A 1,057,370-nucleotide genomic window follows, 5' to 3' on the forward strand; every position below is an offset into this window, starting at 1 on the left:
AGTTGACACTTTGACCGACTCGGACGCCACCGTCACGCCACGACACACTAGTGAATTAGTCACTGGGCCCCTGATAACAATTTAATTGTACCTGTGGATTGACAGTCTGGGAGATCCGGTTGTTAATCAATTTTTCTCCAGATGGTTCATGAAACCATGCCTCGACAATGGAGGTCTTTCGCATGGTATTCCAGCGAAATATTTCGCCCTCAACTTGGAAAACTAAGTTGCCCTTGAAGACATCTTTTGACCAGACACAGTCAGATGCTCGGACGTCTGGCCCGATATATCGAAGGATGCAACCATAGCAAGATAACAGCCTTGGCAGACCTATTCTCACCATTCTCATTGGACTGCCTGATCAGGAATACCCCTGATTGAAACCCGAGCACGCTGTTCGACCCTGTCGCTCGTCGCGATTCGTCGTTGTTGACATGATAATGAGACAAGCGGACATGCATTGCCCAAGATATGTGCGCTGTCATTGCAGCTTTGTACCCTCCAGACCAATAGGAAGACCTCTTTCCCTTCCGGGACATTACAGTAAGACATGTGTTTCAATCCTTGGTCCTCTTTTATCCATGGTAGTGGACATAGTAGAGAAACGATCCCCTCCGTCTCAACTCTCAACCCATCAACGTCAACGAACTGAGGGAAAAACCCACCGTTGCCGCATACAATCAATAATGACTGGGTATCTACAGAGTAGAACCCCCAGCTAAAATAAAAATATTTCTCGTTCTTGGCGGACAAAGTTACACAACACGGATCGCCCGGAAGAGCCATTACCGAAGACTTAGCGATCACTCTTCCCATCAGAAAAGGGAATGGAGACGGAGTACAGCCAGCATGCTCACCTACCCATTTAGAACCCATTTAGTACCCTACCTTAGCTGAAAAAAAAGTATTTATAGTATCCGTATTGTCGTCCCGATCCAGTATTGAGCCGCGATTCAAAGCCTTATAAGTGGCTTGAGCTCATTGGGCACAAGGCGAAGCCCTAGTCCCAAATCGCAGACCAGAGTCGAGGAAATCACCGTTGGGCTCCACCGCACACTCCACTCTGTTCCATGGAACAATTTGTCGAAGGGTCTGTGGATGGGCTTTTTTTCACGCTGATTACAGAGTAAGCTTTACGAGACGGAATGGCCTTTGGGATTGGTTGATATCTGCCGAGCTCACCAGATTTGTTTTTCTGCTTGGTTTTGTTCTTGGCAACTCTGTTTCATGGGAGGGAGGGAGCATTCAGCTCGAAGCCACTGTCTGCTCCGGTAAGATACTGTTCACAAGTTTCGAGCAGTCGGATTGGTTGTCGCCTGGGGCTCTGCCTTGTGGCTTTTATGGTCCACGACTTTTTTTCAACTTTGTCGCTAGACCGATACACGGTTCGAGCCGCTTACTTCAACGCTACAGGTTCGCATGTAGTAAAAAAAGAAAGTAGAGGGGAAAAAAAAAGGAAGAAACGTGGGAATGGGAAAAGAGGGACCGAACGAGGCTGAAAACTCAAGAGATGAAAGGCTGTAGAGGCAAAAAGGACGTCCATGTAAATCTTATAGGGAGTAGAGCAGCTCCTAAGTTACCACTAAGATACAACAGCCATCATCACTTGGTGCTGAAATAATATTCCTCTTCTTCTATCTTGAATCCTTTTTTGCTACTCTGTACATCGACTTCCATCCTGATAACGGCTCTAAAGATCCAGTCCGCCGGAAAGACAAAGTCGTAACCTCTGGGAGGATCTGCATCATAATAGTAGGAGAGAGGATCGTGTAGGAGCAGAGCAGAACGACGAGATACTACTACTGCACTAATCCCATCACCATCTTAGCTCGTCATGATATTAATAGTCTATTGACAGCAATTTCGCTTGGTCAGTGTGCCAGTCTGTCGGTCTTGTCTTGTCTTGTCGGTCTTGTTTGAGTATTATTATTATTTCCCCATTGAAACCCCGATTATTTGTTTGATCTCTTTTCTTTTTTAGAAACTTGATCCTCCTCGTTTCCTCTCTTATTCCAAGCCTATCCCCAGCCCTCCTCAACACCCTTCTCCTCTCCTCGTCCGCATCCTCTTCCTGTCTCTCGTTGTCTGTCGTTTCTGTCGTTTCAGCTTCTTTTTTATTTGGGAGAGGAATACTCACTCGTTTCCCCTCCAGCCTTTCGTTTCGTCGGTTGTGCAATTTCCCTATATTTTCTCAACCCGCCGTTATCGCATTTGTCGATCGCTCGTTATCGGTATAAAACACGCAGCTCATCGAACATCTACGATTCGAAACGGAAAAAACAAACGAAGAGAAAATCGCAGAGGAAATTCGACATAATCAGGACTGAAAGTCGCTCAAGGGAAAAAAAAAGGCATATTACGCACATAACGATATTCATATTGTGATACCCCCTTCCTTCAGTGCATGGGTCGACTCCCACATATTCTTATCCACCGCATTGCTCAGAAGCAGCGAACAGAAATCCACTACCCACGATGAAGTGGGGATGGACCGGGGCGTTGCTGGCCTGGTTTGCGACAACCACATCATGCTGGCCGTATGACGAGAGCCTGGTCGGGTACAACCTCAACGAGAATAAAGAGGCCAAAAGCCCCGTGGAGTACTGGGGAGAATGGCCGGACCATAAGGGCAAATACTTTCCCTCCCCGGAAAACTGGCGGTTTCCATTTTACACCCTGTTTTTGGATCGATTCGTGAACGGTGACCCGGAGAATGATAATATCAACGGGACGCAGTTCGAGCATGATATCAGCTCCAACCAGATGCGTCACGGTGGTGATGTCGCCGGGTTGGTCGCTACTTTGGACTACTTACAGGGCATGGGGATCAAAGTAGGTTTTCCTGACCTGACTGATCTGTGGCCGCAATGAGATGCTGACTCCGACAGGGCATTTATCTGGCCGGAACGATCCTTATGAACCAGCCCTGGGGCGCAGACGGTTACTCGACATTGGATACAACGCTTTTGGATCAGCATTTTGGTAACATCGACACCTGGCGCAACGCGATCACGGAGATCCACAAGCGCGGGATGTATGTGATATTCGACAATACTATTGCCACGTAAGTCTCCCCAAACCCCATTCTCTGCGTGCGGACTGACGCAAATACAAGCATGGGTGATCTCATTGGCTTCGAAGGCTATCTCAACACCACCACCCCCTTCTCGGTCAAGGAGCACAAGGCCCTCTGGAAGACCGATCGTCGCTACGTGGATTTTGACATTGGCAACGACTATAACTCAACCTGCGATTACCCCCGTTTTTGGTATGAGGACGGTCTTCCGCTTCCCTCCGAGCAGGCCGATCAGCTGGTGGGCTGCTACAACAGCGATTTCGACCAGTACGGTGACATTGAAGCGTTCGGTGTGTTCCCCGATTGGCAGCGTCAGTTGGCCAAGTTCGCGTCCGTGCAGGATCGTCTGCGAGAATGGATCCCGAGCGTGCGAGAGCGACTGATCCGTCACTCTTGCATAATCATCGCCTCCCTGGATATTGATGGTTTCCGGTACGATAAAGCCACCCAGGCGACGGTTGATGCTCTCGGCGAAATGTCCATGGCATACCGGGAGTGTGCCCGTGCCGTGGGCAAGAACAACTTCTTCATCTCGGGAGAAATTACCGGTGGTGATTACTTCGGTTCCATCTACCTCGGACGGGGCAGACAGCAGAACCAGTGGCTTCCGGACCCTTCCCAGGGTCCCAAGATGACGAATGAGTCCAGCGCCCAGTATTTCCTGCGGGAGGCGGGCCATGAAGCCCTTGATAGTGCTGCGTTCCACTATTCCGTTTACCGCACCTTGACCCGTTTCCTGGGTATGGACGGCAATCTCGCCGCCGGTTACGATGTCCCTCTGGATTGGGTCGACATGTGGCGGCAAATGCTCCGGTCGAACGACCTCGTTAATGCGAACACAGGCAAGTTCGACCCCCGGCACATGTACGGTGCGACCAACCAGGATGTCTTCCGGTGGCCAACTGTGCAATGGGGCGTGGAACGGCAATTGTTGGGTAGTTATATCACAACACTGCTCCTTCCCGGCATCCCTCTTTTGCTCTGGGGTGAGGAGCAGGCCTTCTATGTGCTGGATGCCACTGCTACTAATTATATTTACGGTCGTCAGGCCATGTCGCCTGCAACTGCCTGGAGAGACCATGGCTGCTTCAGTCTGAACTCCTCGCAGTACTACAAATGGCCGATTCAAGCTGGCCGGGAAGGTTGCCACGATGATACAGTCGCCTATGATCATCGGGACCCTTCTCACCCAGTGCGCAACATCCTCAAGCACATGTATCAGTTGCGTGAGCAATTTCCCGTTCTTAATGACGGTTACACCCTCAACAACTTGTCCAAGTCGACCTTTCCCGTGCAGTACCCGGGTTCTAACGGAACCGAGACCGAGACCGGAATGTGGTCTGTCAGTCGCGAAGCCAACCTGGAAGTGCAGGATTTCGGATCCGATGACCTGAATTCGCCTGTTTGGATGGTCTACCAGAATGATAACCATACGGTGGATTACAAGTTCGATTGCAACAGCGAGACCGATGCTTTGATTGCTCCCTACCCTGCCGACACCGTCGTCAAGAACTTGTTTTACCCCTGGGATGAGTTCACCTTGACCGCCGGCCCAACCAAACGGACCTTTGGAAATGCGACATTGCCTGCTGGCTGCTATGGCAATCTGACCCTCAAAGCATTTGAGTTCCGGGCCTACGTGCCAAAGAAGTTACATCGGAAGCCTCGCCCGATGATCACCAAATTCAGCCCGGGCCACGACGTTCCCATTGCTTCCACGGTTGCGCCTGATGCTTCCGAGAATGTGCCCATTGAGCTGCATTTCTCCGAGGAGATGGATTGCGATGGGGTCACCAAGTCGATTTCCCTGACCTCCTCCACCGAGTCACTCAAAGTCCCATCCATCGACGCTGGCTCTGTACATTGCGAGCGTATTACCAACTTCAACACCTCGTGGACTGCTCAGATTCCTAGCATGTGGAAGTGGCAGGCTACTTTGACGAATGTCTACAACGGTATCCACCAGATCACTGTGAAGGAACCCAAGACTAGCAGTGGCAACGCCTCCACCAACTCCACCGATCACTTCCTTTTCCGCATTGGCCAGGTCGATAATCCGATGGTCTTCACCAGAGCCAACTACTCGACTAGTTTGCTCCATGAGTATGAGAACGGGACTCTGTTCATCCAGCACCACGCTGCAGGCGCGGATAAATACCGCTACTCGACCAACTGGGGAACCACCTGGTCGAGCTGGACCAAGTACCATGGCGGTAACGACACCATCGAAGAGCTGCCGTGGCAAGGCACCAAAGAACAGCGGTGGGAAGGCAAACACGTCCGCGTGGAATACTGGAGCGGCTTGACCGGTAGCAGCGACTACTACCAAGAAGGTGATGTGGGCTGGCCCCACCAAGTGCCCCGTCGATTCCCTCATATCCATTTCAACGGTCCTTTCAACCAGTTTGGCTACGATGGCGGTCTCCCCAACAAGCTCAAGCTGGACACCACCACTGGGCATTGGAAGTACCACTTCACCTACGAGTGGCCTGCACAAGCTCAGATCAACGTCTGGGGCATGAACCCCGATGGCAGGCCGGACCAGAGTTGGGTGCTGGGCGACATCGACGGTGACCACGTTTTGGACCGGATGCCCCCGTCGTCTCTGTCGGCGACCATGATCAATATCACGGACCTTCCGCCGTCACCTCACCTCGCGTGGATCATCTCGATCAACGACGGGACCATGCGGTATACGTTAGAACCCACCGGTGATCAAAGTACGCAGATGGCCATGTACATTCTCTTCTGGATTGTGCCCTTGCTCACAGGTGCGGTGTGCGTCTACGTGTTCATGAAATCCTTCTACCAGGTCAAGTTCAACCAGGTCGGTGTCAGCGAAAAGCGGACGCTCATTCCCCTGGCCCTTCGGCGGAAGCTGAAGCGTGCCCGTAATGGCGAGGGTGAGGCAATGAACCCCCTGATGCGCCTGGCCAACAAGTCCGGTTTCCTCCAGAGCGCGACGGATCTCACAGCCGCTTCGGGCGGTTCCAAACGCCGCATGGTCCTCATTGCCACGATGGAATACGATATCGAGGACTGGGCCATCAAGATCAAAATCGGTGGTCTCGGTGTCATGGCTCAACTGATGGGCAAGACCCTCGGCCACCAGGATCTCATTTGGGTCGTTCCCTGCGTCGGTGGAGTGGACTACCCTGTTGACCGGCCCGCGGAACCCATGATCGTCACCATTCTGGGCAAACCGTATGAGGTCCAGGTGCAGTACCACATCCTGCAGAATATCACCTACGTCCTGCTGGATGCGCCGGTTTTCCGTCAACAGTCCAAGTCAGAGCCCTACCCACCGCGTATGGATGACCTCGACAGTGCTATTTACTATTCGGCGTGGAATCAGTGCATTGCTCAGACTATCAAGCGGTTCCCCATTGACCTCTACCATATCAACGATTACCACGGATCCCTCGCACCCCTCTATCTCCTGCCGCAAACGATCCCCGCCTGTCTGTCTCTGCACAACGCCGAGTTCCAGGGTCTCTGGCCCATGCGGACAGAAAAGGAAAAGGAAGAGGTTTGCTCCGTCTTCAACCTGGATAAGGAAATCACCCGCCGCTACGTTCAGTTCGGTGAGGTTTTCAATCTGCTGCATGCCGGTGCCAGTTATTTGCGTGTCCACCAGCAAGGATTCGGTGCTGTCGGTGTGTCGAAGAAGTACGGTAAACGTTCGTATGCTCGGTATCCCATCTTCTGGGGCCTGAAGAAGGTCGGCAACCTGCCCAACCCTGATCCTTCCGACGTTGGCGAGTGGAACAAGGAAAAGGCCCTCGCCAAGAGTGAGGACCCACCTGTCGATCAGGAATTCGAAGCCGGTCGTGCTGAGCTCAAGCGCCAGGCTCAAGAATGGGCTGGCCTGGAGCAGAACCCGGACGCTGATCTCCTCGTGTTCGTTGGTCGGTGGTCCATGCAGAAGGGTGTAGATCTGATTGCGGATGTCATGCCTGCTGTTCTTGAGGCTCGTCCTAATGTTCAGCTGATCTGTGTCGGCCCTGTCATCGACCTGTACGGCAAGTTCGCTGCCCTGAAGCTGGACCGTATGATGAAGGTCTATCCCGGCCGTGTCTTCTCTCGTCCTCAGTTCACTGCTCTGCCCCCCTACATCTTCTCCGGTGCTGAATTCGCCCTCATTCCCTCCCGTGACGAACCGTTCGGTCTGGTCGCCGTCGAATTCGGCCGTAAGGGTGCTCTCGGTATCGGTGCTCGCGTCGGTGGTCTCGGTCAGATGCCTGGTTGGTGGTATAATGTCGAGTCAATGACCACCGCCCATCTGCTCCATCAGTTCAAGCTGGCGATTGAGGGTGCTTTGAACTCGAAGCCCGAGGTCCGTGCTAAGATGCGTGCTCGTTCGGCTAAGCAGCGGTTCCCGGTCGCCCAATGGATTGAGGATCTTGAGATCCTGCAATCTACATCCATCCGAATCCACAACAAGGAGGCCTCCAAGTCCAACAATCGTCCCGTGACTCCTACCGGCCCCATGACCCCTCGGGGACTGGGTACGATGAGCCCAACTTTCCCCGGTAGTGGAACCCAGACCCCGGTTGGCACGCACTCTCGCGAAGCTAGCTACGTGAACCTGAGGCAATTGTCAGAAATTGGGCCACAGCAGCGCGACACCATCATTTCCTACAGCAACAACAACGCTGGTCGGGAGATGACTGAGAAGCCTGCGCCGGGATTGAGCCGAAAACTGTCGCTTGGTGTCCGTTCCGGCCCTGGTCATATTAACCGTCCTGGTCGGCGTGGACAGGGACAGCAGGACCTCGCTCTGCCCGATCGCAGAGACGGCGGAGATGTTTCCGATATCGAGGAGGAGAGTGACGAGGACTTCATTGATCAGTACTATGGCGACGAGGAATATACCCTCACACCCGAGCAGGCTGAGGAAGGTCGACGACTCCAGAACAACCCCCAGTCCCAAAGTGGACGTGCCACCCCGAGAGAACTTACCCGCTCCTCCCAGTTCCCCTCAAGCCCGTCCGTTCATTCTGATATGGGTCTTGCTCCCCCCACCCGGCCATTCCTGGAACCTGGCAATCGTCTGAGCAGTGCCTCGGTGCTGTCCGTCGATTCCGTCGTTGGTGACAAGAAGGACTTCAAGCTGCAAAAGGTTGATCCTTTCTTTACCGACAGCCACGGTGAATACGCTCGCCTGTTCGAAAATAGTCTGGAGAACCTGAACGCGGCCAACTCCGAGACACAGCTCTGCATTGAAGAGTTCCTCGTCAAGAGTGAAAAAGAATGGTTCGACAAGTTCCGGGATGCCAAGCTGGGCCGTCTGAACTCGCCCGCTCCATCTGTCTTCCGTGGTAAGCGTGGTCCTTCGCCTGTGGATTCCTACTACGGGGATGACGCCTCGTCGCGTATGAGCCCGGATGATGAGCAGTCCCAGGAAGATGACGAATTTCTCCTAGGCAAGGACTATGTCCCTCCGACCGGTCTGCGCAAGTGGATGCAGCTGCGCATTGGAGATTGGCCCGTCTATTCCCTGTTGTTGGGCTTAGGCCAGATCATCGCCGCCAATTCGTACCAGATCACCTTGCTGACCGGCGAGGTTGGTCAAACTGCGGAGAAGCTGTATGGAATCGCCACCACATACCTGATTACCTCGATCCTGTGGTGGTTTGTCTTCCGTTACTTCAAGTCCATCGTCTGTCTCTCCGTCCCCTGGTTCTTCTACGGTCTGGCGTTCCTTCTCATTGGCCTCGCCCATTTCGACCACAATGAGTTCTCCCGGGGATGGATCCAGAACGTCGCCAGTGGCTTCTACGCGACCGCTTCCTCCAGCGGGTCGATTTTCTTCGCCCTCAACTTTGGTGATGAAAGCGGCGCGCCGGTCAAAGAATGGGTCTTCCGTGCTTGCGTTATCCAGGGCACGCAGCAGGCTTATGTCATTGCGCTGTGGTACTGGGGTTCGACGCTCACCAAGGCCTCGAGCCAGGGCCTCTTGACCGCCGAGACCAACATCGCCAACACCTGGAAGATGACCGCCATCTGTGTTCCGATTACCGTGTTCCTGTGGTGTGTCGGTCTGCTCATGTTCTTTGGCCTGCCCAACTACTACCGCCAGAGTCCTGGTAAGGTTCCGTCCTTCTATCGGTCGGTGTTCCGCCGCAAGATCGTCATCTGGAACTTTGCCGTCGTCATTATCCAAAACTTCTTCCTCAGTGCTCCTTACGGCCGCAACTGGAATTGTAAGTCACCTTCATCGGTCCACGTGAATGAAGATCCTAACCCCCTGTTACAGTCCTCTGGAGTTCGGCCCACGCAAAAACATGGCAGATCGTCATTCTCTGCATTGTCTTCTTCGGTTTCGTCTGGGCCGGCTTCCTCTTCGTCCTCAGCCACCTCTCCAAGAAACACAGCTGGATCTTGCCCGTGTTCGCCTGCGGTCTCGGTGCCCCCCGCTGGGCCCAGATCTGGTGGGGTGTCTCGGGCATCGGGTACTACATGCCCTGGGTCGCCGGCGGGCTCACGGGTGGCGCCCTGGCGTCTCGCAGCATCTGGCTGTGGCTGGGCGTTCTCGACGCAATCCAGGGCCTGGGTTTCGGTATGATCCTGCTGCAGACCCTGACCCGCATGCACATGTGCTTCACCCTCATTGTGTGCCAAGTGCTGGGATCCATCGCCACCATCTGCGCCCGAGCCTTTGCCCCCAACAACGTCGGCCCGGGCCCTATCTCCCCCGATCCCACCTATGGTGCGAGTGCCGTGGCGAACGCGTGGTTCTGGATCGCCTTGATCTTCCAGCTGCTCATCTGGTAAGTTTTTATTTTGCACCTCTATCTATCGATATTGAACATGGCTAATCCATTGCAGTGCTGGGTTCCTTCTCTTCTTCCGCAGGGAACAGCTCGCCAAGCCCTAAGGGCACAGGCACTACCTTCGCTCCTTCACGATCTGATTTCCTTGTTACTGGCATATTTTGCATATACATACTTCCTGAATAGATACGACATTTTGCATATATAGATGTGTCATGACTACCTCGCTGGGTCTTTCCGCTGTGGCTTGATGTCCGGAGTTCAACGAGGGAATGACCACTGACCATGTGTTTATAGAAAGTTACATAATACTTAATTGCTTTGTACCAGATGCAGTAGGACCTGTAGGCCCTCTGTTTTGCTTTGTCTCAGCCACGATACCTCGGTGCACTCTGTAGATGGCTCCCCATCATTGTCAATACCTTGTTGATTCTATTCTCCCCCAGTGGTTTCCATGTTTACCATCCCGGCGGACTGCGTGAGGCTTGGCAGGATCTCAATGCCTGGCCACGTCTCGGTTCCAACAACCACTAATCAACAGGCCGTACGCTCGATAAAGCAAGAAATCCTACTGCCTAGCACCCCAGCCCAGATCATTAGATGCTGTCCGTCTGTTTCTCAGTGGACCTGTCCAAAAGGAGGTAAAAATAGGAAGAACCCTGACGGGATGCCAAGAGATACTGAAAACTCGACTTGAGGATAGCTGGCGAGCTTATTTCGTAATGGCCAATCATTGCTTCCTAGTCAATACGACTAGGCCAATCTTGGCTGTTATTTTACCGTTTCTCGCATCTCTCGTATTTGCTGCTGGCCCAGCATCAATCCAGCGCCCATGGAGCGGAACCATCTGGATGGAAATGGATGAGACTGAATGCGAGTGCGAGTACGGGTGCTGAATCATTGAATTGAGGGCTTCAAGGCAGCAGCGTTTCCTATGGCGGTTGTTCAGGGAAAATGTGCCCGGGGTCGACTATATAGCTCCCTATCCAGTTGTCCATTTGCCCTTGACGGCCATCTTGGAGAAACATCAACACTCAGTGCAAGCTCCTACAAATCGTCAATATCCAGCTTTTTCTTGGGCCTCTCTTCTCAGTCATCGACTCAACACACCATGGCCTCAGACAACGATGACACCATCTACTTCTACAATCCCTCCCTCGGGGCCTCCATCCTCTTCACCATCCTCTACATCATCCCTCTCATCTACCAGTCCTACATGACCCTCGTATACCCCCGCAAAGCCCACACCCCTCGAGCCAACTACTTCATCCCGATGGTGATTGGCGCCGCCCTCGAAGTAGCAGGCTACGCAGTCCGCTGCGCCAGCGTCCGGAAACCAGCGGATATCGCCCTGTACGCCGTCTCCAGCACCATCATCGTCATCGCCCCGGTGTTCGTCTGCGCGAGTCTCTACATGCTTCTGGGGAAGTTGGAGACCAGCTCCGACTCGGGTGCAAAACAACCCCCCGCGGCGTTTCTGTGTGGGGGGTCGGGTAGACGGCTGCCGTGGATGTTCGTGACGTTGGATATCCTGGCGGTGCTGACGCAGGGGTCGGGGAGTGGGATTGCGTCGTCGGAGGACTGGGAGGGGTCGACCAAGGACGTGGGGATTGGAGTGTTGATTGGGGGGTTGGTTTTGCAGGTTGTGACGTTTGCGACGTACCTGGTGATTGTGGCTTGGTTTCAATGGAGGGTAATGGCCGAAGGTCACCAGTTGCCGCATGGGGTTCGGATGGTCCTGAAGGGGGTTTACCTTGCTGGGTTCTTTATAATGGTGAGTCTGGGGTTTGAAAACCTTTTTGGGGATGAAGGCAGCTGCTGACGGGATAGCTCCGCTCTATCTATCGGGTGTTTGAATTTGCGTTCGGCATTGACTCGTACACGTTTACACATGAATGGCCGTTGTATGTGCTGGAGGCGGTTCCCATGCTGGTTGCCCTGTTGGTGCTCGGTTGGTTTCATCCGGCGCGGTGGTTGGCGATGTCTGCGCCGGAGGGGGAGGAGCAGGTCTATTCTCTGCGCAAGTCGGCTGGACGAGGAAACACCGGGGAGCAATCGCTCGCTTGAAGAAGGGGACTGAACTCTGACCGGATAGGGAATTGCAGATGTCCTTGCTGGGGTTAAATGCAAGCTTTTAATGCAATGCTGTCTCTGAATGTCACTTGATTATTGTGCTATTGTCTTACAACGCTGTGACTAGATGACATGCATGTGTGCTCTTATACTATTGCCTTGCCAAATTCATTCTAATACTCCAACTCCTCCAGGCTTTGCGCACCCTAACCACGCTGCCGTCTCCATGTCAAAGAACTGAGCATGCAGATTGGGGAAGACACTGTCAGACCGCGTACCGCGAGTGCTTCTCGCAGTATTCTCGTCTGCAGCTATGATTTCCATCGGTAACTCCACCAACTCCCGTATCGACGATGGCAGCTCGCGGTAGATGGCATCCGCCCACTGACGTACGGTTAGATCTGTTGTTATCAATGTAGTGCCACTTAACTCGCGCAGCCTAATATAAACCGGCAGCATAACGAGCTCGATGACAAGGAAATACATGAACAACGCGCGCGAAACGTGGTTCGCAGGCGCGATGAACGTGAGAAACTCTCGATTGTCGGCTTTGTACCACACGGCATAGATCCGGGTGAGCCTGACAAACGCTGCCCGCTGGGAGATTGCGAGGCCGGCAAGTGTCTCCCGTAGCGCCCGGAAGAAGCGGTGATGTATGGCGCTTTGAAAAAGTGGTTGTAACCTGTCGATTGCCGCGAGAAGGCTGTCGACTAGGAGAGGACTGCTGACGGGTTCGTCGGCAAGTGACAAGGCCACCTCGGCCGCCTCCTCCTCTGTCTGCAAGTGGAATAGCTGGCTTGTTTGGTATTTGTCCACGATGCAGTTAGTGATGACTCCGCAGCCGCGGACCATGACTGCAAAGTCGACGAGGCCATCGTGCATGTGGTACGCCTGGAACACAAGCGCATAGCAGGTGGCTAGGATGACGTCCATGTCGGTTGTTGTGCATTCTGGGCCTTTTCCTATCGCCGCCGATAACTCTTTCAGTGCCTTGCCTCGGTGGACAAGCGCCGTGGAGGAGTATTCTGATCCATTAGGCGAGACGAGGGAGTAGTGCGTAGCTCCTAGCGCGAGGATCGCGTGCATCAGATGGGGATACTACGGGGGAAGCATCAGCTATAGCCCATGGGATATCGGAAAAGATAGATCACCTCATGTGCATATCTGGGAACCTCAGTCGCCCATGTCTCCTCACTTCCAAAAGGCAGATGCGGACGCGCAGCGATGAGAAAATGATGGAAGAATCGCAAATCATCGCGACTGAACGGACTGACAGCAAGTCCTTGTGACCGTGGGACCGGCTTGCCACTCGGCGATGATGCTACCAAAGCATCTCCTCGCGACGCCGTCTGCTTCCCTGCACCAACCCATTCCCGGACTTTGGATGGATAGACACATTCCAGGTCTCGGTACATGCAGTTCTCGCATGCCGGCTTGGTTTCTTGACACTGCAGTCGTCGTCGTCAACGTCGTTCCCGACACAGTGGATCAAACGCACCTTTACCCTCCGTGCTCGGCAGTTGTAGCAACCCCAGCGGGACTTGGTATGCGGCCGTTTCTGTCTCTGATTAGTCATGATCTTTGCTTGTTCCTCCGATTGGAACTTTTGCCGATGTTGCAGCTCGGTCGTATTTGAAGCCTTCAGGTCGGGAGACCAGGACAAACCCCCGGACCTCGCTGGCACGTGCATATCCATTGAGCGTATACTAGGATCAAAGCAAAGTCTTTTGCTCAGATTGCAGAAGATGATACCGATGGAATATTGATGAAAGTATTCCGATAAGCATAGTTGTTGAGAAGATCGTTGACGTAATCCAGGCAGCAACCGAATCGGGCGGATACGAGCTTCCTCAGCCACCAACGAATGAGCCACTTTGACTTCTTTTGACTCTTTGGGGCCGCCTTTTTGGCTCTTCCAATGCCACGGTAGAGACAGTCTTGCCCACTAGGTCCAGCTCTAGTCTAATTTTATCTGATACATCCATCAAATCTGTTGCCCCTGTTTGTGAAACAATTCGTTTGAGGTGACTCTCTTGCCGCTCCCACGACGATCATCAATGGTTCGTTATGTCCCAACAACGGGCTGTGAGGTCGTTTGCTTTCGTTGGACGCATCTCGGATGCGAGACCATAATAAAATGGGAGGATTCCTGTTGTATACTCGTGAGCTAAGATGTTGACGAGACCCACGGCAGGCAGGGTATCGACCGCGAGCCTGCCCTTGGTGCTATCTCAGTGCCTAGCTGGGGTCCGATACTGGCTCATGAATTCTCGGAGCTCAATGGAGGTACGAGATATGCATCTGTATTTATTCGCAACCATCATGGCGGTGATGCTATTCGGACTGTAGGCCTGAGGGACTAAAAGTGGGACAATCGACGGTCCATCTTGGCAATCCGCTATGTGCATCTTCAAGAGGCTCATCACCTTTACCATCTTACTCAACATACACATACAAGATATGGATCCATCTCAGAACTCCCAACCGAGATCATCATTCAGATCCTAAGTCATGATGTGATTTTACCAGCCTCGACGGTCCCCTGCAAATGTCCCCTGTGGTCAATGACGTGCTCTCATCTCCGGCCTCTGAGACGTATTCGCCTACAAAAGATCAGTCACGTGGACGTTCGTACTTGACAGGAGGCAAAGACGTTGGCGTTGTCTTTGGGGCAACGCGGTGACAGCCTCAATGAAGGGCACGGTTGGTTCCTTGACGGCGGGGGAACACAAGGCCTCTGCCACATGTCAACACTGGCCATTACAGGCTTCCTTCCAACACATTTGAACACGTTGCCGTGGTCACCAGGACGGTAACCGATAGGGTGTAGAGGATGCCTGCAAGCATGACCTGTCACTGTACTCATGTTCTGAACAGAGGCATTGCAGATTGTGGAAGTGGGGCTGTCATGTGAAATGCAAGGTGTTTCTTGATATATCAAGACTGGTCATAAAAAAAAAAAAGAATAAGCAATTCAAGATGTGTGGGGTGGGACATGAATTATGTATAAGAATAAGCGTGCAGGAGACCCTTTCAAGGCCGCCCAGCCATTGGCAGAGTCAACACTAGGATTATCGATCCTTTGATCTTTCGTATGTTGCACTGCCAGCTCACTGTATGCCATCCCCTACAGATGCCACGTCAACACACTGCCAGTACTAAACGTCGACATATCCCTCGGTCATAGCGGTCATACTATGAACCCCATAATCGTAATCCAGCCATGGAAGTCGACGCTGCAATCCTCTTCAACGAACTTGGAACGCGTTATGAAGACGCCTATGCAGATAGTCCCGGGCTGCTCGAAGTCACCGAATATGTGGTGGGCAAGCTTCCACGCAGCAGCCATGTGCTCGACGTGGGTTGCGGAACCGGCAAACCTGTCGCAGCAGCGCTCGCATCCGCCGGTCACACCGTCTACGGCATTGACGTGGCCGAGAATATGGTGAGCATTGCAGCCAGCCAGGTGAAAGGGACATTTTCGAGGGCGGATATGCGAACCTATACTCCTCCGGTCAAAATGGACGCGGTGTTTGCAATCTACTCGCTTTTTCAGATCCACCCAAGCGACACTCATAAAATGGTGTATCGGTTCGCCGAGTGGTTGAAGGCGGATGGGATCCTGGTACTTGGGGTGTCGCCCTCCTCGGGCCTTGTGGGAGGAACGGACGTACATGATCTCGTCTGGGACTGTATGAGGTGTAAGGCGACGTGGATGGAGAGGCCGGTGTCTGAGCTGTACTTCTCCCAGACGGCCTGGCTGAATCTACTGCGCGAAGCTGGTTTTGCCGTTGAGGTTGAGAATATGTTCGACTACGTATCGAAGGACCCCAAGCATACACGGACCGAGACTCATTATTTGATCGTCGGGCGGAAGCTGGAGCCACAGCCGTTGCTGGGACCGTATCCATGGCCTGAGGGCCTGCCCGGAAAGTCAATGCGCAACGAGCCAGCTTGGAGACGGCTGCAGGGCCACCTATTCTTGACAGATGACGAGAGGATGAAGCTGTCCTCTATGCTGGAGGGCCATCAAAGGATACTGGATATCGGGGGTGGATTGGAAGGTGAGCCACAAACGCATTCTGCCATGAATGCCACATGCTGACCCTCGCAGACTTCCTTGACAAGGCATCAACAGCAAACAAGTCGGTGGAGACTTTGGCTCCCCTGTGCAACAATCTCCCATACGCAGATGCCCAGTTTGATTGTGTCATTGCAGCCCTGGTTCTCGACTCTGTTGACGATCTCCGCGGCGTCTTGCTAGAAGTCGTCCGCGTGGTGGACAAGTCCTCCTCGAATGCACGGGTCATTCTGGTCCAAGGCGCACCATATAATGAAGTCCAGAAATTAGTGAACGCCGTCTGTACTCCATTGAGCAGCAAGAGCATCGGACCAGCCCATCAGGGCCTGCTGCTTCACTCTGCCATGAAGATATTGGCCGATATCGGATTCGGAATGACTTCCCTCCATCCTCTCAGTACTTCGTATTCCTTCGACGACAAGAGTTCATCCGACCGGAGCAACGACCTTGCCGAGATGCTGGGCAACGTTTGGTTTCCTGGCGAAGAAAAGCTTGCGCAGATGAAACAGCAGCTAATTTCCCCGATAGAGAATCTCCTGCATGACCATCCCGGCTTCCTCCAGAATGAACTAGTGATCCTGGAGGCCGTATTGCATGCTCATTAAGTCTATACGCCGTATCCCTACTATCGCCTTTCCGAGGTTACTTGTTTGTAATAATGAAACCCGTAAAGCCATGAAGATTGCAATTTGTCTGCAAAATTCTGTAAAATTGTGGGTATTGGTGTAAGCCATTTTCATAATCAAGACAACAGAATAATCTGACATAGGTCGGATTCAATCAGCTCTTGTAAGGGTATCACAACACAAATGAGCCATGTCTCAAGCAATCAAGCAAGCTCCAAAACCATGAAATCCGTCACAGAGGGCAACCGAGCCAGACATTCACAAAGATAACAGACAGAATCACGGGTATCGATTCGCCTTAAGAAGCAACAAGATATCTTCTCTCCAAATCCTCAAGCAAAAACCATACAGTAACTCCAAGGTTAACACATGTTAAAACTGGTCGGAACATTCCTCTAAACGACCACAGCAGCTCCTCATATTCTCTCATCACAGCATAGATCTCATCTTGGCCCAAGATCGCATGTTGACCAGATATCCACGAAGCGTGCTCGAGGGCACTGCTTCAGCTTTCGGACGGCTCGTCTCGGCGAAACACTCGAGAATCTCATCTTCCTCAAACAAGTAAGCAAAGAGGAACGGGGTATGTCCATGCGCATTCTCAGCGCGTGGGTGTGCTCCAGCCTGCACCAGCAGGCGAGCCAAAGCCACCGAGCGCAGCACGACAGCGAAATGTAGGGGGGTGAGTCCATCGTTGTCGTGGACGTTCACATCTGCACCCTTCTTGATGAGGAGGTGGGCCACCTCTTCCTGTCCTGCTTGCACCGCAACGTGGAGGGGCGCGCGTCCTTTTGCATCGACAGCGTTGATATCATTGCCTTGCTCGATGAATGTGAGAGCAAAGTTGGGATATCCGAACTCTGCTGCGTCGTGGAGAGCAGTTCGTTCCTGGCGAGTCTGCTTCTCGGGGTCCTCGGGCTTAGGGGATTCCTGAACGCTGGTGCTGCGCTCGAGCTTTCGCTTCATGAACGTCTCAAGCTCTTGTGGGTTGCCTTGGTAGGAGAGTCTTTCCTTGAATCTGGACTGCATGGTGATTGTGGGGGACGGTCTTTGCGATATAAGTTTCGTTGGGTTATCACCTGGCTGATTGGGCGTGCGATGGCGAACGAGCAGGTGAGAATATTGAGAAGAGAGAAGAGAACGAACGACAGGGGACATTCTCAGTCCTCTCTTCCTGGGATATGCGATTCAAAGTGACGTAGAATGGTGACATATTGATGACAGCGTCATGTGATATCATTCACCCTATATCAGAGTTCCAGCACAAGAGACTCGCGGCCTCAGGCAACTACGTGAGCGCTATTCCGTATAACCATAGATCGCGTGTAGTACTATGACTGACTCGGATGTGGCCTGGCTTACGAGGGTTCCGTGGAGAGGGCCGCAACCGTCGGCCTCCCTGATGTCGTAGGAGGGGCTTGTCAAGGAGAATATGCACTATCATTCCTGCTATGCTGGAATGGTCGCCAGGACTGTTTGTCCGAGGCACCTGATGGCTGAGAGGTTTGAACCACATTAATCTGTTATGCCCTAGCCAAGCATTCAGTATTGGGCGATCATCAACCTACTCAGCACGGAGTAGTGACTCTGCCATCTCTGGTTGGCAAAATATGTCTTGGTCTTGGGGCTATACAGGCTAGAAGTACCATGATTTATGAACTTTCTACAGGGGCATCAGAGAATATGAACGGCCGTAAGCTATATGGTCAGCGGCCGCTAGCATCTTTGCATGTCGGGCTGATCCTTGATGGTCAGGGGCTCTTGACGTACTGGAATCTTGCTACCCAACATGGTCAGCAGATTCAATGTCGCAAATAAAGCATGTCTGATACTCACAATGTCATAATAACGTTTCAGACAGGCATGACTATAATACATGCATTCAATATGAAGCTGTACAGCTCGACACGGTCACACAGTCTACTTGGCTAGCACGGGCCCGCCTTTCTTCAACGTGTCCATTTCGCGGATCCAGCTTACCAATACACGTGTAGGTCCTGTTTGGTAGGAATACGAGCGTTGAGACCTCTACGCATTTCTACATCTGGCAAATTGCATGACAAATCATGATTTTAGGTTGCACTGGAGATTCCATTGCTTTGTCATTCGGATGGATTGAGAACATTCGACCCGTATCGACGGCGGGGCTCTGATGATCCGTTTGCGGGGCAGTCGGAAGAAGTATAAATGAGCCGGAAGCCCAGCATCTCGATAGCGAAAGAAAGAACAACAGGAACAGAGATCACAGACTCAATTCTTACTTCTGAAGGTCTTCCACTCAAGACGCAGTCAAAATGACCTCCTCGATCTACACCTACACCGTCCCCACCTACCTCAAGGGCCTGGACACCCTGACTTTCATGCTCAAAAAGGCCGAAGAATACGCCAAAGAAAACAACATCCCCCTCTCCGAGTTCGCCGAGGCCCGTCTCTACCCAGACATGCTCCCGTTGAGCTTCCAGGTGCAATGCGTCAGCAACACATCCAAGAACTCCGTCGCCCGCCTCTCCGGCACCGACATCGTGCCGATGGAAGACAACGAGAAAACCTTTGAGGAGTTCTACGATCGCATCAACCGCACCATCGACGTGATCAAGGCCGTTGATCCGAAGCTCTTCGAGGGCCGCGAGCACACGGAGTTCTCAGTCAAGTTGGGCTCGTATGAGTCGACTTTTACCGGCGAGTCGTACGTCAATCGCTTTGGGCTGCCGAATTTTTTCTTTCATTTGAACATTGCGTATGCCATCTTGAGAAGTAAGGGGGTGCCTCTGGGGAAGTTTGATTATCTCAAGTATTTTAATTCTTGAATCTACCGGTGTTTTTGCAAGTGGGCAAGTGGAATAGGGCAGGACGAATCATGAGTCGTTATACATTATGCTACAAGAAATACAAATTATGAAACAAGTATGGTCGAGTACATTGCTTGGACAGAATGAGATGACCACGATCTCCTCCCATAGTAGATGACCAGGTTTAGTCAAACATGGCCTATCATCGTTAGCGGCAATTGACACGGATAACCGGTCAAGAGTCCAGACTTACGTCCGAGAGGCTTAGCTCTCTTGGAGATGGACTTGGCCTGATGCTGCTTATGCTTGGCCAGTCGCGCCCTATTACGCCAATCAGTGCTCTCGCGTTCGGATATACACAAGCCAAAAGCAGAGCTTACTCTTCCGCTGCCTCGTGCTCCAGTCGTTTCACATGGTCTCGGGCTTCGCGCACCGCCATCCGGGACTCCCTCAGAGCGTGATCGGCCGCTTTCTCTGCCGACTCGGCGCGGAAGACCTGCTCCTTGGCTGCTGCGATAGACGGGTCTTCATGGTGTCGGCCGAGCAAACTGCGACGTTGGGTGTGTCCGCTCGAGTAGCTACCCGAGGAACGGCGAGGGGAGCGGCTGGAATGGGAGTTACGACCACCGAATAGCCCGTGGCTGCGTTGGTTGGGCTCCTCGATGCTACGAGCCGAGGAGGAGCTGGATACTGAATTGCGGTGGAAGAGAGGCATATTGTTTTCTTACTAAAAGAGGTAGAGAGCTTGATTGGATATGCTTGTTTTCGTTGACTTGGTGATAGGCAAGAATGAGAACTTCATTATCGTGATTTGAACAGATTCTGCAATAGCTATATACACAATCTACATGGGATGTGACGTCAAATGATGATCGCATAACAGCCACCATCATCATCCAGGCTTGTATGGTGGTGTGCCGCCCTGGTCACTATGATCGCGACGGGATATATCTGCACTTCGTTGATTTGACGGCGAAGGCTTCCTCGTCCGTCCTTGCATCGCTCGATCGTGGTCTTGCGTTTCTACCCGACTTCATTCTTGATCATGTCCTCTTTCCAACAACGGCCAGGTTTTACACGCAATCAGTGCACACTTCGTGACACCACGTCAATGACGAATTCGACGCAAGGAGACGTAAGTGTTTGAGAGCTTGATAAAAGCAGCAGAGGCAGTTATCAGTCATTGTCGAGGATGATGGGAGCGGGGAGGTGGCGAGTGTCACGGTGATCGACAAAGATGCCGTCACTGACAACGCAGCGATCAAGTGATTGGATGCAGCAACGGACCACCTTGGCCTATCAGTATCAGTCAGTGGACTGGGTAGTGTGCCCCGTCTGCAGTTGAGGGAGGCTGAGAAAAGACGGAGAGCTAATTGGGGTTGGGACGCCAAAGATCGGTTGTAACAGGTGTGTCAGTTGAATTAGTCGAGTCAGTGATGAACGCCTTGCCAGGCTGTCACTTTTCAGCCGCTATCTGGACCCTCTATAGCCTCTAGCTTATCTGCGAGAGCCTCAGGAGCATACAACAAGACAGGCGGCCCTAAAAAGACCCAGAGTACCCCATGCACCAGGCTCCAGCCTCTATAAGGCCACTGAAATCTCTGTCCACAATGGTTTCTGCTCTATCATCATCTCCTCGCTCACCATCACAGCGTCCAACACTGCCCTCTCTCTGACAATTCAATCGCTGACCCTCAGCAAGACCTGCGAGTTGGAGAAACTGCCTCCACCGACACGCTTCTGCGAGTTCTATACACAAGGTTGATGGATATTTCGGGTGAACCTGATATCAAACTCACGGAGGACGTCCTAATGCGCTGGAAAAGCCGGAGGGCTATCCGCTCTCTGCATCTACCGGCATCTATAAAAGTGTAACTTCAGCATCAATATTAGACAACAGTGACGCCCATCGTTCACGCTATATACTTGCCCGACTCCAATGTGCTCCAGATGCCGTGCGCACACCCGCTACACCTTTCCCGCATCTCCCTCTGAATCTACCCCTGCTAAACTGTCCTCACTGTCTCCCTCTGTAGCCCCAGATAACTTCTGAGCCCTAAAATGTATTAGCACAATTACTCCTCATCCTAAGCCAACAGCAACTTACCTCTCCCTCTTCTCCAACCCAACCGTCACAAACGTCGCTAGGATAAGAATCCCAGACAAAACTGTCACCGTAACAAACCCCTTCCTGTACTCCGGTGCCTCAACCTGCCGCCAAACAATCTGCGGCAACCACGCCTGAAAGACATACGCCATTTCATTCATGCTACCCACCACCAATGCCCGTTCCTCGTTATCCTCGGCGCAGATCTCATGTGCCCATCTGTTGTCTTCAGTTTGCGATACGCCTACTGAGAAGGGGAATACATACGCCATTAGAAGCCCGCTTAGGCCGTACCCTGCTCCAGCAATGATGTAGCAGGTCCATTTCCACCCGGTGTTGATATCCCAGATAGCCAGGGAGGTGTAGGAGATAATGTTGATGATCTGAATCGTTAGACTGAGGGGAGTTGGAGTGGGTGAGCGGTGCTTACCGCGCCGAAGATGATGGGTGGCCAGCGTTTGCCGCCGAGAATGGAGTCCGATGTCCCTATCTTGTCAGTAGGGATCAAAAATGGAGAAGAAAATGCTTACAAGCATAGATCAGAGTGGTCACTACTTGAACTGCTCCAGTGGTAGTCGGGTAGGCGTTGATCTGGCCGACGGAGTACTTGGGGTTGGTTGAGTGTTTGAGGTATCTGTTTGGTCAGCATGTATACAATGAAGGGGGGGGGGATAACTGATATATTATAACACTCACTGTTGAAATATAGGCTGCGACCCTGCAGCACCATTGTTGAAACATCTGGGCATGTCAGCACCATTCGAACTCAGCGAATATAAACGTACATATACAACAGAGTCAGCAGATAGATATGCCACGACGAGAATATCCTCTTCAACTTCTTGCTCGTCAGCGGCTCTCTATTCTTCCGTCCTTCAAGCTGCATCCGTTTCTGCGACAAGGCGATATCCTGCACACATCAGCAAGGTTCAGCTCCTGCAACAGCAACTCAACCTACCTCCTTGGTCAGGTACCACGGGTTCGAAATCTCCGGCACATCAGGCAGAATGAAGAACCCGCTCAGCGCAACGGGAAGCGATATAACACCGTCGATGATAAACAACCTAAATCTTTAGCTTTGGCTCCGCAAGATCGGTTGCAATAGCAACCTACCACTGCCACCCCTTGAACCCACCCCTGCCTCCAAGATGATATACGCCCGCCATCAAGTACCCAGAAAACATACTGGCGATCCCACCACTCGTATGGAAAATGCATGACCGCTTCGCCAGCTCATCCTTGCGGTACCATGAGCCGATGATGTACTGCATGCCGGGGTAGAATGTGCTTTCGGCGAGGCCTGTGGCTGTTACTACCCTCCCCCTGCCAACCACGGGACATCACATACCGATGAAAAAGCGCAGCACATAGAATTGAGTCGGGGTATTGCAGCGCGCCATTGCGAACGTCAGAATTGTCCATAGCAGCTGCCACCGTTAGCATCTGGCATTCCAGGACTAGAAGAAATCTGCGGATACCTCCATCGCCGGAATCCAATACCGCGGCCGGATGCGCGTCAGGAGCAGGTTGCTTGGTATCTCGCCAATGACGTAGCCCACCGTCCAGCAGGTCTGCATGTAATTGAGCTGGTTGCCGTAGAGGCTGAGGTCCTCTTTCCTGTACCCTGTCAGTGGATCGATATCAATGTCGGCAAGGCAGACGTACATCCCGGAGACAAACGCATTATTAATGTTGACCTGATCGAGGTACTTGATGAAATACCCTTGCATCACTGTCAGCTTGGCTACAAGATTCACGGTTGATGTACTACCAAGGGAGGCAAAAGTTAATATTGCCGTGTCCAGCTTGAACAGCAGCTTGCGCTCTTCAGGGGATTTGTCCAGCGTATCCCAGATGTAACTAAGCCATTTCCTCTTGGAGAGTTTCTGTGGATTGTCGACGATGGCTCTCTCGTTGATAGCAACCGGCGGGGGGGCCATAATGTAGATGTTTGTAGAGCAATCTGTGCAACTCCTGCTAAGAGGAGATATGGTGCTTCTATGTGTTTGAGGAATCAGCGCATTTTAACGGGCACCATCACTAAACAGGCTCCGACTAAACACGCTCTTCTCGCTGAGGGCCAACGTTCCCTTATACCAAGGCGGCTGTCACTGAGCTTGTTCCTATCTTGATATTACTGGGTCGCGGGTGGGACGTTCTAGCTAGGGGGATTCCTCATTGCCGGTAAGGCTTGCGCCATTTGGGTTGCGATAAGGAGAGATGCGTCGAGAGTGGCCATGTCGACGAGAAGACCCCGCGGCGGCTGCTCGCTGACTGACTCGTGGTGATGGCGAGTAACCGGTTCAAAGCTCGCCATAGTATTGTTGGATGATGTGCCAACCACACCAATGCAAAGCGCGTGTGGAGTACAGGGAAAGGAGGCACAAAGTCGGAGTTTAGTCTATATCGCACTTGATGTATATGTCCTTTGCCAATAGATAGTTTACGGCAGACTCTGCAGAAAGCCCTCGGTCTCAGGGAAGCGGCCGGCGTCAATTGTCTAGATACTGTCTAAAATCATATCATCTCGCGATTCACCTACACGTCTCCAACACCGGAAACTCACCCACCCCACTATCTCTCCTCGTTCCGCCCCCCAAAAGCTCTTTCAGTCGCTCCCTCTGGGCTTCCTTCGCCTCCAACCAAGACTTAGTATGTCCTTCAACGGCGGCTAATCCGCGGGAAGCCCGAGCCTTATTCACCCACTCCAAGAGATCCGCTACGTAGTGCTCTTCCACATTCCTGAGTGAGTGGAATCCCCGTCCGCTCCCCTTCGCCTTGACTCGAGCAAGATATTTCGCCCTCATGTCTTCGGTGGGAGGCAGCTGGGCAACTCCAGAGAAGAAGGCTGCCACGGCGATGGCTTGAAACTCAAACAGCGTGAATGTTGCTGTGTAGTACGGCACGCCTACAAATACCAATGTCGGGTCGGGAATGTAGAAGATATCCTTGTGAAGGTTATGCACCTGCGTACCATCCGTCACAAGAACTGTTTCATTCGCATCCGCCGGGGAGGTCACGTCGTCGTGATAGTCTGGAAGAAAGGGTAGAGTAATGTGGTATCCCGTGCAGATAATGATGCCATCAATACCGCATAGCTTCTGACCCGACTTGAGGTGGACAATCAACGGCAAATGCGCATCTTCTGGTAAAGTTTTGTCGTTTTGTAACTCAAATCGGGCAATCTCGCTGATTCTTATTCCGTTTTCCGGAAGTACTGACTCACTCAGGTCAAATTCACCGTTGCGGGTGCTTTGGTATACGGTTTTGGCAATTGGGCCTATCTCGCGAGCAATGTCTGTCGAGGATACACCACCGCCGATAAGGAGGATGTTCTATAAAATCTTAGTATCTTGGGATTTCCATATAACCGCAACCCGACTGACTCACCTTGTTTTCAAATCCGTCGGGTCTTCTGTATCCCTTTGAGTGAAGGATCCGAGACGGCCATAGTGCCTTTGCTTCCGGTAAGCCAGGAATGTCAGGAATTCGTGGCGCGTGGTAGTGGCCAGAGGCGACGACGACTGCGTCAAATGTCTACAACAGTCAGTCAAGACGACAGTGCGGTCTGTAGCAGTAGCTCCTACTTCGCTGTGCTCCTCCTCTTGCACGACTCCACTTCCGTCATCTTCCCGAAGAGTGGACCAAGTAACCTTCCATCCGCCGTCCTGCTTGCACAGCTTCTTCACCCTCGCACCATAGATAGTAACACCGTCAACGCCGGCCTTCTTGGATGTATCTTGAATGTATTTCTTCATGACAACATGACTCACAAAGTCAGGTGTGCCACTTGGCCAGGCATTAAGTTTCGTGCGCATCAAGGGTGTAGGGACATTGTTCCTGAGCCCTTCGTAGCATGGACTACCCATGTTAACCAAGACTCTCTGATAATATGAGTTAAGCCTACCCAGGAGGCGCATGTTCCAGCACACGCGTATCCCTAACATCTAATGCATCCGCATGTTGCTCAGCGCGGGATGGTTGAACGGACGGATAGACGGGTTCAAGGGGCTTGCGCTCGTCGTACAACCTATAGTCTCCTATCAGAAAGGCAGGAACAGGACGTGTACAACAATGCGTACCAGACTCCCCCTGCGGCATGATTCCTCTCAAACACCGTAACCTCAATACCAGCAGCGAGCAGATGCCCGGCCGAGACAACACCGCTGATTCCTGCGCCAATCACGGCCACGTGATGGATTTGACGACGAGTCATTGTGTTGATCGTGCTTTGATATTGCTCCAACGGCCAGGCCTCGACAGGAATACCTTATGAGTGCCCTCTAAGCCATGGCAGGTTATTCTTCCCCGAATTGCACCATTGGGAATATGAATAACGATTATGCATAAGACGCCCCAGAAACGCACTATTCCTACTCTCGGATGCATATTTCCATGCAAGTCAAGCCTATTCGATCCATAGGTTGATAGTCGTGTTGCTTTGAAATCCACTCCTCTCAACGCAATTACATCCCGGAATGAGGATATTCGGATTTTGTCCGCATGACGGTTAAGACTCATGCAATCTGAGGGGCTCGGGAAAGATAAGGCAGGATGATAAGACAAGTGAGGGGAAGACAGGGCGAGGAGCGTGTCAAGTATCGCCGTTGACCCCATAAGATACATCTTACAGAAGACGTAATGGGTGATGGTGATGATGTGATCGCATACACAGAATTTCCCGAACATGTACTTGCTAATCGACTAAAGCGGGGATGATTCCATGCCGTATAATTAACCTGGAATCGGCCCTGTCTTGCACCCAACACTGTCCATTCGCAAGGTTGTTATGCTCATCAAAGACTAGCACCATGGCTCCTGCTGCAATTGATCCCCGCATTGTCGACGTCGCAGAGCCTAGAAAGGAGACCCTTCCTCTCCCTCCCAACGCTCGGGAAAGGCTCGAAAAGGCCGGCATCGATCTCTCAGCGGGGTATCCATACCGGCCTGCACGGCCACTCTACGTGGATGATGTCTACAACATCCGGAACTATGATCGCCCTCACATCGACCCGGGAACCCGCGCCGATCCTGAGAAGAAGGCTCTGCTGTCGGCAGCAAAGGAGGTCATACACCTCACCAAGCACATTGGAACCGAGATCGTGGGGCTGCAACTCAAGGACCTGAACGACAAACAAAAAGACGAGTTGGGCCTCCTGATTGCGGAACGGAGCGTTGTCTTCTTCCGAGACCAAGACATCTCCCCACAGCAGCAGAAGGAGCTGGGCGAATGGTTTGGTGAGGTCGAGGTCCATGTACGTCGTTGCATCATCTCTGCCAAATTGCTAGGACACTGGACTAATTCTTGTTCAGCCGCAAGTACCACAGGTGCCTGGAGTCCCCGGTGTAACTGTATTGTGGCCGGCACTGCAGGCAGCAGAAACCCCGGCTGCGTTCCGCCGGCCGGGAGGCGCTTCCCGCTGGCATACAGATCTTGTACATGAGCGACAGCCAGCGGGTGTCACCCATCTTCACAATGATACGGTGCCCAGCATTGGAGGGGACACATTATGGGCAAGCGGTTACGCTGCTTACGAGAAGTTATCACCATCGTTCCGTCAATTTATCGACGGCAAGACAGCCATTTATCGCTCGGCCCATCCTTATTTGGACCGCAAGCATCCGGAGAAGGGGCCCGTATATGTGGAGCGAGAGCACCCTCTTGTCAGAGTTCACCCGGCAACGGGGTGGAAGACTCTTTGGGTGAACCGAGCCATGACAGTTCGGATTGTAGGCCTGGACAAAGCAGAGAGTGATGTCATCCTTGGATATCTGTGCGATGTCTATGAGAAGAACATTGACATTCAAGTTCGCTTCAAGTGGACACCAAGGACAAGCGCTTTGTGGGATAACAGGTAAGTTACGAATATGCTTCCTGCCAGGTACTGTGTTCCTCAACTGATTGTACAAGGATCACCATCCACAACGTCAGCTGGGATTACGAGGGACTCGAGCCGCGGCATGGCACAAGGGTGACCGCACTGGCAGAGAAGCCTTTCTTTGATCCAAAGGCACCAACAAGACGAGAGAAGTTGGGTCTTCTAGGACCGGACGAGGTCGAAGAATTGGCAAACCAGCTGGCCAAACAGTAGCACAGCAAAACTTACTTCAATGCTTGCACGGAAATCTAACACCTTTTGCAGTTGCGACGCCTCGAAACTTTTGAAGCTGAACCCACTGTAGCTGATGTAAATCACATCGCGCATGAATTGATTGACTTCTACTGAGAATTTTGCATGTGTTGGTTCTGCGTAGCCGTAGCAAATGCTAGTTGCGTGTAATAGTTAGTCAGGACAGTCTGTCGTTGGACACAATCAGCACAGGCGGTTTCATGACTTATTTCGCCGGAGGACATATGCCCAATGAAAGACTTCAGGAGTGTGTGCAAAAGTGGACGTCTGGCCTTGTGGTGCTTTTAAAGAGGTGCGTGACACGACGGTCCAATACTTCCCAGCATATCCGAGGTTGTCAAAGCGAATGTTGGAATATGAGAGCACAACCCAAGTACTGCCCTTCTGGGTCAGTGGGACAAGGTGCAAAGCCAACAGCTCCACTGGGGACAGCGTGAGTTCCACATTCCCTTTCAAGATATCACTTATGATCGGGCAAATTGATGACGTATCGGATTCAGGTGTGAGGGTGACAGATGGCGACGTCGCAATGGCATCGCTCGTGCTTTTATCGACGACCACATCAAATGGCGCATAGTTTGTCAACTGGGCAACGTCGCTCCACGATCTCAAGTCAATTTGAAGCCAATGCATTGCGAGATCTGAGTCCTTGACGCTCTCGAGCTCCCGGCCGATGCGGACAGCTTCCGCTGAGAAATCCACATTCTAATCAGGAACGATGGAATATTAGAATAGGGTCCAAAAGTCTCCAAACAAGAGGACGCACCACAATGCAGCTTCCCGGCCAATTCCGCTGACGAAATGCCTCAGATAGTTTGACCCCCAGTTTGGAGATTCCTGGACCAAGGTGCAAAGCACGCGGGATGGCACTGGATTGAGGACGATGGTCCAATTCGGACAGGGTAGTCTCGATCAGGATTTCACCCGAATTCAGCCATTCCCCGACATCTTTTCCAGTCGCAAATTTGACGTCCCAGTATGTGGGATCGTCATAGTCGGGAGCGCCTTTAACTTTCGGGTGCTCTCTTCGTGTCGACGGCGCCGTCATTCTCTGACGTGAACAAGAAAACACAGTCGCGTGTGTTGGTGGAGAAGAGGTTGCCAAGAAGAAATAATCACGTGACTCTCGATATCCCCAGGTCTCAAAGCCAAAACCTTCCAATTCAAAATGCTTCTCCGGAAAAAGCCAATGACAAGGCACTTGGACCTATGTGGTCTCGTTTTCGTTCATATTTGATCGTTTTCAAACGCTTCATGTCTTTCTACATCTGAATTGAGATGACGTTGTAGGAATACTGAGCTTTCTCAGAGGGAGATATATTTCTGACTTCTGAGCACCAACAGATTCATGACTAGAGACCGTCCTATCCAATGTTGGCCAGGTCACTATGGACGATCAAACCAGGCTGGGTGAACTGTCTGATATCTACTGCTTCATCTAGCTGGTGACTTATTCAAAGCAACCTTGAACCTTTATGTTATGACTACCGATGGATCGCGCAGATCAAGGCCATGACTATATAACGAGCTAGAGCGCTTGTTCTCCATAGAGATGCACTCTCTGTTTGTGCGGCTACCTCGATAGATGTGTCTCCAAATTTTCTGACTTTGCTACTCTACACTCTATGGGCTTGGCAAGGTTGTCAAGGACAATTTTCTCAGAGACGGGCGACGCTACCGTTCCCGTTGCACCTCATGGTACGAGGGTGATCTATGAGTTTTCGATAGATTACCAGTCGGCAGGAAATTGATGGGGTGCTATTGAGGTATATCCATTCCATTGCCATGATATTACGGACATTACTATTGTACTAGGCCATGCAAGTGTGGGCTCACCCAAACGGTACGACCAATTAATGCCAATACCGTCCACGATTAACACAGCGGAAGGGCTGGTAGACTTTGAACTCTGCTTGGCTAGTCGATGACATCTTGACTGGAATGTACTTTCCTGCATTTCCGGCAATAGTGACATTCCACAAGAGTCCGTTTCGAGCCCGAGCGGCCATTTATGGGGAAAGAATGGTAGAGACGCTCTCAACCATCATGGTAGTTTTGTACAGATCTTCTGGGTCGAGCTGTCGCTGCATCTCGAAACATAGGTGAAACGCAGTCGTCGAGTCTGGTGCTCTTGCAAAATTCATTCCAAGGACACATGGCATACGCTCACTACTCCACTAACAAGACCTGCCGCTGCGTCCTAGATTTCGCATATTCTGGGACTGTAAATGTGCTCTTAGCCTCAGGTGACAGTGGTCATATAGCCACTCACTATCGACGGAAGAATGATTTATGCCTCTACGCTGCGGCTGTACACCTTCGCTAGTTTTGGCAAGAAGATAAACGAAGATAGGGCCGCTTCCATGTCCTGCGTTGAAGATCACCACTTGATGACTTGACCATAGCTCTTCTCAATACCAATGCTCACTCATACCATTGGGGGATTGGGGTCAGGGCAGCGCTTAATTGGTGGCAATAAGATATCCAGCCCTAGTCACCGTCATCCTATTGGCATGTTAGTGTCTCATACGTACATTAGGTTACGGAGGGGGCGTCTCTGCATCACACACCCTTCGACCTACCCCAGATTGCCACCAGCGATCAAGAACGGTGCCCAATCATTGCCAGTACAAGCGAGGCGTAAGTCGTGGTGAGAGGCTAGGGATACGCTGATAACCATGGTCAATGCCAACGAGTCTACGCCACCAGCCAGAATCGTCGACGATTCTTGTACTACCTGGAAGCCCCTGTCGTGTGACTACCCCGCCTCAGAACGGCGAGTAAAGAGTATATATAGGCTGGAGGGTGCTCATATTCCTTCTCAAGTACCAGGTATCCCGTGTTTGCTAGACTCGTGACATCCTTCTGCAATACACCAATACATACTTGCAAAAGTGATCCCATTCATCCCAACCTATCATTCCAAATGTCAGCTCCAATCATCCAGAACCTGTCCGCCCTGAGCTCCTCCGTCGCGAACTATTCCAGACAGCAACTTGGTACTCTACGAAACAGACTCTTCCAGAAAGGTATGGATTGACCTTTTCTCTTCAACCTGAGGTGAGAGCGAGGTCTTTGGGCAGACGACTAAAAGGTGAAACTTTCACAGAGAGATCCAAGACAACAGCAGGCCTTGCGCAGACCTCCTTTGCACTGCACAAGCCGGTCTGGGTAGCAGGCGGGGGCGCCATGTACACAACCATGGGCGCCGTCTACCTTACACTACGTTACATGAGCCGACTTAGATGATTGAGCGTTACTTCGTGATGATCCTCTCCTGGAGAGATGAATTTATTACATTCAACATTACCTATTACGACCTGCAGCTAGACAGTGTCTTGCTTCTACTTATGATCACTCTCTTATGTTTTGGGTAGCATGGTCTGGATGGCCTGATTTTTGCGCCACCAGTTGGCAGGGATGGAGTTTCATGTATGTGACTTGTCATCTTACACATTATTTACATAAGGAATATTATTCGCCCCATCATGAGGGGTTATAAGACCAGCTGTTGCCTTGGTTGGTCTGACATTGCAAGTTACACGGTCAACTGGTAAAAGTACAATGCCGTCAATGCGTCGTAGGATTCCTGAGGGAGGGTAAGAAAGGGGCAGAACTAGTAGTTTTGGGCAAGGAGGGTGCAACTTACAGCAAGCCACGTAATCATCACACCACACAACGGACCAGTACATACAAGGTACAAGCCAGAGTAGTTTGGTTGCCCTGCAATAATCGTAGAATAAAGCCTATCTGGAAGTATTCACTCGCTATCTACTAGTGAGCCCCTATCAGGTCTCAGTTTCTAGCGGTCGAGGCGGGCCACAACCCCAGATCCACCATAGCTTCTTACCGGACCTCCCGGACTTAGTGAGTGGTGACATGTACATCTTGAGTCCACTCGACTCCATGATGTGTTAAATCCCGTTCCTTAAATAACGGTGGACCATAGCTATTGGCCTGTTCGATGCAACCCCGCCCAACAGCCAGCCAATTATACACCTCTGTAGCATTCTCTCGATCCTTGGTCGACTAACCCCGCACTACGCTAGCCAGTCAGATCCACTCGCCCCCCACCATTCTGTTGATTTGAAACCTTGCAAGAAACCTTGGTGGCAGTGTCCTCCGCATTTGGTTTACGGCCAGTATTCTGTGCCTCTATGGTGGGCATTCGAGGATAAGAGGAAGCCATTCCAAGCCTGCTGGCTGCTGGTTGTCCGGTCCACTTTGCCATTGCTCCCCACACAGTACTAAAGTAGTCGCATTCTTTCTTTGACCCACCCAGTTCTGCTTGGACACTTCCATTGCTTTTTAACTGCCACTGAGAGACAGACCTACGACCCAACCGACGATGAGGGCTATGGGCGTGATTACGTGATCAACAACGCCTTGAGCAACGAGGGATGAACATTGAATATAGTTCCCTTTTGAAACCCCGATTCTGCAGTGGCAAGCGATAATGTTGCTCCTAATCGATATGACCAATGGAATGACCCCAATCCCAAGGGCTCGAATACACCGTGGTCGCAAATAAATGCCTCACCAAAGATATACTATCAATCGACTTGATTACCATTTGCTCATATCACTCATTTCCTTGACAGCTAATGATTGCAGTCATGTACACTGATCTATTAAGTCATTCACGAACAGCAGATCCATTAAAAACGTTCCCTCAACCGATAGGATTTGATCAGCCCATCCTCATGTCCAATGCCTGGCTGTGCGTACGCGAGGCAGCGTTCTGAATAACGCTTGGATGCCACATGGCCCACAACGCCATTGCCGTGATCATTGGCACCGAGTCGAATATGTACATGGTCCACTCATGACCAAGCAAATACCCGTCCTGACCTTCAGCGTACTCGATCACCCTAAACACCGACCGAATCAAGATCAAAGCACTGACAGCATCCAAAACATGCAGGTGAGTCTTCCACGGCACGTCGGCATCAAGGACATGGCCGCCCGGAGCTCGGTGCATTCGCCGCTCGAATTCGAACGACGTGACCATGAACAGCCCAAACATGAGTACTTGAAGCACAAGCCCCGCAATGACGATGTTGTTGCCCATGTCCGCTCTGGACCCATTCGCCATAAGGCCTGCTCCTGAGCCCTGGATGAGGAAAGAGAGGACGTCGCTGGCGACAAATATCTTTGTGAGCCAATTCACGCGGATAACCGAGTGCTTCTCTGCTTGAATGCTGCGGATCAGGCGTCCAAGCACCATGTATACGGAAGCGGCGAAGAGGACCGGCCCAAGCAGAATAAAGACGCTCTGAATGATATAGGGGCCAAGCTGTCCGGTCTTCCCGTGCGAGTCGATCCGACCTATATAGCCGATGATTTCGACTGAGGTCCGGAGGTTGTTAGAGTCAGTCTGCATACGCGCAGCAAAGCGATACACATCACTTACACAATCCTCCAATGGCAAAAGGGATGCAGAACCGCGCCCGCGTCTTCCATATCTTCCAGAAATGAAAGGCCGTCATGCATACGAACAGCAGGAGGAAGATGACAGCTGCTGGAATCGAAGGGACATATTTCCAAAGGTAGTAATCGCCTCTGTATGGCTCTAACTTTGCCATTGCCGGAATACTGTTTCAGCACAGCAGCTCGGTATGACGTGAGATGATGAATAGAAGGACATGGCAATGGCGGATATGAATCGTTTATAAATTGAACACAGTGGATACAATTGCCATCAAGTCAACTAGGCATGCTCCATTGCAAGAATAGGATAGAACCAACAATCTAACTCTACGATATACGTTCTGTTGCTGCATGATGCGAAGCTATACACGTATAGAACCGAAAGGTGGGTAAAAACTGCACATGGTCTGTGCATACGCGGATTTGCGTTCTTCCGATTCGTTGCGTGTGGCCCATTTCGAGGCAGTGTCCATCGGTTTCGTATCGGCGTATCCGCCGTTTGGCTTTTCGGGCCAGGGACAGCGCACTGTTTCTGCTGAACTGCAGCAGTACTGCGAAATGTGTCTTCCTGACCCCTGAATTGTCGCTTTTGGGTTTCCGCGTATTTGGAGAACTTTGTCCGCCTTCCTGCGAGCCAGATCTGAACCGAACACGACAGTCGTCCCTCGAATGAGATTTCGTCATCTTGTTGGGCCTCGATAATCTTGAAGCACAGCACTTGACTTGTCATTCGCGATGCCACGCAGAGCTCATAAGAAGTCCCGGAATGGTTGTCTGGAGTGCAAGCGCCGCCATATCAAAGTATCCCGTCCCGATTTCCCCATGTGTCCCAATCTGAGCATGACTAATCCTCCTTCAGTGCAATGAAAACCGTCCCATATGTTCCAATTGCACCGTCTCAGAGCGGGTGTGTGAATATGGGATCAATGTGTTCAAGGTCACACGGCCTGTAGACTGGTCATATCAATCTACGGCTTCTGCGTCTCTCTCACCAGCGACCAATCTCCCGTCGGGCCGTTCTAGTCTCAGCCCGAATCCGGGGGCTCCCCAAGATGCACCAGTGAACATGCTTCACATGGAGCTTTTCCACCATTTATATACAGAGACGTTTCCGGAGTTGGACCGCAGGAAATATGCCGACCATTTCCACAGTATTATGCCGCACCTCTTAAAAGCACCCTATGTGGTGAATGAGCTGCTCGCCTTCAGCGCCTTACACCTCAGCACTAAGCATCCGGAGCGACAGGGGTACTACCGGACCCATGCCGCCCAGCTTCAGACGCATGCTCTGGCAATCTTCAAGGAAACAACCTTGGAAGTGAATCAAGAAACATGTGTGCCATTGTTCTTCTTCTCGGCTATTCTTGGGCTTCACACGCTCTGCGATGTGCTCGTATACAGGGACAACGATTTTGACCAGTTTGTGGACAAGTTCGTGCACTGCTTTCGAATCCAAAGGGGTGTCAGAGCAATCTGTGGGAAAGCCTGGAGTTTGCTACACCAGTCAGTCGTGAAGCCGCTGCTAGCGGACGGACAGTCCCTTTATCATTTCGATGGTCGGCTGGGGGCGGGATGCGAGAAACTTCTTCGCCTTGTTCAAGCGGCAAATCTCGGAGCTACCTTGACAGACATCTACAAACAAGCCATAGAGCACCTGCAAACCTCGACGAATGCATTGATAGCTGCTGGAATTCTCGCCGGAAGTAATCATGGCAACACTGCGTGGCCTGTACTTGTTCCCCCGGAATACATTGACCTACTGTTGCAGCGACGGCCAGAGGCGCTTGTGATTCTGGCTCATTATGCTATTCTACTCCATTCGTGCCGGGACTCGTGGATGTTTGGCGATGGGGGCCGATTCCTTATCGAGTCTATTCGTGATTTCCTGGGTCCCGATTGGACTGAATGGTTGGAATGGCCGATCAAAGCTCTGGATAGTCCTATCGAGCCGTTGCTACAGGAATTCAGGTGACGGCAACGGCCTGACTGTGTATTGGAGCGGAACTATGCGTTCTCACATTCTTGCTCATGCTATCAAATTTATGGTACATCTAGAGATTACCATATCGTGAAATCAAGAGGGTCACGGAACCTCCGAATCCAGATGACCCTTCCACTTGTTGGATCCATGACCGCCGAGAAGTGCGTCATCTCGTTGGTTGTGGGATATGCCGCCGTCCACTGGATTATTTCTGGAGGTGTTGCAGCGACCTCAGGGTTCTCAGAAGTTTTCGCACTCTCTTTGCCCTCAGAGGCAGATGTCGAACCGGCTGGGGGATCTGCCATTCGACTTCTAGAGGAGCGTGTGCGACGCAAAGGATCATGACGTGGTTTCACATTGTGGGCCAACCTTCCAGCTTGCGCCACCTTTTTGTCCCAGTGTGCTTGCATACATGCTCTTCGCTCTTTACTATCTTGGATGAAGTCGGTCATCGAGATGGGCTCTCCACTGGTCAGCGCTGCGCCAAAAGATATATCGGTGTCCCTGTCTTTCGACGGAAGCTCTGCGCCGAGGAAATCGTTATTCGTAGCAACGATGAATGACGAACTGGACTCCATCCTTGCGGTCCGATGATCCTTTTCAACAACAGCGGCTTCAGCACCGTCACATAGAACCAGATACGCTGCTGTAGACGGCGTGCGCATGACTTTCTGACAGATACTGCGCAGCGTCGGTTTCTCAACCCTCCGACGTCTCCTGGCCAATACGCCCAGCAGGCGACCAAACCAGGGCCCCCGTGGGTCTTCTGCTACAATGATATACTGCCTCAGCATCGACGAGATTGATCTCCTCAAGCCCAGCATAACGAGAAGATGACTCCCATAGAATCGCAAATCCCCCAACCACCCACTGAAATCATGATTCGGTCGAAAATTCAACGACACGCTCAGCCCCTTCCGGACGCCGGTCAACACACCCACAAACCCAATGTAGGTGATATTCGTCGCCAGCACGGTCTCATAGTCGGGGCTGCGGACATACTCAAACCGCACAAGCACGCGCCGCAACGCATCCATCCCCCAATCCAGCGTCCGGAAATGGAGCATGCGAGGCGTCGTTTCTTGGTCCTGTGTCCGGGCCGCGCCGCTCGTGCAGCCCATCAGCGCATCGAGGAGCACATCCAGTGAGACGATCAGATACATCTCGATCCCCGTTGCCTGGCTGATGCCCCGAATCTCCTCCGTTTCCTCGTCGGAATATACCCGGCGTAAGAACAGGCGCGCGAGGCGTTTGACCCACAGCAGCGAGATATTGGGTGCGACGCTCTCAACCAGGCTGTCGAAGAGAGTGGTGAGAGATCTGAGCTCGTTGCGATACTTCTTGGCAACTTCAACGTATCGCTCTGCTGGGGGGCGGGAGAGGTCGATCCTATAGGTTGGGGGGACATCGCCCGGCTCATTGGTGGGCATAATGTCTGGTGGTTTTGCTGCAGTTACATGATATAGCTCTCGTATATTCTGGTACTTTTATATGCTTCCCAGCTAGAGTCGGTCAGACCGTTTGATTATTTCGAGGTCTGCGAGGGGTGTTGATGCCTGGGAGTGGCTGAGCACCCCCGCGAGGGTCACGTGCCAAGAGCCAATTCACTCCGTAGAATAACGCAGATCGCAACAAGTCGTCTCATATAATCTAATGGGTTTCTCATTCAGGGCACAGATAATAGAATACATAAGCCTAAGGTCTCGCAATCACGTGATCAACCGTGCTCATCAAGTCATCACCCAGAGCCACACTCAACCGACAGAAGCAAAATCCTCTACCGGAGACAGGATGTCATTTAACCTGGTCTGGAGTCTGGAGAGTTCAAGAATATGTCTAAGAATGAGCAGAAGGTGCAGAGCTGCTTGAGATTGGAAGAAATTGGAAGGAAGTGGCGACGACGATGGAGAGGTAGGGTCACGTCGCCCCTAAGGCTGTAATATATACTTGGGTGAGATACGACTGAAGGGATCATGGGGATGATGATGACTCCTTGCGACTTGCATCGATATCAAGAAGAGCCTGGAAAACTCCTCGGCTGAAAAGACTACAATCAGGTTCAGCACCCAAAGTACAGGGCAAGGTACGAACTCATCGGCAAATGACTCATGAAAGAAGACTAGCATGTGATTTTGGAATCTAATTTGTCGAACAATCATGCTCATGCCCGGGTGATCAGTCATCTATCGTGGCTATACTCGATCATCCACTGTCTGTTTGGGCCCTATACCCGGCCCAACCGCATCGCTTCCCCCGTCCGTGTGCACAATCACTTCTGTCGTGCGCAGTATTCTCGTGGATGACAGACGCTGAGCTTGCGGATGAGCTGCCAAGTGCTCCTCACTACCCCCCTCAGATGCTGACAAGGATATTCGAACACCATCGACATGCACATTGTACTTCTGAGCTTCATGCTCTAACCCGCTGCGTCTTATGGAGCCCAATGCATGGCTCGATGACTGTCCATAGTACGCGTTGTTCGTTCGCTTTCGTGAGCGGGAGTTGCTGGCATAACTCCAAGTGCTTCCGATGACAGACTTGACAAGGGGTTTGATCGTGGGGAAACAGGCGGCGACGATGCCAACGTTGAGCTCAACACTGTAGAACATGTCAATTCCGTGCTGGGTCTCGAAGAAGACGGGTCAACATACCAGTTCCATATGAAGAAGTCAGCGTCTCTGGGCCACAGAATCTGAGTTAACTCTCTCTGCAAGGGACTGAAATTGAACCGGATAGTGCACCTACCGCCATGCGTCTTGCTCCTCGAACACTCGGGCTTGGTACACTGTTTTGGCGATAGCCGCCGCACAAGCACTGGCGTTACATGAGTTTTCGACTCGCACTTCGGGACGAGAACAACTCACAAGTACCCAAGACTGAGAATGCCCATTAGGGACGCTCGAGTGCGCTTGTTGACCTGGATATTATGGAACATGAAAACCGGCAGAGTGGCGAAAACAAAGTCCGTGACAATATTGATGGCTGTTGGAGGCACTGTCAGTAAACCTCTTCTTTTGGAACAGAACGTGGGACTTGCCGCTGTTGAATTCGCCAATGGCTAGGTAGGTTTGGCTTGAATAACACGTTGCTGTAGCCTTTAGGGTATAATCCCACACCGCACTAACAGGTATGCATTGGAGTATCAGGGTTAGAATGCAGGCGATAGTGAACAGTATGAGAAAGACTTGGGAAAGTCAGCAGTCAATCAAGTATCTTCAGCATGCCATTCCGGACTGACCCAGCGCCCCGATGATAAACCTTTTGATACGCTTATTCTGTGACGCGAATCGCAGCAAAAAGAAAGCAAGCGACATCTTGACCGAACTTATCCCCAAGACAATGACAATAGCATGGAAAAATGTCCACTTGGACAGGGGTCCCAAGTCCTCCAAGCCAATATCGCGGCTGTAATGACCCAGTCCGCGGTGTGTTTCCCCAATGAAACATGCAAGGACACCAAAAGCGCATGCCTGCCAGCAGTGGGGGATACGATTAGTATTGCTCGTCACACACTGGCTGGAGACCACAACCTACTTGGGCTATCAGGATGATCCCATCCTCAATGTCATATCTTCGCAGAATGAATAATCGCGCGTAGTGGCGCAGCACAACTAACAAGGCCGATAAACCCGTCAAAAAGCCCACAATGGCGAGGATTCGAGGCGCATTGGTAGGGCCTCTTGTGTGGAGGGGAATTTCAAGTGCAGGCGTTGATTGCCGGGGAACCAAGGCCTCAAACGTCTGGTGAATTGGACTCGTCATCTCGAGTCCGTCCGAAAACGATCGCCCTCCTCTCAATTCTTGGGTCTTGTCGATCTGTATCGGAAGCCGTTCATGGCAACGGGGGACAAGATCCACCTTTATGCCACGTCGGGAAGGCAATCGAGTGAAGATCTGTCTGTGCAACCGTGCAAGACAATACGATGCGCCTCGCGCTTCAAGGGTCTGGGACACTTCTGCCCTCTTATGGGGAAAATAAAATTTTTGGTTGCTCGAGTCGACATGCAGGAACAATCGACAAATACATGGTTTGCCGCCGGCACAAAAGTCTCGGCTGCTGCACAGCGCACAAGAGGTATCAAAATTAAAGTTTTGCAGTTCTGTAAACTAACACAGCATCCCAGCCTTTGTAAACAAAAGGGGTACGGAGTACTCCGTCCTTCTGGCAGCTTTCTAGTGGAATACATATGCTGCCCCGTATTGACTCAGAGACATGGCATGGTCTCCAACAAGGGGGCAAGGATGCGCTTCACTAATGGATATTAAGAATAGTAGGCCTACTCTTTCGAGAATGCGGTGCTTCCGCTCTCGCTAAGTTAGCAGCGGAGTTCGGTCCTTCATCTTCCCTTTCCTTGGAAATTCTACTACGAAGTGCTGAGGACACAAGAAGAGCAGGGGTGGTCGAATTCCCACTGCGTCTCGGCAGGTTGGCACAATCAGACTAGTGCTAAGTCCAATCTATATAGTGGGTACGTGAGATGCACACTACTCTGTAGACAGGGGACCAAGTGCCAGCCGTGTTCGAGCTTCCCTCGACCAGACAGAAAAAAATCTGGCTCGTGGCTACTGGCCACTTCCAGAGGGAGGACAGCTGGACAGGAACCAAATGGCACCCCTTGGAGTGCGAAAGTATTCCCTGGATTTTGACACAACTCGTGCCACTGTATCGAGGAACGTCAATTGTCACCACAAGAGCGAACTGACAAATGGAAAGGCGCGTTTATCGCTTATATGACCGAGAAACGTCGCTTTTTCCTGTAGAGCCAAAGCACAGATTAGGTCGCACAGGACAAGATGATCGACTAATCTCCTCCGCTGTAACCCGTGGGCTCGAGCACACAGGAATATACAGTAAACCCCTGCTATAAGCAAACCTCATAAAAGGAAAACCTCGGATATAGCAAATCCTCATATTAATTTGCTGGATCCTTTAATATACAATTATTGCTTCTAAGAATCATTTCTCCTATATAAAATTCCTTACAATAGGATATTGTTCTGTGTGTATATCACTGCCTAGCTGTACTAGAATACCTTTAATAGTACCTATTGTTACAGGCTAATATAGCGGTAAATTATTGCCATCTCTACAGAGCACCTCTCCAAGGCTCGTATATACTCCGTTTTATATAGTGTCTTACACAGTATCAATGGGTAATTGTAGGGAGGAAACCCAAAGAAAACCATCTGAGTAGCTTCTAGTAGTGTTTAGGTAAAAGAATTACATATTCCTGTATTAATTTGCGAACGAATGCAGTAATAAGGGATTTTTAATATAAGGGAACAAAAAGTGGCTCTCTTATATCCGGGGTCTACTGGAATAATAACGGCATCGTGTCCGTACTCATTCGCCTCTAGCCGACTAGTTGCAGTAGCCCGGTTTGAGATAGAAGCATAGGCTGAATCCAATCAAACCCAGCCAGTTATGTTACACTGGATTCAAACTTTTGTCATGCCATCAAAGGTAATACCAACACTAAGCCGGGGACCCCGGAGCCCTCGCTTTTCCTACTCAACTAGAGTAGTCAACGGCGCTGTTGACCGGTTCGGGACAATGCCAAAGAATCTTTAAGAAGCGTCTCCATTCTTCAATACAGGATATATGGTGCCAAGATATCCCCACTTAGTGCCAATATAGCATTCTGTCAGTCAGGGTTCGTTGACCCATAGGCGAGGGCTAAATATGTCCTTGTCAAATGGGTATTATGGAAATGTGTCTGTCACGGAATGTCACTTCAGAAGTCGGACGCTAGTGTGCCGTCCCCCTCGCCTTCACTGGAAGAGTGAAAAGAATTCTCTGGTTTACCTGGTCTTCTCCCTTGTGCGGCGCAGGAGTTTAGCTCAACTTGTCCTTTTGCAGTAATGACTTGTCCTGTAGATATTGTGCCACTGTGAGATAGTGCCCTATCCTTGAGCGCTCTCTTCCCGTCATTGGCCAGGGACCCGGTCTAGGCTCGGTAACGTGTCAGTGCAATTGACACAGTTCGACTGTCCGAAATATTGTACGGAGTAGTGAAAGTCTGGAAGTGGAAGATGAACCCCTGTAAACTGTGGATTCCCTTGACTCAATCCAATCTGTTGCTGACAGTGGCAGGCTGGCCGTAACCCTAATGGAGCAGGGGTGTCCATTCTCTTCAACCTCAGGAGGCACGACTTATCTGCCTTGACTGCTGTCACTGAATATGATCATCCGGCATTGTATGGTCGGAAAATTGTCGGCTTTTAGACGAAATAATATACTAGCCAGGTAATAATCCTCAAGGGAGACTATTAAGCCTTCCATGCATATCTCGCTCCACAGGACATAGCAGTTCAGTCTCCCACGCTCACTGAAATACCATAAGCTAAACATGTGTGTTTGCCAATGGTTCAGGAGCTCTGTCTAGTCTTGGGCCCGGCAAGTCATATCATGCTAATTTTGCCCTTAGCCTGCATCTAGGCAGATAGTTTTGATATGCTTCGGTGCCGAATTATCCACGTTGTTGAGGCATTATTTACTCCCAGCGATATGTTTAAATAGCCTGAAATCAAGCGAAACTTTTCTTTCTTTTTTTTTTTTACTCTTTCCTGATCATCATCTTCTACTTTTTCAGATTGTCCCTGTCGATCAGAGGAGCTTTCGGTATGCGGTTTACAATCCTCTCCACAATTGCTGCTTTGGCTGCAGTTGCGCCCACTGCGGCTTTCAGCATTGACCAGTGGGATGTCCTTGCTGGGAAGGCTCTTGTCAATCAGGTTCTCTATCACTTCTCCAACCCGGATGCCAGCAAGTCATGCACCCCTCTTACCGCAACGGTCCGCCGAGAATGGTAAATCAGGCCCGTGTCGCAATAGCTAGAGAGGACCCACTAACGCTGGATGTGCAGGGGCTCTCTCTCGAAACGCGAACGCAAAGAGTACACCGACGCAGTGCTGTGTCTCGCTTCTAAGCCTTCGAAACTGGATCCGGCATTTGCTCCTGGCGCGCGCTCTCGCTACGATGACTTTGTTGCTGTCCATATCAACCAGACATGGGTTATCCACGGCACCGTATGTTTCCATTGACCAGAGAGAATGCTGTGTCTAATGTCGACGTCCAGGGCAACTTTCTGACATGGCACCGTTACTTCACCTGGGCCTATGAGCAAGCCCTCCGCAACGAATGCGGTTACACGGGCTACCAGCCATACTGGGCCTGGAACAAGTATGCCGATGACCCGCGCAACTCTCCCATATTTGATGGCTCGGATTACAGTATGTCCGGCGACGGATCATACATTCCGCACGACGGTTCCGAGGCTGCTCCCGGTATTGTCCTAACTCCTGGAAACGGAGGTGGCTGTGTCTTCTCCGGCCCGTTCAAAAAGTAAGTCAGTGCAGAAATCTATCAATGATTGACTAGCTGACGGACGTTGCAGCTTCACTGTCAACCTCGGCCCTGTCTTCCCCAGTCTCAAGGTCCCAGGAATCGTCGCTCAGAACGGCTCCGGACTGGACTACAACCCCCGCTGTCTCCGCCGTGATATCTCCGAGGACGCAGCGAGCTGGACAACAACCGAGCACGTACTTGACCTGATCGAGAAGCAGAACAACATCCTTGACTTCCAGAATAGGATGCAGGGTGACTTCCCTAATGGCTTCCTGGGCGTCCACAGCGGCGGCCACTATACCATTGGCGGTGATCCTGGCGGTGTACGTACTCATCTTTCTTTTGTTAAGACTCAACACAAGCTGATAGGCGTTTGCCATAGGATTTCTTCGTTTCCCCCGGTGACCCTGCTTTCTACCTCCACCACGCCGCCATCGACCGTGTCTTCTGGACGTGGCAGAATCAGGACCCCAAGTCGCGGACGTATGTCGTGGCAGGACAGACCATCCTTCCCAGTCTGGTGCCAGATGCGCCCAATGCTACTCTGGATGATATCGTCGATATGGGCAGTGCGCTGGCTCCGCCGCAGACTATCCGGCAGCTGTTGGATACGACGGGTGGGCCATTCTGTTATGTTTATCTGTGATTGACCTTGGGGTGAGAATTAGAGGTGAGGTTTCATTGTAGTAAGCGAGCTATGTACCGTTTAAGAAACATATCAAATACTGTAATGCAGAAAGATACGCATGTACTGGTGTTGCTGGTCATGGCGACCACTGGAAGGTCTTCCGATCATCCTGGAAGAAGAAGAATGAAACATAAATGTCCTGCAGAGTAGCAACTTTGGAAATCCGTTCACAGTATTAAGACTATTCTTCCAGACATGATTTAGTGGATGTATCTTCTTTGTGGGAGGGACTGACACAATGGTACTGTGATATATATATAGCGGTGAATAACGTGCCATAGAGTTGAGTACTAAATTGGCACCCTTTCAGATTGAGTAAAAACATTATTACGCGTCACATTCTATTGATAAAACCCCCAATAAAATATCTTCAAACTCTTTCAATGATCGATCCCCAGATTTTCAGGCCGATGACGTGTGGATGCCCCACCCTTCAGGCTCCGTTATGTGACCCGCGGTTGATCGCCCGTGTCAAGGCGCTCGTCCCAGATCTTATCTGAACGCGGACAGTTACACAGACATATCCCTGCTTCACACAACCACATCCCAGTATGTCCCCGATAGATGTTCCAGGCGAATTCAAAGATGAATTAAGAGACGAGGACAAGCATGACGATGTCCCACCTTCCAGTCCAGGACTAGCAGGTCCAGTCCTGAGGCGCGATGCTGGCAGAAATCGCACCAAACCAGCGCCTAAAGCTATCGCAGAAACTTTAACGCCAGGACTCTCAGATGAAGACCTGTGGATGCTCATCCGGCGGTTTAACAAAGTAAGTGATTCGTGACAGTCTGCTCGGTCGCGATGTGCTGACCCCGAAAGCAAATATACCATGTCAAGGCAGCAGCCAATACCGCCTCGGAGGATCTCGACCTGAACAGGGCGCAGGATGAACAGTTTCCCCCAGAGAAGCTTCGAATCACGATCGAGCGTTTCTATACGTCGGTGGTGGTTGAGTTGGTGGGCTTCTGCAGGCATATCGCCCGGCTACGGTCGTGGAAAGAGCCTCGGCGGACGGCGGTTTTCTGTGCAGTAAGCTATGATACAGAGTTCCTCATGAGCGAGTTGGATCTAATGCGTGCCGTGCAGGGTTACTTTATTGCCTGGCTGTTGGATGTGGTTATTTTTACACTGTCGGGCCTGTTGATTGCCTTGATCTTGTGTCCGCCCCTCCGTCGGGCGCTTTTCCCTGGCGCATCTCCAGCGTCTACTGACTTGGAGAATTCGACACCTGGAGATCCTCGGACGCAGGATAGCATTATTGGGACCTCGGAAAGGCACAAAGGAGAGGCTGCTGAGCGGGAGGCTCAAAACCTAGTCAACAATGTTGCGACCATTGCCATGAAGAGTGCTACTGGTAAATACGGACAGGCTGTGCCTGAAGATGCTGAAGAGGTCGCCGAGCCGGAGAGTCTGGCAGATGTTGTGGATGCGGCGGAAGGACTTGATGAAAGCGTTACAGCGGAGTCGCAGAAGCCGATGAAGAGAAAGGTAGCCAACGCTACCGACGAGATAATGCGGACGATGAATGATATTACGGACACTTATGAGAAGTTCTGCAAGTATGTTTCTCGATGAATAGTATAGAAGAGTACTAACAGAAGGGAGCAGTCTCCTCTCACCGACACCTCCATTTATAACATACGCCCCTCGTCTACGTCTCGCGGGAATCATGGCCACCGTATGCCTCCTATCGCTCGTTGTGTCGAGCAATTTCATCATCAAGGCTACTGCTTTTACACTTGGCCTGGGCTTCTTCGGGGGTCCAATCATCAATTACAGCATTGAATATCTTAATCGCAAGATTCCCAATTGGAGGGAACACCTCGACCTGCAACAGTATGTCCAATGTTCCAAGAGACGACCCCGTACTAACAAAGCATAGGACACTCCTCAAAGGCATCCCGACTAATGCACAATTGACACTGACTCTGCTACGCATTGGCGAGATCAACTCCTCTCCTCTTCCTCCCCCACCAGTTACCGACGACAAGGAATCCTCGTCGCTCATCCGCAGCAAAGCACGCGCCCTCATCGCTTCCAACACAACCCCAACTGCCCAAGAGAACAGCGGCTCGACAAACTCCTCCACCGACCACCAGACTGGCCCAGCGCCCAAACAGCGAAAGAAATGGTTTCTCAAAGTCCTCCGATTTGTCCGCCGGACAATCGCGACCGCAATCAAAAGCCACGGCGCATTCGACCGCGCCATGCGCATCGCCAACTCCGCACACACGCGAACCCTGCTAGAACTCCTAGCCAAGAAGGATTGGTTTGCGGCGTCTACGGGGCCCCTCAAATTTGAAGCCAAGTTCCAGCGGAAGCGTGGGACGGCCGTGATCGACTCTGCCCAGGAACCGCCGGTGATGTACTTTACGACTACGCAATCTGCATCGATTGATAATTTGAAACTGGAGAGCCAGAAGAAGGGATCAGTATTGTTCCAGATCCCTGTTAGTGATATTACGGAGCTCAAAAAGACGGAAGGGCTGGGGTGGAAGGGCAAGTTGATTGTCGAGTTGACCGCGGGGAGCAAAGAGGCTGCGGATGGACTGGTTATCTCCGCGAGCGAAAGCGAGCAGGCGTATCATTTGACTGGGATGAAAGCGCGAGATCAGTTGTTTAATCGGTTGATTGCTATTGATGCGCAGTTTTGGGAGAGTTGTTAGCCTGGACCTGAGGCGATTCCAATATAATGAATGGTGTTATCGCGAGTCAATGATGCGTGGTGAGATTAGGCACCCGCGCGCCACCACCCAGGCTGCCAGGCCATCCCCCACATAATACATTATCCTGAAGCTTAAAACCACCGTCTAAGCCTTGGATTTCTTGATTCTTGATCTTGATTCCTGATCTTGTCTCTTGATTTTGACATAGACGACCACCGTCAAAATGACAGCACCAGATATCCACCCTCCCAATTTCACTTCGTGCCTGGACCAAACCCAAAGCTCACTCTTCTCGATAATCCCACCAGAAATCCGCCGGGAAATCTTCGCCTATGCTCTGGCCGCATGTGAGGACACCAAGAATCCATACAGCCAAGACACATACTGGACACGACCGGGCTATGACGCCCCGCGCCGCACCTACACAGAGCTCCTCCGGAGCTGTAAACGCGTCTACCAGGAAGCCTGGTTTATGCCGTTCACATACGCCGAGCACGCCTTCTATCTAACATGGCGCGACCGAGCACCGAAGCAACTCTCGCCCATGGCATTCCAGCAATGCCTAGACCTGATCCACCAGATGCACGGCAAGGTTGAAGCCGGCAGGATCAGGATCTTCGCGCAGCTTTTCATGCTCGAAAAAGGACATGCAATGACGGCGCTGTTGGACATGACGCATTTCTATCCTCGCAGCATCACGCTGACGATCCGGTACACGGACTTCTGGCTGTGGGAGGAGAACCAGCCTCTCTATATTAGTGCGGAGTGGGTGAATAGGATCTGCTTCCCGGAAAGCGTGAGGCGGTTCAGTATAGATTTTGAGAGTATCGAGCGCCGCAAGGACGAGGTCGAGTACATTGCCAACGAGGCGGCTGAGAAGTGGTTTTTCCGGCGGAAGGACGGGAGGCTCCTGACGGCTGATAAGGCTGATATGTCGGTGTCGCAGTGGACGGGGAGTTCTATATTGAACGGCAAGAGATGGCTGAGGGATGAGGTTCGACCGGGCCAATTGGACTACTATGTTGTCACAGTCGTGTGGAAGGTATCCCCTGAATTAGCGGAGGCGCCGTTACCCACGCCGTGTCCGACGGTCGAGGTACCGCAAGATTTCCACCAGCCGGAGCCTCCCTTCCCGGCAGCAGCGTGTGTGTTTGTTACGGAATTGGAGGACGCGAATATCGCGCTGGATACACCGGCCGAGAAAACATGGTCTCTGCTGGAGGCGCATCGAAGAGCGATGGAGGAGACAGACGAAGCCGCCGAGCTCCAAGATGAAGGAATGTGGAGTGACTAAAGTGTATCATGCAAGGAGTTGTCAAGTGATCTATGAGTGGACAAGCTACGAATGCTGTGAATTATCCCTCGTTGCGCGTCATGAGGACGTTGGGGGACAATCACCGATTTACTGAAGGATTAGAGCAGACATCCCTGCCAGACGAGCGATGCGAGTCAACAAAAGGTGTTATGTCAGGAGTCAGGATCATAAAGCTCACCGTCGACATCCGTCCTCCACAGCCTGTCATGTGTCAGCCGAGTCCAAAGACATCAATCCAACAAGTAGTCTTTACTTCTTCCTTCTGTCTCGTCTAGGAGCGCCCCACAGCCAGCATGGGAAATGACTCTTCTTAGCTCAAGGAACACGTCCTAGTTTCTAGGGATACACATGAAAATGAAATAACTAGTCCTAGACTCCTAGCTACCAGCATTGTCTGGTCCTCATCCCTCGCATTGACTCCACAGTCAAATCAATTCCAGGAAAGAAACCCGGCTGCCAAGAGCAACAGACCCAACCTAATCTTGCATGGCCGAACCTACACCACAGCGATTCTCGTCTGGCCGGGAATGTTGTAGCCTATACTCCATAGTATATCGAGAATCTGCCTGTTGACTAGCGAACGCGTTATCCCCGTCGGATCCGACTCGGCCGAGCAGATCTCACGCATGGAAACTGATCGAACCATAACGATAGTGTCTTATGCCTGCTCTTCTGATGATTTGGGGTTAGGATCGATCGTCGCATCGGATTCCTTGCCTTTCATTACTAGAAGCTGTATCCGGCTTTGCAGCCTTGCAGCCATGATGGTGTTTTGTGGCTTGGGCAGTCAGCCACAATATGCTGCTCAGCCACACTCTTCGTGCAATTCCAAATATGCAAGGAGTGATCGACTGTCGGGCTGACTCTGTTATCTTGTTCCGACGTACTCCGTGCGTGCAATCTTGGCCGAAATGTGGCTGGTGGCACTAGATACTGGCTGGCAATAATCCTCGCCAGCGTCAACTGACCCCAAGGCTTACCTGTGCGAGGTGCAAATGATGAGGTGAGAAGGATGATGTTAGGTACCTGACACCCTGAACTTAAGGTATTGTTGGGCAGAAGGACACGGAATCGTAGGTGTTCGAAAGTTAGACAGGTAAAGCTTCGCAGCTAATTACTCCACAGGTTTGGCGCCAAAACAGCAAGGTAAAGAGGGATGCATGAGAAATGAATGTCTCACACGGCAGTACTCCGTAAGCTTCGGGTGGACTAGAATGTCTGATTTGGATGAATTGTCAAACACTAAGCAAATCGTTTGGCTAACCTGCTTCCCTACATGATATGGTGTTGCTCTTGATATCCAGCCAATGTGAGATAGGGTTGTGAACTTGGGAGCTACAGCCATTCAGAAAAGTATACTTAGTGTTAGTCTATGGTTCCATTGGTGGACAATCTGTCGATCTCCATCGATGGGCTTCCTGGAGGTCACCTCAGATTCTACGATCATGTATTGGTCCAGTGGCAGTCCGGGCTCTGTTGGATGTATCTCATCCTCCAGGTACGACTAACTACAATGCATTAGTCTCGCAATCCTTTCCTGAAATTGACAGCGCTGCAAAGACGACAGTAGCCAATTCTTCGAATGAATAACTGATTCCTGATTGGGGTAAAGGACGCGGTAACATCCAGAATCGTGGATAGGTATCCCGTCGATATCTCTGGTGACGAATAGTAGTGATTCCCTCAAGTCCACTAATGACAAGAATGCCAAACTGCAAGTCCATAAATCTGAACAACGACGACAACATACTACGCCATAATGGGGAAGAGGCGCATGAGGGAAACCCTGCGTGGACTTCAGAGATCGGGCTAGAACTGACAATTGTCAAGATCGACCAGCCCCCCCCCCCCAAACCCCCCCAGCCATAAGGCATTGTCTTCCTCAAATGGATCAGTCCAACACCTCGGCCGCTTAATGCCTCCGGAGACCCTGATGAGTCAAGCCGCATGACATAGCATTAGTCGACTTGGCTACCTGTTAAGATTGAGTATTGTTCTTTGTCCATTGCCCACCCTTGGCGGCATAGAAGTCGATATCGTTGCGCTGGTCGTACCACTGGGACAACTTGAGTTCCTTGCTGCTGTGCGGCTTAACTGACAGTCCCAAAGGAAATCTATGATCGAGTGGAGACGCAGTAAAGTGTCCTTCTCCAGGTTTGTCTGTAACATGGATTGCCAAATTGACAGGGTATAGACGTAGTGCTTATGTCTCATCAAAGACCCCGTATACATGGTTCATTGCTCAAGCGCAATTCTTGTAAACATATAGGCAATTACGACCCTGCAGGTGCCATTGGATAAAGCACCGGCACCTGTAGAAGGATTAACAAGATACCGTTTCCGGCTGCAATTGCACCGGGGTCCATGAGCCCTGTTTCAGTCGCCACCGTGCCGGTGTGACTGCCGCCAGGCCATTCTTGAGATAGGCTACCAGCACGCTTTAGAGGGTTTCGGGAATACCCCTCTATATTCCTGTAGTCTTGCCTTACGCACTGCAAAATATGTTAGCGTGATCGTGCATGCTCCAGATGCCGGGGTCGTAGCCGTTAGCCACTTCCTTCCGCCGATCGTTTTCGCTGACATGCAAAAGTAATAAGGGCGTCCCACTGACAGTTGTCCCCTCTGCTCTGATCCTTCTTAACCATAGGATTGTCCTCCTCCCTCGCAGGAAGGAGTTTCCGATCAATCAGAGTACGACCATGGAAATGACCCCGGCGATGCTCCTGCCGAGCTTACGGAAGTTCAAGTGTCCCTGGGCGCACTGTGAAAAGGTCAACATCACCCTCTCTTTGACGACACCTATCAAAACTCATAGAAGCCTCACAGTCCTTCAATCGCAAGTCCGACCTTTGCCGACATCACCGCATCCACACCAACGAACGACCATACCACTGCACCGTCAAAGGCTGCAACAAGAGCTTCGTCCAGCGCAGCGCACTAACCGTCCACTTCCGCACGCATACCGGCGAACGCCCACACGCCTGCAACTTTGCTGGCTGCGAGAAGGCCTTCTCTGACGTACGTCCTCTTCCACACATCACACACATGTACTGTAGCCTAAACCTTCGTAGTCCTCAAGCCTAGCCCGCCACCGGCGCACCCACACTGGCACAAAACTGTACAATTGCCCAGAGAGAACATGTCACAAGAGGTACGACTCGCCTCTCGTACAGCAGGGTGCAAGAACAGACGACTAAACGATCCCCACTGGGGTCTGCGTTTAGCTTCTCCCGCAGAGAAACGTTAGCCAACCATCTCCACCGCCATCATCCGGCCACCAGGACCCTGGCGCATCCGCAATCGCATCCGCATACGTATCCTAATGAAGATGCGGCTTTTATGGAATCGCCGTCTCTCTATCCGAGCATATTGCCTCTATCGACGATCGAGGCTTTTGGGCCGGCGTGCTACCTGCAGCATGACCTTCCCGTGAGCTACGCAACGACACAACCGGGTGTGCCGCTTTATTCAGCCTTCCCAGTGGCAATGCATGAGATGCAGTATTCCCTCTCCAGCGATTCTCTACAGCAGTTCCAGGACCTCGGGATTGAGGGGTTCACAGATCATCGCGTAGTAGATTCTCGACAGACGTTGAGCAATGGTTATGAGTTCATTGGGTGAAGAGAGGCCATATGATGGCACAATTTACTGGGATTGGGGAGTTATGGCGAGGATTCCGGTCTTTTGGTGAGTACGATGGCTTTACTTTGTACTGGGTGTCTAAGTAGATCATGCACAGTGGGCACATGAACGGTGGGGGAAAGTGGAATAAACTGGAACTGTTATCCAAGTTGAGTGGGAATTGTGGTGATTCGGTGCATGGAGATTGGAAACGCAGTTTCGATGTCATGGCCAGAACCAGGCAATATTCAGCCCTTTTGAACGGTGGCTGTAGACGAAATAGTAAAGCAGCTTAGTCGCTGTCATCGCCTTCGTTCTATCATGGTCTAGATAATCCATTGTGTCTGAAAATCTTGTAATTTTGTAACCCATCTAACTCCAATCCGGTTATATCGCTCTATATATCATCAAAACAATTACTCCATTTCAATGGTGGCAGGAGGCTTGCTGGAAATGTCGTAGAGGACACGGGAGACTACAGCGCGTCAGCACTCATTTAAAAATCAAATCAAGACTCGAACTTACCACCGTGGACCTCGTTGATGATGCGAGTAGCGCACTTGCTCAAGAACTCGTTGTCGAAGGGGAAGGCACGAGCGGTCATGACTGATATGATATATCTTAGTACAAAGTCTCCATCAATGCCCAATGTCAACTTACAGTCGGTGGTCTCAACCGCGCGCAGAATGATGATCTCAGCGTAGACGCGCTTGTCACCCTGCAAGATGAGTTAGATTGAAACCAATTCAAGGACGCAACCAAACGCACCATGACACCGACGGCCTTGCTGGGATCGAGGGCAGCGTAAGCCTGAGAAATCTTGTCATACAGACCGGCTTCCCGGATCATGGAGATGAAGATGTGATCCGCCTTCCGGGCGATGTCGACCCGCTCCGGGGTGACTTCACCAAGGACCCTGCCGTTGCATTAGTCCCGGAGAAACTTTTGTTGACTACGGAAACAACCGAGGAACCTACCGAATGGCAATACCAGGGCCGGGGAAAGGGTGCTTTGACATTACGTTAGCAACTCGAAGACCATACCCATGGTGGAAAACTCACTCTCATAACAAGCTCGTGGGCGATGCCCAGCTCTCTTCCAAGCTGGCGAACCTCGTCCTTGAAGAGCTCGCGGAGGGGCTCGATGAGCTTCATTCCTTGTCCCTCAATCATGCGCTCTGCAGCAGATTAGTAACTCATGTTGTAACAATTGCATTAGTAGTAGAACTTACTAGGCAGTGCACCGACATTGTGATGCGTCTAGAGAAATGTGTGAGTAACAGACTCCCCAAAACAGACGGGGGAGGCAAACCTTGATGGTGGCGGAAGGACCCTTGAATGAGATACTCTCGATCACATCGGGGTACAGAGTACCCTGGAGGAACCACTTGACCTTGGCACCGGAGTTCTCGGCCAAGGCCTCGATCTTCTCCGCCTCCTCCTCAAAGACGTCGATGAAGGTAGCACCGATGAACATGCGCTTCTTCTCGGGATCAGTGACACCCTTGAGGCCATCCAAAAAGCGCTTGCTGGCATCAACGACAGTGAGATTGATACCAAGGTGCTTGTTCAGGGTCTCAGCGACAGTCTCGCACTCGTTCAAACGCATGCATCCGTTGTTGACAAGAACGGCGTGGAAACGGTCACCGATAGCCTCCTTCATGAGCTTGGCGGCAACGGTGGAGTCGACACCACCACTAACGGCACCGAGAACATGATCGGTCTCACCCACCAGCTTCCGAATCCGAAGAATTTCCTGATCGACGAACTTCGACATGGTCCAATTGGGATTGGCACCACAAATGTCGACGGCGAAGTTGCGGAGGAGCTTGGCTCCATCGGGGGTGTGCTGCGCTTGGTTAGACCTTCATGCACTTTGCCGACTATTGAGCGAAAGGATCATACTGTAACTTCGGGGTGGAACTGAATGCCTGTGGCTGCGTCAGTAGATAGCTGAAGGGTTGCGCGGCGATCGGGGAATTACCATAAACAGGCTTGGTCTCGTGTGCGATACCAGCATACTCGGAGTTGGCGGTAGTAGCAATGGTATGGAAACCCTCGGGCAACTTGACAAGCTTGTCACCGTGACTCATCCATACCTTGACGTGCTCCTCCAGACCAGCGAACAGCTTGTCGACGTGTCCCTGGTTGTCAAGTCTCTGGGCGTTCAGGTCGGCATGGCCGTATTCACGAGCAGTACCGGCGACAACGTTATCCTTTCCAAGTCGGTAGGCAATTTCCTGAAGACCGTAGCAGATTCCGAGAACGGGAACACCGAGTTCGAAGACCGCAGGGTCAGCGTGGGGGGCACCTGATGGTCGTTAGGCTAAATTCGTCATGTAATTCGCATTGTGTCGCATACCGTCCTCGTATACACTGTAGGGGCCACCAGAAAGGATCTTGAAAAGCCTTTGTTAGTGATTGTCTTTCTCGCGCAGCAGACCAAAAGTATGACTCACAATTCCCTTGGGCTTGAATGGAAGGTCGGCCAGCTTCTGCGTGCATGGCAGCATCTCACTGTACACTCCGATCTCACGCAGTCTTCTGGTAATGAGATGGGTCTAATCCATCAGCACAAGCCTTCATGTATGCCGCAAGTTTGAACTTACATATTGCGATCCGAAATCCAGAGTAAGGATCGTGTCGAACGTAGCCGACGGATTCTGTTCTTCAGCCATTGTGACGGGGTTTGACGGAATGAGACTGTCAACAGTGAGCGATGATGGGATGTCAGATGCAAAGAAAAGTTGTAATGACTAGTCTCTCAGATCAATTGCCCGGAGCACAGCTGATGACTGCTGGTACCCAGCAGCGAGAAGGTTACAACGCGGTGACGAGGGGAAATTTTTCTCAATGCGGGGCGGTGAAACACGCGGGGTTGAGCAATGTTCGGCAGAAAAATTCTTCTATTTTGGGTTATCAGCAATGAACCAATCACCATCCTCAGATAAGACTATCACCCTAACCTGAAAAGGTATAGCGCAGGTGCTCATTTCCTTGTCATTTAGGGAGGATGGCGGCCAACGCTTTCTGAACCAGAGTTCCCATGATGACTTGTATGGGTCTTCTCATGATGACTTGTATGGTTCAACTAGTGGAACTGTGAGCTAAGAATATCTTCCATGCGGAGAACCTACATATCTAGACTGTCTGGACCAGGCGCATTCATCACCTTCAGAGGAGTGAGCGGCTCACATATGGTCAGTCGTCTGGGGAATCCAATTCGACTCCCAATGAATGTTTAGCCTGACAGCTTCGAGCCTATATTAACACCGAACTAAAGCCATATCAGCGTTCTTTCTGAGAAGGCTGACGTAACCATAACGTTCCCGCTAGTTAGAACCGCACCTTGTGAAGGTGGTTTCGCATGGTTTAAATATATATCTCTTTGAAAGACCTTCATCAGACAGGCAATCTAAAGAGTTAGAATTCAACCTCGCAGACCAACGTATTCGGATGTAACCCCGAATGAAATACTCTATCTAGTCTCTACGTTTCTTCTTTCTATTGCTAATCGGCAATGATGTTGGATTGACTGCCGACGCCGACCGGATAACCGGCATTGATGCATCGGACAACCCCCGCCAATAATCATTCGGGGAAAGTGTGCACAAGCTGGTAATGAAAGTATGCGCATTTTTATCCTAGGCAAGATTTGCCTTGGACCAATGGCTCTGTCTAGATGGGGTCCTAAGCCAAGTAGTGCCTCTGATCGAGATGAGCGTCGGTTGAGGCCGCACTGGGGAAAAGGCGGGGGGGGGATCGTCAACAATGGGGAAGATTCGCAGTCGTCATCGTGGGATAAATGAGATGGTTGAATTGACCCTTTTTTCGCTACAAGCTAAAGAACAAACCTGTATGACTACCAGTTCTCTTTATTGTGGACCTTTTGTGCTGTTTCCCGCAGATTGACGCCCCCTCATCTTGTCACTTATCCGAAAAGACCTCGGCTGTGTATACAAATAAATACAGTGCGCAAATCGCTGATGGACTGCAGAGCGTCACGATCAACAGGAGCTGCGGCAATGAGCTGCGAAAAGTCAATCTGTCCTCTGGACCTGGAAAAGAATCTGGTTGTGCAAGTCGAGAATCCAACATCAGGTTGCTTTGTAACAGACTATGTAACCTCGCATGTAGTCGATTGGGACGGGCCCGATGATTTTGCCAGGCCAGTCAACTGGCACAAGAAGCGGAAATGGCTCAATGTGACCAGCGTTGCATTCCTTACCTTCCTTACCCCGTTGGCTTCCTCAATGGTAGCACCCGCCGGGGGATTGGTAATCGAGACCTTCAACATCACCAGTGAGTCGCTGGCCAGTTTTGTTGTATCGATCTACCTCGTGGGGTTCGCTGTTGGGCCTCTGGTACTTGGACCCTTGTCCGAGATCTATGGTCGTCTTCGGATCTATCAAGCTTGTAATGCCGTCTTCATCGTTTGGAATGTAGCTTGTGCGGTTGCACCAAACGTTGGTTCCTTACTGGCCTTTCGTCTTTTCGCTGGAATAGCGGGAAGTTGTCCGCTGACACTGGGTGCTGGCTCAATTGCAGACCTATTTGTACCGGAAGAACGAGGTGCAGCCATGTCAATCTATTCAATGGGTCCGTTGATGGGGCCGGTGGTTGGTCCTATTGCTGGGGGATATCTGGCCGAAGCCGCCGGGTGGAGGTGGATTTTCTGGGTTATTTCCATGGCAGTCAGTATCCTTTCTGATATAGAAGAAACGGTCCCCTAACCTTGTCAAGGGCGGTGCGGTATTTGCATTCTCGCTCGTCTTTCAAACAGAAACCTACGAACCAGTCCTTCTACAGCGGCGCGTTGACCAGCTCCGAAAAGAGGCGGGCGACATGACCCTGCGTTCTAAACTCGCTCCGAACATTAGTGCCAGAGACAACTTCATCCGCTCAATTGTCCGACCAACAAAAATGCTTTTTCTCTCTCCCATTGTGGCGATCTTCTCTGTCTACCTCGGTATGTACACACATTCACTGCCAGGCTCGCTCACTGACCGAACGAGGAATTGTCTACGGCTATCTCTACCTCCTCTTCACGACAATCACCCCCGTCTACCAAACCACCTACCAATTTTCCCAGGGTGCAGCCGGCCTGACTTATCTCGGGATCGGCGTCGGCTCCCTCATCGGTCTCCTCATCTTCGGTACCATCTCCGACAAAATCCTCATCTACCTGACGAAGCAAAACGACGGCGTACGCGAGCCTGAATTTCGCATGCCCCCGCTTATCCCAGGAAGCCTTTTTGTCCCGATCGGACTGTTCTGGTACGGCTGGTCTGCCGAGAAACAACTGCACTGGATGATGCCTATCGTAGGGACCGGATTCGTGGGATTCGGCATGCTAGCATCCTTCCTGCCTATACAGACATACCTGGTCGATGCATTCAGTGAGCATGCTGCGTCTGTGACGGCTTCGATGACGGTGGTTCGATCGTTGATAGGGGCGTTTTTGCCGCTGGCAGGGCCCGCCATGTACGCGAGGCTCGGGCTGGGATGGGGGAATTCGATGCTAGGGTTCATTGCATTGACGATGCTGCCGCTCCCTGTGGTGTTTTACTACTATGGGAAGAAGATTCGGACGTATCCTGCATTCCAGGTGACTTTCTAGCTTCTATTCACAGACTGTGGGACTAGCATATTCAAGCAATTTACACTACAAGCGGGAGTCAATTGTCATACACAAATGTGTTTCATCCAGCGCAGTCTCTGTTTAAACCGCAACTGATCATAATAATCATGCCTGTAGCACTGGTGATTCCAAGTTCAGAGTAAATCTTCATGTCACATCAAAGCAGATCCAGTAAACCCCTCACTGAGAGTAGGCCTTGATAGCATCAGCAAACAATCCCTGAACCCACTTCTCTCCACCATCAATCTCCTCAGCATCCTTAGCATCCACGATCTTCTCAAGAGCATTAGGAAGCTCGGAAGAGAGAACACTCAGATTCTTGAGAATACGCAGCATATCGTCGCTCTTGCCAATATCGTTGACCTGAGGTTTCTACTCAAACATTAGTCTCTCCCGCTATGCATATTATCTAACGCAAAGAGGTGACTCACCTTGGCAACGATGTCAGCAAGCAGATTACCCATGAAAGTGGGGTAAGGCTTCGCAAGAGCCTGCATCACAAACTTGCTGTCTTCGACGGAAAGAGAAGCGGTGGCATGAGCGGCGTCGATGGCGCGATGAAGAGACACTTCAACGGTAGCCTCCCTCTCGGTGATGGTGGTGTACCCAGCAGGGTGTCCATCGAAGGCCTTGATTGCATTGTCCAGGTCGGTGTACTTGTTTGCGGTGTCGTCGAGACTATGCACAACGTCGTTGACAGTGTTGGGGACTGGAAGGGCACTGGTGCTGCTGATGAGGGCGGTGGCCACGAGGGCGCTGAAGAGACTCTTGATAGCAACCATCTTGGTTGTTGTTGTAGACCAGGTGTGTTGTTTGGGAAGCGAAGGATGCAATTGGCTTAAGAGCGTGGCAGTGAGGAGAATGCAAGTGGAGGATAAAGGGCGAGGACAGAGAGAGGTGAGGTGAAAAGGGAGTATTTATATCTTCTGGATGTGAGACAAATGAGGCTAAATGCTCGCTTAGAGAGAAAGGTGAATATGGGAGATCAAAGATGAAGTGATAATGTCAAGAGTGGATCCATGATAGTGGAATATTCCTGGATAGTGAACTAAGAAGATTCATGGCAGTTTTATGACCCTTGATATAACGACGAAAAGACAGTGAATTACTTATGATATTCATGCAATACTCCAGATTATAGTAACCGTCACTCCCTAGATGACAGCAGCGCCATGACCTTACAGTTAAGCAGGATCTAAATGTCAAGACTCCCTTCCATTCACACCCTCTACAAAGCGTGAATATGGACTCTTTGAATGGTCAAGCCCGTTATGAATATCCATGATCAGGCCACAATCAAAAATCCCTTCTTCCATTATCGTGCCTTCTCCTACAGGTGGCTTGGAACGCCAGATTGCTCGAGATGCGTGAGCTCCAACAGCGAGACCGGTTGGCCTTGCTGCTGGGATCCACATTCCTCCAAACTACTGCAGGCTGAGAGCGCTGCAACGAGGAGTGCTGCGCAAACACGGAGACGCATGGGCTATTGATATCCAGACATCTAGCGCCTTCCTCCCTCTAGCACGGCACGAGAGCTTGCTGATGTGAGCACACAATATAAACCTCAAGCACAAGGCCTTGGCGCTCACGTTCCAGGACATAACTGATATTGGTGATAAGAGAACATCTTCGGCCAGCGATATGACGAGCAAGACTTGACTCTGCCCAGTCTATATACTTTCAGTGCATCTATCTTTGAATCTAGAAAAACGTGAATTACGATTCCCCTGGCACGATGCACGATTGAGCTCTGGCAAGTTGGCAAATACCACTCTGCATCTTCTCAAGAGATTAATGTGCGATTGGATTGCGCATTTACCGATTAGAGGCATTGCCACTCTAGCCAACACTATACACAGGTGTTGGTTGGTTCAGCAGTATGTCGCAGCGGGGCATCAGCCTTGACCGAATGCAACTGAATCAGGCTTGGCATGTGCCTTGATGCATTAATCGATGCAGATGGGAAAGTCCCCTGTGCCAATTGCGACACCCTGGAACAAGGGCGGCCTTGTTCGGATCGAGCTATGCACCCCGAGAAATGTTTTCGCAGCGCAGTGAGAGTGAGGCAGGCACATCTTGTTGTGTATGATGCCCTCAAGGCCATCACGAACACGCAGTCCGGAAACTCCGCCCATGAATTACCCAACGATCGATGGACTGCGATCAAATAGCAGGGCAGGTCTGGTATGGACTATTGCGTGCAATCATCCACTTGAGCCTGACTGAGTCTAGATCTGTCGACGGCAATCTAAACTGTACTTAAATGTGTGGGGCACGGGAGTGAGACACTCTTCGTTGGCATGGACGGGAGGGGCCTGGGGACGGTTGGCGTCCCAGATCGCTCTTTAGGTGGGGAGCCCCAAATCGAAACATGAAAGAAAAGATAGGGTATGACAGCATCAATACCGGAGAAGAACACGAGGTAGATACGCGCCGCACTGTTCAGGGGTCGCAGTCCAAGCAACAGTGCGGTCGTGCCAGACGGCGTCGTGGGGCTTTAGGGTTTAGAACTTGCTCCCGTCAAACTAGGAGGCCTCGGTTCGAGGTGCCATTTGGCCCCTGGGCCCTACGCAACATCCTGGTCATCAACATGACACGGTACCATTCGCACCACTCATTTATGCTCATCAAGCAAGCAGCGTTATTCGTACTTAAGATGGCCAAATGAAGCATCACCTGGTCGTGGAGAAGAAAGAAACTGGTGGCATATGCAAAGTGTTCAACGCCTTGTACCAGATTCCTTCATTCATGGTTGGATCAGTAAGGAAGTCAAATAACATTATAAGGAGTACAACTGACACATCTTTGTATACCTCTCAGAGTACTGACAGGATCGTTTTAGACTTATGAGCGCGGTTCGGCTGGAGAAATGCGTGAAATTGTGTTCCGCAAGGATAGCGGATATCAACTGCTCCCAAACACAAGCTCGCGGCAAAGCCCAGTTGCTCGGTTCATTGACCACTGCACAAGGAGCGAGGCTCAACTAGGGGCGTTCCCTTAAGGCCAAGGCTTCCATCCCTACTCGTCCAATTGATGTTCAGCAACGCGAAGAAACTCGTTTGGTTAAGTGAAGAAGTTGCTCAGCACAAGGTCCGCGGTCGTCACCAGGCGTCCGACACAGAAGGCCAAAAAATCCAGAATACAAAGGCTCAAACCCCGCTGAGGACAAAGGCAACAGCGGTCAACATCGCACTAATAAACTTCCTGGGGTGTGTCACAGTGCTGATTGTCAGCCTGCCAACCGGGAGTGGCCTACATAACTCCTTACCTTTCAGAGACTCAGACTGGTGGTGTTGGCACTCTGGTAAGCTCCCTATTTCCTCCAGCCTACCACATGTTGATGTATGGGCTGCTGACCTACTTCAAGTAGAATCCCTACTTATTTACCCGGCTCCTTCGGGAGAAATACCTAGCAGCTGTGGACTCAAGACTATCAATTACATAGGCAACACCCAGGACCAACGCCAGGCACTGAAGAACCTATGGTGGCGTCAGTACTGGCCAGCATGATCACTGATTTTGGAGATATATATGGGAACAACATGAGCATTGCAAAGAAATTGAACGTCTCAGATTGTGAGCAAAATATACCAAATTGCAGACTCCAAGGTGGCGCGTGGAAATACGAGCATGTTAGCTTCGAACCGGCATAGGCCACTGAATGGCAAGGATTAGAGTGTGCTGTCGATATGTACAACATGGTTGGTAAAATGACTGACCCTATTGATTGGTTGTTTCGTATTTATTCACCATCGTTGTCCATCAAGCCCCTCGTCTGGATTTTCCCTCCAGTGTCTGGTCATCCCTGTAACACAGACAGACGATATTCTCAGCTCGGCGGATCAGACCAACGCCCACCAATCGGCCACTGACGGCGTACTCTATCGTGCGAGCGTCCAGTGGCGCAGTTAGTTCTTCATGGAGTTAAAGAAAGCTAAGCGACATTGATTCCATAGCTCATAACATGTTAGATATCGAAGCCAGATGTGACAAGTCAGGGAAAAGTCCAATCGATGGGAGATCGTGCCGGCGGCGCAATGTTACACAATGTGCTGTCTTCCGGGAATGCCCCTGTCATTGCAAGGCAGAACAATTTCCGATATGTCACATCTCTCATCTGACATATAAGATGAACGCATCGGCAGCATAGTTTGGCATTCGTTCCTACCTTCCCCGGAGAACCCAGCGACCATCTGCTCAATCAATCTCCAAAAGATGCACTCCGCTTTCATCGTCCTCGCGGCTCTGGCTGCAGCCGTTTTCGTGGAGGGAACCGATGTCCAAGTGTTCCAAGCAGGCCCCACGACCCTTCCTCTGCACGCCGTAAAGGCCAGCGTCGTTAATGCCAATGCTGTCGCAACCACTCTCGCCATCAAGTGCGAGGGAAACGTATGCACCCCCGGTGATCACTGCGGCCTCTGCAGCCCTTTCACCATCACCCAGGGCCCGTCCACCTACAGCGTCAGCGCAGTCTACTCAGCCTCTGTGGGTGGAGTCGAGGAAACGCACACTGTAGTACAAGACTGCGACATCACCTCATCCACCGAGTTGGCCACGTGCACACTGTCCGCCAAAGTGGAAGTCTCGGCACTTGGAAGAAAGACCGCCACCTCGTCCTCGGCGACGGTTACCTTCCACTCTGACGATATTTGGTATACACCTGTTTTGGTGACCGCTGGCGCGGAGAAGTTGACGGCTTCTCGAGCGACACAGTCAGTGTCAGAAACAACACAGACAGCGTCTACAGCAACGCAGACGGCTGGAAATAATGACGCTGTTGCTGTAAATGCTGCGCCGGGGAATATGGGGCTCGGTCAGGTTGCTGTTGTGGTTGTCGCTGCCGCTGCAATTGGGCTTTGGTAGCTGGTTGAAGGGGTCAAACTACATACAAAAGTCTGGAGTATAATTTGGTTGCTTCATCTTTGAACTTCCGCACGGCATGCACTGCCCGTGAGTCATTATGCTGATAGTGTCCGATCAAAGGCACTGAAGTTCTTAACGCCATCTTTATGTTGTCAACATCTTTCATCCTATTCTACTCCCGTCCTTTCTTATGTCGGGAAGCTTGGCAGCTGCAGTAGTAGTAGTATTCATGTATTCATACCCATACGGTGGCCTCTCGGGATCTGCTATGCCGAGAAGCCAGGAGCCTTGAGGTTAGACGAGATAAACTTAAGCAGACTGTCTGACAGAATAGTCAGCCCACATCCATAGCAGCGTTGCCAACGCGACAAAGAAGCAGCCAACGTTCCATGCTGTTGCCCAGTCTCCGAAAATGAGCTTGGCCACGAGGACCGGAACAAAATGCAAAGTCACAGCTAAAGGTAAGACGATGTGCTGTGAGCTAAATTCCCAGCCTTCTCGGATTCTCACGCCGTGGAACGGTAGCTCGCTTAGGTCAGGGCAGTGCCATACGTCAAATCTCTTCAGGATATCACTGCGTTTTCTATATCAGGCTTCTGGTCATTGTATAGTAAAGGTCAACACTCATAGGTGGCTATACACTAGCTCTTCTCTGTTAAGGAAACCGTTTAAAGCAGCAAGACGAGGGTCCGAAAAGAACATTGTCAATAGGGACCGTGTATCGAGACGCGAGCGTTGCCGTTGCGCGTCATGATACTCCTGCTCAGGGCATTCTGCGCCGCCGAAAAAGTGTGAGGCACAGTCCGGGAAACAATCTACTCTGCCTGTCGATAGATTGTATTGGCAAGGAAATTCCTGGGGTTGGTAATTTGTAATGATATCTTCCAATCGTCTTCTCTCGCCATCCAAATCCTCTATTTTATACATTCCCGTATAGATCGGCTTCATTTTGCCTCCTGACTTCAGCCCAGCGATCGAGATCTTGAAAAATCCGTCAGTACACTATCAGACAAACTGCACGCTGTATAGTGACATGACAAACCTTAACAATATCCACCTCTCTAACGCCAAAGAAAGGCAGATATCTTCTCCAGTGCCCTCTATAACAGTACCATGCCCAGTGGATTTCTTGCCAAACGGCCACCTCATCAGTTGGATTCTCAATATTCACTGGGAAAATGTGGCAATGGTGCTTTGCGCCCCAGCAGAGAAGGATTGTAGCACTTCTGTCGTCTCCAAGCATCGGCTCTAAGGCTTTTCCGAGGTCACTTTTGCGAGACTCGTGAGATCCTTTGGGGATGATGGATGGCTGAGAACCTGCACTCGTTTGCTTGACGCTTTCATGATGGATACGTCTCCTATTTCTGTTACCCGTTGATGCTGTTAATAGTTTGCGACCACTGGAATAGCTGCCCGCTCCTGATGGGGCCAGAGGATTTGGGTCAATCTCTGCAAATGAAAAACTTTGTATATAACTCTCATGGAAAACGGGTAATGAAGGTTCTGGCGCGAAGAAGACTGATAACAGTCTATTCATCCACAATCTATCAAAGTGATTATGTTGCCAACGTTCAACACGTGTATGTCCGTTGGAGAGATCTCTTGAAGTGTTTTGTTCATTCGCGTCAACATGCCTAGGCTTCAGCAAAGCCCGTGGTGGGGGATAGATACTGGTCATTTCGCTCGACTCCGAGAAGGACGTCTGGTATCTCACAGGAGGAAGGATTATATTTAGGGAACAGTGCCGATATATACGTCTGGCCAGGTGGGCCACGCCATCCCAAACTCAACCACACCTGTCTAGTTTATATTTGAGATGGAGGGTTACTTTCAAGGATTTTCGGAGCCTATCGCCCCTTTATTGGATGCCAATCAACAATTTATGCAACATGCCTCAAAAATATGTACCTCAGCCTTGCTAGACGTCGGTGTCGGCGGTTAATCATGCTTCATTATTGCAAGGCTGGAGACACTGGTATGCATTAGCGTGACCTTACTGAGGACATCCCAATCCAACGGCCTGCCAGCCTTGACATAGGACCTCCGTGGAGCTCCAACACAGACTGACCGATTTTGCCAATTGAAGAGTATGAGCCTTGCCCCCTTCCCATGAATGTTCACAGACGAACGAAACTGCTCTTCAGAAGGCATCTCACAGATCTACAAAGCTTCACTCTCTACCTGGAAGTTAGATATAGACGTATGAAATGGCTATGCTGATTGTAGTGAGTACATATAATATGGCAGAAATTCGAATACCGCGAAGTAGGGGAATTGGAATAATATAACCTTTTAGAATCTCAGCTGGTTGAACCCATTGATGTATAAGCAATCCGGAAGGACTGTGCTTAAATCTATAACATATAGACGATTATTCATTTCATTGCGGGCTACTGAGTTCTTCACCCCTAGAGAGCTTATGGCCAGGTCCTCAGCTATATGACTGACACCTGTGAGGCTTAAGTCTGGCTGAGCACAGAGGAGACCTGTCTACTATCCCTGTGGTACAAGATTAAGATTTTGTGTTTTATTATTCTGACTATAGGAATTTGAAATTCAACGGAAGATGTAGTACATGCGCTCAATAACATCGTGAATAATTCAAGTCTGTTTTGTAGGAATAGTCTGTCGTGTGAGACATCTAAGCACAGCCACCAAATTGTTAAGCATAGCCTCCCCTTTTCTAGAAGGTTAAGCATCTATATCAGAATTCTGTAATCTATAGGTTTTAGTAACATTCCTCGAAGCTCAATTACACAGCCTGCATCATTATCGTCATATGGGTCCATCTTGGAAGGAAATCAGCGCGTCCGAGAAGTTCACAAAAGGGTATGTTGCATAATAAAGATTATGATGCGAATAACTAGGCTAGATATGCTGTTTTCGAATAGCATGTGGGTGATAATCTATAGGTACAATCTCAAAGACTCGACTTTATACTCGGTGCTATTAATAGTAATAGATGCTCCAGATAGTAGTAATCAAGATCAGAGATTTCCAATCTCCCAAATCCCTTGATACGGATTTTCATGGTCCTGAAACTGGAAAAAAGGATCACGCGTAACGTCCATGAAGGAAACATCGCCTGGCAACCCCAAACCCGACCACGCCAATGCTTCCCGTGGAAATGGGCCTTGACATGGGCCATTGTCAGCTGCAATCGAGTTCGTACTGCTCCAAGGCTCGGACTGTTCGTTTTCAGAAGCCGCCCGATGGCCCACTGTACTCGAGCATGGAGGCAACGCTTGCCCCCCGTCGGAAGTATCTACCGTCCTGGCGGAATGATGGAAGATCTCGGTCTCAACCGTCGTTTGGTCCGGATGCTTCTGCTCGGAAGGCTGTAACAAGGACGCATCGAAGAGACCGCCACCGGGAGAGGCGAATGGAGTCTTGGGAGAATTATAGCAGAGGATGTCCCACATCAATGATGTATCTATTGATAGGGTCCTGCGTGGTTGATGATGATCATGCGAATGCGGACTGACGGCAAATGCCGACTGTATGAGGCACTGGATTTTTTGATACTACGTTTATGTTAGAACATCGGCCCAGGGGTGCGATGAGGACTCACAATTGCCTGGACTCGGGGCCATTTGGTGGCCAAGTCACTCAAGAATCTCGTGCACGTCTCCAGCTTCCGTTGAGCAGAGTCCCTCACGGTGGCATCCGCGGCACGACAGTAGTAAATAAGGATGGTGGCGGCGATCGCCACGACATGGCCAAGGAAAGGGTCAGACAGTTGGTATTCCTTCTCAGTGATCATGTCAATGAGGCGAGCCGTCCAGGTTGTGTGGATGAGTGCCAGCTCGGATGATGTCTTCCAGAAGGTATTTGGTACTGCAAGCTGAGCAGGCTGCTGAGGTCGCCACGAGTAGAGGAAAGGGTGGTTTAAGACGCTGTGCACTGCATGGTAGGTGAACTGGAGGTACAGCCAGGGACTCCAGTACTCACGGGCACGATTTAATTCCTCTGGCGAACGCTCCTGAAACCGTACAGAGTCGTATCGATGGGAGGTGGGAAACTTTGTTTCAATGTCCATCAGGTGAGCCCCGATAATACAATAACCAGAGTCCACAGACCAAGGTGGCATGGGGTCTCCACTGGCACAGTGCGAAACATAATGCTGCACTTCGCTCCAAAGACTGGATAACTGCACCATGTACACCCAGATTCCTCCTAAGGCATCGTTTTCCTCAGGATTCCGAGGTGGCTTCATCCCCATCTCCCGTGGAGAGTCGATGTTGACAGCCATGTATTTCGGATTGTGAATGTCCCGCAGCATATTCAGCTGCATGCTGTGGGGAGCGTATTGCTGATTAAGAAGATGGATGCTCCAGAACAACCTTCGCCGCTCCTCCAATGCAGGCGTGGATTCGCCTTCGTGCTGCTCGATGTCGAGACCTGCACATTTGGCAAGGTTTGTGGCAAGACCAATGTGTAGCCAAGCGAGATGGGTGTCATTAGCTAAGGGCACATTAATGACGGGTGACTTTGTCAGTCCAGGATTGATCTCACCAATGTATTCAGCTAGTGCAATCAAACAGAGACATTGTAGGGTTGAGAGGTCCACGGTCCCCTGGACTATTCGGAACATGACGTAGCTGCGAGCGGCCTCGGCATATTGCCGACACATCTGGTCTGTTCGTCCGTCCAGAAACGGATTGTTCGAGTAACGCAACGCGAGACTCAGTACACCAAATAACACCTCGCTGCGACATTGTTCTGGAATTGAAAGGCTATCTGGAAGGAAGAGCCATAGAGGTTGCTTGTGGCAGTATTTGAAATACAGATCAATACCCTCCGCAACGACCTCTTTTGGCGGCATCGCAAAGGGCAACGTATCTGCATTGTCAAGGCCTGTCTCATCGCCAGGGTTCCCTGGCGTCAGGGACAATTCCCTCGTCCTGCTTGATTCCGATGTATTCCCGCGACTACGGAGGCCGCGAGAATACGCCTTGGGGGTTTCGGCATGGCGATTCGGTCTGCATCGATCAGCACTCACTCTTTCACCGGGAGAAATGGCGGCTATCCGACATTGATCCTTCCAATATCGATTCCATCTTCTCTTCAAGCTGCTGCAGTCGGCTCTCCTGCATCGAATTAGTCTGCTCACTCTCCGCTCTGCAGGCCAGCCAGCCAGCCATACCAAGACCCGGTCGCTGCCCGGGGATCTCCGTGACGAGTCATGACTCTTGCTATACTGGCATGTTTGTTGAAGTCGCGTGCAGCTCGAACATTCCGGTCTCTCGCCGGGACATCTTGTCTTCTTCCGCCTACCGACAGTTGGCAATCAAAGCTCCTTACATATACCATTTGCATCTGACTCGTACTCACCTACAGTTCTCACAGGCTTGATGTGATCTCTTGCTAACACGATTATTCATCAGGAGCACTGCAGAAGGACAAAGAAACGGAGGATAGAGCACGCTGATAAAGTATGTTATGGCATAAATGTGCTTCAAAGCCGAGGGGGCGGGGTATTGGCTTCTGTATGATAACACGCGGAGACCAGCTGATCGCCATTTGGCACCGTTGTGACCCACCCAGGGAAAGGATATCCAGAAGTGGAATAAGGCAAACTCGCAGTATACCTTGGTGGTACTATAAAACCCGTGCATAAAATGACAGTGTGTTTAAGATCAGGATACCCTAGCGTACCTACTGCATAGTATAATACGGTGTGCTACAATGGCTAAGCCATAAAGTTGGCTCTGGATCAACTTATCTAGGTTAGAACCCGAATGACCTATTATCTAGCTTATTTGCTGCACCTGGGGCAACAGGGAGATGAATACAAGTAATAGCACGAAAGCCCTCACCAACTAGTGTGCACCTCTATCACTTCAAGAATATAATCTGACTGGACATGCCAGCATAAAGAGGTTGAGAGAACTGGAAATGCACCCCTTCTCTGGAGGTACGCCAAGGATGTAAATTTCTATTCTTATTTGTTTCTCTTAGATGAAAAACTAGATCACTTCGGCTTGGATCGTGTGGGGTTTGGCCATGGATGTTTTTTTCTGTCAAACACCCCAGGAGTCCAGGACTGGCCCATTATGGCTAGCAGCCCGTGGCATAAGGAAACATAATTTAATGTTCATGTAGGAACAGTGCCTTGTGAATCCTTGTCTCCACCCTATTGCATTTATCTATGTGAAGGAGCAGTTGAAGTCACCAGATATGGCTTGGCTGTCATTCTTGCTACCTCGTCCGTATCAGAGGTCGGATACTATAGCAATAGATTGAGGCCAGAATGCAGGAAATGGAGTATAAATGCTACCTGCCCCGATGTTTCATGCAAGATTAATCTGCAACTCGAGGGTCGCGTTCATCACAGCATTTCCATAGAAGAACTCCGTCCTAAGATCTGTCAGTGACTATAGCGACAACGAGGATAATCATAAATACCCAGCATTGCCGACATTGACATATGTCGACTCGGTAAACCTGCCCAGATCGGCCATGGCGAGCAGCCAGTTCTTCAGATCGCCAGAGAAAGAGCCTTCAAATTGCTTAGTAGGCATCAGGGTGCTGACTGTTATCCCCGTGTCGGTATTGATATCTTCGTACAGCGTCCACGAGGTCCCGAAGAGGTTGTCAATAGTGGCAGCTGGCCCATTGGTCCAGCCGATGGGCAGTTGGCCGCCTTCATACTGCAGCCACAGCATGAGCTCACGCGACGAAGATGAAGTCGAGTCACCTTTGACATCGTTGGTCATGAAGTCAAAGCAAATGTTTCCTACAGGTGATCAGCTGGAACACATTTACGCCGTAGTGTTGTTGTCGCACCCTTGAACTCAGTAATGTTGGTACGCGTCCAGTTGTAGACGGCGGGGATGGAGCTGATGGCGGACAGTTTCGTCTCAAGATTCTGGGTCAGACCGACGAAGGAGTACCCTTTGGGGACATTATTCCTATAACATGGCCTTGTTAATCGCTGGATCAATACGGAGTGCAAATCCTTACGTGCTCGCGACGTAGTCGATATCCGTCACGCTACTCCATAGAACCTCCTTGGTGCCGCTGTCGCTGGTAGTCATTCCATCGTAATTCGTACATTGCGTGCCAACCATCTGGGCGGCATTGTACAACATATTGTACACAATCCATGGTGAACTCTCGAGAATGATGTAATCATTGTCTCCGCAGAGATTGGTTGCGGACTGAGCCCGAGAGGATATATCGTTCAATGCCAATGCCGTATGAGCTAACGGCAGGGCCGCTATGGCAAGACACTGTCTGAAAGAAATCATGTTGAAGTTGTAATGTCTAAAAGCAGCAGAGTGAATTGTTTGCAAGGTGTCAAAATCATATAAACCATGCATTTTGCCCCTTATGGAGAGAGGGTTAATCTACTTCTCACATCCAAGTGGGCCTGGGATGGATCATTGTAGGGAAGACGCAATCTGAAACAGTGGTCTTTCTCTATGTGACTACATGTCCACTCTATGACTAAGACAGTATCTATAAAAGCAATCTAGGGAACAGGACACAACTGCCTACTATTATTCCACGAGTAAGGCACTGAATCTGTAACCCGAACCTCCCCATCCTCCATGCCAATAGCTGCCAGCGTAAAGAAGAATCCCCGTGATTTATATCACTGCTCAAGGCTATAGAGGTGGTTGTAGTTAGAACTATAGAACACCTACCGCAGGTTTAGCTTGAGTAAGTCTTCATTACCTATATAGGAGACTAACTCAGAGGTATTATCATGCAGGATTTTCATGCAGGATTTTCATCCAGATTATTGTAAGTAGAAGTTAGTGCTTCACTGTGGCCCGGCTGATAGTAGACATCTATTAGGTACTGATGATAAAATGTGCAAGGGCATTCCAGGTGGGAAGGACTCGGTGGACAGACATGTTAGTAGAAGGGGTAATAGCTTTGCTACTGCCAGTGATGTAAAAGCCATTGATGAAAAGGCCCTAGAAATGGTTAGAGGGTCACTAAGAATTGAAGAATAATACAGTGGGAGAGCTTGCATTTATAATAGTGTCCTTATAGATAAGGGAGGTCTTTCTATACAGACTATTATCGTAGAAGATGCTCTAGGGCATCAAGTAGGAGGCCATCCTCACTATGGCAAGTCGACAGTTCTAATATCCTAGGAGAAGGCAACTTACCAGATATCATGGCTGTATACTAGTCAGTTATAGTCCCTGGATGGAACATGGCAAGCTCATAAGTTGTTAGCATAAATACATTATAGAGTTTAAATAAGGCACTACATCCAATATATTAAACCATAGAGCTATTAGAGCCTTCATCTTATTAATAGTTACATTTAGGGTAATAGATACCTCCATGTGGAGATAGTACGTACTCCAGTTGGCCCCCAGTAAGTTTATTAGCACAGTGGGACCTGCCCCTACAATTATACGGTCGTCTTAATATATGCTGTTTCCTGTCATCTTTTTTTGTTGTCGCTTTGTAGATTAAAGTACTGTACAAGAAAGAAGAGGGTTATCCTGCAGAGCTGCACTACCCCAGATGAATACGGCATGCTTTTGAAAGATAGTCGGTCACCGTATAGTCGCTATATAGTCAGAAGGACATGTGGATATAGGACTTTACACCATTGGAAGTATCCCATCAAAGACAGGTTATCCTATACTATTGAATCAGACCACATTAGACAAATCGAAGCTACCATTCCAGATCAGCAGATCCTGCCGCCGAGCACGCTAACCCTAAGCAAAAAGCGACATCTTCTGCGGTCGCCTGGCCTGCTGAATGCTGCCGCGCGGGCCATATCTCCCTGTTTATCTTTCTCTCCTCGTCGCTGTGACTTTTGAGCAAGCTTCGGACAGTATTCTGGAAGAACAGTGGCGCACTCTCCAGGTCAGGATGGAGCTGACCATTCACAAACACACCAGCATTCAGGTTTTTCTGTGCAGCGTTACAAAGGTGTTTGTCCTCGTCCAGAACTCTCTTGAAGAAGGAATCAATATATTCAAAGTCCTCATCCGAAGCTTCTATGTGTCGGTAAACTTCGTACTCCATGGAGCAGGATGTTGCAGATGTCGGGACGCATCGCATCATGTAGAAGAAATGAGGCCTAGGGTGATTTGAAGTCAACAAATATGAGGTTGTTGAGAACCCAAAAGTGAAAGAAAGAAGCAACTCACGATACTGTCATGCAGGCATTGGGAAAGTAGTAGGTGCTGGCATTCTGTATATCCTCATCTACCTTATCCGGCTTTGGTCGGGAGAAATGCTGAATATGCCCCGGTGTGGAAACGGTATAGTAATATGAAAGATCGGCCAGCCTCGCCACGTCAGGATGCGCAATAGTGCAATGATAGCATTCATTATAATTATCCGCCAGTGTTTTCCAGTTATAGTCGCCGGTCATCTGCCATGTATGGTCAAACTTGTACTGGGTGAAGTCGAACCTCTGGAATCGTTCTTGCCGGTCAACCCCGTCGAAGTCTTCTTCCCAGGGAACTGGATTCGGTGAAGAGTCAAGATTGACCCAAATGAAGCCCAGTGCATCAGTATGGACATGCACGGGGAACAAACTCTGATTCTCTTTCTGGAACCCCGGGACGACTTCAAACTTGGGAGCTTTGGCTAACTTCCCATTGAGGCTGTACGACCACCCATGATATTTGCACGACAGGATCTTGACGTTGCCCTCGTCTTCCGAGACGAGGGGATATGCACGATGGCGGCAGATATTGTGAAAGCCGTTCAAGTTACCTTCTCGGTCAAGGCATAACACAAAGGAGAATCCAGCTTCCTCAAACCGAAGGAAGTCACCGGGTTTTGTGAAGCGCAGCTTGTGAGTAACCAAGATCCATCTCTTGGAAAAAATAGCTCTTCGCTCCAACTGATATATCTCTGGGGAGTAGTACCACGAAGCTGGAAGGGCTTTGGGTGGCTCATCTGGGAGCTCTTTGTCTCCTGCAAGGGAGGGAATGTACCCTAGCCAAGACGCAACTGTAGCAGCCATGGTGACAGCCTGACGTTTTGCAGGCAATTCAATGCTGAATGGTCTGTCATACTCAGTCATGACATACTATATATGTCCTCCACATGTGCCCTGGATCCAGTCAGGGTGTCCGGTCACGCGACCACATATTGGAAACAGAATCGCAGCTCTGACTCGGCACTGAGCCAACGGAAAGTGCGCCGTTTCGCAGATTCAGACTATCTGTCAACAGGACATTGCATTCGATGGGAGTACAGATTGATCGTAGTCATGATTTCAGCCGGCCCGTCGGCGTTGCCTCCGGTCACGGGATCGGAGCCTAGGGGTCAGGCTTCTCTGCATATCTTCTAAGAGAGAATGTTAAGAATTAGTGTGGATAAACGGTATGATGTAATGAAACCATCCTGCAGTACTCGTTGGCGCTCCCTGAGATAAGGGGGTCATCTTGGTTGCGTATGGGTTCCATTGCTGGAGTACACTTCTCTACAACAATACCCAATAGACTCCAGCCTGCTTTTGAGCTCTAATCGAGCTCTTTATTTCCCAAAAGGCCTGTGCGTGCTCGCCAGCTGCCGACCCTCCCCTTGGCTGGTGCAAAAGTCCAAGAACGTTTAGAGCTACGGGGTCGTGCAGCGCTGGATCTATGTACAGCTAGTGGACTCTGTTTGGACAGTAACCCTGCGGAGAGCTCCTCTCGGGGATTGCTACGGCTCAGGCCTTCAGCGATTGGGCTTGCTAATGACTGTATAATACGGAGCCCTCCGATCAGGTGTATCTAATAGGTAGTGTGTCACTTAAGCAGTTAAATTACTTGGAACCCACACGGCAGACCTTCCTCCAACAAAGGCCCTTACTATCGTGTCCTGTTTACAGCCCACCACACCATGAGATCCATCAACGCATCTGAGAATCGCTCAAAATTCATTATGACGGCAGAGGCTCTGAACAATGCACTGCCTGACTTTCACATGGCTACAAGAGCCATTCATGCCGATGATTTTGTCAGTCCCCACCGCGCCATTGCACCTGGCATTCATACCGCGGTGAACTTCCGCTATGCACGCGATCCAGATGAGCTAGTGCCCGAGGAGAATAAAGATGTAAGATCATTGTCTGGTTTCATCTCTTTTTCCGCCCTAACGAGGACGGCAGCCAAATGCGCCCTTTGATTCCCACATATATTCCCGCTACACAGCACCCAATGCCAATCGCTTGGAGGTCTTGTTGCGTAGCCTCATGGGCGGTGAAGTAATCACGTACTCGACGGGACTTTCAGCTTTTCATGCCATGCTCATCCTCCTCAACCCAAAGCGAATCTTCATTGGAGAGGGATACCATGGATGCCACAGTGTTGTGGACATTATCCACAGACTTACAGGCATCCAAAAACTGGATCTAACGCAGATCGATCAAGCCGGCCCAGGGGATATCATCCACGTCGAAACGCCACTCAACCCTACCGGCGAGGCGCGCAATCTCGCCTACTACCGTGCCAAAGCGAGCGAGAAGGGGGCCTACCTAACAGTGGACTCGACTTTTGCTCCGCCCCCGCTGCAGAACCCCCTGGAGTTCGGAGCCGACATTGTGATGCACAGTGGAACCAAGTACGTGGGCGGTCATTCCGATATGCTTTGCGGGATCTTGGTTATTCACCCCCGCCGAGTTAAGGAGGGATGGTTGAAAACGCTCCGTACGGATCGCCAATACATCGGTAGTGTCATGGGGAGCTTTGAGGGCTGGTTGGGGATCCGGTCTGCTCGCACCATGCAGCTCCGTGTGACTAGACAAGCTCAAACGGCAGAAAGACTGGCTAAGTGGTTACAGGACCAGCTGAAGGACGAAACGTCTCCTATTGCAAAGGTTCTGAGCCATATCCAGCACGCCTCGCTCCAGGAGGATGACTTGAAGAACGGCTGGCTGCAGAAGCAGATGCCGGGAGGCTTTGGGCCTGTTTTTGCTGTTTGGACGAAGAACCCCGAGCATGCGCGCCGGCTTCCCAGCAGGATGTTTATCTTCCAGCACGCAACTAGTCTTGGGGGGGTTGAGAGTCTGATGGAGTGGCGGGCCATGAGTGACGCACGTTGCGACCACAGATTGTTACGAATTAGCTGCGGGATCGAAGAGTTTGATGATATGAAGGCTGATATTCTGCAAGGACTGGAGTCGCTATTACGGGACTTTCCCTAAGATTGATTATCTCTATTCCTCTGAATCGATTGGTTGCTATTAGACGAACTATGTAGCTGGGAGACAAGCCAGACAAGGAGAGAGCCACTCGAATCACGAGATCTCCGGATTATTGACTTCAAACTTCCAAGGTTAAAGCGCGGTTAACTCAACACCATAGCCTTTTGCCTCACACTGGAGTCATTTTGATATCCGATCAAGTGATCGGGGAGAGTGTGGGGAGCGGAGAACTGCCCGATCACCTGATCGTATCTATGACAGTCAACGGAGTCAACGCCCACTGCAAGTAAGCCAAGGTTCGCGCTCAGTAACTTCCCGCTGTTCGTCTAGTTCCTTCATTATACATCTCTGTAGTAGTCGAGTCACGTGGACGGGCCGACATGCAGGAATCTGTCGTAGAGAGGGGATCATGTAGCCCATAAAGTCACGGCAAACCATATTCACAGGTGTCATTACTTACTTCGTAACAAAGACACTTAAAATGGACCATTTTGACGTCGCAGTTGTCGGACTCGGCGTCCTCGGGAGCGGAGCGGCGTACTATGCTGCCAAAAAGGGAGCCAAAGTGATTGCGTTCGAACAGTTCGAGCTGGGCCATGTGCGCGGGGCTTCCCATGATACTTCGCGGATTGTACGAACATCGAATTTTGCACCCGAATATGTGGCCCTGGCCAAATCAGCCTACAAGGACTGGGCCGAGCTTGAAAAGATTACCGGCTATCAGATGTTGACGACCACTGGCGGTGTGGTCTTCTTCGCTCCGGATTCACCAACATCAGCGAGCGACTTTACAAGAAGTCTGGATACTCACGACGTTCCGTATGAGCTGCTGGACGCCCAGGAGGTGAAGAGGCGATGGCCTCAGTTCAATATTCCCCAGAGCGTGTCTACAGTGTACACTGCTGACTCCGCTATCGTCCACGCTGCAAAGACCGTCAGCACCCTGCAGTCTCTAGCGCGTTCCCACGGCGCTATTTTAAAGGACAACACACCAGTGGAACGCCTTATTCCCCAGGCCTCCGGCGGTGTCATAATCGAGACCCCCAAGGGACAATTCCACGCAGGCAAGGTGATCCTTGCAACAGACGCATGGATCAATAAACTCCTCGCTCCGCTTTCCGTACACATCCCCGTCTCCGTGATGCAGGAGCAGGTAACCTACTTCAAGCCCACCGACGCAGGTACATTCGAGCCAGATCGATTCCCTGTCTGGATCTGGCACGGGGCCAACTGTTTCTACGGATTTCCGTGCTACGGCGAGCCGACGATGAAGGCTGGCCGGGATTATTCCAACAACCTCATGACGCCGGAGCAACGCACGTTCGTGCACTCGCCACAACTGCTTGAGCAGCTGACCTCCTTTATGAATGGCTTCATCCCCGACCAGGACCGCCAGCCGCTGCGCACGATTACATGTCAGTATACGATCACGCCTGATCGACGTTTCATCATCAGCCCGTTGAAAAATTACCCCGATATCATTGTTGGCTTGAGCGCTGCCCATGCATTCAAGTTCGCCCCGGCTTTTGGTCGTGTGCTAGCGGAGCTGGCAGTCGATGGCCGGACGGATGAGGATATTTCGCTGTGGGGGATTCCGAAAGGCGCTACTCGAAACGAAAAACTTTGAAGGAATACTTGAGTAATCACTGATTATCATGCTATCGCTTTGTTGAGAGTGAATCAGCTACGCTGGAGCACGATATTGCATTCCATTAGTTACTCCGTATATTGCTAAATCCGCCTGGCTTGTCAGCCCGGGCTGAAACTTCAGCTGCATGGTTCGCTCAGGAAAGAATTAGGCTTTTATAACTTATGGACCGATCATTTCTGGCACTTAGCCTCAGGAAACTTAGAGCTATTCAATATACATATCCTTTTGGCCGGAAATGAAAATTTGGGAACGAAGTTGAAGCTAGCATTCGCAATGTAGGTGATGCTGTTATCGATGTCAGCCCAGGAGGTTGACCGATCTAACCTGTCATACTTACGCATGAACTACTCTCAATTCCCTTTGGGTATAGCATCAATATCAAAGGCCAAGTGGACGGTGCAATGTGGAGAACTTACCTGGGGTCCTACTCTTTGATCCGCTAAGTCTCCTAGCAGGTAAATTAACTATAGCCAAGTATGTGACTGGTAAACTGGGCGCTTCAAGAGCCAGTGTCGTCACTAAGAAACAGACCGGACACTTTGGAAGACATGAATGACACGCGATAGAGCAATAAAGTTGACAGCATCATCCATAAAATATCCTCAAATCTCACCCTGCTATTTGATTAATTCCACTCCCCTTCTTTAAATACTTTGTGTATCTGGGGATATTGCGAACAGAAACAATCATATAAGGTCTCAATCCCTATCTCAATGGATATTGTCGAGGAGGTTGACATGTTAGAGAGTTCAGCAGGTTAAGAAAGGGTGTTCCATTAATTCACTAGCTGTTTGCCTGTCTTCTGGAAGCCAGGTAAGCATCTTTCTGATAAAGGACAAGAAGACTGGCCTCTCCTCTTCTTCTAGAAGTTGGATTGAATCCTCGAGTTTTCGGGCCGGTATTAGATCATCATAAAGAAACTCGCCTGCCAGAGCGAGTGAGTCAGCAAAGAATAATATTAACTATTAGGTCTTTCTGCACAACCCACCTCGTTCACTGAAAAAGGGTCCCTCGAAATACTCTCGCCCGTTTCTCGAGAGCTGCCCTCGCTCATTTCTGATGGAGTTGGGCCATTTGAAATCTGCCATGGCATCGGATTTTGCGAGTAACTCTTTTGGAGGTGGGCCAAGCAATGCGATCATTTCCGCTATGTGCGCTTTGGCATCATAATGCCCTTGAGCGTCATTCGTCTGACGAAACAGCTCCGTGCGCTCAATAACGTTCCAGGCCTGTTGCCGACAAGAGAGTCAGTTGCGACCCATGATATAACCTATATCCCCGTCTGCGAAGGACGGGGGGGGGGGGGGGGGGGGAGAAAGTATAACTTTGAAAGAGGCATTTCATACCAGAACCCCAAAATTCCATATGTCTGCGCTAAAGCTCCATCCGCAGCCAAGTATGACTTCCGGAGCACGATACTGGTCCGGTTGTATTGGATGGAGACCTAATTCACTCTTCCCTCCTTGTCCTTGACTGTCGCTCTTGAGTGAAGTCGCTAACCCAAAATCGACAATCTTAGGCACCATTTTTCTCAGTTCTCTCCAGTCCAGGGGCCCAAAATCATTGTGACAGCGATAGATTGTTCGCCTAGTCACTGACTCTGTTTTGTATTGCATAGGCATGCTATTGATTTGTACTTTGAGAAAGTTGGGAAGGACGTCTTCATTTTCAAAGGTCATCAAAATGTTATCAAGCTTTAGATCTAGCATGAACCAAAAAGATCAGCAACTTATTTCTCCAATAGAGTATTTTCATGTTCAATGCAGTAGATGAAATTGAAGTTACCTGCCGGTATGGACAACCCCGCATTCCGAATGGAGATAGTCAAGACCAGCAAGGAGAATAAGGAGATATGCCTTTGCAATGGGGAGAGGGAGTCTTTGATCAACAAAGCGTTTCTGAAGAATCCACAGAGGTTCCCGCATAGGCTCATATGCAAGGCATAGATGGCTTCCTTCGGAACTTGTCACCTCGAAGCTGTCAAGGTGGGTCCGAATGATCGCACGGCCGCGATGAGACGGATTTTGCCTTGAAATGTGCTCCTCAATGTCGCGTTCACGGTAAGCTTCGTCAAGGCTGCGGTTGTTTATTATTTTCAGGGTTACAAAACGTTCAGGCTGCCATCTGTATCTAAAGACAACTTCTTAGTACATTAGACTATTATTGCAGTAGGCATGACAGAAACAAAGTCGGGTGTATACCTTGTAATATCTTTTGCCAGCCACGTAGTCGAACGTGTGCCCCAACCAATCTTCACTAGTAACTGATAGTGATTGGCAAGTAACTCCCCTGGTTTAGCTGGATAGAAGTATTTGGGGTTGTACGCTGGGGAGGCTTCTTCATCAACAAGTTCGTGTTGAGGAATTGGAGGGGCACACTGAGCCGGAGGGAATTGGAGTGGTTTAGTGCGCAGGGAAAGCATGCGCTTCATCATACGGCTCATGGGCCGTACTACAGTCATAGAGCTGAGCAACGTGCGCGCTGTTGAAAACACGGTGTAGGGAAGTGGGCTATTTAACAGACCTGTTGCAAGGGATGGCTCGTTCTGATGAGTGATGGAATGGTCTGCTGCTCAGAGCGGAGGAAAAAAGTGTCGAGCTCAAAACAGTAAAACTATATAATAATTTGATGTTGAGCATTTCTAGCCTATGTCCATGGTAATTCTAACTTTGGAAGCCGGGTGGTGAGCGAAATGGAGCTTCCATGTCCGCAAAGCCGATGGTAGTTGGTGACAGGAGGCTAAGGAGGATGACTAAGACAACACGAAATTAGTCAACTAACCTAACCGGATAAGAACTAGACAGTATTTTTCAACTAGTTCCAACATACCTATGTACTCCGTAGAGCCTCACCTCTTGTCTATCATGGAATATTACCTTTCTTGTACATTGAAATCATGGTTGTCTTTATGTTTGATGAGCACCGGCTCAGAGTTGAATTTCTATAAAGACAAATTTATTCACGTGTCCACATCCACTCTCGTTCCTCGCTTGCGCGATTAAATGTGCTTATACTTGACAGATGGAGTCACTGTTGTTTATTTGGAAGCACTACCTTCTTTAGGGGCAGCAGGATCAACATCAACTTTGACTCGCCCGTACACTTCCTTGGAGAAAGTAACGCTTCCATCGGGATAAACGTGTGCAGATGTAACACGGTCCTTCCCCTGGACGTCGTTAATACCAAGGGTGATGGAAGCGTGATAAGGATTCCCAGTTTTATCTGTTGAGTGAGGATTTCCTCTGTTCCTGTCAGATGGGCTATGCATGCCCTGGCAAGAGTAGAATGCACACGTACTGTACGACCTCACTATCAACTTTATCGGCCAATCCAGGAGCCTTGTCTACTGCCTTTTCCGCAGTGCGCTGGGCCCAAGCAACGTCCACCGCTGTCCCGTTAAGCCTCCATTTGAGCTTCTTCAGCTGTTGGGCGGTGGTAGAAAATGCTCTTGACGTTATGAATGGCTAACAGATAATAAGAGAAAGAATTAGACAACGGAAGGGAAGATAATATGTTATCAAAGTCAGTCAGACACCCACGTTAGGATAGCCGTGACTTGTCGACTTCCATCTGTCTGCAGAGGATAGGGCTTCAGTCTTTATAGTCCATCCTGTTGACACAATCTCCCGCGGATATATTAAAAAAAAGGCAGTAGACTACAGATTAAGGGGACTGATCATGTCCCAAGAGGTTATGTCTCTTGGTCGTCGATAGGCCGTTGCTAGTCGGTGGAAGGCAAGCCACTAACTGCTTTTCATATGGGTCTGTATTGACCATGACTTCTGGGTAGGGCTAAACTAGAGAAAGGGCTTCAAGGCGATTCGCCCACGCTCCTCTCAGTCTCCGGGCCAATCTAAATCTGTAATTAGCCGCTGATATTAAATGAGGTTGTTCAAGTAGAACTACTGCACTTGGAGCAATCAGGCCAATACCCAGGCACAACCTATAATAAGCCATCTTGTGATTCTCATGCAACACTAGTGTTGTTCGGCGCGGCTAGAAGCAAGCGGAACTGAAAATAGATGTCGAAAGCTTTAAGCGCTTTAAGGATACGCGATTGTCCATTCGAGAAATGATATAATTGAATGATACTGAGCATTGGGACTATTCCAGTAATATCTGACAGTCCTGTGCGTTTGCATGACGCCTACAATCAGTTTGTTTGCATTAGTCAAATGGGCCAGGCATGGCGTTCTGCCATCCAGGGCCGCTTATCCAGTACTCCGTAAGCGAACCACATATTCGCCCCACTCCGTCCACCCAAATCCTCTATATCGCTTCTCCTCCACAGTAAGTAGTCTGGTGCTCTATCGGCTAGGCTTTCACTCTGGCATACAAAGGGATATGCTACGGGGCTTGTCAGCCTGGGCTAGAGGTCTCTGTTCGTTATGCACAACAAGCACGGACAGCCTAACCACCAATGACATACGGATGTTATGGTGGGGCCACCGCAATTAGCGCTTTAATCTGCTTTGACCATACTAGGAATACTAGTTCGAATATGGATATACGATCTGGCTTTCCAACGACCTGTTGTACGATCCAATGTAAAGGACTGGAAGGGTGTTGGTTCTTGCCCGCTCTTTGTTAGCATTGGTCTACTGTCTTAATGAATATAACAGCTGAGGCATGAGCTGACAGATTCTGGCCATGTGTTGAAGCAGATACTTGATAGGAACTAACTTACTAAGGCATTGCCCTAAAGAGGTTGCTGTACGATCCTATGCAAAGGACTAGATGGGAAATGGTGTTGGTTCTTGCTTACTCTCTGCTAGTATAGGCCTCCTGTCTTACAGCATCCCCGATATAAGTGAACTAACTAACCCGACTGCTGAATCGCGCCATGATTCAACACATTCCTCCTGCGGAATGCCCAGATGTTCATATACTTTGATTGTTGCGAAGTGGGTAGGCATATATGGATTAACCGCACAATACCCTAGCTCAAGGAATGCAGGACATCTTATAATGCGGAATAATACGCTAATCATGGAAATAGAGTGTGTTAGAATGAGCTCTTTTGGCAAAAGCGGCTTGAGAAGCTAAAAAACACACTATTAATCCATAGAAAAATACTGTTGTGATAATACCCAATTATATGGTTTTTCTATAAAATATCATTATGAGATAAGTAGTTCTGGGATTACTCAGTAATCCTTACAAGATTGATTATTACTCAATGAAGCTCCTAATTCTGCCTGTCATATCTGCCGTACACTAACACAGCTATATTAGTATTGTAACAACTAGCCAATCACGCAGCTTCGGCAGACCATAGGGGTTGACACTAGGCTGAATGTTTCCTGCAAACAGCATGGATAATCTAATATACTATAGGGTGGCAATGCATAAGAGGTTGCATGACGGGTCAGCTTAAAGGACCAGACCATTAATCAAATCTTAGTAAAGGGGAACCATATTTGGACATATCCTACATTATGACCCAGCCGGGAATTGCGACGTGGTAAGCATTAGCGTGAGATGGCCAGCCCTAGAACACCCAGTATAGAACAGTCTAGCTTCCTCTTAACATGAAATTTCTGGTCTGTCCAGTACTAATGATGCAATAATTCATCCTATTACTTCACTGTTTGAATTCCAGCTATGGGCTTTATCAATGCGCTGGTTGTATCTACATTGGTATTAATGGCTTGATGAAGCTTAGAAATAGATTTTGTTGACTTGTAAGTTAGGATAAGAAGGGTACCTATGCCAGTAACTATGCAGGGTCTGGTTATGATATGCTTATTTATATTATATATAGGACAGCAAACAACCTGGAACAACCAGCTGATAAAGTATTTGCTCCCATGGTTGAGTGACCAGAAGCCTTATATCAATAATTAAGGTTAACTTTATTTCACCACAGCACCTAGACAATGGTAATACTGACGTAGCCCGAGCCGTCTAGACTCCCAAGCCAGAAAGATCTGTCCATCTAAGTGCCCCTCCCTTGCAGTGTGTTCGTGATATTTAGAAGTTAACTGTTCAAGAAGAGCAGCAGTACTAGTAATATTCATTGACCTATACTAGCTTGCCTATCTAATAGCTGCTATGCAGGGTTGCCATCGCGTAATGAGGCTGGCTATAGGCAACCCTGGGCTAGTAGTGTGAACCTATATCAATGGCCAATGCTCTTGACTCACGCAACTATTAAAGTAATGTAATGTAAACTGCTTATTTATATCACATATGAGAGTGAGATGTCATTCATGCAATACTAGCTAGATGTAATGAAAAAAGGTTGATTCGGAATTGGACAGCATCGAAAGTGTAAACCAGTCGACTGGGACTCTCGAGTGGCCAACTGACTCGGAAAATTTGCGTTATCTACAACCTACGGAGTTACTCTGTAACTAAATAATAAGATTGTTCAGCTCCATAACCCCACATCGTTCCATCTCTATCAACCTTATCCGTTCTTGACCGTTTCCCCACTGTTTTCCACCAATTCTATGGGCCTGGAAGCTGGGAAGTTGGAACGTCCGGGCAAAGGATTGGGGCTTCCTGGGGGCGGCAGAACCTTGACTTTTCTACCAGGTTTGATGCGACCCATTAATGATTCCTCCAGTAGCATTTGAACCAATATTGATGGATAGCTTGAAATGTAATATGAATGAAAGTCATAATTGCCCTTATCGCAAAATGCATGACAAGGGCACCTGTGATCCTGGGCGCCTGAAACAAGATTATCAGCCTGATCTTCCTCAAGTATCGTTAAACGATCGGATTTCCAAGCCATGAACCAAATCTGATCAAGCCTCCGTGTCCCTCTACTGGGCCTACTGCGCCTTGGATCACGAAGTCATGATATGTGTTAGTCACGATATGTATTTTTGTTCCTTTGTCACATCTGCTTTGGAAAGTGCTTCTCGCACTCAAATAAGGAAAAGGAGAAATCGAAAAAAATAGAGGAGCAACAGGACTCAAGATCATTCTAACTCGGATGGGGATATGGAGGTGGTACGGAGAAGCAGTAAAAGAATTCAAAAAATGGACTCGCGGGGAATCGAACCCCGGACCACCCCCATGCTAAGGGGGTATTATACCACTAAACCACAAGCCCAATTGTTGAAGTATGAGCAGCAATTTTCTTTCTTATATAACCTTGCTACTTATATAAAACTCCTATTTGGTTAGTTCACCAGATGTTCGTCCATATAGGCTCTGTACAAAAAAGAAAGCAATAATAAGAAAAGCTTGCAACATATTTAAAAGGAGTTATCCTGCCAAAAGGTCATGTAAGAAATGTATCACCGGACCACGCGAAGCTGACAGTGCTCTGCCCACAAACACCCTTCAAGATTGCTTTGTCTATCCGAGTTTCAATAGTGCTAGAGGATCTCAGTGCTGTAGCACCATCAATCCTAGTAGCATCTGCACTATAACCAAGATCAATACAAGTCATAACCAACAATTCATCTCCAACTAATTGCGGATTTGGAACCACTAGGTGACTGGGTTCTTGAGGGCTTGGGTACCGCCCTGTGCTCTGTCCCAAGCAGTTGGCTTCACTTCGCTGATCGGCGCCAGCTCCAAGGGAATCATGGCCTTGGAGTAATCATCATTGATCTGCGCTATCTAGCGAGGTTGTGCCATCCCACCAGAAATTCATATTAGCACATTTCGCCAGCAACAAGCGAATTGGCTCGTCGTTGCCATGATGGGCAGCGACCCAGCGTGCGTGCCCGAGCCCCTGACGCTGTTCAGCATCCCTTAGCAGGAGCTTAATAACGTCTGGATAACCAGGACGCATCGCAGCAAGCAGAGCTAGGTCTATTCTAAGAGTTTCCAGGGCTCACCCCTCTCTTGGGCAGTCTTACTGTAACTGCAGTCAGGGGCTAGCAGATAGCGCGGCTATTACTGGTGATAAACAGTCTACATAAGGTTTGTGGCGCTATAGCATAGCCCTGTCAAGCCCCTTAGGATTAGAGACAACATGCTCATACAGCTACCTGCTGGCTTGCTGAGATGCACTTGATTGAGCAATCATCCACAACTATCCACACAGTCGCCCAGGGATAGGTTTGGCAAAAGCTAAGATTGGGTGTATTTCCGCACCCCTGTGGATTCCTACGCCAGCGCATAGATGGTGATTCTAATTATGCACAGATTATTCTCTCTAGCAAGATGATTAGCGTACAATATACTTTCAGGCGCTAGATTCGACTCTGTATTGATAGCTATACTTTTCGACAACCAATCCCATGCAGGTGGCCTAAAACCGATTCCTGGAAGTTATGATCGGACCTAACGAGACCAGACAGAAGCCAGTCAATTAGCGAATGGCGATTATTGCCAGTGCGGACTTACCATGGACGACCTCGCTGCAAGGCTAAATTTCCCGAGGCACATAGGTACGGCAGTGATAGAGAACATTGTCCATCCACAGGGCCATCCTGTCCGTTCTTATCTGGTCCTCAAGTTCAGGCGCCTATGTGTTGTACACAGTATACTACCCGAAAGACCCAGATTGGACCCACGTATGCACTGACCAAGTGTGGGTTATTTGCGTAGCCTAGCCGGAATGGAGATGGGCAAAATATATTCCACTCCCACCCAAGAGATTCTGTTTCTATTATGCATGACTGCATAACCACCTACCTTACCGCCAGTTTCATATTTTACGTCAAATTGTCAGTTCTGAAACCGTTGCTGCCTTTCACTGATTTCGTCCCCTCGTGTTTCTCTATATTTCCATCCTTGCAGATCAGAATGCAAGCTTAGTTATAGCGACTGACGCAGTAAGCAGATATTGATCAAGGCAGCAACGCCTGAATAATACTACAAATTTCTTATCTATGACACTCTGAGAACCCCACGGACTAGGGCCAGCCTGTACTGACTGAGGAGATAAACTTCGAAGGAAAGACCAGATAATGATAGAGAAAGCTTAGGGCTTCGGATCTCTATCGCAATGATCGACACTTTCCAGAGATTATAGGGAAGTGCTAATCTCTCCGGGAGGGTTGTACAAGTATGGCATGCAAAGACTTTATCGTAAGTTTTATATTATATAAAGACTAATTTCATATACCATGAGAGATGATTCCATCCATTTTGTACTAGCTCCATGATATGCCCGCTTATACGCAAATTAGGCCCCAAGATAGGCAGCAGTGGGACTCTGGTGACCGCAATTAGAACATGAACTACTCAGTCCTTCTTGACGCTGCATGTGGAGATCGCCGTCTTGTATGCATCATCTTCCCAGCTAGCTTATTATTCTCACTTTTAATTCCATGGTGTTGAAGTAACTGGATTCTAAAAGCAAATCCAGTTGTGTACCTGACATCGAGCGGCCACCAGAACGTGACTTGGGGCTGAATCGAATCATTATATTTCACACTGATGCCATTGAATCCAAGCACTGTCCATATATAACAAGATAGGTGTGTGCCAGGGCAGCTGGTTCTCATATTCTTATCTGATGCCTGTTGTTGCACAGTTGTGCGTGCTCATTGTCTTATTTTTGAAGTATAATAGCCTCCAGGCCTGGAAGGCTGTCCGCGCACTACCCAATCTTGTTGACCTGCCAACGTGTATTGTTAGTAAATTGGACCTTCACTGCTCATATCTTCTAGACAGAATACGGATGTGATGGTTTTGCCTCAAATTACGAGATTACTGTGTTTGGGACCCTTACAGAGAATTCTTAACTTATGGGGGATTGGGGTACAGCGCTTTATGTCAGTCTAGAGGAGAGCGCAACCCGCGCCGTTTGCATTGGGACGAGCACCGGGCCCTGAACGAACCACCCTGCCCGAAACCACAGCGCACACTACTGCCTATGGAGCCAAATTTGAATGAGTTTGAATATGTGTTCGGCTTCAGCCGCTATTTTTGGGATGTTCTTCCGGAGGTATCAATGCTGAATAAAGCCGATGAACTAGCGTTCTTGAGCAATCCTAGTGCCACAACACTCCAATAGCATAGTCTCATTACAGAGCCATACTGTCAAGAGGTAGACTGGACATCGGTACTCTCAGAGCGACCTCGCCTCGCAAACACCAGCTTCTATTTCTTTGAATGAACCCTCTTTCCCTCTTTCGCAACGCCAGCCTGAATTAAAGAATAGCAGGTCTATAACGTTTTCTATCCTCCGTCTATCGTAACCGAAGTTGTGTCTGGATTGGGACCGGACAATCAATTGACCATCTCCATGCTTCGTCACTGAGAAATCGTCCTCTGACTCATGCGGTTCAGCACTCGAATATGTTCCTCTTTCAGCGACTTGAACTCGGCATCTAATTGATTATGCCATGGGTAGAGAACGAAGACCTGGAACGCGAGCGCCGAGGAGGCCACTGCGAAGTTGACAAGGGGGATTCCGCGAGTGATGAACATGTTTTGCTAACTGATGATCAGAGTTGAGTCGAATAGATGGGAGGAAATCTGGATATGTAACATACTTACAGCAGGACGAGGTCACATCAACCGATAAGCTTCATAATGATAGGTATGGGTAGATGAGTAGGAAGAGGAAGGCAAGTGTCTTTATAATCCGGGTCAATGGGGACATCTGGGTCGCCCCTTTCACGTGTGGATTTTTGGGCCCCACTGTCTGTGGGTAAGCTCAGTGGCTTTGAGGAAGCCTGCCACAGCCCCACGGTGAGTACTTACCCGAGGCGAAGAAAAAACGCGCCGACTTTTTTCGCGGCTATACCTGCGAGTTACTATACTACGTGGTAAACAGGATGCTAACTATCTTGCCCTTCGGTTCTTACACTTGGTTTCAAGGAACGTAACGTCAACTGCGCTCCTCGCCTGGTTACGCGCTGTGAATTTGCGCATTATATTTATTATGCGGTCTGTTAGATCCAGAGTAGCTACCTGTCCTGTCATGGCTGGGGATGTTGCAGTCTTGCAGAAGCCTTTGATATAGTGGGGCCCCGGAGATGGTTCGTATCAGTCGGATCCGACGGCTGGAAGACGTCGACTTATGATAGGTCAGGCGGTATAGTCTTCAGGCGGTCCTCGGCATCAATGTCCAACGAAAATACCCTTAGTTTTGTTTGATTGGAAATGTTTAATTATTGGATGTTTCGTCCTGTAGGGAGATAGTCCTTATTTCAAGGCCTTGCTACCCATTAAAACGTGCGGTGTCTACGGAGTAGATTTAGGTAAGAATGCCATTCTATTGTGTTGTCCGCGCCCTAAAAGAATATTTTATAATATATCCCTGACAAAGCAGTAAGGAACCCCAAATCTCATTGACATATATTTCCGAAACTCCGAGTCCATGCAAGATTCCAACTTAGGTGTCCTCTTTACTTTGATATTATAAGAGCTAGGAGACCATTTGATTAGTTATGCCTATAAAAGTTGACGGAGCATTGACACTAGAAATTGGCGAAACCATTAATTGCTACAACAAGGCCCTTCGAGGGCAGCTAGCTTATCCATGAAGGCAACCATGGGGCACTAAGCGGTCATCTTTCGGATAAAACCTTCTCTAGAACACGTACGCTCATAATGTGGGAAATGAAGAGCAGCATAGATGAGGGCCGATTGAATTCCGACTTCCTAGATGACGCAATTCTGAAAACCTTCACTACATAAGGATTCGGAAAACCAAATACTCCGAACGATGTTCATTCATCGGCTTCGGGTTTCAGGCTCGAACTTACTTGCTTATCCTATGCGTCGCTGTGATAGATGGATTGCGCTAGAACGCACCTGATGAAAGCAAACCCCAGGTTCGATCCAAGCATCTGCAGCGACAATCATTTCTCTTCAGGCTGATAAGTTAGGACATTGTCAACATCTCAAATGCACCATAAACATATAGGTAAAATGCCACATTTGCCTTTCTGTTTGATTAGGAATGGGATACGCAAGACGTCAATGTCATCACATTGCTTCAGAATGTAACTCACATAAAGGGCCCAAGCATTCATTCATCTTTGCGCTAATGCATGGGAGGAGTATGCCGAGTGAACAACCACGATCATCCCTGCATGCCTCAATGAAGCATCCATGTAAATCAAGCCTGGATCAAATACTGGTTCTAAGGTCCCGGGCATGAGGTGGCGCAGCCTTACATCTACCAGCCGCTTTTAGAACTTGACCGCAAATATCGCCATTTTGTAGCACGAATTTGTCCGTAGTTTACAGCTAATAGTTAGTAAATGAGCTGTCTCTTGGGAGCAGCATGTGACCTCAAGAGAGACACACTTCGAATCACACACCTCTTGTACACCTGCATTGAAGCTGAGGTGAAAAGGCCGCATTGTGGGCTGAGTGGATAGAAATTGTCAGGTAGACTTTGATATTGGGACACCAGATTACCAACCTAGGTTATTCTACATGCAGCCAGCTCTCTGCAGGCGACTCGACGAATCAACAATCAGGAGACACATTCGTCTCGTCAGGAAATAATCAGTTGTCATTCGCTCATTGATACCATGATCTGGCCTCAGCGTCATCTATATGTAGACTGCTGAGGAACAGTCATGTGTCACATATGCAGGCAGCCAAATCCCATCGCGTGTGTGGTCGGTCTGTACAAACGCGGCCAGGAAATCTAGCCAAAGCTGATTGCAGAAATGTCGAGTATTCTACCATTCCGGACAACTTCCGAGCTATTTACTACTTATTTTGATAACTATCTGGAGACAATCAACCAACAGGCACCATTTGATATGGTGGCTGGCTATAGAATCAAAACTAGCAGCACAACCAAAATCTAGGGGTATTTCATCGCAATGGGGTAAGAGAAAGGAACGCAGGGGCAGGTTTTCTAGAATAATAGAAAATTATTGACAAGCAAGGGAGATTGGTTGGCTTGAAAGTCCGCTAAGAAATCGAGTATGACCTGTCAAGTTTAATTGTCCTTAGCACGTAAGCCGTAGCTTCTGACAGTTTTGCAAGAAAAGGACTTGCTTGGACAATCAGCTTTTGAGAACTGCGAGATTTGTCGATGAATTGAACAGACAAAGGAATTTCATGTAAGCTTAGCAAACATTGACTGAGCAATCTGGCATTGTATCCGGATAGATCAGTGGACGGCATAGGATGGGAACTATGATGTATCACATTCGACAAACGATTAATCCACCCACGGCATTTGAACCTTGCTTCAACCTTATCGGTGAAGGCTCAGGCCTCCTTGATTTGTTCAGACAAGGCTATGAGGTCCAGCAAGGGCAAGCTGGTAGAAAGAAGCATATCACCCAGATGACAGGGATTTCAATCCACCTACACCAGCACTTGCATCATTTAGTACCTGTCAATCATGACACGCATCGATAAAGAACCGCTACTATTTATGCTTTGCGCTCAGTCGTTCGATTCTCGTAGTGATCAGCATCAGATCATTCTCCCCAAGTTAATGCTAGAGTTTCTAATCCCTCCAGATTGCGAAAACGGCGCAATTATGGTGCCAGTTCGGCTACCCGCAAACCCGGCGAACAGGTCTATGGGATAAAGATGATGCTAGCGTGTCAATAATGTGACGTGTGAGCGACCGAATATTGAAACTTTCGGGCCCTGCAAAAGCTTGATAGAGAAAGAGGAAGAATGTGATCAATCTGGCAGCGATGACTGCCGAGTCTCTATCCGTCCAGGAAAACATTTAATATGCAGCACCGTTGCCATCGTCGAGACGGCTCTGGTGATTTCAAATAATTGCAGCCGCCTTGCTCGTTCTCCAACGGTTGATTCATTCTGACCTCGTTTCTTAACGTTTTTGCAGAACTTTCGGACAGACTGCCCGCCATGTCACTCGATCAGGTGTCCGGCAATGGCACTCCAGGCGACTTTCAACATCCAAACCAGAATCTGCGCCGGTCTATTATTATTGCGCTGTACTTTGCCTTCATCTTGTCCACAGCTGCTGTTGTCTTGCGCCTCGTGGCGAGAAAGATCAATGGGACGAGATTGTACCTCGATGATTATCTGATCCTCGTGGCCTTGGTATGATCTTTTATCCTTGAGATAGTCACCACATGCTGATTATCGCCAAGCTGTTCAAATATGGATGCTCAATAGGAGTGACCATTCGTGAGTCGTCCGCGCTCTTCTGCGAGCTCGACTACTGACAATTGCAGTCCTTTTTAATGGCTTGGGCTCACATATAGACATGATACCTGAGAAGAACCTGGAAGTTTACTATCAGGTGAGTACGCGATTCGAATTTTGATCAAAAACAAGTATTGAGATGATCTGGCAGATCGGATGGTCCAACTCCTTCGTGTACACCGGATGTATCCTCTTCGTCAAGCTCTCGATTCTCGCCTTATACAAACGGCTCTTTTCCGTTCCTCGCATGATAATCTTCGCCAACGCGATCGCGGCTTTTGTCATCCTCTGGGCTCTAGGTATATTTCTGGTCGGTGCCTTGATGTGCTTGCCGGTCGAGAAGTTCTGGAAGCCTTCGATCGAGGGATCGTGTATCGACGCGAACAGTTTCTATTACGGACAGCAGATTCCAAATATTTTGACGGACCTGATCATTCTCATTATGCCATTGAAGGTTGTTTGGGCTCTACCAATCTCCAAGACGCAGAGACTTTTGCTTTCGGGAGTCTTCATGGTTGGCGGACTGTAAGTGGTGCGTCCAGCCATTGTGTCGCGGTCACTAACCGCACATCAGAACATTGATTTTCGATATCGTACGATTGGTGGCTATGATTGAGTTCACGAAAGCTGGGCCCGATATCACCTGTGAGTAGTAATCTGCCCGCTGTCTTGCTTTTATATCTAACCAATCATTCCGCAGACAACCAAGTTCCTGTTGTTGTCTGGACGTGCATCGAAGCGGCGGTAGGCATCACAGCGGCGTGTCTTCCCAACCTGAAGCCTCTATTTAAGGTTGCCCACCGTCAATTCTGGTCTCGGATCGGATCACCGTCCAAGGAGGAGAGATCCAGAAGATCCCACGGGCTGTCCGATGCCACCACGCTTTACGCTTATGCCACGCAAACTCAGTACAGTCATCACACTGAATGCACTAAAGCGTAGTCTTAAGTACTCCTGCCTTTTGTCCTCTTCGTCTTCCATTACGGTTTATTTCGTTGTCGAGAAAAGCCATACTCGTCTTTCGTTCACTCCCCTTCTTTTCATTGATAAATACTTTCTCAACCATCCTGTACAAACTATACCAAGTGGCTGTTTAATAAAGCAGTTGAATTTCAAATATGATACATATAAAAAGACAAAGGGATGCTCATTAATTCGTGGGGTGGGAGACCCACGGCAGGATACCCGGCATGCCACTATCGACTCCAGGCAAGTACTGGAATAATACCTGAGAATCCTCCGCTCTACCTTTTGCTTGAATGAGTTGTGCTAATTAAACGCTATCACCTTCGTCATATTATGACCTACTCATGAAAACATGCATATCAGTCATATCCATTTTCCAAGGCCTACGTCATCCCGATGTCACCTCCCTACCTTCCCATATCTTCGTATATATGCCAGAGGTCAACAGCAATTTTGACCTCCCTCCATCTCTATCAATATTTGCAAGTAAATCAAATCCAAGATTGAACCAGCATGACCGGAAAAAAGATCCTCATCATCCTCACCGACGCCAAATCCTTCCCCTTGAAGAAAACCTCCGGCCCCGACGCCGGCAAAACAGTCGAACAGCCATCTGGCTTCTTCCTCATGGAGCTCGCCAAACCTCTCGAGAAAATCCTGGCTGCAGGCTATGAGGTAACCTTCGCCTCACCTAAGGGCCTCGAACCCACTCCGGACCCGCTCAGCGAATCCCTCGCCGCCTTCGCAGGCAACTTCTACGAACGCCGGCGTGAGAACGACCTTATCGACCGCATGAAGCGCGAGAACGGGTTTAGTCGCCCCAGACCGCTCGGCACCATTAGCGACGCGGAGCTGGATTCCTTCGCGGGGGTGTTCATCCCCGGAGGCCATGCGCCGTTGTCGGATCTAGGTAGCGATAAGGAGGTGGGTCGGGTGCTGCGGCATTTCCACGCGAAGAAAAAACCCACCGCCTCGATTTGTCATGGCCCGATTGCGTTTCTGAGTACGAAGCAGGCGGGGGATGGGTCATTTATTTACAAGGGGTATAAGATCACGTGCTGGAGTGATGCGGAGGAGAAGGTCATGGAGACTATGTTCGGTGGGGAGGTCAAGAAAGTGGAGTCATCCCTGCGCAATGAAGGCGCTGAGATGGTCGAAGGGCCTAGGGAGAAGGTTGGGAATATCACTGTTGACCGTGAGTTGGTGACAGGGGGCAATCCTCTGGCGGCGAATGCGTTAGGGGATCAATTTTTGAAGATGCTTAGTGTTCATTGAGTGTGCGCACGTGTACGTCTCAGTTGGGAGCTGAGTGTTCTAATTCAATGTCGAAACCGTGATAGCCCGTAGTTTCGAGTATCTTCAAATCTTGGAAGCAGAAATGCATCGGAACGTAACCCTCCCTGTTTTCCGTTTTGGTCACTCCTTATCTTATCCGCACGCTATCTTATCACCTGCTTTACGAAAAGCTGTTTTCAGACGCCCAAACATGTTTCCTCTTTTGGCGTTACAGTAGTGTCTTTGACACCATAGATCGTTGCTGCATGACCTAGACATCATATAATTGTTGATTTAGGTGCTATAGTTAGGTAAATAAATGACTTACAATTTGAAGGTCTGTTGACTCTGGTTTCAGTCATAAAAACTGTATATTTCTGTTCTAGGTTGACGGACGGGGATGAATGCGGAAGAATGCTGCTGTTAACTCCGCAGGTCATGCAGATATCGCAAGCAACTACTTCAATATCGAACTCTTAAAGTACACTTAAGCATAGATTTTCCTGTTGTTGCTAGAGGAGAAAAAACATGCAACGTGCTATTCAATTTCTTAAAGACGGAGTTTGGTACCGGAGGATGTCACAATGCATTTCTCGATAGGCAGCTTGTTTCTATACCTGATTGCCTCGGCATCATGCACAGCAGCGTCTCCTCAATATATTCAGCGTTCTCGAAGAACACCCTTCACCACAAGCACCTCGAAACCGTCAGCATTCACAAATCCATCTACCGACACGGCCACAACACCATATGTCCTTGAACTTACCAAGATCAACAACAAGGGCAACGCCCGCAGCGCAGTCGAACTCAACAGCCAAGTTAGAAGCGGGTCTGCAAATCTAGTCTCCTTCGCCGAAGGAGTCGGGTTCGCAACATCAATCAATATCGGAAACCAGACATTCGAGGTGGTTATTGACACAGGGTCCAGCGACTTATGGGTCGTGCGAGACGGGTTCATATGCATCGACCCTGTGAGTAGGAAGGAGGTCGCACAGTCAGAGTGCAGATTCGGGCCGGCATACGCACCTAACACTACATTCCACGAAGTCGTCGGCGAGTTCGTGGATATCAAGTACGCAGACGGGGAGATCCTCTCCGGCGTGATCGGTACTGAGAACGTAACATTAGCCGGCATCACGGTGAACCAGACGATCGGGGTAATGGATTACGCGGGTTGGTATGGCGACGGTGTCACGTCGGGCTTGATGGGTCTCGCGTATTCATCTCTGTGGGTTTTATCGGTCCCATTGTTATAATAGTCCACTGATGGTGTGTACAGCGCGAGCGCCTACACGACGAATAACAGGCAACCACGTCTCTACAACCCCATTTTCGCAACCATGTACGAGCAGGGCCTCATCGATCCCATCTTCAGTATGGTCATGAACCGCAATGCTTCCAATGGCACAGCAGCTGGGTACCTGACTCTGGGTGGATTGCCACCTGTCGACATCAACGGGAATTTCAGCACCACGCCTATCCTGATCACGAATATCAAGGGTTATCCAAAGGATTATGATTTTTACGCCGTCAATATCGATGGAGTGGCGCTAGGCAACAGGAGCTTGCCAGAGGCTGCCGGTGGCATTCAGTATATTGTAAGGATGTACCGGGGTAGTTTCTGGATTTGGGCCAGGCTAATAATCACAGATTGACTCGGGCACAACGCTCAACTACTATCCAACCCCCGTCGCGGACTCCGTCAACGCGGCTTTCATTCCTCCAGCGGTGTACAATGATTACGATGGGGCATATGTGGTGGATTGTAATGCGACAGCGTCAGTTCATGGTGTCATGATCGGGGGTTCGACATTCTACATCAATCCAACGGATATGATACTGCCAGGCGGAATGGATAATTCGGGAAACAAAACCTGTATTAGCGGAATCAATGCTGGCGGAGATGTCGGTCAGGGTATATTCGTCTTGGGAGGAACGTTTTTGAGAAATGTGGTGGCAGTGTTCGATGTTGGCGCTGCAGAAATGCGGTTTGCGGCGAGTGCATAATCTTGGAAGAATTGCAGATAGAATCATAGATATAGACTGTTTATAACCTGTTCTGTGTGGTATATTGTTCAACAACGCCTCATGTAATAACCTGATGAGGTTCCCCTTATACCTATCGCTTCAATCGGTCTGGCACGAACAGAGATATATAGACCTTATCCCACATGCTGCACCGTAGCTGAGCCAATCTTACCCTCCTCGCCCGTAGCCTGCCTCTGCTTGATCTGTCGCTGTAGCTCCTCATCCTCATGCTGGATATACTTCAATGGCCGACCTGTTGAGATCGCATCCGGGTCCCCCGTTACGATCAGTGGCGGGTTGGAACGGTAGTATGCGTCGAGGTCCTCCAGCGTTCGGTTTGCTAGCGATTGTCAGCTTCTTTCAAATAGGTAGCTTCGAACTCCACTCACCGGTCTCCGGGTACAGATAGTATATAATCGGAAGAGAAGCCGCGTTGGTGATTGTCCACACGATCCAGAATTTCCAACCAATGTTCTGTATCCCAATAGGTGTGATTTCGACAATGACAAAATTTGTGATCCTGTGCATCGTGAATATACAAACGCAATGACCAGAAAGAGGATAGTAACATACCAGTTCGTCGCAGACGAGACAGCCGCACCCTTCGTCCGCATAGGAAGAGAATTGATCTCCGTCGGATACAGCCAGGGAACACCCAGCATGCCGATTCCAAACGCAATGTAATACAGAAAGAAGAATGCCACTGAAGCGGTACCATACTTTGGGTCGTTCTCCGCAAATCGAAGGAGGATAGTGATGATCAGGAAACAAGCAAACTGGCCAAAGGTCGACATCAGCATTAGGCCTCTTCGACCGAACCGCTCCACCATGATGACTGCTACACAGGCAAACACAAAGTAGGATGTCGCGTTGCAGGCACTGAGGAGTCGTGACATGCTGTTTGACAGGCCGACAGAGTTGATCAGCACCAGAGGAAGGTAGTAGGACATGATATTGATTCCTGTGCACTGTTAGCCAGTGTCCGTCTAGCTGGAGGGAGACCTGCCTTGGAACTGCTGGAGGGCCTGCGTTCCCGCACCAAGAAGTATCCGCCGCAATGTCTTGGTGTCATTTGTCTTTTGACGACGTAGCAATAAATCTGTCCAGGAGACGGCATTTTCGCGCTCGTAGTTGATACTGTACTCGATTTCGTTGTACTGGGTGATGATGTACGGATCATCAACTGGCTTGGCCTCGATGCGGGAGATTACATCTAGAGCTTGCTCATTGTGACCGTGCGAGAGAAGCCATCTAAAATGCATTAGCTGTGGGCATGGGGTGCATCGGGAGCAGCCAACCTTGGGGACTCAGGAAGCCATGGTACAGTCGCATAAAGGATGAAGATGAAGAAAAATTGCAGTGCGATGGGGAGCCTCCATGCAAGCGCACCGCCTTTGAAAGAAAGCCCGTAGTTGATCCAATTGACCAGCGCAAAGCCAGAGACATTCAGTGCCATTTCCAGAATGACCAGCTTTCCTCGCCACTTGACGGTGGCAGTCTCAGTTTGCCAGACAGGAGCTGTGGATGTGTTGATTCCGTTGCCAATACTACACATGTCAGCGCCTGGCGATTATATGAAGGTCGAGAAAAATCTACCCACCCCAGAATAACCCGGCCGACAAACATCTGCGCCAAGCTGTAGGAACTGGCTTGAAGGATGGTCCCGACTGCCATGATGGTTGTTCCCAGGAGAATGGACTTCTTCCGACCGAGCCTTTCAGACACGATGAAAGCTAGAATCGAGCCGAGAAAGCAGCCGACGTCGTAGATGGCTGTGACAGTCGATAGCGCTTTCGTCTTGGTTGGCCCGACGAGGTCATGAACGACTAGGAAGTCCTCTGTGACGACAACCCCGCCTAAGAGACTTCTTAGTTCTTAATCCCAGCGGTAGTATGAACGGGGCCTGTGTACGTACTAAACACTCCCTGGTCATAGCCGAACAATGTCATGTCCGTAGCACAGGCAATCTGCTCTCGTCTTAGTATTGAATTGGTTTCGAATTCTCGATACTTACTGTGATCCAGAGGGTCAGCCATCCCCCAGTGAGCCCGAAGTAGGGCTTCTTGTCGTGCTTCTGAGTTAACATATTTTGCTGTGGTGAAGAGCGAGTACGCTTGATAACCTCGATGATCATGTCGGCTGATGGATATGACACTCTTATATACCACCACAGAAGGGACAAGGGCAAGGGACCTGCACGACTGAGACCCACAGTGTGGATATGGGGTAACATCCTGTGTCCGCATCTTACCCGAACATGGACATGGTAATGTCTCTCATTAAGATGACTGCTGTGAAACGATCTAACCTTTCACCAGACAACACTGCGGCACAATATACAGTCTACAGGGGACTATAAGTAGTCATAATGCGTACACCAATCTCGAGCCGTCCATAGTCAAAATCGCAATATACTGGCTTTAGAGCTTCTTGCCTCTACCGGATTGCGCAACAGGTTTTGTTATGACTTTCTGGGGTGACACCACCAGCGCTGATCAATCCATCGAAAGGAATTCAACCACCCTGAGGCCGCCACTAGCTATAACTCAAATACCGTGAGCTAACCCGAATAATTACTCGTAGAGAACATCTTCATTAAGGGACTATCCAGCTTCTGTTGTTCGGAACAAGCCCGACATGCGGGGAACTCCAGAATTCCTTTCTCCAGGGTCCCCGCCGGAGATCACCCTGGTGTTGCCGGATCCGGCAGGTGAGGTGACAGATCCTTATCACACTTCAGGCTAAATTCCATATCCAACGAAGTACGAATTACAATACTGTGTGGTAGTCGGAATAACTCCAGTGATTTGCTGAGAGCATGCGTCATTACAGTTGTGTGATTTACCGAGATCTCAGCTATTGTACGCAAGTAAATTGATAATGCTCCTTGGAGATTGCTTGGGTGATGAACATGTTGAAACTGGATGAACCACTAATATACAAGCATTGACACAGAGAATAGTCACTCCATAGTCCGATATATTACATACCAATCCCTTCACTAAAATCCCGACACCATCCCATCAAACCTTCCCAACTCCCACCCAAGCATCACAGCACCCACAAAATCCGTAACCCTCAGCGCCAGGAATTCCCAAAATCCTTCCTCACTCATGCGGCGCCCGCGCAAGAGGACATTCACACCTAAAGCAGTGGTGACAAACAGTCGAATCGGCACAGTGACGTGCAGCCACTGGTTTTTTTCAATGGGCATGTACGAGCTCAGGAAATACGGCAGCTGCAATGCACAAGCTACGACGCCGAGGAGGGCATTGGTGTCTGCAATTCGACTGGTAGAAGGGGCTGGCACGAGGACGTCGCGTCCAGTAAGGGGCTTTAAGGGCGAGGTGCGAAACAGGGAGATGTAGAGGCCCAGGCCTATGACAGTGGTGCTTGTAAGTAGCACATGGGGCGGGAGGTTGACTGGGCGGAAAGAGAACATTGAGATGATGGTTGTAAAAACAGCTTAACAGCTGCGATTACCAGGTTATCTGTGCAAGATGGTCAACGGAAGTGCTGAGCGAGTTTGTCGTCTATTTATACGCAGATTGTACTCGCTGAGTCAGATGAATACGAGGATCGGGATAAGTAGGTTGACCTTGGCATATGGTAGGACGCACGTCCGCAGCGTCCCGTATAGGCCACACTATACATCTCTGCACGATATGACCGACGTAACGCATCTTCCTGTTCAAAGCCGTACCATGAATCTCGATCACAATAGGGGACGAGGCCTAATCGGTAATATTGACGATTCAACACACGCTACACCAGGCGGAGGGGACTATGCTCTTGAGGAGAGACCGTCTTAGGCCGCTCTGAACCATGATTATAAAAACTTTTCTTCCTTCGCGGGTAACGGCCTTATACAGTTATCCGATCTTCACGGACGCAAGCTCTTCGCGCATACATGGGATGCAGCTCGGCGGGTGTAGAAAAAAGGTCCGTGGGTGTCAGTGATACCTCACTCCGACACCCGTTAACCTCAGCAAGTGCTGCAAAATGTCTGTACTATCTCGGCACTAGCCGAGCTTTTTCTGAAAGGTCGACCGGCCTGTACTCCGAGTAGTCACTTGTTTTGCATTTACATAAGGCGCCAGAAATGGGCACATCGCCAAGACCTTCCCGATTAGGAAGCCAGTCTCCTATTGGTTGGATTGCCAATTAAGGTCATGTCAATTCAACATGACAATTGACTCGGATTTAGATCAGAACTCCGCTCATAGCATCGTCGTTGAGTCCGTAAACCCCGATGGCATGAGTTTAGATAAGTCAGGAACAGAGCTATATAATGCAGCCGTTGCCTTCTGCAGATATGAGAGCGAACAACAACTTCATTTGCATACTGCCCATCATCGCTTATCAATACCAGACCTACATATCATGGCTTCTGCAGCTCAAACTCAATGCGGGAATCGCCCTCTTCTAGCTACCACCGAAATCTGCGCGGGTGGTACCTACATCGTGACTGGAGCCAACACGGGCCTAGGCTTCGAGGCAGCCAAGCACCTTGTCGGGCTCGAGGCTGCAAAGGTCATCGTCGCCGTACGTAACATCAGCGCAGGTGAAAAGGCTAAGAAGGATATCGAAGAGTCAACAGGAAGGATTGGTGTTGCTGAGGTCTGGCCGCTCGATCTGGCAAGCTATGACTCTGTCAAGACATTTGCACAGAAGGCGACTACAGAGCTCGATAGGATTGATGCTGTGATTGAAAATGCGGCTGTTGCAGTCTCAGAGCGCGTCTTCGCTGAGGGTCACAGCATGTCTGTCACTGTCAATGTGCTCAGCACGTTCCTTCTTGCGGTGCTTATCTTGCCCAAGATGAGGGAAACTGCGGAGCGATATGGAATTGTACCCCATCTTACGCTCGTGACCAGTCTGGTTGGATTCGATGCTAAGGATCTCTGGGATAAAATCAAGGATGATCCGGTGAACAAGGTGGATGGGGATGACATTCCACCAATGCGCACGTAAGTCTTCAGCAGACGCGTACAAACCTGTTTATCTGGTGCTGAAGTCACGGATGAGATATCCACTTTCCAAGGTCTTGACAACCATGGCACTACGTCATCTTGCACTCTGTTGCCGGTGGATCGCACCGGAGTTGTGTTGAATCTGGTCTGTCCGGGACTTTGCAAGACTGACCTGAGCCGCAACGCACCAGCACAATTTCGGGAGGGCCTCACCGAGCGTCTCGAAGAATATGGACGGACTGCTGAGGACGGCAGTCGTACGCTTCTTCATGGGGCTGTGGCAGGAAATGAGAGCCACGGGTGCTTGCTTCATTCCTGCGAAATTGGAGAGTAAGTCGAGTATTCCCCCATAACTTGGGATGGCTGGTGCTGATAAAGATCTGTGTTCAGGAATGCAGTGCCAAGTTGGGTGACAGATAACGAAGGAAAGAAATGGCAACAACATAGCTGGGAAACCATTGCCGGAGTGTTGGAATCCATTGAGCCTGGATGTGTAGGAAGGGCCTTAAATTGTCAATTCGCCTACAAGGTAGCCGTGCTTGAAATTGGAGTCAGTTTGTCGGTAAATTGTTTATGTGGCACTGATGCCAGAGGGCCTTCCCAGCATTATCGTGAACTGCGTTGACCCATGGGTATCTTGCAAGCATGCTCTGGACTTGTTTCCATGTCCTCAATGCCAGAGTATCGATAGTCTCCTTTAATTTCGAAATCCACATAGGATGATTCCCCAGCTGGGAGGATGACGCTGCTCCAATATAAAGCATCCAGAGTAGAATTTCTCGGACATCTAGTCCGCCATCTGCAAGATCTTGAGCGCCATTGAGCAGTAAGTTAGAGAGAAGAGCGTTATGAGCTATACGACGATCTAGTCCCGGCCAGAATGGAACCAGAAATGCAGTGAGACCTATATGGATTGCGTTCTCAATTGGACATTTCGGACGACCCACCAAGGGTGTACATATTCCCCAAGCGATAGCCAAGGACGAGCAGGTCGCTGTGGAAAACGCAGGACTTCAGCTTGGGACCCACTCCATTATTTGCGTCATTGAGCATTGAAGCAAGGGATGTCACTTCAAAGAAGACATCCTGAATATCGCGGCGCAGGCTTCCTAGCAAAGGAGACCGGTAGGGTTTGCTGTAACATGCATGATTCTGTCGCTTGTCCCCGTAGATTTCATGTATTATCCTATTTGTTTCGATGGCGTCCTCCAGGCTAAATAGCGTCGATGAACCCAGCTGCAGAGCATATTCGAGATCAACACTACAATAGTCAGCATGATCGGCAGATGTGCAGTGCCGCTGAAGGACCTACCGCAGCATTTTTTGAACAAGTATATGATTGCTCTTGGTGACCTGCAACAGCCCGCCTTGTAGCTGGACCATTCTTCTTAAAGCTTGAACATGTACAAATCCTCGTTGATATTCGTTCTGATGGCGCTCGTATTGAGCCATGCTGACTATAACTGCCATGGTCGTATCACTGATCGCTTCCTGGCCGGATAGTCGTTGATTAATCAAACGGAAGGTGTGGGATATGTGACTCATGGCTTGCAGGATACCCTCTTTCCTGGTGACGAGGTCGTTAAGACACAGTATGGAGGTTGCCACGGCGCAATGAAAGCCTGCCGAGGAGAAGTTAGCCTGAGTTCTTACCATATGGTGTCACTCGACCTTCTGAACTCACAAGCTTGATCAATAAAGATATACCGCACAAACATCGACGAGGCCTCACTTGGAGAGTCAATGGCCTTGCTCAGTTGAGGCACGTATCGTGCGGCGCTTAGGAATCCAACGACTACATGTAAGAAAACATGTCAGCAGCTGAGGCTATGACAACATTGAGTGAAGGAGATGACCATACCTCTTTTCACAAGCGCCTTCCATTCCCTAGACAGTGGCACTGGAAAGACCAGTCCATCGTTTATCGGCCGTTCAATCTGGGGAGTTTCTTGCACCGGACCAGGCCCCTTCCTTATTATGCCAGGGATGCCGAATGAAGATATAATCTTCGTTGACGCGTGTTTTCTCGATGATCGCACGATTTTTTTGCCTCTATTTTTTCCTGTGGCTGCATGGCGACGGATCTGCTTTCGAGCAGCTTGATCGATGCTGAGTTTGTTGTCAATGAACTGATATGACATTCGGATCGTCTGGGATACAATATAGCAATACAACGTACTTTGAGCAATGAAGAAGGAGTGGTAGGAAATCGAGAGATGATTTGGTGAATTTCTGTCCTGGGGAGATTGAGCTGTCGGAGTTAACGGAGCTAATCACCAGAGGCGTGTTCTTTAAACTTACGCATGGCTCCTGAAATTTCATTTATTTTATTGTCCAGAGAGAATAGGGATTGTCCTAAATTGACACTGCCTCCGAGGAAACCGGAGGGAGGGTGGCTATCTGGGTTTCGGAATACACCTCACGATCGATAGCTATGGCTTCCTTGCTGCGTCGAGCCACTCAAGCACTGAGAAGCCTCAGCTGGAGTGGTCATGGGTTGGGTTTGGGTCAACCCACACAGGTTCCAACCCAACCCGCATGGGTTTTGGGTCAACCCAAGGCATAGAAAACCCGCCCTAAAACCCATGCGGGTTGGGTCAGGGCCAATCCTAACCCACCCACATTGCGGGTTGGGTGGGTTGGGTTAGCCAGTCTAGCCTCAGCGACATGGCTACAACTAACCATCAACCAAGTCTCCAGTTGGCTTCTTCTCATGAGACTCATGAAGGATGGGTGTGTCCATGTCATGTTGATCGTACCACCAATAATAATGTCCGATCGTCAGATAGGATAATCGGTCCTCGTATAGCCTCAATCCGAACTTATGACTCATCGGAAGTACATACCTAAGCCATACACAACTCCTCCTCAGCAAATGACGCGAAAATCCTGCTATTTGGAGCCCACCGCAGCAATGAGTAACATCGTCCTTATTCCCCAGGAGTTTCCCACAGTAAAAGAAAGGGACAAAATCGTCGACCTGTACAAACATCTCCGCTTAGCAGGCCTCAAACAAGACCCAGAGGCCTTTTCAGCGACGTACGAGACAGAAGCAGAATTTCCTCACGAAAAGTGGCTGGCCCGGATCGAGAACCCGCAAGCACGAACCTTTATCGCCCTGGACGATGGTGAAACCGTCCCTTCAACGGGCAATGCGTTGACGGCCCTTTTGTCGAGCGAATGGCTGGGAACTGTGACTATCGTGGGACCGAGACTTGCGTTCAGCAGTGAGATTGATCTCAGCGCACCGTGGAGGGTATTTGAGGAGGGCGATCGGTATACGACACCACAAGCGGATGACAGAAACGTCGTCGCCGTGTACATGATTGCTGGCATGTTTGTGCTTCCAGCGTCAAGAGGAATGGGGAATGGTCGTCGACTTGTTGAAGAGGCGATTAGACATACCCGAGGCGCTTCTCCAGCTACAGAGCAAACTCTACTGGTCCTACTGGTCGAAGCAAACAACGAAGCTGCAAGGAAACTGTATGAAAGATGCGGATTTCAGGAGTCCAACACGGAAGTAGTGTTCGGTGGACAACAGACAGTTGGGATGGTCCTCAACAATGGAAAGTAATGCAATCGAGTGCGAATCAAGCTCCAAAGTCCAATACATGAGCCATACCTAGGCAAGTCCAAAATATTTCAACCGGTCGAAGGGCCGTATGTTTATTCCATCGGCCAACTTAGAACATGGGAGTGCAGGCTGAATGGCGCCCTGCAGAACGCAAAGCTTCATTATCTCAGGGTCACAATATGGACGGTACCCTTGAAAGCTAGCCAGCTATCGGCGCATGCGAATCTTGCAAGCTTCAATATTTCTATTCAATTTTCATTAGAACAATAACGACAATATTGACCAGCATTTCTGCCACAAAGGCGACCGGAAGATGCTTGTCTGTCAAAGCGACTGAGATGGCGCAGGCGGAGATTGGGAAGAAAGGGAGAGTGCATCAGATCGTTTTGTGAGACATGACGGTTCATTTATTCCAATACCTACATTAACTGGGGTCATCATTTGGTTCTGGTGTCTGACCCGAGTCGTCCCTTGTAAGCCCTAGTGGATTATTGTGGTTGCCTGTCCAGCGGCCCTCTTTCACTCTTCTCGTGTTTCTGTCGCTCTCATGACATGTGTTTCTTCTATCTTCCTGTACACTTCCTATACAACACTTACCCTAAACTCTATCAGCTGCCAGATGACTTTGGGTGGCTCAGAGACCCCTTTCTGGGGTCCAATTACTGCAAATTCCAAGTTAGCCTCAGCATCCTGTGCCAACAGCTTCCTTGCAGTTACTCTCAGCTAACTAATATCATACAGCTTTTGTGAAGAGGTAGCGATGGATCACAGCACTTATACTTCAAATTCCATCTCACAGCTGATTATGTTCTTGATGGCTTAGGACTACTTGGTTACCAGATACGCTGCCGAATTCATCAACACCTTGACTAACGTAGTGTACGGTAAGCGCTTTCTTCGGTGTTGGTAGACATGAGAATTCCACTGAAAAACATGTCCAGTAATCTATGCCATCTATGGACTCTACCACCTGTGGCAGAAACCAAATGTTGGTTTCCTTCGCACCGTACCCTACTTGGGTTTAATGGCAGTGGGACTCTGTTCCGCTCTGTTCCACATCAGTCTCAATTACCACACCCAGATGTGTATGTCTCCATTAACATCTCTCTTTTGCTACCTCTGAGAAATTCCCCTGGCTTACTCTATTCATCAGTGGACGACCTCTCCATGATGTTCACAACAACGCCTGTGCTGCACCGCGTCATGACCGCCAGTGCCAGCCCAGGGGTCACGCTTATCGTGGGCATTGTCCTAGGGTCAACCCTTCTCGCCCTAGTCATTTATCACCTAAAGACGGATGAACTGCTTCTGCACTCTTTGTTCTTCGTTGGCTCCGTGACCGTTATTGGAGTTTTTACCATGCGACTAATCAACGCTCGCACACGGGCGGGCTCGGAGGCTCGAAGGCAGATCTGGGGGATGGTACGGTTTGGAGCTGGTAATATACTCATCTCACGCCACGCCGATAGTGAAACTCCTGCTAAAATATTGCGAAGGTATATTCAATTTGGGATACTGGCTCTGGATGGTTGATGGGTGGATGTGCTCCTATTTGAAAAGCACCAGGCAGACGGTGGGTCTTCCCTGGGCTTTTTTGTTGGAGCTTCATGGGTGGTATGTACCAGTTCCCTAGCTATTTCAGTCCTCGTTTCTTCTCTTGAATAACAATAGTCACACCGAATCGGCAGGTGGCACATATGTACGGGAGGGAATTGGCGCCTATATCTTCATCGCGATAATTGATCATCTCGTATCAGGGGACAATCATAAAGATATTCCCAGATCCCTGGCCTGGCCGGCACCGTGGGCTGCTCAGTCGATCTTTGCAGGAAAAGGAAACAACAAGATATAAGCATGAGCATATGACTATAGTCCTGTAGCCGCGGGGAGCTTGGTGTATTTTCCTTGTCTTTTGTTTATTGCCTGGCTATTTAGATTTGCCATTGTTGGGACAGCTTAATGGTGTATCTGGAGACACACCAGGATAGACTCTAGGGACATATACCTCAAGAAGGAATGAACAAGTTGGCCAGCACTGAGACTGTACCTCCCGTTCGGCCCCCATCCCATGTTCATGATCTTCAGCTGTGTTCATTAATAAAGCACTCTCGTTTCCATCGCCAAGAGGTCTACAGGCAGGTGTACATGACATGAATATGGCTAACACAGCGACACAAAGAATGAATCCGTTGTCAGATCCTCTACAGCTATTAATATGTACCAAATGCTGCTCCTATCTGCTAGTCTTGTATCCCGCACTACCAATCGGATCGTATATCGCCGATATGATGGACAAGGGGGCGTAAGACGAATCATCGAAGAATAATGCCCTTTTCAAGTTCCCGAGAGTGCAGACCCAGCGCCTTGGCTGAGGCTGTGGCCGAGGTAACATCACAGGAACATTATTGACTAGACAGATCGGGCCTAGGCACTGGTAAACTTACAAAGTACCTGCCTAGTGGTGCCTTGTCCTATCCAGCCGTCGACTTGCAATTCTGAATAACGCAAACCCCATCCCCCAAGAGTACAGATACAATGATCTCCATCGGCACCCATCGCCTCTATCTCTCCATCAGCGGCCCACCCCGCCACAATCCCCCAGATCCTATCGTAGTGTTCATCGCCGGCGCAGGCGACGTCGCATCGTCTTACTGCGCCGTTCAGCGGCTTGTGGCGCCATTCTCCCCGCTTGTTCTTTACGACCGCTCTGGCCTCGGTCGCAGCGAAAGTAATCCCAACGCTCCCAGCCCAACTGCGATGTCCGCAGCTGCCGAGTTACACACCCTACTCAAAACTGCAAACATCCCTCCACCGCTTATCCTGGCAGCTCATTCCTATGGAGCCATCATTGCTAGGGAATACCTCCATTCCTACTCGAGCGATGTTGCGGGCATGGTCCTCATGGATGCCTCAACGGAACGAAACATCGAGTTATTTCAGAACCCGGATTTAGATCTTAGTGCTATGATTGGAAACCTGAAATTTTCTGAGGTCACAGGTCTGCGTGCTGCCGCTCAGCTCTCACGCGAAGAATGGCGGGTGAGAGCGATAGACACTGCGCGGGGAGTGGCTACTTCTCAGGCAGAAGCGATGGTGCGGGAGGAGGTTTGTCGTGCGCTTGCTGAAAAAGAGCAGTTCAAGAAGCAGGCGCTGGGGGATCGGCCTTTGAGCGTGATTCGGTGTAATGGGTTGATGGACTACCGGAGACTATACGAGAAGGCTGTCGAGGCTGGGAATGGGACGGACGCGCAGCGAGCGGCGTTCCATGAGCTGCTGGAAAAATGGGACGGGGTGGATCGTGAGATGCAGGAAGAGCAGTTGAGATTATCTAGCCGGAGTCGGATGGTTCATTTACCGGACTGTGGGCATAATGTACATATGATTCGACCAGAAGTTGTTGCGGACGAGGTTCGATGGGTACGAGAGCAGATTCTAGGTCAGAAGATAGAATCCGCTCTTTGATCTATGCATCACTGCTGGAAGGCACTAAAGCTTGCTTTTAAGTGACCTCTCTTTACATAGTTCAATCAAGAGCAGCAAAATCTTTGATCTCCTGAGTCTCCTCTACCTCGGAAGGATCCCGGTTTCTCATGTCGATTGCAACTTGACTGAGTGGTTTCGACTCAGCATGTGCCCAATCGCTGATTTACCAAGCTGGTAGAACACTCATGATCTGCTATACTGAGGACTGGTCTCTCTGGCTTTGTGGTATATAGAAAGGCCCACCGCAGGTTCTGGAACAAAAGGATGGGTCAATTCCCAAAGAGGTACAGCAAGAACAGTATAAAACTACGCGCGTCACCCTATGTCCGACTCCGTCGACTCACACAGCGCATGTATCTTTGCTTTTACGGAGGCCCCTCCAAGAATGATGAGAGTCGCGTGCTTCACCCTCATAATGGCAATGAGGGCCATGGATGGGAAACAGCTACTGTAGTTCGATGCGTGGTTGGCTATTTTCTTTGGATACTTACTTGGCGCCTTTTGCAGTGGAATACGATTGTTATCTCCCTGCATGATTTCCTGAGCCAAAGCAATCTCTGTTTCTTGGCTTATAACAAGAATACCATTGTCAATGCCTACCAAGCATTCCCAAGAATAATGAATGTTTGTGTCCCATGTCTTTGGTTGTACAGTAAAACCTCATTATAACAAGATATTCCAGACAGTCCAAATTTCTCGTTATAACAAGGTTCTTGTTATATCAAGGATATATATAATTTAGCCTATACAATAGCTTCGAATATCCTGCTGAGTCTGTAGGCTTAGCTTTTAACCTTAAAGGATATATTTATGCTTATCTAGCTTATATATAAGGCTAGGAATGCCCTCTGCCTGCTGCTCCTTATATAAATAAAGTATTCTTAGTATATCTAATGCCTAATTAAGTAATATTTATAGTAGAATTTTAAGCTCCTCCTCAGAATCATTATTAAGCTCTGGCCTATTGTCACATGCTCGGAACAACATAAGCCCAGCGAGCCGCCAGCGGCAAGCCCCCTCTCGCTCGGGTAATTATATACCCGATTCCGAACGCACTCAGTAGAAATAGGAGTTCTGAACAGCTTGGGGGAGACTAAGCGGTTCGTTCTGATCATTGACACACATACATTTTCACTAATACATCTATACGTCCCTGAAACCCAGTATTCCTACCCGTAGCCGCAGCCTAGTCGCCGTCGCATCGCTGGCTAGGACCCCCTAGGTCGATTACCTCCGATCGCCTTACACCTATACTAAGCTAGAATCTAGCTCTTAATATCTTTAGGAGTATCCTAGACAGCTTCCTCTGCAGGGTTTAGAAAGGTATTAATATCTATTAGATCCTAGATAGGCATAGAGAGCTTAAGAAGAGAGAAAGTATTCTATATATTATCTAGAACTACTAGATTAATAGGCTCTTAATATAATAGTTAAGAATCTAGAGCCTTTTAAAAGTAATTCTAAATTACCTATCTAGAAAGATTAGATTCCCAGCTCTGGATTCCCTATTAAACTACTTATAGAATATTTATTAATATAATTAGATTATGATTAAGCTTAAACTCTTAAAGGATAAAGTAAATCTAGTATTATTTCTAGTATGACTTCTAATAGTGGATAATCCCTTAATTAAGAGGCTAGTATTAGCTAGTAGAGTTTATAGGAAGCTATATAATAAGAGTATTCTATAGTAGATAACTACTAAATTAAATCTCTATTATAGCAGCTTAATAAGCAGAGAAGTTATCTATAAGAAGGATAATATTCTATCTACTTATCTACTTATTAAACTAATAAAGAAAGTCTGTAAATATTAATATTATAATCTAGGCTTTCTAGTTACTCTACTAGATAAGATTTAGATTCTATATATTAATATTAGCAGCTTAGAAAGCTTAGGGATTCTTTACTATACTAATAAACTATAGTAATAGCTTCTTAGAGCTATCTATATTGTAATAAAAGAGGGCTATTATTTATACTTTATCTTTCTTTTAACCTAGAAGTTAATATATTAAAAGACTCTGTGTAGAAGACTACTTCTAGAAGAGGCTAGTCTTATTATAGTTAAACTAGTCCTTAAGGCTATATATACTTAGACTTATTTAATCTTAAGTATCTCTTAATCTGCCTAAGCTAAAATACTTCTCTTCTCTTTATAATATTAATACTATCTTACTAATCTCCTTATCTAGAAGTTATAAAGCTATCTATTACTAAAAGTTAGCATCTCTTACCCTAGGTAGATCTTCTCCTAAAAAGACTAAGCCTTTTGTTGAATAATCTCTACAGAGATAGGTATTTATTCCTCTATATATATTATCTACTTAAATAAGGTATTCTCTAGCTCTGGCTAGTTCTTATAGTGTTAGCACTTTGTATTATAGGTAGGGAGGGAATTAGTATTAAGATAGTTATATTTACAGGATAAGATATCAGAGATGAGACTAGATAAAAGAATATAATTATAGGTCTCCTGAAACTATTTATGAAGGTCTTTCTGTGTTATATTTAGATAGAGATATTTTTAGGCTTATAAAGCAGCCTTCTAGGATATTAAGATAGGCTTCCTCTGAGGTATATTAGCTAATAAGAACCCCTTAATATAATAAGATTTTATATAGGAGATAAGGTAAAGTTAATAAGACTTGCTGTAGCAAGGGATCTTATTATTTATATAAAGAATTAATTAAAGCAAGGAAAAAATCTTATTATATTAAGGTTCTCGTTATAGCAAGGCTCGTTATAATGAGGTTTTACTGTACCCCGTTGGATCGCAGATCCCTAATTATTTGGCCAACTAAATGAAGCCACGATAATGCAGTGTTTAATATTGAAGCGCTTTCCGTGCAAACTTTGGTTTTAGATCTCCAGCAATGCACCGGTAAAGCTTGAGCTAGGAATATGGTTGGAGAAACCTCACTGACCCAAAGAAATTACTCATTTTATATTTCCAGTTTCGTCAGTGCATTGATAAAATCATGGCTCTCCACAGGTGAAAGAGCCCCATCTCCTAACCGCCAGGTTTCTGATCGTACCTACATCTAGCTCAAGCTCGTAGGCCTATTAAAGAGTAGGCTGCAAGAGTCCAGTCTCTCCACCGACCTTCGGTCCTCTATAAGTAAATAGACAACACAGTCTCTTAGTGTAAGTAAGCTATGACGAGAAATATAGAAGGGCAGGGACATAAACTGACCTTCTCGTTGGATTGTCGTTGATCCCTGCTGCTCTTTACCGGCACAACATTGCACTTCGCTCTAAGATATGTCCGCCCAATTTCTGCTGGGATTGTCGCACGAAAAGCAGATTTCCATGGTACTAGAGGGGTACCGGTTCCTTAATAAACATCGACCATTCTTACTCAAGCCTCCATCTTGAAGACACGGTACACCTCACCTCAGCTGACGATATTTGCATCGATCCCTTGTCCATCGCAGACCACCAATAGCAATGAATATGAGAAGGTCGGTCCCGGCACTACATAGTAACTTGCCCCTGGAAAGCACATTATCTCCTCGTATAAGCCCAATAATCCTCCAGGTAAAGGACTAGTGGTCGGTTTGTGGTGCTTAATAATTCCGTCGGCCTTCGGGTGTTGAAGGCAGCCAGTTGTTCCCGCTGAATAAGCGATGTCCTTCACGTGAAAGGGTCGTAAACCAGCCAATGGGTGACACGGGATAGCCCCAGTTGCACCTTTTATGAGATAAGCTTGCAGCCTTGAAGAATCAGCTAAGATCCTTGTTTGGTTTCTAAGCATTAATAATTAAACAACTAATGATAGAACGCTTGGCGAACACCCGTTGCGGTTACGCAGAACAAGATGAAGGTATTAATACAAGACCACCAACTAGAAATGGGCGAACCACCAAGAAGATCGAAGAGGAGACTCGACCACCATGACATCAACCAAAACGACTGTTGTGATAATTGGTGCTTCCTTTGCCGGGGCGCCAATTGCGCATTCTCTCCTCAAGGATGTCAAAACAGTCAGGGTTATTCTGATCAACCCCTCTCCGACATTTTACTTTTGCATTGCCGGCCCCCGAATTGTGGCCAAACCCACAGCCTTCCGACCAGAGCAATACTTGATCCCAATTGAGTCGGCATTTAAAAAGTATCCCTCGGGGTCTTTCGAGTTCATTCAGGGACGCGCAACGGCCATTAATCCGGAAGATAAATCCGTCATTGTTGACGGTCAAACGACCATCCAATTCGACTACTTGGTCATTGCTGCAGGGAGTACCACACCGTCAACGACCCGCAGCGACATCCCCATCCCCTTCAAGCAATCCAACGCCGATAATATGGAAACACTCATCAAGAACGCGCAACAGGCTATCTCAGCAGCCTCGCAGATTGTCATAGCTGGTGCAGGTCCTATCGGCGTCGAACTCGCCGGGGAAGTCGCCGAAGCCGCGCAAAAACAGGGGAAATCAGTCAAGATTACTCTCGTCTCTGCTTCGGATCGAGTATTACCGATGCTCAAAACGTCAGGCAGTAAAGCTGCGGAAACCCTACTTACCCAGAAAAATGTGACGATCATCTCGTCGTGCAAAGTCACAGATGCGGTTCTGTCCACTAATGGAACGTGGAACCTATCTCTCAGTAACGGAAAGCAGCTCAGCGCCGATTTGTACATCCCTACAACGGGTACCCTACCCAACAGCAGCTTTGTCCCTCAGCAATGGCTGGACACTCACGGCTGGGTGAAAGTGAACCAAGAGCTTCGTGTACAAGGCGGACAGAATGCGCCCTTACCTGTCTATGCGGCAGGCGATATAACCAACAATTCGATGCGCCTTTCATTCAAGGCTACTGAGCAGGCTGCGGTTGTTGCTGCAAACATAAAGAACGACATTCTTGGCTCAAAGTATAAGAGGCGGGTGTATGATGAAGGAGATAGCATCATGATGATGGTCCCCGTTGGGGCGTCAGGTGGAACGGGGCAGCTGTTCGGCATGACACCGTGGAGTTTCATGGTTAAGGCGATCAAGGGAAAGGACTTTTTTGTCTCCAAAGCGCCTTCCTTCATTGCGGCAAGTTAATGGCAGACTGGTTGAAGCTCTCTGTAGCCGACTCCGATGTCCCTTTAAAGAGCTGTTTGATTTGATATTCCCCTTGAAGCTTGATGACCCAGGATTCTATTGATCGATAGCTATGCGTTCGTTGCTTTGATATAGATTAATATATATTAGATGAAGAACTAGACACAGTATAGAAGAGCTAGAAGAACCATGCTGGAGACTGGGATTGTTATTATTGGTAATGATCTTTCCCATTTAACTTGAGCATGGCTCATTATGCTGATATGCAAAAAATACATACCACCAACTCCAATACAACTCAATCGCATCACATAATCTCACAGTGACAATGTTTGTATCTATGTATGTCAATATCTCTAACAATGCTTGGATACTGACAAGCGTAAGACTGCGTATCACTGCTGCCGTCCTTCATCCTGTTTCCGCGACTCAGTAGGTTGAAGACAGAACCACGAGACCACCCTTTGTTGGTGCCAGTGTGCTGTAAGATCCCTGGAGTGGACTTGAGGAGGTGGACCAAGTTCGGTAGCTACCTTGTCTTATCTAGATTCCTTGACTTGTACTAGGCACACTCATCATCATAGTGTTCAACTCAAACGAAAAGGTCTCAACCCAGACTTCAAGACTTCTACCAACAATGTTGTCAAACAAGGCCGCCTTAAGCAAAGTAACTCACATAAATCTGACGAACTGAAGTCAGACTCTTAGGTAAGTAGCAAGCCTTGCCAACGTGAGACTAAGGAATATTCCTAAAGAAGCTCTAGGAAGCTACAGTGTTCCAATGAAAGACAAGAGATATCGACAGAGAGGCGTCAGACACGCCAAGGGATCCAGCTCTGAGAACTCTAGTCGGTTGGACACGCTTGTCACTTCCATCCACACAGAATTGTATCACAGGCCAGAGTACGAGATGACAGTGAACGTCTGTTTCGCCCTCCCAATACAGGAGCTCATTTCTGTGGTGGATGCATCGTCGTTGACTGTGTGCATCATCGAACGTCTCAGATTACGCCTACCTGCAGCGACACCTCATACACCGCTATAACCAAGGGGGTTGTAAGGTCCAATTCGGAGAAACAAATTCGGCAATTCTGTAGGTAAGCCCAACTGCACGCAGTGATCAGAAAACTAGACGTTACCATTTTGGCAAACATCTAAGGCAATGAACATCTCCGCTAGCGAGCATTGGCGACATACAGCACTGGTCTATGCCGTCCGTGGCATCGCCCTGCCGCTTGGCCACAGTCGCCAGCAAGTCTATTCCTCTGCCGCTCTTGTCTCCCTTATACCAAACCCCGGAATTGACCTGAGAGGATGTGGCTAGCAGGCGCCTATGTTAAACGTTGCAAAATTTCGCTAAATCAAAATCTTACGCGATTGCCCGATGGGAGGGCCCGAAGACAACCACATGAGGAGAAGACCAGATACATACGGGAACCCCTTCCGTTTGTGAGGAAGGTGACAGCCCTTTGCTTGGGTTTCCAGACCTTGTTGTAGACTTGCATTCTTTCTAAGTTAATGTCGATGGAACGTGCTGGGTTGCTGAACGTTACATAGCAAGAAGAGACTTTGAGAAGATTACAGATGCACATACCTGTTGAACAGGGACCAACCGTAAATAGCCACTTTGTAAAGGAAGATGAGAAGCACAATCATTGGACATCCATATGATCAGAAGTCATGTGGGAACCATTTGTTACCCAAAACCATACAGTGGACAAAACCCCGAAAGATCAAAAACAACAAGTTCAAGGCGCATCAGAGATCTTTTCAATCTCCTTCTTGCCAAATAGTTCGGTATCATCATCCTCCTCAAATGGCTCAAAGTCCTCCAGAGGAAAGCCACTAGTGTTGCCTCCTGTCTTGCTAGCCATCCACTGCATGAAGAGAGTCGTCGAGGAGCTCAATGTCTCAGGCGTAGAGAAGTCGTACAGCCTTGACTTGCGAATCACCAGTTTGTCGCCATTAAAATACGCTTGTATGATCCTTGCTTTGGAGTCCGACATGACTGAGAACATGAGAACCCGACACCAAGAGCAATCATTCATCAGCGACTGACGCTCTCCAAACCGAATCACGCTGGATCAAATTGTACTTACCGGTATGACTACTTCATCCTGAAAACACTCGAGCTCAAAACGAGTAATCGTTGTGGCCAAAATGGTGAGGATTTCACCTCTGAAAACTTCATCACTACCTTTGGACCTGTGGTCAAGGATACACATAAGGTGTGGAAGAGAGGTGGTTTTTGCCGTCCACCAAGCTGCGGGCCTGTGAGAGGGCTGAAAGCAAACGCCAGGTTCGAAGTATTCCTGCATAAACTCAGAGTATGCGCTGCTAGAAATCGAATACGTTAGTGAAACACTCCAGATACTCTAGACGAAGAGAGGTACGTACTGTTTTCTCCACACTGTGATGTCGATCAACCGTCCTGGGCCATCAGGGATTCCGCTTCTGCGAAAGCACTCAAAATGCCAGATAAGACGGAAGTACGGTGCTCGCGACTCGAAGCCATTCTTCGTACGATCAAATATGTCTTCATGGGCCTCATAGTCCCTTTTGGTTTCCTCATCTGGCGTCACAATTCGATGCTCCATGAGGGTCTCGAGAGGAAAGGGGACAAAGAAGTTCGGAACGTCAATTCCGTTCTCGCACTCCCCGTCATCGCCAAGATCCAAAGTTTCACAGCGGATCTTCAACTTGTTGTAAGCGGTGGGATCAACCAACGGTTTGTCGAACTCATAGGCCTTCTCATAAAGGCTGTCAAGGTGTTCGATCAAGTCAGTACGGCGCTCCTTGAATTGCCACTCTTTCTGTAACACCTGCACATCTGCCCGCGGAGGCGGCGCCTGCAGGAAGGGAGGCAAAGGCCCCTCCAGAGCATCAATGGCCTCTTCATGGCGGTTACGTCTCAATCGGATTGGAATTCTGAACGATTTCTTCAACTTCGATAATGTTGAACGTTTATCAGACATCCTGATATTGAATCTGGCGATGGTTATCTTGAGTGTTTGAAGGACAGAGAATGTCAAAGTGATCGTTGGGAAAGGAGGAAAATGGAAGAATGGAAAATGGGTGACAAAATGAGTGCCTAAAGGAAGTTTGAGCGCATCCAGGGTTCGGTAAGTTTGCGACGAAGTTGGGTGGCAAATCAGCATCTCAAGAAAATAACCTTAAAAAACAACAAATAAACGTTCTATGACAGCGGATGACTAGACGGTATTAGGCACCGCTGCCTGGTTAACCTTCAACGGTGCGGTTTCCGTCGCCTACAGGTGCACACATCGCTCTTCCGCAAGGTAGACTCAAACAAACTATATGTACCTAGCCATGAACCTTAGAATTGAGTTCCCAGCGCTAGCTTCTGAATGGCGTGATATGAAATGGCCAGAGAGTCCTATGTTTGCGTGAATCTTTGTTTGTTTACTAGTAAAGATCTTAATCCAATGCTTATACCCGAGAGCCTGCAAGTATCCTAGGAAGTTTTGGTAGATGTGAACGCCACCACTTCGCAAATGGACAAACTAACATTCACTTTTGTGGAAGCTCTCCGCAGGGTATTCGCCCTCCTGAATGATTCTACTTTTGTTGGGGCGCTGAATAATCAATAGAGCTGCTGCTTTCTAGTACATTTGTGATTGTCTCAATAGTCTCAAGGCGATGTACAAGTTGGTAGTACTGATGAGTGTACAGGTAAACTAGGTCCGAGCACTACCAGTAGACCATAGGATAGTACGTTTGGAAGTGAATAGAAGAGATGCAATCAAGCGGTATTCACTTGCTCTAGGCTACATGAGGCCACTTTATCCTAACAGGAAAATAGGGGCATACTCGCTGTTGATGGTTTATATTTCGTTCCATAATGCTTTTCTAACTTCAACACTTCTATTTCTCGTGCTCTACTTTCTATGCTAGCTCAACACCCACTACTGCATCTTTTCCGTTCTTAGTTGATTCAAATCTTCTTTTCATTGGCTGTACGTGCTCGCAGCTCACCTTGAACAACAAATTCCACTGCCCTTCAGTTTTACTGTACGTCACTCAGAATGGCCGAATTGTAGAACAGCCCTGTCGAATTTGCGATTCCAGAAGATATCGAAAACTGGGTGAAACTTTGGGAGGGGCGTAAGCTGAAGGGAAAGACCTTAAGCAGTTTGGAGAATCTCTCCTCCGGATGAAAGATCAGTCCTGACCAATTTATCCTGTTTCGCGCACTCTGGCTAGACTTGAAAAAACCAGAACAGTTCAGGGCCGCGTCGGGGATTCAGCCAAAGCATTGGGTGGAAGCGGAGAACGTTCTGAATAGTTCTACGTCCCTTAAAATCTTTCTGCAATTGACCCAGGGCACCGTGAGTTTAGCCGATCTGAACGAATCAGACAGTGCATGGCCCGGGGCGTTTGCTTCTGTCAGGCGCCATCAAGAGGCGATTTGCCATGTTGACGCGGCTCTCAAGAAGAGGAGGGCCAGTGCAATTCAAGAGACAAGGATACCGAGGCCCAGGCTTGCAAAGACAAGTATTCCGGGGCGCTATAGCGAGACGGGTTTGGAGGCGACCGACCTATTTGGTCCCGGACCATCCGGCGGCATGCAGGCTCCGCGTCCTGCAACTAGCCTTGAGTTATACCCTCCTACCCTAGATGAGACGATCGTAAACATCCACTTGGTCTTGCTCCTTCAGGAGCTAACAAACCTGAGGAGGTCATCCGACATTGACTGCACCATCACCCGTGTTCGATTTAACCCCAAATTTGGGACCAACTCGTTCACAGCCGTTGTCGACGGGGTGGTGCAGTCAAAAAGAACAAAAAGGGGTTTTATCCATTTTGAAAGTGAAGCCAATGGTTCGCTACGCTAAACCGGCAGCTGTTCAAATGCAGGAAACTGCCGAGGCCATTGGATGGCTCAAGCAGCAGACCGGGGGTCTCCCGCAGCTCAAGGATGCGAGGTATTTATAAATTACTACAAGCGCGATTTCTTTGTCTCTATGGCTAACCGATCAGTCGGCTCATAATTTATCAAGGCCGCCACGAGGTATTCCTTACTCTCATGACACCAGGGACTCGTTACGTTGAGTACCTGGAGACCACCATCCCGACGACCCCAGAGCCGGAAACGTTCTTGAAGCTGAAGACTTTTGGGCCTCGGGACATCAACCAGCGGCCTGACCTCGAGGACCTATGCCCGACATTGATTTCCCTTCTGTTGGCAGCTGAGGAGGCGGCCCAGGCCTAATCTGGAGCTCCGAAAGAAAAGGTACATATACCTCACTCATAACGTGACTTTTATAGATACATAGCTAACAGATCAGCCGGCTCATAATATATGAGGGGTACAGAGAGGTGTATCTTACACTCATGTCTCCAGGTACTGGTTACGTTGAGTACCTGGAGAGGACAGAGCCGGCCACCACTGCCAACCCTGAGGAATTTGTGTACATGGACACGTTTGGACCCTGGCATATTGACAACCAAGTCCAGCTCCGCAGCCTATGCCTGGCACTGCTTGCATTTTTATCAGCCGCAGAGGAGGTGGCGAGCTAAACCATCTTCTCCCTCGGCCCTCTTCCACTTTCGACAGGTGCGGTTGCCGGCTGCGTTAGTATTGAGTTGGTGGGAGGATGCTTGGTCTCGGGGTTGGAGAGTTATTTTAATCATCGACGAGAGGACGGGGTTTATGTGGTGTATATTCTGTATTGTGGATTTTCGGCGTCTCGGAATTGTGTTGAAAATCTCCGTCTCCCCACTTGAGGCCGTCCCCACTTTGCGGAGATCCATCAATATCCGCCAGGTGGGCCAGACAGTCGGAGACTTTATTTCCACCACACTCATTCCATCCTTTTCGTTCAAGCATTCCACGTCCCTGCTCTATACGTAGTCTCGTATCTTGATTCAATTGATCAATTGATCACCCAAATCCAATCAGCATGGCTCTCCCACAACTCCTCTCCCCCAAACCCTTCCTCACAGAATGCGGCATGGAAACATCCCTCGTCTACAAAGACAAAGTCCACCTCCCATGCTTCTCCTCCCTGCCTCTAGTCGACTCCGACTCCAGCCGCAAACTCATCTCCCATTACTACGACTCATACATCTCCATCGCTGCCGCCAACGGCACTGGTATCGTCTTAGACACCCGCACCTGGCGCGGCGCTACACCCTGGGCGCAACCCATGGGTCTCTCCGCCGATAAGCTCCTCGAGCTTAATCGTGCTGCGGTACGACTAGCCAAGGAAGCCAGGAATAGAGCCGTGGGTGGGGAGAACAATATCCCCGTGGTGATTAGCGGGACGATGGGTCCTCTGCGGGACGCGTACGTGGATACGAGTGAGTTGATCACGCTGGAGGATGCGCGGGAGGGATACAGGGAGCAGGTGGAGGTGCTTGCGGATGCGGGGGTGGACATGTTGGCGATCATGACTGTGACGAATCTAAACGAGGCGATTGCGGTGGTGGAGTTGGCGAAAGAGGTGCGGTTGCCGGTTGTGGTGTCGTTTAGTATTGAGTCTGATGGGCGGTTGCTTGGTGGGAGGAGTTTGGGGAGTGCTATTCGGACGGTGGATGAGAAGACTGGGGGTTCTGTAGTGTACTATGGGGTTAACTGTGCGCATCCGGTGCGGATTTCTGCGGCGCTGCGCGATGTCCCGGAGGATGTGCGCGGGAGAATTGGGTTGATCAAGGGGAATGCGAGCCTGAAGAGCCATGATGAGCTGGATAATAGTGAGACTCTTGATCGGGGGGATATTTCTGTCTTTACGGATGGGTTTGAGGGCGTGTTGCCTTTGGTTCCTAATGTGAAGGTTATTGGGGGTTGTTGCGGTACCGATGAAGAGCATCTTGAGGCTGTCGCTAAACGGTGCATTAAATAGTTCTTGGGTTAGGATCGCACGGATTGCATATAGCTTACTCTACTTGAATGTGCATAGTTTGTCCAGATGAAGCATCCCAGTGGAAATCAAGAACTCCGACCCCACGTCAGCAGATCGGGATACCTATCTACTTCAAATAATCGCCATTCGTCTCCTGATGAATCACGTCGAACATAGGCTTCGCGCTGAACCACCCAGCCATCGGAGTCCCAACCGTCTTGTAAGTAAACGCAGCATCCGCATCATCAATCTTAATGGTTTGTCCGCCCCGTCCAGCAGCCGCAGCATCCGCTAAAAGCTGCGCATAGCAGCACTTTTCCAGCGAGACAAACCAAAAAACAGCTTCCTCAACCGTCCGACCAACAGTCAGAAGACCATGGTTCTGCAACAAAGCCGCTTTCTTATTCCCAAGCGCTTGGGCAATATTCTTGCCTTCCTCCTCGGCGAGAACAACGCCGTTGAATTGCTTGTAGACAATGTGGTCCTGGAGCCGTTAGCTTTTATACATAACCCTTGAAGACGAGCGTACATTGTAGAACGCGCACGAATCCTGAGTAATAATATCCAGCGGTCGTCCCAGCGTGCAGAAGGCTCGGCCGTGGAGGCTATGGCTGTGCGCCGCACACACGACGTCAGGCCTAGCAGCGTGGATCGCCGAATGAATCATGTACGCCGCGGCGTTGAGCAAGCGAACCTCGCCTCCGTCGATGACTTTTCCTTCGTGATTGACGCGAATCAAATCAGACGCCTTGATTTGCGAGAATGCCACGCCGAATGGATTGACCCAGAAAGTGTCCGGCTCGACGGGGTCGCGCAGCGTGATATGGCCGGCCACACCTATCGTTGTCAATAGCGGAGCAAAGTCCGGGCACCATGGTCATACCCTCGTCGTATCCATATTTGCCAAAAATGCGAAATGCGGCGGCTAGACGCCCCTTGAGGTACTCGCGCTCCTCCATTTTGTTCTCGAATACTGGTTGCTTGGGCATTGCCATCTTGACCTTGGCTTTTTCGGCACCGGCTGCCTGGGAAGACTCTCGAGATTGGATGGTGACATTGGAGGGGACGGTTTCTGTGGCGGTCGGAGGGGCCATTTCGACGGTGGTACTTTGTATATCAATTTAGCAATATAAGTCTCTTGGATCTGCGAGTGCCTGTCGGCCTTGTACTGTATTAAATATTGGCGAAAGGTGAGAATGGGTTCCACATAAGGTGGTGCCACCATGACATCGACCCCAGATTATGCGGAGTCATCGCTGCAAGCGGGGTAAGTTTGCAGGGTCTGAACTCCTGCGTTGCCGATCAGCATCCGAGGTCTAGTACCCATCAACCGAATCATCGGACCATGGTTATCGTTACGACGCTGTGATTTCTACTCGTGGCCATGATTTAGCTTTGATCCCAGGGGCGATAGTGTATTTTGTCATTCTTTTGCGGTTCTCAGGGCCCCAGGCACGGAAATGCAAGGTTGCAATATCTATCTCTCTCTATGTATATCTGTCGGTCAACAGGTCTACATGTTGATTTCAAAGATCACTCAGGAAATGACCGTCCACTAGCCCATAGATTTGTCCAGTCGCGTGATGCTCTCATCCTTCATCTGGTCAACCCACTTATCCTTGCGAACACACCAGATCTCCATCGCCAGCTCCCCACATTCATCCCGGTACGGATCATCTAGTGTCCCCGTTTTGATAATAATAACTTCATCCTGACCACTCGGCTCGGACGTGAAAGGCGTCCCGCAGTCCCCGCAGAACATCCGAGGAACACCAGTGCCGCGTTCGCTCTTGTCGACGTAAAGTTTCGGCTGGCCCTTGGTCCAGTGCAGGCTTGTCTTCGGTACGGCAATGTTGGCGGAGAAGCCAGAGCCAGTGTAGCGTTTGCAATTGATGCAATGGCAGAGAATAACCTATGAGCCGGGTTGGGAGTTAGTATATGATTGGTGAGAGCTTGGAGAATGCAAGGTGAATAAGGACCTTGGGAGTTGTGGAGTCGGGGAGATCGATCCGGTAGGTCACGGCATTGCAAAGGCAGGTGCCTGTATAAGACTTTTGGGACATGTTGACGAGATGTAGAATCCAATCGTTTCGGTTCCGTCCAATTTAATAGTTTTGGAGAGTATTCACCCAATGCGAAGGCTGAATAAATATTGAGTGTCTCAGGAACAAAGAGTTGCTCCAAAAGAGAAGAGGGGTAGAGTGTTATGTAAGCAGAAATGACAAAAGGGCGCAAAAGGTTCAAGTGAGCTACTCGGAAGTCGTGTGAGACCCATACCACTAACAATGCCTCTGGGCATATATTCTGTGTGGCCCCAGTCTTTTCCAGAGCTCACTAGTCACTACGAAGCTTACATGGCTTAAAATTAAGGCAGATATAATCAAGGCCCAACACCTACTCTGCAGAGTTGGATAACTGAACTGCTACAATCAAATCTGGCCCTCACTGAACATGAAGCAGTTCAGGTTAATGGTGGCAACCCCACAATATTCCTTGTGTGAGAGTATCTCCAAAACCAGAATCTTGTTATTTTCCCACAGTGGTAAATAGAGGTGGCGTGGTCGAACAATCCAGGTTAGTGTGGAGCAGATGAAGAGAGAATGGAGAGGATGGAGTGAAGAAACTCACAGGGGTAGATACCTAATAGTTGTTTTGAAAAGAAGCTTTGATTTACGCCAGCAAAGAATCAAGACACATTACAGATTTCTTAGAGTAAATACATGTCATTTGAAGTGATAGCAATTTTCAAAACAAGCATGGCTCTTGTGCTTCGCCAGCCCAGTCTCGGGACATCCCAAGCTCCTAGGACCCTCAGTGTCTCTCATAAGTGTTATGTTAGTTCTTGTTCCAAACCTAACTGGGGATCTAACCACTCCAAGAGGGTTTCCCTGGGGCGACACCAGAGCATGCAGGGGCGCCAATGTCTGGGTAAGAGTTACATTTCACATCTTCTTTGAATCTGTCGCAGCACTGCTCCATTTTTTTTACATCATCGACGGTGCTGTAGAAGCCTTGCGTCAAATCTGTGGAAGACAAGTATGAGGAGTGTAAAATACTTTGGTAGCATCTAAGATGATACATATGACGGGAACATGCAGTGCTTTTATAGGCTTCAAAGATAATCTTTTTCAGTGATTATTCAGAACAAAGGATCATCCTGAAGTCTTTCCAAACAAAACGAGTACTTCTTTCCCGTACTTGGCCTTGGATAAAGCCCTCCAAACTCAAAAGTTCAACCGAGCGACGTATCTCTGGAAAATGCCCTTGACAAAACCCCCAGCTGCAAATGGTTCATCTTCATATGGGAGGAGAACTGTAGCATATTGCGCCTCAAATACTCTGCATTTCTGGCTTGACAAAGTCAGCAAAAGAACTGGATAGGTGGGGACCGAACAAAGATAGATGGACATACGGATCACAACGCCTAAGTAAACCACTCAAGCCCTTCCCTCCTCGACAATTCCTCCGTCCATAGTGCCTATTGAAGGGTACATGCGCTCGCCCATCGCCCTCCGACGATTCATTTCTTCGACTAGTCTCAGCTGCATCTGCGTATCTTGCTGCTCGGCATTGCCTCTTGGAGCTGGAAAATGCTCTGGAAATTCCATCTCACAACGCTCATGGAGACACTGCACTTGAACAGTGTTCCAACCGTGCGAGTAGAAATAGCGTGAGAGGGCTTCTTTCATTGGCTTGATCTGAGTGATAAAACAAGAAAACTGTGTATCAGTCCATTCTTGGGAGCATAAGAAGTCATAAAGCCTCTTCTCATAGGTAGTCAGGCTCGACGGGTCGACGACATAAGGTTCATCTGGATTCGATATTGCGTTGAGAGCAATGGAGGGAATTTGGCTTGGGTTTGGGGGACTAGTACCAGCCAGAGGAGTCTCCTCATCTGCGTCAACTGACATAATTTTGGCCTCTTTGTAACTTGCAGAGACTGGACTGGATTAGGCTCAGGGTTGGATAGGCTGGCCAGATATTGAGGGGTAATCAAGTACCACACAAGGAACGATATAGTATGAATCTAAGAAAAAGGAGGTGGTGGCGTTGCTTTATTTATCTGCTAGATACCCTTGCACCAGCACAACGCTTACTGTAATTTACTGGTAGTATTTGTTCCATATGAAGTACGACTACTAAGCTTTTGCAAAGTTACACTTAGAGAGGTTCAAGCATCTCCAGGTCTCCAGGTTGCGTGGTGGCTTTTAATGGTATTCTATAGTATTTACTAGTAACGACTAATATTTGAATTGATGTAATATAGAATATCCATGTCCTTATCAAACCCCACAATAGATGACTATCCCGGCCCAGATCTAGGAACAAACAGTGATGCTAGTGAGGAGAGTAGTTGCAAGCATTATTCATATGTGTGCACTAAGGAGAGCAAGTCAATTTCCATCGAGGAATCACTGAAGAACAGTATACCTAATGGAATCCTTAGTATCTCTTCTGTAGTTCCAGGGCACATCACGTACGTAAAAGGTGGTCTGGCGAAGTATCCCTACGTAGCTGAAACGCCGAACTAAATTCTGAAAACAACCTACCAAGAGGAGAGTCAATAATAAACAATCTCAGAAAAAGTAATGTCTCTCCTGTGGACAAAGATGTTTAGGCGAACGGCAGCCTTCGGGTCAAACTGTTGGCTTGGGCAACCATGTTCATCAATGAGTCGTACATGGTTTTATCTGCAGCGTTCATTGCGTGAACGGAACCTGACTCTCCCAAGAGGGGCTTCAAGTCCGCTCCGCAGACCATTCCCGGATCAGGCAACACGCCGCTCTGGAAGTACGTGCGAATAGCTTTGCCAACGCACAGCGATGGTGCGGCTAAGGTTGTGTGCTACTGGATGTTAGACCCGGAACTTGCCTATATTCTTGCTGACAATGTAAGGGGATGGCATGGTAGGAAGATAATGCTTACCCCTTCTGAGTCTTGTTGGAGTACGACTGAACCAGGAAATTTTTCAGACATCCTCTTCGCACTGCAAATGATCGACACAGTCAGCATCGTGGTGGAATTGCTGAGGACACGTGATCGGATACCTGCCTTCTCAACGGAGTGACTGGATCCAGAGTATTGCTCACAAGAAGAATTGGATGAGATGTATTGCCTGTGTACGGGCCTATCGAGTTTTAGTGAGGACAGAGCGTATTGAAGGGATGGTTAGCATACCTGTCAACTGCCATTTTGGCCACGACTTGCGTCCAACGCACCCTAGTGCAGTGACAGCAGCCCAGTAATCCCCCAAGGTAAAACTCCGGGCTTTCAGAGACGCCCATGCTTCTTGGAAACGTGCTTGGTCCATGTCGCGTAGATATGGGGCATCAGAGCATAATATTGCCGACATAGCGTAGAGTTCACTCGAACCCTTCTCAAAACACTCGCCAGACCACGGCCCTGTTTGCAAGCATTGGTCAGAGGGACACGAAGGCGAGCGAGATCGTTGCTTGAAGTCGGCCATCGGAGACCCATCGCCCTCGGACAGTGACTTTGCGTAGTGTGCAAGCAGAGGAAAGACAAACAGAGGCTGGTACACCGAGTAGCGAAGAACGGTTTTAAGATCGGTCCATGTGATGACTTCGGGCCCCCGTGTGGCTGACGGTGCTGCTGGCACGGATGCGTTGTATAGGACCGCTTCTAGTTCCAGATATGCGGCTTTGATGGCTGCAGGGCCTCCGTGCCTATAAAAGGGGCATCCATCTAGTCCAGCTGCGTCGCAGTAGACTACAAAGCGGTCGAATATCGCGTCGGCATCAGCAATCACGTCAGGTCCTTTCCCAGTGTAGTACTTGTCGACATCAACAACGGCGTCCAATAAAACACGCTCGACCCGATCAGGAAACATCGTTGCAAAAGTGCTTCCGAGCACAGTTCCGTACGAACGGCCCCAGTACAGGAGCTTTTCATGCCCTCTCTTCCACTTGGTTCGTGCCACGATGCTCTGTTGCTGGTCATAGCCGTACATGCGATCGTACATCCTTTGTTCAGTCTGACCTTGCCTTTCGCGCCATTCACCGTGTCGCTCAATGATTTCGAGCATATCCCTTGCGACTGGCGGTGTATTGAGATGATCTCCAAGAGCTTCATCAGTTCCCTCCGGCGCGTACTGTAGTGCCTTGGAGCAAGCACCTCCAAGAGCAACGGCACGCTGCCAATTGCGCATGAGGGAATCGTCAGAGCTACCCAGCATGCCATCCGCCTCCACCTGGAGCTCCCAGTTCCTCTGCGAAAATGAATCTGGGAAACAGCTGAACCCGGGAGTTGTGTTGTTAACGCCACGTGGATCAAAGCCGATGATATCAAAGTATCGAGCTGACAAGTTCGCAGGACCCGTCGGCAATGCAGGATCAGTTTCCCCATCAATAATCGTCTGCATGTCCCGACCAAACAACAGAGCCTGTTCGACTCCGGAACCACCAGGGCCCCCTGCGTTCATCAGAGCCTGATATGAGAGGGAAAGGGAAGGTTGAGAATACCGGGATTGATTAAAACTGCACCACCATACCGGGAGTCCGTCACCGGGATCTTTGCTGGTAAGCGCACAATGGCAATAGCCATCTGGCGGCCCCGGCCGTTCTCCCGATGATAGTCCATGGGCACCTCAAGTCGGGCGCACTGGAAGCCATCGAAGCAGTCATGGTATTCCAGAGAGTTGGAAGGTGTAATCTGCGTACACTGTCAGATGGACGTCAATTGAGATAGATCTCATATCGTACTTGGTCCCAACTGAACGCCGGCGGTCGTGCGTTATTCTCTCCCTTTGCTGTTGACCGAGGAACTGCATCAGGCAGTATCAACCACAAAAATGCGGCCAATCCCATCAACGCCAGCGTAATGGGCCGTGCCTTGTTCTGCCGACCTACCGGGATAGGCGAAGACGGTCGGGAAGACCCATTCTGCTTTTTCAGAACCATGGGTCCGTTGGAATCGGTCTTGATGTTCTGAAGCGAGGATGACTCCATGGTCCCTAAAGATACATTTCGAGGAATTTGACCTGGAGGAAGGCCTACAATGTCCGAGCGACGGGAATGGCGCGCTTTGGGGCCTGAGGTGCAGCACCTAATCCCCCACTGATAATCATCGGCATAAACACCAAGCAACAGCGAATCAGAACACGGTGAATTCGGATAAGGAAGAGGTGGCAGTGAGCTACCAATCTGACTGGATCATCGAAATGCAAACCGGGCTAGAAACAATGCGGATTCGAGGAGGCCAATAATACTCAAGAGCGACACTGATCGACCTAAGTGGGGTTATTGTGTCTTCCTGTTGTCTTCCTAGGATCGAGTAACTGAAGGTATCGATCCCGGTCCCACTGTTATACCCAGTGTCTTTCTCAGAGGCCTTGGATTTTCATTGACTTCTTCCATGGCCTGGCCTGCTCTTGATGCGATCGACATGGCTCGTTATGAGGACACAGCTTTGACAGTGATAGCATTCATTAATGAAAACTGACAAAATCATCATTTTTGACACCTGTTATTGTGCGACGCGTACCGTGTCGGTCATGTGATTCCTCGATAGTCAAGTTTCGAGCTGACAATCAAAGTGGCCTGCGCAGAGCTGTGCCTCATTTCAAACCCATATGTACTTCCGATGCGTTGATGAGGAGATCCTGGCTCTCCGACCTCGAACGAGGCGTAGGACCTCATGAAGGGTTCTTGTCTCTTGTAGTGTACATGTTTGCAGCCATGAACAGTGGCAGAGATCCCAAGCAAGGAACTCTATGGTTTTTCCCTTAAAGAGGCGATGGGGGTCTGTGATCCGAATCAACTATTTGTCGATCAAGCTGCAATAGGGCAGTCACTGCTTTGCTTCTGTGGTACTATTTGACCTATCAATACTCCATGTTGATCCTCAGCGTCATTTGCTCTTTTCGGCATCCACGGCTTCTTCCTACCTGCAAGTCCTTCTGGAACGACGGGGCTGCGATCTTCCAGTAGGATGTCGGAGATTCCTTGCTTGAACATTCCATTTTTCTCTTCCCTCAAACCGATCATTATCAGTACTCTGATTGCATGTCGCCGCGGCGGTTGATTTACTCCCCGACCGCTGCCCCTGTACCCGCAACTCTTATTTGCACACGTTTGGCCTGGATTACCCTTTGACTTCATTTCTTGTCTTGTGATAGACCTCGTCGGTTTGAGGTTCTATGCTTTTGATACATCTGCATTTTAGCATCTTCTCTTTCAGGCTCTCTTATTATTGCCGGCAAACGGCTCTCTGCACATAAAGAAATAGTATGATCCTGACTCTACGGAGCAGATCCGGATATCCATGGGCCCCGATCCAAGTATTCGCAAGACCGGCCTGATCGAGGATCGTTTGTCGAGTCCGAAAGATGGACAAGACAAGTCTCATAACGAGGTTCGCGAGTTACACGATGAGTTAGCCTGCGTCACCAGGATCGAAGTCATTGGCTCGGTAATCAGTCCGAGGAGTAAATATATTCTGTACGCTGGGTATGCATATAAGCTCTCCTTAGATACGAAAGTCACTGATATAACCCAGGCTGGTAATGGTGATGATCGTCTTGTACATACTTTCTTTCACCTCAGAATCTGGCATGGGGTTAACCACATTGATGCAGCGAACTGGACAATTCGACGGTGAGCACCTACCGTAACTTTGCAGCGTCCGAGTTTGGCCAGCTTTCGATGTTGGCGACATTGAACACCGTCACCAGTGTCGTTGCCGCTGTCAGCAAACCGCCGATTTCCAAACTCTCAGACGTTCTAGGAAGAGCCGAAACGTACATCATCACGATTACCTGCTATGTACTCTCGTATGTGCTATGTGCTTCAGCTAGGTCCCTCGATACCTACGCCGGCGGGTGTGTCCTTTACGCCCTTGGCCAGTCTGGAACTTCGATACTAAACGCGATTGTCATCTCTGATATCTCTTCTATGCGGTGGAGAGGGTTTGTCTACAATATAATATACCTTCCATTCCTCGTCACCCCCTGGGTCTCAGCATTCATCGTTGAAAATGTCGTCAATGGCATTGGATGGCGCTGGGGAATCGGCATGTTTGCCATTTTGATGCCATCTTGCGCCAGTATCATAATCATCAGTTTGCTTGTCTTTCAACATCGTGCAAAGAAGACCAGTTCTGTTGTCTACCATCGTCCGAGCGTGCATGGTTTCTGCTCGGGAATCGACTTAGGAGGTATTGCGATCCTGACTTGCGGATTCTCCTCGCTGTTGATTCCTACAACCTTAGCGGCCACAACAACAAGTCGATGGAAGACGCCATGGATCGATGCCCTTATTGTCTTGGGTGCTGTCTTGCTAGCTTGCCTCTATCCTTACGAGAAATACATAGCTAGGAATCCGGTATTCCCGGTACGCTACTTCCACACGCTGTCTGTGCTCGTGCCAGTGGCACTTGCTTGCATTGACAATATAGGGTTCGGCACAACCCACACCTACCTTTATGCCTGGTCAATGGTCTCACATAACTTTTCCCCTCGAAATGCCCAGTTTCTATCCTGGACAAGTGGCGTCATACAGGCGCTCGCTGGGATGTGTATCGGTCTGCTTATGTACCGCCTGCGAAGGTACAAATGGATCGCTGTAGCCGGTGCTATCGTTCGGCTGATTGGTTATGGGCTGATGATTCGCCTTCGTACAAACACAAGCTCTTTGGCGGAACTCTTCATCACCCAACTGATACAGGGGCTAGGAAGCGGGGTCATCGAGACAGTAGCGATAGTTGCAGCCCAGGTCTCCGTACCGCATTCGGAGCTCGCTCAGGTGACGTCACTGGTTATGCTGGGCGCATTCGTGGGTAATGCGGTTGGATCTGCCATCGCTGGCGGGATCTATACTGGGAAACTCCGCGAGCGACTGCAGGTACGCTTAGGTAGTGCCATTGGCGAGGCCAGGCTGGATCAGTTGTATAATTCCATCACGGGAACTTTACCCATGTGGGGAACATGGCAGCGAGTGGCAGTAAATCAAGCAGTAAGTATCACACGTCTTTTGCTGCTTTATATCACCTGCTGATTTGTTTGTCTAGTACTCTGATGTCATGGGGTCTGTTGTCACTAATTCGACTTGGAATACAGCTAAGCTAAGATCTCAAGCAGTTACATTTGTTATGCAGCCCTGGCGGTCTCCGTTCCTGTTGTCCTTCTTACCTTGCTACTGCCTGACAGCCACTTGGGGTATGTGTGCGCCTGTATTTATTTAGGAATAGTGCTGATTGATATCTAGTGACGGACATAATCTCGTAGAGAAATCTCACCTGGCTGACATTCCGATGTCTGATGCAAACGGTGTGCGTGAATTATCCGGGCGAAGTCATTAACGTTCGGTCGGTGTTGTTTCGTCGTATTAGTTCTGCACAAGCAAATTGATATGGATATCGACTTTCCAACGCAGCGCTCTAACTGTCATGTTTTTATGTAATTGACATTCTTTGACGACTGCTGATAAAGAGGCAGCCACAGACTCAACTATATCAACCTCTTAGGAGTTCAGCGGGAAAGATCGAAAGACGCCTAGGGTACATACATCTGGGTGAAGCAAGCAAGCAGGCAGGCATTGATTCCACACGCCACTTTTTTCCCGCACAGCTGTTTGCCTCTACGTCTTCTGGTCATAGTATTCTTTTCTTTGGCGCCTGAAAGGGTTTGAGCCCTGGGTTTCCTTTAACTGAGCAGATGCTTCTGTTTATGACTCTATTTCGCTCTCCTCTGCCTCTCCATCAATGAGGCAGCAGAAACATAAATATCGCCGTCTTCCTTCCCTGTCCATCAGTTCCCCGCCTTTGTATACCTCCACTACACCTCTCTCTTATATGTCTCGTTAAGTCACTTACAGCAATGCCGTGCTGGAGTTCATTGGCGTTGGAGGTGCATATGACCTTCTATCACGGTGAGCTAAATCTCACCTACCAGCACCCAGGTATCCCAGAGACGATTATTGTCTGCTATATACAGTACGCTTTCTTCACCCAAGCTGTATATTTATAGATGGCCGGCTCATTGGGTTTACTCAAAGCTCTATATACAAGTATTATGACCTTCTCGACGATGGCTCTTGTACATATAAGACCGTAGTCATTCGTGAAGAACTTCTATCGCGACCAACACAATCTGTTGATCATGTTCCACGATTTGAGCCACTCGCCACATAGTTTCGCTCCGGAGACTGCCTCGTTTGCTCATCTTAGGGTGGTATGTCGCAGTTGTTTCACGAGCTCCCCACCTTCTTTACCCAAGTACGTATAGTGTCTGAACCCGTGCGGAATCCGAGCCTGAAGACGATGGTGTTCCGCGGCCTGATGGTCGTGCTTGGATGGAGACTTCAGCCCAGCGAAGTGAACCGAGGTCGATCAATACGGCTACAATATTTACGAATTACTCCCCAGATATCCTACCGAAATGATCTGTATGGCAACTGTATACCAACTCCAGCCATCCGGCAGAGTTCAGAATAGTATACATACGTGGTAGGCAGTTTGCTGAGTTCCTTAATGTTCCTTAATAGTTGTTCACTCATTTACCTTTGTAATCTCTACTTGCTTCCAAGGTACCATGAGGCTCAGGAAGAGGATTAGCCCTCAGTCCTACTTCCCAATGTGGAAGCAGTTACGGAAATCTATGCTCACGCTACACATGTACATGTATACAACAATAGGTTCATTACCTTATAAGCCTGCCCAAGTCTCTACCTCGCCGGATCCACGACCGGAGAAAATTCACGTTCAGTGGGGGAAGTTCAATGCCATCATCTCCGGCCTTGGAGTTCGGCGCCAGTTCCTTCGATCCCTTCCTTTTCTTGTACCACCACCTGGAAGCAATCACAAGAGCGTAAGAAGGAGGGTAAGGACAAACCATAGCCACCACGCCATGTGACAGTTATACGTGTACTACTCTCTGACGACGTGAATATACCAGCATCTAAAACAGCTTTCCCGGCTTCGTCAGCAAAGGCTCCCTAAGTCGTGACAGTTCCGCAGGGAGGGGAGAAACCGGATTGTCTGATACTCACTGCTGTAAATGTCTTGGGGAGAAACCATTGTTAGAGCAGTAATCGCATTCATCCTAGTACTATCCTGCTTCATACTAGTGGCAAGCAGTATATTACTGGCTGCGTCTTGCTGTGCCACAAGGATAGACACCACCCTTCGGGTGCTATCCTGGCGTGACTTGTCGCTCAGTAACCTGATGTTCTGTTTTTGCAAAGACTTAATAACATATCTAATTGTGTTAGTTGTTCTCTCATAAACGTGAGATGGGCCTGATATGGCTTCATGCAGGAGAGTATGGATAGTGCGAATGGTGGTTGCTGTTACAATGGAAACATCTGCATTACCAAGATGAGAAATCGCATCGTCTAATGTATATTGTAACTGTTTGATAAAGTCGCTCAGTTGGTGTCGGTCGCGTTTTTTTAGGTCTGAGAGGTAGTCCTCGATTTTTGGAACCCCCACTGTAGTTTGTAAGACCACAGCAACGTTGGTTAATATTCAATTCAAAGGGATGATGGAAGTAACCAGATGGTAGTGACTTAAGGTTGTTCTTCTCTTTCAGTGGGTAAAGAATGGACGATCGACCTAATGGAAAACACGGCCGGAGATATCGTACGAACTTATTCATTCCAAACAAACTACAGCCGAGGCTAGCTATATCCTAACACGAACTATTACACGATATATCTGAATCCCTTTTGCAGCCGACGTGCAGCCGCAAGGTCAATGCCCTCGATCTCCGCCGTGCGCTCCAGCCGCCGTATCTCCTTATCCGTGAGCGTCACCTCGGTATCATCCAGCCGCTCCAGGCGCTTGTTCAACGAGCGCAGATGGAAGTACATGATGATCGCCATGATACCGCCGAGGGTTTGCAGGCCGATGCAGACGCCCAGCGCAGGACGGTAGTGCGGGAAGTCCTGCTTGCGGTAGGTGTAGGGGGTCCAGATACTGGCGGAGTTACCGATGGAGTTGATGAAGGCGTAGGCGGCAGCGCGTTTAGCTGGAGGACGGGGGATGGCGTTTCCGATCCAGGCGTAGATGGTGCCGTTCTGGGCGAAGATGATGTTCATGAGGAAGAAGGAGAAGTACTTTGGTCCGAAACTGTCGGTTGTCATGAAGATGATGAAACCGATGATAGTGACGGGGATGGGGTAGAAGAAAAACCAGAAGCGGTTGCCGAAGCGATCGGAGAGGTGGGAGTGCGCCATGCTGTAGAAGACGACGAAGACGTAGGGGGGCGCGACGAGCAGGAGGGAGATAAAGTGGTCGTACTTGAGTGTTGAGGTGAGGGTGGGGAAGAAGTTCTGGAAGCCGCTGGCCCCGGTGATGGACATGTAGGCGATGGCGAGAACGTAGGTCTTGATGTCGCTGAAGGCGAGCTTGAGACCCTTGATCTGGCTCATCTTGCCGGCTTCGTCGACGTCGGCGTCGGCCGCTTCGATGGCCAGTCGGCGGTTCGCAACGTGGCGTTCCTCCTCGGAAAGGCGTTTCCAGGTGGAGGGGAAGTCGGGAAGGAATAGCATGACCGCGATGCCGACGGCTATGGTAATGGCACCCTCAATAATATACAGCCATTGCCAGGCTGCTAGGCCGTTCTTTCCATCGAGACCCTTCAGGATACCTGCCGCGATGAGACTTCCGAATGCTCCGCTGAGGAGTGAGCCTGCGTAGAAGATACTCATGCGCAGAGCTAGCTCCTTCTTGGTGTACCACTTGGAGAGGTAGAAGAGCACCCCAGCGAAGAATGGGGCCTCGACCAGACCCAGGATGAACCGACAAGCGACGATTCCGCCGAAGCTCTTGACTTGGCTCGTCAGCAGCGAGACCAGGCCCCATGCGGAGGTGAAGAATCCCAGATATAGCGACGGCCGACCCATATAGTTCAGGATCAGGTTGGACGGCACTTGCATGAGAATGTATCCGACGAATAGAATGGAAAGACCGGTTTGATAGTCGGCATCGCTGAGGTTAAGATCGCGTTCGAGACCTTGTAGCCGAGCAGCCGGGTAATTGTTCCTTTGCCAACGTCAGTTCTGGTCGCACAAGCACAACTGTGTCACAACGTAGAGAAAATATGCGCCCCGGTAACAGGCGGAGAGAGCAAGCAGCCAGCTTGACGCAATTCCAGGAAGGCATTCTTACCGATCAATATAGTTCATGAGATAGACGAGAATAACAAGCGGCATGATAGTACAGTCCAGGCGTCGCCGCAATTTTGTCTCGATCACTTTCTCTTCTTCGGTCAACTCGGCCAGCTGGGCGACCTCCTCGTGGCTCATCTCAGCCTTCTCCCCCAGAAGGTCTTTGTCGGTAATTTGCTCGCCCATGTTGATCGAGCCAGCCGATAACAAAAAGGGGTTTTTCTCAAAGAAAGAAGAAAGATGAGTTGGAAGCGACAGAGTCTGCGCTGTGGGACTTGCAGAAGGAGTATGGGATCGACCATCTCTTATATACTACACGCTCCAGCTTGCCGCGGTGCTGCACGATTACAACATGATGTCTGCAAGCTATGCAGTCCTACATCGATGTGGAACCCCACGGGGCCGGAGAGACTGCGAAAGCGCGGGATTGGGCAGCGGAGTGGGAGAGCTCTGTGGTAGATGGATCATACGAGAGAAATACACGGGGGCGATGGGATTCCACTGGGGCGTGGCTTGTCTGGGGAAACGCGGGGAGATAATTGATTGGCTGTTTTGGAGATAATGACCTATCAATAACCTGATAAATGCGGAGAAGAAACCCAGCAGACTCCCGTAGCCACTTGCCGTTGGCTGGCTTGCTCCATACTGCCACACATCCTCCCCCGCGACCCAGGTATTTTGGTGGGCTCCCCCACGTTTCAGGGTCTGTGCTGATTTTGCCGTTTGCTATGTGTCGTTGCAGTCGGAAGTTCTCCGATGGCGCACCAACAACAAACTTTATATTGTAGGATCTGGGTCCTGAAGCTCTTTCCGCTATCCAAATCTGTACAACCCGATGCTCCACAAAGTTGCGGTTAGCAGAGGAACTGGATAGCGTGTGCGGATCTCAAGCTGGCATGTTCCCAGCAAGACTATTGTCGCACACTGAGTATTCTCGAATATCAAGGTTGAATCTTTTGAAGCGTATCTTAGCTCCACATGGTAACTAGAGAGGTGAATTGCCATTTGCCAATAGCCCTTGGTCGAACAACTATATTCATGTGCTTCGTCTATTGCCAGCAGCAAATCTAGTACGCTCCTGGAAGCTCTGCCGCACCAAGACAAGGGGTGTTTAGCCTGTGACTCCCCTTGACTAGGTTTAAAGTTGGAGGTGGCTGGTCTCGCAGCATCTCCGATGTCTGCAAATAGCTTGGTCTCTTGGCTATGGCCTATGAATCAGTGGCTCGGACTTTTTGCGATCGTCGAAGATTTGTGCTGTTTAGTCGATTCAAGATTGTGACTGGCCAAGGTCGCGTCCATTCCAGCGTATTACGCATGAAGCCGTTCGAATATCCCTGAGCTAGCAGGTTTACCCTCGTCATTGACCTAATCGATATGCATTGCACTGATGAATCCTCCGCGGAGTGTAAGAGATACGGCGTTTTAATTCCTACTCTCTTCGGTGGCCAGAGAAGATGCAACAATGAGAGTAATTGGAAACAGCAACCTCTAGACAAATGCAGAAGCATCCTTCCTGCTCAGCTGATGATACCCATTCAAGGCGCTAGTAGGGTTAGAAGGCGCTTGCTACGTCGTATCGGACCTTCTTGGCAGAATATTCTACCATAGAAGCATGTCTTGTTTACTGGAGCTCCAGTCGGTCTCATTCGGCGGGAGAGTGTCCCTTGAGTCGGAGTGAGAGGCGCCGTGGCTTCCGCCCACAGGCTCGGCTCCTGGATGCAGGCGCCGGCCAAGGCCGCGGGAGCTGAGACAAAGATATCACAACATCTCGGCCGAGAACCCGCCAAATGACAGTTGATCTTCTCCCCAAGCCTCCACGTGCGAGTTGGCGGTGTGGTTATCGCTCAGTTCGTGATCACAACCCATCCTTTAGAACCATTTCGTCCATGACATGTCTCGGTGGAGATATGATTCCTTCTATACTAAGATTGCAAGCTCTGTAATTGAGTCGTCCCGTCACTGGAAGATTCTGCCTTATTTGACTTTCCCCGCTATAATTTAACATCAAACGGCCACAACTTGTCCGCTTTTGGTGATTTTAGAGCCTCGCCACGAGCCTATGATTCTCTGGTCGTGTTTATCCATTATCGTATGCCTTACGATGAGCATTTTTTTGCAGCATTCAAATTCTTATTTGGAACCCAGCCATCAGAGCTCGTGTTCAGAGAGTTTCTTGGCCATAGTTGAAGTCTTTCCAGCGAGCTGAAATCTCAATCGATTCTTGGCGGAGCGCCGTCGCACTATCTTTCCATGTCGTATGACAGTAGTGGAAGACTCGAAAAAAGGTCCGATCGAGTAACCTGGCGGGGCGTAGTTCAGGAGCAAGGCCCTCTTCATGTACAGATCGTAAGTCTGGTAATTGATGGACGCGTCTTTTGCATTCTCGTTCTCTTTGACCAGGTGTTTTGTGATCGTCTTAGTCCGTTCGCGGATGTTTCCCTCGGACTCCTCAGGTAGTACATCAAAATCAGGAGTCTCAATTGGCCTGAATGAATGCAGGCTCGATGCATGTTGATTGCCATCAATACGCCAAATAGCCATTGAATCCTCGGCTGAGACATAAATATTCCTTTCTGAAAATCAGAATGAAGCTGAGCTGAAGTAGCCTCATCCTGAGTGCGCTTATTTTTGATCAACTTCTGCATGACTTCTCTACTTTCTTTTAAGATCAATGTGATCTTGAATTGATTCTTGACAATCTACTGTCGCGATCTGACCTGTCTGGCAAAACAGAAATACTAGTCCAAGATCTCTAGTGTGATTCCTTGATAGTGACCTTAATGCCCAGTAGACTCCATCCCACTATAGTTTTCAATAACTGTTGAAGAAGAGTAAGGAATGAAACTCTCCTTGAGTATTGTATAGAGGAAGGTATCAGTACAGACTTTCTAACCTATATTGTCTTCCCAGAAGGCAGCATTGGTCAAGTTCTATGGCTAGGATACTTGTGCTTATAGAGAACATAGTTATAGTTGACACTATATTGGCCGTGAGTCGTATAGCAAATTAGTCTTGATGCTGTGGTGTATATATGCAGTTTAGGTATATGTATGAGACCCTGGTGGCTGGTTGCATCTATATATTTGCCACGGATGCTTTGGGATTTCGGGCATTTGTTGGGATATAGTTGGTAACACTCCCCCAGCATGTATATCTCTTCAATGGCTGATCTGCTTAGTGCTCCTATATAGCGAAGGAAAGAGCTGGCAGGACGTGTTCAATATTGAATACCCCATGTCAGGTTGAATAAGTAGGGCGGTGATAGAATTTGGCGAGTGGGAGACAAAGGACGGCCGTGAAGTCAGCAGCCAAGGAGATAGTCACAAGTGAGGGGAAGTATGACTGGCCATCTGAACCGAGTTCTCGTTTCTCAGTATGAGGTTGACGGTTTCCTTTGCATTTCTTTGCCAATCCGAAGAAGGAGATTGATATCTAGGGCTGTATGTTCCTGTCCTCCAAAAAAAACAGCGAGTCTGCCTCATGGGCCCTTTCAATCACGACAACTTTAGGACGCTCGCTGTTTTCTACCTGATTCATCAATGTGCTCTAACTAGGTCCATAATTTACTTTCATAGGGTAATCTTGCAGATACTGGTGGTTATCCCCGGCTATTCCCACATCTGGCGTGCAAGCAGCCAAGGAGTACCTAACAACTGGCCAGCCCGGGACCGTTGGAAATAGCAGCAAATTGCTATCCCGACCCGGCAAAGCCTCCAATGATCCGAATAGTGTTAGTCTCGGGCTCCTCTCCAGAGGTCCATGCCACATCGGTGAGCCCAGTATCACGCATGTTCGCGCCCATCATGAACACCCACCATCCCTCAAAAAGATAAACAGCGATATCTAGCCAGAACATATTGCGCGTGATCTCCACCAAGGCCATGACTCCATCGTTACGTAGCATTTTACGGATCTTTGATAGCGAATTCATTAGGTTCTGCGTTGCATGGATGCAATTTGTTGAGGTGATGACGTGGAACGAGGAGAGGTCTTTGGCCAGAAGTTCCCTCTCGATATCCAGAACGTAGTACTCTAACTCAGGGACATGCTTGAACATTCGTCTTGCGGCTATCAACAAACACGGGCTGATAGCCTTCTCCAATAGCCGTCTGGGCAGGAAGAGCACTTGGCGTTCGACCAGTCGCTATAGTCAAAGCCTTTGCAGAGTTTTTGATACCACCGTTAGCTCGTTTACATTTTTCAAAGACCGAGTAAGCAGGGACTCCCGTTTCAATCCGGTCGATACCAGTACACACCATGACTTCTTGGCTGGGTGCGTGACATGATTGACCAGCACGCCTGCATATTGCGTCAAAAGCATCTATCAACGAACCTTTCGTGCGGATGTAGTACAGGATTGACAATTGCGTTGACTATTCCTGCTCTCTGTCAAGCGAACAACCCAGGTCGTGTGCACGAAGCCTTCCCCGCTCTCCATCACAGGCTTTGACTTTGTCTGACTTCAAACTCTGAACTCCCAGTTGAATGGCGGACCTGGTACTGGTTGCAGGTGTAACACAATGTACTTGCCGGTATTGAGCGCTATTGCGGTCTTCATCTGCAGCTCCTCAGTCCGGCTCACATGCGTCCTATCAGCCATGAGGTCAAAATGTAGAATCGGAGCGGCGCGTGCGATCTATTCAATGTAAAGGGACACTGGTGCCAGAGCTTGACCCGATGTAATTTGACCATTAAGCAACATGCGATACCTCTCGTTTTCTGGGTCGACATGAACCCGAGCTAGGTCTGCTGTGCTGTCAGTTCCATAGCCGGCAAAATTAATGAACTCATGATCAGCTCTGCCCAATTCGGCTTCAGGCCTATTGGTTGGCGTTGCAGTACCGGTTGTCTTGACAAACGGTAGCCAGTGGTGATTCTTCTAATCAATAAGGAGGCAGCATCAATAAAATATAACCTTTCTGGGCACGTTGGAAGCCCCCAGAATGGAACTGGTAGTTGGAGTTGCAGAGATCAGCAGTTAGACCCGATAGCAGACACATTAGATTTGGCGTCGTCAGCTGTAATGAGACTATCTGCTGTTCAGCGGAGGTCCCGAGGAAGTCTCGCAGTATCTGGACAGCCGAGGAGCCATGGCCTGCCTCCAGCCAGGCGCATTCAGGAAGTCGCTCTGTGAGCCTTCCGACGGCTTGTTCAAAAACACCTGTTTTCGTGTACGTTCCGGTAGATATAGGGCCGTCGTATGATTGCGTCTCGATGCACGTTTTGAGATGGACCACAGGGTCGCACCAGTTCAGGCCCCTGGCCAGCTCTGCAAGATGTGAGAGGAGACGGTGAGTGTATTTGGAGTAAAACCCATGAGACACATTGACCTGCCTTAACGCGCACAGAACCCTGGAAATCTTGGTTGGTGGCAACGAGCTCCTCCAAGAAATGTATTGCGGCGGCAGACTCCACGAGAACGTACTTCCTGGGACCGTTGTAGCAAGCTACTTCAACGTAATCTTCATGTCTACGCGCGTTGACGGCGGCCACAAGTTGAGCCAGTTTCTTACAAGTGGCATTGACGGAGAGCATGAGCCCCCGTTCGTCACTCCCACTGACAGACCATGAGATCAGCTCTTCCAACGACAAGCTTGAGAGCATCTTAGAGAGGCAGGTAACCTGAAATACAGAGAGCAGTCAGCTGCTCAGCCTTGTGCCCTATGACGGCATCCACCTTTAGGCCGCAGTCCATCCAGCATTTGGCAGTGGTGTAATGCACCGCAAGGAAAACTGCATGTAATGTAGGCAGACTCTCAATGGGGGTGGCTTGGAAAAATCCAAGCACCTGAAACTTTTTGTCACAGGAATCGAGGTGATGCTGGAACAAAGCGATGTTTGCATAAAGGTCTTTTGACAAGCCATTTCACTGCCTTGGCCTCCGAAGACGGGAATAAGAGGCTTTGCCCTCTACTTGTTTCGGAATGATGACTGTTCATCTTGCGAGATCATCAAGGCTTGCAATGAAACTGGCTGAAAAAAATTGCTAAGTAGCTACAAAATTGGTTGACACCGTCACGCTCCGGTCAACAATGGCCATCTTGCTGCCATGTGGTGCCGCTGCTCTTGGATACTTAAACCTCATCCGTACGTGACTTTTGGCCACCTTGACAGGTTAAGAGGAATCAGGCCCAGGATGCGTTCAACCCTTGTTAGCATCTCAGGTCATGTTTATGTGCATGATAAAGTCATCAGAGCTCATCCGAGGAAGCCGGAACTGAATAACTACCTCGCACAGTAAGCTCGATTTATTCAGTCATCTTGCTAGCATCCCAACAATTCGGCTAATAGAGGCAACGACTGTCAGTCGTGGGGGTCGACCCCTTGTTTTGGAGACTGTTTTCAAGTCGATATTCGAACGTACCATGATTCTCAAAGGGGAATTTTCTGATACTTGTCAACTTCGAACACATGTGGATGCCAATGAAGATGAACTCACCATTGTTTGTGATTACTCCGAGCATGATTTGCTTTCCCTTGTGCAAAACAAATCGAATCTATCTCTAAGGCAAGAAAATGCATATTCCAACAGGTTGGACAGGCAGTGGACAGCTTTGATGCTAAAAAGTGGATACTCTCAGGTTGGTTGCAAGGAATCTATCACTCCACCACATCTCCACTAGCAAGGATCCTTTCTAGACATGAAGCCTGACAATGTCATGGTCGACTGTAGTAAAAGCATTGAAGGCCAGCTTGAAAACGGCGAGTGGTGCTATCCGATCTAGTTTGTGCTTTGGAACTGGCAGGAGAGAAGTTCCTCAATGCTAGAATAGAGAATGTTATTAGCGCAGTCCGGAGGGGCCGATAGGGAAGGGTATTCGTAATCCTTCCGATGTATTTTCGTATGGATTTCTTGTAAGTTGGACTATTGCTTGTTAAAATCATAGACGCTTACCATTATGCACGGTGCCTCAATGTCATAACGGGCATGGAAACCCTACATCCGGACTTCAACGAACTAAGGCAAGAATTGAACCTGAGCTGAAGATCTTAGGTCCATTGATAACATACCTCGGCTCTGTTCCTCCTGAACTGGTAGCACATGTTACTGACTAAAGGTGGGGAAAGATATTGAAAGATTATCTGACGCAGCGGTTAGTGATCCAGACATGCGAGTCAATAGGTGGAAGGAAGAGAATCCCCCTAAGTCTTGACGCTGAGACAAAGTCGATGACATCCAAGATGACAAAACTCAATCCCGTAGAAAGCCACTATGTCTGAAACTTCGAAGAATCCCTGTGGAGTCGCAAGGAAGATGCCGGATATCGGTAAGGGATGATCATTATTTGGCTGGGCTCTCAGCCACCGTCACAGGACTAGTAGGACCGATATTTTAAACAAGAACAAATGATTCTTATCGACTGACTGTGATAATTAATATTGTCTTTTAATGCTCCCACAAGGCTATATAGAGGATACTATACAACAGGAACGCTAATATGTTTATCTGCTATGCTACCGGCCTAGAAGCATTACAAGGCGTAGGAGTTGATTGATGCAGATGACAAGGGAGACAAAAATGTGGCAGATTATAAGGCGGGAATCTGAGGAGTGTTTGCATTCAAATATATATTTCGAGCACTCAACCAACCGGACGTGTAGAACCATCACCATAGCTAGGACGCGGTTGAATGATTGGGGAAAAGAAAGTCTCATGGGGCTGTACCAGGCGAGGCTACACAGAGCTGTCAGCAGCAAAAAGTCCTTCGAAGAAAATGAATGAGCATATTCGAGCACATTTGATTTATGATCAATATTACATTACTTCATATCCGAGAACTCTAAAATGACATTTAAAGTTGCTGCCTATTAAGAAGATCAGTGCCCGATCATGTCTCAGGCGCTTTACAGAGATATGGGCATAATGGCATCTTCATGCGACAGTGAACAGTTGGGTTGTTGACTAAGACCGCGTAAGCTTGGCTACGTGAAAAGACGACTCAATAGGCAGATGGAAGCTGACACATCTTGCATGGATTCCATGCACTATTATGCTGTGTTCGTATGAAGCGTCAACACAGGTCCGGGGTGTGACGTGTGAAGTCATCCAGGAGGCCATCGTCCTGATCGACCTCTGGCGTGGATCCTATAATAGTAGTAGAGATGACGTAGAACACTCTCTCATCACGGAAAGAAAGGATACACGTACACGGCGGAGAAAAGTTGCAAAGAAGAATCAAGACTCTCTAGCAGGGTGCCATGCGTACCCAGGTGCACAATTGTTGGTGATCAGGCACGGGGAGAACTGCCGAGATCTCCGCCCAAGGATTAAAAACTATAGGGACTCATCAGATTGGAACCGTCAATGATCTGGAATCAAGAACTTAATCTCGGCAGGATTAGACAATCCTCTGTCAGCATTGCACATGCACGATCAGCGTACTACGGAGTACGGTCTAGAACAAAGGAATCCTAGATAGAAACCATGAGTCAAGTGAAAGAAAGAAATCCATGGAGCGCAGACTGGTCCGCAGCCGCTGAATCAGCGGAAGGAAGAACAGCGCTCAGCGATTCCACCAAGCCCTTGGCGAGAATGCTAAACCAGCTGATTGGCTTCAAATGCCTGACTCAGCGGAAGTTTTAGAGTAAGCCGGGCGAAGGGGCGCGCCGACGCCGACCATGACCCACTCAAAGCCGCTCGGTGTTGTGGGAACAAATCAATCTGGTGCCCCGAGGCGACATCGACACCTTTGTCTTGCGTATGGTCCGGCCTCCATTTGCAAGATCGGTCGTTAACAAAAGGGCCGTCCTTAACGTTTCGTCCATGGAGGTTCAAGTCGGAGCTTCGGACCCGGCTTCGGCATTATGGCGGCTGGGTCACCCCTGGAGAGAAACCATCAATCAGTGGAGCAGGCCCCCCTCCGGCCTCCTTCTGCAGCGAGAAGATCACGATTGATTATTGATCACAATGGCATGCACCATCATGATTGGTGAGCACAGCCTTGGGACTTGTATTTCTATTGATGCTGTGAGAATCGGGGCCCTGGTCTGTTTAGACCGCTGACCCACTCGGCTGAATCATTTTGCAAAATGGCAAGCTAATATATACCTTTGATGGTTCCTGAGAAACCCCGGAACCTCTCTCCTTTCTCGAGTTGGAATATTCTCGTCCTTTTGGCCCTTGAGGTTGGTGTCTGCTGAGCCATGGAGGACCAAGGCCATCTACCGTCTGAGCCAAGAGCGCTCTTCGACAGGCGAGATGATACAGACAGCACCAACACTGCTCTCGATGAGACCGATCTGTCGCGTACTCCTCTTCAGGACACCTCCCACACCCCTCACGCCGAAGACTGGAGTTTGATGCCTGACCTCAAGAAACAGCATGACCGGAATGTAGCGTCGGGTTTTCGACGTCGCGAACTTGGCGTAACTTGGAAGAATCTGAGCGTGGACGTCGTCAGCGCAGATGCCGCCATCAACGAGAACGTTTTGTCTCAATTCAACATTCCTCAGCATATTCGAGAATCCCGTAACAAGGCTCCTTTGCGGACAATTCTTCACGAAAGCCATGGCTGCGTCAAACCGGGAGAGATGCTTCTTGTTCTTGGTCGTCCCGGCTCCGGCTGTACAACCCTGCTCAGGATGCTTTCTAACCATCGACTCGGCTACAAGGCAATTCGGGGAGACGTTCGTTTTGGATCGCTTACTCCCGAGGAAGCCTCCAAATACCGGGGCCAAATCGTTATGAACACCGAGGAGGAACTGTTCTTCCCAACTTTGACCGTTGCACAGACACTGGATTTTGCAACCCGACTTAAAGTTCCCTTTAACCTCCCCGATGGTGTTACTTCACCGGAAGCTTTTCGCCAGGAAACCCGCGAATTCTTGCTCAAGTCCATGGGCATCTCTCATACTTCGGATACGAAAGTCGGCAATGAGTACGTGAGAGGCGTCAGTGGTGGTGAGCGGAAACGTGTGTCCATCATCGAATGTCTTGCGACTCGTGGCTCCGTCTTCTGCTGGGATAACAGTACTCGAGGCCTGGACGCCAGTACTGCTCTTGAATGGGCGAAAGCTGTCCGTGCGATGACTGACGTTTTTGGATTGTCATCAATCGTGACCCTTTATCAAGCAGGAAACGGCATCTATGACCTTTTTGATAAAGTTCTGGTTCTGGATGAGGGCAAGCAAATTTACTATGGTCCAATGTCGCAGGCACGACCTTTCATGGAGGAGCAAGGCTTCGTTTGCCGTGAAGGATCGAACGTGGCAGACTTTTTGACTGGTGTTACTGTCCCAACTGAGCGTAAAATCCGACCAGGATACGAAAATCGCTTCCCGCGCAACGCGGATGAGCTTCTGGCCGCTTATGAGAAGTCGCCCATCCGAGCCCAGATGGCGATCGAATATGACTACCCTGATACTGAGTCGACTCGGGAGCGGACGGAGGAATTCAAACTTGGAGTTCTTGATGAGAAAGCTAAACGCTTGTCGAAGAACAGCCCATTTACCGTCGACTTTCTGCAACAGGTCAAAGCATGCATTATCCGTCAGTACCAGATTATCTGGACCGACAAGGCGACATTTGCTATCAAGCAAATCTCTACTGTGATTCAAGCACTCGTCGCTGGTTCCCTGTTCTATAATGCTCCAGACAACTCCGGTGGCTTATTCATCAAGTCTGGTGCCCTGTTCTTCTCGTTGTTATACAACAGCCTGCTCGCCATGTCAGAGGTTACGGATTCCTTCAGCGGTCGACCAGTCCTGATCAAGCACAAATATTTCGCTTTCTTCCATCCGGCTGCATTCTGCATTGCACAGATTGCTGCCGATATTCCGGTTCTTCTGTTCCAGATCAGCATGTTTGCGGTCGTTGTCTACTTCATGGTAGGCCTTACCACGTCAGCAGGGGCCTTTTTCTCTTACTGGATCATCATTTTTGTGGCTACTATGGTAAGTCTTGCTTGATTGCACTTGATCTAATATCAACTTCGTATGGAATATACCTTTTGCTGACAGATGCGCCATGTAGGTCATGACCGCATTGTTCCGTGCCATCGGAGCGCTTTTCTCTACCTTTGACGGAGCCTCCAAAGTTTCCGGCTTCTTGATCAGCGCGTTAATCATGTACTGCGGCTATCTGGAACCTTACCATGCGATGCACCCATGGTTCATCTGGATATATTGGATTAATCCCTTGGCATATGCCTTTGACGCGTTGCTCTCCATCGAGTTCCACAACAAGATCATTCCATGCGTTGGCAATAACCTGGTGCCTTTCGGACCTGGATATGACGATACTACGTTCCAGTCTTGCGCTGGTGTAGGTGGTGCGGTCCGTGGAATGACCTATGTGACTGGCGATCAATACTTGGCTTCCCTTACCTACTCTTACTCGCATGTCTGGAGGAACTTTGGTATTCTCTGGGCCTGGTGGGCGCTTTTCGTCGCGGTGACCATCATCGCTACGTCGCGTTGGAAGTCTGCCGCGGAAGCTGGCAACTCGCTACTGATCCCCCGTGAAACGGTGGCGAAACACCACGCTGTGGTCCGCAAGGACGAGGAAGCACAGCTTAATGAGAAGGCTGGCCACAAAGGCACCGGCACCGACTCTGAAGCCCAAAGCAATGTCGATCAGCATCTGGTTCGGAACACGTCGGTCTTTACATGGAAGAATCTTACGTATACTGTCAAGACTCCGTCAGGCGATCGTGTTCTGCTGGACAACGTTTACGGTTGGGTCAAGCCCGGCATGTTGGGCGCTCTGATGGGATCCTCCGGTGCCGGCAAAACCACCCTTTTGGATGTCTTGGCTCAGCGTAAAACCGACGGTACTATTCGAGGATCGATCATGGTTGACGGGCGCCCGTTGCCCGTTTCCTTCCAGAGATCCGCAGGTTACTGTGAGCAGCTCGACGTGCATGAACCTTTCGCTACTGTTCGGGAGGCCCTGGAGTTCTCGGCCTTGCTTCGTCAACCGCGCCATATCCCAAGAGAGGAGAAGTTGAAATACGTGGACGTCATCATCGATTTACTTGAGTTGCACGACCTTGAGCACACTCTTATTGGCCGAGTGGGTGCAGGATTAAGCGTCGAGCAGCGCAAGCGAGTCACCATTGGTGTGGAGCTCGTCTCAAAGCCGAGCATTCTAATTTTCCTGGATGAACCTACATCTGGCCTCGACGGTCAATCCGCCTTCAACACTGTCCGTTTCTTACGGAAGCTCGCCGATGTAGGCCAGGCGGTTCTTGTGACGATTCATCAGCCTTCTGCACAGTTGTTCGCTGAATTCGATACCCTGTTGCTGTTGGCCAAAGGCGGCAAGATGGTCTACTTTGGTGACATCGGCGACAATGCACAAACAGTGAAGGACTATTTCGCTCGATATGGCGCTCCATGCCCTGCCAACGTCAATCCTGCTGAGCATATGATTGACGTGGTCTCCGGTCATTTGTCTCAGGGACGTGATTGGAACCAGGTTTGGCTCGAGTCTCCGGAGCACAGCAGTGCCTCTCGCGAACTCGACAGCATTATCAGCGAAGCAGCCTCCAAGCCCCCTGGTACTGTCGACGACGGCTATGAATTTGCCATGCCGCTCTGGGAGCAAACAAAGATCGTCACACAGAGAATGTCAACTTCGCTGTACAGAAATTGTGACTACATCATGAATAAGATCGCGCTGCACATCGGATCGGCTCTATTCAACGGCTTCTCATTCTGGATGATTGGCGACAGCGTGGCTGACATGCAACTTAAACTCTTCACCATTTTCAACTTCATCTTCGTCGCCCCCGGTGTCATCAACCAGCTTCAGCCTCTATTCATCGAACGCCGCGACATCTACGACGCAAGAGAGAAGAAATCCAAGATGTACTCCTGGGTCGCTTTCGTCACCGCCCTGATCGTCTCCGAGTTCCCTTATCTCTGCGTCTGCGCCGTCCTATACTTCGTCTGCTGGTACTACACCGTCGGATTCCCCAGCGACTCCGACAAAGCCGGCGCAATATTCTTCATCATGCTCTGCTACGAGTTCCTCTACACGGTTTGTTTCCCCCCCTTCCATCTCCTTCCTCAATCCCATACCCAAATATCTAACATAACATGCCACAGGGAATCGGCCAATTCATCGCCGCCTACGCCCCAAACGCCACCTTTGCCGCCCTAACCAACCCCCTCATCCTCGGTACTCTGGTTTCCTTCTGCGGTGTTCTCGTTCCCTATGCCCAGATCCAGGCTTTCTGGCGGTACTGGATCTACTGGCTCAACCCCTTCAACTATCTCATGGGCAGCATGCTGGTCTTCTCCGTGTTCGACACAGATGTCAAATGCAAGGAGGGAGAGTTCGCGGTTTTCGATACGCCGAACGGCACGACTTGCGCCGATTACCTGTCGACGTATCTGCAGGGGGTCGGGTCCCGGGCGAATCTCGTCAATCCTGAGGCGACCTCTGGCTGCCGGGTTTGTCAGTATCGGTATGGAAGCGACTATCTGTATACTATCAACTTGAAGGATTATTACTATGGCTGGCGGGATACTGCTATTGTTTGCATTTTCGTCCTCAGTTCGTATGCTCTCGTGTACGCGCTGATGAAGCTGCGGACCAAGGCTTCTAAGAAGGCAGAGTGATATTCTCTGGGTTCCTCGCTATCGCTTTACTCGAAACGAACCAGGAATTCGGCCTTTGGTTTTGACGGTTTCGGGTCGTTAGACCGATGCCTGGTTCTCTTTTTTCTTTCTCCCCGTTTATCGTCTCTCGTGCTACGGTTACTGAGATACAATATTTTATATATCAACATTCCGCGATAATAGACTTGCTTAGATCTAGAATTATCGTTGCTTAGAGAAATCACCCACTTTCTCCTATTCTTCCACATGAACCACTCTAGACTTGGATGCAATCTTTCCCGCTAGATCCAATAACGTACTGCTCGCCAGAATATCCAAGATCGGCACTGTGCTCTCCATCGTCTTCGCGATCCAGTTCCTCAGCTCCACTGCCATGTGTGAGTCGATTCCGTACTCCGTAATGGGATGCGAGGCATCGATGCTCTCGATTGGAACAGACAGATGCGCCGCAATCTTCCCACTCAGAGCACTGTAGATGACCCCGGAGGCTTCTTCAAGGTTATTGACCGCCCGGAGGTTCTCGTGTAACTTGCCAATACACTCATCCGATTGGTCCTCTTCACTCTTCTGTTGAAACTGTCGCCGGAAATGTGCGAAGAGGGGAGCGTCAAAGTTGCCGAGCGACTGCCCCTCTCTCCACTCACCCAATCCAGTGATGATCTGGGAAGTGCCTCCCTCACCGAACGGCGCTCTAATTGAGGCAGCGATCAAAGACATCAGGGTCGCTGTGTCTGTGCTGTGGAAACCTTGATGGGCCATCTTGGCCTCTAGAGCGCGGTTTCCGGCCAGGTACCCTACGTCGGTTATCACACCTAGGTCTAGTGAGACGGCCGGGAGACTGAGGGAGTTACGATACATGGCGAATGTGTCGAGGAAGGTGGAACCGGCGGCGTACGCGGCCTGGGTGGCGTTTCCGATGATTCCGCTTATAGAAGAGAGCATGACGAAGAAGTCGAGGTCGGCTGGGAGATGGCGGTGCAGGTTCCAGGTTCCGAAGTATTTTGGCCGCAACACGGAGAGATAATCATCGATGGTCATTTTCTCGATATGGGTATCCTATCGACGCGTCAGCTTCCACAGGGGTACAGTCTTCGTCGATTGAACGAACGTACCCGGAGGACCATGGCAGCCTGAATAACCCCTCGAATTGGAGGGGCGTTCCGTTCAAGCTCGATCACCATCTTCTTGACTTTCTTGCTATCAGATATATCGCAAGCATGAATGATGACGCGAACTCCCTTTTGCTTCAAATCTCGTGCTGTTTCCTGGGCTGCCTGGCTCGACAGCCCACTTCTATTGACAAAGATCAAGGTTCGAGCCCCGTTATCAGCCATCCAGAGGGCTGTGGCTCGTCCAAGACCTCCTAGACCGCCAACAAGTATATAAGATGCATCTGCACGAAGTAGGGCAGCTTGTGGCTTCGGTGTCATGACCTATTGCTTTATTAGCGAGAATCCGGATATGGTCATCCCAGCTTACCTTCACCAGGTCCTCTGGTTTAGCTGCGAGCACTAAGGAATCCAGCTCGCCCAATTCCAATACGTTCAATGCGTCTCGCATATCTGATATACTATACGTTTCCAAGACATTGGAGCCACGGATATGTCCTGCTCGGTACATGCGCATTACATCGCCCCATATCTTATACAGCAACGTTGGCCTGGCTCTCAAAAGCTTCTGGATGTCCAGTGTTGCAAAGACGATGTCGTTCTCCAGCTTGGGGATTGCCAATGTACGCTGATTCCAGCGATTGTCGCGGTAAAGGTGTATGAACTTGCCACCTGTACCGACCAACCTGCACAGCATCTGCAGCGTCTCGTTGTCCCGACTTTCGAAATTGACCACCAAATCAAAAGGCTGATACTCCTTCCTCAGAAGCCTTCTAAGATGAGCTCCATTCTCGTTGACGATAATCCGGTCACCAGGCACAGCAATTGTACTGCAGAGAGAATGCTTATCTTTCTCAGCTCGGACGACAAATAATGCATAGGCATGAATATTGAGGCATAATTCTGCGAAAGCCTGCCCTACTGTTGCTGTGGCTCCGTACACTAGAACCCTGTTAGTGGAGACAACCCGCCCAATGTTCTGAAGAGCATATAGTGCTGTGCAATAAGCCGCGGGCAAGGCCGCTGCTGCTTCAAAAGATAGACCTTCGGGCAACCTTTGGAATGCCAAGGCCTGCTCTTGCTGGTAGTTGGCTACTGCTCCCTGCGCAAGGCATGCCACTCGGTCACCTGGGGCAAAGTCAAGAACAGCTCCTCCGACGCTATGAACAATTCCGCTAGCCCCAAAGCCCATTGCTAATTCTTGTGATGTATCCTGTTCTTCCAGAGCGTTTGCGGCCTGTTTATCTATGCATACGGCATAAATCTGAACACGGATATGGTCTTCAGGTATGTCATTTCCCTTGGAATGGTCCACAAACAGCACTTCACCTTCCTGGGAGGCATCGGAAATTGATGCCTTGAGAAATTTACCCTCCTGGTGGAACTTCTCGAGATTTGTTGTTTGTGTCTCCTGCGAGGCCGCAAGGCACCTGTTAAAGGCCTGGTTTTCGGCAACTCGAGGGATAAGGAGCACGCCGTTTCGCTCAGCATACTCTGTATCACTTTGACCGTTTCCGTCGGTCAGAATTCGCTCGCGCACCACTTTACAAATAATCTCAGCAGCGTGATGACTTGAAAGCGGCTTCCGTCCGTCCAGGTCCAATGTCACGATTCTTTCAATCCCGGATTCAGAGCGTGAAGTTCGTACAAACCCAGTCGCTAGTGCACCGTCCGGGGTCACCGGGGATATCGTCGCCCCTCGAGTTACCCACAGGACGCCAGATGCCTTCAAGAAGATTTGCTTCGATACTTCCAACTCATCTGGAGTAGGGTCTGCCATCAAGTGGCGACTAAGAGCGCTGAGAATGATGCAAACCCTTCCTTTTGGCTTGGCATGGGTGAAATCTGCAATTTCGATATCGGACGACATGGGGCTGAGAGAGTCTTGCAGAGCAGACAAGTCTATACCATTGTCATCATCTTCTGATATGATTAGAATACTTTGTTTCGGTATTGACTGCCCATGCAACGGACGAGTGATCATCATGAAGCGCCCTTCTCGAGGTATGCTTGCATCTTCCGCTTCGGAAAATCCAGCTGCTGAGAGCACGAGATTCCAGCCTTCGAGAGTATACCCAAATCGACCTTCGGGCCAGCATCCCAAAGAATTCGCAAAGATAACAGATTCGGTTAGATTGTCATGTCTAGCAATGGGATCCACGACAATCAAATGACCTTGTGGCTTCAGAAGGGCGTGAATATTCCTGAGAGCTTGCAACTTCGCTGGGACCGTACAAAGCCCCAAAGGCGCCAAAACGACGTCGTATTGATATTTGGAAAAGCCCTGTGCCTCTGGACTCTGATTGAGATTCAATTCCTTCACCTTTAGAAGTGGTTTCCATTTCGAAACCACTGGGGAAAAGTGTTCAGGGATCGATTGGCCTTCATGAGTGATTGTGTATTCCCTGCATAACGGACCATGTCCATTATTACCCAAGAGCCGTTCAAGGTGATCTTGTGAAGCTTGTCCAAATGTACCCTCCACCTCAAGTATCGAGATCATTGGATTCTTATGGCCTACTAGCTCCAGATAGCTAGCTAGTTTTTCGTACACCGGGCTTAGACGGATAGTGTCCCAGTATTGCTCCCAAATTGAAAGATCCATATCGATGTTCGAAAATTTCGAATCTTTCAAGATTGTACTGAGCTGTTCGCCGACTGCAGTGAGGAGTCTTCCTTCCGGTCCGGAAGCACTTAGTGCCTGGATATCAGCATTGTTTGTGACTGATGATGCCACCAAACGACTATTTTGCGTCCGATCGACGAAAAAGTCAAGTTGCTCTCTTCTGCGTGGATGCAATCCTTCCTTGTTCGCGGGTTCTAGATCTTGGATGGCTTTCCGAATGTAGGAGAACGCACAGCCTTCCAACAATTGTCTTTTGGCGGATTCTTGGGTGTGGTGATTGTCCTCAGTGAAAACAGTACTGAAATCTTGCTTTGAAAGTAGATCGGAATCTGCTTTCCACGTAAGCATGTACCCAAGGCGCTCGGTAGGGTTTACCATATCCTTCGGGTCGCTGTTCTTGAGGTGCTTGCATCGCAATCCTTTAATCGACATAGCGATAGTATCATTGCTGTTTATCACCGTTATTGAGGCAACAATACTCTTTCTCGTCCGCTTTTCAATATGTGTCTCAATATGCATTCTGGTACCCGGTGAATGCTCTGCACTCCGAGACACGGAAAGCTGATCTATATGAACAGGAATGGCAGGATCGTCTCCAACATTTGTTTGAACAAACACAGTATGAAATATGCTGTCTAGCGTGCAGGGGTGAATCAAGTGTGGATACTGGAAGTTCATTGGCATGACAGCTGCTGTGTCAGGGATAGTGACTTCAGCAAAGCACAGGTTGCCAGTCTGGTTAGCGTGCGTCAGGTTCGCAAAGCAAGGACCATATTCGAGGCCAATGCTAGCTAGCTTCTCGTAGAACGTCGAGGTGTCTATGACACTGAGGTCGGAGGCTTGTTTCGGCACCTGGGAACTGGTCTCGTACTCGGTGTCCAGGGACAAGTCAGAAGCGCCCACTAGGCCACGACAATGCTCCGTCCATCGATTCTCAGCGGTCACTGAATAGACATTGAATTCGTAGAGACGCTCGGAGGCTTTGGTGCTACCTTGCCATGCTCGTAGCGAGGTCATGACTTCAGCTGCAGAGTTCTCCTGGAGGACCAAGGCGGCTTTTATTTCAATATCACGGAGAATAAAGGCTGACATGTCCTTGTTGCCGTATTGATCCAGCAGGTGTTGAGATGCAGCTTCAATGGCCATTACAATGTACCCCGCTGCAGGATAAACTATGTTTGACTGTATTTTATGGTCCTTCAGCCATGGGATTTCCGATACACGCATAAAGTTTCTCCAGCGAGGCTCGAAAGGACATGACAGTCTGTCGAGAGCACCAAGAGGATCTATTCGCGGGTGCTTGCGCTTTCTGAATGTTGTGCTGATGCGTGACTCAGCCCAGTATGGTCTGCTGTGGTTCCATGCATAGGGAGGGAGATCAACTATAACTTGCGTATCTAGCGTCTCAACTAACGGGTCGTTGATTGCGGAAAAGTTGACCTGAGAACCCAGGCTGGCCAGGGTTCCAGCAATCTCTAATGCTGTGGTGACAGAATCGGCTTTACGAGTCAAAACACTCGCATACTGTAACCCGGCTGAATTCAGTTTGTTATCCTCTTTCAAAATTTGACGTATCGGGCCCGACAATGCTCCGTGAGGGCCAATCTCCAGCAAGATATCCACGTTGACCTTGCGTGCCCCGTTTGGCCGCCTGACCCGTCTGTTATTAAGGGCCGCAAACATCGATTTCTGAGTACCGGTTTCAAAACAAAGCGCCCTGACGGAGTCAACGAATCTGACTTGCCCGAGAAGATTCCTAGTCCAATATTGAGAGCCAAGATCGGAGGCTTCAACTCCAGCTCCTGTCACCGAAGAGAAAAAGGAGACAGGATGCTTTCCGGATTTGCTTCCCGTCTGTGGTCGGATGTTCGATATAAGGTCCAGATACTCTCCGCCAACTAGCTCCATATGGTGGGAATGATATGCGACATCCACTACCAGACGTCGGCAGAAGAATTCTTTCTCCTTTAAAACCTTCTCAAGCTCGTCAATAGCATCAACATTTCCCGAGACTGTAATGCTGGACGGGCTGTTAATGCATGCCACGACGGCTTTCCCAGATTTCAATGTGTCCAGAAACGGTGCTATCTGGGCGGGTGACACTCCTACAGCGAGCATTCCTCCTTTAACTTCATCGTTGTGCAAAAGTTTGCTTGCTGCAACACCCCTATAGTATGCAACGGATATAGCGTCCTCCATAGTTAACGCTCCGATCGTGTACGCTGCGGCTATTTCGCCACTGGAATGACCAGTAACGGAATCTGGCTCTATGCCCCAGGAGCTTAGAAGGTCGACAAGTGCTATCTGAAGCGCTGTGCAGATTGTTTGACTATGTAGTGGATGGTTGAGCCGTGATGCGTCTTGATTTTCAAGAATCTCACCTGTTGCACCATGATTAGCAGAGTTTCTTTATTAGTCAGGCCATGACCCTTGATTCAATGTCTCTGATTCGTCTCTCACCTAAGGCGGAAAATGGAGCCTGGAGTCGAATCAAGTGTGCATCAATTCGTTCCATTGACTGGCGAAAAACGGGATATGCTTTCACCAGCTCCCGTCCCATTCCGCACCATTGCGCTCCCTGGCCTGTGAAAACAAAGCCAACCACTGGCTTGCGTGTGGCCTTTCTGACCCTGATACTACCTCCTAAGGCCTTGATCACGCTTGAAGCTGAGCTGCCATTAACCGCTGTTCGACACATCAAGGTAGTACGCCGGTGATTCAGCGTGAACGCCAGATTGCTCATGAACTGATCGTCAGCTATCGATTCTCTTTCGCGGAGATATACTCTTATATTTTCTATCTGCTTTGCAAGGGAATGATCATCAAATCCGGAGAGCATAAAGAGACGCGTCCGTATGGGTGATTCATCATGGCGGCTGTGGGGCTTTTGCGATGGCTCAAGAGCCTCCTTCAGGAAAGGTGTACGAGGTTTGCCAACCGGTGCTTGTAGACCGTGTGATTGTAGGTATCCATAGGTGTCTTCGAGGATAACATGTGCGTTGCTTCCCCCGTATCCGAAGCTGTTTACCGACACGCGGTGAGGCGTTGAGCTTTCCCATGGTTCCGGATCAAGTTGAATCTGAAATCATTATCAATCAATTTACTCAGAAAGGGTAATATGGGATACATGCCTTAAGCTTCCATTCGTCCAGCAGGATGCGTGAGTTGAGGGAAGTGAAGTTGCGGTTGGGGAGGAAAATGCGGTTCTCAAGCATCAGCACTGCCTTGATCACGCCTGCGACTCCGCTTGTTCCCTCCAGATGCCCCACGTTTGTTTTGATGGACCCGATGCGCAGTGGTTTGTCTGAGTTTCTACCGACGCAAAACACTCTGGCGAGCGCTCCTGTCTCGATGGGATCTCCTGCTTGAGTTCCTGTGCCATGCGTTTCGACGAATTCTGTATCATGTGGATGAAGACCTGCCATGTTGTAAACATGGCGAATCAAGGCTTCTTGTGACGCTCCACTCGGGAGAGTGATGCCGGGAGTTCTGCCATCTTGATTTGACCCAGAACCCCTGATAACAGCTCGGATAGGGTCTTTATCTCTGATGGCGACTTTGAGTGGCTTCAGAATCAAACACCCAATCCCTTCGCCACGAGCATATCCATTGCTCTTCTCGTCGAATGTGTAGCAGCGTCCTTCCGGTGACAGAAACCTGGATAGTATTTAATGCAATGACAATCAAGTGTTGCATGAGAACCTACTTCATCATGGTCATGGTGGACATGAATTCGTGGCTAAGAATCACGTTTACTCCGGCCGCAATTGCCATCGCAGCATCCCCAGTGCGCAAAGATTGACACGCCAAATGCAGTGCGACTAAACTCCCCGAGCAAGCGGTATCGACTGTGACACTGGGGCCCTTAAGGTCGAAGAAGTATGACACTCGATTAGCCATCATGGCGCGCGACTGGCCAGCATTGGTGCATTGATACATGGGGATAGCATCGGGGTCGCGCAGAAGGAGATCCGTGTAATCCGCATTGAATGAACCTACGAAACAGGATGTTTGGCTTCCCATGATCTCGGGCAGAGGTATACCGGCTGACAGATGTGAGTCTTATCCAATGACCTCTATGTTGCAGGAAACAGACCGTTCTCCAATCCTTCATGGGTCACTTCGAGCAATAATCGCTGCTGGGGATCCATCGCCTGAGAAGTAATATGATGAGCTTGATAGGACTTAATTGTACAGATGCTCTGTGGAAAGGCTACAAACCGCTGCCTCGTCACTCGTCATGTTGAAAAATGGCGCATCGAAAAGGGATACATCTTCTGTCAGAAAGTGGCCGCCTTGGACATTGATCTGCAGATACTGTTATCCCATATCTCATTTGACCGTGACGTGACTTACAGTGCCGTGCCGCGCATGGTCTGGGTGGTAAAACGCGTCACTGTTCCATCTCGATTCGGGTATCTGGCTCCATGCTTCCCGGCCTTCAAGTATCATTTTCCACAGCTTTTCAACGTTACTGGCATCTCCGGGCCCTCGGAATCCCATGCCAATAATGGCAATAGACATTGACGCGTCGTCCAACGAGTTCGAGGCTCCATCCTCGATGTCAACATCAGGGGCAGAAGGGAGCTGGACCGGTTCCCCAGTCCCTTCGAAGGAGTTGATAGGCATGGTAGGAGATTAGAATGGCCCATCCATACAACAACTTTGACGTACTCTTATGGAACAGAGATCCGGCAAGGGTTGGAGACAATCATTAAATTACAGAACCACCAGGCAAATATACATGGCTTGATTATTATCCGATCTTCAAACCTGAAATTCGTAATCTAAGGACATCCAAGGAATGCTCCGTACCAGTACACTGAGAGAAATCGGCATTGAAACCAAGGAATGCAAGAGAGACATGCGGAATATTCTATTCTGTGCAAGGTAGGACAGAAAGAAAGGCTAGGGTACAGTCACCATATCGCCAGAGCTTCGATAGCTAACTTGCGGATCCCTGCAGCCATCAAAGCAACATTTTTTTTATCGTTAGGAATATCGTGGGCCTTGCTGTGTACTATCGACGTGGACCTTGATGGATCACACAGCCTGTACAATGCAAGCGAATACTCGAACAAGGGATCCTTCGCCCCAGCGATGCTTACAGTCGGTACCTTGATATAGCCGTCAAGGTCTGAGTCGATTACAATGTTCTCACCGGAGTCCATGCGGAACGGTGGTAGAGAATTGATGAATATGGCACATCGAAAGAGAGGTGGTTCATGCGGATATGTCTTCGCATAATGAATCAGAAAGCCCGAAGCCAGGGTTCCTCCGTGCGAGAAGCCGAGGATACCATCAAAGGGACCGTCCTCGTCGATGATATCATAGAGGAGATTGTATGCTTCAAGCAAGGATTCCTCCTCGCTGCCGTCAGGATCAGAAAGCGACCGGGGAAACTTGTAATAGCTGTAGTAGGGTCCGTCATAGAATCCTGCGATGCCAGGGCCCGGCACCGAGTCAATGTCGCCTTCGACAAAATGAAATGTTGCCGTGTTGTCTCGCCGAAGCTCGGTCATCAAGCCATCTGTCTCATAAGTATGTGGCAGCCGAGCTGAAAATTGTTCTACTTACTCAGCTGAGATTGCAAGATCTGTCGCAATGTCAGCGACCAGGCCGATAATGAAATGCTCGTGTCACATACCTTGGTGTTTGTGCCCCAACCATGCAGACAAAGCAATTTGAGTGGCATCGTGGCTGACTGTTAGCTGGGATGTTCTTCTATCTGGTGTTTTGACTGGATGAAATTCGCTGCCTATGCTCAAACACGACTTGGCTGGGTTTGATGGAGAGCATCGCGATGCTTTATATCGACTTCAGCCTCCTTCTACAAAATTCTGTTGGACATCGAAACCATCCCCTGAATCACTTCGGTTCATTCGTCCTCTGGATGTCAGGATACTATGGAGGTAGATGCAGCCGCCCTTTCAAAAATCACCGTCCCCAATCTCGTACGACTGATAGAACGTGTCCATATCTTGCCGAGTCTGTATTCCGTGCCATCTCTGACCATTCAGTCAACAAGCGAGCTTATTTGGCTCACTGTGATCTGACTTTTGTTGTTCTGCTTGTTTTGTTAAAAAAAGGTTGCCTAAAGGCGCTGACAACTTTCGCGAGGACGTCCCAGATACTCTGCTGGCTGTATTAATTTCTTTTATATTGAGATCGATGATTATTTTACATATACCATAAGCCATCCGCCACGCATCTCGATGGGTTTGCTTTTCGTACCTTCCAAGCAAGGTGGAGTTTGCGAACAATGACGTTATCGCAAATCGATCGATCAGATGATGGACTGAACGGAGTACATAAGTCCCCTACATTCTGGAACATAGACAACTTGTGAAATTGTCCGAAGAACAAGGATCAATACTTTACTTGAAAAGTACGTTTCAACCTCAAGCACGATGCCGTGGTCATTTACACTCCCTCAAGAGTTTTTCACCTCCCCAGTCCTGGCTGTGGCAACGCCTATTGGGGTGGGATCCCTGGTGGGATATCTGGTCAACAGTATGCTGCTCCTTTCGTCGATAGATAAGATATCACTAGTCTTTTTATGGCAGACCAACTGGCCCTTACTTACTCCATACGTACTTCTACAGGATTAGGCCACACAAAAGAACTCTACAGCCGTCTCCGCCAACCGCCCTTACGCCCTCCCGCTTGGGTCTTCGGGCCCGTGTGGACCGTCCTCTATGGAATGATGGGCTACGCGGCCCACCACGCAACAGCCTCCACGACCCTCCTCACGCCAGCGACTGCAGTAGCCTCTTTCCAAACATTGTACACGACGCAGCTGGTCCTCAACTACCTCTGGATGCCGTTATTCTTTGGTGCGCGGAAACCTGGGTGGGCCCTTGCGGATATTGTAGCTCTGGGTGGTACGGTCGGCAAACTGATGGCAATGTGGTGGGATTTCGATCGCACTGCGTTTTGGATGATGCTCCCGTATGCAGGTTGGCTCTGCTTTGCGGCATATCTGAATGTAAGCGTTGGGTGGTTGAACAACTGGGATTTTGACAGTCGTGATGGACGATAGTTGCGGAGTGCAGAATCCAGTTTTCCATGGCGATAATAGTTTGATAATAATGATCGTTCACATGCATTTGTGGTATTCCAGCAGTTGAGCTGCGTGCTGGACGAAAATAGAACAAATACGACGTATTGATGCGACTTTAATTCGTGTCGTTGGTCCCGCAAGATTGCACGGATCACGAGTCTGGACTGCGCTGTGGGCGAGATGATCTGTCTGAGGTGGGTAATTTGACGGCTAAATTGGCTAGACCTTTGACAGGGACAAGATCAACAGCCCATTAGAATGCTCCGATAGACCACACTGCTGGTTGAGTCCGCTGCAGCCACAGCGCAAGCCTAGAAGTCAGAGATTTTCTCTGTAGCTTCCACCGGAGCTTCGGTGATTCGTCGTGATTCTCTTCTCATCTTCGCCACTTCCGAGTCCCGACCCACAGTCAGGCATCTTATTCATCTTTATGTATCAGGATTGTGCCAATGCTTCTCCACCGGTTGCGTGGAATGCAGTGTCATTGAGTTTGGGTCTTTGAGCGTCAAGTCCTTTGACAATGATAAAACGCCGGATAGGCAGTAGACTGGTTGGGTTCTAGAAGAATAGATTGGAGACACCGCGTATCAACAATCATCAGTCATAAAATATAACGATAGCAATCTTGCGCTGCATGGAAACTGTTGTAGATCGTCGAGAATAGAGACCATAGTAAAGAGTGCTATTGATAAGGATCATCTGTCCAAGACCGTCCGAAACACTGACAGGTTCAATGAATCAATGCCCCTCCACCATGAGATCATCGTTTTTTTGTCCTCTCTTCAACCTCACAACAATGAACTCTGCGCCGAGAATTGACTTTGTTTCTTTAAAAAAGTCAATGGCTGCTTTTCAGCTCTTGCAAAACCTTCAACTCTTTGAGGCGAAAATCTGTTCTAGGCTCAACTTATTTTTGGTTCACCTCTCCCACGCCCTCCCACCCAGTCTCATCTCTGGTTCCTCTCCACACTCGTCCATCCTCTCTACTTCCTCGCTGCCTTTCCTTAACCCATTAATACACTGCATTCCTCAATTTGTCACATCATTGCGCCATAATTGTATGTATCTGTACGGTGCTCTTTCCTTTTAATCTCTGTCTGCTCCTCCACCGTTCATCCAGATATTCGTTCATCGTCTCCTGCCCCGCAACTCCCTTCCCAACACTCCCATCAACTTTGTTGCAACGGAAATCGACATTTGGAGTGCATTTGCCTCCCCATGTCGGAGACTCATCATGATAACGAAAGTTACGAGTTGCTCACCAATCCAGAGTCTTTAGAGCCAACCGCCATTGAAAACCGCAACAGACATGACCGCAGTCTCTCACAGCCGGCCAACGCCGAAGCGCGGGAGAGTCACCACCTCGGACTGCCCGGTGAACTCTCACGACCACATCGAGTGAGGTTTCGATCTATCAGCCAACATCGTGATGTCGACAATACAGACACTACTGAGAAAGTCTACTCGAATTCCTCCGACAGCTCCACCCGGACGCTGCTCAATTCTGCACCACGAGCCACAGACGTTACCGATATGCTAAAAGCAGAGCAATTCGATGATGAGACAGATATATCATCGAGATACGACGGGTCTGGTTACACCAGCGCGAATTATCCGCCTTCGACCCCCGAGCGCATCTCCGAAGACTCTACAACCAGGGAGCGGACGCCAAACCGATCGAAGTCTGTCAAACAAAGATGGAGGGAGGCAGGTCAGCTGATTAGGCAAAAGACAGTCCGTTTGGGAGAACGCCTTGGTAGACCTCTGGATGACGGCGAGGCGCTGGGAGCCTCCCTTTTGCCTGAGGACCTGGAAGGTGGGATGCCAATCCGCAGGGTCCATAGCCAGTACCGCATGCCTGCGGGCGATGATACGGACGATGAGGATCGACCCAACCCCAGCGCGGAGGCTCACCGTCTTGTTCGACGAATGACTCAACACACTAATTTGCGCCATCGCAAACCGAAACCTGCGTACCAACGTTCTGGCCAAAGCACTCCCGAGCGTCCCAGTTCGTGGTACGATTCTTACCGTCCTCTATCCTTCAGCGGAGGGGGCGGAATTTTGTCTCAGCTGCTGAAGCTGCAAGCTGCGCAGAATGAAAAGGATGGTTTGTCGGCCACGGATGATTCCGATAATGGCTCTCCCATGTCCTCGGGAGCTACAACGCCCAAGTCAGGATCGGCCACCCCCAAGTCTGGTGCAGCCACACCCAAGAAGGAGAAAGTCAAATGGTACAAGAAACCGCACCATCGATCGACTGCTTCCCTAGTGGAAGCATCGATGAACTTGAGTCGGGCCACCTTACCGTCATCCGCCGATGTTCTGTCAATGACACAGCAGAAGCGGGGGAAGAAGAAGGCTTATCGCAAGCATCGGTTGGAAGATGAAATCAAGGTGACCGTGCATATTGCAGAGATCCTGGCACGGCATCGGTATATCATGCAGTTGTGCCGTGCGCTGATGCGATATGGTGCGCCTACGCACCGATTGGAGGAATACATGACCATGACGGCGCGGGTCCTGGAGGTCGAGGGACAGTTTCTGTATCTTCCTGGTTGTATGATCATGTCCTTCGATGACCCTGTTACTCGGACGGCGGAAGTCAAGCTCGTTCGTTCGACGCAGGGGGTCGATCTGGGACGATTGGCGGAAACGCACAACGTTTACAAAAATGTCGTCCATGACCTGATCGGAGTCGAAGAAGCGATCCAGGAACTTGACGAAATCATGAAGCGCAAACCGCGTTTTAATAAATGGATCCTGGTTCCGGTGTACGGTCTGGCTGGCGCCGCGGTCGGCCCCTTTGCCTTCGACGCCCGGCCAATTGACATGCCTATCATCTTCATTCTTGGGTCGCTTGTCGGTCTGATGCAGCACGTCATATCTCCCCGATCCACCCTCTATTCTAATGTGTTCGAAGTGACAGCAGCAGTGCTGACCTCGTTCCTGGCACGCGCATTCGGCTCGATCCGTATAACTGTGGACGGTCAAAAACAGTTCCTCTTCTGCTTCTCCGCTCTGGCACAGTCCTCCATCGCCCTAATTTTACCGGGTTTCATGGTTCTGTGCAGCAGTCTCGAACTCCAATCCCACCAGATGATTGCAGGTTCTATCCGCATGGTCTTCGCTATAATCTATTCCCTCTTCCTTGGCTACGGCATCACGGTCGGCACCACCGTCTACGGCCTCATCGACGGCAACGCCACCTCCGAAACCACCTGCCGTGACCTCTCCATCTACGGCAGCAAGTACATACAACACTTCATCTTTGTCCCCATCTTCGTCATCTGCCTCGCCGTCATCAACCAAGCCAAATGGAAACAAGTTCCCGTCATGATCTTCATTGCCACCTGCGGCTACATTACCAACTACTTCAGCACAACCAAGCTCGGCTCCCGGTCCGAGGTCGCCAATACTGTCGGTGCATTCACGCTCGGTACCCTGGGTAATCTCTACAGCCGCTTATGGCACGGCCACGCGGCTACCGCCATTCTACCTGGTATTTTCGTCCTCGTGCCATCGGGGCTGGCCTCCTCGGGCTCCTTGATCGCCGGCATCAACTATGCGAATCAGGTCCGCGAGAATCTGCACAAGAGCGGCAATGGCACCGACACGAGCAGCCAGGATACGTCTATCGCTAGCTTAGGTTTCGGAATGATTCAGGTAGCGATCGGTATCACTGTGGGATTATTCATTGCGGCGCTGGTTGTATATCCGTTTGGGAAGCGCCGGAGTGGGCTTTTCAGTTTTTAATCGTTCTTTCGTACGTGACATAGCATGTATTTGAGCTCTTTTGGGATCATGTTACGGATTGCTGCATTCATGGTTTGAGATATCCCTCATTTGAGCGAGTACTTGGCGATACATCATATAGACATCATGATTGCTTTCTTCTGATGAATACAAAATCATGGGATTTATATTCCACTAGTTTCAGGATATGTTAGGCTTATGAAAGACTAGTAAACTTGTCATTCAAGTTGAAGGTCTGCTTTCAGAGACGTCCAAAGTGCCTGCTTTCAAGAGGTTATTAAGTAAGTATTATAACATGTCCCTGACGCTAGGGCTGCTCTAGAAATAGACCGTCCAGAATCTGCCCCTGCAAACGACTCAACTCCTCGTACGACAAAAAATTCTCCTCAACATCAAGTCATTTCTTCACGTTCCAAGGCCCATTCAAGCCGAGATCCAAACTCGGAAGACGCAGATGCAAATCGCAATGGCAACGAGGGCATGGCGGCACGGTAACTAGAGATCCTGCCAGTCGAGGCAGCTGCATGCCCAAGCATTCAGATCGACCACGAAGCCTACGGCTTTGTTGAACACAGTGAACTGCTTCTGCGAACTCGCCACTACTGTATAAGTCCGAGAGAGTTACTTTTGTCGCACGATCCATTCCTGGGCAAAGTCGGTCAAGGTGTTGGATCGCTTGAACTCAATTTCCCGGCAGTGAAGCATTCTGTCAGCAGCGTTGAGCCAGATTGAATATACTGCTCGTAGAACAGGCAGTTTGCGTGTGTTCAGCCATAAGAAGTGCAGAGATTTTCACAGCCGTCATGGACAACATTTCATACCTGACGATGTGGTTAGGACGGGTTCGATCTCGAGGAGAAGCTGAAGGTTGTAGCTTTTTGGGATCCAACCCTCTTTGAGGATATCTCGTCACCAATGCTGTGGGTGTTAGAGTTGGCATCCATACATTTGCTTTTTGTTTGGCCACTTCGAGGAAGGGGTTGAAGCAGGAGTCGCGGCAGCAGTGGAACGATTTCCGGTTGAAAGACTATTTGTTTGTCCACGAGGCGACCCGTACGGTGATGATTGTCCGGGTTCGGCGGACATCTTGATGATTACCAAAAAGGATAGTTGATAGTCGGGATGTCGAGGATTCTGTGGCATTTGTTTTGCTAGGTTGGAAATCTCGCCGATGATTGGCCAAATGACTTCCAGATTTGGCAATTCCACATGATCCAGGGGATACTGTCATAATCAAGACTGATTTGGACAAGAGACGAAGCCCTCATCGCGCCTGGCTGGAAAATATTATTCTTCCAGCTAATTACAAAGAAGTCTAGTATGGGTACTTGATTCCACCGCACTGTAGATTTTAGGACTTCTGAGCCTGTCGAGTTAACATGTCATGGCAGGCTCAAACAAGATATGTATTGTACTCCCACCAGTACAAGTGGCTATTGACACTACTCTTTGCTCATTAGGCTCCTGCACCTTTTTGGAGTACTCCTGTAAAATCTTACGGCTACTCTGGTGAAGTGTGAAAGCGTTCTCATTGCACATGAATGCTCTATTTCTCTATTGGAACCATACAAACGCTCAGTACTCCAGTGTCTGCTTGATAGCATCATAAATTCCTAATATACATTAGTGACTGATCCACTCTTATGAATAATAAGCAAAGGATGGAAGATTACTTACTCGCGACATCAGGTAAGATGAGTTTCTCAAATGTAAGGCCGGTGTGGGTGCTCCAGCCAGCCACTCGCTTCACTGGAGCCTCCAGGCGCAAGAAGGCGCCATCTTGGATGGTAGCAGCAACTTCAGCACCGACGCCGTAATTGATCATACTCTCGTGGACTACGATAGCACGTCCGGTCTTCTTGACGCTGTCTAGGACAGTTTGTCGGTCCCAAGGGTATATTGTTCGGAGATCAATGAGTTCAACGCTGGCGCCCATGTCCTTTTCAATAGCTCTGATGGCTTCTGAGCAGAGATACATTGGTTGACCGTACGAGACGACCGTCACGTCATTTCCTGGTTTGACCACTTCCGCTTTGTTAAGAGATAATGTGTAGAATTCATTTGGAACGTGCTCAACCGCTGCTCGGTACAGGATCTTGGGCTCCATGAAGATGACAGGGTTGTTGCTCTGGAAGATTGCGCTGAGGAGGAGGCCCTTTGCTTGTGACGGAGACCGAGGCATGACCACTTGGACACCGGGAACATGAGCGAAAAGCGCTTCGGGGGATTGTGTATGGTATCTGTACATGGGATCGATCAGCAATTGCTGGAGTGTGCCAACGCAATGGCCTTCAACTCACAGGGCGCCGTGTCCGACTGCACCACAGGGCATTCGGACCACCATTCCCCCCACATTTACGCCTGTACCTCCCTCTCGGTACCTGAACTTTGCAGCTTCGTTCACAATCTGGTCAAAAGCAGGAAAAACATAATCGGCGAATTGGATCTCGGCAACAGGCTTCATGCCTTGCGCGGCAGCTCCAATAGCGAACCCAACAATCCCTTGTTCCGTCAACGGGGTATTAAATACACGCTCCGATCCGAACTCCGTTTGCAAGTCCATCGAGCATCGAAACACTCCGCCGAATGCTACATCCTCGCCAAACAGCATCACCCTGTTATCCGTAGCAAGGGCGGTTCGCAACGCGGAGTTGATAGCTTGGTATAGATTTAGTGATTTGCTGGTGGTTGAGCCAGGTAGTTCTAGTGCGCTCGATAGTGAGGACGAGGTATGATGCAGAAGGGGTGTAGATTTGTAGTCGATGGGTAGATTGAGTCGTGATGAGGATGACGGAGCGCCCGAGTACAACCGGCAGGGCGGCTGTCGTAATAACCTTTTGACAGAGGGGCGGAGAGAAGCCATGGCTGGACGGATGGTAAGCGGGAAGGCAGGGGTGAGGGTGGAATACTGCAAAAAGTGATCACGAGAGGTCAAAATAGACGACTTCCCTGGAACATTCCCCTGGGCGATTTATACGTGAGCCTCTCAGCTGGGGACTTCCCATATCATCATGCGGGGAATCTGGAGAATCGCCGCGGGTAGCCGAGCATGGGTGCCTGGATGCCTGGCGCGTGTTTTAGCGCCGAGATTCCTCAGGAAGCTGCTCATTGGTCAATTCTGATAAACCGTGATATCAACAACTGTAGGATGGGAACCTTTTGCAGGAATCTGGATTTGCTGGAGAGAATCATTCTCATTCAAGTACAGCTGAGGAGGTGCAATTCATTCACTCATTGATACTCAACTCACTCAACTCGAGCTGTTCTGCATCTTCTTCAACATGATCCGCCTTGCCCTCTCTGCTTGGTCCTGGATATCGATATCCCAAAGCCACCGTAACCGCTCCTGAAAAGTTGTTCTCAATTTCTCCTCATCATGTTCTACTCCATGCAGGTGTAAACACAACAAGTATGCGTTCTCTTTGCTACTTGTTACCACCCTCTGACTCCGTGGCCGTCGTACTTCATCGTATGCCTGAAATGCTGCAAGGACGTCTCTTGCTTCAATTACCCTCCGATCCCCAAGAAGCTCTGCCAGTACGTGTGCATCCTCAATTGCTTGTCCTGCTCCTGCTCCTTGGTGTGGGGTGGAAGCATGAGCCGCATCCCCGAGAATCGCGATACGCGATCTCGCGAAGGTGGACAAATGTGGATGATCAAATATGGCCCACTGCGAGGGATCCGGCATATACTGTCATGGTCCACTATCAGCTGGAGGCGCTGTAAAATGCGATTCCTGTTTTCCGCATACCTCGACCAGCCGGTTGACATATTCCCCCATATGCTTCATGTCCCTTGCCATATTCTCCTTGCTAGCTTGACGAACCCACGCTGCGTCGTCCCACATATCGTGCAGGACATAGAGACCTACATTGACCTTCTTCGCGTGCATGATGGGATATGAAATCCCATATGCACCATCTCCGACATACATGGTCGCTACTCGAGCACGGTGGTCACCGACCGCTTCGACCATCGTCTCCATATCCAAGACTGCGCGATATCCGTACATTCCGCTGTACCGTGGCATGGTCTGCTCATACTCATCTGGTAGCATAAACTCCTTGACTTTTGAATGGATCCCATCACAACCGACCACTACATCTGCACTTGCAGAGGTGCCGTCTTCAAAGTACAGATGCACACCGGTCGGCGATTCGACTAGCCTGATCAGCCTTTTTCCGAAGTGCGCAATCTCAGGCGGAACCAGCCCAACCAAGGCGTCCAAGAAATCCGCTCTCCGTACGGTGGTTTGCCCTGACGGCAAGGCCTTCAAGTTCATGAGAACCTGTCCCGATTTTGGACCTGAGGCCCAGACAACTTCAAACCAAGTTTGCTTGAATCGCTCATACCCGGGACTGTCGGCATGGGTCGTGATGAGCGAATCATATACGTGGCGGATCTGAGGATCAATCAAGGGCATCGCACGGTGAGCTGCTGGCCCTATCGTCAAACCCAGCCCGATCTCTTTGAATTTGGGAGCAGCTTCATAGATTTGAACAGGCACATTGCGGCGCAAGAGTCCTGCAGCCAGCGCGAGGCCTCCGATTCCACCGCCTACTATTGCGACGGTAAATTGTTTTTCGGTTGAGGTCATGTTGCAAATGCGATGCTCTGCAGAGATTGTTTCTTGTATCGACCTGTTGCCCACAGCTGGCTAACGACGAGATACTCGGAGGAACATGGACAGTTGGACATGGCAACCTGCCGTCAGCAATCGCTTATGTGATCGGACGAAGCCAACATTCATTGGCTATTTCTTTTCCTATCAACCAAGATGATCATTATCGTCGTGAAAGTGACCGAGGGTCAATGCTAAGACGCATTCTTGCAGCATGTCAATCCCGCTAAATGCGGGGTTGCGGTTGGTCTAATGGTTAAGTTCGATGTTTTTTATGCTAATAACCAATATATCTGTGTTAACTGTCGAAACGCACTCGCCATTTGGTGTTATTGTCGTCCAATCGCATCAATTGCATTAAGTTGTTCCATACGGCTAAGCATGCCGATCAGGACAAAGGGGTTAGGGATGGATTTTTGCTATGATGATCCGCGGCCATCTCAAAGGGGCATCGAATAACAATATTTTTTGTCAGGGGCCCGAAGTTTAGAGTCCTCAGAAGACGAGCTTAACCTAGCCAAGCTTATCCCTCAGAAGCATCTGAATTCCGACAGCTTCCGCTTGTTTCTACTTGAAACCGATGGAGTCAAAGCCAAATGACTCGGTTTCAGAGTGATCAATTTGTCTCAGTGTCTCGCACTAAGTACAGAAGCACAATATACAATAGACATTTCCAGTGGAGCTTACGAATACGACGATTGATAACACAATGGCCGACTGGCTTCACTCAATATGAAGCTTAGTGCAGACTCTACTTCTGCGTGCTACGTCGAGGGTGATAGCTTATATACCAGCCGTCGCACTCCGATCATAACACTTGTAATCACAATCCCCGTAGATCTGGATATCTACATTCAACCTTCTTGACATTCCCGCAATAATATTCAGAATGCACTACGCATACATTTCCATTCCCTTAACCCTAGCCCTGGGGGTTACGGCCTCCATGCCCGCCGACTCCTGGGTCTTCGGCAACAGTCTCTTTTACCTTGGTCCTCCAACCGGCGCTTCTATCACAAAAGCGACCTACTCGCTCGTCCCACCGGATGTTCCGTCAGGTGTGAAGGTATCTTCACCCTCCGACCAGGTCTGGGTCTCCGTCTGGGTAGGAGCCTCTTCCACGAACGGCGACGCAAACGCGAATCTGTACCAGCCGCTTCTGAACTGGTCTCCAGATCAAGAGTCGCAGTATGCTTCAGACTTCTGACTCCCTACGCCGACCGGGAAGCTGATCGCAGAAATAGGGGCTGTTCAGCGAATAGCACCGAGTGGTGTGTGGCTGCTAGCACGTACACGCCTGGTAAGATTTTTTTCAACAGAACTACCTGGCTGGATGCTGAGTGTATGTAGACGGCCAGGTCGGTCAAACATACGTACCTGTGCCACCGCAGACCAACCTCGACTTCGAGAGTGAGTGCTTCACGCAGCTCAGCTCAGCTAGCTAGACGAATACTAACCGGCGCAGTTTCTGTCGAGAACAACAAGGTCTACCAGACGGTCACTGTGAACGGCGAGGTTGTTTCGCAGCAATCAGACGGTAAGCATCATCCACTGTCAAGTAGATCAGCACTGACAGTATCAGCGCTTGACAACGACCTTAAATATCTCTACTCCTCGAACGAGTGCTACACCGGCTCAGGCAACTGTGGCCTTTTGCAGGGTTACAGTATGTAGTTCCTGGTCAGTGCAGCTGTACGGATGAAGACTAATAGGGCAGAAATCACCAACGTAACGGTCACACTCAGCGCTGCGGATGAATCGTTCGGCAAGACCATGGCGCTATTCTCGTGTACTGACGCTGGGTTTGCGACGACCGATAACGGCAGGACTTGGTATACGGATTATATTGCCATCCAGGAGATTGCTTTTGATTCTTCGTCGGATGCCAGTGTCCAGGAATAACTTGAGGCTTGATAGTTCAGTACCCGGCGAACTGCTTTGGCAGCAACCCTATCTCGGGCTGGGCGAGTTATCTCGGATATGCACCTCGATATACCCATGTGTCTATAATACGTACAGAATAGAGCAAGAATAAGGATAACATGCGGTCGGTGATATCTACCTGAGAATCACCATGTAAACATATGGGGATGCTTGTGGTAAACCAAGTAGGGAATCCGTGTCTCAGACTGGATCGTTCTCACCGTTATCATTATCACCAAAAGCTACCAGCTGATACTCATTCGGACGACGACGGCATCGGGGAAGGATTTGACAGCAGCCGCAACATTGATACAACCCGAGTAACAGACCCCCAACACTAATAATAAAAGCAGCGGCCACGATCCAATTATGCAGGTCAAGAAGTTCATCCACATCGACACCCTGATCCTTCTGGAGGATTTCGGTGTACCCCAACGCATTACCCTCGGCATCCAAAGCCGCCAGGCGAAAAAGTGGACTGCCCAGCTCTTCAGGAATCTCAATCACCGTCTCGAATCCAGTCTTCGCGAACTGGGCGACCACGTCAAACGTGCTGCCCTCAACAGCGCGCGCGTCCCAGACTTCCAGCCGCCAGGCTACCACCTCCGTCGCGCCGTTCCAGCTCACATACACACGGTCGCCCATGACCGCCGCGTCGGGGATCGTCAGCGGTCTGCCCACCCACGTACTTTTGGATGCACGATAAGACACAACCCGACCGAACGAGAAGAATGCAGAAGCCGCGAAATGGACGTCGCAGAGCAAGTCCCCATCGGCAGTGTACTCCGTGAAAGCTGCGCTGTGGCCCCAGCCAACGAGGACCCGACCACTTTCATCGAGAATCTGGACATTGCCTTGGGAGACAGATCTCATCTGTTGAGGATGATAGTACGCGGCGAGCAGTTCGGCTGTGCGCTGGGAGAGATCGAGTTGGATGACCATGCCGCGGCTTTCGCTGTCGGGATCGCTGTTTGAATGTGCTGCATTGTCAAAGAGTGTTATGGTGTTGTTGGCGTGCCACCGGGCATCATGCTGCCAGGCAAAATTGGTCGCCTGTCCGTGAGACAGGTCCGTGAATTCGTTCAACTTCCCGCCGAGAGTCCATAGCACGTTTCCGGTGACGTGGTCGATGTAGCTAACGGCATGGAGATGTCTTGCAGAGACAATATAGTTACCCTGCTCATCCTTGTCGACGCTGTTTATGTGAAAGAAGTCGAACGCGTTATTGCGATCCTTCCCCGCACCGTCCAGTGCTTCGTAACTGCTGGTGACGGGGTAATGCTGTGACGCGCGCCATTCGAAAAGCAACTCGCCTGTTTCGATGTGGATGTCTTGGAAAACCCCATCAAGGATCCAGCCGAGTTCAGGTCCGCCGATTGAAGTCAAATCCGCCGGAATAGGGTCATAGACGGTGACAAGCGCTGTCCCCTGCTCTGTGATGTGGAACTCGTGCAGATCGCCGCCCCCGAAGTTGCCGATGGGGGATATCTGGTATTTCTGGGTGTAGGTCGAATCGAGCTATGAAGGATCTCTTAGTTTTGCTTCCCATTTTCATTATCTGGAACACTGGATGCAGGGCCAACCCACCATGTACCATGACCCGGAACCACGACTTTCCACTTCAGTCCCTTCCCAGTATGTCAAGTAATCTGCGCCATTGTATCGCTGTACTTTAAAATCCTGCGTTGTGTCCCAGTTATACTTCATCCACACCAATTCCCCATCAGCATCCAGAATGACGGGCCCAGGGTGAGCAACCGAGTCACCGCGCGGAGCAAGGAATGTGTATCGCGAGTCGCATCCCGACGCCCATTCTGTGATCTCTACTACGGGAGACTCGTACTCGAAAGATGCGTAGCTTCGGGAAGGACCTAAGCCGTAGAATCCCAGATCATATGGGCTTAGATCAAGTCGTAAACGGAATCGAAGCAGTTGCGGAACAACGAAAACATAGAACAGGTAGAGGAGACTGATGACGACACCAGCGACGGTGAAGATGAGGCCGGAGAACCGGCTCCGTGAGCTCGACAGGGGAGATGGACCAGGAAGTCTCGAGAACTGGCGACGGAAGCAGGCAGGAGTCCGAGTCCAAGAGGGCATTGGGACACGGCGGACCAACGTTGGAGTTGGAGTCTGGGAGAAGCTTGCGAGAGAAGAGAGGTTGGAATGGAGATTTACATGGTAACGTTGACTCTACGAGTTGAACCCGCGGGAAGGGGTCAAGAGCTGGAGTACTCGAGGACTTTTATCCCACTCGTACTCTGTACTCGGGCCCCTCATAATCAGGAGGAGTCTGTCAATCTTTTCCTCGGATGCAATGGTTCTGTATCCGCAATTCATCATTGCGGAGGCGCCCAGGCAATAAAGTATTGAATTCTGAACGAATCAGCCTTGAAAATGCGCGATACTCCACACTCGCCAAGACAGCCCTCTAAGCGGCTGATGACGCCGGCCACAAGAGGTCTCTAGGCCGTAATTCACCCACCGGCAAATTGGACGACTCCACTCGGGGGGAGGAGACCTTGGCTAATGGAGCCATCAGTTGTGGCGCGCCGGTTTGGTCGTCCATATCATTTAAGAGACTAGCAAAAAGAATTTGAGGTCGTCGACAGGCGTGGAGTAGCCCCTTTGGATGATGGTGATAACCACAAGAGGATCATCACGATAGAACGAGTTAGTCTTTCAGTACAGGACGAAGGGTGAGGCAAGTCAGTCCACGATGTGCCCCAAGACTGGGGCCAAGGGGTTTCGGCGAGCTGTCGTCGTCATCATCTCGGCAAACGTAAGCTCCACCACGTAACAACTTCGGGACAAGTGATTTGTAGTTGGCAACATGGCGCTAGTTGATAACTCGGTTAAGGTGCCAATTTCCATGATATCAACCTTATCATCGCCTGTTGCGATCGCGATTGATGAAGCCTGACCTATTAACCTCGAAAGTCGGTGATCATTCATAATTTGAGAGAGGGGATCCTGGAAGAATCACTGTGAATTATCTACCCGTTGTGAAGAAGGGGATCCATACATGGATTGATCGTGTAAAGGCATTTGTGTAGCTGCTTAAGCGTGATATCTACTGCTGCAGGTGGCTCTCAACGAAATATATGCCCCTTTGGGTTAAGCAAGCTAGGTTAGTTGTGGGCCTTGTGGCTATGCATCATACGTGAAGGCCGAGGAAGCAATCTGACTCGGTGAAACTGCCATAGCCTCTTTCAGGTATCAGATCGTTATCAAAGCTTAGGGTAATGCCTCGCCTTGATAGGAAACTTTGAGAAAAGTCGAGTCGAACTTGGGGAATACATGTCCCTGCCAATTGATGAAGGCCCCCTTTTGATTATTCATGGAATTGCTGGACTAGCTACCTTTTTCAAAGAGCTTCACCTCAGACGATACACACGTCACCATATCAAGCCAGTGGTTTATATGGAGTATACCTCGGTACTCCACAGAGGAATGAAGCTCGTCGGAGAGAGCGGCAGAACTTATATCCTCATCGCTCCTTTGGTGCAGCGTAGTATCCTAATGTGTGGAAGGCGTCTCAATGGAAGAACAAAAAGAATGAGTTTGTTATCAAACATCCGCAGTCTGATAACAGCCCTGAGAAAAGGTGGCCTGCTCTCTGAAAAGAGATGGAGAGGCAGAGACTCTTTCAGCCTACAAAATCTAGCCGCAAGATGGTCGATGTCATTTCCTCGCGTTCCGACATGGAACTAACAATGATGATGGCTTTGGAGCCGTTTGAAGGACACCGTGGTCTGGGCGGACACAAAGACCCTTTACAACCCGCGAAATCAAGCACCTCATGGAATTGGCACTTCTAGGTTTATGGAAGTCCATGGGAAGGGTCTTGTATACTGTGGTATGTTTACACTATGGATAGTGCAGAAACAAACTTAGATGAACCGACTGCAAGATGGAAAATGTTCGTCTAAATGGATTCGATGATACTGACCCAGCTAGCGATGATGAGCTATTCTTTGAGGATCAATGTGAAGTTGGCGGGTCTTGGTTCTGGTAAGAAATGACGAATCCAACACTTACAGCTAAAGAGCTCCTAAGAACGACAATTAGCACATCCATCAAGCCATGGCGCCCGACCGAGGCGAAGTGACTTCCATCACAGACAGGAGTCCGGAGGTCTGGGGAATTGCAATGAGAGGTCAACAGTCTTAATCATGATGGATGTGCGAAGAAATGGCCTGCAGTCATATCCTGTTGATTCGTCAAAAGAGGGAGTGGAAGCAACTTTCAAGGCGCAGAATGTGGAGGGAGGATGGGGAGAATGAAGAAGCTTAAACGCCTTGATTGTTTGCAACTTGGACGAAGAATGATCACCTCGGGAATCAGAGGGCTCAGCATCTGCCGGAGTGTCGTGTCTTGCACCACTAGGCACACTTGTAGCTGTTGCGAGCCCACAGGTGGCGTAGTCGATCTGAAATGAATCTGTGCCAACATGTCAGCGAACTTGCATTTCACTAATTTTTCGTTATGTCGCCGAGACAATGCTGGAGCCGGGATGGTAAGTAGAGAAAAACCCCGAAGTACCGGCTGCTTTTGGTTGGTGTAACAGCAGATCATCCTTGAAAACAAAAGCCACCGGCCAATTTTGTTGACAAGGATTGAAAAATTCTTCTGGAGACTGGTTGAATTCAGCTAGTGGACAAGAAAGGCAGCCTGCTTGTTATATGAGGGGTTCTAGTCTCCTCAACATGATTCGCATTATGATGGCGGAGACTGAGCCTGGAGGCGTGCGTAGGGTCACACGAGTCCTGGGGGTGAAAAGGAGGAGACACCTCCTCCTTTCGCCTAAGGAGATACGTTGCAATTCATTCTTCAATATATAGACAGAAAGGGAAGAGATATGCAAGGCTTGGAGGTGACTGCGTCACGATAGCTTCATGCATTAGCACCAGCTGGAAGAGATAGATCGGTAGCAATTCGAAAGTTAAGAGATTAAGTCGCCGCTAATCCTGCTAGCAGACTTAATGTCATCTACAAGAATTGGATCAACAGTGAACTCAACGGTAGACTTGGGTAGAAACGGAGAAATGGCTAAACTCAGAGTTGCTCAGTAGGAGCCCAAATATGGTGTTGTAGGATAGCATGTAGGAGATAAGGAAGAGACGACAGAGATCTGCGAGCCGTTGTTTCAAAAGATCCTCGTACTATACATGATATTTTCATTCTGCGGTACTTTGTGTTCTTGGACTAGTTCTACACGCGAATGTGGAAAAGGGCTATAGTAACGAGCGTTGCCACCTGTTGTCCTCTCTGGAGGAGAAACAGTGTATATTATTCTCCCACTACAGGTCATACACTAGCATCGACTTCATCCACAACCATTACCTTTATACTCCCATTGCGTGGATCTGCACACAAATGCAGAGCATCCTTTGCCCTCTCCAAGGGAAAGACATGCGTTACTAACTTCCTCAGGTCCAAAATCCCACCACTGAGGCATGCAATGGCCGAGGGCCAAGTGTCCCGATATCGATTGATGAACCGCAGATCAATCTAGCCATCGTTAGCACGGATTCGCCCAAGATTCAGAGTGAATCTCACCTCTGCAAGAGACATGTGCATAAAGGGCAGGTTATTCATAGTCGCCTTCCCAACACCAATCACAACCACCACACCACCCCGGCGCGCAGTATACGCCGCTGTACAAACACTACTTTCCACCCCCGTGCACTCAAGCACCGCCTCTGGCGCAACGTACTCGCTGTCTCCGAAGAGGGCCCTAATAGCGAGTGCGTTGTCCTGCGCATCCTTCGCGAGATCAACCTGGTATGTAATACAGCTCGGCACAATCTCTTTCGCAAACGCAAGCCGCCTCAGCTCAACGTCCGTTATGACAATCGGGTGGGCGCCTGATGCGCGCGCTGCAGCAAGAGCAATGAGACCGATGGGTCCGGCGCCGCACACTACGACTCCCCTGCCGAGATTTAGGCGGGCCACTTGGATGCCGCGCATGACAACGGAGAGAGGCTCGAGGAGGGCTCCTTCGGCGTAGGAAAAGCCGTCTGGAAGCCTGGAAGTACGTTCAGCTTAGCTTGCGCGAGACAAGGAGTGAGGTGATTTACTTGTGCAGCCACTTCGCAGGATGGACTTTGTATCGTTGCAAGGTCCCTGCGTACGGATAGACTCCGGCAAACTGTACGTCTTCGCAGAGGTTATACCGGCCATCATTACAGAGGAAGCATTGTTCACATGGAACGCCAGGTTCGACTGCGACCCTGTCGCCTTGGGAATTATCAGAGTGTAAGTCATATGTTGAGATGCTGTGCCTTACCTGGCTTGAATTTGGTGACGCCTTCACCGCATCTCAAGACTACGCCGGCCGCTTCATGGCCGATAATGCAATCCCCCTCGAACACTAGCTGGCCGATTCGACCTGATTTCCAGAAATGGATATCGGATCTAGAGCGCAAAGGGTCAGGACATGTATCGTCCGGGCTGATGGACCGTCTTACCCGCAAATTCCAGTAGCCTTGATTTGAAGAAGAACTTCCCCGCGTCGGGGAGCGTACACTGGCGCTTCGACAAACTTGAGTTGGTGGTCTGCTGTGACCTGCAACGATGGGTTACGAAGCGGGGTTTGGATGATCTGGGGGTCGTTAGACGGGGGTTTCATTGATGCGACTACATCGCCGTAATGCGATTCTGGGAGGAGGGACGGCGTCATCTTAACATTAAACGCATAAGCTACTGTTTTGAAAACGAAGGGAAATAGAACGGGTGGGACTTCCTAGAATGATTTATACACGCGCTGTGGACTCCAGGGAACCGACATGCGGGGTAACGATGGAGGGAAGCTATACGCCTCGAATCGATTCGACCGTCCATGATATTTATCCGTATTGTGAAATACAAAAATGTACAGGTCATTTGACAGTCCTTGGGCCTTGAGCCGATTGTGGTCTCTTTGACAAATAGCACGATTCCTCTTTTGGCAATGCGTGCCTCAGGGCCTATTTAGGTAATAATCCAATCAGGAGGCCGAGTGTATCTTTCAGGCTCGTAAAAGGGCCTCATGCGCACGGTTAGCTTTCTCATAAGAGCTCGTGCAGTTGGCACAGCTGCATAGCACATCTGACAATATTACAGGCCACTGACTCTCTAGTTTACAATACTGGGGCAAGGGTTGTACCTGGTTTACGCCCAACCTCGACAATGAACAAAGCAACGATCTGCCAGGTCTGACACCAATTCCTTGCTGTCTGAAACAAGCATAAGCGCCGATTGACTTGGCAGCAACTCAAGTTAGGCAGCACCATTCATTGGGTTTAAGATCCAACAGGGACCTCCTGCTTCGTAAACATTCTGGCATATACACCCGAAGTCGGTTGCCATGATGGGGAAACTTGAGCATCGACCAGATAATGCTTTTGCCAATGTTCGGAGTACTCTCATTGTCATCGCCATCGTCTCTTTTCCCTTCAACCTGACCGGCATCTTTATCGCAAATGGCCAGACTGCTTCGATCAACCAGCTAGTAGCTGTAAGTACAGCCATCCCTCTTCCCTCCCTTCATGACATGATTAACCATGGATACTTTCCCATTAGCTGAGCAGCTCTGGCCTATCATCTCTTATGTTGCTCTATTGGTACAGGCGATATCCAGCATGGCCAGTATCCACCGCTGGCGTGAAAGTTATCATCACCGATCTTTTCTTCGCAATATATCTCACAGTGATATACTTCACTATGCTCCTCGTTGACAGGTTCGTGAGCCAGCATGTGGTCTGTGTGTATGGCAATCTTGCATGCCTTGTCTCAGGGTAAGCTCCAATAGATACCTCTCCTATCTTTTTGTGGAAGCTAACGAAACTCTCCAGTCTTTTCCATACATACGCGGTCTTACGGGCTGCTATGGTCAGATACAAGGCTTATTTGGCCCGCGTGGGTCGGCCGAAGATTGTCGCCTTCTGTCCTGCCTGCTCCTGCTCGTCGAAGTATCAGATCACGGATGGAGATCAGGAGACGGGTGTGACTGTTCTCCCGATGTCGTCAGAACTCATCGATACCGAGAGTGATCCTCTCATGGGTGGTGATCGTGCTCCGTTCCGAGCTTCCGAGGATACTGCGGTCAGTCTTGGGAGTCGGTTTACTGTCAAGACATTTACTGGGTCTTTGGCAGAAGACCCGTCGAAGTGAACTGTTGTTATAAAATGCGTTTTGCTGGACTCCTATAGTCAGGCTCGTATGTATGTGGGATGTTGTCCCCTTCGTGAGAAAGGGAGAAAAAGGGAGGGCATATCTATTAACCATCAAACTACGAAGCTAAAAGGCGCCTAGTCTTCTAACTTTAGTATAGTAGAAATGATAATGCATATCTTGGGTAACAATATCACTTATCGACAGGACATTCTGGGACGGAACAGACAATTGTTGATTAGCATGGAAGTGAAAAGCTATACCAGCACTCAATCATCGCGGAATTCTATTGCCCATTTTAAGGCGCAACATAGTCCCTCGTCACATATAGCCGTTCAAGGGCCGACTTTGAAGCCTTGGAAAGCTTCGTTCAACCCTCTACCACCTTGGTCTTGGCGGTTTTGTCAAATGCCAAACCGGCCTGCTTGATCTGAACACCATGTAAGCCGGTTTCCTTACGCGCATTAATGACTACAGCATAGTTGCAGGTTCAGCATACCTCTTCAAGCTTGAACCGACTTGTCAACGTCCGTTGTAATCCAGGCCATCCGCCATTTCAGCCCTTGGATATCTACCCCCTCCTGTATACCCGCAGCACTGGATCCGTTTCAGGGGCGTCCGGGGAAGAGCATTCAAATGCCTTGAAAGACGCCGAAACCAATACTTTTAACCTACACATCTCCTACAAGGTCAGCCATGACTTGAAGAAACATACGGAGAATAAACTAATACTTACGATAGCGTCTCCGAACTGGATGCTTCCTGCCTAGAACTGACCCCAGAATGCATCAAACAAGCCCAAGACACAAAGACACCGGAGGATGTTAAGCAATTCTTCCGCGACTACGGTGAGATTTCAGATCATTTTCAACCGACGCCGATGAAGCATTCAGAAACCGTCTTCGCAGCAACCAGGGAACTGCGTAGCACCCGAAGTCTGACCACCACAGAGAAGCAGGATCTAATAGCCACAAGATATGAGGACAGCCGCGGGATTCAGCCTGACGAGCTCATACATTGCTGGAGGAGTCAGCTGTGGTTGGGCTGATTCAAGCAACACGAATACAGCGGAACGACAGCTGCAGCAGAGTCTGCGGCTTGCATGGCATGCACGAGGCTGGGACACCATTCTTTGAGTCTGTAGACTTTCCAGACTTATCGCTTAACGTTCTCTCTGACCGTGTCTTCCATAGTCCCCCGCAGCGGGCCGCCACCGTCCAGAACCACAATTACTGGTGCATCATTGATGTGAGTTCCTCGCCGTGCAAGTCACCTTTAGAGATCGAGCAGAATAGATCCTGGGTTGCTACAGCATGCCTCGTCAACATGCACAGGTTCATCGAAAACATCGATATCAGTGTAGCTGACCATCTAACATCGCCCGTTAGCAAACAGAATACGCGTTGTTCTCCGGCAAGATCTGCCGCGGGCGGCAATGATTCAATGGGACGGATAGGAAACAACGTCAGAGCTCGCTGGATGAGGATGAGGAAGACCAAGTGGAAAGCGAAGAAGAGTTGGAAGGAGCTGCCAATGGAAGAGAAGTGTAATGTTGGTTTCATTGAGTATCAATTGGGGATCATTTACGTCCATTGCTGTTTGGGTTGGAACTGGATGACTCTAGTCTTTCTCGAGAGCATGTATACGCGCACTCAGGAGCGGCCCCCCCTGCGACCAACTGCTCCCACTGGATCCATTCATTCGGGTCCATCTCGAAAGACAAAATGTCATCAAACTCGTAAGAGTCAAGAGTTCCGGAACCAGGAAGCCTTTCATGTCCATCGTATGGTACTTGGGCGCAGCCGAACGAAGGTTCAGCAACAGGATCACGGTCCGCAGCCCGCGGTTCGTTTCGAGATAGATCGCCTCTCGACCTGATCCACCGACGAATCTCATTGATATACTCAGGCGTCAATGGTTCTGGCAGCCCCTCAATCTTCGAAGTGGCAACATAGTGGTCCCAAACCTCCAGCGTCCACTTGCGAAGCACCGTGTCCACCTGGGGAGGGGTTCTGCCAAAGATCCGAGGGCAGGAAAACACGACTCCGATCAACTGCCACGACCGGTCCACCTCCGGCCCGGTTCCGCGATGTCGAATTTCGATCAGCATGTAAAGCATTGCGTTCCACAGTGCGCTTGTGCCGATCTGCCTTGTGTATTTCTCCAGACCGCAATGGCCGCCTTGCACCAAGGCGACATATTCCAATAGTTTTGTGGCGTTGGCGAATACGATATCGCGCTCCGCTTGAAGATCTTTCGGGGGACTGCAGGCGAATTGGCGTGGGTTATGAGCAACGAGCTTCATCTTGCATATGGAGAATCGGGTGATGATGGATACGAAAGTATGGAGTGGGTTTGCCGGGTCACAATACCGCAAGTACTTTTGTTCTAGATGATCCTCGATTTGGCTGATGATATGGTCCTTTTTGGCGGGAGGGACATTGGGCCCAAGTAATACTTCCCAGCGCATATCGGCAGGGGAAGATGTTGAGAAATCATGCAAAGAGACCATGATCTGGTATCTGATGAGGCAAAGGGAGATATTGGTGATGCCGTGGCGTTCAGGCGGCAGATCGGTCATGTCCGGATGCAGATCCGCGTCATGGACATTGAGGGGCGTTTTGGTGTCCGCGCAGGAGATATCCATTGACGGTCTGGTTCCCAGCACATCGGCGAGCAGAAAGTCCACATGGACCAAATGCCACCATAGTCGTCTTCGCATTTCTGCGTCAAACGGCGAGAGACCGAGAAGTGAACCATTGCGATGGAGTCCCATTTTGCGTGCCAGCCGGATGGAGACGCCGGACAGGACAAATAAAGTGTCGCATGGGTAACTCTTCCGGACACACATCTTCATCCGTTAGTCGCAGTGAACAGGGCTGGATAGCTATCCTTACCATAAACAATACATATGCCTGAAGAGTCAGTGGATTGGAAGTCGACAGGAATCCGGCATTGACCAAAGCTTGTCGGGTTGCGAGTCTATAGCGGGAATGTATGACCGCTTCTGAGACTCCAAATAGATCTTGGCACTCGTCTTCGTCGAGAGTACTAACAACCGCCAGGTAGAAAGCGAACATGATAGCCTCGAGGCTGTCGGATCGCCCCGACGGATGTCGCAGTCCGTTCTCCAACGTAGCCAAGAAGGTCGGAAGATGCAGGATTTTAACCAGAGGGTCAACCCGATCCGCGTATATATCCCTTAGCTTCGGCAGTATCTGCACAGGCGGGTGGAGGCTTGCGAGATCTTCGACTTTCTCATTCTGTCCGAAGAACAGCGCGTTTTGGTCGGAGAGCGGTTCATCCACAGGCCCACCGGCTTCTGGATGTTGAAACTAAACGACGTTAGACAAGACCGAGGTAGCCAGAAAGAACATGAGGACTGTGCCTACCTCGCCGCCTCCGAAAATAGACCAAGGTGCACTGCACGATATCAGACGCTGTGAGCTATGGTAGAAGAGATAGCGCAACTCACCTGTCAAAGTATCTAGATACGCCTTCTCGGATGATGAGTTTTGGTTTCGTCTCCTCGAGTGTGGACCGTGGGGTGTCCACGGTGTTGACATCCTCGTCCATGCACGCATCAGATTCGGAGCCAGAGTCATCCAAATCATCGGATGGCTCAGTCTTGATGCCATGCAAACTCAGTAGTTTCTCGTACCGTTCCAGTTTGGCATGCAGACCTTCTCGGGGAGGTTTCGTTCTTTTTCGTTTCCCGCGCGCCGGGGGAACGAAGGTGCATTGCTTGTCGGCCTTGATGCAGTTGCAGCACGGAGCACGCCGGTCGCATTTGACCTTTCGCTGCCGACAAGTCAAGCAAGAGTAGCCTTTGAATTTTTGGTCGTCTGTAGACGGGGTCATTGTTGCATATTCTGCATGGGATAAGGGATGAGTCCGGGGTAGTTGAGGGAAAAGAAGAAGAGAAACAGCGGTCGGCGTTCGGAGACCAAAAAAAGAGTTTTGAGCCCCGAGCAGCGAGAGGTCTCGCTGCCATATAAATACTGGCATCTTGTTTTCACGATTCATGGATTATTCTCGCATGATTCAAATTACCCTCAGCTTGAATGTACCTCATTGATCTCTCTTTCAATTGTTCGCCACGGCTTTTTACCAAGTACGACGATGTCTGAAGAGAAGCCCCTCAACGCGGCCAAAGACCAGGACAAGGATGACATTGTCTACCCAACCGGTCTCAAGCTCGCTCTGCTGATGACATCCATTTTCATTGGCATGTTTCTGGTTTCCCTCGTATGGTGAATCCCATTCCCTCATGGTCGACTCTGTGTACTGACCGCTGCAGGACCGACTCATCATCTCGCCCGCGATTCCCCAGATCACCGACGAGTTCCACTCAGCAGGAGATATTGGCTGGTATGGGACGGCGTACCTCCTGACCAACTGTGCTTTTCAGCTGCTGTTCGGTAAGGTATACACTGTATTCAGCATCAAGGCCACCTTCATGACGTCCATTGTCCTGTTCGAAGTCGGTTCGGCTCTCTGCGGCGCGGCTCCAAACTCGATCGGATTCATTCTCGGCAGAGCCATTGCTGGCCTGGGTTCTGGGGGGATTTTTGCGGGCGCCCTGACAGTTATTGTGTATGCGCTCCCACTGCACAAGCGGCCCAAGTATCAGGGGGCCTTTGGGGCTGTGTTTGGGGTCGCCTCGGTGGCTGGCCCACTGGTTGGCGGTGCCTTTACCACCAATGTCACCTGGAGATGGTGCTTTTATATCAATCTGCCCCTAGGAGCAGTAGTTATCGCGACCACCCTTCTTTTTTTCGAAATACCCGACCATCAGAACGCCCCGAAGCCGCTGAAGGGGAAGCTGCGTCAGCTGAACGGACTTGGAGTACTTACCATTATGCCTGGAGTCGTTTGTCTTTGCTTGGCTCTGCAGTGGGGTGGCTCCCAGTATGCAGTACGTTCTCATTCATCACTGGCTTTGTTCACCACTGGTATTGACTGCGTCTAGTGGGGAGAGGGCCGGATCGTCGCGCTGCTGGTGCTGACCTTCCTGTGTCTGATCGCGTTCGTCTTGATCCAGGTATGGAAGCCAGAGCAGGCAACGCTGCCACCACGAGTCTTCCTACAACGGAGCATCGCCTCCGGTTTCTGGGCGAGCTGCTGTTTCGGCGCACACATGATCGTGTTCGGTGAGTCGGCTGGATTTCAACCTCCACTGATGGGATCCGCCTGCTAATAGCCAACCGTGATTTATCTTCCCCTCTGGTTCCAGGTCATTGACGGCGTCTCGGCCGTCGACAGCGGCATCCGCCTCCTCCCGATGCTGCTGTCACTGGTGGTAGCGTCCATTCTCACTGGCGGGCTAGTCTCCCGCATCGGCTACTATACGCCCTTTCTGATGCTCGGCATCGTCCTCTCCTCCATCGGCGCCGGTCTGCTCACCACTCTCGGGGTCCATACGTCAAGCGCCAAATGGATTGGTTTTCAGGTGCTGTATGGTTTTGGCCTCGGCACCTGCAACCAGATACCAAACATGGCGGCGCAGACAGTGCTCCCCCGCGAGCAGGTGGCCATCGGCGCGTCGCTCATGTTCTTTGCGCAACAGCTGTTTGGCGCCGTCTTTACGTCGGTCGGCGAGAACGTGCTCAGCAACCAGCTGGCCAAGCGTCTGGCGATCAGTTCGCAAACGGTCCAGAATACCGGTGCCACCCAGCTTCTGGAGCACGTTCCTGTCGACGACCGTGTTGCATCGCTGGGGGCTTATAATGACTCGCTGCAGGTAGTTTTCCAGGTTGGTCTCATCATGGCTTGTCTTGCCATCCTGGGTGCCGTACCTATGGAATGGCGCACTGTCAAGAAGGAGCAGCTGTCTTCCACGTCTGACCGCAACGATGGACAGGCGGAGGAGGGCGCCCCGGGCAATGCCCAGTCAACGATGGACTACAAGCAGGGGACGGTGAATTGAATGTAACGGAATCTAGATGCATCATAATCGGTGCAGAACTGTACAATAGTGAATAGAGGCATATCAGCAAATGGAGAGATTGTGTCCAAGACTCCAAGTGCGGGAGACATCCGCAAATCAGCGCCACAAAGTGACAAGCCAATAGAATCTTCATTCCCCCAGCCACGCGCCGGTTATTCTCGTGAAGACAGGCTCTCGCACTCCCAGGCACTAGGGCTGCTGTGCCCAATAAGATGCAGTATCGCCCACATGTTGACGGGCGAGTGGATGCCGGATGATCAGATCAGGATCAGCAGCCAAGATCAACCCCACGTCCGGGAGGGAGGATGATCTTCGTGGATGACGGGCGAGTTATTCTCACGATTCTTATCAACATCCCCTGAAAGGGTTACAGAACCACTGTCAAAATGCAACCCAAAGCAGTTCAAGATGCACATGCCTCATTTCCGGCAGGGAAACATGCCGCGGACGAGACGGAGCATCTGCTGCCGCATGATCCCCCAGCGGAGATAAATATCTGGGGGTCGCGCAGACGACCCCGTTCCTGGTGGGCTCTCGTCGCCATCTCGCTGCTGCTGTTGACCATGACTGTCCTGTCGCTGGCTGTTTTCTTCACGCTGGGCTTTGGCGCAGGCGCGGCGCCTCATGTGCCCCACGGCAGACTGTCCAGTCCGATCAAGAATGTCGTGGTTCTGGTGCAGGAGAACCTGTCGTTCGACAACTATGCCGGCGGCCTCACATATAGCCCCAGTATTGACGGGCTTGTGAACCGCACGTACTGCAACCCGGCCAATATCTCCGATCCCCACTCGCCAATGGTGTGCGCACAGCCCACGGCGAAGAACATCGCCCCGGATGATCCGGACCACAGTATCACCGGCGGGAATCAGCAAGTGTACAGCACCTACCATCCAGACTCCGACTTCGACGCCCCCAACATGCAAGGCTTCGTCGCGGAGCAGATCGCCGCATACGGCATCGACGGCAACCTCTCGCGCGCCGGCGAGGTCATCAACTACTATACCCCCGAGCACATCCCCGTCTTCAACGCCATGGCCGAGAACTTTGTGCTCTTCGACCGCTGGTTCGCTGCTGTTCCCGGCCCAACCAACCCCAACCGCGCCTATCTGACGTCCGGCACTTCCCACGGCCACGGCACCAACGACCCGGACTTCGACAGGTCGGCGCTCCCCCAGCGTTCCATCTTCGAGCAGCTCTCCGAACACAACATCAGCTGGATCAACTACTCCAACACGACCGGCTTCCTCCCCGACGCGCTCTTCTACCGCTGGACCGCCGTGTCGGGTCTCGGCGAGACCAATGTCCGCCCCATCGACCAGTTCTACCGCGACGCCAAAGCAGGCACCCTGCCCCAGTTCACCTGGATCAACCCGGAATGCTGCTCGTACATGTCCTTCCACCCGCCGTCGCCCATCAATATGGGCGAGGGCTGGATCAAGAGCGTCTACGAGGCGCTCCGCTCGTCCCCGCAGTGGCACGAGACTCTCTTCATCCTGACCTTTGACGAGCACGGCGGGTTCGCGGACCACGTGCCGCCCCCGGAGAACGTCCCTGCGGGCGATGATCTAACCTACACCGAGACGGCGCGGGACGGAAAGCCCTCCACCTTTGCGTTTGACCGGTTGGGGATCCGGGTGCCGACGGTGCTGATGTCGCCGTGGGTGGGTAAGGGGGTGGTGCAGAACCGACCAGCAGATGGGAACGGCGAGTTCACGCATACGTCTATCCTGAAGTTTGTGGCTGATCTGTGGGGGTTGGAGTACCTGTCGCCGCGGGTGGCCTGGTCTGCGAGTTTTGCGCATTTGATTACGGATACGTTTCGGGAGGATACGCCGGCAACGTTACCTGAGCCAGCGGATTTCTAGATGTAGTCAGATCCTGATAGATGTTTTTGTCTTACAAGGTTTAGCATTACACGGAGAGCTGAATGAATACGTCTCGTACGGCTGCATTAAGTAGCGGAGCTATACAGGTCATATGCCTATCAAGTCTTGACTGCAGCTAGGAACTCGTGTGGCCATTTCGATCTCCTAGTGAACCTAATAAGGTAATAGACACATGGTAATAGCATACACCTGGCTGTACGGGGGGTGAGTTGAATAACAGCGGATGGAAGCCTCACGTTTTAACACATACACCGCAACATTGAGGCCTCTGGATATCAGACAAAAAGTGCTTCTCGGCGTTATTCGGGTGTTCGGACGAGGGCTTATAACCGGGTCGGAGTGGGCACAAGCATTCCAGACGCTCATCCCTCGCTCGCATGGAATGTCACCGACTGCATATGCGCGAAGAGCGGATACAACTGGTACGGTTGTACTTGCTTCGAAGATAGAAATAAGATCTGTGATATCTGTTTTGGCAATTGGAGGCCGTTTCTATTCACGGCTCAGGCTAGTAAACACGGTTTAGGATGATGCACTCTGACCCACACGATCTATGCATCAATCGAAGGCATGTCATTTGGAGCTACCTACGGGTAAAGAGCGCAGAGAAGGAAACCATTAGGATACCATTACCTAATGGTGATGAAGCAGCAAACGCCTTCTGTTCGCTGTCCAGTGCCCAACAGGCGATCCTTGACTCCTTGTTCGGGCAACAAGCAGGAGCGTTTCTGGTGCTCCACATATCTCAGAGCTTATACTGCTGAAGAATGCAGAGCTGGCAACTTCTCCGAGCGTCAAAGTTATTTTCAGAGCTCCAGGCTCCAGGCCTCCAAGCCTCTTGCGCGGAGTGGACGTTTTACCTGCAGGTTGGAGCCTGCTGGTCGGAGGTATGACGAAAGATCATTCCTTGGTCTTTGCAATTGCTTCTTGGTTTGAGGCAGAAAGACACATCTACTGCAGCTTATCATATTCACAGGCAAGTTTCATTGTGCGGCTGTTTCATATCAATTGATTTAACTGATGATTGAAGCGTGCATCAGGTTGTCTTGAGTTCTGGCCCTATAGACATGTTGATATACTAGAATCAGTTCCGGTAGGACGCAATATAAACCTCGAACGAGTACGGCGGCGTGACTAGCAGCTCGCGTACGTCGAGCTTCCACAAACCCATTAGGCAAATGTTCGCAGGCAAGCAAAATAGTCTGGCAGTGAGTTCCAACGCTAAGAACCCAGCTCAAGGACATGAAAGAAGAAACGGGAGCTCCGCAACGTCCCAAATGGGCTAGATATACATACCAATGGCACGGCGCTTGACCTGATCGACACGGATCTGTCCTTGTTCATTCTCTCGGGGACATCCTACATACCAGCAGTATGATAAACTTCTCCGCGAGTGACAACCCCAGAAGGGATAATACCAGGTTCTATTTTCTTCGTACCTATACTACTCACATTAACTCGCCCTGGCTTCCATGGTCATGGACCTGCCTCACCTGATGTTATACGGACCCTTGTGGATCCCATCGCAGAGTATTTCAATATCCTGCCTCTTCGTTTGAGACGAGCCGGTTTATTACTTCAGGATTGGGATTGCGTCCTTCTTGCTGGTTTCCATGCACTATGATGGCTACCAACGAGCTCGAATCGGTTCCCCCAGTACTGTTCAAAGAGACCTTCTCGCATATACCGACCTCGTCGGACGATCTCTCGGACGACATCGACGAGTTCGATGACTCCCGACTACCGCCAGTTGACGGAGGATACCAAGCATGGCTGTTTCTAGCGGCTTGTTTCATGGTAGAAGGTATAGTATGGGGTAAGTCGTTCAATCATGCATATCAGCAGATCAAGGAGCCAAATGTTGACGGATGAGAGGATTCGCACAATCGTTCGGGGTCTTTGAGAACTATTATCGAACTCATGAGCCATTTTCGGACTCGACTGAGATTGCGTCCATTGGGACCTGCGCAATGGTCAGATAGATATTCCTCCGTGTATGTAAGGCGAGACTGACAAGGCTCTCGTAGGGCCTGGCCTACCTGCCCACACCCATCGTCATCGCCATCATGTTTGCATTCCCCCGGGCCCGGCGCTGGTTCTCGACCGCGGGATTCGTCATCATGTGTCTGGCCCTGGGTCTGAGTTCGTTCTCGACAAGCGTCACCCACTTGATCATGTCGCAGGGAGTGGCATACGGCATTGGAGGATGCCTAGCCTACACGCCGTCCATCCTCTTCCTATCCGACTGGTTCGTGGAGAAGAAAGGCCTCGCCTTCGGCATCGTCTGGGTATGCTCCTCTCCGTCCAACTCCAACCAACCCCCCAAACTAATCTAGCACAGAGTGGCTCCGGCCTAACAGGCATCATCTTCCCGCTCATCCTCCAAACGCTCCTCAACCAGTACGGCTGGCAAACGACCCTCCGCGCCTGCTCCATCGCGCTCTTCCTCCTCGCCGCCCCCTTCATGACCTTCCACAAGCCGCGTGTCCCCATCCGCCACTCGCACCTCCGCCAGCTCAGCCTCCGCTTCCTCTGGGACAAAGTCTACCTGATCTACCAGCTCGGCAACACAATGCAAGCCATCGGCTTCTGGATCCCGTCCATCTTTCTGACCTCGTACGCCCGCACCCTCGGCGCAAGCGACTTCCTCGCCTCCCTCACCGTCACCCTCTTCAACCTCATGACCGTCTTCGGCTGCATCTTCACCGGCTACCTCGCTGACCGACACCACGTCACGAAGTGCATCTTGCTCTCGTCCGCCGGGGCCGTGGCGTCTGTTTTCCTGCTGTGGGGGTTGGCGAACCACATCGCGACGCTCTATGCCTTCTGCATTGTGTATGGATTCTTTGCCGGGGGGTACTCGTCCTCCTGGTCGGCGCTGTCCCACGAGGTGCAGAAGAGTGAGCGCTCGGCGCATGTGAGCATGGTGTTTGCGTTTCTGGAGACGGGGCGCGGAGTCGGGAATGTGATCAGTGGGCCGCTGAGCGAGGCGCTGCTGAAGGTTGGAGGGTGGAAGGCCGGGGCGTTTGGGGCGTATGGGTCCGAGTATGGGGTGTTGGTGGTGTTGACGGGGGTGACGGCGTTTCTGGGGGGGTTTGCGTCCATGGCGAGAATGTTTCGATGGATTTGATTTGATCTCGCAAAAATCTCGCACAAATGTATTGTACTATACCAAAAGATGCCTGCGTTTGTACGATTAGTGGGGATGGATAGATAGAAGCATATAGTACGAAGGATTTGGTGTCATTTCAATCTCTATCTATCGATCTATCTATGTCCATGTCTCGTGTCTATCTTGATATCTTGTACAGTGGCAATGCTAGCCAATAAACCGACCCTTGACCCTCTCAAACCACCCCTTGTTCGGAGCAGACGTCTCCCACGAGGTACTCTTCGTCTCGACGCGTGCGGAATCCAGATCCGCCTCGAGGGGATCCACAAACTTCGTCCGGAAGACAATCTTATGGCCCAGATACAGCACGGCAAACAGGATCGGACAGACATACGCGACGAAGAAATCCGAGACATCAAACGTGGGGATCCACGCCGTGAACCCCTGCGTGAAGATGATCAGGATATTAAAGAAAAGCCCGTAGTAGGCGAGCCACGGCTGCCAGATGGCCTTGTACGGCAGGGTATCGCGGGAGATATTGCGCGCGGCCAGCACGCGCATGAACGCAATGTGGCAGGCGTTGATGGACGCCCAGCAGATGAACCCCGCCACGCCGGAGATGTTGACCAGCCAGTTGAAGACCTTGCCGCCGGACTCGGAGAGGTTGAGGAAGCCGAGGAGCCCGAACGCGGCGGTGAAGGCCACGCTGATGTAGGGCACGCCGCGCTGCGTGACTTTGGCGAACCATTGCGGGGCGAAGCCCTCGCGCGCGAGACCGAGGAGCACACGGCTGCCGCTGTAGACGTTGGAGTTGGCGGCGGAGAGGACGACGGTGAGGAGCACGGCGTTGATCAGGCCGGGGAGGACCTGGACGCCGGCGAGGTTGGCGGCGATGACCATCGGGGACGCGGAGGCGTTGGAGGTGTCCGTGACCAGGTTGGGGTTGTCGTAGGGGACCAGCAGCCCGATGAAGAAGATGGTCAGGACGAAGAAGATGAGAATGCGGAAGAAGGTCTTGCGGATGGCGGAGGGGACCGTCTTCTCGGGGTTCTCGGTCTCTCCGGCGGCGACACCCACGAGCTCGGTGCCTTGGTAGGAGAAGCCGGCTTGGATCAGGACGGCCCAGAATCCTACGAATTTGGCGGTATTGACATTGGACTCGATGAGGTACGGTGCAAACGCGCCGGGGTCCTTCCACGTGTGGAATCCCAGGTAGCCCTGCTTACCGACGCCGGCATCGATGCAGATGGCGAAGATCATGAAACCAAGCACAGTAAGCACCTTGATGGCCGAGAACCAGAACTCGAGCTCTCCGTAGAAGCCGACGGGCAGGAAGTTGATCAGCGTGATGAACACCCAGAACACCCCGATGAAGATAGCAATCGACAAGTCCTCGTCCCAGTATTGGATGATCATCCCGGAGGCCGTCAATTCCACCGCGTATGTCGAAGCCCAGTTGAACCAGTAGATCCATCCCATGGCAAATCCCAGACTGGGATCGACCAGTCGTGTTGTATACGAGGTGAAGGCGCCCGCGGTGGGGATGTACGTCGCAACTTCTCCCAGCGAGGTCATCACCGAGTAGACGATCGTCCCGACAAAGATGTATGCGATCAGAGCCCCGACTGGACCAGCGTGCGCGATGGCCGTTCCACTGCTGATAAACAGACCGGTTCCAATTGTTCCTCCTGCAGGCTATTAGACTTTTTTTTCTTGTTGTTCCCCCTCCTCCGTAAAAGATCAGATACTGACCGATGGCAATCATCTGCAAGTGTCTATCCTTCAACTGCCGCTTCAGATCGGGCGTCTCCGACTCCTGTACCTCCTCATTGCTCTCCTCATCGCTGTGATGGTCGCCTCGCAGCGAGTTTACCTTGCTCGAGCGAAACCGAACCTTGTCTGCTAATCTCCGACGCTTTTCAGCGCTGGATACCTCCAGACCCTTGGCATCTGAGGTCAGATTGTCTTGAACAGCCATGATGCCAGTCCGGTATGTAGGTGCAGTTACAAGGCTGTCGAAGTCTCAGTGAGAAGATCAGCCCGGATGGCGAATGAAAATTTCTGTCCCTCAGTGGTGTCATTTTTTTCTGGACCGTGGCTAACCAGTGGAGATGCAACTGACAGAAACTGACGGGGCAGCCACCAGAAGAGGCAAACTATTATGTAAACCAGAGACAGCCGGTGCTAGAAAAGGGAAGACAACACGATGTGGTCGAAGACACAGTGGATCATTTCAATCGAACACTAGTGAACACGAGTGCTTGACTTCTCATAGCCCTATGGAAACATGGATGCATGAAATGTATACTGTGTACAGAGAAGTTCTTGGATAGAGATGGTGGCCGTGTCAGAAGGTGGATCATCAAGCATTTGCCAAGGAGTATTGTATTTGTCCAGTATCATCGGTCTGTCTGATCTTTGAGGAATTAAGCCAAGGATAACGATATGTTATGCACTCACGATCATTCGTCAGGCAACAATATTATGGTGCTGTGTCCTGTCTCGACCCTCGTAAAGGCGCTTCTGGCCTCTCAGAGTTTTCTTTGCTCTCTATTTTTGAAAGATATGGCACAATATTTGCCACTTTGTCCCGACCAGGACTGGTAGCTCAGTGGTAGAGCGTGAGATTGCAAATCTTAAGGTCGCGTGTTCGATCCACGCTTAGTCCTGTTTTTTACCGTCCAATTTTTTCTCTATTCTACAACAATTCACCTCTTTTTTTGCGAAAAAGCGAAAACTCAGCTCAAAAATGCGAACTCTCGCTTACATATTCTTTACAGTTTCGAACACCGACAGTTGTAACATGATCATAACGACTCAATTGGATCTCTATGATGCCTGTCAATATATACTAGTCGTAATCAATAGGCTGGCTGCTACCAAGTCTCCTTGATAAAGTCAGCACACCTCTCCCCAATGCCATAAGCAGGCATCTGAGTATGGCCTCCATGGAGCGTCGGCATAACGCTGCAATCGGCTACTCGAAGACCAGCCACTCCCCTCACCCGCAGCTTGTTATCCAGCACAGCCATCGAATCGCCATCTTTGCCCATGGCGCATGTGCCAGCCGCGTGATAGCCTATCCCGTCAGTTAGATATAGGACCGTCTTGTTGCGAGTACGGATGACTTACAAGTCGTCGCATGCTCCTTGACATACGGAATCCACTCCTCCCTCGTCTTATAGGTGTGATGCTTGAGGTTCGGCGGCCACGACCCCTTGACGATGTCCTTCGTTCCCGCACCGTTCATCACAATCTCGTTACCGAAGCGACAGGCCTCGGTCAACACGAGCAGATCCAGCGGGTCAGAGAGGTAGTTGCAGTCGATGACCGGATTCTCCTTTGGATCCTTGGACTTGAGCGTCACCGTGCCGCGGGACTTGGGCGCGAAGAGCTCGGCAATCATGGAAAAGGCATGTTTCTTATCGACGGGGAACTGGTTATACTGCTTGGGACCGCCGTAGCATTCGGTGGTGAAGAACTCGATGTTGGGCTGTTTGGGGGTGAGGCCCATGGGGTCGCGGCCGGGTTGGCGGGGGGCGTCGCGCCAGAGGGGCTCATCCTTGAGACGGTCGTCGAGGCGCGCGAAGGCGAAGCAGCCGAAGGGGAAGGTGGAGAGGAAGCCGGACTTGTGTTCTTTCCACTGCTGGTAGGTTTTGGCGAAGTTGTTGTCGTGGTAGACGTGGAAGTCGTTCGTGAGGCCTTCTTTTTCGGTTTCGTAGAACATGAAGACGATCTGCGAGATGAGTATCGGGTGTTTTGCGGGCCGGGGGGGGGGAATGGGCTGGGACTTACGAGGTGGTCCAGGAGGTTCTTACCCACGCCGGGGAGATCGACTTGGCAGGGGATGCCGTGCTGATCCAATTCCGCGCGAGCGCCGATTCCCGAGCGCATGAGGATGGCCGGACTGCAGTATGCGCCGCCCGAGACGATGATTTCCTTTCGCGCGTGGAATGTGCGCGGTGTCCCATCTGCCAGCTGGGTGATGACGCTGGTGGCTCGAAGCCCATCAGGACCCTGTTCCAGCACGACGCGGTCAACGGTGGTGTCTGTCTGGATCGTCCCATTGTTGCGATGGTATTCCTTGGTGATGTAGTCCGCCGCAGTGGTCCGAATGCCTTTGTAGACCGTGCGAGGCACATGGCCGCATCCATGGGGGATGTCACCGGTGCTGAACATGTCGTGGTGGAGAGGGAGACCCTGTGAGACAAAGGAATCCATGAGGAGGTTGGCAATAGGGGCAAGGTCATGGGGCTCGGTGTGTAGAGGGCCGGAATACCCATGGCTGTTCTCGTCCGCTTTGAACCAGGGCTTGGTGTGGAAGGTTTCCGCCTATGCAGTCAGTATCCCTCACATCTGCTTTCCTTCAACCAGAAAATACCTTTCGCATAGCAGCAAAGAACTCCTCGCCACTCCAGCCTTCCAGTTCCCAGTCATCGTAATCCTGTTTGGCACCTCGTATGCACAGTGTCCCATTGCATCCACTAGAACCGCCGAGAAACCGACCACGGCTGAGCTTCACCTGGCGATTGTCCACCCCAGGCATGGGCTTTGTGATTAAGTTCCAGTCAGTCTCTGAGTCGAAATTATTAGACCATCTAGAAGGAGTCAGCCAGGAGGCGAGGGTTCAACTCGGGTCATCGCTTACCCTCCGGCCATGTGGACATTTTCCAGCTCGCGATTGTGTTGTCCGGCTTCGATGACAAGGATTTTGATATCAGGATTCTCCGCAAGACGGCCCGCGACTACACAGCCAGAGGTTCCTCCACTGCGAATGGTGAGTTAGAGCCCGCGAGGGGTATACTGGCTGATGATATACGCACCCACAGATGATGTAGTCATATACATCTTGCGCGTCGCCAATCGAACCCATGCTGCCGATCTGTCTGTCTTTGATGTCTGGTCACCGAGTTTGAGCAGAGGGTCAAGATCAACCTGGAGCTTCATCTTGACGAAGAGTCGCTCTTATTATGGGCGATAGGGTACCTGTGTGCAGGAGGGGTAAGGCGAAGCTAGGGTCTTTCGTGTCCTCAAACCATTCGCTTCTGCCCGTCCTGCGAGACACTTAGGGAGAAGCCAGCCTGTCTGACCATGATCAGAGGGGAAAGTCGCAGCAGGGAGGAGCGGGGTCGACGGTGAAGTTCGTCGCCTGTCGACGAAAATGGTGCTGGTTACCCGGAAAACTATCGCCCGTCTTCTGGCCGTCGTGACGGCCGAACTCTATAGGCCTGATGGGAGGAAATGGCCATATATCATGGCCTCTGATTGGATCTTTCCGTGTAAGCAGTGAGACATTGGCGATCGTCTTTCCCATGAATGGGTCGACAGCCAAGAGAGATGGGGCCAGAACTGGTCTGGCAACAACAAGGACAGCATTTTGGAAGCGAGATTGGTCTCCAGATAGCCTGTGTCGACTTCTGCATCATCCTTGCTGGCTTACTCTTGGCGGGGAGAACCGGCGATCATTCCCATGGGCAGACCGACGGCTTGTGCCATGTCTTCGTCCGTGGCGTTTGGTAATCTGCACAGGGGTTTCACCCTGTCGAGCCAGGACGGGGAGAAAACGGGGGAAAAAAAAAAGATCTGGGAAATCGGACATCTGCAGGACACGACGTTCATGCATCATGCAGTTCGTAGAGCCAAGTCTGCTCCCACAAGATGACACGTCTCATTCCATCCTGAGTACGCCCGTCCTCAAAACTTCAATGGGCGTGACTGCAGACTACAATTGACCTGGGTGGAAATCACCCCGGAAAAACAGTGGATCAGGTCCGCCCTGACCAAAGACGGGAAGTTCCTCGATAGGAGTATTACCAGGCATCAGAGTGCTGTTCATTTACTGGTTCTGGTTACCCGTTGTGCATTTGTGCCTTGCCTACGAAAATAATACTGGCCCAACGTCTCCCGTTCGAGTCCACTTTCCGGACTCCGAAGTGTCAATTTCATAAACGCGATTTGCTCGGCAGTCCTTGCTAGCAATGACGCCTAACCTGTTCTGAATTGGGACATGGGGGCTGGCCTTTTCCCGTTTCTCTCACCTCATCCGGAGTCGTCCATATCTCTCTTTCGAACTGAGATCCAGGATGCCCATTTCGGACGGCTTGAGAGGGAAGCCTTTGCCGCACGGGTGCAAGCCAATCAACTTGTACGCCGACAATGGGACGTTGCTCCAACTTAGGCAACTTAGGGAGCATTGAGTTGAGTCGGGTCGCGTCTCGGCTCGCTCCATAGTTTCCTTGTACGACGAAGGTGTAGTAAGGATGCGGTGTGTTTACTTGCTTAGTGGAGAGGAAAATTGCTCGCTGCCGAAACGAGCGATTGTTCGACTTATATCTGCATGTGAGTTGGGAAAAAAGCAAATTCATCCATTGTGTAGACTATGCACCGTAAAACCCTGAGAAGCACATGGATGGAGCACCGTTGCTCAATGCGGCCAGCGCCACCACGACTGGAAGAGTTACTTTCTCGTATTTCCTCATGGTGAACTCTAATGCCGCCTTCCACAAGTCAGAGCCTTTGTCAGGGGGGGGGGATTAGACTTTCAACGATCATCATCAGCCAAGGACTGAGCAACCGTCGAGAGAATGCAGATAATGGCAGGCAAGCTTCAATGATCCATGTCGCGCTCGAGGGCACCATCAAACTAGGGTCCAGGAAAGTTCTTCCCGGTAATCAAAAATGGCATTGTCCCCATGCCCAGACAGGACGTATTGGCGTCGTCTAGACGCTTATTGTCATGTCGATCATCCAACAGGTTCTCTTTTATCTGGCTGGATTTTCCACTATTACGAGCGCTCCCATGATTCAATCCATGAGAACCAGGGAACGAGAGCTCAATAGCTTTTGGTTTGGAAATCTATCAAACTTAAGTGAGATTCCCCGAACCCAAAATCCAGTCGCTCGGTTTCCCCTGACAGGGACCTCGACGCACAGGTAAAGGCCAAGCTTGAAGGTATTTTACCTGACACCGATCCACTAACATCGATGGGAGTGCGCCAGTCACACTTCCAGGTGCATGAGTTGCGACCGCCATCCGGGGCACGCCACGCCGGCTAATTTACGATATCGATCGCATCGGACATCGTACGATTCCTTGCGTCCCACATCCTGTTCGTGCTGTTCATTCTCCAGTCGCCCAAGATGGCACAGGCAACGCCGTTTCAGAAGGAGGCGTGGACGGAATACGGAATTGGTGTTCTCATCATCCTGGGTCGAATATTTGCACGGTGGAAGGTGGTGGGAGTGAAGAACTGGCAGGGCGATGATTACTTTGCCATCCTCGCGTTGCTCTTTTGGACGGTGGGTGCTCTCTGTGTCGTCTCGCCAGCATGACCCTGGATCTGGATCCACTGACCGAGATACGCAGGCTGAACTCACCATGTTGGAACTCATCGGTGAGTGGTCTGGTCCGATCGCATCCTGATGGATAATCGACTGACTGAACAGGCCAACATGGCGCCAACATTGGCTTAACGAATGCTCAGCGGGCCGCCATGACCCCGGACCAGGTCAAGAGTCTTGTCATCGGCTCCAAGTGTCTGCTTGCTGGATGGGTGTGCTATGTGACACTCATCTGGTGTCTCAAGGCCTGCATGTTATTCTTCTACAACCGCTTGACGTACGTGTTCCCCGTTAACCCTCCAGCCCAGGTGCTAACCATGATAGACTGGGTCTCATACAGCAGAAGCTCGTCAGGATCAACGCGGTGCTGTGCGCGTTGTCCTATGTCGCGGTCATCTTCACCATTTTCTTCCATTGCCTTCCGATACAAAAGCATTGGCAGATATACCCGGATCCCGGAGGTAAGCGTCATTGCTGAAACTCGGCACCCCACGGCGATGCGAAATCTGACCCACCAGACCACTGCACTGTCGACCGAATCAACTACATCGTCCTCGCCGTAACCAACGTCTGGTAAGCTGCAGGCAGGCACGAAATCGACCAGCGAAGAGACTAACTAGCCGCAGCACGGATGCCGTCCTTGTCTCGATTCCCGTTCCCCTGCTCGCCAAAGTCCGATTAGCATTGCGCCGGTACGCACATCAGTCCTAGGCAGAAAGTTGGCAGCCGCGAGCACTAACGAGAAAATAAAAATGAAAACAGAAAACTCGTCATCGGCGTCCTCCTCTGTGGCGGTGTCTTCGTCATGTGCGCCGCCCTCCTCCCTCCTCCGCTGCATCCTCTCCCTGCGAAGCATCAACAGCATCAACACCAGCACCATCTGGGCCATCCGCGAAACCGTATGTGCCTTCTCCACTCCCAATCAAGATGTTTGCCCCACTAACAGCTCACCACCAGTTCGTTGCACTCATCGCCGTCAACGCCCCCTGCATCAAACCCCTCTTCAGCTCCTCCGTCTGGCTCGGCTCCTCCAAAGACCCCTCCTCCAAAAACGCACATCGCTACGGCGAAAGCGGCAGCTACTCCCTCTCCGTCTTTGGCAAATCCAAACCCGATCCCCTCGTGTCGCACACGAGTAAACTGGGCGACCACGCCAGCGACGAGTTCATCCTCCGCGAGCAGCGAGAGAATGGGCCGACATACGTCAATGATGTGAGTGGTGGCCATGGCCAGCACACGGATGAGGAGTCGGGCAAGTTCAGCGGCGGAGGGATACAGGTTACCACGATGTATGAGGTGAGAACGGGACGGGCGTAGGCGGATAATAACAAGGATCGGTTTCGGAGGGATGTATATTATTGATACCTACTGGTCTCGCTGGCTCATTTTCCTTTGTATGTTTTCTTTCGGGGTTTTAGCAGATGCATGTAATCTCCGGTCTTCCATGATATATGAATATGAGCAGACCGTCTATTTTTCTGAGTGAGTACGTCTTGAAACTGGGGGATAGAGATACAAGGCCACAAGTACTCCGTAACTGGGGGTTTCACATAGGAACTAGTTTCCGAAATTTGTATGAAGTGCCCACGGCAAATCAGAAATGCCAAAGGAAGAACATAGGAGATTTACGTAAAATAAAAGTACAGATTACAGTGAAGGATTGGCACAACAAGGGACAGTTGGAACAGAAAAAAGAAGGGCTAAGCGTGGATCGAACACGCGACCTTAAGATTTGCAATCTCACGCTCTACCACTGAGCTACCAGCCCTATTGGTTGGCAGAACTCTAATAATCCAAATCCATATACCAAGCTGCGTCTGGCATTTCACCAGGATGTACACGGATGGTTGTTGTGGCAGCCCTCAATGCATAAACCTTGTGTCACTGACTTGTAACTTGGGCTCAGTTCTCGACACTTGCCTTCAGTTGAAGTTGTCCCAGATGGAGTACCTCCATGTTTGGAAGTCGTCTGACTCTGATGCTTCATGCAAGTACTCGTCCCAGCGCATTAACGAGGCATGTGGTCTAGCTCTCAGACTCCCTCAGTCGATAAGCTCATGCATGATGATAGTAGGAAGAAGACAAGAAGTCTGAGGGTGCGTTATTAGAAACATAAAGGAAACAGACAAGTAACAGATGTGGCGTACAAGACAACAGATGCGTAGATCCGCCTTCCTTGTGGCTGGAATGGAGCAACGACACTGTGGAAACCCCGGATTTGATATGCTCCTCCCATACTCCGTATTTTAAACAATATTGGCAGAAGAGGTTATAGTTCTTGGTATTTGGACCGTACTTCATCAAACGAGACATTACCCACAAACTGTAGTAGATACCTCAAAGTAACTTAGTCCTCTAACGTCCACTCAAGTACGACTCCAACTGACGCCGACTCTCCTCCAGTACATCACAGCGAAAATTATGCTCCATAAACTCCAGCGGCGAGGACGGGATCTTGGCCCCTGCCGGCATATACTGCTGCGCCCGTTCCTTGATCTTCCACCCCTGGTCCTGTCCGGCATTGGAGAATATTGTTACTACAGACGCACGATGGACACGCACCTTCTCAAACAGCGCTAGACGATCCCGGATCTCATCTAGCGTCGGGTGATCCGGCATGCGCGCGAAGATCTCACCCAAGGCACCGCCGTCCTCGATTGCCTGGGCGCCGCCTTGGCCTTGGTCTGGAATGGTAAGCTACTTCAAGAGGGATATATATGGTCAAGAGTCCTACGGGGGAGCATTGGGTGTGCGGCATCGCCTATCAGCACGAGGCGGCCGCGGGACCAGGTTGGGATAGGATCGCGGTAGAGGAGCGGCCATCGTTTGATGCTCGTTGCTTTTCTGGGCTTGGTTAGTGTGCGTCTTGTTTTGGCTAAATGTTGACCAGTTATACTTGATGATTCGCAGAAGCGTGGGGTGAAAGTCGTGGTATTGAGCGAGAACATCGCTGACATCGGCGGACAGGTTCCAGTCTTAGTCCGGACGGTCAGTGCTGGAAGGTGGAGCTGCAGAGGTATGGATCCTGACCTTCTTTTTGGCCATCGCCATGCTCATATAAATGAATACCCACAAAATTTTCGACTGTGTTACTGATCACTATAAGTTGACGCCCCACGATGCTGCAATGGTTGGGGCCTTACTCGGCGCACGAATACCAGATGAGCCGTCGCACACCTTCAGCAACGTATATCCTCATCAGACCATCCTCCAGGAGGTGCGCCGTCTCAGGGTCGCCCTGGATATCCTCCGTCGGAATCAGAAACCGAAACGCAGCGGAGCCGGTGGCGACCGCTGGGGTAGCATGGCCGATGACCTGGTGAATGGCGGTAGTATGCACTCCATCCGCAGCAACAACAAGGTCCGCTTGATGAACTGACCCATCCGTCAGAGTGACTGACCCATTCTCAGCGTCGAAGCCAACGACCTCGGATCGCAAGATGGTCTCCGCGGGGAATCCTGGCCCGTCCGGTGTCGTCGCAAGCCGCCGTAGTTCAGTGTGCAAGTCGACCCGGTGAGCCAGATACCAGGGCGCGCCATACGTCTCAACAAAGTGGGAGCAGTCTACTCCGACGTTTGACGTGAGCGATGTTCCTGGTACTACCATCGTTCGAAGACCCGTCACGAAGCGAGCCCTCTTAGGGTCGAAATCCCAGTCTGAGAGAATCCGGGAGGCGTTTGGCTGGACATGGATTGCTGCACCGACTTCACGGAGAAACGAGGAGCGTTCGAAAATCTGGCATGCTTAGTTTCGTCCCAACTCAACCTGTTCTAGCAAAGGTTTACCTGGACCCTGTGGTCAGCACGACGGAGTCCAATCGCCGCGGCCAGTCCGGCGATTCCGCCACCAACTATAATGACCTTCATCTGAGAGTATCGGGCTCTGGCGTCTGTTTGATAAGTTAAGTATCTGATGGACTGTCAGATGTCGGATGCAGAAATGGCGGGGTGATGGCGGATAAGTCGCCTCCAGTTCACCGACTGGACAAGGGGGGGATGCATATTTCATGCATCGAGTCCTTGCCTGATAGCGAATCAGGATCGTTTTGCATATGCATCGAAGTGGAGTCACTGATACTACATTTAGTTGAATGGTGATGCCCAAGGTGAAGCTACTGAGATGAAGCGAGATATGATTTCAAACTGGATATGACATATGACAGAGAACACCCTTGAAATAGACGAGCCACGAGCCAACAAGACAACCAGTCCATGCAAACGAATGTTGATATGCAAGTGTAGTACCCCACGGATATGCTTAGAGAAAATACCCTCAACTACTCTTTTCCTGCAAACAACTCTACCAATGCCTGGTTATTGTACCGCCGCGCTAGACTGGCCGCAGTATCACCCGCATCATTGACAAGCGCTGGACTAGCACCATGCGAGAGAAGAAAGACAACAGTCTCGGAAAACGATTGCAAGCCGCGGCCTTCATGAGAGGCGTCGTACCATGTACTGTCCTCTCATTGATAGTCTCCGGCGCTTGAACCCCAATCCACCTCGGAAACTCCAGATCAGTAGCGCACTCCGCCGCCGCATGCCAGGCCGTCTCGCCCGAGGCGCCATGAACAAATGCATCCCAGGTCGCGGCGAGAGAAAGGAACGTGCCGTCTTCACAGTCATTCAGAGCGCCTATACGTCCGCAAATGTCCTTGGGAAAGGAAGCGTCGATGAGATACCGCGAGATGCGATCGGTTTTGGTGGCCAGAGCCAGGCCGAGGAGCTTCCAGCCGCTGCGGCTGTAGTGCTGGAGGTTGAGGCCGGCGTCGACGAGGCACTTTAGCGTTTTGACGCGGTCGTACCTGATAATGTCATCGATGGGGTCCGATGAGTGGTCAGTCAGATTTTTGAAGGCTTCGGCGCTTGGGACGGTGTAGATGTTGTTGTCCATGAAGCGTTGCTGCACGATGTGATTGGCATGGGGGGCGAGCTCGCCGTCTGACTCGATTATCTTCCATATTTCTGGAGTCTCGAGGTACTTCAGACTGGCAGGGGAGATTTTGTACAGCTTTGAAGCCATTTCCAGATTTCTATAGAGCGATCGCTGAACAGACTTGTGAGGGGAGATTAAATTGTATGGGGCAGAGGCAAATCCTGCCATCTTGACAGACCTGAAGTTTTTATAAGGCTCTCCCTCTATTGTCTTAGACATCGCACCATCTGTCTCGAGTGCCATTGCCTGTGAGCACGAGACAGCTGCGGCATTGAGGCGGCACCGGCAATCTGCGACAATTACGAAGTACATGGGAATAATGCACTGTAAACAGGGAATACAAATGCGTTGTTTCACCCTCCTTTGTCTCCCAACGCATGGAGGAACAACAATGCATGGAACTCCAAGACTAGAGACTAGAGACTCGAGACCGGGGAGAGACATATGAAAACGCCAGTCTATTGATCAACAGAAGTCTCTGACTGCACCTCCTTCCTCATAAACGCCTCCCACAGCTTAACCACCTCCCCATCTAGCGTCTTCTCCTCATACAGCGGCTCCTCCTTCCAGCTGACATACCCGAGGCTCTCATACCACTCCTGAATACTAAACGCCGGCGGCTCCTTGCCCAGTCTCGCCCAGAGACCCCGCCACTCGGGTCCCTCATCATACAGATACCGTTTACTCTGCGCATTGAGCGTCACGAACCGGCAGCGCGGGCTGCCATACGGCTCCACGACGGCGATCTCCTCAATCCGGCGCATCGCATGCCGTCCCAGCCCGTAGGAGCGGTATTCCGGCAGGATGAAGAACGAGCTGATGGTCAGCACGGACTTGTCTGCGCACGCGAGGTCGGGGTCTGGTGGGTCGCAGTATGCGTCGAGGGCGATGTGGCCTGCGCGAAGGAGACTGCCATTGCCATCACTAGTACTGGGATCGGGGATGGTGATCCAGAAGAGGGCTTTAAGGTTTTCTTGTTGTTTTTGTTTCCATTTCTGGATGGTCTGTGGATCGGAGAACCAGCCGCAGATTGTACGTTGTCTTTGCAGCTCAGCGAATTGATCAGTGTTGTGTAGATTGACAGGTTCGAGGAGGCATTTAGCAGCAATGGATGAGGATTGCATTTGTGATGCGATATAGATTCGAGTTGAAAGGATTCTGCGTCGCTGAAGGTTTGACTGGTAAATGTCGCACCCATCCGCTTATGAGTCACGCTGGCTTGGATCGGGAGTCTTGGTGGCAGCCATCAAACCATGTCTAGCCGACCGTTTCTAGCATGCCTCTATACAGATTTTTAGAAATCCAGGATCAAATAGGTGCATATTCTAGATCCTCAATGAGTTGATACTGCTGTAGCCATGCTGCCATACTTGATAGTTCACTAATTTCTACAGATTAATTGTCCTTTTTTCTTCATCTATATAATCCAAATACATAACGTTTTTAAGTAGTATCGCTACTAATAAAGGACCGATTTAATCTCACTTCATACGAGATTTACTACTAGCAGAAAATATAAATACTAACCGACTTCAAGACCTACAGAGGTTTATGGGTTTCTCCCAATGGCTTGCCGTACCAAGCGAGATGCGTCGCTGTGATCGTGAACCTCGTATTCTGTCAGCCTTCAGACCTCGGTCTCTTTCCCCCTGTCACACATTTATAGTCGGCAAAGATAGTAGCCTTCCAGTCAGAGAGCAATTCAAGATTGAGAGCCATCATCACCACACGCAATAGGATGTCTCGCATCACTCCCCGGACCCATCAAACATATGACTACGAGCCCCTGCCCAGCCCCGCATCAATCCGACTCCTACGGGTCGATCACAAAGACCCCGATGGCCTACTACACTGCACCATCAAGAACGTCGATCTGAGAGATGAGCCGTTATACCATGCCATGTCCTACACCTGGGGCAACCCCCATAGCGAACTCGCGCAGGTCCAGGAAACCCGGGACAGATATTCAGACAATTATCCCCCAGAGCACAGAGAATGTGTATCTGTCAAAGGAAAGTTGTTATACATCACTCGAAATGCGTACGATGCGCTTCTCTCCGTCCCCAGAGACGCATGGGCGCAATGCTGTAACAGAGGTGATCGGAGGAAACTTCTCCGGACCTCGCTTCATTGGGCGTCTATTGCCGGGAAGGAAGACCTGATTGAGCCGCTTCTCTGCTCCGGTGTGGATGTTAATGTGAGAGATGAATGGGGCGTTACGCCGTTGAGTTACGCAGCGCAGGTGGGAAGCCGCGAAGGGGTCGAGTTGTTACTTTCTGCTGGTGCGGATGCGGGCATTGTGGATAATCGGGGGAATACTCCGCTTGATTATGCGAGGCAAGGTAACTACCAGGGGATTATCCAGTCCCTGGAAGAGGTTATGCAGAAGGGGGGGAGACTGGAGCCGCGAGTGGATTGGCCGGAAGGCCCAGAACGATGGTGCTGGATTGATCAGATTTGTATCAATCAGGATGATATCGCGGAGAGGGGCGCACAGGTTGCGATCATGGATCAGATATACAAGAACGCAGCGTTTACGCATGTCTGGCTTGGGCCCGAGGATGCCTACACCGATACGGCGATAAAGACCATCGAGAAACTGGATACCGCGGCAGGAGACTTCATACAAAGCAAGGAGATACATCCATATCGAGAGCAACCTGAGGAGATCTACGCTGCTGCGAGGATCCCCCATGTCTCGATGGAAGAGTGGACTTCTCTCGCGGCCCTCTTTCAGCGTCCCTACTTCCGGCGCCTCTGGATCATCCAGGAGAACGTCCTCTCGGGCGTCATCATGGGCTACTGCGGGCCTCGAGAGATCCCATGGAAAGCGTTCCACACTGTGGCACAGCAGATCTACTTCCGACAAGAGCTGCTGGGTCGACCGACGTCAACTGCGTTTATTGCCCCGCATCGGCCAGTGGCGGCTCTTGAAAGCGAGATGGTATATCTCACTCAGTGGCGGGAGCGGTTGCAGAAGGGCGACGAGGCCACCATTCCTCGAGAGCTGTCGCTGGAGAATCTCATCTTTGACACCTGGACCTTCAACGCGACCGACCCCAGAGATAAGATCTTTGGGCTTTACGGTCTGCTCCGGGAGGGTGGTACGGTTGATTGGAGGCCGGACTACTCTCAGTCAGTGGGAGAGGTATTCGCCCGAGCGACAAAGCAGATAATCCAGAAGGCAGGCGAGCTGCGCATTCTCTCCGCCGTCCATGACGAGTCCCTCCGAACGATCATGAATCTACCCTCCTGGGTACCGGATTACAGCGCTAATTTCTGCAATATGATGTGTGCCAATCATCATGCAGCCGGCGATTTGCCCATGGTGTCCATCACCGGGAGCTCCTGGAACAAACTTCCGGTGACTGGTGTCAGATTTGACTCGGTTCTCGCGATCGGGAACACCACCAGCGGACCCGGTCAGATGTCCATGTTCTTTGACCAAAGGTGGCTGGAACTTGCTCTCCTTCTTCCTGTCCCATATCCCACCGGCAAGACAAGAACGGAGGCCATGTGGCGCACCCTCTGTGCGGACCAGGCGCTTGATGGCTCAATGCCCGCTCCTCCGTCCTACGGGGATATGTTCAGAACAATGGTGTGCAGTCTCGTCTGCGTCAAAGCCGCGGCAGAAAAAGATCCGGACAATGTCGTTGATCTCCTCTCGGCTGCATACCATGTTCGGAAGACCTGGTCGAGCCCACCTCTCGGAGAATTGTCTGTGGAGGAACTCATAGCGGCTGTCGCAGACCCGGAAACGAACCTCAGTCAGCCAGATTGCCAGACCTTGACTCATTTGTTGCATAAGTTGCAGTTTCTTGGGGTTGCTGAAGACCAGTGCTTTACACCCTCTATCGAGGAGGTCGAGAAAGCATACTACAGTTCCTCATGGCTGCCCTGGGATGAAAGCGAGACATTACAGCTTCCTGCAGAGGGACAAGAGTTTTATAATGCGCTTAGACGAAAACATGGTCGACGGAGGCTATTTGTCACTGCCAATCGGTACCTCGGCTTGGGACCGGCCTCGATGGTAATTGGGGATGAGGTGTGGGTTTTGGCGGGCTCGGGGGCTGCGATGGTGCTAAGGGCCACTGAGATAGGGGGTGAATTCCGGCTGGTTGGGGCAGCGTATGTGCACGGAATTATGAACGGGGAGCACATTGGAGATGATGTTAAGTTGCAGACGATTAGTCTCGTATAACAAGATTGGATATATTCCACACAAAGATCCCAAATGCAAGTTGGCCATGTTCCAGACCTTCTCACGAACTCAATGGAAGGGTAGGTCGGTGCTACCGTGATAAAGCCCCCACGCAATATCTACCGTGCATGCTTTGGCAGCCGAAATCCCAGATATGGGAGGTATTTGGCCGGATGCCAATAGACGAACAATGCCGCACATGGGAAGATTGGCAATGCGTCAAAGACATACAGGCACCACTCATGTAAATTGATATATCCGTTCTTGCCTTCGGTGAATTCAACCAGACGGTAGACCGATCGTATCTGTAGGCAGGATTCAGCGATGATCTAACACGGGAGACGATCTGTATGAAACACTTACAAGAATCATCAGAGTAGAAAAGTTCACCACTCTCAGCAGCGCATTCCAGTTGGCACTTTTTTCCCGGCCACCAGGTCCTGCATCATTGCTCGCAAGCATTTCGAATTGCTCGTCGACAGGCTTCGCAAACCGTTTCGATGTGAAGTTGAACCGAAACGCAGCAAGGGAGAATAGCCCAAAGGCGACCATCTGGACTATGACGCCAATCAATGCAATATTGCGACCACGGTCGAACTTGTCCTTCGCATCACTGCTAGTACCATCGGCTGATGTGATCAAGACTGCACCGCCGAGCTGCAGCAGGAGGGCCACAATGTCAAAGCCCACGAAGATCGGAGTGATAAAGCGAGGAGGAACCCAGCACAGTTGAAAGGTTCGTGCTTCAGGTGGGACGACGTGAAAGAGGATGCGGCCAAACAGGATATAGCAGCAAGCTGCCATCAGGACGGGTGCGAGGATAATCAGAGAGAATTGCAGTACGTAGGGGGTGCGTTCGGAGACGTGTTGGGCGGATATAGAGCGGGAAATGAAGCCTATTGCTTCCACTTTGGCACATTAGCGGTGCCAGGTGCCAATAATCCAAGTTGCACTTACTAGCCACTGCGATAATCATGGTGATCCATACCCAAGCCTTGTATCGGATCCATTGAAATACAGCTAACACAAAGATGATCGAGTACAGGACTGCGAAGAGAACAGCAGCACCTACAGAAGGGCTGTACCGGTAATAGGATAACTTGTATTCCCGTGGCAGATGCATGATCTATCAAGAAATGTTCTTGATAAAGTTGACAGTGTTTTGGGGGATTGGTCTATGTCGTCGTTGGTTGATACCCTCTCCGACTATATATATATCAACTTCTATCACGAAACAAATGCCATTGAAGGATCCGCACTCGAACATAAGCACCTAGTGCCGAAAAAAGGGAAAGCATTTCGGGACACTGCCACACTTTTAGACTTCTAGGCAGCTATCTTGTTATCTCAATCTGTAGCCAAATCGGTTCCCCTGAAGAATCCCAAACGCGAGATGTTCTGATAGCAGCAACGAAAGAGGACAATCCTCCAGCCAATAAAAGGCATCGTTTCCACCTCGGTCACTGGACTTCAGCTGAACAGCCAATCATACCACTCCAGCTATCCCAACTGGGCTAGCGGGACGAAATACTTGCCTCATTTGGCAAGTGCGGTGGGCCCTTGACGACTGCCTAAAGGAGTTAGTGACAGCATCGCCTCTTTCATCGGTCTCGAAAGAGTCAGTGTTTCATGTCATCATCCACGACATTCATGCGTAGGAAAGGAGTTCTTGCTACCAGCCGCTGTGTGGCTGAAGACGGGCCTTGGCAAAGTAGCATCTGCGGCAACTCAGCATGAGTCTAGATCGATTCTTTTTTCAAGTCTGACCGATCCACGTTCTCTAAAACTACCTAGTTGGATCCGGTTATCGGCATATACAGATCGAGTCCCTAAACGTTTTGGATGGGAGACATTGATAAGTCAACTGTGGAGTGACGAAAATGCCGTTCTGTTGTCGTCCGAGCAAGTTCTGTCTTGGGTGTCGGCAGAGACGCATCAAAGTAGGCCATCCCCAACCCAACAGAACGGAGCCATACTGACCGTGACAGTGTGATATGGCCGTCCCTGCCTGCTCTCAATGTAAAAGAGCTGGCAAGGAATGTGTGGGCTACAGGGACGAGCTCCCGCTGTTATTTCGAGATGAGAATGCTCGCACCATCAGACGAGCGACAGCGGCCAAGGCTCGCTCCAGAGCTCAAAGAAAGGATACAGGATCCGATTCCGCTTCTTCACTTGACTCGCAGCTTATGAGATCAAGCCATGGGTCTATCACGGCTACTTCATTATCCTCAACCCTACCGTCCCTTGATATGGACGAAGTCGGGCTGCATTTCTTCATCTATCACTTCTCCACTTACGCCTGGGCCGGCCGATGCTCACCTCGAAACATTACGTCGCCTTTTATGCGTCGATTCGGCGAAGATGCGACTCTGCGAAGTGCGGTTGCTTCGGTCGGTTTAGCTGCCCTGTCGAATGTTCGAAAGGATGAGGCGATCTTACGGGGAGCACGGCAGAGGTATGGTCAAGCCATCAGGGTAATCCGGAACGCATTGAAATCTCACACGGCCGATCAACTGGACGGTACCATGAAGATGATTTTGATGGTTGCTCTATTTGAGGTAGGCAGCTACCCGTCCCCATGGAGGGGATAATGAATCTGATCGCCCTTCCTACAGATTGTCGACGCCAGCCCGACGTCAAAGCTATCATGGTTCGTGCATTTGCAAGGGGCAGCAGCCTTGCAGAATCGGTCACCGCAAGATTTCGTCACCAAGAACCATCGCGTTCAGATTATGCTCACACTTACTTGGATTTCCAAATACTTTCAGACCGGAGGGCGCTTTCCACCGGAGTTAGAAGGCTGGGCCGCGCCGGATATACCCGTCGAAGCCAACGATGACTTTCCTGCTGTCTCCCTGATTGAGCTCCTCCTCAAATTTATCCGTCTGCGTGCTAGTCTCGCCAGACGCAGTGGCCAATCAATGAGCAACGCTTTAAGGGAGGCACTGGGGTGCGAAATGCAGCTCGAGGAATGGTCAACAAGCCTTCCTGCCCGATTTGGTTACACGGAGAAAGTTTCAACAGACACCTCACAATATTTCTATGGTCGCGTCCATCTTTATGAGGACGTCTGGGCTTCGCGCATTCTGATCCACTATCTCGTGGGCCGCCTCTTTGTGAATGAATTGATATTGCACCTTGCGTCCCAGTGTGAGAGTTCAATCGAGAAAATACTACAGGCGGCGCGTGCCCGCCGTATGATCCTCCAGTTGGCCGTCGATATTTGCGTCGCTGCCGGGAGTCAGCCTCTATTTCCGGATTATATGAGCCTCGAAAGAAACGGCAGAATACCTCCACTCAGTGGCGTCTTCCTGTTTATGTATCCCCTTGCGGTGGCTGCCACTGCGACTGGGGTGCCTGACGACCTCCGTGAATGGGTGTTGCGTACTCTCGATCATATTGGTCAGACGATGGGTATCCGTCATGCTTTGTTAATGAAAGACGAGCTAGCACAGTCCTGTCAGCGCAGGCTTCAAAGTCAAATATACAGCCATCCTACGGAGATATCATCGAGCCTGCCAACTTCATGTCTACAGAATCGCGATGCATGCTTGAGGCTGACCGACTGATGTCATAATAGTAGATAAACGAAAACGATATGGTCCTAGATACTAGCTATAGGAGTCACTGGAAGCACTATAGGAATGTAGAATCTAGACTATGAGATAGAGTAAGGCTTTTACTATTCTTTGAGAAACTTTGAAGATGCCCTCTATGTATAGCTAAGGATGCGGATAGATTCGAAGACTGTAGAACGTAGCCAGATACTTAGTGGATATCCTTGTCAAATTTTTGCGCTTTGCTTACTTTTGCCAGTGTTTCACTGGGTACACTTTCATGCATCGCCTCAAAGAAAGGCCCGAAAATTCCTTAGAAACGTCCATTGGGCCCTCTCCGTAGCCATTCTCCTTCCAGTTGTTGATTGTTGCTGGGAACATATCCGCAAACCCGATGATTGACTCATCGAAACACCCTTTCAGGGGCTCGTATGGGTTTATTACACACTCCCCTGCTGCTTCAGAGTGACGGTGGCGATGCAAGTGAGCCAAGATACTAAGAGTCCAACGTCCTCCTGCCGATTCCCCTCCAAAGACAACCCTACAAAACGATGTTAGCTTATGATTGAGATTTTCTGGCTTGCAGAGCAAACGCACATCAGATGGTCCGTATCCAAAAGTCAGGAGATGCTTGAGTGCAGAAATACCCTGCATCATCTGCCTTGGGTACAGATTGGCGGCTACCGATACATGGTAGTAGTGGTGCAATGGGTTCTGTATGCTGTCAACGGACTTCTTACTTTCTATCCAGGAGACTGACTATGCACGCTTAGACAAATTTATCAAGCAATGAGTCGCAGGGGAGTAGTAGGCAGCTCAAACTAGGATTGCCGATTCGGTGCCATTGCTTGTCTATGCTAAAATTATCAATCGGCTTACTCGGGAACAGCCGGATACTCAAGATTGTCACAGCTCGACCCACACTCCTGATAAAGCCCAATATACCCAGATCCACCGCAATTCTGACTGGGGTCACCACTGCAGGGATGCAGACACTTGCCCATTGGCGAAACAGACGGCATCTTCTCCGGGGCAATGCTATTCCCACAGTAACACTCCCGCGAATACTCAACCCCAGCATAGGTATACCCGCCTTTCTTGCAAGTTTGGATACACTTCTGCACTGTCATGTCGTCGCTACTGGAGCTCGACTCGGCCAGGATGTGCTCGAAATTGATGTAATCACGAGCACACCCGATCCACGCCCACCCGAGTTCCTTGGTAACGTCGGTGTAGTAGTGCTGCGGCTCTCCAATTCCAGGTGCGGCGCAGTTCTTGACTGGTACGGCGTCGTCGGGTCCGGGTTGAACGGGGTTGCAACCAGGAAGGGCGTCGAGCCAGCCATCGAGTTTCTCGTCGATGGATGGTTCCAAGAGACAGCCTTCTGTTATCGCATCGTCGTAAAGCTTAAGGACCTGGCAGTTCCTGATATCGCCCCCCATGTCGTCGCAGGTATCGAGTGCTTCTTGAAGGACGGGCACGTCCCATCCGTTGACAAAGTCCGCGTGGAGGCCATACCCCGTCTTGTCACCGTTGGACCACACAAACGGCTGGCTGTCTCCGTACCACATGTCCGCGAAGGCCTCGGTCTTCCAGATAACTTCAATGAAGATGGAGACGATCTTGATGGGGTGTGACTCGGGACAAGCGCCGCTATTATACGAGTCAATCGGGTACGCCATGTGCGACTTGTGATCCGGACTATCGTAGTCCACGCCATTCCAGCAAGAGGGAAAGAACACCTGAGATCGAAGTCCATTTGGGCAGTTATAGTTTGGGAATCCGTTTGTCTCGGGCTTCGCTGGGCCGTTGTAGTCCAAGCAAGCGTAACTCCGGGCCTCTGCTTCGTGCGTGCCTTTGAATTTCCGGTCCATTGGGTTCCCAGCAACCATGCGGAGGTCTTTCGGGGGTGCTAGAACCGTTTTGTTTTTCGGATCGGGTCGTTGTCTGGACAGGTCAGTTATCTCGCGAGGGCTAGCCATACCAAAAGACAAAGGTTGAGGACGTACAGATAGTAAATCAGAGCTCCTCCATTCTGCTCTACTGGGGTGAAGCTGCCATTTTCGGCCTGGTAGTATAGCGTGGGAATCCAGTAGTTGGACTTGTCGGCAATGGGCGAGCAGGAACTGCATTTCGACTCCTGCGTCTGGTTGTAATCCATCGTGAACCCAAAACCGGAGCCTCCCATGATAGTGTGGGCATGGCTTGCGGCAACGCCTGGCTGGACAATGGGGTCTGCTCTCTCGACCACCAGTGGATTGCTACAGGGGACCTTGAAAAATGCCGAGGCCAGCTCAAGGCATGACAGAATGAATGGCAGATGCTGAGCTCCTGCTCGCATTGTGAAATCAAGGGAATGAACGTGTGGTGAAAAGCACGAACGAACGAACGAATGAATGAAAAGACTGGTTGCTGTCTACTGTCAATCATGTTCCTCTGCAGCGCTTATATATGTAGACCCTTAGATATGCAGGGACCATCTTCTTCTCGAGCTCCACCCTGTGTACTCCGTAGCAAGCTTACCACAGCAAGTGCCGACAGACATTTGATTATCCAGTACCGAAGGTCCAGTCGTCTTGGTCCCCATTGGTCGAGTGGTCCTGTCTCAGACCAAGCTGAAACGGACCGCTCAATCCGAAGACCCCTACACCGGCCATTTAGTTGCATTTGGCATGCTCCTGGCTCCACACATAATCTAATTTGATATCAGGGACTTGCACGCCCGGCATTTACGTGCTTGGTAGCAATCAGACCATGAATAGGTGAATGCTACAGTTACTGTCGGGTTAAGGAAAACACCTGTAGCTGTCAGTTGGCGGCTTGGCGGCGTGTGAAGTTGAGGCTAGACAAGCAGACAATATAGCTTCATGCACAGATTTCATACCACAATACAGGCGCTTTTACAACAACACACGAAACTGGAAGAAATATACGATCATCACAACGGATCGGACTCATATGAGCGATTTCAGTTAGGATAGCAATGTGACTGGGCAAACAGAACTGTAAAAGATTTCGAAAATGCCTTCCCCTAGGGCCTCAACTGCCCCGTCTGGCTCCAAACTCGGCGATGTATGGAGGATGTTCCTTTCGACTCCTAACTTCAAAGCTGTTCTCAAGAGCAGTCTGGATCCTTGGCATTTGGCTAGGGTCCAAACAATCTTCGACTAGTTTAGAGCCAGCGGACTCGAAGGGACGTCGGCCTTTGGAAGCTGGGAGCAGCAAGGATGCGTTGGCCACGGATATCGTTTGTAAGAGTCATTACGAGGATCTAGCGTATGATACCGACGAGGATTGGTCTAGGATCCCGGAAGATTATGGCAGGTCGAACAGTACCTGATAACTGACCCTACCGTCCCTACAACTGGAGGAGCTGAGCTTGGTTATTATTGTCGTTCAATAAGTTTTGGAGCTGTTGCCGTCATCAGATAGGTACATTTGGTGTCCTTCTCCGTTTCTTTACTTGCAAGCTTTTTCAGCAGAGGGATATGGGAGTTTAGTGTGGGAGTGTGACAGGGAGGTACCTGTCAGGTAGTGAGCCATTCTCGACAGCCAACAAGATTCTTCCCAGCGGAGTCTTGTATGAGTGCTCTGGCCAAGGGCCCAGAATCTTCCTCACCGGCAGGAAGACTCCCTTCCGGGTTGACTAACAAAACATCCTCGGTATCTTGGTTCAGTATGCGTGAAAAGATAATGTGATTCACTAGGAGTCTCTGGCCCCTCCCCGACCTCCACTTCAATGTGGTATCTACTATCTAACAATTTCATGTCACAATAAGAGGAGGTGATAGAAATCTTGGCGCTAAGTCGGCGCCAAAACGGTAATCGGTACATAGCATTGTATGTCAAACGTAGCTAGTCCAAAAGAGGGAAATGGTGTCATCAAGGCTACAACGGGTCTCTTAACATCTGTAACTGCTGGGGAATATCCTGTGGACTGCGGAATAACCCGTGGCAACGACAGTCACGGAATGACCGGTCCAGGATTCGCAGGGCATCGTTATCATCCCGAGAACGAGGCTCGCCTCTGGAAAGATTCCCTAAAGATGTCGGACTGACGGCCAATCAGTAGGCCAGGCCAAAGAAGTAGCAAGAGGATAAGGCATTTCCCACCATTGGACCCGATTGCATCTGGCCAGTTACTGTCTTCGGAGGGTTAAGTTCGAAAGTTAAGCATCTTAGGATTAAACGTGCAGTTGATCAAGTTTGGTCCGCTTTACTTGCCTAGCACTACGTTTGGACTAACGTTCAGTTATGGCCATGGCTGGTTCTATATTCACCCTTGATTGCATCTAGACATCTAGATTTTCTTAAACCAACTTTCTTACATAGTCTCGCTCAGTCAATGGAGTACCACTACTGGGGTTTCGGAGGATCGCTGAGTGAACTTTGTCGAGGACCATGTTAAATAGTGTCTCATTTTGGTTCGCGAGGATGCCTCAAGCAACAGACTTGCCATGTTTGGGCTTGTTCCTTTTCTCCTTAACCTGACTGACAGGCCGTCTACCCTGCAAGTCGATTTTGTCTTTACTCAATCAGCTGCCGGATAGAGGTGAATTAGAGAAAAAGAGGAAAATGCACATTAAAGTCATGAGTATAGGTGATAGTGACATTGGTGCGAGTATAACCACACTCGTCAAATGACATGCATATCATTTATACTAAAAGTCTAGCACGCTATGAAGTCTATAATAGTACGTTTATAGAAAGATGTACGCTCCAATTATTTCATCATGGACAACCGCACTAAACAGAGAACTTAATACAATATAATCATTACCAAACAACTAAGCATGTGATATAGAAAGCTTACCATATATACATAACCAAGCTCCTAAGGCATCGCATGTAGTTTCCCTGCTTAAAGTCCGAGATGTGTTCGTATCTACTCTGCTTCGATATGGGGATTCTACAGCGTGGTTTCATCACCCTTCCAAGCATTGCTGGCTTTACTCATGAAGACACCTCAAAGCCTTGGTTGATAGGCCCCTTTCCTCATGACATTAGTTAGGGAATGCTAAGAAGCAGTGAGAAGCTCTAGGGTAAAATCCTCCATTCTCCAGTAATCTGCAGAATTACCATATACACTTCTCAAGTAGTATATTCACCATGTGGCATCCTTTTTGCCAGTCAACAGTTTCCATTTTTCTAGCTGAACATTACGTACGTTTCAACCGGGCAAGGTTCTCGGTGATTCAACAGAGGGCTTAGACATAGTGGTTGGTCGCAGCATGGCCATGGTCACCAGCCATTCCCAGCCGGGAATCGTGCCTCATGTTCAGGTTTGCATTATATATCCTCTCTAAGAGAGTTCCCGGAGTTGATTGAGAATATGGAGGTGCAGTTGCAATTCGAAAAGTACAACGTTCGGCGAGGTGCTCCTGATTACCACTTCCCAGAGTAGATTGCTTCGACGGTGCAGTGCGAGATACGAACATATTGTGCTCTCTGACGGATAGCTCTCGGGATCACAAATCATGCCGTCATACCAATAGATACAAATCACCCCCTAGCCTTGAAGAAACAGCCCTTTTACACACCGTGCCTTCGTTAACATGTCATCCTCCCAGCTTAATTCCCACTCGGCTCACTGAACACATGACTAAAAGGCTGCGACGTGCCGAAATTCGGGCTCCCGTCGCTATGCGTCCCAAGCGGCTGAACCATCGTGTACCGAGAATTGTCACAAGCACCCGCACTGTTGTTCGTCGCATGGTACGCGATCCACGTCTGCGAGGTATCCGGGCTCTGGAAGAACGAGTTGTGACCCGTGCCATAGTTTCCGTTCGCCGAGGACAGCACACACCCATTGTGCTTTTTCCAGGCGCTCGCGGACGTGGGGTTGGTTTGGCCGTCCCAGGTCAGCAGACCGAGACAGTAGTAGGGAGTCCAGCAATACGACGCCGAGTAGGCAATGTATGTGACCCCGTTGAAGTAGAGTGCGACGGGCCCTTCATTGACGGGGGTGCCGTGCTTCTCAAAATCCAGGGTGGGCTGCGAGATGACGTGGATGTCGCCGGTGAGGGAGACGTAGTCCGTGCCCAGCTGCTGCAGGCAGATGGACTGGTAAGGTACGCCGTGGAAGCAGGAGAACATGAGGAAGTTGCCGTATGCGTTGGTGCGGAGGACGGAGGCGTCGATGGCCCATTCGGTTGTTAGTTGGCCGGTGTAGGTGAAGGTATCCCAGGGAGTGGCGCCGCCTGTAACCTTTAGCTTTGGACGCGCACCAGTGATGGTGTCTTACCGGTCAGAACGTGCAGTCGTTGGCCGTCGAGATCGGTTGTCTGGCCGGCCGTATAGTAGATGTACCACTTGCCGCCGAGGTAGTGGACCTCGGGAGCCCAGACGTTGCAGCATCGCGAGGCAGTCGAGGTGGAATAGACTACTTTCTTTGGGGCGGTCTTGAGACCCTCGATGGTGGTTGCGCGTGCCATCTGCACGTCGGTCCATGTCGTGGTCATCAGGTAGTAGTACCCGCCAGTGTACACCATGAACGGATCACTTCCTCCTGGGTTGCGGATGGGGTTGGTAAAGGCAGAAGTAGCGGGAACTAGAGCTAGCAGCCCTACAAGGGCCGTGAGCAGCTTGGAGAAGATCCTCACCATGTTGGCGGTGCGTTATCGCGGAGGTTTGCCGTGTATAATCCTCATGGTGTAGTCGAGGGCGTATTTATATGATGCTTCAAGAGTCAGTAAACTGCATCAGGCAATTTCATCTGTTCTGTCCATAGTGTGGCTAGGTTGATATTCACCCCGCCGGAGAGTAACTCCTTAGATATAGGGTACTCTCCGGATTTTCCCCGCGATTCGTCATGGAGACCGGGGTCGTTCTGCACCATGTAACACTACAGAAAATCTATGTGGATCCGTTTTGATCCTTGAAGAGCTCTGCGAGTATTGAGAAGATCTCCATTCGTTAGGTTGCAGTAGTGGCGGTCTATTTCATCATTTTGCGAGCTGTGATTAGAGGGAATATTAGCGGATATCCTCTCGGCCTATGTTGATTATCATAGTGGGTTCACAAATTGTTCAGGCACTTACTGGATAATCACTGCAAAAGGACATGCAGAAGATGATTGATTCGTGTCGCGGAATTTCAATTCCCCTAGCTGCATGGTGTGCAATATAGAGTGCCCTCAACGCCCATGTGCTGAATTAGAATGCACCAAAGCTAATAACAGCCACGGCCGCTCTGACCAGTACTGGCAGACTGGCAGGGCTTATCAAAGTTTATATCATAGTGGTTTCACAAATTGTTCAGGCATTCCAATCGATCCCGTTCTAGAAGCTCTCTATTGTGAAGCGAACCTGGTTCAATGATCAGCACAGATCCCTCAACGCAGTTGATCTAGTGGCATACCAAGCCTCCTACAAATCTTCTCGAGTTGTGTCAGGCTCGAACTCTATCACCTGGAAGCTCTTGACATCCCACTTTAGCTCAACTCAAAGTACTCGCATTCATCGTCCGAAAGAACATCACCTTCAGGCCTTGGGTAGGTCGCTGACGGCCATTTCCTCGCCCTTGGCTAGGTTGGCAGAAGTGCAGTAATCGGGTTCAGAGCCGGCCCGGTATCCGGTGGTGTGCAATGTGAAGAAATGTTCATTGTCTCAAAATGAAGCATGATGTCTGTCTTCGGGCTCGTGCTTGTCCCCGTTGGAGGATAATATTGCACCCATCGGAGTCCCCATTCTGTAGCCACGAGGTGGGCTGTTGACCCCAAAGCCACACTTCCATGCGCAGGGGTGGATTCTGCTACGTCGGCAAAGAAAGAAAAGTCCGTTGCTGGGCAAACATTCTTCAGGACACACATCACACACTTGTTGGGCAGATAATGAGCCTCAGCGACGAGACCCAATGTTCGTGGAGATGAATCTGCTGGCTGTGAGATTGTTTATGCCACGAACTTACTATATACTGATGGATCGATATCGGGACTGGTATAGAGTGTGATGAGCAAATGGTGACTATCCATGACCTCATTTGGGGACGAAGGCACTGACGAAGTCTATACGCGCAAGACTGCACTGGCCACAGCAAGAATACGGAGAGAAAAAGACGGATGAATTACTTGAAGACAGACTTCGGTATTAGAGTATAAAATATAGCTAAAAACACACCAACACCACATCCACTGCATTAGACATAACTTGTCAAAGAGAGAGATCAAGCAGCCGACTTGTTAGGAACAGTCTCGTGGTACGTCGCCTCGGCCTCGATCTCTTTCTCGACCTGCTGCAGGTCAATATGCGCAATGGCGTCGTCGCCGTCGAAGATGCGCGCCACCTCCTCAAGGGTGTTGCCCTTGGTCTCGACGTAGAAGAAATAGACGAAGACCAGTTCGCAGAAGTTCCAGAGGGTGTAGAAAAGCATAAAGTTCCAGTGGTGGGGCAGGTTGTTCCAGGCGAGCATGTTGGTCTGGTTACCCAGGGCAAGAATGGCCTGGACGGTGAGGTTCATGATCATCATACCCTTGGCACGGAGCTGGAAGGGGAGGACCTCGAGGGCGTAGGCGACCAGCAGACCGGAGAAACCAATGTCGTAGAAGATGCCGAAGATCCAGATAAAGACAACCTGCGCGTAGCCAGAGCCGCTGTTGGTCTCGCCGGAATTTTCATAGACGGCACCGGTGATGGTCCAGCACACGAAGGAGCCGACCATGCCTGCGACGGGGTTAGTGTCGACGACGGAAAGGACGAGTTTTCAAGGAAGGGAGAGACCTACCAGAAATCGCAGTCAGGAACAGAGGACGACGACCGAATTTGTCGACCTGCAAGGCGGCGGCGACCGTGACAATGATATCAAGCATGGTCTTGCCGGTGCTCAGGGCCAACTTCTGGTTCTGGCTGGTGATGCCGGCCCCCTCGTAGATCTGATTCATGTAGTTGGAGAACAGAGCATTACCCGAGTACTGCGAGATAATACCCAGCGAGACGATAATCGCCAGACGCCAGAGGTTACCCTTGGTGCGGAAGAAGTCAATGTAGCTGCTCTTCGAACCGGCCTCCTTCTCCAGACGGATAGTCTCCTTGATCTCACGGTATTCGAACTGCACGACGGTGTTGAGCACATCGCCACCACCGTGGTACTTGGTGAGAACAGCGAGGGCCTCGTCGTGGCGCTCCTTGTTGATGAGGAAACGGGGAGATTCGGGGATCCCTTTGGGGCCGCTCCGATTAGCCACTACACTAGGAACCACGCGGGTACCAGAGGATGACTTACAGTAGATAAACATGAGCTGGATGACCGAGGGAACGATCTGCAGCAAGGTGATGGACCGCCAGGACCACTCGCTCGCGACGTACGAGGTACCCCATCCAATGACGGAGACGAGCAGCGCACCGGCGTTCCAAAGACAGTTATAGATGGTGGTAACAGGACCACGGTGCTGGGGATGAACAATCTCGACCAGCAGCAGGGGCGAGCACATCTGGGCCAGGCCGTTGCCGAAACCCAGGATGAACCGAGAAGCGATGTACATGTTGTATCCGTTGGAAGCACAGCCGATGACACCTCCGACGACCATGAAGCAGCATCCCGTGATGATGGCGATTTTCCGGCCCAAGTGATCAGCAACGTAGGGGCTGGAGGTCGCCGTTAGAAACTTAGAATCGCCTTGGCGCAGTGGCCAGGGGGCTACTGGAGAACATACGTGATGAAGTAACTGAGAATGGCACCAATATTGAACATGTTGACCAGGAGACCCAGCCAGTTGCTCTCCTTCACCCTGGGGGAGAAGAAAAGGGTCCAGTTGTCCATCATCTGCGAAGTATTGACAAGCATACTATACGACCGCAATTAGTCCTGCAGATCTTTCTCCACAGCAGAGTACATACCCATCGTAACCCGTGGTGGCCGAAGCAACCATCAGCGCCGCCGATAGCATGTACAGCTTGCGCAGGTGAGGCTCTCTTTTCCAGTCGACTTTCTCGAACTGGGGAGCCTCAGCCTGGGCGATCTGCACCTTCTCCTGCGCGCCCTTGGCGCCGATACTGGCGATCTGAACCATTGTGACAGTGTTGCAAGCAAATGCACCTCTGGGACGAACACAAGAGGACTGATCAAGAGCGACCGAAAATGGCGGGGTAGTCGCTACATATTATAGCACTGAATCTGGGGCGAAACAGGAGGATGGAGCATTCGGCCTTTGACCCGGCTTGGTCAAAGCTTGGAGACGAAACAACGCACGACCAAAGGGCTGAAGGGAAAAAGATGGACGCCACCAGGTGACTTGAATGATTGGCGTGATGAATTGAGCCGGAGACTACCTTGCCTAGGGGCCAGCGAGAACGAACTGGATAAAAATGGGGTGTTGCCGACTGTGATCAGACGGGACTAGGCCAGCAGTGCCCATGCAGTGATTGGATTGACGCAGCAAGCCAAGGAGCGTCTGGACAAGCTAACATCACGGCCAGAGCGCTTGGCGTCTCGCTTGCGTCGACAGTTGTTCGGCTGGACGGGCCGTTTTCTTTCTCATGTTGGGCTGTCTGGTCGGTCTGCTCAGTCTGCCTATGGTTGAGCTGTTACTGAGATCGAGATGTGTTTGTGATGTTCTCCTTCCTACAATCCGCGTGTATGCCATATGTTCTCTACTGATCAGGACAACGGTCTGATCCCTGACGAAACCAGACTGAATGTCTTTCTCCGCGTCCGGGGACTTGGCCTTTTTTTGCGCTGGGCCGTTGGTTCCACCCGCCTCGTGTGGTCTTCCCGGGTAAAAGATCGGATCTTCAGGATAAACTCGCGCAGTGAGACACGTTTTTGGTTAGGGCTCCGGATTGAGCTTGAATCCCGCATTCTTTGGTTGGTTGGCGCAGTTGGGCTCGTTTTCTGTCCTGGTGCCATCCGCCATTAATGTGTCAGCTAAGCGTGTCTTCAGCCGAGGTTTACTTGAGTGAAGTCCTAGTCGCACCCCTGGGTCGTTCTCCAGTTGAATTCTGAATTCAACAGTCTGCTGCGACCTGTCATGGCTTCTACTTGTCACGCGACCTCAAGGCGATTCAGTCCTGGCTAATACGGCATTATCTAATAGGACGCAGATTCTTTCAGCCAGAAGGAGGCCACTCCTCTCAATTTGAAACAGTCAAGGTTCCATCCTCTGTTTTACTATCTCCTGATCGGTACTTGCCATGGGATAGCCAAAGATTGGCTACACACTGGTCAAATGCGAGTCAGCAGTAATATGAACAGGGCCCTAGCTCCCCCCCAACGCGGATCCCAGCCATACATCAATAGATTTTACGCCACGGTTGGAATCTCAAGCATGACTCCACCGTCATTGCTCAAAGTTGAAATGAAAGTTTTGTAATGAGCCTTGCTCACCACGGGCCGTTATGCCGGCACAGGCAAGGTGCAAGTCCATGGCAAAATCTTGGGCTTCTAGCTGATTGCATGTAGACTTTACCCTCTGCCTAGTGGCGACACGGTAGATGAAGCGAACATTGCTAGTGCCCGCTCGTTGAGCATGCTAACTTTCAACCATGTGGTCCTGCGATCGTTACCTTACCTGGTTGCATGATCGGTTGGGTCTCGGTCAGGGTCTAAGTCGCATATCACTCGAGAGTCTGGCCCGATGAGGAGGAGGGCCGGGAACCCGTGACCGACGCAGTGCAGGCGAGGCTGGAGAATCCACAAGCATGACCGCTTGGGGCCAAAAGTGACGGGGAGCTACTGGTGGCCGGTAGTTAGTTGAGTGGAGCTGCTTTTAGGCTACCAGAACAGAACAGCTGACTCGGACACCTTCTGTGGCATTCTCGGTGGCCAGATTGGATACAATCAGGCAGACTCCGATTTAGGCGACTACTGGACCAGCTGCAGACAAGCTGACCAGGAAGACAGCTGTAGGCTATATGTGGAGAGTCACAGGAAAAGGGACCACCCCTTAAATGCCTGTGCAATCGATTGGCACCAGTCTGGTCTCGATCCACTTAACCTTGAAGCTGTTGCATTGAGCCTCCTTGCCTGGCACTGATGGACCGGTCGTTCATTCCCTCGATCCCGTCAACGGACTTGATTTCTCGGACCCGATGGCTGGTCTGTGACTTTCGTCTTGTTATTCGACAGTCCTACCCCGTCTCATTGGATTCGCTAGCGCTTTGGCAATGCACCAGCCTCTCCTGAATCTCCTCACCCCCACGTCGCCAGAGGCAAAGAACGTGGAAGACCCTGAGGACAACGTGGACTACAGCTAATTTGACACAAGTCAATCGGACCTCCAGTCGAAATAGCATTTGTTGATTTCGAGCTGAAGGTGGTCTTGTGAAGTGAAGACCTTGCTGACCACAGGCATCAATATCCCACTGCTGCGTGAACCTCTGTCAGAGCGATTGTTGTAATTCGCTGACCTCCATTTTCTGTCACAGACAAAGCGGTACATCCACTAAATCTGTTCTCGTAGACTATGTGACACTTATGTCTGATACCCTTTGCCGCAGCGATGGCCCTCTCAGACACGAGTCCCAATCACCTCCAAATCACCTTGATCCGGAACCGGTTGTCGATGGAAACAGAAGCATCTTCACTATCCCTATCGCTTCGAAATCAGCCAGGAAAATTATCATACAGAACTGCGGATGTGCCAGATCAACTCCTGGACGACTTGAAGGATATGCGGTACGATCTCATCTCAACTCAACTCAGCTCATCTCATCTCAGTGACCTCCTTGACAATCGCCATGATCGTCTCGCATGGTAAGCTTGCACATCAATGGGCCCCTATCCGTCCAGTCACGACTCTCTTCACAGAGCAGCCAAAAGTCCAAAGCCCCCGTGCAAGGATCATCCGCATCTCAGTGTACGCCAGGTTCCTGCCGAGGCAATTCCGTGGCCTGATCGAGAATGGCTGAAAGACGGCGCGATTATCCAAAAAGAAGGGCGAGGCAGGGTTCTCGATCACCTGGGGCAGCCATCGCTCAGGGATAGATCGGTCGGCTTGGTGGAAATTCCTGGGAGATGAGTACGCAGACACAAACTCAACCATCGTCGCCATCCAACCCTCCAAACGGCTCGCCAAAGGCCACATCTCCGATGAGGTCGAATGTCGCCAGATTCTACCACTTGCCCATATCCGCCGCCGTCCCTGACTCCGTGAACCCCTTCAGTCGCTCGATCCGTTTATCGATGTACCGTGTGACGAGGCACTCCTGTGCCTGCAGCCCTTTGGCTGAGAACGCGTGCGAGAGCGCCTTCCGGAAACGAGCATGGTCTACGTCATTGGTGGCGAAGATGTTCTTGCCGTTGATGGTGGAGATTTGCACTTTCGGGAGCTGAAGGTGGCCATGGCCGTAAATATCCTTCCAGGCTTGGGCGGTGATGAAGGTGACTTCGTCTGGGCCCGGGCGCACGACGCCGTCGTACTTCTCATGCCAGGAACGGAGGTCTAGGTCTAGTCTTCCGCGGAGGCTGCAAGGTGTTGCAGGAGTGGAAATACGATCCGCCATTTTGGGCCGGGGATGCGGCTTAGTGGATGGAGGTAGATGGTTTCGAGGGCTGATAAGAGTATGTCTGAGATGCACGGCTGCGAGTATTACGAACAGTAGGACTTCTTATGGCTGCATGATCGTGTCCAGGATCCATCCGAAACTCCTCAGTCTTAAAGCTTCTTGGATTGGATTGTGCAATTCCCACGACGTTGCACATGGCAAACACGGGTCTGTCACACTGCAAGGGCGTGATAATTTATCAGGCGCCATGTACACACAATCGATGAAAATCTCTGTCTGCCTATGATTGGTATACAAAGCGTTGCCATTGTACCACTAACTTGGCCAGCTCGGCAGACACAGCAGGTTGCTCACATTCCGTAATGGCGTACAGTTGAGCCACGTCTCACGTCTGCTATGAGAATCCCTAAATTCAGAAGCTTGAAACGTCCTTACTCTCATATAAGCTTACTAGCAAACCCTTGATCAGTAACAGGCATTGCTTACTATGACCGTTCCTAGCCTACTCACTAGTCTTGCTGATCAACAAAACCAGGTATATAGTAAGATTGAGACATTGACTAACCGTAATCCGGCCATACATAGCTTGTATTATGTATCACCGCAGACTGTGTCGCATCTGCAGCTTGCCTGCGTCAGGATGCACACCAGGACCTGGATGCAGTCAAAGTAGTGATCCAGACAGAATTTTGTCTTCCCGCGATGCGACAAGGAATGGAATCTTGGAAGGACCACAGATACTATCGCACAGCTTCCTAACATTCTTGAAGAGCTATACCTACCAGAGACGCGCTCTACCACAACATGGCAGCTCAAGGAATAGCTATTTAAGCAATATGCTCCGCCGTTCCCATATTTCCCTCCTCCTCCTTTGATATGTACTCCCGCTGATGGGCAAACTCTGTCCACTATGTTAGAATAGAAGACCCGGAGTAGACGAGGAGCAACTTACGATCAACCTTGGTATGCTTGAACTTTCTTGCATGGACGTGGTGGTGGAAGAGCAAGTCAATCTCTCCGAAAGTGCGGTCCTTCGTCTCAGGAAGGCGGAACCAACACCAGACGTTGCAGAGAAGGTTGGTGCCCGCATAGAACAGACCTGTTTTGGCTCCCCAGTTCCATGCTACGACGTCCACGGTCAGCGATTTCGGTACACTAAAGAGTGGTGCAACTCACAAGAAGCAGCAATCATCCGCGGCGTAAGCGAGTTACTGAAAATACCCGTCAGGTTGTACACAAATCTCCCAATCACAATAGTCTTATATCTCAATCGCCCCGAAGGCGTTTCTGCAACGATGGGGTAGCAGACCGGTCCGACGGTAATCATATTGCAGAGAGTGCAAATCACCAGGAGGATGCCGATGGCCAGCTGTGCGCCCTTGTTGCCCTCTGCGAAGCCAAGACCGCCAATGATCACCATACAAGCAAACATGAACGACAACCCGCTCATGTAGATGGTTGCGCGTCCGAAGTGCGGGAAGAGAAGCCAGCAGATGACGCCGCCGACGATGTAGCATGCGGAAAGGGAGATGTTGACATCGAAGGCTTGCAGCTCCGTAAACCCAGCCGCTTCGAGAAAAACGACCGAGTACCCGAGGATGGCATTGCCGCTGAGGGTTTGAGCCGCCCAGACGACGCAATTCTAGTAGACTGGTTAGCACTAGGCGCCGTTGGACATAGTAATGAGAGAATGTACAATTTCCGTTCGCCGCAGGTTCGTCCCCTTGAAGCATTCCAGGAAACTTGCATTTTCCGTCTCCGCTTGCTCCAGCTTGGTGGTATGCTGGATGTACGCCAGCGTCGCCTCGACCTCTCGCTCTTTGTCCGGTGTGTCCTGTCGCAGGCGTCTCAAGCTCTTTCTCGCCAGGTCGACCTTGCCCCGTCGGACGGCATTCCAAGGCGACTCAGGAGCCAGGTACGCTCCGATAAACAGGGGGATCGGCCAGACCCACTGCAAAACAAACGGTAGCCGCCAGCCTAGATCTCCGTCGATGCCAGCGACGGCACGAACCACACCGGACGACAGGAGGATACCAGCACCCCAGCACATGCAGACATAGGCTGTGACGTACGGCCGTAGGACCGTGGGGACGACTTCGGAAGCATACGTAGTCGAGAGGGTCTATTCAAGGAGTTAATACTATGCATGCAACAGAGCAGAAAGACGGACCTGGAAAACTCCCCACGAGACGCCACACATCGCCTCACCCCAGGCCAGGATCGGCAACGACGGCGCAAAAACCGGGATGAAAATCATAAGCGCCATCCAGGCCATGAAGAACATCATTGTTGGTCGACAGCCGAACCGGTCCTGAGAGTAAGCGTTGAGGAGTAACCCGGTCAGCTGTCCTACCATGGACGAGTTTGACAATCCCGACTGCCATGCTGCTGTGATAACCTTTTTACCTGCTTTGTCTGAGAACTCGCCGAATCGTTCGATGAATTGGGATTGGCCGTAGAAAGAGGTGATCTGTCAAACTTTACTTTTAGTTATGACTCTCTCCCTCGTCAGGAGAGAAGTACTGACAATGACCAGGTCATATCCTTCCATAATCAAACTGGTCGAGAGGAACATGGCCCAGAAGACGGCCTTTTTGTACTTTGACAGAGCTTGTCTCACGGTCAGTAAGCGATCAGCAGCATCACTCTCCTGCGCATAACGGATGAGCTCGACCACATCGGGGTTGCCAGGGTTGAAGTTCTTCAGCTCGTTCTCGGACGGGACGACCGTCTCGTTGCCCATGATGGCGGTTTCTGAGTGCGATAATCACCGATAAGATTAATAGTTCCAGTGAGTGGAGATAAGAGCTCTAGTGTGCTTGACGATCTGGGGAAACGGGGCGTTATAAAGGCGATGGGATGTTGATCGAATCCCCGCCGGAAGCAAGAAGAGGAGAAGGCCCACGATGGCCTTGTAAGGTTTCTCTCCACCTCCCCCGGAATCTCATGAGGGTGCAAATGGCACGATCTGTGCCACGGATATGATGGTTTAACAACTTCTAATGTATTAATAAAAAACGGGGTTTCCCGCTGAATTCTCTCTGCCTTCTTGTTCCCCTTCCAGAAGCCATGGATGGGCCGACCCCGGATTGTGCGGGGAGGATTCCGGGGGTGGAGCCCCGAACGAACCCCACTGATATTGTACCATTGAATAGAACCGATAGAAGTCTTATCTGGTCAAATTCCGGTAGACATGAAAGCAGAGAAGCCGATCCTGTTTCCCGGCAGGCAACGCTGAGCTCGTGGATAGCACAGGCAGGAAGAAATAAGAGCTGAGCGAAAAGACCGACGGCACGCATCACCAGGCCGGAATACGGAAAAGTCCCGGCGGATGCTCAGGTGGTCAAGGCAGCCGATTTGCCAGTCTTTGTGAACGGGCATAAGCGTGGGATACTGCCGGGACCGGGATCTGATCATCTGGAAGCTATTGGTTGGATGGTGTGTCCTAGGGAATAAAGACGAATACCGCCATTCTGACCACCTTAACTGTTTTCAGAGTCCAAGGCAGTCATGGCGCTCAAATGGCGATAGACCCCATGGCCCAACGGCTCTTGTTTGATATTCCCACGCTAGTTGTCAATGCAGGTTCCTTACTCGGGGCAGTGTCACTGCGGTCATTGGACAAAGAAAAACAAGCAAGTATCTACTCGTCACATCGCTATCAACCAACGATCTGCAAGGTACCATACCGTTGCATCTCATTGTTGACAACGGTGAGCGAATGTCCTAATGCTCGCTGAACCCAGAGGGGCAATTTTCGGACTCTATGGAATCCATACGGCGATGCCATATCAAATCCAGACAGCTTTGTTGATAATCGAGCACGGCGGTGATCCATCCTGGTTCATCCGCTGACCCTTTAAGTACCTGTCGAGTTCTCCAAAGAACAGAAGTCATCAGAGTTAACAGTCATCCATAGTCAACACTCATCCGGATTGCACAACCAAGGTTGGCAATAACGTCCTTCGCTATTGTGAAACGGAGAAGCAGCACATGGGGGGAGATGAATGGCATTACTACTGCAGGAAGAACGGGGCGACCGATAGCATGGCGTGGTGAAGGGAGCTTACGATGAGATGGCTGAGATTGTGCAATTGTATATAAGGACCAATTGCAGGAATAGGAGATCTAACATGCTGATCGGAGGATATAGTATCAAGACAGGAGCTGTACGCAATGCCTCCAGTGAGCTAGTCCCGAGTGTCTTCAACGTCTTTTAGTCTGTACCATCCGGCTTCGCATGACCTGCGGACAGAGTGATCTGGTGGGCAGACCGTCTTGGCCGCCGCAAATGCAGTGTCGAACGTGTCCCGCGCAGCCCGCAAGTCTCCCTGGCGTTCATAAAGCATTCCAAGAGTACACATACTCCACAGCGTCGAGGGGTCATCGGCACCCAACACCTTCCGCTTCACATCGACCAGAGAAATGTTCAGTTCTGTTGCCTCACCGCACTTTTCCTGCCATACCAGCACATCCACCAGGTCCGCCATGCTAGCGATTGTCCTGGAATGTTCAGGACCTAGTACCCTGACTCGTCCCTGATACGCCTGTCGTTTCAGGTCATCTGCCTCGGCGAATGCACCGCGCTTCTCTAGTACCTGGGCCAAATTACTGCACGTTGATAGGGTATTGGGATGATCGGGTCCCAGGACCAAACGTGATCCCTCGAGGACCTCTCGGTGGATTTCCTCGGCGGAGTAATGGTGGCCGCAACTCTGTAGCACGCCTGCCAGGTTGTTCAATGACGTGAGCGTGTTGGGATCTACAGTATCTAGGGAATGCTTATCCTTCCAGTGTTTTCGAGTCTCGACTGCTCGCTTGGCGATTTCGACGGTAGCATCCGTGCGACCATGGTCCAGCATGAGTATTGCAAAACTGCTCATACACTGTAGCAGGTCTGGACTATTTCCTCCCATCAGTGCCAGCTGTCGACCGGCGGTCTCTCTGACCAGTGATTCCGCCTGCTTTACCCAAGAAACGTACACTATCCATGGTTTCCGGATGCGTGACTCCCAGCAGCTCCTCGCGGAGCGCCAGTCCATGTCGAAATAGGTCTTCTGCCTCCTCGTAGTCACGTTGAGCCTTCATCACTCGCGCCAGATTCGTCATGCTGCTAATGCTGGAACTGTGTTCTTCGCCGTAATGCGCAACATACGCCCTCACGGCTTGTTCATGCATCCGACGCGCAGCGTCATACTTCCTTTGTTTCTGTAAAAGTAACCCGAAGTCATTGAGGACTCGCAAGGTAACAAGGTCCTCGCCGCCGAGGACCTCGTCAGCTGTTTGCAGGATGTTTTCGTAAAATATTGCAGCTTCATCGTCGCGGTCCTGCTGCTTTAGGATCCCTGCCAATGTAGTGGCTGTGGTCAATGTTTCGCGATGGCCATCCCCAAGAAGCTGTTTTTGCCCGTCCAGGGCACGCCGTGCGGTTTCCTCGGCTTGCACCAAATGTTCTCTCTCCCAGAATGACTCTGCTGCACGGCTGAGGTCTTTCAGACTATCTTCTTGGTTTGCTGCTGCGAACATGGTGGAAGCCTTTTTCTGGGAGTCGACGTTTTGAAAATTTGATCAGCGATGGAGGGGGAAGATCTTCATTTTCAAAGAATTCTCCCTCGTATTCTTGGACTTGGCATCTGCCAATGCTTTTCAGGCACGATCCACGAAGATCAACACATTTCGCACAAGAATTCTTACGACTATGATATTGATCAGAACTGTCTTGGATTAGTGGAGATTCAAGGACTTTTGGTGACGCGCCAGAAATGTATGGCCGGACATCTGCCCTCATCCGCCTGTCCGCACAGATGTATGTAAATGTATATATACAATTTCTATCGACCTTGGACACTGTATTTTAGGAAGAGAAACAGGCTCAGGTATGCAGTACGCTTTTACACAGTTACACCCAAGCACACCGAAAGGAAATGATATCCACTAAACATCATTCTATCCACCCAGCAGTGGATTTTCTGATATCCACAGCTACGAGCACATTCCCATGTACATAACAAGAGCTTCCACATCCCAACCAATGGCCTATTCAATAGATGGGCAAACTCTTCCTTGATCCCGTTGATCCGCTTCAGGGTTCGAGCACGATCTGCATATAGCAGTCTAGAGGCTCTGGCCCTTTTTCCGCTTTCATTTGCTGCTGTCGGCGCGCCTAGAATCCCAGCCCTCGGGCAAAACGCCTGCACCGACATGCTGCGATATCGCCACGGGGACCTGCATCTTGATGCCATTAGGTAGGCGAGAAGCTCGTAATATGTTTCGCATCTGCCGTGCCTTACTCCTAGTCAGTAGGATTTAGTCAGGCTTGCCGCCCGGTAACGTCCCAGACACTGTAGTCGCTGGGAGTCAGACTATCGACTGACCGGCCGCCCTTGATGATCGCAACTCTCGCGTTCTGGTCCACGTTTAGGGTGCCCATCCGCCACAGGTTACTGTAGAAGTGGAAGCCAGCAAGGAAGGAGATATAAACATTGCGTAGAACAATGTAAGCACGTCCACGCGTCATCCATGTTCCATTTGTACGGGGCAAATTTTGATGAAGTTGGCGCGTCTACTGCCGTAGCTTGCTAGCAGGGTGATATTCACTTCTCAGTATTAATATTCGATATTCACTTCTCATTTTTCATGTCTACTCCTATATTACACCAGTCCAACACATCAATAGTTTATATCTGGGTTGGATGTTTCCTGCTTCATCCACGTCCTATCTATTTTGAGACATCCCTTCATAAGATCAAGACACTCTAGACAAAAGCACTATGGCTGCACAGTGACCCGACCCGGTTGATCCAGGAACTACCGTATGTTGCCAATTCAGACTAGAACTTGATTTCTGATAACTGATCAACATTAGAACGTGGAAGTCCCTGCAATCGCTTCCGAGATACGCCGGCTGCACTTGCACAGTAACGAACGCGAGGCCAATGGAGTCTGGAACTTCATCTTAAACTGGGTTTTTGGACCCCGTTAATGAGTTCATTACCCAGCTCCAGGCAATGCACACTTATACCGGAGGGCCCAGGGGCTTTTCAGACTTCTATACCCTCGCAGTGGCAGGAAGAACACGACGTTCCTTTCTCATCACGCAGTGTAAGAATCCAGATGGCGAAGGCAACCTATCGGTTTGAGCAGACTGAAAAGCCCAGCTCCGGAGATACCTCAGCATGGAACATTTGAACTGCCGCGGCCCTCAGCGCCCCGCCTATGGAATCCTCGCCATTGGAAGAAGGGTGCGATTCTTCTAGTATCATCGGGCCATAGACGATATCAGGGGTTGGCGCCCGAGCCGCCCAATTCCCGACCACAGAGGTGATAGAAATTTCTACTATTTTGAGTGAGATGCTGCCCAGGTTTAAATGGCCCTAAGAGACAAACTTACACACCACTGACGGCTTTGTGGATAGTCTGTCGAAGCGTGGAAATAACAATCATCCATATCTTCACGAACAGCCATGTCTGGCAAGGCTTCCTCGCATACCCACGCTGCATGCTGTTCTCAATGGCTGATGGCTGTCATTAGATAGAATCAAGAGTGCTTACATATCTTCCATCCCTCCGAAAAAGGTAATTAGCAGCTCAATGGTTGGGTTCAGTCAGGGCTCCCTGCCCCGTCAACGGAGAGAGCGTCTCACATCACAAGGTCCCTGAAGAAGACGATGAAAAGTGAAGGATAATCTGGGATACCTGAATCCCTAGGCACAAGGTACCAATTCCTTCATCCATATCATTGGGAATCATTACATCTGACCTCATCTAGGATACGCTGTAAATGGCACCGCAGTCCCAGATGTGGACTTTGACATATCGGTCCAAGTACTCCTGATGCAATTGCGTAGGAGAACCGATGAGGTTATGCAGCCGGTTGTCCGGGAGGAGTTTGCGAGTAAGACGATGATCACTGTTGCGCATCGCCTGAGAACTATTCTGGTGGTGATTTGGTGGTAGTCCTCGACAAGGGGCGTATTCTAAAGGCAGGCCACCCCGGGGAAATGTTTGCGAGTCGAAGCCAATTCTGGAAATTATGTAGTGCTTAAGCATCACCATTGATCGCGGGTGATATATGGAGCCATTGAGATGATAATCCATTTGTCTGATACATTTATCCTCTTTCCAATCATCGCATGATATAGGACTTTCTGTACCCAGCACAAACCGATATCCCACAAACTTGATACCATAATTCCAAGGCGTTTTAAGTCATCGGCAGGAACGAACCCTCCTCACCGATAGGAATGGCGGCATCCTTGTGAATATATCGATCCTCCCAGGACATCACGAGCGAACGTCTACAGCGCAGAGCGGGACCAAATATCATCTTATCCTTTCTGGTTTCCATCATTATAGGTTCAATGAAGCGCGGAATCTAAGTCGGAAGCGTTACGACCAAACTATGGTGACAGACACTCCGTAGAATGCATGAGTTCACGAAATGCGACAACGACTTCTTTATTTCTTTTCCCTAAAGAGGCACAAGTGGAGCATTCCACGCAGACAAGGGATGATCTGCAACCTGGATCCGAATTCGGGGAACAACAGGGTGCAAACCCCGAAGCATGACGCATTCGAAGTGGTGGAGACGGACATGTAATCGACGCATCATCACCCTATAATATCCCCGTATGGAGGGACAAGAAGTCCAGACCTCATCTCTCTCTCGCTAGAGTAACATAGTTTATCACTACTACCTCCTCTGTGTCTATTTGCTATCATTCAGGAACATATTCCCTGATGAACGACTTGCATTGGTCTATCAACAGACAGTGGATTGTACGGGACTAGCCGAGAAAACTCAACCAGCATTCCGCTGATCCGGACAGCCGTCTGACAATGGATGACAATGGATCTGCAATAGTACAGTAATTCTACAAGGATGACAAGTGTACAAGACTTGAGCCAGCTTGTATGTCTCCCGTCAGAAAGGCCAAGCTATCTGAGCTATCCGAAGCTGAAGCCTTCCAGAGATCGGCCTATCGGTGGTGACTCGCCGATTCATGTTCTGCAGTGTGGCGCAACCCAGCCAGTGTCGATAGGCCATGACGACGCTGAGTTCAGGGTACCAATACAGCAAGCAGCTGAGTCAGCATCAGCAGTAACGTAATCGGTAAGCGAGCGGATCACGCAACCGAGCGGATCACCATACCATAGAATTTGGCCGCGGCCGAAATTGGAGGCTATTTTGAACCCCTAAAACATGATTTTATTACTAAATCTAGTTATTCTTGCGCTGCGGACATTGCAATCGCCTATGGCCTAGAATATGGCAGTCACTGCAGCGTGGGGGTGCCCGTTGAGGGCGTTGTTCTGTATCTACTACCTGCTCTGGAGGGATAGTTAGGATAGCTTCAGCAGCCTGATCCCTGCGTTGAATGATCTCCTGCCCTTCCTGGATAGATAATCCCACTGCAGTTTCTATCTGCCGCCTAGATCGCTTCTGCTTTTGAAGGTGCTTTTCATGTGCAGCACGTAGATCATGATTTTCCTTTGCAAGAAGGGCAGCGTTATTCATTGCCATCTCACACCCCTTGATAATCTGACCTAGCACAGCCTTTGTAGGGGTAGGAGGGCTGTATGTACGCTCCCTAAGTAGCTTCTTAAGCGTAGTTTCCTGCTTCTTCAGCTGCTTGAGATTGTAAGGTGTTTTTGGGACAGAATTAGTTGATCAGCTGCCTGGTGGTGTAGGTGTTCTAAGCTGGATATTAAGCTGACTGAGCACCTGATCTGGATTTAGTGGTATTAATCCAGTTGCTGAAAAGCCACTTTTAATATTATCTGCTGAAAAGATTGCCGTATAAGCTTGTGGATAGGCCTCAAGGAAATCAAACTTGTCAATATGGTTGAAACCAAGCCGCATCTTATCCTCAATCAAGCGGCCATACGCACGCTTAAGAGGAGAGAAACAGCCAACATCTAGAGGCTGGAGGAGATGTGATGAATGTGCAGGCATGCAGATTGGAATAATATCATTCTCAGTGCAGATTTGATCAAACTGTGGTGTTAGATGGCTCCCATGGCCATTAAGAATTAATAGTCGATATCTACCAGTTGTACGACTGGTAGTAGCAGGAATAAAGACTTTTTGAAGCCATCGTAATCCAATCTGATCAGTCGTCCATCCATTCTCACTGACCTCGATCCGCCAGTCTGCTGGTAAGGCTGTATCTTGATACCAGCCCTCAATATGGACCTTTCCCTTGAAGATAATGCATGGTGGAAGCACCCAGCCAGTAGAGTTAATACACTCTATAGAGGTAACCCATTCGCGGTTCCCTGGCTGGATAAGGAAGGGCTGACTAAGCATCTCAGCTCTTGTAACTACCTTAGCAGTAGCTACTAAGCCCATTGCAAAGCCAGTTTCATCAAAGTTGTAGATATCTTCCAGTGTAATCCCATGCTGCATTATTGTGATCTGGACACGATTGAACCATTCCAGGATAATCTTTGGGTCTTCACATTTAGCACGCTGGTGGTTATAGCGCCTAGAGAATCGGGTTTTGATCTCATCATGCCGATTAATGAAGTTATATACCCATTTCTCTCCAACAGTCTGGGTAGGAGTTGAACCACGCTGCGCAAGCAGGATATTCGCCATTTCTCGTACATGGGACGGTCGGGGAGCCGCTCCACGTTGATCCATAGATAGAATCCATCTAATAAGTGAATCCTCTTCATTCTGAGTCATTTTATGGCCATTTGCGCGTAATTCAGCTCGAAAAGTATGCCCCTTTAGGCGCCGCTGGAGGGTAGTATAAGGCACATTATAGACACGCGCAGCTTCACGAATATTGAGAATTTCCTTATTTTTCAAAGCTAATACTGCAAGTAGGACCCTTCCCTCCTGCTCAACTGAATTTTTTGAGTTTATACGCGCTTTTGGTGGCATAGTGGCTGGCTGAGCACTGCAGCTTTTGAAATAGAAGTCAAAACGCGTTTGGTGATCCGCTCGGTTGCGTGATCCGCTCGCTTACCGATTACGTTATGTGCTGTCGACCATCGAGCGTGTATGTTCGTGCGTGTCTGTGGTTGCCTCGGGTGTCGTGATTGCCACCTTTATCAGCTCTTCGGCATTTCGCAAACCGATCAATCGCTTGATCTTCTATGCCTCGTGGGGCAATCTCTTGTCAAACTCGGCCACTCTCATTGCCGAGTCCAGTCTGCATGGTCGTACCCAAGGCGCGCTGTGCCAGTTCCAGGGGTTCATGATTCAGTGGTCAGTCAATACCCGTGGTAATGCCAGTTTCGTTTACTGATCCTGGTCTGTAAGGTTCTTGCCAGCCGATTCCCTGTGGGCACTCGCCATGGCTTCCAATGTGTACCTGGCAATCTTCAAGCATTACGATACCAGGCGTCTAGGGATGCTCGAGTGGAAGTATCTGCTCTTCTGTTATGGAGTGCCATTTATTCCTGCGTTTGTGTATCTCTTTCTCAGCTCTGAGTCAAGGGGCAAGGTGTACGGGGAGTCTGTGGTGAGTCTCGTGGCAGTAGTGCGTAAGGGCCGATATTGATCATGATTAGTTATGGTGCTGGGTCTCGTTGCGGTGGGATTTTCTCCAGATCGCTGTATTCTATGGACCAGTCTGGTTCATTGTCTTGCTCATTCTCGCCATCTACATCCGTGTTGGCGTGACCATCCGGCGACAACGACGCGAACTGCGAAAGACGGCCTGGCCGGTCTCCGAGTATGCCACAGACATCACCGTGTTGGGAGACGTTGACCTCCACAGAACAGCCCGGTCAGTGCCACTTGGTAGCTTGCAGCGGCTCACAAACAGAGAGCGGAGTCCGGCTTCTACTGCTGCTTCATCCCATCGAATTATTTCTCGCGAGGTCCGGTCTCCTCAAAATGATGACGGTCCCCAAAATGCCCGTCCTAGTATTGCAGACTCTCTTTCCTCCAATATCTCTCCGACCTCGACTACACTCAGTCGCTACAACTACGACCTCGGCCAGTCCGAGACCTCCACTACCCCGGCGTCGGCAGCGTATTACAAATATGCCGTTCTCTTCTTTGCGGCGTTGATTGTTACATGGGTACATGCTTCCCTCTCATTCTTTACAATCTATTGACAGGATGTAGGTCCCTTCCTCCGCCAACCGGGTCTATGCGCTTGCCGCCTCGAACCACTATATCTTCGGCTTGAGCTGCGCCTCAAGCTTTGCTCTACCGCTGCAGGGATTCTGGAATAGTCTTATCTACATTACTGTGTCTTGGAAGGCCATTGGGACCTGGTTTCGACAGGTTGGGGCTCGGGCGCGGCGCACCTCTAGTATCACCTTTCGACCTTTCCAACATCCCTTGCGTCGTTGAGTCGGGTTTGACTAGGCTGTCGGTCACATTGTTCTGTATGTCTGTCTGGCATGGTCTCTAGATGCGAACTGACCGCCGGATCACTTTTTTTTTCTCATACAGAAGATAAAGCATGTCTAGAGTACAGGTAGATATAGGCATGAGGTACATACTAGAAACCGCATCTCTTATATTAGTAGTTGAGAGGATTACGTGTACTTTACCACGGACTTCACCTGACAGTACTCGATTAGCCATAGGCATTGCGATACTTAGCTGAGCCCTGCCAACACAAGTCATCCCCAGGCTTCACGATTATACAATCCTCGACAGCCAGTGCCCGGGCATTCTCGACAAATGCTGTCTCGGCCAGCTTTTTTACATTACACGCGCGGTCATGCTGGAGGCAAGGACGCTACAGGCTATCTCCGGCAGCGGCTGCATTTGCTGAATTCTGTTTTTTTCGTCGGACTGACTAGAAACTAGGTGCCGTCTGTTGTGATCTGCGTTCGCTAAGAGATAGGAAACAAACATTAAAGGTGGTTGAAAGGACTTTCGGCGCTGGATGTATTGATATTCGCGGCTAGACAGGCTATCCCGGGTACTGTTAATAGCAGCAGACGGGAATATCCTTAACTTATTATAGATGTATCGAAATTCATTTGGGTCGTCTACCTCTGCCCTCTACGAAGAGGTACATCTCTTTATAAAATCAATCATGGCCTGCCTGCCTGCCGCTTTGATCGGTATCTCTGTGTGCATGGCCCCGGAGACATCCAGTCGGTCCACATTCAGTCCAAGTTTCTTGCCCTCTTGCTCCAGCTCCGCGGCCGCATATACCGGGATGACTTCGTCCTTCTCCGCGGAAAGTAGCAGAATCGGCGGAACCGCATGCTCATGCTCTCTCGGATCACGATCTTGATCCCGCCACCGCGCCATCCGCTCCAGGGCTACCGCACTGCTCCAATTGTTCCAGAGAAACGGCCACAGGTACCGATACGGCAGCCACTTTTGCGGATACAGACTGATCAACATGTCCTTGGTGCTGGACATCGGTGCTTCAAGAATCATCCCGGCAATAGGGACCGCCGGGGGACCGCGCGTTGTTGGCTGCCGGGTCAGGTACGTCGCCGCCGCAGAGCTCGCAATCGCCGTACCCAGACTATGACCCCAGAGCACCATCTGCACATCCGCATCAGGCGAAGAGCCGTACGTCTCCGCAACCCACTGCAGAAACGCGACCGCATCGAGCTCGATCCCTATCTGGCTCGCCCGACCAGAGGACTTCCAGTACCCGCGATACGACAGGGCGACGACGATGTAGTCCACGTCCCCAGTTGGCGAGTGGATAGCCCGCAGGAACTGCGACAGCAGCGGCAAACGCATGGGTGTCGAACCGCCGTTTCCCTGGAAGTAGCAGATCACCACTAGCTTCTTCCGTGCCGGCTCATGTGCCTGCGCCTGGGCACGCGGCTTCTGGGCCACGCTGCGAGCGGGAGCTGGCATCCGCCCTTCGCATACGGCCAGCTTTGTCCCGTCCAAACTTCGGATGCGTCTTTCTTCCCAGTGGACGGACCTCGACTCGCCTGCGTAGTCGGATATCTGCTCCGAGCGGGCGAACGGCGGGAGCCATGAGATATACAAGAGCTTGTCCTGCATGACGACGATCCAGAAGCATTTCCATGTCCAGAGACCCAGGAGCAGACTGACAAAAATTACAGGCGGGATCAGGACAGGTGGAATGGCGGATGTAAATACACCACGACTCTGTGCTGGGGCGAGCTGTGGTCTTCTGCGTGATGTGTTGCGGGTGGAGTAAAGTGACCGAGATCCCAGGGGATGGTACGAGGGCCTGACTGTTCCGATGGGACTAAACCCCGGCAGGCTGCGCTGAACGCGCCTAAGAGCCCATTTTGCCAGCATCAATTGCCGCATCCAACATTTTGGAAATAATGGGGCAATTCGGGCGCGTCGGAGGTGATGATGATGGATGAAAAGTCATGTGATTGATGACTCATTGCTTACTCATGCCCTTGGATCTCCGCCTTATTGGTAAGGCATGAAGACTGGGATTCGCATTGATGCATCCAGGTCATGCTACAGATGCTCTGATGAATGATTCAGGAACAAAGCTTTAAATAGTTGGGTGCTTTATGTGCATTTGCAGCCAGATGTTTTCTTTGCTTGAGAGTCTTGCATGAAGACCATGACCCCAAAGCCGTGGCGATGAGGCCAAGAATACCAACGACAATACCGACAATTTCTCCTACTTTTAGTTTGCTTCCATCACCTTCAACAGTCTTGTCTCCTTCTCTAGTTACCAAGTCAGTGGTCGGTGAGGTTGTCGTTGTCGATAGGGTTGCCGATGGCACTGACTGCCTTGTAGACTCGGTCGTCCAATCCGACGCCTTCTCACTTGTGGACGTCGCAGCAGTCGCCTGAGATGTCGAGACTAAAGCATACACAACGGTCAACCTCGTCCTTACATTAGTCCAAGGACCGCCGGCCGCAGACGTCGTCCCCCAGACGCCAGCACCGTGCATGACATTCACCGTTACGGCCGCAGAGGCGATCGGCGTACCTGATGAAGTCGTCCCGGTCGTCTGCGTGGTGGACGTCGCCCTCGTATAACCATTACTCGTGCAATACTCGGCGTATATGCTGACGGCGCTGGAAACATCGAAGGCATGTGAGCCACAGTTGTCACTCACGCATCTGCGGAGGAACGAGTCGGCGGTTTGCTGAAGATCCAAGCGACAGATGCATTCGTTCCCGATGGGATCAACTTCGCAGCCGATCCGGTCTGCGAGGAGGCGCCCCAATAGAAGCAGTGCTTCGCGCAGGGACGTTGAGACGCGTAGTCTGTGGATTTGGTGCGGGTAGCTGTTGTTCCGTCTGCCGCGTTGATGTAAAGGCAGCAGGAGAGGAGAAGTAGGATGCTTGTCTTGGGAGTTGTAGGGACCTTTTGCAATTATTATCGCGATTGACCGGCCCTGCTGGCCGCTTGGAAGAAGCCCCTGGACCTGAAGACCTGCCCCGTTTCAGTGAGTCGCCGCTCATACTAAAAACTGTACGGCTGATTGCGTGGCCCCGCGTGGTCCACTCCTGCATAATTTATGATACCCCTGGCTGGTGAATGGGCTGCAATGGTTGGCTAACCTTGACCATAAAGGTACTGATATCAGGGCCTGGGCGGATCAAGACTGTCTCTGATATGTCGAAATACGGAGTGATCTGCTGTTTGCCGGGTTCAAGTCTCGGCAGATCGTATGCTCCTTTGGCCAAGAACCATGGCGATACGTAGGGTGATGACTTCGACTAGCCTGATAGGTCCCGTTGCTTTATCCCAGTTAGAAATGGCCAACAGCCTCGTTGGAGTTTGAGGTTAAATTGAGCTGGACCTGACCTATATCGACAGATGAAGGCCAATACTTCATCCGATGTGGTTCAATATCATTGCAAGCTGCCTTGAAATAAGATCCAGTATTATTAACTCGTCTTTCACCATATATGTGATAAATCATAATCATACCCCGGCATGGGACGCTGTGGATCCCATTTGATCATCGTCGGCAGTCGGAGTCGGGATGGGGTTGGGGGCGGGGATCTCCACCCTCCATCAATATCTGGGGTATAAGTAGAGGGATAACTCCAGGAAAGAGACGAGACTCTTCATCTTAATCACCGTCAAGCCAAAATGACAAGCAATCAGCCCCCACTCCGCAAACGAGGGATCGTCTCCTACGGTTCCTACAAGACAGGAGGATGGAAGCTGAAGGACCTCACTCTCCGTCCTTTGAAAGAAAAAGAACTGCTAATTGAGATCGTCGCATCGGGGATATGCCAGACAGACCTGCATTTCGCAGGCGCAGAGAGCGGATTCGGCGTGCACTATCCGCGGATCATGGGCCATGAAGGTATACCATACCACCTCTCCTGACGCAAGCACACCAGCTAAGTGAACCACAGGCGCCGGATATGTCCGAGAAGTTGGCTCTGGGGTGCAGGTCGCCCAAATCGGTGACCCAGTCATCCTCTCCTTCTCCGCGTGCAGGGCCTGCGAGTCATGCGAGACCGGCCACCCCGCGCATTGTGCTAATTTCAACCCGATAAACTTCGAGGTGGAGCCTGATAACCTTGTCTTCAGCGAGGAGGCATCCACCGCAACGGAACCGAGCATCTACGGACGATTCTTCGGTCAGTCGAGTTTCGCGAGTTACTCGATTGTCCGCGAAGACTCAGTAGTTAATGTTCGTGGGGTCGTTGACACCAGGTCCGAGCTCCAGTTGCTGTCACCTCTTGGCTGCGGAATCCAGACCGGGAGCGGCGCGATTCTGAACGCAGCAAAGGCGACGCCGAAGGATCGGGTGGCTGTCTTGGGGCTTGGAGGCGTCGGATTGAGTGCGGTGATGGGTGCGAAGATCGCTGGCTGTGCGCAGATCATCGGTATAGAGAGACATGCTTCTCGTCTGGAGCTGGCGAAGCAACTGGGTGCCACGCATGTCGTGCAGGTTGATACGACGGCAGATCCGCAGAGTGTATCGGATGCCGTTTTGGCGGCGACGAACAACCTGGGGGTGAACATCGTGCTGGACACGACTGGTGTGCCGGCGCTGATTGCCCAAGGTGTCCGAATGGCTTCATTCAAAGGCAAGGTTCTGCAGGTCGGAACGGCGCCGGAGACGGGGTCGTTGACCATTCCGATTCATGAGTTCATGGTAGCAGGGAAACAGTACATGGGTGTGGTGGAGGGAGACGTAAACCCCAAGGACTATGTACCTAAGATGGTCAAATGGGTACGAGAAGGAAGCCTGCCTCTACAGAAGATTGTCAAATTCTACAAGGCGGAGGACTTTGAGCAGGCGATCCGTGATATGCAGTCTGGCGAGACGATCAAGCCGGTCATTGTGTGGTAGCAACTTACAGGGTGATAATCTCTCCAGATGGACAATAAAATAGCTACATAGCCAACGTAGCCGACATACCATACAAAAACACTTGAAAACTCCTCAAGGAGCTCTGATCAAGACCCAATCTAGGCTTTTTTCGTAGATTATGTAGCTGCTTTCGGCACTTGAACTCGGCATGTACAGTGCTGCCTCTGCCGTGACATCAATTCGTAAGACAAGCAAAGCCATTCCCCGCAGACGGATGCATTCCGTCGAAGCCAAGCATTCTTGGTAATCTGATCAGCTGTTTGCTGTGTTTGAGTCAGTAGCAAAAAAGGCACAATTGAGACGTCTCATTGGATTACGTCTATTTGCGCTGTTTGGTGTGTTTGAAATATGCGGGATAGTGCTCTATCCTGACGTCAGCCAGCATCTCATGGCATCCCCACGACGGTATAAGACATGAGGACTGCAACGTGGATGCTGTTACCAAGAAAACTCATCTAATCTATCCGGAAGTTCTGGAAAACAGGTCGACTCATGCCTTCAACGCCCCCCCTTACCTCCCGCCCCGTGGTAGCCATCGCAGGCGCCACAGGACACCTAGGCAAGCACGTCGCCGCCGCCTTCCTGTCTCCCCCGTTTAACGCCTACTTCTCGGAAATAATCTTCTTATCCAGACATGACAACCCACCCGTCCCTTCAGTGCCGGAGAGTTCTGGCGGCGGCGCCGTGGTGACAGTCCGCAAGTACGACGAGGACAACCTCCCCGCGGCCCTGGAGGGCGTCGACGTGCTCGTCAATACAATCGGCGCATCCGGCCACGAGTTCAAGGAGAAGCTCCTCCGTGCGTTCCCCTCAACGGGGGTCCAGGTCTACTTTCCCTCCGAGTTCGGAGTGGACCACTACGTTCATGATTTCCCGCATGGGGAATGGGATCAGAAGAAGAGGCATTTTGAACTTGCGGGCCAGCTCATCCCGCAGGTGAAGGTGTGCAGGGTATTCTGTGGGTTGTTTCTGGAGGATAGTATCGGGCCGTGGTTTGGGTTTGATACCGTGCGAGGAAGGTATGGGAGTGTGGGGAGTGCGAAATCGCTGGTGTCATTTACTGGATTGGAGGATGTAGGGAAGACGGTAGCGTCCTTGGCGGCGATGCCATTGATGAGTATTCCGGAGGTGGTGCACATTGCAGGCGATACGCGGTCGATCGAGGAGATTGCGAAAGTCATGGAGGGTGCAGGGGCCGGGCCGATTGAGATCACGGAAGTTGATCTGATGAAGTACAAGGAGGAAACGACCGGGAAGGTCTCGAATGACCCGGCCAGCTATCTGCGTTTCCTGATGGGGGAGAATAAAATCAATCATACCGCGTCCGGGCTGGAGAGTGATAATGACTTGATCAATCTCCAGCAGAAGACCTGGAAGTGGAAGACTATGAAGGATCTAGCGAAGTCGACCAACGGAAGGCCGTGGAAGGACTTTCCCTGGCCTCCTAAGTAGTCATACTTGATGATTCGGTTTGCAAGTGCGTCGGGTCAGTGAAAGCACCATGTTCAATTCCTATCTCTAGCCTACAACGAATTATACATATACCGATTTGTCCATGCGGTCTGCCCCCGGGACTCGTACCCAAGCCCATCTAATGTGATTTATGCGCTGGAAGAAGGGCTGGCGCCAGAGGGTATTGCACCAGAGGGCATCGCACCAGAAGGAGCAACCCCCGAAGGCATGGTGCCATTCATATCTCCCCCAGAGCCACCAAAGGCCGAGCTGGCGCTGTTCTGGTGTCCACCGTCTTCCTGATAGTACGCAGCAATGCTGTAGTACGAGTTGTCAGTGTAGTCGGCCGAGGCATTAATGCCGATTTGGATCCACGCGAAGAGGCCATCCTCTAATCCCTCGCCCAGGTAGAGATACTCCGGGAAGGGATCATACTCATCCGACGCCTGCAGAACACTCCACATGTCGTCGGCGTTGGTGGTGATGGCCTGCGTGTTGGTGTTGTAAGGGGAGGTATCCTCGACCGCAGAGCGAAGGACCTCGTTCCAGAAGAGTTGGCCGATGTGGGCAATGCTGCCGGTGCCGACTTCCAGGGTGCCATTGGCGTTCATCGTGGCGTTGAGATGCGTGAGGAGGTGAGTGTGGGTGGCGCGTCCCTCGTAGTGGCCGGGGAAGATGGTGTCGAAGGTAACCACCCCGTCGTCGTCGGTCTGCTGGATACCGCGCAGGTAGGTGGAATCCCAGCCGTCAGCGGCGTAGTTGCCGGATGTAGAGATGCCACTGTCAGGTCAGCAGGGTCCGTTCTCGGGATAAGCGACGAGGTCATACCTGTAGACACCGGTGGCATTGGCGTTCCAGATATCCACCACTGCGCCCTTTACCGGCCGGCAGGTGTTGACGTCGATGTACTGCACCTCAAGGGTGAGGTCGACACCGTCACAGTACTTCTCCTCTTTGACGTTCTGGCGCAGAATCTCTCCCCAGACGTAGTATGGGCCGTCGGTAATGGTAGGGGCTAGGATGGCACTAGTGTTGCCGCCAAAAATCCGTGATTCCGGCGTGTTGGCGGAGTAGTCAAGGACATCGGTCTTGTTGTGGTTGATGGCTTCCCACTTCTCGAGGGCAGCCAAGTCACGCCGCCACTTGTGAGCATCTTAACCGTCAGCTGGGAGCACGACGAAGCGTAGAGGTCGCTTACTAGTTGTGATGCCCTTGTTCTGGCGGAGCTGGCGGGCAGTGCGGGCACGACGAGCAACATTGCGCTGGTTCAACTGCTGTGCCTCAGTGGTGCTCGCACAAGCATCCAGGGCACGCTTGGCTGCAACGGCATATGCATCGCGAGCACGAATCTCCCGCTTCAGGGCGTGAGCATCGTGGACTTCACCGGGGTGAGCGGCGGCAAGAGTGGCAGCCGCGACGAGGAAAAACTTGGAAAAGTGCATCTTCTTTTGCTATCGGACTGTAGACTCGGAAGGGACGCTTGTGTGTCCTCTCATACTGGCATAACAATGGCCAGCCTTTTATACCCCTTTGATTGCTGGCGCCCTGAACATGATGGCCCTAGCCGCGTCATCATCTCCAGCCTCAATGAGCGCCGGGGAACGCAACGGAGGCACACAATGCCGACGGCGCACAACTTAGCCCTGAAGAAACGTAATCCGGTTCAGCGATTGATTCACGATGTTTGGTGTTAGCTTGGCTTGGTCAAGCCGCACTGAAGAGACGCAATGTCAGGTCTTGGCGCCACGTATACTTCGTAAGCCAAATTGAATGCATATGATTCGCAGTGCCTGTTCCGAGGAATATCCTCCTGCACCATTTCCTTTGTTGACTCCAAATACTTGACGGCCAGCGGAGAAGTATCTGTCTCAGGGGCTGCTTTATCTCAATATGATGCCAACTTGCCAAACGCATTGTGACAACAGGTGGTGCGGCTGCGGATCGCTCATTACAACTATATTTAGTCGGTAGCCTACGTGGCAATCGCACGATTCAGTGAAAAACATGTTTTTGAAGGACCATTGCCGTGACATTCTGGTTATCCTCATGGCTCGTTCCCCACGGAAATATTACGCCCTTGTCGATCCGTCGATATCTTTGACGGACTGTGTCACTACCTCTGGCTGCACGATGGTCCACCTTCTACGCGTCTTTTCTCTCCTATGTTGTCTGGCTTGACCAGGGCCATCTATTATCGCCACTTCACACCTCAATATCAATCCGCCGTATCCCGCGGGTATGCTCCGATTTCTTTAGGGGCTTTAACCTTTGCCCTTCTGGTAGTGGTGCGTGCGGCGTGCGAATATGCTTGCCATCGAGGGACGAGAACCGGAAAGATGAGTACGAACATTCGATGAACCTAAATCTTATGCCTTGCACATTGTCCATGACCGTTGGTTCGTCCGGCTCGTATTTTCTCGGTCAATGTGACGCCAGCACTCCACATGCCTGAGGGCACTGTAGTGCAGTGCTAACTTATGCTCCTATCGGTGGGGACCGTATTCCTGCCGCTGCTCAAGGATCCACTGTTGTCTCGCAGGAGATCCCAGCGGTATTGGCATTCCATGGGGGAGGTGATATCGGATCGGGTGTTTCAGCTCCTCGCCTTCCCGCTTCAACGTATTGCTGCCATGCGCACCAACCCAGGTGTTAAACCTAGGCGCTCCGACGCCTGTAAAGTGTACCAAGTCCCCTTGTATCATAAGCTCGTCAAGGTATAGATATGACAGACTTGAGGTTTCACCCGTGCAAGCATCAAATGTTGATCTGAATGTACCAGAAACCATTTGTACACTTTCCAAAGTGAGCCTGCGTAGCTGTGTCCGCTTCAGGAGCGCAAGTAAATTTCTCTCCCGGATAAATACGCCCCGGAGAGAACAGTCTTCCAATGCTGGTAGTGCTGCTAATTCTGCTACGCGCTGGAAGAGCCTTTCCCTCGGGAAGGGGATGTGGAAGGTAAGATGACGAGCGTTCACAAGATACTGGTGTATCTGCAGGCTTTTGAGCTCGTGGCACAGGTCTAAAATCCTTGCTAGGCCAACAAAATTGCTTTCGTCTTGCGCCTCTGCTGCGGCTTTGTCGATGCGTCTATCGTGCTCATCGTCCGACCAATCGATCACATCAGCCGAACCATCGCTGGAGCGCTGGGCGTCTTGGGGTGTGAGCCAGAGAATCCGGTCGGAAACACTGATAGACAAAGCTTTCAGAGCTCCAAGGACTTTGGAGAGCCTCTCGTTATGATAATCAATCTGGGACAGCTCCCGACTCTCCAGGCTGCATCGCTGCATGTAGGAACCATTGAAGACATTCAAATAATCAACCGCCAGGAGGCTTTTCTGTAGAGCCGCCAATACAATCCGGAAGGTCTCTGCCGTAGTCTGCCAGACAAGCCTCCAACTACTGCCAGCCAGGGGAGTTACCTCGCGTTCCGCATCTTGACGGTACACGGTAACCTCGAGCGAGAGGGATTGGAGTTTCCTCTCGGCGCTATTCGTCGCCAGGTACTTAAAAGCCTGGCTGAGAAGCTGCACAATCTTCCCTGACTCCAGCAGTTGCTCATAATCCTGTCGCCGCTGTTGAAGAATCGCCAAGTCTCGCTTCCTGGGATTGGTTGCGTCTGCTTTGAGGCCGGCGTCAAGAGCCATAGTGTCGTTAACCACGCCGACCAGCGTTAGGTGGCGAGTTTCGCAGCCGAGCCAACCACGCTGTGTCAAAAGGCCTAGCTGTTGCAGGTGTGCTCCCGTGATTTTGACACGCTTAGAGCGGAAGTTCAATCGAAACCGTCCCTGGGTGACTTGAGACCTAAGACGTCGATTAGTCTGTCGAAGATTGCCCACATCCGTCAGATCCAGGTATGCGTCGATTTCCTCGACCACCTGTGCAGGGCATTGCGCGAGACCCGTCATGGCGTTTGCTGCAGTTGGAAGGGGACTGGCGTCAGCAAGAGATAAAGGACTTGCTGCCTACTAGTACCTTTTCTTTCCCGCCGCAAGCCGGGGTTTGAGGCCGGATTCTCGCTTACTCGACTTGGCTGATTGACCTACTCCGCACGAGAGTCTAGCTCACGCATTGAAATTGTGAACAAGAGTCGCAAGCGAGGGCCATGTCAGAATCAATGATACCAACCACTTCCCTAGGAGGAGATCGGGAGCAAAGATATTCTTGAGCGGCAGATATCCGAACAGGCACCAGCAGAGCTACAACGATTTTGTTTGGGGCCGAAGAGTTTGGTGCTCTGCTAAACGACTATATTTCGCTTTTGGACCTGAAGCCCGATGTCCCCTGGGGCTCCAACATCTACTGCCGTGACTACAGTAATGGCAAAGCGTGGTAGGGCATGCTGAACCTTATTGACCAAACTGTCCGAGACACGCGGGAGGTAGTTAATCAATGGACATGTATTCGCAAGAAGAGCTTGGAAGGGGCAATCTCGCATGTATTCGCAATCATTTCATTGCTTGGGATGCCTAGGAACTGCTGTGAGTGGTATCACAACCCGAGCAGCTCCTTACACTCGAGGAATTCAGCATGACCGGTCTCTGTTGAGAATGGGCTTGGGTTCGCGGTACAATTTTGGCTTTTTTTTTTGGATGACATTGCATAGAGTATTTGTTGAGATGAAGTATCCTGTGGTGAAGTTGCACTGGGACAATGAGGACCACTGGAACCTGAAGAGCGAAACTACCCGTGCAGCCCGACTATGGGGATGGCAAGTCTGACGAGGACGTCAGCTGGATGTACATGAGTGTGAGTGACTACATACGTTACTACAATGATCTGGATGAACGACTGGTGGTTCGATTCGTATTCGCGGCCGCCAGACAGACCAGCGAGAATGTTGCTGCGACGGCGTGAGCATGGGAACCCAGAGCCATGACGTACATGTTGATAAATGGCTGTGGTACACTGCGTCGTGGAATGTTTCGATCGTGGGCATGCAGAACAGGAAGAGGATGATAATGGAGACCGCATAGCGATGAGGCCACGGTCGACCAAAAGACTCCGTTGGCGGCGGATTTCCGGGCCGTGACTGTTTCTTCGGCAATATGGCCAGATGCGTGCTGACCGACGAGACAGCGGGCAGGCAGATACCAGGACAGAATCCAGTTCAGGCTGGGGGCCATACCTCCTCCGTTGTAAGTGGAGGTGAAGCCATACTCGGCGGGTCGGAAACCATAGGTTTTGGAGACTCCGATAGGCAGCCAGATCCTATTCAGGAGGATGTCAATCACAACAACAATGAAGCCCGCTAGGAAAACCTATGCATGCATAGTGCGGGGCGGGAGGAAGTTCAGCGAAGTTGCAAGTGCCAGGAAGAGCAACGACAAAGCCCAGGCAACCGCACGAGCCTTGACATCTGATGTTCATATGGCATGGACGTGTTTGGGTTGAAGCCTACCACATGAGAAATGGCATAGTTGGCCACCCCGAACGAGTCGGTTGCCAGGAACGAAGTCCAAGCGACCAGCGTCAACGCCGCAGCAAGGAAAGACACAAACCGGCAACCTTGCCGCCTCCTCATGAACGGCATGCCCAGTAGTAGATTGATCCTGCAGCAGGGTAGGTGGAGTAGGCTTCCGCTAGGGTGGCAGCGGTGATGATAGCCACGATACTTCCAGAAACCCATGAGCTCCACCTTCGTACTGTGAGTTACAGTCGACAAAGACGATGATCATGAGGACATACATGGCAGCTGGTCCACCAGCGCTCAGAACAATGTAGAAAAACACACGAATACCGCCGATGCAGTGCAGCGCAGCGAAGGAGAAGGTAACGTTGTCAAATGCAACCCAAGCGCGAGCCAGCTCGGCTCGATAGCCTAGTTTCAGCAGCTGCAGGTCATCTTCGTCTTCTGCAGTATCATTATGCGTCGTTTCTCTTGACACTCTTGGCCCACTTGGCCAAGGGATTGGGCAACAGGAAGCACCACCCATGGCTTGTTTCACTGTTTGCAACGTACCGACAAGTTTCACTCACAGTGACTTAATGCCGTGGCGATTCTCCGTTGTAATTGATGAAGAAAACAAACAGGAGGAAAAGAGCAGCATGGCACTGTTAGAAAAGACTCAGGCTATTTATGAAGCTGAATAAGAACATTTGTGCCTTGCATATATCGCCAACTGACCAATCACAGGCCAATACTCTTGGTGCCTCAGGGAATACCCCTGACGCCTCATATTTCAGGCATTCGTTTCACAGTCATGTGGAAAACAAACGGCGACATCTGAACCGAGATAACTTGGACTAAAGTAGGTTCTGAATGTAAAAACAAAGCGCTGAATGAGACTACTCTTCCGTTCTATCCGCGGGTGAAAGAAGTAGTCTGTGGTGCATATCATCATCCCAAGTCTTGTTTCAGCAGCGCATCAGCATCCGAGCAACCTGCATGGGGGATAGATACTGAAGATAAGATGAGTCTTATTGTCTGATGCCACCACTTCCATTGTATGATCAGGGAAACAGCTGTGGCATGTGTTCTCAGCCCACGCCGTCCGTGGGGGCACACTGTGCGGGTGCGTGGGGGTTGCAATATCCAAGGTGAGGATACGCGAGATGGCAAACTCTGACAATGCGGGGGACTTTTCCGGGGACTGCGCATCGGTCGGATGGAGTGTCCCCAGTTCCACTGAACAGCAGATCGGCACCAATCTCATTAGCTCATCAATTGCCGACTAAGGACCGCCTGAACGTGGATGACCCAGACTCATTGCCGAAAGGAGGCTTCAACTCCGTGGAGAAGATCAAGGACTCTGCGTGGGGGTACACATGCGTATTGATATAAAGACTGCAGATCATCCTGTTGAGCAGACTTCCAACACCGGCTGGACATCTGGCCCTCTAGTGCTTCTAATCAGTGAAACATGACTTCCAAAGCCGCCGCCTTCCACGATGAAGGCGACATGGCCAAACCCACTGGCCTCGACGCCATCCACATGGTTCGGATCCCCTTGACCGAAGAAGACAGCAAGCGTATCTGTCGCAAGACTGACCGTGTGATTCTTGCGATTCTGGTGTGGGTGTACTTCCTGCAGATTCTGGATAAATCGGTGCTCGGATATGGAGCCACTTTTGGCCTCCAAGCCGACACGCACCTCACGGGCAACCAGTACTCGCTTGTTGGTTCAATCGCCCCTATCGCTCAGCTGGCCTGGCAACCATTCTCTTCGTTCTTGATTGTCAAAGTCCCGCATCGGATTCTGATGCCGTCCTTGGTCCTCGGATGGGGCATTGCGCAGACTTGCATGGCGGCATGCCATAGCTTTGGCGGCTTGATGGCCACGCGGTTCTTCCTTGGTCTTTTCGAGGCTGGCTGCCTGCCACTGTTCTCCATCATCACCAGTCAATGGTATCGCCGTGCGGAACAACCGATCCGTGTCGCAGCCTGGTACAGTACCAACGGGTTGGCGACGATCGTGGCCGCCGCCCTGTCCTACGGCCTGGCACACATCAAGTCGGATCTGCTCAAGGAGTGGCAGATGTAAGCTACACCACCTAGTGTTGGAATTCCACAGCTAATCAGACCAGTATCTTCCTCTTCGTCGGTCTCATCACGGTCATCTCCGCCCCAATCGTCTACTGGAAACTGGACAACGATATCGCCTCCGCTCGCTTCCTGACCGAACAAGAGAAACTGCAAGCGATGGAACGGCTCCGCGCGAACCAGACCGGCGCCGGAAGCCGCGAATTCAAGCTCTCACACGTCGTCGAAGCCGGCCTCGAGCCAAAGACATACCTCTGGATCGCGATGGCCATGCTCCTCAACATCGGCGCGAGCGTGACCAACGTCTTTGGCCCGCTGATCCTCAAGGGTCTCGGTTTTAACAAGTACACCACCACCTTGCTGAACATGCCGTTCGGTGCGCTACAATGGATTGTGATCCTGCTGGCTAGTTACCTGGCGCAAAAGGCCCGCTTGAAGGGCGCGGTCCTGGCGGCGTTCATGGTCCCAGTCGTGGCCGGGCTTGCGATGCTGCATGCCCTGCCGCGCAATGATTCGGTGCAGGGCGCGCTGATGGCCGGATACTATCTGCTTGCCTTCCTGTTTGCCGGCAATCCGCTGGTGGTGTCGTGGATGGTTGGCAATACGGCCGGTATGACGAAGAAGTCGGTCGTGATGAGCCTGTACAATGCGGCGAGTGCGGCTGGTAACATCGTCGGACCACTTCTGTTCAGCTCGGAGGATGCGCCGACATACCATCCTGGACTGCAAGCCTGTTTGGGGATTTTTGTGGCGCTGGTGGCAGTGGTGTTGATCCAGTGGGCCGATCTGTTCGTGTTGAACAAGCTGCAGGAGAAGAAGCGGGTGCGGAACGGGAAGCCGGCCAAGATGGTGGATCGCTCGATGGACGATCACTATCACGGCACGGGAGGCGACGAGGAAGCTATGCAGGAGGAGTTGGGCAACAATGGACTGCTGGATGTCACTGACCGGGACAATGACGAGTTTGTATATATTTATTAGCATTGAGTTAAGCCAAGGAGATTCCATTCCATTCATCTCAATTGCTGTAGCCTAGCCCCGTCTCAAACGAGGCCCAGCGATTGGCCGCCTCTATTGCCAAATACGGGCAATACGAAGCATCGCGATAGTTCCCGTTTGGTGCGCCCCACACGTCACATGCGGAACTCACATATTAAAACGCCATCTCGTCCCTTGCACCAGACATGCATCAAGTCGGAAAATATCATTCAATATGAGGTTCTCTCAAGCCATGTCGAAGGCAGCATCGATAGTAGGACAATACACAGGAAGATACATCTATCCCGCAGAAACCTCTCGTCATCTCGCTACCCTTCTGGGCTTCCCATCCAGACACTCGATCTCCTCGGCCTACTATGACAACGCATGTACTGACATAGCTAATCTCGCGTCTGCGATCTCGGCCTTTGAGCCCGTCCGGTTGTATTCGCGACCCGAAGATCTCCCAAGGGCCCAGTCGATGGTCAACCAGGCCATTCCCAAGTATACCGGCAACACGTCGAATATCTCCTTCATCCCATTTCCCACCAATCATCTCTGGGTTCGGGACACAGGACCTGTATATGTGCTCGGCACTGGAGATGCCCGCTCCCGCCGGTTCGCCATCAACTTCCGCTTCCGCGAGTGGGGAAAGAGAGACGAGATGGAGAGCCAGGAACGCGCGGCCGATGAACAGGACTGGCCGATTATGACCACTGCGCAATTGGACGAGAACGCCACCTTTGCCAGGCGAGTCATCGAGACTGACGTCTCTCCTTCCCCGGTGACACTCGTCGAGTCCAGAGTCTGTCTCGAAGGCGGCGCACTAGTCGTGGACGGGGAAGGTACCCTCCTGGCCACAGAAAGCAGTATCATCAACGACAACCGCAATGCAGGCCTGTCACGGAGCGAGATCGAAGCAGAGCTACAACGCTTGCTGGGGGTGGAGAAGATCATCTGGTTCCCTGGCCGGAAAGGTCTCGATATCACCGATGTGCATGCCGATGCGGAGGTGGGCTTTATCCGGCCAGGTGTTGTTGTTCTCTCGAGGCCCCATGCGAGCGTGCCTCGGGCCTGGCTCGACGTTTACGAGGAAATCCGAGAGATTCTCACTCGGTCAGTGGATGCAAAGGGCCGTCCGTTTGAGATCCATACAGTGGACGAGCCGGACCCTGCTCTTCTCGGGGATTTGTCCTATGACGAACCGGCGACCAACTACGTGAACTTTTATTTCGTCAATGGCGGCTTGATCCTGCCCCAGTTTGGCGATGAAGTAACGGATAAGGCGGCTGTGGAAACATTTCAGAAGCTATGTCCTGGCCGAGTGATACAGCCTGTATATGTGCATGCGCTTCCATTAGCTGGCGGTGTGATTCACTGTGCGACTCAGCCCGTTATCGCTGTGCCGCAGGACTAAATGCTGTAGGATACATACAAAGCAGGAGGTGTGAATGGCATATAATCCAATCGCTGGCAAAGCAGCGGCTGCTTGGTTCTTGTCCCCTTGCTCTAGGTGGCAGGATCTAGCTGCACCCGCGCACTCCCCACACTTTGCAGCCAAATGGTGCATACATAATTGTAGTAGTCGGTAGCGTCATGCCTGGCTATATATTTGCCGCTCTGAGATCTGCCCTCTACAGATTATCAGACTTGATGATTCATAGACCGTTTCTCCTTCCATTCCTGCGCGATCGCCTCCCACTCCCTCACTTCGTTTTCTCGCAAATCGCCTGGGAAGAAGGTCCCTATCATGCTCTTGCCCAGCTTCTCGTATCTCCTCTCCACTTCCATCAAAGTCTTCATCACTTTGACTTCACCCACGACGCCGATGAACTCCAGCGGGACACCGTATGCATCGGGAGTTCGCTTCCAGCCCGCAACAAAGATATTTTGAAGCATTCCCAAGCCCCCGACGGCAATCAAGTACCAGGAGTCATCCTGCAGAGCAGATGCCGTGATAAGCAGCGCGATCCACATGATCCCGAACACGATGGTTGCCAGCTGCGCAAAGAGAGTGATGGACGGAGAGTCGATCTTGGAAAACCCTGTGGCAAGGTCTTCCAGATCCAGGCCGCGGCCATTACTGATGATCGCAATGGCATGCTGAGCCCCGTTTCCGCGCGTCAAGACAAAGTTCTTCTTCTCTCGCGTGTCCAGACGGCGACAGGCCCACTTCTCGACCTTCCACTGCCCCAGCGCCCCGGTGACGTAGCACAGAATGGTGGCTGCCGCAGTGATCATCAGAATGCCCCAATCTCCGGACAAGCCCAGTGGTACGGCGGCTATTCCTAGTTGAATCACAGTGACAATGATACCCGACCAATGGAGCAGATCGTGGCCGGGCTCTCCAGATGGCTTCGTTGTACTTGGCTGCCACAGACTGACGACTAATCCGGCTTGCGAAGGACGAGGGACTCGGCTCCCCGACCCGGGGACTTCTCTCTCCTGGCGCTGCCGGTCAAAGTCCCAACGAGCCTGGATGAGGGACTCTGTTTTCTCACGGACGGGCTCCCCCATCCAGTACTCATAATCTCGCATGATGCGTCCGAGAACCCAGGAATTATTTCCCCGGACGTACCCATTTTTGCCGTTGATAAGACAGCAGGCTGTGTCTGCATCTGGCATCATCCTGTACTCACCGAGCGCAGAACATATGGACGAGGCCGCATAAGAAACCCATCCTGAGGACAGAAAAATAAGCAACAGATATCTGATTTATTTTTTTTTTAGAAAAATAAAATCGTTCTACATACCAAATGAGAAGGCAACTGGAGTGACCCAACCCCCCGCCAGCTGTGCGAGAGCACGATGGATCAAGTCGCCTCCAATCAGGAGCAGAATAGTAAAGGCATAATTGGATGGGTTAGACCACTCATCTGCAAAAGCAGTGCTTGTAGAGCCGGGGTCAAATTCACGGCGCGAGAAGAGATGTCGAAGAGCCGGGGCCATGGTAGGAGAAGTGGGGGGCGAAGGTGTATGATGGCTCGGTGGAGAGGACCAGGAGGTTCAGGACAAGAGACTCTGGGAGTCGATGCTTAATGCGGGTCAAGATAATGTTGCAGAAAATAATCAGTAGGGTATCATTGCGTTTTATGATTACAACAGCTAGTTGTGTGTGTGTGCATTAGCGCCGCCATCGTGTTCAATTTCAGCCAGCCACCCCATTTTCTACGAGGCCAATGACAAACATGCAATTTCCCTCTTGGCATATCCCCAAGTCAGCCTTGTACCAGTTGATGTACTGTACCAATTGATGTACGGAGTACTCTTCATCCACTTCTCCTCAGGCGTCGCCATATATGCAAGGCGAATCTGCGGATGCGCTGTCCCGCTACATAACAAACCAGGCACTATCACTGTCGAGAAACCGCACATCCACCAACTCATCCCCATAAGCTTCCTGGGCTCTGATTCTCGCTAAGGAGAGGTGGTTGAACCTGTAGACCCCGTTCGCAGGACGATTGAACAAGCCCACGGCTGCCAGACAAGGCTTTCCACCGACGTTTGGGACCTTTGACAAAATCACGGCATACTGCCTTTTGGCCCACCGAACATTGTTTCGCGGAAACTGGAGGACAAGCGATTTGCTCTCAACGTTGCTTCCCCGGGTAGCTGACACTCTACATGGGACCTCGCATCCATGCTGAAGGGCTCCAAATGGCACGTTGTCATGGGCAAAGTCCACTAGAAGCCCCGGATACCGAACCGGAAGGCCTACCTGGCCGTTGATCCTCTCAAGAGTAACAGTCTCTCTCTCGTCAGGGCACGTCAACTGAGGAGTCCGGAAGTTGAGCAACGACTTCGGAGCCCACCTGTATCCCGCCTTGTTGAGGCGTTCGTAATTGTTGAAAATCACCGACCTGTCAAACGTCCCGAGTTGTTCCAAGAAAGCCGCCATGCGCTCCTCTGCGACTTCCTCGTCATCGTCGCCTGAAATCGCCTGGATCCTGTCAAGGTCGATGTCGATAATCGTTGCCATGCACACTGTTTCGTCCGCGAGTCGTGTGCTCCTCCGTGGTGACAAATGATGCGCGAGAGGTTCATAGAGCATCCACTTTTCCTTGACTAGCTTCATGAGACCCCTCAATGCGGAGTATAGGTCGAGCAGCCTTAGATTCGCCGCGAACGGGAATCCTAGATACTTTCCTGACTTTTCCAGGTGTTCACGATTATAGGTCATGAACTCTTCTGCCAGCGCGCGTAACTCGACTGGCCGATCGGAGAACTGGATATATACCAAGGATGGTAGAAACCCTTCTTGGTGAGTCCAGAGGCGCTTGATCCAGTTGGACAGATACAGCCGAGCGACTTTATCCAACGCTGGAGCAGTGGATGGGATTTTCTGGATGAACTTGTCCAAGACCAGGACCGCTTTCGCATTTGAATAGACGTGCCGCATATTCCGGATCGCCTTGCGCTTGCGGTCTTTGTCTACTGCAGGGACGCCTTCATTTCAGTTAGTCTTGAACGCGCCCAGACATTCGATGAGGTTCCATACACAATGCGTCCATCCAAAAGCCCACACCATCCGAGTTGTTGGGATCTTCTGGCAAAGGTCTTCGGCCTTCCCACTGCACATTTTCCACGAGATGTGTGATGCGGTCTAGCTGGCATTCTGGCAGCCAATTCGCCGCCCGATTTCCCATTCCGTCAGCCCATCTATGACGAAAGGGTCAGCATCTCGGATGCGTGACAGAAGACGAGGGGCAGAGACACGACTGGTGTGAGATTCATTACATTTTCGCCCAGGGTTGCTTACACATGCGATATAGCCACATAATCAGGCCGCCTGTGACCACTTAAATGGTATTCCACCGACCACAGTGTACGCAGTCCTTTGGCCCACAGCGCAATCGGGATGGCATTCTTATCGATAATTTTTGCGATGGCATCGTCCCATCCCGTCTGACCTCTTTCCGGTCCCAGGTGTCCGCCATAGCTGATCGTCTGCGCCGTTGGACAGTTGGGCTTATGCCAGGGAGCCACATGCCGGGGATGGTAGAGCTCTGTCGGAAATTCTTCCAGGCAACGTTCCCGGACACACTTCGAATGTCGATCCAGTTCATCCGGGCTTAAACCGGGAGACGCTGCAACGTAGTATTGGCCGTCGATCGGAAGGTCTTTGATAATGGTAGTCGCATCAGCGAGACACCACTGGCGCTGTATACGTCTGGCTATGATTTCGGACCGAGCATCCAGCCACGGGTTCGTAACACTGATGCCACGGGGCTCGCAGACCCTGATTGCTGCACTGCGGAGGGAGTAGACCATGGCGATCAGCGTGGTCGAAATCTCGTCCCGTACGGGCCACCGCAGAGGCTTGTCGTTTCCCCAAAGATCCCTCTCTTCATCTGGTGTGCAGAAGCAGTCAAGGATCTGACGAGCTCTCTCAAACATCCGGTTCGCTGCCGTCCATGCCTGTGCCTTGTCACGTACTCCATTCCTCCATTCTTTCAGCTTGCACGAAAGTATCGATGTGTTGACAATCCTTACTAGTCTATGTCTTCGACTGTCGTCCTGGGACGACAACCTGAGCAGTTTCACTTCTCTCGGATCTGACAGACCTTTACCTTTGAGGAAATCTTCAGTCGTCGCGCTGACACCGCCAACTTTCAACACTTCAATGACCAGCCCGAAGAAGAGCCATGTCTGGAAGAACTCTTCCACTTCCGAGTCGGCCAGCTTCCATTTGATACCATGCCCCTCGAGGTATCCCTTTTGGGTGGTGTTGCCACCGGGAGGCTGGTCGTCAGTCCACCCTCTTCGCTTGGGAAAATCTAGAAAACCTTTGTGATCGTACCATTCCTCTGGGGGAGCGTTGTACGGAGCCAGAATAAAGTGCTCTTTTCCTTCGGGTAGGGGTAAATGCTCCATTTTCACCCCTTCGATAGCTTGTCTCGTTAGTGGCAGCGCAGCGCAGCGGTATATATACATGATAGTCTGTAGCGGGCCAGTTTGGGGGGGTGTCAGCCAGCCACTGCAGCTCAGGTGTCTCGTTGGCATCCCAGCAGGAGCCACTCTCATCCTATCGGCTCCCGTAGCACATCACAGGTCTGTCTGTTTGCTGATCCGTGTGCAGCTTATGAGCAGAAAGCCACAAGCAGGTCAAGTCTGCCTTTGAGACTTTTCCAACTGCACCATTCCTCGTGGATCACACCAATCATCTGTCCAACGCCAATCACGCCGCCGTCCTAAGCGCCTGGGAATCCCTTGGTCCCAAGCATCAATTTGGTATCCTTGCCATCAAGCTGACATCTTGCTGTAAATACACGGTTTGCCCTTGCTAGCTCCTTTGGCAGCCTTACTTCCCTCACGACAATTAGACAGGCAGAATGTAAATCCCCGCGTTGATTTATCTTTAGATCCTATATGGCGGTTAAAGTTCTGGAAACATGTACCTCTTGACGTTGACACACCCTGCCCTCATAAGTCAAGCGTATTCTAGCTTGATTGCTAGCCAGATTTAATCTTTCAAGGTAAGCAAGTGCAGGATTTTTCCCACAATAATTCTTCCTCTGTAAGACTAACCAGCGTCACCGTGATTCTTGGCCACGAGATATGTCAAATCCTTCCATGGCCTTCTTTGCTAATCATCAGATTGGCAACTCAACAGAACGAATGCTACATGCGAGTCCATAGAGATGATGCCGTCGTGAACCGCTATTAACAGTGTATGGACAAGAACAGATAGAAGTTTAGTTCAAATGCTTGGTTAACTACTATGATTACATACTGCGAAGATAACTCTATCTATTCGGGTTGAAACTGAATGTCGATAAGAAATACATTAAACAAGAGGCCGCTATTAACTCTAAGGTCCAACTTCAGAAAATTATCTAACTAGACCTAACCTGATGTCATGGGGCTGCAGCTAGGCAGCGTCACTACCTCAGGGAGGCTTATAAGCATGTTCAGACCTGGTGATGTGTCAGCCATATCGAATCCTGCGATTATTCGGGAAATCCTCGTATGACGAATTCCGGCTGGACCAATGAGAACGCTCCATTTTACACTGGATTCAACATGCCTCATTGAAGAAATTGTACACAGTTTTCATTTAGTCGATTATAAATAGCTAGTTCGCACAATAGATTGCCAGAAATCAGACCTTCCTTTGATTCCCACATCATACCCATGCTATGAGTATCCCATAGATTAGGGGTACCGAGGGATCACCTGACAGTTATGATTCCGGTTTAATCGACTGCTGCAGATAACAAACAAGCGAATCAACGCTCAGGCACCATTGTAAGGCCCCATTGGGCAAACATTGAAGCTATTCGCAACCGTTATCTCAGCGCCCCAGCAAATCGACATGTTCGAATACTCAATCACCACTGATTTGGTACCCATGCAGAGGGCCCCAATCATTCTGGATCATCCAGATGATTGGTGGGAATGGATGGCATACATCCAAATGATTGCGAAATCACGGCATGTTTGAAATACATTGATCCAGACGATGAGACAATAACCATTGAGGAGCCGATCGAGCCTCCCATACCAGAGCCAGCTAGGCCATTCAAGGAGCTAACGCCCAATGAGCGAGCGGTATGGCGTTGCCAAATGATGCTACACGAACGCGCAGAGCGGAAGTTTGAACGTGATTTGGATGGCCTAATTGCAGTAAGGCAAGCGATCCTATCAACAGTCAGCCGACATCATTGGCATATCGTCAAGAGGCCAGAGACAGTGAGGCAAACGATCATCAAGCTACGGGCCAAGCGGAAGCCGGATAAGATGACATGATGCTATGGGTAATCACCGTTGTAACCTTTTTGGTATTGTGGATGGTAGCTGCTCAGAACACTAACTTCTTACAGTGGGACAGTTGTTGTTCTGCATGTTCTAGATCTTTCTTCAATTATTCGATACCGATTTCGGAATATGTGAGGGAGCATTGTGTTGCCCCGTAGACTTGAGCACCTGTATCTCAAGAGATTATTTGCGGCCTTCACCGTCTCTGATTGATTTCTGTATACGAATTGCTGTTTATGCTATGTCTCGCATGCCAGAAACCCAGCTTAGGGACCAGTGAGAGCGCAGAGATTTCGGTTTATAGTATTCACGTCTGTACAGGACTATCTGAGACTTCTCCTTTCTCAATCTCATTGGATTCTGTCAAGGGGTTTTTAGGACCACCAGCGTGGAACAATTGCAATGCATGGGAAACGGATCATTCTTTCTTCATCAACTCAAACTATCTCGCACCGCCTTCCGTAAAATCCTCCATGCCAAAGAGAAAACTATCACAATCAAACCCCAAATCCTGGAAAATGTGGTCGAACAGGGACCCAGAGGTGGCCTCCTCCGGCGCCATTCCCCCAGTCGCGTCCGGAGTGGGATATTGCGTCCCCAGGATCCGGGTCGAAAGCAGTTCAAAGGTCCGGATGCACTGTTGGACGTAAATACTCAAATGCTCATGTGCGCGGAGGGCCGACAGAACATCTCTCCACGACTGCGACACCGATGCGGTGAACAGGTCCGCTTCGAACATGGCCGCTAGAAAGTTGGTTCCGGCAATATGAAGATAATATACTCGATACCACCAAGGCAGGAGACCCATTGGCTCGTTTGGCTCCAGCGTCTCGATGATCAACGACGTGAGCTTCTGCGCGGTTTCCACGCACAATCCGGCGCATTCTCTGAGAAGACGATCACTTAGGCTAGGAGGGATGGGCTGTGCCTGATTTGCAGCCGGGTGGGATTTCAGAGAGTAGAGACGTGCGAGCATAGGTCTGTACAGAACGATTCGAGAGTGAAGGAGTCTATACACCGGTGTTAGTAGGCTGATATCTCTACTTTCTGGCTAAATCTTGTCAACGAGACGGCAGTCGAATTGCTGCATACCGAAGATGAAGTACATATCGCTCTGCTCGGGAAGCCCTATCAACCACTTTCCCAAGGTTCTTCAACTTCCAGTCGCTGGGGAGATCATTCTCCCATTTGTTGATACAGGCATCCAGCTGCACCGCCACGGCGTGGTAGTCGTCCAGTTGATATAGACGTGGCAGTCCCAATCGGGCAGCGAGAGGATTCCGTGTCTGTGTCTGTGCCAACTGAATTTGATTGCCAATTTCATGCAGCTCTCGTGAAAGATGACCCGCATGTTTACCGCCCTGTAGGTAGCTCGCGCTTGTAGACATGGCGTCGGCCCGGTTCGGTAAGGAGATCAAGGATGGTGCCGAGGTCCGGCCAAGGGACCAGGAGACGCAGCTTGACGAGTCAACATAATTGCAGGCGACACTCCGTTCTATATGTTTGTGGCACATACCGGTCTAGAGCCACACAGCTGGCCCATACCTGTTCTTTCAACTGCCTGTCAACTGAAGATTGCTTGGCTGAAGACCCGTCGGGCAGATGGCAACAGATGCTCTGCGCAATGCGTATTGCCAACCCCGCTGTCATCCATGTCTTCAGTTGGTTGCTGGTGCAGTGGAGGTATCGATTCATGAGCATCAAACATTGGACCAGCTCGATCGTTCCAGGCTGCCATAGAATCGCCTCAGGTCGGAGAAGCGCCCACGCGCGTTGGAAATACCGGTTCCCCTCTTCGTCGCGCTGTTGCGCAGGGATAAATTCTTGTCTCTGCACAGCCAGGGCAAAGACGACATTGAGGATGCTTAGCCAGACGTCATGTTCCGCGTGGAGCAGCGCGCCAGATCGAGCGAACGTCGCCTCGTAGTCGTGCAGGAAACGTTCTCGGCTCAGGACAGGTTCCACCGGATCGATGTACTGCCAATATATGCAGACAAGCCTATCAGCATGGGCGCGGGGAGGCAGTGCCGTTGCGGGGTTTAGGCCCTTGTACGGAAAGTCCAGGTCTAACGCCCCGAACAAGGGTGCATCCACGAACGGGACGAGGTTTGAAGTAGTGGCGGGGACGAGCCCTGCTCTCACATCTATTGCAGCTGCGACTTCACCAGCAAACTGCCCATGGGTGCTGTAGTACGCACGGGTCGGATCCCGGTCAAGGTCCGGCTCTTGGTCTTCGTCGGTCTGTGCCGACCTGGACGAAGGTCCAGATGTCGAGGTTGTCGAAAGCGAACACGCTCCCGAGTTAGGAGACGAGGCTGAGACGGGCGAATGGCTGCGGATTGTTGGTGCCTTTGGGACCAGGGGTTCGCGCTTGGTTTGCCGCTCGACGGCGTTGGAATTGATGCTGTACGTACATGCCTTTCCTCTTCGCAGGCATCTAATACAGGCTGCGAATGGCATTATCAGTCAGCCATTCTTATAGGAACATCTGATAGGAGAAAATGATGAATGGGTCATGGATACCCGGACGACCGCCATCACATTTCGCCTTCCTCAAGCGACAGGCCTGGCACGCGGTGGAGACTTTTAACCGTTCCCTGCGTAATGGTCTCACCGAGGTGTTTTGATAGTCTGCCATATCTAGAAACCCATCCATTACATTAACTCACCCAACTGTCTTGGAAGTCACTCAGATAAGCTTACATGAACTAAGGCGGAGGAGTTGCAGATTGTCCACACTGGCGGAGGATTGGTCTGTTTTATACGACAAGTGCCAATCATATTATGATCCGTCCATGCATAACCCCATAGCGGAATGTCATACAATTGGCTTAAGACGATGTCCTAAATGTCAGCCAGCCAGTCCGCTTCCTCCCGCGCATCAAATAGTGCTAGCAGCACAGCCAATGAAACACAGGTCCGCTTCTGGATGTTCTTTGAGACTGACAACATCAGCTATAAAAGTCCAAATTCAAGAGCAATCTATATGATAGACATGCTACATCCTTGTTGTCAGTTTTATCCCTGAGTTCCTTTCATTAGCCTTGGCCGCTCAGGTGCCGGGAGTATGTCTCAACAAGCCGAGCCCAAGATAACAGCAGACCCCGAGGTCCAGCAATCTCCCATCTACAATGGCCAAGGCACCGAGGAGGACCCATTTATAGTTGAATTTCAAAAGGATGATCCAGGAAACCCAATGAACTGGTCTCAGTTCAGGAAATGGTTCATCACGGCGATTGTGACCTTCTCGGTCTTTGCCATCACCTTTACATCTTCAGCATACGCTGCTTCTGCAAACGAGCTCATTCCAGACTTCAGTATAAGCACAGAGGTGTTTACCGTCGGCCTCTCCCTCTTTGTTCTTGGGTTTGCAATTGGCCCAGCAGTATGGGGTCCCTTGGTAAGCAGCATCCTATCTGAAGCCCTTAACAGACCCGCTGACAGTCCATTTCTCTTTAGTGAGTCTCCTTCATCTTAGACACAGGTACCTTCCAACTTAACCGTGCCTTGTTAGATCCGAACTATACGGAAGACAAGCTCTCTGGATCGTCTCGCACATCGCCATGGTAGCCTTCATCGGAGGTTCCGCTGGAAGTCACAATGTTGCCACCCTCCTGGTGCTGCGGTTCTTCAGCGGCACATTTGGCGGCTCGCCGCTGGTCAACTCGGGCGGTGCAATCGCAGATATCTTCCCTCCAGCTCAGAGAGGCCTCGCCATGACACTGTACTGTGTCGCACCATTCCTTGGCCCCATCCTTGGCCCTATCGTCGGCGGATTCGTCTCCGAAAACGTTGGATGGAGATGGGTGCAAGGCGTGTGCTGTATCTTCATCGGGGGGATTGGTATCATCGGCGTCATCTTTGTCCCGGAGACATATGGGCCAGTGCTCCTGATTAGGAGGGCAAGCCGACTCTCTCAAGCTCATGGTAAGGTCTACATCAGTATTCTTGAAAAGAACCAGGGCAAGAAGAAGCCGTCGGAAGTCTTCCAGCGAGCTCTCATACGACCCTGGGTTCTGCTCTTCCGCGAACCGATCGTGCTGGTGGCCTCGCTCTACATGGCCATCATCTACGGCACCGTCTACATGTTCATGAGCGCCATGCCCATCGTCTACAACGAACAACGTGGCTGGAGCGAGGGCATCGGCGGGCTCGCCTTCATGGGTATCGCTGTCGGTATCATCATCGGACTAGCCTACGCCATCTACGATAACAACAGACGCTACGCAAATCTGCTACTGTCAAACTCAGCCACGGCCGAATCGCGCCTCCCACCCGCCATCGTTGGCGCTGTCGCCCTCCCAGTCGGCATGTTCGCCTTCGCCTGGACCAATTCCCCCCGCATCCACTGGTCCGTCAGCATCATCCTCTCCGCGCCCTTCGGCTTCGGCTGTGTCCTCGTCATCCTGCCGATCGTCAACTACCTGATTGATGCGTATACCATCTACGCGGCGTCGGTTCTTGCAGCCGCTGCCATCTTCCGCTCGATTGTCGGGGCTGTGTTTCCCTTGTTTACGACCCAGATGTATGGCAGTCTTGGGATTCACTGGGCGAGTTCCCTGCCGGCATTTCTGACGGTCGCTTGCATGCCGTTTCCGTTTGTCATGTATCGCTACGGTGGGGCGCTGAGGATGAAGTGCAAGTATGCGTTCGAGGCGGCGGAGATGATGAGGCGGATGCAGATGCAGCAGGTGCCCGCTCCAGCCAAGGAAGAGGAAGATTCCCCTTCTGAGTGAGGGACGGCAAGATTTGGGCTGACGGGTGTCAGTGACGGCTATTGACGTGGTTGAGAGGGCAGATTTCATGCACTCCGGAGGGTAATAGAAATTGCCGATATTAAAACAACCGTGGTGACCGTAGCATATCAGTTGCAGCGGTCGCATAGCCTTATTCGACGTAGATACACTAGAGATCGACATTACATGATACACTTTAGAAGTCGAAGTCTATGTTTTTATTTCGCTGATTGACATGCACAGTTCCTGGAATGTCGTACAAGTCTAACTAGGCTAGGATATAGATTAGGATCGAGGATTGAAATATATACACGATGTTGTTTCGAGGAACCATCAAACACAGACCGGTGTTGGTGCCGTGAAGGGACCGACCGGGGCCAAGTCTACCGACTCACTCCGAATTTCCTGGCGATTTCCGCCTCGGTAAACCTCCTCGTCTTACTCTGCAGCATGGCCGCTCTCTCCTCGATCGACATGGAAATCTGATCGCCTATTGGGACCAGACACTTGGCCAGATGCGTATAGTCCTTCCGGATGAGCCGGTAGGTGATCATGAGATAGTCGATATTGCGGAAGACCAGCGCATGCTCGCTGGCGTAGCGGTCTTTTTGCTTGAGAAACGCCACCGGGTGCTCGCGCCAGTGACGGCGGGGGTTGAGATGGTGAGAGGTGTGGTAGCCATCATTGAAGCAGAAGCGATTACTCTGCTATTGTCAGCGGCAGTAGTCAAATAGGAGGCAGGAAATCGTACCGGGACATCAATCAGGGTGATACTCGATCTGAAATCCGAGTTGGGGTCTGTCTCGTCAACAAAGGCGTGCTGCCCCCAGTTGCCGATCATCAAGCCCAATCGGAGGAGAAACAAGGGGAGGATGAAGACGAAGAGCGTTGCGTGAGCGTTCACAAAGCGATACATGCCGTAGATGAAGAGGTAGTTTCCGATCTCCCAGGAAGCCGCCTTGAGACCTTGGAGGACCTGGCCTTTCCGGAAGAAGTAGCTCGGAAGCTCAAACCACACGAGGAAAAGAAATCGGCCGAGGTAGCACAGAAAATCGGACAGCTCGTCTCGTTGGTACCTGACCGTCGAGGACAAATCGTCCGGCCCATTCCCTTCCACGTGATGATGCTTGACGTGGTGGTAGTAGTACGAGTTCCACGTATGTCCCATGAGAGGATTGGTGATGTAGGGAAAGAGCGAGTCAACGAGCCAGAAACGCTTGGCTAAGATTCCGCCCATGTGGATGTGCTGGTGCATCATGAGCGTGTATGTTCCCACATAGTACGACTGCATGATCCAGTGGAGGACGCCATGGGTCCAAGTGAAGTGATAGTGCAGGTAGAGTGCACTGGGGACGGACGTGGTAAAGTAGAGGATGAGATGCGTGAGCATCACAACGTCGGTTTCCACACGGACGACTCTTCGTCCCAGCTGGATGTACGGCTGGAGGAGACATTGGTTAACAGCAGACGGGAGTTTGGCCTTGAGATCAGCAGTATCCCAGGTCATCGTCACAGTCGGCTCAAAGTCAGCATGCTGAGGATTGTTGAAGGCTTCCAGCTGCTCGGGGACAGACTTGCATTGCGAGTTGTGGTGGGATGGGACATATTTGAGGGTCTCAGCGGATCATAATTTCGAACATGGACAGGGAATGTCTACCTTGAACGACGGGTTTCGAGCCGGTTGATTGTGCCTGAGCGTCCGAGAGCAGAGTCTGCAGAACCAGGAGGTCCGACCGAGTCAGATTCGGGTCAATATAGCTGTCAGGTTCCATCATGACCCGTTGACCGGCGGAGGCTCGGTTTGATCTAGGATTGGGCGGTGGTGTGTAGAAAGGAAGACTTGGCTCTTTTAACTTCGCCAGAAAGAACTCAGATGGCAAATTCTCGGAGAAAGGGGAAAGGAGACGGAGTGGGTCTTGCTGATGGACGCCATTGAGCGCGGATCGAGCACTGATTGAGCTTATCAGGGAGAGCTTTGCTCTATTTATATCTGTGGATGGTACTGCTGGTGAAGGAATCGCAGAGGAAGTGACCTCGACTGAAAAGTCTGAAGGGTACTACCCGATAGTAGTTGTACTCTGTAGAGAAGAGAAATAAAAGTGGCAAACACGTCAGCCTACGCCAAGAGCTATCAGCATCTATCGTATGTCGAGTGAGCACTAATTTAATTTAACATCAGATGGAGTTCTTTAGCCATGATTCGACAGCAGTGGGAATGGATCGAGGCGCTCGTGTGTCATTGACATCATGACATCTATTCCCATGACGGTTCCGATGGAATGAGGCACATTGCCCTGGCAATAACATCACGTGGTGGACTGACCAACTGGCCATCTTCCAGTTGTGTGCGACTGATGGCCCCTTACAAATTAGCAGTATTTTCCGGGATTCTAGATGTTCCCCTGAGGCCTGGGCCCTGTTCCTATGACTCCCTGAGGGGATTGGAGAACATCCCCAAGGACTGAAGGTAGATTAAGGGACGCACCTTTTTGGCGCTCAAAGTCCCCTGATGATTGGCCAATCACAGCCTGTCTTCATCAATGGGTGGATTACAGCTATGATCAATCGAGATTAGGGCTCTCACTAGGTTCAACCTGGCAAGACGCAGAAAAACCCAACCACATATTCAGGGGGCTTTCAACTGCTGAGCTTTTTTTTGATGGCTGACTGATTTTCTGGACGAACCGGTCGTGGACTGGATATGGTTGAACCACCGTCATCCATACGGGCTGGACTGCAAATAATAGATCCCAACAGGTAGGTATTACACCAAAAGAGTATTCTATTACCACGTTTCTCCTAGGTACCATTATACCTCAATCTCTAGGTATCTATACATTTTATTGGATAGAATGACGATCAGTAATGAAACATCATATATTACCTATCAGTTATGTTAAGATGAGTTTAATTATGGAGATCAGAGACCTGAGTTAAGGAGGTAAAGCAGTACAGAGAAACAGAGAGACATCTTACCGCCACCATCGTGACCACCATTATCTGACATTGAAACTGCGCCGTATCTCTAACTTTTCCAAGTCTGATACTGAAATCTATGTATAGATAAATAGGATCATCTCTATCTACATAATATAGAACATACTTATGTCGGGCTGGACATGGTTGAATAAGGCTTAAGCTTATCTCTATCCACGCATTCTGGGCGCGGTAACTGCTTGGCTGCGGGTTGGATCAGGGCCAACCCAGAACCGCTCATTTTGCGGACTGGATGTGGGTCATGATTTGCGGATTGGGTCAGCCTGTTTACTTCTTGACTTGCGAAATTGCGAGGTCAGGAATGCTGGCCTCAGGTGACGTGGCCGCCATAGACTCATATTGATCTCTACAATCTTCTCTTTGCCAGTGTCATCCATGACTGACCGACCTGGCAGCAGGGACGTCGTGCTGGTTCAGACACTTCTTTGTCCTGTCTCTGTACTGTCTCTGTACGGGATGGCTTTTGCTTGCGCTTGTCACTGTGAGACGAGCAAACGTTTTCAGGCTCCAAAGCAAGGTTGAACGCCACTATTGCGATCAGTGGAGCTCATTCTGCCGTCATTATGTAGCCAGATATGATTGATTTACCAAGGTCTGGCACGAGAACGAGTCACAGCGCTGTTTCAGGGTGTCATATCAGCATTAGAAAAGTCACTTGTGGGTTGATTGATGTGACCATTGTGGCTGACATAGATCTTAAGGCAATATTATCCATTGGAACACCATGTCGGGGCAGTGATTGTAGGAGCTTGCAAGTTTAAAACCTGGCCCACATGCGCTGGTTCACAAGCGATAGGGGTTGTCTATCTTGTCAAGCTTAGTACTGTCGATCTCCAGCTTGGCCGAGCAATCATTATCCGAACCGCTGAGTGTCATTTCACTGTCAGTGTTGATCTCCAAATCCGGTCAATAGCATTTCCCTTGTAGTACAGGTGAAATAGCTCTCACCGATTAAGCATACGAGCTAGTCTTGCCAGAAAAGGACACCGTAGCCACATCGGTTTAAATTAGGAGGGAAGCATCACTTGATATTCCCTGCACTAGCGGGGTCCCGGCACGGAATTCTGCAACCGGCATTTACTGCAGTATCTTGTGTACCTGAATAGTCTGCCAGACGGTGCGGACAATAAATTTCCTCTTTCGATGGCGCTACCTATTTCTTGATGAAGATCATTGTCTGAGATATCCGAACGGAAAAGGGTTGACAAGCAATAAATCAAAACGACATCGTGGGCCGTGGTGTCTTGAGACAGCCATTTTGCCTAAACTGGCCGAAATCTTCCATAGGCTCGGTGTCCTTCCATGAGGTGCATCATATTGCGGCACTCCAGCCAACAAGGATGCCTCCAAGGGGCAAGTTGCGGGACCTGTCTACCATGGCATTCCGGGCCGCAGAACCGGCACCTGCAGAACTACACCCCTAAATCGGCAATTGAGGTCAAAGGAGTGCAAGATCCATGCCTAAAGACAGCATGCAGCAAAGTGTTGCAGACGCGGGGAAGAAATGGCGCTAGGCATTTTCATAGGTAAATCTGAAACCTCCGTGTCTAGTTGCACGCAAGTCTAGTACCGTTTATGTAGTCTGTTCCCCGCAAACCTCAGCCTGCGAGGGCTCATGTGGCTGCTGTCGGGCGTTGCGATTCGCGCTTCAATAGGGTCGTCGACTGCCGGAAAAAGCAGGAACAGGATTGTTCCGCTGCCTGAAACTCAGTATTAGGATCTTAGGGTGTTGGCTGAAGAAATGTGATTATGCGGGGCTTTCTGTGAATGCTGCCATCCAATACTCGCCTTACCCTTTTCGGTTGTATATGAGCGCATACTGGCCTTGAGTCAACCACCCTTTCATCTCGGGCACTAGTCTTTCGCGTCAGTCCGGAGCCCGCTTGCATAGTATTCCTGAGGCTAAATGGATTCCTTGAACGGATGATATGCGATTGGCCCCTGGACTGTGTGTACCTGGTACCCTCCGGAAAGCCGGCGATGGTTCCGACCAAGATATGTGACAGAGGGGTATAAATTATCCTCTGAATCTCCATTGAAGTCGAGTCTTTTCAGAGAGTCATTCCTGGTCAGTCTTGGGATTTCACCGTATACGACGCCAAGATGAAGCACCTTGCATCTTCCATCGCATTGACTCTACTGTTGCCTGCCGTGCAGGCCCAGCAGACCGTATGGGGCCAATGTATGTTCTGGCTGTCACTGGAATAAGACTGTATCAACTGCTGATATGCTTCTAGGTGGCGGCCAAGGCTGGTCTGGCCCGACGAGCTGTGTTGCCGGCGCAGCCTGTAGCACACTGAATCCCTGTATGTTAGATATCGTCCTGAGTGGAGACTTATACTGACTTCCTTAGACTACGCTCAGTGTATCCCGGGAGCCACCGCGACGTCCACCACCCTCACGACGACGACGGCGGCGACGACGACATCCCAGACCACCACCAAACCTACCACGACTGGTCCAACTACATCCGCACCCACCGTGACCGCATCCGGTAACCCTTTCAGCGGCTACCAGCTGTATGCCAACCCCTACTACTCCTCCGAGGTCCATACTCTGGCCATGCCTTCTCTGCCCAGCTCGCTGCAGCCCAAGGCTAGTGCTGTTGCTGAAGTGCCCTCATTTGTTTGGCTGTAAGTGGCCTTATCCCAATACTGAGACCAACTCTCTGACAGTCGTAGCGACGTTGCCGCCAAGGTGCCCACTATGGGAACCTACCTGGCCGACATTCAGGCCAAGAACAAGGCCGGCGCCAACCCTCCTATCGCTGGTATCTTCGTGGTCTACGACTTGCCGGACCGTGACTGCGCCGCTCTGGCCAGTAATGGCGAGTACTCAATTGCCAACAACGGTGTGGCCAACTACAAGGCGTACATTGACGCCATCCGTGCTCAGCTGGTGAAGTACTCTGACGTTCACACCATCCTCGTCATCGGTAGGCCGTACACCTCCGTTGCGCGCCGCCTTTCTCTGACATCTTGCAGAACCCGACAGCTTGGCCAACCTGGTGACCAACCTCAACGTCGCCAAATGCGCCAATGCGCAGAGCGCCTACCTGGAGTGTGTCGACTATGCTCTGAAGCAGCTCAACCTGCCCAACGTCGCCATGTACCTCGACGCAGGTATGCCTCACTTCCCGCATTCTGTATCCCTTCCAGACACTAACTCATCAGGCCATGCGGGCTGGCTCGGATGGCCCGCCAACTTGGGCCCCGCCGCAACACTCTTCGCCAAAGTCTACACCGACGCGGGTTCCCCCGCGGCTGTTCGTGGCCTGGCCACCAACGTCGCCAACTACAACGCCTGGTCGCTCAGTACCTGCCCCTCCTACACCCAGGGAGACCCCAACTGCGACGAGAAGAAGTACATCAACGCCATGGCGCCTCTTCTCAAGGAAGCCGGCTTCGATGCCCACTTCATCATGGATACCTGTAAGTGCTTATTCCAATCGCCGATGTGTGCCGACTAATCAATGTTTCAGCCCGGAATGGCGTCCAGCCCACGAAGCAAAACGCCTGGGGTGACTGGTGCAACGTCATCGGCACCGGCTTCGGTGTTCGCCCCTCGACTAACACCGGCGATCCGCTCCAGGATGCCTTTGTGTGGATCAAGCCCGGTGGAGAGAGTGATGGCACGTCCAACTCGACTTCCCCCCGGTATGACGCGCACTGCGGATATAGTGATGCTCTGCAGCCTGCTCCTGAGGCTGGTACTTGGTTCCAGGTATGTCATCCATTAGCCAGATGAGGGATAAGTGACTGACGGACCTAGGCCTACTTTGAGCAGCTTCTGACCAACGCTAACCCGTCCTTTTAATGTGGTTGTGGTGCGAGGTAGAATTGCTGACTGTTTGAGTGCGCGACCATTGGGCTAATTCTCTGCGCTATATGGACTGAAATAGCAAAAAATGATTACATTCTTCGTACTCTGCACATCTGCCACTATTTCTATTGACGCCGCCAATCTGTCCCTCTACCAAGTAGTCATTGCATTTCGGTATCTTTAACGCAGTAGGATAGCAAATAGCGCAGAGAATGTCTACAGGCCGATCATGCATGGTTCCTAGTTATTTGGGCAACATGAGACACATTCCATTCTCATCTCAAAGCCTTTCTTGTCTTCTCAGCGTCAGCCTGTTGTGTCCTCGGAGGGTGTCAGGTCATTCCTTGACAAGGAGTATTGCGGAGATTATCTCCACAATCCCCTCGTGCATAGAAATTATCCGCCAGTGGAGTATATGGGTTTTGTCATTCCCCACGAGGCAGCTTCAGGGTCTTGGTGCTGTCGTGGTCCAGGTCGCTGGGAAGAGGGTGTGCAAGATATACAGGGGTCAATGTGTGCATAGTAACCGCCATTCATGTGCTCTAGCTGATGACAATATTTAGATTGCTTAGTATAAGCAATCTCAACTACCAAATATGGACATACTAGATGATTTACAGGCTAGGTGTATTAGCACGCTGGAAACACCTATAGCTTCTGAAACTACTAGGTCCAGAGTGCTAATATGTGAGGGAATATCTAGCCACAGTCTGGGCCAGTCAATGAGCAGCTACTGAAGGTAATTAAACTAAAATCTGTTGTCTTACTATAAATAAGAGCCTGGGCCATGATACAACATCTGCTTATTCTTAGTATAGATCATCTACTCTACTCCGTACGCACTACTGTCAACTATTTTGCTTTTTATAATATACAGTAGTTATCATCTCGGATCAATAGATCACTACCTTAAGGTGTATATGTGGCTAATGCAACACTTATCACCACCTTTCATAAGAATGTTACCCTTTCTGGGCGGCCACCGTCCAATCAACTGTCCCAGCAGTAAAAGGAGAGGAGGCAAAATCAGGCAACACAATTCTTTTGACAGGGGAACTGCAGTGGAGTATTGACTTGCCATGACTATTGGACTGTCGATCAGAGCCAGTGGAGCAATGTGGCTAGTGTCAGCCCTAGAGGGCGAGACATCTCCGTTCATTTCCTCTTGGAGTTCTTGGCAATCTATCCCTTTCCTCTAGTGATGTCTCTCCTGGCAGACTTGTCCGACAGAGGTATGGAGATATCGAAACCTTGGGTTGTTACTGGTGTGATTGCTAAGAGCAATAGATGGAGGTTACCGACAGGTGTAGAATTAGCATGCTGGCTTCTGCAAGGCCAGCAAATGCTATGATCTCGGCTCTTCCACAGCTTGCCTGAGCCGTACGGTCTCTCGGCTTCTCTAGATTGATCAATTGGTGTGGGACCCCAGGATTGTACTACAGGGCCAAGACAGGCCAGGCGAGGGCGTCCCCATCTAGCTGCAGCCCCGGCGATGCGCTGGGGATTTATTCCTTCTGCCTGATCCCTTGATGGATTTCGCTCATTCATATACTCTTGAAGTCGTTGTTGCAAGCGATCTGGTTCAACAGGCGTTTTCTTGATTATTCTGTCCAAGCCAAAATGTCCTATCCGCAACAACCACAACAAGGATAGTATGTACTCAGCCACCACAGAATCTTCTTGGAGTTCCTTCTGACGAATGGCTTGATAGTTACCCTCCCCCTCAGGGGCAATACCCACCTCCCCAGCCATATCCACCGCAGGTAGGAGTCGTACACTGCCAAATACCAACGAGCCATACTGAACCTCCAGATGCAATACCAAGCCCCGCCTCCAGAGGAGAAGAAGGATCGTGGATGTTTGACTGCTTGGTTTGACTCGCCTCTCTGCCTCTGAGTGAATGATGTGTACTGACTGATCCCAGTCTGATGGCCATGTGCTGCTGCTTCCTTTGCGAAGAGACCTGTGAATGCTGTATTGAATGCGTCGAATGCTTGTGTTGCGGGTGTTAAGCGATGGTTTTGGTTCTCTGTTGTTTCCTGGCTTGGTGCAAGTTCTGTGTTCTCGGTGCACAGTTGTTCGAATAATGAGTGCTTAGTGGCATTAAAGGACACTATGTTTGATGACTCTCGATTCCATGCCAAACACTCTCGGCTATCGTTCCCACTTGATGAGACAGAATAGGATTATATATGTGATATCAGCAAGAACACGCCTGCCGCTCGACTTTAAACAGCCCCTGTGGATCCTCCCAGCGAATATACCTGAGAGATTTTTATTATACCTGGGTAAACTGGGAGGAGACTCTTTTTGTTGGCGATAGCTTGGTTTCCGGTCGCCAGGACGAAGGCCTGTTGACATGTTGCTCCTGTTCATTCACTCACCAGGAAATTCCATAGTCTAAATTTCATACGAATTACAACAGCCTGCCATCACATCTTCGCCTTTTTGGCGAGCTTCTTCTCCCCCAATTGATAGATCTTGACCAGTTGTCGCACAGCCAGATCCAGAAGGACATCCTCTGATCCACCTGGTATACGCGCTCCAGGGACATCTCGCAGAATCGCTATCACATGTCAGCCACGAGCCGAAAACCATGAAGGCGAGAAACCTACCCTCGACCAACTCTCCCTGTCCACTAGCGGTATACCCAGCCCCACCAAACAACAAGACCGCACACTGCGCACATTCATTCAGCACCATAGCCGCCTTGGCCTTGGCCAGCGCCGTGATCCCTCCCAGCTGCTGATCGGCCTCCTCCTTGCTGAGATGACACAGCTGGTACAAGATCTGCTCCACCCACGCCCACATCGTCTCAAGCTCCGCGCCCGCCTTGGCGAGTCGGTGCCTCACCACGGGTTGATCCATCAGTGTCTTGCCGAACGCCTCGCGCTTCATCGTGTACTCAAAGGCGGCAGCGAGGGCCACACGGGCCTGGCGGGTGACGCCGACCGCAATGGTCAGGCGTTCATGGTTGAAATTGGTCATGATGATGCGCATACCATCGCCTTCGCGACCGATCAGGTTGCCCACGGGGACTTTGACATCGTCGAGCTCAATGTACGTCGTTCCACCGGTGATCTGACCAGAGACCTTGAGTCGACGCATGGTGACACCGGGGTAGCCTTTGAGGGGCACGAGAATGACCGAGAGCCCGGCGGCCCCGGGGCCGCCAGTGCGGACGGCCATGGTAGTATAATCAGACCAAATCCCGTTGGTGATCCTAATGGGTATTAGAAACTTCCATCAATTGTAGTATATCTTCTAGAAGGTACCATTTCTTTGTCCCATTGATGATGTAGTACTTTCCATCTGGAGTCTTCGTGGCAGTGGTGGTGATATTGGCGACATCGCTTCCCGCTTCTGGCTCTGTGATGGCAATGCAGCCACGTTTCCTTCCGGTGAGGAGATCAGGAAGAAAACGTTCTTGTAAGTCCTTGCTACCATACTTGATGATTGGCGGAATGCCAAAAGCGAACCCGGCGCTCAACGAGGCCCCTGGTCCAGCCAAACCCGACCGGGCCAGCTATCACTAATCAGCTTTCTCTGTTCTGTTGGCTTGATTCTCCACCATCATACCTCATCGCAGTAGATTCCGGTATGTAGATAATCCCACTCCTCAACTTTCACCCCGAGAATATCATGAATTTCCAGCTTCTTCAGCCAATCCACGGGCAACGGAGCGGGCAGATTCGGCAGCAACATGTTATGCTTGCAGAAATCATTAAAGACATGTTCGGGGACTGTACCCGCCTTCTCCCAGTCCATTGCATGGCTGAGGAGGTGCTCCCATAAGAATGCGCGGCAAGCTTTCTGGAATCGGCGATGACTGGCGGTGTAGTATGGCGATGGGAGACCCCGCAAGTACGGGGGCTCTGAGAAGGGAATGGGGTTGGGAGAGACCTCAGCCATGGTGCGTTGGCTTGACAGAGTATCGAGATCGAGCTGGTCTTGATTTAGATTCAGATAAGATCTCTCGACCGATTATATGGTTCAGATGGTGAATTGTCAGTCCCCGTATCTCCATCCATGAGATTTCCCCGCATTCTCCAACTCAGCCGAGGCCTGAGGCCCGAGGCTTTCGGCCAATCTACCAATCACATGTCTGCATTAGCATGTTGTGAATTACTTAGATTACCTAGATTACACCCTGAGGTATCTGTCGCTCATGTTTGCTCGGAAACCGTAGCAATCATCCTGTGGATGGTTTTGGTACAAGGTGCTGTCAACTACAGGAAACCACACATAAATCAGTCAGCATGATGAGTGTCACATCTGCGACGCTGCCGCTTGCGTCCTCGGACTTATCGCTCAACCTATTGAGACAGCTTTGAACCATCAGCAGTTGAACTAACAGTGTGAGGATGGAACATGAATATTCGAAGATAGATTCAAAAGAAGCCTAGTTCATAGTGCATGAGGGAGTCTTAATGAGCTAGTGTCTGTCCTCTATGATCCTGGAGGCAAGACCTGATCCTGGAGGCAGGACTTGTTGTCCAATGACTCCCCCTTAGCTTGTGGATATTTGAGGATATTTGTTCTATTCGCATAGAGGTGGTAACACAGGCTGCTGTCTGTGGAAAGCTACCTTCTGACTTAATGGACTTAGAACCCTTTAAGGCCAATCTCTGGATACTCCGACAGCCGTGATACCCTGAAGCCGTTTCCGGGCCGCTTCAGGTGTCCCGCATCCAACAACCCTCTTATAATGCTATCCTCCTCGACCAGGAACCACCTCACCATAACCATAAACATCCACCAACTCCTGTGCAACGCAATGGAGTGGATTGAAAGACCCCTATCCTGGCTGCTCGCCAACCGCAAGGGCCATGACGCCGGCCTCATCCAGCATACCCCTCCTTTTGCAGAGCATCCCAAACCATCCGTCACGGTTGAATGTCCAGAGATCGGACCGTCCGGCTCGCAAATCCCAGTCAAATACAGCTTCTTCGGAGAAGACCTCTTCCCAACCCTCAAATGGTCTGCGCCGCCAGCCGTCGCCGATAACATCAAAGAGTGGCTTCTTGTCGTTGAAGATCCGGATGCACCACTGGCTGAGCCTGTGGTGCATGGTCTGTACTACAGCATTCCTGCAAGCAAGTGCAGTGTATCGAACGAGGACTTGAAGCCTACTGCTGCAGGAAGCCATCTCCTCAGGGGCGGATTCCAGTATGGGGCGAATCGTCGGGGAACGATCTACATCCCTCCGCGGGGAATGCTGGGCCATGGACCGCATCGGTACTTCTTCCAGGTCATTGGGCTGTTGGAGCCATTGGCTGTAAGTAAGTTGGGGGCTGTGGTTACCAAGACGGAGATTATAGGTTTGATTGAGGGAAGAGTTGTGGCATGGGGACAGTGGATGGGGGTCTGGGAGAGGAAGTAGCAATATCTTTATATCTCCTTGATTGCTATTGTGGCTAGATATGCACTTACTGCATTAGTCCTCTACACATCCATTGATATCTGTAGTCCTGAAAATAAGCGGCCGCTGTTAACTCGATGCCAGATTTCTGGCTGGTAAGCCTCAGGCAGAAGGGGCATGTGCCGATTAGCCGGTTACCTGACTCAGGCATCAGTCAAGCTTTCCACCAAGCCACGTTTTCCCCACCTCATCCATCACTCACAAGGAATGGCAACATGCACAACTACAAGAGGAGAATAGCTGGGTTAGATGCCTTTTGCGCTTACTCGACAAATTAAAAGTATTGCATTCATCCGCCACTTGTCAGGCCCTGCAAATATCTGCTACCCTTCCACCAAAATGCCTTAGTCCTGGCCTTGAGGCGAACTGCCGATGCCGGCCCTGAACCGGGCCTCCAAAATGGGGCAGCCCGCAGTCTGTGCGGGCCCGGCTTAAATACATCATTGGAATCAGGGTTGCAAAATTTCTGGTTTCACAGCATCTGAATAGAGGTGACCCCGGTCTGTCATTGAAACTGTATTTCCATGTCGGATGAGAAGCAGCAGCAGAATGATGCTCGGGAGGCCATCGCCAAAGAGACACAAGCCAGTCAGAATGTCTCCCCCAAGGATTTCTCCGTGTTCACCACCAACGAGAAGAGAGCCATCATCTTGATGGGATCCCTGGCCGGCTTCTTTTCGCCTCTCTCGTCCAGCATCTATTTCCCGGCGCTGGACACTATCGCTTCCTCGCTGCAAGTATCTATCACCAAGATCAATCTTACCGTCACAACCTATCTGGTATGCATTGTCAAATGAGAAGTCGGGAGTGATTCACTAACGTGCCTAGCTTCTTCAAGGAGCTTCACCTATGTTGATTGCTGGCTTCTCCGACAAAGTAGGTAGACGGCCGGCATACATCATCTGCTTCACCATCTACATCGCCGCAAACATCGGTCTTTCGCTCCAAAACAGCTACGCAGCTTTGATGGTGCTTCGCTGCATCCAGAGTGCCGGAAGCAGTGGTACTGTTGCTCTATCCAATGGTCTCGTCGGCGACATGATCACCTCCGCCGAACGGGGTTCATACATTGCCGTTGCATCAATTGGGCTCATGTTGGGTCCGTCTCTTTCCCCCATCATCGGTGGTCTGATCAGCCAGTATCTGGACTGGCATTGGATCTTCTGGTTTCTATTAATCCTCAGCTCTGTCTTCTTTGCCATTTTGCTCCTATTCCTCCCTGAGACATGCCGCAAAGTTGTTGGTGACGGATCCGTTCCCCCGCCGCCTTTGAACAACAACGTCAGCGATATAATCCGACATCGTCGTCGCAAGCGAGCTGGACTCGCAGCAGACCAAGCGTCAATTGCCGAATACCGCAAGAACTACCGCTTCCAGCTCCCCAACCCACTCCCAACCCTCCTCATCGCGTTCGAACTCGAAACCGGCCTGATCCTCCTCGCCGCAGGATTGGTATTTGCAGGGTTCTACGCCGTCATGACTGGCGCCTCCACCTCCTTCCATGAGATCTATGGCTTCAACGATATCCAGTCCTCACTGATGTACATCCCTATTGGCGCCGGGGGAATTGTGGCCTCCTTTGTCACCGGGCCCCTAGTCGACTGGAACTTCCGCCGCCATGCCCGCCGTGCGGGCCTCCCCGTCGAGAAACGAAAGCAGAGCGATCTCAGTAACTTCAATGTTGAGCGAGCTCGGCTGGAGGTTGCCCTGCCAGCTTTTTACATCTGCTGCGTCACGATGATCGCCTACGGGTGGGTGATGAACCAAAAGGTTAACCTTGCCGGTCCGGTGATCCTTCTATTCCTCTTTTCGTTAGGTCTTAGCTGCACGTCGCAAGTATTGAATGCTCTCTTGGTGGATCTGTGGCCGAAACGGTCTGCTGCTGCGACGGCGGCGAATAATCTGTTTCGGTGTGAGTTGGGTGCTGGGGCGTCGGCTGCCATTGCACCCATGACGAACGCCATGGGGCATGGGTGGGCGTATACAACTTTGGCACTGATATGTGTGTTGTCTACCGGGTGTTTGTGGTGGACAATGTTCTTTGGGATTCAATGTCGGCAGAAGAGGGCACAACGGGAGCAGGCAAGGCGGAGTTGACTGGCATACTGAATGTGCATATTTCTTGTTATATACGTATTTCGAGTATACAGATAACGCTTAACAGGCGGTCCAATGACACTAATTGCTGTCACTTTCCGGCTTCAAAGATGATCTTCTGGGATTTCATCTGATTAAAGTCATCATACCTGCAGCTATTAGCATGGTCGAGAGCATAAGCGAAAGACTTACGCTGCGATAGCTTGCGACAGCGGTCGAATATCAGCAGCCATAAACCTAGACATGGTCAGCCGTGCCATCAAAAGAAAATTGCATACACACTCAAGTGAATCCTGTTTTTTCAGCAGCAGCTCCAACGCATCCCGAAAGATGCTCCGAACAGGACACCTCCCCATCTGAGTCTGCAGATTCTTCCCATACGCCTCGTTCCCCGTCCAGGGAATCTCGCCATTATGCACACCCACACTCGAGATACGCCCCCACGGCCTCAGCAGCTCAAACGCCATTCGCAGCGCACTGCTATGCCCGACAACCTCAATAGCCACATCCGCCCCCCGCCCCTCCGTCAACTCCAGCACCCTCTCCCGCAGCCCCTGCGCATCCGTCTGGAAATTCCACGCCTCCGCCCCCAGACTCCTCGCTCGCTCTAGCCTATCCGGCACACTATCCACCGCAATCAAAGCCGCAGGCTGATACTCCAATGCACTGATCAGCGCACACAATCCCACCGGCCCACACCCAAACAGCACAACCGTACTCCCCCGCACATCCTCCTCATCCCACCCCCGAAACGCATTCCTCGCCGCAAAGTACCCCGTCGGGAAAATATCAGCCATGAGAACCAACTTCTTCTCATCGACGGCGGCTGGCGCCGCGACCAGCGTGCCATCCGCTAACGGGACGCGCACGTACTCCGCCTGTCCTCCGTCCAGCACCGCAGAGCCGAATAGCTTCCCCTTGGCGCAGCGCGAGGAACATCCCCGTGCGCAGTAGAAGCATTCGCCGCAGCTGATGGTGAAGGGAGAGACAACACGATCGCCCTTTCTGAAATTCCGAACTGCGGGGCCGGTTTCGACGACCTCGCCGGTGAATTCATGGCCCATTATGAAGCCTGTGCTTGAGGGTTGGTGGCCGCGGAAGACGTGGAGTTCACTGCGTCTCTCTCGTTATGACGGAATCTTTCAAGCGGAGAAGAGGGGCCTGACCTGCCGCATAGTGCCGTGTAGCGGACTTTGATGATTGCGTCTGTGGGATCCTGGATCTGCGGGATAGGGCGCGTTTCCAGTGTGACCTCCAACGGGCCGTTGAATACTACTGCTTGCATTTTGTGTGATTCCCTGTTCTTAGTTGGTGGTTGGTGTTTTGAGGTGTATAGCTGCCCGTCGAGTATTTCTATTCGAAGCCTCCAGGTGATCAATCCACATACCCCGCGTTGAGGGCTGGGATACCTCGGCTTACAGTTGCCGCTTGATGTGGCGCCATTTGGAGTTGATGCTGACTTTGTTCTAGACCAATCCAACCTGAGGTTACTACTGACTCGAGAGAATATCAGTCGCTGGAGATATAGACTTGATAAAGCTGTCATTACATTGCTTGGCTAGATTTCCAAGCCTACCACCCCGGCATGTATATACTCGAGGACCCAGAAAGTGAGTCAGGAGTATTTACAAGTGTCATGTCGTGTTTAGTAGAAATAGTATTATATTATGATAGAGCTGTAGTATGAGCTCCATGGCAGAAGTAACATGTCATCAATCATCTTTCGTAAGCCCCATTCTTTCCCACCTCATTCATTCATCGATCATAAGGTAGTCACTTCGGTTTAGGAACGAGGGCACATTCCCATAGGGGCTATATTGATGCAAACATTAGCATTCAAGGTCAATCAAGTTGGCAAAAGCGAATATCAGACAAGGAACCATACTATAACGCGTAGAACTAAAGTCGATACCCTTCTGGTGTTGAGGGTCCGTCGTCGCCTTTGCTGACTGTTCTCTGCCGGATACCAGCGTGGCAGCATCACTGTAGACAGATGACGAGTCGTCCTTGACAGATTTCTGAGCTTTCTCTGTCGTCGTCTGGCATTGCGATTTGGACGATTTGAAGGGGTTTGAGAGGGAGATCGGCATGATGAAGACCTAGACAGCTAATCTGTGTTCCTTCGTTGATTGCAGACATCGATCTGTGTCTTCAGACCTGACTCATGAGCGTATTTATGTTCAGTCGTCCCAGGCATCCAGATATCATAGCAGGCATCTCCATTTCTACTTCGGAGTTGAAGATCGATGATCGGACTAGTTGAACTAGGCTGTCCTCGGAGTTTGTTCGAACTCCGACATATTTTCCATCATCATCATCATCATCAACAACAACGACCATATACACGTTCATCAATGAGTCTTTCAAACCAATGTGATGTTGACTCATCGTAACGGCCAGCTCCTTCCTGCAAGCCATGTCGTAAATCCAAACTCCCCTCCGATGTCCGATCATTCAACCCCGACCTGCAATCGCTGCACTCGCTACCCCCCGCGGCCGGGGATATCAATAGCACCATATAGTACCACAGTATTAAATATCAAACCATCATCTAGTACTGTTATCGAATCGTCACCTACTAGTAATATCAAGTCATTTTTTCTGAGCATTCACCACCAAAACCTTTCCAATCCTTCAAACCTCATGTCTCACCTCTACCCTCAACACATCATCACTTCTCACTTCTGACTTTAACCATCTCATCCATTACTTTCGTGTGGCCAACATTGAATGGCTGATACCCAGTAGAATTGAGAGTTTGGCGCATTGACCGCAAAAATTGGGAGCACTATCCTGATCATCTTCACGGCCTTGAACCAAGGAACATCCAGGCGCTCGAACATCGAGGCGAAAATGATAGCCAGCGCAATCTGAACGATGAGAATTGGGTATCCTCAAGACGCATGGCCTCACGCCAATCCAGCATAAGGCTGGTAAGGACGCGACGACTTCTGGAATTGTCAGTAAACGCCGAAACGCCGTCGAGTCAGCAATCACAACTGTTAACTCTGAAATTAGAACATCTCAGGTCTGAAACCAGACCCATTTTGCCGACTCGTAATGGTGGAAACAGTATCTCTCCTCTCGGTCGTGAATTGCAAGATATATAGCACTCTTTCCATCAAATTCAAAAGTTATATTCCATCTTAAGCAGAGCATTTTGGACAGCTCTGGTTTTCCACGGAGAGAATGTCTGCATAACCAGTACGTTCAAAATTAGACTGCACCTGGTTAATTCAGCTTTGAATTGAATAGACGATAGTTGCAATATAGAGCAAAAACTTGGATGAACTAAGAATAGTTTTTGCATGAGGAAAAGCCCGACTTTGTAAACAGTCTAGCCACCAGGGCGAAGACCTGGATGAATCAAGACGAGTCTACACATGAAGCAAAGCGCTGGAGCCATAATCATAGACTAGTCACCAGACGGATGTCCCAACAGAAAATCAGAACCAAAGATGGCACCCATTTCGTGATTCACAGGGACCACTGAATGGCTTTCAACTACCTGGGCACTTTCAAAGTCAAGCAAAGCTATCACGCCACTCTCCCTGTTATACAGAATATTGTGCATTCCCGCATCATCAAGACGCACGGTCACTTGTCGTAAAGCATGAACGCTGTTAAGGCATTGGGACTGAACTTGGGCTCGCTCGGTGTTGGATAGAGTATGCCATAGTCGGTCAAGACGCATTCCGTCTCTATGCTCTAACACGAGGACATATCCCGATGGGAAGATGCTCGAGCAGACAATGTCTCCCCTTAAAATCCAGTTAGTGAAGTTATGAAGACCAGCCGGCCGCTGAGTCCAAAGACGATGATAAACCTCTGCTTCGGCATCAAACCTAAATGTAACTGGTTAGTAAGTCTAATCGCGAGCCGTAGAAGTAGTCCGACTCACAACTCCTCGTATTTGGGCTGCCAGCACTTCAAAATCACCGGCGTTCCATTCATTGTGGCGAGCCAGGTCGCTTTGAACTTGACTCTTGCGTCTGATAACCTGCGAACGCAATTGATGACCGTGGTGGAGGATCCGTCAGTGTTTACAATAACACTGTTCGATGTGACAGAGTCTAATTCGCTCGTCAGTGCTGGGGCCGGGTAGTCGGGATTTCTGAGTAGAGGGGCGGAGACGCGGAGAGGAGGAGGGCCTCGTAGCTTCTCAATATATCAGCAGCTACACCATACCTCTCCCAGTTACCCGAATCAATGCTTACATCTCTTGGCTGAAATGACGGGCTTTCAAAGTACTTTGGCTCCGACAAGGCCATTAGAACAAAACCAGCAAAAAGCTGGCGAAGGGAAGGCTCTCTAGCCTTGTACTTGATGGGCGGCGAAAGGAGGAAAGAAGAGTCCGCTGCTCGTTTGACGAAAACCGAAGAGTTGTAGGTGGATAAAAATCCAAAGCGAAGCGAACACGCGCGCATTTGAGCAACAAGCTGTCCTAACATAGGTCCAAGAGTCAGTGTGTTCGGATGAAAATAAGAGATTAGATATGGGTGAAGGCAAACCTATCAGTGGCTCGAGGTGATAAGATGTATTAGGTCGGTTTAGATGAATGTATGCATCAGGGATGGTCCATGGTGTCTTGACTTCTCCAACCAAATGAACATTATCAGGTGTGGGGACAACCGCCACGAGCCCCAGACATACATCTGGAACAACGTCTCCTGGGGTGGAGATTGCTTGGAAATCGGCGAATCGGATTGAAGCCATACATGGTAATGGTTCAAGGGCCTTCATAACCGGGTCGCAAAGATTTCGAACGAACCTACCTGATACACCAAGTTCATTTCCAACTGTGTATAGCTCAGTCTCATCATGAAACGGGACGTTGTGGGAGACTCCAGCTTCTCGAAAAACTTGCAAAGCATCTTCCGTGAATGAATGCCATTCAGACATGAAGGTGAGAGCAAGATGGTCGGAGTATATCGATGGATTTGAAGTCCCAGCTTTCAGGCACAGAGGTGGGAGAGGCCGAGCTAGCTGTGTCTGGGCTGGCTCCATGTTCTGGAAGATCATACGATCAACCGTCAACTGGAATAAAGACAAAAGTGTTGGGAGACCTGGCCAGGTAGTTTGATGAGATAGTGATGATGAAGATAATGTCGATTCTCGCTTCTGTCAGACTATTCCCCATTCGGCGACAAACTGGCAAGGGACACCGTCTTACTCATTGTTGTCAATCTGCTCTGTACTAACTGACTGGACCACCAGTTCCATGATATCCACAAACCATCCAGAGAACATGGAACGGAAACGGCGCAACGGCCAGCTCCCCTCCTGCGAGCCATGCAGGAAATCGAAGCTGGGGTGCGACCATACGAGGCCGATATGTAACCGCTGTGTCCGCCGGGGTCGAACAGAGGAGTGCTTTTATCACCCTTCCCCCCTCACGAAACCCCGCCAAAGCAATGCAACAGTACAGAGCAGAAACCAAGTCCCGGGCGCAAGTTACAGTATTCGCGACTTGTCTGTATCCTCCACAGTCTCTGGATCCTCAGCAGCGCACCGCCCTTCTGCCCTCACAAAACCCCGCGAGAGCAAGGCAGCAGCGATTCGAAAACCCAGGCAAAAACTAACACATAGGCCAAGCCAAAACCAGAGTAGCCCGAACGCAAACGTCAGCGTCAATGCGAGTGTCTCCCCCATCGGCACTCACTCCGTGTCTGTGTCCGTATCCGCATCGGTCTCTGCCTCACCCCTGACGATTGGCGAGTCGCACGCATGGGAGAAGCGGCCATTTGCCAACCCCGGTTTTTTGGGACTAACTAGCTACTCTGACAACGTCACGGGGTATGCTGCAGTCTTGGACCACGCGATGCGGCCGCACGGCAGCGGGAGTTCCCCTTCGGGATCGATCGCAGCGGCGGTCGACTCGAGGCAGGTGGAGCTGGGAGCACAGGTGCTAATGCTCTTGGACCATTTGGCGCTCTTTGAAGAGCTCCTGGAGAAGCGGTTCGCTATCTGGGAGGGATGGATCTTCAGCACGCAGATGTTCCGGTGCATAGTCGAGGTCCTCCGGGATCTGTATCGGGACACTACGGAGGGTATGCAGGACAAGTACGCATCTGTGCTGGAGCTGTCGAGGACCTTTTTCCGCAATACAGCTACAGAGATCGAGTTGCGGGCTTCGATGACGCTGTCGGAGTATGTAGCGCTGAGTGCCGCTCGATGGGACACCTATGCGCTTCTCCTCTCTTCGATAGGCTATTCGATCTATCACGTTCCGCAAGATGATCCGATCTTTCAAAGCGGAATCCTCCCTGGCAATGATAGAAAGGGGCTTCGGCGGATTGCGCTGGCAGCGAGCGATATTTGTCTACAGTTATGTGATAAATTGGGGATGATCAGCGATACTCTTTGCTGCGCAATACTTCAGCACTCGGTCTTGGTCCATCACACGTATGGCACGGGCGGTAAGTTTGTGCCCGGTTGGAGAAAACCAGGATTCGGACTGATGAAAAGGACAGATTACAGAACCTGGCAGAAACTCGGTGATCTTACGACGATTCTCTTTGCTCTGGGCCTTCATCAGGCGGGAGACGACAAAAACACTCCCTTTTTCCTGTCCGAGTTGAGAAAGAGGGTCATGGTCGGGGCATACGGCATGGACAAAGACCTGGCGCTGTTCCTCGGTAGGCCGCCCCGGATATGCAAACAGTACTGCAATATCCAGTCGCCGCTGGACCTGACCTGGGAAGAGTTGATCGCCCCTCCCACCGTGAGGCAGGCTGCACTGCAGAAGCTGGATGCGCAAGGCTGGAATACAGAGGGGAAACTGGGTAGCGGCGCAAGAGCACGTACTGTCCATCTTGCCTGTTTGATTCGAGAGGATATACTGGAGTTATCAATTGGCCAGGGACGCGACAATGTGGAAGAACATGCTGAGTGAGTACTTCCACCGTTGTACATCATGAGACCAAGCTCCAGCACTGATAATAGCTTGACAGGAGAGTCCTTAAGAGAGCACGCCAATGGCGCTCTGAACTGCCCGCCTTCCTGCACTGGGGCCCTGAGTCGACCAGTCCGGAGCTTGCAAGCTTGCATCTGGAGTTCCTGCACCAGGACTTCCTAATTTATTCGACTCTTGTCAAACGAGTAGGCAAGGGCCATGATGCACTGATCAAAGTCTCTTTGGAGATCATCACTTGTTTACTTGACTTGTTGTCGGTACAGATGCGAGCCCTCAAGATTTACATATTGACGACCTACGATGTAAGAGTTCTAGCCCGTCACTGTGGATCACCCACTGATCGTACACAGCTTTGCTATGTCGGCCTTCCCGCCGCAGGTGCCTTGGCGACCGAACTACTCCGACGCTCCCAGCCGACACTTGAGCCAGTGCTCTCTTCTGCACCGTTTCCTCGCTCGGAGATCATCCAGAAGCTGAGCATTCTCATCTCGCATACAGACACCTTCATCCAGCAACACGAGGGGGATTATGAGATTGCATTGCAAGGGCAGTTGCTCATCAGACAAGTCCTCGATCGTGTTTTATCCCCAACGACAGAGCAAGCCTTTCCTGATTCATCCGTCAACGGAATGACGATAGGAGATGATGTTGATTTCATGGCCTTACTGGAGAGTTTTGACTGGGAGCAGGAGATCCGTCCCACGTTCAGCTGATTGAAGCGTCTTGCGCTGTCTATGCAGGATTAGAAGGAGCTTTACCCCGCATAGAGTCACTTAGTTCGAAAACAGAGAGAAATAGGCCGCGTCAGAATCACGTATCATGCCGCCCATGCCTTCAAAGATCATCCCCCGCTTCATACGAACAGTCATAGCATCAGCACCGTTGCGGAGTTTCTCTATCAATCACTTAGCGTCTTTGGTTTCGGTCACTGGCTCCGGGTGGTTTAGCAGTGGATAGCAGCCGAAAGGCGTTTTGATACAGCGCTGCCCGGAGCCGGTGCGGCAGCATATACAACGCGTAGGAGGCCTGCATCGCGGCAAATTTCAAAAAGTGACAGGGATTCGGTATACCGTCTAGCATCGGAGCTGATTCTTGGTTCATCTGTCTGTGCTGTACGCAGAGGCAGGAATCTTGAGTGTGGTTGGCCTCCTAGGGTACGCGAAATCGTAACGGACGACTTAAGGCAGATGGCCGATGACTCGTTCTGGGTGGATGGAAAGATTCAATCCAGATCCGACTGCGCCGGAAGTGATGCGGACTGAGATGAAAAAGTGTCAAGCTTGTGAAAAGTAAGGTTGCAAGGCTTTTCCAAAAAGATGGGAATGTCGGAGAAGGTTCTGTAGCGACAGAGCTTGACTCTGACACTGGCTCATCAATACAATCAGTTTCCAAACTTTGATAAATCAGACCAAGTATGTGCCATGGCCCAAGCAGTCTACCACAGGCTCGAAGCGGCCAGATTTCCGGCTCGACTGTTTCCGCTGCTTCAGATGCCACATCACAGTCTGCCGCCAATGATAGTGTGTCTGTCGAGGCGAGAGGCCTGCTCCCGAAGGACCAGTGCCGGTGAGCCGGTATGGCTCTCTGCCGTTAGTGGGCGTATCACAGCACAGACAGAGACAATGGCATCCTGGGCTCTCGGTAACAGCGACCAAGGCTTGCTAGCGAATGGTAGCCATACCACACAATTAGATGCCCGTGAGTTCAGCATGGGAAATGATCGGAACGACGTCTACTCACTTCTGAGACTTCACAGTCAATATCAAATTTAGGATGCGGAGTGGTTATTCTGGATCCCCTGTGTTGATATCATATGGGCGACTATTAGGGATCGTCAATGTTCCGATGCCTGTAGGATGTTCAGTTTGATATCGTAAGACACCCAACACCCACAATTAGTGATTACAAGGAATCACAAGCTGCATTGACCCAGTGATGTCGCTTCCGCCATATATATTTCTTTTTCGGAGGTGTACACCTGCGGAACCAGCCCTTCGAGATACCCTGTGACTCCGTGTGTGGAGGGAACCAAACATCACCCTGAATCCTGGTTCCTGCCAGCTGAGGCAAAAGGAGTCGCTAAGCCCCAGAGATACGAGTCCACAAGTGTCAGAGTTGAATCATCTGTCAGTGAGGGTATGGACTGCGGAGCATCGATTTTTGCTGCGGCCAGTGATGGTGATATCGGAGTTGACTCGACAGCCTGTCGTTGACCTCGGTGAGGCCCGCCCCTTCTACTGAGTCTGTAAATGCGAGTACGATTTCTTAGTGTGCACTTTACAGCACGTCTGGCATTAGTGGATTGAGTTCACTGGCTTAGCAGTAGAGTACACGGCCTATCGGTCAGCACGAGTTTTGACCGTCTCAGCGTGTTTTCGAAGCACGACTGGGAGGAACGTCAACAACTTTTAAAAAATACGCAGATAATATACCTACCAAACTAGGCAGACAGCTTCCGCAGGGAGATTGGATCGATCGTTCATTTCATCGCATGTGAGGGGTCATGGACCGGTCATTTTGACTTCCAACATTCAAACATCGCCAGCCAATTCGGGGTCACGAAGGTGTCTATCACATGATACTTGTTAATAAATCTCATCAGCGTTTGCTCTCTACAATGATCGATCATCTTAGTACGCCGTCGGTCATCGAATAAAACTCCTGGGATTGTAATAACAAAGATAGCTCATAATCAAACATAGAAATATTCCTTGCATCTTGATTATTGTCGCCGAAATGACTTACTGTCTGCTTGGCGGGAGGATGCTCCGTCGAGACGGTTAACAAGTTCAGACATCCGAAACTTGCCGAGGAAGGCAAATATTCTTGATGTACTCCATAGTCCTTGTTGAATATCTGCTGCACTATCATTTCTTCTCACTAGAAATGGTTGTCTTGACACCTTTTAGCTCAGTGCACTCAACCGCCCTGGATAAGATGTTTTGGTCTTACGCTCTGTAATGATAGTATAATCCGAGGAATTATCTATTATAATGGGCTAGGGTGTTGAACAGCCATTGTTGCAGCTCCGTATTCAAATACATCCCTTGTCAAGTCAAAAGGCCTCTCTATCGCCAGATATGACCAAACGGATGTCCAAATTCGGCGTCTGTTGCGTCAGCGGACAGCAATTACCCCGCTATAAGACGAAGATCCAAGAGCACAGTCGAAATTTAGTGTTCGCTGCTCGTATAAAATGCAAGATGGGAGTTCATCCTGAAATCCCTGCTGCAATTCAACATTTCAAAGACAGGTAATAATAGGTCGCAACCATGACTCTTAACGGAAGCTGCATGTGCGGTGCCATCGCGTATATCTCAAGCTGTAAGTGAAACGCATTATCCGCCTATTCTCATGCTAATGTTTGTATCCAAGCGGATTCCTTAATAAACTGCCTCTGCCACTGCGTTGACTGTCAAAAGGTATGATTAGTTCCCAGTGACCCAATGCCCTCATGAAAGGCGACAGAGACTGAGACCACCATGGAAAAGTGGACTGGCAGTGCATTCACCTCCAATGTTATTGTTCCAAGAGATTCGTTCAAGGTCACTAAAGGTACGGCCACCAATAGATGATATTATTCGCGTAGCTAAGTCAGTCAGGAACTCCGCGATCGTATGATACCACGGGTGACAGTGGTAAGCTCAACAAGCACTTCTTCTGTGGTGATTGTGGATCGAGCCTGTACTCGGAGCTGGAGATCATGAGCGACAAGACGGGAATCAAGGCCGGCACGCTCGACGGCGGAGAGGCGCACCTGCGCAACAAAGTCGACGTCGAGTTCTATGTTAAAGACCGTGTGCATTATCTGAATGCTCTTGACAATGTCAGACAGGAACCTCGTCTTGGGTAGGTACTGTAAGCAAAGGGAGTTCAATGTCTGTTACCTAGGAGGCAGTCCCCAGCTTGGGGCTTCAGCATGAACGAGACCAACCATGGACAAGCCAGTCACAAGTGGACACTACCTGCATCGATCACTCCGTCCTGACTTAGTTTCTCTCCACAATTGCAACAGGACCAAAAGGCATAATCTGTGTCGGCGGACCTCGGGGCGAGGGGATCCGTGTCCACCCGAGCCCGGGGCCCCAGACCAATCTTTGAGCTGTTGTCCAATCACATTTCCAGTTCTTTAACCCTGTTTGTATTAGAGTTTTGTAGCCAACCAATGACCCTTTCGGAGTCGGGCAGATTGCAAGTTATCGACTGTGGGTTTCACGGAGACTTTTTGGTGTGCCGCGGCAGGCCCGGTCGGGTCGCGGATCTCGGATCGTCACTCTCGGTCGGTAAGACCGTATGATTCACACAGAGGTCGTAGAAAAATACTCCACGCCTCGATCTTAGCTTCACAGTAGCGTTCTAGGCTCGCAACTGCCGCAATGCATTCCGTTCCCAGACGTACAAGAACTGCCGAGTCTGGAGCTTGTTCGCACTGCGTTAAGACCAGGCAGCGATGTTATGTTGGCGTCAGTGGAGGCTCGTGCTCGTCCTGTCGTCGGGCCAAATTGGACTGTGACGCGCATGGGAGCACACCGTGAGTCATGCTCAGTAACCATAACCACGCCAGATAGATGGATGGCATTGCTGATTGTTGCAGTGCTCGTAGCGTCACCGAAGAGCCAAACTCGTTGCTCACATACTGTCCCGGTGTGTCACTTTCCGTAAGATATAGGGTATTAATCAGGATGACTGATATTGTGAAGAGGATATATTCGCCTCGCAACTCAGGGAAAGCGAGCGAGAATGCAACGTGAAGAGCGGTATGGCCGGGAATCCCGCCGTCTTATCAACCATCCCTCTCGACTACCACATCTCTATCATCAATCAGCTTTTTGGCCCCGGCTCCGCCGCTCCGCCGGCTGTCCGCTTGCCGAGCTACCTGGTTGGTCTTCCGGACAGGCTGCACAGTGATGATATCGAGTATCTTCGATGTAGTGGGGCGCTTGACCTCCCCAGCGAGACGCTCCGCAACGAGCTACTAAAGAGCTACCTGCTTTGGGTCCATCCGCACATGCCCATTTTAGGGCTGCATGAATTTCTCTCAGCTGTCGCCGGTGATAACGAATCTCATCGGATCAGTCTGTTGTTATTTCACGCCGTTCTGTTTGCTGCATCAGCTTTTGTCGATGAGTGTCATATCCGTGCCGAAGGATATCCTTCGCGCAGTGTTTTCCGTGAGAGTATATCCTGCAAAGTAAAGGTACATTTTGCCCCTGCCCCGACCACGGCGGTCCAAACTCATTTGTGCAGGTGCTTCTCGATTTCGAATGCGAAGATGACCGACTCGCTACTGCTCAAGCGCTTCTGTTATGGGTATCTCATCCTGAGCCACACCACGACCAAAAAGAACTCACCCAGCGGTTGGGTATCTGCATCTCTATGATCAGCTCGAGTCAAACTCAAATGGTCAAGGCAAACGCAAGAAAACAACAAATATGGAGACGGACGTGGTGGTCCATATACAATCATGTGCGAATAACATCAAGTAATCCTCTTACCTTGAAGCACGATCCAGAAAACGGTGATCTATGCGACACCCCTCTGCCCAGTACGCACGATTTCAGATTTGGTGCTTTATCCCCCAACGTCCAAACATTGGTAGGGAACTGCGACTTCCTCCGCGACGTGCAGTATCAGCAGTTCCTAGCGAGATTGTTCATTGAGAAATCCAAGCTCTGTCAAATAGGACAATTTCCTGGACCATCACGAGATTTGTCTGACTCATCCAGTCGCGTGGTAGGACTTGCAAGTGCGGAGAACAAGGCTTGCCCTACTGAAATCGCAGAGCTTGCCCGGAGGTTGGGCAGATGGCACACACAATTGCCACCGGCGCTTCGTCATCAATCCACGACCTCAACGGCTGTCACAGAACTGGAAAAGTTCATTCTTGTCCATCGTGCCTGGCTGCTCTTGCTTTATCTCGCCTCGGCGTATGTCGTCTGCACTTGCAGTGTGGGGAGGAACAGCCACGCGGAGGAACACATCCTAAACAGAATCAGCCTCGTCTTCGACGAACTGCATCGCTTGGGCTTCATCAATGTGCTTCCTAATCCCAGCGTCGCTATTCTCATGCCCGCAGTGGAGTTTCATATCACGGCTGTCGAATCGGCTTGCCCTCAAACGAACGGAGCGAGTCAAAGAATGCTCCAGCAATTCTCCGAAATCCTGCATCAGTTGCAAGGTAGCTCTGCTCTTGCTGGTCGCATGATAGAGAAATTGAACAATATCACGGCTACTGAAACTAAGGACGACCTGTCCAGAGTAATCGCTTCAGAATCCGCCATAGCAGAACAATCGGTTTCGAATGCTGATTTTGTCCTAGATGAAACTGACGACTTTTACAGTTTCTTGGAATCCGGCATGTCCTTTGCAAACGTTATCCCGCTGGTAGATAACAGTCCAAATATCGGGCTTGATCCTCCTCTATGTAACGAGAGCTATTTTTCACAATTGCCGTGATGCTTGTTAGCTGATCCACTCGTATCAGCAACTAATGAATGATGACTTTCTGTTACTTAGATATAAAGACCTTCGATTGATTGACATAACAATGGGTTGAGATTGATAGGAAATTAAATCGAAGAGCCGGGGATTCAAACCCTCAAGGATGAAGGTGTAGATCGAAGAATAAAAGCCGAGCCGAGGCTGAAGGAGAAAAAAAGGATACGACCGAAACGCGATTCGAACGCGCAACCTTTGGTGCCGAAAACCAACGCGCTACCATTGCGCCATCCGGCCGACTTGCTTGTGATATGGAAGCATCCAATAAGTGATATCCTTCAAACGCCTTCGCATTATTCCCAATACTTCGTTCTACTACTACTTGGAGATTATACAGTGTATCTGCTTGGTATACATAGTCTGGCCTAAAATAATGAGGGGTTATAAGCGTTAAGGCTTGCCATTGATGGCTCCTTCATACCCTTTTAGTTATTAACCTCCTCATCTTGTGCGCCAAGTGGATGGCTACTCTCCTCCACCCGTGCAAATATATAGTTCGCCGCTTCATCACCCCTCCTCCGGTAAACCCCTAGCCAGTATTGGTTCTTTGCAGCAGACCCCTGTTTGCTTGATGCTGCCAGTCAATCACTTATATTAAGAGCCAAATAATATTGCGCCTGGAGTTTACCAGGATGTATCCTACAGACCGCCAAGCATCCCCCCCACACGACCACCTTCTCCGAGTCCGATGTCCAACTTCTTTCTCTCACCACCCAGCTCAGGATACCTAGATGAACTTTGCGGACATGTTCCTGATTCTCTCCGTGATAGCAACACTTCAGCTGCTGGCTTTTTGGCTCCTCAATAAGCTCGACTACTATCGCATCAAACAATTTGCAGCATGGCCACAGCCAAAGCCATCGCGCATATGGGGCCATATGAAAGACCTCAACGCCTTTATTTCCCGCGGTGAACCGAACAGGCATATTGGCAAGTTTCACCTTGCATGTCAACTCTTACACTACAGACTAATATAGGGAAGATTATGTATTCGCGGAGATCAAAGCCCACCTTGGTAACCCACCGTTGTATCTCCTCGACGCACGCCCGATGCAGCATCCTTTGGGTATCGTCTGCAGCCACGAGATTGCAGAACAGGTATCCAGGAGCTCGAAGCAGTTTCCGTATGGTTTGCCCAAGACCCCAACGCTGCAAGATTATAAGTATCTAGTGGGTCCTCATTCGATTCTTACTTCCGAAGTATATTCACCCCTTAGCTAGAATGCTTGACATGGAAGGTTTGCTCATAAAGACAGGGCGAGGAATGGAAAAGCCTTCGCAAACGGTTCAATCCTGGGTTTGCGCCGCAGCATATATTGACCTTGCTTCCTCGCATACTGGACAAGACGGTGCCGTTTTTCGAAACGCTTGATCGTTATGCCGAGTCTGGCGAAGAGTTTAGCCTAGCTGAGACATGTACCAATCTCACCTTTGATATTATTGGTACAGATCTCACTGTCTCTTGAAAATTGTGCTGGTGCTCACATAGCGGTACAGGCGCAGTGACAATGGACGAGGACTTGGGAGCCCAGCTCCCCCTAGATAAACAGAGCGAAATGGTCAGGCTCTACCACGAGCTGACTGCAAGCTATCACCAAAAGAGCTCAGTCCGCGCAAAACCGTCGAACCCCTTGGTGATATGGCAGCAATATAAACTGGCTCGCAAACTCAATGCCATCATCAAAAACCACATCAAACGCAAATTCGCAGAATTGAAGGAAGCCAGCAGTGACGAAAAAAAATCTCGTAGTGTCCTCGCCCTCAGTCTACAGGGCATCGAGAAGCTGGATGCCCATGTCCTCGATCAGACTTGCGATCAGCTGAAAACTTTTCTGTTTGCTGGTCATGACACGACTAGCATCGTTCTGCAGTGGGCATTTTATGAGCTTAGCCGTACCCCTCGTGTTCTTGAATCCATCAGCCGCGAACTCGACGACGTCTTTGGACCTGATCCTTCCCCGGCAGTAGTTCGTGATAAGCTTCTTGCGCCGAATGGTGGAGAACTCCTCAGCAAGTTGCCGTATACCACCGCCGTGATCAAAGAGATACTCCGTGTATACCCTTCGTCGGGAACGGGGAGACTGGTGCCCGAGGGATCGGATGTGTATATTCAACTGCCAGATGGAAGGTCGCTGTGCATTGACGGAGTCCTGATGTACAATTGTGAGACGCTGATTCATCGTGATGAGACTGTCTATGGGGAATCGAAGGATGATTTTTTACCGGAGCGATGGCTCGGTGACTCCGGTGCTGATCGCATACCGTCCAGCGCATGGCGACCATTCGAGCGAGGACCGCGCAGCTGTATTGGCCAAGGGCTTGCGACAATAGAGGCCCAAGTCATTCTGGCTTGTGCGGTTAGACAGTATGAATTCGTGAAGATTGGGCTCGGTGAAGTCGCGAGGGACAATGCAGGGGAGCCAATTCTCGGTCCGCAAGGGCAGTACGAGGTTAAGTCGAAATTGTTCAACGTGAGTTTGCGAGTCTCCTTCTGGGACCTTTCAACAGCATTGACGTTTAAGCTAGACAATGCAAGTGACTGCAAAGCCGGTAGATGGAATGATAATGAAAGTGAAGTTGTCCTCCGGTGGTAGGAAAGAGCTCTGAAGATGCTACTTGACATCCCACTCTCATTATGTACGTCATACTCTGCGACTGAGACCGCTCTGTAGAAATGATGTACTTCAGTTTTGATCACTTCTCAGATGCTATCGCATGCAGTGCACTGGATGTACTAGATACCGTAACATGTCTAGCCGTCTCCGAAATCAAATAGAGCATTATGACGTGACCTCTATGAGACTTTTAACCCGAATGCCGTGCAATGTCCAACTCTCCTCGACTTCTTGCCCAATATGGTCGAACAGTAAGCGTACGGACCTGCGGTCTTCTTTGGTGCACTTCGGTGGACCTCTTTCCCAAGGCTCAGGCCAATTACTGACATCGATGTATGGAGTCGGCACCCACCCATCATAGAACACCCCATACCTTTCGTCGAGTAAGCCGATTCTCATTTCTGATTCCGCCTCAAATGGTACACCATGCGTCCAATCGCTAGTCCCAATGCGAAACTGGCGTAGACGAGGCAGCCGTTTTCGGAAAGCGTCGAAGTAATGATGCCAACGCTTGTTGTAGGGGCGGTAGTACCCTGCCTCCCCGTCTTCCTCAATGCGTAGTTCCATCTCGTCCTTTTTGAACGAATACTCATCCAGCTTTTCCTCAAAAAGACACAGATCATAGAGAATCATGCAATCGTCCAGGGACAATTCACTCAAGGTGGCTCCATGTGAGAGAATCCACTCTAGCTGGGAGTCTTGGAAGAAGGTAAAATTTCCCAGAACAAGACTTTTGAGACGCGGAAAGTGGATCTGGCTCAAGTCAAGCTTTGGACGAAACCCAAACCACATGTCGCAGAAAAGGGTCAGGTGTTCAAGAGAGGATGTGGTTGGTTTCAGCCACACTGACGGAAGCTTTGCAAAAAAACGATCGCGACTCAGGAAATAGACTGAATCTGTCCCGGTCCCAAAGTCCTTGAGGATCGTCTGTTGTCGCAGTATTGTGCTCGCTCACAATGCTTAGGCGAAGAGCTCGCAGATTCCGCAGCACTTTAGTGATTCTCTCAGATAGCTCGTCGTCTTTGATGTTGACATCCTGCATATGCTAAATACCCAAGGATTGCAGTGGTGCCTCGAGTGAAGCCAGCCATTCAAACAAGACACTGAGGGCCTTCTTGCGGAAGGCGACTGTTTGAGGAGGTTTGGTAATCCAATGATGCCTAGACACGCCGCAACGCTTATCAAATTGTAGGACAACGTTTTGCACTTTTGACAAGGTCTTGAGGCGGGAAATTCTGTTTTCGAATTCTCCGGGAAAGTAGGCTTCTTCCTCATCATCTGAGTCCTAGGTCTGTGAGCATATACAACTCGTTGGACGTTTGGAAGAAAATACTAACATACGGATGTTCACGTGTGTTGATATACACCGTTTTGACCGCATCCTCCAAACTTGACCCGGTCAAAATTTCATCCATAATTTCATAGCTGGCCTGTGTAGGATACAGTTTCAAGGACTCAAACAGCAACTGAGCAGTGACATACGAGAGAAGACGACACGTTTGGCGCAAATCTTTCCAAGATGATGGATCGACGTATGAGACAATGAGAGTAAGAAGCTCGCTGGGCAAGGCGGTGATATGGACCATTGTTGCTAAGAACGCAAGCTCTTTGGCAACAGAGCGGCTCAGTCGCTTAACCAAGTTTATATGACCTTTGAACCCTGGATTGATTCCATACCAAGGTATTCGGGATTGAGAAGAGAAAAGAGAATGTTTTCCTTTAGATCCGGCCGACGGATGATGGATATACACAGTACCTCCTTTGCTGCATCACGTGAAGGGCTAATCCCAGTGACTCTTGGCAGCGTCAACAAAACCTAATTAGGCAGTGCCCTGTGCATATCTCTGACTAATTATCTCTATGATTTTCTTTCCCGTCTGAAATATACTGTAGGAAATGAAGTACAAGCGTGAAGTAGCAAAAAGTCATTCGGCTTCAGATTTTAAATCCCACGGCCTCATTTCTTTACGCACTTCATCTTCTCCCATGCATACTACTCTGTTCCTCTTCGTCTTTAAGAAGTTCTGAGACAGCATCATCGCCATGGGAGAAATGGGAGACTTCAATTTACCACCAGCTTTGACGCAGGATAGCCGCATGCTGATTTTGTTCTATACCTTAATGAAGAGGCACATATCGCGCGTGATGTTCCCATTGGAGTTTGGAGCAGTATCAATGCGACTAACGCACCCCAGGTCACTCCCCTTCATATTGCCTCAGAAATGGGACAGAAAGCGGTTGTTGGGCTTTTGCTACAAAGAGAGCTTGGGTGCACATAATGGCACATGGAGGCCAGACGTCTCTGCATGCTGCCACATCGGCCAATCCGATCAAGACCGTCTCTCTTCTGATCAAGCATGGCGGGAACGTGAATGTGATTGACCCATGGCCAGAGAGTGCTCTACATCTATCGCTAAGCGACTGGATTGAAGCGGAAATTTGGAAGATTACACCTTCCCAAACAAAGATGGTGAAACGGCGAAACACCATTAGACTGTGCATGCATGTAGAGGGCCAAAGAGAAAATACGGTAGCTCTTGGACGCAATCCAAGTAAGAGAAGCCTCTTCTAACTTGCGAGAATGATCTACTACCTTGTTGAATGCTGCTATCTTTGCACAACATGGATCTTGCATACCGGCTCTTGGCCCAAGGAACAGACGTTAACACGGGTAAATGACCTAGGGTGGACCCCATTGGTGCAGGTGGCGCACCATGGACGAGACGACATCTTTGATTTGGCGGTGAAAAAAAAAGTCTCGATGTCAATGCAAAGATTCTTGGGGACGGGCAGCACTCTCATTTGCGGCTGAGCATGGCAGCGAACATAAAGTACATTCATTGCTGAACAGGAAGGCCGACCATCGTTTCCCCCGTGACAGGACGCCTTTGACATATGCTGCCAGAAACCATCATCTTCAGGTGGTATTGCTCCTTCTTAGACACACAGAGGGCGTGGATTTTGCTGATGAAAGCCTTCGACCCGCGGTGACGTCTGCGGTTGCCTTTAGTGATGTAGTGTTCCTGGAGTTGGTAATTGAGAAGGGCAAATTGAGCGACTCTATCCGTACGGTGAGACGACACTTCAACGCGCAGCAAGCATGGGAATTTGCCCGTCGTAAAGTGGCTGCTTAACCAATCTGCCGGTATTGATGAAGCAGGCAATGATAGGCGAACACTCTTATGCTGGCGGTATACAGATGTAACGGCGCAGTTGTTGAGCAACTTCTGAAGCACGGACCCAGGCTTGACGCCCGAGATGTTAATCATGAGACTGTGCTTCATTTGGCCTCTAGGAAAAGGATCAAAGGGAAGTATACCTCAGAGCCAACCCATGATACAGGTCCGTCACGCAAAACCCTGAATTCCGAATATATCATGAAAAAAGACGTCGAATGCGGGCACACTGTTCTTTCGAATATTGTAAGATTCTCGTCGAGTAGATGCTGACTTGGAAGCGAAGAACGCAATGGACGAGACCCCCCAGCATTGCGCCGCCATCAATGGATCTAGATCAGCTGTTCGCCTGCTCCTCGAGAAAGGAGTAAATGTCGAGCTGCACGACAAGTCGGCGCTTGTTCCCTTACTTTTAGAGGCCTCAAAGGGCCATACAGCAGTTGTCTGTCTTCTGTTGGAGTACAGTGCCAGTATTGACCCCACCAATGCAGATGGCGACACAGCGTTGATGATTGCCGTGCATAATGGCCACCACGAAACGATTCTAAGTCTTTTGGCAAGGTCTGTCGCAATAGACTGCGTCAATCATGCTCACCGAACCGCTCTGTCACGGGCCGCAGAAAATGACCACGACAAGATTGTCGAGATCTTGCTGCAGTATGGCACAGAAGTCGACTTGCCGAATCATACAGGCCAAACCCCACTAACTTTGAGCGATACAAATAAGAAATGAGCGATGTGTCAAGCTCCTTGTCAAAGGACACGCTGATGTTATGGCAAGGGACATTAAGGGCCGAACAACGCTCTAGTGGGCATCGAGGGGTGAGCAAACCCACAGAAAAGTTGTAATGTGCTTATTCGAATCCTCTATGACCGATATCTTGCTTCAAGCTGACTGCTGAAGCCCAAATTATGCATTTAGAGACTGACAGGGGTGATCGAGGGCATCACATCAGAACTGCATATGCTGACTTTACCACGCGATCGTGGTAAGATATCCTTTTATTGTCAGCGTACCTGATTTCCTCCCGCGAAATTGGACTCTCCAGGCGTTGGATGGTATGCTCCGTGGATGTAATTATCGTAATGCATGGTAATGCCCACCAGGCAGAAACAACAAGCCTTTCGAAGCTTTTTGGTCATCCAATAGTTCTCTGTTATTTGGGCGTGCCCCACTTGGACCACCATTTCGACCTCTGCTATCAACCAATCGCAGAATATTCTCCTTTTGATTTGAACATTGAATTTTCCAAGATTTGGTACCTGGAGGATTTTCTGTCGAGCCTTTTCCATGTTTTTCTCAATCAGATAAACATATCAGTAAAAAACAGTCGATACATCGCAGGGAAAGACAGGCATTGGTGTCGACTAAGTACACTTAGATCGTAGAACTCTTTGATGGCTGAATGGCATACGTCGGCTCGACACGCGGCGGGCCTATTATTGGAGATAGCGCCCACTCAAAGGCATCAGCCATCAAAATGTTTACCCACCCAGCCCCACAACCGTCCAATAGTGATGCGCTGCTTAATCTATTGATTTCGGTATGTTACGTAGTTGCAGAAAATGGGCAGTTTGAGAGACTATCCCGTAATCTCCTGGCGCCGGCCTCATTTGACGGCTTCGTTGTTCTTCTCTTATCAGAATTTCTTCGCCTTGGACCTCTTGTGCTGCTGTGACTTCACATCAGGAGAACATTGCCATGCGCTTACAGTCATTACCACGATTAGGGTGGAATGCCCTCTGGACGACACTGATTTTCTCATCGTTAGCACAGGCAATCGACGTCGATATCAACGATGACCGTATGTGTTATTTTCTGCAACCTATATTGCCGGACTAACACCACAGTAGAATCCATCAAAAACGCTGCCAGCACTGCTGCTTACGGCGCGATGAGTTACTACCATGGCAATGAGTCCGGACAGATCCCTGGTGCGTTTCCGACCAAATGGTGGGAGGGTAGTGCCCTGTTCATGGCGATGCTGCAATACCAGTACTTTACCGGCGACCATACCTACAACAGCGACGTGAGCTTGGGTTTGCAATGGCAAGCTGGAGACGGAGACTACATGCCTTCCAACTACAGTAGCTACTTGGTAAGCACGGTACCGAACAAACTCAAAGTGCGATGTGTCTGACGATCCAAGGGAAACGACGATCAAATGTTCTGGGGTCTAGCAGCCATGCTCGCCGCAGAGTTACAATTCCCCGATCGCTCGGAAGGTTACTCCTGGCTTTCCCTCGCGCAAGGCGTCTACAACACGCAGGTCGATCGGTGGGATACGTCAACATGCGGAGGGGGCTTACGCTGGCAGATCTATACGTACCAAGCGGGGTATACAATGAAGAACGCCATATCCAACGGGGGTTTGTTCCAGCTAGCCGCCCGTTTGGCGCGTTACACCAACAACCACACATATTACGAATGGGCGGAGAAAGTATGGGACTGGAGTTGCTCGTCGCCTCTGCTCAACAACAAAACGTGGAGCGTTGCTGATTCTACCAACATCGAGGACGGTTGTGAGAGCCAGGGGAATAATCAATGGTCCTATAACTACGGGACCTACCTGATGGGCGCGGCATATATGTGGAATTACGTACGTTTCCGGACCTCAACCGGAGAGTATACCAGATACTAACGATTTAGACCAATGGAACCAACTCCAAGTGGGCAACTGCCGTCGACGGCCTGCTCAACAACACCCTCGATATTTTCTTCCCCGCCAAATACGGCGGCAACATCATGTCCGAGGTCCTCTGCGAGCCGAACGAAGTCTGTAACGACAACGAGATCCTCTTCAAGGGCCTCGTCACATCCTGGCTAGCGTTTACGGCTCTTCTGGTCCCCTCCACCTACGACAGGATTCTCCCCAAGCTGCAGGGATCAGCCGTGGCGGCCGGCGCAACCTGCACGGGCAACGGTAACAATTCCTGCGGAGTGCGATGGTACACGTCCAAGTGGGACGGGTGGACGGGTATGGAGGAGCAAATCAGCGTCACGGACGTCCTGTCTGTCAGCCTCATCACCACCAAACACAAAGGTCCAGTGACCTCGACCACAGGGGGGAATAGCACCAGCAACCCGACTGCGGGCTCGGGAGATAAATCGGGGCAGACCACTCCTACCCGCAAGATCACCATGGGTGATAAAGCGGGTGCTAGCATCTTGACTATTGGACTCGTGGTGGGATGGGTCAGCTTGATAGCTTTTATGATCATTGGGGGGAAGTGATGAGCATGTGTTTGGCGCCGTGTAATTTTCTATCACCATCTGTTCATATATTCTCCTGTACATAGTAGATTATGTTCACTCGACCATGCGTAATGTGCCAGGCACTAGAGAGCTAGATTGCCGAGCCTATTGGATAGCAGTTATTGCTCTGCGACAAATCCATAAAGCGATTCTTAAGTATTATTGTAGATGTCGCTTTTCTTGTGTTCGACATTCGAGGATTGCTTATTCTATGCCCCCTGGCGACAGCCAAAACAATTACTCGATACATTAGTCATGACCACCAACAACATTTGTCCGCATCATGAGATCATCATCCCATTTAGATCCCGACAGAGACCCAATTATAGGTAGGCAGTTCCATGATGTCAGCGATAGCATTCGATTCGATTCGCCGAGAAGCTGTGATGAATTCGCCTCCCCGCATTCCCCCAGACTGGTTCCCCAAAGTATAGTCCCAGGGATTTAAACAGGGAGACCGCACCTCACCTCACCTCAAACAAATCAATCATCCATGGCCAACACATACTAAATGCACAATGCTCCGAACTCTCATCCGCACAGCACAAACAACCACGAGACCCCCCGTCTACCTCTACACACCCGTCCTCACTCGCTCCCTCCATCCCCGGCCCAATCCGGACGAGCTCGACCGCCAAACCCTCCACCCTGAACGAGCCGAAAACACCCAGTCTGGGACCGACGACGCTGTCGCACGGCACACCTCCTCCTATGACCCCTCGACCACCACTCCAGAGACCGAATCGGAGGCGCTCGAGGCCGAATGCAAGCTCCTCGGCGAGGTGGATCCCTTGTTCTTCAGCGCAGCGCACCGCGAGGTGAGTGCGCTGCTGGATCCAAAGCTTGAGGTAGCGGTGCATACGATTGAGCATCTGAGCCCGAGTGCGAAGGGGTGGACGAGGAAGCATAAGGAGGTGACGATCAGGAAGATCCCTGGGGCGGGGAGTTTTGATCAGTTCGAGAGGTTGTTGAAGGGGTTGAGGGATATTCAGAAGAGAGGAGGTGGAGGTCCGGGGTCGGCAGTTACTACTTGACGTCAGGTATGTACGACCGTGCCGAAGATGCGATATATTCAGTGACATAGTCAGGTCCTTTCTAATGGGTCGTTTGATTTGCAAATGATATGCAGTAACGGAGTTTGGAACTAAAATGATAGTTGAATTCCATATTAACTCTATCATTGGGTATATAGTCTATCGTGGATTATAATGAACTAGTGTGCAAGTTCCTGGTACAATTAGTTGGGCCCAGCCGAATGTATTGTGGACACTTACACTTGCAAATTTGCTCCTGGCGCGAATCTTGGGTCCAAACAGCAGAAGGACCCATGGGACGATACACAGCAAGGCTCCCTGTCAAAAGGTTAGCCTCGACTCCTCTTTCATAGACACAGAAACTCACAATTCCCCCGAGTAGACTGGAAGCGGCAGGATATCCAAGGTTCGTAAACAAGGCGTTGGTTACCAATGGAAAGACACCACCGAGGAGATTTCGACCTGATCGTCGCGTCAATAGTGAAGAACAAAAGAGCAGAATGGAGAACCTACAGCAAGACTGTGCCGCAATCGCCGAACTGGCGTACCGGTGATAGGTGTCGGCTAAATAATTAAAGGTGGCTAGGTAGACCGAGAAGATGCCCATGGTAGCGCATCCAACTGCTATCGTTGGGACAATCCATGGAATGGAGGGGTAGGACGTCCAGCCGAACCAGAACAAACCGATTGGCATAAGCAGGGACTGGATGCAGACGAAGTAGAGTCGTCGCTCGGCGGATTTGGGGAGAGTGACGAAGCGTTGCGCGAAGCTTTCTTGGTAGATGCTTATGACTGTTATGATGACGACACCAACGCACATGGCTGGAAGCTGTCAGCAAGGGTTATATCCCGGATGGTAAATGACATACAAGTAAAGACGGCGCCGCTTTGCTCAACGTTGAATCCATGGTTTGTCGCGAACACCAGCGGGACGGAGCCAAACTGGAGATATAGAACTGCCCAGCTGAAAGATACCCACAGAGAGAAGAAGAACACGGTTGGCTCGGTCACAAGTAGGTCTTGTTCCCGTGTTAGTATGGTGTTCGACGGATGGTAGATGGATGACAACTCACGGAACGGTCGATAGCACGAGATACTGATCATCTGTGCCAGGGATGCCCTCTCCTCATCACTCTTCACCTTCCACCGGATGCGTTTGACCGTCTCCTTATCAGACATGATGACTCCGTAATGCCCAGCACTCTCCAATTTTTCATAGTATGTATTGAGTGCTTTTGCCTTCCGACTCAGAAGCACACTGCCTCGGGTTTCTTTGAAGAAGAAATAGATGATAATAACGAAGACGGCTGAGACGATAGCATGAGAGTACCAGACCCATCGCCATGTAGTGTGTTGCACAACGGCGCCGGCGAGCATCGGAGCCAGCCCAGTACCGAAAAGAGCAGCACCAGAGAACAGTGCCATGGGGGTATTCCGGTCTTCCGCATGGTAAATATCGCTGATCACACCTCCCACCATGGTTGAGAATGTCGCTGCAGCTGTCAGTAAGCTGCGATGACAGGAGTGTCTATGAGAGGATTGACATACATCCGCCTACGCCCTGGAAGAATCGTGCAACAAGCATTCCTCCAAAAGAGTGAGTGCCCCCACAGGCAATGATGCAGGCTTTGATCGCAGATTAGCATTGGGGAACGACTGTCTATCATTCATGAGGCGAACCATACCGACAAAGAGAATCCCACTAGCAATGAAGATTGGCCTCCTCCCGTTGATTTCTGAAAACGGAGCCAATACCATCGGCGCCAACGCAAATCCAATGCAGAACAAAGTGATGCCCAGGTTATAGACAACCTGGCTAATTCCCCATTCCTTGGTCAGTTCAGCCGACGACGGACTGATTTCGCCAGCTGAGTAACCAGCCAATGCTGTAACTGCACAGGAGATCCATGTCATCATGGACTTGCGCCATTTCGGCCACAGAAATGGACTGGAATACTTCTTGAGATCCGGACATTCTGGGGCAGGTGACTGGTCTCGTCCCGGAGGTGATGTAATGAGTGGTGTCGGCAGAGGCGTGTCCAATTCTAGGTATAGATATTCCACTTCTTGGTTGCGAGGGTCCTTTTGGAGCTCGTTGTCCATGGTTGGATTATAAAGGAAGCCCTCGATATTCAATCACTTGACGGGCTTTACACTGCTGGGATGTTGCCTGGTTTCCTGCGCCATACACCTCTGCAAGCTGGTGATTTGGACAAACTACAAGTGATATAACAAGAAATGACTCACAGATTATTCTTATCTCCTTATGAGTGGTGAAAACTCGATCTGTTTAGCAGTAGTTGGAGAAAATTGGAGATGGTACTACTATGGACTGCAAAAAATCCATCAAAAGCCGCAACGCCTGCCTGCACTTCAGTGAATTGGAAGAACCTGTCAGGTGCGATTGGCAACGATATTCTCAATGTTCGACTAAGCTAATTGGGTGTTTTATCATCCTTTGCAAGTTTCCATTGCTACTGTGATGGCCCACCAAACTTAGAATTTGATATTTTCCATTATTAATCCCTCCACCTTCTCCAATTTGCTTGCAGGTGGCAGAAGGCGCAAGTTGGAGAAGCGCCATATTTGGACTGACTCATCCTCACATGCCGGAGAGAAAAGCATGTATTTCATGAAATTAACAGTGACAATTCAACATCATGGACAGACACGAGATAGCTACATAAATGTGATCATTGGCATATTATTACTAATTCCTCCTTTCCCCCTCTCTTTCCTCGGCGTCATGTAGATATCTATTCAAGTCCTAACCGAGATGCCGGTTCCGCATCCGGTCCCCATCCCGGCTTAGGTAAGCACTCCAAAACATTGAAGAGGAACGCACTGTCCTGCTTCTTGGCATTACTGACGTCTTGTGAGACGTCTGCAGGTTGGAGAGAGGCACAAGGCGCTTCAGCCACATAACGACATACTCTCACCGCGATGGAAAATGGTCAAGGCTGCCCGGACTTTCCAATGCCAGCGATGTTCTCGGACGTTTGCTCGGTTGGAGCATCTCCAGCGCCACGATCGGTCCCGTGAGTCGCATCCCCGATCCCCTCTTCTCCAAATCCTCTGACCGCTTCTGTAGACACCAAAGAAAAGCCGTATGTCTGCAAGAAGTGTCCAAAATCGTTCACTCGCAAGTAAGTACTGCATTGAGCCACGAGAGGGTCGGAAGAAGGGAGTATACTAAGTGTTTAGGGATCTCTTGACCCGCCATGAGCGATTGTCCCACAGTTCGCCGTCCGGTAACCACGACACCGAGAATGGCGACCATCCAACACCCGCCCCATCAGCCCCTGACCATGTGTTGGATGGGCTGAATATCCTTGCATCCGCCGTGGCGGATCGTACCGTGACCGCTCCTACTCGGGGACCTCCTCGCGGCCCGTTTCAGCATCCACTCTCGGCCAGCCAAGGTACATTCTCTTCCGGCCGGCCGGCAACCGCGGATCAGACGCCTCTCGCCGGCCATCCTATACAATCAGCGCATTCCCCCGGCACTGCCGAAGCGACTGTTTTCGGTGAAACTTTGTCCGGATACACTACGTCCAACGCATACGACGGTGACGACTTCACGTCTTTCCTTGACAGCATTCCGCTTCCCAGCCACCCTTACTCGCCTACATATCAGCCCTTGCCAGTATTTCCTGCCTGGAACTTCGATTCGACTTCCGATTACGATAATTCAGTTGTCCGAACAGGCACAGCGGACGCAGCAGTAACGCCCTCGAGCTCGGTGCTTCCTCGTCATGGGACGCAGTTGCCCTCTCTTCAGCCCGAAAGCCCCCAAACCTCCCATAGAGCGCGACAGCCGAAGGGGGCCATTTTTGTCACAACACAGTGTCGCGACAAAATAATTGCGCAGCTCGCTGATTACGCCAACGTCCTTCCAGATCCTTACATCCCGTCTCGACACGCTCTGTCCCGATGCCTTACAGGGTATCTGTCTGGATATCACGACCATTACCCATTCATGCACATCCCCACTTTGGACATTGAACATGTGAGCTTGCAACTGTTTCTTTCCATGGCAGCATTAGGCGCTCGGTACTGTCGGGAACCAGATACAAGTTTGAGCCTGTACCGAATCGCAAGGACCGTTACCATGGAACATATCCGAAGGACGTATCAGTTTCCTGGGACCGGTCAATTTTCCGAAAAGTTTAAACTTTCAACTACTGAAAGTCCTGAAAGCCAAGATCTTCTCGAAACTGTCCAGGCATTATTGCTGCTCCATTCAGTCTCATCATGGTTCAAACGCAATCCGTCCCATCACGAATCTCTCTTCATGCGCAGTTTTATGGAGACGATGCTTCGAGAAGGAGGACTGAACGAACTGCCTGAGCAGGATGGCTCATGGAAAAGCTGGATACGCCGCGAGTGTGTGAAAAGGACCTCACTCATTGCCTTCTGCTATCTTAATATCCTCACCATTGTCTTCGATATCACACCGCTCATCCTCACCGAGGAAATCAGTATGGATCTTCCATGCAGCGAAAAGGAATGGCATGCTCCCAATGCCGTTGCTTGGATGCAAGAACGTAGTCAGACATCGCCGGAACCAAAGCTACAAGACGCGCTCTCGTCGCTTTTCACTCATCCTACCACACCAAAGACAAACATGGAGACCTTCTCCTCTTTGGGTGGATACGTGCTGATCCATGCCATTCTACAGGATATCTGGCTTCTTCAAAAGGCTCGTCGCCTGCCTCTGCCGAGAAACAGCTCCTTCTCGACGGCGGAAGCCTTATCCCTCGAACAAGCGTTAGAACAATGGTGCCAATGCTGGGAGCGCAACCAGGAATCCTCGATCGATCCATTCAACCCTCATGGGCCGCTCTCTTTCACCTCCACCGCCCTCCTTCGTCTCGCATACATCCGTCTTAATGCGGACTTCACATCCGCACGGCGTCTGCAGACCTGGGACCCAAGCCAGATTGCACAATCACTGCGCCAGAACCTTTCCGTGCAGCGGGGCGACCGGCTGACACGGGCCGCCTTGCATTGCGCTCATGCCCTGAGCACACCTATCAAGCTGGGGATCAACTACGTAGCTCATACATTGGTTACCACCTGGTCGAACCAGTACGCATTGTGTTCGTTGGAATGCGCGGTGCTACTGGCTAAATGGCTTGAGAAGGTGACAGTGCCGAATCCCGATCCCGCCTTGACAGAGCAGGAAACCAAGCTTCTAGAGTTTGTGATGGAGATGGTTATGGAGACACAGCATGGAGCCAATCGAGAATGGTTACTGGAGAACAATACCCGGCTCAGTGCAATTGTCACTCGTCTTTGGGGCCGACTGTTTACGACGGATCATATCTGGGAGGTGGTCAACCTGATAGGGCAGTCTTTGAGTCGGTATGCCGATATCCTAGACGGAGTTTCAGGATGAACCTGAGCCAGTGTTTCCCTCTGAACCCTGTAGGCGATCTTTTATCATCGAAATTATAATTGGGAAGGATTCATTGATTACAAGACGCCAGCGGGGTTTTCACTTCCATCGTACCCGCTTCGAAGCGACCTAACCCTGGAATTAGTCAAGCAACCGAGGGTCGCAAGCCGGAACAGATAAGCACAATTTGATATCATGACTCAATTGCACACTGAGATCTGTTCTGCGATTTCTGGACGTAATGCCAAGACATCCTCGTGATTGCGTGATTTGATGTTATCATGGCTAATCGCTGCAAACTTCGAGTATTTATTCTCTCTACCGTGTATCAACTTGCCGGGATATTCTTATCTATACTGATCATTGATTCCTCATTGTCCTGGATCAGCACAACAGTTGACCATGGTCGCTACCACGGCGGTCGACTCTCCCCAAAGCCCGCGGGACGACAAGGCTCCAGCTATCAGAGTGAAACAGGACAAGCTCCCCACAAAAGGCGATGCAGCTTTACAACTTCTTGCCGGAAGAGACACTGAGAATGGGGTCCTAGATCCCGATGCCTCGCGCCGCCTCGTCCGCAAAATCGACCTGTACGTGATGCCGTTGATTTGCATCGTCTACTTCTGCCAATACCTAGACAAGATCGCAATCAGCTATGCCAGCGTCACAGGGATCAGAGAATCGGCACATCTCCACGGCAATCAATTTAATTGGATCTCCAGCATCTTCTTCTTCGGCCAGCTCACCTTCCAATTCCCCACCATGCGCCTCATTCAGGCCTTCCCGTTGGCCCGGTACGTCGCGACCAACGTCACACTCTGGGGCATTATTCTCGCCTGCATGGCAGCCTGCAAATCCTTTGCATCGCTGATGGTCTGCCGCACTCTCCTCGGCTGTGCGGAGGCCGCCATCGTCCCGGCGTGGGTTGTCTTCACGTCGCAGTGGTACCGCAAGGAGGAACAGGCATTCCGTGTGGGACTGTGGTTCTCCATGTGCGGCTGGGCGCAGATGTTTGGCGGGTACGTGGCGTATGGGGTAGCGGTTCATGTCGGCAGCGATCCGCACGCGGCGCTTCGCGGATGGCAGGTGATCTTTCTCATCTTAGGAGTCTTTACCACCCTGGTGGGTGTGCTGTTCTTCTTTATCTTGCCTGATTCGCCCGTCACAGCAGGGTTCCTCTCAGCCGAGGAGAAGGCGCTGCATGCCGAGCGTCTTCGTGGCAACGAGCAGGGGATTGGGAGCACAGTGTTCAAGCGTGAACAATTCTACGAGGCGTTGCGAGATCCCAAAACATGGCTTTATTCATTCTGGGTTTTTGCCGCGAATATTCCCAACTCGATCGCTACCAGCTTTGGCAATATCCTCGTCACGGGGATGGGGTACTCGGCGACACAGAGCCTGCTACTTGTGACGCCATTGGGTGCGTACGAGGTGGTCGTTCTGGTTGGATTGACGTACCTGGCTATGCGAACGAACCAGCGCCTGCTCTGGTGTATCATCGGGCATATCCCGAGCATCGTGGGTGCGATCCTCATGGCTACGACGAATAAAGCTCCCGCCTTGGTTGGGTATTATCTGTCTGGCGGTATCCCCATCGGATGGACGACGATTCTGGGGCTGACGAGTACCAACGTCGCCGGATCAACGAAGAAGATCACTGTCTCGTGCATCCAGACCATCGCATACACAGTGGGCAACATTATATCGCCGCAGACGTTTCAACACAAGGACGCGCCGAGGTATCTTCCAGCAAAGATCTCGATTGTCATTCTGTATGTCCTTATCACCCTGGACTTGTGTCTGATCCGGTGGTTGTCGATCCGGGAGAATAAGAAACGGGATGCAGAAAGGGAAGCGCTGGGGGATGCATACGTGGTGGAAAAGGACCATGAGTTCTTGGATCAGACTGATTTTGAGAATCGCGAGTTTAGATATGCGATTTGATCATAGTGAACTGTGTCAAGCTAAAGAACGAACTGATAATAGACCCTTGAGCCTTGTCCTGCAGCATGGCTAGAATAGGCAGGTAGACATACTAGCTCCATTGCATGATTCTATGCTACTGACCTATCACGATGCTGAAGCGTCCTCTGCACCCCTCCATTTTCTCCCATCTTGAGGTTTGGCACCAAAGCATGTTGTCGCAATGACCATCAGCAGCAAAGTTCCCTAGTCTGTCTGTAGAAGTTCATCCTTCATGAACCCACTGACACATTAGTGGGATTCAAACACGCAAGTCTTCCTTAATCGTCTGAGGCCGCTATCAACGCGACTGAGATGATAACCTTCACTGCTGAGGAGGCAAGAACTGAGCTCGAGCAATCCAAGGAGACTAAAGTTAGCTACGCGACAAAGAAAATTAAAGGTGTTAACGCTCACCCACCAAGGACAACCAGACTGCCACAACGTCGTGGAGTCGTCGCAAAGGTCCAACGTGTTCGCTGTGTTGCTGGCCCTGGCCGCTCCATGCGTCGGCGTTCTGAGTGTCAAAGAGAATCAGGCTCCGGAGCTGATAGTGCTGTGATTTGTCGTTCAACTTACCAAAGATTTGCGCAAAATGCAAATCTACTAGAGGTAAATGGACCTGGAAGCCAGGAACCATATATAGTTCCATAAGATGGCGCTCCAAGTGCTACTGGACTTCAACTTGATAATATTGAACAACTGCGCCGTTTGCAAATGGCATAGCCAGCAGGAAGAAAACATGCAAGGTATATTAAAGGATTGTGACTCGTACATTTTCGAGCTTCATCGCTGACACTGAGTAGGCCAGTCAATGTGACCAATTGCTAGTTAGACGTCGCCCAGAGCTTGGCTATGCCCAGTAGCCTTGAGCGCTTCTTGTTGTCTTCGGGATCTCCAGCCGGATAGGACTCCTGCTATTTGGGAGGATATCATATCTTCCTTAATCCCTATCAGCATTGTGGTCGTTTCAATAGTGACATCACAGTACCATAAAAATGGCACACTGCGCTGATGGCTTGTATCCGAGGATGTCCTTGATGTCGACGGCGGGAACGGCATACATGTTGGCTCAAGCCTTGATAGAAAGGAAGTTATAGTTCGGGTCCACGGACGAAGCCTGATCTGGTCCAGCCAGGCTTTGAAGGCAACACCGTTTCACTATTCGTGGATCTGAGTAAAGCCTGGCCGAACTATATCATTCAAAGTGCTAACTCAGTTCGAGAACAGTGCTTCGGCTTCATCAGCACACTCAGGACGGACCAGAGCCACCTCACAACCCATCACTCTACCACACCCAGAAGCCTGGCTACGCTCGCCGAGAACCTTCCAAACAGCACTAAGGCGCTTCCTCGCCAAAACTAATAATATCACTGCCTTTGAACTTGAAGTTATACTGGAAGCTGCAGCTACAGAGACCTAAGGCCCATCAACTGTGGCACAATATGGTTTATGCAGGAGTCATCCAGTCTGGACTTCAAATTTGTTTCATTTATTCCGATATAATGGCAAGGAGGGCTGTACAGATTCCTTCATTGTACTAGTATAGTTCAAGTTGACGGTGTCCGAGACTGGATTGTGTTGTTACTTGAATATCCCCTCGAACAATCGTCCATGCTATACGCATGTTTGCATATATGAGTCTTCGGGGATGATTCCATCGCACAGACGCATCAACTTACCACTATCTGCCAACATTAAACCGCTCCACGTAGCTCACTTGCTTACCAGTGTCAATTGAGATCCTCCTGCGGACTGATATATGCCGAGGAAAACCTTCCCCGAGCTACCACTGACGATCCCCCGCAATACTGCATATTCAGGCTAATCTAATCCCTGTTAACTGCTTCCTTGTGCTCATTCTCCTCACTATACGCCTCTTCAAGGATGCAACCCATTGTCCATGTCCAACCAGTGTGCAGGAGTCCACAGGACTTTTACTTGAATAAGCCAGCCGCCCTCGATCTCGGCTGAAATGATGAGTGATATCAACATGAGCGGAGAGCAAACACAATGCATCTGCCCACCGGTAGAACCGTCAATGAGCCATGTCAGTAATATATAAGTATTGTCGATATCCCTTGTTGTGGTCAACAGGAATCTCCCAACCAGCAACACAATGGCTCACATCACGTCATGGCACTATGGCAATGCCATCGCCCTCTTGGTCTCTCTGGCCCCTGGGGCTCTATCCCTGAACACCTTCCCGGACTGCAGCAGCGGCCCCTTGAGCAAGCTCGCTGTCTGTGATACGTCCCTCGACGTGACCACTCGTGCTCAGTCACTGGTGAACGCCATGACTTTCGAGGAGAAAGTCAACAACACGCAATACAACTCTCCTGGTGTGCCGCGTCTCGGTCTACCCGCGTACAATTGGTGGAGCGAAGCATTACACGGCGTAGCAGGATCACCGGGCGTCGAGTTCGCCGACAGCGGCCCATTCAGCTATGCCACCTCATTCCCCCAGCCTATTCTCCTGGGTGCAACCTTCGACGACGACCTGATCAAACAAGTCGCCACCGTAGTAAGCACCGAGGGTCGGGCATTCGGTAACGCTGGTCGCTCCGGACTGGACTTCTGGACGCCGAACATCAACCCCTTCCGCGATGCGCGCTGGGGCAGGGGACAGGAGACACCCGGTGAAGACCCGCTGCACGTCTCGCGGTATGTCTATCATCTCGTTGATGGGCTACAGAATGGCATTGGCCCGGCGAATCCCAAGGTCGTCGCCACATGCAAGCATTTCGCGGCGTATGACCTGGAGGACTGGAATGGCGTCGTGCGCCACTCCTTCAACGCGGAGGTGTCGACGCAGGATCTGTCCGAATTCTATCTCCCTCCATTCAAAAGCTGCGCCCGTGATGCCAGGGTCGACGCTGTCATGTGCAGCTACAATGCGTTGAATGGCGTGCCTGCCTGTGCCGATTCGTATCTACTGCAGACAATTCTCCGAGAGCACTGGAAGTGGGATGAGCCCGGTCGTTGGATCACGAGCGATTGCGGTGCCATCGACGATATCTACAATGGCCATAATTTTACAACGACTCCAGCCGAGGCCGCTGCTACGGCGCTGAACGCGGGCACCGACTTAGACTGCGGCACCGTGTTCCCTAAATACCTCGGACAGGCTGCGGACGAGGGTCTCTATTCCAACCAGACGCTTGATAGAGCGCTCGTTCGGCTGTACTCCTCACTCGTGAAACTGGGGTACTTTGATCCCGCAGAGGATCAACCGTATCGCTCGATCGGGTGGACGGATGTTGACACCCCTGCCGCGGAAGCACTCGCTCACAAGGCGGCTGGCGAGGGCATCGTTCTACTGAAGAACGACAAGACCCTTCCGCTCAAGGCCAAGGGCACCCTTGCTCTGATCGGACCATATGCCAACGCAACAAAGCAAATGCAAGGCAACTACGAAGGCCCCGCCAAGTATATCCGCACGCTCCTGTGGGCCGCCACCCAGGCGGGATATGATGTCAAATACGCCGCCGGCACAGCTATCAACACCAACAGCACCGCCGGATTTGACGCAGCGCTCTCAGCAGCCAAACAAGCAGATGTGGTGGTGTACGCAGGCGGTATCGACAATACCATCGAGGCGGAAGGCCGCGACCGCACCACCATCGCCTGGCCCGGCAACCAGGTAAATCTGATCGACCAGCTCTCAAAGATCGGCAAGCCTCTCGTCGTGGTCCAGTTCGGAGGCGGACAGGTCGACGACTCGTCCCTACTCTCGAATCCGCGCGTCAACGCTCTCCTCTGGGCCGGATATCCCAGCCAAGAAGGCGGATCCGCCATCTTCGACATCCTCACTGGGAAGACTGCGCCTGCGGGCCGCCTACCAGTAACACAGTACCCGGCAGACTATGTCAACCAGGTTCCAATGACAGATATGGCTCTGCGTCCGGGGTCGAACACCCCAGGACGTACGTACCGGTGGTACGACAAGGCGGTCCTGCCATTTGGCTTTGGTCTGCACTATACGACTTTCAAGATCTCTTGGCCGCGTAGAGCCCTGGGACCGTATAACACAGCAGCGCTGGTGAGCCGGTCACCCAAGAATGTGCCAATCGATCGGGCGGCGTTCGACACCTTCCACATCCAAGTGACCAATACCGGAAAAACCACGTCGGATTATGTGGCGTTGCTGTTCTTGAAGACTACTGATGCTGGGCCCAAGCCATATCCTCTGAAAACTTTGGTTGGCTACACTCGTGCGAAGCAGATCAAGCCTGGCGAGAAGAGGTCGGTGGATATCGAAGTCTCTTTAGGTTCTCTGGCCCGTACGGCGGAGAATGGCGACTTGGTGTTGTACCCGGGGCGGTACACGCTTGAGGTTGATGTGGGAGAGAGCCAATATCCCACTGCCAGCTTCACGGTTACAGGCAAAGAGACGATTCTGGACAGCTTCCCCCAGCCTCCGAAAACTCGGTGATGGGAGCCAAATTCTCGGATGTCCGGTGGTAGGATGCAGACGAGCAGATTTGCATCCCTCGTACAGGGGAGGTTTCGAGATACGTCTCAAGGTACAAAGACTCATGTATCAGTTTTACATATATCAAAATAGTCAGGCCCAATCATATGAACGCTGAAGGAATCTTTCTCATTGAGAGCCACTGGGTAAACGCCTTTGCCTTCTCTCCGAGAATCTCATGAATGTATTCAGGTTTCGTAAACTTGAGGTCAGGATAAATCCTTGCCGTTTAGGTAGCCGAGACACTCGGCATATTCGGATTATTGCCAAGGAGACCCCAGTAAACGAATAGCTGAAAAATGTTTAAGTGTATCTAATGACGTTCATCTGTCGGGTCTTCATCAGTTACGGACTCCGTGGAGAGACTGGCCAATTCAATCCAAACACATTGAAGCACCCGCTGAAATTACATTTCCAACAGAATACATGCGCCACGGAAGTCGACCTCCTGTCCTGCTCTACTCATCAACACCCACCAGCTTCAGCGACACATCCCACAGTCTCCTCTCCTTCTCCGGGCTATACGCATACGGGGCATACCCCGGCGCCCACGGACCCCCGCTCGCATCATACGCCTCCGCAATCTGCACATTCTCAAGATACTTCCCGCCCATGCCGTCCAGGGATCTACTGACAGCGGCCCAAACCGAGGTCGCAGCACCCTGCTGCGGGCTCTTAAACTGCGGCCCAAGCGTGGGGTCCTCAGTAAATCCACTCTGCTCCTCCTCCGACAAGTGCTGCACCAGCCCGGTCATAATGCCACCGGGCTGGACACTAAACGCACGCAGCCCACGCGAGGCATAGCGACGGTCGATCTCATTGGCTGCCCAGACCAGCGCGCACTTGCTCTGCCCGTACGCCTTCCACCGGTCGTACTGGCCGTCGAGGTTGAGGTTGTCAAACTCCACCTCCGAGTACCGGTGCGCGATGGACGAGAGGAGAACCACGCGGGAGTTCGCCTGCGGGGTCGCGGCGGCCAGAAGCGCCGGGCGGAGGAGGAGGAAGAGCAGGAAGTGCGACAGGTAGTTGGTGCCGAGCTGGGTCTCGAAGCCGTCCTTGGTGCGGCCCTCTGGGGTGGCCATGACGCCGGCGTTGGCGATGAAGATATTGAGGGTTTTGGTCTTGGAGTGGAGCTGGGCGGCGCAGGCGCGCACGCTGGCGAGGGACTCAAGGTCCAATTCGAGGAGGTGTACGCGCGGCGAGGAAGCCATGTCGCCGAGGGCGTGTTTGGCTTTGGGGAGGTTTCTGGCTGTGAGGTAGAGGGTTGCGCCGGTGGTGAAGAGGGCTTTGGCGGTCTCGACGCCGATGCCTGAGGATGCGCCGGTGATCAGGATCGAGGAGTCGGCCAGTTTTCCTTCGAGGCCCTCGTCATGGATGATCTGCATGGCTGTTGGGCGAGCATCCCCTGGGCCTTGGGGGTTCTTGTGAACGTCCGCGTAGCGTGCTGTCATGATGCTGTCGGGGTGAGTACACTGATTCTAAAGGACGATGAGAGGAATTATGCTTTGCAAGTGAAGTGACGGAGGATGAGGGACACCAGACTGGAACGGACTATGAGGCGGGTTTTATACAGAAAGTTGTCACATAGAAAGAACGCGTTCGGCTGGATGTCGAACTGATGACCACCTTAAAACCATCTTAACTCCAACGTCTCCATTTTGATTATTTAGGCTTCTTGCAACATGCAGAATCCGCGGGATGCAGCCATGCTTATTTCCGAGTTCCGGGGGTAAGCAACTCGACGATTTCACGCCAAGCGTCAGCTTACCCATGCAATTATAAGCCTCGTGGTCATCGATTATCATCCGGAAATAATCTCGGTCATTAAGTTCGGCCCTCTTTCTATGGCCCTAAAGCGCCACCTTCTAAGCCACTGTGTCAGTAGAACCTGTGGGACTAGTTATGCATTCAACGGCTTACGGAATTAGCGAAATGTACAGCCATTCCCAGCACAAAATATGCCCTTTCATGTGCCTAAATGCAAGTCCCTCTGGACTTACAGTATCTGCACTAGCTTGTGTGCAGTTGAAAGCAATCGTACTATTAAAAAGATACATATATAAAGGCAGAGAGAGAGAATACTGAGATGGTTTTCTGAATTACTAGATATACACCGGGGAGCCCTCCTCCTGAACATAGACAGGATCGGTATCAGGGGCTAAAGAGTAAAGATCACCGACGCTGGCCAATACTCCTCTTGCTCGACATCATATTGACACTCTCCTCATAATCGCTCGTGCCATGGTTAGGATCCTGATCGTGCGCATTCTTCGCTCCACACTTGGACCCATCTTTGCCTCCACCCAGCGGCCCATCAATCTGCATAAACTCCCGCTTATCCGTCGCCTTCAGCATATTCTGCGCCGCCTCAGGAACCCATCCATTAATGAAATCGCCGTGCCAGCAGTACGACGAGCCACACGCCAACTCCAGCGGCGGGGTGCCGGACCACCCATTCGGCAGCAGCTTGCGCAGATCGTAGCGAACGGAGAACCGCAGCTGCGGGATGCGCTTCATGCCGGCCGGGCAGCGGTTCGCGGGCCGAAAACTGCCGCTCCAGTTCTGGGTGCCTGAGTAGGCGTAGTCGAGGGTATCGGGGTTAACGCAGTCCGGGAACAGCAGGATGGACTGCAGATGGGTAGGGCAGGTCTTGGTCGGGAAGGCGGCGACGTCCTTGCCGCCGTCGGTGTTGGAGACGCCCTCGCACATCCACTGGATGCCGTAGACGCTTTCGACGTCTGCCTGGGACGCACCCTGGGCGTTGCCGGCGACGGCTTTGAAGTCCTGCGGGAAGGGGATCTCGGCGTCGCCGATGTTGACGTAGTAGGCGCTGAAGCGCATGGGGGTGATTGGGGCGTGTTTGCCGCCTTCGGTTAGGTACAAGGTTGGGATCCCTGGTGGGTTAGATTGGCTTGTAGTTTGGGAAGGAAGAGAGAGTAAGCATACAGTAGACGGAGAGGTCATTGGGGTTCTCGTTGGTCGAGCAACCGGCCTGGAGCTCGGCCGAGGTGTTGGTGTTGATGGTGACGGCATCAGATCCGAAGAAGCTGTGCATGTGGCTCTTGTACTGGCCAGGGAGAACAATCGGATCGATGTTCTTCAGCATGAACTGCTCGGCGACGACCACGGTGTAGGCATGCGCGAGACCGGCCGCGGCTACCAGGGAAAAGAAATACATAGTGAAAGGAATGTAGAGTCGATCAACGACTACACCGACCGCGAACAAATCAAGTGGAACAGAACGAACGAATGACTGGAATGTGACTGGAAGAAGCATGCAAGCATGGCGACTCGCAGGTTTATATCTGCATGGTCTCTACTCCCAATGGTGGCTACAGCAAAGCTTCAAGTTGATTACGCTCACCAGGCCAGAAAGCAGCCCCTCGGTCTCAAGTTGATGAATATAGCACCCGGAAGGACCCTAATCGCCCTGGTGCGACAGCCTCAAGCGCGTGCCAAGGATTCCACCAACTCCGCTGTTTCAAGAACCTAACCAAATAGTCTGATCAAAGTGGATATGTTCTTACACGACAAACAGATTGGTCACCTTGCAACTCCCTTTTTTTTCGAATCCGGTAGGGTACAACGGTAGGTCTCGGATCGTTGGTAACCGCCGAGCAAACCCCATCAATAGCGGAAAAGCTCCGTTGTAGCCAGGTACTTTGACGGCACTAGACCTGGAGTTTTTTGACCAGACAGTCGTATTCGTAATCGATGCCACTTGTGTGCTCTCAAGTTTCTTGCAACTAGGTTTCGCGCATGCCAGCGTGATGACCAAACCTGCTGGCTATGTCTGATCACTAAGCTAAAAATGAGCCATGTAGCGGGCGATGTCAGGAGAACAAGGGCACTGGCACTCAAAGCGACGGGGCATAGACTCCAGCAGTGACTCCCAGGCACCAGAGATAAACCATCGAAACGAGGCAGGAAGAAACATTGTCGGATGTTGTGGGGCACAATCATGAGGGTGGCCGTCGAGCTCCAGCACTGACTCGCGTGGCGGAAACATCGCTTGTTTCGGAAGACATGAAACAGGAACAGGGGTCACTGCTTTTCACCAGCAGCCTGGACCAGAGGGATATGCAGGGTTCGAATAAGAAAGACTAAGGTCGAAGGTTTGTGGGTCAGAACCTGCTCAAGAGCACTTGATGTTCAGCATTATATTAGACTGTCTCCGGGCGCATTTACGCTCAGTTGACATTGACGGATATTACAGGCCATGATCATGTATAAGAGGGGCAAAGGACCGGAACATCAAATCCTAGGACTCTCTAACCCGGGAACTATATGATTTTGAGGGGGCTTCCCTTCCGTACAGGTCGTCCGGAGTCTACATTCGTGCAAGGAGTGATAGAGCGCTACCATCTCTAAGCTAGCGTGAAGTATCACTGTCCCTCAGAGCACCAAGTCCATAATTGATATGAGGTTGATACCGGTGGTGGTTCACAACAATCCTCGTTCTGTCTGGCTCAGATACAGTGTCCGCAGTGAGACTGCAAGGAGCTCGACTGCCTCTGCGTAGCCCCTGCATCGCCGACCCAGCTTTCCGCAGGTCCTGCATTCTGGTTGATATGTTGCAAGACAAGATCAGCTAGAAGAACGGCACGTACTGTTTGCGCTGGTGCAGTCGGACTACCGTTGTGTCTGTTTGGAGCGTGGATGATAAAGGTATGACCACTGAAAATGTCAAATAACGGTTCAGTAGGAGCGTAGGACCCTCAACGCACGGAAGTGCTGTCTAGCGCGGAATGCCTGAAGACTTGGTCGACCCTAATGCAATATAGCGTTTTCCCCTATTGACCTATCCAGGTTGCTCTTACTATTGTGCGTCAGCACTAGCCTTCCCCGGTATACCGAACGGTCGCAAATGAAAAGATCTGCAGCTGACCTTGACAGGATCAAAGAGTCTAAGGATTGATGATATAAAGCTCTGTTCGGGTCGCGTAAGATTTGATTCTGGGATTTTCTCTTCTCTATAGCCTGCCAGAACAACAGCTGCAAGCCCGGCCAACATGCCAGAAACCAAGCAGCCCATCAAAGGCTGGATGCTGAGTTTCGAGAAAATGGACTTGGTCGATTTCGCTGGGCCTCTGGAATGCTGTCACTTGTTTGAGTCCGGTCTCCAGCAAGCCATTGGGATAAAGCTGAAATAATATATTTAGATCATGGGGATAAACAGACTTTTATGCTTTTTACTAGTAGTAAACATTATTTATTAGTATAGTAATCTTGAGATATTTACTACTAATCCTTTCTATACAGAATAAAGACTACAATACCTTAGATAGTCTGGGCTCTTAGTAAATATCTATAAAGTCATACTTGGTAGTCGACACTGTTCATGAGAAACTCGAGTGGCAAGCTGAGAAATGTGCAAAGCATGCGTCAATGCAATCAAGCCAAGAATGTAGACTCTAATCTTAGTAGCCATGACGTCTGGATAACAAGAGACGACTAGACAGAAGTCCAGCAGAGCATGAGTAGCCGACTATAGTATTTGGTCCTGGATGAGCAACGGAGTCATCGAGTCTAATCGTACATTGTAGTGGCCCTGAATATCTGCTAAATGCCTGTCGCCGTCACGCACGTCTGTTGGCTTAGGGTTATTGTGTTTTTGGCGGGAGGCTTACGTCTGTTACAGCTGGGTATCGATTTGTTGTGTTGTTAGTGTCTAACACAGTACTTACTCGAAGAAGTGTATCTCCTATTTTGGAATCAGGGCAGTGCACTGGTTCATGGATTGATTTGGACAAAGCCTAACGCGACTGGGACGTGTATACCATCACTGAATGTGCTTGGCAATTTCCATTGTTGGTTGATAGTTCCGGAGGGTCGTCGTCTAGGGGAGGGATTGTCCCTAGCATACACTGGGAGCGAAACTCACCTGATGCAGAGATACGAATGTAGAACAGCACTATTTTCATACGATAAACTGCAGCTTCATCCTAATGGCAAGTGGATTATAGTTACAAATTTATAGGGATTTACGTTTGGGGGAAGTTCTGAGTGTAAGAGCACCGCAGCACAAGACCGCGCTGATGAAACATTAACATCCTGCTCATGATTCTGGTATGTGCTCTTGCCATTATTGGCGCTTCTACATCCTGCATCGTTCTACCACGAAGCCAGATCAAGACCGACACGCAGCAAAACTTCTGTTTGGATGGGTAGGGAAACGGTGAGTGCAACTAAAGCAGATGCTGTGTGTGATGGCAATCAAAAGTAGCAATGGAGCCCTGGACCCTAAGGGAGGGAACAAGTGTCTTCCCAAATACCACCTCCTCGGGCCACCGTATAGGGTCCTCCATATCGTCCTTGAGGAGGCCGCGAATCTGTCGGAGGAGCACCGCGGGCCAGCGCTGCAAATACCAATTGTCTCCACCCAAATGCATCAGGACGGCAAAGCGGGCAAATATTACGATGGCCGCTGTATGGTGGGCAGAGCACATATCCAAGAAGGCGCTGTCAACGTGGCTTGCCCACCCCCATATCGCCCGGATTTGTGCCGGATTACCGGGATCGCCCACAATATGGGCAATGCTGACAAAGAGTGACTCGGCGGCATGGAGACACACCACTCTCTCCTGATCCATGCACTGACGCTGTATAAGAGCCCGCAACGATACCAACTGCGGAAAGGCTGACTCGAGACCCTGGATGGGCGCAAGCTTGCATGGGTAAAATTTGCCTACAAGAAATGGATCCGAGATGGTGACAGATGCAAGATGTTGCTGGACGAGCGAGGTCGAGCTCCTGCCCAGGCGAATAGCTTGCACAAGTTCTTTGACAGGGTCGAAACTCGGTTGGCTGCGGCTCGGAAGCGCTGGTCGGCGGAGAGGCTCCGCCAAGGCATACATTGAAGTATAGAAGCAGAAGCTCAGTAGGGCTCGACAGTGCGACTCGTCCAGTTGCTGGACATGCGGTCGAGCCCGTGTAATTGCGGCTTGCCAGTGCACGACCGCCCTGGCGTACCACCTCGTCTGGGACCGGTCTTCGTCGAAAAGCTGAAGAGCCGCAAGAGCAAGAATGCTATTAAGTAGGTAGTGGTGCGAGAAGCCGAGACGAACGATGTCGTGGCCCGACTGTTCGGCTGGCCCAGATGCGTTTGCAGGAATGGGACGCCGGTACCAGTAGTCAAGTAATTGGAGATCGTCCAGTGTATCCGGACTGAGCGTGGCACTTGTGACGCCAGGCGTGGAAAAACTACACTGGATTTTATGCCGCTGGCAGTTCAAGCATTGTGGATGGACCTCATTACACTGGGGCCAGATTCTTTTAGCTTGACCGTTCGCTCACGGAGACGGCAGGCAGTAGTACAGTACCATACCTTGACATGTCGCTCTCTGCACTGCTGGCAACCTTCGCGGGACTTTAGATGAGCTCTGCGTTTTCTTTTCATTATCTTGGATGTTCCTCTGGTAAGCGTGGCTGGCTGGGTTGAAAGAGTATGGGAGTATGGCAATCAGAGCCGTTCATCGTATAAATACGGTGCCTAAGTGATGATCCCAGAGTTGCCACATTCGGCAAAGGTCTAGACATCGTATTAATACGACAAGGTTTGGCCCACTTAAAGCCGTGGTGGCCAATGAGTACAACCAGCCAAGACCGGTTGCCTGTGCATGGTCCCGTTGGAAAGGGAGTGGATATGCTCCGGACAATTGGTTAAGGATTTCCGCCATGCTGATAGCAACACTCCATGCGACATTACGATGTGTACGACTATGTGTGTTCATTCAATACGGGTCGGTCAGCCACTGGATAGGATCTTGTCCAGCATTTGGATTGATATATTACATGATTGGCCGCTTGCGTAGTGGGATAGCATAGACAATAATAACAAGCTATCAGACACATCATCAGTGACAAATCTAAAGCACACACACGCAGGTCGGGTCTCCAGATCTCAACCCCCAAAGTAGTCATATTGAGCATGGAATTTCAGGCTGCCCTGTCACTTACCGTGCCGGACATGATCCCCGCTGACCCAAGGCCAGCGATTGCCCGTCCGAAGATGAACGCGACAGAGCTTCGCGGAACCAATTTCAAAGAGTAGGATAGCGGCTAAACAGGTATATTTGACGCTGGAAAATGTATAGATCTTGCCAACCAGCAGCTGAAAGGCACAATTCGTAAGCAAGTAGGCACTGCCGTACCAGCCTATATCCGTTACCGAACCAAATTCGTCCGTGATCTGGGGAATGGCTGTAGAAATGACAAGACGGTCCTGGCTCGGTCAGTGAACGGGCTGGGGATGTATGGATGAACGGCGGAGCAGTCACTGAGGGCCGCAGGGACCTACCAATGCCACCAGAAACATGGTCACAAATACCGCTAATAGAAGCAGCGCCAGCTGAATTCCTGTGGGATACACATCGCTTGACGCTGTGTTTCTGGTTCGATCCCCAGACTCGGTAATCGTATCGTGGTCTGGCTCTTCTGTGCTAGCCCTAGGAATGGCCGTCCGAGACTTTCGAGCTTCTGCCATGGCAGGCGGTTCGTTTGTACAAGGGTCTTCGCAAATGTCAGAGTAAACTGTGCCTGGAAACGACGTATGCTAAACCACTTCTAATAGCTCGAAGATCTTCAGCGGGAGAAAGGACTGGATGGGCTCACGAGCATAGCGGTTGTAGGGGGAACAAAAAGGACTCTTCCAACATGCGCTTGCCAAATACCCTGCTGTGTTTATATGGACTCCTGCTGAAATGTCTGTCATTGCCGGGTGCGTAACCTGCTTTTCTTTGTCTTGATATGGGTTCTACCTTGGTTTTTTCCTTGTCGAATATTAATGAATGGCACTCGGCAAGATGTAACATGACTCTATTGCTAGACACCCCACCAGCTCTGTGCGCCAGTCTCAAATCTAGGTTGGAGTCACCGTATGAATACGGGTGGCAGCTCGGCGAACTCCTCCCGTATAGATACGAATGCTGTCCCACTCTAAACTCCGAACTGCGGGTCTCTCGAGTAAGATGGTGCGGATGAGCTTGGTTGTGCAGCCCCATTAGAGTGGGCAGAGCTCTGCGCCGACCCGGGGGTGTAGATGTCACTAATCCCTGAATGCGTCGTCCAGGACGATAAATAGGCTTCCTTCTGTGGTTTAAGGATTCACCAGCCTTCAACCGGATATTCAACACGATCCAAGCCCCTCACGTCAAACATCACCCTCCGAGCTTATAGCTGAGGGCCCATGTCCGCCAACCTCAAAAAGGATCTCCCTTGGGAGAGTAGCATTCTTGGGATTCTCTATAAACAGCTTTTTGTCCACCCCAAGCCTCTCCCCACCAGACCATCACTCAATGGACGAACGGCTGTGATTACAGGCTCCAATGGCGGAATCGGCTTCGAAGCGGCGCGGCAACTTTTCCAGCTTGGCTTATCACGACTGATTATGGGCGTGCGCTCTCAAGCATCCGGCGACGCCGCAGCTGAGAAGCTGCGCGCAGAGTTTCGTGGTGCTGATATACAAGTTTGGCTACTGGACATGGCAGACTATGGAGACATCGACGCCTTTGCCAGGCGGTGCCGCGACCTAGACCGCATCGACTACGTTATTCTCAATGCTGCGATGCAGAGCAGCATATTTAAACGTCATCATACGACTGGTCACGAATTGGTATTTCAGGTCGATTACCTCTCCACTGCCCTCCTGTGTATGCTGCTTGCGTCCGTGCTGAAGGACCAGTCTCGTGTCGGAGCAGTGACCAAACCGCCTGTTCTTACCGTTGTGGGCTCGGACACCATGTACCTCAGCAAGTTCCAAGCCGCAGGACCTATTTCCCCCCGTATGGACGACCCAACGGGATACGACAGGATGAGACAGTACATGGATTCGAAGCTGCTGCTGATGGTATTTGTTCGCCAACTGGCTCGGCAAGTGAACCCGGACGATGTCGTTATAAACGTCTGCAACCCAGGCATGGTGGCCGGAACTGGCCTAGGAAAAAACGGGAAGCCCAACCCCAGTTTCGCCGAAAAGCATGTGGTCCCTGTATTTGTCAAGGCGCTCGGACGGAAGGTCGAATCTGGCGCAAGCGTCTATGTTCATGCCCTCTTGGCCGAGGGCCAGAAAAGTCATGGGAGCTTCATCAGCGACTGGACTATCAAACCCTACGCGGGGTTGATGTATACTAAGGAGGGTCAGGATTTGAGCGAGCATCTGTGGAATGAGACAATGGAAGAGCTGGGATTTGCGTCGAAGGGCATCAGACAGTTGTTTAGTTAGCAAGGGTAATAACGGAGAAATGTTCCAGGGGCTTATTCCACAATGCTGTAGACCAGAGGAGTAGGCAATGTACTCTCACGACGGTATACTCTACTTCCCATCGGCAGGACCAGTCTAGCCTATCGAATAATGTCTTCATGTTTCGCTGATGGACTGGGATGGGAATCCGATACTCCCCTCCGAGCAGCAGCTGGCGTGAAAAGGAAGCATTGTGTCTCCCTCGTTCGGGCTAATGATCAGTTATATTCTAGCCTAAACTGATTCTGCCCTTGCGACAACACCCGGACGTCGCACTCTGTAGGCCGGAGTTATCGGACCTTACCTTCGGCCTAGTAAACTGTAAGTTACTTTGAAATTCTGCGCCAAAACCTAGCGCCCCTGGCAGAGTTTCTAATTTGCTGAAGGATGGAACAAGGATCCTTGGCCATGGCCCTCTCCACTGACCTGGTGCCGGGTATTGAAACATCCAACTCCGAAAGGCTGCCTACAGCCGAACCCCAACCCGGTTTGCACATATAAAGAGGTGATGGTCTGTCTGCGAGGGATCTGAATGGTAAAATCCTCAGAAGTGCCTAATTTTTGTTCTTTATAGCGTGCCTACAGTGTGACCTCGACAATCAGCGCTATGCGAGCCTGGAAACAACTTTCGACCAATCTGCCTCTTGAAAAGGGCATGAAGCTTGTCGAAGATGAGCCCTATCCTTTGGCTCCTACCCCCAACCAAGTTCTTGTCAGAGTCAAAAAGCATCGCGGTCAACCCAGCAGATCCTATCTTCGCCGAGCTGGGTCGGCTGGCGAGATGCCTTGTTAGGCCACATCCAATTCCAGGCATGGATTTCAGCGGTGAGGTGGTGGCGACGGGAAGCAATGTTACTTCTGTGAACATAGGCGATCGTGTTTTCGGCAGGGTTGAGACGCAAAAGGGCCAAGCAGGCTGTATGGCGGAGTATACGAGAGCCGAAATTGAAGGTTGCGTGCCTATACCTCCTGGCATTGACTGGGGCCATGCTGCAGGGGCCGGCACGGCAGCAATCACAGCCTACGAGAGCCTGGTGCTCAATTCAAAGCCTGGTGACCTAGTCTTCATCAATGGAGGTGCAGGGGGTGTGGGAACCTTTGCCATCCAATTTGCGAAAGCTCATGGGTGCAGGATCATCGTGTCGTGCTCAACCGCCAAAATTGGTATTTGCAAGGAGCTTGGTGCAGATGAAGTGATCGACTATCCAAAGGAGGACCTTGTGTCTGTCCTGAAGGAGAAAGGCAAGGTCATCGACCTGGTAGTTGACTACGCGTATCGGGAGGAGGTGAACTTGTGCAAGGCTTCGCATGACTTCCTGGTCGATGGGGCAACGTTTGTTATGGTGCCTGGGGGAATTTCGAGTGCGATTCTTAGGGTTGTCAGCAAGAATTCGCTCTGTCCTCACATGCTTGGCGGTGGGAAAGCCAAATTTAAGGCATATTTTGCGAAAAGCAACCGCACAGCTTTCCAGCAGATATCTGAATGGATGGCAGCTGGGAAAGTCAGGACTGTTATTGACTCTGTGTTTGAGTTTGACGACATGCCTAGGGCGATTGAGCGGATCAAGTCTGGGAAAACATGTGGGAAAATAATAGTTCACGTATAGGAGTTCAATATATTCAGGTGGCCTAACCTGGGATACCGATAATTTGAATTTTTAACCCAGGTAGCGGATTTTGAGAAACATTAGTCGACAGTTTGTCCACCTCAGATGGTGTGAATGCCGTAACAGGATCACCAAGAGGATCACTATCATTAGATATATGCTGACAGATAAGCCTCTGCAAGGATCTTCTCTGGCCCAGTGCAGAGCCTTAGTTCAATACTGGGGTCAAGAAGCTCACTACTGACATATACAACTCTTCAAGTCCTTGAAACACACCGTGAAAGCTAGAAAGTGTCAGAGCGCTCTCCGTGTCTTCCATATGCAGATCAGATTCGATCAATAAGGACTTGAAGGAAATGATCGGACTGGTAACAGAACCTTCCAATCAAGACCAAGGTGCTCATAATCTCACCCACAGTCATCAGTTGGACTCGCTGGCGAAGAAATCGGCGGCTGTGGTGCAACTGCGGTGCGCAGCCACCTTCACACCATGTTGATCTATACCTACTGTGCCAACCATAGGGCTCATGGGCCGCACTGCCTCATTTGTACTTGGCTAGAATTCCAATAGATCTACCGTTTCACTGCTTCCGAGGTGTAGCCCGTCCATCCGCATTCTGCAACACCTTCAGCAGGTCATTTGGAACGTCTCTAAACTTCTCCCTCAAGAGCAGACTGACGACACTAGTGAATAAGAGGGGGCTTGCATTGTGTCGCGCCTTCAAATAGAATTTCTATAATGGTACGTTCATTGGATGACAGGCTGATCACCTTGAATCACCGTTCAGTAAAAGCCATTGCCATCCTGTGAATCTGCGGCTAGTTAAGGGGATGGGGAGTAGCCTCATAAGCCCTGGTGGCATGGATCATACTTAACAGACTGGGATGGCTACACAGCAGCCTTGGTAAAATTATCTGCAGGAGCAGCCACCGATGATGGCTCGATGATAGCGAACTAATACCGGGTGGAATATTAGCGCTCCGAGAGCACCTGTACTAGTCACCCTCCCCCCAAAGCCGACAGCCTTGTAAAATAGTACTGGGTGAGTAGGCAACTTACCCAAGTGTACATGGAGCAACTGAGAACCCGGAATCAATATAAAGACTTGGTTCTTTCCCTTCATGTCAAGTCAGTGGTTAGACTGGTGACCCAACCCGCAAACCCAAACCCAACCCACCCAATCCACATGAGTATGGGTACCCTATTGGGTTCATGTAACCGGCAGAATCCTAGGTTCTCTTAATAAGTGATCATTCCGCCTAATAAAAATAGTATAGACTGGGAACATGTGCATAATATGAGTGAAGTGGGTACCCATAATACCCATAACCCAACCTGCATGGGTTTTAGGGCGGGCTTTCTATGCCATGGGTTGACCCAAAACCCATGGGGGTTGGGTTGGAACCTGTGTGGAAGAATGCTTTTGGTATTTGACAGTCTCCCAGTCCAGCCAAACATGCTGGAGTCTGTAGTTCACTCGCCAACGAACATGAAGCACTACGCGGAGGAGGAAGATGTTGTCTAACTTACTGCGAACCTCGCTAAAAAGATAATGAAGAACTATGCTTTTCAGGACAGTAACAAACGCACTGCATTACTAGCCGCTGATATGTTCTTGAAAATCAACAGCTACTACCTTCAGAAGGCGCCATTTATGAAAGATATACATAATAGGGGGCTAGCAAATGCTCATGTCGCTGTTGTAACCAATCAGTGGGCCGTGGAATAATTAAGAAACTATTATAAGTCTCTAGCAGCGGCTCTTGGTCCGGTAACCGCAGAAGTCCTGGAGTATGAAAGCTCCGCTGCCAAGTACTAGCCACATACTTCGTTAACACTGTCAGCCTTCTGAATGGGTTCCAGGTAATGTTTCTCGAACGGGGTTGCATAGTGAAAGGATTTCCATTTTGCAAGTTGGTTTTGCCACTCATGCATTCCTTCGCTTTGCTTGCAGAGAAGAGAAGGAGGCTCTCATGATGCAATCTTTCAACGAGTGCTGGCTTATTTGTATCACTTTGTCTGTTGTTACTTTGTTAAGCTGAGACTACTTTACATCCTCCCTGCGTTCCCTGAAACAGATGGATTTGATCTTGAATATATCAAGCTGCATTTGATGGGATTTCCAGTGGCTTTGGCGCTGCGTTGTATGCTGTGAAGCTTTTCTGTGGCTTGCCCTCCGTCGAAAAAGCCAGTGACGTGCTGGACTATCAGTGGAGAAGATCGGAGGGATTCTTTTAATAGTCAAGACGATTGGAAGTTGAGCCTTGTTTATGAAGAATGGATCACAGCAGTGGTAGACCTCCATTCTAGTTGTGGCCCTTTTCTAGTTTGTGGAGGCATTCGGCTATAGGGAACGGAACTTGGATAATATACATTCTGTAATCATGCCTCGTTGAGTTATTGATGTAGTATTCCGGGGAGATCATTGGAGCGTCTCTGGTCCACCAAGGAAGCACACTGAGAATAGATAGCTAGAATTGATAACCTTAATTCCATTCAATAAAATGATTGGTTACGCATCATCGCTTCCAAGTTTTTTTTTTGATTGATTGAGAGCGGCATATGACGGGATGATGAAACACGCGTTTGACACCCATATAAATAATCGACCCGCCCCAGTCCACAACACCACACTGTTCCTCTTCAGCATCAGATCTCGACACATCTAACAGCGACATGCCTCGTCTCGACGATAGCACTGAAGCGCTCCTTCGAGCAGGCCAAAGCGCCCAAAGTACAGTCAAGCGTGCCTGGGATGGCTTCGTCAATTTCGCTGTGCGAGACAACGTTCTCGAGGTCGCGTTAGGTTTGATGTAGGACCGTCTTAACCTCTCGAAGCGCAATTGACTGACAGCATCTAGTATCGCCCAAGCATTTACCAAGGTGGTTACGTCTTTCGTCTCCGATATCATTCTTCCCATTGTTGCTCTTCTTCCATTTTTGCATCGCAACATGGACGAGAAGTTTGCTGTGCTCCGCCGTGGGCCGCATTATGTCGAGGAGAAAGGGTACAATACCCTCGAGCAGGCGCGAAACGATGGCGCCCTAGTACTGGCCTATGGGTATGACCCCCCAGCAAGACGACCCTGCAGCTCATAGGAGTTTGTTGAGCTGACAATATGACAGCGCATTTCTTGAGACCGTGATCAGCTTTGTGGGTGTCAGTCTTACATTGTATGCGATCGGGCATCTTTACACGTGGATCTCCCATGATCAAGTTATCAAGCAAACAGTGCAATGCAAATACTGTCGGAAGTACATCAGTGAGAAGGTATCTCTCTTTCTTTTGCTGTGGGAGATCAGGATTTCTAATGTGTTTAGGCATTGCGCTGTGTCAACTGTACCAGCTGGCAAGACGGTCGCGAGGATGCGCCTCAGCGGTAGGTAGACATTTTTAAGTAGAGATGTTGCTATCAATCACGTACAGAGACCAATAGCATAAACATATCTTTATCGTTACTCTGCATCATCTTCTAGTTTGATTTGACTACTTTATTGATGTTAGCAGGAATGAGATCGCCACATCCGCAAATTATAGCAATGGATATGAAATAATTTGTCTATATAGCACATTATGGCAAATTCCTCCACCAACTGGGCTTGTGGTTTAGTGGTATAATACCCCCTTAGCATGGGGGTGGTCCGGGGTTCGATTCCCCGCGAGTCCATTTTTTGCCTTTTGATATCTCCGACTGTTTTGGCCTCTGTAACCTAATCGTCATTTTGGCTCTAATCTAAGCTTGGCAATTCTCATGTCAGATAATTATCAGTTATCACGTGGCTTTGCAGCCATTCTATTCTTGTAGAATAGGACAAAGCTTTCCTTATCTCAGCATGAAAAGCATACAAAGCCAACACATAGGAAAAACTTCTTTCTCGAAATGGTTGAAGCAGAAATCCAACATTGTGGCTGTCAATGCCTATCCACAGTCACAGTGCCGCAGCTCACACACTAGGTCTACTGTTGCATATTCCGAGATCTCAGACGAATGCTAGCAAATCCCGACTCTGCATCAGACGTGCTACGACAAGCAACAAAGTACCGACTAAGAGGCTGACACCGGAGTAGATAGAAAGCGACAGATATCCGTACTTGCCAGCCAGTTCGCCACTGATAGGGATGCCTGCCATTGCGCTGTGTAAAGGTTAGCTTTGCGTGTGTGATAATATGTAGGTACATACGAAAGGGATGTAGATGCCATGACAGCACCGATTGATAAGCCCAAGGTGTTTGGTGTCGCAATTTGGGCTGCACAAGCTTGTTGAAGGGAGAGAATGGCCTTGAAGGGTGTCAGCATTTCTTATGAAAGGGACCAAGGCTAGACCAAGGCGTACACCAGACGTGAATCCATATGCCGCAGACCAAATTACCAAGCCCGCAACGGATGTAGCAGTTGTCCAGCATAATGCGATAATACCGGACAAAAGTGTCGCGAGAATGCAGATATTGAACCGACCATATCGATCCGCAAGGATGCCCGGAATAATGCGACCGAAAAGGGACGCTCCGTTGATAATGGATATTGTATAGAATGACAGGTCGGTGGAGAAGCCCTGTGCTACGGCATAGGATGTGGTGAAGAAGAAAGGGGAAAACATGCCGAAATAAGTGATGAAAAATGCCAGGCAAGTCACCTGCATTTTGGGCTCTCGCAAGATCGAAAATCTTGTCTTGGGAGTACTCACAGGCTCCCGCTCCGGGGTCACAGCCTCGTTGGCGTCTGGTTTGTCTTGCAGCCTCTTCGTAGCTGTTGGAATCTTAGGAGGCCGACAACAAAGACACGAAATGGCAAGAAGAGGTATCATGATGAACCCAACGATGCGCATCGTCCATTCAAATCGGATGGTGGGTTTTTTCAAGAGCTCGTTAATGACAATAGGCCAGATAACACCCCCTAGGGAGGAACCTGCAATGACGATCCCCATAGCGGCTCCACGCTTGACTTTGATATACTGGCCGACGAGAGCAAGCATGGGGCAGACTAAAAGTGCTAGAGACGCACCGAGCAAGATACCCTGTGCAAGAATGAACTGGTAAAATTCTTTGCAAAGCGAGGTCATCATGATTGAGAATATAGTCCCGAATGAGCCGACATAGAGCAATAGCTAAGCGGTCTGTCAGCTACACAACATTTCAAGAATGTATGGGGGACGCACCCTTGGTCCAAAGGCGTCCAGTAGAGGGCCAGACACTACGGACACGGAGAAGACAAAGAAGATGCTGAGAGCTCCAAGCCATGCGATTGTGGATTCAGACTTATTCGCAAGCTGATTCTTCGCATAGTATTCTTCAAAGGCACCAAACGAGTTCAAGAAGCCCACGGTGCAGAAAAGTCCGGTAAAGGAGCCCAGAATGGTCAGGTTCGCTCGTGATCTAGACAAATGCTATGAGTTAGTTCGTGGCGCGAAATTTCGTCTTGTGCTGGTGAATTCTGAACATACGTGTACTCGCTAGATGGCTTCTCGTCAGTCATATTGATTCGTGGCTTCGATGCCAGTTGGTGAACAAGGTAGCTTGAATGAGAAGAAAAACGATCCTCTTATTGTCGGACAGTGTGACTGTAGTGGCTACATGGTACGATAAAAAGTCCGTGATGGCAAGAGGGAACATCGTTATATAATGTCAGTCATTGCCCCCTACTGGGTATAATACAGGACATTCGGAGACTCCACGGGACGGGCAACACCCAATGCTGGAAGTGAACAACTGTACTCCCTACCGTCAACATCCCGCTCCGCCATGGACAGTCCGCGGAAGCTCCGATGACACAGGAAAGCGACAGCTCGGCTTCTGAACGCAAACACACCCTGTTTAATGTACAAAACTCTCATTCCCATCCTATCTCTGGACAAATTCTGCTAGTTAGTGAGGTGATATAGCCAGACAGCAACCTGATACGCTCGACTGACACGACTGTGGAACACGTGAATCCTCTGGTCCGGTCGCCCTGGGCTCTTTTCACCTGCACTGTGTAATAGTGTGTTTAGTATACTTAGTGTAATGTGCTAGGAGGTAGCCAATCCAACCCATACTATTATCTATTTTAAGAGGTAGCTATATGGATAGTGTGATTGAAATTTAAAATGGCTTTTCTTAGGAAGATATATAGCTACAAGATTTTACTTTCAGCAAACGCAGACACAGATTCTATGTACCAATTACGCACTCTTCTCGTGAGAACTGCGACACTAGGGGCTGAGTATCCTTCAGAACTTCCACAATTGTCTGTCCAAGCTTGCCCGTTCCGCCCACGAATGCGTATGGCTATTACTGGGAATATGAGGGAATCTCCGCACCCGATCCCAAGCTACTTCGTCCATCTTAATATTGTGATTGGCTGCAACCTTGATATAACCTGACATTTAACGCGGGAGAATTTCTCAGCCGGATGCAATTTGCTTCCGCGAGAAATCCATCTAGTTGCCGCTATCGAGAAACGATAGGTAGATTCTCAACCCTTACCACCGTCCTTTTGTTCCATGTTGACTGGTCAGTATCCTCAAATATTTCATCTTATCGGCCCACCTTGATTTGAATCAGCACATTGTAACAGTCAGTTACCAGCTGTCTATCGGAATTGTTCGTCGGCATGGAATCTTCAGACAAGGGCAAGGAGTTGCCACGAGGTAGAAGAACCGCCAACGTAAGAAAATCTTGTCTAGGATTGTAATACCTCTTAACAGCTTGGGGTAGGCATGCCTACGATGTCAGCAGAAAAAGAAACGATGTGACGGCAACATTCCTCAGTGTACCTCGTGCGCTGATCACCATTTAACTTGTACTTACCAGGGAGTGAGACGGAGAGGTCGAGGGAAAACGTCAGCCCACCTTGAGACCAGCTCTCTTCATTGACTGACTCTACTCCAGAAAAGCCTATTTAGAAAAGCTCGAGGCTCGAGTTACGGAATTAGAGGCTTCTCTGCGCCGTGCTGCAAATGTTCCTGCGGGGCCGGCAAACAATACCATGGCGTGGGCAGAGGAGCAGCTGGCACAGGCGTCCTCAGCAACATGCGAGAACAGGACTGAGACTACTTTATCAGGTGCGGCAAATTTTATCACCACTGCCTCCCACAATGAACGGAGGCACGAGCCGATTTATTGTGAGCCAGAAGTAAGGGTCCCTGGGCCAGCGACAATATCTGGTGGTTACGAGAGGAAAAGAGCGGCTCTTAGGGAGAAGTTGTTCAGAATGTTGCCGGAGCAAAACGTGAGAAAGCTCAATTTGGAAGCAAACCGCGACCCTTTCACCAGCTCAGTCTTTATCCAACTCCCTCCAAAATTCCAGCTCCAATCCATGTTTGAGGTTGCCTTTACTGAGGCCAATCACGTCCTACCGCTATTTGATGTCTCTGTCCTAAGGGATCTTGTGGAACAACATTATTCGGACCCTACTGTTCCACCAGGGAAGCAACCTGGACGATGGGCCATGTTGAATGCTGCGATAGCGGTCGCGATTCAGCTACGGACCGCCAGGGGCTCCTATAGCGAGATGACGGAACTGTCCTGGCACTTCTTTAAGAACTCATTCAGCATGTATTCAGTCATTGCCCTACGAGCGGCAGACGTTTTTGGCTATATGTACGCAGGGATCGAGCGATGTGCGAACAACATCCGTTCTCGTATGTGCAGCCGCACGTCTATCATTGGCGTTTGGATTACACCGAAGGGAATTTTACTCGGTCCTCGACCATGCTGCCGCAGACCGCCATAAGAGGGCCTTCTGGATTGCATATATACTCGACAAGAGCATATCTGTGAAGACAGGGTTGCCCTCTGTATTTGAGGACGATGCGATAAACATCGACTACCCAGACCTGCTTCTGTCTGCGTCAACAATTGATGGAAACGTTCCAGGAACTAGCATGTCAGCCTTCGCTTTTCGATTGAAGGCGGAACTAGCGACGATTGAATTCAGCGTGGAGAAACGGCTCTACTCCGAATCGGCAGGAAGGCAGAATGTACATCAGCTACTGGACCTTGCATCGGAGCTTGATCATCAGCTGGAGAATTGGAAAGCGAAGCTTCCATCGAGTTTACAACCTGATCGCATTGTCTGGTCAACAATGCCAACAGTCAAGGAACCTATCATCTTATTACATTTTGCTTACTATCGTGCCCTCAGTGAGATTCATGGCTTTGCAGCACACCTTAACCAGGAAGACGATATTAGTGTAATTCGACAGATTCAGTCCTCAAGGATGATTCAGGCATCGGCAGCCTCACAAATAATCAACATACTGCAATACTTGCCTTGTGAGCAACCTGGACACCTTTGGTATGTCCTTTCTCCTGGATGTGCAAAATATCATCCTTCTGATTGCCTCCTAGGCATATTCTATGCTATCCTATATCTGCCTGCATCACTCTGCTGGCGGTAGTGCTTGAGAACCCTACAGATGCACAAGCACATTCCTACGCACGATACATTGGCCATCTTGTCAGATTTCTGACAAGGGTCCAACAAAACAAGGTCCTCGAGGCACAGTCATTGCTGGATTTATGCTCCGAATTTGAAAGACTAGCGCTCCATGCTATTTCGAAAGCAGCAGCAAACGGCACGGTGACTTCGACTTCCCCGAGCATTAGTGCCGCCTCAGGTGTTCAAAATTATGGGCAGGCAAGTTGTATTGATAATCAAGACGAAGGAGAAAAGACGTCCTTTTTATTGACTGTGGCGCAGAAAATTTTATCTTATACCACCAGCAGAACTAGTAGTCTGCAGCTTGCACAGGGACTTATGGGCAACGTACCCCACCTATGTGCCATTGCTGCCAGGACCTTTTCTGGTCTGATTCCTACACTGCAGTTATCTCCATCTACAGGCCTACTTTCACCATCGTCGCTGAATCCAGAAACGTACGGATTTACTGTTATGTAGATTCGGATGACGACCAGTCTATATGACATTGTGGCTAGAAATGGTACAGCTTAGTCAATTGCGTCTCCTGATTCTGTTTCGTTCCCACTCTGTCAACAGGCAGGTTTACATAAGGGTGAAGTGTGACACTGACGGTCGATGCGGTTCTGACTTCATCAACTAACAGGCTAAAAGCTCCTTGACTCGTAGATGGGAACATAATCTCTTCCTAACAATTCGGTTGGACTTGCTCATGGTTGCCCCGAGCAGCTCCCAGGCTGCAAGAGCTCCCGAGTTTCAGGCAGAGAAAACTCCGGTAAGCTGCACTTTGCGTGCACAAACGCTTCATGGTCTTTATTGCCGGGGACATGTTTTCCGATTGCGAGCCTGTGGCAATTTACTTCCGCAAAGCAGTTGCTTAGAAATAAACAGCGCAAATGACGGAGACTGGTTCATCGACAGAAAGAACGTGATTGGCTGCGCAGCTTATTCAAGAATGATTGCCTCTGCGGACCTGGCAATAAGTTCCGTAGCCATGGGTACTCGCGTTAGTTAAGCTCAAGATGAGGATTTGTCAGTCGGAAGCAATTTGCATCCGGGGTACACATAGAAATCGGAGGTCCATCTTCTATACATACCCAGGTCAGTACCAGCAGCTGGAATTCCTAAAACTTTACTCACAGCTCTTGCTTGGTTGCCTGAAGCATACCAAATAAAATCATTCATTGCTGCGCCTCCAATCGCCACCCCCATGAGGATACAGCCCTCTGAGGATGGCAGCACACATACTAGTTATTGGAGCTACTGGTGAGCCATTTCTGCTCCAAACAATGTTTTAGGCTGACTTTCTCAACTTGTGATAGGGCCATCGGGCTTAGAATTCTGCAACGCCGCACTGTTGCAGGGGCACACACTAACTCTCTATGTGCGAAACCCAGCGAAGCTTCCTAATGAGATACGCAACAGTGCAAATGTCTCAGTTGTGAAAGGCACACTGGAAGACATTGCTAGTTTCCAGCGCACAGCAACTTCCGGTCCTACAGTCTTTGTCTCATTTGCAGGGCCTGTATCAAAGTCAAAAGGAACGGTAAGTAGAAGAACCCGCCCACTCTGTTACCCTCTGAATATACATGTTGACTGATTGATTAAGCCTGTGACCGATGCTATGAAACGCATATTTCCTATCCTAATAGAGAGTCACTACGAGAGGGCAATGGTTCTTGGCACATGCTCGTACCCTGCACCACAAGACAAAGGGAGTCTGAAGTGGAAAGCATCGGTTATTCTTATCAAGATTATCGGCGGGTCTGCCTATGACGAGTTTAGGGACCTTGGTGAGTTTGTAGCATCTCAAGATGCCTCACAACTCAAATGTACTTTGTTCCGAGTGCCCTTTCTAACCAACGGGCCCAATGCACCTGTCACAGCTTCATATACAGGAACTGGAGACGATGGTATGTTCTTGTCTAGAAAGAGTCTGGCGACCTGGGTATTGGACCATATAACCGGGAACTCTGAATGGGTTGGCAAGGCGCCTGTACTGTCCAATTGAGCAAGATAACGACATTACGGCATACCCGTGTCGTCGTTGTCGTTGTGCTGAAATGCAATGAATACTTGAATTGCTGTAGCTAAAATTGCAGGGGTCAAGCTCAATGAGCCGAGGCTCTGTCCTGATCGAGGATCGTCATCCTGTAGGAATCTGCCTGATGTACCTTGGATGACTAGTATATAGAAGAGCGGATGATACGGCTCAACCATAGAATGCTTGCTAACAGGCTGGGATCGCTAAAAGTCCATTTCCAAACAGTTCTGGAATATGGGGACAGCTACTCATTAATCTCCTGTCGCTATACGACAGTTCGTATACAGCTTTCAGAAGGTAGTCTTTCTTTCCTACCCAAACATTGGAGAATCGCCATCACTCGCCGCCTCCGCTTCGTCGGACTTGGTCGATAGTGACACCCGACCTACCTCGTTCCTAAGTGCAGGGCCATGGTCAATCCCTGGACCAGGGACAAGTCGAACCAGAAAAGCTGCAATGTTTGTGTCCGCAGCAAACGGCGCTGCGACAAGCGAACTCCGCAGTGCACTCCTTGCGCTGGGAGAGGCTTATCCTACCATTATCTCAAGAACCTGCCACTTTCCAGAGATGAAAGACGCGAAGTTTCTGTACAATTCCTGTCCTCGTGAATTGTATAGTCCATCATTATGCTTAATATTGCCTTCTTTTTACCTGTTCTACGCCCACTTGAAAGTGCAAGTCTATCTCAACGTTGGAGCGCCCCGTCGTCACCACTGAGGCACTATTATGACTCAGACTACGCAACTGTGAACCCTATCTAGTGCTTGACATGGCTCACCAGGAACAGGAGGACTTCCAACCTTGGAGACTACCAGTCTGACTCCAAGATCGGCCTCATGACTAAGTCAATTCAAGAGATACCTAGTGTCCTGTCTGAAATAAGGAGGCACGTTTCCTCCACCGCCACCTCTATCGTCAAAACATTTCGCGCTCTATAATCACCCTGTACGCCAGAGTGTTTACGAATATCGCTCACAATGACAACAACCGTGACTGGACCCTGCGTATCCTCTCTAAATGTACCAGGTTGTGAGGGTGTTCGATGGGGATATCGGGCTCCGCTCCCAGGCAGAGCGGGATATGAATACTCTAGAAGCATGGCTTCTCGAGCTCGAATAATGCAGAGACAACTTGGCAGAGATGTGTCTCTTAAGAAGAAGCCGAGATGAGGCAGAGGGCTCTCATGTCTTGGGAGGTATGTTTCTAGCGCCACTTATCTGCTTCCTTATGGCTACCCTGACTGAGTTAAATATGTATGCTCCAGAGTTGGATTATCAACGAGGCCCTCCGACGGACAATCCCCATGGGCTACACATATATCGCCTTCAATGCACTGCTCAAGTGGTCAGGTTGCAAGGACATCAACATGCCTGACCCGTGTCATTTTGTACGCGTGCACCGATGGACGGCATCTGGATCTCTCTGGAGGGCTGATAGCAGCCCCGCCTTCTTCCTCCCGTGGCATCGACAACGGCAGACATTTGTGCAGAACTTTTTCATCGAGGACTTTGCGGGGCTGGTTTGGCCTGTGGACGTTGATCTCCTCTCATGGATCATGCTGGTTGCGTGAGTCTCATACCCATCCTCTTTCAACAGACCCAAGCTTCTCGTTTGTGCCTTACTAACTGGTCTTGTCTGCGTGTAGCTTTGTAAGTGTTGCGACGGTGGAAGAATTTATTATTGGGAAGGTGCATCCCCTCCTCATCCGTCTACCACATCGTCTTCGTGACCGTTTTAGAGTTCCCTTTTCGCAGATTCTAAAGGCCCATTCACTAAGCAGCCCGACCTTCATATCGAGTAGTGGCATCTCCAAGGAGCAGTGCTGGCCCATTTTTTTGCCTGAGCAGAACATAACTGCGGCCAGAAATGTACTGGCTCGTGGAGACGTGGATACACCATGCGTCTATGCGTCCTATGATCTCGCACCGAGTTGACATGATTCCATGTATTAACAAAGTTGTAAGTTCATGGCTAAGTGCCCCAATGAATCAGGGAAAGGTTGCACATAGATGTCGCTTCGTCTTTTGCCCACATCAGATGATCCGAGACATTCTGAATTGCACTCTTGCCCCAGAAAACAATCTCCAATGAGTGCTAATTATAGTAGCTCCATCCCCTATATTCCCTCTGATGCTTGGCACATCTGTCCAAGGCGGAAAGACAAATTTCCAACATAAAGTTAGGAACCGCTTCCAAAAAGATGCCGTCCAATATGGGATTGTTATTAGCCCTCAGAAGCAGAAGGTTATCCGTTGTCATCTGGACGACAAGGTCCCTGAGCCCTCGGTTGTGGTCTTCCGTCGAGCCATATACCTCAAGCACAGCGGAAGTATATGATTCTCGGTCCGTAAATTTCATAAAGGACTCCCGGAAGTACTCCTTCGCTTTCATCTTCAATCCCTCTATTTGAAAATAGGCACCTTGTGCATACATTTGGGCATGAAAAAAGGCCTGGTCAGTTCGTGGGTGTGCACTGCTAGTTTCTCCCTGTGATACCTGGAGATCCTGATCCAGGTCTGTGTGCGAAACCTCCCCGGAGGTATTCTCAGATTTAAAGCTGCCCTTTGCATTTGGAGCTTCAAAGGTATAGTCGCCCGTGTACAAAAATTCGAGCATCTTCCTGACGAGTATAGGGTCGCGATCTTCGAGTATTACTTCCCCATTACTTTCCTGTAGATCCAACATCCTATCAGTAACCGTTATAATGGGCATACAATATCCAATGTATGTATAAGAAAGAATGAGCAAATACCTTAAACCGACCATCACAGGCATTTTCGAAATACATCGATTGAGGGCAGACAATGTTCCGATGAGCTGGGAAGATTTCACCGTTACAGATGATCGTTAAATCGCTGTACTTCGGATTGAGATAATGTCTATAGCGTGCATGGTAAGTCACTTATACAATCTTGAAAGGCTTAAACCTCATACCTTAGGACAAGCTCTTTCATTTTTGCGGTGACCTCGTCCTTTGCAACAGCCGTCTCAGTAGATGCAATAGCCGAACCAGCGGATATTTCTGAGATCTTCGGTTTGGTTTTTTTCTTTCCCTTCCCCTTCCCCTTTCCCGCCATTAGGCACTTGAAATAATTTGTGACTGTGCAAAAGAGGTTACATCGGAGTTAAAATACCCACATTGCAGGAGCATGCATCTAGAAGCACTTATATCACAGTATATGGGTAACTGTCTAGTTCTACCAATCCCCTAGGACAAATGGTGCTGTGTGGAGTGTGATCAGTGTGTGCATATGCTAATCTGACGTGGCCATCTCAACCGCCATAGCTTTCACATCAACCAGCAACCCACCAACGTCGTAGATGAGGGTCCTTGCGAAGCTCAGTGGTCGTTAAGTTTCAGAATCTAGCCAAATACATGGTCCTTCTGTGTAGTCCAAATCCTACCATCTGCCCCAAAATTGAACTGTGCGTCACTACCAGAGGCACAGTTTCAAACATCGGTTGGGTTAACAAGAATGGCTGGCATGCAGATGAAAAACGCACCTCACCTCTACTCCAAAGCCACGAAATGTCTCAGCGCTTTGTGCTCTTGATGATTTCACTGTCCAGGTATTTCATGGTCATCTCCAAGCGTTTCCCAGATCAGAAGCCGAAATACCAACAAATGAGTTGGATAATTTCCCGCCGTATCTGGCCTTGGGGGTTCTCTGGCTTGAGATAGGCTATTTCCACGGGCTAGAAGCGAACGGAATATAAACGACTCTCCGCGCGTACTCGGCCTGAGAGTAACTAATAGGTCGGTTCATGATCTGTGTGAGTAGCGGCGGATCAAACAACAGTGTCAGCTACTCGATTCCTATACAGACTTTGAAGGCCTCCAAAATTGCGCGCATATAGTTCTTACCGAGATCCAGCAGAGGCTTTGCAGAGTGGGACATATGGTGGACCATGCTAAGGTTTGTATATTGTCTTTTCTAACAGAAGTGGCATGAACCGGATGTGCCATTGTAGAGGTGGTTCAAGGAAGTGTACGAAAGGGAGTGTGAACCTCATAAATAGAGCTTCTTTCCCTTTGGGATGCGCACAGTTTGCTTATAGCCTTGCACCCTAACTATATATCTCTTTGTGTATGTGGATCCGCACATTTTTAACAGCATCTACCCGACGAGGCTATTGGGGAGTTACTCGTGGAGGGTCCAATTCTCCTGGATCGCTATATTGGTGGGGGCCCGGATGTAGCAACTTTTGTGACTCCCACGTGGCTGCTCAAGGGCTGTGGCGATTTCCAGGACGCCAAGGACGATTCTTCAAGACAGGCGACCTGGTCCAGTGTAAGCCGGATGGCGGCCTGGTCATCCTAGGCCGCAAGGATACGCAGGTCCAGATCGGTGGTGAACGAGTAGAATTGGCCGAGGTCGAATATCATGTGCGCAGATTCCTGCCAGGCAGGGCTGGCGTTGCAGCCGAGATGATCACTTCAATTGCCAGAGTGAAACCAATACTGGTGGCGTTCATTGCCATCGGTGACGAGGTCAACCTCCCTTTAGGCGCCAGCCTTCAACCTCTCACTGTCGGCGTAAATGAGAAACTGGCGCAATATGTCCCGCGTACATTCATCCCTGAGGTGTATATACCAGTGGAAACAATTCCATTGACAGCAGCAGGCAAGACAGATAGAAAAGCATTGCGCAAAATGGGCGGTCCAACGACTTTGGATGAGATATCCCGGTTGCAGGAATCCAGATTAAAGAATTAGAATGAATCAGAACTGGACATGTGCTTTCCTTTCTGGCTGTCATCCATGACTTAGGTAGTTATTGAGCTGGCTAAGCTAGACATATGCTAGTCTCTTCACTTCCAGCAATTGCATTGACATTGAAGGAGGAGAAAAGAAGGTACATTGCCTAGTTATTCCTAACTTATAATAGACCTCTTAAGTTCAGAGCTCTAGGTCCCTAGATGGTCTCCTCTATTATTTGCCCGCTTGACTTTCTAAAGTCGTCAGACATAGATACTATGACTTTTCATACGTCCAAGGTTAAACATGCCTTACTACTGCTCCTGGACCACAATATGACTGATACCTATCATCTACCCCCATTTTACTCCCTCACAGCCCACAAAGGCACCTTGGGCTCCCATGGGTTGAATTTCTCATTATTCCTCGCATCCCACGGCATCCACTTATCCAGCTTCTCCCCAAGCCGACTCAAATCACTATGCGCACTGCCCCAATTATGATTCAGCAGCAGCCGATTAAACTTGCAGGGCATCTTCTCCAGCGAAACCAGCGGCGCCCGAAACCACCGCCCGGTATCGTTTTCAATCTTATCGTCCTTGGCCTCGGCCTTGCGCAGCGAGTGCGTACCCGACGAACCGAGGTGGTACACGATCTTCGGGTGCGAGCCTTCGAACCGGACCGTGGAATAGTAGTGCGTCGTGTAGTCGCCGTGCGCGGACCACGAGACGAAAAACACTTGGTCATGGAGTGTCCACACGATGACGTGCTCCCAGTCGTGCTTGTGTGCGTTTGAAAAGCCACTGTCGACTTCAAAGTAGTACCCGTACAGATACGCGCACCAGCCGCGGTTGCAGCGCTCACGGACGTACGTCTGGCTGTGGTCTAGTCGGGCCTTGTCGCGGCATCCAGAGGGCGCAAAGGGACCGCCCGAGCGGATCCCAATCTCGCTGTCGCTGTCGCTGTCGCTGTCACTGGCGTTGGCTGCGAAGACGACTTGCTCGTCGTCGGTGGCGGCTCGAACGATTGGCCCTGGACCTGGAGGACGGGGTGGAGCGAGGGTTGGGTCGATACCAGAGTTGAGCTTGTAGTCTTTGCCGATGGCCGCGGTCTGGTAGCAGCTGTCCGTGTCGAAGTCGAGGACGGGTTGGAACTTGATGGCAAGTTCGCTGGCGGTGTCTGGGAACGGGGTGAGGAGCTCTGCTAGGCAGGTTCCTAGGAGCGAGATGAACAGGGCTAGTTTGGGAAGGTTAAGGGACACCATTGCGAGCGCTTAGGTTGGGAGTTGGGTCTGCAAGCTGAACTTGTAGAATCTTGGTATCTGAAGCGCTCCCAACCGCTTGATATATCATTCCAATTGCTGTCCTTCATTTAGGAATGCCATGCTCGTCGCAGCCAGCTGAATGCGATTGATTTTCCCACGCCCTTCAAAAGAGGCCAAGCCTCATCTGAATCGCAGGCCGTATCTCAATGCATGAGGGTCAGAGCGCATGTCGTATTGTGCGACGCCACAAACACTTGGCTAATAAACCGAGTGATACTGTAACATCCATGCCGTGGATACATACATGTACAGGACATCATTAAGCATATTATAGCGCCCCATTACTCTTCTCGAACTGTCAATCCCCACTCAGACCGCCGTTAGTTTGACAGGGATGTTCAGCCCTAGCTACGTGGATGTCGTCGGCTGTTTTGCCCTTTATGCACGAGGTGATTAGATCCGCAGAGGTAATCCTAGATTGGGCTACCAGAAAGGCTCTAGAACTGGTCGAGAACTGGCCATGTGTGTTCAGCTGCCATTATCCCGAAAAGGTTTTCAGCCCTAGATGTTCCTCAGACCCCCGCGTCATCTTCGCATCGGTGATTCCGCTTGCCCACTTGGCAATTTCGCACCCAGCGGTGACTGTCCAAGAAGTCATGACATGACCTTGCAGCAGCCAAGAACTGCAGAATACGATGCAGTAAACATTTAAGAGAGAAAACAGCCGATAGTGCTGAAGAGAATGCCGGAGAACCCCGAGGGTCGAAATGCACTCCGGGTGCATGCAGGTGTTCTCTGCGCTGTAATACCATCTAGGTCACAGTAGTACCCCCACCTCAGCTGGATCGACAGACTTGCCAAAGCCATTCTATATCGCAAAGTCTATAACTCTCGCACCTTCAGCGCCGGTTGCCAGATAACTGTTAAAGAGGAAACCTCGCCCGTTCTAATAGCAGTTGCTCTTACTCTCCCATCAACACTGCCTGCCTGGTCACAAGTAAACCTCCAAAATGGCGACACTCAAGTCACGCAACATCATCCTCCTTCTCACGAGTCTACTCTCCCTCCTCCACCTCGCGACATCCCAAAGAACCCCCAACGAAAACCTCGTCCTCGCCGACTGCGGCATCGGCCTCGGCGTCAACGGCGGCTCCACCTCCCGCGAAATGATCTACTACCCCGGCGACGTCTGGACGGGCAACGGCGCCGACACCAACAAACCAACAATGATGGTCAACGTCCCCTGGTCCGGTTCATATCCCTGGGGCCAAAACGGCGGCGTGTCCGCACGCATGCCCAACGGCGACGTGTTTACCGTACACATTAATCCGAAGATCAAGGACCCCATTGCTGCGGGCGACGCGTGGCATATGTACGAGATGAATTTGCCGCTCAAGTGCTATAGTTATCATAAGGATAAGGTTTATCAGCTTGATGATGGCAAGTGGTGCTCGAGTGCGTATGTGTGCAACCATCGGGGCACGCCCACGCCGCATGTTAAGCCGTCTCCGGCGCCGAACCCGGGGCCTGTGCCGGTGACACCGAGTCCGCCTTCCGGGGGTGCGATTTGTGATGTTTTGAATAATTAATGTGTTGGTGTTGCTGGGGTAGGGGGTGGTTTGATGCATGTTGTTAGTTGTGGGACCAGGAAGGTGTAGAAGCGTTGCATGTCCCCGCTCGATTTATATTGTGTCATGGCATGCAATGGTGGCATTTACAGTTCAAGCATTTAGTTTATATAGCTAACTATTATACAACTAAATAAAATGGATAGATATCCTACTGGCGTGGTGAATCGATATTGATATTTCGATAGACTAGCTACTAGGAATATTTCTAGGGACATCCTCGAAATCAGAGATTACCAAGCAAAACAGTGAGGTTTGGTTAAGCTAAAGAGATAAAGCCTCAAAAACCATAGCTACCAATTGACCAAACTCAAATCAGTTTTACCCAGGGGAAACTGAAACCGGTGCAATCCCCTAGGCTAGGGGCTGAACCCGAACCGCTTGGGGTTCAGAGACGGTCAGATTAGATTCTAGCGGTCTGGTTATGCAATTCTAGGTAGGTTTAGCCTGTCTTCGAGGGTAAGTCTCACTGCTAGGTTAATGCTAGCATTTGCTTCCAGGCTTGAGTGCCAAACCCATTGGGGTAGAGTTGGGGTAATTCCGCAGCTGGCTGTGGGACCAACCGGGTCCGTTTGCTGGAGCCGTTGACACGTCCGGCAACAATTCAACTAGCCAGGCAGGAGTTGAGGCCGTTGGTTGGTGTTCCTGGGATCACTATTACATCTAAGGAGCCGAGAGCCGTCATTCGTCCGCAAATCACGATATAGTCTCTTCAAACCCTCTCCGGCTTCTGTGGAGTGGCATTTGTATTGTTTATGGCAGTGGAATATTACGCAACAGTGATACTAAATGCAGTTGACAACTATTCAAGAGGTCCTGAAATAGAATAATGATGAACCTTGGAAGTGATCACTCCAAGGGAAATATTCCCAATTGATATGCTTTGATACGTATATGGCTTTCTATCCTATGGTTTACTGTCCCTTCAAACTATGGTACCTGTAGCTGTCCGGACCCATAGATGTTGCCTCCGTGGGTCAATCTCTTGATTCCCTTTTCGAGCCCCTTCAGATTTAAGATACTTGACTAGACTCAATGTTTAAATCGTTATCCCTCTTGATTGCAGAATATACCAGTTAACTGGGATAAATAATACAAGGAGCAGGCAGTGTTTGGTCTACATGACGTAATCAGAACGAAGCTGTGCCACAATTTTTTTCCGTTTCATTTTTTTCTCCCTTTACTTTCCCTAAGAACCATCCAATGTCTACTCTGTACTTCGCATCATCTGTTAAGCCAGTAAGCTGACATAACACTGAAATAGCCAAAAAAGGTTCTGGTTCTATGGCTTGTTGCTACAACAGACCCCTCAGTCATTTCAACATTCACAATTAAGATTATGAAGCTCAAATCTGCTGCAAACTTTTCCGATACAGGGGCAAAACGGGCCCCCAGACAAGATCCGGTGTCCTGCGAATCTTGCCGGCGAAAGAAGCTCAAATGCAATCGTCAGCGACCATGCAGTAGCTGTGTTACTCGAAGGCTGTCCTGCAGCTATGGTATATCGCTGGAGAGGATTGAACCAGCGATAGTTGAGGTGGAAAATGCAAGCCACACTAATACTGCTCCATCAAGTCAAGGCGTTAGGGGCCAGCCGAGGGAGGCTGCCACCATGACGGTTCCTTCTATCACGGATCCTCGATCATCGCGAACAACTAATGAATCGGCCAAAACAGCGGACTGGCTAGAAAACATACTCATGTCCGATCGAGTTCCAAGTGTAGTTTCGAGGCATCTGCAGGACGAAGTCGGCCAGTCTGAAGCCGCTCATGACCCATCCAGGGACAATAGAGAGCCACGTCTCGGTGAAGCGGTCCCAGATTTTTTTCAGCATCGGCTGGCATCAAGTGAAAATCCGATGACGGTCGATCTCGTATCTTACCTTCCAGAGATGTCAAAAACAATATCATTGTTCAGATACTATTGTCAATACATCGATTATCTGTATCATGTCATCATTCCATTGCGTGTCGAGGATCAAATCAATTGCATCTACCACTGCATCGACACAGCCTCACCAGTCAATTCATCCCACTTAGCGCTATTGTTCAGCATCTTGGCCAGCTCTGTTTATTTCCAGTATTCCAATGGTCTGTCTACTTTTGCAGAAAGATGTAGCCGCGAATTCGTTTTCTTGACTGGTGCCGCATTGATAAGGAGCAATTACACTGCATGTCCTACACTTGAGGGACTCCAGGCGTCGCTCATTGTCATGCACTATCTGCCTAATCCAAGTTTCCACTCATCGGTCTGCTCTCTGTTTCTTCACGGGACGATCATTGGTCAGGCAAAAAGTCTCATGCTGCATTGCATTGACTCGCCCCGCTGCCGAGAAGAAAGGGAAGCGAATGGATTCGACGCACATGAGCTTGAACTAAAGAGACGACTTTGGTGGGATATAGCGACTTTTGATTGGCAAGTTTTCGCTATACGATGAGATAGAATCGGTCTAATTCTTTCTGCAGGCTGTTAGGGTTCTTGAGTGGTCCCCAGGAGTGGACATATTTGATTAACCCCCAGCTCATGAATGTCCGGGAACCATTGAACATCGATGATGAAGGAATCCGGGGCAGAGCGGTTGCCACACCATCACCAATGTCGGAGCCAACCCAGATGTCCTTCACTCTTCAGCGACTCAACCTGGCAGTCGTATGCCGCGAAATAGTGGACATGACGGCCTACGAACACATGCATGGAATCGATGTTAGCTACGACAAAATTCTCGAATTGGACCGCAAGCTGCATCAAGCATATAACAATCTCCCGGAATTCTATCGGCTCGATACTGTTTCCAGGCGTCGTTTTGCAGCCCTCTATCGTAGCCGACCGACGATTGCATGGCAGAGGTGTCTTTTGCAGCAAGCTTATCATTCGCGTTTCTGCCGACTGCACCGTCTGTACTTCATCCGGGGAGCCCGAGAGCCCGCGTATTCGTATTCGCACGTAATCTGCCTCCAGTCTGCGCGTAAAGTGCTGGAAATCAAGAGAATCATGGACGAGGACGAACCAAAGTTCATGCCGCCAACATCAACAGTCTGGTCTGTGATGCATCACGTTTTCATGGCTGCAGTGATCCTTCTGATGGACGTGTGCTTCAACTGGGATGACCTTCTGGCTGATAAAAGGAAGCAAGAGGTGCTTGATGCATGTCGTATGCTCAGCGAGGCTCAACGAACATCGTCCTTGGTTAGCCAGGGTATCCAGGCTATGATGGACGTGCTGCAGAAGCACTGGAAAAGTGGAAAACACTCCTCTGCCGATGGACAGCCTTCGAATTTACCGTCATCACCTGCCTTGGCTCCTGCTGCTGTTGCAGAGCCAGCGCAAATCGTTTCCAATCATGACTCGGCAAATACGAATGATAAGAAAGATGATCCGTCCGCAGAGACCTCTTTCCATTTTGATCAAAATGAGGGTCAAGAGCGGCCACTGGAAGAGATATGGACGGAGATGCTTGACAGTGGCGGCGACCTGAACTTTGCGACGCCAGACTGGACGGACTTGTTGACCGACTTGACAAATGCCACGCTGCCTTGTAACTAACTGCTACCATGGGTGCAATTCTTCTATCGACATAAACCATCGGATACCGTACCTGATTCCCTTTTGGGCAATGATGTATGTATTACGACCCAACCGCCACCATCAATCCAACACAAAAATTGTAGGAAAGGCAACTCAACCGTCCAAATTTGTGAAAACAACAACAAACGCAGTTATGAGCAACCGAGAATGCCACGAGATTCGAACAACCTCCCCACCACCAAACGCTACATCACCACCCACAGCACCGAGGGCGAGTCGGTGTTCATCTCCCACTCTCAAATCCCAGAATACATCCCTTCGAAACCGATCAGCGACGATGGGGATATTGCTCTTCTCTACGCAACAGTATCCAATCCTGTTTCTGTAGATGACGAAATTGACGTCCAGGCTTACGATGAGTACCTTCATACCTCGCCTGGACTGACGACTTCGCTTGGCACGGTCCTACGAACGATCGATCTGCATCCGGGGAAGACGAGTCCCATGCACCGAACGGTTAGCGTTGACTACGGAGTGGTCTTGGAAGGCGAGGTTGATTTGATCCTGGATTCTGGGCAGAGTCGGACATTGCGGCGGGGGGATGTGAGTATCCAGCGAGGGACGGCGCATTCGTATAGAAATCGGAGTGATACGGAGTGGTGTCGGATGTTGTTTGTCTTCTTGCCGATGCAGAAGTTGACCATTAAGGGTCGAGATCTAGACCAAGAAGTGTATGACGAGCACTATGATCATGACACTGGGAGTGAGAATGAATCGCAAGGGGGAAATGGGAATGGAAAGGGCTCTTGAGAATACGTCTGTCATATTACAGATTCGTTTACTGTTTATAAATTCAAGTTGACTGCACCATACATTAAGTAGCGGAGATCCTATCCTACTCGACACTAATATCCACCTTGTCCTTGTCTGCCACCGAAAATCGTCAGTTAATCGCTCTTGTTAGCAGTGACGGCGTAGAGTGAACTGACAGAAAGCAACATAGTCTTTGATATTCTTCGCCTTGTCGTAGGGCTGGGCGTAGTACCACGCCACATTCGGAAATGTTTTATCTGTTGCATAGAGCGATCATTATCTAATGTACCCAAGATGATTTAACATGCAAATAGTGATACCTCCGACGGTTACCGTGTAGTATGAAGCGTCTCCCTTCCAGGAGCAATGAGTCGACAAGTCCGTTGGAGTGAAAAGCGCCTTGTTTATAGCTGATGGTGGGAACTACAGTTATCACAGATTAATACACATTGTCAGACAGATTTATTATTCCCAAAATTTCATATTGACGATCAAAATTACTGGCGAGATGACCTACATAGATATTGCCTTCAACTGTCTCCCAGTTGTCGGACTCGGCGAGAACGGTTCCATCGAGAGTTGCTCTGGCACGAGGCATATTGAGATCGTTTTCAAATAATTAGTGAGAAAGCCTAAAAAAGTTTGAGTAGAAGATTTGAAGATGATGGACTGACAAAGCGATAATCTGACATGTATTCTCTGGAAATGACCGCAATAAAAGGAAGAAACAAGTGCGGGGAAACAACTGCAAGATGACAAATCCAGTGAGACGCAAAACAGACAGATCAAACACAATATAGCACTCACACTCTCTCAATAGTCTTCAACCTATCTTCATAGGATGATCACTCCTTCCTTCCCTTGCCAGGCGGAGGAGATGCGCTCGACCTGGGACTAAGCTCATAGTCCGAGTCAAAGTTGAATTTCTGGTCGTAGGGCCAGTCCAAGCGCAATTCGGGCTCGACATCATCACCCCAGACCACGTCCTGGCTGGCTTCTGGTCTCCAATCTGCCAGGTCAAAGCCCTCCACCGTCTCGAGCATCCTGTCGAGTTGTGAGATGACGTCGTTCAAACGGCCGATACAGTGGGGCTTCCTGAAGCCCTCAAGAGGGTCACGACTCGAATTATGGTAGAATTTGCGATCGTCTAACAGCAACCGCAATCCTTCCACAATCCTCGACGGCTTGGTCTCTTTATTTGGAGGGGCCTCCATCAAAACCTGCATATGAATGCGTATGTGATGATCGCATTCCTCATGACAGATGACTTTACCATTCTTCTCGGCCTGTTTGAGCGGCGCTATGAGCGTTGACTCTATCAAAGAACTCATATCCCGCATCAGTTTGTGGCGGATTGCCAGGAGATCGTCTATTCAATTTGTTAGCCAACATGTCCAAGATGAGGGAAGCAAATGAAAATGGAATTGGGTACTTACCGAACATGCTCTGGTCAATGAGTGTTCGAGACAAATCAATATCCACCGCATTGCAATCGACGACTATAGACCGAGTTGCCTTCTTGAATTGCTCTTTGAGGTTGAACACCCACATGATTCCCAGAAGGTAACCCGCAAGCTCTGTACTGTTACATTGGTCAACGAACATCCTTACGTACTGGATCCAGGGGCGAGCCAGAGTACAAACGGCTGGGAACATGTCGAACATGTGCACATACTTGGCAATTTTGTGAAGCAGCTTCACATTCAGCTCATCCGGGATCCCTTGGAACTTCAAGTGCGCAGCCTTCATGATGATCAGCATGGCATCCGGATCGAATCTCTCGAAGGCCATCTCACGCAGTCCGTCCGGCCGGACAGGAAGGGTCTCAAGCCACCTCCCACTCAAGGCTTCGAAGTAGATCGATTGGGATTTCAAGATGGTTGTTGAGACTCGCAACTCGACAGGTCGGTTTGCATGCTTCTTGTAAAGCAGAATGAGATCACCATCGGGAGCGATGTCATGGCGCTCTGGTTTGACCTGGTCAATCTCCATGGTGCTCCTGGTGGTTCAGTAAGTCGCTAGCTGCGAAGTTCTATTCTGTGCGCGGGATGGTTGAATAAGGAGATATGACAGAAGAGATGAGATTGGGAAGGATGAATGGTGTCGATGGGTTCCATCTCGACTCAGACTCCCATCTCTCTATATACTCTTCTATATAAAGAGCTTCCTATGTTTAAGACATCTCAATGCCCATTTACCAGATGTCTTGCTGACAGTCCTTACGTTGGAGACGGTGATAAGGACTGATCAGAGACAGAAATAAATGAGGGCATATATACAAAGATGTCTTACAAAAGTGTCTTAGGCAGGCAAAATCCAAAGAATGCTGAAGTCCTATTGTTCAGCCAAGTGCCTTGAGCTCTTTGTTGTTTTGGTGCTTTCGAATATGCTGAGACACCGCATTTTCATCGCTTCACTCGGCCAGTGAAAAACAGAAAGTCATCATTGTAGACGGTAGATTAATATGAAAGAGATCGGCCAAAGAGCTCTCAGTGACCAGTTGCTAATCCCCGGCCATTATTCCTTGAATGAGCCCTAAGGACCGTCTTTCCCCCTTTGGGAAGCCTCGGTGTAATTTAGATACTGTGATACTGTATCGTTACATACTCCACTGCGGAATGATCCCGCCTGCCAGTCTTGGTCCCGCCATGAGGCCTCTACCATTTTCTTTTTAAACCTTCTCACTTTCTCTCCTGTCGCACTTCTTGATTCCTGAGAAAAAAAACTGCCTATAGACTCTCCGTGTATCAGAGACATTCTGTCTTCGTCTCTGGCAATCGGACACTCAACCACTCTACCGTACTGGCCCATACGCCGCCCTCAATTTGAATTTGGACTTTGCTCGGAAGACTCGGAATTGCCTACTTGAACTTCTCCTGCAGCAGCGCAAATGGATCGCGACCAATTTAGGGCCGCTGCGCATGCGGCGATCGATGAAAGTGTGTAGCCTGCATTATGATGTCAATTCTGTGCTAAAAATTGCTTTCATAGTCATCGACTACTTCGACGGTCTCCCCTCCCAGCGTGTTGTTCCGACCATTGAACCAGGTTATCTTCGCCCCTTGATTCCCGAAAATCCTCCGGAAGAACCAGAGCAATGGTCTCAGATCCAGGCAGATATTGAGACCAAAATCAAGCCGGGCCTGACTCACTGGCAATCTCCGAATTTTATGGCTTTCTTTCCGGCCGGTGTGACGTACCCCAGCATCTTGGGTGAGATGTATTCGGCCGCTTTCACCGCCCCCGCTTTCAACTGGCTCTGTTCCCCTGCATGTACCGAGTTGGAGACGATTGTAATGGATTGGATGGCCAAGGCATTGGGTCTTCCGGAATGCTTCTTGAGCAGCTCGGAAAACAAGGGAGGTGGTGTCATTCAAGTCTCTGCTAGTGATGCAGTCGCGACGGTGATGATCGCTGCTCGGGAAAGGAGGGTGCGCGAACAAGCATTGGCTGAGGGTCTCAAGGACGGAACGGTCGAGTACGAGGACCGTGTGATGGAGCTGAGACCGAGACTGGTGGCCCTGGGTAGTAATCAGGCTCATAGCAGCACCGCGAAAGGCGCACTACTTGCTGGAACGAGGTATCGCAGCGTCACTGCGCGGCTAGAGGACAATATGGAAATGACCGGACCACGGTTACGAGAGGTACTTGAGCAGTGCGATAAGGATGGGCTCACCCCATATTACATCACGCTTGGCATGGGTACAACCAACACTTGCGCGTTGGATCGCTTTGCGGAGATCAAGGCTGTGTTGAAGGAGAAGCCGCATTGGCAGAGAATCTGGGTCCATATCGACGCTGCCTATGCTGGTGCTGCGCTTGTTGCGGACGAGTGGCAGTATATCGCCAAGGACTTTGCGGAAGGTGTTGACAGTTTCAACATGAACATGCACAAGTGGTTGCTTGTCAACTTTGACGCAAGGTACTACCTACTAGCTCGTTCGGATATTCATTGCTAACATGAATAGCTGCCTGTATGTACGCAACCGCTTTGACCTCACAGACGCCCTCGATATTACTCCCGCCTACTTGCGCAACCCTTACTCCGAGACTGGCCGAGTCATCGACTACCGCAACTGGTCCATTTCTCTGGGCCGGCGATTCCGCGCGCTGAAGATTTGGTTTGTCATGCGCAGCTATGGCCTCAGCGGCATGAAAGCCTACATTCGCAAGACCATCGGACTCGGCAATATCTTTGCCGACCTGGTGCGAAGTCGATCGGATCTATTCGAGATCATCACCAAACCTGCATTCTGCTTGACTGTCTTCCGGATCAAGAGCCCTAGCCTTCAATCAAATGCCGAGTCCTCGGTGCCTCGGATTGACGACGCTTCAAACGCCATAACTAAGGAGGTCTACGAGCTCGTCAATTCGCGGGGAGAGATCTTCATCACCTCGTCTGTTATTGCAGGCGTATATGCCATCAGGGTGGTAAGCGCCAACCCGGCAGCCGAGGAGAAGTACCTCCGACGTGCGTTTGAAATTTTGGTTCAAACAGCCGAAGAAGTGCTCCAGAAGCAGCAGTAATAGCCTGACTTAGGGTTACTCCTATTTGCATTGCATCACGAAAAAACGCCATTAGCAATGTACTACATATAGATCTTCATATATACAGTGGTTGTCCGACCTTTTATAACCTTGGTTGCCTTTCATTAGAAAGGATTCTACCCAATTACATTTATTCTGACGGTCTTTCCTGGAAAGGATTAGCGTCCTTGGTCTTCCTTCGTTTGTCGGAAGCTCGGAACAGCTCCGAGTGTAATACCGAGCGATAGCCAGTTCCCCGCATTGATCATTCAAAGGGCGCGATACAAACAGATTCATCAAGATTCACGGTAACGACAACACGTATGAGACAATTGACGCAAATAGCATGTCGATGAAGCTGCCATCGTAAGGACACCAAATTTTTCGAAGCTCAACCTAACTGGAGAAATGTGGCTCACAACTCCAGTCGAGTACTAGTGACAGGAGCCACTGGCTTCATCGGGGCCCATGTGGTAGACAGCCTGTTGGATCGAGGCATTACCGTGCGCGGGGCCACACGGTCGTTGTCCAAGGGGGAGCAGATGAGAGCTGCTCGACCGGACCACGCTTCCAGGCTCGAGTTTGTTCAAATCGAGGATTTTTCGAAACTGGGGGGGTTTGACCATGTCATGGAGGGAGTTGACGCAGTCATTCACGTTGCTAGCGTATGTCTATCGCCATGCCATTCCACACAAGATGATTAACCAATCGCTAGCCATTCACCTATAATACCACAAACAACGAGCAAGAGCTCATCCTCCCCGCCATCAATGGCGTCAAATCCATCCTAGCCGCTTCCGCCAAACCGGGAAGCACTGTCAAACGGGTGGTACTGACATCCTCGTTTGCCTCCGTCATTGACATTTCCAAGAATCCCGGACCTGATTTCACCTACACCGGCGCCCACTGGAACCCAATCACTTACGAAGAAAGCGTCGACCCTGCCACCAGCGCGGTAGTAGCATACCGAGGCTCAAAGAAGTTCGCAGAGCTCGAAGCCTGGAACTTCATGGACAGAGAGGGGCCTCCTTTGGACCTCGTCACGCTCTGTCCTCCAATGGTGTTCGGGCCGATTGTACATCCCGTGGCTAGCATTGCGCAGCTGAATGAGTCCAATGCTGTTTTGTGGAGCGTTGCAGCCGGCGCTGATCCGTTACCTGCCGCGAGAGTATCTGCCTGGATTGACGTGAGAGATCTCGCTGAAGCGCACGTTCAGGCGTTATTGACACCGGAAGCCGGTGGGAAGAGATATGTCCCTGCGTCCGGGGAGCCATTTTGTTACGAGTATGCGGCTGATATCATCAAGGAGAAGTTCCTGTGGGCGCGGGAAACAGTGACCACAAACTATGAGGCTGGGAAGAGGCCCGGGCCGACATACAAGCTGGACGGGGCCACAGTGACTAGGGAACTGGGAGTGAAATACCGCAGTTTTGAGCAGACGGTCGAAGAGCTTGTTCGACAGGTGAAGGAGACGCTTGCATAGTGGTATTCCCTCACACACTCACACACACAAAGAAGAAGATTTCAGTTCTGTCCTCAGATATCTGCAATCGCATCAACTTCCACCTCGACCATCATATCCCTATTCACAAACCCATTCTGCACAACAATCATCGTTGCCACAGTACCAACTCCATTGCCCTGCTGCTTCCCCAGCACCTCCCGGAACCCCTCACCGACAGCCATGCAATCCTCCGAGCGCGCAACGAACATCTTTACACGCACAATACTGCTCGCTCCCGCGCCCCCGAGTGCTTTAACCGCCTTGACACTTTCGGTCAACGCGACGATGGTCTGCTGTTTTGCATCGCCGGGGAATAAGATCCGGGGAGCCGAGGCGGGGGACTGAGGGTCGACGGCTGTGGTTCCCGCGACGAAGATCTGGTTGCCATGGCGGACAGCGCGGTAGTAGCCGATTATGTCTTCGTAGGGGGAGGATGTTGCGTAGAATTGTTTCTTGCCGTCGGGAGAGGTGGTCACGGTGGAAGACATGGTGGGTATGGTTTAACTTTCAAATAGCAGTAATTAAGTCAATTATCGACGTTACGAAGGGTTTTCCTAGTCTTCATATATGTTGTCGGGAGTTGCGTTCATGTTGCATGAAGAATGAGTCATCGGAAGCCGTAGGCACCTCTCACTAGCTTTGTGGCTTCAGACAGGCCAGAACATCGGTCGTATTCGGCTTTAGTCACTTGGGACACAATCATACTTAACCAATCATTACATGAGTCAATTAATACATGCTATACGAACAGCTATAGTACATCGGGTATCAACAAACATCAATGATACAATAACCCTGACATCAATTCATCTCTCCAGAAACCACTCAAAAACACTCCGAAACACCTCCTTCCCCCTATTCTCAATAACATCCCCGTGGCACGGAATAACACGGTCAAAATCCCAGTTGTAGATCCTCCTCACCGACTCCGCAAACGACGCCCTATCCTGTTTCGACAAAACATACCACGCAAACCGCCGATGTGCCGTCGGCGGACTTGCCGTGGCCTGCAACAACGATATAAACGCCCGATTCAGCAGCCCGGCCGTAGGAGACTCCTCCGATTGCGCATACTGCTCCTTGCAGGGGAGATTAAACAGCAGATCCGCCTCGATGAGCGTCCGCGACGGTTTGTGGCAGAGGATGATCTCGCGGTTGCCGTGGCCGTCCATGTACTCGACTTCGAAATCCGCGTGGAACTCGTCCGAGATGCTCAGCGAGTGTTTGCCGTCCTTGGTGAAGATGTGGTCGAATGCGGGGTCGTCCGGGTAGGACCGTGAGGTTTTGCGTTTCTCGTAGAGGCCTTCTGGGGCGAGGATTTGGGCGTCGGGGAAGGCGCGTTTCCACGTGGTGATGTGTAGGTGGTGCTCGATGTCTGGGGCGATGATGTATTGGACTTTGCCGCCTTCGGAGGCGATGATCTGCTGGACTTCGGGGGTCAAGGCGACTGGGGAGATGACTGCGAGGGAGCCGGTGCGTAGTTTTACTGGGCTCTGTCAGTGGTGCGATTCGTAAGTGGTTAGATAGGTATGTTACCTAGTGTGCCTCTGCCTCCGATTTTGAAGAGTCCAAATCGGGAGAAGGGGACGCTGAATGTGGTGATTTCCGGGGTGACTTTGCGGATCACCATGACCTTGGATGGGTCTCCGGGGAACAGCTTGGATGACATATTGAACTGTGGTGCCTGGCCAAACGAAACAAGAATAAATGCTGTTGCTTCTTTCTCTTTGAATGCTATGAAAACCAAGTACTTATATATTACACCGGGATGCCGAGGTCGCCAGCTATACAAGATACTCCTCCGTACAGAGTAGTAATCGCAACGGTCTGGACCCGCAAGTAGATCGGACAAACCGAATGTTTAAAGACTGGTGATGTCATAACCGTTATTCTTTCATTTCTAGAATTTGTCATCACGATATATCCACTGACTATCATACCACAAGCAATCCTCTACATTATAATGCAATAATTTTATCATAACTACCAACATAAATCTAATGCTGGGCCCATTTCGCATGTGCTCCTTGAGATCACTCAGTCAATAAGAACGCAAATGAAAGATTGGAATATATGAACATGTTTAAAACATGGGCTGAAGAATCTTTCTTTATGAAATTAAGCATAGAAGTATAGCTGGTTACGATTATTCTATAGACATTAGCAAACTAAAAAGGAGCAGTCTTATTAGCAGGCGCAGCAGTATACAACTGCTTTCCGTTCTTCTTGAAGCCAGTAATGACAGCCTGACCTTCGGCACTGATCACCCACTGAGTGAATTTGTCAGCCATCTTCATGTTGCTCGCCTTCTTGCCGACCAGCATGTGTGCGGGATTGAGCAGAGGATCGGCAGGGTCGTCGGTGGCAGCCTTGTAGATGGTGGTCTTGTGGGCAAGCGCCTGGTCGATTGAGAGGTAGGTGCCGCGGTCGGTAATGGTGTATTCCTCGAGGAGAATAGCCGCAGTCAAGGCTTGGATGGGATAGGCAATGTACTGATGATACCAGGTGGAGTACTTGGTCGCCCAGGGGACCTATGTTTGTGGTCAGTCAAGGCGTTAGATCGAGGTGAAATGGATGACTGACTTGTCCAATCTCGATCCACAGCTGGGACTCTTTGATGTTTGTTGCTGACTTGTCATAGCGAGTGAGGAAGCGAACGGGAATGGCGACGTTGGCGGCGTCGCCTGCCGATGCAACGGCGTAGATGTGCGAGAACATGGTCTTGATGTCGTCGGCCTTTTTGAGTCCGGCCGGGTTGGAGGGTGGTCCAACTAGCAAAAAGTGGTCGCGCCAGGCGTACCATGCAGGGCTTTTAGCGACACCCTGCTTGATGGCGATCTCTTCAGCAGCGGGGGTATAGGTGATGCCAACATCAATGGTGTCGTCCTTGAGGTAGTTGATGGACTCGGTGGTGTCGCTCTTGTACCAGGCGACTTTGAATGGGCTGGAGCCGTTCTTCACGCTAGACTGGATGAAGGCATCAGCGAGAGCTATGACGACAAGAGTCAGCAGGTTAGTGGTTGATGGACGAGGTGATTCCAAGCATACCCTTGATCAAGCCACTTTGGCCAGCTCCTCCATTGCCAATCCGCAGGCGAACGCTGCCCGCAGAATATCCGCCAGTGTAGACCGCGGCAGGGTCAACTGTTAGACAGGAAGCTACGAGGAAGGCCAAAGAAAAAACTGACTGGAGCATGATGATCTATCGAAGGGTTAGGTGGATGTCGGTCAAAGTCAAAAAGTCGAATGAATACTGACGTAGAAATGAATCGGGACAAGGGAATGACCCTGATTTATGCTCTGCATTTGATTTCACGAGCCCTGCATCGTATAATTTGTTGCTCGGACAGCATCATCATGTCTCTGAAGAGAATGCAAAAGACGCACGACCGTCTGCATCTCACGTATCCCAAAAGCATGGTGTGTGGATGAACTATAGGCTACCAGACGAACCCATGATCTCAAGCATTACTAGTTCTGGAAGACATTGCCAATCCTGAAGCACTGATGTCCATGACTCCTAGGTGCAGACTTGTTACCAAGTAGACTGCATTACCAGTAAGATCTTCCAGGGTTAGAGCTAGAGACGTAATCTGTGATGTCTCTGGTATTTTCTTTTCCATAACGTCGCTATGCGGAAACGGCTGACAAAGGAAAAGACCTATCAAAAACCTTGCCCTAGCCAATCTGTTCTTTCCAAAACCGCTGCTTCCTGAGGATGCGTGGTCAACTTGTGCATCATCGCAGCTGAAAATACGTAGTAGTTTGTGGTTGGACCCTTCAGATTTCAGCTGAGCTGTGTAGCTATTATTGCCGATCAAGGTCTGAACCCTACATACTCCGTAGTTTAATAAGATTAACCAATGTTGATTTTAGATATCCCAGCACTTGTTTGCGTGCAGGTAACTCACTGTCGATATTAAAAAGTGCGAGGGCTATGATAGTATTAGATTATGTACAATTCCGCTCGAGGGTTAACCAGACTTGATAACGATACAGAAGCATATATCACTAAAATGGCAGTGCTTTGTTCACTATGACCTCAAACACCCTCTATGACATCTTTAAATATTTGTCCACAGACTGTGTCAATCTGCGACTCGTGCCAGGCTCGGAGAATTTGCTCCTATTCTAGATCGAGAAATCTCATAACATTAGCTGAAAGACTGATTCAAGAAATTTCCACTCATACCATCTCCATGCCCCTCACCTCTCTACCTGATTTATACCCACAACAACCTCGTCTTGTAGTAGCTGTCCCATGATAATTATTTACCTTGCCACAGACAGTAGCAACGAACACGCTGATTGAGTAGCAACACCATGGCAACCAGTCTCACACCTATCTCTCTTGTGGTTATAACAGCGATTTTATAGAGAGCAACATACTCATAGCTTGTGACAGAAACGGGGACTGGTAAAGCATAGTGCAAAGAGTCTATACTGAGTTCGTGGTATTCATGTACCATTCGCTGTCCAGCCCAAACAGCTAACTCCTACAGAGCAAATCATGCCGTATTCGCTCTTAAACTATCAACATGTCCAAACGGGTATCCAGCCCCAGATATAACGAAAGATTGAAAACATGCGCCAGACACACCAATCCATGGTTTCTAACGCTATTAAATGAACCCAGATCCAGTCACAGCCCATATCAAAAAGAAGAAACCGGAAATCACCGTGACGTTCAGAGAGCCGAGCGGCATTCCCAACTGGCTCGCCAATACACCACCAGGCAAATGTTTTACAAAGCCTGTGTTCCCCTGAGTGAATCATGCTTCTTGGTTGGGCACAAGGCCAAAGCCTGACCATCGAAAGAAGCTTCAATCACTCGCGCCTGTAGCCCCATGATTGAGATGATGGAGACGTGTAAAAGATGTCAGTATTGGAAAGTGACTCATTACCAGTGGGGTCTGTCGCGACCAAGTCATTTACATGATATGATGGCCTGAACATGTGGACAGGTAAAGCCATTCTATCTCCGGTATGGTAGCACCTGACGAGGGATGATCATCCCAATATAAACCTTGAATTTAGTCTCCGACGCTAAGTGCACGTTAACTGGAGAACAGGTTCAGAGCACCCGGTGGGCTGCGTACCATTTCGGAGCCCAAGGGACTCTCTCATCCTTGGCGGATTTATTGCAATACGAGACGTAACTCAAGAGGCATACATCATCACATGTGCGCGATCTACGGGACGAATGAAGAAATCTTCTGTTTCGCCGTCTAGGCCGTTGGAAACACCCCTAGCGCATCCTCCTCGGGATTCGAAATTAGGTGGCCTGGGTAGGGAGTGAAGGAAGATGTCTTTCAAGGCGATGTTTCGTTGAATGTCATAGGATCAATACAACTATGGGCTTTGCAGACGCAGTAGGTTAGCTTTATCAACTCTAAGCTCTTTAATGCTCAGCGCCACGTTCCTCAATGCCTTTCACATCCTGCTGAGGGGAGATTCCCCAATTTCGGACGTGATGGAGCAGGCATGCAACCGAAAAGAGGATCTGAGTAACTAAAGCGGATTCCCAGTTGATGAACGTACCGATCTCTGGTTAGAAATGGCGGTATTAATCGCGAGGAGTTCAGGTTCCGACGTGCTCCTCAGGATTTGCAAGACATACCCCGGCACGACGCCCACATCCAATATCTGGAAGTTGACGTTCATCATGGCGTGTCTCCATCATGTATGACTATGCGATTCGGTCCCTGGAATATTACCTATGTGTTCCACCCACATGATATACCTGGGTCCTTTTTTTCTAGCTATACCTTTTGTACAAAGCCAATCCCAGGGTAATAATTTCATAGCACATAGCAACCATAGCTTTGCGGCTATCAGCACTCATGGCCATGGCTATTGGATTTGGGGGTATGTTATACAGCCGATGCTATCCGGTCTTAACCCTAGCATCATCCCTGCTAAGTGCTTTGTTGGCCTGTGCTAGTTACCGGCTGATTGTCCGATGGTCCTACGGCGATGGCTCGGTCGAAACTTTTCAATAGGAATAAGAGATCCTAAACTATATCTACTCGCACTAAGCCAGAGATGACACCTAGTACGCCCAGTTCTATTTTAATCAAGTCCTTCATCGGTCAGTGGGATAGCTTGGGCTATTGCATAAGCCAAGGCGCGGGGGATGCTTGGCAGTAGGAGGGGAAAAGGTAAGCTCATTGATAATTATGATTGTTGGGGCTTCACGGTGATCGAATGTTGGTCGTTTGATGGGACAATGGATTTGTGAGAGAAGTTCTATTGTCCATGGAGCGATAGGCTTTCGTGCACGACGTCTAATAAGCAAGGGGTAGGATTCAGGAATGCTGTCAAGACCTGCTCGGGATGAGTTGGATAGAGGTTCAATTGCCATGGTTGGGACTAGCAAATCAGCTCAAGAGCTGCTTATTAGCAATATCGTGGCTGGAAGAGGACTTTAGACTATAACGCTAAGGATCAACGCAATTGGGACCTTGTCTTTTCCCACCAATCCGCTGTAATACAATTGTGACGAATGCACATCAAGTGCATTAGGAAACTCTTGGCTCTGATAGTTACATCTGCGCACATTCCTGACCGATCATACGGTCGCAGTACGAAGTTCCTAGGTATCTGTGAAGTCAACGCAGCCTCTAAACCACGGTGTAGGTGCCTTATGCAAGTTCCTTTGACCTTGATTGACCAGGGTCTCTAAAAATAGACGAGCACAAGCATCTTCGCCTCAGCACGGGATTGATTGCATATGCAGGCTGTTTGTTTGGATTTCAGCAAGGACCACAGTGAGCATCCAATGGTCGTCTCTGCTTTATCACTCAAAGAGATAAAATCCAGGAACCGAATATGACGAGGGATATCCGAAATGATCGTACAACAGCAAAGTATACTCCGCAGTATGCTGCGATAAAGTTGGAATGAGAGGTGGAAATCGCGATATGAATTGCCCAGTGCAGCAACGTCATGACCAGCAACTGGACGGTGAGTGGACATGGAGCAAAGTGGAATGATTGTCGGTTGTGAGACTTGCCAAGTTGAAGCCATCGACATCCGAACAAATAAAGGTGATTGTTGAAGTGGGGATGTTGGGAGTGTCCAGACCGATGCTATTACAAATATTACCAAGCATCGCGGCCTCGACCACTTTCTGTGTGGATGTGAATGTCAGCAGAATACACATCGCATACTCTAGACCGGTCAAATGAGTTGATGATCATCTTCTTCACAAGCGAAATGACCATTCCCGCCAAGACTGGATCTGCTGTTGCCCGCACCTTCCATTGGAGGATGCACTGTTTGTTTGTGACTGACTAAATGGGGGAATCTGACTCGTTCTCCCCGACTGCCTTCTTCTTTGTGACAAACCAAGTGTCAGGACTCAGGAACGAGTGGATAGTTGAAGGAGCATCACATCGCTATCAGGTTGCCGGGTCTCCACTGCATCACGTACCTTGCTGCACTTCCTATGGAGTAGACCGTTTGACTTGCATAATTTCATATCCGCAATATTAATTCGTCTGCTTCCTTGCTTAGTGGTTCTTGGTATTGTTGCATCCCATGTGGTGATCGGCGCCCCCCTGCTGATACTGGACTGAGAAGCAGTGGGTTTGATGGATATATAAACCAGCCTCTTGCCCCTCTCCGATCTTTCCGATCCCCTTGATGATCAAGCACAAGCCCAAATTGGACGCGCTTCCTTTCCAATCTGTCACCGCATAACGGAGACTTATCAAGAATGCGTCTCACGTTCATCCCCAGCCTCATTGGCGTTGCCAATGCGGTATGTCCCTATATGACCGGCGAGCTCAACCGTCGTGATGAGATATCCGATGGCGACGCTGCCGCAGCCACAGAGGAATTCTTGTCCCAGTATTATCTCAACGACAATGATGCCTTCATGACGTCCGACGTGGGCGGCCCTATCGAAGATCAGAATAGTCTCAGTGCCGGAGAGCGTGGTCCCACCCTGCTCGAAGATTTCATTTTCCGTCAAAAGATACAGCGTTTCGACCATGAACGGGTATGAGACCAATATTCCTTAAGGCTTTTTCCTATAATGTACAGGATTATCTGACCGGGTTCGTAGGTCCCCGAGCGTGCGGTCCATGCCCGTGGTGCCGGCGCCCATGGAGTCTTCACTTCATATGGCGACTTCTCGAACATCACTGCGGCTTCTTTCCTGGCCAAGGAAGGCAAGCAAACCCCTGTATTTGTCCGCTTCTCGACGGTCGCAGGAAGCAGAGGTAGTTCGGATCTGGCCCGTGATGTTCACGGTTTTGCCACTCGTTTCTATACCGACGAGGGCAATTTCGGTACGTTGGTCAATTCGCACAACTGACATCGTCTTGCTAAGTGTCATAGATATCGTTGGAAACAATATCCCTGTATTCTTCATCCAGGATGCTATCCTCTTCCCCGATCTGATCCACGCCGTCAAGCCCAGAGGTGACAACGAGATCCCTCAGGCTGCCACTGCTCATGACTCGGCCTGGGACTTCTTCAGCCAGCAGCCAAGCACGATGCACACACTGCTCTGGGCTATGTCTGGGCATGGCATTCCTCGTTCTTTCCGACATGTTGATGGGTTCGGTGTGCATACCTTCCGATTCGTGACAGATGACGGTGCATCCAAGCTCGTCAAATTTCACTGGAAGTCTTTGCAGGGCAAGGCCAGCATGGTCTGGGAAGAGGCCCAGCAGACCTCTGGCAAGAATCCTGACTTCATGCGTCAGGATTTGCACGATGCAATCGAGGCTGGACGCTATCCGGAGTGGGAAGTAAGTCGTCTTCCATCGTCATCACGGCCCCCTAATCTTGTAGACATCAAGCAACCTTCAAGAAGCTAATGCCTGATTCAATCAGCTCGGTGTTCAAATCATGGATGAGGAGGACCAACTGCGGTTCGGTTTTGACCTCTTGGACCCCACAAAGATCGTGCCAGAGGAATTCGTGCCCATCACCAAGTTGGGCAAGATGCAACTGAACCGCAACCCTCGCAACTATTTCGCTGAGACCGAACAAGTTATGGTATGGTGCCATCAGGAAGCTGATACAGAATGAATCTGTAGTCTGACTGCAAACAGTTCCAACCTGGTCACATTGTCCGTGGTGTTGACTTCACTGAAGACCCTCTCCTGCAAGGCCGTCTGTTTTCGTACCTGGACACTCAGCTGAACCGTCACGGTGGCCCCAACTTTGAACAACTCCCCATCAACCAACCTCGCGTTCCCGTGCACAACAACAACCGCGATGGAGCAGGTGAGACTTTTCAAACTTTTAAGGCCAGTGCTTCCATTAATCTTTTCATATTTCTGCAGGCCAAATGTTCATTCCCCTCAACCCTCACGCGTACTCGCCCAAGACCTCCGTCAACGGTTCCCCAAAACAAGCCAACCAGACCGTCGGCGATGGCTTCTTCACAGCTCCTGGACGTACCACCAGTGGCAAGCTTGTCCGTGCGGTCAGCTCAAGCTTTGAGGATGTCTGGTCTCAGCCACGGCTCTTCTACAATTCTTTGGTTCCTGCCGAGAAGCAGTTCGTTATTGACGCCATCCGCTTCGAAAATGCAAACGTTAAATCTCCCGTGGTGAAGAACAACGTCATCATTCAGTTGAACCGCATCGATAACGACCTTGCACGACGCGTTGCGCGCGCTATTGGTGTCGCCGAGCCTGAGCCCGACCCGACCTTCTATCACAACAACAAGACTGCCGATGTCGGCACTTTTGGAACCAAGCTGAAGAAGCTTGATGGCCTCAAGGTCGGCGTCCTGGGTTCTGTCCAGCACCCGGGCTCGGTTGAGGGAGCTTCCACCCTCCGCGACCGTCTGAAGGACGACGGTGTCGACGTGGTTCTTGTCGCAGAGCGTCTGGCCGACGGTGTTGACCAGACCTATTCTACTTCAGATGCAATCCAATTTGACGCTGTGGTCGTTGCCGCCGGTGCAGAGAGTCTCTTCGCGGCATCCTCGTTTACCGGTGGGTCCGCCAACTCAGCTAGTGGTGCAAGCTCTCTGTACCCCACCGGTCGGCCCCTGCAGATTCTCATTGACGGATTCCGGTTCGGCAAGACTGTTGGGGCGCTGGGAAGCGGCACAGCTGCTCTCCGCAACGCGGGGATTGCAACGTCTCGGGACGGCGTGTATGTGGCTCAGTCAGTCACTGATGACTTTGCCAATGATCTTAAGGAGGGCCTTAGAACTTTTAAGTTTTTGGACCGGTTTCCCGTGGATCACTAGGGGCTGGGTAGGAGAATGGTGAAAATGTGCCTTAACGCCCGACTCATTCTTATGACTTTCACTCGGTGACTCGAGAGTTGCTGCTTCTCTGTCTATACCGTGCTCTGTACTACTGTAGTACTAATCGTACAAATATTCATCAATTCAAATCCATCTTCTTGTAAAGCTTGAGCTCACACTTCGCTCCTTAGGTAATAGCATTCACCTGAGCGCTGCCTGGAGGCACAGGTGACTGGCACCTGACGGACGGGCTAAAGCCGGATATTTGTGCGGGGCGGCCAGAAGTCTCCAGAATGTCTCTTGGTTTCTTTAGTTACTTCCTCTTACTACTCTGCACTATGAGTACACATGCACCCCGAGAGCTGATGATGAAAGAGGCTGTTAGCCACGGTTTTCGTCGTCTAAATCGCTCTTTTTGTCCCGAAGGTTCGAACGTTTTGAGGCTTTTTATTCCCCATTCCCACTCCACGTCCTCCACTTTTTTTTCAAGTGCCGGTTATGCTGCTCACCGGATTGCCGTGTCTACCGTGTCTGCCGTGCAACTCTAAACGGGAGCGTTTAGCCATCCCGGAGGATTGTGGCTTGGATTACCCCGCAGAAACAATCTTTGCTTCCTGCTAGGCTGCGATCAATTCTTATTACACTTTGTGGCCAAGTCACGGTACGCCACCGAATTCTTGGAAATTAGATTGCGGACAAAGTTTGCTGGATGCAACGTTGGGTTGGCTCAGAAAGTCTGTGCGTCATCCACGCATTCTTTTCCCTGTAAATCTCGGGGTGTTCCTGGACTGTGACGTGACCAACCCGCGCTGATTCGGGCACATGGAATCCCGTCCGGGGCGCCCAGGGGATCGACATTCGGTCTTTCCGGTATCGGATACGAATGTGGAGAAAACGGACGAGCTGTTCTTTCACCTTCCTTTCTGAGGTGGCGCCTTCTCCTGTTATTTAAGCAGGTTCGAACCGGCCCATGTCGGATTATGAAGAGTGCACGCTGGCTGTCAAAATCCTTTCCCCAGCAGGATCCTTTTTTGGGCTGATTCCACTGCCCTAGAGGCTATCCAGGATGCTTTCCCAGGTGAGCACACGGTCCGCTCTTTCGACCCTTGTCGAGCGATGTGAGCTTACCAGATTGACAGAACCTGGCCACGTGGGTGTCACTGCTCGCGTGTCTCCCCGCAGCGATCGGCTTACCGAACAATAATGACCGGGTTGCGAGGAGCTTGAAGAGACACGGCGGCCATGGACACAAACAAGTCGACACAAATTCCTCGCATGTCTACAAGACTAGATTCCCTGGTGTGACCTGGGATGATGACCACTGGCTGCTCTCAACTACTACCCTGGATCAGGGCCACTACCAATCTCGCGGTTCCATTGCTAATGGTTACCTTGGTATCAACGTTGCGAGCGTTGGCCCATTTTTCGAACTGGACGTTCCGGTCAGCGGCGACGTGATTAACGGCTGGCCTCTGTATTCCCGACGACAGACCTTCGCGACTATTGCGGGGTTCTTTGATTATCAGCCCACGACAAATGGCTCTAACTTTCCTTGGCTCAATCAGTACGGAGGTGAGAGCGTGATCAGCGGGATCCCCCACTGGAGTGGGCTGATTCTCGACCTCGGCGATGGCAATTACCTCGATGCTACCGTGGACAACAAGACCATCACCGATTTCCGGTCCACATACGATTTCAAGTCCGGGGTGCTGTCTTGGTCGTACACATGGACTCCTAAATGTAACAAGGGCTCTTTCAACATTACGTACCGGCTGTTTGCTCACAAGCTGCATGTCAACCAAGCCGTGGTGGATATGGAGATCACCCCTTCCCAGGGGTCTGAGGCGACAGTGGTCAACGTCATTGATGGGTTCTCGGCTGTCCGTACCGATTTTGTGGAATCCGGCCAAGACAACGGAGCTCTCTTCTCGGCTGTGCGGCCCTGGGGAATCTCAAATGTCACGGCCTATGTCTACACGAATTTGACTGCCTCCGCTGGTGTGGACCTGACTTCCCGAGCTCTGGTCAACGACAAGCCCTATGTCCACAGCAATGAATCATCCATTGCGCAGGCTGTTGATGTCAAGTTCCGTGCGAATGAGACGGTCCGGATCACCAAGTTCGTTGGTGCTGCGTCGTCGGACGCCTTCCCTAACCCGCAACAGACGGCAAAGCAAGCCGTGTCTGCGGCAATGGGCGCTGGCTATATGGGGTCGTTGCAGTCGCACGTGGAAGAGTGGGCTAGCATTCTCCTGGACGGTTCGGTAGACAGCTTTGTCGACCCCGCCACCGGAAAATTGCCGGATGATGATCACATCCTCAACTCCCAGATCATTGCGGTCGCAAACACGTACTACCTCTTGCAGAACACCGTGGGCAAGAATGCCATCAAGGCTGTGTCAGGAGCTCCTGTTAATGTCGACAGTATCTCCGTCGGTGGGTTGACCTCTGATTCGTATGCGGGTCTGGTTTTCTGGGATGCCGACGTCTGGATGCAGCCAGGTCTGGTGGCATCTCATCCCGAGGCAGCGCAGAGAGTGACCAATTACCGAACAAAGCTGTACCCACAGGCACTGGAGAATATCAACACTGCCTTTACAAGCTCCAAGAACCGGACCACCTTCTCCCCTTCGGCGGCCATCTATCCTTGGACAAGTGGTCGCTTCGGTAACTGCACCGGTACTGGTCCTTGCTGGGACTACCAGTATCACTTGAACGGCGATATCGGGCTTTCCTTGATGTATCAATGGATTGCGAGCGGCGACACAAAGACGTTCCGAGAGCAGCATTTTCCCATTTACGACTCCGTTGCCACCATGTATTCGAACATTGTTCAGCGCAATGGTTCGTCCTGGACGCTGACCAATATGACCGATCCGGTACGTTTGACTACCTGGGTATTGCGTACCTCGAAACTAATCAATTTTCTAAGGATGAATATGCCAACCACATTGATGCCGGTGGCTTCACAATGCCTCTTATCTCCGAGACCCTGAGCTACGCCAATTCCTTCCGGAAGCAGTTTGGTCTTGAGCAGAATGAGACGTGGACGGAAATTTCTGAAAATGTCCTTCTCATCAGGGAGGACGGCGTGACGCTGGAATATACCACGATGAACGGTACCGCTGTGGTGAAGCAGGCTGATATAGTGCTTGTCACCTATCCTTTGGTCTATGACAACAATTATACAGCACAGCACGCGTTGAATGACCTTGATTATGTGAGTCCCTCCTGCTTATCCTTCAATGCATGAGACTAACTCTTAATGTCTCACAGTACGCCAACCAGCAGTCTCCTGACGGACCTGCTATGACGTGGGCTATATTTGCAATCACTGCAAATGATGTCTCACCATCCGGCTGCTCTGCCTATACCTACCATCAGGACTCTTACGACCCGTACATGAGAGCTCCGTTTTACCAACTGTCCGAACAGATGATCGATGACGCCGGTATCAACGGTGGCACTCACCCGGCTTATCCCTTTTTGACAGGACACGGTGGTGCCAACCAGGTCGTCCTCATGGGATACCTGGGCCTGAGACTGCTTCCCGATGATGCCATTCATATCGACCCTAACCTGCCCCCTCAGGTTTCCAACTTGAAGTACCGCACGTTCTATTGGCGCGGATGGCCCATTTCCTCGAGCTCCAACCGCACCCATACGACTATTAGCCGAGCGGCAAACCTTGCGCCTCTCGACACGGCAGACTCTCGCTTTGCCAACGCCTCCATTCCTGTCTTGGTTGGCGACCCCAGCAACTCGACTGCCTACCGGCTTCCAGTCACGGCCCCCCTGGTCGTTCCCAACAGACAGATCGGATTCAACAACACCATCCCTGGAAACATGGTGCAATGTCGCCCCGTGTACTCGCCCAATGATTATGCTCCCGGTCAGTTCCCCATTGCGGCCGTCGACGGTGCAACTTCTACCAAGTGGCGGCCTTCCACCGCCAACATGAGCTCGTTGACCGTGGCCCTGGCCGACGTCGAGATCAACTCCAAGGTCTCTGGCTTCCACTTTAATTGGTGGCAAGCCCCTCCCGTCAATGCCACCGTCATCTTCCACGACGAGATGCTTGAGGACCCAGTGGCTGCGATGTCTTCCTCCCACGGGAACTCCCGATACAGGGTCGTCACCACATTGACAAACATCGAACAATCTCAGCCTTATGACGCCCAGAGCACTGACAACAACGAAGTTGTCTTGAACACCGGTAATACGACCGATGTGAGTTTGTCACAAACTGTGCACACGTCTCGCTACGCCACTCTGTTGATTTCGGGTAATCAGGCCGGCGGCGAGGAAGGTGCTACTGTTGCTGAGTGGGCTATCCTGGGTGAGAGCAAGGGATCGTCGAGTGGTCACGGCAACAACAAGAGAAGGCTGGACGTCAGGGCTGCTGCTGCTCTGTCTGCTTTGAATGACCGTCGGTACCGACAGTTCAATGCTTGAGAATGAGTCGCCAGACAGTGGTCACTGAAGATCCTTGGGCTTTGGCACATGTATTATACATTCCTTTTATGATGTACATAATATGGTCTGATGCTTGCTTACTAGCTAACAAGCAGATCTAAGTGACTCGTGCTTACTGCTTAGGTCTTATTCAGCCGGTCAACTTCTTGATTCGACATCGAATGAGCATGAAATTCAAGTCCTAGTCTCAAAATGTAGTGGATCTCGTTGAGACTCGTTGGAGCACCGAAGAAGTCGTTTCAAATTTGGAAACAGACTGCAATAAAGCTCCCCTAGGCACCTTAACTTCCTAACTGTGTAGGACTAAGGCCAGGCACCCGCATCAATTATGGAGATGCGCTGGTATCTTACATTGATCAGCATCGACTAACACCATCATTCATCCATTGCACTGGTGAGAGACAACATTGGCCATCAGTAATCCATCTTTACGATGAGCTTTCTAGTCAAAAGCAGATGGCTGATCTCATGCAGTCAGGATGGTCAATCAATTCGTCAGTCCCCTAGTCGGCTCTTCCTTGCCAGCCATGCATACCGAGATCCTCACGTTCATTTGATTGCTTGTTTCCAGCGTCTAACATGCAATCGAGGCGATTCGCACTGAGTGACATGGACAAGGTGACTTGCAAAATGGCAATTTGCTGACTCCTGCTGACTCCTGTGGCAGTCTTCCAGACTTCCCCATAACACAGCCGGTACAGCATGGAAGCAAGGTATAGCATGCTGGGTTGCGATTAGCCATTTTAATCTACGATGGTGCAATGGCTGGGCTTGATTGTGGGATGAGACTGGTTGAGTTTCTTCGATCCGATTGGATTTTCGCATTGACATGTTCCAGGATATCGCTGGCGTGTTCCCGACGGGCTTCGCGACCCAACTATCTGGCGACAATAGAGGTGTATATATACTGTTTCCTTCGTCGTTCGACAATGACTTTTCTAAAAAGTCGAACTTGTGCCTATATTCACAGCTCGCGGCTTCCAAGTCTGATTGTCCTTGAAGATGACGTCCCGACCTAACTTTTTGGTCATCGTCGCCGATGACCTCGGTTTCAGCGACTGCGGTTGTTTTGGGTCAGAAATTAGTACACCCAACATTGACGCCTTAGCCTATTCTCGGGGTGGACTGAGGTTCACTTCCTTCCATGTTGCTGCAGCCTGCGCTCCCACAAGGTCCATGCTCATGACTGGAACGGACCACCACTTGACCGGTCTAGGCCAATTGCCGGAGTACATAGCCCTGTCTCGCGCCCACCAAGGCGCCCCAGGCCATGAGGGGTATTTGAACGAGAGAGTTGTGGCATTGCCGGAGCTGCTCAGGGACGGCGGCTACTATACTCTGATGTCGGGAAAATGGCACCTTGGCTTGAAGCGGGAGTACTCGCCGCATGCCCGGGGGTTTGCGAAGTCGTACGCTATGCTTTCCGGTGCGGCGAATCATTATGGTAAGTCTGTGCAAGTTGTTTATCTTCATTCTGGATCTGAAGGTTGCTAACGAGACCCAAGGTTATGAGCCTCTGTATGATGACGCTGTCACGGACGTCCACCCTTTCTTCCAAACAACGGTGACGGCTCTCCACATGGAAGACGCTGAGTATTCGACAAAACTGCCAGAGGACTTTTATTCTTCCCAGACATACGCCTCGAAGGTCATCGAATTTCTTTCCGAGCGTCCTAAGTCGGAAAATGGGAAGCCGTTCTTCGCTTACCTCCCTTTCACTGCTCCGCACTGGCCTCTGCAAGCGCCCAAGTCCTACGTAGACAAGTACCGCGGGATGTACAATGAAGGTCCAGCCGCATTGAGACTTAAGCGACTCGAGAGACTAAAGGAACTGGGCTTGGTTGCGCCAGACATTGTGCCCCACGACGTTGTAACGGGACCGGGAGACATTGATTGGGAGATGATGTCCAACGAAGAGCGGGCGAAATCCGCTCGCGCGATGGAAGTCTATGCCGCCATGGTGGAGGTGATGGATGAGAATATCGGCCGCGTTCTGGACTACTTACGACAGTCCGGTGAATACGACGACACAATCATCTGCTTCATGTCAGATAATGGTGCCGAGGGCGCCAGTTACGAGGCTTCGCCTCTCGGCGGCAGTGGTATCACAGCACATCTGGAGAAGTACTATGATAATTCGTTGGAGAACATCGGGCGGCCCAACTCCTACGTGTGGTACGGCAGTCGCTGGGCCCAAGCAGCGACGGCCCCATCGCGACTCTACAAGATGTTCTCTACAGAGGGTGGTTGCCGTGTGCCGTTGGTTGTGAAGCCGGCGGGCAATCCGGAAGCCCTGCATGAGGGTGGTCGTGTCATCGACGCCTTTTGTACAGTCATGGACATTGTCCCAACTATTCTGGAATACGCTGGGCTGCAACATCCGGGAACCACATATCGAGGACAAAAGATCGAGCGCGTTCGTGGTGTCAGTTGGAAGCCGTTCCTGGATGCCATAACCGTTGCTAGCACGGATACTTCTCCTGCCCCGTCATCGATCCATGGCGAGGAGCATGTCACAGGCTGGGAAATCGCTGGAAGTGGTGCCCTGCGGAAGGGACGGTACAAGATTACTTATGTTCCCCTTCCTCGGGGCCCACAACGGTGGGAGCTCTTTGACATTGTAGAGGATCCCGGAGAGACGCGCGATTTGAGCAAGGAGAAGCCTGAAATCTTCAATGAATTGTTGAGACTCTGGGCTATCTACGCTGAGGAGGTTGGTGTTGTCGGACTGGCTGGCCAAATATCGGCGAACAACCAGGTAGTTGAAGGAGTCAAGGATGAATTTGAGGATACTGGGCGTTGGATCCGTTTTATTGGCAAGGACAATGTGCCACCTGAGATACAAGCTCGGCTTCCCAAATGATCTTGAGGTTATAATGTATTGGAAGATACTGGCAGCGGATGTTCTTCACATTAAAGACTGGAAATCGCAACACTTGTGAGAACCAAGTTAAGGATAACAGTTTTCATAGCATCAATTCTGAGGCATAAAAGGTGAACACTGACTGTATTGGTTTCGACCGCTGCGGAATCCCCTCCTGAGGCCAGTCTTTCAAGACTTCGGCTATGGCTGCCGTTGGTCAAAAGGAAGCAGGAGCACTTCCCCGCATTCTGTGTTGCTGGGGGAAGCTCGCGTGACAGTTAGGTCGACTGTGTTGTCATAGCATGATTAGTGGGCGCTCAGTCCATGTCTATGTGGCATGCAGCAGCAATATATCCGTGCATTCATCCAGAGAATCAATCCCGACAAACAATGGCTGAAGTACTCCTTGCATTCTGATGTCTCACCACCAAAGTCTCCTCCAGGCTTCCCGTCGCATCGCTACTGCTGTGTCTTTGGTCCTCTCCAGGGCCGATTTATTCTCAATCGCTCTTCGCAACAGGAAATGCAGACATTCTTCCGTTGTTCCCCAAGCCAGGCACTTGAATACTCCAGGCGTCGGCATCTCCGACTGACCCGTGCTGTTCCCAGCCAACAACTCACAGCTCACTTCGTCTGCCATCCCTTGCAACTGGCCAATCTCAAGTGGAATCGTGGGTTGACCGTTATTGATCCTCTGTCTATACAGCGCCGACGCCTTGCGCACGCTTTCCGCGTTATGAGAGGCCACGAACAACCGTACATCCGGGAACGCTGCCGCATTATCAGCCGCTACTTTCAGCGGGAACTTCCGTGATAAAAGGCTTTCAACGATATGGTCGTAGCTGTTATCCGTATCTGCCTTAGTATCGTGTATCCGGGATCTGATATCATGTGCGATGTAAGCCCCGCGGACAAGCTTGATTCCCAATGTCCATCCTTGCTTTTGCGCTAGGCAAAGGTGCCGATGGACGTTCTCGCTCGAGGACTTCAAATACGCCTGGATAGTGTTGTAGACGACTATTTGTCCGTTTCGGTTGAATCTTCGCATTAGGTCAATCGTCCATGCGTCTATCGCCGGCTGAAAGACTTGCTGTTCTGCATCGATCCAAAGACGGGAGTTCTGGGATGCTGTGGCCTCGCAGATCTCATCAATAGCTTGAGCGATAGAGGGGGGCGGAACGAGGTCGCCCTGAGAAAGGGCTGCGACAGCTTTGGGGCCTGCACCGGTGAATCTAATTCTGTTAGCTGGTTGTCCGTTTGAGTTGGAGCAGATGTCAATCGTTAATAGATCATTACTTGATTCCAAGGAAGTCTCCTGCGCCAATCATCTTCAGTGTCCGTAGGTTTCCTTGTCTCCATTCCTCCACTGCTTGGTCTTGAATTGCTAGTTGACTTTTCTCGGCATGAAAGCTGCTGTTGTCGTTTTCGTCAGCCTTCGCAATTGATTCTCTAGCGTATCCAAGGATAACACCCTTAAATCCTAGGCTTTTCATATCCTGAACGGTCTTGCGCACTTCATCCTCGTTCGTGCCTGCGCAGAAGTGATTGTAGATTGTTTTTCGGAGGAGGTAGTCTATGAGCGGGTTCTTTGATGGATTGAGGAGGGGAGAGTTTGAATCCACAACGTATTTCATTATTGCTAAACAGGGGTTCAGTAAGGGAGAGGACATGATGGATGTGAACAAAAGCGAACGAATAAGGGCTCCTGTTGGTAACACTGAGAGAGGCGCCTTCTTTGAAGATGGAGATGGCTGTGAAATGATGGCATCTTGAGGCCGGTGTGTAGGAGGTGTTGTATTCAATGTTGAAACTTGACACCGTAATTGTTTGCCTGCAAGCAAAGACACAATGCCGGGTCGCTTTGGCACTAAAGACATCACTGACGTCTTGATGTTTTTCCAACAATGACGCTTCAAATCGCAAACTACAACATCGCCTCTATGTCGCTATTTATCCTTCATTCGGTCCTGTTCTCTCACTTCCTACGTGAGGGGTCAAGACGGCCAGCTAGTTCAGATACTGTAGATCACTGCATCACGGCCTGGTCCCCGATTGGTATTGGGATGAACATAAGCCAGGAACACTGTCATCGCATTTTATGATTCGGTTCGCGGTCCTATACGGATGACCTCGGACTCCCTTCCGACAAAGTCTCGGTTTGAGATCCCGCACTACATTTCAGACACCGTCAAAGCCACTACATAACAAATTCCATCGTTATTACAGGTCAGATTCCATCTATGTTCTAGGCAGTTCTTTCTATATGAACTATCAATGAATTTCCTTTAGATGTCTAGCTCCGTTGATCATTGCTTGTGCGCACGCTCCTCTCATGCCCTCCTTCTCCACCGCCAACAGACCCTGGATTGTACAACCGCGTGGGGATGAGATACTCTCTCTTAGTATAGCTGGATGCACACCTTCTCGCAACAAACCTGCCATTCCGATCAAGTTCTGCGCTGCCATTTCCAGCGCATCCGCTCTTCGAAGTCCCTCCGCAACGCAGCCATCCAGAATGCCATCAAACGGAACAGTAAGAACGGCAATGGAGGAACCCACAAGCATTGTGCCAATATCGAACAGATCTGCCGCCAGGAATTTCACTTTTCCAATCTGTTCGAAAATCCAGGTCAAGGTGTCGGCGATGTCATGCGAGAGATTGTTGTTGATCTCGATGATGGTCATCGATTGACGCAGACGAGCTGCAACATTGGGCATTGCTCTCACAATGATTGCTTTCGATTCGGCATCGTCTGCGGGTGTATCGCGATAGATATACTTCTCGATATCTTCAGGCGATTTTCCCGCCATGATGCTGATCACCAATTTCCCTGCTAGGGCCTCCCGCACGCCTAACTCGCCCAAAACTTCCTCGGCCAGATAAGGTTTGCAGGCAAGCAGGACAATGTCCGCCTCTTGCATGGCGAGAAGATTATCCGAATGTCTAATGTCAACACGATCTTTATCCGCTTGGAATTCTTCCCCAAGTCGGTGGGCAGATGCAGCGCTCTTCGTGCTCACAATAAAACGTGAGATCTTTGCCGATGGACTACCATTTGAATCTGTCGTCCGACGTGTCGCATCAAGGAGGCCGCTCAGAATAGCTGAGCCCATATTTCCTTTCAAATGATTAGTTCCACGGACGCTCAGTGAAGGGGCCCCTTCTATAGCTACCGCAACCAATGAACGCAAGTGTACGGTCAGATACCATTGTGTTGAATTTTTCAGTAGTGACGAGCCCAGAGAGTGCCCAGGAAGAATTAGATAGATAGACGAAGTATGTATGAGCAACAAGATCAAGAGGCAGATAGATATTGCGGGAACCGATTGGGGTCTCAGCTTCGGGGAAAGAACCCGAGAAATTGGGGATGCAGTGTATCTACTTATCACTTGTTCTTCGCTGAGGATCAGATCGTTTACCACCAATTAATTCCTGTACATGCAACCGAGAAAGGTACTTAAGGACTTGTCTGTACATATTGGCTTGCGCATCATGGAGATCAGTTGCCTGTATGCCCGTGACTACTGAGTTACTGGCAAACGGCCAGCAGTCGAAACATCCTGCTTCACCCCGATTGTGGATAGCGCGCTCAATGCATATCAGGAATGAAGAATTGACGTCGGGTGGCTTGGCGTTGTCTGTATTTTCAATAAAGTAAACAGAATGCAAATGCAAAAGGAAAAACAAAAAGTGAAGGTTGGCCCGAGCCGCGGATCGAACGCGGGACCTCTCGCAAATATGCTTGGGTTTTTCCCTAAGCGAGAATCATACCACTAGACCACCCGGGCAATGTGCTGTTAAGGCAGACTAATTAATTATAGGAGCCTTGCTAGGACAAATGGTAGTTTTTTTTTTTTTTTTTTTTTTTTTTTTTTTTTTTTTTTTTATATATATTTTCCCTCTCATGGATTGATACTTAACACAGTTAACTCTAGGATTCTTAACTATAGCTACCTTGATGACTAACATAACCTACTTTGATCTTGGGAGCCATATGACTTACCAGTGTTATACGTAGTCCAAGTGATATGTTATACACATCCTCGCTCCAAGCTCTCTCCTGCACCAAAACTACGACGCTTGAATAATGTTCACCTACCACAAAAGGAAATCTCTATGGTGCACTTCAAGTTGATATGACCCAGGCATCGGAGCAGAAAGCTCCTAGACATTTGTGCACAGAACTCCCGTGCGCGAAGCTATCTGACAGGAAGAAAGGTGCCTATAGCGATGCAGGGTATATGCTCAGGCCGTATAGAGTCCACTATTAACAAGCAAATGAAATGACCGAGATATTGATTATCGAGGCAATATAGGAAACCTGTTGATTTATTGCGAATCGTAATTGCCAAGAAAGGTTAAAAGCTAGCTATGCTATGAACCATAAGCTGAAAGTCCTAGAGCAATTGCGAAAAGGAGGGTGACATTACTCCCTCGGATCGGAACGAACCGTCATGTCATCGAGACGCATCATCCTATACCAGACGCTTGTGCTTCTCAGAACTGTAAGTGTAAGGAACACAACAACACGAGCTGGGTATTGTGTATAGACACACATTTCGCCGAGTTGGCGGCCCGGCGCCAAGGATGATTTGCTAGAATGGATGATCAAACGTCCCGCGCAGACAGAAATTGTCGCGGGAGGCTAAATCGATTTCCCTCGAGACCGAACCGGCCTGGGATCTCGACATATGGACGAGAGTCAAGACGGCCCGCGCAAACCGGAGTCGCGGCATACCTGTCGCTTATAGAGATTGAATGCGGATATATCCACCGGCAGGCCATTCTTAGGAGATCTTCGGACGCTTGGCATTTGGAAAGCCCGAACCTGCTCGCATACGCTTGCGCTCCATCGCTTCCATCTCCTCCTTCATGATGCGCTCCTGCTCGGTCATCTTCTTAGGTTGTTCCAACACTGGCCCTTTCTTTCCTGCTAGGGGATTCTTCTTTGTCATGGCTGCGAAGACATTCTTCGGCTTATTGTTGTTAAGTGACATGGAGAGCTTGGGAGCCGCGGGTTGCGATGCAGCCTCTACTGGAGCCGCGGGAGACTCAACCGCACTCGTGTCTGGTGCCGCCGAAGACGGTTCCTTATCCTTCTCCTCTGGCGACTGCGTCCTTGAAGCCCCTGACTTTGACTCTCCATTCGTCTTCGACCCAAACCCAATATTGAGCTTCACCTTCTCGCCCTCCTTGCGCTGCAGAGTTCGTGCTTCAGGATCAATCTCATCCTTCTTCTCCGCATTCCGCCGAGCCCGTTCGATCTGCTCCTGAATCTGCTGCTGCTCACGCTCCTCGTCTCCCCTGTCCTGCCGCTCTTTCTTGAGGATCGCCTCCCTTCGTCGCATCGTTTCTGGGCTCCGATCAATGTATGAAACAAACAGACCCTTCTCGGTTTCCTCGACACGGCAAATACCCTCTCGACCGAGGTAGGCCGCAAACTGGGTAAGACTCTTCCATTTGGTGGCGTTCATATGAATGTGCTTTATCAGCGTCAGTGATCTGCCGCCGTAATCCAAATTATTACGCGAGACTCACCTCCTTATCAGCAATAACCTGCTGATAGAATTGATTAACGTGGACCTTCTTCTCGCCATGGGTAGTCTTCAGCAAATTGACAAAGTTGTTCAGAAACTCTCTGCTGAACTCCTCGATATGTTTCTTGGGGTCCTCGCCGATGAGCAGCATCTGTCGTACATGGCTTTCACTCTGTACATGACTGAAGTAGCAAAAAATCAGTATATATTTTCCGGAAAGCTCATAGGATATAGAGAGACTCACCACTTGAAACCGTTCTCATCGCGCATCTGGCGCTGGCAAGCCTGGCAGTACCATCGCAATCTGCCTAAGCCTTTCTATTTCCTGTTAGTGACTTGGTACTTTTCCAATTGTAGGACGGAAATAATGGAACATACGGCTTTGATCCTGTTGCTTATCGCTTTGGTGCTTCCAGCCTCCGCACGAGGCATCTTGAAGGCAGGAAATGCGAAAGGTGTATGGACGGACTAACCAGTTTGATCGAGGATTCAGAGTGCACGCGAGTTCGTTCAAACCGCCGTCCGAATCTTGGAATTGCAAGGGAGGTGAAGGGATATGAAGAGAGCTTCGTTGGCGGCAACCCGAGGCAAGACAGATGTGGCGGGTGACCGGGCTCTGTGGCTAAGGTGTGGTCACGTGATCAAAACGCAAGACTTGATGTGGCTTGTTGTTAGAAGGGACAAGTAGGTATCTCAGAGCAAGAGCTCGATTTGCCTCGAAGGCGCATATCTCCTGGCGGAAAGAGTATATTGAACGCTATTAACTGAGGACCAGACTCCAGCTATCCACCCACATCCAGACAGAATTGCTTTTCTAGAACTGACGCCCACCGTGTAAAGTACAATTGTTGAAAGGCAAGCAGAAGAAAATCACAAATCATAGTATATGTAGAGGGCAACGAGTCCAAAATTGATTAAACGGGAACCGTCGTGGACCAAAGTGGAACACCTCGTTGCTGAATTCTTCGGATCATGGTGAAAACATCGACAAAACGAAACGACATTGCCATACAATCACATCATATATTCATGGATCGCCGACGGCCCGTTCTCATTATACTCCACGCGGCTCATGAAGCCTTTGCTTAATCCTTGGTCAAGGACGAAGACAACCTTGGATGCGACCTGAGCACCCAAAAACACCGCCTCCTCCATGCCATGGCCACCGGTGGACGGGCCGCTGGGCCTGCCAGCAGCACCATTGCCTATGCCCAAGCCCCCAGCACCACTGGCGCCTGGTGCGTTGGTGTTGCTTTGTTCTTTCCACTCAGGGAAATATTCAGGAGGCTTCAAAGTCTTCACAGAGGTGGGTGTCTGTGAATGACCTGTTGACCGATGGTGGAAAGCAGCGTTAGGGTCGAGCGATGGTGTCCCAGGAGGCATGTTGCCTACCGTTGGGTTGCCGGAGTGAGTTGCAGCAACGAGCAGAGGATTGACGCCATGGCCAGCGGGATGATGCATGAGGCCGGGCTGGCCAGAAGGAACGGGTGTGTTGGTTCCTCCGGTAGGCAACGGCGTGGAGAAATTTGATGGAATCTCAGATGTGAAAATCGTACCTGATGGCGAAAGGATGAACTTCTGTGTGATTACTCCAAGCAAAGCCTGTGTGAAACCTGTGCGATAATATCAGCGTATATGTCAAAGAGAGATACCCATGAAGACCACTAACCCTTGACCTTGCTACCATTTCCCACGACAATCAATGAGTCCCAAAGCTCGCTCCGCTTGGTTGCATCGGGAACGGCGAGAATGGTATGATGTATTTGAGTGGCAATGTCCTCTAGAATTCCATTCGAGAGACGCTCCCCTACGTGTTCTTTGGGAGTTGCTGCTAAGAAGCGCTCGATGCCAACCTCGATGTCTCGCTTTTGACGGATAAATCGCCCAGAACCGTCAGTCGTCTGCTGGTCAGAGTCTAGGCGAACGAATTCTTCGAACTGGAATGAAGCTTTCTCTTTCTTGGAGTTCGGCAGACGAACAGGTTTCGCAGCCTGATCCGCTGCGCCCTTCTTTGAAGCCTTCTCAGCCTTCTCCTTCTCCCTCTTTGCGAGAAACTCGCTTGTGTTCCCAGTAACGATGGCCGCAACATCCAGGACCCCTTCGTCTTCCTCTCCTTCTGCGTTGTTCCCTTCAGCCCCGACTTGAGTGTTGTTGCCTGGGCCACGAGGGACGGATCCATTGACACCCACACCGTCCTGTGCACCTGTCGAGGCCGATGCCGCTGGGTTGGTACCTTGTTGTGCGGTCTCTGCGGTGCCAGGAATTGGTGTTCCCGGCGGTAAAATCTCTGTGATATTGCTTCTCTTCAATTGCTCGCACATTTCCCTTGTGAAGCCCTTGGGTTCCAGTAGTTCCAGAAGCCTTTCAGTCATGTAATCTCCACCGCAACCTTCCAGGGCGATACCTCTTCCGTGTTCATTGACCAGGAAATCGGTCACGGCGGTGACATCGACCTTCCCTTTCCCGACATCGACAACCGTTGCGGTAGATGTTCCGTATCCATAGCAGACTGCCAGTGCAGAATCCATCAAACAAAACGCCGGTGTCTTGAATTTCTCGAAAACAAACTGAGTGATCGCCTCGCGATCACGAGCGGACCAAACTGGCTCAGCAATGAGCATGATTGGTGTGTGGAAAGGCGGGCTAAGTGTGTTGTAAACATGTGTTAAGAGGGCGAAAAAGGCAGGCCAATCGACAATCCGTCCGTTTTCGATAGGATAAATCGCGCCTTCATCCGATGTAACATCCTCTTCATAGAACACCTCCTGTGTAGTCTCCTGCACTGCTTCGCCATTGTTTTCATGCGGCTCTCCATTCTCCGGTTGGCCTCCGGTTTCCGTGGTCTGTGGCGTCTCATCCGTCACAGTGTCCGCTGCACCCTCGGGCGCAGAGGTTTCCGCATCCTTCATCTCCACGTCCTCCTTGGGCGCGTCGGAGCCATTGCTAGGTTTAACATCGCGTCGCTTTTCGTGAATCTTATATGGTTCATATTCGCCCTTCTTCTCGCCAGGGAACATGCGCGTGGGGAAGCGAAATCGTGCAGGAGTAAAGGACTCTGGAAGACCGAGCTGCGCCAGGGTCACTTGCGAACCTGGCGCAATTATCTAAAAAGGGACTGGGAGTTAGTGGGTTGCTGCCTTAGTGGCCATGAGCCAAGTGAATGTTGGGAGGTGGGGTAAGTGAGGTTTACCAGAATGTGTTCATCCTTAAAGGGCGGCATCCTGGGCAGTCCAGCGTGATGGAGCTTTGGGATTTGGGGATTTGTCGCAGTGAAGCCGACCGCGGTGTTGGAGCTTCTGCGATGGTCTCAACCAGGTCGGGCGGTCAGCCACTTTCGGTTAGGCGCCACTTGCCCCCATCATGGTACATTTTAGCATCAGAGGTATACGGCCTTCGTCAATTGATTTACAAACATTGACGCGATTAGGTCACGGTAATGCTGTTAGACGTATGTATCTATTGTCGTGCATTATGCTTTGTCGACAAAAGGAGTTCGAATGGACTGAATGAGGTGTTCTTGAGCTAAGAAAACTAGCCACCTACGGAGTATTATATATTGCGGGTACAGTTTACCTGGCATATTCTCATCTTTCCAGGATGTCTTTCGCCTCATTTATACAGCCACGAATTTCTAGAGACATAAGGAACACTGAAACTTAGGGAACAGGATCATATCGATCTCCGCAACCTTGGGGTTACGATGAAGATGGACAAATAGCCGTCTTCCAATGGGAATCTCATAAAGAGCAGAAGGGACTGAAGTAAGTAATAAAAAGAAAATGTCCATGTAAGTAGGTGTAAAAAAACAGACGACAATCGCAAACAAGCTAAGCATTTCCCAAGCCAAACCCTGGATAACCACCTAAACTCCGAACCTATTTCCCCCTTCAAAGCATGTGCATGTCATCAGTACGACGACAGAACCCAAAGCCGAAAGAACTCCAAAATGCATGAGTCTATCTTATCGACAAGACTGGGACAACCAGCACGGTATTTATTCGAGAAGCTCATTCGGGAGCCGCATTGTATTTTTCTGTGGCCGACCGAAACAACTCTTGCTGTTGTCGCAACAGTTCCTCCTCGGTCAAGCCACTTTGTTCCATCTTGCTTTGCTTCTTCTCTCGCGACTTTTATTCCTTAGCAAAAGTCGCCTTTTTCGAGAGATATTGCAGGATACAAACCTTCAGTTGCTCCTTATGTTCCTCTGCGACGGCAAGGACTTCAGGAATATAGTCACCGAATCCAAGATCACGTAGAGCCCGCTCCACATGCTCACAAGCGATTGTTTTCTTTGCTTCCTTCTCGCTAATATCGTTGGCCTCCGAGGAAATCAAAGTAATGAATTCGACGCAGCATTCCATGAGCAAATCTCGCGCATCCTTGGAGAATGTTTGACCGGAGGACGGTGGCAGGATCTCTGTAATGATTTTTTGGACAGTCGCTGTGGGGAACAATGTAAGTTATATAGCATGGACGGGGCGAAAGAGTATTAAAGGCCATTAGGTGGTAATCGCTCCAAATGCGACAGAGGTATATACACGCTGGTTTCGGTCACATACCTTTGGGAAGCGACAGGTCGTCATTCGCTGCATGAGTGGGAGTGTCAGCCGGCCTGCAATAAATGGGTGGAACGAAGGTGCATACAGCTGAACTCTCTGTCAGACATGGTAAATGAGCAATTTATCGTCAGATGAAATCGAGGTTCATATGCTGCAAAGTTTCGCGAACTTTGAAGGTTATCTTGTGATACCAAGGCCGCGTGGGGCAGATGGTTCTTAGGCTTGATAAATACTCGATGAAATCCCACTACGCGTGGAGATTCTCGACATGGGCTAAAGAACAAAGGCAGAAATACACCGCCTTCAACCTTTATCTGCACTAATTTTTTCCCCCTGCAACCTTTTTCTCTCTCATCACACAACCACAAGCGAGTCAAACGTCTCCGAGTTTTTCAATGAACTGATCTTGAGTGTTACTCTTACTCATTACCGAAACAAGTAGAATTAACTGTCAAAGGTATGTTGGCTACGTTATTCAGAATTCTTGCAGTTCTACATGATGAACCTTGTTGTCGCCCCTATCATACCATTCTGTGGTGACGAACACTGTCCAAGCCAAACGGACCAACTGATTTGTCCTCTTATTTTCACTATTGCATTCAAAGTCTAAAGACTTCGTGACGTTTGCTAATACCTTGAAGTATATTTAGGCTGTAGCTGGTTTTTTTGGAAGTTGAACTGTGGTTCCTTTCCCCGAATTTCTTCATTCAGATGTTGGATGTTGATGTGATGAGGGCTGGTCTGAGTGTCTTTGCATGCATGTGCGCTTGTGTAATCTTATAGGTATGGTGCACTTCTTCTCTCTGTTTTCTCTTCAATTTATATGATGAGTACCCTACATTCCATGCTAAGTATGAAGGTGCTCTGCATCTAATGCTTCTAAAATGTATTGCTTTTCATCTTTCGACTGATTATGATTACAAACTCCTGCCGTTTATTTCTATCTGCTCGTTGGTTCAGACATGTACTGACGGTCATATGTATAGGCCTCGATAGTAGATGAATATTTATGCTTGGAAGTCTTTCAGAGCTTCGTCATTCCATCTATTTAGTCGTTAGTTAGTGTTTAGTATGAATGAACAGATGACTTACGAGAGGAATTTTCCGCTAAGTGAAGCTGGAGCGTCAAGGACCAGCTTAGCCATCACATGGCCGGGTTGCTCGGGCTTGAGTAGCTTTCCATCCTTGTGGGCAGTTGTAAATTTGGAATGCATTTGTGGCTCAAGATTCGCAGCATGGTCTTCTCTCAACTCGCGCTGCATCTCAGTGTCAACCATTCCAGGCCGGATCGAGATGGTGGTAACGTCGGGTTCTTCTTCGCCCAAAGAAAGAGCGAGATGATTCATGGCAGCTTTGGTTGCGCCATAAAGAGCCCAGCCTCGATAGGCGGACACCGCAGCTCCAGAGGAGGTGAAAATAATCTTTCCCTTGGCCTCGCGAAGCGCCGGTAGACCAGCTTTGATCTATTATAGACGTCAATTAGTTCCTTTGCACTCGAGAACCAGCATCCAGTAACGGTCATGTCTTACAAACGCGACGAAGCTGATAAAATTTACGTCAAATCCGAGCTTCCACTGTTCGGGGTCTGCCTTGTCGATTTTGCCGACTTGTCCGAGGATTCCATGGTTGAGTACCAATCCATCAAGACGGCCAAAGGACTTTATAGCCAGGTCGACTGCCTTCTGGCCGAGAGAGAAATCTGCCAGGTCGCCGTTGAGCACCTCGACCTGCTTGTTGTACTGTTCCTTGAGTTTCTGGAGAGGTTCGACGCTGCGAGCAATCACGACGACATTGTGCGATTGTGGTGCTGTAAGAAGGTACTTTGCAATGGCCAGTCCGATGCCTGAGAGAGTTGTGGAATGCGAGTTAGCAAGGTGTATTTAAGGGGATGCTTGATAGATGGAAGTACCTCTTGAGGCGCCGGTGACAATGATGGTTTTGCTCGGCATTATTGTCTCCAAGTCTGTGGACGAAAAAGAGCAACGAATAAGAGCAAGTAAGACCGAGTTAGAGAGGTATACTAGAAGTCCAGAGGAATTCAAGTTGGACTTTCTGTTACTCTCAAAGATGAATGCGCAGAGCCAATCGTGTTGTAGGAATTAATGAAAAATATTGTTAACAGCATTGATGTAATTTCTGTAGTGAGGGGAATGCGGGGTTGTCAGCGAAGATATCACAGATTACTAAGGTCATACATTTCTATATGAATAGATTCTCTCAATTGCCCAAATTAAAGATGCTATGTGTTTTTAGGTGCAAATCTAAAATATAAAGCATACTTTTGTTCTTTGTTGGTGAAGTGCATGCTTGAAGCTATCTTTAGGATCGTGATTTATATGTTCAGAGTGACAAGAACGGCTGAAAGCTACGGCTTTGATTCTCGACTTCACGATCAGAATAGGGAGGTATGGAATCCCAAAGCTTCTCTTCCAAAAATACACCTCTATTGCCCTACATTGTTCAAAGGCTGTGATTCTACATAACTATCAGGCCCTGTCGTAGTTCTACATAGGCTATAGACAGCCACATACAGGCGTAATTGATCTGGACATTCATTATACCTCGGAAAGGCAATATGTCCACTGTGATTCTTGGAGGAGGCATCATCGGATCTTCAATTGCCTACTATTTATCTGAAAATGGATCGTCCGACGAGATCCATATTGTTGAGGCATCGTCTCAGTTGTTCAGTGCTGCATCGGGCTATGCTGCAGGTTTCCTAGCCAAGGACTGGTTTACGCCAGCTCTTGCATCCCTGGGAGAACTCTCATTCAATCTGCATCAGTCGCTGGCGGATAAGAATGGAGGGAGACAGGAATGGGGATACATGAAAAGCACAGCACTGAGCCTGGACTTTTCCAAGAACAACAACAAAAGAGGTGCTTCTGGAGACGACTGGCTGAGTACAGGAGCAAGTCGAGCAGAAGCAGCTACCAGCTCCAGCAGTCCTGTCCATGTGGAGGTACCCGCCTGGTTGACGAAGCAGAAGAAAGGGATCATCGAGAAAATCAGTGATGATGACACTGTTGCTCAAGTGTTAGTAATGATTATTGCGAACTCTGCCACATGGCGAACTGACGGCATTTAGAGACCCATTGAGATTGGCAAGATTTCTTATGGAGAGCTCTTTGTCCCGTGGTGTCAAGTTGCACAACCCAGCTAAGGCCACTTCCGTCATTACAGATCAAGTCAGTGGATATATCACTGGGGTCAAAGTCATGAATCTGGATGCTCAGACTGAGTGCACACTTCCATGCGCGAATATAATCATCTGTGCTGGACCCTGGACACCGCAAGTCTATCATGAACTGTTCCCTTTATCTCGTCTTCCAATCCCAATCACCCCTTTGGCTGGATATTCGCTCGTTGTTCGTTCTCCTAGACACACACTCCAAGACGAGCGGGTAACATACGCCAACCGCAGTCATGCTGTGTTCACGACACACCCTGATTCATGCGGCTTCTGTCCCGAGATTTTTTCTCGTCAAGGCGGAGAGATCTACATAGCCGGTCTGAATGATAGGCATATACCTCTTCCAGCTCAGGCGGGGGACTCGTGCAAATTAATGGATCAGAATGAGATGAGACGACTGAAGAAGGTGGCGGTCCATCTGATGGGAGCACAAGAGGAAGGCAATGTAGAATCAACAGACGGCATTGCCAACAGGAATGACTTGGAGATTTTACGTGAAGGTCTATGCTTTCGACCTGTCTCCGCGCATGGAGTTCCCTTCGTCGCTCGAATTGACGATCATTTGCTGGGTGGGCCCAAAACTGGCTCTATAAATAGATGTGAGAATGGTATCACAAGGGGAGGAGTCTTTGTTGCGTCAGGTCATGGTCCTTGGGGAATCTCATTGTCACTGGGAACCGGGAAAGTGATTTCGCAAATGGTGGAGGGAGTTGAGCCTGATGTAGATGTGGGTGGGCTTGCTATAGTGTGAGGGAGTTAAGAATAGAGCTTAAGAATAAGACCTGACCTGAGAGATTAAATGTATGTACAGTGAAATGTCTGATCTACTCTGCATAGAACAACTTGCCCACAGTCCGTCCTCGGTGATCGAATGTAATAGTGGTGATGAAAGGCAGAAGGTGATTATGTGAAGTAATTACTAATTATGCACACGGAATATTTTTGTTCCAGTGTGGTAGCCTGAGGCCAGAAACTTTTAACAAGAGTTAGTCAGCATATCCGCCACGCGATCGAGCTCTCCAGAATCTTCAAGCTATGAGAAGGGACAATAGGCCTGACCTCCTGCGCTAGCACCATCTTACTATTTCTTTCTCTCTCATTACCTCCTGTCACTCTTCTTTGTCGTGTCCCTTGACAGTCATCTTTTCGCCTCCTGATCGTTCCTCCCAAATCAAGTGACCCCGGACTCTTTCTACTGTCGACTGATCACCATGGCCAACTATCTCGCCTCCATTTTCGGTACAGAGCAGGACAAGGTCAATTGCTCCTTTTACTACAAGATTGGCGCCTGCAGACACGGCGACAGATGCTCCCGCAAGCATGTCAAGCCATCATACTCCCAAACGATCCTGATGCCCAACATGTACCAGAACCCAGCCTACGACCCCAAGAACAAGATGAACCCCAGCCAGCTGCAAAACCACTTCGATGCATTCTATGAGGATGTGTGGTGTGAGATGTGCAAGTACGGCGAGTTGGAGGAATTGGTTGTCTGCGACAACAACAATGACCGTAAGTGCTATGTTGCAAATCAAGCTCTCGAGAGGACTATCGCTAACTGAGTCCATAATGCAGATCTCATCGGCAACGTCTACGCACGATTCAAGTATGAAGAAGACGCACAGGCTGCGTGCGATGCGCTCAATTCCCGCTGGTATGCAGCGCGGCCGATATATTGTGAGCTATCACCCGTCACAGATTTCCGAGAAGCGTGCTGCCGGTTAAATAGCGGCGAAGGATGTGTACGAGGCGGATTCTGCAATTTCATTCACCGGAAAGATCCCAGCCCTGAGCTCGACCGTGAGCTCCGCTTGAGCACCAAGAAGTGGCTCAAAGAACGAGGCCGGGACCCGAGAAGTGCTAGCCGGAGTCCTAGTCCAGAGCCTACCAGGAGGAGATATTAGTGGGGTTTCTTCCATGATTTCGTTTACATATTCGGCGTTGGGGAGATTGTGACATCTGTCATCTGTACCTTCTTGTTCGCTTAGCATGATATCAAAGCTAGCTCCTTCTAATTAGTAGCTATCATGATCATATTCATACTTTACGGCAGCTTTAGTGAACCTCAAGTATTGATAGTCAGATCCCCGTGCGGCGCAAGTAAAATGGCCCGTTAGTGCGAAACTCGATGCCATCTCTAAAATTGCCCATCTCGTCTTGGCATTCCATAGCGCGGGTCGCGTTGGACCGCGTCGCTGATGACTTTCCCCGCAAAAGGAAACCAAGCTCTAAGCGTTGTCCTAGAAAAAATTGAATGGCAGATTGGCCTCTTAACTTAGCGGAGGGCAACTGTCGCAAACAGCATAATGTCAAATAATTCTGGGGCGAATGGCTACAATGATAGTAACCGCGCCTTTCTCCAAGCGTTCATGGCCCGGTCGACCATGACGTTTGAGGAAGCCCGATCAGTTCTGGCAGCGATCTTTTCGGTGCACGGTACGTAGTCATATATGAAAGACACGAGGAACTTGCTAATCTGTGCGTGATGATAGAGGGCCAACCTGTCTCCCCTGATGATGTATCGCAAGAAGATCTCGACTCCTATATCAATGCTGCCAACGCCGCAATTTCTCCGTTCGACCTAGAAATCAGGAGCACGTTACGTCAGTTGCAGATCGATCACCACATAAACGAAACCACGCAAGCTGAACGAGTATATGCTCTTGTGAATACCACCAGTGATGCTCTCATGCAATTAGCTACCACCTACTCGGCAGACGAGATTGCCTTCATCAAGCGTGTTCTTGACGCAATCTTCGATACTTACAATACCCGACGATGTGAGGCTATGGTAGTCAGTGGTATACAGGCCATGCAGCTTGCTAAGGCTTCATCGGATTCAAGCCGACGGGAGTCCCAGGCTGCAACACAGCAAGTTCAGGGTGGAGCAGCACAGTCTTTGACCATGTCGCAGGCGGAGACGGTCTTGAAGCAGCTGGTGGAGGAGGGCTGGCTTGAGAAGAGCCGGAAGGGATATTACAGTTTGAGCCCGCGGGGGCTGATGGAGCTGCGTGGCTGGCTTATTGCTACATACAATGAGAACGATGAAGGGCGGAGAGTCGATAAGATCAAGTTCTGCGCAGCATGCAAGGATATTATCACGGTGGTGAGTCTGCAGACTACCCTCCTTTTGCTTAGCATGGAAAACTGACGTTTCGAAAGGGTCAACGTTGCGGCAACCGCGACTGCTCGGGCCGGCTTCACGATATGTGCACTCACAATTTCTTCCGTATGCGTCAGGCTGAACAGTGTCCTGTGTGCAAGGCTCCTTGGCCTGGTGACAAATTCGTTGGTGAAAGAGCTATTACCAATACGGAAGCATCCATGCAAGGCCGAAGAAGAAGTACTAACACCGAGCGCGAAAGTGGTGCCGGCAGCAGCACACAAGTCGCGAGCCAGGTTACCAATCGAGACAATGAGAGTGACTGAGAATGGCATACACGGAGAAAGATTAAGTTCGTTCGAGGATCCAAATCACCACTGTGCAACTGTCGATATTCGAATTGGAAAAGCACAGCATACGGCACGCCAAGGGCGTACATGGCTAGCGTCCATGAACTGCTGTAAATCTCGTCTGCAGCTTAACGACATCGGTGCCTCGACGTAGTACAGGGAGAAGAGTATTGTCCGGCCGATAATCTTTCGAGAAGCGAACCTGACTACTTTTGGCCGAATAATACCCTCTTCCTCGGAGCGGGTTACAATGAGCACCGAGCAGCTAGAGGGGACATCCATTTCCGGGGAACTATACGGGCTCGTCGGCTGCGAGTAACAAGCTTGCGTTGCTGGGCCATCGCGTAACCGAAGAGTGACTAAAGCTCACCTTCATGCGGCTTAGTTACTTGATTGAGCTCGCTTCAAAGGAGCAATATGCGGACTATCGGGCGGAAACTCCGCTAGGATACCGGGTATCATCCTCAATAAGAATGCCTTTGGCAAGCGGCTTATACATTCAGATGAATCTTTTGTCCACACAAGGAAATCTCCAGTCACTCCTATTCAAGGACCGCCAATGAGAGTTGAGAACAATGAAGATGAAGTTCTTCGACCGGGCTCGGCATTTTATCTCCAGGTGAATACAATATGAGTATCATTGCCAGACGTAGTTAGATCTCAACATGTTCTTAGAAAATATGAAAGAAACAAAGCCTGATGTCATTCACAATGCTGGCTTGACGGCGTATATCTGGAAGGAGCCTAGGAACTGGGTTAGCCACGGCCCACGACGGGAGGCCTCATCGAGTACAAGCTCACCAGCCCATTCATTACAGTCATAGTCTCGAATTTTGTCATTACTCTGAAGGTCGGAGCAGGACATGCCACAACAGGCAGACTTCTCTTGTGGCATATCTTTGTAGATGTTGAGGTCTGCCTTAGTGTCCACAATCATTATGTCTGCGCATAGAATCAGCATCTTCCGGTCAGTCGCAAGTGGGTTGGTTGACGTACCGCCAAACCCGGCGTCCTTCAGATACGCATGGTATTGCTGGGCCTGACTTGCACCAGCGATGCAGCCAACATACAGCGCCAAATCGTTCGCGATTTCGGGTGGCAGCTCCCGCCGAGCAAGGATGTCACTGATCGCAACTCGACCTCCAGGTTTCAAAAGCCGGAACATCTCATGAAAGACAAGGCTCTTCTGCTCTTTTGGCACGAGATTGACGACACAGTTGCTGATGATGCAGTCAGCTGTCGAATCCTCGAGTGGGATAGCAGTGATGAATCCCTCGACAAAGGAAGCGTTGGTGATGCCTGCTTTTTCGACGTTTTCGTGGGCGAGAGCCAGCATTTTCTGGTAGATTGGAAGTAAGTCACTCGCCGGAAGCGTATAATCCGCTCTGTAGACGTGAATACTCACTTTGGTCATGTCGACTCCGATAGCCTTTCCCTTTGGACCGACTTTGCGCGCAGCGAGGATGACATCGATGCCGCCGCCACTTCCTAGATCGATCACAGTCTCACCCTATTTTCGGGCAGTCAGCCGTGCGCAAGCGACAGTCCAGCCACACATACTTCTCTTAGGCTCGCCAACGCCAAAGGATTACCACAGCTGACTCCAAGGTTCGCATTCTCGGGAAGGAATTTCAAATCCTCTGGGTCATAGCCAAACGCCTTCGCAACGTTGGTCTGATAGTCCTCAGACCTGCCCGTGGAGCCGCGCTCAGCTAATCCTCCATAATAGTCTTGCACTGCTTGAATGGTTTCTGTAGACTGCATGATGCCTTTTGGGTGATGGTGAAGATATATTCGGTTGTAAGGTGGCCAACATGGACAGATTTGGAGTTCCTTGACAATTAATCTCTGCTGATGCTGAGCAACCCCGCATCTTGGAGTCCTACCCTCGCGAAGTGGCAATCAACCTTGCTACATCACACGGTCAACGCTCACCCTTCGGCTTTCGGTCGATCTTACACAGCTTTTATACGACGGAATATGTTGTAGCTGCCCGTGGGAAATTCATTGGTTGGTCATCTCCGACGTGCATGGGTTGTGTGATAACCGTCGAATGAGAATCGGCCTGTGACATCTTCCTGCATGCCACAGAGGCGAGACGATTAGCTGGAATCGAAGGGATTATTGAAGCAATTTTCTGGATGCTCGATGATGCACGCTATGACCGGCTGCGAAGCATTTGTCAGTTTATGCTGTAGTCGTGGCGCGGGTAAAAGGCCAACGAAAAAGGGCAGAGCTCGACGCTCAATTCGACGAAGGATACCTGTTTTGACCGTGGAGCTGCTGGTGATCACAAATTTCGGTTCCTTGGGAGGTTTGCAGACGATCATCTCCAATATTGGGAGATCGAAATAAGACCCAGGCTGTCAGCCTGGTGAACCCTCTTTCGGATTTGAGGGCTTCGCCGAGCTGGAACGTTTTACCTTGCGCTGAGAAGCCCTTCGGGGGCACCAACGGACAGGAAAGCGCCTTTGCCCATGGACTGATTGACTGCTACCACTCTATCTGTACATTGTACTCGTTATCCGACGTTATTGAATAGTCCAGTAGCGTCTCTGCCACGTGTTCCTCATCGAGCTGTGTAAAGCGACGTTCAAGAACATTCATTGTACAGCGGACTCCACTTTCATCATAGTGATACGCTATATGATAGGAGTGTAGTGGAGGTCGAAGCCGCAATTTGCCAGTTTTGACTCCTAAGCGGAACCGTCGACGCCTGCGGATTGCGAGCAGTCGGCCGTCATGGCTAACAAGATCGGTTCCTGCTGCTTGCACCAGCTGTAGCATTGCTTCCGTATGCGAGATTTCAGAGTCCTCGAGCTTGATTCTCAATTCTACTGCCAGCCGGAGTTGGGATTTGTACTGTCCTGGTGAGCATTGAAACAACAACTGGGACAAGATCTGAGAACACCATACCCCGGTGACCGCTTCATACTCATCGAGACGGCGCCGCTCGTCAAGCAGAATGGAGAGGTAAGTTCGCCAGTCAAAGGTAAAATAACTACTTGTGATAGTACTCCCAAAACGAAGGTCGATGGGAAGTAAATCGGTCACTCCTTTTTCAATCTTAAACGTGATGTAAGGATGGTATCCTGGTTCGTCGAATTGTTCCAACATTCTCCCAATCTGAATTAAATGCTCACGGCCCAGTATATCCGTCCATTCCAAACGTTGACCCTCGAAAACAGCGATGCGCTGTTCAGGATCACGAAAGCCAGAGAAAACATAACACTCATGCAGGTACAGACTATATGAGTCAGGGGGATCCGGCGGGACCGGTTCCCCGCGTTTCACCTGGATTTCAGAACCAATGATCCAGTGCTTGAAGTAGTAATCTTCAATCTCTTTCTTGAACGCCCGGTTCAGAGTGCGATAGCGGACCCACGCCTGCCATCTGGGTTGATCGGGGATCCGAGGTAGAAAATACGCAACTCGCATCCATAGCTCAGGTGGGAGCCAAAAATAATACTTTGATCTGAACTGTTTTTCTTCACTCATTGCAGGAACGGAGGTACAAAAATCAGAGGGGGCTTGGTCAAACACGAAGAGAGATGGACTGATGCACGAGCAAACAAACAACAGCGTTGGTGGGCCATATCACGTGATCCTCTTCTCGCTATATACAAACGCATTATACATATAACCAAAAGTGAGGATTACTAAGGTAGATTGCTAGGTATAATTGCTTAACACGCATGTGGAGTTGATGTATTAAAGCACATTACTCCTGGAGTAACAGACTGCTAGCCTTAAAGCAAGAATAGTAACACCAATCATATTGAATTCTCCATAAAGGTTAATACTGTGATTGCCCCTAACACATCTGGATTCTGGTATAAACAAAATAAGATACCTCTTTAAGAAAGCTAGCAGGGATAAGATAGCAGCTGTAACTAACATAGCCAGGCATAGTCTACCGGAACTGTGTATTTAGGTGATGGCTGCAAAGGCAAGCATCGCTGCATCTGTATAACTAGTGCTCCAGGTACTCCGGTATAGTCTACGAATCTGGCTGAGTTTGACCTCAGCCATTACAGGCTTGGTAGGATGAGTACTTTGAGTAATAGTTGCATGGCAATGTATGCGGCGGCAGTGGACATAAGCAGACTATTTCAAGAAGAGCCAAAATGCAGCTGCCAGCTGGATAGAAGCGAAGACCATGATTATGGGAAGAGATGGGGCTGGATAATGGTGTAGAGAAGCAGGGAAAACCCATAGAGAATGGCACTGGGTTAGGCACGGAATGGTCGGAGTAGAGAGAGCAGGACACTAAGGCTTAAAAGGGTTTTGGGATATGGTTGCATCTAGGCCACAGCGTGCATACCTGGTATAAGACAAGGATGGCGAGGTATGCTAGCTCTACGTTGAAGATATGATGAGGTCCTCAGCGGACTCCAGGAAGCAGTTGGGCGACTATACTGTAGAGAAAAATGGCTGACTACTTGATTACGAACGAGGATTTGAGCCGTGGTTCTACGTTTCGTTTGATATCAGCGACATTTGCCCAATTCTATAAATCAGGAGGGAAACCGTCTACCTCTCCAGGTTATGGACATTGCGTTCCAGTACGTTAATAATGGGGAGCTGGTGCTTGACACGCCCGAATTAGCAAAAAGACTGGCCGACCCTTTGGCGGATGTTCGTCGGATGATTACAGGTTACGCAGTAGCAGCTGTTCACCAGTCTGTCTATCAATATTCTTCAAGGGGGAGCCTTTGGGCCAAATCGGACATACTACTGCAGCCACTACGGACGAAGAAATTGTCTCGAGGAATTGTGGCAGTGTGGTATATCACCAAGTGCCCAGAGTCGCAACAGCATCTAGATGAGTTAAGAGGTGCTTCTTCCGCTCCGATCAGCTTTTACAAGATTAAATCTCACTTTTCCTTCCACTGCGATCTGCTGCAAGCATTGGAATGCACAGAATTCTACTCCGATGAGCTTTCCAAAGAGCCATGATTCAGCAGCTTACCGACTTCTTGACAGCCGGAAATTGCCTGCATTGGTTCGAAATAGCAACCATTATTAACTTTGCTGGGAATTTCAGTAAGCTTTCTCACAAAGTCCTGGACGCGCTCACAAACCTGTCCGATAAACTTTCCAAAGATAGCTATGATTCTCCAGCGCTAGCGACCTTTGATGAACGCCGCGTGGCATTCTTCGAGAATTGGACACATGTGCTGTTGACAACGACGCCCTGGGCCCCTAATAGCTAGAAGCCTAGTGTGATAGAGCTATCTGGATTTAATAAAGACCCGACATGTCAGAAAATGCTGGAAATCGGGAGCAGATGGAGTGAAGAGATAGATCTTTTCGCTCGTGAGGATGAGAACTTGGCAAGAATGAAGGTTTGTTCACGATGTCTAGGAGCCTTACCGAGGTCGATGAGCGAAAAACTGCATATATTGAGATGCAGGACACTTCACTAGGTTATCGTGCGGCAGCGTGAGTTTGGTATAGCAACATTTTGAGTAGGAAGGGTGTACTTCCAGCCATAAGCTATCTCGTTCGCTGTTTGTCTGTCATTCTATCACTGAGTCGCTGTATGGCATATGGCAGGTGTGTAACTGCCGTAAGTGCTTAGACTCGAAATGCGGTCTTCATTAAGCCCATGCTTATTGTTCAAGAGGAGATATCTACCATCTTTCTCATTACCGGGACGCATTCAGAGTAGATATGGATCTGAAGCATCTAGTTATCGGCACTAGACCACCCCATCTATAAAATCCAGGTATACATCTGGGTGTTTAAGTCTCGAGATTAGAGTCAAAGAAGATGTACTTATATGAGAATAATATCAATATCTTAGGCAATATGATGTTTTGATGTCGACATCAATCATTTGGCACCAACACTAAGTAATTGGTATCCCAACATGCAAGAATGTATATCTATATTCTATGAGTATGTGATATCACTAATTCTCATGATAACCTCACATGATATCAACTTCACGAAGATGACTCTGTATGTCCATGGAGGTTCGGAGTTTCGGACGATCATCTTTGGAGTCTTGATGATCTCCACAGACGAGACACTTTCCGTCGATCCCGAGAGCTAAGAATGCTTGGCTTGCTTAAGGCTTGTCTAGATTATGACATTAGCGGGCCGTAGCCGTTACTCCACATAGCTCCACCTTCAGCTTCATTCTCCTTGGAGTAAAGATGGCTCTTTTGCTCCAGAATGAATGCTGCTTATCATATGGATTTTGAGGATAGATTCTAGTATCGCGAGTATGACCTCAGAGGTGTAAAGAACAGCGCTTCGCCAACAGCATCACCCATAAGGGTAATCGCCTGCATACAGGGCATCCTAGAAAATATAATTCGATCACACTCTCCTCACTTTCAACTAAGTCAAATGGCACACCTTTCTGTCATCTATCTTTACAGTGGCCGATTTACCGTCTACACACGCGCCGATAATACACCTTCCCCATTGACCTGCACCTCGCCAATGAATGCTTGTAGGCCCCGGCCCCATCCTGTCAACGTGGCCATGGCCATCGAGCACATTGGGTTTGATTACGACTGTGCTTCTCTTGAAATTGGTGAGGCAAAGGAACCATTAGTTGAAGGGGTCGGTGCTGGCTGCGTCTGTCCTTACGTCTCCTGAGGCGTATCCAGCTATTGAGGCTTGTATAAGGAGACTAGATACGCTTTCTAAAGTGGAGGCTGCTTATAAGAAGGCTGTGCCTCCTATGCAGGATAGGTCAGCTGTAGATACCTGGTTTTACTAGTGATTAAGAAGCGGTACAGCATTTGCTCACAGGTAGACTTCCAGAATGATGCTTTCTTTATTGGCATCGTTATCCCTCAAGATTTCAGAGGAGTTGTTACCAGTGAAGGCGACTGTAGCGTGGAGGGGCACAGTCCAAACCGGTTTCCCCTCGTCAGCCGTATAATAGTAACTAACTACAGAGTAGTACAGAATCAAACCCTCTTGGAATTCCAGAGATCGAACCGTCGGCAAGTCGGAGACTAAGATCGGCGCCACGCAACTCCAGGGGCTCCATGGAGCCGTGGAGGCGTTGCAAATCTCCTCGGAGTTTTGGTCTGTTCACTGTCAAATCTCCCTTGTTGTATGCCCGTAAGTCCGCTGAGGTCAATCCATGAGGAATTCTTCAGTTCCCCATCACCAATTACGACTTACGACTCTTAGCCTCAAAAAAGTGCCAATACCACGAAGCCTCAGACTGACCTATCTGACGAGAGATAGAGCCGCTTTCTCTTCAACCTTAACTCAGAGCACCTGAAATACCTCCATCCTCAGCCGTAGTCAGGAAATAGGGAAGTAGAAAAATAGAAGAAAGCCAAATGCCGGCCCAGCACCGCATCCTCTCGCTTGTCTACAATGACTTCGAAGCCCCCAATCTCTTCGACCCACTGGGCGCCATCATCCCCCGTAGTGATCATTAACTCTCGAACTCGCCAACCTCCACAACCTAGACTCGCCACAGGGCATCGAAACCTCCATAAAGAACGGCATCGCGGTGATTCCGACCCTCTCACTGGCCGAGGCTCTCAGGGAGGACCACCAGTTCGACACCCTTTTCATCCCGGGCGGGTTCGGCATGCTGCCGCTGATCTGGGACCCAATCCTGCTACAACGCATCGGGAAGCTGGTTGACCGCGCCGCGAATATTTTGACTGTGTGTACCGGGTCCATCCTGCTGGCTGCGACTGGTCGGCTGGATGGACGGAAGGCAACGACGAATAAGCGGCTGTACGATGAGTTGACTCCAAAGTGTATGATATAATGGACGCATCTGGGTTTGGGACCCTCAAGAGCACGTTCTAATCAATCCATCTGCTAGTCCCCGGCGTCCAATGGCAGAAGCGGGCCCGCTGGGTGCAGGACGGAAAATTCCTGACTTCCTCCGGTGTTACGGCGGGGATCGACGCAGGCCTTGTGTTCATGGCTAGTACGTATGAGGCTCAAAAGGCTTCTGCCCAGGGAGAGGAGGCTTCAATTCCAGGCTTCAGCAGAGAAAAAGCTCTGCATCATGCTCATTTTGTTGCGTTTGGCTTGGAATATCGTTGGGACTCCCTGCTAAAGATGTCACATAAAAGTGCTCTTATACCTTTAAATGAATCTTCCACCTGGGACAATGCAGTCAGATATTAATAGAGTTTTCTATCCAGACTGGACACTGAGGCTACTGGCTGACCCAACCTGTAAACCCAAACCCAACCCACATGGGTATGGGTAACCCATAGGGTTCATGTGACAGGCAGAATCCTAGGTTCTCTTGAAAAGAGATTAATTTGCCTACTAAAAGTAGTACAGACTATAGTTAAATGTACAATATAGGTAAAGTAGGTACCCATAACCCAACCCACAACTCCTCTAACTAGGGCCTGGCTTATACTACTAAATTGAGGCCATACTACAGAGGCAGAGGCAGGTTTCCTGGGAAAGTAGGTACTTCGTACTTTGATGTGTATCTAGTGTTAGTAATTTTCATGATTATTTCTCAGTAGAAAGAGTGCTATCATTAGAAATAGTTGATAGACTGAGTCCTAGTCTACACCAGTCATGGAAGGTAATATGACTGGTATCTAGGGATATATGCAGAAGCCTTGCAACCTGCTTCTATTCGCTTAGTGGTCAAATAATGTAGTAGCAATACGCCATGCGACCCACTAAACGTTATATTCCTAAATTAGCCCTGTGATATCTAATGATATTGCTTTCTGCTTTACCACTGGCACTTCATTCTTTCTGTTGCAACGACACTTCTTGCAACAGTGTCAGATCCAACATTGAAATGTAACATTTAGGGGAAAGTCTGGTCCTGATTGCCTCACAAAAGAAATCAAAAAAAAAAAAAGGTTGCCACAAGATGGTGTACAGGACATAGGACTCCTTGATCGATGCAAGCTGTCGAAGATGATGCAAATGACGACACCTAAAGCGTCGTAGAAGTGGGATTTCTCTTGGTCTACCTTTTCGGACGTCTGTCAATGTAAGCGCCAAAGTGGACGAGGTAGGATTCTCCATTACTGGGGTTTGGCCGATCACCACAGGGAAGGAAGTATGTCCGTCATATCAGAAGAGTACTTAGGTGATGTTTAGCAAGATACTTGTTCTACGTTATGACTATGATAGACGACAAGCAAGGAATAGAATAGTCGACAAGAGAATGGCTCTTCAATCCCTCTGTACAGGCTAAGTACCTGTACCGACATATCTCCCTGCCAGAGGCGCCAGTTTCATTGATTGACAACGGCCACGGCATTAAGAATCCATGCGACGGACGGAAGCCGTCACCATGGGTGGACGGAATCTGTATTTTCCCTTGGATGGTGGCGGTGGAGGATCCGCCCTGTTTAGACGGTCAGATTACTGTGGCAGAGCACGGACAGATAGACATTGGACAAAACGTACCCATCATATTCCAGTTTGACCAGCAGATCACCGCCCTCGTTGAAAACAGGGTCTTTCATGAAGAAAGTGCCGGCCGCAGGGAGACACAGGCGGTTTGCATTGGCCATCGCCTGGGACAGTGTTTCACTCACGCTTTCCAGAGCAGCCGTCATGTTTTGCTTGACATCATCGGCAATGCTCTCAGCAAGATCCTGCGCAGTACTCTCCATTTTCATGTCCCCATACTCCTTATAGGCGACTTTCACATCTTCGTTATTGTTCTCCTTTGGATGAAAGACGATTCCACCCTCTTCAATAGATGTCATGTCGATAGAGAGTCGCCAGTCGGTGAATACTTCCACCCAGAAACTGCAGGAACAGATACAGCGACATCAGCAAGACAAACAAATATCATGAGAGAAGGGACAGGGGCCACACTTGCCTCGTACCACTCATACCATCTCTGTGATGATCGATTTGATATCTGAACTTACTTCCCCCCTTCACCGTCAGTCTTTCAGTTCCGGCACCGAAAGAGACGGTGGCTTGAGTATTATCACCTACAAAAGGTTAGTTTCCTCGGGTTGTGTGAACCGGCACACGCAGGGAGGAGAGCTCAAGCATACCCCATTCCTCCCCGATCATCCAGTCATTCGAGTTATGGGGAACAGTGACTTTGTCCCATGTGAATTTCATGGGCATGCTCGTTGACCACCCGCCAGAGGGGTTTGGTACCCATTTGTAGTCATTGGCAGAAGCATTGGTATCCCCAATATGATATCTGGGCCTGGTCCGCCAGGGCATGTCTGGCGGTGTCCCCGCATAGCTGACATATGGAGTCTCTGGCACCGGTGTCATTGCCACAACCACCTGCCTGGCTATAGGCAGCATCCAGTTCCAGAACAAAGCTCGGTTCATACAGAAGGAGGCCACTCGGTCATCGCCATCGACCCACGGCCCACTATATTGAATGGAGCCCTCTGCCGGGGGGTTCTTAAAATCGGACATCAAGAGATAGGCCAGAGCATTGCTGTCCTGGTCATCCTTATTCGCCCCACTTCCATCCACTCCACGCCATGGGTAACAGAAGTAATCGATGCTGGTGGGAGGGAAAGACGGTGCGTATTCGTTGACTGCACGAACTTTAGCGTTGGTTGCCTGCACCACACGTCCCAGAACTCCTTACGCTCATCACCGCCATTGACTTGTTCACGTTGGGCCGAATACCCTAGTATGCTACTGCCGCTTTCGGACATGACCTTGATCCAGTGATCGATGAATTGAAGGACGCTGGCTTTTGCCGCCGGGGTCAATTCATTCAAATTGTGCTCGCCAAAGCTGGTCAAATCCGGGTTGAATTTCGTGCTAGCTGGTTTCCTCTGTAAGTAGCAAACACCCTCACGAATCAAGGGCACCCACATGACGCATCAATAAAGAGCTGCGCGAGAGAGAAGTTCGACTCGGGAAGCCCTGCACGCTCCTTAAACTTTCTATATTCCTCCGAGTCCTTGGTGATCTTCTTCTGGTCTAGTAGAGGGAGAGAAGGGTGGTTAGGGGCCGGTTCCATGCTTCTGCCGGTTGAAGGACACCCATTGCACTTACTAATAACCACGTTGAACGCGAGGACCCAGTCCTTGATATCCCATTTGAAGAGTGTGTCGGAATCATCACTCTCGTACACAGCCATTTCACCATTCTTCAAGGCCAATAGAAAATATAACATGGGCTCCCGACTTTCGACATGGAGCTTCACGGAAGGGATCCCGACATCAGCTTCAATATACTCCCCGTGAATGCTCTTCTTAAAGTGTGTCAACGGACTATCGTCATCTCCCTGGGCAAGCTTCCACATGTTCTTGAACCCTGCATTTATCACCTTCTGCGAGAGCACGATGATCTGATCATAGGGATCGGGATTGGTTTTGGACACGAAATTGTCCTGAGAGGAAGCCATGATGCTAGACAAGATCTTGGTTTCAGCGTAGAGTATCAGCCGGATGAGCTAGCTCTATGGGTTTGCAATAGAACAGCGTCCTCCTAAATATGCCTCATGAGGCTTTCGATGAGGGAAGACCGCGTTTGTCGATTGTCCGTTATTATCCGGTTTGTCAGGGGTCCCCTGCTGTGCTGCCCCACGTCGTCCAGGCTATTCCTTTCGATGATGCCTGGTGGCTTGCGTGGGAAAACCAAAGAAGCTGATGCGGTTGGCTGTTGGTGTATCATCGGCGGTGGTGCATATCGCCACAGCCATCACTCCTCCTCAGCTCGGAGGAGCAGACAGGACAACAAACTACTTAGCTGAATCCTCGGTGATCGACAGTGGTGGCGCTTCGGAATTGGGCATCGAGCTCTATGTCTGCCGAATGTCCACTTTCTACCCATCACATTGCATGCTGCAAGAAACTTGGAATTCGAGTATGCCTAGAGATGTAAATGCATTGCAACCCCAGTTTGAACTGAGCGTGCACCATTTCTGCCCGGAAATGGAGCTGAGCTTGAAGGTATATGATCATTCTTGCAGCTGGGCATGCTTGCAGCAATCATCCAACAGGCAACAAGATCTATGCCCTCATTCCGGGCAGTTAGCGCTGTACAGGCGCTCACATTACGGGATACCATCGAATGTTAATCCCCTGCCTGATGAGCTGGCCATGTTCAGCCATACTTGTCAAGGTGCTGGATCACAGGTAAACAGAAGTCAGTTAATAAGGAAGTTGATACTCAGACTAGCTATAGTAATCTATATCTTATCTATTCTAGTTGCAGGGCAGACTAGTACAGGCAGGCTCTATAGACAGGACATAGCTTAAGGACCTTTAAATAGGTTACTAAGTTATGCGGTGAAGATATTCCTAGAGTTATATAATTCCTTCTTAGCAACACTAACTCCTATCTATAGCAGCACTATGACAGTACTCCCCTCCTTAGGGTTAAGCTCTGCCAAGACTATCTACTAATTTAGGTTTACTTAGGTAGCAGCAGTGGAAGTTAATAATAATCTCTTATATATTCTACAGGTAATAGGTGGGTTCCTTAGTGGGGTTATTATAGCCTAACTATTTAATAGTATACTTTAGATAGGGGCCTTATTAGCCCCAGTGTTCCTAGCAGGAATCTAAGATATCCTTAATAATCTATTCTTCTAGGCTATTAACTTCTACTAGTAATAATAGTAGTTATCTTTATCTAGGAACAGGGTGTAAGGCGATCGGAGGTAATCGACCTAGGGGGTCCTAGCCAGCGATGCGACGGCGACTAGGCTGCGGCTACGGATAGGAATACTGGGTTTCAGGGACGTATAGATGTATTGGTGAAAATGTATGTGTGTTAATGATCAGAACGAACTGCTTAGTCTCCCCCAAGCTGTTCAGAACTCCTATTTCTACTGAGTGCGTTCGGAATCGGGTATATAATTACCCGAGCGAGAGGGGGCTTGCCGCTGGCGGCTCGCTGGGCTTACGTTGTTCCGAGCATGTGACATTCACAGGCTAGATAGGTTCAAACCCTATATATAGGTGAAATCTATAATTTATAAAGAAGGGTGAGATTCTAGTAGCCTTAGATTAGACAGAGTTTAAGGTAAACTTAGCTAATAGTAACTAGTTAGCCTAATTATCTTATAGATAGGTAACATAGGCACATAGGTATTATTCTAGAATAGTATTTATTCTTTTAGTTTAGCTATTAGTCTCAGGGTAATAAGCAGTAGATAGTAGGTTCTTAATATCTAGGTATTAAGTCAGGTGCTTCTAGAACACAGTAATAAACTAAGGGCCATAGTCTAATACTATTATTCTTAGTAGGCTATGTAGCTTCTATATATAATAGATATATAATTAGGCTACACCCTTAGCATCACAGGTAGTCTAATAGGGGATAAAGTACCTTATCTTTGTAAGTTAATTAATAATAACTAATATAGTATTATAGCCTTAACTAGGTACTAGACTAGTAATAAAGTCTATTAAGATATCTTACTATAATTATTTAGGTACTAGGAGTAGGTATAATACTTCTTAATAGGCTTTATAAGATAGGGTAGATTAGCAGCAGGTATAGTAGTTTTAGATCTAGTAGTTAATATATTAGTATATACCTAGCCAGTAATATTCTCATGCTATTAACTTATATAATTTATACTTTCTAGGGTGTCTAGTAGTAGGCTTGTTATAGTATTCTTATAATAACTAGGCTCTCAGCTTATTATAGTCAGGGATATATAAGTATTTATAGTAGTATAGATAGCTTCCTTATTATCTGTAATTAGCTAGGGTGATCTTTAGATATTAACTAGTATTCCTATCTAGCACCTATAGGATAGACTATATAGTATTATCTAACTAGTAGGCAGTATCTAGTAGTTCCTTAATACTAGGAGAGGGCTCTGATTAGTCTAGTTAGTCTAGTTAATCTAGTTAGTCTAGTTAGTCTAGTTAGTCTAGTTAGTCTAGTTAGTCTATCTATACTAGTTAAGTAGGTACTCTAGTAGGTTCTTTAGATATTCTAGTAACTTAGGCTACTAGATCTATAAAGTGAACTCTTCTTATAGCTAACTAGCTCCTTATAATAGCTCCTAGTTTTACTAAGTTCTAAATTTTAGGGTTAAGATTCTCTTTCTTTAGAATTATCTAGCTCTAGTATTGTAGCTATTTATCCCCCTCTTTAGGGAGATCTTCTAACCTTCTAGTTAGAGTATTAGGCTTAACTCCTTGCTTCCTAGGTTGATATATAATTTTAAAGTTAAAGTAGGATAGGAATTTAGACTAGTAGACTTATTATCTATTAAGCAGCTTAGTAGACATAAAATATTCTAGGTTATAGTAATTAGTTATAACTTTAATTAGTAATAGTATACCCTCTAGTTTAAGACACTATTTTTTAAAGTAGTAAATAATAGTAAGCAACTCTTTATTATAAATCTTATAGTTATACTCAGTGACTGAGAGCTTCTTAGAAAAGAATATAATAGGGTGCAGGACTCCTTTATTATTATACTAGGATATTACACTAGTAGATATATAATTAGAAGAGTTAGTCTTAACTATAATATCTTTTATCTAGTTAAATAGTTTTAAGATTAGGGTGTTTATAAACGCCTTCTTCAGGGCTTTAAAGCCTAATTTATAGGCTATTGTCACGGTGCTGCCGCAGATAGGAGTTAGCATCACTAGGAAGGAATCATATGACCTTAGGAATATCTTTACTGCATAATCCTGCAACTTACTTAGAAGCCTCTAAGCTATGTCCTGTCTATAGAGCCTATCTATACTAGTTTGCTCTATAACTAGAATAGATAGATATAGATTCCTATAGCCAGCCTAAGTGTTAACTACCTTATTAACCTATTTCTATTTACCTATAACCCTGTACCTTAATATTATATAGCTCCTCCCTTAAAGTTAATACTATTAGAATGCCTACCCCTCTACCCCCTTTTCTACCTAGTGATCTTAAAGAGTTCTCTAAGCATATTACTAAATATAGTACTAAATAGTATAAATACTGCTACCTAGTATATAAGTATATCTAGAAGGCTAAATTAACTATTAATAAAGTAAACTAATAAGCTAAGTAATCTAAGGCCTAACTCCTAGAACTCTAGCATAAATTTACTACCTTAGAGTAGAGGTATAAATAAGAGACTACTAAGCTAAAGGCTGTCTTATAGTACTAGAAGGAATAGCTATAAGAGAAAGAGTAGTAGTATATAAAAGCTACTATAGAAAGGGACTAAGCCTGTTGCTTAGCTACCCCTATTATAAATATACCTATACCTATACCTATATATAAACCTATTACTAAGAAGCCTATAGTTACTTTAGTAGGAATACCTATATTAACTACTACCCTATCTTCTGAAGCTGCTAGATTATTAGAATAACTCCCTAACCCTAATAAGTTTAAGGGTAACTAAAAGGACCTTTAGCATTTTATAGCATAGATTTAAGAGAAAATAAATATTAACCTTAACTACTTCCTAATGCCGCAGAGCTAGATAGCTTATATAAATAACTATCTAAAGGGTGTGCTATATGCCCAGATTCTCCCCTATATTAAGAAGGGGATTTGTACCTTTAATAACTACTAAAACATCCTAGATATCCTAGAACATACCTTTAGTGACCTTAACTATGTGAATAATGCCTAAAATAAGCTATTTAGCCTGCGCTAGACTAATAAGGAGTTTAGTACCTTCTTTATAGAATTCTAATACCTAGCCCTGGAAGGCAAGATGCCTAAAGAAACCCTACCTACCCTACTTAAATAGGCTATTAGTTATAAACTCTAGAGCATGCTTATATATAACTAGCCTCTAAGCTAGGAGTACTACTAGTTTACTAGATTTTTATAGGAGCTTAAGAACTACCGCCAGTAATATACTATAAACTAACCCCCTATTATTAAGACCTATACTACTACTACTAAACCTACCTAGTATTCCTAGTTACCCTAAAGCTCTAGCCCTATTACTACTAAGTCTACTAAATAACCCTAGTGCCCTATTATTCAGAGGAATAAGCATATACTAGTATAATAATATAACCTTATAGACCTAGGTACTACCTAATACCTAATAAGAAAGGGGTATAGCCCCTCCTACTATAAGACAGGCGCCTGCTTCTAATATAGCTCCCTAAAACACTAGATTAGGGACTACCCCCACCCTGATACCTATTAGAGAGTTTAAATTATAATATCTTATAAATTATGCCTAGAGAGCCCCCAGAGGGGATGGATCCTAGCACCTAGAAGCCTATCACCTAGCTAGACCTCCTTAGTAAAAGGAGTGAGCCTGAAGTAAGCTATAACTAGGCTTAAAAACTATATATTATTTAAATCTCTACTACTGCTATTTATAGACTTAACCTTAAGAAATAAATATAATAATTAAAAGTTATAATACTACCCGTGACCCTAGAGAGGGAAGAGAAGGGAATAAAGCTACCTACTTATACCCTATTAGATACTAGAGCTAAAGGATAAGGATTTATTAATAAAGGATGGGCTGAAGACTAGATGCTAGAGCCTATCCCCCTAGTAGACCTAATAACCCTGTATATATTTAATAGGAGAGAACCAGAGAATAGGAAGATAACTTATTATATTTAGATAGATATGAGAATTAAGGACTACTTTAAGAAAGATATAAGGTTTTATGTTGTCTAGTTAGCACATTACCCTATTATACTAGGAATACCTTAGATAAAGGTATATAACCCCTTAATATAATTTATAGCCTATAGTATTATATTTAATAGCAACTACTGCTAGAAATATTATAATATACCTCAGAGGCTAACTAAGATATAAGCCTTGCATAATATCCCCCTAAAGACCTAGCCTAGATACCTACCCCTGAGACTAAAGGGACTAGAGAATAGAGATATAGCTTTTATCTCCTTAGCTGCCTGCTTAGCTTACGCCTAGAGAAATACCTAGATATTTATAATCACCCTAGAAGATCTTAAAGCCGCCCTAAGGATTGAGAAAGCTTAGAAAGAAGACTTTACTAACTTATTACCTAATAAATTCAAAGACTATGCTGATATTTTCTCCCCTAAGGAGGCTAAGCACCTGCTGCTATACTACCTCTATAACTATAATATTAAGCTATTAGAAGGAAAGACCCCCCTATTTAGCCCTCTATATGCCATGTCCTAAGAGGAATTAAGAGTTCTAAAGGAATAGATTAAAGAGAACCTAAGGAAGGGCTTTATCTGCCCTAGTTTATCACCTACTATATTACCTATCCTATTTATTAAAAAGCTAGGTAGAGGCATATAAATCTGCATTAATTACTAAGCCCTAAATACTATAACTATTAAAGATTAATACCCACTGCCTCTAATAAAGGAAACCCTGAATAACCTAAAAGAGATGAAATATTTTATAAAGATTAATATTATTTCAGCATTTAATAATATCTATATTAAGAAAGGATAAGAATACCTAATAGCTTTCTGTACCTAATTAGGCCTATTTAAATCCCTAGTAATACCCTTTAGGCTAACAGGAGCACCTATAACCTTTTAGCAATTTATTAATAATACTTTATAAGATTACCTTAATATCTTCTATACTACCTATCTTAATAATATCCTTATTTACAGCAAGACCTATACTAAGTATATAACCTATGTCTACTCTGTCCTGCAGAAACTATAAGAAGCTAGCCTATATATAAAAATCTAAAAGTATAAGTTTATTATCCCTAAAACTAAGTTCCTTAGTATTATCATTAGCTGGGATAGCATCTGTATGGACCCTAATAAGGTAAAAATAATTATTAACTAGTAAGTTCTAACCTATATTACTAATATTTAGGCCTTTATTAGCTTTAGCAACTTTTACTAGTGATTTATTAAGGATTTCTTAAGAATTATTACTCCCTTAGTGAACCTGACTAGGAAGGATATCTTATTTATATAGACTATAGCCTGTAAATTAAGCTTTAAAGCCCTGAAGAAGGTATTTATAAATGCCCTAATCTTAAAACTATTTAACTAGATAAAAGATATTATAGTTAAGACTAACTCTTCTAATTATATATCTACTAGTATAATATCCTAGTATAATAATAAAGGAGTCCTGCACCCTATTACATTCTTCTCTAAGAAGCTCTTAGTTACTAAGTATAACTATAAGATCTATAATAAAGAGTTACTTACTATTATTTGCTGCTTTAAGGAATAGTACCTTAAACTAGAGGGTATACTATTACTAATTAAAGTTATAACTAATTACTATAACCTAGAATATTTTATATCTATTAAGCTACTTAATAGATAACAAGCCTGCTAGTCTAAATTCCTGTCCTACTTTAACTTTAAAATTATATATTAACCTAGGAAGCAAGGAGTTAAGCCTAATACTCTAACTAGGAGGTTAGAAGATCTCCTTAAAGAGGGGGATAAATAGCTATAATACTAGAGCTAGATAATTCTAAAGAAAGAGAACCTTAACCCTAAAATTCAGAACTTAATAAAACTAGGAGCTATTATAAGGAGCTAGTTAGCTATAAGAAGAGTTTACTTTACAGACCTAGTAGCCTAAGTTACTAGAATACCTAAGAAATCTACTAGAGTACCTGCTTAACTAATATAGATAGACTAACTAGACTAACTAGACTAACTAAACTAACTAGATTAACTAGACTAACTAGACTAACTAAAGCCCCCTCCTAGTATTAAGGAACTACTAGATACTATCTACTAGTTAGATAATACTATATAGTCCATCCTATAGGTGCTAAATAGGAATGCTAGTTAATACCTAAAGATTACCCTAGCTGATTATAGATAATAAGGAAGCTATCTATACTACTATAAATACTTATATATCCTTAACTATAATAAGCTAAGAGCCTAGTTATTATAAGAATACTATAATAAGCCTGCTACTAGATACCCTAGAAAGTATAAGTTATATAAGTTAATAGTATAAGAATATTACTAGCTAGGTATGTACTAATATATTAACTACTAGACCTAAAACTACTATACCTGCTGCTAATCTACCCTATCTTATAAAGCTTATTAAGGAGTGTTACACCTGCTCCTAGTATCTAAATAATTATAGTAAGATATCTTAATAGACTTTATTACTAGTCTAGTACCTAGTTGAGGCTATAATACTATATTAGTTATTATTAATTAACTTATAAAGATAAGGCACTTTATCCCCTGTTAGACTACCTATAATACTAAGAGTGTAGCCTAATTATATATCTATTATATATAGAAGCTATATAGCCTACTAAGAATAATAGTATTAGATTATAGCCCTTAGTTTATTACTACATTCTGGAAGCACCTAACCTAATACCTAGATATTAAGAACTTATTATCTACTGCTTATTATCTTAAGACTAATAGCTAGACTAAAAGAATAAATACTATTTTAGAATAATACCTATATACTTATATTACCTATCTATAAGATAATTAGGCTGACTGGTTACTATTAGCTAAGTTTACCTTAAACTCTATCTAATCTAAGGCTACTAGAATCTTACCCTTCTTTATAAATTATAGATTTCACCTATGCATGGGGTTTAAACCTATCTAGCCTATAAATCACTCTGCTACTAGAGACGCTGAGGCCTTTATAAAGAAAATATAAGATATTATTAACTATATCCACACCTAGATCTGTATTGCCTAGGACTATTATAAAAAATAGATAAATTATCACTAGAGACCTACCTGCTATTACTATATAGGATAACTAGTTTAGTTAGATGCCTAGAATATCAGGACCCTGCACCCCTAGAAAAAACTTAACTAGAAAAACTTAGGGCTATTCTATATTAAGAAGATTATTAGCCTGCATACTTATAAGCTAGATCTACTAGCTTCTATAAAGATTTACCCTATATTTAATATTAGCTTACTATGTCCTGTTACTAAAGACCCTATTCCTAGATAAAGATAGCTACTACTACTACTAGTAGAGGTTAATAGTCTAGAAGAATAGATTATTAAGAATATCTTAGATTCCTACTAGGAACACTAAGGCTAATAAGGCCCCTATCTAAAGTATATTATTAAATAGTTAGGCTATAATAACCCTACTAAGGAACCCACCTATTACTTAAGGAATATATAAGAGATTATAGCTAACTTCCACTGCTGCTACCTAAGCAAACCTAAACTAGTAGATAATCTTAACAGAGCTTAATCTTAAGGAGGGGAGTACTATCACAGTGCTACTATAGATAGGAGTTAGTATTACTAGGAAGGAATTATATAATCTTAGGAATATCTTTACTGTATAATCTTATAACTTACTTAGAAGCCTCTAAGCTATATCCTATCTATAGAGCCTACCTATACTAGTTTACCCCACAACCAGAATAGATAGATATAGATTCCTGTAGCCAGCCTGAGTGTTAACTACCTCATCAACCTGTTTCTGTTTACCTGTGACCCCGTACCTTAACATATACCCTTTTCTTATTAGGTATTAGGTAGTACCTAGGTCTATAGGGTTATATTATTACACTAGTATATACTTGTTCCTTTAAATAATAGGGTACTAGAGTTACTTAGTAGACTTAGTAGTAATAGGGCTAGAGCTTTAGGATAACTAGGAATATAGGGTAGGTTTAGTAGTAGTAGTATAGGTCTTAATAATAAAAGGCTAGTTAGTAGTATATTACTAATAGTAATTCTTAAGCTTCTGTAGGAATCTAGTAAATTAATAGTACTCCTAGCTTAGAGGCTAGTTATATATAAGCATGCCCTAGAGTTTATAACTAATAGCCTATTTAAGTAGGGTAGATAGGGTTTTCTTAGGCATCTTACCCTCTAGGGCTAGGCATTAAAATTCTATAAAGAAGGTACTAAACTTCTTATTAGTCTAGCATAGGCTAAATAGCTTATTTTAGGTATTATTTATATAGTTAGGGTTACTAAAGGTGTGCTCTAGGATATCTAGGATATCTTAGTAGTTATTAAGAGTATAAATTCCCTTCTTAATATAGGGGAGAATCTGGGTGTATAGTGTACTCTTTAGATAGTTATTTATATAAGCTATCTAGCTCTGCAGCATTAAGAAGTAGTTAAGATTAATATTTATTTTCTCTTAAATCTATGCTATAAAATGCTAAAGGTCCTTTTAGTTACCTTTAAACTTATTAGGGTTAGGGAGTTATTCTAATAATCTAGTAGCTTTAGAAGATAGGGTAATAGTTAATATAAGTATTCTTACTAGAGTAACTACAGGCTTCTTAGTAATAGGGTTATATATAGGTATAGATATAGGTGTATTTATAGTAGGGGTAGCTAAGTAATAGGCTTAATCCCTTTTTATAGTAGCCTATATATACTACTATTCCTTCTCTTATAGCTATTCCTTCTAATACTATAGAATAGCTTTTAGTTTAGTAATCTCTTATTTATATCTCTGCTCTGAGGAAGTAAGTTTATACTAGAGTTCTAGAAATTAGGCCTTAGATTATTTAGCTTATTAGTTTACTTTATTAATAGTTAATTTAGCCTTCTAGATATACTTATATACTAGGTAGTAGTATTTATACTATTTAATACTATAGTTAGTAATATACTTAGAGAACTTTTTAGGGTTACTAGGTAGAAATAGGGGTAGAGGGATAGGTATTCTAATAGTATTAACTCTAAGGGTGGAGCTATATAATATTAAGGTACTAGATCATAGGTAAATAGAAGTTAATTAATAAGGAAGTTAATACTTAGACTAGCTATAGTAATCTATATCTTATCTATTCTAGTTATAGGGTAGACTAGTACAGGCAGGCTCTATAGATAGGATATAGCTTAAGGACCTTCAAATAGGTTACTAAGTTGTGTGGTGAAGATATTCCCAGAGTCATATGATTCCTTCCTGGCGATGCTAACTCCTATCCACGGCAGCACCATGACAATACTCCGCCCAAAGCGCTTCTCGCCCAGAATAGAAATCGAGCACGCATAATCTCTGCACGGAGATGCGCTGTAACTTGTAGCTATGTGCCCATCATTGATGCTGCACATGTATGTGTCTTTTAAAAATCGCGCATCACACGTAACACTATTCACTAATCAGATGACTTCTTGAGAATCGGTGATCCTCCCAACGCAGTTTCTAGATAGTTCGGTTTGGGCTGGAGAGTGTCGACGCTTAGGAGGAAGTTTGAGTGGCAGTCTCGCTCTGAAGTTATAACAGACACCCTCCGTTGCGCTGAATCATTCCTGCCCATCTCCATTCCCTGCTCGGGCAACACACTATTTCTCTTATCCCTTATCCGTCTTAATCAATCGATATCGGGTTTCACCATCATGCTTATCATAAAGAAAGACTCGGAGGTAATGACCAACTATGTGGCTGCCAACCCCGTTCCCGCCGGCGAGAACTTTGGTGTCTTCCACGACAAGGACTGGCAACCAGCTGTTTTCGCGCTCGGAGAGGATGGGATCCTCAGCCTCATCATAACCGTGGGCCGCGAGCCCACCAAGATCAACTTCACCAAGGCCTCGGGCCTCTTTTCTGAGGATGTCAAAGTGCAGGCGTTTGCCGTCCTCCAGGCCCCCGACTCCAGCCTGGACATCTGCATTGCTACAGAAGCGAGTGACACGACGTCAAATTTTTACTTGCTGCACCACATCACTCTAGATGAAATCCCAGGCACCATGCCGTCGGCCAAAGTGATACAAGGGGTCTTTCCGACAGTGCATCATATCTTCATGGTATGTGTTGAAAATGAGCCACACACATCCGGCGGACGTCGCGGTCGAGCAGTAAGAAGAGAATGCTAATCATGTAAACCGTGAGTAAAGGGGCATAAATCCGGCGATTCACAACAGGCACTGCCGCTGGTCATGGTGGCTTTCAAACGGCCAGACCGGCTAACCAGCACCGAGGACCTCAACTACGTCAAGTTTGTCGATAAGCAGGCAACCCTGGTGAAGTCATGGAGCCTTCCGGTCAATCCTAAAAAAATATACAACATCGCATTGATCACCTGTCCGCTGGGTGATGGTGTGATGGTACTCTATGAAGGATTCACGGGGGGCATGTTTCTAGTATTCAAGGTCCTCGATGGAGGTGAAGATGACGACGGTGATGACTTCGCCGTCCAGGTTCCCTGTCCCAAAGGTAAGGATATCTCTTGGATTGGGACCGAGATTCGCACTCCATGTGTGGATTTATCCGTCGTGGCCCTTTGACATCCTCACTGATCCTTTCACCAGGAGCAACCTGCCTGGCTTCCTTCCTGGACCCAGCCAAGAAATGGACTGTCGTGCTGGTGGGCGGCGAGGTGATCACCGCGTTGACGTACAAGGAGTACCGATCACCGCACGGGGGCCCGGGCGCAGTAATTGATGAGCTGAGAAAGATCAGTGACCTCAAGGATCTGCACCTCTCGCAGACCGGTGAGAACCTCCGTCTCTGGTACACCACAGCGGCCGACGCGGTGTATTACTACACCACCACGACCACGGATCTCTCCAAGGGCGTGGTAATCCCACTGCTGGCGAAAGGACTAGGGGGCAGAATCTCCAGTCTGCTGTCCAGTCGGCCAGCCGACGGGGATCGCAAGCTTTTGGTCAGTAGTCTGCTATCCGTGGATGAGCATGGAAACTTGTCGTTGTTGCAGCAGGACCCCATCTCGCAGGCATGGCAACAGTACCCGTTCTGGCATGCCTCGGTGGAGACTGTGACTCCAGTGACCGGAATTATGGTCCGCCTGCATGCGACGGTGGTGAATGACGGCGATGGGGATTCCGCAGACCTTCTCCCGGGATGCTGGCTGCGCGTCAGCTGTTCCGGCGTGGTTCGGTGCATTATTAACGGCCGCCATACCACTCTTTCGCCAACGGCGGACTGGCACCAGACTGATGCGAAGGGGGTGTTGAATATCCTCCTGCAGACCGACGACGCGACGATCCACAAATTCGCGGTCGATGCCTATCGTCCGGCGCAAGCACCATCGAAGCCGATGGCCACAGCAGGGGAAAGAAACCTGATGGACCCGGTCCTGGATCCGTCTCAAAAGGTGATCCCTAAAATCGAGGGAGTCCAAACACCGGCCGATGTCCAGAACCTGAAAAAACCTGATGGAAGCCCGTTGTTTGCAAAGCAGCTCGAGCCTAAAGATGCAAAAGGAGCGGCGGCCGCATTCCAGCAGTTAGTGGCCAGTGCGAAGGATCTGAATAACAAGGATAAGGATCGAGCGCAGGCATATCACGCAACCGTCTTTGCCTCAGAGAACCCCAGCGATTCCCCAGATATCCTCGTCCCTTTTGGGTTCTGGTCAGATGTGGGGGACGTTTTCAACGGAATGTGGCATTGGCTGGGCGAAGTGGCCGACACTGTCTGGCACTGGACTTGTGACCTTGTCGGTAAGTTCAACTCAGTTCGGTTTCTCCCGTTTTCTCAGTTTGATCCCCCCCTCTCCGAAACAGTGACCATGGGCTTATCTCTGTCGCAGATGGTGTGTGGAAGTTCATCGTCCATGTCGGCGAGGAGATCTACGAGATCGCCCTGACGACCATCACATCAATTGTAAAAGGCGTCATGTGGGTTCTCAAAAAGATCGGTGCTGTGATCAAAGATATTATTGAGTTCATCAGTTATCTCTTTGACTGGACAGATATTTTGGCTACAACGGACAGTGTCGCCGCAGGGTTCAACGCCGCCCTAGATTACGGAGAGGAGTTGCTCACTGGAGCGGACCTCGACGTGCATAAGTGGTTGGAGAATATTCGCACCACTATCCAGCAAAATCTCACTGATCTGCAAAGCAATGACTATGAGCAAGCGCGGGTCGGCACGGAGAAGAAGGCATCGCATCAAGATGCTGCAGCCACAAACGACGGGGGCGACAATGCGGACCAGGGTGACGACGACGAAATCAAGGCTGGAGTGACCTATAACTGGTCCACGTACTGTTTCCTCTACGGCGGGGGACCGACAAATGCGGTGTTGCACGACGAGACCAGTCTCGTGGCGGCGGACAGCACCGAAGACCAGCTGGTGAAGCTGTGGGACGATGTCCAAAGCGAGGTCAAGATCATCATGAGGACCCTGACGGACGTGGCCAAGGACCTGGTAGAGTTTTTCAACCCCGCCAGCTTCAGCGTGCAGGATGTGGTCAATAAGCTGGAAAGCGACCTGATCAACGGGATGATCGATGCCTTGGAGAAGTTGGCTGACATCCTGTTCGATGCCCTGAAGTTGGGCATCGGCATGATCCGCGATCTGGCCACCAAAGAGGTCGATATTCCCGTCATTACGTGGCTGTGGAAAAACGTGATCGCCCGTGGACGACCCTTGACACTGCTGAATTTCTGCGCACTGTTAATCGCCATTCCCACCACGGTGCTGTACAAAGCCAAGAAGAAGTGTGCGCCCCCGAAGCTACACGGGAGGTTGACCAAGAGCACCTTTGCCCAGTATGTGCAGGGTCAGGCAGACGCATCGCTCGCGTCGGATATGCTCGGGTTCAGTCGTGCCGCGGGGTCGAGCGTGGTCCTCGTGGGGGGCGAGTTCGACATGCTTTCGCTGGGGGTCGACGGCGCCTTTGAGGGGCTTGGGCTGGAAATAATCCCGATTGGACCTATCGACAGTTTGATGAATGTGTTGGATTCGGCGTCGCTCACCTTCGAAACCGTGGGCGGATTCTCGACCTGGCCAGTGGGGGAAACTCCGGCCGCTGTATCTGGAGTGACCACCACCGCGCTGAGCACCAGGGATGCTATCAAATATGCGGTAGGTACTCGGCGATAATGCCTTACGTACCATCATTTCTTGAGAGACAAACTGACTTTTGATCTGTTAGGGGTGGGTCGTCGTAGGGGCTGATCTCTTGGCTGGCGCAGTCGTTAAGATCGTGGGCAAGAAGAAGAAATTGGAACGACCGGTGATCAAACGATGGAAGGGAACAGTCAGTGCTGTCATGTCGGTTCCGACCCTCTGTCTTTCCTTGACGGGAAATATCATGGATGCCAGTCAAGGCAGCAAAAAGGATGTCTTGATTGTAGACGGATTCATAGAAACAGCGGCCTCATTTGGCGCCACTTGGGGGAAATCGGTGGCAAGGTGGAACGACGAGTTCGAGAATGAACTCATGTATATAGGGTTGGCCGTCTACCAGTTTTGTACCCTGCTCAATTATGGCTTGAAGATAGTTGATTTTGCGGTTGAAGAACTGGACTGATGGCTGCGCGACATTTGTCAAGTCAGTTTAGGCCAAGTTAATTCAATGGGCAATTCCAAGAAGCAATGATTCTTACTTCGTGATCAACGTTGAGGACAAAGCGTTATAGTGATATCCTTGATAGTTTAGCAGTATCTTCAGGCTCCAGCACTGACTTATGCCGTTTGTCCATAGTCTGCATGCAGTGATATTTCATTGTAGCAGACTGGACTTGGGGAAATATACCACATAGGTGACCACGGAGGTTGTGGTCAACCTACTTGATAGGGCATCAGCAGACATCATTAATATATTTTATGTTTGACAGCAATCATCGAGATCTGCTGGCTAGTTTGATAATTCGAGTTTCTTTCCTTCACTGTCTTTCTTAGCTCGTGAGGCGAATATATAGAATAATCTGGTCAAAAAGGAGGGTTACCACAGGAGTTCGGACAAAGTGTAGGTTCAGCTAAGCACTAGTAACTTGGTTAGAAGTCGAGAACAGGGAGCCAGCAGCGTACAGATAGCTAGTAAAGGTACCGTACAGGTTATGCCTAGTTTATGTCAAATCAAACAATGGAACAATCGCTGAATGGATGGCTCGTTCCTTCTCCACGATCCTGGGACTTTCTCATACTCGCCTGCTATGTATGGGGGCTGGGCCGGATGTAGGCCTCACCCTACAAGTAGAACTCATTCAGATCCCTGTACTCCGTAGTATGCTATATATTCTCCCGCGCTTATGTATATCCAGCTAACATCCTTATAATACTTATCTATCTCATTGAACTTATACTCTGATGTACAGCATACTTTTATTTATAGGGCTCCCTATAATCCACAAACCAACTTCACTAAAGGAGGAATAAGAGAGTCGGAATAACGGCAGAGGAACTTGCAAAAGATTGTGGGAATGATTGGATTGGCGTCTGAAAACCACATCCATGAGCTTGACTGAGGGAAGGAGCACGTAGTTGCTTGTGTACGTACTCAGAAACCCGTGTAGTCAGTCATGGAATAATTCACCTTTGCCCAAAGTTATACTCATCCGAGGGGAGAATGGTAGATGCACGTCGTCTCCATGACGAATCTGGCGTCGCCCAAACCAAGCCAAAGTATTCCCTTGCAGCAATACTGAACCCCGCTGCACCCCAGTCAATGATCCAAACTACCTTACTGTCATTAAAATAATATTATTGGGTGTAGGTCACCATGAGTTAGAATTTTTCTCTCATCTTGCCCATTCTCCCCTGATGCGAGGATCTCGTCTGCTAGGCGGTAGTCATCCTCATCGACCAGTTGCCCACCAGGTCTTGAGTTCTTCAGCGCCTCAACCACACCCTTGCTGAATTCCTTTCGACTTTGAAATGGGCCATAATGATAGTTTTTCTCTCCCCATGGGTGCTTGAAGATGGTATCTTCACACGGTCCTTGGTCTACAGAACCAAAGAAAGTGCCTTCAATTCTGCGCCATTTATGCACGGAAGCTCGGAGTCGCTCCAGAATGCATTGTTGAAAATCCTCAAAAAGGCTTTCCCAGCATGCCTCGAGAGGAACCCCCGGTATCTTCCTCATTAAGCTAAATCCAATATCGTCAATCATATACGCGTTGAGCACCTCTGGGACAGGAACTGATGTTGTATTTCGGACGAGACACATAGCCTCAGCTTCCCCCATGGTGATTGTAAGGCCCATCTTCAAGATCTTGGATTCACCGATCTTCAGTATTTTGCAGCCACTAACTAGGTGAGGACATAGGTCTCTTCCATTCCAGATCTCTTCGCGTGTCACAATAGGCGGTGCTTGGTCTTTCATTGAGGGCGCGTAACGTATGTTGGTAGGAGGAGAGGATAACAAATTGTGGACATATTGTCGAATGTTCCGCTTCGAAGGCTGTGATACATTACATTGGGATTTCAAACACGAAGGGTGTACTTACTTATATCAAAGGAAACTTCTTCCGCCATTATTTCTCGGACTTTTGGCAGTAGAAGCAGACGAAATATACCGTTGGTGCTTGAGCGTTTACAATAGGCTCCTCGGAACGGAAGCATAAAATGTGTGTGTTACCGTCATCCGGGCCACTTAGCAATAATAGGCACCAGGTTCGTGCAGATCGACTTCGGTTCAAGACAGAAGCTCGTGATATGAAGGTGGACAGCACTGAATAGCCACGATCAAAAGAACTGCCACAGGGGAATCTTGCGAGGCAAAGGAAGAATTACTGATGAACAATCCCAACGTCGATGTGATTATCTACAACATCAGAAAGCCCCAATCTGCCTGCGAATCAGCATACAGCGCCCCAGGTAGCGCATGCAGCGAGCGACCTTCCAAGGGTTGTTTAACAGACAGCGTGTCTCCGAGGATCAAGCCAACTTTTGGTCTTGACATCCAGGGGCATTCAACCGTTGAAAGGGATCAAAGACGGAAACATGCACTTTGTGAAGCTGGGATAATTTTGTGGGAGGCCCTGATGATTCCAGTGCCAGGATTGGTGCGGGAGGTTGTAAAGAGTGGTAGGTGCGTAAGATATTGTGTTTTATGGAATCTTCTGCTGGAAGAAACTTGGACTTGAGCTGTGGAATTAACCAGGTCGAAAGCGTGATGTTAAGCTATAAGAGTAGAGTGGCGGGAGTGGTATGCTATTTATATAGGTTATGTTGATTGCTGGCAATGTATTATATATTTAGAAGATGGATTGTTAAGGTATGGCCATGATAGATAGCCCATTAACACTTATTATTCATATATTTTCTTATCTCCCCCGGCCTTTTTCCCCCCTAAAAACGAACTAGTCAATAATAAGTTATAAAATCAATAGTAAATACCAGACTACATCTACAGCGATTCGCACTGTGATACTACTAAGCTAATAAGAAAGGCTCCAGCAACGTAGTCATACTTGGGCGGCTGGGCCATGATGAACAAAGTACACAGTTACACACTACAACCAGCGCGGCTGTAGCGAGTTCTGGCACTTATCTATTCTAAGCACTATAAATATACACGACCGTCCCTAGCCAACGCGTTTTTAGATCAGTTACTTACGCAGTCTCCTACTTTGTGAATTAACATCACGGTGCTGTATTTTGAAACATTCTGTTCAGCAACTCTAGGACAGTGCATGTCTGTCGCATCCATGAGTGCATCGCTTCCTCCCACGCCTCCATCAAGAGCTTTGACAGATAATGAGTGGAGATTCAAGACCATTACACTACCCTGTGAGTGGGTGGAAGATTATCGCCCCGGTGGTTACCATCCGGTCGTTCTGGGTGATGTCTTCAACGACGGCCAGTTTAAGGTTATTCGGAAGCTTGGTGAAGGCTCCTACTCAACTGTTTGGCTCGCCCGTGATTTGAAGTAAGTTCGGTCATCTTTCGTGCTGGGTGCTGGCGATTATGTGGACTATCGTTACTTACTCCCTCCAAGAAACTGTAGATATGTTGCCCTGAAGATTCCTGTGTCGGAAATCTCGGGAGTAACAGCTGAGCTACGAATTATACGTCACCTCACCGAAATTGCCCCAGCCGAAGCGGCCCGGCATGTCACTCGTCTGTTAGGCGAGTTTGAACATCGCGGTCCTAATGGTCTCCACAGATGCTTGGTATTTGAGCCCATGGGCCCGAGTGTGAACACTATGGTAGAGGAGTTGCCGCAGTTCAAGCCTCGCAGGCGAGGAATGAAGGTCCGCTATCCGCTTCGGATGGCAAAGAGCATCCTCAAGCAATCGTTGCAGGCTCTTGCATTTCTTCACGAACATGGCATCGCCCATGGAGACTTCCAGCCAGGGAACATTCTCTTCACTCTTAATGATATCGACTCCACGGCGGAGGACTCGCTCCGACAGGAGGAAGATGTTCAAGCCCGGTCAATCTCCCCTCCGGTACAGAGGCTAGACAATAAGCAGGATAGATGGGCTCCCCCATACCTTTGCGTTTCGCAGCCGCTGGTGCCCTTTACCAGCTACGCAGAAGGCCTTAAGGTCAAATTATCCGATATGGGTGGCGGTGAGTACATATTGTTCGTTTCAAGTATCTGCGTTCCTATCTGACAAATATCAAAACTCACATCTTCCTATCTGGGATAGCTTTTTTCTTTACGGACCCTCCACAAAAACCCGTTACTCCACTGGGTCTTCGACTCCCCGAATTGATTCTTACCGGAGCCGTTGATAATAGTATCGATGTCTGGTGTTTCGGTTGCCTTGTCTTTGAACTTATCACCGGACAGCCGCTTTTCTGTATACCGGGGTCCGAGTATGAAAATGACGATCATCTTCTCTCTCTCACTGCCCGGCTTGGTGCCCTTCCCGACGAGCTTTTCAGGCACTGGGAGACTTCGTCACTCTACTTTACACCCGAGAAGCAGCTTTTTAATTGTCAGCTTGGAGGAGTCGCTCCAGGAGAGAAACCGCTTATGGTGGAGCAGCTGTCTATGGAGGCGCTGTTCGATATGACAGAGCCCAATCTCGACGAAGACGAAGCCCAAAAAGTGAAGACGTTCATTCGGTGGATTTTGCAATACGATCCCGTGAAACGCCCATCGCCTGCGAGAATCTTGTCTGAGCCATGGTTCCGCGAGATTGACGTTAACAGCGGCTAGACCAAGGCTCTTATTGACAATTGTCCTGTTGTGCTTAGATTGTATCACCCCCCCAAACGCACCCTGTGTCTAGTTGCCGGCGAAAAGTATACTGACATGATGACAATCGGTGGCCAAAGCTGTCTGTCATGGAATGATAACAAACAAGAGGTCATCGGCCAATTGTACAAGATTATCGAGCAGGCCTTTTGACCTCCACAGGAAGCGAGAGAAAGGCCCCGAGGCTCAGAAGAGGATGAGGGATGAATCTTGGCGCCGCTGGGATGACGATAAGAGCACGGACGAAGATGGCCGTGGTGAGAGTAATGAAAACCCTTGGCCATGGTGAGGACGGTGCAGAGTCCTAGAGAGTGGTAAACACTGAAATGATGATCATGATGATCATGACAGTGCAGGGAGCCAGAAGAGACGATAGAGTTGTTGACCATAACAGTACGATCAAGCACAATCAGTTTGCTGTTCGTGGTTCTCACATACCTTTACTCCTTCGACGTAGAGCTGGACTGGCTCTTGACGTGATGAAGTTCTCATTATGCAGTGTGGACTAACCATATGTCTGCACATAATCTATATCTGTGTCATTATATCGGTTTATATGTTTCCCAATCGTCGTCACTAGTTGCTTCGTAAGGACGTGAGCCAACCATGGTCGAATATGAGGCAGCCAAGGGCAAGGAAGTCGGTCTGTCATGGTCGATGCGAGTTGGGAGATATCCTATATTGATCTTCTATAACAAAGGGAGACAGACTACCGATGTCTGAGCTTGAAAAGTGCCAACCCAAGTGAGAATATTTGTAACGTGGACGTCCCTAACTCTTCTCCTAATTTCAATATAAATATCTGGTCAATGTGCAAAAGCTTGGTCGCCGTCACTGAACATCTGTACTTCGTCCCTAGTCAACCAGCAACATACGAGCTGCATTCCTTCCATTCTGCAGAGTTGCGATAAAAATGACAAGAAAACAGTCCTTTGGTACTCTGCCGATTGTTGGATAGCGGTCGACCACCTTGGCTCGTGAAAGACACGCGTTCCATTCCCATTTCTCACCCGTCAGAGAAATCGAGGTAAAGAGTTTTCCATCAACAAAGACTTCCAGTGAAGCAATGCCGACAGTAGGTTCGCTGGACTGCATCGTTCCCTTTACTGAAACTTCTCGGCGAACTTCGTGCTCGGAATTGGCCGGTTCCTTCCATGTGGCCGAGTCGAGATTGAGAAAAGGCTTGGCTGTACTACATAGCCTGTCGAGGAGCGGAACCATTGGGATGGAATCAGAAGAGAGAGGCGGTGTCAGACGAGGGACTGTCCGGTTCCGCGACGCCACTTCATACGCGTAGGCATATCGCAACAGGTCATTGTCTGCCCAGGCTCTGGATGCCAGCGTCATTCCCACGGGCATCTGCGTGTCACTCAGAGTCCCCATCGGGACAGTGATGCAGGGAATTCCCAGATGTTTCAGCGCTCGGCCACCGTTGGAATACTTGACCCCATCCTGCAATGCATGGAGCATTGACTCGTACACTTCGTCCGAATTGGCGTACGAAACATCACCATTGGTGGGGAAAGCGAGCAGGTCAATACCATGTGCGTCCATCCAATCTTCCAAATCTCTCTTTCGCATATCCTCCAATGCTCTCACTGCCTCCGCGATACCAGGAAGGTCGTAGAGGCTGTATTGTCTATCACGGATGGACTCGATCATCTCCGAATAACGAACTTGGTTTTGCGCCTCGGTGAATCTCGAGGGATCGTCCATGGGTGCAATCAAAGGGTGGATCTTGCCGGGATCACACTTGGAAAGACTGGTACATCTCACATCGCCATTTTGCTGCAGGAAATCGTCCCACGCCGTGGCAATCATCAGGCATCGCTCGATTCTTGTCCACTCGTGTGATAGCCCAGGCACGTTGCAACTTTGACCAGGGAAGTCTTTCTTTGTGTACTTCTCGAGCAGAGGAAAATCCGTCGCGATGACAGTCGCGCCGAGGCTCTCGAGTGTCTTCTGAACGCTGTCCCATAGCGCTTTCACTGCGGTAGTGCAGACGTGAAACGGTTTGGCAGAAGGGTCCCCCAAAAAGCATCTTGGTATGGCGACTCGTTTACCCACCAGTGCATATGGGTCAGCCAAATCTCGATAGTCTTTTGGGCGAATTTCAGATGCCTTGGGAATAGGGACGATTTGTTGATTCCTCCAGAAATCAATTCCCCGACTGGAATCACCATCGTCGGCTACAATCACGTTCAGGACGGCAAATAGGTCCTCCATCGATCTTGTATGTGGAACAATGACATCGCAGGTTGGGTAGAGTGGCCATTGGCCTCTGTTCGGTATCACGCCTCGCGAGGGAGAATATCCGATCAACGCATTGTTGGATGCCGGCGCACGCCCAGAGGAGACGGTTTCACCAGCTAAGCCAAAGGCTGCAAGGCTTGCCGCAGTTGCTGTGCCACAGCCATTGGACGAACCGGATGCAAAGGCCGTCGTGGAGTATTGGAGGTTGTAGGGGCTTTCAGCACGACCGTAGAGTCCACGTTGGCTTCCACCGTCAGCCATAGCGGGCATATTGGTCAGTCCAAGGATCACTGCTCCAGCTTCGCGCAGGAGCGATACAACCGCGGCATCGTCCGTGGCGATTAGGTCGGCAAAAGCAGGTGAGCCCGCGGCGACTGTCATCCCCTTGACCATGAAGCTGTTCTTAACCGTGCAAGGAATGCCCTCTAATGGTCTTGGTGGCCGACCACTGGCACGATAGTCATCCGACTTCTGCGCTTCCTCGAACGCATTGGGGTTGAGCACGCAGACCGAGTTCAAGGAGGGGCCCCGACAGTCGTACTGCCCGATTCGGTGCAGATAAAGCGCCACAAGCTGGACACTTGTAACAGCCCCGATCCGGAGGGCCTCGAGAAGCTCCTTGATACTGGCATCGACCAAGTTCAAGACCTTTGGTCGTTCTTGGGTGTCAGGCGCCGGCATAGTCGAAGCAATCTGTGTTGACCTTGAGCTCTTTGGCAGGAGAGATATTGAAGTACTTGAAGGAGATGGGCAGAACTTCCAAGCACCTTTTATCCATGAATGAAAAGCTACTCTACTATCTATACAAATCGCTGACGCTGTTGTCCGAGTTTCCTATTCCGCCATAGTGCTGAAGATGTTTGAGCGCGGCTTGGCTTTGACCAACTGGCTCGACCTTCCGTTCAGAGCATCCTCGGCTCGAGTTTCCTGTTGACTACAGGGAGTAACAGTATAGCAACAACATCGCTTGTGTCTAATGATTAATCAACAATCAATCTTCTTCAAACTTGGATTGACTTCCAAATCCTGCCCAAGAAATACTTTATAGAACTTTATTTATTGTCGAAGACCGCACGCTATATCAGAATCGGATGTAACCCCATATCCGACATTGCACTTCTACAATCCGCCCGCGTAGTCTCCTGCATTTTCCAGCAGCTCTTCATAATTTTGAAAACCGTCGGGATATTGCCGCATCTGCCGGAGTCATCACGCAAAAGGTCCGTCATCAATGTCTCGAAAAACGGCCGAATATGGGGCTCTGCCATGCAGCCTATCACGCACAGCGCCCACACTGAGCCCGTGAGGGAATAGCTCTCTGGCCTGCCTCGGAGTGCGATAATACTTCTGGCCACCGCACTTCTTATCTCTGGGAGGGCCGGTAGCGGGCCGGAGATAGTTGTATGCAGTAAGACCAATGCAGCAAGCGCGAAAAGGCGCGTCACCCAGTCCTTGAGTGATTCGGAGCCCGTGTACCCCTAGAAACCAAACCCTTGTCAGCAGCGTATTATAGCAAATGCTAGAACTCTAGAATGGATCGCACTTTGGCAATATCAAGCCCCTCAATACCCTTCTCGAGACGCATCTCAATTTCCTGGCCTCGGCTGGCGAGCTCTCGGATGTTTAATAAGCCGTCTTTATCTTGCTGATCTTTCCAGACACCAAGGCGTGCTAGATCGCCTATCACAGCGACGACCCAGTTGTAACAACCCAACAGGTCCGCAGTGTTGAGACCAGGGATTTGAAGCCAGCGTTGATAAGGAAGTCGGGGGGCCCTCCCCGTCGACAGGCACGAAAAGACATCGAACCATATAACGCTCACCACGAGGAACTCCAGACCATCGCTGCCTCCTATTCTGTGGTCAGAAAGCTCGAGCGCGCTCATACCCGCGTTATGGTGATACGGATGCGCGCTGAAAATGACCTCCGGGGACAGTAGGCTCATGACAGAAGCGACAGCATCAAGGTGCATCAACCAGTCATTCTCTGCCCCGCTGAAAACCTAGAGTGCAGAATTAGGATTTACGAAGCGAACAGAAACAGCCCGCAGTCACTACGCACCTCGAAGCTGATCAGCATGAAGCTACAGGTCAAAAACTCGGTCAATTGCGCGTGGTCATCCCGTAACTTGTCGCCTTTTTCGGTCATCAGATCGCAAAGTTCACGGAGGGCCTGTGAGTGATGACCTAATGCCTTTTGTCTCCGCTGGAATTCCTCTTCTGTGCCGATCATGGCGCTCTGGTGAAGAGACGCTAGACTTAGAGCGGCGTGGTATAGAGGCCCTCGCTTCATCAATAGTAAAAAGAGCCAGCCCTTGTTTCCTAGCCGCGATCGGCGATCGTGATACGGAAATTGCCATGGGAACACTCGGTCAAGGTAATACATCAAAAGATATGCCTCTTGCGGATCAAGGCCATTGGAGCCCAAAGACTGCGGGATAGGAGTAGTCGTAAGCTCAGCAGCATCTTTTAGGGTGTGGTCCTCATTGTTCTCGTTGAGCTCGAAGGCTCGGTCTGAGCTGTCTTCCTCATGGTGCAGCGCCGCATTCCCTAGGTCATTGGGACAATATGACGAATGCAGAGGCCGAGGAGGAGTTGCAACTGAAATTGGGGATTCATCGGCCACGATTTCTCCTTCTGACCCGTTCGCTTGGTTTGTTCGCGATCCAGGCAACGGCCGAGATTGTTCGCTCAGGCTTCGGCTCATGCGGGCTCTATTTTGTCTCTTCTTGACATGACGAAAATTCTGGTTGATAGCAGCTTTGATGCGTGATCGTTCCTTTTGCTCTTCGGAGCCACCATCCATCCAAGTAGGCTTGGGCCCATACCCATGGCAGTAGACATGGCGGTCAGTACATTCCTTGCAGGATGGTGTCTCCAAGCCACATTTTCGATGCCGGACCCGGCAGGTCCAGCATCCAGAGGGCCCACGAGGCATGACTGGGAGTAACTAATGCTGTCCCCCAATTCCAAAGAAAGGAAGGCCTGAAAGTTGGTGAACTTTGGGATGATGAAACCGATTTAACCTGGTTAAGAAACTCGAACCGCAATGGTTATGTGCCGTAGGTGATCACCTGACGCCTGGTCCTCAATTCCCCTCATTAACTTTCAAAATGACCAAATTTAGTATAGCTTTAACTATAAGATACTTCAAGCCAAACCTAAGGGCCTAAGGCATTGTAAAGAACTGAAGAACCTCTTGCGTCATTCCTCGGCCAAGGCACAGGGATCTTAGGAAGTTCATCGATATTGTAAATGCTGTAGTTTTAATACAGAATTTAGTTGGCTTCTTGAGTCCCGACTCATCTTTTCTAAGTCAGTACCAACTGAGAGGTATGTTAAGACAGCTAGACCAGGGACATTAATCTCCAGCGTAGTCCGAAGGGACTAGTTTCCAGATCTATGTAATAGAAACATGGATAAAGGCGGAAGTAGTCTAGCGACTTCTCCCTGACAACCAAGGATCTTGTAGAAGCTCCTTAGCAGTCGCTCTCTCTTCCGGCATCCAGGTCAATGCCCTCCGAATGAAACTAAGGAAACCTGCTTTGTCTTTCAAGCGGCATTCAAGGGCTTCCATTGTTCGAGCCTCTGGTATGGGCGCCAGGCCCAGCCATTTCCCTGTAGCGAATAAGGTTAGTAGAGAACGGAGACCATGGGAATAGAGTTGAATACGACCACAGCTCAGGGTGCTCAACGTACCTTCGTCGTCCCAAAAGTCTGCTCTTCTCTCTGGGGTTTTAGCGAGGAATTCCACAGGAGGAGGACCTAATGCCGCGATAATCTGAGCCAAATGAGCAGCATCGTAGAGATCGCCATCATCGTCGCGTGCAGTAAACAACCTCTTTGGCTCCAGAAGGTCCCACGCCTTTCCACAAAAACAAAGTTAGTTGCTCATTAAAGTAGCAGGAGTATCACCGATGGATACACGTACCGTGAGGCCGACGCTCCATATATCAACTGGATAGCTCCAGCCCACATAAAGTAACGTCTCAGGGGCACGGTATTCCAACGGCATGATGTCCCCACCGTGAGGTTCACGACCGATCCTGGCTTCACCGAAGTCCGATAACAGCATTGGACCTTCCTTAGGTCGCATCAGCCGGGAGAGATAGATTATCCGAGTAGGAGACACTTGTTTCCGGGGCACCGGATCGGTGTATTCTTTCTCCTCAATGGCCTGAAAAATGCTGTTATCGAAGACACCAAGCAGCATATTTCCGGGGTGGATATCTAAATTCAACAATAGTAGCAGTCAGGGTCGAGCTCCAGTGGACTTTGGTCGACAGGACAGATACCGGTGTGGACGATCTCCCCATGTGTATGCAGGAAATCGAGAGCCTTCAAGAGCTCAATGATAGCACCCCTGACGAAGTCTTCGTCAAATCCTTCCGGGCGGAATACGACTTTCATGTCGCGGAGGCTCATTTGTGCGGGTTCAAAGACAAGGACAACATGGTCGCCATCAGGACCGTTAACGACGAACGAATCCAACAGTCGGCGCACATTGCCTCGTCCTTCGTGTGTACTGTCCTTCATACGACTGGCGATATGGTGGTATGACGGCAGTTCACGGTGAACTAACGATGTACGCACATATACTTTCAGCGCGACATACTGGTGTGCTCTATCAAGATTAGCTCAGCTATAGACCGGTAGAGCATTACAATTCGTACTCCAAGTCTCGAGCGAGCCAAGTGGTAGATGACGAACCAAAGCCAAGCTTCGCAATTGCTTGGTATCGATCCCTAAACACCTCGCCCAGGTGAACAGGATAAAACCGGTCTGCTCTGTAGTCGAGCAGTTCTTCCTCCTCCACCAGTCGTCCAGCGTCGATATGTTCATATCCACTGGTGGGAAGATCCCGAGGGCTTTCTCTTGCGCTCGGTATTGACTGTTTATCCCGTGAGCTGGAAGCAAACTCCCTCAGCGTAAACGTAATTGCAGACCGCGGTGAGGATATTCTAGCTTGTCGGACAACGGGATCTCGGATTTCCGGATATATGCGAATGCGACCCAGTCGACAGTGCGATATCAGGGCCAAAGTCCTCTTTATAGTGAGAAACGTCATTGGTAAGAAACTGGCCAGGTGGAGGAAGAGCGAGCATTCACTCCTAAATAGGTGTTAAAGACGGCGTGAACGAAAGCTGAGCGGCGTCATTCCTGGTTTCATTGCTGGGCTTCCCTTCAAAACAAAGGCAGACTCACATAAGATCGACTATCGGTCAGCCCTACGCACAGTTTTGGCCAGTCGTAACTCATAAATACGTTCGGCTGCTTGACATGATGTACTCCGCAATACAGAGCCATACAAATTTAGTTCCTTTGGCGGTATCCTACTGAGCTATTCCTATACCATTTGGTATTTTTACCATATGGGGATTTCGAACGATTTAAATCACTATATATAAGGGTTATGAGCTAGTTCAAATTACTAAAGAGTTTAAATAGTTTACATTAATTAGTTTAGATTATTAAGTAGTTTAAATGCTATAATAAGAATTAGAGTGGTTGTGGGTTGGGTTTGGGTCAACCCATGGCAGAGAAAACCTGCCCTAAAACCCATGTGGGTTGAGTTATGGGTATTATGGGTACCCACTTCACCCATATTACATCAATATACATAATTTATGTACATAACTATGGTCCATACCGCTTTTAGTAGGCGGAATGATAGAGAACATAGGATTCTGCCGGTTACATGAAACCCAATAGATTACCTATACTCATGTGGGTTTGACGCTAACAACCCACCCACATTGCAGGTTGGGTGGGTTGGGTCAGCCAGTTTGCTAAGGATTTCGAACAGTTTGAATTACCCTATAGTAAGGATGTTAAATTACTATTTAGTAGTAAGATCTAAATCCTTATATACCAAAAGTCATGCCCTGATAGGCAGAATATATTGAGATAGAGGTTATGGAGGAACCCACCTGCTAGCACTACACATTTAAGACATATACCTAAGTATGGTAATATTCGAGATCCCCACTATATAGTGATTATTCGACCATTTACCAGTTGACCCTCGTTACCGGATGTCCTCCACCAGAAACGTCACACCTCAGCAGCATGAGTGGTGGCTCACGGCCGAGGAGTTTTAAGTATAAGCTTCAAGGGACCCACTGCCGGAGATCCCGGACATGCCCCACCAGTGGAGAGAAGGATGGCCCTTGACGGCACAGGAGGCTCTGGAGATTCGGAAACAGACAGAGACAGACAGAGACAGACAGAGAGAGAGAGAGCTAGGGAGGAGTTGCGCAGTCGCAGTCGCAGTGGCACCGGCTACATCTTTGAAGGTTTCCTAGTAATCGCGGCTGACAGTTTTTCTCCTAGAATTTAGATATAAACCAGAGTAAGCAAGGGTTTCACCAGGTGTGCGCGGCCATGGCTCGGCAAGTCACAGCAAGGGAAACTACTTATCTGAGTTCTTGATGTTGATATTGCAGCCCACTTGATGAGGGCCTTCACCCTGTCTGCACGGCCATTTCGGACTGCCAGGCAGAGAGGATGGGGAGGCTGAAAGTGGCACGAGATTTTGTGCCCGTCTTGCCGCAGTCCCAGTTCTAAGGGTGGGGCCGGAGCAAGGAAATCGATCCTTCATGAGTCATGGCACATATTAAGCGTTGGCCCAAGAGCGCCAAAAGCTCCGACGCCGCCACGCTAGAGGATTACGGAGTACATTGGCCAAAGTAGCGGCTTATAGACTAGCTTGTACCAAACCTTACTGGATAAACGGGTTGGGGTGCATGTAACATGAGTCAGAAGATCATGAGCGACACACTGGAACTAGGCCCGCGCTAGATGGAACTCGTCGGGAAGTCATGCCACTCTCGCATAGTAACACAAGCCGACTGGCTGTCTATTTACCCTGCGGCTGGACGTCTCGCCTCGGCCGCTTTAGCATCCGCAACCACGCGACCTATGCCTCCCCGGCGGCATGTGGCCAGAAACAAAAGCCCTGCAACAACAACGTTGGCCCCCGCAAACGCAATCATGACCTGGAACCCATCGTTATACCCCCGACCATAGACGCGACGCACACCAGCAATCTCCTCAGCGCTAAACCCATTGGTTTCACCATGCAGCGAATTCTTGGCGAGCTGGATTTGGTCCGGGCTTCTTCCAGGCAGAACGGCCGCGAGCTCATCATCAAGGCGAGAGCTCAACATCGCCGCGCAAATCGCCAATCCTATACACCCGCCCATTGCACGAAGCATATTCATCGCACCGGTGCCGGCCGCCATATCGCGCGCGGGGAATGTCATCTTCAGTATGACGTACTGCGTCGTCGAGATAATACCGAGACCCGCACCCATGAGGACTTCAAAGCCATATTGCCGATCCGCAACTGCGTGGTCGTCGGGAAGGACGCTGAAACAGGCCGTGGAGGTAAGGACTAACACAGTTCCGAAGGTTAGGAGGGTGAAGGCCGTCTGTGGCGCTTTGGCGGTGAGTGCGCCAGCGACCAGCGAGAAAAACGGGAGAATAAGCGTCATAGTGAGGAGGAGAACACCGGCTCGAGAGGCGCTGACCTCGTTGACGGCTTGGAAGCGTTGGGGGAGGTTTATTATCGAGGTGTAGAAGGCGAACCCGGTGAATAGCACGTTTCTAGCACAGAGACATGTCAGTCGAGCGGACACGTCCAACACCAATTGGGTGATTCAGTTACAGCAGCAACAGGCCTTGCAGAGGGTCGCGGACGAATCTGATGGGAAATATTGGCTCTCTGGCGCTGTCCCTTCGTCGCTGGAGCCACGCTTCGTAGGCGAGAAACACGATCAGAGCCACAATCCCCCCGACCAAAGTACCAATTACCTCGCTACTGTCCCAAGCATAGTAGGTTCCACCTTCCTGGAGGGCGAAGAGAAGCGGTATCAACCAGCATATCGACAGAAACGAGCCAACATAGTCTAGTCTCTTGAAGGCTTGGCGATTAAACCTGATATCATCCGACACGGGAATTGCGACTCCCAGGAGCACGGTCGCGATGGCGGCGAAGGGGATGCTAACCTGGTCAGCCGCTGGGTTCATGCGTGCCAGTGCTGGGGATGTACTTGATGTAGAATATCCATCGCCAAGTTGTATTGTCTACGATTACACCACCCAGTATAGGACCTAGCAGGTTCGAAAGCGCAAAGACTGAACTGATGACGCCAGAGTATAGTCCGGCCTTTTCGAGGGAGATGAGTTGGAGGATCGCGACGAAAACGAGGCAGTAAAGGCCGGATGCGCCGATTCCCTGGAACGCTCGAAACACAATCCTTGAATCGCGTCAGTCAGCATGTATGTGGGTGGAGTTGACGGGAGAGTAGTCGGAGCTCCTACAATTGATCAATCGTCCTGGCAACACCCGAAGCAATGGAAAAAACGAGAAAGACCAGATTCGACCCGAGGAGGAGGGGCTTGAGTCCGACGAGATCGCTCAGCTTGGCGATGAGAAGGACGAATGCTGGAAAGACAGTTAAGAATAGGGCCGTCAGCTGCAGGCAGATTGTCCAGGCCATACCATTGTAGGTTAGGAGGTACGATGTCACGACCCAAGCAGACTTGCTGGTCTCGTTGAGGCTGTTGGAGATGTCAAAGAGGGCAGTCGAGATGATCGTACTGTCCAAAGCGGCGAGGAAGAGCGAAATCCAGAGGCTGTGATATGGAAGTCGTAAGCAAGGGAGGTATGCTTGGGGATTACCGGACACCCAAGCGCTGAAGGGGATACGCACCCAAAGACCACAATGTTGAGGCGTAGTCCGGACATGCTCGGGCGACCACTAGAGGCTTCCTGATTTTCCTCGCTTCCTGGACTCACTTCGTTGGTCGTCTTGCCAGTCTGACTCTCCGGATCCCTTGCTTTTTCTGTATTTTGAGTCGAGTCCATGGCTTTCTCGGTTGGCTCCTGCTGGACTGGATGCATGCTGTTTTCCATTATGAAATGAAATATGACTGGAAGGAAAGCGCAGTATCCCGTATTTATCAACGCTTTGCACAACAGCCAGGATTGTCAGGCAGCAACCAGTCTGCTCGGGCTGTGTCCGGCCCTTGGCACTCTGAGTGGACCGCTAAGACTGACATATACTCCGTACCCTTGTTGGATAACGACAGGCATCGTGATCCGGCTGACCGAATGTCGTACGTTACTTCGCCTCGACAGGGGTCATTTTGACTCCATATATTTTGATGGAAGTATAGGAGTAAGTGTGCATACGCCACAACCATACCTTCTATACTCCATGCCGGAGGAGATTGTAGCTGTTGCAAAATCTGGTCCATGAGTTGTATGTCTCGCTGAAAGCTGGGGAAGGTTCGAATGAGCTCCACCCCCATTCGAGCCCACTGAGTTCCCTGTCCACTGAAAGCGAATACTAGTGAGAGGGGTGGCGATGTATCGGATATATGGTGTGAGTGGACTTCTCCACCAAAAAGCTCGCCATCACTATTGGCAATAGTAAACGACCGATGAGACAGATGATCACGACGAACCCCAAGTGTATAAGCGACGTCGGCCAGAGCCTGCGGTCTCAGAGTCAAGTAAGATCTAATCGCATCCATTCGGGCGTCCAAGGCTGTCTTGCTATGAGCGGAGCAAACCAGGAGTCGAGGAACCAGTCCTCGCCTTGGCTCCTGTTTGGGTTCCACAGGCACGATGCTTGGTGCACATTCTAGGATAACCTTCAACAGGAGGTTAGTAGGGTGCTGTTGCATGTTTGTTCGCCTGCACATGAGTCTGTTCGTGACTTACATGAGCGTTAGCTCCGCCTACACCGAAACCGTTGACACTGACTCGTTCCTTTCGGTTCTCAGGCCATGGGGTGGGCTTGACTGGAACTTTGAGTCGCCCTTCCTGAAAGGGGACTGTAGGATACGTTAGTGCTCAAACCCTGACCACAACAGAAAAGCGGCTGGTTCTTACTGGAAGGGTTCGGTTGTCGAAAATGCATATTTGGTGGAATCGTCCGATGCTCCAGAGCCAGAACAGCCTTGATAACGGCGGTCAGGCCAGAGGCGCCCTCGCCATGACCAAAGTTTGTTTTCACCTAGACCGGGTTAAAAGAATCCACAAGACGGTGTCGAAACATGGCTTTGTGCTAACCGATCCAATATGAACCCCGTGCGGATGGAAAGTCTGAGCAATCGCCGTGGCCTCGACGATGTCTCCCCGTCTAGTGCCGGTGCCATGGCACTCCACAAAAGCCGTTTCTGCGATGTTTTCAATCTGCGCTCGCTCGTAGGCCTTTCTGATAAGCCGCTTTTGACCGTCAATATCCGGTGCGAAAATCTTTGCCGTTCGGCCGTCATAGTTGGCCGATGTGGCGCGGATAACGGCGCGGATAGGATCGCCGTCTGCTATTGCCTTGTCCAGGGTCTTGATATAGACAGCATTTACAGCTTCTCCGCGCGCATAACCGTTTGCGTCAGCGTCAAATGTCTTGCACAGCCCATCAGGCGAGAGAACCATGTTCTCAGACATTGTCACGCTCATGGAAGGGGTGAGAAGCATGTTGGTTCCGGCAACAATGGCGGATGAGCAGCTGCCCGTTTGAAGAGCCTGGCAGGCTTCATGGAGAGCGCTTAGAGAGGAAGAGCAAGCTGTCGCTATGGTGAGGCTACACTTTCATTTAGCGAGGTACTGTGCCAAGAGGCTTTTCTTCCACGGGGGTGACTCGACGCCATTTACCTTGGTCCCTTCAGGTCGAACTCAAATGACACCCGGTTTGATAGTGCAAACCCTCCGTTGGCGAAGGCGTGTGTACGAGGGATCATCTGTGATTCCTTCGCAGTCAATTCGTGCCAGTCCTCCCCGAATACACCGACGTAGCATCCAATGTCCTTGCCGCGCCAGCCGGTTTGTCCCGCATTCTCCATACACTCCCAGATGACTTCGAGCAATAACCTCTGCTGAGGATCTAGTTCGCTCGTACTAAATCCCGGAATCCATTGAAGGAAGTTCGTGTCGGCCTTCTGCAAGCAGTCGTCCTCAAGGAAATATCCGCGCCTCGTTCTCACGGACTGAGGCTTATCCGGGTGGTAGAATGCGTCAATATTATACCGAGTTTGGGGGACTTCGGAGGAGCAATCCTTCTGGCTGATGAGAGCGTCCCAGAAATCATCCACAGTGCGTACCCCTCCGGGCAGGCGCATCCCCATTCCGACGACCGCAATCGGTGAGGGAGCGCCAGCCTGCACGGAGGCAGCTTCTGCAGTGGACGATGTCATGGTATGAGCGTGCTTATTCTGTTATGTCAACTCAACTGGTTCTGTTCTGGGTCCTGTTTACTCTTCACGTGCGGTCATTCGAGCGTCAAGTTTGACCCTACCGTCAATATATGGAACAATGACTCTGCAGTTGGAATCACAGCAGTCCCTCAGTAATTCTCTTCCAAAGTGTGACCTCGGATCAGACAAACAAGAGCAGAGAACTGAAGAGATTGATCGTGATATGTGATCACAGGGATGCTCTTTTGTCCTTGACCTTGACATCCTCTTTAGATGATCTGGTCATCTGGCCATAGCTGTTTGATTTCAGTAGCTGATCTCTAACAGATATTCAAAGGGCTCCTTGCATGGAGCATAAGGAATGCCGAAACCTGACACTGACCTCTCCTTAAGCTAGGGGCCCCCATTCCTGCTGGATATCCACACTGATATCCACACTGCAAGCTTATTATACATTCCTTTAAGCTAAGTGTAAACTGAAAATATGTAAACAAGCATTAGAGGTAGGGAGTAATGAGTGGATATGATGACGCATGGCCCCTGCGAGGGGATACAGAGTTGCTCTCGTAAATACCAACGGTATCGCTTAGAACAAACCCTCATAGTAGCAGATGATCAGTAGCCTGTCAAACTGATAAATAGATCTATCCTATTCGTAGACCTTCCAATCAGCCAGCATCCCGTTTCGAGAAATATGTAGATCTGTCCGGAGTGGAATGGTGGACGTCACCTGAAACCCCATATGCCATCAGAAACAAGGGCATTATAAAGACTGCCTTCTTCGCAGCGGTAGTCTTCAATTGACAAAAGATTATAACTTATAACCCTTAGAGCTATCTCTAGGTCGGACACAATCGGCTTCCGAAATGTTGCTGAAGAATCTTGCCTGCTACCTTGCTGTTGGCGCCTCCTGTGCGCTGGCAGCCACCAACATAGCGGCGGCCATCTCCGACATGGACAACCTCGCCAGGGCAATTGGAGACACGAGGGTTTCGCTGCAGAGCTACCAAGGAGGCGCCTTTGGTGCCATCAACACTGCCAGCGCCGTCAACAACGCAAAGCTTGCGGCTAGAGCTGCTCGAGAGAACCTTGCTGCGAGCGGTGCTTTTACCCCCGACGAAGCGGCCCAGTACTACGAGGCTTACATGAAAATGACCCCAGTTCTACTGGATGCATTGACAGTTGCCAAGGACAAGGTACGCTAGACTCCGTGCTTGGTGCCCAATCTACCGGCTCTAACTGATTACAGGCGCCTCTTTTCAATGAAGCTGGAGTGGGTCAGCCAGCCAGAGAGTCCGTGCGGGATTTGCACAGTGAGAAGAAGATGTTTGAGGAGCAGGCAAGCCAACAGATTCCGAAGGAGACAATGGACAAGGCTGCTCCGTCCATTGAGCAGATCAGCAAGGCTTTTGACGAGGCGGAAGCTGCATTCCTGTGAGGGTATTCCTCCAGTAATAGCAGTCAATAATCGGAGGATTGCAGTGTGGGGCTCGGATAAGATACGGTTGCTTAGTTCAAGTAGCTAGCTTAATTTAAGTTGGATTGACTTTTATGCTGTAAGCCTAACCACGGCTGGACTTGTCTTTTGGGAGGTGCTAAAAGGGGGAAACTGAAGCCCTAAGGAATGATATACTCATTCCCCGCAAGTCCAATATATCAGCCATATTTGAGACCTGTCACTCGGTGTCACTCGGTTAACCGTGTCACTTCTTTCTAAATTAGCCAGAAAGCACTGCGATTGGTTCCGAAATGCGCAAGATATGCCGCTGTGGCGGCTCAATTGCCTCAATAGGGTCATCATAACAGACAGGCACGAGGCCCGTACCCCTCGCGGCCAAAACACACTTGACCCTGCATAGATGGGGAAACTTGAATATAAGCTGCTCAAGGACCTGAACTGAATAAACTTTACATCTTGAATATTTCTGCCGCCCCTGACTTTGATATCTCTTTTCATTTCTCACTCTCGGCTTTATTTCAACTTTTACTGGACTCTAAAATTGCAACTCCTGCTTCTTTTTTTGGCTTGGCTTCGCCTTCAGTGCACCTCTCCCATTCATGACTGACGAGAGCATACAACGTCGCGACGTGGTGAGTGAAATTCCCTTCTCCAACAATCTGGTTGTGGACCTTCACAATTACTGACGAGCCTCCTAGGATGTAAGGATCAGACAAGAAACCCCCAGTCTCGACAGAGTTGACTAACGAGAATGCACCTGGTTAAAGTCGGTATAAATCCTGTCTTCCAACAGTTGACTTGACACCAGCTGGCCAAATCTGTCTAGTTCGTGCGTTGAGTTAGAATCTCCCCATTGAGAAACTGCATTGCCGATCATCTGCTATGTTGTGCGTTATGTGCTCTATGGAAAATCAAAACAGGATAGTGACTTATCTGAACGAACATCTAGGATGTATGAGCCATTTATCCCTTTCTTGAGCAGCAGGCAGCTATATATAGTTCAGTTCTAACAACAGTAAATCAGGTCGTAAGTAAGACATGATTCTTTCTAGCATATTCTTACAATGATAGGCAGCTTGTATGTAACCCCTCTATACAATAGGCTTGCTAATGCACCTGCTCACATATTTGCAAGGCTGTAAGTGGCAAGGCTCAATAAGTTGACCCTAAATATTCCCACTGACGTCTTCCCTTACACAGATTGTATGTTCATCATGCGCCATTATAACCACCATGGCAACCATGCATTGGTGTTCAGACATATAACTAACCGAATCTGCAAAAGTGTATGATGTCTAAGCAGTCTGAATAATTTGATTATCCTCTATTAACAGGCCTCTAGTTTGTAAGTAGCAACATGCTCACATGAGCTCTGGTCTGATGCTAACAGCACTTCTAGCATGTATGAATCGCTTTGAATCCTTCGAGGGTCGGCTTCCACGATGACTAACATGTACACAGAGAATGTATGAAATCTACTTCAAAATCTTACGGACTGATCACCGAAGTCTCTGATTGCATCATTAGATTGTATGGCATCTCATCATTTGGCTACTGTTAGACGTGATCGACACGAAAATATAGCTTGAACGCACCTGACCCTCTGGTTTTACTGGGTTATTGATACCACAGTGCTGAATGTGATGTTTTAGAAAGTAAGTCCCCTCTAACGGAACGCCAATTAAAACATTAACTGACCGACGGTGACCCTTAGGATGTATGAACTCCGCTACTGGATGGGAAACAGCAAACTAACTAGACGACAATCGAGAGTTTGTATGTGCCCATACTTCGAATGTCGCTGATTTTCCAGCACACTGATTATATGGGAAATTCAGAAAGTATGTTGTATCATTCCGCCTAATGACAGTTCATCGAGTTGTGAGTTGGCAGGACCACAGCTTGTAGAAAAACTCTTTCTAGGATATGCTCTATCGCTCTGTCAATTAACTTGCTTGATGTCATAGAGTGTATGAACCTTGCCCTCTGCAAAAGTTGACTGAAACATGATGTGGCTGAGACGAAATTAGTTTGTAAGCAGGCCCAGTCTCTAACCATTAGTGGTAATGCTGACTGTTTTTCTAGGACATAAGATTCATCCATGAGACACTGTTATCTGAGCCCAGTAAAATGACAATGTCATGGTTGAATATCACAGTGTGTAGGTTTATCACTCCACAGTTATGAATTCTAAGGTTAATCGTAGTCGGTGCTCGAATCCACAGATTGTGAGACCCTTCTCTCTATCTTATAGGGAATAAACACTAACATTAGTATTCCTCCAGGTTGTGAGTACATTCTACCAAGCTGTGCAGCAAATTCGATTACACACCAGTGGTCGACTAACATGCCATCCCAGAACATATGCTATTCTTGCTGTTTTCATCTCATATGAAGTCAAGCATACTAACACGATACAGTGTCAAGAAACCGCCGCCAAACTCAAAGAGAAGGAAGGTGAAAAAAAAAAAACCTGGCACCACTCAGCACTAATACACATAATAGGTTCCTCGACCATCCGACCAGACTCAGGCTCGCCATTAGCGGTGCGAAAGACCGACTTTGTGGTGCTGCAGGCATCCTTAACATATTGGTACGGTAAGGCATCCCAGTCGAGCCTTAGTACATGTTTTCACCCGCTGGGTTTTCCCTGTACTCTGGTGTGGTTACAAAGAACTGAATGAAAGTATGGAGTCCATCAATTCCTTCTCAACATATACTCGTCGTATTGCCTTGTATGTGGCTTGTATTTGCGATGGAAGCCTATGTAGATCCACCAATATCATGTAGTCCCTATCCTCTGCAAAGTCACAACAGTCAACCATTTGTGGAATTAAAGGATGTCAGTAGTCGAAAGCTAATCATGAATTATGTATGAGATAAGGCCTGAGGAACATCTGAGTAGCTCAGGAAATAGCTTTTCTTATGCTTTGAATAACATATTAGTTACTCCGGGGAGACAAAGCTAAGCTAGGGTTACCAACAATATTAGTCTTGCTCTTGTGGCTGTTCTCACTTCCGATCTTCGCTCATTGTCGGCCCCAGGACGGGGGGAGAAATATATATCTTGGCTTGGTAAACATAGGATGGTCCACCACAGTGCTCGGATTGTTGTGGGTGCACGGAATGCCAACAGATTTCATATTGAGAGGCAGCCTTACTTGTTGCGTCAACAACATGATAATCTTCCGAGTCTCTCTCGACACCAGCTCAACTGACGAGTTAAAATATGATATTAATGAAGCCAACAACTTTAGTTCTTTCCGATTTAGTCTAGAGAGAGCTTGAAAACAAGCACATACGACCATAGGGTGTGGAAAACAGGGCTTCCCGTCCGCTCAGCCGTACTTAAGCCACATGTATCAACGTGGTCGGAAGTTATATGCGCCCTTAATGGCCTGCTGCTTTACGGGTGAGAGACGCTAAACCATAGGGTGAGTGTGGGTGAGTGAAGGTGAGCTGAGTGATGCTATCCAACGCCATGGGTGAGCAAGGGTGATCAGTGGGTGACAGTGTGATTCTATAATGACTAGACTCCGTCTATCGCTAGCTTAAATATGAAGGCTTCCTCTCTGCTTAACCATTGTCTCCTTTCCTATCTACAAGCAGTTTTTTTGGTGATCTATTTTCTCTCAGCTTTTTCTTCTATCCTTCAACCATGTCACGTGACTCGTTTTCAAATGATTTTGATCTGAGAAGAAAAGCGGAGCAGCTCCGCAAGTTTGCTGAATTAAGAGGGTTCACAACAGAGTACCAGAAAGAACAAAAAAGTAAACCAAATGAGATCAGTCATAAAAAAAGGGCTCCGGCTACCAATAAAAAATATGGCGGTGCAGTGGAGTTTTGGAAATTGTACAAATAAATGTATATTATTAACTTGCGCTTAGTTGCTGACGGCATATAGATGGATGCTTTCTCAAAATGAACCAGCTGATCGATATTTCACGAAGGAACAACCTGATCCCCCCGTTCAAATCTTGAAGCTGTATTCAGAGGCGTTTATTACTTTGCGCGAAGGAGAATTGCCTGCTCAGCAGACAGTTCGTTCTAACCTCTCTGGCTTTATCTCTGAATGGCAGCAAAAGACCTGTAGAAAGCTGCCGGATACAGTGAGGAAGGATCTCTATAATGTGAGTCACCCTAAACAAGTATGCTACGATATACCGCTAATTCCTTACATAGCATATCCGGAATGAACTTACTCAGAAGTATGGACTTGAGACCAAACATCGAGAGAAGTTTCCGGTGACTAGCAGGGACCTCGATATACTTATTCGACGTTTATTTGAAGATGATGACCATGATTACGTACATGAGCGCGCCAGATTTCAAGATGCATTCTCACTCTCGTTATTCTCCGGTTCTGGTGCGAGAGCAGGTGCAATTGTTGAATCAAGTTCTTATAGAGATACCAATGAGTGTCTCTACTATAGAGTTTGTGCATCACCCTACTTATCTGAGAATCCTATACTAATTAGTGTATAGGATCTTACCTTCAATCTAAAATGGGACGCAAAAAATATGGAAGTCAAGTACTGGGTCACCATAAGTCCAGAGTTCCTCAAAGGCTATCGCTATAATGATGAGGCTGTCCTGTAAGATTGTCTTCTCTGTCCCCAATGCTACACAGCTGATTGCGGTGATATAGTCCCAAAAACTGGATACCAGAGCAAGAAATACTTGGAAAAAATTTCATATTCTATGTTATGGTTACAGGAATCGCAGACAAGGCATTCAGGGGTATCCGCACAACCGACGAGTTATTGGATAAAAGACCACCGAAAGGAAGAGAATCATGGACCCTTGAATGGGAAGCGCACGTACAGACCCTACCAGTGCTTCGCATGGTGACTACTGATGGACCACACCCCACCCGTGGGTTGACATTTTCTTCAATACGGCACCATTTTACGTCGCTTGCTCAACGGGCGTGTTTCCGACACCAGTTGAGAATCCACGGGATTAGAGGTGGCGTTGCAAATGCAATTGACCGTGGGTCATTTCCTCTATTACACGAACTTCCAGCACACACTAATAGGCTCATAGCAAATGCTTCCCGAGCGGCGAGGACCCAAGCACTGGATCATCAGAACCCTGACACCTTCCTTAAGTATCAATCCAAATTCAAGCGTGTTGACGTCCAGGCCAGCTTCTGGAACCTAAAGCCAGACTATGAATGTCTGGAAATGGAAGAAAGTATGGCTCACCATCGCGACACTAATGTTCCGCAACGTCTTGATGCTGCCGCCATTGCACAGATTGAGAATGATGATGAAATGAAAGAGATCTACCACAGGATTGATGAGATTACCCAACAAATCGGAGGAAAGCCTGCCGAGCACAAAGAATTAGCACGTGAGAGGGAAAAGCTCTACACAAAAGCAGCTAAGAAGCGCCGTGCCAAGAAGGCTGAGTTCATTGACAACTGGTGGAGATCTTCTTACGATGAATATATTACAGGGAATGAGTTTGGCGAACAGGATCCAACGTGCCTCTTTGACATCTACCGCAAGTATATGCCTGAGAGAGCTCGTTTACGCGACAACCTCTTCACCAAAGCCTCTATTGGTAGTAAGATTGGAAGACAGTGTTTACAGGATATGGTGAATATCTGCGTCTCCAAAGAGAGAGTGGCATATTATCCTGGTGAATGGCCAGTTGATGGGAGATGTCCAGTATGCTCCAGAGAAATGTCTAGGTTCGTTCAGACACCCTATATCTGTTTCGGTAGCTAAACTTCGGCAGTATTGATTTATCAAGCCGATCGAAACACATTCTACAGTGTAGAAGAAAGTCCCTAAATGCTGCACCGTACCAGCAGCTCTATACGAATGGCAAGAGAGCGCATCGACGAGCGAAGCGATCTTTTCTTGAATGGTGCTACTTATGCGCCAAATGGTCCGATACAGAGGATGCTTGGACTGAGCACTGCCGATTCCATTTGGACAGTCTACAACCTCGGTGTGGACTATTGAGGTTCCGCTTCACACTTGTTGCTCCTGGGTTCTGTCCTTTCTGCTTGGGTGACCATACTAAAACGCCCGCGGAACGATTCCAACAATGGCGGGAGAAATCTACACTGATAAACCACATCGGCAATAAACATTTAGCTGGCAGAGGAAAGGAGGAGACTATTCAATGCCCTCATCCCTGCTGCAAGAACAGGTTTTACAACGGTACCTTGCTCCTACAACGACATTTTTTTGACGCCCATTCTATTGAAGAACCTCGTCGAAACTGTGTATCTCGGAAGAGGAAGTGGGTTTGCGAGCTTGAGGCTTGCAATGAGCCATCTCCAAAGAGGGCAGCTTTGGATGAAGAATGTGACGAAGCCTCTTAAGTCACCTAGTCGAAAGGGGCTACCTTATCATAGCTGGTTCTGACGGTCAGGAAAGCGCCGAGTATTAGTGGTACAGTGAATCATTATCTTCTTCGGCTAGGAAAATTGATAGATCTGCCATGAGTAATAGAATGGATGTTTCTCATGTGGCTAGTGGAGACTTGACTGCGTTGACCAAAAAGTAACTCTATTCTTATTGCTATAAACGTAGTCGCCGAAAGTGACGCAGTGTAATGCATTAGACCAAGTTAGATGGCTAGTCAAGGTGCTCTGCCAGACCTGGCGAGCACTATTTACGAAGAACTGTCATGATCAAAACAGCTCAAGTACTTCCTGTCAATAAAAATAGGATTTTATTATCCAAGTATCTATTTTATTAGGTGAACAGGTCTCGGCGGTATTTCAGCTTGCATTCTTATTTCCTCCTCCCTGTGTCACTGCGATGCTCCATATACTGGACAAGATTCCCCGTCCTAGGACTAGAATGTATTTTCATTGATTATTTATAATTTCGTTTTGTTCTGTAGTGGAAGGGATCTGCAGTAATGGTATCTCGACGATTTAAGTTCAACACAAGGACCACGACGAGTCCCACATAGCAATGCGCGCCAAATCTGGCGTGGCTCTTTCCAGCTAAAGTAGCGCAGAGTGCTATCTACAATCCATAGTTGGGCAAACAAAGGCTAAATATTGGCAATGAAACACGATATATAGATTTAGAGCAGAGGCTTAGTATCCCATACAGGTCCTTGATCCAGAACTATACTTCCAAGTTTAACCGTCAAGATGTTGTCCATTTCGACCATAGTTAAGTATATACGGGCCTTTACAACGACACTGCGCACAGAAACAGTATGTATTCTTACACGATCTTAAATGTGCAGCCACAGGCTGATAGCAAGAATAGCCTCAGATATTATGCAGATCGGCCGATGCGGATATCAAGGGTCCCACCTCAAGATAATCATGTCTTTCCTAGAAGGACACGGCTTCCAACATATGTACCCAGAAGGATGCAGCAACGTATCAACGTCGCAAAGAACTGCAATCTACCTGCAAAACATGGTAGGCTACTTATTTTTCTGTCAGGATGATACCCTGATGCGACTTACAGGCTTCCACTCCTGAAATCTGTCCATACCGATGAGATGTTGGAACTACTGGGTCCAGCTCTCAGGGCCTGCAGTGCTGGGGGTGGCATATTTATCATAACAGGATCCATTATAGTTCATGTGGCAGACCCAGTGAGTCTCTCCCCCCGTGTTCCTCTTTGTATCATACATCTAATACAGCCGAGCTTAGTTCCAAAAATGTATCAGTCTGTGACAGCGTTACCCTTTAGATAATGGCGAATGCGTCCTGATCGCAAAATGGGCATTCGAATTCTGCAAGATCGATCATATGCGTTGTCCGTTGTCTTCATCCGGGGCTTTGAAGGGCACAATAATCGGACCAGTGTCTTATCCAGCTTAAGGAATGCCTAGAGTGGGCAATGACTCTTCACCCTCAAAGGTGTGGCCATATATGAGCTACTATGTCAGTGCTATTGCCTTTGTGGTTTATAACAGCATGGAATAACTTGCACAATGCATCTTTCGCCTGGCCCTCGCATAGTTGATAAAATGGTTAAATCTTGCTTAACTATCATTGTTCCTACAACCACATCAGATATGCCCGCTATTGCTTTGTATGCGGGTAAATGCTACAGTAATCTGAAAGCGTTGCCATTTTCCCCTAGTGTACTGAATTGTTTAATTACTCTTCTGCTTCGCCTGGGTTACTACTTTTTACTACGTTTCAGTTCCCCTTCCTTACAATCAGCACCATTAGGAGGTGTTACTTTCGCAACGGAACTGTTCAACAAATAACGTTTCCCAACCGTACCGCTGGTGGGGCTTGACCGATTTCCCCCTTATAGAGTGTCCAGTGTTTCCGCGATGACCTTAGTTCCCGCAGGCTGAACCTCGAAGCAGCACTTGGTAAATTTCGGGGCAGTTCATACATTCTATACTCCTGCGAAAGATCTGTGGAACTGTGCTCTTCTTCCAACCCGCTTTTGATCGGCGGGTTTCAATGTTCCCTCATTCTTGTCGGTTCCGAGGTGCTCAATGAAGTCAATGAAGTCTCGGCCAATCTTCTTCCTCACCTTTTCGTACACCGCATCATCTTCGACGGATATTCACTCCTGCCCCATACGAGTGGTGGGATGGTCTCTGGGTAGATTATACGAGACTGTGTTAGATGCGGGCTAGGTCACTTGTGCGTTGACCCAGAATCGCGAGGTGGGGAGCTGGGCAACCCAAACGAAATGCCATGCTAGTCCTTCGATTCGTTGACCGGCGAAGATCTGGGTGTCTTCCTTCCACGCAAGCCATGTAATAACGCTTCCACAACGTGGTCATTGTTCAGCAACATGTTTTTCTGTATTACGAGTTAGGTTTATCTACTGACTCTTTCCAATGGGCATCTCGTTCGACCAATCCCTACAACTCATAGGCTTGGCCGACTTCCGCTTTTTGGTGGCCTAGCGCCTCCGCAGTCCTCTGCTATTGAAATATAATACCACTAGGCTAAAAGGTGTCCGGACGATTCTTATCAGTCTAGGGTCTCTATGTTTTTTTTGACAAATTCTAAAAAACCAATGAAATTTATCTGTTTATCCAATCCGAATCGAAACCGAATCAAACTGAATCTAACCATGGTTGGTTAGTAGGGTTATAGCTAGCCCTACCGAGCAGAAAACTACGGCCACGAAGGCCATTGCCCTTCTTGTTTTAGTAGGTGAGCAGTGCCGCCCTGAGCTCACGTGACTTGGGTGAGTGGGTCCTTGGTGGGGCTGAGCAAGGTGAGCATGCAGGGATGACCCTCACACAATGCTCACCTGCTCACCTATAATTAGTGCATGGCTAAGGCACCATCCATCCTTCGCGCTGGAACTAGTTTCAGATTCCTAACAGGCAGCTGAATATAGCCATTTTTATTAGATTGAACCAAGATAATACGGAGTATCTTATTAGCTAATAATGGGGTGAGCTTTTCTTACTTACTATTTTAATACCAGGTATCACGTGAGCATTAAGTGTTCTGAAAACTAGGCTGATGATCACTTAAAGCCATAACAATAATTAGATTTAAAATTATCTTTCCTTTTTTTACCCTGATATGATGATGTATCATCAGGGGGAGTTCAATTTTCTGATTGTTACTTTATCTTATCAGCTCTTCGGTATTTTCATTGAAGCGCAAAACCATGATATGTACCTCGGAATGCGGTATATATGAATTGGCCTGAATCTATTTTATCATAATATTTTCCTACCTCACAAGGTTTGTCACTGCTAGATTGTCTGTTCTTCACTGCTTACAGTCTCTGGCTGGAGCTCTGACAGCCATCAATACAGTAACGCAGTTCTCAGGTGGTTGGAATATAAGTAGGTGCTCATAATATATGATATGTCGGGCCATTACAATTCTAATGAATAGATATGGTCACGTTGAACATTGAAATCCTGGTAAGTCAACAGAGTGCAATTCGTGAAGACAGATATACTCATAATGGAAGGAGGCCTACGCTAGTATCGAAGATCAACCTGATGATCTTCTTTATTTGCGTTCGCTAAGTAGACATCTAAAGGTTCGTCTGCAGGACACATCACAAGTGCATTACTATTTGCTGAGTTATAGGTGGATCTCTGCGTCGACCTCCTTGTTAATATACTATCCGGCCTCACCCCTATGGAAGCATTCCAACTTTTTGAAAGAGCCTGCAAAAGGTCTAAGAAGCTGGTGAATGTCCAAGCTTGGGATGAGGCCTTGCTGTTGCAACTCTGTCAGCCAGACCAAGTGCTATTTGGACCAACGGAGGTAGATGGTCAGAATCTGAGGCACCCTGTTCTAGCTAACCAACCGCTGATGAAGTATATTGCAAACCAGGCACGACTCCCGTTGCTGATCCTCATAATGATAGTAATGACGCACCAGTCCTGGGTGCTCAGAGTGATTAATCCTTGCAAACCATACCGGCCCGCTTACTCGGCCCAGGCAGTTTGGACGAGGATCTGATTAAATGGATTCTCCAACCAGAGCCCCAGGAATTGACCAGCAAACGCCGGAAACCAAAAAAATTGAAGACAAAGGTCGACATCGGCAAAACTCCGGTTCCAGATCTGCGACCTGAGTCCGCGACTGGGGAACTGACTGAATTAGTTGCTAAACATTCAGCTTCAAGCTCGAGCACCCTAAACGGTAATGACGGAATGGCCCTGAAAGCAGCTGCTTCAAAAGTGGAGAAGGGAACTAGGCAAAGACAGATGCGGACAGTCCGTGAATAAAGCTCGTGTGTAAAACTAGCGGATATCTGATGTGCTCCATTCATACACAGGGAATACTATTGTTACTGCTACGCGGACCGCACTCAGAAACAATAACGCTCAATGATCTAAGGTTTTGACAAGACTACCTCGATCAGGGGACTAACATGCAAAAAACTAGCATCGACTTTGGACTAGAAAGCGTCTGATCAGAAACCAGAAGTACATTGATAGGTATGCTTTTAGGCGCGTATGATCTGGGGTCTCTTCAAAATAAGATCTATGTCTAATCAGACTTACAGTAGATTTTATAATAGTCAATGGATATTTAGATAGTATTGGTAAGATATATTTATCTCTACACCACCTTTAGATCTTATATACTTCATCTTTGTAAGAAGAGAAAGAAATGGTCGTATCATTTAGTTGACATACCATTAGACAGAAGTACTCCTTATCCCTAATAGCGAGCCAAGGACTACGGCTTTGAGCTTTGATAGAAGGAAACTAGTTCATAAATCCAGTTTTGCGCCAATACTCGACGAACAGCTTGACCATGCCGGGATCTACCGCTTTCAACGCCCTGAATCGTGCCGAAAGTCTGGCTGTCTGCTGGGTATCGAGAACCACTCCTCCACACGCCATGCGGACAAAGTGCTCCTCCAAAAAGTCGTCTACTCGTTTCGCGGGATTCGCCGCTTCGTCTCCGACGAAGTTGCGCATACGGTTCAACCAATCCTCAAAGGGAACAATATTTCCTATACGAATGTCCAACTCCCTCGCCAAAGCAGCGATCATGTCCGCCCACGGTTGACGGACCGGATTTTCAACATGGAAGACGGGGGGCACAGGGTCGGGACAGAGGAGGAGGTCGGTAAGAATGGCAGCGGCCTCGTTGACCGGGCACCAGGACAGCTCCTACGATGGCCAGAGTCAGATCGTGTCGGAAGGCAGGAGATTACGAAAGAAGAAGAAGAAGAAGAAGAAGAAGAAGGAGAAGAAGGAGAAGAACTTACCCCTGGAAGATTAGGTAGAATGTTCAAGGTCTTCGCGCTCTTGAACAGGAATGCCAGATGCTCCACTGGGTTCCAGTAGCCAGTGACACTGGAGCCGGCGACCTGTCCTAGCCGCACTACGCTCGCCCGGAACTGAGTCGGAAATCGCTGCAGCGTGTTCTCCAGCATTTTCTCGCAGATGAGCTTGGCGTCGCCGTACCCAGAGGCCAAGGTCGACTCGACCGTCATGTGGGTTTCAGGGACCACCGTGTCACCCTTGTGGAGCGGGTACATTCCGACAGTGGCAATGGACGAGATGAATTGGATGCTAATCGGACGGGGTGTGCTTTGCCGAATGGTGGCATTGCGTACTAGTTCGATCATGTTGCGCCAGGTGCGAAATTGGGCTTCGAATCCCTGCACGGGGCGTGCGATGGTCATGGGCCAAGCATTGTGGACAACGTGGGTGACAGTCGACAGCAGGCGCTCGTACTCATCCGCGGCGAGGCCTAGCATGTGTTGACTAGTGTCAGTCTCGTAAACGTATAGTTTGGAAGCGCTAGCCGGATCAACAGGGATGTTCCGCGAGTGGAAGGCGTGCTGCTGGCGATTTTCGGCTGGCATCCCACTGCGGCGGTTGAGACAGATCACCTTGCTGACGGTCGGTATGCGCAGAAGATGAGCCACTAGATGCGATCCAAGGCTACCTGTAGCTCCTGTCACGAGAACAGTGGACTGGTCAGTGCAGGAACTTGAAGCAGGAGAGAGCGGCAGTGAGGGCAGCGGAGCAGTAAGGTCTTTCGTGTATTGGGCAACATACTCCTCTATAACGGACTGACGGTGGGCGATCATCTTGGCCGCATGGTGAGACTGCAAGGCTGATTGAACCTCAGTATCGGACTCGTCTGGAGTTGTTGCCGCTGTTCGATACAGCGGATTAATATCTTGGGAGTCGTCACTCAGTCGATCGGGTTCTCCATCCTCGTCGCTGGAGTTCTGGCCGTCAAGAAGATCAAGAAGACTGGAGAAGCTGACCAGCTCCATCAGCCGTGCAGGTTTAAGCTCGCACTGAAAGGCTGCACCGATATCCCTGGCGAGCTCCATGCACATGAGCGAGTCAATCCCCAGATCGGCCAACGCGGTGTCCGGCCTGATTGCCGTTGCATCAACCCCGGTTACGTTAGAGAGCAGCATCAGGAGCCTGTCCGAGACACTCTGATGCTGGGATTCAGCAGTCTTCTTTTGACTGCATGGCTGGTTTAGCGAGATGGGCACGGCGTCATGCACCATGGGCGTCGTGGCCGTGGCCTGTGGCAAAGGAAGTGCGGATTGGTCAGTAGCCTGGTGGGTCATGCCGGGGGTCAGTCTCAGCAGCGCCTTGCCCAAGGCAATTCGATTGACCGCCTGATATCTAATTCCTAGAATGACACCAAGGAGGTCCCCGTTCTCTGGGTTGAACACGAAGACATCGCTGAGGAAGACGCGGTCCGACGGACGACTGTGAACTGCAAGGACGTGGAACTCATCTGGCGTCGAGGAGGCTGCTCGCTGGGGTCGCCGGATCAGCTGCTCGATGCGGTTTGATATGCGAATCTCGTTGGCTGCTTTGTCAGTCATGCAATTTACAAAGATCCCCGCCACCTGACAGAAGGAATCACACAGGGGACCGTCAAGCCAAGTGCTTCCCGTATATTTCTTGACGACCCGACCAGCGGAGCGATTTGCCTGGCCGACTACTTTGTGTACTCCTCGGTAGACCTCGCCGTAGTCGACCACTTCGGAGAAAGCTTTGTAGATGTTCCGCGGGCCGAGAATAGCGTCGTCGGCCTCGTCATTATGGAGCAGAGCCAAGCACTGTTTGTAGTCCACAAGACGCTCGAAGCGGCTAAACTGAGCCTGTAATTGCTCATCTTCCGTTGAGACAAAGACGATTTGTCCGGACACGTGCAGGGTTCTATCGTTCGAGAGTCCTGTCCTGGTCGACTCGCTGGTCATTTTCCAGTTCCACACGTAACCGTCCGTATCCTGCGCCTCGGCATCCAACCACACTTTTCGAGTTGGATCCATGCATAAAGGGTTATGATTGTCCAGTCCCCGTAGCTGAGGCTGCAGCTGCAGCTGCATCAAGCGAGGTTGAAGACTGCTGATGGTCTCAATAGCGAGTTCTAGCTGCAAGGTACTTGGGCACAAGGGCGCCGAGCCGGCCACTGTGTGCCCTGTCACATATTCTTGAATCTTGGAGTTGTCCATGTGGATCTGGAAGCGGGACTGTGCATTATGGCTGCCGACAAATGACCATAGGTCTTGCTCCGAGCCGGGCTTCGTGGACGATGCCGAGCCGACCTTACCCTGTACATCCTGTTCCTCTCGTGGCGTCATGGGCAGCAGGTGACGGAATAGTTCAAACTGGTAAGGAGGGAGCAGGAGCATCTCATATCGGTGACCTTGTGACGGATGATGCGGCCAGAAAGACACGAAGCTCAGCCCCTGATCCCACAGTTTGATGAAAACGTCGGCGAAAGTGACCGAGGACGAGTCATTGGTGAGGTTGACGGGCTGGAAATGAGAGGAGGCTGGGTTGTCCAGTGCACGCGATGCCATGTTTGTGATGGTCGAATTTGATCCCGCCTCCAGCCAGATTGCCGAAGGATACTCGTGAGCGAGCCTCTGCACGGCCTGGTGGAAGTAGACGGGATTGCGCATATGGTCGGCCACGTAGCGTCCAGTAGACGGCGGTGGAGACGCGCACTCAGTAGACCTCTCAACTCGAATTCGCGCTGGATAGAATGACAATGACTGACCGAGGAGTTCGAGATCACGAGTGAGGGGCTGCACTAAAGTGGAATGAAAGGCATTGCTGACATTTAGTCGCTTCATTCGTAGCGCGCCCAACTGGGGCTGCTCTGCTGGTTCCGAGACGATTGCCTCAATCGCATCCATAGCTTTAGTTGGGCCGGCTAGAGTGAAGCTTCTGGGGCCATTTACACAGGCAATGCTGGCTCCGGCTCCTTCCGGGAAGCCGCACCGATGATTAGCACACTCCAGCAGGCTTTTTATGACTGGTAGATCGCCTTCTGCGGCTATCATGCCACCACGATCCTTGCCCCAGGAGTCTCGTACCAGACCGGCCCGACCAGCAATCAGTCGGACGGTGTCTTCCAAAGACAACACGCCTGCGATACAGAGCGCGGTGAGCTCGCCAAAGCTGTGGCCCACCACTGCTGCCACGGGAGCGCCACAGTCGATCCAGGTTGCCGCGCAGGCATACTGCAGGGCAAAAAGCGCGAGCTGGAGCTTTACCACGTCTTCGATTGGGCTCTTTTGGAAGATCTCGGGATAGATTCCGTCCAGTGCCATCGACCTACACATCCGGTCGCACTCGTCCAGGTGCATCCGTAGGAGGGGGTTGCTGATAAAGACATCCCGGTTGAGGCCGACAAAGGTGGAGGTTTGCCCTCCAAAGCAGAGAATAACTGGCCGTTGCGGCACCCGCGAGCGCCACGCTCGTCGTCCTGCCTGGACCTCGCGTAGCTGTTTTTCCAAATCTTCGATACTGGTGCAACCCAAGGTGAGAACGCAGCCCAAATCTCGGTTAGACTGGCGGGACAAATTGAATGCCAGCGCGTCAAGTGAGACGGAGCGCCGGCAGGAAGCGATGTAGGAAAGGAATTTGGCACAGTAAGCCTGCAGCGCGCGGTCATCGAGGGCGGAGATGTAGAAAGGAATCCTCTTCAGAGAAGAACTGTCGTTTGCACGCGGTTGATCGTAGTAGCCGGCCGCATCCATCACGACCAAAGAGGCATTGGACCCGGACGCGCCATAATTGTTGATCAGCGCAGCGCGGAACGGTGCCTGCCAAGGTCTCAACGACAAGGGGATCTCAATCTGGCTCTCTGAGTTGGCCGCAAGCTCGGGATTGATGGTTTCAAGCCCGACATGCGGAGGGATCGTTCTGGCTTTTAGCATCAGGAGAATCTTCAGCACGGAGACAATACCCGAAGCACACTCCAGATGTCCCACGAGACCCTTGACCGACCCTAGGTTGACCGGGTTATGCCTTGGGCGCTTTGGACCGCCTAGTACCTGTTGAATACTGGTGTACTCCGCCGGATCTCCCACCTGTAGAAGGTTTTAGCGAGTCACGAAGAAGATGCGCAGAGCAAAAAAAATAAAAATAAGAATAAAAAAATAAATGGGGGGAGGATGAAGACAGTACGTACCGCTGTGCCTGTCCCATGCGCTTCCACAACTGAGATCTGGTCTGGGGAGAGCTGAGACTTGTCCAACACGCGCCGGAAGAGGTCGGTAAGGGAGACCGAGTTTGGGACCGTGATGGGCGTACAGTTTTCGTTCTGCTGGACTGCCGTGCCGGGGATGATACCGATGATAGGATCCCCATCGGCCAGCGCTGCTTTGGCCCGTTTTAGGTAAACAGCTCCGCATCCTTCTCCTCGACAGTATCCGTCGGCGCTGGCGTCGAAAGGCTTGCATGCGCCTGTCGGGCTAAGAAAGGACGCCCCCGCGAGGTTCTGGAACCACAGCGGACTGGCCAGAATGTTGACGCCTCCTGCCAGAGCCTCATCACAGTCGCCCGTGAGCAGACCCTGGCATGCTTGGTGTAGTGCCACAGCTGCACCAGAGCAGGCTGTGTCGATCGTCAAGGAGGGCCCAGTCCAGCCAAAGAAATGGCTCACCTTGCCGGCCACGAAGCTCTTGAGTGTCCCTGTAGCTGAATACGCATTTGCCGGGTGACAAGCGACGTGGTTCTCATAGTCGACATTGCTGACCCCGATATAGCAGCCCACGCGGCGCGTACGCCGGGATGGATCCTGTACAAAATGGCCTGCCTGCGCGACGGCCTGGTAGGCCGTCTGTAGCATCAAACGCTGCTGGGGATCCATCGAGGCGGCTTCCCTAGGGCTTTTCTTGAAGAATCGATGGTCAAAGGCGTCGTAGTCGTCAATAAAGTTGCCGTACCATTTCCACTCGGTGCTGCTGGGGGAGTCTCGCCATTTAAACACAGCCATGTCCATGCGCTCCTGTGGCACTTCTCGGTGCTGAGACCGGGGCTTGCAGAGCAATTTCCAGAACTCCCCGAGGTCGTTGGCTCCTGGCAATTTGCATGCCATGCCGATGACCGCGACATCGGTGTCCTGTAAGGGGCGCGGCGACGATTGGAGATGAGCATCTACTACTCCGCTTACTCCCACAGCCGGAGCAAACTCGACCAGTGACCTCAAATAGGGCATTAGGGAGGGGGGCAGACAGCGGTCTGATCCGAGAACGACCAGAGTAAAAGGCGAATCGGCTAGCTCTGTGAGCAGCTGCTGCACCAGCTGGTACCAATAGCACCGGTGGAGGAGGATCTCCTCGATGGCTGCACGATGCAGGTACTGAGAAGAAGATGTCGGCTGATTTCCCGAGTCGACGCCGAAACGGACCCTCCAGGCCATCTTTGATGCATCTGGGAACTGAAATTCGGGATGGCTGTCGCAGAAGCGATGGATAGATTCCATCCAATCAGCGTTGTACTCATTGCTGTGAAACCGGCCCTTCAAACCGATCGCCGTGAGGGTGATACCCGCTATGCCCTCGAGCTCCCGGACAACGGTTTCAGCGTCACGACGTGCCAGAGTAAGAGTCGCCCGCCTCTCATCATAAAAGACCGACAGGTACCCGGACGGGTGATCGTGGATAGTCCGATCAATGTGCTCCCTCAGCCGTGGGTGATTCCAGCTGACCGAGTAAGAAACAGCGCCCCCCAGCGCCGACGTGTTATCGACTGCATCCACCATGGCTCCGATCAGCATGGCTAGCCGAATAGCAACTCTGCCGTACCGGTCCAACTGGGAGACAGATGGGGACGAGGCAACGGCGATTGCCGCGAGCGTACCGGAACAGAAGCCCACTGTTTCGAACCTGCCCCCTGACGCGGACGTGCGGGCGTGAGGCTGCTGCTCGCAGTATTGCTGGTACTGCACCAGCTGTGAAATGGCCACGATCGGTGTGAGAATTATGTTTGGTAAAGGGAATCCCAAATCTGGTGCTGGCGAAGGCGGGTTGGAATGGTTGAAGTCGTCAGCCCAAGCAGTCAGGAGCTGCGAGCCTCCCTGGTCCTGCAGAATGGGCAATGCTGCGGAGGCTTTCGCCCACCATTCCGGCAATTCTCTCAGTGTTTCAAGGATCCAGCTGTACTTGCTGTGCTCCCGAAGTACCGATCTGAGTTGAAGGTACTGATCCATATCGAATGACAGAAAATGGGGCCCAAATATAAACACCCGCATCGGTAAAGGAGGCATGGCCACCATGATCGCTAGGCCTGGAGTGGCAGAGACACAAAATAGAAGAGAATACAAGAAAGTCTGGAAGAACTAGCTTCTATATGTTGGAAGTGATGAACCGAACGAGGTTGACTACAAATGGCTTGTATATCAAAGGGGAAAATTAGTAGCCTGGCCATGGCCGATCTTTTCTACGTAACATGCGCACCAGGATAACCGCTCTCCTAAACCTCGCCAAGGCTGTCCATCGCTCCAGGTCGAACTGCTTCCAGGATACCATGCAACTCGCGCCAAAGCTTCTTCTGCGCCTTCAATCCCTCCCGACTCCGCACAAAAGACGACAAGCTGTCATCGGCCACTCTACCATCAGTCATGTACCGGCCGTGGCTCCCACTTCCTGCCGCGGCCCCTGCAACCAGCGTCCGACTGCCGACCTCGGTGCTCCGCGCGACCAGGAGTTTGAACAACCAGAAGCCCCAGGTCAAGTCCCGCGCGAGCCGGGAATGGCATAGCCCGGGATTCACCATGTTGACGACCAGGCGTTGAGTATCGGGGTCGGCACGGGTCACCCGCGCGGCCAGCTCGCGCAGAAGGAGGATGAGCATGAGCTTGGACGTCGCGTAGCGATTAGGCATGTCCGCGGTGGCCGGGTCGTCCAGCGTCTCGAAAGTGTTTTGTGTTTGCCAGTCGGGGAAGGGAGTCCAGGCGTGTGTCTCGCTCACGACGACGACCAAACGTCCGGGTCGCTGTGCCATTGTGGGGAAGGCTGAACAGCCACTTGCTGCCTCTCCGAGCTTCGGTAGTAGCAAAACGGCCAGCAGCATGGTATTGATCACGTTCACGGTGATGGTACGCTCGTGCCCGTCGACAAGAGCAAAGGTAGGGGTAGCCACTGCGGCATTGGCCACAAGGACATCCAACCGGCCTAGCTGGGTTGATGCGCGGTCTGCAAAGGCCACCACGGAGTCTCGGGAAGCGAGGTCCAGTAGCCACACCTCGCAGACCCCAGGTCTGCCGGTGGTCCGTTCGATGTCTCGTTTGGCCTCCTCGCCAGCGTCAAGATTGCGCACCGCGAGGACCACCTTGGCAGCATCTAGACGAACAATATGCCGCGCTGCCTCGAGACCCAAGCCTGTGTTTGCGCCGGTGATGACCACTGTCTGTCCGGTAAACGCTTGCGTTGGGTACGCCGGTCTCACAAAAAACTGGGAATAGTAGAAGCCCATGGTTATTCTGAGTTCGATTCCGTATTGATTGATCGATGGAAAGTTCTATTCTATCCTTGAGCTTCTATTTGTTCATATTCTTCCACCCATCCGGAATTCGGGATCCGAACCGTATTCATACACCTCTCAACTCTTACGTTGTAAGATCACATTCTTCTCCCTACTATAGTAGCTACAAACCACTTCCCGTATTCTCCGATAGTCTGGCCAAAGAGGCTCAAACAGTAGTAACACCGTCGTCATGTTCCAAGTCCGGTTTCCCAGCCGCATTCAGCATGAAGCGTACCAATAGACCAACCTGTAAGCCGAAGCCTGCCGCGCCGAGCCAGAATCCCAGCGCGCCATTCCATGCCACCGCCCCATGGTGGACACAGTGGACCCCAAGGGCAGGATAGAAGGTCAATGTAAGACCGGTGGTCGCGTAAGCAAGCCAACGGGGGAACAACGGCTGGGCCCGCTTGTCGGACAGAATGGCCCATGAGAGTGCCAAGTCCTGCGCAATGAATGGGGGGAACAGCATCGAGAAGGAGAACCACGATAGGTCGCTTAGGGTCTGGGTGGCCACGGGGTCACGGTCCAGCCGGTAGGTGGTTGCGGCAAAGAAGACGGCGGGCAGCATCATGGAGACGCCACCCAGGGCGCCGCCGGCCAGCTGGGCCCACAGTAAAGTCGGATTGACGTGCGGGATCCTCGACAGTTGGCGGTTGACGCCCGCACAGAAGATGGGCCAAAAGACCGCCGTCATAAGCATGATGGAGATTCCTGCTTTCATGCCCGTGAGGTTCTTCCGATAGTGCTCGGCTGTCTGCTCGGGCGACAGGGACGGACTGATCGGTGGGAGGAGGAGCCCCGCTGGGAGGAATATAACGAAGCAAAGCTGGGCTAGAGGACCGCAGAGGATGGCAAATCGATTGACCATCACTTCGGACATAGAGGACTTTGGTGTAAAGGCCCAGGTGTGGTTATTTAGGCCCATGATTGTCTGCTTGATGCTGTTGTTTCAAGGGTGATTGTATGTGCACTGGTTGTTATACACAGAACACCAAGCGGACATCTCTAGAAGTCAGTATATAGGGAGAGTGGGTCATGGCACCAGGAGAACCGCAATCCCAGTCTATTTAAGTACAAGAGCTCGACATCACTGATTTAGCGTTCTGGCTGGTTCGGGGTTCGGCTTCCGCAGGCCCCTAATCTGCTGCTTCCGCACGGTAAAATAAAAAAGACGAAAAAAAAAAAAAAAAAGAGCTGGAGCCGAGTTCAGGGCCCAGAATATGTGTGCATTGACAACAATTACTCGGGCATTGACATTCCATAACCCACATCTGCTGGCAGTTCAAAGTGTAATGTTTTAGGCAGAGATGACGCCGCCAATTCCGGCCCCAAGTCGTGGCTCGGCGATCCAGGCGCTGCAGGGCGTTGTTCTGGCCTTGGCTGGTGACCTGGTTGATTATGCAGCATTGCCGCTTCAAAGAAGGGTGTCTCGTCTTCAACCATGGAGCCGAGGAACCATACAGGCATCGAGGACAAGGCATCCGGATTGAACGAGCTAGACGGGAGTGTCGTAGGGTAAGCAGGGTCTGGGCTCTGGAACTCCAGCCCATTTGGCAGGCCTTCAATGACATCCAATGAGGGTGACACGGTGACCCGCATGGCATGATCCTCGTGGGGGTCGCCGTGGATCTCGCTTTGGTCTGGAGGGTCCTGTCGGCGGCGCTCGTGAATGATTTCGAGAACCGACTCGAACACCCGACCAAGCTTGAGAAGGTGATTTCCAACCGGCATTCGTCGTCCTACGGAAGAATAGAGCAAAGAGACACCCCGTAATAGATCAAGGTCTGTCTGGAGCGATGCTGATGTGGGCTCCGTGAGGGCTGCTGCAATGACAAAGAATGCGCGAATGGAGAACATCTCCAGCGCATCCTGCCTCAGAAGAGGGGATAGGTAATCTTCCTCGTCGACTTGCGGATCAGAATAGAGAGCTTGACAGGAGTCCTCCCCGCCAAGGTTGAGGATCGGGTGGGACGCTGGGGGCGCCAATTGCTCGCATGAGACGGGAGCGCCAGCCGAGAACGACCTCAACAACATCGCGCAGGCAATCCGCGCATCAAAGATCGCCTTTTGAAGAGAGTCCGGCGTGTTTAGGGAAACCAGGATCGCGATGCGGGTAGCAAGAATTTCCTGCCTCAGGGACCTGACGTTGGGGTTTCTTCGGTCGCGCGGACCAGATGCAACGATTTGGTACTCTAGGGCCCATTGGTCCAGCTGCCTCAGGAGGTCTGCAAGCACTTGTTGCCTCTTCGTGGTGGCTACATTGGTGGAAGTGATATGATGTAGTTGCTCCTGAATTTGACCGAGATCGACGGACGATCCGAGGGAGGGCCAGTGATGGCCCAGAAGCCACGGGGTGGAGCCGCGGAGGATAGCAAAACGTATATCCTGAGAGCGTAGATGACGATAAAGATGAAGGCGTTCCTCGGCCTCTTCTGGCGAGAAAGCATCCATTCCTCCCTCAGGACCTACGCAGTGGAGACCAATGGCCTTCGCCCGAATGCACGCCTGGGTGTGGATAGACTCGGCCACCGGAAGCGGCAGAAACTGTTGTCCATACCTGCTCTGAAGGATTTAATTGGGTCAGATTTCTGACCAGGGACAAAACCGGAAAAAGGAAAGGAAGACTTACCAGCAAAGCTAGTGTTTGCACATCGATCAGGCGAGGCACCATCAGACTAGTCCTTTCTGACCACGAAACACCCCAGTCGAAAATGTTTGAGATGTGGATTTCGGCGTCCAGCTGCCGAGGGGGCTCTTCTTGCTCAAGACCTAAGACTAGGAGAGTGATCAGATGTAAACTGAGTACCCAGGGCGTGTCGTCAATCGTGAGAGGCTGTGTATATAGTTTCTCCACACGAGCACGAAACAAGCCTGCTGCGAAGATACTCGTTGCCCAGCGGCAGCGCTGGAAGAACTGAGACTGTACGAGCAGGAATAGCTGCTTCGCCGGCAGCCGCAGAGGCACTTGTCCTGTGCTCCTGCGCAGACAGGCCCCTTGATCGCCAGCGTCCTGTATAAGGCGGCCCATATGCTGCTCCAGCGTCTCACTGGCGCTGCTCGAGGCGGAGGATGCGGGTGGAGCGCTAACAGTTGCCTGGAATTCCCTGCATAAAGTCGGCAATGCCCCAGGCCCATAATACCGATCGATCTGAGACTCGTGGTGGCGAAAGATACAATGTTGTAACAAGTCCGAGACAGATCCACCACTTTCCTCGCTGGTATCAGATTGCAGCTGGTGGAAACCAGAAGGAATAGCGCTTTCAGCAGGATATTCTTTTTCGTGATCGTCGTGTGTAAGTCTCGCAGCCAGCGCCGATAGGCTGTCTTCAATATCACCCAGCCGTTCCTCGATCTTGGCCATGCTGTTGCATCTTTGACCAGAATCGGCTCTCGGTTAGCAGCTACAGCAACTGGAGAGTGCACTGGGACATACAATAACTTGACATGGTTGACGCGTTTCGCAGGCGTGGTATATTCACATTTTACCCCATCGCGTTGGCAGTTGGCGCACTCCTCTTTCTCACGCCCACAGCGGATTTTCCTTGCGCGACACCGGACACAGGAAAGCTCTGCCTGGCTCACGCTGGGCATGATGTTTGCTTTGAGGTCAATGAGTACAGACAGATTTCCTTCCCCCACAAAATGGGAGATCTTCTTCGAGCAGCCCACGGAGCAAGATAGGGCAATATAGGGACTGATTCAACTTATCGGCAAGTTGTGTTCTTTCGTGCTGGTTGGATTCTTCCGCCCGTCCCATGCATCCAGAACCCCGGCTGTCCAGCTCAGCATGGCATTTGTTGATTCACCCATGCCTTACTTATTGGGGCAATGCTCGTAGAAGCGGCTAGAAACCCAAAGTCCTAGCTTAAGCGAATGAAATGGTACGTGCCAACGAGCCTCAATATGGACAATCCATTGGACGATGTAATCTACCTTGATATTGAGGTGGTCTCATGAAGCCTGGTGGACCTAAATTATGTTGGTCGGTACAACGCGAGTTCCCTGAGGTGCTCGAATAAAGATCCTTTGGTTGACATCGTCCAAGGGTGACGTGCAGGGTACAGGTATCTTACAGGGAAAGATCCTTGCAGGTTCGTTTGAAATGCATCTCACCTAAGACAACAAAAAGCCCGGTAAGCCTACCATGTCCATGGGTGACTTGACATCTAACCTTACAGAAGCGTACATCCTGCGGCGATGTCATGATACGGGACGAATACCAGGAAAAAGTATTTCAGCATGTTTAAAATCAAGATTGGCAATTTGCAGCTCCGTTATTCTTGGAATCACACAAGAGACGACGAGCAATTCTTAAGAATGCTTATATTTAGCAGCAAGAGTGTGGACCGAGAAGCTATTAGGAAATAGGCCGGTTATTATTGTCTTTGCCTCTGCCCCACAGGCGGATTAATCTGGCTGCGTCATTGTATTACTCCAGCAATCCACTAGAAGCATATTCGAGTTCTACTTCGAATGCGCCCAAGCGGCCACCGGATAGACCCGATGCCCCATTCAGTCATACTCTTATGAGGTCAATAACGCAATTTGGTTAGACGGCTCGGGAGCATACGATAAGAACAAAAGCACGCCATCCTTTACCCGGTGCGCTACTGCTAAATAGGAATGGATCTGCGAGATGTTGGTCTTTTGGTTTGTCGGATTCGTTGTCCTGAAAACGCCCATATTGGAAAATATGAGGTACTAGATTATTCTGTGGCTTTGTGGAGATAGTATTAGCTCTCTAAAAAGCAATTCGAGCTATCTACTATGCCTGTTATATACCAGTCATTATTTATCTTCATATAGGATCTAGAGAGGATAGTAGTAGACTCTAGGGTCAGCTTAGACTCTTCTCCCAAATATTGCATTGAGATGGCGGAACGCACAAACCCCGGATGCGAGGCTGAACTCTCTTTTCTCGTGTTTATTCGTGTAGCCTTCATTTGTTAGAAAAGTGGGAACGGCTGGGCCTCAGGGGGTCCTGAGCTGAGTCTTTCCTCGGATAGGTAACTTAGCTTTATGTCCGTGCTTAATGTCGTAGCCTGGAGCAGGTTGTCCACTTCTACAGAGAACTCCGTGCTTCTATACTTCGACACGCAGGTTACAAGTCGCGATAGCCGCACAAATTCGCCAATCGGCCGTCACTCTTACATTACATTTTCTTTGGATCATGTCTGGAGCATTCCGGCCGCAAGAGGCCTTCCGGTCCGACCCTCCAACCCAGCGGTCTCATCTCGACGATCAGCTTCCACCTTTTTTTCGCTTGCAATCTGAGAGGCATGTAGCAAGCCCTCTCGGAGACTCACATTCCGCTACACCAGGCCGCTGACCGTCATCTTGAATTGATTGAGATTTCGTGTCAAGAGATTTGATTGAGAATTTTCTGTCTGCTTGTACAACTACAAAAGCATTACCAAAATGCTGCGCTCTCAGGCTGTGCATATATTACTGTCCTTCCTTTTCCGTTAGTTTCTGCTTCCCATATACTAGGCGTAGTATTACTATAGATATTAAGGAATAGCCCCCTTGCAAGGTGCATATACTATGATCTAATATAGGCAGTGACACCGTGGGCCAGGGGTAGTATAAGGAAAGATTACTATCTTAATAAGTGCCTAGAGCTTTATTAAGATATTTGCCACTTGGTGATATTGAATAGTATAGCATCAAATCATCAAGTAGTAGTGATATAAGATGGAGGTAAGAACAAGAGGGCATCAACAGCAGGGACATCTACCTGCCAGATGCTTGTACATTTGTTATGGATGAGTTTTGTAATAGACCAGACAAAAAAGGTGTCATGTAATCTATCTCTCGATGAACAGGCTCAACAGAGTCACCTACGGTAATCCAAGACTCGCGCGCAAGGAACTATAGCTAAATCAATTGCAGAAGCGCTGGCGTGTAACTACAGCTAGTCATCGACCAGATCCGTGATAATCGACTTGGTATAGTTCCACAAGGAGGCAGTGTGGTGAGCTAGAAAAGCAGCCCCGGTGTACCATGTCTTGCAATGGCCCTGAAGCGCATACAGGGATTTATAGAAGCCCTAGCGAATCGCCGCAGGGGAGACCGCCAGCTAATAAGGGGTATGGGAGCTGAAGACGAGAAATTGGGCTTTCTTGCCAGTAAGTCGCTGGATGGCAGCCAGAGTCGCTGACTTGACGTCTGCCTCGGCAACCTCGTGCGCGGAGCTATACCAGATGCGGAAGACGCCAGCCACTCCGGTGGACTGGAGATAGACGAGGCCCGGCAGCCCGGGTAGGTTGTAGGACTCGGTGTTCAGGCTGATCCCCAGCGTGTCGACAAAGTCCGTGACTCCCGTGTTGGTGACCAGCCCAACATACAGGGCGTTGTACGTAAACTGACCAAAGACGGAGGACTCAGACAAGTCCATTCCCAGGGGTTGCATGTTTGCCGTGATCTGCGGCATGGCAACCAGCAGCTTCTTGGCCACAATCAGCTTGAGGTCTCCGCTGGCAGACTGGACCACCAGTCGGATTCCGGACGCATTGCGGCTAGCGGCAACTACCGTGGAGGACACGAGAGCATTGGACCCCAATGCCGCCTGCGCTTTGTCGTAGATTGCATGATTGTCGTGCTCAGTCATCACGTCGCCTCCCTGCAGCCCTTTGATGTACGCCTTGTCCACCGACTTGAGTACATAGACTGTGGTCTGGTTCAGAACGGCACCGTTGCCAGCACCATAAGTACCAAGGAGGTACGCCTCGTTCCCCAGCGAATACTTGGACACAAATTCGCCAAATGGTAGAAGCAAATCCTCTAGAACGGGATCTGGCAGCTCCCAGGTGTACGTGAGATATGGATACTTGTCCAGCTGAGCAATGTAGGCACTCCAGTCAGCGGCAGGCAGTGTGAAGTTCGGGTAGACCACACCCGAGGAGAAGTCGGCGAATTGCATCCCTTTAGCGTCGCTGGTGTACGGAACCAGAGGGATGTTGAAGCAAGCAAAAAAGTCTCAAACAAGCATCGTATTTTGGAAGTTTTCTACCCCATAGTCGATAATATTGCCAGTGGTAGGATCCTTGTATGCCTCAGTCTGGCCTCCCAGAACAGTCTTCTTCTCAATCAACACCACACTCTGGCCCAGGTCGCCCAGTTGAATGGCAGCGTAGGTTCCGGCTGCGCCCCCGCCAATAACGGCAACGTCGCGGTATATGACATTGCTGTTCGGATAATAAGAAGGATGAAAACTGTAGGCTGACGCGGCAGTAGCAGAAAAAAACACGACAAACATACACAAAGCCATGGGAGATGATATCATTGGGTGTTGAACAAGGTCTGCTTGGCTGCTTTGATCCTGGAGTTGCAATTGTATCAATAAATTATATCTGTAGTGCGTATTTATAGGGCGCCTGTGTCATTGAGAGTATGTCCTTGACGGGTTTCGGCATCCGAGCACAGCTCCAGCGGTAGCAAAAGCCACGGATATCAGACTCAAACAGTGCACCATAGTGGTTTTTTTTTTTTTTTTTTTTTTTTTTTTTTTTTTTCGGGGGGGAGCGTTCAACTGAGTTCATTCCTGCGGCAGAAAGGATCCGACGAGTGGAAGGGAAAGGGGAAAAAAAATAAATAAATAAATAAATAAAATAAAACATAAAATAAAAATAAAAAAATAAAGAAAGAAAAGGAGAGTATAACAGGAGGTGAGGAACGGCAGTGATCATGGGTGGTCTGACCATGAGGGAGGAATGACCCGCCAAAGCACATGAGCTTCAATTCCCCTAACTCCCCTTATGTCGACAATTTCGTATTTTGCCATGGTCTTTGACGCATCCCCCACGGTGTTTCGAAGGGTCTTTGTGGCCAGCAACAAGAACAGTGACGGTGACACCCGCCAGAATGAAGACAGAAAGCCGAAACTTGCGCTGGATGGCCAGACCATTCTCATCCCATAGCCGGCTGATGACTGCAATGACCCCCTGAACTGAAGCTGGCTTTGAAAGCATGCCATCCTCCTTTGTGTCAGTTTTGGTGCCTTTGCAGGAGACTTTGGTATGTCCATCAGCATCCCCGCCACCGTCCTCCAGGGTGCAGAATGGCACATATCAACTTCGACAATCAATGAACCCAACAGCCTCGCCGTGGTAATGATCAGCATCTCGTCCCTTGTCTGGATCCCCTTGCTCAACTGCTGGGGTCGTGCCCCAGTGCTCTTTTGGAGCACAGTCCTCGGCCTTTTCTTCACGCTAGGATGTATCCTTGCTCCGACCTTTCCGGTCTACTACGCCATGCGGGCTCTGCAGGCCTTGACACAGGGAACAGGCTCGTTGATCGGGTTGGCTCTCATTCAGGATATGTTCTTCTTCCATCAGTACGCCCGCAAGATTGGCCTGTGGTACGCCGTCTTCCTCATCTCGCCCTTTCTGGGGCCCATGCTCGGCAATTTTATGGTTGCTGGGTTGGGTAAATGGCGCCCGCTCTTCTGGCTGGTCTTTGCCTGGGCTGCCGGTCTCACGGCCATGATCTTGGCCGTTGGCGATGAAACCTACTATCAGCGAGATATGCTGCTGGGCAGACAGCCCAGGCGCTCGGGCAGTTGTCTATGGCAGGTTGTGGGTGGATGGCAGTTGCGAGTCCACAAGGACTACTTTGAATCGGTCCGGTCTTCGTACGCTAGAATGTTCTTAATCCTCCTTCGTCCAGTTGTTACAGTCGTCTCGCTCGTCTACAGACTGCTCTTCATGTGGAGTATTAGCATCAATCAGACCTCCACAATTCTCCTGGGGGTCTCACGGGAAACAGGGGGTTACGGCATGAGCGCCCAGCAAATAGGCTATATGTACTTTAGCCCCGTGCTCTCCGTCTGTCTAGGCGAGCTGGTCGGCCATCGTTTAAATGACTTTATCGTGACTTGGTACGCTCATCGACATCAGGGTCGATTCATGCCAGAGACCCGGTTGTGGGCCACATACCTCAGGGGCTTCTTCATGGTGCCTGGGCTGGTTCTTGTGGGCATCACCCTGCAGCAGCACCTTCACTGGGTGTGCATCCTCTTTGGTTGGGCTATGTTTCAAGGCGGTGTCATGGTCGTCTCCGTGTCCATGGTTGCTTACGTCCTTGATTCCTATCCATCGGTTCCGGGGGAGGTCTCAGGCTGGATCAACATGTCCCGTGCAGCCTGTGGATTCGCGATCGGCTATTTTCAACAGGTCTGGGGTCTAAAGGAAGGATACGGCCTCTCATTTGGGCTGCAGGCTGTGATCTGTCTCGCTGCCTTTGGACTTATGGTCTGCATCCATGTTTTTGGCCAGCGTCTACGCTTGCTTAGTGAACCCCAGCAGAATAATATATAATGGTAGTTTAGAATCCTTCTATGATCAAGAGGGAGTAGCAATCAGCATTCCGTATGTAGTTAAGGTACACTATCTTAGAATTAGCAGTAATTTCCAAAATGTCAAGCTAGCTACATGGGGCGAGAAGTCCATTGCAACTAGCAGCAAAAAAGACCAAACGGAGACATTTCAAGCGGCGCGTCTACTTGAAAATAAAAACGATTACCATCGCACAAACCGATCAAAATACTCCTCCAGTCCTCTCTCGTCTTCCAGTTCCCCAATCCAGGCAACACATTGATCCGGCTGGATCACCACCATGCATCCGCGTGCGTCATCAATCCCGTATTTGGCATGTGCCGTAGTCGGAAGAAGTCCGCCGTTTGCAGCATATAAGGGAGGGTCGGCAAAGATCCGCTGGTGATCCCAGCTCTTCGCCTGCGGTGTTCAGCGCGTGAAGATGGGATGGAAATCACTGACTTCCATCTCCTCCACTCGACCTTTGTAGAGGAGCAGTATCTCGAGAAACGGCGTGGAGAGCATCTGGAGCGCAGCAAGACGGGCTGTCAGAGCGCACAGCTTCTCCCCGAGGCTGTTCACCCGCTTCAACTGCGCTGGACAAGCGACAACATTGCCGGCAAAGACCCAGAGCCGCCACGAGCCATTACTCGGCAGTAGACTCTGGCTCTCCATGGTGATCGCGCTGGCAAGGTTGACCACCGGATGGCTGGGGAACCGCATTCCCAGCCTCAGATGCGCGGCCAGGTGTTGCTGGGACTGCTGGGGACTCGCCACAAGGATGTTTGGCGAGTAGCAGATGTTGGCGCCGCTGCCGTAGTTGCGCAGCTGCTCATAAACCTGAAGCACCTCGGGAGTCTCAGACATGGTCTCGCCCGCCAGCACGCGGCCCATACTCGTATCTAGCTTGATCAGGTCCTGGGCCACGGGTCGACGTTCGGATTCGTACGTCGCCAGTACGGACGGACGCAGTTGGCCACGCAGTACACCACCCAGCTTCCATCCCAGGTTGTATGCATCCTGCATGGAGACATTCATCCCCTGACCCCCCTTGGGGGTATGTGTGTGTACAGCGTCCCCACCGAGGAAGACGCGCTGCTTGTAGGTGAAATGGTTGGCAACTCTCCTACCCACCCGGTAGATTGTCCACCAGTCGCAGTAGGAATATTCCAGAGTATAAGGAAACAAACTCCTGCGAGCGACAGCCATGATCTTCACCACCTGAGCTGCGTCGGTGAGGCAGATATCTTTCATTGAATCGGGTAGCTGGACGTAAAGGCGGGTCATACCGTTTTCTCGAGGCACGCTCAAGATGGTCCCATGCTGCGAGAGAATTATGCAGTGTCGGCGAAAGCTACACGGATGCAACAGAAGTCGTCAGTGCAGGGCATCTTTGACAAGTGCTTTTATCTTCTGAGCCAGACGTGGGAAGATATACTTACTCGGGAAAATCTGAGTCGAGAATGGCATCCACCACGCCCCACACTGCATTGGTGGAATCCCCCTCCATCTCAAAGCCCAGCCAGCAACGCACCCAGCTGTGGGCGCCATCGCTGCCAATGACATATTTTGCGCGGATGGTCTTGAGGCTGCCCTCCTCCCCGGTCAGGACGGGCTCGGTGTCACGCTCCCCGTCGCGTCCGGAATGGATGGCCGCGTCAATGCCTCCTCTCTCCTCATGGACCGTCCCGTCGGCCTGCACACTGTGAGCGTTGGTCCGCCACGCAGTCAGATGCTCCAGTTTCTGGTGGCGCAGCTGTATCTTCAGAGGATATGCGTCGGGGTCGTCTGCTATGCCCTCCTCTAGTTCCATCACCACTGGCACGACTCCTCGTTCAATCCGGGGCCCGCCCTGTAGTTGGATGGCGTCGATCAGAATTGCTTCTGTATTCCCGAGATGCAGTGTAAAACAATTCATCCTGAGTACAAGAAACGTGGTCAGTCGAGGTATTAATGCATATATAGATGGCGACTCGCTGGGCCAGGATTTGCACCTTGAGACCTCAAGACCCATCATAGGTTGCCGTCGTTGCCGCGCTAGTTGACCGTCATCTCCAGGTGCCTTTGTGTAATTGGTTGTCTCGTTAGATTGCATGTGCATGTTTTGAGTTAGCTATTGGGCGCCTAGGCTCCCAGTTTTGTACATACCCATAGACACCACTCATCGAATCTAGTTCCGTGTTGTTGCAGTAGATGATACAAGCCAAAGCTATCCCAGATTTCGCCAGTTCAGACATGAAACCCATCGCTGCGGCCGTTCAAGGCTCTTGTTCCCTTGTCGTCGACAATGCATATCTTTATGCCCAGCGTGGTCAGCCAGAGAGCACTCATCAACCTGCGACTTGGCTATCAGTCCATGTTGCTTCACAAGGAATACATAAATGCGCTGCATTCCAGAGGGATCTTACCCTGTTGGTCCAGCCCCAATGATGAGCACGTCAACCCTGTCCCCATCCTTGGTCGTCATCCTTGGGCTTGATAATGGTTCGTTGGCGACTCTATAGGGAGGACTGACTTCACCTTACGCTAGGATTGAGCCAGAGCCGTTATCTATTTAAGAGCATGCCCGGCCTTGAAATTATGTATGTATAACCTTCGGACTCGGGTAATCGTTCCATCGGGCTTCGGGATCCGAGCCACGACCTTGACTGGTGCTCTTAATATCAATCGCGAGGTGAATAGTGCAGCAGCGTTCAATGTGGCATTGTTTATGAGTGATTAGTATAACTGCGACTATACTGCCCAGTGCAGTCTCTTCCACAGGGAAACTCTGCCTGCTACAGGGGGAGTTGCTATCACTGAAAAGGGATATAATTTTTATTTTCTGGCCAATATATGCTCAGAGATGAGAATCCACACCTAATGATGTTCTTTGGGACATCCCCTCCTTCCTGGTCCCGATATACCAGTACATCTTCCCAAACGGAGGCAGAACCATGTCCTCGCCGCTGCTGAAATCCCAATCACTTATGTCTAGATCCTTTTGCTGGCGGATCAGTGCAGTGACCTCCTCCGGCGTCCGACCGCGGATGCACGATACATAGCCGTCAACTACGAAGAACAACTGCACCAGGGGAAAGATGTAGGTGAAAAACATGTGGAGCGGTGAGCCCCGGAACCACAACAACGTCGTCAGCAGAGGAGATAAGACGATGAAAGTGGTGTTCAGAAAGGCCGAGGCCGTGCGATGGGTCATTTCAAAGATTCTGCCAGAATATTGAGCACGCATGGCTTTGCAGACACGAATAAGTTTAAGGGGGAAGTGTCTTACACAAACGCATCCGAGGATTGGATCGCACTTCTCAGCACCTTCGCCGCTGCTGGGTTGTCAAAGTGATGGAAACAAAGATTGAACAGGCAGCATTCCTTCTTGCCAGGCTCTGCCAGCCGGCGGGCCTGGGTCGCGTTAACTGGCTGCGCAATATAGGAGATATTCGCGCTCTGGCGGGCCAGGGCGGCCCACTTGCTCAAGGACGGGTACGGGTCTGTCAGGATGAATCGCACTGGCTGCTCATGGCGGGCTGCAAGCCAAGCGTTGAGTGTGCTCTCGAAAATGGGGATGGGGCCCCCGCCGCCCGCACAAGAGTCAACCATGGTGTAGGAAGCAATATCCGGCAGATAGCGCAGCAGAATATCGCAGGCCTGCAGCGCGGGTGAGCCCTTTGTGCCGGGGATTCGCGTCTTCCACATCTGAATGCGCGCAAGGTGCGAATACTCGCGTAACCATTCTGGACACCAACTCTGATCACCCAGTTTGAGCAAATGGAAACGGGGGGTTACAATCATTTCTGTCGTTTACAGGAGAGGACGGCTGGAAAGAATGAATCAGGAGGAAAGCCCATTTGCATAGGACAACCCATAATGGCAGGTCTTCTATACCTCCATGGCTGGGACATAATTCTTATGAACTTCCACTATCGGCGCTTAGATTGCTGGTGGCGGGCCTCGGATCCCGAATCGGGTCGCTAGAATGGTCAGTTCTTGACATACACTGTGTCTCCTTGCCTGGGAGTATCAAGTCCGACGGACATTTTACCTCCCCCACGTCGGAGCTCACGATCTTAAATCCTAACTCCGATGGGCATTGGGTCTTAAAAGGGAGCATTGATCGAATCGGCCACCCAACTCCAATATATATGAGTACAGATACACATCACGATACATCTTCCCATCTAACAATATCGGCTCGCGCTAAATCATGGCAGTCCTTCTGACTGGGGGTACAGGCAAAACATCAATCCGAGTAGCGCGCTTCCTCCAAAATGGTAATGTTCCCTACGTACTGGCTTCCCGTCGCGGCCAGTCCGCTGCTCCTCCGGACATGCCGGCAGTCAAGTTCGATTGGCTAGATAAGGATACCTGGCGCATTCCATTCGACTACAAGTTTGTTAATGAACAGGTAATCTCCGCTATATATCTGATGGAACCACAGGCGCCGGAGCCATGGAAGCCCTTAAATGAGTTTATTGACTACGCGCTGGAGAAGCACGGCGTCCGTCGCTTCGTCCTCGTGGCTGGTAGCTCTGCCGAATGTGGGAAGCCGGGCATGGGAATGGTTTGGCAACATTTTCTCGACAGGCAGGTGGATTATTGTGTGCTCCGGCCGAGTTGGTTCATGGGTTAGTAGCCAAAGACTCTTGTCGGAAATTCTCTCTCGTGGAAGGCATAGTGCTGATGTTTGCTGGCTGGTCAGAAAATCTAACCGAGAATGGTCCACGCCAACTCATCCGCGATCAAGGCAAGATCTATACTGCCTGCGGGCAGGGCAAAATCCCGTTCATCAGCGCTACGGATATCGCGGCCGTCGCCTATCACGCTCTGACAGATCCTGTCTCACATAACTGTGACCACCGGGTGCTGGGACCTGAGCTCTTGACGTACGACGACATTGCCGATAAGCTAAGCCGTGTCCTGGGACGAACCATCGAGCACGTCAAGCTTTCAGGGGAGGAGCGGTACCAGGGGCTGGTAAACGCGGGTGTCTCCGAGTACTATGCGGGCTTCCTGACAAAGCTGGAGGTTGCGGCCTCGACTGGGTTCGAGACACGGGAAAATGATGAAGTTGAGAAGGTCACTGGGCGACCTCCGAGATGTTTCGATCTCTTTGCGCAGGAGAATTGGTCGGCATGGGTTCCAGAGGACAAATGATCACCTTTACTTGCAGTCTGCAATTGTGTAGTGTAAACACTTTTGGTAAAGCCAGCCCTGCTGAAACCTGAGAATCTACGTCTTTTCACTCAATAGATAAAAGAACTCTCTATCATGAAGTCGAACCTTGAGCGCATAGAGTATGTGATGCCTGGCCGATATCTGTCTCTGTCTTTCTCAATCATTGAGAAGAGACATAAGAGAGGTGACCTCGAGACTCTCTCTAATTTGTGTTGATTCTGACTCTGATCGTGACTCTGCCCCTGACTCCGTTGACAGGTCATTAAGTTTGCCGAGTATCTACTTCACAGGACGGATTAGGTCTTTTTCGATGTGGCTACTGTTTGTGAGAGTCTGGGAAGTCAAACAAAGGATAATGCTGCCGTACGATGTCCAAATAGCTCGCTTCTTGACCCTGTTAGTACTCCTAAGGAGAACATGGAAGTGTCCCAATCAGAAAGCGCGTGCCTCGTTAGCACGGAGTGTTCCCTCATCCACATGCGCAGGGCGCAATCACAACTACATTTAACTCTTCTCAGCTCCCTGTCTATCATTTTAAGGAGAGTAGACTCTGCGACAGCCTTGTCCAAATCTACCTTGGATTTCGCACCCCCTTGCTCTAGTCCTTTTATGCTCTAGAGAGGTGGGTTAAGGATACCTTCCTGTTCTCCTCCTCCCCTTTCTGCGTATGGCGTCTTCGACTGTAAGCTGGGGAGCCGGGGCTCCTTTTCCTCTTGTTAGGCTCGGGTATTCCCTCCTCTATACCGCGTTTGTCAACTGTCTCGGGCTCGTTGACTAGAGCTCTTTTGGCCGGCCAGGTACAGCCTACCTCGGTCCACTGGTAATAAATAATGGCCCCCTGTCCTTGATCAGGGCCATTCCCTCTGATTCAATCTTCTGATTTTTGTGAATAGCAGTGGCGCGCTCCCGAGTCCGTAAAGAGGTGAGCTCGATGTAGGCCCCAATCCATACACAACTCCCTAACGCTAGGGAGATTGCGCTGGCTGCAACCATCATTGAAGTCTCTATTAATCCAGCCGTACCCCCTGTCATCATGGAAAACGCCTCTGGTGTCGAAGTGTATGCCGATCAGCTCAAGCCAGGAAGCTCTGGTTGCCTGGATCGAGTCGTGGTCTATGCGGGGCTGTGAACTCCGGGTATTGCTTTTGTGGTCAGAAGTAAGTGGTGCCCTATATCTTGATTCCAGTATGAATCCTTGGAGTATCATGGGGATATATTGCTTGCAATTGGATGTTGGGGCGCAAGCAACTAGTTTATCTATTAATTGCTTGATATCCAAGTTTTGGATGGGGCCTCGGCCGCAGGCAAAGAATTCGTCTAGACGGGTACGAACAAATCCGGCTTGCCATTGACCTAAAGGCAAATAAACATGTCGTGGAATAGGTCTTCCAATGTGATTTTCATCTGCTTGAGCTTTGCGACCAGACATTGATAGTCATACAGCATGCTGATATAATCCCCTTGTGGGTGGAAGTCCAGCAATGCTTTCACGGTCATCAGGCGCTCTTCGGCCGTAGAAATGCCATATATATTACTAAGTTCACGCCAAAAATGTGCTGCACTTGTGCTTTTATGCTAATTAATAGTGGATCAAATTCTCTTATCAAGAGAGAGGAGAGTGCGTGAGTGCAATATTTCATTTTACTTCTGCCATCGGGCAACTTCTATGGGCTTATATGAAGGAGGTGATATTTCGACATTGACCAATATAGATTTAGCTTCGATCCACTGGGCTTCAAGGAGAAGGTTATCTCGCCAGGTAGCGTACTTCTCACAACCTTTGAGACGAACTGGTTGGCGATCAGCGAATCGCCCTTTGGCAAGTTTCCGAATACGCTCTTGTTCCCGTTCCACATGGTCTGATTGGGACGTCCGTGCAGGTGGAGGCTGGGGTGCAGTTAAACACCCTTGAAGTCTGTTGATCTGGTCCTGTAGTCGCCGTATCAAATTATTCGTTGTCTGTGGATCTAAGACGTGCTCTTCATTATCGTCTTGAGGATTAGAGGTAGTTTCCGGTTCGAATGACTCTGAGTGTTCGGTGAGATCTAACTGCTCATCTGCGGATTGTGGCGTTCGTAGATCATGATATAACTAGTTTCGAGTTGACATCTCGAAAGGCACTGCGGATTGTCCGCTTCTAGTTTGTTTATTTGGCATACTGTTTGCCTGTTGTTCGGGCCAAAATTCTAGGGCTCGATATGTATTCTTTCCCCCCCTCAAATCCAGGACAGGAGACATTAGTGCACGTTAGCAAAGGAATGACAGGTCACCGTCCATCTAGCCATACGGAATGGAAGGCTTCCCTCTTCGAGTCTAGGGGTCATAACCTGTGAAGCGATGGATGCTTGTCGATTGGATGGGGGACCAGAAATCTATCTAACTTTGACTAAGCGAGGGAGCTAAGCCATAAGGGGACGTAGTCACGTTCCAACATCACAGTACTTGATGTCTTATCATGATAAGAGTCCCACCGGTCAGCTGTCAAGTCAGGATTGTTCTGGAGCTGCAATTTCCATCTTCGGCTCCTACGTCACATGGAAGCTGCTCTACTGTATGATTGGGTAACGCGGCTAGCTACTCCGCCCAGTTTCCGATCTCTTGCTAAAGTCGAAAGCTATCTCATCAAGGCACTATACTCCTCTATTTCTTTAAAAGGATATTTCTCTTCGGTACATCCCGCCCTATCGTCATCACATCTATTCTCGATGCGACTATGTTTCGACGTTATGTCTAGTAGCATGATGGACACCAAGGAGACCCCAAAGCAATCTATGCTTTGGAGGTCTCAGGGGGCTCGACGAATGTTTACCACCAAGCTGTGTTCTCGAAGACATCTGGCCAGCATGACGATGAATGGTGCAAACCCGACTGGGACGGATGGCAAGGCAGAGGACTTGAGGCGGCCTTGGTCGCTCAAGAAGCAGAGCGCTACAAGCGTGCACTTTTCAGATTACTAGCGGATATCCAGTCTGGAAGCGAAGACCAACTCTGTGATATCCTAGCTACCGTCCAGAAGGAATGAACCCTCTCGGAAGCTGTTCGCAGCGTGTTGGACAGGTATTGCCTCTGATTACGTTACAAGTCGCAATGACAAGCAATCCTCCAGAGCAGACTAAAGTTTCCGAGACAGGTGAGGGCAAGTCCACTCCCTCTCGTCAACCTTATCAGCTGAACGCACGCCCTAGCCCAGAATGCTCCGTTATCCCAGCCACACAGAGTGTCAATAGACTGGAATCGTACCCATTAATTGCTGTGGTTGTACCGGCTCCTCTATGGATGCGAGAAGGAGTTACAAGGTCAACCATAAGTGCCGCGGTGGCGAGGTGCAAGAAGCGGCTCCGATCCAGTCGCGATGCTGACGACCCCCAGGATCCCGAACTATTAATTCCTGGCGCAACTCAACAGCGCCCGAGGAAGAATCAAAACCAATGGCCAAGCCTCTTCGTCATTCACTGGGCGGCTCAGACCCAGTCCCATGTAATTATTCCCTTGCTATCTAAGAGATCCGTGGGAGAGCCATCCTCACTGTTGAATCCAGCGGACTGAAACCAGCATATTATCTCACATTCGTTCCTGATGCTATCCTGATGCTGCCTTAAACACCTCCTACCGATACTTCGGGGAAACAAAGGCCATATACCTCGGATGAAAACGCACTGTTGGTGCGACTGAAGGAAAGAGAGGGCATGCTGTGGGCGGAGATTGCTGCCTACTTCCCCGAACGAAGTGCATCATCCCTCCAAGTCCACTACTCAACCAAGTTACGCCACAAGGCAACCCCTCGGGCCGAAAAGCTACGGATACGCCGGTGAGAGGCACTTAAATTGAGAGCACCAGGCCAAAGCCAGTCCAGCTAAAAGAGGCCAACAAGCGTATCCGGTTAATTTGCCTTCCAACCATCGACCCTCCCTCCCTCGTCTAGCATTGGACACTAGTTGGAATCTAGTTCATGCCATTGTTCGATGCCTGCTGCAGGTTATCCCTGGTTCTGGCTGTTTTGACTGGCTGGCTCTCGTCACGTTCTCCTGACATAGTATCTATGTCTTACCTACTACACGGAATGACCAAGTTTGAACCAGGCAAGGCACGAGTTATCCCGCTCTCGTCGTTATATGATGCTCTCGTTTTCTCAAAATCGCCAGGTCTCTCGGGAAACTGATTTCGTATCATCGAGGGAGGTGTGGTAGAGTTCTCTGCTCTCGTCAAACATTGGCGGCTCTGGGGCGGAGTTGTTTTCGTCGCAATTGGAGACGTTCTGGAGGGCTTGGGGTATCATATCCGTTTCCGTGAGATCTATCTCATAAGGAGCGAGCATCCGCTGCTTGGCTGAGTCGGCGCTGCTACTTGTGGCACAAATCCTCGCTAGAGTTATTTTTCATGTTCGTGACATCCTCTCTTCTCCTGAGTTTCAGAGCTTCCTTGTGTATCGCAATGCATGGAACTATCCATTTAGCTATCTTTTTCTTTTACATCTTAATGAGAGAATGCTTTGTCTCCTCTTTTCTGTCGACACTGGTATCGGTTACCTGCATGGATGCTCATAGATCTATTCGTATTCCACCACGGTGCAAAAATTTACATTCAACGCTGTCGCGCTGCCTCTAAGACCCGGACCACCTCAGTGAACTTCTTCTTCGCCCAGTCCAGTGCCGTAAAGCCACGCTGATCGCGAATATTAGGATTCGCCCCTTTTCGCAAGAGCAGCGCCACAACTCCAGCCTGGCCTTCCTTAGCGGCCTGGTGGAGTGCTGTCTGACCATTCCTCTGTCAACTATCCATGTTGGCTCCTCTGTCAATCAAAAATTCCACCATAGGCTCTAAGCCTCGCCTTGCCACCTCTTGCAACGCCGTATACTTTTCACCCCCAATCATCATATTTATATTTGCCCCGTGAGCCAGCAAGAGCTCAACAATATCTTGATCACTGTTCTCCACCGCGGCTTGGAATGCATTCCCGTAAGGCCCACCTTCAAGATTGACGTCCGCACCGTTATCGAGCAACATCTGTATGATGTTCTCATGGCCCTCTGCGACAGCTGCCTGGAGTGCAAAACCGTACATACCACCTTTAGTATTGGGGTCTGCTCCATTTTTTAGCAGTAAGCCGGTGATACTTTCGTCGCCATTGACGGCTGCGATGTGAAGAACGCTTCCTAATTCACCCCCAACTCTGTTGGGATCGGCTCCGAGCTCAAGAAGACATCATATTAGGGTTTCATTACCCTTCATCGCAGCGGCTTGAAGAGCGTTGCCTTCATCTTCGTCACACCCTGCATTAACATCGCCACCATTTGCCACCAATATACGAATAACGTCCTCGTAGCCGTTTTCTGCTGCTGCTCTCATGACGCCACGTACGTTAGGACTAACACCCCTTGTCAACAAAAGCTTATAACTTCAGCGGACCCTCCTGTCGTCGCCCAGAAAAGTGCCCCTTCGGTGTCGTTGACGCTGTTGTCCATCAGTGCTTCAACAATTTTGGCGAGGCCAAAATAGGCTGCCAACGAGATCCCTGTCACCTCATGCGGATACGATTCGCTATCGACATGCTGCGGGTAAAGTCGCCAGTCACGAGTAATACTCTTAGCTTGCATTGCAGATTCGACAGCTTGTGCTAGCCTATTCAAAAAGCGCAGTGTACGGGCCACTTCTACTGCGGTCTCCCCCAGCACTTCAGCAACTTCCACGTCAACGGCAACGTCAACGCGACCCCGCGCAGCAGCACCCTCATTATCAGGCGGCACTATAGCTGGAGTAATTGTTGGCTCTGTTGCCGGTGCAGCCGCCATCAGCGCACTAGCCTTCTATCTGCTTGTCCTTCGACAACGCTGTAAAGCCAAGCTCACGAAGCAGAGTATTCCCTCGTGGGCGGATCTCCCGGCAGGGAAACCTAAGAAGCCTCCTCAAGTTGACCCGACAGAGTTGCAGGGGGAGCACCATCCCGCGGCATTTGAGTTAATGGGCGATGGGGAGTTTCCGAGGGCTGAGATGCCGGCTGAGGCGAATTGTTTATGACTGGGGACTTCCTCTGTTGCGCCTGATAATGATTATTTAAAGTAGAGGTCCCCCGGGCCACTTTCTTGCACTATAGTTGCCTCCTTCACAGCATCTGTAAGATTCGTCATTAAGTATATTTTTCAAATCTGGGCACCAAGGCATTTAGTGATAATTTTGTTAAGCTGATCTTTAACGACTACTGCCAGGTCAGGCCGCGTATCCACAATGGTAAGGCTTTCCGGAGAATGAAGGTGGGCTAGATGAAGAGCTGCCAGGGATATTCCTATAGTACCAGCACCGATCAGGGTGACGCTGTGTTTTGGAGAAGAAGACATGATTCTTATGGACCATGCAAATAAGAAGAACTTTGGGGAACTGGTTTTATCTTCATGGAAACTCTTTATGTATCATCTGATGAAATATTCTTGGCAGGTAACAATCCAACAGATAATAATGGTAACTCTAGGCCGCAGCAGACTGCAGCATCTTAGAATGGAAGGGAGTTGCGAACATGATCGTGAATAACTTAGTACCAGAGTGGTATATTTTTCACAGTAGATTTGCAGGAGAGTGTCTAACTTTTGCAGTCCCTACTATGCCAGCGGCGGCCATTATCTGGAGCACAGCAGCAGCATGTGGTAAAAAGCCAGGAGACACAGGCAGCGATAGCGAAAACGGAGCTAATTGGGAGTGCCAGAAACCACCTGCTAGGGATAACCCCGAAATCTATAGAGAACGTAGAAATAACAAGCATGAGTGTCGCAGCGAATGACGTAATGCAGACGGCAACAGTGGCGATGCATGCCACAAGGAATGTGGCACAGGAGACAATAAGGCTGCGAGTTGCAAAGATGCTAAAAAATAACACAGCACTAAGTGCCATAACAGAAATAACTAAGAAAACCTTGGCCAAGAGGGTCCAGAGGCTGAATGTTTGAATCATGTCCGTAAAGCGCTCCGGTAGGGCTATGTGACGGTCCTTTGCGTTGATCCAATCTTCAACATTGCGTTTGGCCACATTCAGTGACGCCTCTGCCTAGTTGAGTCTAGGTTTTAAGCACACCCAGGGACCATTTTGAGGAGTTTGACAATAGCCCCATAGGCTCACATTGTACACGGCACGGATACCAATATCAGCCGCATTAAATCTGATTGTTCTCTTATTGCGACGAGGACAGATATTGTCAATTTCGTTGAACAAGCTGTGTGTTTTGAGGCCGGTCAGTTTTAGTTTGCAAAAGCCAGCTGGATCTGTATAGCTAGAGGAAGAAAAGAAGTAGTTGCCGGTTGCCTGGACCTGGAATAAGTATGTGTCTTGACGTGCCACACCAGCTACAGTGGCACTAAACATAGCGATAAGGGCGCCTAGAGTTAGGACTAATGATATAGCCACGCAAACGACGCGTCTAGAATCTGCCATAGGGGAAATAGGCTCTCCGGCTATTCGAGAAAGTTTCTGATATAAGGAACGAGATCGGTCGCAACCACGAAGGGATTGCCTATTGGAAAGGTGCCCCTCCGGTAGTGGGCCGATGGCAGGCAATGGTATGATGGTAGCAACCAGCAAAACAGCATACAAACGGCTTTGTCACGGCAATTATGCCTCTTCTGGTACCGGCCCATACCGGTTCCCGCCCCCAGAAAAAAGGCTGACCTACGTTCCTCTTCGAAAAGTCCTGATTGGCCAGCTGAATACAAAAGCAGCTTCCTCATTGGCAGCGAGGGTGATGCGGGGCAAGTCTATAAGAGCCAATAAGGGCGGTGGCGGGAACGGTCCAAAATGATGTGACCAGGTACCGGTACGATTCGCCCGGTCCAACGCAGGAAGGGTTGCGATGCAATCAATGAGCTTGCTCAGCGCTGAACAAACCCAAAAATGTAACTAGCCCAACTACATCCATGCTGGTGCACATTTCCTATCATTGTGAGGCGCTGGGGTCACAACAAATAGAAGGAAGCTTCTTGAATTATGTTTCGCATAGCCGCGCGCCAGGCAGGTCGACGGCTGATTTGCTGTTGTGATGAAACCTTCTGATATGTTATGCACTTTATGGTGGGCTTGCATGGACAGATATGCAGCTATAAGTCGTTATTTATCTTTTTGACATCATCTAATATATTAAGAGGGACACAGCTTTCGGACTGGTAATGGGCATTTGATCCTGGCTTTAAACCCACAAATTTTCCTGTCCCTTCTAATAGATCAGATGGATGACACCTACAAGATAGTTCTTTATACCATGATCTTTTGGCAACCATCTTGTCAAACTTAACAGTAATTTTGTAAAACAAGTGAAAATTGTGATTGGACTTGTGAAAGTTGTAATAGCCCTTGAATTAGTCACTTTTGTTATTAGTGGTTAGCATCGCCACGCTGATTGGAGGTAAGACTGCGCACCTATTGCAGTGTGACTAATTAAGGGACTCACCTAAGGATCACTAGATAAATTAGACTTATGTCTGAGTTCTCCCTCAGACTTAGAGTGAAAGTGGTTCCTTGATGCTTAGAGGCGACTTAGGTGCGAATCCTTGTGCTGCGTCATGTGCAGTTGCTTAGTCTAAGAATAACTTAGTGGTTCTCTTTAACGCGCCAGATATCATAGAGCTGTGAGCTTGTCTAATGACTAACCACTATAGTATCTAATGTCCAGAACTGGCATGATGGCATATTTGAAGTTACTTACACATGGTTTTATATGGGGGCCGGATGGTCTGGTGCTTTGCTCCTAGCTTTAGTAAATCTCTATGCCTAATATGTATATTAACCTCATACTCATCCAGAGTTATAATTATATAACAGCTAGCATGTCAGCAGTCACTAGATTAAAGTAAATTACGCAGTGCAATACACTACCTGATTTGCCCTATTATCATGTCTGCCACCTCTCCAATGCCATCTACCAACTAGCCTATTAAGACTGGCACTGCTCCTCTACCTCTGCCACCTTTACTAAGTGCTGATAGGGCTTCTACTCTCATAACAGTACCCCATCCACTAACCATCACCTCTTGTGGTCCCCCCAGAGCTTTCCTGGTTAAGCTGTTGATCTATAATGGTCACCTATTTAAAGACCACTAGGCATATTAGGTGTGTTTATGTGTGAGTCCTGACCTCAGAGTCATGATTCATGCTACTAGAGATGTGAGGAATGGATTTAAATTCAAAATTAAGCACAGCCATGACTTCCATACTACATAAAATCCTCCCATGAAAAGAATCCCGCTGCAATGGGTGGATGGCCAGTACTTTAATGAAAAGGTAATATTTAATAATGGATAGTATAAAGTAGATGATGTCCCTATATGCTGATTTAAGACTAGTGTGCACAAGATTAAGGCCCCTAGGAAGAGCCTGAATATAACTAGTAATACTATAAGTTTCCCTACATTTCTACTAAGTGTCTTGCCTTGGAATCCATGGCTCCTGTTAGTCTGCTTCAGGAACTATATTTTCCCTGTCCTCTAATACTACTCCTTAGCACATTATTAGAATAAAGCTGACCTAGAGATCTCCAGGTCGCATTGGCCAGAAACATCGGCAGGAAAATCACACAAAGAAACTGCTAGACATGGATTATAGAGTCTGCGGAGCAACTTGTTAGGGACTGTATCTTTAGTAGGGAAATTGCTAGTTTCCTTTCTGTAATTCAGTAGTGACCAGGTGCATGACTAGGAGTAAGGGTATCTAGGCTTATACTAGAATTTAGATGTTTCAGTCTTTCATCAGAATACTGGCTTACAGCCATGGACAAATGATGTAAAATGCTGGTTTATTTTTAGTAGATCTACTTTCTTATATAATTACTTGTTCTTGCGCCTCTACTATCAGCTTTGATAGGTTACAGAATCATGTAGATATTGATTTTGAATGTAAGGATACAATCTGATTAAATACCTTTTAATAAGACAAAATAAAGCTAAGGATGATAGTATGTCTTGTCATCCACCGGATCTAAAATTATTAGCAGATATTTCACGCGCTAATCTTCTTGGAAGGTATTATTAAAGTGAGTTAGATTCACTCTTACCCACCAGGCCTTGCAATATTCCCAGTATGCAGGATACCACCCAGCCTAGGCCCAGTTGATGATCACGGCCACTTTCGGGCTCCGCCCTGGGGATATGATGATATTGGGCAGAAGAAGATTGTTATATATAAAAATAATATGTGTCTTGCAGCTTATTTTAATACTGCAGGAACTGTGAAACTGTTTGACAGCATTCTTGCCTTGGAAGGGACCAATAAGATCTGGATAGTTTTTGAGAAATATGTTAACGTAATCGGTAAGCGAGCGGATCACGCAACCGAGCGGATCACCATACCATAGAATTTGGCCGCGGCCGAAATTGGAGGCTATTTTGAACCCCTAAAACATGATTTTATTACTAAATCTAGTTATTCTTGCGCTGCGGACATTGCAATCGCCTATGGCCTAGAATATGGCAGTCACTGCAGCGTGGGGGTGCCCGTTGAGGGCGTTGTTCTGTATCTACTACCTGCTCTGGAGGGATAGTTGGGATAGCTTCAGCAGCCTGATCCCTGCGTTGAATGATCTCCTGCCCTTCCTGGATAGATAATCCCACTGCAGTTTCTATCTGCCGCCTAGATCGCTTCTGCTTTTAAAGATGCTTTTCATGTGCAGCACGTAGATCATGATTTTCCTTTGCAAGAAGGGCAGCGTTATTCATTGCCATCTCACACCCCTTGATAATCTGACCTAGCACAGCCTTTGTAGGGGTAGGAGGGCTGTATGTACGCTCCCTAAGTAGCTTCTTAAGCGTAGTTTCCTGCTTCTTCAGCTGCTTGAGATTGTAAGGTGTTTTTGGGACAGAATTAGTTGATCGGCTGCCTGGTGGTGTAGGTGTTCTAAGCTGGATATTAAGCTGACTGAGCACCTGATCTGGATTCAGTGGTATTAATCCAGTTGCTGAAAAGCCACTTTTAATATTATCTGCTGAAAAGATTGCCGTACAAGCTTGTGGATAGGCCTCAAGGAAATCAAACTTGTCAATATGGTTGAAACCAAGCCGCATCTTATCCTCAATCAAGCGGCCATACGCACGCTTAAGAGGAGAGAAACAGCCAACATCTAGAGGCTGGAGGAGATGTGATGAATGTGCAGGCATGCAGATTAGAATGATATCATTCTCAGTGCAGATTTGATCAAACTGTGGTGTTAGATGGCTCCCATGGCCATCAAGAATTAATAGTCGATATCTACCAGTTGTACGACTGGTAGTAGCAGGAATAAAGACTTTTTGAAGCCATCGTAATCCAATCTGATCAGTCGTCCATCCATTCTCACTGACCTCGATCCGCCAGTCTGCTGGTAAGGCTGTATCTTAATACCAGCCCTCAATATGGACCTTTCCCTTGAAGATAATGCATGGTGGAAGCACCCAGCCAGTAGAGTTAATACACTCTATAGAGGTAACCCATTCGCGGTTCCCTGGCTGGATAAGGAAGGGCCGACTAAGCATCTCAGCTCTTGTAACTACCTTAGCAGTAGCTACTAAGCCCATTGCAAAGCCAGTTTCATCAAAGTTGTAGATATCTTCCAGTGTAATCCCATGCTGCATTATTGTGATCTGGACACGATTGAACCATTCCAGGATAATCTTTGGGTCTTCACATTTAGCACGCTGGTGGTTATAGCGCCTAGAGAATCGGGTTTTGATCTCATCATGCCGATTAATGAAGTTATATACCCATTTCTCTCCAACAGTCTGGGTAGGAGTTGAACCACGCTGCGCAAGCAGGATATTCGCCATTTCTCGTACATGGGACGGTCGGGGAGCCGCTCCACGTTGATCCATAGATAGAATCCATCTAATAAGTGAATCCTCTTCATTCTGAGTCATTTTATGGCCATTTGCGCGTAATTCAGCTCGAAAAGTATGCCCCTTTAGGCGCCGCTGGAGGGTAGTATAAGGCACATTATAGACACGCGCAGCTTCACGAATATTGAGAATTTCCTTATTTTTCAAAGCTGATACTGCAAGTAGGACCCTTCCCTCCTGCTCAACTGAATTTTTTGAGTTTATACGCGCTTTTGGTGGCATAGTGGCTGGCTGAGCACTGCAGCTTTTGAAATAGAAGTCAAAACGCGTTTGGTGATCCGCTCGGTTGCGTGATCCGCTCGCTTACCGATTACGTTATTTAGCGGCTGATTACCTAAACTACCTATAGATGTCAGCAGTCAGATTTTCTTAAAGCCCCAAGGATTATAACTCACCTATATAGAGGTCTTGTTCCAAAGACCTTATCATTTTTAAGTAACTATGAAGTTCCTTGCAAATGGCTCATCTCTCATCCTCATCTAAGCTGCCCCACCTTGCCATTAGTGTTTCACCCTCAATAAACTACATGTAGAGAAAAATCTGATTCACATCCTCTACTCAGCCAAAGACTTCAGGAACAGGCACTTAATTTTGTAACTGCTCGCGTACCATCATTTAAGTCTGAGCTTCAACAATAGTCACATCTGCGCTGTACTTCACGACCAAGCTAAGCCATGATATCATGACCAGTGGTGGATAGTTAAAGCTCGTGACAGAGGCATTACCGGACCCTTTATTAATAGCGCGAATATCTACTGGCGATGGAAGTGCATGCGCTTATCTTTCCTTGAAGAAGCTGGATTCTGGGAAGATCTTCATTTGGATAGAGCAGAAAATGATTAAACTAGCGCATAGGCTTCAAAAAGACAATATGGATTAGGGTGTGCGCGACTTAAGGGAGGATACTCTAAATCGATGTTCGGAGGTGAGAACGCGGACACGTTACATGGAATTATTTGTCTTTGATCATGAAGTACACTCCACGTGACACTTGCTGGGCATCATTATAGCTAATCTCTTGTACTTATCATCTCAGCTGTTAAGGGCGTCTAATGTTTATCCTGCACATTCGCACTTGAAGCAGATAAGCAGAAAGATATTTTCCTAATGCTCATTGGCGTCTTATAGCTGTAAATCAAATGAGCAATAGGCAGTACTAATATAGTGGAGGCATATACTGTTGTAACTGCCTCCAGACCCACATGACAGTTATTAAGACTGTTGAGAGTAGAAGCAAGCATATTGGCCTTAAGTACACTATCCTACCACAAGCAGATAAATACCTCAGTGTTCACGGTGATCTCTAGGATATAGTGAGAGCATTCGTTGTGTGTGCCTTGTGCTATAGCTGCCGCTCTTTTACTAAAAGAGCCTCTGGTAACCTCAATAATCTCGGATTTTCTGCCACGTGATATATAAGGCTTGGCTCCTCGCTCCACACCTTGCTTTATAAAAAGGGATAATGATATCCTAAGGGATGGGTCCCTGTTTCATTTACTCAAATTATGCTTGGTGCTCTTTTGTACATCACACTCAATGCTATCAACCACTGGGTCAAGCAGTCTCAGAAGACATCGTCTATTAAGAGGGGAGATCACATATTCTGCTGCAAAGGAATGTGAATCTAATGTTGCACTCGCTAGGTTACTATCTGGGATCAATTGCTAGAAGCTCAGCTAGTGCCCGTTGTCTTAAATGGAATGATTCTGGGAGGCTTGGCGTGCTAAATGGGTGACACGCGAATTGTGGGACATGATCTTCTAACGCAACCACGCGGTGCGAATAACCATCGTGCGTCCTTTTCTGTCGGTTTAGGGTAGCGGCAAACAGATTCTAAATTTCCTGTTATCTAGCTTCACAGGCCGGAGGCAGTCGTACAGGGCAGTATTTTCTGATAGGACGGGAGTTCTTGCCTGTTGTGGAGCGATCAGGCGCTTTAGCTCATAACAGCCTCCAAAGGAGGTTGTGACAATGTCGGATGAACTCTCCAAGAGTCGTCAGTCACTTGTGCTCCCTCTTCTGTCGCACTCTTTCCTCTGCCTGCTTCCTTCCCTTCTCCGCCTTGAGAAAAAAGGGTGTTGGTCTGGGGAGCTGCCTCTACTTAGCGGTTACCATGAGAAAGGGGTAGCAAACCCATGGCTACTTTGTTAGTCAAACTGCGCCTGTTATCGAAATTGTTATCTGTAGCGGCATCTTGGTGAAAGTATTATCCGCCCAATTCCATTCGCTGGTGCTCCCTTCCCCCAAATACTGGGGATAGAGCATCCCACGGCTGGAGACATCCTGTTGTGTTTAATGACTTCTGTGTATGCTCATCTGTCTTCTTATTAATTATGCGTCTCCACTAAAATTAGTACGGTAAGCAGAAGCACATTCAATCTACAAATACAATGTTACTAATTCATAGGATATGTAGATCCATTAACGTTTGCTTGCTGATTTATAACACCTCCTTATTTAGATTCTGGCTTCTGCCGCCCTTGGCACCGTTCTTGAAATCCTTCTGCTCTTGAAACTAAAGTTCGCATACTAACAGAGTGGTGGCATTACACCCGTTTAAAAGATCTGTCGCTCCTTGAAGCTGCAAAGGTCGTGATAAAATAAAGGGTCCACAATGTCAAGTCACCATTAATTCTTCACTGGCACATAAATCTTCTGGAAGTTGAGTAAGTGACTTATGATGACAGCTGCGCCACGTACCAACCTCTCAAAATTAATGCAATCTCTTCTTCCTTAGAAAGCTGGTTCTCTGCTCTGGTGCTCTTGGGGTGTGAAATGGGGCTACTTTAAGAGTCAGTGGCTTGTCTCTGCGCCATGGCCCTTGTTAGTCAATGGTTTGCATAAACTCCATCATTATCCACAGTACGACGCCTGGTTTTCCTAAGAGCTTTCTCCCCAGGTGCAGTAGTCACGGCAGGGGAAGCTTCCAAGTCAGCACTAACAGGTGATACAGTCGTGTCTGCGTTTGGTACAGCTTCTCTGCGGCATGGTCTCGCATCCTTTAACTTGGGAGACGTGGGAGACATATTGGGATTTGGGCTGTATGGGGCATATAAAGAGTCACTCTGCTCTCTGCCCTCAGAAGTCACTGGCTCATACACACTAAAAGTCGATGAGTTAAAATCTTGCATTAACTGCGGGTCAACCAGTAGAATTTCAGGGCTTGTATTAGTAGTGAAGGACCTAAGTTCATCACTTGTATAGGGTGTAGGGACGTTGGAAGCATTTAATGTGTCCGCAAAAGAGTCAGGCTACAGGGATGGTGAGTGGGTTAAGCATTTAATGCCATCTGCACTATATCTCAACCCATCTTCACATAATTAGTCCAGTCTTTCGTCCACTGACAAGAACGGCATCTCACCAACCTGAGGGAAAGGCGTTGCCAAGTGGTTTAAAGGTGAAGGAACAGGATGGCAACATTTAGCTACCTGAATAAGGGTCAGTCCTCTCTGGTTGCCTTCAAGCAGCGTAAAGGCATCAGGCTTTCTCTCAATCTCAGAAGAATGGCGACTGGCGGACATGGTAGTAACTTTTACTGCTGGAGGAGCCCACTGGATAACACTAAACATCCCAGCTCCGCTGGGATCAAGCCTTTACTATTTATTATCCCCTTTCCTATCCGCTTTCCACTCCTGGGATCTCTTCTTGCCTCCAGAGATAGCATTGGCTCTAGTGCCCAATTTGCCCTTACTGCCTGACTTATTGCTAGACGCAACCCAGATTGCTTTCTGCACTCCATGCATATCACTCAAGTGATAATGTAGCTGAGTATCAGAATCAAATTCTACTTAGCACATTAGGTAAGAACACACATATTTCCTGCACATCATCTTCATATCATTAATAATATGGCTTCTTAATTCATTGCTCCTCTTCCAGGATCTTATATGGTCAGATGGGGAGAGACTTTCATTACTAAGATAAAAAGGACAGTACCCTAGCTGGATGAGAGTATAGTAATAAGTGATTATTTTACACCACCGCGACATGCTGTTCTTGATGTGCATGTAGTAATAATCTTCCCACTCTTTTACAGTATAGAAAGCAAAGCACTTATAACAGTAGTTCAGCTGCGCATCCTCATACCTAAGCATCTTGCAACATTCCTTGCGTCAGCAATCTTGGACATAATTAGATTGCTTAGGGCGGGTCAACCTAAGGGATAATTAGAGACATGGCACATAATTAAGGGGGCTTTGCGTTAGCATCTAGCTGCATCACTCACTGAGTTAGGTCATATTTACTGACTGGGCATCTCCCATCAACCAGCTCCTCCCTGGGCTGGTAGAAAACATTGTAGTCCTTAGTATAGTAGGCCAATAGGCTTTCCACAACAGAGAGCATATCTTGGTAGGATAGATGATTATCTATTGGCATCATATCGGCGACACGCTGACAATCAGGCTGCACCTTAAACAGACAGTGCGCAATATTATTATAAATAACCGCTTCTGGAGCCTTCCCTCCAGCTCTTACCTGAGTTTTAATATGCTTTTGAATCCATTCCTCCCTATACTTAGCAAGTTCAGAGTTATGGAGCCGAGACTTCAAGACTTATATTTACTTTCTAGTAAGCTTGATAGCAAAGCCAGCATCCTCATCAACTTTGTTAGTCTTACTCTCATTATTGGCACCACTCTCTTCAGCTATACTCTGGTTATTGCACTGGTTGCAATTCTCCTAAATTTACAACTCTTTGAGTTGCCTTTTAAGTTCGCGCAAATCTTCATTTTTCGCGATAGCATGCTCTCACTTAGCTAGTAAACGCCTTGGATAGCTAATTACACAATATTTCCCAACACCCCTAAGATACTCAATATGGTTGAGGCGCATAGTCTCTCCAAGGAATGCATCTATGCTACTGACAGCTGAGGTGCTGTCTATATAGCTTCTTCCAAACACATTAGGATCCTTTTATATAAGGATCTGGCTTCTCTCAGACTCAGTCACTACTTCTGTAGGAGAATGTCAGAACATTCCGCCCCATAGTAATAAGAAGACTGGATCTTACTGTCAAGTCTGTTTGCCAGGCCCCGCCTCAGAGTATAAATTATAATAATCTTAGGATATCCAGCATTAATAATAACTGCCTGAAACAAGCAGCAGAAACACTCCCATGTCTATGCACTCTTTAACAGTCCCCCAAACCTAGTGACTTAGCATAACACAGGTTCCCTAGCCATGGATGGTCTCCATAGAAGGGGAATTAGCTCATTATTATCTAGATTCCAGTTTTTCAAAGTTTCCAAGGAATCAAAGTGCAGAAAAGCCCCATCCTAAACTGCCATTTCCAAGAGCCAAGGCACAGGGTTGAACTACAACTTGCCATGCTCTCTCATCACAATATAAAAACTAGATGCATGGTATTAGCTTTGGAAGACTTTATAGGCTGCTGGTAACATACACTATATTCTTAGGATTATCATTATTCTTAACCCATCTCTCACTGAGATGGAAGAAAAGTTTGATCTTGCCGTCCAGTCTATGATATATATAAAGTTCAATGTCCTATGGCATGTTAGAACAAATAGAACTTAGCTTAGCAGATATCATAAAATACTTCATATTGGAGCCCACGCTGGTCTTTCTTCAATGTATCAGGTAAAAATATGCTAATCTGAGCTCTAGAGTAGCAGTAAATCAGGATCACGAAAGTTAACTGAACCCTGTATCTTGGATGGATGAAAACAGGATCATCATCCTTCTAAATGGAGATAATAATATTCTTAAGGTCACAGTGCATGAATATATGCTTCACCCTTAATATGTCCTTGATAACATCTTCTTTAATAAGAGATTTCCGAATCCACTTTTCGCAGTTAGTATCTGCAGAAAGTCCTATGGGCAAATTCACAAACCTTATAAATATCCCAAGTATCCTTTGTATCAAAAGTAGACTTAGTGAGATGTGTGAAGCCTGCAAAGAACCGCTCAGCGAAATTTAGTATAGATGACTTTGTAGGGCACAGAGAGATCATTCCGTGCGAAGAGAAAATGTAAAATTGTATGAAATCCTTAATCATGGCCAGGTCTGGCACGGGCTGTCCTTCACGAAGGCCTCCTTCTCGGAGATTTTCATCCTCCTGGGATGCCCACCTACGTGTTTAAAAGACAAAGATTTAGTAAGATAAATGAGTATCTAATAGAGAAGTATGGACGGCACTGACACAATATAATCTGATAGTACTCATTCCTGGAGAATTTTGGATCCGTCTGCATAGAAGGTCTCATAGTGATGTTGGTCTTTTTCTTGATTCGCTCCCCAAACATAGCCGTTGGCTTGGGCGATAGCCAGTCTATCAACCTTTTATCTTCCTTTGGGCATTTCTGCGGCACTGGGACAGAGTGTAACGCAAAGGGGGGGAAACCAGTTTCTGGCAGGGAACAGTATTCACAGCAGGGCTGGGAGAAGGAATAGGTACCAGATTTCAAAGCAATGCAAGATGTCAAGACGAAAGAAGTGGAAAGAAGTCAAGGAGGGCAGGCAGGACGTCTTCGCGCCTTTTGTCAGGGGGCCCGCAGGGACCCTGACTTCTCAGGGCCATATTCCCTGTCTCTTAGTTAACGCATTGTTACTGCCTAAGTGAAGCAGCTAGAAAACTGGCGTCGACACACGGAGGAAGGGTGAGTGTTGGTGTTGAAGAGGTGAGCGAATCACCACGGATGGGTGAGGGAATCACCTTGAAAGCATGAGCGAATCACCTTTGTAGGTGAGCAGATCACCTGACTCACCCGGCTCACCCTCTTAAAGCGGCAATAGCTGAAAGGGGAAAGGAAAGCGTCCGCGTAGATTTTTGAACGATAGAAATACCTACCTAGGCCTAGTAATGGTTTTTTATGGTGAATCTTGCACCAAATCAGAACGGCCAGGGTTGGCTCCGATTTCTAAAATTTGGACTCGAAAGGACTGATTGCAACTCTGTCAGCGGTTAGGTCGCACTTGGGCATCTCTGGCGTGATATCCTCTCGTACGAGAGAGCCTATATACGAAAGGTCAAACAATCTACTTAAATAGATAAGCGGTAAATTATATCAACATTAACATGCCTTGTGCCTGTGTTCGTTTATGTTTATTCTTGATAGTTGTCTCGATAAGTGACCGGGTGGGTGATTGTGGGTGACCACTCACCCTGTCTATTCTGCACTCACCCAAGCTCACCTAAGGTCGCGCGACTAAAAGCAGCGTCGCGCGACGGCTGCAGCCACCGACCTTTTGACCGCGTTGAAGCCACACGCCGGCCGGTTAGTAGTTGGGTGGGTGACCACCAGCGAATCCCGGCTGTTGTATGTTTTTTGTTCACCAGCATTTTTGTCGTCCAAACTGCCAGAAGACCCTCTATTCTTCACCTGAACGCCCTGGCCATTCATACATAGCTGACGTGGCCCTCGTTTAAACCACGTCTCATGACCGCACTCATTACCCGTCTTGCTCCTTTGTGGCTGTTATTCGAGGTGCGTCTCAAACCATGACATTCATGAGAAAAGGTCTTTAGGCTTAGCCGATGCTCTTTTAAACTCGTGGAAGAAAGTGGTACTTGGCCACGCAGGGACTGTTAACACCGAACAAGTGCCCACAACATCATACTGATGAGCCTTCCGGATATTGTTGCTGCTGCTGCTGATGACGACGACATGATAACAACAGTGAGGATGGCGACTGGCTTGATATTTCTGAGGTTGAACGCGCCAGCCTGGAGTTATTCGGCGGACGGCTCATCCTCGAGCCGGTCTCTTAGACGTCGGGAGGAGAAGCAATTCACATTGATCGCACTATCTGGAGTGATGCCGCAGAGCCCTGGCTTGCGGAAGTCGCGCTCACCAGAAAAGAGCCCATTGCCACTCGAGAGTCGACGGGGCAATGTGTCTCTACGTTTGCGCGGATGACCGTGAATATGATCGGTTATCGGATTGCGGTATTTATCATTACAACATGCTTTACTTGCTAGTAATTGGGAGATGCTTATCCCGATGGCAATTTGATGGAATTCGATTCAATAATGGATGGAGCTCACTGATTTCGTTCTTCTCGTAAAGGTGCTCATAGAACTAGAATACAAACTTGTAGGAAGACATTGAAGGCAACCACTGGTAATAATGATGTGATTCATGTCGCGTGATCAGCTTTCCACTTCTCGATGGACTCGTTTGCTGTCACTGTGAGGTCTGCGCATTCGTGGCCCCCACGCAATCTTTTCGTATTGCTAATCAGTTCTGATGATTCATCAATCAACAAGCCAGCTGGTGAAGGTGCAAGCGCGGTACCGTTATGATACGACATCACTGGCCACCACGCGCGCGTTCACGCATCGTAGAGTCCCCAAACAGCGACAGCAGCTCCACATAAGGCATATGTTCCGACTGGGGACATTCTATGGCAGTTTCGAAATCAAGCATAGTTACGGTCCCAGTCTGCCTGTCAAACAAGACGTTGTGCTTTCCGGCATCGGGCAAGTAGATTGACAAAGACCGAAGAATGTGAATGGCCTTCTCGCACTCCTCACGAACGTGGGTTCGTTCGTGGATATCAAGCTCATCCCAAATATAGCCAAGGATCTGTCCATCTCTGTAGGGGAGGACAAGTGCCCTTCCGTCAGGGAACAAACTTGAGCACAGGATGTTCCCAGCGAGTATTATGTTCGCGAACACATCGTAACCTCCAGGTCGGGACTCTGATAGACGTTCGTAGACGGCACATTCCGCGTTAGATCAAGACGGATACACACAGTGAGATAAGAACCAGGGCAATAGCAATCAGTGGCATACGTACTCCTTCTCAAGTTTGGGACCCCAACACTTCACGATATAGCGGGTTCCCTGCTGGTCAATCTCGAAGATAGCCTTGTCTGTCTCGCTAGGACGTGAAATCATCCGGGAGACATTCAAAATTGCAAGCGCCCCTCTCGGATCGCTGAGAATGATTGAATTCGGGGTAATGTTCCCGGTCAGTCCTGTCACTAGACTTCTTTCAGCGACATGGTTTCTGCGCGGCGTCTGGCGGACAGAAGCTTGGAGATCAATCTGACCTCGAAGCTAGGAGTTCAGAATAGCGGGTACATTCTGACACACTTTGAATGCCACTTACTCGCTCCGCTTTGAAGTCTGCATGCTCGGTGTAATTATAGCCCTGTTCGGCAAGGATACAGAACCCTGCAAAACACTGCCGGACAGACAAATTGGTGTCCAGGGCACGAATAGGCCGAGAGACGTGGAAGGCAAAATCGTCTGTTCGCTTGACGAATATGGTCCCCTGGTAAGTGGACAGAAAGCCATAGCGCAACTCAAAGCTCCTCATCTGTGCCACAAGCTGCCCTGTGGGAGATGTCAGTGACAGTAGGATGGAACAGGAGCGAGCTCCATATACCAAGATGGGGTGCAAGCTGCACACGAGAGATAGGGTCGGAAACAGACAACTCAGCAAGTTCAAGGGTCCAGAAGGTTTTAAATTCGCCGACTACCTTAACTTCAGTTATGCCGTCATCGTTTTTCATGGTCACACCGATAGATACGTCCGGTACAACTTCTGGTGTAAGTAAGAAGGCTTGAACGTCTCCGATGACTAATGATGACTGTGAAGAATTCGCGAGAACCTTGGCAACAGGCACGCAGACGTTGTTGATGAACCGACCAGATAAGCCGATTTCATTCCCAACTAGATATACCTCGCTGCCGGCAAAGTCAACGTGGGTGACCTGAAAGTTCAGGTTTAGCCGTGCTAGAGCTGATCGGATCTCCTGGTCAAGGGTTGTCCAGGGATGCATGTAACTTTCGTGAAGCCGCTCTCTGGAGACGGACGCGTTGAGCGTGCCCCTGACATGGCGTAGGACGGGCAAAGGGCTTGCAAGAACTTGACTGGCCCCCTGCATCTCGGTATTTGAGATCCAGATCGGGTGGGTATGGATGGAAGCTTGAGGACGCGGAGGAGGTTTGGGGAACTATAGGCGGATTGTCTCAAATTTAGATCTGACGAGCGAATGGACTTTCAGATTGTCTGTGAAATACGCAGATCTGACTGCCAAGCTCTGCAAGAGGTAGAGTCTGACAAGTCATTGGTTAAAGATGACCTCTGTTAGACCAACGACATGAACGGTGGTGTGTTGATAAGAGGATGGTTGGGGGGGCGTGCTACATGGAGAAGGCGCTTCCGGCCACTAAGCCCATTTTGAAATCTATAGGTGACATGTTTACTCAATGGCCTTGTTGTTCAGGCATCAGTGCGCCGATGTCCGCCTGTCCAGGCACTAGTGGGACCAGCGAGTGTGAAGCAGCTGGATGAGATGGTCAAGAGTGGCGATATTATCTGCTTCGATAGGTCAGTCATATTGAGATTGAGATGTATTTGAAGCTCAGCTGCTAATTTACTATTGCGCTCTAACGTACACGACCCCAACTATGACTGGAACTATGATCGTCAAATCCTCTTCCATCAGAATCCTCAGGATAAAGTCGAGCTTTGGTACAACTAGCATAGTCAGATAATCAGGGATAACTAGGGCGACAAAGCAGGAGTTTATAAAAAGATACTATCTATCGGAATGCCCTGATCATACGTCATCGACACGTCCCACAGGCACCAAGATACATAAGCCCGCACTTGTGAAGTTCATCTCAGACTTCATCAGTATAATGATTCCAGGCACTTCCCTCATAGACAGTTAGGGGGTCACAACCTACGCATATCAAACAAATGATGAGATGCCTTCCAACACCTAGAGCAGTACCACTACAGTTGGTGAGACGGAAGACAAATATGCCTGCCAAGGCGAGTCCAGTATCTTGATCTCTCACACAAGAGGAGCAGCACGATCTTCGGTATTGACCCTTTTGCCAGGTTTTTGGCAGGCCCGAGATGGGAACCCCCAACCCAAGCACAGAGACGAAGACGCAGCCAGGATCAGACGGGTACTATTCGGTTGACAGGCGACCTCCTGATTGACAGTCGGTCTCCTTCTCCCTCTCAATCCCTTCCGCCAGGTACCTCCTTCGCGGACGTATACCGTGACAAGAGAAGGACGAAGGCTTGAGAGTATGGACATTAGAAAAGACTCCGTCTGGCTCGAGACATCAAGGCGTATAATCCGCGACAGTGCACGTGCTGATACCCAATACCTGACTCCAGTCGGCAGCCTCTCCGCAGCAATCGACACGTTGCAACTAATTACCGATGCGATAAGAGGTAATCTGAAACAGTTGTCAGCAAATACACATCTTGCAGCAGCCATTAGAACGGTAGAAAACTGATGGACCATAATAAGGATGCTGCATTGAGTATTCAGGATTGTACTGTTCTTTCACTTTGAGGCTCCGGACCAACCTCCCCTTGTCACTTAGCTCGTCTCCCCGGCTTAATGATTATTGCCTCGTAAAGCTTTCATTCCTGCGTGCTACCATCATCGCAACTTTCTCCAACAGTCCAGCTCCCCTCCATCAACCTCCTCAATGGGTACAAAGCAATCCGAGGAAGGGCAAGCAGCAGTCAAAATAGGCTCTGTAGAGTCAAAAGAGCTCAACAATCTCGGTCTTAAAGAAATTTCGTGAGCACTGTGGGCTTCAGTGTAATGCGACCTGTATTCTACGGGTTCGAACCATACGAAGGCCGTGAACGGCTGGATACTGTGTGGGTTTGCTATCTTCGGGTGCAGTAAACGAATCTGACGGAAATTGGAGATCTGATTAGCTAGCCCTAGGTTAAAGACGAGGTATTATTAGTAGGAACAAACTTGTTAAAGATATAGAGAACACACTGGTAGTCTCTCTTGTCCTCAGGACGGTACGTAAGATTCCTGAATTGTCCTGCTTACCGAAGTTCGCCATAGACATATATCGAAATATAATACCACTAAGACTAAAAAGGTGTCCGGACGTTAGCCTATCAGTCTAGGGCCTTATAGGTACTTTTCAACAAGATACAATCTACAGCTTGGTCCCTGCTTTTGGTCATTTTGAGGGTGAAGTAGGGAGCTGAAAGTGACCGAACACCGCTGGACGCTCCTAGCGCCTCTTTTGATTCATCCATCGTCGCGCTCCATATCGGTTGCTCGCGAAACCTTTCCCTGCATCTTCGGCGCTCGTCCGGTGAAGAATATCCAGGTGAATGAACTGCCACCTGAAGCTGCCGAAACCTGCCTGAATAAGCAGTGAGTCACCCAGCACCAAAAGATGGGCGCTAGGTGAGGTCGGTCCTATATTTCGCTGTTGTATGTTTTTATTTCGATTTTTGTCCTGTTCTCTCCCCCCTTCTCTCCTTTTCGCCTTCTCCTTTTCTTCCTCTTTTCTGTTGTTTTCTCTCCAGGCTGAAATAGTACGATGATCCGCACATCCGATACATCCGAAGCACAATGAATCATTCCCCAGTGTTCGTCAAACCTTGGCGAGATTTCCATACACTAGCGGGAAGGATCTACAGAGCCTTGCCGATCTCCTCACTCAGCATCACACCGGATTTCTGCATCACCCTTGGACTCATGATCCTTCAACTTGTGGATTTGTGGATGCAGCACAGAGGATTACACCAAGTGCTTTACGGTCATTTTGGGATCTGTCATGTCTCAAATGCGGGAATAATAGAGAGTGTCATAGCGCCCCATGTCCCCTCTTAATTGGCTACAGTGTAAGACGCAGTGCCGAATACCGAGATTTTACTAGGTTTGGGTTGCATCTCCAAGACAAGCTCATAACCCGAAGTGACGAGTACTGCTACCAGCCAAAATTATGCACGGATTTTCTGGCATAGGCCATTGTTCAACACCCGCAAACCAAGAATTGCCCAACCTTTTCCCCACTGATCAACGTGGGGTCCAGATTGATAAGAATATTCTTGGCTTATGCACCAAATTTCGAGGATAAGGTTGGGATAACACAGACATATACATAGTAATGGGCCCGAAGAGCGAAAGAATGACAGGTATGCTATGTGTTGATGATATTTGATTAGGTGGCCGAGCAGATATAAAGAGTCTCTCGCCCCTGATGCTAAGCACCCCAACAAGAATTAACATTCTACAGTCTACATTTCCTTTTGCTTAATCTGACGCTAAAAAACGCTTAACCATGGAGGCTGTTGTTGACACTACATCCGAAACGGCCAAGCCGCCGCAAAGACTTCTCGCAACCGTCGTCGACTCTCTTGCCCTTGAATGCCCTACGCGGCGATTTTGCTTGATCCCCAATGGTAAAGATGTCCACCAAGGCTTCCGCGAAGTGACTTTCAGGGACCTATGTTGCGCCGTGAATAGGATGTCCTGGTGGATGGAGAAGCATCTTGCCAGCTCGGTCAAGGGAGCAACAATCGCCTATCTGGGGAGCAACGATATCCGCTACATTATCCTGATGCTTGCTTCACACAAAACAGGCTGCACGGTCAGTCTTCATTCACTGGAGATGGAGTGACTGACGATTCGAATATGGTATAGATCTTCTTTCCGTCGACTCGGCTGTCAAATGAGGCATACGATTCGGTGTTCGGCGCGACACAAACCAAAATGCTATTATTCAGCCCGGAGAAGCATCCCCTCGTCTCAGGTTTAACGGGGCCAAGCAAGGCGATCAGCTCCCTGGAAGTACCAAGCGTTCCTGAAATGCTGAATGACAATCCGGATGTGAAGAATTACCCTTTCACTTCGACGTTTGAGGAGTTTGAAGACAAAACCGCATTCATAATCCACAGCTCTGGAACAACAGGTGAAGGGGATAACTACAACAATTGCTTGACTAGCTGGCTTATGGTTCTATTATCTCCCTGTAGGTATGCCCAAACCTGTGTCTCTTACCCACGGCTACCTCGGTACTGTCGACTACAGCGCGTTCATGCCTCGACCCGCCGGCCGCTCGCCCTCCTTTTTCCAAGACCTGCTCTCGGCCGATCCCCATCCTAGAGATCCGGTTCTGTCAGTCACACCATACTTCCACATAATGGGTCTTGTGTCCTTTTTTGTATCGATATTCCACAACATCCCTTTCGTGACAATCTCGGACCAGCCATTGTCTGTCAGCCTGCTGGTAGATATCATCCGTGCAACGCATCCTACTGCGACCATCCTGCCCCCATCGATCCTCGAAGATATGAGCCTGTCCCAGGAGGCTCTGGAATGCCTCGGCACCTTAAAATTTGTTTGCTACGGAGGCGCTCCGCTGGCGAAGCAGGTTGGAGACAAGGTAAGCCAGTACACCCAATTAAGAAACGCAATCGGATCCACCGAAATTGGCATTATCGGCTCCCTTGTCCCGGAGGGAAAGGAGAACTGGGGCTACTTTGAATGGAATCCGGCCTACGGGATCGATATGCAGCCTGTCGCGGATGATGTGTACGAGCTAGTGATCCCTCGCCTGGAGGATTCTCGTCGGATGCATGGAATATTCCATACATTTCCGTCGTTCAAAGAGTACAGATCTAAAGATCTCTATGTGCGGCATCCGAAAATCCCGAAGCTCTGGCAATACCGTGGCCGCTTGGACGATGTCATCGTGCTCAGTAACGGAGAGAAGCTGAATCCGGTAACGTTGGAGAAGGTTGTTGAGGGTCATCCGTTTGTTCGTCGTGCTCTGGTCTTCGGACAGGGCCGGTTCCAGACTGGCCTGCTGATTGAACCCGCGATGGATGATCGTGCTGGGAAGATCGATGAACGGAATTTTGTGGATATGATCTGGCCTTTGGTGCAGACTGCCAACCAAAACGTTCCTCGATACGGGCAGGTCTTGAAAAACATGATTCGCCTTGCATCGCCCGCAAAGCCATTTAAATTGACGCCGAAGGGCACTACTCAGCGACATGCCGTTAATGCGGACTACGCAGAGGAGATTGACGCAATGTATGCCACGCACGAGAAGCAGCTGGGGCCTAAGCTGCCATCGACGATCGACTCTGAGAGTGTACATTGCTATGTGCATGAAGTCATTACCTCCCTAACTGGGCGATCTGATATAAGGCCTAGCGATGATCTTTTCGGCTTAGGGCTCGACTCACTGCAGGCGACTCAGCTCAGCAATATTTTGCGAAGTGCAGTCTTGTCTTACAACCCGGCGTTGAGTACGGAAAACATTACTGTACAGAATATCTATACTCGACCCACCACGGACAAGCTCGCTGGTCTGCTCCTGGGCGTCCTTCAAGAACAAAAGGAACAAGCAGCGATAGCCCCGACGGAATCGCGCTCTGAAAGAATTGCCGGCCTAGTTTCCAAGTACACAGCTGATCTCCCAGCTCGATACGTCAACTCCCCAACTCAATTGCCTCGGCTCTCGACTGTTATACTAACGGGATCTACCGGTTCGCTGGGCACTTATATCCTTTCCGGCCTATTAAACGATCCTCACGTTGCAAAAGTATATTGTTTCAATCGCGCCGCTGATGCAGCCACTCGCCAACGTCAGGGGTTTGCCGAAAAGGGACTGGACGCCTCGCTCCTGGAAGACCCAAGCAAGGTCGAATTCCTACACGTGTCTTTCGGAGACAAACACTTTGGTCTGGATGATTCCATGTACAGCAAACTGCTGGATACCGTTGACCTGATTGTCCACAATGCGTGGAAAGTTAACTTCAATCACCCTGTGTCGTCGTTCGAAGACCCTCATATCAAAGGGGTGCGCGAATTCGTCAATTTCAGCCTCGAGGCCCGCTACAATACCCACCTTGCCTTTGTCTCTTCTGTGAGCACAATCGCCGGATGGACGCCCTCTTCTGACGAGTCAGCTGTCCCTGAATTGCCAATGGACACTGTGGACGCCGTGCTGAAGCAAGGATACGGTGAATCAAAGCATGTAGGGGAGAGGATTTGTTTGGAGGCGTCTCGGACATCAGGGGTGCCGACGAGCGTCCTACGTGTGGGACAGATCGCTGGGCCGGATAGTCGGTTGGGGCTGTGGAATCCACACGAGTGGCTGCCCTCCGTGGTAAAGACGTCTAAGAGCATGGGAAAAGTACCGGATACGCTGGGTAGTGTTCTCGTGGATTGGATTGCGGTGGTGAGTCTAACCTTGTCGTAAATGGATCGCCAGGCTTACCAAAAATAGGACACTCTGGCCAAAATCACAATCGAGATCCTATTGAGCCGTCGGTCATCACTATCTACACAACGCCATGCCGTTTTTCATTTGACAAACCCATCACAGATCCCCTGGGCCTCTCTGATACCTGCCATTCAGGAAAGATATCCTATGAGCGTGGTGTCCCTCGCGGAATGGGTCGAAGAGCTAGAACACATCCGGAATCCTTCCCCTCAGGACCTTGCCAAGAGACCGGCTCTGAAACTTCTATCTTTCTATCAAGCATTAGCTCGCAATGCGGGCGCGCCCAATGCTGAGATCAGCGTGGAGAATTCGAAGAAGGCCAGCAGAACTATGGCATCGCTCGGGCCTGTCTCGCTCGCTCAAATGTCCAACTGGCTGAACCAGTGGGATTTTTGAGAGTTCATCGCTAGCTATCCTCATGCTTGGCAGTTTGCACTCAAGATTTCCCCCCCGTTGTCGCTGTAAGTGACGACATCTGGTGGTCTCCTTCTCTGGCCTAAAGATAGAAAGAAAGCAGACTAAGATTAGATCCAGCAAAGACTAGTTTTATATAGCCTCTACATTAAAGCCTGCATCCAGAATATCCTCACTATCCTAATATATCCATGTTCTACTGCCTGGTAATAGCATTATCCTATAAGTAGATTGGCGGTTACCTGAGGAGGCTAAAAGCTTAGAACCTAGTTATACATACAGTCTTCTCCTCAGTATAATCTAGAATGGATATTTGATCATAGTGTTTATCAATGTTAGGTTTAATAACTTATGGTAGTAATTACCCTCTTTCCAGCCACACCAGATGCAGTACGAGGGCTGCCTTCCTATTGCCCGAGCAAATGGGGTTTTGGCCACTGTCGCATGCCGTAGCTACACTGAGCAGTCTCGTATTAGCCACGTCCACATGCCCTTTTCCTCTCCAGGATCCATCAGTCGATGATCAATAGAGTGTGGAATATTCGGTCCATTGGAAATGACGGGTGCGCGGAGCTCTGGCTGCCTACTTTGCGTCCAGCGTCGCGTGAAGGTTTGACTGTCTTCTAAGAATGGGAGGCCACGCACCGTTGACAGGTAAATAGTGTGATGAGCGACTTCCAGGCTGTGTGCGGTGTGAGAAATATGGAAAACCGTGCCCCGGCTATGTCAGAAATTTCAAGTTCAAAGCTGGGAAACCGTCTCGTGCTCGTCGCGCACCTCGAGCCGATGCCACTGGTTCTGAACGCAGCATGTCTAACAGAGACGACTACAAGGCAGACGGAGAATCAATGATACTGAGTACACCTGTGTCCACGCTGTCTTCCCCAACGATTAATGTCCTTCAAGGACTTTCGTTAGTAGCCGATGACCTCTCCCAGCCTTACTCGTCGACTTCAATCCACATTGTTTCCAAATGGTTCCGCAGTCTTCCATCTCTATATGGGCGGAACAGAACACTGGATGCTACTGTTCGATGCTTCACAGCACACCATACTTCGAAGGTGCTGCAGGATGTGCAGATGGCGCGGTATTCTAGATTTGCGTACATCGAGGCTCTGAGCCGACTTCGGAAGTCTCTAGACGCTCCTTCCGAGCGTCTGTCTGCCGACATCTTCTGCGCGGTGCTACTTCTATGCTTGTACGAGGTCGGCCACTCATTAATTTCTGCCACAGGGGGAAGTAATGTTGACTGATTAACTTAGCTGTTTGCGAATAATCAGAGTCCAGACACGTGGATGAAACATGCAAAGGCTGTGAGCCAGCTAGCGGAGATTCGTGGGTCGAACGCTTACAAGGACCAATTCAACAATACATTACTCAAAGCTGCAAGAGGATTGATTGTGGGTGGACGGTCTTTCTGCCCTGATTACGATGTAATTGACATGAATGCAGGTAATGCACTCTGTCTTCTCTGGGGAACGATGCTTCCTAGCCTCGGAACGCTGGCATGCGGTGATGCGGCAGCGCATCAACTCATTCTACTCTGAAGAGCTAGAAGATCTGCTAGAGGAATTCATAGCTCTATTCACACTGGCACCGAGCCTTGTTCACGCGCTCTATGATATCAAAGCATCAGATATGACGAGTCCTGCAACCTGGAAGAAGGCGTCCGAAACCTTGACCAGGATTCTTGAGATGCAGAACAGACTGTTAGAATGGTACAGCCGTTTTTCTCGAATCGCACCGCCTGCGTGCGAAAGGCTGTCAGCGACCAATGACGCAGTCTATCCCACCGTTCTCTATTATTCAGATCTGAATATCGCCTCAATATTCAATTCCTACCATGCGTACATGGCTATCATACACGAGGCCCTACGGACCCTTGGTTATCCTGGCGAACATGGAGCTATGGTCGCCTTTTTCCGAGATCAGATTTGCAAGTCAGTGGAATACAACGGTGCTGGTCCACTAGGGCCGTATCGAATGGGATTTCCGCTGCGTGTGGATTACGAGGTCGCAGACCCCAAAACAAAGGCTTGGATAGAGAACCGCTTGGCGCAAATGTCGCAGTATTATGCAGCTGTGCAACCCAATAATTTTGCCACGCAATTTGATTAACCCTATTTGTCTCTTATCGGCCATCATCGTGGCCAAACACGTTGAGAAGGAAATACCGTGCTCAAGGACTGTCGCCTCTTTCGCGTTCCTCAGTATGGAGAGTTTCGTATCCAAATGGCTCCATCGTACCTCGGGATAACAACAAAAGCACCGTGGCGATTGTCTCCATCAACAGGCCCATACCGACTTTTATCTCCTCTTTGCCAGTTACAGCGTTGAAGTCAACTGATCCTTACTCACTCAGCAGAAAGTAGGCGATTCTAACAACCAAGAATGGCAGAGTAGCAAGGACCAGCATCACACCGTGGTGGCCGATTCTGGGCAGAACCGTGCGGTACGCGATTGCTATCCAAAGTACAAGGCCGATCACGAAGGCAAAGGTAATGACGAAGACGGCCGAACCAATACGCTTGCAGGCGGAAATATTCATCGTCTCACCCACTACGGCACAGACCAAAGACAAGATGACTGGGAAACGAAAGCCGGTAAGCAAGAAACGCAAGTGTTTCGGATACTTTGAGTTTCCGGGGCCGCTTCGTCCAGCTTGTCCGCTTTCTAGACATTAGTATTGGCAACCTCTTGAGCAAACGCAAGACATACCTTCGCAACAGGACAAGGCTCACCTCCAACAACAGAGGCGAGAGTCCGATGCTTTGCAGAATGATCTCCGCCGTCAAGACCACCTTGCTCGGATTGGAAACAGCTATCGCCATCGCGGAACCTGCAATTCGGACTGACCAGCCTCGATTAGCCCTGTCCGAGAGACCATAGTGGGCAGGTAAATTCACACTTACGCTGCGCCAAAATCCCAAGCATGCCAAACCAGGAGTACAGCACGCATCTGCGGACATTTCTCTTCCTTCTGTGGTGCCAGTACTGCCATTCTTGCATGAATCTTGTGATAAATTGTACCAATTGGATGAAAGAGAAGATGGTCACTTCAGCAATTGCGATGCGGGTGTGGCCCACGGAGAGAGACTGCATTGTATTCGCCTTCATAGTGATTGACTCTGAGTTGAGGTTGATTGATCAATTGGACGATAGAACGAGCTTCTCTATCTGTATGTCACTGTCAAGTTAGTGGCAGGAGGGGGTCCTGAGAAGGACCGGATATGGTCGACCTGCTATATATACCGCGTCATTTCAGTGAGCCACATAATCACTAGACCATGTCCATAAAAGCGTTGTCTATAAGGTTCTACGCCTCGTTCATCTGGCTATCTACTGGGCATACTCCGTAGCTAGCGAGCAAACCTTGGGCAAGGAGATCGCGATAATTGACCATTCTGGGCTTAGTGGCGTTCATTTAAGCCCTTCTTGGCGCAGTTAAGCATAATGATTGGTGGGGAAACGTTGACTTGCTCCATTTAACTGGCATGCCTCAGGCAGCGATGTCCCTGACCGGATGTCCGTAGAATTGTAGCCCTCTGTCTTTAAGTTGATCTGATGGATATATGTATTCTAGATATAGTGCACAATGTAAGTCCGAGCGTACCTGATACCAGATGGTCTCTAGTCTCTACAATGTAAACATCCAACTAGTCTTGACCATTTCCAGCTTAAGCGGCGGCTGCAAATCCAAGGTAATAAGAAGTCTGTATTAACCGAATTCTTGACTATGCTTACAATGTATCCCCAGTCAGTTTACCTAGTTCCTCACTCATTATATGAGCTTCACCCTCTCGATATTCTGTGGAAGAACAGACAGTTCAATCTCGTCCAGAATCCCACGGGAAGAAATGGCGACTCAATAACTGGCAATTAGATACTGTGCCGAATCAAAACTGCCGCCAGTAATAATTCGTTCTCAGTAGCTGATGATGACATCAATTCCTTTCCACGGCTCCCAATGCCCCTCTTTCCACCAACTCTTCCTGCCATTTGTTTCCCTCTGCACAACCAGATCGCGCTTTGATTAATCAGGAAGACAACGATTATCATTCCGACAATAACTATAGGCCTCGAAATGGCTACTGAAGATAACCCGCCCCAAGCTGGGAATGAAGCCGGACGATACCCTCTGTCGCGCCGGATCTACTGTGCATGGATGATCATCTCTTGCGCATCAACTACGATGTTCAGAGGAGATGACCCGACAGCTGTGCGAACTGTACGACTGCGATGCAACGTATGAAGAGTCTCTGAGCATCTGAGAGCATATGAAATCGAAAAGGAAGTCTTAGATGCGGAAGAGGCAAACGAGGCAGAACGGTACCTTGAGGGAGAGGCCAAACGCAGGAAGGCCAATCTCCAGGCAATGAAGGAGGCCCTGCTCAAGTCCAAGTCTGCTCGAGGGTAAAGATCCGAGCAATTGTACTTCGGCAGGGATGAGAGATCGAGTAACAATGTCATGTATGCAATAATCGCATGCTATTAGAGAAGAATAAAATCCTTATATGACACTGAACGGCTCGTCTGGCGGCAATGCCTAGTAATGCCATCACACTGCGTATCAATGAGCGGATAAGTGAGGGCTTGGGTGCTTCCCAAGATGCCCGCTTTGAAAAGCACGAACATGTCATACCTGAAATTCAACGTGGCACGATGCATGACTTTCGATATTCGAAAGGCAGCGATGTAGTGCCATGGATCGATTTGGTAGGTACATAGATTGAACTCGCAGTCCAAGCTCTCAAACCAAAGGATTATGTATTATGTCCACCTATGGCTTTCCACGTACCATATCTGAACACGTCCAACTAGTAGAATGCGCTGGGCATGCCCAGGACATTTTCAAACCACTGATCATCCCCCAAATCCATCGACTGCATCCAGACCATCTGATCCAGCTCCGGGATCGGATGATTGTGACCAGTGGTGTCAGAGCTGGCGCTCCGGCCCGGCCAGGTCTCCTCGTCGTGCCACCGAGCTTCAGCCCACCGACGACATCTGGTCAAAAGCTTGGACAGAAACTTGAGTAAATGGTCGTCGCACTGATACTCCGGCACTTTGCTGCTCAGATCGAGCTTTTGAACCATCGAGTCCATCGTCGTGATTAGGTGAACTGTCCCCCGCACCGCCTGGCAATCCCATTCGGGGTCATGGAGTGTTGATAGGTACTTCAGCAGGGTGACGGTCAGAATCATCTGGGACCAAAAATGAAAAGGCTGGCCGACCAGGTCCGAGCAAGGGATCTGGTAGAAATGGCCCAGCCACGACTTGATGTTCTCAACCGACTGCCACAGACATTGCAGGCGTTCGAATCCCAGCTGTCCGGTCAGATTGAGCGGAAGCGAGTTTTGGCTGACGGAATAGGCGAGCTGGTTGATGTATAATTCGACGTATTGGGCGTGTGCATTGAGGAGGTCTGCAGGAAAAGGTATCAGCCATCCCGCAAGGAGATCGTTTGTCAGGCCATGTGACTAAAGAACTACTTACCGAGCTGGGAGAGATCCGGAGAAAACGAAGAGATAAGCTCGTGTAGCTCCCTTCGTAAAGACTTTAGATACAATAAACGAGGAGCTGAAACCATCGCTGGGGCTGTTCCTGTGCGAGCCTCGTCCTGCTGTCGGACGTCATCTGCTCTTTGCTTTATCAACTGCAAGCGGACCTGAGAGACGAATAGCCGATCTGCAGGGCATGCTTCGCTTATGGCGAGGACTCGAAGCGCCTCTTCCATCTGTGGGGTCCATCGCAGAGCGTCTTGGCGCCCAAGGTGGGACGCAATGCTATGATAGTCATACGTTAGTATCGTTTCGATCATGAGAACAGAGTAATGCACACTTGGAGCTCAAAACGAAACACGCCAATACTGCCCGCTGTCTTTCCAATAAGTCATGGTGTGTTTCGTTGTTGTGGCTTTGAGTGTTGTCGTCCGCCCGTCCCTGGGTAATAGTCATCATCAGTTCCACGTCTGGCGAGGATAGTTTGAACATTCGCAGATCATAGATGAGCGAAATCGCGAGCATCATGAGGCGCGAGACGAGGTCAGCTCGGCCAAGAAAGGGGTCAGTACTCCATGCCAGGTAAGTTAGCAATCCAAGCAGCAGGTCGATATTGGACTGGACTTGTAGCAAAGCCGATGTGAACAAGAGATGCTTCAGCTCCTCCACCTGAGCCAGTCTTTCCTGGGTCGAGAATGTAGTCACGGTGTGGATGGCTTGGAGCAAGACGGGCCGGTGTTGACGCAGAGAGCAGCTTGTAATATCTGGAGTCAGATCGATGAAAGGAAAGGACGGCAGCATTCGGGACCGGAAGAAATTGAGCCTTTCGTCTGCTTGGTTTGGCGATGGCGCGGGAGTCGATAGGGAATACTGCAGCGCGTCTGTCGCCAAGCTCGAAGTAGTGCTTGCAGGAGTCACTCGAGCGGCATTCGAAGAAGACGTGGATAACGAAATGCCGTTCCCGTGCAGAGACTGAAAGACGCTGACAGCAGACCCCGAAGTCGCCGTGGAACCAATGACTGCGTTCATGGCAGACAACAAGCTCTCCATCTTGTCCTCCAGCCGGGCAATCCGCCTATCAGACACCTTGGCTGTCTGGGCATTTTGAGCATTTCGCCGGCGAACCGACTCGGACGGCTCACACCTTTTCTTGAGACGAAGGCACCTTTCACAAGTATCACCATTTGGGGCACGCACGCAGCGGCACTTGGCCTTGTAGCAATGTGTGCAAGCTTGGCCATAGGTGCATGATTGGCCGGACGCTGGTTTCGGTTTCGACCTCTCCATAGCATTCCATAAAATCCCGAACTGCTCAGTCGATGAAAGGTAGGGGGACAGTCGTTGAGAGATGTCGAACGGAGGGGAGGTAAGGATCTCCTGGCACGGAGATTCTCACTTAAATCCTGCCATGTCATGCCCACGGATTTAGACCTCCGAAGTCCGTTCATATACAAGGCTGGTGCGCAACCAGTCGGATCTAGCCGCCAGGAAGAAATGAGCGAATGGCGGGTTTATCTGTCCAGAAAATAGCGTGAAAGAACGAACTGAGATCTAAGGAGTACCGCAGGCCGGATTTCAGTCCTCTGGATGCCGTGTGCAATGTCCGTTCGCCGTATGATTTACAGTATTACCCACTATAGAAGCCCCATCTCTTTTGGGGCTGTTTAAGTCATGTCCATAAAACTGCGCTCGAGTTCTGCAGCTTCCATTGTTCTTTTAGTCTCATCCATCCCACCTATGCCCCTCAGTATCGCAATGACTCCGAAGAACCAGGCAGCCTGGATCCCCGCCAAAAAGGCACGGCCGTTCAAGGTCGGCGACGCGCCCTACACGCCCGCGGGCCCTGGCCAGGTGGTGGTCAGGAACACTGCCGTGGCCATCAACCCATTCGACTGGGTGCTGCAATTCATCGGGCCAGCGATCGCCAGCTACATCAAGTACCCCTTCATCTTCGGCACCGATGTGGCCGGCGAAGTGGTCGAGGTCGGCCCCGACGTGGAGCGGTTCAGGGTAGGGGACCGCGTGTTTGGAAGCGCCACTGCCATAGCCAAGAAGGTCAACCGCCCGGCCGAGGGAGGCTTTCAGCTCTACACGGTCATGCGACAGCACATGCTGGCGCCGACTCCAGCGCACATCACCGACGAACAGGCCTGTGTCCTGGGACTGGGTCTCTTGACGGCGGCGTGGGGTCTCTTCCATCCGAACTATCTGGGCCTCGACATGCCCCAGGTCCCAGCGCCCACGGGCGTAGTGGGCAAGTCGGGCCTGCCGCGCGCTGTTATTATTACTGGCGGCGCGTCGAGTGTGGGCAGCAACGCCGTGCAGTTGGCCGTGTCCGCCGGCTACCAAGTCCTGTCTACCTCGTCTCCAAAGAACTTCGAGTATGTCAAGGGTCTCGGCGCAACCCAGGTCTTCGACTACAGGAGCAGAACGTTGTCTAAGGACCTCCTGGCCGCTCTACGGGGCCACGAACTGGTCGGCGCCCTCACGATTGGGCGCGGGGCCGTCGAGGCATGCACCGCCGTGATGAAGCATCATGATGTCCGCCTCACGCGGAAGCGCATCGCCGTGGCCGGCGCCATAATCCCTGCCGAGAAGCTCACGACCTTTGTCGGCAAAGGCACGTACTTGATGGGGATGGTGGGGGGCATGATCAAGTCGAATGCGAGGCGCCGTCGGACCGGGGTCGAAGCCAAATTCATCCTCCTCGATGGCCTAGTTGACCCGGAGAGTATCGTGGCTCGCATCTACCGGGAGTTTCTGCCACTAGCGCTTGAGCGGCACCAGTTTGTGCCAGCGCCTCCCACGCATGTCGTGGGCAAGGGACTGAACAAGATTCAAGATGCTCTGGAGCTCCAGAGGATGGGCGTCTCGGGGAAGAAGCTTGTCGTAACGTTGTAATCGAGGGAATTTTATAGGGCGCAGACAAGATATCGTTGTTGTATTTATTTCGTATACCCGATTCCTGCGCTTTCTGCTATGCTATCGAAGTCCCTTGTCTTGTTGGTATATCTGGCTGCAGGGTGTGAGCGCCGAAAAATTACCGCAGCTAAGACTATGTGTAGTGTAATTCCCTTCGCCAGGTGAGCAAATCCTTGCATTAAGTGACATGAAAAGTAATATAAAGATCTAACTGACTTAGGGAACACCGCATGGACAGCACAGCAAGAATCCGTATACTCAAATAATGACTGGTAACACAGCAGGGGAATGTTTATACGAAGATTAATGACGTGCAGCCTTCTCTAAGCCATTGCGGGCACAACTCTGCTCGTCTCAGCCAACTCTTGATCACCACCGTCAGCGGACTCGCTGCCAATAACCTGAAGATCCTTGACCTTGCGAATGTCCTTCCATCCGAGTCCCGGAGCAAAGACCAAGACGGCGAGGCTGACCGCCAGACCGAGGTACATGACGCGGTCGATGCTTTTAGCGTAGGCCTCAAGCACAGCAGCCAGCGGCGAGCCAGACACCAAGTCCCGGATGGAGCGGACTCCCGCAGCGACGATGGCGTCTGGCGCGAGGCCGATCTCTGCCACGCGCTCCTGAAGCTGATGACGAAGGCTGTTGCTGAAAATGGCGTTTGCCGCGATGAGAGAGGTCGCCGCCCCGATGTTTTGCCAGAAAATGATAATCGCCATGGCCTGAGGGATCTGCGCTGGGGACACGAGGTTCTGGATAGCGATGTAGGGAGCTGCCGTCGTGCAGCCACTTGCAACACCGTAGAGAATCTGGTAGCCGATCCATTTGGCAACCGAGGTCGTAGGGCTGAGGGTCGACAGGAGCCCGTAGCCCACCGCGGAGATGGCACCGCCGGCAAGGAGAAAGGGAAGATAGTAGCCCAAAATGGAGATGAGGGCGCCAGAGACCACGGTGAAGAGAACCAGGCCGAGCGTGATCGGAAGCATGTGCACGCCGCTCATCAAGGGCGAGTCGTCGCGGATTGCCTGGAAGTAAATGGCAATGTAGAAATCCGCCACGAGGACGCTCGACAGGGTGAAGAACATGGTCATGGCGGTCGACCAGATGACGCGGTGTTTGACCATGGCAAACGGCACCATGGCCTTGTCTCCTCGACGATGCTCCCAGACCAGAAAGAGGCCGAAGGTGACGGCAGCGCCGACTAGCAAGCCGATTACCACGGAACTGTTCCAAGGGTGTTGGTTCCCGCCAAACTGAAGCCCCAAGAGGAACATGACCACCGCGGGACAGATGAGCATGAAACCGGGGAGATCCAGAGACTTGATGGCGGTGCCGAGAATCTCCAGGGGCGGACTCTTGGGTTTCGGTTCGGGGATCGTGTTGAAGAGAAGAAATCCGCCGACGACAACGCCCAGGGGCAGATTGATGTAAAAGCACCACCGCCAGGACACCTTTGTGGTAAAAGCCCCTCCGATGATGGGGCCCGTCGCCAGGCCCAACTGCCCCATACCCACGTTGAGCCCCATGAAAAGTGCCTGTTTCTTAGTGGGAAGGACAGCCGAAATGGTCGTCACGGCGCCGTTGGCCACACCAGCAGACCCGACACCTGCGATGACGCGGCCGACGATGAACATGGACGACGACTGGGCCGCGCCGCAGAGGGCAGACCCTAGCTCGAAGAGAATAAAGAAGGCAAGAAAGGTCCACTGCGTGATCTAGTTAGAGGGAGTTCGACGGCGCCGGTGTTAACCAACATACCTTAATGGAAAACTGGCTGTAAATCTTGCCGGTCAAAGGCTGGAACGCTGCACTTCCCAGCTGGTAGGCACCGCCATACCAACCGACGTCCACCAACGAGTCGAACTCGGAGGTAATGGCCGGCGTGGCAGTGGAGAGGACGGCAAGGTCGAGGAAGAATAGGAAATAGGCCAGGGTAACCGATGTGAGGATTAGAGTGACGGCCAGCCCTGACGGATACTCGTACTTGGGCTCCGCATCCTCGCTGGAGACACTTTTCTCAGCCATTGCTTGCAAGACCTGGGAACGTGTGATGCTGCTGGTATGATACTGCTTGACTACAGGTTCTAATAAGATATACAAGACTGACATTTTCTTTTTCACCGCTGTTTATAAAGCTACTCCATGGATAATCCAGGAAACCGGAGTCTGCCCTCCGGAGTCCGCACCGGCAGCATGGATCCTTGGAGGTATTGCTTATAGCGGAGTCTCTCCGAAATCCGGCCTCTCCTCAGAATGAACTGAACGATAGCCCCTATCTTTAAGGACTGTCGGTGTTTGGCGTTGTAGGGCTCCTTTCATTATCTTCGTTTCTGAAATATATTTTCGTTTTGTCCGGCCAATGATGGCCGCAGCCGCTCACCCTGACCTCCAGTGGCTATATCAGTACCTAATGCCAGTCTCCAGAGTATTTAAACCGAAAGAATGAGCATTTTTCTTGTGCATGCAGTGAATTCTCGATAACAACTATATCCTAATATTGATTCGGAGAAGCACACTCTGGGTTCACTAGTGTGTGGATGTTCCTCTTCAGGCATCATCTGAGAGAATGAGAGAAAGAAGAGAAACACCCTGGGTTCGCGTAGGCCCAGTACGCCGGGGACCTTACTGGAGGTGTATACTGGCTGTAGTTTTCTCCAGATATCAGAGTCCTTGTTGGGCTACCGAGTCAACTAAAAGCGAAGCTCACAGAATGGGCTGGTCGCTCCATACCAGACGAGTTGCTCAGCGGCTCCCACACAGGAAATCAGCCGTACCGGGGAAAGGTACGTCGTCACCCATTGGAAGTAAATATTCTCGGTCATGCTCACCTGTTGTAAGATTGATGAAAGATTTGACTGGATCAGTACGGTGTCAACTAACAGACAGCCTACCAGTGTGACTATCAACCCGCTCTCTAGTGCCTACGCCCTGACGCCACTAATGCTCATGTTCGTGGCCAGATACGGACTCCTTACCCAGCATTCGGTATGTTTGGTACTTGATCTTTCCAGTTAAATCTGCTTACATCCCACTTACATTCCTACCCGCTGTGGGTGGGTTACACCATAAACACCTATTCTGAATACTTGGCCTCTTGAAGCTATTCACACTACCTAACACGCTTAAATCTATCATACTTAATGGGTCTGACCTCCTCACGGCCTGTGATCTGCTCGTGGCCCAGAAATCTAATTACCTCTAAGATTATGCGTAAATATGGCGCTCCCTGTCGGGTTCAGCGGAGTCCAACACTCCAACCCTAGTTGGAACCAAACCGCTGGATCTCGAGTCCATATTCTAGATATCAGGACTAAACCTAATCCTTCCTACTTTAGTCTAACTCTCACTATGTGATCCAGTAGTGGCTACATAGGGTCACCAACGAACTGTAGTCAGATTTGCTCAGTTCGGTTTTGAGTTAGATCGATTTGTATGCGGAAGTACTCCAGTTTTCTTTATCTCGTCCATGGCGGGGTAACCGGCTGAGTGCTTACGCACTGCCCACACTCTTACCTGTTACCTGCGCGGCCTGCTACTATCTATCCATGATTTCATGTGTCCATCTTCCTGAACATTCCTTCGTCCTTCCATCAGCCTATGCTACACGTCTAATACGATTCTTTCCCTGCATATCTACCTGTTCTGGCGGCCATGGGAGGATGTCTGTTATAGACGAGTGAGACCTGTCAGCGTTAGCAATGCCTAACAGCTCTTACAACTTCTGCCAGTCCAGCGTCCATGTCTGCTATTCCCTGTGCTCCTGCTCTGCTCGCAGAGACTCAACCGGAAGCCTGTGGATAGATATCTTGTGTAATCCCTGGCAAGGGTCCCTCTGTGAATTGGGACCAGCTGGCGCGCATGGTTGTGACCCGCTTCTTGTAGGATCAGTTAAGACCTACTGCTTCTACAGTACCACCCTCTTATCTAAAGAGGAGGAGGCGGCTGTTGTTATTGCCAGGGGTATAAGCATCTGCCGCCTCTGCTCACAGCAGCTAACTTCCTTTTTTTATTCAAGTACTATTTCAACGGGCCCTGACCACACCTGATTCAGCATTCACCAGAAAAGACATCATTCATGAGTATAAGGACTAGGTGAGTGCGCACCATCTGTCTGCCTCTGGCGGACTAAAAGATCTTCAATCGAACAGTGCATATAACCCTAAGTGTCCACCGCCTCCCGGTCCATAAAGTCCAAGAGATTCCTACATGATGTCAATCACTGCAAGCATACATTTACCATTCCACGTCTGAAGACTAGCACATACGACCATAGGGTGTGGAAAACAGGGCTTCCCGTCCGCTCAGCCGTACTTAAGCCACACGCCGGCTGGTTAGTAGTTGGGTGGGTGACCACCAGCGAATCCCAGCTGTTGTATGTTTTTGATCTTTTTGTTATGCTAATTCAGAAGCTCAGAACTGATATTTGGATGGGCAATCGAACTTGGTACCAAATATTTATAACATTTCTTATGAGTCTCCTGCCCTCCCGTTGTGTCTAATCTTTTCACAAGTCAGTTTCATGCTATTGTGATATCAACAGGTACGTAAATGAGATCACCCAGCTATAAGATCATATGATATTTAAATGACTTATGCTGAAGAGAATTATCTATAAATACATCCTTGAACGTATGATGGATATAATTTATACTTGTTGAAGGGTATAGAGTAAAGTCTGCTATCGAGGCACCAGGCTGCCCCCTCCGCCGCCCTTGTGGGTTGGGAAAGATCATTAAAGCCATTTTGAGGTCATCACGTTTCGACTGGGTGATGGAGCATCCACTTTGGGTGGTTTCAAAAGCCCTGCAAACTCCAATGTCAGATACCCTCAGCGATCTAGTAATCGCGGAACCATGGATGCTCCAATGCCTGGCATGCTGTAATTCGTTTAGTCGGATCCAGATTTGTGAGTTGTTGAATGAGATCTTTGAATATCGGATCGACGATTTCGGGCCACTTGCAGAATGGTTTGTATGGGATGTGTTCGTCAGACCTTCCATCCCATAGCATCCTCAGGACCTGGCAACTGATCTCATCATCGGCAATGTGCTTCAGAAGGGCGTTGATTCCCTCCGAGTGTCCAAAGTACGACACTTGACGTTGCAGGCGAATGAGAGCAGGCAGTGCACCCTGAGTCTGATGTTTTCTAAAATCCTCATCAGGACCGAAGATGACCCGCCCGAGCATAGCGTGGATGCACTGTCAAGGCCATTTTAGTACGAAGAATCTTCCAGCTGGATCTAACGAACTCACGACAACCCCAAATGAGAAAATGTCCGTTGGCTTATTAAGCTCGCCTTTGAAGTGCGCCTCAGGACTTCGCCAATTGTCATTGCCCGCAAGCATACCTTTGATGCATCTGCCTTTGGGAAGGTAAGCGGCATTCTCAAGGTCGATGATCTGAACCCGTTCAACCGTGGTATTTTTACCACTGGGCTGGCATTCAACCATGATATGTCTGGCTTGATATCTAGACGTGTGGTGAACATAATGGTCCCAACTGTAATGCAATGGGGAGTACCTAAATGGGCGACGTCTCGACCATGGAATTCAGCAATACCTTGCAGACTAGGCCTAAGAATCCGCTTCCGCGCTCCGGGGGGTAAGCCCTCCTTGACTAGATTGAGGAAATCGCTGGTCAAATATCGGTACACAAAGATTCGTTGGCCAGGTATGGTGTCGCATGGCAATCGGATAAATGAACACTGCTGTAGTTGGGGCCATATTTTCTCATGAAAGTTATCGAAGATATCCTTTGGTATATCTTTCAAGACAAACTGATCTTGTCCGCATCTACAGAAATCAGCTAGCTCTGCCAATGATGCAGATGAAGGAAATCGGACTTTGCCAACCAGACGCGACCCATCGACGGTCTCTCTTGAAGTAGTTCTTTGAAACGGTAACGAGATCCAGATGCCCCAATGTATTCGTTGGGTGCACACGCCATTTTGGCAATGGTCCTTCTAAACATGGTATTGTGAAGGATGCGGCTGCAAGAATGGGACAAAGTTTGGTCTGTTGCGCGGCTGAGAAGGGAGGAAACATCAGGTGCTCAAGGAGCGAGGAATGCTCGGCGAATCGACTTTAGACGAGGTTACAAGGAGGTCGATGAGCTAGCCAATCAATCGGTCTTCGTTACGCAGCCATTTCGGCCCCACAAGAACCTCATCTTGGTAAACCCGCATGGGTATGGGTGACCCAATGGGTGGTAGAATGTTAAGGGCTCCGACGGAACGCAGGACCACCGTATGCAACTATTGTGATGATTTAAGGCGGCAGGTGATCACCTACTGTACTCAGGGTCTGCCGCCAAATCACCTGCCCTGTTCTAGGTTATGTATCTTCCAGCATCTTCATGATCAATTGGTTTTTGTTGAACCAGTCCCACAGCTGCGCTCCTGCGAGATATCTCCATGTCCATGTCCTCCAAGGCTATGTGGGACAATGCTGTATGGCCTGGAGAAACACCCGAAGTGCTGGTCGTCGTCCCGGGGTCTCCCATAAAGGTGCCGAGCCCGACACCTGTCGAGGTTGTGTTGGTGAAGGGCTCACAGGCATAGGGCTGCTCAGCAGCCATCGACCATGATATCCCCGCTTGCCCACCATCCGCCCGGGATTTGACTTCGACGTATGTGGCTGCAACGTCATATAACGCCTTGAAGAGGCGCCGCTGCTTATCACATGTTCTCTGCGCGCCGACGCTCGATGTAGACTCGAGCGCCTCGACAAGGCTTTTCATGTGGGCTAGATCGGTGGCTTTGGATATCTCGATGGTGTGGCAGAATAGGATGATATAGGGAACAAATAGAGACTGAGTCATAGTCCTGCAATTTCACTCCAATGTCAGATTCTCATTGGTCTGGCCCAGATGGCAGAACGAAAGGGGGAATCATCGAGAGCGAACCAATTGATGTATGCTTCGAGGAACACCGTCTTCCCTTGCGCCTTGTTAATCACCGCGACGCATTGGTCGTGTTCCTGGAGGGTCTCTCTGGCGGCATCGATGCATTCTTGACAGAATGCGGACGTAGATGGCTTCTCCGGCGCAATACTTCGATAGATCAACGTCAGCAAGGACAAGCCGACGACGCGATCAGACCGTCGTGCGATTTCGTGGAATTCCTGTCCTAGCACTTGCCCATTGCTCGCTTCATAGTGGTTCTATGTCAAATTCAGACCAGTCAGCCCGCTGGCACTGTACCCAAGGGTGTGATGGGAGGGGACAACTCCTTGCTCGTGGGTAGAGAAGCAGAGAGCTAGTAGACGAACTTACGTGAAAATCTTGCGTATGTTGCATGGCTGCTTTCAGCTCTGCTGCTAGCGCTCGGGCACGAGAGGTCCGAATATGCAGTGGCTGCATAAGGGCGCCGGGGCTGTAGATGTCGTCGTAGATTCGACCTTGGATACTGGCGATTTTAATCCAACCGGGGGCTAGTTCGGCCAAGAACGAACCGCCGGGACCACGCTGCCTCCCAGGGCGGGCCAAAGTGATGTCCTGATCTCGGAAGGTCGATGAACGTCCAAGGCGCAGCGACAGCATCTTCTCAGTGATGTAAATGGTCCAGAACAAGGACCTGTTCTGAGCCTTGACTCCGGGCTGTTCTGTGCCAGCAGGCACGTTATGTTGCAGGCCCGGTGCTTGGATCATATGGGAGGCTGAATTGATAGAATTCCAAGCCGCAGATGGCTTGTTCTTCTCAAGGCAATAAATCGACTAGTAGAGTGGACAACTAGTTAGAACGGGGTATATTGGCTGATTTTCGCAGACTGCTTACCGCCATGGCCATTGCGTATGCAAAATCCATGTTGGTTGGTTGATGGAAACGGAGATTGGCAAGGACGGTCTCAAGATTGGCCTCGCATATGACAGCCTGAGCGTCGTAGTCTTGCCTCGTTTCTCCGTCGACAACTTTGGAGCATTCGCAGAATAGCCTATGCAAACCGTAATGAACGATGATCAAGTCTGCTTCGGTGGCGGGACCCGGCGATGCGACTTTGAAGAAATAGTCATTAAACTGGGCGGGCTGGATAAAGCCCCCCAGCCATAGCGTAGCTACCTGCGGACACTCCCGGACCATTCGCAAGCACATGAATACCTTCTCAACCGGCGGCAAAGGGAGGTTGCGAGTTGTCGAGCTAGGCGGAATCGCCTTAGCAAGAGGATACAGCTTATGGAGCGGGTCAGACCGTTGTTTCCCCGAATGCACCGCAGCTTGGAGGCTATCCAACACGGCTTCCATCTCGTGTGCGACCTCTGCGTTGGTCGCATTGTTGATGGCGTTCTGCAGGAAACGAATTGCAAAAACAGCGTGAGCAAATAGCGACGACTCGCCTTCGTACTCCGCTTTGGAGGAGTGATCCTGCGCTTCACGGACATCCTCGCTCGTAGGATGATCAGACAGAGACGTTTGGTCCGGCGTGGCTCCGACTAAGGAGCAAAATGGTGTTGGCCCAAACGATGATGACGAACTGGGCTCCTGTTGGTTGATGTCGATAGGGTTTTGTGCAGAGTCGAGAGATTCAGAGGCTGCCCTCCTCATCGGCCCGTGAGTCATCTGGCTAATTCTCTGGCTGAGCTCGTCAATTTTTCTCGATATTGCATCCAACTTGGAATCACTGGATGAATTTCAGCCAAGGGTTCACCCGGGATCTTGTACTAGTGACTTACTATGTATGTGAGACCATAACCCTCTGCCGCTTTTCTCTTGGCTTGGGGCCGGTTGCGTACGAGCACCGTGCCTTAGCTTTGACACAGTGAGAACACGGGCGCTCCCGGTCGCATTTTACCTAAACAAAAACAGAAGTTAGAGCCCATTGCTCTTGGAGTCTTCCCATGGCTGGGTAGTTGACTCGTCTCACCTTGCGCTGGCGGCATCGATGACACTAGAATGAGACGCGGATCAGCTACACGTTAGAGATTCACACCCTATGGGTACAATAGGCAACTCACTGCTAATTTCTCGGTCGTGGAAGAATTCTGTTCTTCGATTTCCTGCGCGCGTGAGAAAGAGACATCTGCTGCTTCCCCTCCAGTGGCTGATTGGATGGCGGGCGGTTCCCATTGACGCACAGTCAGCTGGTCCGTAGACGGCGTGTGTTGGTCGGCGTCCATTTGATCTTCTTGGCTTCCGAAGAACTCACAAGCGAGCGCGGCTTACATCTATTAGGCTCCGCTCGATGGAACATTCTCAGAAGAGATGAAGGTGTCGTAACTGACTGTAGAAAGGGGGAACTTGGCGCTCCGGCTGGGACGCTTCGGAGGCTCGGAGGCTCCGCCCTCCGTCCTTCGCTCTGTATACTACAGAGTACAGACACAGTACCCTCCGCACCCCGGGGCATAGTACTGCGAAGATGTAGCCAAAACGGGTTCCCCTGTTCTCTCATTTCCTCTATATATATTCTTCTTCCTCCATCAGATTGACTCTGCTCAGTCGCTCACTTCTTTGTTATATAACAGTTCCTGTCACGGCGCAGAAAAGATGACGTTTCCGTTGGACCACCGAGAGAACGAGAAAGCTGCCGGAATAACCAACGATGCTTACATTCCGATCAAATCTAATATAGGTGAGGACGAATATGTTGAGAAGAAGAAAGGGCTGAATGTCTTCCTGGTTGGTTTGGCTGAATGTCCGGTCTTTGCGACGGGATAGTGGCTGATGAGCAGGGACGACCTCTCGCAGAGAGTTTTCACCTTTGGCGATACTAAACTCTATCTTCTCGAATGCATTGCCTTCATAGCGGCTATTGCATCTGGTACAGCTCTCGCCATGGTCAACCTGGTCATGGGACAGTTCTTGACACTGCTGAGCGATTTTAGCTTCTCGGACATGGACTCAACTCCAACCAATTTCATGTCCGCTGTGCGGACGTCTGCGTAAGAATGTTTTCTGCCTTTTTGGTTTCTGGACGGTACTCATTTGGTCATAGTCTCTACTTCATATACATTGGTGTCATCCGTCTCCTGGCGACCTACCTCTATGCCGCTCTCTTTACCTACGTCGCATACCATCTAACCCGCAATATCCGACGGAACTACCTACGTGCTGCATTCAGTCAGGAAATCAGCTATTACGATCAGGGCACCAGCGGCTCTATATCTCAGCAAGCAACCACAAACGGCAACCTTATCCAATCTGGCATTGCCGAGAAACTTGGTATTGTCATCCAAGCCGTCTCCACCTTTGTGGCGACTTTGGTGATCGCGTTCGTCACACAATGGAAGCTGACATTAATCCTGATTTTTATGGTGCCGACTCTGCTTATAGTGCTTGGAACAGCTGGTGGAATTGACGCCATGATTGAGACCAAGATCTTGCAGATCCATGCCCAAGCCGGGAGCTATGCTGAGAGTGTCCTCGGGGGCGTCCGGACAGTTCAGGCCTTTAGCCTTCGACCCAGAGTGATAGCCAAATTTGACTCTTACCTACAAGAGGCATACTCCCAGGGGATGAGAAAGAATAAATTGTACGGTATCGTGTTTGGAGGGCAGTACTTCGTTGTCCACGCTGGCATGGGGCTTGCCTTCTGGCAGGGCATCGCCATGCTCGACCGTGGTGAGATTGCCGATTTAGGAACAGTCTTTGTGTCAGTATCACATACTCGAGAGCCGGAAATTTAATGACCAGGTCATTGGTCCTTGTGGGGATATCAGGACTAACGACAGGACAGTGTTCTCTTCTCCATTATTATGGCCGCGACCACGGTCATGCAAATAGCACCACACATGGTCGCCTTCAGCCGCGCGGCAACCGCAGCGTCGGAGCTTTTCGCTCTCATCGATAGGCACTCGGAGATCAACCCCTTTGACGATTCGGGTGCCAAACCGGAAAACCCTACCGGGTCCATTGAGTTGCATGGCGTCAACTTCAGATATCCTTCGCGTCCAGATGTCGCCGTTCTGGAAGACTTTACCCTGCATATCCCTGCCGGAAAGGTCACGGCGCTGGTGGTGAGTAATCGCTAAATCGTATCTGCGGTTGAACACGTTGGTTAATTCCGTGATAAAGGGACCGTCTGGGTCAGGAAAGAGCACCATTATCGGATTGCTGGAACGGTGGTATTCCCCTTGTTCAGGCAGCATCTCTTTGGATGGCAAGGACATCAGTCACCTCAACCTCAAGTGGCTGCGGACGAACGTCCGTTTAGTTCAACAGGCAAGATAGACACCCGAAGCGCCCAATGTGCCATCAATCCTCTAGGGCTAGCTATTTATCTAACCTGTCCAGTACAGGAACCGGTGCTATTCAACGCCAGTGTGTTTGACAATATCGCCAATGGACTCGTTGGTACCCCATGGGAGACCGCGTCGCATGATGACCAAATGAAGCTCGTTCAGGAGGCTGCGAAACTCGCCTTTGCGCACGACTTCATCGAGAACCTGCCGCAAGGGTACCACACGCGCATCGGGGAGAGAGGTGGTCTCCTTTCGGGTGGCCAGAGGCAGCGTATTGCCATCGCCCGCAGCGTCATTTCGGGGCCTAAAATCCTCCTCCTTGACGAGGCGACCAGCGCGCTCGACCCACACGCTGAGGCTACCGTGCAGAAAGCTCTCGACCATGCCATGCAGAATCGAACGACCATCGTGGTCGCCCACAAACTCGCGACAATCCGAAAGGCAGATAACATCGTGGTCATGTCCCAAGGCAAGATCATGGAGCAGGGCACGCACGAAGAGCTGGCGCGCAAGAACGGGATCTACGCCTCTCTTGTCAAGGCCCAGGATATTGCGCCAGCGAACTTGGAGCAGGATCATGGTTCTGAGGGTATGAGTACGTCTGACGAGGGTCCAGAGATGGGAGACAATCAGTCTGTTACCCGGGTCCGAACGGCCGAGACGCAAAAACCCGCGGCACTACGGGACCGGGAAGATCATAGCTTGTACAAGAAGATGGGAATTATCCATAATATTTGGAATCTTTTGAGAGGGATGCCTGAGCTCTGGATTTGGTTTGCGGTCACAATGGCTACGTGCATCGGAGGAGGTGAGTACCTCTAGAGCCGAAGAATTACACCGGGGGAGTACATGACAAACTTACTCACTACAATGTCATGCGCAGCTGCCGTCAACCCTGGGCAAGCCCTCTTACTCGGCAATATCTTGAGCGTCTTTACTTCACCTAACATGGTCGCTCGCGGCAACTTCATCGCGCTAATGTTCTTTGTCATGTCGCTCGGTATTCTTGTCATATACTTCATTATGGGCTGGTCAACCAATACGATCGCTCAGGTGAGGACTTTCCCACCTGTATCACCAGCTAATTTATACCACGATACTGACCAAATGTAATACCGTATAGACTCTCAGCAGGAAGCTGCGACGGGAAATCTTAGACGCCTTCCTCCGACAGGACTTGCGGTTCTTCGATCGGCCTGAGAACACGGTGGGCGCACTTACCAGCCGACTCGATTCATATCCACAAGCCATCTTGGAATTAATGGGGCTCACCGTCGCCATTATTCTCATGTCGGCAATCAACATTGTTGCGTCGAGCGTCCTCGCCATTGCTGTCTCGTGGAAACTGGGAGTGATCGGCGTCTTCGTTGGCCTGCCGCCCATTATGCTAGGCGGCTATGCTCGTGTCCGACTTGAGACCAAAATGGACGATGAAATTGGGCAGAGGCTGTCAGTGAGTGCATCGATAGCGTCGGAGACGGTCATGGCGATCCGCACCGTTGCGTCGCTCGCATTAGAAAACACTGTGCTAAAGAACTATACCGATGAGCTCGACCGAGCGATCATCCAAGCGAGCGGGCCGATGTTCCATATGATGATCTGGTTCTCTCTCACGCAGTCCGTGGAGTATTTTGTGCTGGCTTTGGGGTTCTGGTAGGTCTTCCCATCCCCTTTTCGGTTTCACGGAAGAAACATTGTTGAAGCGACCCCAACTACCTAGCTAATGACTGATCGATGATGGAAACAGGTGGGGATCAAAGCTGATCAACGATGGGGAAATTACTTTGTATCAGTTCGTAGTGTCTTTCATGGGCGTTTACTTCTCTGGCCAGGCCACCGCGTTGGCTTTTAGTTTTGCGAGCAGTGAGTCCGAAAAGCCGGTGGATGTGCCGCCGTGATTTGCTTACTGACAGCTCCCAGGCTTCACCAAGGCCAATCAAGCCGCCAACTACTATTTTTGGCTCTCTAGGCTGGGTGGGACTATCTGTGAGATGGACAGCAACCGCACAAAAGGACCCAAGGATGGCTGCCGCTCCTACGATTTACAAGATGTGCAGTTCGCGTATCCCTTGGCGCCAGAAAACCAAGTTCTCAAGGGAGTGTCTCTGTCGGTATGTTCCTCCTGGCTCAGAATGAGACTGCTCATTGACTCTGTTCTCTGGGGGTGAGAGAGATCTGTGCAAAACTGTCGTCACTAACTGAACTCTCCTCCATTCTAGATTCAGAGAGGTGACTTTGTAGGCTTTGTTGGTGCCTCAGGCTGCGGAAAAAGCACCATGATATCGCTCCTCGAACGCTTCTACGACCCAACTGACGGCACTATTACCATCGACTCATCTGCACCTTTATCCTTTCTCAACCCACTCCTATACCGCAGGCACGTGGCCCTAGTGCAGCAAGAGCCAACCCTCTTCCCAGGCACAATCCGCGAAAACATCTCACAGGGGATGCCAGGTCTCTCTGCCACGGAAGCAGCATCCGACGACGCACTGGAGGAGGCATGCCGGGCCGCCAACGCATGGGACTTTGTGTCCTCGCTGCCGGAAGGACTCGACACGCAATGCGGGACAGCGAGCGGTAGCCAGCTCCTTTCAGGGGGGCAGCGGCAGCGCATTGCCATTGCCCGGGCACTGGTGCGCAATCCCCGCGTGCTTTTGCTTGATGAGGCGACCAGCGCGCTGGATACCGAGTCGGAAAAGCTTGTTCAAGCTGCTCTGGCGGAGGCGGCCTCATCTGGAGCAAGGATTACTATTGCCGTGGCGCATCGTCTCTCAACGGTGCGTGATGCTAACTGCATATTCGTATTTGATGCAGGGAGTATCGTGGAGGCTGGGTCTCATGACGAGCTGCTTGCTAAAGGGGGATTGTATGCTCGGATGTGTGAGGCTCAGGCGCTGGATGGCTCTGGATGATCTTCCCCCCTCCCACGGGGCTTCGACGCCTTTTTGGGAACTGGTAATGATGCTCCAACCTATCACTACCAATGTTGCTCTGGATGTGAAGGAGATCAACCCCACTGTTCAATCAAGCCGTTATCCCTGTGCTAGACAATGAGATGGCGAAGGCTTATCTTCTCGATCAGTATGCTTTTGTCTCCAATCTGTTGACGATAAGATCATAATCGGCAATAAGCATCCCTCAGCTGCGCCTTTTTCTTATGAGATATTGAGTATTGCTCGTGACACGATCAAGTAGACATTAGAGCTCCTATGTTTGGAGATGAAAATACAGTAAAACCTTGTTATAACGAGATATTCCAGACAGTCTAATTTTCTCGTTATAGTGAGGTTCTCATTATATTAAGGACATATATATTTAGCCTGTAAAATAGCTTTGAATATCCTACTAAGTCTGTAGGCTTAGCTTTTAACCGTAAAGGATTTACTTATGCTTATCTAGCTTATATATTGTTCGTGAGAGCCATGGTATGGTCGATCATTGATTATATCCATGCATCGATCCGCTATGGTTGATCGTTGATCATATCCATGGTTCTAGCCTTACGACCATGGATCATCATTGATCATTATCGATTTCAACCATTAGCAAATGGTGATCTAATCTATGAGATCACCCAGCTATGAGATCATTTAATGTTCGAATGGTTTGTGCTAGAAGGAATCGTCTATAAATACACCCTTAAAATCACCCTATAGCTAGTTGGTATGATAATAAGGAATTAAGACATTAAGCTAAGGTATCCTTAGCTATTTTCCTTCTACTATTCTATTCTATTCTACTATTATTCATCTTATTCCTCCTATTCTTCCTCTTCTTCCTTTATATCTAGGCAAGCCGACTATTCCCCTTTGCATTTGTGAAATTTCCTTTATCATTGATATACTATTTAGTATATACTGTTTCATTTTCATCCACAGCTGGCAAGACTCAACAAGATATCACTAGGGCAAGGTGTTCCTTAGGAATATTTAAAGCAGCAGGCTCAGCAGGCACAGTAGGGGGAGCTGGTATAATAGTAAGTAGTGGACATGGAAATGCTGCTAGTATCTAAGGTTGCTTAAGAGCAGTGCATGCATCTGAGCTAGATGATATCTCTAAGGTTGTTAATGGCAAAGTAGCTTAAGGAGAAACTAGTTATAGAAGCTGCCTGCAGTTTAGTAAAAGCAGACTTGAGCTCATAATAATACAAGAGTAAATCCTGCCTATCTACGTCCTCTGTCCTAGACAAAAGTGTTGCGGCGTCTAATATCACTCAAATTAATATTATAACGTCTTTTTATATAAGAGGATTAAGACTTAAGAAGAAGAGGAGTAGTATTTAACTTAATAACCTGTATCCTAATCCCTGTAAGTTGGACTGCGCGAGAAAGCCTCTTATGCTGGAAAGTACAGTAGGAACTAGTTGATAATAATAACACTTCTCTAACAATCTATAGTAGTGCAGACTAACAGCATGGAACAAGTGCCAGGTACCTTGACAGGGTGCTTACATTTTACCCTAGTCTGTCAATGCATTGGATGCGTAAGTGCTGTGACCTCTTGTGTATGACTAATGCCTGTAAGGGATAGAATGAATTCTAGCCCTAGGTTTTACTGTATTTCGGTTTTGCGCCAATGGCTTGCTGTACCTGGTGTGTCGAATATCAGTGTTCCTTGCGCCGTGGCAGCAGGTGCACTACTCACATGCAGTTCAGCAAATTATCACCAAGAAAAAGTTAAATAGGGTCTTGAATATGGTAAAGTACCATGATGAAAAACAACATGAGATTACAGGCCCACAGCCAACCGCAGTAGTTGAAAAGGGAAAAGTTTCAGGAGAATCACTCAATGCGAACACCATTGAAATTATATCCAAACATAATATCCAGACGCTAACCGTCCTGCACAGTGATAATCCTTGGCATGCGGCGGTGACAGTTGGTACCTGGAGCCATCACAACTGTCTTTACCAGGACCCATGGAGAGTGTATAAGACTGATGTTCTCCTCTGATAAATGCTTCCAGTTTTTTAGTAGTAGTTGTCAAGTCAGTTCACAGATCCCATTTGAGCTCCGTTTCCTGATTTCTTCCAGAATGGCAATGTCAGCCGAAGCCATCATTGGTTTGATAGCTCTCTTCATCGCCTGTATCCCAGGTATACGATTCATCCTCCGCTGCCGCAACAAGTTCCGTCAGTTCTGGAATCGGCACGCCGGGACTGTATTTCCACTGTCTGGTATGCTTGATCTTGCTCTATATGTCCCACACCCCATCTCTCATCTATCCGTCAATATCTGCCGAAAGCAGGGTCTTTACAATTCTACATCATGCCAAGGTTTCTGATTTCCTGGCGCCTACTACCTAGCTCGCAGCCGCTCGAATATTCCCGAAGCACACGGGATGGACCTTGTACCCCACATTCAGTCCTCGTCCATGTTCCACTTGGGAGATCGTCCGTCATATCATCCGGGCCACCACCGCATATCATCAAATCTCGAGAGCCCACATGGTTCATTATTGAGACATAATATCGCGACATCTCCTTTGCAGATACAGGCTCAAATCATAATCGTCAGTGGGGTGAGGTCGGGTACGGTGACTACGATCCTCTGGCACAAATCAAACAGGGCTTGGCTGATGCGTGATGGCAAAACATCTCCCAGATCTCGAGCAGGGCCACTCAGAGCGAATCTTCAATCAATGATAATCTTGACGGCCCCCCATCGAACGAACAATAGCCATCGAGAAGTAATGACGTCTAAGGTCCATCGCTCGCGCAATCATGGCTCTGACAGTCCCGTTTTCTTACTGTGGGAATTCACATGGCTCTCACTACCAGTCTGTTTCTCAGGCGAAGGTCCGCTCTTGCTAAGCACGAGTGCCAATTCTCCCCCGCCCTGGAAGATTCCCCACCTAGAGGAATTCGCTCGTGAGCCTGTCTCCATGGATTCGGAAAGGAAAGACATTTTCGCTGGCCTTGTGCGGGATTGAGAAGGAGCATTCTGTGGTGGACTCGCTGAGTCAACCCCGTCGCAAGCCTTTCGATGCCTTCCTGTACTTTACAGAGCTGTGTGGAGTTGATGGCGCTAATACATGGATGAGTGCGGATTTATGCTTTTGTAGAGTCTCGAAAAGGGAACGGATTACTCGGTGCTCTTGTCGTTTCAGAACGCCCCAGTACTGTCTCTCGAATGATTTCACTGCGGATCCCTGTGTTGCAGTGTTAGAAAACTAACAAAGGCGCTCTGGCGACTCTCACTGGGTCGGACAGGTGGATCCAGACATCGTCAGTTTGCAGGACGGGACAATTTCGGATAAGCTTGGGCAGTAGAAAGAGGATGGTTGACTTGAAGAGAGAATTTGCCGTACTGCTGCTGAATATGAAGCACTTTCTTGATTGGGGAGACGATATTCATTTCACAGTCGTTGATCAGGCATGAAAACGAGTCGTTCACTCTCATGATAAGAGATAGAGGTGTATGTTGAGCAGGACGCAGTGCGTTAAGATGCGCAGATAACGACCTGATGAAGTGGCGGAACTTCCTCTTCCTGTTTCCGGCCGAGGAGTACTCTCCCAATGTTTTACGTGAGCCAGCCACTAGCTGTGACATGTCTGTCCTTATGTATAATTCGGATGTTTTGCACAGGTGTATGGCTGCCTGATTACAGGAGCATGCTGTCAGCCTTCCTCAAAGAATCTAACGGGAAATCGTCAGCGCGTAGCCAATTGACCCAACAGAGTACGCCTTTCCCAAGCAGGCCAACTGCCCCAGATGCATGAATAAGCGGGACCTCTGCGAGTGTCCCAGGTGGCTCTTTTATTATTTAACCTCCGTGTGGAGGTTTCAGTCTCATCGTTTGGTGTTTGGCTGCTGGACGTTGCGGCCTGGACGGGGTGTGCGACGATGAGACCGTTCAGTATTACCGTTGTGCCCATGAGTACCCTTGTCTCTGAGATAAACTGTATTAGCTTTCTTTCCGTTCGATTATCCCATTTTCGGAGTCTTCGAATGATCTCGATTTATTTACAGACCTCTGACGACCCCAGTCGGTGAGAGCACATGATCATAGCAATCTGCAGGACAGATAGTAAGTAGCCAACACAGAGTTGATGTAAAGCCACTTTGCGGTGCACACAACTCGTGCCATCAACAAAACCCAATACGTACCACTTCGTAGATGGGAAGTGAGGAAGGGTCATGAACGGGCAGGGAGCACAGGGCAAGCGAGCAAGCAGCAGAATTTGTGACTACATCTGACTGAAGCAAGTGATTCGGAGGGGCAGGGATGACCAGATCGGGCCTCCGGTCAATAGACAGACAGAGGACCGTCGCCTTTTAAGTCCAGTACATGTCATGACTGCCCGTCTATTGTCTTCGACCCACTAATAGCATGAATGCTAGATGACAGTTCCCCCGTCACCTATATCTAGACAAAATCTGACCAATGAGAGTGGGGTGTTTGTATTGAGTCTTCAAGCCCCATGAGTGTTCGGTACTTGCCGAAATGGGACTGAGAATGTGCTCATCAATGGTAAAACAATATCCGTAGTGGGTTAACAGAGACATGATTCGTTTCATTTGGTCGTGAATAGACGCTGTGGCTTAACCGAAGCACGATCGAGCAGCTCCTTGTCCTCAGTTATCCTCTCGATATCTCTCCTACACTAGTACCGTAGGCCGATCTGTGTTATAGACTGAGGAGGGCGTGTTCCAGGAAACATTACGCATAGTTGGCAACTGCTTTTTTGCGCTCTTATCGGACACACTATCGCTAGTCCGGCCCTTGCGGTGGAACAACCTGAGGCTATACAAATGGGTACTCGGGTAATGTCCCACCTACACGCCGCAGCTTTGCTGGAGGCCAATCATAGTGTGGCCCGACTCGCATAGATTTGTGGCAGGTCTTCCTTGAATGGCTGCATGTCAGATATGATCTGCATTGAATCAAGTGTAAACATGCATATTGTATTGGTTAACTTGGTTTATGTGGATAAATACCCACCTACATATTAGGAACCTCTTGATGTGTGAGCATTGAGGCATATTGTAGCCATTGTTAGTGCAAGGATTATATCTTCCAAGTATGACGCTCTGAAATGTGAGATAGTAGTAGTATCCGATAAATGCAGAAATATATTCTTCATCTGTAGAACACATGAAGTATGATTGATATCACCTCTCAATGACTAATGCATATCAGTTTTTAAGTCTCCAGAATATTATACTAATCAAAAATACTCTGAACAATTTCGACGATCAAAGTGAATCCGAGGCAGGTGCGCCAGCCAGCTTGAAATACCCCGGCTGCAGCGTCTGATAGACACCCTTGGGATCATACCTGGCGGCAATGCTCTGCAGTTTGGCCTTATTGGCAGCCCCATAACCCGCGATAACATCCTGATACTGGCTCGCATAGTTCATGTAGACATAGTCATGGAACACGCCATCCTTTTTCGCCTTGGCGGTGACTGTTTCCCAGAAATCCTTCGCCCATGCAAGTACCTTGTCGTCGTCATCAGCATTCTCCCACCAGATCGACATCATCAGGAGGTGAAATGGACCCTGGGAGGCGTCCAGACCCAGTGCATTGCCCCCGTTGCGCGTCATGTTCTTGAGCATGGGGATCGTAATGCCCTGATTGACGAGGGCAGGATTGATACCCTGGATGCTCAAAACCTGCGGAAGAACGGAGTAAAAGTACCCAGTAACCCAGTTCGCAAAGTCCTCGTCCAAGTGAAGGGTGAGCGTCCAGTACATCTCCCGCAGGCCGTCGGGATTGAGCTCCTGGACGGCGTCACAGTACTCCACCAAGGTCCTGGCCGCTGTGGTATCCTGGACCGCGGGAATAGCACGGTAGGGCGCGAAAATCACCGGCTCGCTGACGTTCTTGACATATGTGATCTCGGCCGCAGCGACGTTCTGTCCTTGGGTATGGACAAACGCGACCCAGTGCTGCGCATTGCCATCATCGGAGGCGCCGTTCACCACGCTGACAAAGGCACTGATCACATTGCTGAATTGATCTTCGGCAAAGACCCGGGTTCCGCCTCGCATTTCAGAACTCGGAATGGTATAGAGGTTGAACTTGGTGACGATTCCGAAGTTATTCCCACCGCCCCGGAGAGCCCAGTAAAGGTCAGGATAAGAGTCTATACTAGCTGTCACAATGGCACCGCTTGCAGTAACGACCTCCTCTCGGTGAGCTTCTGAACAGAACGTTACAATACATGGCTTTCATACCTCGAAGCTCTCGACGTTATCGCAAGCCCAACCATATAGATTGGAGTAGAACGAGATCCCACCTCCTGTCGTAAGCCCTCCAACACCGATCGTGGAAACCCGACCGCCGATGGCAGCAAGGCCATAGGGCTCCAAGGCCGAGTATACCTGGACCCAGACATTACCAGGACCGACTGACACGACGGACCTATTGTCATTTAGAGTGATGGTGTTCAGGTCCTTCAGCAAAACAGTAATTCCTCCCTGGATACTCGATGCACGCGCAAAGGCAGCATGGCCACCGCTCTTGATGGCGAAGGGACAGCCGGTATACCTTGCGAGAAGGACAATCATAGAAACATCGGTGTTTACCGATGGCTGGAAGATGCAGTCAGGACGAACTTCCTCCTGCTGGGCTGACCAGTACGATCCTGTGGCGTTGGAGTACGCAGTGGTATTCTGCGCGAACGCTCTACTTGGGCCGTACAGAAAGCCAAGAGCACCACACTGTGAAACATCAGTCCTTCGTATATATGTCCTGGATTTACAAATTGAGGTACTGACAGCTGCACGACAGGCAGATTTGGTTGATTGTGGCTGCAGTGCCGTCAGGGCAGGGATCGTAGAAACATCCACCCCAAGATTATAAAGCGCGGCGTTGACATCGAAATTGTCTGGCTCAAAGGCACTGGACGATGCCTTGCTCGTCTGTCCGAGAGCAAAGGCGCAGATAACGCCTAGGAAAGCCGGTAATCGCAACATGCTGCACCACAAAGCCGAAAGAATGAGGGAGGGGGTTGAGAAGAAACGTAAAGGTGGGTGTCACTGACGAGGATACATATGGTCCAATTCCCTTGTCGAATATGAGCTTGACACGAGGAAGTCTGACACTAATGCACACCTTTCATACGACGAGAAGCCCTGCCCTATGAGCATTGATAATACGAAGCTAGTGCTTACCAGCGTGCTACATCACTCTGACATGTTACATGAAGCATTCCCATCATTGCCGTTCTGGCGCAAGGCACATGCTGGCAATTTCCAGGAAACTCGGGGGTTAGTGTTAAATATAGATCCGATCTCGTGAAAACTTGCTTGATCACCAGTCTGTACTACCACATTGACGTGAACATACCTTACGGTTGGTATGGAAACGAATGTATCAGCTCTCCGCAATTTCTCGATGCTTTCATTCTTCTGCCATAACGTCGATATCTATCGAGAAATACAGAGCATAGACCTTTTCCCAAAGCGTACTCGAGTTGAAGCGCATATACCCGACTGGAGCAAATGTTGCTTTGAGAATGCAGACTTTTGGCGCGGGTCCTGATCAGGGCCTCATCATGCACTTCTACAGCGCCCGAATATGGGTCGTTTCTCAGGCCTGAATTACAAATGCTATAAATCAGAATCTGTTGACACTGCCCCCATCGGCATCTGCAGCGACTGTCGCCAGAAAGCTTGTCTTAGCTGTTGTCCAGTACGGATCGAGATGGAAGCAACCACACACTTGTTCTGGTGCGCGTCAATGGCACAGGAAGCACATACTAGCCCACAGTTGCCTCAGGTGCACTCGGGGAGCAGTTTAAGCATGACAGAAATACTCTGGAATACTTAGTGAAACTGTCACAACAGCTGAGGTCACGTCTGTGGTTTTTCAGGTATGTGAACGACGTGAGGTGGTGGCCAAAGGAGGCAGCTCGTGCTTCTCTATAATCGAGGCACAAGGATGGTAGCGTGTAAACGGAGGAAGAGTGCTGCGAGAATCACCGAGTTCACCCTTCTGATGGAATTATCTCAGATGGGTTTGGTGCGGAGTACGATCTGACAAGTCAAGTCGATCGATCATCCCTACAATGATGAATAGAGTCCAGCCCTTTATGAAAGCTTCCCACCAATCACTCTAGTGCATCTGCCCGGCTCTTGCCTTACCCATGACCTTGCGGCAGTTGCTTTGGCCCGCCTTGCACTCACTGTCTTAGACTTCTGTTTCAACAACTTCACCTGGGCACTTACGGAACCGAATTGATCATATTCCGCTATATAAACTAGTGCTTCACATCTACTTTAGACTGTCTAGCCTTATCATTGTTATAGGTGAATTGCATTACTTGTAAATACCGCGCATTCTGATTGTCTGTCAACCATGACTGCTCTTTGCTATCTTCATACTACCTCATAAAGAGTACAGCAGTTGAGATCAGACATACATGTCGCGAACCCGCAGCCCAAATAGAATAGTCAGCATACACAGATTAAGACAGGAAGGACTAGGCCATAAGCATCCGTATGAATAATATAATCGGGGGCAATAACTTCCTACGTAGAGAAAATCGTACCACAATCGGATCGCATGGGACTTGAGCATGCTCCACTCTCGATGTACATTGTATGCACCATGATCCGCGAAGTGACCAAATCCCCGAGAACTGGTTCAGCCAAGCTGATATCATTGCCATCGAATTTGTGCCACTGGATGACGGCATAGGGCGCGCCGGAGCCAATTGTAGGGTTGATCCACCGTCTCGGGCGGAGTTCTCGGCATGCCGAAGCGCATATACTTGGAGTCCAACAGGGGTCATAATCATTTGACGATGGGCGATGATTTTTTCAGCTTTTTTTTCATAGTCGTTTCTTTTCATCTTCTCAGTCCATATTGTTTCTTCATCCCTATATTCTTTGGGGTTATATACAGTGACTTGAACGTGAATCAGCTTAGAGATGGCAGAAGCAGAGGTCCGCAATGGGGCTTCATCCCAGCCAGCTGATGACGCAATGCCTGCAAACTCTGCGACCAACATTCAACTGTCTAAAAAAAGCCTGATGGATAGGTTGGTGTGATGCTGCTGATGCTGTGATACAGCTCTGAGATACTGACTAGACTCAGAATCAAAGGATATTTTGGCACTGGGGACATCAGTGGAGAGATACAGGATCGCACAGATATCGAGATTCACACTTGGGATGGGCCTGATGATCCTGAGAATCCGTAAGTCACAGGGCCGGTCGAGAAATGCCAACTAAGAGATTCTAGATTCAATTGGAGTACCAAGTACAAATGGCTACTTACCTTGACGGTGTGCTTCATGTGAGTTCAATTGTGCTTGATCCCGGACAGAGACGCAAGAGCTGACGGTATAGTTCTATCCTGACCGGCCTGCCTGCCGGCACGTATGGATCCGGGAATAATTGGATGGAAAGCGAATGGCATGTCCAAAACTCTCCTTTTCCCAATCTCTATTGGGCTACGACTTCTTGGAACATGGGTGCGGCTTTCTGGCCTTTGATCTTCGTGCCTCTTACCGAATCCTCCGGTCGCATGCCTGGCTACTTCGTTTCATATATTATCCTGGTCGCTACACTATTCGGATCGGCCTTCGCACACAATTTTGCTACAATCGTAGTCACCCGCTTCTTTGGCGGTGGAGCGTCGTCTGTCTCGATCAATATCGTCGGAGGGAGTATCAGCGACGTGTGGCAAGGTGGCAAAGCCCGTAGTCTGCCCATGTCTCTGTTCGGGTTTACAAGTGTGATCGGAATTGCCCTGGGCCCGTTCATCGGCTCTGCAATTGTGCAAATTAAGAAGGATGACCCGTGGAGATGGTAAGTGACCACCGGTTTTATTGGCATACAACCTCTAATGATAGGAACAGGATCTTCTACGTCCAGATCATCTACAACGCCGCCCTCATTCCAATCTTCTGGCTCATCCTCCGCGAGACCCGCTCAGACGTAATTCTCAAACGCCGCGCCCGCAAAATCCGGAAAGAAACCGGACGGCACGTCTACACAGCGTCCGAGCTGAACGCCCCGAGTACCATGCGCCTCCTCCAGATCTCCTTTAGCCGGCCTGCCCGGATGTTAGTCTCCGAGCCAGTTGTCCAGTTCTTCACCCTGTGGATCAGTTTCGCCTGGGGGATCTTGTACCTGTTCTTCTCTAGCGTCGTCCAGACGTACAGCACCAACTACGGCTGGGGCGTATTGGCTACTGGTCTGGTCCAGCTAGCCATCTCCGTCGGCGCGGTGATCGCCACCGCCATCAATCCCTTCCAGGACTGGCTGTATCTGCGGTCCGCGAAAAGAAACCCGGAGAGACCCGGCCGTCCCATCCCAGAAGCAAGGCTGTACACTTCCATCCCCGGTAGTCTACTCTTCACCGCCGGACTCTTCTGGTACGGCTGGGCCAGCCAGCCCGACGTCCACTGGATCGTTCCCACGATTGGGATCACGGCGGCTGGGATTGGCATCTACGCGATTTACATGGGTGTCGTGAACTATCTGACCGATGCGTATGAGAAATACGCTGCGTCGGCATTGTCTGCTGCGTCGTTGGGGCGAAACTCGTTCGGCGCGTTCCTCCCGCTTGCGTCGCCGCAGTTGTTTAGTAATCTCGGGTTTGGATGGGCGGGGTCATTACTGGGGTTTATCGGCGCTGCTCTGTCGCTTGTGCCCGTCGTCCTAGTGCTCAAGGGGCCGCAGATTCGGAGGAGCAGCCCGTTCATGCGGGAGTCGACGTGGGATCCGGAGGAGACGAGTGAGAAGGATGATAATGGGATCGAGAAGGCCACTGATGTTTAAATCTGAATAGATGCGGTTAATTCAGTGATGAAGGTATGACCTCTGGGATGCATGCATAAAAGTCGAAGGCTCACTGATGTGCTGAGAGCTTATGACGCAGTATAAGTCTGGTACATTACTCATGACGCGGTAGTCTACGTTAGAACTATGTACATATTTGATGTTGTGTTCAGGTCTATTACCTTTCTATGCATGATTGACTCTCCACTACTGCCAACCGTCTTCTCCCTCCCCAAATGCAGCCTCCTTTTCACATTTCGCCCTACTCTTTCTCATCGCCCTCTGCGTTCGTGAGAGTGGGTAGTTTATAGGGCTTCCCCCCCGCCATAAAGATCATGAAATCGTACAGAAACGCCCCAAAGAGTGGCCGGCCAAGGATCCCGCCCAGCTTTACAGGACAGTAAATAGACACCAAAAGTACCCGTCGAAGGAATTGGCATTTCCTACCACCGAGCTTCGGTTAACGAACACAAACATTTGGATGACAAGCAATTTGCGCAATCTCATTCATTACCGGCTACTGGATAGCACAAAAGTGAAAGATCAGCTATCTCTTGTTTGGTGTTGAGATGTGGGCTCATGGCGTAATGAGTGGATCTCGTCTGGGTCCCAGCCGATGATCAGTCAATTAGCATTCGATATGTTGACTCTCCTAGGGTGTCAATCCATGGGTAAAGAATCAACAGTTTCATGGCCCACATTACATCACATCAATATTGCAGTCTGGTTTGTTGTGGGCTCTTCTGTTGACATTGATGTGTTCCTGATCCATGCACCAACCAAAGGAATATCACCGATTTCTGTCATCTCCACCAATGCTATTCCTGTGCACCAAGTCAGTATGAAGGGAGAAGATCGAGGGCATCTATGGTAAGCTTTCTCAGCATTTCAGAGTATTCTTATCTTTTTATCCACTAGTAGGTACTGAGACATAAGTTCTGTGAATAATCGCTTGGATTACAGCCAAGGGCACTGAATGATCATTGTTGCATCTAGGAAGCGTCATTCTCTCCAGGTGTACTATATAGATAATGATCATCAAGATGATGTGTCTCTAATACAATCACACCCCGAGCCAAGTAGAGGTTTGACTCTACCCGGCATGCATGGCAACTCTTCCCTCTAGGAACTGTTGCCTTCCAGACCTCTATCCCTTCAGCCAGACCATTTGAGACCACTGGTATCTTCGACGCTTCTGTACTCTGTTAAACTGGGTGCCTCAAGGGCTTGCGCCAGTGCTGCAGCATGATTAAGGACCCTGTGGATTGTCGATATGATATCGCCCTGCTGTCCTTTGTCCCAGTTCATAATACAACCTGAGTACTACCCAAGTCAATATCTCGCAAGGGTAGTTTCAGCGGTTGGTCGAACGGCTCACCTGAGACTCATTGTTGATGCACAAAAAGCGCCACTCGTCAGTATCAGTAACAATCCCATATACTGTGGTGTCGTTGCGACCAGCTCTCTTCCTTGCATGGTGCAGTATGGCTGTCATAGTCAATCGGTAAATTCTCTTGTTGACTTGGTATCACATACCCATAGAAGATAATGCCCGATATCGTCCAATGTTCCCGCGACGCAATGCACAGAGAAGTAGCAGGTTCGTCTCCCTTTTTTGTCCCCCGTACCAGATGGAGTAGTCTGTGGTGCCCTCTAACACATAGTCGCCGTTCAGATAGGACCAGGGCAAACTCAAACTATTCTCGAATTGGAGATGCAGGGATCCATAAGCTGACGCGGACTCGCGCTTCTTGCTTGCAAGGACTGCGACGAGGATTATCTCAAGACGGGATCTCATAAGCGCTTTGTTCTCGCCATCTCGACCTGCAGCACGCCAATAGCCCGACAGGATCGGCCCTATACTACCGTCAGGTATGAAATTTGACCTTCTGCGTGTATCAAGTAGTGGATACGTATACCTACCTAAGTGCTCAGGCCCTTGAATCTTGTCCTGCGCGGTCAACTGCCAGCAAGAACCGGGATCCGGGTCTGGTTGAAGGCGTAAGAACCGACGAACATTTTGGGGTTGTATATCGGCAATGGTGATATGTGGGAGATCGGTATTTTCTGAAGCGGCAGGTCTTTTACCTTGCTGGGCCACAGTCCTAGACACTACAGGCACTTCAGCGATGGCAGCTTTGCTCCGCATGGCCGAGCCTTGTACTGAGCTTTTGCCAATTCGAATCCTCAATCTATCAAAGAAGTCCATGTTAGTCGGATAGCTTGGTGGAGTGCGGTAATAGAGTTTGCAAATGTCGGGGTCAGGACAGGGTAATGCTATCGAAGACGCAGATGTGATGTCAACGCAGCATACATAACCAGACTCAAAATGCCTGCGTAATTACTCCTGATTATATCTGCTATCCGCCTAGTCGTTGTCTATTTCCTAATCCGACAGTTCTCTAGAGCCCTCCACCTGTCCCTCCAAAACCATACAGCCAGTCATCTGGGTCACAGTCATTTTCCGTCGGTTCATTTGAGTTTCTGATATTGCAGTCTCAATTGCCTGTTTAATAATTTTGCTAATCTGGCTGATGATCTCTTCTTGTTGACCTTTTGTCCAGTCCAAGTGGAGCGACGAGTACTTTCAGATATGCCCTCAGCTTACTATATCATCTAGACAGTGGCAAATACATACCTGACTCTTGTTGTTGAGGTGCAAAAATGTCCATTTGTAACTATCTGTACAGACACCATATATTTCCGCGTTCCTCCCGGCTTTCTTTCGAGCGTAGTGAATTATTGCTAGGCAGTGCGTGTCAGTAGGACGATACGCTGAGGAGACACGTTCTCAACAGCAGTATATCACTTACACATGGCTGCAAGAGGCATCCAGCACTCATCCTCCATCAGCACATCACTTCGGACAACGATAAAGTTGGTCTCGAGGTCTTGTTGATTCCCGTACCATAGAGTGTAGTCCACTGAGCAGCTAACTGTGTAGCTACAGCCTTGAAAGTCGTGTGCTATGCAGAGTCTGCGACGGGATCCCCAGGAAACCGCGTCCAGAATAGCCGACATTCCGAACTTTCCGTTCACGGACTTCTGTCGCGTTTCTTTCACCACGGATAGGATCTGGATCAGTATGGCATCCAATCTCGGCCGGATGAGCTGACTATTTGGGGACTCGGCGATTAGCGCTAGGTTATAATCATCTAGGAGCCTTTCTGGTCATCATTAGTGACCGGAACCCGTTAGAGACCAGGGAAGGTGCTCACCGAGAGAGCAAGGCATTTCGAGTCTGTCATCTCGTCCAATGCGCCATGTGCTCTTTGTACTCCACCAGCTGCTTGGAGAAATCACTGTAGCATCAAGGAAATCATCGAGGACCTCGCTCTCGTGATCTTCGCTGCTGTCGGGCTCCAAACGAGAGTGTATCGGTTGCATCGTCTCGGTTTTGGCATGTCTCGGCAGAAGTAGAATCCGCAAACTCGGTGTGTTTTTGATGTTGGGGACTGGGATATCCTAGTGACTGACCGCTTCCGGGCCGTATCTAGATGAGTTTAGCCTTGAAGTTGAGACGTCAGTGGTCCTGCATTACCCTGTACTGACATATCGTACCGAATCTTGGAGTCTAGGTACTAGAGCGTATGTAGAGTTTGGACCAAACTCGATGCATGTGTCGAACCACACATAATCCTCAGTTCCCAGCCAGCTTGGTCTGCTGAGTCTTCTCCCGCACAGCAGATTTATCTCGCTCCATGGCTTTATCACCAATTCCCCTAACGATATTGGATGGACATCGCATTGGAATCCAAATAATGTGCATTATCATAATAGGATGGGCCGTATAATGTGAATTGAATTAGACGATCACTGTCATTCTTAAACCACCCGCGATGTCATATAGGACCCTCGGTAAATCACAAACGGCGGCCACGAGAGTTGTCGAGATTACTGTCTGAAGCACACAGATCCCGCATCGTGGCTGAAGGTAACATAGCCACATAGCCAAACAGTCTAGTATTCTTCTATAAGCCACTTAGATTCGGAGTGGCATAATTACCGCGGAATTCTGATCAAGGGTTTGACAGTGAAAGTCAAGGGAGGCGGGAACAGGTGATATAGTGAAACAGTGAGATCCCCGCTTAGGGCTGGATGTTACGGAAGCAATAAGTATATTTGTATTCTCATCCATCTTCAATCAAACACGGGCTTTGTATTGATATGTATACATGGTGTACCGAAAGTTTCGGATGCGGCGCACCAACAAGACACACAAGTCCAGACGAAGCAGTAGAACTTCAGCAGAATTGTACAGTGAGAAAACAAACAAAATAGACAGTTTGAATTGTCTGAGCAGCTGCTCGCGGCTAGAAAAGCCAGCCAGAGGTCAGCAGTACACCCCTTGAATTCAAGGTCAGTACCCAGACTCATCTCCTCGAACAACATCGGCCAGAGGAGGAACCGCGAGCGGATAACCCGACATGGCGAAATCTCCCTCAAGAACAGTAGGCGGCATAGCCAGCCAGGTTGACTGGATTCGCTTCGCAACGTCCACGAATTTGCGTTGCAAGTCTTGGTACTTGGGGACGAGAAGTTTGCCGTCCCTCTTCTTCATCTTCCCGTCAACCATGACGTGCTTGACGTCGCCTACACCGGCATGTAGCATCACCGCGGCAACTGGATCGTGCCACCCGAGCATTCCCGGACTCGAACCATCCCAGACGACCACATCAGCAGCGGCACCAACCGAGAGGACACCTAAGTCGGGTCGGTGAAGGGCCAGTCCTCCGCTCCGAGTGGCCAGCAAGAAGGCCTGGTCAACAGACATCGGGTTCTTTGTCGCCACCTCATAGTTCTGAGCAAGCCATCGGTAAAGAGTCAGACGCACGTACTGCAACCAAATGCGTGCCTGGGTGAGAATGTCCGTAGAGAATGTGAAGTGAGTATCGACCCCCAGAGAGGCCTGATCCTGGATCATGTGGTTGTAGGGGTGGTCATGGCCGTAGTGCATCTCCGATTCGGCAGTGATCGATATGTACTGGTTTGTCTCCCTAAGCAGTCTTGCCCCCGTCGGCGTTAAGAAGCTCGCATGGGAGAAAACAATTGGAACAGAACTGTTAAGAAATCCCAATGCATGAAGATCCTCAGGCGAGTTGATGACTGCGCACATTGTCAGAGACTATCAGAGATGACGAGAAAGTGTTACAGAAAGGGGATGACACTTACTACCCCATAGGCCTTAGGAAGCGAGTGGGTTGTGACGACCGAGACGTTATAATCCCTAGTTTCTCCCGGTCAGAGTAAATCAGGCTGAATACATGGGCATGTACACTTACATGGCAAGCTGAATGATGCTTTCCGTCTGTTGAGCGCTTCCAGGATTGAAAGCGTCATAAGCAATACCAAGGGAGCTCGCCTGGCCGCTGAACCGACGACTATCTGCAAGTTCTTGGAACTTTGCCAATTGCTGCTCGAAAGGAAAGTTGGACACGTTATGGAAGCCAAAGCACCAGAACACACGTGCACCACTGTCGATGGAGGCTTGGACACCAGCATCAGTGGTGGCCTTAGACCAGGTGTGGTGGGCGTGGTCCAAAGTTGTGGTGACTCCCGCATTGAGCGCCTCGTACAACCCAGTCAACTGGCTAACATAGACATCATCGGCAGACCAAATACCGTCAGCAGCAAACTCCCCGTAACGATTGAAGTATTCGGCAAGCGTGGTGTTGGAGCCGATGGTCCGGTATGCTGTCTGCCAGCCGTGGCGGTGCGTGTCGATGAAGCCCGGAGTCAGGATGTCCCCAGTGGCATCCACTATCTCTGTACCAGGTGGCAGAGGCTTATCATAGGCGCCCTCCGTAATTGCACTGATGATGCCGTCAGAGATCAGCAGCGATCCACCCCGAATGATGTCCAGGTCCTGCTTCTTTTCATTGAACGCGATGATCGTTCCTCCTTTGAAGAGCGTGGACCCATTTTTTGCAGCTGCGGCGGGACTGAGAACAGCGGCAAGTAAAGCCGATATGCTCAGCAGAAGTCCAGAGGGGCGGCCCATCTTTCTGAGCACAGTTGTAACGAGCAGGGTCGAGTCTCCTCCGTGGTTTCTTGATATATTCTGATTCCCAGGATAGATACAATACCGCCGATCACAAGAAGAGCGCAGATACTTATATATCTGACCCCTGGACTCGGCATTCTGAAAAGCTATCTACATTGGCAGTCCCTCCCGCCTGCCGAAACCCTGAAGAACGGCGCTTGGACGGAGCGGATGGGTTCCTGCTATGACCAAGGAGAGTCAGTGTTGCCCATCACCTGCCTGGCTAGTACTTTATCTATTGGCGATGTCATCAAGAATATGTAGACTGACATGCTCATTCAGTCTATACCTAGTTCAGGAGAAACAATTAGCTGCCTTTGTTGTTGTATACATGTATCATTGATCGTAGCTGAAGTATTGATTTGAGTAGGTAAGTAGGCAGGCTTACGAATATACAGAGTAAAAGTACATATATATATAATTCGACAAAAGCACCAAGCCAGTCTTATGAGTCTTGTATAATCGCTTAGGCTTTTCTATAGATTTTCCCGGAGTGTTCAATAGAGATTTCAGGAACATATGAGTTGTTGGTGGACTACTAGGACTCGGGGCTCTTGGATGCATGCGACTAGTCGAATGGTATCCCATTCTTCTTTTCAAGTGTCCCCGACTCTGCCTGTCAAGACTGCAAAAGTCACAGTGGGTCCCCCAAACGCCGATGGTCTCCTGGGCAGCGGGCTCCCTTGCCACTGTTGTCGAGCAGTTTACGACGTCTCCATCGAACAATGCTCGACAATATTGCCAGAACAATCGAACCTGTACATGGATGATTAGACATGAGCTGATACATGTTGCGGACTAGCTATTCCCTTACTAGTAATCGAATATCTGACTACCTTACACATGCCTGCCAACACGTCGTCATAATCGACCTATCGGGCACCATATTGAAGCCGCTAAAGTGCATAAACTTCATACCAATATATTCCTGCATCACTGAACTGTGGCTGTTCGCCGCTCCAAATGCCAATGGAGCTGGTTAGCCCTGTCAGAGAACAACCGTCCCGACTTCTCCCGTCTTTTGAATGTAAAATATGTAAGCTTTAGATCCGTGTCGGATAGCTTGTACAGCCCAACTGCAAGCTCTGAGGCAGAACTATTCACGAGGAACATCGGTGCTAGCGCAACTAGTCGCTTGCTGAAGCAATCTTGACTTTAAATGCCTCCCAAAGAGAAGAGGCTCTTTAATACAGCAGGGATGTGGCTATTTAGCAAAAACGGTGGTTCTATAAGCCACGAAAGTAGTGGTTGACCTGGGAAGCAACTTTTGCACCCGTTAATATCCATTTTACTCGATATTTCTGCCATTTTTGATCCCAGAATCTGCTCAAGAGACCGTCGACGATGGTACATAACACCACCTCGTCTCCAGACCCAGAACCAGCCGCCGGGAGCGGTGCGAGGGGTATATTTCGGAAAGGCACAGACAATCAACATGGGGTATAACCTGCACACAGACAATTCGAGATTCCCATAATACGATGCGGAATGTATCGCTTCAAAAATACAAATGTGTGAGTCATGGAGCTCGTGCCTGATTGCCATGCACCTTTCGGATTAGATCCTGTGTAGAGTTAGCGGTGTACGGATTAATCCTTTTTAAGAATTCACTTACCCAGAAGGATAGAGCCGAAATTCCAGAACCTTGCTACTCGTTTCAAGGTGAGAATTAACAAATCAACCTCCAGTCCTGTCAGCGATGACGCTGCATCCTCTTTCTTTGAATCCAGTGCAACCCGTAGATTGATCGCAGCAGGTCCAACCACCAGACAAGCCATGAAGGGATTATGCAGGCCGATGTACTGAGGGTTCCAGCTTCGAACAGCAGCAAAGACTTGTTCCGCATTAGATTGATAATCTGCTGTGCGAGCTTGAAATTGAGATCCCGCAGCCAAAAGGGCGAGAAGGCGGTTGATAGAGTTTGATAGTGGTCTAGGTGCCTCTCTAGCATTGATGAATCGGCAAAAGATGAATGCCCTATAGACGTATTAATGTCAGAGGCCAGGGTACAGACTGATCTACATTGGGTAAGAGACCCTACCCCTGCAACATAATATGTGTCGAGACCACCCAATTGCTTCTTCGATACGTGGTTTCAGTAAACGAAAGGGGTCGCTGTAAGTCCAAGGAGGCAGGAAGCAGCATTGCAAAGCATGTCAGAGCAGCTTCTAGTTGATCAACCTCCTGGGGGGAAGGTGCCTTTGTATGCAGCAAATCATGTGCACAGAGGAGAAGGAAATTCGCTACTAAATACCAAGAGCGGGGATCCTGATTCCGTGCGCCAGGCGTGTGTTGGCCTGGGGTCGATGATGGCTGATTCCACTGGGATATTAGAGAACCATGCTTCATCGGATACTGGCAGCATGACTTCAGCATGACTTGCATGTTTTTTTTTATCAATAGTTGGCCGGCGACACGCAATAGCGGCGGCAAACGCATCGAGTTCCCAAATACACCACCACGCTCGTCGCCGTTCTTCTTGCATAGACCATTCTTCTGGAAGGCCCATTTGTGCTTGAACAGCCTCACTATCCTCGTCTAGTTTATCGAGTTCCAGTGCATACGCAAGTCGCGCGCAGGTGCCGATCAAAAGCCAGCCCTGAGAATCAGGTTCGGTAGCATAGAGATAAAATGCAAGAGTTATAAGCCCCTGCAAGTACACCAACGTGGGGGCCTTTAACCGAGGAAGGGAAGCCTCGTAGATTGCTTTAGCCCTCTGGGCAAACTGGTCGCCACGATGCTGGCAAAATAGGGAGCGTCAGAAAAACGGGCGGCTACTGCAAACATCGCATTGAGCAGAAGGGCCACCTCCCAGCCCAAGCCATGATATTTTGAGCTCGTTACTCCAGTGTCGGTAGCAAATTGGCTCTGGAACCGAGGGCGATGAAGCAAAGGTAAGAATGACTGGACCCTATCAAACCAAAGATCGACACTATATTGACAATAGTCAGGAACGCAAGTAAGTCACATCGTTAGAATGGAGCCGGCTTGCAGCTCATCTAGCAAAGTATGCGGCAGGTCTCTGAAAGTATCCTGTTCAAAGATGTCTCTAATGTTCTGCAGTTGTGGAGCTTGTACAGACAAAGAATCTGTTAGTGGCGGCGTAAACTGTTGATGTGCTGTATGACGTGTAACACTATCATCGTGAAGCAAGTTATAATCAGCGTGGTGAGTTTCCGGGACGTCTGGTCCCTTATTTGTCTGGAGGGAAGGTTGCTGAAATTCCAGGTCAAAGATGGGAAGACCATATGTAAATTCCGGATCCCAGAATCCCGGACTGAGCACTTCCAGGGGGTTCAACGAGAAGTGAGGAGACCCGTGCGAAGTGTCTTTATCACTGGACATATGGATCAGAGGAGGCTGTGAAACGAGTTGGTTGACGGCCGGAGACAACATGCCATTGTTAACATCCACAGCTAGGCCTGTTGGACGACAATTGACAATGGTTGTATCTAATTCATGTGGCAGAAGCCGTCAGTTGTACATGCTAAGAACGCGCAGGTTCTGGAGAAAACAGACCATTCTGCTGGGGCGTCCAATGTTTCAGATTGGCATCTTGACTCGGGGTATCTGATCTGTTGGCGCGGGCCACGCGGGGCGCGCGGGGCTTCCGCCGCAAAGGGTATACACAGGAGGTCCCCGTCCGCTGACAGAGCGAACAGATTGGTAGGATCATATCACCTAGTGTGTGGTCAGCCCGCCTACTTCACAGTGAACAGTAGGAGTGACGGCCGGCAAGCGAAAGATGAGCTCCCCAACACTTTGTCTTTTTCCTATATCACAGTCAGTATGGTATGAGTCTCTTGCAGTAAAGACGAAACAAAAAAAAGACCCTACCGGCTACATGCACCGCATGCCCGCTTTCCGTGGGTGCCGTGCCCGGGCAAAGCCGGATTATGAGACAAAAGATTACTCATTGCAGCCCTTTGATGCTGGTGAGCTCTTTCCCAGACCTGACTGCATGACAGCACTGGTAAATATCACTGATTGAGGTAATTCTAGCACAAGGCCTACCCAATGTATAACTTCGGAGGCCCTAGATAGCAATAGGACGTCACAAAGAGGCCATTTTTCGGCAGACCGCCAAAATATGCCAGGCACTATGACAAACGGGATAGCTAGAATCAACGCGAAGATATCTGTTCCATCAACAGTCACAGCCGTAGAAGATCTCTCCAGAAAAGGCATTGCCACTCGCCTCCATGATTCAACGAACTGCTGAGTGCGGTCTTAGTGAAGACTCCTTAGTCATATGTCTTGTTCTTTGCTGCTGTGTTGCGGATGGTGAAAATGACAAAAGACAAAAAGTGGACTCGCGGGGAATCGAACCCCGGACCACCCCCATGCTAAGGGGGTATTATACCACTAAACCACAAGCCCAACTTGTTGAAGCGTTGCGGCAATAAAGGACACATGTCTTAAGAATTCTCCCTTTCCATCGAACTGCACATAACTCATTCGACCGAATCCTGACCCTTGGTGGATCCTGGTGGCCTAATGGGCTGGGTAGAGCAGCGGAGTAGCTGGATTGACGGTTTGCTTAAGCCAGCCATTCCACATCTCTGCATATCACCTAAGGAAATTATGTGTTGTTGTTTCTGTTCACGATGAATCTGTACATAACCAAATTGTCATCGCTGGAACCACTGAGCATCCCTATACCATCTTACCTCGATAGAACACCCAGGTAGGAACCAGTTGCCCGCGCTGGTCCACGTATCACATTGGTGTCGTTTACCTCTGATCTACAAAACCGTGGCCACTTTCTTTACATATCATTTTATTTCCTCTACAAGAGCCATGCTGTCCAGTGCTGAGCGTCTGGCACGAAAGAGTGCCATGTTCAACGACAAGTGATATCCACAAATATGTGTAGATTGTCAGGCGTCCATCCACCTTCTGATGACCACAAGCATGGCTAGCTTAGCTATAACGGCGTCCTCTTGTGTAAATGTACCTAAAAGACCATCCAATCAACAGAAGAGACTTCGCCGTAGCCAATCCAACCTCGCTTTCCTCGCCATAATAGACAACTGCGCTCTCGGGCACAGTCCCTCGAATCCATGATATGCACCAGGCCAAACATGCAGTTCACACTGAGTGCCGTCACGCCACATGTTCTGCGCATACTGGACATCTTCGTCGCGAAATGTCTCTGTCGATCCGACATCGATATACGCCGGCGGAAGGCCTGTAAGATTCTTTGCCCTAATAGGAGCTGCATACACATTGACATTGTAACTTCCTCTGCGGTCACCTAGATACGCATTCCAACCTGCCATATTGGCATTGCGGTCCCAGATCCCCGTTCCAGTAAACTCATGCGCCGAAACTGAGTCATTACAGTCATCGATCATAGGCGAGAACAGCGATTGTCCGATCAAAGGAGGGCCTTTCCGGTCCCGACACAGCAGCGCAACACCTGCTGCCAGGCCACCTCCTGCTGAGAGTCCATTGATTACAATACGAGTCGAGTCGATTCCGAGTTCCTCTGCGTGCTCATGTACCCAGACCAGGCCAGCGTAGCAACCTTCGATCGGTGCAGGGTAGGGATGTTTAGGCGCAAGGCGGTATTCGATCGTGGTGCAGATAGCGTCATGTTCGCGAACGAATTCGAGCGGGCCGCTTAGTGTGCAGAAGCGGTTGCCCATGATCATGCCTCCACCATGGATATGGTAGATGGCTGGTCGTTTCTGTGGAAAAGAGTCTGGCGGACTCTCCTTGCGGAAGATTGAGAGGATCAGCGGGTTCTTGTCAGGGCCGAGGAAAGTGTGTTCTTCGTGAGTGACTCCCGGAGGTAGTATATCATTGACTTCGGGTAACTCTGTTCACGGATTAAGTCATTATAATCTGGAAGGAGGGAGTCTAGCTCGCGATCGAATGACAGCTTTGGTTTTGGAGCCATTGTGTTTGTGGAGAAGGGCTGGTTAAAGTGATATAGGCTTATTGAAGATAGAGGAAAGATGGATGCGATTCTATTATAGCAATCTTGAGGCAACCGAGTGAGACGGAAGAGGCTAACTTGAACTTCGGAATTCCTCTGTTCAACTGCACATTCACAATAGCGCTATAGAGGTTTTGTCCACCATGCAGTGGCAGTGTTATGATATAATATGAGTTAGTCCAAGAAGATTTCCCGCAAAAGCGACATGGATGTGGCTATGCAATTCTAATTCTGATTAGTGGCAGAATCGATGATTTGCATTGAAGTCATCGGCTTTATTGAGGCTGCAATCTATAAACGGTTTCCTAGTCGGGCGTCTGAGAGGATAGAGGTACCAAATGGGGGCATTATCGATGACCTTTCGATTCTATTGGCTCGTCCAAAGATTTGCTCGTTCCTCATCCCAAACTGCTCATCATGAGTCATCACGTTCGCCTGAGGTATCGAAGCCTAAGCGACAGGTAAGAACTGATCAGCAAGAACTCGCTGGGTTATAGAGTTTCATTCGCTCCCATTGCGACATTCAATTAGGACGGATCTAAATTAAATAAGCAGCTAGAATTTTCATCAAGCAGTCAAACAGCTCATTTTCCCAGATATATGCAGAGAGCAAAGCGTGAAGTATTCCCTATGGTCCAACAACAGAGTCGCTCATACAACCCAAAATTCTGCTATCTGGGCTCGGTGATAGGATTCTGAGAGCGGCATTGAACTGCTCACCTATACACGGAGTAGATATGGCTGTATTGCCTCACAATTCCCATAAGATGCGTAGGTATACATCTCCTTGGCAGTGGAGACCTTGGTACTTACCTTGTGCTTAGCTGACTTGCTAGTTCTAGTCCTTTTGTATGCTGCCATTGTGACCTAGTATATTAGATAGCGGGTCAATATCCGATTCTCCCAGTCTGTTAGCCACCAAGTATTACCCTCATGAGTCTCTCCAGTTTGAGGTCTATTAGAGTTGTCAGAAGTATCTCCCCTTTACACCAACAATACCCTGGACAAGCGTACCGGTATCACAACCGTCGTCGCGGCAGCAACCATTGTGAAATCAATATCAAATGTTATTCTTGCGGCGAACGCAGGTCTTGAGATCTATGAGGATATTGCCGCTATGACTAAAAGCGAATCAAATCAGAATTCTTGCTCCCTCGTGTATGGCACCGACTCCGACCGGACCTACGTCGAAGGATATGCGTACGAGGCCACAACGAGTGGTGAGAACTGCGACACAACTGCTAAGAAAAAGACTATCATTGCAGCAGTCAAGTGTGCCAAACAGCTGAACACCTAGGGCGCAATTCGGGGCTGCTGCACCATGAACCACGGCGGTACCTGGATGGGACATCTGCGTTTGACTGCTAGTCCAACACGCTACTCAGCACACAGTCACATGTGAAAGTCTCAGCTGCTGCTGGGAGGTACGATATTCAGCAGTATCATGTCCAGTTCGGATTCGTTCCATGGCCCCACAATGTGGCAGTGTGGGAATTGAGAGTTTGTGTGTTTCCCGATGGTCTACACAATATTTCATATCTCGCGAGTGCAAGACCTCCAGGGAAGAGAAAGTTTAAGCCTAGCTTTGAATTAATGGCGGACACTGTGGCTTGACTATAGTCGTCACCATATAGAAAATCCAGACAAGCAACCGGCCCTGTGGGTCGTTGCCGCGTGGCGGATACGTATGTTCTCCAACCAGGCTACATTGTCAATGCTGGGAGAAAGTGGATGTTCAGCCTTTCCAAGCCTTGTATGACTTGCAAAGTGACAAAAATAGCCCTTGTAGAATCGCAAGAAGAGTAGAGTGCGGACGAACGTGTTCCCAAAAAGGGAATCCACTTTTACGTGGCCCAATTTAAGTGATAAATTTCCCACTTTCATTGAACCTGGAGAGAGATGCCGGTAATTGGTAAAGTTACCAATCGGCCAATATGCGAGTGACGGTTATGTTTATTTCTTTGGCAGCTATCCAGCTAGTGGTGTGTCAATTCAGTTTCAATGGAGCAGGGAACTCTAACCTGTCAACGGCTACAAGGAGCACCCATTCGAAAGACGGAAAACCTGATGGTAGTCATCTTGCGAGGCCGGAAATCCGATTTGGAGAATGGATAGTAAAGCGCGATACCACGACAATTGCGGACGCAGTTACATCGACCACCGCTATTGAGACTGTGACCTCCGCGACGACTAGAGATTCCCATGCAACGACGACCTCAGACTCCAGGACTACAAGCAGCTCAGAAACCTCTTCATCTTTCACGACAACCACTGCAGCAGCTACGACAACCTCAACTACAACTTCCAGTACCTCTAGCAGCACAGCCACGTCATCGTCATCCGCATCCATCGCTGCCTCAACCACAACAACCACAGCAACAAGGACAACCATAACCTCAACCACCACGCCAACGCCTACCGAATCTGCTGAATTGAAAGAATGGAACCACCGCGGGACTATCGCCGCCATCGTCACCTTCAGCATCCTCGGTTCCGTCTTCGTAGGAGCCTGCATCGCCCGATGTTTCCGCAATTGGGCGAAGAAACGGCATATCAAAGCGAGGAAGCAACCTGATCAAGAATCTTCGCTCTATATGTTGGGCCCGACCGCCGAGAACGCGAAACCAGCGAGCCAAGTGAAGTTGGATCGCGAGTCGATCATGTTCTGCGATGAGAGGAGCGTGCCGTCCTTGTCGGGGCAGTCGTATTGGCAGGGGTCTATGGGACGTTCGTCCTTGCCATCGGAGGATGTAGGTCGGTCAATGAGTAGTGGGAGGCATACGCCGCTGGGTGTGAGGGAGCAGCATGGGACAGCGGAGGCGTGAGAATGCTGAGAGCATCCAGTAGCGACTTTGACCTACATGTCTATTTCTGTTATGTGTTTCCACTTATCGGGAGTTTCAAAATGACGGATGAGATGACGAATAGGCTTCTTGCAGATCTAGGATTATGATATATAAAATACAGTTAGCCAGTCCAACCATGTCATAGACTATTGACCGTCTTCCAAGTACCAGTCAACCACGTTGTCAGCCCCCCGACTCTTCGCTTCCTGACGATGCGTCGACGACGACGAGACTCATTTCCTGGAGGAGCTCCTCGACCTCGACCTCGCCAGCCTTAACTGCCAGATCTAATGGTATCCGACCCTTGTGATCTTTCGCTTCAGCTTCAGCGCCGTGGCCCAGTAGAAAGTCCACGTCGTCGCGTAGTCCCGCCTCGGCGGCGATGTGTAATGCGGTCTGACCGTACATATCTGTCGCGTGGATGTTGGCTCCTTTATTGACCAACAACCTCATTACGTGGTTCTTCGCCTTGACTGCTCGATGCAGCGGGGTCCTCTTATAGTCGTCCTGCATTTCGAGTTCCGCCCCGTTCCTCAAAAGAAACTCCACCATCTTGCGATGGCCGCGTTCCACTGCCTTGTGCAGTGGTGTTTCTCCACAGTGGTTCGTCACGTTGATATCGCAGTCTTTCTCTAGTAGCAAGCCGACTAGTCGTCTATGGCCTGCGAACACGGCGAGATGAAGGGGTGTATCTCCTGTGTGATCGGCTGCTTCAGGGTCTCCGCCGTTGGCCAGGAGCATCTCGACTATCTCCTCATGTTCATGAATCACGGCCAGATGCAGTGGTGTTTTCCCGTCCTTGGCGGCAGCATTGACCTGGGCGCCTCTCTGCAGGAACAGGGCAGTCAGATCCATGTCGCCATCCTTTGCTAATATGTGAAGCGTAGTCCTTCCTTTGGTATCCCTCGCGTTGACATTGGCGCCTTTCTCAAGTAGCACATTGAGCATTTTCATCCCGCGCTTCGTGCGATCGTGTACCACCAGCGCCAACAGAAGCGGGAGGCCGGACTCTCCACATGGGCAATCGATGTCAGCGCCCTTCTTGATCAAGTATTTCACTATGTCGGTATGGTACTTCCTGCCGGCCTGGTACAGCGGCGTGCCATGAGCGACCTTTTCGTCATCAGGAGACGGCTGCGCTTCTCGATCCGCCCCGTTGCGCACGAGCAGTCGGACCACAGGGAGGTGACCGTTTCTCGCAGCCCACCACAACGGCGTCCTGCCGACCGCATCGGCAGCATTCACATTAACTCTCCTCGACCCGATCAGCAATCGAACCACCTCCTCGTGTCCCTTCTCCGCAGCCCATAGCAACGGCGTCCGTCCCTGATTATCCTTGACATCCGGGTCGGCATTCACCTTGAGCAGCTGCACCACAAACGGCAGGTTTCCCTGTTCCACAGCCCAGTAGAGGGGAGTCTGGCCATTCGCGTCGGGGATATCCGGGTTGGTCTCACCGCGCGCGAGCAGACGATTCATGATCCCTTCGTGCCCATTCCTGACAGCCAAATACAACGGCGTTTGTCCATCGGCACCAGCGGCGTTCGGGTCCACCTCCGCGCGTCCGAGTAATGCCCCCGCCACCGCTTCGTTTCCGTTCTTCACAGCCCAGTAGAGGGGTGTCTGTCCAGCAGCGTCCGGGGTGTTTGCATTGAGATCCGCCCGTGCGAGTAGTTGGTCGATTATCCCCCCATTCTCACTCTTCACAGCCGCGTACAAGGGCGTCTCGCCGTTGGCGTCGGGAATATTCGGGTCGATATTCTCAACAGCGAGTAATTTGCTCACCACGCCTGCATGTCCGTTTTTCACTGCCCAACATAACGGGGATTGGCCTGTTTTAGTATCCACCGCATTCACATCTACTTGCCCGGTCTCGAGCAAGATCTGCAGGACACTCTCATGTCCACCCTCTGCGGCGAGGGAGACCGCATTCCGCCCGTCCTCGTCTTTGAAGTCGAGACGCACCCCGGGGGTGCTCAGGAGGAGTTTGACGATCGTATCGTAGCCTTTGCTTGCGGCGAGGAAGAGCGCGACTTCCAGCTTCCCTGGTACGGCCTTTTCTTCCGTCATCTCGACAAACGAAGTGTTATCGTCTGTTCATAAGTGAGTATTCACTTTGTTGTCGGCTGAATTAATAGATAGGGGAGAAAACCACGCAGAGTGGCAAGCAGTAACAACATAAATCGTTGTCCTGAGCAGACCCGCATCTCTCCGTCGCCACGTGGGGGGCTTTCACTGGTCGCAGAGATGAGAAGCCGGCAGGATTCCAGGTAAGGCGACAACGGTTCCTGAATTGGCAAGTTGTCATACGTTGGTTGTCGGCTGCTTTTTTGGGCCTTCAGGTTCTCTGGACTGCATGGTTTGAGGACAGTTCCGGCATTCATTCGTCGAGTTTACTCTATACTCTGGTCCGAATCGGGATGTGGAATCATGGCGTCGTATGATGGTCCATCTGATTCGATCCGTGGACGGTGGGCTGGGCATCATGGGGGTGGATCGTGCCTGACGAGCCCTAAGTCCACTATATGATCAATCTGGCATCAGTCTGGTAGACAAATGCCCTCTAAGGTATCTACGTCCCTGTTCAAATACTTGTCTCTCCATCTCCGAGGAAGCATTACCCCGCAATTGAGAGGATGAGGGGCAGATGCCGCTATCCCGCTCCAGGAAAATCCCTAACAAGGTATGGCTCTTTTACTTCGGACAAACTTGGATCATAGTGAGTATATTTATTATCAAACAGAATCGTTTTCAAGGAGAATCCAATCTTCCAAGCCCCAGATTTGACACAAACCCTGCAAGACCACTAGCTTTGAATAGCGGCCGCACGCATAATTATAAAGATCCCATGACACAATCACATATACACATTGATTACATGCAATCAAACATGAACATCTGCTCATCGGACCCTTTTCCCTGTTCTAAATGGAGCTCATTTTGTTCTCCTTCTGCAGTCCAAACCAGGTTGTGCCTGGGACCTTGACGGCAATCATCGAAGCCGGCCCGCTCTAGGTTAAAACGAGATACCCAAGGTCTGGGCTTGCAGACCGATCCAGGAGCAGGTGTTCATCATAGCAGATGTAACTCCCGCCTTCTGCGCGCTTTATTATGCAGTCGTCATTCGTTTTCTCAACATTCCACGTCTGGTTTGGAGTGTATCAATCGATAAACTGGAGGTGCTCGGGAAATGGGCCTTCAGCCACTCTTGCTAGGATTCGAGCCCTGTCTCCTCATCGATCGGAGCCAGAATCCTGGATCTCATTGAGACGAGATAGTCTGATCTGATATACCAAAGGCATCGTTGAGAGTGCCCACTTACTGCTTTCCTTTGGACATTATGAATATTGCCGTCTTCTGTTATGCCACGGGAATAGTCCTTTTGTCGTTGTCCAAATCTGTTAGGAAGCCACAAGAAACGCGGCTGGCGCCAACAGTCTGGATACGAAGTGCCGCAGGAAGCACCACCTAACAGCTTCATCAATTGAGCTGGTGTTCAAAGATTGGCGTCCTCAGGTGTGAGCCACGTCTCGGATAGGTAGTCATTAACTCCGGTGCTAAACACCTCAAGGCAAAGCCGGACTGAAGGGCCACGACATGACTGCTTTGGCGTATGATTGGAGATGAGATGCCAACTGTGAAAAAGCAATTTGATAATCCCGTCAGACTATGCAAGGACATTTCAACTACGAGCATGCATATCTGTCTAAAAGTAAAGAGGAGATAACAACTCTACTCCAAACACGAGTCATGATATTCATACTCCTTGAAGTTAAGCATCTCTCGCCGACTGAACCAGTCAAAATCCGATATCCTCGTCTGAGCAGTTTATTAAAGACCACTGGTACCAAATGTACGCCTCTCAGCCAAATGCAAATAGCTCTTTCCTCACATTCCAACACTTTTGACATGGCCACCCACCAAGCCATCATCCTCCCTGGTATTAACTTACCACTCACCCTCGCCTCAGTCCCAACACCAGCCCCCCAATCCGGCCAAGTCCTCATCAAGGTCCTCGCCAGCCCTATCCTCGCATACTACCGCGCAATCCTCACCGGCAAACGTCCCTATCCCCTCTCCCTCCCCCTCACCCCTGGTGTATCCCCAATCGGCCGCATCGAGGCCACCGGATCCGACACAACAGCACTCAAACCGGGCCAACTAGTGTACGTCGACCTTGCCGTACGCGCACGCGATGACCCTCTCAAGGAACACGGCACCATCGTCCTTCAGGGCCTCTTCGTAGGTATAACCCCCGAAGCGCGCATCCTATCCGAAAACGACTGGCGGCATGGCTCGTGGGCGGAGAAACAGCTCGTCCCGCTGGAGAATGTGCATGTTCTCGATGAATCGCTGCTGTGTGCGCAGATGGGTTATTCACCGGCACGGCTCACCTGGATTAACACCCTGCTTGTTCCGTACGGCGGATTACTGTCGGGGGCCCTGCAGCCGGGGAGACGGTGATTGTGTGTTTTGCGACGGGGCATTTCGGCGGTGCGGCGATTGACGTTGCGCTTGCGATGGGGCGGGGAAGAGTTGTTGCCGTGGGGGCGACGGATGAGTTCCGTCGAGAAGATCCAGAGCCGCTATCCAAAGGGAAAGGTAGTCGGAGTTGCAACGGAGGGTCTCAATGAGACTTCCCTGAAAGACGCGATGAGGAAAGCCACCCCTCGCGGGCTTGGTGCGGATCTGTTCCTTGATTTTACTCCATCGTCGGCTGCCGAGGGACAGAAATGGATACATCTCGCCTCTGCCATATCTGCCTTGAAGGCTAATGGTCGTGCGGTTCTGATGGGTGGTGCTTCGGATGCGGTCAGCCTGCCTTATTCAGTGCTCATGATGCGTAACATCACGGTGAAGGGGAATTTTATGTTTGACGGAACTGCTCCTGTGAAGTTGATCCGGCTCATTGAGACGGGGAACTTGTCGCTGTCGAGATTTCACGACATTGAGTTTGATTTCAAGGACTACGAAAGGGCAATTGATGAGGCTGCCACGAAGACTGCTGGCGACTGCGGTGTGGTCTTGGTCCACAAGGAATAAGTCTGGGGGAGTGCAGCGGGGGCCTTGAGTCCTTGATCCCCCGGCAAAGGACTGAAACAAAAGCTTGTATATTCCTTTACTGCTTCATCTTCGTTTACAATGCAGCAAACTTCATTCATTATGGGTTCCTGCACAAAATACCCCGGCAGATGTCTAATGTAGACAAAGCGGAGATGAGTTGATTCTTCATGCATATCCATTGTTGGTACATCTTCCAGAAAAACGCTGTACGCCCTGGTAGATCTGTGGACAGCCAGAGAGAACGTGTGGACCATCGTGGCATTGGCAATCAGAGGTCGTGTCTTTGACTTCAACACCGCACTACTCGAGCCTAGCCGCTTTTATGTTCGCCTCGAGATCATCCTTTTGCGTGCCAGACATTCTTCGCCATTGTGAGGGCCATGTCCACCGACCTGTCATGTAAAACCCCTCGTTAGAATTCTCCATGGAAACTGAGTATGATTGTCGCGTCTTACGTCGTCTTCGGACCATCTTGACAGCATAGAAGTATTCCCTTAATGTTGTCGGGTGGTATTCCGGGAACATGCGATCAAGTATCCGCTCGAGTCTATGGTGATAGACGCGTCAGCCCTGTACCGACAGATGAAGAGGTGGAGGAGAAACTTACTCTTGTCGGATAACCCATGCGATCCAACAAGTGAGAAACACGACAGCTAGGACAACGCCGGAAAATAGCGCCCAGTGAGACATGATGTCTGTGAATATTCAGATGAGACGTGCAAGCTAATAAGTCGAGTTAAATATGACAGGCGCTGAACACGATGAAGAGTCCCTTGATTGATCTCAAGTTTGAAGGTGAGGTAAGTTGCTGATGCACTCAGGTTGAGAAGGAGCAAGTTAAATGTAGATTCAGTAAAACGATATCAATGAAGGAAACACAAGAAAAAAGGAGAAGTTCATGAGCACCAACTATCCTGAAAGTAGTGAATGACCGCATAGTGGCCATTGAGTTCTATTGACATGGTTCAGGTGGTGAATATCAACATCGTCACCATGCCTTGATTTCAATAAGCCTGACGTTGTGCTCTGGTCCAATGTATTGAAGCTGCAGCCTAGTGTAAGGTACTGATGGTTTCTCTATAAATAACAATGGTAAAGGATATATCTTCACTTATTGATCAACACATTGTTCTTGCTTTATATTTATGGTAGAGCTTTTGCGCAGATAGTTACTGTAGAGCAGAGGATGAGAGCTTAGCAGAAATTAACAGATCTTTCACAGCCATATTCTACATACTCTCGCCTTCAAGATGGTCGCTATGGAGCTTCTCTACATGCTTTAGAGCTACTTTGGCGAAACCTACAGTCAGGTTGTAGAAACTACGGTCCTTTCTTCTGGACTCTGAGTAAATATATGAACCAGAGAAATAATCACTTAATTATTCACACCTGTGGAACTGTTATAACAAGCAAATCCCTTGTGAATGTGCTAGGTTCCTTATCTGGTAGTGAGATGAGGCATTGCGAGCTAGACAGTGTTTAGTTATTAAACATTGCTGTGTTTGAGAGAAGGGGATAGGATAATACCAGGGAGCTCCTCTCCCATTGCTCTCCCCTTCCTCTCTCCCTTTTCCTGTACATGTCCATGGAGGCTAATCCTACAGCAGGCTTTTAATATGAGTGGTATCTACTCTACTCATTTGTAACCTCTTATGTCCTTATCAAAACCTATGAGCGATGCGCATTACTAAGTGTGCAATACTAGAACACAAAGGAAATGCATTCATATTTCGTAGGAATACTTGCTGACCGCTGTAAGTTGGTTGTTATTACCTGTTTCAGGATAATAGTGGCATTCAAATATAGGATTTGAAAAAGGTTTCGTAGCCGCGGACCAAGGAATCCGTAAGGACAGAACCGTAGACAAATAGCCAACACAGGCCCCTATACAGCAAGCCATTGAGACAAAACCGAAATAACAACTTCAGGAGTTTATGTAGGCCACCAGTAATTCTGCGTAACTAGAATTATATGCCTATACCATTTGGTATTGTACTATATAGGATCTTAAATGGTTCACATCACCAAATGGTGCGAATCACTATATATAAAGGATTTTAAATAGTTTGAATTACTATATAATAGGGTTCTTAAATTACTACTCAGTAGTAAAATTAGATCCTTATATACTAACGTCACATGTATAGGCAGAATACATATGTAGGGAAGTTATAGAGGAACACCGTGACCTAAATACGTTATTTCAGTTTTGTCCCAATGGCTTGCCGCAGCCGGGTACCCAGGCTGGTGGTAGCGGAGGAACCTGAAACCGCAGACCCTAGTGATATCGACTTAGGCGTCATGGACCAGTCCAGTGAGAGGTGCCAGTCTGTTGGTGGTCAGTAGCAAGGAGGGCCATCGCTAAGAGCAAATTCATCCTCCAATTGCCATCTTCTGACAGTACGTTCTAGAGTTACAGTTAATAATCATTATCACGATTTTGACTTTGTGATGCTAAGGCCAGAACATTCGGGACACTTACATACACAAACTTTACCTAGTTCTAAAGAACGTAATGATGATTTAATAGAATTATACGCAAACCTCAGGCAGTTTAAAGTAATCCGATGCAAGATAGGTGCTTGAAGAAAAGGGTCACGAACAGCTGAAGAGCCATCTGCGTATAATACACCAAGAGAGCAGAAATAACTACTTGCGCTACCGAAGCATTCAGGACAACAGCATAATTATGCAAAAAGCTTTGACCCAAGAAGGACAACCAGTAAGTAAAGTGAATCAGAGTTATTATCACCACGATCACTAGATAACAGTGAATATATCAACTTACAAACATCTCCATGGGTGGGAGGCATTACAGGCTAGTAACGAGATGAGTCATTCAAGTACTCGACGGTGGCATATAATTAATAAAGCATTTAACACTGTGAGTTAACTGAGCTTCTATCTAGCAACTGACGCATTATGAACTAATATATAAATAAGGTGGCTGAAGTTGTAGCAAGGATGGTAACTGTGACTCACTTCCGCTGTTATCAGCGATTGGCAGTTGCTCCTATTAAAGAGATAACCGATTGCTACAACGAAGGGTCCAGGCTTCAGGAACTCAATCAGAAACTCGAGGCCTGGGCAACGCGGAAAGCCCAACAACTTCACTATGTACAGCTAGCGGTATGATCTAATTGAAATTTTACTATCGAGATATTGACAATATAAGGCAACTGTCATGCTCGCAGTTGACGCGCAATGTCTCTCTTGGCCCACAGAGAACCGTCATTGGATGGGACGTGCCTTCTGGTACTGGTGCATAGTCCTCGATGTGTTTTCTATTGGGATATCTTCTCAGCAGCTCAGCATTCTGCAGTATATCCAGGCTTGCAATTTGGATCACAGCCCACTCTTGGGAATGATCGTTAAAGAAAACAGTGAAGGAAAGTATCCCGACTCGAACATGGTCTATGTTTGGGAGTGTCCGATGATGCTGTTAGTTCACTCAATGGTTTTCTTCATTGTTGCAGTGAGTGTGCATGTATGTTACCCCTTGATTAGTGATCCAGGTTTTGGAGTTGATTCGAAGGTAAGCGACCTATCGCCTACAGAGCGGGATAGCTACTGATGATGCATGCTTAGATTGCAAGTGTATATATTGCAGTATTGGCGGTTAACTTGCTCAATCTTTTATATTGCTCCTACTGGATATACAGGAGATTGCCTGTATTGTGAGACAGTTATTTGCGGGCTTGTTTGCCATGACGTATGAACTTTGAGATTTTGGATACTACTCATGGTGGAGAAGAATACTCAGGGAACAGGCGAGTGAGGAAAGAAAAGGACGGGAAAGAGAGGGAGTAAGAGATGAGGATAACGGGTCTCAAGGGAGGGAAGTAACAAGCAGCGACGGAGTCGGAGAACCCGAGATTGTGATGGTGCACGTAGGCTATTTTCCTAAGAGGATACTCGATCTAGGTCGACTTTGATCAGAAGGTTAGACCTACAACTCAGCTGTATCACTTAAGATGGAAATATGTAAGCTGATCACTGTCACCACCCGCATTCTGTGGCGAGGCTGAGCGGGGCAGAGGCATGGCAAACAGCCAGTTCAACCACCTGCTCCTCTCTTCTCCTCTCTTATCATTCATTCCCTACGACCCATCAAAATGCCACTCAATTCACCAGAGGATTGTCTGGACCCGAGTGTATGCTTTCTCCGCTTCCGACTCTCTCTCCAAGTGTTTCAAGTGTTCGCCTTGGAAGATGCCTCACCCCCTACTACTCAGATTTGTGTATAATAAGATTTACATGAAACCGAACAGCACCTTTGGACGACTTATTTGAGAGTGCATCGTTCTTGACAACCAAGGTTTGCCGTTCATCCTCCCCAACCACTTTTCAGCTTCAGGTTGTGCATCTATCAACAGTGCTCTAAAGCAAGGTTTTTCCGGCCCTGTGTAATTCTAATTGGCTTATCCTACACGCGTCATAGCAAGCTCATAGCTGACAGGTACATACAGATGATGGTTACATACTTAATGCAAGCCCTGATAGTATTCTGTATTTGGCTGGTCATGCGAAGCCTTGAAGCGATGCTAAATGCCTTCAAACTCTCTAACCCCACAAGCAGGACCACAGCCCAATACTTTGAGCCTCAATAAGTCAGAAACTTTCGCGCCAAAAGTCAATTGCTAAACCGGTTCTCGTTGACGTCCAAGAGGCCCAGTGCTTTTTCCTCACTTGAATTCGAGCAGCCGTTCTCGTCGCTTTTGCTGGCAATTCTATTGCTTTGAGACAGCCGTTTGGCACAGCTCCAAGCAAACTATGCAGAAGCCACCTAGATTTCAGTGGCAGCAACTACGTCAGTGACGTTTGGTCTGTGGGTCTTACACCGCTCCCACTGATAACCGAAGAGTATATTAGGAAAGGGAGCTGGCCCTCCTGCATGGTATCCTTTATCATATTCGGTTATCTTTGTTCTTAGCACATACGACCATAGGGTGTGGAAAACAGGGCTTCCCGTCCGCTCAGCCGTACTTAAGCCACACGCCGGCCGGTTAGTAGTTGGGTGGGTGACCACCAGCGAATCCCGGCTGTTGTATGTTTTTTATTCACCAGCATTTTTGTCGTCCAGACTGCCTTGAAGGCCTTGACGGAGGTGATGAACCATTCTGCCTTTACGGCCTTATACAATGCCGCCGGGACTTTCCCCGTCGCAACTTATTTATGAAGCGCCTTTCTCAAAACAATGAACAGAGCAGCGAATATGGCGCCAAAACGAAGTAGGCAGATATAACTTCTTCCCTCATTCACGTGTAGCGTGGTCGTCCGATGTATCAAGATGATCACTCTTTGGAGCAGGATCTTCATTACTGGCCCACGCGAGGAACGTCTCCCCCGTATCTGTGACCGGCACAGCCGCGGTTTGCCCATGCCAATGGCCGACTCCGGCCCCTTCAAAGGCCTTGCGCTGGAGCTGCAGCTTGTCGTCCAGCGCCCAGTTCAGGCGCCGATATGCGCTACCTGGGAACCACTTGGGGCCAACCCGTGCCATGATAGAGTCGAGCGACAAGTTGGAGAGTATAATCAAGCCGCCAACTGCAAGAAGACAGGACACGCCCAATACAGAGAAGGAAGTCATCCCTGCGGGGCAGCGCACCTTCTGCGCCTTGCACAGGGGGGTCTGATCCGTCAGGGCCACTCGCTGTTTTCCCTCACGGGAGCTGCGAGGCCCCGTGGCAAACTGTACGCTGCGCTCCTGCAGCTTGGCCAGGTTGGTCTCGAACCACGATTGCACCTCAATCTGCCACTGGTTGCTCGGCAGCTGCGCAACCTGGTTCAGGTTCGACAGCGTCTCCTGGGCGCGCAATGCGTACGATGACCGCCCGTAGATACTGTAGTACATATTGTTCAGCACCAGGTAGTTCACGAGTACCGAGAGCGTGTCGGCCTGGAGCGGGCTTAGGTCGTAGGCGTCAATGAAGGCTAGCATTCCGTCTAGACTAGCCCATGCTTGGATACCCTGCAGATCGGAGCAGACTTCTGTCCGCGCATTGCAGATCTGGAACTGGTCGATGCAGCCGAAAATGGTCGTGAGGGTGTCCGCCGAGTACCAGTCGTCAAATTCGGCGATGGAGGTGTTCATTCCCATCTTGCGGAGCTGGCTGAGCGCCGACACGTGGGCGCTGAAAATCGGGTCATCGGTGGGATACTCGTACATAACGCTGTTGGCATTGAGGAAGAAGATAGAAACGTCGGCGTCGGTGCGGTTGAGCTCGTCACGAGGCTTCCAGAACTGGGAGGTTTCTGATGCTCCTGCGGTTGCCCATACGCCGCTGAAGAGAATAGCTGATTCAGACCTGAACGGATCGAGGGGCGGAAAGGCACAATGGCTAGGGCGCTAGTACTCACTGGAGTTTATACCCTATCTGGGCGCGCACCGTCACCGCATCATAGTAATATGTATAGTTGTGAATCCCATTGCCGTCGAATGTCGGTCCATAATGATACGCAGCCACCAAGTAGTCGGAGTACGGGAAGTTGGGCAACGGGTTGGTGTCGTTATGGACAGTAATATATCCGGCGCGGGTGAGCGGAGCGCAACTCGCGGATTTGCGGAACAACACTCGTTCGTCGTCCGGTGCGTTAATGCCCAGGTGTTCTCGGGAATCGAGAAGACCGGTATCCATCGCAAATGCTGTGCTGTCTCCTTCCAGACACATGCCGCTCTGGAACGGACAGGAGGCATTGGTGGTAGTATGCAAGGCGAGGCGAGTCTGAGCGTAGATGTTGCACTGTGGGAGTCTCTCTGCACCAGGCACGTAGCAGGTCCTTGCGTAGGAAGTCGCGGTGTTAGTCTCGAGTAGCTGGGTGGTGTCAAATACGTCTAGTTGATAGGGGTCACTGGCGTTGAATCCTGCGCCAGCGGCCAAATAGAGTCCGCAATGAGGGCTCATGATCAGGCAGTGAGAGCCTGCTGGCTTGGTTATTCGCGCCGAGAGAATGGCGGCGCTACCGGTCAGCGCTAGCCAGATGATTGCCAGGACAATGAAAAGGAGATTGCGAAGAAGAGGGTGCTGGGCCTTCCGGCGCCATGCCCATGAGAGAAGGGCAAATTCCCAAATAAGCGCGACAGGCGAAGTAGTGTTCTTGAAGATGACTTGCTGTTGGTGATGGAGGGCATCTCTGGGTTTTTGAGAAGAGTGAAACTGATGCACGACGAAGCTGATGATCCGCCACAAATGGCCGGCTGAGACGCTCACAAACAAGGCGAGAAAAGCCGTCAAAAACCCGGCGTTTTGGGCGCTGAGGGTGATGGTCGCTCCATGAATACGACCATGCGACCAATCCGTCCAGACTGCTGTGTAGATATACTCACTGTTGTTGGAGTTCACTTCCATGATGCTTCTGCAACGCGACTGACGAGGACGGAGAGGGTTGTACGCAGGCTGAATCCCGCGCCAGCATTGAACGGAGTTATAATACCCTCCATTTTGTTTGGAAATAAAGCATCTCTCACGGTTCCGCCCTTCACAGCCTACCCAAAAAGGCTGACAAGCTGGGAAGGGTGAAGGGCCAGGTTACGGCATCAGACCAATGCGAGAGAGCCAAGCATCGGATAAGGCAATTTGTAGCGACATTCTACCCAAGTAGTAACCAGTGCAGCAGCAATATACAAAGACTGTGACCAGACGCCTCATTGACTATATAATCTTCTCGGTGAGCGCCAGCCTCCTGGTGATGGGCAATGCAGTTTCGAAGTCAACCCCTGGTCCATTTAACAGCCGCCAGACTGCTGGAGCACGTATAAGACTCACGTAATCGAGGCTGATCTTAGTTTTTAGGACGAAGTCTCTCGTATTCCTGCCTTGGTGGCGTGTGTAACCGCAGCCAAAGAACCTGGTTGTCCCAAACAGGCCATCGACCCTACCTAGGACTTAGGAACGTGGTGGTAAGAAGCTGGGGTATCCTTGTAAGCCACCCCTATGTGGCTTTTTCAAACCCCGTGATCCAGGGTTTGTCCAGTGTCTCGTGTATTGTATTCGAGCATGAGTGATTAGTATTCTCCCGCGCGTGAGGTGGTACTTATCATGATGTACGCCGTGCAAATACGCATGCCCGACTGACTGATGATGTGATGTCAAGGTGCTAGTGTCTCTTAATCCTGCGTGATTCACCGCTGAAATGGGACTGTGCAAGGGCTAGATTTATCTAAAATTAGTAGAAAGAATGTTTATCCTCCCCAAGTCATGCAATGAATACGAGACGCCTCCGGTTGACATGTTGATGCATGGCAAATCTGACCAGTCATATAACAGTTGGCCCTATAGAGATGGACCACTACTGATTTGTACCACAGACTTTATTTGACTTCCACACACGCTGAATATACAGCTATTCATGGTGGAACAAAAATATGAAGATTCCCTTCAAGACATTTAGCCCAAACCCTCTTATTTCGGTCTTTCCACGTGGTGCAGCATCGTTGTGAACATCTTTCAAGTGATATTCGAACTCGGCCAGAGTCACGTTTCCAATTTCTTATATGATGTCTTGAAGGCTGGTATTGTACTAATGCAGAATACTTCGAGAGCTTGCCTTTTAAGTATCTACGATCTTTCATTCCAATGTAATAATGCAGTAAAAGTTAAAGCTGACTACTCGAGAAATATATAACGCGCTGTCTTTTTTAAGTTACCATGTAAACATCCATAGAACACTGTACAAGTCCTTTCTGAATTTGATTACAATAATTATTGCCTAGATAACATCTTTATAAAGATATCAAAGTTTTTATCACTGGAGTGGTCAATTAGAAGTTTAATTATGCTGTTCTGGTTGGTTTTATATATACTACTCCTTGGTGCGAAACTTACCTGATAGCAGCTTCTTACACCTATACACTAGAGTCAGAAGAGTGACCTTAGAAAGCAAATGTATTTTCACGACTTAGTAGGATTGAGGGGAAGATGAATTACAGACCAGAGCATAGTAGTCTGCAGTGGACATTGGCAACGATACAACATATAGGTGTCCCTTAGAGACTATCTGAAGTCTTGACGTAAACCATTCTCCCAAATGACAATCAACTTCACCAGTAATGTAAGTGATATCCATGGACACGCGCCAGTAGTTATAAAGAGAAATTTTCAGAAGTTGAGAAGTACTTTGCATTGATCTATCTAACACTTTAAATATCCGCGCCAGACTTGCCATCAGTAGCTCCTTTATGCCGCACCATTACTTCCTCATTCCCACTCTGACAGTTGTACTTCAAGCTCCTTCACCTGCCCAACCCTAACTGGGTCTTCTGATCCACTCCCTGCAGCCTTTTCGCATAGCCAACTGTAGATCTGTATTTGCTTCTTGAGCAGTACCACCAGTCACACCAGCATCGCGCTGCCATCTCGAAGTACTTGCTGTGCTGCCGCCCGCCATGGCTGCTGTGACTTCCATGCTCCATAGAGCTTAGCGATCTGCGCAAACCGTCTTTTCAAAACACCCTCCAGTTCTAGCGTATGTTCTACACATAGTACGGCTGAATCCCCTGGACTACCTGTATCTGATGCTCATCCACATCCAACTCTTGTATCTGCCCTGACTTGCCTCGTCTATTAAAGAGCAGAGCTGCCGCGCAAGTTTATGATTAAATAGACTCCACAGTCCATTGTCCGGCTTTGCCTGTCCCTTTTGGTCCGTGGCTTCCAGTTGATCTTTCTGGACCATGGGGAACATATCAAAGATGATCACGTCGTCAATGATCAGTTGCACTCCCGCCAATGTCACCTGAATCCAAGAAAGCGTATCTGACATTTCTACCATGTCCCGAAATGGTATATGCTCCCAGGGACAGGGGTCAAGCAACATCACAGCTGGGAATTCCATCCAACCTGACAGTGATTTCTCAGGCATGGTGTTCCAAATTTATATGCGCTTCCCATACAAATCTTGAACCCCAGCTTTCGTTCATTCCCATGCTCAACTCATCTCCCTTCTCAACACTCTCCAAGCGCGGGTACTGCCTGCCTGGCGGAATTTCAGCCAATCTTTTTCTCCTGAACTAGACATAAGGGTCCTTAGCACGGAGTTCTCACCTATATAAGGGTCAATTTCCCTCGCTGGCTGCCACGGGAACTCAACGCTGGCGATTTCGAGATCTTCTTCCGCGACCTTCAGCGCATGCATGCCGTCTGGCTTTGGGAGCACGACGATATTGGTGTAGAAATCCCTCTTCTCGGGCACGTCTTCCTCCAGTGCCTTCTCCACGCCCTTGAGCTTATTATCTTCGTGTACAGTATCCGCGGCGAGCAGGTAATTCTCAATTTTCTTGCATGCATAACCACAGACAATCGGGCGGGAGCTTTGTAGACGGCTGGACCATGACTGGGTTGCAATTGTGGGACGGCATCGAATCCAGATCAAATCGGCATCATGTGTTGGTTTCTACTTGGAGATTTCCGACTTCATGAAGGGAGCGCATGCAAATTCTAGCCCACATTCCTTAGTAGTAATGCAACATCTTCTCATTCACTTCGTTCCTTCTCTCCGTAAGCATTATACTGGCGCTGGTTTGTAGGCTTACCATGTCATATCACTCGGACCGACCTCTCTTCGTTCACTGTACGCATGCCATCAAAAGTCTTCGGCCCTTTGCTCTCTGCAAGTTCATGATCTTGTTCCATTCTTGGAATGAGACGGCGTTGCCCAGGGAGGCAGCTGTTTATTCTACCATGTTTTTACAGGTATCATATCCCCCAAAGTGGTGTGTGGCTCCCATTTCGCCTGTCTGAATTCGCTGCCATTTCTGATACTTCGCCTCGGATTTTTACATCAGCCAAATTTGTGGATGAAATTAGGCCAGACATTGTATCGGTCATATAACGACAGGAATCCTAGACATGGGATTCTTTAGGCGGATTCTCTGGACCATTATAGATGCGTGTTTAAGTACGTGCCAGCTCAAGTCCATTTCTATGGTGGCTAGTATACTGCCCAGTATTGTTTTGTATTAACGAATACTAAGCCTCGTTACTTGATTATCTGTATCAGAATGGTCGTCTGGCTATTTTTATGTCTATCCCTTGGACTCAAAGCAGGTCTGTAGGACGTCTTTCAATGCTATTGTATTTCAGGTATTTTCACAAGTGTAGCTGAGAATCTCATGAGCGATGGAGAAATTTCGTCTATTCTAGTGCTCACTATGGTCCTCAAATTCCTGGCCTCTTATTGGCGTTCAGGAAACTGAGGAGCTTACGTGGAGTCACCAAGGGAGGAAGGATTTGAAGGTCAACCTCCCTGACAGCCAGTTGATAGCCTTGTCCGACGGATTTGGGCCGGATGTCAAGCAGTAAGGCGGCAAGATATGGTCGCCCGTTGCCGGGCGAAACTCTTCCCTCAGTCCCTTTTGGAGTGGAATCAACATGTAGACTCAGGGGGAAAGAAGGGCAGAATGTAGCTGTATCGACTACACCTACGTAACCTACTAACGATCAGATGCCATTACGATGATTCTCTTGATTCTTCGATAGATGCTCAATACAATTAGGGGTCAAATCCTTGGGGAGCTGGAGGTAGTGGTCAAGCCGCTAGATCACGTGGCGTCAGCCAGCCAGCGAGTGCATCGCATGTGACATTTCCGCATCCCCTCCGATACCTGTTTCTTCCCTTCCACAGCAAGATCAAACAGAAATGTGGTCGAGTATCCCTCTAAAGGTGAGATAATGTATTGATTGCTTGCTGGTTCTTATCTACTTATTCCAAAGCTATCTCAACCCTGTTTCCATGGCTACTTCCAAATACCGCACCACGCAGTACACGTCTGAGGAATTTGTTGAAAGCAGCGGTGCTATTCTATTTGACCTGTCAAATGAGACGCAGCGCGTCTGCTTGATTCACTACAATGTAAAGAACGAATGGCTTCTAGCAAAAGGTCGACGAAATTGTGGCGAATCTCGACTTGAGGCTGCTTTGAGAGAAGTGGAGGAGGAAACTGGCTATAAATGCCACGCTCATCCTGTTACGATGTCGACTCGTGCACCCCAAAAAACAGAAGCGGATAATGTTCCAGACCAAGCTCGGTCGTACCCCGGTCTGAGTGAGCCTTTCATGCTCACCATTCGCGAGCTAAATAAGGAAGGCGCAAAATTAATTTGGTGGTACATCGCTGCAATAGATGGGGACCTAAGTGGCAGCACACCATCCGCAGACTGCGATTTCAGAGCTGAGTTTTTTACATACGACGAAGCTTTGCAAAGGTTGACATTTCAAGAAGACCGCGACATCTTGGCAAGGGCAATCACTTTAGTGAGAGGTTCATGACACAGTATCACCTATACTCTACAAGCGTTAGTGAAAGGTGAAGGGTGTGGGATCCAGATTGATTATCATTCAAATCGCCAGAATATTGCAGACCGTCTTATTCCACACACCAGCATAAGTGTATTTACTCATCGTTCACATCGCATTTCAATGTGTTGGAAGATGCCATGAAGGCCTTCACCTAGATAGCCCCTATCTATTTATAACTGCCAACTTGATCTTGCCGCTGAGGGTTTGAGACCTATAAAAATAAAGAGCATTCATGCCCAACCGGTCCCTGGCTGATGAAGCAGGGATATCTGTGAAGGATCACATCAAGGACGAGCGCGACTCGTACCTATATCTTTTGTCATTCTCCGAGCGCCCTTGTCTTTGGTCTTCTCTCTAGACAGTTAAGATGTAAAAGTTTCCAGTTCATATGTTGTATGAGTAGAAACAAGCACTTGTATTTCTAGATCTTAGCCCACACTGTTCTCACCAGCTTTGTTTCTTGATATGGCCCACAGAGCAATCTCACCGACAAACCTGCGAGCGACCCCTAGCTTTACGCCGCGCTCGGTACAGAATTCCATCATATTGTCTCTGAATATATTAGTCTTTACTTGCGATGGCTGCCAGAAACTCATCCACCAGGTCTTTAAGAGAACGCAGAGAGAACGAAAAGATTGAGCCTGTGTGGCTCTTGAGCGGTCTGGCCCGGCATCACTTGGTAACTGACATGGCTGCGCAAGGAGGACTTGAATATTAAATAAATACCCACTAAGGATTTGATCTTCTCTTTTTTCAGTGGTGTGTCGATGATGTAGGAGTATGGCTATATTTTTACAAATACCGAGTTTGTAGCCGCCAAATGTTTGGAGGGTGCCAGGCGTCTGGCAGTCTTGACAGCAATACTGTGGGCCAATGGGAGTGAAGGGCAAATGCTGGTACTCTTAGCTTTAAAGTACATCAGGATGCTTGCAGCGGTAAATGCCATTTGGGTTTTCTCCTAGGTAATCTTAACAACTGCCCGCGTAAAACAGCGGATTGAATATCATATTATTTTCAGCTGTATATCCAACCACTCCTGTACTTAGAAAACGCAGGGATAAAACTTATGCCAAGCAAGCCAGCGCGATCTGTCCTCATACTACTCACAAGGCGTAGATGTGCATCTAATAAGGAGTATAGTCATAACATACTCTAGCTTAGGACTTCTCTCCAGCAGGATATTCCCGCCATCGCGAGTCTTCAGCCTTCGCCGTACATTGACCCTGGAAAACATCATCTAAGAGGTATGAGGTGAACCAGCCATTATTCCATCATGCGAAGGCTTAGATAACCACTCCAGCAGTCGTCTTCCACCAATACAGCTGATAATTATGCTGACATAATTAATCCTCTTATTATCTTCCGTGGTAAGACCTTTGATAGTGCCAGGTCATGGAGTGGGAAACTGCAGCTTTGTCTGCTCGTCACCCAAAGTAGAAGGTGCTAACAGGGGCGCAATGCCGCCATATCAGTATCCGGATAAAGGCCTGTCAACATGGTCTGGTACTATCACGAGGGCAGTAGGCTAAAATAATACCCTTTGTTACGCATAATCTAAGCTATTCCAAACTTTCTGGGCTTGTTGATACTCTATATCATAGAAGACCACACATCCTTATTTGCGAATGTTAAGCAATCGACCCCAATATCGAACTTGTTTAATGTGTGAGGTGACCAAGTCTGCCACCTTTCAATCTTCAATCTCTACAATTGAGCCTCCATCCGCTAAGATTATTTGTGTACTTGCCATTCCGTCTTCCATATAGACGCCCAAGACTCAAAGACATGATAGAAATTACCTTGTAGCCTTTGATAGTGCCAACTATGGTTTTGCCGTCGTCAACAGTAATTCCGTGAATGATACTCCGGTTCCTCTGTTCTGTATCAGAAACGACAATAAAACACAGTATAAGGTGGTGGTTGATCTCTATTCTAAGATCTAACGTTTAATGAGCCTCAAACCACTGTGTAAAGGGACAGATGAGGTTATTTAATATCCTCATCCCTGTTATAAGAGAATAATTTAATAGTATCCTATTATGGTAGTATTTTTTTAAACACCCATTTTATTGAGGAACCTCACTGAAACTGTATATCTTGGAAGAGGAAGCAGGTAATGGGCGGCCCGCAATAGACAGGTAACCTCCAGCGCCCGCCCATGGGCAGTGAAAGGGCACCCAAAGCCGATCAATGGGCCTGGCGAAATCTACCATAATCCGAACGGCGGCCACAGGTCACGTGTAACACGTGATCCGCCGAGTGATGTTAAATAGTAAATCAATCAAATCAAAAAATATTGCTGGAAGGCTGAGCCGTAAGTTATCTGAGACAACATACTGAGTTGCTCTGAACGAGGTATTGACACAAATGGTGTCTCGAGGAGCCGCAAAGAGATCTAGCTGGCTGTCTGAAATCTCTTCATCCACACAATATCAAAAACCTTTCTATGAAAACTTTCGGAATTTGGTTGCCTGGAGCTATTATTTCGGCCACGTACTAGTATGAGTTGCGGTGCTTGCCTCGCTCACTTGCTGCTTCGGTATAGTGTATTTCTATTGCACTAATATGTGTAAAGACAAGTTTCATGAACTGAATGAGTCGATCAATGACTACGTATCAATAAATGACGCATGTGGATACAGTGAGGCCCAGGTCCATTCACAGTGCAACAAGGCAATTGTTGAGGGGCAATTGCTCCATGGAAGGGCTATGTGTGGACCTTGAATTGACTGATGGAGCACTACTCGGTTGCAGCAATAATAACAACAGCACCTCTACCAAGTCAGAACTGCACCCTCTCCTTCCGATGGCTTAAATATCAAAAGGACATACAGCGCGCTCAAGATGTTCGCTACTAAACGAGTTGATGACGACCGAAATGTCGAATAAGCAGAACACACTGGTCTTGACCGATGTCAACTGGCTTTGCTCGTTGATACCGAGTTCTTATCTCGATTATTACCGGAGTGCGAATTCAAATCCCTGCTACACTTGGAATTAGTTTTTCTTTTAGGTTACATCGCGTGAGACCCTAGCAGTGGGATGCATAGTTGCTCAGATTTGCCCAGTTCGCATTGTACATTGCACATTTTTTTTATTCTTTTCTGAACAGTAATACTTCTTAATGAGATCCTGAGCGGAAGTGGTTCATCTCGAGGGTTGTAAGTAGGTGATACTTGAGAATACATATCTGGTGATATTCATTCCTCTATTCTATCTCGCATGAAACATCTAAAGAGGTTGATGACTTCTATCATGGTCTCGTGCACTCGATTGATACTCAATTGGGGGCCATGGCCATCCATTGGTCGATACCAGGTTAGTTGCCATCAAACATTGTATGACTGTTCATATTCCCTGTCAAATAAAATATAGACGTACACACGACCCCATAGACTAATGCTAAAGGGGTTGGTTAATCGCCAAAGTCGAACAAGCGCCGCGATAGCGCCGGGGAAACCCTTTTGACTGAGTCATCCTGGTGGGCGTTTAGTCAGATTTCAACATGCTGTAATCTAGTCAATCTCCATGCTTGATAAGATTTGGTAATCTGTTCACATAGTCCATGTAACATAAAAAGAGGTTGTTGAACCAACAATGAACTCTTTGTCTATAAAAGGTGAGTTCTCACATCCTCTCATATCAAGGCACAACACCACAAATCCTCCTGCAATGACAGACTGGTACGGACGTCTACTTGAATTGACTCGTCTCTGCTGCTTATTTGGCCTTGGTTTTTTTCAACGGATACAATTACTATGTTCTTCCTGCGGAGTACAGTGATCGCGACTCTGTGTTGCTTTGGAACTTCCGTGCTGGCCTCTTCCTGGCCTTCATCTATCCAGGGGCAACCGCTGCCAGACAAATGGTTTCAAATAAACCTCGATCAACTGGAGACCACCCTAAGCGAAACTGAGTTCAATTCCAGCCTAGTGGAACGCACTCCGTTAATTCATGTTTAGCTGTGCTTGGGGGAGTTTCATCTTGCATTACAATTGGGTTTAGCTGTGCTTGGGGGAGTTTCATCTTGCATTACAATTGGAAGTTTCATTATTCAGATGTGCCAGACCCTTGCTGGTGGCATCAAAGCTCTGTCGGACCAGCACAGTTGCAACACCATGAGTGGCACTATCGACGGCGTCAGATATACTTATCACTCCACTGGCCGACACTGTGATACGACAGCTCAGAGAGACACCATTGCAGGTGCTATCAAAAAGTTCCTTTCGAATGTGAGCATAATAAGATCTGTGGAACCCTTTGCCTGCGTCTCGACCATGGCCGCACCTGGAACGGATGGCTGAAGTTGGGTCCAGTAGGCTCATTCAATGAAAAGGCATACTGCGGCGTGGGACTGCCCTTCAACAGTTGTGTCTCTGGTGGCAACAATGACATCTAGCCTGTTCACGGATGGGGTTTCCTCGGGACTGATATCACAATCGAGGCGCATTGGATCGGTTGCGCTCTAGATCTCTTGCCATCTTCTCTCTGAGGACCTGTCTGAGGACACTTGCAACATGCACAAATGCCTGCGAATATCTCTTCCTGGCACATACGACCATAGGGTGTGGAAAACAGGGCTTCCCGTCCGCTCAGCCGTACTTAAGCCACACGCCGGCTGGTTAGTAGTTGGGTGGGTGACCACCAGCGAATCCCAGCTGTTGTATGTTCTTTTTCCTATTTTCCAGCTTCAATCCAAATGGACTGGCCCCATTGGGTGGCCAACTAGAGGCGGGCTAGTTGTACTACTGGCACAGATAAAAGCATGGTGCTGCTGGCAGCATGTATAGAACATAAGTTGCCTAATCAATGCCAACTATTGTTAATTTTATGTCTTTTGTCGGAACAGCCAATGGTACCCTATGCTCGAAGCCTCCCAGGCCGATCTAGGTTATGCCTATTCCAGTTCGCCAGGGATTAGGTTGGTTGTAGACGCTTGGCCAAGTGGATGTTTTCGTTCTTGTTACTGTCCCAGTCCTAACTATTTAACGCTGGCCCTTCCGCAGCACCTTGGGTAAACTTCAGACGCCAGTTTCGAATAGAGATCAATTATAATGCTATTTGCCAACAATGTTAGTTATTGCCATTATAGTATATTTTGCTAAACCAAATCGCAGACGAACATCAGCTGCATTCCTCACTGTGAAGATCAACCCTCCTCGGCTGTACAAGCTGTTTGGGTCATTGTGCAGATTGAAGAAGATACCTCCCAAGACAAACCCACGATGGTATTGCCTCCAAGCTGGATATATGGTAGTGAGGGATCCGCAAGCAGGCGCTTCCAACCGCGCCAGAGACACAACGACGTTTGTTGCGTGTACGACAGCGTATACGGGATTTCATTCTTTTTCCGCTCGCCTCTTCTTCCTATGTCACCACCTTTCTCCATATACTCCACACGGGGTTCACTATCGTGGGCCTAGACTCATTTCAGCTCTTATCCATTTTCCTTCTGTTGTAGTAGTGGTAGCTAACCGAACCCCGTTGGGGTTCAGCCCCGATCTCAATTGCGATTTCTTCATCTCAGGGTTATGGGTATTCTACAAACTACAAAGCAACAGGAACCTCCCATGCCCTTTCCGGTGCGGCTTCTGGGTTGTCTATCTTTGAGATATTATTTCCGTCGTGCAAGTAGGACTTGACTCCCAGCTGGAGGCTATATTTGAACTAACTCCACTTCCCACTGTCCTAAGTTGAGACAGTTACTATTTGACTGATATTTCTGTTATCCATCTGGATGTCTATCTCTTCTATTCTTCGGCCCCTCGGAGTCGATTCAGGCAGTAGTACTTTCAGAGGTGTGGTCTCGTTTACTCGTATAAATTGGACCCATCCAACTAAAATTAGGTTTTTACTGTTGTGGAGAATCCCTGCCGGCTTTGGCTCCTATTCCGGAGTAGGCATGCAACGGGGATGAGACACCAGCTTCTATATAAACACTGTGAATGTCGCCCTTCTTGAATACCTAGCGATGCAGATATATAACAAAACAGCAAAATGCGTCTCATTTCTCATCTTCTTTTTGGAGTAGCCCTGCAGGCTACCTCTGGGCGTGCCACCCTTCTGGTACCACTGACCTATAAGGACCACCACGGCACTCCTCACGCGGTACATAACGGAACTACATATACTCTTTCAGCAAACGATACTTCTCCATCCATCATCATTCTGGACTATGGACGGAACGTTGAAGGATATGGGACATTTCATGTCTCCCGGAGATCGGGTAATACTTCCGTGTTCGAGATGAGCTACAGCGAGACAGAAGCCTTGTTGGACATGTACATGGTAAGTTGGATGTTGAATAATGTGACCATGTACTATGTATTGACCTTTACTGATCTCATAGGCTGATGGACCCCTGCCACTTGCTGCAGCCATGGACACTTACCGCATCAATCGGTATAACATCACGGAACAGAAGACCTACACGAACCGTCTGATCCAAGGCGCCCTGCGGTACCAGAAGTTGAACCTGTCAAGTGCTGGGGAGCTTGAGCTATCTCTTGTGGGGTTCAAGCCAACTGTGCATGAGGTTCCCATGTCGGGACTTCCAGGGTCCTTTAATTGCTCGGACCCGGTGCTGAATCGAATTTGGGAGATAGGGGCGCGTACTGTGCAGCTGAACGAATTTCCTGCAAGATCTCTTCCGGATTTCTGGATTTTGACTGAAGAAGGAGCTCTGGTGGATAGCCTTGCTCCCCAACCATTTGCAGCGGACTTTGCAGCTACCATGTCGGCTTACAAGGTCACCTTCTCCGTGAAGCCGGTAGCGCATGGTTTTGGCTTCACTGTGTTGAGTGACACGCTAGGGAATGGGATTTACATCTTTGTAGATGTAGTTAACTCATCGATCTCTGCTCATGCTGGATCCACAGAGATTGGACAACCGCCACTGGCGTCGGCTGTTCTACCCCCATCGGTCACTCTCCACCGGTGGCATACGGTCGAAGCCACTGTGAATGTGACACAAATTTCAATCAAGCTCAATGGAAAGTCAGTGCTTGACTTCTCTCAAACCACTGCCTATTACGGTTCCTTTGGCCTGGGCGCCTCTTTCGGCCATCGGGCCGTGTTCGCGAATGCCTCCTTGATGGCTTTCGGCAAGGAGATGTATTCTTCGTCGCTGACAGAAAAGTCTGTCCTGAACGACTTTCTCCTTGGCACCAACCCACTCCCAGTTAGCGTTGATGGCTCACGGCGCGACCGCATCGCGTATGCAGGGGATCTAGACATCGCCGCGCGCACCGCGTTTGCCAGCACGAATGGCCTGGAATACATTAACGGATCAATCGCACTCCTTGGCTCCATGCAGATGCTGCCTGGGTTTTTTACGCCTACCGCGAAGGTGCAACAAGAGCCGCGGGTGGACGTTATCCAGGCCAACATCACTGGCTTGATAGGCTACTCCTTCAGCCTAGTCAGTTCCATGGCGCAGTACTACGAGCAGACCGGGGATGTGACATTTCTACGACACTGGGCGCCTAGGGTCGGCCGACTTTTCGACTGGGCTCACAGCCAGACACTACCCAATGGGCTTCTCAACATCTCCGACGCAAGCTTTGGGGGCGACTGGAACTACTACGATCCTCCTCTGAGCGGCGTGGTATCGAAATTCAACCTTGTCTACGCCTATGCCTTGAAGCAATGGCTACCCTACATGGCTGACGGAGGGCTCAACGCCACCATGTATGCGAATCGCCTGCAATCCTTGCAAAGAGCGATCGCCACCAGACTCTGGAGCGACGAGCTCCAGGCATTCTATCTTTCCGATTCCCACAAAGACTTTTTCTCACAGGAAGCCAACGCCCTAGCAATTCTCAGCGACACTGTGCCATTGACCGGAAACCGGTCCGCCAGTACAGTTCTCTCTTCCATGGCTCGGCATCTATATGTCCCTGCCGGAGCGCTGGCGTTCTCCAATGCAAGTGCGGCAAGCGGATGGGCGCAGAAGATCAGCCCCTATGCCTCTGGCTACCATCTGAAGGCTGCCTTCCATGCAAACGATCAGACCAATGCCGAGCGCCTCCTACGTAGCGTCTGGGGCCCTATGAGCGATCCATCGCTCGCCAACTACACCGGCTGCACGTGGGAGACATTGAATGCCGACGGCACGCCCGGCCTTGGTGCTGCCACCTCGCTCTGTCACGCCTGGGGTTCCGGGCCCACGGCGGATCTCAGTCGTTACGTGCTGGGTGTCCAGGCCGTAACGCCCGGCTTCAAGGAGTGGACGGTCCACCCACAGACTTTGGGCCTGGGGTACGCCCGCGGTAAGCACCCTGTTCCACAAGGTAACATTCGGGTGGATTGGTCCTTCGGCAAAGACGGCCTCCTTAACATGACTGTGACCGCCCCTGCGGGCACAAAGGGGATTATATTTCCCCCCAGCCCACTGAAAGTCCCTTTGTCGAAGTATAGGGTCTCGGGACATGCAAGGAAAGTCGGCGAGGGTTTTGAAATACAGGGAGGGCAGGCATTCACCCTTCAACAGAGCAGATAGGCTTTTACCTAAGTCTATGTAAACCAGAATTCTATTGTCTTTTTGAGCTCGTTGTAATTTGTTTACTGTTCCTTTCAAGAGAAAACCAAGATCCCGTCACCTAATCCCCTATTAGAGCCTTGATTTTCATATTTAACATCGTCTGGACGATATTAGGGCTGAGCTCGACGGTGTTATATGGGAGAATGTACGCAAGTCATGTCTGCTGTCAACTGTGCTGAATCACAACAGGAGCCCAAGAGATATATAATGGTATAGCTTGCACACTACCGTCGCTGATTTCAGCTATTGTGATTTTTGGAGGAGCCCGCGTGTACAACACTAGGCACACAACTGAGATTGAAAGTTCACGCTTGTAGTAATTATAAGAGGTCGGCAATGAAATATGCCGTTGGGTTGAGACACCCCATCGGTGCGATTCAGACATGCGGGTCATCTTATACGAATTTACGGAATACATACGAGAATACGAAAGCGAACGCGAACTAGCCCTGCGTGTGCTGCAATAATCATTATAGTATATCTCTTTTGAAACCATCCTGGCCCCTACTGGTGTAACCATGTCAATCCTCGATGGAGAATCCAGTATTGATATGGACGATCACCCCAATTTGACGTTCTCAACCTCACGTAAGTCGACGTCTTTCCCGTCACTGTTATCTGTGCCGGGAGCAACAGCATCCTCAGCATCAGCCAGCATGCTCTGAGGCAAGTGAAGAAGAATCTTTTCGCCCGTAAACAGCCGGTCGATGTGCTCCAGCGAGAGATTCCGTGTTTCAGGGTAGAAGAAGTAGATCAGGGGAATGAAGCAGAAATTGAAGACGCTGAAATAGATGTATGTGCGCCACCCGATGCTCTTGATGCTGACCGGGGTGATTTCCACGACAAGGAAGGTGAATATCCAGTTGGATGCCGTTGCGAGCGCGGCGGCGCGTGTGCGAATGGCAAGCGGGGCGTACTCAGCAGGCACTTTGAAATCTCTATAAGCACGAAGGATAACCAAGGATGATCAGACAGGGAAATACTCACAGAGCCAGGGGATTGCAAGCAGGCCGACGGCAAAGAAGAAGTTGAAGAGGAAGAGCATCACGACTGCAACGATCCCCGCGGACAGTCCGCCATCAGATACGGTGCCCGCCAGGATAGCCATACATGCACACTGCCCGGCAGCGGCGAAGAGCATGAGTTTCCGGCGGCCCAAGCGATCAATGATCCAGATCGGAACCAAGGATGAAAGGAAATAGGCGACACCATTGAAGCCTGCCAGGAGAAGGGAGAGATTGTGAGACATCCCGACCGAATTCTCAAAGATAACCGGTGCATACTGGAAGACTGTCAGATCGGCCCCCGGATTCATTAAGAAAAGGGAAGGAGGGAGTGCTCACATAGGTGATGAGGTTGATGCCAGAGATTTGCTGCATGAATTGCCCACCGATCCCAAGTAAGGTTCTGTAAAGAAATTTCTGCTCCCCATTTTCTAATATCATCCTCCAACTTCCTTTGGAGGAAGCTTCACGCTCTTCCTTGATTGCCTGCTGAATTTCCGCCAGCTCTCTCGCCAGTACCGGATCGTTGATATCAAGAGTCCGGGCATTTTTCTCAACAGCCCACAGGACATGTCGTGCTTCATCATGACGGTCATGGGCAATCAGCCATCTCGGTGACTCGGGAACTATACAGATGCCGGCAAAAGTGACGATGGCGAAGAGTATTTGCAGAGCCAGCGGGAAACGAAACTGAGCATCGTTCGAGACGTAGCTCATCGCGTAGTCCACCCAGTACGAAAGCATGACTCCGAAGATGTTGATGGCCAGCTCAATGCAAAGCCCCTTGCCACGATTGCGGGCCTTCATCAGCTCGGAATGCCAAACCGCTGCCGAGACTTGGATTTAGAGACTATCCTGGAAGAACAAAAGATACGTTGGATTGCGAGAGAGTCACTCACGAATTGTGCTCGTGTTCATCCCGTTTCCCAGGCCGGCGATAATCCGACCAGTGATCATCTGAGGGATGCTGTACGCGCTGGCTTGGAGAGCCGCTCCGATGCTCAGCACAATTGACCCGATCGCGATACACTTTCGGCGGCCAAGTCGTTCTCCAAGGATCATGCAAATAATGGCACCAAAGAAGCAACCGATTTCGTAGATGGCTACCACGGTTCCCTGAAGGGACGCGCTCCCAGAGCCGTGCTTTGTGGTATCGATCTCAGGGAATACGCGGGTAAAAGCGTGGCCGGTTACAAGTCCGGACATCACCCCTTGGTCATAGCCGAACAGAAGGAAGCCCGAGCCCGCTGTAGCCGTAATGGCCCAGTTCAGGGGAGTCCCGATCAAGAAGGTCATGATTGAATGAAGTGACGTGATAGCGCAAGAGTGACCACAACCACAGTCGCAGCTCGCAACCTGGATGGAACTTGGAAGACAGGCGGAACGATGAAGAATCGAGACAGCTTATGTATCTTTTCGAATGCCGTCTCTGGTCGGAGTATGGCTCCTGTACCCTGTGTTCGATTTCCCCGTGGGGGAGATGTAGTATGGGGTAAATGGCATATCTCCATGTTCCTTAGGCGAGCAAATCTCACAGGCCCAGAACTCAATTCTGCATTGAGCGAAACTCAACGCTTAAAATTTCCGGAATAGAAAAGGCAGGAAGGTAAACTGTCGGGTCGAAAAATGGAACAAACTCGGGTGGTGCTGCTATCAGAGGATCATTATCTTGGCGTGCGCTTATTCCTTCTATTTTCGTGCACATGGAAAACTCCCACGGTCATGTACCTGGGACGATACAATCCAAGGTCTGACGACGTCGCGAAAGGAAACTTCTTCCAAACCTGAAGTAGTATGGCTAATGTCTTATTGACAGTCGTATACAGTAACTTCCCCAAAGCATCATATGGTGACTCTGCTCAGCAATGGTGACTAGCCCTCCCTTACTGGCTGTGTTGGGAGTGGCCGGCAACATCGAGCATCTCCATCCGCATCCCAAGTTTTGAAGGGGCTGAGAGTGTGGAAAGCCCCTCGCTGGTACGAAAATTTGCGCCTGTCTCAGTTCGCAGTAACTGCTAAGAGCGTTGCAGAGCCTTGATGATTGTCAGAAAGTACACGGGAGACAAGCTGAACTTTGGCTTGGCTGTTCCAAAGGCCGCAGCTGAAGGGCCCAGGATCGATTTCGTCTTTGTAGATATGATATCTCGGTAATGGAAGTTCTGCTGTAAGTCAAAGAGGCCTTGCAGGCGTGTTCTTCGTGCACAAATCGCTGGCGCCGCGGTTAGGCTTTACAGTTTAGTATGATGGAAGGTTCCATTGGAAGAGCCGGCTACGTTGGAAGAGACCATTTAGTGGGGAATGATGGCATTCCCAATCCCGGAGCCTTAGGGTTAGTCAGTAGTCTCAAAAGCATAGAGAGCATTTCAAAGGATAGCCAGTTGATCATGTTATGAGGGAGAACATTGCCATGGTGGACTCCTTGATCTCATAAGGACCGGACACAGAGACAATCTGCGAACTATACTGGATATAATCACTATACCCGTGTTGCTGAAGTGACAAAGCAGTGACGTTCCCTCTTTTTCCCATCTAATATCTCACGCACGAACATTCATACTACCGGAATCGTGTCTTAGGGATGAGGTTGTCTAGCCCATTCCTGCGATTAACGCAGTAGCAAGAAGATATTCTTTTGATAGGCAGGTACGGAAATGCATTAATCTATTCCTATATCAGCTATACATTTGTCTTGTAACACTGCCTAAAGCAATACAATCAAAGGCACCTTTGATTCGTATTGTAAAGTTTATGTACATCAGCATCTACATGTTCCGCGCTATGCCCCATACCCTAGGGGTTCATGCAGAGGCACAATGGCCGCCATCAACCCTCAAGTCAGCTCCCGTCATGAAAGAACTGCCTTCTGACAGTAAGAAAACTGCCGGGGCCTTGAACTCAACCGGTGTCGAGAGTCTGCCGAGGAGCGCCCCAGCCATCCACGTCTTTTCCACCTCAGGCTCAGCCTGGAGAAGCTGGTTTGTCATGTCGGTCATTATGTACTGGTATCGTGTCAGTCGCGGGAAATGAAGGTAGAAGCAGGGATGAGTTGGACTTACACCCGGTGATAAGGTATTGACCCGTATTCCGTACTTTCCCCATTCCTGGGCGAGAGAACGGCACAATTGCTGCACCGCCGCCTTGCTTGTGTTGTATGCGGAACATGTGAGACCCTGTGAACCATTAAAAGACAACTTCGGCATACTTGTCCTGGGCGCAGGGGCGTGGTTTTATGCGTACCCTGTTTGCAATCTGACCCGACATGCTTGCTATAAGGACAATACTTCCCGGTCTGTTCTTCTCGACTAGAATCCTTGCTGTTCGCTTTGCGGTCAAGAAAGCCCCTGTCACATTGACTCGTAGGATCCGCTCAAAGTCCTGCCCCTCATACTCGAGGGCCGGGACTTTCTGCTGAATGCCTGCGGAGGCCACGACACCAGAAAAGGGCGCGCCACGTGCGTCGGCGTCTTGCGCTATTTGCTCGAGTGCGGTCGCAAGCTCGGTTTCACTGGTGACATCGCATTGCGTATATGAGGCGGTCAGATTGGACGACTTGCACAGCTTGAGAAGGGTGGACCATTGAGTCTCTGAAGGCGAGGGCAAAATGTCCAGACACGCAACGTGGCCACCAGACTCTACTACCGCAAACGCCAGCCCCATCCCTAGGCCTCTGCCACCACCAGTGATAGCTATAGTTTTGCCTGTGAGCGAGAGAAGACTAGGCACGGTCGGTGCCGAGGAAGTATGCTGCTGCTGCGTGTTGGGCAAGGAAGCTGCAGCTGCAACATCGTCGATGGCCGTAGGTGTCATTGTGTTTCCCACTCTTTTCGCAAAGTAAGGTGGCAGGTGAAGGGTTGGCAAGGACAAAGCAGTCCACTATCAGGTAGTTCAGGAGGGACCACAGAGGAAGCGGTCTGGTATATAAATTTGAAGGTGGTTTCAAATTCAACCCATGTTTTGTAGGTCGTTTCTGAGCTGGATTTGGTAGGTCGAAGCACAAATTACAAAAGCAGCCCTCTGGGCACCGCTGAACTCCTAAGATTGCTACAGTGAACAAAGTGGATGATCGTATGCGTTCAAAACATGCATGTTGCCGCAAGAGAGACGGTGCAAAGTAGCCATTATCCATATTGCTCCAAAATTTCGGTTATGGAAGTTCGAAGCGCCATATCATGCGTTAACATTAGAGTCTCATGGGTGGCTTGAGTTTGATGGGGGAGGAAGTGGGGTTTATCCGTTCTTTTTCTTCTCTTTCCAGGATAGGCAGCCCTAGCCGCACCCCGATAATAGGAACGGAGAGACACACGACATGTATGACACCAACAAGATACGTCACCCTCAAATCTGAATAGGAAGTCCTGAGCATCAATGGAGAAGACTGCGAATATAAGAATGAGCTTCGCGATCGGACTGCATTTCATCGCCCTTCGCACAAGAAGACATACGTGCATCTGTCGCTTTTGCTCCTGGTCACACGGATCCTCCTGCCAGAATGACGCAACAACTTGAAGAGAAAAAGAAGATTGATCTCGCATTGCGAACAATCCGATGCCTGATCTTAGACCTTTGCCAACAGTACAAGGGCGGGCACCCGGGGTGAGTAAACGATGTCCCGCTAACGATGCCGGCAAGCAGGGGAACCTGACATTTTTCCTCACCAGGGGCGCCATGGGAATGACTGCGATTGGCATTGCATTGTGGAAGTATTGCATGAGATACGTCCCAACGAACCCCAACTTCTTCAACCGGGATCGCTTTGTGCTCTCCAACGGCCACACTTGCCTCTTTCAGTACACCTTCCTACATCTGACGGGCTACAAGGCCATGACGATGGACCAGTTAAAATCGTACCACTCTGAGCGGGAAGATTCCTTGTGCCCAGGCCACCCGGAAATTGAAATTGACGGAGTTGAAGTGACCACAGGCCCCCTGGGCCAAGGTGTCGCAAACGCGGTGGGCCTGGCCATGGCAACGAAGCATCTCGGTGCTGTCTACAACAGACCGGGATTCTCACTTGTGGACAATACGACATGGTGCATGGTCGGTGACGCCTGCCTGCAGGAAGGCGTTGCATTGGAGTCAATCCAGCTCGCTGGCCACTGGAGACTCAACAATTTGGTCATCATCTACGATAACAACCAGGTAGCGTTGGCTCCGTATTTCCCAATATGGCCGTACTGAGCCTGACAAGATTCCGAAACCCAGGTGACGTGTGATGGCAGTGTGGACATCTGCAACTCCGAGGACATCAACGCCAAGATGAGAGCATGTGGCTGGGATGTGATCGATGTTGAAGATGGCTGTTATGATGTAGAAGGGATCACTGCTGCCCTCATGCGTGCTCGCTCCAGCAAAGAGAAACCGACCTTTATCAACGTACGTACCGTGATTGGCGTCGAGAGCAAATTCGCCGGCGACGCCAAGGCGCACGGTGCCGCCTTCGGCGAGGACGAGGTCGCGAACATCAAGCGGAAACTTGGATTGAACCCAGATGAGCATTTCGCTGTCCCTGACGAGGTATATCAGTTTTTCAGTGACGCTGGGGGAAGAGGCCGAGCCCTGGAGGAGAGCTGGAATCAGCTCCTACTCAATTACTCGACGGAGCACCCGGAGATGTACGAGGAGTTCAGGTTGAGAATGCTCGGAAGGATGACACAGGACTGGACAAAGCTCATCCCGTCAAAAGAAGAATTCCCCGCGTCTCCAACAGCCTCCAGAAAGTCTGCCGGCCTCTGTTGCAATCCCCTGGCGGCGAAGCTCGAGAACATCATGGTGGGCACTGCCGATCTGACTCCTTCGGTAAACATGGCATGTAAGGGCAAGGTCGATTTCCAGCATGTAAGCCACAGCCCCGTCCCCAGGAATATTCATCCCTTTACTAATCAAAACTGCTTTGTCCAGCCGGAGCTCAAGACCACTTGTGGCCTAAATGGCAACTACACTGGGCGATATATCCACTGGGGTATTCGGGAACATGCCATGGCTTCAATCTCAAACGGACTAGCAGCCTTCAACAAAGGAACTATCCTGCCCATAACCTCCAGTTTCTTTATGTTCTACATTGTAAGTGGAACCATCAAACTACGTCCCGTTTAGTCCAAGCAGTGGTGGCTAACACTGAGCAAGTATGCGGCCCCGGGTATCCGAATGGCGGCACTTCAGGGCCTGCAGCAGATCCATATCGCGACTCACGACTCGATTGGCACCGGCGAGGATGGGCCGACGCACCAGCCCATTGCATTGGCAGCGCTGTACCGTGCAATGCCAAATCTTCTCTACATACGGCCCTGTGATAGTGAAGAGACGGCTGGGGCGTTTATCGCAGCAATGCAAGCAACATCCACCCCGACAATCATCTCGCTGTCCCGGCAGAACTTGGAGCAATACCCGAAATTTTCCTCGCGAGAAGGGGTCCAGCGGGGTGCATATGTTTTCATCGAAGATGAGCAGGCTCAAGTTACGTTGATTGGTGTAGGTGCTGAGATGGTCTTTGCAGTCCGTACGCGACAGGTGCTGCGGGACCGTTTTAACATCAGATCTCGCATTGTGAGTTTCCCATGTCAGCGTCTTTTTGCACAGCAGAGCCAAGAATACAGGAGGGAGGTCTTGAAATATCGGTCAGGAATCCCCCGTGTCGTTATTGAGGCATATGCGGTCACCGGGTGGGAGAGATACGCCGATGCGGGCTTCACAATGAGCACATTTGGACATTCCCTACCTGGTGCTGCAGCATATAAGTACTTTGGATTCGACGAGCATGTGATTGCACCAGAGGTGGCAAAGCTCGTGGACGAGGTTCAGCGGGACGGCATCGAAAGCTTGCGAGGTGACTTCAGGGACTTGAATCCGGTGCGCCGTTAGGTAACGACCACAAATGTAATATAATGCATTTTGCACTCTAATAGTCAATTTAAGTGCAGAGAGCATCTTTGGCTTGTTTTGACTTGTAGCATATCTCCTCGGTCATCGAAGAACGGGACTAGGGAAGGGGGCAGAAAATACCTCGATCGGTTCGGTAGGCCTTGCAAGAAGACTCATTGGCGCATATGCTATGGTAAATAGTTCATATCAGGTGTAACACTGATCGCCCTGCTACACCATGGACAGCTTCACCGGATGGCAAAAGGATGTCATTACGACAAATCTCCCCAAAACTCTTGAAGATCGACCGCCCGCCACTTGGTAGGCCAACCAGACTCTTGTTCAATTTTCTCAAGCAATCGCAAGATTGCCTGATGCTCGCTCGGGTGGCTCATCCATTGGCCAGCAATCCACAATGGCTGGATCGAATTGGTCCACGCACCGTGATGGTCATTGCTCATGGAGATGCCACAAATCTGGCGGGCATGCCACAGGATCGAGCGTGGCTTGGGTTCTAGTCGCACATTGGTAGGCTTGGACTGCAACAGGAGTATTGCCGCGGTGTGGTAGAGCTGATTTCCGGAGATCGCCGCTGCATTGCTGAAAAGAATGGTGGGAAATGGATCAGTGGAGGGAAGGTTGACGATCGGTTTCATCTCTTTCGGCCGTTTGACGTGCCAGTCTTCCACATAACGCCACAGCTTCAACCATCGTTCCATGTAGGCTATGTCGCTGGGGTCGCACCGCACACTCGCCGCTCGTCCTAGCAAGTGGGATGGCGCCAGGAGATCCAAGGTCTGTGCACAGAGGTAGACGGCTTGATTTGCGCAGGTTTCAAAGGTGGATGTGGATTGAAAGAGTCTGATGTCCGTATCGAGATCAATCATGGAAGCCCAATGGTTGACTGGGATCAATGTCTTGATGGAGGAAATCAAACCGCCGCATACGTCCATCCGGGCAAAGCACCAAAAGAGTGCCTGCTCAACACCTCCGACAAAGCCATTGATACCCACAGCTTGCATCAAGTGTGCGCATCCGTCGAGATGCCGTCTCCAGGCTTTCGGGGCACAGCTGAGCATCTCCAGCACACACAGGACAACGCAAGAAGCGATCACTGCGGTGGTCCTCGTTGGAAGCTGGGGGAGGAGAAGCTGGATGGCTTTATGGTAGAGCGTTAAACTGCGCTCGATGGGCAATGTTTTGTTTTTCTGCTCTTGCTGACGGGCAGATACAGCTAACATGGCGTAGCGGAGGTGCTCGTGGGATTGTGCCATCACTGGAAGGGTATATTGAAAATGACGTTGACTGTCAAACTTGTCCAGCCACGGGGCAATCTCTTCTAGCCAGTTCTTCCACAGATCATATTCCACATCCTTGGGCAGATCCACGGAGGTTTGGTTGTTGGGCATCAGGCTATAATCTTCGTAATCTCTAAGCTGTATAATCGGAACCGTAGTGAAACCTTCGCGCCCGAGACTCGATCGAGCGGGACCCGCGCTGTCGGTAGAATTTCGCCGAGAAGGGTAACGGGATCGCGCTTCCTGCATGAGATGGCTCCTTAGGGTGGAGTGCAGCTCAAGATAGTCGGACCCAGGCAGGAAGACGCCATCCTCGAGACTCACATCAGGGGAATAATTAGTGGAATCCCAGCATTCAGGAAAGCGTTGCAGGACGGGGGGGGTATTCGCGTCAAGGCCAGGACCAGGAGGGAACGAGCCAGGCGATTTGTGCATCACTTGCTGTAGCCATGGATTACTATCCACTAAGTCCTCGGCAGTTGTGGGCTGGCTCAGTTCTGTTCGGCGTCCCGGACCCGATAGCTTAGTAGCTGCCAGGCCCCCAGATTGGTCCAGAGGTGAATGCGTGGGAAGCTCGCCACCCATCGAAAGGTCCTCTGAAGCACGCTCGGAATCATCAGAATTAAGAGGCTGCGAGGCTCTCGTGCGGATTTTGGGTACGTCGCACCCGGCCTCTTCTCGCCGTCCTGGGTCCTGCGCATGGTGCAGCGGAGAGGCAGATCCCCGATCAAGAAGAGGATGCTGGGCCGTATCAGTGGGAGAAGACTGATGATAGTCCCGTATCACCTCAGAGGTAACGTCCATAATCTGAAAAGTTTTCTGCGTCCTATTCTTCGACTGCCGTGGGCAGCCGTGCACCAGCATCTGCGTGTTTGCTTCCCGAAAGGTGACTCGCATCCCCCATTGGCAGGTCTCACCTCTCTTGCGGCACCTGAGGCACGTTGGTTTTCCCTCATCGCACTTCCTCCGCTTCTTCCGACAGTTCAGGCATTCTGATCTTGTCCTTCCCCATCTCCGAGCCTCTCTTTCTCCTGTCCGATCCGATACTGGATCTGGCTCACCTTCTGCTCGACCTGGAGAGTCCACTTGCATAGTTGGCCCCCGTCAAGCTCTCCTGTGGATAACGAACAGTGATGTGTATCGGTTTGGGGATCTTTAGATCTTGTAGTAGAATGCAAAAAGACGTTACCAAACCGCTCTGCACTTCACGCAGTGGTTGGACAAGACGCGGCTTGACAGACTGATCACATCGGCTCGAGAAAGCCTCGTTGACTCACATGACCGTGATTACTCCTCAGTCACGTGAAACTGATCACATCAACCGTTCTTCCCCAAAGTGTATGATGACGGCAATTTCCTTTCGTAGCCGCCTCAGAGCAAGATCAAATGGAGGCATGTCGCTTGGCTAGCGCGTGATAATAAGGCGGTATGTCTAGGTCCTGACGCGAGGTGGCTTACTAGTTTCCTATTACGTATACTGAAGAGAGTAATCTCGATCTGCCTGCTCAAGCACCACGCTAAAAAGTCTCAAGTAGATGCCAAGGCTGCAGGGGCATTAGTAATATCAACAGCCCAACACAAACCTCACCAGGGCATTGTATCCATCCACTTGATAGCCCGCAGGATACTCCATACTATCTATCATGATACAAGAGACCCCGTAACTCCAAACGGGCGCCCAAGCAGTCATGTTACCCCGGATCTTCCAGCGAGTAACAGTTAACAAATATATCCCCCTTTAACTGACCAGGATATTGGCTTAAGCCTCTCCCATTGCAGATGTAGCGCTTCTTAACTCCGTACTTTTCTTGGGTTGTGCGGAGCCTATCGGCCAGACAAATCACCAGTCTGTTACTTTTAATACTCCCGATAGCATAGCAATGCTGCTTGCCAACCTCACCCTGTCCGTTTTGCTGAGTGCCATAAACACTGGCCATCTTGAAAGGATATCTCTTGCTGGTCAGGTAGTAGTTGTCTTGGTCCCACTTGAGCGATACTGGAAAAAACACCTATCGATCCCTGAATAGCCCCATGAACCGTGTTTTCTCGCTCGAACTTTACATCACCCAAAGTGTAGTATGGATGAGGCTTCGCATTGATATAAATGCTACTGTGATTGCTGCCCGATCGTGTAGTAACTAGGACGTTATCGGGATGTAGAATGCTTGCGCCGATCCGTATGTTCCCCACCTGCGTTGCGGAAACATACAGTACATGGGCCTGGTAGGCGGAAATTGAATGGTCTTCCGCTTTCTCATGGCTTTCATCGACGGTCTTGTCGCTCTTGGATGATGAGGGAAAGGGGGCAATGCAACCCTAAGATCAGTGGAAGAATACCGAAAGGACCCAGAAAGAGGTTTACCAGTATGATAATTCGTTATCTTGACTCTAGTCAGATCGTTTGAAGTCAACTGGTATGGCTTGCCGTCCTTCTGCGCTTCGAGCAAAATGTAAACAAAATGAACAGTTCTATGCAGCAAGCTCGTGCGGTCTACTACTTCGTGCTTCGCAAAAAAGTTGGAGACAGAGTGAAATGTGAGTCTCTCAGCGCAGAATCATTCCAATGCAGCACAAGGACATATCCAACGCAACCAAGTCAGAACAATCTGTGGATATAAAGCAAAGGCAGGGCGTCGAAACATTGTCAACTATGATAGAGTACATATACACCTTCTTCTATCAGCAACATACCGGGTGGCTCTATGATTTTGAGCCCATTGGTAGCTTTTCATTTTGAACTTTGCCATAGGGCTGAAGAGTACGACATCTTGGTTTAAGGAGCAAGTGTCGGAAGAGCTTCCTCCGCCGTCAAAACGACTGTCCAGGGGACCTTTACTATCTGTTACGGGCGGCCAATGCGTTCCTGACTCCGACTCCGATAAGCTCTTTGTGACAACCCTCGCGGATAACGACAACAAAGATGCTTTAATAGAGATGGACACACTGAAACCGTTTCTCATTAACCCCGATCTTTGCAGCGGACTTAATTTGTGAGCTCACGGAGAGAGGGTCCAATCCTGGTCTGCTTTTGTGAATCAGGAATCCATCGTTTTTGCTCTCACACATGTATTGAAACACAAGATTGACAGTTATATCTGCCTGTTTTGTTATTAATTGATGTCTTACTTGGTTTGATGCGAAACATTGGTCCAGGTGCTCTCGGAGATATCAGTTAGGGACGCCCGACATTCTGCAGGTCTAACTCCACATAAGCTACATTAGAGCATGTATCAGTACAGGTGTCGCTGAGAGTTCTAGCATAAACTGCCATCACTGCACGACTGATCACAGTGATAAGTACCAATCCAGTTATCCTTTCCATAAACATCCAATCCCATCATCCACCCATTCAGCACTTGGTGCAAGTAGTCCAGGTTCTGTGGCATACCATGCGCCTTACCCTCAGCCGAGCAGGGGTAGTCCTTCGTCAGCCCTCTGTTCCCATTAAGCCCGGACCCTGCCGTAAACCAGCCATTGTATGCACCCAGCGCCTTGATCGCATTACCCCCGGACGCATCAAGCTGCGACTTGAGATAGTGCGTGCCCGCGTCCACATTATCCTGGATGCTATCCGTGCACTGGCCATTCGGGTAGTTGTCGCACGAGACCTGCATCAAGCCCGGTGTGGGACCTCCCGCGTTGGCATTGCAGGAGGACTCCTGCATAGCGATGACGGCGAGAATGACCGGGTTGACACCGTACTTGGATGCGCTGCTTTGGAAGTAGCTGTCGTACTGGGCGCAGGCGGAACCAATGCCGTTGTAGAAGTCTTGAAGGCTGATGGTGTAGACGTCGTCGATGGAGAGGAAGGGAGGCTTCCAGCCGGTGGTGGTGATGCCGGTGTTAAGCCAGTCTTCGGAGCTAGATGTTTTACTGTTAGCAGCAATGACTCCAAAAAATACGTGGCGAAGGAACGGTACCCGTTTGGGCCGGTGCTTGGGGTGACATTGTCTGTTGCACCTTGCGCCTTAGGGTTTTTGCCGACACCTGGGTTGGCGGACTGAGCGGTGGCACCAATAGCGAGGGCCAGGGAAGTCAGGGTGATGCTCTTAAGGACCGCCATTATTTCTCTTGCGGTTTTTTGGGGTGTGATTCAGCAGAGCTGAAAGATGACCGTTCGTGTCTATCGAGCCAGCCGGCAATGGAGCTGTTTAAGTAGTTCAGTTTATCCAAGCAGTAGCTCTGCCTGCGCAGATATGATCATCTTCCAAAAAGGATCCTCAAACCCAGCATGTTGATGCGAATCGACCAGTTTCTCAATCAGGTAATCCTGCAGTCCTGGCCATCATGCACACATCCAATCAAAAACAGCAACTCTTCTATTTGGTCAGGGATTCGAGGTAGTCTGACAGGTGCGGCACCGACCTGTTTGATCTGAAAGATGGGAGTGATTTCATTGGCACGCATTGTAGCAGAGTCATCTTAGCGTCGGTTCGGCATGTTACCTCAGTGCGTCGATCTCGGTACATGCCTGCGAGAAATTCGGCCAGTACCGGCAAAAGGCACGAGTATGGAATAGTCAGATATCTCGTGCCATAAAGGCCATCTTGCAGTGTCGATTGTCAAGTAAGCCTGACGTCTGTAGTTAACTAGCCTAACGTGCAAGTGATTATGTCAGCAATGCCGATCGCATCGTCGCTATACCAATTTCCCTTTTAGGAAATGCATAAGGTTACATCTGAGGTTGGGGGCGGTTTTAAGTAACATCCTTGTTCTAATGGAAGAACCTGGCAATATGTTTGTCATTTAGACATGTTTACAGCTAGACTCTAGGACCGAGATGCCTTGATTGACTCATCCATTAGTAACTGACGACGACGACCAATTCTTTGAGAGAATTCCAACATGCTGATATCAATAGCCATAAGTGCAGGATAGGCTAACAAATATTGCCATCATAGTTGCAAATTGCTGGGGAAGCGACCGACTGCAACGTGAGGTTGATGTCATTACCTTCTGGGTAGATGCATTCTAGCCACTCGCGCCTCCTTCAATCAACATGGAAGTGTATAAACACCAAGTTTGTCACCTAATTTCCTGATTCGAACAAGACTATTTTGAAGCAAATGTGGGCGTCCCCAGTGCCCCGTAGACTAAACTAAGCATAACTAGCCCCCCGACATGGCTTCTTGAGACTGCTAGATTTAGGGGTCATATCAGGTTTCGATGGCGTCGACCTCAAATTTGTGTATACGGCCCAAGATTTGGCCTCCCCGCTAAGGTGAAGTATTCTAGAACAACGGTATCAACGGTACGCTTTTACACGTGAGAGGCAAGAGAGGACTGTTCTCTTGATTTTGATGAATAATTGCTGTATCCTCTCGGGGTTTCTACTGTATACCAGGGAAGATAATTTTTCCACTATCCTGATCTCGGCAACACCGAGTTCGGCACACATACTACCGACGAGAGGCACTCTGTCGGTCATTCTTCGCGCAAAGTCGACGGAACCTCGGCGATTAAACGAGGCGCGCATGAGTGCAGAGGCAATAACGGATTCCTCTAGTGCGATATGAGCTGGATCAAGTGGCCTTGCTATTGGCATGAGCGACTAACTCGGCAGTTTCAGGGCTATTATTCGACTTGAAGTATTGAATTTTATTGCTTGATAGATGAAAAAGGTCAATCATAACCTATTCAGGATGTACAGATTGTTCCGTACAATCTTTTCACTGGCAATTTGCTAGCGTAGACGTATGCCTTACGACAGCGGCTGCCTGCATGAGCCACCGCAAAAAAAGGGCCAATGCCCTTTTTGAAAGGTGTCAATAAAACATCCCATGGTTCATTGTTCGCCTGTTACGAAGGCAGATGGATTGTAATGGGATTGGTGGGAATGTAGAATTATCTCCTTGCTTAGTCACAATGCTGACCACTCATTGTTTGACTTCCTTCAGCAGCACCATTTTTTTGTGTTTCTGCCCCTGGCCCAGAAAAAGGGAACCATGGTTCGGCCAGCTTGCACACAAGGCACATTAATAAAGGAACTCGTGGGAGTCTTGAGGGCAATTCTATCTTTATGAAGTCACGAATAAGGACAGTATCAAAAAGAGTCTGTGAAGCAGGGAACATTGAATTTGTCTTTGGATGCTCATGTGGCACGTAGGGTACAAGTCATTGCCTTTCGACATTCCCTACTAGCATGGGAAAGCCTAGGATGCTACTAAAGACCTCAGAACATAGCTACAATTCTCCTAGCCTCAGAGAACGGTGGAGGTGAGCTCCACCCACAAGACTTTAGGCCTTCCGACGTCGCTATTCTTTCCACTTTCGCCAGTAGCCCGTTTGAGGGATCTGATCCTTTCCCGGCACTTGGCCACGAGGTCCAAAAGTCTAGATCCCTGGGGATATGCTCTTTGTTCTTTGAGTAGGTTTCACCACACAATGATAAATCTCATATTCGTTGCCTCTTGATGCTGAAACACAACCCTAGTAAAAAGAAACAATGAACACAAAGGCCGACCAGAAATAACCCGAGCTCCAGAGCCACGCAACTTGGCCTCCAACAACCAGATTCCTGTATTGCAGAGCCAGAGTCCCACACAGAGCCACTGGTCAGGAGAAGTAGCCAATGGCGTTGAATTGGAGTACAATTCAGGTACCACGCAGAGATTCTAACCAATCCCACAACAATACCAGAGATGTCCTGTCTGTGTTTTCAATCGAACTGTCCAATAGGCTACTGTCAGGATGTCAACAAGCACACGACCCCATGAATCTAGACCATGGCATTATCTGTGTCGGAACCCCAGTCCAGTTCCATCAACTCGTCCATGCTGACGCATTCCCTGATCAATCATCCTCAATCCCAAGACTCTATCCAAGGGTTCAACCTCCCGAACCAAGGAAAATGACATCCATCAGCGCCGTGGGTGTTCGAGAACACACACATTCGACTGACAAAGAGTGGAGTGGCGGGACTTAAATCTTTGTTTTCAGAATGTTATAAAAGGGCGCGAGAGGGTCCCTGTTGGATTCCTCCTGTTCAACCATCGCATTCATTAACCGTGTGTATACACGCTTCCATTCCTTCATTTCTTCTTTTGGTTTGATACTTCAGACGCTCTCTTCGAATCCTCACATCCGTCGTTGCTCCAGTCAGTAACGACACTGCCATTCCTTCGGACTTCTACAGCTACCTGAAGCACACTTGACATTACATCCGCTCTCTTCAAAATGCAGTTCACCAAGTCTCTCTTGCTGCTGGCAGCCCTCACCTCCAGCTCTCTGGCCCGTCTGCAAGGCCACGAGCGCCGTCAGTACGCCACCTCGGCCTCCTCCACCGTCGCTCCCTCCTCATCCTCCGGCGGCAGCTCCGCCTGGACCGCCACCCCAGCCGGAGGCTCCTACTCCACCGCGGGCTTCGGCGGCCGCACCTCCAACAGCGGCAGCGGCGAGACCTACGCCGGCAACGTCGGCAACCCATGGGGTAGCAACATCATCGAAGTCTCCGCCGACTCGGCCTCCAACTACAAGAACGTCGCCCAGATCAGCGGCCAGAACAGTGAACCTTGGACCGTCGTCTTCTGGAATAAGATCGGCCCCGATGGCCAGATGACCGGCTGGTACGGCAACGCTGCTCTGACCCTCACCCTCAATGCCGGAGAGACCAAGTACGTCGCCTTTGACGACGACACCAACGGCGGATTTGCGGCCGCTGCAGGCAGCATCCCCAAGGACTCGAATGGCGGGTATGCCTCGACCTGGGGCGAGTTCGATTTCACCAGTGCCGGGAACGGCGGCTGGTCTGGTTTCGATGTCTCTGCCATCCAGGCGCAGAATGCGGGCCTGACCGTGCAGGGCATGAAGATCTGTGATGCGCTGGGGGGTACTTGCTCTAGCATCACCCCTAATGCGGCGTCGGTTGACAATGCCTACACCACTGCTGAGGCGGCTATTGGGGGTATTGGTGGGAACCTCTCTGGTGGTGGTGCAGTGCGCCTGGCTGTTACCATTGACTACAGTGGCTAAGTTGCACAATTGGACTACGATGAACAGGGAAAGAATAGAAAATTACATTGATAGAATATAGTTGCTTTGATAGCAACAACACACGAATCACACTCGTTTACACTTATTCATATTGATGGTGACACAAACAGGTAGAAATTAGGCCATAAGTCTTAGTATCATTCTATCCATTCATTGGATGGGCTATATCAGTGTACTCATCTGTCCAAAGTCCGATAGTATGGCCGATTTCCTTCTGGTTAACCAAAATTCTGATAATCATCGTCTTTCGGATGCTAAGACCTGTGGCCACCGCAGCAACCCTGATTAAAAGGGCATTATCGCTCTTGATCCTACATACCGACCTACCCTCATAGCTGATCTTGATCATATCACCGACACTATCTCCACCCATACTTCCGACGTAAACTTCCTGTCGACACCACCTGTAGCACCAGCGAGGTATGAATTCCTCTACAACCCAGGCTCAAGACAACTCCAACGCAACTACAATATAAGATTCGGTTTGAAATGGCTCAAGTCTGGCTCATCACCGGCTGCTCCTCAGGCTTCAGCAGCAAATTTGTCACTCAAGTCCTTTTCCGCCGGGACAAGGTCATTGCGACAGGCCGCACCATCGCCAAGATCGCCCCTATAAGGCGGAGGCGCTGCACTCATGCAGCTGGACGTGACAGCCTTTCAGGAAACACCGAATCAAAAGGCCTCTGATGCGATCGCCATCAACAGGAAAGTTGATGTTCTGGTGAACAATACAGCTTACACGCAGTTTAGCACATTGGAGGACATGAAGTAAGCGTCTGACACTATGCACAGGATGAAACTAGACAGTACTCCGTCCAGGCTTGGAGATCACGTTTCCCAATTCACCACCAATAGCTTCAAAACGATCAACATCACCCGAGCGTTCCTGCCGCATCTCCGTAAACGTAGGGAAGGGGTCATTGTTCACATTGGCTCCATGGCTGCGTGGGAGTCATACCCTGCCGTCGGGGCATATAGCGCCTCCAAGGCTGCGTTTCGCTGTAAGTCCATCCGGTAATTGAGGTTCAAGAGTCCCTATTGACAGAACCGACGCAACGGAGGCTCTTGATCATGGAACTAATGATCTCGGAATCAAGACGCTCTTGGTGGAATCTTGTCAGTGCCGTACTGAGCTCTTGAGCGCCGAGAGTCGCGTGTTCGCTGAGCCTAAATTCCCCGAGTATCAAGAGTTGACTGGGGCGAACGGGAAGCAGAGAAGTGATCCCAAGAAACAATTGCACGTATCATTGATGTGGTCAAGAGGAGAACGCGGCCAAAAAAGGGACAGTGGCCAAAGGAGCTGGCGCTGGGCCCGGATGCGGTGGCAGCCATTCGGAAGAAGTGACAAGATACGCTGAAGAAGTTAGAAGAGGAAGGAAAATTCTCTTGTGGGACAGATATCTAGTGTCGTTTATGTGCGTGACTGTACGTCACTCGTCAGATGTGGATAGCAATGGACTTGTCGGTATGACGGTGATGCATAATCTTGCCGGGATTTCGAATAAGAAGATCGCATATGTATATCCCCATTCGATGCAGAAATACTTGAGAATCCAGCCTCACAACCACATGCGCCATTTAAGGCTCTGCCCAATAGGACATCTGGTCCGTGAGTACGGATCGCCCTTCAATCATCCATGGCCTCGAGACACGCATCCATCATCCGATCGATGGCTTCGGCGCGTTCCGCAACAGTGATATATTTCCTCTCTGCAAGCTTGCTCAAGGCGTCACCAACCCAGTGCTGACAGTTCCAATCCAGGTCCAGCGGCCCGTTTTGAACTAGTGTCTTTGCCACAGTGGACTGGATGGGTCCTGAGCCGATTACTTCTGAGATGTCGGCCACAGGCACCACTTTTGCGAGACTTCCGACAACAGAAGGATCCTTGTTCTTGATTTGAGCATATTCGAACATTCCCTGCGTGCCTAGGATGTGCATGATGAAACTTTGGTTGTCGGGGAGCTTCAGGTACAAAGCAGTGTGGCGGTATTCATGGTAGTCCAGAGGTTCGCCTTTATAGACGAGGACATAGAGTTTGAGCATTTGGAAGATGAAGGAGCAAGTTCCTATGGCTCTTATTGTATCGTACAAGCAGACCCTCCAGAGGTGCAGGGGGGAAATTGCCAACACAAGGTGTAATGCTTTGTGACCCATTGACTTTACCTAAGCGCCCAACGGTGGGGCAGTTGCAGACTCTTCAACCAATCACACAACATTTCATCACTACGTTGTTACCTTGAGGTTCAACATTGTTATTTCCAGTATGGACATCACAAAGAGCTCTACCCTTTTTATACTGCTAGACCTACCAGACACCTCAATTATATGGAATATATGAGTAGTCTGTGGCGATGGGCCTTGGCCTAGCATTCCAACCTCCAGCATGTACTGAAAGTTGAAACCAGTGAAACCGCCCATTGGTTCATATATGGAAAATTTGCGTCTGGTCTGAACACAAACACTATCTTGAAATCGTTACTAAAAATTATGAGCTGTAAAATTCTTGATATAATGACTGGCTTTGAAAAGTCCAAGTCAGCCTGTGATCTTGCTTTAAGAACCCCCCTACGACTGACATCCTCGACCCACATCCAGGAAACAGGAAACTCACTGCATCGCATGAGTCAATTGAGTCGAGATGCTCCGATACATTCAAGCCCTTCAGCTATCGACTTTATCAGGGGACCATCAGTAGCTACCTAGTCACCGGCGCAACTTATCCCTGTCCAGCACGCCATGCCTTCCAGGCATCAGTCCATTCGAGAATGAGCCGTCGATGAAACATCAAACATAACATTCTTCTGGCTGGAGATGTTGCAGATGTAGGTTCCCCAACCGATCGCCGATCATGCATTAGATGTGCAGATCATCCGTTGGAACGCCTTGTCTTCTAAGACATGGTTAATGATGGTCCTTCCCATCCATGCTTTGCGGATCATGTACTTGACGTTTCCTGGGTACGTTGCAGGCATAGGGAAGTCCAGGGGCTATAATTGGTCGGTGGTGAGTATATAACTACCAAGGCGGGCTTACTGGATGCATGAGATATTCAACGCTTGTTACGATAGGCGTGGCAACCTGACAAACTATACAGTTTATTGTTCGGGGGCGACACAACTTGGACAAGGATAGATCCAAATATCAAGATAATAGAGCTCTTGCCATTTCAGCTGTTGCACCTGTCATAGTCGAGCAGAAGACAACTTGCTGTGTAATCATTGACGGGTACACCTTGGTTGCAACTGGGATCTTCGAGTAGAGCGGCAGCCGCCGTACACAGCAATAAGCGAGAATGGAGGCATAGTGCGTCACTCTCCTGTACAATGTTTATAAATTCTAAACACCACTTTCTCATCGATACTGCCTGGAACAGTTTATCGAAGTCAGGGTCAGGAGTCAGAAAATCGGTATAATCAATGACAATGAGGACCGATCTATCCCAATACAAAGACGGCATAATCTCTCAATTTCAGCATAATTCTGTGCCTCCACTGATACACAACTCTTGGAAATCGAGCCAACGTTGACTCTCCGTACTGTCCAACCACAATACCAGCAATGGATATTGTTCCTCATCTACTGGTATGGTATACTTCTTGTCGTATATACTTAACAAAAGGGAGGATCAGCTTCCTAGTTCCCGTCTGAACGAGAGTATAGATGCTCGAATAATGATAAACCCCACCCCAGTTATTGAAACCACATCCTCAGAATATCTGAGAGAACCAAATACTACTACTGAGTCGGTCGTCGATTGCAAGGAATTATACATGATAAGTTTTATTCCTCGTGTTCTGCAATAATCTGCAATGTCTCGGGTATCCGGAGGAGACACGGACAGACCGTCGATACCCAACACCTGCCGTCCATGGTCGTTGATAAGAAGACTGGGCTGAAGGAAGAATACCCCTGCGTGGTCAGCCACCGTCACTTGCATTATCTCTGCAGAATTTAATATCAATCAATCTAAACTGATAGAGTACACCCCCTCTTCCACCGAATCGTTACATCGACAATCTGCCGCTCCGAATAGCCTAATCTACTTAGTCTCTTGACCATATTCGTCTGGCTCACCCACGATGCTTATAATTCGCCAAGATGCTTGACCAAAGCTTGGTGAACCGCGCCATCCAGACTCCAACTCTGTTAGTCTCCGCCTCAGTAGCATCTGGCCACCTTTTCTAGCCCCTTTGGATACTAGAGGCGCGCTAACTCCGCAGTAACTTACTCGTGCACTGTTGACCTTTCACCTTGACTATTAGTAGCATTCAATATATTAATCATCTCCGATCATCCCGAGCACCGTCGGACGTCCGATTATCGACTGAGAAAAAAATCAAATATGGCAGAACTGTTGCAGATTGCGTGATAGGCAGGCGAAGAAGGACAGTACGGCAAGTATCTACGGAGTACCATCAGAGTCTTAGTCTCATTAGCGTGCACATACCTCTCTACGTTGTTGCTTGCAGTTCTTGGCAATGCTTGACTTTTACGGCAATGATCGCCAAGTTATGGTGGATAGATGGTGGATATGACCTGGTGGTTCCAATGACCCACCGTTATCTAGCCTCTGATGAATCTCGGGAGGAGTACACACTCTGCAAGCAGAGGCCAATCAAGATCCTCAGCGAAGCGATATTCTGAGCTTAATTGGTCCAGATGCATCTAATCCTTTGGTCTTCGCGCAGTCTCGTCCGGCACTCCCATCGCGAGGCGAGAAGATCTCCTGTGGATTTGCTGGATTTGCAGCTCACCAACTTGCGGGGGACGGAGAAATGCCAGTGCTGGTGCAATTTCAACGGATAATATGCCAAATCCGACCAGTAGGCGTGAATCAGATGCTATTCTCCATCGGTCTCCGGTCCTTCTCCTCATCTCATGATAGAGCGGAGACGCTTGACTCTAATTGCTTGCCTCGAGAGTATCAAGCGAGAAGACACCATTGCAGGAGTCGTTTTAACACTGAGATAAGGAATCCTTGGACTGGTGCTCAAGTATAAATTGAAGCTGGATCCCCGGTCCAAAATGTCTACCAGGTCAAGTGTGACTCGCAGGTTATTGACTACCATCAGCCCTCAAACTCATCTTCGACAGCAATAAATTTCATCCTCACCAGTCCTCATCACCATCATGAAGTTCACTTCTGTCCTCGCCTCCGGCTTGCTTGCCACGGCTGCCATCGCTGCTCCCCTCACAGAACAGCGTCAAGCCCGGCATGCCCGTCGTCTGGCCCGCACCGCCAACAGATCGAGCCACCCTCCCTACAAGCCCGGCACTTCCGAGGTTATCAAGCTCAGCAACACCACCCAGGTCGAGTACAGCTCCAACTGGGCTGGTGCCGTCCTCATCGGCACAGGCTACACGGCTGTGACTGGCGAGTTCGTCGTCCCTACCCCCAGCGTCCCAAGCGGTGGCTCTTCCAGCAAGCAGTACTGCGCCTCCGCTTGGGTCGGTATCGACGGTGACACCTGCAGCTCTGCCATCCTGCAAACCGGCGTCGACTTCTGCATCCAGGGCAGCTCTGTCTCCTTCGACGCCTGGTACGAGTGGTACCCCGACTACGCGTACGACTTCAGCGGCATCTCCATCTCCGCTGGCGACACGATCAGGGTCACCGTTGATGCAACCAGCAAGACCGCTGGCACGGCCACTGTCGAGAATGTGACCAAGGGCAAGACTGTCACCCACACCTTCACCGGCGGCGTGGACGGCAATCTGTGCGAGTACAATGCCGAGTGGATCGTTGAAGACTTTGAGTCCAACGGGTCTCTGGTGCCGTTTGCTAACTTTGGCACTGTCACCTTCACCGGGGCTCAGGCTACCGATGGCGGTTCCACTGTTGGGCCTTCTGGCGCCACTCTGATTGATATCCAGCAGAGCGGCAAGGTTTTGACTTCGGTTTCTACCTCTAGCAGCTCTGTCACTGTTAAGTATGTCTAAGAGCGTGGCTCTGGATGAGGCCGACACTCTGTGTTAGTGATGAATGATGATGTTTTGACGAGGGACGAGTCAGACGAGTCAGAAGAGCAAAAGGGTTACTGATGGGAAAAGTGTTAGCCTAGGCAAACCTACTTAGTTTGTTCAATATAGCATACTATCTCTCCTGTCTCAAACACATCTCTTAGTAATAACGCGGATGAAAATTTCTATCGAAGAGCAGAACAGATCACGATCTCTTCTGAAGACAGTCGTCCAATAACTCCGTAGATGATGTTCTCTCCAACTCATCCTCTCCGAGTTGTTGTGACTTGCAAGCCTCTACCCCACTTAATGTATCCTATCGAGCATGATGCGCATAGTCAGAGACAAACTAATGCACATTTCCGTTTGTTTCCAACTGAGACGAATGATATTCAGGACTAGTGTGTCCGAGGTTGGCAATATTGATACAGGCCACTCTTGTTGAGGTTATGATGCAACGTGAGGAGGCAGTATTCCAAGGGAGTGTGATCCTGTAAGTAGCACATACCTCCCGTAGACTGGGGGTAATTAAGGCCGTATTATCAACATTACGAAATCCCGAATATCGTGCCTTTGCTGAAGCATTCAGTTTGGCTGCCTCTATGCCAGGACCAATGCCAAGCTCTGCGGAAGAGTCTTCATGGGATTTCTAGGACTGGTGCGTTGTGATGTGTCTTTATGAAGCATTGATTAAGCCTGGGGTGTGCATAATAATCATGTCTCATTCTTATCTCTTCTTGCTTATCTGAGAATGATCCGTCCGAACGGGTTCCTAAGTTATTCACTTCCAACGCGCAGATCAAGATCATGTCTGGTATACATGTGTCAGCTATACAGGATACATGGCGGTGTACATATCCCCTGCGTTTAATAGAACTTAGTCATTAGTAATATTTGCCATGGTTGAACGAAGCTCTGAAGACCTGACTTCCTGCAGTCTTTCGTCAACGATCTCTGTACATCACACCACATATCGTCACGGCATTTCGCTCGTAATTCCGCGAGGGTATTCACTTGGTCATTGACGCTTCATCATTCATTCCTATCCATCAGTTCAGCTGCATCGCGTGTATGCGGTAGCTCTGAAGGCGGTTCATGACGACTGCGCATATAGGGGCCGCCCTTGTCGTCCGATATCACTGTGCCTAGTGGTACTTGTGTCCGCATCGCTCGTCTTGCTCTTCGTTCAAAGATCGCCCACACCAGTGCCAACAACGCGATGACCCCCAGGGGGACTCCGACTGCAGCTCCAATCGCGGTATCATGACAAGGTCGAGTCGGCGTATCTGTGGAAGAAGGTTCCGTTGTAGCTGACGACGAGGAAACATTGCTCAAGAGAGCCACACCGGTTAACGCGTGCCCCGTTGGAATCCGGAAGCTGTCCATTCCTTCCGGACAGATGACATTCGTCCCATTTGTGATCGGAGTGCCGCAGCAATATGTCGCTATGCCGTTCTCGTAGGCGAGGTTAATTATGGAGCAACCTCCCCCCCGATTCATATCCTCTGTGAGATATCTCGATCAGACCTGTCTAAATCATGTATTTCATGGGAGGTGTGCCTACTGCAATACTGCGGACATCCATCGCCCCATTCTTTGTCTGTGCAACTCCCTCGACCCGCCACGTAAGGTTGATGGGCAACGTTCAAACAAAGTCCGTTGGACATGCATATATCCCCAGAGGCGCAACATCCAGCTGCTTCATCATCGGAGCAAGGGACATCGTTCGATGGATTCCCGTTAGGAAAATAACATCGTCGTGTTGAATTCGCCATGATGGCTGGCCATTAGGGACTCTAAGGATTGACAAGGTTTGAAAATGTTTGACAAGGCTTGAGGCTGGATTGACTGGAAGGTGGGGTGTGCGTCCTTTATCGTTCCTGGTCTCACCCCTGTCTGCTAGTACAGGAGACCAGCGGCGCACGAGGCCGAGACTAGCTAGCGAGGCCATGAACCCCTGCAGATGTGGTGGCTTCTGGGGGTAAACCTCGGCGGTTATTGTTGATTGATTTCTGCCACATCCAATCAGGCGAAATCAATGCTCGCTTGGGCTAGGATGTGAATGGCCCTAGGATTGCCAACTATCCCATATATATCATTGCGGCCCCTTGGTAACATGGCCTATGGAGAGCGAGTAGTAAGCGCTGCTAAGAATATGGAATAACTGTTCACAATAAAATGAGACCTTAAGTTATATTCAATTAAACTTTTGAGGCATCAGCCGTACACTATCAGAACTTTCAAAGGATGCGTTCCTCATGGTTGCCGTGACTATAATCGTCGCTTGCTGGAATCCCATCTGTCTTTATTCATCTGCACCGTCATCGCTTTGCTACACTTCCTCTGATGTTTCCTTTCTATAACAGATGGCCTACTAGCGCTTGGTCATAACAATAACATGTTACCTCCATGCAACGCGGCATGCTCTAACCAAATTTCGGTAAGGAATGTTACGGGAGGCTTGAACGGAAGGTTATATGAGCAGACTCACCTTAGCTCTTCATTGCAAAGATTCAGTTCAGGGTTCTGCGCTCTATCAAACTCTTCAATGCTCGCATCAGTCTCAGAGCCAGCACTACTTAGAACGAAGTACCCGAAATGGTTCAAATAAAGGAATTCGCGGCTACCTCGCGGACTGTTGCCAACAGACGACGGAACCAAGAGACCGGCAATTCCATGATATCTTCGGCCTCGCGGTTGATTTGGTGAAACTCAGAAAGGAATCTACAGCGAGTGCAGGATTCTGCAGATAGAGTCTGGCACTCTAGAAGGGGATTCCCATGGTCGCGATGCTGCAATCAACGCTCTGTTCGCGCTTCTGAAAGTCGACGTCAATCAATTCAGGTATGGTAATGAGGAGATGGCCTGGCTCAAGCAATGGTCGAGGTTTGTGGACATGTCTCTGCGGAGAAGCTGGAGAACGCTCCATCGGTAAATCCTGATCTCAACGAGCACGATACCTTGTATAACCTCAAAAAGCGGTGAGTTCATGCAGCAAGCCTAGATGATCTTTTGGTAAGGCAATTTACTCATGAGAACGGTACGAAGGAGAATGCGGTGATGTGGATGCCTACCCAGAGGGGCACTACAATGCCTAACACATTATAAGTAGTGGTATAAATACCAGGATGAAGGTTTGCTACATGGCATAGTATTCTTACATCGCCATAGACAGTTGGGTTATCCCATCACCATCCAAAGGCTTCAGCATGCCACCAGACCTCTCGTCCTTCCCGTACATACCTGCCAATATCTTCCCGCAATACCCTCCCCATGCCTGGTGGTCCGCAAAACAGCACAGCTACCCGCTCATCAGACTCCCCAAGGAGATCATCCACAATTTTGGCCAAGTCAGGGCGTCCAGTTCCCGCGGATGGCCATACAACTGCCCTAGGCGCCTGTAATTCCTCTAACTCGACGCTGTCATCCGGGGAAGGCTTTTGCCTGCGCATCTGATAGGACTGAGTCAAGTAGAGCTTGACGTTGTCCTCTTGCGTCAAGGCCTGCCCATCCGCCAACCCCACCGCCCACGCAGCTTCTTCCAGCGTCTTCATAGACCAAACAAATGTAATCTTATCTTGTCCCTTGCCTTCCGCTTCGACTTGCTCCTTCAGTTCACGGTACACCGGCAAAGCAAAAGTCGCGCCCACCCCACCTGCCACAATAAGAATTCGATCATACTTCATTGCTAGCTTTGAGAAACGGGAGATACTCCCAAATGGTCCGTAGAGCTGAAGAAGACTCGGCTTCTCTGCCGAATCTGCCAGAGCATCCAAGGCTCGGGACGTAGGACCATCTTGCACCCGCGCAACGAGGGTGATCTCATTGTTCTCCGAGACATTTGCGACAGTAAATGGATTTCGGAGGAAAAGGTTCTGTACGAGCGAGGAATTTACCTTCATCGCTGTTTCTGGATGCAGGGATAAGTAGACGTGTTGGCCTGGCGCTGCTCGGAATCGTTGTATTCTTGATGCGGGAATAGGGATCTGCACGCTGATGAGGTTCGTTCGAGGGATTCGCGATATGGTCGCATACGCGGAGATGGCATCTAGACGGTTGAGTAGGGACAGAAGAGCGACGGCCAGTGTCTCAACGATGTACCAGCGTAGAGACTTTGCGTGTAAGACAAGAAAGATCAGGATAACGGGTGCAAGAATCGAGTGTGTGATGTAGAATAACCGATAGTTGCAACGACGGACGGCCTCGATGCTGGTGCTCATCATGGCGAAAAGGGACATGAATGATGCAATGCCAAGGATGATCTTGAGAGAGGCGAGATGCTCTTGCAGCGTTGCCGTCTGGATAAAGTAGTTTAGGTACAAAGTCGCATGGACAACGATCAGAAGGAATATCAGTCTGCCGGATATTCGGTGCCATGGTAGCAGTCTCTCATACGAAGTGTTGAAGAGCAGTGCTAAAGGGTTGTATCGAGATTTAATTGCAAGGACAAAATGAGTGGGTAGTTGCGCCACAGCTACTATGCCAAAACGTTTTGTCACATGAAGATAATCTATTAGTGTTAGATCATTCAGAGAACATGGGTAAAACTCGAGGAAATTCTAAACTCACCAGTTCCCGTCCGATGTATACACAAAGTTAGCAACCACAGCGCCCATGCTGTCCCAAAAATCCAATGCTGCCTTGCACCCCAGCCGGGAGCGACTTCATCTTCGAGCCACCACAGTATTGACCGGCATCGCTTCACAACATTCCCAGGACTCGAAGCCCTTGACTCTCCTGGACGAGTAACTGCACTATATCCGTGTCTGCGAGCAGAACGGAGATAGACCCAATGCCCTAACCGATACAGCCAGAAGGACAAAATCGGTATGAAGACGGACAGCTGAGAGTATAGTCCGTATCGATCGAGAGACTCTCGACGCTGCGACTTTTCCTCGGGGCTGAGTTTCACTATGTGATACGGCCAACCCATGACTGGGGAGTCTAACACGTCGTGGCGATGAGGAAAGATGAATTGATCATCCCTGTGGGGAATCGCCAAGTTATCAATCTGCAAGCCCCTGCACCAACGGAGAATGGTAAAGCCGGTTCAAAGCGCAGAGACAATTGGCTGAACTGCTGCGGGCAATCCAATTCCTGTACTTTGATTGGTCTGCTGGAATATGCAATCCAAGCCCACAAAAACGATAGATTATGATCTGATAAGCTCTTGTACCTAAGTATCAGACACAACTCGTGAAATAGAGACTTACCCTGGTATTGTTTTGGTGTGTTATAATCCGGGGACATTGAATAAGATATTGATTCTTACACCTCAAAATAATCTGATCCTCAATTGCAACATTCCTAGCTTTTATAACAAGAAAGTCTAGTACAACCAGAGCAGCTGAATAAAATCGAGTTATTATAATAAATCATGGGAATAGCAGCTACAGTACTTTAACAGACAAACATGAAATAGACATGTAAGGATATTGGACTCATAAACTATAAGCGCCACTTGATAGACTAAAAACCAGTTTAAACCTTACTTTATAGTGCAATCCACTGCTATATCAGGTCAGACATAGCCTCGCGTCATCCGAAGACCGGATAGTATCGTACCTGATTACCGCCATTGCCCAGCATCTTCAACTCCCTTTGCAACTCGGTTCGCCGCATCTTCAACGCCCGTCCCGACACTTCCCAACGCATCTCCAACAGGCTTTCCTGCGCTTCCGGTTGCACTTGTGATGGTGCCGCCAACTCCTCGAGCAGCTGCACCAGTCACTCCACCAACAGTGCGAGAGACCCCGCCGACAGTATTTCCCACAGTGGAGGTGACGAATTTCGCGGCGCCAGTGACGCCAGTGTCTTGGGAGGAGGAGAAGTTGTTATTTGGCATGATGATTTGCTTTGTGGTTGATCCGTTTGTAGTCTTGTAGTAGATTTGATAATAATAAGGTTGTAAGTGTTAGACAGAGAAGGTATGCCTTACTTCTAGTTGCTGTCATATCTTGATGCAGGACAAGTATATATTGAATCATACACAAATGACGTCATAACTTACATCGCACAATGGTAACAAAGATGGATGTGGCGGCATGTTCTATAGTGTTGGGGTATTTATATTAGTCTATATTTGCAATTGAGTACATGTGTGACTAACAAATCTAAGTGGATAGTGTATGATGAAAATTGCGTTTTGTGAAGAATCCAACACAGAGGCAGGTTGACAGTGGCTTAGAGTTTAGACTATGTATGCTGAGTTCCATACATAGCTTAAAAATAGGGCATACTATCATACATTCAGCATTACTGACGACTACTGTCCTATGAAGAACCCAAATATACAGTAAATAGGCAGACCAAGTCTTCCGTAGATACCCCGCACATCGTGTATCATCAAATTGCCCAAGACGGCGCATCCTCTATTTTTCCGCCAGTCACATCCTCCATCTCTAATCCACAAGCATTCAACCGACTATATATCATCGTAACCCTGCCATTCACACCGTGTCCTACAGAATCAACACTATCGCTGACCAAAATGTCTCTCGAATCTCACACCCAGCAGCTCACGCAATCGCTCGCCCAAGCCAACCTCACCCCCGGCTTACTCCCCTTCCTACCCCCAGACTTCAACCCTACCACCCAGCTGCACGTCTCCTTCAACGATAAGCCCGTATCCTTGGGGAATCTCTTTCGCGCGAGCGAATGCAAAACAGCTCCAAGCGTATCTTTTCCCAAAGAGGTAGGTCGTACTTTGCCAATAGCCCTATCTCCAGCCCCGCGCAGTCTAATTGGAATAACAGGAGAGCAATCAACCATCCTCGACAAGTTATACCCTCCTCCTAGTTGACCCTGACGCCCCCACACCCGACGACCCCAAATACGCCTTCTGGAGACACTGGGTTATCTCGGGGTTGAAGGCCGAGGAGGGCGACAGTGGGACCGCATTGACGGAATATCTGGGGCCTGGGCCGAAAGACGAGTGAGTAATTGTCTTTTTGTTAGTTATAATCAAAGTGGATGAGGCTAATGGTGCAGTTCGCGCCCACACCGGTATCTATTTCTGCTGTTTAGAGAGCCAGAGGGGTTCGCACTGAAGAAGGAGGACGTTGGGGGGGAGGAGTTTACGGCGAGGCGGTCGTTTAAAGTTGCAGAGTGGGTTGAGAGCCATGGGTTGGAGCTGGTCGGGGTGAACTGGATGTTGGGGGCTGGTGATGGGTGGACAGAGTGAGCTCAATTGCTTGTTTGCGTGGGATACTCGAGTGTGGTTGTCATGCATAGAGACGAGGCGAAAACCAAGTGTGGTAGACTGCATGGTAGATTTCATATATTAGAATGCAATTTTATGTCACTTCACTGGTATCACTTGACTAAAATCACTACTATCATTAAATGAAGCATCAGTGCTGTTGAGTGGTATTGTCAGTCTCGTCACCTTCCCCCAATCTAACTTCCTTTCTGGACGCTTTAGTAGGTCAGTCCCCAGCGAGGAGCATTGATGATGATGCCCATGAGACAGCCGGAAATGATTCCAGACACAGGGAGGGTGATAATCCAGCCAAAGTAGATCCATGCGATCATGCGCCAGTTGATGGTTCGCCAGGTGCCATTGCACAGGCCCACACCAACTGTGGCACCAGAGATACACTGCGTGGTGGAGACGGGGAGCTCTGCGGGCAGTTAGTACGATTATGATCAGTGAAGCATAAAGGATGTAGCATACTCAGCTTGGTAGCCATGATGACGGTAATGGCTGAGCCCAGCTCCATGGAGAAACCGCGGGATGGAGAGTGCAGAGTGATTCTGTTACCCAGGTTGCGCATGATGTTGTAGCCGTAGGTCCACAGACCGATCACGATGGCGGCACCTCCGAAAGCCCTAAGATTGATTAGAATGTGTCTATGAATGTCAAAATGGCTACTCACAGGATCCAGTACGGAACGGGACTCTTGGACTTGAGCTGGTTGGTTGACCAAACATAGTAGATGGTGGCATAAGGACCAACAGCGCTGGATAAATCGGTCAGCAGGCTTCAACACGCAAAGTCGCGAGGATACATACTTGGAGACATCGTTGGCACCGTGCGTGAAAGATGCAGTAGAAGCAGTCATGACCTGGAGGAAGGAGTACATGTATTCGGCCTTGTTGTCGTAATGGCGCGCATGGGCATGGACCATCTCCAAGTCCCCAGTGAGAATGTTCCTCTTCTTCTGCAGACTGACAACATCCTGCTCAATTCCGCGGAAGAAGAAGCGACGGAACTGCCAGAAGAGCACGGCGGGGCTGAAGGCGGCTCCGTCAGGACGAGGCCCGATGAGGGTAAACTGGGGCTCTTCGATCTCGACAGAAGCAGCAGCAGCCTGGCCTTCCTTGCCTTCCTTGTCCACGGCAGGCTCGCTCTCCTCGTCGGAAGGTCCGGCTCTCTCGATGTTAGCACGTTCGCGTTCCAGCTCCTCTAGGGTCTTGTGGCCCTTGTAATAATCCTGTACGGTCTTATAGCCCTCGGGAGGAGGGGGCACCTCGCCGCGACGCAGCACAAGAGGACCCATGAAGAGGTGGTACCACTTCAGCTGCCAATCCTCTTTGATCAACCTCCGGTAGAGCCACGGGAGGAAGAAGACGGCAACGAGTAGCGCGACGGCAGCACCAACGCCGATGATCACACCGGTGGTTTCCGAATCAGTGAGATTGATTCTGCTGGAACCACCCTTCCACACGATAAGCACTGTGCCAGTCAGTATCATCAAGCATCGTGCTAGGGCCGGGGGCCATACTGGTGAGCAAAGCGGAGGTGATGCCAAAGTAGATAGGGATGGAGATGAAAGCCTTCAAAACCGAGTTCTTACGCTCCATGACTCCGTACCTGGTGAGAAGGAAGATAATGGCACCAAAGGCACCGGACATAAGAGGCGCAATGATCCAGGCAAGGAAGACCTGGACGACACCCGAGTTGATGTCTCCTCCCCACCACTGAATGCCATCGGATCCCAGAGCAGCAATGCCCATACCGATCACACCGCCCATGATGGAGTGAGTGGTCGAGACCGGCATACCAAGGCGGGTAGCGACGGTGAGGTAGATGGAGGAAGCCGTGACAGCGCAGACCATACCCAGCATCAGCAGGGCAGGGTTCTCCTCGAAGGCCTTGACGTCGACGATCTTGGTTCGGATGGTATCTGCGACACGAGCACCTACACCAATACTATTGCAGAATAGTCAGTATCCTCCAAATGGAAATGCTATACCTGTACCGGAGCAAACATACCTTCCACTGAATTCCATGATAGAGGCCAGAACCATGGCCTGCCAGTACTGCAACGAGCGAGACGACACCGATGTCGCCCAGGAGTTGGCGACATCATTGGCACCGATGTTGTATGCATCGAGGAACGCAAAGATAGTGCCAAGGGCGAAGAGGTAATCGAACTGATGGAGGGCCATCTTCTGATGCCAGGTTGGATATCCTATATCGTGTCCTTACAACTTGCAGAGAAGATCGTTCCCCATGCTAGTATTGCAGCGTGCATAGTGCTTATATACTTAGCACACAGCTGCCATCGGCTTCGTAGAGGCAGGCCTTTCCAAGAAAAAAAGAAAAAGAAAAAGGAAAAAAACGTGCGAGAGGCGTACGAACCAGATCCAAAGCAGTCCACATCCCTTCGCTAGCTTTTCGAATTGGCCTACAGCTCGCAGAATCTGCCTCGTTATCTCGTGAGACATGACCCCAAAGTCAGTCGACAGCGTCTCGTCTGCTTCATGTTGACTCTTGGCGGCCGTCTGCCAAGACCTCCTTGTAGTCCTCAATCAGAAAGCTTATATGGCCAATCACAGATCCACCTGGTGGAACGTGGTCTGCGATCCCGCTTCCTCTGACTTCGGTCCAATATGTCCTGATAGTCTTGGCTTCTTGGCGCTTCCGGTGCTGGATGTTTATGACGATGCGGCCGGTCAACAGGCCACTTGGGGATGCAGCAGCCTGTTCGTATCTTACGTGGGTTGACTGGCCACATGCTGGAATGATACGACCATATGCATCTACATGATCTGCTACTTTTCTACAATGTCTTGGAAGTTGGACCTTGAAGGTTTACCAGCGCCACAAACCATTCAATTCATGAACTTCGTTAAATGAGACTAATCAGTCGGATTCCACGCATTCACCCCCCTCATGAGACCGAGAAACCGTGTTCACTGAGCTCCTCAGCGTTTTCACCTCCTTCTCAAGTCTCTGAATATATTCCACTGCCGTTTCAATCAGCTCAACCTGCAGTAGATTCGATCAAGTCAGCAACCACCCTTCACCCCCATACTCCCCAGCTTCAGTAGACAGTAACCCCTGCAGGAGTTCAAAGCACACTCACCCTGGTCCCAGACGACCTCCTGGGGCCGGAACCAACGCCACCAGCGTGTAGCACCCGAGCCATCTGCTCTAGCGCCGCCTTTAGCCGGTCTCGTTGGTTCTTCTGCGAGATAGCATGTCGTTTGCGTCGGGAATCAACCTGGCCTGATGCACCCTCGGGGAACGTGATTAACACACCCTCTGTACTCCGTAGATTATGGGTCAGTCTATCTATCCTCTTAGGAGCCGCCAAGACGAAAAGAGTCGGGACTGTCCGACCCTTTGGACTCGAACTACTAACCTCCCTTTGGACGGAGTTCGATGAACCGAGGTGGAGGCCTTGCGGCAGTGCTCGAATAAGTGGATGGGGGGCTCGGCGACATGGTGTGCTGGTAGTCGAATGCCTGAATTCGGTGGTGTCTCGTGCTGTTTCCTCTTGGATTCCGGGTGGTATATATATTTGGTCAAAGGTTTGCTAGAGAAGTAATAACTCCGTTTGATAAGAACTGTCGTGTAGATTAATACCGTAGATGTAGTCTTGGCCTGGTAAGACATGCCTCCCTGGGTATTGCCGATGTAGGACTTAGACAGGACATTAGCCTCTTCATTGAGATTTCTAACACTACCTGCCTTGAGATTATGATCTTCCCATCAGTCTACCCTGACCGATGCCGTAGACAGGCTATACGGACATAGATGGGTTTCTTGGAGCCCAGGATCTATAGCCACCAGGCTCTCCCAGTCATGTATTCTTCATTCTTGATGACTATGGGAATCCCTATGCTGATTCTAATGTTGCACTTGCGGTGGTGGAAGGCTCCGGTTGAGGCTGAGCTACAGTCAGTCTGAGCACACGCTTCGACTCCCAGAAAAGTTGTCATCTACTACGATGTATGACGCACACTTTCTCTCGGTAAATCTGCCATATCTGTCTAGTTTATTTACGACAATCAATGGCCATACATCGTAGGGAACATCAACATACAACCAGGACGGCTTCTACGCCTGAACCAACCGCTCCAGCCTCCGTAGCAAACCTTCCGGTTCAGCAACCCCCTCCGTCGCGATCTGGTCTGCACGCTCCTGTGTATCCGCCACAGCATAGATTCGAAGTTCATCCGCATTTCCCGAAGGACGGAAATGAGCGACATCACCATTTTCGAAAATGACGCGAACCCCATCCGTGTAATCGATCCGAGAGATTGACGAAAACCCATGCCGGGCAGAGAAAATCCCTTCCAGCTCCTGACGAATCCGACGGGACTGCTCTTCCGCGGTCTGCGCTCCGCCCTCACGCACTGAAAAGCGGTCGATGATTTTCAGGCTTGTGGCACGAGGAAAGTTCCGGATCAACGCAGCACGGCTGAATCGTTTGGGCAGAGTGCTGAAAAGCGCAGGCAGGGTCATCAGCCGGCTTTGCGCGGCAAACAGCGCACAGAGGAGAGGGAGGACGGCATCGCGCGTCGGGAGCGCAGGGAGCACCTGGCCGTTGCGCTCGATGTCGGAGCCTGTCAGAAAGCCGCCATTGGCTTCCCATCCGCAGACGCGCTGGCGGCGCTTTTCCACGGCGCTCTGCATCCCCGCGATCACGTACGGACTGCCGATCTTGGTTTTTGGCTCCAGAGCGCCGGCCAGAGCGCCGCGATCGATGGCGTCGTTGGTGCTGATTGGGACCACGACCGAGTCGGCTTGGAGGAACTCCGCGACGATCATGCCTAGCAGGTCGCCGCCGAAGAAGCGGAGTTTGTCTCCCTCCGGGGCGAGGAGGAGTGGACGATCGCTGTCTCCGTCTGTCGAGACGACCGCGTTGAATGACTGGCCTGTGCTATCGTACAGCTTCTGGACGGTGCTGAGTTGCGCCTCGTCGATTGCTTCGGTGTCTATCGGGACAAAGGTCTCGCTGCGACCGGCGGAAGTGGCTTCCGCACCAAGCTTCTCCAGAATCTCAACCACAACGTCGCGACCGACGGCCGAATGCTGGTACACGAGGATCTTCATGCCCTTTAGCGATTCGCCTCGGAAGAAGTCAAGGTAGCGCTGGATATAGGCAGCTCTACCCTCGGGCGCAACTGGAGGAAGGTTGGATGGGGAACCACGAAGCATGCCTTGTTCATTGAACAAAGAATCGGCAAAGGGCTGAGAGAGAAGCTCCTCGCGCACAACCTCGACCACATTGTTGATGGGTTGTTCGTCTTTCTTGAGGAGCTCTCCTTTGGAGGTATTGAGCTTGTAGCCGTTGCGATCGAACGGGATATGGCTCCCCGTTACCATGATACTTCCCTTGGCCTTTTGAAGAGCAAAAAAGGTGAGTGCAGGCGTAGGAATAGCCCCAAGATTGATAGGGTTCATGCCTCCATCTTTCAAGGCTTGCACGACCGCTTGACAAAGTCCACCGCGGTTGTTCTCTACATAGCCAGTGGAGCTGGGTCGGAGGTCGTATGCGAAATAGAAGTCGTCGCCTTTGCGAATTCCTCCCTCTGAGAACTGCAATGACTGTAAATAGCGAATCTCTGCCCGGACATTTGTGTAGATCTCGAGCTGCGTCAGGTCAACCACTTTACCCCTCCGACCACTCGTGCCAAATTTGAGGGGCTGCGGTTTATATGCCAGGTGGAAGCGCAGGGCGTCGGATGGGGAAGTAGACGACATCTTAGATGGAGACAGCGCTTGAGGAGACTGTTACTGGGATCTGATGGATAATCTACGGCGACTTTGATCAAGTTAAATTGAAAAACAAAAGGTACAATGGTCGGTGAACAGACCATTAGAACAATTCATGCCAAGCTGTCAACTCAGCTTAGTGATAATGCCTGAGGCAGCGATCAACAAAGTGTGTTGCCCCAGGCATCACTATACTCCCCATAGTACCAACGCAAGATACTGGTCACAATTAATCCGACCTCTGCGGATGTATATCGTCGTTTACGGCCTTGAATGAGGGGTAATCGAGATGGACGCTTAAATACTAAATACTGAGGACGAGATAAATTGACAAATAAATAAAATAAAAAGGGGATCTATTTCAGCTGGTGACAATTGCTGCTATGCTAATAACTAAACACCCAGGAATCATGCGAACAGGAGTATCGAACAGTAATATATACAGCGGTAAGGTATGGAAAACAGGGGTTCAGATCACAACGTCTAGGAAGAGTCAGTTTGCTCTGGCGATGCCGGCGCCACCCCGTTTTCCACTGTAGAGAAATTGGAAGAAGATAGATCAATTATTCAAACGCTCCCTCACAGCTTCTGGCCCTTGTTGTAGCGCTCGAAGGACGACACAGGGGGCGCCGAGTTGGGATTGGGGTGGTGCTTCTTCAGAGCCATTTTAACGTTGTACTCGAGGTCGAGCTCAGCCTTGGGGTCGTCGGTCTTGGGTTTGAAATCAACGACAAGGTCATCCTTGACGGCGAAGACCGAGTCGATGTTGAGGTGTGGGTCGTCACTGGGGTAGATCTGGTTGATGATGGTGGCGTAGTCGGGGTGGGTGATCATGAGGTGAATGTGGGCGGGCCGCATGGGAGAGCGATCCATGAGATTGAGAAGCACACCGGCCGGGCCGTCGGTGGGCAGAGAGTAAGGGGTAGGGTGGTAGCAGTACCAGTAGAACTCGCCCTTCTCGTTCGATCGGAACTTGCCGCGGAGGTTGTTCTCACTCTGGTTGGGGTCTTGGAAGTCGTACTGGCCGTTGGCGGAGGCCTGCCAGATGTCAAGGACCGCGCCGGCGATGGGCTTGCCGGTCTCCATGTCTGTCAAGACACCGTGCATGAAGGTGACCTTGCCGTTGGGGTTGGGGTCCTGGATGATGCTGTCGCCGAGATTGCGGAAGGGAGCGTTGGGAGACCAGAAGGGGCCAAGAATGACATTGGGCGTGGGAGTCAGGCCCTCGTCAGTGACGATCTTGTTGGCGATCTCATCGACAAGACTGATTGAGTTGTTAGCATTGTTTAATGAAATCTGGGGTTTTCTTGTTTTGCATCGCTGACTTACGATTCAAGGCCGATAACATCGCAAATGCGGTGGCACTCGTTGCGCACAGGAGTGCTGATCTTGCCGATAGAGTTGATGAACTCGACACCGAGCATCCACTCGGCGGGAGTAAGCTCGACCTCACGAGCAAAGTCATGGATGTGCTTGATCAGAGATCCCAAGACGACGCGAGCGCGCTCGGGAGTCTTGGGTCCCATAGAGTTGATCACATAGGGAGTAAAGTTGGGGTCGAATTGGCGCTTGGGCGACATTGTGTATTGGTGTGGATGAAGATGAGTCGAAATGGCACGGCTGGAAGAGTTGCGAGGGAGAAGTAAATTGTCTACGGAGGATGATTGACAAAGAAATGAGAGAGAGACATCACTGCTCTTATAATCATTTCACTATGTGTGGTGATCTGGATACCGAGTGAGGTCAGATGGCGACGGCAAATACGGTCGGCTCCTAGCTCATGGGTATATGAGGGGCCCCGCCTTGTGTCGGGATCAGATAAATAGCAAGCACGGTTGCTACATGCCGAGAAGTTCACAAACAAATCTCGATTGCATGATTCCACGATTCCGGCAACTGTCAAAACAAGAACCGACCAGCGGCTGCCCGCAGATCTTAAGGATTGATCATCCGGGTCAACTGGGACGTTTTGGCAGATAATGTATTTTCCCGTTTCCTCCACTGGCCGGAGAAGGCAGGCAGAGACAACGGCTCCCCGCGCTGGCGACCAGTTATGGAAGGGCAACCGACGCGGGGGATTCGATGGCTGTAAACCAGCTGGGAACGGGATCGGATATTCAGAGTAGCCGCGGTATGCTGCCGGAATAGATCTTACCCGCTGGCAAAAAAATCAAGAGCAAGGACTCCACGTGACCCGATCTGGACATCTGTTCTTCTAATTCCTACGTTTCTATTGGTTCATCGCAGTAATCTCATGTGACCCTTCTTTTCTCCCTCAGGCCATCAAAAAATAATGCCTCTTTGCACTTATCCTTATCACAGGACTCTGGAGCACTCTAGAAAGGTTGCGTTGATGTGTGGATAGATAATAGCATGTTGATGGAGTATTTTTGGTCGGCTGTCAACTGGCATGTGAAAAAGATTGCTCCGTACGTCCAAGCCTCTTTTCTCTCATGATGCTCAACCATAGTACTCTTATTGGCGCTAGATTCAATCTTAAGGCCCTGCTCCTTATTCTTCTTATCCAAGACTCAAATAAATGCCAAGGCCATCCTTCAGTTTAGCCAGCACAGAATCGAGAGGCGCATTCACTACTACTTGGTTCATGATGTGTTACACAATCTCTTTCTTCTGGGCAGGTGTGCTGATGTGATAGATAAGGTACGATAGACCATCACAGGATTCAACCGACATGGCCACCATCAGGTCAAACGGGTACATATTACCACCCTAACTACTGACCACGCTGATTTCATCAATTGGCAAAGTAGATCTTTGGATGTGTTGGTTGATCATAATTCACTCTGCCTACTTCATTGTTATTATCTGAACAAAAAAGATCATGGATTTTATGGACTTTCCAGTCTCATCTAGGTGTGGACGTAAGCACGCTCCACTACCTTTCGATGAGTACCAGGTAAGCCAGCATCCCCCTTCATTGTCTCTCATCTTCCCTACACCTACGCATTCCCTATCGTGGCGGATGATTATATTGGTATTTGAAGCCATTCGAGGGTCTCACCTGGCTATTCGGAACTCTGGCATGCGACTAATGTACCTTGGGTAGCATGCGCAGATGACCAGTCATGTATCTTTTTGCGCCTACAAACAAATACATTGTTATTTTGGCTGGCCTCCATCCCAAAGGAGGCTGCTGCGACTGCAGCATGCCATCACCCGCAAACCACCTTGTTCGGGGTATGCTCTCATCCAAAAATCAAGGACCTGATGCAAATGTCTTTGTAGTAATTTTGGCTGCTAGAATAGTAAATCCCGTCCTCTCTTCCACTCTCCGTAAACTCTTTGCTAATGCACTATTTATACATGTAGGTGCAATCAGTGACTGTTTGATTGGATTCAGCTGGTCTTCCCTAATCTCTCTGTGTATGAATTTAGGGCTGAAGTTTTCTAATTCAGGATCGGCCCCACATCATTTGTGGGCGAGCATAGACCTAGGGAAAGCGCAGTAAGCTTTTAAGAAGTATGGGGCAAGGTGATTTCATTTTTTTGGTCATATTATTACCGCAGGCAGCTGAAGCACAAACCATTCCAGTTGTTTCTCACCAGGCATGGCAAATGTCAGGCAATTGTAATGAACTAAAGTTAGACTGAGCACAAAAACTCCCAATTGTAATGATGTGGCTCCATTGAACCTATATGTCATTTGTCTGTCGCAGCTGGCGCTGCTTGGTTACTGGCGGCTGGTCAACCCATCTAGGCTCCAAGAGTCATCGATAGAGAATATATGGCAACTTGTTTGACAGAAGCGACTTATGCTGACAAACCGTCAATAGGAGATCAATTTTATCCTACTTTGCCCACGTTTCTATTATTGATGACTTGTCTCTAATAATAGATCTTGCAGCTCACTCCTAGACCCTATTCAAAATAGACAACCAGGAAACTATCACAGATACAATAGTTTATGCAATGACAGTTATCTTGAACCATACTTCTCAGTGCCCTGCTGCAAACGGATAAGAACCACTTACTAAAGTCAATCCAAGACCCAACGAAACCCTGGAACACCAACCCCATGATATCAGTGACTACGCTAGATTTGCAAACACAATGGAATTCAACTCGAGTGGGAGGCAATATGAGAATAAGAAGTATGCGCTAAACTTCTGTTCCAGAACAGTGGCGACTGCATGGCAAGAAGATCTTGACCTAGGCTGTCTAGGCCAATCTACTAGACCTCCGGTTGAACGTCCTTAGTAGACATTGCGCTGCGCCATCTTGATCTCCTGATACGCAATGGATGAAGACGGTAAGGCTCATTGATTATGACCATGCATTACCTCATAAGATATATTCCCTGCAACCTAGAGCGCTATAAAAGAGTTGGAGGTTTCGTCTTATCCTTCAGCACAATCCCTAATTTCTGCTTGGAAAAAGGTTGACAGACAGATCCAAATCAGAATGAAGCTCTCTTCCAACATTGCACTTGCGGTTGCCTTTCTTACCTCCTCTCTCTCGGCTACCGCCTCCGCTGAGGCTCCCCTTGTGACCGTTCAACTTGCCAATGACCAGTCCGGCGCCAATGCTAATGTAGCTGTTCGAGCGGATGGTGTGAAACATACCGTTGAATCACTCTGGGGCAAAACAGCAGTTGCACGCAATGGCATTGTTTACGCATCAAGCACCCAGCTCACAGAATTCCAGCAGAATACTGCCTGCAGAATTTCCCAACCAGGTATAGATGTGACACTAGATGCAAGGCATACGTGGTCGTGGTTGGACGGTGGTAGGGTGGTGGATTTGAACGGAGCTTCCTTGGTCTGTAAAGATGCATGATCATATTCCAGTTGAATTAGTCTTTTTACAGACTAATGGGTGGAACTTCTGTCATATTCAGTTGCCTATTTCTCATGCTGGTGACTACGACAAAAAGCAGGATTTAGGTGATGTAACTGAAGTTACTATATGCACTTATTTCCAATCTATCTATAATAGTGACCCGGGAAGCTCTTAAATCTATATTTATTCACAGATTTCTTATGCACCAATAGCGATCATTATTGGAGGTTTTTGTCTTCTCGACGCATCCTATAAGGAACACTATCTTCGCATATTAAACAGACATAAAAAGGCCTCAGACACTTAACAAATTGTCGAACCTCAGACCAGCCGAAGAGATACTCAGAAGCAGATACACCAGACCTTTTGTATTATGCTTTCAGAGACAAATGCTATAGCCGCCACAATAGATAACTATGCCTCTCTGATCTCTAACAGCCACTGACTACTTATTATCATGGCACTGAAACTCGGTAAAGGCCTTATTCTACAAGGTGCAGTTACTGTAACGCTGAAGAAGACTATACATGCTAGCTGTATATTGGGCGTTGTGAATTGACAAATCAAACTCAAACCCATCGAACAAAATGACAAGCAACATAGGTTGTCCTTAGGTAACAAAAGCCTGACTGGACTGAATTCCTCCAAAAACATTGTGGTTGCTCAAGCCGGCTGGGCTGAACTCAACCCATTTTCTTTCGGAAATATAGGTCAATGGTGCCTCTTTCGTGGGCATGTACCTTTGAAATGGCCTTCTTCTTCACCTACGTGGGCTCATGGTTAGCTTCCTTCGCAAATTCCACAATCAACTTACAATAGAAGCAGAAAACTTCATTGCGGCATTGGGACACTCTATGACCACTGTCTTGACCTGGAGAATTCGATGTCAGCGCCAGACGCAAATGTCTTAAGCTTTTGGTTACGAACATTTACCGCAAGGTTCGCCACATTCCCATTCCCAATGTCCAGGCCACCCGCAATTGCGGCACCTGCCTTCCGCTTGCCGGCGATATATACCCTTCTCGAACTCTTTAGAAACCTGCCGAGACTTATGCCTGTATGCCCTCGTCTTGTGGATTTGATAGGCCTTCCCGGGTTTATTAACTCGGTATTGGTTGAACTGCGATAAGGGCAACGTCTTCTTCAAATCCTGAAAATGTTTCGAAATGGCAGTGCTGATCATTTCGGTCATTTTTGACATGTCAATGTGATGGTCTTCCATTCTCACGCCGCGTGACCGATGCCTGGGAGTTCATCATTTAGCTGAGTTCCCTCGATGTCACACGGAAAAGAACAAGAAGAAAAGAAAGCAATGAGGAATAAAAGTAGAGAACTCACAGGAACTGCAGAGTGTTTTCAAACCGAACAATAATACTGGTGAGGGAGTCAAATTCAGACTGCAGTTTACGCAATTTCCGGCTATTCATCAAGGCTGCAAGAAAAGAATTACCCGGACGATTCTTGTGACGCCGAAATGTCTCTTTGATTTGTCTCATCTCATCGTATAGACCCGTACATTTTTTCTCGAGTGAGATGTAAAGGTCTTTGTGCAATTCAGGGATATCTTCATCAAAAGACACTCCTTTAAGCCCATCCAATAGCTTTTTCAATGAAAAGACCAGCTTCTCCATATCGCTCTCATTCTGTAGCAACTGCTTCATATCTCTGATACTCCTTTTCCCTTTTCTTATAAGATCCAAAACTGGGAGCAGTAGGCTCAGGGTTCCAAAAACGTACTCCATGATTTGAATTGTACCGAAGAACAATAAAATGACGCCAGATAGATGAAACTTTCTCTTCAGAACCGATGTAATAGAGAGGTCCGCTTATATCAGGTGTCTAGCAAGGGAGAAATTCAAACGACAGGAAAGAGAAGAGTGAACTGTAGACTACGAGTCTCTTATGGCGACTCGGCGGCTCATTCAGACTGGCATAGCCCCCTTTCCATCGCGGGGCTCTGTCGGTTTGGACAAAAAAAAATGCATCCTCGGTACAAGGAGGGAACAAATCATCTCAGGACACAATTTAATCAGCTTATGCAATAGTCCGAAAGAAGAAAAGGGCCGCGCATGAGGCTGTCCGCGCCTGACCCCTAGAACATTCTGGTAACTATCATATTGTGCTGCCTGGACGGCTAATGAAGCCTGGTAGTAGTTACAATATACCTTACAGGTAGCAGAATATGGCCTCGATAAGGGGCTACCCTGGTCTGTCCAGTCACAACGGGCATAACAGTGGCCGATGGCAGTTGAAACCGCCTATAAAACCCATGCCTGGAGTGCAAATATCCATATCAAACTATTACGGAGCATCCACGTTGGCATAGATGCATCCTCCAGCGTAGCCAGCTAACACATTTGATGAAAGAAAGTAGAGGGGAGATGCCACATCTCCTTAAAAGGATACTTCTACCCTTCATCCCCTGGAGATTGTTATTGAAGTTCTTAGAACAGTGTTACACATACTAGAGTTAAAATATTGGTTTCTCAAAGGTGCATAAAAGAGCAAACGACACGTTGATTCATATTCACATCTGCTAATGTCTATACAATAATAGTTCATGGTCTATTTTGCTGAGAGTACTCCGTATGGTCAGCCTAATCCCAACCAACCCCGCACTAAGTTGGCTTCTTGAGCATTTGTATACATACCGCAAGTAGTTGTTGTCCGCTTGTTTCTTTGGAAAGTCATTGTTACTGTGTCCAATCCCTTCCGATAAACTGGGAAAACATATGAAGGCAGAGTTTGTGGAAGCTTGGAGCAATCAAGAAGCATCCTGTTGAGGCTGGTCCTGCTTGCATACTTCGACCGTGGTTCAGGGGGACAGAATCTGTTTGCTTATGATCTGACTGCCATCCAGGCGTGCGTTATATCAGAGATTAAGAAGTGACTGGTCATTCACAAAGGCATATAACCTGGTTAGCTCTTCTGCGTACTGTGGACTGACGTTTTATTCCGCAGTCATAATGCAGTCATTTCTATCAAGCCTGTCCACTAACATTCCTGGACGCCAGAGATTATGTCTAGACGCCTTTTAGTTGAGTGGTTTTCCGGTTGACAGAGTCATGGAATAGCCCAATCGACAACCACGTGAATGATCCAGGCGATACGCCTTGGAGTATGCCTGGTATTGCGGCGCAGCGCCTGCCGCAGTTGTTACATCCCAAACGACTATAACAAGACGTTTATAAATAAGCATCCATTTGTCAAATTTCTCCATATCTGTCCTCCATCTTCGATCTCCTGTGCCCATACTTACCTTTTCAGCACTCTCCATTCTATCCACATTCATCCAATACACCCTTACATTTCCATTGATCAACCATGACCAGGTCTCACATGTCGCTAGACGAGAGAGCTGACGTCGTCGAGGATATTATTCATTACGACTTCACCAATCGCTCAATCCTCTACGAAGCTCTCCGTAGCGCCGGCGCGCTTGCCCTGACCGGACGAGCACATCGCTCCGACGGCAACAAGGACCTGGCGCAAGTCGGGGATGCGGTCCTGCAGCTGATCCTTGTGATGGATGGCTACGAAGCCAAAGGCAGTCGAGGTTAACTATCCCCCACAAATGTTCCTGGGATGGACTACTAATCGAATCACAGGCTACATCAACCAGATCGTCTCGTCAACGGCCAGCAACCCCAATCTCGCACAAGTGGGCTTTAAAGCTGGACTGGAGAGCGTCATTCTCATCAATCCGTCTCAGGCCAGCGTGTCCCCGGGAGTGATGGCTCAAACAGTTGAGGCGATCCTCGGTGCTGTCTATCTCGATAGCCAGATGGACGTCCAGGCCGTCCGAGCCGTCATGGCGAGCCTGAGCCTGGGATGGCCAATGTGAATTTATCTCTGCGCGTGAACAAAGGGAACACGAGTTTACGTGACTCGATATCTGTTACCTACCGCAAGAGCGCCCCTGGGCCTCCTCGCGTGGGGTCTGCGTCGAATTCCACGATGGCGTGGACGGCTTTCCAGGACCAGATAAAATGCTTGCTCCGTAGGGGCGGCGTCCCTGTTGGCTGTCCATGCACGTTGTAATCCGTTGCTCGCCCTGTGCGAGGGGGCCTTTGGGTGCCCTTACGGCCCTGGAATGTCTGAGAGCCATGAAGGCATACTCGCTGTGGGGGGTTTGCAGTTTTGTGGAAAGATGTGAGATGGTGCTGTGTGCAAAAAAAGAAGGCTGGTGGGATGTAGAGTGATCAGGTATTGATTGTGCAAGGAGTTGATAGATACAAGGATTTTTTTGCTTAATGAAGACAATGGCTAACAGACATAGGCACATTATTTGTGCATAAGACGCATGTGGTAGCGCTTATATAACTGATTGGCGTTAAGGCATCTTACATGATTATGTCAAAGCCTACAATAGCATCCTAAATAATGTCGTAATAATGGGGTTCAAAAAGTGTTTCTGTGTGATGCACTAAAAAGCCCCTTCTATATTAGGCAGTGATAATATAATGTAAAAGGAGTAATATAGCACAGGAAAGCTCTGCCCTTGACTAGGAGCTGCAACAATGAGAGAAATCAAAAGCAACGCTCAAATCAAAAAACTGTGTTAGTAGACCGCAAGACCCAGCTCACGTTGTCATCTACTGGGTGTAGACACAGCTGTTAGGGTTGGTAACATCCTCAACACGAGCAGCGATACCGACGCAGTCCGTGTTGCCGGCGGGGTTGGCAACACCAGCATCGGCCCAGATGCTCCAGGCACCGTCGATGCTGTTGGGGCAGGCGATCAGGTCCTTGCCTTGGAACTGGAGGTGGTTCTGGCTGTCAATGGCCCAGCCCTGGCGCTCAGAGTTCCTGGGGGGTGGCTGAGCGCCGGTGGTGTAGCCGATCTTCCCCTGGCCTGTAGTTCCTGTCAGTTTCTGGCTTCTCCTTTCCATGTTTGAGGGTGTGTGCATGTGACTTACCCATGCCGGAGCGGTCGACGAAGATTTCCTGGGGAGTAGCAGAGGCGGCATAGAGGTACAGGGAGCCATCCTGGATGTAGAAGGTGGCGCTCTTCTCGTCGGGGCGGTCGCAGCTGGCGTTCTGGGAGTTGAGGCCAGCGAAGATGCTGCTCTTCGCAGCGCTAAAGGGCTGGTACTGGACGGCACTGCCAGAGTGGATGGCGACAATGCCAAAGTACTTGTTGGTAGGGGCCTGGCAGGCGGCTGCGGAGGCAGTGGCAGCGGCTGAAGCGGCGAGGACGAAGCTCTTGATCTGCATTTTGTGTGATCTGTAGGGTTGGTTTAGAACAAGGTTTTTGGGTTTGGAACGGGATTCGAGTTCGAGTGATTGATTTGTTGTTGATGATGATTGTCAAAGGGACAAGGCTAGCATTGAGCCTTTATACCCCCAAGGAGATCCTCGACATCCGAAGGTTCCCCTACACATCCTGAAAACCAGAATACGAGCCAGTGACTGTGCTAACATCGCCAAGCAATTGTCTAAGACATGCAGCCTGTTCTACGCTGGATATGTGGTCATACCTTCTGTGCTTAATTAGCCAATGGCTATATTTGGCTCTTCAGATGACTTCAATAGCGGGTCCACTCCCTGAAATATGGGGAAGTTTTCCTTAGTTCTTCTGATGCTGTGTGATAACATTGAGGTTATTCATACTTTGTTATATTGTTATTCCATCCTGATATAGTATCTCGCATTCTAGAATAAAACGCGCCGAATATGACTTCTGCACCTTTAAACCACTTTGACTCCCTTTTACGAGCAAGGTACGTACGTAGTGGCATGATCGACGTTGATAGTAGTGGCAATACTTGCGGACCCTGCCATTTCAGTAACTCCACCTGTTTCTCCCTGGTCCCCACAGTGAGAGACTCAGACCCAATCCGAGATTACAGAATTGATTACCCTTAAGACATCGGCCTTGAGTATGGGGCGGGATCACCGGGATATGCCCTAAGTGGCTAATGCCCACTCCTTGCCCCAGCGCCAGTGCAATTAGTTGACTAGAAGTTTCATCCTCCCCAGAAATCGATCACTACTGTACGGAGTAGAAACTTTGAAATGACAGACTTAATACTACTCCGAGTAAACATGACTGCCTGGACTTCAGGCTACACCGCCACTCCGTAAATAGGGGTCAGTGGAAGTCCCAACGCTGGACCGACTACCGAGGCCACCCCAGAAACAGAGTTATTCTCCTGATTCTAATCATGCACTAAATACACTACGCGCTGATCACCAGCCATAGTGTACATTCAGCCCTTCAACCTCATCTTAAGGTCAGTCGAGGAAACGGAAAGAATAATTAAAAAGGGAGTCAGGTGTCTCATCTAATTATTTACATAATGGTTATGTCAATTTAACATTCTCCCCATCGTTACTGCAGTATGCCGTCTTAGCTTCTAGCACACGTCACAACCTCGTGCATAGCATTTGCTGGAAGAAGGAAAGTGCTAGACAACATCTGAAGAGATGGTAGTCATTGGCCATAATGACTTTCGGAGAGCTAGCGATTTCGGGCGATAAATGCATCCAATCTTCCAACTCAGGTTCAAATTCATTTACACTAACCGTGACTATCTACCTTAATAGCTGCAAATCTGCACCAAGAAAACTGCTCTTGTCTCAGGAGATGTCTTAAAGACAGTGCTTATGATGTAACTGCAGAAATGTACTAATAATTGTGGTTTTACCGGAAGGCTAAGTTGCACGTGGTGATAATCCCCACCTGCTATTCCGTAGTCATGCTCACTTGCAAATCTATAGACCCCCGGCAGACCATCCGAGACCCCGATGTTGGTGAATACCTTGGAGGTCTTTAATTTCAAGTCGCTGGATCGATTGCTGTGGACTTTGTCCGCCGTCGTTGCTGTCCTTTGGTGATTCAATTGAGACGCATATGCACCTTTCTCCGCGGGACTTTCTTCCCGCTACCCGTTGAAGCCAGGGGATGGTTTGTCCGTACGGAGCACATCCATTGACTACTGCGATCATCATTCCTCCCTTTTCCCTCTCAGACAGCGCATCAAAGTCTTCTCACTGTTTTCATGCCTAGATCCATTGTGTAAGGCTTCCTACCACGAATGTTCCATCTCGATCACTCTGGCCAGCTGTTCTCGACAGATTCCTATGTCTAATCAAACAGAGATTCAAGGAGTGAATAAACGTGTATTATAGTAAGACATTATTGCTACATGATTGAGGTGTTGTGTCTACACGATTTCGCTCTCCAACGATTTGAGATGGCTCGTTATGCATATGAAGTTCGCGCGTCCCGAGGCCACAGCGTCCTGGTTAACTGTCGTGGGCAGCCATCAGCGAGTCTTCAGATGCCACAAGGAAGAGATGCATGCCTTTGGTTTCCTAACGACTTTCATTTGTACTAAATCAATGTTACTGCCAGATGAAGGTGCATAGGTCCTTGCCAGCTGCATCTAGGATATAAGACTACACCATCTCCACCGTTCTTTGATTGCAACCCGTCGTGATATACCAGTGGCCAAACTACAAATTGTGCCTTTGAAGGACCTTTGTCGGGGGGTAAAAACTATGATGGATGCGCGAGTCAGATCCTGTTGCTTCATAACCCGATCAGCAATTTACGAGAAAACTCATGACAGGATATAACAGGATATTAATACTCGCAGCTTCTAACTTTCCCTGATATGTTTTATCGCCTCACTGATTCCTTTTTCGATAATCCTGCCATGTCCAATGAATCCGCACCAACCGCCCTTCTTGAACCTGGCTCTTCGGTAGAGTTAAGAAGAACTCACTTCTGTGAGAGCAATTCATTGTTGACAATTCATTGCGTATTCGCCTGTGCCCGAAGGAATGGGATGACATTGCCAGAAGGATGCAGGATTACATTGCATATTTCAAATCGGGCACGCCATCTTCCGGCGATCAGGATGACAGGCAGACGTGGTGGCCTTCTTATGAAGTTTCTGTGCCTTCAATAGCTACATGTAACCCATCGCCTAATGCGCGGGGAATTGTATGGTTAACGCCGATGGCTGTTGAGATAGGGCTGCAATACGTAACTCGGGTCGCACATTTATGAAGATGAGCTGCGATAGGTCCTACGTGATCGCTGCTATTGCACCAAGGAATTATGCTGTTTGTCAATCTTGAATTGCGAATAGCGCCGGCCCTACCAGTCGGCCACCAAAAGGTTATATTTGCAGGTTTTGGAGAGCTGCACCAGACTGCTGTTCGAACTCTGAGCAGTGCCGACTATGAGAATCCTGGATTTCTTGAGTTCCTTAATGGACCAATTGCTAGTACAATACATTACTGGGCTACTACATCAGTTTACTTTATCTGGGGTAACAGCTTAGTATTGCTGAACTGAGTTTTTCTGACCCGAGTCACATATATATATTCAATGAATACTAGTCTCTTTAGGCTCACGGTCATGCAAACTGGAAAACACAGTCCAGGATCAGAATATGATGAGCACCAACAGCTCAAGGCATTGTTTTATGAATAAACAAAGCATGTTTATGTTAATGAAGACTGAGTAGGTAGATAATATTTTGAACAGACTTGAGGAGCTTCGGTTTGGATCATGTAACAATATACGAACCGATGCCTTCAATAAGGCCTGCTGGCCCAATGGTAAGGCGCTTGACTACGGATCAAGAGATTGCAGGTTCGAATCCTGCGTAGGTCAAAATTTTTTTTTTCCGTTGCACCTTCACTACCAGAAAAGTGGGCATTCTACGCCGAAACCAGAACAAGATTTTAAAATATAAAGCCAATAATAAGCGCCTGGTACTATTTCTAGAGTTCAATGTCTCAACATCTCTCTCCTTAAGTGTTTGGAAAATGTGATATGTCATTCCACGTTGTTGGTCACATCGCAGGACTGAACAGTTTTGAGAAGGCAAAAATAACAGGTTCATCATGCCAATGAACATTCCCTAGTTAGAAACTATCTAGGTACATCGCCGCAAATCATGTACCGATCGAGCAGCCCCTGTCCATATTAACGTCCGACCAATGTCATGAAAGGTTGTTAAAGTCCAACTGAGAGACGACAATGTTTCCGCCCTCAACGTCCATTTGCTATCCTCATCATACTAGCCCTTTTCTGCCCACTAGGTCTAGTTCCAAGCACCTGGTCGCCAAATATGCGCAGCTGTATCCGCATCAAGTTGTTTGCGTAATGCTCGACAACGTCGTGCTTCTCTACCGCGTACCCAAGATAGCTCCAGTTTGCGGAATTCGTGCCGTACCGGATACATTCCTCCGCTTTGGCTGGGGTCCACCACGTCGGCAGCAGATGGGGTTTGCGTTCAACGCTCTTCAGGAACCGGCGAAAGCCAGCGCGTCCGTCATCATTTGCTCCGCCATAGATGCTATCCTCGTGAATATCCCCTGAGAACGTGTAGACGTCGTCGAGCCGGAGACGGTAGGTATCGATTAGTAGCTTGTAGGTTTCCTCTTCGGTGTGGTCATGGAGCCAGGTCTTTGCGTGGAGGCGATAAAACGGCTTCAGGAAGTCGTCAACTTCCAGAGCTTTGGTGGATTGGGTGGCGTTAGTATCGCTCGCAGACTGGTTGTTGGAGCCAGTGTTTGCTTGAGCATTGCTGGCGCAGGCTTTCTTGTGAGTCTTCCAGTTGGCTTTCTGACAGTCGCGAGAGCAGTAAATGGCCGATTTGCATCGGAAGCAGTTCCTCAAGGGAACACTTTTGGATTCTGCCTTTTTGCAGCTCTGGCATTTGTGTGTCTCGTCAGGATTGGAGTCGGACATGGTTGGTGACTGTAGTAGGCTCAGTGAGGATCTTGTAGAGGATTAGATCGGAGCTTTTCTGCTGCTCAGGAATGGAAACTTGAAGAAGGGAACTTGCTTATGGCGCACTTTCTACAGCGAGAAGGAAGAGGTAGAGTAGCGGTGAATGAGACTTTTTTACTACTAGAGTTGCAGCATGTTGATTGCAGGTAGAGAATGATCAGTGTATTCACTGTAGATGGTTTAAGTAGCAGCGCACTTCGATGGAATACAATTGTTATGGTATAAGGAAAGACTACACAGCAACCCTTCATTCCATCAGACAAATATGCTGTTGAAGTAACTGAGCTGCATCTAGAAATGAACCTGAATTAAAGAAGTCAAACCCATGCGAGTTTACTGGAAGTGGCTTTGACCTATGTAAATTTGCAAATGCAATACAAAGTACAGCTGAAATCGCCAAATATACAGCAAGTCTAATAGACTAATATATATACATACACACACATATAAACACAAACACAACGACAAAAGAAAGTTTCCCAGGCCTCTGTGGTTGGATCTAGTAACATTCATCAAGTGGTACATCCTGCACTTGTCAATACTCCTTATAAGACAGAGGCCGGATGACACCAGGAGACTGGGAGCAGCTCGCATGCGGCTAGGATGGAGTCTCTGGACTAGCGAAGATAAAAGTGATCAGTATGAAGACGTTATCTGGACTCTATCCATCATCAAATAAATCGCACATATGATGTCTTTGCATATCTACATAATCACATCCATCAAGATTACTACCTTCGCGTCAACTGCGAATGCAGAAATGAAGCCATAAAACCACAACTAAGGATGGGTATATAGAGGAGTTGAAAAGGAAGAATCCTGTTCAGATGACAGTAACGTTGGGGGCTGAGTGTGTGATCTGCGCACTTTTGTATAAGCTCGAAGTTTAGCAGTAACCATGATGTCTTGACTTTGACTTGACTGGATACTAGTTGAGTCCTCAAAGGGCAGACAGAAATGGTGCAGCCAAGTTGCATTAACTAGGTTGTAGGTTGTGATTATTCAAGTTGATACCCATAGTTATAAGTTGTTGTGTGGTTGGCTTATAAGTCAGTGTAACCTGCCCCACGCTACTCCGTCTAAAGTTTCCAATATATCATTTGCCCAATAGACTATTCCGTATTATGGAGATATTGAGGAAATGCCGTCCCAGGTTCTGCAAGGCCAGTGGCCGGGTGACACTAACCCCGATATCAGCAGGCTACCTATCTTATATCCCAGGGTCACATGGTTCGGCACTTCGCACCTACACTTCCAAGGCTATTTGTCGAGGAGAACATTCAGGTGTTTCGGCATCTGAGCCCCTGATGAGCTCTGATGTGCGAAGCGACCAGTCGATGTTCGTGTTTCTTCACTCCGACTTTCTCTCCAGGTTGCAATAAGATTTATTAGCCTCAGCCTTCCATACTCCTACAATCACGCCGACGTCCTCACTTTAGTCAGGCGCGGAGTGGCGGCCACGGGCACATAAGATGTAACAGGGGGTTCCTGATATCCTAGTCATAGGGATTCCAGTATTACTTCTGCCATTATGCCGGGACCACGCGGCACTGCTCGTGAACATGAAGTGTTCCACCCAAGCCTCTTGCATATGCCGCCATGAGCCTCGAGGTCTAAATGTAAGAGAAAAGATACCGTATATCTTCTGCCTCTTGGCTGATTACGTCGCTTCGTCCCGAAATACATGGAGTATGGTGGTAGGGTGGAATCAGTCACTATTCATTCAATGGCCGCCTCGAAGTCATCAGCTGGCCCAGGGCGATAACACGGTAGGATAGAAAGCTGTTGTTGATTAGCTTGCTTGACTCTGTCTACCTGCTGGGTAACATCGTTTTGCAGTCATAATGTATATACGAAGCCCATGATAGTATCATCTGCCGCAGTCAGCCTGGACACCTGTATTTGAAGTCCCTCGCCAGGCTTTTGAGGTACAAAATAAGCAACCTCTGCTGTAGTCAGTCTCGCTTGGGCGACCCTTGTTGATCTTCTAGGTTGCTTGTACATACTCTCCTCATGCACATAGTATCCTAAACTCCGACCTTCCAATATTGTACATACACACCTGCTTTTGCCTTGCACCATCCCCGTCCGTACAAATGCGCTGCCAATATTCCTGTTTCCTCCTAGCCCTGGCCTCTTTGGTCTCGGCCTGGGTGCCCCCTTCATACTCAGGATACACGCTGCAGTGGAGCGATACCTTCGCCGGCTCAGCAGGGACACTTCCCAACTCTAACAATTGGAACATTATCACAGGGAACCCAGGGGTGAATGGCGAGCTGGAGACGTACACCAATTCAAATAGGAATGTTCAGCTAAGCGGCGGCAACACTCTGCAGCTAGTGCCCTGGAGAGATAGTTCTGTGTCTGGGGGATGGACATCAGGCCGGCTTGAGAGCAAATACGTCTTCACACCTAGCTCAGGAAAAATCACATTTGCTGAGGCCAACATCCGGTTTGGCAGCAACCCTACTTCCGCCAAACAGGGAATCTGGCCGGCTTTCTGGATGCTAGGCAACTCAATCCGCTCAGGAACCCCATGGCCTGGGTGCGGTGAACTTGACATCCTTGAGACTATCAATGGTCAGTTGACGGGCTACGGCACCGCCCACTGCAATGTCTACCCCGGCGGTATCTGCAATGAGCCTAATGGCCGTGGGGGAAGCATTGCAATCCCTGACCAGTCATGGCATACTTGGCGCATCGTCTGGGACCGCACCCCTTCTACCTGGCAGTCGGAGACTATTACCTGGTACATGGACGGTCAGTTCTTCCACCAGATCACTGGTTCCCAGATTGGCGACTCGAACGTTTGGGCCACGCTTTGTCATGACCCATTGTACTTCATTCTCAACGTGGCCGTTGGCGGCACCTGGGTATGTTTAGAGATTCTCCTTGAATTGTGCATCCTTCCGAACGTGTAGAAGCTGGAAGTGCTGACGTGAAGTACCTATAATCCTTACAGCCAGGTTATCCTAACTCAGCCACCCTCGACGGTTACGGAAGCATGATGGAGATCGCTTATGTCGCCGTCTATGTGTCTTGAAGCCTGTTTTCTTTTCTTTTTCGTTTGGGCAGCATACAGTTGCCTAGGGACTCAGGCAATTTTACATAGTCACTTCTATAGTTACCACTAAGTCGGTTCACTGCCTTGGTTTTGCGCACGCCTACATGTGGTCACTTTGGTACATACCACACTTGTTTATCATTGTAACAATTGCAATCTTCGCATCGCGCTTTGGGCGAGGCAGCATGACGATATGAATAAACCCTATTGTATGAGATATCGCTAGAATGGATTCTATCTTCAAAATTCGGGGCAGCCTCCTTTTGACTATAGCTGGGTCTCAGCCATAAAACCACTAAGCTAAAAAGGCGTCTAGACCTCCGTTTCTAGTATAGTAGGAATTATAAGGCATCTTCTGGTTGACACTGGGTCACTCTGGAAAAAGCACCATCTTGTTACTAGTCTCTATAAGGTATCTTCTAAGCAGCAAAGTCGGCCAAGACTCAAAGCTTTGATAGAGTTTGAACCATTACCATAACCACAACTATAACTATTAATAGTTATATACCGCTCTTGAAAGAAATCAGCCTCTATTCCATTTGCCCTGATGAGGGGAGGCAACCAGAAGTGTAATTCCTAGTTTCAGCCTTATCTTTACCTGAGTCTGAGCTAACGGTTCAGAAGAGATGGCATGAGTACGAATAGACACCGGCCCAAGGGTCATTAGTATCATTATATTAAAGGCTCAGAGTGCGGAAGGTCGCTTTCGACACGCTGATCTGACGATTGACAGGATATAACTTGATGGGTGACAGTTCTAAAAACTAAGACAATACTATCGACACCTCTTAGCAATCATTATCAACCTTTCGCCGTCTTCCTTTACCCCTTTGTAAAGCGATTATCTTCAGAGTGTATACTTTTAGGATCTAGATTTTAACAACAAGAGTATTACTATTTAGTCTTTTCCTGTATAGCTGTAGCTTTATTGCTTGACTGTACATGCCTGTAAACCTGTTGAGTATGTATAATTTACTGTCACAAAGAAATTCCCTGCCCAGATTGAATGCAAATGACTGTGGGGTGCAACCTAGTGTAATAATTGCAGAACTAGGAGACTAACCTGTGATAACATCATGTTGCAATAAATAGAAACCCTAGACTGATAGAAATCGTCCGGACACCTTTTTAGTCTAGTGGTGGTATTTCACTTCAATACATCATGACAAAATGGGCTTATGACAGGAGAGATGCATTGCGCGAGTTATTTCATGCTGTTAAACCGCATAAGAGCAATAGAACGCACATGGTAGCTCATGTATGGCCACCTTTTGGAGGGTGAATCGCCGTTTCCCACTCTAGGAATTCCTTGATGGCGCCCCTTCCATAATAGAAGAGAGGCTATTTTAGGGGAGGGGAAAGGACGGGTGGACTTTAAACTTCTGCACAATCAAGATCTACACAGTAATGTTTGTGGAGATCGTCAGTCTTGGAAAAAGTCTCATGACAAGGTTTTGGCTGTATTTTGCACCAATTATTAGCCTTTATACTGTCCCATTCATTTGAGCAAAAGAGTAAGAGTGCGTAATAATAATAGCTACTCTTTGTTAGGGTTGAGGTCATTGCGCCTAATGAACCATGGTACACAACCCCAGATCTAGCCCAATCTATCTACTCACGATTTCGTATGAGATGCCAAGAGGATCATATGGACAACCTGCTTGATCCCTTAATCTGGGGTCGGCGTCGTTTGTGGAAATCTGACTAGGACTTAGAACACCTTTGGTAAATGCTTTTGTGGCAGTTAGACTTGAGCAAGTCTAGGAATTCCACCTCCAAGAGTTGGATACTGACGCCCCAACTATCCCTAGTAATTTTTATGGCGGCGCTAGAAACGAACAATTGTTCAAGCAAAGGTCCTATTTTAAACTCACTAGTCTTTTGTGGCAGAGTTGTGGGTTCCCCACAGCTCGTGGAGGCCATGATGCTCCTTCCGCCGAAGGAAAGGTCCAGCCAGACCCAAGATTCAAGTATTGACTTTTTAACAACAGGTATTGGAGCTCGAATCGCCAAGCTGTTGGCATTACCTTTATCCTCTGATGGTATTCTTCCTAAGCGATTTACATTGTATTCATTCCATTTGTGAGGCCCAAGGGAGCTTATCTATTGCCACTGCCTCCAGGATTGGGTAAGTTGTCCTTCTGCCCTTGTAGCCATTCCTCAGGCAGCCCGGCTGCCTCCTTGGAACCGAACACTGATATTGATGTTTAAGACCAGCTTGTCTATTTGTTCTAGACCATTGTAGCACCACCTGTCATGCCACTCAAATCCAAGATTACCTAGTCCCTCTTGTCTAACCTTTAGGGGAGGGGTTATACTATGTCACTACGTCAATATGAGGCAGAACAGCGTGACGTCCTTGAGATTTGAAGTCTACTTAAGCGGGAAAGAGGACCCTTCGAATCGCAGGGGATAAGTCTTCGACGAATTCTCATCCAAGGTTCTCGTTGTATTGATCCCACTGAGAAGACAAAATGCAATTCAAAACTATCCTTGCAGTCTTTGCCATGGCCAGCTTGGCCTCTGCAGCTCCAGAACCCGAAGGCTTAGAAAAAAGGGCCTGTACTGGAGGCCAGACCAGGTTCTGCTGTGATGTTTTTTTCCCAATCAATTTCCTCGTCGTTTCACACGTTGGAAGTGGCTGCGTGAAGAGTATATTGAACTACATAACCTTTCAGTGAGATATTACTGACCTGTAATCTGTTCAGCTAACAGTGCCTGTACATTCCCTAAAAAAGAGGCCTGTTGCTCCAAACCTCAACTTCAGGTAAGACATTCCCTGAATGTGGGGTTTTGCACTAACGATGCTAATTATGTCAAAGTCTAACGGAGAACTTGCCTGCTTTAAATAAAGGCCTAGCTACACTGCAAAAGGTTCCCAGTTGGTTGTTATCAAGGTTAGGGAAGTAGCATTTGCCAAAAGACATGCTGGAAGTTTGGCTTCATAATATTGCACTTGAATATACTACTTTCAATGCTACTGTTTAGTTGAGTATCCAGAATTATGTATATTATTAGTTAAAGAACCATGCTAGGAATAATTACTTCTGAAAGCCCAGGAGAGGGTTCTACCCTGTTTCAGATACTGCCTCTATATTTCTGTTTTCACTTATCCAGAAGTTGAACCAAACACTTTATTCTAAAGGCTTCGGAGCTGAAGAGGCACTAACCTCTCAAAGTGACTAAGGAGTCTTTCCTACATTAGCAGGAGGTAGCTAGTGCTGAGGTCAATCCGAGTACTAGATTTACAGTCTGATAAAGAACGGGATTGTTGCTCACGGCATAAGCTTATGCTCACCTCTGTAGTCAGACGAACCAGAAAGCTTAGCCCTTGTAGGTAGCTCTTAGCCCTTAGATTAATGTTGAGTGTATATGTGTATATACTCATTGCGGAATATGCTGTCATTCCATACCGATTTATGCTACCTTTGCCTAATGCGAATCCAGAGCTCCCGAAAGCAACAGCCTTATACCTGGCTCGTGAATATTCTGCGGCCTTGAGTCTCTGTAGGTTTCTCATAGTTGCCCTCAGGAGTGGTTATGAGACCTGGTGATGTCGATCTAACCTGCCGTAGGTTAACAAGCCCGAGTTCTAAGATATTTTGGGTCTTAATACCACAGCCAGGATATCTCGTCATTCATTGGAAGCATTAGCAAAAGTCAGCCCCATTTCTATGCGGACGTACAAGAAAGTCTGACTTTATTGTTTCTTTCAGTCCCGAGAGCTACTTGAGTATGAAATCTCGGTTGGGTGTATTCGCTCGGTGGACGCTACATCCCCCTCTTCAAGCATGAGATTAGACTGAGTGCTCAAAAATCCAATGTGCTGGTTGGTTAAGTTAAGCTAATTGGTGGTCTAACGGGACAGCAGGAGTCTCAATTAACTATTTCTGAATATGAGCCTCACAATCAACTCACCGCCAATCATCACATCCTCCAGCACTATACCCATAATAAGATGTCGCTCCAACTAGGCAAGCATTGCTTCGGTGGTAGTCTTAGGGCGTGGAACTGGGCTCATCCCACGTGCGGGAAAACTAGTCAAGCTCTCGCAACATAGCCAGAACCCAGCACAAATGCTGGGTGAGTTCCAGAGTAAGCATAATTGCCATTCCCCAGAGAGATCCCTTACTGCCGATAAGTGGTGAGAGCTGGTATTGAATACAGAATAGTCTCGATTCCTCATACCTGAGACTGCCGGGGCCATTCTCGGAAGCGGCCGGATCTCCTTTTTACGGCCCAGACATTGCTGCGGACCCTGATTTTGGCGAGACCTTACTGCGGTATTTGACCTTCTCCAGTTATGGCCCTAATATGTATGGCCGATTGTCCGCTGGTTCCTACTGACATGCAGAGCGGCCAGAGCTGAGTCGGCAAACTCGCGCGCCAGACTGACGTTTCGCAAAGCAAAAGAAAGGAAAACAGAAGCAGGATGGCATAGACCATAGTGACGTGTTTAGCTACATGGAAACTCTCCCAACTGACCAGCGCGGTGATCCTGTCTATTTAGCTATCATGCTGACTATAGCCGCCACTCACACGACTGCAACTCTTCTAACTACAATTATATACCAAATCTGCAAACACTGGATTTGGTTGAGCCTCTTCGGGAAGAGATTTGCTCAGTGATCCAAGAGCATGCATAGACTAAAGCAGGTATCACGAAATTACGTTTTATAGAAAGTGTTATGAAGGAGAGAAACCGGCTGTCGCCTCTTGGTCAGATGTATCAGAGGCGTCGGATTTTGGAAGAGGTGTGAGGGCCTGTGAACTAAAATGCAGTTGTCTAATATCTGCTTTGCCTGGGTTAAACAGGATCTCTAAGGATATGTAAACTATCAAATCTTTTGTACAGAAACCTGTTTGTGTGCTAAAGGTATGATCTCCAAGCAAGCGCTTATTGTATGTTGCTAACCAGTTGAAGTATGAGTATATTGTGAGATAAGTCTGATTCTATCACGAGCAAGTTTGTATTCAACGGTCATGACTCAGTTCGTGGCGAACTTCTACCCTTTAATCTGAAGGAGTTCTATGGGGCAAACAGCGCTACTCTTCCCCCAAAAGTCTATGGTCAATTCAATTTCTTGGTCCCTGGTGCTCCCCCTATAAATCGTGCCACATCGGCAACGGGCCAAGCAAGCTGATCTGTTGGATCCTCGTGGATCTCACCCGATGTAATCATGTCCACTACCTCCACCGCGATATAGCCACCAATTGCGGTGAAGACATGCCACCTGCATTGATTTCTCGAGTCAGCATCTCATGTTTCTACGATCTAGAATCCCATGAAGAATGGATACTAGGGATGAACCTACCATCCATGCAGTTCGAACACAAACGCCAAAGGCAAGCCGACCGAGTGTCTGATGTGGATCAGGAGGTTGCAAGCCCACTCATCAATCAGCCAGACCATGTAGCCGAAGAGAAAGCTACCTGAACTCATTGTCAGTTGGATTAATCGGGTTTACTCCTGATGGAGGAGGAAGAAAATCATACCGACGCCGAAGAGGCCGATGTTCCGAAGCTTCTTCCGAGTGAAAGGATCCGGGACCCGCTGGGAGACCAGCTTGATTGTCCGTGTCGCGATCAAAAGGACGCCCATCCCGAAGGTCACAGCATGGAGAAGGAACTCGTTCATGACCATGTGAACCACCATCACAACAGTGAACTCAGTGAGGAGGAGGATGCCTATGAGCCTGGTGCGCTGAGGGCTAGTCTGGATAGTGAAGATCCGGTACAGAAGAGGCGTGACAAGTAGATGCATTGATAGTTCATCCGCTGGAAAACAGACAGAATTCTAGGTAAGCTCAACCATGGCGGCAGCGATGACAGGCAGGGGTGCATACACATTTGGGTGTGATATTTCAGGGTCATATGGTATCCGGCCGAGCAGGCGCCCACGCCCATCAGACCAAAGTAGGGGATTGTACGACTCAGGGTGGCATGCTGCTTTTGGCAGAGTCTCACCAGGCCGTACACTCCGTAGATGGCTTGGCGAGGTATTAGCGGGCAATGAGACATTTGTTTACGGAATCCCCGGATGCGTCTCAAACATACCGAATATCAAGCTGCTAAATGTGTTTATAAATTCAGCGATGTATCGAGTTATTACATAGTCCTATATTTAAGAACAGTTCAAGGGTTAGTGTTTGGATGAGGATATAAGGAAGGTAGACGCGGGATTGCTCCGAGCGTACCTCTTCACAGAAGCTACAGCATGTTAGTCCAGAAATGCAGAAATTCTATACCAATGATAACATACTTGAGATAGGATGTCTGGGGGCCCCAAAACGGGCCATCTGCGGAGAAATCCATCGCAGTGAAGGATCTGGACAGATTTGAGGAATGAATCAAGGCAAGTTGTTTGGGAAAGCATCTTAACATTCTGCGGATAATGGATGTGGGAACACGTGCACGCTAGTCATCAAGAATGTACTTTAGTAATAACCGTTGCCAGATAACGTAATCGGTAAGCGAGCGGATCACGCAACCGAGCGGATCACCATACCATAGAATTTGGCCGCGGCCGAAATTGGAGGCTATTTTGAACCCCTAAAACATGATTTTATTACTAAATCTAGTTATTCTTGCGCTGCGGACATTGCAATCGCCTATGGCCTAGAATATAGCAGTCACTGCAGCGTGGGGGTGCCCGTTGAGGGCGTTGTTCTGTATCTACTACCTGCTCTGGAGGGATAGTTGGGATAGCTTCAGCAGCCTGATCCCTGCGTTGAATGATCTCCTGCCCTTCCTGGATAGATAATCCCACTGCAGTTTCTATCTGCCGCCTAGATCGCTTCTGCTTTTAAAGGTGCTTTTCATGTGCAGCACGTAGATCATGATTTTCCTTTGCAAGAAGGGCAGCGTTATTCATTGCCATCTCACACCCCTTGATAATCTGACCTAGCACAGCCTTTGTAGGGGTAGGAGGGCTGTATGTACGCTCCCTAAGTAGCTTCTTAAGCATAGTTTCCTGCTTCTTCAGCTGCTTGAGATTGTAAGGTGTTTTTGGGACAGAATTAGTTGATCGGCTGCCTGGTGGTGTAGGTGTTCTAAGCTGGATATTAAGCTGACTGAGCACCCGATCTGGATTCAGTGGTATTAATCCAGTTGCTGAAAAGCCACTTTTAATATTATCTGCTGAAAAGATTGCCGTACGAGCTTGTGGATAGGCCTCAAGGAAATCAAACTTGTCAATATGGTTGAAACCAAGCCGCATCTTATCCTCAATCAAGCGGCCATACGCACGCTTAAGAGGAGAGAAACAGCCAATATCTAGAGGCTGGAGGAGATGTGATGAATGTGCAGGCATGCAGATTGGAATGATATCATTCTCAGTGCAGATTTGATCAAACTGTGGTGTTAGATGGCTCCCATGGCCATCAAGAATTAATAGTCGATATCTACCAGTTGTACGACTGGTAGTAGCAGGAATAAAGACTTTTTGAAGCCATCGTAATCCAATCTGATCAGTCGTCCATCCATTCTCACTGACCTCGATCCGCCAGTCTGCTGGTAAGGCTGTATCTTGATACCAGCCCTCAATATGGACCTTTCCCTTGAAGATAATGCATGGTGGAAGCACCCAGCCAGTAGAGTTAATACACTCTATAGAGGTAACCCATTCGCGGTTCCCTGGCTGGATAAGGAAGGGCCGACTAAGCATCTCAGCTCTTGTAACTACCTTAGCAGTAGCTACTAAGCCCATTGCAAAGCCAGTTTCATCAAAGTTGTAGATATCTTCCAGTGTAATCCCATGCTGCATTATTGTGATCTGGATACGATTGAACCATTCTAGGATAATCTTTGGGTCTTCACATTTAGCACGCTGGTGGTTATAGCGCCTAGAGAATCGGGTTTTGATCTCATCATGCCGATTAATGAAGTTATATACCCATTTCTCTCCAACAGTCTGGGTAGGAGTTGAACCACGCTGCGCAAGCAGGATATTCGCCATTTCTCGTACATGGGACGGTCGGGGAGCCGCTCCACGTTGATCCATAGATAGAATCCATCTAATAAGTGAATCCTCTTCATTCTGAGTCATTTTATGGCCATTTGCGCGTAATTCAGCTCGAAAAGTATGCCCCTTTAGGCGCCGCTGGAGGGTAGTATAAGGCACATTATAGACACGCGCAGCTTCACGAATATTGAGAATTTCCTTATTTTTCAAAGCTGATACTGCAAGTAGGACCCTTCCCTCCTGCTCAACTGAATTTTTTGAGTTTATACGCGCTTTTGGTGGCATAGTGGCTGGCTGAGCACTGCAGCTTTTGAAATAGAAGTCAAAACACGTTTGGTGATCCGCTCGGTTGCGTGATCCGCTCGCTTACCGATTACGTTAACTAACGTAATCCACGGCCGAGCGGTGAATACGACTGAAGTGCGAATTTTTGCCGCAACCACCAAAATATTCAACTCGACCATTTTCAACGCGCCATTTTCTTTACTTTTATATATAAATATGCCTCTATCTAAGGAAGCCTGTATGCAGATGGCTATTACTGCATGGAAACAGCAAAAAGTCAAGTCAAAACTAAAGGCTGCCCAGATATTTAGTGTCCCTGAATCCTCCCTTCGCAAGCAGCTATCTGGAGTCAAACCATAAACAGAAACACGTGCAAATAGCCACAAATTAACAGCTACTGAAGAAGAGACTCTTATTAAGCGACTATTGGATGCAGATAAGCGAGGCTTCTTAATTCAGCCAAAATTCCTGCGTGGAATGGCACAGATTTTGCTCTGTGAATGTACACAAGATTTAACAGCAGTCCTTGGAGTAAACTGGGCTTATTCCTTTACAAAATGTCGCCCTGAACTACGTACAAGATATAATCAAAGGATTACATACCAGAGGGCAAAACAGGAGGATCCTAAGGTTATCAGACAGTGGTTTGAGACTGTACGCAAAGCTATTCAAGAACACGGCATACATGAAGATGATATCTGGAACTTTGACGAAACTAGCTTTGCAATGGGACTCTGTATAACATCTAAGGTTATTACTGCAGTAGAATACAGTGAGAGACCTCGTACAGTTATCCAAGGGAACCGCGAATGGGTTACAATCATTGAATGTATCAGTTCTAAAGGGACTTCTATACCGCCAGTGGTTATCTTGAAGGGAAAAGAACACCAGGCTGCTTAGTATCAAGAATCTAAGCTTCTTTAAGACTAGTTAATTGCAACTAGTCAGAATGGCTAGACAACAGATAAGATTGGCCTCCACTGGTTAAAAGTTGTGTTTGAGCCTTATTCTAGGCGATTTTTAACTAGTGCAAAGCGGTTGCTTATCCTTGATGGCCATTCTAGCCATTTAACACCAGAATTTAATATATTCTGCAAGGAGAATGCAATCATCTGTCTCTGCATGCCACCACATACTTCTCATCTTCTCTAACCCCTAGATGTTGGGGTTTTCGGGCCGCTTAAACGCTCATACGGAAAACTAGTGGAAGGAATGATGGTTGCTGGAAATAACCATATTAATAAGGAAGATTTCCTGCATCTATATCCACCAGCATGAGATAAGGTGTTTAACCAAGTAAATATATACAATGGCTTTACAGGAGCTGATCTAAAGCTATTAAATGAAGAGCAGGTCCTTGGAAAGATCACTTTTTAACTTCATACACCAACACCACCACTTGCTGAAGGCTCTATCTCTTCTGCCTTTCAGACTCCTCAGAATCCTCGCTAGCTTGATCACAAGGTCCGCACTATACAGAGAAGCATCTAAAAACGGAAGCTATCTAGCAGTCTAATGGCTCATATTCAGCATCTGGAAAAGGCCGCACAGATGGCAATGAATATAAATCTTCTTCTCCAAGAAGAAATCAAGGTCCTACGTGCTGAAAATGAGCGGAAGGTAAAGAAAAGGGTAAGAAGGCGTGCTATAGTAGGGAATGATGTCCTTTTATCTGTACAAGAAGGCTAAAATCGCGTTCAGCAGCTTGATACAGAGGTTAATAGCCAGATTGATGAGCCTACACCTATGTCTCGTCAGCGCGCTCCGCCAACCTGTAGTGGATGTTGGACTATTAGACATACTAGAAGAAGTTGCCCTAATAAATAGCTATCTATTTAACTAGTAGATAGTCTAATCAATGACACTGGTGGTTGAAAAACTTTAATGATAGGATGATTTGCGGCAAAAATTCGCACTTCGGTCGTATTCGCCGCTCGGCCGTGGATTACGTTACGCAATTTCTTATATTAATAAGTGGGTATAACATGTAGTTACCTATGTGGCTATCTACTTATTCATAGGGCCTTAATTCCCTATCATTCAAGGTGCTACAGCAGACACATGAGCTGAAAATTGACTTACATGATTCAAACCTTAAAACAACCGAAGATGAAAAGCAATGACATAACACATGGAATAGAAAGTTGTGTTACGAATTTTGGATTTAGCAAGTTCAAGCATGGAGGAGGTATTTAGACTATGAGGCCTCTAACTCAACAGCTCGGTAGACAGTCATTTCTAGTATAGTAAAATAATAAGTCATCTACCCTTTTAATGCTGTTTTACAATTCTCTAGTTACATTTAATCACTCACACCTGTGAACTCACTGCTGTACAAGTACAATTACTCACTAGCAATCCTGAGTTCCCATTCCTCTCAAGACAGCTAAGGTCTTCCTGATAAACTCAGCCGGATCGACTCAAAATATAAGCCATATATATTTACTTAAACAGCAATAAACATCATTGCCATCCTCGGTCTCAATAACGAGCATAATGTAACACCTCGCTTTGGTATCATCAGGTGGGACAAGATGGTCAAACGTTACGCCATCATAGTCAACCAACCTAGTAAGAGATGAGCCATAGAATATCAGATTTACTTGCCACCACTGGTAGCTATTAAAGTACACTTACTCCTCCGATGGCTTCTCTGGTATCCAGTCCAAGTACTCATCCCGCACCAACAGATCGTCCGGGACTTACGGAATATACCTTTTGGTACGTCAACTGTGCCAGCTCCTTGATCTTCCGCAGGGATTAATTGAGGAGTCACAGTGACTAAACTCATTGTCGCATGGAGATTGAAGAGATTTTTCATATGTCCAGGTAAAGGAATTGCAAGGGCCATTCTATTCGAAGGTGCTATCGGACAATGCTATGATTACCCAATTTGGTAAACCTCTGATGGAAGCCTGGAAACAAGGATGACGACCATGGGGTACACATAACTTATATACACTTCCACTTTACACACTGTATCTTTCAAATTCCATCTTCTTTCTATCACATACGACCATAGGGTGTGGAAAACAGGGCTTCCCGTCCGCTCAGCCGTACTTAAGCCACACGCCGGCTGGTTAGTAGTTGGGTGGGTGACCACCAGCGAATCCCAGCTGTTGTATGTTTTTTGCCTATTTTCCAGCTTTGATCAATGTGCTGGCCCATTGGTGGCCAACTTGTATTGCTTGATATGATGTCTCCCTTGTGGAAGTTGTGGTTGTGGTTGTTATTAATGGCCTAGCTTGCTCCTGATCCTCTGAATATTTAAGCCTACTACCTACCAGAGTAGCCAGTCATGATTACAGGATACTAGTAGTTGCAAGTCCCACTGTGCTAACTAACTACGTACTAGGGGCCCACTGTAGCCCCACCATCTTTCAAATGTCATGAGAAGATATTTATGCTTCCCATAACTAACTAACCGACCCCTTCGACGTAGCGGCTTAGTAAGACTAAGCCTTAGTCTACGGGGTCGCGCGTAGCGCGACCCTGCCATCTCAATGAAAAATATCATCTCAACGATAAAGTTTATCAACATTCAAATATCATGAAGAAATAGGCAACCTTCCTGTCTGAATTTACTAGTAAAATACATAGAAATAATGACTACTAGGTTTAAACTACCTTTCGCACTTTTCTCCGCTTTCGAACAATTATTCCTTTGGCAAGGCAGTACTCTTGAAGTTCCGCCATTACCTTCCTCCACTGAGGCCGTAAGCGATTCTTCTCTACCAGCTCATCATAATCTTGCCTAATTCGCTTCATACATGTGACCTCTTCCTTCCGCATGATTCCACCTATCTGTAGATGAGCTCTAGAAGCCTGCGCACGGCGTTGACGGGCTAGTTTTGCAGCGTCTGATTCCCTCACCCGCTCCGTAAGATGTTCGACTAGAATCGCCTGTGTTTTGGCAGCCTTTACCAGCTTAGAAAGAGTGGTATGGAATGAATCTTCTTCAGTGAGGGATAGATCAAGAAGATGACGATTAAATCGATCAATTTAACGCGCTGTTTGGGGGGTATTGGTGATTAAGAAGGAGGAATTGCTTGACGACTCATCGGTAAAGAGCTTGGAATCCTATAATCTTTCAAGAGCAACTGATGGGTTCCATGGATTTAGGCCAGTCAGCCTAAAAGCATGCTTTAAAGTACGCTGTTTGAAAGTCCTGCGTCGTATCTCAAAGAGGGCGGATAGAAATTCCACCTTTGTAAACTTCCCACAGCCTGTCTGGGTAGCATCCTCAATAGCTTCACTATGCCAGTGCTTATAGGCATGGAATACACCAACATCCAGCGGCTGAAGAATATGGCTCGTATGAGGAGGGAGGAAGTATAAGAGAATGTTGTTTTTCTCACAGAAATCGATGAATTCATAGGTCATATGGGATCCATATCCATCGCAGAGAAGTAGGCGTTTTACCCCTAGCATTTGACGCTGTGTATGATGCTCAAAATGCTGAATCCATTGGAAGGCAAGGATATCATTTATATAGCCAGAATCTGACAGTCTAATTATATAATCTGGCTCATCACAGACATCAAACCATCCCGCTAAGATGCACTTCCCTGGGAAGATAATAAAGGGTGGAATAAAGTGGCCATCTGCGCTGATTGCTTCCACAACAGTTGTATACTCTCGATTGGTGTTACTAGGAGAGAAAGAAGGCTTCTTGAACTCTCTAGTAACTATCCATTGATCTTTACCAATTCCAATCTGGAAGCCTGTCTCATCAAAGTTGTAGAGGTCTCGTAGATGAATACAATTCTGTTCCATCAACACCTTCAGGTTATAGAACCACATCTCAATCACCATAGGGTCGTGTGCCCGCTTCCGCTCTAATTCAATAGCTCTCTGCCTTCGTACTTGATATTCTGGATAGCGTTCAAGGAAGCGTTTCGTCCAATGCACGCCAATTGAAGGGGGGGGGTTATCGGATCAGTATGTCCACGAAAGAGTATTGAATTTGCTGCATTGCTGATTGCCTTCGGCCGCGGGGGAATATCTAGCTTGATAAGTATATTAATATACTTTATGAGAGCCGCCTCTTGCTCTGTGGAAAGCTTTGTATTTGTTGGGGCCCTGTCACACCGTGAAGGAGTCCCAAGGAAGCGGCGTCGAAGCCTCTGCATTGGGACTTTAAACTCTCGCGCAGTTTTTGAGATATTTGGCTTTTCTTGACGCCGTAATACGCGCAGAGCCCTCTCGATTTGATCTTCTATCTCATAATAGTCATTCGGCATGGTTGTGGTTGAGAAATAATAGAAATTCTAGAAAGGATATGACATTTGAAGCTTTTATCGTTGAGATGATATTTTTCATTGAGATGGCAGGGTCGCGCTACGCGCGACCCCGTAGACTAAGGCTTAGTCTTACTAAGCCGCTACGTCGAAGGGGTCGGTTACTCTGTATAGCATGCATGCTGACTTTAAAGATGGAACACTGCAGTGCAGTGAAATCAATAATTCACTATTTTAGTCACCATTAATACCACAAAAACAGGGCATGACCCATTTTCCGAGTTATCAAGGGCACAAAGTTCAGATCCCTCAAGCTTACAGCCCACTGTGAATTAAGAGACCTTTCCCTTTCGGTTTATATTGTTTACATTTCACCCACCAGTGACTTTCATGGTAAATATTTTCTTATCAGGATTAAAGATTTTTTGGCACACTGCTAGATTAGAAAATAAGAAAAGACCAGAGCTCCAGTTTCGAATTCGACTGTGCTACTTCTCATCTGATGAGTCCTCAGCTACCCTCTTCACTCTCCTCAACAAGTTCCCAGATCAAATGCGCCGTCAATCAAGTTCTTGATGTTGGCGACAAATTTTAAAACATAACCAAAGTCACCTGCAGGCTTTCTTCGGTCTGTTAGTTGATGTGACAGAGATCAGTCTGACAATGGGCTGTTTCATGGCTGGCAAGCCTCTTCCCTGTTTTGGCATGATAGACAGTCCCATGAACAATCTTGTCTGGCGCATTTAAGAGATCTGGATACTGACCCCGGAGCTTGCATTTGTTGACTGTAATAGTTGCGGGCCAAAGTTAAACTCTCTGTCCACGACAAGGACATAACGGAGCACAGCGGGGTCAGACAGGATACAGAAGAAGAAATAAGGGCCAATGCAATTAACAGAGGCCAAAATAGCTCCTTCCATGTCAGCAACCCATCTGATGAGATAAGTCGACTTTAGGCCTCTCTGCAAAATCACGTTGTAGGAGCGAGCTTGCTATGACGCTCGAATTGATTTGGATGCCGACCGTAAGGTTCGGTCACTACTTTATCTTTTTGCACGAGGATGACAATGTCCTTCAATCATATTTAATCTCACGCTCGCCCCGCGTGGCAAGGGTCAAACTTGGCTTTATTAGCTGACGAGCTCTCGTATAAACTGTCAGCAGCTCCCCGATTGAAATGAGCCGGATCCAGGTAATTTTTTTTATTTTATCGCAGCAGACAATCAGTATGTTGTCGCTGTATAGATGCACATCTTGTAATGAACTCATCCAGCCTACAAAAGCGCGTCTCTCATGTGCTTCCTGCGCGCCCCGTCTAACCCTATGTGCCAACTGCTATGTTGTACAGAATTATCCTCTGCAGCACCAGGAGAATCCCTCACATTCAATCTTGCTGCACGCAAAGAGCGGCTTCATCCCTATCCCTCCACCACCTCCACCACCACAATCGCAGTCGGTCCGCAGCCCATATGTTCCTGCTCAGCGCCGTCCTATACCTATTTCAAACAGAGATAGCAATACCCCGCCAAGGAAACCTCCACGCCCTACAAATCCGGAACAAAGAAACTAAGATCTGGTGGAGAACACAGTGCCAGTAACACCGATGCCGATGGACCCCCCGGTGCAGGGTCCGCCGCCCGAAACAGAAAGCGAAGCAAAAACTGAAGGAACTGTCCTAACTATTCTGTATGTATCAAGACCAGTATTGCAGAGCCCGCCACTAGCAAGCACTGAGCCATCTCCTTATCCACCATCTCCAGACTCGTCTACCAGCTGGACCCCGCTCTTCACTAAGGACATGAAACCCTCAGCTTCCTTCACAAGATTAATCAACGAGCTCTTCAGCCACCTAGACCCGCAGCGCACGGGGTATCTTAGTCCGGAAGCCGTCGCTAAGTACGTGGACGTGTGTGGCGCACCACCTAGCCACAACATTTGTATGTATACGTATCCATAGCCCTCTTCCCACCATTACACGGCGCCAACCAGATAACAATATAACCATCTAACACGTGAAAACAGGGAAAACGAGCCGTGCCAAAAACCCACAATATGGCTACGACATGGCCGACCGCGAACTAGCCGACCACTTCACGGCATACGGCGTCGACTTCGCCCTCCGTCAACGCACTCCACCCACAACGCCCGTCAATTACCCTGTCGATCCCCAGTCCTACCTCCCCGCCGCTCAGCGCTCTGCCATGTCCCCATTCATGCCCGCCCAGTCCACATCCGCGAACTCCCTCTCCGGAGGACAAAAACCAATGCGGTCATTCCGAGGCTGGACTGACCTTACTGTTTGTAGTGTGCTTCAGAACCCGTCTGCATCATGCGCGCAGCTCAATCGCGCTATGCAGGCCTTCCAGTTGCCGGTTTGGACAGAGTGGGGCGATATTCCTCGGGATATGCTACCGCTTGCACTGTGTCAGCCGGAGGTTGAGAGGGTGAGAGTATTGCTGGAGGGGGCGAGACTTAATGTGGAGCAGGAGATTGATGCAGTTCAGGCGTGGTTGAAGCTGGAGGCGAGGGGAGGGCAGAATGCGTTGGATTTGTTGGATGATCGGGTTTGGGTTTGTTGGTAGTCAGCCATCGTCATAGTACGATAGGCAGGGCTAATTAACAGGTTGTTGAACTGACATTGGGTGATGAGTTGCCTTGAGGCTTTCTTTATATGGATAACCTTCTATGGTGACAATATGTGTACTCATGGTTGAAGTATAATATAAACTAACACTAACTTATGTCTCAGTAAATGAATACCGATCCCTTCAGCAGAGTACAAAAGGGATATGACAGCTAGCCTACTGTGATACTGCTTTTGCGTGGGTAAGACTTCGGTCTTCGTGTCTTACCCTTAGATGAGGACATATGTCCAAATGCATAGTAGGGCGTGATCTGATCAAGTTTAGCCACCCACCAGCTGACAGATATATATTAACTGTCTAGAAGTGAATCCGGTAAGTTAAAGACGCTGAGGCTCTGGGAAGCAGTGTGCTGGCTGTTATGCAGGGAGCATCAAATTGGAAGCAGATGCAAATTACATCCATGAATGACCCAAATGGCCCTTGTTCTTCTCTCTTTTCTCTTTTAACCCACAAAATTACCAGGTCGCGCATGCGCGGATTCTATATTCAGGGTTGCCGTGACGCTGATTTATGGAAAGATTACTATCACACTGGCTTCATATATTTCACTTATGAGGAACCGCAGCCAATGCTTTCATTTGTAGCCTGCTGTAAATGGCATAGTTTTCAGTTCAAGAAATTTAAAATGAATAATAAATAAATAAGATATTTTATCTGTGTTATCTATAGATCTTCAGTCAGTCCCAACACATACGACCATAGGGTGTGGAAAACAGGGCTTCCCGTCCGCTCAGCCGTACTTAAGCCACACGCCGGCCGGTTAGTAGTTGGGTGGGTGACCACCAGCGAATCCCGGCTGTTGTATGTGTTTTTGCTTTTTACCTTGTTAAGTATCCTTGCCGCGTTATTTTCAACTGAAGTCACCTGAACCACCTGAACCCCCTGAACCCGAATATTCTTCACCCAGTGAACCCCGATCATCCCCTGACCGATGACATGCCCTCTTCCAGACTCTCCTATTGCACTATGTTACTTTTGATTGCATCTATCTTTGCCAAGGTCCAGGTCAGAGAGTTCACTGCAAAACGGGGCCATCGCATCATTCAGCCCACCTTATCTAAGAAGTTGTTCCGGGTTCAAGATTCCTCATTGGTTACGCCTGGCCCTATTGAAAACAAAAATGTCGACAATGTTTCGGAATCTGCAATGCTTTGGATGATGCATTGTACCCTGCATGCTTTCTCCTGATGCTCTATAAGAACTTTCAGTCCATTACAGACTCGAACACGCCTAAATTCAGGACTTCAGGTCTACTAGTGAAGGCCCTAAAGAAATGATCTCTAGAGTAACCTACTATTATGGATTAGATTTCTATTCAAAGACAGTATAGCAGTCTCTTAAGTCTGATAGATTCTTTACCATAAGCTCTAAATAGAGGTCTAAGCTTATTAATCTAATACAACAAACTTCTCCTATCCTAGATTACTTCCTTAACTATGCACTATTCAAGAAGAGCCGTGTTGAAGGCAAGTTAGTCTGTGTTCCATACTCGTTTCCAGCACTCACATCTCTTTATTGATTACACAGGCTATTTGGTATTCCTAGCACCTCCGACATGGTACTCGTCCTGTACACTGCTCCCCAGCTCCAGAGGAACAGAGAGAGAGACGAACATACTTTGCTTATGGCAGATCGGGTCTGCACTTGTTATCCTGAGCCAATGATTATGGCCCACATGGCACACATGGACAATAAACTAAGTAGTTATAGGATTAGTCCGAGGTCTAGCTTGGACATTTATTGGTCTAGCGTACGGGTCCCGCCGCAGTTATTATAAATAAACCGCCAATGTTTGAAGCGCTCCCACTTTGATGTTTATATTGACACGCTGCCCCAGACCTAAAGCCCTAACGACAAGCAGAATTACAAGTGCGGGGAAAGAAAGAAGAAAGAAAACAATGACAGTTCCGGCTGTTCAATCACTGAGCAGAGCTCAGGTAGCTGCGGTTCTTGATCTGAATACCTATGATCCAGCCGACAACGGCGACAAGCCCGGGTGGCTGTTGCCAATCGAAATGAGATTTCGGCGTTTCAGCGAGACAGGCGAAGCACCGAACGTCAGCTTGCTAAACAGCGCAGAAACCAAGGCGCGGCTCGAGCAGTGGTGTCGGGATGGGATTGCATTCCTGGATCCCAAGAACCAGGATTTGGGCTCCCACGTCGAGAAGCTGGATGATTTGCTTTCCCCAATAATGGTATGTAGCCTCCTGATTCAAAAGCAGAAATGGAGCAGGGATGAGATTATTGATAGGGCGTGCGCCTTGCTGGCCCGTCTTCCCTCATATCCTCCAGAACTGCCCTTTGAATATGCAGGCAAGGATGGCCAGTCTCATGCAGAAAGTCCGTGGCCAGAGGAGTACTTTCTTACCTCTGATTCGCCTTCTTCTTCTTCTACAGCGACGACGACGACGACGACGACAGGAACTGGGAGGCTGCGCGATGGATATGAATGGTCCAGTCTTCGGGTGCTGTCTAGGCCAAGTACAAATGTCGTGCGGATCGCTTTGTTTCTTGTTATGCAAAGGAGTGTCCCAGTCGGGTTTCTCGGCGACTATCTAGACACCATAACTACACTTCTCGACACGGCAACGGAGTTATTCCAGGGCTCAACATCCGAGGCCGAAGCACGAGCTCGATTTGTTCTGCAGGCATTTCTGTGGGCAACGTGGCATCAGACCATGCTGATTCAACTGTGGTACGACGCAAAAATCCAGATGAGAACGGGGGTCTCGTTTGATCGACATAGCTACCCTGTGGCAATGCCCGGGCGAGAGACCGTCGAGAGGCTGCGACCAAATTATATGTGCAAATGGGCTTTTGAGCTTCTTCGGTCCGATCTCAGCTCTGTGACGCAGGATTTCAGGAGACTGTTTGAGATCTACAATGTCCATTTTGGTGACCGTGAGCCGCGATGCAATCTCAATCCCGCTGCTGCTGGTCAAGTTAGCAGTAGCAGCAGGTCGAGGGTCTGTGATGGCAAAGCACCTGGAAACTGTCAGAGATTTGAGTCCGAAGGGGTCCAGATTCAATCCGCTCATGACTTCGAGTGCCCTGGCTCTGCTTGCAGTCTCCTTACCTGGGACGAACAGTCGTATAAGAGCATCAAAGGAGCCAGGGCCGTTTCTTTGGAAGAGACCGACGAGAGACACATCCGATACTGTCCCGTGTCCACAGAAACCATGGCCGTGTCTCATGTCTGGAGCCACGGTCAAGGGGGGCGACCTGAGACTGGGTTCAACATATGTCTCCATCGCAGATATACCAGACTGGCACGGGCGTTAGGCTGCACTTCATATTGGATGGACACTCCTTGTATCCCAACAGATCAGGAGCTGCGGTACGAGGCGATGGGCCAGATTAACAGTAACTTCCTCAATAGCAAGGTCACCTTGCTAGTCGACCGAGACCTCATGGAGATCAATATTCATCCACTCACTCTGGAGGCCAAGGAAGCTATCGTGGCAACCCTGGCAGTGTGCGATTGGAATGTTCGTGCCTGGACGCTTCTGGAAGGCATGCGAGGCCGCTGGAACCTTCACGTCCTGTGCAAAGACAACCATGTTATATCCCTTGTGGACGTCCTCAACGACGTCTTGGCATACAGTAATCTCACCCTTGTATCGCCATGCTTAGCCTTACAGCACTACAACCCGACCGGCCGTCGCCCAGTCGAGGGAGAGATTCCTCCCGTTAAGATAGAGCAAGCAACCTGCCTCTTGAATCACAGACACGCCACCAAGGACCGAGACGTGACCATGATCTGGAGTCTGGTGTGCGGCTCACAGCTCGTCAAAGCCTCTGTGGACTTTTGGAAGTCCAAAATGGGATCCCCCCTGGCAACCGGATTTCTCGTCTCTAGCTCTCCACGTCTCCAGGACCAGCACGGATTCAGCTGGGCGCCGTCACGCCCGAATCTCCTGCCTCCCACTGCAGGCACGTCCAGTGCTGCAGGCCAATATCCTGCCTACGATGGAGAACTTAGTGTAGCAGGTATGATTACCGAACAGGGCTTCAAAGCGGAATGGCTTATGTGCCTGATCGGTCGTTCCCGAGCGCTTCCGACCTGGCTCCACTTGAGGTTCTACACTCAGGACGAATCCCAGATCAGGAGTTACTATCACGTCTACAACAAGGGCGGAAACTCAAGAATGGACATGAAAAGCCTATACAAGCTCCGCTCCGTGATCGCACCGGTGTTTAAAAAGTATCGTTGGGTTGCTCTGCTGCTGCCCGCCGTTAGAGATCGAGGAACTAATGGAGCAACCTCTCCCCCTCGGCCGTTCCAATACCAGGGAGAAGCAAAGGGACCCCTGCTGGTGATAGCTGGCTCGCATGATGAAGTTGGATGGGAGTGGCAGTTTGTGCATGAGTGGGATACAAATTTCCGCCTGCCAGAATTCGTGCTGAGGGAAGTGCTGATGGTTTAGATACGGATATGTTATATGGGATGGTCATGATGCCAGAGAAATTAGAGTATTATGAGGGAAAACGACCAACTGAGAGCAGACAAGCTCTACAAGATGGTCCTCTGCTGTAAATACTACGAAGTTCTTACTGCTAAGAGAAACCTCAATGAAAAAGTTCTTCGTATAAACCTTACGTGCTCTCATTTAGCATTAAACTCAAGACGGCTTCCGTAATACAAGCAACTCCTTGAAAAGAAGTTCTGGAGGCTATGACAGAGGAATAGGTGCACCCAAGCTACTAAATACCTATAACAAGTGAAGGCGAGGTGGGACAGTATGATTTTGTCTTTGACAGGTTCATTTTGTCATTGCCACCTTAGTGAGTATCAAGTTGGACGTGTTCCAGCCAGTTTTCAATTCCATATACTGCGCCATATTTTCAGCAGCCTAGCACGTTAAGAGAAGATGGCCTCGGACAAGTTTCAAACCTTAGATCAGCCCTCCTTCCATGCAGCAATCTCAATGTCGACATACTTCGACGTCCCGTGAGCGTTGCAGGCTTTCGTGTGGGAGAAATGTACTTGAACAGCCAAACAAGCAGGTATAAACTCAGTACGTTTCAATTATCCATAACGTGTTTTTGAGAAAAACCATGTCCTCCCAGCAGATCCTGCCCTCAGAGACCGTCATCCACCAATGTGGTAGCTCCTTAGCCGGCAAGACAAGTATGTAGCCCTGCCCTGTATCTATTAATATAATCTTCTAACAATCTTCGGTCTTGATAACATGTGTCCGGCGACTCTATAGCCGGCGAACTTGCCATCCAGCTTAGCGCTGCAGACCCCCATCTCCTCATCCTCAGCGCTCGAGCTGAGGAAAGAGTTACCCCGATCATTCAGTAAATCAAATCCATAGCCTGCAATTTCAATACCGGGTTCCTCAAAATAGATATGGGGGATATGAGCAATATTAGGAAAGCTGTTGATACCCTAAATGACATCCCGAAGATCGACCATCTCGCATGCGTTGCTGGTGTCATGGTTCCTCCCTATGGAACTACCAAAATGGATTCGAGACGCAGTTCGGGGTGAACTACTAGGCCAACTTCTTGCTGGTCAAGTTACTTCTTCCCAAAGTGAGACTGCGGGGTCTGGGTCGTCGATCATGAATTGTTGCGAGTAGTGCAGTGCAGCTAGAAGTATAACTATAAGAATCAAGAAGGCCGACAATGGCGGCGGGCCCCGTCTCGTATGCCTCATATCTCTGCACTGTCGGCCGCTTCCCATCGTCGGAGCAGAGTCTGATATGGCTTTTTCATCTGCCACACATGTAGGTCTCTTGTCCGGTTGATGATGCCAACTAATGCCTCGCGCTCCTCATGATCGGTAAAGTAATCGCCGTACAGAGTAATCGCAATGACTGCGTTTACCAGGCAGGGTTGCACTCGCGGGTGATTCAAAGCGATACCGCATAGATTGAGGACGATCGATCGAACTTGAGCTTCTGCTTTGCGGTGAGCCGCACGATTTGCTTCTCTAAGCACCGTCAGCTACTGAAGAAAAGCCACCTTGCTTCTCAATATCAGCTTACTCAAGTTGCGGATTCTCCGCAGTCAAGATCATTTGGGCCAGTTGGAAATGCTGTGCTGCCGTCGCGTGGACATCGAAGCTGTACCAGACCGTCGGGAATATTTGGCCTTTCGCTCGATCTGCCTTGAGTTCCAGAATCGGTTCCATTTTACCAAGCGATTCACGAATCAGTTTCTGCTCATCCAGCTTGAGTCGTGCTGTGATTCGAGTTATCGTAGATCCCCTATTTGGAAGATAAAGCATACTTACTCCACTCATCAAGGCTCTTTTGCCCCCAGCGCCACTGAGCGACTTTACCGACGAACATGATCATATTGTTGGCGATGGAAGCATTGGGCCAACGGTCAGAATCAAACCGTAAATGCGGGACCGTCTCCCTTGTCAAGGCATAATAGATCTCTTGCCGAATGACAATCCAATATGCGGCCGTAGCCAGCGAATGATCCAGCGGAGAGGCGATCACAGAGTCAATGATTCTCTGAGTGACAGCCAGAAAGTTGACGCGTTCGTCGTCGTCATACTCAGCTTCCATTCTGCCTCTGCCTTCGCCGGTCTCTTCTTCCATCTCCTCGTACTGACGGAGAATGACGGCGGCAGCCATGATGTTCTCTTGGTGTGTCGGGTCCTGGATGTTGGGGAACTCGGCCAGACCAGGAATACATTTGAGCATATATTCAACCGCACTGGACGTTTGTAAGTGGGGGAGTAGCTGCCCACCATATAAAATCCCGCGGCGTGTCCTGTATTGAGGCAGTCGACACAGGTGTCGGGCCGAGACTGCAAATATAGCATATCGAAGCGTTGGGCAGTGCTGAGCCCGGCAGGGGACGACTAACTGGAAATGCCTTCGATCGTCGCAGTGATCAAACTGGGAAGGTTAGGACGTGTTGCGATGCACGTTGAGAGTGATATCTCGTACCCAGGGAGACACTTCCTCGATAAAGTATCGTAGTAGGCAGGATTCCTGGATACTTGCAGAAGCCGAGAGAGCGGGTGCAGTGCTGGAAAGCGACGATGCATCATGTTCAGCAGCACCCCTCGCGCTCGGGGACCCTTCTGCAAATCCAGTATTGCGGTCATTGCTGGTATTTTCTGCTCCTGAGTAAAAAAGTGTATCCTCATAATTAGTGTGGTTGCTCATGGGCGACAATGTCGGAGACGGAAAGGGAAAGGGAAAAGCACTGGGAGGGGAGGCATCATGCGGATCTCCATTTTGGCCTCTTTGTGAGGGAAAGGTAGGGCTTGTGATTTTCTGGCGACCTTGAATGGTTCCATTTTGTGAGGGTGAATGAACGGTTGATTCTCCGTTTGGCCTATTCGGCGAGGCCGCATTTGGTGGATTTTCTGTCGAGTGCTTCGGTGGCCTCCAGGTCTTCGGGGTGCTATTAACCCATATCTGACCCGGTGTAAAGCTCGCATCGAGATTGGCTGTCGAACCATTCCGGAAAATTGCCTCCTTCTGCACAGGCTTACAGTCAAGGCCTTTAGTTTCGCAACGTGTACAGACTGGCCGTCGCTTGTCACCTGTAGAAGAGACATCAGCGGAAGACCTACACTGGCCAGGCCGACGGGTTCTTTGAAGTACATTTTTGATGCCTCGCTATTATGGTCTTGTTATCCTAGATTGCCTTTAGACACGGGATTCGACGGTTCGACCTCACCTCGACAGTTGGAACAGGGTGCCTTAGCTGATGGGGTATTCAGTGGCATTCTCGCTAGACATCGGTACTGAAGCCTTGCCTTGCGTTGGATATGCGAAACCCATTGAATACAACCAGGAGAGCAGCGTCAAAAGCTGAGGGACGGGCCACTACGTCTACCCTACTTCTACCCCACTTTTTAACGTTGCAGCTCCTCTTGGGGACGAGCGCACAATATTACTGTATTCAGAAAGTCGCGGCGCGTTGTGCTGTGGAAGGGCGGGAACTGAAGCTAAACTGGGGCCGGACGTCGCCCGATCTGCGGAGAACGTTTCCTTCAAGGCATGCAATATGTTTCGGATGAACGTCAGTCTAGTGAAGACCTCCTGTTTGTGTACTCGTTCTGTCCTGCGTGATTCCCTCCGAAAATGCAGCATAAAGCCACGGCTCCATCCACTTTGGTCGCCCGCCACCATCCTCTCCCACTACAATCATTATGGCCCTCCCGACCCATTTCAAGCTGAACACCGGCGCCCAGATCCCCGCCATAGGACTTGGTATGATACAAGCGCTGGATTCCGCGGGCCTTGGCCTTGACCGTTTTCGCTGATAAGAGATACAGGCACTTGGAGATCTGAACCTGGTCAGGTACGCCAGGCAGTCTCGTTCGCTCTCAAGAACGGATACAGTCACATCGACACGGCATTGTAAGGTTCCCACGTCTCCTTTGCAGCGCGTAGTCTTCGCTAATAAATCACAGGATCTACGGTGGGTGGCATCAGAGAAAAAAGCAGCAAGTATCTGGGATCTAATGGGATAGCTAGGCAACGAGCACGAAGTTGGCCAGGGCATCAAGGATAGTGGTGTCCCTCGCGAAAACATTTTCATCACCAGCAAACTGTGGAACACCCACCAGCCCAACGTCGCTGAAGGTCTCCAGAAGACCCTTGACGCTTTGGGCACGGACTACCTTGATCTCTATGTAAATCCACACCATTCTCCTTTGGTCAGACGCGGCACGGCCGCTCGATCGGCCAGGCTAACATTAACGTCAGCTCATCCACTGGCCAGTCCGACTAGTTCCTGTAGGCCGGACACTCCCGCCGTTTTTCATCCATGACAGCATCTGGCATGGCTAACTTGTCGTACAGAACGAGACGAGCGAGCTGCTACCGGTCAATCCCGATGGCACACGATCCGTCGACCGATCCTGGGATCAGAGTGAGACCTGGCGCCAGATGGAGGAGATCTACAAGGCCGGCAAAGTGAAGGCGATTGGCGTGGCCAACTGGTCGATTCCCTATCTCGAGGAGCTCAAAAAGAAGTGGACCGTGGTTCCTGCGGTCAACCAAGTCGAGTTACACCCTTTCCTTCCTCAGCACGCACTGAAAGAGTGGTGCGACAAGCATGGCATTCTCCTCGAGGCCTATTCACCGCTTGGCTCCGAAGGTGAATGCCCCTGGACACGCTATGTGCGGTTCCCATGAGGGGTAACGCTAGCTAACCTGGTCGTTTTCAGGCGCTCCGCTCATGTCCGATCCCGCAATCCAGGAGATGGCTAAGAAATACGGTGTTTCGCCTGCCACAGTACTTATCAGCTACCATGTCAACCGAGGCGTTGTTGTACTGCCCAAGTCTACTCAAGAGAATCGAATCCTGAGCAACCGCCAAGTCATCCCTCTCTCTCCCGAGGATATGGATGTGCTGAATGGCCTGGCTGCACAAGGGAAGGCGAGGCGTATCAATACGCCTCTGTTTGGATGGGATCTCGGTTTCGATGACTGGTACCAACAGTAAAGTCGCCAAATTCGGGTCGAGAATAGTACAAACAGGAGATTTCATTCGTCATAGACTACCAAGATGATTTAGACCGAATGATGTAATTGCGATCCCTTGATTCCCTCCCCTTGAAACATCTCGTTTTGTCTCACTCGCACTTTGGTGTTTGTTTCGTGAGTCACACAGATCTACGAAGTGGAGAAACAAGAACTCGGCCTTGGTATGGCACAATTGTTTGAATGTGAACTCATCACTGTCTCATGTGTAAAATCTAACCTTTGTAAGGAGGTGGGGAAATGCCCTCCTTTAGAGCTTTCAGTCGCAAGGCTAGTAATTTGGAGGCATACCGGGTCATTGGAAGGAAACCAACCATGATCCACATATTGGGCACTCCCGTCTCCCGGTAGGCCGTATTGTACTCGCCCTCCTCATCAATGCCCCAGATAGGTCCGCATTGGCTGGCAATCTTCTCACCAAGAGTTGCGCGTATGGAGTCGATCATATTCGAAAATCCGGTGGCAAAGACGACGAGGTCAAACTCCCTCTCACGGCCGCCGTTCAGGATCACCTTGTCTTCGGTGAATCTCTCAACGAAGCCCGGCTCCACCTTGATGTTGCCATTGATAATCTCCTGGCAAGCACCGGCATCGAAATAGAACCCCCCGTTCCGGGTCTGACCTAGTGTGAAGTTGCCAGTGTCGCGTTGGCCGCGCCATGTTCGGAGCCCTCGAGCGTTAAGAGCCTCGAGAAGGGGTTTGTCCAGCTCCTCCAGGACCTTTGCGGTGCGCCTGGCGAGTTCCTCGCCCGGTCCGACTGGCGTCGAGAACATAAGACGATCCTGCACCTCGAGATTGGGGAGGTTGCCATCCTTGTCGGGCGCGTACCCTCCCAGCAGGCGAGGAACCGAATGGGTCAACGACATGACGTACGTCGGTGACCGCTGGAGGAGGGTCACATCGATGCCCAGACGGGCGCATTCGTAAGCGGTGTCGAAGCCTGAGGATGAGGTACCGACGACGCAGACCTTCTTCCCGACAAAGTCCCGGGCACTCTTGTGGGCGCTGGAGTGACGGATCACTCCGCGGAAGTCAGCCATGCCAGGCACGGCCGGGATGGAAGGGACACCGCATAGCGAGGTGGCCATGATGAGTTGCTGAGGATGCAGCGTACGAGTCTCCTTGCCCTCCTTGTTGATGACAACGGTCCACCTGCCCTCGGCATCCTGCTCGGCCTTCACAACCTCTGATTTGGTCCAGACATTGAGCTCCAGAGCGGAGGCATACCACTTCATGTAGAGCCCCTGCTTCTGAGCCGGGGTATATGTGGGCCAGTGCTGAGGGTATTTGAAGTACGGTAGGGCATCGGGCCAATGTGGGAAGTGCAGTGAGAGGTATTCGTAACGATTCTTCCAGACATCTCCGACTTCCTCGCTGCGTTCGATAATCAGGTTTTCCATACCAAGAACTTTCAAGCGTGCTGCCATCGCGAGACCACTAGTAGGGATAACTTAGGATCAGTTCATGGAGCTCACATGCATGGGGTTCCTACTTTTGACCACCGCCGATGATCAGCACCTCGGGGTCAACACTGTTGACGGCCTCGGCTCTCTGACACTCCCAGCTAGTGATACCGGTCATGTGTCCATCTGGTGCGGACTGCTCGGGGAACTCCTTGAGACTCTCGGCAACTGTATGCATGGTGTAGATTCTCCAGCCATCTTGCGTGAGGACTGCATTGATGACGGCCGAGGCAAAAACAATTTCAGTCTCGAAGGATACAACGAATTGTAGCTGCGAGAAGTCCGGGTAAAGGCGAGCCACCGAAGGCGCAGGCTCGAGAAAGGTGAAATTTGTAGCCCTGGTCTGAGGCAAAAGATCGGTAGCGGCCTTGAGGATGGCCGCTCTGAAGTTGAATGTGCGGAAGTCCCAGGTGAATGAGAGCTTGTCACGCCACACCCCTGTACATTGGAAGTCAGCGAAAGTCGGGATTTCGGGCCGTGTTTTTGAAAGAGTCTCACCATAATCGAGGAACAGCCCAGCGAAAGCGTGCGCATCTCCCTGTGATGTGGCTGTAGAGAGACGGGCGACAATGCCCTCGGCCTCCTTCTGAGCATCGCAGTCGGCGGGGATCTCAACGCCTAAGACGTCGGTAGTGGGGAGACTATGGTTGTACTTGAAGGCGTACATGAAATCGTCTGCGACGGGCTTTGGGACCTGGTCGTGGTTGAGCACCGCCCCCTTAGACTGGAGGCTAGCCGGAAAGGCTGAATCGGTGCCAGCGGATTCTTGAACATAAGTTGCCATTGTCTCTTATCACGATGGGAGAAGATGCTGAAAAGGTGCCTCTGAGGCAATGTTCACAACCTGATCTCGCGAAAATACTAAATGCTTCCGAGCTGCAAATCGACGCCGTTCAACGACCAAAACAGTGGGCGGTTTATATATCTACTGTATATCTACTCTTAATAAGCCCCAAAACATGAGAAGTTGGCCACCTTCCGAGTGGAGTAGACATTAGTATAATACAAATAGAAGTGCATAGTCAAGTCCATATCTCCGAACTGGGAAGGTCTCGCCGCACTTCAACCGTATGTAGTTTTATCAACAACATTCACATGACTTGACAAAACCCCGAGCTGGATATGCCCCGCGGCGAGGTTCGCCCGTCATTGCCTCACAGGGTCTAAGTGACTGGGATGAAGACACTTATTCACATCAGACAACACGATGGGCCGGTAGCAGAAGTCGGACGAAGCGATCCTTGTCTAAGACCGGTGAAAGAGCAACGACGACAGGAAGCGTCCTAGACCTGTCTGGGTAAGTCCTCATGGGAGTCTAAGTACCCATACGCAGGGTATGATTACGGGGTTGCCTCCAGTGAAATGTGGCAGATGACGTGCGCGGCAGCTCCTTTCTCCCTATTCATCTCTCCAGCTAACGCAGTCTTCTTATTATAGTGCCAGACTTCTGTCACTCGCAATGCTAGTCATGGCCCCGAGTACTTATGGATCATTGAGGTTCCATCTACCTTAAAGGATGACTTACTGCACCATACTCTCTGACCGCACGAGCACGAAGAGGGGACCAGGCAAAGGGGCACTGACATTGAAAATATCAGCTTCATCATTGGCACACAGACTGGTTTATCAGGATGCTCAGTACTATAGACCATTAGAACCAAAGTCAATGTCCTAATAACAGTAAAATGTCCTTCATATATGGCATTATGCCCGACACGGAACCAGGAAGATCTTGGGGATTTCAAACTTCACTGAACTTCTTAGACCAGCCTCCCTTGCTGACTTCAACATTAATATTCTACCAATGGTGTAGTATCTGCGCCCCTGGTTCTAGCCGCGGAACACCACGACGGACATGATCCGCACGTTATACAAGAGTCGGGGCCCGTTGCCCCAATAATTATGAGATAACACGCTGTTCCTCAGCATGTACGTTGAAAACTATTTTCTCGCACAGAAACTCAAGGTCAACAGATTACGAGGCACTCCAGAGGGGCTACACGGCCCGTTTTGATCGGAACTTCTTTCATCATGCAATATATGCAGTCGCTTCCTACTTTAATCCATGATGGGTAGACCGTTGTCGTCGAAGTATACGGGCACCCCCTTGCGGAATGAGTACTGCAGAGCAGCGCAAATCTTTCCCGCCTCAAAGGCATCCTCTGGTTGACAAGTCAAGGGCTTGTTGTCCAGCACCGCATCGGCGAATTCAGCAAGGTCGGCCAGGAACGTTGCATCGAAGAGAGTGAACGCGTCAGGCACGGATTGCGTGCGAATACCGAGATGGTCGCGAATCTCAACATTCGAGGTAGCGCTGATGATCAAATGTCCCTTGGTGCCACACAACCGAGTCGTGTCCTCGAAACCGCTGGTGAGCGTGCGACCGAGGTAAGTCTTGAGAATCTTCCCATTGGCAAATTCCACCAAGCCCCATGCGTTGTCGGCGTCGCCATACTTGGCCAAGTCCCCGTAGACAGCCACCTGGCCGAAGGCAATGACTCTGTTGACTTGCTTCTTGGGGTTGGAGAGGCCTGACTTGACATCTAACAGGTATCGCCCGGCGTCGACCTAGTGCCGTGTTAGTAGACTGGACTGTCGGTGAGAGAGAAGAAAAACTGGGACTGACGGTGTGGATGCCAAAATCGAGGAAGATGCCGCCAGACTGCTCAGAAAAGGACACGAAAAAGGCTAATCGACGACGGTCAGTCTAATCAGTCTATGCGGAAGACAGCGACTGGGGGCAATCAATGCCATATACCATTGGGATCTGCTTGATCAATGCCAGTCGTCTCAATGGCGTGGATTTCACCCAGGTCTCCATTGTCGACCAAAGCCTTAGCCTGGCGGTAGGCCTTGTCATCTGGCGCGGGTCAGTCTCTGAACTCTGCAAAGCGCAGGACCTAGTGTTACTGACATCGGCGAGTGAAGGGAACGAGGAATTTGAGGTCAGGCCGCGACACAGACTTCTCAACCACTGCCTTGGTGGTTGCGACGTCCACAGAGATGGGCTTCTCGCACATGACGTGTAAGCCTAGATCAAGGGCCTGCAGGATCAAGGGGGCGTGTGTAGCTGTCGCGGTGCAGATGAGGATGGCCTCGGCGCCGCTGTTCGTCAAGCATTCTTGAGGGTCTGAAAAATACTTGACAGACGTGGGTAGATTCTTTGCGGCCCATTTGTCAGTGCCTGGCTTTACATCGCAGACCGCGACGAGTTCGATCCGAGGCTGCTGGAAGGCGAGGATGCGGGCTCGAAGGACACCCAGGCGGCCGAGGCCAAAAAGCGCAAACTTGACACGGCGGTCCCAGTTCGTCATGGTTTATGCGGTGGTGGTCTTTGCGGGTAAGGACGAGAGCAAGTGATGCAACAATCCAGACGTCTAGTCCACAGGTAGATTGCGACTCTGCACCGTCGGACATCGGCGTTATTTATTAACCTCTGGCCTCTGCTCTGGAACAGACCATACCCTTGTCAGTGCAACAACAGCCTTCCCCGCATGATAGATACATCCGAACCCGATACATCATATACCTTGCAAGACCCGATGGGGAAACCGAGAATCGCCGCCTGCAGGTCATCGCCGATGGTTGACCACGAGCCTTCACGAATGAGCTGCGTGGCAGGTACTCCCCAGACATGTCGCGTATGAGATCCGCTTATATGGGGCCTGCGTCTGATGTCGAATGGGGCCGCTTCTATAGTGTCGCTGCATTCTTTCCATATATAGTAATTTCTCATGAGACCATTTTTTGAGAGAGAGTTTGCTTAATATGGAAGCTTATTCCGTCTCGCGGAGAAAGTTCCCTATCCGTATTATGCTTGTGCTAGCATTTTCGACTATTTCATTCCGTACCCGAGTCATTGATGGGCTCAAAGTACAGAAAGCTTGTCGAGATAAAAGAAAAAGAAAGGCCACAAGCATTAAGTCAATCTCCTGGCTAACAAAAATGTACCTAGATTTGTAACAGATTAGGTACAGTTATCACAGCCATCGGCGACCGCTGCCTCTTTAGTAATAAGCCTATGGTAGCAAAGAGTCGAATAGTCTATGACGAACTATCAGCTCTATGCAAGGCGTATGTCTGTACGCATGCCAGAGAACTCAGCTAGAGTCGAGTTTCTCCCAGTTTCCTCAAATTCCTCCCATTTCACAAAATCTTCTTTGTTGCGCCGCGTCTCAAAGGACTCCCCCGCAAACGAAACTCGGATCTAAAAGTTCAACCTTCCCGGGGTTCTGAGAAAAGAGAAACATTTCTCAAGAGGCATGATTTGGCAAAGGTCTAATATAAATAACAGCTCGGGGGACATCAGTTGGGCACCCAAGACCTACGGCCAAGAACAGAGGCCGTGGCCCGTTCGGCTGTTTATCACTTTTATCACTGTATAAATTATAGGCTATAGAAAGACTATAGTATATAAAGACTTGTTTAATGGTAAAGACACCAGGGTATGCTGCTTTAATCTACTAATAAGAGATCTATACTAATATTTGCTAGGAGAATAAAATTATTACTATAGGTAATAGTAACTAGGGCTTCCTTATTATAGATATAAATATTAAAGATAATATAACCCTATAAAAAACTCTAGTATTATATACCAAAGGGTTTCGCAGCCTGATTTAGCAAGGTGTAATCGAGATACAAATGTTTTCGCCACCAAAAAAAAGGCATGCTAGTCAATTGGATGAAAGCTGCTGGCATCCTCAACATTCACCCTGCCCCTCCCTTTTTGCAGCTTCCTCCCTCTCTTTCCTTCTCCATCCAGCAGCGAATCTCCACTGAATCAGAGGACCAATCAACGCCACCATCTGTACAGCAACGCAGATCGTAAATGCCACTCCAACGCCCACCCCATTGATCATAGGCATGATGAAACTGGTACCGCCAGCAGCAAACAGACATCTCGCCAGGTTCAGGCTAGCGCTTGCGGCGGCGCTCCTATCAGGGAAGAGGTCAACCAGATATGTCATGATCAGAGACTGCGTGGAGACCGCGGTCCACCCTGTGATAAAGGTTGAAACAATAGGCACTGCGATGTGGACTTTATCGGGGTACTGGATTGTCCACCCAAACAGAATGATGGAAACGCACTGGGTGATGGAGAAGATGGGTACAAGGCGGAGACGCGCGCTCTCTAGGGGAAAATTCTCCTCTCGAGCAGTCTGGGACATTGCATCTCGATGCTCGTTGTCGAATGAAGCCTCATACTTTGTCTTGACGCGACGGTAATCGGCATCGAGGATTTTGCCCGTCACGAGGGTCCCGACCATTGAGCCAACCCCGTTGGCGATAAAGGTTAGGCCGATCTGGAGCTCAGACAGTCCGTAGCGGCTTTTGAAGAGTGAAGACATTGCGGTAATGCTCATCTGCCAGACTGCATAGTAGACCGCCAGGAAGAGGATGATCGGCGCTGCGTGGTTACTCAGCAGCATGCGAAGCGGGCCCAGAAGGTCAATCTTCTTCTTTGCTTCCGCTGTGGACAAGCCATCCTGAGGCTGCTGCCATGGCATCTTGCTTGACTTCTGATAAAGGTTCAGTGGGTACCTGAGTACTGGATGGGAAGGCTTTCGAGAACCATTGCCAACAATGGACCGAAGTGTTTCAGGCAGCACGAGAGTCAGCAGACACAAGAAAACACCACTGTAGATAGCCAGGAACCAGAAGATAGCCTTCCATCCCAGGGAGCCTGCGATTGCCCCTCCGATAACTGGTCCGACAGCCACTGGGACAAGAAGCCCTGCCTGGAAAACACCCATATACCCGCCGCGGTCAGCACGAGTGGTGATGTCGCCAATCACGCCAGATCCAATCGCGATCGTGCTGGCGCTACCGGCACTCTGAAGGCACCGCACAACGATCAACGTCGTATAGTTCTTAGTCTCCGCAAGGCCAATGCACGCGCAGAAAAAGACGATAAATGTGCAGATGTAGGCGGTGCGCCGGCCCTTTACGTCGGAGACTGGGCCCCAGAAACTTGGTGCTAGGCCCTGGAAGATAAGATACGATGTGACGGTAAGGTTGACGAGTTCGAGGGATACATTGAGATCAATCGCAATGGTTGGCAGCGCGGGGAAGTATATATTGGAAGCAAAGCCCGAAACTGGAGACGATCAGTGTGCAAAATAGTAAACGGTGTAATTGCAAAACTCACACGTCGCGGCCGTCGAGACAATGATGATGATCAGCCATTTTTGGCGTGTATCGAAGATGCTGTAGGGCGGGTCGGTCATAACAGTTGGATGAGTTTTCGTGTTGGATGTAGGGGTTTTACCGCCCGTAGAAGACATGATGTGCGACTGATGATAGACAGTAGAGAGCAAGTCGTCATTCCATGGTGGTAAGGGTATTTTTATATCCAAGTGGCTCTGACATCAAAAGTGTCCAGCGGAATTCCGTGTGGATGGCATCGGAGCTCCGATTGAGATCGGAATTGCGAACCTTCTAATACTTCTGATTCATCTCCACGCAGTCGATCCGGGCATTTCCTCCACACAAACTTTACTAAATATTTCAATTGAGTCTTTTGAATCTTCTGTGTTTTGTCTTTTACGTTTGTGCTACCAATCTCGGTAACCTCCCTCATCACAATGGGCTCCGCGACCAACAACCCTGTGGACTTTGGCGGCAACTATGCCATCCTCAACCTGGACTGGATGTCCCTGCTGATCAAGGCCGTGGAAAACACCCCTGAGGGCCAGGCAATGATCGCGAGCTGCTCCAGATGGAACGTGGCCGTGCACCAGAAATCCCCTCGCCCCCTTACTGTCTTCTCCACACTCTCCTTCTCTCCAGGCCAGCCGGAGGTCCAGCCCAACTCGCCATTTGCAGACTTGCTTCGCCCGTACGGCGAGTTTGCACAAGGTACCCCTCCTGTGGAGATCGACGAGCGCTTCCACCTTGATGAGAAGGATCTGGTCCTGCACAAGACCCGGTGGTCTGCGACTTCAGGGAATGCCCTCGAGCAAATCCTCAAGGCGCAGGGTATCAAGACAGTTGTCATTGTATGGAACACGCTTTTCTTGAATATAACAGTATGCTAACTACGGCAACAGTCTGGCTTGAGCCTTTCAGGGGTGGTGATGTCGACTATCTACCGGTTGTTTGATCTGGACTATGATATCTACGTGATCAGAGACAATGTGGTGGAGTTACCTCCCGCCCAGAACACGGCGTTCTCAAACGTCCTTCTCGACATGCTACTTCCTAAGATGGGTTTGAAAGTGATTTCTCTGGAGGATGCACTGGAGGCGCTGAGTCGTTCGGAAAAAAGTGCGGAGCGGACAGTCTGACCAAATACCGATGTTGTTGATGATAGTGATTTCATACGCTGACCCCTCGCCGTCAGCTGGAACTTTGAACTGAGGTACAAGTGTGATGTTTACTATTATCCAAGACAGGTACTTATAGCCATGGTCCCAATTACTGATTAGGCTACCCCTGGTAGCCTGTCATTTCTATGCACGACACACATCACGATCGTATGTCACGTCGTCACATCTGACCTGAAGTCCAGCTCCGTCGGCAATATGCAGGATCTCCCTATCCTCTGCATCTCTATAGTCCCTTACGCGCGTTGAACTATTACTTTCCTCAAGAATTTGCAGCCTCGTCAAGGCCTATGTTGGCCTAGTTGCCTGGTATCCGAAGTTACCCGGTGTCGGTGGAGGATACTGCGAGTCTTCGCCCCATGGCTCGATCACCCGGGACTGACAGGTTTCATCATCATAGTTGGAGAGGCCATTGGTCACGCTTTGGAGAAGGAACGGATCCTTTCTAGTAATCTATCTTGCTAACTACTAAACTGGCGATTTATAATTAATGGAATTAAAATTACATAAAATCTCTTTAATTAGGCATGTTGAATCCACTGTAGAATAGAGTTTTCTTTAGTCTAGCCAGAATTCATTATATAAGGATTTCCCAAATAATCACGAGGTTCAATAGGGGCCGGATATGGCTGACATACATTCACATATTCAGCCAATGCGCACGTGGGGATAGAAGTCAAATGAAGCAGAACCCTGACTCGCCTAAGGCAATACACCTTGCACCCCATGTATGTAGTATACCTAGGATCTTCTCCTTCCACTCCGGATCCCCGCCCATCTCCTTCAACAATAGATCGTATCGATACAACAGCTCAAAGCACATCTTCAAGTACTCCTTCATCTCCCTCCTCTCGTCGTCACTTTCAAGGCGCAAGGGGTCCCACGTTGAAAACTCCAGTCCGTCAGTGATGCACTTTGTATTCCAAAACAACCGATGGGGGATGTTTTGAGCTGGGAAATCGAAATCACCCAGTCCCCAACTAGCAAAGCTTCGGAACCGCCGCGTCTCCGTCAGACAACCAGTCTCATTCGCAGATCCTGGTTTTGCATTGGCCTTGACAGAAGCCGCGATATTCAGCAGCATGTAGATCTCCAGAGCCACGTCAGCAACATGCGTGACACCGAAGCTGTGGCCCCAGCTAAGATGGTTCAGATCCATTAGTGGGATTTTCTCGTGGTTTGCGAGGCGTAACAGAGCGAGCATCTCATTCGAGATAATGAGCATCTTCACTGCATCGGCAAGGTGCGCAGTGGCCGTGCTATAGGGGGCTTGGCTGATCCAGTAGTCGACATCCTGAAACTCCTCACTCAGTGGATTTGATACCGCGGAGTTGGTCGCGTGTGGTCCAAGGTGATACTTCTCTTCGATGGAGGATAGAATCGCTGCGTCATATAGAGGGCCGGATTTCGGCAGGGCGGCAGGAGGTGGATATTTGGCTCGTTCAGTGGCGGAAAACTCCTCAATGGTGGAAATAAGAGTCTGCGTGAAGTGCTTGAAATCGGCGGATTGACGATCAACTAAGCGATCATGGACGAGGAAATCGTTTCTGCGAATGTCTTGGTTGTCCTTTGTGAAAGCAAAGTGCGCTGACACTGTATTCCAGGGGAGCTTGTGATCCAAGTGCATGGTGATTATAGGGAAAGGATATTTCTTGACAAGTGTGTATTGGATACTAGCATAATATCAGCGTTGGATCTACCTGGAGTATTTTTCAAGCGGAGCATAAGCAGAGACAGAAGCCGTTTCTATCCTGTGGTTGGATATATCAAGCCGCAGGGTTTCAAATGTTGCCCCGCTGTCGGTCCCTACCCGAATACGGGGAAAATATCACTGCAACTCGAAATAGCTGTTTGCCTAATCAGGCAACCCCAGTGGAACATATGCTGTATACTAACTAAGTAGTAGAACAGTTCATCTGTCCACGCCATAGCAGGCACATACCCATGCGGACTAGCTGGCTCAGCCGACCCCAAGGCAACGGCAGTTCGCGTTTTGGAGAACTTCTATCCAATCTCCTCTTCCTGCAGTGCATCACTTACAGATTTACTAGATTCTCTCGCCATATAGTCTATCTTTATGCAAGTCATAGCCTTTGAAGGGACTGCGGGAGGTTTGTCAGTATTCCCTATTTGAACCAGGCAATGCGGTAAGCAAGGTATGTGGTACTTGGCAGTCTAGGGAATGCCCTGCAGGTCTTTGAATAAGTGTTCTGTTCCAGTGACCAGCCTATGCTGGGATCAAGCTCTTCCGCATACTGTTCGTGGGCAGTCTTTGTCTCTATGCAACAGAACCAACATCCAGGAGTTATGCAGTATCAAGAACTGCAAATCAATCCACCTTGCTCGCTAGATAGCAGAAGCTAACCCTTTCATCCTTTATATCAAACAGCAAGTAGCATCTTGTACTCGTCCCCCTCCTGGACAAGGCACCTTCAACTCATGTACAAACTATGCACAACCCTCAATCCATAGTCATCTAGAACCTCACAGGCCTGTTCTCTCGAACCCAGACCTTCTCCTCCTCCGACCCAGCAGCCGGCGGCGCAAGCCCATTGATCTTCCACAGATCCCTCGGCGCCTCCGTCACGAAATACTCCCAGTCGATCCCCTTGGGCTCGAACATGGGCGTCAAGAACGCATCAATGCGTTTCAGGAATCCCTGCCGCTGCTCGTCGGAGGTCATCGTCCGCGCCAGATGGTAGATGGTCAGCGCGACGAAGTTGGGGTGCTGCTCGCCGCCGATAAAGGATGTACCGGCTGGTTGCTCGATGAAGTGCACTTGGACGTAGAATGCTGGGAGGCCGAAGCCGACGTAGGCCTGGGTGATTTGTTGGGCGAGGTGGGATTTCTCCTCAGGGGTGAGGGTGTTGGGACTGTGTTGGATGAGCCAGCGGGGCATTGTGATTATTTGTGGAATGGTTGTTGTTTATGGGATCAGATGAGTGGGTGTTATAATTGTCGCTGATTGTCGAGGACGAGGAGGAGGATCATTATATAGTCATTGCTAGAAGAGTTGTATCATCAGGACAGACAACCAGTCTGTGCCACCCAGAGAATCCGACAGCCTAGAAAAGAGCAGCTGCATTCGTGTGGATACTACTACAACAACTACTATAGTCCGTTACCAGTAAAAACAGATCCTGTGATATGCTTGCACCTAGATTGAGCGGGGTGGTAACATGCTGCACCAGTGAATACTAATCATCCCGTTCTGGGCTTGGTGTTGTGCTTAGACGGTATCACTAATCAGTGATATGACCAACCTGGTCAGCCAATTGATCGTCTCCACTGAAGTGATCACTAAACATTGGACTCGCGCCGAGTCAAGATTCTTAGTGTCTTCGGCCTCCACCTTGAGAAAACGAACCCCCCCACCAGATATAAAATCCCGACTGCATCTCATGCCGACCCAGTAAGCATGAATCAAAGAGTGTCGAGATGTCGTCCGGTCTTGTCTTTCTTCGCCGGCGCCACCCAGTTTATGGCTGGCGCCGTCTCCTGGGAAGCCCTCGGATTGGGCCGTGGCCTTCGAATCAGCAAATGCACAAACAGACCCTGCAATTCCAGAACCGTTCTTCGAGATATGAGAATGCTAAATTCGCCGTCTCCCGAGGTATCTCACGCGACAGCATTTCCAGGATGCTCGATAGATCAAATATGTCCTTCACGTTGCCTCGCCTAGTCCGCACGGAATAGGAAAGCATTTTTTCCTCCTGGCTGTGACGGGCACCACGGCTCACTGAAAGAAAAGGGCAAATGCACAAGATCGGATTGGTTGTGATTAGCTCGACCTTTGTCGCCCTTCTGCCTCTTGAGGCCGTATCAGCCTGCGAGGTAATCAGAGGTAACTGACATCCGTTCCGATGGTATACCCTGGTCAGATGAACGACGGAGCACAGGAAGCAACACCTGCGACTCCACAGTAACACAAATGCCAACATCACAGAGTCAGGTGTCTACACCATTTACTCGACCTCTGGTATGCATCTAATTGATCGCCAATAAACAAATTGGCAACGCTATGAAGAACAATGTCCTATTCTTGCTCGTTTCTCTTCGCTCGGCTTTCAGGTTTGCACGTAATCATTTTTAAACGACAGCCGAAGAGATGGGCGGCAGCAATAGACTCCTCATCGGGACCATCACAACGTTGATACAAGGGCAGCATTACCGCCGTGCATATGTTGCTGTGGTGCATGCGAAAGCCAGAGTCCTCTCTGAACTGCGGAGATCGCGCTAGAGAACTCAGGCCATTCTTTGCCACTTGGCGCAGTCTAAGAGGAGAGCACGCCGAATATGAGGTAGGACTCGCTGCAGCCGATGGTCTCGGGAGTCATGGACCAGCGATCGGCATCTCTGAATAACGTAAAAATGTGATGCGCTGTCGGGAATCTCATTGGGCTACTGCGACGGCCTGAATAGGCATTAGAGGCATGCCGATGGGCCAGGCATGTTGCGATATGAACCTCTCCACATCACGTTTCCGGAACCCTGGCGAACGGCCTAGGCAAATGCCGCGGTGGGACAACCCTGCCGAACAAAATCAGCGCTCAATGTCATACTGGTACACAGTCCAACTGGGCTTACAATTGATCAATTGATCTTCATCGACAGCGAACATGTGACCCCGAGAGAACATCGCTCTGTCATCCCAAAGACCTGACTGCCATGTTCTAGCAACCACATCCTGATGATCGCTCTGTAAGCCGGCTGGAAACATATTTCGATTGGAGAGAATTATGCCCTGCTCCTCAAGGAATCCCTCCACGTCTTCCGGGTCAAACCAGGGCTCTTCAAGGTCTTGAATACTCAACCCATTTGCATACATCATCGAAATGTCTTCAGCCGAGGGAAGCCAATGAAGATTGGGATCGCCGAGGGGCGAATGCTTCTGTGGGTAGTGCAACCCGGCACCGCCCAGGTTCAGCAAGGGAATACTGAATTTCCTAGAAACTTCAACTCCATCGGAAGATTTCAGAAATGAGTTCAAGTATGAGATAAGTTGACGTCGACTCCATCTAGTCATCAGGAAACCAAAGTTCCGAAGTAATGCGGAGTCGGGAACATCTGGATTCCTAAGGTATCGGAGTGCGAGCTTATAGGCGGCCAGGTGCAACCGCTGGGCGAAGAAGGGGCTATCCGGACGGTCTAGATGTGACATTGGTGTGCGTATGTTGATAAAGTGAGGAGATAGGACTCTGATATCTGTCGGAGTTGTGATGGAAAAAGGGGAGCCATTAGCCATGCCCGGCGTCTCGATTGGCATCAGTACGCCGAAGGGCTCTGCGCCGCCGGGATCACCGTCTCCAGAGCCTGTTCTGACAGCGACCACCGAGTCTGATGACTGGCTTGTCTGATCTGCCGAGTGGAAGGATGACTGTTCGGACGCAGTGATTTGGGACAGTGCTTTATCTTGCGGCGCAGCGTGATCTCCGTCTGTTTCGGTCATCTGACTTGAAAGTGTGACATACTTGGCGGTCACCTCTTTAAGGGACTGAGCAATATCAGGGGATCCATTTAATACGCCTGATTGCATTAGCGTGTCGCTAAAAGCAAGAAAGGCTTCCGTCATTGTCTCGATGACCGATTCCATTTCCGCGATTCGATTCTTCAGCTGCACCATCGTGGCCTCTTGACGGGAACGATAGGCGCGCTGTGCCAGACGGACTTGAGCCCGGCGTCTCTGATACTGCTTTGAGCAGGAGCTCTCGGAGTAAGACAGTGGTCACTATAACTCACCTCCGCAGGTGTCTGAGCATCCTGCACTTTTTGAGGGCGACCTCTCTTTTTAGACGACCGTTCCTTGGCCTTTGCTGGTTGTGAGTCGACCATGATCTTCTTCGGTGACCCGTCGTCCTTGCCGGACTGATGATCGTCAGAAGCCGTTGAGAGAGCGGGGTTCGGTTCAGTTGATGACATGAGTGGCTCCTGAGACACAGAGATGGGACTCGAACTGAAAGCGACCGAGGCCAAGCGTGATCACTGAATAAAAAAAGCAGCACGTCCGTCGTGGCCAAAACTTATATGGGAGCGAAGGATGACAACTTGAAGTTTATGAGCTCTGAGGTATTCTTGAATACGAGATCCACCTGGGGCGCACTCGAGCTCCAAATAGTGGCCAGGTCATGTGAGGGGACCGAGTCTGCAGGAGTCTATCCAAGATTATTAAGCCGTCTGCGAACTGTCATCAAACGAGTCAAGGCCTGATCCTTTACGTCACTCGTATGCGTGTCCATCTGTCAGCATGAAATGGATTTAAACAGTCGCTGCTGCCTGAATCTGGTAAACCTGGGGACCTCGGGGTGTCACTAATTAAAGCCAGGAGCAGTGGAGATTGTTCACTAATCAAAAATGTTAGCCAAAGTCTAACACAATCATTGAGCAAATCGGAGGAACCCAGTTCCGAGCTGACTGTGTACTAGTAACTCGGTGCATCCGGAGGGCTTGCAGCTTGGCGTGGTTCGGAGAAAGGTCGCCGTGGTCTAGCGGGATCTGCTCACCCCGGTCTGACATTTCTCCGGGGCGCGCCCGCCAGATCCTCGAGGCATCCAGACCGGTGATTCGTAGCCTGAGGCAGCAACATTCGACTGGCAGGACTCTCTGTGGAAGGCAGTGATTCCCACTACAGAATACAGGTCGATGTCTCCTTCCATATTGCTTATGCCCTAGGTCAACAAGTTTCCCTAGCATCTTGATTATCACACAGTGACAACGATCTTTATAACATAGTTGTTCTAGTGTTACTTGGCATAGTATTTAGGAGTATTGAAGGGTGTACATGTTTGCGCCACTTTGCAATCAAGTGTACATGCCGCAGGTCAAAAATCCGTTTTGTGTCCGTATCATAAGCAGGAGTCTCTGCGGGCAATTGTTCTTCAATACTCTACCTACACCCACAACAATCACTGCAAGTCAAACGAGGTTCTATCAGGCAACGAGTCTCCAGCCCGCATATACCACCCGAGCGACAAAGATGATCACAGCACCTAAAACAGCCGACACCCCCGCAAAGATGATTGCCGCGTCGTAAGTCCCATAGGTGCTGATCATAGCCCCCGTGATCGGAGTCCCCGTCAAACTGGCCAGACTTAGCACACCCATCGCCATCCCCAGATACGATCCGATCACATTGGGCTTCGGCGCCGTCACGGCAATCGTAGCCGCAAACAGACCGATGACAATCCCCGAGCAGAAACCGAACAGCACCGAGAGCACGACCATCCCGCCACGAGACTTGATACGCAGCCAGCATAGGATCAGGATGCCGCACGCAGCGGACGCAGCGGCGAGGGTATTGAATCGACCCAGACGGTTGGCGAGCGCGCCACCGAGGATCCGACCGACGAGGGAGCCTGCGTTCAGAATCGCAATAAGGTAATTGGACAAACTGACGCCGATCCCGATGGATTGTGCGTAGCTTGGGATGTAAAACATTGGGACGAAGAGAGCCCAGGTAACCAGAAATACACCGATGATTTGGACAGTGTACTCAGGCTGCTTCCATGCTTCCAGAAAGAATGGCGCACCGGTGCGTCGTTTGGGTGCATTAGATGAAATGGCAAGGCAGGCGACGACGCTGAGTGCGAGCATGATGAATCCGAGGATCCGAACGGACCAGCCAAAGCCCAGGGACGATTGATTGAGCATGCGGTTCAGCGCGATGGGGATGATGATGCCGGCGAGAGAAGAGCCACTGGAAGCGATCCCCAAGGCAAGAGGTCTGCGTCTGAAGAAGTGCTGGTTCACCGCAGTCACAGTTGGAGTGTATGTCAGGCCGTTGAAGACGCCGCCAAGGACGCCTTGTGCCAGGATGAACTGGTAGTATTCTTTGCAGAGACTGGTGAGCATGACCGAGAGAACGAAGACGATCGAGCAGGGGACCAGTATAACCTATGAAAGTCAGTAATTGTCTGTTCGCAAGGTTATCACCCTTACTCTTGGTCCATATCGATCCATGAGGGGACCAGACACAAGTCCGCTGGCGTACATGAAAAAAGCTTGTAATGATCCAATCCATGCGATGTTGGAGTTGCTTTCGTTCCGGAGGAGAGTATTCTTGTAGTATGCTTCGTACACACTATTGCGCGCACGATGTTAGCATAATGGAGGTCTTCAGAAGACGAGGCCTACCCAAATGCGTTCATATATCCGAAGGTGTTAAACATAACACACCAACAAGATAGCACTGTCATCCAAGCCTTGAGCCCACCTTCTGGGAAAGTTGGCTTGGGAGGCTCATTCTTTTCGGCCTGAGAGCTGTCTGGTGCTGTCTCTATATTGCTGCTCATATTGTTTTGAACGAACCCTTAGAGTGGTAATGCCCAGAGATGTTGTAGATGCAGCCCAAAGTCGCCGACGCAATCCCAGTCTGGCTGGGGCATGGAAGCAGCATCCTGAGCGCATATAAATGCAATCGCTTTTCCATTGCGTCTGTTGCTATGTCTCGTTGGTTTACCAAAAGAGCAAAAAGCCGTATACTTAAATCCGCCATCCGCTCGGAGATACAGAACTATTGCTGTCATCCCTCGGGCTATTTACCGAATTGGGTAATTTTCGATCTCCGAGCCTCGTGGCCGAATGGCACCTTCAGTGTCAGTCGTTACCAACACTACTCTTGTAGTATGACAATCTCTTTTCGCCTACTTAGCTACAGTTGAGTGACAGAATGAAATTGAATCACACTCATGGTCGAAGTCTAGGGCCACGGCGGGGTGGAATTAGCCATACCGTGCATTGGCGGGCTCGTCATCAAACCATACAGGCTGCACCCCATAGTTGATCACTGTACTTTTGACCTTGGTGTAGCTCTCATAGGCCTCGATGCCATTCTCCTTTCCCATACCACTTTCCTTGAACCCACCCCAAGAGGAAGATGGATCGTTCAGGTGGTGTCCGTTTACCCAAACAATGCCTGCTTCAATCTTTGCAGCAACGCGATGAGCCTGGCTAAAGTCGTTGGTCCAGACCGATGCGCCGAGGGCATAGGACGTGCTGTTGGCAATGCGGATGATTTCCTCCTCCGATTCGCATCTCACGAGCGCAATAACCGGCCCGAAGACCTCGTTAGTCGCGAGATCCGAATCGGCATGTGTCTCGATGATGGTCGGCTCAAAGAAGAAGCCTTTTCCATTTGAGTTTGTCGGGTTACCACCACAGAGCACGCGGCCTCCCTCCTGTACTGCCCGCAGCACGAAAGCAGAGCATCTCTCAACGGCTGCGCGAGAGATGACAGAACCAATCTGCGTGCGCTCTTCCATCGGGTCTCCCACCCGCAAGGCTCTGACCCTTTTCTCCAACAGGTCTTTAAACCGATCATAAAGATCAGCGTGCACTAAGAGCCTACTCCCAGTCACACATGTCTGCCCACTGGCAATAAAACTCGCAAACATCGCCGCCTTGACCGCCAATTCCACGTCGAGGCTCGGAAACAAACACACCGGCGCCTTTCCCCCAAGCTCCGCCGTGATGGGGATCATGTTCGCCGCCGCCGCGGGCGCAATAGCCTTGTACGTCGCCAATCCACCCGTCAAATCAATCTTGGCAAGTGGCCGACTCTCACACAGAGATTTGCCCGTCTCGGAGCCATACCCGCTGACGATCTGCAACACACCGTCCGGCAAACCCGCCTCCTGAAACAGCGGCCCAAGCCTCAGCACCGATAACGGGGCCAGCTCCGACGGCTTGACAATAACCACGTTCCCGCCCGCCAGTGCCGCAGCGATTTTCTTCGTCGCGATCAGAAGAGGGTGGTTGTACGGTGTTATCTGCGCCACCACGCCCAGCGGGAGCCGGGTGAGGGTGTTCACAACCGGGCCCTTGAAGGGCGTCACGCGGCCTTCGTGGACGCGAGCCAGCGAGGCAGAGTACTCCAGCCATTCCGGGACGCGAGCTAGCTGGGCGCGCATCTCGCGGATCGGTCGGCCGGTCTGTCTGGTTTCGAGTTCCACAAATTCGGGGATGCGCGCGCGGAGAAGGGCAGCTGCTTTTGAGAGGACGGCGAAGCGGTCGGAGGCGTCGGCGCGAGACCAAGATCCGCCATGGAATGTTTCCCATGATGTTGCGATGATGGCTTGGACGGTTGCTTGGGGTGTTGCGTCGATGGTTGCGATCGGGGTTTCGGTTGCGGGGTTGAGGACGACGATGCGTTCGGGGGTTGGAGGCGTATGGGTGCCGTTGACCCAGTTTGATACGTGCGGGACATCCGACATTGTGGTTGTTTTCCTGGGTAGTACGAGGTGGTTGTCCTTTGGTACTGTTGCGACTGCGCATTTCTAGGTAGTTTTAACTACTTATAAGGCTTACCCCGCATGATAACGCGAGCATGCGGCATCCCATCGCTCCGATAGCATCAACAGGTCCAGATAAGCATATCTTGCTAGCTCTCTGTCAGGCTTCCGAGTCTGCACATAGGATCAACCTCGGCTATGTTGTCGCCGCTGACGTCTGCTGGGCTCTGTTGTCCTCGCTGGGCCTGAGTACTGACGGAGGACTTGCCTTATTATATATCATTCATGCTGGTCCTAAAGGTCATACCTGGCACTCACATATGAGCGGACAATCAAGTTCCATCTCTTACTCCAAAAAAAAATAAAATAGCAGAATCCAACACAACAGATATATGAGCAGTACAGCTGCTCTCAGTCTTTTAGAATATACCGAGCTCCATCTCCCACGCGGTCATGCTGTGGGATGTACAAGGATACGAGCCGCCAGAGTGTAGTAGATCGGCACCCTAGGTAGTGGGAAAACTTTCGTATTATTGAACACGTTGTTCATACCTATTTTAGAGGGAGTTCCAGGCTTCTTGGAAAGGTTTGGCCCGAACTCGTAGTCTTGAGATGTCGTGGCCTCTTTGATCATGTGATTCAACTTGCTTTTCAACACTTCAACTTAACAAAAAGCGCCCGGCTTTAAATCCTTTATTCAACCCACTTCAATCTGCCCTAGTACTATACATCCAGTTTTTGTAAGAAACATACAGAATTAAACCTAGGTCTATAGAATAGCAAGAGAATCAGCTGTTGAAGCCAGTCACCTACCATCTATTTCTAAGGTAGAGGCCGCGACAGAACTAAGTACTCCTGACGCGTCTGCCAAAGTTGTCTGGGTGAGAGATTTTACTATTAAAATAGGCCACGGAGTACCCCTTATCAAGGCCGAAAATATGAAGTTTCTCACAGAAAACAACAAAGTTCCTATTCTAAAAGTTTACGCAGCCTTCAAGGACCCTGTCAATAATAAAACTTATATTATTATAGAATATCTCCCTAGTGATATACTTGAAAAGCTATTACCATCCCTGAACTCAGCTAAAAAAGCTATGATAAGTAGCTTAATTAAAGCCGTGATTACTAAACTATAGAGTATACTATTACTAGATTACTTAGGGATATTGAATCATCAGCCCTATCTAGACGGGGTATTCTTGACCGAAAAATTAGACCCTAAAATTTCTAGACCCTTCGCAAAATAGGAAGATATGAATCTTGCTATTATTAAAAAGCTTTACTAGACAGAGTTAGACTAGTGTATTTAATTACTGCAAAATATGGTCCATCAGACCTTAAGCAGCCACCGCACTATGTTTACTCACGGTGACCTTCAGCCGAAGAATATTATTATTTAAAGGCTTAGGGATCAGGATAGATGTCCTGAGTTTAGAATTACACTAATAGATTGGGAAAGCGCTGGGTGGTATCTAGAGTTCTGGGATTTCTGCAATGCGACAATCACCTGTTAGTTTAAACCTAGTTAGCTTGAACTTATGCTGGACATACTGGATTAATACCTAGTTAAGTTCCTCATGATGCAGGTAGTGTACTCATCCGTGTTTTACTAGGTAGAAAAGCCATTAAGCAGATTGAGACACATTTATTTTTTTTAGGGTACACTTGTTGCGCTGTTCATAGAGCACCTAAATTCTGAGCCGCAGGAAAAAAAAGAAAGGCCATTCCGAAAACCTCTGATTACTGCCAATACTTTCCCAGCGATGTAGTCCAGGTGATAAACCAGGCTAAGACTTTATGAGATGGCGACATTGTGAAAGAGGAACGCAAAGCACCTACCATTTTAGGGTTCAAAAATGCCCTTCTGGAACGCCAAGCTGATGACATCGTCGAGCCAGTTGTTGCATCGGTAAAGAGGCTTGGAAAGATCCTTGCGTTTACCACTGAGAGTAACCTGAGATCCCGGCGGGGCAACTGCGTTACAGCACTCCGTCTCAAACCTGTTCAGGTCTTTAGCTGCGGTTGTTCCGATCTTCTTCTTGGTGTGTGCCACATATGAGGCCGAGAGTAGAGGATCCTTAGTGTCTCGCTTTTGGTACGTCATGCCTTGGAGGATGTTTCCGACGACGTGAAACATTAGTCCGGCCCGAGCCCGTTTCTGCACTGGGCTGCGTTTCTATGTAGATGGCAACGTGGGTTTGGCTGGCCAAGGTATTCAGCGGTATAGACTTCATAAGACATCGCGAGAAAACAATTGAAATCCAGCAACATTCAAGAGATAAAGATGGACTTAGACTGAATCGGAATATACGCCTGAGCAGCCTCATGTGCATCCTGGTGAGATTCATACCCCTTATATAGCTTGTCATCCTCTAGTGAAACTGACTGTTGCCACTGTTACTCCTATCTAGCACAGTAGTTAGCAAGCTGTGATAGTAAAGCGGTTATAGAAGATATCACATGGTAGTTGGTGTCCTACATCCAACATGATAAAATCAATTATCGCTTCTGACCAATCCCTGGGCCCCTTTAAGCGCACCCCGTGAATAGGACTCCAAATAGCCGCTGACCACGGTTGGGCCAATTTTCCCCTTTCGTAGTGGATACGCCTTGTGGCTTTTACTCACACCTTAAAGAGCTGGTTGGCCCTCGTAGGTGATCCTTGATAGCTTAGCGCCTGGCATTTTGGCGCCCATTTCTAGGAATCCCTTGAACCAATCACTAAATAAGTTCAGACTACTATCGCGTCGCTTCTGTGAAGTCAGACACTATGTGGGTGGTAGTTATTAGACAAACCTAAAGTGCTGTGATAACTAGCGCTGGAAAGAGAACTATAGACTCAAGTTATCCAAACAGCGACTGCACACAACGCAGCACTGTGGTTCACGCAAGTCACCTCTCAACATCAAGGAACCACGGACGAAGCGGTATGGGTGGGCGAAGTCACAGATACATGTGACTGAATCATTCATTGGCCGTTCCAGCCTTATCGGATCAATTCCTTCATCTCATTGGATCTATCGATAAGTCGAACCAGTGGAAAGCAGATCGTATTAGCGCCAAGGGCTAGGTAGCAAAAGGATATCCACATTGGTCTGGTCTGGGGGTCGACTATGCTCCGGTAGTCCCTATTGACCGCCCTCGATCAGGAGGTCTATTCTAACAGAAATACTCTGTACTGCGGAATCGGAATGAAATGATGGTGATTATTAGGACTTCCGTCTGTGTCACGCCAGATTCAGAATGATTTCTCCATGGGCTAGTGCTCAGCAAGCAGTCAGGGGAAGTGGAACCGAGTACTATTACTTTTACACTACTAGCCCTACCTTAGTCTTACCCACTAACCCAAGCTCATAGCTTCATGTATACTTATTCCTATATCGCTAGGAGTACTAACTATTATTTGTCTTTTACCATTATCCGTGACTAACCCACCTAAACCAGGAAGTCACGGATAATATACACTGCACTCTTAGCTTTATTTGCTATTAAGTATTAGCGTATAATTTTTTAATAACTCCCCTTCCTAGCATAATCGTCTTAGCCCACATTACAGAGAAACCTAACCTATCAATGTATTAAATATCCCAGCATACCCACGCATGGACGGTATGATTGGCCAAATGCATCCACTTAGTGCTTACAGATGGCTTTTCCAGCTTCACAGATGGAGTACTTACAGTCTTAGTCTTATAATGGAATTTGTCACCAACATAAGCTGTAAGACCTAAGCTTCTGGAATCCGAACTTAGTTGGACAGATGGTGGCTGACATAGGAATGACTTTCTCTGTAGATGAATTTTATGTAGAAGTACTTTGATATTATTGATACATTTGCTCAGTAGTGGAATGTATCTGAATAATAAGTTGAGCAGCTAAGGGAAATAAGAGAATCTCCCATATAATCGCCCATGTGGGTGCGATTTAACCGGCATTATGAAGTAGACGATGGATTTCTGCCAGCCTAGCACATCATTATCCTGGCCTGACTAAGGCTCTCACTCCACTTTTGAATTCTGTCAAACTCAGTCCCGAAAGCTTTGCCTTGAAGTTTATGCGAGATTGTATGGGCATGAGGAGCATACCGGGCTTGCAAGTATTCCTCCTGTCTGTTGGACGTCCGCAATGCAATACTTTTCTAAGACAGCTACCAAGTGACTACTTGAGATTCCGCGTGGACTTTAGCAACCAATGTGTCATGCTTATCAACCCGATGGTAAAATACTGGAGATGAATGTCTTGTCGAAGGTGAAAGCCGATCATCGAATATCGAATTCATAAAGGGGACTGCTTCCCACTTCATTTAATACTATCAGACCGCAAAGCAAACAGTGAGAGAAAGAACTCCATCTTATAATCCCAATCATCAACATATCAACAAGATGCGTTTCATCACAGTCCTTCAGACAATTGCCCTCCTGGCAGCCTCCATGACTGTCAAAGCCTGGAACCAACTGGACAAAGAGAATGCGGTATTCCTTTATCCCTATCCTGGTTGTTCAGCCACTAATTCCCAACCAGGCTGTTCTCATCATCGACTACCATGTCGGTCTCGCCCAGCTGGACCGCGATTTCAACACCAACGACTTCCGCAACAACATGCTTGCCCACGCCGCCTTGGGCAACCTGTTTGACCTGTCTGTCGTCATGACCACTTCCTCCGACGCGGGTCCCAATGGACTGACGATCAAGGAAGTCGTGGATTTGAACCCCAATGTGACCATTGTTCATCGCCAGGGCGAGGTCAACGCCTGGGACAATGCCGAGTTCCGCGCGGCCATCCAGGCCACTGGCAAGAAACAATTGATTGTCAGCGGTATTGTCACTGAAGTTTGTAAGCTTCGTCTTACGTCCAGCGTCGAGGTAGAACGAGACTAACGAGATAGGCACCGCCTTCTTGGCCCTCTCGCTCATCGACGAAGGATACGAGGTCTCGCCAACACCGAGGCTAGTGGTACCTTTGACGACAAACTGGCGGCCGATGCCAACCGTCGCATGGAGAAGGCTGGCGTCACCCTCATGGGCACATTTGGCGTCGTCACCGACCTGATGCGCGACTGGAGAAACACCCCTGGCCTGGACCAGGTTCTGCCCTACCTGGACAAGTAAGTTGCTCCATTCGACATTTTTCAAATGGGACTCACTGTAACTAGGTACCAATACGCTTGCGGATTGGTGGCTCGTCACCACGCTGGGGCTCTTGAGAACGGCACTCTGGCTGCTGTCGAGAGCACGCTCATCTAAGCATAAGCATCGTGGAGCACAATAGCGCCTGTTGTAACTTGCTAATACTCATGGGTGATTGGTAGAATAGCGTTAGAGGCTGGTTCTATGTCCTTGTGGGAGGTGTCAAAGCGATAATATGTCAATCATTGTCACTCCTTGATAGATTGCTTACTGGTCGGATCGTTGGTCAAGTCTATAATCTCGTTATGCCTTCGTTGCGAATTAGATTGTTACCCTTGACTTAATGCTGAACCAGCAGATTTCCATGGAGAACGAAGGAAGGTGGCCGTCTGGACGTTGGAAATGGTGATCCGACTGCACATTACTGGGAAGAGGACAGGTCTACACATCCTCCCTTTCCTTGAGTCCCTCCGGGTCTTACCACACCATATATCACCCTTATGCCCGGGGAACGGTTGTTAGTATATTATTCTAATTGCTTACCACGTCCTATACCTCATGGGAGTGGGAGGTTCCATAAGCACAGTTCACGGTGCCCCGCCAAACATAATTGATAGAGCAATAGTCCACCTGTTCCGGTCGCGAGTCATGACTACTTGGAAAAATCTACATTACAGGCTGTGCCTCCATTGTGACCCTTGGCGAATAATATTATCATATATGAAACATAAAATAAAAATAGAAAGCTTACTTCAGCCCTGTATGAGTCAGTCAGATTCGCTGACTCGTGATCTACCTACGAGTTATATTGCATCAGCAACACCCCGAAAACTCCCGTTGATGACGCATCGCGCTTATAACCTCCGCAAGTTGGCGAGCATATTTAAGAGCATGCTACACCGGTAGACCTGTCCATCATAGCACAATCATTTGAGAAGTTCACCATCACGACTGATCTGTAATATGATTCCCCGGACCGAAGTTCTCATTATCGGGGCCGGACCCACTGGCCTCGTGCTGGCCCTGTGGCTCACCCGCCAGAACGTCAAAGTGCGCATTATCGACAGGCAAGAAGCCAAACCATCCACTTCTCGGGCGTTGGTGGTCCACGCTCGTCCACTCGAGCTATATCGCCAGCTCGGCCTCGCCGACGACGTGGTCGCCAACGGCCACAAAATCGAAGCTACCAATATCTGGGCTGAAGGCACCCACCGCGCCCATGTACCCATCGGTGATGTCGGCAAGGGGTTGACCCCATACCCGTTTATTCATGTATATCCTCAGGATCGTCACGAGAGGTTACTGGAAGACCGCTTGAACGCGATGGGGGTAACGGTGCAACGGAACTGGAAATTGGTCGACTTTGAGGAGCACGACGAGTACATCTTAGCTCAACTGAAATACACATCCGAGCAGCCAAGTTCAACAGAGAAAACAGAGTTCTGTGAAGCAAGGTACATCGTGGGCTGCGACGGCGCCCACTCCGCCGTCCGTCATCTTTGCAACATTGCCTTCGAAGGTGCAACGTATCCCCAGCTCTTCTATGTAACCGACATCGAGGGCAGCGGGCCAACGATGAACGGCGAGGCGCACGTTTCGCTCAATGGATCCGAAATCATGCTATCTCTCGCATACGACACAAACCGACGAGCCCGTCTCGCGGGCGCCGTGAACGAAGAACACGTAACCAAAGACATTTCCGAACTGACGCTCGACGACATCCTGCCCACCACGATCAAGAAAATGGGACTGCAAATCGACAAAGTGAACTGGTTCACCACCTACCGCGTGCACCATCGCCTCGCAGCCAGCTTCCGCAAGGGCCGCGCGTTCCTCGCAGGCGACGCAGCGCACATCCACAGTCCCGTCGGCGGACAGGGCATGAACACAGGCATCGGCGACGCCATCAACCTCGCCTGGAAGATCGCAGCGGTCGTGCACGGAAAGGCCGATGCGTCGCTGCTGGACAGCTACGAGCCCGAGCGCCGTGCGTTTGCGAGTACCCTCGTCAAAACTACCGACCGGGGCTTCAGCAACCTCGTTGCCAAAGGATACGTAGCGAACTTCATCCGGACTTGGGTCATACCCACCGTCCTGCCCGTCTTGACCTGGTTTAACAGAGTTAGGCACCGTCTGTTTCAAGGCGCGTCGCAAATCATGTTGAACTATCGCGACAGCGCTCTGTCTGCGGGTACGGCGGGCTATGTACAAGGCGGCGATCGGATCCCGTGGGCGCCTGTAGGGGACGTGGATAACTTTGACAGCCTGAAGGAAATTACATGGCAGGTCCATGTGTATGGGGATTCGAAGCGGGCGATGGCGGATTGGTGTCGCGACAAGGGTGTGCCTCTGCATGTCTTCCCCTGGGATGGGAAGTATCAAGCGGTTGGATTTGGGAGAGACGCAGCCTACCTCATCCGACCTGACACATACGTAGCTGTTGCAGAACCGTCAGGGCTTCCAGAGACGTTTGAGCAGTACTTGGAGAGGAACGGAATTCGTTTGGTCTGATTGATGGCTTCTGTTATGTACTATATCCGAAAGCGCGGTGTTGGGTTGACTTTATATCTCCTCTCCTAGAATACTCCTGTCGTCCTATGAATGGAATCTACATGCTGTATACCATTGCAATCTCTTCTGTTTGCCCTGTTCATCCTCAGCCTTAGAGGCCGTCTGTTCAGTCACTCCGGTCTACCTTGCTCAAAATTGGTTGTGGAAAAATAGCGGGAAATACGAGGCGGGGTAACAATCAAATAGTAAAATAGCCCTCAGATCTAGATCTAGAAATATCGGAAGTATGCAGTAGTAGCCTTCAATCCCATGGCAGACGCAATATCCTGGCGGCTGTTTCCACCTGACCTCCAACCGGCGGACAGGCAGACAATGGCGAGCTGCTGGCAAGTCTGCGAGCTCCTCACTGATCAAGAATCAAGAGGTATGTCCTGTCTCGGGGTAGTTGGACAGAAGGATATGGGAGTGTCTTGCTGAAGGAAAGTGCACGAGGATAATGTTGAAGCTCTTGGATTATTTGCTGCACGCGCCTTTCATACCATAACCAGTCTGCCAGCATTAAGGGCCAGGGAATCGCGATGCGCATTGGTAGGCACATCATTTAGCCATTGTTCTGTGCTAGAAGAATCTGTTAATAGCGGCAGAATATTCCTACCCATTGACCCGCAAGGATTGACAGTATTATTAGGAAGCAATATGACCTTACTGTACACCCAATGCGCAAGTGACATTATATCCCCTGGCTAGTCTAGAGGAATTCTGAGCAAATTCTCATTTATACTTAAGTACTGCCCATAAGCCAATCAAAACTATATTGGCTGGAAATAGGCGTCATATTGTGCTTCTGTTCCTATTGAAGTTTCCATTTAAAAATGTGGCTCTAAAACGGAGGCCTGGAAATTCTCCTTTGTGATCAGGCTATGACCATGACTTGTGACTGCTGCTCTCGTCTGAGGGGCTCTTCGCAATAGGTGAAGTGGCTGCTGGACAGAGAATTAGCGTCCTATTCCCTGTCTACTATGACATCTGAGAGACGCCGTCCAGTCTAGAACCCTCGAAGGTAGTATCACTAGTTATACTAGCCTAGGCTGCTATGAAAAATGTGACTCAGCCAGCTGCCTATTTAATATGTGAAATAGGACCTTTACCACCAATTCAAACCATACTTGTTCATGAATTCCTAATGTCTTCTCAGTCGACAGATGTGAGTGTCAAGTTGACCTATCTCCAATGGCAGTCTATCTACAACGATACACGACCATATCGCATCGCCCAATTCGGCCGTAAAAAGAAAAACGCCCAGAAGCTAGCGCATAACCTGATATTTCATAAAGGCGACAGCGAAGAACTTATTCGAGATATTCGGAAGACAAAGGAACAAGGCGCGCAGTTCAGCCTTGAAATGAATGGGTTCATTTATCGCGAGTATCCGTCATCATCAATGGCGCCAAGCGATTTCTGGAGTGCAGAACAGGTTGAGAAGGTCTTCTTGCCTGAATGTGAAGCGGTCATAAGAAATGAGATCAAGGGAGTGGATCAGGTTTACATCTTTGACTGGAAGGTAACAAGCCCCATTTCATGTGCAGGATGACCAGTTTGTCACTAATATCTATTCATGATTTTTTTGATAGCTGAGGAAGAAGAAAACCGCAAAAGACCGGCAGGCTAAAAATCGAAAATTGCTGAGCCGAGCTCGACAAGTCCATGTAGGTGAGTTATCTATACAAACCCTCGCCTTCAATTTATATAACCACTAAATACGTCAAGACACGCTTCTGACTGTCGATCCCCCCCAAACACCCACGATGGAACGCATTCGCAACCATCTCCCTGAGCAGGCCCGGCACCTTCTCTCTGGCCGAGTGCAAATGATAAAGTGGGTAAACAAGAGACAAAGCAACCCTAGCTCTCTAGCTCTAATGGTCTTTTTTCGAACTTTTCTATACATTATGTGCTGACTTATTGATGGAATGATTATAGCATCTGGCGGCCAATTAATGGTCCAGTTGAAGAGTCCCCCATTGCGGTTTGCGATGGACGTTCTGTTGATACGTCAAGGTTGATTGGGGTAGATATCACTCGCGGCCGCTATACAGGCACAGTACAGTATGCTCTATATGATTCGACGAAGCCGTTTCATTGGTACTATATGAGTAGGCAAAGCGACGAAGACGTTCTATTATTCAAAAGTTTTGACTCGAGGGATGGGAGTGTGAAACGTAAGTGGCCATTCACCATCTACCCTGTCCCATCATCCGACCCTGCCAGCAGGAACAAGTCTAACAAAGAATACCACATGGCTAGATGTCCCACATACATCCTTTCCACTACCAGAAGCACGAAATGGGGTACGTGCGAGGGAAAGTATTGAGGTTAGGGCTTTAGGCTTTGTGTATCCAACAATATAAGGGTATGTACTCCGTATACCCAAAACTTCATGGATGGCACTATGTATTAAATTAGGCTCTTGTTATTGGAAAAGAAAAATTTAAAGTCAACATACATACCCTATGTATGCTCCACGTGTATAGTGCCTTTAACCCGTAGAGTAGCTTGTTTTAGCTCATATCTATTAATATATGTTTCGAGGAACAGGGTTCTCATATTTATAGGACCAAGTCATATGTAATTTGTGAGTCACCAAGTCGTTTCCAGTCCAGAGAATTTGGTAATCCCTAAATTAATGTCATGATATGACTCATTGCCAGGGATCTTAGTAGTCAATATGGGTTCCTACGACGCAGTCATAGTGCAGGAACAATATGCCTGAGGCCTAAGACTGCATGCACTCTTCTGAATGAGGATGAGGGCACCCACAGGTTTTTCTCCTGCTGTCACATACGTACTGTGTTGAAAGTCTTCTTAATATCCGCTTGAAACGTATCTGGCAGCATCGGGTTTCCTAACATAGGCAACCACACATAACTTCATATGTAATTGCAACATAGTAGTGCAATAACCTCTCCTGAAAGACTTCTCCAGTCTTGCCCCCAGATACATTACCTAGGGTACAATATACATGATGTGTTTGACCCAAGCTCCTTGTCTCCCAATGATGCCTGTTATAGCAAATACTATGACCATACGATACTAATGTTGATAATGATACTAACAAGAGTCACTCTGTGAATGGTTAATTGGCACGTTTCTCAGTTGGTTTAGTGTCATTCTAAGGTCTAACTGTCTGCACTGCAGTCTAACCGTGTTATATGTCTGGGCGGGTAACACTGCCCTGAAGTCAGATTATCCTTGATAGGCATGTGGAAGGCATGGCATACGCATGATACCAATGTTAGTGTTCCTATGCTAGGACCATAAATGTTCAAAGTGAAACACAAGAACGGCGTGTTTGGAATGTTCAGAGGAAGGTTTACCCTAAGCACCTCTGGAGCGCCTAATGCCTAGCATGAGCAGCTAATCCCTTTCTGAAAGGAGGATCTAGTTCCCCTCGTGAATCACTGTCCTACAGGTCTGTAGGTGCACGGTGGTTCGACTAGCCCAGTGCCCAGCCCGACGCCATGTAGTTGGGCTTTGGCCCATTAGAATTCATGCGGATATGATAATGTGATATATGACTAGTGACAGCTGAGATGAATATCGATTTACGATTCTGGCCACATGTACATGCACAGACCACATGAAGCAGGAACTGAGGATATTTCTACAAAAACGCAAACATCTTGATCTCGATGCTCTGCCGAGGCTCATGCTCCGTCATGGAAGGATGCTCGAACGCGCTATGCGGCAGCGTATATCCTCCCTCCTCCAACTTACCACTATCAAACTGCTTGAACACCAGCGGCTCATCACGCTGCTGGTTGCTGAGATAGTACCACCGGTGATCCTTGTTGTATTGCACCTTGCTGAGCTCGTTCCAACCCTGCGGGAGGACCAGTCGAAAGGGGATGATATCCTGCGGGTTGGTAGACTGCCAATCACAAACAGCGAGGGGATCCCGATGAACGGTCTTCAGCGGGCGCCAGACATTGATGATCATGACTCGACCACTTAACAACTGCTGGCGGCGCTCGGGGTCGGGGACCGCTGTTTCGAGATGTCGCAGCGCACCCGCCACGGTGAAGTCCGTGTGGACACTGTGTGCTGGAGCGCGGTTGTCGGCTAGCTTTGCGTCGTCGGACGCAAAGCAGCGGATGCGGTGGGCGAAGGTTATTGTTTCTTTGGCGCCGGTTCTGTGCCATTCGGGTTAGAAGGTGGCATTGTTGTGGTGAAGGGTTCGTACATTTTCCGGACGAGCTCTTCCGACCTGGGGATAAGGGTGTCGATGACCTTTTGCTCGTCGGTCCAATCGTCGAAGTCGGGGACCTCGTCGTGGACGTATTGGAATCCGCGTGTTTCTAGTGTATACTGATCCTTGGTACCGCGGATGTCGTGGATGAAGACCGGGTGCTTCGCTTGTTGATTTTCTGCCTCTGCGAATTTCTCCTTTCCGTCGGGTTTAGCAAAGTCGATGATTATTGGGTCATTGGTCCCTCCCCAGTAGTTGAGCTCCGTCTGGATGTCTTGCTTACGCAGAGTGTCGGTAGTTGTACCGGTTGCTATCATTGTGTACAGCAAGATGGGAATGAGACTTGAACGATGATGTAGATTCGCAGAGGCAGCCTACAGAGTGGTGTTGAAATAACGTTCTACAATGGCATATTTATACATCTTGACTATGGCAGGCTCAAGCTCGAACTCGAAGCAAAGGAGTGGTCCACAGCGAATTCGAACCCGAACCCGAACCCGAGTGTTGATCATTCCCACGGTATTTACCCCATCAGGTAATGTGTCCGAATACGACAAAACGACACAGTCCACATGAACATTGGCAGCTTGGCTAGTCAAACCCAAGCTTGAACCCACCCCAGTTCAGCCTTGAGAAGGTCCCCAGAGGATCGTAGGCAGATCTAACTGCCTTCATCCGTCGCACATTGGCTGCAGGGAACCCCACAAACGGATCCTGCCATTCGCCCGCATCGCCCATATACACGAACTCAGAGCTGATCCCTTTCTCCCTGTTGATGGCGTGCAGAGACTCTGTGAGTCGACGCGACCAGGTCTGCACGCGGATATCGTCAGACGCAAGGTCCCAGCCTGTACTGAATTGCCACCCTAAAGCAAATATTAGTGGTTTCCATAGCAAAGAATCAGGGACGTACAGATCATGGGCTGTTCGTCCAGGCCCCACACATTTCCGATCCCATTAGTCCTGCCTACTCGTGCCGCGCCTGCTGGAGAGAGATTCATGACAAAGGTTGGGTAGAGGCCTTTCACGTCGGCTATCTCATCAACCGCTGTCTTCCACGCTTGATAGATGGAGTAGAGGGTCTCGGGGTCGGGCTGTACTGTATGGTGAGAGAACATGACACTATCGCCATCAGCATTGAACATCAAGGTTCAAAGAAATGCTCCCTACCGGAACATCTGATTCGGGGTAACCAGTCCCGAAGCAAACTGTTTCCCAGTCGTCACATTGTGCACCTTTGACATGCCAGGGAGAGCAGTGAAATTGGCGAACTGCGACGGAGGCCGGCTAATGCCTTCCTGCACCCCAATCAGCGAAGCCGAAGACACCTTCGTGGTCACATTATAATCGATCGTGAAGACACCCCCTGCTGCAATGGGATTTGGCTCATCAAGCTTGACCAGATCACATAGCGCTGTGATATAGTCATAGATCCCGGATTCATTGAAGCTCTGGAGTGTGGTACTGATCTTCGGAATTGCAAACGTCTTCAGAGTAAACTTGGTTACGATCCCGAAATTATTCGCACCTCCTTTCAATGCCCAGAATAAATCCGGGTGCGAGTTCGCCGATGCGACGACCTGCGTCCCGTTCCCCAACACCACCTCGTACCGGACGACGTTGTCCATGGCAAACCCGTACTTGTTGATAAAATAATGCACGCCACCGATAAGAGTGAGGCCAGGTACGCCGATGGTCTTCAGACGGCCGCCGATGGCGATCCGTCCGTAGGGGTCGAGGGCAGAGTAGACGTCGTACCAGGTCATGCCTGGTCCAACGTCTATGGTCCCGTTGTAGACGGTGAACTTGTTCAATCCGGACAATGCGATGAGCACGCCGTTGTCGATGTTGTTGGCTCCAGGAAACTGGCCATTGTCAGTAAATGAGTATTTGGTGGAGACGGCATCGTACATTCATATGTCCACCGCCGCGGACGGCAAAGTGCGCATCACAGTGGGTGAGGATCTTCACGGCGTTTGCAACTTCTTCAGCAGTAGTTGGGAGGAAGATACAGGAGGGGTGGAGGTCACTCCGGATATCCCAGTAGCTGGTAGCTTCGACTGTGTACCTTGCAGCTGATGGGAGGAGAAGCTTGTCCGGGTAGAACGACTCAAGCTGCGTACAGGCGCATGGAGTTCCTGTAACGGAGATGTTCCGATTGGCTGCTACCACAGTAGCCAGAGAAACAGTGAGACAACGATGAAAGAACATTGTGATGAAAACCGCTAGTTGACTATGTTGGTGTTGGCCAGTTTTCCGGGAACTACGCCTCTTATAGGGACAGCTGCAACACTGAGAACGTCCATTGACAGAAATCGCATTGTCGCATCCCTGACCTGCCAGACATAACTTTGAGGATCAGCGATACTGACTTTGTGCCCTTTGCTTCGTTCATGATAGTCGGTGCCTACACCCAAGTTTCTCGGTCTCGGGTTCGGGTTCGGGTTCGGGTTGTTTCATAACGACGATCTTCACTCAAGGGATCTGCCCTAATTTCGACGGACCAGCCACAGAACTTAAAATAACTTTGTTCAAAACTTAAATGCCCCGGTAGGAGTCCAAGGCTGCAGTATTACTGTCGATCCATTGTCTATAGAGCCCATTCTGAATGAGATCGGATCGGGAACAGGGACACCCGCTGTCGTCCAAGTACAATTAACCGGCCTGAAATAAGGGTTGCCTAAAGACTGATACGTGCTGACCTATCGGAACTGAAGAATGAAATGTGGCTATGAATTGAGTTTGAGACTCCAAAGTAGACTTCATGTAATTCTATATTGGGATGTGATCGTACCGAGTACGAACGCGAGACCAAAAATCCATCGGCATCTCGCTGTATACTGCATATAAAAGTGACAGAAATTTGCATATAAACCTCTCGTAGCTCAATGCAATAATTCACTGTTCTCTCAGCACAGCCTGATATCACATCCTTGCCAAACAGCCAAAATGTCACCCAACAACAGCTTCGTCCTCTATCACTACGAGCCCTCCCTACCAGCAGCAATTGCCTTTTCGGTGTTGTTCAACATCACAACACTGGCCCATGTATACCAGCGCGTCAAGTCCGGATCCAATTACATGAACCCATTCATCGTGGGCGGATTCTGTAAGTCTGCAGGCCTTCCATCCAGACACCACTGACCAGACGCAGTCCAAGTCACCGGCTATGGATGCCGCGCAGCATCCCACTTCCTTGGAACGTCCACCACGCTCTACGCCATCCAGACCCTTCTGGTCCTGTTGGCACCAACGCTCTACGCAGCATCGATCTACATGATCCTGGGCCGGGTGATCCGATACCTCCATGCAGAACGACTAAGTCCCGTGCCGGTGAAATGGATGACCAAGACTTTTGTGGCGGGCGATATCCTCTCGTTTATCCTCCAGGGAGCCGGTTAGTACCCTCTACCCGTGGCGAGACATTCGTTGCTGACAGCACAGGCGGCGGAGTCATGTCCGCCGGCTCGGCAAATTCCCATGATATCGGCACGTATATCATCCTCGCTGGTCTGGCTGTTCAGCTTCTGTTCTTTGGTGTTTTTGTTTTTGTGGCCTTTGTCTTCCACTTTCGGTTCTCCAGTTCCCAGGGTGCAGGTACTTCGGGGAATGTGCCCTGGGTGAAGAGCTGGAACGGTCTTCTCTGGGTGCTGTACCTGGTTAGCGCGCTCATTCTCATCCGAAGTGCGTTTCGGATGGTGGAGTTTGCGCAGGGGTTCGATGGGTATCTCATCCGTCATGAAATCTTCATGTATGTTTTCGACACGGCGTTAATGTTTGTTTTGATGGTTGTGATGAATACGGTTCATCCTTCTGGTGTTTCGAGTGCGGGAAAGGGTGAGCTGGTGGAATGTGAGACTCTGAGGGCTCGGGGTAGCGACGCAGAAAGAGGGGTCTAGAGGCATTGGACTGTCGTTTTGAGTATAGTTTGCTTGGTGATGATGTTTATATATGACACGAGTTTGTATTCTAGAGAAATGTTGTGTTGGACATATCATGTTTCCGCATTTACTCAAGGCTCAACGTCAGTAAGTTGGAAAAGTAGGACTGTTATGATATGGACTCCAAGCGGGATATACTGCATGACAACCGTAGCGATTTCTCACGGCCGCCACCCCAGCTGCTCCATCGGCCACTGGATCCAAGTGCGATGCTCCTGATCCAGCAACCCATGGATCCGAGAAAGTAAATGCACACTCCACCCCTCCAACCACCACATCCACTCCAACCGGCGCAGCAAAGGACAGAAGTACCCAAAAATCACCAGCGCCACATATCGCTGCTCCCGAAGGAGAGTCAGAAACTCCTCTGATACTCGCAGCAGCCAGACAAGGACATCTCCCGTCTCCCACATCCCGATATCAGACCACAGCGCATACGATACCCTCATTTCCTGTATTGCTCCGAGATAAACCTGTAATTCCTGCTGCTCTTTGACTTCTTCTCGGATCAACTCCTCCAAGTCGTCCATGAAGGCTTGCCCCTGGGTCGGGAGGCTGTTGCGATAGTCAGATCGGCGTTGCCGAATACCCAGTAACGCTGCCAGCGGTCCGGAGCGGAGTTCCTCCTGCGCATATTCGATTATTGCCCCCGTTCCGCGGAAGAGGACCAGCCATTCGGAGATACGCCCCTGCTGGAAGAGAAGCAGGTCGTCGAGTTTGCGGGGCTTGGCGCAGGAGAAATAGCTAGTGAGGATGGAGAACAAGAACAGCGCTGAGCTATTCTCGTTCATTAATCGTGTCATATTTGAGGTCACAAATGTCAAGGCCACGCTGTGATGGTGCTCTGCTTGAGACACGTAGAATTGCTTTTGTGTGGGTCGTAGGTAGGCCAAGTGGAGGGCAGATATGGCTAACATTGCTCGCAGCGTGTAGTGGGCACCGAATCCGAGCTGCGGTGCGTCAACTCGCCAGAAGGTTTGCAGCGCTGGATTTCGAGAGAAGGTGTAGGCAGTGGACGTAGAAAAATGATGTAGGAGCTCCAAGTCGTGCACTGCCAAGTCTGAACATTCGCAGTGGCTCGGTTTGGACGCCTGCGGGGATGTTCTTTCGCTCCTATGAGATTGTGCGGGACTTCCTCCACTTGGCAGGGAATATGTGCAGTCCACGGCGTGTTTGGTGCAGTTTCTACAAGTTGGCTTGGCTTCATCACACTGTACGCCGAATTAGTTGAAGACTATGATGCAGCCAAGCAGGTTGAATATGATACTTTGATTTTCCTGGCCTTGCATTGCTGGCAGCCATGCCGTGATTTGCGATGTGTCCGACGACCTCTTACGGGTAGTGTACTTGACATTGCCAACAGTCTCCGGTTACAATATCGACGGCGTAACTGGACAGGGGTTAAAGTTCGGCTGAGGGATCGATGAATCATGAGGCAACTGTCAGTCTTGTCTCTCATGAGAGCGGTGGCAAGCGGCAGTATGCGGTCACGTGGTCAATGAGCCCTAACCCCGATTCTGCTGTTATAGTCTCACCAGAATTCAGAAGACATTAGGGCCAAATCTTGTCTTTGAAGGCCTTAGAGAGACAGTCTCCTTGTTCAAATAGCACTGGTCATGTTTGTATATAGTCTGGTTCGTGGTCAGAGTGGAACAAAGGAGGATTCGGAGAATATATATACCTTGAAACATAAATAATCCGGGTAGTCTATCGGTATCCAACTAGCTATATTATAAGGTCAATAAAGACCAGCCATGCAGCCCAGCCGAGTGCTGTAATAGAACTTTTTCCACTGAGTAATGTAGAATGTTGAATCGCAATGATTAATGTGCCATCATTCACTAACCTCCCACCACTACCCATCCAGTCACTCACTCACTCGACCATGCTGAACAGATTAATACTTCCCCTTCTCTCCATCCCTCCACTTCAACAGCCTCAACCAGATAAACGACACAGCTCCGGCGGTAACCATAACCGCACTGAACAGCTCGGCCTTCCAAAACACCCCCCTCTCCAGATCCAACAGCGCCCCAGCAATCGGATTGCCAATCAACAGCCCCAACCCGGCAAACGTAAAGCACATACCCATCCGCGTGCCCACAATACTCATATTCGGACTCAACCGGGCCACGACCGTTGGCGGCAACGAGACGATTGCGCCAGAGGCAAATCCATACAGACACGCAAACACGATCGTCCCCGCAATGTTCTTGATCCCCATCCAGGCGTACGCGAGGATCGCCGCGATCAGGCCCATGGGGATGAGGGTGTTGAGGGAGCCCAGCCGGTCGGCCACCAGGCCGGGGGTAATCCGACCAAAGACGGACGTGGCATTGAGGATGGCGATGATGTAGAAGGCTAGGTCGTCGGTTGAGTGGACGATGTTGGACATGTAGGTGGGCAGGTAGAAGAACGGGAAGTAGAGGCCGACGAAGGCGCAGAACAGACCGAAACTGAAGATAAGAAAGGAGGCTTCTTTGAAGGCGGACAGGTCAAGGAGCGATCTGGCTTGCTTGGGTGGTGGAAGGCGCATGCGCATCACGGCGAGGGAGACGCACAGTCCGCCTAGGGCGATGAAGCCGATGATACGGGTGGTCCAGCCGAAGCCGACGGAGTCGATGAGCTTGCGGAAGATGATGGGGTATATCACGGAGCCTGGCCTGGTTAGTATGCTTGCAGTGGATTTAGTGACCTAACGACGAGACATACCAATGCTTCCTCCAGAAGCGGTGATGCCCGTCGCCACGGCCCGCCGTGTGGTAAAGTAGGTAGCCACGATGGCAATGCTCGGTAGGAACAAAAACGCACAGCCAATGCCAACAACGACTCCATGAGCCAGAAAGACTTGGTAGTACTGGTCCGACAGGGAAGTCATCATCAGACCGAAAACGACCAGGAATGAGCCCGCCGCGATCATGGTCTTGAGGTACCCCTTGTCGAAAACTGGACCGGCAATGACTCCAACCAGGAAAAGGAGAAAGCCCTGGACCGTGCCAATCCAGGAGATGGACGAGGGGGAGTGACCGTGCAAGAGATCGGTTTCATAGTAGGTCTGGTACACGCCAAAGGTGTTGACCACCCCCCTAGAGATTGGTTAGTGAGCACGAAAGTCAACCAGGCATATTTTCGAGATCGTACCATGAGTTGAAGAAGAGGAAAAAGGCTCCGACTACTTGAAGCCATGCCATCCACCCTCCATTCGGAGGGGGAGGGGGAGAGGGCGTCTGTGTCTCCTCCACTTTCTCTGCCCGAAGCTCCTCCACGGGCAGGGTGGAGGGAGGAGACGACCCTTCACTGCGATTGTCCGGAGTAGCAGCAGCAGAAACAGTCATGATGACAGATGAACTAATCGCTGACCGACTTGAGGGAACAGCACGTCAGCCCGATGTTGGATAGACTCATTCCCCCTCCCCAAACAGAGAGGAACCAGCACTGTATCTATATGTCTTTTGGCAACAAAGAATCCATAGTGAGCAGATGTGATACAGCAACCCAACTGATTAATAATACAAGAACTTGAGCAGCCGGTTAACCGGCACTATAACCAAATGGTGCAATAGTAGTCCTCTATTAGGGATGATTCGATCCATTTCCATGCAGGGATGCAGCGTATCTGTTTCCCGCTAGCGCCCTAGATTGGCTGATCGTTCCGACTGGGCGTCGCCTTAACGCGTCTTGGGCCCATTAGATCAACGCCGATGCAACGCAAGATTCGCCCGTTCAGCGCCATCCCGACCTGGCGTCCAAGGATAAAGATCCTGCTAAATCCTTCGCCTCTTTTTCCTTCAATCATTCTCTCTCATGGCTGCACACGCCCCCTTAGGTCATCAGCCAGGCAGCAGCTCAGACCAGGGTGGAAGGCGAGAACTCCTCCAAGCATCTTTCCTCTTGACTGAAACAGCGCACTATGTGTTTCTATTACTTGACCTTTGACATAATTTCCATGCAGGAAACTGATACCACTGCAGATCTCATTCACAACGTGCATTGATCTAACCCAATATCGTAAATGAACTGGCGAATATCTCACAACTAACTAGTGCTCAAACACCAAAATTTTCTTGCGCTCGCCCACTTCACCCCTCTCGTGGCGCTCAAGCACCTCCTGCAACTTGCCTTCCAGGCCCGGATCGCCTCGTTTCCACCGGACATACTCCAGCGCCGGGGTCTTTAGCGTCCCTTCCAAGAATAAGCGCGCAAACCATTCCAGGAGCGCCGTCTGATGGAATGCCGATCGTCGGCCAAGACAATCGCTGAGTCGAAAAGCCTTGAGAGTGATGTTACGCTGCCACAGGAACTGACGCAGGTTGGCTTCGGGGCTAGATGGCGCTATCCCCAGGAAGCCAGCCGTGACGAGTGTGGCTCCAGGAACCAAAAACGACGCCATCAGTCGCGCCAGTGCGTCATCGGAAACAAAGTCGATGGCGAGGTTGACGCGCTTGCCCTGGAGTACCTCCGCGCCGACGGTCTTGAGCTCGTCAACAGTTAGGACAATCGCTGCGCCGTGCGAGCGCAGTGACCGTTTGGTGCGCTCGAGCTCGTCATCAGTGCCACGGTCGCGAATCACGCTGATGACATTGACACCCTGCAGGCGCGCCAATTGAGTCACGAAATGACTGACCGTGCCTGTCGCCGCGTTCTGGATGATCCAGTCGCCGGGCTCGAGAGTCGAATAATCCCGCAGCAGGAAGTAGGCCGGTGCCACACCCATGCGCAGGATGCACGCGAGGTGAGGATCCAGTTCTGATGGAACGCGCAGCACGTCGTTTTCGTCAAGCACGGCGTGCGTGCGCCATGAGCCTCGGCAGTGGGTCCGCAGGATGACGGAGTTCCCGACGTGGAACTGGGTCACCGCGGATCCCGTGCGGACAATACGGGCCGCGCCGTCTGAGCCCGGAATGGGTCGATGCTCACCGTCCGCGACGGTGATGTGGTTCTGCGGTTTGACGGGGTATTTTCCGTGCAACACCAGAAAGTCGAGAGGATTGATGGGTGCCGCAAGGAAGTCAACCACCACTTCGTGAGGACCGCAGTCCGCAGGTGCAGGGGTTGAATGAAGACGGATGTCTTTGACAGGTTCCGTTGATCCGTACGCAAAGATGAGAGATTCAGCCATGATGTAATGGAAATAAATAAGCGAGCTCTGACTTAAATTGATTGGTTGTGAGAACGGAAGTCGATGATGGTGCTTGCAGTTGTCCAGTGTTGTATACGGGCGCCATTTATAGGCAGTCTGACGCACAAATTCTCCTAGAGCCATCATCGTTGAAGCATAGGGTATGAGGACCCTCGTAGAATATTTTGGAATAGTCAACTGTAGCGAGACGAGAATAGCCTGCTTACGGTGGCGCCACGTATACGCCCAGACAACCAAGCATCATACCCTCGCGGAAGGAGATCCTGTCCTCACTTAGGGTGAGCTTGTTTGCGACATAACATTATGCTCTCTCTGAGAATCGGAGAACAGCCGATCCGAACCCGCATTGTCGAGAATCCGGAAGCCGCCCTCTCAGTGGCGCGTTCGACCCTGGTCTGCACGCAACGCGAATCGAATACGAGGTTACACTGCACGCTGCGACATGCACAGAAGAACATGGCACAAAGCGTGGCTCTCGCTTGCGCATCCCAACATGCCATGATGCCATGATTCTGACACATGGCTTGATAAATGCCTCTGCAGACGCAGGGGTTGCGAAATTTCTGCAGGACCCATGCTGCATTCTATTATTGGCCAGCGCGTAGCCGGATGTACCTCTGCAACTTTTCATAACTCCGTTCCGGACAGAAGCCTGCCAGGTCTAGGTCGAGATGCAGACCGCGGACTACTTTTTAATTGGCAATGTGCCACTCTGCGGATCAGGGATCGAGATCCTGCAGAGGCGCAAGGTAACTATGAGATATCGTGATCGGCATTTGTGTTGATCGGAGGAAACCCGAAAGACCACAGAGGTACAGATCCAGAGGAGATGAGCAGTGCAGAACCATTGGCTTAATCCAATGCCAACTGCAGATCCTCGTGTTTGACGCCTCTCTACCTCTTTCATGGACAGACGGAGGTGGCGAAACCTCTCCTGCCCCGACACCACCCCGCGCCATCGAAAAAATCCTGTACTCAACGTGATGGATGCATTGGCCGGGAACGTACATTCTTACGGCTCGTCACTGACTGGAAGTTCAGGCCGCAGGTGGAGTCTCGTGGCGCTCTTCGTGCTTACTGCCATGCAGATGAGTGAATGGCGAGTTTCATCAAAGTTGCAGGGACAAAATCCTTTGCATGGATGGAAGGAGTACGCGGGACAATGCATCATCGTAGGCATCAATGTTGTACGCAGCCCCCAAACTGCAACTGTTGCAAGAGACGGGGTTGGTTGAAGTTCAATATGAGATTCACATCGAACTTTTGTCGAACGTAGGCATAAATAGCCTCGTCTAACCCTTCCATATCTCGCTAACATCAAGCAGAGACCTCGATGAGAGGAATCCTCAAGCCTCAATTCTCTTGAAATCCTATTCGTCGCTCGTTGAATTCGCTACGGCATCACAATGGCTCCGGTCGCCCTTCGAGATCTCGCGGAAAGCCCTGAGCTTGAGGGAACCGAGGTTGTCTCGATGAAGGCTCGCTCATCTCCTCCTCTCACTCCCCCGTCTCCTCCTTGCCTCGTTACGGACTACATCAGACACCAAGTCGAGTCTAACCCTGATGCTCCAGCAGTTCAATGCGAGCAGGAGCAACCGTACAGCTATGCCGCGCTGTGGCAGCTCGTCGAGCACATTGCGGCAGCGGGTCAATTTCGCGCTGGCCGTATCATGCCTTTGTGCATGGACCCGTCTGTCGAGTTTGTGGCCACCGTATTGGCCATCCTGCGGGCCGGGTCTGCCTATGTCATTCTCGACCCTGAAGGTTCTGCGCAACGTAACCGCGTTATTGCGGAGGATTGCGGTTGCGAACCTGTCATTGTTCACGAAAAGTATGCGGCCTTCTTTGATCACAGCGTCACAATCGAGAGCATCCAGTCGATTCAGAACCACGGACAACTTGACCCTCCTTCGATAACCCCATCCGACCTTGCATACTTGATCTATACCTCTGGCTCAACTGGTACCCCCAAGGGAGTCCTCCTCAGCCACCGTGCTGTCTCTCATGGCATCGACCAATTCCAACTCAACGGCCGCAAGCGATGGCTGCTCTTCTACAACCCCATCTTCTCCGCAGCGCAACGGACCATCCTGGCCACCCTGTCCAAGGGCGCCTGTCTTTGCCTCACCAGGCGAGACCGACTTGCAACTGCATTGCCCGAGGTGTTGAATAACCTTCAGATCGATGCCCTGGGTATCACTCCCTCGGCACTCGCCTTACTATCCCCCGGCGAGACACCAGCTTGCTTGCAACAGATTACCACTGTTGGCGAGCCACTCAGCCAGTCCCTTGTCAACAAATGGGCAGACAGAGTCCACCTGCGCGTCTCATATGGACTTAGCGAATGTGCCCAACTGAACTTCTCCCGTCAACTCCAGCCAGGTGATAACCCCCGCAATCCTGGCCTCCCGTCTGACACAACCACCGCGATTGTCCTGGAGCCTGGCACCATGACTCGTCTTTCTGTCAACGAACCCGGTGAGCTCTGTCTGTATGGTCCTCAGGTTGCCAATGGCTACCACCAACGACAGAAGGAAACCCAAGCTGCCTTTGTCAAGGCACCAAAGGATACCCACGGCACGATGATGTTCCGCACCGGCGATCTGGCTGTCCAGCGTGAAGATGGAACGTTTGAGATTTTGGGTCGTATCGATCACCAAGTCAAAATCCACGGTCAGAGGGTGGAGCCTGAGGAAGTGGCTGCCAAGCTAGCAACGGTGAAGGGCGTAGCCAGCTTGGCGTGTGTGGGATGTTACATCAACGAGCGCATGTCGCTTGTTGCGGCTATTGTCCCTTCACCCGAGGCTGACTGGGGAACGCTCGTGCAGTACCTGCGCGATCATGCTCGCCAGTCTTTTCCGCCGTACATGGTTCCCAGCTATTGGATGTCGTGCACCGAGTTTCCCACCAACCAGAATGGAAAAGTGGATTTCCGGGCCATTCGTCGACTTGCTGAAAGCACTGAGGTCAGCAAGATGTTGGGCCACAGCACTTCGCCGAAAGACGGTGCTACAGCTGGCCTGAGCGAGACTGCCTCGAAGATTGCACAGGTTTGGGCAGCAGTGCTAAATCTGCCTGCGTCCTCTATCATACCCTCCGATTCCCTGGTGGCACTGGGAGGAACCTCCATTGACGCAATCCGTGCGATCAGAGAATTAAAGGGACACGGAATTCACGTTGAGTTGGCGGATATGCTTCAGGCGCACACGATCGAGGAAATTGCGGATACCGTCCAACTTGACTCGAGTCCAACTCACGTTAGCAATGAGCCAGCCGCGCCTTTCGACTACATCTCTGATGCAGTGCTCAAGGCGGACCTCCTTGCCGACCGTCGTGTTGTCGATGCGTATCCTGTCACCGCACTCCAAGAAGGCATCCTGGCCAGCACGCTGCAAGGTAGTCAGGACTACCTGTACCAACGCGTTTTTGATGTTCGCCATCTCGACCTTGTACGGTTGCAACTGGCATTCCAAGTCGTCTTCTGGCGTACCGAACTCCTCAAATCTACTTTCGTCGCCGCGGCCAAGGGCTTCCTTCAGGTTGTCCGCAATGACTTTAACCTACCTTGGTCGGAAGTTTCCCTGAGTCTGTCCGAGTACCTCGAACAGGACAAGAACAACGGTGTCACACTAGGCGAGCCATTCATGCGTGTCGCCGTCCTGGACCGAAGCATTCTCGTGGTCTCGGTTCATCATGCACTCTTCGACTTCTGGTCTCACAGATTCCTTTTCGACGACGTCGCTCGTGTGTACTACGGCCGCCGGCCTGAGAAGCGCCCCGAGTGGAAGTCGTTCGTGGGCCTTCTTCACACAAGAGACACAAAGGCATCTCAGGACTTCTGGAGAGAACACCTTGGCGAAGCTGTTCCCACAGTGCTCAATTACGCTCCTGTGACAAAGACATCCACAGCCAGACGCACTGTCAGCCAGGAGGTGAGGGCCGCATCATCGGCGTTGCGTGCTCCTCTGGGTGCAATTATCCATGCGGCCTGGGCTCTCGTCCTCTCCTCCCACATCGCCTCAAAGTCTGTCACAATGGCGACGGCTGTTTCAGGTCGCGAGCTGCCTGTTCCAGGTATTGAGGCTCTGAACGGACCTACACTGGCTGTTGTTCCCTACGCAATCGCCATTGATTCGGAGCAGACACTTCAGCAGCTGGTGCAGTCTGTCAACACCAGTCTCTGGAAGGTCATCAAGCACTCCCAGGTCGGAGTGCGGAATGCGCTGGCCGCTGCTGAGCGCCAGGGTACTACTCTCTTCGACACCATGGTCAATATCCTTGTCAATGGCAAGGTTAACGATGATATTTCCAAGGAGGTGTTCCAGCTCTATGGTCGGCGACCAGTATGGAGAACCGAGTACACAACACTGAACGTCGAGGAGGGCGCTACGGGTATCGACGTCACGCTCACATCGCCCATGGAAGAGCATCGTTTGGAGTTCATTCTGGAGCAGTTCTGCATGGCACTGAATCTCATTGCATCCAATCCTCGACAGACTGTCAAGGCTACTAACCTGGTCAGCGAGACAGAACTACAGTTCATGCTTCAATCACATAAGAACTTGCCTGATGCCACTCGCACGTTAAATGGCCAATTCGAAGCCACGGTCCGCACATACCCCAATCGGACGGCCATTAACTACCAGAACGAGCAGTTCCTTACATACGCTGAGCTGGATTCCGAGGCAAACCGCATGACACACTATCTCTCCGAGCTTGGTGTAGTGCCGGGTGACATCGTCCCTCTTCTCCTAGAGAAGTCGCCATTGATGATCAAGGCGATTCTCGCCTTATTCAAGCTCGGCGCTGCGTATGTGCCTCTAAGTCCCGAAAACCCCTTGGAAAGAAACGCGTACATCGCTCGCGACGTCAGCGCAAAATTCGTCCTCACGGAGAAGGAACATGAAGCCTACTTTGCCTCAGAAAGTGATATTCCCAGCGTCCTCCTGGACCAGGCCAACCTTTCCCAATATGGCCCCGAGCCACAGCTCGTTACTGTGTCTCCGGATGCTCTTGCTTACCTCCTCTACACCTCGGGAAGTACTGGTCTTCCCAAGGGTGTCATGGTGACACATGGCGCCTGTGCAGCTGCCATGCAATCGATCATCGAGTTTGAGCATCGTCAGGGCCAGGAGTCAAGGATGCTACAGTTCTCCAACTATGTCTTTGACGTCTCGCTGTATGACTTCTTCGTAGCACTGCACAGCGGCGGCACTCTCTGCATTGCGCCCTCGGAGCGCTTGTTAAACAACCTGGCAGAGGTTATCAACGAGATGAACGTCAACCATGTTTTCCTCACTCCCACTGTGGCTCGACTGCTGAATCCCAAGGATGTTCCCAACCTGGAGTCCATGACTGTCGGCGGTGAACAGCTGACCCGTGACGTGGTGACAACATGGGCATCGCGAGTGACACTTCGCAATGGCTACGGGCCTACCGAGGCTTCTGTGCTGGTGACAATGAAGGACGTTGATACTGACACAACTGGAGGCAATATCGGCAGGCCCCTTGCCTCTGTGGGTGCCATCGTCCTCGAAGCAGATGGAGTCCGTCCTGTTCCTTACGGCGCTGTCGGAGAGCTGTGCTTCTTCGGGCCGCAGCTTGCGCAGGGGTATTTCAAGAAGCCTGATATTACCAGTGCCGCTTTCATCGAGAGTGAAGTGCTCAACGGCCGACGCCTATACCGCAGTGGTGACTTGGCCCGCTATCTCCCGAACGGAGACATTGAGTGCTTGGGCCGCAAGGACGACCAGGTTAAGATCAACGGTCATCGAATTGAACTGGGAGAGATAGAACAGGCCTTCTTGCGGACTGGTGAGATTAAGGACTGTGTGTTAACAGTCTGGAAGCACAACAGCACTGCTCATCTCGTTGCGGTCGCGGTTTTTGATGGTGCTTCTTCCGAAAAGCCGGGTGAGGTGCTTCCCCTGGATGGTTTTGCCGAGAACGTGCAGCGTGTCCGGTCCAAGCTCACTGGCCTTACTCCATACATGATTCCTAAGGCAATCGTCCCTCTTTCGTCACTCCCAAGACTTCCCTCCGGCAAGGCCAATCGCAAGCAGCTCAAGGCGATGGTACAGTCTCTGAGTCAGGGCGAACTGACCAAGTTCTCATTCGACAAGGTCGGCGCTGCGCAGTCAAAGGGTGCGGTTATCCCTCTGGCGTCTGAGACGCAAAAGGTGCTGCAGCAAGGATGGATCGAAACACTGCAGCTTGCCGACGATGACTTTGGTTTGGAAGCCGACTTCCTCAGCCTCGGCGGCGATTCCATTGCCGCCATCAATCTCGTCAGCTGGCTCAGACGCAAGCAACTCAAGATCTCCGTGCGAGATGTACTCAAATACACTAGCCTCGGTGCAATGGCCGACCAGCTGAAGGGCGAGTCGGGCGATGCACATCAGATTCAAAAGAAGACTTTCACGCCTCCCTCGGAGATCGATGCTGCTATCTCTGCCGCTGGTTTGCAAGCGACTGAGTATGAATACATCTATCCCTGCCCGCCAGGGCAGGCCGAGTTCCTGACCCAGGGCGCTCATCCCGAGGCCTTGTGGAGTCTGATGACAGTCCGGAAGGTCGGCAGTGACTTTGCACCGAGACAATGGATTGACCTCGTTCGACAGCTAACAACGACCAACGAGATTCTACGCACAACCTTTACTCGCTGTCACGGAAATTGGTATGGTGTTGTCCTCCGCGACGCAACTCCCGTGGTCGAGATCTATGAAGATGTCAGCAACGAGCAGAGACAACAAATCATCAAGTCTCTTGACGACTACCGTTTTGTGTTTGGGAAGCCCTTTATTCGCTATGCCATTCTCCATTTGTCGACAGGCGAGACCGAAATTGTCACCAAGCTCGACCACGGCCTGTACGACGGAACGCTTCTCCGCATATTCGGCGAGCACTTCCAGGCTTACCAAGACAATGTTCCTGTGGACCGCTTCACTTCATTCAAAGACTTTGCATTCCACATCTGGCAGATGGACAAGTCGCGCACGCTGTCGTTCTGGAAGCAATCTGAGAAGCGCCCTATTGCCTTCGAATTCCCCAGCAGCAGTGGCACCGAACCACGTATCAACTCTGTGCACGTCCACACCATCAACCTTGAATTTGATGCGTTCGCCAAGTCCACCGGTGCCACTGTCTCCATCATCTTCCAGTCCATCTTCCAGCTCTGGCTGGCGCTGCGCAGCAACCAACGCGACGTCGCTTTCGACTACCTCTACACCGGTCGCAACATTGACCTGCCTGACCCTCAAACCATCAACGGCACCTGTGCAAACTTCCTTCCCATGCGGTCGAAAGTGGACCCGTCAATGCCTGTGTCGGAATTCCTTCGTCAAACCCAGGATGAATTCTGGCAGTACACCGAAAACAGTACGGTCGGCATGGACGAGATCCACGAAGCCTGTGAAACGACGCGTGAAGGATTCTCGAACAAAACTCTCTTCCTCTTCCAGCCATTTGAACCGGCCCCGGCGACAGCAAAGCAATATGAGAAGTGGATTGTGATGGCCAAGTCCCAGGTGACGATGCCGCAGCCATATGCGGTCGTATTTGAGGTTGTCAAGACAGCGGATGTCAACGAGTATAAGCTCAAGTTTGCCTTTGACAAACGTGTTTATGAGAAAGAACAAGTACAGGGGGAGGCACAGGTGATTGAGAAGTTGTTGGCCAAGGTCATGGAGAATGCTGAGGCGTCTGTGGGTGATGTTCTGGGATCGTTTCGCTCTTGATTCATCTAAAGATTGTATATAGTTAAAAGTTGAAGAATCTGTTTTGACTGAGAAAGAGTACCTTGCCTTGATTTGATCCCATATCTTTGTCTTCATCGATTCCAGCCAGGAGTGAGTTGTCGATGGAGTGGTTGGGTTAGAGGCGCAGCTGAGAAAACATCCATCGCTTGCTGGAATCACCACAAACACATTAACCATCCAACGCATCAGATAACGCTCCCACTTCGTCGAGCTCAGACTTAAAGACCACCAGGTCCACGTCTTGGCTCCAAATCTGGAATCGTCCCAGCGAGCGCTCATCCTTCTGACTAGTCGATGCAACACTTACCAACAAGGCCAAGAAAGACACTTGCACATCGTCTTTTGTACTTTTGCCCTTAGGCTGTATTTAATGCCTGATGCTACCCAGGCCGCTCTGCGCCGATAAACAGCTTCCTCGAGCACCACCCACCGTGACGGAAGCAGTTACGATCATCCACACTTTTGCAGATGGACATTATGGATATGTGTCCTGAGTATTCAAAGTATTATACACCCCGGATCCTCACTTATTACAATTACAAAGCCGCGACAGCCAAGGCAGCAGCAGCCACAGCCCCAACCACGTTCAACTCGAGAATTCCCGCACCGTTCCCTGTCTCAGTAGCACCAGCAGAACCAGTAGTCGTCGAAGCCACACTAGACGAGCTTCCTGCTTTGACACTCGTCTTCATCGTCTCCGTCGCACTGGCAGTCGTACTCGGCGCAGCGGTAATCCGCAGACTACTCGCCTCGCTCGACATTGTGGTCATCGCGTCCCCTGTAGTCGACGCGCTCGCCGTCGCAGCAAGCGTAGGTGTAGACGCAGCCGCACCAGGCCCATACCCAGGGAGATAGCTCGGCTCGTAGGTCGCGGTACCGGTGTACAGCTCCGGGCAAGCGGGATTATCATGCTTGGGCGGGGCGCGGCCGCCGCCACAGTCGGGGATGTCGCAGATTTCGCCTGTGTCGGGGACGTACCAGATCATGCTGGCTTCGTTCCATTGGTTGCGGGTGAGGGAGGAGATACAGCCTCTCAGGTCGGTGCGGGCGTAGACGGTGGAGGCGAGAGTTGTCGCTAGAAGGAGGAAGAATCTCATTTTGCTGGAGAGGGTTCGTAGAAGAGGGGTATCAGATGCGAAGTAAGGAGCAGTACGTTAATGAATGATATTCAAAAGAGTGACTGATTTTTGAAAGGAAAGGAGTGGTCGGAGACAAGAGTGGAGGTAATGTTGACGATGTGAGGGACTGAAAAGTCTTATAAGTCTGGCTTGGGCAATCTAGACCTGGCCCAATGGAATCTGGGTTTAGGCCTAATGAGCTTAGACTAAAGACGGCTGACTCGAGACGAGGCTGCAACTACGGGATTGAGATGCATTGGATCCAATTAAGAGCGGCGAGACTGTGTCCAAAATGATCTAATGGTTTGACACATCGTGATTTACGGCTCATATGGCAAGTTTTTCCAAGTTCTGAAATCCCATGGAAAGATGCAGTGTGAGCCTGATTCAGGGACCATCGGCAATTCGATGTCGGCATCTCCGACTCTAGTCCACTTTGGGTCCCCTTCCGAAATTGCGAGTCTCCTAATTTTAGTTCAAGGTTCAGCCTCATGTTTGGAGTGGAGCTCAGGACCTGTTGACTTGACCAGTGTAGTTGCCGCATGAGAAAAAAGTGGAGTGCAACCGGCAGGAAGTAAGGGTGAAAGTAAAACGTTTAGAGATGTGGAGGCTAAGGACAAAAGGCCGACCAAAAGGGGGGCAAAAAAACAAAATGGCAAAAGAAATCTCCCCGACAGGGAGTCGAACCCTGGTCTCCCGCGCTCGTTCTCATTAGAGTGACAAGCGGAAATCATGACCGTTAGACCATCGAGGATTTCTTGCTGATTTTTTGTGATTTCAATATATAAGAGTATATCAGGATTACTCTGCACACAAGACCTACCACTCCATTGATCCAAGGAATATGTAATGTTTGTTCCAATTTCTCGTATTTTATTATAGGAATCTCCAGTCCCATGTTTTCGTTAGCTTTCTTTGACTCACTGCGCTGCTCACATGTAGCATCTCACTGATCTCATGACTATATATCTTGCCCTGCGGGTAAACTTCGGCCTTGACAATGTGGATTGCATCTATATCTTCGTTCCTTACTGGTGAACATTGGCATGGCATTGCAACAATGTCATTCATGATATCTCTAGGTCTGACATGCCTCTACGGAATGTAGGGCCGACTTCCCCGGGATGAATGGATAGCTTCATATGCTCGTATTCTCGCACCAATCGAAGGGGTCCTATTGGTGCATGTATCCCTCTTCTTACTGTAGATCTAACTGACAAGTACAGCACAGATGAGAAGTGGTCATCAGACAAGCTTATCTCAATCGATACAAACAGGGACAGCGACATTGGTATATAAACCCCGACAACTCAGCGCAACAAACATTCCTCACACTGCAGACTCAAGCTCTTACAATCACAATGATGCCCAGAACGGAGAAAGACAGCCAGATCATCGAAAAGGCCAAAAGCCTTCAGGGTGTCTGCTGGGGCGAGGAATATGAGAAGATGATATCAGGGATACTGTAAGGACATTGCTCAGAACACCGAACCACTGCTAAGCCGCTGTACAGATATAGTCCGCTCGCGTCGGAGCTCATAGAGGGTCGCACCAGGGCGCGCTTCCTAATGTCGGAATTCAATGGTCCTCCTAAACCCGATGTGCCGTTCTCTGAGACCGTTGCGCAGAGGGAGGTGACATTAAGGAAGTTGTTTGGGCGGGTAGGAAGGGGCGTCTATATCGAGCCTCCTCTCTTTGTGGACTATGGCTGCAACATCAGTGTTGGAGACGGTTTTTATGCAAACTTCAAGTAAGCCGTGCTTCTAACAACTGCTCCCGGATGAGGCTGATAGAGCAGTTTGACTGTCCTGGACTGTGGACTGGTCACCATCGGAAACAACGTGGAGATTGGCCCGAATGTAAACATCATCACGGGCGAGCACGAGACGAAGATCGAAGCCCGTCGCAAACATCGAGGAACGGAGTTCACCAGGGAAGTCATTATCGGTGATGATTGCTGGATTGGAGCGAATGTGACTATCTTGGCTGGGGTGACCATTGGATCAGGGTGCTCCATCGGTGCTGGCTCTGTGGTGAAGAGAGATATCCCGCCGTATAGTATTGCAGTGGGAAGTCCTGCTCGAGTTATCAGGTCGGCAGTCTGAAAATGCCGCTATGCCCCCTGTGCAGACATTGTCTTGTTCCAATCATATTACTTGCCTCGGGGTACATCTGTGCTGAGCCGACAATGTCATTCCTAAATCCATGTCTCAAAGCATCCTCTTTCGCCACTTACACTATGAGTGACTCAACTGTCTCTTATTTTTGCTCCTTTTCTATATTACAACACTTAACCTAAGCTTTTACTAAAGCCGAAAGATATCCTAGTACCTTGTTGACCAGAAAGTTCCGAGGCTCAGCTTGATCATCATTACTCAATGCATGAGACGCATTCGGTATGATACCGCTGTTTTCGTCCCATATCGCGGCTTCCCCATTATGATCTGTGGCATTCCTCCACCTAGACAGTAACGTGTCCTTGTCAACCCAGGCCGGAACCGACTGGTCCGCCCCAGAAAACAACACCATCAGTTTCCCCCTCAGGAGACCCTGCTCCCTGATCATCCCGAACGTCTTCCCCAACTGCTCATCGCTCAGATCCGAACTAAATAGATCATCCTCACTCGGCGACTCTGGACTCTCAGGACTCGTCAGACTCAGAAACCGCCGCGCACTCAGCGGCGTATGAGCCGGGTATACCAGCGAAGTCATCGCCAACGGCAGCAGGACATCAGTGCCAGCGTCCGCGTCGCGAGCAGCCTCCCTCGCCATGCTAGTCAACTTCTCAAACACAGGCCGGATCTCCGCCGGCGTCCTATCTCCCAACCCCTCGGCAAGGACCCACTGGATCGCTTCCCGGTCCGACACGGGCGCCTGCATGATCGCCCCGTCGAGCGGCATTCGCTCAACATGCTCCAGGTAGGGGTCGAAGGCCGGGGTGTGTGTGTGCGGATTTGGTCGGGACAGGTAGTGAAGCACGCACTGGCTACCTGTTGAGTGGCCCATAAGGACGATCTTCCCGCTGCTAGCGCTGCCGCCGAATTTTTCGGTTTTGTACTCCTTGATGTACTTCAGGCACTGTGCGATTTCGTTGGTGTCTCGGTCGAGGTGCCCCAGCCCCCAGGATTGGTACGAGGAGGTCAGGGTCAGGGTGAAGAGGGACCATTCTGTTGGTTGGAGGGCGTGAGCTAGATCCGCCAGGTAGGATGTTGTTGCTAGGCCATCGCCGAGACCGCCAACGAAGAGGAGACTGTGTGGTTTGCGGGTGGTGGTTGTGGTGTATTCAAATGTGACGAGGGTTTCTGTCTAAATTGCAGATCGGTTAGGTACTCTGTCTGTTGCACTGTACGAGGGGAGGAAACGTACGTAGTGGTGTAGAATGCCTGGGAGACCGCCTTTGGGCCAGAATTTCGAGTACATATTCAATGTGTATAGAGCAGCAATTGGTCGTTTTGATTGTGGTTGAAGCTGGGACGGAAAAAGAAAATCTGCAGGGAATAGCAGAAATCGCATCCAGAAATGCATTGGTGCCATGCCCCTCGTCCAATCTGATAAATGGCCGAGATCGGCACTGCAGGTTCAAGCTTGTCTCGGTGCCTCATGTGCTGCTGCACTTGGATGGGGTTGGCACTAAGCGGAAAGCCCGTTATCAATCTTACATACGTTACATAGTGGGACCTTTCCATACTTGTACAGATACTTCTCTACAATACATTGGCTTGGCCTAATACCTGTCACGTTCCTCATAAGAGACATGACAAGTGGAGATGGCTAGGAAAAATCTTACGTACACCTGGCTCGCTAACAGGAGCCAGAATGACTAGCTAGATCTGATTAGATTTCTTGGGACAAGACCAAGCGGATCTGATTAGATGCAGTTCGGCTACAACCCCTGCTTCGGGTTAGACCGGGTAAACGCCAGTTTCGCACACCGAAAACTTCTCCGTTCTCACACAAATCGAGTGACACTGTTTGTTGAGGAATTAGACAGTGGCCTGATGGAAATATTTCATATTGGATATACAAAGGAAATGCATCCAGGGGCCATGGTTCATGAACGCGACTCTTTGGTCTTGGAGACTTGGACGCCAAATAGGTGCGGTAGACAATAGAGACGAGCGATTCCATCATTACAGCCCAAGAACAGCAGAACGCACAGGCACATGCACAGTCATGAGCTTCTCAACCTTGGCCTAGGCTTGTGACTAAAGAAAGTTCGATAGACGAGTACTCCTACATGTCACACCATGTTTAAACACGTTGTATTGTACCATAAGTTTGGCGGGTAATCTTACCATCTGTAATGAGACCGGACATTACACGCCACGGTTATCTGATCCAACTATGGAGCACTCTACGTATTCAACCAAGGAGGTCAGGCCCTACCGGGCTGCCAGTGGCAGAAACCAGTGTAATGTGTGTATCTCCATCGGGCAATTCCGGTGAATGGCCCACTGGCTTCGGATCAGATAACTTTGCACTATGACTGAACCAGAGAATGTGCCTGTGGCTTTCCTAGAATACTACTCCGTATTCTGTATGAAAACGCGAATTTATGTGTCATGGGAAAGCCTCTCTCTGTGGGGAAAACAGTTCGCCTAAAAATGCCCAACTAGGCGAGGATTCTGCAAATAGATGGAAAGATGGGAGTAACATTCTGTCACAAGCACCAGGACGGGTGATCTTTACAGAGAGACTGGGTCCGAGACCGAATGAGATCAAGCGAGCTTGGTTAGCTGGCAGGGATGACAGTCATGGCTCCATAGGAATGGCTGTGGACTCGGCTAACTATCTGATTAGATTGATAATATGTCTGAATTATGACAAGGTGCACATGAGCCTGGACCAGTCATTGGTGGCGTTTGAGTCTTATCACACTCTAGTCCCTACACTGAAGTATCCCGTACCCTCCTCAGGTTACACTCATCTCTTTTTACATTGAAAGAAATTAAAATTGAGCCTAGTAATTACAGCTTTGCATCCCACGCCATCCGATCCGAACTTTCCAGTGGTCTTTCCCTCCCATCCCAGAAAAGGGGACACAGCTGAAACCATTTCTCCCGGCTGCAATACACATGGACCGATCGCTTATGGCCCAGATCCACGTATTTCTGCACCGTCAGGCCATGCGCATTCTCATACGACAGAACAGTGGTATTCGTGGCCTTGGGTTCCCCAACAACGCACATCGTCCGCGGCTCATCCAGGAAAATATAATGGATCAGGCTCGACCACCACGCGTTGACTCGGTATGCGCCGCGGACGCTGGACTCGCCGACGAGCGAATGCCGCCCACGGTCATAGTCTCCGGCATCGTAGTGTGCTCCGTAGTGGTCCTCCTTGGCCCAATAGACTTCGAAATAGGAGAATGGAAAGTCGTCGAACCGTCCGAATAAACACAGGACATGCTTGTCTTCGTGGAGCTGGCGCAGGTAATTGCGGTGGTGCTCCAGGTCGCCGGTCTCGTTCCATCCCTTGGCGACGCGCGGGTCGTTCTGCCACTTGTGGAAGAGCTGCAGGTGCTCTTCGTTTTGCCAGTCGACCACCATGAGTGAGAAATGCTGGTCCAGGTGTGGGATGTAGCGGCTGTAGACTAGTGATCCTGGGGCTGGTTTCTGCGGGCGGATAGGGTGCCGGGTGTAGATTCTCTCGCTGGGGAACTTCATGGAGAACTCGTAGTTTTGAGCGAGAGGGGGATAGGAGCTTCCCGATCGTCGAAGCAGGCCGTGAATCCCGTGGTCGACGGCCCATATCGGACGTGGTCCAACCGGTGAGCCGGCTCCTTGCCAGAAGGCAGAGCGTAGTAGGATGAGTGTGTCGGTTTCGGAGGGCCGGTTCTCAGTGCCGAAGGGAACTCGAGGGGAAGGAAAGGGAACAGCCAGCCCAGTGCGCAGGCATTCCTCCCGAATAATATCCTTGCCAGACCCGTTCAGATCCAAGCGGACAATCTCGTGTTGGGGATATGTCAGGAAGAGGGCGTGGATGACGTTCCAGATCTGTCCCAGAGTCGGTGGCTCCTGGCCAGTCCAGTGGAAGGAGGTTCCAGGAGCTCTGCGACTGCGCGCCCATGGGCTATTGTCGTTATCTGGGATTTCCTGGGCGGCCTCGTCAAAGGCAATGTCGGTGTAGGTCAACGAGGCCGAGTGCAGAGGCTCTGGGAGAGCCTGTCCCTTTTGATCGTCATGGAGTCTCAATTGAAGCACCCGGGGTGTAGATTCAGAAACAACATGGATCGCATAACTGGTGAGATAGGGATGAGGAAGTTTGACCCAGGGATATGTTCGCTTATTGGCCGAGGTTGGCTCGGCAGTGGTCATATTGATTTGAGGAAGCTCGGTGCTGCTTTGAGTCGCCATCGCGCAATGAGTTTGCGAGTAAGATGATTCTTCTGCAGGCAGCAAAGACGTAGGAGAAGTACATATATGTAAGACATGGCCGAGGAATCTTCAGAAGCCGCGGTAGGAAGTGGAGACAGGAGGTCTAGACGATACCGACTATCCGGTATAATCCTCTAAATCCGGCCCCAAATATGACTTAAATTACTTGATCCCTATGGACAAGAGTATAAGAACACTATTCCTCATTGAGAATCGTTAACAGACTGCTTAAGGCGCCATAAATCCAGTCTCAGACTGTATACTGTATCTCCGACCTACAGACAACAACAATGTCAACAGAAGCACATCCAACAGTACAAGGATGCCTCGTCTCGTTTCCAACACCTCACATTCTCCTCCTCACACTCAACCGCCCAGAGAAAAGGAATTGCATATCCCTCGCCACGAGCGCCGAGATACAGCGCCTATGGACATGGTTCGACACACAACCTGCTCTATATGTGGCCATTATTACCGGCACGGGCGAGTCCTTTTGTGCGGGCGCTGACCTCAAGGGTACACTCCTCTTATCTCTATTCGATGGAAACATCTCTATTCTAAGGAAAACAACTGACAATACATCCCATAGAATGGAACGACCTCAACGCGCGTGGTATCACCAACGAAATGACAGCCCCCGGGTTAGCCGGCCTCCCTCGCCGACGAGGCAGCAAACCAATCATTGCTGCCGTCAACGGATACTGTCTCGGGGGCGGCTTCGAGATGGTAGCCAACTGCGATATCGTGGTGGCCAGCGAGAACGCCACCTTTGGTCTCCCCGAAGTGCAACGAGGAATCGCCGCCGTCGCAGGCTCGCTCCCTCGGCTGGTCCGCGTGCTGGGAAAACAGCGAGCAGCCGAGATCGCTCTGAGCGGGTTGAGCTTTTCTGCGTCCCAGCTCGAGCGGTGGGGGCTGGTGAACCGCGTGGTGGAGCATGACCAGTTATTGGCGACAGCGGTGGAGATTGCAACCGCTATCTCTAGGAATAGTCCGGACAGTGTGCGTGTGACGATGGAAGGGCTGCATTACGGGTGGGAAATGGCCAGTGTAGAAGAGGCTAGCAGTGCACTGGTTGACCAGTGGTATGCAAAGCTCATGGCTGGAGAAAATTTCCACGAGGGAGTACGAGCATTTGTGGAGAAGCGAAAGCCACAGTGGAGGCCGTCTAAGTTGTGAAACTGCTAACAGGTGGTTGTCAATTTTGCCAGGATGAAGGAATACAGCTAAGTGCGCCATTTTATACAGTTCTTATCTAGGGAATATTGATTGTGAACAGAGGGTACTGACGTTATTTCGTACGAGAGTGTAATACCATACGCGACGTGTATTGATGTACTCAGTAATACTGTATGTATGCTTACCCACTCTACTGGTAATATCACTAACCAAAGTCAGATAGTAAAAGAACTGCGCAAGCCAGGCTTGTTAGAATGGCTATTAACTGGTTGAGAATGCTTTAGTGGGATCAGATAACAGTTACCCCTCCATCTCGCAAGGCTAATATGATGCTCGAGCCGAATATTCAGCCCCACTGGGTTGAAGAGGCCCAAACTGTAGGCGGCATTGTAATTTTGTCTTCAGTGAACTAGGATGATATTACCTGGTTTGAATGGGTCCTGTCCACTTGTTTGCGCAATGGGACACATGCTCGCTGCCCCTCCATGAAAGAGACGTGGGTATTCATCTGGTCATGGTCACGGCGATCTCGGTAGATGTGTAGACTGCTTTACATAGTGTTTTCGGCCGCTCATCGGTGGAATAATGCCAACAACCTAGGCTCTCCATTATATAGTTAACGCATGCCAAATCCTTTTAGTCATCCATCGCACACATCTCCCGCTCCCAGGAATAACGCTCCAGGATCAAGACTAGAACAGCCGGACAATGGGTTCAATACAGCAAGATGACGTTCACAATCAGATAGACCACTGCAATCAGTCAGATGACTTACCGGCGGCCCGGTTGAATTGCAATGACGTCGAATTATTCGAGGTGGCTGGCCTCGCATGCGACGAGACCTCGAGTCCCACAGGCATGAGAGACGAAATGGTACTTTTATCGTGGCTCATTGCGCTCCTGCGGACACGAGAAGGCGGCCAGATTCGGTACGAATGGGCATATAGGTATCCAGAAGAGGAGCCGGTACCTAGATGTCTGGCTATGAATGAAGTAGTGGCGGGGTTACAAAGTAGTGTCAAGGAAACTGCAGCAGCTGTGTCTCGGCATATTTCCGCAGATGTATCGAGTCCGCCGGCGCCAGCATCTCTGCTTCTGAGCACTAGCTCCCTTTCTCAGACATCAGACGAAGCAAAAGATGAAGTAAGTCAATGCGTGGGTTTTGAAGACGTGAGCCTAGCTGACTGCGGGAACAAAGGGGTTACTTCACCTAGAAATCGCTTTCGAGAATGGGCTGTGCAAGATTCGTCCGACATGGCACTCCGAGAATATGTTGCCGTTTACAGTGACGCGATACGCCAGGACCCTCATCGACACGGTTAGGCTGTGCATTTCCAATTGCGATGCCGCCATCCAAGACTGCCTTCGGCCTACCGCATACGATCTCGACGAGATATGGCGCTGGAACCACAACCTGCCTCCCACGTACAATTTCTGCATGCACGAAATAATCTCCGACCAGGCTCAGAAGTTCCCCGACAAGGAAGCAATCGCATCCTGGGACGGCAGCCTGACTTACAGACAGATTGATCAGTATTCATCATTCGTCGCGCGCTCACTTATAGGCATGGGAGTTGGGCTGCATGATGTCTTACCAGTCTGCTTTGAGAAATCCCGATGGACGATTGTCGCGGTTCTGGCCGTAATGAAAGCTGGCGCGACGTTTGTACTAATGGACCCGACGCTTCCACTTGCACGATTGCAGAACATGGCCCAGCAGGTCGGCGCGAAGATGATGGTTTCATCTCGGGGCCAGTACAACCTGGCGACGGAGATCATACCCAATGCAAACGTGCTCGTCGTGGAGGAAAACACGTTCAGCAGTCTGTCCGCCGAACAGAACGGCGAGCCCCTGCCAACGGTTCCCTCCTCGGCCCTGATGTACATGATCTTTACATCCGGCAGCACAGGTACTCCGAAAGGAGTCAAAATCTCCCACGAAACCTACACCAGTAGCGCCATTCCCCGGGCCAATGCGGTAGGTTACACGGAGGATTCCCGCGTTCTCGACTTCGCCTCCTACGCCTTCGACGTCAGCATCGACAGTATGCTGCTGACCCTGGGCAACGGCGGCTGTCTGTGCATTCCGTCCGACGAAGACCGCCTGAACGACATCAATGGCGTGATACGGCGAATGAAAGTCAACTATGCGGGCCTGACGCCTTCGGTAGCCCGTATTCTAGACGCAGATGTAATATCCTCGCTCAGTGGTCTTGGCCTCGGAGGAGAGGCCGTCTCAGCGAGAGATGTCAATCTCTGGGGTCAGGACACCAGGATTATTATCGGCTACGGGCCCTGCGAATGCACGATTGGATGCACAGTGAATAGTAGCGCGGCAACGGGAAGAGACTATATCTCCATTGGCCCTGGTAATGGGGCAGTAATCTGGATAGTCGATCCTAACGACCATGAATCTCTCGTGCCTCTCGGCGCGGTAGGAGAGCTGCTGGTAGAAGGTCCCATAGTAGGGCAGGGCTACTTGAATGATCCGGAGAAAACTGCAGCAGCGTTCATTGAAGACCCCTCATGGTTGGTTGCGGGCCACGAAGGTTACCCCGGTCGTCGGGGCCGTTTGTACAAGACCGGTGATCTCGGTCGATATGACCCAGATGGGTCAGGCGGTATCGTGTTCGTGGGGCGCAAGGATACCCAGGTTAAATTGCGAGGACAACGGGTAGAGCTCGGGGAGATCGAAAGCCAATTGAGAGCCAGACTGCCCTCGGAGACGACTGTGATCGCCGAGGTGATTGTACCCCAAGGATCTGGGGGACAACCGACGCTGGTGGCATTTGTTGCTGCCCAGACGACCAAGGGACATGATCATACCGGACTCGAGGCGGCAGAGCTTCCCGATGAGCTTCGAAGGGCGCTGTCAGAAGCCGATGCGGAGCTGGCAAAGGTATTGCCTCGATACATGGTGCCAACAGCGTATATTCCTGTCAACCACATCCCTACGCTGATTTCAGGCAAAACAGACCGCAAGAGACTGAGGCAGTTCGGCGCAACCGTTGACCTGCGCCAGCTGGACCAGGATGCTACGAACACCGCAGCTCGGGAGCTGAGTGATCTGGAGCGTCGCTTGCGACAGGCATGGAGCCAGACGTTGAAGCTCCAAGCGTGTTCTATTCGTCTACAGGACAACTTCTTCGCTCTTGGTGGAGACTCCCTCACAGCCATGAAGCTGGTCTCTGTATGTCGGTCCCAGGGTCTCGACCTCAGTGTCACCAGCATGTTTAGCAATCCTACCCTGTCAGCCATGGCCAGCGTTGTCCGTATTTGCGACGTCGACGTGCAAAGGACAGTCCCGGCATTCTCGATGATCACATCAGATATGAACAGTGCCTGTGTAGAGGCAGCAGAGCCCTGCGGAGTTGGCCCAGCAGATATCGAGGACATCTACCCCTGTACGCCAACACAGGAGTCTCTTTTCACTTTCTCGCTCAAGTCAGTCAAGCCCTACGTGGCACAGAGAGTCCTATGTATCCCGTCTCATATCGACCTCAACGCATGGAGGAAGGCATGGGAGGATGTGGTCGCCGCACTCCCCATCCTACGGACACGAGTAGCTCAGCTGCAAGAGCCTGGCCTTCAGCAAGTTGTACTCAAGAACAGCATTTCCTGGACGCAAGCCTCAGATCTAGCGGAATACCTAGAGAACGACCGAACCCAAAAGATGAATCTCGGAGAGAGTCTGGCCCGTTACGCCATCGTCGAAGACTCAGCCGACGGCAAGCGATACATGGTTTGGACTATTCACCATGTGTTGTACGATGGGTGGTCAGAGCCGATTATCCTCAAGCAAGTCAGCGACGCCCTGCAAGGGCAGCCAGTCGAGGTAAAGGCGCAGATGCGAGACTTTGTCAGATTCGTGCGAGACTCGGATGACGCTGCAGTGCAGGAATTCTGGCGGCGCGAGCTGAAAGGTGCCGTCGGGCCCCAATTCCCACGTCTACCCTCAAGAGACTTCATGCCTACCCCGGACGCCCTAGTCGAGCGTCAAGTCTCTCTTGATACTAGCTCCGGATCACCGTTTACCATGGCGACATTGATTCGCGGCGCCTGGGCGCTCGTCGCGTCCCAATATACTGGAAGCGACGATATCGTGTTCGGCGAGACCCTCACAGGTCGCGACATCCCACTACCTGGAGTCGAAAGCATTGTTGGACCATTAATTGCGACGGTCCCCATCCGCGTGCGCATTCTCCGGGGAAGTACTGTGGAGTCCTACCTCCAAGCCGTGCAGCAGAGTGTTTTGGCCCGTACCCCGTACCAGCATTTGGGTATGCAGAACATCCGCAAGGTTAGCCAAGATGCGCAACACGCGTGCGAGACTGGTACGGGTCTGGTCATTCAGCCTGAACCAGAGTATGTCGGCAGCGAACTGGGCGTTGAGAGAGGGGACGTGGTTCTTGAAGCGCTGCATTTCAACCCGTATCCGCTGATGCTGGCTTGCGGGATTCGCAAGGGTGGTTTCCGGGTTTGTGCAAGCTTTGACAGCAGCTTGATTGAGACCAGGCAGATGGAACGAATGCTTGCCCAGCTTGAGACCGCGTGCTGGCAGTTGAGTCAAGGTCTTTCCCGGAAGGTCGATGAGATCTCGTGTCTCCCCGAAGCCGAGTTGAACCAGATCTGGCAGTGGAATCGGAGTCCACCTTTGTCTCTGGACGAAACAACCAGTCGGTTGCGTGCGAATGCAAGCACAAAGCCTGGTTCAAGCTATCCTCCCGCGGTTGTTCCTTGGGTTTGTAGTCCACGAAACTCATCTCTCCTCTCGCCAATCGGCTGTGTTGGCGAGCTCTGGCTTGAAGGGGCCCTTCTTTCGGGCGACACAGTTGATTCACCTGCCTGGCTTGTGGCTGGAAGCTCTACCTGTGCTGGCCGAACTGGCAAAGTGCAAGCAACCGGCGACATGGTTCAGTTGCGAGAAGACGGCAGTTTAGTGTTTGTTGGTCGGAAGGAGAATGTTGTTCCTGTTCAAGGGCATGCAGTGGACATCACAGAGATTGAAAGGCACCTCGCAGAACATCTGCCGCCAACAATCCGTGCCGCTGCTACTGTAGTGCGGTCTTCATCCGACCAGGAGCTGGTTATGTTCATTGAGCAACCGGCTGCGGAGGAAGCCTGTATTGAGCTCCTATCGGAGAAGCGCGAAATAGTGTGCGACGCGCCAGACAAAGCCTTCCAGACCACAATTTGTGCGACAATCCCGGGCAGTCTTGCTGCAGTGTTGAAGAAGTTGGACAAATACATGCGAGACTCGCTTCCGTCATATATGGCTCCGTCCGCTTACATCGTGGTAGAGAAACTGCCTAATACGATGGACGATATCGACCACAATTTGCTCAATCAGATCGCCTCTCAGGTCACTCCACAAATTCTCAACGAGCTTCGCGATGGGTTGAGCAACGCTTGGACCAAGGCTACGGCTCCAAACCATCTATCAGCTTCAGAAAGCATTCTGCGGTCTGCATGGGCCAAAGTGCTTCGTGTCGATCCGGAGCAGATCGACGTGGACGACAATTTCTTCCGGCGCGGTGGTGATTCCGTACTTGCAATGAAGCTTGTGTCGAGTCTCCGAGCGCAAGGCTACAGTTTGTCCGTGGCTGATATCTTCCGGCACATGCGTCTCAGCGACGCTGCCAGAGTGATGAAGGTGGATGAACGCTCAACAGAGAAGATCAACTCATATCAGCCGTTTTCGATGCTCCGTCTCCCAGACGTTCAGCAGTTCCTTGCCAACATTGTCCGACCACAGCTAGGGGACCAACACTGGCCCATTCGAGACGTGTTGCCGGTGACCGACTCCCAGGATATGGATATCCGTGCAACCATTCAGCCGCCGAGGACGTCAATCCAGTATACAATGCTGTACTTTGACAACAGCGTTGACAGAGAGCGGCTTTTCCGTTCGTGCAGCGACCTGGTTAAGACGCACGAGATTCTCCGTACCGTCTTCATATCACACGAATCCAGCTTCTTGCAGGTTGTCTTGAATGAGTTGGAAATTCCTGTCCGCGCACACAAGACTGACAAGCAGCTCGATCAATACGTCGCCAGCCTCTTCAGGGAGGACATTGAATCCAACTTCCAGTTAGGATGTCCATTCCTCCGACTTTTCTACGTCGAGGGAAACAACGGCGAATCCTGCCTCGTCATCGGCTTATCCCACGCCCAATACGATGGCGTCTCCCTGCCCAGACTCCTCCAAGACCTCGACGCCCTATACACCGGCACCCAGCTCGCCACCTTCTCCCCATTCTCCTTGTACATGGCCCAGACCAGTGAAGAGGCAATTCAAAACAAGGCAGCGGCCTACTGGCGCAACCTCCTCTCCAGCTCCTCACTCTCGACCCTCGACGGACCCTCCTCTGATCCCACCGACAAAGCAATCTTCCACACTCGCCCGGTCAACATCCATCCCCTCAAGGAGATCACCACCGCAAACCTCCTCACAGCAGCCTGGGCGATGGTCCTCGCTCGCCGTCTCCAAACCCCAGACGTCACCTTCGGCAGCGTCACCTCCGGCCGCACCCTCGACATTCCCAACGCCGAAAACTTCATGGGCCCCTGCTACCAGCTCACCCCCGTCCGGGTCCCCTTCCATCCCGACTGGACCGCAAGCGACCTGCTGAACTTCGTCCAGACACAGTCTGCCGAGTCTGCGGCGCATGACTTCCTCGGTTTTGAGAAGATCGCTAAGCTCGCGGGGTGGGCCTCAGGAAGGCAAGGCTTTGATTCGATCGTGCATCATCAGGACTGGGAGGATTTCGATATGATGCCGTTTGGCGGAGGGTCTTGTCGGGTGGACATTGCGAATCCGCATGGGGATGCGGCGTATCCGGTCAAGGCTGTTTCGTTTGTGAAGGAGGGAGAGATACATGTTGGTGTGGTCTGTAGTGAGAGAGATGTGATGTTTGTAGACGAGGTTCTCGGGGAATTGGCTGCTGCGGTTGTGGAGTTGGCTGGTCAGAGTACAGAGGTGTTGCTGGATAGCAAGTTGTTTAGTGGACAGTGACGATCTGGGGGTGGATAGTGTATGGTTGATTGATTTGTGATTATATGTCTTCATTGCGGAGCACTTATCAAACGATGGTATATTTCAATGATCAAGTCTATGTAAGGATTAAAATATGTATCAATAACTACGCCACAGTCTGATGCATAACATTGGCCCTATAACTCTCCGACCTCTGCAGCAACTCCTCATGCGTCCCCCGATCCACACACTTTCCCCCCTCGATCAAGAAAATCACATCCGCCTTACGAATGGTATGCAACCGGTGTGCAATGGCTATGACCGTGATCCCCTTCGCGGCCCTCTCCAACCCATCCTGCAACAGCTTCTCCGACTCCGCATCCAACGCACTCGTCGACTCATCGAGGATCAATAGTTTCGGTTTCCGAACCAGCGCCCTGGCAATCGACAGCCGCTGCTTCTGACCCCCGGAGAACTGACTCCCGTTCGGCCCACAGAGCGTCTGGTACCCGTCCGGCAGGGACTCAATCACATCGTGGATATTCGCGAGCTTGCACGCCTCAACGATCTCGTCCATCGTTGCTTCGTGATCTGGTCGCGCCCCAAGACCGACGTTGAACGCGATGCTGCCCTCGAAGAGCACGCTCTCCTGGGGAACTAGCGCCATGGTGTCTCGGAAGGAGACGTCACGGTGTTTGGTGATGTCTACGCCGTCGACAAGGATAGCACCGGACTCGGGGGTGTAGAGCCGTTCTACGAGGGAGATGATGGTCGATTTACCTGCGCCGCTGGGTCCCACTAGCGCGCAGAACTGGCCTGGCCGGATGTCGATGCTCAGGCCGTTGAGGACTTTGATGTCTGGTCGGGCGGGGTATGCGAAATGGACATCGCGGAGCTGCACGCTTGAGGCTTCGTGGTTGGAGGCTATGGGCTTTGGCTCGGCTGTTGCCTCGGGGTCGTTCGAATCATTTGTGGGAGGGCTGCGCACGTGTCCTTGCATCTTGTCCGAGCCGATTTCGATGAGACTTAGGATCCGGGCCATTGCGGCGCGGGCGCTGGAGAGCTCCGGTGCAAGAGCGAACATTTGACTCCACAGGAGTGCACTGACAAGCAGGGAGAAGACGACAATCAGGAACTGGGTTTGCGTGTAGTTGCCTGCAATGATCTGCTTCGCACCCCACCAGTATGCCAGCGCGTTCACCAGGTTGCCGAGGAAGTAGGTCATTGCCTGCCACAGGCTGGCGTGCATAGTGACCTTGAATGTTTCTTTGCGCGGTCCCTTGAGCGACCGTCGATACGTTCGGAGCGTCTCCTCTTCGAGGGAGAGGGATGCGATGGTCTTGATGGATGTGATGGCTTCCACGCCGATATCAACAGACTTTGTATACGCGTTTTCGTGACGCTCCTCAAACTTCCCGAGCACATGGAGCTCCATCAGTCCAGCTCCAAGCAGAAGTGGCACCAGCGCCAGGCAGACTAATGCGATCCTCCAGGCGATGATGTGAGTCAGAATGATTGCCGCGATGAGGTTGACACTAATGGAAAACAACGTGCCAATCACCGAACCGCTCAAGCCAGCCAAGGCATTGCCATCCCTGGTGATATAGGACAAAAGCAAGGCTGGTGTGCGGCCCTCGGACTGATGCCATTGCAAGTCCTGCTCGAAGAGTGACCGGAATGACAAGACCCGAACCGCGTAAACGATCTTCTCCGACACCCAGCCAAACCCAGACCAGCTGACCACGTTGGCGAAGAATTCAATAATAGCGAGGATAAAGAACATCAACCCGAAGAAGTTTCCTCTTGACCGGATGCTGTCTGCGCTATGGCAGGGATTCAGACTGCCCACGGTGTTTCCGAAGATGACAGCCTCTCCGGAGAAGGCGCCGCCAACCACACTTGAGCCAAGGAGTGCGAGGAAAATAAACAGTAGATGTGGTCGTAGTGCTGGCGCGTAGCCTTTGGCCAGCGCCCAGAGGGACTTTTTCGGAGTCTCCGGTTCTTCTGCTTCCTCTGCCGCGTCGGCTACAGGAGCTGCGGTGGTCGAGACTGGAATCTTCTCGGCGTCGCCAAAGTCGTCGAGGAGAATGGCACTTTTCTCAATGTCAGCCTCGCTTGAAGATGTCTGGTCAGACTTGCTGGCGGCGTCGATGTTGATTGTTGTCTCATCCTTGCTTGCAAGAGTCTGCAGTTTGACAAGCTCAGCGTAGGTGCCATTCTTAGCCATGAGGGTCGCATGATTGCCTTGTTCCACGATATGGCCCTTGTGCATGACAATGATGTTGTCCGCACTGGTAATTGTCGATAAGCGATGGGCGATCGTGATGATAGTCCTGCCAGAGGCAATGTTAGAGATTGCCCGCTGGATGCGCTGTTCACTCCGTGAATCCAGAGACGCCGTAGCTTCATCTAGTATGAGCACTGCAGGATCCTTCACCAGAGCCCTAGCAAGCGCAACACGCTGCTTCTGGCCACCGCTGATCAGCCGGCCACTGGAGCCCACAACTGTACCGTATCCGTGCTGCAGGACACTGATGAAGCCGTCCGCATCCGCAAGCGACGCAGCTTTGGTGACCAAACCGACTATTTCAGCGACATTTGGACCCCGCGCCTCTGCTGCAGCGGTCAAATCCTTGCCGCCCCTGACTTCACTGGCGAGGTCGGCCAGGTCAGTGCTCAACAGGGTTGCCTTCAGGTGTGCATGGCTCGGATGGTTCGAGTTGATCAGCCCATGAGCAATGTTCTCTAGAAGCGACCGGTCCAGGAGAGAGGGCTCCTGCTGAACTAGGCTCATAAAGCTTCTCAAGTCCCGAGGGTTGACATCACGCAGGTCGTGGCCGTCGAAAAGAACTTGGCCCTGCGTGGGATCGTAGAGTCGTGTCACCAAGCCCGCAATGGTCGACTTGCCACTACCCGATAGACCGACAATGGCAGTATGCTTGTTGGCCGGGATGCTAAGACTGATGTTGTCGAGCACGGTGATCTCAGGGCGCGAGGGATACGTGAAGGAAACGTCCTTGAATTCAAAACCGCCCTCCGCCTGGGTAAGCCGAAGTCCGGAACCGCTCGTACTGTCGATCAGCGGCTCGCGGTCAATATCCTCACGCAACTTCTGGAACGAGGCGACGGCTGCGACGAAGAGGTGGAGGAAGGGCGCGACTTGACTAAGGAGCAAGGTCGCTGTTCGCGTTAGAGTGGCTCACTACCCAAGGTTGAATCGAACTCACCTTCAACAAGAATGAAAATCACCGTAAACGTAGCCCCTACCGTGGCACCGTGAGTATTGCCACTCACAGAATCGGCTATGCTTCGGCTCCCCTGCCAGAACGCCAGACCATTGGCAGAATATGCAATGAAGTATAACACTCCAGATTGGATGCCAACCGCCGTCGCCTTCTTCAACCCTTCCGTCTCTGCAGCCTTGAGTGCCTTGGAAAATTTCTCCTCCAGCCGCGCATTGGCCCCAAAGGCTTGCACCACGACGGTGTTGGAAAGTGCCTCGGAAGCGATGGACGCGGCACTCGCAGCGTAGTCCGACATGCGACCAGTGTACTTCTCGATATAGTGGCTTCCGACGAACGACATGAGAAAGTATGCCGGGATTAACGAGACGAGCATTCCGGCAAGCTTGGCATCTTTGATAAAGGCGACGATGTATGCGGTGATGAAAAACGACAGACTCGACAAACATATCCCCACTTTCTCCGACGTGCCGGATCGAATAGCCTGTATGTCGCCATTAAGTCGCGATGCAATCTCACCGGGGGGTAGCTTGTCGAAGTAGGATGGTTCTTGTCGGAGGACGTTCTGTAGATAAGTTTCCCGCAGGCGTTGCGCCAGTCGAGCGCCGTTCAGACTCCAGCAGGAGAGGTGGACGTAGATTAGAACAAACTGGGCGATGGCCAGATACACAATAATCAGAATCTTGCCGTTGATATCATGTTGATAGTCGGAATCAGAGTCTGATGATTCTGACTCGCCGCAGGTCACTGCGTTGAAGTCGTCGAGGAGCTGGCCGAACAGAATTCCGATCAGGGGAAATGGGACTCCTGAAGCGACTGCGCTGATAATACCCAGTAGGAGTCGACCGAGGTCAATCTTGGAGGGATTACCCGCGAGAAGCAGACGGGGATAGCCCGATAGTTTTTGCACGAGCTTCATGAGGACATGGGATACCAATGCTTGCTGCGCTTGCTGTCGTGTGTTGAAGCTGTGCAGTGGTGCTGGACCTCATTGAACAGGCGAGACTAATCCATCAAAGAACACGGACCAAAGAAGCATGCGCTGATGGAAATTTTTCTTGCTCTAATTCCGAGACCGCAGTTAGTGACGACTCGGCTCGCTGATGCCCAAGGACGATCAACGGTCGACATACTCGTTGTAATGTTACGTAAAACTTATCTGATCCGTAAATCAAATCATAGGTCCCAGAGATTTCTCGTAATGACCCAGTCATAGGGAGTCTCCACTGATTGATAACAGTGTATCATGCCACCACATTACTAGTTCATACGTTCAAGTATTATATGATACGGTGAAATACAGGCCAGCTGTATAACCTGTCATGATGGTTAGGTATGGATGGACCTCCCCCTACAGCATCCACTCCCATCCATACCCCTGTCACTTGTCCTCTGTACTGGTGCGACTTGCCTTGTATTGGATGAGAGTCATGTTGTCGTCTTGACTAGTAACAGTGTGTCAACCTTGCTGCCGTGTATCGCAATCGGAAGGTGTCCACACCGTCGTTAGCTAGCGCATCCCAGGGTGGCCATCGTGCGTTGCCTTGCATTCTGCCAAGTTGGGAGGAAGTAAATTGAAAAGCACAAGGAAGACGCTCGGTCCATGCTGGTCCCCTGTCTTTTTTGTCAATCTATAACTTCTTCTCTCTCGTCTTGTCCTATAACGTAGACAGCACATTGTTCTATTTCTCCCGAAATGCTGTCGTCGTGGCAGAAAAAGTTCTTCCAGACTCCGGAGCACCCTCCAGCTGAGGGTATTGCCCCTCCTAGAGACGATGGAGTGCCAAACCCAGAGCCTGTCACATATCCGGATACCAAGTACCCTTCTGATGTCGTCAATCATGATGCAGGGGAAATGCTGCCAAATGAGGAGGCTCAAGACGGTGTCACTCAGGCTGAAGCTATCACACTCACATGGTCCAAGATCTCGCTGGGAGCTGCCTATTTCCTGTAAGCCAGAAGCAATTCTATATCCTGGGGATAGCCGTTGACCTACGTTGAACAACAGCATGTGGCTCCTGTACCTCGTCAATGGCTTCCAAGCTTCCATTACTGGCAATCTCTCTGCCTACGTGACCAGCGGTTTCGAATCCCACTCTCTGATCCCCGTTATCTCGATCGTCTCCAGTGTCATGTCAGCGGCAACCTACATGCCGTTGGCAAAGGTCCTGAATCTCTGGGACAGATCTATTGGTTTCATAATAATGGTGGCCTTTGCCACTCTAGGATTGATCCTCTCTGCAACGTGTCACGACATTGGAACCTACTGCGCCGCACAGGTAGGTCCTGCTGCTCGTCCTACTATGCATCAGACTGACCCGCTGCAAAGGTGTTCTACAGCATTGGCTTCGCCGGTATCATCTTCAGTGTCGATGTCATTACGGCCGATACGTCGACACTTCGCGACCGAGGCCTCGCCTACGCCTTTACCTCCTCTCCCTATATCATCACTGCGTTTGGGGGTCCTGCGGCGGCGGAGCACTTTTACGACTCGAACTGGCGATGGGCATATGGCTGTTTCTCGATTGTTTTGCCTGTCGTTGCCCTGCCCATGTTTTGCCTGCTGCGGTGGAATCGGCACAAGGCAAAGAAGAGTGGGCTTCTGAAAGACAAGGCCGACAGTGGCAGGACGTGGATGGAGAGTATCAGGCACTATATCATCGAGTTTGACAGTAAGTATTTAGGGACATTTGGAGATTAATCCGTACTAATGGTCGTAGTACTCGGTGTCTTTTTCCTAGCCGCCGGCCTTGTCCTTTTTCTCCTGCCGTTTTCCATTGCCGGCTCCACTGAGGACGACTGGAAATCAGCCTCCATCATCACCATGCTTGTGATCGGTTTCGTCTGCCTCCTTGTCTTCGCTCTAGTCGAACGCTTTGTTGCTCCCGTCCCCTTCCTCCCCTGGGCTCTACTCGCCTCTCGAACCGTCCTCGGTGCCTGTATGCTGGACGTCTGCTACCAGATCGCATACTATTGCTGGTTCAACTACTACACATCCTACCTGCAGGTGGTCTACGGCACCAGCATCACCACCGCCGGCTACATCACCAGTATTTTCGACGTCGTCTCGGGAGTCTGGCTATTCATCGTGGGCTTCCTAATCAAGAAAACCAACCGCTTCCGCTGGCTGCTCTTCATCGCCGTCCCGCTCTACATCCTGGGCGTCGGGCTCATGATCTACTTCCGCAAGCCCAGCTGGTCGGTCGGGTACATGATCATGTGCCAGATCTTCATCGCCTTCGCGGGCGGCACCATGATCATCTGCCAGCAGGTTGCTGTGCTGGCCGCCTCGGACCACGACCACGCTGCTTCCTCGCTTGCCTTCCTGAATGTGTTTGGCACGATGGGAAGCGCCGTGGGGAGCAGCATCTCTGGTGCGATCTGGACCCATACCCTGCCTGGTGCGTTGCAGCGTCTGCTCCCTGACTCGGTGAAGGCGGACTGGCAGACGATCTACGATTCTCTGGAAGAGCAGCTGAGCTATGAGAGGGGGACGCTGATCCGCCAGGCTATTGCCCTTGCGTATGCCAGTACGCAGAGCAAGATGTTGATTGCGGGGACGGCTATCATGGCGCTGTCGCTCGTTTGGATGTTTGTTATTCGGGATATCAAGCTTACCAAGACACAGACCAAGGGAGTTTTGTTTTAGGGTGAGGTTTGTCGCTGCCAGATCGAGCCTACAAAGGGAGATTGGGAGCTTTAAGTGGGAGACTGCTTATGTCTATTACGAGTGTTAATGATGCAGGATATCATGGGTGGCTGTTCACCACGATGAACAGTCGGATGTGAGATGAGGGTTATGGAAGACACTGAAAAGTGAAGTTAAATATAATTTAATGTTTTATCAGAGTTGCTCAATCCAATTCTTTCGCTTTACACAACTCTCCGATTAAAGCCATTGACACAGCATTGAGCACTTCGGCTATAGATTGTGATTTCGGTAATGAACCCTAGATGCAATGGTACAACTATGTCTCTGGCCCTATGTGAGTTCCAAGGGCTTCTGACTACCGCATCACAGACTATCCTCTTCTTCCTAATAGAACTCTAAGGTCAAGTGATGCGAAAAATTCTGTCGCCGTAAGGCTGGAATCCTTGTCCTGTCCCTTGGCATCTTGGCAGCGTTATCTGATCGAGATTTCTTCGTACTGGGAACCCACAAAGTCACTAATGACTGTATTTCACGGAAATACAAGCTGAGGCATATTCACTCGTACCATACGCTGTATTTCAATGTGGACATGGCATTAGCGTTGATACAGAGTATAGTAATTCTCCTGTTTTGATCTGATAATGACTTGGCAGTGGGCCTAGGAATGACTCGGACTTGATTTTACAGTGGACTCGGTGAGAAATCTTCTTCTGTGACCCCATCCGGATGATGAATCTGCCGTGCTCATCTTATCAATCGCTTCTTTCATCAACCCCACTCTGTCCGACTTCGCTTCCGTAGTGACTCTTCCATGTACTCAAATGGAAGGCTCCCAATCGACCATCTTCTCTTCCCGGATGGTCACCTGTCCTGTCCAATCCTCTCTTTTCTGCGCGAATAAATTCCAAGCATGCTCCGCAATATTCCTTGGGTTCAGCGCTGGTGCTGATGGTGACACCGCCCCGCCCACTACCACCAAGCCAACATGCACACCTTCCGGGGTAAATACTTTCTCCAACGACTTGACCAGATTCGCCTGCGCGGCTTTCACCAGAGATAGCGAGAAAAGCTCCGGAATGGGATCAACAGGGAGCAAGCTACTTGTGACGAGGAAGGATGGTCGGCAATCCGTCCCGCTCGCTGCTTTCGCACGCAGCAGGGGCATCGCCCATTTCGCTGCCGCATAGAGAGCGATATTAGACACCTGCCCTAGGTCAACATTCGCCACTCACTATGCAGAGGGGTGGAAAAATAACCTTGAAATCCTCCTCAATTCCCGAAATCGGAAACTCGAAGAAGGGACTGGGCCCTACCCGCGCCGCATTGAAGTACACACATTCCAGGTCCCCGAATCGTGCGACCTCGCCGAGCGCCTTTTCCAGACGGTGCAGATCGCTAATGTCAACCGGCCAGGTCTGCACGGTGACAATGCAGTTGACGCTCGCTGCGGAAGCGAGTATGGTCTCGCGGTCTTTCTCCAGCTGGACGGGGTTTCGGGCGAAGAGAGCAACGTTGTCGAAATATCGCTGGGCAAAGAGGGATGCAACGGCTACGCCGATACCAGGGCCGGAGCCGACGAGGAGAAGGGTTTTGTTTGACATTGTGAGGATTTGAAGCCTCTCTGATAACGTGGACAATTCAGATGGGAATGGCATCTAAACGTCTGGTATTTATATCACACTGAGCTGACGGTGGCTTGCGTGAATCAATGCTAGCGGCCGCTGGTGACTTGTCTGGTGAGGTTAAAGAATGTTTGCCTCTGTTTCATTATGCCTGTTGGCAGAAATCAGAACGCAAGTCAAACAAATGTCTGGGCCAATTGATTTTCAGAGGTCTACAACTGAGTCGCGGCTTGATTTCATTATTAGATGCATGCATTCTCACTGGTTGTAAAGGCACTGCTTTAATGATACATGTGTCAGCACTAGCGGCCGCACGCCTGATCCAGCTGGACTCTATAACAACAACAGGAGTTGAAGACAAGGCGATGCAGGAATATCGAAGGGGAGCTTTCAAGTCTCGTACATTTGTCAATTCAATCCTGCTGTCATCACGATCATTCAAAACTTTGCGTCGCCGAGCAATGAATGGTTCTTTACATCCTGAGGGGCAGCGAACCAGGTACTATGTAATGTAATATTCTCGTTGACAGATCCATATCAGTATATTCATAAATGAAGGTAGAATCGTAAGCGCTAATGATAACACTTGGCATCCCGTCTGCATACAAGATCACATACTAATCCCTCCTGCTGCACAAACCATACATTCTTCGTCTTCCATTCTTTCTCTGGACTATGCAGGCGGATCTCAAACTCTCGCAAAAGCTGCGGGATAATCTTATGCATTTCGATAAGTGAAATATTCTTACCAATGCAGGTCCGAGAACCCGCTCCGAACGCGAAGAAGCTCTGATCCATCTTTTTCAAGTGCTGCGGGTCGCTATCGATCCATCGCTCGGGGATGAACTTGTCAGGATCTGGGAAGACACGCGCATCGCGGTGTAGGACCCATGCGTTAATCCCCACAATGGTTCCGCCAGGGAAATGTCTGTCACAGATGGTGACGCCGCCCTTGGGCACTTCGCGCTCGAGGATCAAACCCACGGATGGATGGAGTCGCATTGACTCCTTGAGGACAGCCTGAAGATAGGGCAGGTGGTTCATGGTCTCTCGGTAGGAGATCGGGGTGCTTAGTTTCCCCTCACGGTCGGCATTATCAATCTCGGCGTTCAGTTTGGCCAGGACGGACGGGTTACGAAGGAGGAAGTAGAAGACAGCTCGCAGCGCAATGGCAGTGGTGTCTGAACCGGCAAACACGTTCGTCGACAGATGGACGATGACGTCCCGGGTGGTCAGCTTCTCGGGGTCCGACAAGTGGATGGCCATCCACCTGGACAGCATGTCCTTTCCTGCTTCTGGTTTTTCCGCATCAAGCTCGCCGTCACGCTGCAGTGATGCTCGCGAGTTGATCGCCTTGAGCGTGAAATTCAGGACCTGGTTCCATGTCTCCATGCTGGGCATGAAGATCGGGAAAAGAGGATTCCCCAGGAGCAGCGGGTGAGCCTCGGGGATCTGACCACACACACTAGCATACACCAGCATCCCCTGGATTGCTTCAATCATGCCGTCGACGTCCTTTCCCTCCTGCAGAAAGCCGAGTTTCTTGGCAAAGGTGAATTCCCCGACCACGTCAAAGGCGTAGTATTGCAGCCACATGCCCAGGTCGACGGGTTTCTTGCTATTAGCGAACCTCGCCAGCTGATTGATGAAGATCTCAGTGCAGGAGTCTACTGCAGGTTCCAGCTCGAGCAGCGAGGTCATACTGTAGGCATTCGCCACCGGCCGCTTTTGTTCCCGGTGGAACATCTCGTCGCGCGTGGAGAAAAGGTTCATCTGAGGCCTTTTGTTCCATGATATGCACTGGATGGGATAGAATCCAGTCTTCTAGCGTCAGCCGTTATCACACCAATCTTCTGACTACCCTCTAACCTTTGTGAACCCTTTGTTGAGACCGTAGATGATCGGAATAGCACTGGGATCTCCAACAGATACATGCTTTGGACCAATGCGCACCAGCGGTCCATACTTGCGATGCAAGTCAATGGCGGTAGTGTGGTGATTACCCTTCCACACACTGTGCAACTTCCACAGACGGGTCCATTTGGCGATTGTAGGGCCTGGAATTCCCGCAAGGCCCCTACGGAACCGATTGGTAATCAAACGAAGGAGGACCACCGCAACTGTGACGTATGCGGCATATGCCTTGAATAACGATAGTATTGAAACTTCCATGCTGACTGACAGATGAGTTCAGCTTGATGAGTGTGTGGTAAGGTCCAAAGCGATCCTTGGCGGCTTATATGGTTGACGATAGCAGCACAACTATCAACTCACATTCTCACATCCGATGCGGAGACCCGATCGGAAGTGCCTCGGATGCGACTTGCTTATTAGGGAATCCTGAGCACTGCTAATAGGTGGTATGATTTGCACATCTTTCCGAGAGAAGTGAATCCCCCCGTGGGGGAATTGCGGAGGTGGAGAAGATCTACAGCCTTGTGCGGGGCAACAAGACCATCGATCAAAGCACAGCCAATGAGAGGTGCCCTGCCGTCCCAGAAACGAGTCACCAGTTAGACTTTAACTTAGATTATCGGGGAGGATTTCTGTCCTCAAGTATCCAGGGGATTGGTATTCATCCGACTGACAAGGCAGTCATCGCTTCCGAATTTCTGCAGATCCTGTAGGTGATCTAGACTACGGGGTGATCCGAATATGCGGGGAAAGGAACTGAGTTGGAGACCTGGTGGCCATGAGGAGTGAAGGAAATCGATCTACAGCGTATGTGATGCAATCCCTGAATGCTGGTGTGAAATTACAACCATGCAAGGAGGAAATTGCACATGGACTCGACTTGGGCATGGCGATCGCAAAGAGTCCCCCATTGTGTATTATCCAACCTGGCATCATTTGTACGGCCTAATTTACAAACAGTGATACATACCTTCCTGGACCACTCAGTATGAAAACTTTGTCCACTGATACATCTGTCCTGAATAACCAGACCAGCGTGATAAAACCGCAAGGTGCGATTCCCTGGCTGCTTGATACGGAATGACATAATCCACATCAGCTGCTATAAGCATTTCAGCGGTATGCATAAAGCCTGTATTTTTTCTTTTTCTCACTGATTCAGATCTTGCAATATGAAGTCATAGTACCCTCTTCAGCCTGTGCGATAGTTTACATCAGTGCCAAGATTGCGACGTCAACAATGGCAGCTCGTCCCCTAATCCAACTACGGGTTCATGAGACTATGGAGGTTTTCTTAAGAAATACAATGCTTCAACATTAACTCTACCATTCAAACCAATGAGTGAACTCATTGGGCATGTAGATATTGGCGGTTTTCGATTGCGCGTATGTCACCCAGAGGTCGTAATGCTCCTTCAAGGACAAGACGACTACGACGACATGGTTACTGCGGGACACAGAGGATTGATTGTATTGGGGGAGCTGTATGTGAAAGAGAGCTGGGAGGCTACTCCGGGGTTCCCCATGAACTGGGCATACTTGCTACAGGGCTGCGATGAGTTGATTGAAATAAGCAATGGGTAGAGGGCAATACGGGAGAAGGTTCTATGAACCTAGCTAGTTAGTTATCCGAGTTTCCTTTTCTGTACACGAACAGTGTGTGATTGGCAGCATCAGGGCTGACGTAGTTAATCATGCTCTGAGTAAATGTGAGAGTCTGTTGGCATCTACCAAGTTATGAGACGGGAAGTAAATCCACGAAAAGTCTTCCCTACAACATTACATGGTCTTATTCTCACATTCTAGCAGCAACCAAACACTTCGGCAGCGAATATATTGCGCAAGTGTATCTCGGTGTTGAAATGCCATTGTCCAAGTAACCTCGGCGCCATGACCTGGTCACCGCGAAGTGACATTGCCTTTGGGTTGGCTCTGCGTCCAATGCCAGTTTTCAATTAGAGAATGCACAAGCATTACATCTCATCACCTGATAGGAAGCATGATTTCTATACATCTGCCTAAGACCGTGGTTGTTACATATGTATACTCCGTAACGACATCTATATATATATACCATCCTGCACCATCCCCAATCAGGTGTGGCGGGGGACGGACGCTAAATACATGATCAACTCTGGTATCACATCCTGAATCCCTTCAATTAGCCTCTACTACGTCAATACACTTCCAATTGGCCTTTATATTAGCCATGTCTCTCTCTAAACCTCAGTAAGTGCGCTTCCATAACACCATCGACGTATGGCTTTAGCATATTGATCGCCGACAGGAGAGCAAGTAGGACAACGACGACAGCCACCAGCTTCCCCGCAATTCGGGCATGCATCTTCGACTTGGACGGGGCTTCTCATCAACTCCGAAGACAAAATCACTCAGTCTACGAACCGACTTCTTGAAAAGTATGGAAGACCTGTTTTCACTTCATCAATTCGGGCCTCGCTTATGGGCGTCCCCGACTCAACAAACAGCGACCTGTTCCACAACTGGGCCAAGTTGCCCATCTCCCGCGAGCAATTCGCCCGTGAATTGAGGGAAGAAGTGCACCGACAGTTCCAGACTTGTACCCCGCTGCCTGGCGCGGAGAAGCTCTTGTCAAACCTGAACAGTGCACGTAGTACTTGTTCTGGTGAGCGGATCGAGCTGGCATTGGCATCTAGCACCAAGACCCATACCTTCGACCTGAAAATGTCCAGACCGGAAACCAAAAAGCTGCTTAACATTATCCCATCCGAGAGGCGGGTCCTGGGTGATGACCCGCGAGTGGGGCAGGGGCGAGGGAAGCCAGCGCCGGATATATACCTGGTCCTGTGGCAAGCATTGAACTCTACGGCAGACTCTGGGAAACCCATCTTGCCCAGCGAATGTTTGGTCTTTGAAGATAGCGTGGCCGGGGTCGAGGCCGGGAGACGGGCGGGGATGAGGGTTATTTGGGTACCGCATCCGGATCTGGCGGTCGAATATGAAAAGAGACAGAGGGAGGTGCTTGCTGGGAGGACAGGCATGATTGAAATCGGGGACGAGTGGCAGCTAGGAGAGATTGATGATGGCTGGGCTGAAAGCATACCGAGTCTGAATTTTTTTGATTATGAGAAATATGGCATTGTTGCACCATCCTAGTTGAGCTATTGTCTGAGATCTGGTCCCGCGCAAAAGAGTAGAAGATATCTATCGATGTGATTAAATTGTAGACAAGGATAGACACAGATTACCGATGACCCGCCGGAGAGAATCCTGCTATTATTTGGCCTTACAGTGACAAGAATGTATCAGTATACACCAATTACAGTATATCTTTCTCCCAAGGCATGCCAGGTTTGCAAGGCGAGTGATACGATCCTCTCATTGGCCTTCAGGTCTAATGTAGATGTACAGAGTGGTGGATCTCGACATCTATGCTGTCGGTTATATGTGTAGACGATACTGGGCTATACGTGTGCTGGTTTAGACTATTAAGACATGATCCTGTATTCTGTTTATCCTTCCTGGGACAAGTCTGGTATCATGCGCTGCTGTGTTGTGGTTATTACCCTTTGCAGCGAGTGGTGAGGTCACCCACCTCATAGTAAGTTGCAAACGGAACAGAGCATTGAATGTCAATGACATAGGGCCTCCTGGGCTCCATGTACATTTACCCACACTTTATCATATAAAGATCAACTTGATCAGCCAGCTGTCAAGCAAAAGAATAATCACAGGACCCAATCATCTACATCTGATAGGTAATTTCATCTATGCTAAGACATTGTAAGCCCACACTTTCTCTATATAATTCTCAAGATCTTGCTATTCTAACATGAGATTCTCTATAAAATAGATGCCAGCTTCACATGGAACAATGAGAGGCTCTGGCCACAACATCCATGGTCAATTTTTCGTCGACGGCATCATGCACATCCTCGATGTTTACGTTACTGGTGAACCACTTCCACACTTCAACGTCTCCAACGCCAGGTTAACCTACGAGTCGCCAAAAAAACTGCGGGGCCGTGAGCTCCTTCAGCCTAGCTCACGGGTTGGAGGATCCGACATTTCTTTATCTCTGACGGGCCCGGCGGGGACTCAGTCTATCACCGGTCAGATTGAACCGCCACTGCCAGAGAATTTCCAAATCTCTGGGCAAGGCGCCTGGGGAGTTTATAGAGATGATGATGATGATGACGACTAAGGAAAAGTCTGCTGTTCTCATTTCCGCCTAATTCTTTGATACAGTGAGCCTCTGTAAGTTTTGTCCAAGAACATCAGTGCATATGGGTCGCATTTGACTAACTTTGCGAGAGAAGTTCTGCAAGCACTGGGAAGACCCTTCAGAATGTCGGATTAATGTCAGAGTCCCGAATATTGAAGCCCGGAACTCTTGAAGAAGTCAGAAATGCCAACTTAGTAGCCCCAGTTTTGTACTAGCAGCATTGTATAAAATCATCTTTGCCTCACCATATTGTTAAGATTGCTTCCATTAGCACTATATTTATATTTCCCAATAGCCTGAAGGAATTCCTGCATTGTTCATGACGGTCTTTCGGCAAGTGAATTGAGTGCCTTCAGCGCTTTCTACGCCTCCAAATGGGAGTTGCACGCTAATTCCGTACGACGCTTTGAATTCGAGGTCGAAAATGAGGTTGACGTGAGATACTACTGCAGACTCCAATCACTGAAAGAAATGAACCGTGATTAAAGAAACATGGAAGGGAAATGTAATGAAAGTATTGAAATGTATGAGGGAAGACTTGTCTTTTTAATTAGTGTCATTAGAAGACTTCCAGCATGCGGTACGCGTAATCACGGCCTCCTTAATGAGCTACCATCAGGTGGTCTGCTTAGTAGTCTATTATAAAATTCCATCCTAGTCATTATTAGACCTCATTGCTACATGGAGGCTGCTGGTTTGGCGTTAGAGGTTGTGTGCTCTCTGTTGTTTAGGGTTGCGATGAGCCCGGTCAATCTGTTCAGATATCATTGTTACCCTCGGAGAGACAGCTGTCAACGGACAAAGAGGGACCACAGTAGGCATATCTCGTTGAAGCTACCAACGGGGGCCAGCTTCAACCATCCATCCCAGGTTCCACCATGGTCCATGCGAAGGCACTGAGTACCGCAAATATCGTTGTGCTCGACATTGTTCAGGTATTTTTTGATAGCACCAGCGATGGTATCATGTTGAGCAGTGGTATCACAGTTCCGGCCAGTGGAGTAGTAAGTCCACTTCAGGCCTTCAAAGGTGCCGTGCATAGCGTTGCAGTTTCCCCCGTTGGACAGATCCTTGATGGTTGTAGCAATACTTCTGGCGAAGGTGACAACATATGAGGCGATGCCAACGCAGCCACCTACTGCGATAACTGTCCGTTCACATACAGTGATTGGAGTACGTTCAGCAATTTCGGCGACATCACGAGTGTTGAGACTGGTTCCGTTGAGGCTGATTTGGAACCACTTGTCCGGCAGTGGTTTTCCATCGATGGTAGAGGGCCATGTAGATGCCAGCAAAGATGTTGTAAGACAGCAAAGTGTCGTAATCAACCGACTCTTTGCGAATAACGAAGTGATTCAGGCTATTGAAGATAATGACGCCAGAAAGGAGGAGATAAAAGGCTGTGTCGGCAAGGGGATCAACGGTATCAGGCATTGCTCAAAGAACTGATGGATTTGAGATGATGAGAGAGGACTACCCTCCTCTTTATACATTAATCTAGGAGTCATACGGGATATCATCTCCAGAGGATAATTCTATATTATCCACATGCGCGATTTTCTGGCGAAGGCGCGAAGGCACCAAGTACCAGGCAGCTAAGTTCGCTGTAGTGGGGATTCCTATACTGTCCAAATAGCGGCCCTGTATGTCTCCTGCGACAGCGGGTCTATACTAAACCAGCAATTGCCCCCACAGCGGCTCTTTATCTGTGGCAACCGGGGTCCAGGATGAATGCTCGAGGTAAATGCAACTTTCCCAGTCCGTAATTCATCTGAGTCGGATATAGCGCACCGATACTGGCAGCCAGACATTCATAAAGCACAACGGTTTATCTATAGTCATTGGAAGCGCACAATCACACAGGGATTAGGTCGCTAGAGCCTTCAGCAATGTGATCTGCTGGCTGCCGGAGCAGTTGCCAGGCACGTCCTTTTTCGCACCTCTTTTTACTGGTTAGAAAGTTGATATTAGAAAACTATACACAGTATGCTTGGCAGTCCGTGAGTGGATAAGGCTCTCTTTGCCTCGGGGTTGGGATGTAAGCTATAACATGGACGGTGCCAGACCAAGTGGGCAAGTGGGAGCAGCAGAAGGGCTAAAAACCAACATGAGAATATAAATGGGTAATCTGCAGAGCTAGTGCCACTGATGTCTCATTGTACACTTCACTCTATGGCCAAAGAATGTAACCCTGGGAAATCCTCGGAGCTTCCTATTACCCCTCTGTTTATCGCCAATGGACATGCCTGATTTTGGGACTTCTTTGCGCGCTTGAGTTGCACAGCAGGAGGTGGTTTTCCCATGAAATAGTTCAATAAATTGATATTTGTACTTGACAGCGATAGATGGTCCAATATCTTTTAGAATTATCAAAGGCAAGGTTGTGATAGCTACTTTTTAAAAGGCCCTGTTGATCTGAACTCTACAGAGTAAAGCATGTCTCACTAGTTACTTCTTGTTAAGATAGTGTGGTGAATAGGGCCTGTGTTAGGCGTGCCACCTGGCTGTTAATTTTTTTCAACATTTCTACTTCAGCGCAGCTATCATATGCTTTGCCAGTCATATTAGCAAGTGGATCGGTTGCACACCATTATTGCACTCAGCTTTTTAAGGCGATATGTCCCGGACAGAGATCCTGCCAACCTCACATTAGCTTTCTATCCAAATAATCGAATGGAAGATCTTTTGCTGCTCCTGCCATGTTCACACCCAGCACATCGATACCTGGAGTTTGAAGAGATGTTTTTTTGGTGATAATAATATCTTTCAGTTTCTGCAGGGAGCAGTAAACATTGGAGTTTTATAAGACAGACACAATTAGATAAAGCAACATTGCAGTTATTAGTACTATTATTCCTTGGCTTTGAGCCTCAGTGTTAACATAGGTGCTATATTAAAGGGTAACTTAGGATTAATATTAAGAGAAGTCTCCAGTGATTAGTAGGGATCTTAATATACTTCTTTAATATTATTTAAAGATGATGACTATGATCACATATATAAGTATGCTAGGTTTTAAGATGCATTCTTCTTGTTATTCTCTAGTTCTAGTGCAAGAGTAGGTGTAATTATTGAATATTGAATCAAGTTCTTATAGAGATGCACGCATCTCATGATCCAGACCATATAGTAGCGTACTGATTAGATTCCCTAGACTATCTAGCTAACGAAGCCCGCGGGGGCCTTTTAAGAGAGAAGCCGAGATAGCAGCCACCTTAGTCAACCGCCCTCACCAGAGAAACCGCCAGGCTATATGAGAAGTGCAGCTCCCTATAGCACATGTAAATGACTATGTGCTGCGTTTCTGGATCCTCACCGGCATGGGACCCATGATCAGATTCATTGTTTCCCGCCTGCTGGGCTTCCACTTTGGATCCCACATCTCAAAGTCATATTGATGCACCAGGTTAGCTAGGAGGATGCTGGCTTGTAGGTAAGAGATCGGGCGCCCAATACAGCCTCGTGCGCCAGCTGAGAAGGCGATAAAACGGGTTTGCAGGGCCCGCCCTTGCTCTCCTAGCCATCTTTCGGGTACAAAAGACTCCGGTTGATCAAAAACGGCAGGATCTCGATGAGCAACATACGCGGACACTGAAACAGTAGTGTTTCCAGGCACCCACTGATCCATGATCATCATGCCCTCTTTTGGCGTCTCTCGGGGGAGGCCATGGGAGATTGGTGGATACAACCGGAGACTCTCATCAATGACCGCTCTTAGATATGGCAAAGACTTGATCTGATCGTAAGAGGCCACCGTGGGCGTGTCCCCATCCGGGCTGTCCTCCAGCTGTGTCGCCATGACTGAGTCTACTTCCTCTTGTAATTTGCGCATCTTTTCCGGATGCTCGATCAGCAACTGCATGGTGCTCGCAATAGAATTGGACGTGGAGGACGAGCCACTGATGGCGAGGGATATCTCTGCCAGCACCTCACCCCACTCCAGATCTTGTGGGTTTCCCGCGGGATCTTCCATAAGAGCGGCAAATATATCACTAATCGGCTCGTCACGTACGTAGCGCTCCCACCGACGCTTGGTCAGATGGTGGACGAGTTGAGATCAGCCGTTTGCGAGTTGCGATAAGCGAGCATACTGAGCACTGACACGCTGCAGTAGCCAAGAGACCACATGATACCATTCATATGACCAGACAAGATCCCCCACTATGTGGAACGTGGCATATAAACAATCGCGGAATGAGACCTCCTTGGTCCGACCGGCCAAGTCTTCAGCGGTCACACTGTCGGTGCCACGATCAATGTGTCGCAGAGACTATCGATCGTGAACAGGTTGGTCCAGGATCGGTAATCCAATGGGTCGTCTGGCATTTGTGCCAAGTGCTGGTCGAACCGTTGCATTAGACGCTGCACCTTGTCTGCCACTTTGTACTCCCAGTCTTCTAGGTGCTTAGCGGCAAACGCAGAGGCGAGCACTTTTCGCTTTCGCGCGTGTTCCTTTTTATCGACGACGTCGGCCAAGTGGAAGTGGGATCCCGCCGCATTCAAATATTGCCGATCCTTGGTAGCTGGTGTGTTATGTCCGTAGATAGCCGGGATAGCTTGTCCTCCCGCAAAAGACAGAGCGTTCGGCCCTAAACGAATGACTGGATGGCCTTGTCCGTAGTGCAGCTGCAGGAGTGTAGCAGAGCGGAATCCACGCATCGATTCCAGCATGAAAGGAATGTCGGAGATGCCAGACAATGGATGCATTAGAGGGTATTTCCTTAGGCCTTTAGGATCTCGTAGATATACGAAAATGGCCCATATCACAAATCTAAAGAAGAGCCTGGCCAAGAGGCCGAGCAAAAGCATCATTCCTAGCATGATGCAACGCTGACCAGGGAGACAATAATCGCCAAGTTCGGAGTTTTGATGCAAGACCACGACCAACTCAAGAGATTATTGTCAGACTGGTTATAATGCTGATTTTGCCCAATTTCATACGCATACGTCAACGATGACGAGAATAGATCACAGACTGGACGGATTACCTTAAATGGCTTCCTCCTCCAGCCGGAGCTAATCCGATTCCCAGTACGGCAGTGGGCGGATCGAGTCCTCGACGAGATTCTATCTTCCTAATACCAATAGATTTCTGCGAAGTGGCTATTGGTTAGGCTACAGCGTATGAAAAGAATTGGGGAGGAAAAAGATAATGGTTATATACAGCGCCATAGCAACCAGAGATCGCCGGCAAGCTACAGACTGTTCTCGTATCAATACATGTTATGTTATTGATTTCAACATTTACCATGTCTGTTCAGGTCGATATCCAGCCCACACTTGCTCATTTGGCCGGCATTATAACTGCTTCCGTCAGCATAAAAAACGCCCGGACCTGATTCAGAAGTATGGTTTGTATATGGCGCTCATCACGAATGGTGGGCCGCATGATGTTAGTCATGTTGTAAGTGGATTCGCATGGGGAGATCTGGGGGAGGATGCCGTGGTGATCGATGTAAGGCTAGCCAAGATGTCCCAGTCCACACTTGTGTTCACTTGCAGCATAGGTCGGAGGAGCGGACGGCTTCGTCGGTATTGCTCTTGCCCAGGCATATGCCAACCTCACTGTGTTTGTACAAGATAGCATCAATCTCAAGAAAGAGGCGGACGCGAAGATTCCCCCAGCTTTGAAGTCGAGGGTGTTTTTCCAACCACACTCGTTCTTCGAACCGCAATCTCGCCTCGCCGGGATGGCTGATGTCTTGCTACTCCGGCATATTCTTCATGACTGGGATGATAATGACTGTCTGGTAATTTTGCGCCATCTTGCTGCCGTCTTGCAACCCGGGGCTTCCATCATCGTGGCAGAGCAGGTGCTGGGCCAATCGGGAACCTATGACTGGCAGACGGAACGGGTCATGCGGGCGCTAGATATGCAGGTGATGACGCCGTTTGGAAGCAAAGAGCGAACATTCGATGACTGGGAGACGCTATTTCCAGGCGGCAGATCCGACATTGCAAGTGGTAGGAATGGTTCAGCCTGCGGGAAGTGCGGACACACTGATGGAGTTGAAGAAAGTTGCTTGATTCGCTTTATCTTAAGGATCTGCTTGGTAACTAGCATGTTGTTCATTCCATTTCGACGAAAAACAGTTTCGCTGGAGAATAGTGACTTATTGTCTATCCCGACCAGTAACTGAATGAGGTGTAATCTTAGCAACTGATATTGGTCTTTACGCATCAACAAACGAAAAATCATTTCCCAGAGGCAGAAGAAGAAGCCGCATCTGCCAATGAGTCAAGCTGAAAACCGAGACGCAGGTTATTTGAGGTCTCCCCAAGCATCATCTGTTCCAAGCCCGGCTCGTCTCCTGCCATGTCCCCTCCATCTGCTTCCATTACTGGGCCTATTCCACACTGCTGGGCAGGGTTCTCGTCATTGGCGGTGTTGCCTCGGTTTCTCAGTTTGGAATAAGCGTCCCCAACGAGAGCTGTGCTTTGAGTCATGAACACACCGATGAGCTCAGCTGCACGATCTGCAAATGGGGTGCCCAATGCTTCGAAGGTGGATTCGCACATGGTTAAACCTCCCTTCACCTCGGCAGTCAGAGAGCTCTCACTGTTCGCACACAGTTCTGTATACCCTATCAACGATAGGGCGGCGTCCCACAGCATAAAGTGCGAGTCGTACCACCCGTAAATGGTGTCTTGTGTGTAAATTTGGTAAATTTACCAATCTTCTTGATGGCGATTTGTATCTGGAAGTGACGCTAGTCCCAATATGGTGCTTGGTCCCCTGTTGGCCCCACTAAAATCCACGAATCCAAGCAAGGACGCTAGGCCTCATCGGGAGCTTGGGCCCCTGTCCTTCCCCACTTTTGGACTATCTTGAAGGTCCGACATTTCCGTTTTCGGACATCCCGGTTTCCTCTTCTTTGGTGATCAAGGACTACGGAGCATCGGTAAGCTACGTCAATCCTTTCGCTGACATATCAGCCATGGATGTGCCGAATAATCAGTAAACTTGATACATCCACCTATTACTCGGGTTTCCGTGCTTTTCGGTGGCGCTTTTTAAAACCATGGCTATCCCCATGCCTCCATCTCTGCTTCGGAAACATCCCAGAGGACTTTCTTTATGCTTGCAATGGCAGCCAGCGCTGAGGAGACCAACCGTCAATCCAACGCGGGTCGCAGATCCGTGATCTCGCCAAGCGAGGCACCACCGGAGGCTGAACAATCCGATGTTTACCAGGCACCGCCTCCTGGGCTGAAGGAATGGCTCTTCATTCTCATTTTATGCTCAACGCAGCTTTTCGTTCAAGGCGCCTTCGGATACATCCTCATTCCCTTGCATATCGTGGGGCAAACCTTCGGTCAGGGCCCGTCCGAGGCCACCCGGATGACCTGGCATGTGGGCGGTTATAGCTTGACGGTGGGCACATTTATCCTGATTGCGGGAAAGCTCGGCGATCTGTACGGCTCCAAGCGCATCCTTGTCCTGGGATGGGCATGGTTCGGCGTTTGGTCCGTCATTGGTGGCTGCAGTGCCTTCACACACTCACCGGTGTTCTTTGACACTGCTCGAGCACTCCAGGGCATTGGGCCAGCATTGCTTCTCCCCAATGCGCTCGCAATTGCGGGGCGAACTTACCCACCTGGCAAGAAGAAGAACATGATCTTCTCGGCATTTGCCGTGGCCGCGCCGCTGGGATGCTTTACCGCGGGGGTCGTCGGTTCGGTCTTCGCACAGTACGTCTGGTGGCCCTGGGTGATGTGGACGTACAGCATCGGATGCTTCATCATCGCTGCCGTCGGCCTTTGGGTGATCCCATCCGACTACCCGCGCTGCCAAAAGGCCGCGACACTCCAGTTCGACTATATCGGGTCAGTCCTGGGCGTTGCAGGCTTGCTCTTGCTCAATATCTCATGGAACCAAGCACCAATCGATGGCTGGTCCACGCCTTATGTTTATGTCTTATTGATTGGTGGATTCCTTGTTCTGGGTCTCTTTGAGCTGCAGGAACGGCGCGCGCCGGGGATCCGATCCTGGATGTATCCATCTTTAGTCGATGGGTTGTAGCAATCCTGGTGACTACCGGCTTAGGATGGAGCAGTTTTGGCGTCTGGTTCTATTACTTGTTCCAGTTTATCCAGCAATTTCGCCATGTGTCTCCTTTGGATTCAGCAGTGCAGTTCGCGCCAGGGGCCATCTCAGGGAATTCTGCCTGCCCTTGCCACACCCTATCTGATGGCGGTCATCACTAGCGGCTGGCTGATGGCAATCGCTTGTGCTGCGTTTCTGGGTGGATGCATCCTGCAAAGTACGGCACCAGTAGAGCAGTCCTACTGGATGAATACGTTCTGGTCGTTTGTTATCATGGCCTGGGGGTAAGGCCCCTATCGCGCCCGTAGCGCTCTATATCGACAAAACTGACCTAATGATCCGTAGGATGGATATCTCCTTCCCTGCGTCCACTACTATCTTGAGTGATGCAGTGCCCGTCAAGCACCAAGGAGCCTCGGCATCACTAGTCAACACCGTCATCAACTACTCCATCGCCATCGGTCTAGGCATCGCGGGGACGGTCGAGGCGGAAGTAAGTCATCAGGGCGTGAACCAGTTAAGGGGGTACCGGGCTGCCCTGTGGTCGTCTGTGGGACTGGCTGCACTTGCATTTGGTATCGCTTTGGTGTTTGCGGTCTGCACATTCCAGGAGCAACGAAGTTCCAGAAAGAGCAGCCAGGAACGCGAACAGAGAGCTTGTATAGAGGGCTGTATTCTAGGTCTGACTCTGACTCCAGATAGAGAATGGGAAAGAGTAGAATTGGGTAGGCTCCTGTCCCATGTTTCCCAGACAGGCGGTTTGCGGAGTCAATCCGTTTGACAAATATGGAACCTGGAGTGCATGCTGCCGTCATTAAAGTTGATTTGGGTCCGCAGATCCAATTAAGATTACCGGAATGACGAGCAAGCTTGCATACTCATGTCCTAATCGGGCATCCAAGTGGCCGGATCAAGGCCGATCTTGGTCGAGTTGTTCGCTGGCTCTGGTTAAATACTTCATTGAACCCCACTGTAGGAGGTCAGAAGTTCCTGTTAGAGGATCCTGCACCCGTCAAGTAACGACTCTTCAACTACCAACTAACCCCACTACAAAAGGATTGCAAGCAGTATCTCTCTCCTTGTCCCCATCTTTGAAATGCCTTGCCGGCCAGCAATCTCGTCCATGTCCCTTGGTCGCGCCAGTGCGCACGATCTGCCAGAAAAAACTCCAGCAAGCCGCGCATCAAGGGTTCAAAGGCATTGAATTCTTCTACGAAGACTTAGAGACGTTTGCCGCACAGTCGTCTGGCGGTGCCAGTCGCCTTAACATCCTCAAAGGTGCTCTCCGCATCCGCCATCTTTGCACCTCGCTCCAGCTAGAGATCATCGCCCTGCAGCCGTTCTGGTTTTACGAAGGTGTCCTGGATGAAGCCGAGCATAACCGCCTCATTGATGATAAGTTGCGCTTCTGGTTTGAGATCTGTCATATCCTGCACACAGACATGATCCTTATCCCGTCCAATTTTCTCCCTCCAGACCCTGAGACCGGCGAACCCCGGACTACCGGCAACCGGCGAGTGATCGTATCCGACCTGCGCCAGGCTGCAGATCTAGGACTGGCCCAGTCCCCGCCGATCCGTTTCTCTTACGAGGCTCTTGCCTGGGGAAACCACGTCGATACTTGGGAACAAAGCTGGGACATCGTTCGTCGTGTAGATCGTCCCAACTTTGGTCTTTGCCTGGATACCTTCAACATTGCCGCCCGGGTGTACGCCGATCCGGCCAGTGCATCGGGGATGACTTATAATGGCGCGAAAGAGCTGCAGAGGTCCCTCGCACGTCTCCGTCAGACTGTCGACCCGAAACGAGTGTTTTTGTTCCAGGTTGTCGACGGGGAACGCTTGAAGGCGCCATTGGTGATGGGTCATGAATGGTATGTGGCGGAGCAGCCAAGTCGCATGAGCTGGTCTCGGAATGCAAGACTGTTTGCCTTCGAAGAAGGGGGATATCTTCCGGTGAAGGACATTGCCCGAACTGTCTTTGCTCTGGGATACGGGGGTTGGGTTTCGATGGAATTGTTCTCCCGCACAACCTTCGACCCCGACCCCAATACTCCTTACGGCCATGCACAACGTGGGATCGCATCATGGAAGACACTGGTGACTGAAATGCAGGGAGAGATGGTTTGTGCGAAGGCTGACAGTGTATAACATGGGCCTAATCCAATATATATCACATCAAGCTATCTGGGTAGAAGCGATTTGCCTGTGTGCATATTTTGGTAATGGAAGGCATGCGTCAAATGTAAGATTTATATTTTTGGATCTCACTTACTGCCCAAGAGTCATACATACTTCATGACCTTTAACTAGCATCGATAAGAAATAAAAATCGATTGAACGAGAGGCAACTTGAACTCTATGGAGATCACGTGATACACAGCTTGGAATGATGTCGCCCCCCAGCTCCGACTCAAACAGTAGTCCGCAAGTTGTGATAAAGCCAACTTACAAACATGACAGCTTATGGCGAAATATACATCCCAGAGGTGACATGATATATCATGGCTTCTGTACCTCAACAACAATCCAATGAATGGGTCTTCATCACCACCAACCCCCACGCGTCCACGTCCGACCAAGGGGCAGCGATCACAGATTCGACGGCGAGTTATGCGCGAGATCGGTAACACCCGCCGGAACGTTCAAACAGCATGGTTTCAAAGTCCTTTAACATCCTCAAGCACATCAAGCGACACAACAGCACCTGATTCAGGCTCCAGCCTCTCCCCTGTTGGTCTTCAATATGGGAGCTCTCAAAGTCCAGAGTATCCCACCTCGTCAACCCATATCGCATCGTTCCTGGCCAGTCCTATTGTGCTAGATAGGGAGTCGCGGCGCCTCCTTCACCACAGTTTGTTGCTTTTTCATAGATCTGTGGTTCCGTCTGGGCTGTACCAACTGACTTTTCTGTCTAGTGTTCTCAGATGCCATCCCGAGCCAGTTTCAGATATACAAAAGACCGTTGGTATCCAATCTGCATCACAAATTCTGCCGCCTATGACCAGATGCTGGCTACGTATGCTACCCATATATCACAATACTATATGCAGCATAATTTGAAGCATTTTATACTCTCAAATCACACCAAAGTGCTTGATATCAGTATCAGTGCCATGCTGCTGGGCCAGAAGCAGAGCTTGGAGGGTACATTATGCGCGATGACTGCCTTAGCGTGCTATTCTCATCTGCAAAAAGATATGGTTTCATGGAGATCGCACATGACGGCTGTAGCAAGACTTATTCAGGAGTCAGGCTTATCGCTGGGGGCATTAGATGAGAAGTTGGTGACTGTGGTTAAATGGTTTGCTTATATATCCAATCCTTCTTACTTGCAGCACTCTGCTAATAAGTACAGGGTTGATCTAATTGGTTCCTACGCACTTGATGCCACCCCTGCTCTTGGAAGCATTAGTGGAGAAGTTAATCATATATGCTTCCCCTCCAAGTCTATGCCACCGGGCTTAAACTCTTTGGATCTTCCAGCGCCCTTGCTCTTCGCTTTCCAATCATTACAATGGACCAATGCACAGATAATTCCTCATGTCTCTATCTGGTCCAATCCAGTAGAGGTTGACAGGTTAATTAACCCACTTGCTCATCACTTTTTATCACTCCGCTATGATGCATACACGTCTGGTCCAATATGTTCTGGCCTTCGATCTGGAGCATTGCTATATCTCGCCGAATTTCGACGAATGTCTGGCATCAGCCCGGTAGTGACAGAAATACATGTGCGGCAGTTGCGGCTGTCGATGGAGGTTCTTAGTCCAGCGTCCGTTCCCTCAGAATTGACGTTGTGGCTCCTCACTGTGGGTGCCCTGGAGGCTACCACAAGCTTGGACTGGGAGTTCTTCCACAGTCGCCTTTTTCTGCTGTCTCAGGCACTTGAAATACATTCGGTCCTCTGCTGGAAGCAAAAATTGAAAAGACTTGTCTGGTCTGACGCCGTGTTTGATCGCAAACTAGACATCATATGGGGCCTGGAAGCTACTAGACGGCTCGGAACGTCGTCGTCGGCCATTTGATATGGTCGCCAGCAATCCCCTAGCAACCCTTCCCGCAACAGCGCCCGGCGGCCGCCGCCGGATATTATGATTTTTTACATGAGCTATCTACTAGATCTATATATTTTGAGTTTTGGATAGGCCTGGCTTCTACTAGAGTAGTGATGTATAGCATACTAGTAATCTCTATTCATGAATCTTTAGAGATTCTCTAAAGCTAGTACTTTTCCGACAGCAGCCTTAGGTTTCTTTAGTTTATAGCATTAAGCTTAAAAGCTTGCTATTGCTTAGGAATGTTTTTGAGGATTTATTGGATTTGATCAACCAACCCACACCACACACCATTTTAGATAAATCCCTAGTCTATAGGATATCCTTAATGGTATTGATATTTTGAAATAGCCCTAAACCTAGGCTACCTGAAAACATAAATGTTGATTCAAAGATATAGTAGTTGCTGAGATACAATAGAATCATGATTTCTGTCAGCAGACAGTGATTGGTTTGAAAGTGGTGTGGATATGCATATATATGCGACTGAGGGTTAATGACCTATTTTGAAACTGATTATTTAGCCACCACCATTCAGCCTATACATTGAGATATTTGAAGAGATCGTATGATGATAAATACTGTAGATTTCATATAAGAATATTCATCTACTATAGGTATGGTGATAGTATGGTAGTTAGTGATCATCGGGAATTTTGAAACCCCAAGCTTCACCAAATGATACGGAGTAGTGGTTTAGCCCCCTGAAATCGAAACAAATCAAGCATGGTTCGTATATGGGTCTATCCAGGCCCTCAGGCCTCGTGGCGGGTTCTAGTGGTTAAAACGCACCCACTCGGATTGGTTCCGGTCTCTAAGATCTATGACTTGGATCACAGCGGTTCGGCGCCAACTGGATTTGAACTCGGACTGTATGCAACTCTACACCTGCGTCTCTGTGGACACCAACCAAGTTGTCCTGCCTGGGTCACGTGAGCGACAAGTGTGTGCCTCAGGGATATAGGAAATGGTCCAGCATAGCATTCCTCCAGGCCCCCTTGGGCCCCTTCATTCACAACTTCTCTGATTTCTGACCTTACTGAATACGGCCTTGGAGGCTAGTATCTTATCAGACTCTTGGCTTCATATGATTGGAGTAGCACGCTAAGATCTCTAATCTTCCTAGATGCCAGTCGAGCCTCGAGTACACTGAACCTGAAAAGGGGCATCACTGGAGGCAAACATAAACATCATGAAAAGTAGACCCATCTCACCTACTATTTATATAACAATAACTCTACTCCGGTCGACCTGGTCGTTTCGTTAGTGCAGTGGGACTTGCAACTATCCCATAGTAGTCAATGAGGCTTTCGAAAAATGACTGCCTGCTCTGCTGGATAAGTCTTGACCAATGAGAAGATGAGGAGCAAAATATCGGTCAGCAACCGATACTCCGGTTACAGGATCCCTGTTTAACGTGGAATAATAAACATAAGCTATTAGCAAACCCACCGGGGTCTACTGAGTACACTCGTATCCTAGACGATATTCCCGTAGTAGCACATATAACTCTGTGGGGGAAGAATGATAGGCTTCAGCCCTACAGGGCGACGCCAAGAGGTTTTGTCTCAGCACAGGATGGAACTATGGAAGCGGGTCCATAAGTACTGGCATTCCCCAGCGACAATCCCAGGAGTCCCACGGTCCTCTTCATTTTTGATCGGTTGTTTGCTCTCCAACCTCCAAGTAACGATGCCACATCCAGCGCAATGGCATCAACGTCCGCGTCAGATCCCGAACTCAAGGCCTCGACGTCCATTTCCCTCCCTACATCAACAACAACAACAGCACCAACAATAACGCTAACGCTGAAAAAGGAGCGCCTCCGCCTCTCATCGTCCATTTCTCAATACAAAAACAACCTCCTCGCCGGCGTCGGCTACCTCGAGCTCGCCAACGCAGGTGACTTTGCCGCTAACGTCTGGAATGAGGTCCCCGTGCCCACTCACGCAAAGATCTGTATGGGAATATTCGGGCCCATCGCGCTGCTGATGACCGTCTTCGCCGCGTGGGATTTCGCTCGCAGCTATGCCAATGTCCTTCGGCTACTATCTGAGCGCAGGGCCCTGAGTTCCTCTCAGCATGTCCCCACCGCCCGCTCGGAGAAAAGGGAAAAGGAGAGGGAGGGCATCCTAGGGGTAAATACGCGGGAACTCCTAACCGAGCTCATGGATCGGATCTTCATGGACATATTACTGGGCGCTGGCGCCCTACTCGTCGGCACGGGCACGATCATGGCCATCTTCGGCGATGACCGGAAGGTCTTTGAAGCCTCGAATTTGCTGAGCGGGTTTGTGGGGAATGCGCCGGCGGCCGTCTATGGGGTGGCGAATGCGGTGTCGTCTGTGTATCTGGTGTGGAGGTTAGAGCAAAGGGTGCGCGCGGTTGCTGGTGCGGCTGGGCATGCTCTGCTGGGTGCGAGAGAACGGAGGAGAATGACGGCCCGATACAGGATGTTGCAGTGTCATGGGGCCCTGAACGGGTTGAACGGGCTGGTGGCTGGGATGGCGAGCATGGTTACGGCGAAGATGTGGTGGGGGTATGTGGTTTTGGTACCGTGTGTTGGGGTGGTGATTGCTTCGAATTGGTTCTGGAGGGTTCGGTTGGGGTATGATCGGCTGCTATGCACCCAGGATGGGGCTGAGAAGGAGGATGGGGAGGGAAGGGAGGTAGCGAGTGAGTTGGCAAAGACTATAGATTTGCAGGGGAAATTGCCGGAGCTGATGGACGGCGGCACTCTGGAATCGCTGATGGATTTCATTGTGCAGAACGACATGTTTGACGTCTTTTGCGAGTGGCTGCTCGGACGATGGAAGGATCATCGCCTGTTCAACGTTGATGTGTCTACTCCTGGTATTCAGATCTCGCCCAAGGATCTCATGGCATCACTGGCACGGGAGCAAACCCGACTGCTGGACGAGTGCCGGCACTTTCTACAAGGCGACGGCATGAGGATTCTCGAGTACCGCGAGCGATATCTGCTGGAGCTGCTGGGAGAGATCATCTGGACCGATCATTCCCATAGACGAAACTGGCTGGCCAGTCCATAGATACATAAAATACATATAAAATATAAACTACACAAGGGGTAAACTAAACAAGCCACTCCTTCACTTGCTATGCCAATCTCCAACTATACCATCTCAACTCCCAGTGCCCACAGACGTAGCCGTCGATAGCCCCAAACGACTGCGAAGTGCTCCTCTGCTGGTGATACTATGAGGTGATACGTGATGTCGGGGAGAGCCATTGATTCGAGATGCCCGAGAGGAAGTAGTGACAAGGATCATCTCGCTGATACAATGCCCTCTCTTTCTTGCGCTTGATTTGCAAACCAGGAAGGTGATTTACCCATGTATAGTTCCATACATGGATATAGGCGTGCCACCATGGCTGTCAGTTTCTTTGGACATTGAACTTCAGCGCAACTATCACATGCTTTGGTGACAATAATATCTTTCAATTTCTGCAGGGAGCAGTAAGCATTATAAGTTCATAAAGCAGGCATGTTGGATACAGCAAAATTGGAGTTATTGGTTACGACTATTGTATGGCTTCGAACCACTGCGTTCAAGCGGGCGCCATATGGAAGGGTAACTTGTTGGCAGTATGTGTAATCCGAGGTCTGGGAAGGATGCTGTGGACTCGCTTCCCCCAATACTCAACTGATCATTGAATTCATGAGTTGAGAGCCCTTAAACGGTTCTGAACGCCCTGAAAAATTGTTGAGGGGAACCTGGCTGCATCCAGGCAGCGAAAGTACATAACATGCGTCCATGAGGGTGCCGCAGGCAAGTCATCAGGCACCAAAAGCCATCTGTTTTGGATGCTTTGCTGGATCATGTAGAGAAGTCTAGGCGTCAGACACTCAAACTGCGAGGTGCGAACCTTACAAAGGAGCACTATCAAAACCTGCTTTTCTGATATACCTTATTTATACATTTGCTCTCGACCAAACCCATTCATTTGCAAGTTAGGTTCACCGCACTTGGACGTAAGTAGACAGTCAGTTATGTATATCCTTGACATTTCCCAGGCCACTGACACATCATGAATACTCTCACATGCCACTGCAGCTTATAAGCATCAATCAGGGATACTTGCAAGTGCAGGCTATGCGTCTCTTCTGCCTTCAAAGGAAAACGATTTATCATGTGTATGTGTTCACAGAAGCAAACGACCAGAATCTATTCAAGTCATTACGTCTAGGATCTCGATTTGCAAGCACGAGTAGCTCAGAGAATCATCAGTATCTCGCCCATGGGCAGTTTCGCAGGCTTCTCCGGGTGATCAGCCTGTTTGTCCCCGTAGTTCAGGTGGGCCTTCAATGTATAATGTTCAGGGACACCCGCAAATTTCTTAATAGCGGCCTCGATGGGCGGAATAGAATTCGTGTGCTGCAGGTTGGCGCCGACTCCCTCGAGCCCCAGGGCTGTCCAGACAAGGATCTGGTGCATGCCTTGAGAGACATCACTCCACTCGCCCAGCTTATGCGCGACATGCTTGTGTTTCTCACTCGACTCCTTGATGGTCTCGCCACATTCCCAGAAGAGTACCTAAAATCTCGCTCGTTAGATAGTCTGTGTCGGGGTGAGTAGAGTCATCGACATACTGATCCATAGGCAGCCTTATGAGCTTCGAGTATCGGGCCAAATCGTGCCCAGAGATCGGGGTTCATGGATGTGAGGACTGGTTCCGCGACCTTGATGATAATGCTCCAGAGCTCCTTGTGTTTCGCCCCGAAAGCGAGCGAGACGCGAACAGGCTGGGTGTTATAGGACGAGGGAGCGAGCGAAGGAAAGAACTTTGGAGACGATCTCTTCGACCCGTTTGTCCGAGACCTTGGAGGTTCCAGCTAGCCCGTAAACAGTACGACGGTATGCGGCGGCTTCGAGCCACTGTTCAGCCGTGACAGAAGACATTGTAGGCGGATGAGGACCATGAAGGTTGCGATGAGGCGTTGCGGAAGTGGTTGGTCTCCGAAGTGAAACTGCTTTGGAAGATTGAGGTTGGGACAATAGGGCTTGAATGACGTCGGAAGCAATTGGCGTGAAGGGAAACGGACCCCCCTCAATCCTGGGATGCGCCGCATGATATACCACTATGATCGTCACGAAAGTACCCAGTATTGCTTAGCGCTGTGCTTTCGCCATGTCAGGAACTTGAGATAGAAGGCTTGTTGTTCTCCAGGATTCCGCTCAATTCCGACTGGAAGATTCCTGATGCCGAGTGTGCTGTCTGGCGGATGAGATGCTTCGGCATCACGGATTGATAAACATTCCGGCCAGGCTGGCTGTCATGGCTGAGTAAGATCAGTCGGACAAACGTGTCAACCAATGGATCCACCAAGTTAATATCAATATAAGTAAGTCCGATCCATAGTCATTTGCATCTGCGGAGGAGCTGTCTTAATAGCAGGCTCCGGCAAGCGATATGGCACCAGATGCGTCGATGGCAGCGGCCATGTCCCTGGCTGTCCAGACGCCAGTCATCTGGCTGTCGCGAAGCCAGCTCCGGAAGGGCCCGTAGTCTTTGTAGACCGACGTCACATCCGGCCCGGGCTGCACTACGGTGAATGGACCCTGTGCGTAGACGAGACGGAATGTGCGTCCGAGGTGCTTCTCGAGTACGCGGCACTGCATCCGGAAGATGCGTGCGTTGGTGCCTCCGCCGTGGAGACAGAGGAGGCGCGGTAGATGGAGCGTCGCTGTGTCGTTCATCCTGAGGTCCGCACCAGTTGCCTGTGGCCGATGACGCTGTCCTACATTACAATCCGTTTATTTATATTGGAGTTCCCTAATGTACTGCCTGCCTTTGTTGGCTGCTCTGTTGGCTGCGCTACGGGATCGAGGGGAGAAGGGAAGGGGATAGGTATATCGCATTCCGTATCCCATACTCTCTGTACCAATATACAGCTGAAAGCTATCGCTTTGATAATCGTGCAGAAAGTGGCCGTGATTCCGCTTCCATGGCCTTGGATCTGCTCCGCGCAAATAGTAAGTCCGTCTTCGAAATACGTGTCTCCGGAGCTCTCTGCTTCGCACGATTGGTTTCGTTTCGTGAGATTTGTCGGCGATGGGGCTGCGAGCGCTCGCCCAGCTCGGCCTGCTGGCTGCCCTGAGTAAGGTGAGCACGCCCGTGGACAAGTTCAAGCGGCTCGACCACCAGGGACGCGATATCGGGGACACCATGTTCTTCACGTATTTCCAACCGAGGTTGGTTGGCAGCTGAATCCGCCCTCGCCGTCCTCCAGTACTAAACGTTGCTCCTAGCCACTGGTCGTTTCCTCGGACCTCCAGGCGCAGGGATTTGCTGCAGGTCCTTTGGGAGTCTCTCCCAGCCGAAGCGCAATCGAAGACGCACGCCCAGAAAAAGGTTTCGGACATCAAGACGACCGAGACCGGTGTCGTGGTGAGCTGCACGGATGGGACGTCCTACGAGGGCTCGATGGTCATTGGCGCGGACGGCGCGTACAGCGTGGTGCGCAAACACATACAACTGATGGCTCTCAGGGAGCAGCCAGCGGCGAAGGAGGAGCGACCCTTCCTCACCACCTACCGCGCCTTTTGGATGCTGATGCCCCTGATCCCGGGTCTCAAGGTCGGCGACGCATACGAGACCCACGGGCCGACCATCACGATTCAATTCTAGCGGGATTGTCAACCGTGAGGAAGGGGTGGTCAAGAATTGGAGCTGGGGCGGCCATCATGCTGGCCAGACACTTGGGCGTGACGGAGATCTCTACGCGACAGCCGGGTCGCAGGAGAAGCGAGACCTCCTCACGCGCGAGTACGGCATCCCTGCCGAGCGCATCTTCAGCAGCCGCGACGCCTCGTTTGCCCCAGCGGTCCTGGCCGCCACCGAGGGGCGCGGGGTCGACGTCATGCTCAACTCGCTGCCCGGTCCACTCCTGCAGGCCAGCCTCAGCGTCATCGCGCCCCTCGGCCATCTGATCGAATTCGGCAAGAAAGAGATCGAGACGAACAGCCTGGTCGCGCTGGAGTGCTTCTCGCGCGGCATCTCGCTGGCCTCGTTGGATGTGCCCACGCTCTTGCGCCGTCGCGGACCCGACATCCACCGCATCCTGGGCGAGGTCACCCGTCTGGTGGACCAGCGCGCCCTGAAGCCCGTCCAACCCCGTCACTGTGCACCCCACGCAGCATGTCCAGGACGCCTTTCGATTCCTGCAGACGGGGGCACACATGGGAAAGGTTGTGCTGCCGGCGGGCCCAGAGGAGGTCGTTCCAGTAGTCCCACGGCCCAAGGGGATCACCCCTCGACCCCGACTGCGCTCCGATGCATCATACCTGGTCGTGGGCGGCGTCGGCGGCATTGGCCGGTCTATCGCGCACTGGCTGGTCGACCACGGCGCCCAGAACCTGATCCTCCTCTCCCGCAGCGCCGGCGATCTCGATCTCGCCCAGAACCAAAACGCCGAGGGCGCTCTGTTCGTCCGCGAGCTACGCGCCGCCGGCTGCCGCGTGAAGCCGGTCAGCTGCGACATCGCCCTAGCCAGCTCCCTCGCCAAGGCCCTCCGCGCCTGCGAGGACGAGGGTCTCCCACCCGTGCGGGGCGTCATCCAGGGCGCCATGCTCCTGCGCGACGCGATCTTCGAGCAGATGACGCTGGCCGACTGGAAGAGCGGCCTGGCGCCCAAGCTCAACGGCAGCTGGAACCTGCACACGGAGTTCTCGACGCGCGGTGGGCTCGACTTCTTCGTCATGCTCTCGTCTGTCTCGGGGGTCATAGGCATCGCGTCCCAGACCAACTACGCCGCGGGTGGCTCCTACGAGGATGCGCTGGCCCGCTGGCGCCAGGCCCGGGGTCTCCCCGGCGTATCGATCGACCTTGGACCCATCTCGGACATTGGCTACGTTTCGCAAGAGGCCAAGGTCGCCGAGCGCCTGCGCAAGGACGGCGACTTCGCGATGCTCGACGAGGAAATCGTGCTCCGGGCCCTCAATGCCGCTGTGCTGTACCCGCTCGGCACGAGCAGCCGCCCCCAGCTCGTCGTCGGCCTCAACTCCGAGCCTGGCCCGCAGTGGGATCCCGCCGGCGGCTCCCAGCTCGGACGTGATGCGCGATTCTTGCACCTGCGGCCGCGCCGGAAGGCGTCGCCGCATGGCAAAGCGGCCGATGGCGGCGCCGACAGCAGCAGTGTCTCGCTGGCGACACAGCTTGCGGGGGCGGCCTCCCCGGCAAGAGGCTGCCTCGCTCATCGGGGCTGCCATTGCCTCGAAGCTGGCTGATATCATGGCGCCCGTGACGGAGATCGACCTGAGCAAGCCGCCTGCGCACTTCGGGGTCGACTCGCTGATCGCTGTCGAGCTGCGCAACATGCTGGTCCTGCAGGCTGCCGCGGACATTTCGATATTCAATCTCTTGCAAACTCCGTCCTTGGCTGCCCTGGCTGCGAGCGTGGCGGAAAAGAGTCGCCACGTTAACGCGGCTGCTTACACTCACGTTCTGGGTCCTGGGTGCATACTAACAAGGTTCCTCTCCAGCTATGAACCCATGCTGGGCAGAGATGAAGAGGCTGAGTATCCAGGGATGGCCCAGGCCAGAAGGAAGGAACAGTTCAATTGCGGTGCTGGACATTCTACATATTTCTGTGCACTTTGCTTTATTTTGTTCCTTATTGGCTTTATTCTAGGCGTTGAAGGTAGTAGTACTCTGGATAGATCTGAATTTAACCGACCGCATTGCTCGTCCATGGATAATAGTATTAAATATAGATAATCTATCGTCTAAACTGCATATACTCGCAGAACCCTGTGCACTGCTTCCTCACGGTAGGTGACAATATGGCATGGAACGCGTCCATTAATCAAATACTCGTCATTTGCAACTGTAGCGAGATCTGCTTCTCTGTCCAGGACGCCACAGAGGATATCTATTTCATTGCTGTAAAGTGTGCCGACGTGCCGATGATCCCTGCCTGGTTCTAGGAGACGGGCTGCCCGTTGTCGGTTTGGGGTCCTAACAGCTGGAGGAAATGCTGCGCAAGCTTATTCGGGTTGGTCGAGCCCTGTAACGCGGATAGAATGCACGGCATGAGCTTGTTATACGCATCATTCAGCTCCGGGTGCGTCTGGGAGAACCTCGCGGCTAAGAAGAGCAGGATAGGGACCAAGGGATGCGTCTGTCGGATTCAGGAGGAGTTTAGTACCTTGTCATTTCGTGCGGGTGGGCTCGCAAGGCGCACAACAAGGATCGTATGGCCGGGGATGCTTTACCTGAAAGTGCTGGCCGAGTGCAGTGACCAGGAGCGCTACATCGGCGACGGCGTCCAGTGATTGCTGCTGGTGCTCGGAGTGAAGCGCCTTGGTGAGCTGCATTGCTTGTGCCTCGGTCCCCAAGGGCTGCGATTGGATCCCGTTGTAGAGCGTCAGCACGGCGATATATGTCGCCAGGGCCGTGAGGGTGAAGACCGGGTTGAGATGCTCGAATGACGCGTGCAGGCGCAGCATCTTTATGCGCTGCGCTAATAGTGCATTCAGCGAACGGTGTCGACGGCAGAAGTCATAGGTGGTTGCAGTGGAATCGCGGGTTCTCGAGGGAGGTCTCTGTTTGTGTTCTAGGACCTGTCCGCAGATCGTCGCCACGATGACGGTCTCTTTGAGGGGCGACAGCTCCGTTTCTGGCCAGTCGAGGTCGATGACCCGAATCATATCGGGAAGAAAGCTCGTCTCCGTGGGACGACCACTGGCGAAGTTGGCTTTGGGAGCCGGCAAGCGGGTGCGGATCTGCAGCAAGGAGATATAAGCATCGAAAATTCAAGAAATACCATTCCAGGTAACCCACCATCCGCTCGTCGAAGAACAGGTGCAGGCCATCCACCATACTGGTAAAGCGGTCGAGAGTATAGGCCAGCCAAAACGTCCGTCGTTTCGTTTCAAGGTCGATCCAGTCTTCTTGGACTTGCCCCTGCGGACTCAGAGGGGCCTGTTTTGGAGGAGGGCTGGGGGGGGGGGGGGGGGCGGGGGAATATCCAGTTCATATAGCCTCATGATCTGGATCGGGCGAAAGGCTCTCCCGGCCGTCATCATACCTCGGTGGTAGTCTTCACACGTTAGCTCATAGATCGCCAGTAATGTCCACGCCTGCGCCTGCTCGATGGAGCACAAGCCGCGCACTGCGGCCGGGCCTTGTCACACCGGATTCTTTGCGCCGGCATTCTTCGCACTTGGTACACGGTGTCAGCGGTCGTAGCCCGTGGTCTCGAGTCCCACTGTACAGGTCACCCTTACTGCGATGGTAGGTGGTTGTCGCGGTGTTGATCCCGCCATTGTTGCTTGGTCACAGCTCGATGCAGTCCCCACTGCAGAACCTCTGAGAGCTACAGAGCGAGACAGAAAGTCGCAAATGCCCGAGCGTTTCTTATTTCGGGGCCAGAGCGACGATATGCATATGTAAAGGACCAGCGACAGTGGTTCGAGAGCGCAACCCGGTGGTATAGTGTCCGTGCTAAAATCTTACCTCAGACCATTGAAGTTGTGGGGCGTCGGATAGGAGGCGCAGCTGGCAATGGTTGAAGGCAGCACAGCCCAGATTGTTTAAGGAAAACATAGACAGCATGGCCCGCTGGTCCAGACATCCTCGTGGAGACCGCCCAGCCCCCAGATGGCCCCATTTCGCCTGGGTGTTGGCGAGAAGGTCCCAACAAGGTGATGTCGTGCACCATTCGGTCGAGGGCGTGAACGGTATACCTAAGGCTACTTGGACCCCTAGTAAGGACTTGCCCCGAGACCCATCAGGGTCGCTGTTTCAGGGTTGCGCGGGTTCTCATTTAACAAAGACTATCCGAATACTATCCCAGCTGGAAACTCAGAAGATCGATACCAGGTGATATTGACCCACAGACCCCTAGCTGCAAAGCGAGTCTCAGTCAGTCATGGACAGGCTGCCAAGTCATTGGAATCGCTGTCCTTCTGGTGGAATGGCGAGTCGTGCTCAGTGTGAGATGGCCCAATAGGATGGCTTCACTGGGCTCTCCGGGTCGCCACGCAATCCTATCACATGTACATTAATTTACGGAGTATCCCAGAAGGGGTCGCCTGCTGGAGATTATCCTGAGTTAGAATTCGGGGGCCGCGGGCTCCATTCCAGTGATATGATATCCCGATTGTTGGGACAGGCCCCCCATGTCATGCCAAGCATATCAGCTGAGGGGGGGTCACTCTAGGCAGCGAAAGGAGGACTAGTCCTGCATTCGGATAAGCATTGTGGCGGGACAGTGGGCACTAGGCAGCGGGCAGAACAAGAAACCCAAGGCCAAAGAAGCATCCTCCAAGCCTTTGTGGTTCTTGGAGGTCTTGGTGGAGCTCGACTCTGTAGTCTGCACAGGGTAGTGCAAAGCGGTGCATGTTGGGATAGTCCCATTGTGGATTCGTCTCCTTGTCTGCAGTACGAGCAAGCCAATGAGGCTGCCAGGGAGATAAACAGGAACGCCAGGCTAGCGGCCGCACCCAGATGGAGCTCTTGGCAGCAATCATTGCTGCCCATTGCTGCCTACTGGTATCCTGTATCTCCACGGGAGCGGATGTCTCGATGGAAAAGGAATCACCGCTGGTCTCACCAGCGCTCAGCCGTCTCACGATTCATCTCACCGTACTTCCTCACTTCGCTATCCGTCCGATTCTGCCCGACCACTCGTGGGGATAACCGTTTCTACTCCGTCGTAAGCAGCCCATCCCGCCGTCGGATTGTGCAAGCCCCGAATCCGTCCAAGCTGCACAGTCTGCGAGGACACTCGGATTCCGGAGTCGACTCGACCGGGAGGAGTGCGAGAAGCCGGGGATAGCTTGATATGATAAAGTATGGTAGCAGAGGGGTAAGCGCTGCAACGGTGATATCGTGCGACCTGCTTACCAGTTGGCCTGCCACATGCTAACGATCATTCCCATCGCAAGGATCTGGAGGTCTATGGATTGAGCCCATAACTTGCGCGCTTCGTAGCATTCATACCCTGTAGCCACGTGGTTCCTGTTTTCCCACCTCTTTTCCTCGTCTAGTTTCCTATACAAGTATCCATCTCGTTCGCCCTTGGGCAGTCTTTGCCCGCCTTCGGATACGACGAATGATGATCGGAAGTTGGGGCTGAGCCGCTGGGTTCAGGTCTAAACGTTACAATTAGAGCCAACTTGACTCATTCTGATTTGCTTCAAGTTTAACCATAATGCATAGAGCCTGCCCCTGGGCCTAGATAACAGTCAGTCAGTCACTAGTCTATTCAGGCGGTAGTATTCCAGATGATATCAAACTTTGATCAGTGCGGTTTCAGTTTCTCCTCTAGGCACATACCGTAGGCCTACGTAATATCCATGTAGTAGATATTCTTTGTATATGAAATATATATTTCACAGCCAGTGAAGGCCGTCTTATCTCTATCGAGAATTGAGCGGTCTGGAAGGGTGGAGGGCGAAAGCCAGGTAGCTGAATCGGATCTCGGAAAGCACAAGCCTGAGAAAAATCTTAGCCCTAGGCTGATAGGGATCACGTCAGATACCTTTTGAGCCTCGTGGTATTATATTTCGATGATGAGGCAAAGGTGCGAGATAAGAAACAAGAAGCCCCATCCCCTGGTACTGCCCCTGATACCTGGCGGCGACGCTCTCACTGCGATTGATCGTGTCCTCGATGTCACCTATGGCAGCCATCAAGTTCCCAGTAAGTTTGGCCAACGTCAGTCGACCCTGGAAAGTCATCGTCTGCTGGTAGAGTCGATTCATGACGTCTGTGAGGAACGTGGTAATTCTCAGCATCTATCAGAGCAGGACTCTGTCCTAAGTGACCGTGGGAGTGGTCGACAGCGAAGTATGAATCGGCTTCGCTTCTTGAGCCTCTAGGCGACTCGTCATATATCTCATTGTGTTGTAAGGCTTAGCGTTGATCGGTCAGAGATACCTGGGTAGTTCACATCTATACCATTGTGGGACCTATTATTGGAGAAGCAGCCAAGCGTCCCAGAATACGGAGTATAAGTACGCATGTAAGAGTCGGGTGGAGCTAAGGCACAGCTGCAGCATACCCAGCTGTTGCAAGACAGCCTCAGACGACTCTTCGGCCTGTTCAACAAGATATGCTCTAAACATGTCCATTCCTAGCTCATAGATAGCCATGGTCAATAGGAGGCTAGTGACAATGATGATGATTTCCAAGGTTTAGCAGCGTTCACACTGCTCGCACACACGCGGATTCCTATACATGCTCCTTGAGCTCCTTTTCTGCGTGCTAAAGACCATAGGTACATCAACTGCACCCCCTATTCAGCATGAGCGGCAGTACTTAATAGTCATATTGATATATACATACATAGACATATCGGTCCAGATACTTTCCGCAGAAAATCCGCTAGAGGGACCAGAGAGCAGTACTTTCAGAACCTAAAGGATCTCCCCTGGAACTGGCGCCTTATCATAGGCAGGACGATTAGAAGGATACAAGTGAGAAAGGAGACAAAAGGCATCAGTAGCGTCATTGCGCCTTTCGACCAGCCGAGGAAGTCTCTATAGTGAACTTGTCGGGCATGAAAACAAAGACGAGAGCCGCTAGACTACTACTGCGCTAGTCCACAGTTAATTCTGGCTGATATCCACCATCGGTAAACAACTTCAAGCCCCCATCCAGGTTCGCGGCCCGATAGCCCGACTGCACTAGGTTTCGGTAGGCCAGATAGCCATGGTAGCCTACCCTGGAGTAGACCAGGACCGGCCGATCCTTTCCGATTTCAGCCAGCCGTGACCTCAGCGTGTCAATAGGAATATTTCGCGCAAGCGGTAGATGGCCCTGGGCAAAATGCTCGGCGGACCGCACATCGATAATCGGCCATTCGTGCAGATGGTCTTGTAGGTCTTGAGGATGGACGATATGAAGGTCCCCGCGAAGCAGGTTACTGCCCACGGAGCCCGCCAGATTGACGGGATCCCTCACGGAGCCATACTGGGGCATATAGGAGAGCTCGAGATGCTCCAAGTCGAAGACAGTCATCCCCGCCTGCATGGCCGTAGCGAGCACATCGATGCGGCCGTCCACGCCAGAATGTCCGATAATCTGGGCACCCAGCAGGACGCCACTCGCTCGTTCAAAGGCCACTCGCAACGTCAGCTGCTGGGCCGACGGGAAATACCCCGCATGGTCCGGCTGGTGGATGGTCACGGACTGAGGGTCATATCCAATCTGCCGGAGCTCGGAGACGGAGAGCCCCGTAATGGCCGCTGTCAAGTGGAAGACGTGGTATACATGGGTCCCAGCGGTTCCCGGATACGCAGTCGCACGAGTGAAGATGTGATCCGCTGCGAGTCGGCCCTGTCGATTCGAGGCTCCGCTCATCGACGACGACACCTGCGGCATATGGGAGATACTGTTCACCACCTCTGCGACACTGCCGACGGCATAGATGTCCGGATCGCTGGTCTGCATGAACGCATTCACCACAATCCCTTTCCTGACCGTGAGGCCTGCGTTCTTGGCGTGCTGCACTCGTGGCTCGGGTTCCGTGGCCACGACCACCAGGTCCGCGGAGAGGCTTGAGCCATCGTGGAATTCTATGCGACAGCGATCGCTGTCCTCGGTCTCGGCGATCGTTTGACATTCCCCCCGTCCAAGATGAATCCCAACTCCTCTTTTCACGAGCTCTTTCTGAATGATCGTGGCAAAATCCGGATCGAATTCCGGACAGAGGCGGTCGCCAGCCTCGACCACGCGGACATGGAGGCCGAAACTATGCAGACTCTCCACGGCTTTCAGGCCCGTGAAGGCGCCCCCGAGGATGACGACCTCCCGACAATCATTCTTCACCACGAACGATCGGATGGCCTGCAGATCGGCGGGGGTCTGCAGCGGGAACACCTTGTCTTTCTCGATGTCGGCCATAGGGCGACCAGCGGGATCCGCGCCTTGTGCGAGGATCATCTTATCGTACGGCAAGTCATAGGTGGTGTCGGTCTTCCGACATCGCACAGTAATCGAATGACGCTCTCTGGAGATGCTGACGAGCTCGGTACAGACGCGCACGTCCACGTTGAATCGAGCCTTGAGCCCCGCGGGGGTTTGGACTGCGATCCACGTATCCCTTTCAATGGCACCGCCCAGGCTGAAGGGGGCAAAACAGTTGGTGTAGCTGATATAAGAGCCTCGCTCGATAACAATGATCGATGCGTTTTCATTGAGTCGCCGTGCTCGAACCGCCGCGGACATTCCCCCCCGGGCGCCACCAATGATGACCAGCCTCAGCTTTTCGCCTTCCGTCGGCATCCCACCGTCTTTGGGTTCCTTCACGACGAGAGGAGAGCTGGAATCGGCAGACATTTCGTTGCTGGGTGCGTGGTTTGTCGGCACAAGTATGGAAAATTCATTGTGTTATGTTGCTCGACACTGTGCCGGGATCCCACTGCAGATTAAAAGCCTGAGTACATGTACCTCTGGCACCGGACGAACTGGCAATCAGAACGATCGAGAACCCGAGATGGGCTGATGTCGTCGGACGCTCCAATCCATGGATCACGACGATCCAAGTCAATGACGCTGGGATGACGCCGGGATGACGCTGGGACGCCTGCTTAGACACCCGAGCCGATAGCCTCTATGATTGATGAACTTGGCCGCTTTTAAGCCAGTTTTCTTGGGAAGAACAGCCTGCGCGTCGTCGAATACCTTCATTGCACTACAACATATGGATGTTCTTTTCGAAAGCCCGATCCGCTGATATCAGCCGGCTGTGGAATGTTGGTCCTACTTCCCACGTTCAGCTTACTTCCAACATGGAAAACTAACTCGTCCTCATCGCTAAGCAAGGATCGAGATGATATCCTTTTCACGTGTATGTTTACTTATTAACTGTAGTGCGTATGACACTCACAAAATTCGTGTATTTCCCGCTGTTCCATGGATATGGCGGCTGGTACGCTGCGAGGAATCAAACTGAAGTCTAATAGATTGATCAATTCCCTGTCACTTTCTAGTATCCTAGATCAGCTGCGACATGCTTGATGGGAGAGGAATCTATCTCTGACAAGCCCTTCTAGTCATATGATGGTAGTACATGGCTCCCGGCCGAATATCAGCCCACCCGCAACCTAGATCAGCGCTGTAGAAGCCAAGGTGCCAACGCCACCATTGTATTTGCAGATTTGCAGTAGCTGGTACTTGCCAACTAATATAAAGGTGTGTAGACCCGAGCGGCAGTTGGCCTGCAATATCGAACCTCAACCTTTTTGTAGTTCCCCATCGATTCATCCAATGTTAACAATGGCCGAGGCGTCAAACGGCCAGAGACGAGACCCAAGCAAAGTGCAGGCATGGCTCGTGGGCAGTGGGATGGCTTGCCTGGCAGCGGCTGTTCATCTGATTCGCGAGGGCAACCTTCCAGGTAAAAACGTCCACATTCTCGATCTACATCTGGGGTTTGGTGGCGAAATGGGAACCTCGGGAGATGCGCAAAACGGCTATTTCGTTCCCTTCGAGTGCCATCCCTATTTTCATGGCGACTGTATCAAGGATCTGCTATCTATTGTACCGAGCCCCGGTGAGCCAGGCAAATCCATGATGGACGATATTTACTCGCTTGAAAAGAATGAGCGGCGACCGCCGCAGGACTCGGGGATGACGCGGGCAATCAAGCTGGGGAAGCTGGGACCCGAAGTCGTTCACTTCAGGGGCATCCAGGTGGGATTAAAGCATCGATTGGAGCTGATGAAGTTCATCTTGGAGAGCGAGACGAGCTTAGGCGCGAAAAGCATCAATCAGATCTTCGAACCGTCCTTCTTTGAAACTGGATTCTGGACGCGATGGTCAACAGCGTATGCCACTCAATGGCACCCTTGATATGGCCACTAACTCTCCATCAGGTTTGCTTTCCAGCCTTGGCACAGTGCTGTCGAGTTCCGAAGGCATCTTCGCAAATACCTAGAGGATATCCAGGCTCTGAATGATGTCAAGGGAGCATATCGGACCAAGTACAACCTATTCGACTCGATCACCCTCCCTCTCGCAGACTTTCTGAAAGGAGAGGGGGTGGATTTCCGCTTCAACGTTGACGTGACTGATCTACTGCTCTATCCCGAAAGTGACCCGACCACAGTCTCGGAAATTAAGCTGATCAAGGAGGGAGATGAATGCCTGATCACGTTGGACCCCGAGGACATCTGCATTGTCGACCCCGGTTACTCCCGCTCGGGGGCAGATTTCGGCACTGATACTGCTCCCCCGCCGTTTCTTACTTCGAACTGGGAAGACCTGATGATGAAGGAGTGGAAGTTGTGGCAGAAACTATCTGACAAGTCTCCGAAGTTTGGCAACCCCAGCAACTTCTTGTCACGCGCCCTTGAATCCGGCGTCGAAACATTTACAACGACGCTCTGGGGGCCACAGTTCATGAACCTGTACGAGAAGCTCACTCATGACCAGCCGAGGACGGATGCCCTGCTCTCGTTGACAGAGAGCAAGTGGTCAATCACCCTGAGCATCCCACATCAACCCATCCTCCCAGGACAACCCCCAGATGCTCATATTGTATGTGGATACGCGCTGAGCCCGTGGAACGAAGGAGATTTTGTGAAGAAGCCAATGTTTGCGTGCTCTGGGAAAGAGATCTTCACTGAGGTTCTTTCCCACCTCGGGTTCCCCGTTCAATCCATCCTCGACGCGGCGACAACCATTCCCTGTGGGTTGTCTCTGGGCACGGCGCCGTTTTTGACACGGGGGAATAGAGATCGTCCGCACGTCATTCCACCTTATACCACCAACATTGCATGCGTCGGCCAGTTTGCAGAGCTTCCCGAAGACACCACCCTGAGCATGGAATACAGCGTGCGAAGCGCTCAGATGGCCGTCTATCAGTTGATGGACCTGCAAAAGAAGCCAGCCAAGCTCAAGAAGAATATTCTCCTGGAACTGTTTGATTTGTTGATATAACGCATGGCCGACAGGTTGTTTTCTCTTCCATGTTTCTGTGCGGGATGGACGATTATCGGTTTCATGGGACCTCCCAGGACAACTTTGCCCGCCAGAGTCGCAATCCTCTGTACGTTGCGGTACTATTATTGACTACATGCCACCCACTGCCTCTCTTCTACTCCACCTGCACATCGTTGCATTGCATTTGAGATCCATGCAAGGCACAGGTACGGATACAAAGTCGTGCCCTGGTTAACTAGGACAGGTTATGGAACATCTATCTGCTCATGGAAGATCAAGATGCTATATACTTGCCATATCTACTACACTGTGATCTGCCTCTGTTCAGCCAGGATCCTCTCCATGACCTCTTCCTCCAGATACACTGCCACATCCACCCCGTTAACATCCACCCCCGATTCCATCACCTGCACTTCCCCATCCAGCTTGGGCAAAACAGCATGCACATACCGCGGACGGTTTCCATCCCCAACAAAGTCGATCTTGTACACTTTTAATCGCAGCCAGGAGGTTACAAGGACATGTCGCGACCCCAAGAACGCCTGCCACAGCCGCTGCGGCGAAATCTCGTACGCGTCATCATGTAGCATCGCGCCGATCTTCTCTGACGTGAATAGGGGCTATTGTCTGATGAACGCAGCGCAAAGGGCCTTTGCTGCGGAGCTTACGTGAGTGAGAAAGAGTGGTGATCCGAGAAATGTGTCGGGTAGAGGGGGAGACAGGCGTGTTCTAGTGCCTATAGAGAGATCCAGGAAAACGGAGTCGGGGCAATTGGTGAGATTCCTGGCGCGGTTGATGGAGATCCAAAGGTGGGCTAGTAATGCATCTAGTCGAGAGATATCTTCTTGACTCTGCGCCAGCGCTGTCCGTTTGAGATCCGCCAATTGATTCCCTGAGGAATGGATCTGCGTATAACGAATCCGTCTGGACAGGTCCCACGATGTCCATGGTGCAGATGTCGACGGAGAGAGTTCGACGCTGTCCAGCTGCTCACACGAAGGCATCGAGTTCAGCGTGTTGGGCACCAGTACTTTCGGATACCCCGGGTCGTCCGTCTTCCACCAGTCAAATCGGTGCAGTGGCAGCTCTCGCGCTGTGGCAACCAGTCCGCGATCCGGCGCTGGGCCGTCAACATCCCCGGCAGCATGTGCGCCTAACAGCGCTGGGTTAAAGACCGGTGCGTCCATCAACGACTTCGAGTTGTGTGAACCAAACGTGGCTCTACTGGTAGCCGCCCACTGATGCACAAACACCATCAACGTCTGGGCATCGGCGAGGACATGCGCCATTCGGATCCCAATTGCGAATGCGCCACTCTTTAATAGCGTGATTTGCACCTGCATACTGGGTGATCCCTGGTATTCACGTAGATCATGCAACGCCAATGGGGGTTCACTCAGGAAATCTCTCTGGGGGAAATTGGCCCCGTCCCAGGCTCCCGCGCTTATTCGTTCCATGGCTGAAGGTACCAGCGTCCCGACCGATATGCCGTCTCGTTTGACGACACGCCACTCATCCGCAGGGTCATCAGGTGCCCCGTAGACGATCATGGGCCGGTTGAAGCGTTCGGTGTGATTGCCGCCTTCTCGAACCGGGGCCCATTGCAGCTGACCAGCCCATTGGGGATAGTCGGATAGAGTCTGCACAAATAAAGATTGAAGACAGTCGATAAAATCCGTTTCAGGGAGATTCCCGGAGAACCGATCCCATAGCCATATTGCGCCAGCTGGAGCAAATCGGGCAACGGTGGCATCTAGGATGGATAAAGGAGTAGAGATTGGTGAGGAGGGGAGCACATGAGGAGAAAGACGAGTTTTGTATACTTCCATATTTGTTTCGTAGATGCCTGTGGACGTCGTGGACTTCCTAGATATATGCGACATTCGCTATTCAGTATGCCATTTCGACTTGACCAGTAGAAGCGTGTCAAGATGAGCCAGAATGAGTCAAGAATACGAACAGTTCAATCAAAATGTGGTCCTTTGCCTGCAGAGCTTAAGCTTATGAATTAGCAAACCAATAACATCGATAAAGATCTCCCTTAGCGCTGGATTCAGCCTGTCCGAGTGCATTGGCTGGCTGCCGATCCAGCATCAGCCATTCAACGCGTTTGCTATACAACAGTGGAGATATGGCACACCTGAAGCGGGCCTGGTAGTCTTCCCTGTGGATGGAATAATCCTTTCTTAGCCACGCCATCGGAGCGACAGCTTTAAGGCGTGTCGACCTGTTCGTCTATATCCGCAACCGCGTTGCCTTTAGTCTAACTGTCTGGACACGGGGTATATATACAACACAATCCCGTCCACAGGTCTACCAGTCATAACGTTCACTACTAAGAAAAGGACAAAGTTGATATGGTTGATTCATCGGCTGTCTGGTTCAGTACGTACTCCTCCCGATACACCAGCCATCACTCACATCACAGTCACCGGTTGCTCCGGCTTGGAAAATCCCTTGCGAGTCTCAACAACAACGCACCATCCCCTGGGAGCCCTAAAACACGGTGATATTGCCTGCGCGTTGCAAATATGGCCCATCGCAGCAAGCGAGGGGGCGCAGGCAATACAGCGACCTCGAGCCAAGTGCTAAGCATGCAGCCCTAGCCGATTCAGATCGTCATCCGCATTCGCTTTTCCTTATCTCGAAGCGCTCGAACAATGATCCTGTGGTGGTTCTGTTGAGCCCAGTCGAGTAGTGTTTCTGCGTAGTCTTCGCGGACTATGGTATCTGTGGTGAGTCGGTCATCCTTGAGAATGAGAAGCTTCATTAGTTGTTGATCTATAACGTCGATGTAACCAACAATAAAGCCGATTAGCCAATATTCATCCAGGGTTCCTGTGGTAACATCCTTGTGGCGGAGAAATCGTTCCATGCATGTCTCAAAGGGTCGCCTGTCCTTTAACCCCAGAGAGATGGTTAAAGAGTCGATGACCTCGTTCATCGCAATTGCTAGCGCAGTGTCACCGTTCGAGTTTCTGGAGTTTAGATCGATTCCATCGAGGACTAATAGCAGATCCATAAGGGCGATGTCACCATTGAGAACGGCCCGGTCCAGTACGGTTAGACCGTCGGAATCCCTATCGTTGGGGTCAATTTGTGCCCTTTCGAGTACTGTCTTCGCCAGCGAAACGTCTGCAGATTTGGCGACGGCGGAGAGCAGCGTTTGTCTTTGGTTGCTGCTGATGGGCTGACTTTGGTCAAGAAGAATTTCCGATAGAAAACAGTTGCCATACTCAAGAGCGTTGCACAGTGACTTTTGAAGCCACTTCCTTCTTTCGATGGTCGGAATTGTAGCGTCATGGGCGATGAGCAGCTTCAGAGTCTCATCCGTCCCAGTCTTCCTCCACCCATGGGTCATGGCCCACCACAGCGGCGTGCGACCAGCTTGATCCTTGGAATTCACGTCGACCTTTCCCGTCGAGAGAAGCAGACAGATGACCTCGAGCTGCTTGTGTTCGGCGGCAATCGAGAGCGTCGTGCGGCCCGTATCAGTCTGTGCTTCCGGCTCGAAACCATTCGCAAACAACATCTTCATGATCCCGGCTTGGCCGTGTTCTGCAACGAAGAATAATATCCCGGAACGATCCAGTTCTGCCGGGAGCTGTCCCGCCCCTTTCGACCAAAGCAACTTAAAAATCTCTTCGTATCCGTACTGAGCGCTGAACCGATACAGCGGCAGGAGATCTGGGTCCATGTCATAGTTCACCGAGGTGGCCGGGTGCTCCAGGAGTGCTTGTATTGTCCGCCGATGCTTCAATTTGACCTTCTCGGGGCTCCAGGCAATTCGGTTAGCAAGAGCCGCCACTGCAGCTGAGAGAGCCGTCATGTGAAGGATATTATCCCTCACACTGACATCGACCCAGGGATTCGAGAGGAGTGTTCGGACAACGAACACATGGCTCCTTCCCGCTGCTAAACGAAGCGGCGTGCATCCGGCGTTATCAGTGCAATTGACATCCACCTGGGGACACTTCAGCAGAATCTTAACAATATCGTTGAAGCACTCGCACGCAGCGTATGCGAGAGGTGTTTGTCCATCATGGTTCTTGACGTTCGGATCAACCCCATCTCTGGTCAAAAGGAAGCGCACTACTTTGGGTGAACGATTGACCACAGCGGTCACCAAAAGCGGAATGCCTTCAGTGTGTTCCACAGCGTTGGTATCGGCACCATCCTGCAAAAGAAGTACCTTCATCGCAAGCACCGAGTCGTGCTCGGCGGCCATGCTAAACAGCGTTGGCCATGGTGCTGATGCGCCTGTGTCGAGAGATTTCCAGAGTGTGCCAGTTCGATTACCCTGGACGGCCCAGAACAATGCTCGATTCCGTCCTCGTTTCGCGTCGCGTCGGTAAAGTTCGAAGTTGAAGACCGTGTAGAGAGGGGAGCAGGTTTGAACCAGAGCATTCAGATCGCGGTCAGAATCAACGTGAGAAGCTATCTCGTACAGCACGTCAAGGGGGAGGTTGAGCAGTGACATGGCGTCGAAGGACACTGGGTCGGTGCACGCTCGCCTTCGTCTCCTACTCTGCTGGTCAAATTGCTGCAGATTATGATTCTTACTTTTCTGATATATGAAGGCAGGTGAGCTATCATCCTAGGATGCTAGAGGAAACGTCAAGAAAGGAGGTGTAAGATTCATGATTGGGGTTGTTTGTGCTCATGATAATTTTTACACCAGAGAAAGAGAGAAAGTGAGGCGAACTTAGGCGAGATAGCTGTCTATTCATTCACTACTCTAAATGATTGCCCGAAGGACGGTGGTTGAGGCATTTGCACCAAGCACAAACAGAGCGAACAGTGAATGAATACTAAAGCGGACTTGCTTCACTAATTCCAAGAGAGTCCAGTAACTGTCCTTGGACATCAACCATCCTCGAAGTCTGTCCTAATAACCACTCCCAAGATAAGAATTCGACTAAACAATAGAGGTATATCTATAGCGCAATTTTCTACCCAGAAATCCCGTCAGGAGACATTCCCAAGACACTCGATGAGTTTGAATTCATTGCTTTGCAAACACCAGAGCTCACAAATGGCAGAGCAGCATGGGACACAGTTCGCTTCAAAGGCGGGCCAGAGTCCATAATTCAATGTCATATCGGCCTCTTTGCAAGCGATGAATTGTTGTGTCCCTCATGAGCATCTCGACTTGGAAGATGGAACATCCGTCGCTTAGACCAGGAAACAGTCAATACTAATGATGCGATGTTATAACCTGATTATGGACTACTACATACAGTGAAGGATTGGAGCTTCAGTCCTGGAGAGCGCAATATGCAACCGTGACTCCGGCGGACCGTCAACCGCTCTCGCCCGCGACCTTTCTCAACATATCCCCAACAAGTTCATACGTCTCATCCCGAGCCTGGACACAGGTCATGTCCGTCTTCTTCTTATCAAAGGCATGGCCGCAATTCTTCATCCTCCGAATAACCACATTCCTGCCGCTCGCTGTACCTTCCATCTCAGCTTTCTTCGCCAAGTCCTCCGCCTCGAGCGCCGACGAGTCCAACTCCGCTGTTATAACCAGCATGTTGGTGGGATACATAGACGCATCAGCATACGCTGGTGAGATCCTCGGGTCCCGCGGATCCATGGTCCCTATGTATGCCTCCCGGAAGATCCTAGTCCAGAACGCCGAGCGCGGCTTCGCATTCGGCGCTGGGGCCGTTCTCAAGCTCGGATCCCGGGCAAGATCCGTCGCCGGATAGAACGCAACGACAGACTGGAAGGTACCGGGAGGAAACAGTGTTGGGCCGACGAGAGCGAGGGTGCCGCCTGATGAGAACCCGGACACGGAGACCTGCGACGTCTTGTACTCTTCCGGCCGGTCAAGCACGTATTTGACCGCGTCTTCAACGTCGTGGACCGCCGCGGGAAACGGGTGCTCTGGTGCGAGTCGATACTCGACGTCCAGGACGATGTAACCGGTGGTCGTGGCGATGAACCGGCAGAAACCGTCGTCGGCGCCGTGGAGAGGAATTGCGAAGCCGGAGCCGTAAAAATTGAGCAAGACTGGACGGGGACCACTGCTTCTTGCATACTCCGAGGACGGCTTATAAAGATGGGCGTTGATAGTGCGGCCTTTATCGCGTGATGGAATTCTCAGTATGGAGTCAGGACGAGGCCTTGGGGGTGAGGCGAGGATTTTGACGATGAGCTGGTAGAAGGAGATCAGGAGTTTGAGGCGCAGATAGCGCAGGAAGGTAGATAGGCTGCCCATTGAAATAGGATGGCTGCAGCTACAGTCTAACGGTCAGTGGACTTTTCTGAGTGAAGATACGGCGTTCTGTTGAGCAGGTAGCCTCCACCATCCAGTGGGGCTTGCTTAGCTATATAAGCATCAATGTCCCGAACACAATTAGCCAAAATTAGCTGAAGCTTATTAAGGAGATCAAGCATCTTTCGTATTCTCGCCAATGACCGCTGAACAATCGTAAAATGACTCACAATCGGGGGATTTGCAGGAACCCCGCATCAATCTGGTTTCCTCGTTAATTGCTGAAGAAGATTGAATTCCTGAACATAAGGGCCTTTGTACGGGTATTCATGGCAAATATGCTACAAAGACACTCTGTACTTCCATACCACGAGGTCGTCGCACTCCTCCAGGGTCAGAAGTAATATGGCGAAATGATCAGCTATACAGAGTTCCTTCAGCTATTATGCTATTGTTCAACTTCGACTCCGACTCGTCGTTCGTTCTAAGCGGACGTGCGCGTCTTCTTGTTCCGCCTGGATGAGGTGCTCCCCGGGCAACCGAATGGCCTTGTCGATCACGACAGGCAATCCACGGAGCCATAGGCACTGACTGTCTCGAAAGATGATTTCGAAGACGGAATAAGTCACCGGATCACGGATAAAATTACCCGCCTCCACGATGCAGATACTGATGGCGGCCAGGCTACATAGTAAACTGGCACAATGATAGTCAGCAGACAGACGGCTCGATATTCCACACCGCCGAGTTTGTCGCGTCCCTCCTCGGTTAGTGTGAGAAGGGTAGAATTTCGTCCAACGTGGCGTAGGAACGCCGGGTCAAGGTAACTGAATCTTCTCCGTGTTTGGTGCACAATCTAACAGCTCGGACGGTTGTCTATAGTTTGCATAAGGTGGGAGAAGATGCGGTCGAGGATACCTGCTTGATGACTGCTCGCAAGGAGGTAGAACATCGAAGGCAAAGCTCGAGAACTCCTCGCGATCATTGAGGTTTACAGAGGTAGGGTCGAGTTGACTGAAGACTTCCGCTCTAAATAAGTAGACTTGTCCTCCCTGTAATTATTGGGGTTCGCAGCACCAGGAGTAGAGTTGACTAAAAGATCGATTCACGGTAGTAGGTTTCTCCCACGGCCGCCGCAATAAGCAGGTCAGCACTCCACCACCTGGCTGTCTGGATGAGTAGCCGCAAGGTTGACGCGACACAACTTTGCGGTCAGGTGTCTGAGTGCGAAGGAGGAGATATTCCACTATAGATTGATAAGCGAATGGATGTCCATGCTGATGGGGTTGTTGTTGTTGATTAGTTTTCATCCTCTTCAAACAGAGTCGAAGTGATCCGAGATAATATACTCCATTCTGTGCATACCATAATGGCAACGCCAAATCCTGGTCTAGACGCAGTGGCAGCAAATTGCTCTATCACATCTCAAAGGGTTTGGAGCAAAAGCGCAAGACAGAAAAAAGAAAGTGGGCTCACTGCGGCTCGAATCAGCACCCCTTCACTGGACGGTAGGTGTCACATGATGCGATATCTAAGCATCCAATCACACGCTCTGATGGCCCTTTCTCTTTCCTCTTGCCGCTACCGTATTCAGTGCTGGCTCCTGGCCTACTATTGTGACCTTTTGCATCCGGGCCGAAGACGAGTGAATCAGTGATGGCTTTTTAGCTTTACTCTTAGATACGAGAGCATACTCGAATATATTGATTGAATCTCGATGGCTTCGGTCCTGTCTCGCTGTGAAACAGCCCATGTGTGGGTTTTGCAGTTACCCGTTTCAGGCTCCCCAAACACACAAAGGTGACCAACCATGACACAGAAGATCGACTACAGACTTGAGACAATGAGGGATCGATAGTGGAACTTGGATGGCTTGGCCTTTTTTCTTTTTTTTTTCGGAATTATTGTTATTATTTATCTCAAACATTTCCTGGAACATTTCTGGATAAAGGCGTGCTTACTCACAGAATGCCTCTGAAGGTCCAAAAACGTGGGCTAAAAGCATTGAGAGAACGGAAACATCGAACAGGTTAGCTGAGGTCTGAATTTCCTACGAATTCATACGGTCTGGGCCCTCAGGCGTCATCCTTGTCTGCCGATGATTACCTACCCGGTCGCGTACACCATGACAGGTTTGGTAACACAAGGGTCACCGTGCGTTTTGACCCTTGCATGCCAAAGGGACAAGCAACACAAATCTAGACGCTATTTCGAACCGCTCTTTTCCTTTGGCGCTCCATGCCATTGGCCTCGGGGCTTAGATTGTCTTCGCACTACAGATTATCTATCCACAGCACCAAAACCATCACTGACGACGCCTGGAGATTTGTTCGGCCGAGATTACTCGTAGTCGGAGGTAATACGGGCGGCAGTGGGGAGGCCCCGCCAACTGGCGCAGCCCTCTTCAAGATCGTCTGGTCGAAGCACGCTAAGTCAGCCGCACACTTGGCAAGTGGTGACGGAACTGACGGAGCATATCTGCAGGTTGGGGCTGAATCTTATGATCCATCAATGGTGTTTGCCCATTTAGTGGCTCGAACAGTTGCACAACTAGATATTCCCAGACCAATGCGCGAGTCCACGAATAATGGGCAGCTGCCGTCAATAGTATCAAGCACCATTTTGCATTCGAGGAAGTACTTCTATACCACAAGCACAGACCACAAGGACTAAGCACAATCCACACCTATGTTGAACCACGAGCCGCTGAGCGTGGCCGCCTACGGCGCTGCTACGTACAACTCAGCAGGCGGGCAACTGCCGGCATTCTACGCCAATGTTGCATACGAATTTTCTCATGGATGGAGCGAGATGGAAGCGATATGGACCAACGAGGCTACGGACTTCCATCTTGGGTCGTTGTCAGCATAACGGTACGATTTTGGTGCATGCCGCTTGCACGTGTAAGATGGACACGGCGAATAATGAGATGGTTCCTGTCAATTCGCAGGCGCGTATATATACTCTGTAGAGTGTCCGGACTATGTAGTGGATGTCAGTGCGTTTCCGTTTCTGGCGCCTGGTCTACAGCAGTCTACTCCGTACCTGACAGTGTATAAGTTGCGGGTACCTCCGACCAAACAGGCCCACCTCTGACATGCTTACATGCTTGCGGAAAACAGGGCGACGCGAACATCAACAGTTCAAGTGTCCCAGTAATGACGATTCTGCATATCGTACACAATGCTTCCAAGAATTGCATAGCCCATATGTTTGTAAACAGTATACGCAGCCCGGCTTTCCTTACAGTTGCCGTCCTCATCTGCGAATGACAATACACCAATGCTTCATTATCTATGTTCGATCCGATTCCCTCAAAACTCCCAAATGCTAATGAATAGAAATATACATACATTTATATATGCCTCCTCATTCTCGTCATCGCAGATCTACAGAGAATTTGGGTGCCCAGAACGTGACATTCGTACTTGATGAGAAAGCCTCGGTACCGAACTGGAAGATACCCATGTAGTCGGATTTGGACGGGTAAGCCTCCCCAGTCATGGAGTACAGATCGGTGATCAGAGGTAAGAGATCACCAGTGAACGATTCCGTAGTTTTCCCCTTCGCCTGAGGATCGGTCCGAGAGTCGCTCGCAAGCCACGTCAGAACCCGCTGGTTCTTGCCGTTCTGGCCTGAATATAGGTTGCTGCAAACAGAGTGGTCAGAGAGAAGGGATCCGATGGTCGTCAGCTGCTTTACTCACAAGATAGTTCCATTCACCTCTTTGGTCGCAACGATGCCATCATCTTGTCCAATCACGTACGCGGCGGGGCCGAACTTCGCAAACCAAACCATCACTTCGTGCGTATAATCGGCACTGTCCTTTACCTTCTCTTCCTGACTCATGAACATATCGATAGCGACGTTCGTATTGACAGATGCGGCCGTCAGTTCCGCCTCGTTGGTCGCCTCAGCGGGTGTGTTGCCAACTCCGTACGTCCAGTGGAAATCGACATTCAGATGCTGAATTTTCTCCAGAGAGATGGGCAACCCGTCATCAATCATCACGTTCGAGAAGGCGTGGACCGGTTGGGTCGCCGGACCGGGGTTGAATTGCCATGTAACGGAGAACTCGGGTGCTGTGTTCTTGGTCGCGTACGTTCCATTGTCGAAGGTTGTGACCTATTTCCATTCAGGTTAGCAAAGCTACATAGCTCGGTAAATACTCGAGTCTCAACACTTACGTTCATGCATAATGCTCCGACTGTATCGGCAGTTACACCCCATTGATTGGGATTTACTGCGGTAATCGTCAGTCATTCGAAGCCCAATAGGGACGCTCGGCGACGTACATGTGAAGCTTTGTCCTTTTGTCTCAGGCGCGATTCCGTATGATTTCTGGCAGTACATTGTGTTGGTCACTCCATTATGAGTAGTGCTCCCATCACCACCAGGAGGAGCAGAGCCCGAGCCCGACCCTGAACCGCCGCCGCTGAAAAGAGGCGCTTGTCCTGTCGCCTGTCGGTGCGCATCGATTCCCATCAGCGCACCGACAGTGCCTCCGATGGGGATAGCCAAAAGGCCGGCATTAACAACCCATCGAAGCACCATGATAGGTTTGATGTGAAGTACTCTGTGAATTCAGAGAGGTAGAAGGGAAAAGGTCATGAGAGGTGAGATGGTCGGTATTGGAAGCGGATATGGTCAGTGGTTCATTAGGATGCTTTGGTCCAGTGGGGAGAGGGCGGTTATCAGCAAACATTTACCTTGGGGTATCTGTAGACGTAAGGAAGGTGTAACGTACAAGGGAAAAGAATCGAGTTGTTTTCATAGTTTGAATTTTTTGAGAGGGAAATCAGGGACCAAAGCAGACTAGTCATATGCTTGACGGGGATGGTCCCTGATAACAAGTGGAGCTGATTGGTTATGAAATTGGTCTAGTGGCTGTAATGAGATAGAAGATCCTGAAATTTAAGATATTAGGTAAGAGGGCAGTGCAACCAGGGAACCTTCAAGAATACCGCAAATGTATTGGGCTGCGTGTTCCTGCAAAGCATTTCCAGCAAGGTTTGGCAGGGGAAATTTCCTCTTCAGTGATCTTCTAGATGATACTTTCTTTGGTACTGCTGAGGGAGTCAGCCATGGAATAGTTTCGAATGATGTGTCTTACCCGTATTGAACCTGTAACCGGCGGTACTCCTCCCAGGATGACGCAAGCGGAAAACCCTTCTCGGTGGGATACTATTTATATGGGCTTATCAGAGGCTAGTGCGCAAACGGTGTGGTCCCATCCATACTCTTATCGCTGCATCCAGATCACACTAGTTTCAGGGCCTCAGCCATTCAGAATAGGTCATTAAAAGTAAGCCAAGGCAACTGGTAAATGAGCACTAAATTACTGTGGGCAGATCTTTGCGGTAGGTCGCATGCTCTAGTTCCCTTTGGCGTGATTGGTATTGGATGAGGACTGCTGTAAAAAATAATAATAATAATAATACCAATAATAATAACGATAACAATAAAAAAAATAAAAATAAAATAGAAATAAAGAAAATCCACAACACAAGGCAGAGGTACTCTGGCGAAGTACTGACATACAAGAAATAAGTACCTGCGGAAGACGCCGGACAAGGAACAGGTACCTCTCGCCCTCGCCCATCTTCCTGCCTCAGTCTCTCGTTGAATCTGTCCATCCATCTCTAGTTCTACCTCCCTTGTATTCCAAAGCTCTTTGAGCTGATCACACTCGTTTAAATCAATCGGGAGTAGTTTTTGAAATTTCCAATCAGAATATCTCGTCTTTCCCCTTCATACTCCGAAGACTTCGACACATTCCGATCGGCTTGCTGAGTGCTCAGTGTCACATTTTGCCCCTCGCAAGGCCAAAATGAACGGACACTATGGCCAGGAGGACCAGGAGGAGAAGTTCGGACTTTCCGTCCATCGTCGAGGCCACAACAATCACAGCAGTTTTGACTCGCTAGACCAGCTCCCACCGGGAGCTCAAACGCCTATTCGGGCTGGTGAGATTCCTCTGGAGGATTATGCGTCTCCCGGATATCATTTCGCAACCGCTCGTTCGTCTCTCTGTCCAGAATCGTTTGACTCTCGTTCAGCATCACCCTCTCCGGTAATTACAGTCCCCACTCATTCCTTGATTATGCACATGAAACTAAGTCAAATATCTCGGTCACCAGTATCAGCACAATCAGCTGCTTCAAAGTCACCAGAGTCTTGCTCCTCTCGTCAATGCCTCCCCGTCTCCGTTGTTTGCCAAAGATTGGGTCCAGTCCGGATCGATTGCTCGCATTCACAAGCGTGATGATGCCGATATCTGGAGAGGATGGAAGCGCTGGGTCTTCAGCCTTGTTCCCTTCCTCACGCTGGCCAACACCGGTCTCTACCTCTTCTACCTCGGCCTTCGGATCGCCTGTATTATTCTAGCCCAAAACGCAGCCGGATACACATACGCCGGAGCTTGGGTTTTCGTAGCTATCGAGATCGCTGTTGCGATCCCCTCGTTGATGCACAACTGCTGGACCATGATGGCACTCAAGAAAAGAGGTCGACCCAAGCTGCGACTGACCGGAAATGATGTTCCTACCGTCGATGTTTTCGTCACCTGCTGCGGAGAAGATGACGAGGTTGTGCTGGATACTGTACGTGGAGCGTGCGATCAGGACTACCCCCGCGATAGATTCAGGGTCATTGTGCTCGATGACGCCAAGTCAGCCACCCTGGAGGCTTCCGTTCGCCAGCTCGCCATTACTCACCCCAATCTCATCTACATGGCGCGAGAGAAGATTCCGGGCAAACCACACCACTTCAAAGCGGGTAACCTCAATTATGGCCTTGAGCAGGTGCACCATTTGCCTGGAGGCGCCGGCCAATTCATGGCGGCACTGGATGCAGATATGGTAATTTCCACTTCGCGTTTACTCTTGACTCAGGCCGTCTCCTAACTACTTTTTTTTCGCAGATTCCCGAGCAAGATTGGCTGCGTGCCGTCCTTCCTCATCTCCTTGTCGATCCCAAGATGGCCCTTGCATGCCCGCCGCAGTTGTTCTACAATACCCCTCCGTCTGACCCTCTCGCACAGAGTCTGGACTTCTTCGTGCATGTGATTGAGCCAATCAAGGATGCGATGGGTGTTGCTTGGTGCACTGGGTCCGGTTATGTCGTTCGACGCGAGGCCCTAGACGAGATCGGCAACTTCCCTCTTGGTTCGTTGGCCGAAGACGTCGCAACCTCCACACTGATGCTCGGGAAGGGATGGAAGACCGCGTACATCCATGAACCTCTCCAGTTCGGTACCGTGCCGGAAGATTTTGGCGGACATCTTAAGCAGCGTACCCGATGGGCAATCGGAACCGTCGACACTGCCGTGAAGCTCAAATTCTGTCTGTGGGGTGACGCCGTTCGACAGATGACTGTTGCTCAGCGCTTTTCGGGATTCCTGTACGCAACACTCAGCTTGTACACCCTCCTTCTCACTGCCTCGATTTTCGCCATCCCCATTATTCTTCTGTGGGGCAAGCAGCTTGTTGCCTACGCGACTCAAGAGCAACTGCGTTGGCTTATCTGGGCATGCTTTGCCTCGACCATTTCCAACCGAATCTGCGAGTTCGCCCTCTTCATCCCCGCTGGCTACCACACCGGACAGAGAGGCTCGCGCTACCAGCTCTGGATGGCACCCTACATTGCCCTTTGTATTGTCCGGTCATTCATCCTCCCCAGATGGCTTGGTGGCCAGGCCCAGGCCTTCAAGCCGACCGGCTCACTCAGCTCCGCACTCGAAGAGCGTGATCCGAAACGGAGGAAGAACATGCTCGTCCGTCTGCGCGTGATCTTACTCAACTACATGGCCTTCTTCCACCTTGCTTTTGTGTATGTCACGCTCGTTGCGGTCGTCATCTCGTCGTATCGCTGCTTCGCGCAGGAGAAGACCTTCCAAGATGTCATTCTTTGCTTGATCACACACGCCTTCTGGCCCCCGCTGACCTTCCTTTTCATCTGCACTTCGCTTTGGACTCCTGTCGCTTACGCCGTCGATCCTCCTGCCATGCCTGACCGTGAGGATCTGTTGGTCCGAGACCCCAAGACGGGAGTCGCGCATCCGACCGCCCGGAGCAAGAAGATTGCGTTCGGTGGTCAGGCGGCCTGGTTCGAGCTGGAGTATACAGTGGCAACGGCTGCTACGATTTTGGTCTTCGTGTATTCGTTCTTTTTCTGAGATGATGTAAATGTATCGTGCTCTGTGATGCATTTGATGGCTGGATCGGCGTTTGGCTTCGTATTGTTCTAGACATTGCTCTACTTCCCCCCAGCATTTTCCCAAATAATGAATTCCAAATACGATGTCTATAATTCTATAATATGAATCGATGAATCAGACAATAATTATTAATCGATGACACATGCTCCTCGAATGCGTAGGGATTCTATCTACGGAGTACCGAGGCTACCTACCTAAAAACATACAAATCTTACGGAGCATGTACTGCCTGTGCCTTACATCCAGCTAGGGCGCAGGGATCAACAATGCCACCACGCAAGGGACAAGACAGCATAATTATAAATATCATTTGTCTAATGAGGTGATTGTTGACATATGCAACCTATTTGAGTTATTCAAAGTTGAGTTTCGCAGATCGCCAATAGTAGCGATGATGATCGTAAGCACTTAATATACGAGCTACCCATGTGTTATTTGCTTGGCCGCCTTACCAAACGAGGAGATGCCCCTGAGATATTTCGGCCTTTCAACCTGTGACACGGAAGAAGCCTCGCGGAGTGGGATGATTAAGGGTGCTGCGTGCTTCCTTGCAGGGCCACGTAGCGCTCGGTTAATCGTTGACATCTGAATTAAATTCGAATGGAGAGTGCCTTCGCGTTGTTTTGTTCTTGCTGCCATAACCTCGTAGAAATCACGTGACTATGGCAGCCCTTTCTCGGCAGTTGTGTAGAGGACGGTTTGAGGACATGGTATATAGGTTGCCGGTGTTGGAAATGGATTAAGCAGAATAGTGACTACTGAAAGTCAATAGAGCCAACTTTTCTCTGATTTTGTACTGTTCGTGTATACCCAGGATACAGGCACTATCGTTCATGATGAGTTGATATATATATATACATATGTATCCCGCCCAAGGTAGACAAAGGGAGTTAAGGGAGTATGGGTCACATAGCCCTCTTCAAGGGATGTGCCTCGGTGGTGAATACATATTCATCAAGACTAATCAGGTGAAAGCCCCACCGTGTAATAGGCATGCGGTTAGGCGTGTCGAACGTGGCGTACAGCATTTCGCCGACCTCGACGGCCTTGTTTAGCAGGTGTTTGTCATGATCTAAGTCGTAGGCCGCTAACAGACCGCCCAGGTTTCGGATATTGGTCTCAAAGGTATAAAAATGGCTGAGAGACGTTGTCTCAAAGTTGATATGAACGACTGCCGACACGGCTTCCTCGAATTCCTCGCGGAGTTTCATGATTTATAGGGCATCAAGGCTGTCAACGAGGGTGGCTCCCCATCCACCAAATCCGTTACGTGTTGTCCCAGAAAGCGGCGTAACCTCATCAGCCATCCAGGCGCGAGACTTGTAGGCAGACCAGCATCGGGTAAAAGCGTCTTTCACTGCCTTTGCCGTTGCCGACGAACTTGCGCTTTTTGAGGATCTGTCTCTGCAGGAAAGCCTGCCTGCACCTTTGGCAATTTCTGTGGGCTTTCTGTGGGTAGCGGTGTCATTGACAGGGCCGGATATCGAGTCGGACGACGTGGTCACAAGAAAGTAGGCCCTACGACAAGTACATTCTGACTACTTTCTTTGGAGACACTATCGTTTCTGGAGATGGAGCAAGGCCATTGTGAGAAGTTGTTTGACCTTTGGAACAGGCCAAGGAACACTTGACAAGTAAAAGTACAGACAGATGAGGCTGAGAGCAGAGACTGATACCATGAAAGAATGGCGTCGCATGATGTTCATGTTTAAAGAATGACTGATTCTGTTGAGACCAAGTAGAAGGGATAGATCCCAAAGGGGTGCGTAAATGAACCTTGTTGCGTAGATGAATCACATTTGGGACATAGGTCAATTGAATTAATTTAGTCTATATTGCCAAAGACTTGGAATGGAATGAAGAGTTGAGGTGGGATTTTGAGTCAAGGTGCTGTTGCTGTTGCTGTCGCCTATAGGCGCTTAAAGAGCGTAGGGCTCTTGGAACTCAGCAGCCTAGAGAATAAAAGATGTACAACACAATTCTCCAGGGAGTCTAACTATAAGAGCCCTGTATCTTAACAGCCTCATTACTGACTTAGCGCCGACATTCTTGCGAATCTTCAGCAGTATTTACATCATACAAATAGCCAAGATCCGGCCCCCAAAGGCATGAGTAGGAGCTAGATACTCATTCAGTTAGAAGAATTGGACCTCTGTAGATTGGGGGGTGGCCTATCTCCTATGATCAGAATTACTTTATTTCACGCCTTTCATTATTGATGTCTCTTCAATGAGAGCTCATGATGTGTTAGTCGATGATATACTAAGCGCCTCATGGAGTCCTTCCGGCTTAACATCACCCTCTTCCTAGCCGTTTCATGGCTTCTTTTCCCAAATCCCTCTCTCTCTCTCAGCTTGCTACCATCCAGACGGAAGTGTTACACCACAGGACACACCATATCAAGACTCCACAAAGCATGCGACCTGCTGTGGTCAGGGCTACGCGTGTCTTTCAAATTTGATTTGCACGGCAACCGGTGACGAGATCAAAAACACAGATGCTTCTGTATGCTTGAGAATCCTGCACGGATCATACATGGCGTAGCTCTGCCTGTCCATTGTTCTGCATTAACCTGGACCCTCTGAACCTGAACAATCTTGCTGGTGGGCAAGGGATTAAAAAGTGTCCAAACACAGATTTGGATATGTACTACTGCATCGACTATAATATGGGGAATGCCAACTACAGTGCTCAACAACAGGTGTTGATTTTCAAGGGTATGTCGCAGCCATATATTGGGATTCTCGCAGGGGACCCAATTGCTGACCTTGTTATTCCTTCTCAGGTACACTTGCCGCTCTAACTACGATCGGGGTGACAGCGACGACGGAGATGACATCCTCTGCCTCAATGATATCCTCGACAACGACGGGGGGTCCATCACCAGCGGCAAGTACAGTAGCGGCTGAAACGAACACCTCTGCTCCACTCGAGCCGAACCAGCTCGGAAGCAGACCGGAGTCATCGCAAGCGCTGCAGTTGGCGGTTTCCTCGGTTTGGCTGCCATCATAAGACTAGTATACTTCTTCCATCGCCGTCGGAAGACACTGAGATGCGAGCGCCTTGGACGAACAGCCTCGTCTAAGTTGAGCTCAAGGGATGTTTATATGATCCGTCCCAGCAGGGCGCGACCGCGTTGTACGAGGCTCCTGCGACTGAGAACCGAAGATTTGAGCTTGCTGGGTAACATGATAGCTTCAATGAGGGTGGCGGTCGAATGGGGCTGATGGTAGTAGGTGACCAAAACATCAAGGTTGGGATATTCAGATCATCACTGGAACTCGAGAGTCGGAGGCAGGACCACATATGTCTGCTGAATAGCTAGAGCAATGTCCTCTTCAGAACTTCCCGGCTGATGGAGAAGAGGCGGTCGGAGGTGTTGTTTATTCTACAGTTCGCAGTCTTCTTGTGCATCGTCCGGTGTCCTCTGGCGTCGCATCCTTCTTTTAAACTCGACCATAGCAAGCGTGGCCGGCGTCTCATCGGGCCCCAAAACCTATCAGTCACGATGCTGTTCCCCCTTCCTGTTTCGACTTTGTGTCAGACCGAGAACGCAGCCGTTTGAAAGATTAGGGAACCATTTTCCGCCTGATCCCTATCAGGGATTCCTCCTAGAGCCAACGCCTATTTCCGTAGCCGTCTGGCTGCGACAAAGGAACCAGGCCAGGTTTGTCGTCTTTCTCCTTGATGCAGTTGAACGGGATGTCTGTTTCGACGACTTCCAGAGGAGATCCCCATGTTTCCAGTTGATTGAACACCTAGAACACGAGAAATGACATCATTTGTCAATCCGTCATTCTGGAAGAATTTGAAGTTGGGCAGCTGGACTCTGGTAAAGCCTAAAAGGAGAACCCAGTTTCAGAAATAGCTTCACGGCTATATGACCGGGACGACGGAATGACCATCACTGCCAGGTGCAATTCGTTTCTGATTGGCGTAGAGACACTGTTGACATGGCGGGCTAATGCCCTGGTGCAAATTGGCCGCTCCACAGTCCAACACTGCCCCTGTTGATCCAGAGCTCCAGGCATCACCCGATGATTTCATTGCACACTGTTGTCCATCATATAATCATGCAATATTAAGGTATCTATCCTTGGGATCTGGATAGGTGCCTGATTCTCGCCAAATAAGACAGGTCCCGCCATGTTACTCGAATAATCGCCGGTTGCGCCCTTCATTTACTTGTGGGAATCGTCCCCGTGCTCTCCGTTTCCAAAGCAATCCACATTCGACAATCGCATCAGACCACCGGTTTCTCCGCCTCCAGCTCCACCATGACCTTTCAATTCCTGCAGCGCTTTCGCAGTAAGGATAAGGAGAGAGATAATGGGAAGGGCAAAGCCCGACCGAAAGACCAACCGGATGAGGACCCTTCCCAATCAGACCCGCGGACGGTCCTAGCGCAAGTGGGGATCTATCATGAAACCTGCAAGCAAAATGGCAATTGTCGCGATTTCAGGTCAATGCCTCTTCCTCCGCCTCGAAGACCGTTGACTCCTCCCGACTACGAGCTCGCGGCCATCCGGGGCCGGAGCAACACCCTCACAGCCATTAATACGTCGACTACCAATTTTCTGGACTTGACCAAGAGCACCACCCTTCCCCAGGACCAGAGTCTACTCTTCTCGCGCCTACCCAAGGAAATCCGCCAACGAATCTACATCGAGCTGTTTGGTAACCGGTCGGTCCACCTCGAATACGACTTTGGCTATGCGCCGGGCTACCGTCAAAGAGATAAGCGACCGCCAGACCAATGGCGCTGGTGGCATCGGGTTTGCGATGATGAGGAGCATCCAAACCCGGGAGACCTGTGCCGTATGAATGATCTGGAGGATCCGAAGCGTATTGGGCGACGACAGCTATCGCGGCACAAGCTGAAAGGCGTGGCGTGGCTGCGAGTGTGCCGAAGAGCGTGAGCGCTGCAATGTTCTACGACCGGGGAGATCGAGCTGACTTGGGGACCAGATACCTAGAAGCACTTCCACTTCTCTACAGCACAAATACATTCCTCATCTCCTCGTCGGTCAAGTTATGCCGATTGCCGAAATTGATCGCGCCATCGCATCTCTCGCGCATCGCTTCGCTGGACATCCTGCACGTCGCAAAGACAACGACACCGTCGACAATGGCCGACAACGAGTGGGAAACATATCATACGCTCTTCCGGACCTTGCGATTAGCGTACGTTGGCGTCAGGCGCTTGCGCGTGGTTATTCACATCCTGAACAAAAGCTGCACTCCGCGAGCTGGAACCGTTCCGGAAGAGCTGGATGAAGCCTGGATTCGTCCCTGGTCGGAACTGGCGTCTTCGCGGCAGTGGGAGAAACTCGAGATTGGGCTGCAGGATAGCTGGTTTGACGACTTTTCCGCTGCTGGGAGACGATGGGAGGCCAGGAATGGGCGTCAGCTCGAGGATTCAGGGTATTCGCTGGCCCGAGTAGACGATTTCACAACATGGGATGGAAGATTGTCGGAGATCTGGAATGCAGTTTATCTGTAAATATATATAGAGTGAGCGAGCTAGATCCTTACACAGTGCCTTGTATTGCAGTTACCTTATCGGAAACGCAAGCTAAAAGTTGAATGGAACCAGAACATGAAATGACGCCCCAGAAAAAAAAAAAAAAAGAAAAAGAAAAAGAGGATGGAGCAGAAAGAAAAGTTGGAAAAAGAAATCTCCCCGACAGGGAGTCGAACCCTGGTCTCCCGCGCTCGTTCTCATCGGAGTGACAAGCGGAAATCATGACCGTTAGACCATCGAGGATTTGTTGAAGGGTTCAACGTCTTATTTAGCTCTATACGCCTACGCACTTTGTCGACCAGTTGCTTTCCCCACCTGTTTCTCCCAAAGCCATCAGCACTCGGAAAATAGTGCCCGACGCACCATGTCTGGTGATGAGGTTAAATGGGAGGAATGTTGATATGAGCTTGGTGATATGATTGCATCTATTTATCGATTCATGCAAGTCAATGGGAGCAGCGGCCAAATGTCGGCTTCACCGACACTGAATTAAACATCTAGGCTGGCCTTTCAGCGCTTCTGTAACGATGAGCAGTAACATCAATATGAGAACTATTGGTACCCCTCTTTCGTGAAGGAGAGAATCAAAGATTGCTGTGGAATAGATCGAGGGCGTTCTCCTTCCCTGAGGATTGGAGTACATGCAGCACAGAAACTGTCTCTCGACCTCCAGGACCCGCCCTGGCAGTAGGACAAGTTGTACGGCACAGCTTGACGCCTTTTTCCCAGCTGGAAATGCGCTATCGGATGACGAGAACTTTGCGCAGCGAGTAAGATGACCAGAGAGATATTTGCTTCGTCACTACACGAGCAAGGCCACCAACACAACACGGGACCCGTCAGCTGGCATCAAAGCGCTTGACTCGGTCCAGTCAGAGCAAAATTGGCATAAACTGAGTGTTAAAAACACAGAAGAAAGAACAAAAACATACGACAGCCGGGATTCGCTGGTGGTCACCCACCCAACTACTAACCGGCCGGCGTGTGGCTTAAGTACGGCTGAGCGGACGGGAAGCCCTGTTTTCCACACCCTATGGTCGTATGTGCTAGATTCCTAGCAAGTATCCTCTATGGTCCCCTGCGGTTAACAGTGAACTAAGCTCCTCTAACGAGACTTCGCTGTTTCTGCTTTGCGTATGGATACTGCTGAAAGGTGTAAGACCCTGGACGGATAGGACTGATATCCTTACCACCTTTTTAGTCTATTACGCGTTCAGCTCTTGATATCTTCGATTTGGACTGATAAGCGCAATAGAGTTTAACACAGGAATGCATTTCTTTGCTCTTCTTATTTAGGTCCAAATAGTCCCAGACGTTCCTAAGCAATGATCCAAAACTGCAGCGACAACTTGTTGTCGGCGCCGCTCTGTCGTGGATGCTGATGACGAAATGCTCCGTGTGTTTAAAGTCTAAAGTGTATATCACGTCGTCGTCCCATATTAACAGAACGGATCTGTGCTGGCTGTGCTCGAACGAACACTAATAGTAAACAGGATGACCGAACTGTGCATCTCCTTCGTTCTTTTCGCTAATTTCCACTTTGGTTGCTCATTTGCGTCGGTCCCCTAACTCAATCAGGTGTTCTCTCTCCTCCCAGATTCTGCTATGGCTGTCCGGTTGTTGATCTGTTGGACCAGGAATACAAGACTTGGCCATTCTTCAGTATATATCAACTTCATCTTCCTTTGGCCCGTTGATTGGTTGCGTACATGTATTTGGACTATGGCTGATCGTCCTCAATCAGCCTTTAAGAGAGTGTGAAAAGCTGGCACCACCGCCTTCTATCAATAATCTCATGGGCTGAGGAATGCTTCTTAGGAGTTGAGAAAGGAAGCTTCTGCAGTATGATGCTCATCGGTCTCGGGATTTGCTCTGACCTCGGATGTCGTTCTGTCTCAGCCCACGTCTAGAGCTCTAGGCAGCGATGCTGACCCACTGAGGGCATCAATTCTGGATTGAGGAGAATGATGTCCTCACCGATATCTCGAATCCGCGCCTGATGTTCCCTGTTTGCAGACGCTGCCTGTAGATCGTCCTGGAAGCCATTTCCACCCATGATTCAATCTTCCGGTTCTGGTCGAGGCGCTTGACCTGGCGCTGCGACGTGTGTTGTGACCGTGACAAGGTGGGAGTCTGCTTCCTTTTTCAGCGTACTGGGAACCTGCAGTGTGCAAAAGACTGGTGTTGGGGGGTCGTGATAGGTGGGTTGGCAGCATTTTCATTCTTAAGGTCAAGTTAGGAGGTTGCATTTACGGCTCTGAGTTGATCGAATATCCTCCTTTTTCAAGGCACTCGACTGGGTCTGCCACGTTTGCTGCGACTGTTGACCCGGGATATGAGGGTGGATCAGATATAGCGTGAATCAATCCAAGTCAACCCACGACCACATCCATATTCTAGGCTTTTCAAGCCTTACTCCGAGCCCGAGCTGTTACCATATACAGTTATTAACTAGAGATTTACAAGATTCTGTTTTGTCCTACCTTGATCATATCAGATGCTGGTCTATAATTATGAGGCTAATAGGTAGATCAAAAAAACTAGGCTTCATCGATGTCCATTCCATGTCTATGCACGTCCCATATAATTACAAGTACCACTGAGTTGCTAACAATATATATTATTTCTCCATGGACAAGTATTATGGTAACGAAGAACTGAACGTGGTTGAAGTATACGGAGACTTATCCATGACAGGCGAGGGATCTGGAGGGCGCTAGAATAAAGCGTATGCAATCCAAGGTCCTACCTACACAACATTACCCTTGGTCTGAGTCATGTTTTTCACGTTCAGGTTCCTCATCATGCCAACCCAGATGAAGCCCAGAACCATGAATGCAGTACCGGCAATGAGCATCCTTGCTTGGGCATACCCGTATGCCTCCACGATGGCGGTCCGGGTAGCACTTCCGACGGGGTAGCTGAGCTGGGTGGGGAGGGACGAATAGATCAAGCTCAAGTCAGGCATGGCAGACGCGGGCAAGTTCCTCTCCAGTCTCGACAGAAAAGTGCTGGTCCAGATTGCTCCACAGATTGCGCTGCCGATAGAGCCGCCAATGCTGCCCATGACGAACAGCAACGCGAGCACGGCGGCAACGTGTTGGTGATCAACGGACGCAAGCACCGCCAGTTGCACGCAGAGAATGAAGACGCTTCCAGCGACGGAGAAGAAAATCTCGCACATAACGATGTACCCGATGTATCCGCCCGGTTGACGGAAGTGAATCATCAGACCCAGGCCGAAGATGTAGAGCGGAACGCACACCCAAAGGATCCACTTGAAACGACCGGTCCAGCGGATGAGCCAACCGGCGAAGAACAGGAAGACAAAGGAGACCACACTGAACGTGTTGGTGACATATCCCGCCGTGGCGACGTCCAGCTCGTACACGACCTGCAAGAACGACGGAAGATAGCTGGCATAGCAGTAGTAGGAAACCTGATATGTCATATCCAGCAGACATGCACCCAGCACGGTCCGGTCAATGAGGAATTTATAGTTCAAGAACGGCACGGGCGCCACGAGCATTTCGTAGAAGCCAAAAGCGATGATTAGGGCCAGGCCGAGAGTGATCATCGCAATGATATAGTCGGTCTGATACCCATGGGGCGCCGTCGCCGCCAGAGTAAAGGGGAGAAGGAATATGACGAACCCGCCAGCGAAGAGAAGAACTCCGGGCACTAGGTGAGTGGTAAGATCATTGATTAGCCTTCGGTAAGGAACCCTTTTGAGGCGACAACCGCCCTTGGTTGATACTTACGATCAAATTCCATAATGGCCCACCAAACTGTCTTCGGGGTGATACTCCAATCTCTCGTCTCCTTGACGAGAACCCCCTTTTTCTCGGCTTGGCGTAGGTGGTACGCCAAAAGGCCATAAATTGGCAGCGCAACAACCGGCAAGATAATGGCCCACATGCCAAAGCCCCATCGCCAGGTCGAGTGGGCCAGGAGATCCGACGCCGCCTTGGAACCGGCGAACGCGGAGATCAAAGCAGGGGACGAGGTGAAAGCAAACGCCAGCCCTCGGTTTCGTAGGTTCGTCACATCGGCTGCCAGGACATTCCAGGTGTATGAAAGCCCACCGAACCCGACCTTGTAGAAGACCTAAAGCGCGTCTGGCCGTTAGACAGTTCTTATGACGAGATCAGCGGTGGTCATGTCTTACCTGTCCGGCGCAATAGGTGGGGAGATTCTGGGATGAAGCCAGAAGAATCAAACCCAGAATACAGAAGAACGTCATCAGAAGGAAACCCTCTGCACGGCCCCAAAGATCCAGCGCCTTGGCCATCGGTATGTACACGGAACCGCCCATGACGTAGGACACAATGTTGATGACGGTCAACAGCGAGTGGCCGAGGAAAGAACTTGTGGCATAAGCGTTCAAGCTTGTATACATGGACAGTCGGAAATCGTTGACCAGCGTTAGGAACCAAATGCTATCAGAATGAAAACCAGGTTAGCAGTTTGATCTTTTGGGATGGCTGGCCCATGCAGCAATCAATGGGAGCGAAACATACAGCACTAGAATTGCGTACGCTGTGCCCCTTGTCCAACTCAGGGTCACAGCCTCTATCTTCTTGACACCAGCCTGAGCTCCGTCGCTCGGGTTGGCCTCCTCATTATTGGTTTCCGCATTGGCGGGCGCATGAGCAGCCTCCTTGTCGTCGGCTCTGATCTGCCCAACATTTGGGTCATCGACTGAGGGGGCCTCAGCATCCTGGGCAGGCTTTTCACCGACAATCGAGTGGAATTTCTTCATGGTTGCCATTGCTGCTTCGACAGTAAACGCTGCATGGGACGGACCGACTGATAAGACGTGAAGCATGAATGTTAAATACCGGCTTCCGGCACAGGTTATCTACATTCTTTACGTAAGTCTCAGTGCCTACGCCGTGTGGCACCGATATGCCCTGTATTTTGATCAGATAATGTCGGGTCTTACGCAACCGACGCTGCAGCCCAAGAGGGTTCCCACACGCATTGTTACCGCGTGATACCAGTGCCCATACGCCTAGCCGTCCCACACTTGTACGGGCCTAACAAGGATAGACTGACCGGGGGGGGGGGGGGGGTTCATGGCCTCGTTTTCGCGCCAATAGCACATGCAAAATAAGCGTGCCAAGCCGTTCGTAGCAAAAACATACATTCAGTCACTGACACATCACTTGCTCACGAGGCGGCCATGGTCCGACCTCTGTCTAAACCACCGTTAGTTGGCGCCACTGCGACGCGGAACTATTCCACGGCCGAAGATTGATAAGGTCAAACCATTACAGCCCTAAAGCCCAACGAGAGATTATGCATGGCGCGTATGGCGCGCCTGGCGCTATAGAGGATGTTGGGTGATGCCAGGCAGTAGTCTCGAACTACGTTTCAACAGATCTCTCACTGCAAACACTTTAATGCATGACTTAGAAACGGAGAGACAATTTCCATAGTTCCTAGAACAAGGTCTCTTTATTGTGTTCAGGGGCTGGCCGCCCCAGCTGCGAGCCTACGCCCTTGGAAAATATAGGACCAGAGCCTGGACAGGAGCAATCGGGGCAGCCAGCTGGCGAAAGCCGGAAACCAGCGACTTCGAGTCATGCTGGGCTTTTGCATCCGCAACCATTCCTCCCTAGTGATCGAATACCGTACCTCTCCCTCCTCAATGCCTGGCGGTGGAGTATCGTACTTGTTGAAGAAGGTCTCAACGTGCGTCAACCCGCACCCGGCCATCACCGCCCGCGAAGCCATGTTGATAGTCATCGTCTCGCCAATCACCTCGGCCAGACCCAGTTCCTCGAAGGCATAGCGAACCATCTCCCGAGCCCCCTCCTTCGCGTACCCTTGGCCCCAGAACTTCGGCGAGACTCGGAAGCCATACTCCGTTCGATCGGTCCTGAAGCTCTTGGGGTTCTCCGTCGTGGGGACGGGAGCCAATACCCACCAACCCACGAACTCGCCTTCGGCAAAGCCGACCCAGGTTCCGAAGCCAGGCACCGACGTTGCGCAGTTCATCAGCCAGGTATGAACCTGGATTGCTTCGTCTTCGGTAAATGGCCGGCCGAAGGCGACCATCTTCATGACCTCGGGGTCCATGTCCAACTTCATGGTGAACTCGCGATGCTCATGGCCCAGGGGGACCAGCTCCAGGCGGGCAGTGTGCAGAGTGGGCTGAGCCTTGATTGTCATGTTGTCAAGAGGGCAGTTGGGGCGGGAAGAGTCGACGGAGTAAAAGAGAGTTGATGAGTCTAGTTCGTTTTCTTTGGTTTCTCCTCTAGAGTGCTTCTACGGTGTTTCTCCATGTGTACCTCTTGCTTCCCTATATACTCTGCCGTTTGGCTTTAGGGGAGCATTCTAATGGGCATGTCTGACGCCGCATTGATAATGCTGCAGGCCTGATGAATGGTAAGAAAGATGCAGTCCAGCTCCTAGTGTCAATTAATTTCCTTTAGTTGATCTTTGCTTCAGTAGGAAAGGGCCGCGGGTGAGCATTCGTGAGTAACAATGTCGATATGCCCAGTCCGTCGCTCCTTGGCTTCCGCGAGTGACCATGATACTGACTCTTCATCCAGGAAGATGGGACCTCCTGCAGGTGGATTGCATTCTAGTTCCTGTTTAATGCAGTCATACCACAAATCTGCAACGGTGTTCAGGACAACTAACTCTACCTGGTCGAACTGATACGGCAGCAGATGGTCAAAAGCTTTCGCCCCTAGGCTCCCATGGACGGGAAGAGAAGCCTGGAAGCATAAGATCTGGGACACAGCTGAGCATGTCCAGAATAAAACGCAGCTACATGCGCAGAGGCAGTCTGTCTCTCCTGTAATTCTCAACATGGTCCGAAAATCCGTTCTGCGCATACTGCTGTCTCGATTGGCGCCATGTGAGAGGGTGACAATTCTTTAGCTTCCCCGGTGGGGAAGAATAGAGGCTCCAAGAGTGCCTAAAGGTGAAACAGGCAGCCTTGGCAAGACAGGGCCGGGGTCTTGATTCGTCCAAGTTCTCATCATACAATCTCAATCAGATAAGATAATTTACTTGCCAAGAACCTTCGAGTCTTGGCCTTTCGACCGGTGGCAGGACAATACGCTGGCATGTGTGGTTGCGTTGCTTCCAACCCCCCCCCCCCCCGGCCCCCAAATGTCAAGACGGAAAGGAAAGTCTTGGCCGAGCTTTCGAGGATTGTCGAACGTTTGGCAGCAGAGTTAAAAACTCTATGAAAAGCCTCTTTCGTTATTTAGCACATGCTCATTACTCGTGTACAAAGGCTAGTTGTAATCTACGGTCTCGATGCCCTTCCCTTGTCTGGCTGACAGGAGAGGCTGCTTCTAGCCCTAGTTCCTCATGTATGGCCGGAGCTAGTGGCCAGGCTGTCCTGCAGGTTGACGAATTGAGACACTGCATGCGTGCTAATTTCACTTGCTAGTTTCCTACATATAACCCCTGCTATTATTCTCTTGGCTCCATACGCCTATATTTTCCATGTTAATGTCCGATCATCGGAGGGACTCGCACAGCACCATCCGATGCATGTTGCACGCCATGAGGTAATGAAAATATCCGAAGTCGGCCATGATGGGTCTCCCGGAAGGGGCAAGCAGCCAAATTGCTCGACTAAATCATGTCCTGCACACCAAACGCGGGTGGAGACTCACCCCGACTGGTGGAATGGCCAGTCCTCAAAGAACATGGTCAGGCCGCGACTCACCGAGCACGACATCACGCTTGTGTGGTCTTCCCCCTCATACTCGGTTTTGATCAGGGCGTGTAGCCGGCTGCACCCGTGCAGCATCGCACACAGATCCAGAGCATTGTCGGCCATTCTCAACTCCGCTGCGGTTCGTTTTCTCGCCTCGTAGTGATCAAGCAGCTCGTCCGCCCACCGCGGGGGATGTTGCTCCCAGGAACCCCAGGAGACCATCAACGACGGGGACTGGTCATGTGAAACCTTCTTGGTTTCCACAAAGGCCTTTGCCTCGTGCAAGATACATAAGCTATTCCACCAGATGGAGGGGCTGCTCGCGATGTAGCAATCGAAGGACTGCGGCCGGGTGAATAATGCATGGAGGGCGAGCAAGCCCCCATAGGAATGGCCATAAAGCGCTTCTCTGGCGAGCGACACCTGTGGGAATCGAGCCTGCACCGCAGGTCGAACAGAATTCTCAATGAAGTCCAGGAACACATCTGCTCCCCCATACCCCACGGGTGCGCACGCCGTGGGGGGCGTCAGATCGAAGCTGCGCCGTCGGGCATCATAGAGCTTTCCCTTTAAGGGGTATCCAATAGCGACAATGATGCCCCCGCCAGCGAAATGTGAGGCGGCCGCACGGCGCCACGCAGCCTCGGTCGCAGTCAGGAACAATGCATTCCCGTCAACAATGTAGCTGGTTGAAGTTAGTAAGCCGATGCCATCCTCGCAGGATTCTGGGCCCGTCTGTGAGCGCTTACATGATCGGAAGGGGCCCGCGACCAGTCTGTTTATCCTCCCAGTGCAGTGGCCAAGATACTTGGATCAGATACGGTTCACCCCGGTCGTTTTCCAGGTAGAACTGCTCCGAGTTGGGCAGCGGGACCGGGGTTGGCCTGTCCCCCATCTTGACGGATTTACCTATTTCAACGCCGAAGCCCAGCGCGACAGTCTGAGAGAAATCACAACCTATCCCCAATTAGAGTACGGGAGACTGTGATTGTGCGGGAAAGGCGTTTTGTCTTATGAGACCGGACAGGGGTACATCTGAAGAAAACAGCAAACAGGCGGTCTCAGGCATTTTCTTTGTAAGGCCCGATTTCGGGTTCCACTGCGAGGCAGGCAGCCACCGGCTGGGGCCAACTTTCAGGCGTAAAAATTGTCATGTAAAAATTACTGGGATCGCCGAAATTGGACCAATATACTGGTGACGGTGACCAGGACCCATCGAACCAGAAACCCTAATCTGATCAAAGAATTATCAATCTTATCACGTCCGATCAGCAGCTGCGCCTCCCCCCGCCGCGGTGGGAATGGCCAGTCAAAACCTGATAGTGCCCAAACCAATACAAAAGACCCGCTGCAGCTAGAATCTTTCCGATACCGGGTTAGCCATTTTGGAAAGAAACGCCAGGACTGGTGGAGACGTGCTCTGCGGTCACAATGATCTTACGTAGAAAGGAGGTATACACCTTGGCAACGGGAGTCGTTGGGCTATACGGAGTACTTACACGGGCTTCTGTGCTCGCATTCTTGCAACCTCTTATTTGATCCTCAGAGACACCGAGGGTAGAGAAAGATCCGAGATAGAGAAACGAGGTGTCTAGAGGAAAGAGGTGTCCACCATCATGGCTGCCACTTCGGAAGCCTCTACGGAGGTAAAAGCATCAGCGAAGCCAAGTGTACGTTCTGTTCCTTTCGAGCCATTTGGCTCTGAATAACGCCCTGAGGCTCATCGAGACGTCTACTTTCTTCAGATCTGGCGCCGCGCCACGTCGTTCGGCCGTCTGCTGTTCTATGCTGTCCCCTCGTCCACCGATTTGATTATCCTGCTCGTTGGCTTCCTGGCCGCGGTTGCATCCGGCGTCCCGTTCCCGATCATGTCAATTGTCTTTGGGCAACTGGTCAACGGACTGAACTCGGCTACCTGCGATGTTGACCCCTCCACCGCCGCATCCTACCAGGCTGGGATCAACTCCAAGATACTGCTGATTGTTTACGTTGGAATCGCCTATTTTGCACTCATCTATATCCACACCCTTTGCTGGAACATTTTCAGCGAGAGGTTGGCTCAGCGCATACGCGAGAGGTATTTCAGCGCCATTCTGCGACAGGATACAACGTTCTTCGACAACCGGCCTGCTGGGGAGGTGTCGGCACGCATCACAGACGAAATAGCGGTCGTGCAGCAGGGGACGAACGAAAAGGTCGGCATTGTGATCAGCAGTGTGTCTTTCTTCGTTGCCGCGTACGTTGTCGCCTTCATCAAGGATCCCAAACTGGCTGGCATGCTCGTATCCCTCACGCCCGCATACCTCACCATGGCACTAGGTGGTGGATACTTGGTGCAGAAGTACGTGGGCCGCTCGATAGAGGCCATGGCCATGGCATCGTCCGCCGCGTTGGAAGCGATCTCCAACCCACTGGTTGTGCATGCCTTCTCTGCTAATGCACGCTTGGAGCAGAGGTTTGTCGAAGTCCTGGCGCCGGCTCTGTCCGCCGGCGTATGGAAATCGGTGGCGGTGGCATTGCAGGCGGGGCTTTTGTACTTCATTGCCTTCTCGGCAAACGGGCTTGCTTTCTGGCAGGGGTCGCGACAGATCGCCAGTGCGGTAGAATCGAATATCACTGGTATTACGATTGGAGACACATTCACTGTCATTCTGATTCTCATAGACGGTACGTTGATCTCCTTGGCTCAGATATTGAATGGGAGTGTATACTAAGCCGACTGCGGCAGCGTCCTTGGTGCTCAGCCAGGCTGCTCCATTCTTGCGAAGCTTTGATGCCGCATCCGTCGCTTTTGCCAAGTTGGAGGCGGATATGAACCGGCCGGCGGTGATTGACGGCACCGTCGAAGGCACAGGTGGGTTGCTTTCAGACGTTGCCGGAGAGGTGGAGCTGCGCAATGTTGACTTTGCCTTCCCATCCCGTCCCGATAAGCCCGTGTTGCAAGGCCTGTCTTTCGTCTGCCCAGCTGGTCGGCAGACTGCCATCGTTGGTCTTTCCGGTAGTGGTAAATCCACAGTTGCCGGACTGATCGCCCGATTCTATGATCCGGTCGAGGGCACTGTGCTTTTGGATGGCCGTGACCTCCGAGAGCTCAACGTCAGGTCAGTGCGAAGCCACATCAGTCTCGTGCAACAGGAGCCCTATCTGCTCAACCGATCAATCCTGGAAAACATTGCCCTTGGGCTGATCAACTCACCCAAGCACGAGCATCTGCGGCCGGCACTGATGAGCGACGTCCTTGCCAAAGTTGCCGCTGCAGTCCGCGATGGCCAATCCTTGACGGCAGCCTCCCAGGAGCATGGTGACCTCGTCCGGGAGATCGTGGAACTGACGCTGAATGCTGCGGCATTGGCTGATGCGACCGGTTTTATTGAACGTTTGCCGGAAGGGTTCGGGGCTTCTGTCGGTGCCCAGGGCCATCTCATTAGTGGCGGGCAAAAGCAGCGTATCTCCCTGGCCCGGGCCTTGGTCAAGGATCCACGGATTCTCATCCTCGATGAAGCGACTGCCTCCCTCGATTCGGCCTCGGAATTGCGGATTCAACAGGCCCTGGGCAAACTGGCCGCCGGACGAACCATGATCATAATTGCTCATCGGCTGTCGACGGTCAAGACTGCGGACAATATCATTGTTCTACGACAGGGCAAGCTGGTGGAGCAAGGAACACACCGGGACCTTATGGATGCTCGTGGCGCGTATGCCGAGCTCGTTCGTCTGCAGAATCTCAACATCAACGGTAGCGAGGAGGGTAATAGTACCGCCGCGGCGAGCTCCAACTGTTCCACGGAAGAGATCTCCGAGAAGGCCGGGGCCCTTGAGACATCGACCGTCGCTGATGTCCCCCATGCTGATACTCGGGAACCAGCAGATGAAGTGGTGGAAGGGGAGCGGACGTTCTCCGCGACTGCACAGTCGATGGGTGCCCTGTTGCGGCCGTACTCCTTCGTGCTGGTCATCGCCACTGTTGGAGCAATCGTTATTGGCGGCACATACTGTGGATCGGCTCTGATCTTCGGGAACGTTGTCAGCAAGCTCAGTTACTGCGAAGAACCTGGCTCCATCCGTCATGCGGGTGAATTGTTTGGGCTGCTGTTTTTCATCCTCGCCATCATTGAGTTCACTGCCAATTTTTCCAGCTGGTCACTCTTTGGCTGGGTTGCCGAGCAGGTTGTGTACAAGGTGCGCGTCCTCAGTCTGCGGTCCATTCTCGAACAGGATCTGGCATGGCATGAATCTCAAGGCCGGAACCCATCTCTGCTCCTTGGGCTGATTACCAAGGACAGCACCGCCCTCGGAGGCCTGACGGGGTCTGTGATCTGCACGCTCCTGTCCATCTTGGTCAGCCTTGTGGCGACTATCACCATGACGCACATTATTGCCTGGAAGATTGCGATAGTATGTCTCTCCGTTGTCCCCCTGCTCCTGGGTGCTGGTTACATGCGTGTCACCACGTTAGCCCGCTTTGAAGAGGAACATCTGGAAGCGTTCGCAAACTCCAACGCCATCACCGTCGAGGCCGTCAATTCCATCAAGACGGTGATGTCGCTTTCACTGGAGCACGAGATTCTCGGTACATACCGTCGCTCACTCCAGGAACCGATGCGCCAAATCACAAAGCACAGTGCCTGGGCCAATCTGTGGCTGGCGGTTGGGTACGGTCTGAGTAACTTCCTCTATGCGCTGGCCTACTGGTGGGGATCAACGCGCATTATGGCAGGCGAATACACTCCGACCCAGTTCTTCATCGTGCAGCTCGCTCTCCTTGTTAGCTCCCAGCTGTGGGGGCAGGCGTTCGCCCTCGCGCCCGACGTGTCGCGCGCATTCAGTGCCACCCGACGTCTACTGAACATGCTCGACATGGGATCGACGAAGAAGCTCTCGGCGCCTCTGACGCCGGTCTGGGATGTCGAAGAAGCGACGGCAACTGGTGAGAAGGCCCCACCGGCGGCTGGGGGTGTTAGCGTCGCGTTCAAGCAGGTCTTCTTCTCCTATCCGGCACGGCGAGAGTCGCCAGTCCTGCACGGCCTGGACCTGAGCATTCAACGCGGGCAGTTCGCCGCGCTTGTGGGGCCAAGCGGCGCTGGCAAGTCCACGATTGTCTCGCTCGTGGAGCGCCTGTACGCTCCCACGGCGGGGACCGTTGCGATAGACGGGCATGACATCGCATACGGCGATACCTCGTTCCGCTCTGCTATTGCCTATGTTCCGCAGCAAAGCGTCCTGTTCAATGGCACCATCCGATTCAACCTGACCCTCGGTGCGAGACCCGGGCAAACAGTCTCCCAGGAGGAACTCGAGGAAGCGTGCAAAGCGGCCAACATCCACGACACGATCATGCAGCTACCTGACGGGTACGACACACTCTGCGGGCCCAATGGTGACCGGCTGTCAGGCGGGCAGAAGCAGCGGTTAGCGATTGCGCGGGCGCTGATCCGTAAGCCTAGGCTGCTGCTTCTGGACGAGTCGACGAGTGCGCTGGATGCGGAATCCGAGCGCTTGCTTCAGGATGGCCTTGAGAAGGCTGCGAAACATATGACCATCATCGCCATTGCGCATCGGCTGTACACTATCCGCAAGGCCGACGTGATCTTCCTGATTGAGAATGGGAGGTGCGTTGATCAAGGCACGCACGCGCAGCTGATGGAGCGTAGCGAGAGCTACCGTGTCAACGTCCTAAACCAAGCAGTTGACTCGTGATGCCCGCGGCCAAAGGATCATACGATGTTCTACGCGGCTGGGAGCCTGAGCTGCTCCAGATCACTTAGGTTCAGTTATGTCAGTAGCAATAGTAAGGAATCCAGAAGCTGCTAGAGTAGTCTGTGCTCGCTCAGCGGTATTAATAACCAGAAATTTCTTTTGACTGCGAGGAGCGACACATTCTTTCTGATCAAAGTTGTGGCAAACAGACGGTCTCCTGGACTGGAGTTATCTACTTGTCCGGTTTGCGGCCATACACCACCGAGACATGGATGTAACCGTGGATGCTGGGATGGCGCACTGCCTTTCTCATCTCAGCAATTGTCATTTCAACCTCGGCTGGAGTAAGCTGCACAGGAGTCAGTCAGTACCCGCTTGGAGAGGAATGAGGGTGACAAGCACTCACTCCCAGCACCTGGGTCCACAAGTACATCACCCACATTTCCATGCTCTCTTCAATCACCAACCGAAAGCACTTCCCCAGCGTCTTTAGGTGCTTGTCCTTCGACCACAGCCCAATCGGTAGTTTGTATCGTCGCTCGACCACCTCGACGAATCCGGTGTCGACCATGCGCTGCTTGGACTCGTCGACGATGCGAAGGGTCTTGTCGAATCGATCACCGCTCTCCAGGCTCGCCTTGCCCATTTCTTGTAGACGGTCCCAAGGTGAATGTGGTCGTCGGATGTAGGCTCAACTCCCATCTCGACTTGCTCGATATACCCGCCCGGCACGAGGTGTCTTCCACCCTTCATTAGCAGACTAAGTCAGACCAACTGCGGCATTGGCGACGGGCGCACTTCCGAGCCGGTTGATAAAACCTATTCCAGTCGGCCACGGAACCATACAACCCCCGCACATGGGTGTAGTCAAACCGCTCCCGGTACACCCACTCGTCACAGCAATTGTCGACTTCAAAGGTCAGGTTCGGCGGTACCATGCGCGGTTGGATACGTGAGAGATCCGTCCCGATGACGTGGCTGCCGGATACATATCCGCAAACTCCACGGCCCAGGCCCCCGTCCCCGTCCCGACATCCAGGACTCGGTTCGGATCCTGTAGGGAGGTCACCTCGGAGTCTGTCGCGGTGTACGCTGAAGCCAGTCCTCGCCCGAGTCAATGGCGATGGTTTCTGCCCGGCCGTCATCTTCGGCGGGACGGTTTGGCCGACACAGCACGGGCTGACAGGGACATCACCCTTTATATGCGGGACATATCAACATCTGACGTACTAGCAGCCCGATTATGGATCTGTGCAGGTGGTTGCGCAAGGAGTGAGTTGATTGACCAATCATGGCGGTGCCCTGACTCGCGGGTGCTAAACTGTTATGTCCCTACGAGCTGGGATCTGTAATAAATCTGACATTTTACAGTGTCTGGAAAGTACCGGCGTAGATCCAATGTCCAACATGCCATAACATCAGGCATCGCTGCCAAGTACTCCTGACTCCTCCGAATTCCACCAGGCCTGAAAAAGCAAACATCTACAAGGGCATGGCCTCGTGCATCTCCTTTAGCCGTAAAACAGGGAACTGAGCTCGTAGCTGGCTCTGGGGATGTTGTACGTGGGTCAGCTTTCTGAGTAATGGAGCCTAATACCTGCTCACATCACAGCTTTCATTACTAAGTATAGAAGGGTAGTGTGTGTGATGGTGATGAGCACGTCCATCCAGGCAGAGAGGGGAGAGTAATGTGATCAAACCCTTCTGGATAAAACCAATCCTGAATCAGGCTGGTTACGAGGGCTTAGACTCCAATATCAGAAAATAACACTCGGTCAAATACTCATTCACTCTTATTCGGATACCCCTAGCTTGCAGTACAACGGCGGTGCACAGGGTATAGGCAAAGTCACCTATACTGTATACAATGCGGCTGGTTACTCTTCCACCAAACAGTTGTCTCAGCTAAAAACCACCACGCTATATGGTACTGTCATGATGCCACTGCGTGGGACTTGGCCATACCCTGCTAACACCCTGTGTGTTGTACCTGGCCCACCCATATCTCCCTTGTTCTTGAAGATAAAGAATCCCCCATGTGCTTATAGGTCCAACACCAACCTTTATTGAGCAAGGCAGTGACCAGGGTTGATTTATGTGTATACAGGGACAAAAAGGATCTATCTTATGCACTTAGAAATATGATGCTAACAGCTGATAGAAGCAGAGTACTGAAAGCAAGATGACGTATCATCGGGCTGGTCTAGTATTAGGTTAGGCATTGTGCTCTGCATAATCTGATATTCTGTACAACCCACTCTCTAAGCTTTACAGCCAAGTATAGCATAAATTAAAGTCCTAGGATAAATCCCATACCACCTATATTATAGAACTCACAACAAAGCAACCCTCTTTCTCTCAGAATATTCTCATCAGTTGGTCGGGAAAACGATCTGAGACCTCATTGTGATATACAAAGATGGTTGTGCTATTTGCCGAACAGCAAAATATGGGAAGGTATATTCAGTGCCTTCAGTATGGCAAGGCAAGGAAGAGCTAAAAATCCTTTAAATCAAGCTTCACACCCTTGATGACATCCCTGACCTATTCAAGAGACAATTACACAGAAAGATTTAGGGCTTAAATTGTCCTTTTATAAGCCCGTAAAATCTAAGCACTAAGTTCGGCTGCACTAATATTCAAACCCTAGCTGTTGATGATGATGACAATGATGATATTTATGATTAAGGATGGTTATTTTAGAGGGAGATTTAAGGACTAGAACTGAGTTGCATGAGGAAAAGATCACAAGGGGCATGAGAAGGCAGCATCAATAACTACAAACTACTCATTAAACCTATGTATAAGATGCTACACCCCTTTCTTGGTTCTCAAGAAGCCCTGTTGAATAAAGATGCTTAGCAGGAGGAGGGAGCTAGAGAACTCTAATATATTAGGATAATATCTAAGGCTCTTTTAAGCTTGAAGAGTAGCCTAATATTATTCTCTCTAGTCTTGTACCTGTAGCAGGATTAGTAATGAATAGAACATTCGGAATAACTTAAGATGTAGACAGAAGCCATTAACACTATGAAGGTCTGTGTCTCTGTGATGTCTTAAGTAGGTAAACTAGAGGAGAGCAAGAATAGAGTCATGACCACCACCCTGAGTGTATCACCATTTCAATTAATGACATCTGATCCCCTTCACACCCTCCTACATGCCTTCAAAATGGTTTTAGTTTGGGATGCCCTCACCCAGACTCAAGGACATCACCCTGCTGGAATTTTCCCCATCCACAATATTCTTGAACTTGTGCTTGTTCACAGCAGGTGTGTCCTAAGTCCAGAAGAGGTTGGCCTGTATATCTGTCTTGCCATTCTTATAACCATGAACCGCTTGGGACATCTTTATGCTTAAAACCAGTTGTTGCTTAGTAGAGAAATCTACTTAAAGCTCACTCAGTTGCTTCGTAAATAAGTGATGTATGGTATCTTTAAAGGCATTTCCATCTGCCTTGCTTGCGTTGTAGATAGAGAGGTCGCTAAATGGATTTTCTTGAGGGCCATTGTGAGGAGACGGCGATTATGGGAAACTGAGATACCCAAGGCTGGACTCACAGCTTCACAATCACAAAGTTTGGTCAAATTGATTGGGCTCAACTTTTGGACCCACTTCGGATATAACATTGCCCTAATAACTTGAGACTTGAGACTCAGTGATGTTTCCCTTTCGGGCGAAATTTGGATACAGAAGGGTACCCACTTGGACGCCCCCAAGGCGTACACAGAAGTCGAATGATGGGGGGATACATTCCTGGGACGGAGACGCTGTGTCGTCGGTTGGGAGCGAAGGATGAGTTTCGGTATCGATATGGGTTATTTTGGTGGAAATGGGATAGGAGGAAAGGGGGGGTGAACGGATTGGTTCCGTTGCTGACTCGGTCGTTTGACGGTGGTATATGGATGGGAGGGATTGTGGAGTGGGATCTTGGTCGAGGAGGTGGACGGAGTCGTTTCTTTGGAGAGGGTAAGGATTTTCACCTGGTGGTGATGGTGAAATTTGAGCGCGGGGTGTCTGTGGATAGGAGTACGTTGTTGGACGATAGTATGGGGGCGCCGGAGAGGATATTCGTGTGTCGGCGTAGGATATCTGGTCGCAGTCGGAAGAAAGTGGTACGATTGTGGGAGGAGTTTATTGGGAAGAATTGTATGAAGGGGACGTTGTTTTGCGGGGGATTGGACGAGTTGTCGGTTGGGAAAGGAGAGATGGATGATTTGCGCATTCGTTCGGATGGAGGTGACGGTAGTGGGAATCGGAAAAGGGGTGATCTGGGGGAGAAAGAGGATGAGGAGGTTTATGGCGAGACGAGTGAAGTTGGGGTTGATCGGGGAGGGTCAGTGGTAGGTAGGTTAGGGGTAAGTGAGGAGAGTTGGGAATTGGATTACGATTCGGATAGTTCATGTACAGTTTTTTGAAGTCTATTTGGAGGGTTTTTATATGGGAAAGGTTATGGGAAAGGTTATGGGATTTTTGCTGTGATGGTTTGTTGAGGGTAAGAGGTGGATATATATTTATATATAGTTTGGGGTGGTTGAGAGTGTGGTGGGAGCATTTGGTTGATTGATCGGTTGTTTGTTGGTCTTTTTTTTTGACAGAGGATTGTATGTGAGTTTACGATCGGTAGATGTTGGTTTTATTGGAATATAGTGTAGAGGTGTTGGTGAGGTAGTATGAATTTGAGGTGAGCTATTGTGGTAGTAGGTTAATTTTATGGTGATGTGGATAGCTTCATATTTACTGGATTGGGAATGTAGACTAGGGGTTCGGGCGCAGCCCGTGCCGAGCGGAGCGAGGTGTGGCGTTTAGAAAGTACTTGGTAGCCGACGGAACGGAGGCGTGGATGATTAGTTTACTGTGGTAAAGATAGGGTTTGATGGGTGGCTGATTGGGTGTAATGAGTAAGGGGGAAGGACGAGGGTGAGGAAGGGGTAGGGCACGGGGAGAACACATGACATCGATACATCTCAGGGCCCGGGAGGGCCCTTCTATGATTCCTTAGATGTATCGATGGCCAAAGGCCGTCCGTGCCTTTAAGACATGCGGTGAGCGTGTCCATTGGTAATGCCATGGTCCTTAGGACCTGGCACACAGTAAGCGGGTCTTCAACCACGCACTTTGGTAAAATCCACGGGATTTATGGCCCTTGGGTGGGACCCAAGAGTGATGGCCGTCCGGCAGGACGAATGGGAGATCGGGTGTGTTGGCCGGACTTGCTGGTAGGGCCCGTGCTCATGTATTGAGACGGTATTGCCTGTGGTAAAAAGGCGGTCAAGGACTGACCGCCTCCCAAAGAGGAGATTCTTGGCACCAGCAATGTAAGATTGGTGCGCATGACTTGAACTATATGCAGGTTTTACTGGCATGCATGGTACACTGTTTTACCAGGAAGTGGTCTCCTGTGTGTGTGTCAGCAGGGGCCATGCGGTATAAAGCCTGGCTTGTTCCCTCCTGATTCCATTGGTTTTACTCAATCTGAGAATTGTCTGTTGGCCAGTGAATGTACATACAGATACTCCTCTCGTCGGCCTTGACTTGTTCTGCGCGTGGTTATTGAGGCAATTGGTATAATCGGTTCAGGCGTTGGAGCTACGGGAAGATGGTTGAGGTCCAGGGTACGTTACTTTATCCGAGAGCCTCGTCTTGTCTCCTCATTGAGTTTCATTTCTATAGGACGTTTATTTGACAGAGGAGACGGCCTCGGGCATGGTGTGCAGGAAGCAATCTCGTGTTGGCCCTCAAAAGTTAACGCACATGACCGGATGAGAACGCCGGACGATGCAGTTGGAAGGAATATGATAAATGCGAGTGACGAGGTGGAGATGATTTACACGTCGAATGGCGATTATGAAGTCGATGAAGATGGTGATACCATCATCCGAGACGCACCGCCACTGGGGAAAGATATTGTGTCCAGGCTTAATGACGGGGATCCCGTGGGTGAACATGCTGTTGAGGCGGAATGTGAAATCAATCACAGCAATGTCAATTTTAGGTACCAATGGACTCTATTTGAACAAAGTCATCAGTCCACACCATTTACTGATAACCCGCGGAGTGTGCTCGGAAAGGGGGATGATACTGAGGCTGGAAGGGAAGATGGCGGGATGCCAGGAGTTGGATCTGGCTCACGTCTTGACGGTGGCAGTTTGCAGATGGGTCTATTGGTGACAATAGGTCTAGAGCGGATGGGTATGCAAACTGATATGCGTCTGATGGGTCGTCTGGACCAGGTGCGGAAAGGTGGCCGTCGAAGAGGGTTGGTTCGCATGGAGGTGGTGATTTGAACAGGCTGCGTGTATTGGTTAGAACACGTTGGCTGCGGGGTTTGCTGACTCATTAGAGTATGCGGCAGCCTGCAGGTGAAATGGGAGGAGAGTTTGCGTGACGAGGTGATTCTGATGGAAAGTATTGTTTATTGATGTTGGAGGATCTATGGTAGGAGAAGTATGCCAGAGGGGGCCGTGGGATGTGAGAAATCTTCTTCGAAGCAGCGTCAATCTTTTCTCTGCTGAGACATAACGCTCATTAGGTACCTTGTTTGATTGAATGAACGATATGATCCTATTGTTATGTGTGTTTTGCTGTTCGAGTAATCGATATTATTTGTCCATGACAGCAGCCAGTCCGTCCGCTCTTCCAAGGGTCCCAAGGTAAACAGTCTTCCTAAATGTGCTAGTGAGAGGTGGGAGCCTGTCGCAATCTCCGTTTCCATTGCAGGCCTGGTGGTGATAGAAGTCCAATGTGACATTACGTGGTGGCCCAGGGACTATGCAATATCAGTGAGATTATGTACACGCGACATTTTCAAACCTCGCCGAATGAGGAATATTCACCGTACCTGGGGGATCTTATTCTGCCCATCCAAAAAGAACACTCGGATCTGCAAAGCAAGAGTCAATGATGGACATATCCCCAAAAAGCAGGCACAGAACCGCTTAGAGATAAGAGCCTAGCTGCGTCGATTCTCCATCTCAGTCCAGCGCATAGCTGTGATGGGCGTATTGTCCTTTCCAAGATCAGTTACAAAAGCCTCGCCTCTGACGAACCAGTTATGGTCTTGGTGGCAGCAGGATGCCCGGATAACTTTGTCTTCACCTCTAAATACATAGTAGACTCGTATACGCCTCTTGCCATTGCGGGAAAATTCAACGGCATCGGTGCTTGCAACGTCAGGCATCAGGGACAGATCCATCGCTAACGGAAACCAGACTTATTCGCAGTAGTTGGCCAAAGTTGCGCGCCTATTAGACAGGCCTGAAACTGGAAAGAATTAAGGCAAGGAAAACTGGCCAAACCTTCATCCAAAACCCACCTCTTATCCACCAGCTGAGCATATGGCCTCTTGTTATAAAAGCTCGACATTCATAATACTAAGTGTGCTAGAGTGGCTTTTCGCACTTGGCTACAATGCTTGGAGATGGTATCCCATAACTTCCTGTGAATGCGGTCAGAGTCACCAGAATAGCACAGCTGAACTGGGCTATGAATGGGTTCATATCAGAGTAGAAGAACTAATCCATGACCCACTGCAGTACCCTAGCTTATTTATACTCTCATACAAGTAACCAACAGGAATCTTCAGAGTGAACTAGCGAAGAAACTGGGAAGGACCCAACAGTCCAAAAAAGAGAGAAAGAAATAAAAACATACAACAGGATATAATGTCAGCGCTTACCTCTACCAGTGTCTATTCCTTTGCTGCTTTGTCGCCCAGGTCTTAAATTACACCACCTTCTATAGCTAGGAAGAGAATCTTTCCCTAGACTTCCGTGACAGTTCTTGTCGGGAATCTCATTGTTTTGGAGATGGACCTGGCAAAGCGTAGCAGTTCCAAACTGAGCCCAAAAGCATCAAGTTTTTGATCATATGAGACTAGGGCATCTCAAAATGATCTTGAAGCTTTATTAAAAGTCGAATCTGAAGTCATCGTTCACATAGCCTCGGAATTTGGCCATTGAGCCGCAAGATATCATCCCACAGGTTGCACTCTAAGATTATGTTTTACGGTGTAGACCTCCGAAATTAAGACGAGACTTCACATCAATCTTCTCATTAGGGCTCGCCGGTTCGACCTCCAGGGGTTCTTTGATCATTTGTGGCTCATCAACTCTGCAGGTCGGCGTAGAACCCCGCATATATACAATGGCATGTTTTGCTGGGTCAATGTCTGGCTTACTCCTTGGCCGCTGTAGGTGGTGATGGGCCTGGATAGAACAAATAGATAAGTGGGTAGTGGAGCGCTATACCTGCTTGATTTACATACACCAGGCACTTTGCTCATTGCCCTAACAACTACCATGGTCGAATACCACTCAAGATCTCCGCTCCAAATTTGCCTTGTCTGATGAAGTCTGAGGTTATGGCGTCTGTGCCAGAGGACTGCAAAGACCTGTATGCGTTGTCAGAAGTGCATACAGTATGGAAGGAATTTGCAGAAAGAGGATTATCTAAAGGCCCTGCAGATAGTTCTGACTCTTCCCACCACAAAGAACTTACCAGGAGATATCTGAACTTGGTAGCGGAGAGATTATTAGAAGGTTCAAGGTGGGCCAAGGGCAGTATATGTTATGTACGCCAATACGATACCGTATACATTCCGTGTGATTTCCCACGGGTGCTGTAAGCCTTTGATTTCTCAGGGTCCGGATCTCACTTAGGCATGTTTTGTACCTGACTGCGAATTCACTTACCCTTAGCAGACGCTCTCTTGACCATGAACACTGACATATATATTATATTAGCATGTGAAGTTACAGTAATCTATACATCTAATCAAGCATCAAGGGGTGTTTAATAAAATAAAATGCACTACAGTCACAGAAGTGCATTACTCAAAGGGTTGGTTGAGTCAGTCAGTGACTCTACAGGTCTCAGAGCTAAGTATGTTTTTATATTCTGTAGTAGTGACAGGCTGAACTCAGAGAAAGACCAAGCTGATTAGCTGTGTTTGTATCTCATACAATTACATAGCAGTAAGCATCATATCTCCTTCCAGTTGCACATTGTTAGTTGCTGTATTATGTATACTAGTTGAATAACTTTCAGTACCGTTGCCAGGTGAAATAATATAAACCCTATCTAGTGGCAGAAGGAGTAGCCAGTCAAAGCAAGGGCTTGAGGAATTGGCTGTGGTTAAGCTTTTCCAAGTGTTTTCCAGTCAAATTTTCTCCTACGGTCCCACTGTGCACGAAATTGTGGAGACTCAATGCTGGAAAGCGCCTTCAGGACCGCAAATCAGTTTGCTGCTCTGCAGCTAGAAAGGTGATAGAGTTCCCACCATACAAGCCGTGAAAGAATTTGAGTTTTGGAATGTTGTCCACCCCGACGACGTTTGTCCCAAGTCCAGCAGATTAAGTTGTTCACTCAAGGCCAGACCGGCAATGGCATCAATAGAAAAGAGATTCAATCAGAGGGGGATATTCAGGGAGTCAGATCTTCGCAATTGACATGGTGCCTATCCAACATAAATCGGTACACTTCCGCTGAAGATGAGTCATGAGTCTGCCGAATTATCAACTATTATGAATTTCCATGGCTAAAAAGCATGGGACCGCAACCAGCGTCTGCGGTCCTCATCCTCACGGTCCACTGTACTCCGTACTGAGGATCTGAACGTGGCTGTCTACAGTAAAAGTGTAGGAGTCCACGCGGTAGGGCGTACCATGGCCGTAGATCTCTTTGTTAGGCCGTACGTCAGCAAAGGAGAAAGCGTTTAGCGCTACACGAATCAGGGGGGGGGGGTTGATGCTTAAAGTAGATGCGTCTCGTCTTGAAATTGTGCAAATGCTCCCAGACATAGGCGAGGCAGTTCCCATCGCAGTTGGCGTTCACATAGAACACTCTCAACAGTGTTACGACTGTCTATATAGTAGCCTGTTGGATTCATATATTGCCTTAATCCTAAAACATGATCTCACTGTGCAAAATCATGAACAATAAACTGCAACTGCCACCTGAGTCGGTCTAGATACTATCGGTTCCATACGCGGTTTGTCTGGCGGTGGTTGTAACCTGACTGAGTCGGTTACATTGCCCAATAGAGGAATTGGTGAGCGCAATGCTTTCTGTGGGGAATATTAAGAGCAACCCTGCTATAGCAAGCCGTTGGGGCAAAACCAAAACAGCATAGGTAGGTCATGGGACAAACAGATTTTTTTTAATGGTTTCTGCCAGCAATCAGCAGCAAAGTGCTTCTAGATTCCAGTTCCTCTTCCCTTAGTGATTTCAATGTTATGTAGCAGGGGGTTACATCATCAGAAGTAGGATTCATTGTATACTAGGGATTTGATCATTTAAATCACCATATAGTAGGGATATTGAAATATCATGGGCTACGGAGGAGAGGCCTGAGAAAACTATGGGCTATGGCTAGGTGGATGGGAAGAAATTGCTAAGGGGGGATTGGGGAATCTAAACTTGAGCTGCGACGGCTGAAGAGACGGAGTAAACGAGTGTTTCAACAGAACTTACAGTCACATGACTAGGCAGATGACTACAGAGTATTGTAATTAGCATAAAGTCCAGTATAATTTCACAAGGCTCTATGATTTGACCCAACAGCCCACACACCCAACAGACCCTGCCCGCTGCGATAGCAAGATTTAATACCCCTACGATATAGTGGTCTGAATCATGCGATATCCTTGGTATATATATGGTGTGATTCAAACCATTTGATTTCCCCCTATGGTAAGAATACCAAATCATAAATGCTATAGGAATGTAGTTCTAGTAAGGCAGAACTCGGAGCCGTCTACATAAACTTCTTGAAGTCCTTATTTCGGATTTTCGGTCCTGTCCCAAAGGCTTGCCGTACCCTGCCGGCCCGGGGCGGCTAAGAAGACCATTCCTTCTTGTCAATAGAGTCTGCTACTGAAACCTTTACTCCGTAGTGAAACACGCAATTGTGCGGTCCAGCTTGTGGGGTAAGAGGGGTGCTCGGGACGCGAGAGGAAATAGGAGGCTTGAATTCGTAAATGTCCGGTCAGCCGGACCGAAAAGTAGGCATGTGTGTGTGCCCGACATCTAACTCAAGGCGGGATAGTGGATGAAACCTTCAAGTAACCTTCAAAAGTATAAATCTGAGCTTGCGGGAAAAATGGTCCAAAGAAGACCATCATGAAAGGGTTGCCTTCTTGATGTTCTCTTTCTGGTTCGCTTTCTCGCTAGCTTTTGCCCTCCTGTGAACTTGGGAGGGATGGTGGTTTGGTGGTTGTGTGTGTTCCCACCTGTTTTCTGTCTAGGGTTTTACTGCGTTGTAGTTATAGAGAGTAGTCCGTACACAAGATGAAGCAGTCGGGACGGGCACCACTCACTTCCAGTCGGCAAGTATCTTTCTGTCTTCGGACTTCCCCGTGCACTCACCGCAGTCGACCAGTCGTCTGGTGGAAAATTTACAGAGTGCTCGACAGCCAAGACTTTGTTGACTGGTTCCACCATAGTTTACCAATCATAGTGCAGTTTTCTGTTGGATCCATGGACTTTGAGTTCGATGGCGCATCTCGGCAACGCCCAGGCTGAATGGAATCACATTCGCGCTTTACCTCACAGACTTCGTGTTTGGGGGGTCCTCTTCCCCATCCATTGCCGTGCTTGCGGGGTTTTGTGGGCGAATACCGGGGCTGGCCCGTGGGGATGTAAGAGAAATCAAGGGAAAAGGAACGAAACAAAAAAAAAAGAACCATGGATAAATCAGAGGAATAAAAAAAAAAAAAATAAAACAAAGAAAGAGGAAAGAAAGAAAATAACGCATGATTAGCAACCCGCAAAATGGGTGAATCCCCGCTGACCTCTGGCTGCAGGAGGGATATATATACTCGTAAATTGATGCATTGTTCCCTCAATCACCACAACTGCTGACGGGCAGGGGACAAACCTCACCATCTGAGGCTCACCTTCAGAGATCTCTGCTGAACGTTCCGCTTGCCTGAGTTCGGGCTCTCAAGCAAAATGTATATCTTGTTTCGAACCTAAGCTCGTGTTTCAGCTAACGATTATTCTTCTAGGGTTGATGAATATAAGCAAGATGCCCAGCCAACCGAGCGGGTCATCGATGAGTACTTCCCCCCCCCCTTGGCATTTCCCTTTTGTCCCTCGCTGTGGGAAGCTTTCAATTTAACATATTCTAGGCTTGAAAACCCCTTGGCTCGGATCCCAAAGGATAGGCTGCTTCGAGACGTGGAGGAGTACGCTCAATCGTACGACCTGAATGATATCCTTCCCGAGCTGAAGAAGGGCGCATTGGTCGCCCAGAGACCAGGCGAATTCGAGAGTATCGAGGAGTTGACCCCCGAGGAACGTCAGTTCCTCCGTGAGGAAGTGACCCATCGCTGGAAGCACCCCTGGGGTCTGTATTATACGGTTGTGCTTAATTCCGTCGCAGCAGCTATTCAAGGATGGGATCAGACAGGTACGGGTCACTGTAGTCCTCTTGCTACCGGCATGCTCAACCTCGGATTTTAGGTTCTAACGGTGCCAACCTCACCTTCGCGCAACAGTTTGGCATTCCTCAAGATGGCTGCGTGACTCGAGCAGAGTGCACCCGTAATCAGTGGATTGTCGGGGTGATCAACGCCATGCCTTACATTACCATTGCACTCTTGTGGGTTGACCGCTCTGAGATGGTTTGAACGCATATTGGCTGGAAGGATATCCGATCTAACTTTGAATATCGCAGTGCTGGCTGGATCTCCGACCCTCTCAACCACTGGCTGGGCCGCAAGGCTGTCATTGCGATTGCGGCCGTGTTCAGTTTAGTTGCTCCCATTGCATGCGGAGTGACTCAGAACTGGCACCAACTCTTGGGCTGTCGTATACTGTTGGGAATCGGTATGGGCTTGAAGGAGGTTACGGTTCCTGTGTTTTCCGCCGAGACCGTACCCACGAGCATCCGTGGAGGCTTGGTCATGTCCTGGCAAGTCTGTAGGTGCTCCCTTTTTCCCTGGTTGATCCTTGAATTCGGGTCCTCATCTGGTCTAACAACTGACAACGGTTATCCAGGGACTGCATTTGGCATCTTCCTCGGAACGTGTGCTAACCTTGCTGTGGTTAACACCGGCAAGATTGCCTGGAGGCTCCAGCTTGGTTCAGCTTTCATCCCAGCTGTTCCTCTGCTGTTGGGCATCTGGTTCTGTCCTGAATCGCCCCGTTGGCTATTGTCCAAGGAGAACCCGCGCAAGGCGTACGAATCTTTGCTCCGACTGCGAAACAGCCCATTGCAAGCAGCTCGGGATCTCTACTACATCCATGCGCAGATCAAGATGGAAAAGCGGCTGCTCCGGGAATCCGAGTTCACCCGGGGCGGCAATACCCTTGCACGATTCCTGGAATTATTCACAGTCCCTCGAGTTCGCCGGGCCACACAGGCTTCTGGCATTGTCATGATTGCGCAGCAAATGTGTGGAAGTACGTGAATCCTCCCCCAATCTAGTGACAAACTATGGCCATCGCTCATACTGCAAAACAGTCAACATCATCGCGTTCTACTCGTCCACCATCTTTGAGCAAGCCGGCGCCACGAACATCCAGGCCCTGCTTGCGTCCTTCGGCTTTGGCTTGGTGAACTTCCTCTTCGCCTGGCCCGCCGTCTGGACCATCGACACGTTTGGCCGTCGTTGGCTCTTGCTCGCCACCTTCCCCAATATGTGCTGGACCCTGCTGGCGGCCGGATTCTGTTTCTGGATTCCCGCGAGTAGTAGCGCCCATCTCGGCCTGATCGCCCTGTTCATTTACCTGTTCAATATCTTCTACTCCCCCGGCGAAGGCCCCGTCCCGTTCACCTACTCCGCCGAGGTCTTCCCTCTGACGCACCGCGAGGTTGGCATGGCGTGGGCGGTGGCGACCAACAACTTCTGGGCCGCCGTGCTGTCTCTGACGTTTCCGTACATGCTGCGGGACTTCAAGCCCCAGGGAGCGTTTGGGTTCTACGCCGGGTTGAACATTATTGCGCTGCTTCTCATCTTCTTCTTCTTGCCAGAGACTAAGCAGCGCTCTCTGGAGGAACTCGACCGTGTTTTCAGCATCTCGACCCGTGCGCATGCCAAATACCAGGTGACCGAAGTGTTGCCGTGGTGGATCCGGCGATATCTGCTGGGGCGGAAGGATGCCGTCGTTCGTGACATCTACCGCCACCTCTCTCCGGACCCTGTTCTGATCGCGGAGAAGCCCAAAAAGGAGGAGCACCTTGAATCGGTATGAAGAGTGATGCCGTTTGGTTGTCGGGGGCAATTTCAGGTAACCCGTTGAGAGAGGTGATGACGGATGACATAATTGCAGATACTGTGAATAGCAAATCAATCAGAAGTGAATACGATGAGCTTTACCATCGTTTGGATTTTCCAGGAATAATACAAGTACTAAAAAAAGCCATTCGTATGTTCCGCGTCCAGCGTGAGTGGGACATGCGTCTGGAGTGCATCATGCGCTTTGGCTATACGTCGTCTCCGTCACTGCTCGATGACTATCAGACGGCGCTGAGAACGTTGGATGAGTGAAGCTTGAGTTTCAGGGGGCGTGATCTGTATAAGAATTCTGATTTCCCTCAGTTCCGGCAACAATTCTACGATGCTGTGGTTGCGCCGGTGCAGGCGACTTGGCTTAGGTTTCCGGATTCGCGCATTCCTGTGTAAGCTCTGCACTGTAGACTGTATGCCCGCATCTTATCGACGTAATTCGCTATCCGGGAAGATTCAATCATCGCATCTGCAGTGACCGCAAGTCCTCTTCGCAAGGCAGACTGATCTCCTTGATTGTCGAGACGCGTTCATTACAATGCTCGAGAGAGCTACGAAAGAGACCACCATCTCCCGAGAGGAATCATAATTAGCCGATCAGTATACATATATACATCCCCAGGTTGAGTCATCCTTTCAATTTCAGGGCTGGGTAAAGGCTGAGAGAAAGAGTTGATCCCATTACGTTTACCGGAGAAGCGAGATACCAGAAGTATAAATGCATAATGCATGATGCATAATGCATAATAGGCATCTACAAATATCTTTCCATGATGGATTTCAATCTCGCATGATCCAACGCTTTGACAATCTTTCCCCGGGGGCCTTCCATATCTTCAGCGCCTACTAATGCATTGTAGATCGCTTCCTCCGTGGCGTCAGCTGCCCCTTCGAATAAGGCGTTAATCGTCACATCCTGCACCACCGACACCTGCTGCTCAACGGTTGGCTTCCAGCTGAAATCCGGAGCTCGTGGAATCCGTTCGGCCGTGCTGAAGGCGATGAAGATATCCCCGGAGCTATTGGAGCCCCATCCTCCCACGCGTGACAGCCCAACAGTCGCGCGTTTGGCCAAGCGCTGGAGCTGGGTCGGATGAAGTGGCGCATCCGTTGCGATCACCACAATGATGCTTCCATCCTTGGCCTTCCTTGCATCGTCCTCGTTGGCTGCTGCTGTGGCAGCGGCCCCGTCTTCTTGCTCCATCAGGAGCCCAACGGGAGCACCCCCGAAGCGCAGATCTCTCTTCGCGCCGTAGTTCGCCTGGACCAACGCAGCCACAGTATAATTTGTCTCAGCGCCGAACGCCACCCCATCAATCACACGACTGGCACTCCCAGTGCCGCCTTTGAAGCCGTGGCACATCATGCCGGTTCCCCCGCCCGTGTTCCCTTCTTTCACGGGGTCGGCGCTGGCCTGGTCGATGCCTCGAACAACCATCTCCGAGGTAACTGCCATCGCACCAATGTCGCTGAGGAACAGATCGCACGTTTCGGCCACGACCGGGAGCAGGAACCAGTCCACCAGTCCGGTTGCCGGGTCCTTATACTCCCGAACCGCATACTCGTAGACTCCCGTGTAGCATGCGCCGACCGAGAACGAATTGGTAAGAATGATCGGGGAGTTCAGCAGACCAGTCTCATCCAGCCAGTGTGAGCCGGTCATTTCGCCAGATCCATTGAAACGAAAATACCCAGCGTAACAGTCAGAGTCAAACCAATCCCGGCGCGGGAGAATCGTGGTTACCCCTGTGTTAACCGCATGGCTGGTTGCCGTAGACGGGCGCTTGATTGACTCCGTATGAACCAAGACCCCCGGAACATCCGTGAGGGAGTTTTTGGTTCCAGGCCGGTGACGACCGAGGTAGAGGTTTGGCAAAAGCTCCCGGATACGCGGTCGTGCTGAAGGTGGGATTGGATTGATAGCTGCCATGCTGTTTCTCCGATTTCGGCAGGTGATGATGAAAGTTAGCTGCACTAAAGGACGTAGATTCTCCAATTTAATTTGCCTTGAACAGCGCTTTATATAGATCAATCGCTTCTACTCCTGCAGTAGCCTCGCATCGGGGTCTGTTTTAGGCCTAGGCAAATGGGGCGGTTTGGACGCTGAAATGTGCAGATATGAGATCGTCCAGACACTTAATTTGGTTAGACACCAGGGTTGAGCCCAGCAATCCTAAGCTGGCCACTGCTCAGCTTTTCCTGTGGTTGCTTGAGGAGCCATTTGCAATCTAGTAGCCCAAGGGACCTATATAAGAACCAGACAGGGCAATGCATGCTAATGTCAGGTAATGGCTGTCCGAAAGCAAGCATTAGGGTTAGCTTCTCTTGCGCAACTTGTGTTCCGCGCTCGAATATCAAGGCCGAGGCAAATCGGCGTCCCAGCATGATTGAACACTATGGCCAATAGGTCGCCTCGACACTCAAGATTCGACTTGGCCAGAACAGTTGCGTAACAGTTGCGAGGAACCGATAGCTTGGACTATCAGGAGAAGACACGACCCGTGGAACGCATCGCTACCGGTCCACAACCACGACGCTGTCTATTGGCATTACAGACGGCCTGGCCAGAAACGAAGTTGAGGGAGTTGACTCTCATTATCTCAACCAATTATACTCTAATATCGTAGAGATAACATTCGATGTAATACATTAATATCATAATGAATCTACTAATAATGTAGATCTACCATCTACCATCTCCAAGAGTGACTACTCCAATTCCGCCCACCTCTGCATCACAGGCGCCATCCGCGCAAGGTCCGAAGAGGCCGGCACGACATTCATCCCCATTGCCTGGTCAAACTGCAGACGGCCCTCAGCCCCTGCGCTCGTCTGCCAGATGTACCCGATGCTCGAATTCCCCCACCGGGTACCGTTATCACCTCGCGCCGCCGAAACAATTCCGTCTATTCCCGTATTCATCGAGGACGCCAGTAGCAAGGTGTTCCTCTGTGACATGCGAATGCTCATCTCGGCCAACTGGCGCTCCTTCTCCATGTTCATCAACAGAAACGCGTCCATGCGCTCGTTTGCAAGCGCCAGGAAGGAGTCTAGGTCGTTGTTCTCGCAAGCTTGCCGCCAGAGATTCCGCATTCGCCGAGAGTACATCTGGCATCGGGCTTCGTTCGGGACCAGGGCACAGTCGAGACGACTGGCCAGGCTCGCCCCCTCCATGGCTTCCTTGTAGCAGAGTTCGCATGCAGTAAAGCGGCCCTCCCCATACCATTTGCGGTTCGTGCAGGCTTCGTTCCGGGGACATTCCGGGTATGGTGTCCACTCCACCACATATTTGGAGAAGAAGGAGAAGTCTTCTAGCTTCACTGCGGCCGCGTATTTTGCCAGATACTTTCGGAATCGTGGTGTTGTAGGGTGCAGGTCGCAGAGCCAGTTGCCCCCGCGCCGGGACTCGACTTCTTTGAACTCGCGAGCGAACCCGGGAGGGGCCATGAAGCCGAGGAGGCACCGTCTGCAGATGGCGTAGACATCGACGGTGCAATCCTTGGGGGCGTACCAGGTCGCGTTGCGCATGTCCTCTGCATTGCAGGGAGGGGACTCGAGGATCATCCGGGCCAATGTCTCGAAGCCGTCGTACTCGTCGGTGTTTGCTGCGATACCAATTTGTTTGCAGACACCCAAGGCAGCATAAATTTGAAGTGTCTGCATCCCACACTCGAATCGCTGCTGTTGCTGCTCTGGCGTGAGGGGGTGGAGCTCCCACGAACTGGCGTAGTCCAACACGAAGTGGTCCAGGTAGCATGCCGTGCATACGACCAGGTCGGGCACCGCCTTACAAGCGTACCAATAGGTCGAGCCGGCCAGGAGGTTTTTCGTCTCCAGACACGAGGGATACTCCATCCGGCGTCGAAAAAGGCGGTGCAGCTCATCCCAGCGGTGGGGTGACGCGATCGCCCGACGGAGTCCTTCCTTGATTAGCGGCACCACCGCCGCATCGCATGTCCATAAATGCTCATCCGACTTGATTGTCGGCGTTGTGGCGAAGTAACTTTTTAGCTGATTCCACGCCACCAGCTCCTGATAGCATGTCTCGCAGATCACGAAACCCTGAATCTCCCATGCGCCGATCATCCGATACCACCGGGAGCCATCAAGCCCGGTGTGACCTGCCGGGCCTTTGCAGTTCGGGAGGTTCACCCGCTCGATCATGAAGGCCTTGATCGCATCCCAGTCCCCGGCAGCCAGATGCGCCATTACCCGCGGAGTATTCCATTGACAGAGAAGAGCCGTATCCCCCTCATCTACCCAGACGGCCTCGAAAAGGCCTGCGTGGGGGGTGGGTTGGATGTGCTTTTCATAGCAATGGGCACATACCAGGAATGAGGGCGCACTGGTAGGGACATACCAGAGAGCAGTCCAGAAGATGCCTTCCGGATTGACGCACCGAGGAAGGGCCTGTTGCTAATGCATTAGCACCTCTCCGGGCTCGGTCTGTGGGTGGCATGGGCGTACGGGGAACTCGTCGTTGGCGGCTGCATTTGTTTGAGTAGACATGTTGACAGATGTAGATGAAGCCAAAACAGCTGGGCTCTTGGGTCTTTCAGGCATTCCTGTTTATTATTTATTGCCGTGGTGGATGTGGCTGAGTGCTTGTCATCGTTCAAGGTTCCCCAGTCAGTGGCAGTTCTAACCGCTGCTCGCCTCAAACTAACTAATTGGGATAAGCCGGCAGGGGCTTGTATACGCCACGATACAAACTACCAGTACGGAGTAGTAGCTGATAAGACGCCACACAAGCCTGAAGGGATTCAATGGAATGATGTCTGTAACATCTGAGTGGCTACTTTCTATTGATGCCCTTTCGCGAGTAAGGCAATGAGGTAAACTAAATACATTCAATAATGATTAAATGATCACTGTATACGGAGTACAATTATCTCAAAACCTGAGTTTTATACTTCACTCCCTCCCTGTTACTATTTATGTAAGCTAATGAATATCGAGCTCATAATATCTCTGTCCTTTTCCAATGCTATACTGCCTGAAAGGCCGCAGTTTCTGGCGCAAAGCCACACATAACCATGTACTTCCTCCGTACGCCAGACTATCAGTTTTAGAACAATTTTAACTAGACGTGGAGATGCGGGCCGAACAAGCACCTGTGGCTTTCAATGTTGCGCATCTTAGCATTAACCTATCAAAAACTTCACTAAGAATCTTCCAGTCTATTAGTATAAGTCTTCATCACTATTAGGCACTTAGTTCTAACAATGGACGAGAGGAATGCGGACCATCATGCACTTGAACCGCACTTGTTTCTCCTGGTTGGACTAAATAAACGATTCGCGCTGTATGACAAATCACCCATTCCACGTGGCTCTCCTATCATAAAAGTTCTTCCAATAGCACCTGGCTGTCTGGATCTGTCTGCTGCAGCGTTCTGGGAGGTTATATATCAGTGGCATGCAATGCGCCACCACTAACAGTCCCAGACGACCCGCTTCGAGATCGAGACCGACGGTACTCCGTATTAGAAGGAAAAACAAGCTACTTGAATATTAGACATTATCTGCTTGCAGAACTGACGCCAATAAGTACTAAGCTACATGCTTACATCACAAACCATACAGGGCCGCTAAAAGAGGGCACATCAGCTGGCAGGGGTTGAGCGGGGTTCACTGGGTGAAGAATATTCGGGTTCAGGTGGTTCAGGTTACTTCAGTTGAAAATAACGCGGCAAGGATACTTAACAAAGCAAAAACACATACAACAGCCGGGATTCGCTGGTGGTCACCCACCCAACTACTAACCGGCCGGCGTGTGGCTTGAACGCGGTCAATACCTGGGTGGGTGCCCTTGCTGGTGATGGGGGGTGATGCCGCTTGAATGAGGTGGTGATTAGCGTGGGTGCATTTTAGTGAGGGGGTGATGGCTGGAAAATACATCACCAGACTGGAGCATACATTGCAAATCCGCCTGAGGAGGGGTGTTGATCTAACAGGCGCTAAGCCAGGCAACTTAATTGGAAGAAAGTCTTGACTATAAGACACTAAGTGTTTCACTATGACTGCATAGCCACAGCCTTTTCCTTGCTTAGGAATAAGCCAAGGGTTGGGCTAGGGCAACCCTTTCAAGCCTGTTTACCTTTATGCTGTACGTGTAGATCATTGTTCAGATATTCTTAATTGTTTGATGTACTGAGTCCTCTAAGCATCTGCTACTTCTATAGTAGAATTATGTCATATGCGTTCCGGTACAACGACAGACTTCGGAAGCGAAGAAGCTTAGAGTAATCTCCCATTACCACCTAATGCACGAGAGATTTCTTTAACTTGGGCCCTGGAGGATTATAACCCCTTAAGACCTGTCATTTCAAATGTTACTATAATGAACACCCGTCCTGGATAACCAGAAAGTCTGGATAAATCAGTGAGAATGGCCTTCAACCAGCAAAGCGAAGTGTGACATGAATGGATAGACACAAAAGAAGTCGGTTAGTTGTTCTCTTCTCGTTTCCTCAGGTTTGATATCTTTCAGAAAGGGGGTTTGCAATGCGACTAAATTATCACCAATTTTATTGGAGCACAAAGTTATATATTCCATACATTACCCAAAGAGGCCCTACAGGTCGTCTCAGCGTATCAATTCAAGCAGTCATTTACGCTCTCAGAGGATCAGCGGTCCGGCGGATCTAGCTGCTAGGGTTCTCCTAGTATTCTTTCTCCTGCTAGTCCTGCTAGCTGATAGCAGCAAGGTATTCCGGATGCTTACAAATAGATGCCCTTTCTTAGTCGGTTAGTTTTTAAGGTTGTCTCTTGTCTATCCACCAACTGATCTGTGTGATTGCGCGCATAAGGGTTGTGTTTGAGTCTCAGCCATTCATGATATTCTGTATATCCGTGTTGATGTGACGGGGCAGATAGTGATTCAAGAACGTGCGAATATTAGTGTGCTTTATAATCAGATTCTGTTTGGCTTCGCTCACCGCGCCTGTTATTTGCAAGAGATTAGTTCTATAGAACTTTCAGTTCACAGTTTAGAACTGGTGCCATAGGTCAGTTCCCCTTCACGGGTCTAATTATGTATTTAATGGTCCAACCCTCCATAATGGAGAATGCGAAAACCATCCATTGGTCCTTTTCTCTATTGTGTGCAACACTCGTGCTTGACCTCGATCAATCAGTGAAATTTTGTATAGCAGCTTTTTCGATGTCCAGGACTTAGGCCAATTTGAGGATACACCACTTCTGAGGTCTTCGTGATGAACCCGTTCGGTCGGCTTGGCTGGTTCCTTCGACGGCTGCTGTCTCCTCCAAGAACGCGCAGCACCTCCAATTTCCCCGTCCTTGATTCTGCAACTAAAGTCAAGGAGGAGAGAATGCCTGCATATGACCGGGGCCTTTATTTTCGGTCAAACTTAGTGATATCTTTCAGGCCAGATATCAAGTTATCAGCAAATTGGGGTTCGGAGCAAATTTAACAGTTTGGTTTTGTCGTGACCTTCAGTAAGCTTACCTCTATCAAGCTCTGAAGCCGGTGGTAACTAACTTAACAGACGTCATTAGTACATAGCTCTGAAAATATTTATCAGCAGCCCGAGGGAGAATCAGGAGGTGCGCGTGCTTGATCACCTTTCAAACATAAGGTCGAATCATCCTGGCAGCAGCCTGGTCCGCAAAATGATTAATAAATTCAAGCTCACAGGTCCCAGAGGCGTCCACCAGTGCATTATTTTTGAACCCCTTTTGACTAGCCTCCTTCACTTTCAAGCAACATTAGAGCCGAAAAGCCTTCCTGAGGACTTGCTAAAGGGTGCATTGCAGTAGCTCTTACTAGCGCTTGATTATCTACACTCAGAGGCACATGTTATACACACAGGTTTGTCAATCTGAGAAGCCCACGCCTGGCGAATTCTAAATATTTTCTAGACATCTAAGCAAAAAATATCATTATCAGCGCAAAAGACAACTCAATCTTCCGTGAATGGGATGCCAGCGAGGCTGCTGACCCAAGCCCTCGGAAGGTCAAGGACAACTATACTGTCTACTTGTCTCGACCGTTTTGTCGTAAGAAGGGATGGAGTGGTTTTGGGATGCCACTGCTTTCAGACTTTGGAGAAGCTCACATCAGGGATGTGCACAATGGATTGGTGCAGCCCGACATCTACCGCGCTCCGAAAGTGATTCTCGGAATGAGCTGGACAGCAAAAGTCGATATATGGAATATTAGAGTCCTGGTAGGCTACACAACTGTTTTTTACCGCTGTATCCGTTGATACGTGGGCTAACGCAGAGATTCAGATCTGGGATCTCTTCGAGGATCACCATCTATTTAATGGTAGGGGACCAGATGGTCGTCATTCTGATGCCCAACTCCTCGCCAAAATAATAGCAATGCTCGGCCCTCCACCTATTGAATTTCTGCGCAAATCATCCCTTAGTCAGAATTTCTGGGACATCTCAGGTGGCTCCATTACCCAATGTCCTGACGTTTTGACTTCATTCTCCCAGCTAACTCCGCAACTAGGCTAATGGAAAGCCTCCAAAGCAATCCCACCTATCTTGCTGGAGGAATCTGAAGAGTATCTAGAGGGTTTAAACAAGCAAATGTTTATGCAGTTTGTTAGGAAGATGCTTTGATGGGACCCAGATGAAAGACAGAGCGCCTGTGAACTTTTAACAGACTCTTAGTTAAACAATCAACAGTAGTATCATTCTTAACCCCTGACCCAACCCCCGCCGTAGAAGATTCAGCAATGATGATCCCCAAGCGAGGGCTTCTACCAAACTACATTCTCTAGATCTGAGACGCTGGAGCAGCATCGTTGGCACCTTCTGGGATACTAATCTGAGAACAACTGTATCACATCAGACCAAGGTAATCCTTGAGTCTTCCTTAGTTTTACCAATAGATCCTCCTCCTCGCGTCGCGTGACTATGGCATCCTTTCCTCGGCTTGTCCAGAGTCCCATAGTAATCTTTGCAGAGTCTGCAACCTCTACAGGTGGTGGGCAGCAGTAGGACGGCGAGTAATAGGAGCCATTTCTGGCGCCCCGCTTGCCATCTGTCAGAATACCAGAAAGATAGAGGAGTGGTTTCCCGGACAAGGTTGGGAAACCATGTAGGTAGATTTAAACTAGAAGATGGCAGATGGGCTGCCTAAAACGGCTGTAGTTGATACTGTTTTTGGCCGTCTATCTGCCATGCCTTCCGCCACTCCCTTGTGCACTTATGTCCATGCACCACTAAGTATAGATTGTCAACCCACCTAAACCTCATTTGTCCGCAGTGCAGTATACCTCCTGGCTAATACTGACTTCTCATACACCTTGCTGCAGTCTCTGAAATGCGCTAAAAATGGCGCCCTCTCGACGGTGCCATTATAATTAATGGCCCCTCGCTTAGATAGCAATTTGTCCCTCCGTTGCTATCTACACCTAAGTCTTTGATTTCTTTACAGGTCTTTCTAATCCACTGCTAAATAATTAGTGCTACAAAGACCTAAAGCAGGAGGACTATCTCAAAACGTATATTATCATCGACTATATTATATTATATAATAGCTCGCTGACAATGAAAGGCAGTCAACCTGTTATCCGATAACAGCAACTCTTCCGAAAGGGAGAGCACTGAAGATGGTCACTATAATATGGACTTGACAGAGCCTGAAGACGAGGGCTTGCAGGATAAAGATGTTAGTAATGTGGTTCAGCAGAGGCAGCTCAATGCGATGTACAGAGATGCTCTCTTAGCTCATCTAGTAGTCCAGCAGTGTGCCCTCTATCTACATACGTCTTCACAAAGTTGTACCTATGGGAGTCAGCAATAGTACTCTAGTTCCCTGGTCAGACTTATATAAAATTATAACAGTCAAGCGCTCTTACAGCCAGATATTCTGTGGCGTATAGTCTCCATGCGATGTCATTCATGGGTGGACACAAAGGCCAGGTTTCGAATGTTAGAACCAGAGATAGTGGGTTGCTAGCCTCAGCCCAGCGGCCCAGGATCTATTTTAAGTTATATCCCCTATGCTTTATCGCAGTGGCTTGCTCTCTGCTGTACCTGAAGATAATAGTCTAGTAATTCTAGCACATTACAAACCTCTAATTGCTCGCAAATCCTTCTTCTGGTTAGGTGCGAACGGTTTCCATTGTTATTAAAGAATGTCTGCATATATTGATACTGTTAATAAGGACTTTAGGTTAGCACCCAGAAGCAAATTCCAGAGTGTCCTTAGCCATGGTGAAGTCAAAATGTTTCTGGATACAAAGGATAACCTTAGGCACCTCTGGCTGCGTATGTCTAAATTTCATAAGAAGGCTAATAAGAAGTAAATTTCAGATGTTAGGTTCGGTGAGCTCCATCTGAACGCGTGTGTTAGGAGTAATGGAAAGTTTCCTGGCTGAAGGGATATCTAATTCTGTGTGGAGAGCTACTAGTGAATCCTTCTCATCCTGATAAAGTACTACTGGCCTCTGTAAGGTGCAACCAACTGGTTGCATTAATGCAATGTCTTCATCCAGCATTAATAGGTTTACTTAGAAAGAAGGAAGTGGGATTATGCTGACTAGGTGCATGGCTTGCATAAGATCGCCGGCGCTGATCTCTAGTCGCTGCCTTGTTCCTCTCCTTACTCTTAGACTGTGTGAGAGTTTGTCTCACATCACTGTAGTCTAGAACTAATATATAGGCTTGTGATGGAGAGCGGCACTTAAATAGATACCTTATTTAATGGATGGACACTCTGATGCCCTATAAGTATTATGGCGAGTTACTATATAGTAAAGTATGCTGTACTGTTATAGACACTTAAAAGAATATATATAAGCTAGGAAAGTACAGTACAGCAAAATGGCTAATGTTGGAAGAACCTGCATACTATCCATGTATACTGGACTCTATTTGCAAAGCTCTAGCCCCATCTTTAGCCCCTGAGAAGCAAAAGGGAAAGAAATATGCTGAGTCCTAACGGTCCACCTAAGTTATATGTATATAGACCCTGCCAGGCATTGTGTATTTAGGACAGCGCTAGCTAGCTTTTCTAATGCATACTCCCTACAAGCCAGGAATTAATGGTCCACATCACTAAGCAATTATAGTTTGCCTGAATTCTGTGTATAACCATTTCATGTGACTAACAGCTTTTGTTCTAGATTCTATTTTCTATCTCCACCCTTCGCGCTGCCTCCCAGGCAGCATTAAAGGGCCTGGTAACATGATACCTCAGGGTGATACTGTTCAACTGTGGGACTCTTATGGAATTTATAGATCATAATGCTTGATTACTCTTGGGCATATATTCTGATCTTCTGTTGGATGGGTTGTCCGAACACAATATCATGCAACTAGATAAGCATAAAATAATCAAGAGCTACGTCGACAGTGTATTAGATGTCCTTAATAAGGACTAGCTTCTTATGTTATCTCTCATTACTTGGTGTTTTGATGGTTCGCTGCATGATCTATTGGCAAGGCGACTGCCTCCTCCAGACCTTCTGTAACATCTGTCAACATTAGTGATTAATGATGTGTGCGAGAATATAGTGGCCAACTATAGTCGGTATTCGGGGCAGACAATATTATTGAAGGTTTTGACGATAAAGTTCAGAATGCTTGTCCACCTCATTTTAAATGACTTTCTCTCTCATTTCTCAGAGCCTTTGTGTACGGAGGATATGATATCATTTTTATTATACCATATTTATGGCGACCAACGTGTGTGGTAGACAAATTAACTCATTTCACTATATACATCTAGAGGCTATAAATACTGTGACTCCCATTATCCTGCAGTGGTTGTATTCAATAACTCTCTGAAAGACTGAACTTCTAAGATCATCCTGTTATGTGTCTGCGAGGCAAAGCATCATCTGCTAAAAGACTTAGCTATAGGAAACCTAAAAGGTGCGACTGTGGCCAAGTCATTCCGGCCAATAGTTATTATTACCTGGATGATGCTTCCTCCATGGTCATGTTAGGGGGACAGGTTAAGAGGAGGATAAGACCCGCCGACAAGGTTGTCTGGCAATTCACCCAGATTGACTTGGCTAGTGTGACCTCTCTATGCCTAATTTTACCCACTCCTTCTACGCGCAAGATAGTGTATATGCCCCGAGTAAAGTTGTGGGGTATGGAAGTTTGCTTGTAAGTTTAGAGAAGCATGAATGTGCTAATCTTTATAATACTCAGGGTTAGGTTGAGAATGATTAAGGGTAAGATAATACACTTACACCTTTGTAGAGCAAGTTGCGCACCGCAATCAAGGGGACATCAATCTTAGTAGTCAGAAAAACAACACCTTGATCTTCTTAGGGGTTATTAAATGCGTCTCAGATTGGCAGTGTGCTAATTAGCTAGCTCTCCATCTGGGGGATTAGTGCACGTATCCTGGCTTCCACTTGCTTGTTTTTAAGGACTTGTAGATAGTAAGGCTGATTATTAAGCTCTAATACCTTGCATGATTTAATCTGCACTTCATAGCCAGTGCACTGTAACCCTTGTAGCTCCTTATCTGAGTAGACTGGAGTGATGATAACAGGATAACTAGAAAAGGGGCCCCATGAATTAGCATGCTTGGATGGAGGATGGTATTCCTCTAGGGGGAAGATATTAGTGCTTTAGCTAGGCATTTCTCATGGAGGAGGCTTACCAGTCTCTAATTCATTGTCTTTGTTAGGGAGGGTCTGTAATTTATTGGGCTGCTATAATTCTGCGTGGTAATGCTCCAGTATATATTACCAGTCAAAGCATTTACTGCCTCTAGGCAGCTCCTGTGCTGGTATGGACGCCCTAATGGCAAGTTAATAGTAAGTAAGGAATCTTTTAAAGTCAGTCTTTCTCTGATCAAGCCCACGGTGGACCTAATCATCCTCCTTTTAGAAATGGTCACTCAATGTCCTTGCCTGAGAGAAACCACGGAGGCATTTAGGGCAAACAACGTTGATCTGGTAATTTTGTATGATTGTAAGAAGAGTTACAAACTGCCTTTCCAGACCGGACATCATAGAAGAGAGAGAGCCAGAAGCGCTGAAGTAACCATATGGTTGAGCTCCCCGCGCATCATATATAGGGCCTGGGGATGCTTCAGGCCGAGACATGACCCAATAGATTGGTCTTGGGCAAGGCTAATCTTAACCTGGCGTGGTTTCATCAACATCCCATCTATTGTATGGTAGCTTTTCTTAGACTAAGGCCATGTACTTAGGGAATGTGATTCTAATAACAGGCATCTTCACTAACAGAAGAACCCATATGCTATTAAGCAATATAAGTAGCCTGACATCCCAACCTCCCGCTCTCTGAAATAAAGCTGTGGTTTCCTCCATTTCCCTGCTAAGCATTATTATTATAAGGGGTTAACAGCGCTTAGTTCACCTATAGTAGCACATGTCTCAGCAAAACAGAATCCTTGTTTGTCTGCGTTCCCAGAAGTTAGGCTGTTTGGGGGACTCTTACCTGTTGGGGGAACAGCTGTAGGCCAGGAAATGTCCCTAAACTGTCATGGATGCTCTCTGAAGTATTCAACCATAAAGTTAAGTGCGAAACAGCGGGGGTTTGAGGGTATATCTTTGGCGTCTATAAGTGTTCAGAGCGCTATTTTATAGTTCATAATAAATACTAGATGGTTGGACCTCCTCTCCCCCAGCGCTGCATGTACTAGATAATTCTGTTTCTCCTTGTTAAAGTAGTAGTAAAGCAGCCTTTGCTTACTGAAGCCGCAGAAGCATTAGGGACAAATATAATTAAGGGAGTTTGCTGTGATGATCTGTGCAAGTGTCTCTACTTGCTTTGTGAGGTTCTTGATTTGCTGTTCTGGACTAGCTATGGTGCACTTAGAGGACAAGTCTACTAATTTATCTTTAAGGATGGTTTTATGAGACTAAGGTTACTTTATAGCTTTTAGGCATATGTACGTGCGTTGCACAGGCTAGGGAGATATCCTTAGTCTACCAAATATTATGTACATTTAATCGCGTAAGCCATGTTACTTATCTCAGTCACTAACTACTACAGCAGGAATGATATCCTGGAATAGGTCGTGTTTTGTGCCTGTAGTTAACAGCCTTAAGCTAATGCATAATGCAAATATATCAAAGCCAACAGGTCCTTCTAAGTTATCTTTCGGCTTTTTTAAACACGCTGGGGTGATCGGCAGCGTTATTATAGGAAATATGGCGCTGATTGTTTCTTACCTGCTGTCGAAGTTGATCCAATGTCCTCTCATCAAATCCTCCCTCGCGAAGGGATATTACTACCTGATCCAATGCGATGCAGCTCTATCTAGCCTTGATGACTGCAGCTGTTGCTTCTGGTCCTATTAATTTATACTTGCTCCAAGAGCAGTGGTCTGGGAGTTAGTTTCAGAGGAATTTTACCACTAGATCATCAGTCCCCTTTTCCGCGTCTGTGAATATGATAAGCTGGTTAGATTCAGTACAGTATATAATATATGGGGTAAACACGTTGCTCACCTCCTGCTTTTGGAGGCCGCCTGAAAATAATGATATTCATTGCCTGATTTGAAGGGGCATGAGGCTGGCGAGGCAATCTATTATTGAGAGCCCAAAGTAGACAAGTTCCGACGAAACAGAGAATAAGAATGGTTGAATATTTAAGTCACTAGGCTTGACCTGTCTTTGACACCAGGACATAATTTATAGAAGAAAGGGTATACTGAACATGGTCATATATAGTGCAACATCGGATTTGATACAGGACTTTCATCTTGCAGAACTTCAATAGATATGGCATCAAGGAAACAGAGGAAACAGAGGAAACAGAGGAAACAGAGGAAACAGAGGAAACAGAGGAAACAGAGGAAACAGAGGGAACAGAGGAAACAGAGGAAATAGAGGGAATAACAAGGGAAACAAGGGAAACAAGCCTGCACTAATGCAAGCCGCCTGGTATGCGCTAGCATCTGACACCGGATATCATATGGCACTTGTACTTTCTATATAGGATTGGTTGAAGTCTTCTGATGAATATTTTAGGCGGAAGTGTGATTAACCTGTGCTTCTCTAGGCTTAAGCAAGGTAGCAGACCAAGCAAGGTTGCATTGTTGCTATAAATATGGGGATGTCTTGACTGACTGAGAAGTGTTATCCTCAATCCTCTTCTAACAGTGATTATCAGAACATCTTGTGAGGTACGTATAAGAAGAAAACTTAGTTTGTCTTAACTACTTATAAGTTAGTTCTGTGGTGCTATCGGTGAACACAGTGCTAATGTTGACTTTATTATTAATGTAGACTTTACGATAACATCATGTGCGACGTGTATGAAGTGATGAAGATAGTTAGCTAGGAGACTAAGATGGAAAGAATCATCAGCAAATGCTCTAAAAAGCCAGAAGGTGCTACTGCAGAGTAATGCCCTAAGTATAAATTCTATCCCTCCAGTTCTAGTTGCTAGAAAAAGAATCTCCCTGCTTGGGCTTCTAAGACCTGATTTAAGTGCGTCATGGCCACGGTTTGTCCTTGAACAAGGTATGTCTGAAACTATGAGAGTGTCTTCTTAGTCTGACAAAGAAACAGCTGTAAGAATGCTGACCTTGTCTGACTCCTTACCTGCTAGTTTTGTCTGTTATTAATGGCAAGGGATGCTGGAGGGGCTGTGTAGTATACTTAACTAGATGCATTCACACAGTTTCTGATTATTTTAATATTAATTACCATAGCTTTCCTGCCTTATGAAGTATTCTCTAGTTCTAAATATAAATTAACTGCCTCCCCTGATATAGTGATTATCTCTTTCCAGCAACCCAGTATGATATTTTCACCCCAGAGGCTGTTTATATTAGGGAATTTCTGGTTCCTGTAGAGATTTTCGATTTCGCAGTCTACTTATTATTCATGTTGGATTTGAGCTTAAATGACGGTGTGATCACTTGAGTGCATATGATTCTGTGGATCTGTCTAGTAAAGTTCAGAGTATGGCGCCTTGCCTGCTGAAAGCTCATAGAGTGTTAAACCAAGTGTAAATAAGTCAGAAGCGACAGAGTTTAGAGCTTCATAATCTCTTAGCAGATAGTGAGATGCTTTCTCGTACCTAAGGGCCAAATATCCAGGGCATTGAGCTGAATTAAAATCGCCTAAGCATGCGTCTAGGTTATTATTAAGAAAGAATTGTCGCAGAGCCAAATCCAAATGGATTATATTATACTCGTGGATCAGATTGACAGCTTTAATTATTTGCTGAAACTATTTTCTCTGAAGGTTGTGGTTAAGATTATTGGCCTAGTTGGATACAAACACAGCAAGATCACCATTAGAGTAGTACCGAGTGTCAACAAAATCTATTTGTCTAAGTGAAAGGCACTCCGCAATTCTAGGATGCTTTCTAATAATCAAGTATACCATGGCTTCGCGGATTATAGGCAGCGCGTCTTTGCACGCGTTACTATGAGGCACTTTCCTAACAACTGTATTATTAAGAAGATAGACAGCCGCAAATATACCTATCTTTAGTAGTTTCATGTTGTCGGACTGTCTACTAGTTAGTCAGCGTTCTTTGATGGTGATATAAAAGGATTCTCTTGATATATTTGTGTCCTTAAAGAAGTCAGCACTTTATTCTCTAAATAATTTCTTCGGGGCTTCCTATGTTGGAGGGTTGTTCTCTTGTGTCTCCATGCTGTTTAATATTCTCTACATCATGCAGTGTTGCTTTAGTGCGCTGGAATCCAAGCAAAGATTAATAGATAATGTTTTTAGAAAGCAATAGAAGGTTCTAAAAGGTGGACCATGAGTTCTACATGAGTAGGAGGGCTAGTTTCAGCATCGCGATACACATGTTATATTTCTTAACCTAGCGACTGTATTCTCCCTTATAAAACTCCTGGCATCTGTGATAACTAATTAATAGCCAGATCATGTGGTAAGGAAACCTTTAGCTTTATCGGGGCAACTTACTTCCGGTTGACGCTTTGGTACCAGAAATTTGCCAACCCCGCCTCTGTCAACCCCTATTTCCCCTCTTTCTCTTATTTCCCCTGTTACCTCTGTTTATCCTCATTTCCCCCAGTTCCCCTTCACTGAATCTCCAGGTCCCATTTTCCACTTATATTGCTACTAACATGGCTCGGTCTAATTATCTGCGTATTTTTAGGGTCTTAGAAGAAATCAATCAACGTCATACAATACCTAACATCTATTATGAAGCATTAGAAGATTGCCTTGTCATTACCTTTACACAACCGTCAGGCCCTTTGAAACAAAGCAAGACCTGTTATCTAAAAAAGGAATACAAGCTGCAGTATAAAAACACGAATACGCACAGAGTATATGTAGAAATCCTGGAGGACTACCCTCAATTATTCATCCCTTTTATACTAGCTACTCCGCCAAAATCTTGCGAAACCTTCAAACTGGGAGAATTTCGAGAGAAACATGACCTTTCCGCTGTCAAGGTTGATTTAAGACCTAATATTCAGCAGACTCTGGACAACATTACTAACCAGAAGGGCTTTAACCAGAATCGATGATACTAATATTTGATATGCATGCTTTTCCCTTTAGGCCGGAAACCAGCTACAACCGCTGAAACATAAAACTGCTGGGCTTACCGTGCTGCCTATTTAAACACTGTGCATACTATATTCAGCAAATAAATATACAGTGCTATGGAAGTGTCTCTAACAGCACATAGTCCTGAATGCCAAGCTCCGCAGACCACTTCATGCGTGGAGATGAAGCTTCCCAAGCAAAACTATCAGGATGCCATTGTTTTGCTTGAGCTTAGTCTACTAATAGATATAATCAAGATCCTTTTTCCATCTGCGAATGAATAAATTATTTGTTCATTGTCACCGCAGAGCGGCAGAGGACTAGAACCATTAACGCAGATTACAGAGCCAGGACATCATAACAGTTAGTCAGAATAGTCTACCATATCTCAAAGCAAAGGTTATATTCTCTGAGGAGCATCCATCTCTGCGATTCTGTCCATATTTAGCCCTTGCATTTAGGGTGCAATTGAGAAAAGCTAGTTGCGAAAATAGGAGAAAGACAATCTTTCTGAAGAGACTACTGACTGCATTTTAATTAAAATCCACCTGCGACGGCCTCATTGCAGTACCTGCCGTGTGTGAATTAGGTTCATTAATGGTACATATATAGCCAACAGGCTTTATGTGCATAATCGTCTACACAACCCTACTTATGCTTGACTTCCCTCTTACTATATAGACTCCTACTTTCGGAGGAAGACAGTCCATCTCTCCCTCTCCTTGAGTGCTCCAAATCTGCTTGCCTTGCTCATCTTGGAATTTAATATTTTCGTAGTCGAAACAGTAGAGCCTTCATTTGTAGTTTTCTGGAAGTATATAATTCACTGGATGTTTGTTGCAGTTATTAAAGAAGCTCAGAGAAACAGTAAGGGGTTTCCAAAGGGCGCGCTGCAATGTTGTGAGTATATTCACAAAGATTAGTTCTAGAGGACGTACCAGAGATTCTTGACTCACACCTGGTGTCATATCACGAACGGTCGTTTCTGCTGGTTTAAATTTATTAACTACCAAAGTGGTAATCCGAGAGTTTGTGTATTAGGTAGAGGAAAGAAATTTTTGCGCGGATGTGCTTCAGTCAAGGAGAAACGGTTACCTGTCTGGGTTTTTGAGGGGTGGACGGAGGGGAGATTTTGACAGTTGGGCGAGAAACCGAGCCCAACCGATAGTCAATCACGTGGCTAAATTTAAAGTCTGGTGGGCATGCAAGAAATTCCGCAGCGATCAGTCCACATTCGGAAAAGCTCGAAGCTCAGAACACCTCAGTTTACGCGAGCTGTCACTCTGTAGGCACCATAACCACACTTGAGGCCCCATCTGGAGTTGACCTTCTCACTAATCCCGGTGGGACACACGAGATTTTCGGCCTCGGCATCATCCGCATTCAACCACATGGCCAGCGGCACGCATATTTCCTTACGTTCCTTCCAGGTGCCGTTAATCATCCGCCATCTCGTGTCCAACCCTGGTCGGCCCCTGACTGGCCGTTATGCAGCAAACGTGCTCCCAACACCTCGTCGAAAGCATGTGCAGTCGAGAAAGAAAATGCGCTGTGAACACACCGTCTGACGCAGAATCAGAGGGCCAACCCCAAACTCCGGAATAATCATTCAACGCGCCACAAGGATTCTAGAAAAGGGAAGCCATGGTTACCAGAGGAAGAGGAACTATTGGGGGAATTAAGAAGGGATCGGGGGCTTCCTTGGTCAACTGTGACAAGATTGTACTCGGATCAATATCAGGGAAGAAGTCAAGGTTCTATTCAGGTACATTGGAGCACAAATCACAAGAGGCTACTATAATGGCTTCCCGCACACTGTTCTCTCCCCTCGTGTATTGTACAATTTCCCGACATGCGTACTTCATCAGTCGCTGGGAAAAAAGAGGCATGCGAACTTTTTTTGAGATCGGGACCATCCAAGGAATCACTCAATAATCTCTGGATTGGCCCAAAGAGTAACCAGTCAGAGTAATTTGAAACCAAAGGACACTGGTGCCCTGAAGGCGCTAGTGTTTCGGGGGGAATCAGCGAAATTTCATCTACTCCGTAGCAGAATCCAATCAGCCTTCAAGGTCTTCACTATCCTGTTAATCGAGGCCTACTCCAGAAGTTGGAAAAATAGTTTCAAGTCCGCGGTTCAGAATTATATATACATTACTTTCAGATCCATTCTTGAAGGTGCATACAAAGTTGAGGCAAATTCCCGGAAAACGTTCTTTCCGTGAAGATTTCTCGGGTTCTTCACGGCCATAATTATTTGCCTTTCTTTGCCATATAGAAACTCCTCATCCTTGGATGGCCGATTTGCCTACAGTTCCTCATTATTCAGCAGACGCTCGCAGAATCAGGCGATTGTATGCTTTGGTTGAAGGAAAGGGTGCCCAGCCAGTTCGCCGGCCGTTTCTCTCGCATCTGGGTGCCAGACAAGCATTCTCTTGGCGAGGTCCAAAAACGTTTCCTTCTCCTCTCCCCCAAGGAATGAAGCTGTATCGCTTAGTTTGCGGTTGGGGATCAGGTTTTCGTAGAGGAAGCAACCTAAAATGTTTCGTGAGTCCGAGCATTCATTCGAGATAGGAAACCGAGTAATACCTTTTTCGTCAAAGAATGGCCCACAGAAGTACTCCTCCGCGGTCTCGCATACTCTGCCATCTTCTCGTTTGACAGGTTTCGGCCACGAGTACTCTCGCATATATTGATACCTTTGTATGACCTCTGGAGGAGGTGGACCGAGTAGGGCTATCATTTCGGCGATGTGCAGTCTAGCATCGTAGCGACCTTCTTTATCATGAATATGCCGAAATAGCTCTTTGCCATCAATCATATCCCACAACTGCTCTGGCATTAGTGGATGCAACAACTCCGGAGAACAACGGAACGCACCAGAACTCCAAGATTCCAAATATCCGCAGGCATTTGCCATCCATTACCCAGTATCACCTCTGGTGCCCGATAGTGGTCTGACTGAATTGGCCAAACGCCCCAGTCGTCGTCTTCCTCGAGTCTGGTTGCCAAGCCAAAGTCGACAAGCTGTGGTATACTCCTCAGGCTTTTGAGTGGCCCGAAGTCATTATGGGATTGATACACTGGTCGTCCCGCCGAATCAATCTTGAAAGGCGTCGGTATTGCAAGCTGAGAATCCGTGAAATCAGCAAGCACGGTTGGGTCCTCAAATGAGACCATGATGTTCTCAAGCTTTAGATCTAGGCAGCCACTCGGGGTTAGTATTGCTGACAAGAATAAAAGTCGAAGATGAACATACCTGTATGAACTATCCTGCATACTTTATGCAGATAATCAAGCCCCGTAAGAAGAGCACGAATGTATGTTTTAATGAGGGGCAGTGGAATCTTTCTGTCGTTAAAACGATGCTGATACATCAACAATGACTCCCTCATAGGCGGATACACAAGACATAGATAAGAACCTTCTGGGCCTTTAACTTCAAAAGAGTCTAGTAATGTTCGGATAACTGACCGACCCCGATGTGATGGGTCTGCTGTGGAAATATGCTCTTCAACTTCGCGCTCATGACCAGCGGAACTCGCATTATTATTGACAATTTTCAGTGCCACAATTCTCTCTGGCTCTTCAGCATGGCTGTATATTTGTTAGAGACAGGGAGAGCTTCGAACTGGTCAAAATTATTGAAGGCTACCTTTGCAGATCACGCGCGAGCCATACTGTTGAAGACACACCCCAGCCAACCTTGACCAAGGTTTGGTAATGATCGGCAAGTACCTCTCCAGGCTTCGCAGGGTAGAAGTACTTGGAATCGTATAATGGCGAGATCTCTTCATCGACGAGTATGCCCGGCGGTAAAGGTGGCCTGGAAAAAGGCATGGGAAATGGTTTCTTGCGAAGCAAGGCGGAGAAACGAGAAACGAATGGCTTTATAGTGTTCATTACAGAGTTACTTCCCGTAAGCCGACGGGAGAATGTGATGTCAGTGGTTGTTGAAGAAGCTGAAGGAGCCTGAACGACTGGTTAATGTGATCACGTGGCATGATACTCAGGTGACGAACTAACTGTCAGCCAATGAGATCATCGGACGCTTCCAATCCCAGGAGAACACTTGACCATACCCAAGAAGGTCTCTCCAGCTTCTGTACACTCTAACGGCGCGTAGGTGTCCAATGATTATTCTTCCCTTTTTTTTGGGGGAGGGGGGGGGGTTGGATTGTTACTGGTGGATACCACTGATCAATGCAGCCTCGACTTTGGCGCTGTGGAACTCATCCAGCAAGCAAGGAGTAAGCGCCCGCTTGCAACGCAGACTGTTTCTGTTCCTAGCTGAGCCTTGGTTATAAGCATGCAGAGCGTGAATTATACCTTATTGTTTTCGAGTTTTACCGGACCACTGAGACATGAAAACTATGGAGATGGATGGGTGGGGAAGGTGGCAATGCAACCGACGTAGTAGGTCAAGGGGTGTTAGGAGATACGCAAAAACAGCCGTATTAGGAGCGCCTATATTTAGTCCCAAAGTTGTTGCAAGAGCGCGATACGCCTTGTGCCATTCAGTAGCATCTCGTGTAATGGATTCGGAAGTGCTCTGTGCAATCCACGAGGAGGGACGGCCGGAGTGAACAATACACTAATTGATGTCCCTCCTGATGAAGGTATAAAAGAGATGTGTATACCAAGTCCTCAGAATCAACACAGACTTATTAGATCACTTTCGAAGCTCCAGAATAATTTTCACAATTGGATCACCTTCTGCATTATCTGCATTTTTAACTAAAAAAGCAACAATCATGGCCTCGCGAGCATTCTCAAGCACCGCCAGACAGTTGAAGCAGCTTAACTAGACCCTCCATGGAACAACCGTCGACGTCAGCTGGTTGACGCAGCAAATCAAGCGCTCCATCAACGAAGTTCCTGGGCTGAGGGCTCGCGTTGTCAGCGCCCAGGTAATGTAAGACACTCGCATTGCTCCCCTTGGATTGAAGTATTGAGTTCAGCTAACGTGGATAGCGGAAACCCTCACCCCACGCCCAATCGTGAGGATCCGTACCATGGATCCGTGGTTCTTCTGGATAAGGATGGCAAACGAGTTACATCCGCGCATGCTTATCCCAACGGGTATGTCAAATTCTCAAAGGAGGCGACATTCAAGCCTGTGAAGCTTCCCCCAATGCCTGGGGCGCCAGTCATTCCGCCGGAGGGAGTCGCGACTAGGAAGTCTGATTCGACGACTTTACTTAGTCAGTCGACATCCGAGAAGGGCAAGAAATGATAGGTGAGCATTGGGTAGTTGCGCTAGATTTGGGATCTGCAGGCAGATATATGGTTGGTTACGGTTATTAGTAGTGCATGTATGGTTGGCTTCTGTTGTATAATGGAATTATTCGCAGAGCATGACAAAACGATGAACATCCCATAGCAGATTGTTCCAGGTGTGATAAAACATTAAGGACCTTGTCTCCCTGCCAACCCACCAAAAAAATGAGGATACAGAATCAACTGAATTATCACGGACCCCAGGTTCAGCTTGGTCGTGTCAGTATGGTGGGACCTTGGAACGACGCGGACGCTCCGGCAGTGGATTCGCCTGTGGAGAATGATCCGCCAATCTTTTTTCCGGGACGGAGCTTAATTAGAACCGGCCGCAGCCTCAACTGTCCTTGACATTTACCATCCGACGTATTCTGCAACCGTTACGGTCTAAGGGAGTTATTCCAATGAAGCCCTAGCAAACACTGCTGTATGCAAAACGGCACGGTGCTGATGTTGGCCATTGTATGTATCATTCGTAGATTGGCGAGTTAAACGCTGGGTAGATGGAGAACAAGTGACCTGGCTGATGCCTCGCTTTCTTGCTGGCGCTCTTTGATGGGAATCCGGATCTGGTGTGTCTCCCCGTTGGCCTTGGGTCACAGTATCCGACGGCGAACACACTGGCCGGGACGGAGTGGCGATTCGACGACCAGTGACCGTATGAGGTCCAGAGGTGACGACGGTTGATAGTCAGAACCGGCATATTCGGAACTCGTAGCCTGGGAGCCGGTATATTCAGAATTCGGAGGTGTCCTCTGGAGTTCTTCCTCAGGAATCTGGGCCCTTGTGTGGTCAAAGCTTGTCTTCCATATTTGTGATCCTGGTCGTGCACTGTTTCGCCACTCCTGGTCCCAAACAGGTAGACTAAAGCTCATAAAGCAAAGGCAGAACACCCTCGCAATGGCGGTGGTAGGTTGATGGAAACTCTGGTCGTCCTCTGCATTCACATCTATATTGGGCTCACAGAGGTAGTAGCAGAGTGTAATTGGATCATCGTACGGGATATGGAGGAGAGCCAGCGCTAGTCCGTTTGTTAGGTAGGAGATTGCAAGGCCTTCCTGAATCATCACATGATATTCCTGAACCAGCGCTGCACCTACTAACCGCTCTGAATTGTGTTTTAGCCTCGCTGCCTCCTACCGGGGTGCTGTCTGGCTTTACCACTGTTTCCCAGAAATCCATCGGCTGGAGCATATTTCCGACGAGAGCTTATGAGGCGGTTTATACTCGACCGTGGTGAGGACGGTAGTGTTATTGTCATCGATTCAACGAATACAGAATTGGCAGGCCGGGACCGGTGAAGGTGTAATCAAAGCTGGTCTTCCAAACAGGAAGCTGCGCCCGCGCAGCATTCCGCCCCTCCTGGCTATGATGTGCTGAACTGAAACTCATCAAACAGAGGCAAAGCGCACGCGCAATTGCGGTTTGTTCTTGGTGGAAAGCCTGCTCATGCTCCCAATCCACATCTAAGTTAGGCCCGCATAAGTAGTATAGGTTATCAGGCTCATGTTTAGGGACATGGAGCATGACCAGCGCCAGCCCGTTGGTGAACCATGCATGTGCTGTCCCAGATTCGATCACTGTGTCATAATGTTGTGCTAGACTGGATCCTGATATCTGCTCCGTGATATACTCCGACTTGTTCGCTTTATATGCGGGGATGGTACGTGGCTTGACCACTGCTTCCCAGAAATCCATGGGTCGCAATCCCGCCCGAAGGTTTTCAACAGAGAGCTTATGTGGTGGTTTACACTCCACAATTTGGCGCGACGTGAACCAGGCTGATCGGCATCAACAGGAACTAGGGAGTTCGCATGGTTTTCAGATCGAATTCCGTCACCCAAATGGAATCCGCGTTGTGCATCGGGTATCTTGCACAGCTCAGCAATTGTGTCATGGACATGGTCCTCCACCGCCAACAGCTCATAACCTCAAGGTTCTGTTCACTACCAAGTGGACGGCGACTTATCCTTGGCTGGCTCAGTTGTGTTCTCCTGACATAGGATCTATGTCTGGCTAAGTCAGGAATGGCCAAGTTAGGAACAGCCAAGACAGGGACCGTTCCAACCGAATAACCCGTCCTCTTCGTTATATGACGGCCACGCTTTTCCAGGGTCGTCAGAGCTCTCGGAAATTTAATCTCATGATTGTTAAGGGAGTCTTTGTAGACGTCCCCAGCCTCTTGGATCACTGGCGGCTCTGAGGGCAGAACGCTGGCAGGTGGTGAAGGAAAGATTCAAACCAACGTCAACCAAACCCAACTGGTTAATTAGGGGCGGTGAAATCGACCGCAGTGCGGCCGCTCATGGACTAGGTACTGATATACATGTAACTTTCAGACTTATAACATAGACCTAGGTTGCTAAATATCCATTGTATAGAGCTCCATCTTTAGCGTAATATCTTGCCTATGCCTTTTTCCCTGGCTCAAGCAGAGACGCTAGTACTGGTTGTGAAGATAAGAGTGCGATAGCCATCGTGGACATGAAGAAGCCGAGGATGGAGTGGGTCAAAGAAAACAATGGGTCCCACGGCTGACTTAGGTTCTCATTGGTGAATTCCTACTCTGTGGGGCATCGTCCGGAAAAACAACTCCTGCTGTTGTTTAAGGGATAGCGCTAAAATACTGACTCCCCAAAATGCTTCCCCCTGACAGCTAGCTATTTTCCATCCGCCAGGCGGTGTGAAAATAAGGTCATGCAAAGGGACGAGTCCCCAGTCATGAAGAACCGAGGACGCAAGCTGTGATATGACCATTGCGTTGGGTTAGACCTACCTGGGTTACATTACATAGCGCCCCTTCTTTTCTTAACATGCCAAAGACGCTCCCTCTTCTTCGAGGGGATATCACATACTCAACTGCTCAAAGAGAAGAGGTGAACATTCTCCATTGATTAAGAGCATATGTTCATAACCAAAAGAACTGGATCGAAGCCATAGTTGCTCATCACCTTAACCTAGAGTCTCCCAACTCCTGCCGTATGGAGGATGTTGAGAACTGGCACCATGGAAGCTTCAATCTATGTGGTTCAACCCCAGTCTCAGTCATTTAGATAGAACAATAGGTTAATCTCTTTGACAGAGTGAGGAGGGGAAAGTAAGGAGTCACCATGGACAAGGGTTAAATCCGTGATGCTTGATGTTTTAAGGCTGTCTCCAAAACGATCTGAAGCTCCGAGTGACTCAAACTCAGTGACTGATAACCTCCGGATATTTGGCAACTGAATACAGGCCACAGATGGTTGAGCTGAAGATTGTAATGATCATTAGCAAGGAATCTTCTGTTTTAATGCTGTCAGCTCTTATCAGTCCAGGCGCAGACCAGACATGCCGATCGGCGCTGACGCTAGAGCCTTTCCAGTGCTCGCTGTCTCAATCTATAGAGTCATATAAGTTGTCCTCTTCTTCAAAGACTTTCTCTCATGAAGGAATCAGATAGCAGATGAAGGAATGAGAATGTAAATCATTTACAATAGCTATAAGAGAAATCTTATAAAAGTAACCCGTCCTGATGGGAGTCCAAGGGCTAGTAAATCGCCGTCGATCGCTGAACAGCGAGGCCGAAACTCAGGAGGAAGCCATAGTAATTTTTCACTCCTCAATACAATCCATTGCCCTTGCTCTATAAGGATCTCTGATACTACTTGGAGTGATTTAGAAGTATGGCTGTCATGCGTTGACTGAATGCTGAGAGAGCCTAGGTTAGTGATTAGACAAGTCATTGTGACCAAACTTAATGTGATAAATGGATCCTTTCCCCCCAACAGTCTGCTGCAGAGCGCCAGTGGCCGGGTCCCACAACCAGATAGTCGTATCGCGGGAAGCAGATGCCAGCCAATTAAGATCAATTGCTATGCATGCTGTAGGGTGTCTACTCGTGCACAGCAGTCCATTGCCAGGGATTTAGTTCATCCGAGCTTCCCGCAAAGCTCACATGACCCCAAACGCGCAACTAAATTCTCACTCCCCAGATGCGCAGTTATGACTGGTAGCCTTTCTTCACAGATTTGATCCGCTGGTGAGCAACAGGTACGTAAGAATTGGTCTTGACAGAAGCTAATTTTGGCCTACACAAAGATCAATTGTCGACCCACAACCGCACGTGTATGCCACAAAGCCCCCAACATATACTTCGTGACACTTGTCTCTTGTGGAGGCGTATATCAGTATGCGCTGTTTACCTTGCACATTCATAAACTCCACAAATGATCAGGTAGATTTGCTATAGCTGGCAGTATTGTGCAGAAAGATTGGCGTTAGCAGCTAGTCGTAGGGGACCACGTTTGAGCGGATAGCATCCGAACCCCGCATTATCAAATAAAGATCTCCCATAAGACTATCAGCTTCGCTCCCTTTTCAAGCTTCATTTCGCAGATAACTAACTTTCCAACTATATTCCAAATCTTTTTCTTCTTAGCTTCTTGCTTCCCTGACCTCGAAAATGGGAAGTCGTGCTGAATCAGATATCGACGCGATGAGAACTACAAGGACTTTAGAGGAAATGGGCATCGACCTAAATGATAATACAGAGAGCTTCGTTTCCCGTTGCATTGCTGCTCAGTCGTTTGCGGACTATCTCACTGAGTCCGATACTGATACCGAAAACTCAACTCTACCTCCCACTAGACGTTGGGTATGGTATTGCCAACTTCCTGGTTGCCCAAAATACTACTCAGCCTGGACTTGCAAAACCAATTTCCTCTGTCACCTCTACGAGACACCAATACATTGCGAGGACGACAATACAAAGACCCGTGAAAGTTGACGTACACTAGCAAAAAGCTGGAGGAAGGAAACTGCGTTCGATCTCAGCGAGCCAAAAGAATCACCACCACAACATAATGACTATCAAGGTGGGAACAGAAATTAGCGCACAGAATTCTATGGCCTCAAGAGGCGGCAGACGAACCGTTATGTGTTATGGTACATGTTCATGTGGAGAGTTTTCAAGTTGCTTATCTTCACTGTGTCATTTGGCTTTGGATTCGTAGCGAGCTAGCTTCCCTGTAGGCAATCATATACTTGTCTGTTTGTAACTACGTGACTCACTGTTTGTCGTGGACTTTGGTGAGAAATTAATAAACCCCAACTATCAATCCCAATCATGTGATCAACTGACGGACACCATAAAACACCCGCGGTTCCACCGCAAACAGGTAAGGGCCACACCTGTCTAGGCTCACACATCATGACCTGTGAAGGAGAACCGGTGCGACTTACGCAATGGAAGATCCCCAACTCTCTCAATTTTGTTGTGGAAGATTCGAGTTTTTTCCAGGAATGGGATCGATTGCCTTCACCAAATGAAGTGCAGGCACGCGCTAGGACACAGCATCAGCATCTCGCTGGAGAGTATTTAAATCAAAACAAAGTTCGTTCGATGGCGATACCTTATGTCCGACCGCCACCTGTCATTTTCGAAGAAATGGGCCTGTTCGTTAAGTGGGGAAGCTCTGTTCAAATATCCGAAGCTCAGTGCCTATATGCCGTCCATTAATTCCTCAAAGGCGATGTTCCTGCGCCCGAAGTGTATGATTGGCGAACCGAGGGTAATGAGGCCTACATTTACATGGAGTATATAAATGGGCAATTGCTTGAACAAGCATGGCCCAGCATGGGATATGAGGACAAAGCTGGCATCTGTCGCGAACTCAGGACAATCTTTCAGCATCTACGCCAAGTCGAACAGGACCCAGAGGACCCGTTTGTAGGTGAGAATATCCCGGGTACCCTTTGGATAAGTGATTGCCGTCAGCTAACCCTTCTCTTCGTAGGCAACATTATGAAGGGACCTCTTTACGATAGAGTATTTCATGTGAACTACATGCAAGAAGCAGGCCCTTTCGCTACAGTTCGCGACTTTCATGATTGGTTTACATTTCTTCACCGAAAACCGATGCCAGACCCGTACTCAATTCCAGTGGAACCATTCCGCCATGACCTCCCAGACGACTGTGTAATTAAGTTCACTCATGGCGACCTGCATCGCAGTAACATCATCGTCACACCCACACGCCCATACTGTATTCTGGCGGTTGTTGACTGGGAGCAATCCGGTTGGCTGCCGTATTTTGTCGTGAATTCCACGACAAGGGAGGAGGCTGCTTTCTTTCTCCCTTCCTTAGTCAGCCAAACCACATAGGCTACCTTCGCTCCTTCATGGAGTACGGCATTCTCCGATTCAATCTTCTCAATAGCTCTGTCTTGATTGTCGACGCGTGGGGCTTTCCCGAGCAGATTTATCTATGATCCCAAGGCATCGTTCGCTCGTTTGCGGAGGTCCTCCGGCGATACCTTGCGGAGAACGGCCGCTGAATTTGCATCGAGTTTCACTACGGTTCCCCTATCTTTAATGCTTGCGGTCGTGGAAGCTCTGCTATTCAGGGTCGATGGGTACGAGGGCGTGCCCGAGCAGACTACATCCGCCCAGGAAGCAATTCGCATTGCTGCATTAGGTGCGACGGGAGCGGGCAATGCGAGTGCGTTGTTGACAGCATTTTTAATGAGGGTAATGTCCTCTGCAATCAGCTGCAAGCTGTTTAGTTTCCCCAGGATTTCCTGTGCCGAAGGTTGCTCTCGGGTCTTCTTAGCTAGTATAACCACGCTGTTTAGGAAGGCTTCCAGAGATTGGGCCGGTAGTTTGGTGCGTTTGGTGTTGTCAACCACATTCTCCGTCAACACGGTCACCCTTCTGAATAGGTTCCGGGAGATGGTTTTCGAACCGGATGCATAATGAAAGGCTTTCATGTTTTGGACATTGGTTTGCCACTCATGCATTGCTTCGCTTTGTTAGCAGAAAAGAGAAGAAGGCCCTCTTGACGCGATCCTTTGTTGGATGTTTGCTTATTCATACCACTTTATCTTCTGCTACTTTGTCAAAATGAGACTATATTAAGTCCTTCCTGCGTCCCCTGCAACAGACGGATTCAATATTAAATATATCAAGCTGCGTATGGTTTGACTTTGCAAAGGAATTCAGAAGCTATTGCCTTCGTTCATGATACTTCAAGAATCTAAGATGGATATCAGTGGAATAATATTGATGACCTTACGATTTCTATTCACCATTAACTGTTGCGCGGACACCCTGATCTGCTGTGGTTGATCTAGAAGCCTAAGAACACTGCTGGCAAGGGAACAAATCTGGCAAGGGCAACGTGCGTGTCAAGACCGAGGATGCGGATGATCACGAGCATGATGATTACGACGACGCCACGGGAGCTTTGTGTGATGAACGCGCCCGCAACCGGGAGCTGTCCCTAGTCTAGTCCGTTTAGTAAGCAATACAATGTATCCTAGCATGAGCCAAAAGGACATCCCTGTAATCCTCCGTAGGGTTAGTTGGCTTATTTTTTTTTGTTACTGTCCCAGGTCGCCCAGCCAAGTTCTTCAACCAAGTGAGATTTGTAATTTTCAATTGACATTAGATAGAAAATTTTTCTGACCAGATTTGTAGGGTTCTAACGACTCATTGGGGTCCAGATGGGTGCGTCGTTATCTGTTTGATAAAGTTTAGAAGAAGTTAGCAACGGCACAGAGTAATCACTGGTATATACGAATTCACAGTAATGACCAAAGTCGACCTCATCTATTTTGTCATTGACAGGGTGATTGGAACCCGTACCCACAATCCTTAATTACTTATCTGAGGTATATCATGGTAGACTGTGGATTGTCCTGCAGCTGGAAAGTCTCAACTCCTATATAAAAAACATCCACAGTAGCCCAGGAATGCTTGAACTTATATCTACATGTCAGACCCCTGCAAAACATCCAGTTGAGATACCTTTGATAAAGCACTGATTATATCTACATCAGGGTTTATAGGGTCAACCTAATCTATCTCAAGAAACCCAAACACTTTGTTGATTCTGGCCGTGAAAAGAAGTACATTGAGAATGTGAGGGTATATTTGTTAACCCCTACTCCAGGTTACGGGATATAAAATGTTCTAACTTGGCTAAACACCCGTGGTCTTTGGCAAGGTATAAGCAAGACGGAACATCCTCAGCATGCTAGTAAAGGGCGGAGAGTTTTGAGAATTCTGTCACACAGTGTGGGCAGGTATAAAGCTAACCTCCATCCTTGAGCTCATCATTGATATACTTCCTACTTTGGTGATATTCGCGGGCCAAGTTGTCAAGATCATCCTTAGTAATATTCAATGAGCAGTCTCTAGACTTGAGATGGATCAGAACTCCAGAGAAGGACTTAAAGGTCTTATAGCAACCGCAGCATTCTATTATTTGAGGTTAATGTTTCTGTTAATGCTGAAAAGTTAGGTCAGCATTGAATGCATAATGTTAATTAGGTACCTTATACCATTTCAAAGTTGTTCTTATTCACAAAATACCTCTCATACTTAATACATAAGTTAAGGCCTTGAATGATGGCAGGGAGGTTTTTATTAATCCTTCTGCTGAGATAATAGTGCAAGAATGTACAGGTATTGGCATGATGCATGATGAGATTGCGCAGTGAATCACTAACAGATCCTGGGACGCGTTAGTTTGTGTGACTTAAAGGCCTATATACTAGAGTAGTGTACCGCTGCTGTCTAATGCTATCCTAGCCCTGTGTTGCAAGCTATATGGATATATGACTTGCGGAAAGCTAGTGATCACGCCGATCTTCTTTACCCAAGGTTCAATCGTCGTATAAGGAAGCGGCTTATTAGGAGATATGGAGATGCCTTGCATTGTCTGTTCTGACATTCAGAATATAGGTACATCATCCAGTGCTGGATTAATGCGCAGCGGGAGCTTGTTGCATCCATTAGAGATCTAAAGCCGTGGGATCCAGCTTGCAGAAACAAGGACTTTCTTATCTTTAACACAGTCAAAAGCATAGTCTGCGAAGATCAGGCCCAGGAGAAAAATATAGGGACTAAGGATGAGAGAAGGATTAAAGATGATCTCAGGGAGAATGTATGTATTGCTAAAGACTAGGTCAGACACAAAAATTAAGTAGTTACTGTGAACTTACGCCTCATTTACACCAAGCCATTCTTTAGTAAACTCAAAAATAAGCTTGATAATAATGTGATGAGGGCCGCCTTGTGGGTCACGTAGCAAGCTGACTTGAATGTGGCGATACTGAAGATTCAGAATAGCCTGAGGATAGTTAGTTATCTAGCTAGCAAGCTATAGGAAGAGTGCTAGTTTAATACAGTGATGATCATAGCTAAGCTTCTTCTTTGTCATACTGACTGTGGTCTCTACAACCTTAGTCAAGTCCTCAACATCCATCAGTGGTTTGTCGCACCCTTTTGAGGATAGTTTGTGTTTCTTAGCCAGCCGTTAAATCACCTAGACGCTGTGGTGCATCAGCTCCACGTCCTGTATGAGATAAGGAAGAATTATTTAGATTATAGCTTTGTGCTTCTGGGGAGGGCATATTTGAACATACATGATGCATCTGGTGGTTCATCTGCTTTGTGATCTTGTTCGAAGTTTCTCTTTTATACACCAGGTGAAACACCTTCTAAGAGGTGTTAAGTGAACTCTTATACTTTGTACCTGGGAGCCGCCTTCTATCTTTTCTACGCTGAAGATTGAGGACCTAATCTAGGAAGATATACATGATCGAAATCGACAGGCGCGTAAATTCCTCTTAAGGGTCTTTACATAGAAAGGCACAGAATCTATCGGCTAGAGTCAGGCAAACATGTATCAGTGATTAAAAGGGTAAGCTATACTGCAACTATTTCTCTTCCACCTGATTGAGTAAGGCAGTGGTACCCTTTCCATAGTCCTCCTTGGTGTAGTTAGTCTCATCAAAGTTTGCAAGCTGCTGGATATAGTACTCTGATAGATGCTTATTATCTGCAAAGAGCAGTGCCGCATCACTGACATCTTTGTCCTGTGAGCCCTCATCTTCAGGCTCTGTTAAGTCTGTATTATAGTAGCTATCTTCAGTGCTCTCTCTTTCGGAAGAGTCACTGTCATCGGATGATGGGTTGAAATTTTAATAGCGGTGAGCCATAATGTAGAGATGCAACGCAGCTAGCAGCGAAAGGTTTTTTAACCCAGAACAGTCTTACTTAAGGTCTCCGCTGGACCTGATGTCTTAACGAGGATATGGGATTCAAGGTGGGAGTTAAGAGATGTAATGAGTGTAGGACATAGCAGTGATTAAGGGACCGGCCATCATTTATAAACGCCTGTGGAGAGGAGGCTATTTTTAGAGTGTCCTAGAAACCACAGTGAAGGATATAGGATGTTAACATGCATCCCATTTATAGAAGATTGAGTTGTCTTTTGCGCTGATAATAATATTTTTTGCTTAGATGTCTAGAAAATATTTAGAATTCGCTAGGCATGGGCTTCTTAGATTAACAAACCTGTGTGTATAACATGTGCCTCTGAGTGTAGATAATTAAGCGCCAGTAAGAGCTGCTGTAATGTACTCCTCTTAGTAAGCCACCATGCTGCTAACTCCTACCTCCATAAGCAAGTTTCTGCTGGACCACGGTGACCTTTCTCCGAACCATGCTGAGCTGTGTCCTATATTCTCCTTACCCCCTCCAACTTCCTACCTACTCACCTCTTCCTACTGCCCCCATCATTCTCTCTACAGTGCTTTTGCGACTAATGCTAATAACTATGGCTGTTTAAACCTAGATAACACCCAGCTCACTTGCAATCAAGATAAGTCATCTGTCAGATCTGTTTTTGGTTATATTATATTACTATCAATTTGGCGTACTACTGACGTGGTCTAAAGGTTAGTTCTAACTTAAGCAAGATGCAATAATGCCTAATTTTGATTGTTGTTTAATGTGGGGAAATATTATTTAATAAAGAACCCCGCTAAAATCTTCAGTGCAACCCAGCTTTCCTCTTTTCGCCATTATATTATAATAGGAGATTTGTGTCCCTTCCCAAGTATTACTCACTGATTTAATTAACCATGAGTTAACTAGCACTGATCTGAGTGATAGGTATAATAACGCAGTGGAATTATAATTATGGCTGAGAGAAGCGAAGTGATCTCTGTAAGTGATATCGCGGATAATGAGAACAAACTCCTAGAGTTGGTAAGATAAAAGGTGCGCTGAAGGAATATTCTTCACTAGTATAATCTATAAATTCTAAATACAATAAAGCAGGTTAAAAGGGATGTTGTGCTTGACAGAGACTGGATAGTTAGAGTAAATCTTAAGATAATAGACTCGTTAATACCTGCTATACTTCTTAAGAAGGACAGTGCATAGGGTGCTGTGAGGGTCGACACTAGTCTTGTGCTGAATGAGGTCTCAGGCCCTACAGTTAGCGCTAGTATCTCTATAGTGATAATCAAGCCAGGAGAGACATGCAGAATATACTAAAATCTGTTCATTCGACTATTCCAGTACTGCGCTTAGGTTCTTCGCTGATGTCTTATATAACTAATTAACAATTCACTCGCCCTTAATGAAAGCTCGATCCTGGCTGTTCTTTCCATCGAGGAGTCTAAGTTTATATTAATTGATGGAGGTGAGCTGAATAATAGGCATACCATTTACAACCTTGGCAAATCATTTTAATGTTGCTGAAGGAATCTGAGAAGTTTAGTCAGTGTAAGATTAATAACAGTTAGAGGAGGAGCAGAGTCGCTATGTATATTATTCCTTTGAAACATTAGCACCCCTAGGTATGAGTAGTCCTATTATATGCCTACAGCTGCATTTGTCTTAAGGTGACATTTGCACTGCAAATCTCCTTAGCTTTGATAATAAGACTGTGTGGCCATTGATCTGTACTGCTGAATTATTAATAAATTTCATAAATAGCATTATTAGAGGACCTTTGTATCTAAGAGATAGTAGTAGCAACGCAGCAGAGCAGAAAGGCGCATTTACTGTAATGGGTATAAATATCTATTATGATCTTTCGCACTCGATTCCGCCCATATTTTTGCGTATCTAAAAGTTTATAGGAGGACACATCCTCATCAAGCAGCGATAACCATGAGCCAAGCCAACTCTGTTGATATTTAAAAAGAGGACGGCTTACATTGGCGAAGGTTCCCTTTTCTTTCTCAAGGGAACTAATTAAAATACGTCCTGTCAGACTTAATCTAGGTGATTTCATGGTTATAGGCGAAGCGTAAGGGCATATAATAGTATAGGAGGAAGCAGGACGGAGGAGTGAGCGGAATAAGCAAGTCTTGGCGCGCAGGGTTGTTGGGAAGGAGGCATGTGACTAATAACAGACGGGTAATGTAAGCTACTCTTTATAACTATGGTACTCATTCCAGTCACGCAGTAAGCTTACACATATTACCCACATATTACCCACATATTACCCACATATTACCCACATATTACCCACATATTATAAAAGGGATGTTTATTTTTTACCAGTATGGCATCTCCTCTAGTGGGAAAGGGAATAATCAAAAGTTTAATGAGACTAAAGCCCCTCCAGAGAGCTCTTTACCGCAGCTTCAAAAGCATTATCATCAGGCTCGCTTCCCTTCTCGATATACATAGTAGCTATCACTGCGTGCGTGCCCCCATTGTTATCTCGCCACTCCTTAATTATGGAAGGGATCTTGCCAGCATTCGGCTGAAGCTGGTACTTGTGGTACTCCTTACTGTCTGCGCCCTTCGAAGGTGCAATGCTGGAGGATATTTCAGGCTCAAATGTGCATCATAGGAGTGCCCCTTCAAACAACTAAGAGAGGAACTCTAGGCTTGCGTTTGTCGGTAATAATAGAAAGTGAAAGCAGAGGCTGGCGCAAGAGCTTCCCGCCAGCGAAGAAGTTGTTTCTTCAATCCTTTGTCATTTGTTTCTCTGTCTTTTGCGTTCGTCCGATCCAGTAGATGGCTGCTTGCGCTGTTCGGTCTGGTTGGCGCTGCTATCGCAATGCTGCCGTGGGCCTTGAGGAGAAGACTCATTGCTCTCAGCATTATTGCCCGGACGCACCTCTTGGGAGGGTTCACCGCATTAATGATGAATGGCAGGCCTATTCTCGTCGATCAGCCCAAGAAAGGGGTGGTCATTGTCGAACATGCCATGCGGGTCTATTGGCGGTTCGGGATATGGACAAGGTAGCTCTCGCTAACTCGACTAGAGGGTATCTCAGATGTCTTGATTGGCCTGGTTCGACTCTAACGGAAACTCATCGCTTAGGATGGCTGGATTAATCGGTATAACTGCCGGCTTATGCGGACCTATCATGAAGCAAGAAATCTATAAGCTGAACCTGAGCACGTGCTAGATTTAGCAGATTCGCTTGAGCAGCTTGTTCAAGATGCAAAGGACGCCTAGCATAATATTAATAATCAAGTACTAGAGAAGCTATCTAACACCATGCCTTACCGGGTCAAGGCAGTCATCAAGGCGAATGGCTCAAAAGTATTAGATTCGAATCTAAAAAGAAAATATTATGGAGATGAGGTGCCAATCAGGGCTAGTGGTAAATACCATTTAATTCAAACTTTTGACGAGCCACTATATAATAATAATATAATTCAGCTTGTAGAGCAACCATGATATTAGAAGTAGTGATCTGTATCCGTCATTAATCATCAGCACATGGAAAGAGCAATCATATACTGTTTTAAGGCCTAAAGGGATGCCAGTGATCCTAGAGAAGCTATTATGTGGGATATCAGCTGCAGAAAAAATGACCCACCCTCTCTATGCCAATCTTCACGTGGTACTGCAAAATTAAATTACTCACAGTCTTTGGTCACTAGGGTGTCCGACTTGGTTAGGAATCACGTTAGTTAACGTAATCCACGGCCGAGCGGCGAATACAACCGAAGTGCGAATTTTTGCCGCAAATCATCCTATCATTAAAGTTTTTCAACCACCAGTGTCATTGATTAGACTATCTACTAGTTGAATAGATAGCTATTTATTAGGGCAACTTCTTCTAGTATGTCTAATAGTCCAACATCCACTACAGGTTGGCAGAGCGCGCTGACGAGACATAGGTGTAGGCTCATTAATCTAGCTATTAACCTCTGTATCAAGCTGCTGAATATAATTTTAGCCTTCTTATACAGATAAAAGGACATTATTCCCTACTATAGCACGCCTTCTTACCCTTTTCTTTACCTTCCACTCATTTTTAGCACGTAGGACCTTGATTTCTTCTTGAAGAAGAAGATTTATATTCATTGCTATCTGTGCGGCTTTTTCCAGATGCTAAATATAAGTCATTAGACTGCTAGATAGCTTCTGTTTTTAGATGCTTCTCTGTATAGTGCGGACCTTATAATTAAGCTAATGAGGATTCTGAGGAGTCTGAAAGGCAGAAGAGATAGAGCCTTCAGTAAGTAGTGGTGTTGGTGTATAAAGTTAAAAAGTGATCTTTCTGAGGACCTGCTCTTCATTTAATAGCTTTAGACCAGCTCCTGTAAAGCTATTGCATATATTTACTTAGTTAAACACCTTATCTTATGCTGGTGGATATAGATGCAGGAAATCTTCCTTATTAATGTGATTATTTCCAGCAACCATCATTCCTTCCACTAGTTTTCTATATGAGCGTTTAAGCGGCCTGAAAACCCCAATATCTAGGGGTTAGAGAAGATAAGAAGTATATAGTGGCATGCAGAGACAGATGATTGCATTCTCCTTGCAGAATGTATTAAATTCTAGTGTTAAATAGCTAGAATGGCTATCAAGGATAAGCAACTGCTTTGCACCAGTTAGAAATCGCTTAGAATAAGGCTCAAACACAACTTTTAACCAGTGGAGGCCAATCTCATCTATTGTCCAGCCATTCTGACTAGTTATAATTAACTAGTCTTAAAGAAGCTTAGGTTCTTAATACTAAGCAGCCTAGTGTTCTTTTCTCTTTAAGATAACCACTAGCAGTATAGAAGTCCCTTTAGAACTGATATATTTAATAATTATAACCCATTCACAGTTCCCTTGGATAACTATACAAGGTCTCTCACTATATTCTACTGCAGTAATAACCTTAGATATTATACAGAGTCCTATTGCAAAGCTAGTTTTGTCAAAGTTCCAGATATCATCTTTATGTATGCCGTGTTCTTGAATAGCTTTGCATACAGTCTCAAACTACTGTCTAATAACCTTAGGATCCTCCTGTTTTGCCCTCTGGTATGTAATCCTTTAATTATATCTTGTATGTAGTTCAGGGCGACATTTTGTAAAGGAATAAGCTTAGTTTACTTTAAGGACTGCTGTTAAATCTTGTGTATATTCACAGAGCAAAATCTATGCTATTCCATGCAGGAATTCTGGCTAAATTAAGAAGCCTTACTTATCTGCATCTAATAGTTGCTTAATAAGAGTCTCTTCTTCAGTAGCTGTTAATTTGTGGCTATTTGCACATGTTTCTGTTTGTGATTTGACTCCAGATAGCTGCTTGTGAAGGGAGGATTTAGGGATACTAAATATCTAGACAGCCTTTAGTTTTAACTTAACTTTTTGCTGTTTCTATGCAGTAATAGCCATCTGCATACAGGCTTCCTTAGATAGAGGCATATTTATATATAAAAGTAAAGAAAATGGCGCGTTGAAAATGGTCGAGTTGAATATTTTGGTGGTTGCGGGGAAAATTCGCACTTTAGTCGTATTCGCCGCTCGGCCGTGGATTACGTTAATTAGTGGAGGCCTTAGTCATATGACAGGTAACCCCTCCATACTTTTTAAATCACCCCGCGGGCATGCGGGCAGTCTTGCTTCAAGAAAACTTGCTTCTAATGCCTAACGAACTAGTCCCTAACATGCTCTATCTACATTAACTAGAGCTAGCCATACACATACCCTTTCCTGATTACTTTTATATACACCCATATTTAGCTCTTTTCGTCTTCAGATAATGCTATTCGAGTAATACTTCATGGTAAGTGGTAGGCCTCTTATTTTGCTTATTTCAGTAAGAAATAGCAAGACAGTCAGAAAATATAGAACCCTGAAGTGTCTGACTATTATTATTAGTAGATCCACCTGTTTATATTGAGAGGGTTCTAGCTATTCTATATTATCACAAGCCGCTAAGGGGAAGCTGGGTTTGAATATTATACGCTCTCATGATATCAGAAGAGGTGCGTCAGGCGTCTTTTTAGACCTGGCTTAATAATAACTTGTGGTCTCTTTAGGTGGGGTTGAACGCGCTGAAAGGAAAGTTGGAATTTATTATAATAAAACTGTTCAACCCAGTTGAATACCCTAGGATAATAACTAGCAAGGGGACGCTGATCTAGATATATAATCTGCTTAAAGATATGCGTCTGCCAGCATACTAAGAGTAGGAAGATGAGAACAAAGAAGGCGTGAAGGATGTCCTAGCTGGGTATAAAGTTTGTGTTATTAATGCTAAAGTCAAGTTCACCTAGATACAAGCCGGAGTTTCTTAATTAATTTTGTCCCTTTCTTAAATCCAACTAATATGTTAATTAATATATCCAAGTTTTAATCTTTTAGGACCAGCGCAGTCACATAATCCGTAACTCTGCTCTCACTAACTTTACACTCCTATTTCTACTAGCTACTACTCTTCACAGCACTAGCAAGGTCTTCACCTAGAACTGAGAGCGAGGTGATTGGCGCCTTGGAGTATCTATATTTAATTTCTGTATCACTGTTAGATATTTTAGAAGTAAGAGCAACAGATGTAAGCTAATATACGCCTATACAGCAGTAATTAAGCTATTTCTATTAACCTTGCTCCAACTCAAGTATCTACACTACCCTCTAATGGTTCTTGCTCATTCGAATCTATATAAGAGTTAATGACTTAGTCTTATTGCAGCTAATTCCCTACCTTAGATTAGTCGCTGCTTGTATACTAGTTAGTTTACATAATTGCGTGCTTCTGAAGGAAAAAGCTCTTAAAAGCAAGGTCAGATATAAGATTTAAGAGACTCATTCAAAATGTGCATACCATTATAATTAGGGACCCTGTACTGCACCGCAAGGTCTTCTAGAGTCTTACTATTAAATATAGTTTTGTTTGCCTTAAGATAGATCAACATATCAAGTCATTCCCTACACCTCATGGTTCTTATCCTTTCTTTTGAAAAAGTTGCCGTGTATAGCAGAAATAGTCCACGGCGTCTTAAGCAAAGAATATCAAAGAGGAATTGTTAATAACACTTAGTTCCTGGCTTTGCTAACAGGGGACTTTTTACAGCATTAATCCCATTCAGAGTATATTGCTATTCTGCGTCGTCAAGTCCTTCTCTAGTCTCTATTATTTTGAAATTATACCTTAAACTGCATATAGCTTTAGTATCCACAATAGTAATATTTTGCTTTTCTATTTCCATCTCTAAGGACAGCAAGGCTGCTTAGGTAACCTGGACTAAAGCCACAAGATCCATATCAGAAACTTGTCCATATCCTAATTCATAAGAAAATATACTGCCCGAATCTAGTTGGAATAAAATATAAGGATATTCTATTATGGGATTTGCAAGGGTACAGGGCTTCTAATTTCGACTGTGCAAAAGTTGGAGATTAAGGTATGTGAGAGGAGGAAGTTAGGGGATGTTGGTAGAAGTTGGGAGGAGTTGGGAGGAATTGGGAGGAGTTGGGAGTTCTGATCCTCACTGCATGACTGCAAGGTCAGCTGCCGCACTGTACACTCCACCAGCTAAATTTAGCATGTTATGATGGCGCATGTCACAGGACCCCATAGCCCAGAACCTTTTGAGCTGTGTAATTTCAGAAACATTACTATGTAAAGCCAGCGTAATTTTAGGGAACATAGTAATCATTGTATTTTAATTGAGAAAGCTAATCCAGAAAGCAATTATTATTAGGTCTCGTTGCCTCCTATTCGGCCGATTAGCATCTAAAGAGAGTGAGCTTCGACACCCCTCGTTGCTAATTGTTCAAACTATGATTAAGAGAAAAAAAAGGTGAAATGAACAAATACAAGAACATCACCCATATTTGTATCTTATATTATCTGGCGCCATCTCTAACAAAATTTTTGAATATATATATAAGGAAAAAGACATCTAATACAGAACAAAAAATTAGGCAGTTATTAACAGTACCCGTCATAAAACCACAGAGTGTCCTGGCAGTCACTTAACATGGAATAAGCTGCATGGCTAAATCCAAAAGTTAGGGACTGGGAAAGAAATAGAAACAAAGTTGAAAGAATAATTATAAGTGAACTGAAACTCTAAGGCTGTAGGGTTAAAACAGTGGTCAAGGATTAATCATGTAAGATCATGCATGTGGTCTATTTTAAGTCTAACTATCAGGATGGCTACAACAGCTAGAATAAGGAGCCTGCTGTGATAGATCACAGGGATAATTCAATAATCCTATGTAGTCTCTTATGTCATCTATTCTTGAAGGTCTGTCTTGAGACAGGTTCAGCAGGCTGTGAGCTATATGAGGTATTTCCTGGGGAAGAGATGTCAGAGACATGGGAAGCTGATATAATGTAGTAGTCATGGGTGAAGTAGTACTATTCTCTATTAGGTTAAAGAGATTATGTCGGAACGTAGGCGTCTAAGGGTTAAAGCTGGCTGAGTGCTGTATGGGCAGGGGTGCTTAGCAGTGGTAGGAAATCTACTCTAGGGCGGAGGAGGTGATAGACTCCTGTGTTAGATAATTAAAAGTAGCATGCATCTCATTAGGGTTGATAAGTGCTGTTATTATAGGTGTTCTGGGCATCTGCTGTGATGCATTATTTTTAGTATATATAGAGGTTGTGGGAAAGAAGGTCTGATTATCTTGGGGTGTCTCACTGAGGCTCAGCCACTCTGGTAAAGGAAATAACTAGTTTCTGTCATCTCCTATATTTTTTAAATAACTTAGTGCCGCCATGCCCGTGAGCTTAACTAAGCTTAACATTAGGTTGGTTAAGTTCACCTCAGAGTGGTGAATGGGAAGTGCCTTATCTGTATTATTATCTTCTTACTTATGCTTCTAGTCCAGATCTATGTTGGAGCCAGCATTCTTCTCTTTCAGGTTTAACTCTTAGTTAATAACATATATAATCATGTTAGCATCTGAGGCTTGTTAACAGCTGTTAAAATAGATTTTATAAAAAGAAGATGCTGCTTATTAAATTCTCCTCTTTTATAGTGTTCTTCTATCCTTCTCACTCTGAAGACCTTATCCAGGATTTAGAGTCTGTGAGGTCCTTTAAGCTGCTACTTGTAGTCATAGGCGATCTCCTATAATTAATCTATAGTGATACCAAATCTTCTAAGCTTACAGATAATATAAATTAACAGAGATAGGCATTCTACATCTATTAGCAAAATTACATGACATAGTAAACTTTCTGAAGGGGCACACGTATAATCCTTTCAAAGATGGTCAGGCTCCTTGTGAACCACATTAGTGGGCCACTATTCTGGCTTTATCTTCTCTGGGTCGCCCTTCTTACCAGGAGGGGCTCCTGTGGGGGGTTTACCTCCATTATAGGGGTGCTTGACTTGCTTTCTTAGCTTAATGAACCTAATAAATACCTTTATAATCTAACAGTAGTTAATCTGCAGGAAGCATTTTAAGGATCTCTTATAGTAGTCAAGGACTTTAGGAGTATCACCAATCTCAAGCCTAATAATGTCCACTAATCCACAAGGGGGTGTTTCCTTAATAAGGCTTGGCTGGATAGATGGCCGTACACTATACATAGAGTTGGCTGGGGAGTTTCTGCGCTGCTTGGTTTAATAGTAAGGTAATTATTAAGGATTATAAGTATATTATGCAGTACTGGCACCTAACAGCCCTATTTTTATAATATCAGTAAAAATATTATACTTATGCATGGAGGGTTTACATACTTTAGACCATGGGGCGCTGGTACCTAATCTTAGCACTAAGGATTTCTAAAAATCTTTTATAGACTTCTAGTGTGAAGACAGTCCTATCCTACTCCTGGATAGATGGAGATTCTGTCACCTAAAGTTTGCCTATATTATCAAGATAGATTATAGCATAGTGGGTGTAAGGGATGTTGATTGATAGATGCACAGATCGACCCACAAGCTATGTAGGGGATGAGTTAGTTCTAAATGTCTTTTTAATGCCTATATTACTTACTAGGATATTATTACAGCTATTAATATCTTCCTGCATGCATGATGCTAGTTATTTACTAGAGGCCACCCCAGGAACAGGTGTACTAAACACTATTATGTACTTTGAGAGGTTGATATTAGCAAAGGTATGGCATGTTTTAATGAGCAGGCGTATTATTTAAATAATCTTAAGTTAAATATTTCTTAGGCAGTACAGTTACTAAGAAAGGTGGATTATACTCAACACATAAAAGGCATTAAGATTAGGGCGAGTTTACGGCTGCAACGGCGGTAATTTATATTAAAGATCTTTATTCTCTCTTCAAGGTGATCTAGGATGGTGATGAGGCTGCAGAGGTCTAGGTCTTGTGAAGTCATGGCAAGGATGGTAATATAAAGTTAATTCAAGGGAAGAGACAATCAGTGACTGTTAGGTAAGAATCTACCTAGAGACTAGATAAGAAGAAGTTAGAGCTCTAAGGTAGGGAAAGTAGCAGTTTTTTAGTATTGGTAATAAGAGATTAGAATGTCTGTGCCTAGCTACATGATATTTAGCTAATCCTAAAGACTGGTTGATTAGCAGCAATGACCCTTCTGGTTTACTACAGCCTATCTGGGGAACCCTGTCCAGCGTGCGTAGCAGATGCTAGATGTTTGGCTTAGTAAGTAGATAAGAATGGCTGAAGCTTACAGGACAAGTTAGAGGCAGAAAGTGTTCTGGACTTCCACTGCCTATGATCTTATAGTGTATGGAATTAATACACCATCAAGGTTAAGTCTATTCTAGTGACTAGTCCTAGTACAGAGCCCTTATGCCTAGTTAACATCCGTAATCTCACTTTTTTATGTAAAGGCACTTAGGACAAGTCTTATGGTGACAAATATAATAGACTAGGCCTACTAGTATTTCCGTCCTGCATATACAGCAGGGCCGCCTAAGGTATAAACTAGGTAACTTCTTCTCCTAATTATATTTCAGTGCTTCTCTAGCTTTCTTGTAAAATATTGGCGGCCTCTTAACAGCAGGGTCTTTGTCCTGGGGCATATAAATGCCTAGTTCTTACCTATTAGCTTATGAACACTAATAAGGATTACTATCTCTTATACTCTTATTTTCTTCTTTATCCTTCTTTCTTAGAATGAGTCCTTCCCTTCCTACTCCTGTACTTTGCCGCTTCCTAGAGCCTATCTAATATATTAGTAACTAGGGGCTACAGTAATGACCAGAAGGGATATACAGAATCTATATTACTCTTAATAAGGATGATTAGTGAAGGCAGCAGAAGACTCAGGATTAATAATGTGCTTCTTCTTTAAGTAGGCGTTCAGGGCAACTAAGACAAGAAACATTCCCACCTATATATAAATAATAATGTATAGAAATGGAACCATTACTTAAATGAAGTGGACTTTAAACCTCTTTTTCTCAGCGGATTAACACTATTTATGCTCTTGCCAAGGATGAAAGCAATTTATAATGTATTCTGTATGGAGATAGAACTATTTCTTTAATGCTTATAATAATATTTAGTTGCCAGTGACTAGCCAGAAAAATGAAATAACAGCAAAGTAAACAAGTCAGACCATTTAGTATACACCTATTAAAACCATTCGAGCTTTTGCATAAGAATAAGGAAAATATAGCCAAAATTTCTCCCCCCAATAACAAAAGCAGGCCTTAATTGAATCATTATTAGACTCTGGAATACGAGATTCAAGGCCTGTAATCTTAAGATTATCAAGGCTTACTGGGAGCTCATAGTAGAGTCTTAACATCTACTTGCTGGTTGAGGCGTTAATATATGAAGAGTAAATAGCAAAGAGTTCAGGTTCTTCTAGGGCATTTGTATCCTTAACAACTTTACTTTAATCTGAATAACTGACGGAGCTAAGCCCAGAATATCTAGTTTCTATAGTGCTGTTTGAATCATTGTTACTAATACTGGTGTCTCCTTAGTTATTAATTTGCTTAGTCTTTATAACAGTATGCTCTATAATTTTTTCACTATTAACATACTTTGCAGAGGTGGTCTGCGCAAGGAAGCATTAGACAGCTAGAGGCAACCCCATAAAATAGTACTCACAATTATTATTTCTTCAAAAGTAGGCACCTTATTAATCATTGGAGCCCGTTTACCTTCACTCTATTTGCCCTTATTAGTACTATTATACCCCATGAGCCACCACAGCATGCAAATAAGTATGGCCCTATACCACACCATACTGAAGTATGCATGCAGAGTTTGAGAAATAAGGAAGGGTTAATGAAAGCTAGAGTCGGTCTGTGCTGAGTGGTGAGTACCTGGGATAAGGCTGACATCTTTATAGATAATGCTTTGCTCCTGAGCTAGTGTCTATTACTCATCTGCCCATCTTTCCTTCTCTACTAGGGTCTTTTGTATAGTTCCGTGGCAGATAAGAGCCACTGAGTCACATTGCTAAGTAGCCTATGTATCTCTACTTAATTTTTTACCTGCGTAATGGTACTTAGACTAAGTAACAACTCCCAGATCTTACATCTACTAATAGATAGACTTAGGTAAGATGTGTAAGCTATAAAACGCTACAAAGTCTGCTGCCATTACTTTAAATGGTATTAATTATCTAAGACAGTGCATTTAGACAACTAAGGCAACCTAAATAACTACTGCCAACTACTACTAACTCTGGCTAACTCTGGCTAACTCCCTCCAACCTTAGCCAACTCTGGCTAACTCTTACTAACTCTGGCTAACTGCAGTCAACTATATCTAACTATTCCTAATTATGTCCAACTTTTGCCAGCTGTTCTATTAGTCAACTATTAATATAGGGGGAGTTGCTGGTCTTTATCGCAAGGTCATAGCATTGATGGTTAGGTCTAAACTTAAACTGCAAGCAATGGTATCAAGGGCATCCCTAGCCAGTAAACTTCTACTGCCTCCTACTTCCTCCTACCTCCTCTTACTATTTCCTATCTTCTATCTTATCCTCAGTCATCCTTCCTCTTCCTACCTTCTACCTCTTTTTACTTCCTCCTACCCCTTCCTACCATGTTTGATCTCCTACTTTCTTATACCTTTTCTTCTACTTACTTCTACCCCTCTCAGTTATCCTCTAACCCCTATAAGTCTAGGGTATAGCTACAGCATTTTAAGAGACGTGACCAACCTCTTTATCATTTTGTACTTCCCATCTTTCGCACCAACATTTAGCACCAGCATTTGCTTATATCAAGATCCATCCATTAATGCTAAGGCACAATTCCTATAGTGATGTTTGCAAGCTCACTGGTAAGTGGTGTCACTATTAGTAAAAGTTTTCAAAGTTAATGATGTTGTAATAGATACCGTTGACTTCTGCTGGCATGGGAAATTTATTCAAAAAGCTTATGGCTGTTGGGAAGGTTATTGGAGACCGGCCGGCTGATCTGAAGAAGTTCTTCAACCCGACAGCTAGCCAAGGCAAAACTGTTTGGCTGAAAAACCAAGCCAATCTTCTTCGCTACGGACTACGATGGCATTGTCACCAAAGACAACGGTGCACGGGTCCGAAAGCAAGTCCGCTGGGCCACACCTCAAGCTGCAGACTCTGTGGATAACAGCAACACTCGAGAAAACTCAAGGAAAGGGATGCCGTGGTTACCCGAGGAGGAGGACCTTTTGATGGATCTGAAGAATACTCGAGGACTCCCTTGGTCTGAGGTGATAAAGCTGTTGTCAGATCAATATCCCAGCTGGAGTCTGGGATCTATTCAGGTACATTGGTGTACAAACTGGAAAGAATGAGATTCTGGAGCTTGGGCCCCCAAAATATGCCTATTTATGCCCGGGTATATTCTTCGTACCTTAAGATTATTCGTTCGTCCCTTGCTTGTATATGGTACAGATGTGTTATGAAATAGTAGTTTGTCAAGTTGCTGAGGTAGATTTCGAGCTTTTCCGAATGTGGACTGATCGCTGCGGAATTTCTTGCATGCTAAATAATTGAATGAATTGCAAATAACTTTGGGTCAAAATCAGTTGCATATAGTCCATTGCGCAACAGCTGATACTCAAATTTCGCCCCGATCCACCAAGACAAGCATCCCTTTCGTGCCAGGAATTTCTAAGGTCGCCCCATAATGAATAAAGTCGCTCTTTGTTGCGATGGTCCCTTTGTATTAGATAATAAAATGCTGCGGTTGTAGAGTTTTAATCTCTCTCTTATGAAAGAAAGAATATTATAATCGCATGAGATTGTGCTCAAAAATGAAAAGTTGCTTAATGCGCCTTGCCCTAATTTCTAACCATGCACCTCTGTGCAGAGCTTATGTGACATCTACTGTGATATTTCCAACTTTAATCTCATTATAACCCCAGTTTTTTTGACGCTGTGTATGTGTATATCCCTCTTTTAAGTAATTAAAGAAGAGTTGTTTTAGTGATTCGCTTGGCGCTTCATCTTGCTTAAAGTTGGAGAGGAGTATTACATGAGCTCTCTTTCTTCTGGAGGAACAGAGATCACTAAGCTGAGAACTAACTAAGAGAGGCCGACCACCTAATTCTGTCACTTTATAAAGCTAGTCCTCCTTCGCGAAGATTATTAACTAAGGGTCTTGAGCTGGCTTACTGTCGTGGGTAAAGATCAAACATAAAAGTTAGATTAAAACCATTTCTAAGGAAGGAGTGAAGTCGCAAAGTCTAAGACTAATAGTTACCTAAGTCTATGGAAGACCTGCAATAGATATATATGTTTTAATAGAGGGCCATTCACTAGTGTAGTTGAAAAATGTAAGTTTTGTTTTAATACACTAACACTGCTGAAATACTATATTGTTTACTATAATGACTAATTTTTTAGGCATGTTGATAATATAGGACACTATTTAATACCTGGCTCCTGATCCTTAGAATACTAGAATATAGGCTCTACTCTCCGGTAATTTGGGCTTTACACCTACTAATTATGCCTCTAGTGTACATAGCTGACACCTAATCAAGTGTTTTATGACGTTGTACATCTTATACATGTGCCAAGGAGTAGCTATTATGGTAATACATTCCCCAAGGGTCTACAATATAATAAAAAGACTAGGGCCTAAAATACTCTGATAATGTATGGCTATAGGCTTACAGCACTGTACTGTAATATCTACCCTAGAAGATAAACTTCTGTGTCTCTTTAGCTAGACTCTATCTGTAATAACGCCGGGGCCTCTAGAGCTTTTACTACACACTATTATAGGAATCTACTAAAGCCAGACTTAGCTTTCCTTATACTTAGCAAGTTTATAGTCCTGGGCCCGCCTTACCCGAGAATTACAAGTCAGATAGGAAAATACTTTATCTATAAGAAGATTACTATAAACAGAATTAAAACTGCAATTTTCCAGATCATTATATGATTATAGTCGCTCTGACAATACCTGTTACTTTGAAAACTTGAGGGCTGGTGATCTACCTCTGGTAGCCCTAGAAGCATGAGCAACTTATAATAGACAGAGTAAAGAATATATACCTTGGCTGAGAGTCATAATTGCATTAATCATGCCTGTGAATCTATGATTGTTGAACAGGAAAGAGTAGAAGCAAGACTGAATTTGTAATTAGAGACAAGCACGATTTTGCTATGGTTTTTGATATGAAAGCCTGGGTTTAATGTACCTTTATTATCTGATGTGCACAGAAACTCCCTTCTTAGCCTAATGGTTTTACCTTTCCATGAAACTAAGGTATAGTAAATAAATGTTTCACGGTGGAGGAACAGCATAGCTTATAATTAGATATAGGAAAGTTTACCTTTAAGGCACTTAAGTACATGGGATTCTGATGCAGTACTAAGACACTGGTTATTGGCTTTGGTTTATAGCAGCAGATGTTCCCCTAGTGTTCTTTTTTGATGATTTTGCTTGCTTTTAGCTTTTAGTTTCTCTCTTCTCTATAATGGCTGAGAGAACGGATCCTGATGTGCCTAAGCTGTTAGTTGGTCCACACGTGATAGACAGAAAACCAGGGATCCAGCATACCAACACCAATCTGACCGTGGAAACGGAATATATGCTCATGGTTTTAGAACTTGAAAACATCTACTGGTCTTATAACTTCTTGTCTAGCTTCGCAAGTTAGGTCCTGTTAGCTGGCTACCTCATCATCCCTGGGACGTTTACTACACTTCAGAAGTCTGAGAACCTGAAATCAGGCCTTCGGGATGGTCGAACTAGAAGGGCCATTCTTAGCACAATTCAAAATCCTCTGTTGGTAGCGATAGCATGCTCCTTTTTAAGCATAGGAGCAAGCATAATGGTCTACCTCTTTTTCAGATGGAGACATAACTATTTCTGGCTAATAAACTGATTGTTTCTGTGGGTTTGACTATCATTCCAGGAGTCTACTTAGATCTGGTATTGATCAGTGTTTAGGCCAAACCTGCTGAACGCCTCCGCTGGACTTCTCACTACGCTTATCAATATCTATACCTCAAAGGGAGGAAACTGGTTGATTATGGCCCTGCTAATAGTTATAGCGACGGCGTTATTAGCAGTAACTTCTTTAGCCTTGGCCGTCTTCTATAAGTTTTGGAAAATCAAGATACTGATGGAAGAGCATGAATGAGAACGCAAAGCTAGTTTGTAAATAGTATACTGTTTAACACTAACCTGTAATTAGGAATAAAGCATAATACAGGGCAATTTGCTCCTGGAGAGAAGAATACTTAGTAGGTGCTTGATAAATGGGCATGAGCAAGTCAACGTAGCACCTACTGGACGTGAATGTACCTTAGTATGTATCCAAAATCTGAGACAGAGATAGTCTCATCACCTCATACTAGCTAGATAATTAGTAGTCCAGCTTTATTTTACTCTTGTTATTTCATAATGTATTACCTAGCTGCAGTACCCACCTAGTGTGTAAAATTTACTGTAATATAGCAAAAGAATCATGCACCAGCACCATTATTACCATAACTGTTTGTAATAAATTTCCTAATGAGCTGAAGCTGCCTCTACCCTCTATCTTCAACTTCTGACTTATTCTAGTATGTGAGTATGACGCCTCAGTAACTGTTATATCTAATCTAAGAGCCAAGATTATTTGGTAATTTGTTAACCCCAGGGATGTTAATTTGGAACCTCTAGCCAGAGTTATGTTTATCAACCCTGGAACAAGCTCAGTCGCAACTAAATAAAAATTTAAGACCTGCATAGCTGAGGAAGAGTAGGTTATTTACTCATTAACAGACACAGAGCTTAATAAAACTTTCTAAGAGAGTGGTCCTATCATAGCTGAGCAACATGGTTCTGTTATCAGCTACTAATGAGAATAGTCCATCCTAGCTGGGCGTTGGTAGCCCACATCATTTGCTGAGCGCTCTTATAGCTCTTTCTTATACTAAATTAAAGCACAAGAGGCATAACAGCAAGAACTTAAGCAGTCTCTGTAACCAGAACCTTTTATATGCAGCTTAGTTCGTATAGTAGCTTGTTGGAGAGCCAGGGGGACCTAGTAGAACCTAAAACAAGACAGTATCAGAAACAGATAGCACTAAGTACCATTATAATCAGCTCTAATTTCTAGTAAGTCACATAGGTAACTCACGTCTCTATTGCAGCTCGAAGGTCTCAATCCTGGATTATTAAGCTGGGATTAAATCTTCCTAAATAAGCTGCATGGGCAGCAGCAACTATATACACCTAAATCCATCAGCGGGAATAATCACAGGAGGACATACCACATACATACATGTTCCCATTGGAGAGCAACAGCCCCAGAAAGAGTTGCTCTAATCCACATCAGGAAGCGCCTTTGATGACATTTTATCAGTCAGCTCTAGGTTAATAAATAAACTATTATTTCAGGCAGAACAAGCAGCAGTACCCTAATTATATATGTTTTAAATATATGGAAACCAGAAATAGGTAGTTATTAGTGGTATTCTTCTGTTCATGTCTTTGTTATAATTCATAATAACTATGTCAGTCATGCTTCTAGGGGTTAAAATTATATTTAGAGCTGTATTTTACATGCAAGATGCTATAATACTCCTTCACTAGTATGCTAATGTCTAGTCCTGGCTCCCTACAGAGGTACTGTCTTTAAACCTTAGGCGCTAAGCTCTGTATTATGTATACCTGGATTTAGCCACCGGCTGATAATAAGAGATGATGATTCTGACCGTCACTTTGTACCATTATTTCTTAGTTTAGGAGTGGTTTATAATGCTAACTATGTTACTTCCGTCTTTAGCTGCACTATTTATGCCATATTACTCACCTCCTGTGGTTTTAAGCTCTACTATTAAACCCTAGTTGACTGTAATGTTAAGGTGAGTCTATAAAGTAAAGGGGCCTCTAAAGAATATTATACAGCATACAAAATGTCTCTAGCAGATCTTATCTTAGCCAAGTGCTATCTAGACCCTATGCTCTATGCTATTTCTGATGGCTCTACAGGCACTAGATGTGGGACTATAGTACCAGACGATTCATATTAAAGTGTATGTTGTGTATGTTGACATGGCTTACGCAAATGCGGTTGCCTTCAAGCTGACCCCAGAGACTATTAACACTCTGGTTAAGTTGCATCGGGATGTCTACTCTATGTGTGCTTGGCTTAATATATGGTAATAGAGTGAGAAGGAAAACTAAATGAGGCAGCTATAAGAATAGTTCAACCAGGATGTTAACAGGTTTATCTTTTATACTGATGCTCTTGCTCTTGAAGGAATAGATAAGGATGGTGTAGGTGAGCTACTTAGAGGCAGAAGTAACGTAGCTAAGGTAAAGGTTAAGAGCCTCTTTATCCTGTTACAGCCTCCATATCCTGAAGCACTAAGGGTTTTGTATGGTTAGTAACTTGAATGTAATATATAATACCTTCTTAAATATCATCTATCAGCAGTGATGAACACCTGCCATAAGGAGAGTTATATAGGTGGTTATAATGTTACCCAGAAGGTATATATGGACTTATTCAGCGTGGTTAGCATTTCCCATAGCTGTGGTCTGCCCGTGCGGGACTCCAAGGCATTTTAGGCCTGGGAAGGGAGTCCAAGCTTGTTTTAACAAGTAGATCAAAGTTCTCTCTTAATAATGGATAACTTCATGGTTCTAAGCAGACGACTAGCGCAGTCTTAGTTCTCTTATATCTGCTAAGTTTGCTATAGATGTGGATCTTAAGCAAGCTGGATAATAACTGCCTCCTAATTTTCTAAACAAGGAATGCTAAGGGTATTGTTGTTCTAAGCCATTTGAAAAACTGTTGGCATGTGATGCGTGATATATTGTGTATTCTAATGTCTACCTTGATAGGAGGATGAAATTTGATAAATGGGTACAGGTTTGAGATCTATATATAAGATAATCAAAATGAGCAAACTAAAAGATGGAAACAATAGTTATTACTAAGTAAATCTCACTGAAAATCTATTGGCGCTTTCTATGGCTTGGTAGATGAATATCCTTAGCCGACCTGATCTGGGAGATTTAAGGAGGAAATCATGCTTTGGAATATTAACATGTTATCCTTGCCTAACTTTTCTTTAGCCTGATAACTTACATTTATTAACTGTTTTAATAATAAAGTTGCTATCTCTTAAATGAAATACTTACAGTGCTCACTAACATTATCTTTCTCCAGTAGAAGGCCTTTGGGATTGCGATGAAATGTCCCTGGTTCTTTGAAGCTCACTAGTAGTGTGCCTATGTCATGGATATCATCCGAATAGGACTGCTGCTGTAGCTTGAGAATTAAATCTGTAATGTTTGCTGCATTAGATATAATTAACATAGCTCCTTTTATATGAAGAAGTAACTCACCCAGCTTAATACTATAGTTATAGAATGAAAGGAGAACATTCCTGGTACAAAGCTGCCCATATATAATGTTAAGCTCATTATGGATATACTGTATCCCTTGCAAAACCTATAATCTATTAATCAGTCTTCTTTAGCAGTTAGAAGGTGACTTACTTCCTTTGCAATTATTGCTAGCTTAATCTCAGTTATTTCTTGCAGATAGGTTGCCTGGATATGATGCAAGGAACTCTCAAGTAATTTATACATAGAATAGACAGACAAGTCATATATAAAGACGTCCTGAAGGCGGACAATATTAGGATGTTTATCACTTATAACTCTGAGGAGTTGTTCATGCTAGCTCCTGCTTGCATGCATTTTAAATTTCTTTATAACCATAATATTGTGTTTGATAGAGTTGTTATAAGTAATAATACCCTTGCCTGCCTAGTCTGACTCCTAGAAATGTCTGTATTTTTGCTAAACTTTACTTTTAGTAGCAGCCTTTATGGTCCAGTTTGGAGGGCTGATGTTCAGATTTGCCTTTACATCTGTTATATCTTATAATGGGTGGACTGTTTTCTTTTGCTTCTTGCAAAGTAATCTTAGCTGTAGGGATGATGAGGTGTTATCTTCTGTCTTGGAAGGACTCTCAGCACCGTGCTCCTCTGTTTTGTCAAGTTCTGGTGCTGGTGCTAATATAGATATGATAAGGCTCCCTGAGGTTGGCTAAAGAGAAAATAAGAGCACAGTGTCATGATACCTGGGACCCTTATCCATCCTATTTCCTGTAGTATTATCAAGGATCTAGCAAAGAGAAGCAGTCAGATATTAGACTTAATAATATTAAGACAGGAGAGCTTACAGAGAAAAGGAAGAGATTAGCAGAGATAAGTGCGTAGGTTTTAGGTGCCCTCCAGCCTAGCAGTACTGATGTTTTGAAATCCTGTTCTAGTGATTATTCTATGTCAACATCTGTTTAGCTTAGTAAAATAAAGGAATTAATAGCAAGCTAGCTATGACGATGTCAGTGTTATTCAGATTTGTGTTATACTAGATGTAAATTACAACGCATCTAGCTCAGCTAAAGGATTCTATGTAATAGGAAATAAACATTAGTACTGCCTGTCATTACCCTAGGCAGATATAGGTTTCACCACAGAGTTATCTGTAATATATTTACATTTGTTATTTTTCCTTGTTATATAGAGTCTATTAGTCTAGATTCAAGAGAGGGCTATTCTTGCTGGATCAGAGTAAGATAACATCTCATATTTTATACTCTCGCTGTACTATTATGGGAAGATTCTTAAAGGTCTAGATGTGTGAGTAATCCTATCTGTTTGCAGAGAGTTGCACTAATAAATATAGCATGGTACCTTGAGGCTAAATCAAAAAGCTGTGAGAAACAAGTTACTTAGAGAGATCCTCCCAGAAAAATCCCTTGTGTAGGAGCTATATAAAAGTGCTCTCATAACTTCTGAATGGTTCTTCCCCCTGGGATGCTCCAGTTAGATATAGACTAGAAAATTTTCTATCTAGATTAGACACTGAGGCCGGGGTGGAAGGTATTATTTGTTAGTGTTTTGACTAAACATGGCTAGGAATACAAATTTACCTATAAAAAGACTGGAGGGTCGTTCTTAGACATTAATATAATTCAGTGTTGAGACTATTGGGTGTAAATGACTGAGGATATAAGACAGGAGGCGCTAGCTTCCAAGCTTGCGCTAAATATGGGAGATGGAGATAGGTTTCTATGGTGATGCATGTATCTTCTGTTGTTTTAGTATAGGAAAGTTTTGTATTTTAGTAGATAGTGTGCTCTCAAATATGGTCACTGTAATTTCTTGCTAGTAATAATCCTGTTTTAAAGATGTCCTTACTCTGTGAAGCAACCTAGGTGAGCATGGGATAGGATGATAATCTGGGGAAGATGATTTACCTCAAGGCATATCTATGGGAACTCTGCCCTGTAATATGACCTTGCAAACTATTTATATACTCCTTACTTCTTTAGTGATTTCTTACTATCCTAGGTCATAGATTCCTAAGGCTTCTAGCTGTTGACACTAGGCAAGCTATTTATTCCTTGTCCTTCACATGCTTAAAGATAGCGTTATAATAATTTTAGCCTTAGTTTAGTTGATTATATAGAGAGAGAAAGTAGTGTAAATAGAGCAGAGCATCTATACTATAGTGTTATGTTCCTAATTCATAATATAAGCTAGTTAACTAACTATAAGTATTCATGGAAGTTTAATTCAGCCCATACTACGTGGCCTAGCTGAGACATGGCTATAAAGTACTATAGCATAAGTTCTACTAAGGGAAAGAATATTCCAGAGATATTGCTCTTATGATTTGACAAAACCACCCCTTATCCTAGACTGCTAAGAATGGTCAGACACCTTGTGCACTTAGTAATAGCCAGCTTGCTGATGGTTAATGGTTAGCTCCTATAGTACTCCTAAAGTAGATGAAGCTAATCCTGAATGACATGATCATGATCACCTGTCTCCTGGAAGCTGCTAGTGGCAATGTTGTCCACTGCTATATCATAGAGAGGAAATCTAGGACTTAAGGTTCAAATTGTTCTCAGGAATTATAGCCTAAATATTCATAAGATTGGAAAGAAAAATCACTATTAACATCTGAGTATACTATCCTAGTTGTGCACTGTCTCATCTGTCCCCCTTATTATTAGTAATTAATAATAAGCTAAAACTTAACAAGGATACTGACCAAGATCAACATATCTACTTTTGTATATTAAAATATTATCTCTAACAAATTAATAACAGGCGTGCGTTCCAGCAATGCTCACCCAAGTACCACCAGTATAAAATGCATTTCCCCTATAGGCTAATTAGCACCCATTCATCACCGCAAACGTCCCTTGTTTTACCCTTTTGAGGGATAAACTGTCTGATTATACAGGTCATCTATCACCGCATAACACTCATTTATATTGAGGGTTGTCTTTGCCAGAGTCCTATTTATATGTGTACATTTTGCTGAAAGTATGAATGGTGCTTCACTAGAAGAGATGTCAGAATAAGTCCGCGAAAAGTGTCCTGGACTACTAAGGCAGAATCTTGCTAAACTGCTAATAATAATTAAGCTAGATAAGAGCAACATGGTATAGATAAATTCAGAATCAAGTTACTTGTATGGATTATTATGGTTGGAACTCTTTCAGCCCTTATAGAACTAGTGTAAGTAACATATATTAGTATGTTAAGACATTAATATTGGCTTTGTAATACGGAAATTTATGACTGTTTGCCAGGTTATTTTGGCCATGGACATATAGTTTGATGAGAATGATAAAGTAACATAGTCAGTACTAGCTACTGGTGTGTAATTTACAGTTTCTACAGACTTCTTGGGTTGTCTGTACCTCTATCAGCGGCTTAGTAACCTACTAAGCCACTACTTGGCTCGTGGGCGATGGCTAGTACGCTGGTAATTAGAGCGTAATACAAATTTTAGATGTATATAATTAGAAGTAATAAAAATGCATCCATCTAACCTGTCATAATGTATGTCCAAAAGCTGTCACAAGGTAGGTGAGATCAAACCTACCAATGACCAGTAGTAATCCCTGTATTACTAATCAGTATGTAATCTAACGTAATCCACGGCCGAGCGGCGAATACGACCAAAGTGCGAATTTTCCCCGCAACCACCAAAATATTCAACTCGACCATTTTCAACGCGCCATTTTCTTTACTTTTATATATAAATATGCCTCTATCTAAGGAAGCCTGTATGCAGATGGCTATTACTGCATAGAAACAGCAAAAAGTTAAGTTAAAACTAAAGGCTGCCTAGATATTTAGTGTCCCTGAATCCTCCCTTCACAAGTAGCTATCTGGAGTTAAACCACAAATAAAAACACATGCAAATAGCCACAAATTAACAGCTACTGAAGAAGAGACTCTTATTAAGCAACTATTAGATGCAGATAAGTAAGGCTTCTTAATTTAGCCAGAATTCCTGCGTGAAATAGCACAGATTTTACTCTGTGAATGTACACAAGATTTAACAGCAGTCCTTGAAGTAAACTAAGCTTATTCCTTTACAAAATGTCGCCCTGAACTACGTACAAGATATAATTAAAGGATTACATACCAGAGGGTAAAATAGAAGGATCCTAAGGTTATTAGACAGTAGTTTAAGACTGTATGCAAAGCTATTTAAGAACACAGCATACATAAAGATGATATCTGGAACTTTGACGAAACTAGCTTTGCAATGGGACTCTGTATAATATCTAAGGTTATTACTATAGTAGAACACAGTGAGAGACCTCGTATAGTTATCTAAGGGAACCGCGAATGGGTTATAATCATTAAATATATTAGTTCTAAAGGGACTTCTATATCGCCAGTGGTTATCTTAAAGGGAAAAGAACACCAGGCTGCTTAGTATTAAGAACCTAAGCTTCTTCAAGACTAGTTAATTATAACTAGTCAGAATGGCTAGACAACAGATAAGATTGGCCTCCACTGGTTAAAAGTTATGTTTGAGCCTTATTCTAGGCGATTTTTAACTGGTGCAAAGCGGTTGCTTATCCTTGATGGCCATTCTAGCTATTTAATACCAGAATTTAATATATTCTACAAGGAGAATGCAATCATCTATCTCTGCATGCCACCACATACTTCTCATCTTCTCCAACCCCTAGATATTGGGGTTTTCAGGCCGCTTAAACGCTCATACAGAAAACTAGTAAAAGGAATGATGGTTGCTGGAAATAACTATATTAATAAGGAAGATTTCCTGCATCTATATCCACCAGCACAAGATAAGGTGTTTAACTAAGTAAATATATACAATAGCTTTACAGGAGCTAGTCTAAAGCCATTAAATAAAGAGCAGGTCCTCAGAAAGATTACTTTTTAACTTTATATACTAACACTACTACTTGCTGAAGGCTCTATCTCTTCTGCCTTTCAGACTCCTCAGAATCCTCGCCAGCTTAATCATAAGATCCGCACTATACAGAGAAGCATCTAAAAATAGAAGCTATCTAGCAGTCTAATAGCTTATATTTAGCATCTGGAAAAGGCCGCACAGATAGCAATAAATATAAATCTTCTTCTCTAAGAAGAAATCAAGGTCCTACGTGCTGAAAATAAGTGGAAGGTAAAGAAAAGGGTAAGAAGGCGTGCTATAGTAGGGAATGATGTCCTTTTATCTGTATAAGAAGGCTAAAATTATGTTCAGCAGCTTGATACAGAGGTTAATAGCTAGATTAATGAGCCTACACCTATGTCTCGTCAGCGCGCTCCGCTAACCTGTAGTGGATATTGGACTATTAGACATACTAGAAGAAGTTGCCCTAATAAATAGCTATCTATTCAACTAGTAGATAGTCTAATCAATGACACTGGTGGTTGAAAAACTTTAATGATAGGATGATTTGCGGCAAAAATTCGCACTTTGGTTGTATTCACCGCTCGGCCGTGGATTACATTAATACAGACTTCACATATTTTAGTCAGCAGTCCAGCGAGCGTAACACTAACTCGACACTAGTTATAATACTACTATTACCTGATGGACTAATTCTGTAAGATTAGATAGCAAAGGCGACGCGACTCTAGCCTCGGTTTAGGTTGCAAAGAGCTGGGGCATCACTTCACGTATATGAAAAGATCTTGTGTTTGTAATTTATAGTATAAGTCAGTCACCTAAGCATAGACATTCATACAGGCTTCATCTACGCCCATATTACCAGAGATGTGATTATAAAGCACTGGTAGCTGCATTAAGCTGTGCAAAGGATGGGAAAAGAGTACTAGAGATATCTTGGCACAACACTGCAACCCCTAATCCCTGCTAAGATTAGTCATTTCAGACAATGGAACCTCTGATTAAAGGAAAAGACAGAATGACCTATGCTGATTATAAAGGGTGATTGGCCTTTACAGACTACTAAATTGCACTAGCTAATATAGTTCTTAGTAGAGACAGTTGACTAGTTAAATTAGGTATAAGGAAGCAAGAAATCCATATTTATTAGAGAGCGTATATATGTTTCTGGAGAGGAAACAAGCACAGCTAGGACAACATGTTAAGAAAGATACCTCTCAGCCTTGTTGAATACCTCATGCACTTTATAATGGCCTGCTTGCTGATAGTTAATAGTTAGTTCCTGTAGTATTCCTAATCTCTGAACTCAACTTAAACTTTAAAGCACTGATTTTGCGCTTGCTAATAATAAGTAAACACCATCTGCATTATTCTGTACCTGTAGGAGCCATATATCTTTAAGATAGAGGAAGCGGAGTGTACTTGCATGAGTGTATATAAATACTTCTAGATGAGTGCATGATAGCTAGCAGCTGCTAAGTTTAAGTCAACAAAGATGGGGAAGAGGAATTAGTACTAGACACTTTATTATAGCCGGGCTATTGATGACATGCAGTTCTTTGACATTGGAAAGAGCTTTAGCGGTCAAGTCCTATACACATGGATCTTCTGAAGCGACACGAGGGTAGAATCCAGTTATTCTGAATTTGGAAATTAATATGCTGGTTTTCTTAGCCACTATTATTGCAGTGGCCATCTTCTTGAGGTGACTACTAAAAGAAAGAGGGCCATCTAGTAATACACAGCTAGAGAACCATTAAAACAGTGGGGGGATACCATCTCTAAAACGCATATGGATCGCTCTCAGGTTGGGAAAACGCGGAAGAGACGCGCATAGTGTTATTATATCCTGATCCATTCGCAAGATCTCCTGCTGCTCCCAGCATCGTGTATAAAAGTATAAGTATACCTTTGAATAGGTGACTTCACGATCTCGTGATGTCCAGAGGTCTCTCCTGTCACGAACATATTCAGCAGAAGTGTAAAGGTATGATTAAAAGGAGTCCCAATCCATAGCCACTAAGAAATTATACCGGTTAGTGTTTGGTACTAGACTCTTAATGGAAGACTTACGTGGGTTTACTAGTTCATAGGCTTTATAAGAGATAGATTTCATGTAGGGAGCAATCTATGATTATAACACTTGTAACAAGCAGTTAAAGCCTGCTATTGAGAATGAGATGTTAAGGGTTTAAAAAAGGTGCGATGCACATAAAACTTAAAATAACTTGTTGGTTACTGACAGATGGATTAAGGCGCGCTTTTCTGGTATGTAAGAGATGATAATGTGTAGCAACTCCACGGGGAGATTTAATAAGCTAATTAAATATTCTTAAGTGCTCTCCATACTTTGCAGATGCTGGCTATATTAATGAGGACATGCTTGACAGTCATATAATTTATATACTCTGTCCGTGGGCCAACCAAGTAGAAAAATATATGGCGCGGCCATGTATTTAATGGTCAAGTTACGCCCATGGGCAATACAGTACTGAATGTAGTTTACATGTAAAATATAAGTCATTGCTTACAGTCCTTGGCATGTATCATTGATCAACCTATAAGAGGAGCACTATTGTAAGTTTAAGGTAAGTACACAGAAAAGCTAACTAAACATGTCTTTTCTTTTCTTTCTTTTCTTTCTTTTTTTTTCTTTCTTTTTTTTTTCTTTCTTTCTTTTTTTTTTCTCCGTTTTCCCCTCTATTTGCGGGGGGTGGTGCTGTTAGTGGGGAGGCTTGCTTTATTCAGTCCTGGAAAAAAAATGAAAGAAATGAAAAAGAAACAAAGGAAAGTCAAAGAAGCAAAGGAAATTAAAGGCATGGAATAAGAGTAAGCAGCAGCATGTCAGAACAGCTTAAATACTTATTAGGACCAGCCTAAAAGGTTCAAGCTAGTCAGAGCTAAATAGGCAAGAGAATTAACAGGCTCTGAAGCTATACATCCATAAAATTACCTGAGGGGTACATTTGGAGAGAAGCAACTATTAATGTTGGCGGACTAAAACCCGTCTTCTATAGTCCTCCCAGGTCTTCCTAGGTGGTGCTTTTAGTGAAATGCTGCTGTTGTAGAATCCACTGTCCTCTCTTGCTTAGCAGACAGGGTAGCTACCACGACCTCTTGACTTGGAAATCTGCTTCTGTAATTAGTCTACTTGCTATCACAGTTCACAGAGTTTAGCATCTCTGGGATCTTCATGAGATTGTCTAAGAGTGGGTCTGGCACTTCTATTGGGGGTGGCCTGCGCTGAAGCTGCAGGCGGCTTAGTAAATTAAACCTTGCTAGTTCCTAATCATCCATTCCTTGCTCCACTAACCACAGTATCCTGCTCATCCTCACTTTCCTCTTTGGCTTCACCCTCTGCATGAGTGGTAGTGTTACTAGGGAGTATAGAGAGCAGCAGTCCTGCAGCTCTATAGTAATAGGTCTCTTAATCCAATACTTTTTGATAGATAACTCTATCCCCTTGTAGAGCAGAGCCCTTTATAATATAGTGGACAAAGGTTTGGTCTTCTAAAGTGACTGCCCCATCTGTCCACTTAATCAAGATCTAGGTGTGAGGATAAGTAATATAGTGTTCTGAATATATTGCCTTCAGAGGTTCTACCTCATCCTCCTCATCATCTTTTATTTTCTAGCTGACTCTGATAATACCCTAGATGTTAGTACAGTCATACAGCCACTGTTTAACTATCCTGCCTTCTAGGTTTAGTTCCTGTTTCTTTTCACGCCTGTGGGCGGTGATATAAATCCCTCTAGCCTCACTCTGCTGACTTATGGATTGGAGAACCTGAGGTATTGTTTTAGGGTCATATGTTTCTGAGGATCCTGCGTGGATTTGGTATGTTGTGTTAGGACCTGATCTATAGTGGACGAAGACCTGTGTTCCAAAACCCTTCTTCTACTAGTAAAGCACATGGCTGCCTAGTATGGCCCATTCCTCTTTTACCATATTTTCAAGCTCCTTGAGTCCTGTAATGCCATTTTCATCTATATCCTCTTCCATTTTGGTTCCTAGGGCACCACCACTAGGATTATTTTTGATTAATGTAGTAATCCTGGGGCTAAACTTCCTTTTGATGAGTAGTGGAGTGATATTCCAGGCTGCGGGCAGATAGTTTTCATTATTAAAATCCTGAAACTTTCTGTAGATCTTGTTGTACGCCTTCCAAGCAGCCTGAGAATCCTTCTTAATCTCTGCCTTCATCAGAGCCTGTTTATAGGATGTGTAGAGGTTAAGGTAAGTAAGCAGTGGTATTTCACCCTTTGTTTCATTGACATTGTATTGCTGATTAGCCTGCCAGATCTTTTAGTTTAGTTCTATGAAAAACATAGAGGCTCAGCCTATGTTGGGTTCGCCTTAGAGAAAGCTGTTTTTCAGCTCCTTATATATCAGCTTCTGTGTGGCTTCTTAAATGATATTAATAACCTAGGCCGAAGTGGCTTCCAATGGGGAGTTTTGTCTTTTCTTGCCAGGAGGCACAGGATTAGTTGTATTTATCATACTTGCTATGTTGATATGTAGCTTTAGACAATAGCAACTATTTCATGGACAAAGGACTATGTTGGTTTAGGGGATGGTCTTATGCTATTGACTTTGAACACTGGACTATGTTTAGTTTAAATAGCTTGCTAAATAAGTCTGACATTAACCTGGTAATGGAGGTATTAGTAATAATTACATGTATTTAGAGTTGTATGTTACTTAGTACGGGCTTTAATGTTTATTATATAAGAATTGTACTAACTGCTGCGCTAGGTTAGTGCTAAAGTAATTTAATAGCAATCTAAAACACAATAAAAAGGCAAGAATAAATCAGAATACCATGTAACTTACACATCAATCTCCATTCCTGTCCCTATTTGATAACTGTATTATACATAGAAACTATTCTAAAGATCTAAGGAGTCTTCTTACTAAAATACAAGGTAAAAAAATGCATGTTTATACTCATTGCATGTATATGCAGAATTCATTGGACCACTTGTGTGTTAATCAATCCCTATATGCTTCTTTAGCACTTAATTTCGTTGTCATAGCACTGATCAATTATAGAGGCGTTATTAATTAAATTCCTGGTATAGAGGCTATAATGTCAGAATGGAGGCCCTGCAGATAAAGGGTTGTCTGGTTTAGTGCCTCAGAGCATTGTAGATAGCTCGCCTAGTAAACTGCAGCTTGTGATCTCAGTTTCTAAATTTCATGCTTATATCTATTAATAACCAGGTTTTGAGAACTGAGAAGCTCTTTCATGTCTACTGCTTTCTTTTCCAGGGTTTAATTCTGCTGTTATAGCTCTTGCATATCCTGCTTAACTGTCTATAACTCTTCTGATAGTGTAGTGTTTTTACTCCATAGAACTTTGATCTACTCATTTAATGAAAGACCTTGTGTTGTCTATATGTAGACTATTAGTTATGGTGTTGAAGAACTATAGGGAGTATCTACACTAGTCAGTGCATGCGCACGAATGGCCTAGAATAAACAGCCCACTTCGGCGTATAGCTGCATGTATACACCAACTGAGTGCTTGCTTAGTTGCTTGCTGAATAGAGGTTCTAATAAAGGATCCTCAATGTGCCAGGCATACAGGGCGTCTTCCTTAACCTTTAGTTGAACTTTGGATGACTTAATGTGGATACCTAGGCTCTCAGCTGGTAAGAGACTGTATTAGTGCTTGGTAGTTATAGGTAGATGGTTAAGCATACTGATATAGTGGGTAAGCTATTTATAGCAGATAAGCCTCTAATCAGACTGTTTTTAGTTATGGTTATCTTTCACAGCTATGCTTGCCTTAAGTGTTTTAGACAAACATTAACCTTGAGAGATCATTCTATACTATGGATAATAATTCTTATCCTATATAACTGTACCTATGGTAACAAACTGTTTGCTTGTAATTCTTGAGGCTTCTAAGTATGTGGATGTCTTGTCGCTAGTATGTATTAGGGCCCGTGTGACCTACCATACTTAATTATGGGGTGAAATATGATAACTAATCCTGTTTTTTCTGCCATAGCTAAAATTCCAGCTTAAATAGTTCAACGTCTAGCGGCACTCTCTCTGTGACAAGTTTCCTAATTATCTAATAAATGCCGCGGCGAGCAGATACTAGCTTTTTGTTAGTTAAACAGAGCTTATTTCTAGCTATTGGATAAAGGGGTATTAAATGCTTACCTGTAACCAGAATGGCACTAGCATGGTGCTGTAGTTCTAATAATAATATATCTTTCTAGTTCACTTTGCTGTTGTGGACAGTAATGAGCTTATGCTAACTAAGTGTTAATAGTTCTTGTGTAGAATTAGCTTTTAACAGGTTGTAAACAACAACTTTTAGTATCTGTTTTAGTCAGGAATTATTAGAGCCAGGCTTGGGGTTGTATAAAGCAGAAATGGGAGAACAGTCTACTGATATAACTCATATCTTGCTTAACAAGTTGCTGTAGCTAGTCTTGAGTACTTTCCTAGTCACCTGTTCAATCCAGCTGCTATATAAGGGATATTTTCTGTGTGCAGATCTCAGCATTGCGATGCCTTTCTAGTAGTTCTTTAATGTATGGAAGCTGCGCGGCGATGCCAATCCTACTTATGACTATTAAAAGGTGGCCATAGTCACTAACTTCCTTGGAAACATGGATGGGTGATGGACTGAAAGGCCTGTTAATCCAAGCCTAGTACTTATAGTTGGGCTCGGCATAGTTAAGAAGTTTTCTAGTAAAGCTGGTACGTGCACAGAATATTAAGGACACTGAGTCTGCCTTGTCCTCTATTTGAGTCTCCCACTAGGTAATGATAAATAGGTGGGTCTGAAAGAGATAGAAGAGTCCCAGGAATAGCACAGTTAGGTTCACTCTCTCTCCGGTGTGAATCTTTCATGGGTGAGAAAGGTACAAATGAACACGAACTACATCCTCTGCATGGCGACTTGCCTTTATCTAGATTGATATTTTTTCCACAACCATGTTGTGGAACAGGATGTGAGATAGTTAAAGCGCACTAGTTGTTGTAAAGGTTCTGATATATACCTACAGATAGCCCTGTGAGTCTATCTTTGCAGAGGGAATGTGTCTCTAAAGTGTGTATAGTGTAATTGTGGCGCAGCCGAGATGAGCATGGAGGAAAATTTTATATACTCGCTGCTTTACTAGAGGGAGTATTATAAGTAATAGAAATATGCAAGCAGCCTGGGATTTATGTTAGCAGGCCTATAAATAACCAGTAGAATGAGTAACAAAGCTGCGGGCCATAGGGTTAAGCTTGCCAGAAATCTATAGAAACTTGTCTCTTCCACTAAGGTAATATAGACTGCCTGACACACTATTGTAATATAGATTGCTGCCTAGAGAACTACCATATAGCCTGTTATGTAGTGGATTAAGCTATACATCCTTAAGGAAGTGCCTAAGAGATGAGCACTAAATTCCTAACCACTAGAGAAGTAGAGTGGGAATATATTAATTAGGGAAAGGTAGGCAGCTTAAGCTGCTCTCTCTAGCAATGTGTCTGTACTAATGATGTTGTAGACACCTGTGCTAAATAAGTAAAGGAGGAAGAACACCATCTGTAGAGGGGATAGACTATCTACACCCAGGGCTCTTCACCCTAGCCTGGGATAGACAAGGTACCTGAGGAAAATATGGTAGAAGCTCTATAAATCTAGCCAGGGATAACGCGTAGCAGTCTATTAAGAAATATAATAGAGGAGACTATACAACAGCAAGAAAACAATAGTAAAAGTGAGTGTTAAAGTGTATATCTTTGTTGGCTCCATACTTAATCCATAACTATGAACAGTAATGACTACACTATAGATAAGTGACTATACCTCTACCCATTTATCTGATCATTGGCGCGCAAATTAAAGTTTCTGCTTATTAACGGTAGGTTGGACAAACTAGCTGTAATTTTTAGTATTATTCTATAACCCTGGTATCGTCTTAATACAGGCCACCCTTGATTCTGTCATTGTCTGAGTTACTTATCTTGGAAGACTGGTCTAAGACAGTCCTGGCTACCTCATTGGGCTAATTAATGGTGTTTGACTGTGCTGTTTGCGCTATGCCTTGCTTCTTTACTATACCAGCCACTAGAGCGTTGACGCAAATTAGTAACTGGATAAGGTCCTTGCGCTTATCTTTAGTTATGTGTGAATAGATTTCCTGCGAGCTATATAGCTAGTTTATGTTTAGGCAGTAGACTTCCTATAGTTAGTGTCAGATGTTGCGTATGTATTATGCCTGTGACTGGGGTAGAGAAGGAGTTGGGACACAAGGGGAATAGGGAAAAGGGGTGCTTGCACCCATACCAGTTCTCTGTCTGGTGGTGGCTAACTAAAGTCCTCTGAGTTGAAAATGAAGGCTTTTTATTGGTGTTTAACTAGTAGATATACTTTGCAGTCATAAAGTAGGAACAGCTTGAATGCTTTCTGTATGATGGTTCTAATTCCTTCTTTAAGATTAAGGAAATAAGGATCTGTGTATGGTTGAGCCATATCTGATGGTCTCTTAGTTGTATAGGCCGTAAGGGCTATGCTTCTAGTACCTATTATATTTAGAATCCTTTAAGTAACAGTACTGTCAGTCATTGTAGAGTATAAACCAAACTATCAGGTCCTATGGAATATGCTAGAGCCTGGCTTAGAGGAGCATGTTCCAAGAAAAAGTAAAAAAAAAGAGGGGGGAGAGAGAAAAAGCAGGTTTTACAGAAATGTAATGGCAAAAAATGCTTTCAAGTATCCTCTATCCGTGTTCTGATGCTAGGTTAGACCTAATGTTAAGCTAGCACAATACAGGCTCGTTTCCTTGCCGGCTCCTCCCCTATAGATGTTTTAATCTGTTTTCTTCTGTTATTAATAAATTCTTCTCCTCCACTAGCATATTTGGAACAAGGTATGGCGCTTGGTTTAGAGTAGTCTGATCATCTAAAAGGACTCTGTAGTTGCTGCTGTGTGATAAATAATGATATACTGCTTAGGAATCCACTGATCCTCCACTACTTGTGCTAGTCAATGCATAGATAAACATTAAATACTTTATTAGGATGTCTAATGATAATGGACAACAGCTTACAGCATCTCTTGCAAGACGTGCAAATATTATTGTGTCCCTGAAACTTATTAAGGGTTATTGTGTTAGTGACAAACTCCATCTCCTGTGAGTGAAGACGTAGAAGGGCCTTAAGAACTAGCATCATTAGCCCCTTGCAGCGAATTGAGCTGTGGTATTAGATTTAAGGCCTACTAGGTTCCTCACAAGGCAGCTTGTCTATAACAAAGAAGAATTAAGTAATAAACAGGGCCGTAGCTGCCTGTTAGGCCATCCTCAAGCTTCTAGGCTAGAGAATGACTAAGTTTTAGTAATCATCCATTGCCTTGGTGTTGTTAATAGCAGATGGTATATCCTTTTAAGAGACATCAAATTGCAAATAATCTTTCTTAATGTGATCATCCACCTCATCCATCATATGAAGCTATTTTGAATGGGTGTCTAAGTTAGACATCTATGCGTTGAAGCCGCGCCTTAAGAAGCTGTTATAGAATATATAATGGTAATGGGGAGACTGCTTAGTAGAACTCTCAACTTTTCCTGTACCTATGGAGATTAATCACGCGATCCCAGGCCTAGAAGGCTAGATCTGGCGGCTTATCTGCTGAGTAATACCAGCAGCAAAGTTGTCCTGAAGGCCTCTATCTTAAAAGGTGCCTATATCGCGAAGATACGCGGTGGAGAAATAACTATTTTTGCCTTGTGAGTTATGCGTCATGAGAGCTGGGGGTAAAACTTATAATAAAGCTGTAGCAGTAGCCCTGGCCTTAAGGGAATGTTAGAAAAAGGCTCTGCTTAGACAAAGAGGACTTATACTTCCTAAAGGGATGGCTCGCTGCTCGTGCATTTTGCTCTGAATAACTTATAACCTAATGGCATAAAAATCTTAGCTTATAGTCTTTGAGTAAAGCACAGTTTTCTTACTACGTTCTTTAGAAAACCAGTCTATAATATTAAAGTTCCTGAAGATAAAGGACTTAGTTTCCTTTGTGATAGTTGCCGCAACAACCCTGAATCTTGATTAAGAATTTAACTAGGGAGACAAGCCATGGCTGATGGCACTAAAGATACAATGTTGTTCTCTGAATGCTTCCTGAAGATAAGTATCAAAGACACTGGTGTTGTAGTAGCTATTATAGAGAAGCTATGATAGCTACTTAGCTGTATTTCCTAATATAGAATCTCGTCCTAGGATTAAGTAGAACACCTAGGAGATGGCTGGTTACCGGCGCTGGCTGAACACATGATGTGCTAGGTGGTTAAAGACATCGGAGCACTTTGGGACATCCCACCCCATAGCATTTAAGCTAAGGATGATTAGTCCCCCTGCCACTGACGTCAGAAAGTCTGGGCCTTTGCCTGTCTCTAACGGAAAAAGTGCGCTTCAGATGGGTGAGTGTGTCTTAGTTAACCTACTAGAGCTTGACTCTACTGACAGATTAACTACATCCTAAATCTTACAGTCCGGTCTAAGATACTCCTGGATAAGTAAAAGAAACTCTAATAGAATCCCTCCGCGGACTCCCCCACCGTTGATCGCCAGGATGGTGGGGTTCATTGTCAGAGGTAGAATATTGACTACTAAAGTTATATGTGAGAGGCAAAGAAGGCACAGTGATATTATGAATTAATACTCCTTGTAAGAAGCAGGAGTGCTAAATAACTATAGGCAGATGTCGCACACTGTATAATAACAGGCCAAGGAATGCTATGCTGGGTAAATAAGACAGTAGAGGCAAACCCTGTCTGATTAAACTAGACCTAGTTTATGACTGAGAGCCATGAGCTGTTTGCGCCTGAAATCCAGGGATGACTAACCCCTTGACATGAGGAGTTGGAGTTGGCTTATGAATCTTAACTCTAATTATGAGATGGGGTCGCCTATAAGTTCTTTATCTTAGAAGCCACGGAAGCTACAGAAAGCCTGATTAGTGACTTGTCTATACAGGGTATGAAAAATAGCCCGCAGCTCTAGAACTGGACTTTAAGTTTAGAATAAAGAAATAGAATAAATGACTTGCCGGAGGGCCAATCAGAATGGGAGGTAATTTATTAGTGAGGGAAGCTAAAGGAAGGCAATCCTAGAAAGGCTGAAATAGAGAATAAGGATAGGGGAATGAGGGAAGGGACAACCAACTTACATGGCATGCCAGGAATATAATAATCTATAAGCAATGCTAATGCTATAGTTGAGAGTAGTGTGTCTAATTTGCATCTAGCTTGGCACCTGACTTCTAGATACTGGGAGATATGATGACTTAATCTAGGGGTTATAGGAAGTCCTTGGTGAGTTGCTAGCACAAAGTTAAAGGAAGCTTTAGTGCATGACGCTAGAGAGCTTACTATAGATATGAAAAAAGCCTCCAGATACAGTGCATTGTACCTAGCCCAACATTCCTGGCAAGTAGCCTGGGTCTTATGATGGTATTTCCGGATCCATGACTTTAGGCGCTTGTACTTTGTTGATCCTGTTACTTAGTGATTTAAGTAGATCAGGTTAACAGCGGAGAACCACTGTGACACTTAGGTGATGTTAGCCTCGCCTAACTTTTTAAAAAAGTTAATTTTAACGTTGTTGGTCTGAGAGCTGCTGGGGTGCCCCTGAACTAATACTATGACTTAAGGCTGGGCTGTTATTAATAGACTACATACTAGTGGTGCTTTAACACAGTCCACTAGGAACTAAGCTACATTGATTAAATCTAGATAATCATTGCTAAAAATACAGACTAGATCAGCGACTGTGAATAAGAGATGAGAATAGACCATCCGCAGGGCCTTCTGTGTGGGGAGTGATCCCTATGCTACTATATAGTCTGTTGTTCCTGGCAAATTACTGAGATAGCAAGCACCTGCTATAAGATCTCTGTTAGTGAATAGAACAGGCGCTTTAGTCTCAGCTATTAGTATATCTGCTTGCAGACTGATGCTTAAGGTTGACCTGCTTCTCTGAATATTATTATGTAGGAAGAGAACTTAAAGTATGATATCTTTTTCCTGTCGGCTAATAAAAATTAATAGCATTGGATACTAGTGACTGGGATTAGGTAGCTCAGAGATAATGTGCCTTAATTAGCTGTGATCCCTGATAATAAAAGTCCTGTTGTCACCGACCACTATGTTAATCTAACTTAAGTTAACTCTGGGACGCATGATGAGAACGAAATCAAGCCTGTCTGACCTTCATTAGGAGGAATGATATATGTTATATCTTGTAATTAGGGTATATTCTTTGCTTTAGCACATAACCTGGTTTCATCTCTTTATTTTAATTGTTCACTTTATCAATATATTAACTAATTAAAGATTGGGAGTGCTGTTTTTAGCTCATGTATTTATAGTAAGGAAGGAAAGACGCAAGTCTCTTACTATGGCCCTGTCTTAGGAGAAGCTAGTAGTATCTGTAATTAATCCATGGTCACACCAGACGGCACGTAGAACTGTGTATTGTCATGGATGTATGCTATTCACGTCTGTCTCTTCTATTTTACTCTGTTTTTAATGCCCAGCTTCCTATTTAGATGTGGGGTTAATCACTGTTGTATGACACCGGCTCAGAATCCTTAACTATAAAGCTGGGGATTAAGAGCCTCCTATATTAGTTTAAGTTAATGGCAGATAAATAACAAAGGCTGAGAATACTATGAAACTTAAAAGTGTATAAGGGTGAGGCAGAGACGATTGCCGCCACATATATAAGTAAAGAAAAAGGCTTATAAGGAAAGAATAATCTATTACTGAAATATGTAAAACTTTGTAAATGTATATGAACCTAGTGAGAGAGTAATATTAGGTAGTTACCCTGAAATGCAAGTTGGTTGCGCAATCCTAAGACGCGCTTGAGATCATAATAAGACTGATGTATGTCTTTGTTATAATTAGCTATAATAGAGCAGTGCAGGACGCTAATTACCTTTCTAAATTAGATTAGGTTTTAGCTGATTAAAGAAACATATTAACATCTTAATGTTGCCTGGTGCACAAAATGGCTAGAGCTGGTCTTATAAGAGGAAGTCTTGTAGGACACTTGATAATTCTCTAGAACTCACATTGCTATTTGCTTTCCATAATGTTTGAATACCCCTAATTTCCTCTTTACTACAGCGCCTCTGAACTAGGTCTAAGTGATGAGTTGCTGGATTACTCTTAACTTGACCCTTGGGAACTGCTGGAGTCCCAGAGCTATTCTGCTATAACTCTTAATGCACTGGTGTCTAGGCCTGCCACCTCTTAGGTCAATGTTGTATCTATATCCCACTAGAGCTCTCCTGGATATCCTCTAGGCGAAGTATCCAGCTCTAAGGAGGAAAGGTTAGTATAGGGGTACTATGAAAGCACAGGTTCTGTATGACTGACACTTGGGGTTTTAGGATTAGCTGCTTAAATAAGGCCACAGAGTCAGTGCTTATTATCTAATTGCCTAGTTTTGTCTAACCCACTGATACGTGACAAATAGTGTTTTAATCTTGCGGCTGGCGGCTGAAATAAAGGATGAGTTGGGGAACATAGAAAGGAGGCTTAATAATCTGGAAAGGAGGACTGATAGTCTAGCTGACTTAGTAAACAGCCTTGCCGATCTCCCTAGCTGTGTTAACTAATGTATTAATAAACTCTTAGATACAGTTGATAAAGAGAGCCAGCAGATTACTAAGATAGTTAAGATGGTTGACTTTATAACGCGCTGGTTTGGGCCTCTTCTTGCTTATCTAGCTAGGAGGCTGGGTAGCAGCTGGCCTGTGCATGAGACATCAACACTAGTTAGAGAAGAAGGGGCTCATCTAACAGGAATAAGGTCAGAATATATGACTGTGGAAAGGAGTTCACTGTTTATATCTCCTAAGGGATAAGAGTAGGTTAAAAATTAAAAGAGGAACAAATAATACTAGTTCAGTCTTGATTCTATCATTATCCAGAGCTAGGGGCGTTTCCTATTGAGCCAACCTGGGTTTATGTAGATGAGGCTTGAATATACCAAGGCTTTGTAATTTACTATGCAAGTTATAATGTGTAATCAGGATTTAATTTAACATTTAAGATCATTCTATGGTTCTGGAGCTAGTGTGCCTGCTCTCAGCATGCACATTAGGCCTCTCTTATTTCCCTGTTGGATTTCTGACAATCCTTGACATTTAGTATAATAAGTGTATTGTAAATGCAACTGTGTATTATAAAAGTATAATCAGCAGTGGAGACTTCCTACTATAAAAAGAAGAGATATTAGACTGTTCTTAAACCCATACTTTACTAGAGACTACAGGCCTTCCCCCATTGAGAAGAGTCCATATTAGTATTATAGATAGTAACAGTATATATTTGTTGGCGGGGTTCTTGCCTCTGCAAGGCAACTTTCTAGTAGTATAATACCCAAATATTGTCCATGGGCCCTCTCCTAATTAGTGATAATAGAGCCCCCCAGCCTAACCAGCCGGCAAAAACAATATCCTAAAGCTTTTTAGGGACTTTCTATCCTCTGAACAAGTATTAAGGAATTACTAGTGGCAGCTAGAATGCCGCCTTAATAAGGAGAGCACTAGACTTCGCCAGGAGCTCCATCACTGTATGTAGTTAGAAGAATGACTTTCAACCTTATAGTGGGCAAAAAATCAGTTGGAGATTTCCATCCGATGTTATGCGGGTGATTCTGAGCTCCTTTGATAAGAATTAGCTTTAGAAAGGAAGAAGTCGCAGGATTTGGAGCACTGCTTAACAGCTCTCTTCTCTGCTAATAATACACTTATCCAGCTAATAACCAATGCTAGTTCCCTGACTAAAGGTTCTTCTTATATGCAGCCTGACACTGATAAGATAGTCCTTGAGAACATGAGACTATAGGAACTAGTCAGGCAATTAAAAGCGGCAAATTATTTTCATGAAGAGATGATAAAGGCACTATGAATAGCTTTGTAAGTATTCTATGATATATATTCTTCTTCCTCTAGCAGTGACGGGTCGTCAACTGTAGTTAGGCCTATAGGAAATCTTATTAAGGCTTCTACCGCAATACAAACAGATTATGCTGTTGAGACACTGCTCTGAAACCCTGAGAATCTTTAAAATACCTAAGAAACCACTACTCATGCAGGAACCTGGTATAAAGATAATGCGCCTTAACATGGAGGGCTGCTCTATCCTTATGTGACTTCTTGTGGTTCATGTCCTTAGCAGAATTAACATATGTTCTTAGAATAAATAATGCATGAGTGATTTGCTGTTACCAAACTCCGGCACTTAAAGCTCTTCTTTATGTCCTCTTCTTTGTACTGTAAGACTTAGATGCAGCTACCTACTTACATTATAAAGCTAGTAGTGTAATTTTAGTCAGGTAATATATGTGACCTGCTTGCTATAACTAATTTAAGCTAGAAAGTCTTCTGCTTACCCTAGCTTAAACTGACTAAAGGCCTCTAGGTATTTGCTTAGGCTAAGCCCCTGCTTAAGTTATGGATCATTAATACCATTCTCTCTATTTAATCACTGAGGAGATTACGCCTCAGGATCATGAGATTCTCCTCCATGGTGGTATGTCTTCTAATATTAAATGACTTCCCTCGTGCCTTCAAATGAAGAAGACATAATATCTGAGAAGTATGAAGAAGCAAATTAAGGATTTGGCTTATAAGGTCAGCTATCTTAAGGCTGAAGTAGTGTGGTATGCTGAGTTAAAACATGCGCTGCTTTAGCTCTAGGAATAAATGTACCACTTATTCTATAAGATGGAAGATGCTCTAGTGAAAGTTAATACTTGCCTTCAGGAGGCTGAGTAATGTTACCTGAGTCTCTGGGGCATCAAGGGCCGCGTGAAATCAGAAGAGGAGATAATATGAAGAGTCTTGTATCAAGTCATGTTAATAGGGCGCGTTTGAGAACGGATGGATATAGTTCAATAAACCTTTTTTCTATGATGACCTAGAGTGAGAGATAATGTCTAAGGGTTCTACAATAGCATAAACATGTCCTATCATTGCATCAAACAAGGAGCCTTGTTAATCCCTAGGAGTAGTGAACTTTCAGCGGACCTTCTGCCGGAGAGCCCCCCTTGTTTACTTAGTATCACTCACCACTGTGTTAATGAATATCTTTAACTTGCAACTATTGTTAAGATATATCCCATGAGATCATAAACATGGCAATATTAGTCGGACGCTGATTGTAGCATTGAAGTGTGAGCTCAACTACTGGCCTCCTGAAGCGTGGGAACTTCAGCTGGAGCTTGTGATATAATTACTTGTAGGCCATACTAAGTCTGTTAGATGTATCATTGTTATCTATTGCTCTTGGATAATGCTCGCGTTAACTATGCATCCTAGAATGTACAGGATCAAGTCTTAATTACCAGACCTAGGCGCACTGTCTATGGCCTCCTTGTGATAAATGCTCTGGATCCTAGTGGTTGCAACTACTAGATGTTTTAACTTTCATCCTCTCCCTTCTCTCACTGGGGAAATAGTTTGTTTAACTTGGTAGTGTGTGATGAGGCATAGATTTAATACCATAAGTTCATCTGCTATGATTGCTAGTTATAAATTACTGGCCTACAGTACTAGACAGACCTAGGTACTATTAGTATTATTAGTCGGTATTACTACTGCGTGCTTTGTCTATTTTTAGGGCTATGCATCTGGTGGATCTACAGAACATTATATATTAGTTACAGGTTAATGATATTACAGTATTACTGATTAATTTCTGAGGGCCGGTTTGGCGGAAAGGGAAAAGCTAGGAGGCTTCCTTGTGGTATGTTACCACAGTACATAACTGTAATAAAAAGGACTATATTAATAAAAGGCGTATTACCGCACTTATTCATCGCAAAAACATGAATTTGGTCATTCTCTGAATAGAGTAGGTAATTATCTGATCCACTAACGTAACCCACGGCCGAGCCGCGAATACGACCGAACCGCGAATTTTTGCCGCAAATCATCCTATCTTTGAAGCTTTTCAACCACCAACGTCATTAATTAGACTATCTACTAGCTGAATATATGGCTATTTATTAGGGCAACTTCTTCTAGTATGTCCAATAGTCCAACATCCACTACAGGTTGGCGGAGCGCGCTGACGAGATATAGGTATAGGCTCATCAACCTGCTCATCAACCTGCTCATCAACCTGCTCATTAACCTGCTGAATACGGTCACGACCTTCCTGCACAGATATAAAGAGGTTATTCCCTAGATTAATACGCTTCCTTGCCTTCTTCTTCATTTTCCGCTTATTCTCAGCCCGTAGAACCTTGATTTCTTGTTGTAGAAGAAGGTTTGTATTCATTGCCATCTGCGCAGCCTTTTCAAGATGCTAAATATGTGATATCGGACTGCTAGAAAGTGTCCTTTTCTTCTGAAGACTTTTCTGTAGACTGCGGACCTTTTTATCAAGCTGGCGAGCATTTTGGGGTGTCTGAAAAGCAGAAGATATTGACCCTTCAATATCAATAAGAGGTGGTGTTGGCGTACGGAGTTGAAAGGTAATCTTAGCAAGGACCCGGTCTATATCAAGTGGATTAAGACCAGCTCCTGCGAAGCCATTGCATATATTCTGTTGAGTAAAGACTGCTTCATGTGCAGGAGGGTATAGATATAAGAAATCCTCTTTATCAATATGGTTGTTTCCAGCCATCATCATCTCCTCAACTAGTTTCCCATATGCGCGCTTAAGAGGCCCAAAAACCCCAACATCTAGGGGTTGGAGAAGATGAGATGTATGCGCAGGCATACAGAGACAGATAATTGCATTCCCTTTGCAGAAATCATCAAATTTAGCAGATAGATGGCTTGAATGGCCATCCAGAATAAGTAGCCTTTTTGCACCAGTTGAATATCGTCTTGAAAAGGGGTCAAATATGTGCTTTAGCTACTTAAGGCCAATCTCATCTGTTGTCCAGCTATTAGTGCTATTAGTAAGCCTCTAGTCTGGAGGAAGATTAAGTTCTTGATACCAAGCAGCTGGGTGTTCCTTCCCTTTTAGGATAACTGCTGGTGGGATAGAGATCCCTTTTAAGCCCACACATTTAATGATTGTAACCCATTCGTGGTTTCCCTGGATAACTCTGCGAGGTCTCTCACTGCGTTCCACTGATGTAATAACCTTTAAAGTAGTACTAAGCCCCATTACAAAGCCAGTCTCATCAAAGTTCCAGATATCATCTTTATATATGCCATGCTCCTGGATAACTTCACAGACAGTCTCAAACCACTGTTTTATGACCTTAGGATCCTCCTGCTTTGCACGCTGGTATGTAATCCTCTGATTATATCTTGTACGTAGTTCAGGGCGTCTTCTAGTAAAGGAATAAGACCAGTTGATACTAAGGACTGCAGTAGGGTCCTGTGTGCGCTTGTGAAGTAGAATCTGCGCCATTCCACGCAGGAACTCTGGGTGAATTAAAAAGCCTTATTTATCTGCATCTAGCAGTATCTTAACAAGGGATTCTTCTTCAATAGTAGTTAATTTATGGCTGTTAGCACATGTTTCTGATTGTGGTTTGATGCCAGCAAGCCGTTCACGAAGGGTAGTTTCAGGTACACCATATATCTGGGCAGCTTTCAATTTTGATTTAACTTTCTTCTCTTTCCAAGCAGTAATTGCCATTTGTAGACGGGCTTCCTTAGATAAAGGCATTTTGTATGGAGATAATAAAAAAATGACGCGTTGAAGAATGTTGATTTGGGAGAGCAGCGGGGGCAATAAAAAATCCGCGGTTCGGTCGTATTCGCGGCTCGGCCGTGGGTTACGTTATTGAGATGACGAGACACCTTTTGTAAGTTGTCAATGAAGTTCTCTCCTTTTGCTTTCAGTTTCTCTGTATTTGTTTTGTACAACAAGGCCTGTATGCAAGATTGTTCGCTGCTCTAATTCTCCCCTGTAGGGCGGAGAGGTACCTAATTCCCTTTTCTAGAAAACATCTGCCAGGTGATGGTAAGATATAGGCAGAACTCACTTGACTTCAACCCAAGCTTTTGTGTGTTTGCGAAGTAAGACTGTCCTTATTCTGTCGCGTAGATACTTTAGATTAGCATAGAGTTCTGTAATCCGTCCCCTAAATTACAGACATCATTAATATGACATAGACTAGCAGTATTCAGACAGGCAAGTGACGTGGTAAATTTATTGATGCCTTCTTAGTGACTTAATATAATGAGTTTTTTTAGCAAGCAGATAGAGTTAAAAATGATCGCATTATTCAGAGCAGAGTAAGACAGAAGAAAGCTTTCTAATTCCCTTATTTAATCACAAAGTCTTGTAAGACATTGCTGAACTGCTTTAATTAGTAGAGCTATCTCCTGTTTCCCTTATTAGTAAGCCCTTGTTTAAATCTTGGATTCTTCATCGCTGGCGCCATTATCATCAATGCGTCTTTTGGTAGTCAAAGCTGACGGAGAATCTTCCTTATTTCCAAGCTTCCGCTTCCCCGTTCTAGCGTTAAAAGAATGGATGTACTCCCAAAGATTTGCTATAGGTAGCTGATTATGCTTAGTCTCTGTATATACAAAAACCACGGACAGGTCGTTAATACGGTGTATAATATCCCTTGAATTAATTAGACCGTGGAAAGTAGCAAAGTAATGGTTGTTTTTGAATTAGCTAATGAAATTTCTAAGATGCTCATGCAGCGTCGGGTCCTTTTAAAAAAATTTACAATATTAGTGATTTTTGAAGAAGTAGAACACTATTAACTCATTATTATGGGATGCGTCCTAGGCGTTTAAAATTTCTTTGGCTCCTCGGCTGTGAGAGATATGTGTGAGTTGATTTAGTAGCACGATGAAGCTCTTATCTTTAAAACTAGGTGTAATTAGTGCTTGCTGCACAGAGTCCTGAGTTAGATTAGGACTATCTAACACTATACTGTTTCCTGCGCCAGGATTATGTTGCGTATATTTATTTCTGTCTTGATTTTCCGAAGGATAAGGATTAGATGGGGCTGTCAACAAGACAACATGGCTTTTATTGTGATAAGGAGCTTGCGGGTTAATTCCTACCCTCCGCTACATAGGATGTGATTGAGACAGTAATATTTCTTGGCCGAAGAAGCTGAACATAATGTCTCACAGCACGGTGAATAATGTAGGGTACTTCTTTGGAATCTGTTCCCTACTATAGACCTATAGAGCAAACAGGAACCAGTGGTCATTGTAGTGTGATTCTCTTTGTAGTAGCCCGCACTGCTTATTTGCCATGAGGTCCTTACTGTTAATAGAGAAGGGCGGAATAACAATCTCATATCCTTCCCTTTTAGGGAGCTTTAGGAGATTAATAACTTTTGCTAGAGCTTCTTCCTCCTAGCAAGGAGGATACACATATAAATCCTGAGGACGATGGCCGGTCAAGTATGCTTGGGCACTGGGTTTTATAGTTAAGCTCACACAAAGCAAGTGAATCTGAGGTGAATTAAAGCCTAACTGTGTTGCCAAGATGGCAAGTTAATAAGCTAACTCTGACAGAGTCTCTCTGTATGCATATACATCATTAGTATGTTTAGAGCCTGGGAGTCTAACATTAGTTAGGCTTTTTATAAAATAGATTAAGAACAGCCATAGCTGCACATAGGCAGCGGTAGAGATATTTTCTTAAGACTGGAGCATTGAATAAGACTAATTATTAGGTACACTCTTAAAGGCGTTCTCTGCAACCTGAATGGTCCAAGTATTCCTAGTATTATTAAAACTTTATATAAGAGCATCCCGCAAGTCTTTACAACCAGGTTGAACAAGTTTCTTTAAGGACTTAGCGCAAGGCTGTAGGATTAGTGTATCCTAGACTAGTAAGTACAGACTGAGTATTCAGCCTTTTCTGTCTAGAAGGCTACTCAGCAATGTGGCTCAGTGGCTCTCATCTACCATGGAAGGGAAGAGTTCACCTGCATTCATTAACATGTTAATAAAGTTGGCATCATCTCTTATCTAGGGCATCTAATTTTCTAAGAGACGCACAGAAGTGGCATTAACATGCGCAGGTTTATCCAGGAATAAAGGCGACTAAGTATCATAAATAATGTCCAGATAATGGCTTATTTCCTGTAATGGTGGTTAGACATCTTGTCACTTTCCCAGTGGTAGAAGTTCTTACTGTTGGAGAAGCACACTCTACTAAGCGCTTTATAAAATTAAAGGGGATATCAGCCCAAAGCCCTGGATAAGGGATTAATCATCTTAAGCTGAGTATAATGCGTGGGTATCTCTTCTCCAGCCTCCTAAGGTCTTCCATTGCGCGACTGGGCATCTTTGATTCCTAAAATATAATTTCTCTTTCGTCACAGTGAGATATCCTGCTATGTTGAAAGTTGCGAAGGATATCCCCTGCACTGAAGTTATTATCCTTAAGCACATAGAGGCAGTATTTTAGAGGTTCAGAGAGCCCTCCTTTAGTTAGCTTATATCTATATGAACCTTAATGCTATATATACAGTTACTATAGAGATATACTGTCCACTAATGGTCACTAGGGTAGAGCACATCCTTTGCAGCCTCTATACAGTGCTTTCCATACAAGCACTGAAGCTTGTAACCATGTAGTAACAGTAAAAGAGGTGGCTCAACTACTCCTTTTAGTTCTGCCTTATTAATCCCTGATTAGAGCATGGCTTGCTCTAGAACATCGTTACTTATAATAGCTGAGATGTAGTTACTAGGTTCTAGCTATGCACACTGCTTTAATCAAAAGGTTCTTTTTAATAAATTAATATTTTTATTATCAAAAATTCTTCCTCTGAAGAGCAATAGAGGGAATGACAAGTATTCAAAGGTGACTTTAACATAACCATGAAAGAACTGTGCTAGTTCTTTCACACCTTCATCTTGGTTACTATTCATGGCTGTTAGATAAGTATGTTTGAAGGGTTGTGTTAGGGTTAAAATAACCGTCCCTGCTAGGCAATACCTAGGCTTAGTCATTCATTACTGTTATTTTTCAAGTCGATACATACAGCTCCCTCTTTGTTTGGACTTCCTCAATTGGGCTGTAATAGTCTACTTACCCGTGCTAGACTCCGTGCTAGACTCCCATCCGTGCTAGACCCCCCTCCGTACTGGTCTGCCCTCCTTAGTAGACTCCCCTCTGTGCTAGACTCCCCTCTAGGGTCCATACTGCGAATGTACAATCTTTGAAAGGTCCTTATGAGCTTGATGCAGCCTTTGGCCTAGCCTATTCTTGTAATGTGCTGCAGATGCTGACCTTTTGACTGTGACTCATCAATCATGCTTATAATTTAAATTAGAGACTGATAATAAGAGCTTAGACTTGCAACGTGCCCAGCGTCGTGGTGAGAACTATCTAGGTACTACCTAAGATATCCTACAAGCAAATGGCTTCGAAGACCAGCCCACTATATAACTTCTGACATCAATCCCCTTCTCTAGAATAATTCAACTTTCTGGACATAGCATGAATAGTACACCTACATTATCAATACTAGCTAAGCAGGGACGCTTCCTTGCTTTTACCAGACTTCACCCATTGTCTCAAAACAGCCCAGTGTCCCATCTTGATTGTAGATATCCTCATCTAAAATGATTAGGATTTCTCTACAGATTAGGCGGTTATTAGCTTACCCAGGTCATGGAAAATTTGAGTGGATTTGGAGCCTTTGGAACCCTTTGTCTTTTGCTGATATGATAATTAAGAGCCTACTACAGAACAGCGCCTGAAGAAAGGGTCTGAGAATGCTCCTCCACTATGAACAGTTAGCAACTGCAAACTTTGCGTTGATATTAATGCTCTAACCTTAGCTTTGCTTTAAGACTAAACCCGTTATTGCTATAGCAAGCATTGAGGTCTAGCTTTGAGACTTAGGAGGAAGAGTTCTTTTGTTGGCATTCCGCGACAAGATAGCGCGAATCCTCAAGGGTGATATCATTACATGACTTTGAGAAGTCTCTCGCGATGGCTAGACCAGCAGCTATCATTATAATAATGAATGCTTTCATGTTTAAAAGTGTATAGAAGATCAGAGAAGATAATATAAATGATCAGCCCGCTGATTCTTTTAATCAAGTTCTAAAAACATAATAGGAGCTGTTGTCGCACGTGGAGAAGCTCTAGATTTTAGTCCTTATTTCAATCCGCAGTCAACTATTGTCAGCACTTATAGCAATAACTAAGCAGGCCGTTTACATAATCAACCTTAAAGAGCTAATATTTTGGTATGTCCCTGATACAAAAAGCTGGGAGTTTTTCTTATCCTGTTCTGAAGCGAATGGATCCTCTCATAATAGAGGAATTTGGTTAAGATATTCTCTAGTTATAGCAACCTTTCAAACCAACAATAACTTAGATAAATTTTCTTTTTTTTCCTGCCTTAACCGCCTGCTCCTCCGGCTTCGACTCTTCAGGCTCCAAACTCTAATGCCTTTTCCTTGTCACGCAATTAGAGCGAGGTTCCTTAATGGAGTGCACATCAAAAAGGTGATGCTGAAAGTCTAGGATGCTGTTATATGCTTTTCTAGAATAACAGGGATAAGGGCAAGTAACTAGGTTCTCTGACGGCAGGTGGGAGACATGTCTATTAATATGATTTAAGAGCGTGGCCTTATTCAGCCATTGCTTGAAACGCTTATCTAGTCTCTTGTTACTGTCCCTAAGACAGAAGGGGCAGAATCCAGGCGCTATAAGGGTGTAACAGAACGTCAGCAACCCACACTAGGGTTCTAGATTAGCTAAATAAAAACCACAGTGGTGATTCTAGTCTTCTTCGCTGTATAATAGCTGTGCACATAAGTAGCAGAACTGCATGAAGTTTTGTTAGATATGGCGGTGCGCTCTCTTGCTATTCTTATAGCACTGCTGGTAAGGAGCTGTATTTAATGCCTTCCTCTGGCATTGTAGAATATGCTTTGCGTGATCTTGCAGTTGCTAAGCAACACTAGTAACTTGTTAGTTATATGGCTTCAAAGTAAAATGAGGTGGAAACCTTTCTATGGGTTTTTAGCAGACTGGACATTGCCTATTAATAGGGGTTAACCCTGGATAGTACGCGACTCTTTCTGTTGATGTACAGAGACTAATCATGTCCTGAAGGCATTGTCTTCCCACCTTACTATTAAGAGGTACTTCTTTGAATAGATTTTCACGAAGGCAAGTTCTAGTCGGGATATATTTGGCGAAAATCTTAAATAGGTTTGTCATATCACATTCAGAGAATCCCTTTCCAGAGATGTATCCTTTGTAAGAATTATTCCACCACTGTGAGATATACTTGGATTACTTTGCTCAAAGTTTTTTTGCTTTCTGTGTGTATAACCTGGCTTGTTCTTCTGTTAATGATTTATAGATGCTAGGCTGACCTGTGATCCTTTACAAAAGGTCAGCGATCCTTATGTTTAGTCTTAGGATTTCCTTGTTATGTTTAAACTCGTGTAGTGTCACAGCGTCGAGGCGAAGAGGAATATTAGGATTATGATGATGCGCCATGCTCTGTTCTATGTCTTGATACTTATAGTCTGGTTCTATACCATACATCAAAGCTTGCATATCCAATGCTTTGAGTTGAGCCTGATATTTGAGGAATGTGGTGTGATCTTGATGGTCAAGTGCTTGGCTATGCGTAGCTTCTGAGGCTTTAGCTATATAGTTTATTAGTACTGGACAGGCATCTATGCAAAGGTGTGCAGAAAGGGGGGAAGGGAATAAATGTAGTGGCGGCGTTAGCTTATAATCTACCCTATTTACGAGCTCTGCTCTAATTTCATGGACGTATAATTAGTCCTTAAATCCATCTCTTTAGGCTAGACTCGTAAAATTATGTCTCAACGAGGAGAATGTAAGCCCCTTGTCCGCTTTTAGTCTGTTTGGAGTAACTATTTGGAAGAAGGGGAGCTCTTTAGCAGTCTTAGCCCACTGTAGAGTCTATGATTCTCTGCTCTTTGGGGGTCTTTAGGCCAGTAACTCCTTAACTGAAGATATGCCCTTAAATGCACGATCTGCAATGCTGTAGATGATGACCTAAAAAACAAAATTTATTATAAGAATTGGATGTTTCCTGAACTAAGTTTTTAGTCTAGTAGCATGGGTTAGTACCTGATTAAATAACAGTAGTCTTAAGAGCAGGAGTGAAAGAAGAAAATAGCCTACAAAGTTGCATCATCCCTGTAGCGCCATCCTTTAAGGAATTAAGGATTAATTATTACCTATCTCTTCACTGTCCCAGCCTGACTGCTCTATTTTATATAGAATGAGAGATGCTTTATATAAGAATCAGAGAACTAAACCTTAGAGCAGACATTGTAAGCACCAACCTTGTAGTAGAGACACTCATTGGTATTTTGATAAGAACTTAATTCTACGATTGCGCCAGCTCTGGACCCTGAACCTGCAAAGAGAGCAAGCGCACTTCCTGCTAGTAGTTTTTGTAACTTAGTATCCTCGGAAGCCATGGTCATATGATGTCACGTGCGATGGAAGGGTGGAAGTTGAGAGGATTAACACTGTATGGACTCAGGAATAATCAAGTGCATTACTTCTGCGGGGCGCAGAGCCCATTAAAAGTAGCTCAATCACTGTATCTTCTGTGGTTGACTTCTGAGTACGCCTTCGTCACCCCCCTGGAGCCCTCGTCACCACCAGTAAGCCATCATCACCAGGGGTGACGGGGTCCTCACCCGTATCACCAGCACTCATACTAAAAGAATTACGCCGCTGCTTTAGAAGCAAAAAGGCTTTCTAGGGATTGACCACGTTCTACGTGTGGCTTAAGTACGGCTGAGCGGACGGGAAGCCCTGTTTTCCACACCCTATGGTCGTATGTGCTGGGAGAAAGATAACTGAATATGATAAAGGAACTATGAAGGCGCCCATTCAAAACCCGATGATTAGCGTGAATACAGTTTAGAGGGGCGGTGATGTCTGGAAAATGCATCACCAGTCTGGAGAGTACATTACTACTCTTGAGCATTCACCACAACTAGGGAGTGAGGCGTCTCTTGTCAACATCGAGATGAACTGCGTATGAAATGCAGCTGTCGAAGGGAAACAGCTCTCCCCGTACAATTAGTGCAGACCGATTGGAAACATGTAGCTGTATCTAGAGATGCAGAGCCTCAATATGAACTTCAGACCGAAGACAGCTCGCTGCATACTCGGTCTTCAGTCGTTAAGGCCGTCATTCTATTATTTGGAATCTATATGCAGATTCAGTGTGCTGGTCCATGACGATGCACAATTTCTCTCACCGTGTCTTGAGTGTCCATCCAAATACTTTACACAAAGAACGCCGAGCCCATGTACAGCTTGTCCTTCGGCGAAAACTGTGGCAGTCACAGAAGATGACTCCAGAAACAATATCACAGGCTCCATCATTAAACACAGATAACATCAATTTTGATGTACGCATAAGACTCAAAACCGAGGAAAATCCGCACACTGCTGGAAGATGGCGACCAAAAGCTCGCTGGACAGCTGGGACAGCCGATTCAGGCTTGGGCCATGCGACTGCTGAAATATTCTTCTCGACAGATGAGCGGCTGAAAAGGCTTGGTCCGTAGGAAGTTTCAGTTAAGATTCATGTCTGAGTCACTCCAAGACGTCAACCACATGTAACATTTATTCATAAGAGACACAGAGTCTACCGCAAATATCCTCCCCTGTAAATGCAATATCCGCAGAATAATGTGTAATTTACGATACAAATTTCCACCGAATGCTCTGACTGTTGCTGAAAGGTTATCAAGCAGGAGGGGGCCTGTTGTGAAACCCGTCGAATGGTATGCTCTTCGTGACCCATCTGGGGGAAAATATCCCAACCTGGTCACATTGAGACAAATGAGATAGGTCATACCAGATGCTATCGTAGGTATACCTCGCTAGCTTCCATGTTTGGGCCTAGAGTGCTTGTTTTCTCTTCCTTCTAGAGAGTATCAATACCAGCATATTAGCCACCTTATAGATGTAAACTATGCCATCTGAACCAGCAGGAGATGTTACACGACCTAAAATGACTGGTATGGGTTAAGTGTGCGTATAAGGAGTGTGTATAGCAGTTACATGGCCGCTCGTGAACACTGAAGATTTGCCACCTAGCCTGTGGGTGAAGTTAGCAGAAAGCCCAGAAGAATGTAAAAGACTTATCCAGTCCAGTCTGTTACTTACTTACTTACGTTAACTTCCTGGGGAGTGTATAGGGTTTCTAGTTTCATTTTCTTCATTTAAATCCCATTCTGAGAGAAGGATCAGCCCTATTGTAATATATCCATCATCAACATCAGGACTGATGAAAGAGTACAATCTGCATTCACATATCTAGCTTCCCATTCAGTTTTTTTAAGAAGAGCATGTCTGGATAACCTGGTAGACAGTTGTCTTGTGTGTAGGCCGTAGATTGTCGAGGTGATCCCACTAGAATCCCCCTGAGCAATACCACTGCCTTCGGCAGCATCAACGTGGTACACATTCAGTGAATTCCTTCCCAGAGATGTATCCTTCATAGCATTCATTCTACCACTGTAAAATAAACTCAGATTGCCTTGCCTAAAGCTTTACCTTCTCTATGTAGAGCCCTAATCGCTCCCCTACCAGTGATTTATAAATGCTGGGCTAACTTGCAATCCTTATAAAAGGTCAGTTATCCTTGTTTTTAGGCTAATAATTTCCTTATTATAATTGAATCCAGTAGTATCATAGTGTCAAAGGCCTAAGTTTACTTCTATTACCTCACCCAAGTAACAACGACTTAGGCCTTAGATAGGAGGGAAAAGGGATGCAGATGCAATGAACTCACTCAACGTACCATCGACTTTCACCAATTTGGAATAGTCCTTAGGCTTACATTCATCTTCTACGAATATTCACTCCCAATTCTTCCCCTCACCCCGTTTTTGCGTCTTCATTTAGAGCATTTGGACATGAATTCTATCATCTTTCTTCAGCATTCAGCTACAATCCTGTTTAACCCACTCACGTCCGGGGTGTGCAACTATGCGGACACGTATGCGCTCCGACGATGTCGCGTGGGAAGAGAGTGACGCGATTGTGGATGCTTGGGTTTCAAAGCTATTCAAGACTGAGACTAAGACAAATTGGTGACTTTGTTGTCAAGCATCGGAAAGGCGTCCCTACAGAGTTATGTGAGCCCAAAGCAGGAGCATTTAAGGTGTCGTTTCGGATGGAATTCGAAGACGGTGGCTCAGCGGTTATCCGCTTCCCAAAGCCTGGTGCTAGCATGTTCCCTGAAGAAAAAATCAGGAATGAGGTTTCCGTGATTAGGTATCTTAAGGATAATACATCAATTCCTGTTCCATTCATTCTACACTGGGGCACAAAGGAGGAAAGCCCTCTAGGTTTGGGCCCGTTTATTATCATGGAATACATTGATCATGCCATGGATTTGGGTGCGGCATTGAGCACACCCGGGCTCAATATTGAAAACCGCCCGATCCCTGATCCACATATTGATAGCAATAAGCTTGAAATGCTGTACGGACAGCTTGCGGATATCTTGCTACAGCTACCTAAGTTGTCCTTTCCTCGGATAGGTTCTCTTACCCAGGTGGATGACTTCACATGGGAAGTAACACGCCGGCCTCTATCCATCAATATGAATGAACTGATCCGGCTAGGAACGTTACCACGGTCGAAGCTGCCAGCCACGTCCTTCGAGAACGCTTCCTCTTATTATAAAGCACTCGCAGACCTACACCTTGAGCATTTGGTTCACCAACGGAATGACGCAGTTGATTCTGTGAATGATTGTCGAGGGAAGTACGTCCCTAGACAGCTCTTCCGTAACCTCGCCAGGGACGGCCGACTTGTCTCCTCGCTCAAAAAATTATGGTGTGACGATCTTCGACCCTCTAATGTGCTGGTGAACGCAAACTTGCAAATTGTTGGGGTTGTTGACTGGGAATTCACCTATGCTGCTCCTGCGGATTTCTCCTTTGCACCACCATGGTGGTTGCTTCTCGAACAGCCGGAGTACTGGCCAGACGGGATTGAGGCTTGGACAGAGGTGTATGAATCTCGTCTACAAACTTTCCTAAACGTGCTTATCAAACGAGAAGTCGAGGCTATCAGGCAGGGAAGGTTGAAAGAGGACCAAAAACTTTCCGGTCCAATGCAGCAAAGCTGGGAAAGTGGACACTTTTGGGTCACTTATGCGGCGAGGAAAAACTTTGCCTTTGATGCTATCTTCTGGCAGAAACTTGACTGTCGATTCTTTGGGCCTAGTGGGGTCCCAGAAGGGAATCGATGGAAACAGAGGGTTGACCTCCTTGATGAAGAAGAGAAATACTATATGGAAGAGCTGGTGAATCAGAAATTTGAGCACATGAAAGAAAGAGTTTTAGCATGGGAACCGAATGAAGTGTATTTAGAAAAGGTGTAAATGCATGCTTGTCGTTCTCTTTTCTTTCTGCAGGATCACTCACATACATGATAGCGGACACTGAAGGTCCTCTAGATGAAGGATACTGCAGGGTGAGTCTAGAGATCGTTTGGAGGGGTTCCACGAGAGCGCAGGGACAAGAGCCATTCCCTGGAGTAGGATTGAAGTTCAGCAAATTGAATAGGAGCATAAACGGCTCGATAGTATACAGTGAATATTGATTACTTGGAAAAAAGTGCGTTGCAAAGCGTTAGACGTACTCGCTTTGACCTGGCGGGATAAATTGTTGCTTTCTACTGGAGCCTACCGAATCCCATAGCCACTACTGGTATTCATGAGGCATTATATCAGAGGTGGATCAGTCGGTCCTTCGCACCTGACTGAACTTGGTCGAGTTATACTGGTCTATAGCATATGAGTAACGCTTTGTCTCCTTCTTTGGACTATTTGCTAAGACCTACTAGGCTCGTTCCTAAGCTTTCAGTTGGGTATTCATACCGCTGTTCTGAGGACTCCAAGATACGGACATGTATTGCCAGCGTATACAATTGTAGAACATCTTTCGATCGAAGCTATCTGAAGGCCTCTCTTGGATAAGAGCCAATATTGAAAGCTGGTGCAATACGTTCCACCTCCAGAACAAGCAATGCGGGATTGATGTATAACCGGGATTGCTTGTATTCCTCATTGGTTTTCCTATGCTCTGATGAAATGCAAAGGCTTCAAAGAACTCGCTTTGGCTTTAGTAAAAGTAAGTTACCCCGTTACCTAGTACAAGAACACTTTCAAAATCTTCCCCTCCTCGATTCTAATTGACACCCTGCATCAAGTTCATCTTAGCTTTCTCACCCCAGAGCTGAAGCTATTCTCGACACTGATGCTTCAGGTCTGCAACTCAGCTGTGATGAGGGCAAAGTGGTTAGATGACAAGCCAACCTATCCTTCGTATGGTAACAGTTGGATCCCTCTAGTGCGTTGAGGACGAGTGGTGCGCGGTTCAAGAAAGATGAGCTGATATGCTAGACAATCATCTGAACAGATAGGTACAAACTACAAAGTTTGGGCAAACCCCCCTAGCAGAACAGGTAGCTTTCAATAGAGTACACGCAAGCAGTGGAATCATCTCACACAGAACCATTATTCCCAAAGGCCATACCCGTTTCTCTTCTTACACATGCTTACAATTTTCTACAGTTAAACCCCGGCAGACATCCACTTCAGTGCAATCGGCGGATGACTGCTGCTTCTGATCCTTTGGTCCTTGGACCACAGTTGAAAAGCCAGGTCTGCAGGTCCGACCACCACTTTGACGCTAAACGTGCCCTTCCAGAAGACCGGCTTTCGGTTGTACCAGTGGCGGTTCTTCAGCTTCTTGTCTACTCCCTCGGTCGAAATGTGCAGGGTGCATACCCGCTCAACCCCCTTGTGAGACATACTTTTCGGAAGCAGCGCAGGCGGATAGTGTGACATGACAATGTGGACCTGGAAAGTCTCGACTTCCCGGCCGGGCTCTAGTTTGAGCTGGAACTCTTTGGAGAATCCGGTTGGAGGGACTGGTGAGCCCTGCTGTTGTTAATACATATGTGACTTTTGTCTGTATTGCCTACGTACCTGGACAACCAACCAATCTATCTGATCAATCGCGTAACTGAGCTGATCGTGCGGATCCTGGCGGATAAGCTCTCCGGCGTGTTTTTCCGGGATGTAAAGCTGGTCGCAGATGATCCCGTAGCTGACTGGGGAGCATCGGGATCCAAAAGTGAGGACACCTTGCTTAAGTAGCTGGATGCGATCTAGGACTAGACCGTGAACGGCAGCAAGCTGTCTTTGCATTATCAGCACTGGCATTTCATTGTTGGCTCAAGACTCACGGTTCCTCGGCCATTAAAATCCGCATGGCCGTAGTATTGCCATGTCCATTTCCAATCTCACTGCCGTATCTTTCCATCAGTCGTTTGCGAACATACGGTGAGCTGCCAAACCCCCCTGACAGAATAAGGCATGACTGGTTGGGTCAGTCCAAGGGCCAAGATCAGCCTGGCAGTTGACGTACAATGCGTTCAGTTGCGAATCGATCATGCATGTGTCGGATTTGGCCATCGAGCAGGTCGAACATCTCGGCTATTTTTGCGTCAAAGCATTGTTGCAAATCATCCCTGGCAGATTAGCAATTATCTTGTACATTGTGTGCGAGCGCATCGGCCACATACCAAGAGATGCTCATCTGGCCTCGGGGACGTCAGCACCCGGCTTGAGGCCGGGGACGTCTAATTTAAGGCTCGGGGTATTTGCTGCTGCAGGGGTGCCAAACGCGCATTTGAGTCTTTGGAATCGGCCGAGAACCATCCTCCATGCGGTATGCGATGGAGACATTTCCAGTCTATCATGAAGCTTGGATAGCCGCCCGCAAATCAGACTATGCATCCCACGGTCGATAAAAACTGAGCCAATGGGTCGTCCTGACTACGATTAGCCGTACGCTTTAAACGCTTCTGAAAAGATACACCCTCGACGCTGCCAAACTGATCGAGTTTTGTTGGCTCGCCCCGGGCGGACTTGAGTTGGAGAATGTTGACATCCTCCACAATTAGCAGCTGTCGATAATGGATTACAGGATCGCGCTCTACCTACTGTGGTCCCACCTCCTGCATCACAAACTAAGACGATGTCATTCATCTGCAGCCGTTACTACATTGATCGCAGGGTCCGTAGATAGTCTGACCTGATAATGTTGCCTGCAAGCATACACAGCTGCCGCCTCTGCCTCAGTGAGCCCAACTACGGCGCGATTATTCTCTGGGGACATCCCCGGACTGCTCATGTTGATCGCTCGCTGCAGTAGGTGACGCGTTTCTTCAACCATACGGACATCCTTCCATGTTGTGGGCACGCTGAATACCCATTCGACCTTGCAAGCAGCAAAGGAGGGGAGAGTATCTCTGAAATGTGCGGTGACATGCTGACATACGCAACGGATATAGTCCTGGAGCCATCGCTGAGCCTCTGCCCGAGTGATCTTTCCGCCTTGGTGAGCGCCAGGTGCCAGGTGCAGTTTGAAATACTCCTTGATGTCCGATGCCGGGTCCTCGGTGTTGCAGAGAAACCCCCATGACTTGACGCTGTGCGAAGGAGATTCATATTCAATTGCAGTGGGCACTTTGTTGGCCAGCTCACTGATGAGCTTTCCCGGCCACCGCTGGATGGTTCTCGGGGGCAGCCATTCTGGGCCGATTGAATAGGCGACTCCTGCTAGCCGTGAGCGTCTGACAGATCCAAGTTTAAGGAAGATCTGCACCTGTGCAGGTCATCCCAAAATCAACCCCAACTACGATATCTGGTCCCCAGTCATCATCCCAGGGTTTATGGACTGCAACGACTTCTTTCCCGTCCATCGTCGAATAGAAGAGAATGCTGGCCACGATTGAAGGTTTTTGTGACCTACTCCCCTGGAGACGTGGGACAAAAATACCCTTGGCGGAAAGGTCATGGCGTGGGGAATTGCAGGGTCGAGAAATTGCGGCGCAGCTACAGCGCGGCATCTTATGACCGGGGTAGTTAATGTTCTAGCGAGTCAGCAATGCGCCAGGATTGTTTGCCAGTCTCGAAGTGGGAATTGCGCCGTAAATCACAGCCTTGCCGAGTCCGGACTAAGTCCTCTTCCATGGATTGGGTTGGTTCACTCAGCCGGATTCAAGGATGTGCATGTTTCCAACCCTGCGAGGTTACAGTCTCATTTCATAAGAGGACCCAAGTTCGCTCGCGGTATTCCAAAGTGCGTGTACATTCGCCTGAACCTACTCACAGAATGTCTACTTCTACAGCGTCATCCACGAGCACTTACACAACGGCAGCGGAGCCTGCTTCGTTGAGCACGACATCGTCCTCTCCTCTACCGGGCCTTGAATCGACCACATCAACCATCACACGCGCGGCGGCGATATCCCCATCAAGCTCAGAAGCAGTGCCAACCAGTACATCAATACCAGGCTCTCCCTCAGCTTCATCGCCGATCAATTCCGTCACGTCCGCTAGCATCTCTCCCAGCGCGACCAGCACAATCACCAGCTCTACTGCGTCAAGCACCGCGACTAACCAAACCAGTCTTCTTCCCCAATCCTCGCCGAACAATGTGAGCAGAGGCGCTCTAGCCGGGGCGATTGTCGGCTGCATTATCGGCACCGCCGCACTGACAATCCTGGGTGCTTTTCTCTTCTTCCGTCGGCGCAGAAAAGCACACGCTTGGGCGGCTCAGAGCTGTCGGAAGCTAAACCACCGCAGCATCCAGCACTACATCTAGGTGCATCCGCATCCTCGCTCTATGCCCCTCACCCAGCCGACGACGAGACAGTTCGCGCGCGGATCCTCACCTTATTCGACCATGCTCGTCTCCATGTCGACAACTACTACTCTTCTGCAGCAGCATCCAGTCCGCACAACCCGACTACGTCTCTTGCAAGCTACGAGTCCCCGTACCTGCCGTCACCGATTGCAACCTTGCTGACTAAACCAGGCAGACATCGCGCGGTCCTCACCCATATCCTTGTTCGGGAATTACTGCAGAAGATCACCCCCGGGTCTGGGAAGGGGGCGCTTCTCCCTGCCTGTTACGCGTCATGTCCGCAAGTCGTGAATCAGACACCAGGTAGCGTACGCCTTGCGTACGGCAGTAGACGCTGAGAAACTGACATGCCGCAGAGACAGACCAAGTGCTATTTCAGTGGCGTATGCTGACAGCGTACCTCTACCAGCGCCAACAGGGAGATCGCGACGTGGACGAGCATGCTAGCAGTGGGCTTGCAGAGCCTTTTGTCGACGCTTTCACTGGATATGCCAACCCCGCGCATACCAGGGCAGAGCGGCTCCAGCATCTGAAGTCCGTAGCCTCTGCTGCGGCGGAATTGGGGCGGTTGCTGTTCGCACAGCCCTGTGCGTTTGAGTTTGTCTGGGACTATCCAGGAAGACAGGGGGCGGTACTTGTAATCACCCCGAGGGTCATAAAGATCTGTGATGAGCAGGGACGGCGGCTGGCGGTGTCGCAGGTAATGGCGGAGGGGACATCATTGTCGCCGTTTGCCTCAAAACAGCTTGCATGAAGGGCGAGGCGATCAGTCAGAAGTTACCAGTACCAGTATTCTCATTACGTGCACTATGCAGTATGCAGTATTAAGAGTTATCTAGGAGAGATACTCTATTCGTAGTTGGCCTGCACCTGCACCGGAACCTCCTTAGCATCCTCAGCCACCAACCGCCCCCTACACGAAACAGAGCATAAAATAATCGAAAGGAATCTCTCCCATCTTCAACAACCTCATTAGTCTCATGTATCCCCAGCGACTGGACTGGCACACGTACGCGACAAGAAGGTTCAACGCAAAGACGACAATCTCCGCTTGCGCCAACACCGACGGGTAATCATAATAGTAAAGTCCCAGGTAGGAGACAAAATCCCCCGTCGAGATGGTGCCAACCCCAATCGCGCAGAGGATGATGACCAGGATGTCAAGGACGGCCGTCGCTGTGATGAAGCCGATATACTGGAAATGTAAGAACAGAGCGAGGATGTCTGAGACAATTGCCAGAGAAGCCTGTAGGCGTTAGACGTGCTTTTTTCCCCAAATCAGATATGTTGCTCACCGTGGCTAGAACGATGGGGAGCACAACCGGGGCCTCTTCATGATCTCCTCCCCAGCCTGTTGCTAGGTGTGCTGTGACGGCCAGAAGAGCAATCGTAGATGCGCAGATGATGATTCGCAGGCCGAAGGAATCCAGTCTCTTCCGCGGAGGGAGGCGGTGCCTGCCATGCTGCGGTAAAGCGGTTGAGGGCTAGTAGTAGACAGTATTAGGAGTTGAAAGTGGGCATGAGAGGATCATAAAGAAGGAAGAACACCTAGCACATGTGAGACAGCGAACCAGCTAAATTTGCTATATCTGCTACTATTTTGCTACAGCTTAGGATAACACTACGTTAGCTTAGCTTGAGCCTTGATCAGGAGGCTTGATCATCTTCGTACACCCAGACCAGGTTCACATAGGTCGGTGTATCCATATATCTAAGCGTCGTAAAAAGGACAGGATAATCTCTTTAGGCACGGACGGAAGGCCCACACGCACCTACTGAAAGGATCAGGTTAAGACTCTTTCATCCTCACGCATTACATGCCTGGAAGTTTTCGACTCTAGCTGCCAAGCACAGAAACGAGCCTGGACTCAGCTATGACCGTTTAGAGCGCAGCCAATCTGCCCTAAGACAACTAGTGCCTCTGGTGGCGGAAGCTACTCCGGTTCAGTAGAAAGCTTCGAGGATAGCTTAGCACAGGGTCCGTAGAGGGCTTTCATCCAACCAATCACCACGCGGCAACCAGAATTCGTCTCGCTTAAATCCGGACTCCTTTTTACGAAGTTGGTTTGGTTACGGGAACATCACTCATAATAATTCTCAATGCCCATTATCACATCGTGACTTGATCAATTGTCAGCCATCACAGCATATACCTGAACAGAGGCGACCGATCCCCCATCCTGGCCAACTGAGCGTTATCATAGCCCGAGACATCCATCTGATCCCGTTTCTTGTTGATGCGCTGATACGAGAACCGCAGGATCACCACGGCAATGATTCCCACCACCGCAAACCCCAGCTCCAATGAGTGTCCCAGAATATACCTGGGTGCGTCCTGCGCGCGGTAAAAGTTGGATGCCATTGCTGAAAACATTAGCATTGTAGCTTTTGTTTTTTAACGCATCAAGATACTTACCACCCGCCATATTACCCAACCCGATATGGATGGCCATTCCGGCTGCACGCTTGTAGTCGCCGGCCAGGTTGACGCTGAGCCAGGTGACGTTTCCTGGGAACGCAGGATAGATCCCTGTCTTGTCAGACGGGTGCTTTGTTGGTGGGCAAGAAACTTACCGACGACGGCGATGAAAACACCAAAGTAGACAACCCCTGGCACTCCCCGACCAGTGGAGGCAAGGACAATGATGAAGCCGATGGCAATCAGCGACATGAAGAAGAAAATGAATGGAGATCGCTGCTTGCGACGATCCGACAGCCAGGCTGATGCGATAGCCACAATGGCGGCCGTGATGTAGATCGGCACCGTGAGCAACTGCGCCGTTGAAGACTTGTACCCGAGGTCCTTGATGATGGATGGCAGGAAGTACGAGATACCGTAGAGAGGGGTGGTGATTCCCCAGTACACTGATCCATTAGTCCAACCAGTCGTCGTCGCGCAACGCAGAGGGGAAGCATACTGAACAAGGCCACGTAGATTTGCCAATCTGTCAACGCATCAAGCACATAGCGTACGCGGAATCGCGATTCCTCATGGTCGGTCCCGTCTTGTGTGGTGTCGCGCCCGGATTGAGACCGCAGTTTGTGAATCACCCATCGGCGCTCTTCCTCGGTCAGAAAGGTGGCCGTCTCGGGGAAATCGTGAATCGCAAAGGGGGCGACAAGGGCCACAGCAACTGTCAGAAGTCCTTCCAGGATGAAAATCCAGCGCCAGCCGGCATACCCGCCCACCCCGTCCATTTTCTATTCCCCGTCAGCTTCGTCCTAGAAGGGGACCCAGAGACATACACCAATCGCGTACGCGAGGAGTCCCGAGAAAGCACCGGCGATACTGGCCGAGCTGAAGAAGAGAGCTTGTCGGTACTGGGCTTTCTCACGGGGATACCACATGGTGATGTAGTAGGCGGTGCCGGGGTACAGACCAGCCTCTGCGGCAAGTCAGGATGACAAGTGCATATCAATATCGTGCGAACTCACCAGCAACCCCGAGGAAGATGCGCGTCGACAGAAGTCCCGCATAGTTGTGCACCACGCCCATCAACGTCTGTCTCGTCAGCCGGAGTTCATCCTCCGTTGCAGCAAACGTACCATGACAATCCCCCAAGAGATCATCAAAAACGGCAACCATCTCGACGGTCGCAACTTTTTGAGCAGCAGATTACTCGGCATCTCAAACGCACAGTACGTGAAAAAGAACACCGTTACTGGACATTGTCAGCATCCTCTCAACCGTTTTGAGTCAAGTTGACATACAACACCAGCTATACTCCTGCGACGTCAAGCCCAAATCCTCCACCAAGCCTTCGATCTTCGCGTTCCCAATATTCCCACGGTCCAGAAACGCCAATAGATACAAAACAGACAGCATGGGAATCAACCGCAGATCCATCTTGCGGAGGACCCGTTTCTCCTGCTCCGGCGTAAAGTGGGGGATTTGCTCCGCATCCTGCGTGTGTTTCTCGCTGACGGAGGACACGGGCGTTTCGGCCACGTGCTCGACCCCCATTGTGGTGGGTTTTTCGATATCGGTGTCAGTTGCGTACATAATGGCTTATAGAGGGGGATGCAACCGTAGTGATGAAAGAAGGAAGATGCAGGGTGTCGATCTACTTATATCGATGGATTCCCGCTTCCCCATGTTGATCGCTTACCCCAACTTTTACCCCAGACTGTGGGGTGTTCCCGTGGGCTGGATTTCCCAATGGTTCTGACGGGCCTGTTCCGCTGCCTTGCTGTCATTCCACTGCCCAGCCTTCGAGGCCTTGCGGTGGCGTGGCCGTAAAGTTAGATACTGGTATGCTTGGTGCTGATAGGACTTTAGATGCGATTTACCAGCCACTGCCCGGGTAAGACTCGTATTTATTCAGCATGGCATGATGGGTTCGGTGTCTATTTTTCTATTGGTCCGAATTAATTTCATATTCTACTGTTTAAGCTAATGCTAAGGACATCTCATATGCATCCATACTCCGTGTTAAAGCCGTTGTGACTGCAACTGTTAGTTAGAGCAACCCCAGAGGACCGACAACGTACCTGGTCCATTAGCAATAATTCTCCGAACTGCTCTCCAGACATCCACAGCAGTCACAAAGGGTGCCACAGGCCAATACTCGCGAATCGAGTTCTCAAACCCCCGAAGCACTTCCCGTTGAGGCGAGTCCTCGGGCTGGTTGTCCATCACGTCAATCGCCCACTCCGCGATAACCACCCCTGGAAAGTCAGTATAACTGCTATGAAGCAGCGGATGTAGCTTACCGCATGGAATAGCGACCATGGACGTTTGATTCCGCCGGCTAATCACCCACGGAATCATAGCCGCGCGCGCAAAGGCAGCCGCTTGGACTAAATCACCCTCCCGGAGGACCTTTCGCATGGCTGCAAACTGCTTGCTGCGCATGAGGTCCATTGTCTGCCGGATGTCCACGACCAGGGAGATGCGCAGATAATATGCAGCCGGATAGCAGAGATGATTGAGAGCCAGGTTCTCCATACTCGTCCGGTCATGTATCAGGAACCATTGATCTAGAGCATGCTGCAGGTATGAGTTGATCTCGACCACGTCGAGAACTGCTTCCCGTCGGAGCCCATCGATGTAGAGTAGCAGCCCGACCACAAGACAAAGAGAGGCCAGGCCGTTCAATGGCTGCGGCCGACCGAACAGCAGGGCCTCCACATTCTCTGACCAGCTGCCCGGCGATCGACTTCTCGGGTTCTGATAGAGTACATGCCATTGGACGGCTGAACGAGCATTCCACAAGGTCTCCGACCATGGAAATTCGATCAGACTGAATGGAAAGTCCAGAACATTGACGATTGGCTCATATGCCACTGACCACAACCCGCTCACCACAATGAAGCACAAAATTGATCTACACAAGATCAGCAATGTCGGCCCACGAGCGGTAGGCATAGCTTACCTGCGGTGAGATTCTCCCTCGATGTAACTCTTCCATTTCTCCTCCACTGTGGATGCCTGATCGACGAGATCCATTGCCGGGCCAGATTCGATCACCCGCGCAAGATTTATCAAGCTGTCGAGACTGCCGAGGGTAATGTCGCTCTCGCTAGACTTGCCCCCCGGCAGACCAAAGACACAGTTCAGCAAGAGCGTGGTGAAGATCCAGATAGGTATAGTATTGTTCTCGCGGGTATAGAGCGTGTTCAACTAGAACGGATCAGTTCTGTGCACAATGCAGAAACGAATTCGAATTGCACCTACGTGATGAGCGATAATACGACGGGAGGCCTCGAACAGCATTTGGCCCACCTCGGGTTCGTCACAGTACATCGCTCCATCGGCGAGAACTCCAATAGCAATCGCTACTCTGTCAGTTAGATACACTCGAAAGGGGGGAAATGTTTGTACCTGGTATTTGATAGATTTCCGACTTCGGATGAGCAAACGGAAGGTTCTTATGGGGTATCTCGAAGAACATGTGCCAGTAGCGGTAGAGAGAATCCATCTCGGGGATCTTGAAGCGATGGGAATATTCTTCGCCCCCGGCGACATTGATACTCTGAGCGAGTCAGCAGAATCCAGTATTCGTATCCTCAGACGCACCCTCAAGCCCTCCAGCGCTTTCTCGATCCCCAAACGGGCAGTCTCATTCCGATCATTTTCAAAGATCGCCTCGCTTTGCGGTGTACTCAGCCGTAGCGGTGTCGGAAGGCTCGTAGATAACGGAGACCTATTCAATGCCGAGAGCAGCGATGCGAACTCCAGCCCGCTGGGCAGTTTCAGCCACGGGGGAGTCTCGCTTCCTGAAGGCGTCTGGAGCCGAGACTCGCGGCGCCGATCGGAGATCACAGAGTACGCATTTTCTTGGAACGCAGGACTACCTGGAGCCCCGGCCAAGTAAAGATTCTCATGTCGATGTGTCTCTGGCGCTAAAGGAGCGTGCAATGCTGGTCCCGGCTCCTCAACAAAGGAGGGGAATGGTGCTCGACTGGGAGAGTCACCTTGAGCAGCATCGACCTGCCCTGATGAGTATGACTTCGGCTGGGTGGCTGCCGATGGCTCTGATTCGACAATTTCCGGCAATGGAATGCTTGAAGTCGCGCCATGGCGGGTGCGTTGATGGCGGTCATGCAATTCCTTTCGGGAAAAGCTCTCCCCGCAAATTCGACAGCGAAAGGGTCTTTCCTTGGTGTCTAATTGACTGTCAGCAAGAATGGACCAAAGGCGTTTGACGGCGAAAAGCGCCAAGACGTACGCCTCCTCACATGGCGCTTCAGGTGTTCTGATCGCTTGAAGCAGAGGCCGCAGTAAACACAACGGTGGGGACGGGTCGGGTTCTCAGAGACAGTCGACATGCCGGTGGGGTTTAGTCTCGAGGTGCTCATGGGGTGGACTCTGATTTTGATCTCTTCAACCCCAGGATCTTTCATCCTTTTTTCGCCAAGGACGAACATACGAGACGTAACAAATCCTGCGGGGGCACCACTGCGGGGGTTGACTGACCCACACGTCTGTGCATGGACACCCAGATGTAACCTTAGTACTCGGGAGCCTTCGAGGTTTTCCAACTCACATTCTTGAATTGTTTCCGTTACAAGGTCTTACAAGATTCTTGATAGGTGGAGATGAATGCTATAATGGTCGTCCCATTGGATCTGCCTCGAGCACGTACATGAGAGCGCTCCCCCTCGGCGTCTTCATACTCCGCGACTCGACAATCAAATCATGTACGAAATAAGTGCTGTAGTAGTCCTTACCATCTTCCTGGAAATCTCCTCCCCAGGTAAACGGCCCACTCGTCAAGATGACCCGTCTCGGGTCCGAAATGCACAACAGCCGACACAGTTCCATCCGCAACCTCGAGATAGTCACCGCGCCCTCCCGCGCATCAGGATGCAGAACAAACATAATCTCCCACCCATGACGATTCACCCGTAATCGTTCCGTATCGGACGGCTCCCGGAACGTCCACCCAGCGCTCAGACTGTGGTCGCGCGGGGAAGTCGACGATGCCGAACCCCGAGGCATCTGGCCCTGTTGCCGGTCAAAGGCATCCCGCTCGGCAATAAACGCTCGCCGCGCAAAACAGAAGCCACATTCAGGGACGTGCGAGGTCACGAGCTGCATTTCGAGTTCCGCGCCGTCGAATAAACAGGTATGTTGGATGTTGGTCTCGGGGTTCCTGGTGCGGAACCAATACACGTCATTTTCGCGTAAGAACCCGGGAAGCATCCGCACCAGCTCCTCATGCAGGAGCCGTCGGCAGGTGCATCGGTGGGTGATTTCTACCGAGTACATTTCCCCTTCGCCATGGATGATGCAGTTGGCGATGTTCATGGCGGGGAATGTGAATTGGTGGTCGACACGAACGCCTGTGCCACATGATTAGCCTCGCACAAAAATACAGACTTGAGCTGTCAATGATGCGAGTTACAACCATTGGACAAGATAATACCCATGCGTAATGTGACCCGCTCCTCTGGGATGGCATTGCTGGGGTAATGGGGGATTGGCTCAAGAATAGGTGATGGTCGGGTGGGCAGATAAGCCCCAGAGGGAGTTGCCATCATTCATGATGGATGGGGTCGACAAAGGGGCAGAACTGGATGCTGTTAGGCAAGATAGCCCCAATCGCTCTTATGTGGGAACAGACGCAGAGAGGCCTTTATTACCCCACCCCAACACTGAAGATGTCCGAGGCAAGGCACAAGCCAATCAGAATAGGACAAGGCGCCGTATCACGTGGCTTTGGGGTAAGCCATGTGGGACCGGCGGGTTGTGGGGTCTGCGGTAGTACTCCATATGTACGGAGTATGTATTTACAATACTATTGTATCATGTGTATCATGTCGAAGCGAGATCGCTGTGATGACCCCAATGGCGCTGAACCTTTTGCATGGCTCATTCTGTACTTATAACAATTTCTGGTGTCTGCTTCGTCTCCGGTGCTAGAGTTTGCATCCTCTATTTCAATCCCCTGAATAAACCCTCCTAGGCTACCACAATACATAAATATGATCTCAACAGCATGGGTCGAGCCTGATACCATAGCCCGCCCTGTCGCCGTAATAGGCGGCGGCGTTCTGGGGCGTCGACTATGCATGATGTGGGCAGCAGCCGGGCACTCGGTTCAGTTGTATGAAAAGTCCCCGGAAGTCGCCAGTTCAGCCATAAAGTATATCAACGACGCCATGCCCGAACAATGCACCAAGCTCGGCACTGAGCCAGGGAGTGTGTTCCTCGCCACCTCCTTGCAGGATGCAGTCCAGAACGCCTGGATGGTCATTGAGGCCATTCCAGAGATCCTCCCCTTGAAAATTGAACTGTTCGGCCACCTGGACCAACTCGCCCCACCGGACTGTATTCTGGCCACCAACTCCTCCTCGTACAAATCCAGCGAGATGATCCAGCAGGTCACCCGGAGATACCGCGTGTGTAACGGACACTACTACATGCCTCCGGACCAGAATCATCTCGAGATCATGACCTGCGGATACACGGATCCCTCCATCATTGCATTTCTGATGGAGCAGTCCGCCGCAGCGGGATTCGTGCCCATCCATGCCAAGGTTGAATCGACAGGGCTGATCTTCAATCGGATATGGGCTGCAATCAAGCGAGAATCTCTCCTAGTGATGGCTGAAGGGGTGGGAACGGCCGGAGATATCGATCGACTGTTCAAGGGTTGGTTTCATGGGGAGGTTGGGCCGTGTGAGATGATGGATCGGGTGGGGTTGGATACGGTGTACAATATCGAGAAGCATTATGTGGAGGAGAGAGGGCTGGATGCGAAGCCTATCGAGTGGCTGAAGGAGAATTACGTGGATCGAGGGCTTCTCGGACGGAAATCTGGGAAGGGATTACTGTCTGAAGAGAGCAATGGCCACGCTCAGTAGACGAGTGTATGTTTCGTAGTTTGGCTCATAGCTAGCTCCAACATGGACTTGGACAACTGAGCCTCAATTGGAGCATGCTCTCTGTCTCTCTTGTCTCCGTATCATGATTCAATCGGAATGGCTAGACGAGGCTTGAAATCAAGAGCGAACATACTCCATACTCAGTTGATCGGTTCGTCAAACTGCCTATAACTATGTACCCTGCGGTGTGACAGCCCCATCGAACTCGCGACGGGACCACCGGTTCCTACGGCGCTCAAGCAGACTAGGAGGCGGTTGGAATGCACTGGGAGTAGTAGCTGTTGTAGGAAGTGCATGTGGCTCCTGTAACGCAGGCTGTGGGCCCAGACCATCCACTGCCACCGCACTGCCCGTAGACCGATTGAACTGAAGTCGAGCTGCCCGCCGTGGTCGTAGTTGTGGTCGTGGTGGCCCTGGTTGTCGTGGACAGCGTTGTAGTGGCACTGGTAGTCGGAGCACTACCACTGCCAGTTACCGGCGTTCCCGACGCAGTGATGGTCGAACTGGACTGCACAACTGACACAGCCCCGGGAATGAGCGTGGGACCCGGCACTATATACGTCGAAAGCGCGTTATAGATATTGACCAGAATGCCCGGATCTGTGGGTGAATAGAGCTCTGTGCCCTTCACACCCGAGGGCTGCGCGGTCCCCGACCCTGTAATCTGAAGGTTAAAACATTGGGGGTAGTTCTGGGCTCCATTCTGGCTGCCGGCTCCATGCAACGCAATCAACTCATGTCGAAGAACATAATAGCCCGGGGCAATGGTCGGAGGGATCTCCACCAGCCACGAGTTGTTATCCGCGATCAACTGATCGTCACCCCAGACCCCCGGTGGGTTTGAGCCGTCCACCAGCCCAACACCATCGATCTTGAAGAACTCCAGAGTCGTCTTGTCTACCGTCTCGCAGCTCGAACCGCACCTCGCCAGGTAGTCGATGACCTATACCCAGTTAATATCATCCCCCATTTGCTTGATGAACATTTTGGCTTGCTCGCGTCACGGCTCCGTTATTGAGCATACGCCGCCGCCGAACGAAGAGAACATACTGGTCCATGGTGGGAATCTGGCCAAGCGGTCCATTGAATGGATATTTTGTCGCCCGCCGCAACCACAGCATGCCCTCGCGCGTTGGTGGCGTTGAGATGACAGATGATATCGTTCGTTCCATACGCATCTGGGGAGATGAAGCCATTCGCCGTGTTGGGGGTCTGCCACGCTACCACCACCGGCGGATCAGGATTGTAGGGATCCGAATCAATATTCCATCCGCGGTACGAAACCCCGTTGATTACGATGTTTGTAACATGACCATGAGCTGTGACGCGGGTAGTGAGGAGAAGCGCTGCAAGCAGCTGCGTAGATTGAACGTGTCTCATGCTGAACGGTGATAGGAGCCTGTGCAATCAGTGGAATTGATAGCCAAAAGTGATCTGAAGTGGATTCTTTCCAGTCGGAGGAAGAGAGGAATTTGGTTGGAGTTAGCTACAAGAGAAAGGCTTTATATAACAACTCTTCGTTTTAGCCGGCATTACAGGAAGCTGAACTGGCAATTTCATCCGTTCCAGGGGCTAGAGCATCACATGCTGGGTGCCAGAAGGGAATCAAGTCCATGTCGTCCAGCGACCCAGTAGGATCGGCCGTCTAGGCGCCTCGTTGAACGAGATAGATTGCGTACAAGTGATACAGCATGCAATCGTGGCCTAAACGCTGCAAGTACAAATTTGCCGGAGAATATGCAACAGATATCAATTCATATATCGTCGGAAAGTCAGACGCGCCCAGGGCTCGATTTTACCACCATAAGGACGAGAGAGTCACAGGATAGACACAAAGACTCCACGTTAGTGTCGAGTGTCACCGACAACGACAGGGATGTTCATGTGCCGAAGATAGATGGATATAGTCTGATTCCCCGGAAAAATCCTTGCAGCTGTCGGCTGTTCGTGCATTTACTCTCCATCCTCTGCAGGATACCCTGTTGCGTCCAAACTCAGAAAGGAAAGGTCCAGCCAATGCTGACATTGCCCCGCAGGTTGAAAGCCCGGGTATTCGGTACCCCTTGCCGGCAGGCCTGAAGAAACTCTTGTGCTTCATCCCTCTGTCACAGATGCCGTGGTCATATGAGCAAGGTTGGGGGGGGGGGAGGTGACGCCATTGCGCAATACAGGCTATTTAATTGAATCTCGTCATTGCAACATCTCTGGCTAGCATGTCTTCGTGATAGAATAACTCATCGTCACCTGTTCTATTCCACAAATGACGATGCTCGTCCACGCCGTGGCTACTGGTGGACTAATTCTGACGCTGGAAAGAGTCATCAGACCGGGCACGCCCCTCGAGGTTCAGCCTGCAAAGAAGGCTATATGGAAGAATGTCGATGCATACTGGATTGATTTTCGGGGTGCGGCCGTATCCCGAATTCTCGTTTAGTGAACCTGCAGCTCATCTATACCATCCGATGATATTGCCGCACTCGTATCTCAGTCGTATGAATAGTGCTGCCATGGCCCATGTTACGATGAACGCACAATGCAGGCACTTCAGATGTCCTAGACTATAGAATACCTTGATTGTCACAAAGAGAAGTTTGTAGCCAAGTTGGATTCATAGCTGCAGTGCAGGTGCCGTTGAGGGATGAGAAAGAGTCTAAGAAGCACAAGCATCGCTGAGGACACAGGCTGCATTTTGGACAGCCACGTCATAGGCTTGCTTGATGACGAATAGTGGGCTTTAGGCAGATAGCGCCTACTTGCTTGCTACTTTGCTACCTATATTCTAGCAGCCTTCAGTGAACATGAAGATACCTACATATTCTACACTTATTAAATAAGAAGTCATATTTGGGCAGACGCACATAATGGCGCGTATAGGAGAAGTGGTTTAAGCCTATATCTATCTTACTTCTACTCCTTATCCCGAACTCAAACAGAGCAGACAGTATACAACCTGATGGGCGAGGATTGGTCCTCGCTGGGATTTGTTAGGTGATTTGGCTGGAATACACTACTATGCTGCTCTGCGTCCACTCTCTCTCAGTATAATCTGCATATAGAATTGCAGTGCAGGCTGAAACGCCGAGCTGCCTGTATGAAATCTTTGTAGAATATGAAACAATTCCGTACAGTGAGGCAGCACTTATAATAAGCTCAGTCAGAACTGCCTGCTAGCCCGGCTGCGTCCAAATAACAGGCAACTGCTGGCTATCGGGTCTCCAGCACTGAATATCACTTAGAATATCAAGCCTGGCGTTTCTGCTTCCCACACTTGGTCAAACATTCCTCAACCTTGATGGCCATGGTGGCAGGAATAGCATGCCGGACCTTGTCAATATCCTCACCAGCGATAGTCTCCCCGAATGTGGCAGCAATGACATCATCGCTGAACGAAAATGTCTGTGCAGCGACAATGCCCACGGCAAACTCATCCGAGGTAAAGGCTGCGGTGAAATTGGCGGGCTCACAGTCTGGGTTCACTTGCGTGTGAAACGACCCAGCCGGAAAGACAGTCAGCATGCCAGGGCCGAGCTCGGCACGGATGACCCGTTGGTGGCCTTCAGAGTCAAGGACCCCCGTCTCTGGAATCATTTCAGACAACACGCGCCCCGATGTAATGGCGAAGAGCTCGGTTGCACGAGGATGCAGGTGCAGGAAGCTCATGCTGCATGCTATGGAGATACATTAGCGTAACTCCAATAAGTCGAGTCAGTTCTAGTCAAGCATACCTGGCAACTGCGAGATACTGAAGGATGCACCCGTGCCTACCAGGGCCGGAAAATTCTGGCTGGTGGCAACCGGCAGCGAGGCTCCGGCGAAATTGAAGACAAAGTCTTCATCCTTTGGGAGGAGCTTGTAACGTTCGATAGCGCTAAAGAATCAGATCATTCGTTTTGCACCATTGAGACCATGTCAAGGTACCTACGTGTCTGCAAGTCGCAGCTGAGCTGTCAAGCTAAGTTCCGATGTCGAGCCCTGCGTGATCGGTTGAGGTGCTGTCCTCGCCAAAGGGACAAGCGAGAGCATCACCGCGACGACGGAGTGCAGGGGAAAGTCAGGAAGCATGATCGTTGTTGGAGTGGGGATATTGAAAGGATGTCTTGTTTTCGTTGTAAGTCACAGGTGGTGATAAATTATATCGAGGAGGCATGAGGGTCTTTCTATATACATGTACTGACATAGTCTTCAATCATACCAAACTAAACTACCAGAATGGATTCCAAATAGTATCCCTTAGCCTTGTCGTCGTTTACTGCATATACGCATCAGAGTAGCCCAATGCAGATTCCTATACGCACTGCTCAGCCCCCTCGGTCCGACGGCCATCGTAGGAATGACTGTCAGCAAGTGAATATTGGCGTATCAGGGCTTGGATAGTTGTGGATTGGGCGTATTAGTAATACGCCGTGGCTCAGGTCTGTCAGCCCTAAGATCGAATCGATCGACCCCCAGGCGCGCATCTTCACAATGGAGCGTGTCATGGCTTGTAGATAGTGGCATGCAGTAGCATTGTCGGCATTTACGACAGCGTAATTCTAGAGTCGAAGTCTGGCGGATCTGGGCCATACGGCGCTGCTTTGTAATCTTGCTACCGTGCGAGACTACTGCAGCAAGACCTGACGTGAGCTTCTTCGATCTCTGTGAGAAGGACCTCAATCTGGTGATGACGGGCTCGAATATAAAGGTGACTGACAGCGATGAACTGTCTGTCCATTTCAATATCGTCAACAAATACTTTCGAGAACTACCAAAAATCTGAACAGATTCCTTGACGGCAGCCACAAAGGTTACGATATTTGCATACCTCCAACACTTCGCTATCCTGGTGCTCGAAGTCAGATTGGTTGCGAGTCAAGCTATTGTAACTGCAGCGACACAGTCGACCGGATGGAATGCGAGTTTCGAGCTCAGCCAAAAGCAGCTCGAGTTGGCCAACCTTGACAAGCGGCCAGGGCGCCATCATCAACACTATCACCAACTTTGACCGGTCTCAGCTTGCCAATGGTGGAGCCCATGAGGATGACTTCTACAATGTCCAGGGCCTCCCCAGGGACCAATGGCCCACAGAGCCTGGGAAAACAGTCAAGCTCCAGGAGTTTACGGATCCATCACCGTTCTCTATCCCAGCAAAGACAGCCATGTCCCGTATCATCTATAGCACGACAAATGCAAATGGTACTCTGGTCCCTGCTTCCGCCTATATCCTGTGGCCGTTCCAGCCAAAAGCTCTCCGACGCAAGGCCCAGAACAACTCTGGGTTATCATCCGCCCCTGTTGTGCTATGGAAACATGGAACCTCGGGCTTCTACGCCAATGGAGCTCCCTCAACACACCGTGGCCTCTTTTACGCGGACATTGTGCCTTTTGCACTGGCCGAGGCTGGATACGCTGTTGTTGCCCCCGACTATGCCGGCCTCGGCGTGGACGTCTCCTGGGACGGAAGTCACATTCCGCACCAGTACTTTGTTCGCGAAGCTGGTGCTCACGATGCTCTAAACGCCCGGAGCGCAGCTCGGGGGTCCTTTCCTCACCACCTTTCCAGCGATTACGTTGTCATGGGCCACAGCCAGGGCGGCGGGGTTGCCTGGGGCCTGTCCGAAATTCTCGCGCGCAACCATACCGATAACCAATTTGAGGATGTTGGAAAGGGCTATCGCGGCGCGGTTCTCGCTGCTCCGCCAACCGACGCGCTATCGTTTACCTCTGCAGGGTTCCTAGCGTGGATTGCGAAGGATCTGAACCAGATCTACCAGTCTTTCAACCTGAGCGACTGGTTCACGCCACTTGCTGTGAGTCGAATAGAACTCCTGGATCAGATTGAAGGATCCCAAATGGTCACATTTGCCATGTTCAGTCCTGAAGAGGCGGTCTTGCAGCCTGGTTGGCACGAGACTTGGTACGCCAAGGCTTTCGAGCAACTCACGAACCCTGGAAAGCGGCCCTTCAAAGGACCGATACTTCTCGTGCAGGGCACCGAAGACCAAATAGTGTCATACAGCTCAACCAAGGCTACAATGCAAGAGACATGCAAGCGCTACCCGGGGGATCTGGAACTTTTGGCTGTACCCCAGGCAAGTCATTTCGCCGCCATCAACGCGGCGAAGCAGACCTTGTTGCGGTGGATTGAGGATCGGTTCGAGCACCGACCTGTGGACAGGCATGGTTGTGTCGAGTCCCAGTTGGGTAGTCTGTTGTCTCTTGAGTACTATCAGGTGCGTTCGAATTCCTTTCCGCTCTGGGCTGGGGAGTCACACTGGTCTTATGAACTACCGACTGCATTGTGATATTGACACTTGGGACGGGAGGGAAATGACGCATGAATTAAGTTGATCAGCTGGAGAGAGCCCTTAGCTGGGCCATTCGATATCACACACTCTCCTACTACGAGGCTCGACGTGGAGTCATATAATACGCTCATACCATGCCATGCCACAGCTCTCATCCGGAATTGTAAACCCCTTGTTGACTTTGTTGGTAATCAAACCCTCAAACAAGCGCGCATGAGTAGTAATTGGCGTAAAATGATTAATTCAAGATCTACCAGTACTAGGCACTGGGAGTTAGCTCCCGTTTAACTAAGTACATGGTCTCGGGCCACCATGTTTGTCCAATATCTGCTGACTGGCTCGGCAGATCCTGGGTCTTCATGAGTGATACAACCTGGCCAAGCTCCCACTCTCCAATATCTCTAATCCACCAAACGCCATCCAATAACATAACAAGGACCAGCCAATGAGCAAAAATATCCATTGCTAGTAAATGCGTCGCGTCAAGCAGCGGTACCTCCGTCCCAGGTGAGTCTCGTGTCATCCTATTCTCAGCCCTCGTCTCCGCGGAGGGCGAATCAAGCACCGACTGCACCAGATTAAGATACTCCGCCGGTGCTTTGTTCAGAAAACTCATGATGATCCGCCGGAGTATCTGCGGCGACTCCATCGAAGTGACACTGATCATGTATCTTGCGACCCATGGTGAGACTCTACATAATCCGCCACCTGATTTTGGCTGATATCCTGGTGGCTCGACGGCTGTGCTACCTTCTCTTCTGGACAGAGCTGCACATGCACATCGCTCAAGTACGGATACAGTTTCCAAGCACGCCTGTAGCTGCAGTGAGTCGGCGGCACAAAGTTCGGACCTGTTGAAAAGAGCGGTTGCCAATTCCGCTCTCCCGCGTAGGCTCTCAAGAGCTTGAGTAAATGTAGACGCGACTAGAGGCAGAAATATGCGCTTCGTGTTCTCGGACGGACCATCCTCTGGTGATAAACCATCTGTACTACAAGAACCCAGACTCGGTGTTTCCGACCATGCATCTAGAATTGGGCTGGAGGTGGCGGTACAGGTTTCATTTGCGGCAGCCACAAGACCGTTGAGAATTGCAGTCGACGCTGTATGGGCAGCGCGTGTGAACGAGATCCATTGTGAGTGTTGCGGAAGCACCTCGTTTGGCAGCCGCTGCCTACACTTTTTTGCGGCGGCGGCAAGATGCACCCGGATAGAGTGGCTAGCAGAGGCGTACAAGACCATCAATGCTGCGTTTGCAAGAACATGATCGTACGAATCTGAGTTCTGCATGGTCGCTTGTATGTGCCGTAGGGAAGCCTGGTGATGGCGCTCCGCAAGCGCAAGTAGCTGCTGAATCTCCATTAGGGCCTGGGGCGCCAGAAGCGCTTCGGCTCGCTTAGCTATATCGTGCGAATTGCAGGCTGCTGCCAGGGCTAACAAGGATGACATGACCACGTCAGAACTGAAAGCGAGATTTGGCACCCCTACCGACAGAGCGTAGAGATCGAGATCATCCACAGGTATAGATCTGCAGGTGTGCGAGAGGTAGTGGCTCAAGAGACCGAGTTCTATCGTATCAAGAGTACCAGGAGTGTGCCTAGTGTGCCTATTGAAGGGCGGTCTTTCTTCATCCGTACTCAGACTCGAAAAGGAGGCAGTTTGGCCACCAGACAAAGGACTGGGAACCGAGAACTGATCACTCGAAGGTGCTAACGGCGCGGCACAGTCCGGGTCTACAGTACTGGGAATTGGTGGGGAGACAGACACACTGGAAGCAGGGAGTTGAGTCAATCCCTGCTCCATTGGCACGTTGCCATCACTGGAAGGGTTCTGGTACCGACATGTATACATGCCCTTGGTACATCTGGAGCAGCTCGGTCTCAACTCATCGCACTGGGCGATATAATCAGAACACTGCGGGTAGAGTCGTCGAGAGGGAGAATCGATCTACCTTCTTCCGTAGGTGCTTACATCTGAGGCAACCGCCCCTGGATTTCTTGTGTGTTTTCCGAAGTCTGAAACCGGTCGCCTGCAGGTCCAGGAGCGTCGTATTGTCAGCCATATTGTCGGCGCCACTAGATTTCGCGAATCAAGAAATCGGCATAAGGGGGAATCGGGGCGTATCAACCAAGTCGTGTCAGAACCAGTCCTCCATGTCTGTCGAAAAACCCTTCGGTGCAACTACCGAATTGCAAGTCGGGACCCGTATTCTTTGAGGCTGGGAATGCCTCAGCCCCACGAATGATGACACTCTCAAGGAGAATCAGCACTAATGTACTTTGTACTTCAGTCATTCGTGGGAGGCAAACTATTCGCCCCCGGCTATTCCAAATCATGTCCGAACTTACATTAGCTTCTTCTGGCAGCCGTTGAGTTTTGTCATTGTTTCTCTGCTCTTTAGTCAGTATAGTCTCAAAAGATCATCTTTCCTGTCATCGTCTTCTTACCAAGTAGTTCTTACTCATCTATCTCCTCTCTGTCTTTGGAACTAGTGTCCAGATTGACACGGCCTCTGCTAAATACCGGTGGAGCATCCTCTGAATGGCTGCCCAGAGAGGCTGAATGCCAGCGCTCGTGATGATCCCCTCCTTGGCACCAGTAACTCCTCGTTTCCCTGACAGAGTTCCTTGGAGATCGTCTTGACTACTCCATATTTCCTCGGTGTCTTCTGGCAATAGCTTGTCTCTGATGATCTTGATTTCCTCCCATGGCTGAAAAGATAGCAGACACCTCTGCGGTGCCCTCTGCAGAGACTGCTGCTGCGTCTGGTGGTGATTTTTCTTCCCCCACCGCGACCGACGGGACAGAAATTGCAAGGAACAATGACGTCACGGTAGCGGATCAGGAGAATGCAGCTCGTCTAATCCAGGTACGGAGTACGTCTTCTATTTAGTTTCCATAAACAGCATTGGTTTGGTTGCTTTTTGAGTGTTGTACAAATGTTTGACCTTACGAGGTAGAGGACTTATCGCGGATATCGAACGCGACGTGAACTACAGGGGTTGGGGCTGAATGCAACCGCGCGATGGTCTGAGGTAAAGGCCCTTTTGAGGATCATACTCTGACAAGACTCCTTACATCTTCTGTTCAGGCTTTGAAAGAAGCAAGATGGCGCGAGCTCTATCGCCCCTCCGTTTCGCCAGAGAGCGCAGGCACAGACGCCTCAAAACAAGTGCACCAAAAATGGGAAAGAGTCGTCAGCGTCGCCATGCAAGCTGGCAGTGATGACGGCAAGTTCAGGAACCTGAACGAGCCTGATTCATCAAAACTGCCCACAGCTAGTCCAGTGGGTACAGGACGACCCTCAGAAAATGCGCCGGCGAATGCTTCTTCCACCGCCAGGTCGCGATTTCCCCATTCATTTCCCAGACTTCACCACGGAGTGCCGTCTGAGAAGAGGGCCAAGATGATGGACCAACGGTACTTTCTCGAAATGGTTGATCTCAAGCATCGTCATGGCAGCAACCTGCGCAAGTATCACAATTATTGGATGAACTGTCCCTCAACCCAGAACTTTTTCTACTGGCTTGATCATGGCGAGGGGAAAGACTTAGATCTGCCCGAATGTCCCCGGGCGAAGCTGGAGCATCAGCAAGTGCGCTATCTTAGCCGGGACGAGCGGCTGAATTACCTGGTCACGGTAGACCAGGCAGGTCTCTTCCTCTGGGCAAAGAATAACGAGCTTGTGTGCACGGATAGCACCCGCTTCAAGGATAGTCTCAAGGGTGTTGTGCCGGTTGCTGAGGACGCGCCACAGTTCAGAGGTCATTCCGAGTCTGGTTATCCGGTTGCGTATGCGTCAAGCTCGTCTTCCGTATCAACTCAGTCACTGACTGATGAAGACTCAGCGGATGATAGTCCCAGCGAACAGATCAACCAAGGTTATGAGGCAAAAGGGATCCACAAGTTAGCCCAGATCACACCGTCGGTGGTACGCGACCATTTTGCTCGCAAGCCTGCAAAGAGAAAGGACATGTGGTTATTTGTGAGGCCACTTCTTCCTATCATCGAGCACCTAGAGCGACCCATGACTGACAAGGACACAGGTCGCGGACACTTCATTTCGCCTGTACATCGGTATCAAGGAAAAGGGGGCCTTCCAACATTCCTCATTCCTACGGGGGGCGCGCGTTGCGGCGGCAGGTTTGATCAAGATCTGGAATGGTCAACTGCGCAGTCTAACACCTTTGAGGTAAATTAATATATCCTCTCTTCGCTCTCGACAGATGAGACGGCAATAAATACTTACGTTTTAAGTGGCCACTACCGTCCGCCGTCGGCCAATTTCCACGCCTTCGTTCACGCCTTGCAGGATCAAGGTGTGGATATGTCCCATGTTTCCATCACAAAATCGTACGCCATCCTTGCAGGCATGGAGGGTTACGTTCGGACGAAGCACGAATTGCGAGCTCTGCATGAGACGCTGGATGGTTCAAAAGAGAAACTTCTTCACAGGCGACAGAATGATAGACATGCAGAGTCGGATGCACGGGTGTCGGACGAAAAAGCCATCCATAAAGACCAGGCCGAATGTCCATCCGCAGTGGCTGATGAAGAAAGCTTGAGTGTGCACGATAAGAAAGGGGACGGGCGGACGTTGCCTGCAAGGGTGAAGATCCACCAGGCCTCCGCTTTGCAGGATCCGATAAACCCCAGTGGTCGGCCTGCCACCATGCCAAAGATGATCAATGATACCCAGAATGCCTAGATATTTGACGTTAGAACTGCCATGGATATTGACCCCTGTGATCAGCCAAAGAGTCATCGGCCGTAGTCATCTCAATGAAAATACATAAATCTAACTATTTCCTTGAATAGGCCTTTTTCTATGCTGTATAGTACATTGGCAATGCGCCTTCGGAAAGATTAGGCTGTGATCCCGTACGACATATCTGCACCTCTCGGCGTCAACCTCACCGAGCGAAGAGTTAAAAGCAAAAACCAATTCGGCCATCGTACCAGTTGAGATACGCGCGGAGCAATAGAAAGTGCGTCCCAGATCTATCGGTTTATGGAAAGATGATCCATGCTACGGATCAGGGTCTCTAGACCTTCGGCCCTGAATTCAGACCCTGCAGCGGACTCGTTAGGTACTGGGACATGATGCACGACATAGTCTGCAGACAGGGAGGAAACATCTGTGGCAGTCCAACGAGTGGTGTTCAGTTGCTCAAAAATCACGGTCACCCTTGTGGGTATGAGCGATTCGTCGACTTTGCTCGCCCTGAGTACAAGCTCAATCGTCCTGAGAAACGCTGTGCACAGCCTGCCCCAACCAAGACTCATATGCCAGAGACCCAGAACACAGCTCTCCAAGATAAGACTCCATTTCGGCTCCTGGGGTGCCAACTGCGATATTGTATGGACCCCTGCCAGGCAGAAATAGTGAAGGAATACAAGAGGACTTGACTTCCATCCGTGATATTGTTTGTACTGCAGAGTGAGAGACCCAACAGTATCTAGGGCGCGAGACTTTACCCTCCAGGGATCGAACCATGCCAGATTCGATTCGTCATTGCGTGTCACCTTTGAATATAGAATAAACATATCACCTAGAAATACAAGGGTTGCTTGGTAGTATAAGCTAGTAGGGACCGTTAGGACTACTTCTTAGAGATCAGGAATGCGGTTGAGGGACTCACTGCAAACAGAGTATATGTGGGGTTGTATTGGATTGGGGCATCAAACATGACGGCAGGCTGTTCATCCAATCGCATAACTTCTGATGTTGCTGACGAGCGCACTGCCAATCGTCGCTTGAAATGCCGGTCTTCGAAAATTCAATGCCCGCTATAACAATCTCATGAACAATCATCACGAGAGCGCTACGGTAGCAGGCAGCAGTGTAGTAGAAAGGCTGTTGAACTGGAAATCTAAAGGGGTAGGGGCTCCACTCGGCGCCTTCATCCAGTACTGCCGCCTCGTCTAAGGAGAAGCATACAGCTGGCGGCTGCTTCCACACTGGCATCTTCCTATAAACCTGTGCAACGAGCCTACAGGCATGTTAGACAGAGCTGGAGAGGTATTGAACGGAGTCCGGAAGTTCTTACGCTTGCACGTCGAATACGGCCCAAGCGACCAGCTTATGGCATTTTGATATTGGGCCGAGCTCATCGCGGTCCACGTTGCTGTAGAGATACGCCGGTGTCTCGCAGTGTAGGTCTAGTTTGTGACACAGCTCTGCGCCGTGAAGGATGTATTTCGTTCCCAGTCTATCGATACCCAGAGTACAACAAAGGATGCCAATCAAGATACTGGACTGCGCAACTGGGAGATTCAGCTGGTCCTTCTCGATTTGCCAGAGGCGCTGAATCTCAGCGTACAACTTTTTGCCAAGCGATTTTTCCTCTTGTCGGTCGGTTATCCGATCCAGACGGTAGGAGGAGCTCTGCATCAAAGTCAGCCGACGGATACGACGATGGAGCGAGTGACATTACACAGCCAAAAAAGAGAAGGGTGTGGACCAACAGCGGAGAGCAGAATTTCCTGGACCCACTCGCTAGGTCCCTGAGAAACAGATGCTGCTCAACAAGTTGCCATGTGGGATTTTCCCACGCAAAATAGAGCGAAAGAAGATGGCTTGCGACTTCATCGTCCACAAGAGAAGCCCAAGCTCGAATGCCCTTGGTCCGCAGTTGCGGTTCATGGCATAAGTGCGACGTCCTACTGCCACCCCTCCTCGCCCATGTCATATGCATGCGATGCAAAGACAGTCCAGGGTTTGGCGGAGAAGGCTGTTGCTCAAACAGCGACTTCGAGCCGAGGAGTGAAGAGAATAATTCTGGTGAAGCGCGAAAGTGTTTCTGTCACGACTTTAGCACGGCCAGACACAGGATAATAAGAAAGCGCGCGATAGGGGCAAGTGGAGAGACTAACATGGAATATCTCCTCAATGGAGGTGCGACCGTTTTCAAGGCTTTCCTCGTAGATCTGTCGCAGCACTGATTCGTAAACCTTGACCTTCGCTCGGGCACATTCGATCGCAAGCTGCTGTCTTTCGCGTTTCGAACCAGAATAAGTACAGGCGGTCTTCAGTAGCCGACACTGTTTGCAGATCGGTTTTGCGCCGTCACACTTGGTTTTGCGCTCACGACATAGTTCACAGGCGCGCGGTGTGCGTTGGCGGCTGGTTGGGGTCGAGCCCGATCGCGGAATGGGAAGCTTAGGTGCAAGCGGAAGCGCTGCAAACCTGCTGCGTCCTATGACAGAGAGTTGTTGCCCGCTAGAACTCGAAGGGCTTGGGAGCTGATCGACAAGCTCATGCGATCTACTGTTGGTGGCAGTTGAATACATAGTTGCGAGAGACGTGGCATCTTTGGCCACGATATTTTGCAGCGGTTCCAGCGTGATTGGAATTGCGATTCACTCAACAGTGGCCGCTACATATTAGACAGATCTTAGACGGTAATTCGATTCAGATCGACTTTGCCTTTGGATACTATATTATACAATCGTCATCGCATTGAGGATTGCCGATTGCGACAACGATGGTTGGATCGGTATGGGATAGGTGCAGGAACGGACACCCCATCACAGCCAGAGAAAAGACTTGCGTTGAGATCTGCCAAGCCTAAGTTCTAACCCAGCTTACTACATCATTCTCATTTTCAGTACAAGTCATTGGATCGGACTTGGCGACGATTGACCCGTTGACCCTCGGGGAGATTGGTGCGGTCCACTCTTGACTCGAGCTAGAATTGGAGAAGAGAATAAGATTGGAAAACAGAGGACGGAAGTGCTCGCTAAGTACTTGGGTACGGCATGCCATTGGGACAAAATTGAAATAACGTATTTGGGTCATGGGGATAAACAGACATTCATGATTGTCTGCCCACAATTAGCACCAAAGTGTTTTTAGATTTCAGTTTCTCTTCCCTTGGTGGATTAATAATTCAATGCTACCTAGTAGGGGTTTAAATCATTATATAGTACTAGTAGGGTTTATATCAGTAGTAAGGATTTGAAATTACTATATACTAAGGATTTCAAACAGTTTAGATTACTAATTCACTATACAGTAAGGATATTAGATTACTATGGACAAGGGGTATATTGTAACCCTTGTAGAGTAGAATAAATATGTGGAGAAATTATAGAGGAAACTACCCACTAGTATTATTTGTTTGATATATAACCCATTTCTATTCAATATACAGCGATTCGAACCATTCAAAATGCTTCATATATACTCCGTAGTGATTCAAACCATTTGATGATTTGAACTATTTTATATCCCTATATAGTAAGATACCAAATGGAACTTCGCACAGGCATGTAATTCTAGTTAGGCGGAATTACTTTGTACTCCGTACTTGGGAGTCGCACGTGGTTGAAAAGTGGCTCCAGTTCGCCTTCGCACGATTCTACACCAGGCTTTGTTCAAGCGCGTCAACGAGATCATCGATCGCGCAACATGCGACTGCAAAGAGCAAACCATCTTTGGTTGTCTAAAGGAACTGCGACGCATTAACGTCTCGCCGCTGGACCTGAGCAGCAGTAAAGCAAGTGTTGCTCAAATGCCTGACTGACTGCGACAATATGATGAGACAAACACTCGCTCTCATGCCCTTTCTTCAAATGATACCTCGGATAATCAATCGCGCCAACGCCCGTGTTGTTCGTGCTGGCTTGACGGACAGACCATCGTCCACAGTGCAACCGCGCGGGTCTCCAGCTATTTTGATGGTCTATGCCTCGATTGCATGAATCGTACGAAGGGTCTTCAGCTCGAGGGAAATAAAGACCAAGACTATTGGTTTCATAACCAATGGGAAGAGTCCTATGACAGCGGCTGCCGCATATCGCACCGCGAGCCCACCGGTATTTTAACTTCATGGGACGCAAGGAGAAGCGGGGCCTTATTGCCGAGTAGGCGTCAGCCAACATACAGTCAACACTTGGATCCGCGGAGCAGGCATATTACTGAGGCTGTCTTGTGAGGACTTTTTAAGAGGCTGTCGCAGCTGGAACTGGTAATATCTAGTCGAACCAGTTTTGCTTCGCGTCTCAAGAAAGTGCTGGGGTTGCAGGATACCATTGCCATGGTGTTTTGGCTGTATCTCTTTGGGCGTCGTTCTGAAAGAGGACAGCCTGCATTTCGCCGTTTCCTACAGAAGTCTGAGCAGACCAAAGGATTTCTTCGTTGCATTAGTTCTTACAATACTATCATAATGCACAGCTTAATATGACATTTGACAATAACATCACCGTAAGTAGTAGTTAAGCTCGCGGCGTCAACGATATGAAAATCCCTCGGGATACTTAGATACTTTGTGGAGTCAGATGGCGTCTGATATCACCCATAGTCCAAGACTCATGACTCCAGTCCGACATCTTTAGCGCGTGATTCTCTCTGCACTTTGAGACTTGTCGACCATCTCATTGTTTGCTCCTCTCTTCCTACTCGCTTCGCATCGTTACCTCATAGAGTCCGCCTCGCCAGACCTCAAATAGGAAGGTCGGGCGTGATTCCTGCAGAGGGCGAATGACTTGGCAAATAACTTTAACCAGACGTAAGTTTAGCAATCGAGCCTCGTGTCGATGGCGTGTACATGATATGCAGTGATACCACGCTAACAATCCCTTGCTTCCCAGTCTCACCGATGATCGGCATATCAAGAGTTACACAATGGAGGGGACGGGCTATTCCTAAATATGCGCTGATCCCTTGCTAGACTGAAATCCATCGCATACGTGCCTTTGCCTACATGCAGACCGAAGATGTTCCTCCTCACCATTGTCGCCGTCAGCAGTTTCTTGGTGCTGCTTCTCTATAAAATCCTAATCTCCCCATACTTCCTCTCACCCCTTTCGAAAATCCCCAACGCGCATTTCACAGCACCTATCTCGGACTATTGGATTGAACGAAAGCGGCGGTCTGGGGAGGAGGTACTGACCATCTACAACCTTCATCGCGAGCATGGGCCTGTCGTGCGCCTGGGACCCAATGAGCTGAGCGTCAATTCACTCGGGGGGCTCCATGTCATCTATACCGGTGCATTCGAGAAACACTCTTTCTACCGCGATACATTTGTCAATTTCCTTACGGATAATCTTGTGGGCATGTTACCCAACGATTCTCATGCGCGGCAGAAGCGAATGCTGAGCAAGATTTACTCCAAGTCGTATCTGCACGAGTCGGTAGATCTTCGCAATGCTTCCTCAATTATTCTTTCGCAGAGGCTTCTCCCTGTGTTGAAAAATGCTGCGGAGAAAGGCGAGGCGATCAATGTCTTGCCGCTGTTCCAAGCTGTAGGGATGGACTTTACGTCTGCGTTTCTGTTTGGCACGGCCAATAGTACGACGTTTCTTTTCGATCTCCCGGGATGGAAAAGGTGGCTGGTGGAGTACGAAAGATTCAAAACCTTGAGCGGGAAAGAGCGGTATTTGGGCTTCATTGAAAGATGGTGCCTGTCTCTCTGCAGCAGAGTGCAAAGCAATGAGCATCCTAACGACGTGCCGGTGGCCACAAACCCGGTCGTGTACAGTCAGCTCCGCCAGAGTCTGGAGAAGCATCCAGATCAACGACCTCTAGATCTGGCACTTGCATCGGAACTTCTCGATCATCTCGTTGCTGGACACGAGACCTCGGGAATCACCTTCGTATATATGATGTGGGAGCTCTCGAAGCGGCCTCGGCTCCAAGCTGAACTTCGGCAAGAGCTGCTCACCTTATCGCCATCTTTGAGATATCCATTGGTGGAGTTGGGTGATGGCAGCCTTCCACTTCTACCATCACCGGCCGCTATCGACTCTCTCCCTCTTCTAGATGCCGTTGTCAGAGAAACGCTGAGAGTGCACTCGCCCGCGCCTGCTCCGTTACCGAGAATCACCCCCTCGTCATCAGAAGGTATAGCAATTGAAGGATACGATCGCATCCCCGGTGGAGTCAAGGTTAGTTCGTCCTCCTATACGCTACACCGAATCAGCGAGGTCTACCCTCAGCCTTTCGAGTGGCTGCCAGAGCGCTGGCTAGACCCAGGACCGGGAAAAATTCACGACATGCGGAGACTCTTTTGGCCGTTTGGAAGTGGAGGGAGAATGTGTCTGGGTAGTAATTTTGCTTTGCAAGGTACGGCGCCCTTCCGCTCTCTCCCTTTCCTCGCAGCATACTCAGAGAGTGCAAGCTGACCGCATCTGCTGCGCGTTGAAGAGATCAAACTTGTCATGGCGGCGGTTTACTCCAACTATACCACGTCTATCGTCGATGATGAAGGCATTGAGCAGGATTACGCTTTTATTTCATTGCCCAAAGGACGGAAGCTGATGTTGAAATTTACACCTGTGAAGCTGTGAATCATCTGTTTGAATCCATAACGTCTCACTGATTGTGCTCATCCGGCCAGAAACCGGCATCATTGCGAAGGAGGGTTGTTTTAGCCAGGCTCAATTAACTTTTCTATCCCAGTGACCAAATGGAGCTTGAATGGTCGAACCGCCCAAGGCCCAGATCCTAACCATGTTCCCATTTATGCTCCATCGTGGCCAAGAGAGCCGCGATCGGCTGGTTAAGTCCTGAGACCGTTGACGTTATCATTTCCATGGCTTTTCGAGCTGGCGTACCGGCAGTTGCACCAAACCTTTTCGAAGAGTTTCCCAGTTCAGTCATTGGCTTTTGACCAAAATAGAATCATTACTGAACAAGCAGCTTTGCGATGGAAATTGCATTGGATTATTTTCTCCGGGTATATACAAAAGCATGTCCATATATGAAGGTTCAAGTCTAGATACAAACCATCATGACGGGGATATCCAATCCATAATCCTCATCTTTTTCTCTCAAGTTACTACCATGACGCCTGCATCACGTAATTTCTCTCTCCTCCGTTGGGCTCCCATAAAGACCTTAAGCGTGAACGTCCTCCGGAATTCCCCTGGGGCGGTACTCCGTAAAGTTTTCCGGCCAGAGGAACATCTTCTCTTCCTTTGAAGGAGTGGCGGCGATAAACTGAGGAACCTGATGCAGATAATTAGCGGACGTGACAAGAGTGTTCCAAGGCTTTGGCCGTACGGATTGCTGGCTGGAGATCCTTCTCCACATGTTGGCACGTGGGTTGAACCGAGCTGGAGTTCCCTGGCCTTGGGTCGTTTCCTGGTCTTCTTTCATGATCAACTCCATGTTCTGCTTGATATCGGTGAATGTCTCAAATGGAATGTACGAGATGTTGTTTTCCTTGCAATACTCCTCGAGGCGAAGCCCCTTGCGCGCGAAGAGAACATCGGCTTCACGGGCAGCAGGAAGATCGGACACACCGTCGCCAATGAAAACGATCAGGGGAATTTGGCCATCAATGCAGTACTTGGCAGCCTCGGCGCGACCTTCCTGGACCGAAAGGGCCTTGTCATGGCCCAGCTCGGTGTCATGTCTCCAGATCGGTTTCCATTCCGATCCGTCCGATTTGATATCGGCGTCATTTGCAACAATCTGGATAGACGACTTCACTGATCGATCAGCGACATCATCCAGGCAGCGGATAGAGGGCTATGGCTTACTGTCTGCTCTCCCAAAAACGTCTCCAGCACTCTGCGCAAGATGGGCTTCAGTCCTGCGCTGATCACATTGAAATCGATGCCGTTGGCAATGCAGAACTCGTGAAACTCCTGGAATCCAGGATCGATCTCGAGTTCCTTTTCCATAACTTCAAACCCGTCTTCAAAGGGAACTCGTAGAGATCCCCACATCTCCTCAGACACATCACGGAATGACCGCTCGCCGGTTTTGATCTGTTCATCCAGCATTTGGCGGCGCTTCGTGCCGCATCCCAGATTGTCGAAGAGAATATGGCCACTGTCTTGCATAAATATGGTGCCATCAAAGTCTGGGAATAGCAAAGAATTAGCAACCAATCAACGCTCCTATTGTTGTCATAGTCATAAAACACAGGTTTAAGATCGACAGGGGCTGAAGCTTGTGCTGAAAGCTGGGGCTTGCGAACCTGAGAAACAGACAATCTTTCTTGTTTTGTCAGGCATGTTTTTGTCCTAGTCTGACAAGCAACTGGTAATCGGGTCTTGGGATTGGTGCATTAAAGTCGCAACGAATTGGTCACAGATATCTGGGGACACCATCTTGGTCAAATATGTTTTCGAAGTGGCGATGTAAAGTTGCTAGAATGGGATAACAGGATATGGGATCACGCAAAAGGAAATGACGTCGTCAGCTCTCTTGCTGATACTAAAAGAGTGGAATTCAACAGACTGGGCCTGGATCATGCTGCTCGACCTCTAAAGGGTCCAAGAGTCAATTCTCATCCTCCGCCAGTCGGTGGAGCGGAGCTGCTTTACCAAATGCATGATTGGCCAATGCCGAAATCGCGTACTGCAGACCTGTGCACGTGTTCCTTGCGCCATTCCTGAACAGGTTAGATCTGACTCTCGGACTAATCTTTGGCCGCACAGTTGAGCCGAAACAGGAAAAGTTCGGGAGAGTAATAAAGCCATTGTGGCAGAATCCGACGTCATTGGGTATGATGATCTTGATGATGCTCCGATTCCTGGATTGCCAAATCAGATTTCCGCTTGGTATTTGATCTTCTGTTAAGAAAAGAGCCTTGAGCTTTTAATCGGAGTCCTGTGCCGTCATCAATCTCATTTCGTCAGCGTGGTCAGTGCAGACAATAATAGACATGATATTTCTTCCCCAGCGCAGAGTTGTGCCTAGAATTACACCCCAGAACAGGAAATTTATTTTATTATTATGCAGCTGGTGCAATGCATATGCAGATGAGTACATATTCCTCGCATTTAGCAAATTCCACTATGTACAGTGAGATGTTTCTCTCGGCTCGGCCCTGAACCGGCGATAGCTTCATCTTCAATGGCAAATGGGAAATGCAGGGCTTGATGGAGTGACTGTCCCGCCATAAATGACTTGATCACCTGGGTTGGCAAAGACCGTCTCCCGTCCTTCAACAGTGGAACAGCCATTACCAACATTCGCGACGAACAGATCCGGATAAGCACTCTCAAAGGATGATGGAGTGCCAGTACCTCCACTGATAACCACATCTGCGCAATTCATGTACAACTCCCGGTTGCCGATCAAATTGTACCAAGTCCACGCAAAGAGGGCTTGGCCGTTGGCGACGTCTCCAGGTATCTTGAAGTTATACTTGGACACAAGTGGACATCCGCCCTCCATGGATTGAATGACTTTGAACGTCTTGCCATTGTCGTAGCTCAGAGAGAGCTGGCAAGAGCCACCGCCATGGGTTGCGGAGCCCGTTATGGTCATGTTGTAGGTCTGACCTGCGGTATACTGTGCGGTTGCGCGCCAGGGAGTGTTGGTCTGGTATCCTTTGCAGGGGAAGTTAGAGCCTGTCACCTGTTAGACATGTGCGGATTCATTGTGATAATGATTAAGGGGCGAAGCACCATCGCTGTTGAGAGGGCTGGTCATCGAATAGTCGATATCCTCCTCAGGCACCTGTGGGTCGAAGCGACTGCGAAGAGGATAAGGCCAACTCATTTCCATATGAGCTGCTGCCAGGCTGGCAGTGAGCAGACCCATCACGACTTTGCTGAGCATCATTGTTGCTGCCAGGTGACTTCCCTTTGTCTTCGATTGGATGCTTTGAAAGACTTGGTGAAGGGATGCATATCATTGTTGTCAATTCCTTTGTTCTTATACCTTTGGTCCTCGCCAAGTTTCTGAGGGTGACTCTTCGGGAATGGTGAAAATGGACACTCCCCCCAGGTTACATCTCAACTGTTGACGTCTCAGTCCCATTGAGACTGTCGGCAAAGCAAGGCCTGCGACGTTCGATAGCAGAAGAGTTCAGGTTCATTGCATGGAAGTTGTAACTGAAGAGCTCCACTTGGCCTGGCTGGGTTACATGGGCGCTCGATTCTTCTTCGAGGCGGTTTCAGTATGCTATACCTGGTTCATTCTCTCAACTGGATGACGATCGCAATTTACTCAGTAATGTCCTCCGTTCGCATGGGGCAATCAACATTCCGGTATGCGTTGAGACCTCCAGCACCATGGGTTACAGTGACAGCTTGAGATGAGGGGGGTCAATGGCCCTGTTTGATGCTCGCTCGAAGACGACGATGAACCTCAAGAGACTATCACGCGTATTCGGTTGGATTCGATGATTCTTGGTCAATCTACATGAACAGCGGCCTAGGACGGGAAAGGAATGTGCTATCGGTTCCTGGTATAGATCTCGCGTTTAGCTGAGACTATCCCCACATGACCTGAGACGAGTCTCCCCTGGGACAGCATGAATCGGCAATTTCAAGTCCTGCAGAGCGATTGATTATTGATAATGCGAAGCGACTAGCTAATCCCACAAGAGTCCTAGTCTCCGGTGGCCGTTCAATCACATTGAGAAATTTATGAGGGGGAGGTACTTGGCGCCCTGGTCTAATCTCCTTTCGACCAGGGTCTGAAGCAAGTGCCGACTACGGGGTACTTTAGGTCTATACAACATTATAATCCTACTGTTACACTTGTTTGATAGATTGATCGTGTTCGATTGTCTGGGGATTAGTTGCACTTTCACGCGCCTACTCTCGGCCTCAGGACTATGCAATTAAATTCATTCGGCCCTGCAGGGCCCATAAGGTCTTCACCCTCATTAGTCTCTATTATTCTGCCTCCACATAGACCATTATGAGAATAGAGTTGTGCTTGGAAGGCAAGACTATGTACACTCTTACCTAGTCGTGACAGCCAGACGGTGTGAAGGCTTTCTAATGCTACTCTTGGCGTCTAACAAGTCCGAATCTGGTGCATCAAATAACAGGCATAGAACGCATAACCATCGTATAGAGGCTATCGCTTCAAGATGCTGATCAGCTTTAAGTCCCCCTTCAGCTGTACCGCCCTTTGAAAATCGAATCAGACAAAGGCGAGTGCCAGTCATGAATCGAAAGCAAATGGAGATAAGTACGACAAGTCATTGGGACAAAACCGAAATAACGACTCCAGGAGTTTTATGAGTTCCACCTAACTAGAATTACATTTCCATGCCATATAGGGATATCGGATGGTTCGGAGTCATATAGTACGAATTCCAACTGTCATATAGTAGGGACATCGAATGAGTAAAATCATCCTATAGTAAGGATATTGAAGGATTTAAACCGCTATACAGTAGAATAATATCCTTACAATTATACTAAAGTCGTGTCCGGGAATCCACATAGTAACACTGCATATTCAAGGTATATATACCTAAGTGTAATATATGATATCCCTACTACATAGTGATTTGAATCAACTGATATACTGAAGGTCCTAAATACCTTATTTTGGTTTGGTCCCAAATGGCTTACCATAAATAAGAATGTCTTCGTGTTTATAACGTATATACAGGCATCCTGTTATGGCAGGTTAGCAGATATCACTTATATCTTCACAGACTGCAAACCCCGTACAAGTCTCTAGAAAACAGCCGCTCTTGGCCAAGTACAGAGCTCTTGGACGATCATTTCATAGTCTGTTATTGAAATCCCACTAAGGGATTCATTAACATGAAATAGAGATCGGCCATTGTGTTTGTGGCCTTACTAATATGCTGTTATCGCCCCCTCTAAGCCACTCTCGCTCGGGCTGTGTGCATGCTTTTATAGTCATGCTGAGAGGACGACTTGGAGGTTAAAGATAAGAGTACGTTCATGTTTACAGGCTATTATTATTAGAACAAGTTCAGTTGGCATATGACTCTCAAACTTGTCCATGCCAATAAACTCGAACTGGGGCCGTCTATCCACCATTACGCTGATCATCAGCCAAGCGGAGACCAACAATGCAAATGCTTCTGTCGCGAGATCCATAATAGGGGATTCGGTCATGGAGCAATGATGGTTTTGGACTCCTTTATAACTGATCGGTGCTGCCTTGGTGTTGCCTTGAGGCTGTGTTGGTCCTCACACTCTCCGGTTATAACCATGGGTGTATCGAGACGTTTCGGTTTGTGATCTTGTTTCTTGCTATTTGTTCTTGCTTCTATTTGCCTGTCCTAGCAATGCTGACAAGTTCTAAAAGATTGCGACTCGATCAAATGACAATATGACGCGAAATTTCTGGAACAGCCAGCATCCTTTCTCCACCAAGTCTGCTTTGGTCTCTGTTTTGCAAATCCTCGCAAGTCCGGCTCGCAGTACTGCGCATGATGAACCAAGAGCAACCACAACAGTGATCGTTCCAGCCACTAAAATCTATTATCCGCCATCCGAGTCTGCGCCCGTCCCGGTCACAAGCCCCGATCGTTGGGTGCTCCCGTTGGTCGGACTGTCCAGGGATGCTACAACGCCTTGGGGGGCCAATGTTACGAGTGGGAATGGCACGGTGAATGCGTATACGATATCTCTTGGGCAAGGCGATAGCGACAATGATTGTGGGGGGAACGGCACCCAGCTGCTGAGCCGAACACAGTACCCCTTGGTGGACGCCCAGTTCATAGGAGACCTCAATGGCAACCGTGCCAATCTCTCTGTATCCCAGAACAGCCATCACATACTCAACCTGGGGAACGACTCTCACCTGACCGTAACCACCAGCAGTGATGACGAGGATTTTCCCATCAGCACAGTTCCCTTTGGCTTGAACCTCGGCCATAAAGGCGAATGGAATGGTTCACTTGCACTAGGCGGGCTCTACGACGCCAATCGGCTCACCGATGATGCGACATCCTGGATCTCCATCGCAGAGACCATGAACAACAATGGCACCTTTCTGCAGACCGGCAAGCAGACCCTCTCCGCCGTCATTGTACGCATCTGGCAGTATAATCCCAGTCCGAGCATCACCAACCCGAGCATCAACGCCAGGGTCAAACGGTCCGGTCCGTTCTCGGCCTCGGACGAGTCTGAACCCAGTGTCGTCTATTCTGCTCGGTTGGATCTGACCAGCGACATGCTGATCCTACCACGGGACTGGTGCGGCCGCAACATAACGCTGGAAATCAACATGTTCCCGAACCGAGTCGCGAGTGTCTCTAGTTCGATTTTGATCGGAATCCCCGGGAACCTGACCGACAGCAGCAGCCGGTGCAGCTTCGAGCAGGATACTGAGGTGATTGTCCTCGGTCGTCCGTTCTTTCAGGCGGCCTACCTCTACGTTGACGTAACCGGCGAACTGAGGATCCTTCCTGCCAATCAGTACGACCTTCCACCCAAACCGGTTCCGTTCAATGCAACTGCGAGACCGGTTCTGCCTGACCGCCGCACCTCAACGTACAGCCCCGGTGCTGCGGGTGGAACGTTGGTCAAAGGCAGCTGGGGCGACCGAAACTTGCCTGTTGGGACGACGGTCAATCGTGCTCTTGTCGTTTTGCTCGTGCTTGCTGGTTTTGCATTCTTGCTTTGAATAGACACATACCGCTAGCAGAAACCAATGATACCCATCTATTGTGTCCTTGTGAAGTGGATGTTCTTCTTTCGGTAATCACGATGTTCGTACACCGGCTCCAACCGAGACGAGGATATGGACGTGTAAATTTGCATCATCTAGTCTGGCGCAATGAGATAATCGGTTCAATTCACCATGCACGTAGCAATGCTGATGGGCCTACCAGAGACAGAGCATTAATTTGTTTTACTGGAAAGAAAAGTGGCCAGGTACTTCGGCGCATCACGAGAAGAACAACTGCAGTACATTCCACTGGACGATATAATACCCTCTCCTTGCCAACATGAGTATTAGATTAGAAGCAGAAAATCTGGTCGGTCATCTTCGAAACTGGCCCTGGCTTCTGGAATCCAATCGCAGCCAGCATCTTCTTGGTAGCGCTCACCATGCCCGGAGGCCCGCAGAGGAGGACCTTAGTGTCAGGCGAAGGCGCGAATAGTCGCTCGCTGAGGACCTCCTGGTTGACGAAGCCGCTTCCATACGCCCAATTCTCCGGGGCCGTGTCAAGCATGTACCACAGCTTGAAATTCTTGGGGTATTTGCGGGCAAACTGCTCGAGTTCATCCCGCAGTAAGATGTCTGCCTCAGTTCTGTTGGCGTAGATAAGGCTGATCTCCGTCGTATCACGCTCATCTTCGCAGATAGCACGGATCAGCTGGTACATAGGTGTGATTCCTGTTCCGCCGGCTACCATTCCCATCTTCTTGCAGAACCCTGGTTTGTAGCGCATCGCGCCTTTGGGTCCTCTGAATTCGACCTCGTCACCCACTTGCAGGTTCGCTAGGTATTTTCCAGAGAGCACGCCATCCGGATAGCATTTCACGACTAATTCCAGCCTTCCTCGGTCTAGGTTGTTGGAAACGGGTGTATACGACCGGCTCACGGTGACACCATCGATAACAGCGCGAATGGCGACGTGCTGACCGATGGGTAGACCAATCACTCCATTGCTATCCGGTAACCCGAACACGAAGCGGTATACGTTTGAAGATAACTGATCCTTCTGGATGAGCGGCAGGCGCTGAAACTCCTTTGAATCAAGGAACCCTTTAAGCAAGTGCGGGTCAGCCCTGGGCACCTTACGTGCCTTGATATGCGGTGGATACTGCAGGAATCCCGACTCGATCTTGGTTAGTTTGGCGGCTTTACGTGCGATCACACCACCTGCTGCCGCACAAATCAGAGTAGCTGCGAGAAATCCATTGGCGAAGCCCCCCTGCGGCAACCTTACCCCCCTTAAGGGCTGAGACAGATATCTGTGGAGTGACCCCGTGGTGTCAAGTGCGTACAGGGAACCGCGACGGTAGACATAGATCAAGGAGGCGACTGCTCCCAGCAGACTGGTGACCGCTCCTACGTATCGGGTTGCTGATGAAGAAGCAGGAGTCTCGACGGGGCTCTGAGCAATGATGCGAACTTTCTTCGGAGCGACATATTCTTTCGCGCCCTGAAGGGTTCCGATCAGGAATTCCTCGAGAATTTCGCGCGAATCTTCTGAATGGCCGATGTCTTCAAATGCTTCTGTCGCATCTGAGCCGGCAACTTCCGCCAGAACATCTGCGCCGCCAGGATGGTCTTTCTGGTATTTTGTCACATCGTACACTGTCAAGTCTAAGCAACTGAAGACTTCAAAGCTTGCACTCTCCTGAGGGGTGCATGCGACTTACCTTGTCCGTGGATCACAATCCAATTGTCGTCTTTGCGGTTATGCAGCGCAACTTCCTTCAGCGTGTACTCGGGTAAAGCAACAGCAGGGCTTTTCTGAGCACCGCTGACATCTGCCATGGTTGAAACAGTCATTGCCAATGGTATCATGAATCAAAGGGAAGGCTTCAAGTGAACATAAGTACGGAGTACGTAGTGTTGATTTGGGGGGGAGGTAGTTCACAGATCTATAAAGCATGTTGGCATTAGCAAACATAGAGCAAAAGCATTGGCCGGTGAAAAGACGGATAAAATTCATTATTGCTGCTCAACCACTCTGTATCCGTACTCTATTCTTGTCTACACCTGAGTACTCCGTCCTAACGATCCTTCTGCAGATATTTCATTCAGTTGGAAATGAGAACCTGATACCGACCTCCAGTATCCACTCTCGTTCGCCTTCACCGGCGCAACTTCCCCTGCCATCCTAGCGCACGACACCAATTTTCCTCTCGAATCGGCATTTTTACCTCGGCACAAACACACTTTGCTCTCGCGTTTGTTTTTCTTCTGAGATTCGGCCGGAACAGGGCGGTCGGGTTACCGAATTGCACACGGTACGGAGTATACTCCGTAGCTTCTCACTGAATGAACAGGCTAGGCTGTTCATCGCTTGCAATGTGCCAAATAGCAAACGGACAACATCGGCATCCTGGTTTCTCTTAAAGTCACTCGAAGTGAAGCAGATAGATCCGTGATGGTTATTGAATTGCCTCTAGACATCTGTCCCCTTGTAGGGAGTGCTGTTGTACTTGTACATGTACTATCTGCATAAGCAGAAATCTCTGGATAGTGGTGGGACTTCACTGTCGATCACTCGATTAGAGTTGGATTTAATCTTAGAACACAACACAAAGCTTCAAACAGCCGAGGCACCCCTTGAAATAATAAGGCTCTTCTGGGAGATCGTCGCTGACCATCTCAGCGCATCGGTCTTGTCGAGACGGACTCGCCGATTCCGTTGATTCCTTGGATTCCTTAGAACACGGCCCGGATACATGAGGTGGATACGCTATGCAGTGCTGCTCTGGTTCCTCTTGCTGTAGCTCGGCTTTTATCCGAGTCGCATCCTATCTCGAGGCATTCTGCATAGATTTGCAAAGTCGTGTAACCCCCTATAAATGACCGAGGATGGCTGTCCGTCCAGGTTTTCGGTTTGTGCCCGACAACATCCCATGCCTCCAAATTATTCTGCTGTGGAGTCTGCATATCAGTTTGTGACGAGATGTCGACGACGACAACAAAGCTCTTTCACCTTCTGGGTGAACCCCTCTCGACAGCAAAAGAAATTCAGTTTGAATCAACGACGACTTATGGAGACCTAAGACATCTGGTTGCGGCGCACTTCGCGATCGTTGAGCCCAGTGGTAAGGACCATTCGAAACCCCCAAGAGCACATATAGATAAGCTGACTCTTGCAGGCATTGGATTCATATCGCAGGATTCGATCCTACACGACGTGCCCGAAATCGCCGCATCTGATGAGATCATCAGCATCACAATCGATGGGAAGGCGGTGCGCGAAATACCAGGCCCCAAGGGTCTTCCAGTCATCGGAAACTTCTTTGAAGTCTATCCCGACCATCTGGGCAACCACCAACGCCTTTTCGAGCAGTATGGGCCGATCTTCAAGACAACCAACATGGGTCGCACCGTATACCATACCAATGATCCACAGCTCTCATCAATCATTTTCGCCGAGACAGACTTCTTCACGAAGAAGATCAATGCCGCGCACCCCCTGCATCCGATCAAGAATCAGGAAGCCGGTGTATTTTTGGGCGATACTGATACGCCAGAGTGGAGGACAGCACATAAGTTCCTGCCACCAGCACTTGGCCCCAAGGCCGTGCGTCATTATGCGCCCATGATGCAGGAAACGGTTGAAGATGCGTTCACCGTCTTTGATGCCTTAGATGAGAGAGGGGAAGCATGGAATGTCTATCAGTACATGCTCAAACTGGGATCGCAGGCGGTTGGCAAGTTGGTCCTTGGAATTGATTTCAAGCACTTCTCATCTATCGATGAGCCTCCACATGAACTTGTCTATCGCATTGCGGAGTCCTTGGAGCTGAATAAGAAAGTGACTGCGTGGGGTGATTGGTACGCCAAGTTACCATTCGGCGACCCGCAACGGTTGAGAAATGCCCGAGGGCGTATCATCGAGATGGTCAATGAGTCCATCCAAAACGCGGCTCGCGGAGGCATTGAAGATCTCCCTCTACAGGATGCGGCGTTGAAAGCATCCAACATGGTCGGTACGTAATAGCTTTCTATAACCTGGACGAAATACCTCGGCTGATTACACTAGACTACGCTCTCCGGGCCACCGACAACAAAGGCGAAAAGCTACCCAAGACCAGTCTAATGCAGGCATTGGTGGTAGCAACAGGAGCCGGTTTTACAACCACCAGTTCATTATTATCATGGCTCATCTACGGCCTCGTCACCTACCCCGGGGTGCAGGAGAGGTTGCTGCAGGAGCTGATTGACAACGGCATCGATGCCGACACGCAACTTACTGCGGACTTGACGGATCGCCTAACCTTCTTGGACAAATTCATCAAGGAGACCCAGCGTCGGCATAACCCTTCGTATCAGCCTGGGCGAACCGCCAAGGTAGATATGATTCTTCCTGGCGGCTACAAGCTTCCACAGGACTCGGTCGTTATTGGCGCTCTGCACCACCTTCACAATAACCCAGACGTGTGGAGCAATCCTGCGCGGTTCGATCCTGATCGCTGGGACACAGAGGAGGTCAAGAACAGACACAAGACTGCCTATATTCCCTTCGCCACTGGTCCTCGCATGTGTATCGGTTTCAACTTTGCTTTGCAGGAAGTTAAAGTCTTCCTGCCCAAGCTGGTGTACCGATACAAGTTCACCAGGGAGAATGATGGGCATATCGAGTACGATCCCATGTTCCAACTGATTCGACCGACCAACCTATATGTTCGCGCCGAACGGCGTGTTAAATGGCCACCAAGATCAGACAATGCGGTTCCGTCACCTTCACTGTGATGACGACGTTTCTATTTCAATTTGCACATTTACTACCCTTGACAGGGTTTATTCCTTGATTAGAAGCTTCTGTACAATAAGCTAGCGTTTCGTTCACTTTCACTTGGAATTATTTCTACAGGAATCGACTTCCGTGCGGCTCAGGAGAGACAATGAGTGGGATCTTTTAAGCGGCATCTGTAAAACGATGAATTTTTGAGGTTCTAGAAGCATAACAACAACATGACGTTATACAGTCATATTTGGCCAGTCTACACAAGACCTTACCACACCGGTCCAGTCAATAATAATCTTGAGTGTTCATGAGCACCATCTAACAGAAGGTTGCAGCACTTTCATTGGGGAAAACGTGGTCAACATTGCAGGATGGGTTGCCGCCAGGGACAAAGAGCGGAGTGGCTAAAGTCGTCATTGTTACCAACCACAGCTCAAGATGGCAAATGTAAGTGCAGTGGCAACATACCATCAACATCCAGGTCCATGCTGGGATTACGCACGACGGACAAGTCGCCCGCCGGGGTCAGCCTCATTTCGCAGTTGATCTGGTCCTGGCCGCCGTCGGTGGTGTTACTGCCCGTCCAGATATCGATGTGGCGTATTCCAGAACTGGTCCACTCCTCTACACATTGGGAGCAAAGATCCTCAAACCGAATGTACTTGTGCAGATACGGGGAGAAGATGACTTCGCACTGCGTGAACTCGCCAGGGGCCGACGCGAAGGTCAGAGGATCGTCGAACGTGCCGATACCCCCGGCTGTGAGGCCACGACCACAATCATAGGCGATTGCAGGACCCGGGGGATCATTGTCGGGGAATCCATAGAATGTATGTGTGACTGCAGGGACGATGTCGCATGCTTGAGCTGATGCAAAAGCCATAGTGGACATGGCAGTTATAATCAGACGATCTCTCATAATTGGTGTGTCGCTGTATGGCTGCAGTATTCCCTTGAATTTAAGACATTGTGATCAACCCATATGGTGCGCCAATTTATATATTCGGCGCCGTTATGGTGCCATGGTCATTGTCTCGGACTGTCATTCCTCAATGACGTCGAGTCCTTCCATTGTTGAGACTTTCCGGGTGCTTCGTACACATGAGTAAGATGGACAGAACCAGACAGTAGGGCATACACGCAGCTACATACAGATGAGTGCGAAATGTAGGATATCCTATTGAGATTGTTGTTGGTTGTTGTCGTTTTGATTTCCAAGGAGGATCAAGCCATTTCGGCCGATTTGACTGGAAATGGAAACGGGCGATCGGCGATGGTTGCCTATTTTTTAGCTTGTTTTTGGAATGAGGGAAACAATCATCTTGGCGACGGAGAGGAAAGAAAGGAATTCGCTTTTACTGTACCAACTCCGACCAGTTGAATGACTGATCTGTTCACATGGCGTCCACCGACTCTGTTCCAGGCAGATTTAATGGTCTGCACAGAAGAGTCCTCGGCGAACTGGGTCTTCTGACACTATGGCATTCATCGTTGGACGTCAAGGTTCTCTGTGCACAGCGCTTCATCCGACTCTTCGCCTATGGAGGCTCAACTCTGATATTAGCTTCATATCTGTCTGCCTTGGGTATCTCAGATGACCGCATTGGCTTATTTATGACCTTGACTCTGGTCGGCGATGTCGCAATCAGCTTTTTCCTTACTCTCTTCGCAGACGGAATAGGCCGCAGAGCAGTCCTGGCTTTGGGTTCTGCGCTCATGGCCTGCAGTGGTGTCGTCTTTGGTCTATTTGATAATTACTGGATTCTCTTGACCGCTGCAGTGCTCGGTGTCATCAGTCCTAGGTGAGTTTTCGCCCGGCTCTGACCCGACGTCTGTCCATCTTGTTCACGATTGGCTTCTGCAGTGGTAATGAGATTGGTCCTTTTCGAGCTGTTGAGGAATCTACTCTGGCTCATCTCACCGCCAAAGAGCATCGCAGCGATATCTTCGTCTGGTACTCCTTGATCGGCACCGCAGGCACCGCCCTCGGAATGATGGTGTGCGGATGGAGCATCAACCTGTTGAAAACCACTAGAGATTGGCAATATCTCAATGCATGCCGGATTGTCTTCTTTGCATATGCCGGAATCGGTGCAGTCAAGTTTCTTCTTTCCATCTGCCTAAGTCACGAGGTTGAAGCCGCCAAGAAGGACAAGAACAGTGCTACTGCCTCTCGACAGCGACGAGCAGCTGATGGTCCGGAAACCCAACCTCTCCTGGGTGAAAGAGCCAACGAGGACAATCAGAAGAAGTCACTCTTCTCTTTTCTCGGCAGTAGCGATCTCGTGTCTTTAGTCGTCACACTCTTTGTCTTGTTTGGTCTGGACTCGTTCGCTTCAGGTTTGGCATCATTGTGCGTATTGGTGGCACCCTAAGATGACAGCACACATTAAACTGACCGTACTTCACAGATCCTGGATGACATACTTCTTCAAGCGCAAGTTCTCTCTGCCCGAGGGAGAGCTCGGCTCGATCTTTTTTACCACCAGCCTAATCTCTGCCGCATCCATGTTGGTTGCATCCTCCATAGCCAAACGCATTGGTAATGTCAAGGTTCGCTCTTCGCCTTCAATTGCATTCTTCCGTCGCCGTTTGGGTTTCTGACTATGCGGCAGACCATGGTCTTCACCCATTTGCCGTCTGCCATTTGTCTGGCTCTCATCCCAGTTCCATCCGCCCTGCCGGCAGCCTTAACCTTCTTGATCCTCCGTGCCTGTTCACAGAGCATGGATGTCGCCCCACGCAGTGCCTTCTTGGCCGCTGCTCTTCCGCCCGAAAAGCGCACTGCAATCATGGGCGCCATCAACGTCGTCAAGACTTGCAGTCAGAGCTTAGGCCCGTTCATCACTGGTGTCCTGGCCGATCATAATCTTTTTGGTGCTTCCTTCACGCTTGCGGGTGTCCTGAAAGCAATCTATGATATCGGCATGCTGATAAACTTTGCGGGGAGAGAGTGTGCGCAAAGGATGGCTTCGGATCGGCCCGGAGAGAGCGCTTAGATGTCTGGTTGCGAATATGAAGCCTAAGTCCCGCTGTGATTTGCGAGTTACAACATACACTAGGGGCAGGTTTATTTAAGTATCTAGATCATCCTACCGCAATTCATCATTCTACTGGTTGTACAGATTGAAAAGCTCTCAGGGAACTCCTGGGATCCTAAGGTTGATGGCAAATTTCCTGACGAAATTCATATTATCACAATCACATTTTCATATTTCTTGTATGGAGAGATTGTCTTCTGAGGGTCAGCTGCGATTGGTAGTGTCGTCTTCACTAAATGCAGCATGCAGGCATAGACTTTCTTCACAGGACCATCTTGAATTGTGGATCCCTATCATCGTTGCATCCTGTATACTGCGCATATTTGCCCTGTGCCTTGTCTCTATTGATTTTAGCGCAGTATAAGACATTCAAAAGGATCCTGAACCCAAGATCAGTTGGGCGACTCTAAATTGATCTTGACAGAGCTGTTGCACTTACATGACCCATGCGAATATAAGCAGGCCGAGAACTATCGTGTGGCCACGATGGTAATCTGGCTTATCCTTGTCGGGATAGTTGAATGCTATAGAAACCACGCATGTCAGTCTGGGAACTTCAGCAAGTAAGAGGAACGAAGTCTCACTAGCTACAAACCCTCCACAATTTGCAATCGCCAGCTGCATTGCCGACGTCGTGGCCCTTTTATAATGCCCCGCGGAGTTGTTGGAATTCCAAACCAGGATACATGGGACGCTGCTGTACATGCCTGTTGCCATGAGGAAGGTCATCCCATATTTGACTCTGGCGGACTCAATGTTGGCAATTGCTCCGTAACCAGCAATCGCAATTGGCAGGATAAAGAGCATAATTACACCACGAAGCTGCAACCGGTCCGAGATGAGAGCCACAATAACTGGGGAAGAGGAAGGCATGCGGTCAGCGACTGAGTACATGGTGGATCGATTGATGATCAAAGAGCCCACCTGTGATCACAGCTGCGACAGCGTACGGAATAACAGTCCAAAGCTGCACCTTGTTCGCATCGTCTGCGAAGCCGCTTTCCTTAATGATAGTAGGTAGCTATTTTCCTGTCGTGAGCAATGATATCTGTTTGGTGGCAGTCAAGAGTCGACTGACAAAAAGACCAAAAGAGTATAATCCAGACAAGATGGCAAAATACGCTGTTGCTGACAGCCACATTTTCAAGTCCAGTACACCTCGGACAACCTCAGACCACCTGAAAGCCTCATGTTCAGCCTCAATAGTTCTGTTGCGTGATGTCAGCAGAGATCGAAATTGGAAACTCAATAGTAATAGGACATGCGGCTCCTGGGTTAAAATTGGTAAAAACATCGACATACCCTTCTGGCACAGATAAATTATCAAGTTGCATTCTCTCACGGGCGAACTGTCGTTCCTCAACTGTCAAGAAAGCTGCCGTTTCTATGTTGTTGGGAAGACAGAGGTAACTGAGAGCGCCACATGCAAAAGTCTGTAAGGTATCAGAAATAGCATAGACATTCTGTTCGAAGAGTTGACTTGCCAATAGACCCTCAATGATCATAATCCAACGCCATCCTTCAAGACCACCTCGTGGTCCAATGGCGGCCAATCCGCGAGCCAGAAGTCCTATTATCAAGAACGAAATACTTCGCATCAGCAATCACCTTGAAAGAGTTAACTGGAAGGAGGTTGATTGTTACCTCCAAAAGCCCCCGATAATGATGCTGCCGTATAGAATAGACCAATGCGAAGGGCTAGATCTGAACGTTTATAGAAGAAAGACAGGTAGAGTACCTGACGGAGTCTTAGTCTCGCTCACTGGAACAGAGCCCGCCAGTAGCTGAGAGAAGGATCCGGGATACGCCTCACATACCATGCCAGGCAACAGTCCTCCCTCAGCCACACCGAGTATGGCACGGACAGCAACAAAGCCAGCAAAATTACGCACAAAACCCAGACACATGGTGATAATTCCCCAGACCATCGTGAGAGTAGGTAGCCAGATCTTCGGTGACGCCTTCTTGATTATCAGATTACTCGGCAGCTCGCTATCGGCACGCGTTCAGCAACATGGTCACAACCTTCCAGCCATTGAGTCTCACCTGCAAATATATGTGAGATAGAAGACCGTAAGGCCTATGTCATACTGATGACCAGTGATGTTCAGATCATTTTGGAGACCAAGAATCTTTGCGTTTCCCACGTTTGTCCTGGAAGGAACGTTTGGATCAATCTTCAGTCTGGCACTAATTAGAGGCATTCTGTTTCCTCACCTGTCAAGGAAAGAACATAGAAAAAGAAGAGCCAGAATGGGAAGAATCCTATCGGAGGATATTTAGCTATTTATTGGCCATAGACGTCGAAGCGGACCAACCTCGTGTCCAGCTTGAATAGAATGCTTCGAGTTAGCTTTTGTTGGTAGGCATTACCAAAGGACATGTTATCTAGTGACTTATGTCTAACATCTTCCAATGTCGCGTGGCTAGGCTTCATTGTATCCATGGCTAGATGCTGGGGCAAATTGTAGAGAGAACATTGAGAATGAAAGCAATTGAGAATTTGAGATCATAAAAATAGTTCATCTAGAAGAGAATCGATTAAATATCGATTGAAGATCGCAGAAAGACGTGAGCAACCCCCGAATTTCGGCCATCACTTCTGCAACCGATGAGAAAATACCGGATAGTACAAAGTGATTTGTTTAATGTCTGTTTGTATCCCCGCATTTTCTTCCCCAGCCCAAGACAATCCCGTGTTGCTTGGATCGGGCTTTAAAAGCTTGGCGTTGGGGCCCTGGGGATACTGATTCGCTCTGTTATGGTCACGTGGACATCATCTGGTAAATTACCGCATGTAATTACTCCGTACGTATTCTTTCCGCTGGCATTTGCCGGACTCAACCGACACCGCCCGGAGTCCAGTTTTGGCGCCGAGGCATCGATCATCAACAGCTTGGCCCGGTAGATGGCCAATTCAAGATCATGGCATGTCTTGCTCATAAGACCAAGATCTCTAAGTCTCTTCAATCGTGCATGCTACGCTACTCAATCGGCACTGGTTGAAGAAATTGAGAGAATATGTCAAAACTATCCAGCAGCCTCAAGGCTCTGATAAACGCCCCGAGTGCGCGGCCAAATACTGTCCCTGCCCCTCGCAATATACGCTCCGTCTACCAGAAAATTCAACAGAGCGCTCTAGCAAACAATGTTTCCTCGCCGTCATGGCTGGCGTTGTCGGTTCGTTAACCCTTCTTCAATTACCTAGCAAATGACTTGTTCTGAGATCGCTTTGACTTATCCGATTGTTTTCAACCAACAGACAGCCGCCACGATGACCATGAACTCTCCTGAATCTCTCGCGATCTTGTTTCAATTGGTTGCATCGGCTCAAACAGAGGACGAAAGCATAGCCACAGCAGAGCTGATGCGCGAGGTGGGGCTGAAATGCATCAGTTTCAACGGCATCCCGCGGACGATCAACTGCCTCAATGCTTTCAAAGCGAGCTTGCCCGAATCCGTCAGCAAAAGACTATCACGTACTCCGACTCGAGCCCCAGACCCCGGGAATATCAATGAGATCGGTAGGCGCGGCCGAGCCTTATGGGACTCCATCTACCGGCCCTTTGAAACCAAACTGGTCAACAAATTGGCGGATTCACATCCTGATCTTCCCGTTCACATATTGAACAGCCATTACGGTGCACTATTGTCGGATCCCGCTGGGCGGACTACCGGCGCGAATGCTGGCCGCATAGTGACGTCTATTGTCGCGATTTCATGCCTGCGTGCGCAGTCTGGAGTGGGACCGCAAGTGACATCGCATGTGTTTGGCCTGCGAAAGGCAATCGAAGATGGATCGTGGGTTGATGATGCTGAAACTGAGCAAGGTGCCCGGTGGCTGGCCAGTGACGAGGGTACTACATGGATACTGGCCAGTGTGGATGATATTGTTCAATCGATCAGCGAGGGCGCGGGATCAAACTTCGCCCCGCTCAGGACTTCTAAACTGTGATTACCTTGCCCTGTAACAGTGGTGTTGTTGTGAATAGATTCAGTGACCCTTGCTTGGTGTATGTATATATGTATATAGAGTCGTCTTCCTTGCAGAGACCATATACAAAAGGGAACAGCTCAATTCCTTCGAATCGACGTTGTATATCCCATGCAGAGCACGTCACTCTGTCAAGTCTCACTGGAGGATGGAAATGGTGCTAACCTCCGCTTCCCCCTCAAAATTCCGAAGGATGGTTGGATTGAGGTTCTATACATGATGTCTACACGAAATGTTATCTACATGACAGCCAGCATTGATCAGGTCTGATTCCCAACCTTGGGATTGAGCGGCTTCATTCCATGATCTTCAACTGGTCTGCAACAGCAAAGCTCGCCCCTGTCTTGCTTCGGACTTCCTCAACTTCTACCCCTGGGGCGAGCTCCGTCAGCAGAAGCTCCCCTTTGCTTCGATTAACCTGGAAAACACACTAGATAGCCACGGTCAGTCGGGCTATAGAGTCTGAGGTTGCACGCGAGTTAATAGACTTACAAGTTCCGTGATGATCGTACTGACGCAGTTTGCGCCTGTCAAAGGCAGGCTACATTCCGCGACGACCTTGGGAGATCCGTCCTTGGCTGTATGACTGGTAGCGACAACGATCTTGGTTTGGTCTGGATTAGAGATCAAGTCCATAGCTCCTCCCATTCCCTTGAAGACCTTTCCGGGAATCATGTAGTTCGCTAGGTCGCCTTTGGCGCTCACTTGCAGGGCCTGCTTATCATTAGCCCGGTACTCTATCCGTTCACAAGCATAATCTGCTTCACTCACCCCAAGGATGGACACATCAACATGTCCGCCCCGAATCATGCCGAACGATTCAGTGCTATCGAAAGTAGCCGCGCCTGGCATGAGGGTGACCGTCTCTTTCCCAGCATTGATGATGTCCCTGCAAGCTAGTCAATTCATGCGTATACCAAGTTCAAGGGATAGAACTTACGGGTCAACTTCGTCCTCAGTGGGATACGGTCCCTAGTTATATCCGTTAGTTGATGTTGTTTGGCCAAATTCGCAGGCTACCCCACCATGCCCAGAATACCATTTTCTGATTGCACCCAAACTTTCGTGCCTTCTGGTAAGAATGACGGAGCCAGTGTGGGAATTCCTGAGCGAGTGTCAGCGCTTGAGGAGCTTTAGAAGACTAGCGTACTCACCAACACCCAGATTAACATAATATCCTTGCTTTAGTTCTTTCGCTGCTCTCCGGGCAATGCGGTTTCTCTGAGCCATGGCAGGGTCACTTAAGGTCTTAGTCGCATCCTCATTTTCTGGAGTCCGCAATTTTCTGATTTCGATGTGCTTCTCCGCCGTAGCAGGAACAACTCGATCCACAAAGATGCCCGGCAGATCGACATCGTTAGGGTCAATGGAACCGACGGGAACGATATTTTCCGCCTCCACTATGGTAAGAGTGGCAGCTTTCGCCATGACCGGGCCGAATGCTTTCGTTGTATACCTGGAGGAAGTTCCATTGTTCAGCAAGTTGACTGACGCATGAGCAGATACCAGACTTACCTGAAAACACAGTTTCCTGCCTCATCTGCTTTCCAGGCACGAAGGATAGCCACATCACCCGTGAGGGCTGTCTCCATCAAGTAAGTTTTGCCATTGAATATCCTCGTCTCTCGTGGTGTGCCACGCTCCAATACTTTTCCAGACTCATCTAGCCGGACGGGAATTTCTCCTGCTTGGAGTAACGTGTCTGCGAAATAAAGTAAAATCAGAACTGTAGGTGCAATTTATTGAATGAAAGCTTTCGACTGAGGAAAACTTACGCGCTCCCGTAGGAGTGAAGAATGCCGGAATCCCAGCCCCTCCGGCACGTAATCGCTCGGCTAATGTTCCTTGGGGACATAGCTCAATAGCAATCTTCCCAGTCAAATACTTCTTCTCCAAAGCCTTGTTGTTCCCTAGATAGGATAGGATCAACCGATCTACTTGTCCGGCTTGAGTAAGTGTAGAAAGCCCTCCTCTTCCAGGAGCGCCAGCGTTGTTTGAAACGGCTGTCAGGGAATGCAGATTTTCAACTCCTCTGCGATTGATCGCTGATAGAAGTGTATCTAAGTAATGTCAATTTGTCTGTTGAACCCTTCTTGTTGGGAAGAAATTTACCTGCGACGCCGCAAAGGCCAAAACCAGAGCTCAGGATTGTAGATCCGCTCTTGAGGTCACTGACAGCCTCATCTGCATCTCTGAATAGTTTTGAAACGCCACGCTCAATCTTGCGTGCAAGTGTCTGTTGCTGCGGAGTGGCAGTTGAATATCGTACATAGCGAATGGTTGTTGTTAGAAGACCAGGTCGCGCACACGCTTTATAACATGTCCCTAAGTGTAACCGTGGACGGGTAACAGTATGTGTTCTCCACATAGGAGATACGATTGCTGAACCCCGCAAAGTCGCCATTCCTTGGCAGCAAGAAGAGAAGTATGCCACCCAGGATAGAAAAGCAGGGCCGTGACTCTATATACTGGATGAATCTGGATTGAGATCTTCTAATAATCGTTCTCTACATCGAGAGAGCCCTATGGCATCTCTCATGGAAATCGAAGAGTGACGCTCCGTGCGGCAATCGGAGCTACTTCTGGGCACCGACAGGAACCCAGTGACCCACCACTTCACAACCACACTCAAGATTATTGCAGCGCAAAGGATAATCGGCACCTAGAGTATTACTGTGGATTGCAGTATCGGTGTTATTGGCCAAAACCCAGGTCGGCTGTATTGGCAAAGTCGAACCAATCCCAGTTCATCAGATCTTCCAGTAGGACGTCAGGAATATTCATGCCGAATGCCGAGTCTGCCCTGTTTACTGCATCGATGATTTGGTGGTCAGACATCGCGGAGAATTGTAGCGTCTCCGGCCATAGCGTAGAGGGATCCATTGGTGGTTGTGTCAGTGAAGGTATGGGGCAGTAATCGCTCAATGTAGAGGAGGGCTGTAAGGACTCTACCGGGGCTGATTCGATATGTTTCTGGGAAACAAAGCCCACATGAGCACGCCTAACAAGCTCTCGTAGCAGTCGTCCATACAAGACAGATGCACCTTCTCTGTGAGCTGGGACGGCGCCAATCCGCTCGAGGACATCGGCCGTTTCCTCAATCAAATGTCGCACACTCGGTGCCAAAATGGACCTGCTGTCCGCTGGCGTCACACTGAGGCTAAGGGCAGAACATGCAGCAAAGGCGATCATGATCACTGTATTGTTGGGCATGGACTTTAGCCGCGATTCTCCTTGAATGGCTGCCCGCATGACATTCAATGCAGAAGAGAGGCCAGCAGCGCGGAAAAACCGCTTGACCTCGAGGGGTGCTGTGGGATGATTGATCACGCCACCATATGTAGACAGTTGCGTGTGTGTTACCAATATCTCAACGTACGGTGGAAGGCAGCGGGCTTTCCGTGTTATATTAGCAAAGAATTGCTTCGTGATGAAACTTTGTAGATAAACGTACAGGGTCCACCAATCTCAAGTGCCCAAGCCGCATACCATTGATCATAGAAGTCTTCAATAAGTTTCTTGATCCTAGAGGCCAGTGAGCCTTCTTCAAGAAACATAAAAGTCGGGAGGAGTGATCGTACGACTGAGCAGCTTCAGATCCGATGTCTCCAAGTCGGCAACTGTCGCAACGCGATTTCACTTTTCTCAAGAGTTCATCCTGCCGTATAATGATGTTAGCTGCCTGCAAGCAAACCATCATGCGAAGATGTTTCGAGGGGTTGTCTTACTAGATTCCTCCGGAGAACAGCCATAGAGTTCATCGGCCCATCTCGAGAATCGGCAATATCAGAGATATGCCATCTGTCACAATTTTCGATGAGGGCAGTTAGGGGAACTGTATAGCTTCGCCCCCGGGCCAAACAGACACTTGCGGTATACAATCAGCCAAACTCGCCGTACGCATATCTTCGACTATAAGCTTCAGCACATACCCACGCTCCAGGACAAATAACGCGATCCAAGCCCTCTCACGTCTACGTAACAACCTTCGGCCCCATTCTGAAGCCGGATCAACAGCTTCGAATCCATCCATGTATAAGGCTCTCTTTGCATCAATGCAGTCAGCCTTCGCAAGCCTGTTCTGGAGAGTACTATCGAACCCAGTCGAGGGTGTCACTATCTTGTTGAGAGAAAGGTCCAGCGCAACAGTCAAAGCCATTGCAATATAGGAGCACGTGTCATCATCGCCAGAACTGCTCCCTGGGGCCATCCATGGAACGTTTACCATGAAGGCCAAAACAATTTCCACTGATCGATAACGCTGAACAATGACCTTATAAGCCAGTGATGTACAGTGCCTCGTTAATCTTTTGGATAAGGCGGCTGTAGAAGGATTAAACCGGGCAGCTGCAGCCAGCATTGAAGTGAAAAGAAAGGCAGACTGCGAGCGTACGAATGACACAGTATGCACAGTCGGGTCCAGACCCCACCTCGTGTGGGCCAAATTCTCGTAGAAGCTATTGGCGAATTGGTGAGTTCACCGACAAGATACATACTAGGTTTAATAGATTGACTTACAAAGAAAAAAGTAATTCCGCCTCATGCAAAGTAGTCAAGCCCAGTTCGATAGGGTCCATGTCCGGGCCGAGGTCTAGCTTCGCCTTGACTGGAACGAAAAAAGATCTGGCAATGGGCAAGTCCTCGTTGGGGCTACTATTCGGTCTGAGAGACGATTGTGACCCAGACGAAGTGGACAGTATGGGTGCGTCACGGCATTCGGCTGACGAAAACTGGAGATCAGAGGCTCTGGCCAGAAGTTGCAATGGATTCTCCGCGTCATCCAAGGCTAGATTGTCCCCAGCAGCGGCTCCTTGCGGAGATTTCGTCCGTGACTGGTCAGGGTCATCTGATGTCTCCTCGACCTCACTCCGCGCAGAATGCCCTTGTGTCCTACTAAGGAGATCTTGCAGATCCGAGATAAGTTTCCGAGCAGCATCAGATCCTGCTGCATCAGTCTTGGGGCGCTTAATCGCCTCCTCTATTTGGTGTAACGCTTTGTCCAGTCCTTTGCGTTTGCTACAAGCGGATGTAAGCATGTATTATTGTAGTAGAAATAGGGATAGGGTCCGGTGACTCTGACTTCTTGACACCCTTTTGTCTACCAAGATGGTGACTGGGTACTATACATTCCAGATTTGCTTGTTTGCATCTGTCACAGCAGGTACCCTCGCGGCTGCGCTTGCATCGTATTTTGCTTCTTCGGCAATTTAAACACGCAGCCTGTCGTCCATGCGGCGTTCTGTTCGACTGTGGTGGATCGGCTGTGCCATCCATCGTCTTCCTTCGGAGGCACGATTCTTTGTTCAAACCATTTCAAGCATATTCCCAAATTCCATACGCATATTTACCAAGGGATGGAGCAGTCTGTCAAGGTGGTTTCAATTACTGGTCCACCGTCACAAACAGCGCGTGTCCTAGGATATAGGATGCAGTGATTTGTTGTTATTGTCGAAAGTAGTCAACCACGATATTTTCCATTAGGGAATTATGTGGTCTACCATTGCCTGGGATTTCGGCATCCACATAAGCCCCATTCAGGTCAGCCAGGCCGGGGAGATCAGCAATGTACGGAGTAGTGCAAACTTGATACTTGCGGGGGGCCAAAAAAAAAAAGAAAGAAAAGAAAAGGAAAAGGAAAAAGAAAAAGAAAAAGAAAAAGAAAAAGGAAGAAGGCAAGAGAAAAGGAATGTGTGTGCAAATCTTTGGAAGTAAAACGGGTAACAAAGTGCAAAAAGAAGCCGTGGCCTAACGAAAAAGAGAAGCCGAACGCGGGGGTCGAACCCGCAACCTTGAGATTAAGAGTCTCACGCTCTACCGATTGAGCTAGCCCGGCTGGGAGATATTTCGATTAGGAATACTTCGTCTTATGGAGATTAAACACTCATTCGTGGCCTAACAGCAATTGCCAGATTTAATACATTCCATGAATGACTTCTCATCTTGCCGCTGTTTTATTGACTATACACGGTCGAGCACTATTGAGCTATGTTGATGCGTTCCAGGAAATAAAAAAATGTGACCGACGCAGGGATCGAACCTGCAATCTCTTGATCCGAAGTCAAGCGCCTTACCATTAGGCCAGCCGGCCCTGTGATTGGATGTGGCGAAAGCTTTTTATCATTCCGAGAACTACTAAAGTTTTTGGACGCTTAGCCCAAGGATGTACTGTTACATAATCGATTTCGAGCCTTTCTCTTCATGGGCCACCTCAGAAATAATAATATAATGAAGTACTTCCTCACTCCCCTCATTTTTCTGATCCGGAAAGAACGTACGGAGTATCTCTCAACGCTATCATGTATTCTATTATCATATCACACATCGTTGTTCGTAACGTCCTAATGACCGTCGCGACCTGACAGGTGATTTCCATATTTTGGACGTCAGCAAGGAAGAAGCCAGGGTGACTTTTATCCAGGGGTCATTTGTCTGGCTCGCAAGACATGATCGTCAGATAGCAGAATATTCGTCTCCCCGTCTAGAAATTATCCAGTATGTCACCCATGTTAGACTATGAAGTCCGCGGCTCACTAGCCGTTTCGGTTGCATGTGTGTTAGCAGGAAGAGCACCGCTAGTCGTTGATGGAACTTCAGGTATGGGCTGATTGGGGGCCTGCTGTTGTCTGTTTGACGGTATTGAAGGCGGAACTTGCAGCGTCTGGCCTGGCGTTGGACTATAGGCCATTGCTGGACCAGACGCAGCACTGTCTCCGCGATTGCTTCCAGAATCGGAATGGACATCTGACATGACACTCCGTGGCAGGGATACGCCAAGGAGAGGAGCGGTGGCAGCAACAGGTCGCTTGGAAGGCCTTCCGACCTTGACTGGAGCTGGACCCAGCATAGGTGGATAACTGAATCCGAAACCCCACCGAAGCCACAGGCCGACTTTCCTCCAGAATACCATTTGTTGCCATTTCTCTTGAAGCACCTGCGCCTCCTCGAAAGTACGAGCTTGAAAGCCTTTGCGGCAGAATAAAAGGAGCAGACAGGAGACAATAGGAGCGAGCATGCACCAAGAAATTGGGAATCCTCGGCGAGCCTGCCAACCCCTCATCAAGCGTTGAAACTGAAACCAACTCTCGATGAGGCCGACGATGAGCCATACTCCGAACCATCCCAAAATGCAAGCAAGCAGAATACCGAGTGGAGAGATAACCCCGTAATAATAGCGGTCGTAGAGCCAGCTGCCGCCGTCACTACCATCATAGTAGGAGTAGCTGCTACCGCTATCGGCGCTACTGTCATAGCACCCGTACTCTCGGTAAATGGTGTGCTGGTAGGAGTTACTGAGCCTGTTCAGACTCGATGCGGGCAATTGTGTAGGGTCAATGAATGCAAGAGCCCTGGTGTATGTGGTTGGCTGAAAGGGTTGTCTATCGTCCACGGAGTAGCTCGTTGACATGGACGTCGCTAGCAGAGCGTCTTCAATAGCGTTAGGAACATAGACTGGAACCGCAGTGGTCACGGTCCACTGCGAAGAGCACGACGTTGGCGCTGTAAGTACCATGTCCACGAAGTACTGCGTGATAATATTTGAGTCTTGGTAATTGTAGTACTTGTAGGTTGACTCGATCCCTGCACCAGATGGATAAAGCACTTGAACAACGGTGACAGCATCGTCATAACTGTCGCTTGTTACATGAGTTGCTGTTGAAAGGGCAGCAGGCATCGGTGATGCTGTCGGTGTGATTTCATCAATGAGAGTCCTTGTTGTGGTCCTGTAGCCGTAATCCTCGGTGTAGACATCTTGCTCGTACACCTTGGTGACTATCCACGGGGCAGCGAAAGCGCAAGAAGTTTGATGCAAAATGAGTGACAGAGATGCAAGTGGAAATGAGTGTGAAGGTGCCATTTTTTTTGGCTGTACTTGGGAACTGTGCTCCCAGAGGGTCGAACGAGGGAACGAGACTCAGAAAGAATATCAAATGGAAGGATAGAAAATCTGATCAAGGAAAATCCACCCTTCTGATGGTTTTTTTCCCCCTTGGAGAAAACACATTGCGCTACAAATGGGCACTGCCTAAACGGTTGATCAACGGATTGAGGCTCTCGCCTTTTGGTAAGGGGTCCGTGGTCCGGGTCGACGGACTCAACGGAGTTCGTAGCCCTCTGCGGCATAAGCCGCTCGGCCTGTGCCTCTGTGGTGGCCATGGTCCAAAGTAGCATACCTTCCCGGCGTGGTAATTGGACGGTCTTCAAGATAGGGGACAAGATGAAAAGACCAGGCTGGTCACGGTGTACAGTTAGCTCATTTTTGCCTCATTCGGCCAGTCAGCGAGTGGCCGACTAGCGAGTTCTCTCGAAACCAGACTAGGGAAAGGTCTGAGAAAATGAGGAAGTGGACTTGTGAGTTGTGATGGTGTCTGGGCCGGATAGGTACCACTAAGCAGTCTAGCCATGTATATCATTAATGGGAGAGTCTTAGAGGCCCTTCAAGCCCTGCGCTAGGGATCAAATAGGTCCTAGCAATCTTAGCAGGGTCGCATCGCTAAGAAAAGGGACCTAGAAAGGGCCTAGACACATCAGCTTACTCGCTTCTCATTGGGAGAATATCGACAGTCACCAAGGGCTCTCTTAAGCGACTCAGAATCTCAGGGGCTGCTTGGCCAAACTATCTCGTAAATAAGGGAAATTAAACATTGGACAATCTCTTACCTTATGGCTTATGGATATACTCGGTACCACATACTAAGGCAGAGAATACCTACTCCGGAGTAGAAAGATACCATGTGCCAAACAATGGGCTCATGCGGACTCTGCCAGACAGCAATGACCATTATTTGTTAATGGTTTGGTGACACTGGAGTACTTTACCGTTAATTTTGGTCGAAATATCTTGCTCAGTACTTTCCACATAGAGACGCAGATACAGATTGGATCGTGGCAATGCAAGTCTTTTGAATGACAATGAGCGCGATTTTCAGGTTGATGCGAGTAGAACAGTTTCTGTCTAGTGCCCTAGCGCATCAGCAACCTGGGCTATTCGCCCTAGCCCTAATGCAGATAAAAATCCTCAAGCTGAACCGTGATTGAGTGCTAGCTGTACAACAAGAGGCACAGGCTCTGAGAGTGATGATGTTAATTCAGGTCAGCCTACGATCTTAAACGTCCTTGATCAATAAGGAGAGTTAAGTTGTGTTGATTCTATGCAACCGCTTGTATTCCAGGAGACATTATGGAAAAGAAAGTACAGCAGGATAAGATGCACAGCTAGAGTTTGGCGACGACATCAGAAGAAAAATAATAGGGGAAAATCGAAACCAACATTCGGTATCACCGAAGCCTACGCCGAACAAGATGGCCCCCAGAAAGAAGTTGGAACATGAAGCTGTGATAACAAATGCAGGAGGACTTAAGTGGAGAGCGAGAATGACGGATAATCAAAACTAGGGGGGCATAACTTCGTCAATATCCATCGGAAAGAATCAGGGCAAATCGTGTCTGACAGATGCTACACATGGACGACAACGTTCGGTCATCGCTTGCAACATATAAAAGCAATCAGCCAGCCGTCAACAGTGCGCTGAAGGGTAACAAGAGGGAGGCAAGGATTTCTTTCAGCTTGCAGCTCTGAGAGCACGTAGTCTCGCTCCCAAGCCGTCCTCCAGCTCCGAGTCGGCCTGCTTCTGCTCTTTGACGTCTTCCTTGGGTGCTGCATCAGCATCCAACGCTAGGCGCATGTCCACACCCGCCTCGTCTGCAAGCTGTTCCATAAGACGATCAACTTCGGCCTCACCCTCGGCACCATACTCTTGCATAGAGACACCTTGAGCGACATCCTCTATCGCACTACTAGCGATTTTGAAATCTTCCGATCGCGCCAGGAAGTTATTTGCATGAGACACCAGGTTTTCGAGATTGACACTCTTCGACGCCGCATCCAGGCCCCTTGATGCCAGAGCGAGGGTTCGGGATGTATCGCGAGTGCTCTGAGCGGCTTTCAGTTCATTTATAATGACGTCCGCCCGCGCAGCCTCGGCTCTGAGGGTTACTTGTCGTCGTTTCTCTCGTACAGCAGAGGCCGCGTGGATACGGGCAATTTGAAACTCGCGATTCTTCATAGCCTTGTCCGCTTTTGCCTTTTCTGACTTGAATGTTGCCTCCGCGCGTGCAGCTTCCTTCTTAAGCCGGTTCGAGTGCAACTGCGATGAAGGAATTCGTCAGAAATGTTGTTTATTTCCCAACAATGGAGAGCGCAGCTCATAAGAGTGCATCCGCACAAGTGGAGGTTCCATCTCACCTTGACATTGGTGCGGGCTTCGAAGATAGGGTCCTTCCGAACCATTTTGTCTAAGATGCAATGACAGATCAACCTGTTAATATCAGGAGTTACAAAATCACTAACACAGTATCCAGAGCGCGAACCTGGCAGAAGTTGAAGCTGAATGGACAGATTGTTGGAGGCGGAAAGGCGGGAGGCAACAATGCAGCCGTGACTTCAGGTTCCTGATTAGGAGAAGAGAGGTGGAGATAGTGTTGATCCGTGGGACTATCATAACGGCGGGGCAACGTCGTCCCGATCTCCAGAGTAGTTGACGGTCTACAAGATCCTCCCAATAACTTGATGAGGACATCAAGTGGTTACTATACCTAAAGCAAGTAAACATTACAGAAGACTGATGATATGTCATGCTACGAAGCGTGATCGGCGTGACATGAAAAGGATAATCAATTTGAGAAACAGCGAAACGACCAGCATCTCAGTTGCCAGTTGCTCTCGATTGAAAAGATACACTATTATACAGCCCAAATTTCATCGTTCCTTATCCATCAGAGACGTCAACGTCTCGCTCAATCGCTTTGAACTCCATGAACTCCGTGGACTCCTGTGGCGGTTGCCCAAAGTATCACGCCGCGCACCTCGCTCGAATTTCGCGAAGAGAATCCGTCCTCGACCTCTCGTTCGCTCAAAACGATCTATCGCCCAAACCAAAGTCAACAACGACTCCCAGCGCAGTCGGCCTGCGTCATCACCAGCGGACCAAGTTCCCCGAGAGACATTCTCACTAACAGCCAGCTGCAATGCCCTGCCCGTCGCATCGCGAAGTGGACGCGCCAAGGCTGGGTTGCAAGCCAGAAGTCTGGTAAGGAGTCTCATTCGGAAGACCGTGGGCCGCTTCGATGCCTTCGAGGGCGACAGGCTCGGAGTCGAAATTAACCATAGAATCAAATGGAAATGCTGATAGATCTCCTGAGTCGAGAATGTCAAAGGAGAACCCGTCTTCAATGACCGAAGAATCTGGCTCAGTGGATGAATCACCGTTGAATAGGCGGTGGAAGTCATCGTCAGAAAGAGGAGCTGCAATGTCATTTGCAGCGTCATGTTCCACGCCAGAGCCGAGGTCAAAAAGCGGGAGGGCACTTCCAGGTCCTTCGAGTCCGCCAACTGACACTGCAGGTCGCACAACACCGCTGCAGGATGTTGTGTCACGTCGGAGGACTCAGCCAGACTGGAAGGCTTTAGAGTTGGCGAGTAATCAGTGATTGAGGGAGTGGGAAATGGAATTCGTTCAAGAGGAAGTTCATCACCTTCTTGCTTGAACAAGGTTGGTGTGAGAGTTGGAGATGCTGTGGCAGGAGAACCAGGCTTCGGAGTGCTGTTACGAGAGTTTCGAACCTCGGCAGTCAACTGGGCGAGTTGTTGGCTCAATCGATTGTTCTCAGCTTCCATCTGCGATAGACGCTGGAGAAGGAATTGATTTTGCTGTTCCATCTGAATCTTCTCGTTCTCCAACTTTTCCATTTCAAGTCTCTTGCGCTCGCGAGACGTCTGTGCCGCCGCACGGTTTCGGAGAACACGCTCGATGCGCCGCTGTTCCTTTTCATCTTCTGTCTTGGCCCGTTTTCTTTGGGAAGTGTAAGTCAGCTGACCCAACTGACTTCGTCGGACGCGATAGAACATACCTTGGAGGCAAATTGGTCTTTGGAATGGGTAGCTCCTGTCCCCATGACTTCCTTTTCTTAGGTGGCTTCTTCTCCTCTGTCTTTGTCTCCTGCACTTTGGTCTCTGGCGCCTTCAACGATGTATCCGCAGGCGAGACTGTGAGTAGCGGGAGAGCGGATGCTGATGTACCAGACAAGGACTCTACAACTGAAGCGAAGTTGTCTTCCATTTCGTAGGCGTGATGGGTCAATCCGGTAGACAAGATCACAGGTATTTGCAGCTCTCTGCGAGTATCTCAGGGAAGGAGGATGCAGAGAACAAGCCTTGTATGGTTAGGGACCTGATGATGAAGTCCACTTGCCCGGTTTACGAAAGAAAAAGCCACGTTGGCATAACGGTCAAACCCGGAGCCAGGCACCGGAGGTCTGCTGATATGGTGGGATACGGTAATGTGGGCAGCGAAAAGAGGAAACAAAAGGACAAGTGTTCAGAAGTTGGTTGAAGTGGTCAAATGTGACGGGGAAAGGTGACTCTTAAAAGGCCAGCGTGGTCAGTTCTGTCAGCAAGGGGGCGGAGCTGCCTCCGTCAGCATAACTACGGTAATGTTTCATAAATTACGAGAATCCCACACCTCGATAGCTCACCGGCAGGTAGCACACGCCAGGAATAACCGTATTGAAACTGTAATTCAGGCAATGTACGGCGTAACAGTGAACCAAATCTCACTATCCCTGGAAATGCGGCCCCTCTAAGCCTCCGTTAAGTCAAACATCCCATTATCTGAAACACCACAAAGTTAGAAATCCTGCGGTTCCAGAATTGTGAACTTTCCTCTGTGCTGTATCGGTGTCAGGCACACCCACACTGGGAACAGAGTAGGAGTACAGAGTACTATACTTCACGTACCCCTCGGGTAGACATTCCACAAAGACTAATATAATGTAGTACTAGGAATTTCTTGGATGATTGCCAACCAGCATGGGATTAATTTATCAATGCTTGAACGCTCGATAGCCAATACTCCTTATGTGTCATGAATTACCCAGGTAAGTGAGGGAGTAGATGGTACTCCGTACGGAGTAAGTTGGTGGTGGCCCCCACTGTGAATTACGGCGCAACAAAGAGATTGAGGAAGCCATTCTTGATCAATAGTCTGGATCATCTCCAGAGCACTGCTATTAATATCAGAGCTCTTAGTGTTAAGTCACAAAGTGTCCCACTTCATCTACTCTCTAGTCTAGACAGACTACATAAAGAGAACCGAACTGTACTCCGTAGAGAACCAGACAGGTGTATGTAGTTGCTGTAGGTGTATACCACATGGTACTACCACATGTCCATGTGTCTGTAGCGAAGGGGCTGAACTCACTCCAAACTTTGGAAAGATGTTAATGCTATTTTACAGAATATCCAGAGGTATTTACTTATGTATCCCATTGTCTAAGTGCTTGAATGTTGTCTTATCCTGCTTCATGAGGCCTTGAAATTGTAAGCGAGTCCACAACGCCGTATGGAGAGTAAATAAGTCTCTTCCATCTGGGCTCTTGAATGAAGGACATTCAAGGTAACCGACCCCTTCAACATTACTCCGTAGTCTACGGAATCGCGCGTATCGATGAAAAGTGACATCTCAATGATGAGCTATCTTCCCATACTAATCTGGATATTTGAAGTTTCATTATCCTTAGTAAAACATGGTTAGAATGACCTAAAAAATGAGTATATACATTATAGATACTATTTCAATATACGGAGTACATCTCTCTTTTTCAAAGAAAAGCTATAGCAATTCCTCTGGATACTAAGAATTAGGGGTATATATCACCCCCTAACACTAAGTGCTACTATATCCCTCTATATATATTTGGAAAAGAGAATGATCCCTATATAATAGGTATACTACTTGGTATAGATTAAATATTAGATATCTAATCCTTCAAATAATGATAGAAATAGTATCCTTAATCTTATATCACACACAGCTCATTCGTAAGAAACATACGGTAGCATTGGATGCGAATACTAAGCTTGAGAAAGAAGAAGAAGAAGAAACAGAAAGAGGGAAGGAAAGAGAGGGAATCTATATACAGCTTGAGCGTGAGACATCTTGGTGCTGTTGGTTGTACAAAGCAAACAGAAAATCCCCAACTGAATCTCTCAATATGGAATCACTTCAAGATGGCGGTCAACAGTCTGGTACGGCAGAATGTGAGCAACCTCTAAGAGGGCTGTCACATCACCCCCCTCCTTAGGCCGGGATCGTCCCGATTCGGCGAGTGGTTGGTCGTCGTCAGGGTAGTCAGGGACGAATTCATTAGTTTCAGCAGCTCGTAGCCATTCTGGCAGTCGTTTCGGGGGTCCAGGTAGGTCAGGATATCGGGCATGGAAGTCCCGGATCCGTTCTGGGGCGTGCTTGAAGTTGTTGGCTGGATACCAAGTCAGGTCTGTATCATGGCCTTTCCACCTAACATGATATTGCAGCTTGTGGTAGTGCAATCAGACGGCAAGGATCTCATTAACTTCCCATTCGTCTTGCCCCTCAACTTTGATGGGTGGGGGAGGGTCAAGATGCTGCCCTGTCAATAGTTCGCTGCTTGGGGCTTTCCGTAATTTTTCAGGCGCAAAGATCGGATGCACTTTGACGCTAGGCGGTAATTTGAGTTAATAAGCATTTCCCACCTTCTCCAAGATCCGATACGGACCTGCCATCTGATCACTGAGCTTCTGGGTTAGGCAGCTTTGCTGCCAGTCAGCGGTGGTAGTAAAAACATAGTCCCCCACATCAAAATCCAGCTCTCTGCGGTGTTTATCTGCTTGTACTTTTTGGCAACGCTGAGCTGTCTGCATGTTTGATTTTGCTAGCTCCCATATCTGTTCCATTCTCCTTACCAGTTGTTGGGCCTCTTGATGATCTATCTGCAACGTCTGGGGTGAGGAGGCTTTTGTCTAATTAAATAACGTGCGTGGTTCGTAACCTCTTTCAACTAGGAAGGGAGATAGACTAGTAGAATTACTAGGGAGTGCTGCTGCTGCAAAGTTCAGGATAGGTAACCATTCATCCCAATCATCCTGGTAATAACTAACAAAAGGTTGCAGGCGTTAGGCGATATACTGGTTCATAATTTCTGTTTGGCCGTTCGTTTGTGGATGCTGCCCTGATGATAATTTAATCTGTATTTAAAGAATTTTGCATAGTTCATCCCAGAACTCCGATATGAATTGTCCTCCTCAATCTAATACAATAGTTTCGGGCAGCCCTGTCCATGGGTAGATGTACTGGAGGAAGAGCCAGGCCATGTCTTTCGCAGTGGTGGTCTTATAGCAGGGAACAGCAACAGGGCGTTTAGTTAATCAATTAACGACTACAAAGGCCGCATTAAACTTATTTTTTGAACGCGGGAAGGAGCGGAAATCCATGGATATGTGCTGCCATGGTTGATCTGGTATTAGTAACGGCTGCAGAAGTCCTGGAGGCAAGTCACATTGTGTCTTTAATTGCTGGCAGATGAGGCAGTTCGCCATATATTAATCAACATCCTTGCTCCAGGAGGTCCAGTAGTATTAATCCTTGACTAGTTATCTCATCTTCCCCTTCCCTGGATGCACTGTCGATGGTTAATGGTGGATTTCATCCAGCAATTGGGCTCGGAGGTCTCCCATATCTGGCACGACCAATCTCCCTTGGAAGAGAAGATGATCTCCTTGCAATGTCTATCGGGGATCCGCTGCCGCATGGGCTTTCTCTCTGTCAGAATCCAATTCCTCTGCTGTTTGGTTTGCTTCTAGCACTCTGGCGACTACCTCTGTTGATCTGGATAATGCTGATATCTCTGACCTTATCTAGGGGCTAAGGTATTCGGGTTTCAGCAAAGTACGGATACGGTGATCATTCTCTCCCTTCTGGTGCGTTGTGGCAGGTCGCGAGAGGGCATCCACAAGAGTGTTCCACCGTCCTGGACGGTATTGGATGATGAATTAGAATTGAGAGATGAATTCCGCCCAATAGGCCTGGCGTGCGTTGAGCTGTTTGGACGTCATGAAATACTATAGGGCTTGGTGGTTAGAAAAGACATTAAATGGCTCTGCACGCTGTAATCCTTCTAATTCTGCTTACTATTCCTCAAGGGCTCTGATGATTGCAAGCATCTCTTAATCATAAATGTTATAATTCTGCTCTGCTGGGGACATAGTCTTTGAATAGAATGCCACTGGATGCTAGTCTTTAATACCATGCCTTTGGGATAGCACTGCTGCGATAACCTCCGCAGAAGCATCAGTTTCTACTCGCGTTGGAAGAGATGGGTCATATAGTCATAGCAGAGGTGCTGATACCAGTCGCTGCTTTAGCTTCTGGAAAACCGCTTCACACTCTGGGGTCTATTTAAACAGAGTATTGCTTTTCGTCAGATTGATTAGGGGTCTGGCTATCCGGCTATATGCCTTAATGAAGCGGCGGTAAAAATTGCAAAATCCCAGGAAAGATTGCACTCCCTTAACAGTTGTGGGAACTGCCTATTTTTGGATGACTTCTACCTTCCTGGGATTAACCTTGATGCCTTCAGTAGAGATGATAAAGCCTAGATACCGCGTCTCTGTGATGTGGAATTCGCATTTCTTTAAGGATACCTGCAATCCATTTTCCCGCAATTGTTGCAGCACTGTTCGTACATGTAATTAATGTTCTAATTCATTATCTGAGTAGATCAGCAGATTGTTGACAAAGGCTGTTAAATACTTATCTAGACAGTTAATAAAGACATGATTGACAAATCTTTGGAATGCAGCGGGTCCATTTGTAAGTCTAAAGGGCATCACTTAATACTTATAGCTCCCATATTGAGATCGGAAAGTCGTCAAATCCTCTAATTCAGGGTCCATTCAGATCTGATAAAAGCCCTGCCGGATATCCAGCTTAGTGAAGATTTTTGCTTGAGATATTCGATCTAACACCTTGTCAATGAGTGGTAGTGGATAATAATCTTTTTTTTGTGATAGCATTAAGTTTCTGATAGTCAACGCAGAAACAGAGTCCTCCTCCTGGTTTCTCTGCCATCAAGATTGGAGAAGTAAATGGCGCATTGCTAGGAACTATGAAGCCTTTATGCAGGTTGTTAATGATGTACTCTCTTACAGTCTCCAGCTCTTCTGCATTCATCTTGTACAGAGGGCCGTAGCCCACATTGTTTGCCTAGTCTAGTTCAATCTGATGGTCGAATTCGCCTTGGTGCGGAGGTAAGATGTCAGATTCTGATTTCAGGAAGACGTCTGCGAGGTCATGATAAGGCTTTGATAGCACTTGCTTAATCTCACTTAGCTCTTCCATTGCCATGCTATTAACAGTGGTCTCCCTTCCGGACTCACTTAGCGGCTCACTAGCCAGTATGCTTACTGGCTTGTTCAACTCTCTGGCTGCTAGACGCAGAATCTCTATGTGGGATGGCTCTTCTGGACCTCTCTTATCCTCAATTAATTAATCTAGCTCATATAGAGAAGTGGTGAAAACAGTAGTCTCTTGCTTCTGCGCACATTGGTGGAAGGCTATAGCTCTTACTACTGCTATGTCGACAGTGATTTTCTGAGACATTAGTCTGGCTATGATCCGGATAGCAGGCGCAGGCTTGACTTCTTGGGCACTGTGGAAAGCTTGCTCTATCTTAAGCAAAGCATGTCATTAGTTCATTCCTTCAGTTCGTGGCGCTCGGTATGGGGGTGGTTGGGAAGTGCTCCTACTGACGTTGTAACAGTATTGCTCATTACTCTCTTGCTGTATTTGATTAAGTGAAGTGGGAGATTTGAGAAGGGATTTATTGTTGTAATCATCTTGCATGCAATGGAAATGTTGATCTTGTCCGATGGCGTCTCTCTAGTGTTCCTGATTGATAGATTGTCGACCCAGGCAACTGTGAGGCACGTCCTGATTCATCTAAATAGCTATTTCTTCTTAGTAGGAGGCAGGGGAGGACTAAATAAGTTACTTAGCCGCGCAGTTCACCAGGATCTGATGTTTTGCTAGCCACATTCGACCTAAGATGATGTCATGGCGCCCTATGTCTAGTATCAAGAAGGGTATCTATCGTTGCACGCGATTATCAATGGCTAGGGTGAGGAGAATAGCATGTGTCAGTGGAACTAAGTGCTTTCTGTTGAATCTAGTAACAGCATGTTCCCCTTCCAGTGGTATAGTAGGTGTCCTAAATCATTAAGAGATGCTGATAGCTAGTGAAGTGTTGATACAGGCATAGGCATTGGCTCTACAATTAATCAATGAACCAGCAGATACTGAGAATCTATTTATTAAAAGGCGTGTTTGCATTATAAAACTATCCTCTTCATGGCCTAGTAGGTTCCTCAGATCTAGGTTACAGAGTTCGATTTGCTTTTTGCCTAGGAAGGAGACTTGTCCTAGGCTTAGTTGTTTTCTGAGACCCCTTGTTCCTCAGGAACTGGCTGTTCCAGCACTTTCAGCTGCTTAATTTGCTTCTCTAGATAATTTGGACTAATGTGACCTGGCTTAAAGCAGTGGAAGCACTTTCCTTCCACCATCAGGCGCTTGCGGGTTTCCTCATCCAGGCTAGGGGTAGCCGTGCGTCCCTTGGCTGCGGTGGTGGTGAGGTTTGTCTTAGCTGCTTGGGTGGTTGTTCCTCCAGTGGTTGCGGTTCCTTTGCTATGGGTTCCTCCACTGGCGTTGTTCATGCAAGAGCAAATCCGTTCCATGTTCTTAATGTTGGTGGCTGTTTGGTTGCAGTAGTTAGTGAACTCTTAGAAAGATTTAGTGTCATTGTTGTAGGCAGGCATTGTTAATTCTTGCATGTAGAGTGTGAGCTTGTTATACAGGTCATCTTTCTAAGTCTCTTCTACCACTCCTGCTTCTGCGGCCAGATACAAGAACTCAGAGAGGAAGTCATGCTACTTTATGCTAGGCCTTATATACAGGGTGTTATACTTCTGCTTAGCCACTCGCTCGTGGTTGGGGTCAGTGAAGATATTCTCTAGATGAACGAGCATATCGGTGGCGTCCTTGTAGGGGTTCGGGGTATCGTCTCGGAGACGAGGAGCGATATGCTTGCGGGTGTTTCCTTCAGTTTAGCTTGCAACATAGGTGATTCAGAGGGTTGGAGTGTTGTAATGATTAGCATTAGCTTACAACTTCTGTTTAATCGCCAGAAATTAGTCTTTAAATCAAGGGTCTTTGCTGTTTCCTAGGAGCGGAGGGTCAGGGATCTTAATTAACTTGCTACTAATTCCAGCTGGAAAAGTCTGGGAGCTAATACTTCCAAAGCCACAGGCAATCTGTAGGGCAAATTCATCTTGTTCACGCCATACTTAGTCCAACTGCTTGAGAGCATTGTCTTGTTCCTAGTTAGCAGTATTCAGTGCCGTAGTCAGATGGTCATGCTTAAGAATTGCTGCTTCCTTTTAGTCCTTCAGGGTATTGGCTTCTTCGTTCAGTTTAATGACTCATTCGTTCATGAGAGTGAGGTCCTCGCCTCGCTGGTCTGACCAGTTCTTGAGATTTCTGTAGATCTGGGTGATCACCTCCTAACAGCGGGTTGGATCAGTCTTCCAATGCTCAGTGAATTCTTCATAGGAGACGGATTCCGCCTCGCCACTAGTGTCTTCATCCATCCCATCACTCTCAACTTGGTTCATGAGAAGGGTCAGTTGTCTAGTGAATCCATGGGCATGGCTGCCCTCTGATGGGGGGATCTCAGCTGGTTTAGCCATTTTGTCATCCATTCAGTCGTTCATCGGTAATTTGTTCTTGGTCTTTTCATTTATCTTGATTCGCCTGTTAGTTCGCACAGTTCGTTCGGTCTAACTATTAAGCATTGTTGGCACGCAGAAAAATGCTTGCTTCCAGAGAACAGAGAAAGGACCACAACGCATTGTTTAATAAGTGTGGTGAAGATCTCTGCAATCTAGTAGCAGGGAAGAAAAGAGAAATAAAGAAAGCTTAGTATTATATCACACACAGCTCATTCGTAAGAAACATACGGTAGCATTGGATGCGAATACTAAGCTTAAGAAAGAAGAAGAAGAAGAAACAGAAAGAGGGAAGGAAAGAGAGGGAATCTATGTACAGCTTGAGCGTGAGACATCTTGGTGCTGTTGGTTGTACAAAGCAAACGGAAAATCCCCAACCAAATCTCTTAATATGGAATCACTTCAAGATGGCGGTCAACAGTCTGGTACGGCAGAATGTGAGCAACCTCTGAGAGGGCTGTCACATCTTAGACATTATACTAGTATAGTAATATGAACTATAAGCTGTTTAAGATAGGTATCTTAAGAGAGCCCTAGAACAGTATTTTCTTAATATTTTTGTCCTTTGTGTGGTTAGCAATATAGGAAATATACTTACATTTTTCTTTTTAAGGATTTGTCGTTGAGAAGGCAGTTTTTCGTTGAGATATCGGGATCGGTTACTCCATAGTCATTATTTCAGGATACTGTTCCACCTCGGAGAATGGAACGTATGATGTTTATGCAATCAACAGAATTGGTACTTAATTATGCAAGAAATATGCTGCTGGGGCGACAAGGGAGTCCAGGAGCCAATGCTCAAAGTACAACATGCTGGACTATCATCATCGGCATGCACAATGTCTAAGGATATTGACCTTGGTGTATTACTGTAGTATCTGAGTCTCAGCCTTCTTAGTCATTCTAGTACATGGCAAGTTGGCTATGAATGCATTGTTACAAAGCTGAATTGAAATTCATTGCTCAATATTCTATATTCTGGTGGTCACTGTCATGTGCCAAGCACTGTAAATACGCTCGCTGCTATAAATATTCCGACATTTGTTCGTCATAAGAATATTAACAGGACAAGATGAGCAGGAGGGATAGCGCTTTGTATAATGCTAATGGGCCGTATCATAGAGCATTCCATTGTAAATTCCTCAAGTGATGAGACAGGTGATGGCGAAGCCCCTACCTGAATGCATATTACCTACGCGGATCATATTGACAGTATTGAAAATTCTTGTTACCCTTTATCAGTCCTACTCTCTAAATAAGAGCAATAGTAGCGCTGATGATAATATTTCCAATCGCCCCGGGAATATATGCAAAAGAATCATTTTTCTGAAAACCCCAAACGCCCATCCGCAGTTACAGAAGCTCATGAACAGAAAACATGGCAAGACAGTTCAACCGAGCCGATGGCTTTGCCTAAAACGTGACATCCATCGTGTCATCGCCAGCGTCGAGAGCGCCCTGCTTTTCTGGGTCAGGTACAACCACGCCGCGTCCTCTACCTGCCAACAATTCCCGTCTGACCTCAGGGCCGATATCCTTGTGGCCCCGAACTAACAACAGGTCAAGGAGAGCTTCACGCTGATCTTCAGTGATATCGTTGCGATAACGTTGGGCAAAGACCAATAATGACTGGTGCCAAAGAACAGGAAGCTTATACGCTTTCGTAGCAGCCCCAGAAGGTCCATCGGTCATCATCGAGTCCTCGGCATTGTCGCAAGCGCGGAAGCGCAGAAAATGGAAAACGAGAGCGTCAATCACCTTATATGGAAGCGCGTACTTCTTCTCGAGGAACACACGGATGAAGACATTGACCGCACCCGTGCTTTCGAGAGATCTGAGAGACTGTTCTGCGGCGAGGTCGCACATGCGAAGTAGAGCAGCTGCGGAGTGCAATACTGGGATAGATACACGTGCGATGACAGAAGAGACGATGTGCGCCTCCCGTAGAGTGCAAGTACCACTCGATACCAGTGGGAACAGCAGGCCTTTGAAAAAGCAAGCTGGCTTGTACAGCGCCTTCTTCAGAGCATTGTAGGTATGAACATTTAACTTCTTTGTTTCGTGAATCTCCTCTCGAACGCGGTAAAGGAGAACTGTCGATATGAACTCCTGTGCAACGGCTGGCTTCGATGATATGAAAATCCTAGTCCCGGCATAAACAGCGTTCGCTGTCCACGACTCGGGGCGAGTGATAGAGAGAAGAGTTGGCCAATTGGGGACAGAGGGAAGAATCTTGAAAGGCTTGGGAAGAGGTCCGGACTTGTAGCGAGACAATATCATGCCGACTCTGGAAGAGACCATAAGCACAATGACCATGGGAATGGATGAGACGAGCGCACTCACTTTTCGTAGACTTCAACAGCTTTTGCGGGTATCTGAACGGCGTCTTCGGGCAATCCTCCACCTTGAATCATGGGTCCACCATTACCGGACTGTTTCGCTTCATGTTCTGCGATCTTCTCCAATATGAGATCAGCCAGATTGGTGCTCCGGCCAGTATCGGTTCCTCGAGGATTGAATATAGGATCTTCGTCACCACCTGGAATAAACTTGTTGAACATGTCAAGGTCATTTGGATCAACCTCCTAAGGCGATGTTAAGCAAACGAAAGTTATCACTTTGAGCGGAGACCACCAACCACTTCCTCGACCTCTTCTTCATCACCCCACTCGTCTTCGCGAAACTTCTCCTCATCGTCGGATAAAGCTTCATCATCTTCAAATCTCGACTCAAAATTGAAGGCTGAATTAGTTGCCATATTGGCTGCACCAATTGCAGCTTCGTGCTCCGCGGCATCTTCTTCCGCCAGTTCTTGCCCAATCTGTAAGATCTTTCTCGTCATTTTCGCGTCAATGTACCGCTCTCCATCTTCACCATCATCATCTTGCCGCCCTTGACGCTTGCTCTTCTTGCTTGATTGGGTTCGAAGATGGCCCGAGGTTATGATATCCTCGGCCAGAGGATTGTGCCTGCGGGCGGCTGCTGCAGCAGCTCGAGAGGATATTACTTTGGGCATTGTATAATTGCAATTTTTGATATCCAAAGAAATATCAGTTGTTGCTCCTAGGGCATTAATAACAGACTAAATTACTTCGTACCAAGCGAAGAGGAAATAATAGTGAAGCTGAAAGTGACGTCTAGAACTCTTAATTCTTTTTTTCCCCTCTCAACTCAAGGCGTGTGTAAATTTCAAGATCATGTGACTTAGGAACTTTTCTGCCAGAACAGCTGGAGAAATCTCCCAGTTACATTGAGAGAATTGGAGCTTACCGCCTGAAAATACTTCGCTGTAAATGGTCAATTATGCCACCGCCCTTTGTCCCGCTCCACAGAAGAGTCGAAGCAATGGCTTTGGCGCCATTTTTTTTTTGCCGGAGTATTTATGTTGACCGCTTTCACATCATATCTCCAGACCTTTGCTCTCCAATCTCGCCCTTGTTGAATATTAAAGAAAAGGTACCTATATCTCTTCTCAGTGACAAGCGCCTATATTAATCTCTCAAGACTATTATACTGGGACAGTTTATCTTTCCTTTATCATTAGCTTCGGACCGTTCGCACCTGAAGTTGTTGAAGGCCCGTTCTATCACACCTTGTGAGCTCGAAATCGGGGATTACATCAGGATCCTGAATCCAGTAAGGATTTGGAAGCAGAGCTGTGAACAGAGATTCATTGGCTTAAATCGCTCTTACGCTCATTGAAGATATCTATCTTTTGCAAGGTCAGCCGAGATTCAGTATTTCCTTTTCGTTGCAGTCTATCACGTGTCTAACGCGCGGATGTTCTTTATAGTTTCCTACCTAAGTTCTACGTGAACGTCATCATATATTCTCCTGGTTTCAACGACTGCGGGGTGTAGAAGAGGCTGTCACTTTAAGCCACATTTTCAAATCCTCTCCACTCACTCACACGCAACAAGGTCCTTGCATCAGCTGCTTGTCCCGCCCAGCCAGCAGTTAGACATACAGATAATGCATTGAAGCGCGTTATTTGACTTGAGCCGCGCACAGTGCGCCTGTTGTTGCCAATAATTAGGTTACAATTTACTCGTGAACCGTTATTGACGTCCACATGTCGTCTATACAGCCGGTAGGGTCGTCTGGCCCTTCGTCCAACATCAATTCTCCGACTTTACCTCCAGGAACCGCACCTTTCTTCAGTGGTACAGTCACAGGTCAAAACGCACGATCCTCGCCTGCCCCTCCCAGCAATGCATCGGTGCAAACTGATGGCACAAGATCGAAACGCAACAAACGCGATAGCCGGAAGAAAAGAGAGGCCAAGGGTCTCGACCAGGAATCCATCCCGCCTAAGAAGAAAGCCGCTGTTGCCCCGAACTCCGCGCTTCCGAGCTCTGATATCAGCATTCTCAGACCCCTCTTACTTGCCGAACCCAGAGCTTCGGACCTATTACCGCCGCAGCCTCGTCAACTGAGTTTTGTGAGTCGCAAAACATCAGACGTGCTCGGTCAGAGCTGGGACTTCTATGAGGTTGTTGACAAACTCACAAATAAGAATGGCTTTCGTTATAGCTACGCTATAGCTGATCCAGGCTTTCCACACATCAAGTACCGGCAGACCGACGTTCCCCCGTATCATGCCCGGTTCAGTTTTGAGGATTCGCCCGCAGCGATTTTTTTCAGTGAGGATGCGCGCGCGGTAACAGCCAGCAGCGCATGGCATACTGCGCGTGCTAATGTATGTGCTCGCGAGGGTGCATATTATTACGAGGCGCGCGTGATCAACGGGATTCCTAATAATTCGCAATCCATCTCGGCTAACGAATCTTCTCACCGCACGCCAAAAGGTCACGTCCGTCTTGGATTTGCACGACGGGAGGCTGATCTCGATGCGAACGTGGGTGTTGACTGCTACGGATACGGAATCCGCGATGTAAACGGCGAGGTAGTCAATAGAATGCGCTGTGAGTACTTTTTTCCGAAAGGCGAATCAATTCGCGAAGGCGATGTTATCGGCATGCTCATCACGCTTCCACCACTGTCCCTCCACAAGAAAGTGGTCGAGGGGACATATGACCCTGCTGTCGACGGAGATGGGACTTCGCCGACATCAGAGGCTCACACATCGACAAATCTTATTCGGGATCGCATTCCCTTCCACTATAAGTCCGATTTCTGCTGGCAGCAGTCAAACGTATTCTCCACAAAACACCTACGCGATTATGCGTTCAACCTCAAAGAGACACCCACATTTGGTCCACCATCGCCGTTCAACAGCGAAGACCCTTCGCTACGCACGCTGCCAGGTTCGAGCATCACAATTTTCAAAAACGGGGAGAAGATGGGTACTCCATTCAAAGAATTGTATGCGTTCCTTCCACCGGCCAGCCGACTTGCAAATGGAACCAATAACTTGGGCATTGGTGAGCGAGAGAACGCCGATGATGGAATGATTGGCTACTACCCCGCTGTCAGCTGCTATGGCGGCGGTGCTGTGGAATGTCGCTTTGAAGGGCCATGGTGGGTTGGACCACCGTCTCACGCAGATAACGGCGAACCTGTCAGGGGCATTGGCGAACGCTTCAATGAGCAGATTGTCGAAGACGTCGTGGCCGATATTGTTGATGAGGTCGAAGCAATGCTCATATGGGGCGGTGTTGACGGTGATGTTGTTGGCAATGCGGAAGTTGACAGTGCTGGCGCCGGTGCTGTTGGGGGCTCCGAAGTTCTGAAGGGCGGAGTCGGGGCAGCATTTGATCCTCGGTTGGATTCAGTCCCTGGCGCGGCCGAATTTGCTGACACCGAGAATATTTCCAACGGATTGGAAGCTGGCGTCACCGACGCGGACGCAGGTCATTTGACGACCGAGGATACTCTGAGTGTGGGCCATGAGGGCTCTCCCAACCCTGCGACACCCTCAGCTCCTTTAGAGAACACTGTCCCGACAGAAGATGTCGAGATGTCATGACTTTGAGGCCCTCTCATGATCGGCTGGGGTTCGCTTGTTCCGAGCCATATCTGTCTCCCTCCACTTCGGATTCAGTCCATCGGGAGATCTCTGAAACAGCAAAGCATGCCTTTTCGGACGAAGGACGAAGCAAGGCCGCTATTGTGCACGAGTGGAACTCAAAAGACTTCCACAATGCATTGTCAGAGCAGGTACAGCTGATATTGTGTACAACCTCTGCCTTGAGACTTAAGGTGTTCAAATATGATGTACGACGTATATTACATGCTCTGCTACACTGAACCCCCCCGTAATTGGTCTAGATGAGTTATGTAGTCCGCAACTAGAGATTGATTATGGGTATTGAGGTGAAAAACAAGACTACATCAAAAGATTTTGCCTTCCAATGACTCCGACACTTTAAGGACAAGCTCATCGTCCCCGTATTGCCCGATGATTTGAATACCAGCAAGATCAGCATCGCTAGAACCTTCATCCCGACAGTTAACTCTGACTGGAACTGACGCAGCTGGCAAACCAGCCAGGCTTGCAGGCACTGTAAACACATCATTCGTGTATGCGTTCAGGGACGAGAAAATGGAATCTGTCTCAACCAGGTCTGCCAACTGCGGAGGACATGAAGGGGCGGTAGGGCAGATGAGGACATCGACCTCTGCCTGTTTTGATTTCAACTCAGTATCTCCTTTCTGGCGCGAAGGGGATATCGGTTGCTCTGCTCTGAAGACAGCATTGAAATCGTGCTGGACAAGTCTGCGGACGCGCTGCGCTTGAATAAAGTAATTATTTATGGCATCGGCGCTTAGACTGAAGGCGCCGAGTAAGATACGCCTCTTCACTTCGAGACCGAACCCGTCCCCTCTAGTCTTGGCATATAGATAGCTCTCAGGCTGCCCACCAGAATCCGGGCTGTTGCAGCGGGAACCGTATCTGATGCCGTCATACTTGGCGAGGTTTGAGGATGCCTCGGCTGGAGCAAGGACGTAATATGCCGAGAGAGCTAGTTTTGTTGTTGGGAGTGAGACGGGATGGATTGTATGACCCTGCTCTCTCAGAAAAGCTATCGAGAGAGCCCAGGCTCGTCGGACCGATGGAGAGAGTTCTGATATGTTGTACTCAATAGGAACGCCGATCCTCAGAGACGAGGTCATTCTAGACAAAAGAGCAGGTTGCTGGAGGTGCGAAGCTATGCGAGACCGAGAGCGTGGAGACAAGTTTGTCGGATCGCGTGGATCATGCCGATTCACAATGCCTGAGTCCGAGCAGTTAGATTCCAATACAAGAGCACAGATCTTGAGACATGGAGGCGCAGAGAAGCGTACGGAATACATCGCGAGCCGTCGAGGCATTTTTGGCCAGGATGCCGACAGTATCCAGTGAGTTAGCGTATGCCACGACCCCCCATCTCGAGACCAATCCATAAGACGGCTTAAAGCCGACTGTGCCCGTGTAGGCAGCTGGAAGTCGAACCGAACCACCAGTGTCTGTTCCAAGAGCCCTATAACGCACTGTTCAGCACTCCAGGCATGCCCTTTAAGGAAGTTCAACCAGTTTAGGAGCGAAACCACCTACGCATAGCATTGATCTGTTGCAACGGAGACGGCGCTTCCACCAGAACTTCCACCAGCTGAGAGGATTCGTCCCTCCTGGCACTGACGCTGATTTTTGACAGGGCCGAAACACGAATTAAGACAATGGGAACCCATCCCAAATTCATCCAAGTTCGTCTTCCCAGCTACTATAGCGCCCGCTTCCGACAGCTGTTCCACAACGGTCGCATTGAACGGACTGGTGAATTTGGCTAGAATCCCGGAGGCACATGTTGTCGGAAAATCGCGTGTGCAAATATTGTCTTTAAAGGCAATCAAGCGACCATCGACCTCTGATTTTGATCTCCCTTTAGTCGCGAAAAGCATGCGTCAGGACCCGAATGAGCCAGAGAGAAAACAGGACAAAAGCTGCTGCGATCTTACCCGACTCTCTCCTAAGTTCTGCATCTCTCACTTGTTCTCGCAATGGTCCTAAATGCTGCACAGTCGTTATGAAGGCATTGAGAGCGGCATGTGACCTTTGGTTAGCGATGCATTTCTCAGCTTCCCGCAACAAGGACATTTAGATATCCTGAGCGGCGATGGTCGGTGGTGACAGGGATGGCGACGGCAGAGGCTTTAAAAACTAGAGGCACAGTTGAATGCGGTGGGTAGCAGTCCACAACATTTCGGCGAGGTGTCGGGATGGTTGTTTCTAGCCATTTCGCGAGGTTCCGGTATCTGTTGGCACGTCTTCAACGAATAGGCCCCCATAGCTACCAGAGTTTAAAAAACTAAGAGAATTATTTTGCCTAGAAATGAGTTCACAAGTTGAGATATGATTGTTCTACCACCTCTCCGGATATCGTTTTGCTCCCGCGCGTGCTTACCTGTAAATATATACATGACCGCGGGCGCCCACAAACCAGGCACACCAGGTCCTATGCAAGAAAATAATATCAAGTGATAAAAAACCTGATATGGTGTCTCCGTCCATACTCTTTCTCACATAGCATTCCATTGTTCAACAATACGCGCAAACAGAATGCGTATCAATTATTATGCTGAAGCGCAGCTTTCCTTCGGCCCGACGGCTAGGAAACGACGTCATCCGGGCTTTCTTCGACTCCACCAGCGACAACAATTAGAGCAATTGCTAGACCAAGCTGGTTCTTTTGACCTTACCTGAGTCTTTCAAATCAATTGACAGTTAAAGAAGGGCTTGACACTGCCAAACATCACTATGATTTCCCGTACTGTGGTGAAATCAGCTACCAGATCGTCCGGTGCCGGTGTTTCCCTTGCCTTCAAGAGCAGAGCTTCGCCTCTTCGCTTTCCAGCGCCATCCGACCACCATCAAGTCCCTTTACCTAATACTCGTCTGGGGCAAACGAGGTTTATCTCAGTATATGGTTATACGCAATCAAAGGCTCTAGTCTATTCGCAATATGGTGAGCCAAAGGATGTTCTACGGTAAGATCACTTAGATTGCGACTGCTGGGAAATAGATCGGTAGCCTGACTTGTTTTCTCCCTCATCCAGGCTTCACAAACATTCGATATCTCCTCCTCATGGAACACAAGTCACTCTCCGTCTTCTAGCGGCGCCTTTGAACCCGGCCGATGTGAATCAGATTCAAGGGGTATACCCAAGCAAACCGCCCTTCCAGACCACGCTGGGCACAGTGGAGCCGTCTGCCGTCGCGGGAAACGAGGGCGCATTCGAGGTCATTGCCACTGGCTCCAACGTTAAAAATCTTGCCAAAGGCGACTGGGTCGTAATGAAACAGACAGGACAAGGCACCTGGCGCACTCACGCACAGTTAGACGAATCACAGGTGATCAGGATTGAAAACAAAGAAGGTCTGAGCCCGCTTCAGGTCAGCACAGTCAGCGTCAATCCGGTGACTGCCTACCGAATGATCAAAGACTTCTGTGACTGGGATTGGATGCGGGCCGGGGAAGAGTGGCTTATCCAGAACGGAGCAAACAGCGGTGTTGGACGAGCTGCAATCCAACTTGCACGCGAATGGGGCATCAAAACGATCAATGTTGTGCGAGAGAGAAGGACACCCGAAGAAACTGATGCTCTAAAAAGGGAGCTCTACGATCTTGGGGCCAATGCAGTGGTTACTGAATCCGAGCTGCTATCTGGAGAATTCAAGAGCATGGTGAATGAATTCACCCGCCAAGGAAAGGAGCCAATTCGACTAGCCCTCAACTGCGTGGGTGGTAAGAGTGCCACTGCCCTGGCGAAGACCCTTGCTCCAGGTTCACACCTGGTCACTTATGGTGCCATGTCAAAACAGCCTGTCACTTTGCCATCTGGACTTCTGATCTTCAAGAACCTTGTTTTCGACGGTTTCTGGGTGAGCAGATGGGGGGATAAACATCCTGAGCTCAAGGAAAACACAATTAATGATGTGCTGAAGTTGACTCGAGCCGGCAGATTCAAAGATATCCCAGTGGAATACATCAGATGGACCTGGGAAACCGAAGCCGCTGAGCTGGTTGCGGGTGTACAGGAGACTCTAAGTGGATTCCGCAAAGGTAAAGGCTTGTTAAAATACGAAGGGGACGAATAATCCCCAGGATGGTGGTATAAATAGTATACTAAGTGCACGTACGCAATCAAATTATGCTATAGTACTTCACACTGATTCCATTGGCACAAACAGTGATCTGAACTGAACTAGAGACTGAATCATGCATCTTCGCATTTCCAGTTATGTTTGACCCAGTCCAAGATAAGATCAGTTAAAGTCTCGAAGGGCATATAGACGTCACTATCCCGTGCAAAATCGAGATCAAGTCTCGCAAATTTGGCGGCCAGCGCCACGTAGGGCTCGATAAAGTCAATATACACAAGATCCACTGTGTTCGGATCGGCAGACGTCCCTGGATTGATGAGAGCTTGAATGCAATTTGGAACACGGTAGAATGATATTGGCGAATGAACAGTGTCATCACCATCTATACCCCCATCATCTACAGTGGTGTAGCCAGGGAAAACCTTAGGCGTGAATGGTGTGCTCATTGGAAGCCGACTCTGATCAGTAAGATAATGGGCAGCCACATCGTCGCTTTCCACAATCTTATCGTGCATATGCATTGATTGCTCAGGTGGCGCAAGAGTCCATGGTGTGTGGTTTGTGTGGTCCTTGGGCGCAGTCAAAATTTGCGGCTGCTTGTTCAAAATGTCTACTACCGTTTGCGCTTTGTCGTAGGGGATGTCCTTGATATACCGGAAGCCGCTCGTAAAGGGCGAGACAATGAATGTCGTATCTTGTGTAAACGGACCCTTAAATATGTCGAAGCGTATGGCTCCAGTGTTGACAATGACCAACGCGGGCTTCCCTTTGCGAGAGTCATCCTTCACTTGACTAGGAAGCACTTTCTCCTCGAGCCACGTATATATACTGTCCTGAGAGGGATACTTTACTCGGGTCATCCAGAGGTCCCGAGGAGCGCAACCGTGCACCCTATCCAGTTCAAGGACATCCCTGGACTGCTGAATAAGATGCGATATATTTTGACCGTGCTCTGTGGGAAAAGAATCCCGATCATGACCAGTGTGATGGTGAAACGAGTAGAGGTTGTTATCAATGTACCGTCGGTTGAAGCTGGGAGTTGCTTGAGCAGGCTTGAGCCGATTCTTACTAGTGGACAGACCGTCGATTGACAAAAACCCAATGGTCTCCATGAAGCGGCCGCTCGCCAGCCCGTACGCTTTAGAATCGTACCGAGCATAGTCGCGGATATGATAATGGCCGCCGAAAAATTGAATTGGCACATCCCAATTAACGTTTCTGATCTCTTCGAAAACAGCATTGTATTCCTTCGAGCGAACTGGAACATGGCCGATCACCAGGAAAAGATCGACTTCTTCGTCACGAATGGCTTCTTGGAACCAAGTCGTTTTAATTGTATCCTCCACTGTATAAACGATTGTGTTGTTGTAATTTTTGGAGAAATCAAACAGAAAACCAAAAGCGACGATGCGGATGCCTTGTTTCTCAGTTGTGAACTTTTTAAACCGTGGAGCCAACGGCACGAGCTCTCCGGAAATTGGATGGACGATGTCAATGTTGGACGCCAGGTAGCTATCACGAAAATTGGGCACAGTAGTCAAAAACTCAGTCTCCGAGGTGTTCTGCTTGTACAGTTCATGATTGCCGGCTGACATCAAATCAATCTGCTGTTGACGCAGAATGTCGGAAATGTAGGCGCCCTTGGGTTCCGAAGCGTCGTAAAGACCGTTCCCTTCAACCCTGTCACCAGTGTCAATTATCAGCAGATCATTGCCCTGAGCGAGTGCCTTTTCCCGCATGCGGGTGGTGAAAGAGATATAATCTCCCCAGTCTGCTCCATAGGAAGCCCTTTTCGATCTGCATCAGCGAGCATCAACAATGGCACAATAGATGGCAAAGCCATACTCCTGTAGATGACCAGCCAGCCAGCCGTGGGTGTCTGTAGTGTGGAGGAAATTCAGCTGACCCCATTGGAGATCGCGAATGGGCGCCGGTATAGCATCTGGAGCTGACGGCTGAATAGCTAGGCCGGGTGAAGATGAATAGAGAAGAGCCCAGTAAGCAAGGTACTTCATCCTGGTCAGAGCAATGTTCCACACCATCAAATGACTTTGGAAGGAACCAGTGAGCTGTAGCTCGTTTTCCCGTCCAAACGAGTAGTAATAGATAGCTATCTACTCCATATACTTGTATGATAGCCATGGATAAACAATAATACGGAAGAAGGTGCCGGTGAGGAAGGCGCTTAGTCATCGCTAGCCCAACAGTCCCGAAGCTCTCACCAAAAACCAAAAAACTTATCGACGGCCAGGTCCGACACGGAGTTAGGAGGTTCTGGGGCTGATTTCTTCCCGCAAGTCTCCTTCACCTCATCGTCCTCATCCGCAGAAGAAGCTATCTGAAGTCGTTTTGTTCTTTTCACTTCCGGAATTACACTCTTTGAGACGGCAATGGCTGCCCCCCGACTTTTCCGCCCAGCAGCTCGCCTGCTTTCATCTCGACTTTCCGCTACACCCTTCCGCTCTACTTTCCAGAAGTCCGCCTGTGCGCCATCGATCCTACGCGCTCGGGGATATGCGACGGAAAGCGGTACTAAGGAAGTTACTGTCCGAGACGCATTGAATGAAGCCCTTGCGGAGGAGCTTGAGAGCAACCCAAAGACGTTTATCCTGGGTGAAGAGGTTGCGCAGTACAATGGAGCGTATGGCATTACCTTCTCTTAGCTACTTGGATTTGCTCCATATTTCAATCGCATGACGTGCTCTACTGTGATTCTTCTCTTCTGACCTTGTTCTTATCATCACAGATACAAAGTGACGAAAGGTCTATTGGACCGCTTCGGTCCTAAGAGGGTTATTGATACTCCCATCACAGAGGCGGGCTTTTGTGGTTTGGCTGTTGGCGCCGCCCTCGCTGGACTGCACCCTATCGTGAGTCTAATGTTTACCTATTCTTGAAAAGACTTGAACGGCTGATGGGTGCTTACATCTACAGTGCGAGTTTATGACCTTCAACTTCGCTATGCAGGCCATCGATCAGATTATAAACTCCGCCGCCAAGACACATTACATGTCTGGAGGAATTCAGCCTTGCAACATTACTTTCCGTGGACCCAACGGATTTGCTGCTGGTGTCGCCGCTCAGCACTCCCAAGATTACTCGGCCTGGTACGGCAGCATTCCTGGCTTGAAGGTCGTGGCTCCTTGGAGTGCTGAGGACGCCAAGGGTCTGATGAAGGCCGCTATCCGCGACCCCAACCCTGTCGTTGTCCTCGAAAACGAGTATGTACTGCCAGAACCGCTTGACGTTGCCGGGCTTGAGCTGACATTTGGTTAGGCTTCTGTATGGTCAAGCATTCCCCATGAGCGAGGCTGCTCAGAAGGATGACTTCGTTCTTCCCCTTGGAAAGGCCAAGATCGAGCGTCCTGGAAAGGATCTGACCATTGTTTCTCTGTCCCGCTGCGTTGGACAGTCTCTCAACGCTGCTACTGAGCTGAAGCAGAAATATGGAGTCGAAGCTGAAGTTATTAATCTTCGGTCCGTCAAGCCACTCGATGTTGAGACGATCATTCAGTCGCTCAAGAAGACCGGTCGCCTGATGTGCGTCGAATCCGGCTTTCCCATGTTCGGTGTCGGGTCAGAAATCCTCGCCTTGTCCATGGAGTATGGTTTCGACTATCTCACTGCTCCTGCTGTTCGTGTTACCGGCGCTGAGGTTCCTACACCTTACGCTGTTGGTCTTGAGCAGATGAGCTTCCCTCAAGAGGATACTATCGTTGGCCAGGCTGCCAAGCTTCTACGACTGTGAACTGGCTTTATGCGATAAATTAGAGGTGTTCCCATAATTTGGAGGATCAAAATCATGCGTCTAGTACCCTTTCTCTATTGCAAGCCTTTTCCATTGTTTCTTATCTAAATAAACATTATTCGAAACTGTACAACCACACTAGAGAATCGACTCCACCTCCATTTCTCAGCTTTTATCCATCTTTTTCTGTGCTACCACCCTCTCGATCCACAGGACTTTCAGGCAGTAAGAGAAGCGTCAAACATACTTACAGAATTTGCACCCAACTCAGGTTGAAGCACGAAGACGTCATGGCTAGTAACGCTGTCTTGAGAATGTAACTATGTACATGAATAAATTCGCCCCATTCAGACAGAAAAAGCCCATAACTCCGAAATATGCTAGCACAACCATGAGGAGGGCCCATTGCATCTGTGTATGCCGAATCGGTGGTAAAGCAATATCATTCATGATATGGTAAGCTCGTTCTGAAACGCCGGGCACCGTGATGAGCACTCGGTAGGTTTGCGAGGATCATAATAATTTGCCTCTGTATCGTTGTTTGCATACTCCTCGTCAGTATCGCTCTCTGCATTGCCGTGTTGAGCGTCCGTATCCTGTCTGGGTTTGTTCCTAACGAGTTCGCTCGGTTCACCCGCTCCTACCGCTTGGTTGGCGTCGTCGTCATCGTCATCCCCTAGGACATTTTTCCTCGTAGACACAGTAGCAGATACTGGTCCTTTGACAGTGGTAAAGGAGCTCTTGAATCCTCCTTTCTTAAACCCTCCTCCCCCACCGGTGCCCCCGGCTCCTGATGCGGGAGTCGTCCCGATTACTCTCAGTCCTGCCTCTACATCTGCCTTTCTCTCGGCCCTCCTTGCCTTTTCAGCAGCATTCGGATCTCGTGACAATTGTTTCAAGTCTTGTAGGCGCTTGCGATGTTGATGATCGTAGGAAGAGATATGAGCTTCATATTCCGGATGGCGCGAGTAAGATTTATTGCAAAGAGTACATGTGAAAGAGCTCAAAGCAGAGCGGGCAGATTCGGTCTGAAATTGTGCGCAAAAGTAATTTTAGCACGCTCTCAATAGATTTTCAGGGATTTCAAGTCGTGATTTACCTTGGGGGTAGGATTCGTGAACCCTCGCTGGTACAGACAAGACAGAAGGAGTGAGACATCAGTAACCTCGCATTTCAAGTTTCCAGAACTGGATATCAAGGTCGTAACTCGATAACCGTTTGAAGCAGAGGCATTTCGGGAAGCATACCGGTGCCATGGTAGTCTGACCTCATACAACAGGACTTTTCAAAGACATAAGAAATATGGTGATGAAATTATTGACGAGATCTATGGAGGAGATGGATCGCAGCGATCAACTGGTTGATTCAGTAACTGGTATAAATTGGTAATGGAAGGCATCGACGTCCATCATGAATGGATGGTCTAGTATCTTATCATCACTATATTCTGCCGACAATATAAGTGCCGATACCTCACCGCCATACTCCCAACCTACCATGTACCTTGCCTGAATCATGACCTAGGGACATCCTCTTCATCAGTAAAATTCAGTATAGATCTTGACGTATCTATCTTGAGTATTGATGATCTGTCAAATCGCCGGCAGACATTATAAATAACTGGAATAGCTCTGACAGTTACCTAAGGTTGGTTTGGGTTGAGTGGTGAAAAGCCGACAAGCCAATGATAATGCAGAAAAAAAGCAAGCACAGGACATTTGTAGGAGTTCCAACAACCCAAGGACGGACACTCTCCCAATGCTACCTAAGGCTTGATCATGATGATGACGATGCGATGAACTTATGAGTCGTTTAATATTCATTGCAATTATTCATCTGACTCGGTTTTAGCTAGAGATATAGTTCGTTCGTGATATAAAATGCCGCCTCAAGATCTGTCGTTGCCCAAAGTCGACGATGTCGACACACGATCATTGATTTCCATGCAGGAATTGGATCCCTCTCCAGTCTCCGAAGAGTTTGGTGATATTGAAAATGGCGACTTCATCCATGAGGCCCAAGACGTTCCAGCACATGGTGGATTGTCTCTTCCCAAACTGGGCCTCCGCGGGCATAACTGGGATTCTTGGTGTATGTTGGTAGAGAAAATGCCTTCGTCCATCCGCCGGTCAAGGGTAAGCTAATATGTAAACCTTCAGTGTCTGCCATTCAGAGATTTTCCACATACCCGCCGACTTTATTCTTCACGTTACACTTTGCCAATACCTCGCTCATTCCTCTAATGACCCGCTCCGTGCCTGCCGCCGAAAACTACCTCCTCCTCACAAGGCCTTTGTACCAGTCGCCATCTCTTGAGCACGCTATTCTTACCGTTCCCATCTTGGCCCATGTTGCTTCCGGGATCGTTCTACGGAATGTCCGTTCTTCCCGCAGGGCACGACTTTACGGCGCCGAGACAAGGTCTCAACGGTATTCACTCACTTTTTGGCCCCGTATGACCCTGCAAGCGCGCTTGGGCTATATGCTTGTTCCCTTGCTCGGTGCCCATGTTCTTGTTAACCGCATCGTGCCGCTGATGGTTGACGGTGGGAGCTCGGGAGTCGGCCTTGGCTACGTTGCACATGGGTTTGTGCGAAGCCCGGTTTTCTGGAACATTTACTATCTGATATTTGTCGCCGTTGGAGTATGGCATATCGTTGGGGGGTGGGCAAATTGGATGGGGTGGAGAGTCACCACAGCCCGAAAGGAACGAATAAACAAAAAGGGCTCACTCGAAGGGTACCTCGGCTACACAGACAGCGAGCACCGAATGAGGAAGCAGAGAAAGATCTGGTGGATTGTCAATGGCATTGCAGTGGTAGGAGCATCTATTTGGCTTGCAGGCGCACTTGGAATTATCGGACTTGGAGGGCGAGGATCCGGTTGGGAAGCGAGCAGTTGGGATGGTATGTATGACCGAGTGCCCATCATTGGGGCCTGGTTATGACCTAATCTTATTGTGTATAATTGACGCTCTGGGGCGACTACTCCTGGAGGGTGTGTATACTAGTAGGAATATAATCAATAATATGTTGACATATTCATTGCGATAGGTGCCGCAATAGTCGAATACAGTCTATATAATAGACTCTATCTTTCGTTCTGACAGGCAGATAATCCTCGGTTAGAAGATATGGCCAGATGTTGTTCACTGTCGGATTGATATGGTTATGCCGATTGCTGGGTCCGTGCGTGATACATTTTCTTGGACCTTTTTTTCTTTACACTTCTGCTCCCGCAACCAACCTGCGGACCTCAAGCTTGTCAATGGGCCTGATTTAACTCTTGCTAGCCCGAAGCCGATGTGGATGAGTTCACATAGACCGTTTCAAAACTTGACAATATTCCGATCTATCGTTAGAACCATAAGACCTGATTTCCCTGGCTTTTCGCATCTCTCGACGATATATGCAGTGACCCATCCTCACTCAGGCATAGTTCTTCCCCAATTTTATCACTCCGCATCTTCACTCATGGACGATCCAACAACAGCCGATGGCGCCAGTCGACTGGTGCAGCATGATGGGCAGGCATACCAGGCTGTGAAAGAAGGCCGAGCATACATTCTGAACCCGCCGACCCAGGCTGCAGCTTCCAAGGGGACAAAAAAGGACCTCAAACCTGAAGACCAGTTGCAATCTGTCTTCTACAATCCAATCCAGCAATTCAACCGGGATCTCAGTGTGTTGGCGATCAAGGCCTATGGTGAGCATGTGCTGGCCCTCAAGAAGTTGAAAGCCGAGAGGAAACGGAACGGTTCCAGCAGGGGAAAGAAGCGCAAGAGGGAAGACGAGGAGGACAAGGAGCAAGATGAGGTAGACGTCGAGCAACCGTCTGCGGCGAATGGAAACATTGGTGCTTCTGTTTCAACCTCCGATCAGCAGACACCGTCTTTCACAATCTTGGATGCACTCTCTGCTACGGGTCTCCGCGCTCTACGCTACGCCTCGGAAATTCCCTTCACTACCTGCGTGGTTGCGAATGACCTGTCAAACTCTGCAATTCAGAGGATGAAGACGAACATCGAATACAACGGTCTTGGAAAGCTCATTAGACCCAATCTTGGGGATGCACGTGCGTACATGTACAGCCTGTTAAACCAACCAAGCTCACAAAATAGCGGAACTCACGCGGGCAAGTTTGATGTCATCGACCTAGATCCTTACGGTACCGCGGCTCCGTTTATGGATGCTGCTGTTCAAGGTGTCAAAGACGGTGGCCTTCTCTGTGTCACTTGTACCGATGCAGGCGTATGGGCATCCAACGGTTACCCAGAAAAGGCATATGCCTTGTACGGAGGTGTTCCCATTAAGGGATCGCATTCTCACGAAGGCGGATTGCGCCTTATCCTACATGGACTGGCGACGTCGGCCGCGAAATATGGACTTGCAATCGAACCGCTTCTCTCCTTATCTATCGACTTCTATGCACGTGTCTTCGTTCGTGTTCATCGATCGCCGGCAGAGGTCAAGTTTACCTCAGGTAACACAATGTTAGTTTTTAACTGCGACTCTGGTTGCGGAGCATGGACAACCCAGCCTCTGACTCAGACGAAACAAAAATTGGACAAGAAAGGGAATCCTTACTACCACTATGGGTTCGCTCAAGGGCCTACTGCAGGCACACATTGTGAACATTGTGGCTTCAAAACTCATGTGGGCGGCCCGATGTGGGCTGGGCCACTCCATAACCCTCACTTCATCCAGAAGATTCTTGACATGCTGCCCGACGTCGATAGAGATATCTATCATACCGTCGAGCGCATCGAGGGCATGTTAACCACAGCTCTTGAAGAGGATCTGAACCTGGACACAATTTCGAGCTCTACCCCGACGGGCACCCTTGCAGCCGAAAAGGAGCTCACGGAAGTGTCTACGTCCCGCGAATATTCGGCCATTATTCCTCGTTTGGATCCGGCCCTCCGGGATCCGTTTCCATTCTATTTCACTCTGAGTTCTCTGGCAAAAGTTCTACACACGTCAACTATATCAGCCGATGCGTTCCGTGGAGCTCTCCGTTCCTTAGGCTACCGATCAACGCGCAGCCATGCAAAGCCAAATACTATTCGTACAGATGCACCCTGGGACGTCATTTGGGAAATCATGCGAGAGTGGGTGAGACAAAAAGCCCCTGTCAAAGAAGGAGCAATCCGCCCTGGCACTCCTGGAGCGGCGATCATGGCGAAGAGTCGAGAAAATTCTCGAAAAGATAAAGGAGAAGACTCACTCAATATATTGAGGGAAGAGCTCATGTCTGCGGCTGAAAGTGGAAAGGATATCAGTGACCTAGTGACGAAAGTCGAAGCTGCGATCTACCGCTCTAGCCATAGATACCCTCCCCGCATCCAAGGCGCTGAGCTGCGTCAGCAGACCGAAGGGCCCCAGTCCCCACAGACAGCACCTGCAGTTAAGCAAAATCTGAACACGTTAGAGGTCGTTTTCGATGAGGCCCTGGGCAGAGAGGCGTCTCATTCCAAGAAACGGCTTGTCCGGTATCAAATCAATCCTCGGGCTAATTGGGGCCCTCTCAACCGGGCGTCCGGCTGATTCATGATAACATCTTAGCTAGGCCACTTCCACTGTACTATAGCGTGAGCGAAAACATTCGGAGTCGTCTTAAGATATTAGATCTTGTACACGTATCTGTGTGAGAGTTACGCTATTCGTCAGTAGAGAGTATAGGGCGAAACAGTCAGTATAGATCTCGTTCTTAAGTAATTATGAAAGGAGAAAATATGATTTCAAATCACTGGACTCAATCAATAGCAAGCATCTAATTACATAATACCCCATAACATAGTAGTGTACTCTATTCATCAAAACGAACAATAATATCACCATATCTTGCATACATTAACATTAGAACTTCGAGACTGCCACCGCGACAGCCTGAGAATCGCTGTGACTGATACTGACGCTCACTTGTTTGACACCAGCTTGCCTGGCAGCTTCGGCTGCAGCACCGTGGAGCTAGGAAAATGTTAGTGGTGGAATAAGAATCTGCGGTTATCAGAATGGGAGTAAACTTACGTTGACCACGGGGGCTCCGCTTGTATCACTCAAAATCTCGATATCTTTCAGAGGCGCACCGGCGCCCTTGCTGCATACGCCCAACGATTTGAAAACTGCCTCTTTGGCGCTCCATCGGCCAGCGAATGATGACTGTGGCGATGATGCCTTGCGACAGTATTCCTGCTCACTGGCAGTGAAGTTCCTTTCGATGAAGGTTTCATTTTCAATGTTGACGGCGTCAATGTTCTCCACGTCCACCCCTATCCTGGAGTTGTCTTCGGCATGCGCCTTCGCAAGCGACTCAACCACCTGTCTGGTGCTCTCAGCATCCTTGTCGCTGGCCTTTGGAGGCAGGGGTGGAAATTTCAATTCAGATGTCTTCTTATCAACGGCCACTCGGTAGTCTGGATTGAGGAAAACGTTGCTCTGGATGTTATCTTCGTAGGGCGCCTTGTTCTTAGCAACGAAGATGCTGTTGTTAATCAGACCATTATGGAAGAAGCGATACGCCTTCTTTTGACGAGACTGAACCTTCGCCTTGTACGCCTCGAACTGAGAGCGATCCAGGGTCGCGTAGAGGTACTTGGGGTGAATGCCGATAACTTGAGCACCCTTCTGACCGAAACCGAAAGACGTGACAGAGAACGCTTTGATTCCGTCTGTTTGGATGCTACGGCTAGGATAAACAATGTAATCGAACTTCTCCATGACCTTATCAACGTTGTCTGCATTGCGATTGCCAGGTACCAGACCGCTGTCGAGAACTTGCAGGCAACCATTGAACATCCATGCACCGGCGGCTCCCTTGGGGTGACCAGTAAGGTACTTCTGGAATATACCAAGAACGGCATTTCCCTTCTTACGGCCCAGGTGTTTCATTTGCTGGCAGATGACATCGGACTCGTTCTTGTCATTTGCAACCGTAGAAGTACCGTGGAACGAAGCAACACCTATATCATCGATCGTAAGACCCCAAGTAGCAAGTGCACCACGCAGAGGCGCAATACGAGAATCTTGTTTCCAGAAGTTGTTGCCCAGGCTGAATTGAGCATCCTTCTCTTGCCGTACAGCCTCCCGTTCAATGTGGCGGGCACGTTCCTGCATGTAATCTGATAGGTCAGATGACGCAAGCCCTTGCGCTTTCATGGCCTCAATTTCTTCTTGAAGGTAGAGCAGTTCGGACTCTTGCCATTCCTTAATCTGCTTCCTACGCAGGTCCAATTGGCGGCGACGGTACTTAATATCAAGCAAAGGCGAGGGGAATTTGCCTGGGTTTTCGCGTGCAGTGGTCAGAACACCTTGACCGGGGGCCGGAACAGAGCGGCCAATCTTATCAGTTGCTGTCGTAGTCAGGGCAATGATACCATATATAGGCACTCCCATGTCTAGGGCAAGTTGGGCGCTCATGATCAGCTGCATACCGCAGCCCTGCGACTCCATGAAACCAGCACGTGTGGTAGTTGTGGGTCGAGACATCTCTTGTGGAGTACGGCCATGAGCAAACTCATCCTCCGCATTGCTGGTGGCTTTCATGTTGGCAAATTCGTATGAACCTTCCTCCTGGAAGTCATCAAAACCGCCAACAAAGCAAACTCGGGCCTTGCCTTCCACAATCGTTTCGTACCCGATGTCAACAGACTCCACAGCAGTGGCGCATGCACCGACGGGGGTCTTGATTGGTCCCGTAGAGGAGAGGAGCAACATGTTAACCCAGGCGCTCATTGTGTTGATGAAAGACTCCTGCAGAATATCCTTCTGGAGGGGCTTATCCAGGTATCGATCCTTGTACATTCCTCGCAAAGCATGGGTGCCGCCAATGCCTGAACCAATGCAGTTCCCAACTTCAGACAGGTGCACATATTTGTAGAATTCATACGGATCAGTGACACCGGCCGACAACATAGCTTCAGCTGTGCAAACAAGTACAAAGAGAGTCACAGGATCAACCTGCTCTATGATATCGTCGGGAATACCATATCTCCTTGCATCCCAGCCAGTGGGAATCTGGCCAGCAACGAGGCGATCAAACTGCAAAGCTTTAGGGATGAGAAGGGTCGCTCCCTTCTTAAGGCGGACTGTGAATTCTCCGGACTCTGGAAGCTCAAAGATTTCCACCTTCTCGCCATGCTCGCGCTTGAATTCTTCCGCAGTCTCTCTTGAAGCTTCAAAAGGCTCCAGATCTTCCTGGATGACGATCTCCTGAAGGAGCTGCTTCTTCTTGGGGTCGTAGCCCTTGAAGAGTTCGGGCTCGATGAGTCGAATGCCAGAATGCTCCAGAATGTACTTCTCGTACTTGGCCTTGACATCCTTATCATCAACTGGCTCACCAGTCTTCGCGTCGACCCAACCTGAGTAGGCTTTGCCCTTCAGTGGGCCGTTGTGGTGCTTAATGAGGCCCATGATCCAGGCCATCTCAACACAGCCCTCAAGCGAAAATTTGCCGTAAGCCTCCATTTCCCAACGGGTACGGGAGTTACCCCAAGGACCAACTTCAGCGAAACCGGTAACGACAACAACTTTGTCCAGGTTGACCATGCCCTTGAGACTCTCGTTCAAGGGCTTCACGTCTTGTTCCCAGTCTGGCAAAGTGGGGAACTGGAACTTGATATTCGCACGAGGCTCTGCGATCACCTTCTTGTATAGGAGTTCACTTTCCTCACCGTTGACAACCTTGTTCTCGATAGCAGTTTCCTTGATAACCGCTTGGCGAACATCGCTTGTTTCCATAATGTCTGTCCGGAGCTTGGTCATGAGGCTCTTCAAGTCGGGGATAAATTGAAGGCCACCGTTGAGGTCAGCCCAGACCGGGTCGAGCTGACAAAGGTTGACAATTGCAGGCGCCATCAGACCAAGCAAATTAAATGCCATTTCTTGCTGTGAGAAGGTGCGAACGCCGAGTTTCTCGACACCCTCAGCGACCATGTTGTTGCCGCTCATCAAGCCTGTGCCACGTGTCCATCCAATGACTGCACCACAAATGGTGAGGTAGTTACTCCAATTTTCCGAGTACCAGCGATTGAAGAGCGTCTCCAGAGCAAGTTTGGACTCAGAGTACAGACCGTCGTTCCCAAAGGTGCCGTGGTTCGGAGACAAGGGAAGGATGACCTGCGCTGGTCGAGTCTCGAAGCCATGGGTCTGCTTCTGGGTCTTGATGCAACCCAGAAGTCGTAGAAGATTGGTCAACATGATGCGATGGGCAAGTTCAGATTTAGAATCGATAGAGTCGATTTCCCGACCATTTTCCGGAATTGCGGCAAATGGCACGACAAAGTCCAGGTCCCAGCCGAGACCCTTCTTTGTGTCGTAGATATAATCAACCAGAGCTTCCACATCCTGCTTGCTGCCTTGGTTGAATGGCACCACCACGAGCTGAGAACCACGCGCGCCATAACGAGCATACATGGCTTGGTAGTATTCGGTGACTTCCCGGGAGAATCGGCTTGTTGTTACAATCACCTTGGCACCACCGCTAATCAGACCTTGCAGAACCTCAGCTCCGATAGAACCAGCACCAGCACCGGTCATCAGGACATTCTTGCCCTGGAAGGTCAGCCCCGACCGAGCAGCGGACTCGAGCACGTCCAAGTAGATACCTGTGAGCTTCTTGTTGTATTCCCACCCGTGCTCATGCTTCTTTTTGAGGTGTAAGAAAGGTATAGTTTCCACCTTACCAGCTCTAGGGCTGCCATTGCGCTTGACACCGTTCCGACCAGCTTTCTTGGAGTGGCCATTCTCCTGTGGCATGATTTGGTTCTCGTTCATGCTAAGAGCGCGAATGACTTCCTTGTAAAGCGCATTGAACTGAAGCTGGGATGACTTGGACATGCGATGTTGCTTTCGAATCAGCTTGTAGACATTCTTGAGGTCATTCTGCACTTTGGTGCGGTTACTGTATTCGGAGATGGGACCGCCCTCAGCCATCTGCTTGACGTAATGCTCCAATTTCCTGGCGCTCGCCCGAGGCACCTCCTTATAGGCAATATTGCCTCGGGCGTCGATTGTTGTCTGGGGCCCGGTGGGGATCGCAACGTCCTTATAGACCGGGGCAACTCCGAGAACCTCCTTGCAATTCTCAATAAGTTGCTGTCCCAGCTCCTTGGCGAGTTGATACGTTTCACCACGCTCAGTAGGACAGTTGTCGATGTGATACTGCATAAAATCAAGTAGGAGAGGATTGGAGCGGTTCATGATACGGATACACTGGCTGACGATTTCACGGTCCACGACCTTGAGCCTTCCAAAGATAATGTCGTAATACATGCTCAAAGCATCCTGACGAGCCCAGTTCCAAGACGAATCATAGACGCGAGCCTTTAGTGAATCGAAAGCTGGCTCAATACCAGACGCGTACACGTCACCATGTTCTGCTTGCCAGAGATCAAGCTGTGCTTGCAGCGCATTTTGAGTTTCTTGGGAAGCAATGAATGCCTTCTGGCCCGCACGCAGGTCCATCTTCAAGTAGCGCGCAATGATCTCCAGTTGCTGCTTGAACAGTGCCCGTTGATCTTTCGTCAGAGCATCGATGGCGGCTGGGTCCATGAGCATGCCACCAGCACCGGACCCACTGTCGCTGCCAGCCGCAGGAGCAGAGAGATTGATTCCTGCATTGGCGGCATATTTGTTGGTAACGTCGTCGAGATATGCCTTCGCATCCGGCTCCGACCCAATTCGGGAAGGAGGCTCCATAGTGAGGGCAAGCAGGAGGACGCCATCCTGCCTACCGGGACCCAGGCCCCATCGTGTTTCCAGATATTTCCGAACAGCAGTGATGTTGAAACCTCCGGGCATTTTTGACGAGACTAGACGAGCAATGAGAGACGAGGACTGCTTGCCCAATTGGCCATTGAAAGTCGCCTGCATCGAGGCACCCAACTCATCCAAGGGTGTGTCCTCAGGTTTCTCCGGCGTGGACCCAAACTCCTTGCCCAAGTCTCCCAGTATCTCATTCTGTAACGTGGACTTGCCTGTTTAAAAAGAAATAAGAATGATGAGTTCCAAACGTTCAGTTGCATCACGAGTTTCGAACGAGGGGATTGTAACGTACCTCCAACCAGGTCTTTGATGGCTTTGCTGAGAGGAACGTCGGATAAGCCCTTCTTCAACTTTTGTGCGACTAGTGTCCGGAGCACATCTACCGCAGTGACCGGAATATCATCGACTGCTGCCGCTGGTCCAGCGCTGGGAGCAGGGGTAACTGCGGTAGGAGCTGGAGCTGCAGCTGCAACTGGGGCAGTAGGAGCTGCAGGCGAGGAAGCTGGAGCCTCTGCTTCTTCTTCGACAGGATCCACGTCGTAGTAGATTTCCTTCGCATCTTTGTTGTAGCAGAGAATTTGCCGCTGCACCGAAGTGGCAGCGTCATACGCTTCATACTTGGACGCGAGCGTCCTCCTTGCCATTCCCCCCAATGTATCGGCGGGACCGATTTCCACAATCCGTTCTGTTCGCTTTTCTGCAAGAATGACATCCTGAGTTTCGATCCATCGCACCGGGGACGCAAACTGGTAAGCTAGAAGCTCAACCAGTAAGGTGTGGGCGAGCTCTTGTTCAATTTCAGGCCGCATGACTGGTGAAGCAGGTATCGACTATGATGAAGAGGTGAAAGGTATAGGCGGCAACGGAGGAAGCACTGATCAATAAGGTGAAATGGCCTCGTAATACGACCGTTGCTCTGCGAGCAAATGCTTCCAGAGAAACCGACGTCGACAACGACCGACGGAGGAATGGGGCTCTCAATTAATAAGTAGTAATTTGTATAATTTGTATAATAAAGTTAACAACCTTTGGACTGAAATGGCCGAAGTTAGCAAGGGTTGAAAACAAAAAGAAAAGGGTAAAAGCAGAGTAGGAAGAAGGGCAAGGTGATGCTACAGAGAGAGCATACTCTAATGTCCCTCTGTTTAGAATTTGAACATAGATGATATGGAGATGTTGGAAATTTTGACGGCAATGAAGAACTAGAATAATACCAAGGAACGGTAAAGATGGTAAGAGACATGAAACTCACGGAACCGTACCATAAATGGTGGATCCCTACGGAGTACAGTAACTTCAATGCAATTACATAGGAAACTCAGATAGTAGTGAAATAATTGTTAATTTCACAATTGCATTGAGTACAGAAAAGGATCAGGATCTAGAAATTGTAATAACAAGGTACCTTAGGACCACGATTCTATGAATTATATGTGTAAGGGGAAACAAAAGTGTATCAGAGCACTCTGTAGGTTCCTAAGGTACTAGGAAATCTGTTGTTCAATGGATGTTAAAAATTAATGTGGATGAGAACAAGACATTAATTACCGAGTACTGGTGAGTATTTGGTGAGTGTTGGGGCGGCTTGGTTGACAGGGTGGATCGGTTCTACATAGATTTCCATGGCCCCTGTTCTAAGTACTACTCCGAGTAGTCCACGGCCAAGCTAAGCTGCTATGAGCCTAAGACAAAGTACTTCGTAGACAAGAGCTTCCTGGCCCCCTATCAAAAAAATACATTAAGGTACAGAGTTTAGAGTAACACGTCCCTGACTCTATATTTCGACGGCCTGGAACCAAGTCCTCAATGAATGGCACTAAAGGCAGTCATGTACCCCATAGGGCATATCTAGATACTTGTTGAACTACAACCTATTTGCCTCTAGGTTTGGCGGGAGAATGCCGGAGAAGTCCACAATGGATAATATGGGCTATTTGTTAAGTTGCAATAAAGTAGCTCAGTAATTTGCACATGTATAAGCCCTTCAATGGATAGACACGTTTATCATTAAGTACGATTATGGACGCTGCACCCTACCACTTTTTCTAGTATTTACTGTGTAGGAAGGTAGTATCTAACTGCCAGGTAAGCTTCCAGCATTTCAAGCCGCACCCAACCACGGCACAAACGATACTGCCCTGAAAAAATTTATTTCCAGAAATGGCTGAGGTCTGTAATTATTAACTACATAGGTAAGGGCTCACTCATAATAAAACTGAATATTGCGCTGAGTAGAGTGAACCATCTATAACCTGTAAATCAGCTAGGAGATATATGGAAACAGTGAATCTCATGCCATACCTCTACAGTATACCACTCACCACATGATAGTCGGCTTGCCGTCAAGTCTCATCCTGGCCGATGTCCTCTGAACATAATGTCATGTCATGTCATGTATTGTCACAACCTTATCGTGTTCAACCCAACCATTTCCGTTGGACCTTTGGGGAGGTTGTAAGACCCGCCATGCCTGATTGGGCCATGTCCTATTCAACCAGCCCCAAAATCTCGGCTTTTTCCTCCTCCTTCCGGCCGGTTCAACAGATTGATGTGTGCAGGGATCCAGCCCGCATGTCTGATATTATCATTTCGGGACATATTGTTGGATGACGGACCATGTTGTAGGTACACTAGTGAGTACTTACCAGAGAAAATCTACTAGGTACTGTCTTACAGAGTATGGAGTACGGAGTAGGTAATTCATAATTTTGATTTGGGGTGCACCTACAGAAGACCTAGTGCGTCTCTCCATCGATCTTTCTTGTGACGCCAAAGCTTGAGGACTCTCTGCAGTCTTTTTTTCTTCTCCCCCATCCCGCATCTACGTCCCTTCTTGACTCTGCCAGTGACGGGAGTATATTGTTCTATACTCCTTCATCTCCATGCTGTAAATCTTTTAATTTCTTCTTTACCACGATTTATTTTTCCTCTGATCTTCAGTTTCTTCTACTTTCTTTCAATTACTGGACGACGATCCAGTTCATGTGAAATCAAACCTAGCGTCATCCAGCATTGCAGAAAGATTTTGGAGCAACAGGTAAGCATTGACTAGATCTCTGGTCGTCCTCTTGATTTTTGGACGGGGAATTGTACAAGAATTGGGAAGAGAGGAATTTCGCAGAAGGAGAGGGAAGACAATTACAGACAGTGTTAGCTGTTGTTCAAACATTCGACTGCAGGAATGAGCGAAAGAAGAGACATACCCATTTATTTGACTTGCCTTTCTGATATCTGATCAATCGCAGAATCCCGTTGTGTCCTCGCGACTTCGACGACCATATTCGGCTCCATTGAGATAGACACAAGAGTACAATACAATGTACGGAGCATCGACGGGCCCCCAGACGGGCATCAACACGCCACGCTCCTCACAGTCACTGCGGCCGCTTATTCTGACTCATGGGTCACTCGAGTTTTCCTTCCTCGTGCCTACATCCCTCCATTTCTATGCTTCACAATTAAAAGAGACCTTTACGGCATCCCTCCCACAACCGACAGATGAGCTTGCTCAGGACGATGAGCCCTCTTCAGTGGCCGAGCTTGTAGCTCGGTATATCGGTCACGTTGCTCGCGAAGTCGAAGAGGGCGAGGACGATGCACAGGGAACCTGTCTGGAAGTCCTGAAATTAGCTCTTAACGAGTTCGAAAGAGCCTTCATGCGCGGAAATGATGTCCATGCCGTAGCAGCCGCTCTCCCGGGTATTACTGCCAAGAAAATCTTGGTTGTTGAGGCATATTATGCTGGAAGGGCCGCCGCTGGACGGCCCACCAAGCCTTATGAATCTGCGCTATTCCGCGCCGCCTCCGAAGAAAAAGCCAGTATCTACTCAGTCTTCGGTGGCCAGGGCAACATCGAAGAGTACTTTGATGAGCTGAGGGAAATCTACACGACTTACCCATCTTTTGTGGAGGATTTGATTTCTTCATCCGCTGACCTATTGCAACAACTTTCCCGCGAACCGGAGGCCAGCAAGCTCTACCCCAAAGGACTGGACGTCATCCAGTGGCTCCAGGATCGCGACTCCCAGCCCGACACCGACTACCTTGTGGCAGCTCCTGTGAGTTTGCCATTAATTGGATTAGTCCAATTGGCCCATTTTGTGGTTACCTGCAAGGTTCTAGGTCGGCAACCTGGTGAGATTCTAGAGCGGTTCAGCGGTACTACAGGTCACTCTCAAGGCGTGGTCACTGCCGCTGCGATTGCCTCGGCAACAACATGGGAGAGTTTCGCGAAAGCGGCCAAAGATGCCTTGACAATGCTCTTCTGGATTGGTCTTCGCAGTCAGCAGGCTTACCCTCGGACATCTATTGCCCCGTCCGTTCTGCAGGATTCGATTGAGAACGGGGAAGGCGTCCCAACCCCTATGTTGTCCATTCGAGATCTGCCGAGATCTGCTGTCCAGGAACACATTGATACCACCAACCAGCATCTTCCTGTCGATCGTCATATCTCTATCTCCCTGGTCAACAGCGCTCGTAATTTTGTGGTCACTGGACCCCCTCTGTCCCTCTACGGTCTCAACCTTCGCCTACGCAAAGTCAAGGCTCCCACTGGCCTGGATCAAAACCGGGTTCCTTTTACGCAGCGCAAGGTTCGCTTTGTCAACAGATTCTTGCCAATAACTGCGCCATTCCACAGCCAGTACCTCTACGCAGCGTACGACCGTATCCTAGAGGACTTGGAGGACATTGAAATATCAGCTAAGTCCCTTGCGATCCCTGTGTACGACACCAAGACGGGTGATGATCTCCGGCAAAGTGGCGACACCAATATTGTTCCATCTCTGGTTCGCATGATCACCCACGATGCAGTCAACTGGGAGAAGGCAACAGTCTTCCAAGGCGCCACTCACATCGTCGATTTCGGCCCCGGCGGAATCTCAGGTCTTGGTGTTCTTACGAACCGCAATAAGGATGGTACTGGAGTCCGAGTCATTCTCGCGGGGGCTATGGATGGCACCAACGCCGAGGTCGGATACAAACCTGAGCTGTTTGACCGCGACGAGCACTCTGTGAAATATGCCATTGATTGGGTTAAGGAGTACGGCCCCCGTCTTGTGAAGAACGCAATGGGCCAGACGTTCGTCGATACCAAGATGAGCCGTCTTTTGGGCATCCCTCCAATTATGGTAGCAGGTATGACACCAACTACAGTACCCTGGGACTTCGTTGCCGCAACAATGAATGCGGGGTACCACATTGAACTTGCTGGGGGTGGTTACTACAACGGAAAGAGCATGACAGAGGCCATCTCCAAGATCGAAAAGACCATTCCTCCTGGGCGTGGCATAACTGTCAACTTGATCTACGTCAACCCCCGAGCTATGGCTTGGCAAATTCCCCTCATCGGGAAATTGAGGGCAGACGGCGTACCTATTGAAGGCCTCACAATCGGCGCTGGTGTCCCTTCCATTGAAGTCGCCAATGAATACATTGAAACCCTGGGAATCAAGCATATAGCCTTCAAGCCAGGCTCCGTGGATGCTATTCAGCAGGTCATCAATATCGCCAAAGCCAACCCGAAGTTTCCTGTCATCCTTCAGTGGACGGGTGGTCGTGGTGGTGGTCATCACTCCTTTGAAGACTTTCACCAACCCATTTTACAAATGTATAGCCGCATCAGACGGTGTGAGAACATTGTCCTTGTCGCTGGCAGTGGCTTCGGTGGTGCTGAGGACACGTACCCTTATCTTTCCGGAGCATGGTCTTCGAGCTTCGGATATCCCCCGATGCCCTTCGACGGGTGCCTCTTTGGTAGTCGCCTGATGATTGCCAAAGAAGCGCACACATCTAAGAATGCTAAGAAGGCAATTGCTGACGCCCCTGGTCTTGATGACAAAGATTGGGAGAAGACTTACAAGGGTCCTGCTGGCGGTGTGGTCACCGTTCTTTCCGAGATGGGTGAACCCATTCATAAGTTGGCGACGAGAGGCGTTCTATTTTGGCACGAAATGGATCAGAAAATCTTCAAACTTGACAAGGCGAAGCGCGTGCCGGAACTCAAGAAGCAGCGTGATTATATCATCAAGAAACTCAATGATGATTTTCAAAAAGTATGGTTCGGCCGTAATGCCGCTGGTGAGGCGGTCGATCTTGAAGACATGACATACGCTGAGGTGGTTCATCGTATGGTAGAACTCATGTATGTCAAGCATGAATCGCGCTGGATCGATGCCTCTTTGAAGAAGTTGACTGGCGATTTCATCCGTCGTGTCGAGGAACGATTCACTACCAAGGAAGGGCAGGCTTCTCTGCTGCAGAATTATTCCGAGCTCGATACTCCTTATCCGGCAATTGATAACATTTTAGCAGCTTACCCTGAAGCGGCGACTCAATTAATCAATGCGCAGGATGTTCATCATTTCCTTTTGCTTTGTCAGCGGCGCGGACAGAAGCCTGTCCCATTTGTGCCGGCACTGGACGAGAACTTTGAGTATTGGTTCAAGAAGGACTCTCTTTGGCAGAGCGAGGATTTGGAGGCCGTCGTTGGGCAAGATGTCGGAAGGACCTGTATTTTGCAAGGTCCAATGGCAGCCAAATTCTCAAACACCATAGACGAGCCTGTCCAACAAATCCTGGATGGTATTCATCAAGGTCATATCAAGGGTCTTCTTCAGGACGTCTATGGCGGTGACGAGTCCAAGATCCCTGTCATTGAGTACTTCGGAGGCCGGCTTCATGAAGCCGTCAGTGAGTTAGACATCGACGGGCTCACAATCTCTGAAGATACAAACAAGATCAGCTATCGTCTATCATCCTCTCCCTCAGGCGACCTTCCTGATCTTGACCTGTGGTTACGCCTCCTCGCTGGCAAATCATACTCATGGAGGCACGCTCTCTTCTTGGCAGATGTCTTTGTTCAAGGTCACCGTTTCCAGACAAACCCGATGAAGCGGATCGTCGCACCCACCCCGGGGATGTACGTGGAGATCTCGTATCCAGAGGAACCATCCAAAACCACCATCTGTGTTAGAGAGCCTTATCAATCTGGCAAACTCGTCAAGACTGTGGAGGTGAAGGTCAATGATCAAGGTCAAATCAGTCTCACACTCTTCGAAGGCAGAACAGCAGAGGGTGGTGTTGTGCCTTTGAGCTTCCTGTTCACGTACCATCCTGAGGCCGGCTATGCACCCATCAGGGAAGTCATGGATGGTCGGAACGATCGCATTAAGGAGTTCTATTATCGGGTCTGGTTTGGTAGCAAGGATGTCCCTTTTGACACCCCTACCACAGCAACATTTAGCGGTGGTCGGGAAACCATCACTGCCCAAGCTGTCGCTGACTTTGTGCACGCTGTTGGCAATACTGGGGAGGCCTTCGTTGACAGGCCCGGAAAGGAAGTCTTCGCTCCTATGGACTTTGCCATTGTTGTTGGCTGGAAGGCCATCACCAAGCCCATCTTCCCTCGGACAATAGACGGGGATCTTTTGAAACTGGTCCATCTTTCCAACGGATTCAAAATGGTACCTGGTGCTCAACCCTTGAAGGTTGGAGACGTGTTGGACACAACTGCCCAAATCAATGCTGTGATCAACCAAGATTCCGGGAAAATGGTTGAAGTATGCGGTACAATTCACAGAGACGGGCAACCAATCATGCATGTCACCAGTCAATTTCTATACCGAGGATCGTACCAAGATTTTGAGAACACTTTCCAGCGCAAGGATGAGGTTCCCATGCAAGTTCACCTTGCTTCAAGCAGGGACGTTGCAATTCTACGGTCGAAAGAGTGGTTCCGTCTAGACGAACCCGACGTCGAATTGTTAGGTCAGACTCTTACTTTCCGTCTCCAGAGCTTGGTCCGGTTCAAAAACAAATCTGTATTCAGCCACGTTCAGACGGTCGGCCAGGTGCTGCTTGAACTTCCCACAAAGGAAGTCATTCAGGTTGCAACAGTGGATTACGAGACCGGAACTTCTCATGGTAATCCGGTCATTGACTATCTTCAACGCAATGGCACGTCCATAGAGCAACCGGTCTATTTCGAAAACCCTATTCCGTTGAGCGGAAAGACACCCCTCGTTTTGCGCGCACCGGCATCAAATGAAACATATGCTCGTGTTTCAGGCGATTATAATCCAATTCACGTCTCTCGTGTTTTCTCTAGCTATGCCAATCTTCCGGGGACCATCACACATGGCATGTATACCAGCGCCGCTGTTCGCAGTTTCGTCGAGACCTGGGCTGCTGAGAACAATATCGGCCGTGTTCGAGGCTTCCATGTGTCCCTTGTCGGTATGGTTCTCCCCAATGATATGATCACCGTGAAGTTACAACATGTCGGTATGGTGGCTGGTCGTAAAATCATCAAGGTTGAGGCCAGCAACAAGGAAACAGAAGATAAGGTTCTTCTGGGCGAAGCCGAAGTCGAGCAACCAGTAACCTCCTATGTCTTCACTGGGCAGGGCTCTCAGGAGCAAGGAATGGGTATGGAGCTGTACAGCAGCAGCCCTGTCGCCAGGGAGGTTTGGGATCGGGCGGATCGTCATTTCATCGAGAACTATGGCTTGTCCATCATTGATATCGTCAAGAACAATCCCAAGGAGCTCACTGTCTACTTTGGTGGTCCCCGTGGAAAAGCCATTCGCCAGAACTACATGTCGATGACTTTCGAGACAGTCAACGCGGACGGCACGATTAAGTCTGAGAAGATCTTCAAACAAATCAATGAGGATACGATATCATACACATATCGGTCGCCGTCTGGATTGCTTTCTGCAACTCAGTTCACGCAACCGGCACTGACACTGATGGAAAAGGCAAGTTTCGAGGATATGCGCTCCAAGGGTCTTGTCCAGAGAGATAGCAGCTTCGCTGGTCATTCCCTGGGTGAATACTCCGCTCTCGCCGCTCTTGCAGATGTCATGCCTATTGAGAGTCTGGTTTCCGTTGTGTTCTATCGTGGTTTGACTATGCAGGTTGCTGTCGAAAGAGATGAACAAGGACGTTCGAACTACTCTATGTGCGCCGTGAACCCAAGTCGCATCTCAAAGACATTCAATGAGCAAGCCTTGCAGTACGTCGTTGAGAACATTGCTGAGCAAACAGGTTGGCTGTTGGAAATTGTCAACTACAATGTCGCAAATATGCAGTATGTTGCTGCTGGAGATGTAAGTGTTCACCCTTTCTTCCTCAATATCTCAGCATTCTAACTTTGCCAGCTCCGCGCTCTTGATTGCCTTACAAATCTGCTCAACTATCTGAAGGCTCAAAACATCGACATTCCAGCATTAATGCAAAGCATGTCCTTGGATGACTTGAAGGCTCACCTTGTCAAGATCATTCATGAATGTGTCAAACAAACCGAGTCGAAGCCCAGGCCTATTGTCTTGGAGCGAGGCTTCGCCACTATTCCACTGAAAGGAATTGACGTGCCTTTCCACAGCACCTTCCTTCGCTCCGGTGTCAAGCCTTTCCGGTCCTTCCTTCTGAAGAAGATCAACAAAACTACCATCGATCCGAGCAAGTTGATTGGGAAATATATTCCAAATGTCACTGCCCGTCCATTCGAGATCACAAAGGAGTATTTTGAGGATGTGTACCGACTCACAAACTCTCCGCGGATTGCCCATATCCTGGCAAATTGGGACAAGTATGAAGAGGGAGGTGAGAACACTTCACGCGCCACAGGTACCAACACGGCCTGAAAAGTTGAAAGGAGATGCTATTGCAGAGCCCCGGCCTTTCTATGCTATGCTTCCTTAGCGTTAGGGTCTGTTTCTTGGTGCACCCGTCTACATATCTCGTATGATGGCCCAACATAATAGATTTCTGTATTTAGGTTAATGACACTATATTTTGTTGTTCAGATGATGGTCTGTAAAGCTTCATAATATCGCATTGCTCCTCATTGGCCACTGTGAAAGCTGCGTTCACAGGACCAAACCGAAAATCTGCAAATTATCGCTAAACGTAGTTTGGCCAACTACGGCAACACTCTAAAACGTGACATCGCTATATCGACAAATTAAGTATCAAGTCAACACTAGCGATTGTCAGTGTCAAACAATTTGCGTACTCAATGACCATGGATTGTATGTAAGAAAGGAAAGACTAAGAATAGCCTGCGAGCGCTCGATACTCATGTTGGAAGACTGCAGGAGTGTGTATTGGGCGTGACTTGGCGATTGACCCTCTGTATTACAAAGGTTCTACAGAACAAATGCGTCTCACCGTTGTCAGAGTCTCATTTATCCTGACCATCCTTTAGTACACCTGGTCGCAATAGCCGGTCCTCTTTCCCGTACACCCCGACATCCTTGACTATTGCAATGAACTTGCGGTGATTCTCCTTCGACTCGCCTATGCGAGGCCGAAAAATTTTTAGAAGATCACTGCTTAGTATACCAGTTTGAGGTATAGCGGCATGGATTTCTGCTGGAGTCGGGAAGCTTAGAGTCCCCGAAGGTACCGGTGTAGCGATGCGAGCTTGCCCTGCACGCAGAAGTTAGTTCTATAGGCGGACAGGTTACGGTGAAGACATGGAACTTCTAGTGAGATCTTACCCCTCAGTGACTCGGGACTGCTAGCACGACTTGCGGCGAGACCCTTACTGCCTATAGGAGTTGGACTGCCTGCCCTGGATCCTTGAGGAGTTCCGCCTTGTGATGTAGCTGCAGGTGGGTTAAGCTTCAATTTCTTGATTTTTCCGCTTTCACTCATCTCCCCTCCAGAGGCGGCTCCCCCATCAGCATCGCTAACCGATCCCGCCCCTGCGACGTTCCGGATGCGTTTCTTACCAACCTGTACCGATGGAGATGAGTACAATGAACAGACAGTTACGGTTGAAAAAACTCACCTGTCCTGGAGGCGCAGTTGGCGAAAGGGCACGAGAAGTTGGCTGCGGCGTAGGCTGAGAAGAATGCTTGCTCTTTGCCTTTTTGCGAGAGGTATCTGTGCCACTTGCATCTGATACGTTTGGAGACCCAAGCCGTTTCCGTGACGCTGCACCTGGGCCCTTCTTCAAAGGTTCAGTGTGCTTCGGACGGCCAGATGGGGTAACATTTCCCCTTGTCGAGGGAGCCGAATCCTTCTTATTTTTGTCCTCTTCAGCTTTTCGCTCCTCTTCCCGTAATCGTTCAGCTTCGCTATCATCAGAGCTCTAAGTTGAACGTAATGGTTAGCATAACTGTGTGACCAAATTAGATCCTAACGAACACACCTCATCATCAGAGTAGGGGTTGGCATCAGAGCCACTGCTATAGTCGTAATTCTTCTCTCGTTTCTTGAGGGCTTTGCGGACCTTCTTGCCCAGTATTCGGCGAGCTTCCCGTTCCCTCTTTTCCCTGAGCTCCTCTTCTTCGTAATCCTTTTCATCCTTCAAATCGAAGACATTTGCCTTCAGCTGATCCTGTTTGATCCGCTTTTCCGCTGCCTTGGTCTCCTCGTCTTCGTTGAAAAGATCATCGTGCTCTTCATCATCCGCAAACCGATCTTCTTCAAAATCCATTTCATCGGCTTCCAGACCGTCAACACCTGCTGGGGTGCCTTGTTTACCAGCGTAAACCTTCCGTTGTCTTGCGAACTGTTCCAATTCCTTACGCTGTGCTTGCTCTTGTTGCTTTTCCATGAACCACCTGGGATCTTTGATTTTCTTTGCCATAAATCTCTCCGCTTCTTCAATGGTAAGAGCTCTGAATTGGTTCTTGGCACCAAATTTATACCACTTCTCTACTGGTATCATCCTCATCCTACCATTCTCAGGTATGAATACGGCATGTGTTTCGGAAAGGGCGGCTTCGTAGTTTCCCACCCAGATATTCTTGTTGTCAAAGTCCTCGAGATGCCAGGGTAAAGCCTCTTCGTATTTAATTCGTGCTCTGGCAACCTCTTCAGGTGTCATGTCTGTCTTCGACACTTGCTGCGTCCTTTGTTTCGGAATATTGGACCGCTTGGGTGCTGACCCCATGGAAGGGGCTATTTGGGCCAAATTCTCAGCACGCTCTTTTTCTCTCGCGGCCTTTCTAGCTTCAAGCTCCTCCCTCTCGGCATCGCCTAATTGGAGACTAGATTGAGGCGTCAACTTCTGTGCTTGGCCTTTGTCCTGATTCAACTCTTGTGTCTTTGCTCTAGGGTCTCGACGTTGAAGTCTGACAGGTCGAGTGAATTGAGACTCATCACGAGGATCGATAGTCTTCTTGGACGCGAAGCGAGCGATGTGATGTTTCAAGCCTACTCGCAACGATCGCTTCGTGATCACTATGGGATAATCCACATAAGTCTCAGACAGTAAAGGACCGCTGAAACCATTCACTGAGAAATCATTTTGGGGGGCGCCTGGGGCAGCTTTGTCGGCTTGAGTCGCGGGGGTGACGTTGGAAATTACTGGACGAGTTGTTGGTTTTGCGGCTATACCAACAGAAGGAGCTGAAGTGGCTGCTGGTCGTGCTATAACCCTCTTTTTTGGCCTGACTAAAGGGTCTGCAATTTTAGGACGGCGAAATCGCATCGGAGGAGCTTTGTTAGCGCTTGTATGAGTTTGTGAGTTTGCATCATTGGCAGGTAAAGTCATATTGATCTAAATTTCAACTGCACCTGATGAGACAATATTCAGGTTAAGAGAGATGTCAGTAGTGCTATTAACGAATAAGCGGGAACAACTTGGATTCTGTTTATGCGCCTTGCACCGAAGGCAACAGGGTGATGTGACGAGGTGGTCCGTATCTTTACATAATCAACCTATCAGATTACCATTCACATGACTGGATGTGTAGAGTAAGAAGACTGGGTGGAACTACCTTGCAGGGTACTCCGTCCTGTGACGGAGTTAAATGCAAACAGTGTAAACAGCTCTGTGAATGCGACTGCCCTCTTGTTATACCCTTTTCTAACGCAGAATTCTCCTATCTGCATCTACCATCAAGAATAATCCATAATCAACCAATAAAATTACAAAAAATTCCATCAAGTCTAGCAATTTGATCATGAGTGCCTTAGCAGGGAGTACCATATAGAGCTTTGTATCTAAGAAATCACATGACTAAAGCGAGAAAATACTCCATACTTGGTTCGTAACTTAAGGCCTTATAGCTTACTGTGTACGCTAGGTACTGATGATTATACTGACGGATTTGATGGAAACGCCCGAAACATTGTATTGTTGATTATGGATGGATGATGGATAGGATACATGTACCAGCTATGGAACCACTATTAAGAACTTCTCCCCGTGCCTTAGTAAGCCGTGTTTACAGCGTTTGCACCCTGTTCCGTGACAGTACCTACGGAGGCGTGCACCAAAAGTGTTGACCCGCGCTAGTAAGCTTGGCTGTATCCTGCTGACGCAGCCCCTTAGTAATTTATATGGTAACATGTCTCAAGGGAATAATATTGTGAATATGAAGCTATTTAAATGTCTTCCCAGTCTGGATCTAGATCTTGATATCTAGATAGCTGTCCCTTGATTCGACCTCCTGCCTGACTATGCTTAGGCCTATCACATCCCTCTTAATATTCATTCCCTCCTTGCAGCTTGATAACCTCCTGAATATAGTAAATAAGGCGTTGAATCCATTGCTGAATCTTCTCCTGTGGAAGCTCATTCCATGTCTTTATCTAAACAGCTTTACCAGTCTTCTTATCTTGAGGTGCTCCGCGTGTAGTTATAATTCTCTTTAGAAATAGCCAGCATGGCTCAATAGTATTTAAATCAGGCGAATTCCCTGGCCAATCTAGAAGCCGTTAAACCATATGGATATCATATACACGCTGTTAACTATGGTGGATATGGGCTAGGGCCTTATCTTCAATGTAAGGCGATCGGAGGTAATCGACCTAGAGTGTCCTAGCCAGCGAAACGACGGCGACTAGGCTGCGGCTACGGATAAGAATACTGGGTTTCAGGGACGTATAGATATGCTAGTAAAAGTGTGTGCTTCGATGATCAGAACGAACCGCTTGGTTTCCCCCAAGCTGTTTGGAACTCCTATTTCTACTGGGTGCGTTCGGAATCGGGGATACTATTACCCAGGCGAGAGGGGGCTTGCCGCCGGGGACTCGCTGAGCTTACGTTGTTCCGAGCGTGTGACAATAACATTCTTCTAATCATCTAGGGTCTAGTGTTGGTGATCTAGGCAGAATTTAGGTTGTTTAGCCTTAGCAGCTTTAGTCAGTCTAGGCTTCTAGGAAGGCTTCGCAATGATAAATCCATTCTATTTAAGAATCCATAAAACAGAGGAGTGTGTGTGATATACTAGCCTTATAAGCTAGAATTTCAGAAGATTTCTCCCTTTTATTGTGGTCCTTGGATACAGATTTAATAATGGCTTTCTCCTTCTCAGGTATTATCTCCTTTGGCCAGCCAGATTATTCAGCATCCTTAGTATATTCCATTTGTATGCATTCATAGCTTCTAGGGCTGATTCTATAGTCTTTTGCACGTTGTATCATCTTCTGGATAGATTAAATACCTTTAGGAACCTCTAGCTTGTTAGTAATATCTTTAGCTTCAACACCCTAGGAAATAAGCCCCAGTATCTAAATGCATAGTTTAATTAGATGGTAACTATTCTTAGGCATAGTAAGTAATAGACTTAATAAAAATAGTGAGTTTAGATAGTATTTGTCACACCCTGGGATCCGTCTCTGCTGTTCTCTGCTAGTCAACTACTTTGGGAACGGGGTGATATAGTCCCTGGACTTTATCCAATACTTGCCTGAGGCCTACCGACCAGGTAGCCTGTCGATGCAACGATACAATGACCTAACGAGGTCAAGGACAATCCAAAGGATAACACAAGATCAATGAGCAGTAGAGATAGAAGCAAGGCCTATTGAGTACGTATACTTAATAGTAAGAGAGTAACTGACGAATCGGACTAGTGAACTTGTACTCAAGTGAGATATTGTTATTGAACGCGAGGAACTAAACTAAGAGTGCTAGATACAATGATAATGAGTGTCCTTATATAGTTCCTCCCTTCATATCGCCCAGTATGAAGTTTCATACTGCTGGATCTGTTATTTCATAGCATCGCTCTGAAATATCAGATCGGTTGCTCTGCGGAACAGATCACTTGCTATGCCGGTGATCACGTGACATAGTGGTTCCGCTGCGCCTTTCCCTTAGGCATCCATCATGGTTAGTCCTTGCCCAAATGACTGGCTGTCGTTGCTTCTTGATTCTGCCTGTTATATCCGCCTAACGACGTTGGTGTTGTAACAGTATTAAAGTGCAGAATGTAAATAGAAGATTTTTCCTTCAAAGACACATTTCTATATAAATTACTAGGGGGGCTGCGTCAGCAGGATACAGCCAAGCTTACTAGCGTGGGTCAACACTTTTGGTGCACGCCTCCGTACAGGTATCTCTTTAAAAGTCGGCAACCATAAGAGAGTCAAGATGCGCAAACTCTGTGGTCTGTAAATTAGGAGTACATGATAATACATAGACTTAACTATCACAGAATACTATGGGAGTGGTTCTTTAGCGCATATAAATCACTATAACTCATAATGACTAAATTAGAGAAGAATTTATTCACACTGGTCGTACTCCGTACAGAGGTACTGTTGTAATGATCTTATGTCAATCATGGTCGTGTCAAAGAGGCTAAATCACTCTGGTCCGCCCCTAGTTTCTCAGAATATCTCTCAACTTCTTGTGCATTAATTGATGCCATGATTTATCAATCTCGAACCGTCGCTTTTACAATATCCTTGGAGATCATTAGAATTGTGGTCATCACTATAACAGAGATGATTCTGTCTATATCCAAATGTTCATCACGCCTCGATTGTATCTCACCTCCCAAAGACCAGATCAGGAAATAGCTTCATCCTCACACTCCAAGTCCCTAAAATTTCATTCAATTACTGGGTGGCAAGCAGACACAGTACAAACCAAAACAGTTTCTGATATGTTGTTGGTGCATCAAGCTGGCAGTGTCCGTGTAGGAGAAGCAATCAGGTTCGTTTTTTGTATCGCATTATACGCCTTCTTGGTCCTACCAGGTGTAGTTCCTATGTACGCTACTCATGATACTAATATGTTGTTCTCAAACAGATACACGGTGACTTACACACCGGTAACCGACAATGTCCATCCTCTACCAGATGCGCTACATGTCAAGGTCAAAAATACATCTGCCATTGCACTACGAGCTGCATACCTGCATGGGCCATATACTCTTTATGCCTCCTGTTATCCTTCCACATTCGACCCTCATGGCCATTCTCAGGATGAGGAGATCGAGGGGATCCCTCAGTTTGAACCATACCTTAAGGCAGGAGGGAGCTGGAAAGCAATGATCCCTATACCGAAATGCCTGCGTCAAATTCCAGAGACGTCCGCATCACCCGCCAGCATCCAAAAAGTGACCTGGGTTATCGAGATAATATCGCAGGTCATTTTCTCCACCACAGCTATTGTCAATTATGAGCTACTCATAGGTCGTGATGAGGAGTCAGTTGAACTCCCCTACAGCGGCGGGTTATCGGTCGGCAGGCTTCACCTGGCAGCTCACCTACAGGATCATGTAAATCCCACCACGAAGGGCAGGCAAGTGGTTGCTACGAAAGGCGTTTTCTCGAAATCGGTCTGTTTGCGTATAGACGACACCACCAGTCTCTGGAATACGCCTCCTTTTCCTTCTGAACATGACGCCCTTGACCACACTGGATCTCCGTCGGATATCCCACCAACGGAACGAGAATCAATGGAGAGGGCAGAACGACCCGACACCACTCGGCAGAACTGTGCGCGTCGAAAAAAGGTTCACCTTGTCGTACTCACACATGGTCTACACAGCAACCTTGGAGCAGACATGCTTTACTTGAAAGAAAGCATTGACGCTGCAACTAAGAAAACACAAAGTGGAGCATCCTGCAAGTTGAGACAACATTTGGATCCACAGGCGCCGAAAGGCGTCTCTTCTCTAGATCGGTAAGCTTTGGAATTTCTTGCGTTAAGACAATTCTTCGTTATCCGACTATTCATTTGACTCTTCTGACTTAATGTTGACTGAAGTTCCATTCGCGATAATGATTCGGTCGATCAAGACGATATCGATGACGAACAAGTCATAGTTAGAGGTTTTGCTGGTAATGCAGTACGTACTGAGCGCGGAATACAGTATCTCGGCAAGCGACTTGCGAAATACGTATTGTTCATGACATACCCAGATCAACCCTACAGGCCACTCAAACAATCTAGAACTAAAACATTCACTGAGTCACTCGGTGCATGGAAGACTGCGAAGGAAAGCGTTATTAACGACCCTTCTGGGTCTCGAACTCGTGCAGATGAGGCAGAAGACGAGCATCGTTATTACCAGATTACGAGTATTAGCTTTATCGGGCATTCTCTTGGGGGTTTAGTTCAGACGTATGCCATTGCATACATTCAGAAACATTCGCCTGAATTTTTCAATCTGATCCGCCCTGTCAACTTCATCGCTCTAGCGACACCTTTCCTTGGGCTCAGCAATGAGAACCCTATGTATGTCCGCTTTGCTCTCGATCTCGGCCTTGTCGGCCGGACAGGCCAGGATCTAGGGTTAAGCTGGACTGCTCCCCGAGTACGGAGCGGGTGGGAGGCGGTAATCGGCGGCAGGGGTACTTCTACAAAGCCACGGGAACATGTAGACCATGGACCTAAGCCTTTGCTAAGAGTTCTTCCCTGTGGTCCGGCTCATGAGGCGCTTTCTAAGTTTGACCGTCGCACAATCTATTCAAACGTGGTTAATGATGGGATTGTGCCTTTGCGAACTTCGTGCTTATTATTTCTTGATTGGAGAGGGCTGGAGCGCGTTGAAAAGGCAAGAAGGCAGAACGGCCTTGTTAGCACAATGGCGGAATGGGGATGGGCAGAGTTGACCGGTGCTAATTCGGTCTCACTTCGGTCACCTCGTTCTCCTATCGATAGCAATGCGTCGTTCTCTAGAATTGACCATCGCGATAGCGGCAGGACCAATTCCCCGTCAGAGGAGGTCCAACGACAAAGGCAAGCTGAGACAGTCCAAAGCGCTTCCATTGTTGATTCTCCGGTCTTATCCACTGGCGAAAGTGCAAACCATCCGCCACAAGTAGAGCTAGGCGGCTCAAGACACAATCAGGAACCTAAGATATCATCGGTTCAGTCTTCGCTCAACCCGCTGAGCGCGTTTTTCTCGATTTTTCGGCCAAAAAAAGCAACAACTGTATCATCTAGGCATAAACATACAAAAGTTTACAAGCGGAGTCAGACTTTGAGTACCACGTCTGACTTCGCCCATGCGTCCACATCTAGACCGTTTCCCCTTGAAGAACCTATTTCACGAAGCTCTTATGAGGAATCTGGGCTTAACGCTCCCCCAAGAACCACATTTTTTGAGTCAGCCGGAGATCTTCTCATGCCACCTCTACCACCAGTTCAGTTTATTATTAATCCTGCTTCCAGGCCAAAGACAATCTTTCACGACCGTATATATTACCCCGAGGACATACCTCCGCCTTTGTCTGCCAAGCGCAAGACCTCGCCATTGAGTTCTTTTGAGAGTAAGGTTTCTGATGGTCCGCGGGATTCAGGCTGCGATGAAAGTCGCTCTACCAATGACGGAAATTCGATTGCCGGTGGTCTGAAAGTCGAGGAGAAAATTGCGAGAGCTTACCACCGTGGAATGTCATGGCGCAAAGTCCTTGTTCGCCTTGAACCAGATGCTCACAATAACATCATCGTGAGGCGAATGTTCACAAATGCGTACGGCTGGCCCGTAGTGAAACATCTCGTTGATAGTCACTTTCGACAGGATTCCCTCGACGAGGGTCAGAAAAGGCCGGGAGAAAGCGTCCAAGACGCATATATACCTGTAGGGACAACTTGCGATATGGGTGGAGCTCTCTCCTAGGCTGGTTTGTTGCATGAAGAAACGACTTCCACTTGCAGGTCATGCGGCGCCGGCAATTCCTCAGTAATGCATATCCAAGCTACTCGACCGTTGGGAGCATCGCCAGTACACAGTGAGCCCTTCGACCAAGGCCAGGGCTCATGAAGGGGTGAACAGCACCGTTGCCGCACAACCAAGCCGTCAATAGCCAAGGGGAAAGGGGGGGAGGGGGGGGGGGGGTTCAGACTATCATTTGATCACGTAGACCAAACGCCGGTAATTACAAGCCGGATGTAGGCATCTAGACTACAAGGCGCAGGCATGCCAGAGAATATCTTAGGTATGCTGAGTTTTACATATTGCCAAACTGATGTGCCATCGTGTCTGAGTTATACGTTGTAACATAATGGTGGAGTCTTTCTCCCTCACTAAACTACTTAATATTGCCAATCACTTTCCTCATTTGAAATTGAGAGCTAGGCTTGCAGCAGCCGGACACCGGCAGTTTCGAGGCGTGCTTGAAAGCGCTCAACTCACTTCAAGTCAATACTCGAGATGGCCTTGTATATGCCCCCAAAACTCCTCGATGAGCTCCTTCTGTCCTGCTTGATTTGGTGATCCTCGAACTGCGAGATACTTTCGCCCATCAACGGTAGCTTCCCAGTTGCCAGGGTTGCCGTCCACGATTGTACCGCCAGCTTCTGTTAGAATGACCCAGCCAGCGCAAACATCCCACGCCCAGCAACCACCTTCCCAATACAAGTCGAGATTCCCACATGCGACAGCGCAAAGGTTCAATGCAGCTGAGCCCATGCTACGCATTGAGCGTACCATTGCACCGCCGTCACCTTTGGTTTTGCCGAGTTTTTCAAATGTTCGTACCTTCGTCACCCAATTATTGCCTGCTCTCTCCGAACCCCACTCAACGCCGATGAGAGCATTCTCCAGGCCATTCAACGGCTCAAGGCTCCTAGCGTTAAGAGGAAGTTTAGTGTTGCGATTTAAATATGCCCCTTCTCCACGAATGGCGGAGTAGAGGGTATTATTAAATGGATTGTAAACAACGCCAACGACCGGTTTTCTGTCGATTGCAAATCCAAGAGAGATGCATGCATATGGGAATCCGTGCACAAAATTGACTGTACCGTCGATAGGATCGACGACGAATGTGGGGGCATCAGTTAGTGGACTTGCAGGGTCATATGTCTCCTCGCCATGAAATCTATAGTGGTGGACTGTTAGCTCTTCTCATCGTTAATTGAGTAAGATAGTGGCCTGAAATAAATCACCAGATCCGTATTCATCGCTTTAGCCTGTTGGCGAACATTAGAGAAGGGGACGTATATGACTTACTGGTACTGCGGGTACCTTCCTGCCAACGCTGTAGATATCATTTTCTCAACCGCACGATCATATTCAGTGACGAGATCTGCGGCTATAAAAGAGGTGAATACCTTGAACCAGCTGGGCACAGACTGGAAACTCACTGTTCTTCTTTGACCCTGTACTTCCTGTGTTCGGCAAGGCATTGGTAATGATTTCTCCAGCCTTGAAAGCTAGATCTATCAGAAAATCATGTATATCCTTGAGGTCAATTGTTTCTGCGCCCATGTTTCTACTGCTCCCTCTTTTGTAATCTGAGAAGAGGTGACTTGGTTGGCTGTTTCCTTGGAAGAAAACCGACTGGATGCTTTTTGATGATTTCAAGCCCCGCCGTTAAAGTTCGTCTGTCAGAATGGACTTTAGCGTAATGAGCCGCCCATAATATGCTATTCCAGCCCACTTCTACCTTACCTAGGTACCTTTGAGTAACCAAACCCCACGCGCTTCTATTTGCTAAGGAAACATGAAGACTCCATACTGTTTCATCGGTTTGATGACTCTATACAAGTTACTGGCATACATTCACTACGCTATCTAGAGTTTCTTGTACCCGCTTATAGGAGGATAATGGATAAGGTCCGTTAAACGTAGGATTCATCTGTCTTGATCCTGAAGAATCAAATGTGCTTGCAAATCTGCCGAGTATTAGTGAACATTCAAATTTGAATTACATTTAAGGAAACAGTGTGGGCAATCTGTGTGCCGGACTATGTACCTGATAACCAGAGATAACAAGAGGGGCAAGTTATAAACTTATAACCCCACACCAGTGACGTCTGAGAAAAGTCCCCGCACCAAAATTTTTCCGGGAGATAGATTTAATACTAAAAAGTAGAATGTATCACTCCACTTACCTACAATAACAGCGAACGAAAGAGGGAAAAGAGAGGAAAAGGGGGAACCCGAAAAGTCTTAGCTTGGGTCTATTGACTCAATCAACCGTTCTTTGTTTTCCCGGTCCCTGGAACACCCCTCAGTATGCCAACAGTCTTAGAAGAGGTGAGTCTGCGAGGTCCCTAGCTGTTAGATGGGAAGAAAGAAATTTCATATGGAAGACAAGGAGAGGAAATTCTCTGCCAATGAAAGCAAGCAAAAATGGGACCACTTTATTTGAAGGATTAGGGAGCTAATCAGTCTTTATCTCTCCATGAATACAGCTTGTTGAGTTCCTCCACCATGGAAATACTCAGATAAGACAAATTGGTAGAAATGCCCCTTTCGATCAGGGAAACTGAACACTCAAACATCAGTTGAATGGTCTAACGCTTACATCCGATGCAGCATGCGAAAACCTTGTTGGCTTCTCGACCACCCATTCGGACCTCTTCAAACGTCATCAGCTTCTCCCAGTGCGCGATCTCAAGCTTCTGGTCCGAGATTATACTGTTAGTAATGAGCTCCTAAAGTATCGAAAGTGGGAGCGGTTTTGCTGAAACCAACTAGCCAATTGCGAAAAATGCACTTACAATTCTCATCAATATCTCCTCTGACCAAGAAGTATTGGCAAATCTTGCGGAAGATGATGCGTTTATAGAGACTCTTATGGTGAAGATAACGGTGAGTACATTAGCCGTCTCTTTCTGCGACGCTTAAGGAGATCGAAGTCTATGCTGACAACTCGGTCAATCTGAAAGAACGTCAAGGAACCAATCGCGGATGACATTGCTATGCTCTTCGCCAATCTTGCCAAATCAGATAAATTGAGCCGGCTCATTACGTTGAAACGGAGAACTGCCGAATCCGTTTCCACGTCTACTATGGCGATCGATCAACTGATGGATTGTTTCGTGAAAGGCGCTGAGGGTGCTTTAAATAAGAAGGCCAATTTTGATTATCTCTCCTATTTATTCGCCGATCTCTCCAAATCTGAGATAGGGCGCGCATATTTTACCACCCGACAGGATTATGATGGTGTTGTCCCTGTCACTAAATTAACTGTCTTCACTGAGCATGAAAGTACAGTTCGGAGAAAGGGTGTGGCGTCAACGATTAAAAATGTCGCTTTCGACATTCCGTTTCATCCAACTCTGCTCTCCGCAGACGATGCCAATCTACTCCCTTACGTGTTGCTGCCGATTACAGGGCCGGAGGAATTCAGCGAGGAAGAGTCAATGGCAATGTTGCCAGACCTGCAGCTGCTACCCCCAGACAAGCGGAGAGATGGTGATAACAGCATCATTGTAACGCACCTGGAGACATTGCTACTACTGACAACGACACGAGAAGGTCGTGACAAAATGAGGGCTATCAATGTGTATCCCATCATCCGGGAATGCCATCTCCATGTTGATGATGAAGGTGTACGCGAAGCCTGTGACAGGCTAGTCCAGGTGCTGATGCGTGATGAGGAAGGAGAAGGAGATGCCAGCCAAGCTCGAATTGACGGCACAAGTTCTATCTCTTCAAAGTCAGATAATTATATACAGCAAGGGTCTGAACAGAATGGAGACGAGACGGTTGTGGAATTGTTCTAATACGAATGGCATTACTTGCTATGGTATTCATTAGGGACATCAAAGCTGCTTATATTGTGAATATGATACTAGGTTAACTACTGATCCATTACTCAATTTGCAATCAGCTTTTCCCCTAAGATTCAGTGCGGGCTATATTCTGGCAAGGGAGCAGATAACACACTAGCTATCCACCAAACGTATTTACCTAGACACCTTGCCTTTTCTTATGCGCTTATAGTTGGCCTCTATGATTGAATGCTCACTAAGACATCTTACTTGATCATTAAACTAACTTACCTACCAGAGTCAGGAGACTCCCATCTTTTGAGAGATTTAGAATTATTGCCTTTGTCGCCAGAAATTAGCATCCTGTGCCCCGACTGCGCCCTATAATTAAGGACAGTTTTACTGACCGACCCCTGGAGAAGTAGGCTCTGGTTGCCGTAGTTATCTTGGGTTGACTTTGTGTAAAGACGCTTCTGCACAGATGCGGTTGTACTTCTGACTGCGGCTGCCATGCTCACCAGTGGGCCATGAAGAATGCACAATGACTAGCAGCCTCGTAGATAGCACAGAGTAGTTATGGGAGCATCCCTAGAATTGATAATAAAGTACTCCGTGAATCAGACCAATAAATGTTGCCATATGCTTCTATTTCCATGGCCAGCCTGGATGTACACAAATGCCTAGCACCCGACGTAGGTGAAGACTGCAACCCGTCATTTGAATATTGCCCTTGATGGATATGTATAGAAGGCACTCGTCGCCTCGGTCCCACCCCCTATCATTGATCTCGTTGAAGACACCTTGTCAGGTCAAGACGAGAGTATTTGGGGAATCACTTGAAGAGAACATGATGTTCAACATTTAGACCAGTATATTTACGCGACCCGTAGATCCTTTCAGCACTTCCATCCAGCCGTCTTCCTCAATGATGACGATTTTCCCATCTATGCAAACTCGCCTCCACTTCTGCTCAGCCTCACGAAAATCGATTCTGAATCCTTCAAGTTCCGTGTAGAGAACGCTGCTTTCGTGTACATGCCGCCCCCCATCATACGCGAGAGACATTAGTTGCATCGCCTTTTCTGCAGAGACAGCGCCAAAACGAATTATTCTCAATCTGCCATCCAATGCAACCGACTCCGGCGAGATGAGGAAGTCTTTCTCAAGCCTTGGAACGAGTGTAGCGAGTACGTACATGTGTTCTCCGAATTCTAGTGTGTCCACAGAGTTTTCATTGGTCGCTACATTAGACCGAAATAATGTGATATTGCCTTTATACCTATGCGTCTCGGCGCCGCTAGAAGGGAAAAGGAGCTCCTTGGCTGCCATCTGGAACCTCTCGGCCCCAAACCTTCTATATTCAGAAGTGTCACTGTCAGCAACTAAGGCAGCGTGAAAACCCCAGCTTGCGACAACCACGCCGTGAATTGAATTCACTGAGGACTTGGGCTTGGAGCTATCAAGCATAGGAATCAGAGTGTGGCCCTCATCCGTGACGTATTGCGCGCCAGGAGAAAAATTAGCGACTAAGGTGGGTATAGGTTTCGGTGACCCTTTCAGCAAGACAGTCAAGCCTTCTGCCGGGCGAGAGAGCAGCCCTAATGAGCTTGCCATGGCGTTACCCGTTCCCATCGGTATCAGAGCGACGATTGGAGGCACAATTGGAACACCAACAGCGCCATGGAACGAATCGACAATATCGTTCAGGCCACCATCCCCAGAAAGAAGAATAATTGTTTGGGCAACACCGAGTTTTGCACGAGGAATAAGCCTTGATTGACAGAGTTCGAGTATAGATCGCGCTGATTGTGTCTCATGGACCTCATACTCTGTCAATCCGATATGTGCCAAGAACGGTTGTAAAATGTTTTTGAAGAAATTCTTAGCCTTCCCTGTCCCTGAGGGAATCGAGATAATGACATAAATATCAATCGCGTGGTCCACCGAAGGCTTGAGATGTTGGGGAAGTTCCGCACAGAAATATCGTGATAGTAGTGTCGATGGTGGAGAAACCAGTTGTACACTTGTCAGAGACGATCCACAATCTCCCGGCTGAACAGACGTCGCCTCATTTCGACCATTTCGTAGATAGAGCATGTTGTACTTTTTTCCATCTTGGCTAGCATGTGGTAGGATGCAGATCACATCATCTATGGCAATCCTATGCTCCCTCTGCCCCTGAAGTTCACTGCATTGAATGGCGCCATTGGATAAAGTACAAGAAAACTGCGAAGCATCAGCCGAAATAGCATCTGGCAATGGTTCCATTTCTGTATTTTAGACCTGAATCAGTAGTTTTCCTACTAGAGGCGACATGACCTAACTTACGTTGCTCGGTAAGCAGGATTAAGATGTAGCATTGAAAAATGGTGGGAAAGACTACTCCGGAGTACTTCTACAAGCCAGCAACAGCATGGCGGGGTGGGGTAAATGAATGATAATATTATTACACATTTGTTACCTTTATCCACCTGGGCAGCAGCTTGTCATTACTATTAGAGTAAGCCTTACCTAAAATGATGGGGTACCTAGCCTAGCCCAGATTTTAAGGTACCAGGTACTGTCACAGAACAGGGTGCAAACGCTGTAAACACGGCTTACTAAGGCACGGGGAGAAGTTCGCAATAGTGGTTCCATAGCTGGTATATGTATCCTATCTATTATCCATCTATAATTAATAATATAATGTTTTCGGGCGTTTCCATTAAATCTGTTAGTATAATTATTATTTAGTAACTAGTGCCAGGCCTAAACAAATCCTATATTTCCTTTATTATTATTTCTATATTAGTCCTGTGAGTGTGAGTGTTAAGCAACTATAAATTCTTAGAGTAATTAGAGACTAGATTCACAGAGAGTTAACTTAGTAAATTTCTTCTTTAAACTCATTCCATTTCAGATTTTCTTTTCTTTAATTAGAATTATTAGATTTATCTCCTATATTCTTTATAAGAGAGGCTGGGAAGTATAAAGCACCTTAGTAGTTACTAAGATAGATCTATTTTTATCTATCTATTTAGGGTAGTAGCCTGTGTAGTTAGCTTCTAGGAGTAATATTAGTAAGCCTCAGGTAGTATTATATTACCTACCTTCTATTTTAGGATTAGCCCTAGAATATATCTATTTCTTCTGCTAGTAACTAGAACAGATTAAGAAAGGTATATCTAATAATACTCTACTTAATTAGCTATAAGAGGTAGTTAGAGTATTATAAATCTTATTACACACCTCTATATATAGTAATTTAGGTAATCTACTATTATCTATAGTTGAGGAGAAACCTTTATAGTTAACTATAAATTATTTCTATATTATAATGTCAAACTAATTTACCTTCTCAGGTAAACCTAAGGAAGATATAGATCTTTATATTAACTAGTATTAGTTTATATAGGCTAGTATAAGCTTAGACCCTAAGAAAAAGAAGCAGGTAATAGCTACTATGCTTTTTATAGGCCTAAGAGAAGCTACTCTTAGATTTAGCTATACCTTATCTAAGATAGAGAGGAAGGACTAGGAGAAATTAGTCTAATATCTTTAAGTAAGGTTCCTAGAACAAGAGCTAAGTAATTAGATATAGGATATTATTATAAGGCTTTTAGAGTTATAGTAGGGAATAAAAAGTCTAAGGGGGTATATTAATAAAGTCTAAGAGCTCACAATGTCTATTCTAGATGATTAGGGTTAATCTATTAGTTTAATATTTGCCTAGGGACTATTAGATCCTATAATATAAAAAGTTCTAAATGCTTATATATAAGCTTAGAAAGTAATATCTAAGATAGTTAAAATTAAAGAACTAATTTATATAGCAAGAGTATATAAAGATAAGGTAACTATTATTAAGGAGATGACTATATCTAGATCCTAAGATAAGATATTTATAGACATCCTTAATAATTAAAGCTAACTAATTAAGACTCTTACTAAACAGCTTTTAAGGATTAATCTATCCTAGGGTTAGTTCTAGTAGTTATCTATAAGTTAGTAATAGTAGTAGTGGTAGAATATAGGACAGAGAGTATGCTTTAAGTATAGATAAATAGGCTATATTATACTAATCTATATAAATTCTCTACTACCTACAGAGGAATAATAATAGATTAGATAAGAAACTATAGATTAAGGCTAGAGTTAACTCTAGTTATAGGGATAATATAGAAAGCCTTAGATAAATCATAGCACTTTAGAGATAAATAGACTAATTTAGCCTTAAGGAGGAGTATTTAGACTAGAGTCTAGGTATTAAATAGATCTAACTATTAGTATAACTTTAGTAGCTATTACAGGAGTAGAATTAAATAATATTATATATATCTAGTTTATAGATAGTAAAGAAGTAGCTAAATAGAATGCTATTAATAGAGTTAATATTGTGACAGCCCTCTCAGAGGTTGCTCACATTCTGCCGTACCAGACTGTTGACTGCCATCTTGAAGTGATTCCATATTGAGAGATTCAGTTGGGGATTTTCCGTTTGCTTTATACAACCAACAGCACTAAGATGTCTCACGCTCAAGCTGTACATAGATTCCCTCTCTTTCCTTCCCTCTTTCTGTTTCTTCTTCTTCTTCTTTCTTAAGCTTAGTATTCACATCCAATGCTACCGTATGTTTCTTATGAATGAGCTGTGTGTGATATAATACTAAGCTTTCTTTATTTCTCTTTTCTTCCCTGCTACTAGATTGCAGAGATCTTCACCACACTCGTTAAACAACGCGTTGTAGTCCTTTCTCTGTTCTCTGGAAGTAAGCATTTTTCTGCATGCTAATGACGCTTAACAGTTGGACCAAACGAACTGTGCGAACCAACGGGCGAATCAAGATGAATGAAAAGACTAAGAATAAATTACCGATGAATGACTGAATGGATAACAAAATGGCTAAACCAGCTGAGATCCCCCTATCAGAGGGCAGCCACGCCCATGGATTCACTAGACGACTGACCCTTCTCATGAACCAAGTTGAGAGTAATAGGATGGATGAAGACACTAGTGGCGAGGCGGAATCTGTCTCCTATGAAGAATTCACTGAGCATTAGAAGACTGATCCAACCCGCTGTTAGGAGGCGATCACCCAGATCTATAGAAATCTCAAGAACTAGTCAGACCAGCGAGGCGAGGACCTCACTCTCATGAACGAATGAGTCATTGAACTGAACAAAGAAGCTGATACCCTGAAGGACTAAAAGGAAGCAGTAATTCTTGAGCGTGACTGTCTGACTGCGGCACTGAATGCTGCTAACTAGGAATGAGACGATGCTCTCAAGCAGTTGGACTAAGTATGGCGTGAATAAGATGAATTTGCCCTACAGATTGCCCGTGGCTTTGGAAGTATTAGCTCCCAGACTTTTCCAGCTGGAATTAGCAGCAAGTTAATTAAGATCCCTGACCCTCTGCTCCTAGGAAACAGCAAAGACCCTTGATTTGAAGACTAGTTTCTGGCGATTAAACAGAAGTTGTAAGCTAATGCTGATCATTACAACACTCCAACCCTCTGAATCGCCTATGTTGCAAGCCAAACTAAAGGAAACGCCCGCAAGCATATTACTCCTTGTCTCTGAGACGATACCCCAAACCCCTACAAGGACGCCACCGATATGCTCGTTTATCTAGAGAATGTCTTCGCTGACCCCAACCACGAGCGAGTGGCTAAGCAGAAGTATAACACCCTGTATATGAGGCCTAGCACAAAGTGGCATGACTTCCTCTCTGAGTTCTTGTATCTGGCCGTGGAAGCAGGAGTGGTGGAAGAGACTTAGAAAGATGACCTGTATAACAAGCTCACACTCCGCATGCAAGAATTGACAATGCCTGCCTACAATGATGACACTAAATCTTTCTGGGAGTTCACTGACTACTGCAACTAAACAGCCACTAACATTGAGAACATGGAACAGATTTGCTCTTGCATGAATAACACTAGTGGAGGAACCCACAGCAAAGGAACCGCGACCACTGGAGGAACAACCACCCAAGTAGCTAAGACAAACCTCACCACCACCGCAGCTAAGGGACGCACGGCTACCCCTAGCCTGGATGAGGAAACCCGCAAGCGCCTGATGGTGGAAGGAAAGTGCTTCCACTGCTTTAAGCCAGGTCATATTAGTCTAAATTATCTAGAGAAGCAAATTAAGCAGCTGAAAGTGCTAGAACAGCTAGTTCCTGAGGAACAAGGGGTCTCAGAAAACGACCAAGCCTAGGACAAGTCTCCTTCCTAGGTGAAAAGCGAATTGAACTCTGTAACCTAGATCTGAGGAACCTACTAGGCCATGAAGAGGATAGTTTTACAATGCAAACACATCTTTTAATAAATGGATTCTCAGTATCTGCTGGTTCATTGATTGATTGTGGAGCTAATGCCTATGCCTGTATCAACACTTCACTAGCTATTAGCATCTCTTAATGATTTGGGACACCTACTATACTACTGGAAGGGGAACATGCTGTTACTGAATTTGATGGAAAGCACTCAGTTCCACTGACACATGCTATTCTCCTCACCCTAGCCATTAATAATTGCGTGTAACAACAGATACCCTTCTTGATACTAGACATAGGGCGCCATGACATCATCTTAGGTTGAATGTGGCTAGCAAAACATCAGATCCTGGTGAACTGTGCGGCTAAGTAACTTATTTAGTCCTCCCCTGCCTCCTACTAAGAAGAAATAGCTATTCAGATGAATCAGGACGTGCCTCGCAGTTGCCTGGGTCGACGATCTATCAATCAGGAACACCAGAGAGACGCTATTAGATGAGATTGATATTTTTATCGCATGCAAGATGGTTACAACAATAAATCCCTTCTCAAATCTCCCACTTCACTTAATTAAATACAGCAAGAGAGTAATGAGCAATACCGTTGCGACGTCAGTAGGAGCACTTCCCGACCACCCCCATACCGAGCGCCACGAACTGAAGGAATAAACCAACGACATGCTTTGCTTAAGATGGAGCGAGCTTTCTGCAGTGCCCAAGAAGTCAAGCCTGTGCCTGCTATCTGGATTATAGCCAGACTAATATCTCAGAAGATCACTGTTAATATAGCAGCAGTGGGAGCTGTAGCCTTCCACCAATGTGCGCAGAAGCAAGAGACTACTGTTTTCACCACTTCTCTATATAAGCTAGATTAATTAATTGAGGACAAGAGAGGTCCAGAAGAGCCATCCCACACAGAGATTCTGCGTCTAGCAGCTAGAGAGTTGAACAAGCTAGCAAGCATACTAGCTAGTGAGCCGCTAAGCGAGTCTGGAAGGGAGACCACTGTTGATAGCATGGTAATGGAAGAGCTAAGTGAGATTAAGCAAGTGCTACCAAAGCCTTATCATGACCTCGCAGACGTCTTCCTGAAATCAGAATCTGACATCTTACCTCCGCACCAAGGCGAATTCAACCATCAGATTGAACTAGACTAGGTAAATAATGTAGGCTACGGCCCTCTGTATAAGATGAATGCAGAAGAGCTGGAGGCTACAAGAGAGTACATCATTGACAACCTGCATAAAGGCTTCATAGTTCCTAGCAATGCACTATTTGCTTCTCCAATCTTGATGGCAGAGAAATCAGGAGGAGGACTCCGTTTCTGCGTTGACTATCGGAAACTTAATGCTATCACAAAAAAAGATTATTATCCACTACCACTCATCGACGAGGTGTTAGATCGAATATCTCAAGCAAAAATCTTCACTAAGCTGGACATCCAGCAGGGCTTTCATCGGATCCAAATGGACCCTGAATCAGAGGATTTGACGACTTTCCGATCTCGATATGGGAGCTATAAGTATTGAGTGATGCCCTTTAGACTTACAAATGGACTCGCTGCATTCTAAAGATTTGTCAATCATGTCTTCATTAACTATCTAGATAAGTATTTGACGGCCTTTGTTGACGATCTGCTGATCTACTTAGATAATGAATTAGAATATTAATTGCATGTACGAACGGTGCTGCAATAATTGCGGGAAAATGGATTGCAGGTGTCCTTGAAGAAATGCGAATTCCACGTCACAGAGACGCGGTATCTGGGCTTTATTATCTCTACTGAAGGCATCAAGGTTGATCCTAGGAAGGTAGAAGTCATCCAAAAATGGGCAGTTCCCACAACTGTTAAGGGAGTGCAATCTTTCCTGGGATTTTGCAATTTTTACCGCCGCTTCATTGAGGCATATAGCCGGATAGCCAGACCCCTAATCAATCTGATGAAAAGCGACACTCCATTTAAATAGACCCCAGAGTGTGAAGCAGTTTTCTAGAAGCTGAAGCAGCGACTAGTATTAGCACCTCTGCTATGACTATATGACCCATCTCTTCCAACGCAAGTAGAAACTGATGCTTCTGCGGAGGTTGTCGCAGCAGTGCTATCCCAAAGGCATGGTATTAAAGACTGGCATCCAGTGGCATTCTATTCAAAGACTATGTCCCCAGCAGAGCAGAATTATGACATTCATGATTGAGAGATGCTTGCAATCATCAGAGCCCTTGAGGAATGGCGAGCAGAATTAGAAGGATTACAGCGTGCAGAGCTATTTAATGTCTTTTCTGACTACCAAGCCCTATAGTATTTCATGACGTCTAAACAGCTCAACGCACGCCAGGCCCGTTGGGCGGAATTCATCTCTTGATTCTGATTCATCATCTAATACTGTCCAGGACGGTGGAATACTCTTGCAGATGCCCTCTTGCGACCTGCCACAACGCACTAGAAGGGAGAGAATGATCACCGTATCCGTACTTTGCTGAAACCCGAATACCTTAGCCCCTAGATAAGGTCAGAGATATCAGCATTATCCAGATTAATAGAGGTAGTTATCAGAGTGCTAGAAGCAAACTGAACAGCAGAGGAATTAGATTCTGACAGAGAGAAAGCCCGTGCGGCAGCGGATCCCCAATGGACATTGCAAGGAGATCATCTTCTCTTCCAAGGGAGATTGGTCGTGCCAGATATGGGAGATCTCTGAGCCTGATTGCTGGATGAAATCCACTGTTAACTGTCGACAGTGCATCCAGGGAAGGGGAAGATGAGATAACTAGTTAAGGATTGATACTACTGGACCTCCTGGAGCAAGGATGTTGATTAATATGTAGTGAACTGCCTTATCTGCCAGCGATTAAAGACACAACGTGACTTGCCTCCAGGACTTCTGCAGCTGTTACTAATACCAGATTGACCATGGCAGCACATATCCATGGATTTCCGCTCCTTCCCGCGTTTAAAAAATGAGTTTGATGCGGCCTTTGTAGTCGTTAATTGATTAACTAAACGCCCTGTCGCTGTTCCCTGCTATAAGACCACTACTGTGAAAGACATGGCCCGGCTCTTCCTCCAGTACATCTACCCATGGACAGGGCTGCCCGAAACTATTGTATTAGATTGAGGAGGATAATTCATATCGGAGTTCTGGGATGAACTGTGCAAAATCCTTTAAATACAGATTAAATTATTATCAGGGCAGCATCCACAAACAAACAGCTAAACAGAAATTATGAACCAGTATATCGCCCAACGCCTGCGACCTTTTGTTAGTTATTATCAGGATAATTGGGATGAATGGTTACCTATCCTGAACTTTGCAGCAGCAGCACTCCCTAGTGATTCTACTGGTCTATCTCCCTTCCTGGTTGAAAGAGGTTACAAACCACGCATGTCATTTGATTGGACGAAAGCCTCCTCACCCCAGACGTTGCAGATAGATTGTTAAGAGGCCCAACAACTGGTAAGGAGAATGGAACAGATATAGGAGCTAGCAAAATTAAACATGCAGACAGCTCAGCGTTGCTAAAAAGTACAGGCAGATAAACACCGCAGAGAGCTGGATTTTGATGTGGGGGACTATGTTTTTGCCACCACCACTGACTGGCAGCAAAGCCACCCGACCCGGAAGCTCAGTGATCAGATGGTAGGTCCGTATCGGATCTTGGAGAAGGTGGGAAATACTTATTGACTTGAATTGCTGCCTAGCGTCAAAGTGCATCTGATCTTTGCGCCTGAAAAATTACAGAAAGCCCCAAGCAGCGAACCATTAACAGGGCAGCATCTTGACCCTCCCCCACCCATCGAAGTTAAGGGGCAAGACGAATGGGAAGTTAATGAGATCCTTGCCGTCTGATTGCACTACTGTAAGCTGCAATATCGCGTTAGGTGGAAAGGCCATGATACAGACCTGACTTGGTATCCAGCCAACAACTTCAAGCACGCCCCAGAACAGATCCGGGACTTCCATGCCTGATATCCTGACCTACCTGGACCCCCGAAACGACTGCCGGAATGGCTATGAGCTGCTGAAACTAATGAATTCATCCCTGACCACCCTGACGACGACCAACCACTTGTCGAATCGGGACGATCCCAGCCTAAGGAGGGGGGTGATGTGACAGCCCTCTCAGAGGTTGCTTACATTCTGCTATACCAGACTGTTAACCGCCATCTTGAAGTGATTCCATATTGAGAGATTTAGTTGGGGATTTTCTGTTTGCTTTGTACAACTAACAGCACTAAGATGTCTCACGCTCAAGCTGTACATAGATTCCCTCTCTTTCCTTCCCTCTTTCTGTTTCTTCTTCTTCTTCTTTCTCAAGCTTAGTATTCGCATCCAATGCTACCGTATGTTTCTTACGAATGAGCTGTGTGTGATAAATATAGTGCTTCTCAGCTCCCTGTCTCTAATAGATATTTATATCCTATAATTAAGTAATATGCTAGTGGAACTATAGTAAGTCTATACTACTAAAGATAAAGACATAAGTAGTAAGCGGGCTAGGGTAGATACTATAAGTAATAGTTAATTTAAGATACTAAATATAGGGAAGACTAAGAACCCAAAGGAAAAGAGACACCTAAAGGGATTAGATGGGAATCTACTTAATTTAAAGAATATAATAAATAGTATAAAAGTAGAACTAAGTCTTATAGAACTCCTTAACGTGGTACTAGCAGCTTATATAGAGTTTATAAAACTTATAAGGCTAAATCCTGCTGATAAGATAAAAAAGGCTTTAAAGAGAGTGAAAATTTATTATCTTAAGCAGCTAGACTAGCAGAATAAAGTATATAATAATTATTTCTAACTATAGGATCCTAGTTTAACAGAACTCTTCTATACTACTATAGATGTATAAGCTATAACTACTAATAATAAGTTATAGGCTATGACGTGTAGGGTAGTGCTAGTAGATAGGGGATTAGAGGGTAATTTAGTTACTAGATATATTATTAGTACCTTAAAAGCAAGAATTATTCTAGTGGATATTTATTATTAGGTAGTGACAGGCTATAATTTCTAGTTAAGTACTATAGTCTAGTTATAGTTAACTATTAAAGGGGTCACCTAAATTATTACAGCAATAGTTATAGATAGGGATCTAGGATACTCTATCCTGCTAGGTTGCTACTAGATATTATCTATTAAATTATTAGGAAATTATAAATATAGAATATATACTATTAAAGGGTTAGATAGAATAAAGGAAGTTATAAGGACTTAATAAGCTACTGTTATAGAAGAGATAAAAAGAGCTAAGGTCTAGAGTTAAGTAATTAGATAAGTTAAAATTAAAACTTACAAGCCTATTATTCCTCTATATACTGTAAATTATTATCCTTAGCCCTTAGACTAAGATAAATTAAGTACTAATATAGAAGGCAAGTATAAGCTATTCTAAGTTATCTAGGAAGTAATAGAAGAGGACTGCTATAAGGCTAACTCCTTAGACTATAATTAAAGAAACTAATAGTAGCACCTGCGTTGCCCTCTGTAGAGGCTATAAGTTATTAATAGATTTAGTAAAGAGGGCACTATAACAGGAGCACCTGTTATTAATAAAGAAAGAAATAGTATATATTAAACCTACTCCCTAAAAACACAGAAATAGAAATAATATATAAAAATAATATATAGAATACTATCTAAGTATTAGATACTATAGCACTAATACTACCTATTTATATCCTCTACCTAACTAAATATCCCTCTCAATGACTACAGACCTTAGAGATATTAAAGATAAGATAGAGAATATAGGATACCTAGGGTTCCTAATAACTTCAAGATCTCAGGAGTACTAGTAGGCTATAATAATAGATTATAACTAGGCACAAGCTTAGATAAAGGAAAATACCTAATTATTAGGACTACTAGTTACTGAGGAAGAGTAGCTAGTAGTAGTAGATCTACTTTATACTTAGAAGGATCTTTTTATTAAAAGGGTTACTAATATACTAGCTATAAGACTTATTAAATATTAAATCCCTACCTACCTATAGGCTACCCTATAAGTAGTAAAACTCCTACTCTATATAGAAGAGGAAAAAAGTTAGTAAGTAAAGAACCTACTAAAGATGGTTAATATAGGTATTATTATTAAGTATATATCTCTATAGAGTGCACATACTAAGTTCCTAAGAAAGACCTTAGGAAAACTGTAGATAGTACATAATTTTATACTAATAAATATAGCTACTATAAAGATAAATTATCTACTATAGAGAATTAAGCCAGTTATTATAAATCTCTTAAAAAAGTAATAGAAGGTATTCTTTAAAATAGATATAGCTAATAGATATTAGGTAGTACTACTGACTATTAAGTATTTATTTAAAACAGGGTTTAACTTAATCTTAGGCTAATTCTATTATTTATATATAGGACAGAGGCTTCCAGGAGCTCTAGAGACTTACTCTAAACTAAAGAATTAAGTAATAGGAGTAATATCTAAACTATTATCTAAAGCTATACTTATATTACTTCTAGGAGTGGGTTTTAAATACTTTATAGATAATAACGCTGCTATAACTAAGAATATAAATAATATAGTTTTCTTCTTACACTAGTATTACTTCCCCTAACTAGCTTAGGTAGGATTAATCTTTAATCCTACTAAGAGTATCTTCTTTACTAATATAATTAAAATTCTTAGTCACTAATATACCTATAATAGACTTTAGCCGTCTATAACAAAACTTAAAGCACTCTAGGTATAGCTAGAACAAATAAATAAGGAAGAACTAATAAGGTTTATTTATCTACAGCTGCTATTCTTGAAGGTATATATCCTAGGGAGAGTAGATTATATAGCTATCCTTAAGAAAGCTCTTAAATATATGGAGAAGGGCAAGACTAAGTAATTTAAGTTATTTAAATAGGGTAAGAAATAATGGAAAGTATTCTAGATATTAAAGAGGTATCTTCTAGAGGTGAAGCTCTCTAGAGAAGATCTTAAGTTATAATATCACCTTAGTACTAATACTTCTAATAGGGGCCTAGACAGAGTACTCTTCTAGATAATAGAATATCTAGTTAGAACTAAATCATTGTAAAAAACTTATCTATATAAAGTCCTAGTAATATATCTATTCTTTGCGCTTTCAGACCCTAAAATCTATTATACTATTATAGAAAAAGAAGTACTGGTAGTCCTTAAGGGTTTAAAGAAAATAAGATAGCTTATACTAGGATCACCCTATCTAGTTATTATCTATACTAATTATACTGTAGTTAAATCTATTATAAAAGAGTATTTAGAAGTAATAAATTTATTAGCTTAGTAGTATTACTAACTACAGGAATACTAAGTTAACTATATTTATATACTAGGAAAGCTTTAAGTAGTGACTAATAGACTATCCTAGATTTCTTACTAGAAATTAACTACCCTAGGAACTGAAGAGGATAGCTTTCTATTACTTTTATTTATAAATATAGAAGATTATTAACCACAGCCTAGTATAACTCCTAAGGAAACCTATAAAGAATTATACCTGCTATACCTATAGGATACCTAGTATAAGTAGATAGTTAAAGAACTCCTAAAAGGAAGGATTAATAAGTAATTTAGCCTGATTAATATTAAGGGAGAATATCTCTTAATATATTATAAAGCTAATAGAAAATAGTTATAATATATACTATAATCTTAGATATAAGGAGTCTTATATCTACTCTATAATATGCATAGATATTTTATAGTAAGGATTTCCCTAGAGTAAGTAATTAGTTAATACTACTAGCTGTGCTATTATTAGATCTTAGTAGAGTACTATAGGAGTTATCTATAATATTAAGTAGTTAGTTTTAAACCTCTAAAGAGGGACCCTAGGGCAGTAATCTCCCTAGAGCTATTATAATTATTTATTATAGATTATATTAGACTAATTATACTAATATCCTAGATAGGAGCTAGGTATATTTTAGTAGAAGTAGATTACTTTTTAAAATATATATTTATATATACTGCAACTCTAGCCACTATATAAGTATTAGTCTATTTTCTTAAATATAATATAAGAAAATATTTTAGATTACTATAATACCTCTATATAGATAACAGAAGGTACTTTACTAGAGAAGGATTCACCATCTACTTAAGAAATAATAAGGTTAAGTATATAACCACCCCTGTCACAGCCCTGTAATCTATTAGTTTTATAAAATAGATAGTCTATATAATTATAGGCTAATTAAGGATAATTAGCTCCCTAGATTCCTTGTAACTCCTAGATTAGGATAGTAATTTACTATTAGTAACTAAGGTAATTAACATATACTATATTAAGGACTATGGATTTTCCCTAGCTAAAATTTTTTTTAGATTCTCTCTGAGGTATATAGGCATGCTAAGAATAGAGGACCTTATTAACCTAGAAGGAATAGAAGTTAGGGTAAAGATAGATTTATAGTTAGTAATTAAAAGCAAGGCAGCACATGTATAGGAAGTCTAAGATTTAATAACTAAGTTAAGGGTAATACTTCTACTACTAACATCGACACGCCTTACTAAAGAAGATCTAGTTCTATTATAGGATACTATACTTAAGAAAGATAAGGGTAGGAAGTTAGATCTATGCTAGAGAGGGCCCTTCCTATTAAAGAAGCTTATATATTATAAGTACTTAGTAGTTCTAGAAGATCTTATTATAAAGCTCTAAGTAGGATACTATTATATTAACCATCTTAAATACTTTATTACTAGGTCTAGTAATATTATAGAGGAAGTAAAAGAGCTACAGTAATAACTCCTAGATAGATAATAAAAAGCTAAATATTTAATAAAGGAAGCTAGGGGGCTACAGAATCTACTAGAAGCCATATCTATTAAACTAGAAGAGACCTTAATATAGAAGGGTAGGATTATCAACCTATAGGTAGGTTAATACCTTATTTAATCCTAACCTAGTATTTACTAGTAAATAGAAATCTTCTACTATTATTTATAGATTTCTAAGATTGTCATCCCTAACTTATAGTATACCTATAGCTTAATTACTCTTACCTTACCTCTGAACTTCTATACTATTAAGATTTATCTAAAAGTATTATATATTAAGCATTATTAACCTACTCTATTTATTCCTTATTTCCTAGTAACTAGTTATTGTTTTATTATTAATATAGGGATAAATAGCTACTTTAAAGAGAAAAGAAAAGTTAGAGATAGCCCTAGAATATAGTATAGAGATAACTTTAGATAGAACTATATTTACAGAACTCTTATAGACCTCTAAGCCCTTTAGTATAGACATTTAAGAGGATATAAAATAAGAGATTAAAAGATTAGAATCCCTTGCAGCAGAATATTATAAATTAAACTTAAATAAAAGATTCTAGGTTTAGTTTAGATAGCTTATTACTTAGTATAATTAGCTCTATATTCCTCCTTTAGCTACAGAGATAGATATTTAATCTAATAACCTAGGAATACTTCTCTCTAGCACTATAGGCTAAGAATCTAGTATTAATTTTATCTATATTAAGGTAATTATTAAAGCAGAAGAAAGATAGTAAAGTCTAATAAAGATAACAGAGCCTATAGATAATAAACTAGACCTTAAGATTCTTTCTAATAATAATATTCTTCTGCTTGCCTAACAACTACTAAAGGTAAGAAAATATTACTTATACTACTAGAACTAGAATAGAAAGATACATAAGCCTTACTTTACTATTATCTTTAAATACACTGTAAAAGGGGAACTTATCTTACTAGAAAAGTTATTAGCATCTAATATTAAGAACTAGAGGGTTAGGCTATAGCAATTTAATCACCCTAAATTCTATAATATATATAAATATCTCTAGAAAAGAGTAGTTTAAGTATAGAAGGACTAACAGAGAGAGGATAGGAAGTATATTAAATCTAAAGTAAATAAACTTAACAGGAGCACATAAACTCAAGTCTTATTAGTACCTATTTAAGAAGAATCCTTGTTAAGATCCTAAACCTAACTACCCCTAACACCTTCTAATTAGCTAGAGTATACTAAATTAGAGGTGCTTTATCTCTAAGAGATAATATATAATAGCAACTCCTTATATAGAGAAGAGGTAATAAAGGTTAAGCAGAAGCATAAATAGGCTATATAGGTAAAAGATAAGGAAGTTATTATATTAAAGTAATAGATTAGAGAGCTTAAGGTAAAGTTAGAGATATTATAGTAGATAATCACTAGACAAGAGCATATTATTAATACTATAATATAGGTTACTACTATTACTACCCCTATCCCTGACCCTAGAGACACTATACTATTCTACATGCCTATATTAAAGGGATCTAATTAATTACAGACGTCTGATTTAATTAAATAAATTTTCTTATCCAATAATATACTTAAAAATTAGAGATAAGGGGGCAACTATTACAGAATAGGGTGTAAACACTATAAATATAGCTTACTAAGACATAGGGAGAAGTTTGTAATAGTAGTTCTATAGCTAGTATATTTATCCTATCTATCATCCATCCATAATCAACAATACAATGTTTTGGGCGTTTCCATCAAATCCGTCAGTATAATCATCAGTACTAAGGTATCTTGTACCTTAGCAGCTCAACCACACAGGTTCTAAGTGTGGGTGCGCCACAGTGTAACTTCCACGTAACTTTCATATGGTGACACCATATGAAAGGTACAGAGTTACAACTCCCGACATTGAATACTCAGGCATTCACTTAGGGTAACTATAATTTATATAGCATAAAACTCTTGATAGGCTTTTAATTATATAATCTTTGAAGTTTTTACTATCTGCTAAAATTTGGAGATATAAGAGTGTGTAAAATTTCCCTCAATAAAACTATTACAGAAAAGAATGATAAGATTATGTTACCTTAACACTTATGATTTTCCTTTCTTCTCAGAAATGCAGTGATAAAAAATGGACAGTTATATAATATATAAGAAATTAATAATAATAATTCGAAAACTAAATGTGTTTATAAAGCAAATAATTAGGATGTACATTTTACATGGTGATGTTATAAAAGAGGTACAGGGAATTATGCTGTAATTAGAAGTTAGGGTGTACCTACAGTGCGTCCGCGGTGGTGAGCACCTGGCACAGATACAGACAGATAGGCATAAACAAGAGCCCCCACTATCTGCACCACACTGAAAGCTTATTTTTAGACCAAGAATAAGGTACACAGTGATACCACCACAACCCCTACCTGACCGGGCAGGTAACGGACTAATATGATAGCCATGTGTAATGGCCATCCTGGAATACTACTTCCCTTGAGCCTGTGTACAGTGAATTCACATTTCTGGCAAATCACATACCATGACTGTTACCTGCCTAATTTGGTGCGGGTTTGGCTGGAACCTAGGGTGTCCTGAGGTCGTCATCAAGTGGTTGGCCGACTTGCTGTAACACCAACCACTTACTAGGTACCTAAGTATGTCCTGTTAATGTAAGATAGACTCGTAAATTTCGACCAGCTTCAGCAGATGTAACTGCTCATGAACATGATAGCATAAGCCTCTATTTCTCTACCTGACCACGTACGTCACACACCTGCTCTGTAGTCAAGTGAATGGTTCTCATTATTTTACATTTCTCGTCACATACAGCTGGGCAAACTTATATAGCTGGACACATGCTTATCGCTCAAGTTTACGGCAATGAAAGTCTTGGGAAGTTTAACCCTAAAGAATTCTGATCAGTCGTTGGCCCTATGAAACGTAGGGGGATGAAGGTGGGCTGTGAAACGCACGTGTCGAATTTCGCTTTGAGTGTTTCAATGACCTCTTTCCAATCTTGATGGGCGGTTAGGCTTCTTCTCGGAGCGCAACCGATCGCATGCCGCGAGTCAAGTTGCACATCCAACGGATCAAAAGCGTGGCAGCCAGGACTGATAGAGATACGGATTGAATAGGAACTTGTGGATGATTCACAATCCTTAGCCTCGTACAACTCGAAACAGATTTGTGATAGGTAATCTAATTCAGGTATAGCGCTTCTGGCTATCTTCGTCTGAATTCCGCCCTCGATGATGCAGTTCAGGAGGGTATAAATATGGGACTCCTTAGTGAAGTAAAAAAACGATTTCGCATCTGGAGACGCTTGGACTTCTTCGAGGTCTCTGACGATCTCTTGAAGAAGGGGTAAGGACGTCAACAAGCCTATTTCCAGCTTCTCAGAGTCGGTAATTCCGTACTCTTGAGGAGTCACATAGTCAAATAGAACTTTGGCCAGTTTGTATAACTCCCGAAGTTTTGAGAGTCGTCCATCCATTTTAGTTTTCGTAGGACTAGAGCCTGGGTACAGCTTGAAATAGTGATCATACGAGTCGTCAAGGGCCCTTAGATGCGGTATCGAGTCGAATGCATGTGCTCGCTTCTTGAATCTGAGCAGATGTGATAAGGTCGGATTTTCCACGTTTTCCTCTATTCCTTCACTTGTGATACTGTCATGTCCGGGTAATCTGTCCTCAGCAAGATCGTGACGGTTAGTATTATTGGAATTGGAGCTGTGCCGTTCATGCTCGTTGGTCCCCTCATCTGGGGGCATGAACACCCACTCAAGAAAATGTCTGTTGTGCAGTGCATCGAATTTCATGCTGTCGTACAATTCGGAAAGTTTGCTCGGGTCAACCTTCTCCGTGTCGCAAAATTCTGCGAAGAGCTTTTCCCATCGTTCTTTGAAGAGCATGGGATCTTCACCAGTACACCACCGTCCCTGGATAGAGGTAAGGGTTGGGCTAACCGTGCCCTGAATGACATCCTGAGAAGTAGGATTGTCACTTAGGGGAGATATCGACGAAGCACAATGTGGAGAATTGTTAAGCTTCTCAAAATTGTGTCTCATGACATTCCGGTGAAATTTCATCAATTCAACAACAGTAGCGAGAACAACTGATGGCTCAGGAATGTTATCCTTGGGCCAAGTGAACTGTGAAGGTGCAGATCCTTCGCGCAAGAGAAGTTTCAGCTTCTTTTTCACCTTATCCATAACATCTTTTGCAGCGTTGGAGTCATCCAGAAGGTCCTTTCGCACTTGGATAAAATCATCCGGGAGCTCCTTCTGGTCGAGAAAAGAACACGCCCAGATTTGAGCTACATTAACTCATAAGCTTGGCGTCGGACAGAAACGTGCTTTGGGAAAGACCTACCGCTGGTACTCACTCTTCGCTCCGAGCTTGTAAAGATCCGAACATTATTCAGAGCCTCCTTGTTCATCAATTTCAGATCGTCACGCATATTGAGACCTAAATCTTGTGATTGGTATCTTGCGGCGTGGGTTGGCTCTCCACCCCACTTGATCACAAGTTGCAGCTTGTCTAGGATGAGATCGTTCTCGGCAGCAGAAAATCTTGAGAATGTTGTGCCGGATATTGAGTCACTCCGAGTAGATGTTCGAGGAAAATTTTCCTTATCCCCGCTGGCGTCATCGGCGACCTGGGTCCAATTAATCTGCGCTCCGTCGCTGTTCGAGTTCTCTGAACTATGCATGCTCAATTCCTCCTGCGTTCGCTTGCGAAACATAGGCTTAATTTGAACCTTCGTTCCAGGCCAGCCGCCTTTCTTCTCCAGGGATGTTCGAAGCAGTTTGAGTTTTTCCATATCTTCCAGTTTTTGATCCATTGCAAGCCTGACAGCCTCCGAGACGCTAGCCAAGGCTGCCTGTCCTTTGATCACCACTTCTTCTTGGTGGCCTTTCAATAAATCAATAAATGGCTGGCTGTGGAAAGTGAACTTGAACTTCTGCTTTGGCGTACGATCTGCATGCCTTATGACTGCAACCATGCCTTTAAGCTTCCAGGAATGTTTAGATGCTGGAGGTGGAGGCGGCGGAATCGTTTCGTCGGGATGCCCGGTCAACTCGCGGTTCTTCTGGTCGAGATCACCTATATCCGAATCGATCTGGCGCGCATCCGGGCTTGTTCGACTTCTTTTGTAGTCCATACTTTCTGCTCCACAAGATGCTGGAGGTAACGCCGCAAGGTCTTGGAAACTATTGTCGAGGCTCTTATGGCCGCCGTAGAGTTTGGACGTGGATGGAGATTTCAACAAGGTTTTCAAGGTATGCCTGTGAGATACAGAATGCCTCACATGATGGCTTGTATCCGGTGAAACCATTTCTAGGGACCTTTGTAGTCCCTCGCGCTTGCGCTTTTCATTCAGAAACATGTCACTCAGAATACTGGCACATTTGTCGTAATAGTCATTGTTGTCCTTGACGAAACTCCATCCATTAACGTCGATCACGTAGCTCTTATCACCGACTCGAAGCATATCGAAGCCGCAGATCCTTTGGCCAAACCCATTCGAGATTTTTGACGCAATTGCTGCCTCATCCTGGCTCAATTTCGTTATGTACCTGAGTTCTTTCCCATGTGTGTTCCGACGAACGACTCCATCGACCACGGGCGACTTGCGTGTCTCTGCATGGCAAAAATCTGGCCCGACTGTATAAGCCTTAACATCTTCAGAGTTGTCAACTCTTAAAAACTGTTCGTAAATGTAGCTTGTGTCCTTTTCCGTCACTGATCTAGGCACCACAAGATGAGGATCGTATTCGGAGCTTTTGTTCCCGACTTTCCGAAAAAGCCTCCTGCCTCCTCCGCCATACTGGTGATCGTTAGGGAAGTATATATGGATGTTGTGATTTTCACCGTTCACTGGCTTTTCGACAAAGGGTTTTCTGATAGATTTTCCATCCACAATCAGAGCCTCACCGTCCTCAGACATTGTTACCACCTGAGTTTTCTGAGAGCCTCCTCCAGTCCCATCTTCAGGGCCCTCGAGCTTGACCCCCGTTAACCTGTAAACGTGCTGAGCAAGCTCCGGAGATTCCAACCTTGGTCCGCCGTCGCGATTGACCTCTAATCTCTTTGGCGTGGGGACATTCATATGATCCAGAATTCGCAGGCACAGTCGTCGGTCCCACAGCACTTTCTGCATGGGTAAGTCATTCACGCAAAAAGGCTTTCGAAGCCTCGCGTAAGCGATGGCCTTCTCCAGGGGGAAGCCGTCAGAAAAGAATGCAATCAGAAAGTCACATACAGGCCAATTCTCTACAGCCTCATCGAGAATCACCTTGTCTCCGAAAACAATCACTTCAAAACCACCCTTAGCTTGCAGGCGGGTTAAAATGTTCTGGCTAGGTTTGCTGCGCGCTTTCACATCCAGAGCGCAGACACCAATCCTGCCGATGCTTGAGGGGCCAGTTTCAGCTTCACTGACTGAGCTAGTAGCTGTGCTGCCACTAAGTCTCCTAGGCGTTCGGCTGGAGGAACGAGCTGAAAGAGCAACTCTCGCGCCGCCAGCATGATCTGTCATTACATCTGAGGTCTGGGGTTTGTTCTGGTGAAATTGCCCATTACTTGGACTTGCCCTCGAAGATGGTGAAACCGGGTCATAAAGAAGGGTAAAAGATGATTTGTCACCAGTCTGATCAGGCACCATGTTTGGTAAAGGCGTGGCAATCAGTGCGTTTCGCTCGTCACTGCCTGTAGCACAACCAATATCAGAAGAGCAATTATCCTGGGTTGCGGAAGGTGGGAAATCTTGAATAGAATTGCTCTGCGTCATCTTTGAAGGTTGCTCGTAGAACCTGAATCTCAAAGACTGATGCTGTGCTTGAAAGCTCTCATCCCAAATTTCCGTTGCTGCTCTGTAAAGTTTGTTCTCCTTTTTGTGTTTATGTGTTTGAGCCAGGTTTTCTAAGGAGAAAATGATGTGTAGTGCCTATGGGTTCATCGTTGGCGCAATTGGGACTAGAGGGCTCCCTGAGATCTGGTTCCAAATGAAAAGTCAAACCTTGGTGAAAAGCCCAATTCGGAAGGTGACTCCGTTTTTTTCTCACCCAGATTGTATGCCCGTTTGGTAAACTTCAATATCAAGAATTTAATACCACATCGTCGATGTTCTGCTAAACTGTGAGGATCACCCTTGTCGTCATTGCTCAGAGTTTTTTTTTTTTTCTTTCACAAAAAAAAAAAAAAATAAAAACAAAATGTATTAGAAACCCGGCAAACATGCTTGAAGTAAGCAAAAGACTGATAATCCCAGTAATATCTTTTGATATACCTTTGCGCCTTTATTTATATTTATTGCGTATGGAATAGAACAATAGAGAGGTGCTTCAAACAGGACAATCCTACCTTACATGTTAATAATTCTGGAAAACCGACTTTCATCCTTAAAGGTAGAGCTGAGCTATTACGGAGTGTGGAGATCAAGTTGGATTTTGCCAAGGCGGTATTCTAGGCGGACCTGCCGCGTAAAGACAGAAATTTTCGGACACCACAAAAGTTCGCAGAGTAGAACGGAGCAATATCAAGAGCTCCTACAATCTGAAACTGGTAATGCTACGGAGACCCGACCCGAATTAACATGATGCCTTCACTTGACGAGGATGAATTCAGAGTGCCACTTCCGAAAAGGCAAAAGCGAATCCCTGAGTTTCAGCCCATAAATTCGGCAAAGACACTAGAGTCACGAATATTTTCACCCTATCGGGTAAGCCAGGACCGAATCAATTACGATCTCTTTCCTCTAAATGCTCTCCTGACTGATCAGTCAATAGACACTTGGGCTCGTCTCCCCCACGGCTGTTCCTTTCACGCATGTGCGCTTGGGAAAAAGCACTTTTCAAATCACGACCTGTGTGGGCCGCGCTCTGCACACCTATGATCTACGCCGAGGGCTGAGTTTGATTTTCGTCAGTCGACCACAGACGCCAGAAGCCATAACTGCCACCTTTGCATGGCGTGAGAAGGTCTTTGCAGCGTGGGGAAATCTCAGACCAGGAACATGTGGAGGCATATGGGTTTTCAAACGCGGCAAGAAGGTCGCTGCATTAGAGGTGCCTTCGGGCCGAGCTGGGCCTATTATCAAAGTACTTGTTTTTGGCGCTTGGATTGTGGGTTGCACTGGCACCAGCATTGAGGTCTGGAAAAATACGACCTATGAACATTACACGACGTTGATTCCGCACGGAATTGAAGCGGTATCCGGAGACCACATTTACGGCGGTCAAATGTGCAGTATGCCAACGTATATCAATAAGGTCTTCGTTGGAAGGGTTGACGGCTGCGTGGACATTTGGAATGTGAGGACCGGACAGCTACTCCATACCATCCCTGCAGCATGGCCAAGTGTTGGAGCTGTGACTGCTCTGCAACCGACTCCTGTGCTATCTCACATTGCTATTGCTCATGCGGATGGGTCTCTATTCATCCGTAACGTCGATACCGAACAGATTATTCTGTCGTTGCGCTCCGGTTCCTCGCACATCACATCACTCGCCTTCCGAACCGATAGTCTAGGCGCTGGCGCAGATGGCCAATCTCCAGGTGTCTTAGCAACAGCTTCTGCAGATAGTGGCGACATCACTTTGTGGGACTTGAACAACGCAGGGCGTGTCACCGGCGTCCTTCGGAACGCCCACAGGACACTTCAAAATGAAATAGCGTCTGGCGTAAATTGCGTGGATTTCTTGGATGGCCAACCTTTGTTGGTATCGACTGGGAAAGACAACTCTCTCAGGACCTGGATATTCGATGAGACGCCATTTTCACCTATTCCCAGACAACTTCATTTCAGAAGTGGTCATTCTGCTCCTGTCACTGTGTTGAGTTTCTTGCCCTCAGCAACGGATGGCTCGGAAGCCAATGGTAAATGGCTACTGAGTGCGAGCAAGGACTGCAGCTTATGGGGACTTAGTGTACGAAAGGACAGCCAAAATACTGAAATTTCGCAGGGCGCAGTTGAGAAGAAAGCCAAAAAAATGTCTGCTCAAGGTCCTGTGAGCTTAGACATACAACATCGCACACAGGGTGTAAGAGCTTCAGAGATAACTTGCATTGCATGCTCACTGAATCGCGATGGTGGCATGGGTGTCACTACATCTGGTCCGATTTGGGCTAATCCGAGAGCAGCAGATGCAGCTGCTTCGAATAAGACGGGATGGGAGAGTATAATCACTGGTCACCGTGGGGACAAGTTCGCCCGTACTTGGTTTTGGGGTAGGAAAAGAGCTGGACGCTGGACTTTTGAAACAAGCGATGGATCTGTCGTGAAGGTAAATGATTGTCAACAATATGCCACTGAATATCGCTAACACTTTATTGCAGAGCGTCGCTATCACGCAATGTGGGACTTTCGCTCTCATTGGGTCCAGTATGGGAAGTATCGATGTGTTCAATTTGCAGTCTGGCCAGCATCGACAGTGTTTCCCAGCTCGCGGTTTGAAAAGTAGGCGAACTGGCGAGCTTGGTTTAGCAAATGGTTCTCAAGAAAAGAACATTGGACATACAAAGGCAGTCACTGGCTTAGTAGTCGATTCTTTGAACCGGACTGCCATAAGCTGTGGGTTGGATGGTAAAGTCAAGGTACGGTATACGACTCCTCAACATAATCATAATACTGACTGAGGTTGCGTAAATTTAGTTCTGGGATTTTCATTCCGGGTTACTCCTAGATGAGCTTGATTGGCATCCAATGACAGCGATCACTGGCCTGCGTTATAACAGCAGCAGCGATTTGGTTGCGTTCAGTTGTGATGACCTCTCGATTCGTGTGGTTGACATCGAAACAAGAAAACTCATACGCGAATTCTGGGGTTGCGTTGGTCAAATCAATGACTTCATTTTCTCCAATGATAGCCGGTGGATTGTGGCTGCTTCTATGGACTCACGTGTCCGCGTTTGGGATTTGTCAACAGGACATCTCATTGATATCTTCCGAGTGCCTAGCACTTGTACCTCGCTATCCATGTCAGCGACTGGGGAGTTTCTGGCAACGGCCCATTCGGATAATGTCGGTATTCGTCTCTGGACGAATCGGAGTCTGTTTATTCCAATTTCCACCCAGAATCTGGACGAATCTGTCTTTGCTGATTCTCATATCCCCATCACATCCGCAGAGGAGAGTGCTGGAGCTCTTGAGGCTGCGTTTGCCGAAGAAGATCATCAGGATGAGGCGGAGGGGCCAGTGCTATGTGATGAACAACTGAGTACGGAGATGGTAACACTCAGCGCCATTCCCAGGAGTAGATGGCAGACTCTACTCCACTTAGATTTAATCAGGGTATGGTCCCACGCTTCTTCCACCATCTGCTTTATCATTGCTGATTGTTGTTAGGAACGCAACAAGCCTAAAGATCCTCCGAAGGCACCCGAAAAGGCCCCATTTTTCCTTCCATCCGTTTCCGAGAAATCGAGCATTGAAAATAGCGACAGAAGTACGGTGTTGTCGGTTGAACACACGCTCGTCGAACGCTCAAGGATAACCAGACACCAACGATCTCAGACTGTGGACGACTCGGGTTCTTTATTCACAGTCCTTCTGCATTCCGGTCGTCAGTCTAACGATTTTGCACCCTTCATAGACTATTTGAAAAGTCTATCGCCAGCAAGGACTGACCTGGAGATTCGATCTCTGGATCTGCGCGTACAAGACGGTCATTCTGAGTTATCCTTATTCGTCATAGCATTGACTACACGACTCCGTCTCAGGAAAGATTTCGAACTTGTGAATGCTTGGATGGCGGTATTTTTGAAAATACATGCTGATATTGTGCGGAAGTGCTCCGAGTCGGCGGCGAATGACCACGAAGAACTGAGAAAATCTCTTGTCCAGTGGAGTGAAGAGCAGCAGCGGGAAGCCAAACGCTTAGCTGATCTAGTTGGATACTGTCGAGGCGTGGTGGGATTCATAAGATCGTCGCGTTAGGATATGTTGAGCTTGAGGACAATAGTCGACACTGTTACGTGTAAGGTCATACTTCCTCATTCTCTGGCTATGCTGGTCAATGGGCTTATTAGATGAGCTCTGTTTGGTAGCACTCAGAAATATCTGTGAGCTGACGAGACAAGGAAACCAAGAGTGTTCGTGTCACAACGTCTCCAAACTCCTGACATGCATTCCCAACCTATCCAGTGGAATTGTATGCAATAGGAGTCATCTCGTTAATTGTTTGTATCTTTTCAGAAATTCACCAGCAGCATCGTCAGTGAGGTACTCATTCACCATCTCAAACCTCGTTCTCATCAACTCATGAAGTGGTGGAAGACTCATAAGAGCGTCCTGCATTCTGAGCATGAGATCATTGGCTGTAGTTGTGAACCCAATTAGTTGTCTCATAATTCTCAAGGAATAGAGCACAGCCTGAACCTGCGCCGTAAGGTGTATGTCTGCCCAGCCTGCCCGATCACCCATATAACCAAAATTAAGGAATCTACTAAATAGCTTAGTTCTGGGAAGTGGAGAGCCACTGTCACCCCAACCATAAACCTCACACAGTGCAAATATCCTCCATAGTTTTGTGGTTGTGGTGTTTTCTCCCAAGGCGTCTCGAACTACACTGAGACGTGTATAAAAAGACGTCATTTGCTCTGCGATCCAGCCTGCATCACGAATTGCTAGAGTATCCCTTGCAATCCTTCCCCCTCGTCGTACAAACTCATCAATGAAGCGAGATCTCCGGGATGGTGGACGCGAAGCATTAAATATCGAATAGCCCAGAACTCTATACGGCAAGCCGCTGTCCCAAGCACAACGCCTGGTATGATCTTCGTTCAAAATTGCGAGATAAAACCTAGGGTATTCGTCCCATGAATTGATATCTTGGGTTTCATATTGCCAGACCAACTCTGAGACTCTTGGGTCAAGGTGATGAGAGCTCGCAATTCCCCATTGCTCATGTTCTGGGCCCTTCGTATATTCCTCGGAGAATTCCAAATAGTCTGCAGATCCTTGGGGTCCGAGAGTCTCTTTCGCAAGCCGTATCAGCTCCATCAATCCTGAATTTGGGTGAAGTTTTAGTTCATATGCTAGGCGTAGTAAATCAGCCAACCCAAAGCGTCTAGCGAGCGATGCGGGATGTAGCTGTACCGCTTGAAGTGGCACGTCTTTTGATGGAGCGCTATACGTATTTTCCAATTCTAATGAATGAAGGAGCACGACCGAACCATGTGGCCCGATATCATGAAGTATAAGATCAGAATCATTGGTAAGTACTGCAGATCCTGTGAGCTTCGCCAGGTATGCGCAATGCATATCTGCTTCCCCTGCGACCATGATTGTGACATCTGCCCAAGGAAAATCTTGTGATGCAGCTGAGTCAGGTAATGATAGGGAGCCCCGCGCAGTTTGAAGGATGTTTTCCTTATTCCATCGATGCTTGAGATCTTCGAAGACAGCTGGTACCATAAAAGGATTGTCAGGGCATTGTCTGTGTTTAGGAGTCAACGTCCGTCCTCGCAGTATCATTTCGAGCTTGAATTCTGTGTCAATAGACGTGTTTTTGGGTCGCAAAGAGCCATGACTGTTTTGTTTTCGAGCTATCTCGAGCTTTCGTCTTGCCCTTTCGAGTCGTGATAGTCTTGCCTCCCCTTTGTGAGCCGGTAGAGCTCCATCGAAGCAGATTGCCTTTCTAGACCATATCAGTCATTATTTGCCTGATTTCCTTCTTGGACCTTATTACATGTCAACTCCCAGGTTTCTTAACTTCAATAGATGCAGCATTACCGCACAACTAACTTCGTTGCATGATGGCTGCATATCAGGGAATTCTAGTCGACTGTCGGACCATCCCAGCAACCTTGAATGGACATGATAAACCAGACTGGGGCCATCGATCACAACGGATTGAATGTTGGTTCTCCCCTCCTCAGCACTTTGACCACCTTTAAGAAGCACTGGTTCCGAATACGGAAGTAAAAGTCGCGTTAGATGCGGTATACCCATAGCCGAAATATTTGTCTCCAAACTATCTGTTTGGGTGCTCCCATTACGGATACAGGAATCTCAGTTAATGTTTAGGTAAATCTCTATTCTCTGTTACATCGCAAATTTGAACTAGCTAGGTAAATGTCATGTGATCATTGTGGGTGGGTCCAGAAATGGCTAAAAAAGAATTGAGCTTATTCTACGGAGTACGTCAAAGTTTCAGTAGGCCCCCCTTATAAGCAACAAAAAAATTAATTCTCTCAATCTCTCTAGAGATTAATTCTTTAAGTTCTTTAACTATAGCTTTAATATTTGTATAAAATTATACTCCGTATATAAAACTCTAATTCTATAGAAAGATGACTTGTAAGGCGATCGGAGGTAATCGGCCTAGGGGGTCCTAGCCAGCGAAATGACGGCGACTAGGCTGCGGTTACGGATAAGAATACTAAGTTTCAGGGGTGTATAGATGTGCTAGTAAAAATGTATGTGTTTTAATGATCAGAGCGAACTGCTTAGTCTTCCCCAAGCTGTTTGGAACTCCTATTTCTACTGGGTGTGTTCGGAATCAGGGATATGATTACCCAGGTGAGAGGGGGCTTGCCGCCAGGGGCTCGCTGGGCTTAAGTTGTTCTGAGCGTGAGACATGACTGCAGCTTTTAAAAAATATAATACATAAATTTAATATTTAGTTATTTACTATACTACCCTTTGTCTTTAGTAGACTGGCTGACCCAAGTCACCCAAGTGACCCAACCCGCAATATGGGTGGTTTGGAATTTGGATTGGCCCTGACCCAACCTGCATGTGGTAGGGCCACTTATTTATATAACAGCGAAGATGCCTCTCTATTATATTTAAGCTATTATTAATAAATATATAGGTATATAGTCTCATATGCTTCATAGTTCCCCCTAAAGATCAAAAGAAAAAGAGAGAAAAAAAGTATATAGTAGACTAGTAGTCTAGTAAAATAAGATAAAGTAGTAAAGTAATGAAGTAAGAGTAATACTCTAGTAAGACTAAATAATTATTAAATATAAGAATAAAGTAGTAAAATAAGAATGATAAAGTAATAAATAATACAATGAAGTCCAATGAAAGAAAAAAGATAACCATTATAGGCTATTTAGAAGGTTAGTAATATATTTCTTAGCTTTATCTAATAGCTGTCACACCCTGGGATCTGTCTCTGCTATTCTCTGCTAGTCACTACTTCAGGAAATAGGGTGTTATAGTCTTTCTTAACTATATTCTATACTTATCTAAGGCCTACTAACTAGGTAGCCTAATAATATACTAATGTAAGGCGATCAGAGGTAATTAGCCTAGGGGTCCTAGCTAGTAAAATAATGGCGACTAGGCTATAGCTATAGATAAGAATACTAGGTTTCAGGGGTATATAAATACACTAGTAAAAATATATATGCTTTAATAATTAGAACAAACTACTTAGTTTTCCCTAAGCTATTTAGAACTCCTATTTCTACTAGATTGTTGGTGAAAACCATGCTATAGTTGATTGTTGATCATACCCATGGGTTGATCTGCTATAGTTCTAACCTTATGGTTATAGATCATTATTGATTATTATTGATTTCAACCATTAGCAAATGGTGATCTAATTAATGAGATCACCTGGCTATGAGATCATTTAATATTTAAATAGCCTATGCTAGAAGGAATTATCTATAAATATACCCTTAAAATCACCTTATAACTAGTTAATAATTATAATTAAGGAATCAAGATATTAATCTAAGATATCCTTAGATTTTTCTCCTTCTACTATTCTTCCTATTCTTCCTTTATACCTAGGCAAGCCATCTATTCCCCTCCATATTCGTGAAATTTCCTTTGTCATTTATATACTATTTAGTATATACTATTTATTTTCATTCACATAGATATATTTAGAATTAGGGATATAATTATCTAGATAAGAGGGGGCTTGCTACTAGGGGCTTGCTAGGCTTATTATCACATGCTTAGAACAACATAAGCCCAGCAAGCTGCCAGCGGCAAGCTGTAAGGCGATCAGAGGTAATCAACTTAGGGGGTCCTAGCTGGCTGTACAATGGCGACTAGGCTATAGCTATAGGTAAGAATACTAAGTTTCAGGGATGTATAGATATACTAGTAAAAATATATATACTTTAATAATTAGAATAAACTACTTAGTCTCCTCTAAGCTATTTAGAACTCCTATTTCTACTAGGTATATTTAGAATTAGGGGTATAATACCTAGCTAAGCCCTAGATATTTAATAATAATATAAATAAAATCCTATATATAACCTCTTAACTTAGTATAGATATTAAGAATACTTAGTAGGACTAGCACCCTAAAGGGTATAAAACTAGTTATAAGGAATTTAAGGAATTCTTATAGGACTATATTAAGCTATAGAGGAACTGCTAGAATACTACTATATATTAATTTCTATAGCTCTAGTATAGGAGATATATTTAATCTTTCTTTATAGAGTTATAAGAGTTATAAAATATAATTAAGCCTAGCCTAGGCCTAGAGTAGTTCTAGATAAGGATAGCTATAGAGAAATTATATTCTAATATAAAGATAGAAGTCTAGCACATACCTAGCTATAATTAATTATTAAACTACCTTAAAGCTCTTATAGCTTAGTATAATAGAATTTTATAGTAGGAAGAATAACCTATTACCTTATAGTTAACTAAATTAAATATCTATAACTACTATCTATAGAAAATAGATACTCTAAGTAGGTAGAAGTAGTAATATAATAGCTTATTAAGAATACTTCTAAAAGCTACTAGTAATAATTAAAGAAAGGATTCCTCCTTTAATAAGTACCTACCTAGGAAACCTAATAATTAGTAAAAACTACCTAGTAATAAGGACTAGCTTTAGAAGAAGAGATACTACTTTTATTATAAGAAAAAAAAGTATCTCCTCCTAGCCTATCTAAAGAGAGTTTAATAAGGGAGAAATACTCTACCCTAATAGCCTCCTCTCTTATAATAAGAATCTATGCCCTAGGAGCTTAATATTTTATATTATACTAGAGAACTACTAGTACCTCCTATCCTTACTAAGGTTAAGACTATAGTCAATAGGATAAATATAATAATTAAGATACTTCTTAACTCTAGGGCTAGGCCTAACTATATATTATATTAATTTATAATATAAAATAAATATTAATTTAAAAATAGTATAATACTTCCTTTTATAGAACTTATTAATAGCTTAAAGATAAAAATCTTTAGGAAATAGTTACTATTAATTTTAGTAATAGATAAAGAATTAACCAAGAAGATATTCTAAATTCCCTTCCTAATTACTAATATTATAAGATATAATATAGTCTTAAAATAAAATTAGCTCTAGTAAGCTAACCTAAATATTAATTAGAGAGTAAGTAGCTAGTATTATTATATTAACTTACTAGAGATTAAGATCCTAGAGCTAAAGAAGTTTTTTATAAAGTTATAGAGTAAGGATCTTTTTTTTTATAATTAATTAGGCTAGATATAAAGCCTGTAATCTAGAAATACTATTATAATATTAAAAATATACTAGAGTATTTTTAAAAAAAGAGGCTAATATCCTGCCCTTAGATAGAGTAGTTTATAAAATATAACTATTTAATAGGAAGTTACTACTATATAGCCTTTTATTTATTATATTATAGCTAGAGCTAGAGGCTCTATATAAATACCTTAATAAAATATTTAAGAAAGAGTAGATTAAAAAATTATCTAGCCTAGTAGTAGTACTAGTACTCTTTATAAAAAAGCTAGATAGAGGCTTATATCTTTATATTAACTTCTAGGGGCTAAATACTATTATAGTTAAGAATTAATACCCCTTACCCTAGAGTAATAAATTAGTAGATTATATCTAGGGAGTAAAGTTCTTTACTAAGCTAAATCTATAGAATACTTACTATTATATCTATATATAGTAAGATAATAAGTAGAAGGTAGTATTCTGCACTTAATATAACTAATTTAAATATTTAATTATATCTTTTAGGCTAACTAATATACTAGCCACCTTCTAAGCTTATATTAATAAGATAATATAAGGAATTCTTAATAAGTTCTATATTATCTACTGAGATAATATTCTTATCTACTTATAGATAGAAGAGGAATATAAGTAATATATTAAGAAGATTCTCTAGTATCTTAATAGTACAAATCTATATACTAAATTATTAAAATATAAGTTTTATAAGATAAAAGTTAAGTTTCTTAGCTTCCTTATAGACTAGAAGAGGATCTAAGTAGATTTTATATAACTTAGTACTATTAGTAAGTAGTTAGTATCTTACTTATTTTATAATATCTAGATTTTTCTAGAATTTATAGGATTCTTCTAATACTTTATTAAGGCATACTTATAGATTATTATCCTCTTAATAAACCTATTAAAGAGGGTAAAGAATAAGTATAAGTCTAGGTCTTTTACTTAGATAGAGAAAGCCTAGAAGGCTTTCTAGAACCTAAAGAATATATTTATTAAAACCCTAATTTTTATTTATTTTAAACCTAAGAAGCCAATCCTTTTTATTACTAATATATTAAGTTTTATAATTATAGATATTCTCCTATAGTCTAATAGTAACTTAATAGACATATATAATAGCTATAATTAGCACCTAATTATATTCTACTTAAAAAAGCTTTATAATACTGAATAATATATAAGATATATAACTAGGAGTTACTTATAATTATTAAGTACTTTAAGTACTAAAGATACTACCTAAAAGGTAGCTATTATCTAATTAGGGTCTAGATAGACTATATAAATTTAACTTACTTCTTTACTATTAAGACTTTAAATATAAGATAAGCCTAGTAGGCAGAGTTGCTTATAGCCTATAATTTTATAATTAAATATAAACTAAGATAGCTTAACCTTATAGATATACTATTAAGGCACTAGGATTATAAGCTAACTAGAAATAAAGAAATTAGAGCTAGCCTCTTACCTATACTTTAGATAAAGCTATTATTAGGCTTATAATTAAACTAGACTAGTATAAATAACCCTAGTATTTATAGTATACTAGTAGGGATAGAAAGTCTAGAATTCCTATTCTTAAGATTACTAGTAATAGAGGTTACTAGCCCTAAGGTTACTTAAAACTTATTAATAGCTTACTTAAAGAATATTATCTAGAAACTATAGTATAAGAATACCTATATATAACTAGTTTCTAAGTAGCTATAAAGGGTCTCTAGTAATACCTAAATTAGAAACTAGTAAATTAATAGTAAGGATCTCCTGTAATTTAAAGATACTATCTATATATTTACTAGTATTATAGTAAGATAAGAGCTTCTAAAAATATACTATAATAACCCTTATATAAGGTATCTAGGAGTAAATAAAATAGTAGCCTTACTCTAGTATAAATTCTACTAGGAAGGGATGTAATATAATGTTAAAGAATATATTTATATATATATAATATATTAAAAGACTAAAACTCTCTAGTGTCTTACTATAGAGAAGCTTACTATATTATCTATACTAAAAGAATTATAGAGTAATTTATTTATAGATTTTATTATCTTACTACCCCTATTAGCATAAGGTTAAGAGATATTTAATTTAATTCTAGTAATTATTAATTAATATATAAAAATAGCTAAATATATCCCTATTAAAAAGATAATTACTCTAGAGGAACTTACTAATATATTCTTAGAGAAGATTATCCTATAATATATTATATTAAGAAGCCTAATAATTAATAAGGATATATTATTTACTAGCTACTACTAGACTAATTTCTATAAATCTTTAAAGATTAAGAAATAGATAAGCACAGCCTTTTATTTATAAACTAATAATTAGATAGAATACTAGAATTAGATACTAGAGATATATTTAAGGATCTTTATTAACTACTAATAAGATAACTAGGTTATGTAGTTATAGATAATAAAGTTTATATATAACTATACCCTATATATCTTAATAAAAATTACACCCTTTAAGGCTGCCTATAGCTATATCCTAATATTATCTTAACTTACTAATATTACTAATAATTTATTAGTAGTAATAGTAGAGGAATGCCTAAAAGTACTTTAGAATCTATAAAACTAGCTAGAAAGCTACCTAGTAGTAGCTTAGAAGATATAAGCTAAGTACTATAACTAAAAATACTAAGATATCTTATTTTCTATTAGAGAAAAGATACTATTTTTATTAAGAAACTTAAGAATATAATATCTGTATAAGAAACTTAATAATAAATATAATAGGCTGTTTAAAATTATTACTATTATTAGAAAATAAGTATATACCCTATACTTACTAAAATTATATAGATAAAAATCTATCCTACCTTCTATATATCCCTTCTTAAGAAGTAGAACTCTTCTAGTAATAATAAAATATTATTAGAACCCTAGCCCCTTAATATTAATAGAGAAGAGGAATAGAAAGTAGAGAATATATTAGTAGAATAGACTTAATAAGAAAAGATATAATACCTAGTTAAGTAGAAAGGATTCCCTAACTATAAAAACTTATAGGAACTAGAAGATAACCTAGTTAATACTATAAATATACTAAATATATATAAAAATTAAGCTAGATAGGCTGCAGAGTAGCCCTATTAAAAAAGAGAAAAAAGATAGCTTTTTTCTTATAAAATTTTTATTATTTACTAGCTTCTACTTATTATTATAATAGTATAAACCTTCCTCTATTTTCCTATAGGGTTTAGAGGTTTAATAAAAATAGGTCTATAATTATAGTTTATATAAGCTTATATAAAATAGGGACCTTACTATACTAGTAATAGTATTATATTATAAAAAAATAATTAAATATAGGAATAATTACTACTTTTTATTTTTATTACTAGATTTACTAGTAACCTTAGTAAAGTTCTAAAATACTATAGTTTTATTCTTGAGGGTAGAACTAGGCTAGGTATCCTATAATTATATTTATAGTAATATAAAGCTTAAATAAGTTATAATTAATTAATTATAGAGTATAAATAACCCTACCTATATTATACTTAGGTATAAAGCCTATTATTACCTCTATCTTATTATATAATACTATAATAGCCTTAGTATTATACCTAGTAATTAGAGTCTCCTAAAATATAGTAACTTAATAAATAAGCTATAAAGGGACTAGTTTATATAACTTCTTTAAATACTAGTAGTAATAATACTTATAATTAATATTTATCTAAATATAGAGATAGGCTACCCCCTACTACTACTCCTACTTAATATAGTATTAATAACCTATAAAGAGGAGGGGTATAATACTATTAGCTTATAAGTTAGGGGAGGAGGCTATAGTAGGGGGTATAGTAGGAGAGATAGATATAAAGGGTAATAAAGAGATAGAATAAGAGATAGACTTAGACTAGAAGTAATTAGCTATTATAATAATAGATATAAATAGAGTAATATAATAGTGTTAAGCAGTAGGGGAAATAATAATTTTATAATTAGACTACCTCCTTATTAGCTTAAAAGGCTTAATATAAGATAACTACACTCTATAAAATAAGTACTTATACTAGAATTATCTAAATAAGATAAGAAAGAAGTATTAGCCTACTAATACTTCTCTCTATAAAAGTAAGTGGGAGTTTATAAATACTTAATAAGTATATTAAGTAGTATAAATATATTAAATTACTAGTAAATACTTATCTTAGGAGATATTATAATACAGAAAAGAAATAGAATATTATTAAAAGGTTAAAATTAATAAGAGAAAGGGGGGGAAAACTACTAGTATTTATACTACTAAGAAAATAATACTACTAGACTCTTAATATCTATTAATCTTAATTATTTAGTAAGACCTTATTACTATATTAATTAAATATTCACTCCTAATTTATTATAAAGGCTAAATATAATAGTATATTAATAAGATAATACTATAATATTATAATAGCTAGTAGAATCTAACTAATTACTAGCATTATACTAGACAAGCCTATTAAGGAAGATGATAATTCTATTAAGAATTAACTTAGTATATTCTAATACCTTTTTAATACCTTTTTAATACCTTTTTAATACCTTTTTAATACCTTTTAAATACTAATATAAAGCCCTTTATTAACTATAATTAATAGTAAAGATAGTATTAATCTTCAGTATCTACTTTAGGATTAGCATAGTTTAGGATAAACCTCTCTAAAGAGGGGGGTAGTTATTATATACTTAGAATAATATAAGCCTAGTAAGCTGCTAGTGGCAAGCCCCCTCTTACCTAGGTAATTATACCTCTAATTCTAAACATACCTAGTAGAAATAAGAGTTCTAAATAACTTAGGGAAGACTAAGCAGTTTATTCTAATTATTAAAGTATATATATTTTTACTAGTATATCTATATATCCCCAAAACTTAGTATTCTTACCCATAGCCACAGCCTAGTCACTATTGTATAGCCAGCTAGGACCCCCTAAGTTGATTACCTCCAATCGCCTTATACTTATATTATTCTAAGTATATAATAACTACCCTGCCTTCAGAGAGGTTTATCCTAAACTATACTAATTCTAAAGTAGATACTAAAGATTAATACTAAAAACTCTTACTATAATTATAATTAATAAAGGGCTTTATATTAGTATTTAAAAAGTATTAGAAGAGTGTTAGAATATATTAATTCTTAATAAAATTATTATCCTCTTAATAGGCTTTATCTAGTATAGTACTAGTAATTAGTTAATTTTACTAGCTATTATAGTATTATAGTATTATTTTATTAATATACTATTAAATTAAGCCTTTATAATAAATTAAGAGTAAATAATTAATAAGTATAGTAGTAAGGCCTTACTAAGTAATTAAGATTAATAAATATTAAAAATCTAATAATATTACTTCTTTAGTAATAGAAATACTAATAGTCCTCCCTCTTTTCTTTTACTAATTTTAACTTCTTAATAATAGTTTATTTCTCTTCTATATTATAAAATCTAAAATAAGTATTTACTAATAATTTAATATATTTATATTACTTAATATATCTATTAAATACTCCTAAACTCCTACTTATTATTATAAGGAGAAGTATTAGAAGGCTAATACTTCTCTCTTATCTTATTTAAATAGTTTTAGTATAAGTACCTATTTTATAGAGTCTACTAGTTATCTTATATTAAGCCTTTTAAGCTAATAAGAAGATAGTCTAATAATAAAATGACTATATCCCCTATTACTTAGTACTACTATACTATTTTATTTATATCTACTATTACTATAGCTAATTACTTCTAGTCTAAGTTTATTTCTTATTCTACCTCTCTATATTTATTTTTCTCTTTATCTCTCTTACTATAACCTCCTTTTCTAGCTTATAAACTAATACTACTATATCCCTCCTATTTATAAATTATTAATACTATATTAAGTAATAGTAGTATTTAAAGATAGCCTATCCCTATATTTAAGTAAATATTAATTATAAGTATTATTACTACTAGTGTTTAAAGAAGTTATATAAGTTAGTCTCTATATAGCTTATTTATTAGGTTATTATATTTTAAAAGACTTTAATTATTAAGTATAATACTAGAGCTATTATAGTGCTATATAATAAGATAGAGATAATAATAAGCTTTATGTCTAAAGATAATATAAATAGAATTACTTATACTCTATAATTAATTAACTATAATTTATTTAAGCTTTATATTACTATAAATATAATTATGGGATACCTAGCCCCTACCTCTAAAAATAAGACTATAATATTTTAGAATTTTATTAAGAATACTAGTAAATCTAGTAATAAAGATAAAAATAATAATTCTTTCTATATTTAGTTATCTTTTTATAATATAATACTACTACTAGTATAGTGAGGTCCCTATTTTATATAAGCTTTATATAGACTATAGTTATAGACCTATTTTTATTAAACCTCTAAACCCTATAAGAAAATAGAGAAGGGTAGAGAAGGGTTTATATTATTATAATAATAGGTAGGAGCTAGTAGATAGTAAAAATCTTATAAGAAAAAAATTATCTTTTTTCTCTTTTATAATAGGGCTACTCTATAGCCTGTATAGCTTACTCTTTATATATATTTAGTATATCTATAGTATTAACTAGGTTATCTTCTAGTTCCTATAAGTTTTTATAGAGAATTCTTTCTACTTAACTAGGTATTATATCTTTCTCTATTAAGTCTATTCTACTTATATATCCTCTACCTTCTATTCCTCTTCTCTATTAATATTAAGAGGCTAGGGTTCTGATAGCATCTTACTATTACCCTAAGGGTTCTACTTCTTTAAAAGAGATATATAGAAGGTAGGATAGATTTATCTCTATAATTTTAGTAAGTATAGGGTATATATCTGCTTCCTAATAATAGCAATAATTTTAAATAGCCTATTATATTTATTATTAAGTTTCTTAATAAGAGTAGTACCTTTTCTTTAACAGAAAATAAGATATCCTAGTACTTTAGTTATAGTATCTAGCTTATATCTTCTAAGCTACTACTAGGTAATTTTCTAGCTAGTTTTATAGATTCTAAAGTACTTTTAGGCATTCCTCTACTACTACTACTAATAAATTATTAGTAATATTAGTAAGTTAAGATAATAATTAGGATATAGCTATAGGCAGCCTTAAAGGGTGTAATTTTTATTAAGATATATAGGGCATAGTTATATATAAACTCCGCTATTTATAACTATATAACCTAGTTATCTTACTAGTAGTTAATAAAGATCCTTAAATATATCTCTAGTATCTAATTCTAGTATTCTATCTAATTATTAGTTTATAAATAAAAGGCTGTGCTTATCTATTTCTTAATCTTTAAAGATTTATAGAAATTAGTCTAGTAGTAGCTAGTAAATAGTAATTATAGTATATCCTTATTAGTTACTAGGCTTCTTAGTATACTATATTATAGGATAACTATCCTTTAAGAATATATTAGCAAGTTCCTCTGCAGTAATTATCTTCTTAATAATAATATATTTAGCTATTTTTATATACTAATTAATAATTATTAGAATTATATTAAATACCTCTTAATCTCATACTAATAGGGGTAGTAAGATAATAAAATCTATAGATAAATTACTTTATAGTTCTTATAGTATAGGTAATATAGTAAGCTTCTCTATAATAGGATATTAGGGAGTCTTAGTCTTCTAACACAATATATATATATATATATATATTCTTTAATGTTATATTATATCCTCGCCCTCTCCTAGTAGAATTTATACTAGAGTAAGGCTACTATTTTATCTACTTCTAGATGCCTTGTATAAGGGTTATTATAGCATATATTTAGAAGCTCTTACTATAGTATTAGTATATAAACAGTATCTTTAAATTATAAAAGACCCTTACTATTAATTTACTAGTTCCTAGCCTAAGTATTACTAGAGACCCTCTATAGCTACTTAAAAACTAGATATATAGGTATTCTTATACTATAGTTTCTAGATAATATTCTTTAAGTTATTAGCAAGTCCTAACCTTAGGGCTAATAGCCTCTATTACTACTACTGCCTTAGGAATAGGAATTCTAGACTTCCTACCCCTACTAATATATAGTAGTAGAGAAGATAATATTTTATATATAGATCTAACTACTCCTTCCTAAGATACTATATAATTAGTTAATACATTATAGTATAATACTCTTTCTTAAAGCTATCCTAGGCCTGCTTTATATTATTATAAGTATATATATAAAGTACTCTTTACTACTTCCTAAGCATAGCATCTTACTTCTCTTTTATATATATATTAAAATTTATTAATAGTCTAACTAGACCTAATCTTCTAGTGTTATTATCTCTAGGACCTCTCTCTAAAGTATTAACTATATATAAAGAAATCTCTATTATAATACTAGATATAAATCATACTAGATATCTATAGGAAGATAACTTTAATTATATTTATTAAGGCCTTATCTTTATCTATTAAAATTATTAGGGGGTCTAAGAGATAAAGATCTTAATACATTATATACAGAGATTCTAAGGTAAACTTATATAACTCCTATTTCTTACTAAATAGGAAGATAAATTTAATATAAAATATTATATTAATAGCAGTGCTTCTAATAATATTTAATAAAGGTATTTTAAAGCTATTTATCTTATATATATAATCTATAAAAAGAATATATAGATTATACTTTAAAAGCTATAAGCTGCTCTTATAGATATAAAAGAAAGAGACTAGTATATTATCATTATTTATCCACTAGTTAAATATCTAGTATTCTTCAGAAAGGGCTATAATAAGGTATTAAACTAGTATAAGGCCTTCTAGGAATTTCTTCTATAGCTATTAACATAGATTATAAATATCTTAATATTAGATATTGCTATCTCCCTCTACCTAAAGTAAGAGTAATACCTAATATATATTTATACTATTACTAAACTATTTCTTAATAATAGAGGTCTACTCTTATATCTCTAGATAGTAAGATAGTAGAGTATTAAATAGCCTAATATTAGAACTAGATTATAATTATACTCTAGATTTAATACTTTAATTATCAATTATCTAATAATTAAATATTCTAGAATACTTAATAATTATACTAAAGGGGTAGTTAATTTAATATAGAGTATAGTTATAAATAAGCTCTTATATATAATGCCTATAAATATCTCTGTAATTATACTAAAGATTAACTCTTATCTTAATTCTCTTCTTCTTTATTAAGTACTTTGTTATTAATATATATCTATATTTTTCTATATAAGAGTTAAATATAGTTCTAAGCCTTACTAAGGCTCTTAAAGAATTAATTAGTTAGTAGAGATTGTATAGAATTTATGCTTTTATTAGTATTATCTTTATTATTAGAGGTACTATAGTCTACTAGAGATAAGCTATTAGAAGTAGCTATTTTAGTATAAAATTATATATATCTTCTATATTAAAATATAAAGTAATTATATTATATAGTTACAATGCCCTATAGTAATACCCTAGAGGTTGGCTCTAGCCCTAGTACTTATATAGTTTTAGAGATTATATAATATAGAGTCTAGCTAATTACGGTAAGGGGGTATGTGACTAAGCTAGAGGGCTGTTTTTCTAAGATGGGGGGGTGTGTTTCTATTAAGACCCCAGTTATATAGTTCAGTATCACTATACAGTCCCTACTCTCTACTGCCCCACTGGATACAAAAAAAATAAATCAACAGGAAACAGAAACAAATGCAAATATGTCAAATGCCACCTTAACCCTACTCATGAGGGCCAGAACATCACAAGAGAACCAATGGAAAGGATATAGAATTTCGACACCGTACAATTAATTCTATTTGCTCTCCACTTAGACAAAGGGAGGAAAAATTCATAGCTGTACATGGTGACAGCTATCCAAGATGCTGGTGGGCTAAGCTAGACGGCCATCCAAAGAAGCCATGTGATCAGTCATTGACTCATTATCCAGAGAATAATAATAATACATACTTCCAACCATTAATACTCGATATATTAAGTTCTACTTGTAGCTGTAGCTTACCTTCATATCCTCAAGATGTGTAGTTAATAGCAATGCAGAGATCAGTACTCCTCTCCGAAGGCGCCGTTCAGTCATCAGGATATTCATCTCGAATATTGCTGACAAATGTATGAGAACAGCCATCCCACCGCTTGAAGTGCTTTCCTGCTGTTTCCACAAGCGTTTGCGGTAGCTCAAATAGGTCGGGGGTGATAATTTCGACATTCTCTTCCGCAACATAGCGTACGGACTTATCCTCAGCTCTAAACACAATCAGCAAATGCAGTGAAATAGAGCGCAGTTACCATACAATGCGTGGTAGAAACTTTGGTGCCTGCCGGCTTCCAAACGATCGATGCCCATCCTTCTCATCCACTGTTCGCTCGCATCGCACTCAGTATCCCAACCAGTGATAACAGCTAAGTAACTGTACCGCCGATGGCGGAAGACCTGACCGATCCTGTACCTTACTGTTTTGCGCTCAGGTGTCCGCCGTTTGACCTGCTTAGGTATCTCATCCACAGCTCGTACAACACGAAGGCTCTCAAGTATGTCCTCTTGGTGGAGCGTGCCTTGAAAAAGTGGTACAAGATACTGCTCAATCAAATGGGCATCTGAAGGAAAGTCCGTAGCGAAGAGTTCCAAGAACCAAGGTAAGTAGTGCCTAAGTTCTGCCGGCCGGAAAGAGGTGGAAAATAACAGTGACGACCAAAGGGCAGCATATCTTGCACTAACCGCATCGACAGGAGCCAGATGTGCTCTAGATGTCTGGAAAAGGCGTTGAACGGAGTTCATGATGTTTTTGCCACAACGCAATACAGTATCAGCAACCCCAGACGCACGAAGGAAAGCTGCTTGCTCGGCTGCTGAAGCCCCCAGGAAATTCAGCTGATTCTGCAGGTTCTCAATAGGTGTCTCTTCTGCAGATCGAAACGGATCCATAAAAATAGGCTCAATCAGCGTCGCGGGCGGGATTGCGTTGCCATCAATGTCCTGGCCTCTGGGTGGCATGACTATGACATGAACATGGAAAGGAAACCCACAAGGCCGAGCGTCAAGGTTTATTTTTTGAGCGACGTAGCAGTAGATAGCTGCTGAAATCAAAGGAAGTGAATTATGATCAGGATCATTTATTGCAAAACCTAGGAAATTGTGCTCTAGGCAATGGTAATCCCGGCCCAACTGAATGCCTGTCAAATTGCTTTCTCTGAGGTATGTTGCGACGGCTCGCGCCTTCTCACGAGGTGTGAGTATATTTATATTAGGGCAGTATGTGAAAATATGCAAGGCTATTTCATCTAGCCTATTCACAATCTGGTTACTGATCAGTAGGTGTTTTGCCTCTTTATCTTTCCAAGCTTGAATGTTTTGCATACTTCATCCAGGTTCCCGAAACTGCTCTCTGGGAGGAAAAGATCAAACGCACCCAAAGCCCTTTCCAGGGACACAGGGTCCCCGTTTCTGAGTTTGACCCATTCTGGGACCGCAATGCTCCGATGGAGACAGGTCAGCAGCGCCCTTGCGTAATACCTTTTGTTAAGATAGCGAACGTTAATCACATGGAAAATGATCAGATATTATCAATGGGAGCGCCACCTTCTGGCCAAGTAGTCCTCTGTGTCTGATCCTGCGGAAATATGGCGAAGTAGGGTATCCTTGATGTCATATCCGAGCCCAATGATGGTTCGAAATTTCTTGATTCTTCCAGTTTGCCTGGCAAGAATACTGTTAAGAAGCTGGCATGTCCTCTGATCAATAAGGTGTCGAGAAATGTAGAGTGCTTTCCAGTCTACTTCAGAGGCGGAACTCCTATAGCTTGTTGCTATATCATGTTTGGGATCCCAGAACTTGAAGTAGGTTTGACAATAGAATCTCCATAGTAGAGGTTCATTTGTGATATTTTGAAACTTGCGGCAAGTCTGTCCCAGTGCAACCGATGAACAAGGGGAGCAGTTGCACAGAATGGTGTATAGTAGCTCTTCAGGAAGACAATCAAGAGACAAAACCATACCGGTACATAAGGAGGGGGGAAATGAGGGATAATGAAATGTTGTCGTTTCAGTCTGATTGACACCTAAGTAATAGGAGATATATGCGTTGCTAGATATGCTGCATACTTCTGTTTCTCATCTCTTGGGATGTATGCCATAAATTTCAGGTGATACCTCAGAATCTTCCACTGCACTTTACAGAGAATGACCCACAGGGGTTATTGTCGTTGCAATAATCCATGTCACATAGGAATGTCCTATAGGGCCTTAAATATCATGAAGTATAATAATTGTTAAAAAGGATAATACTATTATAATATCAACAGCTGCATCAGCTGCTGAATGATATAATTTATGAAGCATATATGGTGATAACTGTGATATCTAGGTATTATTACTACTGTATGAGTGTATGTATGGAATCAACTAATCATTTAGATGATTAGATCATTACATCCCTTAATAGCTTGGGTAGAGTTATAAAAAGAGAGTGTATTTAACTATTTACTTTAATACTAAATACTATTATACTAGCTACCTTACCTAGCAGCCTAGTGGGATATGTACAGGGCAGCAATTGGCGGCTGGCCTACTCTGTAGAGTTGCATAACTGAATTGCAAAAGTCAAACCAAATCCTCACCAAACCTGCAGTGGTTTGATTTTAGTCTGGCAGTCCCTAGCCTAGGGAACCACACTGGTTTTAGTTTCCTTAGGTTAAAACTAATATAAATAATAAGTTTAGTTAAAACAATTAGCTATAATTTCAAGGAGTTATTAGATTTAATCATTTATTTAACTAATAAGTCTAATATGCACTATTTTAGATGAAAATTTTCTAATTTCGAGGGTTAGGATTTACCTAATAATTTTAATATCACTAGATAGATAGCCCTATATCTGGGCTATCTAAATATATTAATATTAATTTAGAATATCTAGTCGTGGCTAGGATATAAGAGAATTATTTCTATTATTCGTTTATAGAAGTGATGGTACTTCAATAATATATATATGTAATTGGGGTGTTAATAATTATTAGGCTGGCTGTTTGGGAAGGGAAGGGAAGGGAATGGGAAATCACACACACTATATGCTCCCCTCCTATTTTAGGCTAAGGTATAGGAATCCTATCCTAAAACCTTTATTATATATATAAGAGTCCCCAAAAAGCTAGGAATAAGAAGGAAATTAATAATTAATTGATTATTACAGGGAATTCCCTTCTGGTATGGGCACTTTTTTATATAACAAGATGTTCCCTCTATTATATTCTAAACTATTATAAATAAACCTATTATTGTGTATCCACTATCACATGCTTGTATGTTTATTAATGATAACTTAAAATATAAAAATTATATAATAAAGAACCATCTTCCATATTATAAAATAGGTAGCCCTAGATTGTAGTATATCCTTAGTTATCTTGGGAGGACTTAATTAGTAATAATTAATAATAATACTAGTTATCTCTATGCTTATTAAATTAGTTAAATTATAGATATAGTTGTTACTACTTACTACCTAAGAAAGTTGATTAACTTTAGTAACTTGGGTATTTAGTTACTTATTAAAAAATAATATACTACATAAGGTTTTCTATACTATTAGTATACTTTAGTATTTATTAGTTAAATTAAAAAAATTTAAGAAGTTTTTACTATTTAATACTAATTCTATATTAAATTTATTATTTTTAGTATTTATTAGATTATTATTACTCTATATAGCTAGAGCTACTTATTAGTCTACTACCTTAGTCTATAAATAATTAAATTACTAGATATAAGTTTCTAAGAAGCTAATTTTAATAAAAAAGTATTAAATTAATAACTTAACTTTAGGAATTTAAGGAATGTAGGTATAGAATAGTATAAGATCTTAATATAGTAACTTTAGCCTGAATTATATTTATATATTAGATTTTTATAGGATAATTAATAGTATCTAATATATTATAGTATTTATTTATAAGATAATAGCTATCTGGTCAAAAGACTATTTAAATAGCTATAGAACTATATATTATTTATACTACTAATCTTTCATTATCATTATTTATAAAAAAGGTAACACTATTTAGGATATTTAAACCTCTAAAAAATATAAGTTAAGGACTTGATAAAGAGTAGCTTATTAAGGAACTAGCTAAGTAATTAAAACCAAAAATCTAGAAATTTTTAATAATACTAGCTCTTATTTAGTAGCTTTAAGCTTAATTTAGGCTCTTTATTATTTAATACTTATTATAAGTAACTAGTAATTCTATTATTAGTAATATATATCTTATTAGAATTACTAAGAGTAAATAATAAACTAAATACCAGGTTGTTAAAAGATATACTAATAATAGATCTGTTAGAACTATATTATAATAATATAATAATATAGTAGGTCTAGATCTAGATAGGAATTAAAATCTAATTTTTACTAAATATTAGTAAGAATAGCTAAATATATATAATAATATAGAACATAGTTATAGTATTAATTTAGATATTATATTATATATAGTTTAATATAGCACACTAAGATATATACAGTAATAAATATTATAAGAGTTATAAATACTAATAAGGATAAGGAGATTAATTACTCTACTTTTTATTATTCTAAAATAAGATATTATGACTAGGATAAAAGTTATAGATTAAATAGTAGACTTAGTAGTAGTAACTATAATTATTATCTATATTATTATTAAATAATAAAAAGCCTTAGATATTCCTATAGAAGAGAAGAAAGATCTAATACTCATAATAAGGAGAGTTAGTATCCTATAGATATTAGATCCTTTTACCCTAATATATTAATCTTAAAGGGTAATAGTAAAATCTATAAAAAGAGATAGTAAGACCTTTCATTACTATACTATAGTATTTATAAATTATTATAGGATCATTGAATAATATAGATCTATTATTAAAATTAGTTAGAATTAAGATACTTACTTTTATAATAAAGCTATTAAGTAGTAGAATTCTAAACTAAATAATAATATAATAAGGGCTTATATATATAACTAATAATGAGGACTAGTATAATATTATTAAAAAGTAATTTAGGCTGCTGCTTAGTTGGGCTAGATAAAGACTAGATAATATTTTATATATAGTTACCAATATTATAGTTAAATAGCCTTTTCTAATAGATTAATTATTTCTCTTATAAAGTAATGTAGTGAAAAAGAAATTAAGTTTCTACTAGTTCTTAGAGTAGAGTATAAATATATAATCTTAATATAATACTATACAAATTAATTGATAAGCTCTATAGATAAGGGAATAATAGTAGTATAATTTCTTAACCCATAAGAAATTAATAAATAAATTTAATATATTTAGTATAAGTATATCCCCTAGCTACTCTACTCTATAGGTAATAATTTAAAATATATTATATAATAGTTTCTATAGTTATTATCTATAAGCTACTTAGTCCAGGATAGTAAGATATATATCCTAGAATACCTATTCTAGTTATTCTAATTACTTATATTATTAAAACTAAGCTTTCTAAACCCCTTTATACCTAGATTATAACTATAATCCCTATGGTTTTCTAGTATCTAATCACTAAAACTAACCCTAATAATAGCCTAATTTTATAATAGTTATATCTTTAGAGATTATAATGCTAATAAATAAGCTTAGAGAATCTTAGTATTACCCATAGTAATATTAGAGTATTTAATAAAGATATTTATTTTACTCTGAGAGAATATCTGAATTATAAATATATTTAGAGACCTTAAGTATATTATAGTAGTAAGGCTAATAATTATAAAGCTTATAATAATAATTTTACTATAATAATAATAAAATAGAATTTATTAACTAGTTTAATTAGCTGCCTAACTATTATAGAAAAAGGAAATAATAAAATAATTCAGATTATAAAGAATGAAAGTAGGACTTTATTACTAATACTTATTTTAAATAAGTAATCTAATATTATAATTCTAAGAAAGAGTTCCTATTATATAATGTACTATATATATATATATTACAGTATAAAAATATAGATATCTTTTACATCAATATAGTAGATCTCCTAGTAATTAGCGCTACTCTAAGTTTAAATATCTATAATAGTAGTGTAGGGTTTTATTCCTAGAAGTATACTATAGTTAAAGTATTTCTCTACATAGATAATAATTATAATAATCTACTTAAATTCAAGATATATACTATAATGATTAATAAGGATTTTCTACCGAAGTATCTTTTAAGGATATAAATTAAAGAGTACTCTATACTATTTCTAGTCTATAGTATTACTAATAGCTTTATAAGTACTTATATTATTCCTCCCTACTGAGTATTGTATATAATGATATATACTTAAATTACTACATAAAGTATATCTTACTAATAGTCTTAAAGTTAATCTATTTATCAATATAAATACAGTAGATATGATTTATAATTAATCTTACTAAATATAAAGTAATTATAGCTATATATAAGGATATAGAATTTCCTCTAATTATACCTTTAAAGCTATTAAAATAGAACTAAGATTAGTATATAATAGAAAGTAGTAATACTATCTTACTTAATAACTATATTACTAATTAAATCATAAGAATTAATAAATAATTAGAATAACATTCTTAAAGTAGTACTATATACTAAAGTTATCTTATTTTTCTTATATATAAGATATTAATTTCTCTTATATTATAGTACTTAATTAAATAATTAAGCTTAAAGGAATTAATTTCTACTTAATTATATTACTTGGTACAGTAGTATATATAATACTATCTAGAATCTTAGAAGAAATAAACTAGATATTAATAGCTATATAGGGCCTTATAGCTAATAATTACCCCTATAATAGTATCTTATAATGATTAATCTAAGCATAGCTTTACTAGATATAGGTATCCTTAATAATATTAGTAACTAATGAATTTACCAAAAGAATGATAGCTATTCTAGACAATAGTATATAGAATGCTTAGTAATAGGCTACTACTTTACTAGTAGAGCTTAGTAGGAATAATTAAGATATACTAAAATTTATAATTCTAGACTATGACCCAAAATTTATATTATAAATATAGAATAAATTTAAGTTATTGAAGATTAAATATATTCTATAATATATATATATAGACTAATGGTTAAAGTGAATATACTAATTAAATAATTAAGATCTATCTATGTTATATAATAGCCTTACTTAATAAGCCAATTAACTAGCTATTATTGCTCCTAGCTATAAAGAGAATATTTAACTTTATAAAGAATATATCTATATGTTACTTTATATAAAATTATATATAGTATAACCTCCCTAGGCTATACTTTTAAATATTTTAATACTAGGATCTACTAAATATTCTTTTATATATTGAGTAATAATAGTAGAAGCCTTATATTTCATAGTAGTAATAACAGAATATCATAATAAGTAATATATACTATATATTATTCTATACAAATAATAAGGTCCTATCAAAACTCTATATAGAATATATAATATAATTGATACTAAGATAGAAGCTAAGAAGCTTAGTAGTTAGTATATAGATCTATTTATAGTACTAGAAAGGGTACTATTAGTATATAAACTTAACTTTCTGAGGGATTAGAAATTATATCTAGTTATTTCTATTATCTATTAAGAGAAATACTATAATAATAACCCCTTTGATTATAAAATATAAGAACTAGGCCCTATTTATATTAATAATAATACTTGTAAATATTAATTATCTAAAATTAAAAGAATTATTAATAAATATAAATATCTAGTAATAGGCAAAAGAGCTAAATATATGACTAAATATCTTATTAAGTGGAAAGGATATAGAGATAAACAGAACTAGTAGATAATACTAGATTAATTAGCTAATACTAAGTAATTACTCAAAAAATTTAAAACTGAATAGCAAGAGTTATTCTGTTATATTTATTTATCTATTATATTTCACATGTTTAGAATAATATAAGCCCAGCAAGCCCCTGGCAGCAAGCCCCCTCTTACCTAGGTAATTATATCCCTGATTCTGGATATACCTAGTAGAAATATCTAGATAGCTTAGAGAAAACTAAGCAGTTTATTCTAATTATTATAGTATATATATTTTTATTAGTATAACTATATATCCCTAAAATCTAGTATTCTTATCTATAGCTATAGCCTAATTACTATTATTTACTAGCTAGAACCCCCTAGGCTAATTATCTTTAATTATTTTATAGTTTAAACTACTTCACCTATAACCTACTAGATATAAATAATAATATACTAACTAGTTTAGTTTAATAATAAGAACTCTAAGGGCCTACTAAACTAGTATCTAGAATCTAGTTAAGAATTAACCTTTAAGTATATGAATATCACTCTCTCGCCTATATTTCCTAAATTGGCTTAGTGCCTAGACATATTGCCTTAATAGCTTATGCAAATATCTTTGTTTCTCTCTCTTAGCTAGTAAAGATAGTTAGAATTAAGTTACTTATACTATTCTTACTTATAGGTTATAAGCCCTTATAGCTTATTATAAGAAGATCTTTATCTTCATCTCTATTCCTAAAATGCGTTCTGTACGCATATTCCTATTAGTTAGATTAAAATTCTAACTATATAGATCTATACTACTCCTCCTTTCTTCTATAATAATTCTTCTATAGAATCCAGCCTATCTTATTAAATTAGAAGCCTCTAAGGCCCTATTAATCTATCTAATTAAAATAGATATTAACATTAAACCCCATAAGGTTATCCCTACCCTTAAGGGTAAATCTAACTAGACTATCTAGATAGAAGGACTCTAGGGATACCTTTATAGCTATAATACTAATTATTAGAAGCTTCTATAATAAAGATATATTACTCTAAACTAACTAATACTTTATAAAATAGATTAAGAGCATATATATTAAAGTCTTCTATAAAGACTTAGAGAGTAGTAATCTCTTAAGCCTTAGTAAGCTTACTAAGAACCCCCTAGCTTCTATAGCAGCAGCTTTAACCTTCTCTTTACTAGTAATAGCTACTATAGCCCTAAATTAACTTTTATTAATAGTTCTAGAGATAGAGGTTAATTAAAACATCTAAGAATAAACTATATATAATTATTAGCTTCTAGAATACTATAAGTAATAAATAGAAGTATTTACTTATCTTAACTATCAGGTACTTATAATACTCTATACTACTGTTAATAATATAGTAAAGATATATATTTTAGGCCTTGCTAATATAGTCTAGGCTTTTAAGAAGCTAAAGAGCCTGTATAAATAATCTAGTAGAGATAGTCTATTCTTACTATAGCAAAAGATACATAGGATTGAATATAACCTAAATAGTAATTATAATACCTTTCTACAGAAATGGCAAGCTGTAATTACTAAGATATATACTCTAGGAGATCTACTAGACTAGATTAAATATTACTTATTCCTTTAATTAATTAAAGGCATCCCTTATCTAGATAACTTTATAATAAATATAAAAATAATAATAGCTAGCTAATAGATACTCTTAGCTAATATTTATACTTAGTTCTAATATTTTAAATTTAAATAATATGTAATAGGCATAGCGCGGACTTAATCTAATACTAATTAACTATCTACTAACTTTATTTAAGGGGGGTGAGGTAGCTAATATAATAGATATAGTAGTAATTAATCTAATATCTTATAGTCTAATTCTAATAGTAATTTAACTTTAAATTAAACTAATTAACATCCTCCTGATAGGCCTGTAACTAAGGACCCTAATAATAATAATACTAAAGTTATCTAGTATTACTACTATAGTAAATTTAGTAGTTATCTCCTATCTAAATATTACTTAAAGAATACTACTTTTAATCCTTTTATTATTACCTCCTTATAAAAAGGAGGCTAGAGAGGGCATAGCTATAGATATAATAGATTTACTACTAATACTACTTCCTATTCTAATTAAGATAATAAGAATTATAATAAAGAGGCTAATTAGATTATATTTAATAGAGACTCCCTATAGGTAAATAATATTAAGCTCTCCTACTAATAGATATAATATAAAAAGATTAGTGCTATTAACTAGGACTATTCCTATAACTAGATATTAGATTTTAGTATAAGTAATATAATAACTCTTTATTATTCTCTATTTATTAACTATTAAGAGATAGTTCTACTAGTTTATATAGCTATAGATTAGGTCTTTTAGACTAAAGACTACAGCACTGTTATTGTTAATCTTACCTTATTAAATAGTACTAAATATATTAGATTTATTATATTACTAAAAGTCTAGCACACACTAGCTCTTACTTATAATCTAATTTCTATTAGAAAGCTTATAGAATTAGGTATTAATACTATCTTTAGAATAAATAGTAGTATTAAGCTTATCTATAATAACTTAATTAAGGCCTTTACTAAAATAATATAGAATTACTACTTCCTTTACACTACTAGCCATAAATCTATAAAAATATTTAAATAACTATAATAGTCTAGCGAACTATTAGGCTTAGAAGATATTAAATATATATCTCACCCTAGATATAAAGTATTTATTAATATAATAACTATTAAGGAACTATAGCTAATTAGTATTAAACTAGCCTATTAATATACTATATATCTATCTAAGTACCACCTCTGCATGCTTTCTAACTATATAACTAGCTTATATCTTAAGAAAGGGGGGTTATAACTTCCTTATAGCCTGTGTATTATAGGTAAGGGATAATAGTTACTATATAGCTAGAATAAATCTATATAGTCCAGCCCTAGTAAGTTCTTATATATTAATATCTACAGACGACTTAGTGTCTAGGCCTATAATAGAGAGATATACTTTCTAACTATTATAGATAATACTATATAGTTTTATTAGGTCTTCCTTCTTAAATCTTATACAGAGGTCCTAGATAAGCTTATCTAGGTAATTAACTGTCTAGAGATATAATTCTCCTATAGGGTTAAGAAAATCTGTGTAGATAATACTACTAAGTATTAACTAATATAATTATATATAATAGATAAGAGTATTATCTAGGACTTAATACGTCCTTATATATTACAGCTTAATAATATTATAGAGATTAAGAATTATTATTTTATTAAGCCTATTATCTTAGTTATAGCAGAGAACTAGCTCCCTATATATCTATAAGGGCACCTAGTTCTTATAGTTAACTATCTATCTAATTACCTCTTTTATTCTAAGATTAGTATAACTCTTTATAAAGTACTCTATAGTATCTAGCTAGACATCTTTTATTAGTATACACTAGGCTGTAAGTGCTAGGTCTTAATATCTAAGAAATAATATAAGAAACTAGATCCGCACATGTCTAAGGGCTGCTTTATTAGCTATATAAAAGGATTTTATAAGATCTATGATATATCTACTAAGAAGATTATTTAATCTTATAATATTATCTCTGTAGAAGAATCACAGATATCTACTAAGCTAGATATAATCTATAATCTAGATTAAACTAATTAATATAGTTAGCAGGCTGCTGATAAGATAAATTAACTATTAGAATAATACTATATTCTAATTAAATTCCTTAAGATAAGAAATAGTAGATACTTACTACTTATATAGCCTCTAGTTTTAATTATTCTAGCTCTAGTCCCTTCTAATTTAGATTTTACTATATCTAAGACACCTAATTAGCTAATCTAATATAAATCTATAGGTGTCCTTCCTAATCTCCTACTCTCTTTTTATTTTAAATATACTTTATGGCTTAATAATACTTCTAATTATCCTATTATTAAATAATTAGTTAATTATGGCCTGGAGCTACTTAATCTAACTAATAAGAGCCTATAAATTCCTTCTATAGGACCTGCTTAATAAATAAATAAGACTTAGGCCTCAGAGGACCCCCTACTACATTATTCCACATGTATTTAGAAACTATTATATTATACTATAGAGGTTATAAAGGGCCTGGCTACATACTTTAATAAGCTATTCTTACCTTAGCTAGTTTAAACAACTAATATATATATTCTTTAGATAATTATTAATCACATCCTAGACCTAGTTAATAGAGTAGAGGAATAATTATATACCTATATAGTTAAATCTGCTATAGCTAATCTAAATATCTCTTATAATCTATAGAGAGATAATTTCCTTTTTTATACTTATACTAAGGCTGTTATATACAAGTATAGATCTAACTAGTATTAAGCTATCTATAAGAAAGTCTTAGAGCTTATCTATAATAGTATCTTTTAAGTAATTAACTAATAAAAAGAGATAAGGCTTCTACCTCTTAAATAGATATTTAAGATTAGAAAGGATAGGACCCTTAAAGCTTGTCTTATTATCTAGAGATTTTACTAATATAAGAGAATTAACTTTAATAAAGTCTATATAGCTATTACTAAGCTAATAAGTTTTAAGCTTTTTATAGCTATTATAGCCTATAATAACTGGACCTTATACTATATTAATATTACTACTATATTTCTACACACCTATCTTAAAGAATTAATCTATATACGCCTCCTAGAGGGCCTCTAGTAGATAGATAAATATACTTTATTTATAAAGACTTTATATAGCCTTAAGTAGTCCCCCTGTAAATAGTATATACTAGTCTATAACTTCCTTCTATTTATTAGTTTTAAATATATATATACTAATATTCTATCTTTATTAAATATAGCATTACTATACTACTCTATATAGATAATATCCTTATACTTTCTAATTTTAATAATCTTATTAATAACTTCCTTAAGTAGCTAGGAAAATTATTTAAATATACTAATAATAGTAAGGTTTCTGTTTACCTAAGGATTAATATCCTATACTAAAAGGAAGGTATTTATTTTTATTAGAAAATATATATCTTAAAGATCCTTAGGCAGTTTGGCCTATCTAACTATCATCCCTATACTATACTATCTATACTATATAATAATAAGGAGATACTCTCTGATTCTATTAGTAAGGCTATAAGAGATAATATTCTTCTATACTAGGAAATAATTAGCTTGCTTACCTAGCTTATGCTAAGAACCTATCTAGATACTACTAAGCTTACTTGCTTTACTAGGAATCCTAGCCCTAATTACTTTATTATAGTAAAGTATATATTTTACTATCTAGCAGGGATGCTCTTACTCTTATTATTCTATTCTTTTATACTTAGTAATCTTGATAGTTTTATTAATGCTAATTAGGCTGGTCCTTATATTATTAAATTAGTCTTAATATCTAGATATATCTTCCTATTAGATAATTTACTAATCTCTTAGTACTTAAGATAGCAGACTAGTATTGCTCTCTTATTAACTAAATTAGAATATATTACTATAATCCTTATAGCTTAAGAAGTAATCTAGCTTAT

The 1,057,370-nt window shown here is 48.4% G+C and overlaps 332 protein-coding genes and 19 non-coding genes across 351 annotated transcripts; 164 read left to right on the forward strand and 187 right to left on the reverse strand.

The window, feature by feature from the left end:
- Positions 1–1,081: 1,081 nt before the first annotated feature.
- On the forward strand, positions 1,082–10,296 carry ags1 (alpha-1,3-glucan synthase Ags1). Its single transcript, XM_743319.2, has 6 exons — positions 1,082–1,870; positions 2,153–2,832; positions 2,889–3,064; positions 3,116–9,282; positions 9,336–9,849; positions 9,908–10,296. Exons 2-6 carry the CDS (start codon positions 2,476–2,478, stop codon positions 9,954–9,956), a joined length of 7,263 nt encoding a protein of 2,420 aa, XP_748412.1. The 5' UTR covers positions 1,082–1,870; positions 2,153–2,475; the 3' UTR covers positions 9,957–10,296.
- A 490-nt stretch (positions 10,297–10,786) lies between these two features.
- Positions 10,787–11,919, forward strand: AFUA_3G00920 (RTA1 domain-containing protein; the record flags this gene model as incomplete). Its single annotated transcript, XM_743320.1, has 2 exons — positions 10,787–11,626; positions 11,683–11,919. 2 exons carry the CDS (start codon positions 10,787–10,789, stop codon positions 11,917–11,919), a joined length of 1,077 nt encoding a protein of 358 aa, XP_748413.1.
- A 74-nt stretch (positions 11,920–11,993) lies between these two features.
- On the reverse strand, positions 11,994–15,024 carry AFUA_3G00930 (Zn(II)2Cys6 transcription factor). Its single transcript, XM_743321.2, has 3 exons — positions 13,424–15,024; positions 13,077–13,373; positions 11,994–13,023 (listed from the first exon to the last, which is right to left on the reverse strand). The coding sequence occupies exons 1-3, from the start codon at positions 13,619–13,621 to the stop codon at positions 12,094–12,096; spliced, it is 1,425 nt and encodes a 474-aa protein (XP_748414.1). The 5' UTR covers positions 13,622–15,024; the 3' UTR covers positions 11,994–12,093.
- Positions 15,025–15,096: 72 nt separating this feature from the next.
- AFUA_3G00940 (uncharacterized protein) lies at positions 15,097–16,647 on the forward strand. The gene is made up of 2 exons (XM_743322.2): positions 15,097–15,989; positions 16,040–16,647. Exons 1-2 carry the CDS (start codon positions 15,149–15,151, stop codon positions 16,609–16,611), a joined length of 1,413 nt encoding a protein of 470 aa, XP_748415.1. The 5' UTR covers positions 15,097–15,148; the 3' UTR covers positions 16,612–16,647.
- A 130-nt stretch (positions 16,648–16,777) lies between these two features.
- AFUA_3G00950 (ankyrin repeat domain-containing protein) lies at positions 16,778–17,790 on the reverse strand (the record flags this gene model as incomplete). The annotated part of the gene is made up of 1 exon (XM_743323.2): positions 16,778–17,790. The coding sequence occupies one exon, from the start codon at positions 17,788–17,790 to the stop codon at positions 17,062–17,064; it is 729 nt and encodes a 242-aa protein (XP_748416.1). The 3' UTR covers positions 16,778–17,061.
- Positions 17,791–18,926: 1,136 nt separating this feature from the next.
- Positions 18,927–19,439, forward strand: AFUA_3G00960 (DUF1993 domain-containing protein; the record flags this gene model as incomplete). Its single annotated transcript, XM_743324.1, has 1 exon — positions 18,927–19,439. One exon carries the CDS (start codon positions 18,927–18,929, stop codon positions 19,437–19,439), a length of 513 nt encoding a protein of 170 aa, XP_748417.1.
- Positions 19,440–19,609: 170 nt separating this feature from the next.
- AFUA_3G00970 (uncharacterized protein) lies at positions 19,610–20,136 on the reverse strand (the record flags this gene model as incomplete). The annotated part of the gene is made up of 2 exons (XM_743325.1): positions 19,610–19,742; positions 19,802–20,136. 2 exons carry the CDS (start codon positions 20,134–20,136, stop codon positions 19,610–19,612), a joined length of 468 nt encoding a protein of 155 aa, XP_748418.1.
- Positions 20,137–21,524: 1,388 nt separating this feature from the next.
- Positions 21,525–23,468, reverse strand: AFUA_3G00980 (putative MFS transporter Liz1/Seo1; the record flags this gene model as incomplete). The annotated part of the gene is made up of 9 exons (XM_743326.1): positions 21,525–22,014; positions 22,059–22,219; positions 22,310–22,438; positions 22,487–22,592; positions 22,642–22,828; positions 22,877–22,955; positions 23,007–23,145; positions 23,194–23,251; positions 23,300–23,468. The coding sequence occupies 9 exons, from the start codon at positions 23,466–23,468 to the stop codon at positions 21,525–21,527; spliced, it is 1,518 nt and encodes a 505-aa protein (XP_748419.1).
- A 594-nt stretch (positions 23,469–24,062) lies between these two features.
- Positions 24,063–25,744, reverse strand: AFUA_3G01002 (putative FAD dependent oxidoreductase; the record flags this gene model as incomplete). Its single annotated transcript, XM_743327.2, has 5 exons — positions 24,063–24,863; positions 24,919–25,065; positions 25,116–25,389; positions 25,436–25,558; positions 25,611–25,744. The coding sequence occupies 5 exons, from the start codon at positions 25,742–25,744 to the stop codon at positions 24,063–24,065; spliced, it is 1,479 nt and encodes a 492-aa protein (XP_748420.2).
- A 595-nt stretch (positions 25,745–26,339) lies between these two features.
- On the forward strand, positions 26,340–27,620 carry AFUA_3G01010 (TauD/TfdA dioxygenase family protein; the record flags this gene model as incomplete). The annotated part of the gene is made up of 3 exons (XM_743329.1): positions 26,340–26,783; positions 26,842–27,383; positions 27,440–27,620. 3 exons carry the CDS (start codon positions 26,340–26,342, stop codon positions 27,618–27,620), a joined length of 1,167 nt encoding a protein of 388 aa, XP_748422.1.
- Positions 27,621–27,857: 237 nt separating this feature from the next.
- On the reverse strand, positions 27,858–28,707 carry AFUA_3G01020 (uncharacterized protein; the record flags this gene model as incomplete). The annotated part of the gene is made up of 2 exons (XM_743330.1): positions 27,858–28,364; positions 28,426–28,707. The coding sequence occupies 2 exons, from the start codon at positions 28,705–28,707 to the stop codon at positions 27,858–27,860; spliced, it is 789 nt and encodes a 262-aa protein (XP_748423.1).
- A 3,642-nt stretch (positions 28,708–32,349) lies between these two features.
- On the reverse strand, positions 32,350–33,244 carry AFUA_3G01030 (RTA1 domain-containing protein; the record flags this gene model as incomplete). Its single annotated transcript, XM_743331.1, has 2 exons — positions 32,350–33,008; positions 33,073–33,244. The coding sequence occupies 2 exons, from the start codon at positions 33,242–33,244 to the stop codon at positions 32,350–32,352; spliced, it is 831 nt and encodes a 276-aa protein (XP_748424.1).
- A 580-nt stretch (positions 33,245–33,824) lies between these two features.
- AFUA_3G01040 (Zn(II)2Cys6 transcription factor domain-containing protein) lies at positions 33,825–35,061 on the forward strand (the record flags this gene model as incomplete). Its single annotated transcript, XM_743332.2, has 2 exons — positions 33,825–33,890; positions 33,949–35,061. The coding sequence occupies 2 exons, from the start codon at positions 33,825–33,827 to the stop codon at positions 35,059–35,061; spliced, it is 1,179 nt and encodes a 392-aa protein (XP_748425.2).
- Positions 35,062–35,147: 86 nt separating this feature from the next.
- AFUA_3G01050 (uncharacterized protein) lies at positions 35,148–36,500 on the reverse strand (the record flags this gene model as incomplete). Its single annotated transcript, XM_743333.1, has 1 exon — positions 35,148–36,500. The coding sequence occupies one exon, from the start codon at positions 36,498–36,500 to the stop codon at positions 35,148–35,150; it is 1,353 nt and encodes a 450-aa protein (XP_748426.1).
- A 473-nt stretch (positions 36,501–36,973) lies between these two features.
- AFUA_3G01060 (uncharacterized protein) lies at positions 36,974–37,766 on the forward strand (the record flags this gene model as incomplete). The annotated part of the gene is made up of 5 exons (XM_743334.1): positions 36,974–36,981; positions 37,128–37,153; positions 37,250–37,365; positions 37,540–37,561; positions 37,639–37,766. 5 exons carry the CDS (start codon positions 36,974–36,976, stop codon positions 37,764–37,766), a joined length of 300 nt encoding a protein of 99 aa, XP_748427.1.
- A 3,617-nt stretch (positions 37,767–41,383) lies between these two features.
- Positions 41,384–43,383, forward strand: AFUA_3G01070 (tyrosinase family protein). Its single transcript, XM_743335.2, has 5 exons — positions 41,384–41,879; positions 41,937–42,099; positions 42,150–42,415; positions 42,468–42,741; positions 42,801–43,383. The coding sequence occupies exons 1-5, from the start codon at positions 41,695–41,697 to the stop codon at positions 43,062–43,064; spliced, it is 1,152 nt and encodes a 383-aa protein (XP_748428.1). The 5' UTR covers positions 41,384–41,694; the 3' UTR covers positions 43,065–43,383.
- Positions 43,384–43,657: 274 nt separating this feature from the next.
- On the forward strand, positions 43,658–45,773 carry AFUA_3G01080 (uncharacterized protein; the record flags this gene model as incomplete). The annotated part of the gene is made up of 4 exons (XM_743336.1): positions 43,658–43,876; positions 43,945–44,666; positions 44,716–44,943; positions 44,990–45,773. The coding sequence occupies 4 exons, from the start codon at positions 43,658–43,660 to the stop codon at positions 45,771–45,773; spliced, it is 1,953 nt and encodes a 650-aa protein (XP_748429.1).
- A 223-nt stretch (positions 45,774–45,996) lies between these two features.
- AFUA_3G01090 (uncharacterized protein) lies at positions 45,997–47,067 on the forward strand (the record flags this gene model as incomplete). Its single annotated transcript, XM_743337.1, has 1 exon — positions 45,997–47,067. The coding sequence occupies one exon, from the start codon at positions 45,997–45,999 to the stop codon at positions 47,065–47,067; it is 1,071 nt and encodes a 356-aa protein (XP_748430.1).
- A 2,524-nt stretch (positions 47,068–49,591) lies between these two features.
- On the forward strand, positions 49,592–50,285 carry AFUA_3G01100 (C2H2-type zinc finger protein; the record flags this gene model as incomplete). The annotated part of the gene is made up of 4 exons (XM_743338.2): positions 49,592–49,677; positions 49,736–49,859; positions 49,915–50,106; positions 50,160–50,285. The coding sequence occupies exons 1-4, from the start codon at positions 49,670–49,672 to the stop codon at positions 50,283–50,285; spliced, it is 450 nt and encodes a 149-aa protein (XP_748431.2). The 5' UTR covers positions 49,592–49,669.
- Positions 50,286–50,601: 316 nt separating this feature from the next.
- Positions 50,602–53,560, reverse strand: gua1 (GMP synthase (glutamine-hydrolyzing)). Its single transcript, XM_077804268.1, has 13 exons — positions 53,318–53,560; positions 53,168–53,269; positions 53,071–53,107; positions 52,693–53,019; positions 52,614–52,639; positions 52,021–52,557; positions 51,941–51,968; positions 51,771–51,886; positions 51,687–51,718; positions 51,478–51,625; positions 51,370–51,427; positions 51,235–51,315; positions 50,602–51,184 (listed from the first exon to the last, which is right to left on the reverse strand). The coding sequence occupies exons 1-13, from the start codon at positions 53,384–53,386 to the stop codon at positions 51,126–51,128; spliced, it is 1,620 nt and encodes a 539-aa protein (XP_077660427.1). The 5' UTR covers positions 53,387–53,560; the 3' UTR covers positions 50,602–51,125.
- A 77-nt stretch (positions 53,561–53,637) lies between these two features.
- On the forward strand, positions 53,638–56,396 carry AFUA_3G01120 (MFS transporter). Its single transcript, XM_743340.2, has 4 exons — positions 53,638–54,564; positions 54,706–55,402; positions 55,452–55,677; positions 55,724–56,396. The coding sequence occupies exons 2-4, from the start codon at positions 54,734–54,736 to the stop codon at positions 56,326–56,328; spliced, it is 1,500 nt and encodes a 499-aa protein (XP_748433.2). The 5' UTR covers positions 53,638–54,564; positions 54,706–54,733; the 3' UTR covers positions 56,329–56,396.
- A 2-nt stretch (positions 56,397–56,398) lies between these two features.
- Positions 56,399–57,395, reverse strand: AFUA_3G01130 (cell wall mannoprotein 1 family protein). Its single transcript, XM_743341.2, has 2 exons — positions 56,781–57,395; positions 56,399–56,721 (listed from the first exon to the last, which is right to left on the reverse strand). The coding sequence occupies exons 1-2, from the start codon at positions 57,129–57,131 to the stop codon at positions 56,530–56,532; spliced, it is 543 nt and encodes a 180-aa protein (XP_748434.1). The 5' UTR covers positions 57,132–57,395; the 3' UTR covers positions 56,399–56,529.
- A 1,987-nt stretch (positions 57,396–59,382) lies between these two features.
- AFUA_3G01140 (uncharacterized protein) lies at positions 59,383–60,002 on the forward strand (the record flags this gene model as incomplete). The annotated part of the gene is made up of 2 exons (XM_743342.1): positions 59,383–59,558; positions 59,795–60,002. 2 exons carry the CDS (start codon positions 59,383–59,385, stop codon positions 60,000–60,002), a joined length of 384 nt encoding a protein of 127 aa, XP_748435.1.
- A 438-nt stretch (positions 60,003–60,440) lies between these two features.
- AFUA_3G01150 (putative GPI anchored cell wall protein) lies at positions 60,441–61,571 on the forward strand. The gene has a single exon (XM_743343.2). It carries the CDS (start codon positions 60,565–60,567, stop codon positions 61,210–61,212), a length of 648 nt encoding a protein of 215 aa, XP_748436.1. The 5' UTR covers positions 60,441–60,564; the 3' UTR covers positions 61,213–61,571.
- Positions 61,572–64,026: 2,455 nt separating this feature from the next.
- On the reverse strand, positions 64,027–66,739 carry AFUA_3G01155 (fungal specific transcription factor domain-containing protein). Its single transcript, XM_077804269.1, has 4 exons — positions 66,547–66,739; positions 66,247–66,485; positions 64,784–66,194; positions 64,027–64,721 (listed from the first exon to the last, which is right to left on the reverse strand). Exons 2-4 carry the CDS (start codon positions 66,354–66,356, stop codon positions 64,200–64,202), a joined length of 2,043 nt encoding a protein of 680 aa, XP_077660428.1. The 5' UTR covers positions 66,357–66,485; positions 66,547–66,739; the 3' UTR covers positions 64,027–64,199.
- An 871-nt stretch (positions 66,740–67,610) lies between these two features.
- Positions 67,611–71,230, reverse strand: AFUA_3G01160 (iron-sulfur cluster-binding protein, rieske family domain protein; the record flags this gene model as incomplete). Its single annotated transcript, XM_743344.1, has 5 exons — positions 67,611–67,951; positions 68,002–68,126; positions 68,179–68,481; positions 69,905–70,273; positions 70,344–71,230. The coding sequence occupies 5 exons, from the start codon at positions 71,228–71,230 to the stop codon at positions 67,611–67,613; spliced, it is 2,025 nt and encodes a 674-aa protein (XP_748437.1).
- A 647-nt stretch (positions 71,231–71,877) lies between these two features.
- On the forward strand, positions 71,878–73,504 carry AFUA_3G01170 (cystathionine beta-lyase). The gene is made up of 2 exons (XM_743345.2): positions 71,878–72,249; positions 72,302–73,504. The coding sequence occupies exons 1-2, from the start codon at positions 72,034–72,036 to the stop codon at positions 73,334–73,336; spliced, it is 1,251 nt and encodes a 416-aa protein (XP_748438.1). The 5' UTR covers positions 71,878–72,033; the 3' UTR covers positions 73,337–73,504.
- A 190-nt stretch (positions 73,505–73,694) lies between these two features.
- AFUA_3G01180 (putative sarcosine oxidase) lies at positions 73,695–75,311 on the forward strand. The gene has a single exon (XM_743346.2). It carries the CDS (start codon positions 73,818–73,820, stop codon positions 74,961–74,963), a length of 1,146 nt encoding a protein of 381 aa, XP_748439.1. The 5' UTR covers positions 73,695–73,817; the 3' UTR covers positions 74,964–75,311.
- Positions 75,312–76,295: 984 nt separating this feature from the next.
- Positions 76,296–77,673, reverse strand: AFUA_3G01190 (putative serine/threonine protein kinase). The gene is made up of 2 exons (XM_743347.2): positions 77,189–77,673; positions 76,296–77,117 (listed from the first exon to the last, which is right to left on the reverse strand). The coding sequence occupies exons 1-2, from the start codon at positions 77,446–77,448 to the stop codon at positions 76,769–76,771; spliced, it is 609 nt and encodes a 202-aa protein (XP_748440.1). The 5' UTR covers positions 77,449–77,673; the 3' UTR covers positions 76,296–76,768.
- A 4,308-nt stretch (positions 77,674–81,981) lies between these two features.
- Positions 81,982–82,053, reverse strand: tA(AGC)7. Its single transcript has one exon. It is a non-coding gene (tRNA).
- A 2,615-nt stretch (positions 82,054–84,668) lies between these two features.
- Positions 84,669–85,623, reverse strand: AFUA_3G01196 (uncharacterized protein). The gene is made up of 2 exons (XM_077804270.1): positions 85,404–85,623; positions 84,669–85,340 (listed from the first exon to the last, which is right to left on the reverse strand). The coding sequence occupies exon 2, from the start codon at positions 85,332–85,334 to the stop codon at positions 85,158–85,160; it is 177 nt and encodes a 58-aa protein (XP_077659884.1). The 5' UTR covers positions 85,335–85,340; positions 85,404–85,623; the 3' UTR covers positions 84,669–85,157.
- A 2,906-nt stretch (positions 85,624–88,529) lies between these two features.
- On the forward strand, positions 88,530–89,951 carry AFUA_3G01200 (putative integral membrane protein Pth11-like; the record flags this gene model as incomplete). Its single annotated transcript, XM_743348.3, has 6 exons — positions 88,530–88,904; positions 88,955–88,991; positions 89,039–89,106; positions 89,161–89,534; positions 89,584–89,654; positions 89,710–89,951. Exons 1-6 carry the CDS (start codon positions 88,707–88,709, stop codon positions 89,949–89,951), a joined length of 990 nt encoding a protein of 329 aa, XP_748441.2. The 5' UTR covers positions 88,530–88,706.
- A 537-nt stretch (positions 89,952–90,488) lies between these two features.
- Positions 90,489–91,250, forward strand: AFUA_3G01210 (type 1 glutamine amidotransferase domain-containing protein; the record flags this gene model as incomplete). Its single annotated transcript, XM_743349.1, has 1 exon — positions 90,489–91,250. One exon carries the CDS (start codon positions 90,489–90,491, stop codon positions 91,248–91,250), a length of 762 nt encoding a protein of 253 aa, XP_748442.1.
- Positions 91,251–91,834: 584 nt separating this feature from the next.
- On the forward strand, positions 91,835–93,257 carry AFUA_3G01220 (pepsin-like aspartic protease; the record flags this gene model as incomplete). The annotated part of the gene is made up of 3 exons (XM_743350.2): positions 91,835–92,478; positions 92,530–92,848; positions 92,901–93,257. The coding sequence occupies 3 exons, from the start codon at positions 91,835–91,837 to the stop codon at positions 93,255–93,257; spliced, it is 1,320 nt and encodes a 439-aa protein (XP_748443.2).
- Positions 93,258–93,369: 112 nt separating this feature from the next.
- On the reverse strand, positions 93,370–95,524 carry AFUA_3G01230 (putative MFS sugar transporte; the record flags this gene model as incomplete). Its single annotated transcript, XM_743351.1, has 7 exons — positions 93,370–93,386; positions 93,451–93,618; positions 93,668–94,294; positions 94,318–94,529; positions 94,577–94,825; positions 94,879–95,134; positions 95,194–95,524. The coding sequence occupies 7 exons, from the start codon at positions 95,522–95,524 to the stop codon at positions 93,370–93,372; spliced, it is 1,860 nt and encodes a 619-aa protein (XP_748444.1).
- Positions 95,525–96,279: 755 nt separating this feature from the next.
- AFUA_3G01240 (uncharacterized protein) lies at positions 96,280–96,720 on the reverse strand (the record flags this gene model as incomplete). Its single annotated transcript, XM_743352.1, has 1 exon — positions 96,280–96,720. The coding sequence occupies one exon, from the start codon at positions 96,718–96,720 to the stop codon at positions 96,280–96,282; it is 441 nt and encodes a 146-aa protein (XP_748445.1).
- Positions 96,721–97,463: 743 nt separating this feature from the next.
- Positions 97,464–98,585, forward strand: AFUA_3G01250 (putative short-chain dehydrogenase/reductase family protein; the record flags this gene model as incomplete). Its single annotated transcript, XM_743353.2, is given in 2 exon segments — positions 97,464–98,248; positions 98,264–98,585. The coding sequence occupies 2 exon segments, from the start codon at positions 97,464–97,466 to the stop codon at positions 98,583–98,585; spliced, it is 1,107 nt and encodes a 368-aa protein (XP_748446.2).
- Positions 98,586–100,876: 2,291 nt separating this feature from the next.
- Positions 100,877–101,967, forward strand: AFUA_3G01260 (GNAT family N-acetyltransferase). The gene has a single exon (XM_743354.2). It carries the CDS (start codon positions 101,076–101,078, stop codon positions 101,823–101,825), a length of 750 nt encoding a protein of 249 aa, XP_748447.1. The 5' UTR covers positions 100,877–101,075; the 3' UTR covers positions 101,826–101,967.
- Positions 101,968–102,444: 477 nt separating this feature from the next.
- On the forward strand, positions 102,445–103,684 carry AFUA_3G01270 (ceramidase; the record flags this gene model as incomplete). The annotated part of the gene is made up of 6 exons (XM_077804271.1): positions 102,445–102,500; positions 102,666–102,709; positions 102,767–102,910; positions 102,979–103,263; positions 103,322–103,439; positions 103,514–103,684. The coding sequence occupies 6 exons, from the start codon at positions 102,445–102,447 to the stop codon at positions 103,566–103,568; spliced, it is 702 nt and encodes a 233-aa protein (XP_077660429.1). The 3' UTR covers positions 103,569–103,684.
- A 563-nt stretch (positions 103,685–104,247) lies between these two features.
- Positions 104,248–105,462, forward strand: AFUA_3G01280 (alpha/beta fold hydrolase). Its single transcript, XM_743356.2, has one exon. The coding sequence runs from the start codon at positions 104,361–104,363 to the stop codon at positions 105,285–105,287; it is 927 nt and encodes a 308-aa protein (XP_748449.1). The 5' UTR covers positions 104,248–104,360; the 3' UTR covers positions 105,288–105,462.
- Positions 105,463–108,980: 3,518 nt separating this feature from the next.
- On the forward strand, positions 108,981–110,646 carry AFUA_3G01290 (NAD(P)/FAD-dependent oxidoreductase). Its single transcript, XM_743357.2, has one exon. The coding sequence runs from the start codon at positions 109,205–109,207 to the stop codon at positions 110,351–110,353; it is 1,149 nt and encodes a 382-aa protein (XP_748450.1). The 5' UTR covers positions 108,981–109,204; the 3' UTR covers positions 110,354–110,646.
- Positions 110,647–111,812: 1,166 nt separating this feature from the next.
- AFUA_3G01300 (uncharacterized protein) lies at positions 111,813–113,486 on the reverse strand. The gene is made up of 4 exons (XM_077804272.1): positions 112,751–113,486; positions 112,453–112,690; positions 111,948–112,361; positions 111,813–111,859 (listed from the first exon to the last, which is right to left on the reverse strand). The coding sequence occupies exons 1-3, from the start codon at positions 113,326–113,328 to the stop codon at positions 112,302–112,304; spliced, it is 876 nt and encodes a 291-aa protein (XP_077660430.1). The 5' UTR covers positions 113,329–113,486; the 3' UTR covers positions 111,813–111,859; positions 111,948–112,301.
- A 1,739-nt stretch (positions 113,487–115,225) lies between these two features.
- Positions 115,226–115,586, forward strand: AFUA_3G01310 (uncharacterized protein; the record flags this gene model as incomplete). Its single annotated transcript, XM_743359.1, has 2 exons — positions 115,226–115,299; positions 115,355–115,586. 2 exons carry the CDS (start codon positions 115,226–115,228, stop codon positions 115,584–115,586), a joined length of 306 nt encoding a protein of 101 aa, XP_748452.1.
- Positions 115,587–116,277: 691 nt separating this feature from the next.
- AFUA_3G01320 (homocysteine S-methyltransferase family protein) lies at positions 116,278–117,219 on the forward strand (the record flags this gene model as incomplete). Its single annotated transcript, XM_743360.1, has 1 exon — positions 116,278–117,219. One exon carries the CDS (start codon positions 116,278–116,280, stop codon positions 117,217–117,219), a length of 942 nt encoding a protein of 313 aa, XP_748453.1.
- Positions 117,220–117,346: 127 nt separating this feature from the next.
- Positions 117,347–118,451, reverse strand: AFUA_3G01330 (class II aldolase/adducin family protein; the record flags this gene model as incomplete). The annotated part of the gene is made up of 3 exons (XM_743361.2): positions 118,103–118,451; positions 117,749–118,056; positions 117,347–117,703 (listed from the first exon to the last, which is right to left on the reverse strand). Exons 1-3 carry the CDS (start codon positions 118,311–118,313, stop codon positions 117,347–117,349), a joined length of 876 nt encoding a protein of 291 aa, XP_748454.1. The 5' UTR covers positions 118,314–118,451.
- A 90-nt stretch (positions 118,452–118,541) lies between these two features.
- Positions 118,542–119,957, reverse strand: AFUA_3G01340 (GFA family protein). The gene is made up of 2 exons (XM_743362.2): positions 119,199–119,957; positions 118,542–119,131 (listed from the first exon to the last, which is right to left on the reverse strand). The coding sequence occupies exons 1-2, from the start codon at positions 119,280–119,282 to the stop codon at positions 118,775–118,777; spliced, it is 441 nt and encodes a 146-aa protein (XP_748455.1). The 5' UTR covers positions 119,283–119,957; the 3' UTR covers positions 118,542–118,774.
- A 244-nt stretch (positions 119,958–120,201) lies between these two features.
- On the reverse strand, positions 120,202–121,285 carry AFUA_3G01345 (uncharacterized protein). The gene is made up of 2 exons (XM_077804273.1): positions 120,632–121,285; positions 120,202–120,566 (listed from the first exon to the last, which is right to left on the reverse strand). The coding sequence occupies exon 1, from the start codon at positions 121,128–121,130 to the stop codon at positions 120,657–120,659; it is 474 nt and encodes a 157-aa protein (XP_077660431.1). The 5' UTR covers positions 121,131–121,285; the 3' UTR covers positions 120,202–120,566; positions 120,632–120,656.
- Positions 121,286–121,405: 120 nt separating this feature from the next.
- AFUA_3G01350 (alpha/beta hydrolase) lies at positions 121,406–124,187 on the reverse strand (the record flags this gene model as incomplete). The annotated part of the gene is made up of 7 exons (XM_077804274.1): positions 121,406–121,650; positions 121,701–122,064; positions 122,146–122,206; positions 122,272–122,347; positions 122,398–123,651; positions 123,702–123,891; positions 123,942–124,187. The coding sequence occupies 6 exons, from the start codon at positions 124,185–124,187 to the stop codon at positions 121,834–121,836; spliced, it is 2,058 nt and encodes a 685-aa protein (XP_077660432.1). The 3' UTR covers positions 121,406–121,650; positions 121,701–121,833.
- A 1,154-nt stretch (positions 124,188–125,341) lies between these two features.
- AFUA_3G01360 (uncharacterized protein) lies at positions 125,342–127,733 on the forward strand (the record flags this gene model as incomplete). The annotated part of the gene is made up of 6 exons (XM_077804275.1): positions 125,342–125,687; positions 125,737–125,760; positions 125,816–127,190; positions 127,246–127,393; positions 127,567–127,633; positions 127,673–127,733. Exons 1-6 carry the CDS (start codon positions 125,503–125,505, stop codon positions 127,731–127,733), a joined length of 1,860 nt encoding a protein of 619 aa, XP_077660433.1. The 5' UTR covers positions 125,342–125,502.
- A 2,022-nt stretch (positions 127,734–129,755) lies between these two features.
- On the reverse strand, positions 129,756–134,166 carry AFUA_3G01370 (putative MFS transporter). The gene is made up of 3 exons (XM_743365.2): positions 132,832–134,166; positions 131,347–132,774; positions 129,756–131,220 (listed from the first exon to the last, which is right to left on the reverse strand). Exons 2-3 carry the CDS (start codon positions 131,529–131,531, stop codon positions 129,879–129,881), a joined length of 1,527 nt encoding a protein of 508 aa, XP_748458.1. The 5' UTR covers positions 131,532–132,774; positions 132,832–134,166; the 3' UTR covers positions 129,756–129,878.
- Positions 134,167–136,374: 2,208 nt separating this feature from the next.
- On the reverse strand, positions 136,375–136,949 carry AFUA_3G01390 (uncharacterized protein; the record flags this gene model as incomplete). The annotated part of the gene is made up of 2 exons (XM_077804276.1): positions 136,375–136,506; positions 136,593–136,949. The coding sequence occupies 2 exons, from the start codon at positions 136,947–136,949 to the stop codon at positions 136,375–136,377; spliced, it is 489 nt and encodes a 162-aa protein (XP_077660434.1).
- Positions 136,950–140,342: 3,393 nt separating this feature from the next.
- AFUA_3G01400 (putative ABC multidrug transporter) lies at positions 140,343–144,911 on the forward strand (the record flags this gene model as incomplete). The annotated part of the gene is made up of 3 exons (XM_743368.3): positions 140,343–142,238; positions 142,318–144,327; positions 144,396–144,911. Exons 1-3 carry the CDS (start codon positions 140,490–140,492, stop codon positions 144,909–144,911), a joined length of 4,275 nt encoding a protein of 1,424 aa, XP_748461.2. The 5' UTR covers positions 140,343–140,489.
- Positions 144,912–145,145: 234 nt separating this feature from the next.
- Positions 145,146–153,275, reverse strand: AFUA_3G01410 (putative polyketide synthase; the record flags this gene model as incomplete). Its single annotated transcript, XM_743369.2, has 9 exons — positions 145,146–145,967; positions 146,024–146,344; positions 146,391–151,027; positions 151,107–151,725; positions 151,778–152,303; positions 152,353–152,692; positions 152,743–152,800; positions 152,868–152,954; positions 153,003–153,275. The coding sequence occupies 9 exons, from the start codon at positions 153,273–153,275 to the stop codon at positions 145,146–145,148; spliced, it is 7,683 nt and encodes a 2,560-aa protein (XP_748462.2).
- A 133-nt stretch (positions 153,276–153,408) lies between these two features.
- AFUA_3G01420 (putative DUF341 family oxidoreductase) lies at positions 153,409–154,341 on the reverse strand (the record flags this gene model as incomplete). Its single annotated transcript, XM_743370.3, has 3 exons — positions 153,409–154,176; positions 154,224–154,242; positions 154,294–154,341. 3 exons carry the CDS (start codon positions 154,339–154,341, stop codon positions 153,566–153,568), a joined length of 678 nt encoding a protein of 225 aa, XP_748463.2. The 3' UTR covers positions 153,409–153,565.
- A 715-nt stretch (positions 154,342–155,056) lies between these two features.
- On the forward strand, positions 155,057–155,977 carry AFUA_3G01430 (TspO/MBR family protein; the record flags this gene model as incomplete). Its single annotated transcript, XM_077804277.1, has 2 exons — positions 155,057–155,159; positions 155,252–155,977. 2 exons carry the CDS (start codon positions 155,057–155,059, stop codon positions 155,686–155,688), a joined length of 540 nt encoding a protein of 179 aa, XP_077660435.1. The 3' UTR covers positions 155,689–155,977.
- Positions 155,978–156,187: 210 nt separating this feature from the next.
- Positions 156,188–160,681, forward strand: AFUA_3G01440 (threonine/serine exporter family protein). Its single transcript, XM_743372.3, has one exon. It carries the CDS (start codon positions 156,928–156,930, stop codon positions 159,463–159,465), a length of 2,538 nt encoding a protein of 845 aa, XP_748465.2. The 5' UTR covers positions 156,188–156,927; the 3' UTR covers positions 159,466–160,681.
- Positions 160,682–160,818: 137 nt separating this feature from the next.
- On the reverse strand, positions 160,819–162,568 carry AFUA_3G01450 (alpha-ketoacid dehydrogenase subunit beta). Its single transcript, XM_743373.3, has 3 exons — positions 161,766–162,568; positions 161,143–161,705; positions 160,819–161,078 (listed from the first exon to the last, which is right to left on the reverse strand). Exons 1-3 carry the CDS (start codon positions 162,326–162,328, stop codon positions 161,041–161,043), a joined length of 1,164 nt encoding a protein of 387 aa, XP_748466.2. The 5' UTR covers positions 162,329–162,568; the 3' UTR covers positions 160,819–161,040.
- Positions 162,569–162,622: 54 nt separating this feature from the next.
- Positions 162,623–164,755, reverse strand: AFUA_3G01460 (uncharacterized protein). The gene is made up of 2 exons (XM_077804278.1): positions 163,217–164,755; positions 162,623–163,156 (listed from the first exon to the last, which is right to left on the reverse strand). Exons 1-2 carry the CDS (start codon positions 164,060–164,062, stop codon positions 162,716–162,718), a joined length of 1,287 nt encoding a protein of 428 aa, XP_077660436.1. The 5' UTR covers positions 164,063–164,755; the 3' UTR covers positions 162,623–162,715.
- Positions 164,756–164,919: 164 nt separating this feature from the next.
- AFUA_3G01470 (uncharacterized protein) lies at positions 164,920–165,988 on the forward strand (the record flags this gene model as incomplete). Its single annotated transcript, XM_743375.3, has 6 exons — positions 164,920–165,274; positions 165,331–165,386; positions 165,437–165,496; positions 165,552–165,623; positions 165,669–165,752; positions 165,804–165,988. The coding sequence occupies exons 1-6, from the start codon at positions 164,976–164,978 to the stop codon at positions 165,986–165,988; spliced, it is 756 nt and encodes a 251-aa protein (XP_748468.2). The 5' UTR covers positions 164,920–164,975.
- Positions 165,989–166,210: 222 nt separating this feature from the next.
- AFUA_3G01480 (arylsulfotransferase family protein) lies at positions 166,211–168,694 on the reverse strand (the record flags this gene model as incomplete). Its single annotated transcript, XM_743376.2, has 2 exons — positions 167,597–168,694; positions 166,211–167,527 (listed from the first exon to the last, which is right to left on the reverse strand). The coding sequence occupies exons 1-2, from the start codon at positions 168,107–168,109 to the stop codon at positions 166,211–166,213; spliced, it is 1,830 nt and encodes a 609-aa protein (XP_748469.1). The 5' UTR covers positions 168,110–168,694.
- A 2,437-nt stretch (positions 168,695–171,131) lies between these two features.
- On the reverse strand, positions 171,132–172,848 carry AFUA_3G01490 (NAD(P)-dependent alcohol dehydrogenase). Its single transcript, XM_743377.2, has 5 exons — positions 172,483–172,848; positions 172,302–172,429; positions 172,093–172,252; positions 171,572–172,040; positions 171,132–171,523 (listed from the first exon to the last, which is right to left on the reverse strand). The coding sequence occupies exons 1-5, from the start codon at positions 172,692–172,694 to the stop codon at positions 171,320–171,322; spliced, it is 1,173 nt and encodes a 390-aa protein (XP_748470.2). The 5' UTR covers positions 172,695–172,848; the 3' UTR covers positions 171,132–171,319.
- A 418-nt stretch (positions 172,849–173,266) lies between these two features.
- On the forward strand, positions 173,267–174,485 carry AFUA_3G01500 (uncharacterized protein). The gene is made up of 3 exons (XM_743378.2): positions 173,267–173,510; positions 173,576–173,790; positions 173,848–174,485. The coding sequence occupies exons 1-3, from the start codon at positions 173,361–173,363 to the stop codon at positions 174,164–174,166; spliced, it is 684 nt and encodes a 227-aa protein (XP_748471.1). The 5' UTR covers positions 173,267–173,360; the 3' UTR covers positions 174,167–174,485.
- Positions 174,486–175,594: 1,109 nt separating this feature from the next.
- AFUA_3G01510 (uncharacterized protein) lies at positions 175,595–178,211 on the reverse strand. The gene is made up of 4 exons (XM_077804279.1): positions 177,642–178,211; positions 177,559–177,589; positions 177,064–177,501; positions 175,595–177,017 (listed from the first exon to the last, which is right to left on the reverse strand). Exons 1-4 carry the CDS (start codon positions 178,190–178,192, stop codon positions 175,746–175,748), a joined length of 2,292 nt encoding a protein of 763 aa, XP_077660437.1. The 5' UTR covers positions 178,193–178,211; the 3' UTR covers positions 175,595–175,745.
- A 77-nt stretch (positions 178,212–178,288) lies between these two features.
- AFUA_3G01520 (MDR family MFS transporter) lies at positions 178,289–180,095 on the forward strand (the record flags this gene model as incomplete). Its single annotated transcript, XM_743380.1, has 4 exons — positions 178,289–178,414; positions 178,467–179,084; positions 179,139–179,312; positions 179,370–180,095. 4 exons carry the CDS (start codon positions 178,289–178,291, stop codon positions 180,093–180,095), a joined length of 1,644 nt encoding a protein of 547 aa, XP_748473.1.
- Positions 180,096–180,276: 181 nt separating this feature from the next.
- Positions 180,277–182,343, forward strand: AFUA_3G01530 (putative phosphatidylglycerol specific phospholipase). Its single transcript, XM_743381.2, has one exon. It carries the CDS (start codon positions 180,503–180,505, stop codon positions 181,979–181,981), a length of 1,479 nt encoding a protein of 492 aa, XP_748474.1. The 5' UTR covers positions 180,277–180,502; the 3' UTR covers positions 181,982–182,343.
- A 1,279-nt stretch (positions 182,344–183,622) lies between these two features.
- On the forward strand, positions 183,623–185,132 carry AFUA_3G01540 (putative MFS monocarboxylate transporter; the record flags this gene model as incomplete). The annotated part of the gene is made up of 4 exons (XM_743382.1): positions 183,623–183,811; positions 183,878–183,994; positions 184,030–184,290; positions 184,344–185,132. 4 exons carry the CDS (start codon positions 183,623–183,625, stop codon positions 185,130–185,132), a joined length of 1,356 nt encoding a protein of 451 aa, XP_748475.1.
- Positions 185,133–185,318: 186 nt separating this feature from the next.
- On the forward strand, positions 185,319–187,094 carry AFUA_3G01550 (uncharacterized protein; the record flags this gene model as incomplete). Its single annotated transcript, XM_077804280.1, has 1 exon — positions 185,319–187,094. The coding sequence occupies one exon, from the start codon at positions 185,319–185,321 to the stop codon at positions 187,092–187,094; it is 1,776 nt and encodes a 591-aa protein (XP_077660438.1).
- On the reverse strand, positions 185,322–187,092 carry AFUA_3G01560 (putative amino acid permease (Can1); the record flags this gene model as incomplete). Its single annotated transcript, XM_743384.1, has 2 exons — positions 185,322–186,802; positions 186,867–187,092. 2 exons carry the CDS (start codon positions 187,090–187,092, stop codon positions 185,322–185,324), a joined length of 1,707 nt encoding a protein of 568 aa, XP_748477.1.
- A 551-nt stretch (positions 187,095–187,645) lies between the features above and the next one.
- AFUA_3G01580 (GMC family oxidoreductase) lies at positions 187,646–190,061 on the reverse strand (the record flags this gene model as incomplete). Its single annotated transcript, XM_743385.1, has 8 exons — positions 187,646–187,749; positions 187,793–187,851; positions 187,995–188,193; positions 188,247–188,850; positions 188,910–189,446; positions 189,496–189,712; positions 189,763–189,882; positions 189,961–190,061. 8 exons carry the CDS (start codon positions 190,059–190,061, stop codon positions 187,646–187,648), a joined length of 1,941 nt encoding a protein of 646 aa, XP_748478.1.
- tC(GCA)1 lies at positions 187,712–187,783 on the forward strand. The gene has a single exon. It is a non-coding gene (tRNA).
- Positions 190,062–192,254: 2,193 nt separating the features above from the next.
- AFUA_3G01590 (uncharacterized protein) lies at positions 192,255–193,671 on the forward strand (the record flags this gene model as incomplete). The annotated part of the gene is made up of 8 exons (XM_743387.1): positions 192,255–192,413; positions 192,481–192,508; positions 192,599–192,732; positions 192,780–192,916; positions 192,974–193,028; positions 193,082–193,147; positions 193,218–193,354; positions 193,413–193,671. The coding sequence occupies 8 exons, from the start codon at positions 192,255–192,257 to the stop codon at positions 193,669–193,671; spliced, it is 975 nt and encodes a 324-aa protein (XP_748480.1).
- A 480-nt stretch (positions 193,672–194,151) lies between these two features.
- Positions 194,152–194,223, reverse strand: tC(GCA)2. The gene has a single exon. It is a non-coding gene (tRNA).
- Positions 194,224–194,810: 587 nt separating this feature from the next.
- On the reverse strand, positions 194,811–196,322 carry AFUA_3G01600 (putative salicylate hydroxylase; the record flags this gene model as incomplete). The annotated part of the gene is made up of 6 exons (XM_743388.2): positions 194,811–195,139; positions 195,190–195,299; positions 195,352–195,430; positions 195,486–195,547; positions 195,599–196,191; positions 196,242–196,322. 6 exons carry the CDS (start codon positions 196,320–196,322, stop codon positions 194,811–194,813), a joined length of 1,254 nt encoding a protein of 417 aa, XP_748481.2.
- A 1,038-nt stretch (positions 196,323–197,360) lies between these two features.
- On the reverse strand, positions 197,361–198,610 carry AFUA_3G01610 (uncharacterized protein). Its single transcript, XM_743389.2, has one exon. The coding sequence runs from the start codon at positions 198,513–198,515 to the stop codon at positions 197,850–197,852; it is 666 nt and encodes a 221-aa protein (XP_748482.1). The 5' UTR covers positions 198,516–198,610; the 3' UTR covers positions 197,361–197,849.
- Positions 198,611–199,028: 418 nt separating this feature from the next.
- On the forward strand, positions 199,029–201,592 carry AFUA_3G01620 (Ankyrin and HET domain protein; the record flags this gene model as incomplete). Its single annotated transcript, XM_743390.2, has 1 exon — positions 199,029–201,592. The coding sequence occupies exon 1, from the start codon at positions 199,130–199,132 to the stop codon at positions 201,590–201,592; it is 2,463 nt and encodes an 820-aa protein (XP_748483.1). The 5' UTR covers positions 199,029–199,129.
- A 119-nt stretch (positions 201,593–201,711) lies between these two features.
- AFUA_3G01630 (RTA1 domain-containing protein) lies at positions 201,712–202,715 on the reverse strand (the record flags this gene model as incomplete). The annotated part of the gene is made up of 3 exons (XM_743391.1): positions 201,712–201,897; positions 201,956–202,500; positions 202,550–202,715. The coding sequence occupies 3 exons, from the start codon at positions 202,713–202,715 to the stop codon at positions 201,712–201,714; spliced, it is 897 nt and encodes a 298-aa protein (XP_748484.1).
- A 497-nt stretch (positions 202,716–203,212) lies between these two features.
- Positions 203,213–205,161, forward strand: AFUA_3G01640 (Zn(II)2Cys6 transcription factor; the record flags this gene model as incomplete). Its single annotated transcript, XM_743392.2, has 3 exons — positions 203,213–203,532; positions 203,581–204,150; positions 204,208–205,161. The coding sequence occupies exons 1-3, from the start codon at positions 203,473–203,475 to the stop codon at positions 205,159–205,161; spliced, it is 1,584 nt and encodes a 527-aa protein (XP_748485.1). The 5' UTR covers positions 203,213–203,472.
- Positions 205,162–205,399: 238 nt separating this feature from the next.
- Positions 205,400–207,640, reverse strand: AFUA_3G01650 (DUF1996 and WSC domain-containing protein). The gene is made up of 4 exons (XM_743393.2): positions 207,159–207,640; positions 205,910–207,096; positions 205,747–205,863; positions 205,400–205,690 (listed from the first exon to the last, which is right to left on the reverse strand). Exons 1-2 carry the CDS (start codon positions 207,488–207,490, stop codon positions 206,025–206,027), a joined length of 1,404 nt encoding a protein of 467 aa, XP_748486.1. The 5' UTR covers positions 207,491–207,640; the 3' UTR covers positions 205,400–205,690; positions 205,747–205,863; positions 205,910–206,024.
- Positions 207,641–210,557: 2,917 nt separating this feature from the next.
- AFUA_3G01660 (glycoside hydrolase family 43 protein) lies at positions 210,558–211,754 on the reverse strand (the record flags this gene model as incomplete). The annotated part of the gene is made up of 2 exons (XM_743394.2): positions 210,558–211,349; positions 211,394–211,754. 2 exons carry the CDS (start codon positions 211,752–211,754, stop codon positions 210,721–210,723), a joined length of 990 nt encoding a protein of 329 aa, XP_748487.1. The 3' UTR covers positions 210,558–210,720.
- Positions 211,755–213,189: 1,435 nt separating this feature from the next.
- Positions 213,190–215,578, reverse strand: AFUA_3G01670 (putative MFS hexose transporter). Its single transcript, XM_743395.2, has 4 exons — positions 214,983–215,578; positions 214,799–214,873; positions 213,871–214,730; positions 213,190–213,809 (listed from the first exon to the last, which is right to left on the reverse strand). The coding sequence occupies exons 1-4, from the start codon at positions 215,153–215,155 to the stop codon at positions 213,313–213,315; spliced, it is 1,605 nt and encodes a 534-aa protein (XP_748488.1). The 5' UTR covers positions 215,156–215,578; the 3' UTR covers positions 213,190–213,312.
- Positions 215,579–216,919: 1,341 nt separating this feature from the next.
- On the reverse strand, positions 216,920–219,022 carry AFUA_3G01690 (putative sterigmatocystin biosynthesis cytochrome P450 monooxygenase). Its single transcript, XM_077804281.1, has one exon. It carries the CDS (start codon positions 218,583–218,585, stop codon positions 218,196–218,198), a length of 390 nt encoding a protein of 129 aa, XP_077659894.1. The 5' UTR covers positions 218,586–219,022; the 3' UTR covers positions 216,920–218,195.
- Positions 219,023–219,118: 96 nt separating this feature from the next.
- Positions 219,119–222,754, reverse strand: AFUA_3G01700 (putative MFS alpha-glucoside transporter). The gene is made up of 6 exons (XM_743398.2): positions 221,116–222,754; positions 220,759–221,058; positions 220,285–220,710; positions 219,765–220,230; positions 219,541–219,711; positions 219,119–219,489 (listed from the first exon to the last, which is right to left on the reverse strand). Exons 1-6 carry the CDS (start codon positions 221,329–221,331, stop codon positions 219,416–219,418), a joined length of 1,653 nt encoding a protein of 550 aa, XP_748491.1. The 5' UTR covers positions 221,332–222,754; the 3' UTR covers positions 219,119–219,415.
- Positions 222,755–222,778: 24 nt separating this feature from the next.
- On the reverse strand, positions 222,779–224,114 carry AFUA_3G01710 (TPR domain protein; the record flags this gene model as incomplete). Its single annotated transcript, XM_743399.1, has 2 exons — positions 222,779–223,549; positions 223,572–224,114. The coding sequence occupies 2 exons, from the start codon at positions 224,112–224,114 to the stop codon at positions 222,779–222,781; spliced, it is 1,314 nt and encodes a 437-aa protein (XP_748492.1).
- A 1,649-nt stretch (positions 224,115–225,763) lies between these two features.
- AFUA_3G01720 (uncharacterized protein) lies at positions 225,764–226,544 on the forward strand (the record flags this gene model as incomplete). The annotated part of the gene is made up of 2 exons (XM_743400.1): positions 225,764–225,829; positions 226,449–226,544. The coding sequence occupies 2 exons, from the start codon at positions 225,764–225,766 to the stop codon at positions 226,542–226,544; spliced, it is 162 nt and encodes a 53-aa protein (XP_748493.1).
- A 92-nt stretch (positions 226,545–226,636) lies between these two features.
- Positions 226,637–226,938, reverse strand: AFUA_3G01730 (uncharacterized protein; the record flags this gene model as incomplete). The annotated part of the gene is made up of 2 exons (XM_743401.1): positions 226,637–226,689; positions 226,815–226,938. The coding sequence occupies 2 exons, from the start codon at positions 226,936–226,938 to the stop codon at positions 226,637–226,639; spliced, it is 177 nt and encodes a 58-aa protein (XP_748494.1).
- Positions 226,939–227,783: 845 nt separating this feature from the next.
- Positions 227,784–229,188, reverse strand: AFUA_3G01740 (uncharacterized protein; the record flags this gene model as incomplete). Its single annotated transcript, XM_077804282.1, has 2 exons — positions 227,784–227,823; positions 228,422–229,188. 2 exons carry the CDS (start codon positions 229,186–229,188, stop codon positions 227,784–227,786), a joined length of 807 nt encoding a protein of 268 aa, XP_077660439.1.
- A 385-nt stretch (positions 229,189–229,573) lies between these two features.
- Positions 229,574–231,214, forward strand: gprL (G protein coupled receptor family protein). The gene is made up of 6 exons (XM_743403.2): positions 229,574–229,633; positions 229,654–229,806; positions 229,861–230,062; positions 230,112–230,627; positions 230,674–230,835; positions 231,025–231,214. The coding sequence occupies exons 1-6, from the start codon at positions 229,575–229,577 to the stop codon at positions 231,085–231,087; spliced, it is 1,155 nt and encodes a 384-aa protein (XP_748496.1). The 5' UTR covers position 229,574; the 3' UTR covers positions 231,088–231,214.
- A 202-nt stretch (positions 231,215–231,416) lies between these two features.
- AFUA_3G01760 (alpha/beta hydrolase family protein) lies at positions 231,417–232,853 on the reverse strand. Its single transcript, XM_743404.2, has one exon. It carries the CDS (start codon positions 232,816–232,818, stop codon positions 231,568–231,570), a length of 1,251 nt encoding a protein of 416 aa, XP_748497.1. The 5' UTR covers positions 232,819–232,853; the 3' UTR covers positions 231,417–231,567.
- A 150-nt stretch (positions 232,854–233,003) lies between these two features.
- On the reverse strand, positions 233,004–233,649 carry AFUA_3G01770 (uncharacterized protein; the record flags this gene model as incomplete). Its single annotated transcript, XM_743405.1, has 2 exons — positions 233,004–233,464; positions 233,595–233,649. The coding sequence occupies 2 exons, from the start codon at positions 233,647–233,649 to the stop codon at positions 233,004–233,006; spliced, it is 516 nt and encodes a 171-aa protein (XP_748498.1).
- A 767-nt stretch (positions 233,650–234,416) lies between these two features.
- Positions 234,417–236,008, forward strand: AFUA_3G01780 (NAD(P)-dependent alcohol dehydrogenase). The gene is made up of 2 exons (XM_743406.2): positions 234,417–234,800; positions 234,853–236,008. The coding sequence occupies exons 1-2, from the start codon at positions 234,581–234,583 to the stop codon at positions 235,797–235,799; spliced, it is 1,167 nt and encodes a 388-aa protein (XP_748499.1). The 5' UTR covers positions 234,417–234,580; the 3' UTR covers positions 235,800–236,008.
- Positions 236,009–236,312: 304 nt separating this feature from the next.
- Positions 236,313–237,272, forward strand: AFUA_3G01790 (isoflavone reductase family protein; the record flags this gene model as incomplete). Its single annotated transcript, XM_743407.1, has 1 exon — positions 236,313–237,272. The coding sequence occupies one exon, from the start codon at positions 236,313–236,315 to the stop codon at positions 237,270–237,272; it is 960 nt and encodes a 319-aa protein (XP_748500.1).
- Positions 237,273–237,421: 149 nt separating this feature from the next.
- AFUA_3G01800 (intradiol ring-cleavage dioxygenase) lies at positions 237,422–238,714 on the reverse strand (the record flags this gene model as incomplete). Its single annotated transcript, XM_743408.1, has 3 exons — positions 237,422–238,052; positions 238,101–238,425; positions 238,471–238,714. The coding sequence occupies 3 exons, from the start codon at positions 238,712–238,714 to the stop codon at positions 237,422–237,424; spliced, it is 1,200 nt and encodes a 399-aa protein (XP_748501.1).
- A 1,041-nt stretch (positions 238,715–239,755) lies between these two features.
- On the reverse strand, positions 239,756–241,177 carry AFUA_3G01810 (F-box domain protein; the record flags this gene model as incomplete). Its single annotated transcript, XM_743409.1, has 1 exon — positions 239,756–241,177. One exon carries the CDS (start codon positions 241,175–241,177, stop codon positions 239,756–239,758), a length of 1,422 nt encoding a protein of 473 aa, XP_748502.1.
- Positions 241,178–242,038: 861 nt separating this feature from the next.
- AFUA_3G01820 (amino acid permease) lies at positions 242,039–243,205 on the reverse strand (the record flags this gene model as incomplete). The annotated part of the gene is made up of 3 exons (XM_743410.1): positions 242,039–242,530; positions 242,671–242,821; positions 242,895–243,205. 3 exons carry the CDS (start codon positions 243,203–243,205, stop codon positions 242,039–242,041), a joined length of 954 nt encoding a protein of 317 aa, XP_748503.1.
- A 927-nt stretch (positions 243,206–244,132) lies between these two features.
- Positions 244,133–245,733, forward strand: AFUA_3G01840 (putative MFS transporter; the record flags this gene model as incomplete). The annotated part of the gene is made up of 2 exons (XM_743411.1): positions 244,133–244,749; positions 244,797–245,733. The coding sequence occupies 2 exons, from the start codon at positions 244,133–244,135 to the stop codon at positions 245,731–245,733; spliced, it is 1,554 nt and encodes a 517-aa protein (XP_748504.1).
- A 232-nt stretch (positions 245,734–245,965) lies between these two features.
- AFUA_3G01850 (agmatine deiminase family protein) lies at positions 245,966–247,147 on the forward strand (the record flags this gene model as incomplete). The annotated part of the gene is made up of 1 exon (XM_743412.1): positions 245,966–247,147. The coding sequence occupies one exon, from the start codon at positions 245,966–245,968 to the stop codon at positions 247,145–247,147; it is 1,182 nt and encodes a 393-aa protein (XP_748505.1).
- Positions 247,148–247,374: 227 nt separating this feature from the next.
- On the reverse strand, positions 247,375–248,679 carry AFUA_3G01860 (uncharacterized protein; the record flags this gene model as incomplete). The annotated part of the gene is made up of 2 exons (XM_001481537.1): positions 247,375–248,411; positions 248,484–248,679. The coding sequence occupies 2 exons, from the start codon at positions 248,677–248,679 to the stop codon at positions 247,375–247,377; spliced, it is 1,233 nt and encodes a 410-aa protein (XP_001481587.1).
- Positions 248,680–249,061: 382 nt separating this feature from the next.
- On the reverse strand, positions 249,062–251,604 carry AFUA_3G01872 (uncharacterized protein; the record flags this gene model as incomplete). Its single annotated transcript, XM_001481538.1, has 3 exons — positions 249,062–250,176; positions 250,229–250,389; positions 250,490–251,604. The coding sequence occupies 3 exons, from the start codon at positions 251,602–251,604 to the stop codon at positions 249,062–249,064; spliced, it is 2,391 nt and encodes a 796-aa protein (XP_001481588.1).
- Positions 251,605–253,685: 2,081 nt separating this feature from the next.
- Positions 253,686–256,126, reverse strand: AFUA_3G01880 (putative transcription factor; the record flags this gene model as incomplete). Its single annotated transcript, XM_743415.2, has 4 exons — positions 253,686–254,498; positions 254,581–254,946; positions 255,005–255,935; positions 256,012–256,126. 4 exons carry the CDS (start codon positions 256,124–256,126, stop codon positions 253,931–253,933), a joined length of 1,980 nt encoding a protein of 659 aa, XP_748508.1. The 3' UTR covers positions 253,686–253,930.
- Positions 256,127–256,555: 429 nt separating this feature from the next.
- On the forward strand, positions 256,556–258,323 carry AFUA_3G01890 (MFS transporter; the record flags this gene model as incomplete). The annotated part of the gene is made up of 2 exons (XM_743416.2): positions 256,556–256,888; positions 257,004–258,323. The coding sequence occupies 2 exons, from the start codon at positions 256,556–256,558 to the stop codon at positions 258,222–258,224; spliced, it is 1,554 nt and encodes a 517-aa protein (XP_748509.1). The 3' UTR covers positions 258,225–258,323.
- Positions 258,324–258,418: 95 nt separating this feature from the next.
- On the reverse strand, positions 258,419–260,415 carry AFUA_3G01900 (fatty acid desaturase). The gene is made up of 3 exons (XM_743417.3): positions 259,889–260,415; positions 258,976–259,839; positions 258,419–258,928 (listed from the first exon to the last, which is right to left on the reverse strand). The coding sequence occupies exons 1-3, from the start codon at positions 259,997–259,999 to the stop codon at positions 258,608–258,610; spliced, it is 1,296 nt and encodes a 431-aa protein (XP_748510.3). The 5' UTR covers positions 260,000–260,415; the 3' UTR covers positions 258,419–258,607.
- Positions 260,416–263,040: 2,625 nt separating this feature from the next.
- On the forward strand, positions 263,041–265,958 carry cbhC (putative cellobiohydrolase). The gene is made up of 8 exons (XM_743418.2): positions 263,041–263,403; positions 263,459–263,527; positions 263,575–263,854; positions 263,903–264,156; positions 264,206–264,343; positions 264,395–264,652; positions 264,703–264,944; positions 264,993–265,958. The coding sequence occupies exons 1-8, from the start codon at positions 263,325–263,327 to the stop codon at positions 265,035–265,037; spliced, it is 1,365 nt and encodes a 454-aa protein (XP_748511.1). The 5' UTR covers positions 263,041–263,324; the 3' UTR covers positions 265,038–265,958.
- Positions 265,959–265,983: 25 nt separating this feature from the next.
- Positions 265,984–269,143, reverse strand: AFUA_3G01920 (acyl-CoA dehydrogenase family protein). Its single transcript, XM_077804283.1, has 4 exons — positions 268,623–269,143; positions 268,319–268,569; positions 267,659–268,266; positions 265,984–267,609 (listed from the first exon to the last, which is right to left on the reverse strand). The coding sequence occupies exons 1-4, from the start codon at positions 268,953–268,955 to the stop codon at positions 267,476–267,478; spliced, it is 1,326 nt and encodes a 441-aa protein (XP_077660440.1). The 5' UTR covers positions 268,956–269,143; the 3' UTR covers positions 265,984–267,475.
- Positions 269,144–269,597: 454 nt separating this feature from the next.
- AFUA_3G01930 (YbhB/YbcL family Raf kinase inhibitor-like protein) lies at positions 269,598–270,540 on the forward strand. Its single transcript, XM_743420.2, has one exon. It carries the CDS (start codon positions 269,752–269,754, stop codon positions 270,424–270,426), a length of 675 nt encoding a protein of 224 aa, XP_748513.2. The 5' UTR covers positions 269,598–269,751; the 3' UTR covers positions 270,427–270,540.
- A 449-nt stretch (positions 270,541–270,989) lies between these two features.
- AFUA_3G01940 (MFS transporter) lies at positions 270,990–272,562 on the forward strand (the record flags this gene model as incomplete). The annotated part of the gene is made up of 2 exons (XM_743421.1): positions 270,990–271,244; positions 271,294–272,562. The coding sequence occupies 2 exons, from the start codon at positions 270,990–270,992 to the stop codon at positions 272,560–272,562; spliced, it is 1,524 nt and encodes a 507-aa protein (XP_748514.1).
- A 91-nt stretch (positions 272,563–272,653) lies between these two features.
- AFUA_3G01950 (alcohol dehydrogenase family protein) lies at positions 272,654–273,847 on the reverse strand (the record flags this gene model as incomplete). Its single annotated transcript, XM_743422.2, has 4 exons — positions 272,654–272,711; positions 272,755–272,799; positions 272,845–273,675; positions 273,729–273,847. The coding sequence occupies 4 exons, from the start codon at positions 273,845–273,847 to the stop codon at positions 272,654–272,656; spliced, it is 1,053 nt and encodes a 350-aa protein (XP_748515.2).
- A 357-nt stretch (positions 273,848–274,204) lies between these two features.
- Positions 274,205–274,716, reverse strand: AFUA_3G01960 (uncharacterized protein). Its single transcript, XM_743423.2, has 2 exons — positions 274,448–274,716; positions 274,205–274,374 (listed from the first exon to the last, which is right to left on the reverse strand). Exons 1-2 carry the CDS (start codon positions 274,650–274,652, stop codon positions 274,346–274,348), a joined length of 234 nt encoding a protein of 77 aa, XP_748516.1. The 5' UTR covers positions 274,653–274,716; the 3' UTR covers positions 274,205–274,345.
- A 1,073-nt stretch (positions 274,717–275,789) lies between these two features.
- On the reverse strand, positions 275,790–277,676 carry AFUA_3G01970 (uncharacterized protein). Its single transcript, XM_077804284.1, has 4 exons — positions 277,074–277,676; positions 276,780–277,006; positions 276,464–276,720; positions 275,790–276,407 (listed from the first exon to the last, which is right to left on the reverse strand). Exons 1-4 carry the CDS (start codon positions 277,582–277,584, stop codon positions 275,978–275,980), a joined length of 1,425 nt encoding a protein of 474 aa, XP_077660441.1. The 5' UTR covers positions 277,585–277,676; the 3' UTR covers positions 275,790–275,977.
- Positions 277,677–277,783: 107 nt separating this feature from the next.
- AFUA_3G01980 (uncharacterized protein) lies at positions 277,784–281,577 on the forward strand (the record flags this gene model as incomplete). Its single annotated transcript, XM_077804285.1, has 5 exons — positions 277,784–278,981; positions 279,036–279,453; positions 279,516–279,780; positions 279,829–281,176; positions 281,235–281,577. 4 exons carry the CDS (start codon positions 277,784–277,786, stop codon positions 280,189–280,191), a joined length of 2,244 nt encoding a protein of 747 aa, XP_077660442.1. The 3' UTR covers positions 280,192–281,176; positions 281,235–281,577.
- Positions 281,578–282,750: 1,173 nt separating this feature from the next.
- Positions 282,751–283,331, forward strand: AFUA_3G01990 (GFA family protein; the record flags this gene model as incomplete). The annotated part of the gene is made up of 4 exons (XM_743426.2): positions 282,751–282,802; positions 282,854–282,900; positions 282,970–283,033; positions 283,081–283,331. The coding sequence occupies 4 exons, from the start codon at positions 282,751–282,753 to the stop codon at positions 283,329–283,331; spliced, it is 414 nt and encodes a 137-aa protein (XP_748519.2).
- A 312-nt stretch (positions 283,332–283,643) lies between these two features.
- On the forward strand, positions 283,644–285,934 carry AFUA_3G02000 (transcription factor domain-containing protein; the record flags this gene model as incomplete). Its single annotated transcript, XM_743427.2, has 4 exons — positions 283,644–283,761; positions 283,839–284,009; positions 284,179–284,675; positions 284,726–285,934. The coding sequence occupies 4 exons, from the start codon at positions 283,644–283,646 to the stop codon at positions 285,932–285,934; spliced, it is 1,995 nt and encodes a 664-aa protein (XP_748520.2).
- A 207-nt stretch (positions 285,935–286,141) lies between these two features.
- tR(UCG)2 lies at positions 286,142–286,213 on the reverse strand. The gene has a single exon. It is a non-coding gene (tRNA).
- A 483-nt stretch (positions 286,214–286,696) lies between these two features.
- AFUA_3G02010 (cytochrome P450) lies at positions 286,697–288,570 on the forward strand (the record flags this gene model as incomplete). The annotated part of the gene is made up of 4 exons (XM_077804286.1): positions 286,697–286,906; positions 286,959–287,176; positions 287,233–287,419; positions 287,474–288,570. Exons 1-4 carry the CDS (start codon positions 286,708–286,710, stop codon positions 288,568–288,570), a joined length of 1,701 nt encoding a protein of 566 aa, XP_077660443.1. The 5' UTR covers positions 286,697–286,707.
- A 2,299-nt stretch (positions 288,571–290,869) lies between these two features.
- Positions 290,870–292,500, forward strand: AFUA_3G02030 (ankyrin repeat domain-containing protein; the record flags this gene model as incomplete). The annotated part of the gene is made up of 3 exons (XM_077804287.1): positions 290,870–291,087; positions 291,473–291,662; positions 292,054–292,500. 3 exons carry the CDS (start codon positions 290,870–290,872, stop codon positions 292,498–292,500), a joined length of 855 nt encoding a protein of 284 aa, XP_077660444.1.
- Positions 292,501–293,173: 673 nt separating this feature from the next.
- AFUA_3G02040 (glycoside hydrolase family 76 protein) lies at positions 293,174–295,002 on the forward strand (the record flags this gene model as incomplete). The annotated part of the gene is made up of 5 exons (XM_743431.1): positions 293,174–293,311; positions 293,458–293,572; positions 293,622–293,866; positions 293,918–294,367; positions 294,418–295,002. The coding sequence occupies 5 exons, from the start codon at positions 293,174–293,176 to the stop codon at positions 295,000–295,002; spliced, it is 1,533 nt and encodes a 510-aa protein (XP_748524.1).
- A 539-nt stretch (positions 295,003–295,541) lies between these two features.
- Positions 295,542–296,063, forward strand: AFUA_3G02050 (uncharacterized protein; the record flags this gene model as incomplete). Its single annotated transcript, XM_743433.3, has 1 exon — positions 295,542–296,063. The coding sequence occupies one exon, from the start codon at positions 295,542–295,544 to the stop codon at positions 296,055–296,057; it is 516 nt and encodes a 171-aa protein (XP_748526.2). The 3' UTR covers positions 296,058–296,063.
- Positions 296,064–296,236: 173 nt separating this feature from the next.
- AFUA_3G02060 (MFS transporter) lies at positions 296,237–298,469 on the reverse strand (the record flags this gene model as incomplete). Its single annotated transcript, XM_077804288.1, has 8 exons — positions 297,743–298,469; positions 297,606–297,683; positions 297,131–297,550; positions 296,927–297,076; positions 296,571–296,879; positions 296,425–296,519; positions 296,298–296,375; positions 296,237–296,251 (listed from the first exon to the last, which is right to left on the reverse strand). The coding sequence occupies exons 1-8, from the start codon at positions 298,158–298,160 to the stop codon at positions 296,237–296,239; spliced, it is 1,563 nt and encodes a 520-aa protein (XP_077660445.1). The 5' UTR covers positions 298,161–298,469.
- Positions 298,470–299,007: 538 nt separating this feature from the next.
- Positions 299,008–301,458, forward strand: AFUA_3G02070 (transcription factor domain-containing protein; the record flags this gene model as incomplete). Its single annotated transcript, XM_743434.1, has 3 exons — positions 299,008–299,095; positions 299,149–299,203; positions 299,262–301,458. 3 exons carry the CDS (start codon positions 299,008–299,010, stop codon positions 301,456–301,458), a joined length of 2,340 nt encoding a protein of 779 aa, XP_748527.1.
- Positions 301,459–301,860: 402 nt separating this feature from the next.
- On the forward strand, positions 301,861–303,402 carry AFUA_3G02080 (allantoate permease family MFS transporter; the record flags this gene model as incomplete). The annotated part of the gene is made up of 1 exon (XM_743435.1): positions 301,861–303,402. The coding sequence occupies one exon, from the start codon at positions 301,861–301,863 to the stop codon at positions 303,400–303,402; it is 1,542 nt and encodes a 513-aa protein (XP_748528.1).
- Positions 303,403–304,945: 1,543 nt separating this feature from the next.
- Positions 304,946–308,015, forward strand: bxlB (putative beta-xylosidase). Its single transcript, XM_743436.2, has one exon. It carries the CDS (start codon positions 305,540–305,542, stop codon positions 307,853–307,855), a length of 2,316 nt encoding a protein of 771 aa, XP_748529.1. The 5' UTR covers positions 304,946–305,539; the 3' UTR covers positions 307,856–308,015.
- Positions 308,016–308,019: 4 nt separating this feature from the next.
- On the reverse strand, positions 308,020–311,171 carry AFUA_3G02100 (putative short-chain dehydrogenase/reductase; the record flags this gene model as incomplete). The annotated part of the gene is made up of 3 exons (XM_743437.2): positions 308,020–309,349; positions 310,071–310,788; positions 310,841–311,171. The coding sequence occupies 3 exons, from the start codon at positions 311,169–311,171 to the stop codon at positions 308,353–308,355; spliced, it is 2,046 nt and encodes a 681-aa protein (XP_748530.1). The 3' UTR covers positions 308,020–308,352.
- Positions 311,172–315,613: 4,442 nt separating this feature from the next.
- Positions 315,614–316,379, reverse strand: AFUA_3G02110 (putative MFS multidrug transporter; the record flags this gene model as incomplete). Its single annotated transcript, XM_743438.1, has 3 exons — positions 315,614–315,735; positions 315,854–316,118; positions 316,194–316,379. The coding sequence occupies 3 exons, from the start codon at positions 316,377–316,379 to the stop codon at positions 315,614–315,616; spliced, it is 573 nt and encodes a 190-aa protein (XP_748531.1).
- Positions 316,380–317,081: 702 nt separating this feature from the next.
- On the forward strand, positions 317,082–318,116 carry AFUA_3G02120 (putative short-chain dehydrogenase/reductase family protein; the record flags this gene model as incomplete). The annotated part of the gene is made up of 1 exon (XM_743439.1): positions 317,082–318,116. The coding sequence occupies one exon, from the start codon at positions 317,082–317,084 to the stop codon at positions 318,114–318,116; it is 1,035 nt and encodes a 344-aa protein (XP_748532.1).
- A 575-nt stretch (positions 318,117–318,691) lies between these two features.
- Positions 318,692–319,799, forward strand: AFUA_3G02130 (NAD(P)-dependent alcohol dehydrogenase). The gene has a single exon (XM_743440.2). It carries the CDS (start codon positions 318,806–318,808, stop codon positions 319,739–319,741), a length of 936 nt encoding a protein of 311 aa, XP_748533.1. The 5' UTR covers positions 318,692–318,805; the 3' UTR covers positions 319,742–319,799.
- Positions 319,800–322,301: 2,502 nt separating this feature from the next.
- On the forward strand, positions 322,302–323,209 carry AFUA_3G02140 (MscL family protein). Its single transcript, XM_077804289.1, has 3 exons — positions 322,302–322,555; positions 322,604–322,804; positions 322,869–323,209. Exons 1-3 carry the CDS (start codon positions 322,419–322,421, stop codon positions 323,128–323,130), a joined length of 600 nt encoding a protein of 199 aa, XP_077660446.1. The 5' UTR covers positions 322,302–322,418; the 3' UTR covers positions 323,131–323,209.
- Positions 323,210–323,338: 129 nt separating this feature from the next.
- On the forward strand, positions 323,339–323,410 carry tA(AGC)2. Its single transcript has one exon. It is a non-coding gene (tRNA).
- Positions 323,411–323,700: 290 nt separating this feature from the next.
- On the reverse strand, positions 323,701–325,216 carry AFUA_3G02150 (putative MFS monocarboxylate transporter; the record flags this gene model as incomplete). The annotated part of the gene is made up of 4 exons (XM_743442.1): positions 323,701–323,877; positions 323,925–324,848; positions 324,900–325,116; positions 325,185–325,216. The coding sequence occupies 4 exons, from the start codon at positions 325,214–325,216 to the stop codon at positions 323,701–323,703; spliced, it is 1,350 nt and encodes a 449-aa protein (XP_748535.1).
- A 1,116-nt stretch (positions 325,217–326,332) lies between these two features.
- Positions 326,333–328,621, forward strand: AFUA_3G02160 (Zn(II)2Cys6 transcription factor; the record flags this gene model as incomplete). Its single annotated transcript, XM_743443.1, is given in 5 exon segments — positions 326,333–326,386; positions 326,437–326,561; positions 326,611–327,362; positions 327,373–328,018; positions 328,072–328,621. The coding sequence occupies 5 exon segments, from the start codon at positions 326,333–326,335 to the stop codon at positions 328,619–328,621; spliced, it is 2,127 nt and encodes a 708-aa protein (XP_748536.1).
- Positions 328,622–332,070: 3,449 nt separating this feature from the next.
- Positions 332,071–333,296, reverse strand: AFUA_3G02175 (BTB/POZ domain-containing protein). The gene is made up of 3 exons (XM_743444.3): positions 333,120–333,296; positions 332,938–333,064; positions 332,071–332,855 (listed from the first exon to the last, which is right to left on the reverse strand). The coding sequence occupies exons 1-3, from the start codon at positions 333,260–333,262 to the stop codon at positions 332,280–332,282; spliced, it is 846 nt and encodes a 281-aa protein (XP_748537.2). The 5' UTR covers positions 333,263–333,296; the 3' UTR covers positions 332,071–332,279.
- A 979-nt stretch (positions 333,297–334,275) lies between these two features.
- Positions 334,276–334,902, forward strand: AFUA_3G02180 (AM-toxin synthetase; the record flags this gene model as incomplete). Its single annotated transcript, XM_743445.1, has 1 exon — positions 334,276–334,902. The coding sequence occupies one exon, from the start codon at positions 334,276–334,278 to the stop codon at positions 334,900–334,902; it is 627 nt and encodes a 208-aa protein (XP_748538.1).
- A 113-nt stretch (positions 334,903–335,015) lies between these two features.
- AFUA_3G02190 (NPP1 family protein) lies at positions 335,016–336,320 on the reverse strand. Its single transcript, XM_743446.2, has one exon. The coding sequence runs from the start codon at positions 336,146–336,148 to the stop codon at positions 335,249–335,251; it is 900 nt and encodes a 299-aa protein (XP_748539.1). The 5' UTR covers positions 336,149–336,320; the 3' UTR covers positions 335,016–335,248.
- A 702-nt stretch (positions 336,321–337,022) lies between these two features.
- AFUA_3G02200 (uncharacterized protein) lies at positions 337,023–337,877 on the forward strand. The gene has a single exon (XM_743447.2). It carries the CDS (start codon positions 337,159–337,161, stop codon positions 337,735–337,737), a length of 579 nt encoding a protein of 192 aa, XP_748540.1. The 5' UTR covers positions 337,023–337,158; the 3' UTR covers positions 337,738–337,877.
- A 1,238-nt stretch (positions 337,878–339,115) lies between these two features.
- On the forward strand, positions 339,116–340,213 carry AFUA_3G02210 (Zn(II)2Cys6 transcription factor; the record flags this gene model as incomplete). Its single annotated transcript, XM_743448.1, has 1 exon — positions 339,116–340,213. The coding sequence occupies one exon, from the start codon at positions 339,116–339,118 to the stop codon at positions 340,211–340,213; it is 1,098 nt and encodes a 365-aa protein (XP_748541.1).
- Positions 340,214–340,299: 86 nt separating this feature from the next.
- Positions 340,300–341,319, forward strand: AFUA_3G02213 (transcription factor domain-containing protein; the record flags this gene model as incomplete). Its single annotated transcript, XM_743449.1, has 1 exon — positions 340,300–341,319. The coding sequence occupies one exon, from the start codon at positions 340,300–340,302 to the stop codon at positions 341,317–341,319; it is 1,020 nt and encodes a 339-aa protein (XP_748542.1).
- A 189-nt stretch (positions 341,320–341,508) lies between these two features.
- AFUA_3G02216 (cupin domain-containing protein) lies at positions 341,509–342,111 on the forward strand (the record flags this gene model as incomplete). The annotated part of the gene is made up of 1 exon (XM_743451.1): positions 341,509–342,111. The coding sequence occupies one exon, from the start codon at positions 341,509–341,511 to the stop codon at positions 342,109–342,111; it is 603 nt and encodes a 200-aa protein (XP_748544.1).
- An 85-nt stretch (positions 342,112–342,196) lies between these two features.
- On the reverse strand, positions 342,197–342,820 carry AFUA_3G02220 (DUF427 domain-containing protein; the record flags this gene model as incomplete). The annotated part of the gene is made up of 4 exons (XM_743452.2): positions 342,632–342,820; positions 342,435–342,537; positions 342,291–342,371; positions 342,197–342,228 (listed from the first exon to the last, which is right to left on the reverse strand). Exons 1-4 carry the CDS (start codon positions 342,710–342,712, stop codon positions 342,197–342,199), a joined length of 297 nt encoding a protein of 98 aa, XP_748545.2. The 5' UTR covers positions 342,713–342,820.
- A 139-nt stretch (positions 342,821–342,959) lies between these two features.
- On the reverse strand, positions 342,960–344,564 carry AFUA_3G02230 (uncharacterized protein; the record flags this gene model as incomplete). The annotated part of the gene is made up of 2 exons (XM_743453.2): positions 343,551–344,564; positions 342,960–343,483 (listed from the first exon to the last, which is right to left on the reverse strand). The coding sequence occupies exons 1-2, from the start codon at positions 344,104–344,106 to the stop codon at positions 342,960–342,962; spliced, it is 1,080 nt and encodes a 359-aa protein (XP_748546.1). The 5' UTR covers positions 344,107–344,564.
- Positions 344,565–345,004: 440 nt separating this feature from the next.
- Positions 345,005–346,641, forward strand: AFUA_3G02240 (putative aromatic-L-amino-acid decarboxylase; the record flags this gene model as incomplete). The annotated part of the gene is made up of 3 exons (XM_743454.1): positions 345,005–345,053; positions 345,106–346,036; positions 346,083–346,641. 3 exons carry the CDS (start codon positions 345,005–345,007, stop codon positions 346,639–346,641), a joined length of 1,539 nt encoding a protein of 512 aa, XP_748547.1.
- Positions 346,642–346,987: 346 nt separating this feature from the next.
- Positions 346,988–348,124, forward strand: AFUA_3G02250 (SDR family oxidoreductase; the record flags this gene model as incomplete). The annotated part of the gene is made up of 3 exons (XM_743455.1): positions 346,988–347,007; positions 347,069–347,306; positions 347,357–348,124. 3 exons carry the CDS (start codon positions 346,988–346,990, stop codon positions 348,122–348,124), a joined length of 1,026 nt encoding a protein of 341 aa, XP_748548.1.
- Positions 348,125–348,177: 53 nt separating this feature from the next.
- On the reverse strand, positions 348,178–348,633 carry AFUA_3G02253 (YjgH family protein; the record flags this gene model as incomplete). The annotated part of the gene is made up of 1 exon (XM_001481539.1): positions 348,178–348,633. One exon carries the CDS (start codon positions 348,631–348,633, stop codon positions 348,178–348,180), a length of 456 nt encoding a protein of 151 aa, XP_001481589.1.
- A 318-nt stretch (positions 348,634–348,951) lies between these two features.
- Positions 348,952–349,814, reverse strand: AFUA_3G02257 (uncharacterized protein; the record flags this gene model as incomplete). Its single annotated transcript, XM_001481540.1, has 2 exons — positions 348,952–349,631; positions 349,682–349,814. 2 exons carry the CDS (start codon positions 349,812–349,814, stop codon positions 348,952–348,954), a joined length of 813 nt encoding a protein of 270 aa, XP_001481590.1.
- Positions 349,815–350,124: 310 nt separating this feature from the next.
- On the reverse strand, positions 350,125–351,341 carry AFUA_3G02260 (uncharacterized protein; the record flags this gene model as incomplete). The annotated part of the gene is made up of 3 exons (XM_001481541.2): positions 350,125–350,676; positions 350,729–351,135; positions 351,194–351,341. The coding sequence occupies 3 exons, from the start codon at positions 351,339–351,341 to the stop codon at positions 350,314–350,316; spliced, it is 918 nt and encodes a 305-aa protein (XP_001481591.1). The 3' UTR covers positions 350,125–350,313.
- Positions 351,342–354,714: 3,373 nt separating this feature from the next.
- Positions 354,715–358,543, forward strand: cat1 (catalase catB). The gene is made up of 6 exons (XM_743457.2): positions 354,715–356,150; positions 356,217–356,442; positions 356,492–356,907; positions 356,993–357,157; positions 357,214–357,388; positions 357,448–358,543. The coding sequence occupies exons 1-6, from the start codon at positions 355,866–355,868 to the stop codon at positions 358,365–358,367; spliced, it is 2,187 nt and encodes a 728-aa protein (XP_748550.1). The 5' UTR covers positions 354,715–355,865; the 3' UTR covers positions 358,368–358,543.
- Positions 358,544–358,947: 404 nt separating this feature from the next.
- treA (alpha,alpha-trehalase treA) lies at positions 358,948–363,084 on the forward strand. Its single transcript, XM_743458.2, has 4 exons — positions 358,948–359,445; positions 359,507–361,246; positions 361,300–361,587; positions 361,644–363,084. The coding sequence occupies exons 1-4, from the start codon at positions 359,434–359,436 to the stop codon at positions 362,820–362,822; spliced, it is 3,219 nt and encodes a 1,072-aa protein (XP_748551.1). The 5' UTR covers positions 358,948–359,433; the 3' UTR covers positions 362,823–363,084.
- Positions 363,085–363,584: 500 nt separating this feature from the next.
- On the forward strand, positions 363,585–365,706 carry AFUA_3G02290 (arylsulfatase; the record flags this gene model as incomplete). Its single annotated transcript, XM_743459.2, has 2 exons — positions 363,585–364,287; positions 364,349–365,706. The coding sequence occupies exons 1-2, from the start codon at positions 363,846–363,848 to the stop codon at positions 365,704–365,706; spliced, it is 1,800 nt and encodes a 599-aa protein (XP_748552.1). The 5' UTR covers positions 363,585–363,845.
- A 421-nt stretch (positions 365,707–366,127) lies between these two features.
- Positions 366,128–367,583, reverse strand: AFUA_3G02300 (putative proline oxidase Put1; the record flags this gene model as incomplete). The annotated part of the gene is made up of 2 exons (XM_743460.1): positions 366,128–366,938; positions 367,003–367,583. 2 exons carry the CDS (start codon positions 367,581–367,583, stop codon positions 366,128–366,130), a joined length of 1,392 nt encoding a protein of 463 aa, XP_748553.1.
- A 346-nt stretch (positions 367,584–367,929) lies between these two features.
- On the reverse strand, positions 367,930–369,419 carry AFUA_3G02310 (pyrroline-5-carboxylate reductase). Its single transcript, XM_743461.2, has 3 exons — positions 369,183–369,419; positions 368,915–369,106; positions 367,930–368,825 (listed from the first exon to the last, which is right to left on the reverse strand). Exon 3 carries the CDS (start codon positions 368,818–368,820, stop codon positions 367,978–367,980), a length of 843 nt encoding a protein of 280 aa, XP_748554.1. The 5' UTR covers positions 368,821–368,825; positions 368,915–369,106; positions 369,183–369,419; the 3' UTR covers positions 367,930–367,977.
- Positions 369,407–369,495, reverse strand: tP(AGG)3. The gene is given in 2 exon segments: positions 369,407–369,442; positions 369,460–369,495. It is a non-coding gene (tRNA).
- A 166-nt stretch (positions 369,496–369,661) lies between these two features.
- On the reverse strand, positions 369,662–371,858 carry AFUA_3G02320 (putative C2H2 finger domain protein (Kin17)). The gene is made up of 4 exons (XM_743462.2): positions 371,623–371,858; positions 371,489–371,562; positions 371,246–371,426; positions 369,662–371,190 (listed from the first exon to the last, which is right to left on the reverse strand). Exons 1-4 carry the CDS (start codon positions 371,674–371,676, stop codon positions 370,495–370,497), a joined length of 1,005 nt encoding a protein of 334 aa, XP_748555.1. The 5' UTR covers positions 371,677–371,858; the 3' UTR covers positions 369,662–370,494.
- Positions 371,859–371,870: 12 nt separating this feature from the next.
- On the reverse strand, positions 371,871–374,739 carry AFUA_3G02330 (uncharacterized protein). Its single transcript, XM_077804290.1, has 3 exons — positions 374,435–374,739; positions 372,914–374,381; positions 371,871–372,857 (listed from the first exon to the last, which is right to left on the reverse strand). The coding sequence occupies exons 2-3, from the start codon at positions 374,259–374,261 to the stop codon at positions 372,259–372,261; spliced, it is 1,947 nt and encodes a 648-aa protein (XP_077660447.1). The 5' UTR covers positions 374,262–374,381; positions 374,435–374,739; the 3' UTR covers positions 371,871–372,258.
- A 115-nt stretch (positions 374,740–374,854) lies between these two features.
- Positions 374,855–376,039, reverse strand: nctB (negative cofactor 2 transcription regulator complex subunit NCB2). The gene is made up of 4 exons (XM_743464.3): positions 375,889–376,039; positions 375,804–375,830; positions 375,426–375,685; positions 374,855–375,371 (listed from the first exon to the last, which is right to left on the reverse strand). Exons 1-4 carry the CDS (start codon positions 375,908–375,910, stop codon positions 375,252–375,254), a joined length of 429 nt encoding a protein of 142 aa, XP_748557.2. The 5' UTR covers positions 375,911–376,039; the 3' UTR covers positions 374,855–375,251.
- Positions 376,040–376,162: 123 nt separating this feature from the next.
- Positions 376,163–377,926, reverse strand: AFUA_3G02370 (SDR family oxidoreductase). Its single transcript, XM_077804291.1, has 4 exons — positions 377,713–377,926; positions 377,333–377,646; positions 376,896–377,266; positions 376,163–376,847 (listed from the first exon to the last, which is right to left on the reverse strand). The coding sequence occupies exons 1-4, from the start codon at positions 377,750–377,752 to the stop codon at positions 376,811–376,813; spliced, it is 762 nt and encodes a 253-aa protein (XP_077660448.1). The 5' UTR covers positions 377,753–377,926; the 3' UTR covers positions 376,163–376,810.
- AFUA_3G02345 lies at positions 376,296–376,318 on the forward strand. The gene has a single exon (XR_013344487.1). It is a non-coding gene; the product is annotated as an uncharacterized ncRNA (small nucleolar RNA).
- Positions 377,927–378,019: 93 nt separating the features above from the next.
- AFUA_3G02360 (NAD(P)/FAD-dependent oxidoreductase) lies at positions 378,020–379,874 on the forward strand. Its single transcript, XM_743467.3, has 2 exons — positions 378,020–378,839; positions 378,892–379,874. Exons 1-2 carry the CDS (start codon positions 378,379–378,381, stop codon positions 379,745–379,747), a joined length of 1,317 nt encoding a protein of 438 aa, XP_748560.2. The 5' UTR covers positions 378,020–378,378; the 3' UTR covers positions 379,748–379,874.
- A 131-nt stretch (positions 379,875–380,005) lies between these two features.
- AFUA_3G02380 (zinc finger CCCH domain-containing RNA-binding protein) lies at positions 380,006–381,090 on the forward strand. The gene is made up of 2 exons (XM_743468.2): positions 380,006–380,508; positions 380,572–381,090. The coding sequence occupies exons 1-2, from the start codon at positions 380,208–380,210 to the stop codon at positions 380,898–380,900; spliced, it is 630 nt and encodes a 209-aa protein (XP_748561.1). The 5' UTR covers positions 380,006–380,207; the 3' UTR covers positions 380,901–381,090.
- Positions 381,091–381,196: 106 nt separating this feature from the next.
- Positions 381,197–382,425, forward strand: AFUA_3G02390 (non-structural maintenance of chromosomes element 1 family protein; the record flags this gene model as incomplete). The annotated part of the gene is made up of 3 exons (XM_743469.2): positions 381,197–381,432; positions 381,489–382,102; positions 382,159–382,425. The coding sequence occupies exons 1-3, from the start codon at positions 381,303–381,305 to the stop codon at positions 382,423–382,425; spliced, it is 1,011 nt and encodes a 336-aa protein (XP_748562.1). The 5' UTR covers positions 381,197–381,302.
- A 730-nt stretch (positions 382,426–383,155) lies between these two features.
- AFUA_3G02400 (uncharacterized protein) lies at positions 383,156–385,379 on the reverse strand (the record flags this gene model as incomplete). The annotated part of the gene is made up of 5 exons (XM_077804292.1): positions 384,713–385,379; positions 384,010–384,617; positions 383,855–383,959; positions 383,251–383,788; positions 383,156–383,193 (listed from the first exon to the last, which is right to left on the reverse strand). Exons 2-5 carry the CDS (start codon positions 384,211–384,213, stop codon positions 383,156–383,158), a joined length of 885 nt encoding a protein of 294 aa, XP_077660449.1. The 5' UTR covers positions 384,214–384,617; positions 384,713–385,379.
- A 4,386-nt stretch (positions 385,380–389,765) lies between these two features.
- Positions 389,766–390,576, forward strand: AFUA_3G02420 (putative ThiJ/PfpI family transcriptional regulator; the record flags this gene model as incomplete). The annotated part of the gene is made up of 3 exons (XM_743472.1): positions 389,766–389,853; positions 389,898–390,197; positions 390,266–390,576. The coding sequence occupies 3 exons, from the start codon at positions 389,766–389,768 to the stop codon at positions 390,574–390,576; spliced, it is 699 nt and encodes a 232-aa protein (XP_748565.1).
- A 683-nt stretch (positions 390,577–391,259) lies between these two features.
- On the reverse strand, positions 391,260–393,874 carry AFUA_3G02430 (uncharacterized protein). Its single transcript, XM_077804293.1, has 6 exons — positions 393,238–393,874; positions 393,005–393,187; positions 392,445–392,951; positions 392,261–392,378; positions 391,840–392,187; positions 391,260–391,777 (listed from the first exon to the last, which is right to left on the reverse strand). The coding sequence occupies exons 1-6, from the start codon at positions 393,770–393,772 to the stop codon at positions 391,690–391,692; spliced, it is 1,779 nt and encodes a 592-aa protein (XP_077660450.1). The 5' UTR covers positions 393,773–393,874; the 3' UTR covers positions 391,260–391,689.
- A 10,741-nt stretch (positions 393,875–404,615) lies between these two features.
- AFUA_3G02450 (uncharacterized protein) lies at positions 404,616–408,514 on the forward strand (the record flags this gene model as incomplete). Its single annotated transcript, XM_743475.2, has 5 exons — positions 404,616–405,023; positions 405,114–405,432; positions 405,528–406,679; positions 406,769–408,048; positions 408,119–408,514. The coding sequence occupies 5 exons, from the start codon at positions 404,616–404,618 to the stop codon at positions 408,494–408,496; spliced, it is 3,537 nt and encodes a 1,178-aa protein (XP_748568.1). The 3' UTR covers positions 408,497–408,514.
- Positions 408,515–409,264: 750 nt separating this feature from the next.
- AFUA_3G02455 (uncharacterized protein) lies at positions 409,265–411,061 on the reverse strand. Its single transcript, XM_077804294.1, has 3 exons — positions 410,701–411,061; positions 410,415–410,638; positions 409,265–410,368 (listed from the first exon to the last, which is right to left on the reverse strand). Exon 3 carries the CDS (start codon positions 410,288–410,290, stop codon positions 409,658–409,660), a length of 633 nt encoding a protein of 210 aa, XP_077660451.1. The 5' UTR covers positions 410,291–410,368; positions 410,415–410,638; positions 410,701–411,061; the 3' UTR covers positions 409,265–409,657.
- Positions 411,062–411,395: 334 nt separating this feature from the next.
- Positions 411,396–413,080, forward strand: AFUA_3G02460 (serine/threonine-protein kinase; the record flags this gene model as incomplete). The annotated part of the gene is made up of 4 exons (XM_743476.2): positions 411,396–411,414; positions 411,595–411,838; positions 411,908–412,485; positions 412,566–413,080. The coding sequence occupies 4 exons, from the start codon at positions 411,396–411,398 to the stop codon at positions 413,078–413,080; spliced, it is 1,356 nt and encodes a 451-aa protein (XP_748569.2).
- Positions 413,081–413,872: 792 nt separating this feature from the next.
- AFUA_3G02470 (amidase family protein) lies at positions 413,873–416,053 on the reverse strand (the record flags this gene model as incomplete). The annotated part of the gene is made up of 1 exon (XM_743477.2): positions 413,873–416,053. One exon carries the CDS (start codon positions 416,051–416,053, stop codon positions 413,975–413,977), a length of 2,079 nt encoding a protein of 692 aa, XP_748570.1. The 3' UTR covers positions 413,873–413,974.
- A 189-nt stretch (positions 416,054–416,242) lies between these two features.
- Positions 416,243–418,414, reverse strand: AFUA_3G02480 (Zn(II)2Cys6 transcription factor). Its single transcript, XM_743478.2, has 3 exons — positions 417,434–418,414; positions 416,916–417,374; positions 416,243–416,850 (listed from the first exon to the last, which is right to left on the reverse strand). The coding sequence occupies exons 1-3, from the start codon at positions 418,307–418,309 to the stop codon at positions 416,449–416,451; spliced, it is 1,737 nt and encodes a 578-aa protein (XP_748571.1). The 5' UTR covers positions 418,310–418,414; the 3' UTR covers positions 416,243–416,448.
- A 168-nt stretch (positions 418,415–418,582) lies between these two features.
- AFUA_3G02500 (uncharacterized protein) lies at positions 418,583–420,692 on the reverse strand. The gene is made up of 5 exons (XM_077804295.1): positions 420,045–420,692; positions 419,667–419,995; positions 419,303–419,601; positions 419,071–419,236; positions 418,583–418,989 (listed from the first exon to the last, which is right to left on the reverse strand). The coding sequence occupies exons 1-5, from the start codon at positions 420,437–420,439 to the stop codon at positions 418,808–418,810; spliced, it is 1,371 nt and encodes a 456-aa protein (XP_077660452.1). The 5' UTR covers positions 420,440–420,692; the 3' UTR covers positions 418,583–418,807.
- A 474-nt stretch (positions 420,693–421,166) lies between these two features.
- Positions 421,167–424,291, reverse strand: AFUA_3G02520 (putative MFS multidrug transporter; the record flags this gene model as incomplete). The annotated part of the gene is made up of 6 exons (XM_743480.2): positions 421,167–422,979; positions 423,041–423,376; positions 423,426–423,632; positions 423,697–423,820; positions 423,878–424,011; positions 424,089–424,291. The coding sequence occupies 6 exons, from the start codon at positions 424,289–424,291 to the stop codon at positions 422,235–422,237; spliced, it is 1,749 nt and encodes a 582-aa protein (XP_748573.1). The 3' UTR covers positions 421,167–422,234.
- A 47-nt stretch (positions 424,292–424,338) lies between these two features.
- Positions 424,339–426,579, reverse strand: AFUA_3G02530 (putative PKS-like enzyme; the record flags this gene model as incomplete). The annotated part of the gene is made up of 5 exons (XM_743481.1): positions 424,339–425,034; positions 425,105–425,217; positions 425,276–425,399; positions 425,456–425,969; positions 426,041–426,579. The coding sequence occupies 5 exons, from the start codon at positions 426,577–426,579 to the stop codon at positions 424,339–424,341; spliced, it is 1,986 nt and encodes a 661-aa protein (XP_748574.1).
- An 848-nt stretch (positions 426,580–427,427) lies between these two features.
- AFUA_3G02540 (mannoprotein) lies at positions 427,428–428,017 on the forward strand (the record flags this gene model as incomplete). The annotated part of the gene is made up of 2 exons (XM_743482.2): positions 427,428–427,775; positions 427,829–428,017. Exons 1-2 carry the CDS (start codon positions 427,446–427,448, stop codon positions 428,015–428,017), a joined length of 519 nt encoding a protein of 172 aa, XP_748575.1. The 5' UTR covers positions 427,428–427,445.
- Positions 428,018–431,862: 3,845 nt separating this feature from the next.
- AFUA_3G02550 (uncharacterized protein) lies at positions 431,863–434,378 on the forward strand (the record flags this gene model as incomplete). The annotated part of the gene is made up of 7 exons (XM_743483.1): positions 431,863–431,902; positions 431,969–432,168; positions 432,330–432,472; positions 432,589–432,633; positions 432,687–432,913; positions 433,085–433,713; positions 433,857–434,378. The coding sequence occupies 7 exons, from the start codon at positions 431,863–431,865 to the stop codon at positions 434,376–434,378; spliced, it is 1,806 nt and encodes a 601-aa protein (XP_748576.1).
- Positions 434,379–438,113: 3,735 nt separating this feature from the next.
- Positions 438,114–438,709, forward strand: AFUA_3G02560 (uncharacterized protein; the record flags this gene model as incomplete). The annotated part of the gene is made up of 2 exons (XM_743484.1): positions 438,114–438,249; positions 438,420–438,709. 2 exons carry the CDS (start codon positions 438,114–438,116, stop codon positions 438,707–438,709), a joined length of 426 nt encoding a protein of 141 aa, XP_748577.1.
- A 486-nt stretch (positions 438,710–439,195) lies between these two features.
- Positions 439,196–445,991, reverse strand: AFUA_3G02570 (putative polyketide synthase; the record flags this gene model as incomplete). Its single annotated transcript, XM_743485.1, has 3 exons — positions 439,196–439,606; positions 439,705–443,802; positions 443,904–445,991. The coding sequence occupies 3 exons, from the start codon at positions 445,989–445,991 to the stop codon at positions 439,196–439,198; spliced, it is 6,597 nt and encodes a 2,198-aa protein (XP_748578.1).
- A 197-nt stretch (positions 445,992–446,188) lies between these two features.
- Positions 446,189–447,190, reverse strand: AFUA_3G02580 (putative short-chain dehydrogenase/reductase family protein; the record flags this gene model as incomplete). The annotated part of the gene is made up of 1 exon (XM_743486.1): positions 446,189–447,190. The coding sequence occupies one exon, from the start codon at positions 447,188–447,190 to the stop codon at positions 446,189–446,191; it is 1,002 nt and encodes a 333-aa protein (XP_748579.1).
- Positions 447,191–447,407: 217 nt separating this feature from the next.
- AFUA_3G02585 (uncharacterized protein) lies at positions 447,408–448,166 on the reverse strand (the record flags this gene model as incomplete). The annotated part of the gene is made up of 1 exon (XM_743487.1): positions 447,408–448,166. The coding sequence occupies one exon, from the start codon at positions 448,164–448,166 to the stop codon at positions 447,408–447,410; it is 759 nt and encodes a 252-aa protein (XP_748580.1).
- A 314-nt stretch (positions 448,167–448,480) lies between these two features.
- On the reverse strand, positions 448,481–450,998 carry AFUA_3G02590 (Zn(II)2Cys6 transcription factor; the record flags this gene model as incomplete). The annotated part of the gene is made up of 4 exons (XM_743488.1): positions 448,481–449,803; positions 449,871–450,612; positions 450,675–450,818; positions 450,937–450,998. 4 exons carry the CDS (start codon positions 450,996–450,998, stop codon positions 448,481–448,483), a joined length of 2,271 nt encoding a protein of 756 aa, XP_748581.1.
- Positions 450,999–453,320: 2,322 nt separating this feature from the next.
- AFUA_3G02600 (uncharacterized protein) lies at positions 453,321–454,163 on the reverse strand (the record flags this gene model as incomplete). Its single annotated transcript, XM_743489.1, has 1 exon — positions 453,321–454,163. One exon carries the CDS (start codon positions 454,161–454,163, stop codon positions 453,321–453,323), a length of 843 nt encoding a protein of 280 aa, XP_748582.1.
- Positions 454,164–455,259: 1,096 nt separating this feature from the next.
- On the forward strand, positions 455,260–456,558 carry AFUA_3G02610 (putative MFS transporter; the record flags this gene model as incomplete). The annotated part of the gene is made up of 1 exon (XM_743490.1): positions 455,260–456,558. One exon carries the CDS (start codon positions 455,260–455,262, stop codon positions 456,556–456,558), a length of 1,299 nt encoding a protein of 432 aa, XP_748583.1.
- Positions 456,559–456,984: 426 nt separating this feature from the next.
- On the reverse strand, positions 456,985–458,572 carry AFUA_3G02620 (putative phenol hydroxylase; the record flags this gene model as incomplete). Its single annotated transcript, XM_743491.1, has 4 exons — positions 456,985–457,909; positions 457,998–458,230; positions 458,258–458,474; positions 458,550–458,572. The coding sequence occupies 4 exons, from the start codon at positions 458,570–458,572 to the stop codon at positions 456,985–456,987; spliced, it is 1,398 nt and encodes a 465-aa protein (XP_748584.1).
- An 822-nt stretch (positions 458,573–459,394) lies between these two features.
- Positions 459,395–460,341, reverse strand: AFUA_3G02630 (uncharacterized protein; the record flags this gene model as incomplete). Its single annotated transcript, XM_743492.1, has 2 exons — positions 459,395–459,761; positions 459,827–460,341. 2 exons carry the CDS (start codon positions 460,339–460,341, stop codon positions 459,395–459,397), a joined length of 882 nt encoding a protein of 293 aa, XP_748585.1.
- Positions 460,342–460,753: 412 nt separating this feature from the next.
- AFUA_3G02640 (fgaFS/easG family protein) lies at positions 460,754–461,703 on the forward strand (the record flags this gene model as incomplete). The annotated part of the gene is made up of 2 exons (XM_743493.1): positions 460,754–461,174; positions 461,225–461,703. The coding sequence occupies 2 exons, from the start codon at positions 460,754–460,756 to the stop codon at positions 461,701–461,703; spliced, it is 900 nt and encodes a 299-aa protein (XP_748586.1).
- Positions 461,704–464,258: 2,555 nt separating this feature from the next.
- AFUA_3G02650 (SANT/Myb-like DNA-binding domain-containing protein) lies at positions 464,259–465,536 on the forward strand (the record flags this gene model as incomplete). Its single annotated transcript, XM_743494.1, has 4 exons — positions 464,259–464,393; positions 464,462–464,731; positions 464,833–465,194; positions 465,356–465,536. 4 exons carry the CDS (start codon positions 464,259–464,261, stop codon positions 465,534–465,536), a joined length of 948 nt encoding a protein of 315 aa, XP_748587.1.
- Positions 465,537–486,609: 21,073 nt separating this feature from the next.
- AFUA_3G02670 (putative NRPS-like enzyme) lies at positions 486,610–490,133 on the forward strand (the record flags this gene model as incomplete). Its single annotated transcript, XM_743496.3, has 4 exons — positions 486,610–486,918; positions 486,972–487,239; positions 487,304–489,519; positions 489,568–490,133. The coding sequence occupies 4 exons, from the start codon at positions 486,610–486,612 to the stop codon at positions 489,958–489,960; spliced, it is 3,186 nt and encodes a 1,061-aa protein (XP_748589.2). The 3' UTR covers positions 489,961–490,133.
- Positions 490,134–490,318: 185 nt separating this feature from the next.
- Positions 490,319–492,096, forward strand: AFUA_3G02680 (Zn(II)2Cys6 transcription factor; the record flags this gene model as incomplete). Its single annotated transcript, XM_743497.3, has 4 exons — positions 490,319–490,588; positions 490,641–491,183; positions 491,241–491,378; positions 491,431–492,096. Exons 1-4 carry the CDS (start codon positions 490,535–490,537, stop codon positions 492,094–492,096), a joined length of 1,401 nt encoding a protein of 466 aa, XP_748590.2. The 5' UTR covers positions 490,319–490,534.
- Positions 492,097–492,328: 232 nt separating this feature from the next.
- AFUA_3G02685 (uncharacterized protein) lies at positions 492,329–493,095 on the reverse strand (the record flags this gene model as incomplete). The annotated part of the gene is made up of 3 exons (XM_001481542.1): positions 492,329–492,647; positions 492,697–492,829; positions 492,891–493,095. 3 exons carry the CDS (start codon positions 493,093–493,095, stop codon positions 492,329–492,331), a joined length of 657 nt encoding a protein of 218 aa, XP_001481592.1.
- Positions 493,096–494,062: 967 nt separating this feature from the next.
- Positions 494,063–494,395, forward strand: AFUA_3G02690 (uncharacterized protein; the record flags this gene model as incomplete). Its single annotated transcript, XM_743498.1, has 2 exons — positions 494,063–494,224; positions 494,270–494,395. The coding sequence occupies 2 exons, from the start codon at positions 494,063–494,065 to the stop codon at positions 494,393–494,395; spliced, it is 288 nt and encodes a 95-aa protein (XP_748591.1).
- A 400-nt stretch (positions 494,396–494,795) lies between these two features.
- Positions 494,796–496,766, reverse strand: AFUA_3G02700 (Zn(II)2Cys6 transcription factor domain-containing protein; the record flags this gene model as incomplete). The annotated part of the gene is made up of 3 exons (XM_743499.1): positions 494,796–495,403; positions 495,475–495,764; positions 495,820–496,766. 3 exons carry the CDS (start codon positions 496,764–496,766, stop codon positions 494,796–494,798), a joined length of 1,845 nt encoding a protein of 614 aa, XP_748592.1.
- Positions 496,767–497,150: 384 nt separating this feature from the next.
- On the forward strand, positions 497,151–498,380 carry AFUA_3G02710 (zinc-binding alcohol dehydrogenase family protein; the record flags this gene model as incomplete). Its single annotated transcript, XM_743500.1, has 1 exon — positions 497,151–498,380. The coding sequence occupies one exon, from the start codon at positions 497,151–497,153 to the stop codon at positions 498,378–498,380; it is 1,230 nt and encodes a 409-aa protein (XP_748593.1).
- Positions 498,381–498,724: 344 nt separating this feature from the next.
- On the reverse strand, positions 498,725–500,510 carry AFUA_3G02720 (MDR family MFS transporter; the record flags this gene model as incomplete). Its single annotated transcript, XM_743501.1, has 2 exons — positions 498,725–500,107; positions 500,160–500,510. 2 exons carry the CDS (start codon positions 500,508–500,510, stop codon positions 498,725–498,727), a joined length of 1,734 nt encoding a protein of 577 aa, XP_748594.1.
- A 2,154-nt stretch (positions 500,511–502,664) lies between these two features.
- AFUA_3G02735 lies at positions 502,665–502,780 on the forward strand. The gene has a single exon (XR_013344488.1). It is a non-coding gene; the product is annotated as a ribosomal RNA (ribosomal RNA).
- A 239-nt stretch (positions 502,781–503,019) lies between these two features.
- On the reverse strand, positions 503,020–504,266 carry AFUA_3G02740 (putative calcium/calmodulin dependent protein kinase). Its single transcript, XM_743503.2, has 4 exons — positions 504,245–504,266; positions 503,923–504,194; positions 503,655–503,871; positions 503,020–503,600 (listed from the first exon to the last, which is right to left on the reverse strand). Exons 3-4 carry the CDS (start codon positions 503,850–503,852, stop codon positions 503,238–503,240), a joined length of 561 nt encoding a protein of 186 aa, XP_748596.1. The 5' UTR covers positions 503,853–503,871; positions 503,923–504,194; positions 504,245–504,266; the 3' UTR covers positions 503,020–503,237.
- Positions 504,267–504,550: 284 nt separating this feature from the next.
- On the reverse strand, positions 504,551–507,609 carry AFUA_3G02750 (putative C6 transcription factor). The gene is made up of 7 exons (XM_743504.3): positions 507,352–507,609; positions 507,261–507,284; positions 507,070–507,188; positions 506,177–507,017; positions 505,675–506,115; positions 505,306–505,562; positions 504,551–505,225 (listed from the first exon to the last, which is right to left on the reverse strand). The coding sequence occupies exons 1-7, from the start codon at positions 507,511–507,513 to the stop codon at positions 504,730–504,732; spliced, it is 2,340 nt and encodes a 779-aa protein (XP_748597.2). The 5' UTR covers positions 507,514–507,609; the 3' UTR covers positions 504,551–504,729.
- A 271-nt stretch (positions 507,610–507,880) lies between these two features.
- AFUA_3G02760 (ABC transporter ATP-binding protein) lies at positions 507,881–512,486 on the forward strand (the record flags this gene model as incomplete). Its single annotated transcript, XM_743505.1, has 11 exons — positions 507,881–508,012; positions 508,052–508,275; positions 508,329–508,985; positions 509,070–509,349; positions 509,408–509,536; positions 509,632–510,382; positions 510,458–510,627; positions 510,698–511,227; positions 511,322–511,468; positions 511,544–511,685; positions 511,794–512,486. 11 exons carry the CDS (start codon positions 507,881–507,883, stop codon positions 512,484–512,486), a joined length of 3,855 nt encoding a protein of 1,284 aa, XP_748598.1.
- A 5,286-nt stretch (positions 512,487–517,772) lies between these two features.
- AFUA_3G02770 (FAD-binding oxidoreductase) lies at positions 517,773–519,497 on the reverse strand (the record flags this gene model as incomplete). Its single annotated transcript, XM_077804296.1, has 2 exons — positions 517,773–518,705; positions 518,757–519,497. 2 exons carry the CDS (start codon positions 519,495–519,497, stop codon positions 517,773–517,775), a joined length of 1,674 nt encoding a protein of 557 aa, XP_077660453.1.
- Positions 519,498–520,739: 1,242 nt separating this feature from the next.
- Positions 520,740–523,873, forward strand: AFUA_3G02780 (uncharacterized protein). Its single transcript, XM_077804297.1, has 6 exons — positions 520,740–521,566; positions 521,623–521,724; positions 521,770–521,823; positions 521,877–522,338; positions 522,389–523,346; positions 523,400–523,873. The coding sequence occupies exons 1-5, from the start codon at positions 521,457–521,459 to the stop codon at positions 523,311–523,313; spliced, it is 1,653 nt and encodes a 550-aa protein (XP_077660454.1). The 5' UTR covers positions 520,740–521,456; the 3' UTR covers positions 523,314–523,346; positions 523,400–523,873.
- A 2,033-nt stretch (positions 523,874–525,906) lies between these two features.
- Positions 525,907–526,980, reverse strand: AFUA_3G02785 (uncharacterized protein). The gene is made up of 4 exons (XM_001481543.2): positions 526,875–526,980; positions 526,532–526,806; positions 526,127–526,480; positions 525,907–526,058 (listed from the first exon to the last, which is right to left on the reverse strand). The coding sequence occupies exons 2-4, from the start codon at positions 526,698–526,700 to the stop codon at positions 525,913–525,915; spliced, it is 669 nt and encodes a 222-aa protein (XP_001481593.2). The 5' UTR covers positions 526,701–526,806; positions 526,875–526,980; the 3' UTR covers positions 525,907–525,912.
- Positions 526,981–527,673: 693 nt separating this feature from the next.
- Positions 527,674–529,314, reverse strand: AFUA_3G02790 (amidohydrolase family protein; the record flags this gene model as incomplete). The annotated part of the gene is made up of 3 exons (XM_743508.2): positions 527,674–528,438; positions 528,486–528,540; positions 528,596–529,314. 3 exons carry the CDS (start codon positions 529,312–529,314, stop codon positions 527,674–527,676), a joined length of 1,539 nt encoding a protein of 512 aa, XP_748601.2.
- A 4,350-nt stretch (positions 529,315–533,664) lies between these two features.
- Positions 533,665–533,736, reverse strand: tA(AGC)6. Its single transcript has one exon. It is a non-coding gene (tRNA).
- A 593-nt stretch (positions 533,737–534,329) lies between these two features.
- On the reverse strand, positions 534,330–535,261 carry AFUA_3G02800 (putative lipase/esterase; the record flags this gene model as incomplete). Its single annotated transcript, XM_743509.2, is given in 2 exon segments — positions 534,330–535,180; positions 535,189–535,261. Coding segments are annotated over 2 exon segments (924 nt in total).
- A 1,156-nt stretch (positions 535,262–536,417) lies between these two features.
- AFUA_3G02820 (uncharacterized protein) lies at positions 536,418–538,456 on the forward strand (the record flags this gene model as incomplete). The annotated part of the gene is made up of 5 exons (XM_077804298.1): positions 536,418–536,567; positions 536,741–536,804; positions 536,944–536,966; positions 537,277–538,121; positions 538,318–538,456. 5 exons carry the CDS (start codon positions 536,418–536,420, stop codon positions 538,454–538,456), a joined length of 1,221 nt encoding a protein of 406 aa, XP_077660455.1.
- Positions 538,330–540,216, reverse strand: AFUA_3G02830 (ankyrin repeat domain-containing protein; the record flags this gene model as incomplete). Its single annotated transcript, XM_743512.1, has 1 exon — positions 538,330–540,216. The coding sequence occupies one exon, from the start codon at positions 540,214–540,216 to the stop codon at positions 538,330–538,332; it is 1,887 nt and encodes a 628-aa protein (XP_748605.1).
- A 1,839-nt stretch (positions 540,217–542,055) lies between these two features.
- On the forward strand, positions 542,056–543,189 carry AFUA_3G02840 (putative isopropanol dehydrogenase; the record flags this gene model as incomplete). Its single annotated transcript, XM_743513.1, has 2 exons — positions 542,056–542,606; positions 542,709–543,189. 2 exons carry the CDS (start codon positions 542,056–542,058, stop codon positions 543,187–543,189), a joined length of 1,032 nt encoding a protein of 343 aa, XP_748606.1.
- Positions 543,190–548,148: 4,959 nt separating this feature from the next.
- On the forward strand, positions 548,149–548,264 carry AFUA_3G02845. Its single transcript, XR_013344489.1, has one exon. It is a non-coding gene; the product is annotated as a ribosomal RNA (ribosomal RNA).
- AFUA_3G02850 (uncharacterized protein) lies at positions 548,258–551,464 on the reverse strand. The gene is made up of 2 exons (XM_077804299.1): positions 549,571–551,464; positions 548,258–549,494 (listed from the first exon to the last, which is right to left on the reverse strand). Exons 1-2 carry the CDS (start codon positions 550,557–550,559, stop codon positions 548,465–548,467), a joined length of 2,019 nt encoding a protein of 672 aa, XP_077660456.1. The 5' UTR covers positions 550,560–551,464; the 3' UTR covers positions 548,258–548,464.
- A 1,874-nt stretch (positions 551,465–553,338) lies between these two features.
- On the forward strand, positions 553,339–553,735 carry AFUA_3G02860 (uncharacterized protein; the record flags this gene model as incomplete). Its single annotated transcript, XM_743515.1, has 2 exons — positions 553,339–553,470; positions 553,505–553,735. 2 exons carry the CDS (start codon positions 553,339–553,341, stop codon positions 553,733–553,735), a joined length of 363 nt encoding a protein of 120 aa, XP_748608.1.
- Positions 553,736–554,671: 936 nt separating this feature from the next.
- On the forward strand, positions 554,672–556,348 carry AFUA_3G02870 (putative NUDIX domain). The gene has a single exon (XM_077804300.1). The coding sequence runs from the start codon at positions 554,941–554,943 to the stop codon at positions 555,475–555,477; it is 537 nt and encodes a 178-aa protein (XP_077659895.1). The 5' UTR covers positions 554,672–554,940; the 3' UTR covers positions 555,478–556,348.
- A 2,505-nt stretch (positions 556,349–558,853) lies between these two features.
- On the forward strand, positions 558,854–564,007 carry AFUA_3G02880 (putative alpha-L-rhamnosidase C; the record flags this gene model as incomplete). Its single annotated transcript, XM_743517.2, has 3 exons — positions 558,854–559,739; positions 559,824–561,795; positions 561,857–564,007. Exons 2-3 carry the CDS (start codon positions 561,505–561,507, stop codon positions 564,005–564,007), a joined length of 2,442 nt encoding a protein of 813 aa, XP_748610.1. The 5' UTR covers positions 558,854–559,739; positions 559,824–561,504.
- Positions 560,062–560,177, forward strand: AFUA_3G02875. Its single transcript, XR_013344490.1, has one exon. It is a non-coding gene; the product is annotated as a ribosomal RNA (ribosomal RNA).
- A 601-nt stretch (positions 564,008–564,608) lies between the features above and the next one.
- Positions 564,609–567,221, reverse strand: AFUA_3G02890 (sugar porter family MFS transporter; the record flags this gene model as incomplete). Its single annotated transcript, XM_743518.2, has 4 exons — positions 565,953–567,221; positions 565,393–565,880; positions 565,037–565,331; positions 564,609–564,976 (listed from the first exon to the last, which is right to left on the reverse strand). The coding sequence occupies exons 1-4, from the start codon at positions 566,347–566,349 to the stop codon at positions 564,609–564,611; spliced, it is 1,548 nt and encodes a 515-aa protein (XP_748611.1). The 5' UTR covers positions 566,350–567,221.
- A 630-nt stretch (positions 567,222–567,851) lies between these two features.
- Positions 567,852–568,860, reverse strand: AFUA_3G02900 (oxidoreductase, short chain dehydrogenase/reductase family; the record flags this gene model as incomplete). The annotated part of the gene is made up of 3 exons (XM_743519.1): positions 567,852–568,052; positions 568,110–568,223; positions 568,291–568,860. 3 exons carry the CDS (start codon positions 568,858–568,860, stop codon positions 567,852–567,854), a joined length of 885 nt encoding a protein of 294 aa, XP_748612.1.
- A 682-nt stretch (positions 568,861–569,542) lies between these two features.
- AFUA_3G02910 (transketolase family protein) lies at positions 569,543–571,911 on the forward strand (the record flags this gene model as incomplete). Its single annotated transcript, XM_743520.1, has 5 exons — positions 569,543–569,646; positions 569,712–570,192; positions 570,256–570,888; positions 570,952–571,113; positions 571,147–571,911. The coding sequence occupies 5 exons, from the start codon at positions 569,543–569,545 to the stop codon at positions 571,909–571,911; spliced, it is 2,145 nt and encodes a 714-aa protein (XP_748613.1).
- Positions 571,912–572,183: 272 nt separating this feature from the next.
- AFUA_3G02920 (Zn(II)2Cys6 transcription factor) lies at positions 572,184–574,301 on the reverse strand (the record flags this gene model as incomplete). The annotated part of the gene is made up of 1 exon (XM_743521.1): positions 572,184–574,301. One exon carries the CDS (start codon positions 574,299–574,301, stop codon positions 572,184–572,186), a length of 2,118 nt encoding a protein of 705 aa, XP_748614.1.
- A 1,966-nt stretch (positions 574,302–576,267) lies between these two features.
- Positions 576,268–577,732, reverse strand: AFUA_3G02930 (putative extracellular soluble lytic transglycosylase). The gene is made up of 2 exons (XM_743522.2): positions 577,130–577,732; positions 576,268–577,070 (listed from the first exon to the last, which is right to left on the reverse strand). The coding sequence occupies exons 1-2, from the start codon at positions 577,270–577,272 to the stop codon at positions 576,464–576,466; spliced, it is 750 nt and encodes a 249-aa protein (XP_748615.1). The 5' UTR covers positions 577,273–577,732; the 3' UTR covers positions 576,268–576,463.
- Positions 577,733–580,161: 2,429 nt separating this feature from the next.
- AFUA_3G02940 (putative allergen) lies at positions 580,162–581,289 on the forward strand. The gene has a single exon (XM_743523.2). The coding sequence runs from the start codon at positions 580,386–580,388 to the stop codon at positions 581,178–581,180; it is 795 nt and encodes a 264-aa protein (XP_748616.1). The 5' UTR covers positions 580,162–580,385; the 3' UTR covers positions 581,181–581,289.
- Positions 581,290–581,690: 401 nt separating this feature from the next.
- On the forward strand, positions 581,691–582,559 carry AFUA_3G02950 (uncharacterized protein; the record flags this gene model as incomplete). Its single annotated transcript, XM_077804301.1, has 3 exons — positions 581,691–581,969; positions 582,021–582,194; positions 582,247–582,559. The coding sequence occupies exons 1-3, from the start codon at positions 581,836–581,838 to the stop codon at positions 582,557–582,559; spliced, it is 621 nt and encodes a 206-aa protein (XP_077660457.1). The 5' UTR covers positions 581,691–581,835.
- Positions 582,560–582,828: 269 nt separating this feature from the next.
- On the reverse strand, positions 582,829–583,245 carry AFUA_3G02960 (uncharacterized protein; the record flags this gene model as incomplete). The annotated part of the gene is made up of 1 exon (XM_743525.1): positions 582,829–583,245. The coding sequence occupies one exon, from the start codon at positions 583,243–583,245 to the stop codon at positions 582,829–582,831; it is 417 nt and encodes a 138-aa protein (XP_748618.1).
- Positions 583,246–586,332: 3,087 nt separating this feature from the next.
- gprA (A4/G1 family peptidase) lies at positions 586,333–587,142 on the forward strand (the record flags this gene model as incomplete). The annotated part of the gene is made up of 1 exon (XM_743526.1): positions 586,333–587,142. One exon carries the CDS (start codon positions 586,333–586,335, stop codon positions 587,140–587,142), a length of 810 nt encoding a protein of 269 aa, XP_748619.1.
- Positions 587,143–590,196: 3,054 nt separating this feature from the next.
- On the reverse strand, positions 590,197–592,135 carry AFUA_3G02980 (putative metalloreductase Fre8). Its single transcript, XM_743527.2, has 2 exons — positions 591,733–592,135; positions 590,197–591,673 (listed from the first exon to the last, which is right to left on the reverse strand). The coding sequence occupies exons 1-2, from the start codon at positions 592,094–592,096 to the stop codon at positions 590,352–590,354; spliced, it is 1,686 nt and encodes a 561-aa protein (XP_748620.1). The 5' UTR covers positions 592,097–592,135; the 3' UTR covers positions 590,197–590,351.
- A 275-nt stretch (positions 592,136–592,410) lies between these two features.
- Positions 592,411–593,180, reverse strand: AFUA_3G02990 (uncharacterized protein). The gene is made up of 2 exons (XM_077804302.1): positions 592,729–593,180; positions 592,411–592,674 (listed from the first exon to the last, which is right to left on the reverse strand). The coding sequence occupies exon 1, from the start codon at positions 593,006–593,008 to the stop codon at positions 592,733–592,735; it is 276 nt and encodes a 91-aa protein (XP_077660458.1). The 5' UTR covers positions 593,009–593,180; the 3' UTR covers positions 592,411–592,674; positions 592,729–592,732.
- A 357-nt stretch (positions 593,181–593,537) lies between these two features.
- AFUA_3G03000 (YbhB/YbcL family Raf kinase inhibitor-like protein) lies at positions 593,538–594,434 on the forward strand. Its single transcript, XM_077804303.1, has 3 exons — positions 593,538–593,857; positions 593,919–594,097; positions 594,154–594,434. The coding sequence occupies exons 1-3, from the start codon at positions 593,654–593,656 to the stop codon at positions 594,344–594,346; spliced, it is 576 nt and encodes a 191-aa protein (XP_077660459.1). The 5' UTR covers positions 593,538–593,653; the 3' UTR covers positions 594,347–594,434.
- Positions 594,435–594,494: 60 nt separating this feature from the next.
- On the reverse strand, positions 594,495–596,610 carry AFUA_3G03010 (inorganic phosphate transporter). The gene is made up of 6 exons (XM_743530.2): positions 596,381–596,610; positions 595,890–596,317; positions 595,177–595,840; positions 595,041–595,124; positions 594,839–594,993; positions 594,495–594,785 (listed from the first exon to the last, which is right to left on the reverse strand). The coding sequence occupies exons 1-6, from the start codon at positions 596,554–596,556 to the stop codon at positions 594,583–594,585; spliced, it is 1,710 nt and encodes a 569-aa protein (XP_748623.1). The 5' UTR covers positions 596,557–596,610; the 3' UTR covers positions 594,495–594,582.
- A 1,843-nt stretch (positions 596,611–598,453) lies between these two features.
- Positions 598,454–600,103, reverse strand: AFUA_3G03020 (phosphomannomutase; the record flags this gene model as incomplete). The annotated part of the gene is made up of 3 exons (XM_743531.1): positions 598,454–598,699; positions 598,754–599,505; positions 599,551–600,103. The coding sequence occupies 3 exons, from the start codon at positions 600,101–600,103 to the stop codon at positions 598,454–598,456; spliced, it is 1,551 nt and encodes a 516-aa protein (XP_748624.1).
- Positions 600,104–600,463: 360 nt separating this feature from the next.
- Positions 600,464–602,155, reverse strand: AFUA_3G03030 (putative catechol dioxygenase). Its single transcript, XM_743532.2, has 2 exons — positions 601,445–602,155; positions 600,464–601,379 (listed from the first exon to the last, which is right to left on the reverse strand). The coding sequence occupies exons 1-2, from the start codon at positions 601,693–601,695 to the stop codon at positions 600,695–600,697; spliced, it is 936 nt and encodes a 311-aa protein (XP_748625.1). The 5' UTR covers positions 601,696–602,155; the 3' UTR covers positions 600,464–600,694.
- A 2,275-nt stretch (positions 602,156–604,430) lies between these two features.
- On the forward strand, positions 604,431–605,160 carry AFUA_3G03040 (uncharacterized protein). Its single transcript, XM_743533.2, has one exon. The coding sequence runs from the start codon at positions 604,538–604,540 to the stop codon at positions 604,910–604,912; it is 375 nt and encodes a 124-aa protein (XP_748626.1). The 5' UTR covers positions 604,431–604,537; the 3' UTR covers positions 604,913–605,160.
- Positions 605,161–608,161: 3,001 nt separating this feature from the next.
- Positions 608,162–609,154, forward strand: AFUA_3G03050 (ribonuclease III domain-containing protein). The gene is made up of 2 exons (XM_743534.2): positions 608,162–608,471; positions 608,524–609,154. The coding sequence occupies exons 1-2, from the start codon at positions 608,240–608,242 to the stop codon at positions 608,757–608,759; spliced, it is 468 nt and encodes a 155-aa protein (XP_748627.2). The 5' UTR covers positions 608,162–608,239; the 3' UTR covers positions 608,760–609,154.
- A 147-nt stretch (positions 609,155–609,301) lies between these two features.
- Positions 609,302–610,617, reverse strand: aspf34 (cell wall protein PhiA). The gene is made up of 2 exons (XM_743535.2): positions 609,835–610,617; positions 609,302–609,770 (listed from the first exon to the last, which is right to left on the reverse strand). The coding sequence occupies exons 1-2, from the start codon at positions 610,130–610,132 to the stop codon at positions 609,511–609,513; spliced, it is 558 nt and encodes a 185-aa protein (XP_748628.1). The 5' UTR covers positions 610,133–610,617; the 3' UTR covers positions 609,302–609,510.
- A 2,858-nt stretch (positions 610,618–613,475) lies between these two features.
- Positions 613,476–613,547, forward strand: tR(ACG)4. The gene has a single exon. It is a non-coding gene (tRNA).
- A 267-nt stretch (positions 613,548–613,814) lies between these two features.
- AFUA_3G03070 (zinc finger MYND domain-containing protein) lies at positions 613,815–614,685 on the reverse strand. The gene has a single exon (XM_743536.2). It carries the CDS (start codon positions 614,628–614,630, stop codon positions 613,929–613,931), a length of 702 nt encoding a protein of 233 aa, XP_748629.1. The 5' UTR covers positions 614,631–614,685; the 3' UTR covers positions 613,815–613,928.
- A 2,083-nt stretch (positions 614,686–616,768) lies between these two features.
- eng7 (glycoside hydrolase family 16 protein) lies at positions 616,769–617,992 on the forward strand (the record flags this gene model as incomplete). Its single annotated transcript, XM_743537.2, has 2 exons — positions 616,769–617,545; positions 617,635–617,992. The coding sequence occupies 2 exons, from the start codon at positions 616,769–616,771 to the stop codon at positions 617,713–617,715; spliced, it is 858 nt and encodes a 285-aa protein (XP_748630.1). The 3' UTR covers positions 617,716–617,992.
- Positions 617,993–624,541: 6,549 nt separating this feature from the next.
- Positions 624,542–625,693, reverse strand: AFUA_3G03090 (uncharacterized protein; the record flags this gene model as incomplete). Its single annotated transcript, XM_077804304.1, has 1 exon — positions 624,542–625,693. The coding sequence occupies one exon, from the start codon at positions 625,691–625,693 to the stop codon at positions 624,542–624,544; it is 1,152 nt and encodes a 383-aa protein (XP_077660460.1).
- Positions 625,694–628,996: 3,303 nt separating this feature from the next.
- On the forward strand, positions 628,997–629,112 carry AFUA_3G03105. The gene has a single exon (XR_013344491.1). It is a non-coding gene; the product is annotated as a ribosomal RNA (ribosomal RNA).
- A 3,289-nt stretch (positions 629,113–632,401) lies between these two features.
- Positions 632,402–633,806, forward strand: AFUA_3G03130 (uncharacterized protein; the record flags this gene model as incomplete). Its single annotated transcript, XM_743539.1, has 5 exons — positions 632,402–632,450; positions 632,573–632,676; positions 632,740–632,852; positions 632,875–633,161; positions 633,247–633,806. The coding sequence occupies 5 exons, from the start codon at positions 632,402–632,404 to the stop codon at positions 633,804–633,806; spliced, it is 1,113 nt and encodes a 370-aa protein (XP_748632.1).
- A 755-nt stretch (positions 633,807–634,561) lies between these two features.
- On the forward strand, positions 634,562–634,677 carry AFUA_3G03135. Its single transcript, XR_013344492.1, has one exon. It is a non-coding gene; the product is annotated as a ribosomal RNA (ribosomal RNA).
- An 846-nt stretch (positions 634,678–635,523) lies between these two features.
- Positions 635,524–638,463, forward strand: AFUA_3G03140 (HET domain protein). Its single transcript, XM_743540.2, has one exon. It carries the CDS (start codon positions 635,681–635,683, stop codon positions 638,294–638,296), a length of 2,616 nt encoding a protein of 871 aa, XP_748633.1. The 5' UTR covers positions 635,524–635,680; the 3' UTR covers positions 638,297–638,463.
- A 1,398-nt stretch (positions 638,464–639,861) lies between these two features.
- Positions 639,862–640,534, reverse strand: AFUA_3G03150 (uncharacterized protein; the record flags this gene model as incomplete). The annotated part of the gene is made up of 2 exons (XM_743541.1): positions 639,862–640,061; positions 640,114–640,534. The coding sequence occupies 2 exons, from the start codon at positions 640,532–640,534 to the stop codon at positions 639,862–639,864; spliced, it is 621 nt and encodes a 206-aa protein (XP_748634.1).
- A 1,310-nt stretch (positions 640,535–641,844) lies between these two features.
- Positions 641,845–643,301, forward strand: AFUA_3G03160 (putative glycerol dehydrogenase (GCY1); the record flags this gene model as incomplete). The annotated part of the gene is made up of 6 exons (XM_743542.2): positions 641,845–642,061; positions 642,127–642,211; positions 642,337–642,486; positions 642,560–642,583; positions 642,727–642,953; positions 643,024–643,301. The coding sequence occupies exons 1-6, from the start codon at positions 642,001–642,003 to the stop codon at positions 643,299–643,301; spliced, it is 825 nt and encodes a 274-aa protein (XP_748635.1). The 5' UTR covers positions 641,845–642,000.
- Positions 643,302–643,554: 253 nt separating this feature from the next.
- Positions 643,555–645,586, reverse strand: AFUA_3G03170 (flavin-containing monooxygenase; the record flags this gene model as incomplete). Its single annotated transcript, XM_743543.1, has 2 exons — positions 643,555–644,776; positions 644,832–645,586. The coding sequence occupies 2 exons, from the start codon at positions 645,584–645,586 to the stop codon at positions 643,555–643,557; spliced, it is 1,977 nt and encodes a 658-aa protein (XP_748636.1).
- A 1,274-nt stretch (positions 645,587–646,860) lies between these two features.
- AFUA_3G03180 (putative NAD binding Rossmann fold oxidoreductase) lies at positions 646,861–648,116 on the reverse strand (the record flags this gene model as incomplete). Its single annotated transcript, XM_743544.1, has 4 exons — positions 646,861–647,370; positions 647,429–647,490; positions 647,561–647,662; positions 647,717–648,116. The coding sequence occupies 4 exons, from the start codon at positions 648,114–648,116 to the stop codon at positions 646,861–646,863; spliced, it is 1,074 nt and encodes a 357-aa protein (XP_748637.1).
- A 1,254-nt stretch (positions 648,117–649,370) lies between these two features.
- On the reverse strand, positions 649,371–651,090 carry AFUA_3G03190 (putative MFS multidrug transporter). The gene is made up of 2 exons (XM_743545.2): positions 650,954–651,090; positions 649,371–650,902 (listed from the first exon to the last, which is right to left on the reverse strand). The coding sequence occupies exons 1-2, from the start codon at positions 651,087–651,089 to the stop codon at positions 649,506–649,508; spliced, it is 1,533 nt and encodes a 510-aa protein (XP_748638.1). The 5' UTR covers position 651,090; the 3' UTR covers positions 649,371–649,505.
- Positions 651,091–651,292: 202 nt separating this feature from the next.
- On the forward strand, positions 651,293–652,199 carry AFUA_3G03200 (cysteine hydrolase). The gene is made up of 2 exons (XM_743546.2): positions 651,293–651,803; positions 651,855–652,199. Exons 1-2 carry the CDS (start codon positions 651,390–651,392, stop codon positions 652,089–652,091), a joined length of 651 nt encoding a protein of 216 aa, XP_748639.1. The 5' UTR covers positions 651,293–651,389; the 3' UTR covers positions 652,092–652,199.
- A 554-nt stretch (positions 652,200–652,753) lies between these two features.
- AFUA_3G03210 (uncharacterized protein) lies at positions 652,754–653,800 on the reverse strand. The gene has a single exon (XM_743547.2). The coding sequence runs from the start codon at positions 653,755–653,757 to the stop codon at positions 652,807–652,809; it is 951 nt and encodes a 316-aa protein (XP_748640.1). The 5' UTR covers positions 653,758–653,800; the 3' UTR covers positions 652,754–652,806.
- Positions 653,801–654,606: 806 nt separating this feature from the next.
- AFUA_3G03220 (tautomerase family protein) lies at positions 654,607–655,029 on the reverse strand (the record flags this gene model as incomplete). The annotated part of the gene is made up of 1 exon (XM_743548.1): positions 654,607–655,029. One exon carries the CDS (start codon positions 655,027–655,029, stop codon positions 654,607–654,609), a length of 423 nt encoding a protein of 140 aa, XP_748641.1.
- A 1,494-nt stretch (positions 655,030–656,523) lies between these two features.
- AFUA_3G03230 (bZIP transcription factor) lies at positions 656,524–658,049 on the reverse strand (the record flags this gene model as incomplete). The annotated part of the gene is made up of 3 exons (XM_743549.2): positions 656,524–656,660; positions 656,718–657,813; positions 657,870–658,049. The coding sequence occupies 3 exons, from the start codon at positions 658,047–658,049 to the stop codon at positions 656,524–656,526; spliced, it is 1,413 nt and encodes a 470-aa protein (XP_748642.2).
- Positions 658,050–659,057: 1,008 nt separating this feature from the next.
- Positions 659,058–660,418, reverse strand: AFUA_3G03240 (MCT family MFS transporter; the record flags this gene model as incomplete). The annotated part of the gene is made up of 3 exons (XM_743550.1): positions 659,058–660,020; positions 660,066–660,207; positions 660,261–660,418. 3 exons carry the CDS (start codon positions 660,416–660,418, stop codon positions 659,058–659,060), a joined length of 1,263 nt encoding a protein of 420 aa, XP_748643.1.
- Positions 660,419–660,847: 429 nt separating this feature from the next.
- On the reverse strand, positions 660,848–662,439 carry AFUA_3G03250 (aldehyde dehydrogenase; the record flags this gene model as incomplete). Its single annotated transcript, XM_743551.1, has 2 exons — positions 660,848–662,382; positions 662,433–662,439. 2 exons carry the CDS (start codon positions 662,437–662,439, stop codon positions 660,848–660,850), a joined length of 1,542 nt encoding a protein of 513 aa, XP_748644.1.
- Positions 662,440–663,817: 1,378 nt separating this feature from the next.
- Positions 663,818–665,565, reverse strand: AFUA_3G03260 (uncharacterized protein). The gene is made up of 3 exons (XM_077804305.1): positions 664,836–665,565; positions 663,919–664,763; positions 663,818–663,863 (listed from the first exon to the last, which is right to left on the reverse strand). Exon 2 carries the CDS (start codon positions 664,491–664,493, stop codon positions 664,200–664,202), a length of 294 nt encoding a protein of 97 aa, XP_077660461.1. The 5' UTR covers positions 664,494–664,763; positions 664,836–665,565; the 3' UTR covers positions 663,818–663,863; positions 663,919–664,199.
- Positions 665,566–666,738: 1,173 nt separating this feature from the next.
- On the forward strand, positions 666,739–667,600 carry AFUA_3G03270 (putative isochorismatase family hydrolase; the record flags this gene model as incomplete). The annotated part of the gene is made up of 4 exons (XM_743553.1): positions 666,739–666,828; positions 666,878–667,190; positions 667,239–667,461; positions 667,510–667,600. The coding sequence occupies 4 exons, from the start codon at positions 666,739–666,741 to the stop codon at positions 667,598–667,600; spliced, it is 717 nt and encodes a 238-aa protein (XP_748646.1).
- A 723-nt stretch (positions 667,601–668,323) lies between these two features.
- On the forward strand, positions 668,324–670,538 carry AFUA_3G03280 (putative FAD binding monooxygenase). Its single transcript, XM_743554.2, has one exon. The coding sequence runs from the start codon at positions 668,447–668,449 to the stop codon at positions 669,992–669,994; it is 1,548 nt and encodes a 515-aa protein (XP_748647.1). The 5' UTR covers positions 668,324–668,446; the 3' UTR covers positions 669,995–670,538.
- Positions 670,539–671,119: 581 nt separating this feature from the next.
- On the forward strand, positions 671,120–672,524 carry AFUA_3G03290 (uncharacterized protein). Its single transcript, XM_743555.2, has 5 exons — positions 671,120–671,555; positions 671,626–671,704; positions 671,762–671,870; positions 671,975–672,213; positions 672,299–672,524. The coding sequence occupies exons 1-5, from the start codon at positions 671,178–671,180 to the stop codon at positions 672,400–672,402; spliced, it is 909 nt and encodes a 302-aa protein (XP_748648.2). The 5' UTR covers positions 671,120–671,177; the 3' UTR covers positions 672,403–672,524.
- Positions 672,525–673,655: 1,131 nt separating this feature from the next.
- Positions 673,656–674,668, reverse strand: AFUA_3G03295 (uncharacterized protein; the record flags this gene model as incomplete). Its single annotated transcript, XM_001481544.2, has 2 exons — positions 674,235–674,668; positions 673,656–674,184 (listed from the first exon to the last, which is right to left on the reverse strand). Exons 1-2 carry the CDS (start codon positions 674,555–674,557, stop codon positions 673,656–673,658), a joined length of 852 nt encoding a protein of 283 aa, XP_001481594.1. The 5' UTR covers positions 674,558–674,668.
- Positions 674,669–674,831: 163 nt separating this feature from the next.
- Positions 674,832–676,451, reverse strand: AFUA_3G03300 (FAD-binding oxidoreductase; the record flags this gene model as incomplete). The annotated part of the gene is made up of 4 exons (XM_001481545.1): positions 674,832–675,106; positions 675,154–675,362; positions 675,411–676,105; positions 676,152–676,451. 4 exons carry the CDS (start codon positions 676,449–676,451, stop codon positions 674,832–674,834), a joined length of 1,479 nt encoding a protein of 492 aa, XP_001481595.1.
- A 738-nt stretch (positions 676,452–677,189) lies between these two features.
- On the forward strand, positions 677,190–678,139 carry AFUA_3G03310 (RTA1 domain-containing protein; the record flags this gene model as incomplete). Its single annotated transcript, XM_743557.1, has 3 exons — positions 677,190–677,349; positions 677,395–677,637; positions 677,685–678,139. The coding sequence occupies 3 exons, from the start codon at positions 677,190–677,192 to the stop codon at positions 678,137–678,139; spliced, it is 858 nt and encodes a 285-aa protein (XP_748650.1).
- Positions 678,140–678,342: 203 nt separating this feature from the next.
- AFUA_3G03315 (Zn(II)2Cys6 transcription factor domain-containing protein) lies at positions 678,343–679,659 on the reverse strand (the record flags this gene model as incomplete). Its single annotated transcript, XM_743558.3, has 2 exons — positions 679,449–679,659; positions 678,343–679,392 (listed from the first exon to the last, which is right to left on the reverse strand). Exons 1-2 carry the CDS (start codon positions 679,638–679,640, stop codon positions 678,343–678,345), a joined length of 1,242 nt encoding a protein of 413 aa, XP_748651.3. The 5' UTR covers positions 679,641–679,659.
- An 18-nt stretch (positions 679,660–679,677) lies between these two features.
- On the reverse strand, positions 679,678–681,651 carry AFUA_3G03320 (MCT family MFS transporter). The gene is made up of 3 exons (XM_743559.2): positions 681,323–681,651; positions 680,894–681,267; positions 679,678–680,839 (listed from the first exon to the last, which is right to left on the reverse strand). The coding sequence occupies exons 1-3, from the start codon at positions 681,514–681,516 to the stop codon at positions 680,079–680,081; spliced, it is 1,329 nt and encodes a 442-aa protein (XP_748652.1). The 5' UTR covers positions 681,517–681,651; the 3' UTR covers positions 679,678–680,078.
- Positions 681,652–682,220: 569 nt separating this feature from the next.
- Positions 682,221–683,447, reverse strand: AFUA_3G03330 (MDR family NADPH-dependent oxidoreductase; the record flags this gene model as incomplete). Its single annotated transcript, XM_743560.1, has 1 exon — positions 682,221–683,447. The coding sequence occupies one exon, from the start codon at positions 683,445–683,447 to the stop codon at positions 682,221–682,223; it is 1,227 nt and encodes a 408-aa protein (XP_748653.1).
- A 177-nt stretch (positions 683,448–683,624) lies between these two features.
- On the forward strand, positions 683,625–684,417 carry AFUA_3G03340 (uncharacterized protein; the record flags this gene model as incomplete). The annotated part of the gene is made up of 2 exons (XM_077804306.1): positions 683,625–683,743; positions 684,195–684,417. The coding sequence occupies 2 exons, from the start codon at positions 683,625–683,627 to the stop codon at positions 684,415–684,417; spliced, it is 342 nt and encodes a 113-aa protein (XP_077660462.1).
- Positions 684,418–684,727: 310 nt separating this feature from the next.
- On the forward strand, positions 684,728–691,057 carry sidE (nonribosomal peptide synthase SidE; the record flags this gene model as incomplete). Its single annotated transcript, XM_743561.2, has 1 exon — positions 684,728–691,057. The coding sequence occupies one exon, from the start codon at positions 684,728–684,730 to the stop codon at positions 691,055–691,057; it is 6,330 nt and encodes a 2,109-aa protein (XP_748654.2).
- A 61-nt stretch (positions 691,058–691,118) lies between these two features.
- Positions 691,119–692,506, reverse strand: AFUA_3G03370 (putative cell surface protein). The gene has a single exon (XM_743564.3). The coding sequence runs from the start codon at positions 692,173–692,175 to the stop codon at positions 691,615–691,617; it is 561 nt and encodes a 186-aa protein (XP_748657.2). The 5' UTR covers positions 692,176–692,506; the 3' UTR covers positions 691,119–691,614.
- A 356-nt stretch (positions 692,507–692,862) lies between these two features.
- Positions 692,863–692,950, reverse strand: tD(GUC)6. Its single transcript is given in 2 exon segments — positions 692,863–692,897; positions 692,914–692,950. It is a non-coding gene (tRNA).
- Positions 692,951–693,324: 374 nt separating this feature from the next.
- Positions 693,325–694,301, forward strand: AFUA_3G03380 (sugar O-acetyltransferase; the record flags this gene model as incomplete). The annotated part of the gene is made up of 4 exons (XM_743565.2): positions 693,325–693,487; positions 693,544–693,661; positions 693,710–693,946; positions 693,995–694,301. The coding sequence occupies 4 exons, from the start codon at positions 693,325–693,327 to the stop codon at positions 694,299–694,301; spliced, it is 825 nt and encodes a 274-aa protein (XP_748658.2).
- Positions 694,302–694,491: 190 nt separating this feature from the next.
- Positions 694,492–695,772, reverse strand: sidJ (putative siderophore biosynthesis lipase/esterase; the record flags this gene model as incomplete). The annotated part of the gene is made up of 2 exons (XM_743566.2): positions 695,563–695,772; positions 694,492–695,502 (listed from the first exon to the last, which is right to left on the reverse strand). The coding sequence occupies exons 1-2, from the start codon at positions 695,728–695,730 to the stop codon at positions 694,492–694,494; spliced, it is 1,179 nt and encodes a 392-aa protein (XP_748659.2). The 5' UTR covers positions 695,731–695,772.
- Positions 695,773–697,113: 1,341 nt separating this feature from the next.
- On the reverse strand, positions 697,114–698,590 carry sidF (GNAT family N-acetyltransferase). The gene has a single exon (XM_743567.2). The coding sequence runs from the start codon at positions 698,550–698,552 to the stop codon at positions 697,164–697,166; it is 1,389 nt and encodes a 462-aa protein (XP_748660.1). The 5' UTR covers positions 698,553–698,590; the 3' UTR covers positions 697,114–697,163.
- Positions 698,591–698,619: 29 nt separating this feature from the next.
- On the forward strand, positions 698,620–699,861 carry sidH (enoyl-CoA hydratase/isomerase family protein). Its single transcript, XM_743568.2, has 2 exons — positions 698,620–699,089; positions 699,163–699,861. Exons 1-2 carry the CDS (start codon positions 698,864–698,866, stop codon positions 699,747–699,749), a joined length of 813 nt encoding a protein of 270 aa, XP_748661.1. The 5' UTR covers positions 698,620–698,863; the 3' UTR covers positions 699,750–699,861.
- Positions 699,862–700,457: 596 nt separating this feature from the next.
- On the forward strand, positions 700,458–706,764 carry sidD (nonribosomal peptide synthase SidD; the record flags this gene model as incomplete). The annotated part of the gene is made up of 2 exons (XM_743569.1): positions 700,458–700,892; positions 700,948–706,764. 2 exons carry the CDS (start codon positions 700,458–700,460, stop codon positions 706,762–706,764), a joined length of 6,252 nt encoding a protein of 2,083 aa, XP_748662.1.
- Positions 706,765–706,891: 127 nt separating this feature from the next.
- On the reverse strand, positions 706,892–710,886 carry sitT (ABC transporter ATP-binding protein; the record flags this gene model as incomplete). Its single annotated transcript, XM_743570.1, has 2 exons — positions 706,892–709,905; positions 709,953–710,886. The coding sequence occupies 2 exons, from the start codon at positions 710,884–710,886 to the stop codon at positions 706,892–706,894; spliced, it is 3,948 nt and encodes a 1,315-aa protein (XP_748663.1).
- A 373-nt stretch (positions 710,887–711,259) lies between these two features.
- mirD (putative MFS siderophore iron transporter) lies at positions 711,260–714,345 on the forward strand. Its single transcript, XM_743571.3, has 4 exons — positions 711,260–711,917; positions 711,976–712,246; positions 712,297–712,639; positions 712,688–714,345. Exons 1-4 carry the CDS (start codon positions 711,664–711,666, stop codon positions 713,614–713,616), a joined length of 1,797 nt encoding a protein of 598 aa, XP_748664.2. The 5' UTR covers positions 711,260–711,663; the 3' UTR covers positions 713,617–714,345.
- Positions 714,346–714,436: 91 nt separating this feature from the next.
- AFUA_3G03445 (putative short-chain alcohol dehydrogenase) lies at positions 714,437–715,220 on the reverse strand (the record flags this gene model as incomplete). Its single annotated transcript, XM_001481546.1, has 2 exons — positions 714,437–714,823; positions 714,876–715,220. 2 exons carry the CDS (start codon positions 715,218–715,220, stop codon positions 714,437–714,439), a joined length of 732 nt encoding a protein of 243 aa, XP_001481596.1.
- Positions 715,221–715,729: 509 nt separating this feature from the next.
- On the reverse strand, positions 715,730–717,437 carry AFUA_3G03450 (cytochrome P450). The gene is made up of 2 exons (XM_743572.3): positions 717,111–717,437; positions 715,730–717,062 (listed from the first exon to the last, which is right to left on the reverse strand). The coding sequence occupies exons 1-2, from the start codon at positions 717,411–717,413 to the stop codon at positions 715,815–715,817; spliced, it is 1,551 nt and encodes a 516-aa protein (XP_748665.2). The 5' UTR covers positions 717,414–717,437; the 3' UTR covers positions 715,730–715,814.
- Positions 717,438–719,265: 1,828 nt separating this feature from the next.
- Positions 719,266–720,291, forward strand: AFUA_3G03460 (putative HAD superfamily hydrolase). The gene is made up of 2 exons (XM_743573.2): positions 719,266–719,384; positions 719,443–720,291. The coding sequence occupies exon 2, from the start codon at positions 719,616–719,618 to the stop codon at positions 720,288–720,290; it is 675 nt and encodes a 224-aa protein (XP_748666.1). The 5' UTR covers positions 719,266–719,384; positions 719,443–719,615; the 3' UTR covers position 720,291.
- A 1,859-nt stretch (positions 720,292–722,150) lies between these two features.
- Positions 722,151–722,793, reverse strand: AFUA_3G03470 (uncharacterized protein; the record flags this gene model as incomplete). The annotated part of the gene is made up of 2 exons (XM_743574.2): positions 722,151–722,600; positions 722,689–722,793. The coding sequence occupies 2 exons, from the start codon at positions 722,791–722,793 to the stop codon at positions 722,151–722,153; spliced, it is 555 nt and encodes a 184-aa protein (XP_748667.2).
- Positions 722,794–724,648: 1,855 nt separating this feature from the next.
- On the reverse strand, positions 724,649–726,180 carry AFUA_3G03480 (cytochrome P450; the record flags this gene model as incomplete). Its single annotated transcript, XM_743575.2, has 3 exons — positions 724,649–725,351; positions 725,462–725,520; positions 725,599–726,180. The coding sequence occupies 3 exons, from the start codon at positions 726,178–726,180 to the stop codon at positions 724,649–724,651; spliced, it is 1,344 nt and encodes a 447-aa protein (XP_748668.2).
- A 538-nt stretch (positions 726,181–726,718) lies between these two features.
- On the forward strand, positions 726,719–727,499 carry AFUA_3G03490 (putative O-methyltransferase; the record flags this gene model as incomplete). Its single annotated transcript, XM_743576.1, has 2 exons — positions 726,719–726,814; positions 726,867–727,499. 2 exons carry the CDS (start codon positions 726,719–726,721, stop codon positions 727,497–727,499), a joined length of 729 nt encoding a protein of 242 aa, XP_748669.1.
- Positions 727,500–728,264: 765 nt separating this feature from the next.
- Positions 728,265–730,187, forward strand: mdr3 (MFS transporter; the record flags this gene model as incomplete). Its single annotated transcript, XM_743577.2, has 3 exons — positions 728,265–729,354; positions 729,457–729,690; positions 729,752–730,187. Exons 1-3 carry the CDS (start codon positions 728,438–728,440, stop codon positions 730,185–730,187), a joined length of 1,587 nt encoding a protein of 528 aa, XP_748670.1. The 5' UTR covers positions 728,265–728,437.
- A 315-nt stretch (positions 730,188–730,502) lies between these two features.
- Positions 730,503–731,700, forward strand: AFUA_3G03510 (sugar phosphate isomerase/epimerase family protein; the record flags this gene model as incomplete). The annotated part of the gene is given in 2 exon segments (XM_743578.3): positions 730,503–730,539; positions 730,550–731,700. The coding sequence occupies 2 exon segments, from the start codon at positions 730,503–730,505 to the stop codon at positions 731,554–731,556; spliced, it is 1,044 nt and encodes a 347-aa protein (XP_748671.2). The 3' UTR covers positions 731,557–731,700.
- Positions 731,701–731,836: 136 nt separating this feature from the next.
- Positions 731,837–733,540, forward strand: AFUA_3G03515 (uncharacterized protein). Its single transcript, XM_077804307.1, has 2 exons — positions 731,837–732,259; positions 732,324–733,540. Exon 2 carries the CDS (start codon positions 732,333–732,335, stop codon positions 733,431–733,433), a length of 1,101 nt encoding a protein of 366 aa, XP_077660463.1. The 5' UTR covers positions 731,837–732,259; positions 732,324–732,332; the 3' UTR covers positions 733,434–733,540.
- Positions 733,541–734,116: 576 nt separating this feature from the next.
- On the forward strand, positions 734,117–736,722 carry AFUA_3G03520 (uncharacterized protein). Its single transcript, XM_743579.2, has one exon. The coding sequence runs from the start codon at positions 735,173–735,175 to the stop codon at positions 736,511–736,513; it is 1,341 nt and encodes a 446-aa protein (XP_748672.1). The 5' UTR covers positions 734,117–735,172; the 3' UTR covers positions 736,514–736,722.
- Positions 736,723–737,698: 976 nt separating this feature from the next.
- AFUA_3G03530 (nitroreductase family protein) lies at positions 737,699–738,385 on the reverse strand (the record flags this gene model as incomplete). Its single annotated transcript, XM_743580.1, has 3 exons — positions 737,699–738,019; positions 738,076–738,228; positions 738,269–738,385. 3 exons carry the CDS (start codon positions 738,383–738,385, stop codon positions 737,699–737,701), a joined length of 591 nt encoding a protein of 196 aa, XP_748673.1.
- A 1,153-nt stretch (positions 738,386–739,538) lies between these two features.
- Positions 739,539–742,202, forward strand: AFUA_3G03540 (putative PKS-like enzyme; the record flags this gene model as incomplete). The annotated part of the gene is made up of 5 exons (XM_743581.1): positions 739,539–739,678; positions 739,769–740,063; positions 740,134–740,592; positions 740,624–741,620; positions 741,667–742,202. The coding sequence occupies 5 exons, from the start codon at positions 739,539–739,541 to the stop codon at positions 742,200–742,202; spliced, it is 2,427 nt and encodes an 808-aa protein (XP_748674.1).
- Positions 742,203–742,636: 434 nt separating this feature from the next.
- Positions 742,637–743,437, reverse strand: AFUA_3G03550 (uncharacterized protein; the record flags this gene model as incomplete). Its single annotated transcript, XM_743582.2, has 2 exons — positions 743,268–743,437; positions 742,637–743,209 (listed from the first exon to the last, which is right to left on the reverse strand). The coding sequence occupies exons 1-2, from the start codon at positions 743,304–743,306 to the stop codon at positions 742,637–742,639; spliced, it is 612 nt and encodes a 203-aa protein (XP_748675.1). The 5' UTR covers positions 743,307–743,437.
- A 2,203-nt stretch (positions 743,438–745,640) lies between these two features.
- Positions 745,641–748,772, reverse strand: AFUA_3G03560 (putative pyridine nucleotide-disulfide oxidoreductase; the record flags this gene model as incomplete). Its single annotated transcript, XM_743583.2, has 4 exons — positions 745,641–745,664; positions 745,767–745,925; positions 745,972–746,727; positions 746,778–748,772. One exon carries the CDS (start codon positions 748,770–748,772, stop codon positions 747,030–747,032), a length of 1,743 nt encoding a protein of 580 aa, XP_748676.1. The 3' UTR covers positions 745,641–745,664; positions 745,767–745,925; positions 745,972–746,727; positions 746,778–747,029.
- A 930-nt stretch (positions 748,773–749,702) lies between these two features.
- AFUA_3G03570 (oleate hydratase) lies at positions 749,703–751,376 on the forward strand (the record flags this gene model as incomplete). The annotated part of the gene is made up of 2 exons (XM_743584.2): positions 749,703–750,262; positions 750,311–751,376. 2 exons carry the CDS (start codon positions 749,703–749,705, stop codon positions 751,374–751,376), a joined length of 1,626 nt encoding a protein of 541 aa, XP_748677.2.
- Positions 751,377–751,681: 305 nt separating this feature from the next.
- Positions 751,682–753,208, reverse strand: AFUA_3G03580 (transferase family protein; the record flags this gene model as incomplete). Its single annotated transcript, XM_743585.1, has 2 exons — positions 751,682–751,999; positions 752,048–753,208. The coding sequence occupies 2 exons, from the start codon at positions 753,206–753,208 to the stop codon at positions 751,682–751,684; spliced, it is 1,479 nt and encodes a 492-aa protein (XP_748678.1).
- Positions 753,209–753,990: 782 nt separating this feature from the next.
- Positions 753,991–755,859, reverse strand: AFUA_3G03590 (ankyrin repeat domain-containing protein; the record flags this gene model as incomplete). The annotated part of the gene is made up of 1 exon (XM_743586.1): positions 753,991–755,859. The coding sequence occupies one exon, from the start codon at positions 755,857–755,859 to the stop codon at positions 753,991–753,993; it is 1,869 nt and encodes a 622-aa protein (XP_748679.1).
- An 822-nt stretch (positions 755,860–756,681) lies between these two features.
- AFUA_3G03600 (putative carboxylesterase) lies at positions 756,682–757,605 on the reverse strand (the record flags this gene model as incomplete). The annotated part of the gene is made up of 1 exon (XM_743587.1): positions 756,682–757,605. One exon carries the CDS (start codon positions 757,603–757,605, stop codon positions 756,682–756,684), a length of 924 nt encoding a protein of 307 aa, XP_748680.1.
- Positions 757,606–760,980: 3,375 nt separating this feature from the next.
- On the reverse strand, positions 760,981–762,156 carry AFUA_3G03610 (glycoside hydrolase family 12 protein; the record flags this gene model as incomplete). The annotated part of the gene is made up of 4 exons (XM_743588.2): positions 760,981–761,251; positions 761,309–761,727; positions 761,790–761,845; positions 761,898–762,156. 4 exons carry the CDS (start codon positions 762,154–762,156, stop codon positions 760,981–760,983), a joined length of 1,005 nt encoding a protein of 334 aa, XP_748681.2.
- A 659-nt stretch (positions 762,157–762,815) lies between these two features.
- On the forward strand, positions 762,816–765,961 carry AFUA_3G03620 (glycosyltransferase family 2 protein). The gene is made up of 3 exons (XM_077804308.1): positions 762,816–763,675; positions 763,743–764,462; positions 764,525–765,961. Exons 1-3 carry the CDS (start codon positions 763,433–763,435, stop codon positions 765,776–765,778), a joined length of 2,217 nt encoding a protein of 738 aa, XP_077660464.1. The 5' UTR covers positions 762,816–763,432; the 3' UTR covers positions 765,779–765,961.
- A 2,062-nt stretch (positions 765,962–768,023) lies between these two features.
- Positions 768,024–771,468, forward strand: AFUA_3G03630 (uncharacterized protein). Its single transcript, XM_077804309.1, has 2 exons — positions 768,024–770,735; positions 770,789–771,468. The coding sequence occupies exons 1-2, from the start codon at positions 770,098–770,100 to the stop codon at positions 771,321–771,323; spliced, it is 1,173 nt and encodes a 390-aa protein (XP_077660465.1). The 5' UTR covers positions 768,024–770,097; the 3' UTR covers positions 771,324–771,468.
- A 31-nt stretch (positions 771,469–771,499) lies between these two features.
- On the reverse strand, positions 771,500–771,587 carry tD(GUC)5. Its single transcript is given in 2 exon segments — positions 771,500–771,534; positions 771,551–771,587. It is a non-coding gene (tRNA).
- A 682-nt stretch (positions 771,588–772,269) lies between these two features.
- AFUA_3G03637 lies at positions 772,270–772,385 on the reverse strand. The gene has a single exon (XR_013344493.1). It is a non-coding gene; the product is annotated as a ribosomal RNA (ribosomal RNA).
- Positions 772,386–773,861: 1,476 nt separating this feature from the next.
- mirB (uncharacterized protein) lies at positions 773,862–776,248 on the reverse strand. Its single transcript, XM_077804310.1, has 4 exons — positions 775,865–776,248; positions 775,513–775,783; positions 775,106–775,451; positions 773,862–775,025 (listed from the first exon to the last, which is right to left on the reverse strand). Exons 1-4 carry the CDS (start codon positions 776,170–776,172, stop codon positions 774,094–774,096), a joined length of 1,857 nt encoding a protein of 618 aa, XP_077660466.1. The 5' UTR covers positions 776,173–776,248; the 3' UTR covers positions 773,862–774,093.
- Positions 776,249–776,813: 565 nt separating this feature from the next.
- Positions 776,814–777,637, reverse strand: sidG (GNAT family N-acetyltransferase; the record flags this gene model as incomplete). Its single annotated transcript, XM_743592.2, has 1 exon — positions 776,814–777,637. The coding sequence occupies exon 1, from the start codon at positions 777,519–777,521 to the stop codon at positions 776,814–776,816; it is 708 nt and encodes a 235-aa protein (XP_748685.1). The 5' UTR covers positions 777,522–777,637.
- Positions 777,638–778,955: 1,318 nt separating this feature from the next.
- On the reverse strand, positions 778,956–780,310 carry estB (alpha/beta hydrolase). Its single transcript, XM_743593.2, has 2 exons — positions 779,781–780,310; positions 778,956–779,716 (listed from the first exon to the last, which is right to left on the reverse strand). Exons 1-2 carry the CDS (start codon positions 779,924–779,926, stop codon positions 778,984–778,986), a joined length of 879 nt encoding a protein of 292 aa, XP_748686.1. The 5' UTR covers positions 779,927–780,310; the 3' UTR covers positions 778,956–778,983.
- A 169-nt stretch (positions 780,311–780,479) lies between these two features.
- AFUA_3G03670 (ABC transporter ATP-binding protein) lies at positions 780,480–784,728 on the forward strand (the record flags this gene model as incomplete). Its single annotated transcript, XM_743594.2, has 3 exons — positions 780,480–780,701; positions 780,777–781,698; positions 781,760–784,728. The coding sequence occupies exons 1-3, from the start codon at positions 780,648–780,650 to the stop codon at positions 784,726–784,728; spliced, it is 3,945 nt and encodes a 1,314-aa protein (XP_748687.1). The 5' UTR covers positions 780,480–780,647.
- A 3,737-nt stretch (positions 784,729–788,465) lies between these two features.
- On the forward strand, positions 788,466–789,146 carry AFUA_3G03690 (uncharacterized protein; the record flags this gene model as incomplete). Its single annotated transcript, XM_743596.1, has 1 exon — positions 788,466–789,146. The coding sequence occupies one exon, from the start codon at positions 788,466–788,468 to the stop codon at positions 789,144–789,146; it is 681 nt and encodes a 226-aa protein (XP_748689.1).
- Positions 789,147–790,087: 941 nt separating this feature from the next.
- AFUA_3G03695 (uncharacterized protein) lies at positions 790,088–791,345 on the forward strand. The gene is made up of 2 exons (XM_077804311.1): positions 790,088–790,343; positions 790,402–791,345. Exons 1-2 carry the CDS (start codon positions 790,328–790,330, stop codon positions 791,013–791,015), a joined length of 630 nt encoding a protein of 209 aa, XP_077660467.1. The 5' UTR covers positions 790,088–790,327; the 3' UTR covers positions 791,016–791,345.
- A 2,241-nt stretch (positions 791,346–793,586) lies between these two features.
- Positions 793,587–799,061, forward strand: AFUA_3G03700 (sugar porter family MFS transporter). Its single transcript, XM_077804312.1, has 7 exons — positions 793,587–796,682; positions 796,737–796,787; positions 796,860–797,140; positions 797,194–797,332; positions 797,408–797,652; positions 797,731–798,135; positions 798,197–799,061. Coding segments are annotated over exons 1-7 (1,854 nt in total). The 5' UTR covers positions 793,587–796,680; the 3' UTR covers positions 798,928–799,061.
- A 564-nt stretch (positions 799,062–799,625) lies between these two features.
- On the reverse strand, positions 799,626–800,892 carry AFUA_3G03710 (P1 family peptidase; the record flags this gene model as incomplete). The annotated part of the gene is made up of 1 exon (XM_743598.2): positions 799,626–800,892. The coding sequence occupies one exon, from the start codon at positions 800,890–800,892 to the stop codon at positions 799,717–799,719; it is 1,176 nt and encodes a 391-aa protein (XP_748691.1). The 3' UTR covers positions 799,626–799,716.
- A 646-nt stretch (positions 800,893–801,538) lies between these two features.
- On the reverse strand, positions 801,539–803,761 carry AFUA_3G03720 (uncharacterized protein). Its single transcript, XM_743599.2, has 2 exons — positions 803,430–803,761; positions 801,539–803,372 (listed from the first exon to the last, which is right to left on the reverse strand). The coding sequence occupies exons 1-2, from the start codon at positions 803,523–803,525 to the stop codon at positions 801,672–801,674; spliced, it is 1,797 nt and encodes a 598-aa protein (XP_748692.2). The 5' UTR covers positions 803,526–803,761; the 3' UTR covers positions 801,539–801,671.
- A 13,907-nt stretch (positions 803,762–817,668) lies between these two features.
- On the reverse strand, positions 817,669–819,603 carry AFUA_3G03740 (putative protein kinase; the record flags this gene model as incomplete). The annotated part of the gene is made up of 3 exons (XM_743601.2): positions 817,669–818,958; positions 819,013–819,253; positions 819,304–819,603. The coding sequence occupies 3 exons, from the start codon at positions 819,601–819,603 to the stop codon at positions 818,768–818,770; spliced, it is 732 nt and encodes a 243-aa protein (XP_748694.1). The 3' UTR covers positions 817,669–818,767.
- Positions 819,604–820,228: 625 nt separating this feature from the next.
- AFUA_3G03750 (uncharacterized protein) lies at positions 820,229–822,611 on the forward strand (the record flags this gene model as incomplete). The annotated part of the gene is made up of 2 exons (XM_743602.2): positions 820,229–820,365; positions 821,398–822,611. 2 exons carry the CDS (start codon positions 820,229–820,231, stop codon positions 821,657–821,659), a joined length of 399 nt encoding a protein of 132 aa, XP_748695.1. The 3' UTR covers positions 821,660–822,611.
- A 5,441-nt stretch (positions 822,612–828,052) lies between these two features.
- AFUA_3G03760 (uncharacterized protein) lies at positions 828,053–828,433 on the forward strand (the record flags this gene model as incomplete). Its single annotated transcript, XM_743603.1, has 2 exons — positions 828,053–828,183; positions 828,313–828,433. The coding sequence occupies 2 exons, from the start codon at positions 828,053–828,055 to the stop codon at positions 828,431–828,433; spliced, it is 252 nt and encodes an 83-aa protein (XP_748696.1).
- Positions 828,434–873,335: 44,902 nt separating this feature from the next.
- AFUA_3G03770 (uncharacterized protein) lies at positions 873,336–874,061 on the reverse strand (the record flags this gene model as incomplete). Its single annotated transcript, XM_077804313.1, has 2 exons — positions 873,336–873,589; positions 873,665–874,061. The coding sequence occupies 2 exons, from the start codon at positions 874,059–874,061 to the stop codon at positions 873,336–873,338; spliced, it is 651 nt and encodes a 216-aa protein (XP_077660469.1).
- A 10,097-nt stretch (positions 874,062–884,158) lies between these two features.
- On the forward strand, positions 884,159–885,857 carry AFUA_3G03780 (phosphotransferase family protein). The gene has a single exon (XM_743605.2). It carries the CDS (start codon positions 884,278–884,280, stop codon positions 885,655–885,657), a length of 1,380 nt encoding a protein of 459 aa, XP_748698.1. The 5' UTR covers positions 884,159–884,277; the 3' UTR covers positions 885,658–885,857.
- A 994-nt stretch (positions 885,858–886,851) lies between these two features.
- AFUA_3G03790 (Hsp70 family protein) lies at positions 886,852–889,049 on the reverse strand (the record flags this gene model as incomplete). Its single annotated transcript, XM_001481547.1, is given in 10 exon segments — positions 886,852–887,220; positions 887,269–887,482; positions 887,529–887,662; positions 887,711–887,813; positions 887,868–887,887; positions 887,890–888,116; positions 888,164–888,236; positions 888,289–888,333; positions 888,380–888,903; positions 888,953–889,049. Coding segments are annotated over 10 exon segments (1,806 nt in total).
- Positions 889,050–889,462: 413 nt separating this feature from the next.
- On the forward strand, positions 889,463–890,750 carry AFUA_3G03810 (uncharacterized protein; the record flags this gene model as incomplete). Its single annotated transcript, XM_743608.2, has 3 exons — positions 889,463–889,816; positions 889,885–890,299; positions 890,353–890,750. 3 exons carry the CDS (start codon positions 889,463–889,465, stop codon positions 890,748–890,750), a joined length of 1,167 nt encoding a protein of 388 aa, XP_748701.2.
- Positions 890,751–890,845: 95 nt separating this feature from the next.
- AFUA_3G03815 (uncharacterized protein) lies at positions 890,846–891,703 on the reverse strand (the record flags this gene model as incomplete). The annotated part of the gene is made up of 4 exons (XM_001481548.1): positions 890,846–890,909; positions 891,010–891,242; positions 891,292–891,480; positions 891,677–891,703. 4 exons carry the CDS (start codon positions 891,701–891,703, stop codon positions 890,846–890,848), a joined length of 513 nt encoding a protein of 170 aa, XP_001481598.1.
- A 353-nt stretch (positions 891,704–892,056) lies between these two features.
- Positions 892,057–893,999, reverse strand: AFUA_3G03820 (allantoate permease family MFS transporter; the record flags this gene model as incomplete). Its single annotated transcript, XM_743609.3, has 8 exons — positions 892,057–892,360; positions 892,413–892,526; positions 892,571–892,861; positions 892,915–893,197; positions 893,231–893,382; positions 893,432–893,498; positions 893,543–893,658; positions 893,708–893,999. 8 exons carry the CDS (start codon positions 893,997–893,999, stop codon positions 892,137–892,139), a joined length of 1,539 nt encoding a protein of 512 aa, XP_748702.2. The 3' UTR covers positions 892,057–892,136.
- A 385-nt stretch (positions 894,000–894,384) lies between these two features.
- Positions 894,385–897,982, reverse strand: AFUA_3G03852 (C2H2-type zinc finger protein; the record flags this gene model as incomplete). The annotated part of the gene is made up of 10 exons (XM_001481549.1): positions 894,385–894,443; positions 894,488–894,664; positions 894,710–895,323; positions 895,372–895,619; positions 895,674–895,774; positions 895,821–895,971; positions 896,016–896,605; positions 896,668–896,807; positions 897,124–897,784; positions 897,850–897,982. The coding sequence occupies 10 exons, from the start codon at positions 897,980–897,982 to the stop codon at positions 894,385–894,387; spliced, it is 2,874 nt and encodes a 957-aa protein (XP_001481599.1).
- Positions 897,983–898,220: 238 nt separating this feature from the next.
- AFUA_3G03860 (3-hydroxyacyl-CoA dehydrogenase family protein) lies at positions 898,221–899,530 on the forward strand. Its single transcript, XM_743613.2, has one exon. The coding sequence runs from the start codon at positions 898,427–898,429 to the stop codon at positions 899,306–899,308; it is 882 nt and encodes a 293-aa protein (XP_748706.1). The 5' UTR covers positions 898,221–898,426; the 3' UTR covers positions 899,309–899,530.
- Positions 899,531–899,573: 43 nt separating this feature from the next.
- AFUA_3G03870 (putative endo-1,4-beta-glucanase) lies at positions 899,574–900,709 on the reverse strand (the record flags this gene model as incomplete). Its single annotated transcript, XM_743614.1, has 2 exons — positions 899,574–900,272; positions 900,380–900,709. The coding sequence occupies 2 exons, from the start codon at positions 900,707–900,709 to the stop codon at positions 899,574–899,576; spliced, it is 1,029 nt and encodes a 342-aa protein (XP_748707.1).
- Positions 900,710–902,510: 1,801 nt separating this feature from the next.
- Positions 902,511–903,391, reverse strand: AFUA_3G03880 (germin family protein; the record flags this gene model as incomplete). The annotated part of the gene is made up of 3 exons (XM_743615.2): positions 902,511–902,997; positions 903,055–903,197; positions 903,252–903,391. 3 exons carry the CDS (start codon positions 903,389–903,391, stop codon positions 902,570–902,572), a joined length of 711 nt encoding a protein of 236 aa, XP_748708.1. The 3' UTR covers positions 902,511–902,569.
- Positions 903,392–904,218: 827 nt separating this feature from the next.
- Positions 904,219–905,610, forward strand: AFUA_3G03890 (putative secretory lipase; the record flags this gene model as incomplete). Its single annotated transcript, XM_743616.2, has 1 exon — positions 904,219–905,610. The coding sequence occupies one exon, from the start codon at positions 904,219–904,221 to the stop codon at positions 905,608–905,610; it is 1,392 nt and encodes a 463-aa protein (XP_748709.2).
- A 221-nt stretch (positions 905,611–905,831) lies between these two features.
- AFUA_3G03900 (Zn(II)2Cys6 transcription factor) lies at positions 905,832–907,944 on the reverse strand. Its single transcript, XM_743617.3, has 2 exons — positions 907,563–907,944; positions 905,832–907,504 (listed from the first exon to the last, which is right to left on the reverse strand). Exons 1-2 carry the CDS (start codon positions 907,671–907,673, stop codon positions 905,873–905,875), a joined length of 1,743 nt encoding a protein of 580 aa, XP_748710.2. The 5' UTR covers positions 907,674–907,944; the 3' UTR covers positions 905,832–905,872.
- Positions 907,945–907,985: 41 nt separating this feature from the next.
- AFUA_3G03910 (IQ calmodulin-binding motif protein) lies at positions 907,986–910,440 on the forward strand. The gene is made up of 5 exons (XM_743618.3): positions 907,986–908,480; positions 908,572–908,646; positions 908,703–909,596; positions 909,658–909,803; positions 909,869–910,440. Exons 1-5 carry the CDS (start codon positions 908,319–908,321, stop codon positions 910,317–910,319), a joined length of 1,728 nt encoding a protein of 575 aa, XP_748711.2. The 5' UTR covers positions 907,986–908,318; the 3' UTR covers positions 910,320–910,440.
- Positions 910,441–910,612: 172 nt separating this feature from the next.
- Positions 910,613–913,517, reverse strand: AFUA_3G03920 (putative C6 transcription factor; the record flags this gene model as incomplete). The annotated part of the gene is made up of 5 exons (XM_743619.2): positions 912,488–913,517; positions 912,049–912,414; positions 911,662–911,999; positions 911,254–911,604; positions 910,613–911,195 (listed from the first exon to the last, which is right to left on the reverse strand). The coding sequence occupies exons 1-5, from the start codon at positions 912,902–912,904 to the stop codon at positions 910,613–910,615; spliced, it is 2,055 nt and encodes a 684-aa protein (XP_748712.1). The 5' UTR covers positions 912,905–913,517.
- Positions 913,518–915,063: 1,546 nt separating this feature from the next.
- On the forward strand, positions 915,064–917,114 carry AFUA_3G03930 (cytochrome P450). The gene is made up of 3 exons (XM_743620.2): positions 915,064–915,123; positions 915,206–916,682; positions 916,764–917,114. Exons 2-3 carry the CDS (start codon positions 915,332–915,334, stop codon positions 916,904–916,906), a joined length of 1,494 nt encoding a protein of 497 aa, XP_748713.1. The 5' UTR covers positions 915,064–915,123; positions 915,206–915,331; the 3' UTR covers positions 916,907–917,114.
- A 126-nt stretch (positions 917,115–917,240) lies between these two features.
- Positions 917,241–918,796, reverse strand: AFUA_3G03940 (uncharacterized protein). Its single transcript, XM_077804314.1, has 4 exons — positions 918,547–918,796; positions 918,104–918,429; positions 917,622–918,047; positions 917,241–917,567 (listed from the first exon to the last, which is right to left on the reverse strand). The coding sequence occupies exons 1-4, from the start codon at positions 918,581–918,583 to the stop codon at positions 917,457–917,459; spliced, it is 900 nt and encodes a 299-aa protein (XP_077660470.1). The 5' UTR covers positions 918,584–918,796; the 3' UTR covers positions 917,241–917,456.
- A 628-nt stretch (positions 918,797–919,424) lies between these two features.
- On the reverse strand, positions 919,425–920,141 carry AFUA_3G03950 (lignocellulolytic auxiliary activity family 11 protein; the record flags this gene model as incomplete). The annotated part of the gene is made up of 2 exons (XM_743622.1): positions 919,425–919,927; positions 919,985–920,141. The coding sequence occupies 2 exons, from the start codon at positions 920,139–920,141 to the stop codon at positions 919,425–919,427; spliced, it is 660 nt and encodes a 219-aa protein (XP_748715.1).
- Positions 920,142–922,628: 2,487 nt separating this feature from the next.
- Positions 922,629–923,927, forward strand: AFUA_3G03960 (uncharacterized protein; the record flags this gene model as incomplete). The annotated part of the gene is made up of 1 exon (XM_743623.1): positions 922,629–923,927. One exon carries the CDS (start codon positions 922,629–922,631, stop codon positions 923,925–923,927), a length of 1,299 nt encoding a protein of 432 aa, XP_748716.1.
- Positions 923,928–924,177: 250 nt separating this feature from the next.
- AFUA_3G03970 (putative cytochrome b5 reductase) lies at positions 924,178–925,769 on the reverse strand (the record flags this gene model as incomplete). Its single annotated transcript, XM_743624.2, has 2 exons — positions 924,178–925,571; positions 925,637–925,769. The coding sequence occupies 2 exons, from the start codon at positions 925,767–925,769 to the stop codon at positions 924,265–924,267; spliced, it is 1,440 nt and encodes a 479-aa protein (XP_748717.1). The 3' UTR covers positions 924,178–924,264.
- A 1,129-nt stretch (positions 925,770–926,898) lies between these two features.
- AFUA_3G03980 (cytochrome P450) lies at positions 926,899–928,694 on the forward strand (the record flags this gene model as incomplete). The annotated part of the gene is made up of 3 exons (XM_743625.1): positions 926,899–927,040; positions 927,095–927,931; positions 927,985–928,694. The coding sequence occupies 3 exons, from the start codon at positions 926,899–926,901 to the stop codon at positions 928,692–928,694; spliced, it is 1,689 nt and encodes a 562-aa protein (XP_748718.1).
- A 313-nt stretch (positions 928,695–929,007) lies between these two features.
- On the reverse strand, positions 929,008–929,944 carry AFUA_3G03990 (uncharacterized protein; the record flags this gene model as incomplete). The annotated part of the gene is made up of 2 exons (XM_743626.2): positions 929,158–929,944; positions 929,008–929,093 (listed from the first exon to the last, which is right to left on the reverse strand). Exons 1-2 carry the CDS (start codon positions 929,606–929,608, stop codon positions 929,008–929,010), a joined length of 537 nt encoding a protein of 178 aa, XP_748719.1. The 5' UTR covers positions 929,609–929,944.
- Positions 929,945–930,006: 62 nt separating this feature from the next.
- AFUA_3G04000 (putative MFS transporter) lies at positions 930,007–931,688 on the forward strand (the record flags this gene model as incomplete). The annotated part of the gene is made up of 4 exons (XM_743627.2): positions 930,007–930,491; positions 930,554–931,042; positions 931,101–931,242; positions 931,305–931,688. The coding sequence occupies exons 1-4, from the start codon at positions 930,088–930,090 to the stop codon at positions 931,686–931,688; spliced, it is 1,419 nt and encodes a 472-aa protein (XP_748720.1). The 5' UTR covers positions 930,007–930,087.
- An 86-nt stretch (positions 931,689–931,774) lies between these two features.
- On the reverse strand, positions 931,775–934,360 carry AFUA_3G04010 (uncharacterized protein). The gene is made up of 11 exons (XM_077804315.1): positions 934,049–934,360; positions 933,948–933,995; positions 933,777–933,884; positions 933,548–933,722; positions 933,375–933,468; positions 933,033–933,300; positions 932,809–932,938; positions 932,655–932,751; positions 932,315–932,584; positions 932,170–932,254; positions 931,775–932,110 (listed from the first exon to the last, which is right to left on the reverse strand). Exons 1-11 carry the CDS (start codon positions 934,174–934,176, stop codon positions 931,993–931,995), a joined length of 1,521 nt encoding a protein of 506 aa, XP_077660471.1. The 5' UTR covers positions 934,177–934,360; the 3' UTR covers positions 931,775–931,992.
- A 391-nt stretch (positions 934,361–934,751) lies between these two features.
- AFUA_3G04020 (uncharacterized protein) lies at positions 934,752–935,685 on the forward strand (the record flags this gene model as incomplete). Its single annotated transcript, XM_743629.1, has 2 exons — positions 934,752–934,910; positions 934,993–935,685. 2 exons carry the CDS (start codon positions 934,752–934,754, stop codon positions 935,683–935,685), a joined length of 852 nt encoding a protein of 283 aa, XP_748722.1.
- A 334-nt stretch (positions 935,686–936,019) lies between these two features.
- AFUA_3G04030 (3-oxoacid CoA-transferase) lies at positions 936,020–938,128 on the reverse strand (the record flags this gene model as incomplete). Its single annotated transcript, XM_077804316.1, has 9 exons — positions 936,020–936,154; positions 936,217–936,438; positions 936,496–936,613; positions 936,665–936,696; positions 936,750–936,829; positions 936,879–937,180; positions 937,240–937,426; positions 937,500–937,784; positions 937,837–938,128. 9 exons carry the CDS (start codon positions 938,126–938,128, stop codon positions 936,020–936,022), a joined length of 1,653 nt encoding a protein of 550 aa, XP_077660472.1.
- A 172-nt stretch (positions 938,129–938,300) lies between these two features.
- Positions 938,301–941,326, reverse strand: AFUA_3G04040 (Zn(II)2Cys6 transcription factor; the record flags this gene model as incomplete). Its single annotated transcript, XM_077804317.1, has 8 exons — positions 940,805–941,326; positions 940,243–940,740; positions 939,657–940,181; positions 939,453–939,591; positions 939,306–939,382; positions 939,179–939,249; positions 938,462–939,119; positions 938,301–938,397 (listed from the first exon to the last, which is right to left on the reverse strand). The coding sequence occupies exons 1-8, from the start codon at positions 940,996–940,998 to the stop codon at positions 938,301–938,303; spliced, it is 2,259 nt and encodes a 752-aa protein (XP_077660473.1). The 5' UTR covers positions 940,999–941,326.
- A 158-nt stretch (positions 941,327–941,484) lies between these two features.
- tK(CUU)4 lies at positions 941,485–941,557 on the reverse strand. The gene has a single exon. It is a non-coding gene (tRNA).
- Positions 941,558–941,740: 183 nt separating this feature from the next.
- tR(UCG)1 lies at positions 941,741–941,812 on the reverse strand. Its single transcript has one exon. It is a non-coding gene (tRNA).
- Positions 941,813–941,861: 49 nt separating this feature from the next.
- AFUA_3G04050 (uncharacterized protein) lies at positions 941,862–944,643 on the reverse strand. Its single transcript, XM_743632.2, has 2 exons — positions 944,383–944,643; positions 941,862–944,240 (listed from the first exon to the last, which is right to left on the reverse strand). The coding sequence occupies exon 2, from the start codon at positions 943,577–943,579 to the stop codon at positions 942,236–942,238; it is 1,344 nt and encodes a 447-aa protein (XP_748725.1). The 5' UTR covers positions 943,580–944,240; positions 944,383–944,643; the 3' UTR covers positions 941,862–942,235.
- A 201-nt stretch (positions 944,644–944,844) lies between these two features.
- Positions 944,845–946,229, reverse strand: AFUA_3G04060 (putative SNF7 family protein Fti1/Did2). Its single transcript, XM_743633.2, has 2 exons — positions 945,968–946,229; positions 944,845–945,869 (listed from the first exon to the last, which is right to left on the reverse strand). Exons 1-2 carry the CDS (start codon positions 946,010–946,012, stop codon positions 945,285–945,287), a joined length of 630 nt encoding a protein of 209 aa, XP_748726.1. The 5' UTR covers positions 946,013–946,229; the 3' UTR covers positions 944,845–945,284.
- A 35-nt stretch (positions 946,230–946,264) lies between these two features.
- hacA (transcription factor HAC1) lies at positions 946,265–948,223 on the reverse strand. Its single transcript, XM_743634.2, has 2 exons — positions 947,632–948,223; positions 946,265–947,573 (listed from the first exon to the last, which is right to left on the reverse strand). The coding sequence occupies exons 1-2, from the start codon at positions 947,838–947,840 to the stop codon at positions 946,481–946,483; spliced, it is 1,302 nt and encodes a 433-aa protein (XP_748727.1). The 5' UTR covers positions 947,841–948,223; the 3' UTR covers positions 946,265–946,480.
- Positions 948,224–954,019: 5,796 nt separating this feature from the next.
- On the reverse strand, positions 954,020–954,304 carry AFUA_3G04100 (uncharacterized protein; the record flags this gene model as incomplete). The annotated part of the gene is made up of 1 exon (XM_743635.1): positions 954,020–954,304. One exon carries the CDS (start codon positions 954,302–954,304, stop codon positions 954,020–954,022), a length of 285 nt encoding a protein of 94 aa, XP_748728.1.
- Positions 954,305–956,287: 1,983 nt separating this feature from the next.
- On the reverse strand, positions 956,288–958,535 carry AFUA_3G04110 (snoRNA-binding rRNA-processing protein ENP1). The gene is made up of 3 exons (XM_743636.2): positions 958,014–958,535; positions 957,719–957,960; positions 956,288–957,662 (listed from the first exon to the last, which is right to left on the reverse strand). Exons 1-3 carry the CDS (start codon positions 958,389–958,391, stop codon positions 956,789–956,791), a joined length of 1,494 nt encoding a protein of 497 aa, XP_748729.1. The 5' UTR covers positions 958,392–958,535; the 3' UTR covers positions 956,288–956,788.
- Positions 958,536–959,447: 912 nt separating this feature from the next.
- Positions 959,448–961,304, forward strand: cclA (SPRY domain-containing protein; the record flags this gene model as incomplete). Its single annotated transcript, XM_743637.1, has 1 exon — positions 959,448–961,304. One exon carries the CDS (start codon positions 959,448–959,450, stop codon positions 961,302–961,304), a length of 1,857 nt encoding a protein of 618 aa, XP_748730.1.
- A 365-nt stretch (positions 961,305–961,669) lies between these two features.
- AFUA_3G04130 (glutamyl-tRNA(Gln) amidotransferase subunit HER2) lies at positions 961,670–963,413 on the reverse strand (the record flags this gene model as incomplete). Its single annotated transcript, XM_743638.1, has 4 exons — positions 961,670–962,553; positions 962,624–962,799; positions 962,874–963,198; positions 963,275–963,413. 4 exons carry the CDS (start codon positions 963,411–963,413, stop codon positions 961,670–961,672), a joined length of 1,524 nt encoding a protein of 507 aa, XP_748731.1.
- A 660-nt stretch (positions 963,414–964,073) lies between these two features.
- On the forward strand, positions 964,074–965,414 carry AFUA_3G04150 (enoyl-[acyl-carrier-protein] reductase; the record flags this gene model as incomplete). The annotated part of the gene is made up of 2 exons (XM_743639.1): positions 964,074–964,303; positions 964,373–965,414. The coding sequence occupies 2 exons, from the start codon at positions 964,074–964,076 to the stop codon at positions 965,412–965,414; spliced, it is 1,272 nt and encodes a 423-aa protein (XP_748732.1).
- Positions 965,415–965,533: 119 nt separating this feature from the next.
- Positions 965,534–967,462, reverse strand: AFUA_3G04160 (metallophosphoesterase family protein; the record flags this gene model as incomplete). The annotated part of the gene is made up of 2 exons (XM_743640.1): positions 965,534–967,217; positions 967,266–967,462. The coding sequence occupies 2 exons, from the start codon at positions 967,460–967,462 to the stop codon at positions 965,534–965,536; spliced, it is 1,881 nt and encodes a 626-aa protein (XP_748733.1).
- A 189-nt stretch (positions 967,463–967,651) lies between these two features.
- On the forward strand, positions 967,652–969,335 carry AFUA_3G04170 (pyruvate dehydrogenase (acetyl-transferring) subunit E1 beta). The gene is made up of 4 exons (XM_743641.2): positions 967,652–968,061; positions 968,167–968,290; positions 968,355–968,641; positions 968,697–969,335. The coding sequence occupies exons 1-4, from the start codon at positions 967,811–967,813 to the stop codon at positions 969,166–969,168; spliced, it is 1,134 nt and encodes a 377-aa protein (XP_748734.1). The 5' UTR covers positions 967,652–967,810; the 3' UTR covers positions 969,169–969,335.
- Positions 969,336–969,614: 279 nt separating this feature from the next.
- AFUA_3G04180 (putative C2H2 finger domain protein) lies at positions 969,615–970,651 on the reverse strand (the record flags this gene model as incomplete). The annotated part of the gene is made up of 4 exons (XM_743642.1): positions 969,615–970,196; positions 970,268–970,449; positions 970,491–970,524; positions 970,646–970,651. The coding sequence occupies 4 exons, from the start codon at positions 970,649–970,651 to the stop codon at positions 969,615–969,617; spliced, it is 804 nt and encodes a 267-aa protein (XP_748735.1).
- A 397-nt stretch (positions 970,652–971,048) lies between these two features.
- On the forward strand, positions 971,049–972,115 carry AFUA_3G04190 (MCP1 family protein; the record flags this gene model as incomplete). Its single annotated transcript, XM_743643.1, has 2 exons — positions 971,049–971,259; positions 971,328–972,115. 2 exons carry the CDS (start codon positions 971,049–971,051, stop codon positions 972,113–972,115), a joined length of 999 nt encoding a protein of 332 aa, XP_748736.1.
- A 355-nt stretch (positions 972,116–972,470) lies between these two features.
- AFUA_3G04200 (tRNA (guanine26-N2)-dimethyltransferase) lies at positions 972,471–974,714 on the forward strand (the record flags this gene model as incomplete). Its single annotated transcript, XM_743644.1, has 1 exon — positions 972,471–974,714. One exon carries the CDS (start codon positions 972,471–972,473, stop codon positions 974,712–974,714), a length of 2,244 nt encoding a protein of 747 aa, XP_748737.1.
- A 312-nt stretch (positions 974,715–975,026) lies between these two features.
- On the reverse strand, positions 975,027–982,397 carry AFUA_3G04210 (trifunctional fatty acid synthase subunit FAS2; the record flags this gene model as incomplete). The annotated part of the gene is made up of 3 exons (XM_743645.2): positions 980,224–982,397; positions 975,198–980,143; positions 975,027–975,137 (listed from the first exon to the last, which is right to left on the reverse strand). Exons 1-3 carry the CDS (start codon positions 980,738–980,740, stop codon positions 975,027–975,029), a joined length of 5,574 nt encoding a protein of 1,857 aa, XP_748738.1. The 5' UTR covers positions 980,741–982,397.
- A 25-nt stretch (positions 982,398–982,422) lies between these two features.
- Positions 982,423–989,578, forward strand: AFUA_3G04220 (tetrafunctional fatty acid synthase subunit FAS1; the record flags this gene model as incomplete). Its single annotated transcript, XM_743646.2, has 3 exons — positions 982,423–982,968; positions 983,177–989,041; positions 989,093–989,578. The coding sequence occupies exons 2-3, from the start codon at positions 983,249–983,251 to the stop codon at positions 989,576–989,578; spliced, it is 6,279 nt and encodes a 2,092-aa protein (XP_748739.1). The 5' UTR covers positions 982,423–982,968; positions 983,177–983,248.
- A 539-nt stretch (positions 989,579–990,117) lies between these two features.
- AFUA_3G04230 (transcription factor IIF subunit TFG1) lies at positions 990,118–993,033 on the reverse strand (the record flags this gene model as incomplete). Its single annotated transcript, XM_077804318.1, has 4 exons — positions 991,093–993,033; positions 990,730–991,032; positions 990,437–990,674; positions 990,118–990,365 (listed from the first exon to the last, which is right to left on the reverse strand). Exons 1-4 carry the CDS (start codon positions 992,440–992,442, stop codon positions 990,118–990,120), a joined length of 2,139 nt encoding a protein of 712 aa, XP_077660474.1. The 5' UTR covers positions 992,443–993,033.
- A 2,129-nt stretch (positions 993,034–995,162) lies between these two features.
- Positions 995,163–998,959, forward strand: AFUA_3G04240 (lipase ROG1 family protein). Its single transcript, XM_743648.2, has 3 exons — positions 995,163–995,838; positions 995,935–996,813; positions 996,898–998,959. The coding sequence occupies exons 1-3, from the start codon at positions 995,648–995,650 to the stop codon at positions 998,753–998,755; spliced, it is 2,928 nt and encodes a 975-aa protein (XP_748741.2). The 5' UTR covers positions 995,163–995,647; the 3' UTR covers positions 998,756–998,959.
- Positions 998,960–998,966: 7 nt separating this feature from the next.
- AFUA_3G04250 (inositol monophosphatase family protein) lies at positions 998,967–1,000,461 on the reverse strand. The gene is made up of 3 exons (XM_077804319.1): positions 1,000,222–1,000,461; positions 1,000,088–1,000,169; positions 998,967–999,956 (listed from the first exon to the last, which is right to left on the reverse strand). The coding sequence occupies exons 1-3, from the start codon at positions 1,000,343–1,000,345 to the stop codon at positions 999,278–999,280; spliced, it is 885 nt and encodes a 294-aa protein (XP_077660475.1). The 5' UTR covers positions 1,000,346–1,000,461; the 3' UTR covers positions 998,967–999,277.
- Positions 1,000,462–1,000,904: 443 nt separating this feature from the next.
- On the forward strand, positions 1,000,905–1,002,693 carry AFUA_3G04260 (protein HGH1). The gene is made up of 5 exons (XM_077804320.1): positions 1,000,905–1,001,116; positions 1,001,275–1,001,320; positions 1,001,399–1,001,502; positions 1,001,561–1,001,674; positions 1,001,752–1,002,693. Exons 1-5 carry the CDS (start codon positions 1,001,096–1,001,098, stop codon positions 1,002,589–1,002,591), a joined length of 1,125 nt encoding a protein of 374 aa, XP_077660476.1. The 5' UTR covers positions 1,000,905–1,001,095; the 3' UTR covers positions 1,002,592–1,002,693.
- Positions 1,002,694–1,003,080: 387 nt separating this feature from the next.
- Positions 1,003,081–1,008,339, forward strand: AFUA_3G04270 (uncharacterized protein; the record flags this gene model as incomplete). The annotated part of the gene is made up of 2 exons (XM_077804321.1): positions 1,003,081–1,005,000; positions 1,008,143–1,008,339. Exons 1-2 carry the CDS (start codon positions 1,004,946–1,004,948, stop codon positions 1,008,337–1,008,339), a joined length of 252 nt encoding a protein of 83 aa, XP_077660477.1. The 5' UTR covers positions 1,003,081–1,004,945.
- Positions 1,008,340–1,010,027: 1,688 nt separating this feature from the next.
- Positions 1,010,028–1,012,685, forward strand: AFUA_3G04290 (uncharacterized protein; the record flags this gene model as incomplete). The annotated part of the gene is made up of 3 exons (XM_077804322.1): positions 1,010,028–1,010,231; positions 1,012,372–1,012,475; positions 1,012,538–1,012,685. 3 exons carry the CDS (start codon positions 1,010,028–1,010,030, stop codon positions 1,012,683–1,012,685), a joined length of 456 nt encoding a protein of 151 aa, XP_077660478.1.
- A 7,579-nt stretch (positions 1,012,686–1,020,264) lies between these two features.
- Positions 1,020,265–1,024,680, reverse strand: AFUA_3G04300 (inositol polyphosphate kinase VIP1). Its single transcript, XM_743654.2, has 3 exons — positions 1,021,966–1,024,680; positions 1,020,568–1,021,909; positions 1,020,265–1,020,499 (listed from the first exon to the last, which is right to left on the reverse strand). Exons 1-3 carry the CDS (start codon positions 1,024,385–1,024,387, stop codon positions 1,020,415–1,020,417), a joined length of 3,849 nt encoding a protein of 1,282 aa, XP_748747.1. The 5' UTR covers positions 1,024,388–1,024,680; the 3' UTR covers positions 1,020,265–1,020,414.
- A 333-nt stretch (positions 1,024,681–1,025,013) lies between these two features.
- On the forward strand, positions 1,025,014–1,030,663 carry AFUA_3G04310 (rRNA-processing protein UTP21). Its single transcript, XM_743655.2, has 4 exons — positions 1,025,014–1,025,317; positions 1,025,385–1,026,881; positions 1,026,934–1,027,191; positions 1,027,250–1,030,663. Exons 1-4 carry the CDS (start codon positions 1,025,192–1,025,194, stop codon positions 1,027,940–1,027,942), a joined length of 2,574 nt encoding a protein of 857 aa, XP_748748.2. The 5' UTR covers positions 1,025,014–1,025,191; the 3' UTR covers positions 1,027,943–1,030,663.
- Positions 1,030,664–1,043,524: 12,861 nt separating this feature from the next.
- AFUA_3G04320 (uncharacterized protein) lies at positions 1,043,525–1,046,327 on the reverse strand. Its single transcript, XM_077804323.1, has 4 exons — positions 1,045,634–1,046,327; positions 1,045,414–1,045,567; positions 1,044,348–1,045,351; positions 1,043,525–1,044,300 (listed from the first exon to the last, which is right to left on the reverse strand). Exons 1-4 carry the CDS (start codon positions 1,046,044–1,046,046, stop codon positions 1,044,126–1,044,128), a joined length of 1,746 nt encoding a protein of 581 aa, XP_077660479.1. The 5' UTR covers positions 1,046,047–1,046,327; the 3' UTR covers positions 1,043,525–1,044,125.
- Positions 1,046,328–1,057,370: the final 11,043 nt, after the last annotated feature.

Source organism: Aspergillus fumigatus, chromosome 3 (genome assembly GCF_000002655.1).
Source record: "Aspergillus fumigatus Af293 chromosome 3, whole genome shotgun sequence".
In the NCBI taxonomy this organism is placed as follows: domain Eukaryota; kingdom Fungi; phylum Ascomycota; class Eurotiomycetes; order Eurotiales; family Aspergillaceae; genus Aspergillus; species Aspergillus fumigatus.

Bases quoted from the DNA above. Each gene is read 5' to 3' on its own strand.
- ags1 (XM_743319.2), top strand. From the start codon at position 2,476: ATGAAGTGGGGATGGACCGGGGCGTTGCTGGCCTGGTTTGCGACAACC. The intron at 2,833-2,888 runs GTAGGTTTTCCT...TGACTCCGACAG, and splicing joins TACAGGGCATGGGGATCAAA to GGCATTTATCTGGCCGGAAC. The intron at 9,283-9,335 runs GTAAGTCACCTT...CCCCTGTTACAG, and splicing joins TTACGGCCGCAACTGGAATT to TCCTCTGGAGTTCGGCCCAC.
- AFUA_3G00930 (XM_743321.2), bottom strand. From the start codon at position 13,621: ATGGATATGCACGTGCCAGCGAGGTCCGGGGGTTTGTCCTGGTCTCCC. The intron at 13,374-13,423 runs GTGCGTTTGATC...CGACGACTGCAG, and splicing joins GCCGAGCACGGAGGGTAAAG to TGTCAAGAAACCAAGCCGGC. The intron at 13,024-13,076 runs GTGATCTATCTT...CTTCCCCCGTAG, and splicing joins TTCCCAGATATGCACATGAG to TATCCCCATCTGATGCACGC.
- AFUA_3G00940 (XM_743322.2), top strand. From the start codon at position 15,149: ATGGAAGTCGACGCTGCAATCCTCTTCAACGAACTTGGAACGCGTTAT. The intron at 15,990-16,039 runs GTGAGCCACAAA...TGACCCTCGCAG, and splicing joins TATCGGGGGTGGATTGGAAG to ACTTCCTTGACAAGGCATCA.
- AFUA_3G01070 (XM_743335.2), top strand. From the start codon at position 41,695: ATGCGGTTTACAATCCTCTCCACAATTGCTGCTTTGGCTGCAGTTGCG. The intron at 41,880-41,936 runs GTAAATCAGGCC...CTGGATGTGCAG, and splicing joins GCAACGGTCCGCCGAGAATG to GGGCTCTCTCTCGAAACGCG. The intron at 42,100-42,149 runs GTATGTTTCCAT...GTCGACGTCCAG, and splicing joins CATGGGTTATCCACGGCACC to GGCAACTTTCTGACATGGCA.
- gua1 (XM_077804268.1), bottom strand. From the start codon at position 53,386: ATGGCTGAAGAACAGAATCCGTCGGCTACGTTCGACACGATCCTTACT. The intron at 51,887-51,940 runs GTAAGTTCTACT...AATCTGCTGCAG, and splicing joins CAATGTCGGTGCACTGCCTA to AGCGCATGATTGAGGGACAA. The intron at 51,626-51,686 runs GTAGGTTCCTCG...ATGCAACGGCAG, and splicing joins GGCCCTGGTATTGCCATTCG to GGTCCTTGGTGAAGTCACCC.
- AFUA_3G01120 (XM_743340.2), top strand. From the start codon at position 54,734: ATGAGCTGCGAAAAGTCAATCTGTCCTCTGGACCTGGAAAAGAATCTG. The intron at 55,403-55,451 runs GTCAGTATCCTT...AACCTTGTCAAG, and splicing joins TCTGGGTTATTTCCATGGCA to GGCGGTGCGGTATTTGCATT. The intron at 55,678-55,723 runs GTATGTACACAC...TGACCGAACGAG, and splicing joins GATCTTCTCTGTCTACCTCG to GAATTGTCTACGGCTATCTC.
- AFUA_3G01130 (XM_743341.2), bottom strand. From the start codon at position 57,131: ATGGTTGCTATCAAGAGTCTCTTCAGCGCCCTCGTGGCCACCGCCCTC. The intron at 56,722-56,780 runs GTGAGTCACCTC...ATGTTTGAGTAG, and splicing joins TTGCTGACATCGTTGCCAAG to AAACCTCAGGTCAACGATAT.
- AFUA_3G01150 (XM_743343.2), top strand. From the start codon at position 60,565: ATGCACTCCGCTTTCATCGTCCTCGCGGCTCTGGCTGCAGCCGTTTTC.
- AFUA_3G01155 (XM_077804269.1), bottom strand. From the start codon at position 66,356: ATGGCTGGCTGGCTGGCCTGCAGAGCGGAGAGTGAGCAGACTAATTCG. The intron at 66,195-66,246 runs GTCGGATAGCCG...TGATCGATGCAG, and splicing joins TCGATATTGGAAGGATCAAT to ACCGAATCGCCATGCCGAAA. The intron at 64,722-64,783 runs GTGAGTCCTCAT...CAAAAAATCCAG, and splicing joins GGCCCCGAGTCCAGGCAATT to TGCCTCATACAGTCGGCATT.
- AFUA_3G01170 (XM_743345.2), top strand. From the start codon at position 72,034: ATGAGATCCATCAACGCATCTGAGAATCGCTCAAAATTCATTATGACG. The intron at 72,250-72,301 runs GTAAGATCATTG...CGAGGACGGCAG, and splicing joins TGCCCGAGGAGAATAAAGAT to CCAAATGCGCCCTTTGATTC.
- AFUA_3G01180 (XM_743346.2), top strand. From the start codon at position 73,818: ATGGACCATTTTGACGTCGCAGTTGTCGGACTCGGCGTCCTCGGGAGC.
- AFUA_3G01190 (XM_743347.2), bottom strand. From the start codon at position 77,448: ATGACTGTAGTACGGCCCATGAGCCGTATGATGAAGCGCATGCTTTCC. The intron at 77,118-77,188 runs GTATACACCCGA...AGTTGTCTTTAG, and splicing joins CTGGCAAAAGATATTACAAG to ATACAGATGGCAGCCTGAAC.
- AFUA_3G01196 (XM_077804270.1), bottom strand. From the start codon at position 85,334: ATGTTCATCACTCGCGGAATCCCCCTTGTCAACTTCGCAGTGGCCTCC.
- AFUA_3G01260 (XM_743354.2), top strand. From the start codon at position 101,076: ATGACTCATCGGAAGTACATACCTAAGCCATACACAACTCCTCCTCAG.
- AFUA_3G01280 (XM_743356.2), top strand. From the start codon at position 104,361: ATGATCTCCATCGGCACCCATCGCCTCTATCTCTCCATCAGCGGCCCA.
- AFUA_3G01290 (XM_743357.2), top strand. From the start codon at position 109,205: ATGACATCAACCAAAACGACTGTTGTGATAATTGGTGCTTCCTTTGCC.
- AFUA_3G01300 (XM_077804272.1), bottom strand. From the start codon at position 113,328: ATGTCTGATAAACGTTCAACATTATCGAAGTTGAAGAAATCGTTCAGA. The intron at 112,691-112,750 runs GTACGTACCTCT...TTCGATTTCTAG, and splicing joins ATCACAGTGTGGAGAAAACA to CAGCGCATACTCTGAGTTTA. The intron at 112,362-112,452 runs GTAAGTACAATT...TCATGTTCTCAG, and splicing joins AGGATGAAGTAGTCATACCG to TCATGTCGGACTCCAAAGCA.
- AFUA_3G01340 (XM_743362.2), bottom strand. From the start codon at position 119,282: ATGTCCCAAAAGTCTTATACAGGCACCTGCCTTTGCAATGCCGTGACC. The intron at 119,132-119,198 runs GTCCTTATTCAC...CCCGGCTCATAG, and splicing joins CCGACTCCACAACTCCCAAG to GTTATTCTCTGCCATTGCAT.
- AFUA_3G01345 (XM_077804273.1), bottom strand. From the start codon at position 121,130: ATGTCAGTTGACGCAGATGAGGAGACTCCTCTGGCTGGTACTAGTCCC.
- AFUA_3G01370 (XM_743365.2), bottom strand. From the start codon at position 131,531: ATGGGCGAGCAAATTACCGACAAAGACCTTCTGGGGGAGAAGGCTGAG. The intron at 131,221-131,346 runs GTAAGAATGCCT...ACGTTGGCAAAG, and splicing joins CTCATGAACTATATTGATCG to GAACAATTACCCGGCTGCTC.
- AFUA_3G01440 (XM_743372.3), top strand. From the start codon at position 156,928: ATGTCGGAGACTCATCATGATAACGAAAGTTACGAGTTGCTCACCAAT.
- AFUA_3G01450 (XM_743373.3), bottom strand. From the start codon at position 162,328: ATGGCTTCTCTCCGCCCCTCTGTCAAAAGGTTATTACGACAGCCGCCC. The intron at 161,706-161,765 runs GTGAGTTGAAGG...TCCCATGTACAG, and splicing joins GCAGTCGGACACGGCGCCCT to ATACCATACACAATCCCCCG. The intron at 161,079-161,142 runs GTAAGTAATCTT...AATGTATATTAG, and splicing joins CATCTTACCTGATGTCGCGA to GAATTTATGATGCTATCAAG.
- AFUA_3G01460 (XM_077804278.1), bottom strand. From the start codon at position 164,062: ATGACCTCAACCGAAAAACAATTTACCGTCGCAATAGTAGGCGGTGGA. The intron at 163,157-163,216 runs GTATGCGGAAAA...GGACCATGACAG, and splicing joins ATGTCAACCGGCTGGTCGAG to TATATGCCGGATCCCTCGCA.
- AFUA_3G01490 (XM_743377.2), bottom strand. From the start codon at position 172,694: ATGACGCCGTCCCTCCTCCCAGAATCGCATTACGGCGATGTAGTCGCA. The intron at 172,430-172,482 runs GTAAGACGGTCC...TTTGCGCTCTAG, and splicing joins AAGGCTACTGGAATTTGCGG to ATCCGATATCCATTTCTGGA. The intron at 172,041-172,092 runs GTAAATCACCTC...ACGTACTTCCAG, and splicing joins CCTGCGAAGTGGCTGCACAA to GCTTCCAGACGGCTTTTCCT.
- AFUA_3G01500 (XM_743378.2), top strand. From the start codon at position 173,361: ATGATGGGGAAACTTGAGCATCGACCAGATAATGCTTTTGCCAATGTT. The intron at 173,511-173,575 runs GTAAGTACAGCC...CTTTCCCATTAG, and splicing joins CGATCAACCAGCTAGTAGCT to CTGAGCAGCTCTGGCCTATC. The intron at 173,791-173,847 runs GTAAGCTCCAAT...GAAACTCTCCAG, and splicing joins CTTGCATGCCTTGTCTCAGG to TCTTTTCCATACATACGCGG.
- AFUA_3G01510 (XM_077804279.1), bottom strand. From the start codon at position 178,192: ATGAATCGTGAAAACAAGATGCCAGTATTTATATGGCAGCGAGACCTC. The intron at 177,590-177,641 runs GTGAGTTGCGCT...GATATCGTGCAG, and splicing joins GTATCTAGATACTTTGACAG to TGCACCTTGGTCTATTTTCG. The intron at 177,018-177,063 runs GTAAGGATAGCT...TAACGGATGAAG, and splicing joins AGGCATATGTATTGTTTATG to ATGTGTGTCCGGAAGAGTTA.
- AFUA_3G01530 (XM_743381.2), top strand. From the start codon at position 180,503: ATGCAACCCAAAGCAGTTCAAGATGCACATGCCTCATTTCCGGCAGGG.
- AFUA_3G01610 (XM_743389.2), bottom strand. From the start codon at position 198,515: ATGCAATCCTCATCCATTGCTGCTAAATGCCTCCTCGAACCTGTCAAT.
- AFUA_3G01650 (XM_743393.2), bottom strand. From the start codon at position 207,490: ATGCGAGCAGGAGCTCAGCATCTGCCATTCATTCTGTCATGCCTTGAG. The intron at 207,097-207,158 runs GTACGTCCTCAA...TGACCTGTCCAG, and splicing joins GGAGCTCTGATTTACTATCT to ACAACGACCCGATCCGAAAA.
- AFUA_3G01670 (XM_743395.2), bottom strand. From the start codon at position 215,155: ATGGTTCAGATCGCCAGTATCGGCGCCAAGGGCGCGCAGGAGAAGGTG. The intron at 214,874-214,982 runs GTATGTACTCTG...CTTCTCCCCCAG, and splicing joins GCCACCACGGGTTACGATGG to GGTGAAGGAGAGCAACTGGC. The intron at 213,810-213,870 runs GTAGGTCTCTCC...ACCCCGTCGCAG, and splicing joins GTTCCTGACTGCGATTTCTG to GCATGGTCGGCTCCTTCGTG.
- AFUA_3G01690 (XM_077804281.1), bottom strand. From the start codon at position 218,585: ATGGCGGATCGTATTTCCACTCCTGCAACACCTTGCAGCCTCCGCGGA.
- AFUA_3G01700 (XM_743398.2), bottom strand. From the start codon at position 221,331: ATGGGCAACGAGACGGTCGTCCCGTCCGAGAACGAGCTGAAGAACTTC. The intron at 221,059-221,115 runs GTCAGTACTTCT...AAAGTTTGACAG, and splicing joins AAGGATATGACCTGGTCATT to ATCACCTCTTTCTACGGCCA. The intron at 219,490-219,540 runs GTAAGTTGCTCC...CATAGTGGACAG, and splicing joins CAAGCATACCAAGGTTGATC to AGTTTGCCCATCAGCGGGAG.
- gprL (XM_743403.2), top strand. From the start codon at position 229,575: ATGTGCTGTCGACCATCGAGCGTGTATGTTCGTGCGTGTCTGTGGTTG. The intron at 229,807-229,860 runs GTCAGTCAATAC...CTGGTCTGTAAG, and splicing joins CAGGGGTTCATGATTCAGTG to GTTCTTGCCAGCCGATTCCC. The intron at 230,836-231,024 runs GTTGGGGCTCGG...AAGCATGTCTAG, and splicing joins TTGGGACCTGGTTTCGACAG to AGTACAGGTAGATATAGGCA.
- AFUA_3G01760 (XM_743404.2), bottom strand. From the start codon at position 232,818: ATGCGGCAATTGATGCTGGCAAAATGGGCTCTTAGGCGCGTTCAGCGC.
- AFUA_3G01780 (XM_743406.2), top strand. From the start codon at position 234,581: ATGACAAGCAATCAGCCCCCACTCCGCAAACGAGGGATCGTCTCCTAC. The intron at 234,801-234,852 runs GTATACCATACC...AGTGAACCACAG, and splicing joins GCGGATCATGGGCCATGAAG to GCGCCGGATATGTCCGAGAA.
- AFUA_3G01900 (XM_743417.3), bottom strand. From the start codon at position 259,999: ATGATGGAACCTGACAGCTATATTGACCCGAATCTGACTCGGTCGGAC. The intron at 259,840-259,888 runs GTTCAAGGTAGA...TGATCCGCTGAG, and splicing joins CAACCGGCTCGAAACCCGTC to ACCCTCAAATATGTCCCATC. The intron at 258,929-258,975 runs GTACGATTTCCT...TGACAATAGCAG, and splicing joins TCACCCTGATTGATGTCCCG to AGTAATCGCTTCTGCTTCAA.
- cbhC (XM_743418.2), top strand. From the start codon at position 263,325: ATGAAGCACCTTGCATCTTCCATCGCATTGACTCTACTGTTGCCTGCC. The intron at 263,404-263,458 runs GTATGTTCTGGC...ATATGCTTCTAG, and splicing joins GCAGACCGTATGGGGCCAAT to GTGGCGGCCAAGGCTGGTCT. The intron at 263,528-263,574 runs GTATGTTAGATA...TGACTTCCTTAG, and splicing joins CTGTAGCACACTGAATCCCT to ACTACGCTCAGTGTATCCCG.
- AFUA_3G01920 (XM_077804283.1), bottom strand. From the start codon at position 268,955: ATGGCTGAGGTCTCTCCCAACCCCATTCCCTTCTCAGAGCCCCCGTAC. The intron at 268,570-268,622 runs GTATGATGGTGG...GATTAGTGATAG, and splicing joins CCGGAATCTACTGCGATGAG to CTGGCCCGGTCGGGTTTGGC. The intron at 267,610-267,658 runs GTAGGTTTCTCG...GACATGTGATAG, and splicing joins ACAGGGAGAGTTGGTCGAGG to CGATTCTGCGAGATGTCCCT.
- AFUA_3G01930 (XM_743420.2), top strand. From the start codon at position 269,752: ATGCTATCCTCCTCGACCAGGAACCACCTCACCATAACCATAAACATC.
- AFUA_3G01960 (XM_743423.2), bottom strand. From the start codon at position 274,652: ATGCCGATCTCCCTCTCAAACCCCTTCAAATCGTCCAAATCGCAATGC. The intron at 274,375-274,447 runs GTATGGTTCCTT...GCATCAATATAG, and splicing joins CTTTAGTTCTACGCGTTATA to CCCCTATGGGAATGTGCCCT.
- AFUA_3G01970 (XM_077804284.1), bottom strand. From the start codon at position 277,584: ATGATCTTCCAGAACATGGAGCCAGCCCAGACACAGCTAGCTCGGCCT. The intron at 277,007-277,073 runs GTTTGCCTTCAC...GACCTATGTTAG, and splicing joins TCACCTCGAGCCACTGATAG to GACAGCTTGTTGCTCAAATG. The intron at 276,408-276,463 runs GTGAGTCGGACT...AGTTACATTTAG, and splicing joins CAGCCCAAATACGAGGAGTT to GTTTGATGCCGAAGCAGAGG.
- bxlB (XM_743436.2), top strand. From the start codon at position 305,540: ATGGCTCACATCACGTCATGGCACTATGGCAATGCCATCGCCCTCTTG.
- AFUA_3G02130 (XM_743440.2), top strand. From the start codon at position 318,806: ATGAGCCCTATCCTTTGGCTCCTACCCCCAACCAAGTTCTTGTCAGAG.
- AFUA_3G02140 (XM_077804289.1), top strand. From the start codon at position 322,419: ATGCCTCGTCTCGACGATAGCACTGAAGCGCTCCTTCGAGCAGGCCAA. The intron at 322,556-322,603 runs GTAGGACCGTCT...GACAGCATCTAG, and splicing joins GAGGTCGCGTTAGGTTTGAT to TATCGCCCAAGCATTTACCA. The intron at 322,805-322,868 runs GTATGACCCCCC...ACAATATGACAG, and splicing joins GCCCTAGTACTGGCCTATGG to CGCATTTCTTGAGACCGTGA.
- AFUA_3G02175 (XM_743444.3), bottom strand. From the start codon at position 333,262: ATGGCGGGAAAGGGGAAGGGGAAGGGAAAGAAAAAAACCAAACCGAAG. The intron at 333,065-333,119 runs GTATGAGGTTTA...TGCACGCTATAG, and splicing joins ATGAAAGAGCTTGTCCTAAG to ACATTATCTCAATCCGAAGT. The intron at 332,856-332,937 runs GTATTTGCTCAT...TTGGATCTACAG, and splicing joins CCTGTGATGGTCGGTTTAAG to GAAAGTAATGGGGAAGTAAT.
- AFUA_3G02190 (XM_743446.2), bottom strand. From the start codon at position 336,148: ATGGTGTCCCTTAACCTTCCCAAACTAGCCCTGTTCATCTCGCTCCTA.
- AFUA_3G02200 (XM_743447.2), top strand. From the start codon at position 337,159: ATGGCGACACTCAAGTCACGCAACATCATCCTCCTTCTCACGAGTCTA.
- cat1 (XM_743457.2), top strand. From the start codon at position 355,866: ATGCGTCTCACGTTCATCCCCAGCCTCATTGGCGTTGCCAATGCGGTA. The intron at 356,443-356,491 runs GTACGTTGGTCA...TAAGTGTCATAG, and splicing joins TACCGACGAGGGCAATTTCG to ATATCGTTGGAAACAATATC. The intron at 357,158-357,213 runs GTATGGTGCCAT...GACTGCAAACAG, and splicing joins CTGAGACCGAACAAGTTATG to TTCCAACCTGGTCACATTGT.
- treA (XM_743458.2), top strand. The intron at 361,247-361,299 runs GTACGTTTGACT...CAATTTTCTAAG, and splicing joins TGACCAATATGACCGATCCG to GATGAATATGCCAACCACAT. The intron at 361,588-361,643 runs GTGAGTCCCTCC...AATGTCTCACAG, and splicing joins CGTTGAATGACCTTGATTAT to TACGCCAACCAGCAGTCTCC.
- AFUA_3G02310 (XM_743461.2), bottom strand. From the start codon at position 368,820: ATGGGCTCAGCTATTCTGAGCGGCCTCCTTGATGCGACACGTCGGACG.
- AFUA_3G02320 (XM_743462.2), bottom strand. From the start codon at position 371,676: ATGCCTCGTGCGGAGGCTGGAAGCACCAAAGCGATAAGCAACAGGATC. The intron at 371,563-371,622 runs GTATGTTCCATT...AACAGGAAATAG, and splicing joins TAAGCAACAGGATCAAAGCC to AAAGGCTTAGGCAGATTGCG. The intron at 371,427-371,488 runs GTGAGTCTCTCT...TTGCTACTTCAG, and splicing joins GATGAGAACGGTTTCAAGTG to TCATGTACAGAGTGAAAGCC.
- AFUA_3G02330 (XM_077804290.1), bottom strand. From the start codon at position 374,261: ATGTTCCCTGGCGAGAAGAAGGGCGAATATGAACCATATAAGATTCAC. The intron at 372,858-372,913 runs GTTAGTGGTCTT...ATTATCGCACAG, and splicing joins AAATGGTAGCAAGGTCAAGG to GTTTCACACAGGCTTTGCTT.
- nctB (XM_743464.3), bottom strand. From the start codon at position 375,910: ATGTCTGACAGAGAGTTCAGCT. The intron at 375,686-375,803 runs GTATGTGACCGA...TGTTCCCCACAG, and splicing joins CGACCTGTCGCTTCCCAAAG to CGACTGTCCAAAAAATCATT. The intron at 375,372-375,425 runs GTTTGTATCCTG...AAGGAATAAAAG, and splicing joins AACATAAGGAGCAACTGAAG to TCGCGAGAGAAGAAGCAAAG.
- AFUA_3G02370 (XM_077804291.1), bottom strand. From the start codon at position 377,752: ATGCCGAGCAAAACCATCATTGTCACCGGCGCCTCAAGAG. The intron at 377,267-377,332 runs GTAAGACATGAC...CGTCTATAATAG, and splicing joins TTATCAGCTTCGTCGCGTTT to ATCAAAGCTGGTCTACCGGC. The intron at 376,848-376,895 runs GTAAGTCATCTG...ACGACTAAATAG, and splicing joins CTTAGCGGAAAATTCCTCTC to ATGGAATGACGAAGCTCTGA.
- AFUA_3G02360 (XM_743467.3), top strand. From the start codon at position 378,379: ATGTCCACTGTGATTCTTGGAGGAGGCATCATCGGATCTTCAATTGCC. The intron at 378,840-378,891 runs GTTAGTAATGAT...GACGGCATTTAG, and splicing joins GATGACACTGTTGCTCAAGT to AGACCCATTGAGATTGGCAA.
- AFUA_3G02380 (XM_743468.2), top strand. From the start codon at position 380,208: ATGGCCAACTATCTCGCCTCCATTTTCGGTACAGAGCAGGACAAGGTC. The intron at 380,509-380,571 runs GTAAGTGCTATG...TCCATAATGCAG, and splicing joins CTGCGACAACAACAATGACC to ATCTCATCGGCAACGTCTAC.
- AFUA_3G02430 (XM_077804293.1), bottom strand. From the start codon at position 393,772: ATGGCTTCCTCTCAGGACAATTTCGTGTCCAAAACCAATCCCGATCCC. The intron at 393,188-393,237 runs GTGGGTGCCCTT...AGAGGAAACCAG, and splicing joins GCTCTTTATTGATGCGTCAT to CTAGCACGAAATTCAACCCG. The intron at 391,778-391,839 runs GTACGTTTTGTC...CCGTCTAAACAG, and splicing joins GTCAAACTGGAATATGATGG to GGCGGATCCTCCACCGCCAC.
- AFUA_3G02455 (XM_077804294.1), bottom strand. From the start codon at position 410,290: ATGAAAGACCAAGCACCGCCTATTGTGACACGCGAAGAGATCTGGAAT.
- AFUA_3G02480 (XM_743478.2), bottom strand. From the start codon at position 418,309: ATGCCTCGTGGGCCCTCTGGATGCTGGACCTGCCGGGTCCGGCATCGA. The intron at 417,375-417,433 runs GTGCGTAGTGAC...TCTGCACTCTAG, and splicing joins TCATGCTGATCAGCTTCGAG to GTTTTCAGCGGGGCAGAGAA. The intron at 416,851-416,915 runs GTGCGATCCATT...TTTGGTTTCTAG, and splicing joins AGGGGCTTGATATTGCCAAA to GGGTACACGGGCTCCGAATC.
- AFUA_3G02500 (XM_077804295.1), bottom strand. From the start codon at position 420,439: ATGACGTTTCTCACTATAAAGAGGACTTTGGCCCTGATATCGCACTGT. The intron at 419,602-419,666 runs GTATCTGTCCTG...TGTTGAATTTAG, and splicing joins TGGGGAGATCGTCCACACCG to ATATCCACCCCGGAAATATG. The intron at 419,237-419,302 runs GTACGTGTATCC...TTTTGTGGAAAG, and splicing joins TATGGAGCGTCGGCCTCACG to GCGTGGGACCTTCTGGAGCC.
- AFUA_3G02740 (XM_743503.2), bottom strand. From the start codon at position 503,852: ATGGTTGAATGCCAGCCCAGTGGTAAAAATACCACGGTTGAACGGGTT. The intron at 503,601-503,654 runs GTGAGTTCGTTA...TGGCCTTGACAG, and splicing joins TTTTCTCATTTGGGGTTGTC to TGCATCCACGCTATGCTCGG.
- AFUA_3G02750 (XM_743504.3), bottom strand. From the start codon at position 507,513: ATGGACGCCGACCAACACACGCCGTCTACGGACCAGCTGACTGTGCGT. The intron at 506,116-506,176 runs GTAAGCAGTCTG...CCACTCTACTAG, and splicing joins CATACGCAATGGCCATGGCG to TCGATTTATTGCCTTGAGAA. The intron at 505,563-505,674 runs GTAAGTTCGTCT...AATTTGACATAG, and splicing joins AACATACGCAAGATTTTCAC to AACCACTATGAAGCGAGCAA.
- AFUA_3G02780 (XM_077804297.1), top strand. From the start codon at position 521,457: ATGGCAGAAGCAGAGGTCCGCAATGGGGCTTCATCCCAGCCAGCTGAT. The intron at 521,567-521,622 runs GTTGGTGTGATG...GACTAGACTCAG, and splicing joins AAAAAAAGCCTGATGGATAG to AATCAAAGGATATTTTGGCA. The intron at 522,339-522,388 runs GTAAGTGACCAC...TGATAGGAACAG, and splicing joins AAGGATGACCCGTGGAGATG to GATCTTCTACGTCCAGATCA.
- AFUA_3G02785 (XM_001481543.2), bottom strand. From the start codon at position 526,700: ATGCAACCGATACACTCTCGTTTGGAGCCCGACAGCAGCGAAGATCAC. The intron at 526,481-526,531 runs GTGAGCACCTTC...AATGATGACCAG, and splicing joins CGAAATGCCTTGCTCTCTCG to AAAGGCTCCTAGATGATTAT. The intron at 526,059-526,126 runs GTAAGTGATATA...CGCACTGCCTAG, and splicing joins GATGCCTCTTGCAGCCATGT to CAATAATTCACTACGCTCGA.
- AFUA_3G02850 (XM_077804299.1), bottom strand. From the start codon at position 550,559: ATGGAAGTGAACTCCAACAACAGTGAGTATATCTACACAGCAGTCTGG. The intron at 549,495-549,570 runs GTGAGTACTAGC...TATTCTCTTCAG, and splicing joins CAGATAGGGTATAAACTCCA to CGGCGTATGGGCAACCGCAG.
- AFUA_3G02870 (XM_077804300.1), top strand. From the start codon at position 554,941: ATGGCTACTTCCAAATACCGCACCACGCAGTACACGTCTGAGGAATTT.
- AFUA_3G02930 (XM_743522.2), bottom strand. From the start codon at position 577,272: ATGGCGGTCCTTAAGAGCATCACCCTGACTTCCCTGGCCCTCGCTATT. The intron at 577,071-577,129 runs GTACCGTTCCTT...TAAAACATCTAG, and splicing joins CCAAGCACCGGCCCAAACGG to CTCCGAAGACTGGCTTAACA.
- AFUA_3G02940 (XM_743523.2), top strand. From the start codon at position 580,386: ATGCAGTTCACCAAGTCTCTCTTGCTGCTGGCAGCCCTCACCTCCAGC.
- AFUA_3G02980 (XM_743527.2), bottom strand. From the start codon at position 592,096: ATGGGTTGGCCGTATCACATAGTGAAACTCAGCCCCGAGGAAAAGTCG. The intron at 591,674-591,732 runs GTGAGTTTAGAA...TAACACTAATAG, and splicing joins TATACATCGGACGGGAACTG to ATTATCTTCATGTGACAAAA.
- AFUA_3G02990 (XM_077804302.1), bottom strand. From the start codon at position 593,008: ATGCCAAATAACAACTTCTCCTCCTCCCAAGACACTGGCGTCACTGGC.
- AFUA_3G03000 (XM_077804303.1), top strand. From the start codon at position 593,654: ATGTCTCTCGAATCTCACACCCAGCAGCTCACGCAATCGCTCGCCCAA. The intron at 593,858-593,918 runs GTAGGTCGTACT...TTGGAATAACAG, and splicing joins GCGTATCTTTTCCCAAAGAG to GAGAGCAATCAACCATCCTC. The intron at 594,098-594,153 runs GTGAGTAATTGT...CTAATGGTGCAG, and splicing joins GGGCCTGGGCCGAAAGACGA to TTCGCGCCCACACCGGTATC.
- AFUA_3G03010 (XM_743530.2), bottom strand. From the start codon at position 596,556: ATGGCCCTCCATCAGTTCGATTACCTCTTCGCCCTTGGCACTATCTTT. The intron at 594,994-595,040 runs GTGAGTAGCCAT...AATCAATCTTAG, and splicing joins CCCGTTCCGTACTGGATCCT to GGCTTTCGGAGGTGCCGCCA. The intron at 594,786-594,838 runs GTATGCTACATC...AACTGCCCGCAG, and splicing joins CATCATGGCTACCAAGCTGA to AGCTCCCCGTCTCCACCACG.
- AFUA_3G03030 (XM_743532.2), bottom strand. From the start codon at position 601,695: ATGTCGCCCAAGCGCCAATTCGACCCCAACTTTACTCCCTATGTGATC. The intron at 601,380-601,444 runs GTAAGTCAGCGA...CAACTCAATCAG, and splicing joins GATGTTATCGGCCTTGAATC to TCTTGTCGATGAGATCGCCA.
- AFUA_3G03040 (XM_743533.2), top strand. From the start codon at position 604,538: ATGAAGCTCTCTTCCAACATTGCACTTGCGGTTGCCTTTCTTACCTCC.
- AFUA_3G03050 (XM_743534.2), top strand. From the start codon at position 608,240: ATGACCAGGTCTCACATGTCGCTAGACGAGAGAGCTGACGTCGTCGAG. The intron at 608,472-608,523 runs GTTAACTATCCC...ATCGAATCACAG, and splicing joins CGAAGCCAAAGGCAGTCGAG to GCTACATCAACCAGATCGTC.
- aspf34 (XM_743535.2), bottom strand. From the start codon at position 610,132: ATGCAGATCAAGAGCTTCGTCCTCGCCGCTTCAGCCGCTGCCACTGCC. The intron at 609,771-609,834 runs GTAAGTCACATG...CAGGAACTACAG, and splicing joins CGTCGACCGCTCCGGCATGG to GCCAGGGGAAGATCGGCTAC.
- AFUA_3G03070 (XM_743536.2), bottom strand. From the start codon at position 614,630: ATGTCCGACTCCAATCCTGACGAGACACACAAATGCCAGAGCTGCAAA.
- AFUA_3G03140 (XM_743540.2), top strand. From the start codon at position 635,681: ATGTTTATATTGACACGCTGCCCCAGACCTAAAGCCCTAACGACAAGC.
- AFUA_3G03190 (XM_743545.2), bottom strand. From the start codon at position 651,089: ATGTCTTCTACGGGCGGTAAAACCCCTACATCCAACACGAAAACTCAT. The intron at 650,903-650,953 runs GTGAGTTTTGCA...GATCGTCTCCAG, and splicing joins TGTCTCGACGGCCGCGACGT to TTTCGGGCTTTGCTTCCAAT.
- AFUA_3G03200 (XM_743546.2), top strand. From the start codon at position 651,390: ATGGGCTCCGCGACCAACAACCCTGTGGACTTTGGCGGCAACTATGCC. The intron at 651,804-651,854 runs GTATGGAACACG...CTACGGCAACAG, and splicing joins GTATCAAGACAGTTGTCATT to TCTGGCTTGAGCCTTTCAGG.
- AFUA_3G03210 (XM_743547.2), bottom strand. From the start codon at position 653,757: ATGCACTTGGATCACAAGCTCCCCTGGAATACAGTGTCAGCGCACTTT.
- AFUA_3G03260 (XM_077804305.1), bottom strand. From the start codon at position 664,493: ATGTTTCACGTCGTCGGAAACATCCTCCAAGGCATGACGTACCAAAAG.
- AFUA_3G03280 (XM_743554.2), top strand. From the start codon at position 668,447: ATGATTCCCCGGACCGAAGTTCTCATTATCGGGGCCGGACCCACTGGC.
- AFUA_3G03290 (XM_743555.2), top strand. From the start codon at position 671,178: ATGTCTTCTCAGTCGACAGATGTGAGTGTCAAGTTGACCTATCTCCAA. The intron at 671,871-671,974 runs GTGGGTAAACAA...GAATGATTATAG, and splicing joins GGCCGAGTGCAAATGATAAA to CATCTGGCGGCCAATTAATG. The intron at 672,214-672,298 runs GTAAGTGGCCAT...CCACATGGCTAG, and splicing joins GAGGGATGGGAGTGTGAAAC to ATGTCCCACATACATCCTTT.
- AFUA_3G03320 (XM_743559.2), bottom strand. From the start codon at position 681,516: ATGACTGTTTCTGCTGCTGCTACTCCGGACAATCGCAGTGAAGGGTCG. The intron at 681,268-681,322 runs GTACGATCTCGA...ACCAATCTCTAG, and splicing joins TTCCTCTTCTTCAACTCATG to GGGGGTGGTCAACACCTTTG. The intron at 680,840-680,893 runs GTATGTCTCGTC...TAACCAGGCCAG, and splicing joins CGCTTCTGGAGGAAGCATTG to GCTCCGTGATATACCCCATC.
- AFUA_3G03370 (XM_743564.3), bottom strand. From the start codon at position 692,175: ATGAGATTCTTCCTCCTTCTAGCGACAACTCTCGCCTCCACCGTCTAC.
- sidF (XM_743567.2), bottom strand. From the start codon at position 698,552: ATGGCGACTCAAAGCAGCACCGAGCTTCCTCAAATCAATATGACCACT.
- sidH (XM_743568.2), top strand. From the start codon at position 698,864: ATGTCAACAGAAGCACATCCAACAGTACAAGGATGCCTCGTCTCGTTT. The intron at 699,090-699,162 runs GTACACTCCTCT...TACATCCCATAG, and splicing joins TGCGGGCGCTGACCTCAAGG to AATGGAACGACCTCAACGCG.
- mirD (XM_743571.3), top strand. From the start codon at position 711,664: ATGCTGTCGTCGTGGCAGAAAAAGTTCTTCCAGACTCCGGAGCACCCT. The intron at 712,247-712,296 runs GTAGGTCCTGCT...CCCGCTGCAAAG, and splicing joins GAACCTACTGCGCCGCACAG to GTGTTCTACAGCATTGGCTT. The intron at 712,640-712,687 runs GTAAGTATTTAG...TAATGGTCGTAG, and splicing joins CTATATCATCGAGTTTGACA to TACTCGGTGTCTTTTTCCTA.
- AFUA_3G03450 (XM_743572.3), bottom strand. From the start codon at position 717,413: ATGGAAGTTTCAATACTATCGTTATTCAAGGCATATGCCGCATACGTC. The intron at 717,063-717,110 runs GTTAGAGGGTAG...TGACGCTAGAAG, and splicing joins TCAACAAAGGGTTCACAAAG to ACTGGATTCTATCCCATCCA.
- AFUA_3G03460 (XM_743573.2), top strand. From the start codon at position 719,616: ATGGGCGTCCCCGACTCAACAAACAGCGACCTGTTCCACAACTGGGCC.
- AFUA_3G03515 (XM_077804307.1), top strand. From the start codon at position 732,333: ATGCCATCCCGAGCCAGTTTCAGATATACAAAAGACCGTTGGTATCCA.
- AFUA_3G03520 (XM_743579.2), top strand. From the start codon at position 735,173: ATGGCATCAACGTCCGCGTCAGATCCCGAACTCAAGGCCTCGACGTCC.
- AFUA_3G03620 (XM_077804308.1), top strand. From the start codon at position 763,433: ATGAACGGACACTATGGCCAGGAGGACCAGGAGGAGAAGTTCGGACTT. The intron at 763,676-763,742 runs GTAATTACAGTC...CTCGGTCACCAG, and splicing joins GTTCAGCATCACCCTCTCCG to TATCAGCACAATCAGCTGCT. The intron at 764,463-764,524 runs GTAATTTCCACT...TTTTTTTCGCAG, and splicing joins CGGCACTGGATGCAGATATG to ATTCCCGAGCAAGATTGGCT.
- AFUA_3G03630 (XM_077804309.1), top strand. From the start codon at position 770,098: ATGACCTTTCAATTCCTGCAGCGCTTTCGCAGTAAGGATAAGGAGAGA. The intron at 770,736-770,788 runs GTGAGCGCTGCA...CTTGGGGACCAG, and splicing joins CTGCGAGTGTGCCGAAGAGC to ATACCTAGAAGCACTTCCAC.
- mirB (XM_077804310.1), bottom strand. From the start codon at position 776,172: ATGCTTCACGTCTTATCAGTCGGTCCGTCCCATGCAGCGTTTACTGTC. The intron at 775,784-775,864 runs GTATGTTTCGCT...TCATTCTGATAG, and splicing joins GCGTACGCAATTCTAGTGCT to CATTTGGTTCCTAACGCTGG. The intron at 775,452-775,512 runs GTAAGACATGAC...GACGCGCTTTAG, and splicing joins CCACCTATTGCGCCGGACAG to GTCTTCTACAAGGTCGGGTT.
- estB (XM_743593.2), bottom strand. From the start codon at position 779,926: ATGGGGGACAGGCCAACCCCGGTCCCGCTGCCCAACTCGGAGCAGTTC. The intron at 779,717-779,780 runs GTAAGCGCTCAC...AACTTCAACCAG, and splicing joins CGCGGGCCCCTTCCGATCAT to CTACATTGTTGACGGGAATG.
- AFUA_3G03700 (XM_077804312.1), top strand. The intron at 796,788-796,859 runs GTACTTCCCCCC...AACATATTCTAG, and splicing joins ACCGAGCGGGTCATCGATGA to GCTTGAAAACCCCTTGGCTC. The intron at 797,653-797,730 runs GTAGGTGCTCCC...ACGGTTATCCAG, and splicing joins GGTCATGTCCTGGCAAGTCT to GGACTGCATTTGGCATCTTC.
- AFUA_3G03720 (XM_743599.2), bottom strand. From the start codon at position 803,525: ATGCCTGAAAGACCCAAGAGCCCAGCTGTTTTGGCTTCATCTACATCT. The intron at 803,373-803,429 runs GTACGCCCATGC...CATTAGCAACAG, and splicing joins CCGCCAACGACGAGTTCCCC to GCCCTTCCTCGGTGCGTCAA.
- AFUA_3G03780 (XM_743605.2), top strand. From the start codon at position 884,278: ATGTCGCGTGGGAAGAGAGTGACGCGATTGTGGATGCTTGGGTTTCAA.
- AFUA_3G03860 (XM_743613.2), top strand. From the start codon at position 898,427: ATGATCTCAACAGCATGGGTCGAGCCTGATACCATAGCCCGCCCTGTC.
- AFUA_3G03900 (XM_743617.3), bottom strand. From the start codon at position 907,673: ATGGCTGACAATACGACGCTCCTGGACCTGCAGGCGACCGGTTTCAGA. The intron at 907,505-907,562 runs GTAGATCGATTC...TATATCGCCCAG, and splicing joins GTAAGCACCTACGGAAGAAG to TGCGATGAGTTGAGACCGAG.
- AFUA_3G03910 (XM_743618.3), top strand. From the start codon at position 908,319: ATGGCTGAAAAGATAGCAGACACCTCTGCGGTGCCCTCTGCAGAGACT. The intron at 908,481-908,571 runs GTACGGAGTACG...CTTACGAGGTAG, and splicing joins ATGCAGCTCGTCTAATCCAG to AGGACTTATCGCGGATATCG. The intron at 909,597-909,657 runs GTGAGGCCACTT...ACAAGGACACAG, and splicing joins GAAAGGACATGTGGTTATTT to GTCGCGGACACTTCATTTCG.
- AFUA_3G03930 (XM_743620.2), top strand. From the start codon at position 915,332: ATGTTCCTCCTCACCATTGTCGCCGTCAGCAGTTTCTTGGTGCTGCTT. The intron at 916,683-916,763 runs GTACGGCGCCCT...TGCGCGTTGAAG, and splicing joins TAGTAATTTTGCTTTGCAAG to AGATCAAACTTGTCATGGCG.
- AFUA_3G03940 (XM_077804314.1), bottom strand. From the start codon at position 918,583: ATGCCTGACAAAACAAGAAAGATTGTCTGTTTCTCAG. The intron at 918,048-918,103 runs GTAAGCCATAGC...CGATCAGTGAAG, and splicing joins CGTTTTTGGGAGAGCAGACA to TCGTCTATCCAGATTGTTGC. The intron at 917,568-917,621 runs GTACGGCCAAAG...TATCTGCATCAG, and splicing joins GGATCTCCAGCCAGCAATCC to GTTCCTCAGTTTATCGCCGC.
- AFUA_3G04010 (XM_077804315.1), bottom strand. From the start codon at position 934,176: ATGGATACAATGAAGCCTAGCCACGCGACATTGGAAGATGTTAGACAT. The intron at 933,996-934,048 runs GTTGGTCCGCTT...ATCCTCCGATAG, and splicing joins CTATTCAAGCTGGACACGAG to GATTCTTCCCATTCTGGCTC. The intron at 932,255-932,314 runs GTGAGACTTCGT...TGGTTTCTATAG, and splicing joins TTGTGGAGGGTTTGTAGCTA to CATTCAACTATCCCGACAAG.
- AFUA_3G04050 (XM_743632.2), bottom strand. From the start codon at position 943,579: ATGGCACCTTCACACTCATTTCCACTTGCATCTCTGTCACTCATTTTG.
- AFUA_3G04060 (XM_743633.2), bottom strand. From the start codon at position 946,012: ATGGTTCGGAAGGACCCTATCTTCGAAGCCCGCACCAATGTCAAG. The intron at 945,870-945,967 runs GTGAGATGGAAC...CCTTCATCGCAG, and splicing joins AAGCCCGCACCAATGTCAAG to TTGCACTCGAACCGGCTTAA.
- hacA (XM_743634.2), bottom strand. From the start codon at position 947,840: ATGGAAGACAACTTCGCTTCAGTTGTAGAGTCCTTGTCTGGTACATCA. The intron at 947,574-947,631 runs GTATGTTCTATC...CACTTCCCAAAG, and splicing joins AAGACCAATTTGCCTCCAAG to AAAACGGGCCAAGACAGAAG.
- AFUA_3G04110 (XM_743636.2), bottom strand. From the start codon at position 958,391: ATGCCCAAAGTAATATCCTCTCGAGCTGCTGCAGCAGCCGCCCGCAGG. The intron at 957,961-958,013 runs GTTGGTGGTCTC...ACATCGCCTTAG, and splicing joins AAGAAGAGGTCGAGGAAGTG to GAGGTTGATCCAAATGACCT. The intron at 957,663-957,718 runs GTGAGTGCGCTC...GGTCTCTTCCAG, and splicing joins GCTGTTGAAGTCTACGAAAA to AGTCGGCATGATATTGTCTC.
- AFUA_3G04170 (XM_743641.2), top strand. From the start codon at position 967,811: ATGGCTGCCCCCCGACTTTTCCGCCCAGCAGCTCGCCTGCTTTCATCT. The intron at 968,291-968,354 runs GTGAGTCTAATG...TTACATCTACAG, and splicing joins TCGCTGGACTGCACCCTATC to TGCGAGTTTATGACCTTCAA. The intron at 968,642-968,696 runs GTATGTACTGCC...ACATTTGGTTAG, and splicing joins GTCGTTGTCCTCGAAAACGA to GCTTCTGTATGGTCAAGCAT.
- AFUA_3G04240 (XM_743648.2), top strand. From the start codon at position 995,648: ATGTTCATCACGCCTCGATTGTATCTCACCTCCCAAAGACCAGATCAG. The intron at 995,839-995,934 runs GTTCGTTTTTTG...GTTCTCAAACAG, and splicing joins CGTGTAGGAGAAGCAATCAG to ATACACGGTGACTTACACAC. The intron at 996,814-996,897 runs GTAAGCTTTGGA...TGTTGACTGAAG, and splicing joins GGCGTCTCTTCTCTAGATCG to TTCCATTCGCGATAATGATT.
- AFUA_3G04250 (XM_077804319.1), bottom strand. From the start codon at position 1,000,345: ATGGGCGCAGAAACAATTGACCTCAAGGATATACATGATTTTCTGATA. The intron at 1,000,170-1,000,221 runs GTGAGTTTCCAG...CCTCTTTTATAG, and splicing joins TACAGGGTCAAAGAAGAACA to CCGCAGATCTCGTCACTGAA. The intron at 999,957-1,000,087 runs GTAAGTCATATA...CCACCACTATAG, and splicing joins GGAAGGTACCCGCAGTACCA to ATTTCATGGCGAGGAGACAT.
- AFUA_3G04260 (XM_077804320.1), top strand. From the start codon at position 1,001,096: ATGCCAACAGTCTTAGAAGAG. The intron at 1,001,321-1,001,398 runs GTAGAAATGCCC...CATCCGATGCAG, and splicing joins TACTCAGATAAGACAAATTG to CATGCGAAAACCTTGTTGGC. The intron at 1,001,503-1,001,560 runs GTTAGTAATGAG...GAAACCAACTAG, and splicing joins TTCTGGTCCGAGATTATACT to CCAATTGCGAAAAATGCACT.
- AFUA_3G04300 (XM_743654.2), bottom strand. From the start codon at position 1,024,387: ATGACGCAGAGCAATTCTATTCAAGATTTCCCACCTTCCGCAACCCAG. The intron at 1,021,910-1,021,965 runs GTAGGTCTTTCC...GAGTTAATGTAG, and splicing joins GCGAAGAGTGAGTACCAGCG to CTCAAATCTGGGCGTGTTCT. The intron at 1,020,500-1,020,567 runs GTGCGTTTCACA...AGAATTCTTTAG, and splicing joins CTCAAAGCGAAATTCGACAC to GGTTAAACTTCCCAAGACTT.
- AFUA_3G04310 (XM_743655.2), top strand. From the start codon at position 1,025,192: ATGATGCCTTCACTTGACGAGGATGAATTCAGAGTGCCACTTCCGAAA. The intron at 1,026,882-1,026,933 runs GTAAATGATTGT...ACTTTATTGCAG, and splicing joins GCGATGGATCTGTCGTGAAG to AGCGTCGCTATCACGCAATG. The intron at 1,027,192-1,027,249 runs GTACGGTATACG...GCGTAAATTTAG, and splicing joins GGTTGGATGGTAAAGTCAAG to TTCTGGGATTTTCATTCCGG.
- AFUA_3G04320 (XM_077804323.1), bottom strand. From the start codon at position 1,046,046: ATGGTTTTGTCTCTTGATTGTCTTCCTGAAGAGCTACTATACACCATT. The intron at 1,045,352-1,045,413 runs GTATGCAAAACA...ATCAGTAACCAG, and splicing joins GTTTCGGGAACCTGGATGAA to ATTGTGAATAGGCTAGATGA. The intron at 1,044,301-1,044,347 runs GTATGGTAACTG...GATTGTGTTTAG, and splicing joins CAAAGTTTCTACCACGCATT to AGCTGAGGATAAGTCCGTAC.